Consider the following 1,153,433-nt stretch of genomic DNA (forward strand, 5'->3'; position numbering starts at 1 on the left):
TAGGGTAGTCCTGAGTAAGAGAACAATGGGCAGAGTAGAAGACAGTGGCAATGGGAGGAAACACCCTGCCCTGTGGCATTGAAACTCAGCCATTTCTATGACTAAATTGTTAGAATTTTTTGGATTTTTAACCCACTGTCTTCTTTTGGTTACAGTATCTGCAAATTAGTGAGGTTTGGGTAATGTAAATGACTTTTATTTTTCATTTTCCACTTTAAATGAAGGATTCAATCTGTGAGAGTATCTTCTTAGATTGATTCTATATCAGTTTTTTCAAAAGAATCTAATTTGTCCTTCAGTAGAATTGACGGGTTCCTGAAACGTAAAGCAACCAGAATGCAACAGTATTTTTCATTTTGTTTCATTTATCTTAGTGCGAATATATCATACTTTAAAAGAAATACCACATGCAACTCAATTAATATGATTCATAGAGTTGTCATTAGAAATTGGCCAATAGTTGGGCTAAAGTGAAACAATTTTTATTTTGAAAATTACCAAACCCTGTTCTATTTTTTGTTATTTATTTATTTATACTTTGCCTTTCTGCTCAAAGTAATCAATGAGGGTAAGACTAAAACAAATGAATTAATGAAGAAGGGAAAAAAGAAATAAAAGGAGGACAATAAAAAAGTGTAAGTACACAGGCCATATGAGCTTATATAGTCCCAAACACAAAGTTAAATTGGCTCTAAGGCCCCTGGCAGCAAAAGCAAAAGCAGGAAGACGTGCTCTGTTACACAGTTCTTATTACAGGCAGGCCTCATTTTATTGCATTTTGCTTTACTGCATTTCACAGATACTGCGTTTTTTTACAAATCAAAGGTTTGTGGCAACTGTGTATCAAGTTAGTCTATCAGTGCCATTTTCCAACAGTATTTGCTCACTTTTGCCTGTGTCACATTTTTGTAATTCTTACAATATTCCAAACTCTTTATTATTATATTTATTATGGTGATCCATGATTACAACTCACTGAAGTTTAGATGACAGTTAACATTTTGGGCAATTAAATATTTTTAAATTAAGTTGTGCACTTTTTTAGGCATTGTACACTTAATAGCCTATAGTATAGTGTAAACATAACTTCTATATGCACTGAGAAACCAAGAAATTCACTTGCCTCACTGTATTGCAATACTCACTTTATTGCAGTGGTCTGGAACTGGACCCACAATATCTCTGAGGTGTACCTGTGTCAGATAAGAAGAAATATAGGAGTTCCTCAGGGAAGCAAATGCATTTTTCTTGTACTGATTCTTCAAGGAAATCATGTTGATGGGGCCTCTTACAGGAAACACTAGGTGATGTAATACACAGTGTACTCAACTGGGGTTCTTCTGGCAAGGACGCCACACAGAGCCCCCATCAGAAATCAAGGGTACAGCATGATGACCTAATTTAGTCAATTTTCAAAGTCAAATGCAAAGCTTTCTGTCAATCCAGCTTGAGTCGAGGAGTGAATAGAGTGTCTATCTTTTAGACAACTCTTTTTTCGAGGCTAGATAACAGAAGGTTTAATATCCTCTTTTCAGTGGGAACATACAAGGCCAGAGGTGTGATGAGGTAGTGGAAAGCAAATCCATTATCCTAGACAGAGAAGCTCAGCCACAACCTATGGGCCTGAACCAGCCAAGCTACAGGTGAGCAGCTGTTACACTCCCCGTCAATGACTCTCTCAGTTCCCCATAGAGTTAGGCCCGGCAGGTAAATACTGACACAACTTCTCATAGGAAGCTAGTTCCACCATATAGAGAATTGAATATGCACCTTCTGCAAACAGAGAAGACTACACACTTGGCGCCTGCCCAGCTGGGATCAATTCCCAGGGGATCACACAAACTGAGAATGGAACAGCTCTGGCGGACAATTCAGTGCTGTGTACCACCGACTGCTTTTCGTGTGAGCCTTGTAACGTGCTATGACTGCTTCCCAACCAAATGGAGCCAAGTGCCTATGGTATTTGAGGCACTTGCCTGAACTGCTCTTTTCTGACCTCTCACCAGACTCAGAACCTACCCCTTCACTGATGAGTACAGTCAACCCTGATGTCCCCACAAAGGTTGGGTATATTTCTGTTTTTAGGATGCAATACGTGATGTTTAAAATTAAGTTAAAATTTTAGCAAGTTTCTCTCTCTTCCCTTTTATATACTGTCTTTTTTTTTTTACCTAAATGGGGCTTTCTTTCCACCCAAAAGACTTTCTCGTGTTTATTCAGCAAGATCCATGTTTATTCAAACATAGTAAGACAAATGTTTTCCAATTTCTAGATGACTCACTGATCATAAATGAATTGAGAAGCCCTTCTTGGAAGAGGGTTAGTAAGACATTCAACATGTTCAAGACAACAAGAAATACTATGTAGAATATGAAAACCTTTTTGCAAACTCCTAGTACTGTTTGTTCAATTTGACATTCAATGGACTGGGAGACAACATTTGAAGATTACAGTGAAGGAAAAGCAGTTGCTTTGCTAAGTCCAGGATATCCCGCCTGGTGATGGCCCTTACCAGGCTAGCTGACTAAGTCAGTCTAAACTTGCATTTGATGTCTTTTCAAAAGATCAAAATATTAAACAGCAAAAAATATTGCTTCTCTTATTTTTAACTGCTATCTTGATGATTTGGAACAGCTTCTGGGTTATCTAGATGTATATTGCATATGCCTGCCAGAAAGAATGAAGAGAACATGTACACACTGACAACTGTATATCACCAGAATAACCAGGACATTGATATGTGTAAGTATAACAAGGATTTTGATTATGTAAGTAATATTCCCCCATATTGATTCCATAGCATGCCCTGTAACATTATTAAATTTTGTATGCAAATAAGTTTTGGAAAGGAGTATTCCTCTTAATTTAACACAGCTATCCTTAAAGAGAACAGCACAGAAACATTCTTCTCAGTATAGATTGGCACCAGGTAAGGCATGAAAACATATCCTGCTGTTGAGGTCTCTGGAGATGATTATTTTTGTTCCTAAAAGCAAAGGGGGAAAATGATGTTAAGAAGCTGTCTAATTGGAGTCTGACATCCAAGTAGACAATGCATTAGTTGCATTGGGATGGTGAATATTTGCAAAGAACATCTCTGTCTCATTAGGAAGCTGATTTGGGTTATAAGACATGTTCTTGTTCAGTGAGCTGAAGATCTCAGTGATGGGCTCGTGATGGGCTCCACTTGGGCAGCCAATAATACTCTACACTTATATCTGCCAAAAATGTCTCTTACTTCTGGGTACAAAAATCAAAATACTTGAAAAAAAATTAATGTAATGCATGCATGTGGGAATAATTCAAATAATAATTAGGTCCATTTTGCAGTGGCATAGCTCAGAGGAGAGAACTTGTGAAAGCACAGGCAATAATGTTTCTATGTTTACATGAAATTCCCGGGAAAGATGCAGGTGATGTTTAAAATGCAGTCTCTTCGGTTTGGTAAGCTTCTTCTTTGCCATCATTAGAGGGGGAGGGAGCTGGAAATACACTCATCTCCAGATGATCCACCTGGAGACTGGCCTAAAACAGTGATGCCTAGACTTGAACACAAACAGGCTGGGGCCAGTCAGGGTAGAAAAGTTTCCGGGAGCTGACCCATGACCCTTCTATCTAAAAGCGCAAGGAGGGAGCTCTGTTGTGTTCCTTATCAAAAGTCAACCTGGAGCCATTGTGTGATCAGCCCAGGAAGGGCCAGATCACCCACCTATTTCCCAGTGAATCACATCCTGTTTTCATGCATCGATGATGGACTTCTCAACGTAGAACTCCTTACTAGTAATTCAAGTGTACTGCCTGCCTGGGCAGAGCTCACTGTTCTTTTAGGTTTGTTCTTGTTCTTGTTCTTATTGTTGCCTGTGATTTGTCTTTGATGGGATCCTCATAGCAGGGGTTGGGGATTTTGGGGGAGGAGAGTTTATTGAATGGATATCCCTCAGTCTGAGACATCTAGAGACACCAACTGTCCACTTGAGGAAAGGGGACAGAAAGCACCCTACCTCTGTTCTACCTTAAGCTTTGATTGCATTAAAGTAAATACAGAAGAACTGGGGTTTTCTGACTCCTTCCCCTGCTCTTCAGCCATAAAAGAGGTGGTGAAGCCCAATGAGCAGAAGCAAAGGCCACGGAGTTGGGGTGACTGGTAAGAAAGGAGAAAAGCAAGAAACAAATGAGAGAGTCCTGGAGACATCATGGACTCCTCAATGAGGGAGCCTTTGGTCATGCCCCCTCACCTCTCTTGGAGGGCACAGGTGGGGGCATGCTGTGTATGAACTATTTCTGCCTTGAAGCCTCCGCTTGTAGAGCAGCCATGTGCAGATAAGAAGTTCAGCCTTCAAAGGGTGGTTAACTTGGACTTGGTAAACTTTGCTCCAGTTTGAAACCATTCAAGAGTATTCAAGTATTTATAAATATTTTGAATCCACTGTGCAAGTTAAAGTGACCTAGTGTGGAGGGAGGGGAGAATTCACATCCAGTTTCAGTCAACTATGATAGTGTTATCTCCTAATATGATTTGTGTGTACATAGTATTTTATTCCCTTCTAAAGACAGTATCCGAATCTTCCAAGAATAAACATTCAACTTAGAAAATCTTCATGGCAAGATAATACTTTTCAGATCTGCCTGCTCAGATGAGTTGTCATATCAGCAGTGATCTGTCTGTAATTGCTGTTGAACAATCACTGAAATACATATACATGTTTGTGGACTGATGCATTAAAGTTCTGGAAAAGAGGAGTTCTGGTATGCTAAGATATATTAAAAGAAACATAAGTGACATGTAATACTGAAGATTTCAGTTAAAAAAAGAAAATATCTAGAGGCATGAGGAAGATTGGAAGAAGAACAAATGGAAAAAAAGACACTCCAAACTTTTCCAAGTTGATGTGACATATATGTGTAATGTTTCTCTTTAAAAATTTCTTTTAGTGCCACTAAAGCACAAGCGTCTGAATTTCCAACATCTTTTATATTCAGGGGGAATTTGAAAGTATTTACAGTATCTGGAATGCTTATGCATTGTGCAAGATAGTCTCTGGTTTCAAATGTTATTGTTTGGACCAGGAAGCAAAATGGAGCACCCTTCTAATGACACTAGAGGGACTCTCTTTGCAAATACTGATGTCACTTATGTTCAGTGACTAATGCAAGAATAAACTTGTGTAGGAGCAAAAAACTGATGTGAACACAATATCCTACATATTTCGAGTCCCCACTTCCAATAAATTGCAGAGACTCATGAGAAACAACTTTGAAGCAGAGAGTGCAAATGAGGTGCTACGCCCTTTTGTGGGTAGTTGTTTTTTCCACTTCATAAAGGGCTCAGAATCTAATGGTCATCCTTGGCAGTTGGGCAATGTAGCATCAAAGGTTTCTGGGGGGTAGGATTATTGCCAGGTTTGACACTAAATCTATCTGTGGGTTACATTCCAGTACAAGTGTCGTGAATCATGGAATGATGGAGAAAGTCATCCGTTAAATGTTACGTTAGTGATCCATCTTGCAAATACCTTGGAACACGAACATGGGTGGCAATTTTCTAAATAAAGAGTTATGCTGGTATTTTCTGGCATAGAAGAAATGGCATGACTATAACAAATAGGTAACTAAACTGTAAATACTTATTTTCTTTTTAGCATTTAGCTGCTTGTGCTATGACACAGTACACAAGGAGAACCTCCAAGACATTCATGGGGTTTCTTTGTAGAAGCAAACCAGCCTAAGAGGATGCCTTGTGTTTTGCCAAACTCAGAATGAGAGAACATTAGTCATTTCTTGGCTGTGTTCAAAATGGCAATGGAGGCTTCACTAGCTGTAGAAGAGGCAGTCCTGCTGTATAGGATAAAAGCTCTAGTGTTCCTGCTGATATTCTTTATGATTTCACCAAAAAGCTGCTGACAGCTTGAGACTCTGCACAGGCAATAAGCAGAGCTAAGGCAGAGGTTGTAAACTGCCAACTTGAGCATTGACCTCCATACACACAGAAAGCTCCCTGGCAAAGACTGTGAAACAGGCATTTAAGGAACTCTCTTTCCAACAATTGGTGAGCTGCTAAACTAATTGAGCAGAGAATTCAGTGGCCACACATGACAAAGAATGAAGACTTTATGTAATTAGTTTAGGATGGTCATTAACAAACAACATCAAGAACAAAAACAAAAACCAGCAACAATAACAAATTCTGTGGAGAGGGCACAATCTCATTACCAGAGGTGCTCCATATATTATTTAATAAGTCCAGTTTTCAACAAAAAATCATGAGACATACAAAGAAATAAAGTGTAGGCCATCTTAAACAAGAGAAGTCAATAGAACTTGTGCCTCAGGATGCCTAGACATTGGACTTACTAGAAAAAGACTTTAAATCAGATAAAGTAAATATGTCTCTGCAACTAAAGTAAACCATGTCTAAAGAAATAAAGGGAAGTGTGAGATGAGGTCTCATCAATTACAGAATACTACTGAAGTTAGAAATTATAAAAAGAACCAAGTAGAAATTCTGGAGTTGAAAAGTACAGTAACTGAAAGGAAACATTTACTGGAAGGGAACAGATTTGAGCTGACAGAAGGAAAAATTAGCAAGCTTGAAGATAGGTTAGTTGATAAATCGAATATAAGGAACAGAAAGAAGAAAAAATGAACAGCGCCTCAGAGACCTGTGGGAACCCACCGTGAGTACCAACATGTGTTGATGAAAGTCTTAGAAAGAGAGGATAGAGAGAAATGGGCAGAAAGGATAATTGAAGATATAATGTATGAAAATTTTCCAAATTTGATGAAAAACATTAATTTACACATGCAAAAAGCTCAACAAATTCCAAGTAGGATGAACTCAAAGAGATTCAGGCTGAGTTAGACTTCTAGTTAAATTTGCTTAATGACCTTGATTTTCTGATTCTCAAAAGCATTTGTCAGACCAAATATCTCTTGCATGTACTATCTTCACCATACAGAGCAGGCAATTCTATCATGTCCTCTGGGAGTCACTTTTTGCCAAGCAACTACAATGTTTTTGAAACGAGCTAGGGGACCAGGGGTCACGAGTTCCTAGATGAAAGCCCCACGGGGTGCACACTCTGGATGAGATGTTACTTATCTCTTTCTTCTTCTTCACACTTACAGGCTAAGGAGTCTCCATAAACTCCTATCACATAGAGGCTCCAAGTGAATCTTGGATGTGCTTGCCATGACATCTACCTTCCAAACCCAGCTCAGCTTTCTCACCTTGGCAGGAGCATGAATGGAATGGCCTTGCACCAAAGTGCCTGTCCTGGGTCTGTCCAGTAGCCAAGAGCTGGGCACTTCTGAGACTCCTCAGGGGTAAATCTCCCACTGAATTATTCACATTGCCCCTGCCTGTATTAGGCAGCCAAAGAGCAGTCAATACCACTGGGGCATAGAAGTTCTGGAAAGGTAGAGGCTTATGAAGAAACTTGCCTGGGGCAAGTCAGCTACTTGTGGCATTTGCTGCAAGGTAAATTCTACTCACCTTTGTCAAGAAGTTGCTAACTCCAACTTGAGGCAAGGAGCAAGGGCACCTTTCTGTTTATTAACTCAAAGCTCACTAGGCCTCTTCTTGACTCCTGTTCATTTTTAGATGAAATGAAATATCCTGGTGGGTTCTTTCCAAATAAAAGACAGTCATGGTGAACTTGTAGACTCAGTGAGGAAAGCCAGCGTTCTGTTGTCCTTTCAAGCACACATGTAATTTCAGTTTTTCCCAGGGCTCTGTCTCTGGCTTCTTGACAGAGACCGGGAACACTGCACCATGAGTCAGGGCCTGACCCCCGAGGCATAAACTCTAAGTTGGATCGCAAGAGCTGCTGCCGGAGAATGAAGGTGTTTTCTTCAGAAGTACCCAGGTCTTAGAAGGCACAGTCAAAGGCTGAAGAGTTTCCTGACACCAGGGCTGAAGTGCTTGTGCCTCTTCTACCAGGGAGGTCTGGTGGGATGACATCTTCTCACTGGTCAGTTCTACAGAAGCCTTGGGATATGTCCCCATCATTTCACCAGGCCCAATTCAGAGAAACACTAACCTTACTCATCCAGGAGCACTTGCCCCTCTAGACCATGGCATAAAAGCTACGTGTCTTCTCTCCCAAGTATGGATAACTATGAGGAAACAATCCAGGTGATGACAAGACTTTTTCAATATATCTGAACTAATATAGGTATACCTTGAGTCCCCTTTGCATCTGTAAATTAACTGACTCTAATATGATTTGTATTAATATTAGGATTATATATAATTTCTCTAGGTTGGAGTAGAAAAGATGCTAATATTTTACTTTAATGTTCTAAATAAGTGGCTGGGATTGCCATCTCATATTGTGAGATTGTCTGTCCTTTTCTCCATTCTAGAGCCTTCCTTCTCATGATAAACACACACACAGAATCTCTCAAAGCACTGCACCTTGCTGCTGGGACCTCTGTGAGGCAGGAAAGATACAATCAGCACTCCCAGAAGCTTGTAGCTCTGGAACCAGCAGGTGCCTCTGCAGCAGATGCTGACTGGAAAATGCAAAGGGTACCTGCTGATACTACTCCTGATTGGGCCCAGCTTTGCCACTGAAGCAAGTCTAGACACCTTACCAACACGCTTCTTAGCTGTCCAACATGCTTATGAAATCTTAGGACTACTATATAGACATGGGGTTTTTACTTTACTTAATGTCTACATCCAGATATAACATACTTTCTCAATCCCCAGAAAGAGAAAGTAAAATCTCATTTGATGGCTGCACCCATCAGGTTTAGGATTACAAAATGATGTGCAATCTTTACAAGTAGGCATCCCATACACAATGGCAGAGAGACAACAGAAAAACTCAGGTGGGATGGGAAACATAAGAAGTTGCTGATTTTTTGCACATGAACACTTCTGTTTCATTCACTAACATATTTCTATAACATTGTCTGGGTCATAGTAGTTGCCTAGTATTTTCTGAATGAATGAATGCACAGCTGGGCAGGAAATAGAAAGGACTTTCTGTCCTAACAGTAGAATGAGTCCTCTCTCAGTTGCTTTTTCTCTCTGAGAATGACTCCTGTCCTTTGCCTTTGTGGCCAGCTTTTCTGCTCTTGGGTAGAATCTTCCTGATCTGTACTCTTGTGTGCAAAATGATCCCACTTTTAGCTCATTTTTTTATGAGCAACCCAAAGACAACACTCTTTGGGTTGGAGGGCTTTCTTAGAGACTACACATTCACAGACCATTGTTCTGTCAGCTCCTTAAGAAACGTTTTAGGCTTTATCTAGTCCCAAATCTGCCTTTGGATGTAGGCTGGTATCCAAAGGCAGGGATCTTGTGTCATGATCCTTTAAATTGGAATCCTGCCTGAGAATTCTTGCTTCTCAGTAATAAGACAGGTGGTCTACACATCCCTGAAGTTCTTGCTTTAGTAACCTTCACCTTTGCACTACCCGAGAGCAATTTGAAATAATGATTGGGATAAGAAACCTCATCTGGAACTCAGGCAGCAACCACATGTGCCTTAACAGAATGGGTAATCATCCTCTTCACCATGTAAGAAATGTGTAACAGGAGGTGGTTGGCGATGATTATGTAAAAACTTTTGCCTCATATTCTCATATCTCCTGACCTGGTTCTGACCTTCCTTTTCGGTTTGTACTAACTTTTAATTGACAATGAATAAAGTTTTCCAACTGAGTAAAGATCCAGATCATCCAGTTCTGAACTCTTACTCGACAGGTTTCACGCAAAAGGGTATCTTTCAGCAAAATTGTACTTTCCTTCTCCGATTTCAGTGAAGAGCCAGCTTCAACATATGCTTATCTAACTCTGGTGGAAACTTTATTATTGCTTTTAAAAGTTCACAGAAGTGGTTCACATGTTCCAATATGCTACCAAATTGATCCTATCAAATTCTATAATGCAGCAGCATCAGCAAGCACATGGTGTGAGGTTTGGGATACAGCTATCCTACTGAATAACTTGGCTCACCAGCTTCGATGCTGTGAATAAAGAGTTCTCAGGGCCCTTCACTCTGCTTCCTCAGTTTAGTATTATCATAATTTAGAGTCTACTACTACCCCCCACAAGCACGAAAATGATGCATGTGTCAGTCAACACCCTTTCTGTGTTTAAGTTCCCTAAGTAAGAGGGATTGAGCATGTAAATTAATTAGCTCACAAAATTTGAGAGGCCAGAAGTAGATATGACTTTGCATGTGACTTTAAAAAAAAAGCGAGAGTCCTTGTTCCAGCAGTAACAGCCTTGTTCAACATACATTAACCACTGTGACAAAGGGGATGCTTCCTGCTCTTTAGGTCATGCACTGCACTCTTGGCGTAAGGATGGAACCCTACCCAGACAGTTGGGACTGAAAGAGGGGGCAGGGACAATCCCTAGGCAAAGACTAGTTATGTAGAAGAAGCAATATTGCCTCGTTTAACTCAAGAATGAGCTAAAAATAGAACTGAAAAAACATATCCATTTAACAGCTCTTTTAGTCTCTTTTTCAAATGCTGTAAATTTTTGTGATTGTTTGGATTATTACTAAGCAAATATGTATTTATTTCCCTTTCCTGTGTGGGCGAAATTGTTTCCCCCACCCATGGATGCCCAGCTTAGCCACATGACTTTCTACAGTCAATGGAATGTTAGTGGACGTGACATGATGTGGTCTTAAGTGAGTTTGTACATTCTGAGTTGGCTCTTGTGCTTTGGTATATATCTACCATGAGGAGAGCATGCTGCAGATAGAGCTGCCCGTTCTGCCTGGGTTCCAGAAAGAACACACATATAGCAGCAGACCTGAACCCAACCCACAGCCTCAAGCAAAGTCACCTAATTGAACCCATTGCAGATCAGCTGCAGTGAGCCTGGGGAACTCTGAGTGAGGTAACAAATGCTCATGTTACTGAACTTTGAGACTGATATGCAACATTATTTGGGAAATAGCTCATTAAGACATTTTTGCAGTAGCTGCTCCAGAACTTCTTTCTAAATACAGAAATTTGGTTAGTATATGGGACAAGGGAACTTATCTTGAAGTTGTATTTACAGAGCAAGGACATTGTTTTTATTTAGATTGTATGTTTTCTTTGGGTGGACTAATAGAGATTTAGGGATTGGTGTGACATGCTCAGTTCTAAGATGTACTGTTTTTTCCACTCTAATATTTCTGTACCAGGGTGTGTTATAAAATCAATGTGCCTGTGGCCTCATGACAGATGATAAGAGTTTCTCCATATTCAGCCCCACCCTCAGTAGTGTGTGCTTTATAGGTAGATTCAGTGCATCCTGAATTCCAACCATTAGACAGCCAGGAACACGGTAGGGGTTGGCAGGACTGGAACAGATCGGAGGTGTGCTCTATGACCAGTTCAGTAACTGTCTGAATAGCATTATTAAATATTGATGGAATACAAGTTAAGTAGCATTCTGTTGTGAAAACTAAATAGTGAACTCCACATTGCAGTATGGTGAAGTCAGCTTTTTCTGGATACACCTAATTGCCTGAATGTGTAGTGTTTCAAAACCCAGATTACTGTATCATGTAGTAACAAAGTAATTCTTTTTAATTTGGACATTGTTCAGAACCATTATTACCAATTGGTCATCTGGACAGTAAAAAAAATTACAAGCATGGCTCCATTCAGCATGGGAAACTGCACAATATAAACCCATGATAGATGGAGCTACTTAGCTCTTGCCTTGTGAATGTTGGAAATTGTCAACCAAAACAAAATTTTAGTTTTAGTTTGTCTGATATTAAGCTGCTCTTTTTGATTAGTCAACAGTTTCAGCTGCTTAAGTTTTCCCACAGAACCAATGTTATAATTGGTTGGGTAATTGGGAGTTGTGTTCCTGACCAAGGACTCAGCAGTAAATAAATCATAGATATAACCAACAAAATGTCATGAAAGTGAGATACTACGATCATAAACCTCCAAAATCATCTGAATTAGTAAAATTATGAGTCTGGTCCCATAAGGGGCAAGAATTTACAAATCAGACATAAAATACAGGCCTAACATATCATAAATTTGGCCAATCTAAAACTAAAAGAAAGATAGCTATTGTAAACATTGAATTAAGTATTTTGTAGAACAATGTATGTGGCCTAAGTCTTCAAGAAAAGAAAAGCAAGTTGTTATAGTAAATTTAACTGACGTATTCTTTATTCTTCAATAAATTCTGCTCTTGTAAATAAGTCAAACAAAAGCCAATATCATTTCTTGAAATACAAGACCTTGAGGAAGAGTGTTCAGGGCAAAACATCAATAGACCTTAAATTTAAATTGTCGACATTTCCATCTGTGTCCGCATATAATTAGCTGGCACCTGTGTGCACACACATATACACCCACACCCTCCTTCCTACATGAATGAATTCTAGCCCGATTCCTACAGTGTCCATCTCTGAACACAGAAATGTGAGAAACAACACTAAGAAAATGCTGTTTTGTGGTTCTTTATACCAGCAGTTCTTAAACTAGCCGTGATCTTTCTTGACATTTGACAATATGTGGAGCCATTTTTGGTTGTTACAAATGGGTGATGCCCCTGGCATGTAGCTAGAAGAGGCCAGGGATGCTGCCAAACATCCTACCATACACAGAGCAGCCCCCTACAGCGAAGAACTATCTGGCCATAAATGTCAATGATGCCAAAGTTGAGACACCTTGATTTACACAAAGATTTGTACTGTAGACAAAAAGATGTGGATTCAGCCATTCAACTTAGTTGGGTAATTTTTGGTCATCTATCTTAGTGCTCAACAGGAAGTGCCCCTCGTCAGCAGCCCAATGTAGATAACCTGCAAAGAAAGCAGGAAACTATTTTGTTCCTCACCATGATCTCAACCCAGTGCCTGGCACCTTTAGGGATTTTAATGAGTATCTACTAAATAAATGAATAAAGGATGGAAAGAGGAAGAAAGAGGAAGAAAGAAAGGAGAGAGGTGCTAAAAGGAGTAGCTGGTGCAAGTTCAGGTCTGCTTGATTTCGGTGAGCATTCTTTCCTTTTATTTGCTGTCTTCCAGGAAATCCGTAGGTAGAGATTTGGCTAATGTTTATTGTTTAGTAATTGCCATCAATAAACGCTTCTTGTATTTAAGTTATTGTATTAGTGGTAGATAAAGGACTTAAAAGCATTATTAACAGTCGCTTACAATTATTTTTATAGCTGCTCACAAGTGGATTTTAAAATAATAGTGCTGACTTTCAGGGTCCTCAATTTTGAAGATTATTTTCAAACAAGTGATCATGACCCCTAAGAAGCCTAAGACCTCATGGACATTTTCAGTGGGTTGTATTGCTTGTTGGGTTATGGTGCCATGTTTTACTTTTTTGTTTATCCCCTCTGCCTCCTGGCCTTTTCCTAAGGCAAAAGAGTCCAGCGGACTACTTGGAAGGAGGTGCTCAGGAAGAACGGGAAGTCATGCCACTACCTGGGTCCCAGGAGAAGGGCTGGAGCCCCGAGGGGGCACAGTGATACATATGGATAAAGCCAGGCTTCCTCTTAGCACCTTATCATCAGACTCTCCTCCTTCTTTCCCTAAATCACAATCTGGGGTCAGCATAGCCTTTGTTACAAAACAACATCAACAACAAAAACCAAAAGCCCACCAACCAAACACAACCCTGCACATGTCTCCGTGAAGCCACTGTGACTGTCCCCAGGACCTGCCATGGTTTCCATGCGGCAGTTAGTCACTAACAAGATGTCACATTCGTAAGAGTGGGTGGGAACCATTGGGTGCCATGGGCTATACCAGGTATTGGACAGAGAGATGAAAATATGCCTTCTGCTTTCTAGGGAGGAAAACATGGGGCTCCCATAAACAGTAAGCACTGATCGGCGAGCCACATAGGAAGCCACATTCAGCAACGGCTGACTCACCAGACAACAGCGTCAGTCAGGCCACTAGTTCCCTTCATCAAAACGTGGCTCAGAGAGCCATTCTTACTTCCCATCACTTCTAAATGCCGTCTGTCCCCTCTCAGTTTGCATTCCAACAGCACTTCGTAAATCAACTGTCAAGTTATCTCTCACTATAAAAATGGTCCATAATTTTGCAGGCATCTCAGTGTCTCCTAAACGCTACACATGCTAAGTTAACTATGTTCTGCCGATAGTAAATACCAACCTATGTTTATAATTCTTACCACCCTCCATTAAAAGTTAATCTTCTCAGACTGGGCATTTTGCCATCTTTCTCATATTCTGACCTAACATCCATCATCAGTGGTCTTAATCTTCTGTCCACAGCTTGACATACATTTCTGGTTAAGCCTACGATAGCATCCTGTCTCAGACGCTCTGTCTGTTCAAAGGGCTCTTTGCAGAGAGAAGTACTTTCCATGTTGAACAACAAACAAAAAAAGAAAGAAAGAAATAGAGAACCCCACAAACAAAAACAAAGCCCTGCATCCAGGTTAATGCAGAAGCCGGTGAATTGGATTGAAGTTCTCCAATTCTGTGCTCTCGCTCTTTTCACCAGCTTCCAACAGGGGCAGTGAGCAGCGGGTTAGCCTTCTGAACCCCAAGTCAAGGAGTCAGCGGGTAATGTGAGCACATCCCTGTAAGACGCCCTTGGATGGAACCCCGTCTAACCAAGCTGCTGGTTTTTGACTCAGACACATTGGCCCGAAAAGCCACCCCTCTGTAGAAATTCTGGACAGGCGAATTCACTCTCCTGAAACCTCCCTGATTAAAGCCGCTACAGGAGCCCAGACTGCCTCACAACCTTGGAGCCGGCCTGTCTGGAAGGTGCCAGAATAACCAGACGAGTGGCCTTGCCAAAACTAACTGGATGCAGGTAACAATGAGAAAACAGAATTCCAGATGGAGCTATCTAGAAAGAAGAGCCAAGCAAAGGCGTTAGTGAAGAGCCCCATGATGGCTAAGGACGGCTTTCCCTCTGGGGTCCCCCTCCCCGAAGGTCACAGTCAGATCAGCAGCGCGCACGCTGGGCGTCTTCGTTTCCTCGCATCTGGTGACCAGCTCCTACTGTCATAAAATACAACAACACTCAGCAAGGGAGCCCTGGCCCACAGCCGTGAGCAGGAGCTGAGTGAGCCCGGGGTCACACGCAGCCGCCCTGCAGCACAGGAAGTCAAGGAGGCAGGGGGACACGCTGTTTGCGCCTGTCACACTCGGAAACCCAACCAGGGCGGCGGCGTGCCTCCTGAGCGACCCACTCCTCCCGGGACCTCGGCATGCCCTCAGCGGGGCTCGGGCCCAGGAGGCCCGGCCAGGAACTGCTGACCTCGGAAATGGCTGGGGCTGTATTTCTGCCACGACACATGATGGGGTCTCCACTTTCTTTTACTTAACATTTTCTTATTGTGCTTACAGTGTATGTTCCTTTCAGAAAAAGACTCAAGAGTAAAGGAAAAAACAAATAAATGATCACCCAGGAGTAATTTCTGTGGGTGTTTTAGGGTATGCCATTTGAAAGATTTTCTTCTCTGTAGGATGTTTCCATGTATAGTCTTCAAAAATGGAACCATACAACCATAGTAATTTTAAAAGAGTAAATATAACATATATAGAGAAAAGTACACATGTATGTGTACAACTCATTAAATCCTTCTTTTGTTCTAAATCCTTCTTTCTCTATTAATTAATTGTGGCTTTCTATAACTACAAATAGTCCATTGTGTTTTAACAGCTACTTGATATTTAACTGTAGAGATTTCCCAAAATTTACTTAACCAATTCCCTTACTAGACATGACTACGAAAATTCTGGTAGCTATGTATCCTTCTCCAAATATTTTGTATATTTCTTCATTATGTTATAATATGGTTTTCTAGACAAAGAAAAGAATGCTGTGTCAAAGGGTAAAAAGGGTTTAAGGCTTTTGATATAATTGCCTAAAATGCTCTCTAAATTAGTTTTAATGATGTCATTCTTTACCATACCCTGTCTGACTTTACACACGATTTTAAAAACAATGCCAGTTTGAGAGAAAAAAGTGGCATTTTATTAATATTTTAATTTGAATTTATTTGATTACTAGTAAACTTTTTCATATATTTATGGTCCATATTCTTTAGATGACTTTTCTAGAGATAACTTTCCTATGTTTCTATTAGGTTGAGGTTGAGTGTGTCCTTTTCTTACTGACATATAAATAAGATACCTTTGTGATATCTTACCAAAAAATACTTACTTTTGAATATTTTGAAAATATAAAGTAATGAAATTAGACCCCCTATCAACTTGCACTAAGAATTAAAAAGTAAAGATTGACTCTCCCTCATATGATAAAAAATTTAACAAACTTCTAGTTTTACTGTATTTCAGTTTTGGTGAGGATGATGTCAGACTTGTGCCTCAGCATATAGCTGTAAAATGAGTGTGTCTCAAGCATTGTCAATGCACTCTCCTCATCATCATGCAGTTGAGTCAAAGATTCCATCTAGAAATAACACTGTGGTTAAGAGAACGGGCTTTGATGTCAAGCAAATGTGGATTGAAGTTCTTTCTGAGACCTACTAGCCAATGTGGCAATGAGCAATATAATATACATAATCTCAGTTTCAGTTTTTTCAGCTGTGAAATGGGGAGAATAATAAAGCCTACTTTATAGGGTCTTTTTGTGAGCATTAGATGAGGCAACGCATATAAAAACAAAAAGAGCTACATGTTAACTACATTTAGGCACTGCTTTACAAGCCTAACGCCTGACACAGGATAACTTAGTAAGTGTGGGCCATATTAAACCACTATTATTACACCTGTTCTTCATGGGCCCTGTTTCCTTAGTAGAATAAGGATTTTAGAACCCATAGAGGTAAAAGCTAGATTAAGCACCAACCCTTATAGTTAGGGCTATTTCTGTCTGGGAATGCAACACATTCTTCAATAAGTAGGTAGGCTAAGTCAGCATGCAGATACTACATGTCTGAGCTGAGAAAGTATTTATTCAATCACAGTGTGATCAGGAAGGAGTGCAAAGCAAGGAAGGCAAGCTCACTACCACAAGTCAGAAAGCCAAGTCCCTTCTCTCACTAATCTATACACACACTCACACTCACACTCACACACACTCTCACATACACACACATATACTTAGGAAAAATATTTCTTCTAAGAAAGAGACCCTTACTTCCAATTTCCCATCCTAAACTTAAACCCATCCTATGATGGGAACAAAGAAACATCCAGCTAAGTCCGTGGTTCCTGGTAACAGCACCTTCATGATGGAGAAGACTCTCCAAATTAGTTTTAGTGATGTCTTCCTTTCTCATATCCTGTCCAACATTATACATTATCTTAAAGAGAATCACACTGCATCTCTGCGAGACCACTAATGCTTGAAGGAATTGCTTCCTCTCTGGGAATATTTTGTTATTTAATTTGCCAACTCTAAATTGTATACCTTTTATTAAAAATCTGTTTCCACCTATTGTCCTGCAGCAATCAACTTGCTTATCTTTTCCCCCTTTCTTTCTCCCAGTTTTATATTTGTGCTATTATGCTTGGTCAGAATAATAAAAAATTGCCCTCTTTTTCCACCCTCGTCACCACATTTATTTCAGTCTTACATCTACAGTTAGATATATCCACATTCACAGCAGTCAGTTTCCCCAGTCTTTTGCATGTTCAGTCTTGCTGAAATTTAGCTTGGCTGGGTATAATCCTTGGATCATATTCTTGAGTTTCTTGAAGATGCTCTCCTCTATGGCCTTGTTTATGGCTGAGGAGTTTGATGCAAAATCTAATTTTCTTTATTTTTTAATTACCTGAAGACCCAGAGGATGTTTTAGTTTATCTTTACAGTGTAATGTTTCTATTGGTGTATGTCTCAGAGTTGACTATTTCATAATTTCTCAGACATGTGGTAGGCTTTTCCCACCTGTAGATTCAGGCTTTTATTTCTGGAGAGTTTTCTTGAATTCTAATTTTATTATTTGCTCACATCCATGTTGTCTTCTTCTTTTTCAGAAACTTTGACTAAGTACTGCTAGCTCTTCTTTACTTGTGTCCTGTATTTGTCACATCTCTTTCTTTTTATTTTATTGTATTTTCATTTCCCTGGCTCTTTTCCTTCCTTTGCTTGATTTACCAAATTATATTTTCAGTTGAATCTGTTCTCTCTGGGGTGCCTTATAATTTCAGTTTCCTTTCTGAGTTGATATTATCTTTTTCTTCAGTTTCTTTCCTGAGCTTGGTTCCTGCTCATTTCACATCATCCTGATTTTGTCCCTTTTTGTTCTGTGTTTCTGAATGTCTGTTTCAACGAGTTTTTTCCTCATATCTACAAATGCTCATTTACAGATGTTTAAGTCAGGTTTGGGTATTACAGTTTTCTTCTGATTTGTGATTTTATTTTGTGGAGAAACTTCTCAGGAGCTGAAATTTTTGGTTTCTTTTTAGGTTTGCTTCTTACAATAGCTGTGTTCAAGTGTTCCCTGTCATTTTCTATTCATTTTGAAATGTTTGTGTTCCCTACAGCAGTAATAAACATCCTGTGTAGGCAGGCATGGCTCATCAGGTTTGTTCCAGAGGCCCCTCTGATGGGATGTGGTACAGTGTGGGCTCCAGAGCCAGCACTCTACTTTGGGGCATTTCTTTGCCTCTTACACACAATACACACAACTTGAAGTCTGTGGTAATCTCAGCTTCATAGGGTACTGTTAAGTGTGGGCTATGGATGATTTTATTTGTATCCCTTTTAAATTTGTATATGTGTTTGGAGAATGTTTAGAGAAACTCAGATTTAGGCACCTGCTAATATCCTACAAGCAAAGTGATTTATTTTTAACCAAATCAAGTGAGTGGTAGATGTTCTGGCATGATGAAGACCCTGGTTCTCAAACGGAACAGGACATCAGAATTTCCATAGATTTTTACTCCCTATTAATTGTGTATGTTTTTGGTGTACATGTTTATCAAGGTTCTCAAACATCTATCTCTGAGTGATTTCATCACAGAAAATATTTGTTAATGACTATTCTATTAGAAGTTTCTTAATAACAGAACTTCTAACACTGTGAATTTGCCATTTCATGGAGTCTTTAATCGAAAATGATGGAACAGTTTATCACACAAAAAATACCATCATCCAGGACATTGAGGGCATTATTCTAAGTGAAATAAGTCAGAAAGAGAAAAACAAATACTGTATGATCTCACTTCTATGTGGAATCTTAAAAAAAAAAAGCCCAACTCATAGAAAAAGAGAGTGGAATTTTCTTTGCCAGGTGCTGGGGTGGGCAAGTAGGGCAATGTCGGTCAAAAGGCAAGACCTTCCAGTTGTAAGATGAGTAAGTTGGCAATCTACTAGTGACTATAGTTAACAATACTGTATTATACACTTGAAAGTTGCAGAGAGTAGATTTTAAATGTTCTCACCACACACATGCATGAATTTTAATTGCATTAGGTGATGGATGAGTTAACTAACCTTATTGTGGTAATTATTGTACATGCACCAAATCTATACATTGTACACCTTAAACGTATGCAATGTTATATGTCAGTTATATGTCAATAAAGCTAGGAAAAAGAATGCTAACTGATACAGATCTAAAGCTTCTCTCTACCCTTTGTTATCCCTCCCTGTTATACTGAGCTTTAATGTTAGTACATGGTAGGAGTTTTTACTCATTTATTTTATTTTGAAATTGTATAGCTGTTCATAAGATAGCACTTCACAGACAAGAAGAGCCCCTTTAAAAAGCTTACAGGCTCATTTTTGCTTTCAGATGAGAAAACTTGGGCTGAAAGTTATCTCTTTCTTGTTGGAAGCCAGAAAAAAAACAGCTAATGAACCACAATAGTTAAATAACTGGCCTAAATCCTAAAATGAAATATATGACAATTTATCTGGGTCTGGACTAGTACATGTAAAAGATTAACAATTCCTACCTGCGGGTGGTATAATTGTCACTTGCATTAATCATCTCTCTGATCAGGCTGTGACTTTCAACTCCCTGTATCCCAGTACCTGCTTTATACTTGCCTCTCTATTTTAGAGTCCCACCAGGGAAGTCCATTTCAAACTTGCAGAAGCAAAATAAGAAAGCATCAGGTTGTATAACTAAGAAGTCCAGTCGGATGCTCATTTATCTCCTTCTACTTTTCTTTCTTTTTTTCTCTGTCTCTTGTCCTTCACCTGTCACTGAACTCCCTCCATTTCCCCTTTGTTTTCTCACATGCCCAGGAAATCTGTCAGGTCCCTTTTGCCATGTAAGATCACATCCACCACTTCCAGGGAAAAGAATGTGGACATCTTTGGGAGGCCATTATTCAGTCTACCACAGATGGGTGTAAGTATCTCTTTGAAAAAATACCTCAGACTGGCAGAGAAACAGGTTTGCAGGGTAGTAATCTAGAGTTCAGTTTGCAGGACGTTATATTCAGAATGTCAGTGAGTCACTAAAAGGAGGTGTCAAGCCAGGGGACACCTGTGAAGAGTTACACTGGAGGTATCAGGGTCAGTGTTAGATATGGAAGGATGCTCGGCTTTGAAGGTCTTAACATTTTTCTGTATTTGTTTTTCTGTTTAATTTTCAACATTTGGTGGGGGCAGTTTAAGAATATATATGTCTACAATTTTAATTTTGGTAGTTTTCAGATTAGTTTCCAGAATAATGTATATTGCATGTTTTCTTAAATTTTAAATGGTTTATATTTTTTAATTTGTATATTTTTGTTTTTCCCTGTGTTTTTTGGATTAGGCCTGCTGAAAAAATAAATATATATCATAGAATCATAAATGCTTACATTCAATGATTCCACATTCATTCCCTTTTTATTAAAAAATATGTCTACCTAGATTTTATTATTGTCTATTTGTATATCCCTGTATCATTTAGCATGGCTTAATTCTACTTTAACTCCATTTGTTAAATTACAAATTACAGAATTTAAGTTCAAGTTTAATTATGGTTACTGTTTTGGTTTAATAATAATGATTGAAGACATAAAAATTAGTAAAATGAAAAATACCACCATCCACTGTTATTCAGGCAAACCTAGCTAACACATTAAAGGTAAAATGTTTTAATCATCTTATACCAACCCTGGATGTTGGTGTTATCAAAGAATAGGATCCAGGGTGTTATCAAAGAATAGGAAATGAGGTTAAATACGTCCTTCAAGAAAGGGGTTGCCATGTATGTAGATACTGATTTCTCCCACTCTAGATCCTCATCCTGTATGTGTACAACTCATTAAATCCTTATTTTGTTCTAAATCCTTCTTTCTCTATTAATTCATTGTGGCTTTCTATAACTACAAATAGTCCATTGTGTTTTAACAGCTACTTGATATTTAACTGTAGAGATTTCCCAAAATTTACTTAACCAATTCCCTTACTAGACATGACTACGAAAATTCTGGTAACTATGTATCCTTCTCCAAATATTTTGTATATTTCTTCATTATGTTATAATATGGTTTTCTAGACAAAGAAAAAATTTTTGCCACAATAAAAACATTATTTGGAAGCTGAAGACATGTATCCTGTACCTGAAAACAGTAACATGTCTTCAGCTTCCAAATAATGTTTTTATTGTGGCAAAATTTACATAGCATAAAATTTATCGTTTAAACCATTTTTAAGTGTATTGCTTTGGGCATTTGCACTCTCATTCAGCCATCTCCATCATCCATCTCCAGACCTTTTCATCTTCCCAAACCAAAACTCTGTACCCCTTAAGCAGTAACTCCCCATTTACCCTTTGCCCCAGCCCCTGGCAACCGCCATCCTACTTTTTGTCACTACAAATTTGACTATTCTATGTACTTCATGTAAGTAGAATCATACACCAGCAAATAATATTTTTAAATTGCAATGCAATTATCCTAATTAATATAGTTAATCAAGTCAATTATGCCCCTTAAACTATAAGATCAGCCCCTCATTGGTGTATGTACAAAGACCTCATGGTTTCCCAATGGAATCCAAACCTTGGCCTGATGGGGTCCTGCCTCCATCAGACAAATACAAAGCCCCTTTATTTACCCTATTTAGTGGGAGTCTAAACAGTCTCCCTGGCGTTCTGGGTCCTGCCCATATACTCTATGTGTTTCTGATGGTGCAAGCTCAGTCATAAAAATATCTACAGTACTTGCTTTAAAAGTACTTGCTGCCACTTAACTGTAAACAGACTTGTAATTTGGCTGTAAAAATTCATGACTTGCTGAAAGGAGCTATAATAAAGCCATAATGATTGCTGGCACACCACCGTCGGAGAGGCCAAGGATGGTTTGGCTGGCCACAAAGGATGGTATGTACTATATAGGCTGAGCAAAGCTTGGGCTATGGCCACCTGGTATTGCCCAGGGAGAGGTTCATCCTTCCTGAGATGATCTTCATTGTCCAGATACGTCAGGTGCTGACAGCGTTGTGGCTGATCACCAAATGACTCACATCAATCCCAGCCTTACTGGGGATACAGAGGTGCCCTGTGACACCCTCAATTCCCTTCACAACAGTGATCATTCTTTTTGGCAGAAAGATGTGGGGAAACATTTGGAAATGAAGGCAGAGACAGAAGCCATTTGATGCTAAAAACAGTTCTCATTGAAAGTCTAGTGTGCCACCCCTCACCTTGAGTGTGACAAAATAACTCTTCTTCTTTCTCCAGGAATTGCTAGAGGAAGGATTACCCAACTAAGAAAGAGGTCATTTTTATTCATTCTGAGACTGGGGGCAATATGAGCAAAAGGTGGACCCTGCAGAGTCAGAAGCAACCTGGGATCAAGAGGCCTGTGTTTTGCTGTAGGGGCTTCTAAAGGTGTCCAAGGAAGTTCTGGGATTGAACCACTGGCTCAACAGACAGAAGTCTGAGCAAAGCTACGGTGTCGCAAGGCCCCTGCCCCCTCTGTATTAAGAGCCATTCCTCAGGTGACACTTGTTCTGGCTGCGGTCCCTTAGATCTACTTCCTCCCCTCGATTCAGTTATGCAGCCCTTCAGAGGAAGCGAGCTCCACTGCTGCCCCACCCTGGCTTTGCAGGCACTCCAGGCTCCAGAACGACAGAAAGGACCTTGACTTGGAGTCGGGAGATCTGAACTTAGGGAAATAATTTTATCTTTCTGGGCTTGCATGCTCCTCTGTAACATGAGGGGATTAAGCTTTCTGAGCTTTCTGAAGTCTTTTCCAGCTCTAACAGTTTTTATTTTTGAGCTATAGAATATTTCTTGGGACCACTGGTTCTCTACCCTTGCAGAAAGCTGAGGCCAGAGTAGAACCAGAGAAGGAGTACCTTTCTTTCAGTCGGGTCCTTGCTTAAACTTACAGAGATAAAGAGAGACACACCCATCCTGGAAACCAACCTGAGAATATCTTTTAAATTGAGATTTTGTCAAAATTAAATTATTCTTTAAAAAACTACAAGCAGATGACTTTATAAACACTGCTCTTTTATTAGTTTTCTGTGATTTCATCTCTCTGATAAAGGAAAAGTTTATTAAACATATATATATCATTTTGACCATGTTTGTCTATTATGACTAGATTCATAGGAAATCTTGACCTGACCGCTTGTCTCATGGTCTCTATCAGTTGTAAGGAAAACAGATTCTTATTTCTTTGCAGGACCACTCCTGGAGAGCAACGGTGGCTGCTGGAGTAGAAGGTGGATTCCTGCCTCTGTATGTGCTATGGAGCCCTGGGCCCAGGGGAGGACTGGGCAAACCCTGATGAGGCAGGGTAATGCTATTTTGTTTTAGCCAAAGCCCTTTTCACTTCTCCACTCCCATCTGCCCAGATTGGGCTTGATGTCTGTTACCATACTCCTTATTTCTGGCATCACTATCTACAAAATGACCACTGAATCTCTACTGTATCACAACATTGGTTCTGAGATTCCATAATTTTACAAATATTTTATTTAAATTTTCCATAAATTTTACTTCATTCATAATTGCCAAAACTTGGGTGTCTTCCTTCAGTAGGTAAATGGATAAATAAACTGTGGTCTATCCAGACAACAGAATGTGATTCAGTACTAATAACAAATGAGCTTCTCAAGCCATAAAAAGACATGGAGAAACCTTAAATGCTATTACTAAGTGAAAGAAGCTAATCAGAAAAGCTACTGTTTGATGCCAACTCTATGACATTCTGGAAAAGGTAAAACTATGGAGATGGGAAAACTGTCAAAGTTGCCAGGAGTTTGGGGGAGGGAGGGATGACTAGGTGAACATAGAGGACTTTTAGGGCACTGAAAATACTCTGTATGATATGCTAATGGTAGATACAACTCATTGTATATTTGCCCAGACCCATTGAATATACAACCCCGAGAGAGACCCTAATGTAAGCTGTTGACTTTGGTTAATAACGATATGTCCATGTAGGTTCATCGGTTGTAACAAACTCATCTTCTGGTGGGGATGTTGACAGCAGTGGGGGAAGCTGTGCATGTAGGGGCAGGCCAATATGGGAAATTTCTGTGTCTTTCCCTCAACTTTGCTGTGAACCAAAAACTGCTCCCAAAAATAATCTTAATAAAAAATCTAACAACCCTTTTCACTTTTAGCATTTTTGCACTATTCCAAGTGATTTTTAAGACTGCAATCCAACTTATTTCCATCAGAAACCAGATATATTCCTGATTCCCCTTGTTCCTGTTTGTGCTTAGTTCTCAATTCTGCTTCCTGATTGATTGCCTGCATCCTTTGCTTCCATAGGTATGTGCCAAGAAATCCACACAATTAACATGGACATGGAAAGTGCTCTGGCATCTTCTGTCTGAAGATGGCCATAAATCAAGGCAGATTGGAAACCCTGTTCAGCAGGGCCTGAGCTCCCAGAACGCCTCTGGGATGACCTTCCAAGTGGATGCACACCAACTGCACTGTCTAGTCCTCAAAGGCAGTGGTTGCTAAACAGTGTGTGCTGCAGACATTCATGGAACAAGAGATGGTGATAGGGGCCAGGCTCCTGGATAATGACTAGTAAGTTGAACCAAACAGTAAGGACAGCTTTGCCTGGCCAAAGAGGTAACCAAAGGATCCTGATGAGGAAGCAGAGACCTAGCATCAACCAAGAGTCATCACTTTCTTCTGCACCAGCCATCTCCCCAACCACTGGGCAACATCAGCCCAGGACAATGCTCCCAATCCTTTGTAACCCAGTTCTACTTAGATGCATGTAAGAGCTGAAAGTCATCTGGAATATTATTCTATATAATGAACTTCAAGCTTCCCGAAGCCAAACAGAGTAGGAATCACAAGATAAAACACCTAAAGCAGAAACAGAGTTAGGGCCCCTGCCACTCCCAGCCCTGCAACATATATACACACACATCCTTCCAAACTTCTTTCTTTCTTTGTACCTAATGGGCCAAGTATAGTACCTGGACTTACTATTATATTTGTCCTCATTTATCTAGTATTTTGAGTTGCACATGCTTTTGAAAACCACCAAAAAATCCCTTAAGGAAAAATCACATCACATCCAGATCAATCACTTCATAAATGAAAAATGAATGAGGTGTCATTTTTCCTGTGAGGCCCCCTCACTCTAGCCCAGCAGTTTTTGCTCTGCTCTGAGTCCCTTTAGCTCCCTGTGGAAGCAGGACTTCTATGCCGCCTGGTGGTTTCTTGTACACAGGGAGTTCCCTGAGAATATCTCATGTTCTTCATGGATGAGGACACTCATAGTCTTCTGCATTCTTCTCACTGTCCATAGGTACCCACCCAGCCCAGGCTGGGGCCCAGAACAGGCCTTTTTGATAACCACACAAGCACTATTGTTTTAGTCAGCCAGAGCTGGAATTGCCTGTGGAGATCAAGAGGTGTGAAAACTAGTTTTCTTTCACATCTCCTATGCCCACAGTCACAGCTTAAGTAATAGTTGTGGAATGGCTAAGTGAAAGTCTTTGAAGAAAATGGTGAGTGAGACACACCAGCATAAGGCTGGGCAGCATGGTTCACAAAGGCCACTTCCCCCTGGAGAAAGCCAGAGTTCCTCCCTGTACCTCAGACCACCAGGGGCTGGCTGAGTGTGGGGAAACGCGGCTGGCGGAAAGCCATGCTGGGTTCAGGGATCTGCAGGTTTAACAAGCTGTCCGGATGATTCTGAGCCAGGTTGTCCCAGTAGTACTGGTGAAGCATAAAGAGCAGCTTGGAGGTCTGGCCTTCCCAGGAAGAGGACACCTCTGCCCCCAAGCCGGGTAGGAGGCAGGGTGCTGGCACTGACTCCACAGCCAGTTCCCAGTGTGAGCTCAGATCAGTCGCTTCCTCTTTGAAGTTGTAAGATGAACAAAACAGCCGTCCTCTTAATCATTAGCACAGAATACATAATGCTAGACATGTAGGAAAATTCAGTAAATATTTTTCTCATGAAAACCAAAATCTCTCCTTTACTTTGAAAACACATTCCTGAACCCCAATCATGATGCAAACACCGAGTGGCATTATTAACTCCAATCGCAAATACGATGGTGACCAAATGCACACGTGCCAACAGTCCTGCAGCACATGATGCTTGCACAGCTGCAAATTCTAAGTCAGAAAAATCACTGTGTGGTGAGACTGGGAAGCATGACCGCAGGACTCAGGCTTTGAAGACAGTGGACCTAGGGTGACATCAGCCCCATTTTTCCTTGAGGCAGGAGCCTTTGAAAGCTTTTTAATCCCTCAAGGGCCTTAATTTCCTTAGCTGCAAAATGGGAACAACAAACTCAACCCGTCCAGAAGGAGAGGGGGGAGTGATAAATACAAGCACAGTACAGGGAGGACAGGTTAAAAGGAGAAGAAGGGACCCAAACTCAACAGTCCAAACAGGCTTATTGCTAAACCTGAGACGGACCTATCTGTTTTGGTGAGCAGAACAAAGAAGGCATCTCTTACAGGCTAAGAGGCTCTTTATGGCCAGGTTTTTTGGCAGGCTTTTGAGGGGATGGGTCCGGGGAAAGGTGGGCTTGTGGCTTGCTGACACATCCTCCGGAGAAAGCTTGTAGCCTAGGTAAGACGAAACCTAGGCCTCTCTGAGACGGAGGGTGGGCTTATTAAAAAATGTGGCACTCCTGTCTGGGCTCCATCACAGGTGACTGGAACCATGAAAGAAATTAGTAACAAGCTTCCTCAAGAGACTGTGAGCCCATCAAGTTGGAGCCCCTGACCATCTTGTTCATTTCCATCCCCCAGTGCCTGGTACAATGCCTGAACCAAGGACGAACTCATATGAGGATATACCTGGCTACAGACATAGGCATTTCAGATTGACACTTACGGGCCCCAGGCTAAGTAATTTAAGGGCTCAGTCTCACTTAATCCTTGGCAATCTGTCCAACCTGGTGGAACATTGCCCTGAATTTAGAATTCAAAATCTGAACTACAAATCTGTAGAGGTGGGGCAGATAGGGGCCAGAGGATGGAAGAACTGGGGGCTTGGAGAGGGCGTCACAGAGACCCTTGTGCTTGTCCTGGGCCTCAAAGAACAACAGGATTTGAGACAAGGAGGGTATTTAAGGTGAAGCACACCTCAGCTTCCCATGCAGGAAAGCACACAGTCTGTCCTGTGCGGGGTCCCGCCCAGCCCCGCAGAAGCGCCTCGTGCAGGCCTGGAGACATCCCCACGGCAAACAAGTGGGGGCCCCAGGGCAACCTTGACCCGTCGGTGGGGGGCATCGCAGCCCCAGGCCCACTCAGTCAGAAGCCCCTTCCTGACCGGCCTGCCCTTTGTCTTTAGAATCGAGCTGAATTTCCACTTGGGGGTCCTCTGTGCTGGGTAACGTGCACTCGGCCCTGTGTCAGGGACCAAGTGGCAGGTTAAAGACTCAATTTCCTGGCCTCTCAGCTTTGCGTCACGTTCCTTAATGACATTTCAACATTGAGGGGGGTTCTGGTATTTTTTTTTTCTTCCCTCTTTAAATATACAGTAGGTGTTCTGTGTTTAATTTCCTTAAGAAAAATGTGTATTGTGGGGTGAAATGGTAAAAAAGAGAAAAAAGAAAAAAGTGGAAGGGAGTCGTGGAAGTTTATAAAAACCGCATTGTGTGCTCCAGGGACTGGGGCTGCCTCCTCGGAGCCCGGGCGCCCTCCTGGGAACCCCGTAACGCGGTCTTACGAGTTGTGTTTGTTGCTGTGTTTTCCCCTCCTGCGCTGGGTTCCCGGCGCGGGCGGTACCTCCGGAGTCGCTGTCTTTTTATGTGCTTCTCCGAGGTGTGCGGCGGCCGCAGTCGCCCGGAGCCAGCAGGCCCCTGGGCCGCTTCTGTGCCCCCGCGTAATGAGCCTCCGCGGGCGGGTTTACTGCGGCGGAGGTGCCGCGGCGCGGGGGGAGCGGAGCGGCCGCGCCGCCGCCAGGGCCTGGAGGAGGGAGGCTCCCGCGCCCACCGCAGTGCTCTGCCCGCCGCGGGGCCCTGGGGTCGCCGGGCGGCTGCTGGGGGAGCGAGGGGGTGACCGAGTGGGGGCGGCCGGGCGTGGCCCTGGGCGCGTCCCCCACCCCAGGGAGAGCCCCTCCACCTCTATCTGACCCCGCGGGGAAGCTCTGACCACGATTTCGTTTGGGAAAGAGCTTCTTCCTTTGGCTGAAAAGACTGTGCCTGAGCTATAGAAACTCTCCACTCCTGTCAGGCCCCTGGAGCGCTCACCAAGTGGGGTCCCTGCCCACCCCCTCTTACTGCCTTTGTGAAATCCTTCAGGCACAGCTGCAAACCCTGTCCCTCACTGAAGGCTCTTGGTGGTCCCTGCAATGGCCCCCCAAGGGACTTCTCTGCTTTTAGGAGACACAACCCACTCTTCCCAGTCCCCAGAGTGGCCATTGCAACAGCACAACTTTGCTCCTGTCCCTGAACTGGGTAAAGCGCTTCTGTGACTTGCCAAACTCCCAAAAAATAAAACCCAAATATGGTAACACAGCACTGGAGGGCCTGCACTCTCTGAGTCTTCCTAACTCCCATCTGCGGCCCTCTCCCCCCGTCATCCCAGTATGGCAACCACCGGGGCCCTTTATTCACTCAATGGTCGAATCGGCATTTATTGAGCAACTGTGAAAGTACCAGGCAGATGCCAATGCTGAGTGAGAGAAGCCAAATGGCTGCCTCGTGGGGCTTGCGTTCTGCTGGGGGCACAAACACAAGCTCAAAGCTCAGATGGTCGGCAGATATTTCGCAGAAAACAAGGTGAGTTGTCGGGCTATGTGGAATGAGGATTCTTTGGGCAGGTAACCTGTGAGCGAGAGACCTGGCAGGTGTGCAGCTGGGACAGGATCAGAGGAAGGAGTGTTCCCCGCTGCAGAGCAGGGGAATCAGGGAAGTTGGTAGGGGTCCGACCCAGGGTGGCAGGACTCGGATTTCTTCTAATTGTAATGGGAGGCTATGGGAGGGCTGGGAGCAAGTAGAAGGTATAACTTAATTTCCATTTTTAAAAGACCTCCCCAGCTGCTGTGTGGAGAATGGGGAGGGGAGGGGCGAAGGCGCGGGTCCACAGTGCCAGGGGACTACCATCCCAGGCAGGAGCCGCTGTGAGCACCCTCCACAGCCACCCTCTTTCTCTCCTGCCCAATGGCCGTTCCAGACAGAGGAGCTGCGGTTCAGGAACCAAAGGGAAGTGCGGAAGACGGGCCAGACCCTTGCTAGAGTTTTGCTGGGAGAAGGCCCAGTGAAACAGGACTGTGGCCTGTAGGTAGTTAATAGAGTCAGAGTTAGTTCACCTTTTATTTTTTTTCATAATTAGATAATATTATTGGGTTCAGCTATATTCATCAGTTCCACAAATTGTTCCGTGCTGATTTTGTAGTCAATTTGCATGTAATCTTGCACTTAGAATGTACTACATTGTTGAAAACCGCAGTATATATTGCTGTTTGTTTAAAATTTGTTTTTTCCTTTTCCAGTACGTTCTGCATTATTATGTGCTATTGCAGGACGGTTTCTCCTGCAATGAAAGTGTAATATTCTGTTTTCTATGCTGCAGACACGCAGACAGTGATAATGCCCATCACTTTGGTGTTCAGTGCCTATTACTTGTGACTAGAGTCCAGTTATTCGGTCCTAACTTAGAGTGTTCACCAGGTATGAGGATCTGGTTCTTTTTGGGTTTTGTCCATCCTTTTTTTTAACTTTGGATTTTAAGTGATTATCAATGTACCAGTAAGTCTTTGTTTTACATTGAGGATTTTTAACATCTTTATTAAGGTGTTGTTAATACTTTTTTGAAAACCTGCATATATTTAAAACATACAAATTAATGTGTCTTGACATACATGCACACTCATGAAACCACCACAAGACAATGCCCCTCAAACTGGTTAAGTATTAAGTCTTCTATATCCTTAGTGATTTTTGTCTACTTGTTTTATTCATTATTAAGGGGAGGGTATTGAACACTCTGACTATAATTGTAGATTTCTGTATTTTTCCTTGCAGTCCTATCAGTTTTTACTTCATGTGATTTAAAGTTCTATTAGTAAGTGCAGAAATATTTATGGTTATAATGTCCTCCTGATGAATTGATGCCTTGATCATTATGAAATGAGTTTCTTTATCCCTAGTAATTGTTTTTATTCTGAAATTTACTTCATCTTATATTAATGTAGCCACTCCAGCTATCTTTTGTAAGTGTTACATGGTTAATTTTCTTCCAGACTTTTATTTTTTATCTTATCTATATCTTTTATACGTAAAGTAGATTTCTTATAGGCATATAGTTGGGTCTTCCTTTCTTGTCTGGCCAGATAATGTCTTTTAAATGGGATGTTTTAGCTTTTAACATTTAATATGATTATTGTGGAGTTTGATGCAAATCTACCCTCTTGCTAATTGTTTTCTTTTTGTCCCATCTGTTCTTCGTTCTCTTTTTTCTCTCTTAGTGTCTTTTTGGGATTGAGTATTTTTTATTATTACATTTTTATCTTCTTGCTGACTTATTAGCTATAAATCTTTGCTGTTTTTTCCCCATTTTATTGAGAAATAATTGATATATATAGCTGTATAAATTTAAGGCATACAGCATGATGGTTTGATTTACATATATTGTGAAATGTTTACCATGATAGGTTCTTCATATAGTTAACAATTTAAAACAAGAAAGAAAAAAAGGAAAAAAATTCCTTGTGATGAGAATTCTTAGGATTTACTCTCTTCAACACTGTACCCTACAGCAGTGTGAGCTTCTGTCACCACGCTGCACATTGCATCCCTGGGGCCTATTTATCTTGTACTTGGCAGTTTGTTCCTTTGACCACCTTCCACCAATTCCCGCTAGCCCCCTCTGCTTCTGATAACCACAAGTCTGACCTCTTTTGCTCTGAGTTTTTCTGGTTTCCTTTTGATTCCCCATATAAGTGAGTTCATATAGTACTTGTCTTTCTCTGACTTATTTCAGTCAACATGATGCCTTCGAGTTCCACCCATGTTGTTGCAAATGTAGGATTTCCTCACTTTTTATGGCTGATGGCTGTTCCATTGTATGTGTGTATATATGTGTGTGTGTGTGTGTGTGTGTGTGTATATATATATATATATATATATATATATATATATATATATATATATATGCCCCACAACTTCTCTATCCATTCATCCATTGATGGACACTTAGGTTGTTTCCGGTTCACTTATTCATTGATTGGAGGGGACGCTAGTGATGGAGGAATTTACTTTGTGTGCATGTGGGATTCCACAGCAAGGAACTTTGCTCTGTGAGGACAAGAATCCACATCCAGGCCCTCAGGGAGTGGATTGGCATGTGAGGGCCTGGACATGTGCTGTTTCTGATTCTGAAGACAGTGAAGGTATGTGGTCAGGCAGTGCACAGGTCCCTGGGAGCCAATCTTGTTGGGACTCAGGTGCTCAGAGATAAGGCATGAGCTTCCCTGGGCATTTCCAGGCCCACCAAAGTCAGCAGTTCTCTGAGCTACCTCTCCTCCCATTAAGGTGGGGGCTCCACAGAGCCCACAACCCTCGAGTTTTTAAAGTAGCTGTCCTCCCAGGGAGTATGGCAGGCCGCATGCTCCAAACAGGTCAGTCGAGCTGGAAGCCACAGATTGATGCCCCCTAGCTTTCCAGGTGTGCCCCTGGAGTCACAGTGACCAGCTGACCCTACCCACAGGGCCCGTGTTCCCACCAGCTGGGATGCACGCGGTTAGCCTGGCCCAGCAACCTACTCAAGGAGCAGTGTAACTCCTGGATCACCCTGCTTCATCCGTTGCAGTCAAGCTCCAGCATGTCTGAATTTTCCTGTAGCCTTTATATCTAAATAAAATCAAATAAAACACAGTCACATGGCATCCTAGCCCAGGCTATTTGTCTCAACCTAACTGACTGGCAATTCAGGGAGGGCTGCAAAGCAGCCCACTGAGCAGCAGCCAGGACTGCTGGTCTGAGGACAGAAATGGATGCCACTGCACCCCAGCTGCATCTCAGCCCCCCTCCAATCCACACTCAGGGACGGGTTCCCTGGATCTGCTCAGGCTTCCTGGTTGGCACCCCCCACCCACTAGTCCCATGGCTCCAGCTGAGGCAGTAAGCCATCTCTCTCTGAAACTCTCCAGAAACACAGGTGGAACCCTATGTTGAGTGTGTCTCTACTTTTGTGGTTAGGTCTTCGTAAAGAGCCATTTCTATATATCCCCAGTTTCTTAATCTGTGGGAGCAGAGTGAGAGAGCAAGCCTGCTGTGGGTGAAGAGACATAGACTGAGGAGTGAGAAGGCCTAGGTCATAGGTCCACATGAGTCCTTGCCTCACCTGCTGATGCTCCGTTCTTATCTGCAAAATGGGGACGCTGCTGCCTAAGGAGTAGGGTGTCGGCTTTGGGCTCAGACTGACCTGGTGGTCAACCCCAGCTCTGTCCCTTCAGGCATCAAGTAAGATGCTCCACGTAGAATGCTCAGCACCATGTGAGCCCTTCAGTGGCACCTGCCCCCACTGAGCCAGGCCTGCCCTGTTTGGAAGCACTCTCTGCTGCCCACCTCCAATGCCCCGCTCCCCTGCTTTTCCTCCAAACTCACTGGCCACTTGTTTTTAGTGTTCTCTGCTCACTCCAAGTCCTCCTCCCAAACACCAAGGTTTTGAGGTGCTGGGGATTAGGTCCAGGGCCCTGTCCCCCTCCTCTGATTTCCATCTGGAGGCTCAGCCCTCCCACTTTGTGTTTCCATTCTATACCACTCCTGGGACACCAAAAGTTCTCAGATAAACAAATGCCATCTTGAGACTCCATCTGAGTCTCTCAAGATTGGAAATCTTGGCTCTCTCTGCCCGAGAAGTTCATCCCATAGATTCCGTTCCAGTCAATAGTTCAACTCTAGACCTGGTGGCTGAAGCCAGAAACCTAAGTCTTCACCACTCTCCTAATCCATTATTGAATTCTGTGGTTCTGTATCTAAAATAAATTTAGACCAGACCAGTCTCCACCACTCTGTCACTACCCTGAAGCCATCCAGATTGTCACCGTCTCTTGCTCCAACTACTTCAGTAACTTCCTAACAGGTTTCCTGCTTCTGGTCCTGCCTCCACCCAAGACATTCCCCAAACAGGTGTGATCTTTCCAACTCAAAAGTCAGGTCATGCCACTCAGCTGCTCAATCCCCCCACTAACTTCCCATTTTTATTTATTTATTTATTTATTTTCTCTGTGTGTCTTTTTTTCTTGGTATCATTTATATACAATTACATGAGCAACACTGTGGCTACTAGATTCTTCTCATTATCAAGTCCCCACCACACACCCCATTACAATCAGGGTCCATCAGTGTAGTAAGATGCTATAGAAGCACTACTTGTCTTCTCTGTGCTATACTTCCTTCCCCGTGCTCCCCTACATTATGTGTGCTAATCATAATGCCCCTTAATCCCCTTCTCCCTCCCTTCCCACCCACCCCTCCCCAGTCCCTTTCCCTTTGGCAACTGTTAGTCCATTCTTGGGTTCTGTGAGTCTGTTTTTGCTTTGTTCTTATGCTCCACAGATGAGTGAAATCATTTGGTACTTGTCTTTCTCTGCCTAGCTTATTTCACTGAGCATAATACCCTCTAGCTCCATCCATATTGTTGCAAATGTTAGGATTTGTTTTCTTCTTATGGCTGAATAATATTCCATTGTGTATATGTACCACATCTTCTTTATCCATTCATCTACTGATGGAAACTTAGGTTGCTTCCATATCTTGGCTATTGTAAATAGAGCTGCGATAAACATAAGGGTGCATATGTCTTTTTCAAACTGGGCTCCTGCATTCTTAGGGTAAATTCCTAGGAGTGGAATTCCTGGGTCAAATGGTAATTCTATTTTTAGTTTTTTGAGGAACCTCCATACTGCTTTCCACAATGGCTGAACTAGTTTATATTCCCACCAGCAGTGTAGGAGGGTTCCCCTTTCTCCACATCCTCGCCAGCATTTGTTGTTCCTATTCTTTTCTATGTTGGCCATCCTAACTGGTGTGAGGTGATATCTCATTGTGGTTTTAATTTGCATTTCCCTGACAATTAGCCATGTGGAGCATCTTTTCATGTGATAACTTCCCATTTTACATAGAATTAAATTCAAACTATTCTCCAAGACTTGCATGCCCTTTATCATCTGGCTAGCTTTGCGTAGCTCTCCAAGTTTGTCACATGCTGCTTCCCAACCACAGTCTAATTGGGCCTCTTTCCCACCTTGAGGTGCTTGTAGGTACTATTCCATTAGACTAGAATTTTCATCTCCCATTTCCTGTTTATAGGACCTTTATCCACCAGAGGACTCCAGTGTAGGTCCATGGGTTCAGCATCCCTCCCAATCTCTCAAGCTGAAGGCTTTGACCAAGAGTCAACTTTTTGGACCAAACATGAGCTCTCAAATCACCTAACCCCAGGTGCTGATTCCAACTGGAGCTTAGTGTTTGCTCCTTAGGGCTCCAGTGTGCAGTGCTTCTCTCCCACTCATGGTCCCTGCCACATCCTCCCAGGGACTGAGCATCAGACTGAGCATCAGCTTGGCCCCAGGCACAGTGCTAAGCAGTTTATGAGCCTCACTAACATATCTAATGTGGTGCACAGGAGGTAGGTACTGTTAATCTCCCCCTCTTGCCCAGGAAGGAACTGAGGCTTAGAAAATGAAGTCACACATTCACAGTCACCAGTTCAAGTCCACCGCTATCCACCTCTGTCATGCAGTGGCCTAGCTGTTATACTATGCACCTCATTTACAAGCATGCCTGTCTCTCTCATGTCCCTTGAGGCTCATCTTCATGTACCCTAGACCTCCACAGCATATGACACACTGACACTTTTGTGGACAGTGTACTGTTAATAGGGTGGTTTCCTATTCTGCTTCTGTAAATCTTTAAAAAGGAAAGAAAGGTGACAGAAGGTCCTTCTACAACAGCATTAACATTCTATTATAATGAGAAAAAGTTGGGAAATTGATGTCTAAATATTCCCAACTCCAACATTAGCTTAAATTCTCCTCCACACCCTTGGCCTAGGAGCGCTACATCAAGACAAGTCGGCCTGCCCTTTGGAGCCCATTCAGTAGGAAGGGAAGTGTTTATGTGGCCTTGGCTCTGGGATGACATAATGATTGCCTTTCCTCCCAGCAGGTCTCACCCTCTCTCAGGAAGACGTCAGGGGTCAGCACAAGGCCAGACTCCGGGATGATGAGTCACCATGGGAGAAGGCCAATTACAGGATGAAGGTGGGCTCCAGGGGATAGGCGGAAGGAAATGGTACCTTTCCCTTGGAGGACTGAGGTTGAGTCTGACTTCAGGCTGATGGCATGGAAAACCACCTGGCTTGTCTGGCTGGGGATCCAGGAAAGGGAGCAGGGGTCCCCGGAGAGGAATACTCAAAGGCCAGTCTCTAACCAGGGCTCTGAGAAAATCTTCACTGCCAGGTCTCTGAGGAGCTCAGGTGAGGCAGGTGTCGGGAATATCTACCCTTCTTATTTTTTCCATTTGTAAGCCTGATTCCATTGAAAGCAGGCAGAAGTGGTGGAAAATATGTTGGAGAAGGCAACAGAGGGGTGAGGCCAACAAGCTTCGGTTCCTCTCCAAGTTAGTACATCTGCCGTGGCACCCTTGGAGGACTCTGAACCATGTGGTGGAAAAGCTAGAGCGTCCATGTCTTACTGTCCCTTCTCCTCTTGCACCGTCACCATTACCGTCACCTTAACCCCGTCATCACCACGAGCACCACCACCAGCACTACCACTGGCTACCCTTTAATGCCACTGAATTATTTGGCAGGTACCATACTAGGGGCTTTGTGTTTACTTTTCATTTAATTCATATAAAGAGTTACTATCTTTAATAATGAGGACAGGACACCATGGTTTGTATCTTGTAAGTGGCAAAGCTGGAATCCTCACCCAAGTATGTCTAACACTAAGGCTGTGCTCTCCAGCATTCAGTCAGATGGGAGATTCCCTCTGGAGCTGAAAAGAAGAGTTCAAATTAATAAATGAGCTATAAAAGATGGGTCTTACTCCATGTCTCTCACCTCCCTAACTACCCCATCCTTGTGCTCAATCGTACGTCAGTGACTCCACTGTACCCTCTAGAAGAACTGTGGTTCTTCTCACTGGAGGCCATCACTCCCTTGCCCACTTCTACCAAGCAAGAGCCGCTTGCCATGTCTCTTCTCCTCTAAATTGCCATGGCCAGTCTTGCCTTCTCAGCAGGTCACCATGCCCTCTGCTTGAAAATTTTTTTCAGGAAAAAATAATTCCTTCCACAAAAGCACCCCAGCATCTAGCCCGGCAGGAGATGCAGAGCAGATTCTAACATGTGAAGACAGCCGAGCCAAAGGGCGCATGCCAGCCTCAGCTGCCACCGAGCTCAGGATGCGCAGCCAGAGGGAAGGCCCAGTACTGCCACTCCCTCACCAGAAGGTTACGGGCGAAGGAAGCACAGATGCGTCATGAAGCCTAGAGTACGATTGTCAACCGGGAACTACAAAGAGTTAATGTCAGCGCAGACCCTGACAGCGCCATCAGCTGCCCTGGAGGTTCCCGAGCCTTTCACCTGCGGAGGGGAGGCTCACCCCAGTAGCAGTCTCCTGCTGCTGCTGGCTGGGAAGATTTTCCGGGGGGCTCTTTATGCACAAACATCTTGGAACGGGACTGATCTCAGGAAAGTGGAACATAAATCTTGCCTAGGGTAGGGATTCCTTGACAGTCAGATTTTTTTTCCCTGCTGGGGTTACAATAGAGAGAACATGAAAGGAAAGCCCAGGGTGATTTTATGAACCATGATCATAGTATTCCTCTTTCTAGAACAAACTTGTTATTGCAGAACTTTTCTGTTATTTCAGCTCCTGGCCTCTGAGAGGACCAGAGCCCCTGTCTGTGGCTGTGTGGCCTCCTCCCAGGGTCAGGAGCCGGCTGGGTGGCACATACCCCTCAGCAGGCAGACCAGATTTGTCTATTCCCCCAGGTTGGAGGTGGAGTTATAGCAACTGCCTATAGTCAAATACAGGAGGGGAAGTTAAGTGACACTTTGTGTCATGAAATCCATTCAAAGCATTTGTATTTTGAAACATTAAAACAGGTAAAATAGATCCTAGAGAGTCATACTATTTATAACAATTCTAACAGCCTTTAAGGTGACCTTACTCTGTCCTAAGAATTTTACGTACATTATGTCACTTAATCTTCATGATAATTAACAGACATATCATTCCTAATTTATAGGTGAAACCTACACAGTGGTTCAGAAACTTTCCTGAATTCACACAGAATATGTGTGAACAAAATGGGACCTAAGGCTGTTGGACTCCACGACTCACGCTATTAACTTCCATATAATACTACCTATGGATTGGAGACAAGAAAACGAGTCCCAGTGGAATTGCTGCCCCCACCTCCTCTGACACTCAGTGTCCTCACAGTCACACATGAGGTTGGCTATAGGAGTAAATAACAGCAGAGTTACTGGGGCCGGCACCCCAAGCCACCAGAGGCATTCTGCTTTGGATTCCAAGTACGCATGGGAAAGGCCTTCACCTCTTGCAGCTCATGAGCTGGAGTGATACCTAATTAACAAGCCTATACTATTAAAAAGAAAGCATAGGCAGGCCTGGGGAACTGACCACCCAAACTGAAGTCAGGAATGCCAAGTTCCGGCCCCTCAGTGTAATCTTTTGCTTTCAGTCAGGCAGGACAAATGCGCTAAGAGAAGGAGAGTGGGAGAGTGAACTGTGGAGATAATGCTGTCAAGTGTGGGTGCTCTGCTGTCAGAGCCAAGGGCGAGGGCAGCGGAAGAGCTCTGTGAGTAGAGGAAAGGGAGGCAAGCTGACCCCCACACACTAGGAGTGTGGAAGAGGGACAGGGGGATGTGGGCCCGATTTTTGGAGCCCCCAAACCAGAGGGAATCATTCTAAGAAATAGCCAAGAATGAATTACTGATTCTAGAATAAATGAAAAAAGTGAAATCAGGTTTTACCTGATAAAACACCAGTTCTGATCACCCCCTTTTTCTCTTTACTTCGAATTGGACCAAGAAGTCAGTGCATTCCTTTGTTGTTCTGTTTAAACAATTAAATTTATACAATTTCAAAACGGCCAACGTTCACCTGTAGCATCTTATTTTTAAGTCAACTTTAGCTGGAATTCAATGGAAAGCAGACTTCACTTAGTGTGAGCTTCTCTCTAAGAGCCTTAGTGTTTGTTCTAATACTGAGTACATCCATGTTATCTTGGTATTCTTCTGTTGATGACACTGGGGATCTTGAGAGCTCACTCAGACACACACACACACACACACACACACACACACACACACACACACACATGCCTCCTTCATGTGTGCTGCAAATATGTGTAAATAAAATTCCACACTGATCACTCAGTATTGCCTTCCATAGGGGGAAAGAGGATAAACTGGCACTGGAGGAAGTGGGTGAGGTGGTTAAGGTGGTCCTCTCTACAAGCTAACCATAAGGAAATCTAGTTACTTGATGACAGACACCATGGCCCCATGTTCCACAGAACAACTGGGTCATCTTGACTGCTTCTGAGCAGGAGTAAGTAGAGATTTATGTAAAATTGTTTATCCTGGTCAGACCTCAAGGACTTAAATTTTAGTGTTTAATAGTTCATAACCTTTATAAATTAATGAATTTCCCTCCATAATTTTCAGCCTGATGGATTACCCTCTGATAGCTGAGGTAATGGGAGACCTTCCTGTTCGGGGCAGGTCTAGTGAGTTTTCATCTCTACAAGGGCATTTCATAGTTTCCAAGGTTTTATCTGAAAGGAAACTTGGAGGCAAGCAAAGGTGTGAGAAAGGGAACCTTTCTCCGGGATTTAAACAATTAGAGACTTTGTTGACTTAAACCAAGCGACCTTCTTTCTCTGCTGGATTTTACATGTGCATTTTTCCTACACTTTCCTAGTCCTCACTGTTACCTTAGATGATGTCAGTTCCCAAGGCTTCTCAGTTTTGCCCACTGCTCCTTCAGCAGTCTGCTTTTCCTGAGGTGGGAGCAAGGACCTCAGCATAAACATAGTCCTTCTATCAACAAGTTTCTATCTTGACTCTCTGCAGGTCCACCCTATGTGGTAGAAGCCAGTGTCAATTTCCACTTAGGGAAGGATGTCACTACACTTGAGATCTGGAAAAGAGGTCTGAGTTTATCGCCCAGCCCGCTGCTTTACTTGGCATGACTAGATCATCACAGCTTTTGTGTTAGAAAGGGCACAGCAATATCCTCTTTTACATCAGGGGATGGGCCCACCTCCACATACAAGCCAATGCAAAAGAAGGGGTATTTGATGTGCAATAAAACAGCTGTCATTCCAACGATCCATTCTTCTAAGGACTAAACATGTACTTGAGTCACAAGAAAGGAGGCAGTGGGTTCAACTTAAGAGGGCTGTTCCACTAAAACCTCTGTAACTCATTGGGTGCCCAAGAGAATTGTTTTTCTATTCATGTAATGAAATGGAACATAAATATGGAGGAGAGGAATTCTCCCCACTTCAGAGGAGATCATAGCAGCACATCAGAGCATGCAGAGAACACAGCCGTGTTCTTCCATATAGTCACAACAGAACTTCAGTCAGGTGTACTTTGTCCTGTCATGAAGCATTGGTTCAGTGCAAGTCACCTAATCGCAAACCATTGGAGGTGGAAGGTACCCAGCAGATCCTCTGGCTCAATCATTTCTAAATGGTTTTAAATAAGCGTTTTTTTTTAATGAAATATTACTCAGGATCCAAAATATAAAGTAAACATAGGAGTTATGATTCAATATGGCAGTCTGATTATAATTTTTTATTACTTTTACCATCTTAAATAAAGATGGATTGAATTAGAAAAAAACCATTTTGCAGTTACTAATGAGTGTATTTATCTAGGCGATTATCATGAGTGGATGCTGATTCTATAGGATACAAAGTTGATGGGAAACTTCTTAACAGAAGGATGAAGTGCAGCCTGTTGATGACTCAGTGTTAGGCAAAGTGAGTTAATCTATATATTGTGACTTTAGAGGTGGTGCACAGGACGTTCATATGAAGAGTACTGATGAAGTACTCTTGCCTGAAAACACACTGAATCCAAGTCCAACCAATCCTCTAGATTTAAATATCAGTTTCCAGGCATAAAAGAATAAATCAAACAATACCAGAATGAGGGACCGTCTACAGAACAAATGACCTAGTTTCTCTAATTGATCAAAAGCATGTACAGTGGATTTTATTATTACATAATTATTCATTCCCCCTTCCTGTAAGAGGAAGGATTATACACTTGTAAGAGGATCATGCATTTGTGCCTATTGCCTTTTGGCTACTCTTAGTGGAACTGTATACATCTCTGCTCCACTGATAGTGGCAGGGCCTTGTGACTTCCCTTGATCAATGGCAAGTGAGTAAAAGAGACTAGGCCACATCTAAACAAGGCTTTCCAGGCCCATTACTTGCTTTGTTGCCCTTTTACTTCCACTATAAGAATGTCCTAATACAAATAGCCTGGATCCCAGAATAAGAAGACATATGAAGAAAGGCTGAACCCCCCCACACACATTGGAATAGTACTCACCCAGAGATTTTGCCATTCACAGAAAAATGGATAGACCTAGAGGCTATTATGCTAAGTGAAGTTAGAAAAGACAAATACCATATGATTTCACTTACATGTGGAAGCAAAAAACAAAACAAAATGAACAAACAGAAGCCCAGAAACAGATTCATAAATAAAAAGAACTAACTGGGATTGGGGGACAGGCAAATAAATCTAGGAGATTAAGAGGTATAAACTTCCAGTTATAAAGTAAGTGAGTCACTGGTATGAGAGATAGAACATGGGGAATAAAATCAGTAATATTTTAATAACTTGGTATGGTGACAGATGGTAACTACACTTATTGTGGTGAGCATTTTATAATGTACATAAGTGTCAGATCACTATGTTGTACACCTGAAATTAATATGTCATTTATGCTTCAATTTAAAAATAGATTTAGAAAAGAAATGTAACCATTGAAGACATGTGAACAATGATTGGATCTCAAATAATTCAAATTATAAAATGTCACTTGTGAGATAATTCAAAGAACTTGGATAATATTTATATATGATGTATTGTTAAGGAGTTATTGTTAATTGTTAGGTGTGAGAATGCTCACATCTGCATGTATGGCTCACATCAAATGACCCATAAATATCTGGATATCACAGCGAAGCTGGCAAATCCAATATCTGGATTTTCTTTTGAATATTCCAAGAAAAAAACAGAAGGCAATGGATTAAATGTTCACAAAACATTGATGATTGTTGAAACTAGTGCACACAGAGGTTAATTATACAGTTGACCCTTAAACAACATGGGGATTATGTTCAAGCCACTAACCCCCTCCACACAGTCAAAAATCCACATATAACTTTTGACTCCCCCAAAACTTGATAGCTTACTGTTGACCAGAAGCCTTACTGATAATACAAACAACACATATTTTGTATGTTATATGTATTATATACTGTATCCCTACAATAAAGTAAGCTAGAGGAAACAAATTCTTTTCCAAATAGCCACAAATCTCCCAAATATTTTCCAATACATTTATCCAAAAAAATCCACACATAGGTGGTCCTGTGCAGTTCCAACCCATGTGGTCAAGGGTTAACTCTACTATTTTCTCTAATTTTATGTGTGTTTAAAATTTTTCTTTATAAGTAATTTTTCAATCATAGCAAACAAATTAAAGGCAGTAAGAAACAATGACAGAATATGATGGGGTCACCAAGAAAATTCCAAATTTCTGGAAGACGTAGTGTTTGGATGAGTGGTGGTTGAGAAAGCTTCATTCTCAAGTGTGTGTGTGTGTGTGTGTGTGTGTGTGTGTGTGTGTGTGTGCGCACGCACGTGTACACGTGTGTGTGCATGGATGGGTGGGTGGGAGGTTCATGGGGGATTCTGAAAGGAGAGCGTCCTTAGAAAGAGTGCTGGTCTTCCGCATAGAGCATGCCCCAGAGCTGACAACACTGGGTATAAGGGAGAACCTGGGCAGATAACCGTGGACTTATGACATCAGCCCATCCATGCATCTACACAGAATGATGCTCAATAAAGTACTTTCCAGGCGAAAAACAGCAGACTTCTTTTCTTTTTAAACAAAACAAAGCAAAGCCTGCCTGGGGAAAACTAGGACAGTCTACATGGGCAATGACACCCAAGAGCAAAGTGCTCCCAAATCTGGCATTTTAATGTAACACTCGGCTTCCCACATCTTCACCCTGAAGTGATGATGCCTAGCAGGAAATCTGCCCACCGAGGGATACCAGCCACATCACCGTTGCTGTGTTCATAAATGTGAATGGACTACTAAGTATCAGCACACAATTAGGGGAAACCTGCAGCATGGCAGAGAGCAGCGTAGGGAAACTGACACCAGAGAAAACAGAAATCCTTTGGAAACAGGTGATATATTTTTTAAAAGGAATAACTTCCAATTAACATTCTCAGAGAAATTTGAAACCAGATGGCATCCAGAAAACAAGAATAGGATTCTATGAAAAAGGAAAATTCAAAGATAAAGTAGTGTTGGAAATTACAATTGCATCCCAACCCCCACTTAGTCCCAAAACAAAGAAGAAAAGGTAAGTTAATGCATGCCCCACAAGAAAAGAAAGAGCAATAGGGTATTTTCCATCACTGGGAAGGTGAAGGAAGGATCAGGCACACACCAGAAGGGGAATAAAACTGAGTGAGTAAGAAGACACTGGGATGGCCGTTTATCTGTGGGGAGTATGCCCCAGAGCTTTGTTTACATCTTCAGCTTGTCATCCTGTCTGGTCTTGTCACCATGCATTTTCAGAATATATGACCCACACATGTGCAGAAACAATGTAATGTGATGAGCATATTTTAGAAATGTTAAACCAAGGAAGATTCAGCATCATCAGAAGAAAATCCTCAAGTACCTAATAACTCAGGCAGGCTTTTATTTCTAGAACAAAAATCTCAAAGTCTAGTCTCTATATTAATCGTCAGCACTTGATGCAGAAACGTTAAGGTTCCCCAAAAAGCTGAAGTTCTCTCACAGTGAAGTCAGTTCTCTAGGGAAGTTCCTGTCATTTTATTTTGAGGGTTTGTGGTTTTCAGATGAGAGTTATATTTGAAATTTTTGTAAAAAGAAAAGTTTTACATATTGAGAAAAACTTTACTCACACACATCCTCAGTCACTGAGACACATTACTGCCTGCAGCACATTTTGGAAAATCCACAAAATATGTCAAAATTACCTTCACACAGGCTATGTCTAAAAATGCCTATCAAAGTGCCTAGAATCTATTTGGCAATGATTTTGGAGGAAAATATCCAATGACGAACCTTGAAATTGCCTGTGATTTCTAGTAAATACACACAGACACAGACACATATTCAGATATAACATGAAAGATATTTTTAGGAAGCTCTCGCTGAATTGTTTTTTACATCTAATCTAAGGATTACTTAATATTTCGATTACAAGCCATAATCCAAGAGAAACTTTGTTCATCTGAGAATATCCCTTGGCGGAAGGAAGCTTCAAGCAAGTTAAAGTGATCAATATGCAAAAGGAAGCTATTCTTTCAAAAAAAATCATAAGTAGACCTCAGCTTTAAATGTTTTTGAAATTCAGGTTCAAAGTTAGAAAGAGGGGCAGAGTCCACATATACATCGAGGAAGAGAAATGCTTTTATGAATTCTAGGGAAAGGTACTGTCAAAATAATGGAATGGCTGATCCCAAGGGAAATTAGAACACGGGCGATGTGGAATCATGGAAGGGCTCCAGCCGCCCAGGCCCCTCCGGGAGCAGCAGCTGCACAGATAATGTCTGTTCACAGTGGGAAGCATGGTGCTGAGCAGCATTTGTCAAGTGAGGCAGCCCTGGGAAGGATGCACGTGTGCACACACACACTCACACACACACACACAATTCACTGGGTCTAAGGACTCACTAATCCACACCAAAGGGTTTACCATCCCAGCAAACTAACTCCATCTTCCATGGGCCTTAGACAGCCTGGGTGGAGTTTGGAGAAGAGCCTCTGATTTATGGTGGTGAAGCTTTTCTTCCTTCTAAAACATAACTCCGGCCTGCTAGAAAGAAGGATGCCGAGTTGAACATTTTTTGCACGTAGACTTCTAAGTCATGGGAGGCAGTAGCTGCTTAGTTATAGCTTCAACTTGTTAGAGACACATAATCCCCTTTCTGTAAATGTGTTAAAAAGACTTCCTAGAAGCTTCAGCATGCCCAGGCTGTGCACTGCCTAGTATTATCCTGCTTGTTTTTTCCATGGAATAAATTGACAGACAGCTTGACTTTAGCATAATGTTTAAGAGTGAGAGCTCCTGCGTGCAAATGACAGCACCAACGCCTAAGTGCTCTATGACCTTAGGAAAGTTACTTAAGCAATCTAATTCTCAGTGTCCTCCCCCGAGAAATGGGGATGAAGATTGTTTCAACCTTATAGTTACAATAAGGATAAACTCTGGAAAGTGAGGATATTTCCTGTTCAAGGGTATTGTGGCTGCAAACAACAGAAACACTACTCAAACTGGCTAAAACAATAAGTGCGTGTTTCATATAGGCTGGAGTCCAGACGAGCAGGCTTCCAGCACAAAATGATTGACAACTTGATGGATTGTCAAAAACCTAGGTTTTTTCCCTTCTCTCGTATGCTATTCTTGGCACTGATTCATCCTAAAGCTGCTTCCTCTCCTGGTCACATTTTGGCTTCCTATAGCAACTAGACTACATTATTTCTTGTTCATATTCAATAAGAAAGGGCAAGGCAAACTTTCCAGAACTTTCCAGTAGACTCCTCTCATCCTACTGGCCAGAATCAGGTCACAAACCCATTCTGCAAGTAGAATAGGATCACTGCGACTGGCATAGACTCATCTTTGGAGGAGAAGTGGACGTAGGGGAAGATCCTTTAAATACCCAGTGAAGATTACCTCTTATTGTGTTACTGTCCACATTGTGCTGACCTTAGTCTTACAGGAAGTTTTTCTAAAGACACAACTGTCTATTGCCTAAAAGGTCTTAAAATGGCAAATGGGTTTTATTTTCTGTGTTACTTTAGATTCATTACTTGTCACTGTCTAAAGTGGTGCTTAAGAAAGATTCTGGCACTCAGGGGAAGGGGAAGTAAAATGATCAGTTAAGGAATTGGCCAAGGGTGCAAGACAGAGCTCCCTCCATGCCACAGGAGAACTGAGCACCTGGGCACCATTCCATTTGCACTCTTTCTTCCACTTTTTAAATTTCAGGCCAAATAAAACTACTTCTTGAATGTCTTCAAGCCTTTCAGACTAAAACCAGGAATGCATCTTCACCACTGAAGAATGAGTTTGACAGAATAGCTGGTGTTCCAGATTTCTGAGAGGGTGGGCTTTTTCAACAGACCAATTAAACAACTATTTACTGAGCACTAACTCATTTTCCTATTTCGTGCCTATTTCCTATTTTAGCAAAATATGAAAGAAGTGCAAGACACAAATTCTATCCTTAAGAAACTTCCAACCTATCTTGGAAAAATAAAGCATGTGGAGAGTAAAGTGTTAAATCACAGAACAAGGCAACCGAGAATCGAGTGCCCAAGGAAATTGCTACAGCCATTATAATTGGCCATGACAAAACTGACCAGGGACAATCCCATAATTAACTACAGCACGATTTTGCAGATTGGCATATGGGCTCAGCCTAAGTCTGTAATAGGGACTGATACTTTCCATGGAGCTGGCAGACAGATGGTCTCAGAGTTTTCCAGACAGCGTCAATTTCTCCCATGTGCTAAGTGTAACCACTACCATGACCTTGTATAAATACATCTTCCAGAGAAGGATGAATCTTGAAGCCTGGTGAGGTGGTAAGTTTTCCAGAGTTCTAAAAGTAGGGCAGTGGCTTCTCAAGGTCCCATCTTCCAACACAGTGCTCAGGATTCACAGCTCGAGCATAATTGTTCTAAGTGGTTCTGCACCCTTGGCCGTAGAGAATATACTGCATGTCACAAATTCTTACATGATTTCCCATGCCAGTGCTATGGGTTTATAACCCATTCGGAGCAGCTAACCCTATGAAAATGTATAGGGTGATAATAAGAGTTACATTTACTCACCAACAGACACTTAGTCCAGAGCACTGTCTAGGCAAGAAGGATATGCCATAGAAGTAGGGAAAAGTATTCCTGGTTTACAAGGCGTTTATACTGGTTAAGCTAAAACAACACAGATGTATGAAACAAAATGTAGAAAGCAACGTACAAGATTATTATCTCTGGTCCAGGTCCTTATTGACTCACAGTCAGATTGTGACAGTGGGCTACACCCCAGTGGACTCTACCCAACTACCAGGCCATCATCCCAAAGTACAGCATTGGACAAGTCACTTCCTTGTTGGGAAATCCACAGTGGCATCCCAGTGCCTGCAGAAAAATCACCCTCTTGACTTTCTAGGCAGGATCCCAACTACCCTCTAACACTTGTTTGTCTCTAGTCTTTCAATCTATTGACAATAGAGTGGCGCTCTTTTAACTACCAAATGTTCTCTTTCACCAAATCTGTTTATGCGCAGTCTCTATTTCCAAATATGCTATGGCTTTCCTGACTCTGTGGCCTGCCCACCTTTGCATGTAATACTCTTCCTGCCTCCGTTAATTTGAGGCTCAGTCTTCTTTGAAGATGAAGTTTGTTTCCTACATGATTTCTTTCCTAAACACACCAGATTACAGAAATCATTCCCTCCTCTGAACTGTGAAGCACTGGCATTTCTTATGCAGCACCTTGAATTATTCTGCATCAAGTTTATATACAAGTCCTGACTTCCCAGCTTGTTTTCCAGTTCCTTGATAATAATGAGCACTCACTCGTCCCAGTCCTATCTGCCCAAAGCTTAACAAACACAAGATCTTCAACAATGCTGTTGATGGCAAAATAAAACCACGCTTACTTACTGAGCAGAGGTAAAGGAGTACACAGTTATATTCAGAAAGAACTCGAATAAATTTTTTAAAAGTTTACTAAGGTGACTTTTTAAACTGGGTTTGGAAGAAAGGACAGGAATGGCAGAAGGGCAAGGAGAGGAAGCAAGAAGGGTGTGGGTTAAAAGGGTGACCATGGACACGAAAAGGAACGGGTGGATCCGGGAGCCCGGCTGCATGCTGATACTTGAGTAAAATCAACAAACTGGTACAGAAATCTGGGTGCCACATGCCCTTCCCTTTGTATATCTTCTAGGTGTAACTTGCTTAAGTCTATGGAGTTGACAATTAGGGCCAAGAAAAAGTCATCATCTAGGCTTAAATTCTATCTTATGACCTTTAAATGTTCTTCCATTTAATTCTTTGAAACATCATTTCCTTTGGCAAGGTAACTTTTTCCAGTGGGAAGCCATGAAGTGAGTTTTTGGTCCTCACTTTAACCTTGTCAGAACAACCGGGCAGAACAGCAAATGTTGATTAATGTTTTGCACACATACTTATCCTCCTTTTCCTCTCCTCAGGTCCCCCTCACAAGCTCCAGGTCACAGAGAAGACCCCGTGACACCCAGATCTGCAGGTTTTTGGAGGTGTGGATATTATAGGGCCACATGCTGATCAAGGGCTAGTGGACTCTGCTGAGGCTGCATCTGAGCCCTGGCCACAGCCCTGAGCTGAGACCCTTCCACGCTGAGCACTTCCTCCTTACCCTCACCTCAGCTCTTCTCCGGAAGAGACATCTGCAGGGTGCCTACATCAAAGAGGTAGGAAGAGGTGTCAAGGAATGGGTAGATTATGCCCCTTCATATTTGTTGGTTTTGTGATCACTGGATTTCCCTACAATTCTGGACCACCACATGTCCAAAGGGGTATTCCTAATTCTTCGTCCAAATTGTCTTTCTCCTCTAAGCAGTACTGATCAAACCGGCCCATCACAGCATTCTCTGCTTCCACAGTATGGCTCTAAAGGAAAGAACTGTAGAATGTGAGAACCTGAAATTAGGACCTCAAAAACGATCTCATTAAAGCCCCTCATTCAACACAGACAGCCACGGCCCAGAAGGGGAGTATGGCCCGGCCAGCGTCACTTGGGCATGTTACAGTTCTCTGATTATCTTGGGGACTATCTTAAATTCTGCTTCCCAAAGTGAGGCCACTGGTAAAGTTAGAGTAATGTTTATAGATTAATCAATAGTATTGTATCAGTGTTTATTTCTTGGCTTAGGTTATATAAAATATTATAAAATATTTGGCTATATAAAATATTAACATTAGCGGAAACTGGGTAAACAGTATATGACAATTCTATGTACTATTTTTGTAAATATAAAATTATTTTAATAAAATGTTAAAGCAAAAAAAAAAGCAAGTCACCAGGCCAGTCCAGATTCCTACCAGGGAAGGGAAAGTGCATCTCTTGATGGGAAGAGACATGTGCCTGCAGAGAGGGAGGAATTGATGGTGACCAACTTTGAAGACTATTTATTACAGGTACTATGAGTAATAAAAACTTGAATACAACCAGTTCCTCCTTGACAGAACAGTAGTCTGGTGGGTGAGAGAACAGCTATACAACAGTTATTTATTAGTGTACTTCCTGTAGACTGGGTACTATGATGATCCCTGGAGATACAATGGTGACTAAGATGCCTACAAGGAGAGAGCAATTGGTGACCAGTACTTAAAACTCAATGTGTGACAGGTGTTATGGTCATGGAAACACAGCAGAGACAGCAGACAGGACGCAGAGATTGCTTCCAATTACAGAAATCAGAAAAGATAAACACCAAGTTGGCCTTCCCTCTCCCCTCCACTCCAATCCTTTGAAAATGCTCCAAGCAAACAAAAAGAAGTTATGTGTATGGTTCACTGCGGTATCTCCTCATTTGGGGAGATTACATTTTTCATTGCATTTGCTTATAGAGTAGGTTTTTACACAAATGAATACTTTCTTAATATTCAAATATATTAATAACATATTTCTTAATATATTATGTTAGTTAATAATGTATTTATTCATAATACAAATATAATGGTCACCTCCTATTGGAGTCATATATATCATTGTCAACATCTCTCATACTTCTTTCATTTGTCCAAGGAGACTCTGAAGTTTAATGGCAAATGGGGGTCCTCGTTTTCCAATATTCTTCAGCATCTCTGATGAGCCATAGATTGCCTGCCCTGGAATGTCTCCCAGCATCCCTTTGGTCTTCCCAGCAGGTGGGCATTCTCTCGTGCACTAAATAATGCTCCATAAGTATTGGAATCCAAGCACTCCGGGCTCCCCCATTTTTCTCAGCAGTGGTCTTTAGGAAAGCTGCCTTTGACCTATGTCATCAGCAACTTTATGACTCCATTTAATCTTTAAAAAGAATCAGAAATAGCAGTTTGTATCTGTAAATTTACATACAGAAAAAACTGCTAGGTGGAGAGACATTTTACTCCTTTTGTAGAAGTATATGTCCTTTGGATTTCTAATAGATGAAAAACTATAGTATTTCCTTGAGCTCTCCTGAGACATATGCTGACAGGGTTTGAACTAAGCTGATCCTCTTGGGAACCCTGTTATTCCAGAGCACTTACAGAGGTTGAAACAATTGGATTTTTTGCTCCTGAAGTGTCTTGCCCTTTACCTCTTTCGAGATCTCAAAAGTCCTAGGCCCATGAGTCTTAGGCGCATGATCTGATGGTTCTGTTCATGGGATTAATGGTAGGGCACCACTTAGTCAGTGAATATGGTAGACTTGAAGACATGTAAGCATACCCACCCTGACCTGATGCCTCTCCAGGCAGCGTCCATCAGGGCTCCCCAGACACGGGTATTAAGTGAGCTTGGACATGTCAATCTCCTTAGAATAGTGCTTTACATATAAGAACTTAATAGATGTTGTTGTTATTAGTTATTATTATCATTATTTAGCATCCAATATAACCCCAGGCACAGAACTCATGAGGAGATCACCAGCACTGCTAAACTATCACTGTTATGTACCCTAAATGAAAAAGAGAATATAATAAGGGTTCTTATTTCACCAGGATGAGTAGAGCAAATAGACTTCCATTCTGTACAGGTCATTAAAGGCAATAACCCTGACTACTGACACAGTCCTCTTTCTCAGGCCTATTCTAGATCTGAGAGCTCATTCTGCCAAGTTTTTAAAGCTTTCCCCAGAAATGCCCCCACACAGAGGCCCACCAGGCTGTTCCTCTCACATTCTTCTGGGTCTTATGAGAGCAGCCGCAGGGAACACTGAATTTCGATCAGTGTCATCTCTCCAAGGTTTTGTCTGTGAGCTCAGCTAACTGGTTCACTTACCGAGTCCTGAGTGCCAGCTCTGCTTGCATACTAGGCTCAAATTCTTTTAAACTGTCTCAGAAAGTAAAGCTGGGGAAACAGACAAGATGTTTGGGATTCAGAGGATGAGCAGCATGGGCCCAGAGGTGGAAGCCCTAGTGATTGGATATTTCCAACTCTGCCACGTTTTTAAGGATGGGCAGCTTAGTTTGTCATTGTGTCAGACCTTTCTCCTTGCAGAGTTCAGCTAGTCAGGCTTCAAAGAGTCTCAGAGTCCTAGGTCACTAGGCACTGTTTCCAGACCAGTGGGCCACTGTATTTCTGCCCTGCCCTCTTATCTACGTCAATGCCATTGCAAGCATGTTTGGCTATATATAAAAGCAGTCCTAGGCAGGGAAATATATTTCATTTTTCTACCCTCAGACTTAGTGATTCTTTAACAAGCCCCCCAAAATGGATACTACAATTTTCTCATCCTCTCCAAAGAAAAGAACACAATAATGCCTATTAGTAGTATGTTTCAACGTGTCCATCAAGAACAGCCAGGAAGTTCTTTGCAAAATCTAAAACATAAATCAGAGTGAGTGTGGGTTACACACGTTGCCATGTCTCCTACCAAAAGAGGCTATGGAAATCTGAATTTTTCTTTAGGGTTCACGAAGAGGTAAAGTGGCGGAAAGGAAGATATATTCCTGTGGCAGTTTTACATTAATGTCTTTCCTTTCCACATCTCAGTTGTGTGCTCTGAAGCTGCATGCCTTGCTTCATGGTGAGTGCTTGTGCAAAGGTTCCGGGCAAGAGGAAAGGGCGGGTGATGGGACAAAGAGCAGGCAAACCTTGTTCCTCCAAACTACGTGGCCAGGAGCCAAAGAAACCAACTTGAGTTGAGCAAAGTGTCACGTGGTTAGTTTGCAAAGAAAAGGGGGGCAGGGGAAGCAGGGAGGTGTCCGTGTTTTTCCTCCTGTTGGAAGAAGAAAGCAGAGTGAGATGCAGGGGCCCACTCACCCTGTTTAACAGGTGGCAAACCAGTGTCGGGGAGAAAGTGTCATTTTTCTGGAGGCTATTTGACAAAAAGGGCTAGGGACATACTACTAAGACACCTGAAGTCCGAGGAAGCCTACTTTTGCAAAGACAGAGCAAGAGACAGAGGCCCAAGCCTGGTGCTGGAGCAGAACAGGGGAGCCCCATGCCCCCGCCCTCATCTCTGATGCCAACTCGGTAACTACAGCCGCAAGACCCCATCCGTCACAGTCTGGACTCTGCTCTCTATGATGTTTTCTTTACTTGAGTTTTTCTCTTAGATCCAGGGGGATGTGCTGGAGGGGTAGTAAGACTGTGGGCTCTGCCATAGCCCAGAGTCGAGTTAGGAACCTCTTCATTCCTCTCCCCAAGTTTTAAGGGAGAAGGCACAGCCAGGTATTTGAAGAACCCTCCTACCCAGAGATGAAGTCAAGCCTCCTTGTGGAGGTGAAGTCATGACCAGAATGACCACTAGTTATTATTCAACTTAGTGAACAAGTCCTATTCTGCTAAATGTCAGTTGCAGGTTTGGGGAATCCACGCTTGTGTAACACGATGTGTAGCTCTGTGTGTCTACACAGCAAGAGGGAGAGAAAAAAGACGAGCATGAAGGGGAGGAAGAGGGGGAGGCAGAAGAAGAGGGGGACAAAAGGTCATCACCACAGAGAAAGAGAGGAAGACAGAAAGGAGGTTCGAGGGGTGGAATAAAGGAAAGGAGAAAGGGAAGTAGGCAGAAAACAAGAAGGAAAATGGAATGGCTAGGTCTCTTTGCGTAGACCTCTTTAGTCAGTCACTTTGCGAAGTAGTGAAATTTCCTGACACTTTAGAGCTTAAACAAAGGTATAACAGCCTCTGTATTAGTTTCCTATTAGTGCTGTAACAAAATATCACAAATTCAGTGGCTTGAAAAAACACAAATGAATTATTTTATAGTCTTGGAGATAAGTTCAAAATGAGTCCAGAATAATCCTCACTGGGCTAAGATCAAGCAGGGCTGTGCTCCTTCTGGGGGCTCTAAGGAAAAATCCATTCGTCTTCTAGAAGATGCCTACATTCCTTGGCTTCCATTTTCAAACCCAGCAAAGGTCAGTAAAGTCCTGCTCACATCACATCACTCTGCCACTGACTCTTCCACATGTAAGGGACACCTGTTATGACACCAGGCCCCCCAGGATAATCCAGGGTCATCGCCCTATTCTAAAGTTAGCTGATTAGCAGCCTTAATTCTTCTTGCCATGTGCTGTAACACAGTCACAGGTTCTGGGACTTAGGACGTGGCCATCTTTGGTGGGCCACCATTCTGTCTTCCACAGCCTCTTATGAAGAGTCTCACAAAGGGACAGGAAGCTGGGCAGCCCCTTTAACAGTAAAGCCTTAAGGAATGGGACAAGGAGCTAGTTCTCAAGGAAAATGTGAGCTGTGTGTAGTGGGTTTCCTGAGTAATGTTTAAGCTCTTCCTAGCACCTGCCCTTTCCTCGGGCTGAGCTAGCAGCCTTCTGAGGTCACCAGCCTCCAGTGCCCCAGGGTCTGCCTGACCTGGGAGCTGTCTTGTCCTTTCCTCTATTCAAATTGATCAAACTCTCTTTTTTTTTTTGTCCTTGTTACCCTAGCATGTGGCATAAGTGTATGAGTAGAAAGTATTTGCATCCATTTGTCTGTAATATCATTTGTCTGTAATACTTTAACTTCCTAGTGTCCCTGGAAGGAGTTCTTTTGAATGGGTGTTGGGGGAAAGAGTCAGTTGGAGCCGCTTACACACCACTAATCCCACCACATAAACCTGTTCTGCAAAGAGCCAGGCTGACTTAAAAGTTCAGGGATGTTTGTGCTCAAAACAGAGCTTGGTAAGTCTATATAGAGAAATGATTTAAGCATCTTAAGAGAGCAGTAATCTATAAAACATTTAACTCTCAGATTACTCTACTAGGACTGGAAGAAGAAATGCAATTTTAGTCCAATGTCCGAGAACATATCCTTTATTGATATATAAAAACCTCAATATAAGAGCCTCTGTGATGTGTTTTTTGTTTTCCCTGTTGTTTGGGATGGACTATGTACCATATTTCTGAACCTTTCAGTCCTCCTGATTGAACAATGATGATGCCAGTACTAACATCACAAAACCAAGAGGCAAAGGAGGAGAACTTGTTATTCTGGCCTCCTAAGGATCATTGATACTGCAATTAAAGTTAACAACCATTTTTTCCCCAGGCAAATCACGTCTCAAGGATCTCACCAATTCTAGGGGCTCATGACAACAGATAGTCTCCCCTGCATAGGAGGAAATGTAAGAAGAATCTCACAATCTTGGGGGATGAGTTTGAAAAGAGCCCAGGGTGAGGGTGAGGGTGAGGAGAACGCCTATTTCCCACTTGTCTTCTTTGCCAATTGAGAATCAGTGGTGAGCAGTCAGAGGAGAGGCAGGAAATTGAGACAGCCTGTTCAGCTCGGGCTGCCATTCTTCCTTGGAGCGGGGAGGCCCATTATCTGGAGAACAAGTCCTATGGATAAAGGCAGGACTGAGCCATGTGGCAGAGTGACAAGCAAGACTCACGTCTCTAACACTGGTGCAATATTAAATCCAGGTGAGATATGAGTGGGTGTGGATTTCCCTGAAGACAGCTGAAAGCAAGCGTCATGAAGTCGTGATGCAAAAGCCTCCCACTGTGGACGAATGATTGAGTATGAACCAGCAAAGGTGAGATCCTTGTTTTTTTAAAATCACAATTGTACTTCAGACTCCTAGCAGATGAATTAAAAACAAGAGAACACCAAGTAACTGAGGTAGTCATACAAAATTGGTATATGTGCATTTCTGTTCTTCTAGGGAAACATTCAGCATATCAGACTGTGTGCTGGAAAATATCATGCCTGATTAACCAGAAAATCATGGCAGCAAAAAGTTTAAGAAAAAATTTAAGCTGAGGAAGACAAGTTGTTTGTGGACCTACCGTGAATCCCATAATAATTAACCTACTAAGTTTCAAAGAATTTCTAGGCCAGCCTCAGACACAAACCTGGCAGAAGGCAGGCCTTAAAATAAACTGCACTTGAGCATATGATATCTTAGTAGTGTGTTCAGCTTTGGGCATGTGTGTGATAATAGGTCCTGATAATTAAAACAGCACATTTGTTTATAAGCATAACTTGATCTGGACATATTGCTAGAAGTTTTAGCAAGTGCAATGTTTCTTTCAGTACTAATTATCGATCTGAGCTTGAAACATATTCTAAATTATTTCTCTTACTAAATCAGTAGAGTTAATGCTCTCAGTTAGGTGCTGAACAGGTGGAAAGTTCTCCTGGATCATTCTGAGTTGTGGAGGTGGGATTCTGGATTGCCACATATATGATTACGCCAGAGAGGGTTTCCAGTGGTGATTCTGCTATGTCTGAAGACTGCATCTTGATTAACTTGAACGTTTTAGAGGCATTTTGTGACCCTCTCTGAATGGTCAGTATCCTCCTATATGTCTTCCTGGATTACCAAGTAATGTGCCTTTCAACATATCTACTTGCATCAGTAGGAGAAATGGTGGATCCATCTTTCAATATATGTGGTTTTGCCAATTCTCTGTCATCCAGCCTTTTACCATTTTCCTTACTGATTATATATATATATGGAGGAGTTTCATTTATATGTCTGGCCTGAAGTGAATGTCTACAGATATATTATCTATGAATTAACCACTGGGGGAAAGCATTGCAGAAGGCATCAACTTACTCTGTGTGATGAAATTCTAACTAATAGAGTAGCAGCAGGAATTATTCAGAATAAGATGTCCACAAATAGCAGAGCAGAGAGGACAATAACTGTTTCAAGATTAAGTGGACATTCTTCCAAGAAGTCCCACAAGGCCTTGTGAGGAGACAAATTTTCCATTTATTTGGAATCCTTGATTCTTGAAACATATTGGGATTTACAGCATGGATAAATGGTTCAAATCATTCCCATAAAATATAACTGAAAAATAAAACTAGCTCCAAGTCACAGTTTGCAAGATGAACCTCTGTAATTTAACTTTCAGTTACCACTTGGTATGTAGTGATGTGCTCTAAAATGTGTGCACCGAATGGCCATGAATTAGGATCATATCAGGTTATTGAGCATGGGGTCATCTAATTCCTTGGTCTCTACCTGGGCTTGGATGATTAGCAGTCTGAGCCACAATTTATCCGGGAACATATAAAATCAGTCACTACTTTCTGGACAGAACACGTTTTCTATACTTCAAATTCAAGCAAACACTTAAATGAAAATACTTAATACTAAGGCATGATATATTCTTCTACAGTGGATATTCAGATTACAAAGAAATGTTTCCTCTCATTCTCCTATTTGTCATTATTTATACATTACTCAATATCTAGAGTATCATCTGACAGATGTATCATTTAGAAACCTATTGTGTTGCACTAGGCTCAAAATATTAATTAAAGAATCACTCATCAACACCTAATGCAGATAGATACCCACACCCCAAAATGCACTTGGTGGAAATTTATTTTCTGCCATGTAGCATGCCATAATCAGAAATACAACAAAAAAGCGAATATTTACTCCCTATAGGGAGAATGGAGCTCAGTTTTATAATGGACATCAGCAAAATCCATGGTTTAAATTAGAGATTAACAAAGCACTCATGAGCTCAAAATTAAGTTATTCTGTTTAAAATTAATCACTGAGATTGTCATTCTGCTTCTTGCTTTGACTTCCTAACAAAGTTTAAATGAGGACTTCATGTGCAAGTATAGAATGCAGGGAGCTCTGCTCTTTTTCAGACCTGCATGGGCAGGAGGGGCAAACATTTAGGCTATTAATGTAATTAGAATGAGGAATGTATTTTTCCAGAAAAAAAAAATCTTCAACAGAAAGAAAAATCCCACAAATCCACAGTAATCTATTATCAGGGAGGGTGGGGGAACGGTAAGGAATAAAAGGTGGGATGCATTTAGAAAGCACTAGATTCACTGATACCAGAGCCATTCTGGAGATGCCAGGCAGCAAATCTAAAACTACACAAGCTCTTCTTTTCATTGGCAGGCACTAGAATTGGAAAGAAGTGTCCAGAAAGACTACTGCTTTTGCTAGCAAAGTGCATTCAGATTGTCATTCCGCTTCATGTTGGGTCACCACTCCAGCGCTGCGCAGCTCTTCGATGGCCCTGTCATCATATCTGAGGACCTCCCTCAGGATGTGCGTCGTGTGCTGCCCAAGCAAGGGAGGTGGCCTGGCCTCTGACATCTTGAACTTACTGTATCTCACAGCTGGGCCTGTCAAGGGAGGAGGAAAGCAGGAAGCCTGTTAATAACTAGCCCTAGGAAATTAATTACCCCAGCAGCCAGGGGTGTTGCCAGTGAATGCCCAGATTATCCCCGCCAGTTCCACCCTTGCAGATGCACCATCATTTTGGAAAGAAACATATTTTCACACATGGCTTTTCTTGACTCAGTTTCATCCAACTGAGTCTTGGTCATCTGCTCTGTCACCACTGCCTGGGGACTGCGTGTATGTGCCTGCTGTATGCTGGGCTCATTCAAAAGCTGCCGCTACTGTCACAAAGACTCTCAGGGGCAGGCCACTCAACTGAGTGGACTCTGGGTCCCAGAGAACAATGACCACACGTACACAGTATCCCTCTGAAGCTGGAAATTGGACTCCAGTGAAGGTAACCCAAAAGCTTACTATTCAGTATCCACTGCCTAGTTCCCAGGTTTAGTGCAACAGACCACAGATCAACTGAACCTCAGCCAGACACTGGTTGAAGCCTTCTGCTGGTGGAAGAGGTTTTGTGTGCAAGCTTCCTTGTCAGGGAGACTTAGAGATTTTGATAGCAATTCTTATGCTTTCTAGCAGAACCATCTTGGACAAATTACTGAACTTCTCTGAGCCTCATGTTCTGCTCCTAAACCAAGTGTGATAATGCTTCCACCTAGACTTGAGGGAAGGATTTAAATGAGGTCATGGACAGAAAGCCCTGAGTAAGAATTCTCTAACCACGGTAACATGCTAACCTGCTGGCTGCTGTGATGACAAAAGTGGCCACCGCATCCCTCTCGACACTGGCAGTGCCAGCAGAAAAGGACATTCATTGCCAGCTGTTTGCTGAGCACTAAGACACTGTAAACACAGTACCTCAAGCAACTTACAGCAACTGTTGGGAATGGATTTTATTATCCCATTTCTTCACGTAAGGATAATCGAGCTACAAAAGGAAGATGTTGCTCAAGGTCATGTGGCCAATAAATACTAGCACCAGGATGCAAATCCAAGTCCATTTATTTGTCGCACATCAAAGCCCATGCACTTCCCATAACCCTAGCGACCTCTTCTCACTTCCCACTGCCACGGACAAGCTGGACAGACACTGGGGGACATATTGTTTCAACAGACTTGACCTTCATCGCTTCATTCAATAAATGATATTTACGTTAGTTGTCCTTTACATTTCATTTGATTAGGCTTCAGGAAAACAAATGAGCCACAAGACTACAAAACAATACATTTCTATCTCATGAAAACTTTTCCAGCCTACTCATGATTTGGGGAGCCCGTAGGAAGAATCAATAAAGCCAAAGCATGCGTGGGTTAACGGAACGTCAGCCAGTAAATCAGCAAATGTGCTTTGAGCTCTTTGGAAAATTCTACTAATAAAAAGTACTGCTGTAGAAGGCGTTGTTGATAGAGATAGAGGACCTTCTAAAGATAAATATAGATAAACGTAGAGATTGACCTAAAACCCACAAGCTGCATCTTTGTGAAACACATACCATTCACTACAGATCAATGGCAACTTTCAACTGATGTCCAAAGTTTTCCTTCTCTGAATCTCCTGAAATAAATTCATTTTTATTTCTCAAACTTCCTTTTAAATGCTCCAGTGCGTGACTCTTTTTTCTCATGGGTTGGGAGGCAGGGTCCACTACTCCCCTGAGAAAGCTGATAATCTGACGCTTTAGGGATGTGATCATTGCTCGCTCAGAGTCAGTGCATTTTGACATTAATTAACAAGGTTTAACCTAAAATGTGTCTTTCCAAAGAAGAACTCCACTGAGGGAATACAAGAAGTCAGTGCCATGTGGCTTTTTCCACTGAGTTACCTGAAGCGAAGCTGGCATTTGAGTACCCCATGGATCAGGGTGGGAACACAGTTACCACCACCACCACTGCCGCTGCTCGTAGTAGGACCATTAGTAGCTACCATTCCCTTAGACCTGATGTCGCGTCAGCCACTGTGCAAAAGGCTTTCTGTGCATCAGCTCATGCAGTCTTCACAACAACCCCATAGGGGCCCTGAAACTAAAGGAGGTCTAAGGCGAAAAGGGTGAGACTTAGGTTTCTGGTCAGGACACCGGAATCACACACCCAACGTCACACAACTAGGAGTCAAGAGTCAGTGTCTACATCCAGGTTTGTTGGTTCAAGAACTTAGACTTCAAAGACAAAACATTTGTTGTGGTGAGATAACATAAAACAAACCATTTTAAAATGAACAATTCAGGGGCATTTAGTACATTTTCAATGCTGTGCACTCCCACCTCTATCTAATTCCAAATCATTTCCATCACTAAGTAAAGCCCGCTGTCCATCAAGCAGTGTGTCTCAAAGCCCCTTCTCCCAAGCCCTCGCAACTGCTAACTTGCTTTCTATCTCTACGGCTTTATCTACCCTAGATATTCCATATATATGGAATCATACAACATCTGACTTTTGGCTGGGTTCTTTCACTTAGCATGATGTTTTTGAGATTCATCCACATCATAGCATGTAACAGTACTAGGCACCTGGACTCTTAACTATGAAGTGGTAATGGTATGAAGGAATGCTTCACGTCCATCCACACCAAAGGGCAGTTCAACTGTGTCATTCCCACTATATTCCATATTTTCCCATAAGAGATCTACACTGAAGACTATGCTACCAGTTTAGGATGAAGGGTATTTAACACTTTGCACAAAAGAATCTTAAAGAATTTAGGTTGTTAGAATGGTATCAGTAATTTTTCAGATTCCTAGGATAAAGACACCTGGGAGATAATGCATATTTGGAAAGCATATGCTTTTCTAAAAAGTATATGTTATCTATTAAGTCATATTACAGCTTAAGTAATTATATGTAATTTCCATGATCCCTTTAGAAACAAATGTGAGGTTTTCATATGATTGATTTTAGAAAGACCTTGAAGCTGGGGTTTGTCATGCAATTCAAAGTATAGTGTGTATATGTACTGTATTGGCAATTTTCATACTATAATTTCTTATATATTTCTTAACATATTGTTTTGCCATATAGTTTATTATAAAGTCCCTTAAAAATATGTGTATGTGCAATAGGACAAGTAAAGTGATATCCAGATCCCAGAGAAAGCTAAGTTCTCATATCAACTGAAATCTCCTGTTCTTGCTACCCTATGCAATAATTCTATGTACCAGGGACATCCCTGCCATGCTAGGCTTTGCACAAAGAGAATAAAGTGTTCTTAACTACATTTGTTTCAGGAACTAGAAAATGTTTGACACAATTATCTACATCTCTGGTCCAGAAAGAATGAATAATCTGATCTTCCATTAAAAAAAGATGAGCAGATCAGTCACATGTTCTCAAATTACTTTTTGGCAAAATAACACTTATGTTCTCATATGCTTTCAAACATTTGCAAGCTGTGTGTTCTTGAAAATTCTCAAAGTCCCTGAGCCTCAGTCCATACATTCCTACAATGAGGTTGACAATACCTATCAAGGGTTGGTTTGCACATTTGAGTAATGGACTTAATCATAAGATGCAATTTTATATATAAAACTAGCAAATCATGAGGGTATTTTCATTTCTAAGAGGTCAGTGACTGATAGGAGTACAAACTGGTGCAATCCTTCTGGAGGGAAATTTGTCAGTGAAATATCAAGAGTTTTCAAAATGTTCACACACTGGGATGGAGAAATCCTGCTTAAAATTTTTTTTCTATGGGTATAATCAGGAATGTTGACAAATTTTATAGGCAAGAATCTATACAAATTTCAAGATATACTTAAGTAGATCTACTCTTTCATACCTCTTTCCATCTCACATGGCTTTCTAACCTGTAGCCTTTGAAGGTTCTATGTGTGGGGTTCTGTGTACTTAAAAAACAAAAATAGAACCTTTTCTATCTTTTTTTAGCTTCCAAAGGTTACTTTGTTAGGACCAGATGTTTAGCAATTCATTCCCTCATGTACTGCACCCATAGTCCTATCTCCAACCTCCTCCTTCCAGATAAAAGGGTCAAAAAGTTATAATATTGAAAAAATTAGGAAAAATTAGGTGCCACCATCTAAAAGGTGGGCACTTGTTCAATAAATTCAGTGCATCTAAATGATGGCAAGCTGTATGGTAATTTCATGTTGTGTTTTGGGGGACTTTGAACATAAATATTACCTTCACTCTCTCCTGAAATAAAGTACAGAAGTAAACACAAACACACAGAATGTCATGAGTGAAAGAATGGGAGGGAGCATCACTAGTGAATGAGATATTTCAACAAGTATTTAAGAATGACATGGGATCATGTTGATGGGTTAGAAGAGATAGAGAAAGCTGAAATCCATAATATTCTACAAGAAGTCTGAGAGGAAGTAGATGCCAAGTGGTCCATTTCAACACCCTCCATGGCCCCACAGAACCTCTGATCTTAAAACTAATGGTTCTGAGAGAGACAAGTCTTCGAAGGAGGACAGAAAGCAAGACTGAACGTCTCAGTGTAGGCTAATCTTACTAGTTTGTATCAGAAACTGAAGAAAGTGAAGCTTGCTTTCAAGTTGCTAAATGAAAACGATGTTAAACCTAGACGTGTATAGCCAGTCAAATGATTAATCAGATATGAAGACATTTTCAAACTTTCTAAGATTAAATAAGTTTACTAAGTAAGTTTCTTGATGTTGACTCCAGGAAAACATGGAAGAAGATGACAGAAGCAAAATTTTGTACACATTGAGAAAGGACCAAAGAATGCAAGGAAGGAAGGTCCCAAGACAATAGCTTATGTGTGATAGGGCCAAACTGATTAGATAGTCCCTAAACTGAGCCTTCAGCTGAGTTATCACGTGGAGAGTCAGTAAGGTGGAGATGGAAGAGGATGGAGGCCTTCAAAACGGGAGTCTAAGAAGGCAAAAAAAGCCTTAATTGTAGAATTAGTACAACTGAAAGGTTGGGAAAATATAATAATGAGATAAAATTACATTATGCATGAAAAAAATAATAATTAGAAACTCAAGAAAAAAAAATTGAGTAAGAAAATCAAGATTCAAATGTGATGGAAATTACAATGTGTAAAGCTTTTAAGTAATTGACGGAACATAAACAAAAGCCATTTGACTGATGCCAAGCGAGCAGCACAGTTACCTGTGAATATTCTGTAACAGCACCAAGCAGAGTGTATTAAAATGCTTACTTCATGTCTGTTTCCTCTGTGGGGGAGGGAAAATGCCAGGTGTGTTTGCTAATGGATCTTCAATGCCTTTCACAATCCTACAAAATGAGAATGGTGAGCATCCTTTCTTAAACATATATAATGATTGTAGACTGTGCTTTTTATTTGCATTATGTCATTGGACTTTTAAAATTATAAAATAGAGACCATTCTAACTCTTATTTTACAAATCAGAAAAATTGAGGCCCTTTAAAGGGTGAGTTTGTCTAAGGTTTGCCCAGCTAAATAATGATAGAACCAGGACACGATCTCTATATGTCAAACTCCACAGTCTGTGATCTGTCAGTTAATACCACTTTTTTGAACTAATAGTAGCTACAATTAAAGATATTTGAGTAAGTACTGCTTATGTCATTTTAATTAATTCATTTATGCACTAATGTATTCTACATATATTTTTTGAGTATCCTATGTCAAGTTCTGGGCTGTACAATCTAGATAGATACATATTAACACATCACATACCTGGACCCTATTCTCATGGAATTTATATTCTCACTTTGGAGACAGACCATAAAAAGTTAAGCAAACAAATAAATAGTGAAAATTTGGTAGAAATTATAAAATTGTTAAAAACCTATGTGAAAAGAGGAGAGGAGAGAATATTATAGGCACAGTGGGAAGGACTATTCCAAACGGGATGTGTGATAAGGCCAAATGGATTAGATGTTCCTTAAACTGAGCCTTCAGCTGAGTTATCAGTACAACTAATGGAGAAAAGAAGGTTCCACACAGCATGAATGATTTAATTGTTCAAGGAGGTAAAAAAAGAGCCACTGTGGCTAGAACATAATTTGGTAGAAGAGGAGAAGTTCTAGATGAAGTTGGAGGGAGAGGCAGAGAAGAGAATGCATAGGAATTCACAGGCTACAGTAATGACGTTGGATCCTACTTTGAGTTCGTGGGGGAACCACTTGAACTTTCAGAGCAGTGGTGAGACTAGAATACTAATTTGTTCTACATATAATTTTTGAGTACCTGTATGTCAAGTTCTGGGCTGTACAATCTAGATACACATTAACATATCTGGACCCTACTCTCATGGAATTTATATTCTCATTTGGGAGACAGACAATAAAAAATTAAGAAAACAAATAAATAGTGAAAATTTGGTAAAAATTATAAAATTGTTAAAAACCTATGTAAAAAGAGGAGAATATTATAGGCACACTGGGGAGGACTATTCCAAATGGAATGTGTGATAACACCAAACTGATCAGTTACATGGAGCAATTAAACAGAGCAATGGTGAGACTAGAATAAATTAGTGCATCAGTGGATCAGAATAGATGATGGTGGCCTGGATGAGGAAGGTGCCTGTAGAGTCTGAGAAAAGGGGATGTATTTAGAGCTAGGCTGGCTATGAGATGGCCCACTGATGGGTTACATGGGCCAATGCCACTGGGGAGGGAAAGAGAAGAATCAAAGGAAAATCCTGTGCTTCTGGGTCAAACAACTGGTGGGACCATTTACCTGATGGGTCAGACCAAATGGACTGGATGGACAAGTCTGAGTGGCAGCAGAAGTCAAATTCTTCTTTGGACATGGTATTTGAGGTGTCTGTGAGATGTCCAAATTGGAATGGCAGTGGGCCTGTAGCTCTGCAAGTCTCAAATTCAGGGAAGAATTGTGGCCAAAAATTAAATAAATAAGATTATATAAAAGAAAAGGAAAAGGGAGAAAGGGATGACCTTTCTTAAGCACATATTACATAACAAACACTTTTCAAAAGTATATTTCACTTATGATTCATTACAACCACTTGAAATAGGTCATTTTTTCTCTTCCTATAAATAACAAAAGGGAGGCTGAGGGAGGTTAAATGATTACCCAAGTTACGCATCTGATAGGTACATACTTATCATCTCTAACAGCATCAGAACATGCACCAGAAATTAATATTATATTCTTCTGGATTTTAGCTAGCTTTATTAGAAGGAACTTTAAAAACATGGGACTAGTCTTATTTAACAAAGATGTAATATGCTCGACACTATTATATGAGCCTTACTCATTTGATTTCAGCCCTTGGCATAATGCCAGAAGGTATTGCTATCACCCCCACTTTACAAATGGGGGACATTGAGAGACATAGAGGGGAAGTCACTTGAGTAGGGTCACAGAGCTAGTAAGGAGCAGAGCCAGGATTCATACCTAGTCCAGTCTTGCTCCAAATCCCAAATATTTTCTAGTGGGTCACAATGCTTCCTGGTGAAAGGGAGAGAGCAACAAAAGAAAGAGCTACCTGAGTTTGAAACAGAACTTGGGGATCTTTAATCTTAGAGTAGAACATGCCAAGGACGGCTTCAGTTTCATCTCCTGACCAGTCTGTTCTCTCCGTCTTTCTAGATCACAGTCCTACCAGACGTCTTAGGCAATATGTACTCATGACTACCCCATCTGCCCACATTCATTTGTCACATGCCACCTATTTCCTTGTAGGAAGGCCTGGACTCACAGACCGCCAACACATCCCAATTTCTCATGTTTCTGAGATTGACAACGCTCTCCCAAGCTTTCCTCAGAACCCACCCTGCAGGGAATGAAGCCTTCCCTGTGCTCGCTGTGGAAAGTTATCTGCTTCAAGGCCCAGGGAGGGCCCAGTTCCTGGTGTGCCAGAGAATTCCTCAGACTAGCCCTGTAGTGTTTTCCATCTGTGGTTTGAGGCCCTTCAGTAACAAGACCCTATTTTGTCTCATCTTTTAGGAACCTTCCAGGATGCTCTTAGGCTGAAAAGAGAATTTACCAATCTATGCAAACATCCCGAGCTCCTCTAACTATATACAGAGTTCAAGCTACATTTCTATAATCCAGACCAACTTAATAATGTAAACAGTTGCAGGAAACAGAGGTAGCCAAAAACATGTGGGAAACAGTAATGAATATTCAAGTAATGGGAACATAATATCACATCATCACGAGGGACGGGACCTTAAGCCTGCCTTTTTTCCAGAACACCATGCACCTCCTGTCTTGATGATGCATTTCTAAAGAAACTAAACAACCTATTGCTCATGCTCACAGCACGCTGGCAAATGATCAACACCAAGGATTAAATTAATTAACATAGTTGGCCTATCTGATCATAATGGACACAAGAACGAATAAAATTACAACTAAGTGTGTGGATCTTTTTCTTCATTCTTTTTTCTAATGCCTAATATGGATGTCAACTTTTAAAAATATCAAGAATATTTAAAAGCAAACATCTGTTTTATAATATATGAAATGCTATATCAAATATTTTTATTTTGACTTCTTTGGCACATTGCTAAGATACATGCTCTAGATACCATTTAATCTTCAAGGTTTACTAATATAGTAAGAAGCCAAACTTCATTTTGCTGAAAATAATGATAGCTTCAGTACCAAGTTATTTCACAACTTCCCCTCCAGTGCTTGAATGCATCATCATAACAATAACAATATGTTTTACATGGTGCCTGTCAGCCATAGAGTCCAAGGCACCAAATGAGCCCTACAGTTAGAACACAATAAACCCATTAGATGTGAGATAAGAACAGATAAAACCCATTTAAACTAGCATGAAACAGTGGGAAAAAGCCATAGAGAGTAAAAATGACTCGACATCTTTAACAGAACTCAATCTATGGCCTTCTTATGGGGTCACACATCCCAGGAATTCAAGGCAAAGTGTGATGTATACCTCCAATTTGGATGGGTCACCCCAGTCTCATCCAGAGTTCCCAGGTACCATTTACCACTTCTGCTGTAATGAATTTTAATTTGTTATTTTGAAACTCTATATAAAGAGTCCCTTGAGTGCCATTACCTATAAGATAAGCGTATATTTTCAAATATGCCTGTGGCCCTGTGGTGGTTGTCAGTGTTTTCTATCAAATCTCCAGTCCCCACCTTCCAGAAGCATGGCAGTATTGATGTCCTGACCCCTCTGATGTTGCGTGAGGCATGGGACTGGCCTCCAGTTGTGGATGGAGGGGATGTGCATGCCACCTTCAGGCTGGAACATTCAATGGCTGATTTTTAAGACCCTCTAGGTCCTTCTGGTAGGACAGCTTGGCAGTATGTGAGGTGGTGACTGCCTAGGTGGGGCCCTTTCAACCCATGACGGGCATGAAGAGTAAACAAGTGACACAGGTGTCACTGAAAGCCAGTGTTATTTGGGAACCGTTTATCACCGCAGTAGAACCCAGCCAGTGGAGACCCTGCCTATGCCTCAGTTTCAATACAGAGCCCGACTTGCCTGGACCTGACAGGGACTCATCAATCCAGTCCCTCTGCACTCCTTTAAAAAGCATTCAGTTCAGATGTTCCAAATACTTTGAAATTCTCATTTTGTGTGTAGCCTGTGGAATGATGATAAACGCTATGATTTATTGAGTATTTACATGTGTTAGGCAGTTGGTGGAATGCTTTCCATATATTACCTTGCTTGATAGATTAAACGCCTTTAAAAAGTAGGATTATTATTATTATTATTCCATTTTATTGACAAGGGAAGTGGGGTTAAGTAATGTTATCGAAATGACACACCAGTCAACTGAAGAATTTCTTTAGAATTTAGGCTGGCTAAATACAAAGTGCATGCTTGTTAACACTAGGATGTATTTCCGCCCTGCATAATGTGGAAGAAAATCTGTTCTCATATCAGTGGCTGAATAAATACCATTCTTTGGCAGATGGTGTTATAAAGCAGTACCGTATTATAAATACTTATATATTTCATGATTGCTAATCCATTAAGGCACTTATCCTTCATTTGAAAAAGAAACAGGGCAACTTGTATTTGATTTATCTATCTTGTTCCAACCCACTGAAATGTCATAGTAGATTATCCATTTCCTGCTGGAAAAATAGATGGCCCATAAGGAAATGCTATTCATATTCATTAGCAAACATGCCATTTCCCCTCAAAGTGTGCTACCCAAACTTCCAGCTCAGGTCTCTGAAAAGTTGGGCTGGAAGAAGCTCTCCCCAGAATGCTTCTTTCCAACATTTGCGTTTACTTCTAATCATTTTTGACACTTCTGAAAACGCTGGGGAGGGTAAAGAAACACCTTGATGACAATGTGCTCTTTGCCAAAATAATCAATCTCTTGCTTCTTTGCCTTCTAAAATTCAAATACTCAGTACAGGCTCTTGGGTTGCACTCCCAAGATTTTGTTTGGTTATACTTCACCATGGAAAACAAAACTGTTTCAGCTGAAGTCTGTAGCCAGAACATTTTAAGCTTCATAGACCTTCAAAGTGGTGACCATCTCCTCACCTCCTCTGCCTCTGTGCTCCATTAAGGAAAACACCGGAAGAAGTTTCCAGTCAGAGAAGCCAGATTGCATTTCAATTCAGTTCTGAGGGGAGGAACTGAACAGAGCTGGAGCAGGTGGGTATTTGTAGCTCTTACCACAAATGAGCTTGGAAAAGTTCTTATGTGACCCTGTGAAGGTCTTTTATAATTTAGTGAAAGTTTTCAGCACTTCTTAATCTCTGTCTTCAAGGAATCAGTCTTACATCTACCATCTTCTTTTCTTTTCTGGAGTCTCTGAGACACAAATCATAATCATGGTCCGAGCCAATAGAAGATTGAGAAAATTAGGTCCCCAAACCTGCTCTGGGAAAAACGGGGATGGGTTAATTATTTGCCACCAGAATTGATCTTCCTTTTTCCTTTTCACTTTTCCTGTATAGTCCAGATGGAAAGATTTTAGAAGGTCCTTTCACTCTATGTCCCTATTTCCATTTTGGCGTGACCGTCCTCTCAATAACAGCTCCCCAGGGCTCAGCCTTGCCTTGGACACCTTGCTATCCCAGTAGCCCTATCTCTGAACTGCCTCTCACACATAACCACCGTTTCCTGCCACCTCCTTGGTCCAAACCACTCTGAAATGGGAGTACGCCTTGTCCAGTCTTTTTCCAGCTGCTCTCTCCAGCCAAACTGCACCTGGTCTGCCCTGGACCTGACGCTGTGCAGGCCCCTGTGCGGCCTGGAATGCACCTCGGCTTGGCCATCCTCAAGGCCACGTTATTCTTAAGGCTCTGTTCTGACTGACATGATGTTGAGCCTTCCCTTTTTCTCACAGTACAAAGGAACACCTCTCTTCTATGAGTCCCTATAATATTTGATCTGCTTCTCATCTATGGTGTATCTCAACTTCTAATTTTACTACCTCTCACAAGATCTTTTCTGAGACTGAAGTTACTGTTTTGTTCATCCTGCATCGCCCTCAGGACCTACCACATAGTGAGTGGTTGATAAATATTTGAAAGGACTAGATAAGAAAATTCTAACTAGATTCCTAGATTAGGAAACAAGACCAGTAGAAATAAATAAAATACAGAAGTAGAGACATTAAGGCTTGCAAATTAGTATAGTTTGCACCAGGCTTCTAAATGGATTCATCTTGACTATTCTCTCATACCCAATATGCAACCAATCACCAAGTCCCATTGGCTTTATCTTTGGAATATGTACAGAATCCAACCTCTTTTTATGATCAGCCTGGTCCTAGCCACCATCACCTCTTGCCTATATTTCTTTGAGAAATGTCTACTAGGTGTCCCCACCTGCATGCTTTCATGCAATATGTTCTCAACAAGGGAGTTGAACTCGCTCCTTAAAAATATAAGTCAGATCATGCCACTTCTCTATTCAAAATTCTGCAATGCTTTGCAGTCTCACTCTAAACAATGGTCACTAAGATTCTGCATAATCCACCTACCTACCCACTAAGCTACCCCTGAAGCATCCCCTCCTGACTTCCCCCTTCTTACCTCTTCTGCTCCAGCCACGCTGGCCTTCTTACTCTTCACCAATCATACTCATCCTTACAAGCTTTGTTTCTTAGGGGCTCTGATCTGTCTTGTGTGGAACTTTTATTTTTTTTGATATCTGCATGGATTGGTCCCTCAAACCCTTCAGGTCTTTGCTCAGTGAAGTCTACCCTAATTACCACATTTAACATTTCAGCTGCCATTCTGACCCTGCCACTTATAATCTCCCTAACTGTTCTACTTTCTCTTTTTTCTCATACTTGTCCACTATTCTTTGTCTGTCTCCTCTGCTACAACGTAAGCTTTGCCATGGCTAAGGAGCTTTGTCTGGTTTCCTCTACATGTATTTGTTGAATGTGAATGAATGAATAAATAAATGAATGATTTAGCTCAACTAAGCTTTGAATTCCATTCTCAGAGTTCTAAGGTATGAACAATGAATACCTTCAGACCTCAAGATTCTAGCTAAACAAATCCTGTCAAACACCCCAAAGCAAGGTGAAGCACTATTATCAACTATGAACTAAAATAGTTACATGTAAACAGAAAAGTGTTTAATGCAATTAAACTGATTGTTTAAATCAGTTAAAGTTAAATTGATTGTTTTCACTGCATCTAGTTTATCCAGTTGTGCACCTTGTAGGGTCCTGGCCATGGGTGGCTAGACCGTACACCACCCATGAAGATAGACACCTACAATATTCCACAGATGAAGTATTCCAATAGCTCTGTGGAATTTCTGAGTATTGAGGTTTATTTTATACATTTGATAAAAACAGGAGTTCGGGAGAATTTATAAGCTCCATGAGGGCAGGAATCAAACCTGTTTTGATTGCACTGTATGTCCAGAAGCAGTAAATTAGAATACTTAGTACATATTTGTTTAATGAATGTATGAATGAAGAGAAAGGACCCCTATAATTTCACTAATAGACAAGGCAGTAAAAAGAAATTTTACTGTTCAAAGAAAGGTTTTTTATCACCCAGGATGTTGTTACAAAGATACCAAATTTTACCTTTATTTGTTTACAAGTTAATTTTTTGTTGACAGTAATATGTAGGACCCTATGAACAATGTAAAATAGCTCAGGGAAACATTGTCAGATTTTTAAAAAATGTTTATTATTCCTCCTTGGAGGAACATAAGGTTTTTGGATTTTTAATGAATATGTGTTTTTCTATTTGGAAAACATGAATCGTAGTTTTTATTTATATGGCTATAATTTTTACAATTGCACATAAATTTAATTTTGTTCCTCATGTTCTCTTTGATAGTGGGTGTTGTGAATTTCACATAATAATAATACATCTCTGTTGTGATATACAAACATTTTCTTATTTATTGTTTCTTCCCTTTTCCACATTCTCCTTATTAGCTATTTAGACTGGTACTTACAAAATGCCTTGCTGAATCTCTTGCACATTAATTCTGTGGTTACTTGTTCCTAGCATCTTCTGAATTATTTAAAGTATTCAACACATAAGGTGAAAAGGGCTAATAATTATTGAATATCGGAAGCTTTGTTTTCATTTTCACAGTTTTGCTGTAAACATGAAGATGGCCATTTACTTTTTTATATATTAATTAACTGTATGAGTAATATTCGCTCCCCAAATGGAGCTCTTGGCACAGTTTCCAAGAACACAAACTTGTTCTCTTCTTCGGTTAAGGGTAGAGTTGGCTGCTGTCTGTGAAATGTGTTAGCATATCCTCAGTCTATGCTGAGTGGGAAGACATTCTTTCCACATTGGAATTTCATTAATTTTGCCTGAGTAATAATCCAGCTTAAGAAATGAAAAATATGAAACATCACTTCTTACAAATAAATGAAACTAGACCAGAGATGTCTTGTAAATCCATAAGGAAACTTACTTAATACCATACACAAATGGATTGCTATTAGTAAATCAATTCTTTGCCTATAAAGGGTACTCATTCTGTGATCATATTTATTTTGGGGAACAGTTGAGATATTTCCTTGTAATCCTAATTAAGGCAATAATTTATTGAGAGTTTTTTTTAAATTAGCACAAAGATAAACCTCAGATGACTATCTGAACATTTAAATGATTATATACAGTTGACCCTTGAACAATGTGGGGATTATAGGCCCTGACACCCTACACAGTCAAAAACCCACACATAATTTTTGGTTCCCCAAAAACTTAACTACTAATAGCAACTGTTGAACATAAACTTACTGATAACATAAACAGTAAACAGTTGACAAACACATATCTTGCATGTTAAATTTATTATGAATTTAATACATATATAATCAATATACTTTATTAATTTGTAAAAATAAATATACTTTATATATAATAAAGTAAGGTGGACAAAATAATGTTTCTCCAGATTGTTGCAAATCTCCAAAAAATTGTGCAATACATTTGTTGAAAAAAATCTGCATATAAGTAGCTCCATACAGTTCACATTGTTCAAGGGTCCACTGTATTCCAAATCAATGAGAACTAAATTAAAAATGTTATTGTCCTTAGATCTCTAAGTTCACAAGATCCATAAAACCTGAACCTGGTCCCAGATAATGATTTATAAATTATTATGAGTAAGAAATCAGTGATACATGGAAAATTTGTCATATATGTTCTTAACAAAAATAAATAAATATATTAATAAGTAAATAAATAAATAACTTTAATTGAAAGATTTCCCCATAATATTTCGAACCTGTGGGAAAAAAGGTCTATTATGACAAAAATGGTTTTAAGTTAAGAGTCCTATCTGGACTAAATTTTCTCTGAAAGTTTTTGTACCTTAAAATTATAATGAAGAGGTATAAAACAGTTTATGAAAGGAAAGTGACTATTTCTGTACACTATAAAAGGATTTAGTAGTTGGCACATTATAAAAAAATTGCTATAAAGTCTAAAACATCCAGACACATATACTTTAAGGATAACCACAATTTTGTTTCCCATGAAGCAGAACATTCAAGAAACATTGAAGCGGCCATGGTGGAAAGCACCTGATTGCCCTGCCCAGTGGTATGACAGTGAATGTGAAGTAAACCCCACAGAGCATGTTCGAAAGTCCTGGTTCTCATTTTGGACAAAACCCTGAAGAAAGGAACATACTCAAATTCCTGTTTTCTTTAAAAAGAATAGGTTTCACCTTTATTGGTGATAGCCATCTTACCAAAGAAAAGACAGATACCTCAGTGCCTTAGGTGTTTGTCAGAGAGTGAATAGAGGTCTTCCTCCTTGATTTTCCAGCCTGCCAATCAAAATTGTGCATTGTCTGGGCCTGGCCTTATACCTACTAAATCAGAATTTCCTGGAGTAGGGCTTCTTATCTGAATTTAAATAAGCACATCAGAAGTGTTTTGGATTACTGTTGGAAAACTCATGCCACTCCCATGCTATATGAACTTGGTGTCAAATGTTTTTAGCCTCTTTTAGCCTTCATGTCCTCATCTAGAACATGAAGGTGAGAACAGCATCCACCCCATGGGCTACTTTGGAGGATTAAATGAGAAAATGCCTGCCAAATACTTAACCCAGAACCTGCACATACAAACGTTTGAAAATAGTTGGTTCTTCTTATTCTTCTTCTTGTAATTAATACTGCAGGGTCTGAGGAGCAAGATCTGAGAAATGAATTTTTGCTTCGTGATAAACAACAGTGATTCCAACTCATACTTAGGATCTAGTCTGAAATGTGTGCAGAGAGACTTTTTCTGAAGGGAGATTATTTATTTTACCATTAGGAAATGGAAGATGAAAACTTAAAAAAAAATTACATAAAAAGCTATACCTTGGACCTCCAGTTCTGGCCAAAATGGAATAGCACCATTCCTCCCAAGCCCCGCCTTTTACAACTAAAAAACTCTGGATGTTTTTAGACCAACAAAAATCATAGGAAATTTCTGAGAGGTGAAAAGAAGAAGGCAATAGCCAAGCGATCCCGGAAATTTCCTCAGGAAAACACTAAGGAAGTTTTCTGACTTTTCTTGTTGCCTCCCTTTCGTCCTCTACAGGGTACTGCAGAAGTCTCCAGCATAGACAAAATAAAAGTCAAGAAAAGCCTGTTCTTCCTAGCCAAAGGACTTGGAAAAGGGTGTTATAACTGAGTAATAAATATTTTTTGTGAATACCTGCTATACTCTGCCTAACACCAATAGGGAGCCCCTTTACCACCTCCAACCAGTGGGGCCAAGCCAAGAGCTGATCTTCTACCCTACAACCTCTACCCCAGTCCAACAGAAAAAGGTAGTGGTATTCTGATTTCCCAGTCCTGTGGGGTCAGCAGGACCAAGAGAGTGGCAGATCTCTCATTCCCCATCCAGTGGAGCAGATGGCACTCTAATTACCCTATCAAGATAGTGTCATAGAAATCAAACAGTGAGATGAGTGGGGTTGGGAAGCCCAGTAAGAAGACCCACCTGGCCTTAATACTATACCTCAACAGGGGAATTGACTAAAAAATAAAACAAGATTGAATAAGATACAGAACCTTATAATATAACACCCAAAATATCCTGGATATAATTGCAAACCACTCATTGTAACAATACTCATGAAAATCACAACTTGAATGAGAAAAGACAATCAGTAGGTACCATTGCCAAGATAAATCAAATGTTGGAATTGTCTGACAAGGATTATAAAGCAGACACCATAAAAATGTTTCACAGGTAATTATGGATTCGCTTGAAACAAATGAAAACATGTAAAATCTCAGAAAGAAATAGAAGTTATTTAAAAGAACAAAATGGAAATTATAAAACTGAAAGATCCAATAACCAAAATAACAATCTTACTGATGGGCTCAATAGCATAATAGTAATGACAGAAGATAGAGTCAGTGAATATGAGGACAAATCAGTAGAATTTACCTAATAACTGAGAGAAAAGACAATGAAAAAAGAGTGAAGAAAGAATCAAGACAAACAAAAGAGCTAATATTTCTATCATTGGAGACTCAGAAGAGAGGGAGAGAGTAGGACTTTTTGAAATAAATATGACCAGAAACTTCCCAAATATGGTGAAAGACATAAATACACTGCTGTAGGAATTTGAAGAAACTCCAAATAGGATAAACCCATAGAAATCCATGCCAAGACACATCATCATTAAAATTCTGAAAGCAAAAGACAGAAAAAATCTTGATAGCAGCTAGAGAAAAAGCAGAACTTTACCCTTAGAGAAAAAAACTATTAGAATGACAGAGGATTTCTCATCAGAATCCCTGGAGGACAGAATGTGGCACTGTTTAAATTACTGAAAGAAAAGAACTGCCAGCTGTGAATTCTATATCTGGCAGAAATATCCTTCAGGAATGAAGAGAAAATAAAGATATTCTCAGAAGAAAAGAAAACTAAAAGAATTTGTTGATAGCAAACTGACCCTTAAAATGGTTAAAGGAAATTCTCTAAAGGGAACTAATAATGGAAGAATAATTTGAGCTTCAAAAAGGAAAGAATATCAGCACGGGTAAAACTGGGGTAAATATAATATACTGTCATTCTTTGTGTCAATTTTTAAAAGTTATATTTGACGACTGAAGTAAAAATTGTAACACCATCTAATGTGGTGCTCAATGTATGTAGAGGGAGGTGGTTCAAGATGGTGGTGTAGGAAGATCCTGACATTACCTTCTCTCATAGACACAACAAATCTACAGCTATACATGTAATAAATTCCTCTGAGAAATTTCTGAAAAAGAGATGAACATAATCTCCACAACAAAGGATGAAAAAGCTGCATCAATGAGTAGGAGAGGAAAAGACATGCCCAAAACTCCACCCCGGGTGCAGCAACCCAAAACTGGAAGGGATTTGTATAAAAGTAACTTTTCCCTGTGGAGCAAAGGGTTCGATCTCCCATATCAGAATGGTGAGCCCTAGGATTGTACATCAGAATGATAAGCCCCCAAAGTGTTTGGCTTTGAAAACTAACATAATACATTCAGGAGAACTCACCCTTCAAGGGCTCATGTGCAGACTCACTTGCCCCAGGACCCAGAACAAAAGCAGTAGTTTGAAAAGAACATATGTAAAGAAGACCCACTTACTAATCATAAAGCAACTACTAGACAGGCAAGAACCTGTAGCACTCCTAAGATGGAAGTGCACAGAGGAGCCATTTTTGCAATTTTGTTCTACCAGGCTAATGCTGGTGCTGGAGAGCGCCTTATTGGTAGCAGCTCCCTCTAACTTGCTAGCACCACTGGGCATGTGCCAACCTCTGCACAGCAGCCATGTTACAGCTGGGTGAGTGCCTTGGCCACCCTGTATGCCACAGCAATGGCATTGTCACACCTGGTAGGCACATGCAATCCACACAGAGTGCCTGGCTCTTGGGCCAAGGAAGATTGCAGTTCTGGGCCCCAAAGGTCATCTCCCACACAAACCCACTCCTTTAAGACTGGGAGATATAGCTGCTACACCTATTACATAGAGACAAACACAAAAAATAAGGCAAAATGAGGAGATGGGGGAATATGCTCCAAATGAAAGAACAGATAAAACCTTAGGAAAAGACCTAATGAAACACAGATAAGTAATCTACCTGAAAAAAGTCCAAAATAATGGTCATAAAGGTTGTCACTGAACTCAAAAGAATAATGGATGAACACAGTGAGAACTTCAACAAAGATATACAAAATATAAGAAAGTACCAAACAGATGTCACCGAGGTGAAAAATACAATAACGAGCTGGAAATACATTACAGGGGTTCAACACCAGACTGGTCCAAGCAGAACAGGTAAGTGAGCTGGAAGACAAAGCAATGGAACCCAGAGCAGCAAAAATAAAACAGATGAATTTTAAAAAGTGAAGATAGGCTAATAGAACTTAGGACAATATCAAGTAGAATAACATCCACATTGTAGGGATCCCAGAAGTAGAAAAGAGTGAGAAAGGGGGGAAAACTTATTCAAAGAAATAATGGATGAAAACTTCTCTAATCAGGGGGAGAAAACAGATACCCAGGTCTGGGAAGCCCAGACCAAATGAGATGAACCCAAATAGATCTATAGCAAAACATGTTAAAATTACAATGCCCAAAGTTAAAAAGAGAATCTTAAAGGCAGCAAGAGAAAAACAACATGTAAAGGACCCATAAGACTAGCAGTGGATTTTTCAGCAGAAACTTTGGGGGCCAGATGGGAACGGTATGAAATATTCAAAGTGTTGAAAAGTAAAAATCTTCCAACCACAGCAAGATTACCATTCAGACTAGAGGAGATAAAGAGTTTTCCAGATAAGCAAAAACTAAAGTTCATCACCACTGACGCAGTATTATAAGAAATGTTAAAGGGACTTTTTAAGCTGAAAAAAATGGCATTGATTAATGGCATGAAGATATAAAAAAGTAAAAATCTCACTAGTAAAAGTAAATATATAGTAAAGTAGTAAAGGTAGTGGATTAATTACTTATGAAGCTAGCATGAAAGTCAAAAGATAAAAGATACAAAATTAATTAAAACTACAAAAATAGTTAAGGATGCATAAAATAAAAAGATGTAAAATGTGATATCAAAAACATAAAACATGATGCAGGAGGAAAAATGTAGAGTTTTAAAATGTGTTCAAATATAAATTGGTATCAACTTAAAACAGATTGTTATATACATAGAGTGATACATGTAAACCAAATAATAATCACAAAGCAAAAACTTACAACAAATACACAAAAGAAAAAGAGAAAGTAATCTAAATATAACACTAAAGGAAGTTATCAAACAAAAAGAGAAGAGAGGAAGAGAACAAGAAAGGAGCATAGAGGAATAACAAAAGCAGCCAGAAAACAATTAATAAAATGGCAATAAGCACATACCTATCAATAATTACTTTAAATGTAAGTAAACTAAATTATCCAATCAAAAGATATAGAGTGGCTGAATGAGTTAAAAAAACAAGTCTCATTTATGTTTTCTACAAAAGACTCACTTTATAAGCAAGAATAACACAGAAACAGAAAATGAAATGATAGGAAAAGATATTCCACTAAAGTGGAAATGAAAATAAAGTCGGTATAACTTTATTCATGTCAGACAAAACAGACTTTAAAACAAAGACTGTAATAATAGGCAAAGAATGGCAGTACATAATGGTAATGGAGATGATCCAATAAGAAGATATAACATCTATAAATACATATGCACCAACATAGGAGCACCAATGTATATAATGCAAATATTAACAGAACAAAGAGAAAAATTAACAGTAAACAATAAAATAATATATGAGGACTGTAATACTCAACTTACATCAATAGATAGATCATACAGACCAAAAATCAATAAGGAAATATCAAACTTAAATGATTCATTAGACCAAATGGACTTAAAAGAATGCAGAAATCAATCCCAAAGCAGATTATACATTCTTCTTAGGCAGAAATGGGCAGATCACATGTTAGGCAACTAAACAGGTCTGAATAAATTCAAGATGATTGAAGCAATTTCAAGCATCTTTTCCAACCATAAGGGTATGAAACTAGAAATCAGTTACCTAAGAAAAATGGGAAAGCACAAAAATGCGGAAACTAAATAACATGCTACCAAACAACCAGTGAGTCATTGGAGAAATAAGAAAATGCAAACAAATGAAAACAGAAATATGACATAGTAAAGTCTATAGGATGCAGCTAATGCAGTTATGATGAAAGTTGACAGCATATGGGCCTACCTCAAGAAAGAAGGTAAATCTCAAATAAGTGATCTAACCTTAAACCAACAGGAACTAGAATAAGAAGAACAAAACCCAAAACTGATAAAAAGGAAATAATAAAGATCAGAACAAATATAAATGAAATAGAGATTTAAGACAATGGAAAAGATCACTGAAACTAAAAGCTAGTTATTTGAAAAGATAAACAATACTGACAAACTTTAAGTGAGAAACACCAAAAAGAAAAAAAATGAGAAAGAGAATGGTTTCAAATACACATAATTAGAAATGAAAGAGAAGCTACAACTGATTCCACAGAAATACAAAGGATCAAAGAGCCTACTATGAACAATTGATTATATGCCAACACATTCAATAACCTAGAAGAAATGGATAAATTTCAGAAACACACAATCTTCTGAGAAAGAATTATGAAGAAACAGAATATTTTAGTAGAATGATTACTAGTAAGGAAAGTGAGTCAATAATAATAATAATTAAAAAAAACACCTCTCAACAACAAAAGTCTGTGACCCTGTGACCCTGTGACCCTATGACTGCACTGGTGAATTCTACCAAATACTCAGAGAAGGTTTAGTACCTATCCTTCTTGAACACTTCCAAAATATGGAAGATGGGGGAATGCTTCTAAACTAATTTACAAGGGCAGCATTACACAGAAAACAAACCAGATAAGGACACCACACACAAAGAATTATAGGCCAATATCCCTGAGAAACACAGATGCAAAAATCTTCAGCAAAATATTAGCAAATGAAATTCAACAATGTGTTAAAAGGGTCATACACCATGATCAAGTGTGATTTATTCTAGGGATGCAAGGATGGTTTTCACCATCTGCAAATCAATCTACATGATACACCACATTAACAAAATGAAAGATAAAAATCAGATGACTATCTCAATAGATGCAGAAAAAACATCTGACAAAATTGAGCATCCATTTATGATAAAAACTCTCAACAAAGTGGGTACAGTGGGAATGTATCTCAACATAATAAAGACTATATAGGATGAACCCACAGTTTATATCATATTCATTGGTGATTAAAGGATTTCCTCTAAGATCAGGAACAAGGAAAAGATGCCCACTCCCTCCACTTTTATTTAACACAGTATTGGAAGGTCTAGTAATAACAATTAGGCAAGATTAGGAAATAAAAGGCATCCAAATTGGAAAGGAAGTAGTAAATGACCAGTAAATGACCTGATAGTATATATAGAAAATCCTAAGGACTCCACCAAAAAGCTGTTAGAAATAATGAATTCAGTAAAGTTGTAGAATTAAAAAATATATATTAGACTCCATTGCATTTCTATAAACTATCAGAAAGAGAAATCAAGAAAACAATCCCATTTACAATAGTGTCAAAAAGAATAAGACACCTAGGATATAAAGAAATTGAATTCAAATTTTAAGTCTTCCAAAGAATAAATTTCTACACCCAGATGGTTTCATTGGAGAATTTTATCAAACTTAAAGAAGAATTAACACCAAGTTTACACAGCTGTTTCTAGAGTATAGAAGGGGATATTGCCCTTACATTATGAGATTAGTATTACCCTAATCCCAAACTAGACAAAGATAGTTCACAAAAGAAAACCAGAGATCAATATCTCTCATGAACTTTAATCTAAAAATACTCAACATATTAGCAAACTGAATGTGTAAAATGCAATATATCAAATAGCTATATCTACATCTATATATATATGTCCCATGACCAAGTGAGATTTATTCCAGTTATACAAAGCTGGTTAAACAATTGAAAATTAATTCAATCCACCATATCAGTAGGCTAAAGAAGAAAAATCATATTACAATATCAATTGATATAGAAAAAGCATTAAGCAAAAAATACTCACAGCAAAGTATGAATAGAGGGCATTCCCTTAACTTGGAAAAGAACATTTGCAAAACCCAACAGTTACCATCATACTTCATGGTAAAAGACTGATTACTTTCCTGTATGATTAGGAACAAGACAAGGATATCTCCTCTTACCATTCGTATTCAGCAAAGGACTGTAAGTTCTAGCCACAACTGTAAGGCAAGAGAAAGAAATAGAAGACAGAAGACAGAAAGAAAATTAAAATGTCCCTTTTGCAGATGACATAATCGTTTATGTTAAAAAAAAGACCCAATTTATCTACAGATAAAAAAATACCGTGTAGCAAGGTTTACTTGCAAGAAGTGACTTCAGCAAGGTTGTAGGATATAAGAAAACACACAAAAGGCAATCACATTTTTATGCACTAAAAAGGAAAATGTGAAAACTGAAATTACATTCACAACAGTATTTCCAATTGCTTCAAAGAAAATGAAATAGGCTAAACTTAGCAAATCTTGTACAGAATAAGTATGCTGAAAATGATAAAATGCTGATGAAAGAAATCACAGAAGACATAAATAAATGAAGAGACATACTTTGCTCATGTCTGGAAGACTCAATATAGTAAAAATGACAATTATCCTCAAATTGATAAATATGTTTCATGCAAGTACTATGAAAATCCAAGATACTGTGTTTTTGTTTGTTTGTTTTTCATATACAAAGAAAAGTTTATATGGAAAGACACAAAATCCATTTAAACCATTTTAGAATAGCTAAAATCATTTTGGAAAGAAAAAAGAAGAAAATGAGAGGAATCACTCTACCCAATGTTAAGTATTACTATACAGCTACAGTAATCAAGACAGAGGTATCAGTGGAGTGATAGAAACAGAAAACATCGATCATGGAATATAGAGAATCCAGACAGAAACCCTCACAAGTATCCCCAACTAATGTTGACAAAGGTGCAAAATCAATTAAATCAAGGAAATACAGCCTTTATAACAAATGATGCTAGAGAAACTGACCATCCATAGGCAATGTAACCTCAGTCTATATCACATACCCTTTAAAGGAATTAACTCAAAATGGATCACAGAAATAAGTGGAAAATGTGAAACTCAGAATAAAAACTGAGGAGAAAAATCTTTGGGACCTAGGATTAGATAAATAGTTCCTAGACTTGACACAAAAAAGCAAGATTCATAAAAGGAAAAATTGATAAATTATACCTCCTCAAAATTAAAAACATTTTCTCTGTGAAAGAGCATGTTAACAGGATGAACAAAGATGAACTGTAGACTCAAGAGAAAATATTTGCAAACCACATGTCTGAAAAAATAAAAAACAGGAAATTTCAAACAATCTAATTAGAAAATGAGCAAAAGGCATGAACAGACATTTCACTGAAGAAAATAGATAGGTGGCTAATAAGCACGTGAGAAAAATTTCAATACTATTAGCTTTAAGGGAGATGTAAATTAAAACCACTTCAGAATGACTAAAGTAAAGAAGAGTGATAGTGCCGAGTCCTATTGACGATGAAGAGAAACTGGATCACTTATACATTGGTGGTGGGAATGTAAAATATTACAGTCACTCTGGAAAAGAGTATGGCAGCTTCTTTCAAAACTGTACATGTACTTAATAAATGATCCAGCATTTGTACTCTTGGATATTTATCCAAGGGAAATGAAAATTGATTTTCACCCAGAAATCTGTTCACAAATGTTCACAGCAGCTTTATTTGTAATAGCAAAAGCTGGAAAAAAACCAAATGTCCTTCAACAGGTGAATAGTTAAACAAACATTTACATGACAATTCAGCAATAAAGTGAATGAACTATTAAAACAAGTAACCACTTGGATGGATCTCAAGGAAATTCTGCTGAACGAAAAAAGCCAAAATCAAGAAGTTACATACTGTATGAATTCATTTATATAACATTCTGGAAATGACAAAATTATAGAGATGGAGAGCATTAAACATTGGTAAGGATTATAGAAGGTGGGAAGAGCCCATGCCTATAAAGAGTAGTATGAGGAATCCTTCTGATGGAACTGTCTGTACATTGGCCATTGTGGTATTCACACGAACCCACATGTGTTATAAAATTGCACAGAACTAAACACACATGAGTCATGTAAAAACTAAAGAAATTTGAATAAGATAACTGGATTGTATTAATGTCAATTTCCTGGCTGCAATATTGTATTATCATATGCAAGGTGTTACCACAGAGAGAATCTGGGAGAAAGAATTATTTCTTAAAACTGCATGTAAATCAACGCAAAGCATAGAGGCTTACACCTATGTGTTCAGCCCACTGGTTCTGGTAGTGGAGATAGGCATAGCAACTGGGAAGCAGGAAACAGATCTTTCCTCCCCCCAGGCACCAATACCACTCCCCTGCGACCCCCAACATTGCTTCAGGGGATAAGCAGCTCCAGAGAGCAGAGCTTTTGGGCACTAGAGGTCACCACATACAAATATGAAATGTCAAAGGAACCTGGTTCAAAGCAAAATATCAAGACCAGAAAAAGGATCAAGTAATACTGAACTAATAAATCTTCCTGAAAGAGATTTCAAAATAAAAATCATAAACATGCTCACAGAGGTACAGTAAAAAGTATTCAAGAACTCAGGAATGAATTTAGGACAGAGATCCAATCATTGAAGAGCAAAATGGAGGATATTAAAAGCAGATTAGATATGGTGTAGGAAACAATAAATGAAATAGAAACAAGAGAAGAGGAATACAAAGAAGCTGAGGCAAAGAGAAAAAAAGATCTCTAGGAATGAAAGAATACTGAGAGAACTGTGTGGCCAATCCAAATGGAACAATATTCGTATTATAGGAGTACCAGAAGAAGAAGAGAGAAAAAGGGATAGAAAGTGTCTTTGAGGAAATAATTGCTGAAAACTTCCCCAGATTGGGGAACTGAGATAGTCTCTCAAGCTATGGAGGTGCACAAATCTCCTAACACAAGGGACCCAAAGAGGACAACACCAAGACATATAATAATTAAAATGGCAAAGATCAAGGATAAGGACAGACTATTAAAAGCAGCCACAGAGAGAAATAAGATCACATACAAAGGAAAACCCATCAGGCTAACATCAGACTTCTCAGCAGACACCTTAAAGTCCAGAAGGGAGTGGCATGATGTATTTAATGCAATGAAGCAGAAGGGCCTTGAAACAAGAATACTCTATCCAGTAAGATTATCATTTAAATTTGAAGGAGGGATTAAACAATTTCCAGATAAGCAAAAGTTGAGGGAATTTACCTCCCACAAACCATCTCTACTGTGTATTTTGGAGGGACTACTATACATGGAAGTGTTCCTAAAGTTATATAGCTGTCACCAGAGGTAATAAAAAGGGATAGACAAAGAGTACAGAATATGATACCAAATATATAAAGAATGGAGGAGGAAGAAAAAGGAGGTAAAAAAAGAACCTTTAGATTGTGTTTGTAATAACATATTAAGTGAGTTAAGTTAGACTCTTAGACAGAAAAGAAGTTACCCTTGAACCTTTGGTGACCATGAATATAAAGCCTGCAATGGCAATAAGTACATACCTATCGATAATCACCCTAAATGTAAATGGTCTGGATGCACCAGTCAAAAGACATAGAGTCATTGAATAAATTAAAAAAACATGACCCAACTATATGCTGCCTACAAGAGACTCACTTCAAACCCAAAGACATACACAGACTAAAAGTGAAGGGATGGAAAAAAATATTTCATGCAACTAATAGGGACAAAAAAGCAGGTGTTGCAGTACTTGTATCAGACAAAATAGACTTTAAAACAAAGAAAGTCACAAGAGACAAAGAAGTTCATTACATAATGATAAAGGAGTCAATCCAACAAGAGGATATAATCATTACAAACTATGCACCCAACATAGGAGCATCTACATATGTGAAACAAATACTGACATAATAAAAAGGGAAAATAGAATGCAATGCATTCATTCTAGGAGACTTCAGCACTCCACTCACACCAAAGGACAGATCAACCAGACAAAAAATAAGTAAGGAGACAGAGACATTGATCAACACATTAGAACAGATGGACCTAACAGACATCTACAGAACTCTCCACCCCAAAGCAGCAGGATACACGTTCTTCTCAAGTACACATGGAACATTTTCAAGAATAGATCATATACTAGGACACAAAAAGAGCCTCAGTAAATTCAAAAAGATTGAAATTTTACCAGCCAACTTCTCAGAGCACAAAGGTATGAAACTAGAAATAAATTATGCAAATAAAATGAAAAACACATGGAGGCTTAACAACATGCTCCTAAATAACCAATGGATCAATGACCAAATAAAAACAGAGATCAAGCAATATATGGAGACAAATGACAACAATAATTCAATGCTGCAAAATCTGTGGGATGCACTGAAAGCTGTGTTAAGAAGGAAGTATATTGCAACACAGGCCTACTTCAGGAAAGAAGAACAATCCCATATGAACAGTCTAAACTCACAATTAATGAAATGGGAAAAAGAAGAACAAATGAGGCCCAAAGTCAGTAGAAGGAGGGGCATAATAAAGATTAGAGGAGAAATAAATAAAATCGAGAAGAACATAACAATAGAATTAATGAAAGCAAGAGCTCACACTTTGAGAAAATAAGCAACATAGATAAACCCCTAGCCAGACTTATCAAGAAAAGAAGAGAGTCTACACACATAAACAGAATAAAAAATGAGAAAGGAAAATTCACTACGGACACCACAGAAATACAAAGAATTATTAGAGAATACTATGAAAAACTGGAAGCTAACAAACTGGATAACCTGGAAGAAAAGGACAACATTCTAGAAAAATGCAAAATTCCAAGGTTGACCCAGAAAGAAACAGAAAATCTGAACAGACCAGTTACCAGCAACAAAACTGAACTGATAATCAAAAAACTACCTAAGAACAAAACTCCTGGACCAGTAGGCTTTACTGCTGAATTTTACCAAAAATTTAGTGAAGACCTAATTCCCATTCTCCTTAATGTTTTCCAAAAAGTAGAAGACAAGGGAATACTTCCAAACTCATTCTATGAGGCCAGCATCACTCTAATACCAAAACCAGGCAAAGACACCACAAAAAAAGAAAATTACATACCAATATCCCTGATGAGCATAGATGCAAAAATACTCAACAAAATATTAGCAATCCAAATTCAAAAATACATCAAAAGGATCATCCACCATGATCATGTAGAATTTATGCCAGGGTTGCAAGAATGGTACAATATTCAAAAATCCATCAACATCATATACCACATCAATGAAAAGAAATATAAAAACCACATAATCATCTCTATATATACTGAAAAAGCATTTGACAAAATTCAAGATCCATTCATGAATAAAAACTCTCAACAAAATGGGTATAGAGGGTAAGTACCTCAACGTAATAAAGGCCATATATGACAAACCCACAGCCAACATCATACTTAACAGCAAGAAGCTGATAGCTTTTCCTTTAAGATTGGGAACAAGACAAGGATGCCCACTCTCTCCACTTTTATTCAACATAGTTCTGGAGGTCTTCGCCACAGCAATCAGACAACACAAAGAAATGAACGGCATCCAGATTGGTAAAGAATAAGTTAAACTGTCCCTGTTTGCAGATGACATGATATTGTACATAAAAAACCCTAAAGAATCCACTCCAAAACTACTAGATCTAATATCAGAATTCAGCAAAGTTGCAGGATACAAAGTTAATACACAGAAATCTGTTTCATTCCTATACACTAGTGATGAACTAGCAGAAAGAGAAATCAGGAAAACAATTCCATTCACAATTGCATCAAAAAGAATAAAACACCTAGAAAAAAACCTAATGAAGAAAGTGAAAGACTTATACTCTGAAAACTACAAGACACTCGAGAGAAATTAAAGAAGATACCAATAAATGGAAACACATCCCATGCTAATGGATAGGAAGAATTAATTATTGTCAATATGGCCATCCTGCCTAAAGCAATCTACAGATTTAATGCAATCCCTATCAAAATACCAACAGCATTCTTCAACAAACTAGAGAAAATAGTTCTAGAATTCATATGGAACCACAGGAGAGCTTGAATACCCAAAGCAACCCTGAGAAGGAAGAATAAACCTAGGGGGATTACCCTCCCAGACTTCAAGTTCTACTACAAAGCCACTGTAATCAAGACAATTTGGCACTGGTGCAAGAGCAGACCCATAAACAAATGGAACACACTAGAGAGCCCAGACATAAACCCAAGCATATATGGCCAATTAATATACAATAAAGGAGTCATGGATATACAGTGGGGAAATGACAGCCTCTTCAACAGCTGGTATTGGCAAAACTGGACAGTTACATGCAAGAGAATGAAACTGCATTATTGTCTAGTCCCATACACAAAAGTAAACTCGAAATGGATCAAAGACCTGAATGTAAGTCATGAAACCATAAAACTCTTAGAAGACAACATAGGCAGAAATCTCCTGAATATAAACACGAGCAACTTTTTTCTGAATGCATCTCCTCAAGCAAGGGAAGCAAAAGCAAAAATGAACACATGGGACTACATCAAACTAAAAAGCTTCTGTACAGCAAAGAACATCATCAACAGAACAAAAAGGCATCCTACAGTATGGGAGAATATATTTGTAAATGACATATCTGACAAGGGGTTAACATCCAAAATATATAAAGAACTCACATGCCTCAACACCCAAAAAGCAAATAACCCAATTAAAAAATAAGTGGAGTATATGAACAGACACTTCTCCAAAGAAGAAATTCAGATGGCCAACAGGCACAGGAAAAGATGCTCCACATCACTACTTATCAGAGAAATGCAAATAAAAACCACAATGAGATATCACCTCACACCAGTTAGGATGGCCAGTATCAAAAAGACTAAGAACAACAAATGCTGGTGAAGATGTAGAAAAAGGGGAACCCTCCTCCTACACTGCTGGTGGGAATGTAAGCTAGTTCAACCATTGTGGAAAGCAATATGGAGGTTCCTCAAAAAACTAAAAATAGAAATACCATTTGACCTAGAAATTTCACTCCTAGGAATTTACCCAAACAATATAATTTCTCAGTTTCAAAAAGACATATGCACCCCTATGTTTATTGCAGCACTATTTAGAATAGCCAAGATATGGAAGCAACCTAAGTGTCCATCAGTAAATGAATGGATAAAGAAGATGTGGTACATATACACAATGGAATACTATTCAGCCATAAGAAACAAATCCTATCATTTGCAACAGCATGGATGGAGCTGGAGGATATTATGGTCAGTGAAATAAGCCAGGCAGAGAAAGACAAGTACCAAGTGATTTCCCTCATTTGTGGAGTATAGCAGTGAACCAAAACTGAAGGAACAAAACAGCAACAGACTCACAGACTCCAAGAAGGAACTAACAGTTGCCAAGGGGGAGGGGGAGGGGAGGGTGGGTGGGGAGGGAGGGAGAAGGGGATTGAGGGCTATTATGATTGGCACACATGGTGTGTGCGGGATCATGGGAAGACAGTGTAGCACAGAGAAGACAAATAGTGACTCTGTGGTATCTTAGTATACTGTTGGGCAGTGGTTGCAATGGGGCATAGGTGGGAACACAATAACATGGGTGAATGTATTAACCACATTATTTTTTCATGTGAAACCTTTATAAGAGTGTATCAATAATACCTTAATAAAAATAAAATAAAATAAAACTGCATGTAAATCTATAATTAAAACATAATAAAACAGTTTTCCAAAAGCCATAAAAAGTCAATTAAAAGAGCAACATTTTACATATGATTAATGTTTTTCATTTTTTACTACAAATCGTTTTATTTCTAAAAAAAATGGAAGGAACTAATGATTTCCTCCAGACCGAAGATTTTGGTTATCTCCCTAACCTAACTTGACGGATCTTGAACTGAGGGGAATAGAAAAGTGATTTTCCTGAACCAGAGGGCTTAATAATAGGTTAATGAAGATTCACACCAAACCAAGAATAAACTTTGTTTCAAATCCAAAATGATGTTTATCTTCTTTAACGTTTGAAACAAAATAAGAATATGTCCTGTTGGGGATTGCCTACCATGTCATACAAGTCAGTTTTTACTGGGCTGAGGGCAACCAATGCCAGTCCTTTATGGAAAACAATGTTTCTGAAGGTCTGGCAATAAAATATGGATGCTGCTAAAAGGAAGGGACTAACAGAACTTCATTTCTACAATCGGTATTTCAACAATCAAGAAATGGGGGGAGGTGCTCTGTAGCAGATCTCATTTGATAAGATGAAATTTGAAGAACTTGAATATGGAACTTAGGAAATAGCTTCAAAGAATCATTTTTAAAAGTCCACATTTCTGGAAATCAGATTTTATTTATTTTATTTTTCTGCTTTTAATCTTTTAGGTGAATCTGGATGAGACAAAAGATCAAATTCCATAGTTGCTACCAAGGTGAAATGAAAAAGAGAGGCAATATTTTGCTCTGTGCTGCCCACTCCCATGTGGGTATTTAAATTAAAGTTAAAATCTAGTTTTTCAGTGGAATTAGTGAATTTCCAGTGCACAGTAGCCACATGTCATTAGTGGCTATCATAATGGACAACGCAAAAAACATTTCCACCACTTCAATAAAGTACTAGACAGCCCCAATCTAGATGATTGATGAAAATACACCAAAGTTCCAAAACTTCTTTTATTCAAAAAAAGACACAATTTTACAAGATAGTTTCTTCCTACAAACACATTTATGACCTCCTAGAAGAGCAGGGTTGGAAAGGACCCTAAGTTCATTGTGCCAAAACACATGTCACATGCTTCAAATTTTCTGGCTGTCTAGTCCATGTTTGAACATCTTTTTCTATAGCAAATAATTATTATTTACTTCATTCTTTTTCAAATTATAAGAAACATTTATGTTCTTTGAAATTATTCTATGGCTTTAGGCCTGTCATCACTCTGGCTCTTCACTGCTGCACACCAATCTGGATTCTGATTTACTTGCATCCTTAATCAAGTAACTGTTGTGCCAAAATTAAGTGCATGTTTCAGGTGCTCAAAGTATAAAAGACTGATCTTTTCCCCTATTCTAGACATTGTCTCTATTTTTACAGACTAAAATCACAAGGGGTCTTCCAGCAAACCCCCCAGTCAATTTATTTGCATTGACTTTTTGGTCAAATAACCCAGCAATCTGGCTACTGTGGCCCATTGCTCCAGTTAATTGAAGTGTTTAGTATCCTAATTCTAATAATGTCTCTATGAAGTGGACCACCAGTGTACTTTTGAATACTTCAAGTGGCAAATTCATTAACACTGCTGGTTCTGTATCAGATGCAAACATGTGGCCTCCTACATCTTTCCTATTGCAAGTGACATAAATGTTGACAATAGTCAACTCTCATGACCATTCACCCCCACCCCAGTAATTATCAGAATTTGGATAAAACCATTCTCAAGTCAGTCCAAATATAGTAGTATTCAGTACATGCTTCTCTACTTTACCCACATAAAAATAACTGATAATCTAGATTTTACTGAATTTATTGCAACATACTTCACTTTTCCCAAAGCTAAGCAGAGATGCTGACAACTCTAAGTTGAAGATGACTAGGGAGGTTTTAGCAGCATAAAAGAGAACTCATCAGCCCTGGAGAACTGAGGATGCACTTAGATTCTTGGCACCCCACAGACGGCAACTGTAGCATTTTATATTAAAACAATGCTGAGAGTAATTTCTAATGATTTTGTTGATTTTCAAACAATAATAAAGGTGATGGCCTGCTGAACTTAATTCTAGTGAGTTTGTTATTTCCCATGGTCCTCCTCCATAAGTGCACCTCTTTTACAAAATATTTGAACTGGCTATGAGAGAGGAGAACTCAGCATCCAAAATGCTGCCTTCACCACTGTCCAGCTGGGATGTTTTACAACCAAATCTCTTATGGACTTATTCAGTCCAGAGACAAATAGAGGAAAACTTGCAGCATCTGATCTCAAAGCAGGTGGCTTTACAGTAATGATGTAATATGTGCCAAGATTCTGAAAGGCAAGGTTCTAGAGAAACACTGCAGGACATAATTATTTTTAATGTCTCTCCAGCTTGAAAATGGTTTGTGTCCATGATTTTAATTTTCAAAAATACAATAGTCTGGTACTTGAAAACAGAGAATCTGACAAATTAACTGATAAGCTTATGAACACATGTTGAAACAGCAAGGCACTAAATGGGTTGACTTCCCCTACAGAAAAATGGTCATTAAAAGGAGTCAGTCAAGTCAATGTTTACTTTCCACATAGGAAACATTATATCACAAGCTGAAGAGAAATAATTCAGCAGGTAAATGCTTTCCAAATAGGGATCCTCCTTGGGTTGTTAATGTTTCTTGTTACAATGCAGGATCTTGGAATACAACATTCCTACACTTGGAGTAAGGATAAAAATTTTATTCTTCCAAATCAATCCGAAGAGGCTCCTTGAGGAGGTTTGAAAAAATGAACACTATACCTGGATACTATACATTCTAAATAAAAACACAGCAAAGAAGAGGAATGAGAAGTGAGGCAGAAATCTTCTCCCTAAACCAGATATAATATGAATACAGGAAATACGACTATTCCTAAAAGAGTGCCCAGAAATAAGATTGCACCAGCCAGTCTACATCTAGGAAAAGAGAGCAGAAAATCTACATCACAGAAAAGGGTAAAGTAACAAAGCGGACCACCAGTGTACTGTACCGTGGGACCTGAGCACTCCCCCCACTCCAGCTCACTGGCAAGAGGAAGAGAAACAGAGCGGGAAGGGGGTAGAAACCCAGGACTGCTAAATACCCAGCCCTAGAAATCTACTCCAGGAGCACAAACCCAAACCCACATTGTATGATGCTCTGGAGATTAGAGGGGTTGAAAAGCAAGGTCAGAGACCAAGATTCCAGCTGGTTGTGGAGAACAGGTTCCCACAACCTGCTGCTCTGGAACAAAAGAAAGGCAGGCACTTTGAAAGAGTTTCCAACAGTGAGAGGGATGCTAAAGGGGCACAGATTACACAGAGCTTGCTTCTCAGGAGAAGGAACAGGTGGACAAAATCATCCCAGCACACTCAGCCCAGCAGGTTGGGAACTTTCAGGGGTTTCAGACATTCCATCCCTCTAGCTGGCAAAGCAGCACCGAGGATCTCCACTGCGATAAGCAGGCTGCTGCTCCTTACACCCCACCAGCACCTGTGTGCAAACCTGCTGCTGCCCCTGCCATCACGCCAGGCCAATCAGAGGGCAGCCCCGCCTACTGCAACTACACAGTCTTACCTCTGTGCAGAGGCTGCTCCCTGCATGCACAGCTAACTAGTCCAACAGTGGAAACTGCTGCCGGGAAGCAGTAAAGAGCTGTCCTCCCAGCAGGCACCAGTGGGGTTCACCTGCAATCCCTGCCATTGCTCCAGGCCAGAAGGAGGGGATCCCTGCCTATGGAAGCTTGGAAGCTTAACATAGAAGCTGCTCCATGTGGGTGTGACTCACTGGCCCTGACAGTGTAGAAAGGCACTGTGGGCCAGGAAGCAAGAAAGAGCTCTCTCTTTAGGGTAGGCACCAGCAATGCTCACCTGCAATCACTACCATTGTTCCAGGTGCCAGGCAGCTCTGAAAAGCAGAGCTTCTGGGCAATAAAGGGCACTGCCTACACAAACCTAATATTTCTCATTATCCAATAAGACTGTGAAAAGTCAGGTGAACCTTATTGAATCCAAAACCCTCAAACACCAGAAAGAGGGCTAAGTGAAACTGAAATCACCAATCTTACTGAAACAGAATCCAAAATAAAAGTCATAAGTGTGCTAAAGCAGCTACAGAAAAATATTCAAGAGCTAAGGGACAAATTCAGAAGACAGACACCTTGAAAAACACAGTAGCTGAAATGAAACATACAATGGAGGGACTTAAAAGCAGATTAGATGAGGTAGAGGAGACAGAAAATGGAATAGAAATTAGAGAACAGGAATACAAAGAAACTGAGAGAGACAAAAGGATCTCTAGGAATGAAAGAATACTGAGAGAACTGTGTGACCAATCTAAATGGAACAATATACGCATTATAGGGGTACCAGAAGAAAAAGAGAGAGAAAAAGGGATAGAAAGTGTCTTTGAAGAAATAATTGCTGAAACTTCTCCAATATGGGGAAGGAAATAGTCTCTCTGGCCATGGAAGCCCACAGATCTCCCAACACAAGGGACCCAAGGAGGACAACACCAAGACACATAATAATTAAAATACAAAGATCAAGGATGAAGACAAGAGTATTAAAGCAGCCAGAGAGAGAAAAAAAGACCACCTACAAAGGAAAACCCATCAGGCTATCATCAGACTTCACAACAGAAACCTTATAGGCCAGAAGAGAATGGCATGATACATTCAATGCAATAAAACAGAATGGCCTCAAACGAAGAATACTTTACCCAGAAATATTGACATTTAAATTTGAAGGAGGGGTTAAACAATTTCCAGATAAGCAAAAGTTGAGGGAATTTACCTCCAACAAACCATCTCTACCATGTATTTTGAAGGGACTGCTCTAGATGGAAGTGTGTCAAGGCTAAATAGCTGTCACCAGAGAAAATAAATCCACACTAAAGGAAGTAGACCAATTAATTACTAACCAAATGCAAAATTAAATCAGCTACCCACAAAGTCAGTTAAGGGATTCAAAAAGAGTACAGAATATGACACATATATAAAGAATGGAGGAGGAAGAAAATGAAGGGAAGAAAAAAAGAATAACCAGATTGTATTTATAATAGTGTAATAAGCTAGTTAATTTAGACTGTTAGATAGTAAAGAAGATGCCCTTGAACCTTTGATAACCACAAATCCAAAGCCTGCAATGGCAATAAGAACATACCTATCAATAATCACCCTAAATGTAAATGGACTGAATGCACCAATCAAAAGACATAGAGTTACAGAATGGATAAAAAATCAAGACCCATCTATATGCTGCCTGTAAGAGACTCACTTCAAACCCAAAGACATACACAGACTAAAGTGAAGGGATGGAAAAAGATATTTCATGCAAACAATAGGGGAAAAAAAGCAGGAGCTACAATACTTGAATCAGATCAAATAGACTTCAAAACAAAGAAAGTAACAACAGACAAAGAAGGACATTATGTAATGATAAAGGGGTCAGTACACAAAGAGGATATAACCATTATAAATACCTGTGCACTCAACATAGGAGCACCCAAATATATGCAACAAATACTAGGAAATAGAATGCAATGCATTCATTTTTAGGAGATTTCAACATACCACTCACTCCAAAGGACAGATCAAACACACAAAAAATAAGTAAGGACACAAAGGCACTGAACAACACATTAGAATGGACCAAAGAGACATCTACAATCACTCCAACCAAAAGCAACAGGATACACATTCTTCTCAAGTACACATGGAACATTTTCTAGAATAGACCACATACAAGGCCACAAAAAGAGACTCAGTAAATTCAAAAAGATTGAAATCCTACCAAACAACTTCCCAGATCACAAAGATATGAAACTAGAAATAAATTGTTCAAAGAAAACAAAAAGGCCCACAAACACATGAAGACTTAACAACATGCTCCTAAATAATCAATGGATCAATGATCTAATTAAAACAGAGATCAAACAATATATGGAGACATGAAAACAACAGCTCAATGCCCCAACTTCTGTGGGACCCAGTGAAGGGAGTTCTAAAGTATATAGCAATTCAGGCCTATTTAAAAAAATAAGAATAATGCCAAATGAACAGTCTAAAATCAAAATTAATGAATCTGGAAAAAGAAGAACAAATGAAGCCCAAAGTCAGTAGAAGGAGGGACATAATAAAGATCAGAGAAGAAATAAATAAAATTGAGAAGAATAAAACAATAGAAATATTTAATGAAACCAAGAGCTGGTTTGTTGAGAAAATAAACAAAATAGATAAACCCTGAGCCAGTCTAACCAAGAAAGAAAGAAAATCTACACACATAAACAGAATCAGAAATGAGAAAGGAAAAAACACTATGATACTACTAAAATAAAAAAAATTATTAGAGAATACTATGAAAATTATGTGCTAACAAATAGGATAATCTTGAAAAAATTAACACCTTTCTACAAAAATACAACCTTTCCAGACTGACACAGGAAGAAACAGAAAATCTGATCAGACCAATTAACAGCAATAAAACTGAACTGTTAATCAAAAAACTACTCAAGAACAAAACACCTGGAGCAGATGGCTTCACTGCTGAATTTTATCAGACATTTAGAGAAGACCTAATACCCATCCTCCATAAAGTTTTCAAAAAAGTAGAAGAGGAGGGAATACTTCCAAACTCATTCTATGAGGCCAGCATTGCTCGAATACCAAAACCAGGCAAAGATACCACAAAAAAGAAAACTACAGACCAATATCCCTGATGAACATAGATGCAGAAATACTCAACAAAATATTAGCAATCTGAATTCAAAAATACATCAAAAGATTGGTCATCATGATCAAGTGGGATTTATTACAGGGATGCAAGAATGGTACAATATTTGAAAATCTATCAACATCATCCACCACATCAAGAAAAATAAGGACAAAAATCACATGATCACCTCCATAGTTGCTGAAAAAGCATTTGACAAAATTCAACACCCATTCATGATAAAAACTCTCAAAAAATGGGTATAGAGGGCACATAACTCAACATAATAAAAGCCATACATGACAAACTCACAGCCAACATCGTTCTTAACAGTGAAAAGCTGATAGCTTTTCCTTTAAGATTGGGAACAAGACAAGGATGCCCACTCTCTCCACTTTTATTCAACATAGTTTTGGAGGTCCTTGCCACAGCAATCAGACAACACAAAGAAATAAAAGACATCCAGATTGGTAAAGAAGAAGTTAAACTGTCCCTGTTTGCAGATGACATGATATTGTACATAAAAAACCCTAAAGAATACACTCTAAAACTACTAGATCTAATATCAGGATTCAGCAAAGTTGGGGGATACAAAGTTAATACACTTTGAAATCTGTTTCATTCCTATACACTAATGATGAACTAGTAGAAAGAGAAAGCAAAAAGACAATTCCATCCACAACTGCACCAAAAAGAATAAAATACCTAGGAATAAACCTAACCAAGGAAGTGAAAGACCTGTACCATGAAAACCACAAGACACTCTTGAGAGAAATCAAAGAAGACACCAATAAATGGACATACAGCCCATACTCATGGGTAGGAAGAATTACTATTTCCAAAATGTCCATCCTGCCTAATGCAATCTACAGATTCAATGCAATCCCTATCAAAATACTGACAGTATTCTTCAATGAACTAGAACAAATAGTTCCAAACTTCTTATGGAACAACAAAAGACCCCAAATAGCCAAAACAATCCTTAGAAGGAAAAATAAAGCAGGGTGAATTAGCACCCCAACTTGAAGCTCTACTACAAAGCCACAGTAATCAAGACAATTTGGTGCTGGCACAAGAACAGAGCCACAGACCAGTGGAATAGAATAGAGAGCCCAGATATAAACCATAAAACATGGCCAATTAATATATGATAAAGGAGCCACGGACATACAATGGAGAAATTACAGTTTCTTCAACAACTGGTGTTGGCAAAACTGGACAACTATATGTAAGAGAATGAAACTGGATGACTGTCTAACTCCATACAAAAGTAAATTTGAGATGCATCAAAGACCTGAATGTAAGTCATGAAACCATAAAACTCTTAGAAAAAAACATAGGTAACATTCTCTTGAATATAAACATGAGCAATTTTTTCATGAACATATCTCCTCAGGCAAGGAAAACAAAAGCAAAAATGAACAAATGGTACTACATCAAACTAAAAGGCTTCTGTACAGCAAAGGACACCATCAGTAGAACAATAAGGCATCCTACAGTATGGGAGAATATATTCATAAATGACACATCTGATAAGGAGCTAACATCCAAAACATATGATGAGCTCACATGCCTAAATACCCAAAAAGCAAATAACCCATTTAAAAAATGGGCAGAGGATCTGAACAGACACTTCTCCTAAGAAGAAATTCAGGTGACCAACAGGTGCATGAAAAGATGCCCCAAATCACTAATCATCAGAGAAATGCAAATTAAAACCACAATGAGATATCACCTCATACCAGTTAAGATGGCCAACATCAAAAAGACAAGTAACCACAAATGCTGGCAAGGATGCAGAGAAAGGGGAACCCTCCTACACTGGTGGTGGGAATGAAAATTAGTTCAACCATTGTAGAAAGCAGTATGGAGGTTCCTCAAAAAACTAAAAATAGAAATACCATTTGACCCAGGAATTCCACTCCCAGGAATTTACTCAAAGAAAACAAGATCATAGATTCAAAAAGACATATGCACCCCTATGTTTATCGTAGCACTATTTACAATAGCCAAGAAATGGAAGCAACCTAAGTGCCCATCAGTAGATGAATGGATAAAGAAGATGTGGTACATATACACAATGGAATATTATTCAGCCATAAGAAGAAAACAAATCCTACCATTTGCAACAACATGGATGGAGCTAGAGGGTATTATGCTCAGTGAAATAAGCCAGGTGGAGAAAGATAAATACCACTCATCTGTGGACTATAACAACAAAGCAAAAAGTGAAGGAACAAAAGAGCAGCAGATTCATGGAACCCAAGAATGGGCTACTGGTTACTAAAGGGAAAGGGGTTGGGGAGGTGGGTGTGAAGGGAGGGATAAGGGGATTAAAAGGTATTATGATTAGCACACATAATGTATGGGGGGCAAGGGAGGGCAGTATAGCATAGAGAAGAGAAGTAGTGACTCTATAGTACCTTACTATGCTGATCGACAGTGACTGTAATTGGGTATGTGGTGGGGACTTGATAATAGCGGGGAATGTAGTATCCACGATGTTGCTCATGTGAAACTTGAGCATAAAATTGTATATCAATGATACCTTCATAAAAAAATTTATTCTTCCAGGAATCTGCAACTAAAATGTGATCTATTTGGTTGTTATTAGGAGGTTAAGATTAACTACTAGGTTCTTCCCTAGGAGGACAAAAAGATCACTGATTGCAGCAAGCAGACATGGAGGATCAGAAGTAGGAGTGGCCAGAAACAGAGAAGGTCTGAAAGAAAAGACGTTTCTGGATGTCGAATTGTCATTAGATGATTCTCTGTTGTTAGGAGTACTAAACAAACAAACAAACAAAAAAACCATAGTGGATAGGTGGAAGTTTGTATAATGCCCCTCTCTTAGTTGTTTTGTGCCAGGACACAAAAGAATATTAATTTTTGGAGAACATGTGGCCTATTCTGTAATGCTAAACACAATACTAAAATAGTATTGAATGGGATAGAAAGTGGTTTCACAATCATATCGCGATAGATGCTCACTACAGCCCTGTGGAGTGGATATTAACTATTATTTTTCTCACCTCACATGAAAGAAAAATAAGGCTCTAAAGAGGCTACATGCTGGCCCCAGTCGTCAATTAGGGAAGTGGAGCATGGACCAGGGGCTTCTGGTTGCTCTTCTGGGCACTTTTCACAACTCTGCACAGCCACCTATTTCATCAGTCTCTCCACAAATGTCAGGATATGCACAGGGAATAGCCCCACATCTATATATGTTGTGCCTTCTAAACAATGACATCCCCCTACCACTACCATTCTGTCAGTACTGCCTGCTCAGGTCATGGTACCACATTGCAGAAGGCCCCCCCATCATGCATTGGAGCAGGAACTGGAGTCCTTACTATATACAGGTCCTAAATGCAGGGTATTGCCTGGCTAGGGGATCCATACATTGGGAGAACTATTTTCCCTTTACCCCTACCTCCTTCAAATGGCCAGTATCTTCTCCTACCTGAGGTCAACCAACAGCCCTGTTCAACTACAACTGGAGTAGGGGACAGTGCTGGAGAAGCTCACAGAGATACAGGAATAGTGTGAACAGAAGTGTTCTTGATGTCCCCAGTTGGAACACAAAATCCTATATTCCAGAGAATCCACGTGACTGATGCCAATATGCTAGTAATGTTCAACAATTCTAGAAGTATCTACTAGTGTCTTGGTTTGACATTTACATTATGCAGGGCTTCATGGAAGACTCCGAGAGCCTATCCATCATTGATAATATTGTTTCCATGGGGAAATGTGTTTCAAGTTTCATATGACAGTCTTCCAAGAAAATTTAGAAAACAAACCCATTTGCAGGTTGGGCACCATATGTCTTCCAGCACTGAATGTTCTCCCACTCGCTCTCTTTGACCTAACCTGTTTTCTCATGTCCAACTTCTGGGTGGCCCATGAAAACTATTCCTCCTCTGAGAGTACAGCAGGCATGAGCAATGAATAGAAGGTGAAAAGTTCTGGGGAAAGGTCCCAGCAGCAAAGGGAGGGAGTGAGGAGAGGCAAGACGACAGAGCTGGAATCCTTCAGGCGATGGCAAGGATCGGGAAGCCTACACTATTGACAGACCACAGGGAAGAAGGTGTTTTATGGGAACTCAAAGGCAACATTTAGGCAAGCAGGATGGATGTCATTAAGAAAGCCAGGGCACATTCTGTCAGTAACTAGAAGTGGTGATTTTAAGCTGAATATTTAACCTTTCAGAAGGTTCAGTTTTCTCATCCCTAAAATAGAGATAATGTTTACTTCTCAGGGTATTTGTAAAGATGAAAATAATTTTGTAAATGTAACCAACACAGTCTCCTTCTGCATGTGGCAGACAGTGAATTTGCTTCTCCTTGCCTTCCTCTTTTGAGAGATGCAGTGCAGTACAGGGGCAGCCTGGAGCAGTAAGAAGGGGCTGAACTCCACTTTCAGAATGGGCATGGCAAGAGCCTATGCATGTCCTCTGAGTCTCAGTCATTTGTGCCATTGGGTCCTGACTTCCTCAGTCACCTTGTGGGTAGTAAATGAGTTAATGTATGTGTGAATGCCTGCAAACAGCTGGTGCTCAAGAAGTATTAAGTCAATGTTTCAACAAATGTGTGTTAAGTGCCCATGATGGGCCAGGTGCCGTTCTAGAAAAATTAATTGGGCAAGGAGAAAGAAGGTGACAGGGCTGTTGTTAGATGGGGTGATCAGGGACATTTCTATGAATAGATGAGATTTGAGGGGAGACATGAATGAAGAAACGGAGGAAGAGAGCCACCAAAGTATCCAGGTAAAGAGGTGTTCAGGCTGAGGGAAGAGCAAGGCTAATGGCCAGGCCTCTGGGGCCTGCATGGGCCTGACTGGGGACACAGAATTCCTCAGAAGGTCACCATGGCCATAATGGAGGGAGAGGAGCAAGAATGGATGCTGGAGGGCACTGGTGGCCCATTGATGTTCACCCTGCAGACTGCAGAAAGGATTTTCTACCTAGTTATGAGCACAGGGAAGCCCTGGGAAGCTTTTAAAGAAGCCACATGGAGAAGAGATTATAGTGGTGCAAGGTGGAAGCCAGCACAGTGGGAAGCCCCTGCAGCCAGTGGTGCAGACCAGAGATGATGGTGCTGGAACTGGGTGGGATGGGGGGCAGAAGCTGTGAGGCTGAGATGTGTTCTGATTGAATGTACAATTTGAAATTAGAGCCAATAAGATTTGCTGATGGGTTAGTTGTGAAAAGTGACAGAAAGAAGGGAGCTGAGACAGAATCAAATTGTTATTGTAAAACTAAAAATAGAAATAACATATAACCCAGCAATTCCACTTCTGAGAATTCATCCAAAGAAAACAAAATCACTAATTTGAAAAGATATGCACAGTTATGTTTATTGCAGCATTATTTACAATAGCCAAGATATGGAAGTGACCCAAGTGCCCATTGATAGGTGAATGAATAAAGAAGATGTTGTATATATATACAATGGAATATTACTTAACCACAAAAAGGATGAAAATTTTGTCATTTGTGGTGATATGGATAAACCTAGAGGCTATTATGCTAGGTGTCTTTCTATAGACATAGAAAGACAAATAACATTATTTCACTTATATGCAGAATCTAAAAACCAAAACAAATAAAACAGAAATAGACCCATAAATACTGACAATAGACTATTGGTTACCATAGGGGAGGTGGGTGACAGGAGAATGGGTGAAATAGGTGAACAGGATAAAGAACAACGAACTTCAGATTATAAATTAATTAGTCACAGGAATTAAAGTACAGTATAGAGAACACAACTAATAATATTGTAATATCTTGATATGGTAGTCGGGGGCAACTACACTTACTGTGGTGAGCATTAGGAGCGTACATGATTACTGAATCGCTATGTTGTACATCTAAAACCATAATATTGTATTTCAACTATATTCCAATAAAAATTGTTATTGTTATTACTCTAAAGGTGATGGGGAATAAACTGTGGGAGAAATAGTTTGGGGGTAATTAGTGTCCTCTTTTGAGCAGTTTGCGTTTGATACAGTCTTTGAGTACCTGTGTGGAGATGTAAGGTAGGCTCTGGAATATGAGGAAGGGCACCAGCCTGGGACAGATGCTGTGGAGGCTTTGGCAGGATGATAGTCTAAAAGGCATGGGAGCAGATGCAGTTGTCTGAGGAATCAGTAGAGAACAGGGAAGAGGACAGAACCATGACCCAACCTGGGAGGATCTAAAGGTCCATGGGGGCCAAGATATGGAAGCAACCTAAGTGTTCATCGATAGATGAATTAGATAAAGAATATGTGGTACATATATATACATACAGATATATATATATATAGGAATACTACTCAGCCATAAAAAAGAATGAAATCTTGCCATTTGCATGATAATGTGGATGCACCCAGAAGGCGTTATGTTAAGTGAAATAAGTCAGAGTAACATACATACAGTGTGATCTCACTTATGTGTAGAATCTTAAAAAAACAAAACAGAAATAGACTGAAACACAGAGAACAGACTGGTGGTTGCCATGGGGGTGAGAGGTGTGGGAAAAATGAGGGATAAAGAGGGACAAACTTCCAAGTATAAGATAAATAATTCATAGGGATAAAAAGCACAGCATAAATAATACTGTAATAACTTTATATGGTGACAGTAACTACCTTAACATGGTGTTTCATAATGTATACAACTGCTGAATCACTATGGTGTACATCTGAAACCAATATGATATATCACCTATACATCAATTTTTTAAAAATGTCAGTGGGGCACACACTCCATCAGTGGAAATTGATAGTTAGGTACTGTGGTGCAATAGAGGTTATTGTTATTATTGTGCAGATATATGTGCTTCTCACATGATTTTTACCTTTTATTACATAAAAAATACATCTTCATAACAACTTATAGTACAATTCTTATGTTTTTTTTTAATTAACATAAATGGTTATTTTTTATACTATATTCTTTTGTACCTGGCTTTTTTCATTCAACATTGTGTTCTTGGGATGTTGTTTTTTCACCTATTGCATCAAACACAGCTTAGAAAACAAGAGAAATGGGGGAGGGAACAAAGTCTCTGCAAAGGGAGTAAGGTGAGGTGCTTTGGAAGTGCCCACATACACACTAGCTCTCCCGCACCCCTTGTCCAACCTTCCAGTCTCTCCTTGATTGTGCAGCTATTACAAAGGAAGGTGGTCCCGTGAAGGCGGTCCCATGAAGTGCTAGCTTCACAGATACTCAGGCCAGGGGGCAGCCCTAAAGACCATCTGATCCTGTAGATCCCAGCTCATTCCACTGCACGATCCCAGACGAGGAGCCGTAAAGTGGTGACAGTCACCCCAAGGAGTTCATAACCCTTGGGCAGCCTCCTTTTATTACTGACCTGAGGGATACATTTGCAAAGTAAGACTGAACATAGAGGCTATACTCTTCTTGTCCTGTGCTCTCATATTCCAATTACCTGTTTTATTATTTCGGAGTCTTACCAGATCAGGCAATGTTTAGATTTAAGCTCCAAAGGGATGAGAGTAGATGGAGGATGCATTCCATATGAGGATTCAGGCAGGGATTTCAAAATGGCAATTTAACCACTCTCATCGTGGGGTTTAGGCTGGAGGACAGGACTGGTTTTCAAGACCCTGTTGCCAGTGTGGGATGGAATGGCCACCTGTACACTGTCCACGGCGGAGCAGCACCGCCAGAAGACAAATAACCCCTCTGTGGCTGGATGCTTCTCCTGATGCGGGGGTGGAAATTTTGTTGCTGTTGTTCTTGTGAAGTTTAAGTTCTCGTGGCTTCTCCCTTTTGCCAGCCTTGCTTAGGATGGAAGGAGAGTTGGATGGTAAAGACTCCCCTGACAGTGGGCACAACCTTACAGCAGCTCTAGTCCCCTGCCTCAGCCAGGAGCGGGGATCAGCCCTGATGCTTCAAGCCTGAACACACCCTGGAGGGGTAATGATCCTCCTGGTTAGTAACAGATCTAAGCTTCCTCTGCCTGATCTTTCACTGGAATGAAGAGCTTGTCACGTGTCAGCTGACTGCAGAGCAGCCCGGGGGCCCCGCGCGAGAAGCTGAAGCTGGCGAGCAGAGGGGCAACGCTTGGGTCTGAAAATGTGAGCAGCTCAGTGTGTCCCCTGCTTCTGACCTTCAGCAGTCTCTGTGCTCCGGCTCTCTTCCCAATATGCCACTCACGGCTTCTCTCCCTTTCCTGAGGCTCTGGGCTTGAAGCAGCAGGTGCCTGAGTCCTTGGGAACTTTCCCACCACAGAGTGTCCCAGAGCAGGGCAGCAACCTCCACCCACACACCCTCTCACCTCTGATCCTCTGGCATTTGCACTTGTGGGTTTTCATTGGACCCGGCACTCTGAGTTCACTCCAGAAATCTGCGTTTTTGTGTTTTTCTTTCCTATGCCTTCCCCTCCCTGCCCACCACTCCTTTTTCCTGTGGCCCAAGCTCACTGAGCGTCTGCCCCTGTCTGCCTGTTAGTTAATCTGGTTTGGGGGATTTTTTAAACTACCCATGACACCAAGATTTGAAGTAAAGAGTGCCGAAAGAAAAGTAAGAGACAATCTAGCAGAACTGGGTGCTAAGGAGAGCGAACTTCCACCCCACTTTTCCCAAGCCTCAAAATATTTCTTTTCCTGGCCGAGTTCTCAGTTACTCACCACTGTGCTCTTAGGTTGTGCCTTAAGGAAGAGGCGAAGCTCTTTCGTGCTCAGCACTTACCTAGTACTTAAATCCTGTTTCTTTCCCTAGTGATGGCACTTATTGGTGGCAGTGGAAAGAAGACTGACGCGTGATTTCAAAACATCCCGACTGAGAAGGACCAGCCCTCCCCACACACTGTTTAGACGGTAATTCTTTGTCTTGAGCTGTGTGCTTTCTGAAAACCATTCCTCTAGCCTGCAGCAAGCCCCGGCTTTGGTTGTGAGGCCCAGAGGCCCAGCTTCTTCACCCTGCACTTGCAAAATGTTTTCAGTGAACTCAAATACCTTCCACAGATTACACCGAGTCTCCATCTGATTTCTCCACCAGCTGTTCTCTGCCTGATTCATTATGCAGATGTCTTTCTGGTATAGTGGATATTCCCCAGTTACCTACCATAATGCTAGGTCTTACAGGTGGACAGCATGTTGACCATGCTTGTTCGTACACTCCCAGGGAAAAAAATCATAAAACACTACAATTTTATGTGTAATTGTCCTGAATACTGAATGCTTTACCCTAAACTTTAAGACAGTGTATCAGTTGAGGGATGCCAGGAATTACTTCACCTTTTGTATATGTACCTATTAGAGATTACATTCATTTTCAAATTAATTTCAAAGCCGGCTGTTGTTTTGCTAAAGGTAATCCTTGATTGTATGCTTAGCAACCACCATTTAAAACTTAAAGAGACAACTAACTAGCTGTGTCGCTTGAGGATTTAAATATACACACTGTTTAGATTGTTTAATATGGTTTCACACTTTGAGCTTAAGTCTTCTTAATTATATTGCCTGCAGCACTTAATGAACTTTCAGAGATTTAAAAGGCAATTTATACATACAGTGTTGAAACTTTTAAGTGATTTATTTTCCCTTATTATTTCTACTATAGCCACCGAATCATCTTAACAGCAATGCTAAGATTGAAAGGCAGGTCCCTATGCCGCGGGCACTTGTGGAAGTTCTAGCGGGGAATGCAAGGGCCTATGTGATCTTAATCCAGGATGGCTCCTCTGACTGGGAAGGTTGTCTGTTTTGACCATCAGATAGCTGAGCAGGATGGGGCACTTGCCTAACCTACTTAATGAGCTGAGTTGACTCTGACAGTCACAGCTGGAGGAAAGTATCTCCTTCAAACTGAATAGACTTCTGATTCCATCCTCCCGTTTCCCTTACCCATGTGGAGTACTTTTAAAAAGTCAGGTTTTTCTTTTTCTCCTCATCCCTTTTCTGCATAGAATTGACACAATGATTATATCTAACATGAAAGAGAAACAGAAAGAAACCTTTAGCCTATTCCATGCATTTCAAATTAGGGTTCATCAGAAAATTTGAAACCATAGAAATGTTCGGTTCTTATACCATGGAGAGATATAAATAATAAGTACACATATTCAGACTCTTCTACGTAATGCTCGATACAAAGCATCCAGTGTTCCAACAAGGGCAAGACCTCACTTGTTGTGTTTTTTAGGACTCTTATCACTGTCAGTTTTAGCTTGATGAAAGTACTACCACATGTCAGAGACAATGCCATATGTTCACCAAAAACAATTTATATTCCTTCTGGGCATACAGGAAGCCTGCATTTCCCAGTTTCTTTTGCAATTAGTTTTGGGCCATGAGTCTGACTTCTATCCAGTGGAATGCGAGTGAGAGTTTTGTACGCCACTTCCAGGCCTGGCCACAAGCCTCCCTCCTCTTGTAGAGTCTTCAGCATCTCTCTGCCCCTTTTACAGTAACCTTGGGAGCACATATTGAAGCCAGTCACATTACAAGATAGAAAGCTCCTGGCTTCCTGAAAGACTATACGAGATGATGTCCTCTCCCTCTGACCATGTTGGACTGTGACAGGGACCAACAAGAAATAATTATTTGAGACTTCAGATTTGCTTGTTATAGCAGCTAGCGTTACGTATCCCAGCTAATGTACACCACATCATACCAAGGATGTTCTCAGAGTTACTTATTCCTGCCTCAGTCACAGTACCATTTTAAGAGAAAAATTAGGAAAACGACTTCATCCACACAAGTTCTTCTCCTGTCTCCCCACCTTCTCCCTCCTTTGTTCTTGCATCCTCAGCACACACACACACACACACACACACACACACACACACTTTTTCCTTTATACGTCCCCTGTTCAACTTTGAAATGGCAAGCAGGCCTGTCCAGCAAAGACTCCTTGGGCTTTAAGGACATGAATCAGCTTCATAGCTATAGGCAAGGTTCTTTCCTTAGGGAACATTTTTTGAGCAAGGAGTATATTTTGCTCTCTCCAGTCACAGAGTGAAGTTGAGGACATAGCTAGCTGCTTGTCATGAGCCTGAATAAGAGGGACAGATGTTATACCCACTGCTCCCTGTCATTTTCTCTCAACTTCCACTTCCCCAGAATTGCTGAATTAAGACAGCAACTACCCAGCAGTTGCAGTGTGAACCTTCCAGAGAGGGACCAATGCTTATTCCCTGCAGTCTCAGTATTTGGCACCTACTAGGTACTTCCAAAATATCAGCTATTATTTAGTGATAAGATTATAAACCAGGAAACAAATCAGCATCAACTCTATCAAGAAGAACTAGGGCAATTTCCTATGACTAGCACAGTTGCCTGGCCCAGCCTTTAGTCCTAACACCGTCATTTGAATCAATGTGACACTTAAATGGAATGGATTTTTAACTATAAATCCACCTTTAATCCACCTTCAAATAGCTTCTCTTTATTTTTTCCTTCTCTCCAAAGAAAAAGGAGGAGGAAGAGAAGGAGAAAGAGCACGAAAAGAAAGAGGAGAAGAAAGACAAGGTAGAAAAGGAAAGGCAACCTTAGTAGGTGGCCCATTTTCCCTCTCAGGGGGAAAGCAGAGGTCTCAAGTGCTTCCCAAATCTGTACCTTACACAGACCCTTAGAGTGAGCAGAGCAGCAGAGCTGGTGGAAGAAATGGGAACCACGGGGGTACAGACTGCACTTGCTCAGTACTAACCTAAGACTGTTTTCCACCTTCATTCTCTAGTGTTGGTTCCTGAGATCCCTGCCATAGGAAATCCACTTGAAATATGTTTGCCTTTGGATCTATTTTTAAATGAAAAATCTTAGTGCTTCTGGTATTTGTCCATACCAGAGACGGTCTTAACCTAAGACGTTAAGAGAGGAGCCTGGGGGCAATTTATCAATGACATAGCCCAACACCAGAAGAGGAATCCTAATGGCTTTTTAACAAAGGGTCTATTTTTAAGACCTAATTGGCTTATCCGCTGGGATTATTTCTGGTATTAAAATTTTTGGAAAGGGATTGTTCCAAAAAATTCAGACAGGATGTATGGTAAAAATCATCACTAAGGTGATACAACAGCACTAAATATTTACTGATGCAAAATAAGAAGCTCTAAAATATCTGGAGACTTGCCTACTAAGGTCACATCCAAGAGACGTCACATCCAAGAGACGTCACATCCAAGGCCTGCTTTTGTCTTTATCCCAGCAGCCAGAGATATAAACTCAACCTTAGAATGATCAGAACACCCAGGGGGACCCATACCTGTCCCTTGGGGATGTGTGACCAAACTCTTGCTGACTGATTCCTCTCTTTCTCTGACCTTCCCCCTCTTATTTTCCTTTTCCCATTGGTCTTTCTAGCTGCCCACTCGCAGGGCATTTCTCCATTTCTTTAACACTCACTTACATGTTAGTCCATTTGCATGTCTCTCTCAGGACTTCTCCACACCCAACAAGAAGCATCAGGCTGCTGCAGACAGGGGGGCCAACTGGGAGTGGACACATGCATGAGCGGATGGCGCTCGCTGCTGGCTCCCTTCCAGCTCTTCAGGGACCGAAGGCTATTAATTATTCTCTCCCATGCAGAAGCCCCTTTTGTTTCTCTCTCTCTTTTCTAGTACTATATAAATAAAACATTCTTCTATCTTAAAGGACAGTCTTCTCTTGGAACCATATGTCCTGTTAGCTCTGGTACTTCACCTCCTTACCTCCCTTCCCACAAAGACTCACCTATATTCTTTGTCTCCACTAGCTCACTTCCCGTTTAATCCTCAATCTACTAAAATTCACACTCCAGCTCCCAAATTCATAAGTCTTCACTGCTCCATTGAAACTATTCTCCCTGGTTTTCCAATACTTTTGCATCACAAATGTCCATGGTACTAAAGAAGGGACTTTAAAACAGGAAGCATCTCCCAGGGCCACGGCTCCCTGAAGAGGAAGGCAGTCCTTGGTGGTTCTTTGTGAATAGGTAGTCATGTTCTGAGGTCATACCGCTTTGCCTCCCTGAATGTAGCTGACTGGACCCCAGCGAATGGGGGCAGGCAAGTGACCCAAGGACTGTCAATCTATGGACTATGAGGTCCCTCTCTAATTACAAACATGGGGATGAACTGGGTCAGTTGGATTCTGTCCTTGAAAGGCTGGCTAGAGATAGCCTATGGCAACAGAGCCAATGCATCCAGCCCTCCACAGAGAAGCAAAGAGTCAGGTCGATGGCCAGCAGGCTTAAGACGGATCATGGATCCTCCTCTGTGTTCCCATCTTCAGGAGGCAACAAGATGTCCCGACTGCAAGAGTTGTGTTGTATCCTGAACAAATTTCCAGTTTCTGAAGCATACTCCATGCTCTACAAGGTCTGACTTTCCTGTAGTTCCCATTCCCCCAGAACCTGGTGGCATGAATAGGGTTTCTGTCTACTTCATTTCCTGAGTATGTACTTGAACAATAAAGTCACCACTACTTAAGAAAACTTTAATGAACATATTCTTTGCTAGTAAAAAGCCCACATAAGTACTAGAGACACCTAGAAATTGTTACATCTGACACTTGACCCTGCTGATCACTACCTCCTTCTAGAAGTTCTCTCTCGACTTATGGCATACAACTCTTCCTGGTGTTTTTCCTATTTGCATGGTTATTCCTTTTCTTTCTTCTCCACCACATCTACTTTATCATGTCAACCTTTAAAAATGGATATTCTGCAGGCATGCTGTGATCTACTTTTCTTAAATCGATATACTCTCCCTTTGAAGAAGTACATACATACTTATGGCTTCAACCTCCATTTAAGTTCTAATGATAATTGTTTGATGGACACCTTGTCCTCATGACATGTCCCACAAGATCCTCAAATCCCACATGGTTAAAACCAAAGTCATCATTGGTATGCACAAAACAACTCTTTGTCTTGCATCTCTCCATCAGCAGATGATACCATTGCTACCCAAATAGTTCCAGCCAGAAATCTGATTCTGCACCCAGGCCCTTTACCCATACCTCCTGCATGCTTTACTGTCTCTCTGATGCACAGCCACCACGGCCCTCCTCCATGCTGCCTTATTCAGGCCCTCCCTCTCTGACTCTCAGTGGTTTCAGGGCTCCTCCTATGTGTTCCCGCAGTACCTCCTGTATACCTCTTTCCTAGCACCCCTCCACTGTTGTGAGAAGGCTGATTTCCTCATCTGTCTCCTCTAAGACTGTTTCTTGTGGGTAGAAATCCAATTTTAGTCACATTTGTGCATCTACCACCCAGCACAATACCAGAAAACTATAGGTACAAATTAATGTCTTTTGAGTAGATAATAAGTAAACGAATCAGTAAATAAAAAGTTAGACTTCCCTGGGCTACACCCAGAAACGAAGAAGCTCCAGACTCCTAACTTCATCAAAACCCACTCAACTAAGAGTGGGAAATGTAATATTGAACAGCGGTGCTTGTCCATGATCTCCAAACCTCTCCTCTCAAAGGAAACTCTCTTCTGCAAAGACACTAGAGATAAATACTTCTCCCTCACTCCACTCCCATCCCTTTCTCAGCTTCCAACTTTACAAGACCTTCATGCAGTTCTTATTTGATTTATTTGTGTACTCCTACCAAACCAGACCCAGGATCTGAGGTTACTGGCCAAAGCTAATACTGTGGACTTGTAATGACCTCACTTATCAAGACTGTGTTCACCCCATATTAGAAGGGCCATTTACTTCTGCACAAGGTAGGATTGCTGAAGAATGATCTTAACAAGCTCCTTGGCTTTAAAACTTGGCCTGTTATTCCCATGAGTCATTGGCTCATAGGAAGGATCTGTGAGAGAGTGTGAGGACCCAAATGCTTCTACAACTAAGATTACCCTAGATTCTGCTGATGGTGGGAAATCCAGTTACCATTTTGTACGTGTGTATGAAAGAGAGGAAGAGTGAATACATGCTTGCACACAAATGTACTTGTATGTCTAGAATAAAAGATAGTGTCACCATTGCCCATTTTAATTTGCCCACACTATTAGAAAAGACTGTTAGCATATACGGTAAAGAATAACAGATTTGTATACAATTTACTCCTACAAGGGCAATTATAGGTGGAAAAATAATCGTATGAGCTAAAATTTATTTAACATTTTATAAGCATTATCTTAACAATCCTTGTAACAACCTTGTTGATAGATAAGAAAAGTGAGGCTCTGATGTATTTGTCACTTTTGCAAAGTAACAGAACCAGGATTTAAAATCATGTTTTGAAAAGTAACAATACACTGCCTAACAAATTTACCTGATAAATTACAACTTGCTCAGTTTCCAGTTAAGAACATTGAGGCCTAAAGGTGTGAAACAGCTTGTTCAAGGTCACACAGTTGGTTAGGGACATTGTTAGGTCTAGGCATGAACTGCCTAGAGTCATCTTGCCTTGGCATTGAAATATGTGACTCTTGAAGACAGATATCAATGAATAAGAAAGACAAGTCTGGGAGGTGAGCAAAATAAAGTCATATGCTTTCCTTTTCTGCCTGACTTTGGCTTGGACTGCATTCTGTTTCTTATAAAATCTCCAAGAGACAACAATAACACTCATGGGAAGGAAAACAGTCTGTTTGAATGACACACACAAGAGATATTTTTGCATAAAAGCAGGGAATTGGGCCACTTATAGCCTCTTAAAGATCAAAAGGCCCTTGGAGGAATGTTCTTCCTCACCACCAGCTCCTTATCCCAACCCACAGCCGACTGCCTTCCTTATTAGGCTTGGACAATGGAAGGGCAAAGAATTTAAACCAAGGAGGCTTTGTGAAATTGCAAAAGAGTAAAGCGTGGGGAATGGTGGCAATGTCCCCAGGGAGCATGGCTGCAAGTAGACCATGGGGCAATGAGGAAGGAGACAATACCCAAGCTACACGTGCCTCGCAGGAGATAATCCAGACTTGGCTGAGTAAAGTTCTTGCAAATCCAAAGCTTCTTAGTTTTTCAGACATTCCCATTTGTTCAGACTACCCAGGCCTCTGCTGCTGGATATCTGATGTCCTCGATCCGCAGGGGAAGCCAGCAGCCAGTCTCAAGAGGGGCACCTTTCAGATGCACCTTGGAATCAGGTTGAAATTTCTCAGCTTTCTCAGGCTTGGAATTCCCTGCTAAGCCCTCACCTACTCCTGGATTGCCCTCAGCTGCTCCAGTGTTTCCCTTGTTGGCAAACAGGGTAAGGATGGGGTGGCATGGGGACATGCCCAGTGTAACCAGATGGCTCTTCCATCATAACTGAAACTAGCCCCAAGTTAGCCCCCTCAGTTTGCCAAGCTTCCGTCTGCTTGCCCAGCTCCCTCCTGCATACTCTTCCTCAAGAGCCGTAGTCCTTTCCTAGATCTCAGCTTATTGACTCAAGTTTAGTTATATGGCCGGTCCTTGGGCAGTTTGCTTGTTTCTGCTGGGAAACTGAGTATATTCCTCCAGAGTCTACCTGTCTTGGTAACCTGATCCCCCCGTGCCACTGGTCTCGGCTTTTGGAAGATTTATCATGTGAGGCTTCACACCAAGATTTCCTATCCTGTAACATTCAGCATCAAATAATACAATTGCTCTTTGAAAATTTAATAGAATTGGTCTATGGCTTGTCAAGGATTCTCTCCCACTTAGGAGATTATAAGGAAACAAAGTTACTGCATCTGCCGCTAACCTACCACTACCATTCCTAATTAGCATCTTTTGGGTGATGGGCATTGTGCTAAATGCTCTACACCTATGAACTTATTTCATCTTCACAGCTTTAAAAGACAGGTAGATATCCCTTTTATTTCCTTTTATAGATTAGGAAACTGATATATACCGAGTTGAAGCCAGAGATAGCCAACTGCTCTGCCACAGCATTGCATGGACACATTATGGGTCTTCAAAGATAGAGGTCACCCCACCCCTAGGGCAGCTGGACCAGACTCTCTGGCCTGTGGCCCAAGCAGTCCTATTTGTTTACTCCAGGGTTCTTATCCTAGCAATTGTACAAATGTCATCATCTTTAATGTATTCCATGACATTAAACGTATCATGAAACACCAGTTTAAGCAACTTGGTTAAGTGGTGGAGCCACTCTGAATTCAAATCTGTAGACATTAGAACCTGATCTCAAGATAAACATTCATAGTGATGCTTTTCCTAACAAAACAAAGAAAAGGGGAGGGAGTAACAAAACCAGGGTAAAATCCCCCACAGATGGGTATAAGACAGCAAGATTCATCAGAACTACCAGTTTCTCTAATAACATAAAATTCAGAGAGAAAACTAACAAAGAGGGGCAGAGAGATATTAATTGCATTATCAAATTTAATCCTTATAAAAACCCTATCATTATTCCCATTTTAGAGATGAGGATCAAGTTGCATATGGTTGAGAAGAGAGGGCTGTTCCTGTCTTGAGTAGAATCTGTGTTCAAAAATTCCTCAGGAAAAAGTTCCTCTCAGTGTTCACAGAAGCATGGACAGGATAAAGTAGATGGAAAGCAGGATGGATTTGAGGTTGAACATCTGCAAGTCCTGACCATGAGTTTGATGAAACTGAAATTGCTATTCAGGACCACCTAAAACCCTCTGAGAACAAAGGCTCATCAATATTAGAGGGTTTAGACACCCACACTGTTAAAAGCTGGAATTTAGACCAAAATGTCTAGCCCTAGGTAAACTTGAAATTTCTTGAAGCTTTTAGTTTTCTTTTACAGACAAAAATCTCATTAAGCTTAATGATTTTCACTTGGATGCTTGATATTTGAGGGTTTGGAAGTGTATCTATCCATTGCTTCCCAGGAGGCTCCCCAAGTGCTTTCCAACATGCATGCACTATTTCAAGGAGTCTTTTCCTCTCACTGTTCTCCATTTACGGTGTTTGTCTCTGAGGCATCTTAAATAACATTTCACACACACACACACACACACACACACATACACACACATACACACACAATGATTTTAGACCAAGTCAGAGCAACACCATCATTTTATGCTACTACAGTGATAATTGTATTATGCTTGATAATACACGTGGAACCATTTAATATGTTCAAAAGCGAAGCACAAATATTTTTATATTAAAAAGCACCTCCAAGGAATATGTGCTCTTTTCACAAAGACATAAAACAAATGACAACTACAGAGAAGAAATATTGATTCCTGAAAGTGGAGGCATTAGCAATATCCGAGACTGGATCCATGTTGGGGTGATGCCAAAGTGATTGCTCCCCAAATGGTTTCCAAGAACTTGAACTTTGGAAGCAAGAAAGATTCAAGAAGGTTCAAGTCTGTCTCAGTGTCACTGTCATACCCTCATGGCCGCAAGTGTTTGTACATATGCCGCTCTGCATAAAAGCAAGTCATCTTGCTTCAAAGCATCAGCTTGAGGGCCGTCAGCCTGGGTTGACGTGAAGAACCCCAAACATATTTTGGCTCCTGGACAATGAACCAGCGAAGGGTTTTCTTTCTAACTAAACCCAAAGAAGAAAAATGTTTATGTCTGTTTGGATGAATGAGTTATTCAGTAACAGTGAGTTCATCTCTTTTGGTGTCCAGACATTGGTGAAGGCCCGTATAAATGGTACACAATACTTTTTTCGGCTTTGTGCCTCAACTCAAACAGTATGTGACATGCATCCAGCCAGATCCTGCACTCAGACACACCCGGATCAGTCCCACTGCAGTCAATGAAAATTCCGTGAGAATTTCTGACGGCTAGAATTCAGCTGGGGGATTGTGCATGAGGAGCAGGGTTGGAGCGCTGAACCTAGTTCAATGGGCTGGATTCATGTGCCTCTAAAGACAATGCTTTGTTTCTTTGCAGTATATTAGTTAGCTTGTCTCAAGTCAGCATGGGAAAACTGATCCAGGAGCCAGTGAACCCTAAGACTGCCCAACTGTCTGAAGTCATACTATAAAAAGACAGAGTCATTTTACTTCTGATGTGTGCTTTCGTGTAGACATATTGAACCTGACCACAAATAAAAGTGAAAACAGATCCCGAATAAGTACAGCAAGCAATGGGAAACAAATGGATCTTGGAGTACAGATGAAAAAGCTGGTTTTGCATGCCCCCATAGTCTGCCTTTTTTTTCCCCTAAAAATGTTTTCTTAACATTTCTAGCATTGTTAATGGGATTGAATTATTCCATGTGGGTGCAACATCAGTCCTGTGGTGCCAACATTTTTTTCTGTGCTAAGGCTGGAAGAAACACAAGTGCATTTCTAGGACAGTGGCAGAGATCTTTCATTATGGCAATTTAGGGCTCAGTGCTTACCCGGGGAAGCTGGGCATCATTGAGAACATAGAAATGACAAGGACTTTGCCCTGAGTAGCTTATCATGTTTTCTAAACAGATGCTTTCACTTAAGATATTCATTCCTTGAATCACCTACAATGTTGATTATACCAAAAGAAAGTTTTCTTTCTCTGAGGAGAGTAATGGCTGGGACAGTGATATTCTTAAGAGGAAAGGGGACAATCCCACTACTCCCCCTCCTAGATGTACAAATGGATGCAGGGAGAGGTGCACGATACCCTTGATTACCTTCTCTTAGAGTTCACATTATCTAAGAAATACTTCTTAAGCATCTATTATGTGGCAAGTACTTTTCAAGGTGCAAAGAGATAGCAGTTAAATACCTCATCTGCCCTCTTGGGGCTTGCATCCTATTTGGAGTGGAGAACATATACAAATATATCAACACTTTGTTGTTCATTTGCTATTTTTGCATTTGCACTTGCTTAAATTTCTGGTAAGCATCTCTTCTCTAGTTTTATGTCCAGTGTTACATTTGCACACAGATGTATAATGCTGCCAAAACTGATAAGCTTTTGGGGGGCAGGAAGAAGTCTAGCCACATTTTTTTCTGGGGCAATCATCAGTTCCTAGATGGTTCTGATCAGCATCTTTGAAACAATGAGAAAATAGTATTGTCTCAAAATCCTGTGTTCCGTTTAGTCACCCTACTCTGAAGGACTGCTTTTCATGTGGCAAGTCAGTAATAAACTTCACATTGTGAAGCTAATCTTTCTAGATGATGAGGTAGAAGAAGTAATATAAAATCACCCTTCTCCACTTCTAAAAGCAAAGGTAATCAATGCACTACCTTTCCTACTATGGATTGTAACTATGTTTTATACTCTAAAGAAAATATGAAATTGGACTAATTGCAGCTGCACAAATTCACTAAAAGTGGTTTGCAATTTACTATATGATTTTCTTTAAAACCACTGCTTGAATTCTTCAGGTTCCCCGAAGATCCATCCCTAGTTGCATGATCATATTATTTGTGGGACTCTTTTTATAGCTGGTGAAATTAATAATAATAGTGTCTGCTATTATTAATGGTTCAGAAAATACTATTTTTGAAGATGGACTCTTGCTTCCTTCTTGAGGATGGAGTAAGAAGACACAATGTGAGGGAAGGGAAGACCACAGGAAATACAATGGTTTCCTCAAGATTTAAATGAAAACGTATTTTTCTGAGGCTTATGGCAGGTAAAGAAACAGGTTTTAAAGTCAGAAAAAACTGGCTTGAATCTTGCTGCACACCAGTTGTTAAGACTGGGGCACAGTTGTACCTCTGTCTAGGATCAGCCTTCCCATCAGTAAATGGGAACATTTTACTTATAGGGCTGTGAGGATAAAATAAAATCACAAAATACCTATGAAGGGCTTAGTAAAAGGCCTGGCATATCTGTGAGTACTCTATTAACAGTTTTTATTATTAGTAGTACTATGATTGTTATTATTTTATTTTACTATTACATGTCACAAGGCCAGGTGGAGAATCTTGTTTGATCTTGACTGTGAGGAAAAAGAAGATAAATACTAAAGTACAATAAAAAAGTTTGGCTTCCCCCCAAAAAATTACAATTGAAAATAAAAATGGAATTAATGGGATTCTGTTTTGTCTCATTGTGGCCAACTACCTGGAATAGGTAAATTTCTTTTTTAAAGAAACATGTAACCAATTCCTAATTTCCCATGATCAGGGAATAAAAGTTAGCATTTTTAAATCTAAGTCAGTAGTTGTCTTTAAGTTTCAGATTTCTTATTGTAGCAAACACAAAATGGAATAAATAAATAAATAAATAATGAGTCATTTATATATCTTCTGCTGCAAAGTGGGCTAAATAAACTCTAAAGAACAGCAAAGGGGGGATGGCTATACTTAATATATCCCCAATTTCAGCTCTACATTTGCAAGAAGTTGGCTCTTCAGGGTTGTGATTTCTACCAGCTATCCATGAAAAGTATGTGTTACTCAGGGATGGAAGGAATGCTCAGGGGTTTTGTGGCTGGGTAAAGTGAGCCTGATGAAACAGACAGTTTCTGTATATCCCCATTTGATGGGAATTAGGTCATCTTTTTTGTTCCATGGAGTCTCAGAGAGGAAGCTCTGGGCTCACTCCCTGTAATCACTAGGCTCACTGGGCAAGGGGCTTACAAGGCCATAAAGATGACAAAGGGGAACTTGTAAGGATTTTATAGTCTGAACAGAAACCTCACCCATAATGATAGAAATGGGGATCACAATAGACAAGAAGGGCAGCATAAGAAGGAGGCTTTTTCAGTTTAAATGCTGTTTTGGTGATGTTCAAATAGGTAAGTCAGAAGGGAGACTACATGAAAGTAAATGACTGTGTGTGTGTGTGTGTGTGTGTGTGTGTGTGTGTGAGAGAGACAGACAGACAGACAGACAGACAGACAGACAGACAGTCAGTCAGACAGACAGACAGACAGACAGAGACAGAGAGCAGGATAGGGAAATGAGAGCTGACACCACTGAGGAAATTTCCATAGGGTATAGAAAAAAAGGTTTCTTCATCCATCCTCTACAACCTTGACTCTTGCAGCTTATCTTCAAGTCATTTGTCTGGTCTAGTTTGAAAAGACTAAGTGATGGGGCTTCCAAAATGTTCCCAGTGAGACCATTACACCATCTACAAAATTTCACTGTTTCCTCTTATTTAGCTTAATTTTACTCCACTTCAATTCACTATTTCTATTCAATAGAAAAAAAAAAAGTCAGTCTGTCCTTTAAATTCATGTCATAGAAAACAGTTTATGTTTTCTTTTCACTTTAATGATTGGGTTAAATCCTCTGTGTCCATGCCTGTCACTTACTAGAAGGGATGCAAGACTATACACAGATTCTTTTCTTGTTCAGAAGAGCTGTATTGGCTGGTCTGTGGGATTAAATCTTCATCCAGTAAAATTGTGAGGGCATTTTTAGTTGTATCCACCCTGACCCACAGGGCCTGAAGCATATCTGATAAATCATATATTACATACTTTAAGGTTGAGTTTTTTTCCCCATTCCTATGTCCAAGGTACATAAATATGAGTTCAAAGTTCAGTCCAATGTTGCAATGTCCCACAGGTTCTGGTTTCTAACCTTACTCGAGTACACTGCCATCTGCTGTACCTGCCAGAAGAAGGGGCATCCTCTCCTGAAAAACATTCTGGTCTTCTTTTGCATCTTCTTCATAGGATCTTAGACTACATCCCTACTGCCAACTCTTCCAAACCCCTTCTTCACTGCTCAGTTGAAATCTGCCCAGGAAGATGAATTTGAGTTCTACAAAGTTTCTTATTTATGGTACACCCACAAGGTTTCTTATCTAGGGTACAAGAGAAGATGTTCAGGATATGATTTTAGTACATTTCCATCCTCCCTGAAATAACACCAAATCTGGGCACAAGGTAAAAGTCTCCAATGAAATATTTCTCAGACACCCTCAAGATGCTCTGAATTGTTTGGGGAGTGCTGGCACTAATTTAGACCCCAAGCTCCAAGACTTGCTGGATCAGAAAGTTCTGGGGGACAGGATGGGGAGCAAAATTAATGAATTCCTCAGGTGATGTATATGCATGGGAAATATGAGGACCAAGGATTCTAATCCTTTGTGTTCCGTCCAGAAGAGTGTTCACAAACTTTTGATATTTATCCCCTTCCTTACACCTGTCTTCCCTTTCTACCTCTAAGTATTCCAAATGAGCCTCTGCTCCCTGGGCTCCCTGGGGACAGACTGATCTGGTTCACATGATGTCCATTGTCTATCACCACCGCACGACTGCTCTGGACCAGCGTGACACGGTGATTCAACCTGAAGCCAGCCAGTCACCACTTGCTGGCTTTGGGACTCAGCTAAACTTCCTAAAGATCTCTGTCTCAGTTTTGTCATCCAGCAAATAGTAGTAATAGCACCTACCCCATGGGCTAGTGTAAGGATTCTATGATTAAATTAATTAATGTTTGTAAGGTGCTTATTAAAATAATGCCTGGAATATAGGAAATGACACTGTAATTGTGGCCACCATAAATTTAGAGCACTGTAGCTTCAAGTTCTGTACATAATAGAGAAGCCTCTGTATATCTTTTATACCTTCCTAGGTAGAGAAACTTGGGTTTATGGTGAGCAGTGACAGAGAAAATAGAAACCTTGTTTCTGTGGTATCCAGCATGAACAGCAAAGACCTTAAAAGGTCCCAAGTACAACTCCCCAGCCCATCCCAGGTCTGCCCCTGACCACAGCCACTCTCAGACAAGGCTACCCCATTGCCCCAGGCAGGGACCACCAGAGGGAGCCTCCCTGAGCAGTGCGGCACCCATCCTATGTGAAGAGAAGAGAGCTGAGCCCTGCCTTTTGGCTGGGTAAGCAAGAATGAATCTTTGGGCATTCACGACAATGACTCTTGAATGTCAGAAATGAAAACAAATGTTTGCCTGGAGCACAGAGTCATTTTCCAGGCCCAGAGTTACTGGAGCCACCATATCACTTGTGCTGGGAAAGAATTTTCCTTTCTACAAAAAGATTCTGAATAAAATCTTGCTGATTTTCAGGAAGAGAGCCCTTCTGAAATTGGTCACCTGTCTTGGTCTGTGACAGGCTTGCTACGATGATGACTTTTTTCCCGGCAGGTATTTACCATTTTGCTTGTTTCACAAACTTCCTTCACCACATTTTCCAGACTGGTGCCAAGGGTAGGGCTTCTGAAAAATTAATAAATCTACTGCCATAATCCTCCCTGCTTCAACTGACAAATTTAATAAACGACAGGATGCAAAGCCCAGACTTCCTAATGGGATTGCTTGCTTGCTTGCTTTTTTTATTTTTTTTTTGTCTTTTGACAAGTTTTACAGAGTAGCACTTCTGAGACGTGGTCAAGGGCTGTAAACCTAATCCTTAGCAATTTCCTCCTTAGCTCAAATAACCTAAATATTTTATGAACAGTAAAGGGTTTCACATGTCAACCATTAACCAACCAACCCTTGCCTATCCCTTTACTCTGTCTTTTCTTCTGGTTGTTTGGGTAATTTGCTTTATAAAAAACATACTTCCGTCAATTTTTCAAACAAAACATACAGGATATTTTTAATATGCTTTCTTCAGAAGGTCTCAAAAGTAGCATGCTATTCCTAAGCAAAACTATCAAAATTTTGCAATAACCTCAATGTTCATTTAAAAAAAAATCGTGTTGGTTTGAGTGTGTGGATAAATAAGAGGACCAATGTTAGCGGGTGCAAAGGGCCTCCCAGTGCACAGGAAGGAGGGGTTGGCTCCAGGCTCCACTCATGGGAGAGGCATGGGAGAAGTCTGTCAGGGCTTTCAGATGTGAGTGGAGATGTGCTAGGGCCCAGAATCCATTCTGCCTCAAAGAAGTCCCTTTGCCCAAAGTGGCTATGAGTTTCCTCAGCCTCCAACAAAACAAAGCTGTTCATCCATGGATGAATCTTCCTCTACAGTCCCCTACAATCTTCCTCTAGCAAAGATCTGCAGGTATTTACAGTGGTGTAGGATGGTTCACCTCACAGTAAGGAAAGAAGTTATTGTGTACTTGTGAACCAACAATTTTGAGGTAGAGTCCATCCAACAAAAAAGAGAGAAAGGAATCAACATTTATTATGAGTGCTAACTATGGTAGCCAGTATTTCAGGATCTTAGGCGTTTTATGTCCTTGGACCCTTATGATAATTATGGGAGATAATTTCCTACACTTCAGGGTAAGGATTATGTTGTTCAGAGAGGTTAAGGAGCATGCAGAAGGCATGAAGGACACAGAAAAAATAAGTGGTGGTACTTGAACCTTAGAGCATTAAAGAAAACAAGATATTTTCATTCAAAATCCAAGACACCAGTATACTTTGAAATACCACCCAGTAGCACTAGGATACACTGAAGTGGGTCGAAGTTCACTTCTTATCTTGATTAAAGCTACATCAGCGAGCAATGAATTCTATTTTCTGCAACTATTAACTCAAAAACATTTCCTATATCTTTTCAACATTTTGATGTTCTAACTTAGCAATCTAAAACACCACTTTTGCTTTTATTTATATTTATTCATCTATACAGTTCTCAAAATATCTCACAAAAATGCACCATAAAAAAATGACAGAATTTGAATCAAAGAGGCCAGAGTCATTTCTTTGTCATAACCAATTAATCTTAGCACAATCATTCATCCAAAATATGCATTTATTGATCCAGGCCTTATGCAAGGGGCTGGGAACAAAATATAAGTGAAATTTGGGTCTGCACTCAAGAAGGTATCTGGGTAAAGGGAAATACATAATAGCAAAGTAGTATTATGACATAGTGTGATAAATGCTAGGAAATGTACCAGCATGGGGGTGTAGAGCAGCTTGGAGAATCTATGTGTGGCAGAGGATTCCATCAAGTTGCTGATCTTTATATTCTGTAGGAGGGATTAGAGCTCTCCTGGTGGACATGACAGGGGTGCACACTTCAAGCAGAGGAAATGACATGAAACCATGAAACTGTATGATACTGCAAATATGTCTGAGTAGCTAACACATAAAGACATGAGTTTAGGAGTTAGGGAATGGATGGGGTCCCAGTTGTGGAGTCTTTGTATTCCAAGCTACAGAAGTTGGATTCTAGCCTGTATGCAAAGGCCATACAGGGTGTGTGAGTCTAATACTGACAGGCCCCAAATCCTAAAAGCACCCATCCCTTGCATTGCCCCTCCTAAGCAAAGCAGCCCCTGCCCATTCCTTTTGGGTTCCATGCTTTTGCTCATGTGATCCTATAAGCCCGACAATAGTCAACTGGGCTCAGAATCAGTGCCTGACCCAAATAATGGACATGAAAAAGCTCATTGGCCTATAAGGTGGATAGGATGGTGAATTTAGGAATGAAGAGGAAGGGATACATTTGAGAGGTATACATGTATTGGAACTGAGGGTTCTTTTGGCCAGAAGGATGCGTAGGATGAGGAAGAAGCAGCCTAGGGTTGAATGTAAGTTTCCAGCTATGGAAACTGATGGGGCCAATAATTCAGAGAGTAAATAAAAGAGGAGGAAAGGACTTCAGAGGCTAGAGAACCAGTGTAGTCTGAGAGATTCTGAGTTGGGAACTGGAATAACTGAGCTGTGTAATGTGAAGAGAGTAGCACATTTTCCAAAGGAAAGATTGGTTTATAAGGACCTGCCTCAGATGCAGTTTTTTGTGTGAAGTAAAAAATAAAACTTGAGCTATTATTGTAACTATGAAGTGCTGTGTTCTTCAAGTTAAATACTGATAACAAAGGTCATTTTTATGGTTTAAAAAATGAATTCATGTTGTACTAGTTCACAAACCGTAACCTAAGATGCATGGAATTGAACTGTGCATCATCTACTCTCCTCATATCCATTAGACATGTGAAAAGTTATCACAATGCTGAAATGAGCCCCTTGGGTATGCCCAGATTGAGGAAACCTGGTCATGACCACTAGAAAATGCTTTTTCAGAAATGTCCTGATCCATTAACTACTTTGTTCATAAGCAGTCAACTCTAACTCTACCCTGCCTTGCTCTTTGGACATTCAGCAACCAGGTTGCCCCTGACTTGTCCCCAGGGACCAGCCAGAGGCTTATCCATTGCTGACCTCCACTCACCATCATCCTCTTTTTCAGCACTGTGCTCATGCCCATACCACTAGGGTTACCAGTTGGCCCCAGAATTTCACTGGTTTAGATTCATGTTGTAAAATCAAACCCTATTTCAAAAATGGCAGAGATAAGAAATGCCATAACCTATAGCCATACCTCTGGCAAGACAGCTTAGTAATTAAGACCAGGGATGTGGTGGCAGAAGAAAATTGGGTTCATACTCCCAATCTGTCACTTATGATGTAAGAGATAGAACAAGTTACTTTAGCTTGTTAGCACTCTAAGTGTCATCTGTAAAACAGAGATGATAATAGACACTGCCTCCTGGCTTTGAGATACAAAAATAATATAAAATAATACGTGTCCAGTACTTAACCTGGTGCTTAACAGGGAATAAAAATTCAATACTTCTTCTTCCTTTTCTCTTCTGTTTTCTCATTATTATGAACTCTCCATAATATGCCTCTTGTTAGTGCAAATTCTACCAAGTTGCCATCTTACAAAGCACCATCTCAGAAATGCTTAGGTCACACGTTAGCCTTCAATTAGAAATTCTCTCCTTAAATAATCTCTAATGTTCTCATCCCCTTTGTATATCTCTGCATATATTTACTTGTTTTCAAAGATTGATGACTAAATGGGACACCAACCCTTGGATTCTGAACCCGATATTCACCCTTGCTGTCCTATTTCAGCGCTATTAGACATCGTTAACTGATTACCTAGTAGACTTAAGGCTCTGTGCTTTTTCCCTGAAAAGCATCTGTTGCACACAGACAAACAGAAAAGGAAATTCTAAAAGGAAAGGACTTGGAGATCTAGGCTCCAAAAAGGTTCTTATAAACAACTGAGAGTATTAAAAAAAAAAAAAAAGAAAGAAAGAAACATTTAAAAGAGGTCAAAAGAGTACCTGGACAGAACTCTTCATTTATATCGTTTCAAGTAAAATATCACATATTCAAAATGTTCCTATTAATTTTCATAAGCTGCACTCACTCCGCATGTTTGACTATTTCACTTCATAACTTTTTGGCACAAAAATGTAAATAACATTGCACTTCACCTTCCCAGGTTCCCACAGTCCACTTTCTGGGTAATGGGGGAAGAATATACTAACAGAAACTGCACATTCTGCTAGTTGAAATCCAAAAGTAGTTTTTAAAAAAGTTTGCTGTCACAACTTGTTCTTGGGAATTTGTTCTCTGCCAACTAAAAACTATGACTTTCAGGAGAGTGCAAACCTTTCAAAAATCAGAGATTACTGTATCTCCACATTGATTTGTGTTGAAGCCCTATGAATACATCGATTTTCTACTTCAGTTCAAGATCTGGAACCTCTGCTTTTCTGCTTCAGATTTTATTTTCCTTGAAGAACTTCTGGAGCATTCCCATTTAACTGTTCTTGGGAGAGAAGTCAACTTTCATTTAGTGTAAGAAGGTGGGCTCCATACACATTTCATTTTGCAGATGGGGCACCACTGGAACTAGTTTTACAAGGAGCTATTTGTACGATGTGTCATTGTGATGATAAAGAGGAAGAGAGAGTTAGAACTCAGTTTCCAGTCTTGGATCTGCTGCTAACTGTCATCATGGCCACAGGGAATTCATTTTTAGATCAATGCCAGCTTTCCTCAAGTGTACCTCAGGGAAGGGTACCTGTCTTGAGTTATCATCCCACTCTCAAAGATATACAGGTATATTGCTCACCACAGAATTTCTTCAACAAGAGAATCTGCAATTTTGTTTAACCTAGTGTTTCCTAAGCTTATTGACCATGTAAACTATAAATTAGTGTTGTGTGGAACTCACACTGGGAAGTGCTACTCTAAGTTGATGTTTACTCTTAGAACAAAAAATAGGACGGTATTGGAAAAGATGTACATTAAGATCCCTATAAACTTCCATATCGTTTGATTATTCAAAATGTCTGTAGCATGAAATGAGAATTGGAGAATTAAAATTCTTTATTAGTTAATTTTTTAGAAGAACGTGGAACTTCTGTTTATGGAAATACAGTAGATCAACTATTATGAAAAATCCTCTTGGTCCAAGACATTTAAAAATGTTAGGATATATTTTGAAAATATTTTAAATATATGGTGGAGTTAACAAGAAAGTAAAAGAAATCTTTGGGTGGTGGTGAGTGCTGGGAGGAGGTTGGGAGGACCCAACAGACCTAGAAAATCACAAAAATCTAATTAAGTGCATCCTGAAGCCAGCAGCTGCCACGAGAGCATCTATCAATGTTTAAAAGCTTACAGTTACGGTATAAATGACTACATGGAAATTAGAAGACATAGCCTAAGAGTTGTACAAAAAAAGAAGTCATATTTGAGATTCTCTCCACAATGTGGAGACCCCCCCCAAAAAATGTTATAACCTCAGTGATACAGTAAACTGGAAATAAAATCCACCTCCCATGGCACAATGATGAGAAAAATTCTATGTCTCACTCTGATTTGAGTGAAGATTGGTAAAATAATTTCCTTGAGAATATATAACCACAAGTTAGTCCTCATACAGGTGTAGAACTCTAATTTATACCATTTTGGTGGTCACAAAATCTCTAAGGTGAAACGTAAAGAGTCATTAGGTTTGAAGTGTCATAGATGTTCAAAGTGTCCATAGACACAAAGGAATGCACTCTCAATGTAAGCCTCAAAAAATTCTGACAGATAAAGGTTCAATGAATGTAATACATGTAATAAAGCATACCTGGAAATAAGCCACCATGAAATAGAGCAAAACAAAGAATGAGATATCCAAATATTTCAGATATTAGATGATCAGATCCAACATATAAGTATATTCAAAGAAACAAAAGGAGGAATAAAAGTTAAAAGAAAAAATTGAAGTCTGGAAAAATAATTAGAAATACTTGAAAGCATAGCTTTTAGAAATGAAAACAAAATCATTAAATTAAAAACTCAATGAAAAGAGTAGACATCAGATTAGCCACAGCTGAAGAGACATTCAATCAACTGCAAATGGAACTGGAGATGCTACTCAGCATGCAACAGAAGGAGCAAAGAGTTAAAAAATATGGAAGAGAAGTGGAAAGATACGAAAGATAACATTTTAAGTTTGACACATATCTAACTGGAATCCCAGAAGGAGAAAATAGAGTCAACATTTGACGAACTTTCCAGTCTTGATGAAAGACATGAATTCTCAGATTCAGGAGGACTAACAAATTCCAAGTCAATAAAAAGTATCAATAAATCTATTCCCAGACACATCTCAGTAAAATTGAAATTGGGAGAAAATGTATCCAAGAGAAAAGTTTATATTGAGCAATAGAAAGAGAAGGAGAGAAGATTATCCACAAATGAACAAAATTAGTTAGAAAACTGAGACTTCAATAGCAAAAATGAAGCCAGAGGTATAGATGTCACTACTCAATGCAAATTGTCTCACTAATAGTCTATCATTATGGAAACAAAGAAAAAAGGATCAAAAGCTAATCAATTAAGTGACTAACTAGAGAAAAGATATCATTAACCTTAAAGGTAGAGCCATCATTAATCATTTCTGAACTGAAGTCTCCAGGGAAGGGGGTAGTGAGCTTGCTGCCTATTTACCACATCGAAGATGCCACTGTTACTTCACATTTTTGTTGCCACCCCCACCCGCTAACCTCTTCTATAAACTCAGAAATGTGTACTGTGATTACTTAACAAGAAATTCCACCTTAGGGCCAAATTTATGAGTATAATCCAGACAAATGTAGCAACTCAGAAAATCTAATTATGGCTTTAAAAAAAATCAGTTTAAAAAGGCACATCTGAATGTTGTATGGAGATAGAGTCTAAAACAGTGGTTCCCAAACATGGCCGTGCATTAGAATCACCTGGGGAGTGTTTTTAAAAATGTGAATAGTTATACTATACCCAAGCTACTGAATCAGCATCTCAAGAACAGGAATCTGTCCTTTTGAAAAACTCTCTATGTGATTTTTATACACTGACATATTTGGGTATTATTGGTCTAAGGGCATTCCAACTAGATCTAGCCTTGTGCTTCAAAGACCCAGAACTTGGTTCTTCTCATCTCTCAGTACCATGAAAGCTGAAACCCTCAAAATCAAACTGACTTTAAGACTAAAATGGAAAACAGAATGCCACTCCTTAATGTATATAGCTGTCACATGAAGCACAAATATTCATGTTTCCATGATTACCTCTTCTTGACCAATAGTCAGCTACATGGAAAAATAATTGCAAGAAGAGACTTCAACAATTTGTATCAGCAGCCATTGTCACATGGACCAAATAGCTACATTAAATCAAGTATAATCCATCAGTGTATCATCTTCTTGGGAATTAATAGGTTGCTGGTGAACATGGAATCAGAATAAGGGGCATTAGATATACTGAAGATCCATTGACATACCCTTGCCACCATAGGGATGGTTTTAACGCGAGACTAGAATATGCAGGGCCGTTGACAGCAACCAGCCCTGTGGATGAGGTCGTGAGGAGCCTCCTGATGATGGGGCTGACAGTACTTGGATGGGACTGGGATGTGCACAGATGACACTGCCTCTGTAAAACTCCTTGGCTAACCACCCTAGCCCTGTTTCAGATTAAAACTTTTTAAATATACACTGTTCCTTTCTATTCTAAGATACAAGCACATGCTCATATTTCCAAAGTCAAGATGTATCTTAAGACAGATGTAAAGATTTAATGTGACATTTTTAAAATTAAATCAACGCAGCCTCAGCCACCAGATAGGAACTCTTTCTTCCATTACAATTACAAAATTTCTGTGGTGATGCCTCATATTTACTTACCTTAGGTCAAGCTTTGACCAGCCAATTATGGCCAAAGGGGCAAAATGGTTGTTCATGAACTCCGTGTGCAGGAGGAGTTCCCCAGAAAAAAGGGAAGCAAGGCCAAAAAAAGAGGGAAATCAGACAGATGTGTGTAAGGCCAAAGAGCTGCTATATTCATAGTAATTCTTGATTAATTCCAAAGGGAGCGTCTGTCAGAAACAAACCAGTTTGTTAAAGTAACATGTTTATAAGAGCAGGATGGCAGCCCAGGTAAGATCTTAAATACATATTTTTGGATTGTTTTAACAGTAAAAATTTGGACAGAGGTAAGACAAAATATAAATCCAGGAATAATATTTCCATTTTTTATTCCTTCCTGCCTTTATTAAACACTGGCCTTGATTGCAAAACCTTGCCAACCATTCTACTGTTTGTTTACATGGGGCCTATGGAAACAGAAATAAGCAATTTATTCCTTCAAACTACCATCTTGCTCTTAAAAGTCTAACGTGCAACATTATGCTTAGTCTTGCAAGCATACCAATTTGACCCAATTAGCAAGCCTTACAGACCTCTGATCATGAAAGCAAATCCACAAAAAATATCCAGCATTAAACCGGCAGTTCCTGGAATCTCAGATCAGTTAGAAAGCTGGTTAAACAAAATAGCAAGTGAAAACATTCTCTGATTTTTAATTATTTTGTTCCCATCGTTAAGCAAAAACATTTGTCTACATTGTGTGGACAGGAAAGAGTTACAAAGAAAAATGTTTACCGTAATAGTTATTTGATGAAGACAAACTTATGTTACACTAATTTTAATCCAGTGGTCTTACCTTCATCATAACAACTTTACTTTCTTAATTGAAAAGGAAAAAGATACATTTTATGTAAACAGCAAATGCATTTTCTGTCAAATATAATTAATGTCTGATAAATAAAGTTTACAAATTTTGTAAAAGGAAAGATTGTTGTTTGGCTTTTGAACAGTCTTAGCAAAATAGCTTTCTGTGCTCTTTTGACATCTGTTAGCTCCTCCATATCCTTGAAGCATTAAGTGTATTATGCTTTCAGCTGGAAGCAAATAAGAACAAATCTCGCCACCTCATTTTATAAATCCTTTCAATCATTTGTAGTATTCTTTGACTAGCAAATAAAAGGAATGCACCAAAAACGGCAGTTTAACTCATTGTGTACAGATGGAAATAATGAACATCAGTCATTGTCTAAGGACAGAATACAATATTATATCCAAAATGGATCACCCCAAAAAATTCATTCATTGCTTTATAAGTTAAAGTGTTCCTTAAAAAATCACCAATAATAACACAAATTTCTATTTTTCCAAGGTAAAGTGATCAGAGTTTAAATGATTATGGAGACATAAGTAAACATTTGGTGACAATATTTTTAAATTACTTCCCTATTGCTTTGAAATTAATTTTATTTGCCTGCAAATAATTTCTATAATCCATTCCTGTTATTCTATTATCCACTAGAATCATTCTTTAAATCTTAATTAGAACTTCAGAGAAAGGGTATCTTAATAAAACTCTCCTCCTTGTTGTCGGCTCACTGTTATTTTTTTCATGCTAACATATATGTACATATAAAATTTGTACTACAGCAGTGAAAATTCAGTGATGGAGAAATCTGTGAAACATTTTTATCTTCTTCATATATGTACAAATTTTGATTTAAGGCAATCTATGTGATCAACTGTTTCAGACCTTGAATTTTCCTTCTAGCATGTACTAGTCAAGGGAAGTTGAGCACATTTGTTAATCTCTCTGGGCTTCCTTCTTTATTCACTTCTTAGATGTGGTAATCGCATTCATCACATTGAGTTTTATGAGGATTAGATGAGTTGATGAGCAAAAAACCTAGAATAGTGCTTTGAAAACAAAGTAAGTCCACAATAAAAATCAGCTTCTTTCCATATTTTAATCCATAGATGATAATGTAAAACAGGCTTTTCTCTTTAGGGTTCTCTATTTCTTGGGGCCTTTTAAGAAGCAACCTAACTCAACAAAGTCCTGGTAGATCTAGGTGATCAAACCATATCACCAGGACCCTAACTCTCATTGTATCTTCTTTCCTTTCTCTTGACTCACCTCAAGGAGACACCCAACAAGTGGTATCAAATATGGCAACTGAGAGCCTCTGCTTACATTCTAACAGTTGAGCAAATCCAGCTGAGAAAGAGGTACCTTTCTCAATAATTCCAGCAAGAATTACAGAATTTTCTCATTATCTTGAACTGGTTATGTGCCTAATCCTGCACTAAACTCTGGCTAGGAAAATGCAATAAATAAAGTCATGTTTCCATAGTTTAGGTTGAAGTGATAGTGTGGGTTAGAGTTAAAATTTGGCTTTAGGCTGAGGAATGGCATGAGAATTAGGTTAATGGTTATGATTCCATGAGAATGAAGGTGAGGGTGAGGTTTAGGGACTAATGGATAGGATTAGGGTTAGGGTTAGCAATATATGTAGGGTGAGGATATGGTTACGGAGAGAGTTAGGTTTAGGGTTCAGTGTCAGTGTTTGGGTTAGGTGTAGGGACTGGGTTATGGTTAGGTGTGGGTAAAGGTGAGTATGAGGGTGAGGGGTGAGGGTGAGGGGTGAGAGGGTTAGTGTTAGGTTTTGGGTTAGGTGTATGGGGAGGATAGGGTTATGGTCAGAGTTAGGGTCTGGCTTTAATGTCAGGTAAGTGGGAGGTTGAGATTTAGGGTTATGGTGAGGTGTGGGTGACGATGAGGGGTGGTACAGGTAGGGTAAGGGTTAGGGTTAGGTGTAGGATTAGGTTTTGGATGAAGTTATGGTGTGGGTTAGAGTTAGGACTGGGTGATGGTTAGGTGGGGGTGAGGGGTTAGGGTGCATGGTAGCAGCCCTACCTGAACTCTTATGAGGAAGAAAAGACAGGATAGGGCCAAGTGGATAGTACAAGTTAAGACAAACTTGAGAAACGTTTGAACTTTAAATGTATGCCCTAGCCCACACAGAGATCCATCTGAAGAGAATGGAGACTTTATAGGCTCAACATGTACTATCACTTCCATGTGATCCTACTATATAGTTCTATTTCTTATCTATTTCATTGATAAGATTATTTACCTTTTCATTTGTTTCAAATGTCTTTGTAATTCCTTGCTAAAACATTTTCATGATTGCTGCTTTAAAATCTTTCTCATATAATTCCAGTATCTGTGCATTCTCAGGGTTGACATCAGTTGATTGCCTTCTCTCATTCAAGTTGAAATTTTCCTGGTTCTTGGTATGGAGAATGATTTTCAATCATGTCCTAGACATCTTGGGTATTATGAGACTCTGTAATTTATTTAAATCTGGTTTAGCGGGAATCATCTGACTCTGTGCTAGCAGAGGAAAGGGAGGGCTGCCTCATTACTACGAGGTGTGGTGGAAAATCCAGGTTCCCTGCTCAGTCCCCATTCACACCCCATGGTAGTGGTGGTGGCTGAATTCCTCAATACAGGCATACTTCAAGAATCAGAGATATTGGAGGTTCAGTTCCAGACCACCACAATAAAGTGGATATTGCAATAAACTGAGCCAAATGAATCTTTTGATTCCTCAGTGCATATAAAAGTTATGTTTACACTATGATATAGTCTATTAAGTATGCGATAGCATTATGTCTGAAAAACTAATGTACATACCTTAATTAAAAAATACTTTATTGCTAAAAAAATGCTAACCATTATCTGAGCTTTTAGCAAACTGTAATCTTTTTGCTGGTGGGGAGTCTTGCCTTGATGTTGATGGTTGCTGACTGATTAGGATGGTGGTTGATGAAAGAAACCATAGGGTGGCTGGGCAATTTCTTAAAATAAGACAAGAATGAAGTTTCCTGCATCGATGGACTCTTCCTTTCACAAATGGCTTCTCTGTAGCATGTGACATTGTTTGATAGCATTTTGCACACAGTAGAACTTCTTTCAAAATTGGACTCAGTCTTCTCCAAACCCGCTGCTTGTTTATCAACCAAATTCATGTAATATTCTAAATCCTTTGTTGTCATTTCAACAATCTTCACAGCTTCTTCACCAGGAGTAAATTCTATCTCAAGAAACCATTTTCTTTACTTGTCCATAAGAGGTAACTACTCTTCCATTCAAATTTGACCGAGATTGTGGCAAATCAGTCACATCTTGAGGCTTTGCTTCTAATTCCAGTTTTCTTGCTACTTCCACATCTGCAGTTACCTCCCCTACTGAAGTCTTGAACCTTCCATTTATAATAAACACAATATCTGCAAAGTACAATAAAGCAGATTGCAATAAAACAAGGTATGCATGTATTACGGGGGCAGGGCGAGTGTTCAGATTCCCCACTAAGCCTCTGCAGACACCAGTCTGGTAATGGGAAAGGAGCATCTGGTTATTCCTACCTGCATGACTCCCACTGAGACAGCAGGTGGGGTAAGTGGCTTGCCACTACTAGAAGGTGATGAAAGTCTAGGCTTTCCACTGGGCGTCCTCTGACAGCTACAGCATAGATGGGGACGAGGGCCTTGTTACCATGGGGCGGGAGTTAGACTGGAAGTCCACTGTCCCCAAGGGTCTTCACTCCACCATGGGGTGATTCTCATTACAGCTGGCTCCCGGCTCCCCACGTGGTTTTCTCTGAGACCATGCCAGCGTGGGTATGTGTTGGTAGTGCAGGGGGCTCTCATTTTAGCTGGGCAAGGGCAAAGGCTAGGATCCTCCTGTTTTATTTGCTGACAGAGGTGGGGATGAGGCTGCAGTCATTCCCTATGGTGTTTGACTGAAGTAGGGAGGTGTTATCTAAAAGTCTGTCATTCTAGCCTGCACCTTTCCTGGTCCTTTGAAAAGAGAGAACAGGCAACAGGCATTTCTTGGGGCTTCCTTTTTTTTCTGTCTTGAAATTTCTTGGTTGCCAGCTTCTCCAAAACCCAATTTGGGGCATATGTGGCAAAAAGAAACCCCAGGAAACTCATGCCATGTCAATCCATAGGTTCAAATATCCCTAGCTGGTTTGCCTTATTAATTTCTCCATCTTTTGGAGTCTTCTTATTTTCATCTCTGATATCCACTTTTGTCCGAGACCTTGGCCCCTTAAGTCCTGGCTGCCATCCTCTTAAGTGCCCCTAAACCCAAACCCAGCAGAACTGGTGCATGCTCTACATCTCCACTTGCTAGTCGGTCTCTAGGCTGGGTTTCAAGACATGGTACTGTTCTATGTAGCGGGGAGTGGAGGGATGGATAGGGCTCTCTTCAACGTGTTTCCCTTCTCTTTGGAATTTGGCCTCTGAAGTCCTAGCTTTCTTGGTAGTTCCTCACTGCGTTCAAACAGATTTCAAGAAATTATCCAGTTTTTCTCAGTGTCCTTGCTGGAAGGGTTGATGTACTAGAGCTACTCTTCCCATTTCCAGCAATGGAGCTCTCAGATAGCACACACGGGTTTTTATATAGCACTTCCCTTGGCATTCTCTTCTTCTGTACCTGCCCTGGGCTCACCAATTAATTCTGACAGTGAAGACCACAGAGTCAGGACAGCGTCCGTTTGTAAAGCTTAATGGGAAAGGAACAAATGGTTCCTAATGGATTATTAGGTATTTCCTGTGGCTGATGTTGTGTGCACTGGCATAGCCACACTGGTTACTAAAATATCAATATATTAATTACTAAGTAATTGCTGCCCTCCATCCTCCTGCCCTCCCTGGGATCCCCTTGAACTTTCTAATGACCCAAAATAGGAAGGGCTGGCAGCTGGTCAGGATGCACCATCTACTGCATTGCTTGGATCCTATCATTTTTGGTGATGGCCAGAGGTTAGCTGTTTGTAACTATTTTGAACACCACTCCTGTGTACACCTGAGCCATGTATATTCCATTTTCTGCCTTTATTATAGGAATTAATTATATTTTCCTCTTGTTTATTTCCATAGAGAATTGTTTGGCACAGCTCTTTCATTTATTTGCATGATAGGCAACAATATAATTAGCAGAAATATTCAGAATTGTTTCTGCTAATGAACCCCATTTTAATTTCTAAGCTATGAATATCTTTGCCTTTCATTAACATAATTAAAATAAGACATAATTGCTGGGTTAAGCGAAATAACTTCTGATAAGGCCAACCTCACAGCTGAGATAATAAGTTTCTCTTGCTAATCAAAAATGTTATGCTGGATACACTAAGAACACTGTATAACACATGTGTGATAGTAGATAACCATTACAAATTCATTAACAGTGGTCATCTTTATTTTTCTCTTATTCACTGTAAGTATAATATTCACAGTATGTTATCACCATTATGTGTGCCTGAGACAACATATTCAAATCTCACAAGAACTCATAAGAATTTTATGTTTGTGTTTACTACAGCCTTAATCAATATTTTACTTATTTACTTTCTATAGGGAGATTCAAGGCATTAAATTCAGCTAAGATTATTTTCCTTTGAGCTAAATTACAAACAGAAGCGTTATTGATGATTTTCCTAAACTATAATACAGTGGCAAGATCTGTGCCCTCACATTTTTTCACTGAAACCAACCAGTTTAGAGGATCCTGGGTGCAGTTTTTAATGCCTTAACTCTCTTTTCTTCATATGCTACTTTGGAAATAGTGTTGCATGCTACAGGTAAAAGGAAGTGTGCTTATAATATATCATAGTCCTCAGCTATTGTGACCAAGCCGTGGAGGCTTTTCTTGGATCCACCTCAGGTTTCTAGTTACTAACAGTATCTAAAGAAATCTCAATATCAAATGCATACTGTACAACTAGGACTGAGTCTTTTAAAGAGATTAGTAAAACTGGCACAGCAGAAGCTACAGTAAGGCATGGGCCACGAAATACAGGAAGGCTGCCCAATAGTCAGAATTCATTTCCTGGGGTGACTTTAGTCATGGTTCCTATCCCTGAAGAATGAGTGAAAACAGGTAGGTAGTCAGACCGACTCAGTCTGAGAACAGCTCTCTTCTCTAGGAAGAGACATCCCTGCAGTTTATGCTTCCTTATGGAAGAATAATTTATATCAATTTTGTATACCTTCTGGTTCACTTTAAAAGGCAGTTTTTAGTTGATAAAATTCATGTAGACTATGTAAGATGTATAAAGTCAGGGGATGCAGGGGGAGAATCGTGGTGGCAGGGCTTGACAGACTGAAACCTGGCAGCTACTGGCCAACAATTATTGAGGAATTTGAAGTCACTTTAGCAGTGCATTCAAAATTCTTTTAAATGTATTTTCTTCCCCAGTCCTTCCTATAGAAAAGATGAACTATACAGAAGTCAAAGAAGAGAAACTCTCTGGCCCAAGAGATCAGGAATTAGCAGGGTATTAAAAGGGACTAATCTAGGAGAGTTCCACCCAGAAGCAAGTGAAGCTAGTGCTCTGAATGTAATCCCCAGGAATATGGGATGTAAATGATAATAAAAGTGTTAGAAATAGCTATGTGAAGAGGATGATGGTCCTCTTCAAACACTGAAATGGAGACTGGAAAGAACGCTGTCAGCCCTGTCCCTGAGAGACACCATCAGAGGAGCTTAGGTCTCAGATAACAACAAAGATTTGCTGACGAGTGGAGCAGAAAGAATGGTTCACAAAGTTCTGGGAGCTCCCTCCCCCACAACTGCTCTAAACTTGTTGCATCCATTTGCTCTGAAACCAGGCTCAAACCATGTGGCAAATACCAACCTGCCATGTTATGCTGCTAAACTCAGAAGTTTGATAGCAAGAATAGAAATCTCTGGACCTTGGAAAAGGCCTTTCTCCACACACTAATTTAATACATGTTAATTCAACAGGCAGTAATTGAATCACACACCATGCTCAGCACCGAGGAATCAAAAATGATAAAGACACCATTGCCCTTTTCGAGCTCCGAATCTCACTGGCTTTTGGGTGCACATTAGTTTTGTATGAACTTAAAGGGCAAGTATCAATTTTATATGGGCCTAAAACTTCCTAGCTGAGAAAATCATAGCAATCCAGTTCAAATAACTGAGAAATCTCTGAGAAGTTCAAAAAGTGAGAGCAAATCTAGCATGCCTGGCCTGAAAATGCAGGCATTCAGTCATAGCCACAACAGTACTGCTACACATTCTCTCAATAATTCACCAAGGAGCTATCTCCTTAATAATGGTTTGGGACCTTCAGAATTTAGCGCTGGACAGAGAATCTACTGGCCGGCAAGGGGAGTCGGAACACACACCTCTTCCCTCCTGCGTCTCGCTCCCCCGTTGGAGCTCTCACCTCTGTTCCTTATCCACTCCAGGGGGCCCCGCCTGGCTCTCCCTTTAGGGCTCTGACACAAACATGGACCAGCTGGTCTTGCTCATTAGTTTCAGTTGAAATGGGCTGAACCTTTCAGAAACGTGTCTTTACCAAATACTAAAGAACAAAAGGGAAATAAGGAGAACATTATATACACAGGCAAGCTAATTAGGAAAAGCTTTCTGACTCTGTCAAAGCTGGCTGGCCTGTGGGTCCTACCTCGTTCCATATGGGATTCCCTCCAAAAGGGGTGATCCCCTCAAGATCCCAGGGACTAAAACAACTCTGCCAACAAGGTAGCCTGACGTCCTCTTCCCAGGACCAGCTGGCCTCCACATGGCAAGATTCAGAATGTCATTCCCACCCAGAGTTTTTAACAAAAGACACAAGCTCCATTCCAATTTCTGGCTGGAGGGCTGATGAACTGGTGATACCAGGAAGAAACCTGTGCTCAAGATGAATTTGCCTCAGCACAGAAGCAGCTGAACCCCAACATCCTGCACAATATCACAACCACACAGCTCCCCATAGGCAGGGCTCCACACGGGCAGGGATCCCCTCCCTCAGCCCAGCACTCTGAGTCCCCTTCTCGCAGAGGCACTGCAGGGAAAGAGGAGGCAACCTGTGGTTAGAAAGACTAAGTAAGGGAGTAAAGGGAAGTTTCCTGAGTATATTGAACATCCCAAGCTTCTGTAAAGAGGATCTTCACAATGAAATAACCGTGTTCTTCCATTCTCCTATTGCTTTTGCTGAAAAAGAACATCGGCGTTTTCATGAAATGGATTTAATTTGAAAAATGGTAAGGAATGAGGCCCATGGCACTACTTTCAACCTGGACAACAATGATTTTTTTTTTTCCTCTGGATTCTCTCTTTATTTTCAGACTCAATGAATCTCTGTGCCACTCCAGAAACATGTCACCCTGAAACGTTTCAGGACAGTCCTTCATCTTGGAACTAAAGGTAGTGATCTAAATTTGGTGACTGCAGGAGCAGTTCTGCTAAACATTCTGTTTGAAATCTTTGTATTTACTATCAAACTTCTATGTAACATAAACCACAGATAATAGAAATGAACTGTTGTCATCTCAAAATTTTTGCATATGCTTGTCTTAACAGGCAGTCTAAAACTGAAAATAAAGGAAAAAAATACTGTTTGTTATTTCTTATTTTACTAAAAATAAAGGAAACAGAAAAAAATACTGTTTTTTCATACAATTAAAGTTTGAGAAAATTACAGTATAAGAAGTCACTGATGAATTAGGCAGGTGCATTTTTAAAAGTATGTATATTAAAAAAAATAAGGACATATAGGATATAATATGATCATGTAAAACCCTGATGATACACACTGAGAAAAAATAGAGCACCCTTTAAACTTCAAGGCAAAACAATATTCTCTTCCTTTATCCTGTACCTCTACAAAATAAGGCAGAGGCCTTTTCTCCTTGTTTTGCTAGAAATATTTTTTCTGAATATTAAAGTAATATTGTAAAACTTTAGAAAAATACTAAGTAAAATAAAGAAGTTAAAAATTACCCATAATCTTACGACCCAGAAAGAATCACTATTCTTAACATCATAACATTATTATTCATATTTTGATGTATTTCTTTCCAACATGTTTTGGGGAGACATAAAACTCGTTACATAGATTATGCAAAAGTTGGAATATTACAAAACAATCTAACTGTTGAGTTTTAGACAAATAAGAAGCTCTAATATTTTGAAAGCAAGAAGATGGCAACCAACAGATAACTACCATTTGATGTTATAAAGTCAGCTAAGGACACTGTCTTGCCGAGAAGTTGGTAGAATTGCTAATTCAATGGTAGGAACACAACTGCTAACCAATTATCATAAATTTCACTTGGTTCATGTTACTCTTTATATTGATTCGATCTTTAATAGACCCCTTGCAGTTAAAGGATTCCATTCATTCTCAGAAAACAACACTTATTCTTTCCTTTTTGACCCAAAGTCACACAACCTACTGGCATGCTTAAGACTCAACACATTCTGTACTTATACACTTCATTATTTAAAATAAAAAAAGAGATACATATACTTATGTACACACATATATATGTCTGTGATTTGTGTGTGTGTAATAAGTCTATGTCTATGTAATAGGTACGTGTATATGTACAGACACAGGTATAGATCTCTTATCCTGGAGCATTTCGCCAGAGGTTGGCTCTTTAGGCCTTGCTCATCCCTGATCCCCAGCACTGGTGGAGGGCTGAAGCATTTTCCCCAACCTGAAGATTCAATTGTAACTCAAGTTTTATTATGATTTACAAGGCTATCATTTTATTCAAGAGAAAAGGTTATCAATCTTGGTGTCCTTTTAATTCCAAGGAAATGGAGGATGTACATGTATTGTCAGAGGCCCAAGGCTAAGAATGCGCAGATAAGAAGAAAACCTTGAGAATAACTGTCTTGCGTATATATAAACAACGTTGATACATTACATGCATAACTAGAGAGAAACAGCCAGCTGATAACAGACCTCAAGGAGAGGGAGACTCTAACTGTCCACAGTGAAGAAAAAGTGAAATTAACTCTCTTCAAAAGCCCTGTGCTACCAAAAATAAGTAATCAAGTCATCAACACGGGGAACCCAATGCCTGAAGAAAGCAGAAGGATAAAATCAGTGGCATTGTGCTTATTTTCTCTTTTGGTGAACTTCATCATTGGAAACTCTTCATCCTTTCTTCCATTTTGAAGATTTATCATGTAATTCTTTAAGCTTTACTGAACTTCAAGCTGGCCCCTAAAACTTTCCTCAAAATACTTAAACTTTTCAATGTTGGTGTTTTCAAATTTTTTAAAGACAAGAGAATAAAAAAGAGAAAAGAAAGAGAAAAAGAAAAAACCCACACTAGGAACTCCAAGTCCTGCCAATTCTTCCTTCCTGCCAAGTCCTATTAGTATAAATGAACGGTTGATTTTAAGAAATGCCTGATAAATTACTCTACACAATCAGTAATGAGGGTACTGTCAGCAAAGGAGAATCATTTCCAAAATTTACTTGGCACTGAGGAGCTAGCGCCTTCTAAGCGCAAACTGGGTTATGTGGCCCTAGCCCCTGTGGATTCCATAAATCTCTCCCCTCTTCTCAGAGGACAGAGGGATCAGCCGGCATGGGTAACTGCTGAGGTTTCTCTGTGTCAGCTTACAGTTTTTGAAAACTGCAACAAACCATGGCCATTTTTAAACTCCCCTTGCCAAGAGCTTCCACCCATCTTCACAGAGTTCCTTTCTTCTTCAGATTTGCCCCCGAGGAAAATATTAAAGACCTCAGGTTATTACAGTAAAAAAACAAAAAAAAACCCCACACACAGGCCTAGACCAAACAGAAAACAGCATGACATTAAAAGTTAAAGGTCAAAGAGTGTCACATTTCTTTAGGGCATAAACATTCACTCATTGCCCAACCCATGTCCAGTGGACTTCAGAGAAATGCAACTGCAGCCACGCAGAGGCTGCGAGTCACTACATACACATAAAAGTAATGGGGCAACAAATGACCGCTTTTGGAAGATGGAAGAAAGAAAAGAAACTTAAAGAATCTGTGGATAACAAAAACCAGGAGAGCTGCAGTTCAGCGATGGAAGACGGGACTCATCCTGGCCAGCTTCTCCACAGTTCCACGGTGGCATCTGCTCCCACTTCACAACCATCATGTGACATTTGTGGTATTTTTATTAATGAAAACCCAGAACTGAGATCTCAGATATATAAGACATGTGGTGGTGTCCTCTATCCCCAAACACGAATGGAAACCTACCTTGTCTTAAAGTTTTACTGTTCTAAAGGGAAAAATAGGTGGATGTTCTTTTTGATTAACAATAGCATCAAACCCCTGCAAAACTGCTGGGGGAATGAAGACTTTTAAATTTGGAGTCTGTTGTCTGTAAAGCTTTTTTTCATACTCTAGAGGAATAGCATTATAAAAGTTAATGTGCAAATAAAATAAACAAATACCTCCAGTCCTTGCCCACCCAAGAGCAGTGCAGACTGGTTGCCCTCAATTTTCCTTGGCCCACTTATAAATCCCCCAGTGATGGGCTTCTACAGCTTTTTCTGTAAGATTGTTTTCCAGCCATCATCTCAAAGACTTCCACTTACTCTTAGCAGCGTCTGTGTAATGTTTGTGGTGACCCTGCATTGAGATCTTGTTAGGCCTCCAAGTAGAAGACCAAAGTGTTTCACACAATTTATACTACTCATATTTTGTATTTAATATGTTTAAACACTAGGATTGGAGTTCAGCGTTTAATGCAATGCAGTCTGTACACAAGCTGACTAAATTACAGATGAACAGAGGAGAGGCTGCATACTTCCTCCAATCTTATAGCAAGAGGAAAGATACCAGCTCTTCTTAGGAAATATTTATAAATTCCAAGCATTCTTAGTATCATTAATAAGCAAACTTCACAGTGGTCCTTGGAGGTCACCAAGGGCAAGTTAGTCCTACTTTGCAGATGAGGAAACTGAGGCCTGGAAAGAGACTGGGTGAATTTCTCAAGAGCAAAGTTATAAACATAGACAACAAGCAGGAGGGACCCAGCAGGATCTCTGATCCCTGAGATACCCTGTTTGATCTTTGTCTCTAAGGTCACTGCTCAGAATGCTGCCCACCCTCTCTTCACGAGGCTATGGGGTGGGAGTGCTGTTCAGGGCCCGTGCTGACATTTCTTAGGTGGCTGGAAGGAAGCTGAAAAGGCCAAATAAATGACCTCTAATCGTGGCTTGATTTATATTTGGTAAAGGCCATCCAGGAAATAACAATGGAGTGGTAAATCTCTTCCATATCCCAAAGTCTCTCAACCTCATCTCATACCCACGACAGAGATATTTTTCTGAAAAAAATTTACTTCCAGTCTTTCAGGTCTGATCCCAAGCTACCACTAGCATCATATTTCATTAATTGGGAAGGTAAGATAAGAAAAACGTAAGCTTTATACCAAGTTGGTCCACAATATTAACCCTCCTCAATCTCCAAGCTTCCTCAATCTCCAAGCCTATCACCTGCTCTGATGAGTTTCTGGTCACTTACTGGGTGCAGAGCAGCCTCACCTCACCTTTGGGTGACAGACAGAATTCCCAGATCATTATGATATAAGCCAGTGTAATAAGAAAAACTGGAACTGGGAGGGACTGGAAGCATGGGTGCTGCAGCCTCTGTCTGTTGCTGATTAAACCAACAGGCCCTTGACTCAAGCAGCCAACCCTTGGATTTCAGTCGGTGTAATCATGTGATCGACGGGTTGGCTTGGAAAGACAAAGTGGGCCCGAGTTCTCTGAGTGTGGAACTGAGAGCTGGGACGCTAAGTCACTGAGCTAGTTCGCTGGGGGTGCTATACCTAACAAGTAGTGGGAGGAGAGCTGGGGTGGCCGCTATGGCTCAATCCACCGCTATGTGCTGGTGGATTTATGAGGGGGTGCTGTCTATGAATGCTCAGAGGAAGCCACGTGGCAAAGCGAGGGGAGAGTGAGGCAGGGGCACCACGATGCAGAGACCCAGCTTCTTCTGCCTTTCCGAAGCAGGTCATTCAGCTTCTCCCACGCACAAACTTTCAATAAATTCTCCTCCACGTGAGGCAACTTAAGTGCATGTCTGTTTCTTGTAACCAGAAGAGCCTTGAGAAGAACAAGGAAATGATTAAAGACCTTCTGGGGTAGTCCTACCGGTGCAACGTCCAGCCCCAGGCACACAGCTCTCCCTAAACGACAGCAAAGCCGGACTCCTGGAAGAGGGCGCCCCCTAGTGCAGCTCCTGGCTGGCGAGCACGTCAAGCAATTTGGTCATTCTGCCTCCAGCATTACTATAATGTATCACTGAAATTGCTCACACTTAGATTAAAAGATGACGAAAACAAAGTGACCTGATTAAAAGAAAAAGAAATCTCACAAAGGAAACATACCTAGGAATAGGCTGTTCAATTTAGTTTTGATATCTTTTTAACTGTAGCACTTAATTAACAGGAATGTGTTACCTTACTACTGACTATGAGAAGTTTATCTTGATGTTCACGGACAAGATAAGTGATCCATCTCATACATACCTCCATAATGTACTTCTGTGTTCAAGTCAAAGGAGAAAAAGGTTAAGTAGGAACTATCTCTAGAGACAAATATCTGGGTCCAGAAACAAGAATAAGAGTTTCATCAGTGTTTGGTGACATGAATCTGGGCAATCTCTCTGGATTAAGTATAATAAAAGGTTCCCCACAGAAGAGAAGCAAATTCTCTCTCATCCTTGCCTCTGGTAGTAGGATTTTTAACTCAAAACTTCATTTCTTCACAAAGTACTTTTCAAAGATGAGATACCTAATGCACCATTATAGAACTTACAAGGACTTTAAAGCCTGCTCCATAGTTCACTATTCCACTACAAAGTATCTTTTTATTGGGGTTTCAAAGTGTTCCCTGAGAAGAAAAAAATATGTTTGTCTTGGTGTTTATTACATGAGGCATTCTTCCATGGATGAAAAACTGATTTTATCCTGCACACAAACTCCAAATGGTTGTTTGAGCCCTGTGCCAACAAGGGTCTTCAAAGCCAAGTGGCCCCTATGCTTGGTGGGAAGGAAGCCGGGATTGATTAGCAATGTCTGCCACAGGCATGGGAGGGAAAGGAACCGGCATGCTCAGCACTGGCCAACTTCAGTTTACACCTTTAATGTATAGCAAGTGTTTGATTTATTACACTGCATCTTTGAGCCCAGTGATAAAGCTATTCAGCTTCAAATACCCCTTTCAGATGGAGGTGTTGACATTTAAAACTAAAAGAGTATGTAGAAAATATCACTGATAAGAAACTTGTTGCTTCTAGGTTCTGAAAAGGTAACAGTAACTAATTAATAACTGAAACTTCCTGAAGAATATGAAAACTCCAATCCAGGAAGTAGGATGTTTCTCATGTTATGAAAGAACCATATGCCAGTCAAAAAGAAATAGCCATAAAAATGCAAAAATAAAAAAAAGTAATGATGTAATAAACTTGGGCTTGAATCTTAAAAAACTCAAAAATCCTTTCACTGCCTTCAGAACACATGTGCTTTTATATCTTTTTTTCCCCCTATTTTGATAACTGAGAAACTGAGGCAGAGTGAAGAGGAAAAACTGATTCAAAGACTGCAATGTGAATCAGCAGATTCTGGGCACAGAAACAAACAGTTGATTTGCAGCTGACTTGTTTTAGCCCTCAGGCACCTGGATTCCCTGGCCACCTTTCACAGGGACAGGATGAGCACCTCCTGGCCAACTGCAATATGGCCAAGCAAGAAACAGGTAAAGGCTCCTGATGGGCAGGGCAGAGGTCAGGAGATGAGCTGACACTGAAGGGCAATATACCTCAACTGAAGAGATTATTTATAAACTTTGGAAACAGGAAAAGGAATGCTCTAACAATTCCAGAATTGAATCATTGCTGAAAGCAATGTGTTCAAAATATGTGTCAAGCAATTCCCTCTGACATTATGTGTGGACTCAGTTTTACAGTGCTGCTTCTTTAAAGAGATTTGGGAGACTGCACCTGTACTGACTTACTTATACTTCCATAAGAGGAGAGAAAATAGAAAACAATCCACTCATTTTACACTTAAGCCAGAGACGGTTTAAGATCTTGGGCTTGCCCTCTAAAAGGCATGAAGTGCATCCATCTAAAATCAGAGTACATTTTCTCCCCTGGGGACAAATAAAGCAAAAGATAGGTACAGTGCGATGATTTTAAAATGAGAATCACATCACTTGGAATACTGGCCCTGCCTCTCACCAGCTGTGTGACATTAAACCTGTCCTTAATCTATCTGAACCTTGGTTTTTCTCATCTGTAAAGCTAGAAAATAGCATCTACCGTGCAGGATGAAAGAATATTTTTAGAATAGTGTATGATAGGCATCTGATCCAGTGTCTGACAGAGAGTTAGTGCTCAGGGCATAGCAACTATTATCTTACAGATACAGCTCTTCCTATTGTTAACTGAGAATGTTTGTCTGTGGATGTTTACTTTGCCAGAAGAGAAAATACAAGTCCATGTCCTGCCAGAGACCTCAGGTATAAGCTAACAGCTAGGTCCAGAAATAAAATATATCTACTGGGAAGTCAGTATGTATCTGCACCCAGGATGCCCCACTCACTACAAGCAGAGCTCATTAGTGTGCACCAGCCCTTAAACCACCGCCCTTTAGGACAGGCAACATTAATTGTTACAGGTAGCAAAGTAGGCTTATCCTTTAAAATCTTCAGAGAAAGGCAACTCTTATGGCTCTCAAATTTACATCTGTTTTTTGGTTTGCTTTTTGTTTTGGTATCTCTCCTGTGTATAAACAAGCCCAGTAATATCACAGGTGAAATTGTGTGGGATGGCAAGCAGTTACCAAAAGGAAGTATTAAACACTACTGTGAAATACACATTTTTCAGTAACAACCATTGGGTCCATTTCAGGGCCTATAGCTGTTGTTTGACAATTCAAAATATATGAATCATTTTAATAACTTTTCCCCTCTTTTTCCTTCAATGTTACTAATGGAAGAATAACGGCCATGAAACCTCAAGATCCATTGTATCTTGATGTTTGGGACAAATTTGGGTTTCTTGCTAAAGTCATTATATTTCACAATTGCAGTATTTGGGGTAGATTGAAACTATGTAAATAGTAGGGAAAAAAACAACATAAAATCAAAACCCAGAAGTCTTTGTAAGGCTTTATAATAATAATCTGTACAAATATCATCAGCACCAGAAAAAACTCCATTAGGAAATGTAATTGCATTCAGGCAAGACACAGTGTCTTTGGCCCATAGGTTCTAGACAGCCAGCTAAAAACCAAAATATAGTAAAAATCCACACTGTCAACTGTGTCCCCATCTCCACAATGAAAAGTGAGAAAATGACAGAAAAATTTCTTGGGACATGGTGTCTAGGAACTTTTCAAGGATGATTTTCCACATCTATCCCTAAAAGGAAAGCAACAGATACATATGTATTGTTGTACTCATTGCACTGTCATTTTACATAAATCAGAGCAAACCTTTTAGGTTTTGCCTGCTGCTTTTGAAGGCATTCTTTTGGCAATAATAGCGTTTGGGTTTTTCACTAGGTAAGTTAAATCTACTTCATAGAATTGCTTATCTTCCCTGTGACTTACAGAGGTATTGTTTTATAACCCTTGATAAAAGGGAAGGAAGACTGATTTCCAAAACTCTGAAGTAATCACCAGCTTTACACAATTCTGGCAAATCTTAACTTAGAACAAAGAAGTGTAGCAAAAGAAAGATTTAGCTTCCCAGATGAATTAGGCAGTATTGTGGAATCCTAAAATCTGATGTAGTGCACTTGCCCTCACTAAAGGTTGTTCAACACACTTCTGTACAAAACAGATTTACAGCATCCATTTTTACTTTGATTTCCTGTTTCTCTGTCCATTCACCAAGTAAGTATTTGGAAGCCTAAAATGGCTATGTGGAGTGTTTTAAGAGTTGACCTAGGAAGTGAGCACCCCTCTGGGAGCAATTCGATTGGTTAACACTAGTTCTGAGCCCAGTATGTGAGTCTTTATGACTACACAGCTTCAGGAATGAATTACTTGACCTCAACTTTCTCCACAGGGGTGGACACCTTAATTTTCCACACTAATTTTCAAATAGAATTACAAAAACACTTTACTTATCTAGAGGTCAACTCTTTTACAAACTCAACTGCTTGGAACACAGACAGAAAGCAAACAAAAAAGGCATCTGTGCAGCCAAAAGTGATGTCATAAAAACCCATAGATTTTCCCCATCAGAGAGTTCCTAATCACTTCGAGCAAATTTGCCTTGATTTTATTAACAGATCTGATCACTACACTGAGGTTGCGTTGGAGCCTACAGCAGATGAGAAGAAACAGACCATACATGAAAAGAAGGACTCATAGAAGCAATAACCCAAGAAGAATAGGACATTTTAAAAAGACACTAATTGAAACAGAGAAAAGGACAAACAGCCCTGTATGCCTTATGCCACTGTCCGTGAGGACATTACTTCTTACGTAAGATATAATAATTAACATTCCTACTGGTTATAAAACCAGAAAATGTTTCATTTCCCTCAATCCACATTAATTAAGAAAGCCATGTAGGTATTTAAGTCATTTTATGAAATTCCATCAAATAAGGAAAACATTTCAAAAGAATCAATACTTAGAAGAGTTAAGTCCTAGTGACCTATCTACCATCTGTCTATCGATTGGTTGATTGATCTATACAGAATATTCACCTCAATGGAACAACTCATTCCCTCAGAATACAATACTTTTAAATACCAAAAGCTAAATTAACTGCAGTACATCTAATTACTCAGTTTGAGAAAGCAAATATACTTGGTGCTGAGTGATCTTACAGTAATTTAAAGAAATGCTTGTGAGCTCAAACATGGAAATCTTTTTTCCTTTAAGCCAGAAGCATTTTCTTTGAAGCATGTTCTCTTCCAAAGAGTAAGGACTTTTATCTTTTATCTATAAACTACAGCAACTTGAAACAATCAGCAAGACTTGAGTGTGGACTGGAACTCAGCAGTATGGGAATGTGGGAACCCAAGCCAGAAACTGCTTTTGAGGAGAGTATGTTGCCCTCTTTTCTACTCTTACATGCTTTTGGTGTGGCAAGACGAAGAGGGAAGTGAGGGCAAGTATGTAGTACTGAGGATGGAGGAGCAGGCTATAGATTGGCTGACATCTTCAGAGAGTGAAAGACCATGAATAATTGTGTTGGGACACCAGGCATAGATCGAGCCAGTCCCAGGCAGACTGGAACATATGGTCACCCTGGTTTTAAATAGCAAGTGGAAAAATACTATGCTAATTAATCATCCTCTAACCAATCTTGAGGTAGAGGAGGATGGGAAGATATGAATGGGTAATTCACAAAAGTATTCTTGAGAATACTCTGAAGAAATAGTTTTCCAGTTCTTTGGGTCAGGTCACTCATTTCTTGAGGTTAACCTCAGTTGTAGCTACTCCAACACCTAACAATCTTTAGTGTGATCTCTCTTCCTTACTAAATTACAAGTTTTTAAGAGCAGGTGTCAGGTCTTCTTAAAATTATATTTCCTTTCAAGTCTTATGTATTTTATTTCTTCAGTAGATGACAATATCCAGTAACTGTCAAGAGTACCCTTAAGAAAAGTAAAGACCTACATAGATATCAAAAATAATAATTACACTTTTATCCTCTCATTTAATCTTGAATGAATCTTTCTAGGGTAAAATGAGTTGCTTGAACTTAAAGATTGCTATAGGATTCTAGGTTTCTCCAGACCACAGTACTGACTCTGGTGTTGATAATCTCATGGCACTGTTAAAATACATTATAGAAAAGAGGCATATCAGGAAAAAAAATTGCTAGAAATGAAATAACGTATTTTTATTACTCAATCGATTTTTACTTAATAGATTTATTAGGCCACCTCTTAATTTTACAGTGTTATAATTGCCTACATAAATTGGTTGCACTGATACAGACTGTGGTCCACATGCAATCTGGTGCATTTTAATGGATTAACCTAACATAAACTTTCCTTGACTACATTTTTCTAAACTATCTTTACAAGGAAAGGTGGGGTAGGAGTGTGGAGGGAATCTAAGTATGTCTTACTTTGTGCAGAATTCTAACTTTTTACACCATAAAACACACACACACACACACACAAAGCTACATTGGCTCTATGTTTGGATAGACACTTTATTAATTTCCTAGGGATTCCTACAAAACTATTCTAAGGGCACAAATACAGTGTACCTTAAATTACCTGCTCAAATCTTGAAATTTCTGGGACACTGGCATCTGGAAACTTCTCAGGGTTAATTCATTCACTCATTAATGTAAGTTTTTACAGCTACTGTGCTGGGCAATACAGTGATACAAACAGAGTTTTTACCTCAGACAGCTCAGAGTAGAGTGTGAGACATCCAAGTTAATAAAGTCATTTGACACAGGTAGGTAAGTTATTCACAGCCTGTTTGGAAGGGACAACTAATGCCATTGGGGTGGTGGGGGGTGGTTAGGTTCCTTCCCAGAGCAGGAACCATATAGTTGAGTTTTAAACAATGATGTGATAGATACTGTTCCTTGTCCATTAATATTCCTTCTCTTTTTTCCATAGAAATAGAACATCTGGTTTTTAGTAAGGCAAATGCCACCCCTCATCCCTAAAGTAATAACTACATTTCCCAGCCTCTTTCTAAGTATATGTTAATGTATGTGAGTAGAGGTATAATTTGACAGCTTTCAGGAACCTTCCCAAAATATAGCTAGGATGTGTCCTTTGCTGCCTTCACACCTTACACTTTCCTCCATCCCTCTTTCTGGAACACAGATGTGATGGCCGGAGCTCTAAACACTACCTTGTACTATGAAGACAAAGACCATACCCCAGGGATGGCAGAGCAAAGAGCTGGAAGGAGCGTGATTTCCTGAGGACAACCCAGAACCGAGATGCCATACCAGCACCAAACTGCCCACTTCCAACCGATTGTGGGACAAAGAATTAAACCTCTATTTATAACTCTGTTATCTGGAGTCTCTGTGATAGCCAAACATAATCCTGACAGCTAACTAGAAGTTATCTGGGAAAAACAGATAATAAAAGCCGCAACACATGCAAAATAAAATAACAGAGGCAAAAAGGCATGGTGCACTCAGGTAACTTGAGTTCAGCATGACAAGGGTTCAAGGAGGAATCAGAAGGGAGAGTAGAAAGCTTGTTCATCTAGAGGTTTGCATGTCATGCTAAGAAGTGTGGACTTAATTTTATATGCTTAGAAGTCATTCCAACACATATGTAAATGAAGAAAGAAAAATCCCATTAAAAGGAGCCACTGTCATACAGGCTCCATCCAAGAATGTACAACCAGGGTTGGGTGAGAAACATGAGATAGCAATATATCCTTTATTGGAGTATAGATTTTTGGCCTTGTCTAGCTTGTTTAGAGCTCAAATAAAATTCCAGACAGAGTTTAGGGAAAGGCAGGTGTATATATTTCCTATAATCTGTAACAAATAATCTCAAAGTTAGTGGTTTTAAATGATTCAAATTTATTTTCTTACAGTTCTAAAGGTCAGAAGTCTGAAATGGGCCTCACCAGGCTAAGGTCAAGGTGCTGGCAGAGCTGCATCCCTTCTGGAGGCTCTGGATGGAGGCGCTTCCTTGCCTTTTCAGCTTCCATGGCCACCCGCATTCCTCGGCTTGCGGCCCCTTCTCTATCTTCAAAGCACATCACTCCAACCCAATTCCACCATCACGTTGTCTCTGTTGACTGTGACCCCACCTGCCTCCCTCTTATAAAATTACCAAGATAATATCAGACACACTGGGCTAATCCAGGATCATCTCCTTAACTTGAGATCTTTGACTAACTCACATCTGCAAAGTCCCTTTTGCCACAGAAGGAAAATGGACCTGTTCCAGGGATTAGAGCATGGGCATATTTGGGGACCACTGTTCAGCCTGTCACAGCAGGGAATCAGGTAAATATTCCACCTTACAAAATGGGAAGTTTGAATTGTAAGTCCAGGCCAAGCACTCATTTTAAAAGCCATTTAACCCAATTCCCCAGTCTACACTTAAATATAGCACTCCTGCTAAGTGCCCACTTGCTGTCTCCTTTAACTCTACAGTTGCTGCGATGGATGCTCACTATTTTTCCAGGGAGATCAATACTCTTTCCACACTCTTCTTTTCTTTACTGCTTTACATGTAAGAAAATTTGTCTTTATTCAAAGCCCAAATCCCTTCCCTATATACTCAGCTCTGTCCTACGAGGGCATATCCTTCTCTAGGTTAACCATTGTATTCAAGGCTTCCAATGAACATGCCCAGTACAACACATGATTCCAAGGTCCTCACTCTGCTGGTTGCCCTCTCCTTAAAGAACAACTGTTGCACACACCTCCCCCATCAGGGTACCCTGCAAGGCAGTGTGGCAGTGCAGGGTGCTGATTAGGTGTTTACATAGGAAAAGGAATGGCATATACCCAGAAGCAACAACCATAACATGAAGGCATCTGGATTGCAATATGGCAAATACGACATTACTTGAAAGTAAATGAACTGACTACAGGGCCCAGTTTTAAGTATTCAGCATGGTCTTCAAGTATTCTTTTAAAGAGCACCATTTGGTCTTGGTCATGTTGAACATTCCTGCTTCCTAGAAACAATGATAGAAAGCTGGGGGTTGGCAGAGCGCCTTAAAACATATCGGGGTTGGTATCAAGCTGTCCATTAAACTGAAGAGATTCCAAGGTGGCTTTGCCCCCTTGTCAGAAGGTAACTCCCACAAAGTGGGAGTTTTAGGGAAGTCGAAACATCCTCATGACATTTCGGAGAGATTTTGGGGGGAGTCCATGGTGTCACCAAGGACCCTGGAAATGCCAGCAAAGTTGTTCAGGGCACGGGAAGCAGTCCAGATTCCCGCACAAGGTCAGCCAAGGCCCCACCAGGTGAAGCTACTGCCTCTCCCACTGAGGCTGTGGAAAGTGCTGAGAAATAGGCTGTTAAATAGCTGAAGGCCACCATTTCTGGACTCTGGTCTGCTGAACAGAGAGGGAAACGCCAAGACTTGAGCATTCTCTGGGTGATATTCTGCTGGGTTCTCTGGCCCTTGATACCTGCCTACTTCCACAGAGCCTGGGACCCTGAGGGAGGGTGTTCAGAACACACAAGGCTGCTCCAGTCCTGGGTGCCTCAGACCCACATGTGTGCTTGAACTTGCCCTAAAACCAGTTCTTGCCTGTTTTCAGTCAAGTCATGAAAAGTAGGTTCTGCCTTATTCTCTGGGGCTCAATTCTGCCCTTAAAACCATTCTGGCTGCCTTCTCCAGCCAGGATATGGGAAAATCAATGGTTCCATTGCCTTTTTCTTTCATGCTAGGATTTGAGTTCTGCTCCTAAACACCAGCCCTGTGCCAAGACTTTGCTAAGCAGAAAGACTAGCCCGCAGTCCAATGCACACTACTTGGCTAGCATTCTGTGATGTCCCTTGAACCTCTGCTCTCTGTGTGGTTTGTCCACCACCTGTCAGGCACCTTGCTTTCTTGGTAAATATACCACCATGTGTAAGAGTTCTCACACCCTACCTGAGAAGTCCCCATTCACTCCATTGCCCAGAGGCAGGCTGTCCTCTGCTATCCCTCTGACGCACATGCACCCAGCTCTGAATGCTCACATTACTGGGCTGCTCAATCCTGCTGGGGTGCCCAACCCTGCCACTCTTCTCTGTGGTTTGATATAAGACTGCGGGATCCCATGGGAGAGCCTTCGGACTAATGGCATTTTGAGAAATGCCCCCATTAAAGTAGTTTTTGGAGTGCTAAGGCTTAGGAATACTACTCAGGTTTCTTTTATATCACATGACATATTCTATAGCATACTTTTTGTGTATGGAAGTATATGGGAAGGTTTTTCTTGTTCAAGTAAAAGAAGTTAATATTAGAAAATTCTATGAAAGGACCACCTACGTTATTAAAAAGAAAAAAGTTAGGAGGTTAATTCCTACTAGTCTATTTGTGTTTAGTCTGGTGGTTTAGGTAAAATTTTCTCTTTCTTTGCAAAAGACAGACTTTTGCAAAGAAAGAGGAACTTAAGCCACTGGAACATTTCCAAACACTGAGTAGATAAGCCAGATAATATATACCCAAACATTTCTTATGTTAGAGGTAGAGATATTGCTGTTGTATAATTAGCATCATTAAAATAAGGTCTCCTTAATTATGAACTCCAGTTTTCACGTCCACACTATACTTTCAATCCGTCACCTCCATCCAACATCACTAAATTTCCCACAGCAGAAAGTAGATGTCATGTACTGTAACGACATAACTGGCATTTGCATGGTATTTGGACATAACTGATATGACATTTAAAAATATGTCACACAAACACGCATACACCTCAAATTGCAGGATAGGATTGGGTTGCTTATATTAAAATATGTGTATCTGCTAAAGTCAAACACTGGCTGAATTTCAAATTATCCAGCAGTTCTCTATATCTACCCTGATAGAGTGTTGTAAGGACAAATTATTTCAAAGATTTAATTGTCATTAACAAACTGAGTTTACAGTTTTCAATAGAAAACAAAAACCAGTTGCCATTGGGGGATTCACAGGAATTTGGTTTTTGCTGGGGGGTTGGGGAACCCAACAGGCATAATATACATGTACAAAAATTCAAGATTGAATTTTGTTGTAACACCAGGATGGACACTGGGATTTGTGTGTGGATGATGTATTGCTTTTTCTACATTTCTTGGGGGATCAGAGTTCCAGCCATACTATATTGGAATGTGGGAATAAAAAGTTGTATTACAACAGAGTTCCACTGTGTTTAAATAAAAGAACGCTGAAATAATCTTTTTCCTTTTCACACCTCACATGAAAGGTTAAACGTTGACATCTCCTGTCATATATGTGAAGTATTTAATAAGGGTAAAGAAGTGCAGTCCAAAGAAAATACATGGCTGGGAAGTTAGAGGGTGACGTGACCTTCAAGAAAAGCACAGGAAGAGGCTGTGCTGTTGGAGAAAGCCCCTGCCTCTGAGAGAGGGCGCTCTGGATGGAAAGGTTTAGGCCAGGTCAGAAACTGCACAAATATGCATTATTCCCTTTATTTTTTCACTCAGGGATTGCACCTCCCCACTTTATTTGCCTTCCTTTACTCTTTTTGTGATTACCAAGAGGCACCTTCCCGCAAGTTTGGATTTTAGTTTATTTTGTTTTGTTTTGTTTTTTAATGAAAAGAGTCCTTTTCCACAGAAAATATCTTGGTATTTCAACCCGAATGGCAACCTCTGGTTTAGAGTTCCTAGAGCTTTAATTTAATTTAAAAACAGAAGTGTTTAAATAACAACTATGCATTTTTTTTTTGTCTTACTGGAAAATTTCACAATTAAAGATATAGAAAAATAAACCAGAAAGTTGTCTGTAATGCACTGCAAAAAAGAGAAGGTAACTAATGAACACTGTTGCTGGATCTGAAATGGCAAATACGGAGAAAGCGGTCACTTACACTTCCTGAGGACTTGGGGACGCCATTGCCAAGCGCGGGCAAAGACAAAGAAACACATGGTGCCACTCTGATTCTAACTTGACTGACCATAAGCCCAAAAAGCCTGTAAGACTGGAATAATAGAGACAAAGGAGCTGCCAGCACCGCCGTGGAGCAGCTCTCTCCTCAGAAAAAGCGTGCTGCTTGACCTGCGGCTGTGTTGGAGAGCTGGGTGCGAGTCCCAGCTGTGCTCTTGGTCATGCCCGGGAAACCAAAGCCCACCTTGTACACTAGGTGGCAGAGGGAGGAAGTGGCACCGGGGTTCCCTCGGCTGGGAGTGAGGATAGGGAAAATGCCCTGACCAGTTCAGTCTGGTAAAACAGCTCCAATCAAACTTCATTTAAAAAAAATAATCTTTGGGATTATACTGCTTTGTCTTTAGAGTCTACTCCACCCTACTCAAATGATTCCAGAAGAATTGTTTAAGTAACTTATTTTTTAACCTTCCTGTTGGACCTGGTTTTTCCATCAGTACTAATATACCATTTATATTTTTTTATAAGAAAAGAAGAAAGCATTATAAAGATAGCCAAACAAGATGATATATATCATCTCTGCTACAATTCCACTATGGAACTGAATTCCTTAGATTTGAAATGCGTTCCATGAATGTAAAAGACATAAGCAGTCAGTCCTGATGGCTAAAAAAGGCGAATGAGGTAACGGTAACACTGATGGGCTGTTTGTCTCAAATGTCCTATAAATAGGAATGTGAAATTAATTTTTTTCAATCTACGTTCTCTCTGTTCAAGGACAATACCCCTCAGTGGTAACCTGGGGTAAGGTATATTTAATAGAGAACAGTTAGGATTTGAGTTGTCACTTTGATGCTTATAATTTGGGAATTTCTTACTGGAATAAAATATATACCCAAGTGCAGATTTCCTAAATTTCCGGTGAAACTCATGAATGCAGGATAACACTTCTGGGGGAACTTTTTTTCATCTTCTAGTCAAATCTACTGGAATCATCTCCCCCTGCTGTAGGGATGCTGTAGGACGGTCAGGAGAGGGCTCTACCGCAGGGACTAGTCCACCAGCGGGTGGCTTTGACATTTACATATAAACATGCAACCAAAGGTGGATTTCTCCTTTTTTAACTGGCCCCATTACCCCCTTCCTAGGACATTCCACAGTACCACCAACAACGAAGTGCTCAGAACGAAAGAATATTTCTGTTTATGTGAAAATAGATCTGAACCTCATGAAGCAAGGGAAGAAATAACAAAAGATTTCGAAGACCTCAAAGAGAAGTTATAATCGAATCTGGATGCCGTTTTCGAGATCTGACAGATACCGGCCTGAGTGCTCAGGGGCAGGAGCCCACTCTGCTCTCCTCTAACCTTGCCTGCTTCGTTGCTGCACAGCCCTGGGCAAGCTGGGAGCTACCGCGGGGGCTTGGCGTGGTCTGGGCTGAGTGTGGGGGCATTCCCGAGGACCACCCACTCTCAAATGGAACCAAACCATTTCACTCTCAGGAGTGCTTCATATACACTACGCCATTGGTCTAAAGTTTATAAAAGCGATGACAAAAATGCCTTCAGGAGGCAGCAAAACATCGCAATAAAAGGGCATGGTTTATTTGAGTAACTCAGAATTAAATGCAAATTCTGGATCTGCAACTTACTAGTTGTGTGAACTTGGTCAGGCTATTTAACTTTTCTGAGGCTCAGTTTGCTTATCTGTACAATGGGGATACTGCTATCTACCTCAGAGTATTCATAATGATGATCAGAGACTATATAAGTAGAGGACCTACGGCGTAATTACGCTTCCTGAGTTTTACGGAGCGCTCGCTGTACCAATGATCCTTATCCGCATTATCTTACAAGGTGTATCTCCACACACAGTGTAACAAAGCGCTCAGATCCCCTATGATACCTACCACCAAGGACATTACTATAATTCAGCTTAAGAGAAAGCATGGCTAGAGACTTGAAGCAACCCTAAAGGTTGTTACCAGCTCATGATATCTTGTTGCAAATTAAATCTTTCTCTCTACCTTTAATTTTGGCTTCTAAGACACATGAAAATGTATGCACCTTTTTTAATGAAAAATCTTTATTGGCACCAGGATATTCTGAGAAAGAAAAGTATTATCCTGAATCTTCATCCAAATAACTCAACTGACTTCCCATTCGATGGCATTCAAATCACCCTTTCCAGTAAATACTGTTGCCCTAACAGGTTTCAACACCAGTTTCCCTTTTGGTGTTTAAAGCCTGTTTCTTCTCATTTGCCACATTAGGCAATTAATTGGGTATTTATAGGCAGCTATCATATACCCCACTGTCATTGCTACTCAGTCATACATCTTAAATTCTCCACATCTCGCTGCTTAAATCCTACCCCTTAATCACCTCATCATCTTTGTCACATTTAAAAAATTTCCTTCTACTTAATTAACGCCATTTTCTAAGCTAGAGTATTAATAATTGTGCAGAATTCTCCTAATGCTGCTTTCCTGAGGTGCAATGAAGAGAAAGTGTCTTCTCCTTAAGTGATTTCTTTGGATCCCAGGATAGTTTTTGCTTCTAGTGCAAGAGCATCACCGTGTGAGCTGTTCCTGATCTGCACTTGGGTGTTGCCCTCAATCCATACCTAGGGAGGCTCTCATGGTGGGAGCTGAGCCAGCTTGGAGTGAGGCACTCCGCCCCCACCACAACAGCCCCTCAGCTGCCCACACACCCCTGCAGCCGTGCTCCTGGCTGACCCTCTCCTGCCCACCTGTCCAGGGCATTCGACCCTCATAGAAGAAAAAAAAAAAACCCTTCTTATTTCTTATATTCTTCAGGACCTTGGCCCCTTGATGTAAAAAACAAGAAAATTCTAACCCTCAGAGGATGGTCAGTTTTCTTACTTGATTTTCCCTGCTCTTGGTAGTGTAGACTTGCCAGTTTCTCCAGTAATGACCACTACAACCTGTTCCATGTGGCTCCAAGGGACACATGTTCCAGTGGGATGACCCACAAAATGCTTTTCATCCTAATAAGAGCCCTGGGGAGAAAAGGGCTCCACTGTCAGATAACTTCAGGAGGCACAGCATTCAGTATCTCCCTTTTAGAGATGCAAACATATCTTAGAATGTTAATGGTTCTGAGAAATGTCAAGGTCAAGAAAATTCACTGACCTTTGTTTAATGTGGTTTCCCATGGTTGTTTGACAACGGAGACATTTCTTGGTGGGACAAATTATTAGGACTTAAAGAAACGGCAGGGTGGGCACAGCCTATTTTGAAAATGTTACATTGTGTCATGGTTCTTCTCTAACTTCCCCTAAATGAGCTCTTACAGTCTCTGCTGCCATCTCTGAATTATTATTTTCACCTGCAGAATCTGTCAGAGAACAATGCTGTTTTGGGAGAATGCTTCCACACTGCACAGTCTCCACTGACTTTACACACAACATATTTATCCAAGAGCTCCTGGTTGGAAGAGAGATAAAGGGGCTGGTTCGGTCTAACACACACATCTGGCAGCAGCTGTCCCAGGGCTTCCCTGTCCCCAGTGCATTTCCCCTGATTGGTCGCTGTCATATGTCCCGTTAGACCACTGAGCTCCTTGCCAGCCTGCACTTTGCACAGAGTAGATACTAGATGAATGTGTGTTAAACAAAAGCATGATTTGTATTACTTACTTCTTAGACAAATATGCATGATTATTTCAGTTTCTAATGTTTGAGGAATAACAAATAATGTGACTGGTTTTATTTTCCCCCAAGAGTCATTGCTACTATAGATAGGAGTTTATTAATTTCCTACCATGTGCTTCCACTTACTCCTTCTATGTGCTGAGCACATGGCACATACTATGATTTAATTATTAAAAGTCAGTGAAGTGTTTGAGCTTCATATTACCGGTAAGACAGCTGCCACTTAGATCAGAAAGGCTATTATCTCCAACTGCGCACGGCAGAGCCAGACTTTGCACTCAGGTCTCGCTGTCGGAGCCTCTGCACATCCCATTCCACTATGTCCTGTATGCGCACCACACATATCCACCACATGTACAACAACAGAGAAGTTAGCTAGTTATTTTTAGTAATCATATTTGTATCGTGGTAAATACATATCATATATAATTTGTCACTGTAATTGATTTTAAGTGTACAGCTCTGTGGCATCAAGTGTTGTGCAACCATCATCACCACCCACTCCAGAACGTTTTCCGGTTCCCAGCAAGATTCCGTACCCATCAAACACTATCTCCCCATTCCTGCACCCCCAGCCCCGACAATCACCCTTCTACTTTCTGTCTTTTGAATTGCCTACTCTAGGTACCTCATATAAGTAAAATCATACAGAATTTGTCACTATTAATTTTTGAATTCTTATCCTGGCCATCGTATTAACCACTCACTTGGAAAAAAAATCATCTTTAATTATACCAGCATAATAACATGGTTTGCAGTTTAATTACTATTGCTTGGAGGGAACTGGGTTCTAACTTTTGAGGTCCCACTGATCAGAAGGAAACTTGCCCACATAGCACCAGGACCACAGGCAGACTCCTGGAAAGACAAGAATCCAGGCAAGTTGGAATGGCAGCTTAGCATCCTGGGTCCTTGGATAAGTGAAATCTGCATATATATATATATTCTAAACATCTCTTTTTTTCCCCTTTCAAACTGCTTTTCTGTTAATGTGTTAAAGCAGTACAACTTGAGGGAAATGTAATCCACATGTTTTGGTGCATTTACACTTATATACTCTTGAGAATATCAAAATGGCCTAACAATATATTTTCTGATGGCTTTTTTTTTCATAAAAACACAATTAGAGACTTTGTGGAAAAACTAACTTAATCCCAAAGGACATAAGCTCAATCTAAGCTCAAATTCTTACAATTTAAACATTCTTTAAGTACATTTCCAAGCTGGTCTATAAATGAAACATTTTAAATACATTACACAGCCTTCAGATAAGAGACTAACATTGTAAGGTAAGAAGTTCAGTAGTTGGCCCAACTTCCCTTTTGTCTCCATTTTAGGAGACAGTAGTAAATAAGAAATAAAACCCACAGATTTCATAGATACCCAGACATGGGTTCCAATTGGTCTGCACCCCTCAGAAAGTCTCAACTGCTTATCTGTAAAATGGACATAATAATGTGTAGCTTACTGAATTGTCCCAGAGATTAAACAAATTGTGAATAAAAGGACTCACGTGTACACTGTATATAGAGAAGTATGCAACAGATCTTCACTTAAATTCTCTCATTTTAAATTGAAATGTTCTATGGCAGTGATGTCATTAAAATCTATTCACTAAATATATTTATGTGCAATACAGTGTAAAGTTGGCTGCAGCTAATACAGCAAAGACTCAAGAACTGATCCCAGAAAATATCTGATCCACTTTTTAAGACAAAGCAACAGACTATGTTTTACAACATTGAGCATTCCATTCTTCCTGTGGCTTTTTATTTTTGTTTTTACTTCATTTTGTTTTGATTTCTAGACTTAGTTCAACATTCAGTGGTCCACTCAGATGATTTCACACATACCTCTAACCTCAAGGATCGCTCTGCAGAGTGATACTTGAGAAGACACCCCAAAAGATGTATAAATCCAATTAAACATTCACCCAAGAAAATTCTTTAGCCTGGATATCACTTTCTAATAGTGAAAAAACTCTGTGCCCCAGAAGTTCATTGATAACTTAGGACTGATCTGCAACAAGAATGTCCTGTCTATAGACAGTTTCACTTATCTTTGCATCCAGGTTGGTGAGATATATTGAGGAGGAACAACTGAGATCTTGGCCACTTTCCCAGTCCTAACTAATAGGAAAACAAATTCCCTGAGCATGAAAGCCCAGCTCTCATGAAATACTTCTTCCACATGGCACAGATAAGCATAGTTGATGGAGATCCCTAAGCCAAATCAGCGATACAAGAAGTTAGCTCTTTGGGCTTCTCCAGTTCCTGATGGAGAGACATTCCTGTGAGTATAATTCACTCCTCCTCTGCTTCCTCCCTGCTCCCCTAGGAAGGGAAGTCACTGTGCAATTCATCTCTCACTGAACGGTAACAATGTGTACGAGCCAGCCTCACTGTAATGGGACTTTCAGAGAAGGTTGCAGGCACTCAGTATCAAGTCGTCTCAGAATACACTGATTTATTTAATTCTCAGTATGCTGCCATGGGCTGAGGATTTAATAAAGTTAAAAATACTTGAGGACTTTGGGAAGGACCATGGCTAGTCTACTTGAAATGCACTTTGCTGCCAGCTTTCTCTCGTTCTGTCGACAGACTGTGCACCCTTCCTTTCATCTCTTTTTGCTTTTTACAGCCTAACCTGCTCCCTGAAGGAGTATGCTCTTTCTAGAAGGTAGATTATGCACTACACACAACATGAAGACTTTCCATACTCCTCCTGTTGCCATATGAAAGATTTTTTTTTCTACCTGGAAGAAATAACTTATCTCACCTTTCACTCTCAGAATGGTTTGACTTAGAATTCCTTATGAGGACCAACATATTTAAACTTCATGCAGGGATATAAGCTGAAACTTTGGTTCTTAATTTTTCTTTTTCTCTAGTGAGAGCTGTGACAGCTTTCCCATTGCTGTATCCATTATAGAAATTTAACTGAGGATATATGATTCACTTTGAGGATATATGATTTCAGAAACAATAATTTTCTATCTGAAGGAAAGAAAAAAACAGGCAATGTGAAGGTTTATGTATCACAAAGCATAGAAGAGGAAGAGACTAGGTATCACTCCGTGTAAAGTATGTACTTCAAACTGGAAACACACTAAAGAAGTAAAATCAATCTCTTTCAGATAGATTCCACAGGTGGCCAGTCTGTTCACTAAAAAATGCATTCTTCTTACAATTGTCACAAATCATGGCTTTATTTTTCATCTAATAGCTTTTTATCCTATTCACTATCCAGAAAATGCCCCTTAAGAACTGGGTTGGTATAGAGAGTGCTTGGTAGGTTTAAAATGACTGTGTCTTTGTCTCACAGTAGCTTGCAGAAGAAAAGTGTCTTAGATCATCATTTATAAAAAGTCTTACAAAACATTCAGAAATTTAAAAAAATCAGATAACCAAAAAAATACACTCAACTTTTAAAAAATGCACTATAAAAACCAAACATCAACATTCCAGTCATTTGACTGGAGTCACAGTTAATGCACAGTGGTGACAATTCTCTCTGCATCTAACACTCAGTAGCTAAAAATTGTTGCAGATTCCAAATCTGAATATTAAAATAGTCAGAAAAAAATAGGGAAAAGGACTTCAGAAAAGTTTTATTTAAAAGAAGTTGTAGCTACTTTCTGAAAAACACAGATCAGGAGACCAGCCGGCAAGGGTAATTCAATTTAAAGTCATTTCTCAAGCATAGATGACTGCTTCCCTCTCACAGTACTGACACACCACCACTAAAATACTTCCCAGAACTGCTGTGGGAATCAAATAACCGCAACACACATTCGCAGGGAGGTATCTGAAAAAGGTTATGGTGAGAAAGTTTAGAGTTACACATCAAACTCTATTTCAGTGACATCCTTTGAAGTCTGGAACTCCACACCAAGGCTGTCTGGCACCTACACAGGACATGGGAGGACAGCATGTTCCAGGCTCAAAGGCCAATCGCCAGCAGGATTACAAGAAGCAGCAGCAAGTGGTGAACGGCTCAGCGGGATCTGGCAGTCCTTCGGAATGTGATCACTAAGGGAAGATCTTTCCACTAAAGTCACAAATTGGGGGATGCTTATATAATGGCCAGTCCCTAGTTGAAGAAATGTCGCAGTATGAGCTCTATTGTAGCTGCTTATTCACTTCAGTAATAGACCAATTGTCGTCAATTTCGCAGTTTAAACGTCAGGGCACCGAGTGTTACAAAAATCTTCAGCCAAGTTAGAGGTTTTTTAGAACTCCACCTCAAAGCAATCGATGCGCAAGTGCCAAACCGCCTTGGGGCTGGTACCCAAGTGCCCCTCCAAACCTCACCCTCACCCCCAGAAGGGAAGGGTCTTGGGGACCTCTGCATAGGTCTCCTTTCAATTTTGATTTGTTTCTCATTTGGTCGTGAGTTCTCTTTTGGGTCTTACTCTTCTAGCCTCCAGCTTCCCCTCCAGGGTAACTGTGAGCCTGCCCCCCTTCCTTCTCCACCTGCGCCCTCTTAGGCCCCACCAGGCGCCAGAACCCGTTGCCTCCTCGTTGTTTCCTCAGCCCACGCCAGTGTGGCCCAGCTGATGAATGGTGGGTGTCCGCGTGTCTGCTTACATCTCACTTCCCCAAGAAGCCTTCCTGATTCCACACACTAGGTGAGGTCTCCCTGGGCCATGCTCCCAGAGCATCCTGCTGTAGCCTCTGGCTCTCCAGGAATCAGTCACTGGGCCTGTTTTCTGCGTGTATTGTCCACGTCACCTTCCCTGGTAAACTGCAAGCACTGTAAGTGAGCAGGCCTGTCCTGGGAATGGCCCTTTCACCAGAACTTCATACTGCACATGGCAGGCAATGGGGTTAGTGAGTTTATTTGTGTGTGGGTGTGGGTGAGTGTGTGTTTGAGGTTTTGGCACTGAACCAGGTTACATTAGTTAATTACAAGCAACTTAGTACATTGTGCCCATTATGCTGACGCTGAACTAATGCTGAGCTAAAACTAATGACTAGTCCCCTCCTAGGGAACTCTAAGAACATCAGACTATTTAAGTTCAGCAAAGAAAGATATGATACATTTTCTCATATACCCCCATTAATAATGAATTTTTCATAGTCTCTCTTTACTTTTCTCTGTAAAGGAGGTTTTAAAGCTCAAATGTGAGAATAGTTTAATGAAATAAAGAATGACGGTATTAGGGTAACTACAACTCATATTTAGAGAGAATTCATGAGCAGCTAGTTTGCATGCTTTAACTATGACAGATATGTGCATAAATAAAATTTCCATAGATTGGAAATGGTGGGAAATGATATGAAAGTGGAATAGGTTGCAATATATATAAATTAGTAAGGACATAGTTTAGATCATGCTACCTGCTTCATTTTAATATTAATAATGATTACAAATATTGTAATAATGCATTAAGTACTTATAATAATTTTTTTAAGAAGCCAAAAGGAATTTTAAAGAGGTAAATAACTTCCCATCACTGTTCAAAGTATATTATATTAAACATTGGTTGACCAGTACCTTTATGGTATTAATTAATTAGCAGTCTCCTATATGGGAGGTCTAATCTGAGAATCTGAGGGAATCCACAAGTTTGTGGATTTATACATCTCTAAAAAAGATGAAATAAATATTACATAAGAATTATTGCTTTTCTTCAAGAGATAAGTTTCTAGTATAACTAAAATAGAAAATGATCCAGGCAAATTAGCACAATGTATGGAAAATTCAATACAGTTCACAAGAAGTTCATTAAAAACATAGGAAATATAAATAAGTAGTTTTAAGTAATGTTAACAAGGATTTCTGCTGTAAATGTGAAGATGCAGATACACACACACACACACATACATATATGCAACTCCATAGAGATACAGTTAGTGAATTTAAAACATGTATATCCACTGGCTAATTAGAAAACAGTGTGAAATAGATCACTTTTAACTCCCCACCGGGGAGATTCCCCTTGTTGAGGCATTGTGGGAGAATCAGTTATTTCTACAGCATTCATGAGATCTCCGGAGGGGACATCCCTTCAAAGAAAGGCAGCACTATCATAGGTAAATACAATCAATGAAAGGGACAATCCATAGGAAAATGTTTAATTAGTTACTGATGAATTCCCTTTGCATTTAATATCTCTTGTCCTATCTGACTTCTTATAGAGACAATGAATTAAGAAGTACAATAGCAATTTCTTATCTGACATCCATGAGCAGATATGTCACTTCCCTTTCAAGGGGAGTCCAGACATGCTGCCCTCAAGAAACATTCAGATTCTAATTCCAAAATCACCTAAACACACTCATTTCACCTCGACTCTGTGACTTCCTATGTTAATAATTCTATAGAAAGAATACGAGGAAAGTCAGTAAGACAAACATATCAAAAATATGCCTAAACCCTATAGAAATTAAGGAAACAAAAACAGAATTTTCCAAAGGTAAGTAAAGATAAAAATTAAGGAGAAAAAAAAGAAATTGCTGTAGATTTAAGAATATTACTGTGGCAAATTGATTTTTGGCCCTGGCTGTTGACCCCTCCCTGTGCCCATGCTTTCACATGTAACTGTAGCTTTTCTTAAAAAGAGAGATATTTCCCCACCCCTGGGATACAGCCTAAAAGTTGCCCTGGCCAGTGGAATTTGGATGCAAGGGTTTGCTGGTTCTGCACAGTGTCGTCAGCAGCACCGTGGTTCTGCTTGCCCTATGGCTCTTCTGCTATTGCTTGAGAAGACCAGGGGACACCCGCAGGGCCGAACTCAGCCTGACTCACAGTGAGGAGCCAAGACCTGCCAGACCTGCCCTTAGAAGCAAAACTACCAAGCCAAGCCTTGTCTGGATTAGCCATCCCCTACCTGATCTTTATTATTAGCACATAAAAAAATGCTCATGTTTGAATGCCACTGAAATCTGTGATTATTTGGCACATAGCATTTCTGTGACAATAGCTAAGTGATACATTATAAATTACAGTGAGCCAAAGGGGTGTGCTTTCCCCTTTAGGAAACTGAAAGAATATTTCCCTCTTTCCAAGGTTGACTGTTCATTCGTTTACCAGGAAAGTCAGAAAATTTGCATCTGGTTGAGAGAGTGTGACATCCAGTGAGTTCATTCTAGGCTGGCCACTGACTTACTCTTTTCCTCACTGTACTAACAATTGTATTAACTTGCAAATGTTTACCCTTTCCTCTCATGTGTATTAATGACTATATGACTTCATCTGTAAACTCGTGGAATTAAATTAGATCAGTGGTCCTCAAATTGTTCTTTAGGGCCCATTGTTTCAGGGAGGGGTTTGGAGGACACAGTATGATGGAAGGATGGCAGGAAACTGAACAGTTGGAGTGCTGACCTTCAACCAGCAAATCTCTGCTCAGATCTGTTTTTAAATATCAAGATTTTATTTGGAAAATCAGTTTTACTGTTTAAAAGGTAAAGTTACAAACTGCTGGACAAAATGCTTCTTAAAATCTCATAGTGAAAGCACCATAATTACATTTTTTGTTCTGCCCACCACCTTCTCTTCATCTCTATTACCATGGCCCTAATTTAAGACACCATCATCTGAACTCCTGTGATAACATCCCAACTTGACCCCCTGCATTAGGTTATAAATTGTGTCATTTCACTCCCCTGATTAAAACTAAAGCAAAACCACATGTAGGGGGGCCTCTGGGCTCCGCCTCTCCACAGCCTCATTTTCTCTTCTCTTCCCCCATCTTTCTTACAGGGTTAAACCACACTCACCCCCTTCCTACCTCAGAGACTTCTCACATGCTGGTCCCTCTGCCTGGAATGCTCTTCCCCTACTCTTCAAATGTCAGCTCTTATTCCTCAATTCTCAGTTTCTAAGTCATTCCCTCAGAGAGGCTTTCTCTGATCACCAAACTAACATAGGTCCCTTCTGTCCCCATTATTCTCTATGACAGCACATTGTCTTGCTCCCTTCTTTGCACCTATCATGGTTTATAGTTACAAGAACATTTTTTGATTGCCTTTATTATCTGACTTTCCACTGAGTATATAAGCCCCACCTGGCCAGAGGCTGAGTTGTCCAGTTTATGTTTGCATTCCCAGTACCCAAAGCATTGCCTGGCACATAGTATATGCTCAATAATATGAATGAATAAAATTTCTTAACTTTTATCAACATGTCTTTTTTCACTACCTTTACGTAGCATTTCTCTGTGAACATGTGATCCCAGTCTCTGATATGCTCATAGCTGCTCTCTCTCTCGGTTACTTCCCTTAATTGATGTATCATGTTCTTTATACTCCTGCACGTGAGATTTTTCTCTTTCAACTTGTTTTATTCATCACACTGTCCATGATTTGATCTGCTCTGGGACATTATTATCAAGCTGACCCCAAATCTTAGAATTAAATTAAATCTGGAATGAACTTAACAAGAGCGATTACCCCGGAAATGGGATCCCGTACCTACAGAAGTAAATGCTCTGTGTCATTTGACGGAAGTGACTAAAGAGTTTGGGGAACACCCAAATTTCAAGCAAGGTGACCAGGATATAGTTTCAGGAAAACAGTGACCAAAGTTATATCCTAACTAATTTCATTATTCTCTGTCAGAAGAAAAAAAAAGTTGTATGCTTTGTGGATAGTCTAGAAAACAGGGGCACAATGAACATGAAGGTGGAGTGGTTTTCCAGCAATGGCCAGAGTAGAGCCAGCAGACCCGAGGCATGGTGACCGTATGGTCACTAGAGAAGGGTAGGTGGCAGGGGTAACAGTTTGACCTAAGCTCCCACTACAGGTTGGATGCTCTAGGAGTAGACACGAGGCTTCCGGCTACTGGAAAGAGAACTCTCTCCCTAGAAGTTAAAAAGTTGGCATTTTGTCTTCAACCAAAATGTCTCTAGTGAGTTTGTTGGATATGAGTCAACTTACAGAACTTCTAAATATTCTGAGTTTACAGAAATCATGTCATTTCTTCATGTATAAAGGTAAGACCTATACCCAAAATGGACCTTAGGGTATGTATGGATCAGAAGAAAAACGTCCTGGCCTGAGCAGAAAATCGTCTTCCTTGGATGCCGTGTGTCTCGTGCCTGGCTTTCATTTCATTCCCCTTTGAACCACACGTAATTTCATAATATCTGCCATAACTATCGTTACCTATCCATTGGCAATTACTTAATGGACTTTTGTGAGTACATGATCACACAAAATAGAGTTAGGTAATATGAACATTTTTTTTTTGTCACTGAGGCAATCAGACATTCATTAGAATGAAGACAATTCTGTAGTCGCGGCACACATGTATGGGTATGACCCTACAATCCCCCTTTTATCCAAAATGAAAAGTTTAGATAATGTCTTGACAATTTGTTTGGGGGGATCATCCCCTACCTGCCATGATCAGCATGGGGAACAACTAACAAAGAAAGGTATTAAGGAAAATAACAAAATTTTCAAACCTGGGACTGATATCTTCCCCACAGTCGGATGTTTCATCTCCATAATGAGGCCATTGTGCAACACCTTGAAATAATGAGGAAAAAAAAACAAGAAAAATAGTAAGAAAAAAAAAACTTACAAAATAAAAGTACTGCCAGTCTCAAGGGATGTGGAAAACCCTATTCAGTCCACTGAAGAAAGGTATTACAAAACATAGAGCTGCTTGAAACCTTAGTGTGAAAGTATTTATTTGAAGTAAAAATGTTCATTCCATCTTTCATTAAACCAAGTGAAGCCAAAAAGAATTAGAAGACTCAAGGACTAGCAAACCACCTTTTTATAAAGTCTTCCCACTCTTAAAAATGTTATTTGATCCTAAATATAGGGTATGATTTTTCCCTCCTTTCATCTATACTTGGTTCTCTAAATATTAAAGCTCACCCCCTTTGTGCCTCACCCTCAGAGCAGGACAAGAACAAGGGCTGCTGCAGAAAGGCAGGAGGGGAGGAACCAAGACCTGTCACAGAGGATCCCACTGGGGTGGCATGGGCGCTCCCGGCAATTTATTCAGCAGAAGGTATGGGGAGTCAATTCAGTCTGAAAGGGGAATCACATTATCTAACAGCCCCATGACTGCTGGAAATGGACAGATTCAGAGCTGCTGTGACAGTGAGCAGAGCCAGCTGACTGGGAGCCTGCAGGAGGCCCGGGTCAGAGGCCTGAGCAGCAGGGGACTGAAAGCAGAGATGTGTCCAGTGGCACTAAGACCCTAATCCTAAGACTAGGGTTCAGAACTAGCACTCTACTAGCCCAGAGTTAGGGGAAGCTGGGGGCCAGAGAACTGAGGACAAAAGCCAGAGACCCCATCCTAGATAGCTGATTAGGCTCTCACACATTGGCACCAAGACAGATGTCTAGGGCCCCATCAAGAACACCAGGTAGGCTTGACCTCAAGATGAAGATTCAGGCCCAGGGACATTCCTCAGGGACCCAGCCAGCAGAAGTGTTCCTTGATGCTGGACCACTTGACCACTGAACAGATGACCTAAATCCCTGGCACACAGAGGCTGTAGTGCTTCCCATGGGGTAGGCAAGAAGACAAAATCTGCCAGGGATCAAGTGCCCTGCAATGGTAGGCAGAGGGTGACATAAGGGCATAGAATTAGATTCTAGAAAATGAAAGCTGGATCACTGGAGGCAAATATTTTCTCCTGCACAAATGAAAGTGCCCCCAAGTTGTTTGCCTTAACTTGTCTTTTAACAACTGGAGGTTAACTTGTTGTTCTGTCTCAAAGGACCCCAAATTCAATTCACTATTACTGTTACTACGTCTTCAGTGAAACATACATGGGTGACTTACACATGAATCATGCTTCACCTACACTATCTACCAAATGGAGGGTTGCTTCTTCCTGCTCTGTACATGGATCCAAAGAAGAGAAGTGATACAGTGGCACAGTAAAGTTAGGCACCACAATTTCTTGCTCATATCGCAAACAGTAGCAGTTGTAACAGCTCTATAGCATTTTGAACTTCAGGTAAAAGCAAGATTTGCATACCCATGACTTTATCATAATCTTTTCACAGAGCAAAAGAGCATGGAATAAAGAAACTAATACAAATGATTTTCCCGCTTGGAAGTCTCAGGGAGAGGTCAAATGTCTTAGGTTTTATTCATTTCCAGTGAGCTTTTAGGTCACATTATGGGATCAACCATGGATAAGACAGCCTCACAGGTGACATTTCCAGGTGAAAACGAACACTCTGCTGCGGCTAAACACTCTGGCTTCCACTGTTGCCTTTGGGAACGGTCGCCACGATGCTCCTTAAACAGCCATATCAAACCCCCGCAGTGAGGGGGACACCGTGCCATATGGAGATCCTTTCTAGGGATGCCTTGCCTCTCTTGTGGAAGCACCAGCTTTGCACCCGAGAGCCGGCCAGAGAAAAATCTTGCCAGTGTTAGAACTGTGCTCTAATTTAATTCTGGTGTGGCTCGTTCTCAGCACCCACCCCGCACAGCCTCCTCCTATGTGGGGGCGGGGGCTCAATGCCAACACGAGGTGCTAAATCTCAGTTCTACTGAGGACAGGAACAAAAATACCAAGCTAAATTTCACTCGGAACAATTATCTGCACACTGAATCATTCTTCTCTTCTCATATCTCTATTGCCCTCCTGACTACCTCTTTGTAATAACACTGCAGTGCTACTCACAAAAGACAAAAGTGAGTGTTCTTAGCTAAATATAACTTAACTGATAGTGTTGAAATTAATTAACGTTGAATTTTAATCATGTAGGAAACGTTAAGTGTCAAACGTGAAAGGGTAGTTGGTAAAGGTCAAGGGACGCATGTCAAAGTTTTGTGAAGCAAGAGCTAGCAGCTGATCAAAGTTTTTCATGGAAGCAGCTTCAGTATTGCTTCCTTCAGCCCTATCCTCGTGGCTGCCTGGATACTATATTCCCAGCATGAAACCTTATCTAACTGTATGGATTCCTTTGCACTGAGAATCATTCAATTCTAAGCAGAAATATAAATTCTTCTCACGTCTGGCAAAGGAAGGTAACTGCAGTTTCTCATTTGTTGTGCTTTTGTACAATCATGAGGCAAGAGGGCTAATTTGAACCCCCACCTTCAGAAAGAGCAGACTTAATCCCCAGCCTGGTTACCACACACTTTTTTATGTAAAGTCTGAAGTCAATAAAACTCCATAGGCTTTCTTCTGAATCAGGTCAGATTATCCCAGAGAACAAGTGAGGCTGTGGCAGCGCTGTCCCTGGAAACCTTGCCTGATGACTTGGAATCTTGGAAAACTCTCCAGTCTTGTTTGTTGGGCAAGTCCTGCTCTGTTTAGTAACATACCCGAGAATCTCAGAACCCAGGCGGTCTGTCTGAATTGTACCATCAATCTCTCCCGCTGCACTTCAGGCATCTCACCCCAACTTTGTTGGAAATGGAGGAACTGCCACCTTCACCATATCTGTATAACATTTCTTTGGGAATGGCTACTAAACGTTCCCTTTCCTTTTCTTATCCAGGCCTAACACCTCAATCTCTTATTACCTTAAGCCAGCAATTCAAATTCAAATGCATCTTTTTCTTGCTAGTGCTACAATATAGACAGACCTTTTCTCCCTGCCATTCCTGCCATAGGCCTTTAAAAAAAGACTTTCTTACTTTCACTTGAATTTTTCATTTCACTCAAATGTTGCATTTTCTGACCACAAAAGATGGAATGGGAACCTTAGCTTTAAGAACCTTCAACAGCATTTTCTCTACAGGAAGTGTCATGCCTTGAACTCCAGTCTGGCCATTCAGGGCACTATTTGTTACATATTTAGCTATTTTTAAATAAGACAAGGGACCTTCCCTAGAACTTTGTAGTCGATTTTGTCCTTCTTTTATTTATTTTTTCCTTCCTAGATCCTACTTCATGGTTTGGTAGCTCTTCTAAATTTCATTTCTTCTCCTTGAAATTTCAAAAGCCCCTTCTTGACAAGAATAGAATTGTAGACAGTGCACCAACCTCTTTAGCAAAGCATCAGGCCTATTTAAAATGAGGTCTCTCTTCTTCAAGAGCTTTACAGATTGACAGCCTAATGACAGAGTCAAATGGTAATGTACTAATGATGGGGGGAAAGAGTAAAATCTATACCTTAAAGTGATATGGGAAATAAAATTTAAGTGAAAGTAAGAAAGTCTTTTTTTTTAAGGCCTATGGCAGGAATGGCAGGGGGAAAAGGTCTGTGTTGAAGCACTTGCAAGAAAAAAAATGCAAAAAAATAAAAATGGATACCCACTATATACGCAATGAAAATCTCTATGGAAAGCATAAGATCTGAGTCAAGAGAAGAAGTAGCTAGACATACTCAAATGAAAAGAGCCTGATCGAATGCTGGCGCTAAACGATGAACATATATAATAAATGTCAAGACTATGTCAAAAATGGACACCATACCATTCCATAACATTAACAATGCTATACAAAACAGAACTGAGCTACCCATGTACCACAAATACAGATATGACCTATTCATTACATTTAACAAAAATCCCAGAGCACCACTATACTAGATGATATGAAGGGGCTGGCAGTAAAAAGATGAATGAACTTGTGTTCAAAGTGCCTATAATTAGAAGGGACAGCAGGGAATAAGAGACCCAAGCCAATTTTTATAATGCAGTTGAAGCTCCATGATGAAGCAGCAATGTCTAGAAGGTAAATAACTATCCACCTCGAAAGGAAGCCAAAAGATGTAGGTCAAGGAGGTCAGTAAAAGTCATAGAACAAAGTTGATTGAAATAAAACATTAGGTCAACAGTTACAACAACAAATAGAATAACAGCAGCTATTGCTCAGCAAGACTCCTAAGGGTCAGGCGCTATGTTCAAAGCTAAAGAATTTAATCCTCTCATGCTAGGTAGAAATTACTATCTTCTGCATTTCTACTGATAAAGAGATGGAAGCTTAAAAAGATTAAGACTGGCCCAGGTTTAATTAATAAATGGCTGACCTTGGATTTTAATTTAGGCATGTCTGACCCTAAACTCTTAGCTAGTTGGAGACTTAGTAAAAGAAAAATACAGAAGAGCATAATTTGATTTACTGTTAAAATAACTAGCTAATGTGGTCAATTCTGCAAAACAAAAAATTAGTAAATTCATTGGGGAAAGAAAATCAGCCAAACAGATTGTTTGGCACTATGCAGCCCAATTAGTTAATAAACAGAACTGCTCCCTTCTAGATAGCCCAGGATATTCTGGATACCACAGATACAAAGCCTGTGAAAAGAGGAAGGATTTTGGCCCCAGCCTAGCTCAGATTTTGAAGGGGACAGAGCCAGCGGGGGACCTTCGCAAGGCGCTTAAGTACTCTGAGGCTTAATCCCTCAGGACCCTCTTCAATAAAAAGGGGTAACAATATGTTTTTCTCAGTTGTTTGTAAGGATTCCATGAGATGATGAGTATAAAGCAGTGGGCACAGGGCCCTGGACAGAGTCAGCTCAAAATAAATGGCAGCTGTTTATCATTAACAGTAGACTAGATCCAAACCCTGGCTCCCCCAAGGATGAGCTGTATGACTTAGGGGTACATTCATTCATGCAGTAAATGTATGTTAAATGTATTAATAGTAGTGATTAATAATTAATAAGTACTAAATGCATATGAATGTGCCACACATTAAGTGCAAAAGAAAACCCGCATCACAGAACAAGGAAGGTCCTCGCCCTCAAGAAGCTTGGTCCTGTGAGGGAAACTTTCAAATTAAATGGTATCCACCGGCCTGTTACTATCACATAATAGCATCTGTTGAGTTCTTTGCTAGTATACCCAGTGCCTTGAACATTATCTGGTAGATGCTGAGTGATACTTTATTGGATTTATTGAACTAAATGTACATATTTATTTAAGTTGAATTGACTAAGTGGCAAGTGGCTCATTTCGGTTTCCTAAAGTTTCCCAGATGATCATGAATCTGTCCTAGATGCTGTGCATATCTGAAATCATTCCAGAGGCCATGCTGAGAAACTGCAGGAATCATGACCATCAGCAGTGAAGAAAAGCCCAAAGGGTGGCTGGTCTATGAGTTCAGCAGAAACAAAGGGCACGTGCATTATACATGTACAGTGAATCTACCACACTTGAAGAATATAATCCTAGCATTCTTCTTCATTGGGAAAACTCAGAAAATCACTCCCAAAACATGCAATAATACCTTAGAAAGCAAAAAAGCATTGACGTAATCTCATTTATTGTCCCTTTTATTAAATTAGTCGTTCCTTTAGCTTAATAGGAAAACAACCTTGGAATAATATTTGAAAAGTTATATAACTGAAAGCATAAAATACAATTAAAATGATAAAAGCTAATTCAACTGTTTCTGAAAACAAGAAATGCAAAAACAACATATAAATTTGTGAGAAAAATGAACCCATAAATGCCTAACTTTACTTAGATGGTGAACATTCACATGCTGACATTTTTTATTTTCTTAATTCTTTTGAAACAATTACTGAAGTAAACTTTATTTTTGTGCTAATGCACATGAAAGTCCTTTCCCTCTTTTTTCTAATTAAAAAAAATCTGAATATTAGTCATTCAAAGAGGTATGATAACATATATGTATGGTTTAATGAGTACAAATAAAAGTGTAAGAAATAGAACATTACCAAGATGTTTAAACTCCCAAGGTTGCCCCAATCCCTCTCCTCCATCCCCAAATAGTCACTCTGAATTTATTTTTATCATTTCTTTATTTTTCTTCATCTTTGTACCCTAGATATGTATATTGCTAATAATTTAGTGCTTGCTTTCACCCACTTATAATATTTATATCAATGAAATCATGAATATGTATTCTTCTCTGGCTCACTTTTTCTCTTAACATTAACATCTTTTTTGAGATTCATTCATTCCATTTTGTAGTATGTGGCCATGGGCCAATTATGGCCATTAATGTAAAGTATGCCATTACATAAATATATAATAATTTATCATCTACTGTGCTGTTACATTGCTTCCAGTTATTTTACTATGACAAGAAATGCTGTCACAGTAACCTTCTCTCTGTGCAACAATTACACTAGGGCATATCCTCAGAGCTATAATTGCTAAAGCATAGGGTACATATATCTTCAACTTGTTAAGCAATGGCAAATTATCTTCCTAAGTGGTTTACCAGCCATTTCCACTAATAGTGAATGTTATTTTCAATTTCTTTATGCCCATAGTGGACTTTGATGTTATTAAAGTTTTTAGGTTTTGCCAGTCTAATCACTATGAAATGATACCTTATTTAACTTGCATTTCCTTGATGTCTAATGAGGCTGAATATATTTTCCCTGCTTAATAACCATGTATATTTCCCTTCAGTGAAATGTTTGTGCAAGTCATTTGCATGTTTTTCTATTGGCTTAATTATCTTCTTCTTATTGAGTCATAAGAGTTCTGGTTTGAATCCTCATTAAAACATAAATTGAAAATACAGATTTATTTCTCATTCTATGGTGTTTTAACAAAGTTCTTAATTTCAGCATTCTCAAATTTACTGAATTTGTCCTTTGTGTTCTGTACCTTTTATGACATATTTTAAAAATTCTTCCCTACTCTAGGTGAAAAAGATGCTTTCCTAAATTTTCTAATAAAAATTTTAAATGCTGGCCTCTTTATAATAAAAGCTTGCAGCAAGTTAGGGATTGAGAGGAATTACCTAATCTTGATAAAGAACATCTACAAAAACCTTAAAGGTAACTTCATACCAAATAGTGAAAGACTGATTTTGCTCTGATTTTAAGAACAAGGCAAGAATGTCTGCTGCCACCCCTCTTAGTCAACATATTACTAAAAGTTCTAGCTACAATAAGTTAAGAAATAAAGGCATAATTTGAATAAAGTCATGCAAATAATAAAGAAATGTAAAAGGAAGACATAGAAAAAGAAATATAGTAAACAGAAGAAATCACACAAATGGCATGATTGTCTATGTAGAAAATCCCAGTGAATATAAAAAAATACTTTTAGAACTAATAAATGAGTTCTTCAAGGTCACAGGATATAAGACCAACACACAAAATCAATCACATTTCTGTATACTAACAGTGAACATGAGGAATGCAAGTTGAAAATAAATACTATTAAAATTACTTAAAACAATGAAATACTTAGATATAAGCTTAACAAAATATGTACAGACTCTGTATGCTGCAGATAACAAAATGCTGATGAAAAGATCAAAAGAGACCTACAGAGTGGAGACGCATACTATAGTCTTGGATTTGAAGAACCAAGAGAGTAAAGATGTCAATTCTCCTCAAATTTATCAATGGTTTTAATGCAATTCTTGTGAAATCCCCACAGTTTTTTGTAGAAATAGAAAAAGTTTATTCTAAAATTTTATGGAAAGACACAAGCCTCAGAATAGCTTAAACAACCTTGGAAGTATGAATAAACTGAAAGAGATTCAGTCCACCTGTTATTAAGGTATATTATACAGCTGTTAGGACAGTGTGGTATTAGTAGAGGGACAGAAACATAAATCAATGGAAAAGAATTGAGAACTCAGAAATATATTCACACAAATATGCACAAATAATTTCTGATGAAGTTGCAGATGCAATGGAGGAAGAACAGCCTCTTCAATAAAGAAGTATTGGGACAACTGGGACAAAAAAGAAAACCTCAACCTAAATCTCATATCTTATACAAAAATTAACTCAAAATGGGCCATGGCCTTCAATGTATAATTTAAAACTATAAAATCTTAGGAAAACTTTTGGATTGTTCTGCAAGACATCATGTTATAGGGATGAGAAAGCTACAGAATAGGAGAAATATTTGGAAGCAATATATATCTGACAAAGGACTAGTACACAGTACGTATATAAAGAACTCTTACAACTTAACAGTAAAATATAAATAAATAAAATCCAACTAGAAAATAGGCAAAAAACACATAAACAGACATTTCACCAAAGAGGATATACAGATGGCATATAAGCCCATGAAAAGGTACTCAATATCATTAACCATTAGGGATTTGCAAATTGAAAGTATACTGAGATAATGCTTTATACCTATCAGAATGGTTAAAAATTTTTAATGTGACATCAAATACTGGCAAAGAGAAACTGGATCACTTACACAGTTCTGGTGAGAATATAAAATGATACAGCAGTTCTGGAAAACAGTTTGGCTGTTCCTTAGAAAACTAGACATGCAGCTGCATATAACCCAGCAATTGAACTCCTGAACTTTCATCCCAGAAAAATGAAGTTATGTTCATGCAAAAACCTGCACATGCATGTTCATAACAGCTGCCTTGTAATAGCCCCAAATTGGAAACAGCACAGATGCCTTCAGCTGAGGAATCATGAAGCCAACTGTGGTACATCCATATCATGGAATACTCCTAGGCAGTAAAAAGGAACAAGCTATGGATTCACGCAACAATTGGATCAATCTTGAGGGAATTATGCTGAAGGGAAAAAGCCAGTCCCAAAAGGTTACATAGTATATGATTCCATTTACCTAGCACTCTTGAAATGATAAAACTTTAGATACAGAAAGCAGATTAGTGATAGAGGGTAGAGGAAAGGGAAGTGTACAGAGCTATCAAAGGACAAGAGAGACACATTCACAATGAACTGTTCTGTGTCTTGACTGTATCAATGTCATTATCGTGGGTGTGATATTATAAGATAGTTTTGCAAGATGTCACCACTGGGGAACTGGGTAAATGGTACATGGGATCTCCCTGTGTTACTTCTTAAAACTGCATGAGAATCTACAATTATCTCAAAATAAAAAGTTGATTTATTTAACAACTTTTAAAAAACACTTTGATCTTCTGTATTTTGTTTTTCAAAGAAACTGGAATTGAATTTTGTGTATGATGTGAAAAAGCATTCAATTTCATTTTTCCTAGAACAGTTTTTGAGCTGTCCGTCCTTTCCTCATGAATCTGCAAGAACAGCTCTTGTGTCCATCATTTCTGTGCATGTGGGGTTGTTTCCGGGCTTTTCTTTCAGTCCTATGGGTGTATTTGTCTACCCATGGTTGACACCAAACTGACAAAATACCTGCAGCTTTATCATAAGTAACGGTGTTTTGTTTGGCAAGATCCCTGGTCCACCCCTGCCTTGTCCTTTGTCTTCTGGGGTTCTTGGCCCCTTATTCTTCTCTATCACTTTTAAAGTCAGCCTGTTCATTTCCAGGAAAACACTATTAGGCAGAAATAATACCCTTACCATATTATCTTTTTACTTATTTACATTAAATATTTACTTAAATGATTTCAATTCATGTAAGTCATTTGTATGTTTTATAAAGTGTTCGTCTTTTTCATAAAGGCTCTGCTCATTTTTCACTAGATTGATCCCTAACAAAAGCAGTCATTGTAGTTGCTAAGGTAAAATGGATTTAAAAAAAATAAAACTTGCCTTTTATTTGTAGCATATAGAAACAAAATTAATTTTAAAAGTTTGATATTTCTGGCAAACACTCTTAGTGATGAGTCATTTAAGATTCTGTTGGTTTTCTATGAAATTAACTATGTCATCTCTGAATAATTATAATTTTGTTTTTCCTATTGAGTTCTTAGGACTTTTGTTTTCTTATATTGTTAGCTAGTACTACCAATATATTGATGGAGTGTTAGTAGAAAACATTTTTTTCTTAATTAATCAAATTTAAAGGAAATGCAATTAATTTTTCATTATCATGTGTGTACCAACATATGTAGGCACACTTTAGTAGGCTGAGGAATCTCTCCTAGTTTGCTGAGTACTTCTATCACAGATGTTGAATTTTATCAAATTCTTTTTATCCATTTAATTAAGAGGATCACATAAATTGTCTCCATTAATCTGCTAACATGAGGAATAAATTTTCTAATATTGAGCCAATCTTACATTTCAAGAACAAACTAATTTTTGAGTCCTGTTTGCTAATATTTTGTTTAAAATTTTCTTAATCCATTTTTATGAGTGAGATTGGCCCATCTGCAATTTCCTTTCTTGTATTGTCCTTGTTGAGTTTTAGTATCAAGAGTAACTACTTCATAGAGTGAGCTAGAGTAATCCTTCTTTGCCTATTTTCTGAAAGTGGTTGTATAATATCCTTCATACCTGGTGGAAACTCACCTGCAAACTATCTGGTGTTTTCTTAGTGAGAATTTGAATTATCAATTTATTCATTAAATCAATACAGGTCAAAACTTTTTCTTAAGTTTTGAAAACACATTATTTTCTAGGAATTTTACCACTCCATTAAGTTGTCAAATTTATTGTCTAAAAATTGTTCATTGCTTATCATTTAATTTTAGAATTATTTTATGTTTCTGGTGAATTTAAATTTTTGTTATTATGTAGTAATTTTTATAGTTATACATTTTGTTTTAAAGTCTTGAGTGTCTAACATTACTAAAGCTACATTAGCTTATTTTTTATTTGTATTTTCTTAACACATCATTTTGTGCCTATACAGTCAACCTTTTTAAGCTTTAAGTTTTAGGTGTGTCTTGAAAATCATAAACCACAGGACTTATCCTATTATATCTTTGTCTTTTAACTGGAAAATTTGGTGCATTTTCATGAATTGGGATTATTAATACATTTGAATTCATTTGTACTGTCTTATGTAGTACCTCTTTTTGTCCCGTTATTTTTTTTTTAAGTCCCATCTTGCCTTTTTTGAGATTGATTGACAATTAGTCTCCCACATTCAGGTTTTCCCATATTTACTAGTTTGGAAGATATACAACTATAATTTTACTCTTTTATCCACTACAAATTTTAACATGCATATTTAGCATAACAAAATAGAAATTTGATTAATACCTATCCAGTTATCCCCATGCCAATTTCTATACTAGATGTTGCCAAATTTTTCAGCTCTCAGTATTTGTAATGTCTTCATAATTTTTCTCAGTGCCCTAGGCAAAAAGAGTCTTTTGTTTTGTTTATTAAGTACATTTGTCTTGTTTACCAAGCAATTAGGTGGAAAACACTTACCACATATTTATATCCTAATAACTTAGTAGCTATTTGAAAAAAGTAATAGACATCAACTGAAGGAAAAAATAATAATTCTTAAATAAACACAATCATCTCATAGCATAATGTGCACTTGTTAGGCACCACACAGCTTCTCAAATCTTGGAATAAAATTACATACTTTCACCCTTATTCCGTGTTTCATTTTGATTTTCTCTTGGCATTCGCTTTTTTTTTTTTTTTTTTCACAGAAACAGCTATCAGAACACCCAGTTTCATACAGATACGATGTAGTTGAAAGGAAAGCAATGCAACACAACGCAATGCAATGTTGAAACGGAAATGCTGTGGACAAGAATTGCATGCTGTATCCAACAGAAGTTTCTGTGTTTGCCTAGAGATTTTAATATTTTTCTGGTGCCCTTGTGTGTCCACAGGGATGCTGTGGTGCCTTGGTATATAGTTGAGGAACAACAATTATATGCCATTATTGTTCAATATTTTGGTTCTCTCTCTTTTTCAATTCAAAAATAGACATTATCAATACTGTTTTTCAAACTTAATATTTTGTTTAGATTCCTACAAGTTTACCATATTTCAGGCTAACCTTTTTTTTTTTTTCAATCACAGACCTGTCTTCAGTGGTTGCATTCTCTCTTCCTGTAGGACATTTAGAAATCCCTTAGTTATCTGTTCATAGCAAGTTCTCTTTGTTTTTAGCTTCTTAGAAGTTACTTTATTTTGCCCCATTTTGAAAGGTAGCTGTGCTGGTGACACATTTCTAAGCTGATAGCTATTTTCTGTTCACACATCAATTATATTTTTCCATAGTCTTGTGATTTTCATTGTTGTTTTTAAGAAGTCAGCTTTAGATCTAGTTGTCATTCCATTGTAGAGTATTACAACAGAAATAAGTAGGTATAAGAACCTGTATTTCCTCCTCTGGCTAATTAAACATCTCTGGTTTTCTACCATCAGCCTAAGCCCCAGCTGCTTTTTATTTAATCCTTGTGATTTTTATTGAACATATTTTGTCTTCAATACTTCATGAATCTGAGGAGTTGTATCTTCAAAAGTTCTGGAAAATTCCCAACCATGTTCAAATATTGCCTCTTTAGCATCTTCTGGAAATCTAATTAGAAATATATTAGGCATATATCAGCTACATATTAGACTCTGTAACTATCTATGTCTTTGCATCTCTTGTGTTCTCGTTCTCTCTTCCAGGGTGAATTCCAGCTAATTTATTCATATCTCTTCCCCAGATCATGAAGCCTCTCCTATGTTGAGTCTAATCTGCTTCTTCACTGGTCTGCTGTGCAGTTGTGTTTTATCCAGGGACAATTTGCAACTGTTTCCTCCAAGGGCTCAGGGGTACCACCAAAACAGAACCACATTAAGTTTTATTGCGTGTAGATTTTCAGGCCCCCAAGGGGAATTAATTCCCGCCCTGTATGCAGGACAGTAGGTCTGTGGCTAGGACATCTCATGAGAGAGTTTCTCTTTATGTCTTTCCTATAAGAGCCAACATCAAAACGGACAGAATCCTGACTGTTTTCCTCTTCTGTCTTCAGTGCAGGTTTTAAAATTTATTTGCTCTGTTTTGTTTATCCCCTTGTTCACCCACTGAGAATGCCGACTTGTGCATGTCCAAGCTTTATTTATTCCCAGTCTCCCACCTAGCATGTGCTTCAGGATTTTTGTCCTATCCCCATGTCGTTTGGCCCATCAAGTCCAAGTTCTAAGCCCATAGGTATTAGGCAATGCCGGCTTCAGAGTCCGCTTCTCTGTGGGCGTATTTTCTGGTGACTTTTGTACCAGCAGGACTTCTCTGGTCATGTAGTCCTCCACATTGACAGAAACAGAGGCCATTGTGTCTTCTCTAAAATACATTTTTTAGGCATAATTTGGTGCTCCAAATTTCCCAAGATTGATTGGCCCAGGGAATAAGAAAAATAATGACTATGAAGTGAAAGAGGAAATACAATCGAATCCAGTGAAACATAAAGGTGATTTGTGAACTTTAAAATCAGGATATTAGAAGTCCACACTTACATCTTTAACTCAATCCTCCTTGGCAGCGGGGCCTTCAATGAAATTATCCCAGAACCTGTTACTACAGACTTTGGTGGAAGTTGAGAAAGCAGTCTTCTCTCTTCAGCAAAGGGCCCTGCAAGACCCTGAGAAACGAGCAACTCCAAGAGGTGGTCAGCAGGATGACTGTGTGTACTGTCTTCACTTAGCAAGAACCAAATAACTCCTTCATTCTTAGGAATTTCTCAGTTTTCCAGGGGGAAAACTGTGAGTTTTGATTAATTCTAAGAACAGGGTCAGGAGGTTGTAAATGTATCATTTTTCTTACCGAATTTAGTCCTCTTGTCCCCTGACACTCCGAAGATGCAAAGCAAAAATTCAGGTGTTCAAAGAAGATGCATGGTCTGATCCAACTTTATTTAATGATACAGTTTTTCATCCTATTCAGAAGCCACAGAAGTAAACATTTTCCTTATCAATGTTCATTTGTTGATCAAGAAATCATCACTTAAATGTGAATCCCTGTCAAGCACTCTACTCTTTCAGGGACCAAAGTAACAGAGGAGTATGTGAGGAGGAAAAAAAATCTCGATTAGATAAAAAATACAGCATAACAAAAAAATGTATGTAGTTTCCCTGAGTAGGCAGAGCTTTCTAAGTGATGTGTCAGGGTTAAACAGTCCTAGCCAGCATGGATGTAGAGAGAGGACACAGTTGAGTGTGAGACTAGCCCCTGCCTACCACGAATGGGTGAGCTACAGACCTTCGCTCATTTTATCCATAGAGAAGCCCAGTGAAATTGGTTATTATTTCTATTTTATAGATGAAGAAGCAGACTCAGGAAGGTAAAATGACTTACTGATATCATACATAAACAGAAAGGGAGGCATACTCATGTCTCTCTGATGGCAGAGCCGTCACATTATACTGTCTCTGAAGTGTTCAGTATCCCATCCCACTATCATAAGACTCTAGGGCTCCTAACCTGGGTGCAACAGATATAAGGAGACAGAATCACTGGGGACACCCAGTATTCCAGATGATTGCCATTAGCTATTTGTCGTTCCTTCTGTTGGCTTGAGGACTATCTAGCAGCGTGGATATAGTAAGATGGAAGCAATATTTCACTGAGGGCTTCCTTTCTGTCTCCTCGTGGTAGAAGGCTGTAAACGCTATTGAGATTAAATCTCTTTTGGGATCCAATTACAGTAAGGAATCTCTTTATTTGGCACAGGAAAACTTTCCCTTCATAAGTCCACAGGACTATGAGCACAGCAGGGTATAACAAAGGCTCAACAGCTGCCTCCTTAACAATTTCTTCTTTAATGAAGTCATGCATGGCAAATGCTGAAGACCCGTTATCGCTCTTGATACAGCATGATATAAGTTCCATAAGGAAAGATTTTCAGCACCAGAAACCACAGAAGAAATGATGTTGTGGCACACACAGTCTCTGAACAGCCACAAAGCAGAATAGCCATTGATAAATGTGATGATTACTCAATCCTCTACCATGAGGAAGTAATATCACTCGTTTCCTTTATGTCCGCCATGCTGGAGAAACAAGGCCACCCAAGAGGCACCAAGTGACAGCCCTGTGGCTACAGGAATATCATGGACACTGCACACCACATCCTTCTTGCACCTAATTCATCATTCACAGAATCTGCTCGGGTTCAAAAAGGACACAACCATTATTTCTCAGACATGTTTCTAAGACAAAAACACTAAGGTGGTGGTTCAGAAATTCAATAAATTCTGTGTTTTCCTTTCACATTTTGGTTTGGTTTTCAAAGGATTTGTGTTGATGGGGACATACTTTGCTTGTTGCAGGCAGATGAGGGTTTGCTGTAGGGCAAGAGATAAGGAGAACTATTTTAGGAAGGAGTCTGTGTGACTAGGGGTGGGGGAGATAATATTGATAAGTGTGAGCAGGGTCACTGATAACTTTGTGGGATATGCCAAGAGACTGTATCAGCCAGAAAGGGCTGAGTCAGCCATAATTTGGGCTTGAATGAGTTGAAGTGTAGGGTGGAGGGATAGTGATCATAATATGTAGAAACTAAACTGGAGAGACAGGAACCCAGTCCAGAGTTAGGTCTGAGCCCCTAACTTCAGACACTTTCATTTTCCCAGCTGACTTTTTGCATCCAGTGGCTCATAATTTCAATCATATGTTTCTAACTTGTCTTGTAGACACTTTTTTTTCAGCACAGATCTTCATGGCCCTGTTACATCTCAGTGGAGCACCAAGATAGTGGTGCTTGCTTCAGGTCTGCTGAGTATCGTGAGAAACACTGCCTTCTGCATAGTAGCTGTGCAATCTGTCTTCCTACTCACAGCCATGCTTTATTTTTGGCACTTGACATGTGACGCTCCTACTCTGATTTGGACATCTTGCTTCTGCTCACAATGAAGACTTTCCTTAGAGCTGAGTCTTGTGGTCAAACATACATTCTATTTAGCCTACTCCTTGAATTAAACCTTATACTGTATGCAGTAGGGTTGAGTAATGGCTACCCAGAGATGACAAGTCCTAATGCCTGGAACTTATCAAAGTTAACTTTATTTGGAAGAGTCTTTGGAGATGTGATTACGTTAAGGATTTTAAAGTGGTGAGATTACCCTGGACTATCCAGGTGGGCCCTACATGCTATTACAACTGTCCTTATAAGAGAGGGGCATGAGGCGGTAATACTGAGGCACCAAAGAGGAGGTGGCAAGGTGATCCGAAAGACTAAGGCTGGAGTAAGAAGACCACAAGCCAAAGGATGCCTGGAGCCCTCAGAAGCTGACTGAGACGAGGGACGAGCCTCCCCTAGAGCCGTCAGAGGAGGTGGGGCCTTGCCAACACCTTGACTTTGGATCTCTGACCTCCAGAACTATGAGAGAATAAACATCCAGTGTGTGGTAATCTGTGTAACAGCAGCCCTAGAATAGACTGTATCTAGCTCTTGAGTTACACCCAGATAGATTCTCAGGAGCTACAATTCTTCATTGAGTTCATGCACCCCTACCTAAACAAATAACACCCGCCCACCAAAAAAAAACACAACAAAACACCCTGCCCAATCTAATGAATCCAACAGAGACAGGAATATTTTGTGCACACACAGCCATGTTCTCATCAGCAGGACAGTATTCTATTGAAACTATTTTCGTGAGTGAATATTACTTTTTAATCTTATTTTTGCACTTTTTTGGAACTAGCTTTGCCATTTTTGATAATCTGGTAGAAACTAAAAACCAAGTCGTTTTCACATCAGATTTTTCTTTCTTGCACTTCAGTGATTTGTTTGTGGAAATGACCTGAGCTCAGGTACAGATAGGCTGGTGCTCCACAGTAGATGTGTATCATGTAAGCAAAGATGTGTATTCACCTTTGGGTTCATTTGCAAGATGCGGCTATTTTCTGATGACTCCCAAATACTAACTTTCTCAAGTTTTTCCTTGATGGTATGAGGCATGATTTGTGAATGCTCTGCATTTCTCTAGAACATAAGGATACTCAGAAACTAAAATACAGACATGAGCAATGTTCCATAGGTATTTCAAAGATCTTGGCCTTCTCTGAAAGCTGTGTTGACTAGTAGAAGGAACACTTACCAATCTCTGCTCTGCCACTAACTAGTTGAGAGGGCTTGGACAAAGGTGTTTTAACCTCTGGACTTCAACTTCTACACAGTTAAAAACTGGGCTGATATGATCTCCCTCAAAGCTTTGCGAAGAAAATTCAGTGAGTTAAACTATTTTCACTGGGATACCTTAGAGACCCTCAGACTCACTAGTGTCCAGATAAAACTCATTGTCACCATACCTCAAACCTGTTCCTCCTGAGGCACCACCCACTCTGCCCCTGCTGTCTCCTAACTGGGAAGTCTCCTTGCCTTTCCCTCTTCTCACACACTGACACCTTTCCCCCAGTCAAGTTGAATTCATTGCCAAGTCCTATCGCTTCCTACCACTTCTCAAATATGCCCCTTCACTTCTGTTTTATGGAGACAACCACAAGTCAAGGCCTCAGAACTGCTTTCCTGGACAACTACACAGCCTCCAGAAGGTCTCACCACCTGCTCCCCCAACATCAGCAACGCCAGCCATCTGAACAGACTCGCTACAGTTTGAATGTGACAGTGCTCTGTGCTCTTCTGTAGCCCCTCTGCATTAGCTGAGAGTGCGCCCAAGCAGTTTTCTTCTTGGGCTTCCATGATATTTTATCATGATCATTTTCAACCTTAGGTGCCAAGATTAAAAGTCAGGAGCTCTCACATGTAAATCTGGACTGAGGCATCTTCATGAAAACAGAAGGGTTTGGAAAGCCTGGCTCTAACCTACATGAGCTGAGAGGGAGCTACAGTCTCTAGCTGAGGCATGCACTTTCCTGTTTCCCTACTGCTGGCTCGCCAGTCTGATACACTCGATGGTCTTGTCTGCCTGGCATTTGGACGTATTTGAGCTGTGACAAAGCCCAAATATTAAGGGAAAAAAGGAAACATACCTAACCTATTTTGTACATAGGTATCTAGAATCACAACGTTCCTAGGGTAGGCGAAATTCTCTCTGCCTATAGTAGAGTAACTAAACATTTCATCTTTACGATTCATGCATTCAGAACCTGCCCCAAAGTCTATATTAAATTGATAGTGACATTGTTTTACAAGAATCAAAGTTTGAAAAAGTCATTTCTAATCCAAACAGGATGGCTAATTTGGAAGAAAGCATGCCTACACGGAAGGACCTGGTATTTCTGGCTGAGCCTCATCCCAGCTCCCTGACACAAAGGGCAGAATTGAGTGTTTCCAGTGGGATGGTCTACATGGGTCAGTGCATACGGGTACATGATGAAAAAGGACTGTAAGGGCCCTTGAGACTCCCCAAGTGAGAAGTTCTTACCAGAGAGAATGGGCAGGGTTTAGAGTCTATTGCTGGAGGTGAAGGGTGCTTGGCAAATAGTTCCCAAAATGTTGCAGCTTTTATCCACTGAGACTAGGAAAGTAAGCACTCTGACAGGAAATGCAGAAATGAACTCATATCTTTTGGATAAGCTGAAGAATAACTTCTAGGAGACAACAATAGATTTCCTACTAAAGAAATCATGACATCTCCGTATATAGCATAGAAAAGTAAATTTGTGGAAGGCAATAAAAAAATCTCATAGGTCACGAAATCCTTGTGTGCAGAAAAAGTTACTGCCTTACCTAACAGTGAGCAAAGGAGTCACTAACAATAACACAATACTATTCCTACTAATGATAATATTATTCAGTATTTGACAGCCCACAGGGGCCTCACCTGTTTCTCCAAACACAATATACAGAGTCAGTGCAGCCGCTCAATCACACACTCCGCTCTGTCTCAGGAGCCTTGCTTAAGTACCCTATTCATCTTTCACCTGCCACGCAAGTGTTGCACCTTGTTTATATATCATTCTTTGTTTTCTTAGTGCAGAGCTCTTTGACTATAAGCACTAACCCCTCCCCGACGAGCAAGCTTATTCCTCATGTGAAAATGCCTGTTCCAAGCAGCGCCTGTCATCAGTTAGAGTGGGAGCCGTCAAGGTGAGGAGGAGTCAACCCTTTGCCAATGTCCTCCAAAATCAAACCCTGGCAATTCAGCCGGTAGATTATTGCCCTGGTGTGCAGCACAGCTTTTCTTTCACCCTGCTCCAAATGTACTCTCTCTCTCCAGGAGTTATCATGCTGGAATATAAGATGTTGGCCTTTATAGACATTGAAAAAAGAGTTAAGTGTCCAGGGCATATAGATTAGTACATATTAGGTAATAATTGCCAATATTTAATGAGTGCTTACTATGTGTCAAGCATTTTGTACAGATTATTTCCTTTCATTGTCTATTAGACCCATTTTACAAAGAAACTGAGGTACAGAGTCTATGTAATTTGCCAAGGTCACCCAGACAGTTTAAATGGCAGAGCCAGGATCTGAATTGGGACTGCCTGGTGTTAGGGCTAAAGCTGTCAACCCCCATTCTATGTTGTCTTTAATTACTGCCTTCCTGGCTATAAAGTTATCTATTATTCTTGACCAGAAGGTGCTCGCGGCCCCTGTCTATGAAGTTCTACACTCTCCTTTCTCCCTTTGGCAGTTTCCTCCCCTAAAATCTTGTATCCTCCCAAGTCAAGGCTGTCAAAGGGTTTAAGGCAGTAGAAATAGAGAAACATCCAATCTCTCCATGGAAAGAGTCTGGTACTTTTATTAAGAGCACAGGAACTCTGGGATTGAGAGACTTGGATTAAGTGGGCTAAGAAACAGAATTTTAAGATTAATTATAGGATTTGAGAGATTATCTCTAGGAGGAAGTATATGAGCCACGAGCCAGAACAGAAAATTCTAATGAATTCCAAGAGTTAAAAGAGAAAAAACTCTGGGAAGGCTTGAAAAGGCTGTGGGAAAGGAAAGCAGAGGCCTTTACTGCCCAGTGAGCTTTACAACCTTTAACGTGACACATCAGCCAACTTCTTAATAGGTAGGATTCTATCCAGAAGGAAACACTTTAACTAAGAAAAGTCTAAAAGACTAGTCTTAATTATTCCCACCACAGAAAAGAAATGATATTTATGTGACAGGTATTAATGGATACTACAGTAGCAATCATAGTACAATACATTAATGCATCAGATAAATAAACTTACACAATGTTTCATGTCAAGTATATTTCAATTAAAAAATTTAAATAAAAAATAACATCACAAAAAAAAAAAAGAAAAGTGAGCAAGCAGGAACTCAACAGATTAAAGGATTCACAATGTTTCTACAGACAGAAAATGCATTGTATCATTTGGATATCAGGATCCTAAGAAGATAGTTTCAGATAATACATGTCTATTAAAAAATACTCTAAAGAGAAAAGATCTCCCATTTTTCACTCATTCATTTATTCAAATTGAGTTTTCTGCGTCGGTGCCTCAACTTCTCGCAGACATAAAATCCCCTAGAGAGCTGGCTTAGGTCTGCGTTTCAGAGATCACATGTCTAACAAGCCCCCGGTGGGTCATGCTGACCCTGTCAGGACGTGCTCTGCATGGCAAGGTGCTGGATGGCAGAACTGCAAGAGAGGACCGCGGAGCACACGGCGTGGGTAGGGAAAGCAAGGCTCGGCTGAGAGGAAAACGGGGACAGGGTCCAAAGGGGCTCCGCGGAGGCTCCCGGCTGAGAAGGTGCCACTCCACTCAAGTGTTTCTCTCACCTGCTTTGAGCCCTTCTAGGATTTTTACATGGCTATGAAAATGGGCTGCTGGCAAACGCAGCCAAAGACCCCACTTTCATGTTGGCCGAATAGAAGTTTAAAGGATTTTACTTTTGTTTTCTCAAACTTTAAATGAAATAATTTTGTTGTTTTATGTTTCCAATGCATCTTCATTTTTAAAGAAAGGATGTAGAGTTGATTCCAATAGAAATTTGGCTTTCGTGCATGTGAGGCAAACATATATATATATATATAAAATATATGTATAAATTTATATATATATATTTTTGCATAATAAATCACATGTATAATAAACATATAATACATATTCAAACTGCACTGTACTGACTTCAGAGGCGAGGTCAGTGAACCACTTGCCGCACGTGGATCTCAGACTCCAGGCTGTTGCATTCGGCCAGCCCCAGACACTCTCAGTAGGAGAAAGGAACGACCAAGTGTGCCAGACAGACACCAACAGGGTCAGATGTGTCAGTACTCCTCTGCAATGTCCTCCCACTTGCCAGTGGCCCCATGTGAAAAAAGCTCACATGGAAGTTTCATTTTCTCAGATTAAAAGAATAATATAGTCAATCACATGTTCATTTTTTGCCTCAATTTAGAGTTAAGTCAAGTGCTCAAGTGATGTCATCCTAGGCCCTGGTCCTTGGCATAAATATCTTCTCATTTTCGTTACATGGTGTCTGGTCTTTTTCTTATATTAATTCTCTTGTTCTGTTTCACATGTGTTTTATTTTAAACTGCCTTGGAAATAGGAAATGGGAAATACATAAATACTGTTGCATTTGTCAATTCACCAACAGCTGCCAAATGTCTATTAAGTGGGGTACCATGGACAGAGAAATGTCAGACCCCCCTATCATGAAAATGCAAACTGCTTATAGCCAATCATACTGTGTGGTGGTGATGGGCTAAATATCCCCAACATGTGTCTGAACTAATGGGATGTAGTATGTAAGATAAGTAACTGTTTCCTAGCAAGTCATAGCTTAGTTTTCTTTTTTCTCACCAAAAATTTAGTCTTAAAAACCAAATTAGTCAGAGATGTCCTATGGTATTGTGATTTAATAGAAAGTCACAGTCAGAAATAGGAGCCCATTACCAGGAATTAGTATCAGAAACTGTTTTTTTTTAAATTTTGGTATCATTAATCTACAATTACATGAGGAACATTATGATTACTAGACTCCCCCCATCACCAAGTCCCTCCCACAAACCACATTACAGTCACTGTCCATCAGCGTACTAAGATGCTGTAAAATCACTTGTCTTCTCTGTGTTGCACAGCCCTCCCTGTGCCCCCCCATTATACATGCTAATCATAATGCCCCCTTTCATTTCCCTCCCTGCCTTATCCCTCCCTTGCCACCCATCCTCCCCAGTCCCTTTCCCTTTGGTAACTGTTAGTCCATTCTTGGGTTCTGTGATTATCCTGCTATTTTGTTCCTTCAGATTTTTTGTTATTTTTATACTCCACATATGAGTGAAATCATTTGGTACTTGTCTTTCTCCTCCTGGCTTATTTCACTGAGCATTATACCCTCTAGCTTCATCCATATTGTTGCAAATGGTAGGATTTGTTTTCTTCTTCTGGCTGAATAATATTCCATTTGGTATATGCACCACATCTTCTTTATCTATTCATCTACTGATGGACACTTAGGTTGCTTCCATTTCTTGGCTATTGTAAATAGTGCTGCAATAAACATAGGGGTGCATATGTCTTTTTCAAACTGGGCTGCTGCATTCTTAGGGTAAATTCCTAGAAGTGGAATTCCTGAGTCAAATGGTATTTCTATTTTGAGCTTTTGAAGGAACCTCCATACTGCTTTCCACAATAGTTGAACTAATTTACATTCCCATCAGCAGTGAAGGAGGGTTCCCCTTTCTCCACAAGCTCGCCAACATTTGTTGTTGCTTGTCTTTTGGATGGTGGTGATCCTTACTGGTGTGAGATGTTATCTCATTGTGGTTTTAATTTGCATTTCTCTGATGACTAGCGATGTGGAGCATCTTTTCATGTGTCTATTGGCCATCTGAAATTCTTCTTTGGAGAACTGTCTGTTCAGCTCCTTTGCCCATTTTTTAATTGGATTATTTGATTTTTGTTTGTTGAGGTGTGTGAGCTCTTTATATATTTTGGATGTCAACCCTTTATCAGATCTGCCATTTATGAATATATTCTCCCATACTGTAGGATACCTTTTTGATCTATTGATGGTGTCCTTTGCTGTACAGAAGTTTTTCAGCTTGATACAGTCCCACTTGTTCATTTCTGCTTTTGTTTCACTTGCCTGGGGAGATATGTTCATGAAGAAGTCACTCATGTTTATGTCTAAGAGATTTTTGCCTATGTTTTTTTCTAAGAGTTTTATGGTTTCATGACTTACATTCAGGTCTTTGATCCATTTCAAATTTACTTTTGTGTATGGGGTTAGACAATGATCCAGTTTCATTCTCTTACATGTAGTTGTCCAGTTTTGCCAATACCACCTGTTGAAGAGGCTGTCATTTCCCCATTGTATGTCCACGGCTCCTTTATCATATATTAATTGACCATATATGTTTGGGTTAATATCTGGAGTCTCTATTCTGTTCCACTGGTCTGTGGCTCTGTTCTTGATTGTCTAGATTACTGCTGCCTTGTAGTAGAGCTTGAAGTTGGGAAGTGAGATCCCCCCCCCCATGTTATTTTTCCTTCACAGGATTGCTTTGGCTATTCAGGGTCTTTGGTGGTTTCATATGAATTTTTGAACTATTTGTTCCAGTTCACTGAACAATGCTGTTGGTATTTTGATAGGAATTGCACTGAATCTGCAGATTGCTTTAGGCAGGGTGGCCATTTTGACAATATTAATTCTTCCTAGCCAAGAGCATGGGATCAGTTTCCATTTGTTAGTGTTCTCTTTAATTTCTCTTTTGAGTGTCTTGTAGTTTTCAGGGTATAGGTCTTTCACTTCCTTGGTTAGGTTTATTCCTAGGTATTTTATTCTTTTTTGATGCAATTGTGAATGGAATTGTTTCCTTGATTTCTCTTTCTGCTAGTTCATTGTTAGTGTATAGGAAAGCAATGTATTTCTGTGTATTAATTTTGTATCCTGCAACTTTGCTGAATTCAGATATTAGTTCTAGTAGTTTTGGAGTGGAGTCTTCAGGGTTTTGAATGTACTATATCATGTCATCTGCAAATAGTGACAGTTTGACTTCTTCTTTACCAATCTGAATTCCTTGTATTTCTTTGTTTTGTCTGATTGCTGTGGCTAGGACCTTCAGTACTATGTTGAATAACAGTGGGGAGAGTGGACATCCCGGTCTTGTTCCCAATCTTTGAGGAAAAGCTTTCAGCTTCTTGCTGTTCAGTATGATGTTGGCTGTGGGTGTATCATATATGGCCTTTATTATATTGAGGTCCTTGCCCTGTATACCCATTTTGTTGAGAGTTTCTATCATGAATGGATGTTGAATTTTGTCGAATTTTTTTCAGCATCTATGGAGATGATCATGTGGTTTTTGTCCTTCTTTTTGTTGATGTGGTGGATGACGTTGATGGATTTTCAAATGTTGTACCATCCTTGCATCCCTTAGATGAATCTCACTTGGTCATGGTGTATGATCCTCTTGATGTATTTTTAAATTCGGTTTGCTAATATTTTGTTGAGTATTTTTGCATCTACGTTCATCAGGGATATTGGTCTGTAGTTTTCTTTTTTTGGTGGGGTCTTTGCCTGGTTTTGGTATTAGGGTGAAGCTAGCTTCATAGAATGAGTTTGGAAGTATTCCCTCCTCTTCTATTTTTTGGAAAACTTTAAGGAGAATGGATACTGTCTTCTCTATAAGTCTGATAAAATTCTGCAGTAAATCCATCTGGACCAGGGGTTTTGCTCTTGGGTCGTTTTTTGATTACCGCTTCAATTTCTTTGCTGGTAATTGATCTATTTAGATTTTTTGTCTCTTCCTTGGTCAGTCTTGGAAGGTTGTATTTTTCTAGGAAGTTGTCCATTTCTTCTAGGTTTTCCAGCTTGTTAGCATATAGATTCTCATAGTATTCTCTAATAATTCTTTGTATTTCTGTGGGGTCCATCATGATTTTTCCTTTCTTGTTTCTGATTCTGTTGATGTGTGTAGATTCTCTTTTGCTCTTAATAAGTCTGGCTAGAGGCTTATCTATTTTGTTTATTTTCTCAAAGATCCAGATCTTGGTTTCATTGATTTTTTCTATTGTCTTATTCTTCTCAATTTTGTTTATTTCTTCTCTGATCTTTATTATGTCCCTCCTTCTTCTGACTTTGGGCCTCATTTGTTCTTCTTTTTCCAATTTCAATAATTGTGACTTTAGACTATTCATTTGGGATTGTTCTTCCTTCTTTAAAAAGGCCTGGATTGCTATATACTTTCCTCTTAGAACTGCCTTCGCTGTGTCCCACAGAAGTTGGGGCTTTGTTCTGTTATTGTCATTTGCTCCATATATTCCTTGATCTCTATTTTAATTTGGTCATTGATCCATTGATTATTTAGGAGCATGTTGTTAAGCCTCCATGTGTTTGTGAGCCTTTTTGCTTTCTTTGTATAATTTATTTCTAGTTTTATACCTTTGTGGTCTGAGAAGTTGGTTGGTACAATTTCAATCTTTTTAAATTTACTGAGGCTCTTTTTGTGGCCTAGTATGTGGTCTATTCTGGAGAATGTTCCATGTGCACTTGAGAAGAATGTGTATCCTATTGCTTTTGGGTGTAGAGTTCAGTAGATGCCTATTATGTCCATCTGTTCTAGTGTGTTGTTCAGTGCCTCTGTGTCCTTACTTATTTTCTGTCTGGTGGATCTGTCCTTTGGAGTGAGTGGTGTGTTGAAGTCTCCTAAAATAAATGCATTGCTTTTATTTTTAAAAGCAATTCTGTTATTATTTGCTTCACATATGTTGGTGCTCCTGTATTGGGTGCATATATATTTATAATGGTTATATCCTCTTGTTGGACTGACCCCTTTATCATTATGTAATATCCTTCTTTATCTCTTGTTACTTTCTTTGTTTTGAAGTCTATTTTGTCTGATACTAGCACTGCAACACCTGCTTTTTTCTCCCTATTGTTTGCATGAAATATCTTTTTCCATCCCTTCACTTTTAGTTGGTGTATGTCTTTGGGTTTGAGGTGAGTCTCTTGTAAGCAGCATATAGTTGGGTCTTGCTTTTTTATCCATTCTATTACTCTGTGTCTTTTGAGTGGCATGTTCAGTCCATTTACATTTAGGGTGATTATTGAAAGATATGTACTAATTCCCATTGCAGGCTTTAGATTCAGGGTTACCAAAGGTTCAAGGATTGCTTCTTTACTATCTAGCTGTCTAACTTAACTCGCTTATTAAGCTATTATAAACACAGTCTGATGATTCTTTATTTCTCAACCTTCTTATTCGTCCTCCTCCATTCTTTGTAAGTCAGGTGTTTTATTCTGTACTCTTTTGTGTTTCCTTTGACTGCTTTTGTGACTAGTTGGTTTTATTTTTTTCCTTTAGTTAGTATTTGATTGGTCTGCTTTATTTGCTGTGATTTTATTTTCTCTGGTGACATCTATTTAGCCTTAGGAGTGCTTCCATCTAGAGCAGTCCCTTTAAAATACTCTGTAGAGGTGGTTTATTTGAGGCAAATTCCCTCAACTTTTGCTTGTCTGGGAATTGTTTAATCCCTCCTTCATATTTAGATGATAATTGCAATATTCTTGGTTCTAGGCCCTTCTGTTTCATTGCATTAAATATATCATGCCATTCTCTTCTGGCCTGTAAGGTTTCTGTTGAGAAGTCTGATGACAGCCTGATGGGTTTTCCATTGTAGATGACCTTTTTTCTCTCTCTGGCTGCCTTTAATACTTTGTTCTTGTCCTTGATCTTCACCATTTTAATTATTATGTGTCTTGGTGTTGTCCTCCTTGGGTCCCTTGTGTTGGAAGTTCTGTGGGCTTCCATGGTCTGAGAGACTATTTCCTCCCCCAATTTGGGGAAGTTTTCAGAAATTATTTCTTCAAAGACACTTTCTATCCCTTTTTCTCTCTCTTCTTCTTCTGGTACCTCTAGAACGCAAATATTGCTCCATTTGGATTGGTCACACTGTTCTCTTAATATTCTTTCATTCCTGGAGATCCTTTTATCTCTCTCTGCCTCAGCTTCTCTGTGTTCCTGTTCTCTGATTTCTATTCCATTAATGGCCTATTGCACCTCATTCAGTCTACTCTTAAGTCCTTCCAGAGATTTTTTTATTTCTGTATTCTTCCTCCTAACTTGATCCTTTAGCTGTTGCATATTTCTCTGCAGGCCCATCAGCATGCTTATGACCTTTATTTTGAATTCTTTTTCAGGAAGATTGGTTAAATCTATCTCCCCAGGCTCCTTCTCAGGGCTTGTCTCGATAATTCTGGACTGGATCAAATTCTTCTGCCTTTTCATGGTGATAGTGGTAGTCGTAGGCAGATGGTGCATGTGTCAGCTGGGAGAACAATGTCCCACACACAGGGAGCAGCTTCCGGTTTTACTTCCTAAGTGGCCATGGGCAGGGCAGCCATCAGGGCAGCCCAGAGCCCCGCGGGGTGAGGCTGGTGTGCTGGGTGTGCTCTCCTGAGAGAATGATGACCTTTCATGCCCTGTCCCAGCTTCCTCTGTCTGTGATGGGCTGCTGCACACTGGCGGGGCCTCTGAGTCTGGCCTGGGAGGCTGCGGAGGAGGCTCTAGGCAGTTGCTGTGGGCACGGCCACTCTCAAGCTGCTCCCCTGCTATGGCGGGGCCACCCCGGAAGGGGAATGAATGGGAGGCTGTTTATAGCCATGAGGGGCTTCAGAGCTGCGCTGTCGCCCAGGGGGTTAGGGCGCCTGGAATCCCCCAGGATTCCCAGCTGCTGGGCTGAGTGTGCCGGGACGCTGCCGTCCAGTTGTGAGGCCCCTGTCCCTTTAAGACTTTCAAAAAGCACTCGCTTTTCTTTTGTCCCAAGGGCGCCAGCTGCAGGGACCCGTTCACAGACTTTACTCTTCCCTTTCCCTAATATCCAGCACACCACGCAATGTGTATTTGCGCTCCTGGTGCAGATGACTAGGGCTGGGTGTTTAGCAGTCCTGAGCTTCCACTCCCTCCCCACTCCGACTCCTCTCCTCCTGCTGGGGACTGGGGTGGGGGCGTGCTCGGGTCCCGCCGTGCCGCAGCTTGTGTCTTACCCCCTTCATGAGGTGCTGAGTTCTCACAGATGTAGATGTAGCCTGTCTGTTGTATTATATCTTCTAGTCTCTCTTTTATGAATAGTTGTATTTGTTGTATTTTAAAAAATACATATGGTTTTGGGAGGAGATTTCTGCTGCCCTACTCACACCACCATCTTGGCTCCTCCCCCAAGAAATTGTTTTTGTTAAAACATTCTCCTTCATTTTCTTTCAGGGAACAGTGACTTCAAGGAGACAGGACATCCCCGAGGGTAAATGGTCACCTGCCCAGTGATCAGCTAAGGAATCTGTGCATTTTGAATCTTCCTGTAATGAGCAGCGAACGCGGAAGCAGCAGCTGCAAGCCTTCTGGGAAGGGAAGGGACAGAGAGTCAGGTTCCAGCCCATCTGCCTGCTACTATATTTGGAGATCCTGTTGAATCCAGTGTGAGTTGGGCACCCAAGGTCCAGCTTTGTGGCAACATACTGATGTACTTATGAAGCCATATGACCCCTCTTTTCGCACAGTACTTTAGAAGCATTTTACTATTTTAGTTATCTAAGTGTTTCATTAGCCCTCTAAAAAGTTCATAGAAAACTCCACCAGTTTGCTTTTCATATTTGGACCTCCAGCTAGAGGATTTCAGAAGCAAATCACTTACACAGCACTATTGGTAGATTTGTTTCAGATGGCAAACATTACTTGAGAGTACAGATGTTGTTTATGATTTATGCACCTTACAAATAACTTTATCAGATCAAATATATCACTTCCATCTGTCTGTGGACATTTTATTGACTAAAAATAAAGGTGATGTGGGGAATAACTTCACCTCTAAGGGGTACTTTACAAAAGATGTGATAGGAAAAGCAAAATCGGAATAGGGTGATTGAGTTTAGGAAGAAATATGTATCTTTGAACATTATATGGAAATGTATTATTACACTCCATGCATTCAAGAGTTATTTCCTGATTGCTTCTATGTTCAAACTAAGAGAAAAATCCCTTTTACACATGCATGATGTTTAATAATGTATCAGCCCTCTCTTTCAGATGGGTCCCTGAAGTGGCTTTACCAACCCATATTTCCTAGTAATGCATTTCTAAACCTACTGATTTATTTATTTACACCCCATATCCTTTTAAGAAGTCTAAGCCTTTAAGACTAAAATTTGTAAACAATAATATTCAGCTACCCCTCTTCAAAAACTATCTTTGGGCAAGATTTACATTATAAAGCAATTCAGTAGGCATTCTTCATTATTCCCTATAATTTTTCTAATTTCAGGCTACATTCAAATACAGGGGACTCAGCAGGCTAGAATTCTGCTAACATACACTGTCTTCAATATAAGAAAAAATTAGTTAACATAACGTTTGTCTGAATAGATACAGTCAAATATGTATATTCCACATGTGAGCTTTTTGGAACTAGAAGTCAAACATCTTTTGGGAACACCTACTTTTATCTATCTTAGTTGGCATGATAGATCATGGACAAGCAACAGCTTTGTAAAGAGTACATGGCTTTTAAAAGGAATATTATTATTATTTTCATGGGTTATTTCTTCTCTGAGGCAATGAACTTCAAAATGTTGACTTTATAAGAAAGAGGATGAAATGATCTGTTTTAGCCAGTTTCCTGAATGACAGTTGTAAAGCAATGCCTTTTGGGGGTCTGTGATTTGTTTCTAGGTTGGCTCCAGGAGGTTTTAGCAATGCTGAGAAGATTTGGGATTGTTTTGCTTTGTGTTTTGAGAGCAACCTAATCACTACTGCTTTAAGCAAGGCTAACCTAATCACTGTTGGTTTAAGCAAGGCTAACATCAAAACCTCTCAAAGACAGATCCTAACTGTCTGTGTCTGCTCTTGTCTGCCAGACATCTGACGTATTTGATTCTGACACTGTACTGCCTTTGTTCTGCTGCATTGTCCTCATGCCTATGCCCAAGAGTTCTGGTAGGTTGAAGACAACATGCAGGTTTGGATTAGATTTTGCCTTAACCTTCTCTCGGTCTCTGTCACTGGATGAAGGAATCAATGAATCACTCACTAAGTCTTGCCCAGTCTCATGGACTGCCAATCCAACAAGATCTCCCAAGAAAAAGAAGCTCCATGTGGTTAGTCGCTGACAGTGACGTCCTGTGCACTGCTGTCTCCTCTGAGGTGACCAGCTGAAATGGAGCCATCATCAAAAGTTATATACAAAATAAAGGGTCAGCCCCTGAATCTGACTTAATTTCCTCAGGAAGTTATGCCTTGTAAGGAGAAACTCTTGCCTTGGCAGGAGAAAGGCACACAGCCTGAGCTGCAGACTCATCAGCTGCATAGGGGTGAAACTTCTGCACAGAGTGGTGGGGAAGAGAATGCTGTCTGGCCCTTTGCCACCACCCTAGCCTGGGGTGTTCAGTGCGTCTATATTCCAACTGATCGGATCCAGAGACCTCTCCCTCCCGTCCTGCCTCTAGAAGTTCCTGTTTGGAGGACCGCCCTCTTAAGAAAGTATAGATTCATCCCAGACCCTTGAGGGCCACTACAGCTGGATTGGAGAAACAATGCGGTTTTAATGCTCATTGTATCTTCGGCCTGTGCCGATATGATTCCAAAACACCCAGTGGAAAAGTGAAACATTCATTTTCATGCAACGGGTTTGACTGCGTTTTGGAATTGACTATATTTGGTCTAAAACTGACTGTTTTCTCATTGAATGCGCCAACATTCCCAAGGATCATTTAAATGAGCTATATCATCACAGCATGGGAATGGCTGAGCACTACACCAGTGGCTATTTTCACTTGATTATATGTGTATTTATTATACAAAAATAGAGCAAAAATATGACTCTGCCAAGAGACTCTCCTATATTATAGCATAAGAGTGAGCTGGGGTTTCTTTAAATTGAAGATCTGCATGCTGGTTTTGTTTTCACAGCTGTCAGCCTTCTTAATGTTTAAATTCTTTTCCCCAATTGGTTGTTATTCATTGAGCTTATTATTGAGGAGAATTTACTGGTAGCAAAATGTGTTTGCTGGTAACCCAGAAAAAGGAAGTCCATTTGCAGTGGGTGGAATTGTTCAGATAAAATAAAAACTGACTGGGAAAATGGCTCCCAACACAGGCCAGCCAGCTTTCCTCATATTTAAATGGGTAAGTTTTCTTCCCTCGGTCACAGGCTTCTACAAGACCTGCATCCATCTGGGACCAGAATATATATGCAGTACTAAAATCCTTCATGAAAGGGCAATCTTGAAATGCTCCACCTCTGGAAGTCTCACTGGGAATCATATTTTCTACTTCAAGCTCTTTAAAGAAATTTCAAAACCTACCCCCTCCCTTCATAGATTGTATGCACATGCATAAGCAGGCAGAGAAGAAACTGTATCCCCCCTGTAGCAACTGCAAACCAGAAGACACTCTTCAGAGGCTAAGAACGTCCAGGTTATAGGGAACAGAATGAAGCCGCTTAAGAAAATGGTCAATTATGGAATGTTCTGTGCATAAGTATGTCCATTAATTAAGAAATGAACTGAAATTACTAATGGATTTCATAATGGCCACCAACCAGCTGCCAGTTGGCTGTAGCTTGGGGACAGATGGTTGTGACTGATCTGGACTAGATGTGACCTAAAGATAGCCCATCATTTATTAAATTGCAGCCCCAAATAAAATTCCATGCATTGCAGCATTTCACCATTATGTCCTACAGGGAGATGCACTGATAGCGTTCCTTATCTGCCACCCCCCTTGCAGACAGCAAACTATTCAAAGGGCTTAAATATAACACTCAGTAAAGAACATCCATAATATGTCTCAGGAGATGGGGGAAAAAGAAAAAACAAGACAACTTGAATGAGTTCCAACGAGGCACAGTATAAAATGGGAGCTCTGTTTTCTGCTAGTCTGGTTCATGCATCCCAGTGCCAAGGTTTACCCTCACCTTTTTTAATCAAGGGGTTCTCATTTACACAGCAAACAGTGACCTGCCTGGGTTCTGCTTTAATCCATCAACACATCCTGCCAGTGAAGGGAGCTGCTGTTGTCTGGCTCCAGAACCTACCTGCTTAGGGGTCTTGTGTAAACAAGTCACTGGAGTGGGCACATCAAAAGCCCCAATTACTGTCACCAGATTCATTATTTGAGTATTTGGGAAAATTAGCCTTAGCTGTGTGCTGTTGGAAGATAAGGCTCATGATGACCAGGGGCAAAAAATCCTACTGTTCTAAATTTCAGGTAGAGAAAATACAGCTCTCTCTAAAAATATTTTATGCAACATATGGGAGAGCTTCCTTTGTGTCACAGTGTCATTTAGCTTTCTGTCCTGTTTCAAAGACAATATGTAAAAGATGTGATTTAATGTAAGATGCATACATTCAAGAAACAAAAACATGACATTGGTAAGTGGCACTTGATCATACTAAAGTTATCTTACTTGTTTCAAAGAGGCAGGATGCGATATTAACAAAATTCATATTTAACACATTACACTGATCTTTTGTTTTTTAAAAAAATCTTATTTTAGCTGAAAGGAGCTGAGTGATACCATAGTCTCTTCTTCTCACACATGTCCACTGAAAGACCCTGAGTAGCAGAGAGGAGTGATGGAGATGCCTTAGAGATTTTAGGGAAAAATTTCTTTGGAATCTCATACTTTATCCTAAAATTATATTCAAATTTTGCATAGGATTCCACAGCATATCCATTTTCCTATGGACTAAAAAGTGATGTTTAAAGTTGTTCCACTATATAAAAATAAAGCTCCAAGATGTGAGATGTTTTACCCTGTAGCTTGGTGAACCCTTGCCACATCCCCTCATTTGTCTGAATATTTCCATGTCAAACTTCGACAAACACAGATCTAACCCAAATTGCTCAATTGTTAGATTAAGAATACTCAGTGCAGAGAGTATGTGACTTAACCAAGAATCTAAATTTGTGACCCCTCCCCACCACACACACCAGAATTGCACACACCTTGTGCAATAGCTAAAAGCTGTCCCGGGCATTCCATCTGAGCTCACCCTGTCCTCTCACTGGTGGTCTATGCCCTCCTATGCATCCTTCCTCAATGCCCTTACCCACTCTGGCCTATCGTGTTCTCTTTTTTATCCAATTCTCCCTCTGCATTCACCCAGTTCTCCACCTCCTTCTGCCTTTTGAGTTTCTGCTGTGGGCTTTGGCATCTCTTTGCCTGTCCAGTTTTCAGCTTTGCTCTTCCTGAGCGGATGGCTCGTAGCAGTCCCACACATTTTGAAGGTCCCTGACATGTGGCTCTTGAGGGCTGGCTACTGCTGGGTATGTTGCCAAAGGGATCTAAGTGGGAACAACAAGTGGAGCCCACAGCTTCTGAGAGAGATCCAAGCCAGGAATGGAGGGACTGACCCCATGTGGACACCAGATAGCTAGAGCAGCGGGAGAGTTAGATAACAAAAGACTAATAGTAACAACAATAATAATGATAAATATGGGTGAAGCAAAGAGCCTGGAATAGAATGGGAAATGCATTGGGATACAGAGGATCGAAGAACAGGGAAGGGAAAGAATGGCCAGACGATTTCAGAAAGAACAGAGGGAATAAAGGCCCATATGCAGGAGAAAAGGGCACAGCCACTGTGCCAGAGGAAGTGCCGCCTGGAAGGGGACAGGAGGGAAAGACGAGCCAAGGCAGGCAGATCATGTATGGCTTTGTAAACCATGTTGGAGGTTTGGACTTTATACTAAGAGATGCTGAAAAGTTTAAACATGCAATAATATGAGGAAATTTGCATTTGAGGAACGCGGCCTAGGAAATCTCCAGATTGACCTTAAGAGCCAAAGGAACTATATTCAAAATGACTCAAAATGGTCTCCTTTCATATCTGTGGGGTGTCAAAATTTTTTATATTATGTAGCCTTTGGGAAGAAAGACCATAAAGAAATATTTTTGTAGTCTCTAATATTATAAGAACTTGTTCCCAGAGTTTGTGGCAATAGTGTAGGCACTGGCTTGGATACAAGTATGTGGAATCCATTTCAATAAGTATTATTTAAAATGCTCAAAAGTTCTTTCACTGAAAAATAAAATGCCACTGCAGAATCACTTAAAAATGTTTATGTATATGCCTAAATCTCCAAACTGCTGATAGCAATTTCAAATGGAAGGCCAAAAGCTGTTTCACTTCCTTTTTATTGGACTATTATTAGCCAGTCATAAAGCCTAGCAGTTCATTTATCAGAAGAAAAACAATGTATAAATGCTTGACAGATGAAGGTTACAGCCATAATGTTATGACTTTATTTGAATTACATTAAATGGACAAAGCATGCCGACCCATTGGCCTCAAGATTCTGCCCCATTACCTATAGTAACAGTCAGATATTTTCCTCATTACTTAATAATACCAGATCTCAAATAAGTATCACAACATGGAAAACAGATGTTCAAATGTGACACTCCAGGTCAGGTTACACTGAATACTTGTTAATTTTTAAGTGCCTGGTTACTTCTCAAGAATTGTTCCTGAAATATTTCACAAGATTTTGTTGGGTTTCATGGCAGGGCTTCCACTCTTAATACACATAAGACACAAAGAGGAACTTGATTTGCTGATAATCAAAGCAGCAGTGAAAACAGGGAGAAAGCAGTTTTTATGTTAGAATGCTCATAACTTTGCATGAAATATGATTTTACACAAATGACCAAATTGATGGCACAGTTTATATTCTTATTTCAATAATTTTCATTTGTAGTCTCCCCTTAATGTGTCAAATAATCTTTTAAATCAGTATATTAAGTGACTTTCATTTTAAATAGAAAATAACTTTTCATTATTGTGCTGTTAGAGATTATATTTTTAAAAATCTAAAATATATTTAAAAATTAAATTATCATTATGGCACCACCCTCAGTAACCACCTCCAATAAAAATTTAGCTCCAGCTTTATCTGTAATATCTATTGATATTTCCTTAGAGAAATGGGATAAAAAAATGCAGTGAAGATCTTTCCATGCCAATTAATCTTTATCTATAGCATCGTTTTTAATGACTGAAGACAATGCCTTGATATGGATGTTATAATTTGTTGCAGAAACTAATCACTAATCTTTGAACATTTAAATTATTCCAAGTTTTGGTTTTAGAAATATTATGGCAATGAGAAAATATGTAGCTTAATCTTTCTACACATTCTTGATTATTTCCTTTCATAAATTCCAAGAAGTGAAATTTGTGGATCAAAAGAATGCATGTTTTAAAAACTTTGGTACGTAACTGCTAAATTGCATCCAAAGAGATTGTACTGAGTTATATTCCCATTAGAGGTGAATGGATGACATTTTTCTGTCATGTTGCTTTATTCTAGTTTGCTACCATACTTCCTTCATCCAAAGAGGCAGATTTCCACCCCTACACACGTGCGCGTGCGTTCTAACACCTTTAAAATCAACTCATGTTTTACAATTGATGGCATAGCATAGGTTAACGGGTGGTTTGTAATCTTTCCCTTTCTTGGTGATATTCAAAGTGTTGCATCACATAATTAATGTCTTAAGTGCCATAAAATATGGTATTTGCCTTTATACATGTGGCTGTGTTTAATAGATACACAGAAGATTTTAGTTTTTATGTAGTTAAATGGTTTCTTTAGCTGTCATGTTCATGATTTCTCTAATTTTATGTTGTAAATATTCACTTGTGTTTACTCCTATTGCCATATTTTCATTTATCTTTAAAAGACTTAAAAATCACTTTTTCACAAATGGATTAGCCAGATAAGCCAGATAGCCAGATAAGTTGAATTATTACTTTTTGCTCATATATCATAGTTAAGGCTTATTCTATTTAAACATTAGTAATCCTGTTATTTCAGTGTCTTAAACAGAACAAGCATGTAATACATTTTCATTGACTGATTAATTGAATTTGTAGAAACAATTAGTAGACTTTGGTCTATAAGGTTTTGAAGCCACGGCTTCAGGCTTCTGACAGGAGTCAGTTCAGAGGTGACATGCCAGTCAGCTCTTTTGGCTCCCTGACTCAACACTGCTTCAGTCACCTGATATACAATAGGACCCAGCAAGCTTAGAAGTAGTGTTCCTCATGGATGGTGGACATCCCTCAGGCCCTCTGGAGGCAGGGAGGAGGGCTTACTGGACAGGGCTGGGAAGTCTCTGCTTTCAGTACCCAACAAAACCCCACAGGAATTTACGGAGAGCCCACCAGGGCAGCAAGCTAAAGTCAGGAACACAGCGCCCTCCCAGCTCATCAAGTCCGTTCCCAAGTTCCCTGCAGAACGCCCACATCCAGTCGGTGCCGTCAGCTCACGCCTGGTGAGCAGCCATTCTGTGACCAGCACTAATGCCAGGCAGAGGTGTGGAAGTGTTCCTGTCCTCGGAACTAGGCGGTGAGGAAAAAGACAAGTCAAACAAAGTGCTATGAAACCCAATCTTTAGTTTACAGACGTACACTGGGAGGACCATAGGGGAACACAGAGGTTAACAGTGGCCCAAGGGGAAGAGAGCAGGACAGAGAAACCGCAGAGAGGAGGTACCTGAGGAATTAGAAGGTGCTGAAGATGCAGAGCGGGTACGTGGAGCTGGGAACGGCTTCACAGACATGCGGGGTACTCCCCCACAGCCTGCCTGGTTGAAGAAACCACAGGCGGATCTGTGGGCTCAGGCATGGAAATGACAGTGGGAATGTCAGATGACAAGTCTGGGAAAACTGAAAAAGAATCAGATGATATGGGAAACAGATGGAATTTGGCCTTGACAGCTGATTGAACATGGAGAGGAAGGGGCAGGGAGAAGTCTGGGCATGGTATGATGTGGTAGCTTGTGATATACAGCAGGCTGTGCCCATCCCTTGAGAGAGAGAGCACAGGAGGGACATGCTAGACTCAATTATAGATGCAGGATTTGAGCTGCTGTTGGTGCATATATCCTAGAGGATGCGCCCAGCTCACGGTTGATATACACAAATCTGGAGTTTGGGACAGTCAATCCCATCCACCTGTGAATTGTTTTAGGTCACTTGCTTTCTAGCAAGAGCATCCTCGGGAAGGAGAGTCAGGCTTCTTTGCTTATTTGTATCATGGAAAATAAGGACAGTTCATGGATGGAGCATGCTATAGGGTGACAGTCCTTTCATATTGCAGTCAAAGACACTGGTTCCTCAAAGGCAGGAGAAGGGACAGTGAGAACTAGAAGGGGCTTTAAGAAGGCAGCAAAAGCAGGCCAAATGTTCTTTGCACAACCTAATTGTACAGATTAGGTAACAGTGGCAAAATTTCCCATCCCACCTCCCACTTCCCCATCAACCCCTCTATGTGTTGGCCACACTGGCTATGAACTGCTCACTCTTTGCTACACAGATGGAATGAACAAATACTCAGGAATGCCTATGGGTATTAGGTTAGTCTGTTTTAAAAACAAAAGACAGGTTTTATGTTTTTTTTTGTAAACACTCTTTCTATAAATTAAAAATGGGATTATCTTAATCCAAATCATATCCTTGCAATTTCTTTCCAATCTTAGCTCCTGGTGGGTGGGAGGAAGAGATATCCTCACAACTCACTAGGTGTGCAGACCTGTGATGTGAGTCCAGAGTTCTGGAATGTGATGTGACTTCAGTGTGAACTGGATTTTTCTACCATTACACAGGGTCACAAGTAATGCTCCCCAGGGTAGTTTAGATTGATAATGGGGAGTTTAGATCGACAAACTGCCTTCATGGAAGGAGGAAGGTCTGGATGGAAGCCGGGCCAGGATTTATATTCATATGCATATTATTTTTAAGTATTGTCATATATAGTTTGACTTGTAAAAATCCAAGAAGCTTCCTTCAGGGTGTTACAATCAACTTTAAACATTTCCAGAATTAAATTTGCTTCTGAGAACAAGTGTTTGTGTTAATGTGACTTAACTGATAGCAGCCAATGTGAACTCTATTATTTAAGACCTATGCATTACTAAATAGTTTCATTAAATAATGGAGAAGAACTTGAAAAAGAAAAACAAAGAAAACCCACCCAAGCACATGGTTTTCATTTGGGGAGTGAGGGCTGGAGAGAGGCTCTGCTCTGACGTCCACTTCATAGCTTCAGGCAAAACTGGGAGGTTAAACAGAAACTCCAGCACAACTGTAGCTCTCAGCTTTTAGAGACTCTTTAACTCAGCACAGAACAAGTCTCAGGAAATCTTTTGACTTTTTTGGGCATGGCAGGGGGGCAGGGGGAGTGTGTGGTTGTGTTTCTTTTGTTTTTTGTTTTGTTTTGTGTTGTGTTGTTTGCAATAATTTCTGTTAGCTAAATAATTTCACCATGGGAAGTGACATAAAGTTTAAAATCTTTCTTGGTTGAAGAATTTTAGATGGTTTTGTACATGGCAAAAGGGAGACAGATGCCAAATAATGTCCCCTGATGTGGTCAAAATGCCCCCTTTCCAAAAGGGAAAAGAGAACATGAAGAAAAACATAGAGTGTGATGCAAGATGGTGAGGGTGAGGGGCTGGAGAAGGTCAGGGGCTGGAGCTTGAAGGAATCATTGTTTGAAAGGTTAATGCAAACACTTCTATGTACAACCAACTGATGCTTCCAAAATACTCAGATTCACCACTGCTAGGTGCCTAAGCCCAGAGAAGGACTTACACATGCTACAGGGTATTAAAATTGAATTACTTCCACCACCGTTTTGGTTAAAGCCCAAAGGTTAAACACAAACTAACAGGTGGCTGTGGCTTCAGACCACCTTCATATGACTTGCAAGGAGGTGGCAAACAATGATTTCATAACCCTGAACTCAACTCGCACCTCTTGAGTATGAAAGTGTTGGAGGTTGGTGGCATTTGTTATAACACCCTCTGGCCCTGGAAGAATCCTCCTTCCCTCAAGCTCTGTAAGACAGGCTTGAATAGGACAACAAAGAAAAGATCCACAGGGTTCAGAGACTGGGGCAGAGGAAATGCCAAACTGGCCACATGCAGGGGAGACACTGCCTAAGCCAAGGCACCTGCAGTTGGAATTTCTGAACAGCAGACTCTCTGAGGAGTCCAAGCAAGCACATCACGAGAGGGTCAGCTTGGAGCCGTCTCCACACCCAGAGAGAGAGTCTGCAGCAGATCACCCGACACCAGCCAGGTGACACTTTGTTGCCCTTCTCTCCTTGGGTCCCTCTGCTAGTATGGAGCTGCACTGAGGTGTGGGGACAGCTGACAGGTGAGGAAATGGAACAGAAGCCAGCTGCGTTCTGCCCCCCTGCCCCTTGCAGACTTCTGAATGCAAGTGGGGGAAATCGGAGCTTTCATTCTAAAATAAGTTCAGAGATGTGGTTATTCCACTGTAATTGACATATGAATTACATTTTAGATGAATATGTGATTGAAAGTGATGTGGAAGACTTTTTATTATCAGATCACTGAAAAAGCTATGGGGTCTTCCCAAGACCCAGTAGAATAAAGGTGTGGAAGCATCCTCTGAAATCTGCTCCTAAATTTAACTCTAGGCAGATGTGAGGTGTGCATATGCTCAGGGCCCCTCAGGGGACGTGCCACCCAGGTCAGAGGCTCCATCCTTCTCTGAGGCACATTCGGAGGCCGAATCTTGAAATGTTTGATTCAACATTCTTTTTTTTTTTTGCAAGGATAGCATATAACTAGTACTAGTAAATATAAGAAAAGAAACAAATACACTTCCATTTATATGGCCCGCATTTCTTTGCAAGTCAGAGCTGCATATTCAAACCACATTTTAGATGATCCTAAACTCTCTTATTTTCTAACAGGGGCAATTGGTAGCTTTCTCTCCCCACTGCATTATGCAATGGGAAGCTTGTGCAACATCCTTCAACAAATTCTGGGGAAAAAAATCAACTTACTTCTACTATATAACGTGAGATAGACACTGCTTTACAGCTCCACCTGATGAAACATAATATGTTTTCTTGTGCTAGAAAACACAGCTGATCTTATAAAACTACTTGAGGCTAAAAGGAGGTAGGTTATATATTTGATCAGCCCTCACTGACCTCCTCTGTTGGTATTCTTTCCTTACAAATAGTATATCCTAAAGTTAACAAGATGATTGTCTAGCAATCAGTATAAGATAACTTGAATACTGAGTTCATCATTTAAAATCCCTGTTCACCAGGCAAAGTAGCTATAGTCCATGTAATTGTTACAGTCTGAACGTTGGTGTCCTCCTCCCCAGGATGCCTGTATTGCATTCCAACCCCCACCCCCCACAGCCCAGCATGGGATGGTATTTGGAGGTAGGGCCTCTGGGAGGTAATCAGGTCTTGAAGGTGGAGCGTCTCTCTGTTCTCTGCCATGTGAGGACAAAATGAGAAGAAGACCATCGGCAAACCAGGAAGTGGCCTCACTAGACACTGAATCCGCCAACGCCTTATTGCCCTTGGACCTCCAGGCTCCAGAGCTGGAAGAAATGCACGTTGTTTATGCCACCCAGTCTGTGGCGCTCTTGTTACAGAAGCCCGAACTGACTAAGCCAATAACGTAGGGCGCAGCAAGTTCAGTTGGTTCCAGACCCAGCTCCTCCCCTCCTGACTGGGCCACCTTGTAAGTCAAGTGGTTTGCTGAGAGCTCCTCCTCTTTGATGTGGGCCTCGCTTACAGGGCTGTGGTCAGGACCGAATGACAGTGAGCCTCGTGCATGGGTGAGCACGACCCAGGGGTAGGTCCATGCCAAGGTATCAGGCACTCAGGGAAAACAAGGACGTGAGACTGGACGTTGTGCTCAAAGGGGTCCTGAGCTTACAATCTAGCTGGGGATACACAGAGACATCTTAACAACCATTCAAATGTCCGGATAAAAACAACTTTCAAAACAGTATAAATTCAGTCGAGTGGCTCAAGGAGTGAGTACGAGGATTCCACAGGAGACAGCGAAGTACAGGAGCAGCCGTGCTTGCTTTCAGAGGAAGGGGAGGAACTCGGTGATGGGCTGGGTAGGAAAAGAGGAGTGGGCGTGGGGGTGTCCAGTACAGATGCTGCAAATCCGTGGCTCAGTTACAAGATCTTACAACAAAATCCTGACCGCCGGCTTCCCTTCTAAACACAAGGGCTGAGGAAGCATGCTGCCCTCCAGGTGATGACAGCCATGTGCTTTCTCATTTCTTACCCCCTTTGGCCTTCATTTAAGCTGTACTCCCTGACTGACCCTTGTAGGTATTGGGATTGCTCGTCTGTGACGCGGAAGTCTCGCTGACCTCATTAAACACTGATTCTAACTTACATGAACATCTACCTACTCAGGTGAGCCCCAATCACTTCCTACCCCTTCCTTTCCCCATTCCACTGGCAAGAACTCATCTTCTAACACCTTGACGGCTGCATTCCACGCTCTAAGCACAGAGGAACAATAGGCAAACCTTGGGTTTCTTTTAGATGGCATCTTTTCAAATAAAAACTCTTAAAGGCAATTTCCTTGAAGTTCGAGAAATTTCAGAGAGAAAAATAATCAAATGATAATAAAACCTCTGTGGAGTACCACAGCTGGTTTTTCAATACCTGAAGACTATTTGCTAGGCATGTCCACTCAAACCTAGTTTTAGTGATTTTTCTCCTGGACTCGTTCTTAATATAACTGGGAGGTTTTTCTCATCTCTTTTTCCTTGGGCATGATTTTAGAAATCTCTCTCATTTTCTCTCTTACACAGACACGTGTACACACACACACACACACACACACACACACACACACACATGCTGTAACCCCTAAAACCATCTCTTTTATCAAGATCTAGAGGAATGAGGATAGAGGAGGAATGGAGTGGAAGCAAATCTCCAAAAATAAGGACCCTGGAGTAAAACATTAAAAGGCTCACCCCCTCGGAGTCCCTTACTCATTGTCTATAAAACAAAGGCTGGGACTGTATCTGTATTCTTTCCATAAACTGTGAGGCAGATCACAACTAATTTGTTCCTATAAAAGAAAAATTTACAAATGGCCTGTTTCTGTGTAGATAAAAGCAAACTCAAGATTATGCTTGTAGTATTTCCGACTTGCATTCTACAACACTTTCTGGAATGGGAAAGAGCTGCTCCATCTTCTAGCTAACAGGCAGAGAATGTTCTATAACCAGGAAGAGGTGGTAGTTGGAGGGAGGAAGGAAACTGAAGAGAGGAATAATATCTGAAAATTATTTCTTAGAAAGTTTGTTGGGTGCAGTGTGGGGTACATATACCCATGCTTCTTCTTCAAGAAAATTTCAGTGAAGATCTGTATTACTTCTGATACTTTTTGGAGGGAGATTTATGTTTCTTTTGTCTGAGAACAACTTCTAGGAAATCCTCAATATGATACAAACCAATGGTCTTCATTGTTGTTCTTCTGACCCCTGACTATCATCACTGTCACCTGGGAACTTGTTACAGTGAATCTTGAAGCGCCACTCGAGATCTGTGTCAGAAATTCTGAAAGTGAGGCCCTGCAATGTATATTTTAAGCAGCCTTCCACATGATTCTGATGCATGCTGAAGTTTGACAACTATTACCACACCCTCCTGTGAGCAGACATTCCTAAGAAACCATGTGTAGCAGAGGCTGTTGGTGTCCACCCGCTCAGGTCCCCTGGATCAGCCAGTGCACCATCCCTTGGCTGCCTTGAGTAACCCAGCTGAGAGTTTTCTCCCGTGGCTTCTCCAGTGACTTATCCTTAACCAACAGAACAAAGAGAGATGTCTGGGCAGCTACCCACCTGCCACCCCAATCCTGGGGCAGCAAGTGACAGACTGACATAAGGTACTTAAGCCTGGACCCCTTGAAGGCAGGACAGCTTGCCCTGTGAGCCCCTTACATCAGGCCAGGGCTGGACTTTACCCCAGACCATGTCCTTGGGACTCCTTCTCTCTCCCTATCTTGTTCTCCTCTCTCTTAGAAGTTATTTCTAAAAAGTACTCCCTCACTAAATCAGTGCACCCAAATCCCTTTCTCACCTTCTTCTGCTAGGAAACCAGACCAAGACATTATTAATAGTGGTAATGATTAGAAATGATGCAAAGCTTTTCATAGAGCAGTGGCAGGTGAGAGTAGTTACTGTTTGGTAAGAAAGGGAGTTCCCAAGTGGGGGGATTCCTACAGGAGTCTTCTCAAAAGCGTATCAGGCTATACTATGTTTTAGCACAGTAAAAACAAAGGTTGTAAACTGATGGACCAGAATTATCTATTGACCAATAAAGTTCTGAAATGTGTATTTAACAACAATCTCTGGTAGAGAATGAGAGGTACTTATTGTACAGTTTTACCTATGTTCAACTGTACGAAGAGAAAGGACATGAAGTTCCAAGAGAGGCAGGTATATTCAATCTAACATAGGACAATTCAGTCAACAGATAATTACTGAGACCCTAGTTACTGGCGCTGGGGCTTCCATAGTAAACTCTACAGGTGGAGGCTCTACCCTCAGGGATCTTCCAACCTGATAAGGGAGACAGGCAAATATACAGATGAATACACATAATCTGACATCAAACAGTGAGAAATATCATGCAGAAAAGTAAAGCAGGGGCAAGGGATAGAGTGCTAACTTGGGGTGGAGGCAGGGAACTCACTGAGGAGGTGTTATTTGAGCAGACACTTAAATGCAGTAAGAAAGTCATGAGAATATCCAGAGCATTCAGAAGCAGTAGCAAGCGTAAATACCCTGGGGCAGGTGCTTGGTTAGCAAGGGAGATGGTAGCAGGAGGTGAGTTCAGGAGGCAGCCAGGACCCTGACCATGTAGGGACTTGGAGGTCAGAGTGCAACCATGTGATGAGAAGCCCTGGAAGGTTCTGGGCAGGTGGCATGATTGGACTTGTGTTTTAAAAGTCTGTCCTTATAGAGAAGAGACTGCATGTGGGACAAGAGAATCAGAGACTACAGGTAAGAGGATGTTGCAGTCGACCAGGCAGGAATGAGATGAAGACTAACAGCTTCTGGGGAAATTTATTTATCTGCTCATTTACTTCTTTAATCCAAGGAGAGCTCTGAATGGCCCTGCAAGAGGCACACAGTGTATGCAATTCCCCTTCCCTCTTTGCCTTATCACAACCTAGAGTGGGAAGGAAGGATTTATGAAGACACTGAATCTGAGACATCAGACTGACATACGTAAGGACATGATTGTATCAGAGGGTACTCAGAAGGGTGCGCCACATCAACACTAGGACAACTGTATTTCACACAAGTTTCCTGCTTCCTGTCATTCTGTATGGTACAGTGGAGATCTGGGAAGTTTCACTGAGACAAGCTCTATTCTCTACAGCCACTATATAAGGAGGAATTTATTTCCATTTCATTTTATTCCAAGTGTGTAAGTATGTTCTTAAACAACACTATAAAAGAAGACATTTGATATCACCTATGCTAACAACTAAAATTTTCTACTTCATTTTTTGCTCCCAATAAAACCTTTTCTTTGCTAAAATTTTATTGTCAGTAAGTTTCTAAATGCATGGAAAAAAGATTTCAGCTATGATTTATAACCTGAGCAAGTTTTTAACATAGGAGGTCAATTCATTCGAAAGGAACAAAAACTCACCACAGCTTACTTAGGAATGATATTTAAGGTTTAAATCCATGGAGATTTCTAGTACTCCTTTTCAAAGTGGAATTCAATTTCCCCATTTGTATGTTTCCCCATGTTGGTAGTTGTAGGGAATGTGCCTGTGGTCAGGCGGTTTAGGGAAAATGGGAAGAATGAAGGTGCTAGTTTTAAAATTAAACTGGAATCTTTCACATGCCTCAAGGATTACGTCCAAAAAGAAATTGCTCTCCTTGGGGCCAAAGCTACTATCTCATCATTTGAAAAGCAAAGGGCCAGAAGTTTACTTATGCCTTCTCCATGATTTGTTTCCCAGACTTTGCTTTCTACAAGCACTTCCTTCAGGAAAACACACACTTTTCCTGTCTTGCAGCCCAATTTCCTGTAGGAGTGCCTCCCTAGGAAATGATCATCACAGCAGCACCCTCAAGTGTTTTATAGTACAAGTTAAGCACTCATATTCACATATATGAAACATCTCCCCAAAATAAAATGAGGATCAAGCAGAGAAGAGTAAAGAAATGCCCTGCTTTTCCCAAACTATCCTTCCTTTTTAAAAATAGTAGCTGCTGCAGTATTTTCAGAGCTTACATTGGGATTTCAAATCTCTATCCTCAGTTAAAGGCAGATTCTTCCTTTAGGGTTAGAGATTCAAGTAATCTGAGTTGCTGTTAGAGCTCTGTTGTAATAGTTGTACCCTGGGCAGTTGCAGGATCCCCAGGGCTGTTGTCAGGACATGCTAACACAGAGGTACTCTTGTGTCCTGAGGTGAAGGTGGACCATGAGGCAAGTCCTTTTCTAGTCATCAGAGCTGTGAAATGCAATTTTTGTGACAACCGTTTCAAGGACCCCGACTGCTCCTCTGCCCTAAATGAGGGTCTTGTGGGGCTGGGTCCACAAGAAGAAGAGGGGCAGCTGGGTTACACAGCTAGGCTCCTGAACACTGAGCTCTCTTGTAAACTCATGGCAATGCTGTGGTTTCCTCAAGAGTAACACTTAGCAAGGTCCCTAGACACAGCTGCCCACCGGGGGCGGTCCTGGGAGCCAGGCTACTTGTCCCTGTGCCAGAATAGCTTCTAGGAAGCTACTGAACAGATGTTACTGGCAAGAGGAGAAGCCACTGCCATGAAAACACCACCTATGGAGGAAGGAGGATATTTCTGTTTATTGATTGCTGTAGACTAACTGCTTGTGTTCCCCCACCCGCCCCGCCAACAAGTTCATATGCTGAAATCAATTTCTAATGTGCTAGTTTCTGGAGGTGGGGCCTTTGGGAGGTGATTAGACCATGAGCACAGAGGCTGCATGAATGGGATTACTGCCTTACAAGAGAGGCCCCAGAGAGCCCCCTCTCCCCTTCCGCCCTGTGAGGACACAGCAAAAGAGGTGGCACTTGATGAACCAAGAAACGGTCCCTCACCAGACACTGAATATGCTGCCCCTTGACCTTGGCCTTCCTAGCTTTCACAACCATGGAAAATTAATTTCTGTTGTTTATAAGCCACCCCGTTTATGGTATTTCATTATAGCAGCCTGAATGGACCAAGGCATAGGTGATCGACTTTGTACTCAATTCTTACAGTGACCACATTTCCTCAGTTCTAAGCGTCTATCACTGATTTTTCAAGAGAGAAAAAGAAACACCATCATGATTGAAGGCACATACTGATACAAATCATAAAAATATATTTGCCATAGTATAAAGGAAATATTATATTATTATAAATGATATGATCATGAAAATACTAGCCTATGTTAGGCCCTTCCTAGGCTAGACTTTTAAATATATAACCTCACTTAATCCTTATGAAAATCACTGCCCTCTGAGGTAGGCATCATTATTCTCATTTTACAGATGAGGAAATTAAAGCTGAATAAAAATTCAGGCAATTAAGTGATGGGATCTGGAGTTTTGTGACTCTGAAGTCATGCCCAGTCTCCTCTGAGGTTCTGAGATGTGTTGCCCTGGAAGGAAGCCACCAGAGGGTCCAGCCCCCCTCTTGTCCCAGTGAGATCCAGGGATGAATTTCAAGGAGGGGTGGGGGAAGAAGGTAATAATTTCACACCAACAGCATGATTAAGAGGCCCAAGATGCTGATGTAAATTCTGGTATTTCTGAATCAAATCCCACTTTGGCCATGACCCAAATGTTAGGAGGTAATGTGGTGAACTGGAAGAAACAATGGCTCTGAGGTTGGAAAGTTCTGGCAATTGTCATCACACCATGCTGCAACAGAAGGGAGGAATTTCCACTTGGTGTCAAAATGGTGATTTGTCAAATAAATGATACTGGGAAAATTGGAAATTAGAAGAGAGATTCTCTACTTTTCAGTGACACTAACATAAATTCCAGATGAACCAACAAATTTTGAATACAAATAAAAGCATAAAGATTTTCAGGGTGATGAAATAATCCTGTCTCTTGAATATAGTGTATATAGTGTATCACATGAATTTATACATGTGGTAAAATGACATAGTATCATGCACACACATCATACCAAGGACAGTCTCCTGATTTTGATGGTGTACTATGATTGTGTAAGATGTCACCACTGGGCGAAGGGTACACAGGACTTCTCTGTACTGTTTTTGCAACTTCCTGTGAACCAAAAATTATGTCAAAATGAAGTCAAAAATGAAATTTAAATGTAATCATAAAAGAAATTGAATAAAACTGAATAGCTGAATTTCGTGGGTGCAAGGAATAATCTGTTTTCGAAAAGCTGATCAATTTAATGATAAACAGTTGGGAAAGTCTGAATGTCCAAAAATGCTAAATTGAAAGGCAAACATTCAGGTGTCTTCCACACATCTCACAAATGAGGGTTGAATTTAATATCGTTCAAATAGTTATTAAAGTATGGCACTGGAGCCAGACTTAAAATCATGGCTCTATCACCAGATCAAGCTGTGTGACTCTGAGAAGGTGTGGATAACGTGAAGGTTCTTAGGATCAGGATTCTCACCTGGCCCTGGTCGGCTAGCTCACTACACACGTGTGGCAATACACTGATACTGACTCTACATAAAGAGCTCTGTCCAGTGCTCTGGGCAACACAGTAGCACGGCTGCACAGCTGCAGGAGAGCAGAGGCTGGAGTCGTGGCAGCACTGAGGACAGAGACTGAGATAGCTGCAGGGGTGAAGAGGCCCACGGGCAGAGACTGGCTTTCTGCATGCCATCCTGCCCTAAAGCAGACCAGATTCTAGCACTTGACCTGCCACTGTGAGAATAAAGTGGGTATCAAACCCTTTTACCCCAGGAACATTCCATTGTCATTTTTCAGTCTCACTCAATCAAGAGTGAACTTGCCCAGGGCTGAAACCCATTGGCAAGACTTACATGTCGAAACTAAGATTCCCAACAGGGAACTGTGGGGCTCCTCTTTCTTCTAGCATAGGCTTTTAAGACAACCTTGTTGATGCCTGACAGGTTTTACTTTTTTCTTCCTGATTCTTGTCAGTGTTCTAGAAAGGAGAACTTGCCAACAAGCCTCATTTGGGCAAGTCAGCTGCTCCTATAGTTAGGCTTCTCTCTGCGGGAGCACACATTGCTTTCTATGTTCCTTAAGATGTTTTAGAACTCTGCTTTCCCAGATAGACTGCACACTCATAGATTATAGGGATCACATGTTGCTATTTTCTGGCATCCACTCAAAACAATTAGTACAGTGGTCTGGGATTTTAGATTGGCCCTCAAACCTGGAACAATGCTTAGAAAAAGGCAGAGATGGTCCACATTTCTGTTTGAGAAGCTCTTGTGTATATGAATGACCACCTGGGACTATTAGTTTGGAAACCTGAGTATCAGTTACCCGGGCACCAAGGAAGAGGAAGTATACTTGCTTTACTGCTAGCTCTTGAGGCTAAGAACAGAGTTCTCACAAAATCACTATTCAGTGTGACCTTGGGAGAGTGATTAAATTGTACTGGCTCTCTTTTCCCACATTGTGAAAGGAATTTATCACTTTTCAGGGAATCTACTCTGCAAGATAGCACCTCCGATCCTTTCAATCTCCAAAGAAATATGAGTATCCATAGAGAGAGCAGGGAAGGTGGTAGGAGGAGGGGGCTCAAAAAACACATGCTGAAGGAATGCTACAGGCCAATGCAGAGCTTCCCCTGGAATGAGGTCTCCAGGGCAAAAATATTTGAAAGAACCATGCCAGTTGGGCCAGGTCAACAGCCAACACCCACGGAGGAAACAGGCGGGCAAAGGTATACATACACACTCCCCCCCATACACTCACACACACATTACAATACTCTATGGGTCTATTACTTAAATGCTTTCACGTGGAATAATGAAAGTGGGCAGGAGTGGTAGAATGACTGTTACGCATACACAGCAAGATCCCCTCACCTCAGAATCTTCTCACACAGCATGCGGGCTGATTTGAGAATAGCATGGTTTTTCACTGTGAAAGCATTCCACGTTTAGCTCTGGTTTATAGGTGAAGGCCCCACAGGATAAGAAACTAGCCCAGAGAAACACATTTCAGTGATCTTTTACTGAGCTGGAAATCCCACGTGCTTGTAGGGCATTAACAGGAACACCTTTTCCACGGTTCTCTCAACTCTGAACACGTGGAGCAGACCCATGTTGCTAGATCGCTGTGAAAGCAGCTTTACAATGGGTTGACCCCCAAAGCAGAGAGGGTTGCAATGAGATGGACTCAGTGCCTTTAAAATACACATAAATCTAGTGTCCCAATACCATCTGCTTCAGACAGCTCTGCTGAGTCTACGGGGGAGGAAAAGGCAAACAGATGCCCATAGTCCAAGAAGCTGAGAAGGTAATTTGTGGCTCTTGGAGGTAATGTGTAATGATGTAACTAGGTTTCCTTGACTTTGATGCTTTTTCAGAAAAAGTCACATGAAATGTGTTTTCCACTCTTTTATTTCCCTCATCTGGAACAGTGCCAAGTTTCCTTCAAATCAGGAAAGATTTCTCAACAGAATGAAAGGTTAGAAACTGGATTTTAAATTTCTTCTAGACTTGTTCTAGCAGCCTGCCTGCCCATCCAGTACAAATAGTAAAGATGCAAAAGAAATCTGGTCATTGATAATTATCTCTCTACTGCCACCTAGACAGTCTGGGGAAGACCTGGCTGCTTTCCAAGTCATTCTCCTGCCCCTGGCCCAACTCTCAGGCTTTTGGTGGCAGTGAGGGTTTTCTGGGGAGCTAGTCCTTGGCCAAGTTTACATAAAGGGCTGATAAAGTAAAAACTGCACCCTGTGATGTAACCAGGTGGATCTCACACTAATCTTTGAGTTCTGCAAATTTCTACTGCTTCACCTTGGCAAGCCTATGCCAGCAAAGACTCTAACTGTGCCCAAGAGGTGTACCAGGGCCTCTAAATGTGAGGCTGATTCAGAGCCCGTCTTCCATTAACTCACTGTCTGGCTCGAGGCCACACATCAACTCCTTGCACAGTTCAGTTTCCTCCATTGAAAAGTGACAAGTCCCCACTGACCTACCTCCCAGAGCTACCCAAGCAAGTTTTAACAAATCAAGATAGTACAACATGTTACATTTTTAGAATTGCTCTAGAGAGTCTCAGCAGTGAAAATACACTATCTACCAATGCAGCTCATTAGATGAAATTTATTAGAAAGGAGATTTGGAAACTCACCCTCTATTGGCGGTGCCCAAATGTTTTGTGGACCTTGAACAATTCATTTCATTCCTATATATTTCTCTTTCCTTGAATTCTGAAAATACTAATCATACAGGAAAACATAATCACTGTTTCTCAGGACACCTGTCTTCCAAAAGGCAGGTAGCAGCTACCTGTGTAAAGTACGGTGTTCGTCTTGGGAGCAGCCAGCCTGCCCTGCTGAGGCAACTTTCTGCCCTCAAGCCCCCTGCACCTTCACAGGTGGTCCCCACCGGCCCTCAGGGTCCCTGAACACAGCAGTGGCAGATGAGCCCAGCTTTCAGAAGTGGCTGGGGTGGCTGAGATAAGGGTTCCCTGCCACACTCACTGCCTACAGGACAAGTTTAGCTGAAGCCACATTAAAAGATGATTTCTTAATATTGGCAAAACTTTCCAGGAGGCACCAAATGAGGGTACATGGGCGGGGCAGTGGGCAACCGTGTCATAAAATGAAGCCGAGCAAACGTTTCCTGTCCTCACATTTAAAATCTCTGATGGGGGTGGGAGCCAGCCTCAGAGGCCTGGGGCTTTCCTGAAGAAACTATAAAGGAAAAGAAGGACTAAAGGAGCCAGTTTTAGCAGGGCCACTGCAAACCAGCCAAAGAAGGGAAGGGAAGGGCCCCTCTCCACCCCAACCCCTGCTTGTCATTTACAGCCTGGGATCGCTACAGGAAGCTCCTCTGAGGGGCTGTGAGCTTTGGTTCTGTCTGCAGAGGCTTTCTCCTCCAAGGGACTCTAGCATCTGTCTAGTCTTCCCTGCTCCCACCGTAGACATATTTAAGAAGTTAAACAAGCATCAATGGCCTCTTTTTGCATCACACACCTCCTAGTGGTCTCCAGCGAAATATATTACAGGCTCAGAAAGTGTCCTTTGCTTTCTGAATTCTTGCTCTCTGAAATCAGGAAAAGAATTGATTTCAACAGAGGTCATATCTTATGTATAAAAACCATTGACTAAGTCAACAAATGTGTCTTTCATGTGATTTTTAGGGCAATGGAAGGTCATGGAGCATTCCCTCTGACATGTCAATTTCCATCTAACATGTCATAATAAAAATATGAATAATTGATTTGAAGCAGAACAAATGGGAAATTGTTCTAACTACTCAAACATCCTGACTGGTCCATTTCCTACAGCTTTCCAAGTTACTCAAACAAATAGTATAGTGGGGAGACTTCCCACAATGCATTCCCTGAATAAATTCAATGCTTAGGTCTCTCATTTCCTGTTCACTTGAATTCTGCAGTGTAAGATTCCACTCCAGCCAGGCCTGAAAGGCCCAACTCTTAAGAAAAAGTTAAGTTGTCCTGAATGTGTTAAGAGTCCCCAGTCCAAGATGGGAGTGGCACTGTGCGATCAGACCCACTTAGCTAAGGTATGTACGCTGTGCAATTTAAAACACAACCTGGAAGGCAATTTTTCAAGAGGCTCCAAGCATCTTCAGAGTCCCAGGAATTGTATTTGACTCCTAACATTTAGAACTCTCCACCCACACTTAACAAGGTCATCCTCTTCCTTGTCCCCGTTCCACCCTCCTCTATATATCAAGAGACACATGTAGCTGCCTATAGCAACCACAGAGATTTCTCCAATAAGGCAAAGTCCAGTGAAAAGGAAAAAAAAAACAAGTTTCAGAAAGGCTGACAGAGTTTAGCAGTTCAGGGGTTAAATCAAACAGCCTGGGTTCCAATTCCGATTCTGCTAACAATTAAATAATGATGAGTATTTAAGCAACCTTTATATATTTTAAGTTCTTGAACATTAAGTAATTCATTTGACCTTCATAACAAACCTCTGAGTGAGTAGAGGAGACTTTGATCTCCCTAATTTATAGTGCAACAGGCCAAGTCTGAGGTCTGCATAACTTGCCAAGGGTTACATTTCTATATCGGCAGAGCTGTTGTCACACACAGCCTCTTGCTCAGTGTCCACTGCCATGGGGCCTGAGTGCCCAGTGTCCCAAAGTCACTGCCTCTGTCACCTGTACACACATACCCACTCCTTCTCAGCCCTCTGCGTCCCACAGCACCTGAGTGCCACCGTGCAATGGGCTGTTATCTCGTGTACTTGTGTATTAGTGCTCCTGAAGGTTAGAAATCTGGCTGAGGACAAGGAGCATGTGAGGCCCATCTCTGATCACCTGAGAATATGGCACGTGCGAAGTAAATATTTGGTAAAATGAACCAAACTGAACCAATCTGATAAAACTGCATTTGTGCATCTGCTCCAGTCCTGTAGCCTCTTATTCTACTCCCACCTATCAAAACGTACTTCCAGATCTTTCTAACACATAAACTATATAACTGATAGGAACTTAAAAGAGTCTATATCACTATAGGTAAAAAAAAAACTTGAATATAAATGGATGTGGCTCTTGTTGCAGGCATAGCCTGAAAGTCAGGGATGACTTGTGAGTGTCAGGGCCTTCCCAGCAGGCCAGAAATCACATTTAGAACTCAGGGGTGCTTCAGCCTGTACCAAAATCAGAGGCATCTACAGTCCCCCACCTTGGTTTTTCTCATCTATGAGATGAAAAGCATGAGTCATAAACTGTTGAAAGTATTTATAATTCATAATTGTTTGGATAGTAAAATGTAATGCTTCAACCCTACCCAAATGCAATCTTAGCAACCAATTAGACCAAGTCCACTTTGAAATCAAAGCAAAAGTCCAAGAGAAAAAGGGTAAGCTATTTAAACAAATTATGTCGATATCTTGAAAAGCATAACTCAAAGCATCTGTGAAACTTCCATGCAAATAATGTAATGTAATCACTTCTTCCTCTTTGATGCAGACCATGTCAGGAGTCCTAACCCTAAAGAAGAATGCGTCCTGAGCTCCCAGTGGGCCCTGAGCTTGCACTCCAGTTTCGAATGGACATGAGCTAAGGTGCTTGCATTTCATCCTTGATTCCTGAGACACGATGGAGGATGAGTCTGCGTTCTACCCTCAGCCTTTTTGGTTTACACTTTGAGACTCAAGTTCTGCCCCAGCCAGTTTCTCCTGCCTTCTCCTTCCTGGCACCTCTAACAGCCTCAGCTCAGGCCACCTGAGCCCATGATATTCATCTGATGGCCACTGCCTTTCCCTCCACAGTGGCCTCTAAGCCCCTGCCTCCCACATGCAGCCGTGCCGGCCACTGACAGGCTCCCCTCACAGCTCTTTTCATCGCCTGAATGGGCTCACACTGTTCCTTGCCTCGAATGCCCACCCAAGTAACTCCCACTCATCCTTCCAGACGTGGCTTCACTGACTCCACCTGGCTGCATTTGAACCCCTTCTTCTCTGTGTTCTGAAAATCCTTGACGTATATCAAGCACAGCATTTATGAGCCAAAGAGTAATTCCTGTTTACTTCTCTACCTTGTATCTTCAGAGGACTGGCAAATGTCTGGCACATTGTGAGCAATGAGGAAAAACCTTGTTGGCTGACTAACTGAATGAATTGACTGCAACAAGGTGCAGTCATATCCATCACCTCAGACCACTGGGAAGAAAAGGCCAAAAGTCTTCTGAGATGTTCCTATTCTTCAGAGCCTAGCACAGTGCCTGCAGCATGTTACCAGTTGGTTAAATAAACCTGAACCACGTGATTCCTGTCTTGACCAACCTTTATTCATTCAGCCATCAATTTATTGACCATCTACTACACACATGCATTTTACTAGGTGGTGGAAGCAATAACCACATGAACCAAAGGTGTCAAGGGCTCTAGAGTCCAGAGGAGGAGTCTAGGATTTATAAACAGAGACAAGTCCTGGAGGTCTGAGTGAAATGCCAGCTGTTCCCTGGAAGGGAGATAGGGAAGGTTTGGCTAAAGAGATGAGTTTTGAGGCAGATCTTCAACGATAAGTATGTGAATATATACACTTTTTTTGAGCCTTTTAGCTGTGCGCGCATGTGTGTTTTGGATATCTGCTACTGCTATCCGCAGCGTACCTGGTATGAATATTTATGCAAATGTTAATTACACACTAATTACACACTATAATCTAAAGTTTCCCTTGGACATTTCCTGCCAACACAACATCCTTTTGAATGTCTTTAACATTTTAGCTGTTCTTCGGTGACAGTTGTTTTAACATTTCACAGACCCCGGCTTGCCATCCCTGAACTGCTTCCTCTCTTGAGTCCTGTTAATCTCTCATGTTTATTATCATTTTTTCAGCTGCAGTCATTGTGAACAGTGGTGTGTTTTCCCCACAGTAATAAATATTCATGTGTTTATGAAGCAATGAAGAAAATGTTGCTGAGAACATCAAGAGTTGATGCCAACAGTCAAGAGTGGATGAAACACAACCTTAAATCTATTAGCATTCTCACACCTTCCGAGAGGCTCAAGTGCTTCAGACAAGAGGGTAAAACTTAGAATCTGGAGGTTTTGATAAAGACTTCAGGACAGGAAGGAAAACAAAAGGAATAGTTGGCTGCTTGTGGCTCTGGGTGTCATGTCTATTTCAGAACTGCACATGGGTAAGAAGACTTTTCACATTTAAAAATTTATCCCTTGGAGACTGGAAGAGTCCACTTATCCCAAACCTAACATACAGCCTGGGCAGTGATAACTACAGTCCCGCTAGGAAGTGAGGGGTTGCCTGCACTGGGACTTTCAGTTGGAACTCATACCCATACCCTCTGACCTCAGAACTCCACTCAAATGCACCTACTGGCTCAGAGACAGCTACTGCAATGACACAAGCATTACGTTTCCTTTTCCATGATCCCTGTCGGATGGTGCCTAAGGATTAAGGCAAGGTTAGTTTAAGAGGGCTTTGAAATATTAACAGATATTTGTTGGATGTGGGGGTATGCAAGTGTTCACACACAGCACATTAAGCAAATGCCCATTAGTCATAGGATATTAGATATTATTCTTATAGAAGAATAAGGACGGCTGGACGGAATAGTGGTATAAGGCAATAGATAAGCACTTTATACTCAGAAAACTTTGTAGTCCCAGCTCTCCCACTTACTGCCACTTCCGCACCTAAGCTGTGTGGCCTTAGGAAAGCTACTAAACCTCTCCAGGCCTTATTTTCTCATCTCCTTAAGGCAGTGGTTCTTAATGGGGGGAAATTTTGTGGCAGCTCTTTGAGTGCAGAAGGCAATTTCCATCCCTCTCAGTAATACCTCATAAGTATTCATCTTTTACCTAAGGCTGACATTATAATCTTTCCTGAAACCAAGACTTATATCATAAAACAAAGGGCTCTTCAGCCTAAATGTATCTGATTTTCAAGCTGAAGCCACTTGAACTGGCCAGGTGATCTAGTGGCATTGGGCTAATTCCCCAAAATGTCTCTAAGCGTGTGGTCCAGATTCACCCAGCAACTTCTTAAGGCAAGGTGCTGACTGTATCTTAGAAACTGCAGCAGCATTTCTTAGGTAGTGATACCTTCCAAAAGGAGATATTTGGCCGCTACTGGCAAGAATTGTTATTTCTCTTCTTTGGTTTGTTTGTTTAATAAGACCAACAGAGGACATCTTTCCTATTCACATCTTTCCCATTGACTTAACCAAGGGCAAGGTTCTATTCAGAGACCAGAAAGAACAATGGGGAAATTGTTCCCTAACAATGTGAATCATTTTCAGAGAATCCCCAGAAAATCTGGGATAAGTTAGGTGGAAGAGAGATAGATGACAGTATGTGGAAAACTTTATTTATGAATGTTAATAAAATTTCTATTGCAAAGGAAATACTAGAGACAAAACTGAGAAGCCCAACATCGAGAATGAAACTTATTCCAGCCTGACTCTGAGATGCACACAAGCCAAAGAACAATCCATTAAGTGCCAGGCTTCCAGAGAGGGATGGCAGGCTAGAGCCACAGCTGGAGAAGTTCCCTCAAGCTTTTGCTAAGACCTGGATCACACGCTTTGCAAACCATGATAGATATGTTAGGACAGACCTGACATACTTGCTGAACTTTCTCCATGTCAGCTTTTTTATAGCATGAAAACAAGTCAATAGGTTTGGGACTACAGGCAATCTCCCTCATTCACACGTGGGGCCTCTCTGACAGAAACTTTCAAGATGGGAAAGAAAATGGCAGCCAGGCAGAAATCAAGATTTTGATTTTTGAGGACAAGGGCTGAGAAAACTAGAATGAACTTGAACTTATGTGAATATACATAAGTGGGGAAAAAATAGCCAGACACATTTTGGTTATACAACAGACATGGACATCTTTCCTTTGCTTGAGCTGTGGGAATGTTTTCAAAGAGCATAGTGAGAACGCACAGGACAATGCCTTTGGAGAGGCTTGAGGCGCTGACTCTATTTTCCACAGGTTGGGATGAAATTGTTTTAAAACAGAGATTGAAAGGTGTGCCATTCCTCAGAATGTTCCAGGTCATGGAAAGAGTAAATATTTAACTGTATACATGTCACTGGGATTTGTGATGATGTGAATACCAGTTAAAATGTCAGCAAGGAAAGATGAAGGTTTCAAAATTCAGCATCCGAGGGATATGCTGAACATTAGGCTCAAGAAAAATCCAGGCTTTCTGTAGCTGGCTAATCTTCACTCAGTGATTTTATTTCCCAGCAAATACACCCAAAAACGCTGCCCTTCTTAAGAGCACAGCATTGAATCCAAACAGCATGACCTCTGAAATGAAACAATCTGGGTTCAAATCTCAGCTTTGATACTAGTTGTGTGACTTTGGAAAACTTATTTAACCTCTCTGGCCCTCAGCTTCCTTGCCTGTTAAATGGAGATAATAATGGTACCTGCCTTATAAAATCATTATTTGAAAAATTAAATGAGTGAATGCATGTGAAACACTTTTAAAGAACACTGCCTTCCTCTCCCCAAAGCCCTTATAATAGGGGAAGGGGTAGGATTACAGAGAAGACTCCTATCAATACTCCTCTTCCCTCAACTTGGTTCACTTGCTTAACACTTAGCACAAAGCATGAATACCCAAAAAGCCACCATCCTTCCTTCTCCCGACAAACTTTTCAAGAATGTGCACCTCTCATCACAGCTGAGTCTGTCCTTGGTAGAATTTCCCTGACTGCGTAGATTCCTGGGTGAAGACAAAGCGACCCAGCAGGCTCTTGCAGAATTTTTAAATGAAGGTTAATGTTGGCACCTGAGCTGTAGCTGGACCTGTCTTTCTTCTGGAACCCTCCTTCCTCTGCCATTTTTCCTGGCCTGCCCCCCAACCCGAGGAATCCAGGCTCTGTGAATTGTTCTTGGGTTAGTGAACAGGTCCATGCGGAACAGTAGCCACATCATCAACAAATTTTGCAAGTCCATTTTTCTCATCCAGTGGCCTCACAATGAAGGCTCCCATCCTTAGTACTCATTAAAAGAGACCTCTTGCATTTTCAGTGACTGCACCATGGAAGCCTAAAAATAGCTTTCAAATTTTTGCTTTTGCTGTCCTTACTTCCTAGATCTGAAATAACTATTTCTGTTCCCTAGCCTATCTCCCACCCATTTGCCCTCTTAAACTGGCAAACTTCTACCCCTACTCTAAGGGGAAGACAAATTTCATACCTTCAGTGTAGTTTTCTAGACCACAAGAACATCTGTGCACCCTGAAAGGCAAAGTTGTTACCTTCCTTACATTCTACAATTTCTTATAATCCCACAGCACTTAGCACACTGTACATAATCTTTCTCTTTTTGGCACCAAATAGAGTCTTGAGATATAATAGACACTCAATAGGATTTATTGAGAAAAACCACTAAAGGGTGGTAAGATAGGCGGTGCTGTGACAAAGAGTAGAGTTTTTGATAGCAGAGAGATCTAGGTTCAAATTCTGGTTCTACTGCTCCTATCTATGTGACTATAGACCTCTGCCCACATCTGCTTTTTCACTTAGAAAATGGACAGTATTGTTATAAGAATTAAATAAAGGGATATAAGCATTTTTGCTACATGGTACACATTTAACAAATTTTTGTGTCCTCTTGAATTTTGCATATAATTTCCTTATATTCCTCCTCCCCTCCCTCATACCATTTCTTCTTCTTAGAACAGAAAAATGTAGCTGTTGAAAGTTTGGATAAGGGAGAATTATAATGACAGGTTTTAGGAGAGTCTTTCTAAGCAGAGTCTAAGAGAGGGAGACATCCATTTGGTTTGAATGCCACAAATCTGATTTTTTAAAAGATGCCCTAGTTTGGAGAGGAATGTAGATTTCTTACCCCACTGGACTTTCATGATTTCCGGCCCCACTGGCAATGTTATCACCATTATGGAATAGACATAGCAGCTCTCTCAGTTTGGCTTCATTAAAATTTTAAGAGATCTAACATGGTTATTCTGATTCCACATTCACCAGAAAGCTAGGCCTGCCTTCTGGGGAGAATTAGGATCATGCTGATTTTGACTCTTTCTATACCCCCATGGCTGTGATATTTCACAACTGGGAAACAGCATGGCTTCTGCTTATGATCTGGCTGTGAGGAGAAAACCTCTGGTCCAGTTTCAGTCCTAGAGATGACATAAAAAGCCTCTCATGTAAATGAACCAGTTCTCTGGCATCTACCACAGTGTCCTATACACTTTATCTTAGCATGGAACAGTACTAATTGACTTTAATCACAAAAATGACTTGTTACGTCTTCAAGGAGAGGTCTGGATCACTCCAGGATGCTGGTCGGCTTTGTTGTTTTCTTTTCCCTGTTCCTACAGACTCCATCTACATTCTTTGAGATCTTTTGTTCCCTGACACTAGGAAGCCCCAACCTGGTTTTCCTAGGCTCTCCTCTTCTCCCTCTAAGAGAAAAAGTCTGAAAGCCAAATGCAAAAGGCCCAAGGACATTTGGTTTTGATGGACTCTTACCATTTCCACAGGAGGAGAAACAGACCTTGTCAATGACTTTCAGTCACAATCTTTAGGTCCTCCGAAAGATGCCAGCTTAGATGTTTATGTGGCTGAATTTCTCTAACTAGCCCATTAATGGGACTTACAGCAGGACCTCTGAAAATGTAACTTTTCAATAATTAATATAAAACTTACTTAGCTATGAGACATCAATGCTTGAAAAAAACAATACTTGATTTATTCAGCACATCTAAAGGTGACTGGATAGGTCTAAAGTCTGAACTTGTTTTAAACTCTCTGTTGAACAGAAGTCCACTCATGTCACAACAATGTTCTTGTTCATACATGTAAGGATACTGTAAGCACACATTTTAAAAGGAGCTTTAAGGCAATAGTCACAGACAACCAACTTGTAACCATTATGTTTACCATCTTGGCCCATGTCCCAAGCTCCACATGTTTTTGGCATCATTTTTTTTACTCCACAATAAGGGCTCACATAGGAAGATTCCTTTTTGTTGCTATTCCAAATGCATATGAGAATGAATCCATTTATCTAAATATGAATTTGAAACTCTTTGAAGTATTGGTGACCATATGCATCAATCTTCAGAAAGTAAAAGCAAAATATTAATTTCCCTTTCTGTTGGAACACTTTGGGTTTCTGACATGAGGAACTGATCCTATTAAGTAGTAATTTATAAGCGCTACTTATTGCTTAAATGTGGAAAACCCACAGGGGTAGGCCATGGGAATTAAGGAAAAGAATACCCTGATTAAATTATGTGCATCCTAGTCTCATCATTCACTCTCTACGGTTCTCCCCCATCCAATTCCCTACCCACTTCCTCACCGTCCAACCCATGTGTCCCACCCCCTGGCTACTCAGGTAAATGAGAAAAGTCTAGCAGAATTTTCTACAAGAATTTGAGTTGCAGCAAATAGACTTAGTTTATTTATAAGACACTAACCTTCTTCTATGGTTTCATTTCATTCATACCAGGCTTCTAAGGAGGATTCTCTGCCTTTGCTACATGATGCCCTCCCTACAGGGAGAAGGAAAAGACTACGGATCAAAGGAGGTTCTTCTTTATGGAAAGACAGCAGGCCAGTAACAGAAAGACTCCTTCTGAAATCTGAGAGGAGAGCCATTCCATTAAGGTTGCTAACTCTCTCATGAGGATATTACTCATAATAAGCTTCCTTATCCCTTGAGAGTAACATTGTAAACACACTATACCGCTCTCTCTTTGCTTGGAAATCTGGGCTTTTTTAAAAAAAATCAGACATGAAAAGATGAAAGATACTGCTTACTCATTATTTTTATTTTCCCCAGAAATTGAATGGCTCATAACTGCCATCAATTGGACACTTAAACCTTCTCTAGAACAATGAGATGCCTCCAGTGAAGTCTGCTTTTTCTATTACTTGATAGGCTTAAAATAAGGAAATACAGAGGGAAAAAGCAGGGCAGTGGGTATCAGAATACATACCAATCAGTTTGTAGCTTCCTGAACAAGCCGTGCTCACAATAAGTTCTCAAAGAAACATACAGTTGAGTCTTTGCTTGATGGAATTAAGTAAGTGTCTACCTTTCCTTCCCTCACTGACAAATTATACAGGAGAAGACAATATATAAAACTCCCATTCAGGCTCCAGAATTCCCTAAATTAGCCCTTAAATAAATCCCTTCCATTTCAGTATTCCATAGTAGGAATTTAGCATGTTTAGAATGCCCAAAGTTTCTCTAAAATATAAAACAGAATTTAAATACTTAATCTCATCCACAAATATGCTGATTTTAATTTAAAGTCATTTGTATCATATAAACTATTAAGTAATATCACATTATATATAAATTGTTTTAAACTCAAAAAGAAGCATTTTATTATAGGAAATTTGAAAATGCACACAGAAATTTTTAAAGGGAAAAGTTACCCATAATCTCATTCCCAAACACATTTTCCACATTTGAGTATATAGTTCCTTCCAAATGTTATTTTACATATTGCTTTTACTATAATTGTGATCAAAGTGTGCCAGAAATTTTGTATATTTCTCCTCTTCAATACTGTATATATTTTAATGGCTTGATGATAATCTGTTATTTGGGGGCTTTGGGAGTTGTTGGGCTTTTTATTATTATTATTACTAATGGTATCTTGGGGATAAACATAATTTCAAAAAACAATTAAAGTGCCATAGTGGCTATTCCAGTGATTGGAAATAGCACTTTTTTTTTTCTTTTTAATTCCTTGGGGCAAATTGGAACTCAGAAGCACAATGGCTAGTACATCTTGAAGCATTAATCTTTGGCAACATAGGCCCTCTTTGGACCCTACCGATCCAGCTGGAATTTTGGTAAGACAAGGAGAGAATGGGTCTCTAATGGTATCAGTTGCAAAATGGACATGAGCGAAAAGGTTTCAGTATATTGAACCAAGATTAATCACACCCTGGGAGTCTTTACTTACATAGCATTAATATTTATTCACCATAGCTTTAAGAATAGTATTAAGATTTCACATTTCTATAACTCCTTCCAGGTTAAGTCTTAATATATTGAATGTTTAATAAATATTATTAAACTGCTCCAAATTACCAAATCAGTTCCTTGGTGAATAAGTTGATGGACAATCTGAGCCTGCAATTCCACATACACACAAAAGAAATGGATGAGAATAATTTATCTTTACCATTTTTAAGTATGGCCTTTTCTTCTCTGCATGAGACTTGCTGACTTGTAGAACTTGGAAGATCCTCTAGGAATATCTGCAGAGGATCCTCATGAGAGAGTTCCTAAGGGGCTTGACATAAGTCTTATGAAGTATGCGTGGTTAAAAAAAATTTTGAAAGTAAAGGCCAATGGTTGCTTCTCATCTACAGATTATTGAAGGAGGGCGGTCTGTTGCAGCAGCCCAAGTCAATAGAACATGAAGCAGTCACAATATAGTATAGTGTTTGTGGGAAGAAAAAAGTGGGCATCTCAGGCCAGTTCCCCATGGAACTCTGAGTATGGCGAAGGGGAACTCAGTCATTCCTGAGCTCCTCAAAAAATAACATAAGTTAAAAAAATAAATAAATAAATAACATAAGTTAGAGGAGGTGTGCATGCTGTGGGGCTGCCAAGAGGCCAACAGAAAAAGCAAAGAGGCACTGCAGGTAGGAAAGTGATCAGGGCATCATCGATTACTGGTGTAGCTAGAGGAAAATTAATGTGCCACTCTGAGAGGGAGCTGCAATAAAGGTGACAATCACTGCACGAAATCAAAGCCACTGCATAAGCAGAGGCCCTCAGTGTCACAGAGAAAAAGACAGAAGCAGACACAAAAATATGGGCTCACAACCTAAAAGCATCCACTGATGTCAGGTCTCTGCTGCCCCATCCCTCCTCCTCTACCAATGGAGCCAGGCCTTGCGTGAAGACAAATGATTGGACACGGTATGCTAAACAAAATGTTTACTATTACTGCCTCCTTCCTCTCCATGACAATGAGAGTAAAGGAACTTTTTGAAAGGATAGACCTAGAAAGACAAAGACAATAGAAAGAAGGTGATAGAAGATGAGAAATGTTAACAACATGAGAGGTAGATAAGAGATAGCAACACTTTTTAGCTGAAAATGCAGTGGATGAATGGTCATTAACTAGAGATGGGAAAAAGCTGGAACTGTGGTTTGGAAGGTGGAACAGTGAGAAACAAGCCAGTTTAATCTGAAAAACCCTGGATCTAGAGGCATCAGCAACCTAGGTGGGGGTGCAGGGTAAAGCTGAAAACAAGAGCATCTGTAGACAGTTGACTGCTGACTGCCCCTCCCCCATACTTTCTGGAGAGGTAGAAAACCATCCACAGCTGAGGACAAAAGTGATATTCCATACATACATAAAACAAGTAAAAATCTGCATGGCAAACATGAGATTCTCTAGTTTCCTTCCTTCCCCCGACTCCCAAAACACAGACAGCCAAGCTTACACTACACAGGCAGAGATTTGCAGGATTTCTCTCTAAAGAACTGAACAGACCAAGACAGTAGATCTATTGATCCTGAAATTTGGGTTCCCCATCAACAAAGCCTATAAGCCTGCACTCAAGAAGCTATCAGTCAGCAAGCCCTGCCCTCACATACGAGTTTCCATGTAGATTTTTAGTGTCACATTCTTCAATAATAGTAGATAATGTCTTTCAGTATGCCAAGAATCATTCTAAGCACATTTTAATTTTTTATATAAATTAGTTCATTTAATCCTTTACATACATTAATGTTTTGCATATATACATATAATTTTATTTAATCATCATAACAGCTTTATAAGGTAAATATCATTATTATACTCATTTTTCAATAAACAAGTATATCAAGACTAAGTAACTTGTTCAAGGTCAAAAGCTACAAAGTAGGATGGCCAGATTCATAATCTTTCTACTTGGATCTACAACCCATGGTTCTAATCTCTACATTATACTGTCTTAAAACGAAAGTAGAGATGTTAAGCAAAAAAGGAAATAATGGAAACAGGCAACCTGGGACCAGGAGAAAAGTATAAATCACTATAAGACATATACTCAATTTATTCAATATATCCATTAAAAAAACAAACAAATTTAAAAATAAGATAATCTCATTCAGAGAACAAGAATATATGGAAGTAGAAGATTCAATAGATCAGTTATAAAATGGAATTGTAGAACTAAAAGACAGAGATTGAAAACAGGAGAGAAAACTAAAATGATCTATCTAGATAAAAAGAGATTAAGCTATGATTATGAAATATCAAAGAAATAATACAAGAAAACTTCCAGATTGAATGAGCCCATAAATATCCAACTAGCATAATGAATGATAAAAGATTCACACTAAAAGACACAACTGATAAATATTCAGCTACCAGAAATAAAAAGATTATTCTGGAAGTTTCCAGAGAAGAAAAAAAAAACACAATCAGAAGATGAAGAATTAGAATGGGATTAGGCATCTCAACAGAAAGACAGAAGACAATGGGTGGCACCTAACAAATATCAAAGGTGAAAGTAAAAAAAGTTTCACAACATGCAAAGTCTCAAAAAAATTATGCCCTTTGTGTCCTTTTCTAGTAGGAAGACAGGGTTGCAGAAAAATAACCCCAAGTTGATGATGAAGGGAAGCTTCAGGAAGGTATTCCGACATGGAGAATTAATCCAAATCAAATCAACAGATAAATGGCTCCAGGAGGGATATCTTTAGGCAAATGATAACTGATAAATAACCTTTTTTTAATCTTACAGTGGATTTTATAGTTCCATTGAAGAATTTAGATGTGAATTACTACTACAAGCAGAACACTGAGGAACGGATAAACAAAGGTAACTTAAATTCAGAAAAAACATGATATACTCAAAAAACACTATGTGCCTCAATTGTGAGAAATATTTATATACACATAATAATGTAAATACTGGCTATTGATTTAACCAAAAACAGTAACCGATTATGTTGGAAAGAGATGAGGGATCTGTATTGTGTGGGAAATTGTACCAGAGAGCTAAATCCTCAGTGTCCAAAAGATAGAATAAATACCTAATGTCTACAATTCAAAAAATAAATAAATAAATAACAGGATTATGTTATTTAGAGATACAGAGATAATTCGTAGAAGAAACAACAGAGTTTTCAGAAAGCTAGAACCTGGAGAGGAGGTAGGTGGGGCAACAGGATGCTGCTTTCCATCACAAACCTATGAATGCTACTTGCTTCTTCAAACCATGTAGGTATTACTTTGATAAAATGTGTTTTTTTATTATACAGAAGGATTTTAAAAGGGTGGGATAGAGTCTCTAAAATGAACCCCAAGTAAAATGTAGTGTTTCTTTGCATCTCTTTCCCTAGCCACACAGAGACTGTGTGGTAGGCAGAATAATGGGTCACCATAGATGTTACGCTCTAAACCCCTGAAACCTGTATTGTTACCTTACTTGGGAAAAGTTTAGGTATTATTAAGGTAACAAACCTTGATATATAGAGATTATCCTGGATTATCTCATGGTCCAATTTAATCACATGAGGTTTTAGAAGTAGGGAACCTTTCCTCACTGCAGCAAGAGAGATGCAACAGGCCTCAATAGGTTGAAATGCTCAACACACCCTTATTGGGCTTTGAAGAAGGAAGGAGCCATAAGCCAAGAAATGCAGCAGCTTTGAAAAGCTGAGAACAGCCCTCAGCTGACAATCGGCAAGAACACAGGGACCTCAGTCTTCTCAGGGGAACTGAACTCTGCCAACAACCCAGATAAGGAAGAAAAAGGATTATTCCATAAGTTCTCCACAGAGAAATGCAGTCTGCTGACATCTTGGTTTTAGCCTGGTGAGACCCATGCCAGACTTCTGACTTAACAAAATTATTAGATAATTCATTACTTTTAAGCCACTGCACTTGTGGTAATTCATTATGGCAACAATAGAAAACAAATACAGATTACCAACTCCTAACCAACTATCAATGGGAAAACCTTAAATGAGAAAGTCTGAGAGTGAATGTGGACATTCAATAGGCTTGATAAATACACAGATTTAAAATTCACCAGAGATACTATTTTATCTTATCAATACAACTGACAAGGGTTAACTGCAAGTCAAAAAAAGAGGATCCACCTACCCATCACATACGGATCAATAGTTTTGAGCATGGCCAGAAGTTCTGAAGTTTCCCACAGTGGGAAAGGGAATCTCAAACAACCAAATTTCTTCCATACTCTTACAGGAGAGCTATTCTTATCGAATGCATCCACACCAGTGGGATGTGTTTATGATGGAATATAAATATTTGTAAACAGCTGAGATAAAAGCACAGTCTCTACTTCATGAGGAAGCCCTGCAGAAAGGAAGTGTGCACAGGTGAGAGTGTGGAAAGGCTGACTTGCTCCACAGCCACGTCTGCAGCAGTATGAGTGGGAAGTTTCAAGGCTAAATAAAGTTTAACTGAAGGTGTGAACTTTTCCATCACTTCAACCTGACAGCCAGCAAATAAGGAAAATAACTCTGATCTCTTTTTTTTTATGTCAGAAATGTTTTTTAAAATTGAGATGTAATAGACATATAACATTGTGTAAGTTTAAGGTGTACAACATGTTGCTTTGGTACATTTATATGTTGTGATATGATTACCACTGTAGTGTTAGCTAAGACCCCATCATGTCATAATTATCATTTTTTTGTGGTAACAACACTTAAGATCTAGTCTTTTAGCAACCTTGAAGTATATAATACAGTACTGTTGACTATAACCACAATACCATGCATTAGATCTCCAAAACTTATTCATCTTCTAACTGTAGGTCTGTAGCCACATCTTCTCAATACACCCAACCCCCTCCCCTGGTAACCATCATTCTATTCTGTTTCTATGAGTTCAGCTTTTCTAGATGCCACATTTAAATGAAATCATACAGCAGTTGTCTTTCTCTGTTTGACTTACCTCACTTAACATAATGCTCTTAAAGTCATATCTCAATGTGATATATATATATATACATTAAATATCTTGGCTATTGGGAATAATTCTGCAATAAACATGAGGGTGCAGATATCTTTTATATATTCGGTTTTCATTTTCTTTGGATATATACCCAGAAGTGGAAATGCTGGATCATATGGGAGTTCTATTTTTAATTTTTTGAAGAACCTCCATGCTGTTTTCTATAGTGGCTGCACCAGTTTACATTCCCACCAAAAGTGCACAAGGGGTCCCTTTTCTCCACATCCTCACCAACACTTGTTATCTCTTGTCTTGTCAATGACAGCCATTCTAACAGGTGTGAGGTGATATTTCATCAATATTTTGATTTGCATTTCTCTGATGACTGTGATGTGGAGCATTTTTTCATAAACTTTCTTAATTAGAATATTAAAGTCTTTTGGAATTTACACAGAATAATTGGAAAATTGCTTTTATTAAAACTTCTACTCACAGAAAAGGTCTAGCTTTTCTTTTTGAAGCAGAAAACTTATCTAAACTAAATTTTAAAAGAATGAATTATTGATATAAAGGAAAGTAAATTGACAAAATACAAAATACAAAGGAATCCTATTTCTACCACTGACATGCTACAATGTCCAAAGCCTGTTGAAAGAATAACAATAATAGAAATGGAAATGGTACTTTCAATTTTCACACCACACAGTGACTTTCTGTTTTCAAATCCTTTCCTTTTAGAGACATCAAACAATTAGAATAGAGTAACATGAATCTAAGTTAGGTTTACACTCATGAAATGAATGAAGAATAAAGATACTTTCAAACTGGTAATAAACAAAATACTAAGTTCCCTCCCTCCTCCCAGGGAAAGTAATAGAATTTTTTCATCTTTGGCTTTCTATGGAACCTCCTCAAGGTTCCCAGTACCTGATATGTACTTATAGAGGGGGATCAGGATATTATACAGTTAATGTCCCACAGGAAGTCTACCTTTGTTCTTTGCTAGTGGAAAATTGTGCACACTTGAGATTTTGCTTAAGTTTCAAGAAAATGCATGGACTCTCCTAATGTGAATATGGATGATACCTGATTTTGAATGGGTCATGGTAATAAATTGGATACACTGCTTCATCTCATTACTCGATGCTGTCCCTACAGTCTCACTTTTGTAGATGGCATTTGTAAATGGCAACCCTCAGGTAGAATGACCATGGCTGCACTGGCCACGCATTCCAGATTTGGATCAGGGAACCGTGGTCACCATAACCAAAAATATATAGAAAATGCAGAACGGGAGATACATGACTCCTCATTACAAATGATGCTAAAGTTCCCTCTAGATCAGGACTTTACCAATGGGAAATATGGAATTTTTTTCTTTACAGAACCTCATGAAACAAGGAGTAGCTCCATCCCTGGTGTGACGGGGGGACTGTAATTACCTTTGACAATAGAATGTGTCCTGGGACTTTCCAGGCAAAACTGTTATGCCTTTTATTTTTCTTTTACTTCTTTCTGTGGGTATGCAGTCCTTTCTTAAACATTTGGTCTACATATGGATAGACTTGTGATTTTAAATGACCTAATGAGCTTCAGACAGACTTCTAAGTAACACTCATGAGTAAGCGATAGAGAGTCTCAGATGCTAACATTTACTGTACTAAGACTTTTTTTTGTTGTTTGCTGATTTTATTCTCCTTTAAAAAGTTAACACTTATGGAACATAAAATATCCTGAATCTTTTGCAGGTGTTAAGCAGCTGACGTTAATTTTTTAAAGAACCAAATCCATCTATTACCAAACCAAAAAAAAAAAAATTAGCTCTATTTATTTTGGTTGTTTTGACAGTAAATCCTTCCTCTGTATTCTGTCCTAAAAAAAGGGATTGCATTTCTCTGTAAAAATAAACTCTCTGTGAAGATTAAGACATGACCTCATGGAGACTTGCCCCTCGAAAAGCTAAGGGGTGCAAAATGTGACATTACTTTTTCTTTTTTCTAGCCCTTTAATTTAGGATGGAGGGATGCATATCAGCTTAAAAATGAAATCATATATATTTCTATAATGGCACCAAATGCTATGGTATGGCAAATGGCTTTAAGTTAAGGCATAGTCTAGACTGGATATGAAATTCCCCTCATGGGAGACATTGGAATAGGAGGAGATCAATCAAAGGATAGCAAATAAGATTTGGAAAAGGAAGGGAAAATTTAACGAAGACAATCTAAATTTTAATTCATGAGAGGTTTGGCCTTGTACTCAGTACTATACCCTAACATCTGGGCTTCTTTCTCATAATTTTTCCAATGTTACCACTGTTTTGCCAACTAGTTATCTTTTGTTATTGATGCCAGACAAAGCATTCTCTGTTTCCAGCCACCAAATTGGGCCAAAGCATCAATACAGGAGCAAAGTGGAAAAAACTACCTAGAGTACTACTCATTGTTAATAAAAGACCTTGCCATCATTAAAGGAACTGGCATTGTACAGGGCAGTTGTGTGTGGTGCAGTGCAACTTTGCCCAGCTTTCCAATAAGTGTGTGTTAGGAGACTGTAACTTCCTTTAAAATATTCCAGCATAGACAGGTGACATATCCATGTAAGAAAGCCTCATCTATACCCTTGGGCTGGTTATCTGCTCTAGTCAGGAGTACACACTCCATGGGTGGTGAGCTAGCATGGGAAACATCTTACTCTAAAGGCCAACTTCAGATACAGTTATCACAAGATAGTCTCCAGCTTCAAATCTGATCAGCACCAGGGCCTTTGTTCATTAGCAAAGTGCAGATCAGACATACTCCTTAATCAGTGAAATTAGTGGCAAAACATGTGGTAGAAATATTATAGAGGCATTTGTACCTTTGCATAAATGAAGTTTAGGTATCTGGTAAGCCAGTAGTAGCCTGAACCCTTCAGAATGGTGACCTGGCCTCACTGAAGAAGTCCTGTGTCCAGCCTCTGATTTGAACAAATGTTGGTCACCACTATCTGAAACTACAGGCAGCTGCAAAGGCCACCAGAAAGAACTTAAAAATTATGAATAACCAAACTATCTAAGGTCCTTTTGCAACAGTGGTCAAGAGACCTTTCGAAATACCTGGGGTAAGCCAACCAACTGGTTATAGTTGGGGTTAATTGGATCAAATTACCTACATTTTCTCCATGTAAAAAAACATATCTGTCTAAAAGCCCAAAATTGTATTCAAAATATCATACTTCCTTGCCCCTGTGTCTCATATAAGCAGATCCCCCCTGGAAAAAATCATTCATACCACTCGCTCCAGGTTACTGCAGGGAAGTTTTCTTATGATTTTGTTAAAAACTACATATGATGCCTGGCTTTTTTTCAGGGAATTTACTCAGGAAAGGAAAGCAGCAGTTCCCATTCATGCCCTATTTGTATCTCTTTCTTTCAGTGGTTGGTAGTTCAAAGTGATTTTTCTGGTGAAGGGAGGAGGTATGGATAATTGTTTCTTGACAGCCAAGTGTAACTCTAGGTCCTGTCTCTTTACTTCGTCACACATTTATGCATTCCTCCTCACAGATAGGGAGCAAAGGAAACAGTAAAAATGTCACCAGGACTGCCAACAAAACAATGTGAAGCAGGAGCTAAAATGGGAGCAGGGCCTTAGATCCACACCGCTGGGCAGCCAGTCTCCAAGGCGGCAACCGACTATCCTTGTCTTCCAGCATTCAAGTGTGTGCGTGGTCTCTCACGATGAGTAGGGCTGACCTGTGTATCAATAGACTACTACAGAAGTAATGTCGTGTGAACTCTGCAGGTCAAAAAAGATATTGCAGCCTTGATCTCTTGAATCCTTTGCTCTATAGGAAGCCCGTAGCTATGCCCTAAGGAGAGACTTGCTGGACAGGAACTGAAGCCCATCACCCAGAGCCAGCACCACCTTGCCAGCCATATCTGTGAGCCACCTTGGAAGGAGACCTTGCAGCCCCAGTCAAGACTTGGGAGGTCAAACAAGTGACTACAAACTCATGAGAGGCTCTAGGGCGAAATCATCCAGCCAAGTTGCTCCTGAATTCTGACCTACAGAAACTGTGAATGATAATAAAACACTTACGTTGTTTAAAATCAATGTACTTTGGAGTGATTTGTTATACAGCAATAGAGAACTAACACAGCTGCTAACCCAATGGCATTTTCATCTCTATTCTCTTTTGACTGTCCCTGACTATAGAGATTTTACAAAGCAAGATACTGATTTTCTTACTAGCCTCCTTTGCAGCTAGAAGTGGTCACAGAACCATTCTGACCAATGAGACATAAAGGGAAGTCTACTAAGGGAGCTTTCTTAGAAAAGGAACAGGTACAAAGAGAAAGTTCACTCACACAGATCCCTTCCACAAAGTTCTGCTTTGAACAAAATGGTGTCTGAAGCTGAGGCTGCTATCTTACAGCTGGAACTGTAAGAACCAAAGAACTCTGGAGTAAACAGGAGAGAACTTAGGTTCCTGATGATGCTCTTGGTTAGGTGACCTACTGCTGGTACATCCTACCACCCTGAAAATTAATTAAAATAAACCCTATTTTTATACCACTATTAGTGGGGGTTTCTGTTACTTGCAGTTAATAGCATCCCTAATTGGTGCAGATTTTAGAACCAAGAGGAGGTGCTTTTAATGACAGACCCTAAAATGCAGAATTGTCTGAGGGGAACAGACAGGACATGGGGCTGTAAGGTTACCACTATTCCTATGAGGAAAGATGACTCCTTTGGCTATGCAGTGATGAAGCATTTGTTTTAAGTGTTGGCTGTTCAGATGCAGAGTACATCCTGAATAAAAAACAGGTAGAGTTGAGGGAAAATGTAGAAAAACTGGCTGTAACCGAATAGTTTTCCAGGCACACTGTTTTGGTATGTTCGTAATGTTTAGAACACTCACGTGGGGAGGTGAGTGACTTCTGCAGGCACCTCCGGGTGTGGCGTGACCAATGGTAGGACCTTTTCCACCCCACCCACACATTTGCGCTGAGTAGTTATTCTGCAGGCTTTGGGATTGGATGTCTGGTTTCTGTTAACAATCTTTGCGTGAAACTAAATAGGCAACTTCAAAACACAAGGGATTTTTCTCCTTTTGTCTTTCCTCTGCTTTGATAAATAACAAGCAAGTAAACATTTGTAGATTTTCATATGTACATTTCCCATTTAATGCATGAATGCGAAATAAAAATTGGCAGGCCTAAGATCTTATGCAATGTATTTCACTTTTTGTCCTGTGATAAAATAACAATCATCAGAAAGGTCATGGTAACCATATACCAACCCTGCACTACGGTTCAAAGCACATCATATGCATTATTTCATCTAACCTTCACAACAGTTCTGAGATAAGTTTCAACAGTCCCTTTCCCAGATGAGAAAACTGGGGATGCTTACAGGTATGCCCTTGATGTTTGGCTCCAGAGCGTCGGTTCATATCATTATGCTCTCACACCTCCTAATGTCTCTGTTACTGTTCATTATATATTTGGAATATTCCTCAGTGTTGTCTGCTTCCCTGATGTGAATGGCCTCTATCTTCTCACTGGTCTGCCTGGCTGTCCTCCAAACTGAAGCCACAGGTATTTTTCTCAACTCCATACTTGTCATATTTTTACACTGTTATTTAAAGAATTAAGTCAAAACTTCTCGACATGGCACTCCAAGGTCTGTGTCATTCACCCATTACTTGGTCCCCCTTCAGCCCTCAGCATTCCTCCCAGTTCTGACACCTCTTCCTACCTCCTAGTCCCCATCCTGCCTTCTGTGTCCTCTCCAGCCTCGATTCCCCCCACTTCCTTAGACTTTTCAGTCCCAGATTCCTGCAGCCAGTGCCCCCTCTGCCAGGGGCACTGTCACCGATGCTCTTGGTCTGGCTACCTCACTCAGGAGCTTCATCTTATACATCATTTCTGACACACCTTATGATTTTATCAGTTTTGGTCCTAACGCTCTTGTCTCTGTGTCTCTGTTAGCTTGACTATAGATCTAATTTTCACCATTGCACTCCCAGTGTTCAATCTTTGTTCAAGTCATTCATCCTTTAAAAAAATGCTTGTGTTCTCATTTAAATCAAAATTGGTCAAGATACAACCCTTTCTAAAGAGTGAATAATTTCTACAGAATGAAAGTGAAACTGTATTCCATCCATTAATTTGTATTACAATGAGTACTATATTGTCAAAGTGAAATCCTGTTGGCATATTGTATGATACCCACACTTATATAATTACAGACAATATTTTGCTAGTTTAACAGATACAACAAAGAACCCAGGTACCTGGTTTAGCTAAACATTCACATTTAAGTATTCATTTTCCTCATAAACACATTTTCTACACATGTGAATGTATGTGCATATAGGCAATGTGTATTTTTCACATATATTATGTAACATATTTACTCATACACTAGAAGATTCTCTATATACATATATAACTAAATACGATTACCCAAGAGGACAGATTTCCTGTCAACTTTAGAGGTTTGTCAGCCTAAATCAAGTCCTTTAGCACCATCCTCCACTCTCTAAGTAGATTGGATTCAATAAAAAATTGCTTTCCTAATATTTAGCAAACACTTCCAACTTCTACTTCATGGATGAGAGAACTCCCATCTTTGTTTACTGCATCACTGATTTGATTTTCTGTGGTTGTTTACTATCACCAATACAGAGTCTAATATTGCTATGTACTTAAATATTCCTTGCAGACCATCTCTATATTACCTGCTTTCTAAAAAAAAAATCAATCTGTCTGTATTTGCCTTTACTTTTAAACTAGTCATTTTTTAAATTTGTTTTTAACTGATTGACTAAATTTTGTTTAAGTTTATTTTAATTCTCTATTTCCAATTGGATGAAGTCATTGTTTTTCAGAAATTGAAGCATGCATGCAGAGGCACAGTTTGGGGTCCCCATCCAGTTTCTTTCCTTCTGTAGTTGATGGAATTTCTCTGTGGCTTCAGTGGTTCACTATTGTCTTTAATTTTCATAGCTTTCTTTTCCTATGGGCATATTATGAAATGTGAATATGATGCCACTTTGAACCAAAAGGCCCTGTCTGCCCTTCAAAGGACTTCTTCTGCCTTACCTAGAACAAACCAGCTATAAAACTTGGAAGTGAAGTGTCAGATTCCGCAATAGGCTGCAATAGGGAGCTTGCCCTACAAGGTAAATGAAGTTTTCAGAGACTATATCCTGTGGTAAAAGTCTCCATTTTGTGCAGTCACTCCTTCTGGAAAATCCATTCTTTACAGGAAGAAATAGGATTTAGTACATTTTTTTTTTTTGTAGATAATTATTTTTTATTGAAGGGTAGTTGACACGCAGTATTACATTAGTTTCAGGTGTACAACACAGTGATTCAACATTTATATACATGATAATTCTAGGTACCAGCTATCACCATACCAAGTTGTTACAATATTTTGACTATATTCCTTATGCTATACATTACATCCCAGTTACTTATTTATTTTACAATTGGAAGTGTGTAATTTTTTTTGTGTGTGTGTGAGGGCATCTCTCATATTTATTGATCAAATGGTTGTTAGCAACAATAAAATTCTGTATAGGGGAGTCAATGCTCAATGCACAATCATTAATCCACCCCAAGCCTAATTTTCGTCAGTCTCCAATCTTCTGAAGCATAACGAACAAGTTCTTACATGGAGAACAAATTCTTACATAGTGAACAAGTTACATGGTGAACAGTACAAGGGCAGTCATTGCAGAAACTTTCGGTTTTGCTCATGCATTATGAACTATAAACAGTCAGTTGAAATATGAATATTCATTTGATTTTTATACTTGATTTATATGTGAACACCTCATTTCTCTCTTTGTTATTATTATTTTTAATAAAATGCTGAAGTGGTAGGTAGATACAAGATAGAGGTAGAAAACATAGTTTAGTGTTGTAAGAGAGCAAATGTAGATGATCAGGTGTGTGCCTGTAGACTATGTGTTAATCCAAGCTAGACAAGGGCAATAAAACATCCACGGATGCAGAAGATTTCTCTCAGAACAGGGGGGGTGAGGTTCTAAGCCTCACCTCTGTTGATCCCCAATTTCTCACCTGATGGCCCCCCTGTGACTGTGCCTGTCTTAGGTTGTTCCTCCCTTAAGGAATCTTACCCGTCTCTGGCTAACCAGTCATCTTCCGGGGCCATACAGGGAAATGTGAAGTTGGTAAGTGAGAGAGAAGCCTTATTGTTTGAAAAGGTTAGCTTTGTACTTCTTTGCATATTTATGCCCTGTGGCTTCTATGCCCAGCATTTGTCTTGAGGTATCTTTACCACTTGGAAGAATTATGATACTCGGTAAATTCGATATGAGGCACGAATTCTATTTAAGGGTTGTTATTAGGAAGGAAGAAGAAAGGCTATAGAAGTAGCAGGCAGAAGAAAACATGGGGAGATTGATTATTTCTTTGACATATCTTCTTGTAGAGTAACTTCAGCATGTATAGGTTTTAAACTACTAATTAAATTGTGCACACATATTAACATAATAGGAGTACAGTTACATAATCAAAGCATACCTGTAATTACCAGCCATCTCCAGTGAAACCAAGAAAACCAGTTAGGCACCTTAGGCATTTGTGAAAACTTATCTATGATATGGTGGATATTGTCCAACTGAACTTGAACAGTCTGAGAGAAATCAGACAAATTAAAACAACCCATTTCTGGGGACTGTTCACATCTCATATGTTCTTTTAACAGTAAATAGTCTGTAGTTGTAAGATTTTGGAGCGCTACAATTTGCAGTTCTCCTATTTCTTGGTTGAGTTCCAACAGTATAGATCCAGTCAAATTTGTTGTTTTACTGTATGCACAGGCCAGCTTAGATATCTCCTTCTTCATTCCCATGGCAAGTCCAGGAACTGGTTGGATGAGTGCATCTACAGCTGTAGCAGTGCGTGGATCGTTGTTGGGGTTTTTTGATGATCATCTTCTGCCATGAGGCCTCCCGAGAGTGCTGATGTTGGAAGTTCTTTTTCATATCGTATCTTAGCTCATTTTCAGGGTAGCCAAATTAGGCTTTGATCCTCTGTATAAACACAAACACAGACCCTTTGCCTACACTTTTATATGCCCTTTATACAATTGTGTAGAACTTATTGGAGGTCACCACACAGGAACTGCTTTTTTATTTCTTTTTTTTGTTATCATTAATCTACACTAACATGAAGAATATTATGTTTACTGGGCTCTCCCCTATACCAGTTCTCCCCTATAAACCCCTTTACAGTCACTGTCCATAAGCATAGCAAAATGTTTTAGAATCACTACTTGCCTTCTCTGTGTTGTACAGCCCTCCCCTTTCTCCCACTCCCCCATGTATGCTAATCTTAATACCCCCCTTTTTCTTCCCCTCCCCCTTATCCCTCCCTACCCACCCATCCTCCCCAGTCCCTTTCCCTTTGGTACCTGTTAGTCCATTCTTGAGTTCTGTGATTCTGCTGCTGTTTTGTTCCTTCAGTTTTTCCTTTGTTCTTATACTCCACAGATGAGTGAAATCATTTGGTATTTCTCTTTCTCCGCTTGGCTTGTTTCACTGAGCATAATACCCTCCAGCTCCATCCATGTTGCTGCAAATGGTAGGATTTGCCCTTTTCTTATGGCTGAGTAGTATTCCGTTGTGTATATGTACCACCTCTTCTTTATCCATTCATCTATCGATGGACATTTAGGTTGCTTCCAATTCTTGGCTATTGTAAATAGTGCTGCGATAAACATAGTGGTGCATTGGTCTTTCTCAAACTTGATTGCTGTGTTCTTAGGGTAAATTCCTAGGAGTGCAATTCCTGGGTCAAATGGTAAGTCTGTTTTGAGCATTTTGATGTACCTCCATACTGCTTTCCACAAAGGTTGAACTAATTTACATTCCCACCAGCAGTGTAGGAGGGTTCCCCTTTCTCCACAGCCTCGCCAACATTTGTTGTTGTTTGTCTTTTGGATGGCAGCCATCCTTACTGGTATGAGGTGATACCTCATTGTAGTTTTAATTTGCATTTCTCTGATAATTAACAATGTGGAGCATATTCTCATGTGTCTGTTGGCCATCTGTATTTCTTTTTTGGAGAACTGTCTGTTCAGTTCCTCTGCCCATTTTTTAATTGGGTTATTTGTTTTTTGTTTGTTGAGGCGTGTGAGCTCTTTATATATTCTGGACATCAAGCCTTTATCAGATCTGTCATTTACAAATATATTCTCCCATACTGTAGGGTTCCTTTTTGTTCTATTGATGGTGTCTTTTGCTGTACAGAAGCTTTTCAGCTTAATATAGTCCCACTTGTTCATTTTTGCTGTTGTTTTCCTTGCCCGGGGAGATATGTTCAAGAAGAGGTCACTCATGTTTATGTCTAAGAGGTTTTTGCCTATGTTTTTTTCCAAGAGTTTAATGGTTTCATGACTTACATTCAAGTATTTGATCCATTTTGAGTTTACTTTTGTATATGGGGTTAGACAATGGTTGTTTCATTCTCCTACATGTAGCTGTCCAGTTTTGCCAGCACCAGCATTTAGTACTTTAATGATGAAGGAAAGAAAGAAAAAAAAGAGAGACAGACAGAAAGAAGCAAGGAAGGAAGGGAGGGAGAGAGGGAGGGAGGGAAGAGGAAAGGTCTCACATTTTAAGCCTTATATATTTGTTTCCTTAATAATAGAGTTTAATATAGTTAAATATTTACTCTTTCTCTTCACTCTAATTTTAGAACGTTAGAATGTTTAAAGTCTGCTATGGGTTTTCATTGTTTTATTGTTGCTGTGTTTATTGTTTTAAGAGATTTTGGCAGGAAATTAGTTTGAGGAATAGAAGAGGTTTCTAGATATCTGCAATCTCTTCTATGGTAGCAAAAGCTCCTTGCAAAATTGAGGAAGAAACCATTTCTCTCCTATAGGATAAACTCAGAATGCATACAATTTTTAGCCATGAATCATAAAATTGGCTCCAAAACACAGGTAATTTTGTCTCAAAGATTGGTTTTGTAAAAACAACAGGAAAAAATGTACTACAGTTCATTCATTTATATTTATTAAGTGATAGATGACTATAAAAGAAGTTTATGAATTGTATATACTCCATTTGTATGTCGACTTCAGTCACAGACTTTTTATGGGTAGTTACATAATACTCTTCAGCTTTACATAGTGCCCTTAAATAGAATCAGAAAACTCCTCTCTGAGAGTTTCATTCATAAATAAAAAAGGAAACAAGAGCTTTGATGCAAGATTTAAATAGAGGAAGTGACTCAGTGATTCGGGGTCGGGGAGAGTGTTGGCAGAGATGGAGGAGCATCCAAGCAGAAGAAACTAAGTTATAAAAGGCCATGAAAGGTTTGAATTTGAACACCAATATGAGCAGTAGGGCCCACAAGTAATATTCAAGAAAGACTGAGGCACAGAGCAATATTAGAATCTATTTTGGTGACAGCTTTTAAAATCATGCCACTCTATAGAAAATCAAATCAGTGATTTAGGGGACAAAGATAAGAAGTTCTCTCATCATAGAAGAAAGAAAAAACAATGAAAATGATGTAAGAAAGAAGATAACAGATATGGAGGACAGAGATTCCAAGTCTTCATAAAGAACAGAATATTCAGGAGATGAAATGAGGACAAATGGAACAAAACCAGTGGTTAGTTATCGAAGAACATACTATTGATCTGAATAGAGATCTAAATATGTCACTTAAACACCAAACTGAAACTCTAGAAAAGTCACAGTACTTTACAGTGACAGAAGCAGATCATTTGTTACCAGGACTGGGATTATGTCGAGGAAGGAAGGCCTACCAAGGAGCAGAAGGGATCTCCTGAGGTGACAAAATGATCTACACCTTGATTATGGTGCTGGCTCTACAGGTACATGCTTTCATCAAAACTCATTAAAATGTACACATAAACAATGCATTTTGTAGTATGTAAATTATACTCCAAAAAAGTTTATTTTTATTAAAATTTTGATTTTGAGATAATTACTGACTCACATGCAGTTGTAAGAAATAAAACAGATCCTTCATCCAGTTGGGTACCCTTTACCCAGTTTCCCCTAATGGAAACATCTGGCAAACCTGTAGAACAGTATCACAACCAGGATTCTAACAAGGATACAGTCAAGATCCACTCCATCACTGCATTCCAAACACCACAAGGATCCATCCCTTGAGTTACCCTTGGATGCCCACACCCCCTTCATTCCTGCCCCCACATTCTCCTTAAAGCTGGCAACCACTACTCTAGTCTCCATTTCTATAATTCTACTATTTCAGGAATGTACATTTAGAAGGAATGACATAATATATAAACTTCTGGGATTGGCTTTTTGCTCAGCATAATTCTCTGGTGATTTGTGTGAGTATGTTGCCTTTTTTCTAACTGTAGTAAAAACACATAACATGATATTTACCATCTTAAGCAATTAAAGCTTACAGAACAGTAGTGTTAATTACATAGACCTTATTTTGCAACAATCTCTAGCAGAAATTTTCATCTTGCAAAACTGAAACTCTATACCATTAAACAACAGTTCTTCATTTCCTCCTCACTCCAGCCCCTGTCAATCCCCATTCTACCTTTTAGGTTCAATGAGTTTGACTACTTTTGTGTTTATTGTCTTTTGCCCATCTGTTTGTTTTTACTGTGGTATTGAGACAGCTCTTTTTTTTTTTTTAACTATAAGTACTAGTCCTTAGCCAAATATGTGAATTGCAAATATTTTCTCCCACTCTGCAGCTTGTCTTTTCATCTTCTTAACAAGGTACTCACAAAGGAAATTTTTAATTTTAACAAAATTCAATTTACCATTTTCTCCTTTTATGGAACACACTTTTGTATCTAGTGTAAGAACTCATTGCCCAGTCCTAGATTCCAAAGATTTTCTTCTGTTTTTTTTTAAATTGTACAATTTATATTGTACATTTAAGTCTGTGATGCATTTTGAATTAATTTTTACATAAGGTATGACTCAGGTTTATTTTATTTTTTTGCCTACAAAGGCACCACTTGTGAAAAGGTTACCTTTCTTCTGTTGAGTTGTTTTTGCACCTTTGCCAAACATTAGTTGGGTACATTTGTGGGGTCTATTTCTGGGTTTGCTCTTCCATTCCATTCATCTATATGTCAGTCTGTCCTCCAATTCCTCATAGTCTTGACTGCTGTAGGTATATAACAAGTCTTGAAATTGAATAGATGAATTCCTCCCATTTTATTCTTCTTTTTCAAAATGGGTTTGGCTATCTAGATCCTGTGCCTTTCTCTATGAAATTTAGAATAAGGTTGCATGTATTTTGCTGGGATTTTGATAGAAATGCATTAAGCCTGTATATCAATATTGAAACAAGTAACATCTTTCCTGTGTTGAGTCTTCCAATACGTGTACATGGCATGTCTCTCCATTTATTTAAATCATCTTTGATTTCCTTTCACTAGAATTTTATATTTTTAGCATACAAGTCCTATATGCTTAAGTATTTCATTTTTATTTTTAAGAGACTGTAAATGTACTTTAAACTTTGTTGTCCACATGTTCATTACTAGGAAGTAGAAATAAAATTGATGTTATTGTTAAAGTATATTCTGCTACCTTGCTGAACTCACCTATTAATTCTCAGAATTTTCTGTAGATTTCTGAGAATTTTCTATGTAGTCAATTATGTCGTCTGCAGAGACCATTTTAATTTCTTCCTTTCCAGTTTATATGCCTTTTATTTCCTTTTGTTTCTTGTCTTATTGCAGTGGCTAGAACTTGTAGAATTTTACAATGCTCTATTTCAGTTTGGTAAAATTCTTCTCTATTCCTATGTTTTTTGCATTTTTAAATGAATGGGTTTAAAATGTTTGTTAAGGGCTTTTTTTTCATGATTGATCTGTTCATGTGATTAGTCTTCTTAGGCCATTGATATGGTGGCTCTATGGCAATCCACAGATTGGAAGACTCAACACAGGAAATATGTCAACTCTCCCCCTGCTGATGAATAGGTTTCAATTAATCTCTATCTAAATCCCAATGGAACATAGATAAGCTTTGATTCCAAATACTATAGTTTGCATCTCTAGAGTAAATCCCATCTTGTCATAGTGTATAATTCTTTTTACATATTGCTGAATTGTATTTACTAATACTCTGTTAAGAATTTTTGATTCTGTATTCATGAGTGACATCAGTCTGTAGTTTTCTGTACTATTTTGTCTGGTTAAGGTATCAGATTAATATCTTCATAAAATGAACTGGGATATGTTCTTTTCTCTTAATTTCTGGAAGAGACTATATAGAATTGGTGCTAATTCTTTTTTAAACATTTACTTGGGGGAGTTTAAAATTATGACTTCACTTTCATTAATAGTGACAGAGTTATTCAAATTTCCTATTTGATTATTTAAGTATTTCATATTGGGTGAGTTGTGGTAGTTTGTTTTCTGAAGAAGTGGTCCATTACACATAAGTTGTCAAATTTATGTGCATAGTTATTCATAGTATTCCTTGATTATCCTTTTGATAGCTACAGAGCTTTAGTAATACCTTCATTCATTCCTGATCTTGGTCATTTGTCTCCTCTCTTTTTATCTTTGCCAATCTCCATAGAGATTTTTCAATCTCATAGACCTTTTCAAAGAGCAAGCTCTTTATTTCATTGATTTTTTTCTATTGGCTTTTTAATTTTTAATTTTAATTTCTCCTCTTATTTTTATTAATGCCCTCCTTCTGTTTTATTTTGCTCTCTTTTTTCTAGGTTCTTTTGGTGGACTCTTAGCTTTATTGATGTGAGACTTTTCCTTTTATCTAATGTTTGCATTTAGTGCTAAATATTTCCCTCTTGATGCTACTTTGGCTAGGTCCTCAAAATTTTGATATCTTGTACTTTTATTTGCATTCTTCTCAGTTATGTTTGTTTTTAACTTCTCTTGAGACTTTCTCATTCTCCATGGATTATTTACAAGTGCATTGTTTAGTTCCCTGTATTTGGAGATTTTTCTATTATCTTTCTGCTATTGATTATTAATTTAATACCATTGTGGTCAGGGAATACACTGTATGACTTTAATTATTTTAAACGTATTGAGGTTTTTCCTGTGGCCCAGGGAATGGTCTATATTGCAATATGGTCTGTAGATGCATGGACAAAATATGTATTGTGCTGGTGTTGAATTTCATTTACATCCTATTAGTTGATGGTGTCATTGTATTCTTCCATTTCCTTGCTGACTTTCTGTACAGTTGTCCTATTGGTTCTTGAGAAAGAAATGTTGAAATCTGCCATTATAATTATGGCCTTGAGTACTGTTCATTTCAGTCCTGTCAGTTTTGAACTGCATATTGTGCACTCTGTTGCCTGCTGCAGACACATTTAGAATTTCCTATCTTTCCTTGGTATTTGCCCTTCTGTCATCATATCAAATACACCTGTGTCCTGGTAATTAGCTCTGCTCTGAAGTCTACTTCATCCAATATTAATATAGTCAATCTGCTTTCTGTTGATTAATTTTTTCCAGATCTTTATTTTTCCATCCTTTTTTTTCAGCCTACCAATTTCATTATATTTGAAATGAGTTTCTTGTAGATAGCATATAAATAGGTCATGTTTTTTAATCTACTCTGTTAATCTTTATCTCTTAATTAATGTACTTAAACTATTTATCTGTAACGTAGCTTTTTATATTTTAGGGCTTAAGTCTGCCACTTTGTGTCTTCTATTTCTCTCTTTTATCCCCCACTGCCTTCTGTGGTTACTTGAAGACTTTTAAAAATTCTGTTGTGGTTTAGGTATAGTGTTTTTTAACTGTATCTCTTTGTGTAGCCTTTTAAGTGGTTGCTCTAGATATTATATTATACACACATTTTTCACAATTGCCTACTGATGTCATTTTACCAGTTTAAATGAAGTACAGAGACCTTACCCCTCTTTACATCTCTTTATCCTCCTTTGTCTATGATTGCCCTTAATAGTGTCTCTAAGTACATTAGAACTACATCAGACAATGTCTGAAATTTTGTTTCAACCTTCAAACATAATTTAGAAAATTCAAGAGGAGAAGAAAAGTCTATCGTATTCACCCATAGTTTTACTTACCATGTTCTTTCTTCCATCCTTATGTTCCAAGATTCCTTCTTTTATCCTTTTCTTTCTATGTAGAGTTTCTTCCAGCCATTTTTCTAGGGTAGACCTGCTAGCAACAAATTCTCTTAGTTTTCTTTCATCTGAGAATGTCTTCATTTTCCCTTCATTCCTGAATGGAATTTTTGCTGTTTCTAAGGTTCTGGGCTGACAATTCATTTCTTTCAGCACTTGAGTAATATTGTGCCACTTCTTTCTTGGCTTCCACAATATCTGTGAGAACCCTGCTGGTATTTGAATTGTTTCCCTCTGTAGGGAAGGTGTCATTTCTCTCTGGTTGCTTTCAAGTTTTTTTTTCTGTCTTAAGTTTTCAGAATTATGATGTGTTTTGGCATGGATTTCTTGGGGTTTTTCTTCAAGATTTTCTCAGCTTCTTGAATATCTACATTTATGTCTCTTGCCAAATTTGGAGAGTTTTTAATCATTATTTCTTCCAAGACTTTTTCAGCCACACCCTTTTCATTCTGTCCTTCCAGGATGACAATAACAGGAGTGTTCGGTCTCATAGGTGCCTGAGGCGCTGTTCATTTTTTCCCAGTCAACTTTGTCTTTGTTGTTTATAGGAGGTAATTTCTGTTGTTCTGTCTTAAAAGTTATGGATTCTTCCTCTGTCCCATCCACTCTGTTGGATCTATCCACTGAGTATGGGTTTGTTTCCTTGTTTGTTTGATTGTTTTTATAATTGTATTTTTCAGTTCCAAAATGTCCACTTGGTTCTTTTTTATATCTTCTATTTCTTTGCTTAAACTTCCTATTTTTTTCATTTGTTTCAAGCATATTCATAATTGCTAGCTGGAGCATTTTAATTATGGCTGCTTTAAAATATCTGTCAGATAATTCTAGCATTTCTGTCATCTCCATTTTGGCATCTGATTGTCGTTTTTCATTAAATTTGTGATATTCCTAGTTCTTGATATGATGAATGACTGAAACCCACAGAATTTGAGTATTATGTTATGAGACTCTGGATCTTATTTAAACCTTCTGTTTTAGCTGGCTTTATTTAATTCTGCTTCAGCAGAGCCTCCTTCCTTCCTTCTTTCCTTTCTTCCTCCCTATTTGCTGTATATATATATTTATTGAAACATGGAACATTAAAATGGATTGAATTAAAACCAAGAGATTTCATATAACCCTCCCCCACTTTGTAAAAGCCTAGTGGCTTGGAAGGCTTTTGCTTCAGAGGTTAGTCTCCTTTTGTCTAAGCCATTCAGAGTTGCCCGTCTGCCCTTTTCATCGTTATTAATTTGGGAATGGGCACCTAAACCAGGCCCAAACCTTTAAGCACCTAGTGATTTTAGCTATAGTTCAGGGACAAGCAATGTCATAAACAGGCCCAATCACACTGAAGCAAAGCACCCTCCCTCTTTCTAGAGGTAACCAAGGAAGCATGCAGCCACGAATGCTACAGTCAGAATCTCTGTGACCTTAAAGGAAGTCATCAGAGGTCAAAACAAACATATGGAGAACAGAGAACCAAAGTCAAAGACCTGATTCACCACACACAGAATCCACACTCTGCAGGGCTTTTCAGTTACTTACGTCAATAAATCAGTAGTTCTCATCCCTGCCTTTAGATTCACCTGGGAAGATACTAATACTGGAGACCCATCCCAGAGAGTCTTATTTGAGTGTTTTCAGTTGGGCCCCCAGCATTTATATTTTTTAAAAGCTTCCCAGGTGATTCTAATGTGACTCCAGGGTTCTGATTACCTCAACCAATCCTTATTGTTCGTGACTATTTACATTAGTTTTTTCTTTACTCACCCCTAAAGCAGTCTAGCTCCATGTTTCCAAACTTCAATGTGCACAAAAATCATTTGATGATTGTGCTAAAATGCAGATTCTGATACACAGCTCTATAGTGCATATTAGTTTGCTAGGGCTACTGTAACAACAAGTTGGGTGGTTTAAACATAAGAGGTTTATTTGAAATTCTGGAGTCTAAAAGTTTAAAATCAAGGTGTTGGCAGAGCTGGTTCCATCTGAGGGCTGTGAGAGAAGAATCTGTTTCAGGTTTATAGATGGCATTTTCATTCTATGCATGTCTTTTTGTGTCCAAATTTCCCCTTTTTATAAGGACACCAGTCATATTAGATTAGGGCCTACCCTAATGACCTCATTTTAACCTGATTACTTCTCTGAAAACCTTTCTTTCAAATAAACTAATATTCTGAGGCACTGGGTGTTAAGACTTCAAATATGAATTTTGATAGGACACAATTCAACCCAAAACAGATGGAGACTAATAATCTGCATTTCTAACAAACCTCCATGTCATGCTGATACTGCTGGTCCATGGATCACACTTTGAGTAGCAAGGTCTTACTTGATATGTTTCCTATGCACAAGACTGGGTGGAATTGAAGCCCTCTTATTCCATGATAAATGGCCTTGAAACTACCTGAGGGATAATCAGTTGGTGGGCAGAGTGCTAGAAATGGGTTCCTGGTCATGGCTATGGTGTAGATTAATTTATGAACACATGTATGAGACCACACTGCCCCCAAGGACCTCCAAGAGAGACTTGTGGGTAGGGTGGAATTTTTAAGCCACCAAACACACATATATATATTACACTAAAAAGTCATAAATAATTTTCTCTTGATGGCTTTCAAAGTGAGTAATACTTGTACATAACTTTCTTTTTTTCATAAATTTTCCAAATTTTTAAATATATTATGATTATATTAAGCAGGGAAAGAAAAAAAAATTACCCTTAATTAAAAATTAAAGAAAAAAGTAATATGGACGGTTTTTTATTTCTCTTCATGAATGAAGACAGGATTCTTTACTGCAGTGTGGAGGTACACTAGCACAATGTTTTGCTATTATTTGGACATTATGTGGAAATCTTTATTAATGTCACTTAAAGTACTAAAATCTTCCTCTTTTCTATATATGGAAACCAAGACTACTGCCCATTTGAGATTTGTGGTCATAAATTTGAAGTGAGTCTAGTCAGTAAAGTTGTAAGTTTTTTCACTAGCTGTGCTCAGCTACACAGACCCAGGTGTGACATATGGAGATAGTTGGATTTCATCAGACTTGGGGTTTTTTTGTCAGTTGAGTACAATAAAGGACAGAGGAGCAAAGAACATGAGATTACAAGAAAGGTCACAGTGAAATCCAGGCCAGCAGGCAGGGGTGGGGGGGCCTCAGGAGAATGATGAATAGTTGAAAAGAGAGAGTGAAAGATGAGTGGGAGAGTTCTTGGAAAAGTAGAACCAGAGTAAGTGACCTGGAAATACAGGAGGTGGTGGTCATTCTGGGCCGTTCTCGTTGAACCAAGGTTTCAAGGGTGGCAAACTACCAGTGACTACACCAAAGGTATGACCGCCTGAGTGAGTGGCTACATGGTGGCGATAGAGAAGATCATTGAAGCCAGGGATCAGAGAACCAAGGAACCTGGGTGTTATATGAATTATCTGCTTAGATGCAAAAATGGTGAAGAATGAAAGGAAAAGTGGTCAAGAGTGAGACAATGACCCACATGCTAACATTGTCAGCAGATAAGGGAGGTCAAGAGACCAACAGAAGCCAAGAGGAAGGGTTAAGGATAATAACATCTGATGACAGGCATGTCACATATAAGAGAAAAAAAGACAATTTAGAAGCAGAAAATAGAGAAAGTGATACCTACCAGCCTTCTAGACCTGAGATAAGTGGAGTAGGAAGAAAACAGCTATCATTTGAGTAGACTGGAGGAGGGCCAGTGTTCTCAGGAGAAAGCCAGGTTGGGTTACAGTTAGAGCAAGTGGAGGGAACTTTCTAAAAGAAGGTTAAGGCAGCTGAGAAGTTGACAGAGAGAGATTAGGATGGGGAGGTTCAGACAGTGAGGGCACAGAAGGTAGCAAGAGGGCTATGAATGGTTACCAACCAGAAGAAGAGGAATGTGGGAGCTCTGCAGGAGACAGGACGGGGGCACTGATGGAAAGGTCTTGTCTTTGTGCAGTGACTGGCAAGCTCAGGGAGGCCTTGTGGCTGCTAGGCATGAGAGCCCAGAGAACATGGCCCACTCTGCAGGGAGGGGCTCACTCCAAGGGCGTCTGGCCATCCTCGCCTCGGGTGTGTCACCTTCACACGGGTGCTGCATTACATTTGTGAATGCCACCCTATGGCAGTGATGACTAGCTGTCTACCAAAGCTTCATAGTCTCCTTGTGTAGGGCACAATGAGAAGCAGCTTCCCAAGCAGGGACTACATTTCACAGGCAGCTCCCCTGCCTTCACCCTCTGAAATTAGGTGGAGGCATGGATTGGGTGTGATTAAATTCTGGCCAATGAATTGTGGATAGGAGTGAACAGGCCACTTCAGGCCTGGCCCACAAATACTTCCCATGCTTTCTGCCGTATCCCTCTAACTTGCTCAATGTGAGGGGCAGTGCAACACTGCAGGCCTCATACTGAATATGGCAAAGCCTCTCTCAGCCTGAATGACTACACAAAGCAACTCTCCTGGTAGGAAACTTTATGTGAGAAAAATACAAGCTTATGTGGAATAAACCACTAAAATTTCAGGGTTTGTTTATTACCACAAGTACTAATACTTAAACCAATACACATCCATCATGTGTCTCATGAGTGAAGCCGGAGACCTTCTCCAAAAAGTACTAGGATGTAGAGGCCCTACAACCCACCAGTCATGACCCCACACCCCCTCCCCATAGCCTGTATAAGGAGAAGACAGACAAGAAGCCAAAGACCAGTTGCTGGCTGCATAAGCATACAGTATATGCTGTATCTAAGCAGAGGGACAGAGTGGTGGCACCCCTCACCCAAAGTCAAGTGAGAAAAAGGAAAATATGTGGGGTGATGGACATGCTGATTAACTCATGGTGGGGATCCTTTCACAACATACCCCTATAGCAAATCATCACATTGTACTCTTTAACATATTACAATTTTACTTGCCAATTATACCTCCAAGGAAGAAATCTGACTTTGCTATTTGGCCTTCTGACCCCAACAGATAAGGATTTAAGTCTTGAAGAGAATGGAAGGATGGTAAATCAGAGCCAGGCTATACACCCCTCCACTTGAAGGGAGAGGTCTGAAAGAGAGGGCTTTAAATTGAGTAAAGGATTAGACTAATATTTGTTCTAATATTAAAATAATTGGAAATTTATGGAGTCATAGTTTTAATGCAATATTAAAAGATGGGAAAATGGAGGAGGGGTTCCACACAACAGAATTGAAAACCATAATTGGTAAAAGTCAAGACCACTTCTTGTTTCTATCTCAGTCAGGTGAGAGTCCTCAATATAGAGATTATACTTAATACAGTCATTCTGACTTGTATATATTCAGAGGTTAATAAAAGACATGCCATATAGTAGGAACACCGAGAATCATAAATAGAAATGGATTGGTCAACTGAAGACTTGACACGTATTACCAGAGAGACGAGGTGTTTATTATTTGGGGTTTTAGAGTTGTTAATAGAGGTGCTATTGTGCCACACATATTGGATTTGGAGTCTCTAGACCGAGTGAGTGTCCAGTCCCAACTCTATCACTTAGGAGCTATAAAAATGTCCCAAGTCACTTATCCTCTTTGACCTTAGGCTCTTCATGTTGAAAATAGGGGTTATGAAATCTACTTCATGAGATTACTAACTAAAGGTAGCAGGGTCTAACTGAATGCTTGATAACAGAATACGCTCTCTTAAGGAAGACACAGCAGAACCTGATAACTAAGTTTATAAGGATGGTGAGCTAGTTTTTATTCTGACCTTGCAGTCAAAGTCAAATACAGCACAGGTGTGGTGCTGACACACCGCTCCATGAGCAGATTAGTCCTGGACTGACAAAAAGAAAGGGAATTACTTCTTCCTGACTCACCGAAGGCAAAACAAAGTATTATACATACCTATATACATACACAAAATCTATAAGTTATATATATTTGTAACTGCTTTCATGGAAATTTGATTTATAGCTTTAAAGAAAAAAATAGCCTTAAAACCATGTAACCCCTAATGTATCTTTTCCCTAAAGCTATAAACACACCTCTAGTTATTCCGTCCAACAAAAATATACCACAGCAGGTGGAGTCACAAAAAAAGTAAATGGTTTCAATCTTTTCATTCATTTTAGTCTATTCCCTCAACAAAAACTTCAGTCTGCAGGTGCACGCAGCATACTTCTGCTATGACAAGAGCAGTGTGTCTCTGTAACCGGGGCTTCACCTAATGATGTGTGAGCTGAATGTTAACTGCAGCAAAATGACTGTGAGCCAAGAGGGCCCCGGGTGAGGGTCACCTGGAAGAGGGGCCGAGCCAGAGGAGCACAGCAGAGCAGGGGTGGATCTGTGGTCCTTGAGACATCACTACTCCTTCCTTCCCTCCAAGCTCTAGTGTCTCGAGAGCAGTGTGTCAGTTAAATTGGAATTTTCACTTTGCGGCCGTTCCTCACCTTAGGGTCCCAGTTTGGCTTCAGTCTGGAAATGAGCATCTGAATGAGTTTGAGAGAGGAGGAGGTTTTAAGAAAGGTCACACCAGTCAAAGTAAAGCACTAACCAATTATTTGGAGAAGCAGTTTCACATCTGGAATTGGTTATACGGGAACAGAAGGAAGAGTTTTCTTAGGACAGTTGGTTTAATTACATTTTTGAAACAAGAAAAGGAACCTAGGAATTCCAGCTAATCTCAAACTCAAACGGGCCATCTCTAGCTAGTGGATGCATTTGCTTCCTCGTCCAGCCGGAACCATTAGTTCTATATTCATAAGTAGTTTCTCTCAGTTACTGATCCACGAAGGCAAATCTTCAACTGTCCCTTTGAGGTACACATTTTGCCTGGGAGTTTCTGTGTGTTGGGGTCATGGCTAGGTGTTCAGACAGCCCGTCTCTTTAAAAAAGAAAAGATGCTGGGGAAAGAAACATGGTTTTGGCATCAGACTGATGTAGATTTTCATTTACCAGCTGTGTGACTTAGGGAATGTTACTTAATCTTTCTTTATCTGTGCCTTATCTGGGAAATGGGAATAATTCTTATCTTGAAGAGATCTGTGTTCTGATTATTCTATTAAATTATATAGCTTATGTAAACCACCTAACAAGAGACTGTGTGGCTGCAGAAAGCATTCCACAAATATTAACTCGTGGCTCTCCCTTTCTCTCTTCCCTCCGTTCTTTGTTAACTTATTTTTCTACAAGTAATATATTTTTGGCAATTATAATGAGATAGGAAATGTATGTACCTTACAACCTAAACTAGTTGCTCAGCACAAGAGAATACAAAAAATCAAACATATACATGGATTTGAAAGTGCTCTCTTTTGGCTAGCTCAGAAAAGTTTATCACTGTGGTTAGGGGATTTCACGAACTGTATTTCCTGACATGTATTTTTATGATCGTAGCAAATTGTACCTTTACGATTTCACCACTATCCCCCCACACCCACCAGCCCTACCATAAAAAAATCAATAGTAGCACATGATAATTGTCTTGATTCATGAAAATCAGGGCAATCCCAGGCCCTGGGGGTGGAGCACATCCTGGGCCCAAGTGTGTCTCTCTCTTGATAGCAAACACTTTCCAGCATTCAGGGTTACCAATGGACAAGTTTGCAAACTAGTATTTTTCCCAAAGTGAGGAGAGAACTCAAAGCCACATTTCACTCCCCAGGAGCAGATCATGACCTTCCAAAGGAAGCTCAGCCAACATTTCGGTCACATGAACACCAGTGAAAGGGGAAGGAGAGGGAGGGAAGAGATAATTATATTTGCAAAGCACCGGGGCATTGGTTGCTTTTATTGCCTTTCCCTTATTAAGTTTTTCTGAGGTTTGTAATACATTTCATGAAATTAATAGCAATACTGAATCCCTTCTCTCTTCCCCGCTTGAGAGGGGGAACAGGAGTCCATCTTCAAGGACCAATAGGGGCCTGAGGGAGGCCTAGGGCTTTTGCCGGGACCATGGAGATCAGGGTGACATGTAAAGATGATTCAAAAACACCAGATGCTACACACCCAAAGTGGTGGAACAATGCATCAGAATTACCAAAAGAAAAAGGAGTTGTCTGTCCACATTTTTAAGCCCTCAGGACAGTTTTCAGGCACTTAGTTTGGGTCTTGGTGTGCGTGAAACACAAAGCCCAGGATGAGATAAAGTCGATCGTTAAATGACATGCAAGACAAGGGGGCCGCTTGATGTGGTTGGGCATTCGCTCTCCTTACACTCTCTTCTGTTTATAAACATTCCAGCTATGTGAACAATAAAAAGCTCAGCGCAGGCCTTTTCATCCCTCCATGATCTTTCTGGTACTGGAGGGGCTCCGGAGGAGGTGTGGAGTTTTGTGTGCTAAAGCCTGTCAAGGGCATATCAAAATGTAATAACGAAATCAACTACCAGACAGATTGGGTGGCAGATTTTGGCAGCTAACAAGGAGCTTTCTCGTTATAGGATGTGAAGCTTGTGGGTTGCACTGCAATTAGAAATGATTTTTTTTTTTTTTGCCCGAACTCTTAGAAGAGTTTTCATTCTCATAAGTGACAACAGCAAAAGACTGCTTCGCACTCCCAAACGTACTCTATCCATCTCCCTGTTGCTAAAGTAACTGGTATCTTAATTTAACATCAGATTTTCAAAAATCAGATCAGCGGTATTCAGTGTCTATGAGATATTGATACTCCAAGAAAACTTGGTGGTGCATCACTTAAAACTTACTCTCTTGAATTTCTTGTGCGTGTGCAAAATATCCTTTTGGTACTTTTTGTGATTGTTGTTGTTATGGCTTTAACCATATGTCTCCAGTAGAAAAGTGAGATCTTTGTTTCTTAACAGCTGATGTGTACTTGCTACAGTGACACAGGAGCCCGTAATGCTGTTGTAATACTGTTAGCGACAGCTAAATCATTTCCACAGAAATTAATTTTAGCATTCAGGAAGGGAAAAACAGCACTACTTTTCTGCTAGTTAATAAATGGATTTCATGTGAAACAACCCAGTGAACCAGGTCAACCTGCTTTTCAGAGGTTAAAGGTGAGACCTCAAAGGGGTAAATGGCATCCGCATGGATTCATAGCCTGTCTGGACATATATTAGGACTCCATGCAGCTGACCAGATGATTCCCAGATTATTCTGATTGTTTAAAGCATCAACAGTCCCGAAAGGGAGTGAAGTGCGAACTGAAATGGAGGGAAAAGGAGATGGGGTGATTGACTGTAGCTTTTTAAATATACTCAGGGACTGTCCATTCAAGAGTCAGCTACCATCCTAAACCTTGCTTTCAAGAGGAGGGTTGATGGACCCAACTGTCACAGAGTGGAGATAATGGACAATAAAGTCACGGTGAAGCTTATGTGTTTTTTTAGAGCATAACAAGTTTTAATTTTAGTCAACAACAATAATGAAACCTCAAGAACAGGATTGTAAATCCTCAAGAGGTAAGGGGAACTAAAGACAGGAACAAGCCCCCATATTTACCACTTTTTGTTTTACTAGGAGCAAAAAGAAATGTACTTATACATTCAAGTTTTCTTTGAATCAGCAACCATTTTTAATGCATTTGGTATGTACCAGGCACAGTATCAGGTTCTGGGGACAGAGAGGTAAATTACAAATCTCCTCAGCCAAGCTACAGGCAAGTAAAAGTGATGAGATGGAGGTACTGAGACCAGCTTGTGCATGGGGCCTGATAAAAGGACAAAAATGAAATTACTGAGTCTCTTCCTCATGGAGATGAAGTTGAAGTCTTAAACAAGTCGTTTTCAAGACAGACTAGGAGGACAGGATATAATTAGCAGAGGCAATACCAGTGGTCAGAGCACAGAGGTTGGTATACAATGTGAGGGATTAGGTTGGAGATTTAGGCAGGCACAAGACTTTGAAGACCAAATATTCCGTGATAAGGAGTTTGGATAGGAAAGATATTCAGGGGGGGCTGTGAGACGGGGGTACATAATCTGTACCTTTTACAAAGATCTTCAGGCAGATTGGAGAGATCAAGTATTATATCAATACAGATTTTTCTTTCAAAATAATTTTTGGTAGCAGCCACTAGTGCAGTTCTCCCAACTTCTTCTTAAAATATTCATGAAGACACAGAAAAAGTAAAACACATCTAAAACCAGTATCAACAGACAATGTTGGGGTCTAGGAAAATGGCCAATAACTAGAAGATATATAGAGCTGGCCCGAGATACATCTATCTCCCTAATATCTCTCCAATATTCTATTTGCAGCCAGAGACTGAAAACCAGGAGATGGTAAATATGGGAGCTGACATGAGAAAATAAAAGGATGAAATGAAAAGGGTGATGATAAAATTAAAAAATGAATAACAAGGACACTAAAATCAAATTATGAGAACTAAAAATCTTTAAAATTGGCTTTGAAGGTAAAGCAGAATCAATGATACAAAAACTCGAATCAATCACAGGGTGGTAGGTGTTTTCTTAGAACAAAGAAAAAACCTGAGCATGATGGCAATGAGAGTTACAGATGACCAAAACATAAAGCCACGTTGGGGCCAAAAGGTGTTTCTGAATTAAAGAGTGAAATGAAGGAAAACTAGCACAAATCAGAGATATAAAAGGAAGTTTCCTTGAGATGAAAAAAGGCCTGTAAGCAGATTGCAATGGTTGATGGCTTATAGTTCACAGGAAAACCAATGAAAAATGCAGGCCTTAGGCAGATCCTGATAACATTTTTAAAGTACAAAATGAAGTAAAAAAATAAAAAACTTTCCAGTTCAGGAATACTGAGCAACAAATTTTGATCACACTGAGCAATATCCAACATTATATACAAAATGACAATGGAAGAACACCTACTTTTTTCCTTACATTTGGTTAAAACATGTCCATGAAATCACTGCTAATCATTTCTGCCTAAAACAGATTCTAAGAGGACGGAGAAAATCTCCTCCAGAAGCATATGCCCAGCAGCAGTCCAAACCCTCAATGTCAGCCTCCTCTAAAAGAGCCCAGGTGATTCAATTCTGCTCAAAAGGATGACTTTAAAAATGTTATCATGTGAGCAGAGAGCTAAAACATGATGTGGCAGGCCTCCTTGCAGCCAAGCTCTTGTGGAATCCCCTCCCCTTGAGAGTGGATGGAATTTAATTACCCCCATCTAGCAAACAGAATGAGACAGAGGTAACAGTGTTACTTCCAAGAGCAGGTTATACAAAGACTGTGACTTCTGTCTCCGACCTTCTCATCCTCCCTTTGCCCTGAGGACTCCCGCTGCCACGCTGTAACTGTCCAGCTGAGAGGCCCACATGGCAAGGAACTGAAAGGGGCCCCCAGACAAGAGCCTGTGAGGAATGGGGGTTCTCAGTCCAACAACTTTTAAGGAAATGAATGCTGCCAGCAAATCCACCTTCCTATTTGAGCCTTCAGATGGGAACGCAGCCCTGGCAAGCATGCTGACAGAGGTCTTGTGAAAGACCTTGAGCCAGAGGCACCCAGTTAAACCATGCCAGATGCCTGACACTAAAACTTTGAGGTAAGTAATGTTTGTTGTTTTAAGCCACTAAGTGTTGGGATAATTTGTTATGCAGCAACAGAAAACCAACATGTTCATATTGAGTACAGAACAAAAGGATAGAAGGTCATTCTTTGACTGGTTTCTGGATCACTTGTTGTTCTGAAATCTCAACCACATGGTCTAATTTTCAAAACTGAAAATTAGTCTTGGTCTTGAGATGGGAGTCACTTTTGATCTGAGCAAGCACTGGATGCATGTGCTAAATCCCATCAAGTCTCTAACCATGAACTACACATACTTGAAAATCAGCTAATCAATCAATTTATCTTTAATACTAAAAGTATCCAAAAAAACTTAAAATAGAAGATACGATTAATGTTGAACATCATAATCTAATATTAAGTAGGTCTAAAGGCCCAGAATTACTCAGAAGGCCTGACAGTACAGTGGCAGAGACTAGAGCTCCAGCAGTAGAAGATCCTTGATTGAGTGATCGTTCCACCAATGTTATTTAGTAACCTTGGGTAAATTCAACCATCTTTCAATGCTTCTGTCTGCTCATCTGTAAAGCAGGGACATGCTATTATATGTAAACATTAGCATTAGCATAGTAGCATGGCATCTACTCAGTAAATGTGAGGTATATCATTACAGTTTAAGAGCTGAAAGTAGAAAAGAGGGGAAAAGTAGATTTGCTCAACTCCTAATCTCAAGCACAGGCACCTCAAACACTACTATTTAGATCTTAATTCTGACAATTAGAAAAATATAGATCAAAGAATGGTTTTAAAAAATGTAAAGGTAATAAAATATAGCCATTTCAAAACTCAGAAGAATATATAAGCAAATAAAAAGGCCAAAAAAAAAAGTAACACAAGGAAGCATATAAAAAACATCAAGTAAGTCAAAGATGTTAGACTAGTTCTATTAAGGATAGGAACAAATGAAAATAGATTAAGCCCTCCCACTTTTTAAGGAAAATTGTTTTTCAGATTTGGTCAAATAATAGAATATTACTATTCTATTAGTTTCCTAGGGTTGCGGCAACACATTGCCACAAACTGGCTGGCTTAAAACAATAGAAAATTATTCTCTCCCCATTCTAGAGGCTAACAAGGTGTCAGCATCTACTAGTCAGCAGGACTATGTTCCCTCTGCAGCCTCTCTGGAAGAATCCTTCCCTGCCTCTTCCCAGCTCCTTGTAATGGCCTGCAATCCTTGGCATTCCTTGTCTTACAGCTGCATCATCACGCCAATTCCTGCTTCCACCTTCATATGGCCACTTTCCTGCGTGTGTGTGACTCAGTTTCTAACTCTCTCTCTCCCCTTACAAGGACACCAGTCGTTGGATTTAGGGACAACCCTTATCTAGCATGACTTCATCTGAACTCAATTATATCTGCAAAGACCCTATTTCCAAATGAGGTCACATTCACAGGGGGGTTAGGGCTTCAAGATATCTTTTGAGGGGCACAATTTGTAACAGCTATGTGCTGCTTATAAGAACACACCTTAAAATAATCAGAAACAATTTAAATATGTGACAAGAAGGAAGCAAATTTTCATACATATATACAATCAAATATAAAACTTTTTTTATAAAAAACCTCAAATCTATACACAAATATACATAGAAAAAAATCTTAGAAGAAAGACACTAAATTAATAGTAGTTAACATTTGTTGGTAGAACTAGGTAGGATTACAGGTGATTTTTGTTTACATCTTCATAATTTACTGTACCTTCGATATTTTCTTACACTTAGAATGATTTTTTTAGACTTGGTTTTATAACAATTAAAGTAAAGTGCATTTTTTATACCTACCTTCTGATAGTTGTGGATATGGCTGTGTGCTTTTTGAAGGAATTTAATAAAGCTCGAGGAATGTATGGGATGTGAGATAGTTTACATGTAACATATTAATTAAGATCACACACCAATAACCTGGGTTTCGAGTCAGGATCTGCTTGCTACTTTCCAGCTGCATGAACTACATACAGCAAATGACCTACCTCTATGTACTTCAGTGTCCAAGTCTGTAAGCTCGAAACATAACAGGGTTTCCTCAGAACATTGTTTCAGCAAGGTTTCTGTTTATATTCTCAACAAAATGGCAGTGTATGAAATTCCTATAATTCCCACTATACTACTAATATATACTACTTTATCTTGTCACGATTTCCATATTATAGACTTTCAGTTATTGTCCAGCCCCAGTAAAAGAGGCCACAGAAGATGTTGAGGGCCCCAGTATTGATAGCCTGTATCTGTTCCTACGCTGCCCTGTCAAGACCTGTGACCTTCAGGTGCCCCAAGCCCAGCCCAGCCGGCTGAACCCTGAGCATTGTGTTCAGAGCACTGTCCTCAAGGGCAGAGCCATCTGGGATTTGCCCGCTGCACTAACTCTGCTGGCGGGCGCGCCCATTGGCTGAGTCAGCATCACCATCTTCTCACCCCGACCCACACTAGGTTAATGATTCAGTTATGTAACAAATACTTTTTGAATACAAGGCCCTGTACTAGATGCTGGACAAAATAGCACCTGCCCTCCTGGAGACGAGTGAACCAAAGCATTAAACAGAGAATTATACACTGTGCTAAGCAGCATAAAGGAAATCACAGGGTGCAAAGCTGGACAGAAACAGGAAGGACAGTGGTGCAGGCGTGCGGGGAGGGTGAACAAGGCACTGGTTAGCTAAACACAGGCCAGACCTCTGCAAAGCTCGATCTCACAGGACACAGTAAGAAATAAATTTGGATTCTGTTTTAACTGCATTGAGAAGGCATTGATAGGTTTTAAGTAAAGGAATAATTATTCAAATTATACTTTTTATAAGATTGGTTGCTTTCTGGAAAACAGGCAGAAAATAGAAAGGACTGGAAATGGGGAGACTAGTCGGGAAACTGTGAAGAGTTCTGGGCTGAAGTGTAGTAGGGCCTGGAATCAGTGCAGAGGCAGGGAACTGGAGGCATTTAAATTTTTCAATGGGAAAGAAATGATGGCAGTTGCTGCTATGCTGTATATGAGGAAAAGGTGGGGACCAAGGGTCACACCAGGGTTCTCGCTGAGCAAATGGCTAGGTGGCAGGGCCATTGGTTGGGCCCAGGCTAGACAAGGACAAAATCTTGTTGGAGCACTGGTGCCAATGGAGTTGAAAATGGGAATGAGAGTTTTGTTTTCCAAATTCAAGGTATTTGAAATGCCTGGACATCTAGGATCCAAAGGGGATCCTAGGCAGGAGGCAATTGGCTGTTCATATCTGAAACTGATATGTGGGGTCTGAGCTCAAGATGACAGTATGGATGCTGGCCCAAGTTAGCGCTGCCTAGACCTTGTGAGGCAGTTCCCACTTTGACTGGAGCCCTGGCCTGACCCCCCAGTTTGGCTGGGTGAGGGCAACCTGCTCCTTCTCACTGAGGTGCATGCCCAGGGGTAGACTGAGGCCTATGCATGGGTCCTGCTAGGTACCTCATCTGACATCTAGACTGAAATGACCTAGATATTTCCTGCCAGGCTTCCAGACCCAACATCTGCCTCCTCTAATATGAATCCAGCCTGTCCTCTACTATGACCGTGTGCCTGTACTCTATCAGGTACTATTTTAAATGAGTCTTAGGGAAAGTCAGTGTCTCTCCATGGAAGATAAATCACAGTGTTTCAGGGAGGAGAGGGTGGGAAAAATCGTGGGACAGAGAGCCGTCTTTGGGGTCCACTGAAGAAGTGTTTGCTCACGTGGTGTGAACTGGGGCATATACAGGAAGGGCGGCCCTGACAGCATGTCTTTCATATCCACATGGGTCTCTGGCCTCTTGCACACAGTTGGCCCTCCTACACTACACTACCCAGGAGAGAGGAGGGCCACGCCCAGAGCACCAGGCCCCAGAGTTCTTCTCACTTGCCCTCTAGATCAGTGGCTCCCCGAGGGTGGGAGGGTGCTTTAGGCAGAGCAGCCCACAGGGGGAAGGCACAGAGTTGAGCCGTAGCCTGTGCGGGAACCACCGGCAGTCCAGTGTCCCTGTACATGAAGGTAAATGTTGGCAATAGATGGAGAGGAGCAGGACGCAGCCGGTGACAGTGCAAAACAGCAGTGCCTGCTTCTCAGAGCAGCGCTGACTCACATCTTCTCCAACGAATTAAAAACCCTGCCTCTACTGATTCAGTTAGCAGGAGCACATTTCACGAGCCCATGGGAATGGGACACTGGCCAGGGGCATGGATAGGGAAAGGGCTGGAGAAGCATTTTGAAATTTATCATGCCACAAGCCCTGGAGAAAAGCTGAGATAGAAACACAGCAGCAGAGCAGTGAGGAAAGGCATAGGGTCTGCCTTCCCCCAGACCTAGTGCAGGGAAGAGGATGGAGCCGCAAAGGGACTCTGGGGGACACCATGCACCTGTCTAAGGAGGGCCAGCTGCTGCACGGGCAGGCGCCACCTGGGGTCTGCACAGGGAAACAAAGGGGCAAACGGATGACAGGATTTCCTCCTGGGGCTCTAAACTCCATGCCAGGCTACACGGTTCCGTGATAGCTTGTAACTAGCTGGCACCTCTGCCCATAAGGGAACAGAGGAAGGGATCCTGAGATTGAAGTTTGGGTCACATCTGAGCACAAAACACTGTGGCTCAGCCGACTGCTTTTGTCAACTGGGACTGAACTCCCTGTTTCCGTGTGAAACCAGATCCACAGGGCTGTGAATTAAACTGAACTGCAAAGGCAACGTGAGGAACAGCAAGGAGGCAGGACAGAAGAGCACAGCCAGGAATGAGGGTGGGAATGAGAGTGAGCAATTCGTGCATGCCAGCTGCGGGCACAGCCCAGACTAAGAGAGGCAGAAGGAGAGAAGACATACAAGAGAACAACTTAGTCCAGACATGGAAGGTATATTATATGGGTCAAGAGATCGGGAGATTGGGGGTTCCCCATACAGGAAATCAACAACTAATGACCAGGGAATAAGGACTGAGTTTGTTGGAGTTTCTCCCAGGAAATTTCCTCCGTGTTTCCCCACTCCTACAGTTTCAGACCTGACTGAGAAAAGGCCTCAGGAGTCCCAGAGGGATCAGTCTATCGGCTTTAGTACTAGTAAAGCTGGGTCAGAGAATGTGGCTGGCACCTGAGGTCACACTGAGGCGCCCTGCTCCCCCACACCCACTCCAAGTTGCAGTTTTTCCCCAAGACAGAAGCACAGGAGGAAAGAACGTGCCCTGCCTGTGGGCACCTGAAAGCAACCCAGAGGCGCTGAGCCAGACAAAGTAGCTACTTTCCCCCAGTGAGGCAACCAGATAAGTCCCCCTTTCCTTTGGGAGGGGGCTGGAAAGAAGGCAGAAAGTTTCCTCCCTTCCCTGCATTTCCAGAAAGACAGATGTTTCTATTTTATGGGCCTCAGTACGGATGCTGGAAAAGGAAGAAAATTATTCCCCTTGCCTTGTACTGGATATACTTCAGATTGTATATTTTGATATGCACAGGAAAAATTCTAATTCTTCAGTGAGCTAGAAGAAGGCCTAAAGATCTTTAGCCCTGTGGTCTTCAATTTTTTTGTTTGTTTGTTTTAGTTGTTGAACTCATTCTTCAAATATAAAAACACAAACAACAGAACTGTTCCGGCTGAAAAGAGCAGAGGGTAAGAGGTGTGGAAAGCCCAGACTGGACCCATGAGGACCCCCTTCTCTTCCCCAGCAGCCACCCAAAGAACTCAGAAGAATCCTAGGACTTCACACTATGGCTTCGAAACCTCTGAAGTAGTTGAACTGTGGTGAACAAAGGCTCTTAAGTGAAGTTTCATGTCTGCCCAGCGTGTGCAGCTGAGCAGTGCAGACAGGGCTGCGGGAGTCCATTGTGCCAACCCTTCCCTCCATGAGGGCTGGAAAGCGGCACAGAGAGTTCTGACTGACTTGGAAAAGGTATATATTAATGGTGGCCTCCTCTCTTTTTCTGCTACCACCCACTCCATCTAGTAATGCCCACAGGTCTTAGAGGAGGCTGTGCTGTACCTTCCCAGGGAATTCACACTGAAAAGTATCACCAAGGAGAGCTGTGAACACCCTTTACTGCCATTGCTGCTGATAACACATCTTTACAAAAGGGTAAGTAATCATTCCCAGGATGGCTCAGTCAGAGGGAAAGGGATGAACTAATGCAGCTTCCAAGGGATCCCCAGCAGTACAATCTGAATAAGGTGCCTTTCTGTCTCTCCTCTCCACACCAACCAGTCAACAAAGATGACAGCACCTGTTTGTCACAACCTCCTGGCCTCACTATAACCCTGGCCTTCTGAGAAAGGGGTGGTGACATGAATGTTTCTAAGCTAGAAGGATAAAACTGAGTTGGCTATTGAAGACAGAATTTGGTCAAATCAAATGAAATGAAAACATTGAAGCATATGTTTTCATAAATCGTAAGTGGCCAAGTATCAGCTCTCTTCCATGTTCCAGCCTGTATTTCACTGGCCTGATCCCCAACTGATGTGGACCTTCCAGTATTCCAAGTAACAGGCTTTGGTCCAGTTCATCCATGATCCTGCTTCTTCATTTGGGACAGGGAGCAGAAACAATGACTTTAGGTTATGTATGTTCTACCAAGGGCGACTGCGCATGTTGCAGGCGTTACTCACACCATCCCTCTCCCTAACGCTGGTTTCTGTCCACCCCGTCCTTCCTTCCACCTTCAGTTCATGCCCCCACACCTACATCACGCAGAGACTGCATGGAGGCCACTGACCAACATCTCACTGATTGCTGAATACTTACAATACAGAACAGCTTTCCCTGATGTCAGAGGTCACAGGAGAGCCAAGAACCAGAGTTTAGTACCTCTGCATTTGATTTTCCCAAGAACATTATCAAAAGTATGTAAGCACATACTTATTTCTATTATTCCTCATGTAATTATATCCAGGATGTAATCCTGCAAAGCACATGCATGCTTTAAAAAGCCACTCTGTGAGTCAGGGGAAATCATATCATCACATGTTGGCAAGCCAGAAGATCACTATTACTAAACTTACATTAAAAAACAAAGTGGTGGCAAAAGCCAAGGAAAGGGAAATTCGAACATCAAACAGGATTGATGGGCTTATCATCATCGCACTACATTACAGGGTGACCTCTGCAGACTGGAAATTGGGTCACATCAACAAACCTTTCACTTTAAAGTGTGAGATGAAAGAGAGCCTCCCCTAACATTTTGCAGCATTACTGGCTCAGGTTTAAAGAAAGTATGCAGCAAGGTACCCGCGTCATATTTCAATCTCTGATACTGACATGGATGCGAAACCCCAAGCCTTTGAAACTGAGCCTTTCATATGTCGAACAAAAACCTGAAAGGCACTCTGCTGCAAAGACCCGAAGGAGAGAGAAGGTAAGATGATAACGGGGAAACCTTTACACACGGAATAGTTCTGAATTCTTCTGCCGTGGGCTGTAACCAAAGTCTGCTAAAGTAGAGCTTAGTTCAGATCACTGACATTGGTTTGTTTGGTTTCCCTCAATATCAAGGCTTACCTGCCTTGTAAAGATTCCAAAAAGTCAGTGATGTGTTGCCAAAGTAAGGGAAATTATTTATTTAACAGAATCAGCCTTCCTTCAGATCAGTTCAGTTACAGTCCCCCAAGCCACCCCACCCAACAGCACCATCCTGCCATTTACTTGTTTAGCTAAACTTTGCCTCAGCAAACTCCAAAGCAGGCAATGAAGAGTTCCAATATTAGATGCAGGCTTGGTGACCCTCTGCAAAGATCTTTGTATTTTTTCCTACAATATTCCAAAAGGAAAACGTCTCTGCCCTATATGCTAAATTTTTTAGTCCCATATTTTTGACCTAGAAGTTAACAGATACCAAGCCATGTAGCTCATTCTCCTGTTTAATCAATAGGTGCATATATAGGAAACAGAGGGACCACAGACAGAGGATTTTTCAGCATCCCATAAATAATTTTAGACAAGGCCCTCAAATTCTGCACAGTTGTGACCTTCAGGTTAAGGTGCAGGAAAGGTAAGAGTGACATCACAGAGAGCATTTGCACACCTGTGAACAGGGCTAAAAAGTGATCTGCTAATATCTGATGATGCAAAACCAAGTCCCCAATAGTAGAACACAAAAATGCCCTAATATTTTTTAAAGACTTGAAAACATCTCCAGCCCCAGGTCCTTCCTTTGGCATTGGGCCAGGCCCTGGTCCCTTTTACCAGGAACAGAACCCCAGGATCCATTATCCTTCCTAATTCTTCATTGTCTGCTTCATTTGGCAAAGGACCTAAGCTAACCACAACAGTTAAAAAGAAAGGCTTACATTCTACTATAAAATATACAAATCATGAAATGTATACAACTAACAAAACCAGTTTCAGTATTACTTGATGAGAGGAATTTTATGTGGGTTTTTTTTTTTAATTCACCATTCCAGTAATGTGAAACCACTGTTTAAGGTAGAAAATCATTTTTCAATCTCAGGAAACATCGTTACTAGCTGCCAAAAGTCAATCCATATAATAAGAACTATTTGTTAATGCTGAACACCTGCACTTTTATAGATAGCCTCTAAGGACGGCTGGAGTCTACTGATACAGCAGCCAACCCCAAACACAGAACTTTAGATAAGAATGCTGCTGAAGAAAAAAAAAAAAAGGCCTGCTGATTTAGCCATGAAGGTATCTACACTAAGTCTAGTATATTTATTGGTGGACTATGATAGTCATTAGATACAACAAAGAGCAAACAAAATATGTCTGGCATAAGAATACCAGCTGCTGGAAGCTCACATCTTGAGGTGGTAGGATACACAAATCAAGACATACTAAAGGTATAAACATATATCATGCTTATGGAAGCCACGTGTAAATATTTATTTCACTTCCCATGGTTAGTTTTAGCTTACTTGGTTCCCTGACTTACTGGGAAAAAGAGAGCCACCACCAGCGTGAAGGAAGGGTTCATTAAGAAGGTGTCATTGTTTTATATTCCTTAGAAATGAATAGTTTCTAGCGAGCACCTGAAGGATGGTTTACATGTTCCCACACACATATTCAAACACAGCAATGCTGAATCTTCATAGCTTCTTCCCTGCACTGGTTTTCTCGAACCAATAACACAAGAACCAGAGAGAGATGACCTTAATTGTATGCATTTACCGAGCACCTGTTAAGAGCCAGAAACTGAGGGACCTCGTTTATGAACACTGTCCTTAATTCTTAGAACATCTTTACAAAGCATAGCTGATTACCCTCATTTCACAGGCAAAGAAAGTGAAAATCAGAGTCCCTGGTCTGACTGACTTCAGTGAGATGTCTGGTAAATAAATGACAGGACTAGAATTCAGACTGGGGCTCTTCTGCTTGGAGATGCTGTGGCCTTTGCTCTATAGTCCTTCTTATTGTGACAAGGTTTAATAGCATGGACTCTTCACAAGGTGCTGTACTGCTGCGGAAGATAGTAGTTTGCGAGGTAGATGGGTCCTGCCCTCATGGGTTACAGTGTAACCAGGAAGACAGGCATACAAGGAGAACTACTTGTGAAACTGGGGTTATTACCAGGCAGTACAACACGCTGGGGAACACAAGCTGGCCCTGACAAAATGGGACATGTTGTGCAGACTGAACAAGAAGCCACAGAAAAATACCTGCTAAGGAGTCCCATTTATCCCCAACTCTGTCATCCCACCTGTTCACTCAGTTCAAGCTTGATAGCTTGATATTTCTATTTAGATAGGATATCATCCAATCAGTGTTCTTTGGTTGATTGCAATTTCAGCAGGACCAGACACAATAATAAGATGAGAGGTACTGAATAATATTCCATTGTATATATTTACCACATCTTTTTTATCCATTCAGCCATAAGAAGAAAATAAATCCTACCATTTGCAACAACATGGATGGAGCTAGAGGGAATTATGCTCAGTGAAATAAGCCAGGCGGAGAAAGACAAGTATCAAATGATTTCACTCATCTGTGGAGTATAACAACAAAGAAAAACTGAAGGAACAAAACAGCAGCAGACTCACAGAACCCAAGAATGGACTCACAGTTACCAAAGGGAAAGGGACTGGGGAGAATGGATGGGAAGAGAGGGATAAGGGGAAAAATTGGGCATTACAATTAGCACACATAATGTAGGGGGACGGGGACATGAGGAGGGCTGTAAAACACAGAGAAGACAAGTAATGACTCTATAGCATCTTACTACACTGATGGACAGTGACTGTAATGGGGTATGTGGGGGGGACTTGATAATAGGTGGAGTCTAGTAACCATAATGTTGTTCAAGTAATTGTACATGAACAATATCAAAATTTTAAAAAAATGAGAGGTACTGGAAGGGTTCTCAACTGCAAAGAAAAGAACAATCAACGTTTCTTTCCTTGGATTTCAAGTTGTTGTGATGCCCTCCACTCTAGCGCCTCCCCGTGCCTTCTCCGGCAGTGACCCTGCGAACTTGGCCACACCTCCCCAAGATTCTTTTTTGTCCCAGACCTGTCTCCCCATTCCAGCCTTGTCCCAATGCATGCACCTTCTCCCCTCCTCCTCCACGGACCTCCACACACCTTTCATTGCATACTAGCATTGAACAACTCCCAAAGGCAGACAGGCAAATCCCCTCCATTCTCAGGTACAGGGTCCTTTCCTTACTCTATGTAGTAAAGTCAAAACCTTTCTGGAAGCAGTCTAGTGCCGCTGTCATCACTCTGGGCCATGTGCTTAGTCATTTTGGGGCAAGAGAATCTTTTAAAGATGCCAAAATTAACACAAAATGCCAAATTAACCAGAATATTTCCATATGCACATGATGGACGATCACTTGGGAGTGATCTAGTCACAACTTCACCTACTCTTTCCCATCAGGAAAGTGGTTCAGAACACACATGGAGTAATACCATTAAAGGAAATATCAGGACTTTGCTCTCATTTACTTCCTTTTAAACAAAACCACTCCAAAATTTCACTTAACTAGTCATAAGCAATTATCTACACTTTACGACACACCTCCCAACCAAGGCATCATGGACCCAAAATAATTGCAAAGTGTTTGAAGATAATGGCTGGTAACTTTGCCTTCTAAAGGCAACTGGCTCTTACTTTTAAGGCAAGTTACTTTCAACAGAGGTACACTCCTAAACCCAGAGACCCACATGAGCGTTTTCATGGTACATTACCTGACTCATGAGTAGGTCTGATAAAACTCACCACATATGTGCAAATCTTTTCCTCATAGCATTTTCTGAAAAATTCAAGCCCTCTCACCACAAATGACAATAATGGTATCAAATACCTCCAACATCCTCATAAAGGCCGAAGGAGAGACCTATGATGCCAGGCCCAAAGCTTTCCGTCCACACTGGCTCACTGCATTAAATTTTATACTTCACATCAACTAAACCTTTTCTTTTCCTTTTAAAGAACCTTCCAGCCACTATTTTATATCCTCAAAAGTGGTATGGTCACAAGGTTAGCATAATCACCAACTAGTTAGCAAGGGGACATTACCACTGTTATAAAACGGAGAAACCACAGAGGTGAATATATTAGAATACTTGTCTGGTCCTCCGTTAGCAGCAAAACACTGAGAGACCAAGCTCTGGCAGTCCTAGGGAAGGGCCGTCAAGCTAAAATGGAGAGAGCCTCCTTTCTAAGACTAGTGAACAATGTGCTGTGGTAGATTGCTGATTAAGGTCTGATGTTAAAGAATTAATAGCAAATATACCACGAAGACATTTCTAATCATGAGAGTGGCCCAGGGTCTGGTGCCATACAAAATGATCCCAGGGCGAGGGTCCCCTTTTCATAAACACTTCTGCCTTTCAGAGTTGCTGTTTCCTATGTCTTAGCCACACTGCTCCTTGATATAAGCTATTGATTTCAAATATTATAGTGGAGGTACCAGGTGTGACAAGTCGACAAGGGTTCTGGGCCTGTGGCTCAGTAGGTGGCCAGTCTGAATACACTTCTCACAAAGTCCCAATGTAACCCTGTGAGTCACTGAGGATACCTGGCTTTTCCTGAACTTGATGAATAGAAGGATGAAGCTGGGTTTAGAAGTTGAAAATCTCCATTATAAGTTCTCTTTCAATGGGTTTTCCCTGGAGTAAAACAAAATTACAAGTTCATCAAACATAAATGGAAACCGTGTGCTTCACTGGTCATCCCCACATATTAAAAGTAGCTCCCCTGTTGGGTCACTCACCAAATAAATTTGGAAATAGCTTATTCCAAACTTTTCTAGATCTTCTAGCCTCAGGAGAAATTGCTAGTAAAAGTCACCACTTCTTTTGCTGGGAATATTTGCCTTTACCTTTGCAAAATCCCAGCCTTGACAGGGAAGAGTTAGAGTCCAAAGCTTTCATGAATACTTTTGGAAAATATATGTGTCCAGAAGGAATATTTAAAATGCTTTAAGACCAAAATAGTCAAGCACTGATAAATGGGAATGCGTGCAGACTATGTGGGCTTTTCATTGTGGCAAAATACACAAAACATAAAATTTATCCTTTTCATCATTTTTAAGGGTACAACTTTATGGCATTAAGTACATTCACAATATTGTGTAACTATCACCACAGTCCATTTCCAGAACTTTCTCACCATCCCCAACAGAAACTCTGTACCCATCGAATAATAACCTCCCGTTCCCCATCTCCTCAAACCCTGATAACCTCTAACTGTATTTTGTGTCTCTAGGAATTTGCCTACTCTACGTGCCTCATATAATGACTAGAAAGGCATTAATATCTGTAATTCTTCTATATTCCTGCTCATGAAAAAATTAGTCTAATTTCTCTTCCCTTGAAAATGACTCTGCCTTCATGACACACTTCTAATGAATAGAATGAAATAAAAGTGGCCCTGGGCAACTTCAAGTCTAGGTCACTAAGACGATACAGCTTCCACCTGGCTTCCGGTCTGTCTCCCACCCTGGGAACCCAGCCACCATAGTCTGAGGAAGCCAAGCAGCCACATGGGAAGGCCAAACATAGGCCCACCTAAGCTCCAGCCACCAGACATGTGAGCCTTTAGTAATTCCAGTTTCCAGCTTTGGAGCTGCCCCAGCTGATGATAACTGGGAGGAGCAACCAAGCAGGGTGTGTGCTACATCACATGGGGGTGTATCAGCTCAACATCAGCCCTCCAGGTATCCCACAAAATAGCAGGAGCACTCCAGGGGATCTTGGAGACACGATGACTTTGCAATACTCAACAAATAAAGTCATAGTAACTTAGAGCAAAGTTAAAGCTGGAAGGATCAACAATCTTGAATCAAGTAGTGATACTTGAGTATTGGCATTAATAGCTAATAATACTCATATCTTGAGCGAATATTAGAAAATTCGCCAATTGCGTATTAATTGTATTAGTATTATTGATGGATACATGTGAAATCAATCATGAGAGAAAATATATCTAATCCACTGGCAAAACCAAAGTGTGTTTCTCCCTGGAAAGAAAATAAAATTCAGATTCTGCCCATTTTAATTGCTTGCTCCTTCACTTAATAAATATTAGTGATAAAAATAGTTTAATAGGTGGTCTTGGTGACAGAAAGATAATGATGCAACATCACTCTGCCTTGGCATCAGTAGGAGTAAAAGAAAAAATTAATGTTTCAAAATATTACTTTACCTTAAAACTTCAGTAAAATGGGTTTACAAGCAGATTTTTGTTTTTGTTGTTTTGTGTTCATTTAACCTTATTGACTAAGAACTCAAGGCTTTCTTCAGTTCTAGAAAATTCTTAGCTGTTATCATCTGTTGCATGTCTTTTCTTCATTCTGTGCTTCTGGAACGCCAATTAGAAATACATTTAAATGTCTCAATTCATCCTCTGACTCTTCTCTTTCAAATTTTTCATCTCTTTCTTTCTTTCTTTTCCTCTCAACATTCTGTGTAATTTGCTCAGTTATTTTCTATTTCATTAACTATTGCTTCAACTGTGCCCAATCTATTACTTATCCTCTATGTTAGTCTTTTTTTTCCCCAGGTTTTAATCTACATGAAAAACTCTCTTGCAAGATTTCTAACAGGTTTTTCTCCATACTAGTTTCAACAATTTTGATCTTCATTCACAGCCTCCTGTTACAGTTTAATTTGGATACTAGTCCCTTTTCCACTCTTTCAAAGATAGATAAAATACCTTATTGAAATCTTGACAAATGCTGGATTATTTCTAATTCCTCAGGTGTAATTCCTCTTACTTATTGGGTACCCTGGCTATCTTTGATAATCTTGAATTTCCACATGCATTCTTAAATTTGGACTTGGGAGCTCTACGTGCCAAGGAAATTTTGTTTGCTGTGTTTCTTCATTTTTATCCCTTTCTAAATTCCCCCTCCATATAGTGGACAGTTTCACCAGTGCCTTAGCCTCAACTGAGAGTCCACAGCTCAGAACTAGGCCCCATACTGGGAAGTCAGGACCTTGCCCAATGGGTAGCCCACAGTTCCAGTCCCTGGAGTAGCAAATGGAGGCTTCTTGGAAAACCCACTGGAGAGAGCAATTAGCTCTGCTTCCTCATCTTGACAGGTCATTCTAACCCAGGCCTGACATCAGAGAGGGGACAGGCTCCATGACTCACCATGGTAGGTTCATTTAGTGCCTCATGGAGCTTGGACTATGAGGCTTGCTTCCACTTTTCAGTTTCAGTGCCCTGGGCACTTCAGCTCCTGCTCACCATATAAATTTCATTCTGTTTTTGTTCATCAGAGATTTTTCTTTTAAATTATTCTTTATTTGTGAATCTCCATTTTTTTTAATAAAAATACTTTTTTTTCAGTTTTCTATGTTCCAAATGGATGGGGAAGTACACACATGTATACATGTATACCTTTTTTACCATCTTGACCACAGAAGAAAAAACTAGAATGAAAGTAATTCTTTTCTTTTCCTTCTTTTTCCATGAAGATTTCTATAATTTTCATAGTTAAAAATTTCATCTTTATCAGGATGAAGAGAAGGTAAAGTAAGTCTACCACTGTATAAAATGATATATTTTCTCTAATAAAGAACTGAAAATAATACTGTGAAGCATAATGTAGAGGTCAGATGAATATGTGACTCAATGCTAGTACTATCAAAAAAAATGTAATTTTACAATATATGTGTGTATATATGCAATAACAGAAGTTAATTCCTCACATGGGAAATGACCTTCTTGCAGATCTCCACAGTTCTGTTTAGGAGCCTTAAATCTTTCAAGTTACTGAATTTTGCTTTTGATTCCTAGCATAAACAAGCTCCTAGCCAAGTTAGAACTGGTTCTGTAGACCTTCTAATTTTCAAAGACAAGTTTCAATTACCTGATTTTGTACCAAGCACCTGATAAAAGGCACCAGATTCCTGGCTGGAGGAACAGATGATTTGACATCCACTCTGACAATACACTTCATATAAATACTTGTTTCCATGTTGGTTCATTGCAAGCAAACTTTAATATGTTAAAAAAAAAACCTGAGCTGAGTCAGCCCTTTTCACTGCAGCTCTGTCTTGCTGTGAAGAGGTCAGTTTCTGCATAGGGGATGTAACACTTATAGAAAGTTAATTTTATTTTAAAAAGGAGAGATGCTCTTTCAATCCTTAATATTTTAAATAAAAGAAAAAGCAATCCAGATACTTTTGATTTCTGATTTTATGAAAAAGAAGTCTGTATAGGAACTCAGCAGCAAAGGTTACTCAGTACCTTCACTGGCCAATACAAAGAGTAGAGTGTGTAAGACACACTTCCTCCTCCAGCAGATTTTATAATACTTATAACATAGATGTTTTATGATATATGATGAAACCTTTCTAAATCATTCTCTGTTTCTCTCTCTAGCTCCCCCACCCATTGTTTCTGAAGATATTCTCCTAGGAACAATTTTTTTTTTAATTACCTGAAGAAAATGCTCTTGATAACATAGTCTGTATTCAGACTTATGAAGTGCAGGTTACTACATAACCTTGGTGGCATTTAGAAACGCTGTTGTCCTTAAATTTCAAGGACATTTCCTTATAAACTCATTATTTCCTTGTAAACTCATAAATTTCCTTGTAAACTCATTATTTTTTAATAATTCTAAATGGGAGGTTCTAAATCTTCTCTTTTATTAAGATGCTGAGAAAAGTCATATTTTCAAAAATGTGTGTTAATGACCTATAGTTAACACTTATTAAGTGTTTTGTGAATGCATGAATATGCTTTTATAGAATCCATATGGAAACAACTATGCAAGTTATTTTTTTCTTCTTGCTTAGGCATAGAAGTTCAAGAAACGCAGAAGAAAGGAACTGGTGAAGTGGCTCCATATTCCTTTTCATGTCTGCCTAGCTTATCTTCATGCTGAGTGAGGTGGACAAGGAAATGGAACGTGAAATGTGGAGGGACAGATACCTGAACAGCAACACACATGACAATCGCAAACCACTTAAAAAAGACTCAGAGGTAGAAGATTCAGATGAAAAACTTTAGTATTTACTAGGGATAGCTTTAGGCCAGCCCCAATACAAAAGGGTATAATTCTCATCTTCCGGCAGAAGGCAAGCGAAGGAGCCTTATCAAGCCTTCACCAACAGACATTTTTCCAAAGAAGATATCCAAATGACCAATAGGTACATGAAGAAGTATAGCACCACTAATTATTAGGGAAATGCAAATCAAAACAGCAATGTGGTATCACCTCACATCTGTCAGAATGGCTATCATCAATAAAAAAAGAGAGAACAAATGTGGGGAAAAGGGAGCCCTTGTGAAGTGTAGGTGGGGTTGTAAATTCGAGCAGCCACTGTGGAAAACAGTATGGAGATCCCTCAAAAACTTAAAGATGGAACTGCCATATGATTCAGCAATCCCATTTCTGGGTGTATATCCAAAGGTAACAAAATCACTACTCCAAAGAGAGAACTGCACTCCCATGTTCACTGCAGCATTATTTACAATAGCCACGATACAGGAACAACCTAAGAGTCCATGAGTGAATGAATGGATAAAGAAAATGTGAGATATATGTGTGTGTATATATATAGTATTCAGTCATGAAAAAGACGGAAATCCTGCCATTTGTGGCAACAAGGATGGACCTTGAGGGTGTTATGCTAAGTGAAATAAGTCAGACAGAGAAAGACAAATATCATATTATCTTACTTATGTGTAGACTCTAAAAAACCAAACTCATAAAAACAGAGATCAGCTTTGTGGTTGCCAGAGGGAGGGTGGGGGAACTGACTGAATGTGGTCCAAAAGGTACAAACTTCCGGCTGTAAGATAAATAAGTTCTGGGGATGTAATGTACAAAATGATTACAACTAATGATACTATAGTACATATTTATGAGTTGTTAAGAGAATAGACCTTGAAAGTTCTCATCACAAAGAAAAAAATTCTAACTGTGTGAGGAGATAGGTGTTAACTAAATTTACTGTGGTAATCATTTTGCAATATATACATGTATCAAATCATTATGTTGTACACCTTAAACTTATATGGTGTTAAATGTCAATTATATCTATAAAACTAGAAAAAAAATTATTTTACGGCTTTGCCATGATACCGACAAATGGCAGAAGTGGGGCAGGACTTCCGTCCCAGGAGGAACACAACCTCAGACCAGGATGGATCATCCTAAGCATGTAGTAGTACCAAGTTCATTCCACACATATTCACACAAGGCACTGTTCCAGGCCACAGAGATACTGTAGTGAATGAGGTCCCACTTCCATGGAGCTAGCATTTCAGGAAAATACTTAGAAAGGGCCCTGGGCCCAGAAACATCTGCAAGGGTTAAGTTCAGAATCTAAAGAAAGAATCCAGTAACCTCAAAAACCAAACCAGGTTAAAAGCCAAAGATGGGTGCAAATGTGCAGGATGACTCCAGGGTCTCACAGAAGAAAGTTCAAATCCCTGTATCAACATGGTAGGCCTCTATTTTCCTAGAGAAGAGAGACAGGCCTGTCCATGAGGAAGGGGATCTCCACTCAGTGGTCTTCCTGCTGTGTTTGTCATATGCTACCCACACTTTTGAGATGGAATTAGTCTCATGTCTCAGGGAAGATGGACATCTACAGGAAGAACCTGATCAAGAAACCTGTGTCATCCCCTTCCTGTTTATAAAAAGAGAATCTAAAAATGAAGCACTCCATGCCTGCCTCGGTTATGCAGACCCAGTCCAGGCATGGTGTTTCAGATCACAAGAGGGCTCTTTTGCCAACTGGTAGGACAGCTGCTGATTTAGTTCTTTGATAAGTAAAAACAAGATCTTGAATTTGTCAAACCATATCTAAAGAGCTGGTGGCAGGGACAACAAATGCCCCATGGCAGTTCTAACTCTCATCCAGGATGCATATCATGTTCAAAGTCCATGACCACACAGCCGAAGTTGGGAAGAAAAGTTAGGAAGAAAAGGTGTTACTGAACATAAATCATGAGTGTAATGGAAGATTAAGTGGTTTCTTGTTACATAATAATAATGCTGAGCAAAACTCAGCATCATTCAAAGTAAAGCAGCACAATGCCTCTATGTTAAACAGAGTGCTCATGATAACAAATGTTGTTTGCTGTTTCCACCCAGTTGGTCTTTTCCATCATCCTAGAACACTGGGCTATAGAGGCAGGAGGCAATGGAATGAAATTAAAACAACTTTGGACTTTGGAGTCAGACAGACTTACGGTGAATGTCAAGTTAACCCCTTATTAGATGACCTGGATCAAATTACACAACCACTCTGAGCCTCAATCTTCGAATCTATAAAACACAGACATTAATAACCATTTCATGGGATTTTTATATGCAATTCTCTCTCTCTGTCTCCTTCACGCACATGCACACCAGTTAATCAATTTCTATTCTGTTAGCTCAGAATCTTATGTGTACTGTGTTACACAACTTTTTAAGTACTTGTTATAAACTTACCTTCTCTACTAAACTGAGACTCTTTGGGGACAGACATGTATCTTACTATCTCTCTGTCATGAGGATTCAGAACGTTCTTGGCAATAGCATAGGCACTCCAAAAAGCTTCTTCTTTGTTTTTGTCTTTGTTTTTCCCACATTTACTGTGTTGATGCCACAAGAGCCCTCTTCTCTATTTAAGACAGGAAATGAGAACAAGAAAGAGAAAGCATCTACATTCCAATATTACAATGTGCACGTGCAAAATCTTTTTACTACAAATGATATTACAATAGGTCTGCTATTTCTAGTTTCTGCTTATCTTTGTTTTGTGGCTACTCTTCCCTAAGAAATAGTACCTTGGTTCTCAGATACTGGGTTAAGCAGCAGTGAATAGATAGTAGTATTTTAAAGTGTGAACTGAGAAAGCAGTAAAGAATAAAAATGTCTACTCCCTCACCTCCCCCAAGCCAACATGGAGCAGGACAAGGAGCCCCCTTCTTCAGTGTGACTTGACAGGTAGCTGGTAGTGACACTCTGGGTCTGGGGCTAAGGAACAGCTGCTGAAGGAGCACAGAGGAATAGCAGGTGACGGGAGGGAGTGGGAGCGTTGGCGGAGTAGCGGTTTCCTGACAGTACAGAGGAGGGGGCAGAGAAAGTGGCAGCAAACACAAACTGTGGGGCTGAGCTGGTCCATAGAGGAGGATGGGTCAGAGGGCATTTTATGCTTAAGTACAGTTTTGGTCAAGAGGCTGTAAGTCAGAAGGAATATAGGCAGCCCCCACTCCCCAGAGCTTCTCTGCTGAAGAGCTATGTTTATTTCCCACACTGAAATTGGTCTCAAAAATTCAGAGATGTGACAAACACTGCAGTGGGGTCGGGGTGGGGGACTTGATAATATGGGTGAATGTAGTAATCACTGTGTTGCTCATGTGAAACCTTCATAAGATTGTATATCAATGATACCCTAATAAAAAAAGTCAGAGACGTTTCTTCTCAATCTCTATAGCTTTGCATTCTAACTCTTCAGTTCACAAAATGGAGCTCCACTAACAGTTTAACAGATATGTTAAAGGGTCACAAATATTCCCCACCCCCTTGATATTTAATACATAATGTCAATTTTATATTTGGGTGAGATATATAATACAGATTCACAAGACTGGTATGTTATGAGGCATAATCTGACAGATGAGGCAGACTAACTGTGACCACTAATTTTGAATGACTTTCCTGACTCATTCTCAAATAAAATAACTTGCTTCCCAACTCAGTTACTGATAGACTTTGTGACCTTGGACAACATATTCCCCCTCACAGATTCCTTCAAGTTGATCCCCTCCTGTCACTCTTCTGCACCCTATCCCAGCCACACAGGATCACTGGAGGTCCACAGACACCATTTCCATAGCCATAGCATGAAAGTCCCTGTGCCTCTTGTTTCTGGCAAGTTGGGTTTACCTTCAAGGCTATCCTCAAAGGTCCTTCTATGTAAGGCTCCCCCTGCCCACCCTAGTGACCTTCAGGAAAAGAGAATCTTCTCTCTTTATTACTTACATTGGTTTATTACTTAGGCGATGAGAGACTGATTTTAAGTGATTAGCTAAATTGTTTAGATCTTACATGATCTGAAGGGAGGCACACAGGTTCTGTCTTTCTGGATAAATATATTATTCACTGATTTAGACTCTATAAATTATGCTCAGTGTCAGGCTGTGTGCTTGGCTGGACTTATGCAAACATGAAAAAGATCTAGTTCCTGATGTTATAGAGATCACAGCATTAGTAGAAGATGAATAAACAGATGAGTAAGTGGAAATTACAGTATGATGAGACAAGGACTATAGAAGAGAGAAGCAAAAGGTGCTTAGAGATGATATGGAAGGAACAATTCCCAAGCAGAGAGCCAGGAAGGAGGAAATGCTCCTGAGTGGCGGCTTCCTCAAGGTGAGGGCCCCCGGGGCAGAGGGAGCTGTGGGCTGGCAACCTCCGGGCAATGGCTGGAGAGCACACACTCCAGGCCCCTGTTTAGTGGGTGATCAGCACAGGCAGTGAGTGAGAGGACATTGCTGAGCACAGAGAGGCAAGATGAAACTGTGGGTTTTGTTCTGAAAAACTGAAAGCAGGTGTCTCCATCCCATGCATACCTGCAGGCAGTAAGGGGAAGATTAAAAGTGGAGAGGCCTCTTAGGATTGATGTGAAGCATGTGAGAATGACAAAGGCCTACCTAAGGCCATGGCAGCAGAGTGACCGGAGGCAGTCAGGGATGCTACTTCTGAGGTTCTCTGTGTGACACAGTGACAGTGAATGTGGGGGCTAAGTGAGGACAAGGTCAGGGATGGCCCCTGGGTTTCTGACTTGAGTACCTGTGCTTATTGAGACGGAGGGGAAGGGACAGATTCAGGGAGTAGGAGAAGAAAGATCACAAGATTAGTCTGGATATGTTTGAGATCCCGTTGGGCATCCGAGGAAGAACTTCTGGATGGCAGATGACTATGTGCCCAGCATATTGTAGAGACAACTAGACTGAAGACAAGAATATTAGAAAAGCCAGCATATATGTGGTAGATGAGTTCTGTTTAAAAAAACAAAACAAGGATATAAAGAATGAGAAGGAGGTCTTGTAAGTTATGACAGTGACTAAGAGATATTCAGAAACCAGAAGCCTAAACTTTACCACTGAACTCCCAAGCTCTGCCTTTCACCCTCAAATTCCCATCACAAATTCCTAAGGAAGAGCAAGCTTAGAGGTCAAGAATGAAGACTGGGTCAAAGTATATCTTTTACCATGGCAGCACTTGCCCACTGTACCTTTAGCACTACAAAAAGTCCCTTGGTGAGTGAGACTGGAACATTCATGCTCTTATATCACAGGCAGACAAAAAGAATTTACAACAGTTACCATAAACTAAGAAGGCTGACTAGTCCATTTGCCCTAAACCAAAACACAAGTCTTAGTATTCTGTGTCTGACCACTCCAGTGTCAAGGAAAACTGTCAAAGGACAGGTAAGCTGAGATAAACAAGAGGACAAAGCCAGGGTTTTCCCATGGTCTAAAGTAGAGACTGCCTAATCCATGCAACAAGGTGTTCTCAGGATATTTCCCTGGCCCCACACCCATATTACTCCCAGTTCCACAGTAGGAAGAGAGGGATTGTACAACAGTAATAATCAAGAGATAGATAGAGAATCTCCAGCACCTGCATCTAATAAATGTCACTGCACTTGATCCCACATAATCACTCCTCTTCCTTGGGGATGAAGTCAGGAGTCAGAAGTTGCTAAGACTTGCCAAGAGCTCTCTATTGAACCCAAAGGGCCAAACATAGGACCCTCCCATATACCTAACTTGTAGGAACTGATAAAACAACAGGAAGTTTTAATGAGGTGACAGAGAAGGAAGACTAAAGGTGCAGAAGGAAAACTAGAAGGAAGTGTGCATTTCTAGACATCATGGGAGGATAGAATGTAGAAAAGGCAAGTAGTCCAGAATTCAAAATGCAATTGGATATGACAACTAGAAGGGTCCTAAGTGGTTTTCAGTGAAGTGGTACAGGATCGGAAACTTTCACAGTGTGGAGCAGGAATGCACACTGTTCTTTATAAGTTAAGATTTGCACTGATTTGAGCATGAACTGAGAATTCTACTTTAACATGACAGTTACCCAGCAGTCCTTGGAACTGGCTAATGGCCAAGTTATAACAGAATTCTCAGCTAAGTAAGAAGGTACCTCAATAACATGGTCTCTGCTTAGTTAGTGCCCAGATGGCTCACTTGAGTTTCTGACACCAGATGGTGAAGTATCACGAGAGTGTTCTAGTTTTTGATGAGTGTGAACCTATACATTCTCCTTTCCTACTTACCATTTGGACAATGTGAGTTAAAGTTGTAGATGAATAAACTTTTGGAACTATAAATGAACCAACTTTTTGTCTTAAATTTCATTCTAAACAAAGATGAGAAGATAAAAGAATGGCCCGCAGGACCCCAAACTCAACATGTCCAAAACTGAACGTGCACACACACATACATGTAACAACAAAGAGGTAGAAAAAGACAGAGAAAGAACAAATTACACCATCTGGTATGATATTAAATTAAAATACCTACACAGAAGTTACACTGATATTAATTTTCTTGGATGATTTGAGTACTAGATTCAAGTCCTGGCTGTGCCACTTACCAGCTCTGGCTTTTGGGCATGTTATTTAATCTCTCTTTTCCTTTTTGGTAAAATGGGATGATAATAATGATATCTAACTCACAGAATTGTGAGAATTAAGTACAAGAACACAGAAAGCATGATTCCTGGTGCAAAGTAAGGGTCAATAAATGTTATCTGTGTAATTATTATGGCACTTCAGAATTTAACAGGGCATCAGGTTGATCAATCTGTTAACAGAAGACACCTACACATATGCATATACATATATGTAATGAGATAGCTTCTCCATATTATAAAGAGCTGCTATCTAAAAATATACTGATAAGAATGTACTTTAATCTTGGAAGTGTTTCTTTCCCTTCACAGAAACAATGACTATAATAAAATGTTCACAGAATTCTAGGACACAAATTAAATTTTAAATGATGACACTTCTGAAAAATGTAATAAAATGAAGTGAAAACATTTGAGATGCAAGGGAATTAGCAGATGCTGAGAATATATTGGTCCAAGATCTATTCTAGCTCCCCTCCAGTAAACAAGAAACTGGAGGGTTAAAACTTGGAGGCGGGGGGCTGCAGGGGGGAATCCAAAACACTCTTGTAACTAAGGTTTCAAGCAAGACTTAGTTTCCATCAGTAAGATGAACTTACATGTAATTTTGATTTCAAATAGTGAGTCACATCGGGAAAAAAGCAGTGTGTGTAGCATCTCACTTTCTGCCAGAGACTGTGTGGTTTCTGAAGTAGGTTCTTCCTGGCTTCAGGCACGGCTGCTTTTCCTAGGGCAGAAGAGGAAGCAGAGGTCTGCTAGCAATGGCTTCCTTATCATCAGCCTTCTACAGATGTGGTGGCAGCTTTCTTGATTGAGTATAGCTGAAAATAGTTGCATCCCTCAACTATATCTCTGGGAGGTCAGCCTTCTATTCCAGCTCTTCCAACAATTTTGAAGTATCTATTGCCCTGTATGAAATCCTTGTCTACTTAAAACTAGCTCTAACCAGTTCTGCTGTCCGCAATGAAATGCTCCTTGATGAACAGCAACAAGCAGAGTGAACAGGGCTTTGGACAGGGGGCCAGTCATTGCTCAGGGAAATCAGACTTACTGTGATCTCTGAATAAAAGCTATCTATGCTAATTGCCATTGCAACTCCTTCTCCCACTTCAGAAACCTTAGAAACCAAGATGTTTATAAACACAACTTTTTATGAAGAAATAAAAAGTCAAGATTCTTGGACTTCATCCCAAGTAGGCTCAGTCAGAACCTATGAGGGGTGGACCCAGGAATTTGGCAATTGTGATGGGTAGTGAGGTTTGAGAACCACTGCCTACGAAAAATATGCTTAAGCAGAGTAAATTTCAAAGTTTTCACTACTCTTCACTTTCAGAAATAATTTAGAACTTGAGAAGAGAAAGATCACTTCATATTGGATTTACAGTTCCTTTTAGCTTGCAGTTGCTGATATTAAGAAGGATAGCATTTGCTATGGGATGAAATCTCTCCATTCAAGATGACAGGAGTCTGCACATGTCTCAGTTCCAGCCAGATGGCCTGAGAGACATGTCTCACCTGAAGGGAACTACCAACTTAAGGAGAAGCTCAATGGCATACTCTGATGATTGAATCCTATCTGCCTCATCAGTGGTTCTAGAAAGGTACAGGGTAGGTAGGTATATTGTGCTTATGGTTATTGAGAGGAGATATTTGCTAAATAATTGGATTGTTATCTAAACACCCCACCTAGCTGTGGTGAGCACCTGGCATTTGAATGAGCCCATTTAAGTAGCAAAACATTTACAGTAAATTTGGACATAAAATCACTCAATAGTAAATGATAATGTAAAAATCCAAAATCCAAAATAGTCAGTAAACTGCTATATTCAAATGAACACAGACCGCATTTCAATTTGAGGATGTGAAAACCACATGCAAGTCCTTCCCATGTTTAGGTGCCATCCTGCCACCATGCCGGGCAGAGGGGCTTCATCTCATGGGTACTGAACCCACTCCCACTTTTTGTCTACATGCCTTTCAATCTTCACCAAAAGTAGGAGCTGGATAACAGGCCTCTTCTTGTTGGCATTTAGAAATATCTCTATTTTTATTTCTTTATAAGGAAAGTACATATAAAAAGTTAAGGAAAACTGGAAAAAATAGAACATATTCATCATACCACCTTTTAAGTTCCAGTGTTTGAAACCATTCAATATTTGAAACAAATACTGAGTAAATATGCTGATATGAGAATTTCTACTAGAAAGATAAAGGAAAAGAAACTAACACTTATTAAGCATTTTCTGAGTGTCAACCACTATAGTGGGGAAGAAGGTATTATTTTTCATGTTATACAGAAATGGATGCTAAGGGAAGAAACAACTTCCTATTGGACGCACAAGAAGATGTGGAACCGGTATTTAGGTCCATGACTGTCTGGGCCCTTTCCCCACAAGCTCTCTCGTTATTGTTAAAAAAAAAAAAAAAAAAAAGAATGTTTACTTAGCACATTTCACTTAGAAATGCAGATATCTAAATATACAGTTAACATGACTTGCAGATAAGCTCGGGCCTTGGCTGTATACTGGGAAAAGCACATATTTCCAGAAGGGAGCTGAAAATAGTTGCATCCCTCAAATTCTATAGAGTCTCTAAGGAGGCAGGAGAAAGACATAGAGTCTGAGGAACTTCCCAAGGGAAGCAAGGGATGCCAGAAGGAGTCCTGGGACACTGGGGAAGGGAACTTTTCTTGTGACCACTAGGTAGTTGAAGAGCATAGTATTGGTCTTAAGAGCATAGAATGTCAGTTCAGGGCCTGAAGCAGGCTGCATTATTTTCTAACTGTGACTTTTGGGCAAGTTGCTTAACCTTTCTCATTAGTTGAAAGGAAACATAAATATGTGCTTCACAGAATGTGAAGTTTCAGTTTTAAAAAATGGGCAGTGCTTAGCTCAGTGCCTGATGCTCAGCACCTGTTTAATCAATGGTTTTTATCACCCTTAGTATGAATTATTCAGGAAAAAGACAAATTGTGTGCCTCACCTTGACTCTTCTCCCGCGAGGCCCCTGACTCTTCTCCAGCAAGGGGGGAGCTCAGCTTCCAGTTGCAGTTTGCTGATCAGCCTGGTTCTGCTTTCCCCGTGGGGCTATGCTGCATTTATAAAGCTGGGGGACAATTCACTTCAATGGCTTGCGTTACAGTTTCTCCTGAAGAGGAAACTGTCTTCAAATAAGTTGGCTGGGGCAGAAAAGGTGAGGTTCTAGGAGACTTGGTTAAGAAGGAGGCAGCAAAGCCTGGCTGAAGAAATGCAGAAGGATTTTGAATTGAGGGAGGGCAAGAAGGAAGGGGAAGAGGGGCAGAGGAGAGGGGGGCAGGCAGAGAAACTCAGAGGAAGCGCCCCGGACATGGTGTGGCAGGGGACACAGTCAGCAAGAGTTTCCTAATGGCGCAGTGGCTTAAGGATGTTTAAGAACAAAGATGCCTAATATTCCTTCATTTAAATGTTTTGCTGGGATGTAAACCCAGTCCTGTTGCCTGCAGGTCTTCATTATGGAACAGTTCCTTGTGGGAGTGAATTAGGAATGAAATGGGGGTGCAAGTTGAGGAAAAGGGTTGAGGTCCCCTCGAGGTCAGCATGGAGCACAGAGAAAAAGGCAGCTGTGGGAAGTAAGATACAGTGAGGTCAATAGTTTACCAGTAAAATCTGCCCATAAGGATAGGTTAGAGAACATGCAGAAACCTGGTGGGGGGGGAGGGGGAGGTGGCAGTGGAACCTTCCAGGAGATATGAAATGGGGAATTGAGACAATGTTATTTAAATCTCAAAGGACAGGGTGACCCAAGACAAGGGTGACCTCAGCTAACATCTGAGTTACATTAGCATTTCCAGATTGGGGGGAGCAGAGGAAGATAAGAATGCACTATGATAAGTGGGATTGTGGAAAGCAGTAATTTTCAGAGCTTGTTTGTATTTCACAGAGAAACTCTTTCTTCAAATGAAACATTACTTGGAAGTCCAGTATGAAAACAGATTTTTTTTAAAAAACTGCTCATCTTGTGTGTGTGCACATGCATGTGGTATGTATGTGTGTGTCTGTGTGTGTGTGTGAGAGAGAGAGAGAGGGGAGAAGTAGTGGAGAGATAGAGCTCATGTTCTTCCTTCCCCCACTCTCCACTTCCCTCTTACCCACACAGCGGTTCTCTCTGTGATCGGCATCTAACCATCACAGTTTTAAAACCACATGTGAAGGTGCATTTGGCTATTTTTCAAAGATGGACCACATGGGTTAAGCACACAAGGTCTGAAGTCAATTAAAGTCTGCAATCAGTTGACTTTACTCATTGTGAGTCTAGGCAAACCACCTTAACACTTTTTGGTTCTTCATCTAAGTAGTGAGTATATAAAAGACCTCACTGGAGTATTATGATGACTAAATACAACATTGCACGTACACACAATAAATAATAAACATTAACTATTACTTTAATACACTTCCTTTGCATAAGAATAATATGCATGTGTTAGATTATCAAACTATTCCCAAGTTGGCAATTACCCAAAAGAGGTCTTAATGGAGAGACAGAAGACGAGCAAAAGGAAGCTAACAGGGAGAGATGCGAGGGGTGGGGAGCTCCTAAGCAGCCCCCCTGAGAGGAGAGTGAGGGGAGCTCCCAGGGGAAGGAAGGTTTCCCCATCACAGAAGAGTGACCACCAGCAGCCCGCCAAGCCAAAGGGACTGATGATACACTTAGGGCGGCCAAAGTCACTCCACTGACTGTTCAACTCAAGTCCATCCTATCAGTTCACTAGGAACCACATGCTGAATTCTTAGTGTTTTGGTCCATGGATCCTTAACTATCATTAGCAGAAATCAAGTAACTAAAATATCATAGCTCAACATGGTATCTTGAGGTGGAAGGCAGAACAAAATATTAAGAAAAGAATATTCACAACTCTGCAGGCTTACTCTAAAATGAGGATCCAGCAATTATGAGAATTGAAAAGTTCCTTACAAAACATAATGCTCTTCTCTGCCACCCCACGAAATTCTTGATTACACATGGGGATATGTGTTCGTGTGTGTTCTCAAAACTTAAAAGACACGTATTATCTGAGTAAACGATCTTCCAACAAAGTCCAAAACTGAAAGAGTGCATATTTTCTACAAAAAAAAAAAAAAATTCTTGGAATTGTATTGCTTTTAATAAAATGTATTAACTTAATCATTTTCTATAAAAGGAGATGTTAAAAAGTAGAGGGAGTATAAAAATGATTTGTGGAGGCTCATTAAACAATAAATTGTACTTTGTAGAATGCAGAAAAATTAGGGAAAAAAATTTAGCTCTTTTCTATTTCCAATAGCCATATGAAATCCAGGGCAGAGTTCAGTTCTGCACGATTCACACTATTCCAAAGCAGCCTGGGCAATTCAGTCTTGTGGAGTATGTATTTGGACACAAGGTTTGGAATCCCGGGGAGGACTGAAATAGAGTAGCACTGCTGATGCATTTTTGGAAAGAAAAGTAAGAAAGTAGTTCTAAGGCTTGGGGAAACAGCCACAATAAGACTTGGAGTCCCTGGCATGGGGAGGTGGGCAAACGGAGAGAGCTGAAAGCCTCAAGGATAATGAAGTGTAGCCTTCCCTTGTGGGACCAGGAGTGGTTCCATATGTCTTTATTGGCAGGGAGACTTCTAGAAAATCCTGTTATCAAGCATCAGAGAGTTTGGACAGAGATCAAATGAATCGCCCAAGGTCACACACTGTGTCAGGGCAGACCCAGAGTTAGAACTCATAGCCCTGAAGTTTCCAATCTATTGCTTGGCTCCCTAAACCACAAATGCTTGTCAAGGAAAAGGTCTCCCTAGAGCTGAGGCAACACAGCTGGAGAATATTAACTGAAGGTTTAAAACAGACAGGATTTCACTGGATCCAGATTCATAACCTGTTTTGGTGTATACACGGGGAAAGCTGGAGGCAATGGAGAGAGGGGCAGGGATGGCTGAGGAAACAGGAAGGCTGCATCAGGGGACCAGACCGCCTCACCCCAACAAACCATCACCCTGCAAACACACACACACACCTTCTATTCAATGTTATTAACTGACAAAATTGAGTATCCTTGTCTGAGAGAATAGATGTTTTAGAATAAGTCATTGTGTGCATGTACAGATGGGATGTATGTGTGTTTGTGTCTTCCTTAAACCCAGAAAACAGACTCCTATTAGAACAGCAATTAGTTCTGAGTAATTAGAATATGAAAACAAAACAAAACATGAGGGCGGTTAAGTCACAGATCACTGCAAAATGTACCTTCCACCTTCCAGATTGGCTTGCATTCTTGGCCTTTAAGCTTTGGATTTGGCCTTTCTTGGCCATTAATTCTACCAAGAACTTGATTAAGGGGAATGGGCCCATACTCACAAATTTCATATTAATATTTCAGAAGTTCAAAGATTCCAGAACTCAAAGTCCCTGAAAAGTCCTGCTCTAAGAGGTCTTGTGATGCTCAGAGGAAGATGTGCATGACACTGGTTGGACCACTGATGTCCAAAAACTGCTTCATGATCACATAGGATGCTTATTAAAAATATAGATAGATATCTGAATATCTCCCCAATCCTAATGACTCTGAATTTGAGGGGCTACAAGAGCTGGAGCAGGTACCACAAAAGCCAGTGTTTTAAGAAATGTCCCAGATAATTCTGATATACAGTGAGATTGGGAACCACTACTTTGGACAGCTGCTTAATGATCTTAAGTTAACCACCAGGAAACTGACTGAGATAAAGGTAACAGAAGCTGGGAGGGGGTGTAAGAATAGTGATCATAATTTCTAGCCTTGATTTGGGACCAACAGTCTAACAATAGCAAAAATATTTGAAATCTGGCCTACCCTTTGGAAATCTGGGACATATGGTCATCATGATATAAGATGAAAAATGTCTGAAAATCACTGCTTTAAAGATAAGATAACCAGATGGTCTACATTAAGATGGAGAGTTCCATCATTTGATTTCACATCCTACATCTCTGATTTTCTCCTGCCTGTTACCTTCTCCTCAAACTATCGAACACCCATCTTCCTTTTTCACCAGATCTGCATACGTCAGGAAACCTCCTTCTAACCCCTCTCATCAGCCTCAGGGCTGATATGCAGGCTGGGACCAGCCTCCTCTGTTCTCCTTTGCTTTACAGGCAAAAGCCCCAGAGCTTTCACCAAGTTCCTCCTCCTTAGGGAGCGACTTCCGCCACTCTACCCTTGAGACTGTGACCTCTCAAGCTACAAGCCATGGAGCAAAATGCAGCTGGCATCTCCAGCTGACTCTAGGAGTGTTGACACTGGCCCATTTTTGTCACTGATCACTACAAGGAAAAAGACAGGAAAACACAAAATAACAAACATGGAAAAGCTCCCTAGTTCACAGGGTTTTTACTATTGCATTCACTGGGCTATAACTATTGACTTCCTTACATATTTTCAATTTCTTGCTTCCCATTTATTCTTTAAGCTGATACAATAACAAATATAATGATAATAGATATGTATAATATATATTACACAGGGACTACATCAGACTAAAAAGCTTGTTGTGTACAGCAAAGGACACCATCAGCAGAACAAAAAAGCATCCTACAGTATGGGAGAATATATTCATAAATGACTTATCCGACAAGGGGTTAACATCCAAAATACATGAAGAGCTCATACACCTCAACACCCAAAAGGCAAATAACCCAATTAAAAAATGGGCGGAGGATCTGTACAGACACTTCTCCAAAGAAGAAACTCAGATGGCCAAAGGCACATGAAAAGATGCTCCACATCACTAATTATCAGGGAAATGCAAATTTAAACCACAATGAGATATCACCTGACACCAGGTAGGATGGCCACCATCCAAAAGACAAAGAACAACAAATGCTGACAAGGATGCAGAGAAAGTGGAACCCTCCTACACTGCTGGTGGGAATGTAAATTAGTTCAACCATGTGGAAAGCAATATGGAAGTTCCTCAAAAAACTAAAAATAGAAATACCATTTGACCCAGGAATTCCACTCCTAGGAATTTGCCCAAAGGAAATAAGATCACAGATTCAAAAAGCCATATTCGCCCCATGTTTATCACAGCACTATTTACAATAGCCAAGATACGGAAGTAACCTAAGTGTCCATCAGTCAATGAATGGACAAAGAAGATGTGGTACATATACACAATGGAATATTATTCAGACATAAGAAGAAAACAAAGCCTACCATTTGCAACAACATGGATGGAGCTGGAGGGTATTATGCTCAGTGAAATAAGCCAGGTGGAAAAAGACAAGTACCAAATGACTTCACTCATTTGGGAGTATAACAACAAAGCAAAACTGAAGGAACAAAACAGTAGCAGACTCCCAGACTCCAAGAAGGGACTAGTGGTTACCAAAGGGAGAAGGTTGGGGAGGGAGAAGGGGATTAAGTGGCACTATAATTAGCACACACAATATAGGTAAGTCACAGGGAAGGCAGTGTAGCACAGAGAAGACAAGGAGTGACTCTATAGCATCTTACTACACTGATGGACAGTGACTGCAGTGGGGTGCAAGGGGACTTGATAATATAGGTGAATATTGAAACGACAACGTTGCTCATGTGAAACTTTCATAAGATTGTATATTGATGATACCTTAATTTTTTTTTAAGTATAATATTCTGTACTGACTTCAAAAAAATTTTAAATATATATATATATACTACAGATAAAATTCAGTAAAAACTTCTTAAAAGGTAGAACAAATAAAAACACATTTGATAAATCATTGATGCTACCTTCTAAAACTGTTTTAATCACAGTTTTGGAAGTAACAAAAGTAAACAGGCTGCAAAATACAAAACACATTTCTCACTATACTTACCACAGTGGTTTTTCACATATATACTAGCAACAGATGCTAAATTAAACCAAAAAATGTTATAAGACTGATAAGAGCAAGAGCTCACCAAGAGTATGTCCACTTCAAAATAGAAGTTTCTCCCAGTATTTTACCATCTTATTCCTGTTGCTACTTAGCTAACAGTGAGTAAAGTAGTCTTGTAAATCAACACTAACAATCTATTTGTATTTGAAATGATTAATTGTATCATTATCATTATTATCATAGCCATTCATTAAATGTTAAGTGTTGTCATCCAAAGTAATTTCTTTCAAAAATGTTGTGAAGTAAATACCAGCTTCTCACATTTCATAGAGACAGAGAATGAGACTCAGTGAGCTTAAGTATCTTGAGCAAATTCATACAAATTAAGTATGCTTGAACCAGTGTTATGCCGGTAAATGTTTACTAAGCAGCTTTTTGGGGTCAGGAAAGAGTTCTGATTTGTAAATACTCCCAGCAAGGGATTTCAAGCTGCCAAGGAGATGTCACTGAGATGGATTTAGGCAGAGATGGGCACAGTCACATCTAGTCAGCTAGGGCAGTGGCTCCTGCACATCATGGCGTGAATCTAGGCCTGCCTTATGCAAAAAGCAGAACATGTCCCCGTTACGTCATTCCCGTGATCATATGAGTATGTAACTTGGACACTGGCCATTTCTCTATCCTGACAATCCCAAACAATTTGTAGAAATCAGCTGCTTTTTTCAATCACTGAAAAGGTAAAACAGAGGAAAGGCACCAAACTCTCCATGGATTCTGTATACAGTCAGAATGAAGAGTGACGACTTTGAAAGATGAATTGAAGTAATACAGCAGAAAAACATCATATAAAGTATGATCAGTCTCCTACAGAAAATAGCATCATTCTTCTGACATGGACCGAGCTTCTTTCTATTTAAGAGTTTTTTCAAAGCCAAATGTTATAATCCAAAAAGGGAAGTCATACAACCCAGTCCTCAACTGTAACACCTGGAGTTTTTCTCTTTCTTTCTTTCATCTGTACACCACACTGCGTTAAAATCATTCAAATGTCCTTGATTACCTTCTAAAATACCCTAATATTCATTTTCTAGGACAAAAGTTCCATATCAAGCCAGTGTCTACAGCACCTGTCTAACTCATGACCCCTAATGAAAGGGAAGGAGAAAAGGATGTGTATGTAGTGAAAGATGAGGCTACGTCACCCACCCCCAGGTGCCTGGGCCCAAAGGAAGAGACGCGGGTAGAGGAAAAGGCAAGTCACCAACACTGACTTAAAAACCAGTCATTAGGTTGGCAATACACCACAAATGAATTTGAGAGGAATTTTTTAAAGTCTTTGTGTATCTGACAAAAACCTGTGAGATTAAAAGATAAGAATTACTTTATGCATGACCATAAAAATAAAATAAAGCTGCCTTTCACATCAGATTTTAAAATGTTTATCATGAAAATACATTCTTATATATATTAAAACTTCCAAAAGAAAAACTACAGACCTGATGGAAAGGCCTTTTATTATTAACGTATAAAGACTGGCAAACACAAAAACAGTAAGTCATAAAATTGTCAGAAATTACTTGCCTCACCTAGGTTTTAATATAAAATGTTTAAGTATTCTGAATGAAGGAAAAAAAAACCAAGAAAGATGAACACAGGAATATCATTTGGCAACACGAAGTATAGGACATATATTCTGATTATTTGTCAGGAAATTTCTCTAGCTTACATTTTAAATATACTGGCCTACCATAGGAAGGAAGAAAATACTAAAGAATTAATAGACAAGGCAGAAGTAGTGATTAATAATTTAGCAGTTTTAATAATTTTAATAAAAATTGAGTAGTTTCAATCATTTAATAAAAAGTAACTCTATTTAAATGAGAATGCAAGAAGCCCAGCCGTGTCCCTGCGTATGGGTTTTATAGAAGCAGACATGCCTGCAGGCCTGCATGAACAACAGAATCTCATCTCTGAAAGGATACTTAGAAGGATCCTGGAGAGCCACTTCACCAATGTAGGGTTCCCACTGTATCCCTGGCCAGGGTGGGAGAGGTTGGGGAGGTGGAGGGGGTGCAGGTTGAAGGAGAGAGATCTGACCCTATCAAAACACCACCATCCATAGAAAACCTACCATCTCTGGACACAATCTAATGCTGCACCACTCTAATTATGACAGTGTTCATCTCTGTTCACTGAGAATGTCTATAAGTTTAGACTACTATGCTAGTCTTAAGTATACCTCCCAGAAGACAGAAGAAAAGCTATGGAGGGAGTATAAGATTTTGAAACAGAAAATTCACATTTATGTTCTGATGTCATCAGCATTTGCAAGATTAGGCCAAATCATTTAGACCCTAAGCCTCAGTTTCTTCATCTGCAAATCAGAGATAAAATAGCTACCTAGAAAGATAATGAACAAATGAGATTATTATTTATAAAGTGCTTAATGAACTATAAGTTGCTTTACAAATAATAGATACTGTGAACTCCAACAATTACTTCTTACTATTTTCATCTTGGTTTGAGATGAAACTGTTTCCTCTGACAGTTTCCTAAGGCATTTGACAATAGCTACCAAATGCCACCAAGAGTCCTTGGAAGGATAGGGGGTGGAATTTAATGTTCAAAACAAAATGTATCAAGACACAGAACAGTACTAGACTAGCTGTTACCTCTTAAGTGTTGTGGTTTATAACTGATGAAAAGTCATTTGGTCATGCACAATGCTGAGGCAGTAGATGGCTACCATTTCAATGATGCACATGGTTACAGCAGAGGTCTGGTTAGATTCTGTATATTTTGGCAATTAAGCCATAGCATTTCCTGTTGGATTAGATGTGGAGTGTGAGAGAGTCAAGTGTGGTTTCAAGATTTTTGGCCTGAGCAGTTGGAAAGATGGAGTTTCCGCTAACAAAGATGAGGAAGCCTGAGCAGAGCAGGTCTAGTTGGAAGATCAATTAAATTTGAGATGTTTATTAGATATGCAATAAGAAATGTCAAGTAATAAACTAACAAAATAGGAATGAAAAGACCAAAAAAGGAAGACATTGGCGATATACACTGTTAAAACCAAGTCAGGAGTTCGTTGAAAAGAATTCTGCCAATGTTAACTGTGAAACAGGCCTAGAAATTCAGTGAAAGTCTCCAAGAACAATGCCTTCTAGAAAAAGAATAAAATGGATTACAAGAAATACACAGCATGATTAAGAAATAGAATTATAATGAAGTAGAAGCATTTTTTCCCCCCAAGTACATAAAAGAAAAGCAACTAAAAACAGGGGGAAAAAATAGTGCTTGAGATAGCCCAATGGAGTAAATATGAAAAACCTGAAGACATGATTTTGAATAACTGGTACAATGCAAGGAACAAGAATTTATTTGGCTTTTATTTTTTAATAACACAAGGGGCTTGTCATTAAAACCCTCAAGAAGGAAACATAGTTTCTTTTTCCCTTAAAGAGCAGGTCAGTTAATAATAATAATTTTTTTAAAAAAGAAATCTGACCAGTTGAATTTATATCAGAATTTTACAGGACATCTGAGCTCTTTTATTGTGAGAATCAAAACTTCTTTAAAAAATGTCAAAAGCACACATTTCATGGGCAAACTTCAGATAGCACAAAAAGTATAAAGCTACAAGTTTGATAGAAACCTTGGAGGAGATCGTATTCAAAGCCCAGGACCAGATGACCTCTCAGGGCTTTCATCTAACCTTGATCTTCTAAGAGTATTCATCAAGCCCCTGTGTGATAAGGGTGTTCTCCTGGACATTAAAATGGTGCTCATCCATCTTTTAAAGACATAATTCTAGTCTTTAGGAGTGAAAGAGGCAAATGTTTTTGGATTTTTTTTTGAAATATTAAGCAAAAAGTAAAATAAAGGTGAAAAATAAAGTACAACTTTAAAAAAAAGACATAATATTCATTTGTCTTGTCACATGGTATGAAAAAAGTCATCACTACTTCTGACCTTTAATCCACTACAGATGTTCTTTTCATATCGAAGGGGAAGCACTTATTGACTATCTGATTCATTTATATGCAAACAAAAAATCTAGACTTTGCCATGACAACCAACATTAATAAAATAAAAATATCCTGCTAGATGTGTTGTTCCCAAGCCTGCATCATTCAGAATGGATACCATTCAACCTCCCCAATTGTGCAAAGTGTAAAGGGAGGTTCACACCCCACTCCAGCTGAAGGCACTTGCTCCGGGGCCCTAAGGGCGCTCAGCCCACTGCCCCCCAACAAGGTCTTTCCTCTTCTTCCTAATCCCACAGTTTACACAGGCCACCACATGCTTGAAATGGACCACTTATTCCCAAAATATTTTTCTTTCTCTCTGAGAAACTAGCTTTGTATTCCTATTCTATATTCTTGAATCTTCTATTCCTATTCTTGAATCTTGCCCAAATCACTTGAACCTTAACCTTGATTTTTCTCAAAATCAATTTATCATACCCACCTCTAAGGTTTTTTTAAAGAATAGAGTAAATACGTAAACATACTATATAGTACCTGGCACATAACTGGCATTCAATAAATATTAACTGCATTCTCCAGTCATTATTTTTTTGTCTAGTTATTATATTTTTGATGTTTTAAATATTAATCTTGAAATCAAAAGTATACAAAGACCTTTGAGGGAAAGCAACTGCTTGTGTTTCCAAGAGTTAATTAATAAATTAATTAGGCCCTAATGATACTAAATATTTTAAATGGTGTATGACTTTCAAGCAAACTCTCCAAATCACCAGTAATAATAATTTGCTTTACTTCCTGTGCAGAGAAGGCAGCTCACTCTTCACATTTTAAAGTATGTCCTGTACGATCTATACAAAGCTGGAGGGGGGAGGAAAATTCAGTTTATTTAAAGCTTATATTTGGCCTTATTATATGATACACAGCATAACCCCTTCCCAGGGTTATTCCCTGAAAATTGTCCCAAAGGACACTTATTTGATCCCTAAACAATCTAAGAACTACAGAGTTCCACAGAACCCACATAGCCATTCTCTGAGGGACCTAGAGGCCATGTCTTCTGCCCAACCTCTTCTGTGGACAATGAGAAGTCAAAGTGCAGTCAGATGAAGTTCATTCTACAAACACATGTTGGGTACCTGCTCTGTACCAGGCGCGGTGCCCATGGGTCTGCACGTAACTCACATTTCTGTCTTTAACAAGCTGTGGTATGGTATTTAATCTTTTAAAAAGTAACAGAACTGTTACTACTGTGAAAGTTAATTAAGGGAAACCTTACTGACACGGAGTTAGGCAGCTCTCATGCCCACCACGTCTGAATCTGGACGGCAGGAGAGACGGGCCCCACACTGTTCTACTTTACTCCCCAGCAGGAGGAAGAAAGGTTCCCACCTTCTGCCTCCCCACAACAGCACAGCCAATGAAAGACTGTCAGAGCTCAGCCAATGAGAAGCCACAATACGTGGGACCCCCGGTTTACTCCAGTGGACTTTGTGTTTAGATACAGCCCTCCTAATTCAGCTATTTTCCTCTCTAAAAGTGTTCCTCTCCTTTGTTCTCCAGACACGTCCATGGTTCTGCTGTAGTTTGCATGTCCCTGCTTGCAATTCTCTACTATTCCCAAATAAAACCATTTTTGCTGTTAAGATAACTGTTTTAATTTTAAGGTTCACAATATTGAGCTGTGGCAGTTTTCCCTATTTCCATCTATAAAAATGATTACTGTATAAACTAACATTTCCAAAAGTCTAGCTCAAACACTAACTTTAAGACATGGCAAGAAATAAAGATGCCACAACCAAATAAACACAGCTTATGAATGACCATCTCCCGTTGGAGACTGACGCGTACTTTGGGTTACCAAAGGCTCTGTGAAGTCCAGCAGGAAAGAAGCCTGGTCATGTTGTAGAAGCCAGTGCTTCCCAAACGAATGTAAAACAATATACTTTTTTAGAAGAGCATCCAATAACACCCTTTCAGCTGCCATGGTAAACAGACTGGGGAAGTAAGCTGTAACCACATGGGAAAGTGTCATCTTCTTGAATGCAGAACTCAACAAAGCTAAGGGAAAGTGAGAAAAATGAAGCAACATCCCTCAAAGTCAACTGGCTAATGGAGAGGGTTTTTAAACAAACATCGCCTGGGATTTATTTATGGTTTTCTGCTTATTTCCCCCCCACTTCCCAGGGTTATTCCCTGAAGGAAACTAGGCTTTCAGAGACCAGGGACTGCAAAAAATTTAGGCATATGAATTAGCACAGATAAGACATTCAAAACCCAACAGAAACAACTTAAAAATTAATAAAATCAAACTCTAACCCATAGCATTCACTACTGTGCTATTTAGAAATACTGGGTGCATGATAAGACTGGGAAGGAAAGGCAAATGTTGCGAGAAGGCTACACCACTTGGTTTATCCCCCTAGAATAAAAGAATCAAAGATGAGGAAGGCCTGGTATCCAGAAGTCACTGTGGGTGCCCTCTGTCTCTCCCTCTTCTCCAGCTATCCCAGATCTGGAAAATAGTCATGGTGGAGCTAAGCGAATTCTAACTCCCCACATAAACAAGGAATAAGCTGCCTAAACAAGGTTTCCAAGTTCCCAAAGTAAATATAGCATTGTGCATCATTCTGACACTTGCAAACAGTGTCCCCACTAGCTACTCGAGCTATGAGGGCAGCCTCATCCTGTTCCTGCCCCTACAGCCCACCCTGTCATAGAGGCCACACTCGACTTTCAGTATGAGACTGTTCATACACACAGGCTTTCAGAGGGAGTCTGGTAAAGCTTACAGAAGTATTCACTGAACTCAACTCCCAGGATTTCAGTTGTGACTTTAAAATTCAAAGTATACTTGTGCCATGCAAATGTAAGTTTATTTCTAATAACCCTAATAATGTCAGTAATCTTATTTGAATGTTACCATATGCTAAGCACTATACTAAGAGCTTTAGATAGGTTTTTTTTCTCATGTAATCTTCACAGCAACCCTGTGAGATATAATTATTCCCATTGTACACATGAGAAACCTAAAGTACAGAGAATTTCGGTAAATTTCCCAAGCTTGCGCAGCCATCAAGGGATGAAGGTGATATTCCAGTCTAGGCAGGCTGACTCCACATCCTGTCCTCTTAATCCTGCTACTGTGCTGCCTCTCATAAGTAAAACAAACCTTCTGTTCTGATTGGCAATTAAAGCAAGGAAAAACAAAAGCATAATTCATAAACATCCTGATTTTTCTTGCTTATAAGGTGGTTGGTGTGGGTCTGGAATATGACTGCCTCGGTTCAAAGCCCTGCTCTGTCTCTTAACAGCTACGTGCCTGTGAAAATGTCTTCAGCCTCACTAAAGTCACATACTCCTCATCTGTAATATAAGGAGCATAACAACTAGCATTTACTGAGCACTTAGTACACTCCACGCATTCCAAACACTTTGCATATATTAGTATATTTAATGCTATGAAGTAGGTACTGTTACTATCCCTAATGATACCTACATAATAGTAGAAGTAAATATTTTAATGCATGAAAAGAACTTTGAACAGGGCCTCCCATAGCTTATCAATAGATGTTAGTTATCAAGGCATGTTACACATACACTTAAAAACTTCTAACACACTATTATGACCTTAAGAGTCATCACAGCAGCATCATAGTGATGCCGCTGCAAACCAGTGGCATATTATTTTTAAAAGATGGGGGGTATCAATGTTTTAATGAAACACAAATTTAGCAACAAGAAGCCACGAAGGAAGCAGCTCTATGAAGTGGATAAAGCAGCGGCTATGCATACAGACCCACCCAGATCAGAAGATCAGATTTTTATGTAACAGCTGTGAGACTTTGGGCAAGTGGCTCATCTGCCAGTACCTCAGTTTCTTCACCTATTAAATAAAGATAATAAAAATGCCTGCCCTTAGAGGGTTGTAAAATGGAAATAATAATGTTTGCCTCTTTAGGATTATAAGGTTTAAAGGAGATAATATATGTACTGGATTTAGAAGAAAGCTTGTCGGATCCTCAAAAAAAGCTGGTTAGTAGTAGTAGCATTATTACTACCACGGCTAGTCCTACTACTATTACTACTACTGCGCAATTCTACCCCACAACTCAGTACACCTTGTGATTCTTTTCCTTGTAGCAGTGTTGTTCCAAGAGAAACAATGGGGTGTGTGTGATATAGGGATAGTGCCTGATTTAAAATAAAACCTATACTCCACATGAAGATCCAATAACTCTATTTCCTAAAGTTTTCAAAAGGTCATCCAGTATGCTTCATTCACATCTTGCCAGCAGTGATCTAAAATGGAAAACTTCCTAGGGTATTATTTTTAATAAGTCATTACTAACTGTGATGATACAGCATGGGAATATAAACGGTACTCCAAAGAAAACTGCACTCACCGGTGCATTTGGCTAACTTGTTTTACTTGAACGAGGGAATGACTGATTGCTTACAGATTCACAGCCTTTTCATTTTCATTGTTGTAAAGGAATTATACCTCAAAGCATATGGTCATTCTGGAATTCCATTACCAAATCTGATGTACCCTGACTCTAAAAATGTAAGAGGGAACCAGAAAATGTACAGCAAGTGTACAAGAAGGTGCCCACTGTACTGTTAGCAATGGTTAAGTCAAGGCCTTGTACCATCAGAACCAGGCACACCGGGGATATGTCTAAAAGGCATGTCCCTCCCCAAAGTCCACTTCCTTCCCAGCCTCCCCAGCCCTGAGTTCTGGATCAGAGCAAAAGTGTAGATTCAAAACAGACACTCTGACACGCACTCAGTTGCTTTGAGAATTACCATAATTAATCTTAAACTGACATGGGGCAACACAGAGGTTCATGATGGAATTTGAAGTCAAGAGCACGAATAAGTCCCCTGGGCCCAAAGTAGAGCGACACATAATAAGCTATTACAGATCAGGATTATTGTTCAAACCAGTACACAGATCCCCAAGGCAGTCCAGAATCATGGGGATTTGCTAGTCTCTTCTAAGAATACCCAGTTTCCAAACACTTAGTTTGGGAATTGCCAAAATAAACACATTTTCCAAGAGGAAGTACATGAGGTGTAAGCTGATCCTGTTTTCCTCACCCATTACTAGTCAGATGTCTGGCTCATTTGAGAAGTAGATCTCTTCAAACAAAAAGTTTGATTCAATTTTTTTCTTATTTATTTATTTCTTATATTAACACTCCTCCTTAATCAACAAAGTTTGAGATCACTAATAAAAGACAAATTATAAACATCAGGGATAAGAAAAATAGGACCCAAGCTACAGAATCACAAGCTGAAGATTATTGGGCCACAGATTCAGTTTTAAGGTTCCTGATCTGATGGTCAAAGCAAGCAGAGAAAAGGTCTCCAAGAATTAAGTTAAAAGAACTACAAATAGACACCCAGATTCAAATGATCATTCCAAAATTACAGGTCAGAGTATCTCAATGAATGTGTATCTACATATGACTCATAGATCAATGTTAAGTAAATGTTCCCTTGACAGATGTCTTTGTAAGAGCAACATCCTGTTGCCTTTCTGCTGGAAAGGCCTCAAAAGTCACCAGAAGGAAGGTCTCTACAGAAAATATTTCACTTTTTTAATTATGGTCAGTGTTTCTATTTTTAGGCCAAGGAAATGGATTATTACTAAGTAATGGCCCTTATATTGCCAATAATGCATTATTATTTTGCTAAAGGTAAAACAAAACAAAACAAAACCCAAAACCACCTTGTTTTGAAATGTGGACTTATCAAGAATACAGAAAGAGATCAGTTCTCCTTAGTTAGTTCAACAGATCATACATAGCCAAAGTTCGTGAATGTGCTGGATCAAATTAGACCCAATTCTTCAAGTATCAGAAATAATCATAATCAGATATAAAATCATAAATCACAGTTGTTTTCATGTTATTTATTAAGGGTTTTAAGTGCATTTTTAGAAGTAGTCATATATAAATAAAGTTATGAAAGTGTATGAAAGAATATAATCATAGTAAAATATATATTGTAAGGAAGAAAGGAAAGAATTTAATGAGTAGTGACAAACTACCCAGTTCCTGTCCTGGTCTCTGTTACTTACACACAGTATCTAATTAATCCCCCAGTAATCCTATCGTGTAAACACTATCATTAGCATTAGCATCGTTTTACAAATGAAGAGACTAAGGCTCGAAGAGATTAGACAATTCCCTCAAGATCAGGGAGCCAGCAAGAGAGGTAGACATAACTGTGAAGCTCATATTTTTCCTAACAGACCTCAAAAGAACTTGTACATTGATGGACATGTGACCGTAGGCCCATTTTCTAGTGAGGAATCAAAAAAATAAGAAAGTGTATACTAGAGCCAGTGCTAGAACTTAGAGCTTTTCTACCACATCACCATTGCTATGATCTAAACAGAAAAATTTGTAGTGGTTTTACTGATAGAAAGTCTGTGACATTCTGAAAACAGAGCTTCAGTTAATAAATAAAAATAATATATTTTCTTTCCTTTTTTTCTTTTTTTTCCCACCATTTTGTCTCGTCAGTGAATAGACTTTGTAAGTTTATTTGTGAATTCAACTATTGTACTGGAAGTACAAAGGGATATAATTGAAATGAACTAAAAACATAATAAATAGACTAAAAATACACCATTTTCACAAGGGAAACCACAATTTTCTAGGCTGCATTCCCTAGAGCTAAAGAATATACTTCTAATGAGCTTTGAGTAATCACATAAATTGAAAACCTAACCTTGTAATGCCTGATAGTGATCTAAACTACTTAGCTATGTTTTGTATTATACCACAAAACAGTGGTTTGTTCACCAAATGTAACAAAATATCATGTGTTACTCATACTTTGGCCTTGGGCTTACATGTGCTGAAACCATAATCCCCAATGTATTTCAGAGTATGTTTGGACAACCAGAGTTACTCTATGAAAAACCCAAAAGGAAAACCCTACTCCATTAAAAACACAAATTGCTAAGAATTAAATGTTTAAGTATTGCCTAGAGTGTATAAAGAAGATTAAAAATACAGTGCTCATTTTTCCCACTTAAAAAAAACGAAAAAGGAACATTCAGGGACCATATAGGAAAGTTGTAAATTAGCTACATCCTGATCTACTTCATATATGCTGCATTATGTAATGTGAAAGAAATGAGATACTACATCCCCACAAAGGGCTGTTTGATACCAAGAGGTTCAGACTCAAAGAGAAAGAGGCTACCCTGGTAGCTACATGTGGACGACTTGTCAGGTAACTTGAAGGTACCATCAGGGGTTAATATTAGACATCACAGTTTGGAGATTTTCAAGTCAAAATACCTGAAGCCCATCCTGAGAATGTTTGTGGACACTATTTAGGCTATACACTCTCCAAGGACAGTGCTGTGGTAGTTAAGAATGCGGGCGGAGGGATCAGACAGAAACCCTATTTTAGAGTCCCAGTTCTGTAATTCCCTAGGGTCTTGACCTTAGGAGAAGCCCTTGACTCTCAGCCTTAATTGCCTCATCTCTGAAGTGGGAAAGAGCACTTCCTTCCCTCCCAGGGTTGAGAGGACTAAATGAAATGGTATATGTAAAACACTTAGCAAATTTCCTAGCACCTGATAAGAATTCAACAAGTTTTATCTACTCTCATTAATGCTATTTTATGAAGAGTCATTGTGCCCTTAATACCTAACACAGAGCCACAAACATTAAGGGGTCAATGAAGGTCAACTAATAGAATTGAGCCTGTGGTTAAGTTTGAAATCTTATATTGTTCCACTTAATCATAAAGAAAATCTTTAAAGTACCATTATTCAAACTGGGAAATACTGGGTTGGTCATGAAATAAGACCAGGGAATCTAAGTGAAATGAAATCAGTACTTGGTTTCCTCCAGAATTTGTCAAAGCCTTTAACATGACAATGTGAGCTATGAATCTCCTAGAGGCACATGAAGTGCTTCTTCAATTAAATATTGTGCAGTTTCCTCATCTATAAAATATAAGATTTTACAACATGATCTCTAAATTCCTCTCTCCTCGTTAAGAGATTAGGATTCTAGGCATTTTTCAGAACTAGTTATGCATGTGAATATAGATAAAAGTGGATGTTGATTCCCCGCTTAAGATCAGAACAAATTAGATCTTTTTCCATTTTCCTATTCCAAAGCCCACCCAAAAAGCCTAATCTTTGATGCTTTATCATATACATAACTTAATCCTGGCTTTAACTTGAGTAGATTAAGTTCACCAAGAGTTTATTTTAAGTCATTTCTGATTCAATATGACCTTTTGAAAACATACATTGACATTAAATCTAAGATCCTAAAGCTAACAGACTCCATAATGAAGAATCATGCAGGATAACATTTTTTTTTAAAAAACTTACTTTTAAATAAGTTTCTCATTAAGATAAAAAATTACCCAGCTCCACATCCTCGCCAACGTTTGATATTTAAAAAGTGGGTTACGAAATTGTCACCTCACTTTGCCAAGAGACGTGCATTGTCTCTCTCTCCCTCTCCACACAGAGGCTCCTGGACACTCAACAATTCCTTGGGCTCCAGCTGGGGAAACCCAGATCTCCCCCATAAGCCATTTCGTTTCTCTGAGCTCAAGATCCAAACTTCCCTCTACTTACTGGGCATGCCTACATGCAGTCACCTCAAAGTCAGCAGCCCCAAAATGAAGCCATCATTGCTACACCTATCTGCCTTGCTCACCCTGATCTTACTATTGCCCAAAAGTCAAGTCTACCTCTTAAGTTTTCCAGTCAATCCAGGATCCCCACTCTCATTCTTTTTCCTTTTCTACTGTAACAGTTTCTGAAGGAGCTTCCTGTTGATATTTGACATTCCCCGCCCTCTACTTATCCTCTACCTCCCGAGATAATTCTAACATGAAAAGCAGACATTACACTTTCCTGGGTACAGTCCCTCTGTGATTTCCCATCTCCCGCTGGACACTGTCCAGTCGGCTTCACATGCTACATGAGGCTCTTCCCAAGCTGCCTCTGAACTCCCCTGCAGCTTCACCTCCCACCACTCTCCAATCAAATTCTCCACTATCCACTGTTAAAAATAAACCATCCTCTCAAAAGATCCTGTCTTTCTTGAGACACACACATACCATCAGCATTTCTTCCCTCTACACCTACTGTCTGCTGTGTCCTGCTTTGTGTAACTAACAAACAGAAACATCTCAATACTTAACCTCTTCCACCCTTTGAAGTATATCCTAATTTCTTCCCCTTTGTAGTGTTGTTATTCTGTCCTCTGTATTTCACAAACAACTTGTCCCTTTCTTTATTAATGCCTTTTTATGCTGTAAACCTAAAATCCCCTTTGAGACCAAGCTTCTCAGACTCTAGGTATCTCTTTCCTCTTCCATCTCCTAGTGCTCTGCACAACCCTGCACAGTGCCTGCAATATAGTTCATGCCTGCTGATGTTTGTGGAATGACTAAAAAAAATTAATAAATGTAAGAAATTCAAATAAAATGTTAAACCCTGAAATTGGAATATTAATGTTAGAGCTATGTTAAGCATAAGGAAAAACATTCAAATATGCCCAAATCTTTCATCCCCACCCCAAAATGTAACACAGGTTAAATAAAAAATGTGAGTAAGTAGGTGATTTTTCTTGTGATTCCATTTACTCTGAACACACAGACATACGCTGTGGTGTATGGTGCCACTGGATGGAATGCCATTAAACAAGATTAAAGCCTCATTTGGCACAGAAAGGAAATCAGTGGGTATGGAAGTTGGCCAGGACAAAACATAAGATGCGTTCTTGTTTGTTTGCTCAGATTAGACTTAAAATTACCCTGACTCAAGTCTCTGTTTTCATGACCATCGTCTTACACCGGCAGAGCATCACCTCTGAGAAGAAAAGCTGCCCTTGTGTCAGCAAAACCTTGAAATGAATGCGGCCGGCGCGGTGGGGCGGCGTAGGGTTGCTCTGCCCAGCAGAGGGCGCACAGCCCCCAAGACCGTACAGGACGGGCCCACAAAACGGGCGAGCTGGGGTGAAGTTGTTCAACAAACTAAAGCCTCCGAATCCGGGTCAGTGCGCTGACCTCCTGTCCTCGCCTGCTCCCTGGCTCTCTGATCTGTTCTTCCCACTCACAATGAGGTGTTAGTGAACTTCCAGATCTCAGGCACACCAGTCACGGAGCAAATGGGGAGAGGACAAAGGGGAGAGACTGTTCACTTAGGCTTGTGATAATTTCTTGGGAAAGGGAACGTTAACTCGCTCCTATTTAATATTACAGCTAAACTGGTTGTATGGTGCATTCCTATTCCTTCCTTCTAAGAGTGAATTAAAGAACAAGGAGGTGGAGGTTTCAACATGCCCCTCCCCCAACTTGGAGGAAAATGATTTTCCGCTCTTAATGATTTCGTTTGGATATTCTAGGCATCGAAAGTATAAGATTAGGGTCATCAGGCTATTATAAGGCCGAAGAGGGGGTAAACTCCTTCCCCTTAAATTACATATTCACATTTTATGAGGCATAACTAGAAGAGGAGAAAAAATATGACATCCTCTGGAATTCTAAAGACAGATGCTTCTGTTTGTCCAACTTTAGAGTAAGGGCATTTGATCTAGAAATATTAAAAATGAACCAAAGAGATTCATGTAGCGCTCAAGGAACCCAGAAAGTTCCCTCTATATGCTTTGTTTGGTGAGAGCAAAGGAATGTACAGGGACACTGTTGGCCCCAAAACCTGGGTTGGGGGAGCAGAGAGCAAGGGCAACAGCCTCTTGTTAACATCAGAAAAAGTACATGGAATATTGTCTTTTTCCTTCAAAATAAAGCTCGGCAGAGTTGAGTCAGCATGGAATTTTACACCAGCATTAAGGAACCTGCATCTCCTCCTGTGTGAGGCTCTGGAAGCAGAACAGGGATGGTTGGGTACTTCCAGCTGCCTGGAGACCAGAGTGGGGCTGTGGGACGTGGTAAAAGATGAAGCTGGGTGCGACTCCCTGTACATCATGCTAGGGGGTATGATTTTATCCTGATGATGTAAGAGGCCACTGAAGAATTTTAGAGGGGGAGTAACATGGTCAGATTTGCATGTGAGGAAGATCATTCTTGAAACAGAATGTATAGGGCCAGTTTATGCATACCAAATATGAACTGTTAACTTGAATTTCATGCTTACTAATTATAAGGCATAGGAAGGTAATCAATTTATTTTTGAAAAACAGAAGATACTGAAGAATGGGGTGTTTCTTCCATTTCTAGTTTACTTGCCTTACCCTACTCCCAGGGCCCCATGCTGTGCACGACCCTAAGGACCACTATTTACTGTGATAACAAAAGGCCTAGTACCATCTAAACTCAGAATATAAATCTCAAGTGACCTGCCTTGCAGATTTCCCATTATAAAAGTATGATTTTTTTATACAGGAACTTAATTTCACAAATAGGGAGCAGCTACCATGTTCAAACCATTGTACAAGGCTGTCAGGGACTCTGAGATTAATCACACACAAGCTCTGTCTTCCAGAGACTCTTAAAACTACTTCAAGTCATGTGGAAAGGAAACTTTTTTTCTTATGGGTTATCTAAAGCAAATAAAAATACCAATGAAGGCACTTTTTGTTATCATTATGCATTTATAATATATATCTTATATGTATCTAAGCCCTTTTAGTCTCTAACACCCAATTCTCTGAGCATAAACATAGAATTTGAATTTAGGGAAATCAAATTGAAATCAACATTTATCTCTTCTATATTCTCAGGTTGTGTTTCTCCTAAATAGAGGCTGGATATTCTAAAACTGCATCAGCAACAAATTAGAGAGCAACTGTAAATGAAAAATATTATCTGATTTTCCTAGAATTTAAATTGCCCAGAAGCTCAGATAAGCGTTCTCTTCCCTCAGATCTATTAATGTTTAAAATGACTATGTCAGCCCACTTGCTCCAAAATTCTGTCATTATTGCCGGTCGGAAAAGCAGCCACCCAGAGCATTAGGGAGATTCCTGTCATTTCCAGGAAGCAAGTGGGCCATCCTAACAGCTGGGATACTAAAAATAATGTGGATGGGATTGCTAATCCCATGGAAGGGAGAGAGAGTAGACCTAGAAGTAATTGAAGTAGATGGATAAAAAGAATGGAAGATTCCAGAAAGAAAGGAAACAGTTCTAGTAGGTTCTCATGAGGCCACTATGACTTCCTATGACTTCCCAGAGCCTCCATTAACAAAGGGTTTTGGGTTTCCGCATGCCTAGAGTGAGTATATAGCCATAGTTTGAGGGTACATGTACAATCTAATCCTAGAGTACAGCAAACAAGATTGGGGGAGAATGGAAATTTATTTCACTCAGTAAAGTTGAGCTGAGATTATTTAATGTGAAACCATGTTTAAAATTCTAAGTATTGTTATAGGAAGAGGCCTTCAAAACAATGACATAAATCAACATTCTAGTTTTCAATAGAAAACTGAAATAGTACGTCTACAAAAGGCCACAGGAACTTTGCATCTAATTGCATATGCTAGATGCTTTAGAACTTTCAGGCAGAGGGCAACTCTGGATTTTAAAATGCCCTTTGAATTTGGCCGTTCAAATGTCTGGGTCTTACTTGGTGTTGCATTTCATAGGCTTGGGCTTTCGGCAGCAGAGCCGCTGTCATCCAGTCCTGGGGGGAGGAGCAGGCGGGTGCTGTGATACTCCACATCATGGAATTTTCTGTTAATGAACCACAACATGAAGCCAGGGTATCGTGTGGTTCACATAATTATTTCCATAACAGACTCAAAACCTTCAGAAAATGCTTCTAAGCAGTATTGTTTTATCACTCAGAAATCCATTACACTAGCACCACATGGATTTGTGGCAAAGACATATGTGCTTGGTGGCCACATCCCTAGGGGAACCTGGTAGCCTCTGGTCCATGATCTCTACCTTTGGTTCCTGAGCAGATGAACTAGAAGCTTCAGGTAAACAAAACAAGACATAAGATAGATTCGAATAACATGGAAGTTTTGGAATATACACCCAGAAGTCAAACATTACCTATTTCTGACTTGTGCAATTATTACCCAGAAACTATTTGCTTCCTACTGTGTCATCTATGTGCAGGACCCTATGCACGGCTTGTTTGTTTCCCCACTACCATGAGCAGTTCTGAATTTCATGTAAATATGTGACCTAAAAAACATAGCCCCTTTCTCCTCTTTCCTTCTAGAACTGGCATCAGGTTCATAGAATTCCATTTATGTTGCTGTATTAGAATGACAGTGGTACATGTCACATTTCAAACAAAAAATACTGGAACAGAGTATTAAACATAGGTAGTGAAAAATGTACTTGAATATTACCCATATCATAGTAAAGATGGCTTAAAAATAAAACAAAATTGTCTTTAATTAGAGAATTCTGAGCGCCATTCTCACCCCATGGACATAACTACTTTACACACAATGAATAACTTACTCAGTTGAGTCTAATCCACTAAAATTTATGAGAAACATCTCTACTTTGATTCTTTAGAATTTCCAAATCTGAACATCCCCTTAACAGAGAAAAGAAGAGTGGTTTACTGTGATTTTAAAAAATTCCATTTTTCCTCAAACTATTTGAGGTTTGACTTTTCGAGTCACATAGGAAGTCATGTAATTTCCTAAGTCTCCTGCATCTCCCACCAGAGAAAAAAGAACAGGAATTGTTACAATTGTATCCCCTAAACTGCTGTGAAAGCCCTGGCGAGTAAACGAATGCACAGAGGTTTTCTCCTAAAACTTGTGACATTTACAAAACTAAAACCTTGGATGACATTCTGCAAATGATGTGGCAACAGTCGGCCTGGAGAGCCATTCATCTAGCAACAGCAACAGGCTGGATTCTGGGAGAGGCATTTTCAGCATATCCTCTACGGACTGGTTAACAGGAAGACTTGCTTGAAATAACCTTTCTTAGATGTGCAGGGTTCCAGCTTGAGTCTAAACGGGGGTTTACAGTTTGCACACGCTGGATGAGTGGGTGGATAAGGATAAGACCTCCAGCTTTTATTCCTTTGTGGTTGGAATTTCTTGCTTTTGTTTGTGGGGGGGTGGGGCGTTCCCGGAAATGAATAATAAAATGGTTTTGCATACACATCTAAGAACAGGCAGGATTGCCTCTAGTCTATTGCAGGCATGAGTCCTAGTACCAGAACCAGCAGAAAGAAGGACCACAGGTAAAGCTAACAGAGCACATTCCTTGATGGGAATGAGGAATGTTGCTCCAGGTCCCACAGACAAGGAAGAAGAGAGGCTTTCTCCTCACTTATGTGGAACCCAGGAGGCTCCTCACAGTGAGATATGCAGGGATCCCAGCACCACTTGTGCACCTTAAAAGAAAGAGCTTAAAGGGCACTTGGTGCCAGGCTTTGCACAGACACCAGGTTCCCCATAGCAAATCCCTAGCAGCCACATAAGGCACTGCCCCTAACTAACTTCTGGGCTTTAGACCCAGCAAGGGGGTCGTGGCTAGAGTGGGGAAACTAAGAAAGGACTGCTGAAGAGTGTGCCTAGAAGTCTGGAATTACACTAGTGAGTAAGTAGAGATCCTACAATTTATTATGTATTATCCACAAGCTGGTAACCCTGGGGAGACTTGGTTTAGAAATCAAAAACAATTGGATTTTAAGTTTGTTTCTAGAAGGTATAAGAGAGTCTTAAAGAAGAAAATCAGATGGGCAGTTCAGGGAAAGGCGAAGAAGACCTGTAATCAATAAGATCACTTCTATTACCCAGAAACATACACCTACAGGACATCTTGTGAAACAAAACCACCCGAAAGAGGGCTGAGCAGCCCTCTGGGGAACCAGCTCCGGTGCCCAAAAGACTCTAACCGGCAACCAAAGCAAGCAGACCACTGCAGTTTGACGTGAGAGCAGAGCAGTCCTCTGAACAACCAGGCTTCGTTTCCTCAGCTTTAAACAAAGACATTCTTAACTTTCCAGTTTATAGCCAACAATCTAATTTCCTAATTAATGAGTTGCTCAAGCTACCCACAAACTCCTGGGAACGCTCCCCCCCATGCTGTGGTGTCCTGTGGCAAGCGAATCTCAAGCAACCGCTCCTGAGACGTCCCTTAAAGTGCTGGTTTCAACCTCCCTTTCTTGTGTCTGACCACAAAGCAGAGCTGCTTCCTGTGGCATCTGAAATGGGCAGCTGAAGCAAGAGACAGAACTCTGCTCAGAAGGAAGAGAAGAGGAAGGTGAGCCATATTTATGTTTCTCTGACGATTTCCAACTCCACAGCTGCCATGGTGCTAAGAACTGGAGAGATAGAAGAGGATATGGTCTTGGGGATGATGGAGATGACCTCTTTACGAGTCACTAGTCCTTTGTATTTTGAAAGTCCAGTATGCTCCCTCACCCTAATTCAGTTCAGAGAAGACTCTCAGTTCTAGAAGTCACGTACCACACAGAAGAAGTTTGGAAATTGGCATGCTATATACAAAGATGCTGTGTTTGGGATGGTGGTCATTAATCAATGGGCAAAGTTACTATCTTACATCACCTTCTCTACCATATGATTTTCTGAATAATATCCTATGGTTATTTTCTCACCCCCATGCATCCCAACAAATTCCTTTCCAGATATATGTCTCATCAGATCCTTACCTGTTCCAATCACATTGCATTCCTGATTTCCTTAACACTTTCATGTCTACCTGGAAAGTCCATATACCTGTGGTGCCATTCTCCAGTTTTCTAGTAGGAAAAAAATTATATACTTTGAAACTCAAATTGATGACCACTTGTATAAAGATTCCCTCCAATCACCTTTCATAAGAGCTTCTGCCTCTCTAATAATGGCATGGCATGCTGATACATTAGAATTTATTGTGCACATATCTGTCTACCTCCCTGTGCGAAGATCAAGGCATTGATTTCTCCCATTCTGGTGACCAACACTATTAGAATCTCCCTGATGAATCATGACTGTAACTATGATCTAATGATATCCTAGGGCACCAAGTACCGAGAATGGGACCCACGATGTCCCAATACTTAAGAAGAGGTGTGATTCCAGTACAATGAGTGCTGAGGTCCAGTTGCCTTTCCCACTGCTACACTGTGGGAATGGCTAAGAATACACATGTGACTTTAAGCAGGTGATATATTGGCATGTGGCCCTACTTAGACCTATGCAGAGGTCTAGAGCATCAAGAGTATTTTCACTTCAGTGGACAAAAAAACCTCTTGTCCATGAGAAATTCTGGGCACACTATGCAGCAGAGATAGAGAAAAGTCAGCATTGGACTGGTAAGATTTTTCAGTCTTTGACCTTTAGGGATAAAATAAAACACTGGATTTTGGGGGACAAATTGATGGAGAGGGCATGTGATAACCTTTGAGCATTTCAAAGATTAGCTGGAAAAATAAGAGAAATATGACCTGTGTCAGTCAGTGTAGGATGGATCATGCTACAGTAACAATAACCCCCAATCTCAAATGGCTTCTAAGAACAAAGATTTACTTCCCTCCCATGCTATACGACAATTCTGGGTCAGCAGTGGACTCTGCTCCTTTCGCTCACTCAGGGACCCAGGCTGACAAGAGAAGCCACCATCTCAAGCATTTACCAGTCCACCATGCCAAAGAGAATGAGTGCCTGTAGATATTAAATTCTCTGGCCTGGAAATGAATTTCCACATACACCCTGTGTTCACAACACTTTGGCCAGATCCTGTCACATAGTCCCATACCACTATAAGAAAGCCAGGAAGCACAACCCTGCCATGTTGCCAGAAGGCAGAAAGCTGGAAATATTTGGTAAACAGCACTGATGACTACCACATGACCTTATTTGTACCCCACGCTTATAAAGCAGATCACACTTGTTACAATAAATAAAATTGTATTTTACTGAAATAGATTTTCCTGTTGACTTAGTTTAAAGGAATAAAATGCACATTGTTCATAGATGTTGTGAGAGTCTCTGTATCAAATCTGAAAGATTCTAGAGAAACCTATTTGGTAGCTGAAGTGGTACGACTGCACAATTAAATCTCTACGAGCTTTTGCTAAGGAAGCCAGGACAGACCAGCTCCTTGTTTGATAAATATGTTGTGGAAAATTAATTCAAATCAGCAATCATATTTTTGTAAGTAAAGAATTTCCCTTTAAAGGAAGCGGAGTCTGATAGAAAACAAAGATGATTATAATAGCAAAAAGGTATGAGACCTAGCTTACCTTCTTCCTACCTGCTGTTTAACATTAGAGAGTGCCATAAGCTCATGAGATTCAGTTTTTCTATCCAAAAATGGAACACATTATTTTGACCAGTTATCCACTGGCTACAGGCACTGGCTGCATGTAGTAGAGATTAAGGGGAAGAAATGCATGATCCTTGCCCTCATGAATCTTATTATCTGTTTACCACTAGTGATTGAAATCACTTCGTTGTAAATAATAGAATGTGGTAATACAGGTATGGATAAACATAATGTGAAAATTACTAAGACTTTCACTAATCTGTTGAGTGCATTAGTATATGAGGCCCTAAAGGGAGGGCACAGGGAAGATAAGTGACAGGGGAGGCAAAGAATATGAGAGGCAAATGAACTCTTCAATACCTAAATAGAGCAGCTGAAAGAAGATCTTCATCCTTCTCCAACTACTGGACCTTCAGCATGCAATAAAGCATTTGTCCAGAGGTCAAAAGACATGTAAAGCCAAACTTGTGAAAATATAGGTAAGATAGGTAAAGTCTAACCTGTCAGTGTGTGGCCCATTCCTGGAGACAATGCCTTATGTTTTCTTGGCTAGCTCATAGGGACTAAAAGGTTCTCTTTTGACTTCCTAGGTATTCAACTTAGAACAATTTGTTCATATTTAAAGAACCCAGTTTCCTAAACCATAGGAAAATTTGCATTGCACCACCAACATGCAAAATTACTGAATGTTCCCTATACATCTGCAAAAGCAGAGGTAGAATTGTGTCCGTGCTTCTGTAGTCTCTTTAACATCAGGAGTACCAACGTGGCTTCCAAGGACATGCTGTACTCCCAATGCCTATTGTAGTTTTATTTTTTAGCTATTTTTATTGGAAGGAGTGAGTAAACTATTAAAATACAAAGGATCCTTTTAAAGCTACCAAAGAAATGTGCAAAAAGCAATGAAAAGGGTAAGAAATGATTTCTAAATTGAAGTTTGTTTTGTTATTAACAATAACAATAAAGTAAGTCACACAGCTCATAAGTCCTCCCAGATGAGACATCTGAGGGATTCTCTGGTCTTAAAGAACCTGAGCTTATAAACATGTCAGCCGTGTTCTGAATCAAATGAAGATTTCATACTACATGGAAATGTGACTATTTGCTCTTCAATATGTCCAAAATTTAGTGTTATTTTAAGATGCTTTTCCTTCCAAGCAGTTGTCCTATTTAGGATATTTTTTTCCATCAACTTTAGGTGGAGGAAAGATACCAGTAACTGCTTTTGATGAACATAAATTATTTAAGCTCCTGAATTTAAGGTCATAGGCTATTAACCATTGGTACAAATTCTAATTCCTATCTGCTCACAGGTGTAAACAGTCTGTGTTACATTTTAAGCTTTGTAGCAAAGACCATGTCTATATTCTGGTTACCACATATCACCCTGATGAGATGTGGTGGCTGAGAGATTCTGAAGAAGAGAGTGGTGATATAGCTGTAGCTAGTTCCTAAGATTACACTGAAAATATATTGTGTTTTATTTATGGCAGAAAAAGAAAAAGCAGGAAAAGGAGAGGGGGTGCATATCTAGTAGTCCACTGAGATACACAACACGAAGGGAGTTGCTGGGAGTTCCGGAAGTTTCCCTTCTTCCGTGCCTCTGTCTAAGAAGTAATGCGGGGACTTGTCCTTTGCTCCGAAATGTTGTCATCTTATCAACTTCAACTTGCCAATTAGCTACTCTCAAATTTCTATGAAACGCTTTTCAAGGTTCAGGGCTCTACGCCACTAGCTTCTCCGCTCGAGGCATTAACGGATCATAATAATACATTACAGCAGAAATTAAAGAAACACAATACATTTTCTGAAGCCTCCACAAATGGCAAGGGGGAATGGAAAGAATGCAGCCTTTAAAATCACACAGATCCACCACTTCATAGCATCATGACCTAGGCTAAATAAAGTCACCTTTTGGAGGCACCCATTGTCATCAACTACAATATGGAGGATAATAGTTTCATCACAGATAACAGGTAATATATTTAGAAGCACCTGTAACATTGTAAGCTTTAAAATTTTGGGTTCCTTCTTTAGAATATTAAGTATATGGAGGACTTTTTTTGTCCTGATGGCTTATAAAAATTCCTTCTTTTCTCAGTATCAATACTAGCAGCTACTCCAAATCAAAAATGATTCAAGGATGACGCAGAAAAAGGATATCATCGATTAACTACCCCTAAGAGAAAAGCCCCTTTAAAGAAGTGATCTTCATTCCAAACCTAGCAGTGGCCTGAGGCACTGCCTGGGCTGGACAAGCCCAAGCAGACAGGGCTTTGGGTTTCTCACCCTACCTCAACCAAAGCAGCTATGCTTCACTCTCGTTTATGTGGACTGTGCATGAATGTAGGATGTGGGAAATGCACCAGCGATGGCCTACTTGAGATACTGTGAAGAGAGAAGGAGTTTCCCAAGAAAGGGACAGTGGTTCTCACTGTGAATAAGCCTGGGAATATTCACATTAGGGCAGGTAAATGTGGGGCCGAGGTTTGGCCCATATCACCAGCCTGGAGGCCTGACTGGTTTGGGTCATGGAGGATGTGCTGCCCCACCATGTGGGAGAGAGTGACAGCTGGCCTACAAAGAGTCTGGGTGGGGTCTGGACTTGTGGTGCTACTGAGAGCCATACCCTGTGTTGTTTGCTCCCTCTGTCATCCCCAGACCTTACTTACATCTCACACAAAGTGCCAGGGTAGGCTTTGATTGACTGTGTGGGCAGTTAGCCAAGGACCTGTGTCCACATTTGGAGAAAAGCAGTATAAGGTCCTTCTTTGGAAACCAAAGTGTGCAGTGGCAGTCACTGCCACTGGGAGAAGGCACTTAGCCTGGCATGCTTTCCCAAGGCAACCACTGGGTGACTTGAAGAGTTTGAGTTAGACAAATGAGGGTGGGAGGTGGAGGAGGTGCTTATTCTCCAGTATGCATGAGTCAGAAACAGAAAAAATAATAAGCCAACATTTATACAGCATTCTATGTGCCAAGCACTAAGTGCTTTACAATTACTTACTCATTTAATCCCCCACCAGAACTCTACTAGGGAGATACTACCCCCATTTTACAGAGGAGGAAATTGAGGAATGAAGAAGTTAAGTCATTTGCCCAAGCAGGGTAATTAAATCGCTTGAGAACTCTTTGAGACAGGCTAATTTCCAGCAATTTGGCAAGTGGAGGTTTTTGCCGTAATAATTGGGTACGAAAAGGAGGTGTGATCACATTTTACAGTTATGGGAGGAGTGAGTTGGTCAATAGAGGTCACAATATGTTGGGATTTAGCATAAAATGCTATTTGAAAAATAGTACTGTTTCTTTTTCTTATTTTTTACAAAAAATTTCCTCTTTAATATTGTTTACTATTGTTTTAGAATAGTGCTCTCAAACTTTCTTACCCATGAACAAACTAGATAGGCCCACAAGTCTGATCATTTCCCTTTGCCCAGGTTTTGGTTGCTATCAGTTACCCATAGCGAACCTGGTACAGCCCACAGTTACAGTGATTAGCAATTCACAAGGATGGAAGTGGCCGCAAGATAAAAATCTAATCAAACTTTACAACTAGCATTTAAGCCCATTCTCTAACATTACCAAAGACTTGTCTTGCAACTAAGTTTGATACCTCCTAAAGCAGGGCTAAAACATCCCATCCTTCTACAGCGTTTTTCTATTATTTTGCAAAAACAAGTAATTAGAAGTGGGCAAAAAAAAAAAAAGAATATATCCAAAATGCTAAATATATTAGGAGACCTAAAAATATTTTCATACAATCAACAAAGTTGCCATTTTGTTCTTTGGTTTTAAACTTTCATTAAGTGTCAAAAGGAATGTATTTATGGAGATATTAACATTGATTTAACACAATTAAGAAATAGCAAATTATCTGACCCTATTTATATTTGATCTCTCTCTCCCTATATATCTTGAAAGTGAAATAACAAAAAGAAAAATAAAAGGGGTAAATATGGAAATGTTGCCTGGGATCACAATCTTAAGGAACATATACAAGCACAAACACACATAACCATATATTATATATTTAAATGTTATGAAATGACTGCATAGAGGGACAAGTCACTATGACCCCAATTACTGATTGTTATATCAGCTCAAAAAGCAATTTTATTTGGATTATTTAAATTAGGTCTCTCTTTGAAACTGTCATATGTAGATGCAGATATTTACTTATATATTTATACTACAGAATTATTGCCTACCTAACATATATAATATAACCAATATAAAAATATCAGTTATCAGCTTTCCCTGCAAATGTATTCATTATGTTACTCAGGATTCTAGAAAAAATGGCAACTAAATGAGTAAAATGTATAATCAAAGAAAAGAAATACATTTGCTCAGTGCTTTACAGCCAGCAAAGTGTTTTCATACTCATTAACTCGAATTCCATATTAATAATGTAATGTATTCAAAGAACAACATTTCCTGTAATTGACACTTTCACTAATAAGACTAATTATTAAAGTATTATTGTATATGATGTTAACAAAGCTGGAACTTGGGGAAATGATTAAAGCAGAAGTCCAAGAAAAATGCTTAAATCAGAATAATTAATTAATCTTGTTTATAATTCTTTACTAAGATTAATCACTCTTTAAGCATAAAACCTTAAGCATTAGAAATGTGACCATGGGAAAATCATTAAACTAGTCTGGATGTCACCTCTTCAGTTATAAGAGAGAGACAATCCCTTATTTGCTCACAGACAATGAACTATGCCATATAATACTTCGACATGCCCTCTGCCTAAAAATTTTATCTATCATTTTGTGAACACATCACAAAATGAGTGAAGACAAAGTCAAGCAAGCCTTTAGATAATTGATTCTGCATGACAGTTTTCTTGGAAATATAAAAGGAGGAAATCAATATATGCAAAAAGATATCCAGTATACTATTATCTCATATAAGTAGCTTATTGTAAAAACAAGAATTTCATTACATATTGGGCAATTTTAAAGCAAGCTTTCAAAGGGGCTGATAACCTCATATGGTAGTTATTTTTCACTTAAACAAAATAAAAGGAAAATGGGATAAATCATATGACATCTTACCATTCAGGTTTAATTAAAATATCTCTTACTCTTCTCCCTCCACCCTCTTTCCCATGCCAATTGCAAATAAACACCAAGTTGAATAAACATTTACTGTGTCAACTCATGTTAAATACAAATTTAACTGTTTTAGACACACACACTCACACACACACACACACATCTCTTTTAAGAGTCTTTAATTCCTACAAAAAAAAAATCATTTTTTCTGGGGTGTGTGTGTGTGTATACACATATATATAATAAAAAGATCTGTTTGGACCCAAAAAATTTGGAATTACTTATTTTTCAAAATAACCTGAGGTAGAATAATAAATTATTCCCACCTGCCTTTGTGAAAATAAGCTTGGGTCTACTTCTCTTTTTTTCTTTTTCAGTCAAATTTATGGAAGTGCAATTTACATATAGTAAAACTCACCCTTTTTAGTTCCCAGTTCTGTGAGCTATGACAAAGCATAATCATGTAACCATCATTACAACCAAAATATAGGATATTTTCATCACCCCCAAAAATTCCTGTTTCTCTGCAGTCAAGCCCTGCCCTTTACCCCCCAGCTCATGGCAGCCACTGATCTATTTTCTGTCCGTATAACTTTACCTTTTCTAGAATGTCTTATAAATGGAATAAACAGTACATAGCTTTTTACATCTGGCTTCTTTCACTCAGCATGAGGCATTTGAGATTAATCTACATTGTTATATTTATTTGTAGTCCTGTTACTTTTTATATTATTAAGTAGGATTCCATTGGTTGGGTAGATTCCATTATTTGTGTATCCATTTACCAGATGAAAGACATTTGGACTGTTTTCTACATTTTCTTAACATGTCAGAGCATGAGTCAGTAAGGGTAGTATGGTGGTTAAGAGCTTAGTTTTTTGAGCTAGACAGACTTTAGCTCAAATCCCAGGTCTGTCACATATTAATTAATATGTATCCTTGGGCAAATTACTTACATTTCTGAGTCCTAGTATTGTTGTAAAGATTAAATTAGTATGTGACATATCAACAAATGGATGCTGATATTATCATTGTCTCTAGTTCACAAATGCTGCTTTACTTCAAGTCTTCAGACTGATCCCAAACATAACATCTTCCACCAGCTCAGAGCTTCCGCTCTATCCCTTCACTTAAAACATGCCAGGCCTTCCTTCTGCTTCTCATCTTCAAGATTCAAGTTCATCTTCCTCCATTAGAACTTTCCCAACTCATATTCCCCATTTATCTTTCCATTCTCCACATTCCTGTGGCAGGCATGGTCCAATCTGGCAGCCACTACCCACATGTGGCCTTTTAATTTTAATTAGAGTAAAATAAATTTTAAATCCAATTCCTTGGTCATAGTAGCCACATTTCAAGTGCTGGACAGGAGAATGTGGCTAGTGGCTGCCATATTGGGCAATGAAGATATGGAAATTTCAATCATCACAGAAATTTCTATTGGACACTAATATTTACCATGTAAAACTACATCATTCCATTTGGAACTGAGTTATACTATATGGTCATATTCTCAGCTTTTCTGTGCACAGTCTTATATTCCATACAGAACTAATAATTAGCAGACACTAACAGAATATCTATTCTGGTCAAGAGAGTGAGGTCTGAAGACCTGCCTTCCAATAGTTTATCACAATACAACTGTTAAGCAATAATGCAGCATCTTTTAGGTGATCCTGAGCTGCTTAGACAATTAACGCTAGGGGAACTTAAAAGAAGTAATTATTATCAAGGCCTGGCTGGTGAACAAGTGAATCATTAAAATTTTAGAATATATATGAAAAGGAATACTCCACATTGAAAGAAAAATGAACAAAACCTTATCTTATACTTTACTACATACCTTCCAGAACACAAGCACAGTGCTAGATACAGAAAACCATGACCAACACACTAAAACACGGAGGAACCAAATGATCAGGAACAGGAATAAGTAAAGACAGTTGCATGACTGACACTCATAAGGATCCAAAGAGCAGATGTTCTAAGAAGATCAAACTAAGGGCAGACTGGCAAAGTGGGTGAGGAGCAAATTCCAAGGTAGGCGCTAAAAAGCAAAGTCAAGTCAGGTTGAAAACAATGAGTAAATGAAGAGAACAGGCAATCAAAGCGATACCGAGATAAACACTCAGGGAAGAAGGCAGTGTCCAAAGGTTAGCACACTGCAGCCAGAAATAACTCATCACCAAAGAGACTGAAGAATGAGAGAACGGGTGCCCACACAGGGGGCCAGAATGGGGAATGCAGCCAGTTTGGAAGTGTCATTCTGGCTATCTTTTATCCCTGATAGTTCCACATGGGATAGTCCATCTTCCTATCTCGAATGGCATATGGAAGCCATATTAATCTTGTGGATGGGCTATGTTCATTGGCTAAAGGCAAGATAGCTGAAATCTTTATATGAATATTTTTAAGTTAAGCACAAAGGTAAAAATCTGCAAAAACTGTATTGAAAGATAAGGTAAAAAAGTAACATCCTTAAGTTTATTGGCTTTGGGCAAGGCTCCGGCTGCCCTGATGGTGTCCCTCCACATTCCCATGGCCTTCGTTGGGTTTTATTTGGCTCGAGTGACCTGCTCAAGAAGCTGGTTACAGCGACATGGCTTCAATTACTGGTTGGGTTCCACCACATGTGTTTTGTCAAAAGATCTACAGAGGCACAGAACAGTGCTCTTCCCAGCTTTGTCTGAAGCTAAAGGAATATCAAAGAATATGTAAACTTTTAAAAGTCCAAACCTTGGATGAGAAATCAAACATGTTTAGAGAGGAAAAGGCAAACAATATCAACAAGTGACAGCCGTAGCACAGTCACTTCCGATGGAACTGCCTTAAAGAGACATTTTGTGTCTCATGAACCAATCCAGAACTACCACGACACCACCCACCCCTCAGGCCCTAGGTCAAGACTGTCTGAAACCACAAAGCTCTTCCGAGGTTCTGTAATAACCACACCTGGTTCAAGTCAAAACAGGAATCCCATTAAGAATTACACATTTTCCCCACTACTCTCCTACCACAAGAGCTACATACAGCAATGAAACTGATGTCCTAATCATTCAATCCCATCTACTTGGGGAAGGTTCTGGAAACCACTGGTAAGGGTGGCTTGAAAGGCAAACCATCAAAGTCAGTTTAAATGCTATGAAAGTATTAAGTCATGATATTATCATTTGCAATATCATGGCATTATGCACTTGCATTTAAAAAGATCCTGGTTTTCGCATTTCACACACACACGAGAATGTAAAAAGTTTCTCCTGAGAGGGAGTAGAATGCCAGGTTATCCTGGGAAGCCAGGGTCACTACTATTACCTAAGAAACAGAACTGTAAGAGCTGAAGAAAAGTATCCAGCATAAATGATTTGCCACAGATTCCTGGTACTGTAACTAGCATGCCAGATTTAGAACAAGATCCATACTCAAATCCTAGTTCTATCACTTTCTAGCTGAGTGACCTTAGTTTAATCCCTTAATTTCTCCTGTCATCAGTTTATTCATCTGTGAAATGGGATAACACATTCATAACTACTTTGGTGGGGTGTTGTGACAATCAAATGAGATAATGGCTGGGAAAACACTTTGTAATCCGTAGATCACAAGGCACATGGGAGCTATTATCTGGTCTTTTTCCCTAAAATACTGTTCCTTGGAACTCACTTCGCCTGGGGTTTTCCAACTTCATTTCTAAAAGAACATTTTTGGAGCTACTCAAATGAAGACTTACACAAAATATGAGTATCTGTTTTCTGCTTCTTTTTCTCTGATCCAAGGAACTTGCTTCCTTTCACAGATTTAGCTCTTTATGTCATTAACTAAATTTAAATCATGCCTAAAGACTTACTTGTTTGGCAGCACAGTTTCATATCCTGTTTGGTTTAATTTTTAAAATTCTTTTGTAAAGCACTCCAAGATGTTTGCATGAAGATCACTCAACAAACGGAAGCTTCTCTTGAATACACACACAAGGACACACCCACATCAATGGGAAGAAACATAATACAGATTCTTAACATGGTAAAACAAGTCTACAGAAAACAGCTCCTAAAATTACATTTGCTTCCACACTGTATGGCTATTTCTTGACTGAGAGATCCTTAACCCCTCAAAACCAACTGGGAAGGCTGACATGATCTTCTAGAACCCAAGTCCACCAGTGCATGTAGACAGAAGATTTAAGTGTACAGGTCAACACAGACACGGCATTTTCCATGAAGTGGCCTCCTGGCAAGAGAACATTCCCTAGGGTTTCCCCATCTATCAAGAGACTGACCATCAGATCCTGAACTGTTTCACATAAGCACAATGCCCTTATTGTTAGCAGCTGTTCATCGGTCAGCATTGCACAACTGACCAGGTGCATTGCGGGATGGAGTTTTGTCTTTATCCAAAGATTCAGGGTGAATAGGCTCAGGACTTGTTCAACGATGGTAAAATATTGGTTCCAAGCCATCAGGACTATTATAGCCCATAAAGTACTTTGCCAATTTATGCATATGTGGTAGAAATTAAAGCATGCCACAGATATGAATAGAGCCATTGGTTTAATTTGGAACCTTTTTTTTTCTAATTGTGTATGTTTAAGAATTGATTTTAAGCTTAAATGTCTGGATGTGAAGACAAAAACATTGACCAATGTCACTAAAGATCATCAAAGAACTCCAGGGAAGATGTTTTTGGAAGATATACTTTGAATTATCATTGGCAAGGATATTTGATTTTTAATGATCACTTTAAGATAAATACATAATGCTAAAGTATGTTTATTAGAAGAACCAAAAAACAATCTTCCCATGTAGAATAGAGGAGTTCATAGAGTATAAAATAAAATCTATCTCCTATAGTCAAGAAAAAAATATTATGTCACTTTAAATTAACCATTAAGGTTCAGACTTACATATTGACTTACGACAGGAATTCAAAGGCTATCTTTTTTCAACTTTGCTCTTTACTTTGTTTTAAGCTTTTCAAAGTGCATCTTCTTCACTGATTCAATGGATTTGTTGCATTCAGAACTTCATAAAACCATTAATTGTTATTTAAGAATATTATGTTGTAAAGCAAGCTACTGAGCTGCCAGTTTTGTGTTCAACAAATTGTATTTTCTTAATGAGACAGTATTTTGTTACTGTGTTGGTTTAGTTTTTAAGGAAGGTATACCTATATATAAAATAGAGTTAATTTAAGCTTCTTTTTGAAAAGAATGACAATATCTAGGAAATGTTAATAATAGCATTATTATAGAAAGTATCATATATTGACATTATTAAACCATTGCTTTCCTAACCATTATGGATTGAAGTTAATACATACTGGGTACATGCTCTGTGACATGTATCAAGCCAAGGGTTCACACAATGCAAGAACTACTATTAGTTCTCCAATGTACAGATGGGAAAATAAAAGCAAAGAGGCTAAAGAAAGCTGGAGTCATCTCACTCCAGAGCTCTTGCTCTTTCCCAGCAACCTAATATTGTGTTTGCAACAGTAACTGACAGAGGAGGGGCAGGAATTCAATAAAAGTTATTTGTTGTAGCAATAAAAGTCCATTCTATCTCAAATTTTGGGCCAGAGTATATGTTCAGGACAGATAAAAAAACTAGTGCCCCCCCAAAAAAGGACAATCAAATGCCCATATTATGAATTATGGTTACAGCACTTTCATTAATGAAAAACATGAGACCCTTTGCTTTGATTCTAACTGTTTAGTGGCAAACAGTGACTAAACTTTAGTTCTGGTTGTGAAATGTAATAATAGAATTCAAATACATCATTTTTGAGAGACACTAAAACTGTTAAAATTTTTTTTCATATGTCCTCAATTAGGCAATAATATCTACATTCTATCAGTGAAGGGTACACCTCACAGTCCTGCCAGTGAGGCCACTCTGAAGGGGGAAGACCCCATTGTCAAACCTGGGTATAGGTGTAAGTTAGTAGTCCATGATGACCTGACTTTCCATGTGAATAAAATGAGGATGAATTCCTCTTTGCATATTTCTGGCAGCAATCTCTCCTAGTGACTTTCCCTCTTTGTCTGTATAAAGAGTGGTTTATGTTGGTCCAGACCAGAATGTACAATACGTTCTATGAGAGACTATGTGTGTCCATGTTCAATACTTCCAGCACCAAAGTGCAAAGAGGGAAGATTATGTTTCCTGAAATTTTGTTTCCCGATCATCATGAAGGAGGAGGGCATTTACTTCTGCAGCCAATGGTTTCCTGCTTTTAGTTTCATGGACTAGACTTTACAAACATGGAGGGTATTGGAGACTCTTCTAGATTCTTTCCACTTACTTTCCAGGAGGACTTTCCTTCCCCTGCTGCAAATGGCAGGCAACATCCCTAAATTGAGTCCTATTTGTACTACATCTTACAGACATTATTCAAGTATTCTAGCCTGTGGGTGTTCCCATTTCTTATTTCCTGTGCAAACACAGTCTTTTACCTGATATGTAGCAGGAGAAAGGTTATACACACACACATCATTTGGGAGGTAGGGTATTAAATGTGTAGGATAAAAAGCACAATTTTGAAAAACAATAAAGTAGTCCTTCTTAGGTTTCCTCCACAATCACTATATCTTAGAGGAGCTCCATCTTTCTCCAAGAACATAATGAAAACTAAAACAATTGCTGTCCTTCTGCCTTTGAAAGTAAGATGCTAAGTATGTCAACCTTGCAGAATTTCTGGAATCTGAAATGTGAAATACTCTTTGGCTGGCTAACTGTAGGCTTAAATGTCACCCAGCTACCCTCCCCCCATTTAAACTATATTCTCCCACACCAGTTTCTCATAGTGCCATTTTCATTCAAGTAAGACCACACATAGAGAGTTTTGAATGCCCTGTCTCCTCCACTTAATTGTAAACTTGTAAAAATTTTAATCATATATACCCAGTGCTGATCATAGCACCTGGCATGTAATAGGCACTCAAAAAATATGTATTGAATTAATGATTAAATAAACAGTAAAACAATTTTTTTTTTTAATGAAGCTGTTTAAGGGGATAAAGTACAGTGTTATAAAACAATCGCATGCCCCTTTGCTAGTGGAAGTACATTTTCACACAAACCCATAATTACAAATTAACTAAGAAATGGCATTGCGTTCCTCCCAAATCTTCACCTCTGCCTGTCCTTGCTTTGTCAAGTTATGGTGGGCTGACTTTTTCCTCTCTAAACCAGGTGCACGGCAGGGCTCGATACACCTCCTAGGATGTTCTGGGGTTACAGTTTGGTCTTTAACAGAGTGGCTTGGGTATATGGCCCACACAACAACTTAAAAGAAAATGTGACTAGGTATTATGCCTAGATGAGCTATAAGTCTACTAGCACTTTTGTTAAACACTCTTCACTAAACACATAAGTAATTCCAATGCTTATAGTACATATTTTGTAAGTAAGATTATCACTATCTTTTGGTAAACCAAGCGTTTATCTCATTTAGATAGACATATACTATATAATATATACATTATATATATTTACACACTATATAATATATACATTACATATACTATATAATATATACATAAAATATATTACATATACTATATAATATATACATTAAAAATTATATATACTATATATACTGTATATGGAAAAATATATCTTGTTCACACTCACATTTGGACCAACTAATGGATTTCTCTTCATAAATCTGCACTTCAAAAACAATGCTCTAGATTAAGCTCTTCTAATGGCTTAATAATTAAAGACATAATAATCCTGGGTAAGCTAGTCAAAGTTGAGGTCTTCTTCCTTACAGCATCTACACTGGGTTTGCAGATTGTTTCAAATGGCTGAATAAGTTGCTTCAAAATTACCCCTTTTATCCTGTAATAAAGCTGACCAGACAGGTGAATTATCTCAGAAGGAAAGAAAGCATGAAGAAACACTGATTCTACTAATCCCTAAACCATTCTGTTTCTGTCAGGACAGAATTCACTAAAATCAGCAGAGGCACCACTGCCTTGGCCTCCTGTGAGTCTCTTAGACTTCACACATGTATTCCCTCGGCCAGCAGTGCTCTAGTCCTGATCTCCACAACTGAGTTGCCTCTTCAATGAAATTTCTGCTGTTAAGATTTAGTCACTGTCTCCTGACTAAACCCTCCTGAATCTAGACACTCTATGTGCTATAGCACCCCCACACTGTTTATGTCTACTTCCATAAAAAAATGGATGACTGTACACTTGTTTATGTGTTTTCTCTGTGTAAGCTCTTGGGCCCTTTCACCTGTCTGTCCAGCTGAACTGAGGGGCTAGAGAGTCCTTTCTGCAGTCTCACCACAGCAGGGAGGCTTGACTTTGGTCTTGGACCACCAGGAGGAACCCACCAAGGACCTGCTGTGTGGAGGAGGAAGTTCCTTGATATCACTAAGCTGCAAGGGAAGACAGAAGAAATCCCGGAGCCCTGAAACCATGGCTTAGGTTGGTACAAGGAAGGATGGAAATGTCATTTCACTTTCTATACATCACTGCATCCATTTAACTGTGTAAATGTGTTGCTGATCACTGCAATGAAAAGCCAAGATGCCAATGGCAGCCTTGAAGTGGTAGATTGTTTCCCCTTTATTTGTTTAACCATGTACTTTTCTGAGGTCCTAATAGAATAACATGATTAAAAAAAAAAAGTAATCCACAAGATTGGGAGCTCTATGGAGGCAGAGAGCACTGCTTTCTTTCTTGTTTGTTTACTGTCCCTGGGGCCTGACACAGAGCTTAGCACATTATGGGCATAAATTAATAATTGTTGAGTGCTTACATATTCTAGATGCTATTCTGAGCTCTGGGAATACAGTGTTAGACAAGGTAAATCTCTTGATTTCATGGAGCTAACATTCCATTTGGGGGAGGAAACAGGAAATAAAGAATTAAATAAAGCAGAAAATATCAGAAAGTGATGAGTGCTTTAAGTAAGTGTCAGGGTGAGGGGCTGAGGAGCTTAGTTAAACTGGATGGATAGGATGGGCCTTTGTTGGTGAATGATGGGTACCAGCCGTGAGAAGGTCAAAGTCCTTCTCCATAGCAGCTCCCCATGAGAGTCACTCGGGTAGTTAAAGAATCAGAGACTGATTTCACTGGGCTTAGGTGGCAGGACCCCAGCGTTGGTGTTGTTTAAATGCTCCCAAGCCAATTCTAATAGATAGCCAGGAATGAACACCAACAAAGAGGAAGAACAGTCCAAGCAAAGAAATAGGGTGTAGAAGCCTGCCTATGAAAGTAAGGCTTACAATTAAAGCAATTTAAACCAGAGGTTTAGAGTCACGAGAGATTTTTAAAACCTCAGATGCCATTATCACAACATGAACCCATGAAATAAAGATTCTGAGGCAGGCAAGGCCGAGCAGCAGTATTTTGGAAAACATCTCAGGAGATTCCAATGTTCAGCTGTGTTTTAGACTTAGACTTAGGGGGAGCACTCATCCTGGCTTGCCTGGGATTGGATGGTTGATCACCCTAGTTAGACAAGTGGTTTTCAAAGAATGAATCAGAAATATGGTTGGGGGTTGGGGGGGGAAACAATTTGTCTTTTAAAGGATCCTCCAAATGGTTCTGTATAGGCTAAAGTTTCAGAACCACTATGTTAGAGCAAGAGAGAACTGTGTCTACAATATGGATAAAGTTAAAGAATGAATAAAGGAAGTGATGAATAAATGAACTTACCAGGATACTTCTAGTAATGCCTCTACCATGAGATGAATATTAAAGTCTCTTAGGATTTTATGAACATGTAAGCCACTGGCAAGACATATTGTGCTCAAGCAATAAAACCAATGTTTACAGTTTTAAAAAATTAGAAGGAAAAAAATCAGCATAAGACTCCCTCAAACTACTGTGAAACTCCTAAGAATAGAGTACCTTGTTAATGTAATGCCAAAAGAAAACTACTCACAGTCCAAAAATGTGTACTTGTTACATCCTCCCAGAAGAAAAACTGACAAATGCTCTGTCTTACCATCAAGGTTGCCTTAGTACTAGAAATGGGGTGGCTTAATCCATCGCTTTTCTCTTCCATTCCCAGCTCTACTCCAACCCAAGTATTTGTCTTGGGCCAAGCAGGTGGTGAGGAGCAGGCAGCCAAGCAGGACTTAGGGGATGTCACACAATCACCACATGAACGGTGACCAACCAGTGAGAGTCCCTCGACTTGGTTCTGAAAAGCTGGGCCTACTGGTATCCTTGGAGCCCAAGATGAGGGTCCTGAACAGGTAGCCTGAGTGGTTTCCCACTGAGGCTGGCAGGCAGTGTGGAAATAAGTGAACAGAGACCTTTCTGGTATATGGACATCAAACTCACCACCTGCTTTTGTTGCTGTATTGAGACCAGAGACAACCTGCCCTTTGTCATTCCTCAGGATCACAATCAGGGATAGTACCCTACCCAGGGGATTTAAAAACAAAAACACAAACACCATAACCTTTAAAATAAAAAAAATTGCAACATAAACCAAAGGAGAAGTTGGTCTCTGTTGAGAGTCAAATTAGTAGCCTAGAAAATCAAAGAAAACATGCAAAGAATGGAAATTATGAAAGAAATATAACTCAACTAAAGACAAATCCAGGGGTTCTTAACAGGGCAAGAATGGGAATCCTGATGAGTAAGGAGGAGGAACTAATAGAGGAAGAATAATTATTGAACAATTTTTCAAAATCCTCCAAGAGGAAGAAAGATTTCATAGAGTCCACTGAGTTTTAAATAAAATTGATGATAGCTCTTTTGTCTTCATGAGGTAACATGCTGTCCAGACTGAGGAAGACCCAGAACTTTGGGGCCATGTGAGCCAAAGCCATGGCCTCATTGGAAAGCACCAGAAGCGCCCAGGAGGCCAGGGTCATGCTAGGGGCATGCATCCACAGGACCAACTTTGACGGATGTCACCCAGGTTACTTTGGGAAAGTTGGTATGAGGCATTACCTCACTCCTTAGAAAGGAACCAGAGCTTCTGCCGAACTGCCAGCCTTGATAAACTGTGAAACATGGTCAGTGAGCAGACATGGGTAAATGCTGCCAAAAGCAAGACTGGAGCTGCTCTTATCATTGACACGGTGTGACCAGGTTACTACAAAGTTCCGGGGATGGGGAAGTTCCCAAAGCAGCCCATCATCGTGAAGGCCAAATTCTTCAGCAGCAGAGCTAAGAGGAAGATAGAAGCTGCCGGGGCACCTGTGTCCCGGCAGCTTGAAGTCACATGGAGGGAGGTTCATTAAATGATTAACAAATGCTTTTCAAAAAAAAAAAAAATTGATGATAAAGTACATTTAGACATACCTGATTTTAAATCCAAGGATTTAAAAACAAAATCTTCCAGGTTGAAAGAACAATTTCTTTACAAAAAGAAAAATCATTCATGGATTAGACTTCTCATCTGTGAGCTTGGAAGTTAGGAGACAGTAAAATCATATCTATATATTATCTAAAGTAAAGAATTGCAACCTAAAGAACTTCCACTCATTATTAGGCTTAAAAAACCCCATATCTTCCATATCTTTAAATATGAAAAGATTCATGTAATAAGTGACACATATATCCAACTAAAGAAAATACTCAAAAACAAGTCTATTGAAACAATATATATGAACAGAAGAAAAGGTTAAGAAACAAGGAAATGAGAAATAAATACATGTACATATGCATATATATTACACACATATAACTAAATATATGGATAATGATATACCACAGGCTGTCTAAAAATGTATAAAATACATGCTAAATAAGGACACCTGAGATAAAAGAGATAGATATGCCATAAGAGAAATTTTAATAAACCCCAGAACTTAAAATATTGCATTATCTCAGTACAACCTAGCAGTTGAGGATAAAGTTTTTGGAAGAGAGGAATAGATGGAGAAGGTTTTCTACAGGTTTCATTCATCTTCCTGGAAGAATAGAGTATGTTGGCAAACACTTTGGTATTTTGATTCCACATAATAGAAGAATATATATAAGATTTTGAGTACCAGAAAGTAAAGACAACCATTAATGAAATAGAAAACTAACTTAGGAAGGGAAATAAAGTAAATAAAAATTACAATACCAGAAAATTAGCATAAGTTTTTCAAAAAGGAAAAAGATGGAAATAAATATCAAATGTAAAGTAAGATGGGAAAAAAACTACTAAGTTTACAAGTGGGAAAATAAATGTGAATGGCCACAATTCTGTCATTAAAAAAGAGGTTGACAGCTTGACTTTTTTAAAACTAAAACAAAGTAATAAAGATTTAATATAAATAAATGAATAAAAAGACAGGAAAATACAGATAAAGAGAAGGTAAAAGTACCAATATTAATATAAAAAATAAGGTGAAATTTGAGCACCAAACACAAAAAGGTTAAAGTAATATATAAAGGCATAACTTATTTTTGAAAATATATTACTATTAATCATGAATGTGGACATATGAAATCATGGTAGAACTAAATATTTAAAACAAAAAACAGAAACAAGTAAATAAAAAATGGTCAGATCCACGAAAGGAAAATAAAAGTTCCATAGAAAACAAACAGCCTTACTGGCCTGGAGAACCAGAGACAGAACTCAAGGAAACTACAGCTACTGGAAAGGGAAAGGAGAATCCTAGGAAGGAGAGAGCCACAAAGGGCATGTCTATAAACTGCGCCAAACTGTGATGACCCCTGAACTGGGCATGTAGCCCTGACAGCTAAGGCTAAGAAGAAATGAACCAAGATTTGAGGTGCAAAGAAGAGAGAGTTTGCAGTTTGAGCCCAGCAAAATTCAGTGCCTAATTTTAAAATCACTCTTCATAGGACTATACCCTACAACAGATCCTTTGAAATGGCCAGAAAACAATCCAAATTTGCTCAACATACTCCTCCTTCCCCTAAAAAACACACTCAGGAAAATATAACATTTTCAAGAGAAAAAAAATACACAATGGAAATGACCTACATATTAGAATTAACATTCTGAAGTGTTTCCACCTTCTTTCCTTCACTGAAGATAGGCTTGCATTGAGTTGCACAGCGTTTCCCAGCTCCCTTTCCATTTCCTCTTTCAGGTGTTTCCTCTATGAGAATCATCACAAGTTCAATCTCATCTTTGTGTCTGATGTCTTGAGGACCCAGTTACAGAACTGGTCTGAGAAATGTAGATGTCCAAACCAATGCTCTGGTAATGATTCCCAAATTTTGGTGGTCTTGACGCTTGCAGATCTTGTTAGAACACAGACTGCTGCCTTCGCACCCTCCACCAAGAGATACTGACACTGAATTTGTATGTATAACAAGTTCCCAGGTGACGTTGATGTTGCTGGTCTAGGGCCACATTTTGAGAACCACTAGTCTCAGTTTCTTTCTCCTTGGCCCCAGGACAATAGGATGATTAAGGTATCTAATTGTCTGTGGATAAAATGACAGTTCCTGTGGCCAAAATTCTCACCTGGCCCTGGTTGGCTAGCTCACTACAGATGTGTGGGCAATACATTGCTATTGACTCTATATAAGGAGCTCCACCCAGTAGTCTACGAGACATGGTGGTACAGCTGTAAGGGTGCAGGAAAGCAGAGCAGAGGCTGGAGTGGTGGCAGCCCCGAGGACAGAGGCCCAGAGGGCGGCTGTGTGGGCAGAGAGGCCCAGAGGCAGAGACAGGCTTGCTGCAGGCAGACTCGCTCTGAATGGATGGGATTTTAGTGATTGACCTGCCACCATGGAAATAAAGTTGGGTATAACCCTTTCACCCCAAGAACGTTCCACTGTCACTTCTTTGGTCTCATTGAATCCATAGCAAACTTGCCCGGGGCAGAAACCCATTGGCAAGACAGTGTCACATTTCCAAATGTATTTGTATGTTTCTAAACTGTGTCATGAGGAAATCTGATGCTTGAAGTTCTGCTATATGAGGAAAGGTGAAGCTTAGGAGGCAGCGGTCCAGGCCCTCTCTCCCACTTCATCCAAGGTAACTCTGCTATCGTCAGTTTTACATATTGATATTTCATTTGAAAAGAGTTCAAATGATGAGAAATGTATTTGAAAAAAATACACTTGGCTCTAATAAAACTCAGCCAAGCCTTTGCCTATAAAATAAGATACTGGGAACTCCTTCCTTCTGGTCTGGTAGACCGTCTGGACTAGCCTCGTCAGCCTTTTGAACAGCCTTCCCCTAAGAGTTCATTCTAACTTTCAGATACTAGGTCTACAGTAACACGCACATTTCCAAGAGCCTCTGACCTCCCTGGTTTCACATATTCTCAACTTTCAACAGACTGCAGAAATATTTTTATACTTTTGGTAGGCTAAAATAGCTTTCTCAGAAGCTTATAAAGCATATCTGAGAAGCATTTTCCTCTGATGAGGACAGACCCACCCCTTTATCGTCTTTCTCTCTTACTATTTCAAAACCTGCCACCCTTATTTGACAGCAGCAAGGCAGAAGACAAAGCACAGCTAATAACCAAAAGCTGCAGAGCTACAGCTCAGATTAAACCTTCAAGCTGCAACTCTACCAAGAGATAAACTTTTCATTACTTTTAATTCTTATAAACACATACCTGCTCTGCTCAAAAAGCTAAGTAAGATTTATGAGCCTTATTGTTTATCTTTACAGAAATAAAAGGGGCCATATTTTACTCTTCAGTACTAATTGAGAAATGCCAAAAACGAGCAACAGTGAATTATAAAAGACTGTCTTGTCACAGCCCAGCAATACTGCCCAGTTTTCACAAGGCAGGACAATCATTATGCATCACACAAGTATTCAGGTATAGATGATTCAGTTTGAGAAAATATAAGAGGTTTTTACCTTCTTTTCCTCTTTATCATTCTTTATATGGCCAATTAAAGAACCAGGACTTCTGAAATTACGGGAAAAAAAGTAGTTGAAGTTTATGTGTGATATTCATTAGAAGTTCTGACAAAACCCTAAGTGGGAGGACACAATTAGACAATTTCTACATTTTGAACCAACTAGTCATCTAAATGTCATCCCCTTTCCTCAACGACCCTTAGATAAGAGCTTAGAATATGGACCTCATTCCTAGTAAAAAAAAGTATTGGTGATGAGAAATCATATCAGACAAGTTATAAGCACAAATATAGGCAACAAAAACAAAAACAAATAAAAAAGATTGAGGGAGACGTAGACCACTTATTTCAAAATTATGATAGTTTAAATGGCTTTCATATTGGTGACTTTTGAATGGACATGTATGAAGCAGACTATCCAAAGAATTTACTTCCGAACTTCCAAACTTCTCCCAGCTCCCCACAACCACTCTTCTATCTTGCTAGAGTACAGGTATACTGAAGAAAGTACTTAATGAGTTAACAATAGATGCAATGGAGGGGAAAAATCTTGAAATTGATTCCAATGGTGGAGCTGAATTTCAGATTCCACTACTGAGCAGACCTTGGGCAAGATGTATACCCTCTGCAGTTCAGTTTCTATATCTACACATTGAGTATGAAAGCTTAACTCCCCATGATTATTGTGAGGACTTAATGGGATGATGTCGGTAGGAGCAACTTCTGTGGTTATTTGTAATACCAGTTGCTTAGTAAATGTCAGTTAATTGAAAGTAAAAGCTGATTCATGAACAATCTGTTGGGAGACCAAACTAGTAGGACACCCTTCAAGATAATATACATGTTCAGAAACTAAATTAGAAATAAAGGCTGAAGGGTTTTTTAAATACCTAGAGATTTGGTCTATAATGAATTCTATTATCCATATTATGGAATAGGGGATACAAAGAGATAACAGAATGAAAAAATAAATAAATGTAACACAATGTTATAAATGCTCATAGTCACTTACACTAAGGGTTGCCAGAGTACAAAAGAATAAGCTGCCAGGGGTGAGGGCAGGCGATCGTCCAGGGAAGGTTTTGTTTTTCACAGAGACTCACAGAGGACTTGAACCTTGGTTATAAGTGGGAGTTCATTAGACAGATGCTGTGAGAGGACGGGGAGAGAACAGAGAGCATACCAGACAAACAGAAATTATACGGGTTCACGGAACATAGCATTTCAGAACAATATCATTTCATAAATTCACCATGAAAAAGTAGGAAAAGGAAATATGGGTGCATAAAACTAGCCCATTTTTTAATAATTTTAAGTGGAGAAAAATGGAGAAGTAAGAAATATGAATAAAGCTCTCAAATCATGTGCTCAAGAGGAAAGAATTCAGTGGCCTGGTTCAAGACTAGCTCTATCAGCTACCATCTGTGTTATCTTGGGTAAATCTACTCAAACTCTGAGCCTCAGTTTTCTCATCTCTAACAACTGAGAGTTGGCTTAGTAGATTATTAAGGATTCTGTCATCTCTAAAAACCCTAAGATACAATGAAAATTGAAGCTCCCCTTTTAAATACCTACCAATAAAACAGATCCATAAAGTAGCTTTTATTTTTTAAAAAACTGTTTTGAAAGTGAACTTCACAATACAAAAGATTACACACACATGAATTTTATGGATATGTGTACACATGTATGTAAGTGTGTGTGTGTGTGCGTGTGTGTGTCGCAGCTTATTACTTAGAGGGAAAATAGACTGGATTAAATCACACCTGGCTGAGGTGGAAGGGGCTGGAGAGAAGGGAAGGAAAAGGAACTTGAAATGTCTGCAGAGCTCATTAGTGCCCTGATACCAAATGATTCAAGGACATCTTTGGCTTTGATTCAAACAGTTTTCTGTACTGAGTAACATGACGACAATCAAAAGATCCACAGCTGGACTCTGGAAAGTCTTGTCTTGAGTCTTCTGTTGTAAAAGTAACAAATTTGCTGTATAGGTTGTATGACACAAGACCATTTCAGAATGAATCCTGTCAAAGCTGGGGACCCAGAGGAACTGCTTTATGCAGTTTTGGTAAAAGATGTAATTTGTTTTTAAGTTGCTCTGGTATTAAGAGAGGCTGAGCAAGCAGTTCTGAGGGGGTCGCAGCTCACGTTAAAACGATAAGTGAACGTCTGTGCTCCCCCATTGTGAAGAGCCGCGTTTTTCTTACTGTTGTTCTCCTCCACCAGTCCTAGGGTTTCTCAGCCCACTCTCCAAACACAGAGGACTGACCTCTTCATCAAGATGAATCACTTCCCTGCCTGGCTTATATCCTGCCTCCTCTTGATCCACAGAAGTTTGATGCCACAATGACACTAATGACACCATTTGATTTAGAAATAAGGAGACATGCCAGGTCTGTCTCAGACACACCCTTCATTCTTCATTAATCATAGCATCACCAAAATCTAAAGCCACCAGGGACCTCACACATCATAAATTTAGCTGTTTATCCTTAAAGGAAGAGTTAACATTTTAAACACAATAGTAATATGATGATATTAAAATCGTAAATTTTTTCCAGAAGTGTTAAGATTTTTTCCCCAGATGCCTTTTTCCACCACTGATTTTTTAAACTTGAGATAATACCCATTCAGTTTAGGCACAGATTAACTCAATAAATAAGTTCTACTACTTCCACATGATCTTCAAGGATTGTTGTAACACAAATGTACCTGCCACCCTTAAAAGGCCCTCCACCTCAGCTCTTCACTTTTCCTTCCTTCACCGCACAATGCTTTCCAGAACCATCCGACCCCTGGTGAATGGACTCCAAGGCCATCTGAGAGCCAGGGACTCCAAAATATTTCTAGGAATGAATTTATCTCTTTCCAAATAAAGGCAATAAATCCTATGGAATCTTTTCTTTGGGGAGGCAAAAGAAATATTTTCCCTGCTGCCAAACCAATAAATTTCCCACCCCTCTCCTAAATTTTTATAGGCAATTTTCTACACTAAAATTTGCATGCACTGTGTAAATTTTCGGGAGCTTTCCTCCTGGAAAGCCAACTTCTTATACACCTCCCAAAAAATACTGACCACATCCTGACCAATGCTAAGCGCTGTGTAATGCTAAGCAGACCTGGGCCTGCAGGAAATAAGATGCCACATTTGGGACAGCTGTCAGCACATGTTCAGCACCCTGCCTTCCACTCATCCCTCCCATGCAATTAACCAGGAGTGAGATTTGGAGGTAAGAGGACAGCTTCTGAGCCCAAAAGCAAAAAAGAAAAGTCACTTGATTGTTGAATACTTTGCTGAGGTTGACCACTGTCTGAAACTATTTATTTTATGTAAGTGTTGCTTACTAACACTTTTCTCTGAGGCAGTTGAAGACCATTTTACGCATTCCTACATAATCCCAGAGAATTCTAGAATACCACATATCCACATTTTATTTTTAAGAAACTGGTGCCTGACAAAAGCTTTTCTAAAGACAGAAAAGCAGCTAAGTGACGACTGCTGATGGATTTAGCAAAGGTTTAACAGATTCAAGCCAATGGATTTTTTCATTTATGAATTCAATAAGCATTTGGAGCATCTAATTTGTTCAAAATACTGTGGCGAATGCTGCAGTTGATATGAAAATAGAAGAGACAGCTTCTTTCCTCAGAGAATTAATAGTTGTGTGACTATGCACAACTGTCTACTCCTGTGTACAAAAGAGTCTAGAATTTTGGAATAGGAAAATAATTAAATGCATTTCAAAAATGCGGAAATCACTAGACATGGAACCCAAATCTAATTTCACTTGAGTTCAGATTTTCTCATAATGCATGTTGTAGTCAGATGAAGAAAAATGCAATAGAATCAATGATTTATAATTAAACATTGATCCTCATCTAAGACAATGATTCACAACACTTTAATTTTTAGTTTCTCTCAGTGTTAATGTATCGGGGGTACTGTTACTTAAAGAAGTAGTTAACACTTCTAGATAGTTAAAACATGGCAAGATTAACTGTGAGAATCACAACAAATGCAATTAATTTTTTAAAATATTTTACAAAATGGTTGTAGGTTGAATTACAGATCAAAAGGGCACTTACGTGATATTTTCTGATCATTAGACAGTTTTTATAAACAAGGACCCTGAGGTCTAGAAGGAATGTGGTCCATTTATAAAAGCTCACAGGTTTTGCCCAGAGGAGATAGTCTCTACCCCAAATTCATGGCTTCTTTACTCTCATTTTAGACATAATTCTAATTAGCTTGGTTGTCTGATTTTTCAACCCAACAGAAAGCAAATTAGAATGAAAAGAAGATAAAGTTACTAGAATCAGATGCAATGACTACTGCAAAGTCAAAGCCTTAACAGGAATAAGGGAAGAAACCAGAAGAAGCGACATCAGAAACATCACAAAATAAAGACACCGCACACATCAGAAAATGTGCAGCAGTCTGGTGGCATTTTAGTTAGGGGCAATAGCTCTGTGTTCATTAAGAGCCCCTCAAGGTTTAACTACATTCCAGTCTAACTTTCTCAGGCTTCTGTTCCATTCCGCTCCTCACTCACGAAGCTCTAGCCACACTATTCTTCAGTTCTGCAAACCAGTCAAGTTCTTTTCCATCTCAGGGCTTTGCTGGTGCTCTTCCCTCTGCTTGGAACTCTTTTCTCCCCATTCTTCACACAGCTCTGTCCTCTTTCTTTCAGACTCAGTTTATACAGTAACTGTCAGTAGGTGGGCACTCAGCAAATACTTGTTGAATAAATGAGTTAAAGAATAAATATCTATAATGTTAACCCTGTGTCTTTCAGAAAAAGCTACCTTTAATATATTCTAGTTAAAATGCAAAGAGTGAAATATGAACATGTCTACCAAAAGCCGTTTATAATGAGCATAAAAGATAAAAACAGTAGCAACTTCAGGTAACTAGAAAAGTTCCTATTTTCTGAAATATAGTACAATTACTATGAGCTACTACCCCAAAGCACTAATCTCTCTTGAAACCCACATTTTCCTTACACGCAACAGATTTGATAACAACGTGGCTATATACCATTCAGTGTGATGGAAGCAAGCTACACGTCATCAACTCTAGATACCAGACTTCATGTTTTGGTGGGAGAACAACTGTACAAATTTCTGCCTGTTAATTTTTCCAGTTAACTAGGTAAAAAATTATCAACTTTATCACCTAGGTTAGGATTGGAGATTTAATAAGATTAAAAGATTTTTAATACAATTGTATGTTCAAAATAGATCAAAGGTATCAGATGGTCTGTTTTTTATCATGTAACTCAACTACCAATAAATTAATTCAAAGTTTATTTCTTACGGTCTTATGACATTCAGATCAAGATTTTTACAGTAGAAATCCAAACCCACATTTTAATCTTCCCAGTGATTTGTCAATCCATGTTGCTCAGTTCACAAGTCTAAAGAAGATTCCTCTGTGCCCCAGCTGTGCCAGTTCAACCTGGAATGGGAAACATTGAGTTCTGACACTCTTAAGAGCTACCAAGATTTTGTGATGGAAATGAAGTTGACAGTTCTGTCAGGGATGTGAGAAGCAAAATCAGATCCGGCTCATTTCTGCAGAGATGAGCTGGCTCTATGGAGCTGAAGATAGTAAAAGCAAATTTGGTGGATAAAATGAGCAGACGTAAGTCAAAGATACATGGAAGAGACATTGAGCAAAAGGATGACACTTCACACTTTACTGATCCAGCGAATGGTGCGTTTGCCAAAGGTTCAGCAACCACTGGAGGACAGGAGGGGCTTAAAGGTCCCCTTAGGATCCCACTGCTCCTTACAATCTAAGCTTTCCGGCCCCCTAAATCCCATCTCCCTTTTCTGGCATCTCAGGTGATGGGACTCGGTATAGTCAGTCCTTAGCAGTAGACGTGTCCTCCCATAGGGTTTCTCAAGATCCAAAGTTCCATTCCTCACATAAATTAAATACCTCACTTTATAAAAGCCATCTTGGGCCAACAAAGATTATTCTTCATAATCTTTTAAAGAACCCTTCAAGGTAGAGATAATTATTTATGTTTTGCATGTGAGAAAACCCAAGGCTCAAGGAGAAAATTAACTTAGAGCACAGACCTAGTAAGTCCTAGAGCCAGCATTTAAATCCACATTCTTCACACTTGACACTAGTCTCCTGCCTTCTACTGCAGCTAACAAAACCCCCATTCTCACTAAAGTTTTCTGCTAAAAGAAGGTATTTTCCTTTTATCAAATGCAGTCTAAAGAAAATCTCCACAAGCATATGTAAAACATTTCTATACTCTTGACACACATAAATGTTAATTTTACATGAGATTGTGTCCTGGGTTTACATGTCTATAGCGCCATTTTCCAGCCAAGTGTCCGGACAAGCCATGCCGCATGTTCACACCCTACAAAGGCTGTGTGGCCATCAGTGGCTGCTTTCTGGAATAAGTGGATTTGGAAGCTCTCTCCAGTGAAGCAGCCAACCTCTGGGAACTGAGAAGCAAATTTAAAGCAGTTTTTACGGCAATCACAGAAATCGATTTTTATCTTCTATTAAGTTTTGTTCAAGAAAGTTCTTTAAAGTAAGGAGAAAATGCTTTACAAAAACTTCATAGGTTTCTACTTTTTGTTTTTGCATTTGCTTTCATCACCTGCCCTTGAGGTGGGTGTGACATTCCTTTTGATATGTTAAATACGGAGATATCTTTTTCCCCAGGAGTTCCTGAGGTCGTGATTCTGGTCTGAAGACACAATCATCTGGAGAAGCCTCCTGGCAGTTGTGTTGGCTGCCGCACACCTGCACAAAGCAAGAAGCTGAACTTGGGGGGTGTCAGGATGTTGGCCAAGAAAGAAGAGGGTATGAGGATGACTTTGAAAGCAAGACGGACTTATAGTGGATCGACATTCCCTGGATCACTTGCTCAAGGGCCCTCACAGTTTGGTCCAGTTGGACTAAAGACCTGAGGACCAGGAGGAGGACGTATGGTCCATATCAAAATGCCCAGAATGAGGGAAGAAAACCCCACTCAGGACGCATTAATATTTTCACTGACTTTTCAGATAATATCCAGGCGTATGATTACAGCATGGTTAGGAAATGAACAGTAATGAACAGTGTTGAATCATTTCATCTTCTAAGAAAAAAATCAAGAACAAAGTCCTAATGATTGTCCCTACCAAGTAAATACTGCAGACCACAAAATGGTTTGCCATTCTAATCCATTTCAAGCATAAACAAACACATACTTGCAGGCAGGCAGACACACACACACACACACACACACACACACACAAATACCCCTACACAGAAACACAGTCAAAAGCTGAAAGAGTTAATTTAGGCCTTGGAGAAAACCCACTTTAAGCACTGGTTCAAAAGCTCTTAAATAGCAGAAAAATCAATATACTTTTATCAGACCTCAGTGTTTATAGAAGCAATACAAAACAGGATTTTGTTAAATGTATATATTACGCCAGATCAAACTGTAAGTTAAAACATCTGTGTCCAAGTTAATCTCAGATACAGCATGGAGATTATTTGAATTGTGTGTTTCCTTTTGTGACCTTTTCAGATGTGGGTTTGGGGGGACAAGGGGAGGAACCATTTTCTTAAGCTTTTAGTTGCCTGCAACAGTGCCAACAGTCGAACATAACTGCAATAATTTTTTTTCAAGTTACCCATGTGAATAACAGAAAAAGAAAGAAAACCCCTTTAGTAATTGCAAAATAGTGTTGCATAGAGAATCTTAAAAAATAAATTATAGACACATAAATATAGGTACGTAGATCTAAGATTGCTATAGGCTATCCATGACATAAAATTTTCAATTAAAACCCTTTTATGAGGAATAATCACATTCTGAAAAAGCATGCACAACTTGCTGGTGGATTATACTATAAATATAATGTATATATACAAATATAATGTACTCCATTTAACATGCACTAATGTTTTTAATGCAATAAGTCTTACACAAAACGTCTTATTTAGAAAGCCCTTAGTTCTTCTTTGGAGGAGACAAGGAAACAGAAACTGAAGTTGATGGAAGCTTTCTTTTTTTAGATCTGTTTTTAAGGGATCAGACATCTGTAAATCAAATCCATTTTGATTGAAACAATAAATTTGAGTCAATTCTGAAATTTCATTTCAAAAGTGTAAGAGAGAAATTCATGGGACCCCTCAAAGTAAATGACAAGCCTGGCCTCTGAAATATGTCAGGAACACATTAACACCACGTAAAAATAACAGCAGAACCAAACCAAAGTCATAACGGCCAAATGTCCTGAAAATAGGGCTTGAGGAAAGGAACTTGTGGATCTAATATTAGTTGCATCTTTGGTAAGTAACTGGGACTTCTTTTTTTTTTTTTCATTAAGATATCATTGATATATACTCTTATGAAGGTTTCACAAGAAAAACAATGTGGTTATTACATTCATCCTTATTATCAAGTCCCCGCCATACCCCATTGCAGTCACTGTCCATCAGTGTAGTAAGATGCCACAGAGTCCCTATTTGTCTTCTCTGAGCTACACTGTCTTCCCGGTGACCCCACACACACCCTATGCACCAATCATGATACCCCACAATCCCCTTCTCCCTCCCTCCCCACCCGCCCTCCCACATCCCTCCCCTTTGGTAACCGCCAGTCCCTTCTTGGAGTCTGTGAGTCGGTTGCTGTTTTGTTCCTTCAGTTTTGCTTCATTGTTATACTCCACAAATGAGGGAAATCATTTGGTATTTGTCTTTGCCTGAGTTATTTCTCTGAGCCTAATACCCTCTAGCTCCATTCATGAGTAACTGAGATTTCTTATGACTGAATTCCCTCAGTATTTTTGGTGTAGTAATGCTATTCCCTCTTTGTTTAGCTGATTATGTGCTGGGCAAGCAGCATGACCCCAAGATGAAGAAGAGGACTGTAGATGCTCCAAATGATGCCAGGTCATTCAATAATCTATAAACATTCATTCCTGATATACCAAAAGGCTGCTATCAGGTAATAAATACATCTCTTGGAGTGTCCGGTTCACCAGCAGAAAGGAAAATTGACCCTTAGAGAGACATGATTCCTCCCATCCTTGGGCATAGGAAGTTAGGCCCAGCCCCTCTTATGAGAGGCCATGTGAACAAGAACCATTGGCCCAGAGCTAAGAAATATTTAGCTCTTTTTTGCATTATAAAATTATCATCATTCTCAAGATGTTAAATGGTAGTCTAAAGGAATGGGCATATCTCTAGCAGGAAAGTAAACTTAGATTTCTACTCATGACTTAACACAAACAAGTAACACAAATTCTATAGAACAACTTCAAGTATATTTCTTTCTCCTATCACACATATTCGTGTTCTTTTATTTTAAAATAATTTTTGGTTGATTATAAAAGTTATACAGGCTTACTGTTTGAGACTTTGCAAATTTTGAATAAATGAGTTGCCAACAGTTCAAGAAGTCAGATATAAAAATGATTATTTTGTTATTTCCTTCCAGTTATTTTTCCCCATCCATGGATACTATTTATGTAATCACTGATTATCTGCCTTGTTCCACAAAGGATTTGGAGAGAGAATGCCATGGGAAGTTGTTATTGCTGTTAAATATCATCTGTAGCACAGAGTATGATCCATGTCTCAGGCAGATATGCTGGTTCATCACATGAGGTTAGGCCTGGGCTCAAGGAGTTTCTTTGCAGAATTCTGTGATACAGATTGCCATATGGCCAAAATGGAAATGTAATGTGCCCTAGTTTTGTATCAATCCAGTAACTAAGGGGCTAGCAAATTGCAGCCCTAGGATCAAATCCAGCAGCCACCTGTTTTTATAAATAAAGTTTCCCTGGAACACAGCCACACCCGTTGGTTCTTATATAGTCTATTGCTGCTTTTGTTCTAAAAAGGCAGAGTTAAGTTGCAACAGAATGACTGCAACAGAACAGTAAGGCCTGCAAAACCTAAAATATTGACCATCTGGCTGGCCCTTTACAGAGAGTTTGCTACCACCTCCACTACCCCCCATCTGACTCGCACAAGAAAAATACCATGTTATGTGCCCAACTATTCCTCCTCTGTGTATATTTTGGCTTGGTTAGGGTTTTGTCATCATCTGAGTTTCCAAATCAATATATCTATATTGAATTATTAGAGGTTTAGGGACACACCACAGTTTTGTTTTGTTTTGCTTTTTGCTCTATTCATCCGCAGTTGCAAGGTGTTGTCCTCAAGGCACTGAAGGGTAAGAGAGACAGTAGGTAAAGGCAGCCTAATGGAAACAGTTCTGATTTGGGCAATCATCTGAAGAGTCTATCAATCATCTGAAAGAGTCTTCCCAGGTTCCTACTGTGATTTTTTTGAGGACTAATAGCTCCAAGTTTCTCTCTTTCGCATGCTTGAAGGGACCACTCTGTTTGCTCTAACTGCGTACCAGCAGCTATCCACAAGACCGTGTTCTAAAGTAACTGCCAGCTGTTTAATTGTCAAAATTCATTCTACAGAGGGAGTACTGCTTCCCCAGAGAACGTCAAAAGACACAAGAGGTCGTTACCCTAACAAAAGACACAAGAGGTCGTTACCCTAACAATGAGAAAAAGGCAAGTAACTTACAAATAATGACTTTTCTGGAGCATGTCCCAGGCTAAAGTAGCAAGGCAACCAGGTGCACCACGTTCCAAAGAATGACACGCCTTCCGAGGAGAGACGGGCTCACAGACTGTTTCACCTTTGGCAGAGCATGAGAGGAAGAGGTAACTGCCATAGATCTAAGAAGAAAACTAAGTCTGGAGATGGGCTATCATGTCAGAGTAACTGGAAGCCACAGATAGAAAGGGAGTCTGCACGTACCAGCAAGCTCTTCTCCCTGGGCACCCACCCAGGGCTCAAGAGAAAGAATTAGAACAGGACAGGAACTCAAGAGCCCCAGTAGGGGCACATGCACATAAGTGGTAATCAATGCTCCTCAGGGACAAACATCAAACCCCACCTACTCCTCTGGAAGCTTCTCTCACAGGAAGAAAAGCCTTAAGCCACTATGGAGGGGCAGGAAATGCTAAGCTATCAGAACCACAACAAAGACCCATACTTCCAGTATGTTCCACTCTAACCTCAAGTTCAACCAGTCCAAAATAGGACTCATTTTCTTCCTCTCAAAACCTCTACTCTATTCCCTACTAATGAATGATGCTGGGATCTCCCCATTTAGCACACCACAAACTGGAGTTCTTCAGGACCCTCTTCTGACCCTTCATTCCTTAAAGTGGAATCCATTCTTCTTCCTAAATAGCTCACACCTGAAAAAGGAGAGCCTTTTAATGCCCTGTTATGATTTATTTCCAGCCCTTGCTCTCCTCTCAAACTATTAAAATAGCTTCCTAATTAGAGCTGGTGTCTTCAGTCTCTTCCTGTCATCCAACACTGACCAAATTTTCAAAGACTCTCCACATCCTACAAGATGAACTCAAATTCTTCAGCGTGCCAGAAAACACACCCACCTTCCTTTCCAAATGCAGTTCCCCCCCCAGAGCCCATCTTGAACCACATGTTCCAGCCACGCTGAATGATTTGCCATCACACCATCATACCCACAACCTGCAACTTCCTGCACCTCACTGCCTTTTATCGACCAGTTGCTTATCCTGGAATGTCCTTTCCAGCCTTTCCTATCTGGTAAACTTGCATTCACCTTTTAAGCTTACGTGTCTACTCCACTGTGAAATCTTCCCTGAGGATCTTCCCCTAGTCCTGGATGCTACCCATAAGCTACCCACTGTAGCCTATGATGGCCTTGAATTAGAGCTATTGGTGGCATGCGTCTTATTCTTACCAGTACCTTTAGTCCCTAGCGCAATGCCTGGAACATAGCAGATACTCACTATGTTTGTTGACTCAATTTTAAGCCTGAAATGAAGACATAAACATGACAACTCTCTCCACATCTCAGTTTCAGTAAATGATTAAAAATTAATGATTAGTACCACCAATGGGAGGCAAATCAGTTCTTCAATTTCAGATGAAATATATTCTTCTGTTTCTATTTAAGAGTTCTGAAGATTAGAAAATGGGCACTGAATTGTCTCAGCCGTTTAGAGAAGAGAAAACTCTAGTAAAAGCTCTTATAGATGGTTTTTGCCAATCCAGCCCTTGGTAAAGTAGATGTACTTCATCACGGCATCATGGCTTTGCTGGAATTCTGTAGGTAAAAGGCTTGTATCTAGGTCCTATCCATTAATTTCTGAAGGTTATGTGTTCAGTGATGGCATCCCTGAGTCTAAACACAGGCAATGCTTTAAAGAAAGAACAATGTGGTGATAATCACCATTCACTTTCAAGTGTTGCATATTTGTTTCAACAAATTTCAAAATATTTCCCAAGGGATTTTAAAGAAAGTCACCAAGTATGTTTAACAAAACAACATATGGAATGCTAATTTTGTTGTGATGCTATACTCTAATACAGCAAGAAACAGATTTTTTCATAAAATCAGCAGATTTGCATACACTAATTAAGAAACATTTAAAGCTATCAAGGTCAATTAAAAAACCCATTTGAAAACAAATATTCCTAGTCTTGTTATTTGTGGTAAATTCCCACTAGGGATTCACTGCACATCAGTAAACTTCCACCACACAAGTTTCACAGTAAAGGTAAATAAATAAAGGTTTACTTTCAATTTTCAATACAAGGCCAAACAGTAAGTTTAGAGGGTTGGGTCGGAATCACCAATTTGTCTCTATCAGTATAATCTCTATTCAGAAATCTAAAATCCTTGGGATATAGGATTTCCACTTCACATGTGTCACTCCTCTGAGATTTGCCAGGGGTCTTGTACTTGCCAAAGGGAGTATGCTCTGATACTGTTAACTTTGTGTGAGAATGATTCTCTGCCTTGTGAGGAAAAAGCAAGTTAACCCCTTACTGCTGCCCTCTGTCTGTTCTGTGAACATTCCTTTTTCTCTCTCTCTGTCCATTAGCCATGTCATTGTTTGTAAGGTCCCTCCACCCAAGAAGTGGGGGAAGTATATGTATATATATATATATATGTGTGTGTGTATGTGTGTGTGTGTGTGCATGTTTTGTGTGTTTGTGTATGTGTGTAACTTTTTCCAAGTGATTATATTTTCAATTAGTGGATATTGACTAAATACTCACTAGCTCTACACTCAGGACCACTCATTTCTTGCCATGCTTACCTCCGTGCACAAAGAATAGGGAGATGTATTAAATTTGCAATCTCCAAGAACAGATTCATCCAGAAACATCAAGATTTTTAAACAGGTAATTTATGACAAACTAACTACCTTTTTATCTAAGAACCCTAGACCACTAGCAGAAGAGGAGCTGATTTAAATCCAAGTAGCCAAGATTAAAAAATATACTATTATACATCCAAAGAACAAAACTTTTTGTATTAACATTTGACACATCATTGTTTTGTCCCTTTATGACTTGTCTTATTCCAGAAAGAACTTAAAGTAGTTTCATTTGAAATAAGTGTGAGCCTGGCTAAAGTTGAGTAAGTTGTGTTAAATGGGATTTGGCCTTTTGTTCCCATTATATTCCTTTTGATGAAACTGGATGTAAAATAACATATATTGAATGGATCAGTCCCCTGTCTCTCAGACTCCCAGTAATGGACTGCCCAGATGAAGGCCAAAGAGTCTTAAGATAAAGATATAAAAGTATAAGAAGCGAAGGCAAAAATACGTCAGAGTAAATGTTATAGGGATTAGTCAGACTTGTCAACTGATTCCTTGAGGAACACTGTCTCATAAACAAATGCACCTTCTCTCCTCCTTACTTCTTTCACTTCACTTCACTATTTATGACCAAAACAAAGTGGAATCTGAGCTGTGGGGTAGGAAGGACAATCTTAACCAATGAATGACTCTATGAGATTGAATTGACTCTTCTATCTGAGGCTTTTGCCTGTAGATACAGAGAGCATAGCAACTGAGACAAGACATTGGAAGTTTTAAAACATTATTTACTGCTAAGCCTAAAACACTCAAACAGCACAGCACAGTGATTGCCAAATTTAAATTAGAGTTTGTGGGATTTTTAAAAGTTTCTCTTCAGGGGAACATTTCAGCTCTATGGAGAGGTGTGATACATAAGAAGATGGAGCATCTGGCTGGAGACCAATTTCCCTATGAGCCCAAACCAAGTGGACCCATATGGATAGCTTTTATAAAATCATAAATAAACAGTAAAGCTGAAGAAAACTCTAGGCTCAGACTTTATGGTATCAATAATTAAACCAGACTCACTGCAGTCATTGGGTTACTGCAAATTCTGAGTAAACGTAAAGAATTTTCAAGTAATCTAATTATTCCCGTATTTATTCACGTTAATCCACAGTGTTTTTTTTGTTTCTCTGCCTTTAATTGGATGTTTAAAACTTCACAGCTATTCAGGCACTTTGTTTAAATGCCCTTAGACAACTCACATGTGCTTTCATGAGAGAGAAAATACACTAATGAAATATATCAAAGCCCCACAGACAAAAGAACAAAACGAAAGACTAAAACTAATGCATTTTTTTAACTCTGGTAAAATATATATAACATTTATCATTGTAACCACCTTTATACAATCAGATTAAGTATATTCACAATATTGTATGACCATCACCACTATCTTTATCAAAATCTTAATCATCCTAAACAGTAATTCTGTATTCATTAAACAGTAACTCTGTACCCATCAAACAATAACTTCCCACTCTCTCTTTATCTATGAATTTGTCTATTCTAGGTATCTCATATTAAGTGGAATCATACAATATTTGTCCTTTTTGTGCCTGACTTATTTCATTTCGCATATGTTTTCAAAGTTCGTCCATGTTGTAGCATGTATAAGAATTGCATCCCTTTTATGGCTGAATAATATTCCACTATCTACAACAATTTGTTCATATACATTCATCTGAAATGAACATTTGAATTGTCTCATCCTTTTAGCTATTGTAAATAATGCTGCCATGATCATTGGCATACAAGTATCTGTTCAACTGTTTGCTTTCAGTTTTTGGAGGTATATACCTGGGAGTAGAATTACTAGATCATATGATAGTTCTATATTTAACTTTTTAAAAAACTGCTGAACTATTTCCTATAGCAGCTGTACCATTTAACATTCCCACATTGCATGAGGGTTCCAATTTCTCCACATGTTCACCAACACTATTTCCTGTTTTGTTTGTTTAAAATAACCATACCAATGGTTGTGAAGTAGTATCTCATTTGTTTTTGATGAGCATTTCCCTAATGACCAATGACACTGAGCATCTTCTCATCTGCTTATTGACCACTGATATATCTTCCTCGAAGAAATGTCTGCTTAAGTGTTGCCCATTTGGGTTCTTTGTTGTTGAGTTGTAGGAACTTGTTATGTATTCTGAATATTATTTCTTTATAAAATTTTCAATGTGTTGTCCCATTCTGTGGGTTGTCTTTTCACTCTTTTTTTTAACATTTTTTTATTATGATATCATTAATATAAAATCACATGAGCAACATTATGGTTGCTAGATTCCCTCCATTATCGAGTCCCCACCACATACCCCATTACAGTCACTGTCCATCAGCATAGTAAAATGCTATAGAGTCACTACTTGTCTTCTCTGTGCTATAATACTTTCCCTGTGCCCCACCCTACATTATGTGTGCTAATCATAATGCCCCTTATTCCGCTTTTCCATCCCTTCCCACCCATCCTCCCTAGTCCCTTTCCCTTTGGCAACTGTTAGTCCTTTCTTGCATTCTGTGATTCTACTGCTGTTTTGTTCCTCCAGTTTTTGCTTTGCTCTTATGCTCCACAGATGAGTGAAATAATTTAGTACTTGTCTTTCTCCACTTGGCTTATTTCACTGAGCATAATACCCTCTAGTTCCATCCATGTTGTTGCAAATGGCAGGATTTGTTTTTTTCTTATGGCTGAATAATATTCCATTGTGTGTATGTACCACATCTTCTTTATCCACTCATCTACTGATGGACACTTAGGTTGCTTCCATTTCTTGGCTACTATAAATAGTATTGCAATAAACATAGAGGTGCATATGTCTTTTTGAAATTGGGATCCAACATTCTTAGGGTAAATTCCTAGGAGTGGAATTCCTGGGTCAAATGGTATTTCTATTTTGAGTTTTTTGAGGAACCTCCATACTTCTTTCCACAATGGTTGAACTAATTTACATTCCCACCAGCAGTGTAGGAGGGTTCCCCTTTCTCTGCATCCTTGCCAGCATCTGTTGTTCCTAGTCTTTTCTATGCTGGCCATCCTAACTGGTATGAGGTGATATTTCATTGTGGTTTTACTTTTTATTTCCCTGATAATTGGTGATGCAGAGCATCTTTTCATGTGCCTGTTGTCCATCTGAATTTCTCCAATTAGTTACGTTTTCTTTAATTTCTTTCAATGCATTTTTTTTTATATTTGTTTTTACAAGCACTTAATTGGCATGTACTCTTTGCCAGGAACCATCCTAAGTGCTGTACAGGTATTAATTTATTTAATCCTCATAACAACCTGATGGAGTACTATTTTATATGGATAAAGAAACTGAAGCACAAAGAGATTAAATAACTTGCTCAAGGTCACTTGCTGATAGGTGGTAGAACTGGTTTCAACCCAGACAGCAAGGCTCCAGAGTCCATGCCCTTAGCCATCATGCTATACTCCTTTTCAAGTACTCATTCATTCAACAAGCATTTACACCACACTTTCCAGTTCCTCAGAAGCAGGCTCTGACACAAGAGTTTATGTGCAAGTGATTTATTAAGGAAGTGCTCCCAGGAGAAACCCATTAAGGGAATAAGGCAAGCAGAATAGGGAAGGGGAAGAAGCCAAAGAAGGGCTTGATTTCAGGTGCAGTGGGGGCCTCAGCCCAGTTCTGTGAGGGCTGTAGAATGTGTGCATCTACCTCAAGGCAAGAGAACTGGGCTTTTGCACTGCTGTGCTCATTGCAGGTCACTCTGCCAGGGACGTAAACTTCCAGACAATTGTAGCTCTCTGTGTGTCTGAGATAAATGGCTCTAGTGGTTCATGTGTAGTCCTCTGAAGAAAGTTATAGGTTCAAGTTGGTAGGAACAAAGCATGCAGTAGCTGGAAGAGGTGATAAAGTGGATCCCACAGAATCTGGGTAGAGCACCAACAGAATGCATTGTGTGTTAGGCACTGTACTGAATTCTTGAAGAAGCAAGATTACTGAGACTAACACATTTGCTGTCAAAGAGTTTATATGCTCGTAGCAAAGATAAGACAAGCATACTTTTTATAGAGTAGGTGGTGGTAAATACTATGAGGGACAAATAAATGCTAAAAAATTACAGAGTAGAGACCCTAGAGTCACTGTTTTATGACCTGGCTGGGGGGAATCATTAAAGATCACTGAAGATGCAGTATTGCCTGGATGTTATAAATGGCAAGATTTGGGGAAAGCCTTCAAGATTAAACCACATGACAAGTCAGAGGTATGAAGGTACAGAACACTTTCATAACCAGATAGTACTCAGCCACACTGTACCATGCAAATATAATGAGTTCCCAAAAAATGTGTTAGAAATGCAAAATCTCTGCCCTAGACCTGCTGAATCAGTGATGGGGTCCAGCATCTGCTTATCAAGCCCTGCAGGTGACTCTGATGAACACTCAAGTTGGAGAGCCAGTGTTCTACCACCACCTGGATTACAGTCCAGCAAAAGCTCAGCTGAGTTGCACATGCACTGGGCTGCCGCGGACACTGATGCCTGCCCAGCACAATGCTATCCTCCTCCCTCTCGAGTGGATAGCAGCCAAGGAATGAAAATGGAACTTGGACTGGATGAAGGAACAGCCATGCCAGACAGCAGCCTTTTGTGACCAACAGGCTTGAGGTTCAGTGATGCAGAGTTTCATGAGGCCAATTCAGTGAGAAGAAATGACAGAGACTGGCAATTTCATTGATCACAGGGGAAGGCCTGGACCACCATGGGGGTCATCCTCCCTACCTATCTCCTGGAAGTTCTTGCTCTTCCTCCTTTCTTGGGGACTGGGCCAGCTCCAGGGGTACACAATTACTACACTGCTGCAGAAAATGACAGGCTAACAGTTATGGCAACAGAGAAGAAGATAGGGAGTGCCACCATAGTTTGAAATCATATATCAAATACTGTATAGAAGACCAGATAGTTCCCAGACAAATGGTTTAGAAGTGACCATGAATACATAATATACAAAAGTATGCTTTATGAAAGAATAGCATAGTTTAGTGGGACAGGATTTGCAGAAAGAAGTCATCCAAATATGAATTTGGGAACAGGCATCCTAGGTCAGGATGAGGGACCATTAAGCCTATGAGTGAAATGAACAAAACCTGAGCTTCCGGCGTCTCTAACAAGGTGCGCAAAATGAATTAGGAGAGAACCTGGAAGAAGAGAATTATCTTAGGAGGCTCAGAAGAAGAACTGTGGAAGGATAGAAAAATATATGAGGAATTCTGGAGATAAAATTGACAGTATTTGGCTAAGGAAAGATAAGGGAACATTTTTCTGCCAACTGCAGATATCAATAAATGTGATACACCTCTTACAGAAGTCTGATTTTTTTAGCTGAAACAGAATATTCATTCTTACCCACAGAACAATGGTCTTTTAAATTATGTCCATAGCAAAACATACTGCAAAGAAGCTACAACCATCCAAATGCTATTTAACTCTTACATATACCATAGAAGAGTTCTGAAACGGACAAGCTATATGGTTCCAGGTGTCTTTAGGAAAAATCCATGTGATCACACTTTTAACAGAAACCTGCAAACATATTAATTCCCTCACAAAGCTGGAAGTTTATAAACGAACAAAATGCTAATTGACATTTCACTAACCTTGCCAGATCTGTTGTTAGAATAGTTTAGAAAAGCCATTCAACCCCAGAGTTAGACATTATCTTATTATTGGCTCATCATAAAAAGTTAACATAAGCATAGTTTTTTATAATTTGATAATAGCAAATATTTATTGAGTGCTTTCTATGTGCCAGTCTCTTGCTCTTTACATGCTTTTAATCATTTATTGCTGATACAGAATAATAACACAGAGAATGAAATGAATTGCCTGAAGTTACACATCTTTTAAGCAGCAAGGCCAGGATTTAAATCTACATCTGCCAACTCAAGAGCCAGAGTTCAAAGCTCTAAGGAATGTCTCTTCAGACATTATATATTTTAATTTAACCCTGTTAAAAATCTTTTGTGGTAGTCATTATTATCACCATTTTACAGGTGAGGGACATAAGACCCACAGGAGTCCACCAGGAACACCTGACCTGAGCTGTCACGGTCCCAACATTTTCCGGGAAAGAAGCCAGAACCCTTGCAATACAGCATAGCTGGTAGCATTGAAGATGCGGGTGCATGCACACACGCGCTCAAGTGTGGCAGCTTAGTGAAGGGAACAGTGGTGGGGGAAGTGCCCACACTTCAGCTTCCCACTATCAGTTCATGATATATGTGACTGTGTGTAGATATATAAAGCTATATATCTATGCAGATATAGACAAATATACAGATACCTGTCTTCAGAAAGGAATGAGAATAATCACATGGACCAGCTGTAACTTCTGGAAACCCATAGAGGAATTATCATCTGTTAGGAAACATAATCTGTCATCCTGATGAAGAAAACATTGAGCATTTACAATGGTATTAAGCAGGGCTGCATTACTGAACTTCGCCTTTCTACATCTATTCTATCTGATATAGTATCTGAAAGACAACATCAGTCTAAAGAGCAATCAGAAATTTTGCCATTTAAATGAACACCTTTTGTGTTATCTGGATGTTATTTTTCTAAGAGAATTATTCCTTTTAAGTCCTAGTTATTCCCTAACTTTCAGCCTCACTAATCCAACTCTTTCCTTAAGGCACCAAGGTTCATTTTGAAGAGAGGAAGAATAGCATGATATAAAATAAACTCAGAAACATGGCAAGGTATTTTTTTAAACTCTGGAACACAAGGTCAAAGATAATTATTACCTGTCTGATTACTTCCATGAATTATTGTTGCCATTACGAACATTGTGAATATTGTTTTAAACAAAATACATTCCGGAAGTAAATTATTTCTGCTCACAACACAGGCAGAGATTATTCATTCTCACTCTTCAGGAGGACAGCCAGAATCATCTCAATTCCTGAATATGGAATGACAGATGTGAGCTCAGCCAGGTACAAAGTTTGCAATCACAGCCACAGCTTCATATAAACAGAAATCAGTATTTCCCAAATCCTGTGATTGGGCCAGGAAATCTCAAATCCCTGAACCAATTGATTAATACAACTATGATGGGTGTAGGAAACAAAGCGGGGGGCTACGGGGTGGGGGTGTGGGGCGCGGTTTGGAAGTGGCTGTGTGAGGAAGGCTATACTGAAACATAATTTGCTCTTTTCCTTCCGTGCCTTTGGGGAAAGTGTACTGGAGGACGTTGCCCACATAGTAGCCTCTGTGTTTGGGCAAAGTTCTAGGTTATCATTTATGTATCCTTCTTGCACTTTGATCTTAGTCATGCTGACAAAGAAAATAAGAGGTGCACGCTGGGCAAACTCCCAGCGCCTGGTAATCCTGAGAGATGAACTTGAGGTTGAACACTTCCATCTGGCCCCACAGGCCAGCGCCAGGCCCTGTGCAATCTGTCAGCAGTGTGAGCCCACGTGTGGGGACTCGGCTCGGAGTGCGGCCCGGCCATTAACTGATTTCAGCATGGAGGAATTTATGAAAAAGCATGCAACAGGACCATCAGTCAGGAAATGGTTACAAATTAGAAAGAGAAAGAGGAATCAAGGGCAGAGGGGCCTCTTATGCTACAGTAATAAAAACAACTTCCTCTTTCCCCTAATTTCAGAACCACAGAGTAGAATTCTCTCCATATGAAATTCCTTACAAGTCACAGGCCGCACTAAACCACTGCCTGTCCCCTTCAATGTATTCACAGCCGAGTCCCACAGAAACAGATGTTACTATTTGCTATCACGCTGTTAAGGGAAAGTGTCAATGTGACGTGGGAAACAGCGACCCAGGACCTCTAAAGAACAATTCCCAAGCACCGTACAGATGCTTTTGTTCTCTGCACAACCTGCAGCCTTAGAGTTTGATAAACCTCTCCAAGATGGTGTAGCTCAAGTTTAATGATTTGATAAACTCTGTAACTGAGCTGCAAGTGGCCTTTCACCACTTGCCAGCCAGGTGTGATGCCGGCCTCTGAAGGCTCATTTGTTCTAGGCTTCCTGTCATTCGCAAGGCACCTGCCTGAGCACCACTATCAGAGCAGCTTCCTGGGCTGGCTCAGAGTTCCTCGCTCCCTCATCTGTGCCTTCAAGACGATTTTATATGTCTGTATTACAGCACTCATCCGACCACGTTGTTAATCACCTGTATTTACATTAATCTCTCCAACTAGACTTCTTGGGGACAGCCTTCCCTTGCCTGGCATGCACACAGCCTGGCACATATGGTATTCCACTGGTGTGTGTTCTGTGAATGGATGATCCTGTGACAGATCCTGAACTGTCGACATTTATTATGACCTAGCACGATATATATTTATTTCTCTTGCTGTCTTTTTTAGATTGTATACTTCCTCATGGCTTACCCAAACCATTTCTCTGTTTACAAATCTTGTGAGAGATAGCCTAAACACGTTTTAAAGGTCTATGCAAACTTAGGTTGAATATGCTTATAGAGATGATAGTATTCCTGGTAGCACTCAGCCAACCGACAATTCTTTCCCTCCAAAGAGATAGTATGCTCTGAGGGAAAATAAATAGAATGTTATATTCAGCAGAAACTTAGTTGTCTTTTATACCAGAAAGCAGCTTTCAACACAAAGGCCAGAACCCTCACTAAGGATTTAACCAAAGCAGATGCGGGAGGCAGAAGGGGGGTTTGGGGAACAGATGAACAAGAAAGCTGTAATCCACAGGAACAGAAGTGGCCCAAGAAGACAATCAGGAGGGCGTCCTAGGAATACCCACCAGCTGGAAGCATGCCCACTTGAATGCTGAGGGCCTGAGAGGGGCTTAGCAAGGGCCTCTGGGCAAGAGGTCATTGCGGAGACACGGGACATCACAGCCTAACAGACAGCACAAAGCAGGCTCTGCAGGAGAAAAAGACCACAGAAGAGGCAAGAGAAGGACACGGGCAGAATGAGTAAAAGACGAAGCAAGAAGAAAGAAAAATGGTCCAAGAAGACATTTCTGGCAATGGAGGAGTTTCTAAGTAAAGTGAAATTGAGAGCCAAAGAGAGGTGTAGTAGTATATTTGTATTCATTTGCAATGTTCAAATAGTTACTTAGCACATTTCATTAATGTTTTCTCCATAGTGTGTGATCACATAGTTCTCAGAGAACTGTTTGTTGGTCCTCAGTCTAAGGAGAAGCACCCTGTGAGGATACGGCTATTGTGGCAAATGTGAGAACACCACCATCTGCCATCCCCCCAGGCAGGAATACAGTTTCTTGACTGCATCTGCCTCTCCGCGAGCCTTCCTGTCCAAGAAGACAGGAGGCAGAATAGAGCAGAATCTGACCCAAAAGCAAATGTGAACTCGTAAAAGACTAAGGATTAAAGAGAAGATGAAATCTGGTCCGTCAAATATCAGGAATACTTAGCACCACAAGCAATACCCACAACAGTACCAACACTCTGTCCTTACAAAAAGAGATACAACCAATAACAGACGAGAGAAGACATAAGTCATTGATAGCCCATAAAATTACTAAAAGACCCAATGTCACAGTTAAAATTCAGGACAATTTAAATTGAAGCGTCACTTCCCCAGGGGTAAAGCCACCATTATAAATAACATTAATGACCATGGACAGTCATCCCAAACTACTGTTTGTGAAGACTCCCAACTGCTCTCTCACCTCTACAGCCTTTACATTCTATCTTTAGTGACAACACCAGAGTCATTCTCCTAAGAGATAAACTCGGTTGTGCCGTCCTGTTTAAATTCCTCTCTTACTTGCCTTCTGAAACCTATGGGACGGATTCTGAACTGCTTAGGATGGCACTGAACATTCCTCAGGGTCAGAGCCCAAGCTACTTTCCCAGTTTCACCCTGGGCCACTTTCCTCTTTCCTCAGTCTTTCTTTCCACTACACTAGACTCTTCAACATTCCAGAAACAAATACTCATGCTCAGATGTTCTTACTGCCCCTTCATGCTATCCCCACACCTGTAATTCACTTTCCACTACTGATACACAAGACCCTACTTATCATTTAAGTTATTATAAATGATAACTACAATATATATAATTTATATATACAATGTAAGTCCACAGTAAGGCCCTGCACAAATGTCTTTTTCTCTATGAATCTTTCCTCAGTCCTCTCAGTTACAATAATTGTTCTTGCCTGTGTATTCAAACTACATCATGTTAAAGCCTAATTGCATCACCATTGGAAATCGGCATACGGAAGAGTTGTGTGTGTCCACATTTCCAGCTGGATAACGAACTTCATAGGCAGAGGTACACTGTCTTATCATCTCTGTGTTTTCCCCCTAAACAAGGGCTCAGCCAGATGCTTGCATTTAATGCCTGCTCATTTCATAGTCAACTTAAATTTACTAATCATTCCAAGACTCATTAGTGTTTATTCTTAGTTATTTACAAAAAAAGAGTTCTATTTTTAGAATGCAATACTTTCTATCCGTGATTCATTAATCTAATCTAGAGAACGTCTAGACCATCAGACCAATGTCAAGAAAAATACCAGTAAAGTCCAGTAAATATCAAGTAGAAGTCCAAATAATAGACAGTGAATGATATACTCACAAAGGGTGGCATCCAAGTCATTAGTTAAAAGGAACAATTTCTTCACAGAATATCATACCAGGATGACAATAAGAGTGTCCCAAATAATCTGGTACCTATCATATATGACTTGGATTGCCAGCTATGTTTAAATAGTACCCCCTGCACTTCACTACACTCTCAAACATGACCTTGCAATAATCTACACAAAGAAAGTTCTCAATAATATGTGTCAATTGATGGAAAGGTTGAGAAACTCACTGTTTACATTTAAATTGTCTTGTGAGCTATCAAATTTTCAAAGCGTACAGAAACTACACAAGACATTTCTTTATGTTTTAAATAATTGAATGGAAAATAGTCCAACAATCCACAGCAAGTTTTAACAACTCAAATCAATTATTTTATATATGTTTTTATCTTTACACAAAAATGTAAATATGGTTTTTCCCTTCAGGAAGCTGATAGTTTATTTGGAGGACTAACATTAACATGTGAAAAAGTAAGGAATACAAGACAGTAAAACTGAGGTCACAAAATTAATTCGTTTTAGGAAGTTGTAGAAAACATAAGATTAGAAGGTGAAAATAAGGCAAAGCAGATCAGCGTTGATGTGACAAGGAAAATAAAAATTCACCTGTGAGAGCTTTTTCTAAAAGAATAATTAGACGTGTACAAAGCTGTACGTAAAAAAACTATCTCAACATAAAATGGAAATAATATTAGCATCCAATACTGGGTTAACAAATTATATGACATCCACAAAGCAAATGCTGTGAAAGGATTAAAAATAATGCTTTCATAGGTATATGTATGTTAATGGAAAATGATAATAATCAAAATGAATATTATGTATAGTATTTTATAAAACTACACACACACAAGTCTAAAAAGCCATAAAGAGAGGTTACCTTTGACCCTTGAGTTAAGAAAAACATTTATTTCCTTCTTTGCTTATCTCTATTATCTGCACTTTTTTATGATCAACTTGTATTTCCTTTATAATAAGAAAAATAAACACTAAAAGATTTTTTGAGTACCTCAGAGCAATCTGGCACTCAAAGTCAGCATTCCCTCCTTTTCTATGTCCAAGAGAAGATCTAGTAAGATTAAGTCCATGAAAGAGTTTTGAAATGAATGAAATGCTCTGCCAAAAAATAAAAGAAGAGAATACAGTCATTTTAACTTCTTAAAGAAGGTACAATGGTTAATTCTGTGTGTCAACTTCACTGGGTCACCAAGTGCCCAGATATTTGGTCAAACATTAATTTGGGTGTCTGTGAGGATGTTTTTGGATGATGCTAACACATGAATGCATAAAGTGAAAAAAGCAGACCACTGTCCCTCATGTCAGTGGCCCTCATCCAACCGATGACCTGAGTAGAGACTTGGCCTGCCTGACTTTTGAGCTAGGACATAGGACTGGAACTATAGCACTGGCTCTCCCAGGTGTGTAGTGTGTGTGTGTGTGTGTGTGTGTGTGTGTGTGTGTGTGTGTGATCTCCAACTAGTTCTCTTTCTCCACAGAGCCCTAATACTGAAGGGATTCATGATAAGAAACATGTTTAAAGAATGTTAATCTTACAATGGTATGCAGGATGGACTGGAGTTGGGGAAGATCAGAGACTAAGAATCCAGCCAGAAAGACACTGCAAAAAATGGGCAAAAAGGATGACGGGGGAGCCTAGGATAGAGCCAGTGGGAAAGGACAGCTTATGGTGCTCAGCGAATTGATGGGACTGAGTTCTAATTCCAACTGAGCTGCTATGTGCTGGAGTAAGTCACTCCTCATCTCCAGCCTCTGATTCTTTGTCTGTAAAATAAATGATTTGTTTAGACCAGAAATCCCCCAAGGTCCTTCTCTGTTCTGTAAAGCTAAGATTCTATTATCAATAAGAAACAATACTTACATGCTTTTATTCAAACTGTGAACACATTGGCTTAACTTTTGTTCTTATACTACAGTGAAGATTCCACGAGAGTTCAATAAATAATACATTAAGCAAGTTCTTTCAGACATCATGGTTTAATTGTAAGGTCTGGAAATGCCCTGCCTTTTGGCAAAGTCTATTAACTTTGGAAACATATAATGGAAAAATAGGTATATTACTTTGAAGTAGGCCTGTTTTAATCTAATGCTCTTTCTTAATCATAGAAAAAGCCAATTTATGAGAAAAAACACACTTCATATCAGATAATTTACTTACATCAAAACATTGAGTAACTTTCAGCACCTGACGCACTCTGAGTACATTGCATAGTGGAGTAAGGGAGGTTCAAGCACACCAGCTGGCCCTGCCAGTGGATATGTATACATTCTCTCCCTTAGATCTGCCTCACATAAGGGTTATACATATCTGAGTCTAAGCTAGCCCAGGAGGAAAGAGCCTTGTTAACTTTATTCCAAATAGAAATCTCACGTCAAACTGGAGAGACACCTGAGTACTGTATTTAAGATTAACCTCCTGGATATTGAAACTCACGCGATCCGCACTATTTATGATTCAAGTTTTATAAAGACACATGGCTAAGCTCATCTGATCAAATTAAGGCAACTATAAACAAACAAAAGGTGATAAAACCATTACAAACAACAATGATGCAATAGACCACAGTAGATATAATAAGCCCGCAGGAGGTGTATTGCCTCACCCACATCCACCAATGCCATCTTCATCCTTATCACAGAGCCCTCTGGGTATTTCCCAAGTTAGAAGTTTAAAAGGACAAACCTATGATTCTTCTTTGGCTAGAATACTTAGTTATTCTCTGTGTGCCTATAAAAATCAATAGAAAAAAAGAAAAAGAAAAAAGGACAGCACACTAAATCTCTTTTCAGCCTGTTGTCTGATCTCTTAGTACCTGGACACACGGACCAGATCTTACTTTCACAAAACTTTTCTTTCCTTTGTCTTGGGTTCTTTTTATAACTAAACCTGAGAGCACTTAATGGCCAAAGCTTTCAGGTAAAACCATATTTTACACCATATTTTATTACTGGTCTTGGCAGTGAACTTGGAATCAGCCATTAAGTCCAGATTTCTAGTCAACTCCAGGAAAAAGTACAATAGAAAAAGGCAGAAAGAGCCAGAGACATTGACCAACAGGAACTATATTAAGCCAGAGAAAAGCATTCCACTTGGGCTCTAATAGGAAAGAAAGAAGAGAGCCTCAACATTTCCACCATCAAATGAGGGCTTCCTGCAGTGGGGGCTCCATGGGCAGCCTTCCGCTCCTGTTTCTCCAGGAACACTGAGTGTGTCATGACTCCTTTCGACCCCACCTCCCTGGTCCATGCTACTAATTGAGGTTTCTGAGATCTAACCTATTATTTCTAAAGAGGGAGAAAAAGAAAAATTTGTTCCAAAAATATCTGGTTCTCCATCCCCACCTGCCTTCATTTATAAAAAAAAAAAAAGCCATCTAAGTCTCTGGGGCTATTTTTCCACAGGCTTGTTTATAATGTGGTAATGATTATGCTAATACCAGCTGGGAATACATCTATGTGGCCCTGTTGGGTGAGTGTGTCGGGTGGGGGAGGGCTGTATAAGTGCATGAGGAAAACTATTCAATAAAATTATAGTACATGTGTAGCTCTCTTTCCATATTTACTAGTTTGTTCTAAGTTCCTTCTCAAATGGGAAATAGACCATGTTTCCTTTGCAGAGGGATAGTTATTGAATAACGAAGACCATGTGTTCTGCTACGTCTTATTTGTCTGAGTACTCTGCAACTATTTTCTAAACCAAATTAATAACAGTTACTGAACTTATTTCCCCAGTGAAAACTTCTGGCTACTGACAGTGTCAGTGTATGCACTTCACTGTCCCCAGGAGCACAGGTAATCACTATGCAACCAAGTCCATGAGGGCATCTGAGCAGGGAGAACACAGCTTTCATGGTATGCAAGGGAAAACAGAAACCCTCTACTTAAATGATATTGTTTACACAAGCAATAGAGAACGACATCACTTTCCCTACAAAGAGAGGAGAATGTGCAATTTCAGAAAAGACAGATAGCTATTTAATGTGTAACTTGTCACCACAGTTGGCTTCAGTGTAATAAAATGCACATGGAAACCCTGCAGCAAGCCTGTTGCACAGCAGATTCTTCCTCCGTCTGGGTCGGAGGGTGTGTGTGTCTCTGAAGGAAATGTTATCTCCCCTTCGCTCACACACCCACACGCTGCACACTGAGCTTCAAATAGCATTTCTGAGATGTGTCTGCTGGACGCTGGGGGCACAGAGGCAAGAAGCTGGCAGTGAGCCTCCTGTGTGGTTGGGGAAGAAGGAAGTATCTCCTTCCTACAGATCAAGAAAATGCACGTTCGTATGACGGCTAGACACGGGAGAGCCTGGTGTATATAGAAACCTCTCTTTTCCATTTTTATCCCCCAGTTACCAAGTAACTTGTAAGCAAAGACAATACAATTCTGGTAGCAAACTGATCTCAAAAGGGATTTCTAATTCTTCTACGACTTTATTACAAACTACAGGACCTCCTTACCAAGTATGATTTTTGCCACATCAATATAAGGGCATTTTCTCTGTACTCATACTTGGAAGCAAATAGACTCCCATTATCTCAACAAAACTTTCGATGAACATTGCCAGTTATGGAGGTTTTCTCACACACTGAAATTTCCAGAATGATGCTTTTGTTTGCAATCCAACACATAGACATACATGCTTACTATTAAAAGGCACTATAGGGGGGATTTTCGTTCCACTCGGACATCACAACCAAAACATTCTATTCATTCCATAACATGCTCACTCTCTCCAAGTAAAAAATTCTTTCTGATGTTTCTGATGTAAATTTAAAAAGTTAATTACTATAATTCACACACGAAAAATCTTTTTAACAGTTGGAATCAGAAGTAGTTAAGAGTTAACAGTCCGGCCCAGCAGATAAACTTTTGCAGGTTTCCATCTGAAAGTCATAACATAACCTTTTATTCTGTGTGTCATTGGTACGGAAGGTTTTTCAAGGCAGAGTTCTTCAAACTGCAAGATGTTAAACAGATGTACTGTAGAGTCTTCCAGGTCTAAACTATGAAGAGTCTGTTTTCAGTCTGTGTGTTGAATCCTTCATTTGTTTTATTATTTTATCAAGATATTCAGGTTTGGGTGTTTCTTTAGTTAAATTATTTTGTTGTTGTCATTGTTACTTAAGCTGCGTATTTGCTTAGAACCAGATTTTAAAGCATATTCTTTTGAACTAAATAAGGAATATGAATTTAAGTTCTGCTACTTAAAAGCTTATTTTCAGCAAGAAAATGTCTGTTTCCTATAGCAGGTGCTGGAAGCCCAATCCCAGATGTGCTGATGTGTAAAGAGCAAAGGAAGAATTTGAGAAATGGGTAAAGAATCAAGAGAGAGGAAGGCATAAATAAAAAACAGAACTATTGAAACTTCAGTTCACATGGACCATCACTAAAAGCCCTTTCTAAACACATTGGCTTTTGTCTTCCATTGGTGGGCTTTTATCATTCACTGTTTCTCAAACTGCTTTCCAAGATAACTTAACAGCTTTAGTCCTTAGCCTAAATGTTCCCTGGTGAGCATTTGGTTCATTCCCAAGGAACCAAATTCTATTCCTATACTGACCAGAATGGTAGGTCTTACATTCCATGTACAATTAAATGTTCTGAACCCTACCTATAGATGTGGAGAAATGTCTCCCAACTTTAACTGCATAGAAGCTTGGAGTTCATCAGTAGGAAAGGAAGTGTGATAAACAGGGTTCCCTAAAGCTTAAACCTCAGTCTTTGCAGTTGAAAGACCAGTGTTGCCCCCTTTGTTCTCATCCATTTATTACTTGAAGGGATTTCAGAATGCAAAGCTATAACAGGGCTGACGGTGCTTATGTTTTCTGCTTGCTTAGATTGACGTTGGCAAAGCCCCGCCATCAATACAATGAGACACACATGGGCAGAAAGCCCTTTATAATATGGGTAGGCCTTTATAATATGGGCAGCTTCCTTCTCAATAACCTTTTGCTATCAAACTAATCAGTAGTAAGGAATAATTAAAGCCATACACAGCACCGGACCGCGTTTTAACTATTTTAACCACTTCACTACCAGGTCCCTCTGCATCAACCCTGCCAAAGGACTAGAGCATGCTCTTGACAGGGAGTCTAGCATGGGGTTACTAGCACAGCTTTGGCGTTAGATGTACCTGGCTCTTCATCATGGTTCTCCAACACTTACAGGATGTGTTGGCTGGAAAGTTACTTACCTCTTTGAAACATGGTTTCCTCATCTGTAAAGTGCATGATGATGAGGAGGACAGTTGTAAATATAGATTATCGATGTCATGTGGTCATTGTAGAGGGCTGAAGTAACATATTCCTCATTTAATGTCACATTACAATAATTGGTTTATGGACAGTCCCGGTGTAACATTTATTTTCCCTTTTGGTCCCAATCCCCATTCCCACTGTCCCCTTCCCAGAGGAAGCAATTCTAATATATATAATATGTATCTTTTTATTAATGAGTATTCTTGGAAAATAAGCACCCTCTTTATGCATGCATGTTCATTTATCGAAACAGAAACTGTGCTAGATGTCATTCTACTTCTTTTATTGCTCCATGCTGTTTTGTGGTCCTTCTGTGCTGCTATGGGTATATGCAACTGCTGCATAACACTCCACGATGTGCACTGCCCCATTTTACCTACACTTTTGATGATGAACTCCTGGCCTTCAGAAATGAATATCATATATGACTTCTTATGGGCCTGTTTGGGAATTTTACTGAGATAGAAGGAAGAGCAGAATTGTAGGGTCATGGGAATAGGTAAGCTTATTGACCAAGTAATGCCAAACCATTGCCCAGAATGTCTGCACCAGTACATGCTCTCAGCAGAGGTGCATGCTGGCCTCTATAGCCCCACATCTCTGCCAACACTTGGCTCTATCCAGCCTTCTAAATCTTGCTACTTTATTCAGTGTAAACTGACATCTCATCATTGTCATTTGCATCTCTCTGCTTAGTAACACATTTAATCTTCATGGTTCTATTTTTGGGGGGCATTTAGCTTACATGGCCTGGATATTTTTTAACTAAAATAGCTGCCTTTCTTCTTCACTCTCTGCAAGATAAAAAATTCCTTTAAGGTACAGATTTTTGTTTTCTTTTTTGCTCATTTTTGCACTTACTACAGCGCCTACCACAGCGCCTACAGAAGACATAAAACATGTGCACAAAAATAAATTTGAAAGCATGGGAGTATGAGTGGATAGGAACAGTTACAGAGAAAAGGAGTGCTTTGAGTGCCAAAATATGTTGGATATAGTTCACCCTCTTCTTGCTAAAACCATGATTTCCCTCAGCAAGCTGAACTGAAAATGGCAGCACCCATTTACTACCTCAGACACCACAGTGAAGGGCAGCAAGAAGGTGATAATCTGCTGATTTCTAAAGAGGAGATTCTACTGTAACATATACAATAGTCCCCCTGGTCAGATGTGCAAGTACATTTTCTTCACTACTCCCTTTAAGGGCCTAACGGAAATTAGGCTGGCCGCTTCATCTTGATAAACATGAAAGCCCTGCTCTTAAATACAGGTACAAAGACTGGTTAAGAAAACCTCCCTGTTTGCCCACCTTAATATGTTCTAGAGAGTGCGTAGGCCTTGACCCAGGAGCCAGTGCTGAAAGCTCTACTTTCTCTATGGGCAACAGTGATCTCACTTCAGTAACTCTGCCACTACAAACACCTGCCTGCCTGACGCATATATCATGAAAGCTGCCAAACCACACAGCATGGCGATCAAGAGGTCTTTGGAGCTAGACAGACCTGGCTAGAATTTTCATTCTGCTATATACCAGTTACGTTACTTCTGTATTTCTTCTGACACCATAATGTCTTCATCTGCAAAATGTGGGCAATCACTTACAGGGCTATTATAATAACTGAGTGAAATAATGGTGTAGTATTTGATTAATGGTAACCATTTTATTATACCTATCATTCCCCCAACCTTTTCCACATTATCAAGGCTAAAGCAATAGATGAAAGTATACTGCTGATATATGAAATAAGTATTGGAAAGAAATGTCTCCACCTGGATAACTGATTAAATGGTTGGTTTTCCTTGTAAAATTGAATTGTATTTACTGTAGTGGGAAAAATACACTATTTTAAGAAAGAAATATTTTGTTTTAATTTGAGTCCCAGCTATACTAACCTTCCTTGCTATGTGAGCTCAAGCAGTTAAGTTTCTTGACCACAGACCAGCATGCAGACTACTGTCAATAGGCATACTACTACGTACACCACAGAGACACTGTAAAAATTTGATGTGATAATAAATGTGAAAACACTTTGTTACCTGTAAAATAGCATAAAATATGTTAGATATCATTGATTTCCAAAGGTCTGACAGCACCTTGGTCTAAACAATAACCTATTCCATGATTCAGAATGTCAGAAGCATTTTTCTAGGGATGAAACAATGTTAACAAAATTTTTTCCTTTTATCTTATCAAGACACCTTTTATTGAGTACTTCGGAAATCAGAAGATTCTGCATAATATGCAAGACAAAAGAAAAGGAACCACTGTTTCCCTTACTCTACAAGGACTAACAAGAGCAATGTCCCTCTTTAGAGCCAGTGAAGAATTTTGCTTCATTAGAACAATCGTTCATTTTAATCTTGTGAAAATTGCAATGCTTGTGATTTGGTCTCCTTCCTTTTGCTGCTAGACATCTCATAATCAATCTGAAGTCACTTCTGAATGTGTTGGACTACACAGAATTCTGTATTTTGTATTCTCACCTCTTCCCAGACATATTTTAGTATCCCTACACATATTTTCTTTCACCCAGATTTTCCTACGTGCCCTTTTATCTTCTTGAGTGAGGAAGTTAAAAACAAACAGAACAAGCTCAATGACCAGGAAGGAATGAGTCTTGGGCCTCACGTTAGAGCCTTTTAAAGACGAGCCATCTTTTATCTATCTGTGTGTCTTCCCTCCTGGCCCTGAGCAGGATCAAGGCATTTCATTCAGTCTTCACTGCACACTTACTTTCCAGAGTCAAGGGTCTTATGTGTCCAGGATTTATCACTAAAATGTCTCTGGTGAAATTTTAGTGCTTGCTTCTTATCATTCCTTCATATTGTCAGCACACAGCCTTTATCTTTGCTTTCATTTTTGTTGAGAAACATTTCTTGAAAAAAATTACCCAGATTATCAGCTTTTATATTCTAATCTCTAATACTGTGAACTACCTTCAAAGCTAAACATACCTTGTCTACATGCAAAGCTTATAAACAGTGGTGCTTATTTTGTTTCATACAGCTTCAGCCTCTGACTAGAAACAGAGAGGGCAGAATGCCCTGCTCCACTAAAAAAACTTGGTGACTGTAACTGTAACCTTACCCTGATAAGTATATTTTAGGAAGGAGGGGAGAGAATATTTGGACTGCAAAGATCAAGTCATAAACCTTCATTTTCTCCTGTAGACTGTAGAGAAACTTTAAATTAAACTCCTTGTCATTTAATATCTTCCATACCAGGACGTGTTTTTGGTAATCAATAATAATCCTAACATTTGTATCCTTCAAACTGCTGTCCAACAGTTTCAAAATCCAAGTACTAAACATTGTTAGTGCTAAATGGATGAGTATGATCATTACCTTGATCGTGGTGATGGTTTCCTGTCAAAATAATTAATGCTAAATGGTGCAAAAATAATCATAGTCATCAAGGTCATTAATCATAGTAATAAAACTGAACTACTGAACACAGTATGGTGTGCTCCACCATAGATGCATTTTCTTATTTCAGTTACTGTAGGAACACCTGTAATTAAGTTAAATTGATCACCTACAGATCAATGCCATTGAGGCCATCAAGGGATTAAAGTAAATCTGGTAAAGGAAACATCCTTGGTCATTATTCTAACAACAGTAAAAAAAGAGCAAAGAAATTCAAATATATGCAATAAGGCACACTAACATGACTCATAATGATAAATTATTTAAAACACATACAAATTATTTTCTAAACTTCCCCAAAGAGAAATTCCCATGCTCATAATGTAGTCTTAAATTAGGCTTCTCAACTGTGCTTTGACTATTTTTTTAAATCCCTTCAGGAATATTAAATTTTCAAAATCTGATAGTTTCCTATTTGTATTGAACATCATTAGGCAAAGCATTTAATAGTCATTGCTTATATTAAATTCAAAATCTTCAAGATCTCTGTTAAGAGATCAGTGCATCTGAACATTAAGGGGATCCCACAATGAAGGTTTTATAGTGTTTTATCTATTAGAGCTGAAAACCACCGAAGTTATTTCTCAAACAAGCACATGTGATTTAGTCTACATCTACATCTAAGATTCTAATTTATATTTCTGTTTTCTACTGTTTAAACTATTCACTTTAAACAACAGAGTTGCACATGCTACGTATCCAGAATTATGTTGAAGTGATTAGTTGGCTACTTTTTTAATAAAGATGAAGCTTTCAGAATTAATAAATAAGCCTAAAAAACACTCAACAAATTCATTGGAAAAACTCACAATAAGCTTTAATTGTAGATTTTATAGTTTTACACCAAATTGTAACAAAAATATGAATAATAGCATTCTCATTATTGTTGTTACTGACATGTCAAGGCAAAAGTTTCCATCAGACTCAGTGGCCAGATGTGATAAAGAATGCAGCCTTGGGAGCCAAGATGGCAGCGTGAGTAGAGCAGCGGAAATCTCCTCCCAAAACCACGTATATCTATGAAAATATAACAAAGACAAGTCTTCCAAGAATAAAGACCTGAGGACACAGGACAACATCCAGACCACATCCACACCTGCGAGAACCCAGTGCATCGTAAAGGGGGTAAGATACAAGCCCCGGCCTGGCGGGACCCGAGTGCCCCTCCCCCCAGCTCTGGGCGGGAGAAGAATAGGCTGAGCGGGAGGGAGACGGAGCCCAGGACTGCCGAACACCCAGCCCCAGCCCTCCAGACCTGAGCGCAGACACAGTGCATGCGCGGGGCCCTGGATACTAGGGAAACAGGGCAGCAAGAACGGTGAGCGGGTACCGGAGGCCTTGGCACCGGAGGACATAAGAAAAGCGATTGGCCATTTTTTTTGTTTGTTTTGTTTTGTTTTGTTGCGGTGAGTGATTTTTGGAAGTCTTAAAGGGACAGGGACCCCAACACTAGGGAAAAAGGGCAGCAAGACTGGTGAGTGGGTATCGGAGGCCGGCGCCAGAGAAAAAAAGAAAAGCGAGCAGCCATTTTGTTGTTGCTGTTGTTGTTGTTTTGTTTTGGCGAGTGCTTTTTGGTAGTCTTAAAGGGATAGGGGACCCCAATACTAGGGAAACAGGGAAGCAAGACCAGTGAGCGGGTGCGTGAGGCTGGTGCTGGAGAATAAAGAAAAACGAGCGGCTATCTTTTATTTTTATTTTTTTATTTTTTTATTTTTATTTTTTAATTTTTTAAATTTTTTAAATTTTTATTTTTTTTGTGGTTGTTGTTTTGTTTTGGCAGGTGCTTTTTGGAAGTCTTAAAGGGGCAGGGCGGGACACTTAATCCAGAGGTAGGGAATCCGGGGATCTCTGGGCACCCTAATCCCCTAGGCTGCAGGGAGCACGGAGGCCCCTTACGGAGATAAATAGCCTCCAGGCCGCTCCTGCTCCAACGCGACTCCACCATTTTGGAGCAGGTGCCCGAGCCAGGCCACGCCCACAGCAACAGCAGAGATAAACTCCATAGCAGCCGGGCAGGAAGCAGAAGCCCTGTCTGCATGCAGCTACCCAGCGCAAGCCACCAGAGGTTGCTGTTCTCCCAGGAGAGGAGGGCCACAAACCAACAAGAAGGGAAGTTTTTCCAGCCATCACTCGTCCCAGCTCTGCAAACTCTTCCTATCACCATGAAAATGCAAAGCTACAGGCAGACAAAGATCACAGAGACAACACCAGAGAAGGAGACAAACCTAACCACTCTTCCTGACAAAGAATTCAAAATAAAAATCATAAACATGCTGACAGAGATGCAGAGAAATATGCAAGAGAAATGGGATGAAGTTCGGAGGGAGATCACAGATGCCAGAAAGGAGATTACAGAAATGAAACAAACTCTGGAAGGGTTTATAAGCAGAATGGATAAGATGCTAGAGGCCATTGATGATATTGAAACCAGAGAACAGGAATGCATAGAAGCTGACATAGAGAGAGATAAAAGGATCTCCAGGAATAAAACAATATTAAGAGAACTGTGTGACCAATCCAAAAGGAACAATATCCGTATTATAGTGGTACCAGAAGAAGAAGAGAGAGGAAAAGGGATGGAAAGTATCTTGGAAGAAATAACTGCTGAAAACTTCCCCAAACTGGGGGAGGAAATAATCGAACAGACCACGGAAATACACAGAATGCCCAACAGAAAGGATCCAAGGAGGACAACACCAAGACACATAATAATTAAAATGGCAAAGATCAAGGACAAGGAAAGAGTTTTAAAGGCAGCTAGAGAGAAAAAGGTCACCTATAAAGGAAAACCCATCAGGCTAACATCAGACTTCTCGATGGAAACCCTACAGGCCAGAAGAGAACGGCATGATATATTTAATGCAATGAAACAGAAGGGCCTTGAACCAAGGATACTGTATCCAGCACGACTATCATTTAAATATGATGGCGGGATTAAACAATTCCCAGACAAGCAAAAGCCGAGGGAATTTGCTTCCCACAAACCACCTCTACAGGACATCTTACAGGGACTGCTCTAGATGAGAGCACTCCTAGAAAGAGCACAGAACAAAACACCCAACATATGAAGAATCGAGGAGGAGGAACAAGAAGGGAGAGAAGAAAAGAATCTCCAGACAGAGTATATTACAGCTCAGTAAGCGAGCTAAGTTAGGCAGTAAGTACTAAAGAGGCCAACCTTGAACCTTTGGTAACCACGAATTTAAAGCCTGCAATGGCAGTAAGTACATATCTCTCAATAGTCACCCTAAATGTAAATGGACTGAATTCACCAATCAAAAGACACAGAGTAATGGAATAGATAAAAAAGCAAGACCCATCTATATGCTGCTTACAAGAAACTCACCTCAAACCCAAAGACATGTACAGACTAAAAGTTAAGGGATGGAAAAACATATTTCAGGCAAACAACAGGGAGGAGAAAGCAGGGGTTGCAGTACTAATATCAGACAAAATAGACTTCAAAACAAAGAAAGTAACAAGAGATAAAGAAGGACACTACATAATGATAAAGGGTTCAGTCCAACAAGAGGATATAACCATTCTAAATATATATGCACCCAACACAGGAGCACCAGCATATGTGAAACAAATACTAACAGAACTAAAGGAGGAAATAGACTGCAATGCATTCATTCTAGGAGACTTCAACACACCACTCACCCCAAAGGATAGATCCACCGGGCAGAAAATAAGTAAGGACATGGAAGCACTGAACAACACAGTAGAGCAGATGGACCTAATAGACATCTACAGAACTCTACATCCAAAAGCAACAGGATATACATTCTTCTCAAGTGCACATGGAATAGACCACATACTAGCCCACAAAAAGAGCCTCAGCAAAATCCAAAATATTGAAATTCTACCAACTAATTTTTTCAGACCACAAAGGTATAAAACTGGAAATAAATTCTACAAAGAAAAAAAAAAAGGCTCACAAACACATGGAGGTTTAACAACATGCTCCTAAATAATCAATAGATCAATGAACAAATTAAAATAGAGATCAAGGAATATGTAGAAACAAATGAAAACAATAAAACAAAGCCCTAACTTCTGTGGGACGCAGCAAAAGCAGTCTTAAGAGGAAAGTATATAACGATCCAGGCACACTTGAAGAAGCAAGAACAATCCCAAATGAATAGTCTAACATCACAATTATCAAAATTGGAAAAGGAAGAACAAATGAGGCCTAAAGTCAGGAGAAGGAGGGACATAATAAAGATCAGAGAAGAAATAAATAAAATTGACAAGAATAAAACAATAGCAAAAATCAATGAAACCAAGAGCTGGTTCTTTGAGAAAATAAACAAAATATATAAGCCTCTAGCCAAACTTATTAAGAGAAAACGAGAATCAACACAAATCAACAGTATCAGAAATGAGAACGGAAAAATCACGACAGACTCCACAGAAATACAAAGAATTATTAAAGACTACTATGAAAACCTATATGCCAACAAGCTGGAAAACCTAGAAGAAATGTACAACTTCCTAGAAAAATACAACCTTCCAAGACTGACCAAGGAAGAAACACAAAAGTTAAATAAACCAATTACGAGCAAAGAAATTGAAATGGTAATCAAAAAATTACCCAAGAACAGAACCCCCGGGCCGGATGGATTTACCTCGGAATTTTATCAGACACACAGAGAAGACATAAAACCTATTCTCCTTAAAGTTTTCCAAAAAATAGAGGAGGAGGGGATACTCCCATACTCATTCTAGGAAGCCAACATAACCCTAATACCAAAACCAGGCAAAGACCCCACCAAAAAAGAAAATTACAGACCAATATCCCTGATGAATGTAGATGCAAAAATACTTAATAAAATATTAGCAAACCGAATACAAAAGTATATCAAAAGGATCATACACCATGACCAAGTGGGATTCATCCCAGGGATGCAAGGATGGTACAACATTCGAAAATCCATCAACATCATCCACCACATCAACAAAAAGAAAGACAAAAACCACATGATCATCTCCATAGATGCTGAAAAAGCATTTGACAAAATTCAACATCCATTCATGATAAAAACTCTCAGCAAAATGGGAATAGAGGGCAAGTACCTCAACATAATCATTGTATGAGCCATGGACATACAATGGCGAAATGACAGTCTCTTCAACAGATGGTGCTGGCAAAACTGGACAGCTACATGTAGGAGAATGAAACTGGACCATTGTCTAACCTCATATACAAAAGTAAATTCAAAATGGATCAAAGACCTGAATGTAAGCCAGGAAACCATTAAACTCGTGGAAAAAAACATAGGCAAAAACCTCTTAGACATAAACATGAGTGACCTCTTCTTGAACATATCTCCCTGGGCAAGGAAAACAGCAGCAAAAATGAACAAGTGGGACTATATCAAGCTGAAAAGCTTCTGTACAGCAAAAGACACCATCAATAGAACAAAAAGGAACCCTACAGTATGGGAGAATATATTTTTAAATGACAGATCCAATAAAGGCTTGACGTCCATAATATATCAAGAGCTCACACACTTCAACAAACAAAAATTAAATAATCCAATTAAAAAATGAGCAGAGGAACTGAACAAACAGTTCTCCAAAAAGGAAATTCAGATGGCCAACAGACACATTAAAAGATGCTCCACATCACTAATTATCAGAGAAATGCAAATTAAAACTACAATGAGGTATCACCTCACACCAGTAAGGATGGCTGCCATTCAAAAGACAAACAACAACAAATGTTGGCGAGGCTGTGGAGAAAGGGGAACCCTCCTACTCTGCTGGTGGGAATGTAAACTAGTTCAACCATTGTGGAAAGCAGTATGGAGGTTCACCAAAATGCTCAAAACAGACTTACCATTTGACCCAGGAATTCCACTCCTAGGAATTTACCCTAAGAATGCAGCAATCAAGTTTGAGAAAGACAGATGCACCCCTATGTTTATCACAGCAGTATTTACAATAGCCAAGAATTGGAAACAACCTAAATGTCCATCGGTAGATGAATGGATAAAGAAGATGTGGTACATATACACAATGGAATACTACTCAGCCTTAAGAAGAAGGCAAATCCTACCATTTGCAGCAACATGGATGGAGCTGGAGGGCATTATGCTCAGTGAAATAAGCCAAGCGGAGAAAGAGAAATACCAAATGATTTCACTCATCTGTGGAGTATAAGAAGAAAGGAAAAACTGAAGGAACAAAACAGCAGCGGAATCACAGAACACAAGAATGGACTAACAGGTACCAAAGGGAAAGGGACTGGGGAGGATGGGTGGGTAGGGAGGGATGGGGGGGAGGAAGAAGGGGGGTATTAAGATCAGCATGCATGGGGGAGGGCTGTACAACACAGAGAAGACAAGTAGTGATTCTACAACATTTAGCTATGCTGATGGACAGTGACTGTAAAGGGGTTTATAGCGGGGACCTGGTATAGGGGAGAGCCTAGTAAACATAATATTCTTCATGTAAGTGTAGATTAAAGATAACAAAAAAGAAGAAAGAAAGAAAAGGGGGATTACTCCATGATATGATAAAACTAACTGTAAATCAACGATTAATGCATGCTTTAAATATCCTTAATTTTGATCACTTAAAGGGTGTCAGATGATCGGCTATGGAGGTACACTTTTCTGATAATATTCCTTTCTCTTAAGAAAAAAAAGCAGTTCCTGTGTGGTGACCTCCAATGAGTTCTACACAATGGTATAAAGGGCATATCAAAGTGTGGGCAAAGGGTCTGTTTGTGTTTATACAGAGGATCAAAGCCTAATTTGGCTACCCAGAAAATGAACTAAGATACGATATGAAAAAGAACTTCCAACATCAGCACTCTCTGGAAGACTCATACCAGAAGATGATCATCAAAAAACTTCAACAAAGATCCAGGCGATGCTGCAGTTGTAGCTGCATTCATCCCACCGGTTCCTGGACTTGCCATTGGAATGAAGAAGGAGATATCTAAGCTGGCCTGTGCATACAGTAAAATAACAAATTTGACTGGATCTACACTGTTGGAACTCAACCAAGAATTAGGAGAAGTGCAAGTTGTAGCGCTCCAAAATCTTACGACTACAGACTATCTACTGTTAAAAGAACATATGTGATGTGAACAGTTCCCAGGAATGGGCTGTTTTAATTTGTCTGATTTCTCTCAGACTGTTCATGTACAGTTGGACAATATCCATCATATCATAGACAAATTTTCACAAATGCCTAGAGTGCCTAACTGGTTTTCTTGGCTTCACTGGAGATGGCTGGTAATTATAGATCTGCTTTGGTTATGTAACTGTGTTCCTATTATGTTAATGTGTGTGCGCAATTTAATTAGTAGTTTAAAACCTATACATGCTTATGTTACTCTATAAGAAGATACGTCAAAGAAATAATCAATCTTCCCATGTTTTCTTCCGTCTGCTACCTCTATAGCTTTTCTTCTTCCTTCCTAATTACAACCCTTAAATAGAATTTGTGCCTCATATTGAATTTACCGAGTATCATAATTCCTACAAGTGGTAAAGATACCTCAAGATAAATGCTGGGCATAGAAGCCACAGGGCATAAGTATGCAAAGAAGTAAAAAGCTAACCTTTTCAAACAATATGGCTTCTCTCTCACTTACCAACTTTACATTTCCCTGTATAGCCCCAGAAGATGACTGGTTAGCCAGAGATGGGTAAGATTCCTCAAGGGAATAACAACCTAACACAGGCACAGTCACAGGGGGGCCATCAGGTGAGAAACTGGGGATCAACAGAGGTGAGGTAAGAACCTCACCCCCCCTGTTTTGAGAGAAATCTTCTGCATCCGTGGATGTTTTATTGCCCTTGTCTAGCTTGGATTAACACTTAGTCTACAGGCACACACCTGATCATCTACATTTGCTCTCTTACAACACTAAACTAAGTTTTCTACCTTTATCTTACATCTACCTACCACTTCAGCATTTTATTAAAAATAATAATAATAATAATAAAGGGAGAAATGTGGGATCCACATATAAATCAAGTATAAAAATCAAACGAATATTCCTATTTGACCTGATTGTCTATAGTTCATAATGCGTGATCAAAACCGAAAGTTTCTGTGATGACTGCCCTTGCACTGTTCACCATGTAAGAACTTATTCACTATGTACGAACTTGTTCACCATGTAAGAACTTGTTCGTTATGATTCAGAAGATTGGAGACTGACGAGAATTAGGCTTGGGGTGGATTAATGATTGTGCATTGAGCATTGACTCCCCTATACAGAATTCTATTGTTGTTAACAACCATTTGATCAATAAATATGAGAGATGCCCTCTCAAAAAAAAAAAAGAATGCAGCCTTTCTGTACCTGGGGCTCAAAGGTCTGCCACAGTACAGCAAAAGAGAAAATTCTACTTCTCAAAAGGAAATTCACAGGCTATAACTGCTGTAGAGTGAAACTGCTGGAGGCTCCTTGCTCAACCAAAATGCGGAAAGACAAAGAGCTGATGATGATATATGAGCCCCTAAGTGGAGCCATTCCTGAAACCAGAAGTGACTCAAAGATTTTTGTAGTAGTATGTATGTATGATTTTTTTCCTCTTTAATCCACTTTGAATTAGATTAGGACTAACCTAAAATGTTGATACTCATTTATTTTTAGGTTTTATGGCTTATTTCCTATTCTGCCAGGTATCATTTAGTGAATAACTCAGACCTTTAGAATATTATGCTGTTAATTTGCTTGAAACCTAGATAATCTTGTTTGAAATGCCTAAAGTAAAGCTAACCAGACACATAAAAGGGTATAAGAATCTCTCCTTTCAGAAAAGTTTATCAGCTTCTCCTTCTCCCAGGCTGAGAGAGACGTTCCTCCTGCCTCCCACAGTGGCACCCACGCATCTGTGAACTCCCTGGGGACCAGGACCAGGTCTTTCATCTCTGTACCCCCAGAGCCTACATACTGAGCATGTAGCACACCTTCAGGAAATGTTTGCTAAATTAGTGATCTCTGCATCACAGGGCTAACTATGTGGCCCTTGCTGGCTAGCTCACCTCCAGTTCTGAGATGAGCCTTTCCAAAACTTGCCATCCCCAAGCCCCTCACAATTGCCTTGCCTTCTCCTCTTACCATTCACAAAGAAGTTTATCTCCTACTTAATTGAGAAAATGAACAAGGCATAAACTCCGTTTTCTTCCTGTCCCTCAGCCTCCGATCCACCCTCCTTCTTGCCTGTCTCAGAGCCTAAGATGCCTTTTCTCCTAGGTTCTGACATTATCACTTCTCATTTCCTGTATATTCAAGATCTTATTCCATTTGTTATGCTCCTTTAGAACATGCAACTCTTCCTCCCTGTTGGTAGTGCCTTCTCTGAAATGGGCAGGCTCTCCCATCCTTGATCCAACATCTCTAATTATCCCTTTGACCTCCCATTCACAGCCAACCTTCTAGACAGATCAGCCACACTGGTTTCCTCACTCCTATGAACACTGAGACCTGCATCACTAGGGCTCAGCCTCTGCCACACCACAGAAATCTCTCTGCAGGAGCAAAACTTGTCAGCACCTGTACAAATCCAAATACTTTCCTCCACCAGTAATTCAGTATTTGGTCAAGAACTGGGTTTCTTACTACTTTCAGTTCTTGGCAATAATGTTAAGATAAAAGTCTGAGCTAGAATGTTTCATAAAATGGGGAAGTCAAGCCATAGTTTATTGACAATAAGGTATTTAGTTAATGGAGATCTGGCATCAATATATTCATAGAGAACAGTCCTGGGTTAAGCCTAGATTCTGCATGGAGTCTGAAATTCATAAAACTAAGTGATAATCTATGCAAAAATGTAGTCTGAAATTCATAAAATGAAGTGATAATCTATGCAAAAAATGTATCTCCCAATTATAACATTTTTAAGATAAAATATATTTAAAGCATCTTAATATTTAGATAAATGATAATTGGGATGTTACACTTAGAAGGATACAAATTTGTTCTGCCATCAAAATTTAATCTATAGAGAAGAGCCAGTCACTCACAAAACACTGAAAATAGTCAAAAACATACAAATAAGTATATTTAAAAATCACTGCAGTTTTGGAGTGAATCCCTTTGTGATCAACTGTCACCAATAAATTGTAAAAATATGTTAAGAAAAACAGAGAGTAGGCGAAACTTATGGTTGAAAACATCTTATTTCTTGAAAACATGTTTACCATTAAGATGGCATAAATAGTTTTTCTACTGTGACTGAAGTTTTTTGGAAATTATTGGAAATCAGAATGAAAGATGAAAATCATCCTAACATAAGAATGAACTGATTCTTACAAATATGCTGAAATTCAATATGAAATCACTGGTATAACAAAGATGAAATTCTTATTGAGTACTGATAATGAGGTTAATGTCCTTCAGTTTATTCAACAATACCAGATGTGACAACAGGGAGCATACCACAAAAACAGAATCTGTTTGTGTAAGATACAGGCAGTTGACATCAGAAACCATTTTAAAGAGAGATTGTGGAGAACAGGGTGGGTTCATCTTACATAGGTTTTTTTTTCTTTATTACACCGATTCAAAATTGGTCCTAAAACATAGACCAAGCCTAATATCATGCCATTAACACATGTAATTCTGTAATTCTGTAGACATTATGCTGCAGAATTTAAGTGTATATACTCTGTCGTATCTGTCTTTTGGACTTATAAGTGGTAACATTTTCAGAGGAAATGGTAAATAATTGTGAACTGCCCCCAAAACTATCAATTCTTGGTAAGCATCTGCAAAAAGATTGTCCATTTTCCAAGATATCAACAAATAGAGATTGATAATGTGTAAGAAGCTACATAATTTTTAAAAACATGCTGGACTTGCACCAGAGTGTATTATTAGGTGTGACTGAAACATTTCCAGAGGTTATTAAAACACTGTTTGTTATATAAAATGATTTTTCAGTCAAACAAATAGGTGACTGGTAAATCAAGGGATCTGGTAATACTGTTTTTCAAATCTGAATTTACATTTGGTTTAAAATTTCTTTGTCATATCCTAATAACAAGAATTCTTTCTAAAAAGGTTAACATAGAATTATAGATATTTTCTTTATCTCGAAAAGCAGAAGTGATTCTTTCAGCTAAAGGTGATTCAACCATAAAAATATTTATGAAAAAATATTTGTGAAAAAATATTTGTGAAAAAATATTCTCCAAATGTGTACAAATCAACAAAACCTTCTCAGAGAAGGTGAGATATGGTCTCTTGATTTATACATTTCTCCATTGCTCTTATAAAAAGATAAATACTGATATTTAATTACTATTCTAAAATATGTATTGCTTAAATTGGATGCAATATTATTAAATTTACATTTGGAGGCCAAAAATTGGAGCAAAATGAAAGAAACGTCAGAGCTAATCATTAAAAAAACACTTATAAGAAGCAATTAAGGATGTGCAAAAATTTTATAGGTGATATAAACATTACTCAGGTTTTAATTTTACTGATCAACATAAAATTAAATATTTTTATGGTTAAATCACCTTTATATACTCTGGCTGTTTATTTAATACAAACTTCATAATAACGCTCCTTGTATGTCATAGCTATTACACAGAATACCACTTAAACTTCTACAGTTATTATAACAATTAGTGCTCTATTCTGAGTTATCTGATAACATTTTTGGGTGGAAGGGAGTTTATATCGAGAGATTTGGTAGCCTGTCACAAATCTTAAAAAGCAGGAATTGTTAACCAACTCAGCTGAAGTCAAAGACCACAGTTTTATTCATTCACAGGAGCTGAGAGACTGATGATGTGGTTTTGATTTAGTTTCATCATAATTAAAATTATTAATTATAGATCCAAAAGCATTTTACTGTGGAACATAATGTTGATACTGTTGTTTGAATGACATAATGGAATGACTGTTACTTTATGAAAACCCTCCCTTAATTTTTTTTTAAAGCTTTTTTTGTCAGAGGTTAATATGAAATGTCTTCTAAAACTTCTTGCAGGCTTACTTTAAATCAACTTTGGAGAAATCAACACTACAGAATAAAAGAAATCTGAGGACACCCATGAGCACATATGTACACACATGCTCAGTTTGGGGTGCCACACTTAAAATGTTTCCTAATCTTCTGTGATTTAGTAGGTCCCCTCAAGAATATAACGAATTCTGTAGGGTCCCTCCCTCCATTCCAGACAAATCCTATGTACACACATATATACCTTCTTCTATGCAGAACAGGCCCCATGTCAGTTTTCCCTTAAAAAAAATATTATTTTCCTTCTACAGTCCCCAGAGGAGCATCAGACATGACTAAATTTTGTTTGCTTTGTTTTAAAGGTTCTAAAATAAATTATTTTCATATTTCTGCTGTTGTAAAGTTGCTCTAAGACATGGAAGCATAGGTGGTGTTGGATCCTTATTCCTGAAGAAATCATGTACGGATTTTGGACAACCTCACAGAAAAATCCACATGAGGCCAGCCTTCCAGGCTGCCCCATCCCTCAGGCCTGTTCCTTCAGTGACTGCATCTCATCTCCCAGGCTTCTGGACAGGTGGATATTCAGAAGGCCTGAACTCAGACTGCCCCATACATATGGTGGAAACATATTTAAAAATTCCTTACGCTCAATACCAGCTGAAAGTATACAGCTGTGGAGATAAATAGCAACTTCCTGCCTGTTATACTAAAAGCAAGAACTATTATTAATACATTTTTTGAGTAGTTTATCTAAACAGCATTATTCACAGTCATAAGGCAATTCTAACACAACACTTTTTCACATTGACTGATCTGATGAGTCATTTAAGAATGACTGATCATACTGTTAAAAACAAAAGTGGCCACTAAGGGACTACAAATCCAGTAACCCTTCTGCTGTGGCAGTGAGATTAAACACTGGATTTGGGGTCTGCCCTCACTGTGTGGCTACATGCAGGTTGTCTAAGCTCCCCAAATCTGTTTCCTCATCTGTCAAATAAGCATAAAACCACCTACCCAACCAAGTTCTTGAGAAGGTTAAATTAGATACTTCATGATCTGGCTTCCCCCCTATTTTTCAACCGCTATATCTAGCCACTTGCTTATTCAACATGCACCTTTTGTTCTGGTCACACCAGACTCCTTTGTCTTGAATGCCTCTCCCTCTGTTTACTTGGATATCTTGCATTAATTCACCAGTACTCAAGAAAACCCTCCCTGACCCTCTCCAAGTTGAATCAGCTCATCCTCTAAACTTCAATATCAACCTGTATGAATATTTTTCCTAATATTTACCTGTTTATTGGCCCCTCCCTGACCACACTCTACATTCCTTGAGTTTCTACACTATTTCATTTGTACATAGCACATGCCTAACCCATAGTAGAAAAAAATAACTGGGTCAATGACAAAATGAATGCAAGGCATGCACAAAAGCATTGGGCTTAGTTATTTGTGATATAAAAGGAATTCAGTTTACACTAACTGAATCTGAAATTCAAACCCTGAGAGATGATGGATCCTATGCTCATGGTGATATCACTTCATTTTTGTGATTTAAAATTCTGAACAATAACTGCTGGTGTTCCTGAATAAGTTTTATAAAGAAAATGAAAATCATCACCAAATGAATCCACATATGGTCAGCACACTCTGTTAAGAATATTCTATCTTGTTTATATCAAGTTAGCACAGGTCTTTCAGCTAACAAATCTCATGAACCAGCCAAACAGACATCCAAGACTTCAATATATCACAAAGCTAAATTTTAAGCATGCCTTTCTCAAGTTTCTCAAGTGTGGCCACTGAGTTCAATTGCTTAGCAGTAGTATTTGAAGGGTTATCAACAGTTTCTGCTGTTGGTCAGCTTGATTATTTATGAAAACAATTATATCTTCATGCCAAAAAGTACATATTATGTTCCAAATAACAGTAAAGGCATAGAGAGAAAAACTAATCCCAAATAGTTGTTTCCTGTAGCTAAAAACTACAGAACTACTCCCAAACTTGCTATAATTAGAACCGTCCAAAAGGAACAAAAAATAGCAATAAATCAAGAAATAAATAAATCTGAGGAGTGAATCACAGCACTTCTAGGTATAAGCAAATGCACGTCACTGAGGTCCCTGAGTTAGAGAACTACTTGACACAAGAGGCAAGTGCAGTCAGATTGATTATGTGGGCAGAAATATGCAGGATAAAACTTAAAGGTGAGAAATTGGGAGACAGGTGAGCAATTAGTTTAAAAATACCCAGACCCTGGGACTCTGGGGGCATGTGGTCCATGTTGGGGCTGAATGAGCTGTGTTTATATTGCCACATTTCCAGACGTTGGAAAATTCAACCTTTCATGTACTTCTGAACATAGAATGATTATCTAACTAACACTTTCTGTAGTGGGGATGAAATTTAGATTCTATAACTCACTTTACTTTCTGGCACTGATACTTTATTCCCCATGGGCTTTGTTCTTCCTGATGGTAAGCCAAACAAATGAAAAATCTTTTCACTTGACAAGGAAAAGGAAAACTTTTTTTCCTGTCTCTTCCTTCCAAGGCGGTGGCCTCTGTGTGAAGAGGAGCGTCCAGTTCCTTCAGCCTCCGGGTTCTCTGGCTTCCACTGAGATGTCCTCCCATCTGCTCAGTGTACTGGGAATCCTCTGCTTAGGAACACTGATTTCTCTGGCCTGGCTTGTATGATGTCAGGCTGCACTTATGCTGATGACCACGCAGCCTGCCACGGTGCCTGGTGGTGAGATCCCCATGTTCTGCATCCTCCGGTACCTGGCTCTTTGGTCCACTGGTCCTCCCAGACTGGGAATAGTGGAGAGAGAATGGGGAAGAAGCCTTCAGCTGCTTTCTCTGTTGCACAGTGCAGTTTGCAGGACTCTGCCCAGGTGCCCTCAACCTCCCCCAGGAGACATGGTCCTCCACTACTCCAACGTCACGGTGGACATTTTGCCATGACAAAGGGTCTGCATCCTCCCCAGGCTTTTCCAAGTAAACAGGAGTATCGACTTTCAATGTTCTTGAATTCAGTCAAATCTATTAATATATCACTTCTCTCTAGTTTCAAGATCCCACCTTAAGGTAGCAGGATGTGAAAGTGGAGGCATTCTGCCACCCTTCCTGACCTTCTTCTCTTTTAGTGATTCTCTCCAGGACTGGGAGACTTGCTTCTTCTCATGGGGTGGGAACTCCCTCTGACCTATGCTCTGCTCTGCTCTGTTCTGTTCCAAGTTCTGATTTATAAGAAAATGATAACATATACCTCTCTTTTATCTTTCTCAAAAAAGAATGGCTTTTGCAAACAACAGGTGCTTACTTCAAGACTATCATCCTGCTATAGCTGACAAATTCCACTTGAAAGTTCAAAGCCAAATGATTACTCTACTGCTCTCAATGTTATTGATTTAATGAGTTTGAAGTATCAAGAAAAAAGTAGAAATTTGGGATTATAAGGAATCTAAATACATTATTTTAATATCTCCAAAATATCTTCAATGTGCATCTCAAATCCAAATACACAGTTCAGAAGAGTTCATCTTTGTGAAGTTGTATTTGACTTGAGCCATTCTTAGTGGTTTCAATAGAATTAACAAATTATCCTTTTTTGTACAAATTTTTCATTAACCAAAGAAAATAGAATAGCAATAAAGATCGCAGATCCTTTCTCAAAAAAACAAAAGAATCCAAAATCTACTGGCCTAAAAGAACTTTCCATTGTTAATGTATAGGGAAATTATTGTAATAAAATGTGGTTTCCAATATGCACAAATGACCTGTGACCAAATAGCACATGTCCAACTTCCATAAAGATGGATCTGTATTTCTAATATTTCAGTCATTTAAGTCTGAATCCAAATGATATAGCAGTTTACACAAAGGCTGGAATAATCTTCCCTCTGTGGGGGAAATGATCACTCCAACCAGCAAGTCCAATCAAAGTAAATAATAAAACCTAACACTGCTTGGATCTACCCCGTATGTGCCAGGAACTGTTCTAATGGCCTTACACGTATTACTTCATTTAATCTTCACTGTGCTCTTCCAAGGTAAGTATACTCGTTATCTTGATTTTACAAACCAGGAAGGAGGCATGGAAAGGCTAAGTAGTTTTCTCAACCTCACCCAAGGAGTAAGAAGCAGCCAGAATTTGAATCCAGGCATACTCATCCCCCAGTGTTTATATCTAGTAGCACGATGTGCCACCTCACAGGCAAAGGAAATGGAGGGCACTGATTTAGGATGTAGAAAGAAGAGAAGGCACAAAAGACTCTGCTATCTTTATAAGGACAAAAGAAGGGATTGAGGTTCCATATTTAGAGTTGGCATGCATAAAAATTCCCAGAACCATATGTTTCAAATGACCCGATCATTGGGTCTTTTCATTTTTGATCATTTGACATTTTTAAGCATGAATCATCTAATGAAAAAATTACAGGGCTTTCTTTTGAACATATTGTTTATTTGTCACCAAGAGATCTCAGATATACTTTAAACAAATTTCTTCTATAAAGGAAAGACTACATACCCTCATGAATGGCATAATCCAAAAATAGAAATTATTTAAAACAGCTCTAACACCTTTTCTAAATTTCCTACAATGTGAAATGACAGCAGTGTCTCCCTTTCAACACTGCCTTTTAGTCAATGTAAAAAAGAAATAAACCATCCCCACATGCTCATATTTGGTGTTTACTTTTCCATCAGTCATCTAAAATGGGACACAGGAAAAGGGATGTGTCTGTCTCTGTTAGAGAGAGAAGAAAAGTGAAGGAAAGAAAATCTAATGCAACAAGAGAGTTGCCAGATTTGGAACTGATTGAAAGAGTTTTGTGTCACCAAACATTTTTCAAAGACCTATCAATCTGCAGCTCTTTTTATAAACCAACCTGTAATGACTGGTGTTTCCACACATTTTCTTCACACAGTTGCTTCTGAGTTTGGCAGTGCCTTTGATTTGAAAAAGAATTTCAAACTTTAGATGATCACACAGAACCTTTTTGGCATCATGGAAAAGAATATTTAGATCATAAAGACTTAAAGGAATGTAAGCTAGAGTTCCAAGTAGTTTAAACTTTCATTACAGAGATGCCGAAAGCCACATTACTGTGCTTACAACAAGTATGTTTATAAGTGATGCCATTTGTAACTCTGACTAATTTAATGAGATTCAAAAGGATGTGAGAAAGAAAAGCATGGCTTAACATTAATATTAAATGAAAAACCAAAATTTCACAGTATATCAAACACCAAGATAGACCTAACATCACCATAATGCTCCTATTCACATCTTCTGGCATCAAGGGGAAACCACCTTGGAAAAACCAACAAATCCTTAAAATAACAGAAAAGTGCCAGCACTAACAGTGGTATACTTAGTAATCTCTGGGAAAATTCAAAGAAAGTAGAGTAATGAAATTTGTCACCTGCTGACTGGTCTCTGCTGCTTCAACAAACAACACAGCAGACTAGGGTTCAGAATGTACAGCCAGAAGAGAGTGGGATTCCTAACTGCGAAGTAACTGACTCCATTATGAACACAAATCTCATTTCCCCTCCCCATCCCTAAACCACTGACTTTCAAAAATTTAAGCCCCAACAGCATCGGGAATTTGTTAGAGATACAAACTCTCAGGCCCCACCTAAGACCAACTGAATCAAAAATTTGAGTTTAGGATTCACATAAGAAAACAGTTGGAGATAAAATTGGAACCAGGCTTCATCCCCTCTGGGGATGAGGACCACTAATCCATGTTTTAACAAACCCTAAAGATTACTGTAATGCACACTAATGTTTAAGATCCACTGCCTTAAGCATGATTAGTAAAAATTAGAGAAGCCCTTCTTCAGTCTGTGAACCCTAATAGTAACACAGTTACCAGTTACTGAGGGCTTACTGTGAGCAAAGAGCTCTTCATGACTTGTTACTTGTATTAGCTCATTTTAACTAGGATACCTGAGTAACACAGTAGCTAGACAGGACACAGGGAAACTACGTTACTAAAAAGTGACAGTCCTATTATGACAGCAGTAAGTTTCCAGAATGTATATCCACCAATAGCAAAAGAAGCAAAAACACTAGGAGGCCTCAAAATAGGATTCTTATGTACTTTTAAAGCAACTTTTACTGGTAAATATCTTCAGAAAATTTTGAAATTTCTCTTGAAAGACAAACAGGTCAAGGTCTAGTTTTTCCAAGAATCAGCTTTGTGAATTGACTCCATTCTGATATCCTTTATTACGGTCCAGAATGAGAGCTGGACTGAGTCCCTCTAACCAGATGCACTGAATAGTTTTTGGTGACAAGCTAGAAGGCAGATACTGCAACCAGAATGTCCTCAAGCCTGACCAGCACATTGTTCAAACACCATCTTTTCTACCCTGCTCCCATCCCCACAGTCTAACATAATCAATGGATATACTTAGCTCAGTGGCCAGAAAATACAAAGGAAGTCAAGGCATAAAAACATGATCATGTCTAAGCATCTGAATGGCAGCTATAATCAGAAAATAAATAACAGCCTCTTTTTTATCCCCTTATTTAGTTCTATTACCTCTTTTCCAGTAACGCAGGCTTGAAATCTTGATAGCCTCTCAAGCATTCCTCTGTCTTCACTCTCTCTTCCAAGAAATCACCAAGCCTAAAATCATTTTGTTGAGACTCTCTTATATGTCACTTTCTTTCCATTCCAACTTCCCTACTTTATCTCAGGCCTTATCATCTCATTCTCTTAATTTCCTCCTCACTTATATTTACCATGGAGACCGCTGTCAAAAAAAAAAAAGCCACTTTTATCATGATATTTCCTTGCTGAAAACCCATCAAAAATACTTCATTACTGATAGGGTAAAGTCCAAACTCCTTAAACATAAATATAAACATCTTCAAAGCCTGGCTCCAGTTTTATCTCCAACTGTTTTCTTATGTAAATCCTAAACTCAAATCACAGTTCTATATTCACTGCCTCCAAACCAGGTCATGAATGTTCCTGCAACCCTTCTTCACCTTCTCCACAGCTTCATACAAAAGATAATAGATGTAAAATGCCACAGTGAGAAAAGCTATCAAAGCAGAGAATAAAGTAAAGCCTGTTTACTATCCAGGATTTAATCATAGATCAGTGCTTCCAATTTCATTATTCTGCTATATTGAATTTACAGCTGTTAGGAGAAAATAGTAAGTGTCTAAGAGTTCAACATGGGACTTTGCTTAATCTATATAGCAGCATTTACATCAAATATTGAGCTGCTGCAATTCCAAATGCCAGGGATCAACATCTTCATAATGGAAGAGGGCTTCTGCTACAGAGACCCCCAGTCCTGAGGTGAAAGCAGACACTCTCCTTCCTTTCTCAACAAAACTACTAGAGCCAGTTACCTGGGACTTAACCAAATTCATGGCTAAAGGAATAGGAATTCCTATTTGTTCTTAGGAAATAACCCTCCAAGTACCAAAACTGTTCCACAAGTCCTTCAAATATAACTATTAAAAAACTAACATGAATCAACAACATTTAAGGGAAACCAACAGAGTGATAAAAATGTTCCAAACAGAACTAATTCCTAAGCAATAAAAATGACTGAAAGAAATAGAACTTCTAAGAAGACTGTTAATTATTACAATCACCAAGACTAAAAAAAATAAACTGCATTCTTTTAAAAAACACTGTTCATCTTGTTCGTTATGCTTCAGAAGATTGGAGACTGACGAAAATTAGGCTTGGGGTGGATTAATGATTGTGCATTGAGCATTGACTCCCCTATACAGAATTTTATTGTTGTTAACAACCATTTGATCAATAAATATGAGAGATGCCCTAACAACAACAACCAAAAAAAAGTACACACTTCCAATTGTAAAATAAATAAGTAACCGGGATGTAATGTATAGCATAAGGAATATAGTCAAAATATTGTAACAACTTGGTATGGTGATAGCTGGAACCTAGAATTATCATGTATATAAATGTTGAATCACTGTGTTGTACACCTGAAACTAATGTAATGTAATACTGTGTGTCAACTACCCCTCAATAAAAAATAATTATCTAAAAAAAAAAAAAAAAAAAAAAACACTGTTCATATGAAAGAAGAATAGGAAGAAAAAAGAGGAAGAGAAGAAAAATAGGAAGAAGGAGAAAAATAATCAGCATTTTTGGAAATTAAAAATATTGTGGCTGAAGTAAAACAAATCAATAAATTGAGTGAGCAGTAAGATAGGTATGGATATGGATAAAGATTCAATGAATGATTTGGAATATGGGTTTTAGTTTTACAAAGCCAGATGAAAACAATATAACATATATAAAATCAGTAGCTATCTTACATGCTAGCAATCACAAATTAGCAGATGAATCCCATCAAGATTTCATGCAGAATTCAAATAATATTCATATAATAACTAGGAATAAAGAAGGTAGATATGAAAAACATATTTTTAGAACTGTCGATCTTACCAAGGACATAAAGTTTAAATCCTTGAGAAACATCATGTTTCTGGATGGGAAGATTCAATATCATAAAAGAATAAATATCCCCAAGTTGATCGATAAATTTTAAAATTCCCTCACATCATTTTAAAATAGATTCATGACACAAGCAAGAACATTTTTTTAAAAGAAGAAAATTTGGCCTAACATACTATGGAAATACCATAATCAAAAACCAACAAGAAATGAATCCAGGGATATACAAAGTGACAGTGAACAGAATAGAGAACCCAGAAAAAGGTCCGTGCACATGTGAAATTTCTCATGATAGTAACATTTCAAACCAGCAGGAAAAGGAAGATTGCAACCATAAGTGACAATGGCACATTTGGCTTTTCACCTGTTGAAAAATAAACAAAAACTAAGTTATAGTCTTATCTCAAATATTCTTGATATAATATAGAGGTTTTAAAAAAATCTATTAAAATGTCAAAAAAAAAAGAATATGATTATTTTAAGGACTTCAAGAGTATAGGTCACAAAGCTCAGGTGCCAAAAGGAAAAAAACTGACTTATTTGACTACATTTAAAATTAAAAAGCATAAGTAAACATAAAGTTAAAGACAAGAAACACTGACTAATAAGGTTTAGAACAGGGATTAAAATCCATAATACACAAAAGTAAAACTTCTTAAAGTCTAATAGGAAAATAGGCATAGGATTTTAACAAGACAAATAGATAAAAAATTCTCTTTCTCATTTTTAATTAAAAAGTAAAGTTCTAGGGCTAGTGTTTATGCAATGAAAATGGAATCTTTTTTGCCAGTCAGATTAGTGAAAACTACAGACTGATAATATCTAGTATTTGTGATAGTGTGGGGAAACAATCATTCTCCCTTCAGTTTTTGATTGGGGTATAAATTAGCACAGCCTTTTGAGGAGCATTTTGGCAGTTTTTACTAAAATTCAAATTGTTCTTACCCACTCAGCCAGAAATAATACTTCAAGGAATTTATTCTAGAAATACTTGCACAAATAAGCCAAGATAAATATGAAGATGTTCATTGTCCTGTTATGAATATCAGTTAAACATTTCAAGCTACATATGTACCATCTAAGAAACCTGCTATTCCCATATGCCAATGTGCATTCTTCAAAAATAATCAGATATATAATGCTGATCACAGCATTGCCTTCCAATGCATAATACCCTTAACCATTGCCCAACAAATATTTACATGGAAATGTCTCTACTTTTAGGTACAAAGTACAACTTTATTGTGTCAATTGAGTCAATAATATTTACTCTCTGCTATAGACCAGTGCAGTAGGCAAGATAATAACCCCTCAAAGATGTCTACATCCTAATCTCAGAAGATATGTATGTGTCACTTTACATAGCAACAGGGACTTCACAAGTGTGTCCAATTCTACAAGCTTGGGGTGGGGAGATTATCCTGGATAATCTGAGTGGGACCAATATAATCAAAAGGGGAAGACTGACCCTGAGAGTCTCACAAGACTTAATTAGAGAAAAGGGGAAGCAGAAGAATCCGTTTCACAGTGGCAGCGGTTTCTAGAAGCTGGAAAAGGCAAGGATTCTCTCCTAAGGTCTCCAGTAGGAACTTAACCCTGCAGACCTCTTTATTTTAGCTCAGTGAGACCTATTTCAGACATCAGACCAGAATTATAAGATGATAAATTTGTATTATTTTAAGCCATTATGAGGAAATTTGTTTTAACAATAATAGAAAACTAATATAGACACTGTATTAGGTTATAAAAATTCTAAGAAACCCCTTGCCTTTGAGATCACAGCCCTTCCAGGGGATGAAGTAGATACTAATTACAAATCTTAAGATACATAATAAATGTCAAGCTATAATACTTTATGACTTTTTTTTAACAAGTAAAAACCTGCAAACTCTTTATTAAATTCTCCCATTCATCTGTACAGAAAAAAATGCACATTATGTTCAGAAGTATACTTTTATGACTTTTTATTTTTATTTTGGTATTATTAATGTACAATTACATGAGCAACATTATGGTTACTAGACTCCCCGTATTACCAAGTCCCCACCACATACCCCATTACAGTCACTGTCCATCAGCAGAGTAAGATGCTATAGAGTCATTACTTGTCTTCTCTGTGCTATACTGCCTTCCCCGTGTTCCCCACCCCCCCCATACAGTAGGTGTGCTAATCGTAATGTCCCTTTTTCCCCCTTGAGCCTCCCTTCCCACTCATCCTCCCCAGTGCCTTTCCCTTTGGTAACTGTTAGTCCATTCTTTGGTTCTGTTGTGACTTTTTAATTATGCATAATTTCATTGTATCTGTTGGAATCACTTTAGAAATCTGTAGATGATCTAGACATCTGCATGTTAGATAAAATAGATTTTGGAGGTTTGATGTTATTGATTGAATGAAAGAAAACTTGCAGCTTTGTCCTAAATATCTCAGTCTTTGCTATTAGAACATTCTACATGTCTTTCTGAATGCTATAGATAATGTTATACAATTGTTTACTATTAAAATAGAGATACAAAGGGACATTCAATGTCTGTATTTCATTTCAGCTTCACTTGATACTTTGGCAGACATTAATTATAATACATCATTGAGCATTTGTGTATACTGTAATAGTTCTAAGTAATAAGTTATGAATCCTGAAATTAGAAAGTAAGCAAAATACTACATCGGTTGTTATTTCTTCAGTGGGAGTGAATGAATAAACTACACAGGAATTCACTATTGTAGAAGAGAATTGCTGGCATCGCGCCCAGTTGCTTAGAGGCCCCTTCCAATGGTAGTATAAACCCCTCAGCAGTAGAGACAGGAAGTAAATTACAAATTTGCAAATGGGAAGAACATTTTTTAGCTTGTAATTGGGGGTCATTCCTACAGCAGCTGCAAGTAGGTCTGCTCACCAACCAAAACTAAGAGAAAAAAGGACAACTCAGTCTAGTTACCCCTTCATGGGAAATGTCAAATATTTATGTTTTCCTTTGTGGTACATTTTACATTTCCTACACAAAATTTCCTCCAAATTAAATTGTTTTTTGGAGACTCTCAGGGTCAAGTCAGGAAACAGAAATCACACCATTTCTCATCTCAGAGATAATTAATAGAAAGAATTCTCCACTAAAGTTGTTAGCTGGGTAACTGAATGGACAAAAAGGGAACTATAAGGCCTTATAAAGGCAGCAATGTCAGGAAGCAGTCTCCACTCCTAGGACTCAGGGAAACAATAGAAATGTAAGACTTATTAAACTTAGACCCTTAGAAAAAGTGCCTGTGGAGCTAAAATCCAAGTACCTGGCAAATTAGAGCTGCTTTCTCCAAGACAGGACATTTTGAAGGTAACTCTGAAAGTGTTGGAGAAACTTTAAACTTGATTCAGCAGCTGCCCCAGGGAAAAAGTGTGGCCACCGCCAGGGTAAAGAAGTGCTTCTGGGTCACTGTCAGAGGAACCCTGGATGGACTGGAGTCCATGGAAAGAAGGCAGAAAAACAGGAAAGAAAAAGTCCTTTTTCCCTCTTCCCATCTTGCTGACTGCCTCGAGTGCCTCCTCTGTGTAAGATTCAACAGGAAGCCAACAACACAACTCCATGGTTCCCCTTAACGAGATGCTACTATTCTCAGGACAAGTGAAGACACCCTCTCTTCAGAATTGGCGGCAATGAAATCTCAATCATGTTATCCATCCCTGTGCAATGTCACTCCTGAAATTCAGTCATACTCCGATTTGAATTTTCTCTTGCCTAATACTAAATGGAAAATAATCTCTAAAAGGCTATAAAGCAAGAAAAAAAGGAGATAGCAGAAGACAGTTGACACAGAAATAAGCAAACAGGAAAATATACATAGCTGCTGTACTCTTTATTTGTGCAGCTGATCACGAGATTGCCACCAGCGTTGTAAGTTCCTTCTTTCATTATCCTAATCTTCCTCTGCCTTCAGCCCAGACTTCAGTAGACAGTTTTCTTATCTGGTCAGGTAATCCAAACCTTCTTTTCTACAGTGTCTGAATCCTATTTTGGTGTAGTTTTCCATTAGCTTTTACTATTGCATATGGAAGTACTCAGGCTCCCAAGAAAATGCCCTGAGTTTCAGACATGAAATTTTCTACCCCGTGTTGTAAAAACCTATTTTCCCTAGGAAATCAGGATTACCTGCCCCAGCCACCAGTAACTACCTTTTTGCCTATTGTTCCATGGCATGAGAACCCCAAAAGAGTCAGGCGGCAGTCTCATCTTCAATTCAGTGAATCATCACTGTATCACCTGGTAGAGGGATTCTTTCCTTAGGCAACAAGACCAGCAAACAAGCAGAGCCTACAGTTATGGGAAAAGAGGCAAAACTTTGAGCATGGGTTATTAGATATTATAGTAAAAGGAGCTGTTCCTAACACCTTGATTTCCAGAGCCCTGTGTTTTGATCATAGGAGAGTGAGCCCTCTACATGGGACTGATACAGAGCATATAGTCCACCCCATGACCCCATCTCTCCAGGATATTGTTTACATTCTACTTGTCTATTAGGAAAACTAATTCTGAGTGGTGAAATATGTGGTAAGACATAAGCCTATTTCTGCACATTTTTGTTGCAGAACAAGGTCCCTAATCAGAAACAATAGTGTGTAGAATATCTTGGTAGTGGATAATGCATTCTGTGAGTCCATGAATGGTGTTGCTGCCAAAAGCATTATGGGCAGGGAGGGCAAATCTGTACCAAGATTACATGTCAATTCCAGAGTAGACAAATATGCTTCTTCCATGATGGGAAGGATCCAAGAAATCAATTTACCACTAAGTGGCTGACTGAAGCCCTCAGATAATGGAGCCTTAGCAAGGGCTCAGTATTGTTCTCTGCTGTTGGTAGTGTAGGCAATACACAGTAGCAGCAACCAGATGAGCTTTGGTAAGGAGAAACCTATGAGGTTGAGCACAACCACTGCCCTTAACCTCTGCACCGTGGCTACTCTGTGCACAGGCCCTTTGAACAGACACTGGGATGGCTAAGGAAAGAGGCTTACTGGCATCTATAAAAATGTGTCATTTTGTCTTTTTGTCTGCCTGATTATTGAGAACCTTTAATGAACATGAAAATGGGACACAAATTCCTTCACTCCCTGTTCCTATTCAGAGTCACAAATAGGACAGCAGAAGTGTAAAGAGGTTTGGCAATTTTAGGGAAGTTCAGTAACTTGCCCCAAATCACAAAATAGAAACTAGAAGAGCGAGGACCCTACCCTAAATATGTTTGATTCTAGTCCACATATCTCTCACTATTCTATAGCTCTCTAAAAGAAGGAAAAAGAACAGGGACCAGAAAAGGACACTGAAACAGAAAAAGGACATGATTATACTATCAACAAAGCTGGGGGAAAAAAACAACAAAAAATAATTTTTAAAGGTGAGGCTCTTCACCAAGGTCCATGCTGCAAAGCTGAATAAGCCAAGGTCTGAGGTAAAAAATAGACAAACAGAAAATCACTTGTCACCTTTAAAAGAGCAGTTTCAATTGAGAGATGGAGCTAGTAACCAAATTTCAATGGGTCTTGCAAAGAGGTGCAAGGAGACTGGCAGGGTAGACCCAGCCAAAGCCAAGGAGATGAGAGATGGTGGGTGGCACCAAAAAGGAGAGCAGAAAGGGTGACCAAAACAGAGAGGGCTGGAGGAGGGGAAGGGAAGGTTAAGGAAGGTTGTGTTAATGTTCTGGACGTATGCAAGAAGTGTGCAAAGATTGGGTGAGCAAGGCGAATGAGTGTTAGGTCCAGTATATGTGCCAAGTTCCCAAAAAGAGGAGAATTACTGGTATCTGCTTACACAGCTGTCTAGATTATTAAAAGATATATGAACTCACGCAGCAACCCTGAGTGGTATATAGGAGCTGCCCAACAAATAGTAATTAACAGTGCCAATAACAGTAATGATAATAATAGTTATTGAATATGATAAAAAACACTTACTGAGGCCTTATTAGGTGCCAGACACTGTGTTAAACAAAATTTAAGTTATCTCATTGCATTCCAACAACCCTACAACTGCCAACATTACAGTAACCATTTTACAAAAGAGGAAACTGAGGTTTAGAGAGAAGTGACTTGCTCAAGGTCACATATCCAGTGACAGAAACAGTTCTCTCCCTCCAATTCCAAAAGCCTTGACTAATAAGCAAAGAGAAGGGGGAAGGGATAGAAAGAAGGAGGGAAGCAGAGTGAAAACAAGAGAAGGAAGTCCTTGAAATTAAATAGTTCAGTTAGTAATGTCAATACTTCTTGGTCTTAAAGACTCTGCAGCAATGAATTCATGCATACCCTCATTGAAATGTAGAACAAGTGAAACAGAGTTCTCTACTTCTAACCTGGCCATTCCCAGTTTTACTTTTGTCCCATTTTCCATAATCTAGGTTTTTCTCCTGTATTCCTCAATGCATGACAATTCCAGTTATTTTAAATCCTTTAGCCACTCCTGCAACAAAATAATTTACTGCCTATGGTTGAAGTCTTGTTTTACAACCAGAACAGTAGAAATTATACCTGCAAATCTGAAAGATAACTGCAAGAGAACGTGTCCTTTTTAAACTTTTACCATCCTTTTTCTTGCCATCTAAGTTGCAGTCAACACCTTCAGCGGCTCTGCAGTGGCACGGGAGTGGGCTGCCAATTTATGAGGGAAAAATGAAACCCTTGATGCAAAATACTTAACCTGGGCTACTTTTGACCACAAACTAATATCTGGCAAGTTAGAGCTGCTTTCTCCAAGACAAAAGTATTACAGAGTGAGCGCACAGATGGAAAAGCGAATTCCTCATCTCAAATTTGGCTTGTTCAGGCCAAGAATTTGTTCTGTTCTTCCTATTGAGCAAATGACTTGAAAGAGTCCTAGTGTTTAAGTTTTGTAACATTTCGTTAAAAACATAATGACTAATATTTTACCAAAGTCCTTTTACTTCCATTAGTTCACTTGATTTCATGATAACCTTCGGAGATCAATATTATCACCATTTCACAAATCACGAAGCTGAAGTTCACAGGGGTAGACTTACTCAAGATTACAGGACTGAAATCCAGATTTTCTCACCCAAATTTCTCCTAAACCATGAAAGTCCCTAGAAAGTATAACTTTAATAACCACCAGATTTTCTTCAACCTATTTCATCTGTAGACTTTCTAATTATATTCAATGCTAGATGTTGAAAATTACAGATACTCTAGTATTTTAAGAATATCCTGTGTCTTGTAATATTTTGTTTGTATTCCATATGCCTCAAAAACTTGCTATTATTATCCCCTAAATTTGAATTGGGTATCCACACATATTTGGACTTTTCTTTCTTCTAACTCAACATTAAAAATTCTGTATTATCTACTTTCGATTATTCTTTGTTTCTGTATTAAGTGAGCCAATTTCCCATTGCTTATTCCCATAGACTTCCACACTTTAAAATTAGAAACTTCCAGTTTTCTCTTTTATAGTCCAAATCCCAAAGTATCATATAGTATAACAGAGGCACATGCTATCGGCAACTCTGTCATTTTCTCAGTACCTGGAATGAATGAGTAGTTGAATGAGTTTTTCAGCAAAGTTAAAGTTTGTTGAACACCTTTATAAATTATCCCAATTCTACACTAGAGTTTCATCAAATTCACACTGAATCTGTCTTGCCAGTATAAATTTTTTTTCCCCTATTAGAAGGAAAATCCACGTGCCTTATTTAGCAAAAATATGTTTTGTTTGTTTGATATTATAAGTTAATAAAACTTACCAATAGCCTGTCTGTACTCTTCTGGCAGGTTTCTTCAGAGATTTAATTCAGGCATTTGCTGTCTGGATTTTCTCAACCTTTTCCTAATCTCAGCTCAAAGATTTTTTTTTTTAGATCCACTGTACATATAGCATCTTATGACAACTCTTCTGCAGTGCTGTTTCATTGTATTTTTTGTTTAATTATTAAACTTATTTATTTTGAAATAATTTCAGACATACAGAAGAGTTGAAAAAATAGTTACAAAGAGTGACTATGTACTCTTTATCTAGCTTTTCCTAATGTCAACCTAACAGTAATTACCACTGGGATGTTCTAATGGTGTTTTTTTTTCCTTCTTTCCTTTTACATTGTTAACTGAACACTTCTGAAGTCTGTCCCTTATTCCCCCACTGATTTATTTATTTAATCATTTATTGTGGTAGTACGGACAGATGGATAGTTATTTTATTATCTGAGTTGTAATTCAAATAATTTCAAGATTTTTTTGTTGTTTGGATCATTTTTTGTTCAATTTGTCCTACGTTGGGCCACTGGAAGTTCTTTCAGGTCAGCTTCCATGCCCTTTTGATGTGTCCCCATATGCTTTTTCAGCATTTCTTTATTTTCTGACATCACCAGATGTTCAGGCTTATCTTAGAATCCCCCTGCACAAGCTCTGGAATCAACTATTGTTCCAAGAAGCTCTGATAATCTTTCATAGGAGAATGACATTTAGAAAGCAAGATGTGAGAGTTAAATATGTTCATGACTAATGGGGACTCACTGCATCTAGGGTATCAAATGTATAAACACAAACTAATGCATGCACACATTTCTATACTTGTGCATCTATGTATCTGTATGTGTTTTTAAAAGAATGCATGCATTGACATTGATGTCTCTGATTTCAATCCAGCCCCACAGCATTCACTCTATTATTCTAAAATGCTTATTTATAACTTTTTTTACAACATGAGAAACCTGGCTTTCATTATCTACAACATATTATATCCTTATTTGTCCAATCCCAGTATAAATGTAAAGTAATTTCAGAATTGTTAACCCATGCCCATTTGAAAAACAAATGTACCAACTAGCATACACTGTGCATGGTAATTTCCATTTTGGCCTTACAGTATCCAGTCAAAAAATTGTTTTCCAAAGTCACTTAGGTCAGTTCCTTTCTTCCCTACCCCTTACACTATAATTATGCCATTTATTTGTCACAGTCCAGATTGTATCTTGGGTTTTCTTGACATCCTGGTTGATTTCTTATTCCATTACATGCTCTTTTTAGGATAGAGTTGTACAGGTTTGACAAATACATAAAGTTTTGTATTGACCACTATACTACTATTCAGAACAGTTCAATCACCCCAAAATTCCCTTGTGCTGCACCTTTTTAATCAATCTCTACCCTCACTCTCAACCACTGTCAACCACTAATCTGTTTACCAACTCCATATTTTTGCCTTTCCTAGAATGTTATATAAATAGAATTATGTAATATTTAGCCTTTGTCCCTGACTTCTTTTACATAGCAAGGTGCACTTAAAATTTGCCTAGTGTGTATGTAGTAGGGTGGGAGTCGGGGAGATGGGAACTCCCAGACTCGAGGACATGAGGAGCTCTATGGATCCACTCTTCAGTGAAACAACCATAGCTAAATTATCCTAAAAGCATACAGCAATGGAACAAATATTTGTTCACTAAAGTTGACTAAATCTCAGTAAGAAAAAACAGAAGTATGTGGCACTTGATCCACAATGCACTCCCTCCACCAACCCTCTTGTCTTATCAGCCCCTGAGATTAGCAGTATAGAAGCTCTACTCCATGTGGGTACATCCAAGAACACAGGGCTCCCTCTCCACCTAGGTCCCAGCCAAAGGCTATAGTATCTCTTCAGAAGTATAGACCAATATCATTTCTCCTCTCCACTCCCCAACCCTGTAGCTCAGTACCGTAGTCTCTATTTCAAGCAAAAACTGTTAGAACAGTTCAGGGCTGTCTTCTTCTAATAGAACAGAGGCTCTACTGCAGGCAGACAGGCCAAGAATATTGAGATCCCAGTTACTCTTGTCTCAGTTTGTTCATAGAATAGAGGTTCCCTAATAGGAAAGTCAAACCAAAAGACCAGAAGCTGCAAGTCCCACCCACTGCCCTACTCATAAAGAAGGGGTGCCACGCTGAGAGAAGCCAGCATGGTCCCTGCCTATAGCTCCAGGGAAGTGCCTCAGAGATTTGTGCCCAGATAGAGAAGGAGGCAATATGAACAGATAGTTCAAGAGTTCTCCCAAAGGAACTGACTATATTTGAAAAGAGTATGGGGAAGTTCATCACTAAGGATGCTCTCAAAACAATGGAGATTTGCTGGTAGGCAATTAATAGGAGACTAGTAGCAACATGAAAGCAAAATAAAAGTAAACCAAAGGACAGATTATTCACCAAAGAGAATGAGGGAAAGAAAGAACTAAGCAGACCCTGTCTGGGGTCAGAACAAACCACAAAGACTGGCCTCAAAACCATCCCTGCAGAGAGGGACCAATTTAGTTGGATCAGACTGTGGAGCTATTTATGCTCAAGGGCATTGTTAAAAACAATACAGAAATAACCTGGCAATTAATGGAGCCTAACAGCTGGATGTGATATCAAAAGAGGCAGACAATTTACAGAGAGATTAAGGGAAGTCAAAGAGAGCTCTGCTAAAATTATTGTAATCCCAGGGTGAGTCTACACATGCCTGAGGCTACTGCCTCTGCAGGATTTAAACTATGGGGGGAGGGACAAAGACTTCACTTGATCAATCTAGAAGTCATTAAACAAATAAACAAGAAAATAATAACAAACACTGAAAAGAGGTGGTAAGGGAATCCATATCCAAAGCTGCTATAATTCATTATCTAAAATGTCCAGTTTTCAACAAACATGATGAGACATGCAAAGAAACAAGAAAATGTGAGTCATACACAAGAAAAGGACTAGGCAACAAAAATTGCTCGTGAGAGTATCCAGATGTCAGACTTAATGGATAAAGACTTCAAAATAGCCTTATAAGTATATTCAGAAAACTAAAGGAAACCATGCTTAATGAATTACAGGAAAGAATGATGAAATGTCTTGCCAAATACAGAATATCAGTAAAGGGAAATAAATTATTTTGAAAGGACCAAATGGAAATTCTGCAGTCAAATAATACAACTAAAATGATATATTCACTAGAGGGGTTAAACAGTACATTTGAACTGGGAGAAGAATCAGTGAACTTGAAGATAGATTGATAAAGATCACCCAATCTGAAAAACAGAGAGGAAAATAAATGAAGAAAAACAAAGAGACTCAAAGAAAAATGTGATATCATTAAGTGCACCAAAATAGGCATAATGAGAGTACCATGGAAGAGGAGAGAAAAAAAGGAGCATAGAAATATTTGAATAAATAATGGCTAAAAATTTCCCATATTTGATGAAAATACTAATCTACACATCCAAGAAGCTCAATGAGCTCCAAGTAGGATAAGTTTAAAAAGACCCACACTCAGACATGTATACTAATCAAAATGTTGAAAATAAAAGACAAAGAGATCTTGAAATCAAGAGAGAAACAACTTGGAACAAAAAAACACCAGTGAGACCAGCAGCTGATTGCTCATCAGAAACAATGTAGGCCAGAAGGCAATGGATGATATATTGAAAGTTTTGAAATTTTTTGAAAGAAAAAACTGTCAATCAAGAATCTAGAAGGTATTGTGCTGAGTGAAATAAGTCAGACAAAGAAAGACAAATACCAAATGATTTCACTTATATGTGGAATCTAAAAAACAAAACAAATAAAGAAACAAAGTAGAAATAGCCTCATAGACACAGAGAACAGCCTGGTGGTTGCCACAAGGGAGGAGGCTGGGGGGACAGGTGAACTAGGTGGAAGGGGAAAAAATAATTAGAATGCTTAGTATCTTTATGTGGGTGATGGTTATGAGTAAATACACATATCAAAATTCATTGAGCTGTATACTAAGATTTGTGCACTTTATTGTATGTACCTCAGTGTAAAATTTTTTTAAGTCTACATACAGCAAAATTACCTTTCAAAAATATAAATGTACTAAAGACATTCCCAGATAAAAATTGAGAGAACTTGTTGCTAACATATCTTTGGACATATTAAAGGAAGTTTTTTGAGTTCATATGAAAAAAATAAGAGTAGCAGTAAAGGCAAATATGAAAATATACAAGTTTTATTATGCATGGTCAAAGAAATACCAAGACAGACTTGTACACTGAAAACTACAAAACATTTTTTAAATAAATTAAATAAGACTAAATGGAAAAACATACCATCTTTATGGATCAGAAGACTTAATATTACTAAAATGGCAATACTACCAAACTGATTTGCAGATTCAACACAATTTCTATCAAAATTTCAACTGACTTTTTAGAAAAAAATGACAAACTACTCCTAAAATTCATATGGAAATGCAAGGGACCAGCAAAAATTTTTTTAAATCTTAGAAAAGAAACCAGAGTTGGGGTATTCACACTTCCTCATTTCAAAACTATCATAAAGCTACAGATCAAGTAGTGTTGCACTGGCAAAAAGACAGACATACAGATCAATGGGACAGAAATAAACCCCAGATTTGCTATGTTTATTCAGGTACTAGAAAAAGGTGAAAGAAAATTCAGTGGGAAAGAATAGTCTTTCAACACTGGTGGCATGCCACTGGTTATCCATATGCAAAAGAAAAAGTTATGATCTTACCCCATATTATATGCAAAAATTAACCCAGAATGGATAGGAGACCTAAATAATAGGTAAAACTATAAAATTATTAGAAGAAAACATAATCATAAATCTTTATGTCCTTGGATAAAGCAATGGTTTCTTGGATCTGACACCAAAAACATAAGCAACAAAAGAAACAAATAGATAAATGAGACTTTGTTGAAATTAAAAACACTTGTGCTTCAAAGAACAATATCAAGAAAATATAAAGAAAACCACAAAATGGAAGAAAATATGTGGAAGGCATACATTTGATTAAAGACTTGTAACCATAATACCTAAAGAACTCTTATAACTCAATAATAATAAACAAATAATCTTATTTTTAAAATGGGCAAAATACTTGAAGACATTTATCCAAAGTTGACATATAATGACTTTAGAATAGCATCAACATCATTACCATCATGATTAGCAACATGTAAATCAAAATCATATTGAGATATCACTTTCTACCTAACATGGCTATAAAAAGGAGAAAGCATGGAAGGAAAGAAGGGAGGGAAAGAGGAAGGAAATAAGGAAAAATAGAAAGTGTTGGCAAAGATGTGGAGAAACCAGAACCCTCATAGGATTGTATAATGGGGCAACCACTTTGGAAAGCATTTTGGCAGCTTCTCAAAAAGTTAGACATAGAGTTACCATATGACCCAGCAATTCCACTCCTGGAATTAAAAACATATGTCTACATAAAGTCTGTATTGTATACATGAATTATGTACATTAATTTGTATAAAAGCACTATTCATAATAGACAAAATGCCCATCAACTGATGAATGGAAAAGTAAAATGTGGTTTACCTATACAATGGACTATTACACAGCCATATAAGGGAATGAAGTACTGATATACACTATAATATAAAAGAACCTTGAAAACATTACACTAATTGAAAAAAATCACTCACAAAAGCACACATGCTGAATGACTCCATTTGTATGAAACATACAGAATAGACAAATCCATAGAAATAGAAAGTATATTAGTGGTTACCAGGGGCTGGGGGGGTTAACAATGGAAAGTGAATGCTGATGGGGTTTCTTTTAGAGGTTATAAAAATCTCCCGAAATTAGTGGTATGATTGCACAATTTAGTGAATGTGCTAAAAACATGGATTATATATTTTAAAAGGGAAATTTTATGGTATGTGAATAATATTTCAATAAAGCTGTTGTTTTTAAGTCAAATACTATATAACTCCATTTATATAATATTTTTGAAATGACAAAATTATAGAGATGGAACATGAATTAATGGTTGCTATGATTTAGGAATAGGGTAGTGGTAGATGTGACTATAAAGAGGTGGCAGAAGGGAAATCTTTGCATTTATGGAACAGTTCTGTGTCTTGATTGTGGTCATGGTTACACAAATCTACACACTATGTAAAAAAATGCCATAGAACTATATACACACATTATACCAATGTCAGACTCCTGGTTTTGCTATAAGTATGTAAGATAAAATCATTGAGGGGCACTGAGTGAGGAGTCTATAGGACTTCTCTGGACTGTCTTTGCAATTCTCCATGAATTTAATTATTTCAACATAAAAAGTTAAAAAAAAATTTTTTTTAATTACAACAGTCTTCAAGTCTCATCTTTTGCAACAATATCCTAATTAGTAACTTGGTTCTCCATAAGTTCCCCAAAAGCTGAAAAAGATACTCTGGCAAAGAGATACAACATATCATAGGCTTTAAGGCAAATTATCTCTCTCATTGCAAAGAAAAGGTGCCTGTTTACTAGTCTCATATTTGCTTACAGTTAATGAAGTATTGTGATTCTTTCTCCCCAGTGCTTTAGCACATTGCTTTGTTACAGTTGGCTCTTAGGAAATACCTGATTATGAATGAATTCTGAATCTTTGCGTCTCAGACAACAAACTGAGCTGTGGTAGCTCCATTTCAGGGCTGTGAAGCCTTATCTAAAGGTAACATCAACCTCTATTTACAGCATCTTCTTTTAAGCATATTTAAAGACTGTTTTTTAGAATAATTTTAGGTTCACAGCATAATTGAAAGTGAAGTACAGTTCCCATATCCTGCCCGGACACATGCAGAGCCTCTTTTACTATCAAAATCTACCATCAGAGCTACATTGTTACAACTGAAGAATCAACAATAATACATCAGAATCGCCAAGGCATCTTGTCCACATACAAGTTTCTCAGTCTCTGAAAAAACATAGACCTTATTTAACTGTGCTTCTATTATAGTTTGCATAAATACACTTCTCTGAGCCTAAAGACCATGCAATTGTCTCCCAATTTAAAGAGACCCTAATTGCATTCATAAACTAGGTTGTGTTAATTTTCAGGATGAAAGTCACTTTTTCAATGGCATAATGTCACTGTGTGTCTTGCATCAGAATACCCCAAAGCATAGAAGAGCATCCTGCTTAGCTTGTGTCTGTATCAGAGGACCCCAAAGCATAGAACAGCATCCTGCTTAGTATGTGTCTGCTACTGCATGTGGGTGTCCCCACATACTTAGGGCCTTCCTGGCTTCCCCCTACTTTAGTTACAATTTGACCATAAGTAAATGGAGCTTTATTGGACTAGGGACTGCATCTTATCCTGGGGAAAGTTTTTTTAATCCAAGATGGCTAGGAACAAGGCTTAGAATGAGACATGTTAGTCCATTAAACACTGTTCCTCAAGATATTCACACATGTCTATGTGTTAAAGCAGCTGATTTCCTGCAACATGGAGAGTACTTCTTCATAGGGCTTTCATTGGTCATCTTTGGCTTGATTACTACCAGAATCAGAGTTTATGAGAGGTTCAAGCCCAGAGTTCTTGGCTGACAGGGCATAAAACAAAGAATGAATAGCTACACTGATTAAGTTTCCAATAACCCTCACAATGCATGTGTTTTGGTAGGCTGTGTCCAATATGGCTTGGACCTGAGGACTTCTATCTTCTATCCTGCATCTCCACCATGGGGCCAATATACTCTACATATGTCATATGTCGGTGTCCATAGGCATACCTATCATTCTGCATCCTCCTGGGCCTCACGGCTGTCCCAAGATCTGATGAGTACAACACATTGCTGCTGGATGAGTACATCTGCTCCACTTCCAGTAGCTGGCATCATACTACATGGTCCAACAGTGTGGACAGATACAGACCAAATTCTATAGTATTCCATGAAATGACTATTGGGTTATCCTTTTCCCCTCTAACCCTATCACACTCTATGCTCCAGCCAGAACAACTAGCTGAGCACCTCATATTTCCCCAGTCTGTGCTGCATCTCCCATTTTGTTGCTTGGTTACTGCTTCTGCCTGAAGTACCTTCCCTCCACCATCACATTTCCCAGAAAACATCCAATCACCATTAAATACCAATCAAATTAAAAGTGCCTTCATGTCAAGTGCTCTATATGCAGTATCTGATGAAATATATTTTTTAAAAACCAATGAGAAATCATTAAATCCATTTTACAGAGGAAGAAACTTCAGACATAGGAAGGTTGAGCAATGCAAAACGTCCTCCAGTAAGTGGCAGAGCCCAAGTAACAGGAGGTCTGTCCAATTACAAAGACCATGTTCGTAGTCACAACACTCTCCTCTCTCCAAAGTATTCTGTAGTTCTACAATAGAATTCTTAGAGAATCTAGAGTATCTAAAAATCCTGATATCCCTAACTTTATACAAGATCTGTTATCAGAATTCCTGTTGGCTGGTGCTCCAGGATCTAAATTTTGGAAGTTCCCCGGGTAACTCTAATGCACATCCGTTGTTTGAGAACCACTGGCTGATGACATAAAAGGGCTTACAACAGCTATTGACACCTCAGTGTACCACTAAGGAACTGGAAAGCATATGAAACCAATTTTGAAATTTTAACCATTTTTCATAAAAGTTAAATGAGACATGTCTATTTTGCAAAAATGAGAATCTGTAGAGAAGTATTTCCAAGAGTAACTGCATTCTGGTAACATTTTAATTACATTTTATAAATTAACAAAAATCTGTTTTGAAAAGAAAAATGAATTTAAATTATCTTTCATTTAAATTCTTGACAAGGGATCAACTACAATTTTGTAGAGAAGATCTGAATATTTGATTGAGTGTGTGGCTGTCTTAGTGGTCCTCAGGCATCAGGAATAAAATCTCAACTATGATGCAGGAATATTAGTAATAGTTAAGGCCTCGTACTACTTAGTTGTTTTATGTCCCTGGAACAGCAAAGGAAGAATTATTACAATCAGTCCATTTGAAATGTGAGAAAACAAAAACAATGGCATATCAGAGTCCTCTGACATTTTGATACGCACTGTTCATGAAGGATGGAAACCTGAGAATAAGGCAATGAAATCTCAATTTTTTTTACATGTTCTATAAAGACTCCTCCTTTGCCTCTTTATGCTTTGCTTTTAATGCAAGGCTCTTTATCTCTGCATTTATATAATGTGAGGTAACTGAACTGAAATTTGGGGATTTTTTTTTTCACTTTGAAATAATTTTAGACTTACAGAAAAGTTGCAAAGCACAGTTCTTAATTACTCCTCACCCAACCTCTATGATTAACATCCTACCTAACCATAACAAAATCATCAAAACCAAAAAATGTAAGTTGATTCACTATGACTAACTAATCTAGAGACTTTCTGTGGATTTTGACAACTATCACCCAGATATCCTTTTCTCTGGACCAGGATATAATCCAGGACCCCATACTGCTTATAATTGGCATTTCTTTGTGGCCTTGTCCAATCTGGGGCAGTTCCTCAGCCTTTGTCTTACATGACCTTAACACTTTGGAAGAGTACTGATCAGGTATTTTACAGAATGTCTCTCAATTTGAGTTGGTCAGCTATTAGATTAAAAGTAGGCAGTTTGGGCAAGAAAATGATGCTGTGCATCATGGGTTCATGATGCCAATGGTCTCATTACTGGTAATACCAACTTGGATCACTTGGTTAAACTGATGTAAGACTTCCCCAAGTGTAAATGAGCAGTTTCTCCTTGGCAACTGAGAAGGTGGAGAGAGACTGAGATCATACATATATCCTCTTTTCGAGTGCATTTTAGCATCCATCAATGGCTCTTTCTTGCAACAATTATTATGGTGATGTTTACGTAAGGGCAATTTTCTATTTCCCTCCTTCCTCCTATGTTTATTAATTGAAATTCCACAATCTGAAGGGTTCTTTCCATTCTTCCACATTTAATGATTGACTGACTGATTTATATTAGTATGGACTCAAGGATATTTATTTTATTCTATGGATTGTAACCCATTACTATAATTATATTATATTTATTTTGTTACCAAAATTATTCCACTTTGGCCACTGGGAACTCTTTGAAGTTGGCTCCTTTGTACTTTTGCCATGTTCTCATCATTTTGTACACTTCCTCACTTACTGGCACCACAAGATGTTACAAGTTTATATTATATTTGCTGTGAAAAGTCGGATGAATAATTTAGTATCACTCAGAAACAAGAAAATAAGACTCTTTAAAAAAATTTGTTTTGCTCAGGCTTTCTGACCATTGCAAGCTCTGATACTCTATTCCTCCTTCTAAAAACTGTTTTCCCTCATACTCCAGAGTATTGCTTTTGCATTTGCTAAAGAACACTCAATAAGGTGCTAGATAACACTAAAATGCCTGACATAGAAAACTGATATTTATGGAAAGTAGGTTAAGGATGAGCTAACCATTCATTCTTCTAGGTCAGAAGATTTTCTTTCTTTTTAGTAGGAAACCCTTTATTTTAATAAAAAAGTAAACAAAATATCTATATAAAGCACTCAAAAGCAATTATATAATTATATTAATATAATTACTATATTATTGTATTATTAGTATTTCTATTATTATTATAATACAAACTTTCAAGACCATAGCATTTGCTTGCCCTACAATTCGTATGAAGATTGGGGTATTATAATATATTTCCAGTTAGTTATTAGCCTCTTCATTCAATTTATTTCTATATTTTGTTTTGATTACAGAGTTCATGAAAATTCTAATTTGCATGGAAAACTAGTTGTAAACTATTATGAACTTTCAAAGCACTTCAATTTAACAACTATGTTAGGATTCTCTTCAAGGAAAATGATCTAGAAACTTTTTTTAAAACTAGTTAAGAAATTTTTGCTTCAATGTTATAATCTTTAGGTTCTGGGTACCATGGAACAGTAAATATACTCTACACTGTCTCCCACTGAATGCAGCTATAAAACCTGGACAGAATACAAGGAGCAGCTATTTGAGGATTCAAAAGTATATAGCAGATGGATTAGGGAAGAACAGAATTCAAACACCACCATACATGTTGTAAGTTTACCATTTTTTTATTGCTATATCTCCTGGTCTAAACTCATCATATAGGAAACAAAGAAGTGAGTACTGAGCAGCTATAGACTGAATATAGCTTGTACCTTCTGCCACAATTCATGTTGAAAATGTAGTGGAGGTGGAGTCATGAGGAGGTGATTTAGGTCATGAGGATGGAGCCCTCATGAATGGGATTGACATCCTTATTAAAGAGACCTCACAGAGTTCTCTCACCTCTTCCCCCACAAGAGGACATAATGCAAAAACAGCCATGTATGAAAAGGGAAGCAGGTTCTCACCAGACCCCAAATATGCTGGCACCATGATCTTGGATTTCCCAGCCCTCAGAAGTATGATAAATGTATTTGTGTTGTTTATTAGTGAGCCAGCCTATGGTATTTTTGTTATAGTGGCCTGAACAGACAAAGACGGACACAGACAGAGAAAGCTCCAGGAGAAGCCTTTTAGCTCTGGCTCAAGGAATGGGAAAGGGAAAGCAACACACTCAAAAGACAGTGGAGAAATCCCCCATTTTTTTCTCTGCTTTTTTATCCATTTATTCTATATATTTTCTTTTATCCACTCCCCGACCTCCTAGCCCAGCTCTCAGGCAATGCTGTGGTGACAGTAGTAGCAACAGCTCTGCCCAGTGAAGGCAATGGGAGCCAACAGAAGCCAAATCCTAAGAAAGGGAATGTTTCCCTAAGTTTAATGCAACTTCAGTTTAAAAAGGGCAGACTCAAATATAACTGCTATTTTTCTCTCTGTCCTGCTGCCACCTGGCCCCAAAGACAAGTGCAGCTGTGGACGTGCACAGGACAATAGGGTAACTCAGACCATAGCATTCTGCCTGAATGACCAAAGACAGGCACCCTAGGAAACTGGAAATTACCAAGGAGATCTTAAGAGAGGAATGTGGAAATATGACTGCAGACAGTTGAATATGAACTCCTGGGGTCAGGCCCATATCTAATTCAACAAACCATACTTGGAGAATTGAATAGATACACCACTCAGACGCCAGGGTGGCTATAGGTAATGCTTACACAGCACAGATTTGGATAGCTCTACAAAAGTCTTGAAAATTGAACTGACATTAAAACCATGGTCCACAGAAGGCTAATCAGAACTCGCAGCCTGAACCCGATCACCTTGAAATGACCAAGTGATCTTGCAGATAAATCGAAAGAAACAATCTCATGTGAACAACAGAGAGGGAAAAATGATTGGCAAAAATGAACAAGGCCTCAGTGATCTTTGGCACCATAACAGAACACTTGTAACACTGGATTCCCAGAAATAAAGGAAAAAGAGCATAATGCAGTAAAAATATCTGAAGAAATAATGACAAAAAAATCCTAAATTTGTCAAAAACATAAACCTAAAGATTCAAGAAACTTAGCAAATTTCAAATAGAAGAAAACCAAAGAAGTCTATGCCCAGACACATCATAATCAACTGGTAAATCTAAAAAATAAAAAAATTTTAAGAGCAGGCATTAAAACAATGGCATGTTAGCAATAGAGGAACAACAATTTGAATGATTATGGATTTCTCATAAGAGACACTGAGGCCGAAGACAGTGCCATTATTTTTAATGTGTGGAAAGAAAAGAACTGTCAAGCAAGAATCCCACTGTGTACTTAGTGGAAATGTCCTGCAGGAAGGAAGACATTATATGTTTTCAGATGATGAAAAACAAAGGGAATTTGTAGCCTGCTGACCAACACTAAAAGAATGTTAAAGTTCTTCATACAGAAGAGAAATGATACTCGAAGGAAACTGGGAACATCAGGACTGAAGGAAGAACAGAAACAGTAACTATCTTTATAAATAAAATAGACTATTCTCCTTCTGAGATCTTTAAAATCTACTTAATAGTTAAAAGCAAACATTATAATGTTATCTGATGGGGTTTTCACTGCATGTATATGTAACATATATGCATATATACAGGTAGAGGGGTAAAGTTCTATAGTTCACTGGAAGTAGTGAAATACTGATTGTAAGCAGATTGTGGAATGTCAAGTGGATATACTGTAATCCTGAGAATAATTACTAATATACAAAAAGATACAATCAAAATCAAATGTAATACCACATTTTCAAGAACATATGGACATTCTATTCATCTTGTTTACCACTACATTTGTAGGTCTACAATATACCTGGAATTGGGGATACAAAGACCAATAAACACAACAGCATAGGGAATATAGTCAATAATACTGCAGTAACTTTGTATGGTGACAGATGGTAACTACACTATTATATTGAGATTTTTTGTTATGTATGTAACTTTCAAATCACTATGTTGTACATCTGAAACCAATATAATAAGTGTACAATTTAATGACTTCAAATATATTCCCAAGGTTGTGCAACCATCACCATTCTCTAATTTCAGAACATTTTCATCACTCAAAAAGAAACTCCAATCTCATTACAGTTACTCCCTATTTTTTTTCTTTCCCTCAGTCACTGAAAAACATTAATCTACCTTCTGTCAAAAATAGGTTTTACCTATTCTGGACATTTCATATAAATGGAGTCAGACAATAGGTTTTTTTTTTTTTATGTCTACCTCCCTTTACTTACCATGTTTTCAAGGGACATTCATGTATCATGTATCAGTATTTTATATTTTTTATGGATTAATAATATTCCATTGTATGGATATACCAAAGTTTGTCCATTCATCAGCTGATGAAAATTTGGGTTATTTCAACTTTTTAGCTATAACAAATAAAACTTCTATGAACACGTGTGTACATATTTTTGTGTGAACACATGTTTTCAATTCTTATACCTATAAGTAGAATTGCTGGGTCAGATGATAACTCCATATTTAACATTTTGTGGAACTGCCAGACTGTTTTCCAAAGTACCTATACCATTTTACATTACCACCAGCAATGTGTGAGGGCAATTTATCTACATACTCTAAAACACTTGTTATTGTCTGTCTGTTTGATTATAGTCATCCTCGTTATATCACATTGGCATTTTGATCTGCATTCCCCTAATAACATGATTCTGAGAATATTTTCATGTGCTTATTGGCTATTTGCATATCTTCTTTGGACAAATGTCTATTTAAATCCTATGTCCATTTTTAATTGGGTTATCTGTCTTTTTTTGGTGACTTGTAGGAGTCTCATACAAGCTAGATACTAGACATTTGTAGTATCTGTGACTCTAGCTTGTAATTCCCAATTTCAAGTAGCCACTAAGTCCAGTCATTTCTTTTTAGTGTGGCTCATATCTCTTATATTATAGAACAATTATTATCATCTTAGTGCAGGCCTTTAACACCTCATGTCTGGAACATAATATATAAGGAATATAATCTTCTAATTGATCCATGACAAAAGCTTCCTATGAGATCTTTCCTATGGTTTTAAAAGTTATTTTTAAATAACAAATTATCTTGTACTCTGTACCCAAATTAATATTCCTCACATATGAATTTCTTGACATACAAGGCCTTTTAGAAAAGTCTCCACTTTTTATCAGTGCCTATATTAGGCTGACAATCTTTAAGAATTTTAGGGGTTGATAATATTTCAGGACTTAGGTACAAAATTATTGTCCCTTTATCTTGTAGCACAAGGAGAAGGTAGTGCAGAGAAGTAGGTACAAGTGGCTACCAGATTTTAAAATAACTCACTAAACCCTCCTACACTGTTGGTGGGAATGTAAATTGGTACAATCATTGTGGAAAGCAATATGGGGGTTCCTCAAAAAATTAAAAGTAGAAATACCATTTGACCTAGTAATTCCACCCCTAACTGGTTAAGATTTGGCCAATAACTGGCTTATGCCAACCTAGGAGTGACCCCTGAGTAAAAGATAACAACAAGTGGAAATAATCTGAGCTGGGATGTAAGAGGCTATTCAAGGGAAAAAAATGTCACAGAATTGGTGCAGTCAAGTCACTGCTGTTTGACCCAATAAGCAACAAACAGCTCCTAGGGTTGGGGAGATCTAAACTGTCCAGATAGCAACTAAAAAAGTATGGGACATGCAAAGAAACAGTAAAATGTGACCAATACACAGAAAAAAAAAAATCTGGCAATAGAAATTGCCTTCGTAGAGAGGCCCAGATGGTTGACTTAGGAGAAAAATACTTCAAAGCAGCTATTATAAACATGTTCAAAGAACAAAAGGAAACCATGCTTAAAGAATTAAAGGAAGATAGTAGGACAATGTTTCATCAAAGGGATAATATCAATAAAGACACAGAATATTCAAATTATAAAAGGAACCAAATGGAAATTCTGGAGTCTAAAAGTACAGTAACTGAAATGAAAAATCACCTAGTGAGACCCAACTATATACTTGAGTTTGCAGAAGAATTAGCAAATTTAGAGATAGATCAGTAGAGACTATAAGATCTGAAGAACACAGAGAAAAAAGAATGAAGACAAATGAACAAAGCCACGAGAAATGTGAGACACCATTCAAAGCTCCAACATACACATAATGGGAGTACCAGGAGATATGAGAAAGGGATAAAAAATAATGAAGAAATAATGGCTGAAAACTTCACAAATTTCATGAAAAACATTATTCTACACATCCAATAAGCTCAATGAACTCTAAGTAGGATAAATATAAAGACCGACACACACACCCAGACACATAATACTCAAAATGTTCAAAGAAAAAGAGGAAATCCTGAAAGGAGCAAAAACAAAAATGACTCATCACATACAAGGGAACCCAGTAAGATTAACACGTAACATCTCATCAGACACCATGGAAGTCAGAAGGCAGTGGAGCAACATATTAAAAGTGCTGAAAATAAAAAACTGTCAAACAAGAATACTGTATCTATTCTTGTATACTGTATAATATATCAAATACTACATCAAAGTACCTTAGTATCACAACTATCCTTCACAAATGAAGACAAACTAAAGATGATCCCAGGTCAAAAAAAGAACTGAGAGAATGTTTTGGTAGCGCAGTTACATTATAATGAATACCAAAGAAAATTATTTAGGCTGAAAGTAAATGATACTATAGAACACTATGAATCCACACACAGATATACAAATAGGATGCCAGTGAAATAAATAATCATGTAGCACTTATAAAAAAACAGTACAATTAGATATTTTTTCTTTTTCTCTTGACTGAATTAAAAAGCTATTGCAATAACAATGTGTATATAAGTGTACTCTTGGGCTTATAACATATAGAAATATAATATATTTGACAATAATAGCACAAGGGAGGTAAATGCAAGCAAAAAGCTGTATTGGAATAAGGAAAGAACATCAAATCTATAACTAAAATCTGTAACTTCAATCCGTGGGAAGAAATTTAAAGAAGATAGTGTAAGATCAATATAAAAATTCTATAAATATAGACATGCTCTCCTTTTTTATCAGCTTCCTTGAAAGATTTAGTATTATATAACATAACGTAGAGTAATAATTATAACAGTGTACTAAGTTTGTAATATACATAGATGTGTGTGTGTGTATACTTATAAAAGAAACTATATAGTAGTTTCCATATTTCACTGTAATTAAGTCAGTAGAAGACTGAAGTCAATTCTGGCAAGTTAACATGTATACTATAGGCCCTAGAAGAACCAGTAAGAAAATAACTAAAAAATATCATTATAAACCATTAAGTGAATTAAAATAGTATGCTAGACAATATTCACTTAGCGCAAAAGAAGGCATTAAAAAATGAACAAAGGAATCAAAAAGACACAAAACACACAGAAAACAAAAAGTGAAATGTCAGATATAAATATAAAGCCAACCATATCAATGACATTGAGTGTGACTGGTCTGAACAATTCAATCAAAAGGCAGATATTTTCTTCTTGGATTTTAAAAAAAAGGATCTGACTATATAACTGTATAAGATATACTTTAGATTCAAACATGCAAATAGGTTGGAAATAAAAGGATGGAAAAAGATGTGCAATGCAAACAACAATCATAAAAGAGATTTAAGTGGCTATACTAACATCAAAAAATAGATATTGAAACAAAAAAAATGTTGCTAGAAATAAAGAAAGATATTTTATGATCAGAAAAGGGACAGCTGATCACGAAGATACAACAATGGTAAGCATATATGCATGTAACAATGGAGCCAAAAATATGTGAAGCAAAAACTAACTAAAAGGCAAGATGGACAATTCAACAAATAGTTGGAGACATCAACATCCAACTTTCAGTAATGTATGTACAACTAGGCATAAAATCAACAGGAAATAGGAGTTAAATGATGATATAAACAAACAAGGCCTAACAGACATCTAAAGACTGATTCAACAGAATACACATTCTTAAGAACACATGGAACATTCTGCATAATAGAGCCTATGCTAAGACATAATATAACCTGCAAAAAATTTGAAGGAGCTGAAATTATACAAAGTATGTTTTTCAAACACAATGAATAAAATTAGAAATCAACATCAAAAGTTTGAGAAACACACACAAATGTAGAATACATGAAAATGTAGAAATAAATCAAAGCACTCCTAAACAATCTAAGTTCTGAAATTAACCCTTATATAAATAATCAATTGATTTTGAACAAAAGTGCCAAGATAATTTAACGGGAAAAGAATATTCTTTTCAATAAATGACACTGGGACAACTGGATATACCCATTTGCAAAGCAGTGAAGTTGGACTCTCTACCTTACACCATTAGCATGCATGCACACACACAAACACATGCACACCCACACTCAAAATGGATCACAGACCTGCATGTAAGGCTTAAAACAATTATAAAACTCTTAGGAGAAAATATAGGTATAAATATTAACGTCCTTAGGTAGGCAATGCTTTTTTAGTATAATACCTAAAGCACAAGGGATAAAAATAAATTAGATTAATTACAAACTCAGGGTCCATTTTTACCTGCTAAGTTTTCACAAAAGGTAGAACTCCATCTCAAGCGCCCTTTAGGCTATGAACACACATTTTTTTTACCTCTTCTTTCATTATTAATCATTTTTAGAGAAGTTCTTCAAATATCAATGGTGCTCAGTCCCTGTCAATCATTGTTCATGTTGAGTAGTACCAATAATAAAACTAGAGTGTTTTTAATGTATGTAAATAACTACAAAAAAATGATAATGAGTTCTTATTTGAATAAATCTGTGAAATCATAACATGCAGTGCTCTTTGTAATTACTCAAAAATAATCAGAATTTTAAATTTCTACATAAAAACTAAGCTATGTTAATACCATTTTTTCTGATCTACAAATTTTTTCTGATTACAAAATATATGATTGTTTTAAAGGATATAAATATTATTACAAAATTAAGATCAAACAATAGATATAATATTGTATGTTATTTTTTTCATCTTTATAAATGAATACTTTTCATGTTATTCTTCAAATAATGACAAAGGAATATGATGCTCCATTGTATTGATAAACTTAAAATTTTTTAAACTATGTTTCTATTAAAAAAATGGGCAAGGCACTTAAATAGGCGTTTTTCTAAAAAAGACTTACAAATGGCCAATAAATACATGGAAAGGTTCTCAACTTCACTAATCATCAGGGAAATGCAAATCAAAACCACAATGAGATATCATTTCACACCTATTAGAATGTCTATTATCAAAAGAACAAGAGATAACAAAAGCTGGTGAAGATGTGTAGAGAAGGGAACCCTTGTGCACTGTTGCTGGAAATGTAAATTGGTGCAGCCACTGTGGAAAACAGTTTGGAGGCTTCTCATTGTGGTGCTGATTTGCACTTTCCTGGACTACCCATTGTTGATTTTCATTTTTATCTATTAAAAAAATAAATTATATCTTCTCTCTGAAAGTTCAAGTCTAGGTAAAAGTCAATGATGTTATTATGTATCTCCACTCTGAAATATTTTGGACATGTTTAGGGAAATCTGAGAGATGTATGTAGAGCTCAAGGAATAAGCTGTAAGAAAGAGAAACAAAGACAATAACTTTACAAAGAAAAAAACAAGACATTTTGGATGCTCTCAGATCACAAATAATTTCAAAATCACTAAGTAGAAAAAGTTGAAACTCTCCATTAAATTCCTCTTAATAATTGAGGATAAATTTATTAGTAATATGACAAACTAATTATAAAAAGTATTTAAAAGGCTAGAGTTCTTTTGTAAGGTTCATGATTAAGAAATTTTGCAACTCTATCAGATTTTAAGCTGTTATTAATTCATTACATAGGAAAATCTCATGAAGCTTTATACCTATTATTTCTCATGACTAAAAATATCCAGAGCATTTATGTGTAAATTTTCCGACACTGGACACTTTCTACCTTGAACTAGACTGTGCAACCTCCTTAAATGTTTAACAGCTTCACCTTTGTCTACTGATGAGGTTTTCTATCATATTTTCTCCTTGCCAAACACCTAACACAAGACCATACATACAGAGCAGCCCTTCAATTACTATTTGCTGAATGAATGAATGAATGAATGAATATGTTCTCCTTTGCCCTGAACCATGCCTTTCATGTTCTCATGAAAAGATCAAAAGAAAAGGCAGCTTCTTTCTTTAACATAAATTCTACAACCTTATTTCCATTAATGTCAGTCAAGTAATGTCCAAGGCATTCCAGGTGGGTATCTAAATATATATATAAGATAATTCAAAGAAACTGGTGCATCCAATTTTGTTAGGCCCATAGAAAAAAGTGAACACAAAATGTCAGCAATGTTACACTAAGTCCTTAATTTTTATTTGACATTTCAATGGGTTTCCTCTTACATAATAACACATGGGGTTTTGTTTTTTGGGTTTTTTTGCATTAAGATTCTTCTCAACTAAACAAAATAAAATTGGATATATGGCCCTATACTTTATATTTTAATATAAGATTGAAGACTTAAACTCTCCATTTTCATTTTATCTAATCCCTTAAGTCTAAAATACATTGTTTCTTCAAAAATTGAAGATATTATACCCAGGTATCAGAAAACAAAGAGATTCATAATATATCTGATGTGTTAGTCATCTAAATGTGTCATATATATCCACAGACATACACGACTTTTCATCTCCATTGTCTACCAGAAAGCAATTATTTTCAAACATACAATTTCACATCAGATCTTTATCAACTGCCTTCCAGTTGCAGGGAGTATTGTGTGCATGTATTTCCCAGCAGTATTAGAGACAAGGATATAATTTTTCTTGACTTGTACAATCCTCCCAGGAGTATGCAGCAACTACATTTCAGTAAATATTAACTAATGTCATTCAAAAGACAATCTTTAAAATGAATCAACTGTGTGTGTGTATGCGTGCATGTGTGACTGCACGCACCTGTACGTGTGTGTGCTTGTGTTGTACAAAGGGCTTGAAAAACAGCTCTGTATCTTAGGGGTGCTTCTGATGCTTACTATGTGAATACTGAAGTGTTTTCCCCCCCATATGCTCAGATTTTTGCCAAAATATGCTAAAACAAAATCACTTAAGGAATATGAACTGGCCTAGAGATTAATAAAACCTCTAACTCACAGGTTTCCACAAATGATGATATGAAAACAACAGATAATGTTCAGCTATCAAATATTTCAGTACTTTACTCTGTGTCTATGACATATTTATCCCATACGAAAGATTTGCTGAAGGAGTTGTAACAGTCTTGTGGGACAGGAAGAATAAGGTTTCTGTAGAAAATGTTAAATTAATTTTCATGGTGATGCAAAGTTAAGGAAGGGTTGTCAAGGGATGGCTTGCTGCCATGGGGCGGAGTTTTGTTTTGGTATCCTTTTAGGGCCTGCAGGTGTTTGGCATGAGCTAAGATCAGGGCCAGCTGTGATATTTCGGTTCCGATACTCCCCTCCCAATAGTTCTCAGAAGTGATGCTTCAGGGTGATGTCTTACACCTGATGTATTCAACTTGTGTGGTACAAATGTGAAGACTGTTAAATAACACCAGTTTTGTGACACCCTTTCCCTTTCTTCTACACCCACAGGTCATGGCATCAGGGAGAAAGAAAACCATTAAAAACATTAATCAGAGTTTCAGTCATTCATATATATGCTTTTTAAATTGAGCAGTTCATTCAAAGATTGTGACAGACTAGAACTGCCAGATATACAGTCTTAAGCAAAATACAAAAAGCAGGATAACACATTCTCTTTTGATTTTCATGTTAGATAATGATGCTTTTAAACGCTCCCAGTGGTGAGATCCATACCTACTTTTTTCAGGAATTTGAATAGTTTCTATTAAAAGCTGCATTTTCTTTTAAGTTTGTTTGGGTTGGAAAACCTCAAACCACAATGTATTTCATGCACATGTTCCCGAGGGTATGTTAAATAAGACCATACTGAGGTCATCTAGCAAGTTTTTCAAACTTTTTAAGAATTCCTTTAAAGTACTGCACAATCTTGGCCTGATTAAAAGAAGATATTTTAAGAAGGCACTTGGAAAAGTGACTTTTAAAATCTATATGTAGGTAATCTATATTTTGCTTCTATAGTGCACAGTGTTTTCCATAGATAATTTTATCATTGGGAGAGAAAAACAATAAAACTACCACTAAAAAGGTTTTGGATCAAAATTTCCCAGAGTTATCAGTAAATACAGACCAAACCCTCCCCACCCCCACCACAGGATTCTTGATTGACTTAACAGTGGGTGCCTGTAGGATCATTTTAACTGTGCAAAGATCTGCAGTGCATGATCAGAGAATAAAAGAGGCAATCTTGCATCTATCCATGAACAAAAGTCGTCTGTTTCAGCTGAAAAATCAAGTTTTCTCGGAACAGGAGACTGTGATGAAATTATTTAGGTTAGAAGTGGTTTCTCCCGTTAAGTAAATTTTTCTTGTCTACCAAGTTTAAACCACAGATGAAAATGTAAATGGCCCACTTGATAAGTAGGCCCACGGAAAATTCTATACAGCTCTTTGATGCTGCTAACTCTTTTTTTCTCCCTTAGACACACCCCTTTTCACTTCATCAAAGTCTCACTTCCTGCGCCATGTTCCAGACTTGTACTTCACCCAAATCCATGTTCAGTTGAACTAGCAGCTGTGCTGGCCCGGCGCGCACGGAGAGCTGGGCCACAGGCACCAGCGGTGCAGCCCCACATCTGAACACAAGTGGCCGGTTCCATGCACCCAGGGCCAAGAAACTGCACAATTCATCAGGGGAAAAACAAGGGAGGACACCTTAAACGGCAATCAAACTTTTACAGAAAGTGAAAAATAAAATAATTTTCAGTAATCAGAAACGATGAAGGGGTGAGAACCTCTTGGCTCAGGGTTTGCAAATGAGTTTTCTTAAAAGGATATCTGAGCTCAATTTTATTTAAGCTAATGACCCCCATCGCCACAGCTACACTGCATTTGCCTCTCTCCACTAGACAAAAGTAAGTAAAAGAAGGGCACCATCATAACAGGGCATTACCGTGTGTTGAACATTTGTCGTTCGGCAACCCCTACTATGTGCCCTTGATAAACATAATCTCATTGAACACTTACAACAATACACAGAAATTTTACCAATTTCCCTATTTTACCACTTTCAAACTGAGGAAACTGAAACCTAGAAAGTTTATAAAACTGCCCCCAAATTTTGACTCCATTTTATTATGCTTATTCCCTGAGCTTTCCAAGCCAGCCCTATAGACAGAGCTTGACAGCCCCACTCGGGTGTACAGTAACCACCTGACCATTTGTAAAACCTACTCTCTGCCTAGTAAACCTACTCATTCGTCTGCTGATTCACGCATCAACAAATACGTACTGTGTACCTGCTATTTAAATCAATTTTGAACTGGTTTTTCAGAAAAAGGAATTGCTAATTTCACAGTAAATTTCTAGTACCTGGCACACAGTACGTACTGTAAGTTTGTTGAATGAACTTTCAAAGGCAGTCTTTTTAGATGCCATCTTAAGGTATGTTTTTAAAAATAATTTTACACACATTTTTTAAATCCCTGATTTTTTTACATTCTACATTCCTCTCAAAATTCAAAATTATATGGAATTCCAAGCATTAGAGGAAGATAGTGGCCATAACTGTGCCAAACAGCCCTACATGCAATTACCATAGTCTTTGCTGCTTATTTTTATGTAATAGCACTACATTGCTCTCTAGTTTTTCTAAAAATCCAGATAAATTTTATATGTATAGTTTGGTATTTAAATCCCAAAGAAGAATGAAATTATATATAAAAGAGACTAACTTTACTCTTACAACTAGGGTACACTTGTCAGTAAGTATCACTGTATGATTAAGAATTGTTGATGTCAGAATTGTAAAAATTAGGATCTACTGTTTGGTGGGTAAGAAGCCAGTTTTCAGAGACTTTGGGGGTATTAGGAAAAAGTTGGTAACCTGCCTTAGGTAATTTTAATCTTCTCCATTTGAAAATGGTTTAAGTACTAAAATTATGCCATAGACCAATAATAGAAATTTCTTGCAGGTCCAAAAGAGTTGAGGTACCAAGATTAAAGTAATTAAACTGAACTACAAGAGAACTGTAAGGGAAAACTGGGAATGAAAATCCTAATTATTCAATCTGAGCCAACCCCTCATAAAGTGAACAATTTTAGGGGTGGGACCCTGGATCCTTGGTCATTAAAGCCTAAAAATTAGGTAATGTTAGAATATATCTAATGATTTTTAAAATAACATTCTTTGCAGTGGTGCCCTTAGACCTGATGAAACACAGGTGGAGCAACCGAAATGCTGATGGAGAAACTTTCAGAAATTATCTCTAGAGAAACAGGCCCTCAAATTGAGTTCAATGTCAAGTCCTTCACACCTCAGTGCCATTTTTAAGCAGGAAAAAGAATGATAAAACCCACCATTCCCCACAACAGCTTAAAGCCAAAACTTGGCCTCGTTCAAAGTTATGCAGTAAGAAAAGTGGCTGTCTGGTCTACTACATTCAGTGAGCACACTGCTACCACATCGCAAGGAATCACCAGGAATTAGTTCATTGTTGTGGTGGGAACCCTTTCACATAAACTCAGTACATAACAAGTGGGCCCCCTTAGCTCAAATACTTATGGACAAAGCCTTGAAATAGTCACAATCTTAGCATAAAAAGAGCACAAAGCAGAATTCCTGGATTCTTTCACCTTTATTCAACTGTAAATACTGTTGAATGAACTTTCAAAGGTAGTCTTTTTTTTTTTAGATGCCATCTCAAGGTATGTTCTTAAAAATAATTTTACACACATTTTTTAAAATCCAAATTAAACACATATCAATTCTCCTTTAAACAGATATTCATGTAAGATAAAAATACCAAAGTTAAAGAGTTAGGTCAGTTTTCAACTGGTTCTCCTCCTTTAAAAATGTATTCAATTTTCAATAATTAATTTTAAAGAAAAATCTGCCTCTTATGTAAGTGAAAAGAAATTTTTTAAAAACTTGTAACTTAGAAATGTTGGAAACTGAAAGAGCCATTGAAAAGTGGAGTTCCTCAAACTTTTGGGATAAATACATAAAAATGGTAAATTGCTTGCAGTGATATTGATTAAAGTAATAAAATCAATACTTATATTCTCATCATCTAAAAATAATCATTTGAACCATGTTATAAAAGAAGTATTTTTTTAGGCAATCCTTATCACTGGGCCCCAAGAAGGATCCGGTAAGCTATGTATAGCACAAATCTCTATTCAAGTGCAATTCATTCTTCACAAATAATGTACACTTACCAAAGTATATACAAATCTCTCATTTTCAGAATTAACTATGACTTGCTTTGTTCATTTTAAGATAACCATATGAGGAGAAATGGCCTGTAACTGCAAAGCTGTCATGTTTCTTTCTAGAAAGAATGATCTGAGTGTCTGACACCAACCTATCAATTGTCTCTATTTCCATTTTTCAGGAAAAACAAATATCCTGAACTTGGAAACTTTCTGTAGAAGTTGCATTAGATCAGATAGACATGAAAGTATGACTGTAGACAGTTCCAAATCCTGATTCCTTATATTTCATACCCACAGTTTAACAAAACAGAAAAAAAATCATGTTACACTCAAGACCAATGGCTAACGTATATTTATATGAATCACTCTGGATAGAAAAGAAGGACAATGTCTTACATTTTTAATTGCATGTACTAAAAACTTCAAAAAACAAACCTGGGGTTCTGAAAATACATTCTTCATGTTGTTGATTGGACCATACGCAACTCCACTTCCTTCAAAGAGGTGTAACCACTTACTGGTCATCTCTTCTTCAAACCTAGGAACAGACCCAGAAAATAATCATTTTTACATTCTAAAGAGTGTAAAACAACTTTTATTTTCATGTGGCTCTCTTCTGAAGCAACCCATAATGACAAAAAATGTTTCTTAGAATTTCTTTGCTCCTAGTTTTGGTAGGATGCTGCCTATGTGAAACAATTTGAGTTGCCTTTAAAGTAGAAATAGCCACCCAGGTGCAATTGTTTGAAAATCCACCATAAGATACAAAACTCCTCTTATTTCTGTCCCTATATACTTTTTGACAGAGAGTCCCTCAGAGAGGAGATACTATGTAGAAAATTATTTTAATTGAGTTTCAAATGTGGTCTTAAGCACTTCATGGATATTATTATAAAAATAGTATCATTGCAATTTTGAGCATGATTTCACTGTGCGAAGTGTTTTTTCAGGTCTCAGGCATAGTATAATGGTTTAAGGTAGACACTGATATACTAAATTATTCCTCAAAATAAAAATAACGTAGTTTGCTTTAAAAGAAAGCTATATGCTTTACCACTGTTATATTTAAAGAACATCAGAACTAAAAACCACAACCATTAACCTAAAAACAACGAATTAGCTACTTAATTATTCATACTGTGATTTACTAATCAGAACAAATCTAGACATGCAAAGACTAATATATCAGTTTAGCCAACAACATTCAAATTCAGCCAGGTCATCTGCCTCTATTTTTGTTTTTACTATAATTTAAAACTGGACTTCACAGATGTAAAAGCTTATTTGATTTCCTTTATTTTCTCTGTTAGGTTTTAAGGAAAGGGGACCTAATTCATTAATGAGATTTACTGCTTTATATTTCTTCTCTGTTAAGACAGTGAACAAACATAGAAACAAAATCTTGGATCTGCAAAGGCAAGTCAACACTCCTAGTTTGTAACATATGAGGAATTTTTTAATTGCTAATTGTTAAAATTGCTAACTATTTTTACATAAGTAATAATCTAGGTGAAAAGAGATTTTTTAAAAGACATTAGCTAAAGTACACTATTGGCAGCAAATAAAATGCTTCACTAAATGGAAGGATTAGTGGACACAAGAAATATTTAGTATGGACTTCTGTTCAGCTCTTAGACACAGCTAGAGTTACTCTCAGATCTGCAGATTCCATGGGAAATAGTATTAGAGAAATGCATTTCTTCCACTGTTTAAAAAAAGGCCAAGAAACAGTACTGACATTTTGAGGATTCTTCTGTAATTGCCATCTAATAGATTTTTTTTAAAACAAGAGGAAAATATAAGTCCGAATTAATGTAGTCTCTAAAGGATAGACTGTTATATGAGCAATTATGTTCAATCTTATGAATATTTTTACATAAGGATATGATAAATATTTTAATGAAGATAGTATTACATGTCACTAGGAATGTTATTAATCCTATTCCCACATCCACTTTGCTACAACCATGTAAAGAGTGTCTACTATAAACTAGACATTGATTATTTAAATATAAAGCCTTCCCTTTTCTCTCCATTATAATGAATAAAGAGTTTTCATTATACATTTTAATTACAGCCCAGTAATGTTAACTATCCCTATGTAGTACACAGTAAAATACTTTACTTCTAAATACTGCAAAATATTCTTTCTCAGGAAGAGCACAATGCAAGATTAAATGTCTTGCATTGATCGATTCTTCACATCCTTATTTTCTTTTCAATGGCTGTTAAAGTCATTTCCTGGACAAGATTTCCTAAGATATAGATATATTTCAACAGAATGACATATGCTGAAAGAATAGAAGAGATACTTTGAACCTGGAGCCTTTTCAATCAGGGTGTTAATTATTATTTAAGTTTTCATAAACAGTGTTAACAATGGTTAGTCTGATAAATTTTCAAGACAAGTGAATTTATCACCACTGGACTCACCCAAGTGGCCTGAAAGATCTGCACAGAAAATGCATGTCAATATCCAAACAAACCCATAGCTGCAGGCTTGCCAACAGAAAACTCAAGGGAATAGTTGAAGTTTTAGTATTTATATAAGCTTTTCACCACAAGGCAAAAGAGAGGGATTTATTTCATGTTATGGAAAACAACGGATGCACTTGGAAATGAGACTAGGGAGAGAGGCAGTGTCTGGAGCTGCAGTTGTGACCACTGTTTGTGTATTTGTGTGGGTATGGGTGTGGAAGTGTTCACAAATGCTTTAAATTTAATCAGTCACAGACCAAACAGCCATTGCTGTGTTCCATGGCTCCCAGAGGACACATCCATCATTTTCTTCTGAAAGCCTATCTCTTGATCTCAGTCTGATGTGGAATCCTTTCCTTTATCTATGCAAAAAAGCTGTAAGTGCATGTTTTTATTAACCACAAAAATTCTGCTAAAAAAAATGGAAGGAGCTGATCTAAATGGCTTAGGGCAGTACAATTCTGATGATAAGAAAAGAAGAGTGTCCTCAGATCAGTGTAGTGAGCCTCCAAGCTAGGGCCTCCTCTGGGAAGTTATTTGGAGACTCTTAAAACAATTCAGACTTCATTGTGAACTTATTAAATCAACCCATATTTTAATTCTAGATTTTTATCAGAATTCACTTGATGCCAGAATGGGTCTTCTTTATCAGACAGCATAATTGAGGGAGATGAAACACTGCTGTATAAGATGGATTTGAGTATAAATCACTTAACATCAAAATTAAACTTTAAAAAAGCAAACAAATCTTTTTAGAAAATGATTAAAGTTGTAGCCAAATCCCAGAGGAGAGAAACTAAAAGATCCAGGCAATGAAGGAGGGAGCTGAAACAATTGTAACATTAGTGATAACTAATGCTGGTCATTAAATTATGTCTTTATTTTGTAGCTTTTATCCTCACAAGCACACTGTAAGGTAAATATTATACTCCTTTGTCCAATAGGGAACTCAGATTCAGAGAAATTAACTTGTTCAAATTCATATAGCTTCCCCCCTCAGCTCTTTTGAGGTATGATTGACAAATAAAAATCATATATATTTAGTTTGCACAACATGATTTTTTAAGGAGTGCAATGTGATGATTTAACATATGTATACATTATGAATCACCACCACAATCAAGTTAATGAACACATCCATCACCTCACAGTTACCATTTCTATGTGTGTGGTAAGAACATCTATCTACTCTCTTAGAACATTTTATACGCACAATACAGTATTGTTACCTATTACCATGCTGGATATTAGATTCTCACAACTTACTCACCTTACAATTAAAGCTTTGCACCAGTTGGCAACCATCTCGCAGTTTCCCCCGCACCCGAGACTCTGACAACCACCATTCTACACTCTGGTTCCATGAGTTTGACGTTTTTAGGTTCCATACATATTAGTGAGATCATGCAGGTTGTGTATTCCTGTGTCTGACTTATTTCACTCAGCACAAAAATGCTTCTTTACTTCCATCCTATACACCTCAAGATGTACCTCCTTACATTAATACTCATTCCTGATGCTTTTAGTGAAAATCTGTGCTAGTGATGGGGATTACAACATTACAAAAAGAGAGGCCCTGTATTCAGAGACCATGTAATCCAATGGAGAACACAGCAGTGGAAATTGCTGGATTACAGTGCAGGATGCTGAGACAAAAACATGAAATGTACAACCTACAGTTGAAGTACCAAAGAGGGAGACCTAAGCTGGGTGTGGGGAATCAGGAAAACATTTAAAAATGGGATGGCATTTGAGCCAGGTGTTGAAGGATGACTTAGAATTTTCCATGTGAAAGATGGGAAGAAGGATCTTCATACAGAGAGAGCAACGTGTACAGAGACCCAATCTACAAAGAATCCAAAATCTGTGTGCCTTGAGTGGCAAAAAGGGAAATGGGAAACGGAGGTTGGAACCAGAGTGCAAGGCATCTTGGGTGCTATGCTAAGGATATTAGACTTCCACTAGCAATGAGGGACCCAGAGAGGTCTTTCAGTAGGGAACTGACATAATCAGCCTTGATATAGAAGATGGAAGGATATAGATGAGACTAGATAAGGGAACTTAACAGAAGGCAATATATTCTTGCCCTCTGATGCATCATCTTAAATCTGCCTCTCTATCAATACCTTCCATATATTATTGTCAATCATAAATAAGGTTTCATTTGAAAAGAAAAGTTTTCTTGACATTCTTACTCCTTTTTGTTACCTTGTTGGATACAGATTTATCTGTATCCAATCTATCACTTCCGCTTGCGCCTCTGAAATCTGACTTGGTCACCAATGCCTTTTATTTTCCAACTTCCAAGGGTCTCCAGTGACCACTTAACAAACCAAATATTATTTTCATAGTCCTGCTTTCTGTGCAGCATTTGACACTGCTGACTATCTTTAGATCCAATGATTCTATACCTTCTTGGAGTTTTTAATACCTCTGACCATTTGTTTCTTTTTTCAGTTATTTTATCTTTTCCTTCCAGTCCCAATATTCTTTGTTCTCTTTTACTCACCTAAGTAATCCTGCCATCTCTATGCAGATGACATCCAAATCCAAATTTCAAGCCCAACCTTTCCCCAAGTCCCTTTTTCTACTTACCAGGAAATACTTCCACTCAGATGCATGATCATCCCTATAAATACAACATGCCCATGGATGACTAAGATTTCCATTTCCCAATAAATCTAGTATCCACTCACATGCTTGGCTAAATCTGGAATTCCTTCTTTGCATAATTTCTTATAATTTATACATAATTAGCCTGCAGAATGAACTTTTTAAAAGGTAAGTTCCTTTACTCCTACTGTTACTATCCTAGTTCAAGCCCTCGATTCTTCACACTTGAACTATGGCAATAGTTGATTAAAAATTTATTGTCTCTTTCAGATGGCCAACAGACACATGAAAAGATGCTCCACATCACTAATCATCAGGGAAATGCAAATTAAAACCACAATGAGATATCACCTCACACCACTAACGATGGCCAGCATCAAAAAGACAAGGAACAACAAATGCTGGCGAGGATGTGGAGAAAGGGGAACCCTCCTACACTGCTGGTGGGAATGTAAGCTAGTTCAACCATTGCAGAAAGCAATATGGAGGTTCCTCAAAAAAACTAAAATCAGAAATACCATTTTACCCAGGAATCCCACTCCTTGGAATTTACCCGAAGAATACAATTTCTCAGATTCAAGAAGACATATGCACCCCTATGCTTATCACAGCACTATTTACAACAGCCAAGATATGGAAGCAACCTAACTGTCCATCAGTAGATGAATGGATAAAGAAGATGTGGTACATATACACAATGGAATACTACTCAGCCATAAGAAAGAAACAAATCCTACCATTTGTAACAACATGAATGGAGCTAAAGGACATTATGCTCAGTGAAATATGCCAGGTGGAGAAAGACAAGTGCTAAATGATTTCCCTCATTTGTGGAGTATAACAACGAAGCAAAACTGAAAGAACAAAATAGCAGCAGACTCAGAGACTCCAAGAAGGGACTAATGGTTACCAAAGGGGAGGGGTGTGGGAGGGCGGGTTGGGAGGGAGAAGGGGATTGAGGGCTATTATGTTTAGTACACATGGTGTGGGGGATCATGGGGAGAACAGTGTAGCACAGAGAAGGCACATAGTGGATCTGTAGCATCTTATTACACTGATGGACAGTGACTGCTTTGGGTTATGGGGGGGGACTTGATAATATGGGTAAATGCAGTAACTACATTGTTTTTCATGAGAAACCTTCATAAAAGTATATATCAATAATACCTTAATAAAAAAAACCTTCATAAAAGTATATATCAATAATACCTTAATAAAAAATTGAAAAAAAATGTCTCTAATTTTCCTCTTTCAATACATCATGAATTTTAGTTATGTCTCAGTTCTGTCCAAATGTTCCCCAGGGTTACTATTTTCCTATCTTCTATCACTGTTTCTTCACTATTATATCCCTATAACTTAAAACATAGTTGGCAGGCAATATTTGGTGAATGAATGAATATCTGTTTGAGAAGAATAAAAGGGAATCAGTCACATTAGCCTGAATGAGTAGGATGGATTATTTTCTCCTAAAACCTTGCTGAGATTAGGTTTATTTAGACACTGAGGTTGGGAGAAGGAGGACAATTTGAGGATCTTGGGTTTAAATGTTATATCATAGCCATCCCTGTTTCTTCCTTCTTTTTCTCTAAGTTCTGTATAGAAGTATGTCATATGGAGAATAAATTTACAGTTCCCAACCACTAACTCACAAACAAATGTTTAAAACATAATGTTTCAATTAGGGGCTGCCTATGTTATCCAGAGAATCATAAGATCTCAGGAATTCAAAGGACCTTAAAAAATCATTAATTGTTTTCAATGATCCTACAAAATCATCATATTATGTGCATTGAAAATATTTCTAGTAATAGGGAACACACTGGCAGTCCAGTTACTGGAAGAATTCAAACACAGGAAGTGTGCTACAATAGAAAAGGCATGAGATGTGGATAGATTTGGGTTTGAGTCATAGCCCCCAGCACCTCCCACCTATATGACCTTAATAAAAATAGCAATGAAAAAATTCAAAATTTTTCAAATCAAAGCAACCATTTATTAATTACTTACCAAGTGGAAGGTTCTATGCTAAGCAGTTTACATGCATTATTTCATTTAATCCTCACAATGATCCTGTGAGGTAGGGAGCATCATTATGCTCATTTCACAAATGAGCAAACCAAAGCTTAGAGAGTTTAAGTAACCTTTTAAAATTATATAAACATTAAGTAGCCAAGATGGAAGTCTATCTTGGGTCCAAAGCCCATATGTTAATCACCAGTTACTTTGACTTCCTTGATCTGGGCAGCAAATCCAGGAGAGCAGACCTAAGTTCTGTGAGTGATGTACTAACTAGGACCAGGCCCACAGAGGGCTTAAACAGGAATACTTCAAGTCCAGCATGCTGGTGTCGCTGTTAACCAAGAGCCTTTCATGTATCAGGCACCACAAGGAATTCTTTCATTTATTATTTCTAGTTCTCATAATCCTAATGAGGTAAGCCTTATGATTCCCATGAATAAGGAAATTAAGGCATAGAGAAGTCGAGAAGGGAAGTATATGTATCAGAACATTCAAATCTATCACCCAGTGAGGTCTTGAACTGGTCTTTCCCTATGCTCATTCAGTAGAGTAGACCTGCTTGAATTCAGCATTAACCCAGTCAAGTCAAAAACAGTGCCACCCTTCAGCCCCTGGAAATTGAGCTATTGTTTGCCCCCAGGTTTAATGGGTAGAAAGAGGCTAACTCCGTACTGGGTGAGTTGCCTGGGCTCCAACTATTCCTGACTTCTTTCTACTGACCATTGATCAACCCTATGATCCAATAATGACTCATAATAATAGCTATCATTTTCTAACATGATCCTTTTTAAGAATTCTATGAGAAGAGATATGTCATCCCTATTCTGAAGATGAAACATTGAAGCATAATTGGGAGTCACACTCAAGTCTTCACATTCTAGGCTAAGAGCTCATCACAGTATACAGATACCATTTATAAAAGATACCAACAAATAATTCAATAAGTAAAAATTATAAGATTATAAATTGTAAAAGAAGATAAGCTTCATTTTTAATCCTAATCTCAAATAGTTTTATGACTGTTGATAAATTGTTTAACTTCTCTGATGTCCAATTTTCTCATCTGCTATAAGGAGATTATAATTAGTTGTAAACTGCTTAGCATAGCACCTAGTGCATAGTAGGTACCCAATAAATGGTATATACTTAATAGTAGTATCATTTATAATAAAAATAAACACAATAATAAAATATATCTATAATTGCAAATCCAAGGAAGGAATTTTAACATCTTATTCCTGTTTATTGTTGATCATCTCTCAGATACTTTATGATTATAAATGTATAAGCATGTGTATAGATATGTAGATATCAAATCAATATATCGTACACCTAAAACTAATACAGTGTTCATACATCAATTACATCTTAATAAAAAAATATAAACATTTTAAAGATAAAAAGTCTAAATTTCTGGGAATTCTAAAATACATTTATATTATTACTTCATTGTTGTTTGTTATTGTCTCTTTTTTCTAGAAAATATCAGTGTCTGTTCAGAAGCCTCTAGGAGATTAGTGATGACATATATCAAGAATTCCAATTCATCTTCATTACCTTTGGAGATCCCACAGTAGGGAGAGACAATGCAGAGACTTCAACCTGGGCAGACAGTAATAGAGCAGACACATTTTGTCAGGCTAGCAACCAGGATAGTTGAAACAATTTAAATAGATGCTAACCTCGATTTGCTTGTAGAAAGGCTACAGAGGTGAAATATCTTGTCTTTTTGTCTCATCCTAATAATTAAGGCAAGGTCCAAAAGGTCAATTTCTATCAATGATGAAAGAGAGTACCTGCTGGGGGTCATGCTGTGTTCATGTCTGGATGAGGCCACATATTCTTAAGAGGCTCCCAGGCGCCCCTGGACAAAATCTGGTACTTAAAAGTCAATGACAGCCACTTGGAGCAAATGAATTATAGACCAATATACCTTATAAACACAGATGCAAAAATCCTCAAGAATATACTAGTAGTTTCAAAAATACATCAAAAGGATTCATCATGACCAAGTGAAATTTATTCCAGGGATGCAAGGACAGTTCAATATCTACAAAAAAGTCAGTTTGTGATGCACCCCATTAACAAATAGAATAAAAACCGTATGACTATCTCAAAAGATGCTGAAAAGTGTTTGACAAAATTCAACATCTGATTATTACAAGAACTTAACAAACTTGGTATAGAGGGAACATATGTCAACATAACAAAAGCCATATACACAAACCCACAACTAACATCATACTCAATGGCAAAATCTAAAAGCTTTTCCTCTAAAATAAGGAACAAGACAAGGATGCCCACTCTCATCACTTATATTCAACATAGTACTGGAGGTCCCAACCACAGCAATGAGACAAGAAAAAGAGATAAAAGGCATCAAATTGGTAAGGAAGAAGTAAAATTTTCACTATTTGCAGGTGACATTATACTATATATAGAAAGCCCTTAAGACTCCACCAAAAAACTACTAGAACTAATAAATAAATTCAGTAAAGTGTGGAATACAAAATCAATATACAGAAATCTTTTGCTTGTCTATATAGAATAACAAATAAGCAGAACAAGAAATGAAAAAAAAACAATCCCACTTACAATTGCATCAAAAAATAAAATACCTGGGAATAAATCTAACCAAGGAGGTAAAGACCTGTACATCTGAAAACTATTAAAACATTGATGAAAGAAATTGATGACACAAATAACAATCTAACAGATTTGATACAATCCCTATCAAAACACAAGTGGTATTTTTCACAGAACTAAAACAAATAATCCTAAACTTTGTATAGAACCATAAAACACCCTGAATAGCCAAAGCAATCTTAAGAAAGAATAACAAAGCTTATTTTAAACTATGGAATAAAGCTGCAGTAATCATAACATTACGGTGCTGGCACAGAAACTGACATGTAGATCAATGAAACAGTAGAGAGAACCCAGAAATACACCTAGACTTACATGGTCAACTAATGTATGACAAAGGAGGCAAGAATATACAATGGGAAAAAGTCTTCAATAAATGGTGCTGGGAAAACTGGATATCTACACGCAAAACAATGAAACTGGATCACAGTCTTACACCATACAGAGAAATAAACTTGAAGTGGATTAAAGACCTAAATATAACACCTGAAACCATTAAACTCCCAGAAGAAAACAGGCAGTAAACTCTTGGACATCATCATTAGCAAGTTTTTTATGGATATGGATCACCAGGCAGGCAAGGAAAACAAAAGCAAAAATAAATGAGTGGGATTACACCAAACTAAAAAGCTTCTGCACTGCAAAGGAAACCGCCAACAAAATGAAAAGGCAACCTATTGAATGGGAGAAGATATTTGCAAATTATATATCCTATAAGGAGGTAATACCCAAAATACATAAAGAACTCATGCAACTCAACACAAAAAAAAAATCCAATTTAAATGTTGGCAGATGATCTGAATATGTATTTTGAAAGAAGAAATACAGAGAGCCAACTGACACATGTAAAGATCCTCAACATCACTAATCATCAGGGAAATGCAAATCAAAACCACAATGAGGTATCATATCACACCAATTATAATGGATTACTATCAACAGGACAAGAAATAATAAGTGTTGGTGAGGATGTGGAGAAAAGGGAACCCTCCTACACTGTTGGTGGGAATGTAAACTGGTGCAGTCACCATGGAAAGCAGCATGGAGGTTCCTCAAAAAACAAGAAATAGAAATATGATATGACCCAGTAATTCCACCTCTGGCAAGTTACCTGAAGGAAACAAAATCACTAGTTTGAAAAGATACATGCATATGCACTCCTGTCTTGCCAGTGGGTTTCAGCCCCAGGAAAGTTCACTGTGGATTCAGTGAGAACGAAGAATGACAATAGATCATTTTTGGGGTAAAAAAGGTTATTACCTGGCTTTACTCTCCCAGCCATAGGTGGAGCACTAGAATCATGCCTGCACCCAGCAGCCTACAGGTCTGTAATCCTTCTTCGACTCTGCCTCCACCTGAGCACTGGGCAGAGCTCTTTACATAGTGACTTAGTCAATGTTGCCTAGGGTGTGCAGTAGCCTAGCATAGGCCAATTACATCATCAAGTAGTTTAGGTTCAGGTGAGGATCCTGGCCTGAAACTTCAATTTTTGCCACAACTCCGATATTTATCACAGTATTTATTATTTACAATAGCCAAGATATGGAATCAACCTAAGTGTCCATCAATAGATGAATGGATAAGGAAGATGTGGTACATATAAATAATGAAATATTGCTAAGCCATAACAAACAATGAAATCTTGTCTTTTGTGACCACATGGATGGATCTAGAAGGCATTATGCTAAGTGAAATAAGTCAAACAGAGAAAGACAAATACCATGTGATTTCACATGTGGAATCTAAAAAACAAAACAAGTGAACAGACATACAAAAATAAACTCATAAACACAGAGAACAGATTGGTAGTTTTTATAGGGGAGTGGGATGGTGGGATGGGCAAAACAGATGAAGGGGATAAAGAAGTACAACAGAAAAAAAATGTTTTTTTAATGTTAACATCTTAGCACATTTGTTTCATATCTTTAAGGAACAAAATGTTGCAGACACAGGTGAAGCTCTTTTTATACCTCCCATAGACCTTATTCCCATTTTTCTTTTAAAAACTAACTGCCATCCTAAAGTTCATGGGCACTTCCCTGTTCATATTATTGTATTTATATTACATACATGTATATCTATTTGGATTAATCCATAAGCAATATCAAATATCATGTTGTAAGTTTTTAAACTTTATAATGTAACTTGCTTTTCTTATTGAACATTTTGATTTCAAAATCTAACCATATTCATACAATGGTTTTGGCTCATTCATTTTAACCACTGGGCACATTCTTAAGTGAACATTTCACAACTTCTTTTCTCCTACTAATGTTCCACTGTTTCCAGTTGCTTACTATTACACACAATGTTTCCATGGAACTTTATATATTCCTCTGTTTATTATATGGGATTGATTCACTAAGGTATATAGAGAAAAGCAGAACTGCTGTGTCATAAAGCAGACACATGCTCAGCTGTACTAGACTTTCTCCAAAGTGCTTGATGCCAGTTTCTGCTTCTCCCATGCTCCATGTTCTCACCAACTTTTGCTATTGTCAGACTATAAAGTACTGTCAATCTGATAAAGGTAGTATCTGTATCTCATAGTTATTTAAGTTGCATTTCTCACAGCTGGAGAAATTAGACATCTTTTCACAAACTTATAGGGCTTTAGATGAGGTTTTTCCCTTTTGTATCTTTCCTCTTCATATCTCCTGCCCACTATTCAGTTGGACTGGCTTTTTTTTTCTTATTGACAAATAGGGAATATTTACATAGTGTAGATACAAACCCTTTATCAGCTGTATGCATTTCAATTTTTTTCTCCTGGGCAAGAGCTGGTATTTTAGCTTTATTTACTTTTTCATACAGAAGTTATTAATTTCAATTCAGATGAATTATGATTCTTGTCCTTTAAGGTTTTTTCCTTTTTTAGGAAACAGTATCTAATCTTGTCATGAAGAATTAAGTGAATTAATACTTTGAAGGTGTTCAAAACAGTGCATAATATAAGTAAGTCCTGCATAAGTGTTAAATAAATAAAACTACACTAACATTTCTAGGGACGTAAACTGTTGGCAGGCAGGGAGAATAAATTAGAATAGAAGTTTTGAAAACAAAAATTTGGTATAGGGTTACATTCCTTAAATGTATTGCCTATAGGAAATGTCTCTTTGGACAAATCTGAGTAAACCGAAAGCAAACCAATGGGATTTCATAAGATCCAGGATAGAGTCTACAGTGCAGTAACTATAAACAGGCCTGTGACTCTTCTATAACCCACAGAGAAACAGCTGGAATTTGTTGGTCGGCATTTGTACCGTAAACAGAATCAAAATTAAATATTTCCTGTAATTTCCTCAGACCTTATTTCCTCTTAGGGATTTATCTCTACATATTGCTGATAAATTATGGTTAAAGTTATCTTTTCTTCCCCCCTAGCATTCACTAGCTCTCTCCTTCATCTGCATATCAATTCACAGGTCATACAAAAGATGGAGTAAGAGTCTATCCAGGGAATCTAGTTGCTGCCTTCTAATTCATGGTCACTCAGGACTTTCCATACAACTTGCTCTTAAATACAAGATACTTACTTACTAGGCTGAGAAGCTGCTGTGTCTTAAGGGTCACTAATTATTACATTAATCATTTTTGCCCATAATAATGATCATTCACAGTTCAGAAACATACAAAGTTTGTACAAAGTCTGCTTTGTACAAAGTTTAAATAAAGTGTGTATCACTTATTATAATGGTTTGGCTTGACCAGCAATGCTGTGACTTTCCATACAGCCTAAGTATCATTGCAAACACAATATGGGAAAGTTACCTACATTGCCAAGGTCCAGTGATTTGTCATACACAAAAAATAAACCTCTTGAATTAAGATCTCTTTGTAAAAAATTGACAGTAAAGCAAAAAATAATTATTGTAGAAAATATATTTAAGTATCAACAGGCACAGAAGAGAAATAAAATCACCTTTAACCTTACCACATAGACATAATTTTGGCTTATACATATCCTTTAGCATTTTTGTTTGAATGCATATTTCTTAAAATTTGAAAAGGATCACAATGGGTTTTTTCCTTTTTATTTTGTTAAAATACACACAACATAAAATTTACCATATTAACCACTTTTAGGTGTACAGTTCAGTGGTTTAAATATATTCACATTACGCAGCCATCACCACCATCATCCATCTCTATAACTCTTTCATCTTGTAAAACTGAAACTCTATACTTATTAAAAAATAACTCCCCATTTTCCCCTCCCCCTGGTCCCTAGCAACTATTATTATACTTTCTCTCTGCATGATTTGACTATTTTAAGTAACTGTTATAAGTAGAATCACACAATATTTGTATTTTTGTAACTGGCTTAATTCACTTAGCATAATATTTTCAAATTTCATTCATGTTGTAGCTTAGTGCTGAATTTTCTTCCTTTTATTCACACTAAGTATTAATAAATATTGGACAAAAAATTACAAAAAATTGCTGAAAGAAATTAAAGAAGACATAAATACATGGAAACATGACCATGTTCATGGCTTAGAAAACTCAATATTGTTAAAAAATGTCAATATAACTCAAAACAACCTGCAGATTCAATGCAATTCCTATCCAAATTCTAATGACGTTTTCTCACATATAGAAAAATCCATTCTAAAATTCATACGGAATCTCAAGGGACCATAAATATACAAAACAATCCTGAAAAAGAAGAACAAAACTGGAAAATTCACACTTCCTGATTTCAAAACCTACTACAAAGCTATAGTAATCAAAACAGTGTGGTATTGGCATAAAGACATACATATAGATTATAGGAACAGAACACAGAGCTCAGAAATAAACCCTCACACTTAAGGTCAGATGATTTCTGACAAGAATATCAAGATTCAATAGGGCAAAGGACAGTTTTTTCAACAATTGGTGCTGAAAAAAACTGTATACCCACATGCAAAAGAATGAAGTTAGACTCTCACCAAATACCATATACAAACACTGACTCAAAACAGACCAAGGAACTAATGTAAGACCTTAAACAACAAAACACTGGAAGAAAACATAAGACAAAAGCTTCACAACATTCGTTTGGCAATGCTTTCTTAGATAGGACAGCAAAGGCACAATTAACAAAAGAGACAAAGTAAACTTCATGAAAATTTCTTAAATGTATATATTAAAAGATACCATTCAAAAAAGTGAAAATGAAACCCAGAGAATAGCAGAAAATATTTGCAAATCATGTATCTGATAGGGAATTAATATCTAGAATATATAATAACATTATCTATATATATATATATAACATTATTCATATATATATATAGAGAGAGAGAGAGAGAGAACTCCAAAATTTCAAAAACAGATTCAAAAATGGGCAGATATTTCCTTAAAGCATATGAAAAAGTGCACAACATCACTAATCATTAGAGAAACACAAACCAAACTACAATGAGATACTACTTCATACCCATTGGGATGGCTGCTATCAAAAAAACAGAAAATGTGTTGGTAAAGATGTAGAGAAATTGGAACTCTTATGCACTATTGGTGGGAATGTAAATGGTATAGCTGGAAAACAGTATGGATGTTTCTCAAAAAAATTTAAAAGAAAATTATCATATGACCACCAATTCCACTTCTGGATATATACACAAAAGAATTGAAAGCAGGGTCTCAAAGAGATATTTGTACATTCATGTTCATAGCAGCATTATTCACAACAGCTAAAGCATGGAAGTAATGTAACTGTCCATTAATGGATGAATGGATCACCATGTTTTATAACCATTTAAAATTTGACAATCATATGTCCATGTCAGGAAATAGTTACCTACTATGACATTTGGATATTTATGCCTTTTTTCATAAGTATGTGAATATTGCTGCAATAAACATCCTTGCAGCTAAATCTATACTCATAATCTTATTTCCTTGGGATTCATTCCTAGAAGTGAAAACACTTTAAATGTGCATAATCCTAAAACAGTTTTATATGCATTCATTGAACAAGAATTTATTGAGTTCCCAGAAAGTGTTAGGCACTTTTTGGCAGTAAACAAAACAGAAATCCTCATCTTCGTGGAGATGCCTACAGGAGCGTATAAATGACTAAAATCTATACTATTTTGTGGAAGTGCTATGGAGAAAAATAAAGCAGAAAATAAACTCCTTCCGCTTTACCTTTTAATAGGATGACTTAAGAAGAATAAATGTCAAATGCATTGTACAAGCAGATTCCCTCACAGCAGCTGATTATTATCATTTTATCATTTGATTTTATTTCTTCCAATTTGGTAGACAAAAAGTAATCTCACTAATTATGAATGCTTTTGGTTATTTGATTATCTCATTTTATAAAATGACTGGTTAAATTATTTCAAAAACTTGCTCTTGGGTTTTCCTTTTTTCTTATACTGTATTAAAAGTACTGTTATATTAAGAATGTTTGACCAGTTTCGTATTTATCTTAAAATTTTTTTACGATGATTTTTTAATGTACAGAATATTTAGAATAATTCTGGTTCTTAAGGATGTAAGGAATGATGGAATTAGAATATGCCATAATTGCTCATTTGGTTTATCCTACATCACATACACAATAATCTGAGAATAACTATCATAATCCTACCACAACCAATTTTTAAAATTTGTGTTATGCTGCCCCAATTCTATCCCTTTTTTAATGTACAGTATCTATGTATCTACATAGTCAGAATAAAAAACCATTGCATAGTATATTCGTTCCTTTTGACTCTCATTTAGTCATATATGCTTTATTTTCCTAAGGTATGCAACTCACATGGGACTTGCCCCAGTTTTGGGGTCCCTACCCCTCCAGTCCACTTTCATTATCTGAAGGCTGTTCTTTAGTAGATTACTCAGTGGTTGCATAATCATTCTCAATGTTTGTCCTCTATACTTTAAGGTGAGGTTTGGTGGATATAAAAATCCTTGGTTTTCTTTCTTTGGTATCTTATAAATGTTACTCCCTTTTGTCTGGCATAAAGTAATGCTCCTGAAAAAAAATCAGGTAATTTAATTTTTTCCCTTATAAGCTATGTGCTTTTTTTGCCTAAATTCCTGAAGGATATTTTTTTGTCTTTAAAGTCCAATAATTTTACTATGTCTTAGTGTTGGTTTCAGGGGTCAATATTCTCAGATATATGGTGGGCTATTTCACTATGTAGCTTCAAATCCTTCTGTTTTAACTCCAGGAAGGTTTCTTGAATTATACAGACTATCTTAAAAGTCTGGAAACATAGATAATATTACTATGCTTTTAAATATTAAAATTGTCTTCTACATTATGTATATTAGTAACTTGTATATATTAGTATATTATATATTAGTATAGTATCTTATATATTAGTAATACATTATGTGTATTAGTTACTTGTGTTTCCAGTCTTTATGGATACCCTGTTGTTTCTAGTATTTGTTTTGTTCCCCTGCTTTGGTTTTATTCCACAAAGACTCCTATTATTCACATGTTAGATTTGTTTTCACTATCTTCAACATTTGACACTTTTCCTTAAATTGTTGTTTGAAATATGTTTCCACTGCTTTTTAATTTTTAAAATTTTCTCTATTTTCCTGAAGAATTATCTGTTGCTGCTCACTCTTGTGTACCTCCGAATTCAATTCTGATTTTTTTCTTTTATATCTAATACTTTACTGAATTCTTTTGCTTACTTTCTGTGTTTTCCTAATTCTTAGTCAAATGCTTCTTTCATGTCTTACCTAATTTTCACTGTCATTTAGTTTATTTTTATCAGCTGTATGGGCATGTCTTTATATCAGGTTTTTATTGCACATAGGAATATTATTCTACTTATTCCTTTTTTTTTTGTCTTATAAAAACTTTGTATAGAGTTCAATCTCAGCACTTTTCTGACACTTTTTTGTTTTGATGTAAAAGTAGTTTCCCTGAACTTTTAAAAGGAGGTTTGGTTTAAATAGCCAATCTAACTTCACAGAAATGCCTCCTCAGCTTTTTTCGTATAGTGTTAAAAAATATATGGTAGCTGGCTTTCCAAAATTTCCTGGCTCTGTCCTCTTCCATCATCTTATCTGTATCTTCTCTGTTCTTATTTCTCTTGGCTACATCCTGCTCAATTTTTATTTCACTCCCTACAGTTTTGCACCCATCTGGAGGGTGATTTTCAAGAATTCATAAGGCTCTACTGCCCCAGTCCCTTCAGATCTTACCAGAGATCCCTTGCACTCATAGTTTCACTTGCTATTTTCAAAACTGCCCTGTGCTTCCCAAAGAATACATGCAGGCTATTTTGGACCTGTTTCCAGGTCCATCAGAGACCCCATGCTTCTCTTTATTTTTTCCTTACAAATGCTGATAATCTTCAGGTCTATGACTTTTGATAGTTTGTTCCCACTCACTTGTACTTTGTGGTTCAAGATGATTTCGTGTCATTTAGTTGTTAGTGTTTCCCCTCATTTTCCTCACTTTGTAATCTAGGAGCTCTGTCTGTTTTTTGTTTTTTTTTTTTGTAGATAATTATTTTTTATTGAAGGGTAGTTGACACACAGTATTACATTACATTAGTTTCAGGTGTACAACATAGTGATTCAACATTTATATACATGATAATTCTAGGTACCAGCTATCACCATACCAAGTTGTTACAATATTTTGACTATATTCCTTATGCTATACCTTACATCCCAGTTACTTATTTATTTTACAAATGGAAGTGTGTACTTTTTTTTGTTTGTTTGTTTGTTTGTGAGGGCATCTCTCATATTTATTGATCAAATGGTTGTTAACAACAATAAAATTCTGTATAGGGGAGTCAATGCTCAATGCACAATCATTAATCCACCCCAAGCCTAATTTTCGTCAGTCTCCAATCTTCTGAGGCATAACAAACAAGTTCTTACATGGAGAACAAATTCTTACATAGTGAATAAGTTACATGGTGAACAGTACAAGGGCAGTCATCACAGAAACTTTCGGTTTTGCTCATGCATTATGAACTATAAACAGTTCAAATATGAATACTCATTTGATTTTTATACTTGATTTATATGTGAATACCACATTTCTCTCTTTATTATTATTATTTTTAATAAAATGCTGAAGTGGTAGGTAGATACAAGATAAAGGTAGAAAACATAGTTTAGTGCTGTAAGAGAGCAAATGTAGATGATCAGGTGTGTGCCTGTAGACTATGTGTTAATCCAAGCTAGACAAGGGCAATAAAACATCCACGGATGCAGAAGATATCTCTCAGAACAGGGGGGGTGAGGTTCTAAGCCTCACCTCTGTTGATCCCCAATTTCTCACCTGATGACCCCCCTGCGACTGTGCCTGTCTTAGGTTGTTCCTCCCTTGAGGAATCTTACCCGTCTCTGGCTAACCAGTCATCTTCCGGGGCTATACAGGGAAATGTAAAGTTGGTAAGTGAGAGAGAAGCCTTATTGTTTGAAATGGTTAGCTTTTTATTTCTTTGCATACTTATGCCCTGTAGCTTCTATGCCCAGCATTTGTCTTGAGGTATCTTTACCACTTGGAAGAATTATGATACTCGGTAAATTTGATATGAGGCACGAATTCTATTTAAGGGTTGTAATTAGGAAGGAAGAAGTAAAGCTATAGAAGTAGCAGGTGGAAGAAAACATGGGAAGATTGATTATTTCTTGGACATATCTTCTTGTAGAGTAATTTCAGCATGTATAGGTTTTAAGCTACTACTTAAATTGCGCACACACATTAACATAGTAGGAATATAGTTACATAACCAAAGCATACCTGTAATTACCAGCCATCTCCAATGAAACCAAGAAAACCAGTTAGGCACCTTAGGCATGCTCTGTCTGTTTTTATGTAGACATTTGAGAAGATCCAAAACCAGGATGTCACTACCACCATCATCTTCCCAGAAGTTCAAGGGTATTACTTCTAAGAAATTTGGAGAAGCTTCCTCATAGACTGCTAGTCAGGTGTCATTTTGAGCTCAAAAGACACTCAATTACAATCCAAGTTTTTTTCCTGGTGAAGTTCAACCTCTTACCCCCTGACCAAAAGGCATCTTTTCATTGCTTGCTTCCAGTCCTGCATTGGATTAAATATATCACCCAGTCGATTTACGAGTTCTACCTCTTCTAGTCACTTAAAAAACACATTTAGACCATCAGCATCATATCAAACATAATCTAAATCCAGGTATGCAGTAATGGAAAGCAACACACCATGAAATGCAAGCCTGCAACTTCTCCTTAATTTTCCTGTTTCAAAACTCTGGTTTTAATATATCTCCACTGAATTTAATTTAAACTCATTAAACAAAGGAAATTTTCAAATGAAGTATGAAAATCTACTGCTTCACAAATTCACCCATTTTTTCATCTGGTGTCTTCCATGAATGAACAGCCTTAGGGAAGGAAACATTATTTCGTTACTGCACACAATATACTAACATGAAAATGATATAAAGAAAAGAGTTATAGGCTAAAATTTCTTTTTTTTAATTTCAAAAGATCCCAGGGGTGGAATGAATTTTACTGGCAATTTCCTCCAACCCTTGAAACCCAAAAGAATGGTCATCCAACCTGGTTTTGCATGTATACAGCACAGGAGGTGCTCTGCCAGGCCAGACGTGCTTTCAGAAGCAACTCACTTCACATTTGGAAGTCTCCTCATAAGAATTCAGCTTTGCAATCTTTCTGCTCTTTCTCCATCCTGCCTAGTCCCACCCACACTAGTCTCCTTTCCCTACTGGAGATTCCAAGATTCCCTCCAGGCGAGAATCAACGCTGTTAATGCTAGAACATGACCATCTACATTCATCCTAGACTCTGCCTCTGGAAACTTCCTCCCATTGATCCCTGTTGAGTCCTGAGGAACCGCATGCCATGTTCTTGCCCATAACAGGCCTTCCACAAAATCCTCTCCTCTAGAAACTGAACTGCCCTACATCCTTTACCTATTCCTCAATAAGGCATATAAAAGTAATTTAAACGATTCACAGCCCTCTCATCAGCGGAGAAAAATATTTTATTCAAAGGAAAAAGATGAAAATAAATCATCATAGAGAAATTTAAGAAATGCAAGTTAAATGAGTTGAGGTATCATTATATACTGTAAGAAGTGGAAAAAAATGAATGGTTACACAAAGTGTACTACTGCAGTACTACAAATTAACTAGTTTTCTTGAAAACAGTCTGCTGAGAAGTAATAAGAGCTACAAATAAGTTCATTCAGTTTGAATGATCCCACTTGCACAGGTATATCCAAACAGCTTCTAACAGCAGTAAAAAAGGTAAAAATACTCCAAATGTCTTTAAAACAGTAAAATGCTTTCATATACTACAGAATATTTATGTAACAGAATAGTACAGAAGCAATTTAAAGTAAATATATAGCCAATGTACACTAAATGCTTTTTACAATATACACAAAAATACTTTCACAAATGCAAAAACAGAACTTATAATTATATGTGCATATAATTATATCTGATTATGTATATACATTAACAAAACTCCAGAAAACAATTTGGCAAGCTATAAATAGAACGGTTTGTCATTCCCTTTTTCTTCAAAAATTTTCAAATCCTTAAAAAACCTGAGATGATTAAAGCAATCTCATGGCTTCATGGAGAATATGGGGCTCCCCACTAACTTTAAGTACTATATGGTAGGAAATAAGTGTGTCTTGTTCCCTTTTGTAGCCTTATATCAAGACAGAGTCTGACACTTGATAGCTGACATAAACTATGTGCCAGTCACTGTTTCAAGTGATTTACATAGGTTACACATTTAATACTCACAGTAACCCTATAATCTAAATACTAGTATCATCTCCATTTGATAGATGAGAAGCCTGAGACACAGAGCTGTAAGTGATTTGCAAGGTCCCATAGTCAGTCAGTAATAGATAGTGTCAGTATTAGAGCTCAGGCAGTGCGTGTCCAGAATCCACACTCTTCCCACCTTCCCTCAGCAAATGAGGTGAGCAATAAAAGATGGTGAATATATGCATATGTGGATGAATTGATCAGTGGGTCTAACACTTGATGCACTGATGAATTATAGGGTTCACTCTCTGGAACCTGAGAAAGGAAAGTGACATATTGAACATCTCCACTCTGGCACTGTGCTGGGTGCTTTCATACATTATCTCACTAAAGCATAGTAACAATTTCGCAAGGATGCATGATCATTGCTCATTTTTTAATATGAAGAAATTAGGCTTTGTTCATTTGATGTTGAATCTGAGAAAAGTGACCCTGGGACTCAAAATGATGTTTTGGCAGAGTGGGAACTCAATATGTATTTGTTGAAGGAACAACTTTAAAGTAACTTTGTAATACTTAAAAAATAAGTAATAAGAATGAATAGCCAATATGGTTTTCTTAGAAGAAATAATACAAGCCAAATTCATTTTCTTTTTTGTTTTAAACAGGTATGTGAGGGAAATACTGTGGGCACAATGTTCCTGGACTTCCCCAAAGCTACTAACATGGTCATTCAAAATATCTTGGTGGATAAGATAGAGAAATGTAATGTGTGTAATGACATAACTGTGTGAACTTGAAGCCAGTCAAAGATACACTCAAAGAGTTCAGTTTCAGTCTTGGGTAGTAAAAGTGGTTTCTGTTGGGGAACCTAAATGAGTAGGATGATGTCATGCTGGTCAGATTCATGCACAGCAAGAAGGTGGAAGAGATGGCAATCAAGTTGGTTCAAACAGAGCCAATTTTGTTTTAAACAAAATTAATTAGAAGTATATTTAAGTCCCAAAATAATAAATGCATAAAGAGAAACAAGGCTTAGCAGCAGTCAGAGTGTTTTTTCAAAAAAGCATTTTTTGTGGTTACTTAATGAGCGTCAAAATGCCACATGGCTGCCAAATAAGAGTGAAAACTTAGACTTCATCAACGGAACTCAAGTTACTTGAAACAAATTAACTACCACCCTACTATACTGTTGCCCAGCCAGATCCCCACAATAAGTAATACTTATCAAGTGTTTGCCATACGCCAGGCACTCTGCCGAGAACTTCACCTCTACCATATTCACTCATTTAATTCTGTCAACAATTCTAGAGTTAAGGATTAGTATTACTATTCTCAATTTACAGATGAAAAAAATATGAAACACAGAAGCCACAAAGTTTGCCTATTATCTTACAACTAATAGGACAGGACAAGTATTGAAAGCTGAAAAAATATTTGAGCTTCAACTTATGTTAACCAGGATTCTATTCAGCCGTTCTTGCGCTCTGACACCGATAGCTGCAGAGGCTCTAATTGCCCCATCCCATGTGCCCTTGACCAACATGAGTTCTTCAGCAGCTACAGACAGCCGAGCAAGCTGACAGCTCCCATCTCAAATGCCCGTGCCTCTTCTTTGTGCATGGGCTTTCTTAAACACTATGGAATTTTCTGGACTGCACCTCAAGGGGCAACCCTCAAACACTGGAGGAAAGGAGCTGGTGGACAAATGACCCAGCATCCCCATTCTCTGGTGAGATCATTCTGAAATATGTTCCACACAGTCTTCAGTGTCCCCAGCATGACTGAGCCCCAGTCGCCCATAATGGCACCCTGCGCATCCCTGCAGCCTCCTTTGCCTCCGCTTCCCCTTGGTTTTCTGTTTGATTGTTTTTGTATTTCATGAGATCAGTTCCCTCATAAATTACCTGTACCCAGGTCCCTGATCAGGGTCTGCTTTTGGGGAAATCTAAACTAAGATACCACCCTATGCTGTTACTGAATCATTCTTAAATCTTCCATGAACTTTCGGTGATTAAGTAATGGTTTAATTTCTTTAGGAATTTTAGTAATTTATCTTTTTAAGCATTCCAAAGATAGCTCTGACATTAATTTTACATTCTTTGATTGTTTTATGTTATGAGCTAAGCTAAAGCATGACTGGGGAAATAAAAGGGACTAAAGTGATTTTCCTCCAGGCCATCAACCAAACCCACAGTAGCTGGGAAAGGAAGGGAAAGGAAAAGGGGAAAATAATGGGAGAGGAATAAGAGACAGGAATCTTGAGCTTACTCTAACTCCACTGAAATTTGCCCACCCTATTACCCACCCAAGGACTCCCAGCACCAAATTATAAAACTGGCTCATTCTCAAAAACATTTCTGAGACGGGTGAGCTCCTTAATTAATTTTTTTTTGGATATGCTCAAAGGGAGTTATTGGTAGTTAGAAACGTAAATCAAACTGGGCTGGCAAACTGGAAAGACATTAATGTCCTTGATTAAGTCAGGCCACCATTTGTTACTGCATTTTTGCCTCACAGTCATATGCTTCTAATTCCAGAAGTACTTTAAGGAGGTGGTAAAAAGTGCTACTGATAAATCAGTAATGCTAGGGTGCTGCTGTCTTACACAGTGAACAATACAGTTAGAAACACCTTGGGAATGGGAAACACAGGGCTACTTAAGAAGACATCCTAAAGGTCATCTTACTTTTTAGCCATTTTATTACAGTGAAAAATATTTTAATAATTAAATGTCACATTCAACTGCTACTGTTACGTGGAAAAAATAAGGTAACCTATCATAAAATGATTGGCATTTTTCAAACATACAGCTTTTTGTATATATGTGTTGCTTTAAGATGCTTCATATGGTTACTGTTAAAATAAGTATGCAAGTTTTATTGAACAATATGGTAAACAACCACAAAAAGCATGCATAAATTGGTGGCAGACTCTGCTACTTACAGCAAAATCCACTGATGGACTGTGTTTCATCAAAACATTCTCTGTCCCACTGAAAAATGAAGTTGTATAGCACACAAACAAAAGACATGCTCATTTTTCCTCTTACCAAGTTTAAACTTTCACTCCCATCAGGCAAACAAAGGAAAATAGACAATTTTTTCAGTAAATTTATAAAGGACCAAACTACAACTGAAAACAAGTCAAATGTATAGAACATTATCTTTAGAAATTTAGCTATTTATCCAGAGTAACATTAAACTGAGATAAAAGTCAACACTCCCAAAGCATTTCTTTAAGTAGCATTAACTTCTTATCTTCATTTGACCTTTATGTTCTGTACTTTTCTTGGCCCTCAGTAACCAAATACTCATAAAAAATTGCTGAAATGTTTACCAACTAGGTAAGGGAACAGGATTTTTTTTTATTTTTTGGTTATTTTTGTTATTATAATGTTTGCTCTCTTAAAAATGGGTGGGTATTGCAAAGTTATTTGTTAGTTTCATCAATTTATTGATTACTACAATATTCATATTAGAAATTTTGGAAAACAGAAATATAAGGATGTAATAACAGATCTTACCCAGAAGTCTATTCAGAGACAACCCTGATTAGTACTTCATAGTAAGCACAAAGGAAAAATCCTATAGTACCTTCATAAAAGAACAAGATAATGAAGTCAAGGCATACTAATACCAAAAGATATCAAAACACAAAAAGATAGCAGGATAAGGAACAAGGAACTATTGAACTACAAAACAACCAGAAGGCAATTAACAAAACAGCAATTTTAAGGTCTAACCTATCAATAATTACTTTAAACATAAATGGATTAAATTATCCAACTAAAAGACAGAATGGCTGAATGGATAAAAAAGCAAGAGCCAACAAAAGGCTGACTACAAGAGACTCTTGTTAGCCTTAAAGATACACACACAGAGAGTGAAAAGATGGAAAAACACATTGCAAGCTAATGCTTACCAAAAATCACAGGAGTAGCTATATTCATATCAAACAAAACAGACTTTAAACCAAAAATGGTGAAATGAGACAAAGAAGGTCATTATATATGATAATGGAGTCTATCAATCAGAAGATTTAAATTACAAATATTTATACACTCAACACTGGTGAACCTAAATATACAATGCAAAAACTAATGTAGCTGAAAGGAGAGAAAAAGAGTACCACAATAATACTTGGGGACTTTAGTAGCCAACTCTCAAAAATGGATAGATCATCCATAGCATCAATAAGGTAACAGTAGATTTAATCATTAGACCAAATGGACCGAACAGACATGTATTCAACAAGAGCAGAATACACATTTTTCTCAAGAACACATGGGACATTTTCTAGAATAGACACATGTTAGGCCATAAAACAAGTCTAGGCAAATTCAAGAATGTTGAAATTATACCAAGTATGTTCTCTGACCCCAGTTGTATGAAACTAGGAATCAGCAACAAGAGGAAAAATGGAAAATTCATGAACACATGGAATTTAAATAACATTCTCCTGAACCAATGGATCAAAGAAGAAATTAAATGGGCAATAAAAAGGTTTCTTGAGACAAAAATGGAAACACGACAAACCAGAAATTGTAGGGTACAACAAAATCAGTTTTAAGAGGGAAATTCATAGCAATAAATGATTATGTTAAGAAACAAGAAAGATCCAAAATAAATAGTAATTCTACACTTTAAGGAATTAGAAAAAGAAGAACAATTTCAGCCCTAGTAGAAGAAAGAAAACTATAAAGATTAGAACAGAAATTAATGAAATAGAGAATAGGAAAACAAAGACAAGATTAACCAAACTAAGAGTTGGTTCTCTGAAAAGATGAAGAAAATTAACAAACACTTAGCTAGACTAACCAAGGAGAAAAGAAAAAGGACCCAAATGAACTAAATTATAAATGAAAAATGAGACATTACAACTGATAATACAAATTCAAAGAATCATAAGAGGTTACTATGAACTATGTGCCACCAACTGGACAACTTAGAAGAAGGGAAATTTTTGAAGCATACAATTTACCAAGACTGAATCAGGAAGAAATATAAAATCTAAATAGACCAATTACTAGTAAGGAGATTAAATCAGTAAGCAAAATCCTCAATACAAAGGAAATCTCAGGACTGATGGCTTCACTGCTGAATTTTACTAGACATTTAAAGAAGAATTAATATCAATCCTTTCCAAACTGTTCCAAAAATCGATGAGGACGGAACACTCCCAAACTCATTTAAGAGGCCAGCATTACCCTGATACCAAAACCAAAAAAGACACTACTAGAAAAGAAAACCACAGGCCAGTATCCCTAATGAAAATAGATGCAAATATCCTCAATACTAGCAAACCAAATTCAGCAGTACACTAAAAGGATCATACACCATAATCAAGTAGGATTTAACCCTGGAATGCAAGCATGGTTCAACATACTCAAATAAATCAACATGATACATCACATTAATAGAATGAAAGAAAAGACTCATATAATCATCTCAATAGATACAGAAAAAGCATTTGACAAAATTCAACATTCATTCATGATAAAAACTCAACAAGTTAGGCATAGGAGGAATGTATCTCACTATAATAAAGGCCATATATGACAAACCCACAGCTAACATCATACCCAATGGTGAATGGTTGATGGTTTTTCCTCTAAGGTCAAGAACAAGACCAAGGCACCCTCTCTCACCACTTTTATTCAACATAGTACTACAAGTCCTAGCCAGAGTAATCAGGCAAAAAAAATAAACAAAAGTCAGAATTGGAAAGGAAAAAGTAAAATTGTCCGTATTTTCAGATGACATGATGTCATATGTAGAAAAAGCTAAAGGCTCAAGCAAAAACTATTACATCAACAGATTCAGTGAAGTTACAGGATGTAAAATTAACATACAAAAATCAGTAACACTTTTATACATTAACAGTGTATTTTTCAGAAGAAATAAAGAAACTGATCTTATTACAACAGCATCAAAAACAATAAAATACTTAGGTATCAACTTATTAAGGGAGGTGAAAGATCTCTACTATGTAAACTACAAGACACTGATGAAAAAATCTGAAGAAGATACAAATAAATGGAAAGGTATCCCATGTTCATAGACTGGAAGATTAATATTGTTAAAATCTCAATACTACCAAGAACTATGAATTAAGTGTAACCCCTAACAAGATTTCATGGCATTTTGGCATTTTTTACAGACATAGGAGAAATACTCCCCAAATTTGTAAGGAGCCACCAAAATATCCCAAATAGTCAAAGAAATTCTGAGAAAGTAGAACAAAGCACTTCCTAATTGCAAGCTATACTATAAAGCTATAGTTATCAAAATTGTTTGGTACTGGCATAAAAACAAATGGACCATGGAACAGAATCACACTCCCAGAAATAGACCCAATCATATACTGTCAATTAATATTTGTCAAGGAAACCAACAATACTCAATGGAGAAAAGATAGTCTTTTCAATAAATGGTGCTTAGATAATTGCATATGCACATGTGAAAGAATGAAACTACACCTATATTTTATACCATTCAGAAAAATTAACATAAAATGGATTAAAGACTTAAATGTAAGTCCTGAAACTGTGAAACTCCTAAAAGAAAACATGGGAATAAAGCTCCTTAACATAGGTCATGGTAATGATTTTTTTGGATATGACGTAAAGCACAAGCAACAAAATAAATAATCAACAAGTGGGACTACACCAAACTAAAAGGCTTCTGCACAGCAAAAGAAACCATCAAAAAAGTAAAAAGACAACCTATAGAATGGAAAGAAATACTTTCAAACCATACATCTGAGAAGAAGTTAATATCCACAACATATAAAGAATTCATACAACTCAATAGCAAAAAAAAAAAAAAAAAATTTTAAATGGGCAAAAGACCTGAATAGACATTTCTCCAAAGAACATATACAAAAGGCCAGCAGTTACATGACACATGAAAGGATGCTCAACATCACTAGTCATTAGAGAAATGCAAATTAAAACCACACACTTCATGCCTATTAGAATAGGCATCATCAAAAAGACAACAGATAAATGTTGGCATGGATGTAGAGAAAAGGGAATCTATGCGCTGTTGGTGGGGTGTAAATCAATACAGCCACAGTGGAAAACAGTATGAAGTATCCTAAAAAATTAAAAATGGAACCACTATATTATTTAGCAATTCCATTTCTAGAAATATGACAAAAGGAAAGGAAAGCACTCACTCGAAAAAATACCTGCACCCCCATGTTCAGAGCATTGTTTACAAGAGCCAAGACGTGGAAATAAACTAAGTGTCCATCAATGGATAAATGGATAAAAAAAAAAGAAACACACACACATACGAGAGAGAACAGAATACTAATCAACAATAAAAAATGAAGAAATCCTACTATTTGCAGCAATACCATGGATGGACCTGGAAGGCATTATGAGAAGTGAAATAAATCAAAGAAAGACAAATACTATATGCTTTCACTTATATGAGGAGTCCAACACACACCAAAAAAAACCAAACTCACAGAAAAAGAATCAGACTTGTGGTTACCAAGAGACAGAGGATGGGGGGAGGAGGAATTAGAGGAAGATGGTCAACAGATACAAACCGCCAGTTAGTCATAGGCAGATAACAGACACTATGCTGACTACAGCTCATACTGCTGTATGATACATAGGAAAGTTAAGGGAGTAATTACCTATGAACTCTCATTTCAAAAAATGGATTTTTTATTTTTAAATGGTTGCAAGAAAGCAAAAGAGTAGTATGTCCTAACACATGAAAACTGTACGAAATTCAACTTTCAGAGTTCATAAAGAAAGTTCCATTGGAATGCAGTCACACTCATTTAAGTCCTGTCTCAGGCTCCTATCTGGCTATACCAGGATGGAGACCATAGAGTCCACTAAGCCTAAAATACTTACTTTCTAGTCCTTTATAGAAAAAGTTTGCCGACCTGTTTGAAAGTGGTAAGTTTTAGGAGGTTTCCTATACCACATGGTTAACAAAGATTTTAAATTTTTCATCCCACTTAAAAATTTTTTGCTTGTGTGGTGTTTTATATTTATATCTATGCTTGTACATTTGAATGTGTTATTTTTTAGAATATTTCATTGTAGTCAGTTATTTTTTGAAACTTGCTAAGATTTTCTGTGTAGCCTAGTCTGCAATCAGTGTAAATATTCCATAGACACTAGAAAAGAATATATGCTATTAGCAAGGTGTGGGAAAGTTGGGGTTCCTATGGCCAGGATCCTCACCTGAACCTAAACTATTTGATGATGTAACTGACCTGCTGCTAGGCCACTGCTTCCACACTCATAGGCAATAAGGAGTATTACTGACTGAGTCACTATATAAAGAGCTCTGCCCAGTGCTCTTGGTGGAGGCAGAGACAAAGGAGGATTACAAACCTGTAGACTGTTGGATGCAGAGGTGATTCCAGTGCTCAACCTATGACTGGGAGAATAAAGCAGGTAATAAACCCTTTCACTCCAAGAACATTCCATTGTCATTCCTCGGTCTCACTGAATCCGTAGTGAACTTGCCATTGGCAAGACACAAGGTATGCAGTGTGACAAATATCTACTAGTGCCACCTCATTAAATTTACTAAATAAGTCCTTTTTAAATTTATCTATTTTAGAAAATAGCATGTTAAATTAGTACATAACAATTATGTTTTTAGAAATATTTATTTCTATACTTTGACATGTTTAAAAATACTTGGAACAATCCATTACTCTTATTTTCCAAATATAGTATATATCAATGGCCACCAAAAAGGGCAATCCCAGAGCCACAAAGATCCAAGCCAGCATTCAGATTTTCCTTTTTTGTTCTCCTTCATTAAATTGAACAGAGTACCGAGACTTAAATAAACTCAGACATTCCAATGTCTGGGTTTTTCTTTTCCCAAAGTTAGCAAATGAGAAAAGAAAAACAATTCACAATAGAGGGGGAAAAAATCATTAAGAAAGGATAATGTAAATTTATAAATTCAACGATTACAAGCTGTGTGTGTATGTTATGTGTATGTAAGTGAGGGTGAGGGGAGTGCAGAACATCCACTCATTTTCTTTTCCTGGCTTGGATTACTGCAAACATAAAATTTATAGTTAGAAAAAAGGGAAATAAGCAATCATTCTGTGAGTACTGTGGCAAAGACATTGATAATGAGATTCCAATTTGAGCCTCACCAACTAGCTGTGTGATATCAGGAAAAACATGTTAAGCAGGAACTAAGGTAGGTTCAGTCTGACATTGAAATTAGTGAGCAGTTTGCCAAAACTACCATGGATTGTCCAGGTGAAGATGGTCAGGAACAGCTAGTCACTAGCGAATGTTCCAGGATGCTGGACAGCTGGTGGAAATCAAGACTTAGCAGGGATGTCAGCTGTCAGCACTGAAAAGAGGTGGAGTCAGCTCTTACTAGAAACATCAGTTGATGTAAGATCAAAGACCCAAGAAAGGCCTATGTATGCTGGAAAGCCAAGGCTAAGAGGGGAGAGAACAGAACCCATGTGGAGGCAAAGTAGCTGCAGAACAGAACACAGTCTAAGCCAAAGGCACGCAGGAAATTGGGCAAGGCAGAAATGAGTCTGAGAGTCTGAGGGGCAGACCAGAGTGTCAGGAGAGCGAGTCAAACTCCAGATTCTCTATCCAATTCAAAAATCAAGATCAAAACAAGGTCAGCCAGGAAATTCTGGAGAGCTGTGCCTATACCCTCCCAAAAGGAAGGCCTTTCGAATTGGCTTTGTGGAATCTCCCACAAAGCTAGAGATTGCTGGCGATTTCAAGAGGCCTCTAGCCATGATGCTGTTAAATTCTAAGTGCTTACACTTAGGGGTTAAGTTCACTGACAGCCAAAGTTCTATCCAGCTCCCCAAGTGTTTAGGACTCTTAACATTCTATAAATCTAAAAACATACATTAAGTTCCAGTGGATAAACGAGGGTATTAAATGTTTTGTCCAGGGAAACAGGGTTTAGTGGACTCCCTCCCACCATCAGCCCCACTGCACATACATATAAATATCCCACCACTATCATCTAATTCTTTCTACTAACAGGTAGTGTGGAATGGTTTATAGCTCTCCTGGAAAAAAAATGGGGATGGGGGGAGGAGTGGGATGACATTCCATTCCATCCTGACTCACTTAAAGACATCATTTGATTCTCAGTCACAAAGAATTCTCTTAACAGGGTGGAAAGAACCCTGGTCACAAGGAGCTTGTTTGGAGTTACAGCAGTTCTCTTTGCATTCTGTAAGCCAAAAGGATACATTCCAGGGCTGTGTTTCTTTCATTCTTCTTCCCTCCAGGCTGATTTTATAGTAACAACACAGAGCCACTTAATTCTATCTCCAAATAACCAACATTTAGAAAATGTACCACATAAAATATAGACATTTTACAAGGGACCATCTATGAGCTGATAATGGCAGAGCTGCCACGGAATGCATAACAAATGCGACCCTCACCACACATCAGACCCATTTATCCAAACCAGCCCCCTGCATCAAATCCCAGATAAACCTGCAATGATATGATTCAAAGCATTATAAGAGGTTGGGTGGAGGTTACAATAAACTAAATATGTAAGTTGAGGATATATATAAATCACATGAATTGCAGCCTCATAAGATACTTATAGAAGTCAGGGGGAAAAAAAAGGCCAGCAGAGAGATTTTTTTAATGTGATCATATGGAAAAGAGAATATTAGACAAACAAAAAAGTTTCAGAGGGAGAAAACAATGTTTCTCTATGTATATTAAAAGCATGTAGACATGGGAGAGTCAGTGGTTGCTAGGTTTAGAGAGGGGAAGAATTACTCAGAGTTTTAACTTGAGTTAAAGAGACTTGTATAGCCACCCTGTTAAGAGACTTGCATAGCCTCCCAGCCCTGGCAAACGTGTCAGTGAACGGAACTTCATCTCAGGGGCTCCTGACTGCTCTCTGCCTTTCATCCCACTCTTCACCCACCTTAGGCAGCCAGTGCTTTGAAAGTTTCTCCACTGCCTGCACATTAAACTCTAGTCTAAGGAAACAGTCTGAGGAAATTTATTTACACTAAGGAATAAAAGGTCAAGGTTTAACTCTCCCTGTGCTGTTTGAAGCTTAAGTGTAGACAAACTTTTAAGCCAAAAAAGTAAAAAAAAAATCTCTAACTGCAGAATCTCTGAAATCAGCAAACTATGTGTAAGGAATGGTTATGTTCTGTGAAAGAGAGGTTCCTTCCAGCCCTTCTAAATTATCTCATAAAGGTAGCCACTGATAAAATCCTCCCTTTTCTCTAAGCAAATCACTGGTTCAATGAAGCCTTTATGCAAACAAGTGAAACCCAATTCGGAAATGATACATAATACCCATTTGTGATTTCATTTTAAAACAGTTCAATTGTGAAAAGACAGGTTAAGGATGGGAAGACGGGGCCATAGAAGGAAGGCAGGATGGGAGACTGAAATGGGGATATAAGAAAAGGGTCAAGAGATAGGTAGCTGTGAGAAATATAGCGTAGCTTTATTTTCTACTAAAAATAAAAATTAAGGAAATTATAGATGCTATTTAACAGAAAAGTAAAGTCAACAGCTTTCAGGAAGGCCAAAGGCATCAATTAAAATGTTAAAAAACTTAACCATAAAAATGACCCAGGAGAACTCATGGATGTATTTTATGAAAGAGTCCAAAGACCCTGGTTGAAGCATTTCATGGAAGCTATTAAAACAGTGTAACAACTAAAGAACACACAAAAGTGTTTCATTCTTTATGAGAGTACAGCTACAAATGCAAGGAATAACTTAAATGGAGTGTTCAAAAGTTCCAAATTCATTGCCACACTGAGAAACATTGTCTTGGGACAGGAAATAGAATATGAGCTAGTAAGGTCCACATTTTTGGTTTAAAAAAACTAAGCACTATTAATAGCCTTTATTAAGAAAAGCAGTACAAATTTAAATGTATTCCCTAAGTCTGTGAGCTGTTCTTAATTTTTCAAAAACGTTGAACAGAAATTATTTACTTAGTTGCAACAAGGCCATACATGCCAACTAGAATGCCATGCTTTACTTTTGCTAGCATTAAATCAAATCAGTACAATAATACTAATTATATCATCGTAATCAGGATTTGATCGGCAGTTAAATAGCAAACATGAGCAAAACAATGATTTAGGAGAACTCCAATGGTATAAAATTGGGGACCTACAGGTTACAGTTCTTGAGGATCCGAGCCCTGTTGGATTCTGAGCATCATACCAGCTGCTTTCATACCTGTGCTGTTTTTTAATTCTATGATGTAGATATTGTTATGTGCACCATGTACATGAGAACCAAAGGCTCAGAGTAATCAGAGGAATTGCTCAATATCACAGAGTTAGTGACGGGAAGACAACACTGCTCCCAAATTCTGGCCTTTGGACATTCTGTGGTCATAATACAGGCCTCCTAGGTTACTTGAGAAAAAGTTTTCATTTCTGGCTACCACTGCTCTCCTCTTTTTATTTTGACCTGACATTGGGGAACTTCCCTCTGTTCCCTTTGGCCAGTTCTGCCACACTTGGATGGCTCTGCCCCTCATTAGTTCATTCACTCATTAACTGAAAGAACTCTTACTGAGTGCCAGAAACCCAAATAAGCATTAGAAATAAAAATCAAAAAGAACATATTTCCTTATGATGTGTCAATGTAAGTTCACCAATTGTATGAACGTTGGTATGTGGGGATGCTGATAGTGGGGAGGCTGTGCATGTGTGAGAGCAGGGGGCATATGGAAACTCCCTGTCCTTCCACTCAACTTTGCACTGAACCTAACACTGTGCTAAAAAAATTCAAGTCTTTAAAAAAAAGCCTCTGCCTTAGGAAATCTACTGTCTTGTCAAGGAGAACAACGGCTGACAGTTGAGTACAATGGTTGCTTTGATGCAACAGCACAGGAGGAGCTGCGTACACTAGATGAGACAGGTGGGAAAAGCTCCCCGTGTTGAAGGACAAGTAGCAGCCAGGGGGACAGGAAGTTCCCGCACTTAGCATCTTCCTGCAATTCATGGCATTTCATTAAGGATTAAAAGACAGGGTCACACTGTAAGGAGCTGCAAGTGGTTCTGCAGTAGCAAGGTGAGAGATGCGACTGCATCTGTTAAGGCAAACAGTTTAAACTTTATCCGCAAAGCCATGGCAAGTCCCTGAAAGACCTAGGCAGAAAAAGTGGGATTACCAAGTTTGCCTGATGGTTCCGAGATACCAGTTTTGAAAATTAACATTATATTTAGGCACCTTTGACATAATAACCTCTCCATCAACAGCCAAAAAAATGGTTCAGGTCCAACTCTCCAAAATTCTGAACAAGAGTACTAAAAATAATCTGACACCAAATTTTGGAAGTGATCTGAACAGATGAAGCTCCTTAATAAACCCTTGATTTAATTCAACAAATATTTCTTTAGCACCTGTTTGAAAAGTGCTGATCTAGGGCATTTGATTTCACAGTATTTCATATAGTAAACTCTGAAAATAAGTGAATATTCAATATCACATCCTAAACCTAAGAAAAATAAGATGCTTCAAAACCAAAAATAACTGTTTTACTAAAGGAATTGCCACAGCACTTCAAGAGGAAAATTTACCTTACGCTGTTAGTTTTCTTTATGACAACTTAGTTTAACCAACTTTTTACGAATTCCCTCACCAGGACTATACTGACATACACTTGCTTAACATGTAGCATTCTTCCAAGAGCAGTTTAGAAGTCATCATCGGTTCCTTTTCAAGCTACTTTGTTTTCCTTTATGTATTTTTTTTCTCCCTATAAATTTACACTCAGTTCTAGATTTTCCCCTTTGAGCTTTTTTCTTCACCTACCTAATTCTACTTGTCCATTCAAGACTCACCTCAGGCGGCACCATCCTCAGGAAGCGTCCCTGACTTACACCACCCTGTTTGCACCCCATGTTCACTCTGGCACTCACCCCCACTATTTAAATCACTGCTTTACTTCTTTGTTTTCCTGATTAGACCATGAGCTCCTCAAGAGCCCAGACCCCATCCTTTTTTCATTCTATAATCTGCAGGGCAAGGACACACATCAGTGGCCAATAATGTTAGTGAAGGAAGGAAAGGGAAGGAAGAAAATGAATTGTTTCCTATTTCTTCCATCATTTCTTCTTCATCCTCACTTCACATCTTCCTATTATTTCTCCCAACTAATAATACATCTCCTTTATCCTTCTCTTCCTTAGTAGGCATCACGGCTTCAGTCTCTCCCTTAAGGCCCTAACTACAGCAAAGATGCTGATCAGGTGTGGGGGCAGCACATGCTTTAGAAGACCATTGCTCCTTAGCACCGCAAGGAAGGGGTTCTAACAGGCCCCAGATTAGTCTCTATTACATCTCTTCTTCTGTGTTTTAGCTGGGGACTTTTAACACGTTTTAGCTGTGCCTCATTTTCCATCTTAGCAGCTGGGTAAACAGGCTTTCAGCAACACCCTGGTAAGCTCAAGAGGAAAGTCTTCCTCTTTTAAATTAAAAAAAAAAAAAAAAAAAAACTTCACTCACAGCCATGGCTGGAGAACAGTTACACCTGAGAGCACTTGAGAACTGGCAGTGGAAAACTCAGCTGATGACAGAAGCATGCAGCTGCCTTCCGGAATGCACCTGAGCGCTCCCAGAGAGTAGCATCAAACTGTATTTAGCAAGAAAAATAGCAAAGTGAGGTAAGTAATTGACATTTCTGGTAGGCACTTTCAAAAATGGCTATGAATTTCACAGAACATTTTTGACTACAGCTAACAGTACTGTATTGTATATTTGAAAGTTGCTAAGAAGAGATCTTAAACGTTCTCATCACAAGAAAAAATGTTTAACTCTGTGAGGTGAAGGATGTTAACTAAACATTGTGCAATCATTTCAATATATACATATTTCAAATTGTTAGGTCTTTTTGCACCTTAAGTTAATACAATATATATGTCAAATCGTTATATTTTACACCTTCACTTAATACAATGTTTAACGTCGATTACAGCTCAATAAAACTAAGGGGAGAAAATGCCTCTTCAGGTTAAATAGAAAATAGAAGTTTCTGAGGAGCAAACTTATGACTCAAAAAAAGTCCTTTATTTCACAAGTTTAAGAAACTACTTAATCATAAAGTCTCTCATAACTTTTAGAACAAAACTTGCCTGCCACCTCCCCCACTCTCTCTGGACCCACCCGCCCCTTCCTCTTGGTCACGGAGCTCCAGGCACTGTCCTTGCTTCTCCTTAAACTCCCAACCTCCCACCACTGCCTAGAAAGCTCCCCCAGGTATCCGCTGGTCTGTTTTATCTCCTTCAGGAATCTGCTCCATGTCACTTTATCAGACAGGCCCTCCCTGATCAGCCTAAATGAAATAGCCAGCCTCACACCCAACTTTCGGGGCTCATTTCCCTTCCCTGCATTATTTTCCACCCACTTTGTTTCATTTACTTCTCTGTCCCCGTTGCTCAATAAATATTTATTGAGTGAATACACAAACATGGCCACAGTACCTTTTCATGGACCACTTCAGGGAGGCAGAATCCTATAGAAAAGGCACAGCCTGTAGAATCCTATTTTTAACAAGCTGTTCACTATGTGTCTACCCTTGAGACTAAACTCGCCACACTTCAGAATTTTCATCTATAAAATGGGAAGAATAATGCTTTCCTGCTAGGTACGTGGCACCAAGTAATGCTGGCTCCTCTCCTTCCTTTCTCCCTGTCTCCTTTTGTGGTTGGGAGCTAAAGTGTCTATGACGGGCAAGTTCTAAGGTCGCCGTGAAAGGAAAGGAGCAATGAACTAAGCAAACCTTTAACAATATCGTTCCCAACAACTGATGCTGATTTTGTTTGTTGGGTAACCAACAGGCTGGATACAGGTGCTAAGGGCACCTTCTTTTCTATAGGTGCTGTCACCTGCCTGAGGACTCACATAGAGACATTCAAGGATGTTTTCATGAAGCTATAGAACTGACCCTGAAACACAGCTATGTTTCAGAATAATGGTAAGTCTGGAGGGAGGTCAAGAGACACCAAATGGAAGTGTGGCTGTTGCAGGGGCTTTTTATTGGGAAAAGGTGGAAAGGAGAGGTCTCATCAAATTGTGAAAGACCGTGGTGTCAGAGTAAAAAGGCCAGATTTAATTCCATAACTAATAGAGGGCCACAAGACATTTTGAATATTGGAGAAAACATACAGATTCATAAAATGAAAATGACAAATTTTAAAACATTCAGAGATTTCTGAAAGCCAAGCACTGAACAGGACTAATGAATCCAGTGGCATTTTTCAGAAAAACAAATGACAAGGTTATAAATCAGAATGAATCACATCCCAGGCTTCCCTGGTCTTCACTGTTTGATCCACCACGGAGAAGAGACTGGGGCCGGAAGAGACTGAAGAGCTGCAGCTACCACAAGAGAGCACCAAAAAATGTCAACATGCTGGCCCAAGAGAGCAGGCAAGCTGGCCTCTGAGAAGCCACAAACCTCTCTGTGGTCTGTGCTCTCACAGTCGGACCTTTGGTGATGTGACCTCCCCTATCAAATTTCCTCTCTTAAGAATACCCCCTAAAGGCAATGTATCACCGAGAAGACAAGTAGTGACTCTCTGGCATCTCACTACACTGATGGACAGTTACTACAATGGGGTATGGGAGGGAATCGATAATATGGGTGAATGTAGCAACCAATTTGTTTTTCCTGTGAAACCTTCATAGGAATGTATGTCAGTGATACCTTAATAAAAAATAAAAAATAAAAAATAAAAGAATACCCCCTAGTCTCTTCCTTGTAGTTTGATTCCTTATTAAGTCTGGACAAAGACATAAATACATTATGGATTCCAAAATGCTGAAATTTCCACTTCTGTATATAAAAGGATAGAAAGAAGAAAGTGACAGATCATTTAATTCACCCCAAAGAGTAAAAACAGAAATTAATCTGTCACAGTTGCCAATAAAAGTCTTTCTGCCACAAAATTCTGTAACAGACTTTAGCAAGGAATAAAAGTTTTTGGACATAGGAAACTAGTAACTTTGTGGTTCCCGAAGTTATGAAAGTGCTGGCAACTAAATAACAAGATGACACTTGTATCTGCCTAGGTTTTGTATTTTTCTTGGGTCCACTCTTCTCACAGCATGGATATGATTTATTTAGACTATCAAAGAGCTTTTTGATAAGGTTCTCACAAGTGCCTATTATTGAAACTTGGTAACCATGGTGTGAAAGGAAAAAGTCATATCAATGGATGAAATGAATTAAAGACTGCTTGAGAGGCAAAGAGGCAAAAGGCAGAAATAAATGGCCAATTCTCATGTGGAGAAAGGTTAATGTTTGAGGGCTTTTAAGCTTTGTGGTAGAATCAGAGTTATATTTAACTAATGACCAGGAAAGGGGAGCACAGTGCTTATTCCCCTATTCTCTGCATATCACCCCACACACAGAGCCCCCATTGACTGAAGGACATTTGACACATGGAGGATATATAGGCACTGTAGAGAAGTGCTTAAAATCCAGGAGAGAGCAAGTAGGTAATGAATATTGACTCACGTAGAGATCCCCAAATACAGAGGGCACAGAAATGAAAATTACATTACAGAACTTTGTATGACTTTGATACACACTACATAAAAATACATAAAAAATAGTATCTTTCAAAAGATAATATATGGGATTTGAACAGAAGTACTTTGCTGGCATGATGAGAGCAAATGTTCCATACTGAAGAACAACTCAGTGGGCATTTAGATCTGCAAAAAACACAAAGCCTATTTCTACAGATTTCACAAATTCAGACATACACAAAAGTGAAACTGATAGGAATCTCAAACTTGAAAAATTGGTACAGGTTTTGGCAAAAGCATAGCCCAACATGAGTGAAATAATTTGGAAATCAAATACCCTAATTATGAGCATTAATCCTTGATGACCCATACCACAATCTGGTATATTCAAAACATCATCATGACAAACTTCAAAACAGAGACTCAGAAAAGCCAGTGAACTCTTTACTTAACTTCCCTTTGTCCCAGTTTACTTACCTGTAAAATGGGAATAACAGAATTTACCTCACAGGATGATTGAAAGAGTTAGATGAAACCAGGTATGTAGAGCATTTTACACAGTAAAGGTAAAAAAATAATGTTAAATTATAATTGTTCTTATTGTTGTCATTAGTACTTAGACTAAACCTGGACACACACCATAGACAAGTGACTTCAAGTCACTGTGATTTTCCTACTTACATCATTGTGATGACTTGATGCCTAATATGAAATATAAAATACTTTCAAACAAGAAAAAATATAGCTTTAAAATAGCTTTCCACTAAGCAATTTTGTGAAATGGCAGGCAATTACAAGTTGATCTAAATAAACCAAAAAAGAACAACACAACACATCAGATAAATGCTAATGACATATTAATTCTTAAATGTTTAAACAGCACATCCAAGCTTACCGTGCAGATAGTATTTTAATAAGCTCTTTTCTATTCTGTACCCGAAGGTGGTTAGTTTTATATTTGGAATCATCAGTCAGTTCAGGCAAATTCAAGATCTAAAAGGGAAAAATAGTTTTAATGTGTAATCACAAGTTTTTCAATTACCTACCTGTGGGTGCTAGAGTTCAGGGCCTACCACTCCCACTCCAAGACCATTTCTTTCTGGTTTTTATACTTCTGAACAAAGGGATATAGGCGGACAGGCTATGCAATTAGGATAGATAATACTATAGGATGGGTTTGTCATTTTATAAGAGGTTTTTCTACATTTAAGCATGAGCCTACATCTGGGAGCACAGAAAAAGAATTGACAGATCCCCACCATAAGTCTTGTGGCTGTATATGAGAATATAGGAAAAGAGTTAGCCGATTCCCACAATAAGTCTTGTCCAAAGGGAGTAAGGAAAGAGCTACAAAATTGGATAAAACTGATTTAATTCTGAGAACCAATATTGTAAGTGTATGTCTGCATTTGCACGGAGCCCATAATCATATATTTTGGAGGTATATTCACTTATTTGTTCCACATGTAAATAAAATCATGTTATCTGTCCCAGTAGTCCTGTTCCAGGATGTTGTACAAGGTGCTAAAATAAAGGAAAAGCATATACATTTGCCCCAAATGCTAACTGTTAAAACAATGTCAAATTAAAAGATAGTCTTCCGATAGAAGTGTCACTATTTTTTCTTTAATATGTCTCCCTGGAGGAATAACAAACAGAAATGCTTTTATATATTTCCTCTTTTACTCTTCCTCAAAAAAGAGAAAACCTATCTTGCAAGTCCCTTTGGACATCTTGCAATTTTAACAAGTCCATAATGAAAGTACCAAGTGAATTTGGAATGGAAAAGAAGTTTTACAAAGAATGTGTGGAGGCAGTGTTTGGCAATTGTGTAGTAAAGTCAAAAGCAGCATTTAGGGGCTAGGGGCAGGCCATGTGGCCTACAGAAAGTTTCACTATCTCTATTAATGAGTTTTCTTTAAATATAAACATTTAATGGTTTTGTTTCTTTCCCACAGTTTAAATAAAATCAATTCATTAATCATCTTACAAAGGAGAGAGAAGTAGAGAAGATTCCCTGGAATAAAAAGAGTGTCTCAATGGTATGATCTCTCTTTTGCATGTTTCACTTATTCATTTCCTTCAGAGATAATAAAGATACCACGACTCTCCCAGATTTTAAAAAGGGACCCTTTCTAAAAACCTCCTTGTCACCAAATGTGATCCCAGAAGTGGCCTCTAGCTTGCCCAGAAGACTTGTCCAGAAATTTGACTCTCCCTCCCTAAGAGTAAGTCACTTAAAGAAAAAGTAAGTGCCCTCACTAAATCACAGGTTAAATTTATAAATCTGGCCTCACCCAGAATATACCATGAACTACCTTAAAACCTACTCAGTGATTGCACTCAGTGGTAACTGGGATGGCCTCTTGGGTCCTTCTCTGATTTTGACTTATTGACCCTCTTTTCTCTTTGCAAGTTGGTGTAAAACAGCGGGTCAAAGTAATTCTCCCTCCGCCTTCAGCCAGCATTGAAAATCTTTCCTCAGAGATTGCTTCAAGGGCTCTGATCATAACCATTGTTTAGGTACTTGAAAAAAAGTGCTGCCTAGGATAAAACGAAACAATGTAAGTGAAAGCAACTTCCCATATTAAGCACTAAATAAATGAGACCTAGTCCAGGTAGACACTATTTTACCTAAAAGAAATAATAAAGCCTGTGTCTGTTCAAAAAGGATGGTAAAGAGGGATGGAGAATGGCTTTGCTCAACCTGCACTTCTTGAGGACATTTCTACTGGATACAGAATTCTGGGTTGACAGTTCTTTCCTTTCAGTTCTATAAACATGTTGTGTCACTTCACCCTGTAGTTTCTGACAAGAAATCGGCAGCCAGCTGGGGGATCACTCCTCCATAGGTAAAACATCATTTTTCTCTGGGTGCTCTCAAAACTTTTTCTTGGTCTTCAGTTTTTAGCAGTAAGATTTTGATAAGTTGGATGTGGAAGTATTTAAGCATATCCTGTTTGGGGGTTGCTGAAACCATTAAATCTATAGGTTTTTACCAAATTTTACTGGATTTGAGGTGTTTTCAACAATTATTTCATATTTTTTGAGTATGTAATCTTTATCCTCTCCTTCTGGGATTATGACTTATATACTAGACTTTTTGTTATTATCCCATAGGTCCCTGGAAATCTGTCATTTCTTTCTTTTAAAAATTTTTGTGGAGGAGACTATCTTTTTTTCATCTCTGTTGTTCAGACTGAATAATTCTATTTATCTAGCTTCACATTCCTTGACTGTTTGCTACCTTTGGCATCTCCCTTGTGCTACTGGGCTCATCCAGTGGAGTGTTCCTTGTCTATTTGGTGCTGGTATTTTTAAGTCCTAGAATTTCCATTTGATCCTTCTTCATGTCTTCTATTTCTTTGCAGCACAATTCTACTTTTCAGTTTATTTCAGCAGTGTCTGTGATGCTTGTTGGAGCATTTTCACCATGGCCGCTTTAAAGTCTGTGAGTTAATTCCAGCATCTGTGTCATTTTAATATGGATGTTGATTGTCTTTTCTCACAGAAGTTCTCGTTCTTCATATGCCAAGTAATTTTGAATCATATTCTGGACATTTTGAATATTATATCACGAGCCTCTGGGTCTTGTTTAAATCCTTCAGAAAATACGTATTGTTACTGTTTTTAGCAAGCAGTTGACCTGGGTAGGTCCAGGCTGCAAGTCGCAACCCACCTTCCGTGTGCTTTGGTTCTAGTGTTGGTTCAGTTCTTAAAGTCTTTGCACTGCTATTCCAGTCTATCCCACCTGTGCCCCCACTTAGTGGTCACGCTGCAGCCTGGGCAGTCATCTATTTGTTAACTCAGTTCTCAACATCTTTGGCATACTGATTAGGATCAGATCAGTGTATGCGCAACTCAGGGGTGAGAGCAGGAGTTCACAAACAACTTCAAAGATCACTTTCTGAAGCTTTCCCTCTCTGCAATCTCTTCCCATTTCCCTGGGGTCTCCTTTAGTTACCCCACTCTCCAGAGCATACTTTCAGGAGAGAGGCCAAGCAGTGGGAGGACAGAAAAAAACAAGAAGGATTCACCCCTCCTTGGGGATCAGAGCTCAGAAATAAAGAGAAGTTATTCCCTTTTTCAGAGTTTTAGTTCCTGCTACTCTGTTCCTGCCACTACAGGTTGTTTGGAGGCCAGGGCATGAGAAAATGGAGAGGAGTTAAAAACAGATTACCACACTCTGTCTGATATAACAGCTAACTTTCATGCTCCTTGCACCAGGAATGAAGGGCATCTCCCAGAGCTCAGCTTTGTTCCCTGGCACCCACTTCTAGGTTCAGGCTCCACTGTGTCCATGCAAAGGCATAACTAGAGGGGAAAACCGGAAAACTTATTGTCAGTTTAGAGGTACTTCAAATTCTGGTTCTTCCCCAATTCTCCTGCTACTATTTACTTTTCAGAATCCTCTTATAGATGACCCATGCATTCTGTCCAGGTTTTATCACTGTGTTCAGTAGAAGAACTAGGGAGAGGGGTGCTTACTCCTTCTTACCCAGTACCAGAATCACCACATGTAATTTTCACAGAGGCCCTTTATTCAGTGCATACTGTGAGCCAGAACTATACTGAGTATTTCATTTATCCAGTCTAACTTGTACAAAACCACACAAGTTATATTTTAATATAGTTACTATACTCTTCATTTTACCATGAGGAAGCCTGTTTAGCAAAGAATTAAGTACCTTGCCAGATGCCACTTGACTTGTTGAGGACTCACAATATGCCTTAGAAATATAGTATAACGTCCTCAGCCCACCTGCCCCAAAATCAACTACAGTGCTTATTAAAACTGAAGTTTCCTATGCCCCACCTCAGACATACTAAGTCAAAATCTTTGGGAATGGGGCTCAAGTAGATTTCCTATGCATGCTAAAGTTGAGAACCAAGACATACTGCCTCCAATAAAAGAAATTTCAGTCTAAATGTCTTTTAAAAGGATGTCTAGTACTTCAGATAGGAATACCCAATAGTGTTGGCATTAATCAGTTTAAAATAGCTTACATATGCTCACATTCCCTACCTTTCTGTATCATGTTAAGGGACAAAACATAGGATTTATTATATGCCAAAGTATACTTTATATGCAGAAGAGTTTCTAAACCCCAAGCCTTGAACCCCAATGCTCTTGTTCTCTAATTTCTAACGATAAGAGATTCCTAATAGGACACCCCCCCGCCCATGACTAAGAAGTATTAGTCAACTAGTATATCACTTTCTATTTTGGAAAAAAATTAGGCCTAAGTAAATTCAATTCATTCATCACAAGGAATACTTCTACATTTCTCCCCAGGTGGAAGAGCTGCCCTGTCTTTCACTGATGGACCTTACTTGGCAAAAGCACAATTTTGACAGGCTCACTGTCAAAAACTGGGGACCTCATCTCCTATAAGGCCAGTCTGAATGACAAGGCCCTAAGTCACGGCCAAATCTGAATAAAAAATATTTAGAAGAAACTCACCATCTATGGAAGTGGAGAAGTTGCAATAAAATAAGGAGACAGATTTTCTTTCAGATGAGAAAGTTTTTAGGACAAGTTGACATGTAAGGACATAATTATGAAAGTTGAAAAAGTGAGATTGCAATGTTTGTTCAAGATGCCTAGAAAATGAAGTAAATAACATTAGAATCCTGTACACATAAAACTGCTTCTGAGGATCTCAAAGAGTTTTATAGACATTGTCTTAATGGCTCACAACAGGGATTACCATTCCTAACTCACATATGGGAGAAACAAGGTCAAGTTTTCCAAGGCTCTCTGATAGTCTCCTTTTTATAAAATGTGTCATAGCACAACATAACAATAAGTCATATTTTAGTACTAAAACTTATGGCAAATAGTCTGCTTTGAAATAGAAATCTTTTTCAAAAGTGTTCTTATGGATATTTATGAGGAAGTTCAAAAGTTTCCAATTGATCAGCAGTAATGAATCAAAAAATAAAAAGAATTCAGTGCAATTATTTTCAACAGAGAAGAATATGTCAACTAGTAATTTCTCCCTCAAACCCATCCCCTTTCTGGAGAGAGAAAACTCCAAAACATATGGCCCAGGAAGAAAATCTGTACTCATTTATAGCAATGAACTAGCTTTTACATCTCTGCAGCTAGAGTACGCAAATGACTTCACAGGCAACAGCTTCCGTATGTTTCATATTTTTAACATTGACCGTTCATAATAAAGATTCTTTGATCCTAGATCAAATGTTTGAATCAATTTTCTCTACACTTATTCAGAATCACCATTATAAAAGTTCCCCTCTTTCCCACCTCAGATGTTCCAGACCTTCCTGCAATCGGAACTATCTCCATTTGTCACCTTCTCCATGGTACTTGCCACCCTTTGCTGTGGTTTTTAGCTGTACTCGTTAACCTCTCATACAGAAGAGGCACAGTAATAAATAATTTTTGTATATAATAAGTTAACTGCAATAAGTAAGTTTCTTCTAAGGAATTCACATGCATCTTTCATAAAACTGAAAGCTTATGCTAGTATGGTTAGTACAAAAAATAAACCTCTCCCAATCAGAGAAAAAATCCTCAACAGGTGAGGCCTCTCCCCTACATGTAACAAAAATAAAAACTTGAAATATATTATATTCCTGGGATTGGAACTGGATAAACTGAACTGAAACCTACACGCTTAAATTTAAAAAAGGATCAAAAGTCTACATAAAGAGTAAAGACATCACATTTTAAAAAGATGTCTAGGCAATGCTAAAAATGCAGAACATCTTCAACATTAAATTAATTTAAATGAACCCAAGGCCTTTTTTTAAAGCTTTTCTGAGGAGCAACATTTTTTAAATTGAAATATAGTTGATACACAGTCTTGCATAGTTTAAAGTATACAACACAGTGGTTCAGCAGTTACCCACATTATTAAATCCTCACCCCAACTACTGTGGTTACTATCTGTCAACATAGGAAGATGTTACAGAATCATTGACTATATTCTCCCTGCTGTACTACTATCCTCGTAATCAGCTTATGTTATGATTGAGAATTTTTGTGCCCCTTTGTCCCCCTCAGCTTCCCCACCCACCCAGCCAGCCCCTCCCCCATGGCACAAAACAGTCACTTCTCAGTGTCTATGAGTCTACTGCTATTTTGTTCATTTCATTTTGTTTTATTTTTCGATTCCACAAATAAGTGAAATCATATGGTATTTGTCCAAGTGGCTTATTTCACTTAGCATAATACCCTCTAGGTCCATCCATGTTGTCACAAATGGCAGGATTTCTTTTTTTATGACTGAATAATATTCCATTGTGCATACATACCACATCTTCTTTATCCATTCATCTATTGATGCTTCCATAATTTGGCTGTTGTATATAATGTGGTGATAAATAGGGGTGCATATAATCTTTTCAAATCAGGGATTTTGTTTTCTTTGGGTAAATTCCTACAAGCGGAATTACTGGGTCATATGGCATTTCTAATTTTAGTTTTTAGAGGCACCTCCATACTGCTTTCCACAGTGGTTGCACCAATTTACATTCCCACCACATCCTCACCAACACTTATTTCCTGTCTTTTGGACAGTAGCCATTCTAACTGGTATGAGGCGATATCTCACTCTGGTTTTAAGATTTACATTTCCCTGATAATTAGTATCTTTTCATGTGCCTGTTGGCCATCTGTGTGTCTTCTTTGGAAAAAATGTTCATGTTCTCTGTCCATTTTTCTAATCAGGTTATTTGTTTTCTTGGTGTTGAGACATATACATTCTTTATATACTTTGGATGTTAACCCTTTATCAGATAAATAGTTTATCAATATATCCTCCCATACTGTAGGATGCCTTTTTGTTCTGCTGATAGTGTCCTTGGCTGTACAGAAGCTTCTTAATCTGATGTAGTCCCATTTGTTCATTTTTTATTTTTGTTTCCCTTACCCAGGGATATGTGTCCAGAAAAAAATTGTTCAAGAGACTTCTTCTTCTAAGAGTTTTATGGTTTCATGTCTTACATTTAGGTCTTTGAACCATTTTGAGTTTACTTTTGTATATGGAGTTAGACAGTAATCCAGTTTCATTCTCTTATGTATAGCTGTCCAATTTTTCCAACACCAGTTATTGAAGAGGCTGTCTTTTTTCCATTGTATATTATATGGTTCCTTTATCATATATTAATTGGCCATATATGCATAGGTTTATATCTGGGCCCTATTCTGTTCCACTGATCTATGGGTCTGTTCTTGTGCCAGTACCATACTGTTTTGATTACTATAGCTTGAAGTCAGGTAGCATAATACCCAAAGCTTTGTTCTTCTTTCTCAGGACGGCATTAGCTTTTTAGTATCTTTATGGTTCCATATGAATTTTATGATTATTGCTCTACTTCATTGAAAAATGCCATTGGTATTTTGATAGGGATTGCATTTAATCTGTAAATTGCTTGGGTCAGTGTGGCCATTTTGACAATATTAGTTCTCCCTACCCATAAGCATGGGATATATTTCCATCTATTTCTGTCTTCTTTAATTTCTTTCATTAGTGTCTTATAGTTTTCAGAATATAGGTCTTTCACCTCCTTGGTTACGTTTATTCCTAGGTAGTTTATTCTTTTTGATGCAGTTGTAAATAGAATTGTTGTCCTGCTTTCTTTTCCTGCTAGTTCATTATTAGTATGTAGGAATGCAACAGATTTCTGTATATTGATTTTGTGTCCTGCAACTTTGCTGAATCCAGTTATTAGTTGTAATAGCTTTTTGGTGGAGTCTTTAAGGTTTTATATAGTATCATGTCATCTGCAAATAGTGACAGTTTAACTTCTTCCTTACCAACTTGGATGCCTTTTATCTCTTTATCTTTTCTGACTGTCAAGGCTAGGACCTCCAGTACTATGTTGAATAAAAGTGGTAAGAGTGGGCATCCTTGTCTTGTTCCTTATCTTAAAGGGAAAGCTTTCAGCTTTTTGCCATTGAGTGTGATGTTAGCTGTGGGTTTGTCATATATGGCCTTTATTATGTTGGGGTACATTCCCTTTACACCCATTTTGTTGAGAGCTTTTATCATGAATGGATGCAGGAACAACGTTTTTAATATAAACTTAACCACATGCTAAAACTTTAAATTTATTCAATCTTTCAAAAAGGAACTCATTAAACAAAGGCTAATTTAAATTTGTTTTAATTTTCTAGTGGTAAATACAATAAACTTAGAAGCAGATTAACCATATTTAGGCCTAACTGATCTCATGTTGTTAGAAAAAAAAAAGAATAGAATAGAAAGAAAGAGGAAGAGAGAAAGATATCCTGATGTTAGAAACCCCTTTAAAATTATTATTTTTCTTTTCCTTTTTGTGTGGACTGGAGACAGGTCATGTTTTAGTTTAATTAAGCCTACTCTGATTCTTCACTTCAAGATATAGCCAGAAACCTCAAAAAATAAGGCAGTCAGAGTACTAATTCAGAGCCTGTCAATAGCAATTGTAACTATGAAAATGGCATTTTTTAGGTGCAACACAAGGAGTTTTGAGTTGATTAGAGACTTAAATAACATTGTTCTAGGCAAAATTGAACATTTCTGGCTTTGTACAAAATAAGTTACTGCATATACCATCCATACATCCCAGTGATTACAGATTACCTTGCACACAGTAGCAAACTGTTGGTTATTTCCTGCTCCAACTACAAGATAGCCATCCTTGGTTTTAAAAGCCTAAAATAAATAAATACATACATAAACATACAATTTTACATTGTGAGAATACTACAAAAGTTGACTTTGATTTCCAAAGCTTCTGTATAGAAAGCTTGCACTAAAGCAATGTTATTAATTAAATATCAGCTAATTAGTATATTTTTCTCTTATATTTGTCTAGTTGTTTCATTTGGGATTTTCAAAGCACTTCCTGGCTCTTCCACTAACTGTTATAAGATCAGGGGGAGAGGGGAGTGGTCTTGAAAAATGAAAATACTCATGCTTGATTATAAGTCATAACATGAAATTCTGTATTATTATAACATGGGTTAATGTTGAATTTCCCCAAATTTCGTTTCCATTTTTCCTTTTAGGGAAAAGAGCAAGAGAGCACATTGTTTTTAACAAAGTATAAGAATAGATGTAAACTTTTGAGCAATTTTCATTTAATAAGTAAAAATTGACACATCTGGATCTCTGGTCCACATGTGGCTTCATGTACCTGAAAATGTCTTTTTCTTTTAGAAGACACATTTATTTGGGCAGCAACAGATGGAAAAGTAACTGATACACCTCCCAGAGTCCTAGGCCCGCTGGAGAACATTTCAGCACTCCCTTCTGCACATCTGATCCCAGCGCAGGGTGGAGGAACCAGACTTTACCCTCAGAAGGCCTCATTCCCACTTGCCTTAAATAAATGAGTTCCTTTAGTTTCCTTCCTTTCTATACAAAACTACTCTGTATCTTCACCTATGCTTTCCTCCCTTACTCCTGCCTCTTGAGAAAAATGACTTCTGTCTTACTTGGCAGGACTTTTTCCAGTGTAGTGACCTTGGTCCCCTCCTCTCACATCCTTCAGGACCCTGCTCAACCACCTTTAATCTCTTCATTTCCACTGGAGCCTATTCTTCTGCCCACATATAGGCTCACGCCTACATTAAAAATATTAATAGCACAAAATTTCCATCAATGCTGGCACTCCTCTCAAGCTATCTTGAAATTTTCCTCCATCTCTAAATGATATAAAAGTTCCACCTACCTACAGTTAGTCACTAACCACCACATTCCAATGTCCCTTGTCATCAGGATTCTCAGCCTGATTATCACTACACTGAACTGTTCTTTCTTGACCTCCATATGATTTGGTACTGTTAAACATCCCCTCGTTCAGGAGCCTGTCTTATCTTGAGGTCAGTCTAGGTTCATCTCCAATCTCTCTGAGCATCTATATTTGGTCTTTCACTTCACTTGCTTCTTATGGTAGCCACTAGCCATATGTGGCTATTAAATTTAAATAAACTAAAATTAGTCAGTCATGAAAGACTACATACTATGGCATGTAACATGTATTTACATGAAATACCCAACATAGGCAAATCCCTGGAGGCAGAAAGACTAGCTGCTTCAGGCTGCCTACTAACAAGTACTACCAGGTTTCTTGTTGGGGTGATAAAAATGTTCCAAAATTCATTGTGTTAATGGCTGGACAACTCTATGAATACACTAAAAACCACTGAATTGTATACTATTTTAAATAGGGAAATTTATGGTATGTGAGTTATAAGATCTCAATAGAGCTGTTATTGAGAGAAATTAAGGTAAAAGTTCAATTCCACAGACACGACAGCTATACATCAAGCATTCAATAGCTGTGTTCATCAGACAAGTAGCTGTCCTATTAACAGCGCAGATAGACAACATCTCCATCATCCTTGAAAAGTTCCGTTGTACAGTACTGGTAGACTGGAGCTGGTAGCCTGTATGTTTTATTTTTCAGACTAAGACTAACATGATATCTTAAGACTGTTCGCAATTAATAAATGGTTGTAAAGTGTTAGTGAATCACTCAGATTATTGCTTCCATATAGCAGAAGTGTGGCTGAAATGGATCTCAAGCAAAACATTGTAATAGGGTTTATTCTATTTACATTTTTGTTCAATTTAGTAATGAATGCTACTAAGAAGATATCACATGAACTATTTAAACACTTATTTTCCCTCTCACACAAGGCAGAAACAGAGATAATGTTATACAGAATGCATTAGTGTTTCTCAAACCACCAAATGGGAATCTGCAACTAAGTTGTGATGAGAGACAAAGAGTAATGTCTCAGCAAACCACTGCTAAGTATAAAGGTGCACCAGCTGTTTCTTTGCTTGCTTTTTTGCAGGGGAAGGGAGATATGGAGAGTGGATAAGTAATGTGAAGTAATGACGTATGTTGCCAAGTAAATGGGAAGAAAAGTTTTCAAAATGTCCTGTCAGTGACATGTTCAATAAGTTTACATTTTTAGGGGTGCTCATTTCCTCTAATTAAGAAAAGCCTGTTCCTTCCTTAAGCCTGAACCATACCCTGAAATATATCTTTACCAATATGCAATTTTAAAAATTATAAAGAGATAGCTAATTAATGATCGTAGGAAAGTAAAGACTGAACAGCAGCTGAGCCATCAGAATACAATTAGACTAAAGATCACCCAATAGATTTATAAGGAGGTAAGACTATGAGTTCTTTAAGTACTTATTTATTCCGTTATTATTGATACAGTGTTTATTTAATAAATATATTTCAAATAGGAACTTTTTCAAAAAATATTATTGTGCTGAAGACTAAATGTTTATGTCCCTCCAAATTCCACATGTTGAAATCCTAACCCTAATATAATGATACGAGGACAAAGAACACAGTCATCCGTAAACCAGGAAGCAGGTCCTCACCAGATACCAACTTTGCCAGTCTTGAATTTGGTATCTGGACTTCCCAGCCTTGAGAACTGTGAGCAATAAAGGCTTGTTGTTTCAGCCGCCCTAGTCTATGGTATTGTGAGAGTAGCCCAAACAAAGAAATTGATACTGTGAAGTGCGGTGCTGTTGTAATAAAAGCCTAATAATGTGGAAGCAGCTTTAAACAGGTTAACAGGTAGAGGTTGGAAGAGATCTGAGGTACATGCTAGACAAAGTCTACCTTGCTATCAACAGACTGTTAAGGGCAACTGTGTTGATAGCTCACAAAGAAAAGAGTATAGAGAAAACCTTAATCTTCTTAGAAAATACCTGAGTAATCCTGAGTACAATATTAGTAGAGATATGGACAGTAAAGGCCATTTGGATTAGGTCTCAGATGGAAATGAGGAATATGATTGGAAACTGGAGGAAAGGTGATCCTTGTTATAAAGTGGCAAAGAACTTGGCTAAACTGTGTTCACATTCTGTGTTTTGTGGAAGTAGAACTTGCAAGTGATGAAATTGGATATTTAGCTAAAGCTATTTCTAAGCAAAAAAAAAAGGTGTGACTTGGCTCCTTCTGTTTATAGTAAAATGTGAAAAAAGAAGTGACTTAAAGATAGAATTGTTAAGCAAAAAGGAAGCAGGAATTAAAGATTTGAAAAATTTTCAGTTTATCCATATTATGAAAAATGAGAAAGCATGGTCAGAAGAAAACTAAGGGTGTGGCCAAGTGACCAATCACTACCCTTTCACAGGTGAATGGATACATAAGCTGTGGCACATCCACAGAGTAAAATATCATTCAGCACTAAGAAGGAAGGAGCTATCTAGCCATAAAAAGACATGGAGGAACTTTAAATGTATAGTACTAAGTGAAAGAAGCCAGTTCTCAAAGGCCACACACTGTAGGATCCTGACTGTATAACATTCTAGAAAAGGCAACTATGGATGCAGTAAAACAATCCGTGGTTACCAGGGGTTGGGGGAGGGTAGGATGACTAGGCAGAGCACAGAGGATTTTTAAGGCAGTAAAAATACTTTGTTTGATACTATAATGGTGAATAAATGTCATTACACATTTGTCCAAACCCTTAGAATATACAAAACATGTATAAACACTAATGTAAACAATGGATTTTGGATGATTAGAATGTGTCAGGGTAGATTCATCAATTGTAACAAATGTAACACTCGGGGGGCCATGTTGATAATAGGGGAGGCTGTGCATGTGTACAGGGTGGCGTATATGGCAAATATCTGTACCTTCTGTTCAATTTTTGTGTGAACCTAAAACTATCCTAAAAATTTTTTTATTAAAAGTAAGGACAGCAGGAAGCATTCTCATGGAGATGAAAATGTTTGCTATCTTGCCTATATCAATGTCAATATCCTGCTTGTTATATCATGTTATAACTTTTCAAGATGTTACCAAAGGAGTAAACTGGGTAAAGGGCACACAGGATCTTCTCTATTATTTCTTAAAGTACATGTGAATATACAATTATCTCAAAAAAGTTTTAAAAGTATAATTAACAAAAAAGATGACAGTGTATTACATCAGGGCCCTGACAACAGACATGGAAGGAAATAGATTCAAGAAATATTTGGATGGTGAAATCTCCTAAATGTGATGGGGGAGAGTTAAAGGCTGCTGTCATGGATAACATTTAGATTTCTGAGGAGCTTTTGAGATACTCTAGTGGAAATTCCAAATAAGTAGAGCTTGGGACCAGATGAAAGTCTGAACTATAGATGAAACTTGGGATTCATTTGTTCATAATCTGTAACTGAAGCCAATACATAGATGAAGTCATTGAGAAAGAGAGTTCAGACTGTAAAGTAGAAAAGAAAAGGGAGCCGAGGGGTGAATCTGCAGGCCACCTCCATTTGAAGTCCAGGCAGAAGAGGGTCAGACAGAGCATAAGACGAGGACTGGAGAACGCCCCAAGGTGGTCTTTCACTGCTGCAGCAAATGCTGTTCTGGCGTCACGCTGCAGACAAGTGCAGTCTGGAGCACATGAAGGACTAAGTAAGCAACAGTTACGGACATGAAAACATCTGTGTGATAGCTCGGCTGCAAAGGGGAAGAATAAGGTATGGACTGAGGACATGAGGACACAGGATGAGACCACTGGATGCTTCTACTTTCTTGTGAAATAAGGGTCAGACCATTAACTGAGAGTAGGGTTGGAAGATGGGAGACTGGGAGACTGAAAAGGGTGGAGAAGTTCTGAGACATCCCTGTGGAAGGCGAGTGAGCAAAGTGACCACAAGCATAGCCAGAATACTAAAGTGTTGAGAGCCCAGCTGAGTGACAGTCTCCATCACCTCTCAGTTACAGAGGTGAAATAAATGGCTCTTTGCATTTGCCAGTGTTTGGTCAGATGGATATGACAGAAAGATATAGATGTAGGAAAATTAGAAAACTAGCCAGAATGTTATTGAGCGATGAGCCATGGACTATCTGAATTAGGAAGAAAATAGTAAAGACAGGAGAAGGTCACAGATAGGGCAGAGGTAGAGGTGTCAATGGCTCCAAAATCCCGAGAAAGCTGAATATGCAAGGTGGAAGAAAGGGAGACTATGGATGGTCAGAATGTAATATGCTTCATTTAGCGATTATCAAAGTGAGGCAGTTTCAGTATGAGGTGAGAGCCACAGTGTCAGGCACATAGTATAGTTGCTGATAAAAAGTAGGGACTCAAGAATATCATTATTATTAAATAATACTATAATCTGGGCTCTACATAAAAGAAACTCCCTAGTGTAGTCTAAGCCCTTAGCTCCTGACTCCTAAGGTCCCCATTCACTCTGCAGACCACTTCCCTCTCTCTCCTCCTCATTCCCTTGATTTCCCCACTCCTCGTTTCAAGCAAAGTTAAGTGGCAATATGCCATGCACACACACAAGCTAGCAGGCGTTCTGTCACAAGGAGAACATAAATCAAAAATCAAAGGCATGGCACTGGGCTCCAGACACCCATGGCTGGGGTGTGCCTCTTATAAGGAATTCAAGCCTGAGGAGGAAAAAAATTGCTTCTGTGTGAAATGACTGAGGAGACAGCAGGGGCAAATGTCTACAGTTTTAAAAGGACAAGGCCAAAACAAGCTTCTCTTCTTAGAAGACCAGATCTCATTGTTCCTGAGGAAAGATGCTTCTTACTGTGAGTCATGCTTATTCAAGGATGACAACTTTCCCTGATAGGGAGACCACACAGAAACTGCATGGCTCTCTTCCCATTCCTGTCATGATAAACCTCCACTCCTGGGGAGGGAGAGGTCTTTCAGACTGAGAAAATAGGGATGGGTCAAGGAAACGTCCCAACTGCACAACTTATGAACATATTGGAAGACATGTAAAGACAAAGGGATCTGGGGGTCCTGAGTTTTGTTCCTCTAGTTAGAGCAGTTTCAGGTGTGAAATGAGACCACACCAAAAAGACTGAGGGGTTGAAGATGTAATATACAGGGAATATTGAAGAGACGTGGAAGCAGAGAAATAAGAGGATCAACCTGGAATTCCCACTGCTCTTAGAAGTTTCTGCTGCTTCCCAGATGCTCAGTTTTCTGGGCTTCCACGCATGCTAACCTGGTTTGATGATATCTTAATTATTGAGCTGATGGTAGACAGAACCACAGAGGGCTCTCTAGAATGTCTGCATCAACTCAGAATATCAGATGAACAAATAGAAAAAGGAAAAAAATCAACTGGAACTTCCTGTGTCAACCTCTTAAGCTACCCTATTGATATATCAGTATTTTCTCCAGTCTAAATAAAGCACATACAATTGGTAGTGCGTCTACTTCAAAAACAAGAGCAGAACTTCAAGGCTTCCTGGAGCTACTTAATTTTTAACAACATTTTCTTCCACAAAAGGTAACCATGGCTAAATGACTTCATCATCCACTGGAAAAAGACATTCCCCGAAGTTTAACTCACTGCCATGAGAATGTTTTCTGGAATGTCAAGCAGTTACTGCCTTTGGGTCTGTGCTGGTACATCGTGACAAATATAGAGCACTATTTCCTACCACTGAGCAGTTCACCTTCTGGTGCGGGAGCTGGCGGGGCCAGATGGCGACAAGGCACAAACGGCTTACAACTCAAGAAGAGTGTCATCTATGGGATAGAACTGTGCAACAAGTGGGAAACGAGCCCGGGAGTCCCTAATTTCACCAACTACCTATCTGGCTTTGTCTGCACATTTTCTCACAGGAAGTAAGCCATTGTGAGGACCCATTTCCAAATATAAGCCCTTGCCTTGAATTTTAGAGCAGCCCTGGAAGGCAGTATTATGTACTAATCCTGCCAGCCCACATCCAGAGCAGGAAGTTTAATTCCATAGGAAGTTTGAATATTCGAAAATAGTCTTGAGGTTCTTCAAATCAAGTAAGTCTCAAGTCAAATCAAACATTCCTAGGATTTTTTAATCACTCAGTTTTTGATATGAGCTATGAAGGCAAGGGTAAGGAAGGAAATGGAAACTGTCTTATTTTTTTTTATATTCTTCATAAATTGTCCATGATATTATTTTTCTTATAAAGGAAGTCCTTTATGAAGAAGGCCTGCTATTATTCAAAAAGGCAGTCATCATGTATCCCGGGCATAATATAAAATGATATGGAAATATAATATTTTTCCTGGAAAGTACAGGCCCGAAATTGGTTTTGGTGATCCTGAATTAATTGCATTATAAAGAATCTTAAGCCAGATTATTTGAAAAAGCTGCCAAAAGCACCTACTGTTTAATGGAAGATAGCCAAAAAATTCTGGACAACAGTCCATACTGATTGTTCAGGAGCACTTCAAGGTAAAAATTCTTTGACTATTTTAAGCATTTTTTAAGTGCTCTTCATTTTATTTCAAATATGTTACAACAATCACAGTTCCATATTAGTTATGTACCATACATGAAAATATCACTTCTGAAAATGAATCTACATTTATCTCAGACTAGTTAAAAATATTCATAGACCAGAACTTTTTCAACATTTCACCTGCAAGCAAAATATCAAGCTAGAAAAGAATATTAACCATAGATAACAATAAGAATATTCTAAAGTGAATTATAGAGTGAGCAGATTGCCAATAATGTTTTCCAAATATATTTTAATTCCATTACATCTCAAGACTTATCAACGACAAAACGTAGAGCATACACAGTAAGACTGGGATTAGAGGACGCCCTGACACTAGACCTGAAGAGGCACTGGGCAACAGGCTCAGTTGACAGCAGCATTTCAACCCAGAATGTGGGAAGTTTGAAAAAGCATGGTTCAGGAAAGCATTCAATAAGAGAAATTTTGGAGGTATATGTAGGAAATGGAATGAGAAATTTTGGTAAAATAATTTTTAAAACTCTTATAGAAGGCAGTTGGCCCCTGAGATGTATAGACAGATGCTGGAGGGACCCACTTATAGGAATGAGGCTCAGACACATGCTTCCAAATTCCCATATGTAGAATTTGTAAAAGGAAGGCAAAGGATAGAGTGACTAAAACCAGGCAATTAACTAGACCAGAAGCTCAGAGAATATAGATAAAAGCAGAAACCCAAGCTTTTGAGCAAAGGTATATGAAGTGATGAGAGTGATCTCTGGTAAACATGGGAGTCGGGCTAGCAGATAAGAACGTAAAGCCTATTGTAGTTACACCTAGCACCTAGGACAATATCTGGCAATATAGGGGCTTAATACATTTTGTTAAATCAAGGCCAGTGTCTTAATTCTGAATCATAGCAAACTAAACAATTCAAGAAATGTTAATACACTATACAAAAGGCTTGGTGGCAAAACTAGGAAGCATGAAGTAAAAGAGATGAGGGACTATCAGGGGCCCAGAGATGAGGACTCACTGAGACTAGCAAACAGACTGAGAATCAATTCCCACAAGAAACTGCCTTCCTCACAGGTGATTGCCTAAATTTAAGGCAGTAAAATAAGCTTAAGAGGAAATGGAGAATATAATTCCATTAGGGGTTCCAGCTATGTCCTGTAGTTGGAACAATGAGGGACTTAATCCCCCTAATTAAGTTCTTCTCATTCTTCTTATCATGGAAGATCCAAATTTAGCCCATTCACAAGATAGCTCTCCTACTTTTAGAGGTCATTTAATTTAAAAATCTCTTCCTCTATCTCCTTAAATACTCAGAGCCAAGGATTTCTTAACCATTCATTGCTTTAGGAGAAAAGATGTTATCCTGTAAAATGATGAGAAATCTCCTAGCATCTTGCTACATACAGGGAAGAGCCATAAAGGATCCATTCATACTGCCACCACCTCCAACCACCAATTCCATCATCATTACCATTCCAGGATCCATGGCAGATGTTTCTGGGTAACTCTGGCAACTGTCTTGAAGCATATGGGATCAGCCTTAGTATTCTTTCCAGCAAACACCCCAGATAGCCCCTACCAAGTAAAATTTATTTTCCATCCAAATATAAAATGGATGCCTGTTCAGAGGTTTGGATTCAAAAGTACACAAATTCTCAAAATATCTTTGGGCCTAGCCCCATTGGAAGCACCAGTGGCTAACTCACAGTAGCAGGTGAAATGTGGCCCTGTGGAATAACCATGTATCTAAATCAAGTCAACCCCAGGGTCAAGAAAAAGCATAGGGGAATGTTCCATCTTAAATATTTATAGATATTGCTAACTATGGAATGTGATGAAAAAGGTGATAGGCTGCAAACGCCGGTAGGACCTTGATGAGATTACTATATTCCAGGGTCGGGCTGACTCTTTAAAGGACTCACTCCTTCTCCTGGGTGATCAGGACATAGGAGCCCAATACAGGCCATCTGACATGCATGTGAGATTAAGGTAAATACCAGAATGAAGAATTACTACTGTATAGCAAGAAAGAATTATATTGGAAGCCAAAAACCTTGAAGGCTAAATGATCAACAAATTCTCTCTTTGGGAAACTAATTATCAAAAAGCAAAATTGCCTGAATTAAGCATGGATTAACTACTTCTTGTCTCAAGTCCTCATGAATCTGAATACATGAATTGAGTCAAGCCTGAATCAGTAATGGGAACATTAGTAGACCTTTCTGTGTGTGGCTGTAAGAAGTTGGGAAAAATGAACTCAAGTTTGTTCAATTGAGAGAGTCATGCTGAATTGCTATTGGATTGAGGTCTCAAAACATTGCTTAATCATTGCCATTTTATGAAACACTCACAAGAAAAAACAAGATGCGCTCTGAATAGTATTCTGTACATTACTTTTGCAATCATTGGTGACCCAAAAGAGTTGGATTCACATGGGTACATGAACCATGACTGAGGCCATGGGAGTGTTATGCAAGGTTCTTTTGCCTAAAAATTTAGACCAACTAGGAAACTGTCCTTTCCAAAGTAACTTAACAGCAGAGTCATTAGAAGCGTTCTTCCAAAACAACCTGAAAAGAATTTTCAGTAAGTCCTTCCAGTAGGTCAGAAAATGAAGAAAGCAATAATTCTTCCTGGTCTCCATAACCATTTAAGAGAAGACATTTGGTATTTCTATGTCTCTCTGCCAAAATTAAAGGTCATATTAGCTAAAAGGTCAAGGGTAGCAGGAGATTGCTTTATTTTTTGAGTTTCTTTATCTGTTTGAATAATTGTTTTATTTTAGTTCCTCTGGGATTCATGCTTGTAAAGGAAGGTGGGAACTAGTTAAGAATTTTTATGCATAATAACAGAATGTGCTGGAAATAATTTGTCATTGCCTGTCTCCTCAAACACTATAATTCTTCACCCCAACTACATTAAATATGTTTAATTGCCACTCCACCGTAAACTCCCTTGAAGAAGCAGCTCTATACATCATATGACTGACCATTCCTCATCCCTGGTTGACTAGAACATTGTGGATACCACTCCAAGCCAGCCAACAGATTCACTAGGCAGGAATCAATGACATCAGCTGGAGAATTCAAAAGGTCAAGTGGAGGTGGAGCTGTGATGGCCATATTGGCTGTGCTAAGAGCCTCAGAAAGACTAAAACTGAGACAAAAGACCAGACTACACAAAAGAAATAGATACGGACTAAGCAGCTGCCTCATGCTTGATGGCATCCTGATTCTCATGAAACTGAGCTATACTTCTGTTTCTGCAAAATCTCCATAGCCTTACAATAACCTCCCCCTCATCCACACCAATCCATATTTAACAGAGTTAGTTCAACTACATTTCTTTTTGTTAGAAACAAAAAAGATCTAATTATAGATTTTCTAAACTGGGCTATATGATGTAAATTCAAGGTCAGTATATGACTGGAGTTCTCTTGCCTAATGGAGTGTGAAGAACATTGAACTAGAAGGCTGGGTCTGTATTTATGGACTCATTGTCTATTGCCCAGCACAGGGCCTGTCGTATAGGAAGACCTCCTATTTACTTGAAAATGATTTTTAACAAGACATTTTAAACTGGATTTTCCCAAACTAGTTCCAGGGAACATTGTTTCATAGTGTTAAAAACAATCTTCCCTCTCTTCTTCTCTCTCAGCATCACACACATACAAACCTTTTTATTTCTTCACTCAAGTAAGTTTGAGAAGCGCAAATTCAACATTTTTTAACTGTACTTTTCAAAACCCTTAATGTACTAGTGAATTTATGAATCTCCAAAAGAGGCCTAGAATTTTAAAATAGAAGTTTCCCAAATTAGTTTGATCATGAAACCCTTTTTTGTAAGCATACCAATTAATTTCTCCCAGAAGAGTGTTCCACAGAACAGTTTGAAAAGGGCCAGGCAATCTGTCAGATCTATGCAGGAGCAAGGACCCTGCTGACATCCAGAAGCATCTACAGAGTATGAGCTTTCATTTTCCTCAGTGTTAGTTTCACAAATTAACTGATTTATTTAAAGTGTGACTTAATATTATCCCCCAAAAGGATAAACTATATCTGCAATTCTATACAAGTCCCTAAATAAGGCTTTTGGCTAAATGCCAAAAGAAAAATACTGTAACTTATTTTACCCAATTAAGTTCAGTTTTTTTTTTAAGTATGGTAACTAATTATTCAATACAGTAGTCTTTTAAAAGACTATGAAATTTTATTAATCAGGTGTTCTGAGCAGAAAATGACTTTTGCAAAGACGAAACAGATTCTTTACGAACTTCTCTCCAAATACTGCTAGATTAAAATTCAGTTTTTAATCTTCTAATTACATATAATAAACTGTTTTGCTTTTCAGATAGGAATCCCCCACTGCTTCCATTTCCCTCCCACTCACTCATTGCTTCTTTCCATCCTTGCACCCCTCTCTCTCAAAATGACATTTTAATCACACTATCTTTTTCTCAAAGTCTTCATCGTTCATGATCTCCTTGACCACCAACAGCCACCCTCTCTTACTTCTTCCACTAGGAAGAAACTATGCAATTTTACTCCTTCCAATTCCAGTTCCTCCTACTCTGTAGGATTTCCTGAGCTTTTCTCACTGACATCTTTCTTCAACTTATCCTTTGGCTCTGTGACCCCATTCACTCCCAGAGATTCAACCATGATTGCTGTAGGAATTTTCTTTGTAACACTGACCTGCTTCCAAACTCTTGCACTAAATTCTTCAAAGTTGATAATCAAAACTGGACTAATTAACTACCATCTGAGCCAGGACCATGACAAGTCAGAAACTACCCAGGGAACACCCTCATAAAGCCAGGAAACAAAGTGATATTCTATCAGTGAAAATGATAAATAACCACTCATGAGAAAAGCTGGGAGAAAAGAAAACTCCACTGAATAATCCTAATCATGGATTTTATTTAAAGATATTTCCCTAAAGTTCAAATTTATCCATATGGTCTGGATAGCAAAAGCCAAAAAATTAGCAAAAAATTTTGTCCCCACTCTCCACTGGCTTAGTTTGCTATACAAGAAGCAAATACAAATCATACTTGGACACCTTCAACCTAAATTGATTGGATCTGCACTGTTTGAGCCCACAATCTAACATTACACAACATACAAGAAAATAAGCTACCATAAGCAGGAATTGGCAGAAACAATATAAAGCAGAATTAAGAGTCACAGGATCTTTAAATAATGGTGTTTTCAGACATAGAATATAAACCAAGCATGGCTAAAATGTTTTTTAAAATGAGGGATAGAGTCAAACATGTAAGAAAAGTATGTTACCCTAAAGCAAAAATACTTTTTAAAAGAAGATATACCTTTTGAAAGAAAAACTGAAATTTAAAACTCAATGGGTAGGTTACAGAGCTTAGCAGAAAGCTGAAAGGAGAATTGTTCCCTGGAATATAATTTTTTTAATGAACTAGAAATCAGCATAAAGAAGAGATCAAAAATATAAAAGTGATATTAAGAGACAAACAAGGAGGTTAAAATTTAAATATCTCATTGAAGTTATATTGGAAAGAATGGGATGAATGTTATAAAAAGATGATACCTGAGAAATATCAGAATTGATGAATTCCATAAAAACAATGAATCCCAAGTAAGATAGTAAAAAGAAATTTACAACTAGATAAACATAGTAAAACTGAAGAATACCAAAGACAAAACTTAAAATCATCCAAACGGTAAGGACAGAATACCTGTAAAGAATGTCATTTAGACTGGTAGCAGAAAACTCAATAGTAATAATAGAGGTCAAGTGATAAATATACATAACTGAAATATTAACTGTCAACATAGAATTTTATACCTAACTAAAATATTCTTAAACAATGATCTTGAAATAAAGTTATTTTCAGAATAATAAGATCTGGTATAGTTTATCACTATCATATCCTCACCAATTTCTAAAGAATATGCTTTAGAAAGAAGGAAATTGAACTTAGAAGAAATAAGATACAAAAGGGAGTGGTGATAAAATGAAATAGAATATATATGAGTGCATCTAAGACACTAATGTATAAAAGAAAAAGGAGGAGAGAAAGGGGAAGGGTAATAAGGATGCACCCTGAGATCTCCCTTCAAGAGATACTCTGATGTGGGGCGACATCAGCAAAGTGGCAGATTAAGAAATTCCAGACCCTCTTCTCCCACATGAAGACAATGATTCAATAATACACAGACCAATTTCCTTTGGGAGAAATCCAGAATATGGATACAAGGTTTCTGCACCCGAGGTGGTCATGAAACTAGCTGCATTGAAGCCAGTAGGAAAATTGAGGCACTCACTTGCGAGAGTCTCTCTCCCAGCTCAGTGCAACATTATTGGGAGAAAACTCCCAGCTGCTAGCTTCTCCCTGGGATGGAAAAAGACCAAAATGTATCTCGAATATGCAGACTTTTTAAGGGGCTGCCTTGCGTGAATGTAAGTGCTAAGAGGAAAGGATGTTAGGTTGGGCTGCTGAGAACAAAAGCAAGGGTTTGGAGTAGCACACACTCACTCACCATGGTGTCTGCCCTGAGTCACTGTGAATAAATTGGGAGAAAATCCCCAATACCTGGGGAGGAAAAGAGTTGGAGCATGCATACAATTTTTTCAGATTTTCCGAGGGACTAGTTTCTGTCTTCACTGTCTAAGAATATATATAGGACACATCATACTCTAGATGACAGCAGGCTGCTGAGGAAAAAAAAGAGCTGGACAGCATGATACTATTCCTGAGGATTTACAGTACAACAGAGAGAGACCAATACAGTAAAGTGGCCTTTCACTCAAAAGGGGAGAAGAGAAGAGTGGAGTGTGCATCCAATATTCTGGCTCTTCAGGGACTGATCAAGAAACTGGTTTCTACCTGTCCACTCTCAGAGCATTGAAGTGACACAGCACACCTGAGAGCTCTGAGAATAAAAGAGAGCTGGGAGTTTTTGACACTTCTAGAGAACCTGCAGTGCTGCAGGCAGTCACCAGAGGGAATGAGAGATTATAAACTCCTGAAAAGCTAGCAAATTCCTCTATTTGTGAATTTGCCTACATCAGTCCAGAGTAGATGCATCAACCAAAAGGGTTTGAGGGGTCCCCAGACTCTCTAGTCAGGCTGATTGGTAAAGGACTTTCCATTACAAAGCCAGTCCATAAAAACTGGAAAGCTGGCTGTGTTTAAAAAAAAGAAAATGGATCCCAATACAAAGTTACAAGACATAAGAAGAAACAGGGAAACATGGCCCAAAAGAACAAAACTAATCTACAGAAATCAACCCTAAAGAAATGGATGTATATAAATTATTTGACAAAGAATTCTAAATAACCATCATAAAGATATTCAATGAATTCAGGGAAACTAAACATAAGCAAAATGAAACTACCATCAAAAAGACAGAAAATATCCAGAAAAAACAAACTGAAATATAAGAGGTGAAAGATACAACAACTGAATTGAAAATTTCACTAGAATCTGTTGTTCACTAAACTGGACAATAGACTTGATCAGACAGAATAAAGAATCAGTAAACTGGAAGAGAGGTCAATGTAAATTATTTGAAGTTAGAATTACTATAAGTTAGAAGAAAATGACTGAAAAAAGCATAACAGACTTATGAGACATAACCAAGCAGACCAATGTAGACATATACAAGTAACACAAGGAGAATAGAGAAAGGGACAGAAGGATTATTGGAAGAAATAATGGCTAAAAACTTCCCAAAGCTGGATAAAGAAATAGATATCCAAATTCAAGAAACTCTCCCAAAATCCAACTAGAATGAACCTAAAGAAGTCCACATTGAAACACATTAAAGATCAAAATGTCAAAAGCCAATGACAAAAAGAGAATTTTGAAAGCAACAAAAGAAAAGAAACTCATCACACACAAAGGGACCGTCATAAGACTATGAGCAGATTTCTTAGCAGAAACCTTGCAGGCCAGAAGAGATGGGACGATACATTCAAAGTGCTGAAAGAAAAGAATTATATCCTATTATACTATAACCAACAAAGGCACAAGAATACTATATCCAACAAAACTGCCCTTCAGAATAAAGATTCTCCCAGATTAAACAAAAGCTAAGAAAGTTCATACCTCTAGACCTGCCTTATAAGAAATGATAAAAGGAGGCTATACAATGTTTTATGTAAGCGTCACTGTAACCACTAAGAAAATACAAAAAGAAGATACACAAAAAGAAATTAAAAAGAAATCAATATGTGTCACTACTAAAAAAATATCAACAAAACATGAATGATAAGAAAGGAAGCAGGAACAAAACAGCTGCAAGACAGAGAAGGCAGTTCAGAGTGGTGGCATAGGAAGATCCTGAACTCACCTCCTTCTACTGAAACAACATATCTACAGCTACATATGGAATAATTTCTTCAGGAATTTTTCCCTGAGGAGTGACCCTTGGGTCCTGAACCAGGGAGACAAGTCCTTAAGGTTTAAAATAAACAGGGATTACATCCATGAGAACCATACAAGTCTAGAGAATGGAGAGCTCACACTTAAAAAGCTCATGTGCAGTCTCACTGGCCCCAGTGAAAAAGCAGAACTTTGAAAAGGGTCTAGACCCATATGAGAAGGAGACTACTTGCTAATCTTAAAGTGATTGCTGGAGAGGCAGGAAACTGTTGGGACTTTCTCCTGAAATAGAAGCAGTGATGGGTGAAATTTTTATGATCACACCTTATGTTCCTAATGCCAGCACCAGCAGTAAGCAATCTTCCTCTAACCTGCTAGTGCTATTGGGTAGACATGGCCCATGGGTGCCACAGCCACACCACAGACAGTCAGATAAGGGAACCCACACACACACACACACACCAAAGTTGTGCCACATCCGGTCAGCCAAATGTCCTGCCCTTCTCCAACCATGCCACAGCCACACCATGCCAACCAGGCAAATGACCAATTTCCAAAGCCCCATAGCATAGCCAGGCCACAGCCAGCTTAGCAAGTGCCCCCATCTCACCTTGTGTTGCAGCTGTGCCACAAGTGGGCAAATGTTCCACCTCCCATCACTGCAGCCATAGCCCCACCCCAGACAGCAGGCATGGCAGTCCAAATGGGATTCTCCTGGAGCACCTGGCTCTAGTAGCCAGGGGAATGTGCTTCAGGGCCCCCCAGACCATATTCTATGCAAGGCCACTCCTTTAAGACTAGGAGTGGTAGCTGTTTTGCCTAATACATAGAAACAAACACAGAGGATCAGGTAAAACTAGGGGACAGAGGAATATGTTACAAATGAAAGAACAAGACAAAAGCTCAGAAAAAGACCTTAATGAAATGGAGATGAGTAATCTACCTGAAAAAGAGTTCAAAGTAACAGTCATAAAGATGCTCACTAAAAAAGGAGAAGAATGATAATATTCTTCATGTAATTGTAGATTAATGATAACAAAAAAAAAAAAGAAAGAAAAGGGGGATTACTCCCTGATAGGATAAAACTAACTGTAAATCAATGATTAATGCATGTTTTAAATATCCTTAATTTTGATCATTTAAAGGGTGTCAGATGATCAGCTATGGAAATACATTTTTCTGATAATATTCCTTTCTCTTAAAAAAAAAAAAAAGCAGTTCCTGTGTGGTGATCTCCAATAAGTTCTTCACAATGGTATAAAGGGCATATCAAAGTGTGGGCAAAGGGTTTGTTTGTGTTTATATAGAGGATCAAAGCCTAATTTGGCTACCCAGAAAACGAATTAAGATACGATATGAAGAAGAACTTCCAACATCAACATCCTCTGGAAGAGTCATTCCAGAAGATGATCATCAAAAAACTTCAACAAAGATCCTGGCACTGTTGTAGTTGTGGCTGCATTCATCCCACCGGTTCCTGGACTTGCCATTGGAATGAAGAAGGAGATATCTAAGCTGACCTGTGCATACAGTAAAACAACAAATTTGACGGGATCTATACTGTCAGAACTCAACCAAGAATTAGGAGAAGTGCAAGTTGCAGCGCTCCAGAATCTTGCGACTATAGACTATCTACTGTTAAAAGAACATATGGGATGTGAACAGTTCCCAGGAATGTGTTGTTTTAATTTGTCTGATTTCTCTCAAACTATTCAAATTCATTTAGACAATATCCATCATATCATTGATAAGTTTTCACAAATGCCTAGGGTACCTAACTGGTTTTCTTGGTTTCACTGGAGATGGCTGGTAATTGTAGGTCTGCTTTGGTTATGTAGCTGTATTCCTATTATGTTAATGTGTGTACGCAATTTAATTAGTAGTTTAAAACCTATACATGCTTATGTTACTCTACAAGAAGATATGTCAAAGAAATAATCAATCTTCCCATGTTTTCTTCCATCTGCTACTTCTATAGCTTTTCTTCTTCCTTCCTAATTACAACCCTTTAGTAGAATTCATGCCTCATATCAAAATTACCGAGTATCATAATACTTCCAAGTGGTAAAGATACCTCAAGACAAATGCTAGGCATAGAAGCCACAGGGCATAAATCTGCAAAGAAGTAAAAAGCTAACCTTTTCAAAAAATATTGCTTCTCTCTCACTTACCAACTTTACATTTCCCTGTATGGCCCCGGAAGAAGACTGGTTAGCTAGAGATGGGTAAGATTCCTCAAGGGAGGAACAACCTAAGACAGGCACAGCCACAGGGGGGCCATCAGGTGAGAAACTGGGGATCAACAGAGGTGAGGTTTAGAACCTCACGCCCCCTGTTTTGAGAGAAATCTTCTGCATCCGTGGATGTTTTGTTGCCCTTGTCTAGCTTGGATTAATACTTAGTCTATAGGCACACACCTGATCATCTACATTTGCCCTCTTACAGCACTAAATTATGTTTTCTACCTTTATCTTGCATCTACCTACCACTTCAGCATTTTATTAAAAATAATAATAATAATAATAATAATAATAAGGGAAAAATGTGGGATTCACATATAAATCAAGTATAAAAATCAAACGAATATTCATATTTGACCTGATTGTTTATAGTTCATAAGGTGTGATCAAAACCAAAAGTTTCTGTGATGACTGCCCTTGCACTGTTCACCATGTAAGAACTTATTCACTATGTAAGAATTTGTTCACCATGTAAGAACTTGTTCGTTATGCTTCAGAAGATTGGAGACTGTTGAGAACTAGGCTTGGGGTTAATTAATGATTGTGCATTGAGTCCCCTATACAGAATTTTATTGTTGTTAACAACCATTTGATCAATAAATATGAGAGATGCCCTCTCAAAAAAAAATGGTAAAATAAAATAAAAAGGAGAAGAATGGATGAACACAAAATTTCAGCAAAGAGATGTATAATATAAAAAAGTACCAATGGAAGTCACTGAGCTGAAAAATATAATAACTGAATTGAAAAATATACTAGAGGAGTTCAACAGCAAACTTTTGAAGCAAAATAATGGATCAGTGAGGTAAAACAAAGCAGTGGAACTCATCCAGACAAATAAGCAAAAAGATAAAATAATTTTTTAAAATGCAGATCTCTTAAGGGACTTGTGGGACATCAGGCAGAATAACACCTGAATTATAGGAGTTCTGGAAGGAAAAGAGAGTAAAAAGGCGGCAGAAAACATATTTCAAGACATACTGGCTAAAAATTTCCCTAATATGGGGAAGGAAACAGACATTCAGGTCCAGGAAGATCAGAAAGTTCCAAATAAGATGAATCCAAAGAGATCCACACCAAAACACATTATACAAACAGTACCTGACTTACTGTGGTTCAACTTATGATTTTTTGACTTTGTAATACTGCAAAATGATACATATTGAGTAGAAACCACACTGTGAATTTTGGCCTTTTCCTGAGCTAGTGATATGTGATATTATACTCTCTCATGATGCTGGGCAGTAGCAACAAGCCAAGGCTCCCGGTCAGCCAAAAATCACATGGGTGACCAACTAATTCACTTACAACCATTCTGTACCCACACAACCATTGTATTTTTCACTTTCAGTACAGTATTCAATTAATTATGAGAAATTCAACTCTTTATTATAAAATAGGTTTTGTGTTAGATGATTTTGTCCAACTGTGGGTTAATGTAAGTGTTCTGAGCACATTTAGGTAAGACAGGCTAAGCTATTAAGTTTGGTGGGGCAGGTATATTAGGTGCATTTTTTACTTATGTCATTTTCAACTTACAGTGTGTTTATTGGTTTATTGGGACATAATACATTGTAATTCAAGGAACATTTACAATTAAAATGTCAGAAGTTAGAATCTTAAAAGTAGCAAGAGAAAAACAACTTAATCATACAAAGAAAACTAACAATAACATCAACAAAAATCCAATTAAAAAATGGGTAGAAGATCTGAATAGAAATTTTTCCAAAGACATACAGCTGGCCAACCGACACATGAGAAGATGCCATAAGGCTATCAGCAGCAGTGTTTTCAGAAGAAACTTTGCAGGCCAGAAGGGAGTGGCATGACATGTTCAAAGTACTGAAAGGAAAAAATTTCCAAACAAGAATACTCTACCCAGCAAGGTTATCATTCAAAATAGAAGGTGAAATAAAGAGTTTTCCAGCCAGATAAGCAAAAGCTAAAAGAGTTCATAACAACTAAACTAGCCTGATAAGAAATATTAAAGGAACTTCTTTAAGCTAAAAAGTAATGGCACTGATTAATGACAAGAAAACATATCAAGATAAAAATCTCACTAAAAAGGTAAATATATAGTAAAGGGGCTAGACTGATTACTCATAAAGATGGTATGAAGGTCTAAAGACAAAAACAGTAAAATTAACTAAAACTACAAAAAATTAGTTAAGGTGTACATAAAAATGATCTAAAATATGGTATCAAAAACATAAAATGGGGGGGTATAAAAATGTAGAGTTCTGGAATGTATTCAAATTTAAATTTGCTCTCTACCAAAAGTGGACTTTCACATACATAGTATGTTGGATGTGAAATTCATAGTAACCACAAAGCAAAAACTTATAAATACACAAAAGAAAATGGGAAAGAATTATAAACATAAAACTAAAATATGCTGTCAGACCACACTGGAGGCAAGAAAAAGAAGAAGAAAGGAAAAGAGAGGAACTACAAAAATAGGCAGAAAACTATTAACAAGATGGCAGTAAGTACATATCCATTGATAATTACTTTAAATGTAAATGGGCTCAATTATCTAATCAAAAGACATAGAGTGGCTGAATGGATAAAAAAACAAGACTCATCTATATGATGCGTACAAGATACTTCAGAAGTAAGAACACACAGAGACTGAAAGCGAAAGGATGGAAAAGATATTCCATGCAAAAGGAACCTAAAAAAAGCTGGTGTAGCTATACTCACATCAGCAAAATACACTTCAAAACAAAGAAGGAGAACAAATAATGATAAAGGGGTCAATCTAGCAAGAAGATATAACATTTATAAAAATATATGCACACAATATAGCAGCACCAAAATATATAAAACAAATATTAACAGCAATAAAGGGACAAATTGACAGCAATGAAATAATAGTAGGAGACTTTAATACTACACTTACATCAATGGATAGATCATCCAGACAGAAAATCCCTTTGGAAAACTGGGGGGGAAAAACATAAAATGTGGAGATTAAGCAATATACTACTGCACAAACAATGGAAATAAAATAGAGAATAGAGAAACAATAGAAAAGATAATGAAACTAACAATAACAACAACAAAAATCCAATTAAAAAATGGGTAGAAGATCTGAATAGAAATTTTTCCAAAGAAAACACAGCTGGCCAACCAACACATGAGAAGATGCTCAACATCACTAATCATCAGGGAAAAGCAACTCAAAACTGTATGTATCACCTCACACCTGTCAGAATAGCTATTATCAAAGACAAAAAATAGCAAGTGTTAGTGAGACTATGGAGAGAAGGAACCCTCAAGGACTGTTGGTGGTGGTAATGTATATTGGTGCAACCACTATGGAAAGCAGTACAGACATCCCTCAGAAAATGTAAAATAGAACTACCATATGATCCAGCAAGTCCATTTCCAGCATCTATCCAAAGAAAACAAAAATTTTCAAAGATATATGCACCCTTATGTTTATTACAGGATACTTACAGTAGCCAAGATAAGGAAATAATCTAAGTGTCCACTGATAGATGAATGGATAAAAAGCATGTGGCATATATATATAATGAATGTTATTCAGCCACAAAAAAAAGAATGATATCCTGCCATTTTCAACAACATGGATGGAACTGGAGGGTATTTTGCTTAGTGAATAAGTCAGACAGAGAAAGACTAATACTACTTGATTTCACTTATAAATGGATTCTAAAAAACAAAACAAACAAAATAAAACCCAAACTCATAGATACAGAGAATAGAGTGGTGGTTACTAGAGGGAAGAGGGGTTGAGGGGGGTGAAATGGGTGAGGGGGATTAAGAGTTCAAACTTCTAGTTATAGAATAATTAAGTCATGGGGATGTAAGGTACAGCATGGCATAAAACACGCCCGCATGATTTACTTACTCAAGTTGCTTCAGGCTGCACAGATTTCCCATGAAACTCCATCATCAAAAGACAGAAATTAAGCCATATAAAGAGCTTAAGGAAAACCACATATTTTCATGTCTCTTGCAATACATCAGAAACTTGTAGATGGGACAGATTTGTTGCTTAGTTGTTTGAGGCTCAAATGGATTTTTAATGGACTTATTGAAATCCAGAAATGCATTTTAGAACCTAAACCTTAAATACAACTGTAGCCAATCATCAAAGCAGTTAGAAACTCATTATGGAGCAGCAAAAGAAAAAAACAAACTTTAGAACATGCCATATCTAAAAGATGCTTACTGACTATCAGTAAGTTTTAAAGCAGCTAATTGTAATAGATATTAACCTAAATTTAAAAGTCACCTTTCTAAAATAGTCTAGGAGGAAAGTCTGCCAGTGATTGTTGAATCTAGTAGGGATAAAAATCACTGAAATTTGTCTTAGACTCAGAGCCTCTTGAGTCTGAAATACATCCGACTTGCTTGTATATACAGGAAAACATACCATTCCCTGTGCTGCACACCCTAAGAATACTAAATACCCAGCTGTTGGCCAGCTCAGGGAACAGGTTTCTGCCTCGGTTTCTCTACTAAGTACCCCTTTCATCTGTTTAGACTAGAATGTTATTATAAATTGTGGGTGACTTTGCTAGGACTCTGAGAACCTAGTACGTTCTCTAAATACTTTCACAAGGGATAGAATCCATCTTCCTGTAAGAGATCTCCCACCACTAAGAGACTGATCACATGGAATTATAGTGATAGCTGTTATTTACTAAGTGATTACTATATAAGCCAGAGAATGTACTAAATGCATTTCATGAATTACCTTGTTTGATTACCATAAGACATAGCTATTATTACAAATTCACTGTTGAGGAATTTTGAAGCACAGAAAAAGAAGCAACTTCCTAAAGCAATTAATTAGCAGAGCTTCCCTGGAACTAAGTACTATATAGCTTTTCCAACTTTGAATCTACTATCCCACTACTTGGATATCTGTCTGCTGCTTGCCTTTCTGGTTCAACCTGACCTCCTTAGATAATTGGTACCTGAACATACCTGAGATCACAGTATCTTCATTAACAGTGAATGGCTCCATCCAGGTAATTTTACAAGAGCCAGCCTCTGCCACCAGGTAAGGGTCCCAAGCACTAGCCTCACCAAATCTTTCTTTCAGCTATATGCTATACATCATACATATGTATGCTAAGGGTCACTTGTAGGACCCCCAACACCACCTCTCCTAAGTTATATAAGCTTCAATTTTGTCTGGATCCAGTTGTCATTTCTCTTCCCTAAAAGATCTGGCTTGGAGACAAAAGATCAGGATTTTGCCACTAACTTACTGTGTAGCCTCAGGCAAAATCACTTAAACTTATCAGGCCACAGTTTCCTCACTTATAAATTTAGGGTGTTGGACTGGTCCTTTTCAAATAAAATTCTGTGATTTTTAAGATCAAACATGAACTCCTGATAGGAGAACTGTAATAAAACAGTGAAAAAGAAAGAAAAGGGTCAGGTCTGAAAGATCTTGCTTATTTTATTATGAGTGTTTGGGACTATTTTATACATGTTTACATGCACTTAGAGACATTTAAAATGAGGACATTTTATAAGGTAAGAAACAAGAAAGCCCTCACACACATGCTATTTAAAATGTGGCTCCAGAGTTCACAACACCCTCATCATGTATAAATAGAACATAGCATTTACAACCACTTACTCTGTAATATATTTCTTTTGGCTGAGAAGTAATGTTCAACTACATGAGTTTCTGAGAACACTGACCTTTGTTCTTTATATTCTTGAGTAAAGTAACGTAATTTTGCAAGACATAGTGTCCTTAGGCACTCAATCTAGTTACTACCGTGTTTTTGGTAAATAATTATAATGGCTCCATTCACTGAGCACCTATTCTTGGTTCTGACTCCATGCTTGGTAATTTACATAATCTCATTCCAACAAGCCTACAAAATATGTATTACCCCACTTTGCTAGTAAGAAAATCGGGTCTCAGAGAGTACAGCAGCTTAGCTGAACACCATTAAATAAGAAACCAAAATGAGAACCCAAGTCTGTCAAGCTCTGCTCTGCTGTTCTGCCCCCAAATAACTTCAAATAAATCTGCTCACTATTTAAATAACAATAGTAATGAAATGTATTGACTCTTATTATGTAGTAACCCTTTTCAGCCCCCTAGCAACATGACATCAGCTGGACACTATGATGATCTCCACTTTACAGGTATGGAAACTGAAGCATAAAGAAGTTAAGTAACTTGTCCAGGGTTTTGCAGTTAAAAAAGAGCAATACTCTGAAACCCCTTCCTACAAAGCACCTACAAATGTGGTTGAAGCTCTGGATCTAAAGGAGAAGTACTCATTTCTCCTCAAATTTCACAAACTGACATGAAGGATGATTAGACTGATAAGGCAATGATTACAGTGTCAGATAAATCATGAAGTTCTTCCACTTCTACTATTTTTTTATACATCTACACAACATCATGCATGTATTAAAAAAAATTACCTCCCAGGCTTACACACATCCCCTCATTCCTGTCACCATCTCAGCTTCTTCAGTTTCCCGCTCTGTGCTTTCTTTCTTTATGAAAACTGTGTAAGCAAGTTTCTTTGCCTAAACTAGTGAGACCAAAGATGATAATGATCTTTTAGATGACTATTTTAGATAGAACTATTTCTATCATTTGACACACTATCACACCATGGCAGAGCATGCTTTAAAATGTAAATGTTAAAAAAAAAAATTACTTAGGAGGGAAAGTGTAATCGATCACTTTGAAATCCTGACTGATTTTTTTCTTATCGAAAATTGAGTATAAGTATTCTATTCTGCCTGAAGAGAGAAACATAACAAACATTTTGTCAAAGAAATGAGAAAGACTTGAAAGTGGGGAGCAGAAATAATATATAGCCAGTTGTAAAATATGTTTTAAATATCATAAAGTTTATGATAAACCTTAATTCCAAATAAACCCCTTGATGTTGTAAATATACACTGTACTGGAGTGTTTAAAAATATATACACAGAATCAAATTCTCCATTGCAACATTAACTTTCCATTACCTTTTCAATAGTATACTATGAAAACATATACATACAGAAGATGGATACTTTATGATAGCAACACATTGGAGCCAGTGTAATGAGGTTTATGTCAGTGTTTCCATTTAAGCTACTTTTTTTCTGTAGGTTAATGACTGGACCATAAAAATGCAATTAAGTGGAATCTGGCATGTGTGTTCTTAGTAACATTTTTAAAAAGTGAGAAGAAAATAAAAGCAACTGTTGACCATTTGGAAGAAGATTTTTTTCAATTATTTTGAAGAACAGGTACTGTAAAGAAAAGTTAAAAGCTTTTGGTGACTAGATTTATAAATCTACTTTGCTGCCAAATAAATTTAGTCCATCTTCTTCTATAGAATAATCTGTGATTTCAGACACTCTGATGAGTACTTTCTTACCAGATATGAACATGTGTCAGCAGTAATATTAGTATTTTTCTACAGTTATTTGTAACAGTATTTGGGAGTCCAGGTATTCCTAGAAGGCTGGAATGCCAAAGAGTAATAATGGAATTAAATGTGAAAAGAGACTGGATTTAAAATTATGCCTCTGCTAACTATTGACAATATTAGAAATATGGGCCAGGCCTTGAAGACACTTAAACTAAAGTGTCAGCTTTGCCACTTGCTACTTTGTGTGACTCAAGCAAGACATCCAACATACCTGTGCTCGGGATCCCATTTTTAATCTGATAGTAATAATAGTACCTAGCTCTTAAAATCCATTCATTTAGAAAATTTGTGTACCATTTGGTGCAAACAGCTATAAACTAGACTTTCTGGGACTTGCTTTATATAAATACGATTATAAGGTATTCTTAAACTATATACATTTCTCAAAATGAAATGTTAGTGATTCTTAGTGATTGTATGTTCTAGAGAAGATGTTCTGACACTTGGTTAGTTCTCTAAGGTGGCAGAGATGAACAGCAGCAAACCATCTCAAGTCATATCAATTACTTGGCAGAACATCTTAGTTTAAATGAGATAAATTAGCAAAGCTCCCCAAAGCACCTGATGTTTAATTCAACAATAGTCACTGAGCATCTGCTTTACTTAAGGAAGGTGTCACAGATCAGATCCGACATGGATTGACCAGAGTGTCTTGAAGAGATAACAACTACAATGGTAGGATTTTGATGGGAAGAGAAAATAATGCATGCTAGGTGGAGGGAAAAATAAAGCATGTATTAATACAGCACACAAAATATCCAGGAACATGTTTAGTTGTTGCAAAGGGCTTAAAGACAGTGGAAAATAAGTCTGGACAAGATGGTACAGACCAAATTTTGAAAAACCCAAGAAAGCATTTATAATGATACAGTGAAAGATGTGTTGACACTTTTCCCAAAGGATTAAATGAAATAATACATATGGTAACTTCTGGCACACTGCCTGCCACATGCCAAACACTGAAAAATGCTAGCCAATATTTGGGGTTTTTTTAAGTTAATTACACCCCATTCAAATATTAACAAAAAACAAAATAATACCAACATAAACATGGAAACACACACCATATTCCTACCCCCATGTGCTCCCACCATATTGCATGTATATTATCAATTAAAGACTAATTTAGAATCATTTAAATCCATTTTAATTATGTTTCACATATTTCCAGGGGTTTAAAAAAGAAATAGTACAAAGAGTTCCTTGGGTCACCTAGACTGGGTCTTGATTTGGAAGCAAATAACACAAGCAGATATTGGAGTTCAAATGCTTGACAACAGATCACCAAGATGTCAGTATTTTAATATCTAAGGCAGAGAGTTGGACAAGATAAAAGGCTCAAGACTGCAAGACTAGGACATTTCTCTGACAACTGTTCAGGACCTGCCATTTTTGTGGATGAGTCACAGCTCAGGGTTAGTGCATATATAGTCTTAGGGATACTGACAAGCCTCAGCCTTGAGGAATCAAAAAGGACACATTTTCTGACCTCCCTGGAAAACAGGGGTCATACCTACTGTTTGGCTCACCACTATGTCTCTCTCTAGTACCTGGCACATAGTAAGTAATCGGTAAATATGTGAAAGAATAGATGACAAAACAAATCGACAGCTTCATGAAATTAAGGTAAATCATCCTTCCAGACCAGACAGTAAGTGGAATACTAAGCCTGGATGCTGGTGAAGTATCTTGGAGCCTGATCTGGTCAGGACAAGCAAGGGGTAGGGTGTCATTTGCCTTAGGGCATCTCAGTGCAAATGTTGAAATGCAAGAGGTGAAGAACTGAGGAGAAAACAAAGGAAAAGGCAAGGAACAGATTGTCAGGAACTTGACAATAAGATGGAAACTCAGGAAATTAGATGAAAGTGGAAAGTAGAAGGTAGAAGGTAGAAAAATCCCCAGACCTACAAAAAGCTCCTGAAGATAAGTTAAGGGTGTCAGAGGTCTCAGGAATGGTTTAAGAAGCATCATTATAGCTCTTTACCTGGCAGAACAAGATAGACTTTAAAGATCCAAAGATGTGGGAAGGTAAAAAAAAGGGGACTCCCTATCTCCACAGGGTGAGAACATAACCAAACACAGTTGCTAAGAAGATAGATTAGGTACAGGAAATGCTGATAATACAGTGGGGAAAATGGGTTGGAGCCTTTAATAATTCCATGTTGTAGAATCTAGATTTTAAGCATAAACCTTAGAGAGCCTCTGTAAATTTGTAAGCAGGGGAGAGACCTGATCAAAACTCTGCCTCCAGGTTCAAGAGAGTATGTATTGGAAAAAAGAAAGCAGAAGGGTGCAGCTTGTATAGCAGTCCAATCAAGTAAAAATGAGCGGCTGAGATAGGTAGGCTTGTGTCCATGGAAATGGACATGCAAATTATCATAGCACAGAGACAGGAAGAGACACTCCCCCATAGCACTTAGAAATTTCAAATGGAATGAGTAGACATAATCTTCATGAAAAGCAACTTACATAATCCGATCTGACTCCTGCCCACTTCTATACCTTTGTTTCCCACCACAACTCTCACGAAACCTCTGCAGCTACTAGCTGTAATAGTTACTCAAATAGTTACTCACCCACACAACTTCACAGAATGCTGGTCCTTGTCAGCAGAAAGTCCTTTCCCCACCTTCTTCATTTATCAACTCTGTCTCATACTTCAAAATTTATGTCAGCATCTGATTTTCCTAAAGATCTTGGATCTCCCCGCAATGCGTGTACTCCCACAGCAGCCTTCCATATCACCACTATGGCACTTGCCACACACGCAGTACTAATTCAGATTTTCTGCTCTCCCCACTGAAGCTACACCCAGTCACAGCAAAAGCAAGTCGAATGCACAGGTCAGGAGTTCAGGCTTCTGTTCCTGCAACTTTCCACCTACATGGCATCCTTGGGCCTTACCATCTTCTACAAAATGCAGATTAACATCTGCTTAGTAAGATTTTATCTGACAAGAACTGTTGCAAGCGGTATATAAGACATTCCATGGAAGTTGATAAATATGGTGACTGGCTTAGCAGAAGCACTAAGATTACAGGTCTTTCATTAATTTTTCTTGTGATGTTTCATATAATGCTATAAAACAGATCATGCTGCTTGCCTGAGATATGCACCAAAGCCAATGACCAGAATCCTTCTACCAAGATCCCCAGTCTTCTCAAGACCCTTCCTTCCATCCAGATGAGCCTCTTGGCAATGAACCTCAACAGTGAATTCAGACTATAAATTCACAAGACATCCATGCTCTTGAATCCATTCTTCATTTCCTCTCACAGATATCAGACAAAAAGAAATGTGAAGAGGAAGCTACCAAAAGTACAAACTGAACTTAGTATATCTTTGTGAGCAGAAAAAAATGTTGGAAAAGTAGCTTTTTACTGACTAATAATTATAGCTCTCCTTTTCCTTCTACTTCAAGCCAAAATTATATTTTCCTTTTCAGTAATGAATCAAGTGTTTCATGAGTATATTGGGGATTCTGTCTAGGTTTAGAGTTGGCTAGCAATATAATATACAAAAGTGGATGTGGTTAACTAAGTAAAAGAAAAAAAATGAATTCATGATATCAGATCTGTCTTTGCACTACTTTTCAGAATCTTTGTCATCAGCCAAAGAAATTCAATCAATAAAACCCATGAAGAATTACCCACTTAAGATATGTAAACGTGAACTTTACCTTTTGTTCCATGCAACAGGAACTCACCACCCCACAAATGAACACATTCCTTTATGATTCTCCTGCATCTCATTACACCAAAGCCTTAGTTAACATACTTTACAGTGATGTTCTTCTTTAAAATCACATCTCCTGCCATAATATCTTCCAAATATATTTACAGCATTCTGCTGTAGGGAGGGAGTAAGAAAAAGAATAAAGCATCATTTCAGAACCCTGACAAATATTAAAATTCTGGTTAGAAATGTATTCAGTTTATGGATTCTGAGCTGTTTAGTAGGTCATTTTAATTTTTTTCCACTCTCTCAGAATTAAGTTGTCCAACACTGAGAGGGAAATGGAAACATGTCTCTCTCTCTGTTTTACAGATGAGAAAAACTAAAAGAGATGGTGCTGTTCATTTAAAGAACCTCTGAATAACTGACGTATTATACAAGGGATATTGTCACTGACTCTCCAGACCACAGCTGCCCAAAACCCCTGCCCCCTAAGAGGCCTGGTCCTCCACTGTGGCACCCCTCTCCTGCCATAGCTGGTGGGAGCTAGACAACAGCTCCTGACCTTGAGCAGCTCATCCACAGGTCAGCCAGTGACCTATTCCCATTCGAAATTTTGAGCTAGTCCAATCTCATCATTCTCCCATACATCTGATATTGGGAAAAGGAGACACTAGGTCATTTAAATGTGATGCTGGTTAGTAAAGATTTGCTGTGAAAACGAGTCAGGGGCATGGCAAGGCAATAATACATTCACCCCAAAACAGTGAAGGAGCAAAATCAATATTGAGCAACTGGTAAGGAAGGCAATCAGTGGGGGTCACAGCATCACCCGAGAAGAAGCAGAGGGCAGAGTGACCAGTTCTCAGAAAAGACACAGTTCATGAGATTTCTAGTCTCTGAATCCTTACAACAAAACTCCTTTTTACTGAGTGACTCTCTGCTTGCAGTCAGAAGCACAGTGACTTTTGACATGATGACTGTTTGATAATTTGTACAGATATTTCAGTATTAAGGAGGAAAAACACTATTTCATAGAAATGTAAAATTCAAAAATGTAACAAAAAGGAAGATTTCCCCTATTTAAATGTCAAAAGAAACATACAAATTAGGGTTATATTCACACAAAAAAAATATATATTTGTCTTAAACCAGTTAACACTACATGAAGCTTGAGGCTCCCATGAAATATATAATGCTTATCAGATGTATTAATTTTCTATGCTGCACAATAAGTTAACATAAGCTTAGCAGCTTACAACAAGACCGACTTATTATTTCACTTCTGTATGGCAAACAGGGCACAGCTTAGCTGGGCTCTCTGCTCAGGGTCAGAAAGGCTGGTATCAAGGTGTCACCCAGGCTGTGTTCCCACTGGGGGCTTGATTAGGGAAGGATTCCCTTCCAAGTTCTCTCCATTTGTTGATTCACTTCCCTGTGGTTGTAGGATGAAGGCCGTCAGCTGCTAGAGGCCACCCTTCCACAAAAGGAATTCACAATATGGCCATTTGCTTCTTCTCAGCCACCAAGAGACTGTCAATCCAATCTACTGAGACAGTCATAGAATGAGACATGATCACAGCGGTGGCCATCCCATCACCTTTGCCGTATTCCATGGGCTAGAAACAAGTCCTAAGTTCCACCTGTGTCCTAGGGGAGCAAAGTATGCAAGGGCATGTATCAGTGAGGGTCATCTCAGACTTCTGTCTCCCACGCCAGACAACTGAGTGATAGGCTTCTCCCTTTTCTGTTTGCAAAATAAGCTAATCAAAATTCTTCTCTTTCGGAAACTTCTTGAGAAAATTGTGGGAAGATAGGTCAAAATAGAAAGTCACCCATAGACATCCTGTAGACTAAGCCCTGAGGCATCCACTTCAAAGAGGGCCACCGGAAACAAACACATTTCCAGCCAGGTGACCACATAAAAAGACAGGCCACCTCCTCCCACTGAGGCTCCTTTGTTTTAAAGATCTTGGTTAATTTTGCTAACTGACCATTTGAGCCTCGTGTCTTTTCTCCTCCCTGCACTTGAAATTCCCACTCTTATGTTTTGCATTAACCAATAAAGAGTGAGCCCACAAAACCCTAGGCCCTCGGCCTCGAGGCTAGTAACAGCAAAACCCCTGACCTATGTGCTCTACCTCTACCACACTGTGTGGTCCCAGGCGGGCGGTGTAATTTCCAGGTCTTGTAAGTAATAAACCTTTATTTTTCCCAAGTTTCCTGATGGTTGTTGCTGAAGGGCATCTTATAATCCTAAGAACCACAAGGGCTGGTCCATCTGTAACACTGGTTATTATTGGTAGGCTGAGACCAGCACAAAACACACCCTCACTTGCCTAAATTAACACAGATTACCAAACTGCAGAAATGCTATGGAATGAACATTTATAAAGGAACTGAGAATAACTGTAAATGGAACAAATCCCATAATCCCAAGGCAAAACTGATAAACATTTCCCATAACCTCTTCCACTCATCATCAAAAGAGATGACAGATAACACATAGACAGGTAGACAGGTAGAGAGAGACACATTTATGAATTGTTTATACAGTGGTTGTCATAACACAGAGACAAATGAAATAAGCCTTTCCCAATATATACCTACAGTCTTCATAAAATTTCAGTGGCTACTTAACATTCCATTAACTTGATAAATCATAATTTAAGATACCATTCTGTAATTAGGTATTAGGTTTGTTATTAGTTGTTACTGTAAATAAAATTCCTCAGGAAAAATTTGAAAACATGGGAATTATAAGCCAAGTGTATGATCACTTACATGTTTCTTAAAAGGCATTGCCAAACAGTTTCCCAAAATTAGATTACCTATTTATATAGGCCAAAGCAATGCAAAAGCATTTAGTTTCATTATAACATCCGGTATTACCTATTTTTTGTGAATTAATTTAAGTTACAAAACTAAAACTTCTGTTTTAAGTCACATTACTTTAATTACTGGTAAGACTGAAATAGCCTGTCTGCATTTATGTATAGCTTGTATTGTTATTAATGTAAATTGTGTTCTTTGATCTTTTTTTCTATTGATGTTTTTGCTTCTAAATCCATGAGTTCATTTGATAATACAGGTTTTGACTGACTGAAAATAATTTTACCTAGAAGTTTCTTCTTTTTTAAATATATTCTACACTGAAGCATTTTAGAAATCAATAGCTCAACTTGTTAATACAGTTGTTTCTGATTCCTACTAATGCACTAAGCCTCTAAAGATTAAAAAATAAAAATTTTATTTTTTGATGAATAAAACATTTGTTTTTGTACATTCAAGTCATTAATATGTATGAATTTCCATTGCATTCCAGGATTTCATTACCTAGTTATTCATACTAGCATTTCTCTGTTGTAGCATTTATCATACTTCATTTTAATTATTGTTCTACATCTCTTTCTCATCTCCTAAAATGTTAATTCTTTTTGGACCTGTCATATATAGCCCCTAGTAAAGCTTTTGGTCCATAATAACTGCTCAGTAACTGTTTACTGACTTGAAATAAGTAAAAAAGAGACCTTGATTTCAAAAATTTGCCACCATATTCCAAAACATCTTACCAGAAAGTAATGGCCTAAACAAATATTACTGATGCCTTTCTCCCCAACACCTATTCAATTACTTCTCAAGGGCAGAGACACAGCTGGAATGGTCAAGTTGATCAGCTCAGAGTATTAATTCAAACGCAAGGTTATGATGAAATCTCTTAAGGAGAAATTAGGCTTTGTTCTACTATGGGCCAGGGGCCAGCAGAAGAAATGCCTATGGCACCACTGGGGATTCCAGAGCTCAAAGGCTGGCCCAACAGACCTGTGGATCTCCTCCAAGTGTGTTGGCCCAGGAGGGCCCTCCCAATCTCCTTTGTCCCAGAGAAACTGTATGAAAGTCAGGATGAGAGGCTAACGTACCCCCAACTATACCTTGTAAGGAAAGTCAATCACATGCAACCTGGGAGACTGGGGAGCAAAGAAAGGGGTCATCACAAGCTTTGTAGGAAAACTGACAGCTTGCTGGCCTCCTCCCTACAATCATCTCAGTCAGATCCACCATTATCTGAAAACTTGACTATTGAAAATGAACAGAGGCATGACTAGGCAAAGAAAAACAATAAAATATCCAAAAAGGAAAAAGTACCTAGGAGTAACAAGCAGAACACAAAAACAGACAAGTCATGGTAAAGTAAAGCTGCTAGAAGAGACAGAGGGCAACTTTTAAAATAAATAAATATATTAAGAGGAGTGAAAATCAGTGGAACAGAATACAGAACCCAGAAATAGACTCCCCAAATATGCTCAACTGGCTTTTGAAAAAAGTACAAAAGGAGGAATGGTACAGCTCTTTCAATAAACAGTCTGGTGTAATTCAGACATCTATGAGTTAAAAATAAATGAACCTCACACCTTATATAAAAATTAACTCCAAATGGATCATGGACTTAAATGTAAACATAAAACTATAAAACTTGTTAAAAAAAACAGAATAAAACTTTCAGGATTTAGGGCTAGGCAAAGAGTTCTTAGATTTGACACCAATATCACAATCTATGAAAGAAAAAATTGTTAAGTTGATAATCAAAACTAAAAGCTTTTGCTCTAAGAAAGACCTGTTAAAAGAAGGAAAAGACAAAACAACAAGGCAGGAAGAAAATATTTGCAACTACATATCTGACAAAGGATTAGTAGAATACGTGAATACTGTATGAAGAGCTAGAATACTTGACAGTAAAAAAAATCAAACAGTCCAATGAGACAATGGGCAAAAGACAGGAAGAGACATTTCACTAAAGAAGATCTCCAAATGGCAAACAAACATATGAAAAAGTGTTCAGCATCATTAGTAACTACAGAAATGCAAATTAAAACCACAATGAGATATCTATCAGAATGTATAAAATAAAAAATGGTGATAACACCAAATGCTTGGAAAGAGGCAGGAGAAAGGATCACATGCTTTGCTTGTGGGAGTGTAAAATGATAGTCACTCTGGAAAACAGTTTGGCCAATTCTTATAAAACTTAATATGCAATACTATATACAACCTAACAACTGTTCCCCTGGACATTTATCCCAGAAAAATTAATCCTTAGGTTTGCACAGAAATCTGTACATGATTGTTCTTAGCAGTTCTACTCATAATAGCCAAAAACTAGAAACAACTTAGATGTCCTCCAGTAAATGAATGGTTAAAAAAATGGTGGTATACTCACACTATGGAATACTACTCAGAAATTAAAAGGAATAAAGTATAAACAGGTGTAATGATTTGAATATATCTCCAGGGAATTATGTTAAGTGAAAAAAGCCAATTCCAAAAGTCACATACTGTATGACTCTATTTATATAAAATTCTTGAAATGACAAAATTATACAAACAACAGATTAGGGAGTGGCAAGGGTCAGGGATTTGGGGGAGGGTGCAGAGTGAGGGAGATACTGTGACTGTAAGGGAGGGAACAGACTACCTTGGTGGGACAGAGTAGAGGTAGTGGCTTGTTTTGACATAATACTAAAGAAATATGTTTGCTTATCAGTGCTAGGAATAATGAGATAACTACTAAAGAAATGTGGAAGCACAGAACTTCCCAATTAGAAAGTGAAAAACAAGGCAGAGGAGGGTAAATAGTAATTTCATTCAACCAACAAAAATAAGGAAAAGGAACTAGAAGAATAAGTAAATCATAATGTAAAAGGGAAAGAATGAAATCAAATTAGTTGCTATACTAGATGGATGGGCTGAATCCAATCTGACTGGATTAAAAATAACCAAGTATATGCTTATGCTTCTTAAAAATTTTAGAAAAAGTAAACACTGAAATTAAAAGAAAGAACAAAACAACTACTACTCAGGTGTAAAAAGAAAGCAGGACTACTAATGTTAATATTCAACAAGGCAGAATTTAAGTTAGAAGTATTAAATGTGACAAAGAAAGGCATTATTCAATAACACAAAGTGTGATTTACAAGGAAGGTTTAATTTCAAAAACATATAACTTAAAAGTTAAATAATGAGGATGTTAAATAAACAAAGTAAAATAAACAAACCACAATAAAGCAAAAGCTAATGGAAATGCAAGGCAAAATTGGTAACACAATCATAGAGATATTAATATATATCTTTCAAAATACCATAGAGCTAGTGCATTAAAAATGTGTAAGCACATAGAAAAATTGAATAATATAATCAGCAAACAAGATTTTATATAAACACGTAAAATACAATTTAACATATTATAAAAGGAGAACATACATTTTATTTTTCAATTTCCATAGAACAGTTTTTTAAAATGTATCATATACTTTAACAAAGAGAAAAAAATGCTTAACAAATTCAAAACCTGACAAACTGTATGGGTTAAATCTTTTAATTATAAGCCAATAAATTAGAAAAACACAATAAAAATTTGTAAAAATAAACCTCCTTGGAAGTTGATAGATAGTTTCCTAAATAATCCTTAGATCAGAAAATAGATGAAAACTACAATTAATAATTATTTACAAGACAATGAAAAGGAGAGTCCATTTCATATAAAAACTCTTGGGATGTTTTACTTTTAGAAAAATGGATAGCCCTAAATATCATTATTAAAAAATAAAAACTGAAAATAATGGAGCCAAGTATGCATTTTAAATATTTAAAAAGAAGCCACAAAATAAACCAAAAGAAAGTAGAATATAGGAATTAACAAAGGAAAAGGCTGAAATATATGATAGAAAAAAAGCAAACAATGACTGCTAACATCAGTAATATACATAAATTTGTGAAAGTCTGATAGTTACACTAAGCAAGAAGAAATGAAAATAGAGACCCAACAGATACAGAAATTAGACAAAAATATGAAAACATTACATACAACTGTATGACAATATTTGAAAGCTTAGCATTAGTGGATAATTTTCTAGAAAAGTACAATTTACCAAAAAAAACTAATGAAAGAAGTAGAAAAAAATGAACGCCAGTGATAACATTATCGTCAATTAAATGATCATAATTAAAAAATAATCATTTTTAAAGGCACTAAACCCAGATAGATTTACAGCTGAACTCTTTCCAAGTGTTAAAGGATTCATAACTCCAATGTTATTTAAAATTCCTTATTAGAGTAAAAGATGGAAAGCTTCCTAACTTATTTTTTAAATTTGAAAGTAGTAAAACCTGAGTTTAAAAACAGAAAATGATCATCTAGTTTCACTTGTGAATATATGTGTAGATAATGCCACTAATGTTATTACCAAATTGAATCTATCAATATTTGCAATATTTCAAAAGAATGATTCACTACAATTAAGTAGGGTTTATCTCAGGAAGCCAAGATGTCCAAGGAATATAAAAAATTCATTACCAAAAAATTCATATTTATGCAAGATTCTATAAATGTTACTATAAGTTACTTGACACAATTCAGCAGTAATTTTTAACAAGAGCTCCAAATAAGATTGGAATGAAATAAAGAAAATAAAGACTATATAAAAAGACAAACCATTAAAATCAGAATGACCCTTTATCAGCACTGTTATCCAAAATTGTTCTTCAAGATTCTGGCATATGAAGATAAGAAAATAAAATAATTGCTTTAAATAGTAGATAAAACAAAATCATATTTTTAGACATATATACTAGAAAACTCAAAAAATCCTAAAAGTAAATCTACTATAATTCATAAGGTAATTGATAAGGTGAATAGGTATATTAATGCAAAACCAACATTTTATGTCTAACAAACATCATTCAAAAATTACAATAGGAAGAAAACTCCTGTTCACAATAGTAAAAAAAAAAATCTATGTAGGTACAAAACCTTATTCTTAAATACAAAATAAAATTTGGACAAGTAAGCAGACAAACTGTGTCCTTGGAAAGAAAGATTTGATGCCAAACTATTATAAATATATATCCTTCAAAAAGTATATACTTTGAAAGCAATCCAGTTAGAATTATAATCATTTTGAATTAGGTTAAAGTGATTTAATATTCATGTGGAAGAATAAATGTCTAAGAAGAGAAAAATATGAAAGCAATAGTAAGTTGAAGACTTGCCAACGATCGACTAAAACTTAGTATAACATCATCTTAATCAAACAAGAAATAAGCAAATTCAGTGTAACAGGAGTCAGTAGTAGTTTCCAACATATACAAGGATTTAATATGACAGAGATAGAATTTTATGTTAGTAGTAACAAATATATTTACTCAAAATGCTGTCAAAACTAGCTACCCATCTGTAAATAAATTAAGTTGGACATTACTTCCCCTCATATAAGGAAATATACTTCAAATGGAGGAAAGCTACAAGTATAAAAATTTTTTTAAGTAAAATAAAATTTAGGAAAATAAGTTTTGGGAGACCTTTTAATCAAGGTTTTTTTAATCAAAGGCAGAAAACCCAAAAGTTCTAAAAAAAATTTAGACATACTTGACTAGGTAAAAAATAAAAATAAAGATGAAAAATGGAGTTGGAAAATATCATTAATATAAAAAAGAGTTCCTACAGACCGATAGGAAAAACTTTAAAATGAGCAAAATATAATATGAATAATAAATGCAAATATGCAATATTAAATATTAAAACAGCACTGCTATTCAATATTTTACCCATTAGGTTGCCAAAAATGTTAAAGGGTGATAATACCCAGTATTAGGGAAAATTAGAGGTATGACAAGACAATTTTCATATACTGCTGGTGAAAATGTGAATCGTTTCTTCATTCCCTTAGAGCAATCCAACTCCTGTAATCTATCCCATAGATATAATAGTTTTAGTTTATGCATATTTAAGAGAATGTTTGTTGCAGCAATTATTGTAGTGGCAAAAATATGGAAACAATATACTGTCATCAATAGGAGAATAAATCATGCTACATCCGAGCCATGGAATATGTGCAACTGCTCAAAAGAATTAAGTCCTAGGAAGGGAAATTAGCCATGATGTGCTTGCTAAATATTATTACTTTTTTTTATGTTTATCAGTATAGTAAAGAAAATTGTAATTCATTGCTGTGATTTGAACTTATTTGATTAATGCCATGGCAAGATTTTTTTTCATATTCTTATTGGCTGTTTGTATTTTTTAATTGAATTATCTCTTAATGTTCATTTTTCTCTTAGAATTTCCATATTTTCCTAATTGCTTTGCAAAAATTCTTTACACATAAGAACTCACTCCCTGACCATCAAATCATGTTATTAGTATTTTTATTTACCACATAATAGTGTATGGAGTGAACTTTCTCACAAAGATGTTACACATTTTTAAATAGTTAAACCTATCAGTAATTTAATTTGTTCTTGTATTGGACTTAAAATGTATACTGCCACCCAAAGAGTATATAAATATTTTCCCATATATTCTTTGAGTACTTACAACGTTTTAATTTTTTTTCATGTAAATCTTTAATCCATCTGGAGTTTATTTTAGTGGATGAAGTGAGTTAGGAATCTGACTCTCCCACTGAAGTAGGGTTTGTGCCTGAAATAGCAGGCAGGAGCTCCAGGAAGGAGGTCAGAAGTAGCCAAACAGTATTTTTGAGGGGAAGCCAAGAAGAAAAGAAACTAGCTATGGAAAGCTGGCCTGCTGAACAGAAGTTTCCCCATATACAGAGAATAAACCAAGCAGAGAAAAAATTTCCCTGCTTGGATGTCCCACATCTCCAATTTCTTCCAGACTTCTGGGTTATTACTAGTATAAATTTACCCCATCTAGCCAGTCAAGTGTAGATCTTAGGTGAGGATTCCAGCATCATACAAGAAAATATTAACAGGTCCCCCCAAAATCTATCCATTCTATTTATTGGCAAATACATGGTCAGAGTAAATCATTTTCATTCAAGAATGTATAAATATGAAGATGAAACTATGTTCTCTACAAAAGAAAATAAATACAGCATATAAGAGATAAAAAGTGTATTTTTAAATATAAATATGGCAGAAAACCTAAGTATTAGCATTTGTTTACATTTTCAAGGAAATTAAAGACTCTGGACTCCTCTCTGAACAACAAGAGTAGAATAAAGATGAGCTAAGAAAAAACATTTATAGAAAAAGAAAATTGACAGACTCACTAAAACAATGTAGGGCAGAAAGAGCGAATGCCTTAATAGAATTTAAAATTGCACTAAAATTTATAAAGATTAGAATCTACACTACAGGAAATCTAATATATTCACATGGGAGACAAACTTACAAACCTAGCACAGATTGAAAAAGAAAGGGAAAAGAATATTAAAATGGTCAAAAGTGATAAAAATTATGGAAGATATAAAATGGAGTCTCAACATATAAATAGTGTATTTTACTATAGGAGAAATCTAAATAAATGAGACAAAAAACATCCAATATTGCGTGAGAAACTTCCTTTAAAAGAATAGTTGTTGTTTAATCTTATCTTGGAAGAATGAAGAAAGGAGAATAAGCATCACATCACTTTTAGAAACTACAATTACTCTGAGCAGTAATAACAATTTTGTCTGATCAGGACATTCAGTCACAAAAAACTGTTAGTTCCTGGTTAAACTTTGTCTTCCTAACAAAATTAAGTAGATGCACCCATAGGAATTGAGCACTTGATTTGTGAGTTAAACTTGGGAGGAAATAAGCCAATGAGAGGACAATAGCTTCTGAAGTGACAACTATAAGGACTCTGGACAACTAGCAGAGTCTCTGGTCTGAAGGACAAGATTTTGTGGGCTACGAACACTATAAAAGGAGTGATCAGATATGACAACTTATTGGCAACTTTTGATTTCTATCTATGAATAAGATGTCATTTATAGATGCCATCATCAATGCCCAGTCAAAGGGGAGCATCTGAGCTCTTAAACAGGGTTAGGAATGTGGATGGGGTTGAGTAAGAGGAGAGAGAAAAATGCCCTGCCACATTTTTGTCCACCACACTCAGTAAGTCCCCTTTTTTAAGTCCCTGATGCCCTGGCTCACATCAGTGGGTCAGAGAGGAGTGAGATGAGTCTTTTTGCCCAGGCTATATTCTTCTGGCTTTGAAGCAGAGTTTTTCTATAACAAATAAAATTACTGAGCTGAATAAAAATCTAAATCCACTGACCAAAAAACTTCATCCTATATAAGACACACTAGAAAAATCCTGGTGAATATTTTTCAAAGATAAAGACATTGTCCTAAAAAGTTATTTTTTAAAAAAAACAGCAGATTAGTCTAGATCATTTATTCACAATATTATATATGGAATAAAATATATAGTTTTTAATGGGGAAAGACTGCTTCTCAAGAATTCTCTTTCTAGACAAACTGTCGTTCACTTGTATAAACAACATTAAGTATATTATCAGATATGTAAAGACATAAAATATACCGACCATGTATAATGGAGGGAAAATAAAATGCTTGGAGGCATATTTCAGTCAGAGAGAGACTAAATAAAACAAAAAAGTCATGAATATGTAAATTGAGCTATGAAAGAAATGGGAATGAATATTGCCACCATTTAATCAGAACTTTATCCAAATAGCTGCTAAAAGATAAATCCAAAATAGAAAAAAACGGTGTAATAATTATTGAAAAAAAAGATTTTTGAGTTAAAAATAATAATTTAAGCAGTAACTAAGATTTTTTTTTTTTAAGTAGTAACTAAGATTAAAAAATAGCAAAATATGCCATCAGAATTCTGGACATTGTAGGGGAAGAAAGTCAAAGGGTATAAATTCCTAAGACTCATGTCAAGGGAAACAAGTTACAGAGTGCACAGTGTGCTCTAGGTACCACCAATCACTTTCATTTAAATTATCCAAACATTCCCATTTTATAGATGATAAAACTGAGAATATAAACTGGTTAAATAACTTGCCTAAGGTCAACGACCTGACCTCATTAGAGTGGCACAGCCGTGATCAAACCCAGGCAGTCTGGCTTCAGACTGCATATTTGAATGGCCATACTGCTGCTCCAATGTGGGTGATACACCCTGAACCCCTGCAGATCTCTCAACGTCTCTCTGTGTCCCTCAGTTATGGGCAAAGTTGTACCAAACAAGTGAAATGATGTCACACAAAACAAACGAATATTACAGAATTCAGGACAAAAAAAAAAAAATAGGAAATTGAATTAAAAAAATCATTTTCTTAAAAAATAGAATTGGAGAAGGATATAATACAGCCCATGATCTGAAATAACACAGGATTTGGAGATGTGGTCAGTTATGAGCCATATATATATATATATATATATATCATAAGAAGTTACTAGTTGGAAAACATAATGGGAATAAAGATCCTACCAAAAAACATGTAAAATATCTAGGAATACACAAGAAAAAAGCTTATAACCTATATGAAGACTCTGCAAAACTTAGCTAAGGTGCATGCCACAAAAATTGATTAGGGCCATGTTCCTGGCTGAGAAGATTCAATTATGGTTAACAAGTCAACTCTAACCAATTTTTTTTATATGTAAAGAAATTTCAATCAAAATTTTCAGACATTTGTATCTTGACATTCTGACATGAAATTTCTCTGAAAGTATACACAGTTAATAATAGGCAAAAAAATGCTGAAAAAAATACTACAGAACTTATAAAAATAGATGTCTGAACTTATTATAAAGCTAAAATAATGACAGTAGTTTGAGGCAATAAACAGTGGAACAGAACATAAAGTCCAGAACCACGTGGGCATGTGTGTATGTGTGCATAAAACTAGCTCATATCACTGAAGGATTAAATTAGTATGTGGCCATAAATTAATGGGATAACTATTTGAAGGATCTACACAAAAATAATGAGCTGCATTTATGCAGTAAAATTACAAATCACTTTCAGTTTGTTTCAGTTTGTTTTGTCTTTCCTTAGCATTGTGGTGTTTTCCACAGCACTTCAAATTTCCAACATCGAGAATGTTTTAATTTTGTAATTAGAAAAATCTCCTAAATCTTATTTTTAATGGCATTGATTCAATTAAAGCTGCAATTACAAAATAAAATTACATTGCTTTCATTCTATAAATTTGAGATTTCTTCCACAGTGAAAGGAAGCTGAGGGGAAAAATTTGCTTTGATAACAAACTACAACCCAGGCTAACTGAAAGAGAAAAGGGGTGAAAACCATCTTGGAGAGTTGGGTGCCTGCCTTAGAAAAGTAAGACTTGTAGAGAGGCTATAGTGGGGAACTAATTCAGGAAAGTGTTCTATGAGGCTCCCTTCTGCAGATAAGAAGGTGAGGCATCCTCAGAGGGATAGAAATAATCAAAGAACATCAATGCTCAGTTTGCATAAACCTGTTTCTAACATTGCTTCTGGAACAAAAATGTTCAAATGAAAGTGACTAATTTTTCTAAATTACTACTAATGTAGAAGAGCATCTCTAGAAAAATCACTGAAGACTTATGTTCTCAGTAGCAGCTCTAACACATATGATAAATGGAATACACATGTATATGCATTATATATTGATAACCAGGAGCATCTGTCATCTAAGAAAAGAAAGGAGATAATTGTAAGGAAAGTTACTGTCAAGTTTAGGAGTTCCCTAAGAATATTTTCATTTTAAAAACAAAGGCATTGCCTTCAATTCACCTTCTAAATTTTTTTACATAATGACAACCAAAAGATTACAGAAAAGTACATTTGGTTTGAATAACTTGGAAAAGCTTGCAAGCATCAAAATCAAAAATGGATATCCTTCCAAGGGAAATAGGTAAATCAGGACTAAAGAAAACATCTGAATTCAGGAGTAGGTTAGTGAGTTAATGGTAATAGAAAACTATTCCAGCCTCACTGAGGAATGAATCAGATGGCTCTGTTTCAGAGAATATGTCTTGTTTTTTAGGCTAAGATAGTCTGTAGTTTAGAAGAAATCTAAGTGAAAATGCTCTTCTAGTCTATGTTGCCAATTCTTCTGTGTTCTTTGAGAAATAAATTAGGGTGGGTAATGTAAAAAAGAGTAGTCCTATTAACTATATTCCTTAAAAATCCCTCTAAGAACTCAGACCTGCCAAATCCTTTGGATGAGGGCTGCCAAAACTGAATGAGGAAAGATCAAAAGCACAGTATTGTCAATGTTGCTCACTTTTCAATACTTATAGACTGTGGTCAATATAATTTTTTTTCGCATGATCTTCTGAAGTCCTGAAGCAAATTATTTCTATCTTTTTACAACTTAAATTGAACCACTTTTTAAAAATACATATCAGATGAAAAATAATGACACTTACTTTTTAATTTTTCCCACAGTAGTAGTACACACAAAATTTTATGTCTTCATCCACTTAAAAGACATATGATTAAGTGAATATGTTTACCTTAACTTCAGATAATATTCTGACAAATGCTTCTTTACTTCTATTGCTTTTATTTTAAAGCAAAATAACCAATATTGTTCTTAAACTTTAAAAACTATTTCATTCAGCTCTTGAAATATCACATAGCTACATGTATTATATTTTTATTCAGAAAGTCAGGAAGGTTGCAAAAATCTGTTTTAAATCAACAAAGAAATGTCTACCACAAAATTTTATCTTATGACAATAAGGTAAATTACATATATTTTCTTTAACTTTGTGCATTTGAATTCTCATTATAATTCATATTTTCTCTTCTGTGTTGCAATCTCTTTGAAAAAGGTCTTCAAACTTTTTTCTTTTTTTTAAATACATGAAGTATTATTTTTGTAAGGTAAACTTTATTTCATTATTTGTTTTAACCCAAGAACCTAGATTGCCATTATATTCCCTAGTTTTTCTGTTCAGATGTATAATTTAAAGCTCAGAAAAAACAGCATATAAAAAGAGAGGGGCCTTTATTTCCACCCCAAGGCAAATGATCATTGTAAAAATTCATGATTTTCTGTAAAACAACAAATTTGACTGGATCTATATTGTCGGAACTCAACCAAGAATTAGGAGAAGTGCAAGTTGCAGTGCTCCAAAATTGTGCGACTATAGACTATCTACTGTTAAAAGAACATATGGGATGTGAACAGTTCCCAGGAAGGTGTTGTTTTAATTTGTCTGATTTCTCTCAAACTATTCAAATTCAGTTAGACAATATCCATCATATCATTGATAAGTTTTCACAAATACCTAGGGTACCTAACTGGTTTTCTTGGTTTCACGGGATATGGCTGGTAATTGTAGGTCTGCTTTGGTTATGTAGCTGTATTCCTATTATGTTAATGTGTGTACGCAATTTAATTAATAGTTTGTTAAAACCTATACATGCTTATGTTACTCTACAAGAAGATATGTCAAAGAAATAATCAATCTTCCCATGTTTTCTTCCATCTGCTACTTCTATAGCTTTTCTTCTTCCTTCCTAATTACAACCCTTTAGTAGAATTCATGCCTCATATCGAAAAATTACCGAGTATCATAATTCTTCCAAGTGGTAAAGATACCTCAAGACAAACACAGGGCATAGAAGCCACAGGGCATAAATCTGCAAAGAAGTAAAAAGCTAACCTTTTCAAAAAATATTGCTTCTCTCTCACTTACCAACTTTACATTTCCCTGTATGGCCCCGGAAGAAGACTGGTTAGCCAGAGATGGGTAAGATTCCTCAAGGGAGGAACAACCTAAGACAGGCACAGCCACAGGGGGGCCATCAGGTGAGAAACTGGGGATCAACAGAGGTGAGGCTTAGAACCTCACCCCCCCTGTTTTGAGAGAAATCTTCTGCATCCGTGGATGTTTTGTTGCCCTTGTCTATCTTGGATTAATACTTAGTCTATAGGCACACACCTGATCATCTACATTTGCCCTTACAGCACTAAATTATGTTTTCTACTTTTATCTTGCATCTACCTACCACCTCAGCATTTTATTAAAAAATAATAATAATAATAATAATAAGGGAGAAATGTGGGATTCACATATAAATCAAGTATAAAAATCAAATGAATAATCATATCTGACTTGATTGTTTATAGTTCATGATGCATGATCAAAACTGAAAGTTTCTGTGATATGACTGCCCTTGCACTGTTCACTATGTAAGAACTTGTTCATTATGCTTCAGAAGATTGGAGACTGTTGAGAATTAGGCTTGGAGTTGATTAATGATTGTGCATTGAGTCCCCTATACAGAATTTTATTGTTGTTAACAACCATTTGATCAATAAATATGAGAGATGCCTTCTCAAAAAAAAAAAAAAATTTATAAAAACCCATTAAAAAATTTAATCTAAAAAAAAAAAGGAGAAGGATAAACTGTTCTAAAACTATCTCTAATTTTATTTTGGCCGTTTTGTTTTTCATGTCAAACCAAACAAGATTCTAAAATCTTCATCAAGTCAATTAAAATTGGTTGTGAAATGGGAGTTTATGCTTAAAAGGGAATATAAGGATAAGATTAGTTCCTTGTGTCAGTTAGCACAGGCTGGTATGCTGTAACAAACAGACCCCAAATGCAGTAATTTAAATAAGATCATTTATTTCTTACACCAATAACAGTTGAGAGATGGGCAGACAGTTGAGCCTGGCAAGGCAGATGAGCTTTTGAACTCACCCAGGGATTCACGTCCCTTCCATCTTGGTGCTCTGCCATCTCTTAGAGCAGCAATTCTCAAAATGCTTGCTTACAGTTTTGAAAATTCTGAGGACTCCAAAGAGTTTTGTTTGTATGTATTACATCTTTTTTTTTGTATGTATTACATCTTATCAGTATACATTGTATTCAAAATGGAAAAAAAAATTCATAATTTTCTAAGCTGTCACGGACTATGAATGAGCACCTAAAAAACTAGTATATTTTTGCAATATTATTTACTCTTTTAAAAACTTCTCAAAAGACTAAAATAGATTTTTGGCACATATATCCCTGAGCTATATTTTTATGACTAAGTTATTACCACTTTCTGAAAAAAAAGAGGTTCATATGAATTGACTCAGAATTGAGCAAACCCTAATCAGTTTAGCTCTGTAGTTAACCTAAACAAACTGCTTTACTTTCCTAATGGCATCACAATTAAAATCTGCTGTGATAGCATTATAGGATTCCATAAATTGAAAGGAGCATTTCCTTATTGTTAAAAATGCTATTTTTGTAGAATATTTTCTATAATAAGAAACACTGATATTATAGGAAGCAAAGTTAATGTGCTTTGTAATAATTAAATCATTACATATTCAAATGCCAATTTTAAAGCAGGAAATATTATCTTAATGATAATGGAAAAGGAAAGACATTATCCTCATTCTAGAAATGGAGAACATGAGGCCTATATTCATATAAAACATCTTCCATCACACCTGTATCTCCTACCACCTTAAAACCAGCATAACACACTGAGTGGTTATGTTTAACAGGGGATGAGGTCACTGAATCCTCCTGATTGGGACTTTCTTACTGCTTCCAGCCATGTGACGAAATATCAGTAAACGACCCCACAGCCTTGTCTAAACAGCCCAGAGGCGGCCTGGCGATTTAAATTCATCTGTTGCTCTGGGGACCTGCTGAGGGTCTCTCATCTCTATGCGTTCCTATGCAGCTTGCAGGTAGGTGGTGAGGTTTAGATTTGGGTTTTAGGTGATGCCAGAGGCTTAGAAAATAAACCACACATGCCGGCTCAGGACACCAGAGAGCTTCTGCGGTGTTCCAGGCTAAAGCCCAGCTAATGCTGTTAAGACACCAGAACAAGGAATGGAAACCACTTAGTCCCAGCACTGCTAGGACAATTTCTCTGACAGCAGTACAAGACCGGGCAGAGCATGGGATCACACTGGAAAGCCAGCTTCTGTTGGCCTGAAAAGTTTCTCCTTGCTTAGTAAGAAGCTACCTTACCAAAATGTCACAACATCAGAAACTCCTCTATGTGCAAAGATAGAGTAACAAATACAAATACAGACCTCTCAGAAGGAATTACTTCCTCAGAACAAGGAAGATAAAGAAGGACAACCGAGGCCACAGCCATGGCACTCACTCTTGTGCAAGGTGCAGGGGCCCGGCCTAGTTTCCTAATTAGTAAGACCAAGATCATGACGCATTGCCTCTTTTATTCAGAACTGTGAAACACTTATCTCTGTCGGGAACCTCATCGGCTCTGATTCTGCATCTCCGTAATGAGAAAACTCAAGCCCAGTGAAATTCGGCCACTTGCCAATGGTCACTCAGTCAGAGTGGGGCTTCCTGAGACAAAAGCAGGGACCTTCCAATTGCACAGGGCAGTGCTCCGTGTCTGCTGCAGTCCTAAGTGACCTGTCCCTGTGCACTTTGTGCCAGGTCCCTGAATGAAGCCCGCCCGTGCAGTTCATCTCCTGATTCCTGCCATAGTTTCTTTTCCTGTGTCCCTAAAGCCTGAAAAAGAAGACCTACAAAAGAAAAGAAATCAGTAGCCAAGACAAGAGTGACGATTCCATCTAGACCCGTTACATTTCATCAGCCAGTGAACCAATCAAAAAGAATCTCCAGGAGGAGATGCTGCTTCCAAAATTAATCTTTAAAGGGATTAAAAGTACATGCTCACACTGTAAACTTAACCTGTTCACCATAGAGACAAAAAAAACACAAAAGCATGCTTGCCATCAAACTGCATCAAATTAGTTCCATTCTCCTATGAAGGAATTGAATAGAAATAAGTAATGAATCATCTAAGCACCTCAAAACCAGAGAGACAAGGGCAGCCTCAGCCAGAGATTAAAAGTCTCAGCTACTCTGACCTGCATTTAGGTCATAGTGAGCTGTTTGCGTCACGTTCGCTTTCCTCCTGAGTCTCAGAATGGCTCCTCCATTGTTACACGTGTGTAACTGTCCTCTTTTGCCCAACATACTAATGGTTAAAAATACAGTTATTATTCCTTTTCTGCAAATGCTTTTCCACTGCCACTTTACGCTTGCAGTCCCTCTGGCTAAAGTCAGTGCTCCTGAAAGTGTTATCACTGTTTCTAATACAACTAGATAAATAAATTGTACCACATTCAAATGTGTGGTGGATAAAACACTACCCAGCTTCATTCACCATGACAAGTCTTGTTTTATTTCTTAGTGAATAAAACTTGGGGGACTCTTTATCGACAGAAGGATTTTTGTATTGTTTGGTTTATCTACTTCCTTATTTTTGTGGCAGGCCTGCAGCAAAAGCAAATACATCTTTGTAGGAAACCTAATAAAATTATGGAAAATGGCAGCAAAAAAGAACATCATTGTATTTAACATATAGTTTATAGTCATCTACTCCCCAGAGGCAAAAGAAAGAAAATGGAAAAATACATGTGAGGTGAACATAGGACATGAGGAATAGGGTTACAGCTTAAAATGTAATAAATAGCATAGACATCAAGACCAGATAATGCCTCTATGCAAACAACCACATATTGGGCTGCCTGTAACCTACTGGAAACTAAGTGAAATTCACTGTGAAGTTCCCAGTGGAAAGTCTCTGGTGCTTTCACCTAAATCCATGCAAGACAGTAGTCTTCACCACTAAAACCACTCATAAACCAGCAAGTTTGGCAGTACTTGCTCTGGGGAGTCCAGAGCTTAAGCTGTTTAGAGACTGAACTTCCTCTCACCCTAAGGAGGGTGGATCCTACCCGATCAGTATGAAGAAGAGAGAAGACTTTGTATAAGCTCAGAGGAGAGAAAGATTTTATTTCCAGAACCACTTAATGTAGCTCTTCATAAATTGCATATATGGATTCTCATCCAAACATATTTAGGCCAAAATGAGAAAAGTAATATACATTTTTCAAAAGTGGATTAACAGGAAAGAACAGAAAGTAGATACAAATCAACAAAATCTGCAAAAAAAAGAATGATTCACTGTCTCTGCATTAGTGAATTGTTATTGGGCTTTATTCTCTCTTATCACAATTTTTACTCCAAGGAAGTTTGTAAAAAGAAAAAAGAAAATGCTGGCTTCTTAAAACACAGAGTACCCTTCTTAACTGAAGCTGCTGATTTCCAGGCTATAGGATGTCAGGAAGCGTCGTAAGTGCCGGCAGCTTGGTTTACTACATTAGCCATGAACCGAGCTCCCATAACCTTCTCCATTCACTCATCTTAAAAATGAAAACAGGTTATACCAAATCATCTCTAACGTCTCAACCAGCTCAAAAGTAAAACTAAGGCAGAATCACAGAATCCTTCACAGCACAGATTCTAGACCCACCCTTCCTAACAGTGTAACCTTGCGTAAGACACTTAACTTCCACATGCCTCACCTTCTTTTTTTTTAAAAAAAAAAGAAGGATAATAATACTTATTTCATAGAGGGGATGTAAGGGGTAAAGAAGCTAATCCATATAAAACATTTAGAATAATACCTGGCACATAGTAAATGCTCGATAAATTTGAGCTATATTGTTATGGGTGATCACTGAATGTGTTCTTCGTTAAGCACTTTGGAATGGTTCAAAACATAAGTTGTTGTTGCAACCAGAAATATTAAAGGGAGCATTTCTGAAAGACTACTGGAAAGAAATGGAATCACAGTTCAGGAGAGAGGGGCTGTAACTAAACCAGAGTGCTCTCGTCGGAGGGATAGGCTTTTCCTTAGGGATCCTGCTTTATTCAAATACTATATATTCACCAATGGCTTTCTGGTCTTGATTTATAGCTCTTGTTATTTCTCATCTTATGGAAACTTCCCTTCTAGGAAAAAGGATTTGCTATTTTAGGTTATTAAACTAGTTTCTGGCTAAAATCAGAATTTGGTCACTGTAAGTACATTTTCCCTAAGGCTTAATAATTCCTTAGATTAACTGAATCAACTCCCAGACTGCAAAATTGAAGTACAAATTCCAGAGAATAAAGGGTCCTTAACCTACATTTCCATATCTCTTGCAAGTTTAACTGACCACTCTCTGCCTGGGCCCTAAGAATGTCCTAAGTTACTAGATTAGCAGCTCACATTCTACTCCACTTGTGTGTTTCTCTATCCAGTCCTCAGTGCCCCCCTACATCCACTTTACAGGCTTATAAAGCACCTGGAGGTAAGAGTCCTTGTCTAAATGATCTCCTGGTTTAGCCTCGTCGCTACCTAGTGCATAACAGACCCTTCAAAAAGTTTGTGACCTAAACACGGCACTATTGTATCCTATATTGATTTCTTAGGTTTAGTGTAATAAAAGCCCAGGCAGATTTTCTTTTTTTTACCAGCTGGTAATGAGGAAAAATATCTCCTTTTTTAAGATCAGACACAGTAATTTTTAAAAAATATATCTGAAGTGTTGTGAAATACAGGCTACCCCAGGAAGAAAAAGAATCAGACAGTTAACTTTCCTGAATCTCAGAAGCTAAGAAGAATAACCCAGGGTTGACAAGAAAGAGTAAATCACAGCTAAAGATTAACATTAAGATGAAAGACAGGTGTAAAACAAAGCATTTTAACAACTTGAAAGGGGTGTGTTAGATGACTTTTCTTTTCTTTTTGGTAATTACCTGTACTGGAGAGTTCTATCTGGCTCTGGGCAAACCTGTCCAAGTACAAACGTGGGAAGCTTCCCCCTCTCACGCCTTCATCACTCCTATGGGGTACTGGGTCATACCCTTTATCTCTGGGAACTGGGCTGAAGTGGGGTATGCATACCCAAGGACACCAAAAGGTGGTTTGCCACTTTGGTGAGTAAACAAAATGTGGAGGCATAGAAATGTATCACATCAGCTGAACATCAATGAAACCCATGCAGGCAGAGTGTTAGGTCCTCACCTCACACCAGTCAGAAGAGTTCAGGCACACCCTTGCCACAGGTGACACATTAATAAATTCTGCTCCTATGGAGACTAAAATTGGCTCCCAAAAGGTTCCCAGAAGAGTGGGCCCTGGGCAACCTCTGGGCATTGACTCTGCTACCAATCATGACCCCTCACTAAGAGCCTTGTCTCCTAAATCTACCCTCTTCCATCTCTCCTGTCCCACCGACTCAAGGCATCTTATCTAGTATTAGTGATGAGAAGCCTACTTCCATCTCACTGTGCATAATGGTCATTTCTTGTACCTTAAATCTGTCACCCAGCCTCCACTCCTCTTTCTTGTGGCAACAAGTACCTCAATTTTTTTTTTCAGAGAACACATCTCTCCCATTGTCAATTTATGAACTTGACTACAGCTGAAGAAACAGAGCAAGATCATGAAATTAAAGTAAGTTAATCTTCCTACACAAAATATTTCATAAAATTCCTAACTCATTTTATGAGGCCAGTAGTACCCTGATACCAAAATCAGATGAAGATAGTACCCCCTCCAAAAAATGAACAAGATCACTTAGGAACATGGATGTAAAAATTAAACACACACACATGCACACACATCCACACAAAGTGAATTCAGCAACTTTTAAAATTTATGCAAAGCATCATGACCTTGTAGGGTCTGTGCCAGGAATCAAGGTGAAACCCATTAACATGATTCACCACACTAGAATAAAGAAAATCTACATAATCATCTCAATAGATGCAGAAAAAGCATTTAATAAAATTCAATACCAATTCATGATTTTTTAAAAAAATCCTCAGCAAACTAGGAATAGAAGGGGACTTCCTCAATCTGATAGATGAAATCTATGAAAAACCCACAACTAGCATCATACTTTATGGTAAAACACTTAAGACATTTTTCTCTAATATCAAGAAAAAGTGAGGCTGCCTGCTCTTACCTTTTCTGCTAAGCATTGCACTGAAGGACCTAGCAGTAAGTCAAGAAAAAGAAACTAATGACATGTGGGTTGGAAAGTGGAAAGTAACATAAGCAAATGTGTTTATCCATGACCCTGGCCTCTGTTTGGAGATGGATGCATGACCCAAGTAGAGCCAATTACTCCAATTCCTGAATATGTGTATGAACTCTCTTTTCTGCAATGCTATCTCTTCTTTGGGGCACGAACTCCCTGGCATTTCTGAGCTGCCCTGTGGGGGCTAACCAAGCAACTATGACATGGAAGTAAGCCCTCAGCCAGAGAATCAGAGAGACACAGAGGCTTTAGGTGGGAAGCTGTCAGTGACTACAGAAACTGTATACCACCTTGCAGAACTCAGAAATATATGGGAGAGATGGGGTGGGACCCCAACAGCATCAGTTACACAGTCCACCTGACCTTTCAGATCAGCTCACCCCTGTAATCACAGGATCCCCGCCATCCTTCTGTCTCCTTCATCATTTCGTGGATTTCTGTACCACTGCTGCATGCCTCTGCATTCACCTACTTAATATATTTTGATTCTAACATAGATACATAGATACAATTCCCTTATTAAATATAATATATTCCCCTCTGGTCCATATTATCCACAAGAAAAAAGAAATTTTTGTTTGATATAATCTGTCCCTTTTCTGACCAGCCCATCCTCAGTCTCCTCAAGAGTGATCTTCTTGAGGATACAGGAGCATTAACTTTCAAGAGCTTCAAGAATACGAAAGACAGTCCTTGCTCTCCAGCTGCGTAGCAGAGGGAAGAAATCAAGGTCACAAATAACTAAAACATAAGGCAGAGTGAGCTAAATGCCATAAGAGAGGTACACACAAAGTGCTCTGAGGGCTCAGTGGAGATAAATATCACATCCAGTTGGCAGGATCAGGAAGGATATGTGACTGAGGGGGCTTGTGAGCTGAGCCTTGAAGGATGGATGGGATTTGGTTAGTAAAAGGTGGCTAGAGGGCTTTCTAAATATAGCGAATATTATGAGCAAAGTTCCAACCACAGAAAAATGCATGCTCCTTTGAGAACCAGTCTGATTTAGCTGAAGCGTAATGTACAGATCAGAAAAGTGTACTGGGAGATGTGGCTGGAAAAGAACACTGTGCATGAATTTTTAGTAATTTGTTTCATTTCAGTAATTTATCACCAAAGCTTTCAACAATTAAAAGTGGCACATCATTGATGCCTCTGGTGGTAAGGTCAATAAGCTGCATATGATTTTTTAATACCAGCTTGGTGATCAACTTTCAAAATTTCTACAGGATCAGACTTGTTGGAAGGGAATGAATGTAGGAAGTCAGAAGGTCACAAGGTCATACCCTTATAGTCATATAAGGATAGCATAAAAATTTTAAAGTCTATCATCTTTTTTGTCTCTCTCTGTCCAAATACTGCCTAAAGATAGAGGTAATAGTTTGCATTTTACAAAAGAGGTGGACTGAGGTAATAAAAAGAAGAGGAATGAACAAATTAAGTTGACACTTGGTATTCCCTTCAACAGGTATCTAAATCTACACATGTATTATATGAGTTACAAGGAAATTAGCCAAAGAAAATAACATGAGAAATCAATGTCAAACACATTTGTATACATGTGGTTTTCTTCATATCCTGGGAGATTTCACATTTTAGTTTTGCTGTACTTCCATTATTAATCTTATTCTTACCAGTCAAAAGGGCAGTAAATGTACTAAAGTGTAATGACTGGAGCTAAAGGGAACTTTTTTCTTTCTTGTGGAATACTTGAGTTCATCTTGAAGACTGTTTTAGACGATCCTGACAGTTGTGTAGTCAGCCCACAAATACAGTCTTGGTCTAGCTCTTAAAAACGGACAGTAGCATGGGTTAATCTACATCAGAATATCAATTAGCACTTTTCAGAGCTTCCCCATGTCAGAGCTGTAAAACAGTATTTTGAGTACCCATTTAATGGTATTTCCAATTTACCTGAAATGAATCTCAGAAGTAAATAAGTATTATTTGCTAAATAATTCACTTCTTGAATCTGCAATGCAAAAAAAAGGTGGGACTCACTTCTTTCAATAATGGCCTCATTATGAGGGTATAAGGTACTTATAGAGGGTAGAAGGTACTTTAAAAATTTGTAGTCTTCCATGATTTCCATGGTTTTCCTCCCACAAGCTAGATGACCTCTTACATGCTCTTGGCTGTAGTTATCTGGAGTCTCAAAAAGGTCTTTGTTACCAGCTGTTGAATAAGTTCAAGGCATTCCATAAAGAAAAATTTGGCCTTGACTCCAAGAACCACAATATTCCTATTCTGTATAAAGACAGATCCTCTATAAGTGCTAGAATATAAATTAAACTACTCATTTTTATAACAGAATGTCAACTTTCCACTTACAGTTCTAAGACCTAAAACCAGACTATGAATTGTTAAGCAAGTCAGAACACCTGGATGACAACTTCTTACCAGAGTTCTTAAATGCTCTCTAGCTTCATTAAAAAGTCACAGAGAAAACTGGAGGGATGAAGAGGGCCCCTATTTTCTGAGCTGGGTAGGAATGGGAGTATGGCCTAGAGCAGATTAATGATTCTTGAACTTGAATCTGTGTACACATCACTTGAGAATCTTGTTAAAATACAGATTCTGATTCAGAAGAGCTGGACTGAAGCTCAAAATCCTGCATCTCTAACTACCTCCCAGGTGATGCCCATGCCATTAGTTCAGGACCACACTTTGAGCAGCAAAGAAAGGTCTAGAGCAGGGGTCTGCAAATTGCAGCCTGCACCAATATGGCCCATGAGATACTGGTCTTTACATTTTTTAATGGTTGTGGGAAAATCAAAAGAATTCTCATGACGTGAAAATTTTACAAAATTTAGATTTCGTTGTCCATAAGTAAGGTTTTATTGGAACATGGCCATGCTCACTTATTTACATATTATCTCTGGCTCCCTTTGAGTGGCAGTGACAGAGATGGTATAGCCCACAAAACCTAAAATACTTACTATATGGCCCTTTACAGAAAATATCTGCTGATCACTAGTCTAGAGCAGTGGTTCTCAACCCAAGCTGCATAGTCAAATCAACCAGGGAGCTTTAAAAAAAATTAACGACCCTGGACCACACAGAATCAGTCAATTCACAAGCTCTGGGGGTGACCCTGACATCATTAATTTTTTAAAGCCCTCCAAGTGACTCCTATGAGCATTCAAGTTTGAAAACCACTGACCTACAGAAAATATCCTCTTCTTACCCATGTCTCAACAACTAGGCAAAACCACCAAAGTCAAAGCTTACCACCCAGGTCTTCAGCTACTCATAGCTTGGTCCTGCACGACCATCTGCATTGTCATCACTAGGAACTAAGACAAAATCCCTTGCACATTCTTTGGGGTTCTTCTTTGTTGTTGTTCTTAACTTCAGTACTTCAAAACTAGTATAAACCTTTACCATTCTCTATGTCTCTCACCACATTCTCAAGAACTGTCAATGCATCCTTCTTTCTCCAAATGGCTGAAACCAGCAAGTTGTGTTATCACTGGACCATCTAACACACAACCTGTAAGTGATTTTCAAGTCCACCCATCTTCATTCCTTTCCTTCAGGAAACAAATGGCCCTGTAAACCCATGCCAAGCCCCTGTCTCTTTACTCCAGTCCTAGGCCCTCATTTGGGACCTATACACTGGTCATACCTTCTCCTCTTCTTCTCAGTGACCTCCTTTCCCACAACCTGGAAATCTGCTATAATCTATTCCTTCCCTCTACAAAAAGGAAGGAAGGAAGACTACTCTGTCTTTTCCCTTTATCAACCAAAATACTTGAAAGAGAATTCCTTACTTGCCATCTCAGTTCCCAACCTAACACATACTCCTAAACCCAATGTGTTGTGGTTTCTGTCAACACCACTCTACTAAATCTCCTCTGGCAAAAGTCACCAGTTATCTCCATTGTCTAGTATAGTGGCAACCCTTATCTCATAACACTGCTCTACAGCACTGCGCACCTGTTCATCATTTTCCTGAAATTCTGTCTGTTTCTCTGATATCACAGACTGGCAGCTCATCATATCTCTGATTATTCTTGTTCTGTCTCCTTGGTACCCTCCCCTTTTTCACCAACCCAGGTACTCCAGAGATCCATCTATAGCCTCCTAGTCTCACTTGCACAATGATCTCAGTCACTCTAATAGCTGTGCCTACCATGAACGCTTATGATTCCTAATCCTCTCTCTACCTCAAACACACGTCCAGAATGTCAGATTCATACAGTCAATTTCTGTTGACTGTTCTTACTTGGCTGTACCAAACACAAAGTGCCGCAGACTAAACTCATTCTACCTGACCCTCTCTCTTAATTTTTTGGTGACTCTACAATCCACCCATGTATACAGACTAAAAATCTTGTTCTTACTTTTTACCCCTTTATCTCCCTCATCACCCAAAGCTAAGAATAATTAGATCCCACAAGTTTATATCTTACTACATCTTAATAGATGCCCCGACCGCTGACCTAATCCAAAGTCTTCATCACCTTTCACATGGAAGATTGAAACTGGCTTCTCCAGTTTTGTTCCCTAAAACCGTCTCCTCATGCATTCAAGAGTTAGTTACCTAAAACACAAATATAACCATGTCAGGTATGTGCCTGAAACCTACCAATGTCTATCATATAAGATCATGCTTAAACTCTTCAACACAGATTCTCCAAAATGTGGACCTTACCTCTCTGGCTTCATCCCCTGTCTAACTTAATACTCTTAGCATACTGCAAGTAACAGCAATAGGAGCCCCTAATTGCAGAGTCCTCTACCTGGAGTTCACGTCTTCTCTTCCCTACTCTCCCTATCACCTTCAGAAACACCTTTAGCTGATTCATACACTTTAAGACTCAAGTCTCCCAGGTTTGGTTAAGTGCCATACTCTGTATGTCCATAATATTTTGTGCATTTCTATATTATTCATAGCATAATGCAGTAGTTAAGACAACTGGCTAATTACAGATGATAACTACACTAATCACAGTGAGCATTTAATAATATATATAATTGATGAATCACTAAGTTGTTAATCTGGAACAATATAATATTATATATAAACTATTCTCAATAAAGTAAGCAAATAAATAAAAAGATGGAAAAAAAGAGAGAGAGAAAGCTGGCTAATGACAGAACCTGGATTCACAACACTGCTCCACCATCTGTCATATGATTTACCTGAGAAAATCATACAACCTCTTTAATTCCTCAGTCCCTTCATATATATAATGGAGATAATATTCACCTTATGGCTTTGTCATTAGCAGTTAGTGAGATAAAGTGCTTAGGATATAAACTAGCACAGAATAAGACCCAATCAATTATAATTTTAGTTTTTATTACCAATTCTTGTTGTTGATTTTAAAGTCAGAATACAAAACTGTGATGTATGTAGAAATCTTTGCAAAATAATTTGATGTCTTAGCTACTTAAGTTTGTCATTCTACTGTTCACAAATAACTCTTCCTTACAAAAAGAAATTATCTTGATTTGTATTAAGACAACAAGAAGAAGAAAAGTCTGAGAATGACTTGCCAATTAAAAGGTAGGGAAGCAGTAGTTTTTCTTACAATAAATGAATATCACAACATATTTTTTAAGTTCTCAATTGTTAAAAACATGAATACTAAAAACCATGAATGACTTTTTCTGGAGAATAAAGAATCCCTTATAACTAAATCATTATGAATTAGCCACATCCAGAATAATAGGAGATTCTGCTTCTATTTTACTTCAGAGCATGATAATGTGAAGTTCTACAAAAAACATCTGCTAATTTAATAAACATTAAAATGTTCTGAATTGTGTTTTTCCAGTGATTTGTATTTAAATTGAGTTCAATTCCAAAACCAAAATGTTCTCATTATATTATAAGCCTGTTCATTATTCTAAGGGAAATAAAATGCAACCTATTACCAATTTGCCCAGAAGTCTGCTTCATTAGATGCCCATAATTATAGCCTATTTTCAACTTATTTTTTCAGTGTGTAAGAGAGACAAACAAATATTTTCCAGGTGTGAGCTCTGTACTTAAAAGACTTAACCAGCTTCATTTTTTTCAGTCTTAACATTGTGATAATTCTGAGAAGATTTCTACTTCATTTTTCTACTTTCAATCAAGAGCAGTGTGAAGGCATGTAGGAGAAAAAAACAGCACAGTCCTGATGGAGGCTTTTATAACTAGGTGAGCCCGAGCCCCTTTCCAACCTACACTTAAGAGAAAGGATACTGCTTCCTATACTTGCCCTCAATTCCAACTCATGCACTCACTTACAGCCTGTGATTCGTTGGGCAAATGAAAAACTCTCTAAGCCTCATATTCCTTCTCTGTGAAATGGGGATACCAACATCTATCTCAGGAAGGTTTAGGGGAGCATAAATAAGAATGTACAAAGATGTAATAAGGTATTTAGCACAGTGCCTGGACTCATTAACATTATCCCCTTAGATAGCACTTACTGAAGTTCTAGGCACTTTACGGGTATTAATTCCTTTAATCCTTTAACCAGCCCCAAGGGGTAGATACTCTTACCATCCTCTCTTAACTGATGAGGAGGCATATGTAAACCACAGTACTGATTATTTCACTTGGATAACAGGACCAGATAACAAGGATTAGCCCTCAACACTCCATTACTATTTAAAGGAAATAAACACTAATGCCCTAAGGCATCAATTGCATGGAATAAAATTAACCTCTCTCCCATCAAACTAGAAAGTACCACCCACAGGAGAATTGTGAAAAATAGCAGCTCAAATAGTTTTCTGTGTTCTGTTATTCAGTTTCAGAACCTCAGTAGAAAAAGTAAGTACAGCCCTCAACCATGTCAAATTATTCCCTGCCTTTGCCCAGCATTACCGATAATCATGGTCCTATTTGCCGAAGTTACAGAACTCTGATTCCCTATGGTAAAGAAATCAGGCCATAGGGATAGGGCAGGAATGGTCATTTTTGAAGGATATGATACAAAATCTATACTTGGGTACATGGGGGGATGGTTTTGTAAGGCATTAACTAGCTTTTTGGTTTTGCTGCTGTTGAATGACCTGCGAGAGTGAAATGACATTTAGTAGTCTGTATATTCTATTTTGCCTTATACTCGGCCCCGACTCTCTGAGAAGGTGGCCAGACCTTCTGTACTCCCTTGTCACAGGGCAGGCTGCAGGGCTAAGGCTGATGTAGCCTGAAGGGAACCCCCTTTCCTTTCCATGGTTTTCCGAAGGCCTTGTCCTATGGAAATGAAAATAAGCCAGTGGGTTCGGGGTTACAGTGGAGGATAAAGGTTGGGTCTCCATAGGAAATGACTGAAAAGTGCCCATAAAAGACTCCCCTCAGAGCCCCTCTGATCCACTAGGTCCCTACGTACTGCATGACACAGTATGCAGCCCCAACACCATCAGATGCCAAGAGATTAGCCGGGAGGTAAAAGGTACATTAGGGGGCTCAACTCAGGGGATTTGGAAAGGTGGGGAGAAGCTTTTTTTGGTTGCCACAATGAGTGAGAGTCATGGATGGTAAAAACATCCTATAATGTACAGGACAGACCTACACCACAGGACCTGTTCCACCCAAATGCCAGCACACTCACTCTGCTGAGAAAAACTGGTGGACAGTGGGCATCAAAGTGGAAACTAGTTTGGACGAAAAGGCCAAGGATCTCCCTTTAACCCTCTGTTCTGTGCAACACCCCCAGAATCTCAGCCCCAGAACTCAGTCCCCATTTACCTGAGATTGAATTGCCTTCAAGCTGGTGGAATGGGGGCTCAGAGTTGGATTTAGGTTGATTTAAAAGACATAAGTAACATTACATTTCTTACACACTAGACCTTTTTGAGAAGATTGTTATGCCTTGTAGATACATCACTTTCATGAGTATAGTGTCAGAGGCTTTCTGAAAGCATGATCATCTCTCATCTCATCTTTTTCACACTCCTTTTGTGCTGTATTTTGTACTGTAATGGCTCCCAAGATGGCCTTCCAAATTGCCCCTATGTCCTAGTGCAATGAAGGAAAACCAAGCCATCCTCTGTCCCTAGGAGAACACCTCATATTCTTCATTTGGAATTTTTTGTGAAAATGGCAGCAGTGATTATATTTTTAAACTTTTATTTTTAAACTCTTATTTATAATCAATAAAATCTGGTTAAGCATCTGTATACTCATCCATCCCACCTAAAAATTGTTACATGTCACAAGATTGACAAGAAAGGACACTGGCAATGCTATATAAAGTGACACAAATTATTGATTTCATAAGAAATGTCCACACATCACCTTAAAAGCTAAGTAAACGGCCACATGCATTTTTAAAAAATAGAAAGAGATACGGAGTTTTTTCAACTTGTGTAGAAAAATTAACTTGAGGAAAGGAATAAAACACTATTTATGTAGTACCTTCTCTAAAAAGTAGAAAACCATTATATGGTGCAATCTTTATCCAACTGTGCTAAAAAATAATGGAAGGGGCAATATGATCCCTGTTTTAAAATGGGAGAAGCAGCAAGAGCTCAGATTTCTTGTCCAAGGACAGTGATCAGTGGAGATGGAGTCTCCTATATGGAAATTGAGATACTACTTAAATCCCATTTTCTCACCAGCACTGTATCTTTTTAAGAAGATACCACTCATTGAATACTTCATATATACAAGGCAGTATGCTTTAAGTATTCTCCTCTCTTAAATCTTACTGAAAGGTAGATGCAATTTTCCCCATTTTACAGTTTTGAAGAAACTGAGAGCAGTGACATTAAGTAGCCTACACACAATCACCTAGCAAGTCATTACTGACTGAATTCCAAGCAGAACTATAGGACTCAAAGCCCATGCTCCCAGCTGTGAGTCCTTCTCTCTTCACCCCTCACCCAGTGAAGAAATTTCATGCATTTCAGAATTAACATGTGCTATTCCTAGTGGCCATCAAGCCCCTGGCAGTGGCAATTAAAATATAGACTAACAGGACTATTTTCAATTTCCTTGAAATGTTATGATCATTAAAAAGAGCCTGGGTGTATGTTCCATTCTACAGGGTACCCTTTCCTTAATCATTAATAATAATCACACTTTAATTATGTGCTTCACATGTCTTCCCAGCCAGACTACAAGATCCTTGAGGACAGGAAAAGTGCCTGTCTTTGCCTACCACATACTAGGCTCTCAATAACCTTTGCTGAATGAAGGAAGGAAGGAACCAGGACAACCTTTGAGCTAAGGGACGCATGGCATAGCAGTGGCCCCTGGCTCACTGAGACTCCATTGTCAACTGCTGGATCATGACTGACTTATACAGAACCTGTGGTCCAAAGAAGCAAAACTAGAGATGAGACTAACAAGTAAAGCCACATCAATCTACAAAGCCTTTGAACACTCTTCACAGGGTAACTATCATCCCAAAACCTAGGCATGAAATTCCCAAACCTGGCTTTCTCCATGTTTCCCACATCTCACTTACTTGCATCCCTAAACTGCATATACAGTTGACCCTTGAACAATGTGGGTTTGAACTGCACAGGTCCAGTAGTGCATGGATTTTTTTCAATAGATATATTGGAAAATTTTTTTGGAGATGTAAAACAATTTGAAAAAACATACTCCTTTAACTAGCTAACTGTTATAAGAATACAGTATATAATATATCTAACATCCAAAATATGTGTTCATTAACTATTTATATTACTGATAAGGCTTCTGGTCAACAGGAGGCTATCAGTAGTTAAGATTTAGGAGAGTCAAAAGTTATATGCAGATTTTCAACTGTGCAAGGGTTGGTGCCCTTAACCCCCATGATGTTCAAGGGCCAACTGTATCCATAAAGCACTCCACAAAGCTCCCCGTAATTCAACCTTTCTTTATCTAAAAGCAGGCTCTTAGCATTGGACTATAGCTACTATTAGTTTATGCCTTTTAATAATGCTTCTACTTAATTTACAAGTGCTTATTCACACTCAAGCTTCAACTCATATTCTAAACTCATATTTCAACTCATATTCCCACTATCCCTCCCTTTACCCATTTTATTATCATCTAAAAAGAAGCACCTGCTGATGTCCTGACAACCTTCTTGCTTTGGTCATGCAGTTCATTTTGCACCCAATGAATCTTCATTTATGAAAATGAACAAAATCTGCACCTGCATTTTCATGCTTGGGCCCAGATCAGTTATCATTTCTTCCAGGAAGATTTCATAAACTCATTCTAAAAGAACATAATTCCTTCCTTATCTCAATTCCTATATCTTATCTCTATTCTTTTTTTTTTTTAAGTAAGGCATCATTGATATACAATCTTACGAAGGTTTCACATGAACAACATTGTAGTTTCAACATTCACCCATATTATCAAGTCCCCCAGGCCCAACCCCATTATAGTCACTGTCTATCAGCATAGTAAGATGCTATAGAGTCATTACTTGTCTTCTCCATGCTGTACTGCCTTCCCCATGACCTACCTATATTGTGAGTGCTAATTATAGTGCCCCTTAATCCCCTTCTCCCTCCCTCCCCACCCCCTTCTCTTTGGTAACTGCCTGTCCCTTCTTGGAATCTGTGAGTCTACTGCTGTTTTGTTCCTTCACTTTTATTTTGTTGTTATACTCCACAAATGAGTGAAATCGTTTGGTACTTGTCTTTGTCCACCTGGCTTAGTTCACTGAGCATAATACCCTCTAGCTCCATTCATATTGTTGCAAATGGTAGGATTTGTTTTCGTCTTTTGGCTGAATAATATTATATGTAGCACATCTTCTTTATCCATTCATCTACTGATGAACACTTAGGCTGCTCCCATATCTTGGCTATTGTAAATAGTATTGTGATCTTATCTCAATTCTTTATATAAATTCTATGTTCTATTCTATTCTATAAATTCAGATATTGCTTTATACTCCCTACTAGATTGTAAGCTCCTTAAAAGCAAACACCACATACAATTCACTTCTGTATCTCCCACATGAAGGAGCAAGGGGGCTTCCTGTACACTGACACAGTGCCTTATAACTGAAAATTGAGTAAATAAATAAATGAAAAAAAGGTTAAGTAAATTTTTGTTCTGTTATTCTTATGTCTTGAGCCTGGCTTTAATGGCAGGAATGGAAATGACAATAATAAGTCATGAATCCTAGTTCAGTTTTTCTCTCAAGCTAGCTATGAAACTTAAGCAAGTTCCTTAACCCCCATGGGTTCTAGTTTCTTCAACCAGAAAAAAGAGATGCACTAGAGCTGATGTGTCAGGTCATTATTCATTTGTATATATGTTATATAGTATAAAACATATGAAAAATCCAAGCAGAGGAAACACAATTCCCCTTACCTTTTGCCTGGTAACTCTCAGGCTTTTTTCAGAGCTCAACTCATCATCATGTCCACAGAGGACTTTGCCTAATGATCATGACTATGCCAAATCCCTTCATATAATGCTCTTGCAGCACCATAGATCTCCACTTTGCAGTACTTTTTATATTTATAATTTTTACTGATTTGTTATTATTTAATTAAAGTCTATGCCCACTTATCCCCTGTATATTAAATAAAATGATTGAATGAATGTAATCTTAGAATATGAGATACTACAAAGCACAAACAAGATTTTAGTAGTTCTCCTTGTAATGTACATAATTATATAAGCTTCAGCACATAAATACTTCCCAAAGATGATCAACACAAGCTAGGTGATCACAGCTTCCAAGAGTTAACACAGTTTTCAAAACATCTAACTTTCATTTCATCACTTTAGATATTCAAAGAACATGGTCTCTGATAGGCTTATTTCTAAGCATTCAATTTAAATTAATTTTTCTCTTTTGTTCTATTTATTTTTATTTGTATATTTTTCCCCGTTTAAAGGAAATTTATCTATAAAACAACTCACCCTGTGTTTCATTGGATTATTAGCTAAAAATACCAATGTAGAGATTCTTTCTATGATGTAGAGAGCCCCCTAGTATGAGCAGAGAAAAAATTAAAATGTTTCTTTACAAATAGCCACAATTTAATGTTTGGGTTTTTAAATAAACAAAAAGAAATTAAACAGATTTAATTATTACTTAAATGAAATCCTCTCTTATAATTGCAAATCTTTGATGTAAACAATAAGGAAAGACTAAATCCTAACCTAATGATAGAGCTAACTAATCAAAGAAATAGAAAATAAAATTTTAAATGCTTAACTTGAATATAAACCTTTGAAACTTACTGGTTTTTCTTAACTTCATGAATACATTTGAATTAACACAAATTCCTCTTCCAAGCTCCAAAGACAGCTTGGTGACCCTGTCCACACTAGTGCTCTCCCAAGAAGTTGGTCCTACCTAAGTTAAGTACAGACTTAATAAGCTGTAACATTCTATTTCTCTCTAAGTTTACTGTAACCCATCATAGCACTGTAACATGAGTTAAAGGTATAATCTTAGACACAAGGCCAAAACTTAATACCTTCTTTCACATTTTCCTTGCTATACACTTGAGAAATATTCCTTTCCATTAAAAGGAGAAATTGACTGAAACTAGTGACCCATGACTTCTGGGTCATGGATTGGAAGGGCCAAATCCTTGAAAGTGCTGTTCTGTCAAGAGATAATATAAGATGAGCTAAGCTCACTTCCATCTTAAAATAGCTCTTCACTTTTAATCACATCTGTAAATGTGTGAAGAGTAAAGCTACAAGCAATAAAACTCTATTCCTAACAACATAATTCTGACAGTCAGTAGATTATGTAAGGTTCTGAAAAATGTATGCCAGTAAAACTCTTAAAACAGGCTACATAAAATAAAACAGGGACATAAAAATAAATATATTAAAGAGCAGTGCTTATATTTTCAAATATCATAGGTGTTTTCTGAAAAATAAAGTCAGCACTATTAAGTAAGAATTGATATATCTTAATACCACACCCAAGAAATTTCTAGAGTTATTAAGACACCAGTGCCTGGCGGTCAGAACTACATTTACTTTAGTTCTGTGTAATCGGCAGCACTTGGCATGATGTGTTGGATTAATAAGTTTATCAACTCCTTCTAAAATAATTTTCCAAAGAAAAAAATACAGAATAAATATAAGCACAAATGACTGAAATGAAAAAAAACCGTTCATTAGTTACTTAACCAAAACTGACATTTTTCCAGATGTTATGTAATTATTTGTTTGATTGGATTTTTGTATATCTTTATTTGTGATTTTTTAATGATTAGGATTTTTGGTACAGTAGGGGAAAAGAGGCAGATTTCAGGATATGGGCTTGACACCACATTCCTTATTAATGTATTATTTCTTACATCCACACTAGCATACCACTGGGCCTAGGGTATCTCCTTGAGACATAAATCTTCCTGATTTAGAAATTACTGGATTTTATAATTTTTTCTGAACAAGCAGTCAAGAAATTAAGGGTTGCTTTTTTTTAACAAAAGAAATGCTAATGCTTTTTGGACAGTTTTTAAAAAATAATTAGAATTTTTTAAAAGAATATAAAATTGTGACAATTTCACAATCATATTTTAATGTTTTACCCATGTGAACAAAGGAAAAGTACTATAATACTTGGGCAAAAAACTAAATAACACAGTTGCCTTATAATATTCCTGCACAAGTGAGCTGAAAATACAATTTACATATTATTAAAAGTTTCTTACTACTACTCTTATTTTACTACTACTACTATTTCTATGACTTATATTACTTGGCCAGGAACATTCAGGGTCATATAGACCCATAGCATTATAAGAATTATACTAGTACAAGAATCTAGTTGACACCTGAAGAATCAAATGACACAATGAATCTAAAGACATAAAACAAAATGGATTCTCTCTCTCATTCCTCTCAATGCATCTAATGTACTCCACCTACTAAGAATAGATATTAATACAGCTTACATATAGATGGCATTGTTTCAGTACCACAGACTAGGTGTGATCACAGTAAGCAACTGGCCTTTCTAGCTGTAAGACCGAGATTCTCATTTGATAGACACTATTTCTTTTGAAGCAAATAATTCTATATCATTTCAGGACAAGACGGTAAAAGAAAAACTGACTCACACAACCTCTACCCCCGAAGCCTAACAAAATAAATATAAAAAGGAAAATCGAAAATGTACAAGAAGCAGTGAGACAAAGGAAGACAGCAACAATACCATAAATTTCACTAAGTGCCATCCAGAGACAAGTGATGGGAGATTTCTGGTATCAACCTTCAGCTCCTTTTGCAACTGTCAGTGAGCACTGTGGAGGTGGGAGAACCTGAACCCAGATAATTCTGAAAATTCTTATCGTTATATCCCAATAGTGAATGAAGCAGAATCTAGGGAATGAGATATATACCCAAAAGAAAAAGCAAATAGTGCCACTCCAAAGAAGAGCATCTTGCCCCTTGAGAGGTAAACCGTAATCAAAGCAGACAGCGAACTCAAAGGACTTGCCATCTGGCTATTTCCACTTCAGGAGACGGACTGTACACTCTTCATCACCTCAAAAGACAAACAGGGATTTATGTAAATGAAGGAAAGAAAAATCAAGGACATAGCATATTCCACTGTGAAGTCCTCTCCCTCCATCCTTTAATAACACTTTGCCTGAAAGCCACATGGTGGAGTGACATCAGCAAAAATGGCAAAGTGAGGACCTCCAAATCCTTTGCTCATAAAACAGTAAGAATTTTGGCAAATAACAGTTAATCACAACTTTGCAAGAACTCTGGAAATTAACAAAGGGCTTCCAGCAGTCCAGAGGGCATTTATTTCAGAAAAAAACCTGAATCACAGTAAGAACACTGAGCTTTATGCCATTTTTAATTTGACCTATTCCCATACCCCTATCCCAGCTCCAGGAGACTTGAAAATCAGTAGTCTGCAATTCTGGCAAAAACCAGCAGTCCAGCAGCCACTAGAAGATACAGAATGGGATTGGAACTCTTTCAAATTAAGAGAGAACTGTCATTACTTGACCTTTCAGAAGACCTCATTTTCAATACAGGTTGGAAAACCATCTTTCACATTCCCCATTTCACCTGGGAATCTATGGTACAGTCTCTCATCAATGCCCATGGTATATTTTTTCTTCAACTGTATTCCAACTATTCAATTCATTCATTTGCAAATACTTATTTAAGCATCCATTCTCTCTTGGAACTAGATTCTGAATTCACAGTCCCTGCCCTCACAGAATTTACATCCCTGACAATAGTAAAGGGTACATTACAATGAGGGTATATTACTACAAACATGTAAATAGACAAAATAATTATAAATTGGTAAATGCTGTGGTGAAAATTAACAAAAGACTAAAGAAGGAAAAGGTAGAAAAGAAGCCCATGATTTCAAAATCTAGATTTAGATACGGGTATAGAAGTAGGCAATTTCTCACAACCTTGTTTCTCCTTCAAAGACTCAAAAGTCCATTGGGAGAAAAGAAAAGAAGCAACCTCCCCAAAATGTACAGTCAAAGGACTTGCCTTATTAGGTATCCCAGGAAACAATCTAATACATACCCAAAAAAAACTGATTGTACCCTTCTACTTTCCCCTGACGCTTAAAACAATTATTATTATAGCCCCGTGCCTCCACTGTCCCATGCAAGGGTATACTAACAGCAGCCAGTGTCCGCTGCAGTATTCAAGGCCTTTTGCTTACTTACCCACAACTACACCATGATTCCTCTTCCAAGCTCCAAAGACAGCTTGGTGACCCTGTCCACACTAGTGCTCTCCCAAAGAGTTGGACCTACCTCAGTTAAGCTTGACATTTCAGGACCTCCCTTCCAAGCACTCAGCCCCATAGATCATGAGCTTTAATCTTATTCACTTAGACTATGGCCAACCCATCCAACCTAGACTTCACGGGAGAGGTAGAGAAGCTGGGGGATGTCACGGGACAGATAGTATCTATAATCTGGGTCCTGACAACTTTCCACCACAGTTGATGAAAATCTATGCTCAGGCCAGATGAAATCACACTCTTTGCTCACCTCATGTTCTCCAAAATGCTCTTGCTCATGATTCATTCAGGTCAGGATTGCATATTCAAAGAAAATCTGAGTGAGTGCAGTCAGGTGGGAATAATAGAGGGTAGTGGAGGCTGAGAAATCTGGAAAATGCTTTTTTCTACCTAAGGCATTCAAATTCAGTTCAGACTTTTTATAAACAGCAGATTAGCCATACCAAACCTAGCTGCAGACTGAACCAGTTCATGGACCACTTGTTCAGTTTGTGGCATCCCTAATTCCACACACCTAGATACAGCCTTTCCCTTAAGGCTTTCAAGCACTGCTTTTCTCGTAAGACCTGTGCTGATCCCCTTAAGATGGATTAATACTTGGCCTCTTCTCCACTTGATGAAAAGAAAAAGTGAAGAATAGGGAGTCAGGAAACTTGGGTTAAATCCACTTGCTCATCTATGATTTCATTAAGGCAAATAGCACCTCTGAACCTTCATGTACTCATCTCTAAAATTAAGAGAACAATATCTACCTCACGGGGCCCCTTTGAAGGTTAAATCAGAAAATGCATGCAACAGGTCCAACACAAATATTCATTCAAACTGTACTTGCTTATTTTCCTGATCTTCATCCTAGAAATAGCTTTCGCTGAAAAGCTAGGTTAAGATTCCTCTTTCCTCTTTCTTATACAAGCACTTGCCCAGCAAAGTACCTGACATACTTTATTAATATTTTGTCTCACAGGTTCACACAGTATATTGTGCATCTCTAAGTATGGTACCATGGAACTCAGTTGCTTTACTAAGAACTTCAAGTTGTACTTTGCAGCAAAAAATAAAAAATATTAACCAGAACATTTTTGTTTCTGACTTGATACAGAAGGGAGTAATAGGTATATATGCCAATACATTGCAGACATAAAAAGAAAAAATTAATACAGCTATTCTGTACCTACCTGTGTGAACTCTGACAATGAATTCAACTTGCATATACTTTTAATCTGTAAACTATTTGAAACATTCTCACAAATTTCTATTACTCCTGTCATTGACTCACTTCTTTTAAAACAATTCTCTTGTCAAAACCCCCAGTGTATTAGTTGTTATCTGGAACTGAGAGGAGGCAGTAAGAAGTGACTGTTTAATGGGTGTCAAAGTTGATTTGCCACAGAGTGAGTCAATCCTAGACAAGTCTCCTGTTTATCTCTGCTGTTACTGACAAAAATAAACTTACATTTGATATACAATATCAAGAACAATCATAAATATATACATGTAGATAAGAATGAAGTCCACAGACACTGAGTATCTTCCTAAGTTGAATTGGAGGACTTTCTTGTACTATATTCCTTCTTCAGGAGTCCACACTCTCCCACTGAAAGTGCTCATTTTTAAATTGAATATCTTCAAATCATGAGAGTATTATTAACTTAAAAATCATTTTAAAGTCTCATAATGATCTCCAGGGATACAAAATCTATAAAGCTTTAGTGTTACTTTTCAGTGATCTAAATTTGATATAAATCTTATTCTATTATAGCTAAGTAGAAAACAACAAAAATACTATCTATTACTTGCAGACTCCTTTAACATCTCCATGCAAAGTAAAAGGAGGAAAAAAAGTCACTTTCTGACCTTAACTTTAGATCACCATCATCTAGGAATTTATACTATCATAAGATTACTCCTTCAGGCTTCCCTGGTGATAATTTTCACCTATGAATTCTCTGAAATTGTTTAGTAATAATTACTATTATGATATACAATTAAACCACTGATATGACTTTATATTAAGTATAAATCTTGACTCTTAGAGTTGGTTCTTGCAAACTAATAATCTTCTGTCTGAATATATTTGTGCTACAGCTTATTTTTATGAAAAATCAATATGGATTTGAGATTACAAATTGTTAGAGGACAGTATATCTAGGTTACCTGCATTGAATCCTTTGCAGTCATTTGACCAAGAATGTACCTGTTTCTTACAGTCACATTTGTTACTGTGTTTTAGACAAATACTACCTTTTCTCATAAACAACTACTCTGCATGCTATATTCTGTTCTCAGAGAACATTCTGTGATCTTTAGGTTTCTCTTTTAAAGTTTATATAGAATTATAGTTTATTTGAATAATTTTATAATTTTACAAATTTTCCCATTGGTATAAAAAATAAATTCTATTAAGAATTAAAACAACATTGAATGCTGTTTTCTATGTACCAGGAAAATTTAAAAAAGCAAAACTATGGAGCATATCCCAGTTCAAATGGTAAATAATTACTAAAAAGCTCAAAAGGACAACGTGCTTAAGAGAAGCCATGGCAAAATTTTTTTAAAAATCAGATTAATACATTTGGTGTGGAAATAGGAGAAAAATATAAAAAGACTTAACAAGTCAGTATATTTCAGCAGCCAGTTTTATTCGTCAACTGCAAAGAAGCTTTGTGAACATTAATTAATTAAAGATGTGGGTCTAAGATCTGCAGTACATTTGGTAATGGCCTCAATCAGTCTTCACAACTCCAGATGACTAAGAAAGAGACAGACACCTGACTGATGATGTTACAAAACTGTCTCCATGTGAATCTGTCAACTCTTTGACTCTTATCCCATGACTGGACTTATAAGAAAACAGGAAGATCATCAGAACAATAAAATCCAAAAACAAAACTTAAAAAAAGAAAACCCTCAAGCCAGTAAGACCATGTCAAACACAGACACACAACCCTGGGTCTCATTTGAAGCATGTGTCATATAATCCGGATTTTTTAAAAAAACAACTTTTTGTACTCCTCAATCTATACTATTTTTAATACACATGCATACACACACCCCAAGCAAATAATTACATTTCCTGTTTATTTAAAAGAATTATGGAGAATTTCCTGTGAACAGCATTTTTAAATTAGGGAGGAGAAAACCAGAAGATTCTCTTCTTCCTAGACCTCAGGAAATGCAATAGTTTTTTTAGTAATCTTTTCAAATATCACCACAATGTAGAATGTTATCTCTGACTGAGTAGCAATGATTAAGACACTATGCAAACAATACCAAAAGTCTATAATGACTGAAAATAACTTCTAAAAATATAAAACTTAATGAATCTCTGGTACACAGCTGAGATTTCCTTGTAATATTTTTAAACATTGTAATATTTTGGCAAGTTCCCAAACCTGCTCAGTTAACAGTAGAGAAAACAAAATATAATGAATTTGTTGTCTCTTTGTTAAAATTTCTTTTAGGAACTTGACGTGCACAGGAAATCATGCTTTGCCTTAATCTGACTCCACAGCTGCATTCCTGAAGGTTAACAACTGACTTCATGTTGTGCAATAACATTTCCAACTCTTCCCTCACCTGACATAACTACTCACTGTCTGTGTGCTCACCAGCTGCAGGAGAAGTCAAAATAATGAATCAAACAAACAAAGCACTGAATGCAAAGCATAAAACCGAGTTCCTGGCTCATCTTGTAATGGGTTTTAACTAAAAGGAACCAGTCAACATTTACTGAGCACTCACGATAGACATCAATAAATTGTTTTCAAGTAACTAAAAGAAAGAGACACAGAGAGACAGGGGGAGAGAGAGAATGCAAATTGGATAAGCCACAGCTGAAACCTGGTCAAAATGGAATCTTCTTTTCTGACATTTTTTTCTGAATGTTCATAAGAGTGAAAAACTTAGCATAAAAGAAGCATCCATGGTCTTACGTTCATGGTCTTTTGAGTTGGGGTTTGCTATGCTATTTATTACATAAGTCTCTGGGAACGTCATGTAACTTCTCTGAGCATCAGTTTCTCCACCCATAAAATACTAATAACATACCTTGCACAGTGTTACTGAGAGTTAATTAAGTGCTTAGCACACCATAGGTGCTTTGTAAATTAACACAAAGTTTTGTATTGTTAGTTGAAAGCATATAGTGCTCACATTTTTGCACAAATGCAAATTACAGCTTTATTCTTATTCTTATTTACTTTTTTCTTATTAAAAAGTAATATACATAAATTATAGAAATACTTAGAAAACACTGAGAAGCAAAAGAAAAAAATGAAAATCATCACAAACCTTAAATCAGAGATAACTACAGTTAACATTTTAGGTGTATTTCCACCTTCCCGGCCCTGTCCATCTCTGAACATGCTATTTCCTTCTTCATCTCCTTCTTCTCTTCCTCTCTTTCCTTCCTTTCTTCTCTCTCTCCCTCCCTTCTGTCTGTCTGTCTCTCTCAGCTCACCCGCCATACCCATCCTAATTAGGCACAGTGAAAGAACCCACACGGGAGAAGATCCTCAGGTCTCCCCCATCTTCCTGTAGCCCTAGCTACATGTAAAGCAATCAGCTTCATGTAGAGCAACTCCCTCTGGGGGCAAAATCACTCCTGATCCTCTGGGCTGGGCCATATTTGGAGAAATGTGTGTAGGGAGGAGCAGCTAGAGCTCAGAGTCCGACAAGTCTCCCGTGACAGGATTTCCCGTGAGTTAATCACCATCACCATGCCAACAGATCCTAGTGCCTCACTGCACATGGTTTTGCAACCTTTATTTTCTTTTCCATGTTGATGTACTTTTTGATGCAAGAAGAGTAAGAATAAACTTGCCTAGAGTAAGCAAAAAGTAATGCATGTGAAGAAAATAGCAAGGCCGAAAGCAGAGAAGCCTGAGGGAAGACGGCATTTTTGTGCTACATGGCTGTAGCATAAGCACTCTGCACAGGAGAAAGGAACCTAGGAGGGAGGTGGGGCCACATAATAGGGGAACTCATCTGCCATGCTAAGGCTTTTAGATCACTCTCATGGTTAAGTGCATGGATTTTGGAGTCAAACTGTCCTGAGTTCTAGTCTAGGAATACCACTCACTTGATCTTGGGGAAATTACCTTCCCTAAGCTTTGGTTTCCAGATTTGTAAAAAAGGGATAATAGCAACATGTGTATAAGAATTAACTGGGCCAATATATAGTCAATTTTTTTTATCTGCAGTTGTTACGTTCTGGGGAGTCACAGCAAGCACTGAATTAGCAAGAACTGAACTGTTCTCCTAGGTGAAATCCACGGTTAGGCTCTGGAGAACCTCTGGACACATTTTCGTCAACACATTGATACATAGCCTTGTTTAGTGTGTGTTTCTGTTTAAAGACAACTTATTTAATATATACTGTAGACTCATTAACATTGAACTCACAGCCAGTAGCTCTGTAAGTCGTGCATGAATGATCTAACACACATATTTTCTCCATTAGGCACATTACAGCTTCCTTGCACTTCAAAACACTAGCCAGCGCTTCGGCACTACACTTGAGTCCATTTTAAACAGCAAAATCACAAGAAAGATCACAAATACATGAAAACCGTGACACTAAGTAGACCACCAAAAGAGCACTCATTTACAGTATGAGAGCTGAAATGGAAGGCAGAGCATCACCTTGTCTGACCTCCCCCGGCAGCCCCGCCGCTCTGTGCAGCACTGCCTGTGACCACAGAAGCACCTGAGTACTGATCCCGGGGTTACAGCTGCATTTCAGCAAATAGGCAAATTCACAATACAGAGTCTATGCATAGTAAGGATCGACTAACACACTGCAAAATACCTTATTTGTCAGAGAGAACCCATGCAGCCTTCTGACTGCATGGTGACACTCAGATTTCCAGTACAGAAAGAAAACTCTGACGAGGCCTTGGAGCAAGGAGAACAGAGGGGCAGAGAGAACAGCCCAGGAGAGGAGATCACAGAGATTTCAGAGATATTGAGGATTTAGAGTCAATACCATGTAAGGATAGTGGGAGTGGAAGAAGAGAATTCAAGAATGACCACAATGTTTCTAATCTGGGTAACTTAGTAACTGAAATAAAGAATTCGGAGAAAGTACCATAAAGGAAACTGGTTCTTCCTCAAAACTGATCCCCCCCTGGCTTTCGCAAAACTACTCTTATTTTTTTCCTTCCGTTCTACCTACCTGTCCTAGGTGTCCTTTACTAATTAAGCTGAGGGGAACGGGAGGCAGATAGGATGAGACAGCTTTCTCCTATTCAGCTTGACGTGCCTGTGAGAACCAAGCCTGGCAGTAGATTCGAAGCCCCATTTGCCTAGTCAGATATTCTCATACTGCCCTAAATCTGGGACCAATGCTTCCAGGGTGTTTCACCTTCCCCTACTCCTAATTTAGCTGCAATACCATGCATGGCACAAACACCACCATGTATTTCATGAACCATGTGTCCCTGAATTTCTGTCACCTGTCCAGGATCATACTCCAGTTCCCCACTGGGACTACAGGCTGGCCATGCACCTCATTTAATCCAGCCACTGCTCTGAAAGGTTGCTAGATGTCACCAGTTTCTTTCCTCCTTTCCATAACCTTCCCCCATTCCCAACACAAATGTTCACACAATTCATAGGAGCCTAGGGTCTATTACAACTAATACTTGGGGACATAATCCCCAGGCCCACTTGATTCCCTGTGGCCTCCAACCAATACTCCTCCCCCAACTACTGCCATTTCCTGCCCATGATAACTGGAATCCCAGATTGGATTCAACTTTTCTATGCCTCTTAAATAATAGGATTGGGACTAACACCTGCCCCATACCCCTTCCTAGGGATGAGAGCTGCTACAGAGTCCTTTCTGGGCATGGCCCGGCCTCATGTTAATGTCCTTCCTTCTCTCAATGGCCTACTGCATTGTCTTGCCAATGGGTTTCAGCCCCAGGCAAGTTCGCTATGGATTCAATGTGACTAAAGAAATTGACAGCAAAATGTTATTTGGGGTGAAAGGGTTTATTACCTGGCTTGTTCTCCTGGCGGTAGGTCGAGCACTAGCATCTCTGCCTCCGCCCAGAGCACTGGGCCTAGCTCTCTACATAGCACAATAGTAGCTTATTGCCTACAGATATGAAAGCGGCAGCCCAGCAACAGGCCAGTTACATCATCAGGTGGTTTAAGTTCAGTGAAGATCCTGGCCATAGGAACCCCAACTTCCCCAAATGCATCATTCCATGAGTGGCTAGACACAAACACATGTAAAATTGTTGAACAGTTATATACCAAGATGCTGCAATATGTGCATGGAAAATCAGGGTTAGAAGAGAATAGCTGGTAGTGTGAAAAAGGGAGAAATGATAGAGAAACTGTTACTGGCATAACTGGAAGTTAGTTTCTTCAAGAGGAACTCAACTTACAAGTTGCTTTCATTCCACAGAGGCTAGAAAAATACATAATTATACTGTACTCGCCCCCTTTCCTCCACCCTACCTCCAAAACAAAAAGGGAAGACAGTCCCAATAAACATTTTGCCAAGTTTTTTGGAGTACTGGTTCCCAAATGCCATTCTACAGTCCAGTGCTAATATAACTGGATATGAGCTACCTGGAGAATTAACTAAAAATACAGACTCCCAGTCCCCAACCAAAAGTTCTAATTCAGGATGCCTACGACCTAGGTATTCACATTTTGAAAAGGTCTCTAGATTATTTTGAAAATCAGCCAAATTGGAGAATCAGTACATTACAGGAAAATGGATTTCCTTCAACTTCATGACTGCCTAGTTCTGAGTAGAGGTAAATTACAATGAATACTAGCTTCAGCTATAGATACACAGCCAGTGACACTCTGTATTTCATCCGAACTTAAGGAAACTACAGACTACAGATGACAACTAAGCAAGCATATTGACCTCAGTGTAAGAGAAACTTGCAGGATAGGACAAAAAGAATACAAAATTCAGAATATGACCAATCAAGGACAATGAACCCATCCATTTACTCATTCTTTTTTTTTTTCGAAGAAAATTGTTCTGAGAACCTACTATGTCAGGCAATGTGCTTATGTGCAGGGCACAAGAGAATAAGCAAAACAGATCTAGCTCTTGCTCTTAATGAATTTATGACCTACTGAGACAGATTATGAATATTAAACAAATAATCACAGAAATAAACATATGTGTACATATAGACCAAAGTTTTATAATGGGAGATCTGACTCAGCAGGAAAGAGTGGGAAATATGGGAGCCTGGTCAGGAAAGACTTCCTGAGGAGGTGACATTAAACATGAAGTCTGAAGGATAAGTAGGAGTTTACCAGGTGAGGAGAGGAGGCAGAAAGTGTTCCAGGAAGATGGAAAAAATTGCAGGAGTGAAGACTTAGTGGTTGAAAAGGAATGGCTTATCTGAGGAAATGAAAGCAGGTATTTTTTCTGGAGTGCAGTAAAGGAGGAAGAGAACAGTGAGATGTGAAGATCGGCAGAGAAGCAGGATAGATGGTGCAAGACAGGAAGGCCAAGTTAAGGATTGAGTCCTTAATGCTTGGGAGGCAAGGGTGGAGGCAGGGAGAAACGGATGAGGATCTGCAGTGTTCTGAAAGATGATGGACTGGAGAGGGGGCAGCAGTGATGGAGGTAAGTGGACAGAAGAGGAGAGATTTGAGAGAGATTGAGTATAAATACATTTGCCTTAGTTAAATCTTGCATCATTAATTTCTATTATTATTTGTTTTTACTCTGACCTACTATTTACAGTAAATGGCACTGGTTTTCATTGTATGGAAGTTAAATAATGTTTTTTAAAATAAGGGTTATTTTTGGCATTATTTAGTGAGTTGATGATACTTCTAGTAAATACCTCAGTGGCAGTAGTTTTTTAAATGGACTCTTTGGGATTGTTTTTTGGTTTGTTTTTCTCATTTTTGCTGTTATTTTTAAAACTAGAACTGTCTTCATATACTACTAGACTATATTTTATAAACCAAATGACTAAAAGCAAATTCTTATCACGTAGGTCAAAACTACATTTTTTTTGTGGAGTTAGTAGTGTTGTACAACCTTGTGAATATACTAAAACCCACTGAGTAGTATATTTTAAAGGGATGAATTTTCTAGTATAAGAACTGTATCTCAGTAAGAAAACTATATGATTGCTTCCAGACTGGAGCTTCCACTTTGAACTTTCCTCCCAGGTTGGATGTAATCTCGGTCAACACCGACAGCTACACAGGAGGACAAGAAAGATAACTGCACACACACTCATGTGTCTATATGATATGCCAGATACATATATGACTTCTTTCCCCAAGCTCTCCTCTCTAGCACACAGACTTTGTACCAGAGTCTTTAACCACAGCAGTCATTTTCATCCTAATCCATCTCAAGAGAGATACTTTAGTTGGTAGTGACAGAGGCTTTGAAGGAGTACGGTGATTAGTCGGTTAGTTGGTTTTTTAACTTCTCAATGATGTGACTCAAGCACAACGATACAGCTACGCCTGATGCTCCCGAACAGCACTGTTTCCTTGAACTCCGTGGCAGCTCACCTCTCTTACTTCCCTCTCTGACCTCACCATTAAATGTTGTGATCCCCCATATTCTTCACAGGGATGTCTTCTCACTCCAGGCCGATGCTTCTCAAACCTTGGTCCAGGTCCCCTTGGAGTAATGATGTCAGAATCTCTGGGGATAGGTCTCAAGCATCAGAATTCTTTTTCTTTTTTTAATTCCCCCCTGTGATTCCAATGTGCAGTCAGGAGAGAAAACTATTGCTTTTCGTGGCCTCCCTGAGTAACCTCCTCCACTCGGCCACTTTATTTAGCACTGTATGCTAATGACTCACAAATCAGTATCTCAAGTTTTGTCACCACCTTCTTCATTCAAAATGAAAACATCACTAAACCACAAAATAAAGTTTTACTTTGTAAATTGACACAAGATTTTAAAGTATATCAAAGTTTAAATCACTTCTTTCTAGATTTTTCTAATTTTTTCTCTTATTTTTGAGAGGTAAGGTGCCTGTGCTTTGTTGATACCCCCAAATAACTGATTAGGCTGCCTACAGGGAAACTGAACACATGCTAGAAGCCTTTCCTAAACTGCAGGCATTTTAGAGGGATCTCCATTTGAAGGTCCCATAAGCACTAAGATATGTCTAAAGAAGAACTCCATTTTCCCATTTCCCCATGTCCCCAGACAAAACCTGCTCTTCTCTCATGTCTGCTATTGCAGTGGATGGCACTAACGTCCACCCAGAAGCTCAAGTAAAAAACCTGGGAATCACTATTAAATCCTCCATCTTTCAAATCCTCACCCCCACTTACTGACCAAGGAATATCAGTTCTAACTCTTTAACAGAATCTGTTTGCTTTCTCTCCATCCCCATTGCCAACATTTCCTCTCTTCTGAAGACTGAAACAGCCTCTTAACTGGTCACCTTGCCCACAATCTTGACTTGTTCTGCACTGCTACCAAAATTATATCTCTAAACACAAATGTTTTTGTGTAGGTAAAACCTTTCAGAGGCTCCTTCCTGCCCTTAGGATAGTGTTTGTATTTCATAACATGGTTTACAAGACCCTTAAAAACCTCTCCAGATGCTTTCAGTGTTCCCTCCGCTTCTAGTCCAATCCCCACATCACTACTTCACCAGGCTTCAGCAGAGATTTCCTGCTGGGAAATCTTCTCTAGTCTCCCAAAACCGGGTAAGGTAGACCTTCCATCCATGCCCATATCACCATGCACTTACTCTGTTACTGCATCAGTCACTAATTGGATGGTCTCCCCAGCTCCATAGGAGCAGAGACTATGTCTTACTCTTCACTGTCACCCAGTGCTTGGCACATTGTAAGTACTCATTATTTGTCAAAATAAAAAGATGAGTGAATAAATAAATTACTTAATTACCCCTGTATTCCTTCTCACAAATCTCATGAATGAAATTTACATTAACTCTCTTCAAGCAATTTAGGTTACAAGAAAAACAGTAGTTTAAAAAAGTCTCGCACACATATGCACAGAAGACCATGAGCTATCCTGTGAATATTAAAAGGCTGTAGTTCATTCATCTAACATTTGTAAGTAGTTACTGTTAACTCTGTCCATAATGAGCTTGTATTATGCAGTGTCAACAGTCACCTAGTCAACTTAAATTAAGAAATATTAAAGTATGAAATCTGTCATTTAATATAAATAATAGCTACCATTACTATTTTCCAAGCCCCGTACTCAGCAGTTGACACATGTTGTCTCATTTCATCTGCACAATAAAGCTCTGAGATAGATTGTATTACAACTTCTCAGAAGAAAAAACCATGGCTCAGCAAGGATGAGCATGTTGCCTACAACACAGGGTGTGAAAAAGCCAGTATGCCAATCCTTTGCTAATATGCCCGTAAAGCAGAAAAAGAAACCGAACGTGCAACTTATACTTACATTGCCATGTCACATCCAGTCTTGCTCTAGTAAGTGACAGAACACAAAGCTAAACACTGCTAGAAGTGAGAAATGCCTGAGTTGATGAAATAGTGAATAACATAGCCCCATGCCAATGTTGATGCTTAAAAGCCTACTGAGTTCTTTATTTGCATGCTAAATAAGTTTGAAAATGTAGTGTCAAATATACCTTTGGCTGTCGTGTGTCAGTTATCCATATCCTTGAGACAAACCAGATTTCTGAAAGTATACATTAACTGGGAAGGGGTGACTTCATTTTAAAAGTCTAGCATATAAAAATCTAAAATACACTGAGTTCACACTCCTGGAAAATGCAATTAGCTTCTAGCTTCTTTTGCTTGAAACAATGTTTTCCTTATTGAAAATTCTTTTATTTTTCTCTGCATAACTTTTTTTAACTATAGTATAATTGATATACAACATTATATTAGTTTCAAGTATACAACATAATGATTTGACATTTGTATACATTGCAAAATGATCACTCCAGTAAGTCTAGTTACCATCTGCCATACAAAATTACAAATTTTTTCTTATGATGAGAACTTTAAGATTTACTTTCTTAATAACTTTCAAATTTCCAGCACATTACTGACTATAGTCACCATACTGTATATTACATCCCCATGACTTATTTATTTTAAACTGTAAGTTTGTACCTCTTGATCTTTTTCATCTGTTTTGCCCACCTCCAATTCCCCTCCCCTCTAGCAACCACCAGTCTGTTCTCTGTATCTGAGTTGTGTTCTGTTTCTTCATTTGTTTTGTTTTTTAGATTCCATACATAAATGAAATTATACAGCATTTGTCTTTCTCTGACTTATTTCCCTTAGCATAATACACTCAAGATCCATCCATTGCAAAGGGCAAGATTTCATTCTTTTTATGGCTCAGTAGTATTCCATTGTATATATATTCCAAATCTTCTTTATCCATTCAACCACTGATGGAGACTAAGATTATTTCCACATCTTTGCTGTTGTAAATAATGCTGCAATGAACAGAGGGATGCACATATCTTTTCAAATGAGCAGCTTCATCTTCTTTGGATAAATACTCAGAAGTGGGATTTCTGGATCATAGGGTAGTTCTGTTTTTAAGTTTTTGAGGAACCTCATACTGTTTTCCACTGTGGCTGCACTAATTTACATTCCCATAAACAGTTTCTGAAGGTCCTTTTTTCTCCACATCCTCACCAATACTTGTTATTTATTGTCCTTTTGATAATATCAAACCATTCTAACAGGTTTTTGGTAATATCTCATTGTGATTTATCTTTCTCTGAAAATGATTAGACAGTGAGCATCTTTTCAGTCTATTGGCCATCTGTATGTCTTCTTTAGAAAAATGTCTATTCAGATTCTCTACCATTTTTCAAAAGGATTTTTGCTGTTGCTTTTTTTGAGCTGTTGAGTTCTTTATGTATTTTGGCTATTAACCCCTTTTCAGATATACGATTTGCAAATATCTTCTTCCATTCAGTAGATCACCTTTTATTGTGTTGATGGTTTCCTTCACTGTGCTGAAACCATGTTGTCCCATTTGTTTATTTTTGCTTTTGTTGCCATTGCCTTTGGAGTCAGATCCAAAAAAATTTCACCAGGAGTGATGTCAAGTTACTTACTGCCTATGTTTTCTTCTAGAGTTTTATGGTTTCTGGTCTTACATTTGTCTTTGAGTTAAGTTTTGTGTATGGTGTAAGACAGCGGTCCAGTTTTTAATCTTTTGCATATGGCTGTCCAGTTTTCCCTGTGTTGTTTACTGAAGAGACTCTTTTCCCCATTGTATATTCTTGCCTCCTTTGTCATAAATTAATTGACCATATATGTGTGGGTTTATTTCTGGGTTCTCTGTTCCATTCCATTGATCTATGTGTCTGTTTTTACACTGATATGATACTGTTTTGATTACTATAGCTCTGTAATATAGTTTTAAATCAGGGAATGCAATGCTCTGTATCCCAGCTTGGTGCCCTACAAATCACAGTGACACCATTATAACTCAACAGCATTGCAAATGTCATATGTATTACCTTACCAAAAATTTTTTTATTACCACTGCATATCCATTATGTCAAAACAAGAGTAGTGTGTCATACTTATAGCACACACTGGAAGATGGACTATTTTGTCACTGAATTAAATGACCAAGTATTTATTTGTTATTTAATGACATTATATCCAAGACTACAATATATACCTGGTTAAGCACATATCACAATAGTCCTAAGTCACAGGAGAAACCATGATCAGAAAAAGTACAAAATTTAAAACAAAATCTCACCACAGCAGAATTTCCTCATAAAAGATTTTTTTAAAAGTGAAAATAGACTGCAACTAACTAAAGTAAGTTTCAGAGTGACTCACTGGTTAGCCAAGCAAGGAAAGCCTTGTACCAACAGTGAGTTAATTAAGCCATGTTTGATTGCAGTAGCCGAAGAAAACAGGTTCAGAGAAAATAAAGTTGTTTAGGACTACTGCTCTTTCAGTAAGAACAGTTGTTCAAAGAGTTGAAGACATTGGGAGCAATATCAGTAGTCAATTTAAAAAAGAGGCAAATTATTTTAAGTGGTTTTCCTTGGCTTTGATGGGTTGACAGATGTTATGGATACTGCTCAGTTGTTCTTTATAAAAGGAGTTGATGCCAGTTTTGAAACATTGTCAGTACCATTAAGTTTTCTCAGAAAAAGAAGCCGAATATCCTGACTCATTCTACCACACAGCAGTACTATGGCTTAAGTGTGGTAAAATTTTACTGTGATTTTTTAAGCTCAGGGTCAAAAATGAGACTTTTCTGAATAAGAAGAACCATCCTCAACCACTATCATTGGATACCAAGTAGCTTTGGAAATGAGTTTTTCCTGCCAACTTGGTAATGTTTTTAAATGAATTCATCATAAAATTACAAGGCAAAACAGCACTTACAAGCAAAATTTTTATTTCAGTGGTAAAGTCATTTCAATGACAACTAATGTTGTTCGAATCACAGTAATGTCAGGCTGCTATATACTCCCCATGCTGGCAAAAGCTAAAACAAAAAAGGGAGATTTCCGTTCCCACACAAGTTTGCGACAGATACATTTTCTGAACCCAAACTGCAGCAGTGGTTCTCAGAGTCAGATGCAACTGCAAAGGAAATTTCCATATTTCAAAACCCATTTAACTGTCAATTGAGGAGCTTCCACCTAATTTTCAATTGTAGGTGATTAATCTGCAATATAATGACATGTAAAAGGAAACTATCAGGTGAAAAATCTAATAAACTCTATAAATGCCTTCCAGGTGATGAATAAGCTCAATTAAAATCAGCTGCCTGTGGATTGATACTACTATCTGGCAGTACCTTTCTGTGTGAAAAGACATTTTCAAAGATGAAATATGTAAATTTTTATTACAGATCAGCACTAAGGGATAAACATTTGTCATCAATTCTAATGATAAGGGACACTAATTTTGCACAATTAAGTGAAATGCTATCTTCCCCAAAAAGAATTCCATTCTCCTTATTAGCAAATCCGTATTACAAAAAAAAAAAAAAAAGAATTGTACTCAACTATTATTATATTTTTTATTTAACCCATCAAAATTTTGTGGCAATTCTTTTCTCTCTTGTTGTATAAGTACTTGCATAATATTCTTAATTTGGCCTCTTGGCCTGCAAAGCCTAAATTATTTACTATCTAGCAGTTTACCAAAAGAGTTTGCCAAACACTGTCTTAACAAAAAGCCTTGCCAACCACAAGAGGGTTGTCGTAAAATGAAGCATGTCGCTGTCTCCAAAGAACATGAACTTCTTATATTTCCCAAAAGTACAATAGATTATAAAAATATAAAAACTTGTCATTGATTATGATTGATATAAATTAAACTCTAAGGATAACCTTGTCTGAAAGAAGAACAAGGCAACATACTTCCTAAGATTCTTACCAAAAGATTCTGACACAGATTATGAAATTAGGAATGATGAAGAAAGAAGCTATAAAGGGTGGACTCCACATTGGGGCTCACAGTCTCCACAAAGACTCCAGTGCCCCACCTATAGCTGAGAATCCAGGGATTTCAAATAATAATGAGGAGGTGAGCAGACTCTAGTGGCCTGGAAATTAGAGTCCTCCCTATTTATCTGAGCACCATGCAAATCTCCTGATTTACATGCAGCTCACTAGAGAGGACAGGCACCAGAATAATGACTGAGATACAATTTCCCAAGATGGCGTAAAGGTTCAGAGCCAAATCTGAGTCTATGTAAAAAAAAAATCTGCATACCCATTTGTGGATGAGTCATAACCTCTACATGATAGGGCTAACATCATAATAACCATTTGAGGATTGAATAGAATAAATTATGTATTTAGCCAAGCTGGCACAAAATTATTAGCCAATATTAATATTTTCCCAGCCTCCTCTGCTACCAGTCTTTTCACATGCCCTGCCTCCTGTGCCTCTTGTTATTCTCCAAAGTTGCCAATCCTTTGCATTTCCAGTCCTTCTCCCTGGAATCACCATTCCTCCCTATCTCCTGGTTAATTTACTTTATCCTCCAACCTCCATCCATTCTCTGAGTGCTTTGCCTTGCTCAGCACTCTTGACACTCACCCTACCCAGTACTCAGTTCCCTCGTCACCTTATTTCCATCAGGTTGGGCCAATAGGAGGCAACAGTAGGAAGATAAAGAGATGAAGGAATTTCCTGGCAGTTCCCTCCCAGCTTAGGCACTGTATCTCTGGAAGTAGCCAGGTGCCTCCACGACTGTAGCTTCAACTCTCCTTCACAGTTTCAGCTTTCACTAGGCTCCAGGAACCCTATTTCCTCCTTGTCCCTTTGACCCTATGGAGAAGTAATAGTCTTCCACTTTTCCTGCCTCTACATCCCTTTTGTGCCCTTTGCCTACACTATTGTGTGTAGTACCTTCATTTGAACTATCAAGGCTGAATTTGCTTTCTGCTGGCTGACTGATGAACCTGTCTAGCAAACTTATTTAGTCTTCTACATTCAACTTGAACGCAGCACCTCTATGAAACCCTATGTAGAGAAAATGAAGTTTCTATGGCCAGGATCCTCACCTAACCCTACCTACTTGATGATGTCATTGGCCTACTGCTAGGCCAGTGCTTACACACACATTTGACAATGAGCCACTATTGTTGGTGTTACTGTATAAAAAGCTCTGCCCAGAGGCAGAGACAAGAGGGGCTTGCTGCATGCAGACTTCCCAGAGGCAGACCTGATTACAACACTCGATCTGTCACCATGAGAATAAAGCTTGATATAAACATTTCTACCCCTAATGTTCCATTGTTACTCAGTCTCACTGAATCCATAGTGAACTTGCCTGGGGGCAATCACCCTCAGGTCAGACACCCTATTCAACACCTTTCCCCAGATTGAGATGGGTGCTCCCTTTTGGTGTTCCTCTCACACTGCCTTCATATTGTGATTGGTTTTTACATACCCCATAGGCTGTAAGCTCCTTAAGAAACAGAATCACACCTTGTTCATTGATGAATCTCTGGCACCTTTATGTAGTGTGGAGGAAGAGAGGAAAGAGAAAAGGAAAAGCGGTAAATATCTTCATTTGTTCTTTGGTGGGAATTGAGGCAGAAGAGAGTTGGAAATGCTCTAAAAAACAGCCTATTAATAGAGTTACCTGTCCCCATCTTATTTGTTTTCCTCCATGTAGTACTTTCTCTTTAAATACTTTCTCAGACTCTCAAAAAAAACACATAAAAATGAAAGCAGAAAATAGTGATAGTTATCAAAGGAGATGCAAGCGGAGCCTGACTAACCCAGGATCTCCGTTTTATCAGAAGTGACTGAAGTAGAAGAGAGACAAAAAGGGCTCAGATACATTTGTGTTTGATGTTGACAAAGCTGATGATAGTTGTCATATTTCTTATACTTAAGATGTTGTAATATTAAGAAGAATTAATAGGAATCTCAAATTTTATATCATATGTGTTAAAAAAAATCCTCTAGCAAACAAAAATAACATTATAATAAATCTTGAAATTACTAAGATATAAAAGCAGAAAAACATTCTGATTGTCTTGCCAATGGGTTTCAACCTCAGGCAAGTTCACTCTTGACTTGGTGAGACTGAAAAATGACAATGTAACATTCTTGGGGTAAAGGGGTTTATACCCAGCTTTATTTTCACAGAGGCAGGTCAGGCACTAGAATTCTGTCTGCCTCAGAGCAAGACTGCATGCATTGAACCGGTCTCTGCCTCTGGACCTCTCTGCCCCCATAGCCGTCTCAGTCTCTGTCCTAGGCACCACCACCACGCCAGCCTCTGCTCTCCTGCAGCCATAGAGCCCACAATGCCAGGCAGAGCTCTTTATATAGAGTCAGTAATAATGTATTGCCCACACATGAGCAGTGGGCAAGCCAACCAGGGCCAGGAGAGAATCCTGGCTAGAGGAACTTTCATTTTCTCTGCACTAGTTTTGCTTAAAAACTGATTTTTATTTTTACTATAAAAGAAATTCTTTACAAGTGTTATTTACTACCACAATAAATAACTGAGCCCAAAACTGATTTGGTTTGTTTGTCTGAGTTTTTTTTTGACCCTTGTCAGGCACCCTTCAATCTCAATGTGTACACAAATTACCTGGGGAACTTGTTCACAGCACAGACTCAGATTCATTAAGCCCAAGATTGGACCAGAGATTCTGCATTTCTATGAAGCTGCCCAGTGAGCCTTATGCTTCTGGTCTGTTAGCATCCTGGAGTATTTAGATGAACTCTTATGGAAAAACTGTATGTTCCTGCTCATGGTACTTTGATTTTACCACAGGGGAGGGGCTGGAGCAGGTGGGTTAAATAGGTGAAAGTAAAAAGATACAAAATCTCAATCATAATATAAATTAGTCATGGGGATGAAAGTATAGCATAGAGAATATAGTCAGCAGTTTTGTAACATCTTTCTATGTTGACAGTATCTATACTAGTTGATGAGGATTTAATAATGCATAGAACTGTGGAATCACTATGTTGGCTACTTGAAACCAATAATATTGCATATCAACTATACTTTAATAAAAATATGTATCAACAATAACAAAGTGATCCTTAAACCTTAGCTCCATCAGAGTCACCAAGGAGTTTAGGAAAACAGATTCTTGTTGTATCTTGAATGTGGGCATAGTACACATGAGATAAAATTGCATAAAACTAAACACACACACAAAAGCATGTAAAAGGGGTGAGCTGGATCTCTGTATTATTCTTCAGGCTGCATGTGAATCTACAATTGCCTCATAACAAAGAGTTAAGACACACACACAGAGATTGCTAGGCCCTATCCCCAGAGTTTCTGATTCAGTAGACCTGAGATATGGCCTGAAAATTTACATTTCTAACAAATTCCCAGGTGAAGCAGGAAGTCTGGAGACCACACTTTGAGAAACAGAATGGTTTTCTACTCCAGCTACATATGAGAATCACCTGGGGAGCTTTTTTAAATCTCTTAATGCCCATTTCCACCACAGAACAATTAAATAGTAATTTCTGGGCGTGAAACTTGAGTTTTAATATTTTTTTAAGCTTCTCAGATGATTCTAATGTAAAGCCCAGATTGAGAACCACTAATCTAAAATTTTAAATCTCCATTTCTTCAATAATAATCCACCTTATGTCATTTAAGGAAGATGTACAAGAGTAGCAGACTTTCCACAGATTAAAAGATGAAGTCAGAAAACAAAAGATAAGTTGGCAAAGCTGCCATTAAGTAGAACTATGTATTTATCCCAAACTCTAAATGTGATGTCAGCTAGTCATTAAAGACTGCTTACAAATGCTTTGTTAACAAAATTAAGCCTTATTTATTCTAGAGATTTCTCAAAACAGCATGTGGAACTCTGATCACAGTTATTACCTAACCCACAAGGGTGTTGTATGAATTAATGAGATAATGCTTGTATAGACTTAGAAAATCTTGGAAGGGTAGTGAAAAAAATACAATCACACTATTATTAGTACATTGCGCTGAATCCCAAAATAAATCTAATAATCCATTCAAGGAAACAGGAACATAATATGGTTATTTTTTTATAGGGGAAAATAAATATATATAAATATTTAGAGTGAAATCATAAGAATTTGACCAAAAGATACCAATTATTGTCATATTTCAGGATGGAAAATACTTTATAAGCATAAAAGCAATAAAAGATGTCACAAAGGAAAATTATTAAATTTAATACCTAAACATAACATTTTATACATTAAAAACAATCAAAATTAAAATACAATATGGGCAAGAGTAATTACAATGAGATGGGCAAAATGCTGTAAACCTGCAAAAAGCCCATAAGAAGATTTATACCACAACAGACAAAGAGCATAAACAGACAACTCATTGTATATTTAATAAGTGAAGAAAAACATTTAAAATCATTAATAATATAATAAAACAATAATGAATATAATTTACCTGTCAGAAGCAAAGATATTTTTAAGCAATGTGTACATCTCCATTTAAATGGATATATAGATACAGATTATACATTTGAATATATAATCTGTATATATTTGAATATATATATATTAGAAATTAATTTAAACTATTTTTAAAAGAAAAAAAACAAGAGCACTAGAATAAAAGATACTGGAACAGAAATGTTGAAGATTTTCTGCTAGGTATATTCTAAATGTACCAAAATAACTGGAATCACCACAGGTCCACTGATAAATCACACAACTAAAAAACAGCACTGACAAACATATAAGAAGACCTTATTAGAGAAATGAGATGACAATGCAACTGGGTGGGATGAAGTGGCACAGGCTCTGTTTTGCAACTAAGAATAAACAGTATTTGAAAGCAGGGCTCTGGGAAGATGCCTCAGAATTTGTGCACTGACAACACCAAACAGAAAGCAGAATGACAACAGCTAGACTCAAATATTACAGACAAGAGACCCAGTTTATATCTGGAAAGAAAGACTATTATAATGACAGATACAGAAAGTTAGTCACTTGAGCAACAGTTAAACCAAGGTACCAGAAAAAGAGAAAGAGAAGAGACATCATTTTTCTGATGAGACTGTAGTGACTTCTGAATTTAAATTTATGTCAATGAGTATTTCACATTAAGACTTTAAAAAGTATTTTGAACAGTAACCAGATAGTGATGAGTACTGAAGAGAAGCAAAATGATCTATCTTATTTGTCAGCAAACACCAGACAATATAGATAAGACCTCATTCCATGAGGATTATACAGAAGAGGGATGGAGAGGATCTATAAAATACTCTACAACAAAAAAGAGAACAGAGGACTCCAGATACATGAAAAGACAAGAATTTTAAAATCATTTATCATTATTTCAAAGAAAATACGGTCTTCCTGCAATATGAGATCAAACATGAGATTATATGAGGCAACAGCATTAACTGAGTGGTCAGAAGTTACAATAAAGGCAGGAAAGAACATTAAGACACAGATGTACTAAAAGCAAATAGAGCAAAATTCAGCACTACAGAAACTGTAGTAAGTTATGTGGGGGACCAACCTGAAATGTTCTTCCAGAATGAAGAAAGTGAACAGGAATGAAATTGAGGAGACATAATAAATGTGGAGAACATACAGAGACCCCCCCAAAAAAGATATGGTATTTCTAAAGAAGAGATAAAAAGATAATGGAAGTACATCTTCCTAATTTGAAAAAAGGCATGCTTGTAAATTTAAAAGACTCAAGAGTTACTAAATGAAGACCAACCTAAAAATATCCCACAGAAAATTTCAATTTCAAGAAAAAGAAACCACCTTTTTAATAAATCAAAGATGATCATAAAGAGCTGAATAGACATATAACTATTATGAACTAAAATTAAACCCCAAGAAAAGGCACTGGAACGAGATAGTTTTAGAAGAATTTTTTGTCAAACATCCAAAGAAAAGATACTTCCTCTGATACATAAAGAAGTTCAACTTCAAAGTTGCTAAGTATTAGTTCTTAAATGTTGTCACCACAGAAAAGAAATGGTAAGTATGTGATGTGATAGAGGTGTTAGCTAAGGCTATATTGGTAATCCTATTGAAACATGTAAATGTATTGAATCAACAAGGTATACACCTTAAACGATGTTATATGTCAATTATATATCCATAATAAAAAAAGATGATTTTAAAGAAGTTCAAAATCTAATAATGTAAAACTGCCTAATTTGATCCCAAAATCTAGCATTGTTCTCATACTACGACCTAAAACAGAATAAGGAAAACTAATGACTCAACACACTTAGAATAGATATAAATAAAATACTACCAAATTGCATCGGCAACATATAAAAAGAAACCTTAGTTGATGATAACTGGTCCCAGAAATATTTCAGTAACTCAGTATTAGGAAATCTCTCATACCTAATACATCAGTCAGTAAGTGAAAATTCTTCCAATTTATATATTCAATACAATTCCTAATAAAATTTCAAAGGGATTTTTAACTTGAAAAAAAATTGTACCTATTTTGAGAGAAATCATCAACAAAAATATCTAAGTGAATGATGAAAAGAAAAAACAAGGGCAGATATTCACCACAGAATATTAGAGCATATTATACATTCATGGTGTGACACAGGTTTGAGAGGAGATACCAGTATAACAAACACAATAGAAAGTTCAGAAAGAGACCAACATATGTTTATTAATATGTGACAAAATTAACACTTTAAAGAGTGGACAAAGAATGGATTGTTCAATTAAATGTTCTGGAATAATTAGTACATTACTGAGAGGACAAAAATGTTAAAATTGCTTCATAGTACATACCAAAATAAATTGCAGATAAATTTAAAATTGTTTAAATGGGAAAACAAAATAAGAAAAATAATAGGAAAAAATTAACTACTCCAAAAACTTAAATCTTAAAGAAAAGATTGATGGGTTTGATACATTAAAATCAAAATATTCTACATAAATAAAACTACCACATATAAGATCCATATAAAGAAGTAAGAAAAATACTGCAACCATATAGCAAAGATTAATTGCTTCAACCAATGAAAAGTTTTACAAACCAGTAAGAAAGAAATTAGCTCCACCAAACATTAACTGAACAAAAAATGCAAACAAACTCACTAGCCAATAACCAGTAGAAAAGTGACAGTGAAGGCAGAGGAAGTTAAGCATGTAAACCTCTAGGTTGGGCTAGAGTACGGCACAGTCACAAATAGCAAGTGCTAGTGATGGCTGTGGAGAGTGTAACAGGACACCAAGAATTGAAACTGGAAGGGTGAGCTGAAGACAGATCCGTTATATGAGTTTCAAAGTAAACTCAAGTGATAAAGATATGCCATTGACACTTTTTAATGAGATAAGCGATGATACTCAAATACAATAATCAAATCCATACAAACATTAGGAAAATCAGCTGGGTGATTTCCATCTTCCCTTTTCTAAAAATATTTAATAGAGTTAAACACATGCCTATTCATCACAGCATCACTTTTAACCCATCTGACACTAAAAATCATGTTTTGAAGTATAAGTAATGATATGGCAGATGCTCAGGATGAAGCTGGAAATAGAGACTTGTACATGTATGTATATATACATCTTTCCAAGTCTAAGAATAGAAATAAACACACAAATACACATATATACACAAACACATGCACATACACATAAAAAGCAAACTTATTGGAAAAAATACAAACAAATATTTTAGTGGTAGTTATGTTACCTTTTGGATTGAATTTCAGCCATTTTTTTCCTCATTTACATATGTACACATAATTTTTACTGTCTATATAAAATAAATGATAAGTTATTCTGGCTATCTCAAAATTTAGTTTGCCATTCATGTAGCTCAACTCAATATATTTACAAATTAATAATACAATATTATTCCCATAAACTTCTTTTTTATCTAGTCAATTTCAATTATTATTATAGATTTTCACTGTTATTATTATTTCCAATGGCTTCCTGATTAACTATGTAATTTACTGAACATTTCTTTCTTGACAATAATGACATTTTACATAGAAATGGAAACATTAAGCTTATATTAAAGAATAAGATAATCAGAACCACACAGGGTCAAGGGAAGACAGAAATTCAATGTAAGCAGATTAACCTCTCAACATCACCAACAATGTAAGATATGAAACAATAAGCAAGCCAAGAGTCCATCTAATCCATTTTTTATGTATAACAGTATCACTATTGTATTTATAGTCCCTTTACTGATTTGGGTATTTTTAACCAGCATTCATGAGAATGATTACTTTGTCATATATATGCCTAAAGGATCCAGAAAGGCTTTCTGTAAGCAAGGATAAATGATAAAATCCATCTTAATAGTATCAATTCACTCTTTTATATAAAATAAAATACCTTAGCAGAAACATCATATAATTATTATTAATCCTGGTAGACAGTCTCTTCTGAAAGAAAACTCCAGACATCTTATTCATCCTTAATGTTTGTTGGACTGGGGTACATGGAAAGTAGAAATGATGAGCCAGCTCTAAGCATAGAAGACATGGGCCATAGTAAGAACCATGCATGAGTTTCAAGCAAGTACCCAAGAACAGAACCAGATAAGAATCAAAAGTCAGCCAACAAAGACATGCTAGAACAGCCACAATCAAATCATAAATGACAATTCAAGAAGTCCAGAACAATGAATATTTCATAAATCAATTAAAAAGGATGGAAAGCTCAATAGTAAAACTGCTTAATGATCTAGAAAGAAATTACAAAAAAAAGAACTAAAATATGGGTAAAATAAAGCTCTTCTTCACTTGATATCAAATAAATGTCAATTAAGATAAAAATGCAATATCATTCTCAGCTGTAAAACAGGAAAAGTTTTTTTTAATAATAATATCTAGTATTGCTGGCAAGAGTGAAGAAGAATAGGCACCTTCATATACTGATGATGGATAGTTTTAAAAGGCAGGGGTGAACTGGGAAAAAAAATGTCCACCTGCAAAGGAAATTTAAATGTCTTAGTCTGGGACAGGGAAAAAAAATCTCCCCTAAAAATAACAGTAACTTCTTACATAGACCTTAACCCAGCCAGAGCTAAGTACTATAGTATTTATCAAAATACCACAGATTAGGTAGCTTAAACAACAGACGTGTATTTTATCACAGTTTTAGAGGCCAGAAGTCCAAGATCATGGTTTCGAACAATTAAGTTTTTGGTGAGAGTTCTCTTCCTGGCCTGCAAAGGGCCACCTTCTATGTCCTCACAGGGCCTTTCTCAGTGCATACACAAAGGAGGAGTGGGCACAAAGAGCTCTCTGGTGTCCAAAACCTTAGGACTCATTTAACGTTAATTACACTCCATAGAGTAAATGTAGCTACACTGGAGGTTAGGGCTTCAGTATACAGATTGTGGGGGTACACAAACTTTCCCTGTTTCAGTCCATAACATTCCATTCCTGGTCCCTCAAAATTCATGTGCTTCTCACATGCAAACTACATGCATTCCATCTCAACAGCCCCAAAGTCTTAACTCATTCCAGCCTCAACTCTAAAGTCTAAAATCTCATCTAAAAATTCTCTAAATCAGGTATGAGTGAGACTCAAGGTACAAGTCATCTAAGACAAAATTCCTCTCCAGCTATGAACCTGTGAAAGCAGATAAGTTATATACTTACAAATACCCCTGGGACAGGTTCCCAGGGAGAAACTGGAAGGAATACAAAGGTCCTAGGGAAGTCTAAAACCCAGTAAAGCAAATTCCAGTAGCTCTTAAGGCTCAAGAACAATACTCTTTGGTTCACTGCTCTGCCCTCCAGGCCCCCTGTGGTGGCAGTATCATCCTATGGCTCTGTGGGGCAGCACACGCAGCTCTCTGCAGTAGTCACACTGAACCAAGGAGCAATCAGCCTTGTTCCCAGGGACTGTGATGGGAACAGCAGCCCTGATGATCTCTGAATGGCCTTTAAGGTCACTCTTCCCTTTTGTTGGAAGATAATCCATGACTGTAGCTGGACAGCTCTACTGTCCCTTCCTCTAGTCTTCTAAAAGCCCAGCAACCTTCCTTCAATTTGTCCTGTCTCCATCTACTTCAGTAAACTGGCAGTGTTTCTGGTCCTATAGTCACATAATCTCTTTATCAAGTTATAGTCAGCTAAGCCCTTGGAGTTCTATTCTGAATATGCTTTCTCATTTTTTGCAGGATGGACAGGCCAAGAACTTTCCAAACCTTTAAATTCTGGTTCCTTTTCGCTCAACAAATCTTCTTCAATTCATTTCTCTCCTCTTGTACTTTACTCTAAGCAGACAAATTGAGGGTTAGGGTTTTAGCACATAAATTTTGAGGGTCACAAACATACAATCTATGACTATATGTGTGTGTGTACATAGATATACATATGAAGATTCATAAACATATACAAACATTTGCATATAAGCACATGTGTACATATGTATGCATATGTATATATACATGTATTTAGATTTACAAAATTCTATGTACTAGCCTATGAGGTAGACACTATTTTACTATTTTTACAGTTGAGGACCTGAGGGACAGAGAAGTTATATAACTTTCTCAAGATCACACAAAATTGTGGAACCTGGAGTTAAACCTTTGATGACATGGCTATACGGCCTGTGATTTTATCCACTATCCCATACTTCTTTTCACTATGTTAGTAATGAAAAGAATAGTAATATATACAACAAGGTTTTTATTTTTAATATGGAAGAATATGCCTAACTTTATGACAGTAAACTAGAATACTTAGATTGCATAAACAGATTTCCAGGAAAAATATAATTCAATAAAAATGACATTAAAAGAAGTAAAGAATATAAATCTTTAACTTAAAAAAATCTGTAATTTAGAATCTTTCCATCCAAAAACTATTATATTAGTAGGAGGGACACAATAATGATCAGAGCAGAAATAAGTAAAATAGAGCATAAGAGAACAATAGAAAAAAAAAATCAATGAACCTAAGAGCTGGTTCTTTCAGAAAATAAACAAATAGGCAAACCCCTAATCAGACTTACCAAGAAAGAGGACACAAACAAATAAAATCAAAAACAAAAAAGAAGTTATGACTAGCACCACAGAAATACAAAAAATTGTAATAATTCTATGAAAAATTATATGCCAATAAATTGGACAATTCCCAGAAACTACAGTCTTCTAAAACTGACCCAGGAAGAAACAGAAAATCTTAACTGAGCAGTTACCAGTAACAAAATTGAATTGGTAATAAAAATACTCCCAACAAACAAAAGCTTTAGAATGGATGGCTTAATGGGTGAATTCCATCTAACATTTAAAAGAGAGTTAATACTCATCCTTCTTAAATTATTCCAAAAAATAAAAGAGGAGGGAATACTTTCAAACTCATCCTGTGAGGCTAGAATCACTCTAATGCCAAAACTAGAAAAGGCAATACAAAAAAAGAAAATTACACATCAATATCCCTCATGAACATAAATGCCAAATTCCTCAACAAAATATTAGCAAACCAAATTAAAAAATACATCAAAAGGATAATCCATCACAACCAAGTGAGATTTATTCCAGGGATGCAAGGATGGTATAATACTCATAAATCAATGTGATATATATACCACATTAACAGAAAAAGGATAAAACCATATGATTATCTTAATAGATGCTGAAAAAGTGTTTGACAAAATTCAACATTCACTTATGATTAAAACTCTCACCCAAATGGCTATAGAGGGAATATACCTCAACATAATAAAGGCCACATATGACAGATCCACAGCTAACATCATACTCAATGGTGAAAAGCTACAAGCTTTTCCTCTAAGTTCAGGAACAAGATAAGGATGCCCACTCTCACCACTTTTATTCAGCATAGTACTGGAAATCCTAGCCACAACAATCAGACAAGATAAAGAGATAAGAGGCATCCAAATTGGTAAGGAAAAAGTTAATGATGACATGAAACTATATATAGAAAACTCTAAAGACTCCACAAAAAAACTATTACAACTAATAATTGAATTCAGCAAAGTCTCAGGATACAAAATCAATATACAGAAATATATTGCATTCCTTTATACTAACAAACTAGCATAAAGAGAAATCAAGGAAACAATTCCATTTACAATTGAATCAAAAAGAATAAAATACCCAGGAATAAACCTAACCAAGGAGGTGAAAGACCTGTACTCTGAAAACTGTAAAACACTGATGAAAGACACTGAGGAAGACAAAAATCAATGAACTCTATCTCATGCTCATGGATAGGAAGAATTAATATTGTCAAAATGGTCATCTCGCCCAAAGCAATTTACAGATTTAATGCAATCCCTATCAAAATACCAATGGCATTTTTCAATGACTTAGAGCAAATAATCCTAAAATTCATATGGAACCATAAAAGAAACTAAATAGACAAAGCAATACTGAGAAAGAACAACAAAGTTGGAGGTATTACACTCCCTGGTTTCAAACTATACTATAAAGCCACAGTAATCAAAGCAGTAGGGAACGGGCACAAGCACAGACCCATAGATCAATGAAACAGAATAAAGAGCTCAGATAATAAACCCACAAATATATGGTCAATTAATAAATGACAAAGGAGTCAAGATACACAATAGGGAAAAAACAATCTCTTCCATCAGTGATGTTGGGAAAACTAGACAGCTAAATGCAAGAGAATGTAACTGGAATACTCCTTAACCATACACAAAACTAAACTCCAAATGTATTAAAGACCTAAATATAAGACATTAAGCCATAAAATTCTTAGAAGGAAACATAAGCAAAAATCTCTTGAACATAAGCATGAGTAATTTTTTTCTGGGCATGTCTCCCTGGGCAAGGGAAACAAAATAAAAAATAAACAAGTGGGACTATATCAGACTAACAAGCTTCTGTACCACAAAGGACAGCATCAACAAAACAAAAAGGCAGCCTGTAGTACAGTTATAATATCATAAATGATTTATCCAATAAGAAGTTAACATCCAAAATATATAAAAAGCTCGTATGACTCAACACCAAAAATACAAATAACCCAATTAAAAATTGAGCCAAGTACCTGAATGGACATTTTTCCAAAGAAGACATACAGATGGCTAACAAGCACAGGAAAAAATGCTCCACATGGCTAACCATCAGGAAAATGCAAATCAAAATCACAGTAAGATATCACCTCACATTAGTCAGAATGGCTACTATCCAAAAGACAAGAAATAGCAAGTGTTGGTGAGGATGTGGAGAAAAACAGAACCCTCCTAGTGGGAATGTAAATTGGTTCAGCCACTGTGGAAAGAAGTACAGAGGTTCTTTAAACTAAAAACAGAAATAAAAGCAATTCATCTTTGGAAATTTACCCAAAAAAACAAAAATCATTGATTAAAAAATATACATGCACTCTTATGTTTACTGCCACATTATTTACAATAGCCAAGATTTGGAAGCAATCTAAGTGTCCATCAATAGATGAATGGATGAAGAAGATGTGATACATATATACAACAGAATATTACTCAGCCATACAAAGAAATCTTGACAGTTGCAACAACACGAATGAACATAGAGAACATCATGTTAAGTGAAATAAGCCAAGCAGAGAAAGACAAATACTGTATAATTTCACTTATATGTGGAATGTGAAAAAAAAAAGAACAGAACAGAAATAGACTCACAGACATTGAAAAGAGGCTGGTGGTGGTTGTGGGGGAGGGAGTGAAATAAGTGAGGGAGATAATGAAGTGTGCAATCCCAATTATCATATAAGTTAATCACAGGGATGAAAGTACAGTATAGGGAATATAGTCAATAATATTGCAGTATCTTTGAATGTTGACAGACAGTAACTATACTCATTGGGGTGAACATTTAATGACATAGATACATCACTGCACTGTATACCTGAAACCAATATAATATTTTATATCAACTATATTTCAATTTTAAAAAATGGCAAATGTAAATATATATATACAGGTAAATGAAAAAAGTGTAAAAACTATTCTTAGCTCACAGGCCACATAAAATGGGGCATAGGCTGAATTTGGCCTCTGGCCCATTGTGTGCCAATCCCTACTCCAAAGGACTGCCACTTGCAATATAGAAAAATCAAATAAATCAGCCTGAGGGTAGGATCAGTACTAAAAGATGATAATGAACGCTAAGCAAAGGAAGGTCAAGACAGGCCTGAGATACCAAGGTAAAATAAACATACAAATAAATAATGCAAATATTCAATGAAGCAATATTTTAATGAACTCATATGGGTGGAAACACAGCCCAAGCTGGCAATTTAAATTTACAATTTCCCAAGTTTCAGTAAGTAAGAAAGAAAAGAAAATGCCATCATTGAACCGGAATGTATCTCACAGGCTGGAACCAGCACAGCTGCCTTGGGGCTAAAGAAGCATGTTGAGTATCCAGTACTCAGTCTCCTGGGAACAAGTCTGAGATTGGCATGGATGTCAGAGAGAAAGGAGATAAAGCCTTTGCCTTCTACTATAGAAATGTTTATGGGGAAAGAAGGGCCGGGCATGGTGGGAAGGAAAAAAATATAGTTTCAAGTTGGAGAATCAGCCCAAGAGATTCTGTTCTTAATAGTTCTGTGAAATGCCATCATCTACATAGGTATTGATGGTTTCTTCTCCTTGGTTTTTTCCTTTTCCTAAAAGAGTCCATGACTGACACATCCAGAATAGTTCACAGGCATTTCTGATTCCTTGGCTTTGGAAAGATCAAGTCCAAGCTCTAAAGTCTGTCAAACTCGCTCTAAAACCCTGGACAGAACATTCTTTGAGATGGCATGCTGATAATTACTATAGATCAATATCATGACTTATTAGTACAAAAATTTATTTACCTTATGCAAGTTAACTATAATAGCTGTGAGTCATGAGCTAATGGTAATTTCTAATAACTATAACAACATTAATCTTAAGAATGAACACATGAATTGGGATAAAAATTTTAGATAAACCTGAGAGTGAAAGGCTGATGTAGATGTGTATATCTGGGTATAACTATGGACCTCACTCAACAGCTTGGCCTTGATTTTATGTAAATAAATAAATAAATGAGCAAAAGTAATGATCAATAGTCATTATTTCACATAGAAAGCTTCTTACATGCCACACTTCTAAAAACAAGATATTCCATGCTACATTTCTTCGAGGCTGAGGGAGACCAACTGTTAAGATATTGGGACATTCTATTAACTTATAATATTCTTGGATTGGAAACTATCAATAGGATGTTAGGTTTTCAGGTATTGTTTTAAAGATTCTCAGAAATGGAATGTCTAAGTAGTCTACACACTTCCACAGAGTCTACCACTCTGAGTTAAACAACACCTAGTAACTACTAACTAAACAGAGGTACACAGGTTTGTATGGAGGAAACTTGTTGATTGATTATTCTGTTTAAAAAAATCAGAGTTCATAAATTGGTAATTTGTCTCTTATTTGCTTTCCTGAGAATTGATTTCATCTTATATTCCCCATCCTCATCCATAAAGTAAGAGGTCTTGTCTGAGTAATCAATGAGGTCCCTTCTTCTCTGTTACTCTGTTGTTCTTTCAATTACAGAAACGTAGTTTCAACAAAGTATAAAGTCCTTAGTGACCATTAGAACTGTTCAAAAATTAAATCATCTTGTTGTGCGAAGCGAGTTCCTTGTAGCTGAGATGAAGAGAAGTTGGATCAGCATCTAGTATGGACTTTCCTGCACCAGGTGAGAGACAGTATGATTTCTTCCAACTAGGAGAGTCTAATTTCGTCATGTCCCCTCTGAGACTCTGCATTCAATACTTGCCATGGACCACCGCACTAGGCAATTTCACATATATTTAATTTGGCCCTCATAACAATCCCTTGAGGACTGAGTCGGGATTTGAAACCAGGTCTCTCTCCTATCCCTTGTTGAGATACGACCGTTAAACCACAGGAATGCACAGGAACAATGGTTCTGCTTCCAGTGAACCTTTGTTTTCAGAAACTTCCAATGTTCCGCGGGCCTGTTAAGAAGGATGCAACTACAAGGACTCCAAATTCCTTTCCTGTGTCCTAAATGAAAGCAGGTTTCTAAATAATTTGGAGCCACAATTTTACAAGTTTAGTCTGGTTTCTTTTTCCCTAAATGGGTAGCACTTCTCACAGTATCAGAGCCTCCCTGTCACTTTCTTCTCTTAAAGGATCTTTCAAAAGCTTATTCCTGTTGATTTATAACTTCACTAGCCAAAAGAGCTTAGTCCTGCACCCTCAGAAATTTCATTGTGTACTTATTCATCCAAATTATCTATAAACATGTTTAATAAAGCAGTCCAGCAGAAATCCCTGGAGGGGCCTCACTGTTTCCACATCTCTATCAACAGCAGGCACACACATCTACTTTTTGTTCCCTCTACTAATACCTATGTGTGACAAAACATTCCTCCTAATACCATGGTAACATAATTTTTAATAACTTTGTTGTGAAACTTTGTAGCTGACTCCTTTAAAGTCTAAACAAATTACATTTGTTTTTCCCCCCTGGTGCTTATTTACCTCACTGAACAATTCAAGCATGTTATAGAAAACAGTTTTCTTGGTTCCTTATACTGTGTGGTCAAAGATCCTACAACTTTAGAGTCCACCAATTTGAATGAGACTCACCAACAGATTGTGGGTCTCCTCATTAGAATGGAGCAAGAGTGGAATTCGCTAACAGTGAAGAATAAGTACAAACTTATTTTGCATTTTAGACAGTTTATTCCCTTGGGTTTCTTCAGACCCTTATGATGGATGCCATAAGGTTTCTGCAATTTACTTATATCCAACATGCCAATCAGGTAGCACTTCCTGTTCCCTTACCACCATTTGATCTTATACTACATCTCTTTTCTTACCTCTTTGCTTCAAAAGACATGATGACAGTGGAAATTTCTATGTTTCAACAAAGGCCAAAGCAAAGAATTCACTGAGCCTCTCGATCTCCTTTCTTCCCTGTGAACATATCTTTTGCACCCTGATCATCAAGCAGTCTCATTGATTCTCCAGTTGCCCTTCTGCCTTTCATGTATAAAAAAGCTTTTATTTCTGGATTGCGATCCTTCTTTGCTGTTTCTTGAATTCCTTTACAGTCTGACTTATTTACACCTGACCTGTCACACTTTGAGGCCTTCCCTGTTCTCACTTGAACAATCCTTTACCTACTTTTCCCCCCTACTTTTGCTTCTTTCACTTTATGACATGGGTTCAAAAGTTTTACATGAGCTCCTAATCTTTGGTATGTGACATATTTTCCTGCCCTTCCATTAATGTGTTTAAAGCATTTCCAGGTTTCCTACAAGTTACCGACTTTTTTAAATATTACTTTCAATTTTAACTTAATGCACACATTGATTTGATCATAGTTCCATTTTCTAAAACTAAGTAATAATGTGACAGGATTTTCTCTTTTTTTGGTCTTTTACTCCCCATCAGAAGGGGAATGTAATTGAGCTGTGAGCATTATTACAATAGTCACAGATAATTTCCTGTCTAATCTTAGGCCCAAGTCCAGTATAATTCCACTCTGTCCTTATTCTACAACTTCTTGCCCTGGAAAGCAGACATTTGTGTGAGACCTTTCAGTCTTAAGGTATGATTTCCCTTACAACTACTATATGGTCTAATTTTTTCAGTGTTAGCAATGGCATACCTATGCAGCTGGTTGTTGTGGGGGGACACCTTAACCCAGGGTCCCAGGATGGGTTCCAGGAGATCTGAGAAGTTCCTGAAATCACAGGCAAAATCATGCATGCATATGGGTATGTGTATTTTTCTGAGAAAGGATTCCATAATTTTTGTCCATTTCCCACAGGTATTATGAGGCAAATAAATAAGTAATAGCCACTGGTCCATAGTGTCCCTAAATATATTCTTACCATTGAGGATGAGTACCTCATCCACAAAGAATTTTTTTGTCCAGAATTATTTTGTACATTTCTGTTCACTGTTTTTCATTATAGTTCTTCTGCTTTCATTATTTCTGTACATAAACTGTTATAATCCCATCATCCATTCCTACCAGTGCTACAGATTTCCTAGACCTGCAGTACCAGTTTTCACCAGTTTTTCCTCCTGCCCAGCCAATGAAAAGAAAATGAAACTGGGATCCTTACTTGTTACCAATCATTCTATCCACCCTTTTTTATATTTCTAGAGATGATACATTCAATGTGCACTTAAGTACTTGGGGCTTTGCTCTTCTACAAAACTGTTGGTTTTATGATTATCTGGATGCACAGTGTTGCCATCCCCATTTTCACCAACACACCACAGAGTCCCCTTCTCCCTTCGCTCCTCCCTCCACACCCCATCACTATCACCCTAGCAAGGTCTGTGTCAAACTGGATCTCATGCTTCCTCTGCACTTATCAACTTTCTCCCAATTTTTAGGTTAAACTCTAAACTGCCACTTAACAGATTCACTACACACAGAGCTCATTTTCTGGCCCCCACATTAACACAACACCTCAATGCACCATTATATTTGCTGAACAAACCTCAGATTCTTTTGCAATCTGCACAGTAACACCATTATAAGTTTTGTTCCCCGCCCCCCAGCTTCTTTGAACCAGCACTGAACTTACTAATTTGACTCCTTGCAATGGAAACAAGAATGATACAGTACGAAGAAAAAGAAAAAACTAATAATACCCATTTTAAGGTTTTTTGAGAATGCATTTTAAATGATTACCAAGAATATATATCAAAATTAATCATGTAAAAACAAAAAATTCATTGCAGATTCCAAAAGTCATTGCAGATTTCCAGGAAAATTAGAATATGTTAAGAGACATAGTGTTCATAATTCTTTACTATCTTACATCCTCTTTTTATGTGAGGCAGCACACTAATACAGGGACTGTTACATCAAAATCTCCATTGTTCTTCATCAATTGGATGTTATCAAACGAAACCACAGGGTGGCTAATGATGGAACTGCAAAGACTCCTAACAAGGATGTTTTCTGGATGAAAGAGCTCTCTGGGCTTCCTCACAGTAGCTTTCACAGAGGCTACTGCCAACCAGGTAATATTTTCGTAACCCTCAAGGTATGAGTTAAGCTATTCAAAGCATAAAGGTCTTCTCTAAACCAAAAAGTTCATTCCAAAGCAGTAAAGATAATAAGGAGCAGGCAATCTGGAACTTATGTTGTAAAAATTCAATGGGATATGACAGTGTACATTCCGAGTTTGTTTTTTAGAAATAATGTTTGAACTGGTGACTAGGATCATGTGCCAGCCTATGCTGGGGCTCTACTGACAATGCTGACAGTGCTAACAATTTTGCTGAACTTGATCACCATTTTCTAACCACTCCACTCTCCTGATCTGCTCCCCAGCCCACCTCTTCATCTCACACACATTTGACAAGCAGAGGAAGAGGAAGACCCCTCCTTGACTTGGAGTTGCCCTCTGATGGTGAAAAAGTACAGGAACAGGGGCTCCTGTCATAGTCAGTGGGCTTGGTTTTAACAAATGAGAGACAGGGACCACAACAACACATCTGGAGTCTGTGGTGTGGCTCCAATGATGGGATAACAGCTCCCATCAACTGGACATACACTATGTGCCTGACTCTATGCTATATACTTATGTTCTGTCTTGCTAAGTTATCACCACCACCCATAAGCAAGTAGAATTATCCCTATTTTACAGATGAAGAAACTGAGGCTCAGTGAAATGAAGCAACTTCCCAAGGTCTGTCAGACTCTGAAGCCATGCTTTTAAATAATACATCTAAGTATGCTGATTATCTTGCAGCATCTGGAGTCTCAGCAGCAGCAATTAAAAAAAAAATGAGGGAAGAAAGTTCAATAGTAAAGAGGATGGTGGTGTAAAATCCTATCACTGTAGAAGTAGATATTTAGACCATGGCCAGGAATGGGAATGAGCATTTCAGGTTTATCCTCCACAATTCACTTATTTATTTTTCTGGGCCATCACTACTTTTTTCTTTTTTTACTGAGGTACATACAATTAAATATACAATGTTTTCTATAATTAAGATACTGCTTTTAAAAATAAACCTGACTTTCAGGAAAATGCTTGAAAATTAATTCTGCTTCTGGTCATCAGAAATCACATCATAACAAATGATGTTGCAAAAAGAACTCTGAAGCTTAGAAATGAATACAATGGCCACCTGAATTATTTCAAACAAAAGAAATTATATTTAAGCTAAAACATATTGTTTTCACATCAAAAGCATACTTGACTGAAACCAATCATATTGAACACTTTTCATGCAGTGATATTATAAGTTAAATGCTCCTCCCACACATCAAGAAATACACACAATCACAAAACACACACACACCTGCTACTTTACAACTTGTGTGCTACCCTTGTTAACTGAAACAGATAAAAAACCACATCAGACTCACAGCAAGGAGAGTTTTGCAAAAAGTTGCTTTATTTCAAGCACTAACTTGTCTCAAACTGGGCATCAGCAAAAAAAAAAAATTATATTCTAAAGCACAGTCCTTAACCTTTTCACCCTCTTTCCTAAAATGCAGACCCAACCAGTCATTAATAAGACTTGTCCTAGAGGCCCTCATATATCTCTGAAAGTACATCATCTCCCTCTGGATCTTATTTTACCTGTAAATGTCCCTTATATTCATCTTTGTGGCTGGAACTAATGTCCTACAAATTACACTTGGGACATTTCTTTCTAAGCATAAGTGGATTCGATCTTTTTTATAAAACTACCTTCGAGACACTCTAAGATTTCAGAAAGACATCTTCCAACAATCACATAGAAGTGATGCTAACGTCAGGATACAGCCTTGCTTTCTATCTGCTCTCAGGTGTTTCTACAGAGATCAAACCTGTACGTTTATTCTGTGTCACTGAGCTGAGCAGGCCAGAACGCAGTTCTCTTGGTGAGCCAGTCAGTCAGAACAACTGCAGATACTCTGTGTGCTGAGGTTATGTAACTACAGCACGAACCCAGGCAACAGGGGGCTTGAGGGAGCGAAAGACGTTGCCATGAATGTTAATGCAACGAAAGGAAAATCATTTCCAGGAATCTCTCTCTCCAGGACTCTGAACCAGAGAAAAGGGTAGTTTTACCTTAAGGAATCAACATGTACATCAGTAGTTCTAAGGACGGAAAGGAAATCACCTAATAATGTTTTGTGTTCCCGGATCCTTCCAAGGGCCTGCTGAAAACGCCACCCCGCTACCAGGTTACAAGAGCGACATCTAGTGGACTCACAAAACAATGACCGAAAGGATTTCAAATGTGCTTTCATCAGGGCTTCTCAAAATCTAAAACAAATCACCTGGGGATCTTGTTAAACCACAGATTCTGATTCACTAGAATCGACTATTTCTAACAAGCGTCCAGGTAACACCAATGCCACTACTCCATGGCCCACTAGCGCGGCCAGGGCCTAGAGCAATCCACACCTGCTTTTACCCTCAGGGAAGAAAAGGGAAGAGACACTGAGAATCATTTACAGATTAAAGTTACGTCAAATGAATTATTAACATGATTTTTGTAGGTTCCTGTTTCCGTAGCCCCACTCAGCATGCACACTTAGCCATCTCCAGTGGGACCGGAGTCCCTGCACCAGCTCCCTCTTCCTAATGCCAGGAACAAAACGAAGAAGGCAAAGAGCATACTTCACAGCCATGTTTACATTTGGACATGATTTGCTCAAGTCTCCGATACAGGTTTACTTCAGAACTTGTATCTTACAAACTTTCTCTCACTGTTATTATTTTATTTGTCCAATATTGCATTATACTATCATAGTAATTTGTACCATATTGAAACTCAGTTCGTTTTCCCCCAGGTAACCTGCACCTGAGCAGGAAGCCATCAGGGTATTGTGTAAGCGCTCAGCACACCTACTCAGAATTTCAACAACATTTGCCCTGGAAACCCCTAAGAACAGAACAGGATGTGTAATACATCCAAATCCAACTGTTTCCAGAATCCAATCCTATGTGATTTATCTGAGCCAAACAGCCTTGACCTCCATGCAGCGCCACGAGGCTGGATGTGAGCTGTAGAGTTTGGGCTCCTGCGCAGAGGAGCCCTGCCACGCCCCATACAAACTCCTCCTACAGAGGCCTCTGTCTCTGCTAGACAGACCCTTTCTTTGGTTCTACATCACAGTTTGAGGAGCCATCAACACTGAGGAAAATCAGTCTCTGTTCTCTCAAACACAAACACACAAGTGCAAAAGCTACTTCCTAGTCCAGTATAGTCGTTCAGTATAAGTCATTTGACTAAGACAAGGAATCATTTTTAAGCAGCAGAACCCCTATTTCAAATAACTAACAATGGAGCTGCTTTTGGTTGAAACAGGGTCAGATACTTGAAGGTCTTCTTACTTGATTTCTCCCCAGGATGTCCCCCACCCCATAACCTGAATATTCCTTCCTATATCCCAAATACTCCTTCCCACCCCAACTCCTGCACCTAGCCAAACAACCTCACAGAAATACAGTTTGAAAAGCAGAAATTATGAATCTCACAATAGCTAAACCCAGCCCAAGCTCCTATATTGCTCAAGGACAGCATTTCTATTTACACATGGAGTTAGAGTTAGCTGTTTCACTGAAACTTGACTTAATTACGATTCTAATACAGTTTTAGCATATGTAATCAAAGGACTTATTCAAAAGATGTATAACTTGATTTCCTGAAGTAATTTGCTTTAAATCCATAATTAAGGATCTCTGTAATAAGTAACAACAGAATTGTTTATACCTCTTCGATACTCTTGGCAGTCCTAAAGGCGAAACCATGTAGAAGAAAATGTCACATAATTCTTCCTCAAAAGTGGGATGAAGATTAAAAATGTAACTAAACATGCCAGTTTAAGTAAATAGCATTGCATCACCTGCCTCAGTTATAACCCCAGTTCCACCACTTACATGTGACCTTGAGCAAGTTAGTTACCAAATCTCTCTATGCTACAATTTCCTCATCTGCAAGTGAGGACAATAGCAGATCTATTTCATGGGGTTATTAGGATTGGATTAATACATGTAAAGTAGTTAATAATTAACACATAGTAATCATTCAATACATGTTACCTCTAATGATAATTGTGACTATTATTATATATATTACTAGAATATTAATAGTCATTACTCTTAATATTAATATTATTTAACTGAATATTCAAAATGGTATTTGATTCTTCTAGATAATTTTAGCCAAATTTGATAGACATAAACAACATACGATCCCATCAATTCTGCATATATGTTGAGAATACTGAGACTGCAAGAGAAGCTGATAAGACGCTAAAGGGAATTCCAGATTTATTCCTTAAAGTACACTGACTTCCCTTGTGCCTTTTTCCATTTTACCTCTTAGTGAAATGCATTAAAAAGACCATATTTGTCCATTGGAGGCAGTTCTGATTTTTAGAAATCACATTGGTTTCTGAACAGTTATAAGTATGTTTATTCTTTGTGCAATATGCTCTCCTTAAACATCATATTGCCTAATTGATTTTTAATTTAGGAATTTTATTTTAAATCAAAGAAAGTCAAACCTTTTCTAGGGAAAAGCCCAGAGGGTAGAAGCTATAATGTCAGTCACCTGCCCCACTTTCATCTGCCTGTTGGAATATATACATATATATGCCCAGTTACCTATAGTCTGAGGACTGTGGCAAAGTCCTGCCAATTGGTTTCAAAGTAACCAGGATTATTCACCAGTTTTAGGACAGTGGAATTGTTTCCAGTTTTCTTTTTCACTGTGACTAAAGCTACCTCAATAAATATTCATGTATAGGTAAACAAGATGAAACAAAACAAAAAACAAAGTAACCATGATCTCCAAATAAAAAATTTTGTTTTGTTTTAACAAGAATCACGGCACACAGAAGCTTTAATGCAACTATTCAAAAGCTACCTGGCCAAACCTTTCAAACAAAGGGAACTTGAGGAAATTCAGACAATTCATGCCTTAGTTTACCAAAAAACCTACTTTTGAATATTCTAAACTTGTCAGTCCTAAGAAATCCAAAGTCTGCAGAAATCTTTGAGGTGTAATCTAATGTATTTGCTATTACCTGCACTTTTGTTTCTAATATATCTCCAGGTATTTTTTACAGGGTAAACAGTACCAAAGTTCATTGCAACCTTAAGATTATAAGAACAGATGTTTAAAGTATACTATAGGTCTCTTTCTAAAACTGAGGAAGAAATCACCACAATTTTTGGCTCTCCAAAGGGAGGGTATCCTCTTTTACAGAGATAGGTTCCCATCTTGTGGGCTTCTCAGAGAGTACTTCCCAAAATCTTTCATGTCTCATTTTGTTATTTGAATTTATACTAAACCTCAATTAACTAGACAATTCAGTACACCAGAATCCCTAACTCCCTTTGACATCTGGGTGGTGTTACTATATATGAGTCTCCTCAAACTACCTCTTTCAAGAAATTGTTAAGAAAGTAGATCCTGAGCTCTCATCAAAAAGAGAACATTTTTCTCCCCTTTCCTCTTTTCTGCTTTTTCCTTTCTTGTAACTGTACGAGAAGATGGATGTCAGCTGAACCTACTGTGGTGATCATTTCACATATGTGTACATCAGACCATCATGCTGTAAGCCTTAAACTTATATAGTGATTCATATCAATTATTTCTCAATAAAACTGGGGGGGCTGCTATTTTTCAGCAATGGTTCAATACTACAACTTCTGAAAAAGATCTGAAAACAGGTTTTTAAAACCAAAAAACTACCAGAGCATGTTGCCTTCCTTTTCATCTTAAAAAAAAATGAAAGTAGAAAATCCGTTAAGAAAGAAATTCAGCTATGTATCCTTATTTACTCTGCCCCTAAGGAGCCAGTGTTAGTTTTCTTAGAGACTATTTCATAGTTTCAAATAAACTATTTTACAAAGTTATAATTATTAGTTCAATTACAGAAATAATAATAAGAGCCATATTTTATCGAATGCTTATGAGGGTGTGTTACATAATCCCAGTTAAATAATACGTATGTCAGGCACTGCACAGAATGCTTACCACACACTATCTCATCTAATTGCTTCAATAAACAGGCAAACAACTATCAGTATTGCCTTTTGCATAGGAAGCAGCTAATACTATAGCTAATAAAAGATGTGTCCAAGATTTCACAGCTAATAAGTAGCAGAACCAACTTACTGAATCCAGGTCTGTCTGACTCCAAAGTTTAAGCTTTCCCAGCTATGCCTTTTATATTGTCTCAGAGTTCCTCCAAATCAAGGGCCTGCTTCCTCCACACCTGGAGGCCTTTGGGAACTAAAACAGTGCCCACTCCAAAAGGGCCTCAAAAAACTTTTATTAAATTGATTTATCAAGAGTCATTTGAAAGAATTAACTGAAATCAAGGTAGAAGGAAACCTACAATTGCCCCATAGCTCAGATTTCAAATACACTTCCATAGCAAGGTCACTTACTAGGTTTGGTGCCTTCTGGAGTCACAATAAATAGGTCATTTGTCAACAAGATGATGGAAGCAAATTAGAAGAATTCATCTGCCAAAGAAACTTAAAAGACAGACATTCATAATGTATCAAGCACCAAAAGAGCTACTTATGAGTTGAGATATAGTGAGAAAGGAAACAAGTTTTGAAATCTTAAAACAATGGCTTTAACCCAGGTTCTCTGACTTTCTGGCCATGGCCTTAGGAAAATTGCCTCATCTTTCTACATCTCCCTTTCATCAGTATAAAATGAGAGGACAAAAGGTATGAGTGTGTATATATTTATATATATTTATATAACATATGTTCGATGGAAGCCATTAAGATTATTATTACTGTTATTACCAATACATCAATAAATTAAATAGGCAATACAGTCATATGCCTGTTTAAATTATACTTTCAAATTTGTGAGCCTTTTAGTGTGACTATTGTTTTAAAAAAAAAGCCACACAAGAACACACAGATGTATGTTGTTCACAATTTGACTTCTTAAAAAATTCTTAAGATGGGTTTTTAAAAAAGATTCCCAAGGTTACCTAATCTGTTATGATTTAACAGCATTTTGACGTTTTCTAAGGAATGATGGCAAAGTGCTGCATCTCTTCAGACTTGGAATTTACTGCCTGTCTGAGTCTCTGCTTGTGCCAAATTAAACATACAGTATAATGTCCCCACTAGAAATAACACAGCACAGCTTCCTGCTCCACTCGTTAGTTGAATGAGCCCAAACTGAAGAAAGGGAGACATGATTTTGTCTAATCATCTGAGTAATTATTTTCTTCGATCTCAAATTAGAAGCTACTCCAGAAAAGAAAGTTTTAAAGAAATCACCATGTGAATTGGCAGGCCACTTAAAGGAAAAATTCCCTTTGAAGGCCCTACATTTAAAAGGCTCAAGTGAAAGAGTAAAAAGAATAATCTTTACCCCTCAAAAGGAGAAGAGAAGCCAAAAAAAAAAAAAAAAAACAGGTGGGGAGAGAGAGGAACAGAGATGATGGGGAGATTCTTATGATATTGAGAACAGTAAAACTCCCTGATAGCAGCCAAAAGATATGGTTAAGAAAGGTAAGGCCTCCTATTAGGGATTGTAGAAGCTTTGTCTAAAAACCTCCTCCATTTCCTTGAAAATATTCATTAGAGTCACCTATCCTCATGAATGGATATTCTACAATAGTGGAGAGAGGTAGAGATCAGTATGGGTCATGAGCTCAGAAAGCAGAAGAGGACAAGCAAATATAAGCTCCAAGGATAGTGAGGAAATCTGGGAAAGTTTCAGATATACACAGGTTATGAAATTAGAACGAATACCATTTAGTCATATATCTAAAGGGCAGTGGCCCCACTGATAACTTTGTTACATAATAAAACATATTATTTTTGAAGACTGGCTGATTGCTTTCTGCACTCTCCTCTCTCATCCCTAAAATCCTCCTGTCTTTATAAATATAATTGAAGGGCTGAAAAACATTGAACTAATACCAATGCATTGAAAATATTAACATGAACATTACACAATTATTAATCTTCTGGGCTGGGTGCTTCTCAGGGGGCAAAGTATAATGGTAATGGGAACAAAAGAAGCACTGAAATCCAAAAGTTCCTTTTAAAATTCTGCACTGTCAGATTAGCATCCACCAATATTCAACAAGAAGCAAAATGATTATCTCAATCCTACCTTGTTTAGCTTCTCATTCTCAAAAAGCTGGCAGCCAAAGAGAAGCGAGGAAGGAGCACAAATGAATTACCAACCTGAGAAGTTAAGATTGCATGTATGTAAAACAGCACACAAATCAAGGATCGCTGCTTTTCAGAAATGTACATTCCATGCATTCAGGGTATATGATCTCTCAGATAGAGTTCAACAAGAATTGAGAGTTAGCTGGGCCCCCACACTAGCTCCTGAGACCATCAGGGTCTCTTCTGCTATAGACTTTCGGCTCACAAATCAGACGACTCAAATTAGATGCAAAGCTGTAATTATTAGAAAACTGAATTACAATTATCCTGGCATTCACCCATAAAAATATTCCCCAAATCTATTTTAAAAATTGAAAACAGACCAAGGTCTATTAGATATCTAGGACCCATCTTAATATGTTCACTTCATTCAAGCTAAATTTGCATTTGCTCCATCATCACAGTGCTCAGCCAGTTCTCTACCAAGAGAAAACAAATTAATTCTGGGTTCCTGAGGAAAGACCCTAGCAAATCTTCTCTTATTTCTTACAGATAATAAAGCTGCAATCAAGTAGGCCAAATAAATACCATATCCACTTTATATGACTAGAACAACTCAAGCAGTAAGAGTACACTTCTGTCCCAAAGAAGAGAAACAAACACACATGGAATCTCCCTTACCTTTCACCTACCATAACAAAAGCCAAATTTCTTTTTACCTCATTGTGAAATAGTTGACAGTATATCCAAGATGCCAGAGCTCTAGGTGTAGCCACTACCCAGGAGGGATACTGAGGTCTACACAAAACTTTTTAAAAAGACATTCTATTTTTTAAAATAAGCAGGAAATAAACTATAAATCTTATGCTAAAACATAGTGAACACCTCCCTATGTGATGTGATTTGGAATTATAGCATAAAGTCACAATGCTTTCTCCATACAGATAAAAACTGAAGCCTGGGCCTCCATTATTTCAGATGAATTCCCAGGGGCTTCAGTACTGCCCTCTGTTAAAATGCCCTTGGAAGGGATTTCCATTATCAATGATGAGTATAGATCAGTTGATGAGACCCTTAACTAGGAGCAGGTATGACAGAGGGCATGGGAAGAGCGGAATCCCAGCATTCTCCTACTCAAAGGTAGGGGGGTCAGAAAGAATATTCAGCAAGGAGGCAGGAGATGAGAGTTGGGATTCACCTATCCAACACAGGTATCAGATTTCTTGTCTGAAAAATGAGAAGGCTGAATTTGATGATCTCTAAATAGCTCAAAAATGCAGCTTTTGTGAAGTGAGGTAGGTCTGGCTAGGTGGGGTCAGCCACCAAAGACTAAGAAGTAGGGAAGCATAATGCCACTCACGATCATAAAACCACTGCTGAAGAAATATGGGAGGCACTGGAGAAAATGTCCCCACGACTGTAATTATGCCAAAAGAGTAACTAAATATGTTAAAAAGCAGCTCTATAGAGACATTATAGTAATGCCTCAGGTCTAAAGGGACGATAAATAGAAATTTTTAAAAAATCTAGATTCATATTCGGTCACTGCATCTCTCAAGTCTGTATTTAAAAAATGGAAAAGAAACTAGTTTTGCCCAAGGAAATAATATTCTTAAAACTCAAAGGATGATTAGCTGTGTTGATGGATTTCCTGGCAAATGGAAAACGCTGACTTTTATGTGTTCCATCAAGAGCACTAGTACTGAAATGACCATAGTAAAATTCACTCCATTCAACAGATATTTTTACAGTACCAGGTATGTACTTCTACTGTATGTAAGAAGGGATACAATAATGAAAAATACACCTCTATGCTTAAATTTACACTATATTACAGAAGATGTAACAGACAGATTAGTAAATGAAATGAAGTATGATGCAACTGCATGAAACAGAGGTTAGAGGTTTGGAAGAAGAGTTAGAGTTGTTGTTTTTATTTTTATTTTTGAAAGATCACAGTTTCTTCACATATACATTCACAGGAGCCAAAGTCAAGAATTTCTAAGGACAAGTTTAAACACTTAATAAAGAACAGCAGGTCTTGAACCATCTGCTTTATTCAAAAAATGAAGATCTATCACATGCAAATGGTCATTTTACTCCAACCCTGTGTGAACAGTATTGTCAGCTGAGGTAGGTAACATCTGGTTTATAATAGGCATTGTGAACAAACCACACTTTATAAGATGGCTGCAATCAATGCCTCTTGTGGGTTAAAAAAAAAAATCATACAAGTCCAAAAGTCACTCACTTTCAGCAAGTTCCTTTGATCTATTTAAGTGTCCTGTTACTAATCTTCTGATGAACAAATGCACAAAACAGAATTTAAAGCAAACAACAGAACCTTGTTATAGTCACACAAAGATATATGACAGAATACTAAGAAAGTTTTTCTAAGGAAATAATTTCCCAAACTCATATCATATAAAACTGCAGGTTATAGCAGACCAATCCTCTATTGTTGTATTCTCACCTGGTAAGGAACAATACTGCCATGAGCTGTGCCCCAACGTTTTGCTTCTTTTTGTCCAATAAGATAATTAGCAGCTACCTGGCTCAAACATGCCACCTATCAGAAAGAAAAAAAAAAGAGTTAGTTTTACATTCATAAGCAGAATGTTCTGACATGAAAGTTCTCATTTGATTTCACTTTGTATCACTGTAGAAGAAAAAACAAGAGAGAAACAACTCCAACCAGGTTAGAAGATATATAGGCATCTACACTTCCATCACACAAAGAAAGGAAGAGCAGTATTAATTTATTGCATGAGACTAAGTACTGAGTAACATTCACCTCCTTGAAGATCATCTGGAGGCAGTTGACCCAGCAGATGGAATCTTGGTACAGCTATTAGCATCAAAGCCATAGCAAAATACATCAGCAACTAGTACATTCCCTTCCCCTCACCACCTCCATCCTTTTCCTTTCCATCAAGATGACACAAAAAGAGAACCATTGTCAGGTGCCACATTCTAAATTTCTCATTTCATGAAAAAGTAATAATTAACCTCATGTGGCTCAAGTCAGTTCGGTCAGGTTTTCTGTCACTTGCTGCCCAAAGCATTCTTATTGACACAGAAGATCAAGATTATTTTTGATGATTAACTTTTTGATCCTTTTGTTATTTGACTTTTATTATTCATTAGTGAATCATCCCTAAACAAAAATGACTGTACTTCTCTCAACTTCGTCCTAGCCCCATACCCTCCTAATTACATTTATTCCAGTTTTCAAGAACCTTAGATCTATTAAAGGGGTCATCTAAGGCCTTAGGGTCAACCTCTGACTCTTGCAGTGTTTCATATGCAAATCTTGAAAACTTACAGTAACTCAATTCCATATGAGGATTACCTGAGGATAATGGCTTGATTCCCAGTGATCTGCCATAAGCAACTTATGTTCCAATGAATGTCCATGCTTCCAGCAACCCAGAACTATGGAAAGATGGTGACCTAATAACAATTTCCCATATGCCCCAGAGAAAAAAGCTTCTGACCTCATTACATAAGCATTACAGAGCATGGGCTCGTTTTTGCCATTCTAGATCATCAGATGTGATGGGGAATCTACCAAGCCAGTAAGTCATACATACCCCAAATTGAGACTGGCTCCAGGAACAGAACAAGGGGTGATTTTTCTGGACTTGGTGCCACAACCTGCTATCACCCTCTGGCAGCTATGCCTCCTACTCAGGCTATCAATTAGGCTTGGCCTTGATGAATATCCTTTCAGCAGCAGCCATTCTCCTTTACTTTATTCTTGGGATTTACTCCCACTTTTATGTTCATTTACTGCTCTGTTGCAATTAGAACTGCCTTATGGCAGCTGGTTTGGCTGTACTACCCAAGTGGCAAAACTAATAAACTTTGAGTCATCCACTTCTGGACCTCCATCTGGTCTTGGGCATTTGAACCATGGAGCATTCCAGGGCTGCCTGGGGCTGCCTACTGCTAATCACCATTTCACAGATCACTTCTGTGTCTTTCAAAATGGAAAATCAAATCAACATTTTGTAGTAAAAATGTTCTGGATGGAAAGTCCAGATTCACGGCTCCTCATTTCTGTCAACCTCTAAGTAACTGTATTACTAGAAGTATGTAATTTTACTACTTTGACCTTCAGGCATATTCTCTATTAAATCTTGAGCTTTTGACTTAACCCAAAAGTTTTCAAACATTTTTTTTAAAAAAAGCAGAATTATTTTACCAAAACCAGTAATGTATGAAATCCTAATATGTAAACAAAGAATAAAGGTGAAGTAGAACACACATACAGTACCATCCTAGGCATCATGAACACACAACAGAATTTACAAAATTTTAAATGATCTTAAATTTGCATCCATGATCTACACTTCTGACTCTATTATTTTTCTTAACAGTCTGGCTGATAAAAAGAGGCCAGGGATGCAATAATAGTCATTTTCCCATGAAGGCTCTTCCTGAAATTGGGGAAATTTTCTTAACTCTGAGGCTTTTTTATAAGAATGATTCTTCTTCGATCTAACTTTGTTGGCAGGTGGTAGGGAGGTTGTTCCTTGCAAATAAGTTCTAGTGAAATTCACTCTCTAAGGACCTCTGGTGCTACTGGAGGCCAAGAATTCACAATAATAAAGGTAATTCTTTATAAGCAAATAATCACAAGAGGCCTGGTATTTATACTTTTCTAATTTCAAAGTCAACTGATGATCAATAGACTAACATGAGCAAGAGCTGAAAGAAGTAATGAGCTGACTTGATGATCCCAGTTTAAGCTGTAAATCCTAGGTTGATCAGAGATGGTTGCCAGTGGTAGTTATGGATTGGATTCTGAGTTGAAAATCAGCCTGGCTGCCTCATTTCTTGCCAACTACCTCTTTGTTCCTTCTCAATTTTGACTTCTGTGTTTCTGACACTGCCTTGATAAGCATCTGTGTCTCCTACACAGGCTATCAATTATGTTGATATCGTCCATAACTGTTAAATAAAAGCCCTGTTAAGAGTACATTTGAATAAAGGGTCAAAATTTATCTCACAGATTATTTCTAAATGGAATAACATATCCACTTCCTCCACACAATGGTAACTCATGAAAACAAAAAATATGTCAGAAGTAGGAGGCTCCCATGAGGCAGAAAGTTTAAATAAGATTTTAACCTAGTTGCCATCCAACAACAAAATACTATTTGTCAGTAACTACTCAGAGAGAAAGTTGGGGTAAAAAGAATTGCATTTCTAAAAAAAGATAGCATTGCATCAAAAAGAATAAAATACCTAGGAATAAACCTAACCAAGGAAGTGAAAGAACTATACTCTGAAAACTACAAAACACTCATGAGAGAAACTAAATAAGATGCCAATAAATGGAAACACATCCTGTGCTCATGGACAGGAAGAATTAATATTGTCAAAATAGCCATCCTGCCTAAAGTAATCCACAGATCCAATGCAATTCCTATCAAAATACCGACAGCATTCTTCAACAAACTAGACAAACAGTTCTAAAACTCATGTGGAACAAAAAAAGACCCCAAATAGCCAAAGCAATCCTGAGAAGGAAGAATAAAGCAGGGGTGATTACACTCCCCAACTTCAAGCTCTACTACAAAGCCACAGTAATCAAGGTAATTTGGTACTGGCACAATAACAGACCCATAGAACAATAGAACAGATTAGAGATACCAGATATAAACCCAAGCATATATGTTCACTTAATATATAATAAAGGAGCCATGGATATACAATGGGGAAATGACAGCCTCTTCAACAACTGGTGTTGGCAAACTTGACAGCTACATGCAAGAGAAAGAAACTGAATTATTGTCTAACCCCATACACAAAAGTAAACACAAAATGGATCAAAGACCAGAATATAAGTCAAGAAACCATAAAACTCTTAGAAGACAACATAGGCAAAAATCTCTTGAATATAAACGAGTGACTGTTTCCTGAACGCATCTCCTCAGGCAAGGGAAACAAAATCAAAGGTGAAAAAATGGGACTACATCATGATAAAAAGCTCTGTACAGCAAAGGACACCATCAGCAGAACAAAAAGGCATCCTACAGTATGGGAGAATATATTTGTAAAAGACATATCCAACAACGGGTTAACATCTAAAATATATAAGAGACTGTGAGAGGGGATTAAAGATGGCAGTGTGAGAGGTGAGACAGAGCTCTCCTCCTAAAACCACATATAATACGAAAATATAATTAATTCAACTAATCCTGCTAGAGCAACAGGAAAGAAGGCTGCGCCAGACTGCATACACCTACCTAGAGGAAAGAACAGACCTTACAGAACAGGGTAATATACCAAAGCCATAACCCGGCAGGACCCAAGCCCTTCCCCCACCCCAGCTCACTGGCTGGAGGAAGAGAAACAGAGCGGGAAGGGAGTGGAGGCCTGGGACTGCTGAACAACTCCCTGGAGATCTGCTCTGGGATCACAAATCTATATTGCATGGTACTCTGGTGATTACTTGGTTTGAAAAGCTAAGACAGGCAGAATATATGGAGAGACTGAGATTCCAGCTGCTTGTGGAAAACAGGGATTGATATCTGGCTGATATGGGCAGGCAGTCTGAGAGACTTCCTAATAGGGAGAGGGCCACTAAAGGGGCAAGGATTGCACAGAGCTTACTGCTCAGGAAAAAGGGCAGGTAAACAGAATTGTCCAGGTGCACTCTGCCCAGCAGGTTGGGAACTTTCACAATCATCAGGTGCTCCATCCCCCTGGCTGACTACACAGCTCCAAGAACCCCCACCATGATGCACAGCCTGCTGCACCTTCCTCCCAACCAGCCCACATCTAGTATGCAAAACGGTAACCCCTGCCCTGGCTTCAGGCCAGCCAGAGGCAAGCCCCACATACAGCAGCTACGAACACAAAGCATAGAAGCTTACACCTGTGTGTTCAGCCCACTGGTTCTGGCAGTGGAGACAGGCATAGCAGCCAGGAAGCAGGAAACAGCTCTTTCCTACCCCCATGCACCAGCACCACTCCCCAGTAACCATGGGTATTGCTCCAGGGGCTGAGCACCTTCAGAGAGTAGAGCTTCTGGGCACTACAGGGCACCACATACAAATACAAAATGTCAAATGAACCTGGTTCAAAGCAAAATCTCAACAACACCAGAAAAAGGATCGAGTGAGACTGAACTCATCAATATTCCTGAAAGAGATTTCAAAATAAAAATCATAAACATGCTCCTGTAGGTACAAAAATATATTCAAGAACTCAGGAACAAATTTAGGACAGAGATACAATCATTCAGGAACACAATGGAGTGTATTAAAAGCAGATTAGATACGGTGGAGGAGACAATAAATGAAATAGAAATTAGAGAAGAGGAATACAAAGAAGCTGAGGCACAGAGAAAAAAGAATATCTAAGAATGAAAGAATACTGAGAGAACTATGTGACCAATACAAACGGAACAATATGCGTATTATAGGGGTACCAGAAGATGAAGAGAGAGAAAAAGGGAAAGAAAGTGTCTTTGAGGAGGTAATTGCTGAAAATTTCCCCAATCTGGGGAAGGAGATAGTCTCTCAGGCCATGGAGATGCACAGATCTCCCAACACAAGGGACCCAAGGAGGACAACACCAAGACATATAATAATTAAAATGGCTAAGATCAAGGATAAGAACAGAATATTAAAAGCAGCCAGAGAGAGAGATTAAGATCACATACAAAGGAAAGACCATTAGGCTATCATCAGACTTCTCAGCAGAAACCTTACAGTCCAGAAGGGACTGTCATGATATATTTAATGCAATGAAGCAGAAGGGCCTTGAAACAAGAATACTTTATCCGGCAAGATTATCATTTAAATTTGAAGGAGGGATTAAACAATTTCCAGAGAAGCAAAAGCTGAGAGAATTTACCTCCCACAAACTATCTCTACAGTGTATTTTTGAGGGACTGCTATAGATGGAATTGTTCCTAAGGTTAAACAGCTGTCACCAGAGGTATTAAAAAGGGATAGACAAAGAGTACAGAATATGATACTTAATATATAAGGAATGGAGGAGGAAGACAAGGAGGGGAAAAAAAAGAACCTTTGGATTGTGTTTGTAATAGCATACTAAGGGAGTTAAGTTAGACTCTTAGAAAGTAAGGAAGTTACACTTGAACCTTTGGTAACCATGAATCTAAAGCCTGCAATGGCAATAAGTACATACCTATTTATAATCACAGTAAATGTAAATGGTATGAATGCACCAGTCAAAAGACATACAGTCACCAAATGGATAAAAAAAACAAGACCCATCTATGTGCTACCTACAAGAGACTCACTTCAAACCCAAAGACATACACAGACTAAAAGTGAACAGATCAAAAAAGATATTTCATGCAACTAATTGGGAGGAAAAAGCAGGAGTTGCAGTACTTGTATCATACAAAATAGACTTCAAAACAAAGAAAGTCACAAGAGACAAAGAAGGACATTACATAATGATAAAGGGGCAGTCCAACAAGAGGATATACCTATTATAAATATCTATGCACCCAACCCAGGATCACCTACATATGTGAAACAAATACTAACAGAATTAAAGGGGGAAATAGAATGCAATGCATTCATTCTAAGAGACTTCGACACTCCACTCACTCCAAAGGACAGATCAACCAGACAGAAAATTAGTAAGGAGACAGAGGCATTGATCAACACTTTAGAACAATGGACCTAACAGACATCTACAGAATTCTCCACCCAAAAGCAGCAGGATACACATTCTTCTCAAGGGTACATGGAACATTTTTAAGAATAGATCATATACTAGGCCACAAAAAGAGCCTCGGTAAATTCAAAAGGATTGAAATTGTTCCAACCAGCTTCTCAGACCACAAAGGTATGAAACTAGAAATAAATTATGCAAAGAAAATGAAAAAGCCCACAAACACATGGAGGCTTAACAACATGCTCCTAAATAACCAATGAATCAATGACCAAATAAAAACAGAGATCAAGCAATATATGGAGACATATGACAACAATAATTCAACACTGCAAAATCTGTGGGACACAGCAAAGGCCATGCTAAGAGGGAAGTACATTGTAATACAGGCCTACCTCAGGAAAGAAGAACAATTCCAAATGAACAGTCTAAACTTGCAATTAACGAAACTAGAAAAAGAAAAAATGAGGCGCAAAGTCAGTAGAAGGAAGGACATAATAAAGACTAGAGCAGAAATAAATAAAATCAAAAAGAATAAAACAATAGAAAGAATAAATGAAAGCAGGAGCTGGTTCTTTGAGAACATATACACAGTGGAATACTATTCAGCCATAAGAAAGAAACAAATCCTACTTTTGCAACAACATGGATGGGGCTGGAGGATATTATGCTCAATGTAAGAGAAGTACCAAATGATTTCCCTCATATAACAATGAAGCAAAACTGAAGGAACAAAACAGCAACAGACTCACAGACTCCAAGAAGGCACTAGTGGTTACCAAAGGGGAGGGGAGAGGAGGGCAGGTGGGGAGGGAGGGAGAAGGGGACTGAGTGGTATTATGATTGGCACACATGGTGTGGGGGAGATCATGGGGAAGACAGTGTAGCACAGAGAAGGCAAATAGTGACTCAGTGGCATCTTCCTACACTGTTGGGTAGTGACTGCAGTGGGATTTGGCGGGGGGACATGATAACATGGGTGAATGTAGTAACCACATTGTTTTTTCATGTGAAACCTTCATAAGAGTGTATATCAATAATACTTTAATAAAAAATAAACAAATAAAGGGGGGAAATAAATAAATAAATAAAATATATAAAGAACTCACATTCCTCAACACCCAAAAAGCAAATAACCCTATTAAAAAATGGGCGGAGGAGCTGAACAGACACTCCACCAAAGAAGAAATACAGATGGCCAACAGACACATGAAAAGATCCTCCACATCACTAATTATCAGAGAAATGCAAATTAAAACCACAATGAGATATCACCTCACACCAGTTAGGATGGCCAACATAGAAAGACTAGAAACAATAAATGCTGGTGAGGAGTAGAGAAAGGGGAACCCTCCTACACTGTTGGTGGGAATGTAAAATAGTTTAACCATTGTGGAAAGCAGTATGGAGGTTTCTCAAAAAACTAAAAATAGAAATACCATTTGACCCAGGAATTCCACTCCTAGGAATTTACCAAAGAAAACAAGTTCTCAGATTCAAAGACATATGCACCCCTATGTTTATCGCAGCATTATTTACAATAGCCAAGAAATGGAAGCAACCTAAGTGTCCACCAGTACATGAATGGATAAAGAAGATGTGGTACATACACACGATGGCATATTATTCAGCCATAAGAAGAAAACAAATCCTACCATTTGCAACAACATGGATGAAACTAGAGGGTATTATGCTCAGTGAAATAAGCCAGGCAGAGAAAGACAAGTACCAAGTGATTTCACTCATCTGTGGAGTATAAGAACAAAGCAATAACTGAAGGAACAAAACAGCAGAAGACTCAGAAAACCAAAGAATGGACTAACAGTTGCCAAAAGGAAAGGGACTGGGGAGGGTGGGTGGGAAGGGAGGGATAAGGGGAATAAGGGGCATTACAGTTATCACACATAACATAAGGGGAGGGGCATGGGGATGGCAGTATAGCACAGACAAGTAGTGACTCTACAGCATCTTACTACGCTGATGGACAGTGACTGTAATGGGTTATGGGGTAGGGACTTGATAATGAGGGGAATCTAGTAATCACAATGTTGCTCATGTGATTGTATATTAATGATACCAAAATAAAATAATAAAAATTAAAAAAAGAAAGCAACAAGGCTAAACTTAGCAACCTGATGTTTAAAAGGGGCATTGCAAATCTGAAAGTAATCTATGTATCAGGATACATTTTAAGGCAGAAGAAAATGGGGAAAGTAAACAGCTATGATGTGATTGTGTATGAAAAATCAGAGGCTTCCTGGCAATTAATGACAAATTTTCCGCAAATCAAAAGAAGGCAGGATGTGACTTTTAGGTTAATAACTACATACTGTATATCCATTCTAAATATTGCATTAGATCATTACTTTCATCCCCTAAAGTTAGGCTTATTATTTCATCATGTGGATGCCATATAATTTACTCAGAATGTTGCCTTTATATGTTTCATCTAAAAAAAAACCCAACTTTGGTTTAATAATAATCGTTCTGACAGCAAAACTATTATTTTAGATAAAATAGTGGGCCCTGATATTCTTTGTGCCTAACCAGAAAACCAATGGGGTGGTCAAAGTGGATCTCAAAGGGCACAGCCCCAAAAGACTTGAAGAAGAATATACCCAATTATTTCCCAAAGCAGTCCCAGGGTGTCTGCAACCACATGTTTTACTTCTACCAAATGAGGACAAAGATATAATAATAGAATCTTTCATCTGCAAAAAAACAAATATGATATGTAAAGTGGTGGAAACAAGACTAGAACTATGTCCATTGCATCAAAACTGGTATATTTTTCCCCCCCTGCACCCTTGCATATACTCGGCCTCCAACTATGCTGGACTACACACCAACCCTGCCTCCCTTCTGCCCTGGCCCATATCTCCATCCATTCTTCGAAGTCCACTTCAACATCACCATTTCCATTAAGTCCCTCTCATCAACCCAAGCAAAAAAAATATGTCTGTGCCTCTGAACAAATCTAACACCTTAAATTGCCTGATTCCTGCAGCACTTTCGCAGTCTATCTTGTATTACAACCAGAATTATAAGATGGCAAGGCTAGAAAACCCAGATTAGGAGTTCCTAAGCCTGGCTGTGACCACAATTTCTTGAGGAAATTCCTGGACCCCACCTTAGACCTACTGTATCAGACTCCAGGGACACAGCCTGGGAAAAAATAATTCAACCAATCTGCATTAATTGCACAGCAGATCTTAGCACTAAACCTTAGGAAAGTCTAATCAAACCCCTTAATATTGCAGGTGGATAAATAAGAAGAGGGAAATAATCTATCTGAGGTCAGCCAGCTGGCTAATGACAACTTTAAACTCCTCCAACTATAGTGCCCTCCTTTATGCTACAGTATTACTTGTATCTTATCTTAACTCTTGTTTTGAATTAGGAATTATTTCAGGGTATGAACTGGGTAATATAAATCCTTCTTATGTACTCATACCACCTAACACAGAGCTTGAATACTAATTTTGTTAATGCATGAATGAAAACAGTAATTACTAGTTTATTTAGTTAACAAATACTGAGTGCTGCTTTGTGCAAAGCATTATAAGAGGCACTGGCTGTACACAATTAAAGGAAAAGATATAGTCCTTAGCCCTTTGGACTTAAAAATGTCAGAGAAGACAACTAAACAAACAGTTATAGGATCAGTCATGGAGAGAGAAGATGGAGAAGTACTTTAAAAACAAAGAGAATATTATGTGTGAAAGCCCTAAGGCAGAAAAGGGACTGACACAGGAGAAAAAACCTGAAAGATCAATATAACTGAAATGAGACAAAAAAGAGACAGGGTTGATGATGGGGGCAGTCTAGTAACCATAATGTTGCTCATGCAATTGTAGATTAATGATGCCAAAATAAAAAAATAAAAAGAAACAGGGAATGAAATTGAAGAGGTTAACAGACACGAGATTATGCCAGCCCTTGCAGGTCATGGTATAAAACCACTCTTTGGACACCTTTGAGAATGATTATTTTTAAATAAAAAATCCTATCATCCTCTACTTAAATATTTCACAGCATTTGCAATTAAATCCAAAGAATGAACTGAAAAGAGGCAAGAAAAGGGACACTGCAAAGTTTCAGCCACAGGCTAGTAATAGCTAGGTGGGAGGCAGTGGAAATGGGCAAATTTGAGGATTTAAGATTTATTTTAGGGACAGAACAGACAGACCATGTGAAAAATCCTGTGTGAATGGGATGGCAGAATGGTGTAGGATAGAAAGGAACCACACATGCCTTCCAGATTCCTGGCTGAATATCTGGGTAAGCTAGGAAGGTGTTAACAGAAATAAGGAAGTGAGAGACAGGAACAAGTCCTAGTGAGGGGGACAGGGAATAGGAGCTCACCCTTGAAGATGCCTGCGAGACAACAGGCCGGAGTCATCAGCACATAGAAAGTATTTAATGTCATCCCCAGGGGAGAAACAGAGAAATAAAATAAGAGAAGAAATCAGAAATAAGATGATACAAAACACAACTCTCCCTGTCAAAAACAGGTCTTCCTCTAATCACATGTGTGGCCGATAACACAGGTACAATCTACCAGCACCAGTTTAAATACCCACAAACAGGGGCTAGGCTAACTAAAATATGATATCCACATTGAATAGAAGAGAAAGCAGGCACTTAAAATGATGCAATAGGAGAATACAGCATCATGTGGGAAAACACTCACCAGTTTTTTAACATTTTATTTTAGAATAGTTTTAGATTGAGTTTAAAAGTCAATACTGTTGGAACTCAACCAAGAATTAGGAGAAGTGCAAATTGTAGCACTCCAAAATCTTACAACCACAGACTATTTATCGTTAAAAGAACATATGGGATATGAACAGTCCCCAGGAATGGGGTGTTCTAGTTTATCTGAATTCTCTCAGACTGTTTAAGTTCAGTCGGACAATATCCACCATATCATAGATAAGTTTTCACAAATGCCTAAGGTGCCTAACTGGTTTTCTTGGTTTCACTGGAGATGGCTGGTAATTACAGGTATGCTTTGGTTAGGTAACTATATTCCTATTATGTTAATGTGTGTGCACAATTTAATTAGTCGTTTAAAACCTATCCATGCTGAAGTTACTCTACAAGAAGATATGTCAAAGAAATAATCAATCTTCCCAGGTTTTCTTCTGCCTGCTACTTCTGTAGCTTTTCTTCTTCCTACCTAATCACAACCTTTAAATAGAACTTGTGCCACATGTCGAATTTACCGAGTATCATAATTCTTCCAAGTGGTAAAGACACCTCAAGACAAATGCTGGGCATAGAAGCCACAGGGCATAAATATGCAAAGAAGTAAAAAGCTAACCTTTTCAAACGATAAGGCTTCTCTCTCACTTACCAACTTAACATTTCCCTGTAAGGCCCCGGAAGATGACTGGTTAGCCAGAGACGGGTAAGATTCCTCAAGGGAGGAACAACCTAAGACAGGCACAGTCGCAGGGGGCCATCTGGTGAGAAAATGGGGAGCAGCAGAGGTAAGGCTTAGAACCTCCCCCCTCATGTTCTGAGAGAAATCTTCTGCATACATGGATGTTTATTGCCCTCGTCTAGCGCGGATTAACACATAGTCTACAGGCACACACCTGATCATCTACATTTGCTCTCTTACAACACTAAACTCTGTTTTCTACCTTTATCTCGTATCTACCTACCACTTCAGCATTTTATTAAAAATAATAATAATAGAGAAATGTGGTATCCACATATAAATCAGGTTTAAAAATCAAATGAATATTCATATTTGAACTGACTGTGTATAGTTCATAATGCATTAACAAAACCGAAAGCTTCTGTGATGACTGCCCTTGCACTGTTCACCATGTAACTTATTCACTATGTAAGAATTTGTACTCCATGTAAGAATTTGTTCGTTATGCATCAGAAGATTGGAGACTGACGAAAATTGGGCTTGGGGTGGATTAATGATTGTGCATTGAGTATTGACCCCCCTATACAGAGATTTGTTGTGGTTAACAACTATTTGATCAATAAATATGAGAGATGCCCTCAGAATATATATATATATATATATGTATATATATATATATATATAAACACACTTCCAATTGTAAAATAAATAAGTAACCGGGATGTAATGTATAGCATAAGGAATATAGTCAAAATATTGTAACAACTTGGTATGGTGATACCTGGTACCTAGAAATATCATGTATATAAATGTTGAGTCGCTGTGTTGTACACCTGAAACTAATGTAATGCAATGCTGTTGTCAACTACCCTTCAATAAAAAATAAAAATAAAAAAAAGTCAATACTGATTGTTGTTAATTAGCATTGTTTCAAATTAAAGCCCACATGTTCAGATTTCTTTAGTTTTACTTAATGTCTTTTTTTTGTTCCAAGATCCCATCCAGGGTACCCACCACACTATATTTAGTCATTGCCTTATTAGGCTCCTCTTGACTGTAACAGTTCATCATATGTTCCTTTTTTTGATGATTTTGACAGTTGTGAGGATTGTGCATCAGGTATTTTGCAGCATATTGCTCAACATGGATTTTTTTTCATATTTTTCTAATAATGAGAAACAAAGCAGATGTGGTTGCAATCTTATGAAGCTGACACACTCATGTGATGCATTCAGATATGAATAGGAAAATATCAGGAAATGATAAGTGACATGAAGAAAATGAAATGGAATCACAGAGAAGACTCCTCTAGACTAGCAAGTTAGTAAAAGCCTCTTTGAAGGTGTTACATATAATCTAAGACCTGGAGAAGGCATGTGAAAAGCTAGGGGAAATCTTTTTTAGGTAACAAGATCAACCAATTAAAAGACTCTATTGCAGTAAAAAAACTTCCTATGTTTAGGAATAGAAAGAATATCACTGTAGCTGGAACATAGTAAGTAGAAAGAGGCAGTAGTACAAGATGAGGTCAAAGAATTATGCAAGGGCCAGATCGTACAAGTCTTGTAGGCATGGTAAGGAACTGGAATATTAATTGAAGTGTCATGGGACTATAATTAGATCACCTAGCTGTTTTATGGAGTATTAAGGGGCAATAAATGAAACCAAATTATCCTAAGGTGGTCAGCATTACAACTAAGAAGGCTAAGCCTAAGAAGATTAAGCATCTTGCCTCAACATCACAGCTCATGAATGGCAAACAATGCCTCACACCCAGGCCACTGTACTCTGCAAGCCATCCCCAGCCCACTACTTCCTCTCTGCTCAGTCTCTCTGCTCCCAGTCCCTCATTAGTGCATGGCCTCACGTCTGTGTTCCGGGCTTCACATCCTGTACTTCCTGCACGGGCCCCCGCATTGCATGAATGGACAGGAAGTTCCACATGGTCATTCAACTGTCCTCTATGTTTGCTCAGAAAGCACATGATTAACTGAATTGATAATTCCCCTTCCGGTCTGCTCAACCACATATGTTTACTAACTACAAACATTTTCTGGGAAAAAGATATTAAAAAGAAATAAAGGGGCTTGCATTCACAGAGAACACACTTTGCAAGACAGGAAATTTATCCTTGCATCAGAAAAACTGTCTGAGACCTTGACATCGCTCTTTTTCATCCTAATACCCTTATTTGGCATGTCAAACTTCCTATGCAGTCTAATCTGCTTCACTTCGTCCCTCACACCTTAAGACAAACTGATTCCTTGAGAACCACTAGGGCCAAGAAGGGAAAACATCCAGAGTAGAGAAGGTACTTTAGCTATCAAATGTTGAAAAAAAAATAATTCTACCAATTCACACTGCATTTACCACTTTAAGTTTCTAGAATTTACTACTGATAAAAGCTAATACTTATTAAACACTTATGGTGCACTGTTCTAAGCACTTTATGTGAATTATTTCATCCTCATGACAACTGTGTGAGAGAGGTGCTATGATGAATACATTTTATAAATGAGAAAACTGAGGCACAGAGCAGTTGAGTAATCTGCCCAAGGTTATACACCTAGTTCAGAACAAGCCAAGATCTGAACTCAGCTAGTCTGAATTTTGGCATTCTAAACCACCTTACATACAGAATCGGTCTCCTTAAAATATCTGAATGACCTTGATACTGGAAAAATTTTACTGGACTGTCCTACTTGATAAAGAAAAACAGTGATTAAGCATCATTTTCAATTAGGTAAATCCCTACAGATAAGTTTGACATTAATTATTACATAGCATTTAATGTAGTATTCATTCAAAGCTTCCTGCTTTGCTGCAACTACGTTTCAGCTTCTATTTCAATGTAATTAGAAATAAACTTCAACCAATAAAAATTTCATCTGTAAACACTAAAAAAACCAATAGAGCTGTTATATAATTTTAAAATCTCTACTTTTATTTACTTAGCAAAAAAAAGGCATAATTCTTCTCTTCATGGCAATTTTTTAAATTTAATGAAAGGAGCACACACACATTTCACATTCCTCTGGATTACCACTAACGACAGTCAAATCATATTGATGTTTATTTTATGGACTGAAGTCAAAAGAAAAACATATTTACATTATACTCAGAATAATTTTGCCAATTTATCTGAATGAAAATCAGACATATAAGGAAACTGGATATCATATGCCAGAAGGTAAGACCAGACAGCACTGAGAGACAGAATTTCAAAAGCATGTTTAGGATAATACATCAAACATATTTCTTACCATTAACCACTGACCCAGTCAATCATTTGATTCAAAAAGTGGTTTTGAGCAACTAAAAAAATGTGATGAGTAAGTGCAAATGCAGAAAGTAACATTTAATGACATGATTCACTTATTTATTCCTGTGATGTCTTCAGCTTCAAACATCTTTAAATATGGTTTGAATAACTTAGTTCTTTAAAATGCTTGTTTTTAGAATAAAACAATACATTGTTCTGCAACTCTAGATTTAAAAAGAAGTTATATGGATGAAATGAACGTCACTTTTGTTTATTGATTCCTTCATGCATTTAGCAGATATTCAATAGACACTTATTACATGCAAGGTACCGTATCAGGTATGGTAGGAAACCCAGAAATTAATAAAACAGAGATTCACCTCACAAGAAAGTTAAAATCTATAACTCAAAATAGAAATAATCAGTGCCAAAAGGCTTCTATTAAAAACATCAAGTAGAAATAAAAAGTGACATTTGAGCTGACACTTTGATAAAGGGAATTTAGTCATATAAAAACAAAGAAAAGGGCATATGTGCCCCTCCTCCCATACCCCTGTGAAAAAAATACTGGAGGCAAGCCACAACAGAAATGGTTAAAAGTATTGGATCTTTTTGAATGAATTAATGAATAGAAATAAAAACTGAAACAAGTCATTAGATTTGATGACTAGGAGATCATAAATGATCATTAAGATGCAATATCAATAAAGTAGTAGGAATAAAAGCCAGATTAAAGTGGGCTAAAAAATGAATGAAAATATAGGGAAACCACAAGAGTATTTTAGAGGCTCGTGTCAGGGGAAGAAGAGAGACTAGACAGTAGCTCAAGCGGTGAGTAGGAAGAGAAAGGTTTTCTTTTTGAGAATGAAAAACACCTGAAGTTCATTTAAATATGCAAGGAAAAAGAATAACTGAAAGTGTGAAATCTTAAGCAAGATGTTAGAAGATAAGGAAGAAAATACAAGTGAAGGGTTTATGGTTTAAACTCTCATCTCTCAATAGAGTCTCCCCTAACTCACTCAGATGGATTCAGTTTTCCTTCTGTCTCTCTGTCTATCAGAATGGAACCTTCAGGAGGGAAAGAATTCACCTGCTTTGTTTGCTGCTCTCTCCCCAGCAGTAAGAACACTCACTGAGACATGCTGTAGGCACTAAGTACATGATTCGTTACCCTAGTGAGCAAATGAATGAATGATTGTTTTCCTCTAATTTGGGAGGAGAATCTTAAAGAAGAAACATTTCATGTGAAAAAGAGGAAAGTTGTATGCAAGCCCCACAGAAAGCAGAATAGTAGAAGGCATCTTTGTAGAATGAGAAGCACAGGCAGACATTTGCCCCTTTGTCCCTCTAAGCCCTGGCTCTTCCCACTGGTGTCACACAGAACAAGTCCGTTCATTCTTCTACCACATACCACACGCTAAACAGAGGCAGAGGCAGAGAGCAGGGCCTGAAGCTCATATTCAGGGTGAGAAAAGCAACAAAGGTGGCTTAGGGGACAACAAGGGAATCTTCATGGGTCAAGACCCCATTGGGCTAAAAGTGAGTATACAGTGATGCTAAAGACTCACAGATGGTTAGAGAGATGAAATAACAACTCTTTAAGTCAGAATTGGCCTAGGAATGGGGATGGGATGAGCCTGTAATGGGGGTAGCAATAGGCTCCACATGGGAGTTCAGAGACGAAGCAGTTGAATAAAGGTTGACCCACTGACCCCTGCAGATCTCTTTCATTGTTCCATGGAGCCCAGGATGCTCTCTCTTCCATAGAAAGTTGTGGTTCAATTCTAAGAATGCACATACACTTTGTTTAGTTATGCTAGTTCTGGGTACCTTCTCCAATTCTGTATTTGCCATATTTTTCCTCAAGTTCTGATTACCTCTGCCTTTATGACCTGGTGACCTTTTGTTACTGTTTCTTCAACACTATTCAATAATGTATTATCCACTTAAAGGGAAGAGGAAGCACAAACCTATGCAGGTATGGAATATAGTGTATAGTAGGCATCTTCACACTGCTCACCTTCCTCCCAAGGAGACAGGCCAGCTTGCATAGGTGTCTCTAAGGTGTATATACTGTGAGAAAAGAAGAAATGGCAAATATGAAAGTCATTTAAAGAAAGGAATTTCATGACCTGGGAACAGATTGTAGGGAATAGAAAAGAAGGTATAAAGAGGGCTCCAGTGTTTTTAGCCTGGACTCAAAAAGGAACATGAATTTACTTATAGAAATGGTCTTCTTGGTGAAGAAGGTGTTCGTTGTGGGGTGCTGGGTGTGGGAGGAGGGGTGCATATGTGGATTTAAAGGTGTGATTGAGATGTCCAGGTGGAGATACCCATGTCTGGTTGCAAATCCAGCTGCTGCAGCCTGGATGATGACAAAAGACAGACATGGATGTTCGGTGGCCATCCACACTAAGGCTTATGATAGGCAGGATTCTAAGACGGCCTCCAAGTGTCCCATCTCCTGGCAAATGCACCCTTGAAAAACCCTTCCCCTTCTGATGGGCTGTTAATCCCAGGAGTAGGTCATTGATCAGGTGGCTATGAGCTAATCAAAAAGGTGACTATGTTGCGTGGACCTGATCTAATCAGAGAAACCTTTAAAAGATGAATCCAGAGAGACATGCTCCTGTTGACACAGACACAGCCTTCTCAGCCATGAGGACTGTATTCTGCCAATAACCTGAGCAAGTCTGGAAGAGGACTCTGAGCCCCAGGTGCGAGCAGCAGCCCATAATAAACTACCTTTATTGCTTCCTTTTAAGATCTGCAGAGGATCCAGCCTTCCCTGGACTCCTCACCACAGAAACTGAAATAATAGTATTGCACTGTTTCGAGCTACATTGTGTTAATTTATCATGCAGCAATGGAAAACTAATACAAAGCTGAAGCCACTGAAGAGGATGACCAGGCAGAGTAATAAGAGGGAAAGCAAAAGACAAGGGCACATCACTGGAGTTGGGCAAGGAGGGGGCAAAAAAAAGGAATATAAATGTAAAAGACACAGAGGTAGGAAGAGTAACAGGAAGGTGTGGTGTCTGGGGGCCACATGAGGAATAGGTTAGAAGGAATAGTGTTAAATGTATGTCAAATAGCCAAGCATGGTCAAGGAAAATGAGAGTGAAAATCTTGGACTCAACAAGAAGAAATTAGCCTTTAAAGACAATATCACAAGAGGAAATAGAGAGTTAATGCAAAGAGTTAAAAGTAAGTAAGAATCAGAAACCTCAAATACAAATAATATAGTACGTTTGGTAGTGAAAGGAGGTCACTACCATACATAGAACAACAGCTAGAATGCATAGCCAGATCACCAAAAATGGTGTCAAGTGAAGACTGTTCATGATGTTACCTTTATACAGAGTAAAACAGAAAATTAATGAAGATCCAAAAGCCTTGGAGCTAAAGGAATTAATCTCAGTGGAATTTGAGGCATCTTCCTGAGTTCATAGTAGAAAGATTTTATAATTGAGTCATTTTTCCTAGAATCTTTAAGGCACTACTGTATAAAACAACCCTGCATAAAACAATAGCTTATAAACAAAGCCCTGACATGAAAAAAATTATTAACTTACACACTCTGCCTATATCTGATCACTCTGACTAAAATCCAAGAATATAAAGGTGAATCTGAAGATGATTTCTGCCTGGCCATGTCACATTGCTCTGCTCACTCTCCTGAACTTCTGTGGAATGGTTCCCAGAACTACAGGGAAGACTCACCAGAATGTAGAACATGATTAAGTTCTTTAGTGGTGACTCTTCTTAAAGTGTCCTCATAGGAGTTCTAGGAAAGGTGCAAAGCCAGGTGTGGATTAAGACAAGAAATCATGATGTCAGTGACCAAGTGATTCAGCAGGTAAAATATGTGTTATGTCATTATACTTCAAGCAAACATTCATGCAATGAATACAGGTACACAGTACCAGTGACTACCATTTCAATTAACAAAAATCAGCTCGGTGATAAAAAAACAATTCTGAGAATACCAAGAGAGAAAAAACACGTTCTGTGTTTTTATATGCTAATTCTAGTTTATTTGAATGTTTTAAAAGTTTTATATTTATATTTCATTTTTCTATTCAGCAAATATTTATTGTCTACTTTGGTCAGGCAGTGTGGTAAGTGCCTGGAATGCAGGTAAAGAAAGATAGGCTCTCTGCTGTCATGGAACACAGAATCTAGGGAGAAGACACACCTTAAACATGCCATAGCCTAGTGACCGAGGAGGTTAAGGTCAACAATCTGAGTGAAAGCAGGCCTAGGGGACTAGACTCAATGCTGAGATTGCATGGCAAGCATATCATTTTCACCCTTCTCTCCACTTCCCACCCAACACACACAAAATGCTTTTGGCAAATATAACCACCATATTACAGCCATCTTCACTAATTTGGAAGTAACAGATTCATAGGAACAGAAACAATGAGAATATTCCACTATATATACATAAACTCCTGGCCAAGCTCTCTTCTATTCTTACTAATATATCTCACCAGAGATTAAAATCAAGGAAACTGATTTCAGAACTTCACTAACATATCACAGTCAGAACTCATCAACAACAGGCCATAAGGCACAAGCTGGAAAGCTTTTAAGATCTAAGCTGTAAATTGAAGTCGTGTTTGGGCTTTTCAATGTCACCTCTAAAGGATCTCAAAGGTACACTGACATAATCAGCCTTTGATGACACACTGTATCATATATCCCTATTCTCATATGTCCCTAATATGGCACATTTGCATATGATCTGCACTATAACATATCCACAAATATGTTTTTATATGCTAGAAGACTGTAATATGATAGAACCCTGATGGAGCCACTCTGCTTTGTTGTGTCAATTCTCATATTCATCAGACAATGATCATTCTCTTAGCCACATCCGCCACCTATTCCTTAACCACAATTGCAGGGCTAGACAGTTCTGAAGAGGGGATAGTCTTTGAATCTTTCTGACAGCCTCAGCAGTTTTGCGGAAAGAGACTTGGATCCTGAGTCAACAGACCTGAGTCCCAGCCTCAGCTGAGGCCCTCATTACAAAGTCCTGAACCCTGGGTCAGGTTTACAAAACATCACCAACCTCCTCACAGCTGTATTGTATGACTTCACAATAACATTGTAAAAGTGTTTTGAAAATACTCAAAAATAAGAATAATGAAAAATTATCATTTAAAAACTTATTATCCAAGTGAATATAGACCAAAGAGCTAATATAAGGTTTTACTGTACAACAATTCAGTAATTTCTATGAATTAGATGGGTTTTTTCATCTTTCCATGATACAAACAATCCATCTAGGAACAACAACCCCCACAGACAGAAATCAGATTAGTCAGCTTTAGAAATTCCAAGTATATTGACCATTTTCATTAATCAAAGAAGAAATTCTAAACTGCAAATTTTTAGACTTTAAAAACTATTAAACACATATTAAAAACTGTTGGTTCAGGAAAATACCAGTGGAGCCATTGACTAAACATCTGTAGTTTGTCTATAAAGTAACAAAACTTGATTTCTAGTAAGATTTCTAAGACAATTGTTACTAGTTTACCTCCAAAGGTTGCAAATTGACAGGTCATGAGCATGATTCAGTTTTGTTTACCTACATAGTACTTCAAAAATTGGAAAGTTTTATATAAAAATTCAGATTTCTTGCTTCAAAAATTGCAAATCTGGTTACAGTCTGCTAGCTGTGTGGTAGAACTGGCTATACTGACTCATTAGTCCATTGTTAATATCTCCTCCAAACCCCTTCAGTGACAAAGGCATGAGAGTCCTGAAATTAGCAAATGCTAATAAGAACTGGCAAATGCTACAAATCCCAAGTGGTTTTTTTTTCTTTAGAAAAGTGAATAATTAAACATTTACACTTGGAACCTACACTTGAGACCACAGTCTCATATGGCAGCAAATGGTTGGAGTTAAGTGACTATCCCTTCAGAGAGCCCACATTCACCACTATTCCCTATTGTTCTTAGTCTGTCTCAGTTCACTCATGTTAAATACGTGCCTGGAATATTTAAGCATTTAATTTTGCAACTCCTGGTTTACAGTCATACTCTATTCCAAAAACCTCGTACATAAATAACAAAGAAAAAGCAATTTCAAGCTACTGTGCTTGCTTCATAATTAAAAACAAAGACCAGGTTTAAATTCAATATTATTGGACAAATTGAAATACCATCTTTAGATTCCTTTTCTCCCTTTTCTAACCATTGTGTTATCTAAGCAAAAAAAGAATATTGCAATACAGATTTCAAGTCATCAATTGAGCAGTTAAAAAAACTGGATGTTTTTTAAAAGATAAAAATATGTAATTACACACTCAAGAAATAAAATGTGGAAAGCTGGGAATTTTTATTTCTAGGGGAAAAATCATCATTGCTTCTCAAAACTACAAAGGCTTTTTGTTTTATTGAAGACCTTATATGGATATTTGATGGAAATCTCAAAAACCTGGGTAGAAAAAGTCCAAAACAAGACAAACCTCTGATTAAATGACTCTATCAAATAAGAATGTCTGAACATGAAACTAGATATGATAGTGGTCAGGAAAATTCCCTTTCATGTCACATTACATGCATTCATACACAGATGATTGTTGCTGAGCCTGCCCGAACGCATACGTCTGTAATCCAAAGACGGTAACACTTACATTTATCACTCTTCTCCCTGGGGGCATGTGCATTATAGTCCTACCTACTAGAAGAAAAGCATTTTCCAGAAACCACTTTCAAGATCCCAAGAATAAAGACAGAGGATGAAATTTGGAAAAGAACACAGACCAATGCAAATTCCTAGAACAGTTCCCATCAATGTGTTTTGCATTTCTGGATACTGTCCTAGCAGTAATCACTACCACCATGAGGAAAGGAAATTACGAGCATTTGTCAGAGGTCTCTGCCTCAATGAACCATTTTAACCTTTTTAACTGAAATATAGTTATATTATCTTGGTTTCAGGTGTACAACAGTGTTAGACAATTTATATGCATTATTAAATGCTCACAACAAGTACAGTTACCGTCTGTTAACATACAAGGATATTAAAATATTATTGACTATATTTCCTATGCTATTTTTCCTTACCATGACTAATTTATTTTATAATTGGATGTTTATATCTCTTTATCCCATTCACCTATTTCATCCATCCTCCCCCCCACCGAGGCAACCACCAGTCTGTTCTCTGTGTTTATGAGTCGACTTCTGTTTTGTTTGTTTGTTTATTTTGTTTTTTAGATTCTACATATAAGTGAAATCACATAGTATTTGTCTTTGTCTGATATATCTCACTTAACATAATACCTTCTGGTTCCATCCATGTTATCACAAATGGCAAAAGCAAATAATCCTAAAATTTGTATGAAACCACAAAAGACACTGAAATAGGCAAAGCAATCTTGAGAAAGAAGAACAAAGCTGTAGGTATCATGGGCCCTGCTTTCAATCTATACTACAAAGCTACAGTGATCAAAACAGTATGGTTGTACCATCTTTCTATGTTGACAGAGTAACTGCACTAGTGGGGGGTGAGGATTTAATAATATGGGAAACTGTTAAACCACTGTCTTGTATATTTGAAATGAATATAAGACTGTATATCAATGATACTTCAATTTAAAAAAAAGTATGATACCAGCACAAAAATAAACCATAGATTAATGGAACAGAATAGAGAGCACTGATATAAACCCACATTTATGTGGTCAACTAATATATGACAAAGGAGGCAAGAATACACAATGGGGAAGACAGTCTCTTCAATAACTAGTGTTGGGAAACTAGATAGCTACATGCAAGAGAATGACACTGGATCACTGTCTTACACCATACACGAAAATAGACTTGATATGGATTAAAGACCTAAATATAAGACCTGAAATCATAAAACTCCTACTAGTTTTTCCCTCCTCTACTTCCCACTAAATTTTCAGTCTCAGACCTACTTCAGCACGGTTACTGGGTTTTTTTTTTCCACTTGCTTAAAAATAACAAGTATTTGGAATTCTACCCTTGCCCAAAAATTATAATAAAGTCAATTTTACTGTAGCAAAAAAAAAAAAAAAAGATTAACAAAATACAAAGGAGGAAAAGGAGGGAGGGAAGGAAAAAAAACAAAGAAAGGACATAAAGCATGTTTGGAAGTAACCCGAAAGAAAGACATGCTTTAAAAACAGAAAGAACAAAGCAAACATCATGTGTCCTTTCAGATTTCTCTTAATGTAAGTTTTGGGCTGGGATAGAATCCAAACACTGTTACTGATCATTTTGAAAAATATAGGACTCTGATTTTCAACAGGCTCCCATGTACATGGGACATTCTCAAGTGTACATGGGAAAGTTCAAGAAATATCCAGCTAAATTCAAGAGGAGTTTTTTGATAGTGCAAAAAACAGAACAATAACAACAAAGAACAAGACTTTTATCTGTATTCAGTCATGTGTACTAGGTGGACTAATTTATTTTGAGCTTTGTTTCAGTTATTGATTTTCACCAGTTTAATGTTAAAGGCCAGGACCTCAGTTACCTCAAGAGCAATTAAGTTGTTTTAATAAAAGAACTCAAGGTGAGCCAGAAAGCTTTTACTCAAAATTCTCAGGTTTGCTTCCTGGACCCAGAACAAGTTATCTCAGTTCCCTGCCCAGTCTAAACACATTCAGCATCCACAAACCTGTCATGCATATTTACAATAAGCAATATAGTATCAGTATTTTTAACTTAATTTTCATTGAGGCATTTTTAACACATACATTCCCTTGATTAAAAAAAAATAAAAGCAGTAGCAAAGTAAGACTTTTACTTTTTAATATTTATATTCTAAATAATTGCAAGACTTCATCCAAAGCAAAGGCTTTGGGTTAAAAATTTCAGTCTCTGCTGCAACCTATATGCCCTTATGCAGGACATGCAGGGTTAAGGAATATAGTAATAAATTAGAGTATGAGGAAGGAGGGTCAAGAAAAGGGAACAAAAAAGGAAAAACTAAGGTGGAGGCAATGGTAATAATGGAAATGTAATAATGAAAGCTAACACTTACTTAGTGCTTACTATGTAACGGGCACTGTGGTAAGCCCTTTACTTATATTAACTCATTTTAATCTTCAAATGAATCTTAAGAGCCAAACACTATTATTATCCCAATTTAATGAAAGGAAACTGAGGCATAGATCCTTTACATGACTTGCCCAAGGGCCTCAACTACTTAGGAGCATATTGAGGATTTAAATCTCAGCAGTCTGGCTGGAAAGTCCATACTCCTAACCACTACTCTACAGGCCTGAATAAGAAAGGTTACCAAATGGAAAGAAGTTAATACAACAATAAAGCTTAAAATTAAAATTTAAAAAAAACTGAGGTTTTACCTTAAAGGGGGAAAAATACACTTCACATTCAGATTAAAATGTTCTACCTAATAAACACAATATAGCCTTTATTGTGTACTTGGCAACATGTAATAAGTGAAATTACAAACATTAGAAATGAATATAGAAAGCCTTCTCCAGAAGGATAAGAGCATGACATTTTAACCAAAGAGAGCCTCTTTCTAGTGCAACTCATGAGTCCACAGTACCATCAGCGATAAGGTAAGTGAATCACATGCTTATGCTCTTCTGCAATTACCAAATCTTTTCTATAACCAACCCAGAATTTTCACATCAAAAAGGGATATTTACATTAAATAATAACCTATCTTTTATTTTACCATAACTTTTGCCAAATTACCTTTACATTTTAATGTCCCCCACTACTTTTTTTTTTATGCAAGTATCACTGATATTCAATCTTATACTGGTTTCAAGTATACAACACAGCAACAGTTACCAATATTATTAAATCCTCACCCCAACTAGTATTTACTGTTTGTGAACACAGGAAGATGTTACAGAATCATTGGATATATTCTCCATGTTGTAGTAACCTTCCCATGACCAACTTATACTATGATTGAGAATTTTTATGCCTCTTTATCCACCTCACCCTCCCGACCCACCCATCCCAACCCCTCCTGCACAGTCACCACCAGTCACTTCTCAGTGGCCATGAGTTTACTGCTATTTTGTTCATTTTGTTCTGTTTTGCTTTAGATGAAATAAGTAAAATCATATGGTATTTGTCTTTGTCTGCTTGGCTTTTCACTGTGCATAATACCCTCTAGATCCATCCATGTTGTGCAAATGGCAGGATTTCTTTCTTTTTTATGGCTGAATAATATTACATTGTGCATATGTACCACTTCTTCTTTATCCATTTATCTATTCATGAACACTTTGGTTGCTTCCATATCTTGGCTATTGTAAATAATGTGACAATAAACATAGGGGTGCATATATCTTTTTGAATCAGGGATTTTGTTTTCTTCAGGTGAATTCCTATAAGTGGAATTACTGGGTCAAATGGTATTTCTATTTTTAGCTTTTTGAGGAACTTCCACACTGCTTTCCACAGCAGCTGCACCAATTTACATTCCCACCAACAGTGTAGGAGGGTTCTCTTTTCTCCACATCCTCATCAACAGTTGTTATTTCTCGTCTTTCAGATAGAGGCCATTCAGACTGGTGTGAGGTGGTATCTTACTGTGGTTTTAATTTGCATTTCTCTGATGATTACCAATGTGGACTATCTTTTCATGTGTATTTCTTCTTTGGAAAAATGTCTGTTTGGGTCTTCCACACTTTTTTTTAATTGGGTTAATTGTTTTTTGTGATGTTGAGTCATATGAGTTCTCTATATATTTTGGATGTTAACCCCTTATCAGATAAATCATTTATGAATATATTCTCCCATACTATAGATTGCCTTTTTGTTCTGCTGATGGTGTCCTTTGCTGTACAGAGGCTTCTTAGTTTGATGTAGTCCCATTTGTACATTTTTTATTTATTTTTATTTTCTTTCCCTTGCTCAAGAAGATGTGTGCAAGAAAAAAACTGCTCATCCTTATGTTCAAGAAATTTTTGCCTATGTTTTCTTCTAAGAGTTTTATGGTTTCATGTCTTACATTTAGGTCTTCGAACCATTATAGTCTACTTTTTGGGTATGGAGTTAGACAGTAATCCAGATCATTCTCTTGCATGTAGCTGTCCAGTTTTCCGAACACCACTTATTGAAGAGACTGCCTTTTCTCCATTATATATTCATGGCTTCTTTATCATATATTAATTGACCGTATATGTGTAGGTTTATATCAGAGGTCTCTATTCTGTTACACTGATCTATGGATCTGTTCTTGGGCCAGTACTATACTGTTTTGATTACTGTAGCTTTGTAGTAGAGCTTGAATCAGGGGGCACAATACCCCACCTTTGTTCTTCTTTCTCAGAATGCTTGGCTGTTCACCGTCTTTTATGATTCCATACAAATTTTAAGATTATTTGCTCTGCTTCACTGAAAAATGCCATTGATACTTTGATAGGGATTGTACCAAATCTGTAAATTATTTTGGGCACAATGGCCATTTTGACAATATTAATTCTTCCTATTTATGAGCATGGGATAGATTTCCATTGATTTGTGTCTTCTTTGATTTCTCTCACAAGCATCTTACATTTTTCAGAGTACAGGTCTTTCACCTCCTTGGTAGATTTATTCCTAGGTATTTTCTTCTTTTGGATGCAATTGTAAATGTAATTTTTTTCCTGATTTCTCTTTCTGCCAGTTTGGTGGTAGGTGTATATAAGAACACAACAAATTTCTGTGTATTAATTTTTGTATCTTGCAACTTTGCTGAATCCAGTTATTAGTTGTAATAGCTTTTTTGGTATAGTCTTCAGTATTTTCTATATATAATATCATGTCATCTGCAAATAGTGACAGTTTAATTTCTTCCTTACCAATCTGGATGCTTTTTATCTCTATTTTGTCTGATTGCCATGGCTAGAACCTCCAGTACTATGTGGAGTAAAAGTAGTGAGAGTGGGTAACCTTGTCTTATTCCTGATCTTAGAGGAAAATCTTTCAGCTTTACACCATTGAGTATGTTAGCTGTGGATTTGTCATATATGGCCTTTATTATGTTGAGTTACATACCATCTATACTCATTTGATTGAGAGTTTTTAATCATGAATGGATGTTGAATTTTGTCAAATGCTTTTTCAGCATCTATTAAGATGATCATGTGGTTTTTATTCTTCATTTTGTTAATGTGGTGTATGACATTTATTGATTTAGAAATATTGTACCATCTTTGCATCCCTGGAATAAATCCTACTTAGTCATGATGGATCATTTTTTTATGTATTTTTTAATTCAGTGTGCCAATATTTTGTTGAGAATTTTTGCATGTATGTTCATCATGGATACTGGACTAAAATTTTCATTTTTTGTACTGTCTTTGTTTGGTTTTGGTATTAGAGTGAAGCTGTCCTCATAGAATAAGTTTAGCAGTATACCCTCTTCTACTTTAAGAAGGATGGGTATTAGTTCCCCTTTAAATGTTTGGTAGAATTCAGCTGTGAAGCCATCTGGTACTGTACTTTTGTTCATTGGGAGTTTCTGACTATCAATTCAATTTCATTACTGGTAATTGGTCTATTTAGATTTTCTGTTTCTTCCTGGGTCAGTCTTGGAAGTTTTATAGGAAGTTGTTAATTTCTTCTAGGTTGTCCAATTTATCAGCATATAATTTTTCATGGAATTCTCTAATAATTCTTTGTATTTCTGTTCCCCTATTCTCAATTAAACTATCACGTTGTCAAGACCAGTCCAAATTATTAACCTGAGGGTAAGAGAGGTTGCTGGTAACTTGGTACAATACTTCATTTTCCTCAAAAAATCATCCTGTTTATTAATAGCATCTCAGTAATCCAGTGAAGAAATAATATTGTCACCAGGTTACTTATGTTTCTTAATATACATCCTATTGGTTAGTGGACTATGGAGTTCAGAAGCAGTGAGTGAGGATGACTAAAACACCTGCTCCAAACAGCACAGCAAATTGTGGGTATTTCCCCCATGAGCAGCACCTGCACTACGGAAACCTGAAAGAAACAGTCACAACAATTAAGTACGTGGTGGCGGTCAGACGTGGAGTGTAGGGCGGGAGCTGACTAAGCATCAAACAAGCAAAAATTTATCTTTAGACCTAAATAAACTAGTAATTATTTTTTTTAATTTCCATACAGGAAAAATATTTACATTATGACTTAACTGAATTCTGAAATTTAGTTTTCATCCAAAACAATATTACATATGATTATACCACTAAGACAAAAAATATATGTTCCTGGAAATCAAGAAAGATTCATTAGTCAGTTCAATTACTAAGATATTTTTCTGAAATATTCACCAAATATTAGTCACTAATGCTAAGGAGTGGAATTACAAAAATCTTTCAGTTACTAAGTTATACATTTGTATAATTTTGGGCATTTTTTATGAACATGTATTTCTTTTGTTAACAGTGTGGAAAAGTCCTGTATGCCATTCTATTACAGTCATTAAGAAACACTGGACAATAAGACATTTGACTCTATTTTCTACATAGCCCTTATACATTTCAACCATTATACAACTGATATTTCACATATGCTAATAAAACACAGCTTTTTCTTAAATTAACAAACACCCTTTATCACAGTACTACCTACAAATCTATTTTGTAAAGTATATTTGTCAATTAGCAGCTAAGCCAGTTTTTAAATCCTTTCATTTTTAGAATGCCATGATTGATAACATGTCTGTGGGAGTAATTATGGTTTAAAAGACAGATATGTGGACTCTGGTCACCAGGAGAAAAGTGGAGTCTGACTTTTGGTTCATATCTATGGCCGGTGAAATGTCCCTCTCTGCTGCTGTTTCCCTTCAAGTCAAGGGTCCAAGATGAAGAATTCCCACACTCCTAAAGACTGCAGGTCACACTAAACAGTCAGCTGATGATTTTTAGTTAGTCTATGTCATCATTGCCTAAAGTCATGTTCAATGTACCATACAGTCATAAAGCCTTGGGGTTCTTTCTAAACCACTCTATTCTTTTAGTTCACTAGGCAGCTCCAGGTTCCATGGATGCTTGTAGAGAACAGACTTGAAATACAGTGATATCCATAACTATGCACAGGCCAGACAAAATAGTTGGAAGAAGTATGACTTGAATACTGATTGAAAATTATTTGGGGGAGTTTTAGTACCATTTAATTTTAATAGTATCAAGGTGATGTGTGAAAGAAATAAACCTCGCATGTTTATTCTAAGACACAGCATCTTTTTAAAAGTGTGACACACAGGTATACTGCATCAAAGTCACTTGAGTTGCTGCTTAAAAATGCAGGCTCCTGAGTGCTAACCCAGACCCACTGGATCTGAATGTTTGAGTGTGAGGCCCAGGAATCTGGGTTGTTTTGTTTTGTTTTGTTTTGTTTAAAAAAAAAAAAACTCCCTGGACCACGACACATTAGAATGACCAAAATCCAAAACCCTGACAATACCAAACACTGGTGACGATATGGAACAGCAAGGTTCATTGCTAGCGGGAATGGCTGGAAGACAGTTTGGCAGTTTCTTACAAAATGACACATAATTTTACCATGTGATCAAGCAATTGTGGTCCTTAGTATTTACCCAAAGGAACTGAAAACTTATGTCTACTTAAAAATCTGCACATGGATGGTTATGATAGCTTACTCATTGTTACCAAACTTTTTAACAATTGCCAAAACTCTAGTTATTCAGAATTACCAAGCTGTGGTACATCAAGACAGGGAAATTTTACTCAGAGATAAAAAGAAATGAGCTACTAAGCCAGTAAAAAAACATGAAGGAAAACTTAAATGCATAGTACTAAGTGAAAGAAGCCCATCTGAAAAGGCTGCACACTGTATGATCCAACTATATGACATTCTGGAAAAGGCAAAACCATGAAACAGGAAAAAGATCTGTGGTTGTGGGGAGGTGTGCAATGAATAGGCAAAGAAAATTTTAGGGGAGTGAAATGCTGTGTATGCTATTACAATGATGGATATGCCATCATACTTTTCTCCAAACCCACAGAATGTACAACAACAAGAGTGAACCTTAAATTAAATTATAGACCTTGGGTGATCATGTGTCAATGCAGGTTCATCCTTGGTAAAAAATACACCATACTGGTGAGTGAGGTTGATAACGGGGTAGGGAAAGGGAGCATATGAGAAATCTCTGTACCTAACTCTCAATTTTGTTCTAAACCTGAAACTTCTCTTTAAAAAATGGCTTTTCTGAGAGGAGCTCAAGATGGCGACATGAGTACGGTGGCAGAAATCTCCTCCCAAAATCATACGTATTTTTGAAAACACAACAAATACAACTACTCCTAAAACCAAGACCAGAAGATACAGTACAACAGCTAGGCTACATCTACATCTGCAAGAATTCAGCATCTCACAAAATGGATAAGATATAAAGCTGTGACCCAGCGGGAACCAAGCACTCCCCCACCCCAGTTCTCTGGAGGGAGGAAAAGAATCAGAGTGGGGAGGGAGTGGAAGCACAGGACTGTTAAATAACCAGCCCTAGTAATCCGCACTGGGAGCACAGACACACATTGCATGGTGTACTGGATATTAGAGAAATGGAAAAGTAAAATTGGAGATGGAGACTGTGAGTGGGTCCCCACAGCTGGCTCCCCTGGGAGAAAAGAAAAGCAGGCATTTTTTAAAACTCTTAAAGGGACAAGGGCTTAACAGCTGGACAAAATCATCCTGGAACACTCAGCCAGCAGGCTGGAAATCCTAAGAAACTTCATGTGTCCCAACTCCGTGGGGGGTAACCCATCCCAGAAGCCCTTCATGGCAATAAGCAACCTGCCATTCATCCCCCTGAGCCAGTGCTGCAAGCAAAATGGTTGACCAGCCACAGCTGCAGAGCAGCCAGAGAACAGCCCTGCCAACAGCCACCACACAGAGTGTCCTCCGAGTAGCAAACTGGGACAGATCGAGAGGCTGCCACCGGCAAGAAGCTCCCCAGCACAGACAGAGGAAGCCCGAGCAAGGTCCAGAAGGCATGAAAGGGAGCTGTTCTCACAGGAGAACACAGCCTACATGTCTGCCACTCCCTGCAGGGCTCTAGGCAAACCTAAGGTCCATGCTGCTCATGGCACCTCATGAGATTATCCCAGAGACTGATTCATGTGTGGGTGACAGGCACGGACGGTGGATGCAGGAGTGGGATCCGGAAGGTGCTGGAAGGGGGTGGCCATTCTCACAGGAGAACACACCCTGCACATCTGCCACCCCCAGCAGGGCTCTGGGCTAGCCCAGGCAATGCCCTGCCACGGCAGCTTGGAAGATTATCCCAGAGACTGCCTGCCGGTGTGGCGCCGTTCTCCAAGAGAACACACACGACATGCCAGTGACCCCCCCACAGAGTCCTAGACTGTCCTGAGGGCCACCCAACCCATGGCAAGTCAGGGGGATTATCCCAGAGACTGCTCCAAGTGTGAAGGTAAATGACAAAAGCAGCAGAGAAGAGAAAGGTGACCAGTAAGCAGGAAAGCACTTTGTACTCTCAGCAGAGACACATGCCACCTGCCTGTGACCACTTCTATCACCATGAAAAGGCAGAATAATCTGGTCCAGTCAAAAACCACTCAGACAACCCCAGAGAGAGGGCCTGGTGAGATAGATATCACCAATCTTCCTGAAAAAGAATTCAAAATAAAAGTCATAACCATGGAGATGGACCTGCAGAGAAATATGCAAGAGCTAAGGGATTAACTCCAGAGGGAGATAACAAAAATGAAAGAATCTCTGGAAGGACATAAGAGCAGACTGGACGAGGTGCAAGAGACTGTTAATGGAATAGAAATCAGAGAACAGGAATACAGAGAAACTGAGGCAGAGAGAGATAAGACAGTCTCTATAAATGAAAGAATATTAAGAGAACTGTGTGACCAATCCAAATGGAACAATATTTGCATTATAGGGGTACTAGAAGAAGAAGAGAGAGAAAAAGGGATAGAAAGTGTCTCTGAAGAAATAATCACTGAAAACTTCCTCAAGCTGGGGAAGGAAATAGTATCTCAGACCATGGAAGCCCACAGATCTCCCAACACAAGGGACCCAAGGAAGAAAACACCATGACATATAATAAACAAAATGGCAAAGATCAAAGACAAGGACAGAGTATTAAAGGCAGCCTGAGAGAGAAAAAAGATGACCTACAAAGGAAAACCCATTAGGCTATCATTAGACTTCTCAACAGAAACCTTACAGGCTAGAAGACAATGGCATGATATACTTAATGTAATGAAACAGAAGGGTCTTGAACCAAGAATACCATATCCAACATGATAATCATTTAACTATGAAGGAGGGATTAAACAATTCCCAGACAAGCAAAAGTTGAGGGAATTTGCCTCACACAAACCACCTCTACAGGGTATTTTAGAGGGACTACTCTAGATGGAAGCACTCCTAAGGCTAAATAGACGTCACCGGAGAAAATAAAATCACACCAAAGAAAGCAGACCAAACAAACACTAACTAAAGGCAAAAAATAAAATCAACTACGCACAAAAGCAGTCAAAGGAAACACAAAAGAGTACAGAATAAAACAAATAACTTAAAAAGGATGGAGGAGGATGAATAAGAAGGCAGAGAAACATGTAATTGTAGATTAATGATAACAAAATTTTAAAAAAAGAAGAAGGCAGAGAAATAAAGAATCATCAGACTGTGTTTATAATAGCTTAATAAGAGAGTTAAGTTAGACAGTTAGATAGTAAAGAAACTACCCTTGAAGCTTTGGTAACCACAAATCTAAAGCCTGCAATGGCAAAAAGTATGTAGCTTTCAATTATCACCCTAAATGTAAATGGGCTGAATGCACCAATCAAAAGACACAGAGTAATAGAATGGATAAAAAAGCAAGACCCATCTATATGCTGCTTACAAGAGACTCAACTCAAACCCAAAGACATACACAGACTAAAACTAAAGGGATGGAAAAAGATATTTCATGCAAACAATATGGAGAAAAAAGCAGGTGTTGCAATACTTGTATCAGACAAAATGGACTTCAAAACAAAGAAAGTAACAAGAGATAAACTAGGACATTACTTAACGATAAAGGGGTCAGTCCAACAAGAGGATATAACCATTATAAATATATATGCACCCAATACAGGAGCATGACATATGTGCAACAAATACTAACAGAATTAAAGGAGGGAATAGAATGCAGTGCACTAATTCTAGGAGACCTCAACACACCACTCACTCCAAAGGACAGATCAACCAGACAGAAAATAAGTAAGGACACAGAGGCACTGAACAACACACTAAACAGATGGACCTAACAGACATCTATAGAACTCTACACCCAAAAGCAGCAGAATACACATTCTTCTCAAGTGTACACAGAAGATTTTCCAGAATAGACCACATACTAGGCCACAAAAGAGCTTCAGTAAATTCAAAAAGAATAAAATTCTATCAATCAACTTCTCAGATCACAAAGGTATAAAACTAGAAATAAATTGTACAAAGAAAACAAAAAGGCTCACAAACACATGGAGGCTTAACAACATGCTCCTAAATAATCAATGGATCAATGACCAAATTAAAACAGAGATAACGCAATATATTGGACAAATGATAAGAACAGCACAAAGTCCCAAATTCTGTGGGACACAGCGAAGGCAGTTCTAAGAGGAAAGTATATACCAATCCAGGCCTACTTAAAGAAGGAAGAACAATTCCAAATGAATAGTCTAAAATCACAATTACTGAGATTGGAAAAAGAAGAACAAATGAGCCCAAAGTCAGCAGAAGGAGGGACATAATAAAGATCAGAGAAGAAATAAATAAAATTGAGAAGAATAAAACAATAGAAAAAATTAATGAATCCAAGAGTTGGTTCCCGATAAGCCCCTAGCTGGACTTATTAAGAGAAAAAGAGAATCTACACACATAAACAGAATCAGAAAGGAAAAATCACGTCGGATCCCACAGAAATACAAAGAATTTTTAGGGAATATGATGAAAATCTATATACGAACAAATTGGATAACCAAGAAGAAATGGACAACTTCCTAGAAAAATACAATCTTCCAAGATTGACCCAGGAAGAAACAGAAAACCTAAACAGACCAATTACCAGCAACGAAATTGAATCGGCAATCAAAAACTACCCAAGAACAAAACCCCTGGACCAGATGGATTCACTGTTGAATTTTGTCAGACATATAGAGAAGACATAATACCCATTCTCCTTAAAGTTTTCCAAAAAATAGAAGACGTAGGGAATACTTCCAAACTCATTCTATGAAGCCAGAATCACTCTAATACCAAAACAAGGTAAAGACCCCACCAAAAAAGAAAATTACAGACCAATATCCCTGATGAACATAAATGTAAAAATACTCAGCAAAATATTAGCAAACCAAATTCAAAAATACATCAAGAACATCATACACCATGATCAAGTGGGATTCATCTCAGGAATGCAAGGATAGTACAGCATTCAAAAATCCATCAACATCATCCACCACATCAACAAAAAGGACCAAAATCACACGATCATCTCCATAGATGCTGAAAAAGCATTTGACAAAATTCAACATCCATTCATGATTAAAATTCTCAACAAAATTGGTATAGAGGGCAAGTACCTCAACATAACAAAGGCCATATATGACAAGCCAACAGTCAACATCATACTTAACAGTGAGAAGCTGAAAGCTTTTCACCTAAGATCAGGAACAAGACAGGGATGCCCACTCTCCCCACTGTTATTCAACATAGTACTGGAGGTCCTAGCCACAGCAGTCAGACAAAACAAAGAAATACAAGGCATCCAGACTGGTAAAGAAGAAGTCAAATGGTCCCTGTTTGCAGATGACATGATATTGTACATAAAAAACACTAAAGACTCAACTCCAAAACTTCTAGAACTAAAATCTGAATTCAGCAAAGTTGCAGGATACAAAATTAACACACAGAAATCTTTTGCTTTCCTATACACTAATGATGAGCTAGCAGAAAGAGAAATCAGGAAAACAATTCCAGTCACAATTGCATCAAAAAGAATAAAATACCTAGGAATAAACCTAACCAAGGAAGTGAAAGACCTATACCCTGAAAACTACAAGACACTCTTAAGAGAAATTAAAGAGGACACTAGCAAATGGAAACTCATCCCATGCTCTTGGCTAGGAAGAATTAATATTGTCAAAATGGCCATCCTGCCCAAAGCATTCTACAGATTCAATGCAATCCCTATCTAAATACCAACAGCATTCTTCAATGAACTGGAACAAATAGTTTTAAAATTCATATGGAATCACAAAAGACCCCGAATAGCCAAGGCAATCCTGAGAAGGAAGAATAAAGCAGGGGGCATCTCGCTTCCCAACTTCAAGCTCTACTACAAAGTCACAGTAATCGAGACAATTTGGTACTAGCACAAGAACAGACCCACAGACCAGTGGAATAGTACAGAGAGTCCAGACATTAACCCAAGCATATATGGTCAATTAATATATGATAAAGGAGCCGTGGACATACAATGGGGAAATGACAGCCTCTTCAACAAAAATGGACAGCTACATGCAAGAAAATGAAACTGGATCATTGTCTAACCCCATACACAATGGCAAATTCGAAATGGATCAAAGACCTGAATGTAGGTCATGAAACCATAAAACTCTTAGAAAAACACATAGGCAAAAATCTCTTGGACATAAACATGAGTGACTTCTTCATGAACATTTTGTTGCAAGGGCAACAAAAGCAAAAATGAACAAGTGGGACTATATCAAGCTGAAAAGCTTCTGTACAGCAAAGGACACCATCAATAGAACAAAAAGGTATCCTACAGTATGGGAGAATATATTCATAAATGACAGATCCAATAAAGGGTTGACATCCAAAATATATAAAGAGCTCATGCACCTCAACAAACAAAAAGCAAAAAATCTAATTAAAACATGGGCAGAGGACCTGAACAGACACTTCTCCAAAGAAGAAATTCAGATGGCCAACAGGCAAATGAAAAGATGCTCCACATCGCTAGTCATCAGAGAAATGCAAATTAAAACCACATGAGATATCACCTCACACCAGTAAGAATCGCCACCATCCAAAAGAAACAACAACAAATTTTGGTGAGGATGTGGAGAAAGGGGAACCCCCCCTACACTGCTGGTGGGAATGTAAATTAGTGCAACCATTGTGGAAAGCAGTATGGAGGTTCCTCAAAACACTCAAAATAGAAATACCATTTGACCCAGGAATTCCACTCCTAGGAATCTACCCTAAGAATGCAGCAGCCCAGTTTGAAAAAGATATATGCACCCCTATGTTTATTGCAGCACTATTTACAATAGCCAAGAAATGGAAATAACCTAAGTGTTCATCAGTAGATGAATGGCTAAAGAAGATGTGGTACATATACACAATGGACTATTATTCAGCCATAAGAAGAAAACAAATCCTACCATTTGCAACAACGAGGATGGAGCTAGAGGGAATTATGCTCAATGAAATAAGCCAGGTGGAAAAAGACAAGTATCAAATGATTTCACTCATCTGTGGAGTATAAGAACAAAGAAAAAAAAAAACTGAAGTAACAAAACAGCAGCAGACTCACAGAACCCAAGAATGGACTAACAGTTACCAAAGGGAAAGGGACTGGGGAGGATGGGTGGGATGTGCGGGATAAGGGGGAAAAGAAAGGCATTACAATTAGCAGACATAATGTAGGTGGGGGGCCATGGGGAAGGCAGTACAATACAGAGAAGACAAGTAGTTATTCTATAGCATCTTACTATGCTGATGGACAGTGACATATATATATATATATATATATATATATATATAAAATGGGTTATGTGGGGGGGACTTGATGATGGGGGGAATATAGTAAACATAATATTGCTCATGTTATTGTAGATTAATGATACTAAAATAAAATAAAATAAAAAATTTAAAAAATGGCTTTTCTTAAAGTTTCCTCATGATTTTCATATATCATAAGTTTGAGAATCATTTTGCAAAACAGAAGTTCTCAAACTTTGCTATACATTAGAACCATCCAGAGAGCTTTAAAAATCCCAGTGCCCAAGCCATACCCCATAACAATTAAACAAGAATCTCTGGGTGTAGGACACAGGCAGGAGTTTTTTAATCTTCCCATGTGATTCCAAAGGGCAGCCAAGTCTCGGCAGTGGTTATAAAAGCTCAAGGTACAGCTCAGAGACCAAATCCAGTCTTCCTGGATGTCAGAGTATGCTCACCTTGAGATTTTTAACAATGAAAAACAAAAAAAAATGTTTAATACCCACTTAGTCATGGTGGCAACAGTGTGCTTAGAAGAGAGTCTAGTATAAAGTAAATCTTTTATAAGTTTTATTATGTTTTTAAAGTCACTCTCAATAATTCAACTTTGGAGAACATAAACAGGCTATATTTGCAGCATTTACTCCAAGATAAGCAAGTTTCTAACTCTATCCCAGTGTTGCACCTTGTCAGACATTGTTAATAATCACAGTACTTTCTTTTCCAGATCCTGTCTCAACCTTATCAATACTGGTCTCCAGTCAGCCCATATGTCAGAAAAGATTAAACATCTCTGCAGTCCTGTGTTGCTTCTACTTCATTCTACCAAAACAGCACCAAAATTCAACTCTTGCTTTAGAGAATTGAACTAGTACCCTGCCAATAAATTCCCTCTCCCCCAAAAAAGAACATTCTGTTACCAACTCCTAACTTCTAATAAGTCTCCTAACTACAGATTATTGGATTATTATTTAAATGCAACACCCCATGTTTATTCTTCCAATGAGTATCAATAAATGGCTAGATTTAGTGCCAGTGTCTCTCACATCACTCACATCAAACTTTTTCCAGTTCCTAAAACATGCCAAAGTTTATCTTTCTTCAGGGTTTGCATTTACTGTTCCATCTGGAATAATCTTTCCCTAGCTAACAGAAGTGTCCCTGTTATCTTTACCTAACTGTTTATTTCCTTCTCAAATTTATCATTTCTTACTAATTTATTATTTATATCTACAAGTACAATGTAAATTCCATGGGATAGGAAATTTGCTGGCTTACTTATCACTTACTGTATACTCTGGCCTATGGAACATGAGAAACAAGTGTGGATGGATGAATGGTTGGATAGAAGGATGAATGGATGAATGGATGGATGACAGATTCTGTTAGTACAGATTCAACTTAATTTCTTACTCCCTAAAGTGAGTATCATTAGGTTTAAAAATAGGACATCAAAATAATAACTTTTAAGGTGAGAATATATTTAGTATATGGCATTTACCACAATAGAAAAGTAAACTAAAGCAAGCTAGAAGATTTTCTATGAAAATGGTTGAAACCAAACTGAAGGAACAAAATAGCAGCAGACTCACAAACTCCAAGAAGGGACTAGCAGTTATCAAAGGGGAGGTGGTGGAGGGTGGGTGGGGATGGAGGGAGAAGGGGATTGTGGGGTATCATGATTAGTGCACGTGGTGTGTGTGGGGTCACAGGGAAGACAATGTAGCACAGAGAAGACAAGTGGGGACTCTGTGACATTTCACTACACTGATGGATAGTGACTACAATGGAGTATGGGGGGGACTTGATAATAAGGGTGAATGTAGTAACCACATTGTTTTTCTTGTGAAACCTTCATAAGAGTGTATATCAATGATACCTTAATAAAAAAGAAAAAAGAAAGGAAAATGGTTGAAACCAAAGCAATTTCCTTTCATCTGTCAATTATCCAGAAAAATAAAATCAACCACAATATCCAGCTAATCAAGATCTAATTATATATTGCTAGTATACAATGTCTCCAGGCTACAAAAAATTTAAAAATTACTCACCATTATGCCTTATATACATCTATGAAGAACTCAAGTGATTTTCCTAGAAATTAAATCTCAGCCACCATGCTTAATGCTAGTGGTTTACTTATCCTTTATCTATAACAATGAATAGGTGGACCATTGTAGTAGTATTGCATGTTTATTCTAAGACACACCCTCTTTTTAAAAGTGTGACACACAGGTGTATTGCATCAGTCACCTGGGTTGCTGCTTCAAAATGCAGGCTTCTCTAGAGGGTATTATGCTCAGTGAAGTAAGCCAGGCAGAGAAAGACAAGTACCAAATGATTTCACTTATCTGTGGAGTATAACAACAAAGCAAAAACTGAAGGAACAAAACAGCAGCAGACTCACAGAACCCAAGAATGAACTATGGACTAACAGTTACCAAAAGGAAAGGGACTGGGGAGGGTGGGTGGGAAGAGAGGGATAAGGAGGAAATGGGGCATTACTATTAGCACACATAATGTGGGGGGGAGGGCATGGGAAAGACAGTATATACAGAGAAGACAAGTAGTGATTCAACAGCATCTTACTATGCTGATGGACAGTGACTGTAATGGGGCATGTGGGGGGGACTTGATGATGGGGGCAGCCTACTAACCATAATGTTGTTCAAGTAATTGTACATCAAAGATATCAAAAATAAAAAATTTTTTAAAAATGCAGGCTCCTGAGTGCTGACCCAAACCCACTGGATCTGAATGCTTGAGTTGTGAGGCCCAGGAATCTGGGTTGTTTTGTTTTGTTTTTTAAAAGAAAAACAAACACATTCATTTAGGAATCAACTGGTCCATAACTCATGGCACATAAAGAGTCACCATTAATTAGCCAATACAGAAGGATATGATTACTACATTTTGTTCTACATAAAATACAAAGAAAAATACAAAGATAAAAGTGGAATTGATTAACTAAGTGACAAAAACAAATTGTTTTAATTCTAGAGAATACAGGCGATTTTAATCCCTATAAAACCCACCTTTAGGAACAAAATCATTATTCTCCAAGATTCTGCAAGAACAAAATCTAGATTCAGGGAATGTTTGTCAACACCAATGGATCTTTCCCTACCTATTTCTTTTCTATGTTGTTCTTAATTATGTTTCTATTTTTCAGGACATTTTAAAAGCACTAAATTGTTTTAAATTATCTTAGAGAATTAAATTAGGTCACAGTGAAATTTGTCTTCCTGTTTCATTCTTTTCTCCTTGATACATTTTCCCACTAGTAATACAAATTATTAAAAGTTAAACCCCCGGTTTCCTTCACTGTGGCTCATGTTACATAAAATATATGCAATGCCCAAGAATATAGCTAAGGATTTCAGTCATTCAAAACCAGAGTATCCTTCCAACACACTTGCATTTCACTGAATCTTCTTTAAAAAAAACAGTGAGCCATGTTTTATATTATAGTCAACTTGTATTTGGTCCCACCAATAGTATAAATATTAACAGAGAAAAGCAGATTATCTAAAATTCTTTGTAATTTTCTTTGGAAGTCATCTGATTTTGATTTTTTGGTGTGTCTTTACTTTCCTAATAACTAATCTTAGTATTAGGTAAATGTTAATATCCACCTGTATCCTCTGAACTTTAAGAGCAGAAGGAAGCCTTACTGATAATGCTAGCTAAAGAACGAAAGCTGGACAAGGATTAAAATTTTGCCACAAGTAACCAAGGTTGTCAGGTTGACAAGAGCCTTCAAGACAGGAATGCATTAGGCTCCTCAAAAAAGAGCTTCAAAGGCAATCTCAGGGTTCCCTGATTTCTAAAGCTCTGCGATAATATCCTCTTTTTGTCTGTCCCTATGCTATTCTCCCAGCTTCCTTGGTTATGGACCGCTGCCTCTACCTTTCCATCCTCTATTCACCCTTCAGCATGGTCGCAGTTTTCATCCTCCATATCCTTCCTGATACATGATTGCCTTTGCTCACAGATTTTGCCTCATTTACAAACTATTCTCAGGATTATTCTTCCAGAGCTAACATCATAGGCATACTGCCTAGAGCCCATGATACTTTTAAGGATACACAAAAATGTTTTAATTTTAATTTCTTTTAAAATCAGAAGTGAGTGAAATAATAATAAACCACATTCTTTATACCAATGCACTTATAATTCTTAATATCTTTATGGAGGAAAGGACCCACAAAGGCAAAATTTTCTAGGGCCCACAGATGTTCATGACGGGCCCTGAATTCTTCAAAGTCAGTCTAGCCCTACATACCTCCAAACTCAAAACTGGTCCATTCTAGCCTCATGGGTAAGACCCAGACCAGAGGTGACTGTATGAGTGTTTATTTCAAAATCTGATTTATAGTGACAACTGCATAACTTGCTAAAGTTATTAAAATTTGTTAAAGGCCACTTGCAATAGGATGAATTTCATGATATGTAAAATATACCTCATTGTACAAATTGTACAAAATTGTACAAAAATATATAGATTAAAAAAGAAAACAAGAAACAGTGCACCTAAAGACACAAAAAGATGAATTTCAGACTACTATATTTATTTGAGATTCAAAAGTTCATCCATAAAAACATGCTACAATAAAGCTAAAATTTTATTGACCTTAAACATGAACAATATTATGAATGTGGAGAAAGGATAGAGACATCAAAAGTGCCTATACATCCTATATGTGAAAATAATTATGAAAGTTTGGTGCTAAAAAAACTACCTCATTGTAGTAGTAATTATGGAAACCTGGTTGCAATTAAGTACAGGAAGGATATTAAAACTCCCAGAAGATATTTCTGTAAGCCACAACAGAAGAATAAGAGCAACAGAATAATTAGAACCACATCCAAACCCACTTCCTTGTTATTTACCAATATCATTTAAAGAACACTGTTCAGATGCTGACATAAGACAATCTTCAGTTGACAACTTTAAAATATGTTAAGAATAAAAAAAAATCAAAGAATTTTATGACAAAGGTTAAAAGTTTATAGCCTTGAAACTACAAAAAATGTGGTGCCCACTACAAACCACATCCCGGCAACTGTCATGTATCTACAATGAAATGGTTTTGTTGTGGTTGAGGCAATCAACTCTGAGTTAATAATTAGCTACTATTCAAATCAAGGGTAACTTGTCTAATTGTACACTAAATCATTTTTAAGAAGGGGAATACAAAATTTAATTTTAGCAACTAATATTGAATAGTATAATCATTTGTCATCCTATGTAATGCAATCAAAGTGAATAGAGAAGTATGTTTTTTAACCACCTCATGAAATCACAGTCATTTTTCAGGCAGCTAAAATTAAATTTAAATGATGTGTGCTTAATGCAGGCGAACATTTACATAAAAAAAGGAAATGAACACATTTTTTAAAAGTTGAAGTTTCCTATTATGTTACTTTGAAAAGTATCTAGAAATAGCATTTACCATTTACTTCATAAAGCATATTTTTATTATTTTGTGGTTTGGTTTTTGGATCTAGAATCTATAAATATTATCTTAAATTGAAAGACTAAGTGAAGTTAGTCAAGATTCCTCTATTATGAAAAGTTATAATTATATAATAAAATAATTATGTCAGTAACCAAATTTTAGCCTCAGCACATTTATGACACTGAAATATTTTTTCAGTTACCTAATAAAATGAATGCTAGTCATCAGTAAAATACTTTCTAATTTACAAGGGATTTTTTACATCCTCTATTGCTTTACATCCTCAAAACACTCCAGTATGTTTATATAGTGAACATTTCTTGACTGGCTTTCCAATATCCACTTCCCTTGCCTGGGCCAAGAAATAACCACACCATTCTTTGGGTGAACCACCTCTCCCCAGTCACAGCCATACAGTTTGGGTGGAGTTAACCCATCTCAAGTACCAGGCAGAGCCTACACCAATCAATACATTCTATCTTTCAGGCCTCATTATTTGGCTTTAATTTTTAACTATAATTTCAATATCTTTATGAAGGAAAGGACCCACAAGGGCAAAATTTCTCAAAAGATTGGGAGAGCCTGCTATTTGACAAATACTGAGCTGGGCTTTGAGCAGACCACCATAAGCAAGAACAAACATTAGTCCTGCACTAATGGAATTTACAATCTCAAGGAGCAGCATGAACAACATAGACACACACCCAAAATGGGTGGAATGTATTAATGTGTGCACATATGCATGAGTTTGCATTCACTGAACCATCACTTTGAAACAGCCCTATTAATGAATCCACCCACCTCCACCCCATCACCAAGGAACCACACAAATCCATATTGTGTCTGGTGCTGGAAAAGAATTAAACTTTATGATACTCTACAAGAGACTTTTTTTCCGAAGCCAATTAATTAATCAAAACAGTTTAGGTAGAGATCAGGAGACCTAAGCAGAGCCCAAATCCAGGACCAGCTACACAATTTGAGAGTGCTGGTGCAAAATGAAAAATGTAGGGCCTCTTGTTCAAAAATTATTAAGAGTTTTAAGGCAACAACAGCAGAGCATTTAAATTAAGCTTAGGGCCCTCTGCCACTGCAGGGGTCACACACCCATGAATCCTTTATGGCTCACATGCTTATTGGATGTGCAAGTTTTTGCCAATCAGTTAACCTACCTCAGGTTCCTCACAGCTATAAAATTAAGGGAGAGAAGAAAAGAGTTTCAGCTTCTTCCCATAACTAACATATGTGTTTCTCTGTTAAGGAGCTAGATCATTCGTATGAGAGAGTCCTTTTACCCTTTTATGTAACCATTAAAATTCTGACTGTGGCTCAAAGGTAACATTGAAAAGACATGTATAGTATTTCACCTTCAACCATATTAATGCTTTTTACCTCTATGCACCTCCTTAATTTTGTCCCAGAGAAAAAAATCTCCAAAGCAGTGTTCCAAGTTTACTATTTTCCCATGTATGCCATTTAAATCTGAAATTCCCAACTGAGGTCTCTGTCTATAACGTAATTTTTCCCACAGTAAAATGTGTCCTTGCACAAATTAGATTTTTTTTTTTCCCTGAAAAATTATCTATTCAGAATCAGCTCACATATGGTACAGCATCAGGGTCTGCTCCAGCAAAAAAGGAGGAAAGTGTCAATTTGAGAGGAAGTTAACCCTTTTATTTCACCAGTTTAGTACTTAGCATAATATAACTGATAAAGTATCCAAACCAGGGGTTCTTAATCTGGAATCCATGGAAAGAATTCTGGGAACTAATTAACTTAAATGGAAAAAAACACATTTTTATTTTCATCAACCTCTAATGAAAATTTAGCATTTTCTTCAATTACGAATGTAGGCAAAAAAAACCATCGGAGCATTAGCAGTACCTATGACTTGATTACCAATAAATATTATCATATTATATTATAGTCATTGCAAATATCTTAAAATATCATTTATGCTCAAACTACCTCAAAATTGCAATAGTAATAGGACTCACTGATCGAGTTTGTGACAAAAAATCACGTATGTTACTATAATACAGAATTGATTTTTAAATTGGAATAACTATATTTCAACATAATTGGTTTACTTTGTAATCCTAAGCATTTTAAAAACAATTCTGAGAAAAAATCCACAGACTTCACCAGATTAACCAAAGGGTCCATAGCCCAAAAACGTGAAAGGCTCCAGTCAAAAGAAGTTACAGAGCTCATGAGACAATAAAATAGAAACAACTACACTCTTGTCTCACAAGTAGCAACAGACTTATGCTAATAAAATAATCCTTAAAATTCTATTCAACAGCAATATCTACATACAACAAAATCTTTGTGGTCCATTTATTTTAACATGACAGAACAGAAACTAAGCACACCAAAATGGAGCAGCTTTTGATGTTGTTTGTGGAGAATTTTCTGTTTTGTTTTTTATTTTTGCACATGTAAGCATTGAATTTGATGTGAAAGAGATACACATCAGATACACAGTTTCATACCACTATCTAAAATGTTATTTGGATCAGTACCTGAGATGACAATAGGTTACAATCAATGAAGAGTCCTTTTCCGGTTTTATATCTTTGTATCAGTCCAGCCATAATGGCTCCATAAGCATACAGGCCAGTGGCAAGATCAGTCATGGCTACTCCGGGACGAACTGGATCTCCATCCTGATGAGAGGGTTAACGAAAACAGAGAAAATTACAAATTAAAACCATGATATGATTTTAATCAAATATTCTAAGATCAAACAGAAGAAAGAATTGTATATGACATCTGCACACATACACACAAAAGAAATACAACAAACTGTTACTGTGAATATTTGTTGGTGGTGAGAATATGTTTGTATTTTGTATATTTGCCATATTTCTCACTCCACCCCCTTACCAACCAAACTAAACCAAATAAAAGACTTTGTAACATTCTGATGTTCCTTAATATATTTTGCTTTATTTATATGAAAAAAGTAAATAATTCAATTTTAATTTAAATGAGTTAATCTGTTGGAAAACAAAGAGTTAAAGTTTGGGGTTTTTTTTTCTCTTGGATAGGAGGCTCTCCTAAGAAAGAAGGCAGAAGACCTGGTCTAATCTCCTTATAAAAATGTTAATAATTGGCAAATATACTAATGCTATTTTTTAAATAAAAAAGTACCTATCCATAGAAGGCTTTCAGCAGGATACTCCTTGTTTAGAATTATTATGGTAACAAACCTAGAATCTAAACATTTATGGGGTATGAGGTGTGAGTTATCCAACTATCTGAGTAGAAAATGGAGATGTTTCACAGCCTGTCAGCTCCCTGTTGTATGAGGTAACCCATGTACTTCATCAGAGGTCTTATCTCCTGCTCTGGAATTGAGAGCTTTGTCTATTGTGGGGAGAAAGAATCAGGTCTCCCTCAATGTCCAGAAACACTCTCTCTGCTTCTCCTGTGCTTTTTGATTGCTTATATCCTTAAAATTACAAGTAAAGCTTGATACTGATTAACATCTGCAATTCCTGTCAGCCTGATTTGACAATCTAATTCTTGAACCATGTGTAAAAGATATTAGAACAGTGCCTGACAAATAGTAAGTACCCTATAAAAATTAGCTATCAAAATTATCAACATTATTATCAGTCATTGTTAGATCAAAGAGTTCCTATTTTTCACAAGTCTAAATTCTATGAAGGCTTTCATTGCACAGAACAAATACCTAAAACAAAACCTACACTTAACATTTCATCTGGTTGATACATTCATTCAAGCACTTCCTTATTCATTAACTCCAGCTGCTAGTCAGTCATTTCAGAAGCTAATTTTCCCATTTCTGTAGCCCATACCCAAACTATGCTAATTATCTCACAAGAGTGCTAATAATGTCAAAAGCAAGTGAAACTATATAATGCCTAAAAACTTTTTTTCCCTGCTTTTCAACAGAATTTCAAGGACAATATGATAATGAAAATTGGAAATTCCTGGCAGTTTTCTATTATTACTGACAAAACTTGTAACCAGTGGCCTGAATAAGTAAATTTAAAATTAAATTTGCCTTTGGGATTTAAGATTACTTGAAGTATTAAAAGTGAGAGAAAGTTCAAATTTAAGTTTATAGGTATCTGCTTTCTCAGTATAAAATGAACATAATGTATTTTATTTGTTATACTTCTCAGACAAATTAGGATAAATAAGATAATAAATCTTTTATATTATATTTAAAATTTCTTGGAGAGGGGAGACTACACCTGATTGATATCATAAAAACATCACTACATTAACCAGAATGATAGTGAGATGAATGAGCATTAGACATTAAGTCATCCAGATATTACAGGCAATATTGCCTTTGTTAAAAATGACCATTTGTTACCATATGATTTCACTTATCTAAAACCTAAAAACTAAAACAAATGGACAAACAAACAAACAAAACAGAGATAAACTCAGAATCACTGAGAACAAACTGGTGGTTGCCATAGGAGAGGAGAATGGAGAGATGGGCAAAATAGATGAAGAAGATAAAGAGGGAAAAACTTTCAGTTACGAAATAAATAAGTCACAGCACGGGAAAATTGAACATATGGAATATACAATAATACTGTAATATTTTGTATGGTAACAGTTGGTGATTACACTTACCATGATGAGCATTTTGCAACATATGTAATTGTTGAGTCACTATGTTGTATACATGAAGCCAACATATCATCTATACTTCAATTAAAAATAAAATAAAATAAAATAATAGAATTCAATTACACAGATTGTTGCAGAAATGAAAAAAATGGCCATTTGCACAAATATCTGTAGTGAAAGACCAATTGACAACAGGCTTGTTAACATGCTTTAGATTCAAAGGATAAAATAGGCTGAAAATGAAAGCATGGGAAAGATATATCATACAAACAGCAGCCATAAGAATGCTGAAGTGTCTCCTAATTTCAGACAAAACAGACCTTAAAACACACACAAAAATATGTTACTAGAGAAAAAGAGAAAGATATTATAATTAAAAAGGTTAGTCAATGCATTGGGAAGATATAACAATTATAAACATACATGTACCAAACAATAGGGCCACCAAATACACAAAGCAAAAAAGTAACAGAATTGAAGGGAGAAATGGACACCTCAGGAATAATAGTAGGAGACTTCAAAACTCAAATATGAATACTGAATAGAGCAACTAGAAAGAAGATTAAAAGAGAAAGAAAAGATTTAAACAACACCATAAATCAAGTATTGCTAATAGATATCTATAAAACTTTCCATCAACAAAAAACAAGATGCACATTTTTCTCAAGTACACATGGACTACTCTCCAGGATAGATGATATCCTAGGCCATAAAACAAGCTAAAATAAATTTAAGAGGAGTAAGTTCATACAAAATACGTTTGTAGATCAGACCATAATGAAAGTAGAATCAATAACAAAGGCATATTTGGAAAACCCAAAAATATGTGGACAGCAAATAACATGATCCCCGAACACCAATGAGTAACAGAGGAAAGATGACACATAAGACATTAGAAAATACAAACACACATACCAAAATTTATGGAATACAGCTACAGCAGTATTTTACAGAAATGTATACCTGTAAATATACCAAAAAAAGACTTCAAATCAATAATATAGACTTCCCTTTAATACACTGGAAAAAGTAGAGCAAACTAAACCCAAAGCAAGCAAAAAGAAAGAAATAATATAGATTAGAGCAGAAAATACTGAAATAGGGAATAAAGTCCAGTAGAGAAAATCAACAAAACAAAAAGTTGGTTCCTTAAAAAGATCAAAAAAATTGACACATTTACCTGAACTTTCCAAGAAAAAAAAAGAAAGAAGATTCAAATTACTAAAATTCAGAATGAAAGAAGGAATATGGTTAATGACCTTAAAGAAATAAAAAGGATTATATGAACTATGAGCAATTGTATGCCAACAAATTAAAAATGGACAAATTCCTAGAATGATACAAACTAATGAAACTGACTAAAGAATAAACAGAAAAACTGAGGGCATATGACAATAAGAGATATTGAATTCAGAATCAAAATGCTTCCAACAGAATAAAAAAAGCCCAGGCTTTTTTCAGCTTAACTGGTGGATTTTACCTAGCAATTAAAGAAGAATTAACATTAAGGCTTCACAAATGTTTCCAAAAACTGGAAGAGGAAGGAGCATGTTTCAACTCATTCCATTAGACCAGTAATATACTGAGGTCAAGCTATGCAGACATCAAAAGAAAATAAAACTACAGACCAATATACCTTATTATTATGACCACAAAAAGACCTCAACAAAACACTAGCAAACTGGATCTCAAAATATATAAAAAGAATTATACACCATGATAAACTGGGACTTTTCTCAGGAAATCAAGGTTTGTTTAACATTTGAAAATCCATCACTTCAACACACCATATCATTAGAATAAAGGACAAATGCAACATGATCATCTCAATAGATGCAAAAAAAGCATTTACTAAAACTCAACACTCTTCATGATAAAATACTCAACACACTAGGAATAAAAGTGAATTTCTTCAATCTCATAAAAGGCATATGTGAAAAAAACACAGCCAACATTATAGTTAAAGATGAAAGACTGAATGCTTCACCCCAGTATCTGGAACAAGACAAGGGTATCTGCTTTCATCACTCCAATTCAACAGTATACTGGCTATTTTAGCCAATGCAATTAGAGAAGAAAAAGAAATAAAAGGACTCTAGACTGGAAATAAAGACGTAAAACTATCTCTATTTGCAGATGACATAATCTTGTATACAGGAAAATCTAAGGAATCCACTGAAGAAACTCTTAGAACTGATAAATTAGTTCAGCAGGTCTTCAAGATACAAAGCAATATGCAAAAACCAATTGCATTTCTACAAAGTAACAATAAATAAACCAAAAATGATATTAAGAAAACAATTCCATTTATAATAGCATAAAAAAAAGAAAGCACTTAGGAATAAATTATACAAAAGCAGTACAAACTTAAAACCTTAAAACTATAAAACATTGTTCAAGAAGTTAAAGAAGACAAAATAAATAAAAAGACATCGATTGTCATGAATCAGAACACTTAATATTGTTAATATGGCAATACTCCCCACTGATCTACAAATTCAATGCAACTACACCTACCAAAATCCTACATTCCCCTTTTTGCAAAAATAAAATCTGATCCCGTAATTCATATGGAAATACCAGGGACAAAGAATAGCCAAAAGAATCTATAAAAACAAGAATTAAGTTGGAAGATTCATACTTCCAAATTTCAAAAGTTACTATAAGATACTATAAACAAGGCAGCATAGTATTGGTGTAAGACATATATACAGCTAACAGAAGTTCTCAGATTTACTCTCAATTCATTTTTGACAAGCATACCAAGATAATTCAATGGGGAAAAATAGTCTTTCCAAAAAATGGTGAAAAGATTTCAGAAGAATGAAGTTGAACACCCAGCTCACACCATATACAAAAATTAACTATAAACGGACCATAGACCTACACATAAAAACTGAAGCTATAAAACACGAAAACAGGAGTAAATCCTTATAATCTTTAATTTGGCAAGTATTGCTTAGATATGACATCAAATAGCAAAAAAAAAGAAAAAATATATAAATGGAACATCATTAAAATTTATAAAGTGTGTTTTAAAGGAAACCATCACAAAAATTAATAGATAAAGAATGGGATAAAGTTTTACAAATCACATACCTGATACAGAACCTACAAACAGAATTTAAAAAGAACACTTACAACTCAGTAATAAGAAGACAAATAACCCATTCTTTTTTAATGGGCAAAGGTTCTGAATAGAAATTTTCCAAAGAAGATATACAAATGGTAATTAAGCACATGAAAAGATGTTCAACATCATTAGCCATCAGAGAAATGCAAATGAAACCACAATAAGCTTACAACTCAACAATAGAAAGACAAATGACCCAATTAAAAATGAGCAGAGGGTTTAAATATACATTTCTCCAAAGATATATGAATAGCCAATAAACACATGAAAAGGTGCTCAACATCTTTAGTCATTAGGGAAATGCAAATCAAAACAACGAGATACCACTGTTACACCCAATAGAATGGCTATTATGAAAAAGAAAGATAATGACAAGTGTTAGCAAGGATGTGGAAAATCAAAACTTTTACACACTCTGATGGGATTGTGAATGGTATATTCACTGAAGAAAACAGTTTGGCAGTTCCTCAAATTAAACACAGTTACCATATGACCCAGCAATTCCACTTATATAGGTATTCAGCTGAGAATGAAAACACTTCCTCACGAAAAACTCATACACATATTTTCATAGAAGCATTATTCAAAATAGCCTGAGTGGAAATAACACAAATGTCCATCAACTGATAAAAGGATAAGTAAAATGTGTGTTAGCCATACAGCAGGATATTTATTCATTGCCTGCAATAAAAAGAAACGAAGTATTGATACATCCTACATTGTGGAAGAACCTTGAAAACATTATGTGAGAGAAACCAGAGGGCTCATATTACATGACACTATTTTCATGAAATGTCCAGAATAGGCAAATCCATAGAGATGAAAAGCAGAGGCAAGGGCTGGGAGGAAGTGGGGATAAGGAGTGCTGCTAATGGATATGGGATTTCCTTATAGAGTAATAAAAATATTCTAAAATTGATTGTAGTTGTACAACTGTGAATATCTGCAAAACTATTAGATTGTACACTTTAAAAGAATGAATTGCATGATATGCAAATTGTATCTTCATAAAGCTTTTTTTTAATACCATTAAAACAAAAAAAAATAGAAATAAATATAAATAAAGTTTTTAAAAGGTCTTTTTAAAGGTCTGCTGAAGAAAATGATAGTGAAAACTGTAGGAGTTACATTTCTTTCAGGGCTGTTTGGTAGCAATAACTACAGAAGATATACCATATATTTTCTAGTATAATTCAGAGATGGCTATGCTTATACTCTGAAATCCCTCATAATCATATTTGTGTCATCAAAGAGTTGTCAGCATGCCAGAGGAATAAGGAAGTGTAAATCATTACCATTTAGTGAACAGGAAACCCACAGAGAAGCACACTGTGGCTGTGAAGTGACTAAATATTCCCAGGGGCAATCAGACAGAAACTGAGAAAGCATTGTGGATATGCAAGATAAGAGACTCTCCTTCCAAATCTACAATTCCACTGGAGCCATACTACCATGACAATACAAAATAATGTGTCCCTTCTCAAATCTGGAATAAATGGAGTGGTACTATCTCTTTATGTCAATAGGTATAGGAATTCATCATTCAGAATACTTAGAAAGTACACATGAGGAAAAATGGGTAATTAACTGATCTTGTTTAGCAATATGCCCTAGAATCCCACCATAATTTATTGGAAGTGTATTTAAATGGATATGTAGACTTTTAGAAACTAAGTGATATTTTTATTTTACTAAATTTTAATTCTAGAAATTGATAATAGAATTTTAATTTTTTTCATTGTCACTTAGAAACCACTTTAAAAGCAGTTAGCTCTTTTAATAAATTAATGTAACCTTTTGTAAGAACAATTTGTAATAATTTTTCTGTAAAATTACAACAGATGTACTTCTTATCAACAAAGGCACAGGAAAATGATGATTCTAGCAAAACTGAAGAAACAAAATAGCAGCAGACTCACAGACTCCAAGAAGCGACCAGTGGTTACCAAAGAGAAGGGGTGGGGAGGGTGGGTGGGGAGAGAGGGAGAAGGGGTTTAAGGGGCACTATAATTCACAATCACAATATAGGTAGGTCACGGCGAAGGCAGTACAACATGGAGAAGACAAGTGATGATTCTATAGCATTTTACTATGCTGATGGACAGTGACTGGAATGTGCGGGGGTGAGTACTTGATAATATGGGTGAATGTTAAAACCACAATGTTGTTCATGTGAAACCTTCATTAGATTGTATATCAATGATAATTTAATTAAAAAAAGAAAGAAATGGAGGATTCTACTTAAGACATAGTTACAGAAAGAGGACAAAGTATAAAATAAAAATATTAAGAACTTTCCCTATTACTCACTTTCTGTATTCACTTATGTATTTCCCCACTCTAACTACTATCAATGTTATTTCCTTATACTCTCTCATCCCCTATTCATTCATGTATTCAAACAATCATTCAAAGTAAAACCTGAACATTAGTGGAAAAGCTAGTGAAAACTGAATAAAGTGTGGAGTTTAGTTAATAATACTGTACAAGCGTTAATTTCTTAGTTTTGATCATTGTAGTACAGTTTTGTAAAATGTTAACATTTTAAAATGGTAAAAGGTATAAGGTAAAGTATATAGAGTATATGGTAACAGTTGAAGGGTATAGAAACTTCCTGTACTATTCTTGCAACTTTTCTATAAATATAAAATTGTTTCAAAATTTAGAAGTTGAAAACTAAAGCCTGAGTTATTTCCTTGAAAAATCTGACAATTTTGAAGAGGCAGAAATGTTTTTAGTGGTTCTTATGTTTTAAAAACAATGTAATGTATTCATTTTGCTGATGGTTTCCTTTGCTGTGCAGAAGCATTTTCATTTGGTGTAGCCCCATTTGTTTAATTTTGCTTCTGTTTCCTTGCCTTGGGAGACATATACAGAAAAAATTTTTAAAGGCTGATTGTGGGTAAAATTGTAATATTTCCAGAATATCTCGCCTGGCTTTGGTACATCTGCATATCAACAGGCGTTCAGAGATGTAAAGAAAGTAAGCTTTAGTGCATTTACATCTTTCATCTCCTTATCAATGGGTAATTACCTGGACAACAGAGGGTTTATCTGTACCTGAGAGGTGAGGGGGAGAGCCAGTGTGGTTGCTGCTGGAGCAGGAGAGAGAGATGGGCCGGTCGGCAGTTTTGTAAGACTCTTTCACCCCAAAGAGCGTTTTGTGGTCAATTTCTTTGGTCACACTGAATACATAGTGAACTTGCCTGGGCTGAAACCCATTAGCAAGACAATTGGCATAGTCGGCAAGATTTACTGTTGACCAAGGGCAGACAGGCTGCCCTTATGGGAGGGGTGCTTCAGCGGGCTGCCCCTGTGAATGGGGAAACAGTAGATTGTCCCCCACTGGGTATGTGGTCTGAGGTGGCTTGCCTCCTAAAGGACTGGGCCCCACTCCAGGACTGGAGGCAAGTGGAGGTGACACCTGAGGCGGTAGGGGTGGCTCTTAGTATAGTAAGCAGAGCCTTTGGGAAGCAGAGTGCCTGGGAGGCAGTGGGGACTGTCGGTTGGCTGCTTCTCACAGTCTTAAAAAGGTCTACAGAGGAGACCCAAGAAATGGTGGCACAAAGACGCGAGCTGCAAACTTCAGTAGATTCCCTGAGGAGGGAAGTGGTATTGCTGCAAGAGGCGGCACGAGAGCTGCAGAATTCTGTGGATGCCCTGAGGATGGAGATGGTATTGATACGGGAGGAGGCGGCACGAGAGCACGAGCTGCAAATCTCTGTGGATTCCCTGAGGAAGGAGATGGCCTGGATGAGGGAGGAGGCAGCACAAGAGCACTGGCAGCAAGGTGCCATTGGAGACGAGATGGCAGCACTGCCAGGTGTTCTGAAGGAGGAAGAGGCCATCAAGGAAAAAGACGAGCCCCTGAGGGAAGCACAGGAGGAGGTGGCATGAGAACATCAGCTGAGCAGCACTGAGGTGAAGGTAAGAGAGCTTCTGAAGACAGAGGTAACATTGCTGCAAGGCACTGTAGAAAAGGTAAAGGCTGTAGCAGAGGAGGCACTCAGGGGAGGGGAGAGGAAGGTGCCATCAGCCCCGGAAATGGAGGAGCTGGGTAAGGATGAAGGGGTGGTGCCAGAGGGACTGGCACCTCCTGTATTGAAAGCACACCCAGTGGCTGTAAAGAAAATAAAGACACAGCAGCTGAGAGTTCCCCAAGGAGAGGAGCAGCCCCCTCCCCAGGTCGTGGAGCACTCTATGGTCCACCCCTATACTCAGGCTGAGCTGGTGGATTTGGGCTCCCAGTTTAGGCAGAAGCCCTCGGAGTCAATATCAGCTTGACTCCTGCATCTGTGGGACTTAGGGATGGATGGAATTGTTCTGTCGGGATCAAAAATGGGAAAGCTGTCTTCCCTGACAGTGTAGCCTGCCTTGAGGCAGCGATTATAAAATGCACATCAGAACCCAGAGAGTCAACCCCTCCTTGATTGGCTTATGGCTGCACTTCATACTGCGTGGCCCAATCCGGGTGATCTGCCATCCTCTCCTGTTAGATGGCAGACATATGCTGAGCTCCAACAGGTGCTACGAGAGCTAGGCATAAGAAATGCCATCTATAGTCCAGAGAATTATGGGCGAGATGAAGAGGTTTTCACTACTGGGATGAGAAATATTGTACTTCAAAAGGCTCCTACATCCCTCTTTGGGTCTCTAGTGGCCATTCTTTCCCCTCACTTAGGGCAGCCCATAAGTGAGGTGACACGTACAGTAGCAGACTTAGGAGAGGCAGAAGCAATGAGAACCCAGGAAAGAAATAAGACCTGTTACTCACAAGAAGAATTTACAGGGCCCTATGAAGGTTACAAGGACCCAGATGTGGGTTGATTTCATACGGGCAAGAGCAGATGAAAAGAAATTAGATGGAAAGCCCAATAGGATCTTACTAGAGCTATGGCAACAGCTGAAACCAGAGCAGCAGTTCCAGCCATTAAGACCAAAGAGGCAGAGGTCAGAGACAGGGCCACAAGTCCGGGCTGTGTGTTTGCAAGAATTCCTGCTGGAAAACGAGCCAACCTCGCTTGAGCCCACACGGTTTAACTGAGAGAAAGAAAGGTCAAGGTTTCTGCCCTAAGGGACCAGGGGTTGACCGGAGGCCACGTGTTCAAATAGCTATCCATTGGTCCCCAGTGAACATACAACATGTCCTGGCTCTGGTGGACACAGGGGCTGAATGTTCATTGATTCATGGTAACCCTGAGCGGTTCCCCAGGACCCCCACTATTATAGATGGATAAGGGGAAAGGCTATAAGAGTAAAAAAAGCCCAAATCCCTTTGGGAATAGGCCGTCTACCCCCCAAAGTGTATACTGTGTATATATCTTCTATTCCTGAGTATATTTTAAAGATTGATATCCTGCAGGGTCTATGGTTGCAGACCACTGCAGGTGAGTTCAGACTGAGAGTACATGTGGTGAAGGCAGTTCTGAGGGGACATGCTAGGCACCTGCCCATAGCTTTGCCTGTGCCTCAGTGGGTGACTAATACCAAACAATACAAACTGCCTGGAGGGCATAAAGAGATTGGAGAAACTCTCCAGGAGCTGGAAAAGGTGGGTATTATAAAGCCCACCCATAGTCCTTTCAATTCCCCAATGTGGCCTGTAAAAAAGCTAGATGGGCTCCTGGCATATGACTGTGGATTACAGAGAACTGAATAAAGTCATACCCCCATGCATGCTGCTGTCCCCTCTATTGCAGGCTTGATAGATACCCTCAACCATGAACTAAAAACATACCATTATGTGGTAGATCTTGCTAATGCCTTCTTTTTCATTGACATTGAGCAGGAAAGTCAGGAACAGTTTGCCTTCACGTGGGAAGGACAACAGTGGACTTTCACCATCCTCCCACAGGGATACCTCGGCAGCCCCACCATCTGGCATGGACTTGTAGCCCAGGACGTGGCTACATGGGAGAAACCAACAACAGTGTGGCTGTACCATTATATTGATGATGTCATGTTCACATTCGATTCTCTTTCAGATCTAGAAGGTGCAGGACCTAGACTGCTGCAATTTTTACAGGAGAAAGGATGGGCTGTGAACAGCACCAAGGTTCAGGGACCTGGTTTGTCTGTTAAATTCTTGGGGGTCATCTGGTTGGGTAAGACCAAGGTTATACCAGAAGCAATTATAGACCAAGTCCAGGCCTTTCCTACCCCCACAACTGTAGCATTGCTACAGGAGTTTCTGGGTCTTCTAGGCAACTGGAGAGTGTTTATACCACACTCAGCACACATTCTGAAGCCCTTATACCAGTTGGTACGAAAGGGCATCAGGTGGGACTGGGATGAGACATGTGCATCTGTCTTTACTACAGCAAAATGGGCAGTCAAGGCCATGCAGGCCTTGAGTGTGATAGACCCATCAAGGCCCTGTGAGCTGAATATTCGTGTCACTGAAGATGGTTATGGCTGGGGTCTCTGGCAGCAACTTGAACGAACTCACCAACCTATTGGATTCTGGTCACAACTCTAGAAAGGAGCAGAGGTACGATACACTTTGATAGAAAAACAACTGGCTGCCATGTATCACGCCTTGCTGTCTACAGCACCCATTACTGGAATGGCCCCAATAAAGGTAATAACCACCTATCCCATCTTGGGGTGGGTAAGAGACTGGACCCAAAAGCCAAGAGGTGGTGTGGCACAAACGCCCACACTAGCCAAGTGGGGTGCTTACCTACAGCAGCATAGTGCCCTCTCTAGTAGCCCCTTGAGTGAAGAACACCAGCACTTGTTGGGGCTGATGACATGTACTAGTGAAAAGCAGGAAGAACTTGCTTTCAAACCATTAGCAGCATAGAGTCCCTTTCAGGAGGGAAAAGCCCCTATACCTGAAGATGCATGGTACACAGATGGCTCCAGCCACAGACAGCCCCCAAAACAGAGGGCCATAGCTTTCCATCCTAAGACTGAGACAATATGGATAAAAGATGGTGAGAGGAAGAGCAGCCAATGGGCAGAGTTTGCGGGCTGTTTGGCTTCTGGTCAGCAAGGAGCCCTCCCCTGTCTGTTAAATTCTTGGGGGTCATCTGGTTGGGTAAGACCTCCCCTGTCTGCACTGACAGCTGGGCTGTCTATCGGGGCTTGACCCTGTGGCTACCAACCTGGTACCATGCCAACTGGTTGGTTGGTCACCAACCCCTTTGGGGGCAATAATTATGGCAAGACTTATGGGCCTGTGGTCAGACTAAAATAATTACAGTATACCATGTGACAGGTCATTTGCCACCGGCATCCCCAGGAAATGATGAGGCGGATAAATTGGCCCAGATACGTTGGTTAAAAGGAAAGCCTGCCTCTGATGTAACCCAATGGCTACATCAGCATTTGTTGCATGCAGGGCAAAAGACAATGTAGGCTGTAGCCCTTCAGTGGGGCTTGCCTTTGACCTTCAAAGAAGTTAGTAGAGCCTGGCAGGAGTGTGTCGTGTGCCCCAAAAGGGACTTACAAGGAGTACCACAGCAATATGGGACAATAGCTAAGGGGCCTATACCCCTCATCAGGTGGCAGATAGACTATATTGGGCCTCTACCTGTGTCAGAAGGATAACAGTATGCGATGACTTGTGTGGACACAGCTACTAGACTTCTGGTTGCTTTTCCTACCTGTTGTGCAGACCAGCAGGCAACCAAAAGAGGCCTAGAGCATCTCTTTGTTGCCTATGGCCGACCACAGGTGATTGAGAGTGATCAGAGCACCCATTTTACTAGACATACACTGCAAGAATGGATACAACAGCTGAGAATTAAGTGGAAGTTTCATGTGCCATACAATCCTACCGCAGCAAGCATGATAGAGAGGCACAATGGCTTATTAAAATCCAGACTAAAGTCAGATACCAATAGTCTGTGGGGATGGTCAGTCCACTTATGGACCGTGCTACAGCATTTGAATGAGAAACCCTGAAAGGGAGCTCTGAGCCCTGTAGACATGTTAACATATATGGCTGCCTCCCCTATACAACTGCAAGTACAAACCAAGGAAGAACCATTGAAGCCGAGATTTGGCTGCCAGAATAACCTCTTGCTGCCAGCACCAACTGCACTGAACCCCGGAGACTCCATTGAGTGGATGTGGCCTTGGACCTTTCGACACATGGACCAACAATGGCTGCCTCTCCTGACACCTTGGGGACAAGGCCTGGAAGCTGGCCTCCTGTGTGTTCCTAGAATAACAGCAGAGTAGCCGCCAAAGGTTACAGTAGTATATCCTGAACGGCCAGAAGGTAAGAGCATCTTACCAGGGAGTTTTGTTTTATCATTGTGGCCAGTGCATGCACCTCCAGTAGCACTATATATAGACCTTTCAGTAACCCCCACGGAGAAAAGAGTAAAAGTATGGTGTACTAGACCTGGAAGGCACCCCCTTCCTGCTACAGTCCTATCATAGGACCACTCTCTTGCATGCATCCTACCTCATAGACAAGATTTACCTATGTTGGTGACATTAAAACATGTGTCTTATCGCCCCTAAAGTCTTTGTGGACTAGAACCGCCTCTGGCTTGAGGATTATTATAATTTTTGTATCAAAACCTTGCTGTATCTTAATTTTTATTATCTCTAAGTTGTTGTTATCCTCTGTTGCTGTTGTAGAATCTGGTTACAGTGCTCCAGCTTTCTCACACAGGGACCATTGCGGAAGATTGAAAGCATGTAGATTGTAAGGCCAGAATCCTGGAGGGGTAGAGTGTGGGTAAAACTGTAATATTTCCAGAATATCTCTATATATAGACCTTTCAGTAACCCCCACGGAGAAAAGAGTAAAAGTATGGTGTATTAGACCTGGAAGGCACCCCCTTCCTGCTTTGGTACATCTGCATATCAACAGGCATTCAGAGGTGTAAAGAAGTAGGCTTTAGTGCATTTGCATCTTTCATCTCCAGGGTAATTACCTGGGCAACAGAGGGCTTATCTGTACCTGAGAGGTGAGGGGGAGAGCCAGTGTGGTTGCTGTTGGAGCAGGAGAGAAAGATGGGCCGGATGGCAGTTTTGTAAGACCCTTTCACGCCAAAGAGCGTTTTGTGGTCAATTTCTTTGGTCACACTGAATCCATAGCAAACTTGCCCAGGCTGAAACCCAGTAGCAAGACACTGATGTTCAAGAGTTTACTGCCGATGTTTGCTTTTAAGAGTTTTATGGGTTTAGGTTATACACTTAGGTCTTTAATCCATTCTGAGTTTATTTTGGTGTGTGGTGGTAAGACTGACCCAGTTTCATTCTTTTTATGTAGCTGTCCAGTTTTCCATACACCATTTATTAAAGAGACTGTCTTTCCCTCATTGTATATTCTTGCCTCCTTTATCATATATTAATTGACCAAACAAGCATGAATTTATTTCTGGGCTCTCTATTCTGTTCCACTGATCCATGTATCTGTTCTTGTGCCAGTACCGTACTATTTTGATTAGTGTAGTTTTGTAATGTAGCTTAAAATAAGGGAGCATAATACCCCCTGCTTTGTTCTATTTTCTCAAGATTGCTTTGTCTGTTTAGGGCCTTCTGTAGTTCCATACAAATTTTAGGATTATTTGCTCTAGTTCCATGAAAAAAATGCACTGATGTTTTGATAGGAATTGCATTGAATCTGTAGATCACTTTGGGCATTATGACCATTTTGACAATATTAATTCTTTCTACCAATGAACAAGGAATATATTTCCATTTATTTGTGTCTTCTTTAATTTCTTTCATAAGTGTCTCACAGTTTTCAGAGTACAGGTCTTTCATCTCCTTGTTGAGATTTATTCCTAGGTATTTTATTCTTTTTGATGCAAATGTAAATGGGATTATTTTCTTGATTTCTCTTTCTGCCACTTCATTATTAGTATATAGAAAACAGATTTCTGTACATTGATTTTGTATCCTGTGACTTTACTGAGTTCATTTTTAGTTCTAATATATTTTTTTTTGGTTGAGTTTTTAGGATTTTCTGTATATAACATAATGTAATCTGCAGTAGTGACAGTTTTACTTCTTTCTTACCAGTTTGGATGCCTTTTATCCTTTTTTATGCCCCTTTTCTATGCATAGGACTCCCACTACTATGTATGAAAGGAAGGGGAGAAAAAAACATCCCTGAAAGTGTTGTTTTCTTTATATTACAATGTCCTAAATTATAAAATTAAGAATTTTTGAAAGATTATTTCCCAGACACAGTTTAAGATTGTTTAACATTTTCACTCATTCTTCCATATCTATTCCCACTACTTTTAGTTTGCCAAGTGAAACATATTTTTTTAAAGGAAAGAAGGGGGAGAAGGAGAAAGAAAAGTCATGTTTTTCTAAGTTATTATTTAAAACTTTGTTTAATTTTTTTTAAAAGAGTATATAAGAAACTATAAATCAATTCTGGCAGATATTATAAATATCTGTAAATCAATTCAATAAAGCGAAAATTTTAAAAGTCACCAAGCATTTTTCTCTTTAGTTATATTACTTAACCCAATTACTTTGTGAGACAACAAAAAAATAAAACTTTCTTTTTTTAGACAGTTGGCTTCATTTCCAAAATAAAAATTATCCTTAAATGTATCTGCGTCTCCATGCCACACTTTTACCTCATACTGAGTCATGTATTATACTAATGTAATCTAGAGAAAATTTTGCTTTTACCCTGGGGCACATGAATTTTTTAATGATCTATTTTCTGAAATATGAATTCTTCCACCATTAACCAACTGCATAACTTTGGAAAATTCCTAGCGTTTTTAGTTTTTTCTCAACTGTCAAATGTAAGTAGTGATAAAATCTATCTCATTGGTAGATATGAAAATTAAATAAGACAAGTAGTGACTCTATATACCATCTTACTACACTGATGGACAGTGACTGTATGGAGTATGTGGTGGGGACTTGATAATGTGGGGAATCTAGTAACCAGAATGTTGCTCATGTAACTGTATATTAATGATTACAAAATTTTAAAAAGTAAAAAAAGAAAATTAAATAAGAAAATGTATATAAAAGCACTTTACAAACATAAAAAGCTGCATCAATATGACTTTTTATAAGGTGCTTGGTGTGATCCTTGGAGACCTATCAGACAGATTTGGTGATAGTTCCAGGAGAGAGAGAAATGAGAACCTAAATCAAGGACAGAAAAGAGCAGATGGATGGATTTCAAGAGATACTTAGAAATTTGAATTCTTAAATTTGATTACTGATTGGGTGGAAGAAGGTTTAAAATGAAATTAATTTGGGAAAACAATCAACAGGAAATTGTTTCTTAATATGAAACAAAATTTTGATTAAGAAAACCATTGTAAGTATTACTTACAGACCTAATTAGAAAGGAAAATGGATCTTTAGTAGAAGTACAGAGGGCAGCATAGAGAACAAAAAGTGGTATATTAAACTCAGACAAGGATTTTAGTGCATGAGAACACAGACAGTCACACAGTCACTGCCTTCACATTTTCATGGGCACAGACTCCGAAACTATCTGAACCTTCTGTTCTTAAACACACACTTATTCAAACCACTCACTGATGCCAAAAATAAGCTTAGAGCAACATTCACATATAAACTTTTACAAAATGATATTTCCCTTACATGAAGGAAATTTCATGTAATGGCTAAAACACTGAACTCAGGCTGTAATTTCTACTCCTAGGTGCCTTCACTTTCCCACCTGTAAACTGGCATAACAAAGTCTGTCACCCATGCACCTCAGTGGCACCATGTATTCCTCCAATCTAAATCATCATTTTAGAACTTGAAATAATCTGATAGTTCAGTCCTTTTATCATTGAAGGTAATAAAAAAGGAACGTGTACAGTTGTTAAGAGATCAATCTCTGCTACTTAGAGACCAACAGATCCCTGGTATGATAGAAGAGAGTGTTAACATTATAATGCACTAAATTTAGACTATTAAGGCCAAGATATTGAAGAAACCTAAGTGTCCATCAAGATGAACTGGATAAAGAAGATGTGGTACATATACACAACGTAATACTATTCGGCCATAAGAAAGAAAGAAATTCTACCACTTACAACAACATGGATGGAGCTAGAGGGTATTATGCTCAGTGAAATAAGCCAGACAGAAAAAGACAAGTACTGAATGTTTTCCCTCCTTTGTAGAGTATAATGATGAAGCAAAACTGAAGGAACAAAACAGCAGCAGACTCACAGACTCCAAGAGGGGACTAGTGCTTACCAAAGGGGAGGGGTGTGGGAGGGCAGGTGGGGAGGGAGGGAGAAGGGGACTGAGGGGTATTATGATTAGTTCACATGGTGTGTTGGGGGGATCATGGGGAAGATAGTGTAGCACAGAAAAGACAAGTAGTGACTCTGTGGCATCTTACTACACTGATGGACAGTGACTTCAATGGGATATGGGGGGACTTGATAATATGGGTGAATGTAGTAACCATGTTGTTTTTCATGTGAAATTTACATAAAGAGTATATATCAATGATACCTTAATAAAAATTTTAATTTAAAAAATTTAGGCTATTAAGGGTGAACAATACCAAACTAGAAAAATCTTCAGAATTTTTACCTTGAGACTGGAATAGGAAGAGCAGTTTTCTTCATCATATCCTGAAAGAATTAAAGTCCCAATCTATCCTTCACCCACACACCTCCTTCTCAACTTCAACAAAGCAGAAGTCAGAAGTCAAAACTTGACAAACTGGACTACAGAAAAAGTAAAGAAAAAGAAAAACGAAGGGAATAAAGGAGAAAAGACCAGAGAGTCTTTCCTTCAGATGGACTTGTCACTATTAGATAGGCAACTCAAAGGAAAATGTAACTAACTGATTTATACCATTCTCTGGCCCCATGAGCATGCTTGACTACCTAATATGAATTTCTTTCTAATAAAAAATTAAAATTTTCTGCCCTTCTGGACACTAAAGATATGACTTAGAGGTATTATACTTGTAGAATATAATATTCTATAGTGTAGATTAAAGGCCCATATCTAACTAACTCTACACAATCCATTGCAGTAAGTAATACTTGCTATAGATGAGAACTGAGGAACAGCGAGGGTAAGTAAATACTGCAAAATGTTACAATCATTTAGTAGCTAAGTCAAAATGAGGCCCCAAATCAAGTGACCCTGACCCCCTGCCACCACCCCATTACCGGATTCAATTGTCTTCCTTAAGGCTTCATGACCACATTAGGGTTCCTGGCTATTTTGTATTTAGTAAACCCAGTAGGAAGCTATCTTCAGGTCTCCTGCCTGTCTACAGTGTTATGCATAACTTGCTTTTCAAAGTGCAGCTCTCTGTGATAATGCTATAGGTACCAAGATTGTCACTATTTTATAGATTATGAGAGATTCAGATGATAAATTAACTTGTCAAAGTCAGAGAGAGAAAAAGGCACAACCAGCAAGAGAACTCAGGAATTCTGACCCAGGAGCTCCTGTTCTTTTCACTACCATTTTGCCTCCATATAATATTCTAATTCCCATATTCATTATCTTTCCTTTTCAGACAATCACCAGAGGGCAAAAATTTGTAATGTACGAGTTGATTTGTCATTTCTACAACTACAGTTAAATAGTAAGTCCTGATGTGGAATGGTCTGTTCTTTGCAATTCAAGTGAATTGAGGACAATCTAAAGTATCTACAAAGAAACATGCTTTTACCATTCTGAAAAATGTAAACCAAAACTTCTTTCAGAAAATAACCAGAAGAATTCATTCACTGGGAGCCCATTAAATTGAAAAAGTAGACAAAACAAATTTTCAAAGATGCCTTAACACATACATCACACTATTTTCATGCCCAGTGATTAAATACCATCTAATTCATTTTGAGTTAGCTCCCACAGTGAGATGCCCAAAACAGCATCCAGCCTGGCTATCCTCCTGAGTTTTAATAGGGTAAGACTGGGAGAAAATGGAATGAATGGCTGGGGAATTGTGGTATTTTAAGGGATAGCCTAAGAAATTGAAAAGTTGTTTTACTTCTGTCTCTACTTCTAAAGTTTCCTAGTTACAGTTTCTGTGTTAGAGTTTTTTGTGCTAATGGATCAAACAGAAGCAAATACAAATTTTGACACATAAAAGTTAATGTCTCTAATTTCTAAGACAAAACAACATTCATATCCACTAAGACAGCACATATCAATTCTATATTTAGCAGGCCTACTCTGAACTGTGTCTTATATATTCCAGAAGGGAGCTCCAGATGTTTACTCCAGACCTTGGTCGGAACTTGTCTATCTGGTATGATTTAGATTAGCCATACCTAGAAGCAACAAATGGATAAATTCTAGAGGACTTTTCCTTTCCTATGATTTTACCTACTTCATTTAATGTTCATTTCCCACCAATAAATGATGTCTCAAAGACCCACACTATGAACTCTGTATGCAATCACTTTCGATAGAAAAAGTAAGTAAATACTGCAATTCCTTGTGAACCTTCCAAGATAAACTGGATAGAAACACTCTAGATAGCTGTGGTGACCACATGCATGGAGTTGCTAGAGTAAACTAAATAAAAGCAGGACATATCTGGTAAAAACAATTACCTTAGTCTTATTTAGTTATGACAAAAATGAAGATAGAACCAGTAGCCTATTTAGGACAACCTTGGTGCACCATAATAAACCAAGAGCACATAGGAGACATATCTTTCTGCTCTCCATGGCAGTGTGTTCATTTTACCCAAATGGACTACCATGTCATTAACATACAAATTTTAAAAGCTGAGGAATAAATGTTGAAAACATGTTCTTTTTTACCTGCTTAATATTGCTATCCAGTGTGTCAACAGATATCTGCTCTGCTCCTTTTATCCTGGTTCTTTCTTTGGTAATTAAACTCAGAACCAAACAGAGGAGAAGGTTTACACTGAGATCATAAAACTTAGTCCATAATCCACTTTTACCATGGGCAAAGCCCAGAAAAGGTTAATTAGAGATACATGAAGTCCATTGTCACTAAGAGATTTCTCCACAAAGTAGAAACATGTTGCCTAAATCTCACCTGTTCGTTATGTAGCATTGCAGCATATTGAGAGATTGTGGCAGATGCTCCCATGCCCTTCTAAAACCTTGCCAATCCCCCATCAAGAGGTACAGTCTAATTCCTTTTTCCTTGAGTCTGGGTGAGCTTATGACATGCTTGTAACTAATAAAATGGTGCAGAAGAATTAGAGTATGACTTCCACAAACACTGTCAAACATATGTAATGGTGCCTTTAGCTTGTTTGCTGGAACACTGGAGTGAATGGCACCGTGAGATCCCATGCAAAGAGTGTGACTACCTAGAGGTCACGTGCTGCAAGGAAGGTCAAACTAGCCCATGCAGAGGGACCACAGAGAGAAGCCCTGAGATTATATGGAGAGATGCCTCACAGCCCTACACTGCCCCAGCTCCCACTGTTCCTGCTTTGACTACAGTTGTTGAGAAAGCCCAAGCCAGAACCATCCAGCTAAGCCCTTCCCATTTTCATGACCCATGAAAACTATAAGAGTTAATAAAATGATTGTTCTTGTTTTAAGTCACTAAATTTTGGGGTGATTTGTTACACAATAATTGTTAGCAGAATAGAGATCAAGGCTTAAAACTGACCAAGAAGAAAACTGGAGCCCAATATAGGTGGACTACCTCGGAAATTAAGGACATAAACTGTAGTTCTCACCTCAGTTTTAGGTGGTCCACGATCTCTCTGAAACTATATGTAGAAATTCTGCATGTTAATTTTCCAAAAGAGGTTCAATAGCTTTCATCAAATTCTCTAAGAAAGTCTGACTCTTTAAAAACATTTTAAAAATGGATTTATATGAAGGTGATAAAGAGACACAAAATCTCAATCATAATATAAATTAGTCACAGGGATGAAAGTCCAGCAGAGAGAATATAATCAATGATACTGTAATATCTTTCTATGTTGAGAGATAGTAACAACATTAGTGGGGGTGACCTTTTAATAATGTAGACAATTGTCAAATCACTGTTATATACTCGAAACCAATATAACATCAATATCAACAAACCAATATCAAGTACACTTCAATAATAAATAAATAAGTAATAAAAATTTTTAAATCTTTAAAAAAAACTGGAGGACAAAGCCTGGATGTTCCTCAATGTGAAACAAATAAAGTTGATTTTAATTTGTCCAAAAAAATGGATTTATAATTTTGGGGAATGGTTTGCAAGCAGTTTGAGTGATTGAAACAGAGTGGATGTGAGTGACAAAAAATGATGCCGGATAGCAACCAAAGACAAATCATGAAGGCCTGACCTGACATCACATCAAATGAGGAGAGGTGTATTTGTTTCCCTAACTATGATAGAAAGTAATTTAAGCATTTCCCAGGAAAAGTGTCAAGGTCATTTTTATTAAGTATAAATTAGAAAGATCCCTCTGGCATCACTTTGTAGATTAGACAGGAGTGACAAGCACAAGGTTTGAGACTGGCAGCAGGGAGCCAAGCAGAAAATTGTCACAATTACTCATGTGAAAGATCAGGGGCCAAACTAAGTCCATAGCAGTAACAATGAAAAACATGAATAGTCAGAACACAGAGCAAATCAGACTAAGTAACTGTTTGGTATAAGCTTACATTTCTGGGTTTGAGTTAATATTGAAATTGAGATTTAGCTAAGGCAGGATAAAGAGGAAAAGAAGCAAGTTTGATGAATTGCTTTTTCTCTTTGTTTTGCCTAAAGGGCTAATAAGGTATCCAATCAATGGTTGAATACGCAAACCTAAAGCCCAAGAAATAACTAGGTAAAAAATACAAATTTTAGACCGAAAGATTCTATACAGCAGGTAAACCATGGTAGGCTTAAGGTACTATTCCATAGAACATACAGAACAGTGATATCTGGTAGAAACACAAGGTGAGCAAACTAAAAATGACATGTGTAACTTTTAAAATTTTAGTAACCACATTTAAAAAAGTAAAAGGAAACAGGTGTAATTCATCTTAATAATATATTTCATTTAACCTGATATATCTAAAATATCACTTCAACATATCATACATATTTTAATTATTAGTGAGAAATATTACATGATTTTTTCATGTAGGTCTTTGAAATCTAATGTATATTTTACAATTAGAGCACATCTCAATTCAAACCAGCCACATTTCAAGTGCATAACAGCCACATGTGGTTGGTATTGGCATAGAAAAGTGAAAAGATCAGATGAGGCCAAAGCACAGAACTCTTATTTGAAAAGCAGATGGAGGAAGAGGAGGCTATGAAGGAGACTGAAAAGGAGAGAACAACTGTGTAGGAAGAAACTCAGGAAAGATTAATATCACAGAAGGCAAGCAGGAAAGAAGCACAGAGGAGGGCCAGTCAACACCTCCACTGTCACAAAGATAAGAGATAAGCAAGGAAAACTGGCCCCTGTAGTTTCAAGTAAGAGGTCACAGTAATCCTCACAAGAACAATTTCGTGAATGAGGTGGCTGTGGAAGCCAGAAGGCCATCGTTTGCGGCTGAAACAGGAACCACATGCTCTTTGGTCACAAAGCACTAATAGTGACTTTTATTACTCAGACCAGTGACTCCAAAACCAGGTGGACCATCAGAATTACTCAGAAGGCTTTCCAAGAATACAGACATACAAGTAACACCATCCAAAGTTTAAGTTTCATTAGGTCTAAGACAAGGGAATTTATGTATTATTTAAAATTCTCCAGGCAATTCTGCTATACAATGAAATTGAAAATCCTTAATTCAATCAGTATCTGAAAGACTTGCAGGATGGCAGCCTCTAGTTCCCCAACATCTCTTACCCCTCAGGACAGGACTTATGATTTACTAACACAAATGTGAGATTTATTAAAAGTTCAAAGTTTTTTTCCAGTAATTGTAACTGCAAACCACATACTCAGGATAGGTGCACTTGTTTACTCTCAATATATAAAAGGAAACACCATTTCTGGCATTTGACTAATAGCACATTTGCCTAAAATCACATTTGACTCTACTGAAAGGTATTGGTTGTACACAAACTAAAATATTATTCCTCCTAATATTTTAAAACTTTTCATGCTAGCTGTCTTCTCATCTTTGAACATGCAGTGAGAGAAAGAAACTTAAACTATTTTCCCAAACACTGAAATTATCCCTCGGTTACAAGTAAACAATGTTATGGTGCTCGAGAGTCAGTGAGAGAGTAACACTGGATGAGAAGGATGTGGTTCAGAAATAAGGCTGCCTGAGTGAAACCTTATTTTGCCTTTAGTTCCTGAAAGCTACATGTGGCCCTTTAAGGTCTCCTTTAAGCTCCTCCTTCATAGTCACTTTATCCTGATTTTATATAGATAAAAATGCTAGGGTGCAGAGCATACATTGTGATTTGCCCTGTGGTCCAATCTCCTAGAAAGATGCTAACTCAGAACTTAAGCTCTCATTAAATTTTCATCAAAATTCTCTATAGTTCAAATAATTCAAGACACTCTGCCTCTTTCTTTTTACTGTGAAGAAGAATAGTATGCATCAAACACTACGGCCTTGACTGGTCAAATTTTCCCAAAAAAGAACTTTTTAAAAAATCTATTACTTATTCTCTCTCTTTCCGTGCATCCCTCCCTCCTTTCTTCCTCCTCCCATCCCCACCTCTCCTCCTTGCTCTCCTTGTACCAGCCTCTGGGACTAAACCTGTTGGCTCATCTTTTGGTTGCTGCTACCACTCAGTTTAAGCCTTGATTTCCCTCTTCCCACAAACCCTGCTTCCCTCTCCTATCCTGCTATTCCCTATGCTTTAAGAAAGCAGGCAGGGAATAATGCTAATAAAAACAAGGCAAAGTGAAAAAAAAAAATCTATTACTTAGTTTCCTAAATAAAACACTAAATAAAACTCCTCAAGCTGTCAAAACTTACAAAGGATCATTTGATCCAATTTCCTACCTTTGGGCAGGTAAATTTCTAAATCATCCGGGAAAAAATGGTAATTCCCCTCTCTTTAAAAAACGCCCAGAGGAGAGAGGTATACTGAGTATCTAGGCATGCACCAGAAAGGGGAAAGGAGGCAGTATTATTTCCCAGGTTCTTGCCTACACATTATCTCATTTAATTTGAGCACATCTTTCAGGATATGTGTTAGTATTCTCATTTTTACAAATGAAAAAAATGAGACTCAGAGCTGCCAAGTGGGACTAGGATTCCTGGGCTGTCTCAAGGCCCAGGATCTTTCCACCCCACCATGCTAAGAGAAACTGCATGACCTGTTTCTTTATGCACAACAGTATTCAACACCCTAATAGTCAGGAAGCTCCTCATTCAACTAACTAAAAGCTCTTCTCTGATATAAGCTCATTTTCTCTTATTCATTATTCTATAAGCAATAAAAATAACTGATCCACATCCTCCCAAAAAAAAAATAAATGAAAGAGAAATCAAATCATTTCTTTGCCTCATCTATGGCAAACAAATCCAACCCTATAAACTTTCATTGAGAAAGACTACTTTTATCACTGAAATAATTCCAGCCATTCTTTTCAGTATCTTCTCTGATTGTAATACTTTTTCAAAGCAAGATGACTCAAAATGAACACGACAATCTCAAAAGTAACCATGTGCTGAGAGGAAAATAAAGGAGGTTCTTTCTAAGATTCCGAAAGCAAAAACATTAGGAAGAAATTTGTTTCATTGCTTTTTAATCTTTACTTCAAGCTGAATTTTTTAAATATTTTCACCATATTTCTCCAAACACTCACAACCCACCATTTTCTATTCACATTTTCTGAGCATGAGATTTATAGGAAGTGGCCTATCTAATAGGAAACTCTTCTTTTATTTTTATGTGTCTTAAAGAACTCTAGAAGAACTCTTAAATGCCATACATGTTGCTGACATTTATCAACCTCTCATTATCAAACTGAAGTTGAATCCTTCCTGGAACAAGGAAAGATTCCAAAAATCACATGTAACAAAATAATCAGTGATACCAGCTTTATAGTGAATCTGTGTTACCCTCTGTCTCTAAGACGCTTTCCTGGACTTAAACCCCTTATGTTCTAAAGACAGAGAGAGACAGACATACAATTAACAACATAATGAAAACTATATAGGAGCACAGAGAAAGAAGTGGCAAATTTTGCATAAGAAAGCTAAGAAAGAAACAAGGCCATAGAAGATGAACAAAAATAAGGCATGTCAGAGGGAGAAGTTTAGACTCAGGAGCCTGTCCCATACATTAAGGATGCTAACCCATCTCTACCCCAAGAACTAAATGCCACTAACAACCCAAACTTCTCCCACATCACTTTAAAATTCCCCTGGAATAGAGGTGGCAGCTATTAAGCCCAGATGAAAACCACTGCTAGAGCTTGGGATACTCGCTCAGGTCAGAACTGACGTAGGCAACAAACCCATGGCCCTATTTCTCAGCATGGCCAGTAACAGGGGAAGTGAAGTAGAAGGGAGGTGAATAGCTAAATGAATTGAAGCACTGGTTTAAAACATTAAGAGCGTTAATAACGCCAAGGAATTTGTGATGTGAAGATGTAATCTGAAAACAGATCCCAAAAAGGAATCTTCATATATAACACAAAATATAAAATGTGGTCAGGTCAGGTCATATAAGTGTGTTTGGTCAAATAACTGTCCCTGAGCAAAGGTAACTATTCAACAAGCACCTGAATAAGGCTACAGCATGGTTGTACATATAATTTGTGCGGTGCTTCCACCAGCACTTAACAGTTACCATTTTAAAAATAAGCTTTCCCTGTTCTACAGAGGGGAAAACTAAAGTCAGACAACTTGTCTAGTGTTACACTGAATAGCAGAATGAAAGCTCAAACCCAGATTTTCTTACTCTTGAGACCATTCAATCAAAGTGTTAAATAGGTCATCAGCAAAGATGTTAAAACTGCTCAAGAAAACAGGATTTGGACTTACAAAGAAATATTGTGAAGGTCAAAGTTGCCAAGTAAAAAGGCAGAAGAGAGATGAGCCCAGGATGACTGGATAGAGTTTGTGCATAGATTTTAGGAGTGGAAAGATTTTAGGAGTTGGCATAAGATTGTAGAACCAGAGATTACATGTAGGGCTGGAGAGAAAGACTGTGACACCATCCCTAGCCTGAAGTTTGCAAAACGTACAATAGCCAAGAATGAGAACCCTCCAATTGAGAGGAATTTGAAAGAAGTAAACATTATCCATGCACAACATGGATAATATTTCAAAACAATTACCCCAACCTACACTCTCTTTCTCTACTGGTATTCGTGTATACTTAAATGTCCTGTTTGTTCTATATTTAAATAAACTGTTTATATCTACTTTAGTCTTTCCTCCTGGTTTTAAAAAAAAAGGGGGGGGGGTCTTTTTTTTACCATTTCTTTGGAATGTTTCCAATTTGCTGACATTTCTCTAGCATTTTTGGTGCTTTACTAACCAACCCAGTATTACAATTCCAGTCATACCATGCTATATTTAGATGAACTATAATAATTTAGCTCTGCAGTATGAAACAAGAGTGGACACAGTCCCAAATTGTATTGGCAATATGAAGAGAATAAACATAAAGAAATAACCTGGTTAAATAAAACACTAAATGAAAATAATTATTCCAATGCTGAGTGTATTTACTGGACAGTTTAGAAAGATGGCAACAATTACAGCCTCTATAACAAGGACTACTGACCATTAAGAATCCTCACTCCCAACCAGATCTGGGGGCTATCATATTAATTTCACAGATGACTCTTTCTCACTGGGTTTCCTTACATATAGGGGTTAAATGTGAGAAAAACAAAATAGAATTACATTGCCATATAAATTCTATGGGATAAGAGCTGAAATAGCAAATAAGCCCCAGTAATAAATATCAATAGTGTGTTAGTGTCAGTCACTGAAATGGAGTTTATAAATACAATTCTAGTTGAACTAATTAAACTAAATTGAGCAGTCAGTTCAGTCAGCCAATAAATCAGTAGTATAAAAGGAAAAAAATGAGCACCCTCTCTCTGGGGTCGCCCACACTTTGTAAGTGCGTAACTTTGACTTTTTCCCAGTCTTTCAGTGCTCCTTTCTCTGGGGTCGCCTGTACTTTCTAAGAGCATAGACTTTCTCTCTTTCAATAAAACTTAAGCCTTGCAAGGCACCACTCCTCCCTGAGGTTGCCTGCTGCACTTTTTCTTTCTCTAACTTTGAATAAAACTTTTACTTTGCTTCAAAAAAAAAGGGAAAAAATTATTATTTTCTCTAAATTTACTCACAGTTTGCCTGAACCAACCCAGGATCTAGTTGTTTTAACACAGGTAAATGTTTGTATATATTCAGTCAACCAATATTCAAGTGCCCACTATGTTCCAAACATTGTTCTAGATTCTGGGAGTACAGTAACAACCAGTCCCTAACCTCACAGAGCTTACAGTTTAAAGGCAGACACAGACAATAAACAGTAAACTAGTAAGAATGAAATATAATTTCACACATGAAGAGAAATGCTATGAAGAAAAATAAAGGAGAACAAGGGGTTGGAGAGCAACTAGAAATACTGTGGGATGGGTGGACAACCTGAAAGTGACATCACCGTTCAGCATAGAACCTCTATTTAGTAGGATATTAACTCCAGTACTCCACTTATTGAGCACACACCCTTATTTGAGCACTACAACATCTGTGAGAAATAGGTATGTTATGGCTAATTCACAGTTGAAGAAATGGAGTTTCACTGTAGCTTGTCTAATGTTACATAGATAATAAATAGTAATGCCTATATTCCAACCCTATATAATTCTGAAGTCCATGCTCCTTACACTTTAATTATCACATGACTGCTCTGATAAAAAATCAGAATAGCTCCATTATTTCCATACTGCAGTCCCTTACCACTATTATATTATTCATTAAGTTTAATAAGCCTTAATAAAACAAACCCTTATTATAATTATATTCCTCAGAGGTATTGGGAAATAAGAAGAATGACATGTTATTATTAATTCTAAACATTTAGTATTTGGAGGATTACTATTTAACTTCTGTAGTAATTATGTTTGAAAATGATTAGTCAAATTTGTTGTGCTTCACAAAACATCTTTCATTGTGTAGAAGCTATCCCAAAACTTTTATCATAATAAAACTATAGTTTATCTTCAGGAGTTTTTAATATCAAGACCTTATGTGACCTATAGAACTATAATTTTAATAAACAAATCAAGTATTACAACACACTGTGTCACTCAGGAAAATACAAGTACAATTGGAACATTCTTGGTGCCTGGTAGGGAACAGACACATTAAAGTAAAATTTGTAATTTATAATTTCCATATCATCTTGTTTGTTTGTTTGTTTTCCCCTCGGTCATACAAACAGGTCCTATTAACAACCAAACAAGGATGGGTTTAAGATATTGTTATAACTCTGAAAGGCAGATGCCAAAAAAAGAAAATGAGGAGTGAGGTCTTCCCGTGGGCACAGCTCCTTGCTTCCCCTTCCCTGCCCAGACAGCACCGAGGAGAGATTGGCTTAGGTGGCCAAATCCTGGATGAAAATTCTCTAATAGGAGAGAAGCACAGTGAAAGGGCAGGTAAACAACATGGGGAAAAGTTAACAAAAATACCCTTTCCAAGTTAACTGCACCAGCCCTGCAAGGTTTGCCCTGCTACTGCACCAAAATTTTCTTCAACCTCACACCACTTCAGGCAAAAGCAAGTTGGGGAAATAATTGTCACAGTATAGAACTGAAATGTTGGGGAACTTGACGAGAGTTACTAACTAAACTTTGACTAAGCAAAAGTACTTCATCAGCAACAACTGGGAAGTGAGGGGAGGGAGAAAGAGGGAAGAAATGTAAGAATGCTGATCACTTCCCATAGCATGAAATCAATATATAATGTTTAAAACTGAACATGAAGGTAGTTAAGGAAGTATGAAATGACTGACATCTTAAAGGTTTTCATAATCTCTTGTCTCCACCTCAAAAGGATATGTTACAAACAATTACTTCTGTAGAGAAAAAGCATTTACCTAAATTTGAGTGATTCCTTCTATTTCACTTCACTTTATTGTTTCTCAGTTGAATTCAACTAAATTTAATATTGATTTTCTTTAAACTAACAAGAATATTATGATCTTGTTTTTATGAAAATATTTCTATTCATCCTGTATTCTGAATATGTCCATATATAAGCATAAACAGTGTTTGCAATGATGCTCTCCAAAATTAGTACTAGTAACTTCTGAATGGTAAAATTTAGATAATTTGTTATTTTCTTCTTTATTATTTTCTGCATTGCCTAACTTTTTATAATAAGTATGTATCACTTATAAAAATAATTACTTTTAAAATTAAGTTAAAATAAAAATAAAAATAACATATTAAAGTATTCCACCACAAACTCTGACTAATCAGTGGTCACCTATGTTAAAACAGTGTCCCCTTAGAAAGGTACATGAACTCAGGGCAAGTTGATTATTTAAACTATATTTAATTTAATTTCTTTTATTAATGTATTAATATTTATAATAAAAGGATTAAGATCAAGGAAACATACTATCCTGATGAGTCATAAAATTGAAAACACATTTGATATGCCTAAGAACTCATACTCTCTATAATAGTCAATGAGCATGAATTCCTTCTACTAGGTAGTAGAGATAAAAATAATATGTTGGGAAAACAATGATCAAATATAGTAGAATAAAAAGAAAGTGTGTGTGTGTGTGTGTGTGTGTGTGTGTGTGTGTGTCGGGGAGGGAGTAGGGATTAGGAAGGGTCACATCTCTAGTTGTTTTTTTACATAAATATTTCAAATCTAAAATAGGTCCTTATTCTCAGGCTTTACTGATGATAGGAGTGTATACTGGCTCAACTTCATGGAATATCAATATCTACCAAAAATACAAATGAACAACTCCTTTGACACAGCATTCCTCTTCCAGAAATTTTTCCTACACACATAATTACACATTGAGAAATAACACAGGTTTAAGAATACTCCCTGTAGTCTTACGGTAAGAGGAAAATAATGAAACAAAATGCCCATCAACAAGAGGCTAACTAACTAAATAATGGTACATCCACAGATACAGACACAATAAGAGCAAGTGTACTGATACAGAATAAGCTCCAAGACATAGGAAATGAAATAAAATACAGTGCAAAACATTTAGTTTATGTAACCCTGAATGTGAAAATTTGAAGTTTCTAGAAGAAAATGTTTATGACTTAAGGAAAGGCAAAAATTTCTTAAATAGGAGAATATAAAGGATACTAACCAAAAAAGAAAAAAATTGTTTAATTTGACTTACACAAAATAAAAATGTATCATCAAAAAACATCATTATGATAGCAAAAGGCAAAGCCATACACTTTAAGAAAATATCAGCAATATATAAACCTGACAGATATATACATATATCCAGAATTTGGAAAGAAATACTATAAATCAATGAGAAAAAAACTAACACTCTAATAAAAACAACAGGAAAAATTTAAATATATGGTTCACAAAGATATCCAAATGGCCACTAAGAATATTTTTTAAATATACCTTGCTACACATAAGGGAAACACAAATTCAAATCACAGTGAGATACTACTGCATAAAGAAAAATTACTAAAATTAAAAAGACTAGCATTGTCAACAATTGATGAAGATAATTAAAGCTCTAATACATTGCTGGCAGAGTATTAACTGGTATCATTTTTGGAAAACCGGCAGTCTACTAAAGCTAAATACATGTCTAACCTGTGACCCATCAGATCCACTTCTAGGTGTATATCCAAGAGAAATGGGTGTGTATGTCCAACAAAAGACATTCAAAAGAATATTGAAATGGAATATTACTCAGCCCTAAAAAATAAAAAACCTTGCCATTTACAACAACATGGATGAACAAAGAGGGTGTTATGCTAAGCGAAATAAGACAAAGACAAATATCATATGATTTCATTGCTGTGTGGAATCTAAACAACAAAACAAAAAAAAATATTAAAAGACTCATAAATGCAGAGAACAAGCTGGTGGTTGCCATAGGGGAGAGGAGTGGAAGGATGGGTGAAATAGGTAAAGGGGGAAAAATGTTAGTAGGAATGTTTGATATCTTGATCTGGGTAATGTTTACATGAGGGTATATAAATATCAAAATTCATCAAGATGTACACTGAAAAAAAAAGAATGTTGGTTAGAATTTTATTCATAATAGGCAAAAACTGGAAGCAGCTCAAATGTTCATTAATACAGAACAATGGATATTGTACATAAAAAAATACACCACTAATACACACAATTGAATGAGCCTCAAAACATTACGTTGAGCAAAAGAAGTCAGATATAAAGGAATACATACTATATGATCCCATTTATAGAAGTTCAAGAAGTAGAGCTAGTCTATAGTAGTAGAAGTCAAAATAGTTACTTCTAAAAGTAGTAGAAGTCAAAAGTTGGGTTACTTCTAGAAGGAGGTGATATTGCTTGGGAAAAGGTAGGAGAGACTTTCTGGGGTGACAGAAATTTGCTGTGTCTTGAACTGAGTGATGTTTACCCAGGTGTATATATTTGTAAAACATCATTGAAATACACCTTTTAGACTTTTCACTTTATTGTGTATTAAATTATTTTTTATGGAATTTGAAAACATTGAGAAAGTATACTACCAATTGTGTTTTTTAAAAGATGGGAGAAGACAATTTTGCTTGTTTTTGGATAGAATATCTCTGAAAGGATGGAAATGAAAAGTGAAAGAACTGATTGCCTCAAGGAGGAGAAAAGGTGGGGTGGGGATAGAAAAGAGGAGATATAATGATAGACTTTTAGGTATAGGGTGACAAAGACAATCCTGGTATTTGCACTTATGTTATTAGAGAGAAAGCCCTCTTTCACTCTTAAAAGAGTCATGGTTTGTATAATAAATTCTATGGGAAACATATACTCATGCATCTTACAGATTTAGTATTATGTAAGTGTATTACCTTTTCAAAAATAAAATATAAACTAAATATAATACAGTGCCTTGGACAGCAATATAAGAGAATTTTCTCTTTGTGTAATTACTTGCACTCCTTTACTTTTTAAAAGGGAAGATAAATATCTAAGAAGCATTGCTTGTAAACATGATATAATCCACCCTGCACATTTGGGCCAATAAAGCACAGCTTTCATCAGGTCACTCCCCTTCTGAAAAACCTCCCTAACTTCACCAGCAAACAACATGCCAACTTCTCTACCTGACCTTGAGGCTTTCCAAAGTATGGCCTTAACCAACCTTCTCCCACTGCTCTGAAACACCTGAACTCGGCCCTTTTGTCACTGGCCTTTTTCTTTGCTAAGTATGCCTGGATCCTTCCTGCTCCACTTGGTTCGCTCTGTGATCTCCACGAGGATTGCCTCAATCCCACTGAATCCTATTCACCTTTCCAGGTACGATTCAATTCAAACCCCACCACCTCCTTGAAGTCCTGCCCTTAACCATATTTATATTTTAATTCAAGTTATAACAAGTACTCTCCAACAGATTCCACATAAGCCATAAATTAGATTTTGAAGATTAAATTTTTAAAGAAACATTTGAAGACCACCTATTGCACTAGGCACTAGGCTATAAAGTTGAATAAGTGCCTGTCCCTACCCTGAAAGTTCTCCCAGAAACAGCTAACCAAGCCAATTTATCCACACACATCTGCCACTCTCAGTTGCTTTCAAAGATTTTATTTCATTGTCAATATCACACACACCCAGATACATTAACACACACACACACACACACACACACACACACACACATTCTCCAACCCCAGGCCTCAAGCACCATGAAATTCAAGGGCTTTCAAAAGTTGGAGAAAGAGATCCTGTATCTTGCCATTGTTTATATTGTCTGCCACACAATATTCCACATAATTTTTATACATCTTTCTATTACTTTTTAATTTTTTCGTGAGTATATCTCTAAAATAGTCAACTGAATTATTATTATAGAATAACTTAATAAATGCTTTAATGTATCTAATATGATACTATACACATATGATTGATATATCTTTGTTCATTGATGGATATAATTCTTCTTGATATCTAAAGGTACCATAATTTATAAGTGAGTTATTACTTAGAACACATAAGACATATTTCTAAGTCACTACTTTCCAGAATCTTTCATACTCCTTGATTTCATTCCCAATCTCCCCTGCATATTCCCTATGCATTAAAAATTTAGTTGGCTAGATAAATATGAGTAATAACTGGTTAGTATAGAGCCATGAACAGGAAAAACAAGGGAACATGTTTGAAGCACAAGATTATAATTTAAATATAATACAGAGACCTTAATAAGTCATTCATTTCTGTCAGTCTATGAAAGAATTCTGCTGTCTATTTTTAATGCAAAGCAGTTTTTTTAATAACAACACTTCTAATAGTGTTTCCAAGTGTGATCCACAAACCATCTCCATAAGAGGTACTTGGGGGCATCATTACACATGCATATCTGTGGGCTTTACCCACAAAGTAAATCTGAGGGTAGAGCTGAGGAGTCTGCAGATATACCAAGCAACTGCTGACTTGTATGTGTACTACTTGACATCTGACATAATTCCATGCTAATACATTCTGTAGAAGACATTTTGTTTGCTCTTTACAACATCATGAAGGGGAGGTGAGTGAGCATCACTTCCACATGTACTTACTGAAACACAGAGAAGCTGTATGATATGTTCAAGATCACACAGTACAGTAAGTGCGAGTTATTCATTTATTCATTCATTCATCATATATTTATTGACTGCTTACTCAGTGCAAGACTCTATTCTAGGCATAGAGATACAACAGATCAAGCAAAGACTGTGGTCTTAAGAGACTTACATTCTCCTGGGGCCCAGTAAACATTACACAGGAGCCAAGTAGACAGAGCCAGGTCTCCAGACTCTAAATGGAGTGCTTTCTCACTACACCTAAGGGTCTATTCCCTACCCTATAACATATGATACCAAGTACATGAAGAACAAGATGAAAATACAGTAAAATCAGGATTCACTTGACAGGCAGCACCGTGAGTGGATATAGTGCAGGCTATAAGGAATGAAGCAGGCCTGGACTAAAAGCCTGGCTCTAGTGCTTCGCATACCTGGGCATTCTGGGCGGGTTCTCTAAGCCTTTAAGCTTCAGTTACAAAATTTATCAATATCTACCCAGAAGGGCTAATGTGTAGAACAAGCATATAGTAGTATATCAGCCACAGGACCAGTACAGTGTAAGTATTCAAAAAGTTCTCTTTTTCTCCATAATAAATATGAATCTTATCACCAATACCACAGTATACCTAACCAGGAAAGCTCAATGTTAGATGTATTGGAAGTCAACTGCAACTAGTTTGCTTAAATTTCATCCTAAAGACTGTTTTCATAAATTGTATCCTATATTATAAATTTAGGTGCTGCTCCTTTGGGATTAAAAAAGGTATTAACATCCTATTACAGAAAAAAATATGCATTTTGAGTTTTTTCACATAATACTAATCTATACTTTAGGAACATCACTTATTTTCCAGGCAGAGTTATATTAGATCATCACTAGAAAAATATGTATCTTCTCTTCTCATCAAATTATTAACTAATATAATAAGTCCATAAATAGTAAGTTTGGCCACCACACCCTAATTTTTAATTCCCCCCATTCCTTGCTAGCTCACAATAATCCAATGACACTGGCATTGGGCTCCTAAAGCTTACCAGTATTCAGACATCATTCACAGTGTTCCCCTCTGGCCACCAGGCTAACGCCTACTTGGGTCCCACCTTAAACATCTGCTCCTCAGAGAAGCCTTCCCTGATGGACCATCCAAACAATGTTAGGCTGCGCTGTACAGGGTGATCAGGGGAAGAGTCCTAATGATGGAGAAGCCTGGGTTCCAGTGTCTCATCTGGAACATGGAGTTATGCTGCTGCACAAACACACAGTCATGCAGGTAGGTGAAAGTTCACATGCGACACAATATAATTGGCAATAGTGCATCTGCATTGACTAGATAAAAATATTAGCCAGGGCTTTCAGAAGTGATCCCTCCTGTGCAACCTCAGCCAAGAAGTACAATATAATGCTGATCAAAGCTGAGGGTATTAGCCTCCCTGACTTCAAGCTATACTACAAAGCTATAATAATCAAAACAATATGGTACTGGCACAAGAACAAATCCATAGATCAGCAAAACAGAATAGAGAGTCCAGATGCAAACTCACACATACAAAGTACATCAATATATGAGAAAAGAGCCATGAATATACAATGGAGAAAAGACAGTCTCTTCAATAACTGATGTGGGGAAAACTGGACAGCTACATGCAAGAGAATGAAACTAGAATACTATCTAATTCCATACACAAAAGTAAACTCAAAATGGATTAAAGATCTAAATGTAAGACATGAAGCAATAAAACTCTTGGAAGAAAACATAGGCAAAAATCTCTTGAACGTTAAGTATGAGCAGTTTTTTTCTGGACACATCTCCCCAGGCAAGGGAAACAAAATAAAAAATTAACAAGTGGGACTACATCAAACTAACAAGCTTCTGTACAGCAAAGGACACCATCAACAGAACTAAAAGGCATCCTACAGTATGGGACAATATATTTGTAAATGATTCATCACACATTTTCTCTAAGACTTCTGAGAATAAAACATCAATGAGAGTACAAACATTTATATTTCAAGTCACTAAAATCCTGTGGCTGCTTTAAAATTAATAAAAAGAAGTAAAGACTGCAAAAGAAGACTTGAGGCCACTTTGCCTCAGTTTATCCCAATACTGCAGGAATATTTCCTGAAGAATTACTGAAGAAAGTGATATGGGCCAGGAACACCTACTGGAAATGTTTAAGACCTATCCAATCTGCTTTAGAAATGGGTATCTTTCACCATTTTTATTTATTAGGCTTTCAGACTTTTTTTAAGTTTAATGCCATTAGTATTGTTTTCTCAGCAAGTCCATTTTCTAAGAATCTTTGATCAAACAACCACAGTTTAATCATATATACACTTTTTAGGAACTTCCTAACCCATCATCAATGGAAAAGTATTATTATAAAATCAAATAATTCTTTCATTGTCAGAGTCTATACACATAACAATCAGACACAACTATACCTGAGGCTTTAACGAATAAATTTTAAAATACATAACCACTTATAACAGTCTAGAAGGAAAAAGAAACCCTCTACAATGTATAAAAGCCAAATGAAGGCACTCTGGTAAAAATGGACATTTCTATGGTCTTGTATGGTCAGCCATTCTACTTCACAAAAAAAATGTTCCTAATTCACTAAGTGCCTATTTTGTGAGTAATACAATACATTCAAAAAAATGTCGTCATCACTTCATCTCTTGCTTCTCACAAAAAAGACTGTTATTTTCCATAGGGTCATACTGACATTTTGCCTCAAGTACACTGTTTAATGAGCACTCCCATTTTTAATAAGCCAATCACTTTCCCCACTTTCCTTCTAAAATTAACTCAAATTTAAGCTTATGACTTAGTGAATAGGAAAATCCCTTTGGAATACATAGAGGGGAGAAGTTACAAATAGTCTAAAAAAGGATACGTACCTCGGGCCCTGTGATGTGCATCAGACCAGAAACAGCACAGGCAACAGCGTCATAACCAGCTCGCCGAGACAGTGGGCCTGTCTGACCATACCCTCAAACAAGAGAGACATATTCAGCACCATGCAGCAGAAGCAGTAGTACAATTGTGTATAAAAACTTTGTGCCCAGGAATCTTGCAGCACTTTGTTACTATTAGATCTATACTATCTCTTGAAAAGGAAGCAATAAAAAAGAGTTATGATGTTATACCCCAGATGATGACAAACTGGTAATCTGTGTGCAGATCCCACCTGCATGACTGTTTTGTTTGACATAAATGAAATACTTGTATTTATTTTTTTATTGAATAAATAATATTTATTTTATTAAATATTTCCAACATTTAAAAATCGGGATGTAGCACACAAAATGCAAATTTTGGCTTTTCTCAAAAATTCAGAAAATAGGTTCAAAACTAGGCCCACATTCTCACATGGCAGCAATCAATTAAGCAATGGTTCTTCCCTTAACAGAGGGTATAAATTCTCCAATTTCCCATAGTCTCCACCATCCCTTAGTTTTTTATGCTTCAGCCTGATCCACTCACTTAACTTATCTCCCAGACTTTAATAGGTGTATGGTAGTCTTGCTCTACAAAACAATAATGAAAGTAAAACAAAACAATGTCTTCTTGGGTTATTTTTATATATTTTCTCAAGTATGCAAAAAACACAGAAACGGTGATTAAAACTTTTAAACATAAAATGATTATATATTCTAACAATGTTATTAAGTTTACATAGAGAAGGTGAGAGTATCACTTTTCTTTTCTTTTTTTGCCATCAGCAAAAATCAAGAAAACATAAGAAATATTTCTCTTGTTCTCCTCAGTCCTTACAAATATTGTTGAATATTAAAAGTTGTATCAGGAACTACCTGAATCTGTCTCCAAATCCCAAGGACTGACCAGACAGTAGACAGATGAAGAACCTTCCATGCCCATGAGCTATTTGCTGAAATTTCCTGCATAATCTGCTTTAGGAAGATCAAAAGGGGTGCCTCAGGGCCTTTGCTGGCTTCCCCCACCACCTGCAACACTCTCCCTCCATTTTACTCCATCTGTGCACATACCTCACTCCCTGGCCACCCTACAAAGTCTGCATTTAAATGTCTCTTTTTCAGACAGTCCTCACTTGAAGAACTTTTATAAAAGAGCTCTCTCACTTCTGTCTCTTAATCTCCTTACCCAATTACAATTGTCTTCATAGCACTCATCACAAGATATATAATATAGCTGTGTTTATTGATTTATTTTGTCTCCTTCCTACTAAAATGTACATTCCAGAAACTTCCTTTCTTTACATTCACCACTGTATCCTCATATCCAGAGTAGTATTAAATAATATTTATTGAATGAATGAATACTTGTTATATAAAAATAATTATTGAAAAGAACAGTCTATAACAAGTAAATTAATAAAGGAAATACAGAGGCTTTTATAAAACAGTTTTTGACCAAATGGCAACATAGGAGGCTTCTGAATTTTCTTTCTCCCACACACACCAAATGTACAGCTACACATGGAGCAATTCCTCTGAGAGAAATCAAGAACTAGTTGAATGACTCCTATACATTGGGTGACAAGAGAAAATACCCACACCTAAATGAGCAGGAAAGTCTAAGACACAGTCTCTCCACAAACCCCACTCCAGGCATAGAACCATACAGTCAGAAGGGACTGTATGGCTCTCCCCAAGAAGTGAAGGGTTTGGACCATACTTCTACCATCCCAAGTTTTAAGGCACCCACCTGAGGGAGAGGACCCCAAAGCATCTAGCTCTGACAGCCAGCAGAGCTTGCATTCACAAGCCCCACAGGATGGTGGCAAACAAAGAAGTTGTTGACACATGCATGAGCACTAACCCCAGCTATTCCTCCAGGGCTCAGCAAAGGGAGCAGGCAAAAATGTCCACCTCCCAATATTTTCCTCAAAAGAATTTGACTGCCTACTTTCCAAGCTGCTACCTGAGGGTTTACACTCTAATTAACACTCCTATAATGCTGACTGCAGTCCTACCTGGAACCAAAAATTGCTGGTGGGTTTCCCTCCAGCTCATTCCAACAATAAAACCAGATCACCAGCATCTATCTGGAAGGAGCTTGTATACATGTTTAGTGCCCCAGCTTTTGCAGCTACTGCCTGAGAGATGACCTGAGGAGCTTCCATTCATAAGTCCCAGAGGACAACAGCAAATAAAGAAGCAGTTTTTAAATAGGCTCAGATGCAAACCCCACAGCTATACACCCAGACAGTGCATAAGGATAAAGCAGAAACTCATATTTTCTAATTCCTCCCCAGAAAGAATTTGACTGCATACTTTCTCAGCTGTTGCCTGAGGTCCAGCTTCTAATCAACCTGTAACTATGTGCAAAGTGTTATCATCACCTTCTGGATATTGACAGGTCTTGTTACACCCTCAGCTACTGGGAGCCACTAAGAACAAAGACAGTGGACATTCACAAAGATTTGAGGGGCAACCAATTACTCAGACTGGGCTGATTGATGAGATTTATCTCCTACACAAGACCAGTCTGTCAAGACTGAGAGAGGTAGCTGTTTGAGCTAATGCACAGAAACCAACACAGAGTCAAGGAAAATGAAGAAATGGGAATATGTTCCAAATGGAAAAACAAATAGACAGAAACTGTTCTTAATGAAATGGAGATAAGCGATAGTTCAAAATACCAATCATAAAAATGCTCACCATGGTCAGGAAAGAAATGCATAAAACAAGTGAGGATTTCAACGAAGACATAGAAAATACTAAAAATTACAAAACAGAAATCATAGAGCTGAAAAATATAATAACTAAACTCAAAAATTCAATAGAGGCAGTCAACAGAGACTAAATCAGCAAACTAGGAGACAGGGAAGTGGAATACAACCAATCAGAGGAACAAAAAGGAAAAAGAAAGAAAAGGAGTGAAAATAGCCTAAGGGACTTATGCTACACCATTAAACAAACCAAAATATGTATTGTAGAAGTCCCAGAAGAAGATAGAGAGAAAGGGCAAAAGTTTATTTAAAGAAATAATGGCTGAAAACTTCCCTAACATGGGGGAAAAAAATAACCAGATCCAGGCAGCAAAAAGATACCAGATAAGATGAATCTAAAGACTTACACAAGGCACATTAAAATTAAATTGTCAGAAGTTAAAGACAAAGAAAGAGCCTTAAAAGCAGCAAGAGATAACCAATTTGTTATATACAGGGGAACCCTCATAAGACTATCGGCAGATTTTACAACAACCTTGCAGGCCAGAAGCGAATGACATAAGATACTCAAAAGTGCTACAAGAAAAATGCTACCACCCAAGAATACTGTACCCAGCAAAGTCGTCCTTCTGAATTGAAGTAAACATAAAGAGTTTTCCAGACAAACAAAAGCTGAAGTTCATCACTACTAGACTGGCCTTACAAGATATGTTAGAGGGAGTTCTTCAGGATGAAACCAAAGGATGGTAATTAATTACATTAAAACATATGGAAGTATAAAACTCACTGGTAAAGGTAAATACATAGTTAAATGCAGAATAATCTAATATTGCAATGGTGGTGAGTCAATAACTTATAACTCTAGTATAAAAGCTAAAAGACAAAAGTATTAATAATACCTATAACTAATAATTATTAATGGGTACACAATATTTAAAAAAAGTAAATAGTGACATCAAAAACTTAATACATTAGGGAAGAAATTAAAACTGAACTTTTGTATATATGCACATTTGGTTGTTATCAGCTTGTATAGACTGTTACAACTATAAGATGTTTTATGTAAACCTCATGATAACACAAAGCAAAAACCTATAGTAGATACGCACACAAAAAAATAAAGAAATCTGCTTAGATTTCTAAGCACAGAAAAATATCAACTCAGAAGGGAAGAAAACAAAAGAAAAAAAAAACAAATCAATTACAAACCAACCAGAAAACAATTAATGGCAACAGTAAGATGTAGAACAGATGACCCTCTGAACCTGTCTAACGTAAAGCCAATTTGATTAAAACAGTCATTTTGAAAGACAAACTACTGGACTGCATTCCAAAGGAAGGGGAATGGGGACTACTCCTCCTGCTTCAGCTTGCAGGATGGAGATATAAGGACTGCAAGGATATTTACTGAGTCCATGGAAACTCAGGGTAAGAAGCAGCAGCTCCTCTCTTCCCTGCATCCCTGCACATAGTCCTCTTCCCCATTCCTTGGTAAAGCTAACCTAATGGGTAGTGGGTGGCAACCTTAGTAGAGCAGCTGCCCAAATGTCATCCACCACTGCTAAATAACCACTTAATAAAATTCACTTACTTGCCAAGGTGGACTTGTCCAAGTCATTTCTTTGGCCTGTCAGTTCCCTCACAATTTGAGGGGGAAGACATTTCTTTTGCATCCCACTGGGAAATTCACATAACGTAAGTCCATACCAACTACTTTAATGTAAATGTACTAATTTATCCAATCAAAAGACATAGAGTAACTGAATGTATTAAAAAAAACAAGACCCAACTATATCTTGCCTATGATACCAGGGTTCTTGTACATGGAGTCGAAGAATGAACTTCACAAACACTCAAGGTAGGAGAGCAAGGCAGAGGCTTTCACTTAGACACAAAGCAAGAGGACAGAGCTCCTGGCTCACACCAGGAGGGGGCAAGACTTTACACTTCAAGGAACTGGGAAAAAAAAGAACAAACAAGCCCCAAGTTAGCAAAAGAAAGCAAATAACAAAGCAAATAACAAATATCAGAGCAGAAATATAAATGAAAAAGACCAAAAAGATATCAGAAAAGATCAATGAAACTGGTTTTTTGAAAAGATAAATCAAATAGACAAACCTTAGCTAGAATAACTAAGAAAAAAGAAAGAGGAACTCAAAATCAGAAATGTGAGAGAAATTACAACTGATATCACAAAAATACAAAGGGTCATAAGAATATTATGAGCAGTTACATGCCAACAAACTGGACAACCCAGAAGAAATGAATAGATTCCTAGAAAAATACAACCTACCAAGACTAAATTATGAACAAATAGAAAATCTGACCAGAACAATTACTAGTAAGATACATATATACATATATATATATATTATGTATATATATATCAGTAATCTAAAACTTTCCAAAAAACAAAAGTTCCACATCAAATTACTTCACTGGTAAATTCTACCAAACATTTAAAGAATGCTTAATACTAATCTTTCTCAGTTACTTCCAAAAAATAGAAAAGGAGAGAATGCTTCCAAACTCATTTTATAAGGTCAGCATCATCCTGACACCAAACGAGACAAGGACACTACAAGACAAAATTACAGGCCAACATTCCTGATAAACATAGATGCAAAAATCCTTAACAAAATATTAGCAGACCAAGTTCAACAGAACATTTAAGGATCTTACAGCATGATAAAGAAGGATTCATTCCAGGGATGCAAGGATGGTTCAATATCCACAAAACAATCAATGTGATACATCAATTAGTAAAATGAAGGATAGAAATCATATAATCATCTCAATAGGTACAGAAAAAGCATTTGACAAAATTCAACATTCATTTATGATAAAAACTCTCAAAAAATTGGGTATAGAGGGAATGTACATAATAAAGGTCCTACATGACAAACCCAGAGATAACACCATACTCAAGGGTAAAAGCTAAAAGTTTTTCCTCTCAGATCAGGAAAAGACAATAGTGCCCATTCTCACCACTTTTATTCCACATAGTATTGGAAGTCTTAGCCAGAGCAATTAGGCAAGAAATACAAATAAACTGTATCCAAATCAGAAAGGAAGAAATAAAACTATCTGCTTGTGGATGACATGATCTTATATATAGAAAACCCTGAAAATTCCATCAAAAAACTGTTAGAATAAACAAGTTCAGTAAAACTTCATGATACAAAATCAATATACAAAAGTCTGTTGCATTTCTATACACTAACCATGAATTATTTCTGAAAAAGAAGTTAATAAAGCAATCTTACTTACAGTAGTATCAAAAATAATAAAATACTTAGGAATATATTATCCTAAGGGATGGATATCCTAAGAAATTCCTAGAAAAATAAAACCTACCAAGACTGAATTATGAACAAAGAAAATCTGAACAGACCAATTAGTGGTAAGTAACCTGTACATTGGAAATTGTAAGACACTGTTGAAAGAAATTAAAGAATACACATAAAAAATATATTGTGCTCTTGGATTGACAGAATTTACATTGTTAAAATGTGCACACTATCCAGAACCAACAAAAGATTCAATGTAGTTCCTATCCAAATCTCAATGGCTCTTTTTACAGACTTAGAAAAATAATCCTAAAATTCATATGAAACCACATAAGACCCCAATAACAAAAGCTATTTTGAGCAAGAAGAACAAAGGTGGAGCCATTATACTTCCTGATTTTAAAATAAATTGCAAAGCTACAGTATGTAGAACTTCCATAAAAACAGACAAATACACCAACAGAGCAGAGTAGAAAGCCCAGAAATAAAGCCATGTGTACATGGTCAATTAAACTTTTACAAGAGTGCTAAAAAAACACAATAAGAATGGAGACTCTCCTCAATAAACAGTGCTGGGAAAACCAGATAGCCACATGCAAAAGAATGAAATGAATCCTACCTTACACAATAAACAAGAAGTAACTCAAAATGGCTTAAAGATTTAAATGTAATACCAGACAGCACAAAACTCATAACTCCTAGAAGAAAACAAAGAAAAAACTTCTCCACAGTGGCCTTGACAATGATTTTTTTGGAAATGATATCAAAAGCATAGGCAACAAAAGTAAAAATAGACAAAAGGGATTATATCAAAGTAAATTGCTACTGCACAGCAAAGGGAACAATAAAAAATGAAAAGGAAACCTTTGGAATGGGAGAAAGGATTTGCAAGCCACCTATATGATAAGGAGTTAATAACCAAAATATATAAGAAACTCATGCAGCTCAATAGCAAACAATCCAATAAAACAATTTTTTAAAAAGGCAAAGGACGTGAATAGACATTTTTCTGAAGAAGACATATGAATGGCCGGTAGGCAAATGAAAAGGTGCTCAACTTCACTAATCATTAGGGAAATGCAAATCAAAACCACAATGAGATATCACCATACACCTTTTAGGATGGCTATTATAAAAAGGACAAGAGATAACAAATTTCAACAAGGTTGTGGGAAAAAAGGGAACTTGTGAGCACTGTTGGTGGGAATGTAAACTGGTATAGCTATTATGGAAAACATTATGGAGGTTCCCTAAAAAATTAAAAGTTGAACTACCATATGATTCAGCAATCCACTTTTGGGTATATATCCAAAGGAAACAAAATCAGTATCTCAAAAACATGTCTGTACTCCCATGTTCACTGCAGTATTATTCACAATAGCAAAAATATGGAAATGACCTAAGTGTCCATCAATGGATGAATGGATAAAGAAAATGTGTTTATGGAGATAGAGATCTCTCTCAGGTAGATAGATAGACACTTGATTGATAGATAGAGATATATTAAATGGAATATTATTTAGCCATAAAAAAGGCAAATTCTGCCATGTGCAACATGAATGAATCTAGAGAGCATTATGCTAAGTGAAACAAGCCAGAGAAAGACACATATTGTACAGTATCATTTACATGTGGAATCTAAAAAAAAACCAATCTCATAAAAACAGAGAGTAGAAAGATGTTTGCCAGATGATGGCAGGATGGCTGGTGAATGGGAGGCAATGGGGAGATGTTGGACACTGGTCAAAGAGTACAAATTTTCAGTTATAAGATGAGTAAGATCTAAGGATGGCATGGCAACTATAGTTAATAATACGGTATTGTATACTTGGAACTTGCTGAGAATAGATCTTTAGCACTATCACCAAAGGGGAAAAGAAAAAAAAAAGAGTTACATGGGTGAAGTGATGGATGGATGTGTTAATTAGCTTGCTTGTGGTAATCATTTCACAATGTATATGTGCATCAAATCATCACATTGTACAATTTAACTATATACAATTTTATTTGTCAATAATTCCTCAGTAAGGACAGAGGGCAAAAGAAGAACTGTGGACATTTAAAACAGAATCCCCATATACAATTATCACTTACTATTAAGAAATTAAAATAGTTCAAGATTAAATTTTATGTATCATTACTGATGACAGAAAAGGTATCACAACATGTCTCTGCTTTATCAAAAATCTCACACAAATAAAAGCAGAGAATCATATGATAAAGCCATCAGCCAACTTCAGTAACTCTGTATTCATAGCCAATATTCTTTCCACTATATTTATTTTTCAATTAAAACAACAGTATAAAGAAAAAAGTAAAACCATTAAAATGTATTGATTCAGGTAAAACCCAGTCACACAAAATCCTACACTCAGGCCTGCAGGAACAGAGAAGAAGCTCCACCGTAAGATGTGAACCCTGCATGCTCTGTGAAGCACCTGTTATCTTATCTGGAAGTCAAGAGAAGGAATTAAGTTTCAGTCAGTTCTCAGTTGGGAAAATCAGGTGCTCATAATTCTGGCCAGAATATCCCAAATCCCTCAAATAGGACAAACTGAGGCTCCTCGCCATCAACACAACTCAAAGTGGAGTTTTCTAAATAAAGGCCTGCAGGAAGATACACCCAGAAAAACAAACAACTTGCTAAATAAAAATTCACCATAATAGCTGCCTTGAGATACAAATTCTCTTGTTCAGTTTACAAAATAGAGGAGGCACAAATACCTAATTACTTTAAATTACAACTTCCAAGTATTCCTATTAAAGAGAAATATAAATAGTTACTCTCGTGGAGGCAGTATGGCAGGGAATAAGAGGATGAATTTCAGGATTGAAAAAAATCTGGATTCAAATTATAGCTCTGTCAACGACTCGATCTTCAACAATTCCTTTAATCTCCCTGAGCCCCAATGTCCTCATCCATAAAACGGCAATGTCACACTTATCTTACAGATTTCTTATGAGGATTCAACTTCATAAGACAGCATAAGCAATGTGTATTTTACATTGAGAGCTAAATATATTTTGCTGGTAAACATGAATTAATAAACATACTGATAGTACAGTGGCTTACCCTTTCCACAAAGTATTAACAAAAAAGAAAATTGCTTTGAGGTATGTTGAAATGATAAAAATAAATATTCTAAGCTTTGTAATTATGTTGTTTAATAACCCATAAAAATCTAAAGTGTTTAACTTGACAACTTTTTCGTTTTAGAGAAGCTGACAATATGTATGTAGTTTTTGTAATGTGAGTTAAAAATTATTCCAGCTTTTTACCTTACACTTAACCTTATCTATCTGAATACTAACTGCCACTACTAGAAACAAGAACTTATGACAACAAGCAGAAAGTTTTAAAGCAGGAAACTGACATTATCAAAATGGTATTTTTACAAAAATTCCTCCATTGGCAAATGTGAAGGTTGAATTATTTATTAATAATTGAATAAAGAGCTGAAGAAATGGTAATGGGGTCCAGATAGTTACCTTAATTTTATTTTTAGCATTACAATTCAAAAAAAACTATGATCAAACTTCAAATTAAGAAGAAAAACATGTCAGTTCTATTAAACATTCAAGTAAGGGGTTAAGGAAAATTAAGGATGCTTTGAAAAATCAGGAAGTAACACCCCACATCCATTCATTCATTCATTCATTCATTCTCTTTCTCACCCTCTCCTCTCCCTCTCTTCCCCACCCCACTCCACACTACCCCCACCACCACCCAGCCCCTTCCTTACTCTCTCACATTCATTTTAAGGAGCAACCTCGCCCTCTTGTGGCTTTTATGAACATTGACTATAAAGCAAAACCTATTTCCAGACTTAAAAGTAAAAATGTGACAGAAGGAAGCTAAAGGGAAAAGATCTCTTATCTTCTAATATTCACCATAAATAGGAGATGATCTGGCCTGCCCGCTCCTGGCTTCACTTATTTTTCTTCTTAATTGTATCTGACTTTAACTTCCTTTTCTCCTTATGAGCTCTTAGAAAGCAGGAGTTCATAGCTAACTCCTATGACACCTCCAGCACTTTCAACATGCGTCTACCAAAGCTTAACCTGTTGGAGGTCAAACGTCCCTCTGACAATCTTGAGAGAAGCTATGAACTCTCCCCAGAAGAAAGCCACTGAGCATAACGCTCTTACTCTTAGAACCCCAATCATGCACCCCGAGGTAAGAGTCAGGTTAAGGCCCCTCAGTAGGTAATCACTGCTTTTATCTGTCTGCTCCAGGCCCACAGCACCTCAATTATCAGCACAACTGTCCTGATGGGGATCAGCTTAAGGACAGCTTTGATGCTTCCAAGCAACTAAGATGGGTTTCTGGCTGGATAATAAAAGGAAAAGAGACAACAAAATAGAGCGTCTCTCATCTACACTATTTCATTAGCCTCCTGTTTCCAGTCTCCCTCCCTCAAGCTTGCCTCTTGTGATCACAGCGATCTTTCTCAAATGTACATCAGAATGCATTACCTTCCTGCTTAAAGATTTCTAGGGGGTTTCCAAGTCACCTAGGATAAATACAAACTCCTTACCCTGGTTTAGAGAGCATGACTTGGTCACTACCTGCTCTCTGGCCTAATCTAATCCATTTAGATAATTATTTTTAATTAGATAATTATTTTTAATAATTAGTTTGGGTTGTTAGTGGCATTTAGTTCTTGGGGTAGAGATGGGTTAGCATCCTTAATGTATGGGACAGGCTCCTGAGTCTAAACTTCTCCCTCTGACATGCCTTATTTTTGTTCATCTTCTATGGCCAGGATTAGATGGCCCAAGGATTCCACAGAGTCAACAGGTAATCCAAGATAATAATAATAACAACAATAACAATAGTTAACATGCACAGAGCACTTGCTCTGTTTCAGAAACTCTGCTGGGGCTTTGTAAGCATTATTTCATTAAGTCTTACAAGAACTACATGAGGTAAATGTCACTATCCTATTTGAGTTATTATTAAGAAAAATGAGGTTTTGAGATACTGTGCTTTACCCAAGGTCATACAACTACTAACCATTATTCTATAAATAATTATTGAACTGTTAACACTCACTCCTATGTAACCACTTTTACAAAATATTTCTATGAGTATCAACAGTTCACCCATTGTTCAAAGACCAAAACTGTGATTAATATGGCTTCCTACCTCAATTACCTTTGAAATGAGACCCCTCAATCTCTGTCACAGAGGGGAAGCAACACTGGTTGATTAATTGTACAGCACCTAAAACATCTGAAATATAATACTAATAAGCATATGTTCCTAGTCATGGTAGACAAATTTGTAAAGTAAGCAGTATTCTGCAAAGCAGCAAGAGCACACTAAACAAAAACAAGGTTTAAACTGATGATGTCTGTCTTTATCACAGAATTACCACTTTGTTTTATAATACCCAATTTGATGATGCTAACATATAAACATATGTTTTCTTAACAATTGGTTCTTATTTGTATGTTTCATCTTTCCCAACTGGTTAACATGACAATGAGGACACAGTAAGAACTTAATAAACTTGTCACCTGATGGGTACATTTTTTGTAATTTATACTATTTCATGCATGCCTATATTCTTCACATAAACTTTCAAAATAAATGTTTTTATAGGATTTATAGGAGTTAGAAATAAATGGGTATCAAGATACTGTCCTGCCTATAATACGTAATATGTGTTTATGGAAAATAAATTAAAAGTCTCCAAAGCTATCATAATCCTAATAGAGTCTACAATTGCAAAGAGTTTGATGATAATGTCAATGCATTCTACTAAACCTGACTTCATAACTACAACCATGGATACACACACACACACACACACACACACAGATAACCCTACATCTCTGAAGACCTATTCAAGCAGAGAGGTAAAAAACTATTCTAAACCACAGAATCTATTGTAACAAAATTCTATCAGCAGTTACATCTATATCCCGAGAGTCAACATTTTCTACAAGACAAATGCAGCTTACATTCTGACAAATACCCACAAAATCACTAGAGAATAAAGAGACTTACCACTATTATATATTTTTCATTTTCAGGTACAAAATCAAATTTTAAATGACAGAAATATTAAACACACTCTGAAGAAAGGAAAATAAAAGTCCAGCCAGAGTTTCACATAAAACCAATTCCCCATAGCTAGATTCCCACACTCCAAATAGCAGCACTACGTCAGCCTATGAAGGGACATTTTAGGCTAAGAACACAAAAATGTTCAGTACTGACCTCTTCACAAAGACTAAACATCATCTCAAGTCAAATCCAGATAAATGGATAACTTGTTGAGCAGGAAATTAACAAGAATCACCTTTAGCCTTGTTCCATTGCCAAGAGAAAAATATTCAATTAAGTACAGTCTACATCTTTCTTAACTAGACATCAGTGAAACAAGAGATTTAATAATGTGTGTAACTGACTGTGTTGTGTACTTGATATCGATATAGTATTGTATATCAACTGTATTCCAATAGATAATAAAAATGAAAGCAAAATAATAAAAGTAACTCAAGTAAGGAATATATCAAATAAAATCCAGTCATCTTTGAACTGTTCAAAGTTGGGAGCAATTGTCTTTCCAAAAGTGCAGACTTCTAGGTAAGCAGTGCTTCCTAAATAAGCAAACACACATAGTGACAGCAAATCCAAAAGTGGAGAAATAACATGAAATCAGGAGAAATATTATAACATGTATTGGTACTGATGAGAATAATCACTTGTAGAATAAACTGATGGGCAGTTTAAAAAGTTTGCAGTTGAGCATATCTAGTGCTCAGATCTTGGTTTTTAAATACCATTCTCCACTCAATGCAACCAAGGCTCCTTGGAGAAATGGTCAATTCCAGGACTGAGGCAGAGGGAGGGAAAAAAGGATAAACCTGGAACATCTTGTGCCAAAATTAAGAAAGTGATCGAAGAATGGTGAGGATATATGCAAAGGGCCCCATATCTTGATGGTATTCTCACTGGCCAAATCTGGGGCAATTTGAGCATCAAAATAAATAATGATAATAAAGGGACTTCATAACTACAACTATGACTGAATAAACTATGAATTGTAAAGTTCACATGACATAAATAAAAGAAAGGGAGGGCTTTTCCTTTAGTAGAAAGTCAACTAATAATGTAGAAGGAATTAGAAATATCACTATTTAATGTCATAATAATAGTATTGTTGGAATTAGATACATAATAAAAATAATGTTGGAATTAGAAAATCACTATTTAATGTCATAATAATAGTAAACTCAGGTAAGAATCATCAATGTATGATTAAAATACTGGATGGTAGTTTGAAAAGGTATTAGAATATTTACATAGTCTCAGTGTATATCCCCCCAACAATATATCCTTTTACCAGTAAAGGGTAAAATAATAACTATAATGACTAAAGGTTCATTGCTAGTAATGACTAATCAACAGCATGTGCCACCCATCACGATGCACTGAAAAGTACTCAGCATCGCTTCTGTGGCATGATTGTCAAAGTACTTACCTTCAAGCTGCTCATGAGGAAATATCAGACAAATCCAAACTGAGGGACACTACTAAGTAACTGACCTGCACTCTTCAAAAAATGTCAATGCTGTAAACTACACCAAGAAATACACCAAGAGAGACCCAAGAACTACAAAGACCTGGATGGAAGATTACAGAGACATGACAATCAAATGCAATACAAATTTTGAATTTCCTCTTGCCATAAAAGACATCATTATAAAACTGGCAAAATACCAATAAGGTATGTAAATTATATAATATTATTATTTCAATGTTAATTTCCTGATTTTGGAAATTTTACTATGGTTACATAACAGAATTCCATGCTTTTAGGAAGTACAAACTGAAAAACTCAGGGGTAAAGGAGCATCACATGTCTGTAACTTATTCTTACATGGTTCATAACAAATGCAGATAGATAGATGGTATAGATGATAGATAGATAAACAGATAGAAAGCTGGATGGATGCAGAAAGAGTGATAAAACAAAAACATTTGTATACCCAAATCCATGGAATAATAAACGATGAGTTCTAACATATACTTAAAAACCATTTAACTTGCCCCTAGGCTTGAGGAAGAAGTAGAGGAGGGAGAGGGGGAGAGACAGCAGTGGTAAAGGAAGAATAGCTAACATTTCCTGAACACTTCCTAAATCCCAAGCACTTCATTATCTCATACATTATCTCATTTAATCGTTATAACCCTAGAATTCGCAGATGAGAAAATTGTACTTGGAAAGCTCAGGTAATTTACCCAAAGTCACATAAGTAGTATAGTATGTGCCGGAGCTGATATTTCAACCAGTTTATAGAGACACCACCCTCTCTCCCCTCTTTGCCCTTCTTTAATCTGAGCAGTTCCACCTTTAACCATGTTGCTCTTCAATGTAAGATATTTGAAGAAAAGGCTCAATAACTTGAACACATTGTATTATGCTATTCTCCCTCCAAATGTTCCTGGGCTTTTCCCTAAGGCTGGAATGAGAGTATCTCTTAGAAAGAAAGACACAGAATTAAGTTTAAGTCCAGTGCCTTAAAAAAACTTCAGGATGGAAAAGAACGGTCACCATAGTTCTCCAATCACAAGTAAGAAGCTGGATTTCCATTGCATTTCTAGCAAATTAGTTAAAATATTTTACTCCACAAATATTGATTTGGCAAATATCTACTGAAGAGTTACTGTTTATAAGTAAGTTTCTAAAAAATCGGTAGCATGTAAGAAAAACCATTAGTGTCCAATAGTATCCAATTAGTGGCCACCTCTACACAGCTCCTGATTTGCAAAGCAGTTTCTAATGCCTCCATGGCTGGGCAGAGGCTGGATGTGGGTGAAAGAGGACAAGACGTATGGTAGTAGGGAAGGCCTTCATTGGTACTATCATGGTGATCTAGCATTGTTGCTGTCTGGGCTTGGCAGGGGCTTACAGCCTACTTGTCACGTAGGGCAATTTACTAGGTTCTTCAAAGACCCCCCCCCTCCCCACTCCATCAGTGGGGATCTCCCCCCTACTCATTACACTAGTAAATCTCTCTCTTTTCCAGCTGATCAGTTAGGAGTCCTTCTTCAGCCCCAGGCGTCATCAGTGTACCACCAGCTTCCTTCTGCCCACGTGGACAGGATCTAAAACAACCACACAATATTTTTCTCTTTCTCACCCTGATCCACAGGAAATATTGGCAGGACTACAGTGGCTTCCCAAACCACAGCTCTCCAGATATCCTCTGGCTCTCTAAATATCTCAGACATGAATCACATATCAATCCACTTATCTACCAAGCTCTAGGGAACAAAAACCAAATTCTCCCAGAGGTCCCGCTGAAGGTCTTTTCATTTGGTTTGTGATTATAAATTTCATAGAACTATTTCTTTTGAAATTATAAATGTTTGATTAAAATTTTTAATTTAAAGTTGATTATGGGAATGTGCCAAAGTCTTATATAGTACTCTCAGGTTGTAACTCAAAATTACTTTCTTTTTTATAGTCCTCTATTTTCAAAGTTCTCCAAAACAGACATTTATCACTTTTATGGTTAACAAATGAGCAGTAACAGCTTTTTTAAATTAAAAGAACAGATATTGTAAATTTCTGGTTTTTTTCTATAATTAGATCTCTAATAAATTATAGTTACAGAGTGTATTTTCCAATATTAAGTGAAAAGTGCTTCTTTTTCCTAAGTGCATGGCAAAAGAGGAGATCTAACCATGGTTATATCTTTGGAACCTCCACTAACAGTGAAGACACTCTAAAGAGAACAATTGCCTAGTTAGTGCATTTTCAATACAAAAATGTGGTTTTATTTCAATAACTCTTCCTCATTGTTTGAGCTGAACTAATATTAAGATAATTTACATTTTCTTTCAACAACCCAAACAATGGCAAAGAAAGATTATTCCAAACATTTTGTGTCAAAGGAGTCAGCCCAGATTCAAAATCTTTCTGCGGCTAATATAAAAATAAATAATTTAGAATTTACCATGCTAGAATAAGAAACTAACATTATTTCACAGAAAATGAAAATATTTCTATTTACTTGTGGAAATGTGCTGAGAATAGAAAACTTTCCACACTACATGAGAAACTACTGCCTAAAGAGTAGTTTCTGTTGCAGCTGTAAGTTAACTGGGCTTGGTGATGCGATTAGAGATTTTCAGATTTTGTCATCTCCACATGCAAGTTAGGTTAAGTATACGTTCCTCCATCACCACTCAGGAACTATCACTTGGCCTGATGGTCTGATAGCCTGAAAGTACTTGGTAACAAACTTATCACAAAGTGATGAACCAAGGCCAAGTTTCCTCCTGATACAGTCAAGTTCCAAAGCCAGCTTTCTGTTTTTAATTAACACTATCTTTGCACCAGATGCAAATAAATATCTGGAGCACTCTGGGAATATCATGAGAGCCAGACGAAATACCAGAGAATGAGTCAAAAGTGGTTCTCTAACTTCTTGGTTAACATGCTGGCAACAGACATGCCAGTATGCTCTCTCTCAACAACTCATCAAAATACCTATGGAGAGAGATAATAAAGATCAAAAATGGGGGGGGAAAAAAAGAAAGAAACTTTAAAGGGAAGATAACATCATATACCATAGTTAGTGCAGAATTTCCACTAAAAGCATCATTGGTACAAAGGACTAAGAACTTAAGCACAGTCTTGAATGGAAAATCATGTGCCCAATTCTGAAACAGAACCACATAGGCCACCTATGAATAGGTAGGAAATAAAAAATTTATTTTACCACATGCTCTTATTCCAAGGAAAACTAGCCAGAGATTCAGGTGAACTTATCTTTACAAGGTCCTAATTAATTTATTTATACTTTAATAAGGCAGTGAACAAAAGATTAAGAATTCTAAGGAAGGTTAAGGGGAGGGGGCTGGCTTGCTTGCTGGCTTCTTCTGGAGCAGAGGAAAAAGATGGCCCTGGACTGCAGTTTACAAAGGGCAAATCTCCTTAATACATAAAGAACTCTTGAAAATCTAGAGGGAAAAAAAAAAAAGACTAACAACCTGATAAAAAATGGAGGAAAATCAGAGGGGCGGAAGATGGCAGCGTGAGTAGAGCAGCGGAAATCTCCTCCCAAAACCACATATATCTATGAAAATATAACAAAGACAACCCTTCCTAGAATAAAGACCAGAGGACACAGGACAATATCCAGACCACATCCACACCTGAGAGAACCCAGCGCCTCGCGAAGGGGGTAAGATACAAGCCCCGGCCCCGCGGGAGCCGAGCGCCCCTCCCCCCAGCTCCCGGCGGGAGAAGAGCAGGCAGAGCGGGAGGGAGACGGAGCCCAGGACTGCCGAACACCCAGCCCCAGCCATCCGGGCCAGAGTGCAGGGCCCTCGATACTGGGAAAACAGGGCAGCAAGAACAGTGAGCAGGCACTGGAGGCTGGGCGACAGAGGACATAAGAAAAGCGCGCGACCATTTTTTTTTTTTTTTTGCTTTTTTGCTGCTTTGTTTTGGCAAGCGCTTTTTGGAAGTCTTAAAGGGACAGGGACCCCAATACTAGGGAAACAGGGCAGAAAGACCGGTGAGCAGAGGCCTGAGGCTGGCACCGGAGAATAAAGAAAAACGAACGACCACCTTTTTTTTATAATTAAAAATTTTTTTTTTTTTTAATAAAAAAAATTTTTTTTCTTTTTTTTTTTTGTGGTCGTTGTTTTGTTTTGGCGGGTGCTTTTTGGAAGTCTTAAAGGCGCAGGGCGGGTCACTTAATCCAGAGGTAGGGAATCCGGGATCTCTGGGCACCCTAACCCCTGGGCTGCAGGGAGCAGGGAGGCCCCTTACGGAGATAAATAGCCTCCCAGCAGCTCCTGCTCCAACGCGACTCCACCATTTTGGAGTAGCTGCCCGAGCCAGGCCACGCCCACAGCAACAGCGGAGATTAACTCCATAGCAGCCGGGCAGGAAGCAGAAGCCCTGTCTGCACGCAGCTGCCCAGCACAAGCCACTAGAGGTCGCTGTTCTCCCAGGAGAGGAGGGCCACAAACCAACAAGAAAGGAAGTCCTTCCAGCCGTCACTCGTCCCAGTTCTGCAGACTATTCCTATCACCATGAAAAGGCAAAGCTACAGGCAGACAAAGATCACAGAGACAACACCAGAGAAGGAGACAGACCTAACCAGTCTTCCTGACAAAGAATTCAAAATAAGAATCATAAACATGCTGACAGAGATGCAGAGAAATACGCAAGAGAAATGGGATGAAGTCCGGAAGGAGATCACAGATGCCAGAAAGGAGATCGCAGAAATGAAACAAACTCTGGAAGGGTTTATAAGCAGAATGGATAGAATGCAAGAGGCCATTGATGGAATTGAAATCAGAGAACAGGAACGCATAGAAGCTGACATAGAGAGAGACAAAAGGATCTCCAGGAATGAAACAATATTAAGAGAACTGTGTGACCAATCTAAAAGGAACAATATCCGTATTATAGGGGTCCCAGAAGAAGAAGAGAGAGGCAAAGAGATGGAAAGTATCTTAGAAGAAATAATTGCTGAAAACTTCCCCACACTGGGGGAGGAAGTAATCAAACAGACCACGGAAATACACAGAACCCCCAACAGAAAGGATCCAAGAAGGGCAACACCAAGACACATAATAATTAAAATGGCAAAGATCAAGGACAAGGAAAGAGTGTTAAAGGCAGCTAGAGAGAAAAAGGTCACCTATAAAGGGAAACCCATCAGGCTAACGTCAGATTTCTCAACAGAAACCCTACAGGCCAGAAGAGAATGGCATGATATATTTAATACAATGAAACAGAAGGGCCTTGAACCAAGGATACTGTATCCAGCACGACTATCATTCAAATATGACGGTGGGATTAAACAATTCCCAGACAAACAAAAGCTGAGGGAATTTGCTTTCCACAAACCACCTCTACAGAACATCTTACATGGACTGCTCTAGATGGGAGCACTCCTAGAAGGAGCACAGCACAAAACACCCAACATATGAAGAATCGAGGAGGAGGAACAAGAAGGGAGAGAAGAAAAGAATCTCCAGACAGTGTATATAACAGCTCAATAAGCGAGCTAAGTTAGGCAGTAAGATACTAAAGAGGCTAACCTTGAACCTTTGGTAACCACGAATTTAAAGCCTGCAATGGCAATAAGTACATATCTTTCAATAGTCACCCTAAATGTTAATGGGTTGAATGCACCAATCAAAAGACACAGAGTAACAGAATGGATAAAAAAGCAAGACCCATCTATATGCTGCTTACAAGAAACTCACCTCAAACCCAAAGACATGTACAGACTAAAAGTCAAGGGATGGAAAAACATATTTCAAGCAAACAACAGTGAGAAGAAAGCAGGGGTTGCAGTACTAATATCAGACAAAATAGACTTCAAAACAAAGAAAGTAACAAGAGATAAAGAAGGACACTACATAATGATAAAGGGCTCAGTCAAACAAGAGGATATAACCATTCTAAATATATATGCACCCAACACAGGAGCACCAGCATATGTGAAACAAATACTAACAGAACTAAAGGGGGATATAGACTGCAATGCATTCATTCTAGGAGACTTCAACACACCACTCACCACAAAGGATAGATCCACTGGGCAGAAAATAAGTAAGGACATGGAAGCACTGAACAACACAGTAGAGCAGATGGACCTAATAGACATCTATAGAACTCTACATCCAAAAGCAGCGGGATATACATTCTTCTCAAGTGCACATGGAACATTCTCCAGAATAGACCACATACTAGGCCACAAAAAGAGCCTCAGAAAATTCCAAAAGATTGAAATCCTACCAACCAACTTTTCAGACCACAAAGGCATAAAACTAGAAATAAACTGTACAAAGAAAGCAAAGAGGCTCACAAACACATGGAGGCTTAACAACACGCTCCTAAATAATCAATGGATCAATGACCAAATCAAAATGGAGATCCAGCAATATATGGAAACAAATGACAACAACAACACTAAGCCCCAACTTCTGTGGGACACAGCAAAAGCAGTCTTAAGAGGAAAGTATATAGCAATCCAAGCACATTTAAAAAAGGAAGAGCAATCCCAAATGAATGGTCTAATGTCACAATTATCGAAATTGGAAAAAGAAGAACAGATGAGGCCTAAGGTCAGCAGAAGGAGGGACATAATAAAGATCAGAGAAGAAATAAATAAAATTGAGACGAATAAAACAATAGCAAAAATCAATGAAACCAAGAGCTGGTTCTTCGAGAAAATAAACAAAATAGATAAGCCTCTAGCCAGACTTATTAAGAAGAAAAGAGAGTCAACACAAATCAACAGTATCAGAAACGAGAAAGGAAAAATCACGACGGACCCCACGGAAATGCAAAGAATTATTGGAGAATACTATGAAAACCTATATGCTAACAAGCTGGGAAACCTAGGAGAAATGGACAACTTCCTAGAAAAATATAACCTTCCAAGATTGACCCAGGAAGAAACAGAAAATCTAAACAGACCAATTACCAGCAACGAAATTGAAGAGGTAATCAAAAAACTACCAAAGAACAAAACCCCCGGGCCAGATGGATTTACCTCGGAATTTTATCAGACATACAGGGAAGACATAATACCCATTCTCTTTAAAGTTTTCCAAAAAATAGAGGAGGAGGGGATACTCCCAAACTCATTCTATGAAGCTAACATCACCCTAATACCAAAACCAGGCAAAGACCCCACCAAAAAAGAAAACTACAGACCAATATCCCTGATGAACGTAGATGCAAAAATACTCAACAAAATATTAGCAAACCGAATTCAAAAATACATCAAAAGGATCATACACTATGACCAAGTGGGATTCATTCCAGGGATGCAAGGATGGTACAACATTCGAAAGTCCATCAACATCATCCACCACATCAACAAAAAGAAAGACAAAAACCACATGATCATCTCCATAGATGCTGAAAAAGCATTTGACAAAGTTCAACATCCATTCATGTTAAAAACTCTCAGCAAAATGGGAATAGAGGGCAAGTACCTCAACATAATAAAGGCCATCTATGATAAACCCACAGCCAACATTATATTGAACAGCGAGAAGCTGAAAGCATTTCCTCTGAGATCGGGAACTAGACAGGGATGCCCACTCTCTCCACTGTTATTTAACATAGTACTGGAGGTCCTAGCCACGGCAATCAGACAAAATAAAGAAATACAAGGAATCCAGATTGGTAAAGAAGAAGTTAAACTGTCACTATTTGCAGATGACATGATACTGTACATAAAAAACCCTAAAGACTCCACCCCAAAACTACTAGAACTGATATCGGAATACAGCAAAGTTGCAGGATACAAAATCAACACAAAGAAATCTGTGGCTTTCCTATATACTAACAATGAACCAACAGAAAGAGAAATCAGGAAAACAACTCCATTCACAATTGCATCAAAAAAAATAAAATACCTAGGAATAAACCTAACCAAAGAAGTGAAAGACTTATACTCTGAAAACTACAAGTCACTCTTAAGAGAAATTAAAGGGGACACTAACAGATGGAAACTCATCCCATGCTCGTGGCTAGGAAGAATTAATATCGTCAAAATGGCCATCCTGCCCAAAGCAATATACAGATTTGATGCAATCCCTATGAAACTACCAGCAACATTCTTCAATGAACTGGAACAAATAATTCAAAAATTCATATGGAAACACCAAAGACCCCGAATAGCCAAAGCAATCCTGAGAAAGAAGAATAAAGTAGGGGGGATCTCACTCCCCAACTTCAAGCTCTACTATAAAGCCATAGTAATCAAGACAATTTGGTACTGGCACAAGAGCAGAGCCACAGACCAATGGAACAGACTAGAGAATCCAGACATTAACCCAGACATATATGGTCAATTAATATTTGATAAAGGAGCCATGGACATACAATGGCGAAATGACAGTCTCTTCAACAGGTGGTGCTGGCAAAACTGGACAGCTACATGTAGGAGAATGAAACTGGACCATTGTCTAACCCCATATACAAAAGTAAACTCAAAATGGATCAAAGACCTGAATGTAAGCCATGAAACCATTAAACTCTTGGAAGAAAACATAGGCACAAACCTCTTAGACATAAACATGAGTGACCTCTTCTTGAATATATCTCCCCGGGCAAGGAAAACAACAGCAAAAATGAGTAAGTGGGACTATATTAAGCTGAAAAGCTTCTGTACAGCAAAAGACACCATCAATAGAACAAGAAGGATCCCTACAGTATGGGAGAATATATTTGAAAATGACACATCCGATAAAGGCTTGACGTCCAGAATATATAAGGAGCTCTCACGCCTCAACAAACAAAAAACAAATAACCCAATTAAAAAATGGGCAGAGGAACTGAACAGACAGTTCTCCAAAAAAGAAATACAGATGGCCAACAGACATATGAAAAGATGCTCCACATCGCTAATTATCAGAGAAATGCAAATTAAAACTACAATGAGGTATCACCTCACACCAGTAAGGATGGCTGCCATCCAAAAGACAAACAACAACAAATGTTGGCGAGGCTGTGGAGAAAGGGGAACCCTCCTACACTGCTGGTGGGAATGTAAGTTAGTTCAACCATTGTGGAAAGCAGTATGGAGGTACATCAAAATGCTCAAAACAGACTTACCATTTGACCCAGGAATTCCACTCCTAGGAATTTACCCTAAGAACGCAGCAATCAAGTTTGAGAAAGACAGATGCACCCCTATGTTTATTGCAGCACTATTTACAATAGCCAAGAATTGGAAGCAACCTAAATGTCCATCAATAGATGAATGGATAAAGAAGATGTGGTACATATACACAATGGAATACTACTCAGCTATAAGAAAAGGGCAAATCCAATCATTTGCAGCAACATGGATGGAGCTGGAGGGTATTATGCTCAGTGAAACAAGCCAAGCGGAGAAAGAGAAATACCAAATGATTTCACTTATCTGTGGAATATAAGAACAAAGGAAAAACTGAAGGAACAAAACAGCAGCAGAATCACAGAACTCAAGAATGGACTAACAGGTACCAAAGGGAAAGGGACTGGGGAGGATGGGTGGGTAGGGAGGGATAAGGGGGGGAGAAGTAAGGGGGTATTAAGATTAACATGCATGGGGGGGTAGGAGAAAAGGGAGGGCTGTACAACACAGAGAAGGCAAGTAGTGATTCTACAACATTTTGCTATGCTGATGGACAGTGACTGTAAAGGGGTTTATAGGGGAGACCTGGTATAGGGGAGAGCCTAGTAAACATAATATTCGTCATGTAAGTGTAGATTAGTGATAGCAAAAAAAAAAAAAAAAAAAAAAAAAAAAGGGCAGTTCCTGTGTGGTAACCTCCAACGAGTTCTACACAAGGGTATAAAGGGCATATAAAAGTGTAGGCAAAGGGTCTGTTTGTGTTTATACAGAGGATCAAAGCCTAATTGGGCTACCCCGAAAATGAACTAAGATACGATATGAAAAAGAACTTCCAACATCTGCACTCTCTGGAAGACTCATGCCAGAAGATGATCATCAAAAAACCCCAACAAAGATCCACGCACTGCTACAGCTGTAGATGCACTCATCCCACCAGTTCCTGGACTTGCCATGGGAATGAGGAAGGAGATATCTAAGCTGGCCTGTGCATACAGTAAAACAACAAAATTGGACTGGATCTATACTGTTGGAACTCAACCAAGAATTTGGAGAAGTGCAAATTGTAGCACTCCAAAGTCTTACAACTACAAACTATTTACTGTTAAAAGAACATATGGCATGTGAACAGTCCCCAGGAATGGGTTGTTTTAATTTGTCTGATTTCTCTCAGACTGTTCAAGTTCAGTTGGACAATATCCACCATATCATAGATAAGTTTTCACAAATGCCTAAGGTGCCTAACTGGTTTTCTTGGTTTCACTGCAGATGGCTGGTAATTACAGATATGCTTTGGTTATGTAACTATACTCCTATTATGTTAATGTGTGTGTGCAATTTAAGTTATAGCTTAAAACCTATACATGCTGAAGTTACTCTACAAGAAGATATGTCAAAGAAATAATCAATCTTCCCATGTTTTCTTCCGCCTGCTACTTCTATAGCTTTTCTTCTTCCTTCCTAATTACAACCCTTAAATAGAATTCGTGCCTCATATCAAATTTACCGAGTATCATAATTCTTCCAAGTGGTAAAGATACCTCAAGACAAATGCTGGGCATAGAAGCCACAGGGCATAAATATGCAAAGAAGTAAAAAGCTAACTTTTTCAAACAATAAGGATTCTCTCTCACTTACCAACTTCACATTTCCCTGTATGGCCCCGGAAGATGACTGGTTAGCCAGAGACGGGTAAGATTCCTCAAGGGAGGAACAACCTAAGACAGGCACAGTCGCAGGGGGGCCATCAGGTGAGAAATTGGGGATCAACAGAGGTGAGGCTTAGAACCTCACCCCCCCGTTCTGAGAGAAATCTTCTGCATACGTGGATGTTTTATTGCCCTGGTCTAGCTTGGATTAACACATAGTCTACAGGCACACACCTGATCATCTACATGTGCTCTCTTACAACACTAAACTATGTTTTCTACCTTTATCTTGTATCTACCTACCACTTCAGCATTTTATTAAAAATAATAATAATAAAGAGAGAAATGTGGTATCCACATATAAATCAAGTATAAAAACCAAATGAGTATTCATATTTGAACTGACTGTTTATAGTTCATAATGCATGAGCAAAACCGAAAGTTTCTGTGATGACTGCCCTTGTACTGTTCACTATGTAACTTATTCATTATGTAAGAATTTGTTCTACATGTAAAAACTTGTTTGTTATGCCTCAGAAGATTGGAGACTGACAAAAATTAGGCTTGGGGTGGAATAATGATTGTGCATTGAGCATTGACTCCCCTATACAGAATTTTATTGTCGTTAACAACCATTTGATCAATAAATATGAGAGATGCCCTCACAAAAAAAAAAAAAAAAAAAGGACAGACTTCCAATGGTAAAATAAATAAGTAACCGGGATGTAATGTATAGCATAAGGAATATAGTCAAGATATTGTAACAGCCTGGTAGGGTGATAGCTGGAACCTAGAATTATGTATATAAATGTTCTACCACTGTGTTGTACACTTGAAACTCATGTAATGTAATACTGTGTGTCACCTACCCTTCAATAAAAAAAAAAAAAAAAAAGAATTCTAAGGAAAAAAGTTGGGTCAAAGGGATTTTTTAACAAGTCCCTTTTAACTTACATTAAGGCATTATGTGCACTGGGTTTTCCAGTCCTTTACTAATAAGTTTGTAATTATTTTATTTTTGTTTTATTGTGTCTGTTTGATGTTTGTTTTAAACTTCTAAACAGCAGAGTCACCGCTCCTACTATAAGCATGCTTGGTAGAAAGAGGTTGACCCATGGAAAATTTCCATGTATGTGGCCTGGTCAAAGAAATCACTGACTTTTATAATTGAAATGATTGATCATGTACAAATCTTATTTTTCTCATTTGGAGCACTGGGACCCAGGCTTCCTCTATTCTTTAATGGAAACATTACTACCGCAAAGTGGCACATGTGCGCAGTTCCCCAGAGAGTGAAATAAAATATTTTGCAGAGCATCTCTTGCTTTTATCCCCTTCTTTTAAGTTGTATAAATTATCCCCTTGGAATGGAACTACCTAACCATGCCTGAGCAACTTGGGGGACAACTAGCCCATCTATTTTTGGAAGGATTATCACATTATCACATGGCAGGTGGGCAAACATCTCTGCCTACAAATCCAAGATTCTCCAAGAGTACCCTGGCACAGTCATTAATTCTAGAATCCATAAACTGCATAAAAACTAAAAAAAACAGACAGCTTTCCAGGACCATAATTTGGATCCTCCATCAGCCCCATTCACTTTTTTGTTTCTATAGACATTCGGAGATTACAAATCCCTAGCACACGACAGAGGAGAAACAGGATGAGAATGGTGAGACGTGCCCTTGATACCTAAGGAAAAGCACTATTAAGATGGGGACAAGAATAATTCTGAAAAGAAATTTAGCAACTATTCTGGAAAGTAATGCTGGAAGCAAGCCAGCTGTTTCCTATAAGGTGTGGATATTGCAGTCATCTGCAAAGGAGAAACACCAGTTCCAAAATCCAGAGCCATTCATAGCATAGAAGTTCCAAATCCTACACTACCTCTAAATTTTATTTGCATTTGATAAAACATAAATGACATATGAAAATCTTTGACTAGTCATTGTTCGTATCCTAAAAGCTCTGTATTAGTGTCATTAAAAATATCAACATATATATGCTTCAGAAGATTGGAGACTGTTGAGAGTTAGGCTTGGGGTTGATTAATGATTGTGCATTGAGTCCCCTATACAGAATTTTATTGTTGTTAACAACAATTTGATCAATAAATATGGGAGATGCCCTCTCAAAAAAAAAATATATATATATATATATATATCAACATATATGACATGACCAACAAAAAGGGAGACATCACTAATTTTGATAGGCCCTAAAATATCTGCCCATGCTGGAAACTTTGGAGATCCTTCCCAGTCCCTTACCTTGTTTCCCACATTATCAAGTCTGGCCCAGTGGCTTACTAGGAGAGCAATCCTAAACTAGTGACTTCACCTCATTGTGCCTCATTCTCTCACTTCAAAATTATGAATGGTAACAAAGTTATTTTGTGGAGATGCTGTAAAGATTTTATCAATTACTACATGTAAAGTGATGAACAGTGCCCAACATCCAATAATAATTGTCATTATTATCCCACTACAGTGTAGACTCCATGAGAGCAGGGATCTTTTCTGGTTTGTTCATTGCTGAATTCCCAGGGCCAGAAGGGCCAGAAGGAGGGAGAAGAGTTGTGGGGAAATGTTGATACCCTATCAGTAAGCACTTCCTCAAATGATCTCTTTCTGGGAACTTTGCAGAAGAAGCCATGTAACTTAGTGGCCAATAACAGGTTTGGTTCATGTTCTCACCATACCACTTACCAGGTGGCTTCAGTTTCTAAATCTGTCATGATGGAGATAATATCTATCTTACAAGGCTATTTTGAGGATCCAATGAGTTGATGTACATAAGAAAGCACTTAGTTGTAGGGCTGAGGCAAGGAAAGAGTAAGATGAGCATATCATAGTGCCAGAAAGTAAAGTTTTATTTGAAAAAAAGGAGGAGGTGGAGGAGTTGGAGGAGAGGGAAAGAATTGGAGACAGAGGGAAAGAAAGAAAAGATGAAGGCATGTCAGAAAGACACAGAATCCACTCTAAAAAAGCAACCAGTGGCCAACGCTGGAGAAATTTTAGCAACAAAATATGCAATACTATTGGATTACAACCACAAGAATAAAATAAATATGCATGAGCCCATGCAGAAAGAAATAAGCAACTAAGTAAATAGATAAATGGGGAAGAAGGGACAAATCTGCCTTCCAGAATAACTACAGATATATGTAGATACTCCCCGGCAGGAGGTGCAGCTTAGTTCTGCTTTACTGGAGAGCAGGCTGACTTTAGTGACTAGCTTCCCCGGAACATAGTACAGAAAGGGCAAAATACGACTTTACAGTGGAGAAAGCTGCAGACACCACCCTAACCAACAGATCAAAGCGAACATCACCAGTGATGAGTTATGTTGATATCATGTACCCCCAGCATGACGCCATGAGAAAGGCACTTCTCCTGTGATGCTCTTCCCAAAAGCCATCACCCCAGTTTAATCACGAGAAAACATCAGACTAACCGAAAGGGAAGGACATTCTACAACTTATCTGACAAGCACTCTTCAAAACTGTCAAGATCACAAAAACAAGGAAAGCCTGAGAAACTGTCACAGCTTAGAGAAATCTGAGACATAACAACTAAATGCAATGCACTATTGTGGAATGCATTCTCGGACAGAAAAAAGACACTTGTGGGAAAACTGGTCAGATCTGGAGTCTGGAGTTTAGTTGAAAGTATTGTATCAATGTAATGTCTTACAGTTGAAAAATGTATCACTGCTCTAAGATGTTAACATCCCAGAGAGTGGAGCAAAGAGTGCGCAGGAGCTCTCTGTACCATCTTTGCACCTCTCCCTTCAATCTTAAAGTATCCCAACGTAAAGGTTTTTTTAAAGGACTTATCACACACATAACACACCACACCAATACACGTTGGAAAAGAAGCCAAGCAGCTAAGGTAGATGGAAAGAGCTGGAGCCCAGTGGCCCGAGATGACTCCAGCTTAGGCAGAGTCCCTGGAGAAATTCAGAGTCAGCTCTTTGGTGGACACCAGCGAGCCTCAGAAGCAAGAGCACAGGGACATAACAGCAACAGACAGGGCAGAGGGTAGACAGCCAACCAGAGGCAGTGGGTCAGACTGCTTGTGAAAACCCACTCTCCTCCATGCTGCCCTCCGCCCACTGCTACCTCCAGTAACTTCCAGGACAGGTTCTCAACCCTGGCTGCATATTTGAACTACCTGATGATTTTTTTTTTAAATATGAGAGCCCTGGCTTGATGATTTTTTTTTAAATATGAGAGCCCTGGCTTCACCCTGCCTTCACCAAGATTCTAATTAAATAGGGTGAGGCCCAGGCTTCAGTAAATTTCAAATGACCCCAGATAATACTACTGTGCAACCAGGGTTAACAACAGTTATCTTAGAGGAAAAGTGACCTTATCAAGGACGACTAACAAAGGGACATTTATATCACATGTAAGCACCCCTCACATTGTTAGCAATGTTTTGGGGAAGAAAGCCATAAAAAAAGACAAGGGAAGTGGCATGAAACTGTGAATATAAATAATATTAAGTGCTAAGTACTTTCAAAACAATCAAAGGGAGAAAGTAGTATCAGTGGGGGGAGGACTGGGGAGATCCCAGGTCTTCTACTATTATTTCTGTTGCTGTTGTTACTGAAAACATCCTTCAGTAGCTTTCAGACAAAGTATGCATAGGAAGTAAAACTTTTGAGTTGGAACAAAATTTACTGATCTGAAAATCTTTATTCTATTCTTACACTTGATTTGTCAGGATTTAGAATTTGAAGTTAAATATCATTTTCCATTAAAATTTTGAAGGCTTTTCTTCAAGAGGTCAAGATAATTAATTGTATTACCCAAATCTCCCAAAACTTTACTGATTTCATTGGCCTTCTTGTCCTACCAATTTGAGAAAGAAGTATTAAAATCTTCAACCATACTGTGAATTTATTTCTTCTTACAGTTGTGCCAGTTTTATGTATTATGAGACCATATGCTTTGGGATACATATCTTTAGAATTGTCAAACTCCCCACGAACTTATTATCATGAACCATGTGAATCATTATCAAGTATTCTTTGTTCAATAATTCTGCTTTAAAGTCTGTTGTTTAGTATTAATATAACTTCACCAGCTTTCTTTTGGTTTATATTTACAGCTCTATTATTTCCCATCTTTTTGTTCTCAACTTTTCTGAATTATTTTTTTTAAGACGTGTCTCATAAGCAACCTTTACTTGGATTGTGGGTTGTTTTTTTTTAAGGTACTCTTGACAATCCTTTGATGTTAACTGGGAATGTTAAATCTTTTGTATTTAAAGGAATTATAGAATACATTTGGGTTTTATTCCTCTGTCATCTTCCAATGTCCTTTCTATTTGTCCCAACCATTCTGCGTTTGCCTTTCCTGACCCACTCATCCCTACTGATAGTTTTCAAAGAAACCTTTAGTTTTCTGGATTTATAATGATTAAGAAAGCTGGACACCTCAGTGACTGAATGGAGCAAAGCCCCCAGTGACCCACACTGGACTGTGACATAAGAAAGAAACAAAACTGTTATATAAAGTCAGTGAGATTTTGTAGTTCTTTATTATAGCAATTTTCTAGAAAAAGATGAGGTAATGTATCATTGTTAAGGATTAAGTGTTGGCACCAGACTTTAATTTTAGACAGGCCTCCATTCCATCAATGAAAACAGGGATAACCAGCATTACCTCATTAAATTTTATGAGGACTAAATAATGCATGTAGTCTGACCACACAGTAAGACTCAATAAATACAAGCTATTACTAGTTGAGGTAGAAGTTCTTGAAATTGAGAAAATACATGTGTGATGATTAATTTATGTGTCAACTTGACCAGGCTAAGGGATGCCCAGATAGTTGGTAAAACATTATTTTGGTGTGTGTCTTTGACAGTGTCTCCAGAGGAAATTAGCATTTGAATCAGTAGACTAAGATCCCTCATGAATGCGGGTGGGCATCATCCATTCAGGTCTCCAACCTGAATGGAACAAAAAGGTTGAGGAAGGGAAAATTCTCTCTCTCTGCTTGAGCTGAGATGTCCATCTTCTCCTGCCCTCAGACATTGGCCCTCCTGGTTCTCAGGCTTTCAGACTCAGACCAGGATTCACACCAACGCCCCTCCCCCACACTCAGGCCTTGGGAATTGGGCTGAATCACACCACTGGCCTCCCTGGGTCTCCAGCTTGCAGACAGCAGACTGTGTGATTCCTCAGCCTCCATAACCTCATGAGTCCATTCCTATAATAAATCTCCTCATATATATCTATACCTTATTGATTCTGTTTCTCTGGAGAGAAATACATGTAAATTGGCATTTATTGGCAAGGACATCAGCTGAACTGGAAATACGGAATTGAGGAGAACCTGAGGGAATGGTACTTAAGGAGATAAGAGAAAATATGAACACTTGCCTTGAATTTGATGAGGAATTAACTAGAGATGGTAAAGGACTGATGAGTAACCTGAAGAATTTAGTAGAGTTGGACAGCATGAATTTAGAGGGCACTTGGTCAGCAAAGTTGTCTGCCTTTTTTAGTATTAAACAAAAAGCTGACTTTTAAAAAACTTATATGCAGTTTGAATACTGCTCCAGACAATCTCTAAAATTTTTTATAATATTGACAACAATTTCTTTTTTCCAGAAAACATGTATTATTAAAGCCTTCCCAGCTCTTTCTTCCCTGGAAGTTTCCATCTAAATTTTCATCTTTACCTTTATCTAAAAATTCTTGTAGAACTGATTACTCATGATCTCTATTCTACCATCTCCCACTCATTCCTAAGCACCCTTATAATTTGGCTTCTTCTCCTAGCATTTTAGTGAATTGTTCCTGCAGGATTAACAATAGCTGCTTATGTGATTTAATGGGTTCTTTTTCCAATCTGTAAACTATTTGGCTCAATAATTAACTCAGTGAACATATGTTAGTAACTACTGCATTATAGACATCATACTAACATTGGGAATACAAAGGAAAAAAGACAGTACTGCTATCAAGATGTTCACAGACTTATACTTGATGGAAGAAGGAAGTCAAATAATTATATTACAATGCTTGCCATGGAGTAGATACAACACATTTGCTAAGTGGATAAAATAGATGGGTAGATGCATGCATGCATATTTAGATGGATGAATACAATCTAATAAATGTTAAAATCAAGATAGTTTTATTAAAGAGGCTATGGGAGTACAAGGACAGAAATGCCCTCTCCATCAGTTATCTGACACTGATCATTTTATCTTCCCCTGGAAACTCTCCTCCCATGGTCCCAATATTTTCATTTTTTATTTCTCCCAGATTCCCATGTCCTCCTCTAATGGCTCAAGCTAGACAATTTGAAATCATCTCCATTCCTTTCTTTTTCCTCTCTTTTGGTCACTCAACTCATGTGATACATCGTTCTTTAAACCTTACCCTCTACTCTGTCTCCACTGCTTTGCTTCGTTTAGACTCACTGTTTCTCCCCAACATTACTTTAACATACTATATGTGGCCAACTGTGGTCAGGTTATTCTCTTGTTAAATGCAAATTTCTACCTATAGTTAATTACCATCCTAAAATGGATCTGTTCATGACTTTCCTGCTTAAATCTCTGATGAATTCCTACTAATAACAGGATGGAGACCGCACCTATAAGTCTGGTGTACAAACCCTTTTATGTGGCCTCAGTCTACTTTTCCAACCTCATCTTCACCTCACACTTTTACATACATAGGATCTTTGAACACATGCCATTTATGCCTCACTTCCTTTGCCTACTTGATCCCACTGTCTAAAATGCCTTTTCCCTCCGTTCTCTGCCTGTTAAAAAATTAATCATATACCAAAAGTCAACTTAACTATTATCTCCTTTGTTAAATCTACCCTAGCACTCTACCACCACCATGGGGTTACTCAACCCCTAACCTGTGCTTCATAGCACTTCTGTCCATTCCAAATTGACTTGTAATTATTTGGCTCCACATGAACTACCTCCTTCCCCAGAGGCTGTTGGCTGCCCACATGTCTTACTAAACTTTATGCTCCTGGTACCTATCAAATTTTCTATGTCAATAAATATTTCTTGAATGTATAACTATTCAATAACCTCAGTATAGGTTCCACAAATTCTTTTTTTAACTTAGAAAGCATTCTTTAATGTGGTATAGATTATAAAGCAAAAATAACTGTACTTTAATGCAATATACAATGAAGTGAGCACAGAAAGAAGCACTGAGTCAGAGAATGTGGGAAACTATAGAGCATGAGGATTCACATATTTAGTTCACAGCCTCTGCCCTGAGAAGCGGTTGCTCAAGAGCAGTTTCCTCTCAGTTTTGAGCATCACTGCACACGTGTTGCGGGTGAGGGTATATGGAAGGCACATGTCTGGAACACTGTGGAGAAAGGAGAATAGAAGGTAGAAGACTCAAGGTATGAGAATAATATTGCATGTTAAGACTGTATCACTTTTATTGATTCCATTTGCCCTCTTATTTAAGCTTTATAATAACATTGCAGGGGCAGATACCAGCATTGCTATTCCTTTTTTATAGGCAGAAAACAGAGGTTAAAAAAAGATTAAATAACTTGAAAAGTTACACAACCAATAATGGTAGAACTTGGAATTCGACGCAGGTCCTCTGACCACCGAGCCTTTGCTCTCCATTATGCACCTCATGAGAAAGAGTTCCAACTACTCTAGATCTGGGGCCTGCAGACTACTATTATATCCCAATATAAAATTTACATAACACAATCTGAAACATGTTTAGTGACTTAATGTCTTTAACACACATAGAATAATTGACAATCTGAAGCAACTTCTATGAATTACATCTCAGACTCACTAGCAGCCTGTAAGGTAAGCAGGGCAGATTTATTCCCATTGTAGAGATGAGTACATTTAAGCTCAGATAAGGGTAATGACTTCCTCAAGGACACATGGCACTAGTTAATACCAGTCTCATAAATCCTTGTGGAGAGCTTTTGATTATGGTGCATGCTATTTTTTATAGTTAATAGACAAATACTATTGATATCATAGTTATAAGATCTGCCTATATTCAAATTATGCCAATTATGTATTACTTTATATGAGATAACAAATGCTTAGCCTAACACATACTAAAGCCTAACATATACTAAATACTCCATAAATATTAGATATTATGTTATAGAGCCAAACCAAGTGTAAATTTTTTTTCACAATTCAGTTTCTTAATCTGTAATCATTTTCTTTGTAGAAAATTATTATCATTCTTGGTTATGTGGGCACAGGATTCAGACTCCTGGCTTTTACATCATCATAATACATTTTCTCTCCTAAGTATCCTCAGGGCCTAGACTCCAAAGGGAACAAATAACCTCAGTATAGGTTCCACAAATTCTTTTTTTAATTTAGAAAGCATTTCTTTACTTGTTTTTTTATTTTAATGTGGTATAGATTATAAAGCAAAAATAACTGTACTTTAATGTAACATACAATGAAGTGAGCACAGAAAGAAGTACTTTCTCTCTCTCCTGTGGTGTCATCCCTGCCTTCAGACCATAAATATCAACTACTCTAGATCTGGGGCCTGCAGACTTCTATCAAGCTCCATACAGTAAGCATTTTTGGCTTTGTGAGGTCTGGGGTCTCTGTTCCAGCCACTCAGCTCTGCTGATGAAATGCAAAAGTCATGGACAGTATGTAAACAAACAGGTATAGCTGTGTTTCAATAAAACTTCATTTTCAATAAACTGGTCAAATTTGGCCCACAGACCCTTCCAGGACCCTGCTCTAGAAAACTGAATTGGGGAACTGCACGGAATCCAATGAAAGGCTGGACATGCAGGGTGAAAGAAGTGGGGGGTTGTGGGGATGCGTGAGAGAGAAACATATTTTAACATTTGTCTCCCCACAGTTGTATCAACAATCAGAGATCCCTCCTGTACCTTGTCTCTCTCCCTGTCCCCACCTGGGCCACATTGCCCACGGTTCTTTGCTTTTAATATTGGCTATGGTTGTTTTTGATGCTGAATGACTCAAGACAGTAAAAGAGATGGGCCAAATAGCTTTTGTCCAGTAACCCCCATGACCTCTAGTTCAAGTCCAAGTGACAGATCAGACCTCAAATGGTGGAGGGTCATAGAATTAAAAGACCTATAGAAACACTGAGGTTAAAGACTGAGGACTTTGCTGCTGATAATCAATCCTGTGCACCTTCTACTAAACACTGCCAGCTAAAAGGTCTGAACGAGGGTGTTTTTGTGTACATGAATATGCACAGCTTAGTAGAATCACTGTGCCCCTATGCTGAGTTCTTCAAGGTTCATCCTGTTGTGGCATGAGTCAGAATCTCCTTCCTTTTTAAGCTGAATATGCCACTGTAAGTATATACCATATTTTATTTATCCATTGATCCATTAATGTAAAGTTGGGTTGCTTCTAACTTGACCATTTTGATAATGCTACTATGAACATGAGTGTACAGATATCTGTTCAAGTCCCTCTTTTCAATACTTTTGGGTATATACTCAGAAGTAGAATTGCTGGATCATATGGTAATTCTATGTTTAATTTTTTAGAGTAATTCCATCATGGCTTACCCTGTTTTACATACCTACCAAGAGAACATAAGGTTTCCAATTTCTCCACAATCTCACCAACACTTATCTTTTGTTTTTTTAATAATAGCCATCCTAATGGGTGTGCAGTAGTATCTCATTATGGTTTAATACGCATTTCCCTACAGATTTATGTTGAGCATTTTTCCTTGTACTCACTGGCATTTCTCCTCAGAGAAATGTCTATTCAAACCCTTTGCCCATTTTATTTGTTTTTTGTTTTTGATACGTTTTATTGAAGTATAGTTGATATATAATTATATTGGTTTCTAGTATAAAACAGTGATTTGACAGTCAGATACATTATTAAATCCACACCCCAAATAGTGAAATTACTCTGTCAACACAGAAAGATGTTACAGAACTACTAACTATATTCTCCAGGCTGTACTTTCATCCCCATGACTGATTATATTACGGTTGAGATTTTGTGCCTCTTTATCCCCTCCAACTATTTTACCCACCTACCCCAACCCCACTCCCATAGTAACCACCAGTCACTTTTCAGTGTCTACAAGTCTACTGCGTTTTACTCATTTTGTTTTGTTTTGTTTTTAGATTCCACATATAAGTGAAATCATGTGTTATTTATCTTTCTCCACCTGGCTTATTTCACTTAATAATACCCTCCAAGTCCATCCATGTTGCTACAAATGGCAGGATTTCTCTTTTTTATGGGTGAATAATATTCCATTGAATATATGTATCACATTCTTATCCATTATTTATGATGGACACTTTGATTGCTTCCATATCTTGGCTATTATAAATAATGTGGCAATAAACATATGGGTCCTTTGCCCATTTTTTAATTGGGTTGTTTGTTAGACTAGCCTTTCTTACAACCACATACATTTGCCAGGTTTTTTTAACTTTGGCATTTTTCATTTGATAAACTCTTGCGGGTTTTATGTTCTTTACAAACCAAATTCACTGATTCCACAATCTGATATTCTATCAACAACCCTGATCTTTCAGGGTATATGACTATTACTTACCCACACACTTTTGACCTTTGTGATTAAAGTTACTATGGTTCAAATAAAGGACTAAATCTTCTAGTGTTGCACTAATGCTGGCTTGGAAGGCCAACTAAGGTATGAAAAAAATCATTAGTATTCATGAAATAAATGCTATTTAAATTTTATCTAACATTTTTTTCAGTCTTTTAAACATAACATTTCTTCTTACTTAGCTTTGCTTTCTTTAAATATATGGATTAATTTTCTAGGCCTATTACCATAAAGAGAAACAATTCAGTTCTGATGACAGCATTTTTGAATACTGACTAAGTTTTGGCATCTTTATCTGGCACAATTTATGAGACATTCAATTTGTGAAGGTTTTGGAATAATGAATAACAACTGCTTTGTCATTAACTAACTTTGTCATCTTTTTCCCCCTTGCTAGTCTCTGGTCCCCAAAAGGTTCTTTAAATTGAGAACCATAATATCCATATATTAGAAATCAGAGACCAAAGGTAAAACTGATTCTAGACTTATACCATATTTCTAGACCCAGGCTCTCTCTTTGCTTCTGGAGCTTTAAGGCACTGAGAACACAGCTCAACCTTTTCAAACTTTTTATTAATCAATAGTATAAGAAAAATAAAAGTATCTGGGAGTGGAATAGGTCAAACATACATTTATATATAAAACTGTCATGAGATGGTGCTCACTTCACATCCGTAATTATATACAGCAGAGCTCTTTTAAAAAGAGAAATTTTGTCTCTTTTAACATAATGGAGAATCATTTTGTCCATGTTCCAGTTCAGTAGATTTTCTTAATCCCAGTTTCATAAACAATTCCCAAGGAAAACTGTCATACTTTTATACCCAGTAACAACTCAGCATCAACTTTAAAACAGCATTTGCTATTAGGAAAAGATATTTAATTAGAAATTATATAGAGAGAAATGCTTGACCTTTTCATTTGTGTTTAAATAAGTCAAAATATATATGGAATCAGTCGATACAGTTTTATTAAACATTATCTATTTGTATTTAAAAATTTTGAAGATATATCTCATGTTCACTCTACTTAATATTATTCTTTACTACCTGAAAAACATATTTCTTCAACAAAATTTGAGTCAAAGAACTTTTCAATGGGACTCTCTCGTCTCAGTTCCAGCTGAGGCTTTACCCCCAAAAAGAAAGCCGTAAGTGCCAGAATACCAATGTAGGTAGTGCTAAAATATCATGGGCCCTTCACTTATCATCCCTGTGAGGATTTGCAGGAAAAAGTGGAAAGGTAACTACAACCTTTAGCAAGTTTTTCCCTAGAAAGAATTGTCCATGTGCTACACATTTCACCCAGCCAGAGGGGAAGGGAAGACTGCCTGGCCTTTACTTCAAGCCATATGAGGGATACTTCAAAAAAGAACCTGAGATCTTGGTCTGTGTTCTGAGAATTTGAAATTATCTAAAGACTTGACATGCCTAAAAACATGCCAAAAGCAAGAGGTTGTGGTTCTATCAGTTAAAGGCAGCAGAACTAACAGACGTGGAGGTAAATCACACTCCTGCCAAAGGTGAGGAAGAGGAAGGAAGGGCTTTCCCTCTGAGCCAAGTGGACCATCTGGAGAGCAGAACTAGTTTATTTAAAAGGAATTGTATTTTTAAGGGCTGCCTATGGGATTAGGTGGCCTGAAGAGACTCTGTAGAGAGGACCACAGAAAGCCAGGGTCTGAAGGGGAAGAACTACAGTCTGAGATCTCTGAGGATCCTACAAAGACAAAGAGCCACTGGCTGAGCTTCAGTCACACAAAAGGCCCCAGTGCCTGGCTCCAACTGCACCAGGCAAATAATGGTTTGTCTTGCACTGGTTAACCCACTTCCTTTTCCCTAAGAGGGCCCATCTGAAGGAATCACAAACAGCGGCCAGCAATGGGGAAGGGAGCGACTGCGGAATAATGAGGGAACTGACTACCCACACACTCATCAAGCTTCCAGGAAGGCAGACTGAAGGTGGGGAAAGGAAAAAGTCATAAACTGTATACGAGTCTGAGGTTTTTATTTTAGATTGGAATGAACTTTTTTATACTTTAAGTGAAATAACCAGGACAAAAAAAGTCTATAGGACTTGCCTGGGATCTCATCCATGAGCAAAGAAAATGAGTCAAGAACACAGGTTGTTGGAGGTAGAGTGGGAAAAAATTAAGTTTCTGCTTACACTGAGCCCAACTTGTATAACACATCTGTTGTATGTGTAACAGTAAAAAGAAGTATGTAAAGATAAGAAGGTTATGCCCTTGGGGAATAAACAAAGGCATAAAATCACTTTCTGGAGTCAATCCATGTCTACAGACAAAATATAATCTTAGTCCCTAGCTTTATGGGCTGTGTTCTGAAATCTTGTAATTATGTGTTATGTTTCTCTTCCCCTGCAGAGATGGTGTCATTTTGTTTAAATAATGAGTTTGGTAGGAAATGGTAAATATGTCAAACCACACTTTGGCTAGGGATCACGGACTATAAAGTTGGACAGATGGCCACAACACTCTGAAATTGTGGAGAAATATATTTCCCCAAAGAGGGTACAACAGAGTGACTCATAATTTAGACCAGTAGTTTCTGATTATTTCGACTATGAGGACCCCTTTTAATGTCATGTCCATATTGATTATTTATTCAATCTAGAAATGATGCTTAATGCTGTGTGAAAGTCATGTGAAGTAGCCTGCACTACCATTTTTAGAGGTTTAAAAAAAAAGTGCCTATTGTTATTCCACTTGACTTAATTGGGATTCTTTTCCTTCCTTTTCTCTTGTCCTCTTATTCCTTCCATTCTTCTCTCCCTCTTTCCCTTCCTCCCTTGCTCCCTTCCTTCCATCTTTTCTCCCTTTCAAAATTGTTATGCATTTACAGGGCAGGCAGACTTCTTTTTAATTAATCTTTTTTAAAAGATATTATGTGATGAATACACAGAAAATGATAGGTATATACACACACACACACAAAGACTAACCCACTCCGTAAGAACCCAGCTTCAGCACCGTTTCATTCTGCATTGTCATTGCTATGATATGAACTTGGATGCAGTTGTTAGATGATTGCTCATATCCACCTGGGTTCAACATTCTCTGCTATTGACTTTGAAACCCTATGGGGACACAGTGATTTCTTTAGTAATCAAAAGAAATTTTATCTTAATAACTACTCTCCGAAACTTGAACTTTATTTCAATGTCTGATATTCATAATGAAGTTCTTCAGTGAGTCAATCAGTATCTTACTCCTCTTTTAAAGATTGTTTCTAATGCAGTTTGGATTATGTCCCTCTACGGCTCAAATCCCTTGCAGTATGCCATGTAACTTGCATATCTATGCAGTGTCTTCTCAAGCCCTGGTCTCCCAGTTTTGGGTATTCCAGGCACACTGCTTTCTCTCAGGCCTTGAAAGTTACCTAAATCCTTCCTATCTCAGGGCCTTTGCACTTCGGCGGTCTCTGCGTGCATCACTCCTCCCCTTGCTCTCTGAATGGCTGACTCTTTCTCATATTTTAGGTCTTTTAAATGTTACCTCCCCAGAAAGGCCTTCCCTGCCCATCCCACTTATAGTATTTATCTCCTCCTTTTTTAATCTCTATCACAGCACTCTGTTTGATTCTTTCATAACAACACAATTTGTTAGCCCACAACTACCTTGTTTGTAAAATGTCTGACACTAAGCTGCAAGCTCCTTAGGGGCAGGAACCATGTCTGGATTGTTCATCCTGTACACTCAACACAGCCAGAAATAAACAGAAGCTCACAAAGTATGTGATGGAGTTGGGGTGGGGGCAAACAGAGGAGGGGGAGGGAGGGAGAAAGGGAGGAAAGGATGGAGGGAGGAAGGAAGCAAGAAAAGAAGGAGGGGAGGGTTGGGGAGGGAAGGGAATTATTTTGGAATTTCTGAGTCTTTTATTGGCATTTCAAACATAAAAGGGTATACAGAACAACACAACCAATACTCGTACTTATTTAGCTAATACAGTTTAAGTCTTGAATGTCCCTTCCCTGTTGTATAAACCTCTCTCTCTGCTCATCAGGGGTAATCATTCTCTTAATTTAGTATTTTTCATTACCATCCATGTCTTTATATTTTAACGATGTATAACTGAATTACTAAAAAATCTTTTTTTCTATGATTTTAACTCTATGTAGATAGTACCATTCTGCATATCTTTGTAACTTGCTCTCTTCATATTATGTTCGTAAAATTCATCCACAGTGATTTTATGTGGTTTCAGTTCACTCTTTCCACTGCTTATTAGTATCCCAGTACATCACACATTTGCCCATTTTCCTATTAAAGTGTATTTGTGTGATATATTCACCTTTTTGTTATTACAACCAATGCTGCTGTGAGCATTTTTCTTCATGTCTCCTCATGCACATGTTCCAGGACTTCTGTAGGGACATACCTAGAAGTGAACCTGTAGGTTTCACAGTCTGTGGGCACGTGAGGGTGGCTTCATCTGCAGCCTCAAAAGGGCTTTTGTCAAACTGCTTTCCAACAATGGGCATCACTTCACAGTCGTGCAGCAATGTCCAAGGGACCCCTTGCTCTTCTCAATGGGTATTGTCAGGCTTTTAAGGGCCTGTCAATCTCTTAGGTGTGAAATGGAATATTACTTTTTTATTTAATTTGCATTTGTCTAAAGACTACTGCTGCTGAGTAACATTAACTGGCCATTCAGGTTCCTTTTCTGGAGCTTGACCACTTTTCTGATGCATTATTTCTCTTTCTATTTGATTTGAAGGAATTTTTTAATGTACTCTGGTCATTAATCCTTTATAAGTTATCTTCCAAGATAACTTCTGTCCCCTTGTCTTCTTGCTTTTTTATGGTGGTTGCTGCACACAAATTTTTCATTTTAGTAAGTAGTCAAGTTTATCAATTTTTCCCTTTGAAGTTTACACTTTCCGTATGCTGTCTACAAAATTCTTCCCTGCCCTAAGATCATAAAGACATGATCCTATATTGTTTTCAAAAACCTTAATGTTTTACTTTTTATACTTAGTGCTTAAGTCAACTTTGAATATTATTTTACTATATAGAATAAACTTGAAGTCAATTTTATCTTTGTCCATAAGGTTAACCAATTGTCTATCATCAATTACTGTATATTCCACCCTTTAATGACTTGTAGCATAAGCCCTAAAAAATAAAACGTGTTTCCATATATGTGCCGGTATTTTTTTGACCTCTCTATTCTGTCCCACTGATCTACTTCTTTACCCTTATGCCAATACTACACCATTTTATTGTTATGGTTGTTTGATAAATCTTACTACAGGACAATTCTCCTACCAGATTCCTTAAATCTTCCCTAAAACTCTCTTGACTACTCGTCCCTTTGTTTTTACATATACTATTCCCTTGTTTCATAAGTAGAGCTCTCAGGCTTTTTCTATTTAAAATAAAAGAGTGGGTCTAACTCTCTAGAATATTCTCTCTGAATTGAGTCCCAAGATCCTTCAAGAGGCCCTATCCCCAAGCAAAATCCTGCCATCTGTCCATACAAGGACAATTAAGAATATGCCACTGGGAAATTCACAAAAGTCAGAAAGTGACTTTGTAAACCTCTTTTCCCTAAAAAAAAAAAGGAAGAAGAAAATTTTAAAGGACATATACACATTCCTACCACAAAATTAGTCTTGTCAATGCTATAATGCAATGTTGATCCTTTAATGAAGAAAGAGTAATGAAGTTAACTAGAGGAAAATAAATAAATATTTTAAAATATTATAGAGGATTCTTATTGCTAATATTTTATAATTAATAATATTACCAGAAGACAAAGGAAAGAAGGTACAACCCAAAATTAAATTATTAAGGAAAATTTCATGATGCTTCTAAAAGTATAGAGAGGTAGAGAATGGTCAGTTAAAAAAAAAAAAGACTTCGTAAAAGATATAAGTATGTCCTTTCAGAGATTCTTTCTACCCAGTGGAAACACTACAGTTTTCTCAAAAACTAATTCCTAGTGAACTATAGCTTTTTAAACACTGCCCCCTAATGTTCATGATCAGCTTCCACTGAAACGATGCTAATAAAAATAATCAGGTCCTTCCCTCCCTTGTGATCAGTCTAACATTTTTGTACTGAAACCAGATTTCACAGACTGAGGTAATCTCAACCACACAACTGTACATAAAAGTAAATCTCCCAACTATTCCAAGATTACATTCATCAGCAGTAAGGCCAGCATGTGAACAAGAACAGACTATTTGGGCTTGGTCAGCACAGAACAGACAGCAATACCACGAAAAATCAGAAAAGTCTAGAATTCCAATCATAATACGTGCAACATTACACTGATCAAATAAGCCTCATTAAAAACTAAAAAAAAAAAAAAAAAAAAAAAAACACCGATTACCAAGAATATCAAACTTTTAGGAAAGAAATGCCCTTTGCTTTACATACATGGAAACTCATGACTCATAAATGATCTTCATTTCCACAGAAATCTGTTGAAATTAGACTCCCTGATGAACAAATTTTTTCATGACTTCTACCATTGCAAATATGACTAACAACAAATGGAAGAGAACAGCAAAAATATATTATTCTCAAGTAGAGCTATTCGGGGTCTGGTAATCACAAAGTCCATGTCGTCACTTATAAAGATGCATGTCTACGTATGGAAAGCATAGAGGTACTTAATGCAATGTCAAGAAGTCAGAGTTTTAAAACTATCTGCCACTAAACAACTATGTGACTTAGGTCCCTTAGTGGTCCTGGGTCTGTTTCCTTATGAGGATATGAAGAATGAATTGTATGGATGTTTTACACATGACTGCCAGGAGGTGGGGATGTAAGGGCTTACAGAATTATGAGAGGTGCTTTTTCAGACTACACATGCCTCTCCCCATAACCTCTTTATTCCCCCATCCCTGTCACTGAAAAACATATGATACCTCATTCTTCCTTTAGCTGAGAACTTCTGAATAATATAATCTCTCCAAGGCCCTTTGCTGCACTAAATGTTAAAACAGGATCTCAAAACTGGAAGAAAACTTAAGAAATTCTACAGTCACAAGCTAATGCCCAGAAGAACTTTGGACTCTAACCAATAGTTAGTTACAGATGTGAAACTTTGGGAAGTGTGAGGCTTACCAAGTGGACTAGCACTTTATTTGGCCGGAGAAATGTGATACAATGTGAACAATGCATTATTATTCCCAGTCTTCACCCTTCTCGGAATACACGCCCTTTGCCATGTGACCACTATTCCTGCCTCTACAGTGGAATGTATATCACCCCCCAGTGGTACTAAATGTGATCACGTGACTTACCTTGACCACAGGAATGTTAGCAGATGTGATATGAGCAGAGGCTTTAAATGTGCTTGTGAAATTGGGCTTGTTCTCTTGTGCTCTTGCCTCTCACTAGGAAAGGAATGTGCATTTGGTAGCTACTGGCCCAAGGAGTATTAGAGACAGACCAGGCTTCCAACCTACAATGTGGAGCCAAATCTAACCAGTCTAGATCAGCTGAACCCCAGCCAACCCACATTCATGAGAATGAGAAATAAATACTGATCGTCAGGTAAAATGTTGCATTTGTTAATTATGCAGCATTGTTATGGTAATAGGGTAATTCAAAAGATACTGTTTTGCCTATTTCAATATTTCACACCTTATTTCCATTCAACTATGAGATCTTAAGGAAAAATTTCTCTGTCTCTATTACATATATAAATATTAATATATAGACACAAAATGAAAGTGTGATTATAAAACTACGAAAAAGTACCTCTAAAAAAGAGATCTAGTGGCAAGAAGTCCCTACTACATACAGAACCCGCTCTCACACTGATTCAGCAGAGAAGTGATTGCTGAGCTCTTCGTTCTCTAAAACATCAGTCAGCCAAACATTCCAGTTATAACTGACTTTATATGAAAACACCACCACATAGATAATTATACTGTGAAAAGCACTATTTACACTACAGTAATGTGTCATAGTCTAAGTAAAATATCTCAGTTAAACTGAATGCACAGAAACAGGAGAATTTGGGCCATTATTATTTTGTTAGTAACAAAAATTTTTAAGATAACATTTTTGTCGCTTTCACAGTAAAAGATTTTCAGATACCTTTTTAAGGTAAATTTACTGAAATATAAGGAATAAAACTCGAGCTTAGTTCCTTTTCAAAATCTCTTTTAAATGTGCTAGTTCCCCTTCCTGCCTTAGGGAAAAAATGTAAGGTATATGCACTATCTGCAATAGCCAAGATATGGAAGCAACATAAGTGTCCATCAAAAGATGAATGGATAAAGAAGTTACATATATACAATGGAATATTATTCAGTCACAAAAAGAAAAGAAATCCTGGCATTCGCAACAGCATGTATAGACCTAGGGGGTATTATGCTCAGTGAAATAAGCCAGGCGGAGAAAGACAAATACCATATGATTTCACTTACTTGTGGAGTATAACAACAAAACAAAACAGAAGAAACAAAAACAGCAGTAGACTCATAGACACCGAGAAGTGACTAGTGGCTACCAAGGGGGAGGGAGGGGTTGGGATAGGTGTGGGGGGAGGGTGAAGGGGATAAAGGGGCTCAGTAATTCACAATCACAAGATAAGCTGGTCACAGGGACAGTAGTACAGCATGGAGAATATGTCAATGATTCTGTAACATCTTTCTATGTTGATAGATAGTAACCACACTAGATGGGGTAAAGATTTTATAATATGGTTAACTGTTGAACCACTGTGTTGTATATTTAAAACCAATATAAGATTGTCTATCAATGATACTTCAATTTAAAAAAAAACTAAGGCATAATGACAATAATTGAATATTTACTTCATGGTACAGGCTCTTCTGCTACCTTAAAGCAATGATCATTGTATAGTGCTATGAATAAACAGTAGAAGAAGTAACAGACTAGGCCAACTATGCTAACTCCAGCCTATACACTCTAAAAGTCTCTTTGGAAAATGCAAGCCTAGTAATTTACCACCTACCCTTATCTCTAACAAGTTAACGCAGAAAAAAAAAAAAGGCAGCTCAAACAACTGTTTAGTCAAGTTCTGATTATTCTTTCATTAATTTAAGAACTTCCTGAGTCCCCACCATGTGGTCTGCACTACATATGAAACTGAATAGAACAAGAGCCTGGAGGGTAGTGGGGAGGCAGGCAAGAAGAGACAAGATTTGCAACAACTGGTTGGAGCTAGAGGGTATTATGCTCAGTGAAATAAACCAGGTGAAGAAAGACAAGTACCAAATGATTTCACTCATTTGTGGAGTATAAAAACAAAGAAAAACTGAAGGAACAAGACAGACTCAAGAGTCCAAGAAGGGATTAATGGTTACTAAAGGGGAGGGGCTGGGGACAGTGGGCAGGGAGACAGGGAGAAGGGGATGAAAGTGCACTATAATTAGCACTCACAATATAGGTAGGTCACATGGAAGGCAGTACAGCTCAGAGTAGACAAGTAATGACTCTATAGCATCTTTCTATGCTGATGGACAGTGACTGTAATGGAGGGGTGAGGACTTGATAATACAGGTGAATGTTGAAACCACTGTGATGTCTACGTGAAACCATCATGAGATTGTATATCAATGATACTTTAATAAAAAAAAAGAACACCACTTCATAAAAAAAAAAAAAGAAGCAAATACAAAATGTGATACAGAACACCCAACCCAACTGTGAGGGATGAAGAAAGTCTGCACAGAAGCAATAACGTCCCAGTTGAGATCCAAAGAACAAAGAGTAACCAGGTGTGGTAGGGGAGCAGTATTCCAAGTAATGGGACCATCATGTGCAAGGGCTCTGAAGTCAGAGAAAGCATGGTGGATTTAGGAAATACAAGTAATTCAGGTCCATATATGCTATATGCTTTATGCCTTTGTGCTTAAACTGTCTATTAAAATAAACACTTCCTTCACTTGGCCTCCGGGATGTCCTCTTCCTATCTCTCTGACAATCCCTTCTCAATCTCCTTCCCCACGTCCTCCACATCTCTCAAACACTGAAGTACAGCAAGCTCAGCCCCTTGGACTTTCCTTTACCTACAATCACTGAATGATCTCAACCAGATTTAAATATCATCTAATTGCTCATAACTATCAAATATTACATCTCCCCTCAACTCCTGACTCTTAGACCAATCCCATACTCTGCATCTCCACTTGGATATCTAATAGGCATCTGAAGCTAGACATGTCCAAAACCAAACTCCTGATTTTCCCCACCGAAACTTGCCATAGTCTTGTTCAATTCTGCAAAGAGCAATTCCATTTTTCTAATTGCTCAGGCCAAAACCTTAGAGTCATGCTTAACTGTACTCTTCCTCTGACACTCACATCTAATCCATTCGCCAACCTTATCTACTTTGTCTTGAAAACATATTCAGAATCCTACCACTCTTCAACTGCCTCCATCACTACTACCCTCATACAAGCCACCATCATCTCCAGCCTGGAATACTTCAATAACTTCATAATTGTCCCCCCTCTTCCTCCCTTGTCCTCTATGGTCTGTTCTCAACATAGTAGCTAGAGTGATCCTCTTAAAAATTTCTCAGATCATATCATTCCTTTGCTCAAAACACTCCATTAGCATACAATCTTACTTCTAGTAAAAGCCAAACTCCTTAAGCATAGCCTCCCACAAGCCCTTTATGATCTTGCTAACCAACATCTCCCTGGTTTTCTTCTTATTACAGTCCCCTTCACTCATTCTGCTTCAGCCAGGCCTGCTGGTCCTCACACATGCCCAGCACATTCTTGCCTCAGGCCCTCTCCACCTGCCATTCCCCTGCCTGATATCCTCTTTGCTATGATTCACTCCTTTACTTCATTCAGGTCTCTGCTCAAATATCAACTTAACAAGCTATCTCTCACCTCCCAGTATAAAATGGCTCCTTCCCACCCCCTCGGCCTTACCCTACTTTATTTCTCTCTTTAGCACTTATCACTATGGACTCAATTACAAAAAAAAAAAAATCAACAAAAAACATTTATTTACTATCCAGCTACCTAACCTGGAATGTAAATCTCCTTGAAAGCATAAATATATGCTATTCACTGCTAGATCCCAAAACCTTAGACTACTGCCTGGCAGATGAAAGACCTGCAGTAATATTTGGTGGATAAATTAATAAAGACTGAAAATATGGATTTTTCTGACAAAAACTACTAATGTAACTTTCAATTTTAACAGCCACTTTTCTATATTTTATTTGATGCCTAATTAATAGTTAATTGTTAATAAAATATGTAAAACTAATATGATGACTTTTGTCTCTTTTTGTCCCAAAGACACACACACACACACACACATATGAGGTTCACCAGCAAAGGCTGAACAATTTGGAAGACTTCCTAGCACTGCTTTCCTTCACATGGCTTAGCACATTTGAATATACTGAAAGGATGTGTTAAGTTCCTATTTATCTTAAAGTGAATAAATATTTCACCTATAATTCTATATTTGAGTTAATAACAGTACTTTATAAATGTTTATAGAATGTCAATTAAAAATTGGCAAAAACTACAGGCACATAATTTACAGAATAAATAAAAATAGCCAATAAATATGTGAAACATGCCATTTATGTTAATATACCTTCATGGTTAATTTTCAGCAACCTAAATTGGTGTGGGGGGTAAACAGATGGAGAGCAGAATTACTTCTAGAAAACCAAAACTAGCAAGAGGTTTCTTACATAAAGAAATGCACACATTGGATAACCTGCTCACTGATGAGTGTGTGGGGTTGAAATACCTGTAATGGAACAATAGACGATGTGGGGAGCAATCTTATCTATATCTTCATATCCCAGGCCCATTGTGGACAGTTTGCCAGGCACATAGTTTTCCACAAATACATCAGAAACAGCTGCAAGCTGAAGGAAGAGATGAAGATGAGTCAGACTTCTTAAGGGACTTCAAAACTTTCAACAAATCCCCACATGATAGATTTCTAATTTCAGTAAACACAACTGACTCCCATTGTGTATGGTCCAGAAAAAGTAGAATTACAAAGTAGAGTTAGATAAAAAGAAAGGCTCTGGTCAACTACTTGAGCTATTAACACCAGTAAAACAATGGCTATTCAAATTTTCAGTAAGTCCTATGGTATTAAATAAATTCCACAAATGTTAAATGCAAGAAATATCTAGGCTACATGGTCCAAATATATTCTCAGAAGTTTAGTAGAAAACTAGAATATAAGTATATAAAATATATGAAAAATATCTTTTAAATCATTTACAAAGAATTAAATACAATATCTTCAGTACTTTGCATCTTTATCATGTAATAGTGCTCATTGCAACACACACAAAAAGATACTTAACATAACACATGTAATCATGTTTCTAAAATGCTTCCATACTTTTCATATGTTTTCTTTCCAAAGAGTTTTAAATGTACTTAATGAACCATTGTTTTTAAAAAAAAAAAACTATTAAACTATAAGTGAATAGTAGCTGTCAGAAACAAGACCCAGATTTTGATTCCCAGATCACTGCTATGGGAATCAGAGGACAATGAACCAATTTACCTCAAAATTCTTTTCGAAATTTCAATTGTGATGACATATCTTTTAAAAATAATACTAGGTCACCTAGAGAAATTCATTACAGTAATTCCTGAACACATCCAAGTGCTTAATAACTAGTCAATAAAATTTTAATTGCCATGTTGACATAGATTTAGATACAGTCACACATACATGACCTAATGTAATAGAATAAAACTCTAGATTGGGGTAGGCAAAGTTTTTCCAAAAAAGGTCAAATAATAAATATTTTAGCCTTTGCAGGCCACTTACATTGCCTGTCACATATCTTACTTATTTTTAATAATCTTTAAAATTTTTTAACCCATTCTTAGTCCATGGGCCATACAAAAACCTGATTTGACCCACCATAGTTTGCCAACCTCTGCAGTAGATGGATACAGTTTAATTAACATAAACTTCAGATGCAGACATGTAAATAAATTGAGGGCCTGCCTGTTAATTGTGTCACCAAATTTGGAGTATATATATATGGAAATGTCAGACTCTATAAAATCTGACGGAGAGGGGACCTTAGGAGACATCTCAAAGAAATAAGCTGTTATCCTACAGAACTCCTGAAAGAAGGGCAGTAAGAGGCCCAGGTGACACCACCTGTCATAAGAATAACAATAAATATAATTCAGATGTAAAACATAGACAGAAAGGGTTAAGGATGCACCCCAAATCTCAAGCCACATAGCCATCTTTTCCAAATTTCAGGTGCTAAATAATATTTGAGCTGCTTCTCATGTAGGCAACCCCATGCAGCATGCTCCAGGAAGAGTCCCAGTAAAGATGCATGTATTTACTGTTAATGGTTCTACCAAATATTGCTTGGGGGCTTAGTGGGGGTGGGGGTGTTAGTGTTAAACACAAAACTACAGTAACACTCCGATTTATTTTCTGAGCCCCTATTTTCTACTTACAAAGCTGTTCTGCAGGCACTTAAGAAAACAAACTACATCAAACATCTGACCTTCTACACTGGTCATATCTTGCAGCTTATGTTCTGCATGGTGCACCATATAGGTCCTTTTGAAAGTGGAATTTACTAAATTATTTTTAATTTTAAAAAACCCTGTGTGGAACCTCAGAGAATTAAACACAGAATTATCCTGTGACCCAGCAATGTCACTCCTAAGTACATACCCAAAAGAACTGAAAACAGGGACTAAAACAGATACTTGTATGCAAATGCTCATTGCAGCATTATTCACAACAGCCAAAAGGTGGAAACAGTCCAACTGGCCATTGAGGCAAATGTATTCATCCATTAAGCAGACTCTGATTCAGCCACAAAAAGGAATGAAGCTCTGATACATGTTACAACATGGATGAGCCTTGAAAACATTAAGCTAAATGAAATTAATGAGACACAAAAATACAAATATTGTATGATTTCATTTATATAAAATATCCAGAATCGACACATTCATAGAGACAGAAAGTAAAATTAGAGATTACCAAGAGCTTAAGGAAGAGGGAAGAAGAGTTATTGCTTAATGGTTGCAGAGTTTCTGTCTGAGGCATAGAAACATTTTGGAAACAGCAGTTAAAATTTCCACATTATGAATGTAATTAATGTCACTCACTTATACACTTAAAAATGGTTAAAATGAGAATTTTTATTTTATGAATGTTTTACCACAATAAAAAAGTTTAATCACGTAGGATATTTGTATTTTTAGACTCCTATGAAATACTAAGTCATATCTCAATCCACATAAGCATCAGATGGACCACAAATTCACTGTTTCAATATGACAAGAGAATAAACAAAATGAATAAATTATGCAATAGAAAAGAATTAAAAATATTTTAAGTAACTGAAAATAGCAGATTAAAAAATATACATGATATTATCTTATTTGGGGGCAAGGGGGAATGAATATACAAGGGCAAAAAGAGATTTGTATGATACACTAAAATATTGATCTTTTTTTGCCCATGAACAAGTATTACTTGTATAACAAGAAAAAAAAATTTTTAACTAAAATTTTTTTACCTACAGAATACCATGTAGTCTGGGTCTATTATAAGAAAAATAGGGAAAAGTTGAGTTTAAGAGCTAAAGTTTTCTAATAATAAAGATATCCAGTAGTTTTTATGATTACCCAAGAACTAAATATGTATGCCTTATGAAGTTTATTGATAAAATATCCCTGGAAAAGTGTATAGGACAGAAATTATTCTTTTCATCATCATATAAGTAATTATTTTAAATATGTGCTAGCCACTATATATTGATTCTTAGTGAGTGTCATACAACATATTCTCTCTCCCTCTGTTTTAGGATGTTCACCCATTTCAACATGTATTTCACCTATAGCTTTAGCTAAGTCATTCATAAAAGTTCTGAACAGAACAGTACTGAAATCAGAGCCAACAAAAATTTTCCTCTGAGTTATATTGATCTCTATACCATCCACAAGTACTGTACAAGTCAACTGCTTTAGTGGAGACCTAACATATATTGCATTTCCTTGATACAATAATCTACTAGGAAATAAACTGAGGGGGAAAAAAGACTGGATCCCAGTTTTACCAGCAATCACCTCTTCCTTGCCTAGGTGCTCACAAATCACCAGCAATCTATTCTAGAGTCTGGCCCAAAAACAAGCAAAATTCTGTATGAGTTAGAGAATGCACCATTTTTTCTTTCTGAAAGGGAAAAATATATATATATATATTTCTTCCAGTCACAGAGTTAATAAGAACTAAAATCAATTTGAAATATAGAGTACCTAATTCAGAATTCTCTTTATTAGATATAATTTAGGAACAGACTGGATGAGTAAAATCTGAAATGGAGGACAGAATGATGACAATTTAACCATGCTTGTGAGTAAAGAAATCATAAAATAATTTTTAAATGTTGTGTTGGATAATGTCCTTACTCATTGAAAATGTATTTCGAAGGATTTAAGGGCAAAGTTTCATGGTATCTCTCACTTTCAAATAGGTCAAAATTACATACACACACACACACACACACGAATACATACGTAAATAAGCAAATAGAGCAATGTGTCAAAATTATTGCATTTATGCATAGGGTAAATGAGAGTTCACTATGCTATTCTTTCAACTTTTCTGTATGTTTGAATTTTTCATAATAAAATGTTACAGGGAAGTAAAACTATGACATTGTTCTCTGTTGACCATTATACATGCGCACAGTACGGCCACTGAGACTGTCAGCTCATTAACACAGAGAATCATTTGAAACATCAATGATAGTGTTAGAAACTTAGCACATCATATTGCCACGAAAACACCAGGCCCTACAGAGATTTTCTAAGCAGAGGTTTTTCACAGAACCTGTTTTTGGTTAGTTTAGTAAAAAAGGAGTCATACTTTTTGCAGCTCTCAGGTATCCAGCAGATTGCTTTGTATAATGCTTTGGAACTGCTTCTGTAAACTAGAATCACAACCACCAAGGTCTTCAATGCAGAGGTTGTTTTGCTACTCTTAAAGCCAAAAGAGAACCCCATGCCAGAAAGAAAAACTAAGACTAGGCAAAAAAAACAATTTTTCCTCAGGGTAGTAAGATATGAAACTCATGAAAGGTATTACTAGCTGAAAGCAATAGACATGAATAATGTTACTGGACAATCCACTTACATTTAATATGAGTAGAAATGTACTTTATTGTTATCAATCAGACATGAAGAAAAGTCAGCCCATGATCAAACTTAATTTTTAATTGTTATAGTCTGATAGAAGACACTGGCAGGATCCCAAAGTGAGTGAGAAGGAAATCCCAGCAATTCATTTATTTTGGTCAGATTTTTCCATGTAAGCCTAAAATATTCAAATGTACACTGATGTCTTCATAGCAAGGAGTACAAATCCCACCTAATACTGCCTCTTCGAGAAGCCCTAATGAAAAGGTAACGTTTTTGTTAAATCAAACCTAAAACCTTGACTATTCAAGGTAAAATACCAAAATGTTCCAATATGGAAGCAAAGAAGTAGGAACTCTGAACACTGAAGAGGGAACTGAGAAACCCAGAACAGAAAGAGAATTAAGGAAAGAACAATCTCCTAGATAAAAAATAATAACTACCAAAGAGAAGATAAAAAAAAGGACCTGAGAATGAAGGCGATGGGAGTTGGGTCCAAGTGAGGGTAGCCACTGTAGAAAAATATTGCTGGGCAACAATAATGGAAAACAATTTAAAAAATCAAACTAAGCTTCAAATGAAAAAAAAAAAACAAACCTAGGTTACACTTTGGAAAATATATAGGAAAACAAGGCAGACTATATCTAGTAAACCAAAATTCTAAATCTGCTGGATTGATCCAACAGAACCAAATGGATGGTCACTGATTCTGATCTTAATAATTAAAAGAAATTATCTATCAATCAGCCAGATAGATAAGGATAGTAGAAGCAAAATAATCCTGCTAAAATTGATGCTTTGGTATAAAACAAATTTGGGGATTTGGTTCTCATAATCAAGCAGATCTACATCTGTACAATTAGATTTTAACCTTTAACAAGGATAGTAAGCAAGTTTTGTCTCACATGATGAATCCAACTTCATGTGCATTGGAAACAATAATAATGGCTAGTAAAGCTAATGAGTGCTGATGAAGGCAGGCATTCTTCTGTATACTTTACACATATTAGGTCAATTCTAACAACAGCCCTAAGAAGTACTATTCTTATCCTCCATCTTACTGATGAAGAAACTAAGGCATAAAGAAGTTAAGAAATTTACCTGAAGTCACATAATTACTAAGTAGAGAAGGCAAGATACGAATCCCAGCGGATTCCAATGCTGGGGTATGCCCCCAACCATTGTGCAAACCTGCCCCCCAAGGAAAGATGCCAAAATCAGGTCTGAACATAGCTGCCATGTGAACAGGTGTTAGAAAAAGCTGGGCTCACCAGTGAGGTGACCCAGGGTTCAAATTTCAGCTCTTCCCTTTAATAGCTATGTGACTTATGGAATATCACTAAAGCCTCATGAGATTCACTTACCTCCTGTGAAAATGCAGATTCTAATACCTCATTTATAAGTCAGATTCTGAGGATTTGAGGAGATAATGTAAGTAAAGTGCTCAAGTCTGGGATCTGATGCAAAGTAGGCACTCAGTCCATAGTAGCTAGTACTATATTGAATATTCTCAAGTATGGAGAAACATTATAGATAATATACTAGAGATTATAAACCAAATTATACTTACTATAAAAGTAAAGTTAAAATCTTAATAGCATTTACAGCAAAATTATAGATTGTCAATGAAATAAAGTTTTAAAACACCTTTTCTCTGATGTTTAAATCCCTAATTACAACCTAGTGGGTAAGATGCCTTCCATAGAGCATACTATACCTCTTTGATGATTTTCACCCCTTTTGGATCCTTGATATTAACAGCTATGCTCTAAAAATTAAAATATATACATTAAAATAGTATCATAAAGTTTTTCTTATTACTGACAATTCATACCATAGATTCTCCCCCTGAAGCAAATATATTTTCCTCATAAAGAAACATTCAAATCATCTTTATTGATTTTCTTTGCAATTTGGATATGTTAAGATGATAGCAAGGATTATAGTAAAAAAAAATACAAATCGTAATGAGCAATCTTCAAAAGAGTAACAAATGGAAAAAATCAACTGATTTCTCTCTTTAATAAAACTATTTGCATTACAAACGATTATCAATTCTCATGAAATGTTTTAAATTAGTTGAGAAGGAAGATTAGTAAAAAGTTCTACTGTTTCTGTATGGTAATGGTGAATGAATAAAATTCAACCTAATTTGAAATGTTATATCTACAAAAAAGGGTAGAAACAAACAAGCCAGGATGATATAAAAAACTTTGTTATTATAAGAGAATTACACAAAGAAAGCATAAAAAATAATGATATTCTTACTTTTTTGTTTCGGTTAACACTGAGAAAATAAGTACTTTCTGTCCCCACAAAAGGTGGCCCCCAAGTTCGTGTATCATCACCAGCTCCTGAAAACAACAGTGTGAACTTTTAATTTTTAACTCCAAAACATCATGAGAGATTTCAAACCAACAGGTTCACTCATCGTATACATTCACAGGTGCCTGAACAAGACCAGCTCAGTTGAGCGGAACTATCAACCTGGAGGGGCCACAGGGCTGCGCTGGAACTGTCCAGACTCTTCGCCATTCATGGTGATCACTGAATTCTTCCACATCCTTCACTAAAACCCATCCCTGAACGTCCAAATCCAGAAGGAAATACCATATTGGCAGTCTTTAGATTTACTACATAGCAAACTTGAGGGAAAAATTACTCTTTTTTTGGCAAGAAAGCCAGTCAGCTCTTTCTGTGTTTCTTGGCATTAAATGTACAAAGAAAATGTTGAGTCTGCAAAAGATTTTTGTTAAGTATTATTTAAACCAGAATAACATGACGCCGAAAGCATAAGCAACAAAATCAAAAATAAACAAGAAGAACTACATCAAACTAAACTGTTTCCACACAACAAAAGAAACCATGAACAAAGTGAAAAGACAACCAAAGGAATGGGAGAAAACATTTGCAAAACAGAGCTGATAAGGGGTTAATATCCAAAACATATCTAAATAACTCATATGACTCAGTATCAAGAAAAAACGATAACCCAGGTAAAACCTGGGCAAAGGACCTGAAGAGACATTTCTACAAAGAAGATATATAAAAGGCCAACAGGTACAGGACAAGATGCTCAACATCACTAGTCATTAGGGAGATGCAAATTAGAACCAGAGAAATATCATCTCATGTCTATTACAAGGATTATCACCAAAAAGTCATGAGATAACAAACGTTGGTGTGGACATGGAGAAAAGGAAATCCTTATGCACTCTTGGGAGAACTGTAAATTGGTACAGTCACTTCAGATAATGATAGAGGATTCTCAAAAATTTAAAAACAACTACCATATGATCCAGCAATTCCATTTATGGGAATATATCCAAATAAAATGAAAACACTAACTCAAAAATGCACTTCCATGTTCAGAGCAGCATTATTTACAATAGCCAAGACATGGAAACAACCTAAATGTCCATCAAAGGATGAATGGATAAGGAAATTATGTGGGGAGGGGTGTTTGTGTGTGTGTGTGTGTGTGTGTGTGTGTGTGTGTGTGTATAAATGTATATATATATCTACACATATATATACAAATGGAACATTATTCAGTCTAAAAAATGAGGAAATCCTAGCATTTGTAACAATATGGATGGACTTCAAAGGAATTGTGCTAAGTGAAGTAAGTCAGGCAAAAAAAGAAAAACACTGTATGATCTTTCAAAACAAACTCATAACAAAAGAGATCAGACCTGTGGTTACCAGAGACAGGGAGGGGGAACTGAAGGAAGGTGGTGAAAAGATTCAAACTGCCCATCATAAGATTAATAAATAAGTACTAGTGATGCAATGTGCAACATGATGACTATAGCTAATAACACTGCCATGTGATAAATAGGAAAGCTGTTAAGAGAGTAAACCCTAAGAGTTCTCATCACAAGAAGAAAATTGTTTTCCTTTTTTCTTTTCTTCTTTCTTTTCTTCTTATTTTATCTATATGAGAAGATGGATGACAACTGAACCTGTGGTAATCATTTCACAATGTGTGTATGTATATCAAACCATAGTGTTGTATGCCTTAAGCAGTGATGTATATCAGTTACTTCTCCATAAAACTGGAAGAATTTCTGTAGTGACAACAAATTAAAAAAGAAAAAAAGTTAATGAAGACCAAATTCAGTGAATTTAAAATGCTCCTTTAGAATACTTGAATCACCTAGAATATTGCTTCAAAGTAAAAGTTTAAAACCATCAAAAAATAGGGTATTTTTATTCTGGACATCTACTTCAAGTGATTCTGAAATACATTTGTATTTGATTCAAAGACAACACTATAAAGTTACAGAAAAAATTTGTCTGCGCACAGATAGAAACCACACTAGTGGGGGTGAGGATTTAATAATATGGGTAACTGCTGAACCACTATGTTGTATATTTGAAACTAACATAAGATTGCATATCAACAATACTTCAATAAAAATGTTGCACAAAAAGCAACTGCTAAACAATGTAAATAGAACTCAGAAAATGAATTTTAATGAATCAACAGAAAATGCCAACAATTAAATAGCATAAAATGGTATCACTTAACAATTTTATAGGCTCTGATTAAATACTAAAGAAGAAGTTAATCATGACATAAGCAATTGCATTAACAATATTTATCATTAGCTACCCAAAATGGTCAGCATTTGTGAATGTGAGTTAATTTCGCTTCTAATCTCATTGAAATGATTTAATTAATTTATTAGTCCATTAGACTTGACTCACTGAAACTGATCAAGAAAAACAGCCTTTTGGAAAACAAAACAGAGGCTAAAGAATAAAATCATTTATTTAAAAAATTTTTTTAATCCAAGAGAAACAGAGGACACAGGATAGAGGAAAAAAGAAACATTAGTTCTCATGGGAGATGAACCAATATCACAAAACAATAAATGGTAAGTATTAAACAGAAGAGCATACACAAGCAACAGGGAGAGAAAAGGATCTACAAGAGCCTACAAAGGCAATTTCCCAGTAACAAGCCAGTTAGAGGCTTCATAGAAAACATATGTGTGAATCTCTATCCTCAGGATCAGACAGACCTCTCAGAATCAAGAGAAAGCCCAACCACTTCAATTTTTTTTTAAGTTCCCACCACAATAAAAAAATTTTTTAATGAAGCAAATGCCATGATAAGGTAATTCAATCATTATTTTAAATGTTGACATTCATCGCTCAGGTGGAGATTATGCCAGAAATCTAAACTGGAGCCCTACAACAGCTTCCTGCCCCACCTGTCCTTGGTACATATCCAGGGTTTTAAAGGCCCAAGGATCAGTGCTGGTGCACAGGACAGGAAACAAGGACTATAGGTTACAAACTGTTAACACTGGCAGTGTGAGAGACGTGTTTTATTACACAATTTAAAGTGTTTAACTAGCTGCCATGACTTCAAAATCTGGAGACCTCATACAAAAATTCAGACTGCCTTTCTTAAATGATATTTCAACACACTAATCATTCATCAAATACTTACTGGGCACCTACCGTGTCCCAGACCCAGCTCTGGGCAAAGCAGACACAAAAGAGAACAGATCAGACTCCCTGCCCTCACTGCTGCCTACTGGGACAATCCCAGAATATCAGCAGCAGCATTTGTTATCTGGCCCCAGCCACTTCACTCAATTAGGTTACCTGCCTAGCCCTACATGCATACAGTTTACACCCAACTGATTCTAAAAAAAGAAGAAGAAAAAATATACTTAAGCTTGATACGCTCTTTGACAAGTAAAAATAACCAAAGTCCTACGTCGAAAACTACAACCAAATTTATTTAAGAACTGGAGAAGTGGACTCGGAGGAAACTCATTCTCTGCTGAAATTTGAAAATACTACCAAGTCACTTTTCCTCTTACCTGTGTTGAAAAACTATCTCAAAAACCCGAAACAGAGGAGCCAAGATGGCGGCATGAGTAGGACAGTGGAAATCTCCTCCAAAAACCATATATATTTTTGAAAATACAACAAAATACAACTATTCCTAAAAGAGAGACCAGAAGATACAGGACAACAGCCAGGCTACATCCACACCTGCGAGAACCCAGCGCCTCACAAAGGGGGTAAGATAAAAGCTGTGGCCCGGCAGGACCCAAGCGCACCGCTCATCCCAGCTCCCGATGGGAGGAGAGGAGTCGGAGCAGGTAGGGAGAGGGAGCCCAGGACTGCTAAATACCCAGCCCTAGTCACCTGCACCGGAAGTGCAGACACACAGTGCGTGGGGTGCTGGATACTAGGGAAACAGAACAGTAAAACCTGAGAGTGGGTCCCTGCAGCCAGCGCCTCTGGGACAAAAGAAAAATGAGTGCTTTTTTAAAGTCTTAAGGGACAGGGGCCTCACAGCTGGACGGAAGCATCTCGGCACACTCAACCCAACAGTTGAGTTCCCGGGGAACTCTGGGCACCCTAACCCCCTGGGCGGCAGCGCAGCTCTGAGGCCCCTCATGGTGATAAACAGCCTCCTGCCTATTCCCCCTCTGGTGCAGCCACACAATAGCGGAGCAGCAGCCTGAGGCCAGCCATTCTGACAGCAGCCGTGCAGAGCTCCACAGCAGCCCAGGCAAGAATCAAAGACCCCATCTGAATGCAGCTGCCCAGCACAAGCCGCTAGGGGTTGCCATTCTCCCAGGAGAGGAATGCGAAGAGCAAGCAGGAAGGGATTTTGTTCTCTCAGCTGACACAAGCAACATCTGCCCATCACCATGAAAAGGCAGAAGAATTTGATTCAGACCAGAATCACACAGGCATCCTCCTCTGAGAGGGAACCAGAGGAGATAGACCTAACCAATCTTTCTGAAAAAGAATTCAAAATAAAGGTCATAACCATGCTGACAGACTTGCAGAGAAATATGCAGGAGCTAAGGAGTGAGAATACAGAAATAAAACAATATCTGGAAGGACTTAAAAGCAGAATGGATGAGACTCAAGAGGCCATTAATGGGACAGAAACCAGAGAACAGGAACGCAGAGGAGCTGACACAGAGAGAGCTAAAAGGACCTCCAGGAATGAAAGAATATTGACAGAACTGTGTAAACAATCGAAACGAAACGATATCCGCATTATAGGGGTACCAGAAGAAGAAGAGAGAGAAAAAGGGATAGAAAGTGTCTTGAAGAAATAATTGCTGAAAACTTCCCCAAACTGGGGGAGGAATTAGCCTCTCAGACCACGGAAACACACAGAACTCCCAACACAAAGGACCAAAGGAGGACAACACCAAGACACATAATAATTAAAATGGCAAAGATCAAGGACAAAGACAGAGTATTAAAGGCAGCCAGAAAGAGAAAAAAGGTCACCTACAAAGGAAAACCCATCAGGTTATCATCAGACTTCTCAACAGAAACCTTACAGGCCAGAAGAGAATGGCATGATATATTTAAGGCAATGAAACAGAAGGGCCTTGAACCAAGGATACTGTATCCAGCACGCTTATCATTTAAATATGAAGGAGGGATTAAACAATTCCCAGACAAGCAAAAGTTGAGGGAATTTCCTCACACAAACCACCTCTACAGGGTATTTTGGAGGGATTTCTCTAGATGGAAGCACTCCTAAGGCTAAACAGATGTCACCAGATAAAATAAAATAACAGCAAAGAAAGCAGAACAATCAAATACTAACTAAAGGCAAAAAATAAAATCAACTACCCATAAAAGCAGTCAAAGGAAACAGAAAAAGGCACACACACAAAAAAAAAAACCTAACATACAAAGAATGGGGGAGGAGGAATAAGAAGGGAGAGAAATAAAGAATCATCAGACTGTGTTTATAATAGCTCAATAAGTGAGTTAAGTTAGACAGTAAGATAGTAAAGAAGCTAACCTTGAACCTTTGGTAACCACGAACCTACAGCCTGCAATGGCAATGAGTACGCATTTTTCAATAATCACCTTAAATGTAAATGGACTAAATGCACCAATCAAAAGACATAGAGTAGACAGCATGAAGCTGGATTAAAGATGGTGGCGTGAGAAGAGAGACAGACGCTTCCTCCTAAAACTGGATACAATTAGAAATTTTAATTCGCGCAACTAATCCTAAGAGAGCAACAGAAAAGAGGACACGTCAGACTGCACACACCAGGAGAAAAGAGCAGACCTCAGCAAACGGGGTAACATACCAGAGCTGTGGTTCCATGGGACCCAAGCCCTTCTCCCACCCAGCTCACCAGCGGGAGGAAGAGAAACAGAGCAGGGAGGGAGTGGAAGGCTTGGGACTGCTGAATACCTAGCTCTGCAGATCTGCTCTGGGAGCACAAACCTACATTTCATGATGCTTTCATGAGACTCACATGACTACCAGGTTGGAAAGTTAATACAGGCAGAGTTCCTGGGGAGACTGGGATTCTGGCCACTTGTGGAAAGCAGGGATCCATATCCGGCTGCTCTGGGACAAGAACATACCTGTGAGACCAGCCCACTGGCTCAGGCAGTGGAGACAGGCACGTCAGCTGGGAGGCGGGGAATAGCTCTTTCCCCCCCCCAGGCACCAGTACCACTCCCCTGAGACCCCTGACATTGCTTCAGGGGCTGAGAAGCTCCAGAATAGAGCTTCTGGACACTAGAGGGCACCATATACAAACATGACACACGAAAGGAACCTTGTCCAGAGTAAAATTGTTAATACAACTCCCGAGAAAGACTTAAATGATATGGACCTGGTGACTCTTCCTGAAAGGGAGTTTGAAATAAAAATCATCAACATCCTAATGGAGGTATGGAAAGACATCCAAGAACTCAGGAATGAATTCAGGACGTAGATCCAATCATTGAAGAGCATGATGGAGGGTATTAAAAGCAGGTTGGATACTGTGGATGAGACAATAAATGAAATAGAAACTAGAGAACAGGAATACAAAGAAGCTGAGGCACAAAGAGAAAAAAGGATCTCTAAAAATGAAAGAATATTGAGAGAACTGTGTGACCAATCCAAGAGGAACAATACTCCCATTATAGGGATACCAGAAGAAGAAGAGAGAGAGAAAGGGATAGAAAGTGTCTTTGAGGAGGTAGTTCTGAAAACTTCAAAAATCTGGGGAAGGAGATAGTCTCTCAGGCCATGGAGATCCACAGATCTCCCAACACAAGGGACCCAAGGAAGATAACAGCAAGACACATAGTAATTAAAATGGGAAAGATCAAGGATAAGGACAGACTGTTAAAAGCAGCCAGAGGCAGAAATAAGATCACATACAAAGGCAGGCCCATCAGACTAACATCAGACTTCTCAGCAGAAACCTTACAGGCCAGAAGGGAGTGGCATCATGTATTTAATGCCATGAAGCAGAAGGGCCTGGAACCAAGATTACTTTATCCAGCAAGATTATCATTTAAATTTGAAGGAGGGATTAAACAATTTCCAGATAAGCAAAAGCTGACAGAGTTTACCTCCCACAAACCATCTCTGCAGTCTATTTTGGAGGGACTGCTATAGATGGAAGTGCTCCTGGGGTTGGATAGCTGTCACCAGAGGTAGTAAAATCACAGTAGGGAGGGTGGAGCAGCTGATTGTGAGGCAAATGCAAAATTAAATTGACTACCCCAAAGTCAATCAAGGGATAGACAAAAAGTACAGAATTTGATACCTAATACATAAAGAATGAAGTAGGAAGAAAAAGGAAGAGAAACAGAAAAGAACCTTTAGATTGTGTTTGTAACAGCATGCTAAGTGAGTTAAGTTAGACTCTTAGATAGTAAGGAAACTAACCTGGAACCGTTGGTAACCACGAATCTAAAGCCTAAAATGGCAATAAGTACATACCTACCGATAATCACCCTGAATGTAAACGGCCTGAATGCACCAATCAAAAGACATAGAGTCACTGAATGGATAAAAAAACAAGACCCATCGATACGCTACTCACAAGAGACTCACCTCAAACCTAAAGACATGTACAGACAAAAAGTCAAGGGAAGGAAAAAGATATTTCATGCAAAAAATAGGGAGAAAAGAGCAGGTGTTGCAGTACTAGTATCAGACAAAATAGACCTCAAAACAAAGAAACTAACAAGAGATAAAGAAGGACATTACATAATGATAAAGGGCTCAGTCCAACAAGAGTATATAACCATTATAAATATATATGCACCCAATACAGGAGCACCAACACATGTGAAACAAATACTAACAGAACTAAAGGAGGAAATAGAAAGCAATGCATTCATTTTAGGAGACTTCAACACAACATTCACTCAAAAGGACAGATCCACCAGACAGAAAATAAGTAAGGACACAGAGGCACTGAACAACACACTAGAACAGATGGACCTAGTAGACATCTATAGAACTCTACACCCAAAAGCAACAGGATACACATCCTTCTCAAGTGTACATGGAACATTCTCCAGAATAGACCACATACTAGGACACAAAAAGAGCCTCAGTAAATTCAAAAAGATTGAAATTCTACCAACCAACATTTCAGACCACAAAGGTATAAAACTCGAAATAAATTGTACAAGGAAGCAAAAAGGCTCACAAACATATGGAGGCTTAACAACACGCTCCTAAATAGTCAATGGATCAACGACCAAATTAAAATGGAGATCCAGCAACATATGGAAACAAATGATAACAACAACACTAAGCCCCAACTACTGTGGGACGCAGCAAAAGCAGTCTTAAGAGGAAAGTATATAGCAATCCAGGCATATTTAAAGAAGGAAGAACAAACCCAAATGAATAGTCTAACGTCACAATTATCAAAATTGGAAAAAGAAGAACAAATGAGGCCTAAAGTCAGCAGAAGGAGGGACATAATAAAGGTCAGAGAAGAAATAAACAAAATTGAGAGGAATAAAAACAATAGAAAAAATCAATGAAACCAAGAGCTGGTTCTTTGAGAAAATAAACAAAATAGATAAGCCTCTAGCAAGACTTATTAAGAGAAAAAGAGAATCAACACACATCAACAGAATCAGAAACGAGAAAGGAAACATCACGACAGACCCAACAGAAATACAAAGAATTATTAGAGACTACTATGAAAACCTATATGCTAAGAAGCTGGAAAACCTAGAAGAAATGGACAACTTCCTAGAAAAATACAACCTTTGAAGACTGACCAAGGAAGAAACACAAAATCTAAAGAAACCAATTACCAGCAAAGAAATTGAAGCAGTAATCAAAAAAATACCCAAGAAAAAAGTCCCTGGGCCAGATGGATTTACTCGGAATTTTATCAGACATACAGAGAAGATATAATACCCATTCTCCTTAAAGTTTTCCAAAAAATAGAAGAGGAGGGAATACTCCCAAACTCATTCTATGAAGCCAACATCACCCTAATACCAAAACCAGGCAAAGATCCCACCAAAAAAAAAAATTACAGACCAATATCCCTGATGAACATACATGCAAAAATACTCAACAAAATATTAGCAAACCGAATTCAAAAATACATCAAAAGGATCATACACATGATCAACTGGGATTCATCTCAGGGATGCAAGGATGGTACAACATTCAAAACTCCATCAACATCATCCACCACATTAACAAAAAGAAGGACGAAAATTCACATGATCATCTCCATAGATGCTGAAAAAGCATTCGACAAAATTCAACATCCATTCATGATAAAAACTCTCAGCAAAATGGGTATAAAGGGCAAGTACCTCAACATAATAAAGGCCATATATGAAAAACCCACAGCCAACATCATATGAACAGCTAGAAACTGAAAGCATTTCCTCTGAGATCGGGAACAAGACAGGGATGCCCACTCTCCGCACTGTTATTCAACATAGTATTGGAGGTCCTAGCCACTGCAATTAGACTAAACAAAGAAATACAAGGAATCAAGATGGGTAAAGAAGAAGTCAAACTGTCACTATTTGCAGATGACATGATATTGTACATAAAAACCCTAAAGACTCCACTCCAAAACTACTAGAACTGATATCGGAACACATCAAGGTTGCAGGATACAAAATTAATACACAGAAATCTGAGGCATTCCTATACACTAACAATGAACTAATAGAAAGAGAAACCAGGAAAACAATTCCATTCACAATTGCATCAGAAAGAATAAAATACCTAGGAATAAACTTAACCAAGAAAGTGAAAGACTATACCCCAAAAACAACAAGACATTCTTAAGAGAAATTAAAGAGGACACTAACACATGGAAACTCATCCCATGCTCCTGGCTAGGAAGAATTAATATTGTCAAAATGGCCATCCTGCCCAAAGCAATCTACAGATTTAATGCAATCCCTAACAAATTACCAACAGCATCCTTCAACAAACTAGAACAAATAGTTCTAAAATATGGAACCACTAAAGACCCCGAACAGCCAAAGCAATCCTGAGAAGGAAGAATAAAGTGGGGGGGCTCTCACTCCCCAACTTCAAGTTCTACTACAAAGCCACAGTAATCAAGACAATTTGGTACTGGCACAATAACAGACCAACAGACCAGTGGAACAGAATAGAGTCTCCAGACATTACCCCAAACATATATGGTCAATTAATAGACGATAAAGGAGCCATGGACATACAATGGGGAAAGGACAGCCTCTTCAACAGCTGGTGTTGGCAAAACTGGACAGCTACATGTAAGAGAATGAAACTGGATCACTGTCTAACCCCATACACAAAAGTAAATTTGAAATGGATCAAAGACCTGAATGTAAGTCATGAAACCATAAAACTCTTAGAAAAAAACATAGGCAAAAATCTCATGGACAAAAACATGAGCGACTTCTTCATGAACATATCCCCCCGGAAAGGGAAACAAAAGCAAAAATGAACAAGTGGGACTATATCAAGCTGAAAAGCTTCTGTACAGAAAAGGACACCATCAATAGAACAAAAAGGTATCCTACAGTATGGGAGAATATATTCATAAATGACAGATCCAATAAAGGGTTGACATCCAAAATATATAAAGAGCTCACACACCTCAACAAAAAGTGAACAATCCAATTAAAAAATGGGCAGAGGAGCTGAACAGACAGTTCTCCAAAGAAGAAATTCAGATGGCCAACAGACACATGAAAAGATGCTCCACATTGCTAGTTATCAGAGAAATGCAAATTAAAACCACAATGAGATATCACCTCACACCAGTAAGGATGGCTACGATCCAAAAGACAAACAACAACAAATGTTGGTGAGGTTGTGGAGAAAGGGGAACCCTCCTACACTGCTGGTGGGAATGTAAGTTAGTTCAACTATTGTAGAAAGCAGTATGGAGGTTCCTCAAAAAGCTCAAAATAGAAATACCATTTGACGCAGGAATCCCACTTCTAGGAATTTACCCTAAAAATGCAGCAGCCCAATTTGAAAAACACAGATGCACCCCTATGTTTATCGCAGCACTTTTAACAATAGCCAAGAAATGGAAGCAACCTAAGTGTCCATCAGTAGATTAATGGCTAAAGAAGATCTGATACATATACACAATGGAATATTATTCGGCCATTAGAAGAAAACAAATCCTACCATTCGCAACAACATGGATGGAGCTAGAGGGTATTATGCTCAGTGAAATAAGCCAGGTGGAGAAAGACAAGTATCAAATGATTTCACTCATCTGTGGAGTATAAGAACAAAGGAAAAACTGAAGGAACATAACAGCAGCAGAATCACAGAACCCAAGAATGGACTAACAGTTACCAAAGGGAGAGGGACTGGGGAGGATGGGTGGGAACGGAGGGAGAAGGTGGGGGAAGAAGAAAGGGGGCCTTACGATTAGCATGTATAATGTGGGGGGGCACAGGGAGGGCTGTGCAACCGACAGAGAACACAAGTAGTGATTTTACAGCATCTCACTGCACTGATGGACGGTGACTAATGGGGTATGTGGAGGGGACTTGGTGAAGGGAGGAGTCTAGTTAACATAATGTTCCTCATGTAATTGTAGATTAATGATACCAAAAAAAAAAAAAAACCCAAAACAGTTAAATATATAATATGAACATTTAAATGCACTGGCCAGAAGGCTTAAGGGAAAGAGAGGAGTCAGAAAAAGTACAATGAATACCTGCTAGGAGCAAAGCTTGGTGCCAAGTGTACGGCTACGGGACACAATAAAGGTCTAGACAAAGCAAGGTGTCTACCAACACGGAAATCAAAAAGTACAAAGGAGAAAAAGGCCTAATTAAACAGGGAATAATGATTTCTAAAGTTAATACAAATAAGGACACGTGGCATACTGCTCAACTGAAACAGCAAAAAAATTAGATTGGATGCTCTATCTAGGAATGGTTGAAATCAGAAAGAGCTATGGTGGTGAAATTGGATAGCAAAGTGGAAATTAGAAGTTTTATGGACCTGGAAAAGAAGAAAAATATGTTCAGCTAGAAGGTAAACACTATTCGCCATGTGTGCACCAAAGACGGAAAGCTATAAACATCTCTGACTGGATCAATGAAGCATGATCTCGGGAAAGCAGGATTTGCCAGGCTCCTCTACACCTGGAACCTGCTAAACACAGGATCAGATAAATATAATATGTAATATAATAGAATAATATGTAATATTAGAGAATTTTCTGCAAACTGCTCTGGCCTACTATGAAGATCTATTTAGCAAAACGTTGAATCTTCCAGATGGCATATTCTACTTTATAGCATGTAATCAGTTACAGTAAATTAGTAAGTTAATGTAACTGTAAAGTAGTCTCTTATGAGTCTTACATATATGTGCACACTATTCAAGGCCAAACCATTTTCACTGATTTGGGAATTATGCTCCAGATCACAAGGATCAGATCTTGAAGAATAAATAATAATGCTAATTTCCAAAACCTTCCAAAACAAGCTGTTTGTAGGATGATGTAGAGGACATAGACAACATAGACTCTGCCCTTTAAGTGATGGTTGGAGAGAAAGAACAACATGACACTTTTCTAAGTAACTTTATCAATAACAGCAGGAACTGAACACAAAAATGTTAAGAAGATCCCAAATAAAACGGAAAATGTATACACAATAGGTTTATTTGGTGGACATGGGAGAAGAAAGCATGAGAAAGATGTCAGATGGAAAACATATGAACAGAATTGGTCCAAGCGTAGGTGTTTTTCCTTAAAAACCTTTAAAGTTATAAAATGAGAAAATGTTTCTTTCATCATAAATAGAAAAGAAGGACATAGGTTGGGATATTTGGGTCCTTTATTGATGGATGTTGGATCCTTGTCCGTCTTCCTGTCTGTGCCCTACTTCTTCCTTTTACCCTCCCCCTCGTCCTTGCCTTCCCTTCACCCCAGAGTGAGGCGTGTGGTCAGGCCAACTCTAAGCTCAGTCTCAGCGGTAAGGCTTTGTGGGCCTAAGGATGCCAGGATCAGAACTTACTACCTGGATATGCCTTATTAGCTGTGTGACTTTGGACAAATTGCTTTATCTCTCTGTGTCTGTCTTCTCATTTATAATCGAGGAACAATGATATTGGCTCAAAAGATTGTCAAAAAGATTATTTAACATAATTAACATAGACAAAGTGCTTAGAACTATGCCTGGTCCTATGATAAATGTTATTGGCATCATTATTACATGTTGCATCACAGTTTCTACCAAAGGCTTTCAGGCACATGGGAAGGACCTGGCCTAAGCCTTAGGCTTTGGCACCTGCAAAGAGCAGAAAGAGATCATTAGTATAGGTCTAGAGGGAAATAAGGGAAGGAGAACAGGAAATAATCATTTCATTTTAATTCTCTCCTCATCCCATATACAGGTACATGGATATTTAAAGAACTATATAAAATATTTATTAGCTTGCTTCTATGTTTCAAAGGCATCAACAGCTTTACCTGGTCTTTCCACTTTTATAACTTCTGCTCCAAGATCTCCTAAATTCATAGTTGCAAAAGGTCCTGCCAGTACTCTACAATGTTAACAATGATAAACACATTAATTACCATCTTGAAGATTTTTATATTCTTTTCTTAATAGCCCAACAACAGACAAGCTCATATAATGCTAGTAAGAATTAAAATTGTCATAACTGTTCAAAAAAATAATTTGGCCTTATGTATCAAGAGCTTTAAGAAGTATATTCCTTTAGATGGAGTAATTCTACTTTCAGAATTCTGTCCTAAGGAGGAAATCAAAAGATTTCCTTAAGCAAAAATTTACATACAAGGAAGACTAATATAATAAAAGTGAAATATTGGGGGGATAAGTAATTATGTGACAACAATAAATAAAATATCATCTTGTTTTTCTTGAATTTTGAGTGACATGGGAAAATATTCAAAATGTAACATTATGTTTAAAATGTAGGTAAACTAATTTTAATATGGTTCTAATTTTCATATTCAAAAATTATGAAGAGATATGCAAATTGGAAAAAAATGCATAAATATTATACTAATTGTCTCTCAGAATGACATTACAGAAATTATTTTCTTTTTCCTTTCCAAAATTTTGATAATCTGTATATACGCATCCTCTTAAAATTCAAATAATAAATGAATGCTTTTTTGAGGAAGGAAAAAATCACCAAAACACAAATAAACCAGTACAAACCTTGTTAGATCGAGAATTTTTACACCCTCCAATGGCTTCATATTTTCAGTATCTGGCAAAACACAGAAAATATTTGAAGAGTGTTATTTACTAATTTTCAGGAGGAAGAAAGCAGAATTCTTCATATTCTGTTTTAAGTAATCTCTATTACTACCAAAAGAAGTATTTTTTTCTTCACAATATTTCTGCTTTAAATGTAACTCAGAAACCTTGATTTGAGACACAGTTAAGTCAATGGGTAAAAACGAAAGCCTCTGGTACCAGATTACACCAATTAGTAAAGTCCAAAACTACATATAAAATGGTTCATCTAATGAAAAATAAAAACTGGAAGGAGGGAGGAATGTATAGGCTGAGCATAGAGGATTTTTAGGCACTAAAAATACTCTGTATGATTCCATAATGATAGATATAACTCATTATCATTTGTCCAAACCCACAGTTTCAACACCAAGTGTGAGCCCTAAGGTAAACTACGGACTCTGGGTGATTATGACATGTCCAGGTAGGTTCATCCATTGTAACAATATCCCACTCTGAGGGGGAGTTTTATAATAAAGGATGCTGTGCATGTATACGGACAGGGGGACAGGGGAAATCTCTGCACCTTCCTCTCAATTTTGCTGTGAACCTATAACTACTCTAAAAAAACTAAGTCTTTAAAAAAAAAACAAAAATTGAACTAAACAACAAAAAGGTAACAACAAAGACCTCTGCATATTTGTTCTACATTTAAAGCAAGGAGAAAATAATGAATTTGAAAAGTTTTTACAATTTACAATTGTATGCATATTTTCTTTTTCTCAAGAAAAAGAGCTATAGACAAGAGCTTTAAAATATATATATAAAATATGAATATATATATATAATATATAGCTCAAGACAAGAGCTATTAAAATAAGTAGATAGGTGAATAATCACATCCATAATTCACTTAAAACATTAACATTAACATTAAATCACAAAGTCAAATTCTAGCCAAATAGCTTACAAAATTTAGATCATAATGCCTGAAATCAAGCTAACTTTTGGGGAAAAATGAACTATGGTTCAATACATCTTTTTAAAAATAGACTTTATTTCTTACAGCAGTTTTAGATTCACAGCAAAGTTGAACAGATAGTAGTAAGAATTCCCACATACCCCTTTCCCCTACACATGCGTAGCCTCCCCCACTAACAATTGATGGATCTACATCTGATGCATCACTATCATCCCAAGTCCATAGTTTACACTATTCACCCTTGCTGTTGTATATGTTATGGGTTTGAACAACTGCATAATGGTATGTATGCACCATTATAGTATCACACAGAATAGTTTCAGTGCCCTAAAAATCATCTGTGCTCCACCTATTCACCCCTTCCTCCCCTCAAACCCCTGCTAACCTATGTTTTTACTGTATCCATAGTTTGCCTTTTTCAAAACATATAGTTGGAATCATATAGTATGCAGCCTTTTCAGATTGGCTTCTCTCACTTAGTAATATGCATTCAAGTTTCCTCCATGGCTTGATAGATCATTTCTTTTTAGTACTGAATAACATTCCATTCCCTGGACAAACTAGAGTTTATTTATCCATCCACCTACTAGGACATCTAGGTTGCTTCCAAGGTTTAGCAGTTATGAAAAAAACTCTATAAGCATCGTGTGGTTTTGTGTACATAATAAATTTTCAGCTCATTTGGGTGACTTTCACTCATTTGAGTGCAATTGCTGGATAGAAGGGTAGAGTATGTTTCGTTTTCCACTCTGTCTTCCAAAGTGGCTATACCATTTTGCATTCCCCCAGCAACAATGAAAGTTGCTTAGTTCAATACATTTCTTTAAAACTTCATTGTAGTTCCATCACCAGTGGATTAAAAATGAGGGTTATAGAAGTCATACATTTACACATACACCATCATAGACTTGAGATGAATCATAAGGGACACAATGATTCTTAGCTAGGAGGTCCCCAGACCACACCGCTCTACTAGGGAATACTGGACTGGGTATTCTGTCCTTGAAATAAGCCAATTTACTATTTTAAAATAAGAAATTGCTATCACAGCAAAAAGAAATATGTAAAGTCCATGTGGCAAGTGCATTATTTTCTTGGAAGCACATTTAACTGGGAAATCAAATTATACTTAAGAAGACAAACTGATGAGCAGAGGATCAGAAAAAGGAGAGCTGATAAAACAATGTTTAATGTGGCACATTGTTACAGCAATGGCCTCCATGAATCTCACTTCCAGATATCCACACCTTTGGGTATTTCCCTTCCATGTTGACTCTGGGCTCAAACATTTGCCTTGTTTTACCCAACGGGGTAACAGCACATTTGATGTCAGCAGAGGTGGGTAAGTGCTTACATATTAAGGCTTGACTTTCTGGAACACTTGCACATTCATATGAAAAAGCACAAGATGAAAGAAAAAATGGACAGAGGCTCAGCAATCCCAGCCATTGCTGCCATCCCAGCTGAGGCCCCAGACATGTGGGTGAAGCCATCTTACAGCACCAGGATCCAGCCACTGAGTAAGTTCAGGTAAGTCCAGCAGAGCACCCACAGAACTCAGAGAAAAAAATAAACCACTAAGTTGAGAAGTGGTTTGTTATGCAGCAGTAGATGAACAGATACCATGGCTTATGGCAGAGATAGCTCACTGTACTAGCCATAGTGATATGCCTAAAATGTAAAACATGTAATGTTTCCCTGCTCAGATTCCTCTAATGGCTTTCTACCAAACTCAGAATGAAATCCAACATCTAACCATAGCCCCAGACCTGCTCGTCCTGGCCCATGGCTGCCCCCCCACCCTCATTCCCTGTCACTCTCACTCTCACTCTTCTCCAGTTACATTAACCTTCTTGCAGTTTCTTGAACACACCAAGAACATTTCTGTTTTAGGGCCTGTGACATAAACAGAGATTCCACCTTAAAGGGCTTTCTGCCCACCTACAAGAAGATTGCTTAGCTTACAACTTCTACTATTAGCTTTGTCGAGGTCCACCTCAGTTTTCCTCAACAATACTGGAAACTAAAACATAAAAATGGAACAAAAACTTTTAAATTTTGAGAGGAGAAATTAATTTTCCTTTAAAGTCCACTCAGTCAAGCCATGAATCATGTATGAGGGTAGAAAAAAGAATATTCCCAATCATGCAAGTTTTCAAAAACTTTACCTCCCATACATCCTTTTTTGGGAAAATTACATCTAGAGGATATGTTCCATTCTACACACACAAAAAAAAGAATAATAAATAAGAAGATATGGGGTCCAGAAAATGGGGGAATCTAAAGGAAGAAAGGGGAAAAAGGAATCCTCAGGATGATTGTAAAAAAGATACTAATGCAATGGCTGAAAGATTTATACTTATCATACAGTGGGGAATTAAGGACAGATATTGAAAAGCAAATAAAGAAGCCAGATAAATATTAACATAAGGGAAAATAAAAAGATGTGCAAGAGCAGCAACTGAATCAGAATATGCATAGTAATTGTACAAGCATAACAACACAAATATTGAATACTGACCTAGCAAAATTTATGATTTTGGAAGATGGAAAGTGTATGTGTGTTTGTTGAAACAGTGAAGAAAGAAACCTAGTCTTTATCACTACAGATAATGCTTAGAAACAGAATCAAGAAGTAGCATTATCATCATGTTATATAGAGATTTGGAGGTAAAAACTAAACAAACAGCTAAAAGAATTGAAATTTGTTGTCTCTGGGAAAAGGGAAGGGGCAGAGAGGCACAAGGGAGCACTATTTTTCATCATTAACCTTGTAGATCTGAAGTATATGTAAACTTTTATTTTAAAAATTAAAAAAATATATAATTCATAAGCAACAGAATAAAGTATCATTCTGCTGTGCAGCCCCCGCATGTGTTGATGAACATCGCCACTCTGCATTTTTCCCTGCTTCACTGTTTGCACGCACTGCGGCAGCCTCATCTATTCTCATTATCCACAACGTCTATATTTGTGATTTCACTACTCACTAACATTTATTTGTCACCCTAAAATCAATACTTGCAGTGCCTTCACAGTCATTCCGGGACATGCAGAGGATGCAGAACATGTGAGTCACCGGATGCATGTGTTCCCAGCTGAGATTAAACAAGGCTACACTCTGCCTCCTTGGTTCAGGTTCCATACTATCAACAGGTGTCCTTTTCAGGGCATATTTAGTGTCACATTTTCGCATTTACCCAATTTAAAAAAAATTTTTTTCTTTAAGTATACTTGATATACAATATTGATTTCAAGTGTACAACATACAGATTCAACAGTTATCAAAAGATGTTCATAGCAATTTCATTTACAACAAAAAAGATGAAAATTAAACATTAAAAAGATTAAGACTAGAATAGGCTGGATGGAAGTGAATGGTGAGTACAGGGGGAAAACAGTTGGAAAGGGCATCAACTGCAATGCAATTTGTTGAGATATAGTGAGCAGCTTGTATATCGGTCTATCTTATTTGGCCTCTAGGATGGAAAGCTATTAAGATACAGCTGAGAGACCATGCAAAGAAGTATAATCATAAGGAAGCTGCCATCAATTCTGTGCTTGCCAGAGTTGCTTCTAGGACTCCCCTGGTATTTGGCCGTAAGGTTTCTAGAACAAAAATAAACTTGAGCAGCACCAGAGTGGAGGTATTGGCAGATGCCCAGACAAGTGGCTCATCTGTGTGGCAGCAATCATAGCATCCCTCCCCACCATACAGCCAACTACTGAGACATTTTTTCAAGCCAAGTCATAAAACCAACTTATCAAATACCAGTATCAAATACAACATGTGATATACAGCAAAATGAATTTTAAATTTGATATTTTACAGAGGACTTAACCACCAGGACTTAGGGATGGGAAAGCAGCAGATGTCTCTTAAAAATATGCTCCCTTAATCTGTTGACTTTCTTTAGAAGAGTTAGCAGGACATTTTCTTTCTAGCATGGGTTAGAAGTCTTGAAAGCAGCTCTGTTCCTAATAGTATAGTTTGGCAGGTAATTTTAGTTCAGGGTACTTGGAAAATTAGTATCTACTTGAAGACATTACAGGGAAATTAAAACTATCATAAAAAGCTACTATAGAACTGATGCTGAAGCTATGAGGCAGTTACACCATTTAAAGACAACCAGAGAATAATAACTAGGTGGATAATAACATAATAATTTATAACTCACCTTCTGTTGACACCCAATCTCTTAACAGCCTTCTACCTGCAAGAACTTGGCTGTTACTGTGGGATTTGTGTCAAACAGGTTTTGGAACTTTGAATGCTACTATCTTAATGAAAACTTAAGAAATTTAGAGGAAGAATGGTACAAAAAAGATCAGAAAAGGGGCTTTTGAGTAACGGGTAAAGTGTACCACAAACGAAGTACATCAATGCTAATCCAAAATCCCTCTGCTCTTCGGCACTCCCAGCTTTCTCTTGCAGTTGGCTGGGACCCAATGACTGGGGTCTGGCCAAGGAAACATAGGCAAAAGTAACATAAGCCAATTCCAGGCCTGACCCTTAAAAACATCCTGAAATCCTCCAAGCCTGTATTCTGCTGTAGTGATCTTGGAAGCTACAAGTTTTAAACAGTGAAGTTACAGTACAAGAAAGATGTTTTCATTGTATCAAGCCACGGAGATCATGAGCTAATTTGTACTTCAGCACAACAAAGCCTATCCTGACCAATAACAATACCAAGAATTGGAAGAAGAGAAATTGTGGCCTCTAAGCGCTTAAATTTCACAGCATCAAAGCCAAAACTGTTAAGTCCATTACCAAGTAGACTGTTTCACTGTCCCTTTAGTAGCAGTCTTCAAACTGAGAAAAGTTAAGACTTTCCTAAGAGATATATGAGTCATTTTAAATAAATCAATTCCCAAGTTTTCAACTTCCATACATATTCTTCCCTACAATCGATCAGCCTATGAACAAAACTTCTTTCACAATAAGCCTTCTCCCACTAAACAAAAGGAGAGCATTGTCCTCACATATCCCAGATCTAACTCTTTAGTTCGTATTATAAAATTCAAGTGATGAAAATTTTTTCTTCTTTTTGTAGATAATTATTTTTTACTGAAGGGTAGTTGACACACAGTATTACATTACATTAGTCTCAGGTGTACAACACAGTGATTCAACATTTATATACATGATAATTCTAGGTACCAGCTATCACCATACCAAGTTGTTACATTTTGACTATATTCCTTATGCTATACATTACATCCTGGTTACTTATTTATTTTACAATTGGAAGTGTGTACTTTTTGTTCTTGTTGTTGTTGTTGTTGTTGTTGTTGTGAGGGCATCTCTCATATTTATTGATCAAATGGTTGTTAACAACAATAAAATTCTGTATAGGGGAGTCAATGCTCAATGCACAATCATTAATCCACCCCAAGCCTAATTTTTGTCAGTCTCCAATCTTCTGAAGCATAACGAACAAGTTCTTACATGGAGAACAAATTCTTACATAGTGAATAAGTTACATGGTGAACAGTACAAGGGCAGTCATCACAGAAACTTTCGGTTTTGCTCATGCATTATGAACTATAAACAGTCAGTTCAAATATGAATACACATTTGATTTTTATACTTGATTTATATGTGGATACCACATTTCTCTCTTTATTATTATTATTTTTAATAAAATGCTGAAGTGGTAGGTAGATACAAGATAAAGGTAGAAAACATAGTTTAGTGTTGTAAGAGAGCAAATGTAGATGATCAGGTGTGTGCCTGTAGACTATGTGCTAATCCAAGCGAGACAAGGGCAATAAAACATCCACGGATGCAGAAGATTTCTCTCAGAGCAGGGGGGGTGAGGTTCTAAGCCTCACCTCTGTTGATCCCCAATTTCTCACCTGATGGCCCCCCTGCGACTGTGCCTGTCTTAGGTTGTTCCTCCCTTGAGGAATCTTACCCGTCTCTGGCTAACCAGTCATCTTCCGGGGCTATACAGGGAAATGTAAAGTTGGTAAGTGAGAGAGAAGCCTTATTGTTTGAAAAGGTTAGCTTTTTACTTCTTTGCATATTTATGCCCTGTGGCTTCTATGCCCAGCATTTGTCTTGAGGTATCTTTACCACTTGGAAGAATTATGATACTCGGTAAATTTGATATGAGGTACGAATTCTATTTAAGGGTTGTAATTAGGAAGGAAGAAGAAAAGCTATAGAAGTAGCAGGTGGAAGAAAACATGGGAAAATTGATTATTTCTTTGACATATCTTCTTGTAGAGTAACTTCAGCATGTATAGGTTTTAAACTACTAATTAAATTGCGCACACACATTAACATAATAGGAGTATAGTTACATAACTACACCATACCTGTAATTACCAGCCATCTCCAGTGAAACCAAGAAAACCAGTTAGGCACCTTAGGCATTTGTGAAAACTTATTTATGATATGGTGGATATTGTCCAACTGAGCTTGAACAGTCTGAGAGAAATCAGACAAATTAAAAAAACCCATTCCTGGGGACTGTTCACATCCCATATGTTCTTTTAACAGTAAATAGTCTGTAGTTGTAAGATTTTGGAGCGCTACAATTTGCACTTCTCCTAATTCTTGGTTGAGTTCCAACAGTATAGATCCAGTCAAATTTGTTGTTTTACTGTATGCACAGGCCAGCTTAGATATCTCCTTCTTCATTCCCATGGCAAGTCCAGGAACTGGTGGGATGAGTGCATCTACAGCTGTAGCAGTGTGTGGATCTTTTTTGGGGTTTTTTGATGATCATCTTCTGGCATGAGTCTTCGAGAGAGTGCTGATGTTGGAAGTTCTTTTTCATATCGTATCTTAGTTCATTTTCGGGGTAGCCCAATTAGGCTTTGATCCTCTGTATAAACACAAAGAGACACTTTGCCTACACTTTTATATGCCCTTTATACCCTTGTGTAGGACTAATTGGAGGTCTCCACACAGGAACTGCCTTTTTTTTATTTTGGTATCATTAATCTACACTTACATGATGAATATTATGTTTACTAGGCTCTCCCCATACCAGGTCCCCCCTATAAACCCCTTTACAGTCACTGTCCATAAGCATAGCAAATGTTGTAGAATCCCAACTTGCCTTCTCTGTGTTGTACAGTCCTCCCCTTTCTCTCACCCCCCCATGCATGCTAATCTTAATAACCCCATTCTTCTTCCCCCCCCTTATCCCTCCCTACCCACCCATCCTCCCCAGTCCCTTTCCCTTTGGTACTTGTTAGTCCATTCTTGAGTTCTGTGATTCTGCTGCTGTTTTGTTCCTTCAGTTTTTCCTTTGTTCTTATATTCCACAGATGAGTAAAATCATTTCGTATTTCTCTTTCTCTGCTTGGCTTGTTTCACTGAACATAATACCCTCCAGCTCCATCCATGTTGCTGCAAATGGTAGGATTTGCCCTTTTCTTATGGCTGAGTAGTATTCCATTGTGTATATGTACCACATCTTCTTTATCCATTCATCTATCGATGGACATTTAGGTTGCTTACAATTCTTGGCTATTGTAAATAGTGCTGCGAGAAACATAGGGGTGCACTGATCTTTCTCATACTTGATTGCTGCATTCTTAGGGTAAATTCCTAGGAGTGCAATTCCTGGGTCAAATGGTAAGTCTGTTTTGAGCATTTTGATGTACCTCCATACTGCTTTCCACAGTGGTTGAATTAATTTACATTCCCACCAGCAGTGTAGGAGGGTTCCCCTTTCTCCACAGCCTCGCCAACATTTGTTGTTGTTTGTCTTTTGGATGGCAGCCATCCTTACTGGTGTGAGGTGATACCTCATTGCAGTTTTAATTTGCATTTCTCTGATAATTTGCGATGTGGAGCATCTTTTCATGTGTCTGTTGGCCATCTGTATTTCTGTTTTGGAGAACTGTCTGTTCAGTTCCTCTGCCCACTTTTCAATTGGGTTATTTGTTTTTTGTTTGTTGAGGCGTGTGAGCTCTTTATATATTCTGGACGTCAAGCCTTTATCAGATCTGTCATTTTCAAATATATTCTCCCATACTGTAGGGTTCCTTTTTGTTCTATTGATGGTGTCTTTTGCTGTACAGAAGCTTTTCAGCTTAATATAGTCCCACTTGTTCATTTCTGCTGTTGTTTTCCTTGCCCAGGGAGATATGTTCAAGAAGAGGTCACTCATGTTTATGTCTAAGAGGTTTTTGCCTGTGTTTTCTTCCAAGAGTTTAATGGTTTCATGACTTACATTCAGGTCTTTGATCCATTTTGAGTTTACTTTTGTATATGGGGTTAGACAATGGTCCAGTTTCATTCTCCTACATGTAGGTGTCCAGTTTTGCCAGCACCATCTGTTGAAGAGACTGTCATTTCCCCATTGTATGTCCATGGCTCCTTTATCAAATATTAATTGACCATATATGTCTGGGTTAATGTCTGGATTCTCTAGTCTGTTCCATTGGTCTTGTGCTCTGTTCTTGTGCCAGTACCAAATTGTCTTGATTACTATGGCTTTATAGTAGAGCTTGAAGTTGGGGAGTGAGATCCCCCCTACTTTACTCTTCTTTCTCAGGATTGCTTTGGCTATTCGGGGTCTTTGGTGTTTCCATATGAATTTTTGAATTATTTGATCCAGTTCATTGAAGAATGTTGCTGGTAGTTTCATAGGGATTGCATCAAATCTGTATATTGCTTTGGGCAGGATGGCCATTTTGACGATATTAATTCTTCCTAGCCACAAGCATGGGATGAGTTTCCATCTGTTAGTGTCCCCTTTAATTTCTCTTAAGAGTGACTTGTAGTTTTCAGAGTATAAGTCTTTCACTTCTTTGGTTAGGTTTATTCCTAGGTATTTTTTTTTTTTGGCAATTGTGAATGGAGTTGTTTTCCTGATTTCTCTTTCTGTTGGTTCATTGTTAGTGTATAGGAAAGCCGCAGATTTCTGTGTGTTGATTTTGTAGCCTGCAACTTTGCTGTATTCCGATATCAGTTCTAGTAGTTTGGGGTGGAGTCTTTTGGGTTTTTTATGTACAGTATCATGTCATCTGCAAATAGTGACAGTTTAACTTCTTCTTTACCAATCTGGATTCCTTGTATTTCTTTGTTTTGTCTGATTGCCATGGCTAGGACCTCCAGTACTATGTTAAATAAAAGTGGGGAGAGTGGGCATCCCTGTCTAGTTCCCGATCTCAGAGGAAATGCTTTCAGCTTCTCGCTGTTCAATATAACGTTGGCTGTGGGTTTATCATAGATGGCCTTTATTATGTTGAGGTACTTGCCCTCTATTCCCATTTTGCTGAGAGTTTTTATCATGAATGGATGTTGAACTTTGTCAAATGCTTTTTCAGCATCTATGGAGATGATCATGTGGTTTTTGTCTTTCTTTTTGTTGATGTGGTGGATGATGTTGATGGAGTTTTGAATGTTGTACCATCCTTGCATCCCTGGGATGAATCCCACTTGGTCATGGTGTATGATCCTTTTGATGTATTTTTGAATTCAGTTTGCTAATATTTTGTTGAGTATTTTTGCATCTACGTTCATCAGGGATATTGGTCTGTAGTTTTCTTTTTTGGTGGGGTCTTTGCCTGGTTTTGGTATTAGGGTGATGTTAGCTTCATAGAATGAGTTTGGGAGTATCCCCTCCTCCTCTATTTTTTGGAAAACTTTAAGGAGAATGGGTATTATGTCTTCCCTGTATGTCTGATAAAATTCCAAGGTAAATCTATCTGGCCCGGGTGTTTTGTTCTTTGGTAGTTTTTTTATTACTGCTTCAATTTCGTTGCTGGTAATTGGTCTGTTTAGATTTTCTGTTTCTTTCTGGGTCAGTCTTGGAAGGTTGTATTTTTCTAGGAAGTTGTCCATTTCTCCTAGGTTTCCAAGCTTGTTAGCATATAGGTTTTCATAGTATTCTCTAATAATTCTTTGTATTTCTGTGAGGTCCGTAGTGATTTTTCCTCTCTCGTTTCTGATACTGTTGACTTGTGTTGACTCTCTTTTCTTCTTAATAAGTCTGGCTAGAGGCTTATCTATTTTGTTTATTTTCTCAAAGAACCAGCTCTTGGTTTCATTGATTTTTGCTATTGCTTTATTCTTCTCAATTTTATTTATTTCTTCTCTGATCTTTATTATGTCCCTCCTTCTGCTGACCTTAGGCCTCATCTGTTCTTCTTTTTCCAATTTCGATAATTGTGACATTAGACCATTCATTTGGGATTGCTCTTCCTTTTTTAAATATGCTTGGATTGCTATATACTTTCCTCTTAAGACTGCTTTTGCTGTGTACCACAGAAGTTGGGGCTTAGTGTTGTTGTTATCATTTGTTTCCATATATTGCTGGATCTCCATTTTTATTTGGTTATTGATCCATTGATTATTTAGGAGCGTGTTGTTAAGCCTCCATGTGTTTGTGAGCCTTTTTGCTTTCTTTGTACAATTTATTTCTAGTTTTATGCCTTTGTGGTCTGAAAAGTTGGTTGGTAGGATTTCAATCTTTTGGAATTTTCTGAGGCTCTTTTTGTGGCCTAGTATGTGGTCTATTCTGGAGAATGTTCCATGTGCACTTGAGAAGAATGTATACTCTGTTGCTTTTGGATGTAGAGTTCTATAGATGTCTATTAGGTCCATCTGCTCTACTGTGTTGTTCAGTGCTTCCATGTCCTTACTTATTTTCTGCCCGGTGGATCTATCCTTTGGGGTGAGTGGTGTGTTGACGTCTCCTAGAATGAATGCATTGCAGTCTATTTCCCCCTTTAGTTCTGTTAGTATTTGTTTCACATATGCTGGTGCTCCTGTGTTGGGTGCATATATATTTAGAATGGTTATCCTCTTGTTGGACTGAGCCCTTTATCATTATGTAGTGTCCTTCTTATATCTTGTTACTTTCTTTGTTTTGAAGTCTATTTTGTCTGATATTAGTACTGCAACCCCTGCTTTCTTCTCGCTATTGTTTGCCTGAAATATGTTTTTCCACCCCTTGACTTTTAGTCTGTACATGTCTTTGGGTTTGAGGTGAGTTTCTTGTAAGCAGCATATAGATGGGTCTTGCTTTTTTATCCATTCTACTACTCTGTGTCTTTTGATTGGTGCATTCAGTCCATTAACATTTAGGGTTACTATTGAAAGATATGTACTTATTGCCATTGCAGACTTTTAATTCGTGCTTACCAAAGGTTCAAGGTTAGCCTCTTTAGTATCTTACTGCCTAACTTAGCTCACTTATTGAGCTGTTATATACACTGTCTGGAGATTCTTTTCTTCTCTCCCTTCTTATTCCTCCTCCTCAATTCTTCATATGTTGGTTGTTTTGTTCTGTGCTCTTTCTAGGAGTGCTCTCATCTAGAGCAGTCCCTGTAAGATGTCCTGTAGAGGTGGTTTATGGGAAGCAAATTCCCTCAGCTTTTGTTTGTCTGGGAATTGTTTAATCCCACCGTCATATTTGAATGATAGTCATGCTGGATACAGTGTCCTTGGTTCAAGGCCCTTCTGTTTCATTGCATTTAATATATCATGCCATTCTCTTCTGGCCTGTAGGGTTTCTGTCGGGAAGTGTGATGTTAGCCTGATGGGTTTTCCTTTATCGGTGTCCTTTTTCTCTCTAGCTGCCTTTAACACTCTTTCCTTGTCCTTGATCTTTGCCATTTTAATTATTATGTGTCTTGGTGTTGTCCTCCTTGGATCCTTTCTGCTGGGAGTTCTGTGTATTTCCGTGGTCTGTTCAATTATTTCCTCCCCCAGTTTGGGGAAGTTTTCAGCAATTATTTCTTCCAAGATACTTTCCATCCCTTTTCCTCTCTCTTCTTCTTCTGGTACCCCTATAATACGGATATTGTTCCTTTTGGATTGGTCACACAGTTCTCTTAATATTGTTTCATTCCTGGAGATCCTTTTCTCTCTCTCTGTGTCAGCTTCTATGCGTTCCTGTTCTCTGGTTTCAATTCCATCAATGGCCTCTTGCATCCTATCCATTCTGCTTATAAACCCTTCCAGAGTTTGTTTCATTTCTGTAATCTCCTTTCTCACATCTGTGATCTCCCTCCGGACTTCATCCCATATCTCTTGCATATTTCTCTGCATCTCTGTCAGCATGTTTATGATTCTTATTTTGAATTCTTTGTCAGGAAGACTGGTTAGGTCTGTCTCCTTCTCTGGTGTAGTCTCTGTGATCTTTGTCTGCCTGTAATTTTGCCTTTTCATGGTGATAGGAAGAGTTTGCAGAGTTGGGACGAGTGACGGCTGGAAGAACTTCCCTTCTTGTTGGTTTGTGGCCCTCCTCTCCTGGGAGAACAGCGACCTCTAGTGGCTTGTGCTGGGCAGCTGCACGCAGACAGGGCTTCTGCTTCCTGCCCGGCTGCTATGGAGTTTATCTCCACTGTTGCTGTGGGCGTGGCCTGGCTCGGGCCGCTTCTCCAAAGTGGTGGAGTCGCGTTGGAGCAGGAGCTGCTGGGAGGCTATTTATCTCCGTAAGGGGCCTCCCTGCTCCCTGCAGCCCAGGGGTTAGGGTGCCCAGAGATCCCCAGATTCCCTACCTCTGGATTAAGTGTCCCGCCCTGCCCCTTTAAGACTTCCAAAAAGCACCCGCCAAAACAAAACAACTACCACAAAAAAAAAAAAAATTTTTTCAAATAAAAATAAAAATAAAAAATGGCCGCTCGTTTTTCTTTATTCTCTGGTGCCAGCCTCAGGCATCTGCTCACCGGTCTTGCTGACCTGTTTCCCTAGTATTGGGGTCCCTATCCCTTTAAGACTTCCAAAAAGCGCTTGCCAAAACAAAACAGAAAAAAAAAAATTGGCCGCTCGTTTTTCTTATGTCCTTCGGTGCCAGGCCTCCGGTACCCGCTCACTGTTCTTGCTGCCCTGTTTCCCTAGTATCCAGGGCCCCCCGCGCACGCACTGTGTCTGCACTCTGGCCCGGATGGCTGGGGCTGGGTGTTCGGCAGTCCTGGGCTCCGTCTCCCTCCCGCTCTGCCTATTCTTCTCCCGCCGGGAGCTGGGGGGAGGGGCGCTCGGGTCCCGCCAGGCTGGGGCTTGTATCTTACCCCCTTTACGAGGCACTGGGTTCTCTCAGGTGTGGATGTGGTCTGGATGTTGTCCTGTGTCCTCTGGTCTTTATTCTAGGAAGAGTTGTCTTTGTTATATTTTCATAGATATATGTGGTTTTGGGAGGAGATTTCCGCTGCTCTACTCATGCCACCATCTTGGCTCCTCCTTCCAAGTGATGAAAATGTTTAAATATAAGCTGAATATATGCAAGGGACTGTTTTTCAAAAGCCATTTAGGAGACAGACCACTACAGATAGGCGTGTGGAAGGGTGGACAACAGTACCAATGCAGACTTTATAAATCAATCTATAGTTACAGAATTCATAACCAAGCCAGCAAGCCAGAGGCAGTAACCTCTTCAGTATTCAGGCCTCTCTAATGGTTCATTATGAAATTAACTACTCAGATACTCAGAAATGGTTTTACCAGGAAGTGATGGAGCAAATGGTAGTTAAAAATCACAGAATGTGAGTGCTCACAAGGCCCAGAGGCCTCTTGAAGTTCTCATTGTCTGTGATGCAGCTGTCCTCTGGGAGAAGACTGACCAAAGGCAAGTCCTCTGTGCAAATTAGAAAAGGGCATCCCTTTAACTGCCCACTCTAGGTGATGAAACACCATCATAGGTACTTGAGAGTAACTACAATTATCACAGCAAAGAAAATATGTGCGGGGATGTTGCAGTGTTAGACTGTGTGAATGTGACAAGCCTCTTTTGACATAAGAATGATACTGAGCACTATTTTTGGATACCGCAGATATTTAACTAGGAGGAATGGAAGAGAAGGGATGGGGCAGCTTGGAAGAAGTGTGTGAGGTAGGTATGTATGTGAGAAAGAATATGTGTTATTATTTATGAGCTCCCAAAAGGTAACTCAATTCTGAAGAGCAGAAGAGATGTCTAGAGAGAATTTAGGATGCTTTCTGTGTGAAGGGCTATGGAAGTCTCCCAGAGACTTATCTTCAAGTAGTAAAGATAAAAATTATTCTTGAAGGCTTTTAAGAGTTTTGGGGGATTCAGAAAACAGGGAGCATGTTTCTAAGAACAGGGGTAGGTCTTAAGGTGTCCTAGTTTTTTTCATATTATAAACTCTTTAAAAAATTTAAAACCTATTATCAAATTGTCCACCAAACAGGCACTATTAATATATACTGGCACCAGCAGGGTATGAAAATGGTGTTCTCCACCATCTTCTAAAACCCTGAATATTATCTCTTGATTTTGTGGGATTTGTTTGCTGCAAATTTGACAATTAAAAATTTTCATGTCCCAATCATTTTAAGTCACATGTATTTAATGAATTCTGAAATTAAACATTGCTTTTGTATCTCCACTTTTTTCATATCTTCTCTTATAAATTGTCTACTCTTGTTGTTCACCCATATTTCTACAGGCACATTTATCTTTTTCTCATTGACTGCTATGGATTCTTTATGTAATCGAATACTCACCTTTTATCAGTCATATTCAGTAAAAATAATTTTTCCCTAACTGCTGTTTACTTTTTTAAATTGTTTTGGAGTTTCACTTTCAAAAGAAATAATTTCTTTCACTTTCTGCCTTTGGCATTATGTCAGGGTTCCTCAAGACTACCCACACTTTCAGTGATGTACTAAAGGGATTCACAGGGCTCAGCATATAGTTGCATTCATGACTAAGGTTTATTACAGCAAAATGATATATGACATGAACAGCAGGGGAAAAAGGCAGAGTGTGGAAAAAGCCCTGCACAGGCTTCTTATGTTCTCTCCCTCCCATGAGGGGCCATACCAAGCATGCTTTTTTCTCCAGCAACAAAAAATGCAGTAATATGTGCAATGTTTCTGCTCAGGGAAATCTACTACAGCATCAGAATCCAAGGTTTTTATTGAGGGCTATTCACATAGACACTCTCTGCTTACCATACTAAAATTCCTGACTCCCATAAATCACATTGATTATACAAACCATCAAGGCACCCTTATCAATTAGGAAGTAATCTGAAGTGCCAATTTCCCAGAAGGCAAACGATGGCCAAACTTCTAAGAAGATCCCTCTAGAGATAAGCCTGAGACCTGCCATGTTAACTCTTTCCCATTCAAGTATGTTTTTCAAATCCCAGATTATATATTTGTGGGTAAATAGGGGTTCCTATGGCCAGGATCCTCACTGAATTTAAACGACCTGATGATGTAACTGACCTGTTGCTAGGCTACCGCTTCCACACCTTTAGGCAATAAGCTATTATTGCGCTATATAGAGAGCTTAGCCCAGTGCTCCGGGCAGAGGCAGAGACGCTAGTGCTGACCTACTGCTAGGAGAACAAGCTGGGTAATAAACCCTTTCACCTCAAAGAACGCTTTGCTGTCAATTTCTTTGGTCACATTGAATCCATAGCGAACTTGCCAGGGGCTGAAACCCATTGGCAAGAAAATTGACAAAAGTCGACAGGGTTCATTGTTGACCAAGGAAAAAGACAGACTGCCTTTATGGGAGGTGTGCTTCAGTGGGCTGCCCCTGTGAATGGGGAGACAGTGGATTGTCCCCCAGTGAGTATGTGGTCTGAGGTGGCTTGCCTCCTAGAGGACTGGGCCGCACCCCAGGACTGGAGGCAAGTGGAGGTGACACCTGAGGCAGTAGGATTAGCCCCTGGTATAGTAAGTAGGTCTTTTGAGAGACAGAGTGCCCGTGAGGCAGTGGGGACTGCGGGTTGGCTGCTTCTCACAGTATTAAAAAAGTCTACAGAAGAGAAGGACATGATCCTGAAAAAGACCCAAGAAATGGCAGCATGAGAGCATGAGCTGCAAACTTCTGTAGATTCCCTGAAGAAGGAAATGGCATTGATGCGAGAAGAGGCAGCAAGAGAATGCCAGCAGCAAGGTGCCATTGAAGAGGTAAAAGATTCCTTACAGAACAAGACAGCAGCACTGCCAGGTGCTCTGAAGGAGGAAAAGGCCATCAAGGAAAAAGACAAACTCCTCAGGGAAGCACAGGCGGAGGTGGCACAAGAACGCCAGCTGCGAAGCATTGAGATGAAGGTAAGAGAGCTGCTGAAGACTGAGGTAGCATTGCTGCGAGGCATGGTAGAAAAGGTAAAGGTTGTAGCAGAGGCGGCACTCAGGGGAGAGAAAGGTGCCATCAGCCCCGGAAATGGAGAAGCTGGGGAAGGATGAAGGGGTGGTGCCAAAGGCACTGAACCCTCCTGTACAGAAAGCATGCCCAGTGGTTGTAAAGAAAATAAAGACCCAGCAGCCAAGAGACCCCCAAGGAGAGGGGCAGCCCCCCTTCCCCGGTCATGAAGCACTCTATGCTCCGCCCCTATACTCAGACTGAGATGGTGGATTCGGGCTCCCTGTTTAGGCAGAAGCCCTCAGAGTCAATATCAGCTTGGCTCCTGCATCTGTGGGACTTAGGGGTGGATGGAATTGTTCTGTTGGGATCAGAGATGGGAAAGCTGGCTTCCCTGACAGTGCAGCCCACCTTGAGGCAGTGATTACAAAATGTACATTAGAACCCAGAGAGTCACCCCCTCCTTGATTGGCTTATGGCTGTACTTCATGCTGTGTGGCCCAATCAGGGTGATCTACCATCCTCTCCTGTTAGATGGCAGACATATGCTGAGCTCCAACAGGTGTTACAAGAACTAGGCATAAGAAATGCCATTTATAGTACAGAGAATTATGGCCCAGATGAATAGATTTTTCACTACTGGGATGAGAAATATTGTGCTTCAAATGGCTCCCACATCCCTCTTTGGGTCTCTAGTGGCTATTCTTTCCCCTCACTTAGGGCAGCCCATAAGCAAGGTGACACATACAGTAGCAGACTTAGGAGAGGCTGAAGGAATGACAACACAGAATGAAATAAGGTCTGCTACTCACAAGAAGAATTAAAGGGCCCCGTGAAGGTTACGAGGACCCAGATGTAGGTTGATTTAACACGGGCAGGAGCAGATGGAAGGAAATTAGACAGGAAGTCAAATAGGATCTTATTAGAGCTATGGCAGCAACTGAAACCAGAGCAGCAGTTCCTGCCATTAAGACCAAAGAGGCAGAAGTCAGAGACAGAGCCAAGAGTCTGTCATGTGTGTTTGCAAGACTTCCTGCTGGACAGCGAGCCAATCTCACTCAAGCCCACACAGGAAGATGATTGGGGAACATGGTTCGACTGAGGGGAAGGCTGAGCTACTAGCCCTGAGAGACCAGGTGGGGACCAGAGGCCACTTGTTGAAATAGCTATCCATTGGTCCCCAGTGAACATACAACGTATCCTGGCTCTGGTGGACACAGGGGCTGAATGTTCACTGATTCATGGTAACCCTGAGAAGTTCCCTGAGACCCCCCCATCATAGTCAGATATGGGGGTAAGGCTATCAGAGTGACACAAGCCCAAATCCCTTTGGGAATAGGGCATCTACCTCCAAAGGATTATACTGTGTATATATCGCCTATTCCTGAGTATATTTTGGGGATATATTCCTGAGATATCCTGCAGGGTCTATGCCTGCAGACCAGGGAATAGGGCATCTACCTCCAAAGGATTATACTGTGTATATATCGCCTATTCCTGAGTATATTTTGGGGATATATTCCTGAGATATCCTGCAGGGTCTATGCCTGCAGACCACTGCAGGTTGAGTTCAGACTGAGAGTACATGTGGTGAAAGCAGTTCTGAGGGGACATGCTAGGCACCTGCCCATAGCTTTGCCTGTGCCTCTGCAGGTGACTAATACCAAACAATACAAACTGCCTGGAGGGCATAAAGAGATTAGAGAAAGTATCCAGGAGCTGGAAAAGGTGAGTATTATAAAGCCCACCCATAGTCCTTTCAATTCCCCATTGTGGCCAGTAAAAAAGCCAGATGGGCTCCTGGCATATGACTGTGGATTACAGAGAATAAAGTCATATCCCCTATGCATGCTACTGTTCCCCTCTATTGCAGGCCTGATGGATACCCTCAGCCATGAACTAGGAACATACCATTATGTGGTAGATCTTGCTAATCCCTTCTTTTCCACTGACATTGAGCAGGAAAGTTAGGAACAGTTTGCCTTCATGTGGGAAGGACGGCAATGGACTTTCACCATCCTCCCACAGGGATACCTCCACAGCCCCACCATCTGGCATGGACTTGTAGCCCAGGACTTGGCTACATGGGAGAAACTACCAATGGTGCAGCTGTATCATTATATTGATGATGTCATGTTCATATTCGATTCTTTCAGATCTAGAAGGTGCAGCACCTAGACTGCTGCAACATTTACAGGAGAAAGGAAGGGCTGTGAACAGTACCAAGGTTCAGGGACCTGGTTTGTCTGTCAAATTCTTGGGGGTCGTCTGGTCTGGTAAGACCAAAGTTATACCAGAAGCAGTTATAAAGTCCAGGCCTTTCCTACCCCTACAACTGTAGCATGGCTACAGGAGTTTCTGGGTCTTCTAGGCTACTGGAGAGTGTTTATCCCACACTTGGCACAAATTCTGAAGCCCTTATTCCGGTTGGTATGAAAGGGCGTCAGGTGGGACTGGGATGAGACATGTGCATCTGCCTTTACTACAGCAAAATGGGCAGTCAAGGCCATGCAGGCTTTGAGTGTGATAGACCCATCAAGGCCCTGTGAGCTGGATGCTCATGTGACTGAAGATAGTCATGGCTGGGGTCTCTGGCAGCGGCTTGAATGAACTTGCCAACCTATTGGATTCTGGTCACAACTCTGGAAAAGGGCAGAGGTATGATACACTTTGATAGAAAAACAACTGGCTGCTGTGTGTCATGCCTTGCTGGCTACAGAACCCATTCCCACTGGAATGGTCCCACCTTGGGGTGGGTACAAGACGGGACCCAAAAGCCAAGGAATGGTGTGGCACAAACACCCACACTGGCCAAATGGGGTGCTTACCTACAGCAGTATAGTGTTCTCTCTAGTAACCCCATGAGTGAAGAACTCCAACACTTATTGGGGCGACATATACTAGGGAAAAGCAGGAAGAACTTGCTTTTGAACCATTAGTAGCAGAGAGTTCCTATCGGGAGGGAAGAGCTCCTATACCCGAAGATGCATGGTACACAGATGGCTTCAGCCATGGGCAGCCCCCAAAATGGAGGGCAATAGCTTTCCATCCTAAGACTGAGACAATATGGATGGAAGATGGTGAGGGGAAGAGCAGCCAATGGGCAGAGTTGTGGGCCATGTGGCTCATGATCAACCAGGAGCCCTCCCCTATAGCTGTCTGCACTGACAGCTGGGCTGTTTTGGGGGCTTGACCCTGTAGCTACCAACCTGATACCATGCCAACTGGCTGGTTGGTCACCGACCCCTTTGGGGGCAAGAATTGTGGCAAGACTTTTATGGGAATATGGTCAGACTAAAATAATTATAGTATACCATGTGACAGGTCATTTGCCACTGGCATTCCCAGGAAATGATGAAGCAGATAAACTGGCCCAGATATGTTGTTAGAAGGAAAGCCTGCCTCTGATGTAGCCCAATGGTTACATCAGCATTTGTTGCATGCAGGGCAAAAGACAATGTGGGCTGTAGCCTGTCGGTGGGGCTTGCATTTGACCTTCGAAGAAGTCAGCAGAGCCTGGCAGGAGTGTGTCGTATGCTCCAAAAGGGACTTACAACGAGTTCCACAGCAACATTGGACAATAGCTAAGGGGCCTATACCCCTCATCAGGTGGCAGATAGACTATATTGGGCCTCTACCTGTGTCAGAAGGATATGAGTATGCCATGACTTGTGTGGACACAGCTACTGGACTTCTGGTTGCTTTTCCTACCTGTTGTGCAGACCAGCAGATGACCAAAAGAGGCCTGGAGTGTCTCTTTGCTGCCTATGGCCAAACACAGTAATTGAGAATGAACAGGGCACCCACTCTACTGGACATACAGTCCAGAAATGGGTGTGACAGCTGGGAATCAAATGGAAGTTTCATGTGCCGCACAATCCTACCACAGCAGGCATGATAGAGAGGCACAATGAGTTGTTAAAATCTGGACTAAAGTCAGATACCAATAGTCTGCGAGGACGGTCACTCCACCTATGGACCATGCTATGGTGTTTGAACGAAAAACCCCAAAAGGGAGCCCTGAGCCCCGTAGACATATTAACACATATGGCTGCCTCCCCTATACAAGTGCAAGTACAAACCAAGGAAGAATCACTGAAGCCAAGGTTTGGCCACCAGAATAATATCTTGCTGCCAGCACCAACTGCACTGAACCCCGGAGACTCCATTGAGTGGATGTGGCCTTGGACCTTTCGACACATGGACCAACAATGGCTGGCTCTCCTGGCACCATGGGGACAAGGCCTCCTGTGTGTTCCTGGAATAACAGCAGAGTTATTCAGATCTAAAGGTCACAGTAGTATATCCTGAATGGCCAGAAGGTAGGAGCATCTTACCGGGGAGTTTTGTTTTATCATTATGGCCACTGCATGCACCTCCAGTAGAACTATATATAGACCCTTCAGTAACCATCACAGGGCAAGGAGTAAAAGTGTGGTATACTAGACCTGGAAGGGAACCCCCTTTCTGCTACAGTCCTATCACAGGACCACTCTCTTGCATGCATCCTACCTGATGGACAAGATTTGCCTATGCTGGTGTCTTTAAAATGTGTCTTATCACCCCTAAAGTCTTTGTAGATTGGGAACTTCCTCTGGCTTGAGGATTTCTATAATTTTTGTTACCTGTATCAAAATCTTGTTCTATCTTAGTTTTTGTTATTATCTCTAAATTGTTTTTATCCTCTGTTGCTGTTGTGGAATCTGGTTACAGTGCTCCAGCTTTCTCACACAGGGACCATTGTGGAAGATTGAGAGAGTGTAGATTGTAGGTGAGAATCCTGGAGGGGTGGAGTGTGGGTAAATTGGGGTTCCTATGGCCAGGATCCTCACTGAACTTAAACCACCTGATGATGTAACTGGCCTGTTGCTAGGCTACCTCTTCCACACCTTTAGGCAATAAGCTATTATTGTACTATATAGAGGGCTCAGCCCACTGCTCTGGGCAGAGACAGAGATGCTAGTGCTCGACCTACCGCCAGGAGAACAAGCCGGGTAAAAAACCCTTTCACTCCAAAGAAACGTTCTACTGTCATTTCTTTGGTCACACTGAATCTACAGCAAACTTGCTGGGGACTGAAACCCACTGGCCAGACAATATTCATGTAGAGTTTTTTTTCCCACTTAAAAAGCTTTAAGTAGTTGCTTCTTGGAAAAGAGATTAACTTCCTTGCTTTATATTTTTCTAAACATTTCAGGTTTTTAAAAATAAGATGTATTGTTTTTATAATTGGAAAACTACAAAGATATAAATTCTAGTGATATTAAAATCTTACTCATTTAAAAATGAAAATTAGTGTCTGAACAATACCCTCTTACAGTTTTCTTCATACTGGAGTAGTCTGTGAGCAATTATATTATTTTCAGTGAAAACTTTTGTAAGTGTGAGTTAATTCATTAACACCTGTGTTACACCTGAGTGAAGACTATTTTATTAGTCCACAAAGTAAATACATATAAAACATTCACGTGTGCTTGACTTCCATGAGCAATGGACACATGCATAGAACTAAAAAGCTCACTAACTGTAGAGTTTGGCTCTCTGAGACTCTTGAAAACAGGCTGCTTTAATACTGGCTTTATCAATGGTAAGTGATGGTTAAGTGTCCTACTGTGCTCGGTGTAGGACTAACCCTATTAATGAGTGAGCTGATCACATTCTAGAGATGCATTTACTTCTCTACCATTAGCAGTCTTCAACATGAAACAGCTAACAATAGGACCTATATAATGAAAACTGAGATAATCTGAAAAATTTCAGGAAAGATTAAGGTAAAGCTTATACTCTTAAGTATACCCATAAACATTTCTATACATGCAAATTATTAAATACCTTCTCCTGTCCTACGAAGTGCTTTACATCAAAAATTATGTTTTTAATATTTATGTTTATTCATTTTAGCCTAAAAGTAAACACAAAGTTTCTGGAGCAGAGATCCGTAGTTATTACCTGCATTAAGAAATGCAACATTTTTCCCACACCTAATATGCCACAAGCATCGTAATGAGAGCCAGTTGGTTAGCCCTGCACATAGAGCAGTTGAACTACAGGGAAATTTCCAAAATTATTAATCTGGGAGTTTGTATAGGATAGCTGAAAGGAAGAAAAGGCTAATCTCCCTAACTTAAGCAAATTCTCAAAGGTCCCTGGGTTCTTACTCTTTGGAATGTAAATAAAATTCTCCAGGGGAAAGATAAACCACTGGGTTTACAAGCTTAATCTCAGTAATATCCCAAGGCTTGGAGTTTTATACCCTTTGAAATATAAAGTTCCTGGGCATTCTCTAACAATCTAATCAGTCATCTTTTAACTCCCAAAGCTTACCCTTTAACCCAGGTTCTTGTTTTCTTGGCTTAGAAAGCCCTGACCATGCAGAAACATGAAAATATTCACCTCTTGATAATACAAAGAACTAATCAAAATGTATTTGCAGCACTCATTGATACCCAACACCTCCTACAATACTGGCTTTCAAACCCTTTTCTGGAGAGCCCTGGTAATTCCTCATGGGTATCCCAGAAGTCTCTTTTCAAGGGGGCAGTTAAAGTAGTGGTACAGTGTGAGCAGAGCTCTGGAGCCCCAATTTATGCTTCAAACACAGGCCATCTGCTCTTATATTTGGGGGTTCCTAGTACAGTTTTAGGGAGGTGAATCTCTACCAAAAAAAAAATTTTTTTTTAATCTACTGAAAAAAGAAACACCATGGGGCAGCCAGCATACTGTCACATCCATCATCCAAGTTCTTTGCTTTTCTACTTCGAACAAAAAACTTCCTCTCCTTCTGTCATCTCTCTCCCCTGAACTCACTCCCATTCAAATAAATTCAATACAAATACATGTCTCAGACCCACTGTAACTCCCAGAGGAAAATATGTTCCCACCCCGGGAGCAAAGAACCTGTGAAGCCAAAATAAGTCAAAGGGAGAAATAAAGTAGGAGAAACCAATTTATTGCTTACAAGCAGTTATCTACTTGTGCTCACCCATGTCTCTAAGTGACCTGGCCGCAAAAAGACTTCAAAAATACCTCTCCAGCCCAGGTTCACACTAGCTCCCCACACCCCTTGTAATCACCTATTGATATAGAGATGGACTATTTCTCTCCACCCCTTGGAAACACCTTTTGATATGGAGATGCACTAAAGCCAGGCTAGAGATTCTGGAAATACTGCAATTTTACCCACACCCACCAGTTCAGGCAGCCAGACTGCAGGTCCCAGGCTAACAACTGGGAAGATTCTAGCTACATTTATAAAAATTCAATATTAAGGTTATGCCTACTTATCTCCAAAGCCAAAATAATATGCTATAACAGTACTACTTTCAAAATTATAAATGCTTATTTATCTATCGCATGGACTTTTCAAAGGACAGATTGTCAATTCATTTTTCTTAAGAAAAACAAGTGCCTGGGATTCAACAAGCCTGTGATCTGGTTTCACCAGTGCTTGCTATGTGAACTTAAGTCACCAAACTTCTCTCAGCCAATTTCTTATCAGTAAAAAGGCAAATGGCATATTCTTAGAAGTGATCCATGTAGAATCTGGAGTTTTCATGTATTATTAAGAATTTACTATCTTCCTCAATCCTCATACACACCTGCAAAGGTGATGAAGGGCACACTGTCGTGCATAACGTAACCGTCAAAAATTTTCCGCTGTACTTCTTTCCCTCCCCCACTTCTAATAGCAAGATATCACTATAGGGAAGAGCATTTAGAAGTGTAAGCCAAATGACAAAACAATTTACAGTATTTTAATCAGTTCTGCAAATCATTTTTTAGTTACAAAAAAAAAATCAATGAAGGTAAGTTGTGTCCCCATCACTCATCTTTTTTGGGATCCTTCCACCCAAGAAAGTAGATTGGTTAATGATATAAAAAGTATGACAGGTGAGAATCACTGACCAATATACTAGGACCCATTCATTCATTAATAAATATTTAAATGCCCAATTACTAGGCATTAAGCTAAGCACCAAAGACAATGTGCAGAAAGGTGAATTTTTGTCCAGGTCAGAAGTATATAATAAAGTGAATAATCTGGAGTCCTCCTCAGGCCTTTACTGCATCACAAAACTACCCTTTAGGCTATGATTTCATGACTCCTAAAGTTTTCTAAGATTCTGTTTCCTACAACCTGATTTCAGATTCATAGACTATCATTCCCAATTCTGAGGCAAAGTTCTGTGAAACTGCAGAACATCTAAATTCTATCTTCTAAATGAAATTGTGGGACAAAAGTCTGGTACAAAAGCGTGTTTTATTATACATGAGGTGTCATTCTTAATTATCACACTTTTTCTTTGTAACCAATGTTCTGCGGAACAATCAATATTTTAATCGATTTGGTCAAATTCTGCTCATCAGTATCTCTGCTCCTTAACCGGCTCCCATTTAACAAACCCAAGTACAGTCCGACATTAGTTAGCACAGCCTCTCCCCAAGTTATTTAGAACTGCAGTCTGAAATCCTTCCTGAAATGCGGCCGGCTGTACATCTGTAAAGTTATTTAAACTTGGAGGACTAGAGGGTAGGGTAAGCGGAGGGGCGAGGCGCCCGCGCAGCAGGATTACTCAGGGGCCGGACCCGCAGAGGCCGGCTCTCGGCCCCTGGCCGCACGCCGAGCAGGGGGATCCCGGGGCGGCCCGACAGCCAGCAGCTGCCAGCCGCAAGGGCCCGGGAGGCGGGAGAGGCCAGAGGGCGGGCCGCCGGGGCAGCAGAGGCTTCAGGAAAGTGCGGGCGCTCCCCTCAGGGCGCCGCCCGAGGGGAAGGCTGGGGCTGGGTGCCCTTCGCCGCCCGCACCGAGAGTCGGAGGGTACCTGACTGCAGCCGGCCGGTCCACAGCCCCCTCCCGCCGTCCCGGGAGAGAAGGCCGGTTCTCCGCAGAGCCGCGACCCTCACCAGCGCCGCCAGCATCGCGCGCCTCTCAGAAATCCTTGCTCCCTGCGTAAGAGGAGAACGCAGCGAGCGCGGCCCGCAGCCACTGGGGGCGCCCGCGAGCCCTCAGACCCCAACCCCGTCCGCCCCGCCGAGAGCTCAGGTCCCGATCACCCTTCGAGCAGGCGTCTGGTGGGTCGGGCCCAACCAAAGACCGTAAGACTGCAAAGGCCACTGCTAGGGCTGGGTGTTCGACCTCTCCTTCATCCTTTTTCTTCCTCCTTCCTTCACTTAGATCATCTCAATCTCCACTCAAGTTTTTAAAAAGCCACAGATCCTCCTCCCCCTGGCGGAACCTCTCTGACGCCGGAACCAATTTGCTGTGTGGTGCCGGCGGCCAGAGGACTGTCTTAGCAAAGGACCACTAATTCTCTGTGGAGGGTTGGTCGCGGCGCTTCCGGCAGGAGAACGCAGCCGTGAGGTTTTCGTCGTCGTCACCGTCCCGCGATATGCACCGCCCGAATTTTCGACCCCCAACTCCTCCTTACCCCGGCTCGGGTGCAGGAGGTTGGGGTAGCGGAAGCAGCTTCCGGGGCACCCCGAGTGGAGGCGGACCGCGACCTCCCTCCCCTCGGGACGGGTACGGGAGTCCGCACCACACTCCGCCGTACGGGCCCCGGTCTAGGCCCTACGGGAGCAGCTACTCTCCGCGACACGGCAGCAGCTTACCGGGGGGCCGTTTCGGGTCTCCGTCCCCTGGCGGCTACCCTGGCTCCTACTCCAAGTCCCCCGCGGGGTCCCAGCAGCAGTTCGGCTACTCCCCAGGGCAGCAGCAGACCCGCCCCCAGGTAACATAGCCAGCGTTGGCCGAGCTCTTACTGTATGGCAGGCATGGTGCTAATAACCCTTCACGTGGGCGACCGCGTTTCATCCTCCGTGAGGTGAGGTACTGTCGTTAGACCAGTTTGGCAATTGAAGAAACTGAGGCTTAGAGAAGTTAAATAATTTTACTTAGATTACCCTAAAAAGTGTCATAGAGGACACTGCCGCTCTTCCACCGATTTCCCTAATCACCTCTCTTTTGCCAGGGGCCTTGACAGTTGGTAAAGTATCCTAACTTCCGGTCTCCATGGGGGAAAAGATCGAATGAATTGCCACAGTTCACCTGGGTTCTGGGGTTATAGACTGGTGTCGTCTTCGTACTGCTGGCAGCTTTATGTATGTGTGTGTGTGTTGTGGGGGGTGGGAAGGATTTATTCAAATTACACTGGCTTTTTGCTCCCACGTGTTTTCAGGAGAAAACCAGTGATAGTGGGGTTTCCCATTTTCAGTGAGATTGAATACAGTAGGTGGAGTATTTCTGGTGTGTCTAGGATTTCTGTGATTTAAAACAACTTTAGTTATGCTCACCCCACCCCACCACACCCCTTTGAGTCTGAAACCAAGGAGATAAATAAAAATTCATGAGAGGAAAAGGTTCTAAAAATTTCAAAACTGTAGGATTAAAAAGTTTTAATTTTCCTCCAGAAAAAAAACGGTCGAAATTTTGAGGAAAAGTTGTACTACAATTAATTTCTTACCACCAATTGATAGTTCTACAAAGATGTTACATTAGAAATCCAGGAAGTAAATTTGACATGACAGTAGGCATGGAATTATTGATAAATGAGTTATGTCAAATTGGTTTAATTACATTCTACCCAAAAAGAAAACACCAAATTAAAGGAAGCATGGACTTCGTAGTTAAACATATTTGGGTTCAAAACACAACCCTAACTAGCGGTGTGATCCCCACCAGCTTTTTTTAAAAAGTACCAATTATCTCTACTAAATGTTTTTTAACTGATTTTTTTTCTAAAGGGTTCTCCAAGGACATCTACACCATTTGGATCAGGGCGTGGTAGAGAAAAAAGAATGTCTAATGACTTGGAAAGTTATTTCAAGCCTTCAATGCTTGAAGACCCTTGGGCTGGCCTAGAACCAGTATCTGTAGTGGATATTAACCAACAATACAGCAATACCCAAACATTCACAGGCAAAAAAGGAAGATATTTTTGTTAACATTTCTGAAATTCAACCGGAAGCTTCATGTGTCAGGAACATCTTGGACAAAACTTAAGTTAAACTCTAAGATGGTGACTGCATAATTAGTTGGGTCTTCTTGGTACTTACTTCTCATCATATCAAGTACTGTTGTGTTAAGAGAAGACATTTGGTAGGATAATTGCAATATTTAGCTCTGTGGAAGTGGCTACCACATTTTAAAAGATACAGTTTCCAAATATTTAACATTGGTTATATAATGGGCATTTGTCTGTTAATGTTTTTCCAGTGTTTTAAAATAAAACATTTTGTCTTTCTAGCTATATTGTGGTTTTGTCATATGCTAAAGAAGTAGAATTATTAAAATAATACTTTGTGATCACTTGCTTAGAATTCATAGGTAAATATTTTACATACCATTTTTAAAAATAAAACAGATAAACCATCCTTTGAGTTGTAAACAGTCTATATTCTTAGGGAAAGAGGGTTCACCTATAAAAGATTAAAAACTCTATTCATATTCCTAACCATTGTTCTTTCTGCATATATGTTATGGTAATGATTTTGTAAAAATGCATTGAAACAGACACCCACTTACGCTTAAGTAAAAAATTATACTCAACAGGAAAGGGTAAGGATCAGCCTATTCTTGCATAGCTTGATTTAAATGTTCAGTATCTGAATTTCTCTACATCTTCTCAATATTGTGGAGTCATTTTCTCTTGAGGCCAGGGAAGATGGCTACCAGCAGTCTCTTATCACTTCCATTGCAAAGGTAACATTGACCTACTCTATTAATCCCAAGAGAAACAGATTTGCTACATTTAAATCATGCTTCTGTAGTCTTAAACCAGAACTATCAGCAACGCAATGAGGCCTAATTAGTTTGAACTATGGACTCCTCCTCCCCCATAATGAGACACGGTCCCCTAATTTCAGCCCCACAAGGGCCTACCTGAATTACAGAAGTGGTTTTCCCAAGGAACAGATGGCATGTGTATATACCTACACCAATGGAGAGAAAAATAATGGGATTTTCCCCCCAACTATTCAAACAAATCCAGTCTTGTAACGTGCAAGTTTTTTAGGTATTTTGAGGTCACAACATTTGATGAAGATGGAGCTATTTAGAATTTTGTTCAAACATTTCCAAAAAGAAACATCTAAAAGGAAGTCACACAATCTGTTTGAGCCATATTCAGTTCTGTTTGTTTATTAGGTCTGTGACAGAGGCAAAGAAGAAAATAAGGGAAGGATTTTAAATTAGAAGCTCTGTGAGAGCCAGGACTATTTCTACCAATTACTAGCTGGAAGAGTTAATTTAACTTCTCTATGCCTCAATTTTCTCATATGTAAAATAATAAATTCATAGTACCCATGTCATAGAGGTGTTGTGTTTGAGGATTAAATGGATCTATATGTGTGCAACTCTTAGGCCAGAGCCTGGCACATAGTAAGCACTCAATAAATGGTAGTTACAACTTTCTCATTCCCCCATCTGTCCTCAGTTCTTAGAATGATACCTGGAAAATAGTAATAAATAACTGGTCAATTAATGTAGACATTCTTATAACTACTATATTGCTCTTCCTTATCTCCTGTATATAAAAAGGTAGTAAATTAATTATCCCCACTGTTTTAAAGGAAATGTCTTTATTCCCTAATATACTGTCTTTCCAGATGATTGGAGGTCATGATGTCTGATGAAAATTAGTATAGTGTTGTAAACATTTTGTTGAACTTCATAGGTAAGGAATATTATCTTCAGTAAATGGCACTTAGAAGTAAGAAATCATCTCTTAAAGATCACTGGTTTATTGATAAAGATAAAAAAGGAAGTCAGGATTTTGTGCCCATGTATTCATATATTTGGAAGTTAATCAAATTTTAACTGTTCTAATAGTTTATGTCCATTTCATTTCTATACTTTATAAATGAAATGTTAAACAACTAAATGTAAAATTTCTTCCATGTTATCAACATCTGCTTCTAGAGATCTGACCTTCTCTGACTTCATTAAGAGAAACATTTTTGTCCTCAGGAAAGGTGCATCGCTATTTTGCTCTAGTTGGTAGTATATTCAGTTATGAAAGTTCTCGTGACATTGATAATTTGGTTTGTTTCTATTAGCCTATTTTGCTTAGCTGAGTGAAAGGAATGGTCATTCTTTAAAATGAAAAACAATATTTAGTGTTCCGGAATATACATTTTTACCTCAATAGAAATGCTAAATAACTTAGAAAAAATTTAGTTAAGTATGCATCTTAAATACTCAGATAATTAAAGAACAGAAGTATAATCTATAGCTGGGTCCTCAAACAAGGGTATGCATACTCCTAGGAGTATTCAACTCTCCAGGGATATGCAGGCATATATAGCTTTAAGGGAGTCAAATCCAGATCTTTAGTTCCCATATATAGTCTTAAAATTCATCTGCGTAAAGAACATTACCATGTTCAATGGGTTATGCCAGTTCTCCTTTTTCCCTTCTGCCTTTTCAGTCACCCTTCTCCCACTTTTAAAAGAAACCTATGGCAGGTCATGTTCTCCAAAAATGACCCCAACAACATTTCAGGACCCAAATGCTCTTCCAGAATTACCCCATCAAGGTGTGGACTTACATCCCTTCCCTTTGAACCTAAGCAGAACTTTCTGACTAATGTATTATTCAAGGAAGTATGGTAAAAGTTAATTTTTCATTATGAATGAAATGTGCTCCTAGAAATGGGTTATACTGGCCTATGTGGAGATACTCAGAATTCAGATGACCTTGCCTTTTTTTGTCTGCTGACTATTCAAAGACCATTTCCCCAGTGGGTGGATTATGTGAAATAAGAGAGCAAGAACATAATATGAGAGGAAGGGCACGTTGTTTTTAGGCAACAAACAAATGATTTGCTTGCCTCATCTATCTTAGAAATAATATTTAAGATTGGTATAAAAGCAAGATGGGTTTTGGTGAATCTGCTGTCAAGAAAACTACTTTCACCATTCTCAGTAATGATAAAGAGCCTGATGAGCATGTCTCAAACTTGTCTCGGTAGCATAATAAGGAAAAAGAAGTTAAAACTTCCATGTTTATTTCTGACATATTAACATTAGATCTTCAAGTTAAAATCACATTTCAGAGGTAAGTAAGTTCATGATTTATATTTTCTAGAGCATTATTCAGATTCTTGGGAGAAACATTTTCATAAACCTTTGACAGTTCATTATTTGATTCTGTAAGTACTAATTTTTTTACCTGGTCCAAGTCTCCTACTTTTCACTCAGCCATTTCTCTGCCTTTGCCATTCATACTGTGTATTTAGGTTTAAATTAACAAAAAATGTATTGTGGATTTTATTGTAAATGAGACACATAGTAGCCATCAGTATAAGTTATATAAGCCCTGAACATATATTAGTGACTCAATATCTAATCTTTTTGCTCTTAATTTCCACAGTCTAATCTAGTTCATCTTATCTAAGACACTACTATTAGACGATTCACCATTACATACCACTTAGTAAAAACATTGTCAACCAAAATACAATATGCCATCTATTAAAAGATTCATTCCAATTTCAGAGAGATTAATATATGTGTCCTAGTTTGAGAAAATACCATAAAAAATACTCTTAAAAGCAGAACATACACTTAACATATAGGTAGGAGTAAATGTCCCGAAAATATACTCTAGGACACAGTACATTTCTAATCAGTTTTACTTAATTAAGATTAATTCTTCCTTCTCAGATACCTAATTTATATCATGTTATAATTCTATAAAAAGCATAATTGTTTATCAAAGAAAATTTCTAATCTATAATTATCCTCAAGTTTATACAATTTCCAATTTATGGGGGGTGTTTTCACTTAATTTTGTCTTAACTTTAAGCTCCATAAGCAAGACAACTCTAAGTGAAAGAGTTACAGATAAGCCTTAGTAGAGACCTCTGGTTAACTTTCCACAAAATTGGTAAGGAAAATGGCTTGAACAAGGTCTTCAATGAGGGCGATTTTCAATTCTTTGCTTTCAACAAAATTGAAGAAAGCTTAAATTGTCAGTTAAAAATCATTAAAAATAATTTGATGATAGATTATTTGTGGCATGCAGTATAAGAACTGAGTGGCACTGCTATAACAAAATTCTATCCCTTTTTACCTATATGTGTGAATTGAGTTTTCTCAGCATTTTATGTAATTTAAAAATAGTAAAATTGATGTCTCAGTCTAGCAAGTAGCAATCCTTAATAGGAAAGTACAGCACCATCCATTTATGTAAGAGATACATTTCCAATAAAACTTGATTTTGTATTTTTAATAATTTATTGAAATTGATAATTATGTTGTTTTATCATTTGAACAGTACGAGTAATAGAGAATAGTCTTCAACACAGAGGTTTATAGTCATTGGAAGTGGATTTTTTTAATTTCTAGAAATATTTTTTATTTCAATAAATAAGTTTTTTCATACATTTTGAGAAATAGGAATGTATGTTAGTAAAAGACTTTCAGACATTACACTATATTACAATGAAATAAAATTACATGGGAGACTGAAATGGAAATATGAATTGGGAATAATACTGTAAAATTTCCTACAACTATTTTAAGGAGTGCTGGTGGAAACTAAGTTGCTGTGATACTTAGATTCAGTTGGATACTTTAATGTAATGGAAAATTATTACAGAAATGACTTCCTTTGCAATTTTTGAAACTTAGATTAAAATGTTTTTATACTGACTGGAAAATATATAAACAGGTACATCATCTTTCAAAATTACTTTAGAGAATATATGACCAAAAATTTTAAAGCTCTCCCATCAGCAGAGAACAGAGAAAAGGGAATATGTATAAACTATAAATCCAAAAGAAGGAAGGACAGAAAATAGTAAAAATGACAGTGGTAAGTCCAGATATTTCACATTCACAGTGAATCTTTTTTTAAATAAAATTTCATTTTAAAAAGCATTATCAGGTTGGATTAGAAAAATGGAATCAATATCTATGCTGATTTACAAAAGATATATAGCTAAAATAAAGTTATGGAAAGATTCAAATTCACAGTCGCAGTGGGGATTTAGCATATCTCTATCAGACATGGCTAAATCTAGCAGATATAGAATTTGTAAAGATAGAAAAATGGTACATAAAACATACACAGATTATATATTTTTTTTAGGTAAACAGTAATAATTTTTTAATTAATGTTCTAAATCACACAGAATCTCTGGAAATTTCAAAAGTTTGAGTGATGTGCAGATCTGTTACCTGACCAAAGTATTCAATAAATAGAAAAATAAGTACCCAACCTCAAAGAATATGAGAAGTCAGTAAAACAAAAGACAAAAAAAATGTAAACAAAAGCTTATTTTTTTGATAAACTAGACAGATTGGTGAAGAGAAAAATAGACAAAAAAGAAGAATACAAACAATATTAACATTTGGCATAATATCAGAAACTATGCTTTAAAAAAAAAAACTATAGTAAGAAAACAATAGTGATGGACTCACCTAACAGATAATGAAATAGTAAAATAAATCATCACTATTGTATCATTCTTCAGTTTTCTTACTGCATTGTCCCAAGTACTGCATCATTTTCAAGAAAGTATAAAAGTCTAGAGACAAATCTATGTAAATTGCCTTGAAGCTTTCATTGGTTTCAAGAAAGTATAAGTCTACACAAATCTATGTAAATTGCCTTGAAGCTTTCATTGGGCACAATTAGAAATTTGGCTTTTTTTTCCCACTCATAATGGCAAAGAAAAGAAAACATGTTTCATGATTATTAGGCATATGAACACTCAATTCTTACAAGCAAGTCTCAAACTATAAATTTTCAGGTGACTTTTCCTAGGAAAATTTTCTCAAATTCATGAATCAGTGGGTAAATATATATTTCTAAGGACATAAGGAAATGATATTCTCATCCTTCAGTCTTTCCAAAGGATTTCATCACACAGTACTTTGTCACAGAAACGTCTGTTTGTTCATCAGAATTTACTTGATAGGATTTGTAAGTAGACAAATACTAATAAAGGCAGGTGTATAGTCAAAGGTGTGTGAAACAAATGATACAGAAGTGAAAAATCAATTGACCATTCCAATTGGTAAATCTCAAAGTGAAAATTGTAATAATGAAACAGAAGAAAGCCATTCTCTCCAACAAAAATATGACATCAAAGTTTTAAATTTAAAACTTGCATTTTGAAGATGCAAGTACAAAAAAACAGAAACAATAATAAACTAGAGCCCATTAGGTATTTATTTGAATTCTAGAGTCAAAATATATAAGATAAATACGTCCTATGCTCACAATAGTTGATGAACATCTACTTGCATTCCAGGTATATTACCCACCTCATGTATTAAATACCTTCAAAAGTAGGAAAACTTTGAATAAAAATTTGGGTTTGCTATGTTTACATTCTTAGTCAAATGATATCTTTATTCTCACATTTTGTTAAGTTAAAAATTTTTAAACCTTGATCCATTAAACCCAAATGACAGTGACTATTTTTTTGGTAGACTGATAATTAAGATGAAGGAATTATTAATAATAAAATCTTTGAAAGTCATACAAACATAGTGTGACCAATTCCATGCCAAAGTATTTGAAAACGGGTAATTTTTTAGAAAAATATATCATCAATATTTTATTTTACTCATACTAGTAAACCAGAATAAACCAATAACCATTAAGGCTAATGAGCTGATAATCATTCTCCCTACAAATGCAGACTACCAAGCCTTTGTGGAATACATAATTCCTGTATTATAAAAACTTTTACAAAAAGAAAAAAGTGCCCAACACACCTTACACCCTTGGCATTAATTTGATTTCAAGCCTGACCAGGGACCCTATAAATGGAAATTGTAGATCATTTCATTTATGAACATAATTTCTAAAAATCCTATATACCACAATAAAGCAATTACAAAAAGAAAAGAAAAAAATGAGTAGGGTTTTTCCCAGGATTGTAATGATAGTTCAGCATGTGGAAACATTTCTATACTATACCTAATTGATTAAAGGAGAGATCTATACTAATTATTCAGTAGATAAAGACAAAGCATTACTTAAAGCTAAATCCTCTTGTTTTTGAAAAGTGAGGAAAGGAAGAGATCTGAAGTATGAGAGTTGTAAAGGGAGAGAAGAAAGTGGTCATATTTGCAGATAATAATTGTGTACAATTTCAAGAGAGGCAGACTTTCTTGAACTATTGTTCTGGATCCAAGAACAACATTCAATTATAGCACTCCTATACACCAATCCAAAAAGGCAATAGATAAAAATGCCCCACACTCCATAGCAAGCTACAGTAAATTGTGGTGGCAGGTAAGGGGAACTACAAAGAATTACAAAGCATTTTTGAAGTACTTTTTTAAAAGTGTGACTAAGCGCAAAGCTAGATATTCATTCATGGAAAGATACAATATTATAAATATGTCCATTCTCCCTAAACTATCAATTCAATCCAGACCCAATAAAAATCTCAAAATAATTTTTGTGGACCTTGCAAAATGATTCTAGTATTTATATGGAAGATGAAAGGATCAGGATTAGTCATAAAAATGTTGAAGGAAAATGTAAATAGACTTGGTCTACCAGATTGTAAACTGGGAACTTATAAAACTACTGACATGTTTTGTGCAGGAATAAACAGACTAATGAAACAAAAATAAAGACCTCAGACAATCACACATAATATAAAAACTTCACATAGGTTAAGATTGCACTAAATTCAGTGGGGAAAGGACAATAAGACAACTGTTTATGCTGTGAACAAAATAAAAGTAGATCCCAACCTCACACCATTCAAAGGCCAAATTCCAAGTAGAATAAAGATCCAAATGTGAAAGTGAAAAAAAAAGAATAGTAACATTTTTTATGAACTTGATATAGGGTAGCATTTCTTATAGAAGATAGAAAAAGCACACAGAAAGTTCCCAAGTTTGGCAGTATTAAAACACACAACAAATAGCATCATAAAGTAAAAAGATAGGATATTTACAACACATAAAAATTATTCAAATCTAGAATATGTAAAGAATTTCTACAAATCAATGAGAAAGGCAATCAACCCAGTGGACCAAGAAAAACAATTATAGAAAACCTAGATGGACAATGAGTATATGAATCCTTAGTAATCATAAAAATACAAATTGAAGTCACAATGAGCTATCACATCACACTCATCAGAATGATAAAACTTAAAAAGTCTGACAACACAAAGTGTTGGTGAAATGTGGAGCATCCTATGCAAGTGTTCACGGGAGTATAAACTATTAGAATGCTTTGGAGAGCATTTGGCAATAAAGCAAAGCTGAAGATGCTCAATACTCTGAAACTTAGTGAATCCACATCTAACTATTGTAGAATGAAATTATCAACCCCAATTACTGAATTCAGACTTTTCTAAAATTGCTGAAAACAGTAGCCATAGTCAGAATAAGATATAATGAGAAAGCTTTGTAAGACTGTCAAAGTACTTTAGGAAATGCAACTATGTTTAGAAAGATTTTTTTAAAGGTTAGAGAATATTTACATAGAAGTCACCATAAAATATAGGTTAAATGTACTTGTTAAATGTTTACTCAAAAGGACAGACTCTTTCATACAATATTACATTTGCATTTAATATTGTCCTCCAAGGATTGTTACCTGTCAACATGAGGTTATAGAAAGGTAAACTATTAAAAATATTTGTGCATAAAATTTATGTTTATTTACTCAAAGTTTTAATAGTATGTTGAATTTGCTCATGAACTTTGAATAATAACCTGTTGGCCATAACCTCACTGTTTTTATAATTAACTCAGCATAAAAATATTGTTAATCCTTTTACTGAGTAAAAGTGTGAAAGCCTCCTTGCAGAAATTATTTTTGCAAATAGAGGATTAAAACACAACATGAATTCTTTACTTTTACGTTATATAACCTAGAGAGATACTTGCACTTATATTTGTGCAGAGATAGATTCAAGAATGTTCTTTGCAGTAATGTTTGTAAGATCAAAACATTGGCAATAATCTATGACCATGAAGAGGAGAAAGGCTAAATAGGTTGTATATGTGCGCAATGTAATAGAATTCAGAAATCAAGTTAATTAGAGCTACATGACAAATATTAGTAAATCCAAAATAATTTTGAGCAAAGAGAGGCTTATGTGATATTTTCTACCTAAAATGTAAAAGCCTGCAAAACAATACCTTGTATTATTTACAGACATGTAATGTAAAGTAGTAGTATAATGTGAATTAAAGTAACAAATACTATCCATGATAGTAGCCATTTTGGGGTAGGGGAAGGTGAGGGGATACAGGCTTAAAATGAATTTCAGTGGATGGGTGGGTGAGTATTTACAAGCCACCCAAATTTGGAAAATATAAGATTTATAAAGGCTGACTATGAGAGACACATATATTTGTTATTTTTCTCATTTCTTTGAAATATTTTGTAGTAAAAAATTTGCACCTATCTCATTCCATAATGCCAGAAGCAGCCAAATACTGAAACCAAAGACATTATAAATAGAAATACTGCACATCAATATCACTCATGAACATAAATGCAATGTATTAGAAGGATTATATACTATGAACAAGTGAAATTCCAGGTATGCAAGGCTGGTTCAACATTCAACCAATTAATCCACCATATTAACAGTCTACGAAAAATCATATGATCTGATCAGTAAGAGCACAGAAAGTATTTTACATACTCCAGCACCCATTCATGATTAAAACACAGCAAATCAGGAACAGAAAGGAACTTTCTTGTAAAAGAACCTCTACAAAGAAATTGCTAATATCATACTAAATGATGAGAAAATAAAGGCTTTCCCACCAAGATCAGGAACAAGGCGAAGATGGCCCCTCTCACTGCTTTTCAACATTGTACTCAAAGTTCCAAGGAAAATAAAGAAAAGGTATAGAGGTTGGAGAGGAATAAAATTATTTTCACAGATGACATGATTGTCTATGTAAAAAAATCACAAAGAAAAAAATCCTGGAGCAAATAAGCAATTAGAGCAAGGTTGTTGTTAACAATATCAATATACAAAATTAATTGCTTTCTCATATACCTGCAGTGAACAATTGGAATTTGAACTTGAAAGCCCAGTATAACTTAAAATGGCACCAAAAAAAAAAAAAAAACTCAGGTGTAAGTTTAACAAAATATGTACAAGATCTCCATGAGGAAAACTACAAAACTGGTGAAAGAAATAAAAAAATTTTCAATTAGTGGAGATATTCCATCTAGATGGATAGAAGGAGTCAATATTGTCAAAATATAAGTTATTCCTAACTTGATTTATAGATTCATACAATCCCAATCAAAATTCCAAGAAGTTATGTTATGAATATTAAAACTGATTCTGAAGTTTTAATTGCAAAGGCAAAAGAGCCATCACAATATTGAAAGAGAACAATGTAGTTGGAGGACTGACACTACCAGACATCAAGACTCACTATGAAGCTACAGTAACCAAGACTGTGGTATTGGTGAAAGAAAAGGCAACTAGGTCAATGGAACAAAATACAGACACCAGAAATAGACCCACACAGATATAGTCAACTGATCTTTGACGAAGGAGCAAAGATGACACAATGGAGCCAAGATAGTCTCTTCAACAAATGGTGCTGGGACAACTGGACATCCACATCAAAAAAAGTGAATCTAGACACAGACATTACACCTTTCACAAAGGGTGAGATGAATGAAACTCAGAATGAATCATAGACCTAAATGTAAGGTATGCAAGGCTGGCCAGACATTCAAAAATCAATTAACCCATCACATTAACAGTCTAAGAAAAAAGATAACATAAAAGAAGAACATAGTGTATTAAAAAAGATAACATAGAAATCTAGGTAACCTTGAGTTTGGTAATGACATTTTTAAATACAACACTAAAAGCAAACTCCATAAAAGAAAAAATAAATTGTACTTCATTAGAACTGAAAACTTCTGATCTGCAAAAGACACTCTTAGTGAAATGAAAAGGTGAGCCACATATGTGGAGAAAATATTTTCAAAACAATGAGATACTCATTGTTACAATGGTTAAATCCAATGACTAGAATCCAAAACACTGACACCAAATATTGACAAGAATGTGGAGCAACAAGAACTCTCGCTCATTGCTAGTATGATTGCCAAATGGTACAGCTACTTAGGAAGACAGTTTGGCAGTTTTTTTACAAAACCAAACAGACTTATACCAAATGATCCATCAGTCACATTCCTTGGTATTTACCCACATGAGCTGAAAACTTATGTCCCCACAAAAACCTGCACATGAATATTTACAATAGCCTTATTCATAATTACCAGAACTTGGAAGCAACCATGTCCTTTAATAGATAAATGGGTAAGTAAACTGTAAATCTATACATGGGATGTTATTCAGTAACAAAAAGAAATGAGTTACCAAGCCAGGAAAGTCATGGAGGAAACTTAATAACATATTGCTAAGTGAAAGAAGACAAACTGAAAAGACTACACACCTAATCATTCTGGATGTGATTGAGGACATGACATTCTGGAAAAGGCAAAACAATAAAGACAGTAAAAAGATCAGTGGTTCAGTGTTGATCATGTGAAAACTTCCTAAGATTGTGTGTGTGTGTGTGTGTGTGTATATATATATATATATATATATATATTAATGATACCCTAATTTAAAAAAACAAAAATCAGTGGTTACCAAGAGTCTTTGGGAGAGGTTGGAGGTTGGAGGGATAGTGTAAACAGGACTTGGGAGGCAGTGAAATTATTTTGTATGACACTGTAATGGTGGATACGTGTAATTAATATAGTTGCTCAAACCCATAGAATGTACAATACAAAGCAAACTATGACTTTAGTTAATAATATATTTATAATAGCTCATCAAATTATAACAAATGTACCACACTAATGCAATGTTAATAGGGTAACAGGTTGTAAGGAGGGTGAGAAGGTATATGGGAACTCTGTATTTTCTGCTCCTTTTTCTGTAAATCTAAACTTCTAAGAAAAATAAAGTTTATTAATTAAAAAATTGTTTGACTCTGGCCATGTGTAAACCACTAAAGTAGGGTCAGAGATGGGCATGCACTGCATTAAAATAATGACAATGGATCTGGAAATGCATGGGGTCCAGGTATAACAAGTCTGAAGGTATTAGTCGTGCAGCTTATTTCTGTGTGAGGGAAAGTATAAATTCTTCCTTTGTTTTTCTCTCAGTCCTATTACCTATGTGTAATCTGTGTTTAGTATTTGCATATGCCAATGCCTAGAATTGTCACTGTAACCCTTTAATTCTGTATTCTTTTAAATATACATTTATTAAAATTATTCAACACAAATTAAATTAAAAAACATGTATATAGCAAATTGGACCTCAACTTTTCATTTCACCTTCCTTCTTTTTGGAAAGGTCAGAAAGATTTATTTTTTAATGTCCTGGTTTCTTTGCACCCAGAGTTCTGAATATAAGTTCAGTTTTTCCAGTTAGGCACACTTGCCCAGCCAAGTCAGAAGCCATCTTCAGTGTGGCTTCCGGCTGTCACCACTGGTTTAGGAAGATAGTAGTTTTCCTGAACAGACTCCAGGTTCATTTTCCAGCTTCCTAGGGATCTCCAGCTCCTCAATCAACTCCCTAGTGTCCAGGTGCAGTTGTCTTCCTGTTATGTAGATGCTATTGATAATAGTGAAATCTCCTCTCTTAGCCTGGCCTTGATGCAGGCACCTCCATAGTGAAGCACTTCTGTATTTTCTGACAGCATTCCAACTAGATGGGCCGACTTGGATGCTGCTCCTTCAGGCTTTCCAGTGGTTTAAGAGAGTCTGTCTGTATTAGACCCTTCCCATTTGACACGTATAGTGAATTTTGTTCATGCCTTGAACCTTTATATTGGTTAAATACATCATGCAATCCATAGAGATCTTAAAGGTCTAGCTGTTACCTGGAAATCCCTTTGTTTTTGTAATGAGGAATGAGAAATGGGAAGAGAAGGAACAAGAGTCCTGTGAGACTAGACTTTGTTACACATCAGGGACTGTCTGGCCATACACAGTATCCAAATACTGACTGGGTCCTAACTTTTTGATAGTTAAGACCCATTAAAGAAATAGCATCAAAGCCAGTGCTTATCAGGTTAGAATAACAGGAGTCAAAGGAAACTCAAGACTTCTATTTTTTTTTTTAGGGGAACATATTATCTTGGATAAGTATGTTTGGTTGGGTCTTAGGACTCCAACACTCAAATTTCATTTCCGCTTACATAGTTTATAATTAGGGTAAACTTTCACCATGAGAAAATAATAGCATGCTTTTCATTTGTTTTGTTTTGATTTTATCAAATGGTCCTTACACATACTAGATCTGTAATTTATGATGTAAAAGCAACATTTAAATAAATTCTGCCAATTACCTTTCCTTTTGGCCTTTTAAATTGTTATTAATCCTTTGAAACTCAGAACCCCTAGTGCTTCTTATAGAGCAGTGAGCTGTATGTTATCAAAGCAACTTGAACATTGAATGACCAGAAAGAGGACTACAGGGCATAGGGGATGAAGTGTTTTACCATCTTTTTCCTAGCTGTTTCTACAGAAATTAGTCATCTGTAAGTTTGTACTAATAATGCCCCATGCAGAAGTGCCATTTCTTTTCCAATTTCTCAAGACTCCTGGGATTCTGGACTTTTTTTTACACAAACCCTCCTGTGTTAAACTAATTTTTTAAGTGTTTACAAACTGCCAGACAAAACCATCTATAAGCTGAATCCCAACCCTGGGTCACCAGTTTGTGACCATGGTTCTAAGTGACTAGCAGAGAAATGTACACATATTGTCCCTTAGCAAATGCTTTTTAGTGTCCCTTGGTAAATGCTGGGCCAGTAATCTGTGGGGAAAAAGAACTCACTTTTAAGTTGAGATTGGCATCTATTGAGTGATTTTTCTAAAATTGCCATAATTTGTAGTTATAAAAGAATTCTTATTGTTTGCTGACATTCTCCATGGCAGGACCAACTTTGTAATTCAACAAAGTGTATTGGGAATGGATGGTTGTGATTTTTTTTTCTTTAATGTAAGTAACATCATTACATGAGCCTATAGAATTAATATGGTGAGATTCTTGTTAAAGGATAATATTGAGTCATAAATCCTGAATAAACAATGACAAATTTCATCTCAAACTTTGGCACTATGCTGTAATCATTTTAAATTCATAACCCTAGAAAGTGAAGTGGACCAAAATACAAAGCTTTAGGGAGAAGACATTAAAATAATTTGTACATCGCTAGAGTTTTCTCTCAAAAGCCACATGAGCAAGGTGTTTATCACTTTCAGCTATATGGCATTCATTTAAAAAAACTTTAGTGTCTCAGTCTGTGACTTGAATTGATTAAATCATCTGACTAGCCCAACAAATTAAAATAACAGTTTCAAACTGTTTTTATTTTCTTTATCATAGACACTTGCCAAGACAGCAGTTCTGTTTGCTACTTCCGATGATAGAAATGTTTGTTCCTAGTGAAAAATTCAAGAAATTCAGAAATGTGTGAAACAGAATGTGAACATCTCTTGTAACCCCAATCCAGACAACAAATTAAATCTTTCCAATATTTTATATGCATAAATGTTTTTTAATGGTACTTACTAGGTGAACAGTTTTATATCAACCCACTATAGTTAGAAATTTTTGTACTAGTCTGGTTTCCTTCAAGTTGAAAGGTCAGAAAATCCAACTTAAATTGACTTATACAGCAAAAATATTATACTGACAAAGTACAGGTCCCAGCTGGATGAAGGAGCTTAGAAAATGCTCTTAGCTCGAGGGTTTGCTCTCTGGTTGGTTGGTTCTGCTCTTGCCTGTCTTGGTCACATTTTCCAGCAGACTCAACTCATGTTCAAATAGGGCTGATACAACTCCTCTTAGCAACCCCATTGGAGAGGAGAGATTCTACCTTCTTAACAGTTTCACAAGAGTGGTGGAATTGAGTTTCCCTGGTACTGTTTGAGTCACGTGTTCATCCCTGAATCTGTAACTGTGACTAAAAGAATGTGATATTGATCACATCATAGGTCAAGCCTGGGGCACTTGCCATCCACAGAGGCAGATGTAGAGTTACTGGTCCTCTGAAACACAAAGACTGAGAATGAAGGGATGCATAGTTTCCCAATAGAAACCAGAATGTTACTGACAAAGGGGACATGAAAGCTAAGTAACAAAGGACATTCCATCTCAGCAGCCCAATTTCCATATATAGGCTTCCTTCTATAAATATACTGTTTTTCCATGTATGTTTTCCATGTATGTCTCCCATAGAGCATTCATACAACATTCCCTGGTGCTATGTTATATAACCATGATACATTTGCCAAAACTGCGGATATTTAACTAAAACAAAACTAAAGACTTTATTTGGACTTCAACAGTCTTTCCATTAATGATATTTTTCTGTTCAGGATCTAATCCAGGACTCCACTTTGCATTTAGCATACATTCACTTAAAAACAGTCACACCTGATAAAATGTAACTAACATATATGACAAAACGTACCTTGTTATAGAGATAACTCAAAGTCCCATCATTCATTCATGCTGAAGTTCCTAAAGCTCTGGATGATTTGTATTTCTCTTCTCAGGTCCAGGCAGAGTACAACTCTTATGGCAAAGAATAGTTAAATTAGAACCTTAACCAATCCCACCGTTCTCAATATGCAGTCATAGAAAGAAAGCAGGGTAATTATAATTGAGAGAAGCTGGAGGGGAAAAAAAAGGAAGAAGGGAGGAAAAAGAATTTCTATTAGGATGGGAGAGAAACGTAAATGTAGTGTCCCCAATATACATATAACATACACTAACTAGAAATAGCAAAAACTCCCTATCTTAGCAGTAAAATGAGTTTTTGATCAGCTGTGGTCCTTCTCTCTGAATCTCCTTTGTCTATGTTATATGACTAGATCTGAGATGAGTTTTGAAGAGTCTTTTTCTTTCAGGGGACTGCCTCTTTAGCAACCACCCTATTGTTTTAATGAATTTTTATGTCTTTCTTTGGCTGAATGACTTTGTTCCATTTTCTTCTCTTACTTGATGTACTGCTTTCATTCTACTTCCAAAGAAGGGTTGCCTTCTAGTCCATCCTTTTATATTACATGTAAAAAGATGTGTTTATATATTTTTTAATATATATAAAATCAGTATTTGTTCATTAAATATTGAGTCTGTATGATGTGGCAGACACAGTTCTAGATGCTGGGCATAGAGAACAAACAAAACAAAAAACTCTGGCCCCCTTAAAGCTTATATGAGAAAAAGTTGATAATGCATTAGAGAGAGAGAGGTGTATTGGATGGAAGTTCTTTGTTTGGCAAGAAGGGATTTTCTAGGAGTAGAAATAGTTATCCATAGTAACAGGAAAGAAGTTAATGAAATGGGGAGTGTTCATGAACAGTGGAGGTGATGTGGTAGGAACTTTGGAATTTCTTTCATTCTATATCTGTAAAATAGAGAACAAAGTCATCAGCTGAAAATGAGGATGGGGAAGTGTTATGGACTGAATTATGTCCCCTCAAAATTCATATGTTGAAGTCCTAACCCCCAGTACCTCAGAATGTAACTATATTTGGAGATAAGGTCTTTAAAGAGATAATTAAGTAAACAAGTCCATTAGTGTGGGTCCTAATCCAATATGATTGATGTCCATATAAAAAGAGGAAATTTGTGCACACAAGCATGAGACATGTGTTCACAGAGGAAAAACTATGTGTGGACACAGCAAGAAGGCAGCCTGGGCAACTCTAGCAACTAATCCAGGAAGGAAGTACTGGAGGTCTGTAAGAAGACCAGTAGGAAATGATCATGTGGAAGAATGAGAGAATGAAAAGGACAAGGGGATTATGCTCTGCTTCATCAACTCTAAGATGTCATTAATTACAATACACACCATTTTAAGGTAGCACTAGAAAAGGAAAAATCCTGTCAATTAAAGTATAACATGACATGGTGGCACATATAAGACACCTCATTCCAGAGATATTAAGTGTGAAAATGTGTATGTTTTGGAATTGATGGTATATGGTAGTATAATTGCTGGGCAGCCTTAAGGGCTACATGAGATTAGTGATTATAAAGTAAAGTGAAACTAGTCGGCATGACTATGTTTCCAGTGTATCCAGCTGCATGGATGCAGTAATAGAGTCGATTTAAACAATATATATTCTGAGAGTTTGGATCTAAACAGAGTTTTGTTTTTTTTTTCAAGTGAGCACAGGGAAGCAAGAGGGTAACAGGTAGCCAAAAATGTATATAAAGCAGTGCAAGAGAAACAAGTAGTTGGAGTCACAGTGCTAGGGGAGTGAGCTGCAAACCTAGGAGGGGGTTTTCAAAGAGTAGTATCACTAGTATGCTTGAAATTTAGACTGGTGGGAGGTTTATGTTATTGCTGTTGATAAAGTCCAGAGTGTAGTAAGGAAATGAGTAACTGGGATGAGGTGAAGGATAAGATCCTTGGGGAACTGATCAAGAAACAAAGCACCAAGATTTGAAGGATCATACATAAGGATGCCGAAATGAAGAATAGAAATAGGAGAGAATAATAGCCAGGAATTGAAATATTTAAAGAATGGGTAGGGAGTGGGGTATGGTGGGGAAGGCAAACAGGGAAGAGTGACTCAGATATCAGTAAATAACAGCAACAGAGGGATGTGAACAATACTGTCTGGTGACATGAGAGTCAAAGCTATGTAGTTTTTAAGGAGGCAACAGGAATAGTCTGAAAGTGAAAATGAGGATCAAAAAGGACACCTAACTAGAATCCAGGCCCAGTGGTACAGAGAGGTAATAGCCATTACTTGAGAAGACTGTATGGAAGAGGAAGGTTTCTGCCAAAGCAAGAAGGCCAACGGAACATAACTAAACCTCAACACACCAAGTGTGGAATCCTAGGGTCAAAATTATTTCCCTCAGCCTTTGCAGAAACTTTTAGCATCCTGTGTTAATGGTGAGGAGTTTGATGCCAGTCTGACTCTCTTTTACAGATAATCCATTTTTGTTATTTCCTCGGTATAATTAAATCTAAAGTTCCAAAAATGTATAATTCTGGGTATTACTTTGATGTATTTCAAGTGTGAAAATTTTGTCATATATTTTGCTTTGCATTACATGGACCTCTTCAAATTAGAATACTCATGTCTCTTTCAACTATGGGAAATTTTCTTCTAATATTTCTTTGTTTATTTCTTCCTCTCCATTCTGTTCTCTCCTTTTGGAATTCCTATAAAGATGAAGAATGGTAATCTAGATCTATCCATTTCTCAACTTTCCTTTTATACTTCTCTTCATTTAAATTTTACTGTGAATTTAAGGGGGGATCATAACCAGCACCTGTCAGCTTGATATTCAAGTTCAATTTGGTCTTCAGCTGTGGATATGCTGTGTTGATAGCCCATTCACCTTTTTTTTTTTTTTTGCCATCATGTTTTTAACAACCAAGAACTCTGATTCATACTTTTGCCTGCCTTTTTTTTCCAAATGAATGCTTCATAGTAATTACAGGTGACTCTCCAACATTCCTTCAACTGTGGTCTAAGTCAGTCATGGTGATTCTTTTTCTCTTTTGGGAAACTGCTTTGGCAATGTGTATATATATATATATATCTCAATTCTGTCTAATGAGATGTTATTCTTAAGAGGTGATCCTTCTTGCTCTAGAGTTTTGACTGTGACACCTTGAATAACCATAACAATCTTGCTACAGTGCTAAAGATAAAACCAACACACAGAGAAGGAAGAAGTAAACCTGACTTTCTGATGCACCATATCTGAAGCCTAACATTTTTTAGCATCCAGTGTTAATGGTGAGGAGTTTGATGCCAGTCTGACTCTCTTTTATAGATAATCCATGTATTTCAAGTGTGAAAATTTTGTCCTATATTTTGCTTTGCATTACATGCATATACATTTCCCTATTGCTTATGAAATTGTGAGCTAGATTTTCTGTTATTTGTAGCCAAAACATGCTGACCTAATACAGAATGTGATTAAAGAAAGTGAACTGCTTCAAATAGCAAATTCTAAAATATGGAACTGGACAGGTGAAGGAATTGCATTTGGCTAAATTATTATCTTTTACATTATGACTCTGTGTACCTACAGAAAGGTTGTATTAAGGAAAATGGCAAGAAAAATTAAAGATGTTGGAATATGTTGGCTGTTTCTCATAACCAATAAGAAAGAGATGCATCCAGGAGAAGGTGGCCTATCTGAAAGCAGAAGTCCTTTTGAGCTATGGCCTGCAATCCAAGTCAAGGCCTTGAAATTTGAAAAGCTAGATTCTCTGCCCCAGGAAGTGGGGGGCACAGTATGAATAAGATTGAGGAAAAAAAGATGAACTTTATTACACCTTTGTCAGAACCATAGGATTATGAATCATTTTTTCCTACCCAACGTCGTCATTTCAAATTGCCTCAGGGCCAGATACCATTAAATAGAAGGTCAGAGGAATGAACAGGTTACAAAAACAAAGCAGAGAATGAAGCACTGTTTCATTAGAAATAATATACCAAAAGAGACAAAAGGATGATTCAACTGGTATCCTTTTAACAGCACAGTTTAACCAGAATTGTGTTAAATATAAATGTAGATTTTTTTCATAGCTTTCATAATCATTAAAGACCAAATACCAACCAACCTGTTTTCCCCATTATAGAATTCCCCTCCCCTGCAAACATGATTCCCACTATGTGCATTTAACTGGTTCTCTGTAAGTAGTTTGTTGCTGAACCTGGCCTTACAAGAAGGGTCTCCTGTATTTAGTGGTCCTAAGCTTGGAATTTCCCTGGCATTTTTCACTGTGTAGTAATTTGGTTGTCTATTCTATTTCTTCCAGCTTCATTTACTTTCTATCTTCTAAGAATTTCCAAAAACTTCGAGGAGACAGAGGCCTGTGTTTGAATGCTTTACTGAAGTATCATAATATTTTAAGGAGAGTATGCTTGGTACACTAATCTCTCCTTATACCAATTTCTTAAGAGGATTTTTCATGTAGGCCTTAAAAAATAAATACATTCTGTGTGGATGTTGGAGCCAGACTGACTATTAAGGACTGTATATTTGTCCCCTCCTCCCATCCCCACAAATTCACATTCTGAAGCCCTAACCCCTGGTAGTTACATATGGATTAATGTTAAATGAGGTTCCAAGAGTGGGGCCTTGGTCCACTGAGATTCATGTCCTTAAAAGAAGTGACACGAGAGAGTTCACTCTCTGCATATACTCAGAGGTAAAGACACAGTGAGGTGGCCATCTGGAGGCCAGAAGAGAGTTCTCACCAGAAATCAAACCCTGCTGAACCTTTTTCTGGGACTTCAGCCTCCAAATCTGAGAAATAAACTTCTGTTTAAGCTTAAGCCACCCAGACGGTGGTCTTTTGTTATGGCTATGTTCAGTCCCTATCTTGCCTACAGCTATGTGACCATGGGCAATTTGTTTAATGTCTCTTTACCAGTATCTTCTATAAAATACAGTTATGAATAATATCCACCTCATAAGAATTATGAGGATTCAGTTAGTTAACATTTATAAAGGGCTTAGAACAGTGCCTAACCCACGGTAAACACCAATGTGCTGGTTAAAGAATCAACTACAGCAAATGCAATTATAACTTCCTGTTTCCTGTAGTGTCCTTTGATAAAAAGCTGAGAGCAGAACAGTAAAATGTTAATTATGGCAATTCTACAAACTATCAAGATCATGATAGAAACACTTAAATGTTCTGAAGGTCTTGCTTCATCTGAGGATACTACTGAAAATAACTATAAGAATACATGAACTTGTTACTAAATTTAATGTAGTTTTAAGTGCTTTTGTGTTTTGCTCAGTCATTAAAAAATCTTATTTTTTCCTTCCATAAGCTTTTACTTTTTTTTATAGGTCCATGATCTCTCAAATTAATTTTTGAATAAGATGTGATATAAGGCTCAAGCTTCATTTTTTTTTTTTCACATGGATACCAAATCAGCAACATTTATGAAAATGATTATTTTATCTCCACTGAATTACATGGAGGGGAAGTTGTAGTGGGGTTTATTTCTGGATTTGTATTATTTTCCAAACCTATTTTTCTTTTCCTCCCTTCCTCCCTCCACTGTCTTTCTTCACAGTGTAACAAAGACCTGCCACAACATGTTGAATACTAAATAGTAACTAATAACGAGTATCCTTGTCCACTCCTGACCTTAATATACATGTGTCTTAACTTTTTATCCCAAGTATGTTTGTGGCACTAAGATTTGGAAATGATTATAAAATCATGATATTTTACTACTTAAAAAGGAGAAAGTAGAGGATTAGAATAAAGTGAAAATGCACAAATTTCATTTTATATATGAGTCTATAGCAATTTTTATTCCTGAAGTTATTCATTCAAGAAATAGGTTAAATGTGTCTCTGAAATATTTAAAGCTGAATAGAAACAGTCTGTATGTGGGATAAGAAAACAGAAAGACCCAAAATACAAATTTTTAAAAAGAGAAAAAGAAGATCAGTTTAGCAAAAGATTAAAAACAAAGCCAGTAAAGTAGCATTAAAAAAAAAAAGGCAAGCAGTAAGTATAAAATAAACTGAGAGAAGACCAAGTAACTGTAGTAATATTAAACTAGACCTAGTAGAATTCAAAACACTTAAAAAAACTTGAATAAATGGAACAAAGATTAACTAGTTATGAACTTGTATGTGAATATAGTATTGACTATATAAAGCAAAGGATTAGACATACAAGGAAAAGTACATAATGGCAGTATAAGAATTCATTTTACATTTCTCACTCCTTGAGAGATAAGTAAAGATATAGAGAATCTCACTAATGTTTAATGATATTGAAATTTAATGGTTATATGACAAAATTTATCAAAGGACATACCTATCCTAGCACACAGGAAATATTTACAAAATTTGTTTGCTTAGCATGCTAAAAAGGAATCCTTAATACATTCCCAAAAGCATATTATATACACTGACTAGTTATAATAGAAAGTATAAGCTATTAACAAAAAACTAAAAAATAAAATATACCCAACCAACTGGGAATTAAAACACTAATCCTAAATAATTCTTGAATCAAATGAGCAATCCAATTTGCAGCCACCAAGTATTTAGAGAACAGCAGTGAAAACACAGTATTCTTAATCTATGGGGTGCAGAGAAATAATCAAAGAATTCGTAACATTAAAATGGTTTCTTTTGGAGTTGGAAGAAAAGTAAATGCACCAAAAAATCACCCAAGATGTAGAAATAAGTAAGGGACACAGGAAAAATGAATCAAAGTCAAAATGCTGAAATAAATGAGAAAATAAATGATAGATTATTATTCCCTGGTGATGAGAGAGGATGGAGGCAGAATGAGGCAAAACCTAGCTATTTAAGGCAAAAAGACACAAAAAGAGTATGTAGTAATAGGTTATATATGTATTTCAAATATTGAGGTTAAAACAACTGTATGATAAAAACATTTTAAATATAAGGTAGACGGTATGATGAATTTCCAGAAAAAGGAAAATGGCAAGATTTACTCAAGAAACAACGCTGAACAGAGAGAGTAAGAGCACATGAGGAAATAGAACAGCTGTGAAAGAATTACCCTCAAGGAAAGAGTTGGGTGTATCTGGATACAAATAAAACAGCATCAACTTCAATAAACAGATAATTCTCAGGATATATATAAAAACTACTCTAAATTAAATAAAATGAGATAATTTTTCAGTTTATTCTGCAAAGCTATTAAAACCTGTTAATCAAAACAAGACGAATAACATAAATATGAGATCCTAAATGCAGCATTAGCCAACAGAACACAGCCGCATTTTTAATGAATGGCCCAATACTGGGTTCTACTAATATAACTGGTGTCTATCAATAGTAAAGGAGAAAATCCATATATATTGGTAGATAATGAAAAAGCATTTGAAAAAAATTGTAACATCTGATTCTAATAAATGGGCTTCATAAATATTCTTAATATACTTGTAAGATAAATTTTAGCCGAAATAAGCAGGCGAAGAGAGGCAACAAAGGGCCACGTAGTTTATTTGAATGCAATTCCCAGGTGATGTTCCGCGGTCTGGGTATTACAGGCCAGAGAAGTCACACCCGGTTAGGGAGGTGAGGGCTTATAAGGGATTAGGAGGGGGAGGAGTGGGCAAGCTATCCTAGGGGGTGTGGAGAGGTATGATTGGCTAAAGGCGACATAATAGACAACTAGAAACTTTTTTTCCTTCCAAGAGGGAGGAGGCTGACATCCGGTCTTAGTTGGCACATCAGGATGGAATTCAGGGAGAGCTGTCCCCTTTCCATATAAGGCACGGACCTTGGGGTCTGGTCTGTTCTCCCCCTATGGCATCTCTGTTTGCATGTCCTTGTTTTTCCTTCCTCCAGCCTAACAATACTATTCTATTTCTCATCTATAGTTTAAATTATATGTAAGAGTGAAACACTAAAAATTACATTCATAAAATCAAACACAAGAATGCCCACTATCATATTCAGTCAACTGAAAACTTTTTAGAAATGTTAATCAGTTATGTAACCAATTTATAAGAAAACACATGCCAGCTTTCCTATATAAGCAATGACTAGATTAAAATATTGCAATACTTACAATATTATGAAGAGTCCATTTCTAAAAGCTCAAAAAAAAATTATTTTGGAAACTTAAGAAAACCATGTCATAACTATAGAAAATTTCAGAACATTTAATGAAGCCTACACACACACACACGCACAAATTCCACTGTTCTCAGTAGGAAGACCTCCTAAGTAAATTTAATGTTTCCAATTAAAATCCTAACAAGATGCCTGCGGAAAGTGATCAAAATAATTCTGAAAGTCACATGGAAAAATAAGGCAGTAGAAAACTTTGAAAAAGGACAGTAAATTCCACCCTACAACACATATTTTTTTATGCTATGTGTACATCTGTTCTAGGAATTGAAAACACAGTGAGTAAAGAGACTACATGGAAAGATGGATAGCTTATGAAGATGTAATACAGGTGTAGTACTTACAACCAGAAGAGAAAGATCAGCGGTGGAGCATAAATGAAAGCCCAAAAATAGACCCAAGTGACACAAACAGCACTTAAAACTAGGGTGAGGATGAACTATTTAACAAATGCTGTTGGCATCATTAGTAAAGCCACCGAGCAGTGTAAAGCTGGGGTGCTTACAACAGCTAACAAAACTAAATCTAGGATGGCTTCGAGTTAAGTGTAAAAGTAAAAAGCCAGAGAAGTAAAGTAAAAATAAAATCTGTGTGAAAATTACAATAATCATATAGTAGAGAAAGCTTTTCTGAGAAGAAACCTTAGGAAAAGATGAAGAGAGTTGATTCTAATTATCAAATTTTCCTATATCAAAACACACCAAACAGTATTTTTAAGATTACATTTTAATATTATTACAAAGGGCTACCTTCCTTACATAAAGAGCTCTTCAAAGCAACAAAGATAAACACCTAACGTTAAACATGAGTGGTTAATAAAGAAAAGACAACTGGCTAACATGAAACAGTAATGAATTTCAGTAGTAATCAGAGAAACATGGTTAAAACAAGATGATTTATCAGCTGTCACATTGGCAAAGATTAAAAAATGTTAAATACCCAACATAGCTAAATGAAAATAGGGTTAGTTTGTAGAAATTTGGTTAGTTTGTAGAAATACCAGGGTTTGTTGAGAAAAATAGAAAGTAAATGAGTTAAATGCTTCCAAACTAATAATATACTGGTATATCTCAAAGTTTTGCTCTATTTGCTATGAGCTTATCCAGTTTTAGATGATTTTTTCACCCTAGGGCCTTTTTTTTTTTTTTAAGAGAAACTAAAATATACAAGTTTTAAATGAAACTTCCCTTGCCTGAGGGAAATTTGCATGGGGCAGAAGTTTAGAAGTGCACTCTTTAGACAATTTCAAGGAAGTGATATATGGTTGATGAATGTATATATGTATTTATGTGCATTTTTATCACATTGTTACTTCTCACGGAAGTCAGAAATATTGTGTCCAGCAATAAGAAACTATTAATAGTTCTATAAAAGAATAATTTACAACCATTAAAAAGAGGGTAGAATTTAATTATTGACATAGGATGTTCACAATATATTATTAAATGAAAAAAACCTTATTACAAAGCTATGGGCAGTATAATCCCATTGTTTTAAGAAAGAAAAATTAGATATTCATATACATCCATGAAAGACAAAATATCAATGGTTATCTCTGGATGTGTTCCTACGTTTATGATTATGTACAAATATAAAAAGGAAAAAAAATAAGGGTTCTAGGTTTTAAGCTCTATCAATAAAACATGGCACAGTGGATAAGAAGTAGTCATCTTTATCAGGTAAGATTAATTCTAAGTGTTCTGGATGTAAGCAAGAATAAAACAAAGCTAAAAATAGCCTGGGATTCTTATGGCAGTTATTTAGACTATTAAAGACAGCCTTTTAAAATTCTAAATGGCTTATACTAAACACATTAAAATTACAAGACTTTACTCAAAGTTCTTGCAAAAAAAGTGTACCACCCTTTACAACAAATTAACTTGTGAAAAAAACTGAAAGTGATTCATTACAAAGCCTCATTTTCAATGTAATTAAAACAAGAAAAAAAATTTTAATGGGACATCTGATAATGGCAAAAGGAAGTAAGATGCAAAATTTAAGTCTGCATAAGTCAAAGGCCAAGTTCTTTTCATTACAATCAAAATTTTGCTTTTCCCATCTTCAACTGGACTCCTTGATAGCTTATTAACTTGCTCTTAATTTTTAATTAAACTAGAAACAATTTAATAAACTATCTGGAGAGGCCTGTGGTAAAATAACAAACCATTGCTCCCCTTTAAACACCTGAAATTAAAAAACTTGAATTTAAAAGCAATGTTTGCAGGCCTGTTGGTATCAATCTTCCTCCTACAAATAGAAAATAAATTTAAATGAAAGATTCAGTTTTATAATCTAATGGTTAGATATTTAAATAACTAGTCTTTAAAAAAGAGTAACTTCCTTTTTAAAGGCTAGCCATATATGGAATGGCCCCTATAGGCTCCCAATGAAGTTTCCTAAAATTGTTTTAGCTTATTTTCCTATTTTTTGGACTGTTTTTTAAACTTGGCTTTTTTTAAGCTATGTTAAACTACTTGTTCAGTATTCTAAATTTAATTTTCTTTAATTATAACATTGTTATATAAATATTTTGTTAAATTTATTTATTTTATTGTAACATTTAAGTTTTCTTATAACAAAAATTAAATGTTCACTACACAATTCAGATACAGCTCAGAGGGGCAAGCGCTGACAATACTCCTGTCTCATTTTCCTTAGCTGTAAAGTGAGGAGGTGGACCAGATGGCTTTAGATTATTGGGCCATCCTGTTCTGACTTTTAAAATATCAGAACCTGTATCCCAGGGAATCAGATCTTCATTTAAAACTTGTATATTTTAGTTTCACTTAAAAAAAAAAAAAAAAAAAGACAAGGCCCTAGGGTGAAAAAATCATCTAAAACTGGATAAGCTCATAGCAAATAGAGCAAAACTTTGAGATATACCAGTATATTATTAGTTGGGAAGCATTTAACTCATTTACTTTCTATTTTTCTCAACAAACCCTGGTATTTCTACAAACTAACCAAATACAACTTAAAATGTGTTTTTGTCATTGAATTCCCAGTTGTTCTATTTCCAGAACCTTCTCTATTCAAATGACTTAAAAATTTTACACATTTTTCTTTCTTATATCCACTCAAGTATAATTTAGACACAGCTGAGAGTAGCAAATACCACAAGCACCTCCAGTTTTAAAATCTCCTTGCTCACCGACAGCACACTAGAAGTATAATGCCTTCCATGTTTACTGATGTATCCCAAGTACTGGAATAGTACCTGGCATTCGGTAGGTACTGAATATGTATCTGCTGACAGAATGAAGCATTGAATCACAGCTCAAGCATTATCTTAATTCACATTCCACGACTATTTTAATCAATAAACTCTTGAGGAGTCTTAAAATTTCATGGGTGACTGGAGGAGCTCTCCAACAAGCAATGTATCGAGGATTTGAAAAACGTACTGAATTGCATGCAGAAAAACTTGCTGTGTAGAAAACAGAAAAAGGGCGTTTCACGTGGGAACTATTTTCTTCTTTTAATACGTCAGCGTTTTCTAATTTGCATTTCATTTGCAATCTGACTTACCTGTTTCTTCCCAATAAACTTAGTATTTTACATTCCTTAGCTTTCACTCAAGAATACTTAGTGATTACCATAATTATAAACCTATAGAATCAGTGACATCCCAGCCCTGATCTTTTTAATAATCCAAATGTACTAAACTCTTAAATGGTATGGAAGGATGCATTAAGTTTTATACCATATTTCATTGATTTTAAGACACAGTCTGCCCTTGATTCAGATAACAGCATATCTGAATTTGGGGAGCATCTTATAATGATGCAACTTAGCACTGTTTTGTGGTTTCACTGGCATTTTTTCTAAGTGGTGCATAAATATTGGGATGTCTCACCATCAGTACTGTCTCAGGGTAGGAGTAGAAGCTGTAGTTCAAAATTTCAATTTCAAGCAATAATCTCCCTGTCCTCCCAGCCACTCTCCCAACATAGATATATAACTGAAGTGTTAGAAAAACTATCCAAACACGGTTCAATTTTATATAAAATATTTAATTTTTAAAACACAGGCTATTCATGTCACATAAATATCTTCAATTTTAGGTTAGCTGCTATAGTCAGCAGAATTATCAAGTGTGACTATTAAGAATAACTTAGATACTGTCACTTACAGGAAAGTCTAAAGCACTAAGACTCACCATATGAAAATTTTAAATAACTTGAATACTGTAGCTATATTTTGCTAAATTTCAAAATATTTCTTCTCTTCCTGCAATGTAGTTTTATTGTAAGTTGTTAGTACTCGATATTCAAATAAAAGCAAGTATTTTTTCTTCCATTCTTTCTCCCCAAAACAAAATTCCATCAAAAAATAAAATGGTCTACTGACATCAATTCATTTCATATCAGTAAAATGGTAAGTTACCCACTTTAAAATATTCTTCCTATCACCAAACTATTGTTTCCCATATACTGTAAGGTTCACAAGTCAGATAACGGGCACAGGGTTAAAAGACTGACTTTAGAACTGGAGCAATTTCCATCCTATAATAGTTGTTTCAATTTAAGATTCCAATCAAAAAGTAAGTTACCAGGAGAACAGTTAACAAATGGTTAATTGGCACGACTCTATAAATTTTCCAGTCAATTCTTCCATTTAGTGATAATGGAAACACTGGTTATTCACCTTTGGTTCTTCTCTAGAATTGTAATTGTATGTGTGCATAAGTGTATGCGAAAAGTTAGACTTGACACCATTACAGTTTAAATAAGCATTAGTTCGTCATTCTTCATTGCTTTTAATAAAATAAAAAAATGTTACAATGAACTAACGTTGCTCTAATTCTGACAGAAGCCATACTAAACCTCACAGAAGATGAGAGAAGAGGTTTTCTCTTACTCCTTTTTCCTTTTGCTTCAATAAATTCAACCTAGGCAGGGTAGTTAACAAGTAAAGTGAACGGAGTTAATGTTTTCCTAAAATGGCAATTGCTTAACTTAATAAATATGGTATTTGCCATCCCTCCCCCCATGAACTTTAACAGAATTATGCAAGTTCCAATATTATGCCTTGCACCTATCCCACTGCTCTTCATTATCCATGACAAAAGGGAACAAGGACAATCCGGCAGCCTGAAAGAAAATGGTATTCTAAAATTCTCATTTAGCTATTACTTTCAACCATTTGAATGACAAAACTTTTTAGAACTTCTTGGAAGTAACAGAATGTACTGACTGGAGTTCTACTGTCTCTCTGTGCTGTCACCCCACTATCCAGAGAAGGTGGTAGTGGAAGGTAACACAGCCCAATGGCAGAAAAAGGAGAAAGTGTGACAGGTGGAGGGAATGGATCTAATAGGAACTGAACAGATAGTCCGTCCCTAAAAACACTTGAGAGCTCTCTGCCTCTTCAATACAATGCATTGTTTCCCTTTAGAAGATAAATGAGTGTGAAAGTTAACTGCTTTCTCAGACCTTAAGCTTACCTGTTAAGGCACTTACGTAACCCTCCCCACCCCACCCATGTTTTTCATATAAAACCCACTATTTCATTTGAATGCATTTTGCTAGGCTATGATAATCTGCAAAATAAAACAAAAATAACATTGACCATTTTTTTTATAAAACTGTTGCATCAAGAGAAAGATTGTGTTTTATTTTCTGAAGTGAGCACAAAGTACACCTTTCACAATAACACTGAAAGCAGGTGCAAAGACTGACAGTGACCTTTGACTAAAGGTAGCTCTGTAAAAAGAAAAATACCAAATAAATCAGTGCCCTTTCTGATTGCTGTAAAACTGGACAAGAGGGATCGGTTGGTTGTTACATAAAAGTTGGTCCAAACTTACAAAAAAAAGCACAAATGTGCATAGTTCAGAAGATCTGCAGGAGGGCCATAAAAGACTTGTATGTCCCTAAGATTAGCATCCACTTAAAACTGCAAGAATACAAAATAAAATTGTTAACTAGAATTTGTGAAGATGTACATTAGATCTAGTTTTCAGAACAGCATGAATTTAAGCAAAGGTTTTTTTTGTCTTTTTTAAACTATTGTATGCAAGACCCTTTTCCACATAAAAATAAAGCTGTTGTTGAATTAATATTATTCAAGTCTCTTGGATTGCTGCCTTAAATTGCAGCTAGAAAAGTCTTTCCAGATAAAAATGATGTGCCTGAGGAAAAACAGATAATCAGTATGGTAACCCTCTGCCTCGACCTCTGCCACTTGATGTGCTAATGTGTCCCCTGTATCCTTGTGAATACCCAGGTCCTTGGGCAGGAGAAGTCCAGGTTTGTCCGTGCATGAGGCCCGGGCCGCCTGGGTTTTCCTGTAAGTTACCACCGTAGTTATAGTTGTGCATCTTTGCTGGAAGAGGATGAGTACTCTCTGGCCCTGGGGAAGGGTTACTGCTATTTGCCAGGACTGCAATGGGGCCATGGCTATATTCAAATCTATGGTCTTTGTCTCCACTAAACAACATGGGACCAGAATTGAGGTAAATGTCTCCATATCCAGCTACTGAACTGGGAAATGATTCAGAAAAGGCAGAAGGCTGAGGTGGACCACCAGAATGAGATGAAGCAGTACTGTAGTTATCCAGAGACTGAATATCTGAATTTCCAATGAAGCTATGTCGTTCCAATGGTGGAGCAGAGCTAGCTCCTAGACCATCGTTGCTAACATAAGGAGCAGAAGAGAAAGAAGAGGATCCAAAATTGTCTTTGTAGTCTGAAGTGGGGGCATAAGTGTCTCCTGCCTGGTAATCAATACTGCCTTCTCTTTTTGGATCCTCCTGGGGCTGATGTTGAGCAAGGAGCTGTAACAGGGCTGCTTTCACTCCAGCGTGTGGGTCAGTTAACGAAGAACTAGTGGTGGGTACGTGCTGGTTTTCTGTCCGATAATCCAGATCTTCTTCAGTGACTGGTGGTGGTTCAGGGGGTTCAGGAGGTCGTTGATCAGGAGGCAGAATACGAGGCCGGTCTGGCTCTGGTGTGAGCTCCAGTATCCTCATCTCTTGGTGCTGGATGAGATCATCTTGCCCTAAGTAAAACAGAGCAAAAATAGAAAGAAGTCACCATGAAACACTCAATGTTCAAAATAAGTAATGTTTCCTATGGGTGGTCCTACAGAGCATTAGCAGGTCCATCTCTGGGAAAATAAGCAAATGAATAAATCAAAATAAATGAAAAGGAAAAAAAAAAGGTATAAGTGTACTAAAACTGCCTGTTCCCAGTTAAGTCTATGGTAACTAAAAACTGAACTGTATTTGACTTTTCAAAGGTATCTCATATATACCTACATATTGCTTTTAGAACAAAAGCTACTGTACATATTAAGTTTCTACCTTGGTCAATCATCCTGTTATAGTTGGGGTGAAAGATTATTTCTTAACCATAGCTTTACATGAGAAAAATCTATGGCATTCATAATGAGTTGTATATGGATGATTTATTGGAAAATCAATTCCTAGGGGTAAACAGACTGAGAAACCAATCAATGACCAGCAACCGGAGAATTCTCAGGGCATCTCCTGGCTTAGCACTGACGATATGCATTCAGACAATCATCAACAGCAAGGTGACCATCAGGGTGGCCCTACCGTGTTAGCAGTCTGTCTGTACACTCACCCGATACTGGAGTGCTAGGCTCTGGAGGCGGCCTGAGTTGTAATGACGCTTCATGTCCTGATCCATTTTCCCTCTCTTCTAATAGCACATCTTTCTGCTTTGACTGCTGAGCCTTTATTAACTGAGTCAACAGAACTGCAAATGCGCTCTGCACAGCTGCCTGGGCAGCATCAGTCTCCACTTTAGGCTGGACACTCTGAGAAGGCTGAATTCCTCCCAATGGTTTGGAAGACTCCTGTTGTGGTGTTGATGGATCTGTCTGTTTTTCACCTGTTGCCAAAATTCCAGCAGGAAGGTTTATTTTATTTAGCTGCTGTTGAGTCTCAGAGTTTACCTTAATGTTCAACACTTGGACAAAATCAGCCACATTAACACTTGTTTTAGACTGTAGTAGGTTTAGTAGAATTGCCAATTCACTGTGGTTTAACTGCTGTCCAGGGCCTGTTTTTACTAAAGACAAAATTTGTATTAATTAGAACTGCCATAATTCATAGTTCTGCATCCCCCACCCCTGACAAATGGCTCTGTATTATCATATTAAGATGCACATTTGTAGAACAGTGTTTAAGAAATCCTGTAAAAATGGGAATCAATCTCATGTTCATTTAAGATGTAACTACACATAAATTAAAACAAAAAAGAACCACAGTCCATTTTGAGTAAGTTATCTTTAGGAATATATACTTCAAAATGGAAGTTAAGGCCACCACCAGAATCCCATACCACATACATAAACAGGAAATAGCGACTGAATGGGAATTTGATGATGATGATGACACAGGAGCTACAGTGTCAGGTACTTCCAAGCTTTTATACCCTGAGTCCACATAACAACCTTACCAGGCATATTATCTTAGCCTCATTTTTTTACTAAAAAAGACACAGACATTTAGGAAGACAAAATAATTTGTCCAGCTAGGGTCACAAATGATCTAAGTGGCAGAGCTGAGACTGGAACACAGACATTCTGATTCTAGAGTCTGAGCTCTTATAGCTCACTGTACTGCTTTATCTAAAATAATGCTTAATCCTTAAGAACCTTATCTTACACGTGCAGTAAATTCAAACTAGGATGTTGTAGAGTCTTTGATAAGATGTATTTTATTCAAATTACTTTTTTAAGGTAAAGTCACTTTGAGTAAGTTAGGAACTCCTACAGGAGCATGCTTAAAATGTTCATGTAAGAGGGTACGAACTCATGACCACAAACAGACTGAGTTGCTTTTCTTTTTCCAATTTTCAGTTCAGATTTGTGACAGTTTACACAGGTTCCTGGGCAAGCTTATCTGCGTCGTATAACAACAAGGCTCAAAAGCACACAATACTGTACATGTTCAGCAATAGTAAAGACACTGATAAGTAATTTCTAAAACAGAGAAACCCCAAGATGAAAAACTGATGACTAATGCTATCTTTTTATATTTTGAGACTTTTTTTACTTCTCAATTTTTTTTTAGGTTAATTCGAAACAAACTTCTTTTTCAAGTTCTTGCAACCAACTGCAGGCATTAATAACAAACCACGCCTGTTTGGTACACCCCAAGAGCTGCTTTTCCTCGTCTTCCCTCCCATTTTTCTATTAGCAGAGGTAGTCTCTGTGTGACCTCTGAGAAGTATTCTTAACTATGGCATCTCCTCTATGGAAGGAGCATTTTCTTATCTCCAGACACTTAATGATGATGAAGATAATGGAGCGAACAGGATTCATACCTATTTCAAAAAACTGGAATTCTCACATCATAATAGTGACACTTTAAAAAAGGAAAACAAAAAATAAAATGAAGCTCTCCACTATTAATAGGATTGTTAACTACGTAGAGCTAAGAAGCAGTAACAAAATGATCCCAGAAAGGGCAATTCATTTTTTACAAACTCAAATATGGTGGAATAAGTGCCCTCTGTTCCTCTACATTTGCTAGTGGAATAAGGACATTGGCTCCATGAAGAGGAGTAGAAATAAAGACCTGATATGAAGGAAAAATTGTTAAGGAGTAAGATGACTGTTGCTTGGGACAACTGACCACCATCCAAACGTCCTGCTACTGCCATCTCAGTAGTAGGTGGTATATAAAACATCTAACACAAATACAAATTAAGAAAACTTCTCATTGCTTCTCTTCCGCTTTTATCCAAACTTTATATTTTTTTAACACGAAGATATAGATAGCCTTACAACAGATGTATTCTCCACAACTATGTACATCAAATATCTTCGTGTATAAGGGGAATTCACTATTGCAAGAAACTCTTAAAAATAATCCTGAACAAATAACTATTGCTTTTGGTTTTCAAAGAAACACGCAACAACACTTTATGTAGTCTGATTAAGGTCAAGTACAAGCTTACAGATTATACTGGAAAGCATTAATGGTAATCTTTATTAGCTAATCTATTCTATATGTATACTCAACCACCAAAAGCTCCACCTGATCCACAGATCTGTTTTAATCAACTAACTGATCAATATTTACTCATCTCTCAATATAAGTGCTCGGCTACTTTTCATGTTTAATAAGCCACCTCCATACACACATTTATTTGTTGTATATCAGTCTCTGGCTTCATAAAAAATATTAAAACTAAAGCTGAATGCTTTCTGGATTCTTGAGGCAAAATGAAGTTTTTTAAAAAAAATTGTTAACTGAGTTTAGAAACACTTCTGACAAAAATTAAAATTCCTTGTGAAGCAGCTTACTCTTCTAACAGACTGAGTCAGAAGAGGACATGTACACCTTCATCACACTGCAAGACATTTCTGGAACAATATCAGATTCCAAACTGAGATTCTAGAACATAATCGGAAACATATTACGAGTAATCTGAGGACATTATTAGCAGTATGAAAAAGTTTCTGTTAACGATTTTTAGCTGTTTTCCTACATCTGCTTCTTCCTCCTTAAGCATGCACAGATGCTGGATGCTGAGTCTCACTGAGAACAGTGCTAGTAAACGCCCTCCTGCCCTCCTGACTCCTGCGCGGGCGAGGAAGCAGAGAAACCTGACCCCTCAGTAAGCATCTGTAATTTGGTCCTTTAGAAATTCATCTTACCTTGAGACTGCTAAACATTGTGGTGCCAGTAGCAATGAAGTGTGTGTGCTGGCACAAGCAAATAATTAAGGAATGCCAAGTTCTGTAAATAACCTTCATGTTTGACTTTTAGCCACAAATGCCTTAACACTAGAGCAATCTAATCAATGCTAGCCACGAAACAATGCCAAGAAACCAACTCAGGGAAGCATTACTGACCAGGAGCTACATTCGAGTTGCCCTGAGATTTCAGCTGTGAAGACTGCAGCACACCCTGAGGCGTGTTGGTTCTGCTGTCATCCAAGCCGAGAGACAAGTCCTTTCTGGGGGCTTTAACTGTGGAAACATCATCAGTCATGCCCATCTGCTTCTGTCTTCTTCGCTTTTTACTCCATAACTCATGACAATCTTGCCATAAAGGAAGACTGGAAAAAAGTATTAAATTGTTTGTTGACAGCATTTCTTACAACATCCACAAAATGCTAGTATTTGCCATGCTGCTCCACAGCTGCCACCCCCGACCCCCACAAGCTGTTCATAACACAGGCTTTGAAAAACCACTGTCCTCCAATAAAAGTCGTCCTTGATGCCCCACCTCCTCCAGGGCTTCACCTCTAGAGGTGGACTGTATTGCTGTGGCTTCTGAATAAACAATAAATCATCACATATTAAAACGATGAATGAAGAAATCTATTAGATTACTATTATCCTTGGTGCAGTCTTTTAAAGCCGATTCTTATCATAGTAGATCATGCATTGAATAGGACATGAAAAAAAGGCAAAAAATATGCCATTTCCCAAAACTAGATAGAGGATTAAAAAGCAGTAAAGGCTAGAATATAACATTTGTTAAAAATTCTCTAGTAAAAGCCTTTTTACTTTTTAATACTCTCTTATTTGTTTCTATAGTCAAATAGTCTAGAATTAAACTGATGCTACAGAGGAGTTTCAAAAATTGGTAATCCAGGCTCATTACTCATCAATAGAGTCTTGAATAACTAGCAACTATCAAAATTCCCCACAATTCCGAAACAACTCTACCTTAATGTAATTTCATAAAACAGACAACACTGCAGAGTAACTTTTGCTTAAAGAAAGGCATAAGTATTCGATTTATACATGTTTTCTTCTTACTCTAATAAAAATCCAATGGGAAGTTACTATTACATCTATATTAATTTTAAAAATGAGAAAATTAAAGCTTGGAAAGGTTAATAAACTTGCCCAGAATATCTACAAATTCCCTTAAGCAGCCCCAACCTAGTGATATATATATATATATATATATATATATATATATATATATATATATATGCAGTCTTCAACCTGAATGTGTTTACTGTTTACCTCTAGGAATACTTTCCAAGGGGGTATACTCGGAATTGTTTTAAAATAATTTCCATACCCATATGTTCTCTTTCCTAAAACTGATCTTTGCAAATGGCCTGCACGAATTCTTTCACACCTCCTCTTCCACAATTATCCTTATCTTATGTTACAAAATAAAGGCATATGCAACAATATGGTTGAATCTTAGCAATATAATATTAAGTAAAAAAAGGTCATTCCCAAAAGATTACAAACAGCATGATACCTACCCTTTTACAAAATAAAAAAAAACAACTAAAATTTTAAAATAAACTTTTTATGAGTACATATAGATGGCAACATAAAGTATATACAGAAGAAAACAGGGATGATGGTTACCTCAAGTGCAGAAGGCAAGGAGATAGGTTGTGGCGGGGAAAAGGGCATATGATATGATTAAAGTAGGTTATTTTCAAGGTTCTAACTTTTATTGGGTTTGGTACGTTTATGGCTGCTTACCAACATCATTTAAAATAACTAATTAAATTAAGTAACTAAAAGAAAAAAAGAGAGCCATGCATGGACCAATGATGAGTGACACGAGAATTATGATTAAACCAAGTCTATGCACCTGAGGTCCCAAAACAAAACAAAGGCATACCTCTCAGCCATCTTACTATGGTGCATTGCCTCAGCGTGTAAAAACCTCCTGGAGTAACAAACAAAGGGACAATTTGAAATATTGATTGGGAAGCTTTAAGGCATTATAAACCCGCCAAAGACGTTCCTTTGTGTGTGTGTGTGCACTGTAAGATGTGTGGCCTGAGCATCCACTGGGAATATTCTGAATTCAGCTATACTGCAGTACCGCAGAGTGGGGTAACGAGTGACTTCTCCTCCTCCATCCTGATGTTCAGGGACTGCCATGCTCTTGCAGGGGCATCCATGAGAATACAGCAAAGAAATCCACCAAAAAGGGCTTTTGTTCCCTCCCACAATTTAAAGGTAAGAGATTCTTTATGGATGATTTCAACACTTATCTCTAGGAAAGATAAACATTACCTGACAAATAGCTGAAACAGTAGAAGTTACTGACGCTGACTCTTAGATGTACCAGGAATATTTTCCAGAATGACCAAGTTCAAATACTGGCTCAGCCACTTACTTATTATTGTTCCTCATTAAGCAAGTAACTTGACTTCTGTGCCTCAGTTCCTTATCTTTAAAAATGGGATTAACAATAGAATCTACCTTAATGAAGTAGAGGTAATGTATGTTAACATATGTAAGCCCCTGGACAGTGCCTCTCACACAGTAGACACTATATTAGTGTTTGATACCATTTATCATCATGCAGTAAGGCAGATTAAAACTATGTTTAGCAAATCGTATCATGAAATATTTACCTCTATTATAGTTGACCACATTTTATCTTATAAAAAACATTTAAAGTAAAAAACTTGCTGTTAAGAAAAAATAAAATTATAGGCTAGCTGCAGTACAATTTGCTTTTTAGCAATACTTTAAATACATCAGAAGAATTTGACTGTACATGTAATACAATTAATGGAGTTATTTTTTGTTTTTTTAATACCTCACTCTCATTTGATTATTTCTAAAAAATTGATCACATGAGTTTAAGACATACACATATTTTCCAAAGGAATACCATGCCTTTCTTTATAGTCTCTACCTCACAGTTTATAAAATTAACTACCCATTAAACACTACAAAATAATGAGATGTTATATTGTATATATAACTTTTTATTTAATAGCAGATGAATACCATTATAATTTTGACCTGACTGCTTTAATCAAGTATCCCAACAAAATGTATACCGTAATTTATTACTGGTTTACAGAATGTTCACCAAAATGTGTACTAAAATGTTCATTTTTTATTGAAAAATGCAGTCAGGTATGTCCTGATGAAAATTAAGTGAATTTAGATGCGGAGTCTGACAATATGGATAGAATTTCTAATTAGGTTATTTGCAGATATTTTCCACAAACTAAATGAGATACATTTTAATGGTTTCAAAACATTTTCAAGTTTTGACATAAACATGTATTTTAGAAATATAAAAAGAAACACAATTTAACAGATTGGCAAAGTAGCACTACAATTACATGTGACTTCCTAACGTTTTCTAAGTATATTGAATTAAATAAGTACTAATAAAAGAAAGAGTAACAAGTATAAAAAGTCATTTATAAGTATTGGTAAAGCTTCTTTGGTTTATTTTCCCAAAATTTGAAAAAATAAATGATTAAAGACTGGATAAGAAATATTTTGGCAAGTCAAGTGGTTTCCAATTCTTTAATGTCAAGAAAACTTAAGAATGAATCGCAAGTTGACATCTGAAAAGTAATTAAAATAATTTTTGATGACAGATCACTGTGATTTTGGGGACACAATGTAAAAGGAATTCAAAGAACTCAGTGCTGTAACTATGTCAGGCCTCTATATGGGGACTTATAAAAATCAAAAATAAAGTAACAATGTGGATCTATGTCTCATTCTAGAATAAATAATATTAATTGACACATACGCAAATTATTAGGTTGCACTTCCAACAAAACTTACTGATTTTTTTCTTTCTTTTTTTAAACTGAAATAGGTACTAATATTTGCAGTGACAGTTTAATCAAGAAGAAAAAGAGCTTTGTACTCAGGAAATTTTTTTAATTAAATTTCCATTTATATATGTATGTTTGTTTTAAACAAGTACAATACGGTAATCAATAGAAACTTTCAAACACAACTATCTGCTATATTAAAAACCTACAGAACCAATCTAAATTCAAGATGATAAAGAACAATGTGCAATTGTTGAGAAATTTGTTCACACATTTTCTAAGTCAATGTTAGTGAATACCAAAATGCTAAGATACTCTGATTCCACTGGATACATTTATAAGAACGATGTAACTGCTCCACTTAAAGGTGTCAATAGTTATAACAGACTTAAAATTTTCTTTTGCAACTATTTGAACCCTTGATTTTTAAAAAGTTCAGATGTCAAAATTGTGCTTGATACAGTTTCATCAGAATTCTTGCATGTGAACCACTTAATCCAAAATCTCAACTTAGTATTACCAATAATGGGAGAAAAATGACATTATATTCCTCCTGATAGATAGAGGAGGAAGCAAATGTCATTACCTAGGTAGTATTCTTGCCCCCACCTCCACCCCCAGAATATTGTTACTCTAATTCTGGTCACAAGCCAGACTGTAGAATGTTTTACAAAACAGCTAGCTTGGACTCTTCAAAATGTCAATGTATAAGAAGCCCTCCCCACAAAGAATGATTAAAAACTGAAGAGACATGATAACTAAATGAAGTGAGTGAGTTTTGGATGAATTCTTTATCCCCCCCAAAAAAAGGGGAGTGGGGGGGAGAAAAACAGGCTCTAAAGGAAATTATTGGACCAAGTAGAGACATTTAAATATTAAATAAAAAATAAAGTAACAATGTGGATCTATGACTATTAGATCTTCAAATGTTAAACTTACTGTGCTTTTTAATAGTACTGAAGTTATACAGAACAAAGCCCTAGTTCTTATAGACACATGGTGAATTATTTAAGTGAAGTGCCATTTCCACAATACAATATTCAAATAGTTCAGGAAATAAAGTTTACATAGTGATAGAGCAAATGTGTCTAAATATTAATAACTGTTGAATCTAAGCAAAGGATATATGAATGTTTGTTATTCTATTCTTTCTATTTTCCTGGAGAGTTAAAATTTTTTCTAAATCAAAAGTTGTAAAAAAAATCCTTTGAAGGGGTACTAGAGCCAAAGTTTCAAGATTGCTGATATATACTGATAAGCAGAAAAACCCCATAAAGCAATCCAACAGTGGAATGATTATTCAGGTCCCTCAACATGTGAAATGATCCTTTTTGCCTTTCAAATCATCCCACAAAGACTATTCATATATAATTCAGTAAAAACCTAGTATGATATGTAAACCCAATCTAAGTGATAAGTGGAAGAGCCAGGATTTGAACTCCAAAGCCCTGTTTATTGACAATATGCTAAATGTGTTACATGAAAACATTTTTTCTTATATGGATAGGCTTGCTTTTATAACACTCATCACCATTTTTAAAGTTAGTATGAAAATCCCTACAAGGTTTCTAGATACTATCAAAAAAGAGAACCAAATGGACTGCTTTGTTCCCCAAATCAATCCCAGAGAACTTACAGAGCCACAAGGGAGTCCCATCAGACACAACTCATTCTATACTGGCTTTCATTCAATGGCAAGGATTTTCTATTGTACGCGAAGGAATATTTCAGAACTTCTCTTTCTTACTAGACTAACTGGAATTTGAGAGCTGACTCCACACTTCACTAGATTTGTATTCTTGGGCAAGTTTCTTAACCTCTTTGAGCCTGCTTCCTCCTCTGTAAAATGGTGATGATAGTAATAATACCTACCTGATAGGTACTTAATAAAGATTAATGTAGTACCTAAAAAATGCTTGGCATAGCACTCAGTATTTTAGCTATAGTAACTAGCAGTCGTATAAGCAGTAGGATTGGTAGAAGTAGTGCTGGAATAATAATAGCAGCAGCAGTAATATTTTCTTAAGAGTTGAAATACATTAACAGAACTAGCTTGAAGAAGGTTGCTTCTGCTTGTCCTATGGTTAGCTGAACAGTCTAGACGTGCAAATTATGTGTATTTTTGCTATTGTATTTCTTTTGGTTTGTTCTATTTCTTTTGACTTAATCATGGAATAGGTCCTGATCATCCTATACAGACGTAATAAAAACTGTCCAGATACTGCATAAACAGGATCTAATAAAGTCACTTACTCAGGTGGAGGCATTTTTGAGGGTTCCACATCCCGCAGGAACTCGCACTGAAGAGCCTGTTCTGCAGTGCAGCGCTTACTAGGATCCAAGGCGAGCATGTAATCAAATAAGTCTAGTGCAGCTGCAGGAATACTAGCATGAGAGGATTACAAAAGTCATACATATCCTTTGACACAAGCTTAATGTTTCTGTAGGAGCTTATTTTAAATACTTACATTTTATAACTTGTTTGCAATACATTATTCCAGTAAATTCCAAATTTTCCTTTGAAGAAATATTTACTATTACATAATTTTCTATTATTCTAAGTAATCTGAAATTTGGCAAGTAATATTACAGTTGACCATTGGACAACATGGTTTTGAACTGCATGGGTCCACTTATCCACAGATTTTTTTCAACAAATATATTGGAAAAATATTTTTGACAATTTAACATTTTTTTCTAGCTTACTTTATTGTAAGAATACAGTATATAATATATATATAACATACAAAAAGTATGTTCATCAACTGTGTATGTTATAGGTAAGGCTTCAGGTCAACTGTAGGCAGTTAAGTTCCTGGGAAGTCAAAAGTTATACATGGATTTTTTACTGCAAGGTGGGTTGGCATCCCTACCCCCTTGTGTTTTTCAAGGGTCAACTGTGTATTTTATTACTCTATGGGCATTTTGCTGTTATAACATAAATTAAGAACTGAATAGAATAATTCCCTACAACAAAATAAAAACTGACCTGAAGTAACTTGAATGCTGTTTCATTAAAATTTAAAGTTACATTATTTAAGTTCTTCCATGTAAGCACCAAATCAAACACACAACCCCAAATCACTGATTTCATAATGATGGTGAAATGGTAATTTGCATGTAACAAAGGAAAACACAAAATTAAATGACAAAGAACTGAGGGTCAGTAGAGGACAGAGTGACATTTAGAATTCACAACACTTAAAAAAAAAAAAAAGATATTCAATGCAATATGGATGTTCAAGCATCCCCTTCTTACAAAACAAATTCTTCTCTTAACTTTCGACGATATTGCTTCTTTGGTTTCATGGTGTTGAAATATGGTAGTTTGATTACATCAGGCCACACTGCAGGACAAGGACTCCCACAAATACGGCTAAACAACACACAAAAAGAAGTACATCAATATAAATTACTAGAAAAAATAATATATACAAGTGCTTTACAAAACAGCTCATTTTTAAATACAGAAGTTGAAGTAATGATTCAATGTTTAAGAAGTCTCATTATATATACAATATATAATTATATCCCCATATAATTACTTGTTATTTAAGAAATCTACTTTTAGTGGATGCTTGTAATACCCCAAATATTCCAATTCCTAGAAAGAGACCCTTTATGTTTTCAAAATCAAATCTTAAAACACAGGAAACACTCAAAATATGTTGACTTTATTTTGAGCCAAAATAAAATATTTTATGCCCATAAATCAAGGAACTATAGTTTATATGTCTTTCTCTGGTTTTATAGGTATCTGCCATTGCATCTTCTCATGGATATGATGAAGTTTGCCATAATAGCAGAAACATGTTTCCTACACTCAGGAAGGTAACTGTACTGTAAAGACTGCTGCTGAATTTGATCAACATGAGGACCCTAAAAGTAACATTCTTAAAACACGGAAGTTCTTCAATTTAAGTAGTGACACTGATTTCAAGGTATTTGGAGATTTTAATTGCTTTATTCTCTGCTTGAGATCTTGAAAGTCCTTCTTGTAGAAGAAATGCTATAATAAATAGGTGACTCCAGCTGGTAAACATTTAAAAACTGATTTGATAATATGTAGATGAAAAATTGGTTAAATATGTTTGACCTGAGTACACTGAATCTCAAGAGTACATCATATATATACAAAATTATCATCTGGTCTTTGTAAAAAGGTAAAGAGAAAAGGTCCATGCATCACTGACTAAAGTCAAAACATTCTATCATACGTAATTATAAATGTGCACACCAGCATGTATAAGCTTGTATTGACTAAAGTTGCTAGACAATCTTAAATAAAGCTTTAGAATGCTACCTCAGACACACACACATTTATGTAAGACAACCCCTCTCATGCTTTTTAAGCTATATGTCACTGAAACTGTACTTTTTTTGTTTCAATATAGTTTTGGATTTTTTATAAAACCAAGCTTTTTAAAAAATATTAAGATCTTTTTCTTTGTACACTGCCAGTCTCTTCTTCTTTATAACCCAATTTTCACAATGTCTTCAAAAATACAGTGGTGCCCTTAGGAAAGCAGGCCAAACTTGGGAGCATGGCTCTCCCTCAAGCTGCTTTCCAAGTCTTACTTCATAATTCATCTCTCCCTACATACCAGCATCACTCCCCTATATATGCTCATATCTGTTCCTCCTCCCTGGATAAATCCTTTTCATTTCTCTGGATTCAGGTCTTCAACACGGCCTGCATCCCCAATGCTTCCCAGAAGGGTCGCTCTGTGTGCTGCTTGTTTCTTTTGACACTCTTTCATCCTACTTTGTATTTCAGTTGTTGACATGTCTACTAGTTCAAGAACCATGTCCCTCCCTTTTGTATATACTTCCCCAAATAACTACATAAATATAAGTAATTAATCCCAGGAAGACTGGTGTGCATAATACAAGTAAGTACACAGTATGTCAAAATAAAGGAAATGAAGGATACTGTCAGCTGCAAAAATAAAAGAAAACATACTCGAGTTAGGAAAGGGTGCAGCATTTTGACTACAACTCCAAGGAAAGGTAAACAATAGACAGGTAGGAAAGGGAATCAGAGAATTGTTACTGGCAAAGAGAAGTGCATTGACAAAGGCATTTTGGGAGTAAAGAAATCAGTGTACGTGGAATTTAGGGCCAAGGTAGATTTAGCTTAAAAGCACAGACAGGGGCCACATAAACAGTTTTAAGAGGCACTTTGCCTAACTGTAATGCAGACAGACTTTGAAAACAGACTTTAGAAATGAATCCTGTTTGTATAATACTGGTCAAACTGCACTGCTTAAGTGTCTGTTTCTTCTTCTGTAAAATGAAGATTAATTTTACTTTGAAGCTATGAAATTAAATGAGCTGGCATCTGGCCCATTAATAACCATATAATAAAATCAGTTTCACTACCTCTTAGCTGAAAGTTTCAAGTATTACGTGTGGGGGAAGATTGCTGAGTACTAAAGTAATATAACTGCTAGCAGCATACAAGATGACATAGACATACTGAGGCAGGAGAAGTTACTAGAAACTAGGGAAGCAGACATGACAGCAACATGATAATCATGCAATAGTAAAATCTGTGCCAGACAGACAATTACCCCAAAATCATTTAATTATGATGTCTTGAAATACATCTTATGCTAAATCCTCAAGTACTTGAGGCTTATTTGGGGAATCTATTCTATTGATTTATCTACTCCAGCATCAAAGCCATATGGTAGCTTTATATATTTTATAATGCTGACAAGACAAACCTCTCTATCCATTCCTCTAATTACTCCTCTTGGAATTTTCTTACAGATGAATTGTAGGATCAGTACTGTCATACTCTAAAAGTCAGAGAATCCCACTGGTATTCAACTACTGCTCTGAATTTATAGATTAACTTAGAAATGACTGTCATCTTTACAAAGCTTAGTATTTTTGTCCCAGAAATGTTGAATTTTTATATCTCCTAATATTTTATATTTTATGATGTGCTATTATCCCTATTATATTTCCTAAGCAGTAAACAGGAAAGTTTTGTTATAGGAAAAGATTCAATATTTGACATACAAAATTTTAGATAGCCATATGAGACTCTATGGTTCCTAACATAGTTCTAATAGTTGCTTCCTTGAGGCTTCCCATGTTTACAATGCTATCACCTATTATCAGAATTCATCTATATTTTTTCAAGTGTGTATGCCTCTTTATCATTATGGTATGTTACATTATGTGATAATTTCCAAAAATGTTAAAATCACAATGATGCTACACAATACTGGGCAATTTTGTTTGGTTTCTGATATTAATGGGAGTACCTACCCTCAGTCTTTACAACAGGGAAGGTTGATGATTTTTGGTTTGTGAAATACAACACATAAAGATATTCACAGATACACACATAAATTCACATGTAAGTCCTGGAAGCATGTTTATTCCTTTTTACTACATATTTTCTTTTTGTGGCTTTTAAATTTTAAAAGGCTATTTAGTTTTTTGATTTTTAGAAACTCCATTATAATCATTATTTGCATTTTCTTTTCTGTGCTAATGTTGTAAATTATATTAAGACGTTTCCTAAATAGTTACTCATCTTTATATTTAAAAGAAGATACCATGTGGGCCTAATTAAGAGTACTACTATTTTAGTGTAATACTATATTCTATTTGTTCATGTAGCCATTTGGCACTAATATTCATTTGTGAGATTGGTTTCTGGCAGCATTCTCAAAAATGGGGTCCAAAGATCCCTAGGTGTCCTCAAGACCCTCAGGGGTCTGGCAGGTCAGAGGTATTATTAAGGTATTATTGCCTTTGTCAATGTGTTGACTTTGTACTGACAGTAAAAAGCCAATGGTGGGTAAAAGTACTGGCACTTAGCATGATTCAAGACAGGGGCACCAAACTATTAGCAGTAAATATTCTTCACTACCGCACAGTCTCAGCGAAGAGGGGAAGCCAGTTTCACTTCAGAAGTGCTGAAGAAGTAAAATTACTGTTATTAAACCCTGGCACTTGAGTACACATCTTTTTAATACTCTCAATGATAAAAGAGAAAATACTCATAAAGCACTTCTGCTGTACAACACAATCTGATAGTTATCTGGAAAAGGACTTGTGCGATTATTTGAGTTGCAAGCTGTGGCGGCTGCTTTTTTCATGTACCACCATTTTTACCTGCAAGAACAACTAACAAACTAGGATTATTTAGACTTGGGTATCTGCCAGACATTTTCCCAAATATGGACAGCAAATCTGTTACTTCAAGGAGGACAACTGTAGTGTTTATTGTCAATTACAAAATTCAAACTTTCAGGAGAGAATAAGAATACCTGAAAACTTACATTGTACACCATGAAATTGACAACTTCACAAAAAACACCTAAAGGCTTTTCTGATGAGATTAGTGTTGGTAACAAATATTACATAATGAAATGTTACATTTAGATTATCTGCTCAATTCAGTGATCCAATATTTACCAAATGACCAATACAAACATCACAAAACATCACAGGTAAAATATCCATGCAGAGTGCAAAACAGACCAAAAGATTAACAAAATATTCCCTCATAGGATTTCAGACTGCACATTACAACTAACCTGTAAACAATTACCACTTATTTATTGCAGTCTCAATATGCAATTATCTGAAAAGACTATTGAAAACAGCGTATTACAGACATGAGAACCCAGACCTATTTTATTAAACCAGACATTACAAGATATGTAAAACAGTGCTACTCATGTCACCAACATTTTATTTTAGTTTTGAAAACAGACTTTTTACATTTTAACAATTAAAAATGTTATGTTAACATTGTTTTACAATTAATAAATATTTTTAATTTCTCAGTTTTAATTTCTAATATGGTAAATATCAATGGATACCACCAACATGAACAAAAGTTCCTGGGATCTTTCATAATTTTTAAGAGTGTAAAGAAATTCTGAGACCAAAATTAAGAAGCACAAGTCTACAGAATTTATTCATTTATGAAGGTATACATGCTTGATTTTTAAAAGATGTAAGAACCTTACCTTCTTTTCCTATATTCGGGAACAACCAAAGCCTATGCCTTTTATCTTTTAAACTTTAAAACTATGTGACCATCTAGGCCAGGGTAGGGGGCTGGGGGGGGGCGGGGAGGTGGGGGGCTGTGTGTGTGCACATGCGCACACATGCTTGCATATGATATGGCAGCGTGGTAGGTAAAAGCAGCATCTTTTCGTTCCAACCTACTTTTAATTTCCTCCATGATTACAACTGTTTTTTATTTGGTTAAGTATATTGTGTGATATAAAGGCTCTTCACTAGCTGCTAGAAGGCTTAGATAAAAGTGTGACTTGCGTGTAAAAACAATTCTGCCCTCATCCATCCTATTTTATCCCGAACTATGTTGTTCACTCTTTTTGCCATCCTTTTTTAATCTTTACTACTTCCACCACAAAATGTTTGTATTCTGCCTAAATACCTTACCTTCTGGAACAAGGCAAAGAACAAATAACTTGACCACTGTAGTGTAAAGCCCTTTAGGGCAGGTTCTGCTAAGTATTCCCACCCTTTGTCAGTTTGCATGTACTTGTACAGTGCAGACCCTATCTCATCATCCCTGAGGCTTTAGACCGGGGAAACAGTCTAGCAAATATTACTGCAAATAAAGAGGAGGGGGAGAAGTATGTATTAGGAAACTTACATATATTTAATCCTTACAACCCTAAGCATATTATTAGTCCTGCTTTACTTCTGAATAAACATAGCGCATGATGGCACCTAGGTCACAAGAGCAGGAAGTAGCTGAGGTAGCATTAGAACCCAGGCTCGTAAGATTCCCAGCCCTTCAATATACTCTGCTGCCTCCTCCAAATCAGGGAGACTGGTCTTTTTTATCAGAAACATCTTTTTTTCCCTTCATGTTTTAAAAACGATTAATGGTATAAAATCAGAAATGAAGAATCTTTTTCTATTATTTTAACATTATTTTACAAATTTTCTGAAATATATAAACTAGAAAGTAAAATAGTCCCCTTCCTCGCCCTGTCACAAGTCCATGCTTAGTCAGGTTAATTCAAGACTCTTGATATTTTTACTGTTTTACTTAAATGGAATCAAACCAAACTTAGCCGTCGGTAAAACTGCTGTTTTCATGTAATGATGTTGCTTTGCCATGTCTAGATAGAGCTACCATTTCCTTTGTAATAACTGTACAGCATGCCACTAAGTGGTAGAGCTTTTATTTTTCATTTGTTTCACTAAATGACTTAATATATTCATAAAATAACCCCAATACACTCATGCCTCAGATCTTTATTACTTTGCTGTTCCCTCACTTCATTCAGATCTTTCAAGTGATACCGTCAGGGAGAAAGATGTTCCCTGCCTATGTATAACACTACCTCCTGTCAATTTCTGTCCTCTCACATGTGATGTATTTTATTAATTTATTTTGTCTGTCTCCTCCTAAAAGTAAAAAAAGTTGTGTGCCAGTTAGCAGGCACTGAGGGAACAACCCCTAACCCACCTAGTAACTGGCACACAACCAGCAACTGACAGACACTTTTCAATTAACTCCCTGATTTGAAATACCTTCTTGTATTATGTTCTAAGGCCCACGTAAACTTGCTTTATTTCTGGACTTCCCAAATACATGTACTAACTCATCTATGTATCTGGTGCCAGTACAAAATAGTTTTAGTTATATTTTTTTTAATATGATGTGCAAAATTTTCATTTTTAAGAATTTTCCTCGTTATTTTCATGTTTATCCCTCCAAACATTAAAATCAATCAGTTTCAAAAAAATATGTTTTGAAATTCCAATTAGGACTATGAATAATATATTAATCATTACAATATAATGATAAATTATAAATTATAAAGATGGCAGAATAAGTTGCCATCATTAAAAAGAAAAAAAGGCTTCCTAGCCAAAAATAAGAAATGCCTCACCAACTGCTATTCAAATCTTCTTTATAATTTTAAGTGGGACGTTGTAGTTTTCAACATTCCTAAGGTAATGAAAGGCATCTCTTCCCCTTACTATGTTAATAACTGGAAATTATTGGTACACATTTTTAAAAACCTATTGCTTTTAGTATATATTTGTTAGTATATTATATTAGTATATTGTGTGTACATATACACATACACACATTTTCTTAACACTTGTCATTTTATTCAACTTTTAAGGTGTTTCAAGTGACTCCCTTGCATATTGCATGCATGCAGTATTATTATACACAAATTATGACACGACCACCATTATCTTTCCACTGTTCATTGGTTCTTTCCACTCTTACTGATTCACTTTTCTAACTCGACTAGTTAACACTTTAAAAAACTCTTAAAACAACAATACTAGAAGGGAACTTTTTCTCATTCTTGTCTTTACTTCTAGTAATTCACTACTACATATTACTTGGGCTCTTCATCTGTGATACATATTTTTATGATGTTAAAGAAATATTCCTCTACGTTTTCTTTGGAGTTTTTATGTATAGCAAATTCCTATTCAACACCTGTGAAGATAAACAGATTATTTTACTTCTATTAAAATGATGAATTATAATAACAGGTTTCCTAAAACTGAAACACTGTTTGTTCTTGGGATGATTTCTACTTGACTCTGCCAAGTTAGCTTTTAATGAAAAGCTGGATACTACTGACTAATCTCTACTTTTGAACTTCTGGATTAATATTCTATAGAAATATATTATACTATTATACTGTCTTTGTCATTTACTGCTGTTTGTGTCATACTAACTTTGTAAAAGTTCCAGGAAGTTTTATTTCCTCCGTAGTACAGAAAATTGGCTAAAAGTTTAGATACTAAGGTAAAACTGCCTAGTTCAAATCTCAGTTTTCCCATTTGCTAGTTGTATGACCCTGGACATACAGGGTCTTCATACAGACCCTTCAGGACATACAGGCCTTCACCTCTTTAAGGTTCAGTTTTCTTAATTATAAAAAGAAGACATAGGGTTTTTATAAAGCTAAATCACATGAAATTTATCAAAAAATGCTTGCATCATGTATAAACTACATAAATGATAATCAATCATTAATATAAGCCCTACAGTCCAATACAATCAGGACCAATGGCTGGGTAACTGAAAAAAAAAGTGTTAGAAGGAGTCATTTAAACAAAAAAGACATATAGATACATAACTTAAAGATTTTAACTGAAAATTTGTAAATATACATTTACTCTCCAATCATCTGACATACGGCCAACACTTCTTTGAACAGAAGATTCACTGAATGGGACTCTGCATTAGCTTTCTTGCAAGAACCACACCCATAACATCATTAAGTATTTAAAGCAATCTGAGTACTGAATTATTATCACTTTCTAACTTATAATAACTTGCCTATCCATAATTAATTTGACAGCAACTTTGTCAAGTTTTTGCAAAGCACTGTATCTGTTTTCAATAATAAAAAGTTGGTGTACAAAATTGGAAACAACTATCTCTTGGTCATCATACTCTTCACCTGGTAAGATAAATACATAGTTTTATTAGAGAGTGGACCTACTAGCTACAAACATTCAGCCTGCCATATTATTAAGCTGGTATTATTCACAGAGGGAATGGAGAGCTTCAATTAATCCAGTAAGTCTATTGGAGGGGAAGTTCATAGTCTATTGGTGTCTGTGCCTCTTATCAAATCTTTCCTCAAAGTTGTCATCCACATTTTGAAACACTCAGGCGAATCTTACAAGTTGCAAATTAACATTATTATACATAAAAATCAAAGATCTTTAAAAAAAAGAAATTATATTGAAATATTAGATGAAGAAAAAGGTAATTTTCATGTATGTCCTTATGACCTAGATCCTAAGGAGGTTCCAAATAATGAAGACCTATATTAGGTCTTCAGTATATGCCTATCTTTTGCTGTGTATACATAAAACATATGCATATATGTATACAAAAGAGTATTTCTTTGCAATCTGAAAACATTTATTAATGTTCCCATCCTGCCATACTTAAAAAAAAAAGATCTACCATTTATTCTCTCCTCCCTCATATTTATGATTCCTTCCCAGTCTTATCCTTTAGGCCTGAAGCCCTATGATTTAATCATAAAAAAAGAAATCTAAGGACTTTTACTAATTAAACAAGCATCAAAGTGCCTACATTCTAGTTTCTCCTCCATTCAGCAATCATCAGCCTTCAAGAGAATACCATGCTGTTCTCCTGAAAACACAAGCTTGGAAGATTTAAAATTTTCTATGGAGCATGATACACCTTACCCCCTGCAAAAATTACAGTCACAAGCTTACCTTATTAATTCCAGCTGTGCAAGTTCCTGATTTGCTTGAAATATAGGTTTTTTAGTGAAGAGTTCACCAAGGATACATCTAATGGAAAAAATACCCATCATTACCAAATGATGTGATTTTTTACTTTACCACAAAAAAATTTCAAGTAAGTTAAATCAGTCAATAATTTTATCTTACCCACAGCTCCATACATCAATAGCTGGTGTATATCTTTCTTCTCCCAACAGCAGTTCAGGTGGACGGTACCATAAAGTTATCACCTTGTTAGTATACGGCCGACTGAAAAACACAGAAGGCACATTTTAGAGTTAGTATCTGTTAGCATCAGAGAGATTGTCTTAGAAAACATTATTTTGGCTAATTAAGCAATCCTACAATCCTAACTAAAAGCACTTTCATCTGCCTACTAAATAAAATGCTATGACATCTAATGTATGATCATAAAATGCATCTTGAGAGCAACATGATTGATTAACTGAGAAATTCCCTTAATATATAAAAATAAAAAGTAATTGGCTGGCTTTAACTCTAATTTGGTCAAAGAAAGGTCCTGGTAACAACTCAATTGTCCAGTATTGTTTTCCTTTCCATAAATTTTAAAGGAATTACTTCATTTGAGGGGAGTTGATTGATTTTTTACCAAATCTGGCAAATCACTTAGGTATGGAAAGATGTAGTTCAAATTGGAACCATCTAACAAAAGTTTCCAACTGTGAATATCTTTGGCAATGTTCATTATTTTACCCTGCTTTAGTATGTGAATGGATAGTACAGAAATGTACACTGTAGTAGTTGAGGTCTTTTCTGCAAAGAACTATTAGCAATAGGTATGATACTTTATCAGATGATTCCTCTGTCACTTTCTAACAAAGAGGACATATACATACTGCTATCTCTTTATCTGCCATAGAAGAGATCATCAAGTAAGCTGTATTAGGGACAAGTTTGACCATCACACCACAAATTATCTAGCTAAGCGTTTTCAATCCTCAGAGAATCTTATTGTAGCTGACAGACATGAATAAAGAGGGTCTAAGAATTAGAGGTGGTCCTTTGGCTGATCTGTGGTTGGGTTTATCACTTCAGGGAGATCACATGTTTTTACGTCAATTCTAAATCTCTTTCTTTCCCGATATCCTCTAAATCACATGGAATCAAAAGCTGTAACACAGACGATTCCAGGGGGTGGCTGTATTCCAAGCTCACTCACCTGAGGTTGGCTTGGACCTGGATCCGTTTTGGGAAGAAGGAAAAGGAGCCTATAATTTATAAAGCAATTCCCTCTTACCAACTGTGGGTCTGAAGTTTTCAGGAGGTAGCTAAAGACCTTGGCAGCTTCATCTGCTCTGGCCCCACACAGCCACATTTCTTCAAATAATTTAAACACTGTACTATAAACTATCAAACTGGTCATAACATATTACCTATATACTATAGCAACAGTGTGCCAAAAAAGTGTAACTGACCTTGGTATATAACTGAATATAAGGATAGTCTAAAATGTGTACTTTCAATAGCAAATTAGGATTAGATTTTTCTAACACTGCTGAAGTACCTTTCTTAGTGATTTTTGTTAGTGTACTGACATCACATATCATCAGATAATAAGAAAGCCTTAAACTCTGATTAAAATGGATTCAGTAATTCTTTAAAAGTATGTACACCTAGGCAGTCCAGAATGGCATAGGAAGATCCTGAACTCATCTCCTCCCATGTACACATGGAATCTATAACTACATATAGAACAATTCCTTCTGAAAACCAGCTGACCGGCCCTTTCACAACAGATGGTAAAAGGGCCACATTGAGAAAAGTAGGAAAGGCAGAGATGCCATCTCGCCAAAAAAACCTAAGCCCAGCATGGCAACCCACGACTAAGGAATCTCACAAACTGGAGCTTCTTGAGGAGTGAGGGGTTCGGGCCCCACATCAGGTACCCCAATCCCTGGAATCTGCAAGAGAGAGAGACAAGTTCCCAAAACATCTAGCTATGAAAACCAACAGGGCTCATATCCACAAGATCCAAAGGGCTGTAGTGAACTGAGATACTTCTCTTAATGGGCTTGCATACAGACTCACTCACCCAGCGATAAATGCAAAAGAAGCATTTTGAGAAGTGCCTGGACTTTATATGAAGAAGACTCATTTGCTAATAAGGCATCTTCCAGAGGGGCAGGGACCCGGTGAAACTCTCTAGGATGGATGTACTAGTAGGAGCCATTTCTGCACTGAAGGTGTACCCGGGCTCTGTCATCTCCTGCAGCCCCACTAAAACAGGGCATGTGCATTCCACACACGGGACTCCCCTTGATCATCTGGATCAACTTGTATTCCTAGGTACAATTAGAGAGAAAGTTCTTGGCAGGCTACCACCCCCAAGGTACTATACAGACAGAGACTGAAACCTAAGTCTTTCAGAGAAAAAGGCCCATTCACTTGCCGTGGAGCTTCAGCCTAAGGGGGTAGACTTCAGGTTTGCCATGTATCTATAGGTCATGAAGATGCTTTCTAGCAATGTCAGCTGGTGGATACAATCTTCACATTGTCCCTTGGCAGCATCACAGCTAACCAGTATCTCCCAGAAAGGAGCTTATTCTCATCTGAAGCCTCAATTTTGGCAACTGTCACCAAGGGACACCTCCAGATCACCTGGTCAGGGGACCAGCAACTTTATGTTTGCGGTCCCACAGGCCTGTATAGATTTGCATACTTCAAAACCTGCTGCCTGAGGGTCTGGCTTCCAATCAACCTGGAACTAGGTACGGAGATGCCTCCTCTTGGAACACTGACAGATCTTGGCACACCCTCAACAACTGGGACCTAAAAATACGTCAAACTGCTTAATCACAAAGCTTCAACAGACAATGAAGAGGTAGGGCAAGGCTGAAAGATAAAGTTCATCTCCTATACGAGTCCACTCTTTCAAAGTGTGGAGCAATAGCTGTTTTGTCTAATACATAGAAACAAACACAGGGAGCAAAATGTGGAAACAGAGGAATATGTTCCAAACTGTTAGACAGGAAAATACATCAGTGGGGTGGGAAGAGAACAAGGTCAGTAAAGACCCCTGGAAAGGACTCAGTTAACCAGTTAAAACTAGAAATCCAGAAATCCAAAAAATCAGTTAAAGCTCAAAAGGTCAAGAGCAACTTGGCCTTGAATATCCCCCAGATAAAAGTATCTGAGCACAGCCCATGTATTCATTGTGTCAATTACATCATTGTAAGATTTACTGTAGCCTGCTTAAAAGGACCACCTATAAACAGTGTAATAAAGACAGGGAGATCCCACCTTAAAGCCCAAATTGCATTTTTTTTTTGCTATCATTAATGTACAATTACATGAACAACATTATGGTTACTAGACTCCCCCTATTATCAAGTCCCCACAACATACCCCATTACAGTCACTGTCCATCAGCGTAGTAAGATGCAATAGAATCACTACTTGTCTTCTCTGTGTTGCACAGACCTCCCCGTGTCCCCTCCCCACTACATTATACACACTATTTGTAATGACCCTTGCCAAAATTGCATTTTGAAAAAAAAAAAAAAAACCAGGAAGTTTAAGAAGAAAGATTCTTAACATACTCTTTAGCAAACAAATAACGCTGCCCGTCTTGGAGGAAGGGTAGACAGTCTTGATTGATAAGCTAATTTTGCTGAATTGCCTAGAGGACTGATGAGAAACTTATTGTCTCATCAAACTTGAGACCGCTTAACAAGCCCACACCCTAGCCCTTTTATCACATTCCTGAAAAATCCTTAAAAGGGGGAACCCTCAACTTTTCAGGGTGTTCCTCTCTCTGAGGTCACATGCACTTCTTTCTCTCTAAGTAACTTTAAATAAAACTTTTACTCTGCTTCACCACTGTGTCTCTGCCCTTCAATTCTTTGTCATGGCGGGGACAAGAACTGAGGAAAATACACAACGCCTCTCCCACAACAAAAATAAAGGATAAAACCTCCAGGTAAACCTTAGTGAAATGGAGATAAATAATTTACCTCATAAAGAGTTCAAAGTAATGGTCATAAAGATGCTCACCACACTTGAGAGAAGAATGAACATAGTGAAAACTGCAACAAAGAGATAGAAAATACAAAAGAGTACCAAAAAGAAGTCAGAACTGAAGAACACAGTAACTGAACTGAAAAACACACAAAGCTTTCAAGGGTAGACTAGAAGCAGGAAAAAACAATTCACTGATCTGGAAAAGCAGGGCAGTAGAACTCACACAAACAGAGCAGCAAAATGAAAAAATAATTTTAAAAAGTGAAGGTAGAAAGAGGGAGGAGCCAAAATGGCAGCGTGAGTAGGGCAGTAGAAATCTCCTCCCAAAACCATATATATATTTAAAAATACAATAAATACAACTATTCCTAAAAGAGAGACAAGAAGATACAGTACAACAGCCAGACTACATCTACATCTGTGAGAACTCAGCACCTCACAAAGGGGGTAAGATACAAGCCGCGCCCTGGCGGGACCCAAGCACTCCCCCCACCCCAGCTCCCTGCGGGAGGAGAGGAGTCGGAGTGGGGAGGGAGAGGGAGCCCAGGACTGCTGAACACCCAGCCCTAGTCATCCGCACCGGGAGCGCAGACACACACTGCATGGTGTGCTGGATATTAGGGTAACGGAACAATAAAACCTGTGAGGAGTTCCCCACAGCCAGCGCCCCTGGGACAAAAGAAAAGCAAGTGCTTTTTGAAAGTCTTAAAGGGACAGGGGCCTCATGGCTGGACAGAAGGATCCTAGCACACTCAGCCCAGCAGCTGGGAATCCCACAGAAATTCAGGTGCTCCAGCCCCCTGGGAGGCAGCACAGCTCTGAAGCTCCTCACGGTGATAAACAGCCTCCCATCCATTCTCCCTCCGGCATGGCCCCGCCATAGAAGGGAAGCAGCCTGAGAGCATTCGCGCCATCAGCAACCACGCAGAGCCTCCTCCACAGCAGCCTGGGCCAGACTCAGAGGCCCCGCCAGCACGCACAAACAGAGGACGCCGGGACAGGGCTCCAAGGGTCGCCGTTCTCAAAGGAGAGTGCACCGAGTGCGCCTCCCCCTCCCTGCAGGGCTCTGGGCTGCCACAACAGCTGACCCACTCGCCGCAGCTCAGGAAATAAAACCGGAAGCTGCTCTAAGGACCTGCAAGGTGACCAGAAAGCAGGAAGGGACTTTGTTCTCCCAGATAACACACACGCCAACTGCCCCCAACTACCTCTATCGCCATGAAAAGGCAGAAGAATTTAATCCAGACCAGAATCACACAGACAACCCCTGAGAGGAAGTCTGGGGAGATAGATCTAACTAATCTTCCAGAAAAAGAATTTGAAATAAAGGTGATAACAATGCTAAAGGACCTGCACAGAAATATGCAAGAGCTAAAAGATCAAGTAAGGAGGGAGAATACAGAAATAAAACAATCTGTGGAAGGACTAAAAAGCAGACTGGATGAGGTGCAAAAGGCCGTTCATAAATGGAATAGAAATCAGAGAACAGGAATACAGAGAAGCTGAGACAGAGAGAGATTAAAAGGATCTCCAGGAATGAAAGAATACTAAGAGAACTGTGTGACCAATCCAAACAGAACAATATTCGCATTATAGGGGTACCATAAGAAGAGACAGAAAAAGGGACAGAAAGTGTCTTTGAAGAAATAATTGCTGAAAACTTCCCCAACTAGGGGAGGAAATAGTCTCTGAGACCATGGAAGCCCACAGAACGCCCAACACAATGGACCCAAGGAGGACAACACCAAGACACATAATAATTAAAATGGCAAAGATCAAGGACAAGGACAGGGTATTAAAGGCAGCTAGAGAGAGAAAAAAGGTCACCTACAAAGGAAAATCCATCAGGCTATCATCAGACTTCTCAACAGAAACCTTACAGGCCAGAAGAGAAGGGCATGATATATTTAATGCAATGAAACAGAAAGGCCTTGAACCAATAATACTGTATATAGCACAATTATTATTTAAATATAATGGAGGGATTAAACAATTCCCAGACCAGCAAAAGTTGAGGGAATTTGCCACCCACAAACCACCTCTACAGGATATTTTAAAGGGACTGCTCTAGATGGAAGCACTCCTAAGGCAAAATAGATGTCACCAGAGAAAATAAAATCACAACAAAGAAAGTAGACCAACCAAATACTAACTAAAGGCAAAATATAAAATCAACTACTCACAAAAGCAGTCAAAGGAAACACAAAAGAGCACAGACTAAAACACCTAACATATAAAGAATGGAGGAGGAAGAATAAGGGAGAGAAATAAAGAAACATCAGACTGTGTTTATAATATAATGCTTAATAAGCGAGTTAAGTTAGACAGTTAGGTAGTAAAGAAGCTACCCTTGAAACTTTGGTAACCACGAATCTGAACCCTGCAATGGCAATAAGTACATATCTTTCAATAATCACCCTAAATGTAAGTGGACTGAATGCACCAATCAAAAGACACAGAGTAATAAAATGGATAAAAAAGCAAGACCCATCTATATGCTGCTTAGAAGAGAACCACCTCAATCCCAAAGACATACACAGACTAAAAGTGAAGGAATGTAAAAAGATATTTCATGCAAACAAGGAGAAAAAAGCAGAGGTCACAGTACTTGTAGCAGACAAAATAGACATCAAAACAAAGAAAGTAAAAAGAGATAAAGAAGGACATTACATACTGATAAAGGGGTCAGTCCAACAAGAGGATATAATCATTATAAATGTATGTGCACCCAATACAGTAGCACTAACATATGTGAAACAACTACTAATAGAATTAAAGGAGGAAATAGAATGCAATGCATTCATTTTAGGAGACTTCAACACACCACTCACTCCAAAGAACAGATCCACCAGACAGAAAATAAGTAACGACACAGAGGCACTGAACAACACACTAGAACAGATGGACCTAATAGACATCTATAGAACTCTACACCCAAAAGCAGCAGGATACACATTCTTCTCAAGTGCACATAGAACATTCTCCAGAATAGACCACATACTAGGCCACAAAAAGAGCCTCAGTAAATTCAAAAAGATTGAAATTCTACCAATCAACTTCTTAGATGACAAAGGCATAAAGCTAGAAATAAACTGTACAAAGAAAACAAAAACGCTCACAAACACATGGAGGCTTAACATGTTCCTAAATAATCAATGGATCAATGACCAAATTAAAATAGAGATCAAGCAATATATGGAGACAAATGACAACAGCAGCAACAAAGCCCCAACTTCTGTGGGACGTGGCAAAGGCAGTTCTAAGAGGAAAGTATATAGCAATCCAGGCCTATTTAAAGAAGGAAGAACAATCCCAAATGAATAGTCTAAAGTCACAGTTATCGAAATTGGATAAAGAAGAACAAATGAGGCCTAAAGTCAGCAGAAGGAAGGACATAATAAAGATCAGAGAAGAAATAAATAAAATCTAGAAGAAAAAAAAATCAATGAAACCAAGAGCTGGTTCTTTGAGAAAATAAACAAAATAGATAAGCCTCTACCCAGACTTACTAAAAGAAACGAGAAAGGAAAAATCACGACAGACCCCACAGAAACACTAAGAATTATCAGAGAATACTACAAAAAACTATATGCTACCAAGCTGGAAAACCTAGAGGAAATGGACAACTTCCTAGAAAAATACAACCTTCCAAGACTGACCAAGAAAGAAACACAAAATCTAAACAGACCAATTACCAGCAACGAAATGGAAGAAGTAATCAAAAACTACCAAAGAGCAAAACCCTCAGGCCAGATAGATTTACCAGGGAATTTTGTCAGATGTACAGAGAAGACATAATACCCATTCTCCTTAAAGTTTTCCAAAAAATAGAAGAGGAGGGAATATGTCCAGACTTATTCTATGAAGCCAGAATCACCCTAATACCAAAAACAGGCAAAGACCCCAACAAAAAAGAAAATTACAGACCAATATCCCTGATGAACATAGATACAAAAACACTAAACAAAATATTAGCAAACCGAATTCAAAAATACATCAAGAGGATCATAGACCATGACCAAGTGGGATTCATCCCAGGGATGCAAGGATGGTACAATATTTGAAAATCCATCAACATCATCCACCACATCAACAAAAAGAAGGACAAAAACCACATGATCATCTCCATAGATGCTGAAAAAGCATTTGACAAAATTCAGCATCCATTCATGATAAAAACTCTCAGCAAAATGGGTATAGAGGGCAGGTACCTTAACATAATAAAGGCCATATATGATAAACCCACAGCCAACATCATACTGAACAGTGAGAAGCTGAAAGCTTTTCCTCTAAGGTCAGGAACAAGACAGGGATGCCCACTCTCCGCACTGTTATTCAACATAGTACTGGAGGTCCTAGCCACGGCAATTAGACAAAACAAAGAAATACAAGGAATCAAGACGGGTAAAGAAGAAGTTAAACTGTCACTATTTGCAGATGACATGATACTGTACATAAAAAACCCTAAAGACTCCACTCCAAAACTACCAGAATATTGGAATACTGCAAAGTTGTAGGATACAAAATTAATACACAGAAATCTGTGGTTTTCCTATACACTACAATGAACTAATAGAAAGTGAAATCAGGAAAACAATTCCATTCACAATTGCATCAAAAAGAATAGAATACCTAGGAATAAACCTAACCAAGGAAGTGAAAGACCTATATCCTGAAAACTACAAGACACTCTTAAGAGAAATTAAAGAGGACACTAACAAATGGAAACTCATCCCATGCTCTTGGCTAGGAAGAATTAATATAGTCAAAATGGCCATCCTGCCCAAAGCAATATACAGATTTGGTGTAATCCCTATCAAATTACCAACAGCATTCTTCAACGAACTGCAACAAATAGTTCAAAAATTTATATGGAACCACCAAAGACCCTGAATAGCCAAAGCAATCTTGAGAAGGAAGAATAAAGTTGGGGGGATCCCCAACTTCAAGCTCCACTACAAAGCCACAGTAATCAAGACAATTTGGTACTGGCACAGGAACAGAGCCACAGACCAGTGGAACAGAATAGAGACTCCAGACATTAACCCAAACATATACGGTCAATTAATATAAAATAAAGGAGCCATTTACATACAATGGGGAAATGACAGTCTCTTCAACAGTTGGTGTTGGCAAAACTGGACAGCTACATGTAAGAGAATGAAACTGGATCATTGTCTAACCCCATACACAAAAGTAAATTTGAAATGGATCAAAGACCTGAATGTAAATCATGAAACCATAAAACTCTTACAAAAAAACATAGGCAAAAATCTCTTGGACATAAACATGAGCAACTTCTTCATGAACATATCTCCCTGGGCAAGGGAAACAAAAGCAAAAATGAACAAGTGGGACTATATCAAGCTGAAAAGCTTCTGTACACCAAAGGACACCATCAAAAGAACAAAAAGGCATCCTACAGTATGGGAGAATATATTCATAAATGACAGATCCAATAAAGGGTTGACATCCAAAATACATGAAGAGCTCACACACCTCAAGAAACAAAAAGCAAATAATCCAATTAAAAAATGGGCACAGGAGCTGAACAGGCAGTTATCCAAAGAAGAAATTCAGATGACCAACAGACACATGAAAAGATTGTCCACATCGCTAGTCATCAGAGAAATGCAAATTAAAACCACAATGTGATATCACCTCACACCAGTTAAGATGGCCAACATAGAAAAGAATAGGAACAACAAATGCTGGCAAGGATGCGGAGAAAGGGGAACCCTCCTACACTGCTGATGGGAATGTAAGCTGGTTCAACCATTCTGGAAAGCATATGGAGGTTCCTCAAAAAACTAAAATTAGAAATATCATTTGACCCAGGAATTCCACTCCTAGGAATTTACCCAAAGAATACAAGTTCTCAGATTCAAAAAGACATATGCACTCCTATGTTTATTGTAGTATTATTTACAATAGCCAAGATATGGAAGCAACCTAAGTGTCCATCAGTAGATGAATGGATAAAGAAGAAGTGGTACAGATACACAATGAAATACTATTCAGCCCTAAGAAAGAAACAAATTCTACCACTTTCAACAACATGGATGGAACTGGAGGGTATTGTGTTCAGTGAAATAAGCCAGGTGGAGAAAGACAAGTATCAAATGATTTCACTCATCTGTGGAGTGTAAGAACAAAGCAAAAACTGAAGGAACAAAACAGCAGCAGACTCACAGACTCCAAGAATGGACTAGCGGTTACCAAAGTGGAGAGTTGGAAGGGGTGAGAGAGGGTGGGTGGGGAGAGAGAAAGGGTCTGAGGGGTATTGTGATTAGTACACATGGTGTGGGGGGGGGGTGTTGGGTAAGACACTGTAGTACAGAGAAGACAAGTAGTGACTCTGTGGCATCTTACTACACTGATGGACGCTGACTGCAATGGGGTATGGGTGGGGCTCAATAATATGAATGAATGCAGTAAACACATTGTTTTTCATGTGAAACCTTCATAAGGGTGTATATGAATAATACCTTAATAAAATATTGTAAAAATAAATAAATCACCTTAATCTTAGACTTGCAGCTTCAAAAAAAATGATATGGATATGAAAATAAAAACAGTCTGCCCCACACTCAGCCTAGATACTGAGGAACAAGCCTGCAATTTACTATCTATATAAACATGACTTTGCTAGTCCACTGTCTTCATTGGCGTTACTTTTCCAGGATTCCTGTGTCTGGGCAAACAGTTTCTTCATTACAGGAGCTTTGCCAAAGACTCATCAACTCGTCAGTAGAAAGCATCAACAGTTCACACCCTAAATTCTTTGAATCCCTCTCCTCAAAACCCTCCCCTTGCTGCTTCCAAGTGTTGATATCATGATCCTTACCCAATCCTAATCAAGTCCCTGCTTTGAAAGACCCTCTGCTTAAAAGACAAATACCATATGATTTCAATTATTTGTGGAATCTAAAAACAAAGCAAAATGTAATGAACAAATCAGCAGTAGACTTGCAGACACTGAGAAGTGACTGATGGTTACCATGGGTGGGGGCTGGGGTGGGGACAGAGAGGGCAAGAGGGAGATAAAGCGGCATAAAAATTCTCAATCATAATATAAGTTGGCAATGGGGATAGTAGTGCAGCATGGAGAATATAGCCAATGATTCTGTAACATCTTTCTATGTTGACAGATAGTAATTGCCCTACAGGAACTGAGGATTTAATAATATGGGTAACTGTTGAAACACTGTGTTGTGTACTTGAAACCAATATAAGATTATCAATGGTACTTCAATTAAAAAAAGACCCTCTGCTTTAAAAAAAAAAGTGCTCAAATAAAACCAGAAATGAAAGAGAAGTTACAACTGCTATCACACAAATACTAAGAATCATAAGAGACTACTAAGAACAATTATGTACCAACAAAGCAGACAACCAAGAAGAAATGGATAAATTCCTAGAAACAAAATCTTCCAAGACTGAATCATGAATATAAAATCTGAACAGAACAACTACTACGAACAAAATTGAACCAATAATTCCAACAAACAAAAGCACAGGACCAGACAGCTTCACTGGTGCATTCTACCAAACATATAAAAAAGGCTTAATACCTATCCCCAGCAAACTATTGGGGTTAATATCCAAAATATATAAAAATTCATATACCCAAACAGCTAAAAAAAAAAAAAACCCACACAATCCAATTTTAAAAAATGGGCAGAAAATCCAAATAGACATTTTTCCAAACAAAACATGCAGATGTCCAATAGGCACATGAAAAGATGCCCAATATTGCTAATCAACAGGAAAATGCAAATCAAAACCCTAATGAGCTATCATCACACACCTCTCAGAATGTCTATCATCAAAAAGACAAAAAATAACAAGTGTCAGCAAGAATGTGGAGAAAAGAGGATCCTTCTATACTGTTTGGGGAATGTTAACTCATGTAGCCAGTATAGAAAACAATATGGAAGTTCCTCAAAAACTAAAAAATAGAACTGCCATATGATTTAGCAATTCCACTTCTGGATATTTATCTGAAGAAAATGAAAACACTAATTCAAAATGATATATGCACTCCTATGTTCAACTGAAGTGTCTATTGGTGAAATAATGGGTAAAGAAGACGTATGATGTATAGTAGTTGCTTCTTATCTGTGAGAGATATATTTCCATGACTCCCAGTGGATGCCTGAAGCCACAGTACTGAACCCTATATATACTTTTTTTTCCTATGTGTACATACCTATGATAAACTTTAATTTACAGATTTTGTATAGAAAGAGATTAACAATAATAAATAGAATAATTTCAACAATATACTGTAATAAAAGTTATATGAATGTGGTCTCTCATGATCTCTCAAAACATCTTATTGTACTATACTCACCCTTTTTCTTCTTGGAATGAGATGACACAATAAAATGCCTACATGATGAGATGAAGTGAGGTGAATGATGTAGGCATTGTGATGTAGCATTAGTCTACTATTGAACTGACAATACCTCAGAAGGAGGATCACCTGCTTCTGGACCATGGTTGACCTCAGGTAACCAAACCCACAGAAAGCAAAACCATAGATAAGCGGGGACCACTGTATATACAATGGAATACTACTCAGCCGTAACAAGGAATGAAATCTAGCCATTTGCAACAGCATGGCTGCACCCTGAGAATATTAGGCTAAGTAAAGTCAGACACAGAAAGACAAATGCCATATGACTTCATTTATGTGTGAAATCAAAAAACAAAACAAATCAAAATTCAGATAGAACAGTGTTGGTTGCCAGTAGAGAGGAGGAACGAGGTTGGTGTAATGAGTGAAGGGAGTGGGGAGATACAGATGTCCTATGGTGAAATGAATAGGTCCTGAGGATGTGGTATGCAGCTTGGTGACCATAGTCAATATTGTAGTGCATATTTGAAGGTTGCAGGGAAAGTGCATCTTGGAGGTTCTCATCACAAGGAAAAAAAATTTTTTGTAACTTTTTATAGAACTAGTCTTACTGTGGTAATCATTTCACTTATACATGTGTTATACATTTAACTTATACATGTGTTAAATCATTATGCTGTACACCTGAAACTAATATAATGTATGTTGATTACACTTCAATCTAAAAAAATGGTCACTTTATGCCTTAGCTCCTTTTAAATTTGAAATTCCTGTATTTCTTTCATTTAAATCCTGTACAGGCATAACTAGGAAATATTGCAGATTTGCTTCCAGACCAACCAAAAGAAAAGTGAGTATTGCAATAGAGGCAGTCAAGTGAATTTTTTGATTGCCCAGTGCATATAAGTTATGTTCACACTATAGTTTACCAAGTGTACAAAAGCATTATCTCTAAATAAACAATGTATATAATACATACCTTAATTTTAAAATACTTTATGCTAAAATATGCTAACCATCATCTGAGCTTTCACTGAGTCATAATCACTAATAATCACCAGAATAAATATAATGAAAAAGTCTGTGATATTGCAAGAATTACCAAAATGTGACACAGAGACACCAAGTGAGCAAATCCTGTTGAAAAATGGCGCTGCAGACTTGCTCAATGCAGGGTTGCTACATTCAATTGTAAAACACACAGTACAAGTACAATAAAGCTAAGCACAATCAAACGAGATATGCCTTGTACCTCCTTCAAGACATAGTGAAAGATCCATCTCCACGTCTAATCTCTATTAACAGATTTATCATCACATTCTTAAATTTACATTATACTTACAGTGTACTGAACTCTCTATTTTATGTTTTCTGTCTTCCCAAGAAAGTCAAGACAGGAGAGACCATTCTTTACTATAAACACCACACACAAAGCACAGAACAATGCTGGGCACAAGGCAGAACTTTAATATATATGGCTTGCAACTTTAGTTGACATACATGAATTAGTTGGGTAAGAGAACAAAGTTAGTGGAAATTATGAAGACTAGTTTCCTAAAGCATTTCAAGGGTCTAAAAGCATATGAAACCAAAATAATCTTGTTACTAATGTGCAACTAGACATTATAGTCTCAAGAAAATGCTTACATTAGTATAATTCTCTCTGTAAATAGTTGATTCCTAATCTTTCTATGTCTATAAATTTTAAAATATTTTTTTAAAAGCATACTGAATTATATGGAGAAATTATACAAATGAAGGTTACTAAATTTACTGAGAAAGGAGTATTTAAATAAAATATTTTATATAGCACAAATCAAGTTCTAGACACCATTAAAACATAGCTTTAGCAGTTAAAATTAGACTAAAATTTTATTAACTTTCCTGTCAATTCAGAAATAAAAATATTTAGTACACTTTCAAAAATGATTAAACATAAAACTAGAGGAATATACTTCTAAATGTACAGCAGGAATATTTGATATACACAAATTTATAAATTTTCCAAACATTGCCAAATGCTTGGTGTCTGTCAGAAGGAATAAGAACTGAAAACCAAAAAACAAAACTTCAACAGTAAAATTTGAGCCACAAAATTCAATTTTAAAACACTAAAAGAGTCTCAAAACTGATGAAATTCTTTCATCTGTGAAGTGAATATTCAGACTAATATATACTTTTTAGAAAACAGCACCATCATGACATTTTTCTTTACATTCAATGAAACATCAACAGAGTAGAGGTCAAAACCTTTATTTGTTCACTGCTAGATTCCAACATTGCTCCTAGGCAATCCTAGGAACTCAAAAGACTGGGGCTCTCAGGGTAGGCGAGATGTGGTTATGGTCTTCCCCACCTCACAGTCTGACAAATAGCATTGTATGCCCAACAACCGACCACAGGGTCATGAGTTTGTCCCCAGGCTGCCAGGGGACTGGCATGCAATCTGGTCTAAATAAATAAAAGCTAAATAGATGCACAGGGCAAGATCCTCAGTACTGGGAGGTTCTGGATAATTCCAGTTAAAATTTACACACCAGAGTCGCTTACTTTGTTAAAGACCCTTCTCAGAAATAATCTCAGAATAATAAAAGGAAATACTCAGATTCACTCTAAAATGCGTCATGTTTTCAATACATAAAATAAAGTCTACACTTTAGACAGTAACTTATACTTTTTGAGAAAAACATGGAAAGCCTTCAGCTAACTAAATTCACCACATGCACAAAAGCCATGTTTCCTTCAGAATCTACTGCAGAAACATCTACCAAACCTACAAAAGAAATCTGGGACTTGTTTTCAATACCTACACAGTTTCTGAGGTCAAAAATCCAGGAACCATCTTTGATTATGCTTTCCTTCAAATCTTTCACCTAATCTATCAACAACTGCTGTCAACTCTATACCTGAATAGATCCTAAATCCAACCATTTTCCACAATTTTAAGGAATCTTGATCCACTAGTACCTTCTTACTGGTACTACTGCAACAGCTTCTTAACTAGTTTCCTTGCCTCTATCCCTAGCCTCCCTCCCACAATTCACTTAGTGTTTTTTTAAAGCATAAAACCAGATCATATCACTTACTTGTTAAACTATCTGGTTTTCCCACTACAAATTAAAAAAATTCAAACTTTACCTCAGTTGGTAAGACTATACACCCCCTACCCCCCACGTATCTGCCCAATTTTCACACTGGACAACTTTTTGGCCCTTAAATTTTCCAAGTGTGTTCCCAGGCTTTGCAGCTGTGGAGTTCCTTCTACATCTTCTTGGTCCAGGTCTTCCTTACATTATCCCTTTCTCATAATTCAAGTCTTAGCTCAATTTTACCCCTTTGAAATAGGTCTAACTGCCTTAGCTAAATTTACCCCTGCAGCCCTGCCCACACCCACAGTGACCCTACGTCACTATTTCATTTACTTCATAGCACTTAGTATTTTTACATCTTTTTCTGTCCCACAGGGTCATTGTCTATCTTCCCTTATCACCATGTAAGTGAAACAAGTGACTTGGTCCATCTTTCACAGCTGTATCTCTAATACCTAATCAAAAGGTATTACCAAGATCAGTGTCTGGCATACAGTCACAGCTTATTAATATTTTTAATCAACTGATTTATGCCATAACTATATAAAAATAAACACAGTCTTTTTTCTCACGCATTTTCCTCCTATTTTCACTCCCACTTTGCTCCTTTTGATATTTTATAACGAAAGTAACTTTTAAATTTCTGTATTTTAACATTGCTACAGAGAAACAAAAGGAGTATTTTCTCCAACTGATGTCCTCCTATGATTTTTCTATTCTTACATGTAAATTTAGAAGCCCTATAACTACCTGTATCTTAACATCCAAAAATAAATTCACTATCTTTTGCCAATACCTGCTTCTTGTTTCCTGCCTCAGCAAACAGCATCACCATTATGACAGACATTGCCAGCTGTCTTCTGAAATTTGTTCTTTCTTCACTGGTAGCTGCCTACCTCCACATTTCCCACTCACACTGCAGCCAGGTGTGGTCATATGGCCGAGTTCCCACCAATGGAGCATGAACATATGTAGTATGGGCTGTTGCTAGGTCTACCTCTTAACATTCCCTCTTCCTCTTTTCTAGCTTCTGGCTGACAAAGTTGACAACGGCCTTAGAAGGCATAAGAAGAAGATGGCAGATCCTCCAAACTGGATTCCTGAAGGACTGTATGAAGCAGTCACGACCTGATCTAATGATAAAGTTAAAAATTCTTAACTGTGCGACAAGGTATGCAACAACCACTTTGGATTATTAAAGGAGTAATACATACAAATTTCTTATCATTTAACCCACTGAATTTTGAGGTTCTCTTTAACAGTTTAGCTTAGCTTAATTGATAAACCATTTATCCAGATGCTTTAAGCAACAATCGTACAGTAGAGGTGGAGGCAGAGATGTGTCCAACAACACGTATCAAAAAATCAAGTTATAACGCAGAATTGTAATTCATCTCTGTTTCTCCAATACCAAGCCTATTCCCTAGTTCTAGCCATAATCATCTGACCTCGTTTACTACAACAGCTCTCTAGCTGATTGCCCTTGCTTCCAGACTTAGAAGGTCCATCTATTTTCCAAAGTACAAAGTGATAGGATAAAAAAACGCCAGTGTGTTACACCTATAATACACATTGCTGCCTTCCAGAGAATATCCACACAAAGCCTATGAAATTCTTTATTACTTGGTTCTTGCTCCAACCACACTGAACACTGAACCATCAGTTCCCTGAAAGACTAAAGAAAGGCTCATTTTCTAGAGCTAGGAGGTAAAACCAGGGAGAGAACAGAGCTGGCAAGAAAACTTTCAAGAAGATAGTCGTGCTGTAATGATGTTTTAAATGTTTTAATACACATTTTAAATAAGATTTTTAATCAACTAGTTTTTAACAATCTTTTAAAAGTTAACATTAACAACAATCAGAATAATTGTTTTATTAAATTCAAAAAACTCCTGATGACCAAAAAACTTTGCAAAATAGGTGCCATGCCTCATTTTCTACTTTAATGTCTAATGAGAAAGAAGCAAACATCGAGAAAGTATGCAGACAGACAGATTTTAGTCATAAAAGCAAATGCCAAGGTAGTTGGAGTTAGCAAGGAAGATAACCAATTTCCAAGCACCCAATTCAGTAACTGTTAAAAGTATTATCAGAAGAATATCCCATTTTATTATTAGGGTGCTGTGTTTACAAATGTAAAAAACAAAAGTAAAAGGCATTGAAACTATGTTTTGAAACTAGGACATTAAAATCCCAAGAAAAATAAAGTACTGTTATCATATGAAAATAGATTATCCAAGGTTAGACAAATAAAATGAAAATCGAGAATCCCCCAAAACAGGTATTTTGAACTTGGTCTACTAGGTTTGGTTACCCACTGTCAACATCCTGAAGATAGTCCTGTTTAGATCACAAAGAGAGAACACAGTGATGCAACACCACATATGTTTTGTTTTATTTTCATTGATTTTTTAAAAATTACATTCTTGAGATGTCTATCTAGTCTTTTCACAAAAAGCAAACTGACCCCTACTGAAAAACAAACAGATCTGAAAAACATACAATCAGTTCCCTACGTTTTACAAAATAAATTGATATACTTCAGAAAGGAAAATCTAAAAACAGAAAATGAACTATCCCAACTTATTCCCTTTATTACAGTTAAACTCTAAGCTATGAATTCCATAACCTAGTGAAACATAGACACACACACACAAAATCCCTCTGCCTTTAAATGAGAAAAACACAATTAATTCCAGTAAGTTCTTGCTCTCAGATGGCTAGAAACTAAACTTTATAAAGACCCTGAAATAATGGTCTCAACATTAAATATTCTAAATTTCAGTTTCTATTGAATATATTCATCTGTAAATCTCACTAACAGTTTTTGAAAAGAACAGACACTATTTCTTTGTCCACTAGGGAAGCACAACCTAAAATGAAACTAAAAAAACCACTTTCTTTGGTTTTTTTTCCCTAAACCTTTTACCTAATGTGTTAAATATATTCAATAAATGTGTTTAATGAAGATATTAAAATGTGAAATCCTCAGAATTGTAATTAATAAAATTTCATGTGAAATCTCAGCTAATTTTAAATATTTGATGTTATCAAAATATTTCTCATTTTAGACTTCTCATAGGATATTGAAGTTTAAGGGAGGTTGAGAAAAGGAAATATCTTGTTAATGCTAAATAACTTGCTAACCTGCTAGAAGACTAAATGAGCATACTTAATTTGACAAAAATAAAATATTACATTTAAAGGGCAAGTGAGGAAATACAATAAAATTCAGCAGACTATTTGCTACAACACAACTCTAAAAAACTGCCGTCAGTCTAACATTAACTCCAAAGCAGACTTTAGAGGCCTATAGGGCTCTCCAATTAGAAGATACTTTTAGGTAATAAGGTTGTATCCAGAGTCTTACCAGGGAAGTACTCCAGTATAATGAAAATAAACAGCCTTTCTGTCAAAAGATTCAAGTGTAATTCTTAGTTCTACTACTAACTGTGTGACCTTGGAAATACACTTAAATGTTGTAAACTTCAATTTCTTTACTTTTCAAATGTATTTAAGAATAATGATATCTATATCACTCATCTCAGAGGACTACCTTCCCTGAAAATAACTCTTGTGAGGGGACTATTTGTAATAAGTACCATGCACAAATGCTAGTTAAGTTTGTTCCTTCTTTACAAACAACAAACATTTACTGAAACTCTGAGCTAGGTGCTGTACTGACTGAGCATTAATGGATGGCTGGAGCAAACCGCCAGCCAACTAACCATGGTTGTAGCTGTTTGGAGCCTTTAAGTCTGGTGATAACACAGATACAACTTACAACAATGTAGTCTCTAAGTACTACATAAAATAATAATGTACTCCGGATGCACAAAGGAAAATGTGCCCAGTGTTGCCTGTTGAATTCAGGACACATTTCAAAGGAGGTAATGCCCAAACTGCATATTGAAGGAGAAAAACAAATTTGTCATACTGAGATAATGGGAAGTTTAATTCCATAAAGAAGGAAACAACCTCTGCAGATTCACAGAGGTACTCAAGAGCTCAAGTTTGTTTGGACATTTGCAAATAGTTCAAACACTGCTATTATCTGGCAGTAGGGGATGGTAGTTGATAGAATGGCAGGAGAAAAGGATGTTAGTGAGAAAGACCAGAAGCAGGAAAACCATTGAAATTCTATTTATAATGGTCTATATGAGACATACATATACAGGAGAGTGGCTGGATACCTTTAACTAAAATAGCAAATAAAAGAAAAGGAACGGACTTTTTCTGGGGAATGTGAAGAGAGGTTTTGTAATAAAATGCATAATTTAAGGTACCTAGGTGGAGGTGCCCAATAAACACACAAGCTAACATATCAGAAGAAAGATCAAGGCTTGAAATTTACATTTGTAAATCTTCAGTATTAAGGGACTGGATGAGATTCCCACTACATTACGAGGGGTAACACTGTACCCTAAAGAAGTAAACTGCTTTTCCCATTTTATATGCTTAAAAATGTAAGCTACTCCCTTAGAGCCAAAGGAAGTACAATTTAATCTTGATTTTACAGTCAAGTCAGTGTTCTAATTGAGATTTATCTTCCTGAAGCTTGTTTAGTCACATTATTTATTATTACTCATATGTTATTACTGATCTTTTATTATCACGGTTCTAACATTGTTTGGGGTCTCTCAGAAGTTCCACTGTAGTACTTAAGAGTCCCCAAAGCTCCCTACATTCAACTGTATCAGGAAGGTCCTCCAAAACAGAATGAACTTCTCCCAGATCAGAATTAATCAAATAGTTACTACAAATGTGGTTTATGTTTTAGGAAATATAAAACACTAACGTTTAAAATATGGTCCCTGTCTTTAAAATGACTACAATTCTCACTCGAGTGAAAAGACAAGAACACAAGTAATAAGACCAAGCATTAAGGAGGTAATTTTAATCCTGAATATAGTATCTCCTAGTCCTTGGAAGAGCAACAAGAATACGTGTTCTCTCTCCCAAAACACCTGTATAGCTTTGGGAAAATTGTTTTGCTTTTAATGGCAATTTTATGAAGGGCCACTAGATGGCAACACTGCACTCAAAAATGATTAAGAAACTATTTGATCATTTTCATCACAGTAACTTTTAGAACCATGACAGGTTATGTTTTTCAAGACCCTGTAAGTAAGGATTTTAGAGACTTTAAATCCCTCATCTGAAAGTTGAGAATGATGAGATAAATAGAGATTAAGTGACCTGCCTAAGATGCTACTACTAGTTAAATGGCAGTAGCAGGACTACAGCCAAAATTTCCTGATTTAGGCCTAAGGTTTTATGTTCTTTGCATTAAAAAACTGTATCAAGTTATAGTTTCTTCTCTAAAAAATAAAATTAATTTCAACTTACATGGAAAGCATACTTTTTTCATATAGGACAGTCACATAAGGAGAAAAGGATATTCCATCATTTGGGTAAGCACTGAAGCAATGACTTCATAAAATAAAAACTCAGATGAGGGTATTATCATTGCAGCTAGAAGTCTTATGAAAAGTTGGGATTTAAGATAGCTACTGAAAAAACTGAACAGGTGTAACAGAGGCAAAAACCTCTTCTTCTCAAGTTCTGTATTTCCCAAGGCCAAGTGGGACAAAGTATCAATACTGATGTTCAAAATGAAAAGTGATTCATCAAGTTTAAAGGAATAATATTCCCCCTAATTTTAACCTGGTGGTTCTCCTTTCTTCTACTGTAGCACACATGATGGAGGAGATCCACATTGGTCACACACACCCCCAACGTTTGTTTCCCGTGTACTAGGTGTAAACTCCATCCAGTTTTCCTCGTATTCAAATAAGATATCCAAAATCAAATGAGATGTAATGATAAGCTGAAATATACTGTATTTCTGAAACAAAAAAAAAACCCTAGCAATAATTTCTGGAACATTTCAGTTATTCTTTGTGTAACAGCTTATACTTAGAAAATACTTCAAAGTGGCAACACTTGGATGAGTGCACTATGGTAAAGGCTTACCTTTATGCTTGTTACAAAAAAATATGAATGAAAAATCATTTGCTGTATGAAAAATTGGGAACAATACATTAAATCTGCTGAACACAAACTTGAGTATGTTACTAAAATTTACTGGAACAATACCTGTATTTTAAAGTCATTCCATTAAATTAAGCCTACCTCTCTGATTTTAAGGAAATTAGAATCATTTGAATCTGAAGAGAAGTTTAAAGGAGCACATAAACCCCTGAAAGGTATTTACTTGTAAAACAAAATACTACACCAAGTTTTTATCTTATAAATTTGGTTAAGCAGAAAAATTAAGTATTCAATTCAGTATTCATTACTCAACAATACAAAGTTATAGAATTTTATACTTCCTACTTCTGTAAGCTCAAAATTCCTATGTCAGTTCAGACAGGCAATGGAGACCATGGCTCAGAGTGAACACACCACAACCCTGACACTCCACTGAAACCCAACATTTCATTTTAAAAGGAAAAGTTAATGGGAAAATGGATTTTGGTTATGTAAAACTTGGCTTTATAGCCCATTTTCTATTCCAGTGTGAATAAATTACCTGCATTAAAAAATCTATGAAATGGAAAATAGTATTTTAGCTGTTCTCTATCTCCACTAAAACCTAACATGAAAACCAGAAAAGGATTTATGTAAGGGTGACAGACACATACTTGTAGTAAGAAAGGAGGATCGAACCACAGTTAAATCTCAATTAATCAGCTAAGCAAACAATTCCTAAGTAAGCAGAATATTTCCCCAAAAAACAGTCACTTAAGTTTAGTCCTTCAAAAAACATACAAGTTTTGAATTAAATACATATTTGGACCCATTTATTTTTTTTCAATTTTTATCAAGAGCCACTATTATATATGATGGAAAGTAAAAAGTTAGGAGTTGGAAACCTTGATCTATATACTTTGATTCTGCCAATAAATATTTTTGATCTTTAAAGTCACTCAGTCTTTTTTAGGTCTATGTTTTCTCAAATGCAAAAATAAGGGCTACAGCTTTTCAGCTCTAGAAGTTTTAAACTTAAAAAAAAAACCCATACAACCTTTTCTTAAAATACTAATCAAAAGTATAGTAGGTAAAACAAAGATCTAGGGGACTGGAGCTCTGTATATAACCACCCATCTACATCACAGTTTCTGAGGGGCTTAATGAATTCAGTAGATCCAAAATACCATTTAAAAACTCTAAACACACAGTGAAAACAATTTTCAGATCATGTCACAGGTATTGCAAGAATAAAAAATAAAAAAAAAAGATTTTTTTACCCCATAAAAAATTCAAACTGAAGAGGACTTTTTTCAACTAACCAGAAACTGGCAAAGATTCAGTGAAAGCAAATGCCTATTTCTAATAATTCTAATTAACTGATATTTCATTACAGTTATAGTTACACTAGAGAAATCACAGAATTGCCATAAATGAAGAATTTCAGAATTACATAAATATGTGTGTGTGTGTGTGTGTGTGTGTGTGTGTGTGTGTGTGTGTGTATCTGAAAATAAAGAAACAATGTTGTCTGACGGGAAAGGAATGGGCTTAACTAGAGATACATCAAACCCAGTTAATTCCACAGTTTATTACATAAAATCCACTACTTCACAAACTATTTCATTTTGAAATTCCATATTGGTTCTAGTAAGACAAGTCATATTTCATTACCACCAGACATAAAAGGAGACAAATGGGATACACACACCAACTTTACCAGAGAAGTTATACACTGAAATTCCTCACAAGTTTAAAACAAGCAGACATCTGAAGACATAACTTTAAAAGAAAAAAGTACTCCAAAATAATAATTAAAACAAAGTTTCTAAGTTTAAACATGCAATATAAAAAACATACATTAAAGTTTTTCACTAATCACAAAAAAATTTGAATGTGTGGATCTGCATTAGAAATGTAAGCATGAGTTTTTAAAAAATTCCTAAGTTTACTTGAAATACATTTAAAATGGTACTTTTAAAAATTATATTTATCTCTTAGGTGTTAAAAAATGAAGTATTTTTAAATTGAGATAAATGTATCAAATTTTACACTTAGAATAATCAACCTACTGTGGTATAATTTCATATTTAATGTATTTCACCATGAGAACTAAATTTCTCTTTTGTTAAAAATATAATCAATCAGGTGTTATTAGTATAGCTTCTAAAACTGGTCTCTAATGTCTACAACATTCATTTCAAAGTACTCTTACCTTTCTTCTGAACTATACAACCGAGCAAGCCCAAAATCTGCAAGTTTTATCTGCCCTCTGGTGGAAGTAAGACAAAATGAACAAAAGATATTAGTCTACTCTGAATTGATCATATACATTCATATTCTATTCCTAAAAGTAGTAAAAAAATACACATATAAACTCTAGCTTTGATCACACTGCAGTACCCAAGGTCCTACAAAGAAAGGCAAATAAATTCAAAACAAGGTAAGTAAGGTAAAAACTTGGTACTTTCCTTTGGATAATTTTAGCTATATTATATTACTACTACTACTACTACTACTGTAACAGTACTAGTATAAAAGTATTTCAGGACTATCCAGTTCCTATTTAGACAATTAAACTTCAATGAAAATAAAACAAAATGAGATAATTTCTACTACTTAGTAATAAAACAAATTACTTGTTCAAGTCAGTAATGTGCAAGAACTAAATCACATCATTTTAAATTTATGTTCAACTGTTCAGTTCTTAGAGGGACGAACTGCATAAAATACTTTCTACTAACTAAAATCAGGACCAGGCATGCCTCAGTTAAACTAACAGTACAAATTACAACCGAATTATCAGAGTTCAGGTTATGCTGTCAGAAAAAAATTTAACAAAAGATATATATATATATATACACACACACATATATAGATATATATATGTATATGTGTGCGTATATACAGGCACTTCAAAAAAGTTCATTTTAAAATTGTGAACACTGCTTTTTAATCTAAAGCTGAAATCATATTAATTAGAAGACCTAGTCACATTATTTCGAAGACTATCAAACAAGAAAGTCAACTAAGTATTATTTGATGTATATTACAAACTATTATTGCAAGTTAACTGAATTATATTAAATACAACTTCAGATGTACAAACTGTAATACTGTTTGTTGATTATGTTAAAATAGTTTGAGCAATAAAATATTAAATCCTTTGAACAGAATCAAGGTATACTCATTTTAAACATTTATATCAAACTCGTATCATACCTATTATTTAGAAGAATATTTGAACATTTAATATCTCTATGCAAAAAGTTCTTCTTATGACAATAATCCAGACCTTCCATGAGCTGTCTCATAAATGACTTTATGTGATTTTCATTAAAATGAACCAAGCCTGATTCCAGCAGTCCCATCAGATCATGGTCCATATATTCAAACACCAGATAAAATGCACCTAGGGACAAGAATAATTAGTTCATTAAAGATTTTTATTCTTACAACTTTCCCATAGGTTCAGAATTTCTAAAAATATAATTCTGGGGAGAAAATTAATCCTTGAAAATAAGAGCTACTTTGTCACTTTAATAATCTGCATCTTGCTATCTGAATTTATTATCAATAAATACATCCCAAGGAAACATCCAAACCAGTTTTTTTTCTCCTGAAGAAAACTGTTCTGATATAAAATCAACTCTTATTTCCACGCTGCACAGTTCCTGGGTGTGATTAATGTAAAATAAATTCTTTATTTTTTTTACATATCGAACAAACTCAGAAGAGGCTGAATAAAATTGGTATAGCTCATCAAAGAAATTTTAGAGGTGTTAAAACAGTTGCTTTTAATTAAAAAAGGATAGACTCAACTGTAGTTTTGATAGCTTCTATTAAGCCTTCAAAGAAATAATTTGTTTATACAGCTACAGTGTTTGAAAGCATGTTACTTTACCTTATAAAACCAGCTTAATCCTGCTACCAAAACCTAATGTGGCACACAGCACATACACAACTGTATGTACTAAAGATTCAAAATTCCTAAATGAAACTTGTACAAATTGAATCCAAATTATATCTAAAAACATCCCAATCAGGCACAGTTTATCAATTCAAGAATGGAAATGCTAATAAAATTCAATGTATCAGTCTGTCAAAGAAAAAAAGTTATCAATACACCCAAAAAGGTATCCGAAGAAAGTTCATGATTAGTTCCTAATTAAAAACAGAACAAATCTCAAAGTAACCTTGCAACAGAAGGATTCTTTCTTAAAAGTTTAAAATACAATAAGCATATTATAACGATATAACCATAACATAATAACCAAAATATAATATAAAAACCAACAACCAATGTCATGTTTGATAGTAAAAGTCCAGGTGTTATATTCAAGACAAAAATGTTATTACTAACTGATTCAAAAGTTAGTAATTAAAGTTAAAGACAAAGTATAAATATTAAGAGAGATGAAAATATAATTATTGGCAGATGACTATCCTCCTGGATAAGTCCAAAAGAATAAAAAGAAAAGTAGCTGGGTTAAAGAAAATCATATACAAAAGGTAAAAGACTTCAAATATTCCAGCAACAATTCACTGAAAATAAGATTTAAATGACACCACAATAGGAAAAGAATACAAAGAAATGATCAGAACTTTATAAGAATATATATATCCATTAAGAAATACCAAATTTCAAAAGAAGGACACGGTATTAACAGAGGTGTGAGATAGACACTGTTAAATAGTGCCAGTAGCAAACTGGTATATTAACAAAATATAATTCAGCAATATGCATCAAAGCTTTAAAAAGTACATACCCTTTTATATAGCAAATTCATTTATAGATATTAGCATATGGAAATGAAGACTGAGAAGGTTTAGCTATAAGCATGTTCACTAAAAGCAATGTAATAACAAAATACTTAAAACAAGCAAACAAAAACAACTATGATGTATCTATACCATATCACTTTGAAAAATACTGTACAATACTGATGTGGAAATTTATTGATGATGCCGAGTTCAACAGATTTTGAAGTATTTTGTATTTGATACATCTATCTCACTATCTTTAATGGTATTAAGTAAAATAGACAAAAGAAAATATTTAGAATTGTACAGTCCAATACAGTTACTACCAGCCACATAGCCATAGAACACTGAAATGGCCCTGTCCAAATGTGCTGGAAGTGTGAAACACTGAATTTCAAAAGCTTACTATAAGAAAATATAAAATATATTGATATGTATATTGATTACATATCAAAATGATCTATTTGATATGTTGGATTAAATAAAAATATTAAAATTGACAGACTGGCTTTTTTAATGAGGCTAATAGATCATTTTAAATTAAAATATAATGGTTTGTATTCTATTTCTATTAGACAGTACTGTACGAGAGGTATAAGAATTGAAACAGGAGAGCTAAAACTACCTCTGTGCAGAAGATACGATCTTTTGGTCTCTAAAGACATAAACTTCAATGAAAAAATAATTAAAAACAGTAAAACAATGTAGAAAAATAGCATAAACATACAGTGGCCATTAACATAACTACCAACTAAAAGACAAAGTAGAAGACTCAATTTATAGTAAATTATTTAAAATTTTTAAGATGTACAAAATCCTTCAGTGTTAATATAAAACACATAGCAGAAAACTATACACACACAAAAAAGGATACAATCTTAGATAGGAAGACTCAACATGATAAAGATGTCAGTTTTCCCTAAGTAATTTATAAATTAAACACAAGCTCAATTTTTAAAAATACCTTGTTTTTGTTTTTCCCTACAATTAAGTTGATGTTATATCTACATAGAAAAATAACTATGTAATAATTGCAATGAAAACACCTGAAAGAGAAAGGAGAGATGCGCAGTACCAGATATTAAGAGAGCATAAATTTCTGTAACTGTTAAGTATGATACTGGTAAATGAACATGAAATAAAACAGAAACCCTGAAATGTACCCAAGTACATATGGAACTTTAGCATATGATAAAGAAAGCATATTAATTCAGTAGGAGAAAAGGTGGACTTAGTAATTAGCCATTTGGAACAACTGAATGGCCAGATAGAAACAGCTTAAACTGGTCTGTTCCTCACAACATATACTAGGCTAAAAAAAGTTATAAATATGAAAAATAAAACCATGAAAGTATTGTTTAAAAAACATGAAGTCCTTAATAACTTCACAGTGGAGATAACATTCCTAACCAGGAATTAAACCAAGTAGCACTAAGGGGTAAAGATTGATAATGTGACTATGTAAAAATAAAGCTTATTACTGCATGACTAAAAACACTGCAGAGCAAATTTAGGAAAATACACCAAACCGGAAAAAAAGAGGTGAGACAGAGAACTCTGAAAAACACATATAGTAAGAAAATATAGTTAATACAACTAATCCTAAAAGAGCAACAGAAAAGAAGCCTGTGCCAGACTGCATAAACCTGGACAACAGAGCAGACCTCAGGAAACAGGGTAACGTACCAAAGACTTGATCCAGGGGGACCCAAGCCCTTCCCCCAACCCAGCTCACCAATGGGAGGAAGAGAAATGGAGTGGAGAGGGGGTGGAAGCCTAGGACTGTTGAACACTCAGCCCTGGAGATCGGCTTTGGTAGCACAAACCTACATTACATGATGCTCTGGAGATTAGTGGGTTTGGAAAGCTAAGACAAGCGGAATACCTGGAGAGACAGAGATTCCAGCCATTTGTGGAGGAGAGAGATCCACATCCAGCCGCTCTGGGACAAAGGGAAGGGGTGGTCTGAGAGGCTTACAAGCAGCAAGAAGGCTGCTGAAGGGGCAGGGTCTGCGCAGAGATTGCTGCGCAGGAGAAGGGATAGGTGGACAAGGTTCTCTGGGCGTGCTCTCCCAATAAGGTTGGGAATTTTCAGGAGCTTCAGATGCACCATACCCCCTGGCTGGCCACTCAGCTCCGAGGCCCCCCACTGTGATACACAGCCTGCTGTGCCTTCCTCCAGGCCTGCTGGCATTGACTCGCAAACCAGCAGTCCCTGCGCTGGCGTGAGATCAGTCAAACGGAGGCCCCACCTATGGCAGCTATTGACACAAAGCACAGAGGCTTACACCTGTGTACTCGGGCCCCTGGTTCTGAAAGTGGAGACAGGCACTGCAGCCAGGCAGCAGTAAACAGCTCTTTCCTCCCCCAGGCACCAGCGCCACTCCCCTACGACCCCCGACATCACTCCAGGAGCTGAGCAGCTCCAGAAACTAGAGCTTCTAGGCACTAGAGGGTGACACATACAAATATGAAATGTCAAAGGAACCGGGTACAAACCAAAATCTCACAAACACTAGAAAAAGGGCCAAATGAAACTGAACTCACCAATCTTCCTTAAGACAGTTCAAAATAAAAATCATAAACATGTTCATAGAGGCAAAGAAAAATATTCAAGAAATCAGGGACAAATTCAGAATGGAAATTCAGTCATTAAGAATTTCCATATTTGAACTGAAACAATGGAGGGATTTAAAAGCAAATGAGATGTAATAGAAGAAATGGTAAATGAAATAGAAATTAGAGAAGAGGAATACAAAGAAGCTGAGGTACAGAGAGAATAAAGGATCTCTAAGAATGAAAGAATATTGAGAGAACTGTGTGACCAATCCAAATGGAACAATATTAGCATTATATGGGTACCAGAAAAAGAAGAGAGAGAAAAAGGGATAGAAAGTGTCTTTGAAAAGGTAATTGTGGAAAATTCCCCATATGGGGAAGGAGATAGTATCTCAGGCCATGGAGATCCACAGAACTCCCAACACAAGGGAACCAAGGAAGACGACAACAACAAGACATACAATAATTAAAATGGCAAAGATCAAGGATAAGGACAGAGTTTTAAAAACAGCTAGAGAGAGAAAAAAGACCACATACAAAGGAAAACCCAACAGGATATCATCAGACTTCTCAACAGAAACCTTACATGCTAGAAGGGAGTGGCATGACATAATGTAATGAAACAAAAGGGCCTTGAACTAAGAATACTCTACTCAGAAAGATTATCATTTAAATATGAAGGAAGGATTAAACAATTTTCAGATAAGCAAAAGCTGAGAGAATTTACCTCCCACAAACTACCTCCACAGTGCATTTTGGAGGGACTGCTGTAGATGGAAGTATACCTAAGGCTAAATAGCTGTCACCACGGAAAATACAACCACAGAAAGGAAAGTAGAACAATTAATTACTAAGCAGTTGCAAAATCAAATCAACTACCACCAAAGTCAATCAAGAGATTGACAAAGAGTACAGAATATGATACCTAATATAAAAAGAATGGAGGAAGAAAAAGGAGGGAAAAAAAAAAGAACCTTTAGGTTGTGTTTGTAATAACATACTAAGTGACTTAAATTAGACTGTTAGATAGTAAGGGAATTACCCTTGAACCTTTAGTAACCACGAATCTAAAGCCTGAAATGGCAGTAAGTACATACCTATCAATAGTCATCCTAAATGTAAATGGTATGAATGCAACAATTAAAAGACATACCATCACTGAATAGATAAAAAAAAAAAGACCCGTCTCTATGCTACCTACAAGAGACTCACTTCAAACCCAAAGACATACACAGACTAAAAGTGAATGGATGAAAATGATATATCATGCAACTAATAGGGAGAAAAAAAGCAAGAGTTGCAGTACTTGTATCAGACAAAATAGACTTCAAAATAAAGAAAGTAACAAGAGACAAAGAAGGACATTACATAATGATAAAGGGGTCTGTCCAACAATAGGATATACCTATTATAAATATCTATACACCCAACACAGGATCACCTACATATGTGAAACAAATACTAACAGAATTAAAGGGGGAAATAGAATGCAATGCACTCATTTTAGGAGACTTCAACACACCACTCATTCCAAAGGACACATCAACCAGGCAGAAAGTAAGTAAGAAGACAGAGGTACTGAACAATGTATTAGATGCACCTAATGGACATCTACAGAACACTCCACCCAAAAGCAACAGGATATGCATTCTTCTCTAGTGCATATGGAAAATTTTCAAAAATAGATCATATACTAGGCCACAAAAACAGCCTCAGTAAATTTAAAAAAACTGAAATTGTAACAATCAGTTTCTCAGACTACAAAGGTATGAAACTAGAAATAAATTATGCAAAGAAAATGAAAAAGCCCACAAACACAAGGAGGCTTAATAACATGCTCCTAAATAATCAATGGATCGATGACCAGATAAACACAGAGACCAAGCAATATATGGAGACAAATGATAACAATAATTCAATGCCACAAAAGAGGGAAGTATACTGCAATACAGGCCTACCTCAGGAAAGAAGAGCAATACCATATGAACAGTCTAAATTCACAATTAATGAAACTAGAAAAAAGAAGAACAAATGAGGCCCAAAGTCAGTACAAGGAGGGACATAATAAAGATTACAGCAGAAATAAATAACATTGAGAAGAATAAAACAATAGGAAGAATAAAAGCAGGAGCTCATTCTTCAAGAAAATAAACAAAATAGATAAACCCCTAGCCAGACGTATCAAGAAAGAAAGTGTCTACACACACAAACAGAATCAGAGATGAGAAAGGAAAAATCACTATGGACAGCATGGAAATACAAAGAATTATTAGAGAATACTATGAAAACTTATCTGCTCACAAACTGGATAACCTAGAAGAAATGGACAGCTTTCTAGAAAAATACAACCCTCCAAGGCTGACCAAGGAATAAACAGAATAAACAGAAAATCTGAACAGACCAATTACCAGCAACGAAACTGAATCAGTAATTAAAAAACTACCTAAGAACAAAACTCCTGGACCAGATGGTTTCACTGCTGTATTTTATCAAACATTTAGTGAAGGCCTAATACCCATCCTCCTTAGAGTTTACCAAAAAGTAGAAGAGGAGGGAATACTCCAAAACTCATTCTACAAGGCCAGCATCACTCTAATACCAAAACCAGGCAAAGACACCATAAGAAAAGAAAATTACAGACCAATATCCCTGATGAACATAGATGCAAAAATACTCAACAAAATACCAGCAAACCGAATTTTAAAATACATCAAAAAGATCATCCGTCATAATCAAGTAGAATTTATTCCAGGGATGCAAGGATGGTACAACATTCGAAAATCCATCAACATCTTCCACCACATCAACAAAAAGAAAGACAAAAACCACATGATCATCTCCATAGATGATGAAAAGGCATTCAACAAAATTCAACATCCATTCATGATAAAAACTCTCAACAAAATCGGTATAGAGGGCAAGTACCTCAACATAATAAAGGCCATATACGATAAACCCACAGCCAACACCATGCTTAACAGTGAGAAGCTGAAAGCTTTTCCTTTAATATCGGGAACAAGACAAGGATGCCCACTCTCCCCACTTTCATTCAACATAGTTCTGGAGGTCCTAGCCATGCCAATCAGACAACACAAAGAAATAAAAGGAATCCAGATTGGCAAGGAGAAGTTAAACTGTCCCTGTTTGCAGATGACATGATATTGTACATAAAAAACCCTAAAGAATCCATACCAAAACTACTAGATCTTATATCTAGTATCAGCATCTTATATCTAGATCTTGTATCAGCAAAGTTGCAGGATACAAAATTAAAACCCAGAAATCTGTGACATTCCTTTACACTCACGATGAACTAGCAGAAAGAGAAATCAGGAAAACAATTCCATTCACAATTGCATCAAAAAGAATAAAATACCAAGGAATAAACCTAACTAAGGAAGTGAAAGACCTATACTCTGAAAACTACAAGACACTCGTGAGAGAAATTAAAGAAGATACCAGTAAATGGAAACACATCCATGCTCATGGATAGGAAGAACTGATATAGTCAAAATGGCCATCCTGCCTAAAGCAATCTACAGATTCAATTCAATCCCTATCAAAATACCAACAGCATTCTTCAGCGAACTAGAGCAAATAGTTATAAAATTCATGTGGAATCACAAAAGACCCCAGATAACCAAAGCAAATCCTGAGACCAATGGAACAGACTAGGGAGCCCAGATATAAACCCAAGCATATATGGCCAATTAATATACGATAAAGGAGCTATGGATTTATAATGGGGAAATGACAGCCTCTTCAACAGCTGGTGTTGGCAAAACTGGACAGCTATATGCAAGAGAATTAAACTGGATTATTGTCTATCCCCATACACAAAAGTAAACTCGAAATGAATCAAAGAACTGAATGTAAGTCATGAAACCATAAAACTCATAGAAGAAAACATAGGCAAAAATCTCTTGAATATAAACATGAGCAACTTTTTCCTGAACGCATTTTCTTGGGCAAGGGAAACCAAATCTAAAATGAACAAATGGGACTACATCATGCTAAAAAGCTTCTGTATAGCAATGGACACCATCAGTAGAACAAAAAGGCATCCTACAGTATGGGAGAATATATTTGTAAATGACATATCCGACAAGGGGTTAAAATCCAAAATATATAAAGAACTCACACGTCTCAACACCCAAAAAGCAAATAACCCTATTAAAAAATAGGCAGAGGATATGAACAGACACTTCTCCAAAGAAGAAATTCAGATGGCCAACAGGCACATGAAAAGATCCTCCACATCGGTAATTATCAGGGAAATGCAAATTAAAACCACAATGAGATAACACCTCACACCAGTTAAGAAGTTAAGATGGCCAATATAGAAAAGACTAGGAACAACAAATCCTGGCAAGGATGCAGAGAAAGGGGAACCCTCTACACTGCTGGTGGGAATGTACTATAGTTCAACCTTTGGGAAAGCAGTATGGAGGTTCCTCAAAACACTAAAACTAGAAATACCATTTGACCCACGAATTCCACCCCTAGGATTTTACCCTAAGAATGCAGGAGCCCAGTTTCAAAAAGTCATATGCACCCCTATGTTGATTGCAGCACTATTTACAATAGCCAAGAAATGGAAGCAACCTAAGTGTCCATCAGTAGATGAATGATAAAGAAGATATTCACAATGGAATACTATTCAATCATAAGAAAACAAATCCTACCATTTGCAACAACATGGATAGAGCTAGAGGGTATTATGCTCAGTGAAATACGTCAGGCAGAGAAATACAAATACCAAATGATTTCCCTCATTTGTGGAGCATAACAATGAAGCAAAACTGGAGGAACAAAACAGCAGCAGACATACAGAACCCAAGAAGGGACTAATGGTTATGAAAGAGGAGGAGTGGGGAGCGAGGGAGAAGGGGATTATGGGGTATCACGATTGGTGCCCATGGTGTGTGTTGGGTCATGGGGAAGACAGTGTAGCACAGAGAAGACAAATAGGGACTCTGTGACATCTTACTACACTGATGTACAGTGTATGCAATGGGATATGGGAGGGGACTCAATAGTAAGGATGAATGTAATAAACATACCGTTTTTCTTATGAAGCCTTCATAAGAATGTATATCAATGGTACGTTGATTAAAAAAAAAAAAAAAAGAACCTTACCAACCTCACAGAAAGGAAATACCCAATTCCAGTACCCTTTCACATTCCTGTCTCCCTTAGGTGGAAAACAAGAAAACCAATAAATAGTGTAAAGGACTAAGCCCAAGAATAGTGAGACCAAATCATAGGACTATAGAATACATCCCTTCCATTCACAATATATAAATATATAATAAGAGGAATGTAAGTGAATTAACTGTACATCTCAGACCTTATTTAAGAAGTCTCCAAGGAAACTGAAAGACAAGAGAGAAAATTTTAGCCACTGACAGTCAGCATGGCCTAACCACTAGCCAGATAAACATAAAACTTTACACTAAAGGCAAATTTACCTCCATTGCTTTTATCCAATACATGATGTCCAGCTTTCAACAAAAATTACAAGTCATGCTAAAACTAAGCAAACACCAGAATCAGATTTAAATACAGCAGAGAAATTGGAATTCACATACCATGAATTTTGAATAACTATGATTAATATTCTAAGGGAAATATTAGACATGGAAAAAGGCGACAACAGAAAAAGTAGACAACATACAAAATCAGATGGGTAGCAAAGAAATTAAAATCCTAAGAGTGATTCAAAAGGCATGCTAGAAATAAAAAATGCTGTAGCAGAATAAGAATGCCTTTCATGGGCTCATTAATTCACTGGATATGGCCCAGTGAAAACTCAGTGAGCTTGAAAATATGTCAGTAGGAACTTCCAAAACTGAAATGTAAAGGAAGGGGGAAAAAAAAAAAGAATGAAAAAGACAGAATACCCAAAGAAAATGGGACAATTACAAAAGGTGTTAGTATGTATGTAATGGGAATACTAAAACTAGAAAAAAGAGAAACAGAAGAAACATTAGAAGTTTGAAATTTTGAAAAACTTTGAATGAAACTTTTGAAATCTAAAATGACTGAAATTTCCCCAAATTAATGGTAAGTATCAAACCACAGATCCAGGAAACCCAAAGAATATTGGGGAAGATAAATACTAAAACATCTAAGCCTAGATATATCACATTCGAACTGCTGAGAAACAAAAACAAAAAGAAAATATTGATGGAAGCTAGAGACAAAAAGGCCTTACTTACAGCATAGCAAAAAAAATTTCATTGTTTTTTCCTTCAGAAACCATACAAGAAGAGAGTGGAACAAAATATTTAGAGTGTTGAAAGGAAATTCCATATCCAGCAAAATAATCCCTCAAAAGTAAAAACATCTCAAAACAAACAAAAATTGAAGAAATTTGTCATCAGTAGACCTGTCTTGCCAAAAGAAAGATGGAAAGGAAAATGATGTAGGAAAGAAACTATGATCAACAGAAAGGAAGAATGATAGAAAAGAATAAAATTTTTACTTTCCTTATTATTAACTGATCCAACAATTTGTTTAAAATAATAACGGCAAAAATCTAAATGTACCAATTAAAACACACATATTGTTACAGTGCATGAAAAAACAAGCCCCAACTATATTCTATCTATAAGAATTCCACTTTAAATATAAACACAAATAGATTAAAAACAAAGAGAAAAATATACTATGCTAACATTAATTAAAATAAAGTCAGAGTAACTATATTAATTTCAGAAGGAGCAGACTTAATAGCAAGGAAAGTTATCAGGAATAGCATACATTACATAATTATAAACAAGTCAATTCTCCAAGATACAAAAACCTTTAATGTGTACACTCCTAACACCAAAGTATCAAAATATGTCAAGAATAAAACTGAAAGAACTACACAAATAGATAAATTTACTATTTATAGTTGGAGACTTAAAGACCCCTCTAACATTAGTTGACAGGTGCTAAAAGAAAATCAGTAAGGACATATTTTAATCAAACAGCACCATCAATCAAGTGGATCTAACTGAAATCTATAGAATACTTCATTCAACAATAGCAGAATACGGCTTCTTCTTTTACTTCACATGAAACACTCACCAAGACAGGTCACATTCATGGCCATAAAACACACCTAACCAAATTTAAAGGAGCATGAATCATACCAAGTAAACTATCAGAGCACAATGAAATTAAACTAGAAATCAATTAACAAAGATAGCTGGAAAACTAAAAATACTTAGTTAAAAAAAATTTCTAAACAGCATATGTGTTAAAGAAGTTTAAAAATAAATTCTTTAATATTTTGAAGTAAATCAAAATGAAAAAAACAATTTAGCAAAATATGTGGGATGTAGCAAAGTTATTGCTTAAGAGAGAAGTGCATGTATTAGGAAAAGGAGATCTAAAATAAAAGACCTAAGAATCCACCTTAGGAAACTAGAAAAAGGGCAAATGAAAATCAAAGTAAGAAGAGAAATAATTTTTAAAAATTATAACAAATCAGTGAAACTGAAAACAGGGAATTAAGGGGAAAAAAATCAATGAAAAAAAAAACTGATTCTTTTGAAATGATCAATAAAATTGGTGAATCTCTAACCAGGTTAATGAAGGAAAAAGAGAGAAAAGGTACAAATTACTAATATGAAATGAAAAAGGAGGTATCACAATTGTTCTCCAGAACATTAAAAGGACAGCAAAGGAATATATGAACAACTCTATGCACACCAATTTAATAATCTATATGAGATGGACCAATAATCTGAAAGATACAACCTACAAAAACTCACACAAGGAGAAACAGATCATCTAAATAGACCTGTATCAATTAAAGGAGATGAATCAAATAAAAAAAATTAACGAAAAATACATCACAAACCTAAGAGTAAAATGCAAAACTATAAAACTCTTAGAAGATAACATAGACTATCGAGGTGACTCTGGGCTTGACAATGTCTTTTTAGACATAACAGCAAATTCACAATCTCTGATAGACGAAATGGTATTCTACTGAAAGAAAAAGTTTGACATCATTAAAATTTAAAACTTTGGCTTTGCAAAAGGCACCACTGAGGAGAGAAAAGACAAACCACAGACTGGGAGAACAATCTTTATAGAACATATATCTGATAAAGGACTGACAAAGAACATATACAAAGACTTAAAACTCAACAATAAGAAAACAAACAGCCCAATTTAAAAATGGGCAAAAGTGAACAGACACCTCACCAAAGAGAATACACAGATGGCACATAAGAATATGAAAAGATTTTCAGCATCACAGCGCATTAGAGAATGGAAAATTAAAACAACAATGGGACATCATATACACCTATTAGGATGGCACTGCCAACACCAAGTGCTGATGATGATACAGTGCAAGAGAAACTCTTATTCACTACTTGTGGGAATGCAAAATGATGCAGCCACTTCTGAAGACAGTTTGGAAGTTTCTTAAAAAACCAAACACATTCTTCCATATGATCCAGCAATGGCACTCCTTGGTATTTAACCAAAGGAGCTGAAAACATATCCACACAGAAACCTGCACATGAATGTTAATAGCAGCTTTATTCAAAATTGTCAAAACTTGGAAGCAACCAAGATATCCTTTACAATGGATAAACTGTGGTACATCCAAACGAGAGAATACTAATCAGCACTAAAAAGAGGTATGAAACCATAAAAATCTGTGGAACAAATTTAAAAGCATATTACTAAGTGAAAGAAGCTAATCTGAAAAGGCTTATATTTTCAGCTATCATGACATTCTGGACAATGCAAAACTATAGAGACAGTAAAAAAAACAGTAAAAAAATCAGTGCTGGCCAGAATTTCGAAGGGTGGGAACAAACAGGCAGAACACAGGATTTTTAAGACAGAGAAAGTATTCTGTATGTGTGTATATCTGTGCGTCTCTGTCACTGTCAGATTCTCTGTCTGTGGGGCTGTTCAGTGCCTGTCCTTCTCTCTCTACAGGTCTCTCTCTGACTCTATCAAACTGCATGTTTCTGTTGGGTTCTCTGTGTCCCTGCTTCACTGACTGACCCTGTCTCTCTCTCCATATATATATATAAATTTCTATTATTTCTACTTCCATTTTTGAGCATAGAGAAAGGTCTCGAAGGATACACAAAAGGCTGTTAACACTGTGTTGGACATAAAATTGTAAGAGAAAATGAGAATTTTTTATTCATATATATTTTCATTATTCCAATGATTATAATAAACTCATTTTACTTTTATATTTCTTACAGAGGAATTTTCTTTCCAACAGAAAACTATTAAAACTTTTATAGTTAAAAGTCCTTAAAAATAAAAGAGATTTTAAATTCAGTAAAAGATCACAATTAAGCTCTATATTCATAGGCAAAGCAATAATATGCAGTGAGAACACCCCAGGGGGAATAAACTATTTTATCACTTGCATTTCTGGTCCCCTTCATTTCATAACACAAGTAGAGTCATTATTTCACTGTTACTAGGTTGAATCTTTAAATGTCTGCCCCAGAAAGTCCTGTCAAGCATTTGAGGCCTGGAAATCATAAGCAATCTGAATTCTAGTTACTGAAAATGTTCCCATCAACCCCAGAACAACCCTGTACTATTAGAACACTCTAAAAACACAGGTGCCTTTAAGATGAACCTCCCTAATCCAAACCTCTTATCCAAGTTTCAGGCTAACTTGGACTATTTCTACAACTCAATGCACACTGACTTGACCAAAAAAGATTATTTACTAATCTTCTAAACATTCTACTTTGTTTTGAATATGGAGTGAAACAGAGCTTTAAAAATTTTAGGGCAAGATTCTAGGTTCCCTCTCTCCATTTCTCAGTCGTGGCTCTATCCTCAGAACCATACTGTTTCAAGGAGGTTGCTGTACCAGTAGCTCCTTCTTACTCTCAGACTCGTATCTCACAGTTAAGGGGACCCTACACTGTACAGTAAAACTTAGGAAAAGCCTAAACCTCATGGACAGGAAATCTGTAAGACTCTAAATGCCCAGATATGAGTGACATGTCCCTAGGGAGCTGAAAGTAGAATCAGCCCCACAGGTACATGAACTGAAAACAGGTAAGAGGTGGATCCTCAAAAACAAGAACAAAAAACACAAGGCTGTTATAGGAAGTAAGGTAAAAAGGAAGTAAGGTAAATTGGTGGTAGGATATACCAAAACATGTCAAATAAAATGTCTATCCCTATCCCAAAGTATGACCAGTATCAAGCTATAATTCTAGAACTATGTTGTCCAATCAGAAGACATTAGTCACAAATGCCTGTGGAGAACCAAAAATGTGGCTAGACCCACTGAGATGAGATGAGATGAGATGAGATGAGATGAGATGAGATGAGATGAGATGAGATGAGATGAGATGAGACGAGATGAAGTATGCTGTGGATCTTGAAACTTATTACAAAAAATTGTAAGAAACCAGAGTAATTTTTAAATATTCATTACATATTGAAATGATAATAGTTTTGGATATTTGGGGTAAAATAAAATACATTATTTTCAAAAACTGGCAAGAAGAAAATATTGTATTATTAAAAATATATGGCAGGAAGCTAGGGAATGTGGGGCAAGGAATACACCAAGAAAACAAATAATAAATTCACTGGCACACCAATTTAAAGGAGATTAAAGTGAACTGTCTACTTAATACTAATTCCAAATAGTATTTAATGTATGACTAAAATGCTGCAGAAAGTAAGGTGAAGTCATGGCTAGCACAATTTGTAACACTGTGTTTTAAAATTCTTATAGTCAGATTATTTCCAGTGATGAAAACCATTTTAAGAAAAGGATGCAAAAGACCGATCTACTTTCAATTATGCATGCTAGACAGGATCTGTTTTGTTCAAAGCTAATAAATCAGTAAAGGCTGGAAGCGGGCACAAGGATTAGGAGTGGTGAATGTGGACCAAAAACCTTGCAAATACTAATTTAATTTTTTAGATCACATATTTTATGTAACTTTATATTACTTTATCGATTATTTTAGACTTTTACCCTTTGTGTAACTTTATTCAACAGAACAGTCAATACAAGTTTATTGCTTATAAGTACAAAGGTAAATAAGAGTTGCAGGCACCAGGAGCCTAACAAGGTAGCACTACAGCAGGTAATATGGTAATTGTAATTGTATTAGACTGCTTTAATTGACAGGCTTCTTGTACAAATACAGTGGTATCCTAAAAGATGAAACCTGACTAGGGAATCAGGAAGAGATATTTAAGCTGAGATTTAAAGCAGGGCAAGGGGCAAGCAGGCTGATGGGGGCAAGGGGCATGCTCAGTTTGAGATATCTTTGTGACTGTGAACATAAAGATATCTACTGAATAGTTTAACTATATGGAGCTCAGGCATAGAAATAGTATTTTACGAGTTACTGACAATGAGAATAATGAATAGAACTCCGAGTAACTAGGAATAAGAGGACATAGGATGAGAAACACCAACATCTAAGGATAAGGCAAAGAAAGGGTCAACAATTAAGGCTAAGAAGCAACAGTCAGAGAGGGAAAGCAAATCTGACTAGAGCCTTTTCAGAAAAGCCAAGAAGATATTCAAGAAGCAAGTTAACATTATAAATGTTGCCCAGATTAAGTAAGAAAAACTGAGAAATTACTACTGGTTTGGTAAGAGATCATTAATGACCTTATCATTATAGAGTGATAAGACAATTCAGACCAATTAGTGAGTGAAAGAGTGAGGAAGTACAGATGGCAAGGTGCTGATTAGTCTTTCAAAAAGTCTGGCAACCAAAGAAGGAACAAGAAAGAATCACAAGCAGACTCAAATCACAGAAAGATTTTTTGTTTTGTTTAAGATAGGAGAGATTTGAGAAGGTTTAGTGCTGAAAGCAAGAAGCCAGAGGAGAGGAAAGAAGTTGAAAATGCAGAAAAGATAAGATACAACAAAGTTCCTAGGAACTTCGAAGAATCTGCTTCAAGCAGGAACAAGAACTACTACTTCCTCTGAGACAAGAGTAAAATGGGTACACAATGAGATAAGTGCATGGAAAATTAGAAGTTGAGAGAGTAAATTTTCACCCTGTAAGTATGAATTTCTCTAGAGAATGAAGCAAGTCTTCTCTTGAGAGAACAGAGATCTTTGCTGTGTAGAATGGAAGAAGGAGCTAAGAACTGTCTAGCAGCGCTGACGTCCAAGCTCCGCAGACCATAAATCTGGGGAGAAAATAACCCACACAGTTGTATGATTTTCTCCAGCTGGTTTAATACTTACAAAGTGATCAATTCAAGACTGAAGTTTAGGGCAGTCAGATTTGACAGACGTATAAATATCAAGAGGTATGAGTTTCCTGATGAGTCTTAGAAAATCATTATTACAACTCCAAATTACTTTATGAATATGTATAACCAAAAATATAAGTTGTACTACAAATATGCTTTCTCACATTCAACACCAGAAATAATCAAAGAATAGAAGTTAATGGACATGATTTAACAATTCTGACTATAAAACTAAGGGCTGCCATAAAAAGAAAAGAAGTCCTCCCATTTGCAACAACATGGATGGATCTAAGGGCATTATGCTCAGTGAAATAAGCCAGGCAGAGAAAGACAAATACTATATGACTTCACTTATTTGTGGAATATAAAAACAAAGCAAAACAGAAGGAACCAACAGCAGTAGACTCATAGACACTGAGAAGAGACTAGTCGTTACCAAGGGGGCGAGGTTGGGATGTGTGGGGGTGGAACGTGAAGGGATAATGGGGCACAATAATTCACAGTCACAATATAAGTTGGTTACACAGATGGTAGTACAGCATGGAGAATACAGTCAATGATTCTGTAACCTCTTACTATGGTGATAGCAACCACACTAGAGGGGGTGAGGATTTAATAACACAGGTAACTGTCAAACCACTGTGTTGTTTATTTGAAACCAATGTAAGACTGTTTATCAATGATACTTTAATAAAAAAAAAAAAGAAACTAAGGGCTGCATAAACTGCATTGTTCTTTACTTGGGAAAACAAAAGAATCAGACTAAATATTTCTAATGTATAAAATTTCAAGATATTAATATGAAATTTAAAAACATTTCTGCCTGAAATCTGCAAAGAAAGAAAAAGAGAGCAAAAATATTTCTTTCTATGGCTGTCTTTGCCTTTCATCTGTAAATGCAAGGAAACATTTCTACCTTTAAGAGGAGGTACTTGACCTACCAATAGTCTCAAGCCACATAGTATCACTGAGGGTGAATGGGGACATTCACCCACTCTCCCTTGACCCTCGTGTGCTGTTGAAGTTGGAGCAGAAAGAAAGGAACTTCTTTTCCCTATTCCCTTAATCCCAGCCCAGCTCCAATCTTCAGCTTTTTATAATAGAATATCTAAGACAGCCAGTTTTACTCATGGGTAGGAACCTTGTCTATCTAATTTACTGCCTATTCCCAGCATCCAGAACAATGTATGGTTATATAATAAGCACTCAACAAGTATTTGTTAAGTAATCTCTTCTAAAAGTATCCGGGAATCTTATTTCAGCATTTTTATTTACCAAAAAGTCACTTTTGTAACTCTGTGTTTGCCACAGGCCAAAGAGACAGAAAAAATTTCTGGGGGTCAAGTCTGGGGTGAGAGTGTTGGCAGAGAAGGAAAGACCCTGTGCTCCTCACTGTCTCACTGCTATCAGTAGTGGAAAACCTAAAAAGGGATAAAAGTACATTATACATTACAAGATGTTGTAGCAGAGAATGGCAGGAGCAATAAACAGAGAAAGACATCAATTCTTGAATGGGAAGAAGAGAAAGTTTTTACGAGTGTGCCAGCCTGAATCCAAATACCTTAAATCTAGAAATGTTTACACCAAAAGAGGCCCAAAGAAAACCCTGGCATTCCAAGCTTCAAACTCTGAAAACTGGAGAGCTCCTGGCTCCTCATCTCAGGGTGTCTTTATTTCTCATGTCAAGCCCCCAAGACCACCAGCCGGGACAGTGAACTGGGTAAGTCAATGTCTCCCACTACATGAACAGTAATATGAGCAGAAAGAGAAGAGATCCATTTAATGCCACTTCAATTGGGAGTGGGCGGGAGGGGAGGAATAGGTGTACCTGGCCTCAGTATTTGAATTTTCTACACATTTCCCCACAAATATACTGTGATACATCAAAGTTAGATTTTCTACATCCTATTAAAATCAAACAGAAATGACTCCCTGCTTGAAAAAGAGTAATCCTTGTCACTGTTTTTCATGTATCAGTGTACATATCAAAGAGTAGTTCTGAATTCTCTTGTAACTCATTTTCTCCCCTGTTCCCAAATATTTATAAGGATTTTTGATAAGGATTAAATGAGTTAATTTTATAAAAAAGCTTAGGATAGTGCCTGGCCTGCAAAAAGCAATTTTTAATTAAACAAAACACTAATTTGTTATTCAGACTTGTTAGAGTGTTTCTACTTTTTTTGGTGATATTTTCATAAATTTTTTTACAATACATAAATAAAATGTTTTTTAAAAAGAAAGAAAAGATGAACTGGCATGCTATCCCTGAAATGTTAAATTTCAAAGAGAATTGTCTAGAGTTACAACACTCAAAGTTATTACTTCTAAAGACTAGCACATTAACTGATCTTTGGGAAGTTCAGATTAATTTGTCATTTTATAACATAACTTTTCAATATGTTTCAAGCAATCTGATCTTTCAAAGTTACCTTGTTTTTCAAAAAATGTAACTACAAGCTATTGTACCCCTAGCCACAGTCATCACCTTAAAAGCATACCTGTTACGTTTAAGAAACGTTTTGTTTAATCATGAGTGCTCCATTAAATTACCATCATTTAATGTAAGTTCTGCTCTAAGAGTCTGATGTACTGTGAAAAGTATGTGCACCCTCAATTATATTCTGGGACAAATGCAATCATTTAACATTTCAGGGATAGCATGCCAGTTCACCTTTTCTTTCTTTTTTAAAAAAATTTTATGCATAGTTGATAATGCAATTTTATATTGGTTTCAAGTGCACAAATAGGGGTTCAACAGTTACCCATATGATTAAATCCTCGCGTCAACTAGCACGGTTACTTTCTATCAACATAGGAAGACGTTACAGACCCATTAGCTATATTCTCCATGTTGTACTACCATTCAAGTTGTATTATGATTGAGAATTTTTGTGCCCCTCTATCCCCCTCCCGATCCATCTCAACCCTTTGCCCATGGTAACCATCATGTACTTCTCAGTATCTATGAGTCTACTGTTGTTTTGTTCATTTTGTTTTGTGTTGTTTTTAGATTCCACACACAAGTGAAATCATATGGTATCTGTCTTTTTCTACCTGGACTATTTCACTTAATATAATACTCTCTAGTTCCATCCACATTGTTCCAAATGTCAGGACTTATTTTTTTTATGGCTGAATAATGTTCCACTGTGTATATGTACCACAACTTTATCCATTCATCTACTGATGGACACTTTGGTTGCTTCTATTATCTTGGCTATTGTAAATAATGCAACAATAGACATGGGGCTGCATATATCTCTTCAAGTCAGGGACTCTTGTTTTCATCAGAAAAATGCCTAGAAATGCGACAGTTCAGCCTTTCTTAGGCAACAAAACATACTGGGGAAGGAGATACCCTTAAAAATGAAGAGTAAAGGGGTGTAGAATATCAATGAAGAGAATCCAGACTGGTAAAATCATTCCTGCAGAAATAATATGAGGTGACAGAATCTGAACTAACAGAAGTTAAAGTTTCCTGATTATGTTAAATGTAGAACATAATGTCAAATTTCAACTCACTTTCAGAAAACTAATTTAAAGCCAAGAAAAACAACAAAAAAGCTTTCTGAATTATAAAATTTATTCCTATTAACCCAAATAGCTATAAAAGTGGACAAATCTTATGAGCACACAACATTTGTTAGAAAATCCCACTACACACTATAATGAACAAAAAACATCTCCAAATTGAAAGTCTGGTACCCGAAAACCCAAGAATGAAAAGAACTTTGACCCTAATGGACATGCCAAATAATGGAGAATCAGTCAGGAAATAATTATTACATTCACTAAAATGAAACACTAAAGTCAGAACGTTAAGAAAGAAAGAGGAGGGAAGAGCGAAGATGGCAGCATGACTAGAGCAGCAGAAATCTCCTCCCAAAACCATATATATTTTTTGAAAATACAACAAATACAACTATTCCTAAAAGAGAGACGAAAAGATACAGGACAACAGCGAGACTACATCCACACCTGCAAGAACCCAAAGCCTTACGAAGAGAGTAAGATACAAGTCACGGACCGGCAGGACCTGAGCGCCCCACACCCCAGCTCCCAAGGTGAGGAGAGGAGTCGGAGCGGGGAGGGAGAGGGAGCCCAGGATTTTAAATACCCAGCCCTAGCCATCCGCACCAGAGCGCAGACACACAGTGCATGGTGAGCTGGATACTAGGGAAACGGGACAGTAAAACCTGCAAGCGGGTCCCTGCAGCCAGCACCCCTGTGACAAAAGAAAAGCCAGTGCTTTTTGAAAGTCTTAAAGGGACAGGGATGGAGGCGTCCTGGCACACTCAGCTCAGCAGCTCGGAATCCCGGGGAACTCTGGTGCCCTAACCCCCAAGGTGGCAGCACAGTTCAGAGGCCCCTCACAGTGATAAACACCCTCCCACCCATTTCCACTATGGCAAGGCCCTACCATTGCAGAGCAGCAGCCTGAGGCTGGCGACTCCCACAGCAACCACACATGGAGCTTACTCCACAGAGGCCAGGCAAGAATCAGACACCGGGCAAGAATCAGAGACCCCGTCTGCACGCAACTACCCAGCACAGGCTGGGGTCACCATTCTCCCAGGAGAGGAAGGCCAAAAACCATCAAGAAGGGACATTCTCCCAGCCAACAAAAGCGCCACCTCCCCAAAACTACCTCTATCGCCATGAAAAGGCAGAAAAATTTGATACAGACCAGACTAACCCAGACATCCTCCCCTGAGAAGGAATCTGGGAAGATAGACCTAACCAATCTTCCTGAAAGAACTCAAAATAAAGGTCATAACCATGCTGATGGAGCTGCAGAAAAAAATGCAAGAGCTAACCGACACAGTAGACAGGGAGACTACAGAAATAAAACAGTCTCCGGAAGGACGTAAAAGCACAATGGATGAGATAGAAAAGGCCATTAATGGAATAGAAACCAGAGAACAGGAACGCATAGAAGCTGATGCAGATAGAGATCCCAAGAAATGAAACAATATTAAGACAACTGTGTAACCAATCCAAAAGGAACAATATCCGCATTATAGGGGTACCAGAAGAAGAAGACACAGAAAAAGGGATAGAAAGTGCCTTTAAAGAAACAATTGCTGAAAACTTCCCAAAATTGAGGGAGGAAATAGTCGCTCAGGTCACGGAAGCACACAGAACTTCCAACAAAAGGGACCCAAGAAGGACAACACCAAGACACATAATAATTAAAATGGCAAAGATCAAGAACAAGGACAGAGTTTTAAAGGAGGCTAGAGAAAGGGAAAAGGTCACCTACAAAGGAAAATCCATTCAGCTATCATCAGACTTCTCAATAGAAACCTTACAGACCAGAAGAGAATGGCATGTTACATTCAATGCAATGAAACAGAAGGGCCTTGAACCAATACTGAATCCAGCAGACTATCATTTAAACATGAAGGAGGGATAAAACAATTCCCAGACAAGCAAAAGTTGAGGGAATTGGCCTCCCACAAACCACCTCTATAGGGTATTTTAGAGGGACTGCTCTAAATGGGAGCACGGCTAAGGCTAAATAGATGTCACTAGACAAAATAAAATCACAGCAAAGAAAGCAGACCAACCAAATACTAACTAAAGGCAAAAAATAAAATCAACTACTCAAAAAGCAGTCAAAACACAAAAGAGCACAGAATGAAACACCCAACATATAAAGAATGGAGGAGGAAGAATAAGAAGGGAGAGAAATAAAGAAACATCAGACAGTGTTTATAATAGCTCAATAAGCAAGTTAAGTTACACAGTAAGATAGTAAAGAAGCTAATCTTGAACCTTTGGTAACCACGAATCTAAAGCCTGCAATGGCAATAAGTACATATCTTTCAATAATCACCTTAAATGTAAATGGACTAAATGCACCAATCAAAAGACACAGAGTAATAGAATGGATAAAAAAGCAAGACCCATCTATATGCTGCTTACAAGAGACTCACCTCAAATCCAAAGACATGTACAGACTAAAAGTCAAGGGATGGAAAAAGACATTTCATGCAAACAACAAGGAGAAAAAAGCAGATGCTGCAGTACTAGTATCAGACAAAATAGGCATCAAAACAAAGAAAGAAACAACAGGTAAAGAAGGACATTACATAATGATAAAGGGGTCAGTCCAACAAGAGGATATAACCACTATAAATAAATACGCACCCAATAGTGGAGCACCAACATATGTGAAACAAATACTGACAGAATTAGAGGAGGAAATAGAATGCAATGCATTCATTTTAGGAGATTCAATACACCCCTCACTCCAAAAGATAGATCCACCAGACAGAAAATAAGTAAGGAAACAGAGGCACTGAACAACACACTAGAACACATGGACCTAATAGCCATGTATAGAACTCATACACATTCTTCTCAAGTGCACATGGAACATCCTCCAGAATAGATCACATACTAGGCCACAAAAAAAGCCTCAGTAAATTCAAAAAGATTGAAATTCTACCAACCAACTTTTCAGACCACAAAGGGACAAAACTAGACATAAATTGTACAAAGAAACCAAAAAGGCTCACAAACACATGGAGGCTTAACAACATGCTCCTAAATAATCAATAGATCAAAGAACACATTAAAATAGAGATCAAGGAATATATGGAAACAAATGACAACAACAACAAAAAGCCCCAACTTTGGTGGGATGCAGCAAAAGCAGTATTAAGTGGAAAGTATATAGCAATCCAGGCATATTTAAAGGAAGAACAATCCCAAATGAATAGTCTAACGTCACAATTATAGAAATTGGAAAAAGAAGAACAAATGAGGCCTAAAGTCAGCGGAAGGAAGGACATAGTAAAGATCAGAGAAGAAATAAATAAAATTGAGAAGAATAAAACAATAGAAAAAAACGATGAAACCAAGAACTGTTTCTTTGAGAAAATAAAATAGATAAGCCCCTACCCAGACTTATTAAGAGAAAAAGAGAATCAACACACATCAACAGAATCAGAAACGAGAAAGGAAAAATCACGACGGACCCCACAGAAACACAAAGAAGTATTAGAGAATACTATGAAAATCTATATGCTAACAAACTGGAAAACCTAGAAGAAATGGACAGCTTCCTAGAAAAATACAACCTTCCAAGACTGACCAAGGAAGAAACAGAAAATCTAAACAAACCAATTACGAGCAAAGAAATTGAAGGACTAATCAAAAAACTACCCAAGAACAAAACCCACGGGGACAGAAGGATGTACCTCAGAATTTTATCAGACATACAGAGAAGACATAATCCCAATTCCCCTTAAAGTTTTCTAAAAATAGAAGAGGAGGGAATACTTACAAACTCATTCTATGAAGCCAGCATCACCCTAATACCAAAAGCAGGCAAAGACCCCACTAAAAAAGAAAATTATGGACCAATATTCCTGACGAACATACATGCAAAAATATTCAACAAAATATTAGCAAACTGAATTCAAAAATACATCAAAAGGATCATACAACATGACCAAGTGGGATTCATCTCAGGGATGCAAGGACGGTACAACATTCAAAAATCCATCAACATCATCCACCACATCAACAAAAAGAAGGACAAAAACCACACGATCATCTCCACAGATGCTAAAAAAGCATTCGACAAATTCAACATCCATTCATGATAAAAACTCTCAACAAAATGGGTATACAGGGCAAATACCTCAACATAATAAAGGCCATATATGATAAACCCACAGCCAGTATCATACTGAACCGAGAGAAGCTGAAAGCTTTTCCTCTAAGGTCGGCAACAAGACAGGGATACCCACTGTCCCCACTGTTATTCAACATAGTACTGGAGGTCCTAGCCATGGCAATTAGACAAAACAAAGAAATACAAGGAATTCAGATTGGTAAAGAACAAGTCAAACTATCACTATTTGCAGATTGACATGATATTGTACATAAAAAACCCTAAAGACTCCACTCCAAAACTACTAGAACTAATATCAGAATTCAGCAAAGTTCCAGGATACAAAATTAATACACAGAAATCTGTGGCTTTCCTATACACTAACAATGAACTAATAGAAAGAGAAATCAGGAAAACAATTCCATTCACAATGGCATCAAAAAGAATAAAATACCTAGGAATAAACCTAAACAAAGAAGTGAAAGACTTATACCCTGAAAACTACAGGACACTCTTAAGAGAAATTAAAGAAGGCACTAACAAATGGAAACTCATCCCATGCTCCTGGCTAGGAAGAATTAATATCGTCAAAATGGCCATCCTGCCCAAAGCAATATACAGATTCGATGAAATCCCTATCAAATTACCAAGAGCATTCTTCAATGAACTGGAACAAATAGTTCAAAAATTCATATGGAACCATCAAAGACCCCGAATAGCCAACGCAATCCTGAGAAGGAAGAAAAAAGTAGGGGGGATCTCGCTCCCCAACTTCAAGTTCTACTACAAAGCCACAGTAATCAAGACAATTTGGTACTGGCACAAGAACAGAGCCACAGACCAGTGGAACAGAATAGAGACTCCAGACATTAACCCAAACATATATGGCCAATTAATATTTGATAAAGGAGCCATGGACATACAATGGGGAAATGACAGTCTCTTCAACAAATGGTCCTGGCAAAATTGGACAGCTACATGTAAGAGCATGAAACTGGATCACTGTCTAATGCCATACACAAAAGTAAACTCCAAATGGATCAAAGACCTGAATGTAAGTCATGAAACCATTAAACTCTTAGAAAAAAACATAGGCAAAAATCTCATGGACATAAACATGAGTGACTTCTTCATGAACATATCTCCCCGGGCAAGGGACACGAAGGCAAAAATGAACAAGTGGGACTGTATCAAGCTAAAAGGCTTCTGTACAGCAAAGGACACCATCAATAGAACAAAAAGGTATCCTACAGTATGGGAGAATATATTCATAAATGACAGATCCGATAAAGGATTGACATCCAAAATATATAAAGAGCTCACACGCCTCAACAAACAAAAAGCAAATAATCCAATTAAAAAATGGGCAGAGGAGCTGAATAGACAGTTCTCTAAAGAAGAAATCGAGATGGCCAACAGGTACATGAAAAGATGCTCCACATCGCTAATCATCAGAGAAATGCAAATTAAAACCGCAATGAGATATCACCTCACACCATAAAGTATGGCCATCATCGAAAAGACAAACAACAACAAATGTTGGCGAGGTTGTGGAGAAAGGGGAACCCTCCTACACTGCTGGTGGGAATGTAAACTAGTTCAACCATTGTGGAAAGCAGTATGGAGGTTCCTCAGAATGCTCAAAATAGAAATACCATTTGACCCAGGAATTCCACTTCTAGCAATTTACCCTAAGAATGCAGCACTCCAGTTTGAAAAAGACAGATGCACCCCAATGTTTATCGCTGCACTGTTTACAATAGCCAAGATATGGAAGCAACCTAAATGTCCATCAGTAGATGAATGGATAAAGAAGATGTGGTACACATACACAATGGAATATTACGCAGCCATAAGAAAAAAAAACAGATCCTACCATTCACAACAACATTGATGGAGCTAGAGGGTATTATGCTCAGTGAAATAAGCCAAGCGGAGAAGGACAAGTACCAAATGATTTCACTCATATATGGAGTATAAGAACAAAGGAAAACTGAAGGAACAAAACAGCAGCAGAATCACAGAACCCAAGAATGGACTAATAATTACCAAAGGGAAAGGGACTGGGGACGATGGGTGGAAAGGGAGGGATAAGGGCGGGGAAAAAGAAAGAGGGCATTACGATTAGCATGTATAGTGCGTGGGGGGCACGGGGAGGGCTGTGCAACACAGAGAAGACAAGTAGTGATTTTATAGCATCTTACTACGCAGATGGACAGTGACTGCAACGGTATGTGGGGGGGACTTGGTGAAGGGGGGAACCTAGTAAACATAATGCTCTTTCTGTAATTGTAGATTAATGATACCAAAATAAAATAAATAAATAAAGGAAACTTAAAAAGAAAAAAAAGAAGAATGCAGCAGCCCAGTCTGAAAAAGACAGATGCACCCCTATGTTTATCGCAGCACTATTTACAATAGCCAAGAAATGGAAGCAACCTAAGTGTCCATCAGTAGATGAATGGATAAAGAAGATGTGGTACATATACACAATGGAATATTATTCAGTCATAAGAAAACAAATCCCACCATTTGCAACAACATGGATGGAGCTAGAGGGTATTATGCCCTGTGAAATAAGCCAGGTGGAGAAAGACAAGTACTAAATGATTTCACTCATATGTGGAGCAGAAGAACAAAGAAAAACTGAAGGAACAAAACAGCAGCAGAATCACAGAACCCAAGAATGGAATAACAGTAACCAAAGAGAAAGAGCCTGGGGAGGATGGGTGGCAAGGGAGGGATAAGGGCGGGAAAAAGGGGCATTATGATTAGCATGTATAATGTGGTTGGGGGGGGCACGGGGCGGGCTGTGCAACACAGAGAAGACAAGTAGTGATTCTACAGCATCTTACCATGCTGATGGACAGTGACTGTAATGGCGTTTGTGGAGGGGACTTGGTGAAGGGGGAAGCCTAGTAAACATAATGTTCTTCATGTAATTGTAGATTAACGATACCAAAATTTTAAAAAAAGAAAAAAAGAAAAAGAAAAGAAAGAAAGACATCAATGCAACTTTCTATATCCTAAATTTAAAGTGGTCAGTAATTCCACTAACTCTGACTCAGAATGCTTGGCTGCCAATTCCTACCTGCCTTAGAGAAACAGACTAACTTAAAAGGAAAAAAGTCTACAAGACCTTTACATCACATAGCGGAGTAGGTATTTCTCGATCTTCTTCCATAGCACTCTTGTCTCTTCAGATTCCATGTAAAGCCAATGAATCAATCTCTATACAACTCAGGTATCTCCTCCCTCCTAATATTAGCTCTTGGGTTCTGAAAGTGGTACCTTTTAAAGCTTCTTTTAATCATATTCTAATTTGGGTGCATTTTATACTAAGTAGGCTCTTGGTCACCCTCCTGCTGGTAACTGGTTCACAGATATGCAGGCATTAAGAAGATATGAGCCTACGAGGCATGAGAGGAAACCCTGAAAGACGTTTCTTGGACTTCAGAGAGCATAGGAGGCCATGCTTTCTCTCACAAAGTATGAACAATTGCCTCTCTAAGCCATGCTACAATGAGAATGAAAGCAATATAGTGGATGGCATCCTTTGAGTCTTTGATGACAGCCTTAAACCACAGAATGAACTAACCCTAAAGTCTGCCCTATCTCAAGACCTCTCCTTATGTAAGCTAACAGATGCCCATAAAGTATAAACCATTTCAATTGGATTTTCTGTTATTCTGCTGAAATCACTCTGTTAACAGTGTAATAGTTAATTTTATATATCAACTTGGCTAGGCTCTAGTGCCTACCTGCTTGATCAAAACCAGTGCAGCTGCTGTGTGAAGGTATTTTTAAATGTGATTAACATTTAAATGAGTGAACTTTGAGGAAAGATTACCTTCAAAAATGTTGGTTAACAAAGACATTAAGAGAAAACAGAGGTCCCTAAAAGAAGGAATTCTGGCTGCAGACTACCTTAGACTGCAACATCAACTGCTGCCAGAATTTCCAGCTTGCCATCCAGGCTTATAAATTTCCAACTAGCCAACTTCAACAATTCTGTGATACAATTCCCTAAAAATCTCTCTCTATATATATATCCTGTTGGTTTTATTTTCTTAAGTAATAAATTCAATACTATTAAGTTTATTAGACTTCAACGGAACAAAATTTTTTTCACCTTCAATTTGTTAATTGACAATAATAAATAAAATGCACATACTCAAAAGGTACAATTTAAGTAGTTTTCATACATGTATATACACCTGTGAGACTGTGACTACAGTTAGGATAATGAACATATCCGCCACCCCAAAGGTTTCCTTGTACTCCTAGAATATATTTTTCATAGAAAAATTGGATTAAACTTCATATATTTCTCTGTACACTTTTTCTACTTCATAATGTATAGAGTGAAAAATTTTATCAATGAACTTTTACAGAATTTTAATGTAATAATGTATATAATATTCCACAATAATATGTAATAGTTCTTTTCCAAAATCCTATGGTTAGATATTTCAGTTGTTTCTAACAATTTGCTATCATAAACAAGACTTTGAAGAACACTCTCTCAGCTTTATCTGTGTAAAGTCATGATTATTTCCTTACTAGGTTTCTAAATATAGAATTGCTGAGTTAAAGAACATATTATATTTTAAGAAAGAATAATTGTTATAATACCAACATCAAATTTTTATGCAGGATTTAGTATGGGCCAGGCATTATGCCATGCCCTTAAATACTCTCTGAAAGTTATACCCATTTTCACTCTCAAGCATTTCATGAATATACCTGTCTATGATCCCATACACTAATGAAAATTTTTATTTGACTTTGGTATCATTAATATACACTTACAAGAGCAACACTGTGGTTACTAGATTGCCCCCATTATCAAGTCCCCACTACATACACCATTATAGTCACCGTCCATCAGCATAGTAAAGTGCTATAGAATCACTACTTGTCTTCTCTGTTGTACTGCCTTCCCTGTACCCCCTACCCCCACTACATTATGTGTGCTAATCGTAATGCCCATTTTTCTCCCTTATCCCTCCCTTTCCACCCATCCTCCCCCCCAGTCCCTTTCCCTTTGGTAACTTAGTCCATTCTTGCATTCTGTGAGTCTGCTGCTGTTTTGTTCCTTCAGTTTTTGCTTTGTTCTTATACTGCACAGATGAGTGAAATCATTTGGTACTTGTCTTTCTCCACCTGGCTTATTGCACAGGGCATAATACCCTCTAGCTCCATTCATGTTGTTGCAAATAGTAGGATTTGTTTTATTCTTATGGCTAAATAAAATTCCACTGTGTATATGTACCACAGCTTCTTTATCCATTCATCTACTGATGGACACTTAGATTGCTTCCATTTCTTGGCTATTGTAAATAGTGCTGCGATAAACATAGGGGTACATCTGTCTTTTTCAAACTGGGCTCCTGCATTCTTAGGGTAAATTCCTAGAAGTGGAATTCCTAGGTCACATGGTATTTCTATTTTGAGTTTTTTCAGGAACCTCCATACTGCTTTCCACAATGGTTGAACTAATTTACATTCCCACCAGCAGTGTAGGAGGTTCCCCTTTCTCCAAATCCTCGCCAACATCTGTTGTTGTTTGTCCTTTGGATGGTAGCCAACCTAAGTGGTGTTAGGTGATATCTCACTGTGGTTTTAATTTGCATTTCTCTTATGATTAGAGATGTGGAGGATCTTTTCATGTGCCTGGTGGCTATATGAATTTCTTCTTTGGAGAAGTGTCTGTTCAGATCCTATGCCCATTTTTTTTTTCTTTCTTAAGTGGATGTACTTTTTTTTAAATTTTGGTATCATTAATCTACAATTACATGAAGAACATTATGTTTACTAGGCTCCCCCCTTCACAGTCACTGTCCATCAGCGTAGTAAGATGCTGTAAAATCACTACTTGTCTTCTGTGTTGCACAGCCCTCCCCATGCCCCCCCCCACTATACATGCTAATCATAATACTTCCTTTCTTTTTCCCCACCCTTGTCCCTCCCTTCCCACCCATCCTTCGCAGTCCCTTTCCCTTTGGTAACTATTAGTCCATTCTTGGGTTCTGCGATTCTGCTGCTGTTTTGTTCCTTCAGTTTTCCTTTGTTCTTATACTCCACATATGAGTGAAATCATTTGGTACTTGTCTTTCTCCGCTTGGCTTATTTCACTGAGCATAATACCCTCTAGCTCCATCCATGTTGTTGCAAATGATAGGATCTGTTTTTTCCTTTTGGCTGAGTAATATTCCATTGTGTATATGTACCACATCTTCTTTATCCATTCATCTACTGATGGACATTTAGGTTGCTTCCATATCTTGGCTATTGTAAATAGTGCAGCGATAAACATTGGGGTGCATCTGTCTTTTTCAAACTGGAGTGCTGCATTCTTGGGGTAAATTGCTACAAGTGGAATTCCTGGGTCAAATGGTATTTCTATTTTGAGCATTTTGAGGAACCTCCATACTGCTTTCCACAATAGTTGAACTAATTTACATTCCCACCAGCAGTGTAGGAGGGTTCCCCTTTTTCCACAACCTCACCAACATTTGTTGTTGTTTGTCTTTTCAATGATGCCTCTGCCCATTGTTTAACTGGATTATTTGCTTTTTGTTTGTTGAGATGTGTGAGCCCTTTGTATATTTTGGATGTCAACCCCTTATCAGATATATCATTTATGAATATATTCTCCAATACTGTAGGATGCCTTTTTTGTTCTAATGATGGTGTCCTTTGCTGTACAGAAGCTTTTTAGTTTCATATAGTCCCACTTGTTCATTTTTGCTTTGGTTTCCCTTGCCTGTGGAGATATGTTCATGAAGAAGTTGTTCATGTTTATATTAAAGAGAGTTTTGCCTATGTTTTCTTCTATGAGTTTTATGGTTTCATGACTTACATTCAGGTCTTTGATCCATTTCTAATTTACTTTTGTGTATGGAGTTAGACAGTAATCCAGTTTCATTCTCTTACATGTAGCTGTCCAGTTTTGCCAACACCAGCTGTTGAAGAGGCTGTCACTTCCCCATTTATAACCATGGCTCCTTTATCATGTATTAATTGACCATATATGTCTGGGTTAATGTCTGGACTCTCTATTCTGTTCCACTGGTCTGTGGGTCTGTTCTTGTGCCAGTACCTAATTGTGTTGATTACTGTGGTTTTGTAGTAGAGCCTGAAGTTGGGAAGTGAGACGCCCCCCCTGCTTTACTCTTCCTTCTCAGGACTTCTTTAGCTATTCGGGGTCTTCTGTGGTTCCAGATGAATTTTAGAACTATTTGTTCCAGTTTGTTGAAGACTGCTGTCAATATTTTGAAAGGGATTGCATTGAATCTGTAGATACACTGACGAAAATTTTACAAAATCTTTGCCATTCCTTCTCCAAAAGAACCTCAATGTAATTCTAGTCAAATCTCCACTGTTAAGTTTTTAATACTTTATATACATCTTAATGCATAAAATAAACAAGATCTTTTTTTAAGGGGGAAAAAGGAGGAGATCTTTACCTATGAGAAATTATAATGGAATATAAGGCTGCAATAATTGAAAGAATATGCCAGCACTCCTCTCTCTGAGGTTGCCCGCACTTCCTAAGTACGTAAACTTTTAATCTTAAACTTTTTCTCTCCAACCTTTCAGGGTGCCTCTCCTTGCTGAGGCTGCCTGCTGCACTTCTCTCTTTAAGTAACTAAATAAAACTTTCACTCTGCTTTGAAAAGGAAGGAAAAAAAAAGAATATGCTATGTTAACAGGACATGCAAAAGGATCAATAAGACAGGAAAGCCCAGAATATATGGAAGCTTTATACAAGATAAAGATGGTAGAACAGAGTAAGATAAAAAAGATTTAAATGTCTAAATAAAAAAGTTTTAAAAAAAATTAAGAATCCCTGCAATTTCCTAGGTTAAGCCTTCATAAGCAGACAAACCACCTACTCTCTAAAAAACACCAAAATTGACAGAGGTGATCACATACAAGATATAGAATAAAAAAACAGAAAAACAAATTTAAGGGCAAAAGCAGAGGTAATGGGAAATATAATCTATGATATGTGAAACACACTAATAATTCATATTTTCCCTCCAGTTAGTAAGAAAACGTCAAAGGAATAGGTAACTCACAGAAATGGCAAAAACAAAATCTTTAACCTCACAAGTCTTAAGAAAAAATAGTACTAATTTATCTTACCAGATGGACAAAAAAAATGTACTACAATCAGTAACATACTGTGTCAGTAAACTAGGCATTCACACAAAATTTAGTAATATAAACTGATATAAGCTTTCTTTGTAAGCTACTTTGATTGTTAACTATTAACATAAAAAAGAGCTACATCATTTAACCTAACAATTCCATTTTTAAGAATGAATACTATAGAAAAATACAAACAAATACACATAGGTTTATATTTAATTATGTTTGGTAAAGCACTGTTAGAAGAAGCTAAAAACCAATAACCTAAATAACCATTTACCAGGGATAACCTAGTAAAATTAAAACCTCCAAATTACAAACCTACAGAACAGTATCTTGTTTTTTATGGCTGCATGATATATAAAAATGCCTGTTTTATAAAATACTGCATATTATGTCAACTTTGTAAGAATTAATGAATAATGTATATACTTGTTTTGCACACACAAAAAAAATGTCTGGAAAGAAACGGCAAAACAGGGAGCCTCTGGTTGTTCCAAAGGTCAGAGCATCTATGCCTTTGTCTCCCTTATATTTGTTTATGCTTTTTATTTCCAAATGGTATGTTATTTTTATAATTCTAAGAAGAATCAGGTAAAAAAGAAATCTTTTAAAACACTACTGGCTTTTGGTTGATAAAAAAAAAAAGATCATATTTAAATTACATTTCCTTTATTAAAGTGGGTTGAATATTTTTACTAATATTTATACTGGAAATCTTTTTTTTTTTCTTATTGCTTGTTCATGTCCTTTTCTAGTAAAACTTTTATGATCATAAAGGAGAACTGTGCCTATGTGTTTAAAAGGACATTTATGCTACAGTTCATATTTCTTTTAAATATCAGATGATAGACCTCTAAAGATATGACACCTGGCATAATACCCTCCAAACTCTAATATCTGCCTTTCAACAAAGTTCGACACACAAACTAAAAGAAGAGATCTGAAAGTCTTACGTGGTAACCACACAACAGGTCTACTATTGTGTTAAGTCTCTCCTGTAACAGCTTATTACGAATGACATCCTAGTGTGTAGCTTGACTCTTTGGTAAGCATAAAGAAAAAACAGTAAACTAATAAAGAGGTGAAAATACTTCACATATTATGTCATTTAAGCTTCACAATAACCCAAAAAGTATTATCTTCTTGTAACACATGCGGTTCAGAGACAACTCAATAATTTGCCCATTATCACACAACTTTACTATATGGCAAAAGTAAGACAAATCCTTCCCAGTCTAATTGTCCCATCCCTCTTTTCACCAAGAGCAAGGGTCACTATCTTCCTCAGACTAGGTTCAACAACCATGAAGCAATATAACAGCTATATTTTAGTTTACTGCAAACTGGTGATGATGCTCTAAATGGTGCCCTGCAACTTCCAATCCTCACCACCCAGCCTTTCCCCACTGTATAATTTAACTGCAGAATTCTTTCTCTTGACTGATGGATGGCCATAGCATTCTCAACATCAGATCATCTGCTCTTTAACATACCCCCTTCACTCTCCTCTCCATTTCAAACCCAAGCATGCCTTCTGCAATTAGCACCTGTCTTAATTGCCTTTTACTGAGTTTTACTCTTCTGACTTTCTTTTCCCTGCCTGTCTTTTTTTGATCTAACCAAAGAGCTCACTTCTTAACTTTTGGTGGGTTAACCAATCAACCAGAGCTAGTCAGATGTGACCAATTTTTTACTCTCCTTGACAACTTTTACTATGAATAATTAGAGACTACTTCTAAACTTTCGGTAAGTGCTTTTTTTTAACTTCTAAATCCACACCATTCTTTTTATTATTATTATTATTAAGGTATTATTGATACACAGTCTTATGAAGGTTTCACATGGAAAACAATGTGCTTATTACATTCACTTATATTATCAAGCCCCCCCCCACACACACACACACCTGCCATTGCAGTCACCAGTGTAGTGAGATGCCACAGAGTCCCCACTTGCCTTCTCTGGTCAGCACCATTCTTAATGTCTGATCTCCACATAATGAAATTTCACTAGAGGACTAAAACTAAAATATTCATTTCTCCCAAACCTTCATCCTCTTCATTAATTATAAACAATTAATGCATTATTGATCCATTTCTGCCCTCACAATCAATGTACCACCTAGCTATAGTAATAGTCAACTTTACTATGTACTTACTATGTGCAAATATTCTAGGCTAAGTGCTTCATATGCATTATTTCATTTAAAACAACAAATCTGAGTCAAGTATTATTACCCCATTTTCCAGATGAGGACAACAATACACAATGGTGGAAGAAGCAAGGATTTGGACTATATATACTCTTACCCATTACAGTATATCTCATTAATATTAACTTACAACATCTGCCCAGAAAGGACATATTTCTTGTTCAGCTATTAAGGAAATACTGACAAGGAAAAAGCATTCCCTGCTTTCCATTCCCACGTAGCCCTTCCCTACTTACCCCCAAATTCCTTTTCCCTTAAACTCCTGACAATTTTTTGTCACAGATCATCTCCTGATGGGCACCTACAGTATATTCTCATGTCCCTATGTTCTTTGAACTCGAAATTTCAACACATGATGCAAACTATGTATTACCTTATGACCCATAGAAGTTAAGTTAGATTAAGATTTTGATTTTTTCCTTCAAAAACATTATTTATTTTGCTGAATATGAAAAGCACCTTCCTTTTTCTTTTACTGATTACAAAATTCACAATCATGAAAGGTCATTTGCTTATTCTGGAATAGACTACAACTTGTTCTCTAAATTTTTTCTCTTCAATTCAACACATATTTACTGAGCACTAACATAAATACATGGAAAACAAGGAAACCAGATGGCTGAATAGTTTTTATGTAAATCTCTCAAAAGATCAACAGTCTCACTATGTAAAAATATATCCTAAGTCAACTAAGAAAAACAGTAAGACCTTAATTTTAAAAAGTGGGCAAAGGACATAAAAAGATAATATATGAAGAAATATAAATGGCCTCTAAGCACAGGAAATCGCCCTATCTTCACAACAGTAAAAAATAATTATTAAAAGGACAGGATACTATTTTTTACCTATTAGATTGCCAAATACCAAAGAAAATCACTATAAATACTGGTTTAAGCACATGATAAGCACTGTATTATTTTTTTGAAAAAAGTGCAAGTTAATACTTTGTTTTGTTGGCGTAGACCATTTTTGGTCTTACCTTTCCAGCCTTATCTTTTTTAATCCTGTCCCCCAACACTTACTCCTCTCAATTTACACAATATTTTCATCAGAACACAGAATTCTTGGGAGATAGTTGGGCATTTTTAGTCTTATAGAGGTGTAATATACATACCATACATACACCCATTTAAAGTGTAGAATTGGTTTTAACATATTTAGAGTTGTGAAATAATCATCACAAAGAATTTTAGAACATTTTCATCATCATAAAAAGAACCTTGTGCCCATTAACAGTTACTCGCCATTTGCAAACACCTCCCCAAACCTCTGGCAACCACCAATCTAATTTCTATTCCTATGGATTTGATATTCTGAACATCATATATAAATGGAGTCACACAATACAGTGTTTTTTACTGGTTTCCTTCACTTAGCATAATGTTTTAAAGGTTCCTCCATGTCCTTTATATAAAATGGATATGAACCCTTATCAGATATATGATTAGCAAATATTTTCTCCCATATCACATTTTCTTTTTACTGATGAATCGTCCTTTGATGCATAAAAATCTTTAATTCTGACATAGTCCAGTTTACCCATTTTGTTGCTACTGCCTGTGCTTTTGGTGTCATACCCAAGAAACCACCACCAAGTCCAATGTAATGAAGTTTTTCCCCTATGTTTAAGTCTTTGATCCATTTTGAGTTAATTTTTTGTATAGGTATTAAGCAAGAGTCCAACTTCGTTGCTTTGCATGTGGATATCCAGTTTTCCCAACACCTTTTGTTGAAAAGACTGCCTTTCCACCAAGTCTTAGCACCCCTGTTAAAAATCATTTGATCATATATGTGAGGGTTTATTTCTGGGCTTTCTATTCTGTTCCACTTGTCTATATACCTGGTCTTTATGCCAGTACTACTCTGTTTGATTACTGTAGCTTTGCAGTAAGTTGCAGTAAGTTATAAAATCAGACAGATGAGACCTCCAAGTTTGTTCTTTTTAAGATTAGTTAGACTATTTAGGGGTCCTTGAGATTATATATTAATTTTTGGGTGAATTTTTCTATTTCTACAAAAACTACTCTTGGGATTTGCACTGAGTCTGTAGATTGCTTTGAGTAGCATTGGTATCTTAACAATACTGTCTTTTAATCCATGAACAAGTTTTTACGGTTTCAATTTCTTTCAGCAATGTTTTGTAATTTTCAGGGTATAAGTCTTTCATCTCCTCGGTTAATTAATTCCTACGTATTTTATTCTTTTTGATGCAATTGTAAATGTAATAGTTTTCTTCATATCCTTTTCAGATTTTTCAGAGGATAGGAAAGCAACTGATTTTGGGATGTTGATTTTGTATCCTGCTACTTTGCTGAATTCATTTATTAATTCTAACATGTGTAGAATCTTTAGAGTCTTCCACATATAAGATCATGTTGTTTATGAAGAACAGAGATCATTTTATTTCTTCCTAATTCTTTTTTTTCTTGCTAAATTGATCTAAGTCTGCCAGCACCATGTTTAATAGAAATGACAAAAGCAGATATTCTTGTCTTTTACCTTACTTTAGAAGAGAAGCTTTCAGTTTTCCACCACTGAAGAATCTTTAGAGTCTTCCACATATAAGATCATGTTGTTTATGAAGAACAGAGATCATTTTATTTCTTCCTAATTCTTTTTTTTCTTGCTAAATTGATCTAAGTCTGCCAGCACCATGTTTAATAGAAATGACAAAAGCAGATATTCTTGTCTTTTACCTTACTTTAGAAGAGAAGCTTTCAGTTTTCCACCACTGAGTATGATGTTAGCTGTGGACTTATTTTATATTTAATACACTGGCATAGTTTCCTTCTAGTGTTTTTATCAGGGAAGGGTGTTAAACTTTTGTTAAAGGCTTTTTCTGCATCTACTGAGATGATTTTATGATTTTTTTTCCTTCATTCTGTTAATGTTGTATATTACATTGATTGATTTTCGTATGTTGATCTGTCTTTGCATTGCAGGAATAAATTTCACTTGGTCCAACTATATAATCCTTTTAATACACTGCTGAATTGTTTCCTAATATTTTCTAAGGATTTTTAAATAAATATTCATCAGAAATATTGGTCCGTAGTTGTCCTGTAATCTTTGTATGGGTTTGATATCAAGGTAATCTGGTCTTATAGAATGAGTTTGGAATTAGTTCTTCCTGTTCAGTTTTTTTTTTTTGGAAGAGTCTGGAAAGAATTGATGTTGATTCTTTCAGTGTTTAGTAGAATTCACCAGTGAGGTTATCTGCTCCTGGGATGTTTTTTATTAGAGTTTTTTTATTACAAATTCATCTCTACTTATTATAGGTCTGTTCAGATTTTCCAATTCTTCATGGTTCTTGGTAGGTTGTGTGTTTATAGGAATTTATCCATTTCATCTAGGTTATCCAAATTGTTGCTGTTAGTACTTCATTCCTTTCTATGGCAGAATAATATTCCACTGTGCGGATATGCCAGATATTGTTGATTTATTCATCAACTGATACACATTTGGATTGCTTTTGGGCTATTATGAATTATCTTGCTGTGAACATTAATATATAAGTTTCTGGGTGGACATATGTTCTTATTTCTCCTGGATATATCCCTAGGAGCTTAAGTTCTAGGTCACATGGTACCTCTATACTTAGTATTTTGAGGATGCCAGACTGTTTCCCAAACTGTCTATAACATTTTACAATCCCACCAATACTGCATGAGTCTTCCAATCTATCCACATCTTCTCTAATACTTGTTATTATCTAACCTTTTTATCATGGCCATCCTTCAGCACATATGAAATGGTATCTCAGTGTGTTTTTTTATTTGCATTTCCCTAACAGCTATAATGCTGAACATCTTTTCATGTGCTTATCAGCCATTTGTATATCTTGTTTGGAAAAACGTCAGATCATTTGCTCACCCTTTTCAAACAAGTTATCTTTTTATTATATAGTTGTAAGAGTTCTTTACATATTCTAGGTACAAGTCCCTTATCAGATATATGATTTACAAATATTCTCTCCCATTCTATTAATTGTCTCTTCACTTTCTCAGTAGCATCTGCTAAAACACAGTTTTTCATTTTGAAGTACAATATATCTATTTTTTCTTTAATTGCTTCTGCTTTGGTGTCATGAACAAGAAGCCTTTAGCTAATCCAAGATCATGAAGATTTATTCCTCTATTTTCATCTAAAAGTGTTATGGTTTTAGCTCTTTTATTTAGGTCATTAATCCATTCTGAGTTAATTAACATGTAGGATGTGAGGAAGGGATCCAGTTTCGTTCTTGACCCAGCACTATATTGAAAAAGCTATTATTTTCCATGGAACTGTCCTGCTATCTTCATAAAAAAATCCATGTGAGGGTTTATCTCAAGACTCTTAAGTTCTATTCCATTGATCTATATGTTTATCCTAAAGCCAGTAGAGTCTTGATCACTCTAGTTTTATACTAAGATTTGAAATCAGTTACTGTGAGTCCTCCTCCAACTTTGTTCTTCTCTAAGATTTTTTTTAGCGTTTTTGCCTTTCTTGAATTTCCATATGAATTTTAGGATCAGCTTGTCAGTTTCTGTAAAGAAGCCAGCTGAGATTTTGATAGACTGAGTTAAATATGCAGGTCAATTTGGAAATTACTGCCATCTTAATAATATTAAGTCATCTGGTCATGAACGTGGAATGTCTTTCCATTTCTTTAAGTCTTCTTTAATTTCTTTTAATGATATTTTGTAGTTTTCAAAGTATAAGGCTTCTTAAAATTCTTTGCTCAATTTATTCCTAGATACTGTATTCTTTGTAAAGCTACTATAAATTAAACTTTCTTAATTTCACTTTGAATTTATATTGGTAGTATAGGGAATTGCAACAGACTTTTATATAGTCATCTTGTATCCTGGCACCTTGCTGAATTCATTTATTTCTAAGTTTTTTAGTGGATTCCATAGGATTTTCTGTACTTTCTATATTATGTACACACACATACACTAATTAGAAATAGTCTTACTTCTTCCTTTTCAATCTATTTATCTTTTATTTCATGTGCTTTCATATGCTTAAATTCTAATTTGTTGCCCTAGCAATGTTGAATATAAGTGGAAAGAGTAGATAATCTTGTTTTTCACAGATGCCCTTTATCAAGTTCAAGCAGTTCCCTTCCATTCCTAATTTGTTTTATTCCTGCCCTATACTTGAAAGTGTAAACTGACACAACCTTTCTGGAAAACAACTTGGTCAAGAAACTTCTAAATTCAAATCCTCTGACCCAGTAATCCTATTGCTATTAATATATTTAAGGGAATAATTAGATGTGAATAAAAGTTTTATGCATTAAGGACATTAGAATGAAAAGGAAATCTGGTTCCAATGTCTATGGACTCACTGACTGCTAGGATTGATGGGATATCTGGTCATTATGCAGGACCTTTATCACTTTGCTTTATTTCTAAACAAATCTATAATCACTTAAGATTTTTCCTAGAAGATAGAGTTCCTCCTTTGGTTAAAGATACATAAATAGCTACAAATCACTGCTAGAATTTCCCATTGTAAAACTTCAATATAGGAAACAGTAGTGAAATGCCCGAAAGAGCCTATATATATGCAACAACAGAGGGATGAAATACAGTTCATCAAGTGACACATTAGGCCACTAAAAAATGAAAGCAGTAGAACCTTAGTTTGATAATAAATAATCATATATATATGTGAAAAAAGACACATTAGGGAAAAAATACAGAAAAATTATGATAATGATAGTGTCTGGGTCATTTTGTTTTCCTTTTTTGTATTTTTAGTTTCCAAATTTACAACAATAAACACCATTTTATAATCAAATTAAGAAAGCCTACATATTAAAACCATTCCCCTCTGCCTTACTCAAAAAAAGTTACTAACTCTACATACTAAATGCAACACAAAATAAGGGTATAAGATCTTAAAAGTATGAATCCCTGGCCTCCTATAGTAACTGGAAATTTCACATAAAAGTCAAGATAAATATAATGTTCAATTGAAACTATAAGTTTTGGCTTTTACAGACATAATGAATAGCATAATACAGGCAGCTCCCATATATTAAAATTTTAAACTTACAAATGACTTTCAATTCTGCTTCAATATGCTGTGGGAAGCCCAACTCTCAAAGGAAAATTTTATTTTTAATAAAATAACTTGAAAGTTCATTTCTTCTTTTAAGGTTAAAAAAAAGAAAAAGAAAGCATAATTTTAAGTTGGTAGGAAGAGACTCCCTAGCAAAGATCCCTTACTTATTTGGTAGGTTCCACAGCCTGTATCACTTAAATTTTTTACTTATTTTGAAACTCAATACCTACAACTGAAATTCCAACAATTATAAGTTAACTGAGTTAACAATGAAGGAAAACTTGCAGGCAGAAGTAAGTTTATCATTCATATATTAGTCTGATTTGGACCTAGTAAGTACTGATCCCTCCATACTGGTACCCAGAAAGTAGGCTAAGTCAGGGACCAGATGTAATTTTTTTAAAGTATCTCCAACATATTCAATAGAACTTGCTGATTTGAAGGAAATATTCTATAGTTGCACTACCTTAAATGTAGCCAGTAGCCACATGTAACTACAGACCACTTAAAATGTGGCTGATACAATTAAAGAGCTGAACTTTTAAATTTATTTCATTTTAATGAATTTCAATTTAAATAACCACATGTGCCTATAGTGGCTGTGTTGATCACACAATCATTGGTTGACCAATTATTGCAAACCAAAACGTATTCGTCTACAATAAATATTTGTGGGATGAAAGAATAAACAAATTAATCATAAATGCTTTCTGCACAAATTTTGTACGGTATTAGCAGTTCTATATTGAGGGTACGTGTTCATATTTTTAAGAAAATGAGATAGGGAAAGTAATTGTTAAGCAAGATAACTTCTAGGGAATATGCCAGTCTTTCACTGTCTAATAAAACAGGTTAGGACAGTTAAAAATTATCCTCCTCTCTACCCAGTCATACGACATCCACCTTTTAACATTATACCTATTCCACAGGACCTTCCAATCTCTGTATCTCATTCATACGTTTAGTTACTCAAATTGTAATGATAATCTACTGTTGTGCTGCACATTATGAATATGAAGTAGAATAAAATTCAGATTCTGCCCTTAGGGATTTATTTAGTAAGATATGAAAACTTGGTGACAAGATGAAATAGAAAATATTATTACAGAACTGAATATAACATAATATAACATATAATCCAAGTACAGGGGGGCACAATGTGGGAATCAGACACCACAGAGGAAACATTATAGACTTCTTTCCTTAATCATATAGTGACACTTTCCACAAGCACTTACTATAGAATATTGTTTCTTGATTTTTAGGAAAATTCCAAATGAAAACATTACTCAAATTCTCTCATAAAACAAAGGCTAATACAGAAAATATTACAGCTAACTTAATTTGTGCATAATAATTATAATACTGGTTTTTGGTTGTTCACTATGCTAATTTTAAGCACCCTAATGCTTTTGTTGGAATGATACCACTATTTCAGTGTTATATTTTTTTAAATCTAAATACTAAATATTTACATCTTAAAATGGGAGATTAATGCCTCAAATTTTTATTTTATAATGTATATAACTGCAAAACAAACGGTTTTCTCCACCCAGAGAAGTATAAACTGCATTAAAATATTTATTTGAATATTACACTCATTCAGAAAGCATTTTTCTGTCAGTTCAGAATCCTCAACAGGAGAAAAAAATAACAAAGAAAAGCTTCTCCTGCAAAATAATTCATGTTAGTTCAAAGATCTTACGAACAATTAGATACGAGCACGAGAGTCCTGAAATTAATACAAGCAACTGCAACCCGTTCTCCTTCCATACTTGAAACACTAAAGATCTGAGGTATAGAAAATGCTTTCTTTGAAACAAACCTCCCCCTTGCTAATAATAAAAAAAAAAAAAAGAACAGACAAAAAGGTTAAAAGACTCCCACAGAGTTATTAAAAAGAGAGATTGGACTGCCTGAAGATGAAGAATTTGGAAAAAATTTAGAATTAGTTTATTTCCCTTCAACTCCTTTAATTATTTCAGAAAAAGCTCCTTCAGCATCTCTGTTTTTGCACAAAAATACATTGTCACTTGATGCCACTTAACCCTGTTTTCTTAAGGACAATGATTTCTTCTAAGACCAAATATTTTACCTTCAATTTTTTATGACTAATTTTTTCTCATTTTTAAGTAGAGCCAGGTTTTTAAAAACGTTTTTTATGGTGCTTTTCTTATATAGCCAATGGGCTGTGGTATAATAATGTAATTATTTCACAGAGGTTTGCAATTTTGATTTTTATGTTGCTTATAATTATTATATTTATATTGTTTTAGGTATTTAGTTTCACTTCTTAAAATTTTATGAATTCTACACAATATTAAATCAAAGTTCCCATACTGTCCTTCTGCTCCAACATGGCAATCACAATTAGTATAATGTCCCACAACTAGCATGGTCAGGACGAGAACCTACGGGCTCCAAATCTAGTTCCCTTTACACCAAAGCATGCTGCCTCATCATGGTTCCCATAAAAAAAAAAAATACGTTCATTTAAAAAGGACTGCATCGCCTCATACCTACCAGAATGGCTATTATCAAAAAGACAAGAACTGTAAGTGTTGGCAAGGATGTGGAGAAAAGGAACCACTGTGTATTGTTGCTGGAAATCTAAGGTGGTGCAGTCACTATGGAAAACAGTATGGAAGTTCCTCAAAAAATTACAAATACCATATAATCTAGCAATTCCACTTCTGGGTATTTATCCCAAGGAAATAAAAGTACTACCTCAAAAAGAGACATGCACCCCCATGTGCACTGCAGCATTATTTATTAGAGTCAAGCCACCTAAGTGGCCATCAAAGGATAAATGGATAAAGAAATGTGATATATATATGTATTATTCAGCCATTACAAAGAAAGGAAATCTTGTCATGTGCAACAACATGGATGGACCTTGAGGACATTATGCCAAGTTAAATAAGTTAGACACAGAAAGACAAATACCATATGATCTCACTTATATGTGAAATCTAAACAAACTCATAGATACAGAGAACAGACTGGTGGCTGCCACAGGCAGGGGATAGGAGGCTGGTAAAATGGGGAAGATGGTCAAAAGAGACAAACCTCCAATTATAAAGTAAGTAAGTAATGGGGACATAACATAGAGCATGGTAACTACAGTTAAAAGTACTGTACTATTTATTTGTAAGTTGCTAAGAAAGCAGATGTTAAAGGTTCTCATCACAAGAAAAAAGTATTTTTTAAGTACATGTACTGATGGAAGTTAACTGGATTTATTCTGATTTCACAATATATACAGATATTGAATCATTATGTTGTTAAAAGAAATGTTTATGTCAATTATCTCTTAATAAAATAATTAATTTTTAAAGGACTATGTTTTAAATTTTATACTCCCTCACATACTCTAATATGCTTAACTAACACCTGGCACTTCTCGCATAGTGGAATACTTTAGTTATTATGACTCATACAATTACAAACAGGATTATGGTGGGGAAAAAGATGGGGGCACAAATACATGAAATCTGTGATTTATAAAATACAGTGCTAGGATTATGGAGGAGTCAAAAAACAAAACAAAACACAAAGACTTCAGGGAATTTATAATTTGGTAAGGAAAACAAATTATGACCATAAACACAACAGAAGGAAAACTATGAATACTTTATATGTTGAGAAATAGTCATCTTTTTAAAAAGTGTTAAAGTATGGACAGGATATAATAACTAGAACTCATTTATTTATTAAACAATTAGTCATTCAGTACCTTCTATGGTCTAGCCATGGAGCTAGGTAGGGGATGTAACAGAGAATAAAACAAGGTCACACTGCTAATAAGCTAAGTGGAGAAACAAATGAATAACAAATCAATACAATTATTCTGGAAAAAGTTCTGAAGAAAAAGATCAGAGCTTTTAAATTGTGTGTATCTATATGCAGTGGAAAGTGGGAAGACTGGTCGGGTAAGACCTCACTAATGAACAAAGCAGCATTCAGGCTGAAACTTAGAGGATGAGAAGTCAGCCTTTCAAATAGCATATGTGTGTATATATGTGAGGGGTAGAGAGGTTTAAACCCAGGGCAGCAGTATGTGTAAAGACTTTAAGGCAGGGAAGTACACTGGCATATTTGGTGACTCAGTGTGGGTCAATGTGAGAGTAGCTTGGTGAAAATCAGAAAAATGGCATAGAAGGGGTTGGAGAAATAGGGAGGGACATGACCCTACAGATCTAAGATGCAAGAGGTCCAGGTTATGTTAAAAGAAAAGCAAATGTACTTAATTTGGCTACAGTTTGAGGTTAATGAACGACAACCTTTGCACACCACCCTCATGCATAAAATCTTAATTCCTACCACACAATAAATGTTTCCCTTTAATGGATAAAGAAGTAACAGGCTCAGAAGAACTAAAAGGCCTTGCAAACAAGGTCACACTGCTAACAACTAAGTCACAAATCCCAGACATTCAAATCCAAGTTAAACTAGTATCCTTTCTACCACACAATAAGAAGTAATGAAAAATAAGATGGAAAAAGACAAACTGGGTTAAAAGTCAGGCCAGGGAAGGGCTTTATTATGGACAAAAACTAATGAAGTGACATTAAAAAGATGATTCTATTTCCATAGTGCATACAGAATACTTTCAAAAATAAGTTCCTTTATACAAAATAATTACCTATATCACTATGCTCCCCAGAGGAGTAAGATTTCATGTGTGTGTGAGAAAGACAGCAAGCTGGAGACAGCAGGAGGCTAAATACCATGTTCAATTAGAACATACCCACTTTAATCTGTTTATATTAGATTTAATTTGAAAAAGAATTCTGCTCCTTGAAAACCAGATTACAAAGAACTCAACTTTGATTACAAAATCCTACTCTGTGAAGATCTAAAACCAATGGAAGTAGAGGTTTCTTTCACCTGTCAGATGCCTTATGACTACTTTAATAAGCACTCTAATTTCTTTTCAGCTGTTCTGCTAAAAGCCAACCATATACCACCATAGTTTATCAAAAAGCAATTTTAGGTAAGGTTTTTGCCTCCACACTTTTAAAATTATTTGCCTATCATAAAATTTCCTTGTATGTTAAGGTATTATAACATTAAAAATGCAAAGGTAAATATATTCTAATAAAGTTGACCCCTCAACAACATGGGGGTTAGAGGCACCAACTCCCCATGCAGTCAAGTATCAGCATATCACTTTTGACTCCCTACAACTTAACTACTAATAGCGTACTATTGATTTTATGGCAATAAATGATAAAATAGAATAGTATCTACATATATTTTATACATTCATGATATACTTAATTTTTTTGGTATTTTTAGGTTACATGATTCATCTGCAAGTTTTTTCAAATTGTCAAAAATCCCCCAAATTTTTCTAATATACTTATTTTTAAAAATATGCATGTAAGGGGAGTTCAAACCCATGTTGTTCAAGGACCAACTGTACTATAACTGTTTCGCAATCACTAAAAAATGAAGACTAAAAATTATATAGTGATACTCAAAATAACAACTATTGCTAGTGAATACTTACGTGCAATACTCATAAATATCCTTTTATGTTTTCTTAGGTGACTCAAAAATCACTAGAGTACACAGGGATAAGATGGAACTATTTGTAAAACATGTAGTTTCTCTTAAGTCAGGTCACTGTGATTCTACTGTACCTTGGCATCAATTCTGACATTAGAGAGACACCATACAGGTACCAAGAAAAAATGTACAGTATTTTGAATGATTTGAGGATGAATTAATATTTTTAGATGATTACTATACCTATCTTTCCCGCTCCATTATAATGAAATATTAAAATACAGTTAAACAAAAAAAAAAATCACTAAAGTTAACATAATTCTTTAACTCAACTACATTTAAAAAGTACAGCTTGACATTAAGGCAATAGTTTTATGTGACTTGTAATTTATTCAAATAGAGTCAATATCTGTTAACACAATCTGCAAATTAGCAACATCATGAGTATGCACACATACCTTTATCCTTCTTAAAATCCAAAGCATCTTCTTTATCAGTCACTATTTCCTTCATATTGATAATACTCTGGTGAGTAAGCTGTCGGAGAATTTTAATTTCTCGAATTGCTGTAATCGGAAAGCCTTCCTTTTCATTATCTAGACGTACTTTTTTTAAGGCTACCATTTCTCCTGTTAGAAAATGAAATAAAATCAGGTCACCAACTGGCAAAACCAAATGACATTTTTCTTAATGTTAAAGTTAATTCATAATTTCTGTTCCTATCTCTTGAAATTACAACTCATAAAACTTATTTTAGTTTCCAACATACCAAATTTTAATGCTTAGATTCAAGAAATTAAGTTTCAGGTTAAATAAATTATGGTATAATATTTATCCAAACTGTGTAATACTTTACAACTGTTTACAAAGGATGGGCAAAGTCCATATGCTTTATGATTTTACACTCTCCAAGGTATACTAAATGAAAAAAGCATGATGATGAAGAGTAGATACATCACATTGCCATTTGGCAAAGGAGGAGAGGACAAATACACCCAATATGTTTATATATATGTAAAATCTCTTAGAACAGATGAGAAAATTCTGTATGCTGTACAGCTGCAAAAATATGCTCAGACATAGTAATCTGCCCAAAGCTGCTCAGTTATTCAAAATCTGGTTTAGTTGTCTCAAAAGTATGTGCTCTTTCCAACTAAACTAAATGCCCTCAAAATTTAGATATGAATGAGTTCTCTATCAGATAACACCTAAATATTAAGTAACACATACACACAAATCCTACTACAAGAAAAACTTCACCATAATAAAGGCTTGGTCATTCCACTTCTATGGAGAAAAAAGGAATTTTGTACTTACAAATTTTCCAAAAGAAGGATGTTTATCTTTTTAATCATTAAAACTTACTTGATTTTTTATGCAAGTCTAAAATACAGTATGATTCCCTATTTTATTAAATAGCTTCTAAAAGTTATAATTTGTCTTTCTCATATTGCATAATCACCATTATAAATATTATTATTAAATGCTGTAACTGCCTTCAGGAGTTTCTAAGCATAAAGTAGTCTCCCCTATATTAAATGGCCCCAAACAGCTATGCCATTTAATCTTTTAGCTTATTTCAACAAGGAATTATAAAGTGAAGATTAAACAATGGCTGTATGCATTATTCAGTAAAATATATAGCCTCTGATACACTTTTTCCTGTGCTGCAAGGCCTTTTAAAATTTTCTCTCAGGTTCCTGATTATGTTCTAAAAGACTGAGCTGCTAAATCTGGCCTCCAAATAAGGGGCAATTTCTATAGAAAAAAATTTTTTGGCCAAAATATGTGTTGACTAAGGCTTAAAACAACAAAATCTACTAAGAAATTATTCACTATAAAAAAAAAGAAACTAAATCCCACCATACTCACATAATAAACACTAGAACACTTACATATAATTTGTGTATATACACCCACTTACATATACTCATTATCTTATATAAGTGCACAAATAAAATAAAAAAACAAGATGAAACAAAAGCATGATAAACTCAAATTTAACATATTTTTTTAATTCCCCAAGTTATACATTAGAAGAGAAACACAAATTAAGAACATTCCATAGGCCCGAAGATCCATAGCATTTGGCATTCTTACCAGTGTCTTTATCCCTGGCCTTGTAAACTTGTCCGTAGGTACCTTCTCCAATAATTCCGATGATATCAAATTTATCCACGCAGCGTTTTCCCCAGTCAATATCTTTTTCTTTGATTTCACCATAGCGAGGCCCACATATTCTATCAAATATAGTTCTGATGTTTTTATATACAATCAAGCAAACTGAATAAATTGCTTAACACTCAATACCCACCGTCCACCCCATTTATATCCCTTATTTTCCCCCACCCTTGCATATTTGTGATCTATCCAACACAAGTAAGACTGTGATTTGATATAAGTTGTCATGAAAGTCATGGTATTGTTTCCCCACACTGACTCTTCTTCTGCAGACTAATACTTAAACTGGGGATAAGAAGAAGTGAAGCTTGTATAAAGGCCTTATAGAAATAAAATGTAATTTTTCAGTGGGTGGATAAAACCAATACTAGTACAAAGACTCAAATTTCTCTAACCAACTTCCAGAAAATTTTCTTTTTCATTCATTGACTATATATATATGTGTATATATGCTTTTAAAAAACAAAATTTTGATAACAAACATTACTGAAAAATTAACCTTAAAGCTTACTGATAGACTTATGGCTAGATGAAATGATCTTAATAATGGAAACACTAGAAGATTTTTAATCTGAGAGAGTACAAAAGTTTTAGTATAATCAATTCTTAAGAAGCCACACTTACTGTGTGTGTGTGTGTGTATTATATATATGATAAATATTTGACATTCTTCAAAAAGATATGCAGTTTTATAGTATTTTAATATTCTGGTAGGTAATAGAAATTAGCATAAAGGAATAAAGCTACAATACTCAAGGAGAGACTATTTTTTAAATGTTCCAGCTTTCTATTCATATTAGAAAATCACATCATACTCTCACACTTGGCACTACCTGAACAGCAATTCTAAAACCAAATCCTACTCAGAAGTCTTCCTCACACTTTCCCTTGGTTATACAAAAGTAAAATAAGGACTCAACACTTTCCCTCCTTAAGTGATGAACAGGTTTCAAGGAAAAGAGTTATCTCTAGTCACTTACTTGAAACTAATTTACGATACAGATTTCAAAACTTCTTCCACTCCACCTCTTGCAAAATGAAGAATGCATTTGGATATGATAGCAAATGGAGCTAAAAGCAAAGGAAAACAGCAGCTTGCCCATTACTAATTTTGTTTGGGCTCACTACTAACTTCTACCTTATCCAACTGCAGTGTGTCTGTTTTTTTAAAATATCTTAATTATAGACATAATCTTTAACACACAGAATACCCCAAGAAATTAATACATAACAGGCTGTGAGAGAAAAGTAAATTTGGTTTTATTAGTCATTTTGAATAGGTATGCAGGCAATTATGAAATTTTTTTAAAACTCTAATTTATTCATATACTTAAGCTGAAATACACTTTTTATTGTTTTAAGTCTTAATTTTGTGTTTTATGATTCTGTAATGATGATCCAGAATCATCTCTGGTCAATTTAAGAGCAGGTAAAAAGCAAGCACATACTTAGGCCTCCTTTTACTATGTAACTGTGTTGCTGCTTTCTTTTCCTCTGGACTCTTTGAGAGATCATCTCCTCCTGGTAATTCAGGGGGCAGTGGTAAATCTGCAAGCAGACATCGTAGTTTCTTTTCTACTTCTTTTTTAACCGCTTTTACTGAAATATTTCCTCGTAGGCTGAGAAAGAAAGGAATCAGACAAACAAAACACAAAAACTCATTTCATCAAGAAGTAAAAATGCAGCCCTGTCTTAACATTTAAATAGCATGCAAAGGCAAAATACTAAAATGAGTTTCTTTACTTACCAGCTAAAATAATGTACTATCCTCAATTGTAAACACAATATTTTGGAGGTAAAAATGATAGTGAATTAGGTAAAAATTAAGGAAAGCTGAACAAAGTGTGGACTTTAGTTCCTAACAATGTATCATTAGGTTCATTAATTTTAACAAATGTACCATACAAATGTTAACATGTTAATAAAAGTAAAGAAACTGAGTGTAGGATATATGGGGAGCCTTTGTAGTACCATTATAATTTATCTGTAAATCTAAAACTGTTCTAAAACAATAATGTATTTTTAAATGATATAGAATTAATATAAAACTAAATTAAAACTGGAAGTCAACTAGTCATGCTTTACAGTAAAATTCATTAGTTTTGTGATCACCTTTGGCTTGATTCTGGTGAAGAGACAAAAGTTGTTTTGTTGTAAGAAATAAGTAAAACTATATGTTATTATTGGCCTTGCCCATTTAAATAATCACAACCAAATTAATTTAGCTTTGCCTCTTTTCAGGGTTAAATTTTCTAAATTGGACAATGATTATTCCAAATTTTTTTAAGGTTCTAACTTACTAGAATGATAGGTGAAGATTTAAGCTGTTTTATACTTTTTATAAATGCATAAAGAGCTCTGACATGTAAGGTATATCTTAACTAGGTAATTGATTAATCAACCCAAATACAAAATCTGTTTAATAATATGACATGTTGAAAAAGAATCTTCTAATGATAATAAAATTTGGACTTCACACAGTTTCACAGCAGTTACGAGTCCTATAATGAAGAAGTTTAGTAAGACATTGCTGTGGTCAGAAATGAACTAAAATGTTGTCAACGTAATCATTTCATTTAATTATAACTTTTTCTAATCGTGTTGAACATCAGTATCATTATACAACAAATACATCCTTTAATACCATCTGCACCTTTTCTTCATAACCCCGTGATACAACTAGGCTTTTTAGCAGGGTTAAAACATGATCAAAAAGAAATTGGTTTGCAGTTTTATTTTTAAAGTAATGGTATACACAGTCCACTTTTCAATTTTAATTGTCCCTCCATTCAGCAAATGTTGATTGTATGCTTCTATGTATTACATATTACGTACATCACTGGATTTTGACAACAAAAACAGTATAAAGTACATTAAGATACAGTTCCTCTTAGAAAGGAGCTTACAGTTTTTTGAAGGACCCATCAGGTAAGCAGAAGGATAAAGTACTATACACTCAGATTCCCAGAGGAATGTAGCTAAAGGGTAGCTAAATCAGGGCTGAAAGATAGCAAAAGCTTTCTGGAAAAGGGGTCACTTGAACTGTCTGAAAATATAAACTATTTAAAATATTTAATTGGAAATGATAGTCTCTAACTTATAATGAGGCTTCAGTTAAAAACTCTCATATAAAAATGTCTGTAAATCAAATCAGTATTTCAGGGGGAAAAAAACCAAAGTTTCAATTTTACTTATAATTTAAAATGTAAAAGACTGCCGATATTCATTATATGAATATCAATATCATTATATGAACTACCAAATTCAGTAAGACTCCCAGACTTGAGAAGTGATATATTACTTTCTAAGAATAACACTGTATAAAAACATTATATTTTCACTGAATACTTGGCAATAACCAAATAAGAATGTGATTTTTTAAGTTTCCATACACTACAACAAAAACAATAAAATGCTTTAACAAGAAATGTGTAAAACCAATAAAAGAAAATTAAAACATATGACTGATAAACATAAACCACATCTGAATGAATGGAAGGAACCGTGTTTTTGTATGGAAAACGACAATACAGGCAACACCTCAGAAATACTGTGCATTCAGTTCCACACCACCACATTAAAGTTAGTCAAATAAAGTTTTTGGTTTTCTAGTGCATACAAAAGATATGTTTACACTGTAGTCTATTAAGTGTGCAACAGCATTGCCTAAAAAAAAAAGACAATTTACATACCTTAGTTAAAAAATACTTTATTGCTTGTGTTGTTTTAATTTGTCTGATTTTTCTCAAAGTATTCAAATTCAGTTAGACAGTATCCATCATATCATTGATACGTTTTCACAAATCCCTAGGGTGCCTAACTGGTTTTCTTGGTTTCACTGGAGATGGCTGGTAATTGTAGGTCTGCTTTGGCTATGTAGCTGTATTCCTATTATGTTAATGTGTGCATGCAATTTAATTAGTAATTTAAAACCTATACACGCTTATGTTACACTACAAGAAGATACGTCAAAGAATCAATCTTCCCATGTTTTCTCCCATCTGCTACTTCTATAGCTTCTCTTCTTCCTTCATAATTACAACCCCTAAGTAGAATTCGAGCCTCATATCGAAATTACCGAGTATCATAATTCTTCCAAGTGGTAAAGACACCTCAAGACAAATGCTGGGCATAGAAGCCACAGAGCATAAATATGCAAAGAAGTAAAAAGCTAACCTTTTCAAACAATAAGGCTTCTCTCTCACTTACCAACTTTACATTTCCCTGTATGGCCCCGGAAGATGACTGGTTAGCCAGAGACGGGTAAGATTCCTCAAGGGAGGAACAACCTAAGACAGGCACAGTTGCAGGGGGGCCATCAGGTGAGGAATTGGAGATCAACAGAGGTGAGGCTTAGAACCTCAGCCCCCCTGTTTTGAGAGAAATCTTCTGCATCCGTGGATGTTTTGTTGCCCTTGTCTAGCTTGGATTAATACTTAGTCTATAGGCACACACCTGATCATCTACATTTGCCCTCTTACAGCACTAAACTATGTTTTCTACCTTTATCTTGCATCTACCTACCACTTCAGCATTTTATTAAAAATAATAATAATAATAATAATAAGGGAAAATGTGGGATTCACATATAAATCAAGTATAAAAATCAAATGAATAATCATAATTGACCTGTTTATAGTTCATGATGCGTGATCAAAACTGAAAGTTTCTGTGATGACTACCCTTGCACTGTTCACCATGTAAGAACTTATTCACTATGTAAGAACTTGTTCACCATGTAAAAACTTGTTCGTTATGCTTCAGAAGATTTGGAGACTGTTGAGAATTAGGCTTGGGGTTGACTAATGATTGTGCATTGACTCCCCTATACAGAATTTTATTGTTGTTAACAACCATATGATCAATAAATATGAGAGATGCCCTCTCAAAAAAAAAAACAAAAACTTTATTGCTAAAAAAATGCTAACCACCATCTGAGCTTCCAGCAAGTAGTTATTTTTCTGGTGAAAAATCCTGCCTTACTGTTGAAGGCTGTAGGCTGATCAGGGTGGTGGCTGCTAAAGTTAACAATCAAGTTTGCTGCATTAACTCTTCTTTTCATGAATGATTTTCTGTAATGTAAATGTGTTTGATAGCATCTTACCCACAGTGGAACTTCTTCCAAAACTCGACTCAATCCTCTCAAACCCTGTTGCCGCTTTATCAACCAAGTTTAAAACATCATATTTACCAAAAGTAGAATCCATATCAAGACACCACTTTCTTTTTGCTCATCTATAAGAAGCAACTCATCCTTTAAAGTTTTATCATGATATTGCAGCAACTCCCTCACATCTTCAATTCTAAGTCTAGATGTCTTGCTATTTCCACTACATTTGCAGTTACTTTCTCTAATGAAGTCTTGAACCCCTCTCCAAGTTATCCATGAGGTTGGAATCAACTTCTCCCAAACTCCTGTTAATGTTATTTTGACCTCTTCCCATGAATCACAAATGTTCTTAATGGCACCTAGAATGGTCAATCCTTTCCAAAATGTTTTTAACTAGCTTTGCCCAGATCCATTAGAGGAATCACTCTCTCTATTGCAGCCACAGCCTTATAAAATGAATTTCTTAAGTAAGACTTGGGAAATCTAAATTACTCCTTGATTCATGAGCTGCAGAATGGATGTTGTGTTGGTAGGCATGAAAACAACATTAGTCTCATACATCTCCATCAGAGCACTTGGTGACCAGGTGCTATGTCAATGAGCAGTAATATTTTTAAAGAAACGTCTTTTTCTGAACAGTAGGTCTCAACAATGGGCTTAAAATATTCAGTAAACTATGTTGTAAACGTATGTACTGTCATCCAGGCTTTACTGTTGCATTTACAGAGCACAGGACAATAAATTTATCAAAATTCTTAAGGGGCCTGGGATTTTCAGAATGGTAAATGAGCAATGGGTTCAATTTAAAGTCACCAACTCCATTAGCCCCTAACTAGAGTCAGCCTGTACTCTGAAGCTATAAGCTAGGCACTAATTTCTCCTCTCTAGCTATGAAAGTCCTACAAGGTATCTCCTTCCAAAAAAAGGGTCTTCCTTGTACATTGCAAATCCATCATTTAGTGTAGCCACCTTCCTTAATGAACTTAGCTACACCTTCTGGATAACTTGCTTCAGCTTCTACATTAGCACCTGCTGCTTCACCTTGCATTTCTGTTATTAAGAAGGCTTTTTTCCTCAAACCTCAGAAGCCCCAACCTCTGCTACCTATAAACCCATCTTCTGCAGTTTCTGCACCTCTCTCAGTCTTCACAGAATTGAAGAGTTAGGGCCTTGCTCTAGACTGGTCTTTGGCATAAAGTAATGTTGTGGCTGCTCTGAGCTATCAGAACCAGTAAAACTTCCTCCATATCAGCAATGAGGCTGTTTTCCTTTCTCATCACTCATGCACTCACTGCAGGAACACTTTTAATTTCCTCCAAGAACTTTTCCCTTGCATCCACAACTTAGCTATTTTGATTCAAGAGGCCTAGTTTTCAGCCCATCTCAGCTTTCAACAGAACTTCCCCACTAAGCTTAATCATTTCTAGCTTTTAATCTGAAGTAAGAGATATTATGACTCTTCCTTTCACTTGAACACTTAGAAGAGGACATTGTAGGGTTACTTATTGGCCTAATTTTAATACTGTTTTTTGTCTCAGAATAGGGAGGCCCAAGGAGGAGAAATGGCAGAACAGCAGGTCAGTAAAGCAGTCAGAACACACATTTATCTTTTAAGTTCACTGTCATGCAGTTCATGGCACCCAAAACAATTAACAATTGTAACATCAAACATCACTGGTCACAATTAACTGTAACAAATACAGTAATAATGAAGAACTCTGAAACACTGAATTACCAAAATATGAAAACAGAAACACAAAGTGAGTAAAATCCTGTTGTAAAAATGGCCCCAAAAGATTTCTTCAATGCAGGAATGCCACAAACCTTCAATTTGTTAAAAAAAAAACAACAACCAAAAAAACCCCCAATATTTGCAAAGCGCAATATAGTGAAGCACAATAAAACAAGGTATGCCTGTACTATAATGCTTTCAGCCTCCAAATTAACGAATTACATTTAATAGAGTCCCAAACAAAACCCAAGACTTCTTTAACTACTAACTTGACAAGCAGACTGATTATAACATTTGTATAAGAATCAAGACAAAAAACTGCCAAGAAATTTCTGAAAGAAAATAATGAAGTGGGATGTGCCATCATATGGTCAAACTGTTTTAAAAGATCCCAAACTAGAAGCCAAATTCTGACTGAAGTCACATATGTATTACTGTCTACCCAATGTTTTGTAAAAACTGTAAACTGTCATTACTTTAAAATCAGAAATTACATAAATATTCAGATTCTAGACTTCTTTAAAGAAATCAAAAGCTTTAGCAACACTGGGCCCAAATCGTGTACAGCAGCACTGAAGTTGTGCTACTCAGGATATTCACTAATCAGAAATTTACTCCATCCCTTCACTTTTATATTACCTGCCTACCCCCATAAGAGAAATTTGAATTTGAAAGCCAATATACTGTGCACCTGAAGAAGTTAAAACAAAAAGGTACTGGCAAAGAAATAATAAAACATGTTAATAGACAAGAGAATCCAGAAACACACAAATTATCTGTAAGAATTTTTATATATGACAACACAAATCAGTGAGATGGACTACTAACAATAAATGTTGTAACAAGTGGATCTATTAGTTCACAGCATGTTGGGGAAAAACAGATAGACTATGTCTTTCTTCTTCATATAATAACCAAAACCAAATTTCCATGTGATTTGAGTTAATCTTCTATAACTTTATAAAGCCATTAGCTTTAAAGGAAAATTTATAGATTTGATATTTTAAAAAATAGAACAAATAAATGTCAAAGACAACAGATTCTGAGAGGTGAAGGTCAAGATCCCTAACATAAGGAGCACCTGTAAGTTAATTAGAAAAAGGAAAACAATCTTAAGGAAAAGACAGTGTAAGATATGAACAAGTAATTCCAGGGAAAAAAAAAGCAAAAATTGAAAAAGATACTTCATCTCAATAATCACAAAAATGCAAAATTAAATAATTACATATTTTAATTGTCAGAAATTTCAAAATTGGCAATATTCAGTGTTGTTCAAGTAACTTCATACTTTTGGATGCATAAATTGGTACATGTTAAGATAAAATTCCTATCTAATTTTTAAGTGTGTATACTTTGACCTCACACCTATCCTATAAAAACTGCTCACACAGACATTAAATATTAATATTTAAGGAGAGTTTAGTAGCAAACAATCATAAATCTAAGTATCCACTAATCAACAGCAGGGTAGTTAACAAGACCATGATGCATCCATTCCTATCGAGAGGAATACTGAACCTATTTAAAGCAACACAGAAGAATCTCCACATACTAAATTAAAAGAATAAGTCAAGAAATATTATGCATAGTATAATCTTTATTTTTCTTAAAAAAAAACAACTTATTATGTAAAAACATACAGTTTACAGTTTATCTTGTGATTTTCGGAGAGTAATGGATTCCAGGTCTAAGACCGAAGCAAAGTTCAAAGTGAGCCTGTAATATATTATTTGTCTAGGAAGCACTCAAAAACAAATGGCATCTTGTCAGAAAAAACAAAGGAGTTCCCACTGGTCAAATTTCAGATAATTGGAGCATCCAAAAGAAGTGTGACTGTAACTGGTACTGAATCAATCTCTGGCCACACATATCATTAGCAGTACCCAGGAATCTTAAAAAAAACTACTCACAAAACATACAAACACATTCAAAGAAAGAAGAGCAGAGACAACAAAAGAAAAACGCAGTCAAAATTTTTAATGACCAAGTATGAAATGTGCCACCATCTCATTAAAAACAGACATGCAAAGAAAATCTCCTTAAGCATTCACAAGCATACATTCTGACTTCTTGAAAATATTACCAATAAAAATGTACTCCTAAAGCACATATGAAAAATAAGAGAAAAACCTCACTGGTCCAGAATCACTGGATTATTCCCAGCCACCGAGTTATTCTCTCATCAATGAAGTGACTCAGTTCTATATCCATGCCTCTCTACTGGGAAGTCCATGCCAGGATTTATCAAAATCACAGATCACTATGGTTGTTTATGAACCTTCAGTATTCCTAAAGAACAGTCAAACCTGCAAATACCACAACTACAGTAGTACAACTAGATAACACCTGCATTAAATTGGATGGGGTCACTTGACATCATTTTTGATTGTAGAAAAAAAGCTCAGAAGGCAGGAAATGCAGTAATGAGGGTTTTTGCTTGTTTTAAATAAGAAAGTTTTCATAATGCTAGCCAAAGTAAGCACTTGAAAGACCCACCCATGTGGCATTTTTATCCTCATGCTTTCTATTAAGATATCAGCTAGGAAAATTGCCCATATATAGCTGCTTTTTATCAGGAAGTGTGTGTGTATGTTGGGGGGAGAGGCCACAGACTATAGCTCTAATTTCTTAACAAAAATAAAAATGAGAAAGATTACATGGTATAATGTGCAGATATCACACAAATGCATAATGCTAAACATTTTTAGAACTTCATTTACTTTTTAGTCACTCTGACCATCATCCTCTGAAAAAAAAATGTTTGAAAATAAAGAATAAACCATAACTCTAATGATCACAATAGTAATTTGTAAATATGTTAAAGGTAACCACAATCACATTATGGGTTTTCTGTAATACATAATTAATCTCTAATTGCAAAAAAAGAATTTTTAATAGTTAAGAAAAGACTAAAAAGTGGTAAGTTCACGAAGCCATGTAAAGTGATAAATTTGTAAGGCCCCTGGAAAAACTTAGAAGTAACCAAGATATAAGCTTTACATCATCCATAAAAGCTTTACTTACCTTGTAAAATGTCCTGTCGTTAACACTAAGCCAAAGAAAACACTGGCATTTCTAATTGCCAATCTCAAATGGAAATATACATTGCATCCCAAGACAATGGCAAATTTTTCCTGAAATTCTTAGCATAAACTATAATTTTGTTATCCTACAAGCAATGTTACTTCAGGATGTACGTAATAAAGTGAATTCATTTACTTACTTATATTCTCTTTTTTTACGAAGTTTTTGGTGGGAGGTCAAATAATTTCTCACTTCAGAGTTAACGTTTTTCTTTACAAGCAGCTATTGACAAATTGTTTTTTGTACTTACCTGTCAGCATCTTTATCTTCAGGCAGCATGGGAGGCAAAGGTAATGGTGGTAATGTAGAGGTCATTAAAGCCACATGTTGCTCCTTCTCCTTGGATCCTATGCTTGGTGTAAGTGGTTTGGTTTTCTCTTTAAGAGACACAGTTTCCTCCTTTGTAGCAGCAGACTTACTCTCCTTCCCAACTACAACTGCTTTCTTAACAGCTTTATCTACAATCAAATTATTGTCCACCTTTGTTACCTGAAGAGGTGGCTTTGTTTTTGCCTTGTCATTTTTTAACGTTCCACTACTCAAGGGAGAAGGTGCATGCTCAGTTTTAATTTTCTTCACATCCTTCACGTGGTTGGTTTGTGATGCACTGGCACCGGGTTCTGTGTTCCCCTTGGTGGGTGTAGAAGTGTTTGAGGCTTTGGCCGCCTTAGCAGCAGCCTCGGCAGCCTTGGCTGCTTCTGCAGCTTTTGCTGCTTCTGCAGCTCTTGCTGCCTCTGCAGCTCTTGCTTTTTTATTCTTGTTCAATTCAGCTGCCAGGCTACTCTTCAGAGTTAGTGTGCTAGGAGAAATGCTAGAATGACGACTTCTGGATCTAGACAATCTGTGCCTGCTACGAGATCTTGAATGCCTAGATGAATACGGGCTTCTGCTTCGGGATTTGGCAGACCGTCTGGTGGAAAATAATTAAGTTTAGTCAGTAATTCAGAAGAGTTTGAAATTTACAAAATTGCTAACTAGAGCATAAGAATTAAAATAAAAAATGTATTTACTTTCAAAAACATTATATACTTTTTAAAAAACAGAAAGTGCTTTAACAGAGTATCTGGTGAGTTTTCTTGCAAATAGATTGTCTTGATTTTGGTCTGGCCTACAAATGTTCAAAGGTGAGGCTGGATGAAAGCAGATCTCTGTGAGAAGAAACACTGTTAAGAATTAGGAGGAAAAGGCAAGACAAAGCATCAGTGCTGTTTCAGAAAAGAGAAGTACATGACAAGGACACACCAATGGCAGCAGCAGGGTGAAATGTGACCAATCTTTTACCAGGGATACAATCTCCACATACCAAAAGCACCTTCACCCGTAAGTTCAGAAGGAAGTAGTACTCCATCTATAGCAAAAGTGAGAAAAGAGCAAGCCTGTCATTAGGCCATAAGTAAAAAGCAGAATCTAAACCTTGGAAGCTACTTAATAATGACCACAATTCACTTATGAAAAAGTACTGGAAAACTCAAGAACTAATGTATATGTAAAAGTATGAGGGCAACCGAAGTTACATAAAACAAATGCATCACAGCACCAAGGGAAATGACACTGAGCTTTTCAAATCTACACCTTATCAAAACTTTAAAAAAATTAATCGCAAGACATTTGCACTATGATAGTACCTTGACATGTTCAACATGTCTCATTAAACGCCTACACTAACCCAGTAAAGTCTCTACAGTTCATAGATAAAACATCTAAAATATTCTGCTACCTGAAGTCAATCCCAAACTCATTATTAGTTGTATTGGTTATTACCTTATTGCTACCCTGCTAATTCCCTCAATACTCATCTGCTCTACTCTGTGACCAAGAAGGCTGACCCCAACCAATGCACCTTCTGGGTTCCAATGCTGCCTGTCAACTGGCAGAAGATGAGAATGCAGAGAAAGACTGGATTATTTCTTCCTAGCTCCCCTCTTCTTCTTGGCCACATTTTCTGTCCTGTCAGTCACCTCCTTCTCCACAGCTTTCACCAGGCTCTAATAACACTGTATTTCCCTTATCCCTTTGAGCTTCCCTCTATTAATAGTGAAAACATGCCTTAAAGGTTCCCTTAACTGACCCTATCTCTGTGTTCCCTTCATCAAAGTCTCTTAAACCACCTGAGTTGGATTCAGTATCCTTCTAGATAGGAACCCTACCTGATCTAGTTGTATGCCAGGTCTTAAACCCAGACCTTTTAACTCTGAAGTAGGTAGGTTAACAATTAACACATGAACACTCTGCCTAGGAGACAGCTCTTGCTGAAATTTTGTAGAACTTATGGGAAGAGGGTACATGAAGCAAAGAAACTCTTAGGAACCCACAATTAAAAATTGGCAGAGAGAAAAGGATGACCTGAAAATTTTGTTTATATCTGACATTAATACAGTATAGAGGGTAAAGTTTAGAAACATTCTGTAAGTCTAGGATGAAAGCAAAACGATAATCAGGTTTAGAATAAACTCAATACAAATTCAACTTCTCCCTCATTCTCTCAGAAACATTTCAAAATGCACCAATGGCCAGAGTTCAGCACTGAGCTAGTGTTTCATATAAATCCCATACTTTACATAAAATGTTTATTTAACATTACTTTAGATTAATGGGAACACCAGTTTAAAAAACATTCTAACCTAACACTTGCTTATCATTAAATACTCATATACACCAACCATTAAAATCACCAATGATCTAACAATCATGGAAATGAGAGGAAATGTTTAGCTAAATATAAAGTGATAAGTGGTTGCAAAATATCTTGGATAACTTTAACATACGAACCCCAGTAAGTATTATAATATGAAACACTCGGCCACACTTTTAATTTCCTTTACATTCAGACTCTAGAACCCCAAAAAAGTCTGATATAAGTCGTGTCTCTATTCCCTGTTCAGACACTAATGAGCAGTAGAAAAGTACACAGGAGGAGAAAGAAAAAAAAGAGACTGTCATCTCATCAAAGGTAAGAGCACAGAATTTTTTTTTTTTTTTTTTATTGAAGGGTAGTTGACAACAGTTTTACATTACATTAGTTTCAGGTGTACAACACAGTGATTCAACATTTATATACATGATAATTCTAGGTACCAGCTATCACCATACCAAGTTGTTACAATATTTTGACTATATTCCTTATGCTATACATTACATCTCGGTTACTTATTTATTTTACAATTGGAAGTGTGTTTATATATATATTGTGAGGGCATCTCTCATATTTATTGATCAAATAGTTGTTAACAATAATAAATTTCTGTATAGGGGGGTCAATACTCAATGCACAATCATTAATCCACCCCAAGCCTAATTTTCGTCAGTCTCCAATCTTCTGATGCATAACGAACAAATTCTTACATGGAGTACAAATTCTTAAATAGTGAATAAGTTACATGGTGAACAGTGCAAGGGCAGTCATCACAGAAGCTTTCTGTTTTGTTCATGCATTATGAACTATACACAGTTCAAATATGAATATTCATTTGATTTTTAAACTTGATTTATATGTGGATACCACATTTCTCTATTATTATTTTTTTTAATAAAATGCTGAAGTGGTAGGTAGATACGAGATAAAGGTAGAAAACAGAGTTTAGTGTTGTAAGAGAGCAAATGTAGATGATCAGGTGTGTGCCTGTAGACTATGTGTTAATCCGAGCTAGACGAGGGCAATAAACATCCATGTATGCAGAAGATTTCTCTCAGAACATGAGGGGGGAGGTTCTAAGCCTCACCTCTGCTGCTCCCCATTTTCTCACCAGATGGCCCCTGCGACTGTGCCTGTCTTAGGTAGTTCCTCCCTTGAGGAATCTTACCCGTTTCTGGCTAACCAGTCATCTTCCGGGGCCATACAGGGAGATGTTAAGTTGGTAAGTGAGTGAGAAGCCTTATTGTTTGAAAAGGTTAGTTTTTTACTTCTTTGCATATTTATATCCTGTGGCTTCTATGCCCAGCATTTGTCTTGAGGTGTCTTTACCACTTGGAAGAATTATGATACTCGGTAAATTCGACATGTGGCACGAGTTCTATTTAAAGGTTGTGATTAGGTAGGAAGAAGAAAAGCTATAGAAGTAGCAGGCAGAAGAAAACCTGGGAAGATTGATTATTTCTTTGACATATCTTCTTGTAGAGTAACTTCAGCATGGATAGGTTTTAAACTACTAATTAAATTGTGCACACACATTAACATAATAGGAATATAGTTACCTAACCAAAGCATACCTGTAATTACCAGCCATCTCCAGTGAAACCAAGAAAACCAGTTAGGCACCTTAGGCATTTGTGAAAGCTTATCTATGATATGGTGGATATTGTCCGACTGAACTTAAACAGTCTGAGAGAATTCAGATAAACTAGAACAACCCATTCCTGGGGACTGTTCATATCCCATATGTTCTTTTAACGATAAATAGTCTGTGGTTGTAAGATTTTGGAGTGCTACAATTTGCACTTCTCCTAATTCTTGGTTGAGTTCCAACAGTATAGATCCAGTCCAATTTTTTGTTTTACTGTATGCACAGGCCAGCTTAGATATCTCCTTCATCATTCCCATGGCAAGTCCAGGAACTGGTGGGATGAGTGCATCTACACCTGTGGCAGTGTGTGAATCTTTGTTGGAGTTTTTTTTTTTTTTTTGCTGATCATCTTCTGTCATGAGTCTTCCCAAGAGTGCTGATGTTGGAAGTTCTTTTTCATATCGTATCTTAGTTCATTTTCGGGGTAGCCCAATTAGGCTTTGATCCTCTGTATAAACACAAACAGACCCTTTGCCTACACTTTTATATGCCCTTTATATCATTGTGTAGAACTCATTAGAGGTCACCACATAGGAACTGTTTTGTTTTTTTTTTAATCATTAATCTACACTTACATGACGAATACTTTGTTTACTAGGCTCTCCCCTATACCAGGTCCCCCCTATATACTCCTTTACAGTCACTGTCCATCAGCGTAGCGAACTGTTGTAGAATCACTACTTGTCTTCTCTGTGTTGTACAGCCCTCCCCTTTCTCCCACCCCGCTATGGATGCTAATCTTAATACCCCTCTTTTTCTGACCCCCTTATCCCTCCCTACCCACCCATCCTCCCCAGTCCCTTTCCCTTTGGTACCTGTTAGTCCATTCTTGAGTTCTGTGATTCTGTTGCTGTTTTGTTCCTTCAGTTTCTCCTTTGTTCTTATATTCCACAGATGAGTGAAATTGTTTGGTATTTCTCTTTCTCTGCTTGCCTTGTTTCACTGAGCATAATACCCTCCAGCTCCATCCATGTTGCTGCAAATGGTTGGATTTGCCCTTTCCTTATGGCTGAGTAGTATTCCATTGTGTATATATACCACCTCTTCTTTATCCATTCATCTATCGATGGACATTTAGGTTGCTTCCAATTCTTGGCTATTGTAAATAGTGCTGCAATAAACATAGGGGTGCACTGATCTTTCTCATACTTGATTGCTGCATTCTTAGGGTAAATTCCTAGGAGTGCAATTCCTGGGTCAAATGGTATGTCTGTTTTGAGCATTTTGATGTACCTCCATACTGCTTTCCGCAATGGTTGAACAAGTTTACATTCCCACCAGCAGTGTAGGAGGGTTCCCCTTTCTCCACAGCCTCGCCAACATTTGTTGTTGTTTGTCTTTTGGATGGCAGTCATCCTTACTGGTGTGAGGTGATACCTCATTGTAGTTTTAATTTGCATTTCTCTGATAATTAGCAATGTGGAGCATCTTTTCATGTGTCTGTTGGCCATCTGTATTTCTTTTTTGGAGAACTGTCTGTTCAGTTCCTCTGCCCATTTTTTAATTGGGTTATTTGTTTTTTGTTTGTTGAGGCGTGAGAGCTCCTTATATATTCTGGACGTCAAGCCTTTATCGGATGTGTCATTTTCAAATATATTCTCCCATACTGTAGGGATCCTTCTTGTTCTATTGATGGTGTCTTTTGCTGTACAGAAGCTTTTCAGCTTAATATAGTCCCACTTGTTCATTTTTGCTGTTGTTTTCCTTGCCTGGGGAGATATGTTCAAGAAGAGGTCACTCATGTTTATGTCTAAGAGGTTTTTGCCTATGTTTTCTTCCAAGAGTTTAATGGTTTCATGACTTACATTCAGGTCTTTGATCCATTTTGAGTTTACTTTTGTATATGGGGTTAGACAATGGTCCAGATTCATTCTCCTACATGTAGCTGTCCAGTTTTGCCAGCACCATCTGTTGAAGAGACTGTCATTTCCCCATTGTATGTCCATGGCTCCTTTATCAAATATTAATTGACCATATATGTCTGGGTTAATGTCTGGATTGTCTAGTCTGTTCCATTGGTCTGTGGCTCTGTTCTTGTGCCAGTACCAAATTGTCTTGATTACTATGGCTTTATAATAGAGCTTGAAGTTGGGGAGTGAGATCCCCCCTACTTTATTCTTCTTTCTCAGGATTGCTTTGGCTATTCGGGGTCTTTGCTGGTTCCATATGAATTTTTGAATTATTTGTTCCAGTTCATTGAAGAATGTTGCTGGTAGTTTCATAGGGATTGCATCAAATCTGTATATTGCTTTGGGCAGGATGGCCATTTTGACGATATTAACTCTTCCTAGCCATGAGCATGGGATGCGTTTCCATCTGTTAGTATCCCCTTTAATTTCTTTTAAGAGTGACTTGTAGTTTTCAGAATATAAGTCTTTCACTTCTTTGGTTAGGTTTATTCCTAGGTATTTTATTTTTTTTGATGCAATTGTGAATGGAGTTGTTTTCCTGATTTCTCTTTCTGTTGGTTCATTGTTGGTATATAGGAAAGCCACAGATTTCTGTGTGTTGATTTTGTATCCTGCAACTTTGCTGTATTCCGATATCAGTTCTAGTAGTTCTGGGGTGGAGTCTTTAGGGTTTTTTATGTACAGTATCATGTCATCTGCAAATAGTGACAGTTTAACTTCTTCTTTGCCAATCTGGATTCCTTGTATTTTTTTGTTTTGTCTGATTGCTGTGGCTAGGACCTCCAGTACTATGTTAAATAACAGTGGAGAGAGTGGGCATCCCTGTCTAGTCCCCGATCTCAGAGGAAATGCTTTCAGCTTCTCGCTGTTCAATATAATGTTGGCTGTGGGCTTATCATAGATGGCCTTTATTATGTTGAGGTACTTGCCCTCTATTCCCATTTTGCTGAGAGTTTTTATCATGAATGGATGTTGAACTTTGTCAAATGCTTTTTCAGCATCTATGGAGATGATCATGTGGTTTTTGTCTTTCTTTTTGTTGATGTGGTGGATGATATTGATGGACTTTCGAATGTTGTGCCATCCTTGCATCCCTGGGATGAATCCCACTTGGTCATGGTGTACGATGGTTTTCATGTATTTTTGAATTCGGTTTGCTAAAATTTTGTTGAGTATTTTTGCGTCTACGTTCATCAGGGATATTGGTCTGTAGTTTTCTTTTTTCGTGGTGTCTTTGCCTGGTTTTGGTATTAGGGTGATGTTAGCTTCATAGAATGAGTTTGGGAGTATCCCCTCCTCTTCTATTTCTTGGAAAACTTTAAGGAGAATGGGTATTATGTCTTCCCTGTATGTCTGATAAAATTCCGAGGTAAATCCATCTGGCCCGGGGGTTTTGTTCTTTGGTAGTTTTTTGATTACCGCTTCAATTTCGTTGCTGGTAATTGGTCTGTTTAGATTTTCTGTTTCTTTTTGGGTCAGTCTTGGAAGGTTGTATTTTTCTAGGAAGTTGTCCATTTCTCCTAGGTTTCCCAGCTTGTTAGCATATAGGTTTTCATAGTAGTCTCTAATAATTCTTTATATTTCTGCGGGGTCCGTCGTGATTTTTCCTTTCTCGTTTCTGATACTGTTGATTTGTGTTGACTCTCTTTTCCTCTTAATAAGTCTGGCTAGAGGCTTATCTATTTTGTTTATTTTCTCGAAGAACCAGCTCTTGGTTTCATTGATTTTTGCTATTGTTTTATTCTTCTCAATTTTATTTATTTCTTCTCTGATCTTTATTATGTCCCTCCTTCTGCTGACCTTAGGCCTCATTTGTTCTTCTTTTTCCAATTTCGATAGTTGTGACATTAGACTGTTCATTTGGGATTGCTCTTCCTTTTTTAAATATGCTTGGGTTGCTATATACTTTCCTCTTAAGACTGCTTTTGCTGTGTCCCACAGAAGTTGGGGCTTAGTGTTGTTGTTGTTGTCATTTGTTTCCATATATTGCTGGATCTCCATTTTGATTTGGTCATTGATCCATTGATTATTTAGGAGCGTGTTGTTTAGCCTCCATGTGTTTGTGAGCCTTTTTGCTTTCTTTGAACAGTTTATTTCTAGTTTAATGCCTTTGTGGTCTGAAAAGTTGGTTGGTAGGGTTTCAATGTTTTGGAATTTACTAAGGCTCTTTTTGTGTCCTAGTATGTGGACTATTCTGGAGAATGTTCCATGTGCACTTGAGAAGAATGTGTATCCTGTTGCTTTTGGATGTAGAGTTCTGTAGATGTCTATTAGGTCCATCTGTTCTAGTGTGTTGTTCAGTGCCTCTGTGTCCTTACTTATTTTCTGTCTGGTGGATCTGTCCTTTGGAGTGAGTGGTGTGTTGAAGTCTCCTAGAATGAATGCATTGCATTCTATTTCCTCCTTTAGTTCTATTAATATTTGTTTCAGGTATGTTGGTGCTCCTGTATTGGGTGCATATATATTTATAATGGTTATATCCTCTTGATGGACTGAGCCCTTTATCATTATGTAATGTCCTTCTTTGTCTTTTGTTACTTTCTTTATTTTGAAGTCTGCTTTGTCTGATACCAGAATTGCAACACCTGCTTTCTTCTCTCTGTTGTTTGCTTGAAATATCTTTTTCCATCCCTTGACTTTAAGTCTGTGCGCGTCTTTGGGTTTGAGGTGAGTCTCTTGTAAGCAGCATATGGATGGATCTTGCTTTTTTATCCATTCTATTACTCTGTGTCTTTTGATTGGTGCATTCAGTCCATTTACATTTGGGGTGATTATTGAAAGGTATGAATTTATTGCCACTGCAGGCTTTAAGTTTGTGGTTACCAAAGGTTTAGGGTTAGCTTCTTTACTATCTTACTGTCTAACTTAACTCGCTTGTTGAGCTATTATAAACACATTCTGATGATTCTTTATTTCTCTCCCTTCTTATTCCTCCTCCTCCCTTCTTCATATGTTGGGTGTTTTGTTGTGTGCTCTTTTTAGGAGTGCTCCCATCTAGAGCAGTCCCTGTAGGATGCCCTGTAGAGGTGGTTTGTGGGAGGCAAATTCCCTCAACTTTTGCTTGTCTGGGAATCGTTTAATCCCTCCTTCATATTTAAATGATATTCGTGCTGGATACAGTAGTCTTGGTTTGAGGCCCTTCTGTTTCATTGCATTAAGTATATCATGCCATTCTCTTCTGGCCTGTAGGGTTTCTGTTGAGAAGTCTGATGATAGCCTGATGGGTTTTCCTTTGTAGGTAACCTTTTTTTCCTCTCTGGCTGCCTGTAATACTTTGTCCTTGTCTTTGATCTTTGCCATTTTAATTATTATGTGTCTTGGTGTTGCCCTCCTTGGATCCCTTGTCATGGGAGTTCTGTGTACCTCTGTCGTCTGAGAGGCCATTTCTTCCCCTAGTTTGGGGAAGTTTTCAGCAATTATTTCTTCAAAGACATTTTCTATCCCCTTTTCTCTCTCTACTTCTTCTGGAATACCTATAATTCTTATATTGTTCCTTTTTGATTGGTCGCTCAGCTCTCTTTAAAATTCTTTCATTCCTGGATATCCTTTTATCTCTCTCTGCATCAGCTTCTCTGCATTCCTGTTCTCTGTTTTCTAGTCCATTAATGGTCTCTTGCATCTTGTCCATTCTGTTTTGAAGTCCTTCCAGAGCTTGTTTTATTTCTGAATTCTCCTTCCTTAGTTCTTGCATATTTCTCTGCAAGTCCATCAGCATGGTTATGACTTTTGTTTTGAATTCTTTTTCAGGAAGACTGGTTAAATCTATCTCCCCAGATTCCTTCTCAGGGGAAGATGTAGCAGATGCCGAAGCTGTCTGGGTTAGTCTTGTCTGGATCATATTTTTTTGCCTTTTCATGTTGACAGGTGCTATTGACTGTCAGCTGGGAGGGCCAAAATTTTCACTTGCTCCTGGCCTTTCTTTACTGGGACAACTGCGACCCCTAGTGGCTTGTGTTGGGTAATTGCGTGTAGACTGGGTCTTTGTGTCTTGCCTGGCCGGAAGGGAGAAATTTCCCTTTCTGTGGGCGGAATTTGTCTCAGTCTGCTTCTCTGCTTTCGCAGCGCCCGGTGGGGTAATGGATGGGGCGGCTGCTTGACTGTTTACCTCCGTGAGGGGTTTCAGAGCTGTTGCCCAGGGGGTTAGTGCACCCGGTTTTCCCTGTAATTTCCAGCTGCTGTACTGTGACCTGGGTTGTTTCCATCAAGCTGTTAAGTCCCTGTCCCTTTAAGACTTTCAAAACGCCCCCGCTTTTCTTTGTCACAGGGGCATCAGCTTCGGTACCCGCTCAGAGGTCTTACTCCCTGTTCCCCCAGTATCCAGGGCCCCCTGGGCACATACTGTGTCTGCGCTCTGGCCCGGATGGCTGGGGCTGGGTGTTCGGCAGTCCTGGGCTCCGTCTCCCTCCCGCTCGGCCTATTCTTCTCCCGCCGGGAGCTGGGGGGAGGGGCGCTCGGGTCCCGCCGGGCCGGGGCTTGTATCTTACCCCTTCACCAGGTGCTGGGTTCTCGCTGGTGTAGCTGCAGTCTGGCCACTGTCCTGCGTCTTCTGGTCTCTCTTTTAGGGCTAGTTGTGTTTGTTGTATTTTCAAAAGTCTATATGTTTTTGGGAGGAGATTCCCACTGTCCTACTCATGCCGCCATGTTGGCTCCGCCTCCCAGAATTTTTTAAAATTAACTTTACTACACTAGAAAGATTCTGGTCATCAGTTTCATACAGACACATAAATTATATTTAACTGAGTGATTTGTGATCAATAAATTTTACCAAGGAAAAGAAGATAAAAAGATAATAGGTAAAAATCCCCAACAATTAACGCCTCTGGCCTATTAAATTACTCTCTTCTGGATAGGATCTGAATTTAGAGAGTTATCAGTAAAGACTTTAAAAAGGTTTGCTCTCTAAAAAGGGTATTTTGGAAATGACATTTTTACGGTATTTGATCTCTATACCAGTGGCAATTTCTAGGCACAGCCTTCATCCCTCTCAATTCTTTTATTTCTCTTCAAAAGTTCCTTAACTTTTAAATTTTATGTCCTAGTAAACTTGCACTCTCTCAGATACTGCATATTTGTTAATAAATTTCAATTATATATTTACTGTTAACAACAAACATAGTTTGGGAACCTATATAAAAACAAGACTCGGGGCTCTCTTGTCCCCTCCTGGCATGAGCCAGGAGCTCTATTCTCTCACTTTATTTCTAAATAAAAGCCTGTACCTTGCTCTCCTAAAAAAACAAACAAACCAAAAAAAAAACTCAAGGTTAGGTCATTTTTACTAACAATCTGATACTTCGGCCATACAAAGTTAGAAGGGTAAGAGAAAAGAAGATCTGTAAGACTACATAATGAATTGTATCATGATGTCTTATTAAGAGAACTGAAATGGATGATAGGTAAGTCTTTGTTTTACAGATAAGAGTTAGATTTTTCTTTTTAAAAATAATTTTTTCTGACATTTCTGTATTGTAGAATCTGCAGTGAACAAATGATAGTTTCTTGTTCATTTCTAATGATTTTTAGGAGGTTACAGGATCTCTTTAAAACTTTAAGAAATCTATTTGCTCCTAAGTTTTTCCAAATTCATAAAATATAAAGCAGAACAGTATTAAAAACCCAGTGAACTGAAACTCAAATGATCAGTGCTCATTGTTAATTAGGTTAGCACTCCTTACAGAGAGACAGCACACTGTACTGTTCACTAGACTTTATCATGTAATGCCTCTAAGAGTCCAGGTTTTCTGAAATAGTACCTAATTAGCAAATAGTAATTCTAAAGAATTTTACTAAAATAATACCCAATCCCTCCTCATATAGAACAGCACTAAAACTTTATGGGATAACAAATGTTTTATACATGTGCTGCCCAATACAGTAGCCACTATTCACATTTTTTAGAGGAATTTTTCTACCCCTGCTTATTTCACATGCTAACAGTAGCTATGTCTATTTCAAAAACTTATTAACAACCCCCAAAAAGGCTAAAAATGCTTCCATGCAAGGATGGTTCAACATATGGAAATAAATGTGATAAAGCACATTAATAAAATGAAGGATAAAAATCATATGATCATCACAATAGATGCAGACAAAGTAAATGACAAAATTCAATGTCCTTTCATGATAAAAACTGAACAAATCAGGTATGGAAGGTATATACCTCAACCTTATAAAGGCCATATGACAAACCCACAGCCAACATCACACTGAACAGTGAAAAGCTGAAAGGTTTTCCTCTAAAATCAGAAACAAGACAATAATGCCTACTCTCACCACTTTCATTCAACATATTATCAGAAATCCCAGCCAGAGCAATTAGGCAAAAAAAGAAATAAAAGACATCAAAATCAGAAGAAAGGAAGAAGTAAAATTTTCTATTTGCAGATGACATGTTATTACAGACAGAAAATCCAAAAAGCTAATAGAAGTAACAAACAAATTCAGTAAAGTTGCAGGATACAAAATCAATATACAAAAATCAGCTGTGTTTCTATTTGCTAACAACAAACTATTGGAAAGAGAAAATAGGAACACAGTCCCATTTACAGTAGCATAAAAAAGAATAAAATACTTAGGAATAAATTTAACAAAAGGAGTGAAAGAAACTGAAGAAGACACAAATGAATGGGAAGATACTCTGTAATAATGAATTGGAAAAATTAATACTGATAAAATGTCCAAACTACCCAAAATGATCTTCAGATTCAGTGTAATCCTTATGACAATGACAATGGCATTTTTCATATTTGTTAAAAAAAAATCTTAAAATTCATATGGAACCACAAAAGACTAAACAAAGCAATCTTGAGAAAGAAGAACAAAGCAAGAGGCATCACACTTCCTGATCTCAAGCTGTATTACAAAGCCATTGTAATCTAAACACTATGGTACTGGCATAAAAAAAAAGACATAGATTAATAAAACAGAAATGGAGAACCCAGGAATAAACCCATGAATATATGATCAATTAATTTTCAACAAAGAAACCAAGTCTATACAATGGGAAAAGGCTAACTTCTTCAATAAATGGTGTTGGAAAAACCAGATAGCCACATACAAAAAAACTGAAACTGGACCCCTTACACCATAAAACTTTAAAGACTTGGAACATAAGACTGAAGCCATAAATAAAACTAGAAGGAAACATTACGGATAAACTTCTTGACATTGGTCTTGACAATGATTTTTTTTTTATTTTGACACCAAAAAGAAAAAAGCAAGTGGGATCACATCAAACTGAAAAACTTACAGCAAACAAAACAATCAACAAAATGAAAACACAGCCTTTAGAATGGGAGAAAATATTTGCAAGCCACCATTTTTTAAGGAGTTGATATTCAAAATACGTAAGGACTTTATACAATTCAAATACCAAATAAACCCAAATGACCCAATTAAAAAATGGGCAAAGAACCTAAACAGACATTTTTGCAAAAAAAGACACCCAAATGGCTAACAGGTACCTGAAAAGGTGTATAACATCACTAATCATCAGGGAAATTCAGTTCAAAACCACAATGAGGTATCACCACAAACCTGCTAGTATGTCTTTTATCAAAAAGATGAGATAACAAATGCTGGTGAGGATGAGGAGAAAAGGGAACCGTTGCACACTGTTGGTGGGAATCAAAACTGCCACTGCAACTGCCACTATGGAAAATAGTATGGAGGTTCCTCTAGAAGTCAAAAATACAACTACCATATGATCCAGCAATCCCACTTCTGGGTACATAACTAAAGAAAATGAAATCACTGTCTCAAAGAGATACCTACACTCCATGTTCACTACAGCACTACTCACAATAGCCAAGGTATGGAAACAATTAAGTGTTCACCAACAGATGAATGGATAAAGAAAATGTGTGTGTGTGTGCATGTGCGTGCGTGTGATGGAATATTATGCAGCCTTTAAAAAAGAAAATCCTGCCTTTTGCAAAAATACAGATAAATGTAAATGGTATTAGGCTACCTGAAGTAAGCCAGAGAAAGACAAATACTGCATACTGTCACTTATAAGTGGAACCTAATAAAAAGGCAAACTCATGTACAGAGAGAATACAAGGGCGATAGCCAGAGGCTAGGACGGGGAAATGGGAGAGTTTAGTAAACGCACATAAACTTTCAGTTCTAGATGAGTAAAGTCTGAGGATCTAATGTGTAACATGCTGACTATAGTTGATAATACTGTATTATACACTTGAAATTAACTCACAGATCCACATGGACATCTTTGGGGGGCCATTATTCAGCCTCCTTTTCTATTCTCAAAGCTACTTTCTATTTCAGACCTTATTATCTCTCCTCCAGGGTATCTTATCATCTAAAAAAATAACTGATCTCTTCATATCTAATCTCTTCCTGTTCCAATTATTTTTCTACAGACACCATAACCAAACTAACCCTCTTTGTTCAGTGACTATTATACGTCCCAAATTCACTCATTTTCCATCTCTTTTAGTAGCTATTTCAAACCTTCACAACTTTCTTCAAGCTCACAACAGCATTCCCACCCAGTCTTTCTTAATATCACTTTACTTCTATTTCACATGGGAAAAAAAAACAAAACAAAAAACAAAGATTATCAGGCATGTTTCCTGTCTGCAAACTTAATCTGAATCTCTATCCACCTTACATTCCACCTGATCTCAGAGTAGGGCTGTTCCTCTTCCTATCCAAAGCAAATTCCTCTATGATGCTATCAATCCCATACTCTTCAATCCTTACTTAAAAGAATATAGTCCACAAACCAGCAGCATGAGCCTGTCAGATATGCTGTACCTTGGGTCCCAGCCCCAGCCTTCTTATTCAGAATCTGCATTGTAACAAAATCCCTATTAAAGTTTGAGATACACTATGCTAGGCTCCTCTATGGCTACTTTATTACTTGTGGCTTCAACCCTTTGCTGTCCATTTTGCTATTTCCCCTTATGGAATAAGTAACTCAAAATCTTTAAAAAGAGACAAGAAAAAAGCAAATGATGGTTACTTGATATTTTATCATCTCTCCTTTCAATTATAGCCAAATTCTAATCCCTCCATAATATATTCCCCAAACCATTATTCTCACTGAAATATTCCACACAGTCCCCTTTCCTCCCTTCTCCTATATCCAACTGATTACCAAGTTCAGACATCTGAAGTATATCTCATTTTCTAGGCTCATTATCCTCATAGCTATTATTTCACATAGGTCCTCCATTATCTCTCACTTGGCCCAGTTCAACAGACTTCATACAAGGTTCCCCACCTCAAACCTTATCCTTTCCAATTTACTCTCATACTGCCACCAGAAACTTTAAGTCAACATTCTACCAAAACTGTTCACAACCTTGCACCACATACAAAGACTCTGTCCAGCTATCCCCAAAACATAAAGTGCTAGGCCTACACTATTTATCTCACATTCCTCTCTTCATCCACTTTTATCTGTTAAACAAGGGATACTTCATATCACAGCACAATGTACCACACCTCTAGAAAGCATTCCCTTATTATGTGAAGCAGCTGGAGATTGTTCCTTGTCCTATGGTCCTACCATGTTTTGTTCATATCTCATTAGAATAATAATTAAATAATCTGTCTTCCCCAACTAAACAGATCATTGTATCTTCAGAGCCCTGACTAGTACAAACCTGGCAATGGCAGATGCTCAATAAATATTTGCAGAATTAAGTACATGGCTGATAGCATCCCTACCAAACAGAATTTATCTTCCTTAGCCTAGTATTAAGAGGCTGAATGATCTGTCTGGTCCTAAGCTACCTATCCTTGTCAAGTTATGAGTTTGCTTAAGGCTTCCATCCATGCCTTTACTCTACAGATTCACCTACTGAGAATAATCTCTTCCCCTCCATCTTATATTGAAGTCCTATCTATCTTTCAAGGTCTACTTTAAGATTCTACAACCAATTCCAAGAAAGAAGCAAGCTCTCTTTTCTTGGAGCCCCCAAAGCACTTTGCCTGCATTCTTATTACCTTTCAGTCTTAACTTGTGTATTAGAAATTTACCACATTGCCTGGACTATAAATTCTTTAAGGAGCAGAAATGAGGTCCAATTCATTGTCTCATTCTGCAACCCTTAGCACTATTGATATCACACAGATGATAATCTTTTACTAAATATTCAAACATACCATATTGAACCTACAGTTTACAAAACACTTCTATAAGCGTTTTTCATTTGACTTGTTCTTCATAGCAACCAAGATATCAAGAAAGCAAATGAGGGAACTAAGACAAAGAGGGTTAAGAAATTTATTTAGAGGCCAGGAGCTATGAAGAGTTAGAGTCAATACTCAAGACCAAGTCTTCCAATTCAGAGTCAGGCACTATTTATTGCTACACCACCATACTACATCCTTCCTCTCCATTTATTTAATTCTTATCTGTCTTTAAGGGTCTAGCTAAAAGATCCACCTCCTCTGTAAACTCCCCCATTTGCTGAATTCACACAGCACTTTTCACATATTATCTTGTATTTTATGTCTTTATCTTTTAAAACCGTAAATTGGATTATGCCATGCCTTTGCCTAAAACTCTCCAATGGCTCCTCACTGAATTTAGAATAAAAATTAAAATCATTACTCTGATCACAAGACCAAAAAACTGCCTGTCATCTTTAGTACACCTTTTTTCACTCACTAGGCTCCTGCCACACCAGCCTCTTTTGTGATTCTTCCAAAGGTCACACTTCTTCCTAACTTGATTACCTTAGCACATGCTATTTTCTCATCCTAGGATGCTGTTTTTTTCATGTCTCCACTGAATTATCAACTCCACAGTGTGGCTTTCCCTTATCAGAAAGAAATTAGCATATGTATAACCCTCTCCTCCACCACTCTTAATCACTGTATTCCCAGTGCCTAAAACCGTGTCTCAAGTATAATAACAATCAAAAGGTATTTACTGAATTGATGTATAAAACAGCAAACAACAGGTTATCTACTTCTCTGAATGTCTGCAAATACTAGCAGAGTGCTTTGCATAACTGATAGTCCAGCTAGTTAACTAATGGGCATAGGTCCAGTGATAAAATTCTACTTAAACTACTAAGATCTAGGAAACAGAATAACACTGAATTAGCTTCTTCATATCAACACTGAGATGAATTTACAATTTTTATTAACCACCAAACATTTTACATTCATCATCTCATAGAGATTTAATGAGTAATATTAATTTTTCTAATATAAACTACAATCACTCCTTATTTTTAACAACTAGAGGGTTTTCTTGTTAGAAGAAATAATACAGGCACAGAAGAAATTCAAATGGCCAGTAAAGAAATTTAAATGCTCCCTTCTCGCTAGTAACCAGAAGAGGCAAAATAAAATGGTAATAAATTTGTATCCATCAGAATGGCAAAAAAAAGAAATTCTGAAAATATCAATTATTCATGAGAATGCAGAGAAAAATCGTTATTCACATAAATTAATCAGGAAATATAAAATTGTTAAGCCTTTTTAAAAGGCAGTTTGGTAGTACCTATAAATTCTTTTGATCTGCAAGTTCAGTTGTAAGAACAATATCCTACAAAAACATTCCCATGTTTCAAAAAGTTTTATTGCACAGACATCATTTAAAGGGTTGTTTGTGATAAAGAAAAAATGAAAAGAAGTGCCCAACAGCTGACATTTAAATAAAGCTTGATAAAAATTTCATTGTGGAATTCTAGGTAGTCATTTGGAAAAACTTTCAAATCATACTTTAAACAAAAAAAGCATGCAAAAAACAACATTTATGGCATAGTAACATTCTCCATATCTGTACGTACATATATTTGTATGTAAATACACACAAGAGAAGGATGTATACCAATCTACTTACAGGATTATATACTTCAAAGAAAACAGGAATGAAAAGGACATAAACAGTAGCTTTCACATCTTGCTCTATATGCTTTCATACAAGCATTTCATGTGAAAGTTTCAAATACAAAGAAAGCATAAGTTAAAAAAAATACAGTATCACTATAGAAAAATGAATACAAAAAAGTTTAAAGATGTAAACCACCAGAAATTATTATAAACCAAAATTTATTGTATGAAAAACCATTGTCACTTTAATAAAAATGAAATAGGATGTATAGATTTATTCTTATCCCAGTATGCCAATTACTTAACTTCAAAAAATTAAATTTAGAAAATTATGAGTGCTTAAATAACACTAATGAGATAAAAAATATATTATAAACATTAATGCATATACTTTTTGTAATGAAACATTTTTCAAATGTTTCTTCAGGCATGGTGTATGAGGAAACTAATGTGCCCAGTGATTACACACATAATACAAAGTAGGAGATTTCCTCTTTTCCTAGCCCCTGGAACAGCAATGCATAATTCCACAGGCTCATGTATTAACAGTCAACCAAAGCATCCAGAATTCTTTTTTTTAAAACCCAAAATTAGACTAGGGAAACAATTTTAATAAAAAAATAAAACTGGGAATTTATGAGAAATTCACAGTTAACATCATTTTGTGAAGAAAGACTAAAATTTTCCCTATAAGAACAGGAACAAGACAAGAAGTCCAATCTTACCACTCCTAATCAACATTGTACTTGAGATCCTACACATTCAATCAGGCAAAAATAAATGCATACCTACATACATAAATGGAACCCAGATTGGGGGAAATTAAAGAAGTAAAACTATCTCTACTTGCAGATGACATGATCTTATAGAAAATCCTAAGGAATACACTATAAAACTATGAGAACAAACAAGTAAGATGGGAGGATACAAGATGAATATCAAAAAAATCTACTATAATTCTATACAATAGCAGTGAACAAAAAAATGAAACTACAAAAACAATTCTCATAACAATAGCCTTAAAAAGAATACCTAGGAATAAATTTAACAATAACAAAAGTACAAGATATAATTGAAAATAGAAAGACATTCCATGTTCATGTATTTGATGACTTAACATTCTTAAAACGGCAATACCCCCAAATTGATTTCCAGATTCAATGCAAACCCTATGAAAATCCCAGCTATCTTTTTCACACAAATTGGCAAACTAATCCTAAATTCATGTGGAAATGAAAAGGATCCCCACCCCACCACAAGAAAACAAAACAAAACCAAAGCAATCTAAAAGTACAAAGTTGGAGGACTTACACTTTCCAATTTAAAAAATTACTGCAGAACTAGAAAAATCAAGGCTGTGGTACTGGCATCAAAAAGAACAGTGAATCAATGGAATAGGACTGACAGACCATAAATAAACCCTCACATTTACAGTTAGTGGGTTTTCAACAAGGATGTGAACACAATTCAGTAGAGAAAGAAAAGCCTTTATTACATGGTGCTGGGACAACTGGGTTTCCACCCAAAAGAATGGATTTGGACCCCTTTCTCTCACCATACACAAAAACTAACTCAAAATATATCAAAGACAGTGTGTAAGAGCCAGACTGTAAAACTCTTGAAAAAATGGGTGCGTGAGACATGAGACAGAGGCTTCCTCCTAAAACCACATATAATATGAAAATATAATTAATACAACTGATCCTTAAAGAGCACAAGGAAGGAGGACTGTGCCAGACTGCATACACCTGGAGAAAAGAGCAGACCTCATGAAACAGGGTAACATACCAAAGCTGTGGCCCAGTGGGACCCAAGCCCTTCCCCAACCCCAGCTCACTGGCTGGAGGAAGAGAAACGGTGCAGGGAAGGAGTGGAGGCCTGGGACTGCTGAATACCTAACTCCAGAGATCTGTTCTAGGAGCAGAAACTGACATTTTGTGGTGCTTTCATGATTGGGGGATTGGAAAGCTAGGACAGGCAGAATTCCTGGAGAGACTGAGATTCCGACCACTTGTGGAAAGCAGAGATCCATATCTGGCTACTCTGGGACAAAAGAAGGGAGGGCAGTCTGAGAGACTTCCTAACAAGGAAGCCCTTAGCAGGAGGGCTGCTAAAGGGGTAAGGACTGCACAGAGCTTACTGCTCAGGAGAAAGGACAGGTAGACAAAATTGTCCAGGTGCACTCTGCCTCGCAGGTTGGGAGCTTTCATGATATCCAGGTGCTCCAGCTCCCTGGCTGGCTACACAGCTCCAGGACCCCCTCCATGATAGGCAGCCTACTGCGTCTTTCTCCCACCCAGCCCCACCTGGCTCGCAATCCAACAAACCCTACCCTGGTGTTAGGCCAGCCAGAGGGAAGATCTGTCTACAGCAACTGCAAACACAAAGCATAGAGGCTTATGCGTGTGTGCTCGGACAACTGGTTCAGCCAGTGCAGACAGGCATAGGGGCCAGGAAGCAGGAAACAGCTCTTTCCTCCCCCCAGGCACAAATACCACTCCCCTGCAAACCCTGACATTGCTTCAGGGGCTGAGCAGCTCCAGAGAGTAGAGCTTCTGGACACTAAAGGGCGCCATATACAAATATGAAACGCCAAAGGAACCTGGTTCAGAATAAAATTAATATAACTCTTGAGAAAGATGACATGGACCTCATGACTCTTTCTGAAAGGGAGTTCAAAATAAAAATCATTAACATGCTAATGGAGGTACAGAAATATATTCAAGAACTCAGGAATGAATTCTGGTTGGAGATCCAATCATTGAAGAGCACAATGGAAGAAATTAAAAGCAGATTGGATACGGTGGAGGAGATGATAAATGAAACAGAAACTAGAGAAGAGAAATACAAAGCTGAGGCACAGAGAGAAGAAAGTATCTCTAAAAATGAAAGAATATTGAGAGAACAGTGTGACCAATCCAAACGGAACAATATTCGCATTATAGGGGTACCAGAAGAAGAAGAGAGAGAGAAAGGGATAGAAAGTGTCTTTGAGGAGGTAACTGTTGAAAACTTCCACAATCTGGGGAAGGAGATAGTACCTCAGACCATGAAGATGCACAGATCTCCCAACACAAGAGACCCAAGGAAGACAACACCAAGACATATAATAACTAAAATGGCAGATTAAGGATAAGGACAGACAGACTATTAAAAGCAGCCAGAGAGAAAAATAAGATCACATATAAAGGAAAGCCCATCAGGCTAACATCAGACTTCTCAGCAGAAACCTTAAAGGCCAGAAGGGAGTGGCATGATGTATTTAATGCAATGAAGCAGAAGGGCCTGGAACCAAGATTACTTTATCCAGCAAGATTATGATTTAAATTTGAAGGAGGGATTAAACAATTTCCAGATGAGCAAAAGCTGAGAGAATTTACCTCCACACAAACAATCTCTACAGTCTATTTTTGAGGGACTGCTATAGATGGAAGTGTTCCTGAAGTTTAGTAGCTGCCACCAGAAGCAATAAAAGCACAGTAAAGAAAGTAGAACAGCTAATTACTAAGCAAATACAAAATTAAATTAACTATCCCCAAAGTCAATCAACAGATAGACAAAGAATACAGAATATGATACCTAACATATAAAGAATGGAGGAGCAAGAAAAAGGAGGAGAAAAAGAAAAGAACCTTTAGATTGCATCTGTAATAGCATATTAAGTGAGTTAAGTTAGACTCTTAAACAGTAAGAAAGATAGCCTTAAACCTCTGGTAACCACAAATCTAAAGTCTGCAATGGCAATAAGTACATACCTATCGCTAATCACCCTAAATGTAAATGGACTGAATGCACAAATCAAAAGACATAGGGTCACTGGATAAAAAACCAAGACCCATCTATATGCTGCTTACAAGAGACTCACCTCAAACCCAAAGACATGCACAGACTAAAAGTCAAGGGATGGAAAAAGATATTTCATGCAAACAATAGGGAGAAAAAAGCAGGTGTTGCAGTACTTGTAGCAGACAAAATAGACTTCAAAACAAAGAAAGTAACAAGAGACAAAGAAGGACATAACATAATGATAAAGGGGTCAGTCCAACAAGAGGATATAACCATTATAAATAAATATGCACCCAATACTGGAGCAACAACATATGTGAAACCAATACTGACAGAATTAAAGGAGGAAATAGAATGCAATGCATTCATTTTAGGAGACTTCAACACAACATTCACTCCAAAGGAAAGATCCAACCAGACAGAAAATAAGTAAGGACACAGAGGCACTGAACAACACACTAGAACAGATGGACCTAATAGACATCTACAGAACTCTACACCCAAAAGCAGCAGGATACACATTCTTCTCAAGTGCACATGGAACATTCTCCAGAATAGACCACATACTAGGCCACAAAAAGAGCCTCAGTAAATTCAAAAAGATTGAAATTCTACCAATCAACTTCTTAGACAAGAAAGGTATAAAACTAGACATAAATTGTACAAAGAAAACAAAAACGCTCACAAACACATGGAGGCTTAACAACATGCTCCTAAATAATCAATGGATCAATGACCAAATTAATATAGAGATCAAGCAATATATGGAGACAAATGACAACAACAGCAACAAAGCCCCAACTTCTATGGAACGCAGCGAAAGCATTCTAAGAGGAAAGTATATAGCAATCCAAGTATATTTAAGGAAGAACAATCCCAAAAGAATAATCTAAAGTCACAATTACTGAGATTGGAAAAAGAAGAACAAATGAGGCCAAAGTCAGCAGAAGGAGGGACATAATAAAGATCAGAGAAGAAATAAATAAAATTGAGAAGAATAAAACAATAGAAAAAAATCAATGAAACCAAGAGCTGGTTCTTCGAGAAAATAAATAAATATATAAGCCCCTAGCCAGACTTATTAAGAGAAAAAGAAAATCAACACACATCAACAGAATCAGAAACGAGAAAGGAAAAATCACGACGGACCCCACAGAAACACAAAGAATTATCAGAGAATACTACAAAAAACTATATGCGGCCAAGCTGGAAAACCTAGAGGAAATGGACAACTTCCTAGAAAAATACAACCTTCTAAGACTGACCAAGGAAGAAACACAAAATCTAAACAGACCAATTACCAGCAAGGAAATTGAATTGGTAATCAAAAAACTACCCAAGAACAAAACCCCCGGGACCAGATGGATTTACCACTGAATTTTATCAGACGTACAGAGAAGACATAATACCCATTCTCCTTAAAGTTTTCCGAAAAATAGAAGAGGATCGAATACTTACAAACTCATTCTATGAAGCCAGCATCACTCTAATACCAAAACCAGGCAAAAACCCCACCAAAAAAGAAAATCACAGACCAATATCCCTGATGAACCTAGATGCAAAAATACTCAACAAAATCTTAGCAAACCAAATTCAAAAAGACATCAAGAGGATCATACACCAGGACCAAGTGGAATTCATCTAAGGGATGCAAGGATGGTATACAACATTTGAAAACCCATCAACATCATCCACCACATCAACAAAAAGAAGGACAAAATCATATGATCATCTCCATAGATGCTGAAAAAGCATTTGACAAAATTCAACATCCATTCATGATAAAAACTCTCAACAAAATGGGTATAGAGGGAAAGTACCTCAACATAATAAAGGCCATATACGACAAACTCACAGCCAACATCATACTTAACAGCGAGAAGCTGAAAGCCTTTCCTCTAAGACTGGGAACAAGACAGGGATGCCCACTCTCCCCACTGTTATTCAACATAGTACTGGAGGTCCTAGCCCTAGCAATCAGACAAAACAAAGAAATACAAGGCATCCAGACTGGTAAAGAAGTCAAACTGTCACTGCTTGCAGATGACATGATATTGTACATAAAAAACCCTAAAGATTCCACTCCAAAACTACTAGAACTAATATCAGAATTCAGCAAAGTTGCGGGATACAAAATTAATACACAGAAATCTTTTGCTTTCCTATACATTAACAATGAACTAGCACAAAGAGAAATCAGGAAAACAATTCCATTCACAATTGCATCAAAAAGAATAAAATACCTAGGAATAAACCTACCAAGGAAATAAAGACCTATACCCTTGAAAACTACAAGACACTCCCCTAAGAGAAATCAAAGAGGATACTAACAAATGGAAACTCATCCCATGCTCTTGGCTAGGAAGTATTAATATTGTCAAAATGGCCATCTTGCCAAAGCAATACACAGATTTAATGCAATTCCTATCAAAATACCAACAGCATTCTTCAACGAACTGGAACAAATAGTTTTAAAATTCATATGCAACCACCAAAGACCCCAAATAGCCAAAGCAATCCTGAGAAGGAAGAATAAAGTGGGGGGAATCTCGCTCCCCAACTTCAAGCTCTCCTACAAAGCCACAGTAATCAAGACAATTTGGTACTGGCACAATAACAGACCAACAGACCAGTGGAATAATATAGAGAGTTCAGATATTAACCCAATCATATATGGCCAATCAATATACGATAATGAAGCCATGGACATACAATGGGGAAATGATAGCCTCTTCAACAGCTGATGTTGGCAAAACTGGACAGCTACATGTAAGAGAATGAAACTGGATCATTGTCTAACCCCATACACAAAAATAAATTCGAAATGGATCAAAGACCTGAATATAAGTCATGAAACCATAAAACTCTTAGAAAAAAACATAGGCGAAAATCTCTTGGGACATAAACATGAACAACTTCTTCATGAACTTACCTCCCTGGGCAAGGGAAACAAAAGAAAAAATGAACAAGTAGGACTATATCAAGCTGAAAAGCTTCTGTACAGCAAGAGACACCACCAATCGAACCAAAAAGGTATCCTCCAGTATGGGAAAATATATTCATAAGTGACAGATCCAATAAACGATTGACAACCAAAGTATATAAAGAGCTCACGCACCTCAACAAACAAAAAGCAAGTAATCCAGTTAAAAAATGGGCAGAGGATCTGAACAGACACTTCTCCAAAGAAGAAATTCAGATGGCCAACAGGCACAAGAAAAGATGCTCCACATCGTTAATCATCAGAGAAATGCAAATTAAAACCACAGTGAGATATCACCTCACATCAGTAAGGATCGCCCCCATCCAAAAGACAAACAACAACAAATTTTGGCGAGGATGTGGAGAAAGGGGAATCCTCCTACACTGCTGGTGGAAATGTAAATTAGTTCAACCACTGTGGAAAGCAGTATGGAGGTTCCTCAGAAAACTCAAAATAGAAATACCATTTGACCCAGGAATTCCACTCCTAGGAATTTACCTGAATAATGCAGTTTCCAGTCTCAAAAAGACATATGCACCCCTATGTTTATCGCAGCACTATTTACAATAGCCAAGAAATGGAAGCAACCTAAGTGTCCATCAGCAGATGAATGGATAAAGCAACCTAAGTGTCCATCAGCAGATGAATGGATAAAGAGATGTGGTACATATACACAATGGAATTTTATTCAGCCATAAGAAGAAAACAGATCCTACCATTTGCAACAACATGGATGGAGCTAGAGGGTATTATGCTCAGTGAAATAAGCCAGGTGGAAAAAGACAAGTATCAAATGATTTCACTCATCTGTGGAGTATAAGAACAAAGAAAAAAACTGAAGGAACAAAACAGCAGCAGAATCACAGAACCCAAGAATGGACTAACAGTTACCAAAGGGAAAGGGACTGGGGATGATGGGTGGGAAGGGATGGACAAGGGGGGAAAAGGGGCATTACGATTAGCAGACAAAATGTCAGGAAAGGGGTGCGTGGGGAGGGCTATACAATACAGAGAAGACAAGTAGTTATTCTATAGCATCTTACTATGCTGATGGACAGTGACTGTAATGGGTATGTGGTAGGGACTTGATGATGGGGGGAGTCTAGTAACCATAACGTCACTCATGTAATTATAGATTAATGATACCAAAATAAAGAAATAAAATAAATGTAAATGTCCAATGCCCCCCCAAAAAAAGAAAATGGAAGCATGCTCTTGTAACATTATATTATACATGAAGATAGACTTGTGATAAACTAAAGATTTAATTATAAAACCAAGGAGAGTGAGTACCTTTGTGACTGAGGCAGTTTTTTGGGAGCACAAAAAGTACAAATCATAAAAGAAACACCCACTATATTGGACCTCATCAAAATTTAAAACTTCTCTTTGAAATTACTGTTAAGTAAAGGTAAGCCACAGACTGAGAAAAAAACATTGCAAAACACATATCTGATTAAAAGCTTGCATCTGGAATCTATACAGAACTCTTATAACTCCATAGACAACGTGAGTCATAAAGAATACAGACAAAAAATTTTAAGATACTTAATAAAAATTATGAAGAGAAAATAAGCATATGGAAAGGTGCTAAACACTTTTATTTATTAGAAATTTATTTAGGGAAATGATATTTATTTTGGGAAGTAATAAAACCAAAATGATATATCACTACACATCCACTACAATGTCCAAAATCCAAGATGGACAAAAACTGAAGTCTTACTGAGGATATAAAGCAATTGGAATGCTTAGATACTGCTTACTCTCAGAAGGCAAAATGATACAGCCATTTTGGAAAACAGGCTGACATTTTCTTATAAAGTCAACCATTCACTTATGATACAACATAGCAATTCCACTCCTAATTCACTCACAAGAAATAAAAACAAAAGACCTGCATACAAATATTCACAGAAGCTTTGTTCCTAATAGCCAAAAGTTAGAATCAATTCAAACATCATCAACTGGGTAGACAGATAAGCAAATATGGCATATCTATAAATGGATTATTACTCAGCAATAAAAAGGAACAAACCACTTGAACATGAAACAACATCAATAAATCTCAAAAGCATGCTAAATGGAACACAGACACCAAAGATTAGACTATGTAATTCCATTTATATGAAATTCAAGAAAGGTACAACTACTGTGACAGAAAGCAGATTATTGGCTGCCAAGAACCAGAGGTAAGGAGGAGTAGGGGACGGACTGCAAAGGAGTATATGGAACTTTTGGGGGCAATGAAAATATTCCTTATCATGACTGTGGTAGTGGTTACACAAGTATATCTATTTGTCAAAACCCATTTAATTGTACACATAAAGCTGGTGAACTATATATAAATTATGCCTCAATAAAATTTGTTTTTTAAAAAATGAATGAAATATGTCTAATATACCTAGAAAAAAGCCAACTCTAATTAAGACAGGATGTAAAAAGTATTCATAAAAGTGATCTCAATGCTAGAGGCATTAAGAGAAATAACTTTTGGATGAAATTAATGAATTCTTCATAGATAAAATGACACCTGAACTATGTTTAGAAAACTGGGGAAGTAATATTGACCAACTGAGGTAAGGACATAAACTAAGGTATTGGGACTTATGACTATATGTATTTAAAATTAGTAGAGTCCAGTTTGAAATGTGATCAACACAGACAGTGAAAAAGAAGTAAAGGTAGTCTTGGATTATCTGAGGGAGAAAATTAAATGTCCAGTTAAAGACTTTGATTCTGTAAATATGTTTTACAGAAAAATGACAGAATTAAAGTGGTATTTTAAGATTAACTTGAATGAAGAAAACAGGAGCTGGAAGAGGAAAAGCCCAAAAGCAAGCAGACCCTACAAAAAGGCTATAAGCTAATAAGTTTTAAACTAAGTAAGAGTGGGCTAAAGACACTGCAAAGAAGGACAAGATAGAACAAGCAATTCATTAGAACTGGAAAGGGAGAAGAGATATGTATTACTAAAGTTTTGGCACTAAGTGCCTGGGAAAAACTACTGCCACTTAAAACACTTGCACATACACACAAATCAAAAACTTATTCTATAAACAAAAGAGAACTCATGAAAAGTACTTGCTAATGCCACAGAAAAGTTAGCTGTAATACACAAAGAGCTCTTATAAACTAGTAAGAAAAACAAAAATGAATCAAGAAATTAGAACATAAAGTGGATAAAAACAAATGCAGCCTTACTAGTTATTACAGGAATGCAAACGAAAAAACAATGAGATAACCAACAACTCCAAGTTATGGTGGGACTGAAGAAATGGACACCCACAGGCTACTGGGAAATATAAATTGGTAAAAAGCCTTCTGAAGGGCAATAAGACAGTGTATCAAAATTACAAATGTGTATGCCATTTTTCACCCAACAATTTTACCCCTGGGAAATTCAATCTATAGGAGGTAATGGAACAAATGCACAAAATCTGCAATAGATACATGCATAGCAAAATAAAAAACAAAGAGTCTAGCAAAATGGACTTAGCCAAACAAATTATAGTACATTCATACACCAGAATACAAGGAGCTAATACAAAGATTATACTACGGAGTATAGTGTAAAAACAGCATTGTAGTATATTCCCATTTATGTAAAATCTTATGTCCCTATGCATATATGCATACAGAAGTAAGTCTACAAGAATGTTCATCAAAACGTCAAGGGTGATCATCTTAGGTAGTTGGATTCAAGGGGACTTTTAATCTCTTACATTTTTCTACACTAACTGAAATTTTTTACCCTGAGCCTCTATCACCTTTGTAAACAGTGAAAAATAATGAAGAGCAGTATCAGAAGAAATGACTGTAAGATAAGTAAAATAATTAAATGTTAGATAAATTACATTGGAGTATCAATAAAATAGCTCAGTGAAAGTGCCTCATGCAACTGAAAATGAAAAAACAGAAAAGTAGGGAGGCGGGCAGTCCATTAACTATTTTCGGTTTTCAGTTCCTCTTGCTACCTTTTTCATTTCCATTTTACATAAACTCCAGTTTTTAACCTAGATTTTATCCTCTAGTCTACAATCATTTTATTTTCCAAATATGTTAAGAACACTAGACTCCCCCACAATTAAGATGTGTGGAAACTCCAGAAACAAAAATCACTGCAAACAATACTTCTGATTCTACCTTGGTATTTTTGTTTTTAATACCCACTTTAAAACTTATAAATATCTACATATGAGACAAAGCCAACCAAAAACAAAAGTAACAACAAAAACTTAAATGTTATGCATAGAAAAAATATATAAAATATTCACATGATCTTAAATATGAATAATTAACATTAATTTCAACTGGTTTTTCAGAAGAAGCTACATTTTTTGGAGGGAAATTAAAAGCTTAATATACAGTCTGCTCAGAGAAGTTTCACGAAGAAAAACATCATTTACCTTGAACAGTACAACAGAACGCAAATATAGCCCTAGGTTTGAATTTATTCTGTTCACACTTAAAGTAACTCCCAGCATCCTGGACTCATTCCACTAAAGTAGAAGCTAGAAGGGGGAGGTTCTCAAATTTTCTGCTTACAAATCAAAACAACTACTTTCCCCATCCTAGAGTATATGTGAACCAAAACAGCAAGTAAGTTTAGATACACAACTGGAATCTGTACAAAAGTTGATCTGTGTGAATTTGTGGAGAAAACTTCTACTTAAATTCAACTAGTAATAAACACACTGTGGAATTTTCCCTCTAGGAGCTTACAATCTAGTAAGGAAGAAACAAATGTAGCCAGCAAAATAATTAGAATATTAAACAATTTTTTAAAGCTCTGTAAGAAAGAAAAGCAAAGTGCTGTAGGAATATAAGAAAAGGAATTAACTTTTTCTTAATGGATGGAGAGAGATCTCAAGATGGCAGAATTTGAGCTGGGTTTTGAATGAAAAGCTGGAGGCAGAGAAGAGAGAAAAGGACAATTCATGCTAAAAAGAACAGCAAGAGTAAAAAATACAGACAATTAAAAGTACCTCTAAAACAGAACTCTGATTAAATGGGGCCAGATCATAAAAGGCATTACCTAACAATGCATTAGGAAGTTTGGACTTGGTTCTATGTAATAGAAGTGACATAATCTCACTAAGCTTTCAGGAAAATTCTCCTGATAAAGAATGAATTAGGAAGAGTGGATGAACAGGGAAGAAAAGAATGGTAACAGGAAAAGAGGGCCTGAACTAAGGTGCTGGAAATGAAAAGGGGATAATAATTAGTGTCAGAACAAAAATGTGATAAGGACTGATTAGATGTAAATGTCAGGTAAGGTTTGATGACAAAAAGAGCAAAACACAAGGCCATCTTGAGAATGAAAGGAGTGATTACAGGTTTGGAGACTTAAGACAGATGATCTAAATTTCCATCTTCTGAATGTTTCTGCCTTTATTCTAGCACCCTAAATATTTGACACTTTTTAAAGGCATTTTAAGAATTGCATGCAGCAAAGGATAGCCATAACTTATTTCTATTAAGTACATATCAAATCAGAAACATTATATGAAAATAAGAGCTTTTTAAAATAAACATACTGGAATGTCTTCATCTTATGTATATAGTTTTTAGTACAAAACACTAAATAAGCCATGACAGTTACCCCTATCATTTTTTTATTGTTGTTATCATTAATCTACAATTACATGAAGAACATTATATTTACTAGGCTCTCCCCCCTATCATTTTTAAGTGAATACTAATAATCTTATTTACATCTAGGGTCCAACCATCTTTAGATTCTCAGGGCCTCCATAATGGAAGCTTCTGGTGCTTCTTGGTGGAATAGAACTTCACAAGTTCAGAGAGAACCAATTATATATAACAATTTATTGTACTGATTTTAACTATTCTGACTTGAGTAACTTCAGATCAAGATATCCCACTGCAAAATAACTAAGAGCAATTAATGTCTTCAGGAAATGTTTGTAGCCTCACATTCTAAAAGCTACAAATTAATAAAGACAATGTGCTAAAAGAATCTTTAAAATGTTTTGCTTTTAAAATTCTCAAAATGCTGCAAAGGCCAGGAAACAAATAAATACATAAATACCCAAATGGGTTGAACTTTAGAAAACACATCATTTTACCAGGGGGGTCAGCCCTCTTGCATCCCAGAAGAAGTCTGATACTGCATTATCAGAATATGCACTTTAAAATCAGCCCAAGATTTGAATCCCAGCTGACTTTGGAACAAAACCACTTAACTTTTTAAAGCTTCCACTTCCCAATGTAACAATAGAAATATTTCAAACTATCACATGTTTTGGTGAATGTGAAGTATTTACTAATGCCTGACACATAGCAAACGCAAATGTCGTCAGTACTTTCCTTTCCTTTCCTAACAGCCCTTCTCTTCAGTACAACCTCACACTTACTACAGGACCAATCAGAAAAATTATGTGACTTTCCATATCTCAACTATCAAGTAGTAAACAAAGTATGGTAAATTGGTTTTATACGGGGAAAAGTAAACCTAAGAAGGGACTGATGAAAAGAAAAGCAGGAGCAGAGGAATGGAAGGCAAAAAGCAGGTTGTGAAGTAGAGATCAACAGAATGGAGAAAATTTATTCTGAAAACTACCACCAAGAAATATCTTCATACTATGGTTTCAACTGTACTTTGAATGTGCATGCGTTTCCTAAATAATGTCTACACTGACAATTCATTGATATATAAGCTCCATGTGGGCTGGAAAAAGATCACATTGCTATTTCTACAGCACAATATGTGGTCCATATTAAATACTTATGTAATCCAAGCCCACAATAATATTTCACATGCTCAGTAAACTCCATCCCTTCATTTACCCATTCAACAATTATTAAGTGCCTACTGTGCCAGATAATACGCTGAGCACAAGGAATAAAATGGTGAACAAGAAAAGGAAGGGTAGTTGCCTGTATGGAGCTCACAATCCAGCTGTCTCTTCAGTAAACAACATGGGCCACCTAACACAATTACTAAATTCTAAATAAAACTTTTTACATTTACCTGGACAAGTGAGTTCAATTAATTGTTCCTAACAGTAACAATATATTTGTTATACTTAAAAACCTTAAGTTTCTCAATCAACTATTTCAGCTGTAAATTCTGGGCCCCTGATTTTAAGCAGGACAAACTACATATAATGTGAAAAATCTAAAAACCATACCTTAAGAAGACTGAATTTTTTGCCCAAGACATGCAACTGTCTTTACATTTGAAAGAGGTAGCATATAGGTTTGTTCCTTATCATTCCAAATAATTCAACTTGAAGCAGTAAGTGTAAGTTACATGGAGGCTGACTTCTGTTTCAATATGAAGAACTCTAGCAATTCAGGCTATTCAATAATTGGACATAACTTTTCTACAATAGTCTGTAATATTTGTTTACTTTACAAAACACATACTTTCAATTACTACTTGAAATAATCCACAGAAACAACTATTTTCCTATTACAGCTTAGGAAACTGAGTCTCCAAGAGTCTTGCTAAGATACTGGGCAAACCAGGACTAGAACTTCCCGAATCTAATGGAATAACCTGTCTTAAAGTAATCATCCCACTTTTAGATGTATGCAGGCACACACCAAATGGACAGCTGTCAGGAATGCTGGCTGAGATATTCTAAAATTTCTTCAAAATCTAATCTATAGAAATACTGGAGGTCAGTGTAAATAAACAGTGTGAAAAGATTCTAGTAATGAGAGGTCCTCTAGAACAAAAGCTTTGCAAAGGCAAGGACCTTGAATTTCTTCATTGCTAATATTCCAGTCCCTAGAACAGTATCTGGCATCCATATGCTCAACAAATATTTTCTAAATATGAATAATCTTAATCAAACATACCACTATTATATTATACACACATATATATACAAGATATGTAGCTTATTAGATAATAAAGGAACTTGATAAATATCCATCAACTACATAGCCTGATAAACACAAAATCCATTCTTAAAACTGCATCATACACTAAAAATTGCTATTTTCAAGTCCTGAAACTTAACCTAATCAGCTGTCAAAAATTCAAATGCAAAAAAAACCCACAAACCTAAAATACTTTAAAAGTAAATTTAAAGTCAAGATACAAAGGATAAATTTGGTGAAATTTTCAGTGCTGATAGCCTTTGCTTAAGGCATCAAATAGCATTTTTAATGTGAACACTGTAAGAATGATGAGATCTATACAGCTGCTTTGGTTTAAAGTGTACAACCAGGTCTCTACTTGCATCCCATCTTTACAAACTTACTAGGCTGACAGTTCAAAAAGATCTGCTAACTTTACAGGTACATATATTGAACCATAACTTGTACTTAGAAGTACTCAGAATCCGTATGACATTACTGAAAACTAAGACCAATAGGAAAAACACAATTAATGCAAACATCATTTTATAATACCCGAAATACTAAAGGCCTAGAATTTACAGACGTCTTATGGAACATAAGAACCTGCAAAATACTCAAAAGTGATTTTTAATTCACTTTGCTTAAAAGGTAAGTTGACATAAGTGCACACACTTTTTTTTTGAGAATAGCATTATACAACACGGCACAACAGCGACATAAAAAACTCCAATTTCACTCGATTAAACTGTACCTTTTAAAGATTTCTGAACAAAGGTCCTGATACTTAAAGGGTTAGTTAATTTTAAAGTAATAGTAAATAGTGTAATAGTGTTACCATTCACTTGGTTACACTGGATTACACCAACTAGATTACATTTAAAAAGTCATTAGCAACTGGTTGTTGTCTAATCAACATAGAAACTACAATCTTGTCATCTTTTTCTACTTTTTATAATTACGACTTTGAAAGATCAGGTAAAAAACTATTCCTCACAAGAATGTCACAAAATGGTTATCTTCAGAATTTAGAACTACACGTTCCACATAAGCTTTTTCACAAACTGAAAGAATAAACTTTACAAAAAGGTTGCTTTTCCCAGAGCTGTATTAATCATTTGAAACATTTGCTAACTCTGACAACAGCACGTGGTTCTGATTCTATTTTACAATATTTAGTCCCTAAGCAGCAATCCATTCCTAAATCTCCAACAATGAAACCTCTTCAGAGAGCTTTCAAAGTCATGACAAATTAAACAACCTCTAGCTTTCCCAAAGTAATTGTGCTGGAAAAGCAAAGAGCGGCTGAGAGAAACTTGTCAGTATATTAACGAAACAAGTTTAAAACTTTGAACTCTTCCCTAGACCGTCCCTGCCAGAGCGAGGAGAAACTGTTGGACCTGTTGCTTTGTCCCTCCAATGCCCTAAGAGGTGTCACGGGCGCGCGAAAACCCGTCTGCAGTTGGGTTCTCTAGTCCGGCTCGAAGGCGTGGTGGTTCCGAAGCCCACTCACCGCCTTCCCCGCCTCCTGGGATCTGGCCAGCGCGGCCACACGCCGTCGCTCGGACAGCACACTCACCTGACCACGGGGCTGTACGGGCTCCGGGAGCGGCGCCAGCTGCTGCTGCTGTAGGGGCTGGGGGACACGTCGCCGCCGCGCTCGTAGGAGCTGTGGCGGCTGTAGCTGGGCGAGCGGCGGCGGCTGTAGGGGCTCGGAGAGCGAGGCGGCCGCCGAGAATAGGGGCTGCTGCCACCTCCCGCCGGGCTGGGGGACTTGCGGCTCCGCAGGCTCTGCGAGGCCCTGTGGGACAGAGGGCTGTCGTCCCGGCCTCCCAGAGGGCTCAGCGACCGCTGCCGCCGCCTGTAGGCCTTGGGCTCGGTCTTGTCCTCCCGGTAGGCCTTGGGCGGCTCCTTGTAGGCCGAAGGCGGCTCCTTGGACGACTTAGTCCGGCTCCGGTGGGCCTTCGCGTCTCGGTCCTTGCGGCCGCCGCCGGACGTGGCCGAGGCGCTCTTCCGGCGGCCACCGCCGCTGCTGCTGCTGCCGCTCTTGGCCGCCTCTGCCCGCTCCTCGCCGCTGTGGCTGTGGCGGCTGCGGGACTTGGAGGCCTCGCTGCCGCCGCGCTGCCCGTCCCGCCGCCGGTGCTCGCGGTGGCGCTCCTTGCTGCGGCCGCTGCTGCTGCGGCGGTCCCGGCGAGGCCTGCGCTCCGACCCCTCCGCGCGCCGCTGTGTGCCGGAGGAGGAGGCCGGACTCCCGCCGCTGCCCCCCGTTCCCCCGGCAGCCGTCGCCGCCGTTGCCGCGCTGGCCCCCCCCAGCAGCAGCCCCTGCTCGGACTGGGAGCTCACATCCTCGTATTCCACCAGCGGGGTCACACCCCCGCCGCTACTAGCACCGCCACCGCCGTCCTGCTGCGGCTGGGGCAGCGAGAAGACCCGACGCTTCTCCGCCTCCTGCCCGGCGCGGGGCCCGCGGCGCCGCTTCTGCCGCCCTCCTGCGCGCCTCTTGCCTCTCGCCAGCCGCTTGACCTCCAGAGGGGGGCCCGGGCTGAAGCAAGAGGAGGAGGCCGCGGCGGCGGCGGCTGCGGCGGCGGCCGTGCCGGGAGCAGCCAGGAAGAGCAGAGGCGGCGGGGGCGGCGGCGGTTGCAGGAGCTGCGGCTGCAGGAGCGGCAACAGCAGCGGCGGCTGCTGAGGGGACAGGAATCGCCTCCGCTTGCGGCGTTCCTCCAACTTCTTCTCCGCCCAGCTCAGGCCCCCGCCTCCCCCCAGCGCCGTGTCCGAGCTGCTCGGCATCGCCTAAAGCCCGCCGCAGAGCGCGGCGCGGGTGCGGCCTCCTCCCGGGTCAGATCCTGGCCATCTCCCTCGCTGGAAACTGGAACAGCGACGGCGGCGGGGGGACACCGAGCTCCGGGCCGGCCGGGAGACGCGCTACGATAATCCGGGTCGGGACTCGGGTCCCGGGTTCCAGGTCACAGTGGGGGTATGCAGCGGCCTCCGGGCCTGAGAGAAGCAGGAATCCGGATGGCAGAGCTCCCGACAGTGCTCGTCGTCCTGTCCTCGCCAGCAAAAACACCAGATGCGCCGGGCGCTGACCCGCGAGGGAATCCGGAGTCCTCCAAGTGCCCCCGGGGTGGGGGAGCGGCCTCGGCCGCGCTCTCGGCTCGGGCAGCGCAACGCGGAAGTACCACCTTCGTCTTCGCTTCACTCCATCGCGCCCTGACGTTGGGTGCGAGTTCAGGGGAGGGGAGTGGGCGAGACAACAACACGCCTCCGCCGCCGCCTCCTCCGCGTCGACGTCGTCGTCCTGTGGTGGCGGCGACACACGGCGGGCTCCTCGGAAGTGGCCCAGGCCTGACAACAACTCCCGGCCCAGAGCCTCGCGCACTCTGCGGCCTGAGGGACGGGCGGCGGGGCGGGGCGAGACGGGGGCGACCGGGCTGCGGCTCACGGTTGGGGGAAGCGAGTGTGCGGGGCTGGGCGGGGGGCTGTTTCCGGGGAGATGGTAGCGAGGGGCGTTTCTGAGTCTGTGGCGGTGGATACGGGTCCTGACTTTCTTCTTCCACCGCCGCGAACAGAGGTGGCGGAGCTTCCCCTTCCCCCGATGCCCCCCCTCCACGAGGAGGCTCCTGGTGTGCACGGCCGGCCGGCTTGCTCCTCCCCTTCCCTCTCCGCTTCTCGTCAGGAAGAGGGCGGGCGACAGGACTTGCTGGTTGGGCCCTAACCTCCACAACCCCTCCTTCTCGCCTCGCTCTTTCGGCCTTTCCCTTCGGCCCACACGGAAGCCCGGGGGCGCGCACGCACATCACGCTCTGAGTAAGCCGAAGGTGAGTGGTGTCGGGGCGAAGGAGGCGGGAACAAAGTTGCCGCGCACTGGCGGGCTCGCTCCCGCCATCGACTGGCGTCTGGACCGGAAGTGGCGTAATAGAATCGCTCCACTTCCGGCGAGGGTGGAACTCTGTGAGAAGGGTTAAAGAAAGGAGACAAATTCGTGCGTCGCCCACTGCTGTCACCAGACACTCGCAGTGATGGCTTGCGGGTTGTGCTTGTTAATTACGTCCAGTGCGCGATGCCGGCTGAGACTCACTGCAGGCGCGTCTTACCGCCTGTCTGTTGAAAGGTCACGGAGAGAGCAGGAATCTAGAGACTCTGAGAGAATTAATGAAATTTAGTGGACCTCTTCATATACCCTCTGCCAAGCTACTTGAGGGCACCCTGCGAAAGAGGGCGGAGGTGACGTTAGCTTAAACTGTCACACAAATGCCCAATTTCGAGACCCCCATCTTAACCCAAAAACACATCTGGGAATCAATCTTCAGCTTCGGTAACACTGAAGTTTACTTTTTAAAAAAAAAGCCTTAGCTTAATCCGGGGAATAAAAGAAACGTCAAAGTCACTACTGAAAATCCCAGAATTATTACCAGCAGCGCTGAAGTCAAAACATCTTGCTCAAATAAGGGTTGCCCTCTTGGCTTTCACCTATTTTCACTTTAATATCTAAACTTTTGGGGCTGCCAAGTGTAACCATTCAGTGGCCTTATATCTTATTTCTTGTTTTACCAGGTTTGCCTTTCATTTATACACTGGACACTTGGGATAATTAGATTAAAATCTAAATGCTTACTGGCTTTTAATATGGTTAAAAAGTTAAGCAGTCAGTTCAATGACTATAGTCAACCCTCTGCAAGTTTGTTCAGACCGTCTATTGGTTCTTAGTTCCTAAACACTTGGTATCCATCCATCATTCATTAGTGTAAACACTTGGTATCCATCCATCATTCATTAGTGTAAATTATTTTAATTAGCTTGACATCCACTAACACTGTTTCACAGACTGGACTGCTATAAGCTAAAATCTGACTTCACTGAAAGAATGAATACAAAGGGTGTGTGTTTGCTGAAGGATAAAGTAGGAGGCCAAGGAATAGGTAATCTTGAAGTTAAAGAGCATTGCCCAGGAGGGTAGGCATGTGTGGGCCCATGTAGGGCCTACTGTGCAGCCAGAGGAAGTGTTAACGGCCTTGGGAAAACTGAATAGAGAAAAAAGTAAGGATGGGGTATCTAATACAAATTTTCCTTGGCAACATTGCTGAGTGAAGGTCCTATAACCAATCTCCTGCTGAAGACCAGTTAGCAAGTGGCTTTTTCCAAAAATTAGGATCAGCCTACTCCTACTTTGAAATGCCTGGAGTAACAGAACATGGAGAGCAAAATAAGAGATTTATCTAGCAGTTCCAAATATCTATAACCAATTCCACTTGATGATTTCATCTTCTATACCTGCAAAGAAAACATGATACATAGTAATTGAATAGTTTCCAGTCCAGGCTGCAAACAGAAAACGTGAAGTAAAATATTTTTGGTAGGGTTCTGCTACCCACCTGTTTCCACACAGGTTCTGTCTTGGGTGGATAGGGAGAAGAGGAAGAATGAGGTATTTTGAGCTCCTCAAAGATAACTGGCCCACATAAATTGAAACACAAATAATTAATAGGGTTAAAACTCCAAAAAATAAAAGACCTTTAAATTAGAAACCATCTATTTCTATATACTTGTCTATTTGCCTTCCTATAAAGAGATATGAAATTGGAACTGTATTTTAGTATTTTACTGTTTGTGTATTACTGTATCCTGTTTTTTTTTTTAAGGTAAATTTTTTGCTTTCTTTGTTTATCTGACAGGTCATATCTTACCATATCAGTTGTTTAAAGTGTGGCCTGAGACTAAAACCTTTTTAATGGGTCATCGAGCCAAAACTATTTTCACTGTACTAAGAAGAAGACATAACTCTACTTCTAGGAATTTACCTGAAGAAAACAAAAATCTATGATTTGAAAAGATACATGCACCCCTATGTTTATTCCTACATTATTTACAATAGCCAAGATGTGGAAGCAACCAAAGTGCCCCTCAATAGATGAATGGATAAAGAAGAAATGGTACATACGCACCATGGAATATTATTCTTCCATAAAAAAGAAAGAAATCCTGCCATTTGTTACAACATGGATGGACCTAGAGGGTATTATGCTAGTGAAATAAGCCAGGCAGAGAAAATACAATATGATTTCACTTACATGTGGAATCTAAAAACAAAACAAAATGAACAGAATAACAGTAGACTCATAGACCCTGAGAACTGACTGGTGTTTGCCATGGAGCGGGGGATAAAGGAGCACAAAAATTTTCAGTCGTAATATACGTTGGTCACACAGATGGTAATACAGCATGGAGAATATAGCCAATGATCCTGTAACGTCTTTCTTTGTTGACAGTAACTGCACTAGTGGGGTAAGGATTTAATTATGTAGGTAACTGTTGAACCACTGTGTTATATACTTAAAACCAATATAAGATGGCATATCAACAATACTTCAGTAAAGAAAGAAGACATGGTGTCTTTATCACTGTCATTCGTTCATCAATGTACAATGGAGTTTTCCAGAGGCCACATGATACAATGACATCATCATTCTGATGGCAAATGGAATGTGTCCCTGTGTGTTCATGTTTTCCACAATTTTCTAAGTTATTAGACTTTTAAAATGTGTAAATATTTGGAATATCGGCATAACTCAGTGAACCTATTGTCCAACTCCATAATGGGATGATTAATAAACCAATTTAAAAACAGTCAAGGGATCTGAATAGACATTTTTCCAAAGATACACAGATTGCTAAAATGGACATGAAAAGATGTTCAACATCATTAGCCATTAAGGAAATTCAGATAAAAACCACAATAAGATACCACTTCAACACTGGGATGGCTACAATCCATTTAAAAAGTTTCTGACACTTATGTTTTGAACCATGGCTTGGTTTGTCTTTGTTCTTACACTTTTAGGCAATGTGCCATTAAGATTGGAGAATGAGTAGGAGTTGTGTTTTTGTTTTGTAAAGTGGGAGGAAGAGAGCCAGCATGATACCTTGAGCACAAGAACAGATCAGGCAGATCAATTTCAGAAATACAGAAGTTGAGGATCTGAAAACTGGCTTACTCAAAACTTTCCTAGCCTATGTACCCCTTGTAATGTCTTTGAGTACCACTGGTGAGTTTGAAAATGAAGAATCTAATGTAGAGAGTACTAGATGGCAGACCAAATGAACTGGGCTTCTTTTACAAAGCAGTGGACAAAACAGAACCTTCATACAATGAAGGTAGGAATGTAAAAGTGGTACAGCCACTTTGGAAAACAGTTTGTCAGTTCCTCAAAATGTTAAGCATGGAATTACAATATGACCCATCAGTAATACTCCTCCATTTTTACCCTATGAGATATAAAAACACATCTCCATGCAGAAACTTGTATGCAAATATTAATAGCATAATTCGTAATACCCAAAAAGGCGAAGAAACCCAAAAACATGGATGAATTTTGAAAACATTATGCTAACTGAAATAAGGCTTAGTTTGTCTTTAATTATCACCTAATGTGCAAAGTGACACATTCCCATTTAACAGTCAAGGAAAGTAAAGCTCAAACAGATTGATTTGTCTACATTCACACAAACAAGAATTTAACACTGGAATTTTAACCCCAAACTATATCTTAAACACAAATAAAAATACTTCTTAAAAAAGCATTTCTTGATCTATATCCACACAATCTCTTCCTTTTCCTTTATAAGTTGTCTTCAGCAACCATGCATGCTTGCCTTTCCTTTTCCCTCTCTGTATTACTGTCTGGCCTTCTCCCCGGTGTCCTGGGCATAACTAAAAATTTCCAGTAGAAATTGAGATTTACACAAATCAAATGTTTCGTCTAAGGTCCTACTGCTACTTTGTAAAAGAAGCCCAGTTCATTTGGTCTGCCACCTAGTACTCTCTACATTAGATTCTTCATTATCAAACTCACCAGTGGTACTCAAAGACATTACAAGGGGTACATAGGCTAGGAAAGTTTTGAGTAAGCCAGTTTTCAGATCCTCAACTTCTATATTTCTGAAATTGATCTGCCTGATCTGTTCTTGTGCTCAAGGTATCATGCTGGCTCTCTTCCTCCCACTTTACAAAACAAAAACACAACTCCAACTCACTCTCCAATCTTAATGGCACATTGCCCAAAAGTGTAAGAACAAAGACAAACCAAGCTATGGTTCAAAACATCAATGTGAGAAACTTTTAAAATCAAGTTATTCTGTCTCATTGTAGCAATAATATTCTATGGACACATGAACTAATGGGGCGGGGCCACATTAGCTAATGTTTAAAAATTATTAACCAAAACAAAATACATTTGCTGAAGCACATTATCATTCTTTAGAAAAAAAGATTTTGAAGTCATGATTATCAGAGATTTTTGCTCCCACACCTAAATTTTGAAGCCTTTTCTGACCCAATTTCCCCAGGTACACAGGCACCACACTGAGGCTTCTGCTTGAAACCCTTCAATTGTTTGCAACTGCTTATATGAGAAGGTGCTTACACCTTCATGGGACTCACATTACTCTGCATGAGCCAAGTCCCACCTATCATTTCAGACCCATCTTTCTAACTCTGCTCAAACTCTGTACTTTAGTCATATAGAACTTCTTTTCAGTTCTTTAAAGGTCCTGTACTTCTCTGAACTCCAGACTTTCACATGGGCTGTCTCTTCTATTGGGAATAATCACCACACCTCCTACCTCCCAACTAGGTCTAATTTTTACCCATGCAAATCTCAATTTAAATATCACTTAAAGCTTTTTCTGCCCCACTGCCACTACCATCACTAAGGTTGTTAAAATCTCCTCCTTTGTGTTCCCAATGAAGTGTCCTTCCTCATCAAGCAGATGTCACAATCATCAATTTTCTCTGTATCCTCAAATAGACTGCAGGTTCCAAGACAGTGGGGAATTGACAGCTTCACTCACCGTCATATTCTGAAGTTTAGCACAATGCATGGTACTTGGTAGGTGCTTAATGAATATTGGGAGAATTAATGGATGGATTGGTTGATTTTATTGATACATCAGCTAAAACACTTCAATTGAAAGTAACAGCTACTCAAACAATTTTAAGAAAGGACTTTATTGGAAGGGTGTAATGGGCTAATGAATTGATAGGAAGCTGTAATACCAGGGTTGAAAAATAGGTAGAGTCAGGTAACTCCAGTCAGCCAAGAAACAAAAATGTTAGCAGGAACAGCTCGGGACCAACACAGCCCTCTCTGTTTTAGAACTCACAGGGCCCTGCTGCCACCTCCATCACAATGCCATTGGAGATAATCTCCCCAGTGCTGTAAATTACAACTCATAGCCTCTTTGTCTTTGTGTCATTTGGTAAAGATTCAAATTCTGGAAAAGTGATCATCGGTTAAAGACCATGTGCTGATGCCCTCCCTGCTAAGGGTGGGGAAACAAGGATATGGCCACTCCCATTTCCAGAGTGTGAAAGGGGGCAGGCCTCTCAACGAGACAGGGAAGGGATTCCTTCTTCCTGTTTGGGTTGGATATGATGCAGCCAAGAAAGTACAGCTGTCCAATACAGCTGCCTAGAACTAAAGCAAAATACGTGTTCCCACACAGAGCAGTTTGTTTTAGTGCCATGGGTGCCTCTAGAATGGCTTGAAAAGTAATAAAAACACATGAATTGAGTGTGATGTTTTTAAAGAAACATAATCTTCATTCTGTAGTCAAGTGGAATATTCAGTAATTCCAGTGTGGTTATGCTAGGAGTTTTACTTAATGAAGTGATCAGTTAAGGATAGAAAGCGAAATTACAAAATAAGACATTTAAAACATCAACTGAAAAAACTAAAAATACATTTGGTCACATTATGCTAAAGTTATTTAGTGCTTCAGTCTCAACTACAGCACCTAATTCTACCTTTCTGTGAAAATGGTCAAAAGCCTAGAAATCCAAAAGATTTTTAAAATCATTTAACAAATTTTAAAATGTCTGTATGAATTTTGAGGAGATCTTCTGATAATTAATATTTACTGAGAACCTAATAAGAATTTGGGCTCATGTAGATAAGATGAGGGATTTTCCTCAGATATGGAAGAAACAATCTAAGAAAAAAAAAAGTCCAGTGTAAATCTTAAGAACCAGGGATGAAAAAGAAGTAAGTATCCATGTAAAAACTTTTACATTAATGTTTGTAACAACTTTATTTATAATTGTGAAATTTTAGAAGCAACCAAGATGTCCCTCTAATAAGTAAACAGATAAACAAACAGTGGTACATCCATACACTGGAATATTACTCAGCAATAAAAAGAATTGAGTGATCAAGCCACAAAAAGACTAGAGGAAACTGGTGCATATTACTAAGTGAAAGAAGCCAATTTGAAAAGGCTACATACTGTATAATTCCAACTTTATGACGTTCTGGAAAAAGCAAAACTAGTAATAAAGATCAGGAGTTCAGGAGGAATGGAGAGATGAATAGGCAGAGCAGGAGATATTTTTAAGGAAGTGAAAGTGTTCTGTATGATAAACGTAAAGATACATGTCATTTTACATTTGTCAAAATCCATTGAAAGTACAACACAAAGATTAAATCCTAATGTAAACTATGGACTTTAGTTAATGATAATATATCAACATGGGCTCATTAACTGTAATAAATGTACCACACTGATGCCAGACGTTAAGAGAAAGCAACTGGGGGCTGGGAGAATATATGTAAACTCTCTGTGCTTGCTCAATTTTTCTATAAACATAAAACTGCTAAAAAAAAATAATAAGCTATTAAATTTTTTAGAAAAGCATACATACAAATGTAATTTTTAAATGCTATAGAATTCATGGGTCATGTTTATCATAGTTTCTGTCATACTAATAAAAGTCGATTGGTATTTTCTTCACAGGTGACAGCCCAGGCTGAGAAATACAAATGAGGCAGACAGACATAAACCCACAAGTCAGTCAGTACTTACTGTGTCAGCCAGCCTCCAAGATGATCTCCAGTGATCCTCATCTTCTTTTTTGTTGTTGTTTAAAGCCCCTAAATTTTGCAGTATTTGCAGCAATGATAACTACCACAGTATCCTTTAATTAGGATTAAATCAATGGATACACATTACAAAGTAAAAATATTAAGAGCAAATTAACAACTTTGGATTCACAGAACTTGGGAGAGGTTCTGGGCTTGGGTATTGGAAGTTTTGCAGAGGGAAGGAAAGAGAACTGAGGCAGAATCAGAATAATATGAAGGTGTACAGGGAACGACCAACTCCCACCCATACCTTGAAACTCAGAACAGTGACACTTGGGTGATTCACTTGGAAGTTGAGGAGGGCAGGAGAATTCTTTTCTAAAGAACTGTCTAGGGAGAACAAGGCATTCCAGGAAGTAGTCAGTACAGCTGAGAAAAGTTCTCTATTCTAGCATGTGAGAAGTTTCCAGCATAAAAGCCAGCCCTTGACCTGTATTCCTAAGGAAGGTCCATGACTTTAAGAACTCCTCCTTTGTGTACAAATCATCCATTCAGTCTTAGTGTTGCGTCTTTTCTAAAAAAAACTTTATTGATGTATAAGTTATGTGTAATATAGTGATCAATGTATAAGGCATGTAATCACCACGCAAAATAAAGAATATTTCATTCACACCAACACAAAGTTTCCTTCTGCCTCTTTGCAATCAGTCCCCACCACCACCATACCCCTAGGCAACTAACTATAGATTCGTTTTCATGTTCTAGAATGCCTGATGAATTGAGTCATAATTTATGTGGTTCTGGCTTCTCTTGCTCATTATAGTGTCTTTGAGAGTCATCATGTTGTAGCTTATATCGATAATTCATTTCTTTTTATTGATGAGTAGTACTATATCGTATGGATATACCACATTGTATATAAGTTCACCTGTGCTTGGACATTCAGGTCATTTCCAGTTTGGGCTATTATAAGTAAAACTGCTATGAAACTCACACATACACTATTAGATATCAGTTATCATTAGATAAAAACATTAGAGCATCATATAGAATAGTTTCACTGCTCTGTAAGATCCCCTGTGCTTCATCTATTCAGCCCTCTTCTCCTCTCCTTAAACCTCTGGCAATTGCTGATCCTTTTAACATTGCTATAATTTTACCTTTTGTAAATTGTAACTACATAGCATTTAGTCTTTTTAGACAGGCATCTTTCACTTAGCAATATCAATTTAAAATTCATCCATGTCTTTTCATAGCTTAATAGCTCATTTCTTTTTATCACTGAAGACTATTCTATTGTATGGATGCGCCACAGTTTGCTTATCCATTCACCTATTGAAGCATGTTTTGGTTGCTTCCAATTATGAGTGATTATGAATATTCTGCTGCTATAATCCTTTGTGTGTAGGTTTCTGCATAGACATCATTTTTCAAATCAGTTGCATAAATACTGTGCAATTGCTGCATCATATGGTAAGATTATGTCTAGACTAGGTTTAGCTTTGTAAGAAACTGCCAAATGTCTGCCATTTTCTATTTCCACCAGCTATGAATGAGAATTCCTGTTCTCCACATCCTCACCAGCAAGAGATACTGTCAGTTTTTTTGGATTTTAGCAATTCTGGTGGATATGTAATGGTATCTCATTGTTATTTTAATTTGAAGACCTCTAATGACAAATGCTATTGAGCATTTTTTCATGCTTATTTGCTATCTGTATATCTTCTCTGATATGGTGTTTTTTATAGATACGTTACCTATTTTTAAATTGGGTTATTTTCTTGTAGTTAAACTTTAAGAGCTCATTGTGTATTTTTGATACAAGTCCTATACATGTTTCGCAAATATTTCCTGCCTGAGGCTTGCCTTTTCACTCTCTTCACAGAAGAGACATTTAAAATCTTTTAAGGTACAACTTACCAAGTTTTTCTATCATAGATGATCCCTTTGGTGTATCTAAAATTCATTACCAAACCCAAGGTCAAATATATTTTCTCCTGTGTTTCCATTGGAAGTTTTATAGCTTTGTATTTTAAAATTAGGTCTATGATCCATTTTCAGTTAATTTTCATAAAAAGAAAATGTTCTTACAGATTCACTGCTTAACCTATCAATTACAGACCTGCGTAAAATCTCCAACTGCAGTTGTGGGGTCTTCTATTTCTCCTTTAATTCTATCAATTTTTGCTTCATTATTTTGAAATGCTGTGATTAGGTGCATATACATTTAGATAGTATATCTTCCTGACTAATTTAAATCCTCCCTTTCTATTGAAACTGAAAAGAATGTTTTATATCTGGCTTTATTCTTTGTTTTGATGTTTACTTTGTTTTTAGTAGAGCCATTCCAGCTTTCTCATGATAATTGTTTACATGTTGTATGTTCTTCTGTCCTTTTAACCTATATGTATCTTTATTTTTAAAGCAAATTTTTTTATATAGCATCTATTTGGGTCTTGCAGTTTTTTGAAACCCAGTTTGGCAAACCCTTTTAATTGGAGTGTCTAGTTTATTTATATTTAATGTACTCCATTTTATCTCCACTATTAGCTATACCTGTTATGTGTATGTGTGTGTGTGCTTGCTCAAGGGCTTATCATATGTGCCTTTAACTCAGTAGAATCTACCTTCAAATAATATTATACTACTTCAAGTATAGTGCAGAAACCTTACCACAATATACTTCTATTTCTCCCTCCCATCCTTTGTGCTATTTTTGTCATTAGTTTCAATTCTACCTGTAATAATGTACTATATATATTACAGAGCCCAAAATATAAATTTTGCTTTAAACAATCAGTTATCCTCAAAAGAAATTAAAATTAAGTTTAAAGTCTCTTAATAATTACTCACCTATTTATCAATTCTAAAGCCATCACTCCTTTGTGTAGATACAAGATTCTTTGATATCATTTCCTTCAGCCTGAAAATATTGTTTAACATTTCTTGTAGTGCAGGTCTGCTGATAACAAATTCACTCAGCTTTGTCTGTCTAAAAAACTTTTATTTTGCCTTTATTTTGAAAGGTTTTTTTTTTTAAGATATGGAATTCCAGATTGACAGTCCTTTTCCTTCACCATTTGTTCCACTGTCTTCTGATTTCGTTTCTGGTAAGAAGTCTGTGATAAGTTTTTCTTTTTCTCTGGCTACTTTATAAGTGTTCTCTTTATCACTGGTCTTAGCAATATAATCATTATGTGCTTTGCAATGGTTTTCTTTGTGTTTTCTTGCTTGACTTTCACTTATTTTGGATCTCTGATTTTTTTAAAAGCTTTAATCATATTTGGAAACATTTTGGCTATTCTTCAGTAATTTTTCCACATCTTCCTCCTTCTTTTCTCCTTTGGGACCTTGATTACACATACATTTGACATCTTGAAATTATATCATAGGTCATTAAGGCTCCATTAATTATTTTTCAGTTTTTTCCTCTACTTTTTCCCCACAATGGATGATTTCTATTACTCTGTCTTCAAGTTCATTGATCTTTTCTTCTGCAGTATCTAAACTGTTATTAAGTTCATCCGGTGAAATTTTCATTTCACATGTTGTATTTTTTACCTCTGGAAGTCCCATTTGGTTCTTTAGTATACCTTCCATTTCTTTTTTCTTTATCATTTTTGTTTCCTTTAAACATTTGAACATATTTATAATGGCTATTTTAAACCCTTTGTCTGTTAATTCCATCATATCTGACATTTCTGATTCTAGAAACAGACAACAGCCCTTAGAAAACTAGCCTAATTTTTCTCCTAGTCAGGGGCCATATTTTCACCTTCTCCACCACTACTCTAGTGACTTTTTTTTTTTTTAGGAGATGAACATTATGAAGATTATGTTGTTGAATGTTTTAATTTAGTTGTCTCCTCGAAAATTAGGCTTGGGGTGGATTAATGATTGTGCATTGAGCATTGACTCCCCTATACAGAATTTTATTGTTGTTAACAACCATTTGATCAATAAATATGAGAGATGCCCTCACAAAAATATATATATATATATAAACACACTTCCAATTATAAAATAAATAAGTAACTGGGATGTAATGTATAGCATAAGGAATATAGTCAAAATATTGTAACAACTTGGTATGGTGATAGTTGGTACCTAGAATTATCATGTATATAAATGTTGAATGAACTGTGTTGTACACCTGAAACTAATGTAATACTGTGTGTCAACTACCCTTCAATAAAAAATAATTATCCAGGAAAAAAAAAAATTTAGTTGTCTCCTTTTAATGAATGTTAGATTTGGTTGGCAGGCAATTTAGTTACTTGGGGATCATTATAAGGCCTACTTTTAGGCTTTGTTAAGGCAGATCTAAAATAGCTTTTATTCTAATGTTTATTTATCCTCACTACTAAGGCATAATACCTTAGTTCTATAATGGATGCTCCAGATTTTTCATGTTCTCTTTACTCTGGTTAGTAGAAGAGCAAATGTCTATTAGCCCTTTGTGAGCTCTAGGATTTGTTTATCTTGTAGCTCCCTGCTTTGGTTCTTTACCCAGTCTCATGTAGTTTTCACCTTATGTAGGTTCAGATTAGTATTCTGCCAAATAATCAAGGGAATTCCCATGTAAATTTTTTTCTTTATCTCTTTCTCTGCACATCTCCCACCTCTTTGGTATTTATTCATCAACCACAAATTACAGTCAACTCACCCTTCCCAAGTCCTTATCTCTGGCTCATCACCTCAGTGAGACTTCCTAGTGATGCCTGGATTTCTTCACCCTGTGCCACCTGATACATATTGCCTCCAGGTAGAAAACTGTAACAATCAAAAAACACACTGTGTCAGTTTCCTTTCCTTCAATGGCTGAAAAGAAGTGGCTTCAAACATTTATTTCACACATTTTACCCAGTTTCCTGGGTGTTTAAAACAGGATGGCAAACCCCATACTGATGACCCCATCATGAATGGAAGCGGAAGGCTGTTGCTTCATTCTTAAATATGAATAGATAACTCCAAATCAGCAAATATTTGAGGACCACAAAGCACAAGATTTACTTTAAAATTCAGAATAAAATATGAATACTACAACATTGAATATATATATATATATAACTATATTAATCTGTTAGCGCTGCTATAACAATGTACCACAAACTGTGGAACTACATTTAAACAATAGTTCTGGAGGCTATAAATCCAATATCAAGGTGCCTGGAAGGCTGGTTCCTCCTGAGGACTGTGAGGGAGAATCTCTTCCATGTCTCTCCCCTAGTTTTGGGTGGTTTGCTGGCAATCATTGGCCTTCCTTGGCTTCTGCAGCATCACTGCAATTTCACCTTGATGTGGCATTCGCCCTGTGTGTGTGTGTACCTGTCTCCAAATTTCCCTTTTTTAAGGCCATTAGCTGTATTGGATTAGGAACCCACCCAACTTCAGTATAATTACATCCGCAATCACCAAATAAGATCATATTCTGAGATACTGGGTATAGGACTTCAACATATGAATTGGGTGGGGAGATTGGGGAGATACAAGTCAACCCATAACAATAATTAAGGTACTGCTGAGAAAACCTGTGAAATGGAAAGGGAACTGAAGAGACAGAGGAAAAAGAGGAAAAAACTAATATCCTGGTCTTACAAAACAGGAAAGGAGCCATAAAATATTGACAAAAGCTTATGAAACATGAAATAAATAAGCCTGTTTGGTATATTATTTAAAAGTTATAAAGGTAACCAATAGCACAGTTAGCAGACTGAGATGTTTATAACGGCAGATCAGGTAACATAAATGAGAAACAGGGCTCAGGTTTAATGCATGTAAGTACCTCACAAAAGCGATGAGAATTGGCACATCAGTAGGGGCTTGTCCCATCTAGAGAGTATAAGCTACTTCACCAGTTTTGGTCTTGGGGACGGGGCTATATTTAGTATGTACTGGGTTAGTGTGCCCCAAAATTCATGTCTACCTGGAATCTGAGAATGTGACCTTACTTGGAAATAGGGTGCAAAAGCAATTAGTTAAGATGACATTACACTGGATTAGGGTAGGCCCTAAATCCAATGGTTGGTAGACACTGGAAGGGGAGATTTGGACAAAGGGACACAGCCATACAGAGGGAAGAAGGCCACATGAAGACAGAGGCAGAAATATGAGTGACACAGCTACAAATCAAAGAACACCAAGGATTGCTGGCAACCACCGGAAGCTGGGAAGAGCCAAGGAAGAATTCTTTCCTAGAGCTTTCGGAGGGAGCACGATCAATGAGAGAATACATTTGTTGTTCTCTGCTACCTAGTTTGTGGTACTTTGTCGCAGAAACCCCACGAAACTAAAACTACAAGCTCCATCTGACTTTTTGTGAGAAACTAAACATTTGGACTTTTAAAAATGCTAAATTTCAATGTTGTTTTTTAAAAAAAAAAAACTCACTGCAATCCAAACAAAACACATTTCTAGTCAGACCTAGCCTTGAGGCCATCCATTTGCAACCTCAGCAACAGAGAAACTAACTACAATGTGGAGATACGACTAAAAGAAATGAGAAGGGAGGTAAATGAACTGAGATGTGGTAGCGATATGCTAAATCCTCATCTGTCATAGCAGGAAGTAAAAAGAAAATGTCTAAAGTTGATTAATTAAGAATAGCAAGAAAATGATTCAAAATTGTTGCCTCTGGAAAATGTACAGTGGGTGGGGCAGGTGACCATTGCTTTTTGTTATAAGTTCTTTCATATTCTTTGATTCTGAAAGGTAGGTAGGCATTATTATTAGGCTTACCAGGAAGTTGCTTTAGAAGTGAGGAACTAAATTTTTTTGCCAATAATAATAGAAGAGGCCAATAGCTGAGAAAAGTTTGAAAGAATAGCAAAAGGCACTGCCTCTCTCTGGAGAAAAATTGGCCTTAGCACCTTTAAAAGATGAGACAGAATATATGTGTTTCCATTCACACTTTCCAGAATTTATCTTTGTGAAGCTCCTAAGAGTCCATAATCCTGAGTATGCTTTAAACTATAGAAATGGCACCACTGAGTAATGTAATCTGTTATGTTTTACAATATGAGAAAGTAAAAAATTAAGAATATATTCTGGTGATCACCTTGTAAGTGCCATCTGTGTTTCATGGAGGTGCCCTTCATAGAGGGAGCATAGATCCTTAATCATACAACTGTTCATGATATCTGACATGACTAATGATTTTAAATGATAAATCAGAGGAATCAAACCATAGAAACTGCACAAGGGGAAAATCATCACTATCTGTTCTCCATACTAGTCCTAAGGGACTTTATTCAAAGGCAAATCTGCTTAAGGCCTTCCCTAACCTAAATCCTTCTAATGGATCTCCATTGCCTTCATGACAGTAAAGACCTCTCCTGATCTCTGCTTACCTTTCAGGTCTTCGAACCTGAGCTCCTGGGCATGGCTCCCTCCTTTCTCAATCTGCTTTCCCATGGCTAACTCCCACTTACCTGTGAAAGTTTAGCTGAGGTCTGCCTGCCCCCCAGTCCTTCAGGAGTGACCTTTTCCACCCCTCCAAAGCTGGGTTACACACTACCTTGGGTATTTCCACAGCTTCTTACTGGATAACTCATCACAGCTGGGCATCTTTGTCATTCTCTTCTGACCCAATTTCTAGTGAACTTAGAACGTTTTGAACCATAAAAGCTGGTTTTAATGAAAAAGTTTCTTTTGTTTCTAAATAATGACTTTAGTTCTCAGCTCATTTATAAAACAGACAAATCCCAAACCAGATGAATAATCAAGCCCCTGCCTTTTCTGCCTAACCTCATCCCCAGATCCCTTCAGTCAATTGCCCTCTTCCCTACTCCCCACAGACGTGTCCCAGTTTAATATCAGAATTATAGAAAATCAAACAGAAAAATAAACAGACAAAATTTCTACCAAAGAATAAGTGGATTGTTTTCTCATAGAACAATATACTCATAATCAAGTCCCCTAACTTTTCTTTTGAATGACTTAAATGTAAGTTTCCCAAAAGCTTGAACTATACTTTCATTACTTAGCATATTCATAAAATAGTGGGCAATCACTAAACATTTATTGCTGCTGATGATTTTTAAAAAGATTTGATTTCGATTAATCTCTGGACTTGTCAGCAGAAACTTATTGAATGAGGTTTTTTTGCACAAACTTTTAATTGAGAATGACAGGATTCATGAAAGTTAAACAGTTTGCCCCACTTTACAAAAAATTACAAAACATGATAAGAAATTATAAATTCAGATCCAGATAAAACCAGAAATCTACAAGATTTATTTTACTGATAACATTTTTTTGTATTCGCTCTGAAAAACCTACATGTGTAAAGGTATTTGATTTAAACAAAATTATGCAAAAACAAATGAAAATTCAAACTGTCCATATTTCAGAAAAGGTAGAACTGGCCTGTATCTGAGCTAAAGTTTTAAGTTATATGCCACTGACTTTATTCTAAAATACTTTCTGAAATATGGACTATTTCCTGCTCCTTTCCTCTTTTCTTACTATTCACATCAGATCCAAAAGAGACATTTTAAATATCATCAGTAAAACTTAATTGTGAACACAAAGAAATAAAAGGCATCCAGATTGGCAAGGAAGAAGTCAAACCATCCCTGTTTGCAGATGACATGATATTGTGTATAAAAACCCTAAAGAGTCCACCCCAAAACTACTAGATCTAATATCTGAATTAAGTAATGTTGCAGGATACAAAATTAATACACAGAAATCTGTGGCATTCCTGTACACTGACAATGAACTAACAGAAAGACAAATCAGGAAAACAATTCCATTCACAATTGCATCAAAAAGAATAAAATACCTAGGAATAAACCTAACCAAGGAAGTGAAAGACCTATACTCTGAAAATTACAAGACACTCGTGAGAGAAATTGAAGAAGATACCAATAAATGGAAACAGGTCCTGTGCTCATGGATAGGAAGAATTAATATTGTCAAAATAGCCATCCTGCCTAAAGCAATCTACAGATTCAGTGCAATCCTGATCAAAATACCAACAGCATTCTTCAACAAACTAGAGCAAATAGTTCTAAAATTCATATGGAACCACAAAAGACCCTATATAGCCAAAGAAATTCTGAGAAGGAAGAATAAAGCTGGGAGGATTATGCTCCCTGACTTTCAGCTCTACTACAAAGCCACAGTAATCAAAACAATTTGGTACTGGCACAGGAACAGACCCATAGACCAGTGGAACAGACTAGACAGTCCAGATATAAACCCAAGCATATATGGTCAATTAATATATGATAAAGGAGTCATGGACGTACAGTGGGGAAATAACAGCCTCTTCAACAGCTGGTGTTGGCAAAACTGGGCAGCCATATGCAAGAGAATGAAATTAGATTACTGTCTAACCCCATACACAAAAGTAAACTCGAAATGGATCAAAGACCTGAATGTAAGTTATGAAACGATAAAACTCTTAGAAGAAAACATAGGCAAAAATCTCCTGAATATAAACATGAACAACTTCTTCCTGAACGCATCTCCTTGGGCAAGGGAAACAAAATTAAAAATGAACAAATGGGACAACATCATGCTAAAAAGCTTCTGTACAGCAAAGGATACTATCAGCAGAACAAAAAGGCATCCTACAGTATAGGAGAATACATTTATAAATGCCATATCTGACAAGGGGTTAACATCCAAAATATCTAAAGAACTCACATGTCACAACACCCAAAAAGCAAAAAACCCTATTAAAAAATGGGTGGGTGGAGGATATGACAGACAATTCTCCAAAGAAGAAATTCAGATGGCCAACAGACACATGAAAAGATGCTCCACATCGCTAGTCATCAGAGAAATGCAAATCAAAACCACAATGAGATATCACCTCACACCAGTTAGGATGGCCACCATCCAAAGGACAAACAACAACAAATGTTGGCGAGGATGTGGAGAAAGGGAAACTCTCTTACACTGCTGGTGGGAATGTAAATTAGTTCAACCATTGTGGAAAGCAGTATGGAAGTTCATAAAAAAACTCAAAATAGAAATACCTTTTGACCCAGGAATTCCACTCCTAGGAATTTACCTGAATAATGCAGTTTCCCAGTTTCAAAAAGACATATGCACCCCTATGTTTATCGCAGCACTATTTACAATAGCCAAGAAATGGAAGCAACCTAAGTGTCCATCAGTAGATGAATGGATAAAGAAGATGTGGTACAGACACACAATGGAATTTTATTCAGCCATAAGAAGAAAACAAATCCTACCATTTGCAACAACATGGATGGAGCTAGAGGGTATTATGCTCAGTGAAATAAGCCAGGCAGAAAAAGACAAGTATCAAATGATTTCACTCATCTGTGGAGTGTAAGAACAAAGAAAAAAAACAGCAGCAGACTCACAGAACCCAAGAATGGACTAACAGTTACCAAAGGGAAAGGGACTGGGGAGGATAGGTGGGAAGGGAGGGATAAGGGGAAAAAAGAAAAAGGGGCATTACTATTAGCAGACATAATGTAGAGGGCGGGGCACGGGGAGGGCTGTACAACACAGAGAAAACAAGTAGTGATTCAGTAATCTCTTACTATGCTGATGGACAGCGACTGTAATGGGGTAGGGACTTGATAATGGGGGGAATCTAGTAACCACAATGTTGCTCATGTAATTGTATATTAATGATACCAAAAAAAACCTTAATTGTCATTTTCACATGTTTTTTAATCTGATAATCCTATGAAGAGCTACAGTACCCTAAGGCATCCTGCTTAGGACATTGACAGATAATAACTCATTTACTTTTCAGAACATCCCTATTAGGTAGATATTATTATCATCCCTAGCTCCCCATGTAGAAATATAAGATCAAATAAATTATATAATGTTCTCAACATCACAAGACTAGCAATGATCAGAACCTTAGGTGATATTTGTAAATATTGCAGAAAGGAGAGGGGATGAAATGAGAATTAGCCTAAAAAAGGCACCACAGTCCTGAAGCACTTTTCCACAGCTGTTTATGAAATGACAGCAGGTTAATGTCTCACAAGATAGCATGAAGTCAGAACATACATGGTTTCATCCCTGACCACTGAAAGTGGAAGGCAAACAAATTGTTTTTAATCAAGCCTTTTAACTATTAGCATCAGCGACAAAGATTTGTTGAGTTCTATTGTATCTAAGGGAGACACCATTCTGGGCACAAGACTGTAAAGATGTAAAGCAAATTTGTTTCTTCTCAGACAGCACAGTTTCTATCTCTTTAGATAGATGGCTTATTTGAAATTTGCTATATAGCATTCCCAGAGTATAACACATTTGAGATTCTTCTTCTTTATCACTGAAAACGGTCTTAAGGATAGTTAGGTGTTTGCCTTTGTAGTAGCCCACCATTCAGGTCCTCACAAAAGAAGAACCTATCAGTTATCGGTGTACCTTTTGGCCCTGTCACCGCCTTCCTGTTTAGTGTCCAGGGAGTAAGTCTGTAAACTCAGAGCACTTGTTCGTCTCTCTTGTGATTGGGGGGCCCTGGGTGTCCAGGACACCTGTGTCAGTCTAACATTTGAATGACCTTCTCATCTTCCAGCTTTAGCTTCTTAGCTATTCTCAGGGTAATAACATCAGTTAACAGGTGCCAGTGTCTGTTTGCATAGCCTTATGAAGTCCATACAGTTTACAGGAAAAGTTTTCAGTTATGAATGGTTCATCTCTATTGTGTGCTTCTGGGAACTGACAAGCTTCTTTAAGAGCTCCGTCTACCTCCATTACATTAACGTCACTCCCATTTTGCCTTATTGGTAGAGTTTGAAGGCTAGAAAGTAATAACCCCCTCTTTAAGAGATTCTTGATTTCTCTTGGTATTTACGTGAGGTGCAAAGAAAGTAACAGCTCACAGTTCATTTTAATTATTGAGTTTTACTTGTAAATCTGGAGAGTCTTTGCTTAATGAATCCCTCCCTCTCTTTTCTTTTCCTGGAACTGAGGTTTGTAAGAGGTTTGCTGTCTGTGGGAGCAGCAGTGTGACTTAGGAGCTAACAGTCTGAGAGGCAGCTGGATCCAAGGGATTAGAGATCCTGATAGCTGAGCCTCTTACTTGGCAGGAGGAAACACGAAGGTAGGTCTTGACAAGTCAGAGCAAGTGTGATCTCAGTGAGAGCACTCCTCCTGCTACATTCGCTGGGCAAATGAGACTGGTTCCCCCGAAAATTGTACCCAAGAATGGTCTAACATTTTATGCTTCAACAGATCACTGAAATTGAACAGAAAGAAATTAATTCAAAACAAACATTTTCTTAGAGTGCTTCTAAAACTATACTTGTAATGGATTTCAAAGCACATTTTACTTTATAAAATCAATTAAGAAGTTTTAGATGTTGTTGGACACACACATAATATCTGCACCCATGTATAACTTTTAACTCACCTTCATGCTTGAATCTTTCTCTTAGCTTTGAAATTCAATCCCCTGATGAAATTCCAAGAGGAAATATTATATGATGGCCAGTAAGAGACTGAATCAAATAAACTGTGGCTGTGCCATTGATAAGTATTTTCATTTAATGTCTCTTAGCCTTAATTTCCATATCTGTGAAATAACAAGAACCATAGCTGCCTCACCTATTGCTGCAAAGTTCTTGTAGTAATACTGGGCAATATATACAAGTAATATGAGTCAGTATATGAGGCAGGTACTGTAACCCATTGGATAAAAGAGGAAAGTCAGGCTTGAAGTGCTTAGGTGATTTGCCCAAGGGCACTCACAATATATCAGACTGATTGATGCACCACCCCAGACTCCCAGGTCAGACTTCCCCTGGCCTTGGCCTTTTGCTCAGTGAGCTCACCTAATTTCCTAACATCCCAGCTGACTTAGACTCCCCCCAGGTGAGGGCCTGGCTTTGGCCTGATCACCCTCATGCCCACTCATGAAGCAGTGGTCTCAGCACCCAGCTGACCCACTGCCTGGCTCCTCACCCCACTTCAGATCAGATGAAGCACTGCCCACTTTCCCCACACAACCCAGAAATGGGGGTAATTAGCACCCTGTGGGCAAGCTTGGACAGTGAGAGGCAGCAGATGGGAAGGAGCCACTAAATGAGTACATCTTCCTTCCTCCCCACAAGGGGCTGTTCCCACACTCAAGAGTGCCACACAGCACCTCCAGAGACAGCCCGTGTGGCCAAGCAGCTGGGGTGTTTTCTTGTGAAGCTGTGACCAGCTCAGCAACCTACCACATTATGTTTGCTTCTCCTTCCGTTTTTCCATCACTCTTTGCTACCCTAGGATTGGACTCCCCAAAAAGCAACTGACATGATCATTCTCTAGATGTGTACTGTCTAACTCACTAGTCACTAGCCCTATGTGGCTATTTAAATGTGAACTAATTAAAACTAAATAAAATTAACAGTTCAGTTTCTCAGCCACACTAGCTGCATTTCAAGTGCTCAACAGCCACCTGTGGCTAGCAGCTATAGTATTGGACAGCAGAGATATAGGACATTTTCAACATTACAGAAAGTACCACTGGGCAGTGCTACTTTATCATAACCAATGTCACCCGGGCACCTTCCATCTTTCCAACTTGCTCTAGTGTCCGCATTTAAATACACTAGTTTGGCCGTACAGTTACAGGATCCCTCATCTTTCTCACTGCCTTCCGCTTCTTCCCATGCCCTCATCACTCCCTTTACCCAGCTTAAATGTGATGCTCTTTCACTTTATTCTTCATTCTCTTGCTCCTCTATCTGCTATATTCGCCTGACATGCAGGATATCTTCTATTTGTCCCTCCAGACTACCTCCACACTTCCCATTTCGTGCAGAGGAAGAAGTAGCCTAAGGTACAGAACTACAGTGGCCCATGGACAGTGGCTCCACTGGAAACTGACTCAGATTTGGAAAGATTAATTTTGGCAAATCAGTGGCAAGATCTCAGGGTTTCTGTCAGTTCCACCAATTTTTGGACTCTTGGAACACTGTATCCACCACCATCACACCCCACACAAAATTGCCTAAGACTAGGGGATGCACTTTATGGCAAAGGAAGTGGAGCAATGGGCTCAGTATCTGTGAATTTCACTGATCTTACCACATGCTGTACTTCACAGAAGTGGTTGGTTTGTTAGAACAGTGGTTAGAACGACCTGCTAAAGGCTTAGCCCTGACACCAGCTGGGAGACATCACCCTGTGAGATTGGATGGCTAATCTAAAAACTGAGGTATGCTTTTAACCAGTGACCAATATGTAGTGTCTTCTTTTTTTCCTGGCCAGACTGCATGGCGTTGGAAACCAAGGAATGGACCTGGGCATGGCCCCTCTTGCTATTATGCCATACACTTAAATTTTTCTTTTCTTCCCTGTGACCTTGGCCTCTGTGGATTTAAAGATCCTGGTGCCCGAGGAAGCCATAAGGAGACCAGAGTTACTGTGTTGAACAATTAGGTCACTGAGTCTGATCAGCAGGGAGAAATGTGTTTCCTGTACACAAAGAAGGCAGAGAATTTTGAGCCCAGAGGATTTTCTGGGTGCCAACTAGTACTCACCTGACCGACTTTCCCCGTCAATGGGAAATGGCAACAATGGAATACAGTAAGACTGCCAAGGACTTAAATCCCATTGGAATGGAAGTTTGAGTCAGCGTATCAGGTAAAGAACCCCATCCGGCTCAGGTGCTATTAGAGGATACGGAAATATGAAGTGAATGTGTGAGAAAACAAATATGATTACCACCTGCTTAGACCTCGTGGCTGGTCACAGAAGCAAGGATGGTAGTCACTGTATATTATAATAATTATTTTCCGCATCCTTTGCCCCCCTTATCCTAGCCATCTGATATAAGGAACTCTAGTGCTGGCTAATACTTCAGAAGAGAATATGACTGAACAGACATTTTCCTATGATAATATGGAAGCTGAAGGACTTTAAATGTCTCCTGTGAGAAAACAAATTTCCACCTGCACCAAGAGCAAGAGTTGATGCTGAAGGGGGAGGGGGTGGATCCTGCTGAGTATCTTCTGCTCTCCTGTCCAGATCTAGTCCCCATTCTTCTCTCCCCTGCTCTGTGCCCTGAGAGGCTGGCCTTTATCGACAACACAGAAGGCTGCCTTGCTTTCTGCTTCTGACTAGATTCAACTTATGGAAATGAGAGGGAGGGAGAAGAGTGAGGCAGACATCTTTATCCCCAGGCTTCCTCTTGGGGGGTTGCAGCCTGGTGGCTGTTTCAGTTGTCTATCACAACATTTACTAACTTGGAAGAACCACCATTTTATTATTTCTCACGGTACTGTGAGTTGACTGAAACTGAGCTGAATGGTTCCTCCACTGGTCTCATAAAGCTGCAGTCACATGATGACTGGGGTGCAATGTCCAAGATGTCTTAACTCTCCTGGCTGGTATCTGGGTGGGGACAGAGGAAGGAAGGACTCAGCTGGGGTTTAGGAAGGTGAGATTTCTCTCTCTCCCCAACTGGTCCTGGGCCTTGCCCTCACCGTGTGGCCCCTCCACTAGGTCTTTCCATGTGGTCTCTCCAGCAGAACACTTGGACATGGTGACCCAAGGGCTCCCAAAATTGCAGAAGCAGCAGCTGATAGACCCTGTTAAGTGCAACACCTGGAATTAGCACAGGGTCACTTCCATCATTTTAAATAATCCCTTTACTAAACCAATATAAATGATTCCAGTGTGTGTTCCATCTGTTCCCTATTGGGATTCGGGAAGGTTCCAACTCTGTGTGACTCTCCCATTTCCCCAGGCCCACAGCCAGTAGAACTGTGACTGGAGAAGAATACCAGGGAAGCTATTCTCACTTAAACTGACAGTCACAAACTTCAAATTACCTTTGGCATTGTCCCACAATCCTACCTTTCCCTGGTCCATTCATTCTCCCAGGCTCTCACACAATGACTTCAGACCTCTCCCCTCTGCTCTACTCTGTGGGCTTGACTCTTAATTCACTGAGAATAGATGTGGATTTCCACAACTTCCCACCAACAGGCCTGCCTACCTTCTGGCCTTGCACAAAGCTCCTTAGCTGAGGGTCTTTACTCTTGCTCTCCCTGCTGCCTATAATTCTCTTTTTGATCCTCTTCACTGCATACTCTTTCCCATCACTCTTGACTCTGCTCAAATTTAACAGCTTTGAGAGTCTTTCTGGTCATGTTATCTACAATATGCCCCACCCCACTCACCAATCAACTTTTTCCTCTGACCCTATGCTGTTCTTTTTTTGTTTTAGCAATTTTTGTTTTGGTATCATTAATCTACAATTACATGAGGGACACTATGTTTACTGGACTCCCACCATCACCAAGTCCCCCCCACAAACCCCATTACAGTCACTGTCCATCAGCGTAGTAAGATGCTATAGAATCACTACTTGTCTTCATTGTGTTGTACAGCCCTCCCCGAGCCCCCACCCTACATTATGTCTGCTAATAGTAATGCTCTCCTTTTTTTACCCCCTTATCCCTCCCTTGTCACCCATCCTTCCCAGTCCCTTTCCCTTTGGTAACTGCTAGTCCATTCTTGGGTTCTGTGAGTCTGCTGCTGTTTTGTTCCTTCAGTTTTTTTCTTTGTTCTTATACTCCACAGATAAGTGAAATCATTTGATACTTGTCTTTTTCCACCTGGCTTATTTCACTGAGCATAATACCCTCTACCTCCATCCATGCTGTTGCAAATAGTAGGATTTGTTTTCTTCTTATGGCCAAATAATATTCCATTGTGTGTCTATACCACATCTTCTTTATCCATTCACCTACTGATGGACACTTAGGTTGCTTCCCTTTCTTGGCTATTGTAAATAGTGCTGCAATAAACATAGGGGTGCATCTGTCTTTTTCAAACAGGACTGCTGCATTCTTATGGTAAATTCCTAGAAGTTGAATTCCTGGGTCAAAAGGTATTTCTATTTTGAGTTTTTTGAGGAACCTCCATACTGCTTTCCACAATGGTTGAACTAACTTACATTCCCACCAGCAGTGTAGGAGGGTTCCCCTTTCTCCACAACCTCACCAACATTTGTTGTTATTTGTCTTTTGGATGTTGGCCATCCTTACTGGTGTGAGGTGATATCTCATTGTGGTTTTAATTTGCATTTCCCTGATGATTAGCGATGTGGAGCATCCTTTCATGGGTCTGTTGGCCATCTGAATTTCTTCTTTGGAGAACTGTCTGTTCAGATCCTGTGCCCATTTTTTAATTGGATTATTTGCTTTTTGTTTGTGGAGGTGCATGAGCTCTTTACATATTTTGGATGTCAACCATTTATTGGATCTGTCTTTTATGAATATATTCTCCCATACTGGAGGATGCCTTTTTGTTCTATTGGTGGTGTCCTTTGCTGTACAGAAGCTTTTTAGCTTGATATAGTCCCACTTGTTCATTTTTGCTTTTGTTTCCCTTGCCCAGGGAAAGATGTTCATGAAGAAGTTGCTCATGTTTATGTCCCAAGAGATTTTTGCCTATGTTTTTTTGTAAGAGTTTTATGGTTTCATGACTTACATTCAGGTCTTTGATCCATTTTGAATTTACTTTTGTGTATGGGGTTAGACAGTGATCCAGTTTCATTCTCTTACATGTAGCTGTCCAGTTTTGCCAACACCAGCTGTTGAAGAGGCCGTCATTTCCCCATTGTATGTCCATGGCTCCTTTATCATATATTAATTGACCGTATATGTTTGGGTTAATATCTGGACTCTCTATTCTGTTCCACTGGTCTGTGGCTCTGTTCCTGTGCCAGTACCAAATTGTCTTGATTACTGTGGCTTTGTAGTAGAGCTTGAAGATGGGAAGCGAGATCCCCCCTGCTTTATTCTTCCTTCTCAGGACTGCTTTGGCTATTTGGGGTCTTTGGTGGTTCCATATGAATTTTTGAACTTGTTCCAGTTCGTTGAAGAATGCTGTTGGTATTTTGATAGGGATTGCATTGAATCCATAGATTGCTTTAGGCAGGATGGCGTTTTTGACAATGTTAATTCTTCCTAGCTAGGAGCATGGGATGAGTTTCCATTTGTTAGTGTCCTCTTTAATTTCTCTTAAGAGTGTCTTGTAGTTTTCAGGGTATAGGTCTTTCACTTCCTTGGTTAAGTTTATTCCTAGGTATTTTCTTCTTTTTGATGCAATTGTGAATGGAATTGTTTTCCTGATTTCTCTTTCTGCTAGTTCATCGTTAGTGTATAGGAAAGCAAAAGATTTCTGTGTATTAATTTTGTATCCCGCAACTTTGCTGAATTCCCATATTAGTTCTAGTAGTTTTGGAGTGAGTTTTTAGGATTTTTTTATGTACAATATCATGTCATCTGCAAATAGTGCCAGTTTGACTTCTTTACCAATCTGGATGCCTTGTATTTCTTTGTTTTGTGTGACTGCCATGGGTAGGACCTCCAGTGCTATGTGAATAGAAGTGGGGATAGTGGGCATCCCTGTCTTGTTCTGAGTCTTAGAGGAAAGGCTTCCAGTTTCTCACTGTTAGGTATGATGTTGGCTGTGGGTTTGTCATATATGGCCTTTATTATGTTGAGGTACTTGCCCTCTATACCCATTTTGTTGAGAGTTTTTACCATGAACGGATGTTGAATGCTTTTTCAGCATCTATGGAGATGATCATGTGATTTTTATCCTTTTTCTTGATGTGGTGGATGATGTTGATGGATTTTCAAATGTTGTACCATCCTTGTATCCCTGAGATAAATCCCACTTGATCATGATCATGGGGTATGATCCTCTTGATGTATTTTTGAGTTCAGTTTGCTAATATTTTGTTGAGTATTTTTGCATGTACATTCATTATGGATATTGGTCTTTAATTTTCTTTTTTGATGGGATCTTTGCCTGGTTTTGGTATTAGAGTGATGCTGGCTTCATAGAATGAGTTTGGAGGTATTCTCTCCTTTCATTTTTTGGAAAAATTTAAGGAGAATGGGTATTATGTCTTCTCTATATGTCTGATAAAATTCAGCAGTGAATCCTTCTGGCCCAGGGGTTTTGTTCTTGGGTAGTTTTGGACTACCCATTCAATTCCGTTGCTGGTAATTGGTCTGTTTAGATTTTCTGTTTCTTCCTTGGTCAGTATTGGAAGGTTGTATTTTTCTAGGAAGTTGTCCATTTCTTCTAGGTTTTCCAGCTTGTTAGCATATAGATTTTCATACTATTCTCTAATATTCTTCATATTTCTGTGGGGTCTGTCGTGATTTTTCCTTTCTCATTTCTGATTCTATTTATCTGTGTAGATTCTTTTTCTCTTAATAAGTCTGGCTAGAGGCTTATCTATTTTGTTTTTTTCTCAAAGAACCAGCTCTTGGTTTCATTGATTTTTTCTATTGTTTTATTCTTCTCAATTTTATTTATTTCTTCTCTGATCCTTATTATGTTTGTCCTTCTGCTAACTTTGGGCCTCATTTGTTCTTCTTTTTCCAATCTCAATAATTATGACTTTAGACTACTCATTTGGGATTGTTCTTCTTTAAATAGGCCTGGATTGCTATATACTTTCCTCTTAGAACTGCTCTCGCTGTGTCCCACAGAAGTTGGGGCTTTGTTGTTGTTGTTGTCATTTGTCTCCATATATTGCTTGATCTCTATTTTAATTTGGCCATTGATCCATTGATTATTTAGGAGCATGTTGATAAGCCTCCATGTGTTTGTGAGTGTTTTTGTATTCTTTGTACAATTTATTTCTAGTTTTATAGCTTTGTGGTCTGAGAAGTTGGTTGGTAGAATTTCAATCTTTTTGAATTTACTGAGGCTCTTTTTTGTGACCTAGTATGTGGTCTATTCTACAAAACGTTCCATGTGCACTTGAGAAGAATGTGTATCCTGCTGCTTTTGGGTGTAGAGTTCTGTAGATGTCTGTAGGTCCATCCTTTCTACTGTGTTGTTCAGTGCCTCTGTGTCCTTACTTTCTGTCTGATGGATCTGTCCTTTGGAGTGAGTGGTGTGTTGAAGTCTCCTAAAATGGATGCATTGCATTCTATTTCCTCCTTTAATTCTGTTAGTATTTGTTTCACATATGTCGGTGCTCCTGTATTGAGTGCATATATATTTATTATGGTTATATCCTCCTGTTGGACTGACCCCTTTATCATTATGTAATGTCCTTCTTTATCTCTTGTTACTTTCTTTCTTTTGAAGTCCATTTTGTCTGATACAACTACTGCAACATCTGCTTTTTTCTCCTTATTGTGTGCATGAAATATCTTTTTCCATCCCTTAACTTTTAGTCTTTGCATGTCTTCTGGTTTGAGGTGAGTCTCTTGTAAGCAGCATACAGATGGGTCTTGCTTTTTCATCCATTCTATTACTCTGTGTCTTTTGATTGGTGCATTCAGTCCATTTACATTTAAGGTGATTACTGAAAGATATGTACTTATTGACACTGCAGGCTTTAGATTTGTGGTTACCAAAGGTTCAAGGGTAGCTTCTTTATTATCTAGCCATGTAACTTAACTTGTTTATTAAGCTATTATAAACACAGTGTGATGATTTTTTATTTCTCACCCTTCTTATTTCTCCTCCTCCATTCCTTATATGTTAGGTGTTTTATTCTGTACTCTTTTGTGTTTCCTTTGACTGCTTTTGTGAATAGTTGATTTTATTTTTTGCCTTTAGTTAGTATTTGGTTGGTCTGCTTTCTTTGGTGTGATTTTATTTTCTCTGGTGACATCTATTTAGCCTTAGGAGTCCTTCCATCTAGAGCAGTCCCTTTAAAATATCCTGTAGAGGTGTTTTGTGGGAGGCAAATTCCCTCAACTTTTCCTTGTCTGGGAATTGTGTTATCCCTCCTTCATATTTAAATGATTATCATGTTGGATACTGTATTCTTGGTTCAAGGCCCTTCTGTTTCATTACATTAAATATATCATGCCATTTTCTTCTGGCCTATAAGGTTTCTTTTGAGAAGTCTGATGATAGCCTGATGGGTTTTCCTTTGTAGGTGACCTTTTTTCTGTCCTTGGCTGCCTTTAATACTCTGTCCTTGTCTTTGATCTTTGCCATTTTAATTATTATATGTCTTGGTGTTGTCTAGGGTTCCTTGTGTTGGGAGTTCTGTGGGCTTCCATGGTCTGAGAGACTATTTCCTCCCCCAGTTTGGGGAAGTTCTCAGCAATTATTTCTTCAAAGACACTTTCTATCCCTTTTTCTCTCTCGTCTTCTTCTGCTACCCCTCTAATGTGAATTTTGTTCCGTTTGGATTGGTGACACAGTTCTCTTAATATTCTTTCATCCCTGGAGATCCTTTTATCTCTCTCTGCCTCAGTTTCTCTGTATTCCTGTTCTGTGATTTCTATTCCATTAACAGTCTCTTGCACCTCATCCAGTCTGCTCTTAAGTCCTTCCAGAGATTGTTTCATTTCTGTAATCTCCCTCCTGACTTCATCTCTTAGCTCTTGCATATTTCCATGCAGGTCCATCAGCATGGTTATGACCTTTATTTTGAATTCTTTTTCAGGAAGATTGGTTATATATATCTCTCCAGGCCCTCTCTCAGTGGTTGTCTGGGTGATTCTTGACTGGACCAAATTCTTCTGCCTTTTCATGGTGATAGAGGTAGTCGTAGGCAGGTGGCACGTTTGTCAACTGGGTGAACAAAGTCCCTTCCTGCTTGCTGGTCACCTTGCCCTTCTCCACTGCCTGGGTCAGTTACCCGCACACTGGGAGCAGCCTCTCAGTTAATCCCTGAGCTGCCATCGGTGGGGCAGCCCTTGGTGTAGCCCAGGGCCCTCAGAGGAGTGGCAGGTGCACCGGGTGTGCTCTCCTTTGCATCTTGCCCCACCCTCCTTTGTCTGTGCCCTGAGCTGCGCACCCGTGGCAGCCTCTGCATCTGGCCTGGGGAGCTGCGCACTGGCAGGGGACTCTAGGCAGTTGCTGTGGGCGTGGCTGCTCTGCTGCTGTGGCAGGGCAGCACCGGCTGGTGGAAACGAATGGCAGGCTGCTTATCACCGTGAGGGCTTCAGAGCTGCATTGCCATCCAGGGAGTTAGAGCACCTGAAGTTCCTCAAGATTCCCAGCCTGCTGGGCTGAGTGTGCTGGGACGATTCAGTCCACCTGTGAAGCCCCTATCCCTTTAAGACTTTCAAAACACACTCGCTTTTCTTTTGTCCCAGGGGAGCTGGCTGTCAGGATCTGCTCGCTGATTTTACTTTTCCGTTTCTCTAATATCCAGCACACCATGCAATGTGTGTCTGTGCTCCTGGTGCGGATGACTAGGGCTATGTATTTAGCAGTCCTGCACTTCCACGCCCTCCCCGCTCCAACTCCTTTCCTCCCGCCAGTGAGCTAAGGGGGAGAGTGCTTGAATCCCACCAGGTTGCAGCTTTGTATCTTGCCCCCTTCGTGAGATGCAGGGTTCTCGCAGATGTAGATGTAGCCTGGCTGTTGTACTGTATCTTCTGGTCTCTCTGTTAGGTGTAGTTGTATTTGTTGTATTGTCAAAAATGTATATTTTGGGGAGGAGATTTCCACTGCCCTACTCATGCTGCCATCTTGTCTCCTCCCTCCCTGTGTTGTTCTTTATTCTCCTTTATAAGACTACTTATAAATAAGTAAGTACTGTCCTTATTTATTGTCTGCACTCTATCCATGGCAACTAGAATAGGCCCTGGCACTTAGGTGTTGTCTGGTTTGTTAAATGAGTGAATAACCAGTCTAGCAGGGTTTTTTTTTTAACCTGAATCCAAGTTCAGCATTCTATTTGTAGAAAATGGTTAAAAAATGGCATTCCATTATTTCATCATAGGGTATTTTTATTATTTGCTGCTGCTTATTAGCATGCAGCTCATACACTGGATGTGAGAGTCCTGTGTTGAGTTCTCTCACTGCTGTGAAAGGGCTGGTTTACATCAACTGACAAAAGCTAATCACACGTGCACCTTTTCCCAGCTCTGCATTCAGCAACTTCAGATTGGTAGCTTGAAATCCATCATGGTGGGAATATGAACACGAGGCAAATGGGCAAACACTACAAATCTCAGAGTATTTTTCCTGTTGTATACCAGATTGTTCAGCACTTATGAGCAATCTTTTTTTTTTTGGTTTCATTAATCTACAATTACATGAAGAACATTATGTTTACTAGGCTCCCCCCTTCACCAAGTCCCCCCCACAAACCCCATTACAGTCACTGTGCATCAGCATAGTAAGATGCTATTGAATCACTATTTGTCTTCTCTGTGTTGTACAGCCCTCCTCATGCCCCCCCACACACACTACACATGCTAATCATAATGCCCCCTTTCTTTTACCCTGCCCTTATCCCTCCCTTCCCACCCATCATCCCCAGTCCCTTTCCCTTTGGTAACTGTTAGTCCATTCTTGGGTTCTGTGAGTCTGCTGCTGTTTTGTTCCTTCAGTTTTTTTCTTTGTTCTTATACTCCACAGATGAGTGAAATCATTTGATACTTGTCTTTTTCCACCTGGCTTATTTCACTGAGCATAATACCCTCTAGCTCCATCCATGTTGTTGCAAATGGTAGGATCTGTTTTCTTCTTATGGCTGAATAATATTCCATTGTGTATATGTACCACATCTTCTTTATCCATTCATCTACTGATGGACACTTAGGTTGCTTCCATTTCTTGGCTATTGTAAATAGTGCTGTGATAAACATAGGGGTGCATCTGTCTTTTTCAAACTGGGCTGCTGCATTCTTAGGGTAAATTCCTAGAAGTGGAATTCCTGGGTCAAATGGTATTTCTATTTTGAGCATTTTGAGGAATCTCCATACTGCTTTCCACAATGGTTGAACTAATTTACATTCCCACCAGCAGTGTAGGAGGTTTCCCCTTTCTCCACCTCGCCAACATTTGTTGTTTGTCTTTTGGATGGTGGCAATCCTTACTGGTGTGAGGTGACATCTCATTGTGGTTTTAATTTGCATTTCTGTGATGATTAGCAATGTGAAGCATCTTTTCATGTGTCTCTTGGTCATCTGAATTTCTTCTTTAGAGAACTGTCTATTCAGCTCCTCTGCTCATTTTTTAATTGGATTATTTGCTTTTTGTTTGTTGAGGTGCGTGAGCTCTTTATATATTTTGGATGTGAGCCCTTTTCAGATCTGTCATTTATGAATATATTCTCCCCTACTGTAGGATACCTTTTTGTTCTATTGGTGGTGTTTTTTGCTGTACAGAAGCTTTTCAGCTTGATATAGTCCCACTTGTTCATTTTTGCTTTTGTTTCCCTTGCCTGGGGAGATATGTTCATGAAGAAGCCGCTCATGTTTATGTCTAAGACATTTTTGCCTATGTTTTTTGTAAGAGTTTTATGGTTTCATGACTTACATTCAGGTCTTTGATCTATTTCAAATTTACATTTTTGTTAGACAGTGATCCAGTTTCATTCTCTTACATGTAGCTGTCCAGTTTTGCCAGCACCATCTGTTGAAGAGACTGTCATTTCCCCATTGTATGTCCATGGCTCCTTTATTGAATATTAATTGACCATATATGTTTGGGCTTATGAGCAATCTTTTATTCTCACCTTTGTGCCACTATTTTCCCAGTAGTCTACAGAGGATGTGAAAGTGCTATTTAAGAAGTTAAATTTCCCCACTGAAGAACTAACTGATAGATACAAGAATGAGATGAATGAAGTTCCAAATACGAGCTTCATCAATGATGGGGCTGAACTGAAAAGTGTAACTTTTATCAATAGCCACAATTGGACTCTTGAAATCTCCTTGTAGAATTGAACTTCAATCCCCTCTCTTTCAGGGATAATTCTCATCCCAGGAAGTTTACCACAGAGTAGTTAGACTGTGAGCACCAGAGACAAGCTGCTCCAAAAGAGGAGGAGCCCTCACACATGTTCATTTTTCCCATCTCCTCAATAAGATTGGTAATTGCTCTTCTTACAAGAAGTAGTGAAAGAGAAAACAGAGACAGAGAAGAGATAATAATTTTTCCAATGTCAGAAACATGAGATTTTGGTCATGCTTTAGTAATATGATTTTTTTTTACAGTTTTACTGAGGTGTAATTGGTATACAATAAACTCTCCAAATTTAAGATGTATAACTAGACAAGTTTAAGTAAAGATATATAATTGAGAAACCACCAGGATAATAAATCTAAGTTTCCTCCAATCTCTCTCCTCCCTTACCCATCTTCAGGCAACAAGTAATCCGAGTTCTGTCACTACAAAGTAGATTATATTTTCTAGAATTCTATATAAATAAAATCATATACTCTATTTTATCTGGCATCTTTTATTCAGCATAATTATTTTGAAGTTTATCAGTTACTTCATGTGTCAATAGTTCATTCCTTTTTATTGCTGACTAGTGTTGCACATGTATGCATAGTTTATCCATTCATCTCTTTGATGAACATTTAGGTTGTTTACAGTTTTGGGTTATTAGAAATAAGGCTACTATGCATAGTCATGTACAAGTCTTTGAATAGACATACACTTTCATTTCTCTTGGGCAAATATCTAGGAATGGAATGGCTGGATCACATAGTAGTTATATGTTTAACTTAAGAGACTACTAAACTGTTTTCTGAAGTGGCTGTCCCATTTCACACTCCTACCAGCAGTGTATGAGAGTTTCAGTTGCTCCACATCTTTGTCAACACTTGCTTTGCTCAGTCTTTTCTCATTTAGCCATTCTAATAGGTGTGTTGTGGTATCTCACTGTGATAATAATTTGCATTTCCCCAATGACTAAGGTGCCAATCACGTTTTCATGTGTTTATTTGACATTGAATATGTTCTTTGGTGAAATGTCTTTTCAAATCTTCTGCCATTTTTTATTGGGTTGGTTTATTATTGAGTCTTGAGAGTTCTTTATATAACTTGGATACAAAAATTGCATTAGATAATGTGATTTGCAACTTTTTTTTCACAATCTGTGACTCACCTTTTGTTTCTCTTAACAGTGTCTTTTGAAGGGTAGAATTTCTTAATTTTGATGAAGTACAATTTGTCAATTTTATTTACAGTTCATTCTTTTAATACCAATTCCAAAGCCATTTTTGGTCTTATTTTGACTAACCAGAAAGATTTCTCCTATATTTTCTTCTAGAAGTTTTATACCTTAAAATTTTACATCTAGGTCCATTATCCATTCTGAGGTTGTGTGTGTGTCTGTGCTATGAGATGTGAAGGTCTAAATTCATCTTTTTGTTTGTGGATATCCAATTGTTCCAGCACCATTTGTTGAAAAGACAATCCTTTCTCCACTGAATTGCCTTGGTGAAAATCAATTGACTCTAAATGTGTGGACCTATTTCTGAAGTCTCTAGTTTGTTCCAATGGTCTGTATGGCTATCCTTACACTAATATCACATTGTTTTCATTAATGTGGCTTTGTAGCAAGCACTGAAGTCAGCTAGTATAAGTCCTCCAATTTTGTTATTCTTTTTTGAAGTTTTCTTGGCTATTCTACATCAAGTGTATTTCTTGATGAATTTTAGGATTATCTTGGCATTTTCTCCAGAAAGCTTACAGGGTATTGGGATTGCATAGAATCTTTAAATCAGTTTGGCAGGAATTGACCTTTAGCAATGTAAACTCTTCTGATTCACAAACACGGTACATATTGTTTTTAGTAAATTGCACACTTAATGACTCTTTGCCCCTAAATTCTTCATTGTGTATTTCCTAAGAGTAAGAGTATTCTTTTATATTTCCACAGTACCTTTATTGGCTTCAGTCAATTTAACATAGATACTTTACCTTAGCTATTATCTGTATTCCAATTTTGTCAATTGACCCAACAATGCTCTTTATGGCATTTTTTCCTCTAGTACAGATTCCAAACTAAGGTTACATGTTGTTTTAGTTGCCATGTCTATTTAGTCTCCTTTAATCTGGAACAGCTCATCATCAGATTTTCTGTCTTTTAGGACATTGATGGTTTTTGGAGAATACAACCATTTTTTTTTTCTTTCACAGACCCTTTGTAAAAGGAGGCTATTTTAGTGTGAAGCAACAGTAATGCTGAATTCCAATATTTACTTTTTAAAAAGTGGAAGCAATTAAAGGCAATTTTCATAAAAAGTTTTCACTTCTCAGAGCAGAGAAGCCCACTTTAACAAACTAGATTAAGATATCTTTTATATAACAAAATTGTTTCCTTTACTTACAATGGAACAGAATAGCAATGCTTTGCTGATCTGATTACAAAGAATTCTATAAAATAATCTTTATAACAAGTACTTATGAAATACTTTTCATGAAATACTTTTTGTATAAAACTATGTATGGTTTTATTTATGTATATTTATTATATATGTATTTATATATATTATTGAGATTTAATTCAGTTATTAATATTATATGTTCATTTCTTTATTACTGTGAAAGGCTAAAACGGCTTATCCACACCTGGTTCTTAAAGGGCCCCCACCAGTAAGATGGCGAACTTCCGGCTTCTCTTCCGGGTCCTCAGTTCCCGATGGCGCCACCTAAAGACCAATCACCTCTCTCCCCACGCCCACTCCCAGCACCTAGCCAATAGCCACCAGCCCCGTAGAAGTAACAACCACAATCACCCCATGTCCCTTCCTATATAACCCAGCACCTTTCCCCAATAAAGCGGAATTCTCCGGCGAATTGCTGCTGTGTGTCGCTCCCTTCCTTTCAGTTCTCCTCTCCTTTCTAGGCACATAAGGGGAGACTATACCTCCTAGCTTCCTTGCCCTTAGGCTAGATGTGTGTCCAGTTCTTGCCAATGGAATGTGAATGTGACATGTGTCACTTCTGGATGGCGACCTAGTACACCATCTCCCTGTACTCCCTTCTCTGTCCTGGTGACCTTGGAAGCCCAGATCTCTCTAGACAGAAGAAGTCTGAATTCTTGAGTCACCAGACAGAGGAAAGCTTGGGCTCACTTGCATCAGATTTTGTGTTGGTGAAAAATAAAATGTTTTTAATGTGTGCTAGGTCACTGAGATTTCACTGTTACTGCCTCCTATCATATCTTATCCTGACCAATTGAACTGTACCATTTTGTTTGTGTTGGAAAGGAGAACTAGACAATAGCTGATTCATGAAATTTCCTCTTCAAGTCACATCACCCCCATGTCAGGCACTTAATGAAAATTTGATATGCAACCACCAAAAAATAAATTAAAAAGTATCCTAGGGCTATAAGGAAAGTAACAAATGGACAGCAGCAGCAATTCTAGAACCACATTCTCACAAGGAAATGTTAAGAGGAATGAGGATGGCTTCCCTCAAAACTCTCTTAGGAATGAGGGCAGTTTTCTAGAAGCCTCCTCATAGACTTTCCCATATGTTTTGTTGGCCAGAATTGAGTCATGGGATCATTCATAACTGATTGTTGACAAAGGGCAGAGGCATTATCCAAGGGAGAATTGGGCTGCTGCTAAAACTGTGACTATAAGGAGGAGGGGCATTCATGTGGGCAAAATCTGGGTGCTGTTAGGAAAGAAGAACTGTGGCAGAAGTCTAGATAGAAGCTGACTGCGTAGCCCTCAGAAGGGAATGATGGAGTGAGGCTCACTCACGGCCACCCCTAAGATGTGCATTATCAATAATAAAGAGCTGTGTGTAGGACTCCTAAGAAAAAAAACGAATAGCTAAAGAATGCCTGCTCATGCTGCTTCCCCCTTTATGGTGCCCAATGTTAGATCATCCAAAACTTATCTAATTAATTAGGCTATTCATGGACTAACGGCAGGATTAGAAAGGTGAGGATTATATGTAGTTATTTTAAGAATGATAGGAATTGGAGAACTACATGAGGCAGTATGTTTTGGTTCTAAATTAAAATATAGAAAATGACTTAAACAAGCTTAATAAGAAGTAAATGTATTATCTAATGTAGCAATTAACAATTAACCCTGATTCTGTAACAAGAACTGATTCAGCTGTTCAATGATACCTTCATTCCGGGTTTTTGTCCTGTTCTCTGTTCTTCCATCCTTGGTATTGGCTTCATTTTCAGGCTGGTGGCAAAATGCCATCAGCACTTCCACACATCATGTTTTGAAATGACAATGTCCAGCTGCTAAAGGGAGAAAAGCATCTGTTCTCCTGGCTTTTCTTTAGGATGGAGGAAAATTTCTCAGAACCATCTTCCATCCAGCAGGATTCTCCTTACTTCTCACTAAGATGATTTTGGTCATAAGCCCATTCATGAACCGAACACTAGCAAGGAGCATAGGATTTCCGCGATTGACTTATGTTAATTATCTGGAGTCAAATGGATGCTTAGGAGTCAACTTTATAATATGGAAACTGAAGCCAAAATGAGGTATACAATATGTGCAGGAGAAGAAAGAGGAGAAATAGAAACAACCAACAGTAAAGACTAAGTTTCCTGAGACAGGCTGATAATATGGGAAGAATGTAGCTTATGCCTACATTCCCTCAAGTTTGCAAATACTCCTGGTCATAACCCTACAGGAAATTAGGGGAAGACCACAGTTTCCCACAGGATGTCACAGAGCAAGACTGTCATCACTCATGCAGCATTTACTGAGCACTGGGACACATGCTGAGGATAAAAATTAATGACCTGTGGTCCTTTTTCTCAGGGAAACATAGTCAGGTGGGAAAGTTATAACAGACTGTTCTAAGAGCTATAAATAGGGATGTGAACTGAGTTCCATGGCAGAGATGATGAAGTGAGGGTAGAGGATGCACAGGAGGGAATTCCAGGTGCCCCAGACAAGTACTGAGTATGATTAAGAGCCTGCCAGAAGGATAAGGATAGGGAAGGGCATTCTAGGCAGAGGGAACAGCATGTACAGAGACCCTGAGGCAAAAGAAGATATGGCAGAATAGAGGAAAATGACGTTTGGTGTGGCTGGTGAGTTAGTTAGAGCTAAGATTGGTAAGGCAGGCTTTGCATCAAAAGGTCTTATAAGCAGTGATAAGAAGATTGGGATCTTTAGGTAGTATGAAGTAACTGAAGGATGTTAAGCAGGCATGTGACCCAGTTAAATCTGTGTTTTCCAGGGCTTACTCAGTTAGTAGCTGGAGGATAGAACAAGGATGAGGCCCAAACCAAGCAAATTGTTTAGGGAGGGAAATTCAGTAGGCTTCAGTTTCCTTACGTATGAAATGGGGTGGGAGAGTGGACTCTATTAAGCATCACAGATAACCCTGTACAAAGGCAGGACACATCCTGTGTGGGTGCCCTGTGCTGTGAAGGGCTGTGTGGGACAAAGGAAACACATCCTGTTACATCTAAGATCAGCAACTACTCAGCCCAGCTCAGTGTAACCAGGGACCCAGTGGTGCCAGTTAAAACAAACAACAAACAAACAAACCACGTTTTGTGAAGTTTCCCAATATTTTTATGTTGGTAACTAATTCAAAAGTACAAACCCACATTAGCAGCAACAAGACTATACAGACTAAAAAAACAGGTGAATCCACTGGTCTGGGGCCTTGAGACCTTAAATAATATATTTTATCTAACCAAACACATCCAAAATATTATCATTTCAACATGCAATCAATGCATATGGGACATGAAAGGCTCAAGGACCCCGTCCCGCTGTAACAGTGCATGATTGTGTAACTGCCCACGCTGTCATTGGCCATTCATGGTAAGCCATTCACATGGGTGAAGATCTTCAGTACTGCTTTTCAAGCCTAACCAGGTATTTGCTGGGTTAGCATTCACCCACTGATATTTTCATTTATTCATTCATTCATTCAACTAGCATAGTGCCAATTCAATGCAAAGCATTGTTAAACTGAGAGAAATAAAGAAATGAACCTGAAAATCAAGGAGGAGAGAGGGATTTTTCTACAGGAAGGAGAAATTGGTCATTTCTCACCTGTTGCCTCCATCAGCAGGTATTAGAGCAGAGGGTTCTGCAGCCTAGCAAACTTGTGTATTCCAGATCCTCAGGATGCTCAGGATCCAACTGCTTATTCTTCCGTCTGAAGAAGAAGCAAATGGAAACAAAGGAAAGAAAAATAAAATTTAAAAAAGAATAAAGGAAAAGAAATCACTGCTTAAAGTGGATTGCTGTAGCTATCACAAGATTCAGACAACAGAGACCTTTGTTAAGGAAGGTTAAAAAAAACAGCCAGTCTAGTATTTTCTTTAAAAAAAGAATAAATATAAAAATGAAAGGTGTAGAAAAATGTGTATTCTATGGTACCCCTGTGTGGAAAATGCATAGAACACTTCTAGAGGAAAACAGATACATAGAAACCGGCATTTGAATTTCATTTAATTTCTACCATCAACAGAAGAGGAGCTTGAGAAGAAATTAAGTTGTAACTAAACTAAGAAAGTTAAAATATCATGCCACTAAAGCCAAGGAAAACAATAACTTACTATTTTAAACTCGATTTAAACCATTTTAATATAAAAATCTTAATAAAATTACCATTTTATAAGAATTACAAAGATTTTTACAATTACAATATCCGATGATGTCATGTAATATAGAATGGTGTTGAAAGCTTTAAAGATAATAGTAGTAAGAATGTACCCAAAGGAAATCACTTAACATGTACATAAAGATTTAATTAAGGATGATTGTCATGACGTAATTTTTAGAAACCTGAAAACAGGCAATAACTAGCAATAGGGAATTGGTTAAATAGAGGGCATAGATTTGTTACTATCTAGTCATTAACCATGACTCATTCACTCTTGTAGAAATCAGTCCCAGGGAAGCATATTTAGGCTTATGTAGAAGACAGAATCTTCTAACAGCTGGAGTCATGAGGCAATGGAATGAGCAACCTGGCATTCTAGCAAGGCTTCTAGCAGAGCTCCATGGCAACAGGATGGGGCTGGCCAGGAGGGGAACTACAAGGAACCAGACAGACAGTGTAGTTTAGGGAAGTGGTTAAGCCCCAAAAGGTCAGTTACAGTAGAGATCATCAGATAAAAACCTCAGGTGCAGACCAGTAGGGTCTGAGTCATGTTATGTAATTTTAAATTGCCTAGCAGCCAAATTTAAAAACGATAAGCAAACAAGTGAAATAAATCTTAATAATATATTTGATTTCATCAAATACATCCAAAATATTATCATTTCAACATGCAATCAATACATACAGAATTACTAACGAGATTTTTTTTTTACATTCTTATTATGTCCCTAGAATCTTATAGTACCTTCCACATAAGCCACATTTGAAGTGCTCAATAGCCACATGTGGCTTGGGACCACTGTGTTGGACAGCACTGCTCTAGAGTCTGAGATGTAAGCATCAACACTCATAACACTAGTAACTACTGTTAGTTAACTTGTAGGCTATTCTGTTCCCTACCACTTTTGTGAGCCCTGCTGGGCAAGAAAGCCCTGAGTGCTCAGATGAAAAGCATACCTGAAAATAGGTCCCAGGGCTGATGGCTGCAGAAGACAGCATCTAAGAGAATACACCCCGAGTTGAGTGTGTGTGGGAGAGATGCCTGCCCTGAGGAAGAATCTGGGCTTTACTGCTCTTCCCAATACTAAGTCCCTGAACTCAAGGGTGGATTTCAGGCCCCTGACCTCACTAGTTTCTGTCTTATAAAAACAGCAGATGCTTAATTTCAAGTTATTCCTGTTACTGTCAAGTGCATGACTGAGTGCCATGCTGAACACAGACAGAATGATGGATAGACAAATAGAGATAAAAGGTGCCTCAGCCGAGCAAAATGAGCAAACTACCACACAATTGTTTTGGTAGGTAGATTTATTTTGCCCAAACAGAAATATTTCCGGGAATATGAATATATCAGATTACATATGCTTTTGCGACCTTAAAAGTCCAATTTCTCAATCCTTCACATTTTCATTTGTGTTAGGGGTATAGTTTAAAGCTGCTGCAGCAAAAGTCTTGCTTTAACCTCAGAAACACTAGCATGATGGAAGGAGATAGGAGTCTGGGGAAGAGCTGGGAAATTTACTCTATGACGTCTTTCCTGGGATGGGAGTCAGGAGGTTCATGCTTGTGCACCATGGCCGCTGTTCAGATCTAAGAAGGTGCAGTCCTAATAGTGGTGTGGGGACGTGGCAGCAGAATTGCAGACACTTGTGTGAACAGAGGGTGTCATGACGCTGAGCCACAAATCTGTAAACCAGTTTCTAAATCTTGGCTTGCCTAACAGTCTCTGAGGGATCTTGTTTAGAGTACCTAATTTCACCTTACTCATCCCCACCTTCACAGACTCCAGCGCAGCCCACCCAAGGAAGGGCGAGAGGAGTCTTGATATAGGCAGCATCCTGGAAGATTCTGATGTGCCCTGATCCCTGGAGAAATAATGGTATTTCTAGCATCACTTCCAGGCACAAGACTAAAATCTGGCCCCTCACTCAGCTGGAGTGCTAGGATAAAGTTCAGGGCCCCACAAGGAGCCAGCCTGGAGGAACTGGGATCTCAAATGAGAACTGAAGTGGACTCCTAGTCATACTGTTTGAGCCACAGAGATGGGAGGTAGAGGAAAAGGCAGGGGGATTCCAGAGAGTTCGCTCCCTGGACCGCAAGCACAGAAAATGTGAGGCTCCTCTCCGACGCTGCCTCTCCCCGCTGGGACTGCTGACAGCCATCTCTCGGAAGGCGCGCTCTTTTCCTATGAAATGAGCACACACCCAAACCTTGGCAGTTCCACCAACTTAGCTTATTAATGCTTCCGCTGTAAGCTTGCGTGGAGTCCGTATTTCCAAGGCGGAATCCCACAGCTACTACTTGGGGGGATCCCTGAGTTAATATAAAATAAAAATTCAGAAGCAGGGTAACAGAACATCAAAGGCAAAAACTGGATTACCTGGTGTGGAGTTGAATGAAACCAAGGCGCTGAAGGCGAGCGATGCTTTACTCGGGATAAGTCGCCAGAGGGCGCCAGAGAGCACCCTTTTTCCGAAGGAAGTTTCTGTTGAACAAAACCCGTTAAGGCTTCAATTAAACAAAACGCTCACGCAAAGCGACAGTCTCCAACTAACTAAAAATAGAAGACAATGGACAGGTGGCCCCTGAAAAAGTCTTCTGAGGCATGCACTTTCGTTGACGTCATCAGTGTTTTGTTAAAAACTGGTGTAACTTTGCATCGAATCTCCCGGTGCATCCCGGTTTGTTGGAGTACAGCGCAGTGTTTTAGGTCCCTGGGGACAGGAGAGCCCGGAGGGCGCTGGTCTCGGGCACACCCTGCCGCCCACCCGCGCCTCCCGGATTCCCTCGCTGGGGAGCACACGGACCCACACCGGCTGCCGTGGACACCGCCTATGACCCCTGACTCTCAGCTCGGAGCCGGGGCTGGGGGACTGATGACCTTGGAGAGCCCCTATTTCGCTACCCTTCTTTTACACGGGGGAAACTGAGGCTCAGGGGGGCACAGGGACCTGCTTAGAGTCGCAAACTTCAGGTTTGCACTGACACTTGAGTCCCCACCAGGAAGGGGACTCGGTTCACTGATGGTCTAAAGCCTGAACAATGATAAGAAAAAACCTGTGACTAAGAAATGGGGTTAAAAGTGCAAAAAAGCCAGCCTCTTGCAGCGGGGTGGGGAAGAGGAAGGCGGCTGGGAGCGACACTTCTGCAAAAACCCCATGCGGTGCTGCCACCCTCTGTTCAACTAGGAAATTAAACTCGAACTTCGCCAAGCTTGCTGTTCCATTAAAATGATACTTTGTAAAAAAAAACGCAGCACTTGTATTTTTATCATAATAGTTTTTTCCTAATGCATGTACTTGGTGTTTCCAAGCTCTTTGTTCATTATTAGAGAAATGTGGAAGGAGAAATATGAAAAGACTTGAAAATTTCGCTACTAACAATGGAGAAATTAAATGAAAAATTTCAATTTCTTCTTGATTCAGTCTTTATGAGTGCAAAAGATCTGTGTCTGGAATATTTCACAATATGCATTTGCTACATAATCATTGACTCACAAAACATACTCTAAATTAAATAACAAACATTTACTGTGTGCTATATCTGCATTTTATGTGTATATTTTCTGGATAAAGTACTTAATGGATACATAAAGCATTTTCACTTTATGTAGATTAATTTATTTAAACCTCACTATAACCCCCCCCAAATAGATGCTACTGATATCCCTACTTTGCATATAAAGAAACTGAGGAATGTGGATATTGAGTAATTCCACCCAAGGTCACGCAGCAAGCAGGTGGTGAATTGGAAGTCCAGCCCCTGGAGAGGGGCCTAGAAGCCTGTGATTATTACCATAGGCCAGTGGTTTGACAGAACTACACATTCTCAGGCCCCACCCCAGACCTGGGGATAGCAACCAGCAGACAGGTTGATTCTGCCACAGGCCAAATTCTGACAACTACTGACCTAGTCCAATTGTTAGAATATTTAAATAAAAACAACTTTGGACCTCCACCTGCCCTGGGGATCAGAATGGTACACAATTACACTATCATTTATGTTATTTCATGTAATTATGGCATATTCAAAAGACATTGTCCAGGACTTAAGGAAAAATATATTTGGAGCATAATGCTTATATAAGTAAGACCCTAAAAAAAATTAGCTGCACTTCCCAGACTCATCAGATTCCCTAATGACTGTCAAAGATTCTCTGTTCATCATAACTGAGTTTTGATTGGCATAACACCCCACTTCCGGAGCAGAGGCCCGAAGACAGAGGGTATGGGTGGTTCTAAAGAGAAGCAAAGACTCTCCCAGGTGTCCAGACCAGAGGCTGGAACAGGGAATAATTCCACCTTTCCTCTAAAACAAAACAAAGTCAATATTAAAGAGAGGAGGTTCCCTGGATGGAAGAATTTTCTTTACCTCAGCTTTTTGACAGCCAGATAAAGAACGGTGGGGCTTCCCAACCAGAAGCAGGATATCCCCACCCCCGGTCTGTAGCTTGGGATTGCAGCAGTTCAGCTACACTGAAACTGTATTTCCCAGAATTCCCTTCCCTGGTTTCATGGGTCCCATGCCCGCTGGCATGGGCCACAAGAGACATCTGGGTGTAATCTGGAAAGTGGAAGTGAAATAGCAACTATTCATTCTGTGTGGCAGTGCAGGCATGTCACAGCTCATGCTCATGCTGCCCTTATCTGCTGCCTCTCCTTGGTGGTGGGGCAGCCGCTGGGCTCACTGCCCCTCCAGCACCCTGCACCCCTCCCTACCCCCCAGAGCCTCTTTCAGCTTCTGACTCCTGGGCCATGTGCTCACTCACTTGGTTCCAGTATGGAGGACTCTGGTTTTCCTATAGGACACCCCATTTCTTGAATTTGGAGGCTTTTGAAAGGCATGTGTGGGTTCCCATCTGTCCTTTGGCTCCAGCTTTGTGGGGTTCCTGTTTGACCTTGCTGTCCCCCACTTCACAGCCACCTTCCTCTTCACATCCAGAAGACCTGCCCTGCAGACTTCAGGTCCCAGGAGCAGCCAGACTGTTTCAAGAGCTCCCCAAGTTATTTGGTGCCTATAATGAGTCCCCTATTACATATCACTCCTAGTGGTGGTGTTTTTTCTCTGACTGAACCCTGATACCCTGGAACAGAGAGAGGACACCCCATCTATGATCAGACAATGGACAAGCCAAGAGGGATGCAGGAACGAGGCATGAGGGAGAAAAAAAATGCTGGAGACTCAAGGTGTTCTGGTTGGATAAATGAGGGGACTGTTGGGGTGACTCAGTTCTTAGGGGAAGAAAGAGCAACCAAAATGGGCAACCCAGACTTTTTGTGCCATCCTCAATGCAGGGTCCACAAGCACCATCACGTTCGTGGTTTGGTAGCAGGATGTTAGAACAAGCCTGCCTGGTCTGGGCCCAGCCCCATGGTTTACCAGCTATGGGGCCTTGAGCAAGTTGCTTAAGCACTCTAGGTTTCTGGGAGATTCACATCCTCAGCAAGTAGTAAGCACTATCTAAATTTCTTCTCTTTATTTACAGGTAACTCAGATTTTACCTCTGCCCCTTGGAGTGTACCTGTCCCCCTGCCTTTTCCCATCGGAATCCCCTTGCCTCTCTTGCAAACATTCTCCTTGTGTCCCTCGAGTCACCCTTAGGGGAGAGTCTTTTGAGCAGCATTTCAACCCTTTCCTGGGTCTCCTCTACCCTGACCTCACCTTGCAGAAGCCAATTACCACCATGTGAAATCCAAGGTGCAGATGATCCTGTGAGGCGTGGTGGAGGCAGCAATGTGAGCCTTTTCCTGCCCTTTGAGCATCTGCTGTATACCATCAGTCCACCAGGCACATTATGTCTTCCCAACAACATGTTGGGTGGTAACTTTATTTCACAGAAGAAGTAGTTGAAGCTAAGAGGCTACGTAACTGCTCAAGATCACACAGCCAGAGTCGTGAGGTCAGGATAGGTAAGACTGCACAGCCCAGCCAGCACCTTCTACTACAAACCTGCCCTTCAACTCTGTAGTCATGGTTAGAAAATCACAAAAGGCATGTGCACTGCTTTAGGGACAGGAGAGAAGGGGAGATGAGGCAGGCTGAGTTCTGTGGGGACCGAGGAGGAGAGAGCAGAGACAGACGTGGGAAGTGTCCAAGGTATGCCTGTCACCAGCTCACTGCCCTTGCATCCTCTTCCCTCAGCCCCCACCCCATCCTGGCCTGGTCAAAGGCCACCAAGTTCAAAAACTTTTCCACCAAGGTGCAAAAACAATTGTCCAGGACAAGAAGAAGGGCAAGTGGTTCATCCCAGTCAACAGTAAGGTAGGTATTATCCTCATCTCCTTCTCATATGTGAGTGAGCTGTGGCAGAGAGACATTAACTGATCCCAAGCATGCCTTCCCAGGTCCTAACAGGGTGCCTCCTCTGGATTACAGGTTTAAGACTCTTAAAACTTTCTCACCTGAGGCAGAGGAACCACACAGAAAATACTTTGAGTAATTTGAGTGACTACTTTCTCAATTCTCCTAGGATGGCACATAACTAGACCCTTGCTGAATATATACGAGCCAAGTTAATTAAGAACATACATATGCCTTAGGACAACAACACTAGATTCTTTTTGAAAGAGTTTATTGACTTTTTGTTACATACACAGAAATAAAAAGAAGAGCACAACACACACTATAAGGAACCCCTGGACTACACCTCTCATTCTCAAGGATTAGCAACAGTTTGTCAATTTTGTTTCATCTGTTCCTTGAGACATCATGAAATTTTAGCCATAGACACTGCAGTGTACATGTATCACTGGAAAATACTTTTGAAAACTGTGATCACTATGCTAGTATTGCATCTAACAAAAGTAGTATGATAAATTAGGAACATCTAAAAAAAATTAACTAAAATTATGAGATTTACAAGTTAATAACGTAATAATTCTCAAATCACATTCAAATCTACTTGATTGTCTTTTATAGTATTTTACTTTGATAGCTTTTATAGGGTTTTTATATGGCGGGCTAAGTCATAAATACAGGCAAAGGATCTAGTTATGACAAACATGTCTGTCTCTCCTTCCTTCCTTCCTTCCTTCCTTCCTTCCTTCCTTCCTGCCTGCCTGCCTGCCTGCCTGCCTGCCTGCCTGCCTGCCTGCCTGCCTGCCACAAGTAACTATTGATCTCCTACTATATTGCCAGGACCTGCTCATGGCTTTGGTGAAAGAACTGTTACAAGCCACAGGTTCTGACCTCAAGGACTGATATGTCACCTGCTCCCTTCCCTGCTTCCTCCTACACTCCCCTCACCAGTCCTCATTGTTTTCCCTAGAAGTTTCTTAGAAGTTAATTGAGCCCAAAACAGAAACTCCAGTTACCAGACTGTTAAATCTCCAGGTCTTTGGACAAGTTCTATCACTATGTATCTCAAATTGGTTTCTCCATCTATATTCCTGGGGTAGGAATATAGTGAATATATACACTATTAAGCATATAACTATAGAGAATAAAAGCTCAGAGTGTTCTGGCTAGGAAAACACTACCTCAAGAAATTAAAGACTTAATCTAGAAAAGTTCCAGTTATGTATTATTACTGAAGTGTACACATCTTCTTAAATTTTTGCTATCATTAATGTACAATTACTTGAACAACACTATGGTTACTAGATTGCCCCCATCACCAAGTCTCCACCACATACCCCATTACAGTCACTGTCCATTAGCGTAGTAAGATGCTATAGAATAATTACTTGCCTTCTCTGTGTATACTGCCTTTCCCATGTCCCCCTCCCCCAACTACATTATGTGTGCTAATCATAATGCCCCTTATTCCCCTTATCCCTCCCTTCCCACCCATCATCCCCAGTCCCTTTCCCTTTGGTAACTGTTAGTCCATTCTTAGGTTCTGTGAGTCTGCTGCTGTTTTGTTCTGAAGTATACACATTTTATCTGGATTTTAATGTGATCAAAATTTAAGTGATTCTGATGATTGGCTAGGTTTAGAAACCATTGATCAAGGAGTTCCTTTACCTCTTTTCATCAATGAATGTTTACATCCTATTCTGAAATTTCCAGGCAAATACTCATGTAGTATTAACTGGCCTCCCCCATCAAAGGACAGCTTACTTTCCTCTCACGCCTCCCATTCTGTTATAGACACTGTTATTGTTGATGTCTTTCTTCTATTGAGCTGAAGCGTCCTCTCCCTCAAGCTTTATGTGAAGGCCCAGTGCTACAGATAACAAATTTAGATCTGAACTTGTAAAACTATTGAACAATAATCTTAAAATAATAACCCTCTTAAGACATCCTGTTTTCTAAAAGGCTGGTAATTCTTGGACAGATTTTTTTTGCCAAAAAATCATCCTAGACCCAACATATTATGTTCTGGCACATTGGGACTGATTCTTATAGCCTTTATTTAATTGTAATGATTCATAGACTGTGGTCTGGCTGGACTACTAGAAAGTATCTTTAAGGAATTTTGGGGAAAAGGTGCTAAAGTAAGTACAAGAATTGTGTTTGAGGAATGGAATTTAAGGAAGGTAACTTTTATATTTTTCTCATGAGGAATCTTTTGATTTTATTTTCAAGTTATGGGAATTTTTCTGATATTCTTTCCCTCCCTCCGATTTTCCTTTTGTCCTGCTTTGCTCGTGCTGTGAGCACGTGATTGGTGTTCCTGCTGTGGGGCAGGGGGGGAGACTGGAGAAGGAGAGTCAGTTTGGATTCTGTTACCAGAATCCAGGGGTGAGCAGACAAAGGGTAGTGGCAATGGGGGTGGAAACAGGAGATGGAAATGAGAGTTGGGGAAGGACTGAATGACTGTGTGGATAAGGGCAAGGGAGGAGGAGGGAAAATCCCTCCAAGATTTGAAGAGAAGTGGGGAAGGGCTGAAGGAGCAAATTCTGAGGAGAATAAAATAATACATTTAGACATACTGGTTCAAAGAACTGGTGGAGAATGTCCAATAGGCTTTTGTAATGTAGCATTGAAACCTGGGAGCAAGGTCAGGATATAGGAAAAAGCTATAAGCCAAAGTCATACACCTCAAAGACAGAAACTGATGGCATCAAGGCAGAGGTTGGAGGAGTGTGTCAGGGGAGGTAATCTTTCTTATAATTTCTAGAATAACAGATAGGGCCTGTGTCTAGTGATTCATATTTAGTAATACTTTGTTTATAATCTTTTTACAAATTCTGAGGGTCAAAAGACACTTCTAGTTAGTTTTTCTGATTTTCTGCTATCTCTTCTACACAGACTTATCTTAAGTTTTGCAATAACTTTTATTTGTCCTTGGAATTCATAAATTTTCACTTCCTTCAGGTGATCTATTTTTTCCTCTGGCAGGTCTCTGGCCAAACTGTGTAAGTTGTTCTGTCCATCCTGCAGCAAGTTCTTCATCCTTGTAACTGTTCTTAAAAACTTGTGGTAAATACATACAAAATTTACCACCTTAACCATTTAAAAATGTACAGTTCACACAAGGAGCCAAGATGGTGGCATGAGTGGAGCAGTGGAAATCTCCTCCTAAAACCATATATATTTTTAAAAATACAACAAATACAACTATTCCTAAAAGAGAAACCAGAAGACACAGGACAACAGCCAGGCTACATCTACATCTGTGAGAACTCAGCGCCTCACGAAGGGGATAAGATACAAGCCATTGCCCAAGTCACGCCCCTCACACCAGCTCCTGGCGGAAGGAGAGGAGTCGGAGCGGAAGGGAGAGGGAGCCCAGGACTGCTAAATAGCCAGCCCTAGCCATCCGCACCAGGAGTGCAGGCACACAGTGCGTGGGGTGCTGGATACTAGGGAAATGGAGCAGTAAAACCTGCAAGCGGGTCCCTGCAGCTGGCGCCCCTGGGCCAAAAAAAGCAAGTGCTTTTGAAAGTCTTAAGGGGACAGGGACACCACTACTGGATGGAAGTGTCCTGGGACACTAAGTCCAGCAGCTGGGAATCCCGGGGAACTCTGGGCACCCCAACCCCCTGGGTGGCAGCGCAGCTCGGAGGCCCCTCATGGCAATAAACAGTCTCCCACCCATTCCCCCTCCGGCGCCACCCCGCCATAGCGAAGCAGCAGCCTGAGGCCGGCCACACCCACAGCAGCCCCGCAGAGCTCCACAGTGGCCCAGGCAAGAATCAGAGACCCTGTCTGTGTGCAGCTGCTCAGCACAAGCCGCTAGGGGTTGCCGTTCTCACAGGAGAGGAAGGCCACAAACTAGGAAGAAGGGACGTTCTCCCAGCTGACACACATGCCAACTCCCCACAATTACTTCTATCGCTATGAAAAGGCAGAAGAATTTGATCCAGACCAGAATCACACAGACATTCTCCACTGAGAGGGCAGCTGGGGAGATAGACCTAAACAGTCTTCCTGAGAAAGAATTCAAAATAAACGTCATTACTATGCTGACGGAGCTGCAGAGAAAAATGCAAGAGCTAACTGTCAAAGTAGGGAGGGATACTACAGAAATCAATCTCCGGAAGGACTTAAAAGCAGAATGGACGAGATGCAACAGGCCATTAATGGAATAGAAACCAGAGAACAGGAACGCAGAGATGCTCACACAGAGAGAGAGATAAAAGGATCTCCAGGAATGAAACAATATTAAGAGAACTGTGTGACCAATCCAAAAGGAACAATATTCGCATTATAGGGGAACCAGAAGAAGAAGAAAAGAGAGAGAGAAAGGGATAGAAAGTGTATTTGAAGAAATAATTGCTGAAAACTTCCCTAAACAGGGGGACAAAATAATCACTCAGATGACAGAAGCACACAGAACTCCCAACAGAAGAGACCCAAGGAGGACAACACTAAGACATAATAATTAAAATGACAAAGATCAAGGACAAGGACAGAGTTTTAAAGGCAGCCAGAGAGAGGAAAACGGTCACCTACAAAGGAAAACCCATCAGGCTATCATCAGACTTCTCAACAGAAACCTTATAGGTCAGAAGAGAATGGCATAATATATTTAATGCAATGAAACAGAAGGGCCTTGAACCAAGAATACTGTATCCAGCACAATTATCATTTCAATTTGAAAGAGGGATTAAACAATTCTTAGACAAGCAAAAGTTGAGGAAATTTGACTCCCACAAACCACCTCTGCAGGGTATTTTAGAGGGACTGATCTAGATGGGAGCACTCCTAAAAAGAGCAAAGAACAAAACACCCAACATATGAAGAATGGAGGAGGAGGAATAAGAAGGGAGAGAAATAATCATCAGACTGTGTTTATAATAGTTCAATAAGTGAGTTAAGTTAGACAGTAAGATAGTAAAGAAGCTAACTTTGAACCTTTGGTAAATAAGAATCTAAAGCCTGAAATGGCAATAAGTACATATCTTTCAATAATCACCCTAAATGTGGACTGAATGCACCAATCAAAACACACAGACTAAGAGAATGGATAAAAAATCCAAGACCCATCTATGTGCTGCTTACAAGAGACTCACCTCAAACCCAAAGACATGCACAGACTAAAAGTCAAGGGATGGAAAAAGATATTTCATGCACACAACAGGGAGAAAAAAGCAGGTGTTGCAGTACTTGTATCAGACAAAATAGACTTCAAAACAAAGAAAGTAACAAGAGATAAAGAAGGACATTACATAATGATAAAGGGCTCAGTCCAACAAGAGGATATAACCATTATAAATATATATGCACCCAATATAGGAGCACCAGCATATGTGAAACAAATATTAACAGAATTAAAGGAGGAAATAGAATGCAATGCATCCATTTTAGGAGACTTCAAAACACCACTCACTCCAAAGGAAAGATCCACCAGACAGAAAATAAGTAAGGACACAGAGGCACTGAACAACACACTAGAACAGATGGACCTAACAGACATCTACAGAACTTTACATCCAAAAGCAACAGGATACACATTGTTCTCAAGTGCACATGGAACGTTTTGCAGAATAGACCACATACTAGGTCACAAAAAGAGCCTCAGTAAATTCAAAAAGATTGAAATTCTACCAACCAACTTTTCAGACCACAAAGGGATAAAACTAAAAATAAATTGTACAAAGAAAACAAAAACACTCACAAACACATGGAGGCTTAACAACATGCTCCTAAATAATCAATGGATCAATGACCAAATTAAAATAGAGATCAAGCAATGTATGGAAACAAATGACAACAACAACACAAAGCCCCAACTTCTGTGGGACCCAGCGAAAGCAGTCTTAAGAGGAAAGTATATTGCAATCCAGGCATATTTAAAGAGGGAAGAACAATCCCAAATGAATAGTCTAAAGTCAAAATTATCAAAATTGGAAAAAGAAGAACAAATGAGGCCTAAAGTCAGCAGAAGGAGGGACATAATAAAGATCAGAGAAGAAATAAATAAAATTGAAAAGAGTAAAACAATAGAAAAAATCAATGAAACCAAGAGCTGGTTCTTCGAGAGAATAAACAAAATAGATAAGCCTCTAGCCAGACTTATTAAGAGAAAAAGAGAATCAACACACATCAACAGAATCAGGAATGAGAAAGGAAACAATATGATGGACCCCACAGAAATACAAAGAATTATTAGAGAGTGCTATGAAAACCTATATGCTAAAAAGCTGGGAAACCTAGAAGAAATGGACAACTTCCTAGAAAAATACAACCTTCCAAGAGTGACCCAGAAAGAAACAGAAAATCTAAACAGACCAATTACCAGCAACAGGATTGAATGGGTAATCAAAAAACTACCCAAGAACAAAACCCCCGGGCCAGATGGATTTACCTTGGAATTTTATCAGACATACAGAAAAGACATAATACCCATTCTCCTTAAAGTTTTCCAAAAAATAGAAGAGAAGGGAATACTCCCAAACACATTCTGTGAAGCTAATATCACCCTAATACCAAAACCAGAGAAAGACCCCACTAAAAAAGAAAATTACAGACCAATGTCCCTGATGAACATAGATGCAAAAATACTCAACAAAATATTAGCAAACCAAATTCAAAAATACATCAAAAGGATCATACACCATGACCAAGTGGGATTCATCCCAGGGATGCAAGGATGGTAAAACATTAAAAAATCCATCAAAATCATCCACAATATCAACAAAAAGAAGAACAAAAACCACATGATCATTTCCATAGATGCTGAAAAAGCATTCGACAAAGTTGAACATCCATTCATGATAAAAACTCTCAACAAAATGGGTATACAGGGCAAGTACCTCAACATAATAAAGGCCATATATAATAAACCCACAGCCAACATCATACTGAACAGCGAGAAGCTGAAAGCTTTTCCTCTGAGATCGGGAACAAGACAGGGATGCCCACTCTCCCCACTGCTATTCAACATAGTACTGGAGGTCCTAGCCACAGCAATTAGACAAAACAAAGAAATACAAGGAATCCAGATTGATAAGAAGAAGTTAAACTGTCACTATTTTCAGATGACATGATACTGTACATAAAAAACCCTAAAGACTCCACTCCAAAACTGCTAGAACTAATATTGGAATTCAGCAAAGTTGCAGGATACAAAGTTAATACACAGAAATCTGTGGCTTTCCTATACACTAACAATGAACTAACAGAAAGAGAAATCAGGAAAACAATTCCATTCACAATGGCATCAAAAAGAATAAAATACCTAGGAATAAACCTAACCAAGGAAGTAAAAGACCTATACCCTGAAAACTACAGGACACTCTTAAGAGAATTTAAAGACACTAACAAATGGAAACTCATCCCATGCTCTTGGCTAGGAAGAATTAATATCGTCAAAATGGCCATCCTACCCAAAGCAATATACATATTCAATGCAATCCCTATCAAATTACCAACAGCATTCTTCAACGAACTGGAACAAATAGTTTAAAAATTCATATGGAACCACCAAAGACCCCAAATAGCCAAAGCAATCCTGAGAAGGAAGAATAAGGGGGGGGGGATCTCGCTCCCCAATGTCAAGCTCTACTACAAAGCCACAGTAATCAAGACAATTTGGTACTGGCACAAGAACAGAGCCACAGACCAGTGGAACAGAAAAGAGACTCCAGACATTAATCCAAACATATATGATCAATTAATATATGATAAAGGAGCCATGGACATACAATGGGGAAAAGACACCCTCTTCAAAAGTTGGTGCTGGCAAAAATGGACAGCTACATGTAAGAGAATGAAACTGGATCACTGTCTAACCCCATACACAAAAGTAACTTTTAAATGGATCAAAGACCTGAATGTAAGACATGAAACCATAAAACTCTTACAGAAAAACATAGGCAAAAATCTCTTGGACATAAACATTAGTGACTTTTTCATGAACATCTTTCCCTGGGCAAGGGAAACAAAAGCAAAAATGAACAAGTGGGACTATATCAAGCCGAAAAGCTTCTGTACAGCAAAGGACACCATCAATAGAACAAAATGGTACCCTGCAGTATGGGAGAATATATTCATAAATGCCAAATCCAATAAAGGGTTGACATCTAAAATATATAATGAGCTCATGCACCTCAACAAACAAAAAGCAAATGATCCAATTAAAAAATGGGCAGAGCTGAACAGACAGTTCTCCAAAGAAGAAATTGAGATGGCCAACAGACACATGAAAAGATGCTCCACATCGCTAATCATCAGAGAAATGCAAATTAAAACCACAATGAGATATCATCTCACACCAGTAAGAATGGCCACCATCCAAAAGACAAACAACAACAAATGTTGGCGAGGTTGTGGAGAAAGGGGTACCCTCTTACACTGCTGGTCGGAATGTAAATTAGTTCAACCATTGTGGAAATCAATATGGAGATTCCTCAATAAGCTCAAAATAGAAATACCATTTGACCCAGGAATTCCACTTCTAGGAATTTACCCTAAGAATACAGCATCCCAATTTGAAAAAGACAGATGCACCCCTATGTTTATCGCAGCACTATTTACAATAGCCAAGAAATGGAAGCAACCTAAGTGTCCATCAGTAGATGAATGGATAAAGAAGATGTGGTACATATACAGAATGGAATATTATTCAACCATAAGAAGAAAACAAATCCTACCATTTGCAACAACATGGATGGAGCTAGAGGGTATTATGCTCAGTGAAATAAGCCAGGCGGTGAGAGACAAGAACCAAATGATTTCACTCATCTGTGGAGTATGAGAACAAAGGAAAAACTGAAGGAACAAAACAGCAGCAGAATCACAGAACCCAAGAATGGAATAACAGTAACCAAAGGGAAAGAGACTGGGGAGAATGGGAGGGTAGGGAGGGATAAGGGCGGGGAAGAAGAAAGGGGGTATTATGATTAGTATGTATAATGTGGGGGGTGGGGGAAACGGGAGGGCTGTGCAACACAGAGAAGACAAGTAGTGATTCTACAACATCTTGCCATGCTGATGGACAGTGACTGTAATGAGGTTTGTGGGGTTAACTTCGTGTAGAGGAGAGCCTAGTAAACATAATGTTCTTCATGTAATTGTAGATTAATGATACCAAAAAAAAGACAGAAAGAAAGAAAAAACCTAACCAGGACTCCTATAAACAACCAAGGTTACCAAAAAGGATAGAAAGTCTGAGAAACTATCACAACCAAGAGGAGCCCAAGGAGACACAACTACTACATGTAATGTGGGATCCTAGATGGGAGCCTGGAATGGAAAAGGACTTTAGGGCAAAACAAGGGAAATCTGAATAAAGTATGGACTGTAGTTAATAAAAAATAAAAATAAATGTACAGTTCATCAGCATTAATTTCATTCACACTGTGGCGCTACCGTTACTGCTATCTGTCCTTAGAACTATTTTCATCATGCACAGCTGAAACCTGTATCTATTAAACACTACCTCCCCATTCTCCCCTGCCCATAGTCCCCGGTGACCTCCACTCTACTTTCTGTGAATCTGACTAGGTATCTCGTATACATGGAGTCACACAGTCTTTGTTCTTTTGTGACTGGCTTGTGTCATTTAGCATAACATCCTAAACACTAATCCATCTTGGAACATGTGTTAGAATTTCCTTCCGTTTCAGGGCTGAATAATATTTTATAGTATGTATATGCACATTTTGTTTATCCATTCACCCATTGATGGACACAGGATTGCTTTAACCTTTTGGCTAGTGTGAATAACACTGGTATGGATGTGAGTATTGAAAGGAAAGGAGCGACACACAGCAGCAATTCACCGGAGAATTCCGCTTTATTAGGGAAAGGTGCTGGGTTATATAGGAAGGGGCATGAGCTGATTGAGGGGTCACTTCTACGGGGCTGGTGGCTATTGGCTAGGTGCTGGGATTGGGAGGGGGTTGAGGGGTGATTGGGCTTCAGGTGGCGCCGGCGGGAACCGAGGACTCGGAACAGAAGCAGGAGGTTCACCATCTTATGGGTGGGGGCCCTTCATTCCCCCCTTTCTCCTCTATGGGGTTGTGGACGTTGCTTTCTCTCTGACTGCTTCCTGCTGAACGGGGGCAAAGAAGGGAGTGAGGGCTTGAGGACTGGGAGGAAAGGGTCGATAGGACTCCCCACAGTAAGGACGAGTAGATGTGGACTTCTTCAGGTTGGAAATCAATGAAGTTTCCCTGTATCCATAGGTCGAGGACTTGTTGATTCTAATGGTGCCAAGAGGATACGGGTGCCAGAAGCCAGGCGTCTGTGGCCATTGTTTCCAGGAACAGTTTCTAGCGGAGAGAGGGGTCCATCTCAGCGTGTGGTGAGGAGGTCGCGTGAGGGTGAGGGATCTTCTGTGGCTAAAAGCTGGTAGTTCCTGAGTAAAAGCTGGTTGAAAGTTTGATTAGAGATTTTACCAACTTGGGATTTGATAAACTTTATTATACAAGGCAAGAAGAGACAGGCGAGGAGAATGATTATTACAGGGCCTGCAATGGGCCAGAGCCAGGTAAGGTGGGGGTTTGTTAGTATTGAAGAGAATGGGTTGGAATTGGAAGCAGAGTGGAGGCTGGAGGCAAGGTCGGTGAGTTTGGTAATGTCAGTTTCTACAATGCCGGGTTCGTTGATGTAATAGCAGCACTCCTCTCGAAGGAAGACGCAGGTGCTGCCCTTCTCGGCTGTAAGCAGATCTAAGGCCCGCCGGTTTTGAAGGGTGACCTTAGCTAGCGAAGTGACCTGTCTTTGGAGAGAGGCCAGGGAATCGGCAGTGGATGTCAGGGCTCCCTCAACTTTGGCGTTGAGATCTCTAATTGCCCACAGAGAGTGACCCAAGGCTCCCCCTGAAAATCCTGCCCCAATGCCTGAGGTGGCTAGGGAAATACCAACCATAATGGGAAGGAAAGCAGCCCTTCTTGTGTGCAAGGGAAAGGGAGGTTGGAGCTCAAGGAATTCTGCCATGCTGTAAAGTGTAAGCTGTGGGATTAGGGTGATGAAAATGCAGGGTGTGCTGGAGTTGGAAGGCAGTGAGTTGAAAAGACTGCCATTACACCAAAAGAAGTGTCCTGGTTGCATAAAAGTCTTAGAGCTGGAGGTAGGGGGTGTAGATAGAGAGACAGTGAAGTGCGCTGGAGGGGGGAGGGGTCGGGCCTACACAGTGGTGGATGGTGAGACTGTTTGCATATTCTGGTTCCCATAGGGGTATGTCTGCCAGGGGATGGAAGGGTTGTCCTGCGTGAAAGGAGTAATTGGAAATGTTAAGGGGCACGGCGGCTAGCAGTGGGCGCTGTAGTGATGCGCACAAGAAGCAATTGGCAGTGTTAAGGGTGTGGTTGAGAAAGATGGTGGTGTCCTGAATAAGCTGTAACCAAGAGTAGGAGGAATTGGAAGAGGGGAGGAGATAAGAAGATGAAGAGGCGCCGTCAAGAGTTTGGATAATGACTTTTTCAGAATGTCCGATATCTGATGCAACTTGAGAGATCTGGGAATAGGAGGGAACATACTCTTGAGAGATATGAAGGGTACCGTGGGGGGTCGAGGACCCCCCATAGTAAACTGAGGCTGTGACTCCGGTGGCCCATCGAGAGTCCCAGGGATCTGGGATTGATAAGGAGAATGAGCTGTTGGGATATTTTATGAAACGGTTGGAGGAGTAATACTGTGGGTACCGGGAGTTACCCATGTAGTGAATGGCGCAAGACCAGTAGGGAAATCCCCCGTAGGTGTCTGGCCATCGCCTGCAATAGGCTTGTTTTTGGTCATAGAGGAAGCAGAGGTAGGGAGAATAAAGGTAGCTGCTAGTGAACACTCGGTGGAGGGAGGAAAGTGGAGGTATAAAGGCTCGGAGCAGCCTTTCAGAGGGCAGTCTGATGTGGCAATGAGGGTAGTAACTTTTGTTTGATGCTGTGTGTAAGTCTGTCTGACTTTGAATCACCATACAAAGGAGGATGGGGTGGTGGGGAAGACAATAAGAACGAGGAAAAAAAGCGAGAGAGCAGTAAAGGAGGAAAAAGTCATGACTCGGGTGTAGATGGCAAAGGGGGTGAACGGGAGATGCGGAGTTTCAAGGGATCAGAGGGATGAGGCGTGGTAGAGTAGACAGCGTCTTGGGCTGTATCCGAAGGACTCTGGATTGTGACTGATGGGTCTTGGGTGTCCAGAGAAGGTGGGTCCTGGGTGTTTGGTTTCAACCTGGAGATATGAATCCAAGGGGTGACAAAGTTATCAGGCAGTAAGAGCTTGGCGGCCAAGGGGGTGCAGAGAATAACTGGGTGTGGACCTTCCCATTTTGGGGTGAGAGAGGGCCGATCCTCTAGTGGCTTATAAAACACTAGTTGGCCGGGCTGTAAGACAGGGGTATTTTGGGAGGCAGATGGATCAGGAAGGAGCCAATCCTGATATTTTCACAATTCGGTGCGGAGGAGAGAGAGTACTGGAAGGGCCATATTGGGAGGAATCGGTCCTTTGTGGGAAGGGAGCCCTGGGGGTAGAATTGGGTGGCCGTACATGATCTCAAAGGGTGACAAGAAGGAAGGTTTCTTTGGGAGGGCCCAAATGCAGAGTAGAGCTAAGGGAAGTAAGCAAACCCAGTCAAGGTGTAGTTCTAGAGATAGTTTGGTCAGGATGTCTCTCAGATTCCTATTGGCTCTTTCTACTTTTCCCGAAGCCTGTGTTCGATAAGGACAGTGTAGATGCCAGGGGAGTGAGAATGACTTGGAGAGGTTCTGAATGATTTGGGCAGTGAACTCAGGGCCTTTATCTGATTGGAAGGAAGTGGGCATCCCGAACCTAGGAAAGATCTGGGTGAGGAGGATAGAGGCAACCGCGGACGCTCGTTTGTTAGTGGTGGGGAAAGCTTCGACCCATCCTGAAAATGTATCTACTAACACGAGTAGGTATCTGGTACGCTGTACAGGAGGCATGTTAGTGAAGTCTATTTGCCAATCTGTGGTGGGGACATTACCCCTTGCTTGATAAGCCGGGAAGGGTCGGGCCTTGAGGGGGGTATTAGGGTTAGTGCATTGGCAAATGGTGCACCTGCAGGTGATTTGGTCAAGTAGGGTTTTGTCTTCAGGAGAGAGAGAAAAAAAGGATTGTAAAAAATGGATTAAGGATTGGGGGCTAGGATGGAACAGATCGTGTAAGAGGCGGAAGAGAGACTCTCTGTCCTGGGAACAGAGGGTGTCTTGTGATAAGGCTAAAACCGCAGGGGCAGACGGATCGCTGTTTGGTGCTTCTTCTGATAGGGCAACCGACCAGGCTACTCTGTCAGCTTTATTGTTTCCTCTTGTAATGGGGGAGTCGTCCTTTTGATGTGATTTGCAGTGGACTATGCCCAGTCAGTGTGGGAGTTGTGAAGCCTCTAGAAGTTTAGTAATTAAGGCTGAATTAGTGATGGAATTTCCTTTTGTGGTGAGGAGGCCTCATTCTTTCCATACTGCCGCGTGAGATAAGAGAATGTGGAATACGTATTTGGAGTCAGTGTACAGTGTGAGAGACGTGTCCTGGGCCAGAGTGCAAGCTCTGGTGGCTGCAATGAGTTCGGCCTGTTGATTGGTTGTACCAGGGGGTAGGGCTCATGCCTCGATGATGTCTTCGAGGGAGACTACTGCGTATCCTGCGTAATGGGTGCCCTCATGTTTAAAGGAGGACCCATCCGTAAACCAGATGAGGTCAGAGTGTGAGAGGGCTCCTTCGGAGATTGTGGAGTGGCACGGAAGGAAGTTGTGAAGGGCTTCCAGGCAATCATGCGAGGGAGTATGAGGAGAGTAGGGTAGAGGAAGAAGAGTGGCCGGATTCAGGGGCGGGCAGGGGAGGAAAGAAATGTCTGTATTTTGGAGGAAAGAGGACAGTAAGGTCAGGAGTCTGGAGGGAGGGATAGTCTGTAAACTTTTGTAGGTTAAGAGATCCTTTAGGTGATGTGGGGACAGAATGGTAAGGGGCACCCCAAATGTCAGTTCATGAGCTTGCTTCTGCAAGAGCTGTCCAGCGGCTAATGCCCGTAGGCAGGGGGCCCATCCCTGAACTGTGGGGTCTAATTGCTTGGAAATATAAGCTACTGGGGCAAAGGATGGGGCATAATATTGGCCTAGGACTCCTAGAGCTTGACTGGACCTCTCATGAATGTATAATGAGAAGGGCTTCGACAAATCAGGAAGATGGAGAGCTGGGGTTTCCACAAGGGCTCGACGGAGCTTAATGAAGGAGTGTCGGGGTGAGGAGGATACAGGGGGCCCTTGCTGAGGTAATATAGGGGTCTTGCCAACAGGGAGAATTTAGGGATCCACGCTCTAAAATACCCAGCCAGGCCTAGAAAGGAAAGGATTTCTGTCTTGGTTTTGGGAATGGGCAGGTCAGAGAGGAGTCATTTACTGTCTAAGGTAATGGACTTTCTTTGTTGAGATAGAAGGAATCCGAGGTAAGTGACAGAAGGGGAAGAGATTTGAGCTTTGACGGGGGATACCCGGTAACCTCTGGAAGCTAGAAGGTTAAGCAGGGAGGCAGTGTCAAGTTGAGACTATTCCCACGAGGGACTGCAGAGTAGAAGATCGTCCACGTATTGTAATAAGGTGGACTCGGAGTGATCATGATGAAACTGTTTCAGATCCTGAGCTAGGACCTGTCCAAAAATATGGGGACTATCTCGGAAGCCTTGTGGCAAAACTGTCCAAGTGAGTTGTTCAGAATGTCTTGTGTATGGGTCCGTCCAGGTGAAGGCAAAAAAATCTTGGGAGGAGAGGTCTAGAGGGATAGAAAAAAATGCGTCCTTGAGATCTAGGACCGAGAAGTGGGAGGCCGAGGCAGGGATCCACGATAAAAGGGTGTATGGATTTGGAACTAAGGGATGGATAGGGACGACGGCCATGTTGACGAGGCGAAGGTCTTGGACAAGGCGGAAAGATCCGTTGTTTTTTTTAACAGCTAATATGGGGGTATTAAACGGGGAGTGAGTGGGTCTGAGGTTATTTTTGTTTAAAAGATCTTGAATGATGGGTTGGAGGCCTATGAGGGCTGAAGTGGTTAGGGGGTATTGGGCCTGACAGATATACTGAGAGGGGTCACATAATTTGATAGAGGCAGGAGGACATAGAGCCACGGAGGGGCTCGTAATGTCCCAAACTTTGGGATTTACAGGGTGTATGAGGGCAGAACTGGAGCTTTCATTGGGTAGAGGGGGATCGTCGGCTATGAGAGCCATCAGAAAGGGAGTACTGGGGGCTGTGGGAGTGGATATAGTTATGGAAACATGGAGGAGAGAAAGGATGTCCCGTCCTAGTAAAGGGATGGGACACTGGGGCATAACCAGGAAGGAGTGGGAGAAAGGTATGGGATTGTCTTGGATTGTGCATAAAAGCAGGGGGGTTTAATGGGAAAATCTGTTTACCTCCTACCCCGACTATAGGAGTAATGGCAGGCATGGTAGGGCCCCAGTATTCCCGCAAGACTGAGAAGGTGGCTCCTGTATCTAGGAGGAAGGACATGGGGCAACCATCTACTATTAAGATAACCCTGGGCTCCTGGTTGGTGATGGAAATGGTCAGGCAAGAAGCCCCCGGGCCACGTCAATCTTCTTCTGCCAGCCCCACTACAGCGGGCTTAGGATGGGGGTTGTTCGTCCAGCCTCCCCTTCGGGTGGCTGGGCAATCAGACCCCCAGTGGCCCTTTTTGTGGCATCTGGGGCATGGGCTGGTAGGAGATCTGTGGGAGGGGCACGCCTTTGACCAATGTCCCTCTTTTCCGCACTTGAAACAAGCTCCTGGGGGGGGGGCTTGTTTGTAGAGGAGGGCCCAGGTTGTGGTTTTATCAGCTGGGCCAACATTTGGAAATTGGCCTGATCAGCCTTTTGTTTATGGTGTTCTTTCTCCTCCTTCCGGTTATGGAAGACTTTAAAGGCCACTGTTAGGATCTCAGTCTGTGGGGTAGTGGGGCCCGTTCTAACTTTTTGAGTTTAGCTTTAATGTCCGGGTAGCTTTGAGCTAGGAAGTATGTCATAAGGACATGTCTTCCGTCAGGCGTTTCTGGGTCCAGGCTGGTAACTGTAATAGGGCTTGAGTGAGTCTGTCTAAGAACTCGGAGGGAGTCTCCTCCCTCCATTGAATTATGTCTTGGAGCTTTTGAAAATTGACTACTTTACGAGCTGCCTTTTTCAGACCTGCTATTAAGCAGGAGGCGAAAATATCTCGAGAGCGGAGACCCACGGCGTTGTTATAATCCCAGTGTGGGTCTTGTTCGGGGACAGCGGTGGGGCCAGGGGGATAAGTGGGGTCAGTCCTGTGGGTTTTGGTAGCGTGCATTTGGGCAAAGTCCCAAACTTGTCTACACTCTTCAGGAAGGAAGGTATTGGCCAGGAGCATGAAAATGTCATGATGTGTGAGGCTGTATGACTGGAGGGTCCATTGAAACTCCCTGATATATGTTGTGGGATCAGTGGAAAAGGAACCTAGGCGTTTTTCAAGTTGGGCTAAATCTCCTAAGGAGAAAGGGACGTGAACGCGCACGATGCCTTTGGATCCTGCTACCTCCTGGAGGGGGGTGATAATTTTGGGAGGCCCTCGGGACTGAGTCTGAGGGGGACTGAAGGGTTCTGGCTCAGTCTGTGGGGGAGAAACAGGTGGTGGGGGCAAAGACGGAGGAGGCTCCTGGGACTTAGTTATAGGGGGGCTGAAAGGCTCAGGCTTGATCTGCAGGGGGGTGAGGTGGGGGAGGAGATGGTGGTGGAGGAAGGGGGAGGGGCTGTTGTAGGAGAGGAGGGGGAAGGGAGTGGGCAGGAGGCTTCTGCGGGAGAGACTGCTTACAGTCTAGGAGAACTTCGGGGGAGGCGGGGGGAGGAGGAGGCGGTGTCGGCGATTGAGGCAGGAGGAGGAGGCGGAAAGCTTCAATATAGGGAATCTCCTTCCATTTTTTCAGGCGCTGGCAGTAGTTAAAGAGATCGCGAGTGATGTTAGGATCAAGAGCTCCCCCTGCGGGCCATTGGTTGTTATTGTCTAGGGTGCATGTCGGCCAATCTTGGGAGCAGTATTTACAGAGAAGTTTTGGTTTTATATCAGGCGTCAGGGAGAGGGTGGCTAGATACTTGAGCAGGCATTCAAGAGGTGAACTTCCAGGGAGGGATGAGGAGGCTCCCGTGGCTAAAGGACAGAGAAGGAGACAAACAGGGGAAGATGAATGGAGACCCTCGGACTGGGAGCAGACCGCAAGGAGACAAAGGGCGTCCCCAATGATCCTTGGGGGTCTGCGGAAACTCGTATACGAGTCGGAATTTCTTAGGAAGTGTGGGTCGTCACCCAGACTTCTCTAAGAAGGCAGAGTGCCGGAGTCACGAGGAACCTAGTACTAGGAATTGTCGGTGGAAGGAACGGAATTTTCGGCGGAAGGAATGGAAGGAGGAGGGGGGAAGGGAGCGTTCTCATCCGCAAAGGAGTCACCTCATTTATGGCTGTTGGAGGAGGGGCCTGAGGGTCTGTCGCAGCCGTGAAGGCCTCAGGCGGGGAGAGTTCCCTCCTCGTCGCCGAGCGTCAGGGCCTTGCCGGACGATCACGGTCAATGGCGCTGTGATAGCTCGGGGAAGAGCGGCCCGCTCCGGGGGAAAACTTACCCAAAGGCCAAAGAGGAGTGGTGAGTGTGAGGAGTCAGCGCCGGAAAAAGAGGACGAGGGCAAGCTGCTGCTGGTGTCGGGGGGAAGACGGGGCCCAGTTGGGGTGTCCCGTCTCCCGGGTTTCCGCACCAATGAAAGGAAGGAGCGATACACAGCAGCAATTCACCGGAGAATTCCGCTTTATTAGGGAAAGGTGCTGGGTTATATAGGAAGGGGCATGAGCTGATTGAGGTGTCACTTCTATGGGGCTGGTGGCTATTGGCTAGGTGCTGGGATTGGGAGGGGGGCGAGGGGTGATTGGGCTTCAGCTGGTGCCGGTGGGAACCGAGGACTCGGAAGAGAAGCAGGAAGTTCGCCATCTTATGGGTGAGGGCCCTTCAAGTATATAAATATCTCCTCAAGATGCTGGTTTCAATAAATCTCAATTATTTGGGAATACTGGATCATATGGAAATACTATGTTTAATTTTTTGAGGAACTGCCATACTGTTTTCCATAGTGGCTACACTGTTTTACATTCCCACCAGCAGTGCAGAGGAGTTCCAATATTCCCACATCCTCACCAATGCTTGTTATTTTCTTTGTGTTTGGTTTTTTTTAAATAGTCATCCTAAAAGGTGTGAAGTGATATCTCATGGTGGTTTTAATTTTTATTTCCCTAATTATTGAGCATTAGACCATGTTAAGCATCTTTTCATATATATCTTCTGGCCATTCGTATGTCTTCTTTAGAGAAATATTCCTTTGCTCATTTTTAAATCAGGTTGTTTTTTTGTTGTTGAGTTCTCTATGTAATTCTTGGTGTCTGTGTTTCTCTAGTAATTTCTGCTCTCTTCCTTCTCCTTTGTTTATATTTCTTCAGCAGTGTGTCCTCTTAGACTCGGTTGTGTAGTTTCGGTGTTCATTTAGGAAGGAAAACATTTAGGACTAAAAGAAAGCAAAGAAAAAAGGAAGGAAGAGAGAGAGAGAGAGAGAGAAGAAAAGGAGAGGAGAGGGGAGGAAAGAGAAAGAGAAGGAGGGAAGGAGGGAAGAAAAAGAAAGAAAGGAAAGCGGAAAGGAAAGAAAGTGGAAAGGAAAGGGAAGAGGAAAGGAAAAAAGGAAAGAAAGGAAGGAAGGAAGGAAGGATGGAAGGAAGGAAGGAAGGAAGGAAGGAAGGAAGGAAGGAAAGAAGGAAGGAAGGAAGGAAGGAAGGAAGGAGGGAGGGAGGGAGGGAAGGAGGAGAAAGGAAGAATACAGTAGTTTCCAACTAGAATCTGGTGAATTATGACATAGTTTACAAGTCCTTTGAAAGATTATTTGACTCATTTAAGCTGCAAAATAGAGGGATATTGCTGAGTAGCTAGAGTCAAGTCTAAGGTTCACCTTGGCCCCGCCCCACCCCGCCCCCTCCAGGCCTGCCCCGCCCTGCGACCACCTCCACTGGTGCAGAAGTCGGCTGCCAACAGCAACCTTCTTCTCTTTCCTCCTCCTCAGCCAAGTCCTCCTTCTTCCCCCTCCCTTTCTTCTCCAGTAAACTTTATTTTGACCTAATTACAGATTAACAGAAGAGTTACAAGAGATGTATAAAGATTACTGTATGCTCTCTGTAAAGGAAAACTCACTCCTGTGCAACAGCGTGAATTTACAGATCTGACCGGCTTCATTAAGTGATTCGGGAGTAGAGATGCTCTGTTGAACTGAAGAAAAGGAAAGATTTTTAAAGGTAGAGAGGGAGTGGAAAAGACATTATTGGCAAAAAATCCACTGTTTTAGGCATGGCCGCCCTCCTAAGGGGAACGAAGGGGTCTGTCAGTAAGTTTCCTTGTGCTGACCAGGGAATTCTACACTGATTAAAGGTTATGTGGGGTGGCGGCTGAAATTGCAATTAAGATATTAACTCTTGGTTTGCTGACATAGGGTCATTAGCATGAGTGACTCCATCTTTGAGCCTGTGGTTCTCTTTGTAACAGCACCCACTGTGCCACACTTCACTTCACTCCCGACACCACCTGTGCAGCAGAGTAGGTAGACAGCCAGATAGGGGCAGGGAGGGAGTGGGGGCTCTGGCCATTTACATTCCTTGTGAGCTGTTCTCACGGGATTTGGGGAGTGAGAATGTCAGCAACAGACCAGCTGAAACTGGCTGGTTCCGATATGGAGAAAAAGTCACCCCAAACTTTACCCCAAATCTCATTATGCTCTGATTACCATGACATTAGCATTGCAATTCTGACCCTGTCCCCTTGCAGGGGAAGGCTGCCAAGACAGTTCCAATGAGAACCAAATACAGCCAAAACTCCCCACCTGGTGACAGGGTGGAATAAGGCTAAACTCCTCCCAGAGGCAGCCTGTTCCCTTTGAAACTTATTTCCATTTAGTGAATATTAGTCTGCTTTTACATAAAAAAAGCTCCTATTGTCTCCTTGGGGCAGCTCCCTCTGGGTCTGCCCTTGCTCAACACTTGAATGTGTACTTGCTCTTTTCTTTTAAACTCTTATTTTCCAACAATCTCCTAAACTCAACTGCTTTTTCTTCCATTCTTGAATTCTTCTCTCGTCAAGGTCAAGAACTCATCTCTGGTAACAGTTTTTCTGCACATTAAGCAATTCTACAACACCAGCTGGGTGTCCAACAGTTTAAGTCAATTCTGACACTATCTACCTGGAGATAAATTTTAGATCCCACAGATTAAGGGCTCAGTCCTACAAGACTGCTCCCCGCTTTCCAGATGCCAATCAAAATTCCAGATTGTCACCCATGCTTCTGACCAACTGGCTATAAATTCGAGGTTTCCTTCCTCAACGTCAATTACCTTGCTTAGAGTGGCTCACAGAACTGAGAAATATTTACTTCCATTTACCAGTTATAAAAGATATTAGAAAGGAGTCAGATGAATAGCCAAATAAAGAGGTCTACAGGCTAGGTCCAGAAGGATCCCAAGGACAGGAGCATATGTTCCAAAGGCACTGGGGTGCACTGCCTTCCCAATATGTGAATGCATTCACCAAATCTCATCAAACTTTGTTGTTTAACTGTTTATGGAGCTTTTTCTCCAGGTCTCTAGCCTTCCTGGAAGTTGGTGGGTAGGGCTGAAATTTCCAGCCCTCTAATCACTAGGTCTTTCTGGTGACCAGATCCATCCTAAGGCTATGTTGGGACCAGCCTACATCACCTAATTTGCATGAACGCTGGTATGCTCAAGATGGGGCTCCTTAGGAATGACAAAGGACACTTCCAACACTCAGGAAATACCAAGGGTTTTAGGAACTCTGTGTCAGGAATCATGGACAAAAACCAAATATATTTCTTATTATGTCACATCCTTTAACCAGGTTCCCTAGTTGTTAACTCTTTATCCCATTTGGTTTATCATTCTTTTTCTTGTACCCTACTTTATACATACATTATCTGCATGCATGAGAGTGTGTGTACAATGTAACTTTTTCTGAACCATGCGTGAAAATGTTGCAAATGTGATGACACTTTGTCTAAATACTTCAGTATGTATTGCCTAAAAATTAGCATATCCACGACATACAGTTATCAAAATACAATGATCTAAATCAAAATATTAAACTTGGTGTAATATCAGGTAATCTACAGACCTTATAAAATTTCACTAATTGTCCCAATAGCATCTTCTATAACAAAAGAAAACCACTGATTATGAATTATGTTCCGTTGTCAGCCTTTTTCTTGATTGCTGCATTCCCCTCTGTCTTGCCAATGGGTTGCAGCCCTGGGCAAGTTCACTATGGATTCAATGTGACCAAAAAAATGGCAGTAGAACATTCTTGGGATGAAAGGGTTTATACCCAACTTTATTCCCACAGGAACAGGTCAGTCACTAGAATCCTGTCCACTCAGAGCAAGTCTGCATGCAGCAAGCCAGTCTCTGCCTCTGGGCCTCTCTGCCCACACAGCTGTCTCAGTCTCTGTCCTTGGCACTGCCATCACTCATCTCTGCTCTCCTGCAGCCGTGCAACATGCCACTGTGCTACCGTGTCGCCCAGAGCGCGGGGCGGAGCTCTTTATACAGAGTCAATAGAAACGTATTGGCCACACATGTGTAGTGAGTACGCTGACCAGGGGCAGGTGAGAATCCTTGCCACAGGAACCTTCACTTTATCCACACTCCACCCCTCCAGGATTCTCTCCTCTCAATCTATGTGCCCTCAATCTTCTGTAATGGTCCCTGTGCAAGGAAGCTGGAACATTGCAACCAAATGCCATAGTAACATAATAACAGCAGCTATGACAATATACAAATAACAAAAATTATGACAAATTATATTAACCCTCAAGCCTGAGGAGATCCATTGCCACCAAGTGGTCATCGTAGCTGTATTCAAAGCAGTTCTACTCAAAGAGTTAACCAAAAGGGCCATGGGTGGGCCTTACAATACCCACCTTCTCCAGCCTCTCCAGCAGAAAGTCTTGCAGACACACAGGCCCATCTTGCAGCTTTGTCTCTGACTTCTGCTTCATCCTCAGCAGCCAGAACCACTGCTCCAGTTTCAATTGTTGCCACAGCTCCAGTAAGAGTCTATTTGACTTTCCATCCAGTTTCTTTCTGTCTGCTCCTGCCTTTATCAAATCAAGCCACATCTGGGTCCTTGTGACCTTCAAGGGGCCCTTTAAATTCCTCCTTCGAGAAGCAGACAGTATTTCCTTCTGTGCTTTCATTGCTTGAGCCTGAGGATAGGAGCAGAGCATGGAGTGCTCCACGGACTGGGGAGGGAGCTGCAGCTCTCCTGGAAGAACCCGCAGTTGCGGAGTCTTTATTTTCCTTTGGGCATTCCACCAACTTACAATCAGGTGGGGTTTCAACCAAGGGGCTGATGCCTCCGGGACTGTCAGGGTCTCCACCCCCACCTGTTCTTCAAACCTCAGCTCCTCCATTTCTGGGGCTGACGGCTCCATTACATCCTTCACCTGCCCCACGGCATCTGGCAGCCTGTGCTCTCATGCTGCTGCTTCTCAGGTGGCTGCTCCTCAGGCCGCTGCTCCTTCTCATGCTGCTTCCTCTCAAGCTACCATGACATCATTTACCATTTCCACAGCACCTCGTAGTGATGCCATTTCAGTCACCAACAAATTTTTTACCTCCTCAACGTCACCTCGCAGCTCATGTTCTCGTGATGCCTCTTCTCATGCTTCCTGCAGGAGGGTGTCTTTCTCCCTTACGGCCTTTCTCAGTACGGTGCAGAAGAAACTCCCCACCATTCCTGCCGCCTCTCGGGCATTCCTTCTCTAAGGAATTCCCTATTTTGCGAGGGCCAACTTTACAGCGTCAGGTGTTGCCTCCACCCCTTCCCAGTCTTGGGGTGGGGCCCAGTCCTCCAGGAGGCAAGCCACGTAGGACCACATGATCACTGGGGACACTCCAAGGTCTCCCTATCCATAGGGGCAGGCCGCGGAAACACCCCTCCCAGTAAGGCAGACTTTCTTTTCCTTGATCAACAATGCATCCTGCTGACACTGCCAATTGTCTTGCCAATGGGTTTCAGCCCCGGGCAAGTCCACTATGGATTCAATGAGACTGAAAAATGATAATGGAACGTTCTTGGGGTGAAAGGCTTTACACCCAACTTTATTCCCACGGTGGCTGGGCAATCACTAGAATCCCATCCACTAAGAGTGAGTCTGCATGCAGCAAGCCAGTCTCTGCCTCTGGGCCTCTCTGCCCGGCAAGTGTCTCAGTCTCTGTCCTGGGCGCTGCCACCACTCTAATCTCTGCTCTCCTACAACCATGCCACTGTGCTACTGTGTCACCCAGAGCACTGGGTGGAACTCTTTACATAGAGTCAGTAGCAACATATTGCCCACATGTGTGTAGTGAGCAAGCCGACCAGGGCCAGGTGAGAATCCTGGCCATATGAACATTCACTTTATTCACACCCTCCATGAGGCTGTATAACATTTTGCATTCCCACCAGCAGTGTATTGCAGCAGTGGGTCTATTCTCATCCACACCCAATGAGAAAGAATAGGTCCAGGATACTTAACAATGAACTCAAGTCTCTGGGAATTTAGTCTTTTATGCCCTGAGTGGTCTGATTTGGGGCCATGTTTTTTCTGCACCAGTTACTGTTAGGGAAAACTAGTGCTGATTGGCTTAGTCTGGGTCACATACTACTCCCGAGGAGCCCCTGGGTGGATTCGGGTTCACATGAAGCAAGTGGGCTCAGAGTGGACGAGGCATGGGTCCCTAAAAGCAAAGTCAGGGAGTACTTTTTCTATAGAGCAGAGCTGGGTGAAAACAACAGCAACGTTAACAAATACCCAATACATTCAGCCCTTAACGGATGCCCAATACACAGATATACACCAAAACAGCAAATGCCTATTGCGCTCGGCAAAACACAGATCTATCCGAACTAGAGCATAGGTAGGCTCCACCTTAGTTTTTCATTTTCATGCAGTGAATATTTTAATCTTCCTTCTTTTTTTCATAGCACCACTCTAAGATATTTTGTTCCTATCTGCTGCCTCTGTTTTATTTTGTTTTGTTTTTCAATCTAATTATTTCTCACAAAAGCTCTAAGGAGCAGCAGAAGATTGCATGTTTATTCTACTTTTGAAAAAAAAGGTAAGTACTAAAAAATAAAAGTATGTACTTGAAAGAATTTCATTAAATGCTGCTCAAGTATATAAACACAAACACAGTTTTTCTTTTTTTTCCCCCCAAACTGTAAGTCTTCTGAAATTTTGATCTTTCTAGAAGAACTTAGGTGCTATTTTCCTCTGTTTCTCAAAAAAAAAAAAAAAAAATCTCAAGAGCTGTCATTGTTAGAATGTTTATTTTCCTGCCTTTTCAAATGACAGAGTTTCGTCTTTCACAGAAACTGCACTGCTCTGGGCATAGGGTGATGTCTTGTTAGTGTTCTACATTTCTTCTCAAGCTCATTTTTCTTCTGATTGTAAAGCTTCTAAATGATCAGTTGCCATCATCACAGATCTTAGGCCCGTCATGTTCTCCTGCTGCTGGCACTGTCTCTGGGGCAGTTTCCTTAAGCCCAGGAGCTTTAGCCTCCCAGATGTATCTGTGCCAGGACAAACTGATCTCTTGTTTTACATCCAAAGAGTATTCGAGAAAGTATTTTCTGAACCCAAGTGCTTAGCCTACTTTGAAATACACACACTTTACTCCCCTTGCCATTGAACCTCAAGAAGTCCTATCATTCCTTGATCTAAGAATGTACTCTTTTTTTAATTTTCCATTATTAACTTTTTGTTTGCCACTCAACGGAGACCAGAAATGTCTTAAAAAAAGGGGGGGGGGCCCAATTGAAATCAGTCTCTCTCTATTCTTAATCAACAATTAGACAAATAATTAACAAAGGAAGTTCACAGATGGCCTGCCTGCTTCTTTCTCTCCATGTGGGTCTAAAGTGGAAAGTGATTCATGGAGGCATTGAAGGATGCAGGGAAGAGGAGATGGAGGCAGGATACCTGGGTTCTAACCTAGCTCTGTAACTACAGCCAAATAACCTGTACTCCCTGAGTGTTAGACCAGGACGTCCAAATAAAATTCCTCAGAATTTAATACAAAAGCCATTCTTCTCCCAAAGGAGACAGGGAGTCTTCTTGAGAGAACCACCATGACTTTGTAATCTCACTTTCCAGAGAGAAGTCATCTGTACAAATTTCCTAATAAATGGATTGAGTTTCTGTCCTTGCAGATGGATTCTTCTACTATATTTGAGTGGGGAAGGGATGAAGGCATATTCCCACTGAACAAGCTTTCTTCCCCCAACATAAAACAAACCTGAGACCATTTCTTTAATGCAGAAAATAAGTCTTAGAAGGAGGGAAAGGCAGATGAATTATTCCTTTAAAAACAACTGATCTGCCTTTGAATTGAAGGGCATGAGAACATCATTTGAGATCTTGAGGGAAGCTGGCTACTTTTCCAGAAAGTTTCTTACCCCAAAGTAAACAGTAATTATCTTCAGAATCCATTTTTTGCCTACATTTTGTGTCTGTAAATGGATTAAAATGTGGGAGAATCTCAAAATCAAAAAGAAACAGAATAGGACAAAATAGTCCCTAAAATCTCTTTTAAAAAACAAGTAGTCAAAATCAATTTCTAGAATTCCAATTGTCAGCTCTGAATGTTCTCATGACAAACCAGAGGAACTGTTTTGATAAAGGGTGTCCATGTCTAAAGGCTTTGCCTTCAAGTCTTTTAATTTAAAAATATTCCACAATGTCTGTTTATTATTTTATAAGGCAAACAGTCTCTCCAATTTTCTCTGTTACTGTCACTTAGTCCAGAGACTACACTTAATTGACCACTAATCCTTCCAAAAATAAAAGTAAAATAATTTAACCACCAGAAAATGTCTTCGGAAGGTTTCTTATTAGAGAATGTTTATTCATTTATTTAAATGTTTAGTAAGAGCCTCTGGGCATGCAGTAATGAACCAAAATAAAGGCTCTGATCTCATGAAGCTGGATTCTAATGAGGAGAAACCTATAATAAGCAAATAAATATATAAAGCATGTTGAAGATAAGTGCTACAAAGAAAAATGAAGCATCACAAGGATGCAAAGAGCAAGTGAGGAGAATGTGGTCCATTTAAGTGTTGTTGTCCAGGAAGACCTCTCTGATAAGGTGAGATTTGAGCAGAGACCTGAGTGAAGTAGGGAAGTGAAACATGAGGTTATCTAGAGCAGGAGTTTGTAAACTTTTTCTGTAAGGGGCCAGACAGTAAATATTTTTGACTTTGTAGGCCATATAGTCTGTGTTGCAATTTTTCAACTTTGCCCTTGGGGCAAGAAAGCAGCCCTAAACAACATAAATGAATGGGTGAGGCTGTGTTCCACTAATTCCTTATATTTACGTACAATGAAATTTGAATTTCATATGTTTTTCACATGTCACAAAATGTTATTTTTCTTTTGATCTTTTTTCTTACCATTTTAAAATGCAAAATTCATTCTTAGAGGCTGCACAAAAATAGGCTTTGGGCTATGTTTGCTGACCACCAATCTCTGACCCATGACCTCAAGTAAACAGGAGAGGGAACAATTAGACCCTGAAGCAGGAGCATGCATGACTCAATGATGGAAAGCAAAGGAAAGGTCCATCCAGAGGCATCCACTGGCAGTCATTGCCGGGGGAGGGGCAGAGCCCTCTACTGTCATTCCAAATTATTTTTGCTTGGTTGTGTCAAGCTTCTAACTTTAAGTATCCTCAGGACCAAAATTTGTTCTATATTGGATTCCTTTTAGAAGACACATACCACATTTCTGAGGGGTGGATGGATCTGAAGAAATTTCTTAGGGGAAGTAGGCTTCGAACTGGTTCACCTTTGAAAAATGGACAAGGTTTTAACAGATAGGCCGGGATGAGGAGGGAGAAAAATATTCTAGTTATAGGAATAACATGAATACAGGCCTGAACATAGGAGAGCAGCACGCTACTGGGGGAATCTGTGTGGGTAGCACATCCTTATACCTTGAAACGCAAGCCCCTGAACAGTGACTCAAGTTCTAGCCTGCTGCAGAATCACCTGGAAGGCTTGTTAAAATCAGTTTCTAGACCCCACCCCTAGGGTAGGTTGGAGAGGAGCCTGAGAATGTGCATTTCTGATAAATTCCAGGGGGTGTCGATGATGCCAGTCCTAGGACCCCACTCGGAGAACCACTGCCCTAGAGGGTTGTCTGCATCCGAGGAAGGGAGGGGTCTAGCCATTTACTGCCTGACCTTCAAAATGGGGTAGTACCTGAGACAGGCTGTAAAATAACACAGCGCCAGGCCCATTGCAGACTTTCTCATACATGGCTTCCCTTCCTCTCCTGCGATTATCCAGAGGGGCTTTAAATTTGTAAACATGGTTCATGTGGTGTTTCTGCTTCCAGATGTTAAAAAAGTCTTAGCGGGGGGCGGAAGATGGCGGCGTGAGTAGAGCAGCGGAAATCTCCTCCCAAAACAACATATATCTATGAAAATATAACAAAGACAACCCTTCCTAGAATAAAGACCAGAGGACACAGGACAATATCCAGACCACATCCACACCTGAGAGAACCCAGCGCCTCGCGAAGGGGGTAAGATACAAGCCCCGGCCCCGCGGGAGCCGAGCGCCCCTCCCCCCAGCTCCCGGCGGGAGAAGAGCAGGCAGAGCGGGAGGGAGACGGAGCCCAGGGCTGCCGAACACCCAGCCCCAGCCATCCGGGCCAGAGTGCAGGGCCCTCGATACTGGGAAAACAGGGCAGCAACAACAGTGAGCAGGCACTGGAGGCTGGGCGACAGAGGACATAAGAAAAGCGCGCGACCATTTTTTTTTTTTGCTTTTTTGCTGCTTTGTTTTGGCGAGCGCTTTTTGGAAGTCTTAAAGGGACAGGGACCCCAATATTAAGGAAACAGGGCAGAAAGACCGGTGAGCAGAGGCCTGAGGCTGGCACCGGAGAATAAAGAAAAACGAACGACCACCTTTTTTTTTTTTTAATTAAAAAATTTTTTTTTAATTAAAAAAATTTTTTTTTCTTGTTTTTTTTTGTGGTCGTTGTTTTGTTTTGGCGGGTGCTTTTTGGAAGTCTTAAAGGGGCAGGGCGGGCCACTTAATCCAGAGGTAGGGAATCCGGGATCTCTGGGCACCCTAACCCCTGGGCTGCAGGGAGCAGGGAGGCCCCTTACGGAGATAAATAGCCTCCCAGCAGCTCCTGCTCCAACGCGACTCCACCATTTTGGAGTAGCTGCCCGAGCCAGGCCACGCCCACAGCAACAGCGGAGATTAACTCCATAGCAGCCGGGTAGGAAGCAGAAACCCTGTCTGCGCGCAGCTGCGCAGCACAAGCCACTAGAGGCCGCTGTTCTCCCAGGAGAGGAGGGCCACAAACCAACAAGAAAGGAAGTCCTTCCAGCCGTCACTCGTCCCAGTTCTGCAGACTATTCCTATCACCATGAAAAGGCAAAGCTACAGGCAGACAAAGATCACAGAGACAACACCAGAGTAGGAGACAGACCTAACCAGTCTTCCTGACAAAGAATTCAAAATAAGAATCATAAACATGCTGACAGAGATGCAGAGAAATACGCAAGAAAAATGGGATGAAGTCCGGAAAGAGATCACAGATGCCAGAAAGGAGATCGCAGAAATGAAACAAACTCTGGAAGGGTTTATAAGCAGAATGGATAGAATGCAAGAGGCCATTGATGGAATTGAAATCAGAGAACAGGAACGCATAGAAGCTGACATAGAGAGAGACAAAAGGATCTCCAGGAATGAAACAATATTAAGAGAACTGTGTGACCAATCTAAAAGGAGCAATATCCGTATTATAGGGGTCCCAGAAGAAGAAGAGAGAGGCAAAGAGATGGAAAGTATCTTAGAAGAAATAATTGCTGAAAACTTCCCCACACTGGGGGAGGAAGTAATCAAACAGACCACGGAAATACACAGAACCCCCAACAGAAAGGATCCAAGAAGGGCAACACCAAGACACATAATAATTAAAATGGCAAAGATCAAGGACAAGGAAAGAGTGTTAAAGGCGGCTAGAGAGAAAAAGGTCACCTATAAAGGGAAACCCATCAGGCTAACGTCAGATTTCTCAACAGAAACCCTACAGGCCAGAAGAGAATGGCATGATATATTTAATACAATGAAACAGAAGGGCCTTGAACCAAGGATACTGTATCCAGCACGACTATCATTCAAATATGACGGTGGGATTAAACAATTCCCAGACAAACAAAAGCTGAGGGAATTTGCTTTCCACAAACCACCTCTACAGAACATCTTACAGGGACTGCTCTAGATGGGAGCACTCCTAGAAAGAGCACAGCACAAAACACCCAACATATGAAGAATCGAGGAGGAGGAACAAGAAGGGAGAGAAGAAAAGAATCTCCAGATAGTGTATATAACAGCTCAATAAGCGAGCTAAGTTAGGCAGTAAGATACTAAAGAGGCTAACCTTGAACCTTTGGTAACCACGAATTTAAAGCCTGCAATGGCAATAAGTACATATCTTTCAATAGTCACCCTAAATGTTAATGGGTTGAATGCACCAATCAAAAGACACAGAGTAACAGAATGGATAAAAAAGCAAGACCCATCTATATGCTGCTTACAAGAAACTCACCTCAAACCCAAAGACATGTACAGACTAAAAGTCAAGGGATAGAAAAACATATTTCAAGCAAACAACAGTGAGAAGAAAGCAGGGGTTGCAGTACTAATATCAGACAAAATAGACTTCAAAACAAAGAAAGTAACAAGAGATAAAGAAGGACACTACATAATGATAAAGGGCTCAGTCAAACAAGAGGATATAACCATTCTAAATATATATGCACCCAACACAGGAGCACCAGCATATGTGAAACAAATACTAACAGAACTAAAGGGGGATATAGACTGCAATGCATTCATTCTAGGAGACTTCAACACACCACTCACCCCAAAGGATAGATCCACTGGGCAGAAAATAAGTAAGGACACGGAAGCACTGAACAACACAGTAGAGCAGATGGACCTAATAGACATCTATAGAACTCTACATCCAAAAGCAGCGGGATATACATTCTTCTCAAGTGCACATGGAACATTCTCCAGAATAGACCACATACTAGGCCACAAAAAGAGCCTCAGAAAATTCCAAAAGATTGAAATCCTACCAACCAACTTTTCAGACCACAAAGGCATAAAACTAGAAATAAACTGTACAAAGAAAGCAAAGAGGCTCACAAACACATGGAGGCTTAACAACACGCTCCTAAATAATCAATGGATCAATGACCAAATCAAAATGGAGATCCAGCAATATATGGAAACAAATGACAACAACAACACTAAGCCCCAACTTCTGTGGGACACAGCAAAAGCAGTCTTAAGAGGAAAGTATATAGCAATCCAAGCATATTTAAAAAAGGAAGAGCAATCCCAAATGAATGGTCTAATGTCACAATTATTGAAATTGGAAAAAGAAGAACAGATGAGGCCTAAGGTCAGCAGAAGGAGGGACATAATAAAGATCAGAGAAGAAATAAATAAAATTGAGAAGAATAAAACAATAGCAAAAATCAATGAAACCAAGAGCTGGTTCTTCGAGAAAATAAACAAAATAAATAAGCCTCTAGCCAGACTTATTAAGAAGAAAAGAGAATCAACACAAATCAACAGTATCAGAAACGAGAAAGGAAAAATCACGACGGACCCCACAGAAATGCAAAGAATTATTGGAGAATACTATGAAAACCTATATGCTAACAAGCTGGGAAACCTAGGAGAAATGGACAACTTCCTAGAAAAATATAACCTTCCAAGATTGACCCAGGAAGAAACAGAAAATCTAAACAGACCAATTACCAGCAACGAAATTGAAGAGGTAATCAAAAAACTACCAAAGAACAAAACCCCCGGGCCAGATGGATTTACCTCGGAATTTTATCAGACATACAGGGAAGACATAATACCCATTCTCCTTAAAGTTTTCCAAAAAATAGAGGAGGAGGGGATACTCCCAAACTCATTCTATGAAGCTAACATCACCCTAATACCAAAACCAGGCAAAGACCCCACCAAAAAAGAAAACTACAGACCAATATCCCTGATGAACGTAGATGCAAAAATACTCAACAAAATACTAGCAAACCGAATTCAAAAATACATCAAAAGGATCATACACCATGACCAAGTGGGATTCATCCCAGGGATGCAAGGATGGTACAACATTCGAAAGTCCATCAACATCATCCACCACATCAACAAAAAGAAAGACAAAAACCACATGATCATCTCCATAGATGCTGAAAAAGCATTTGACAAAGTTCAACATCCATTCATGTTAAAAACTCTCAGCAAAATGGGAATAGAGGGCAAGTACCTCAACATAATAAAGGCCATCTATGATAAACCCACAGCCAACATTATATTGAACAGCGAGAAGCTGAAAGCATTTCCTCTGAGATCGGGAACTAGACAGGGATGCCCACTCTCTCCACTGTTATTTAACATAGTACTGGAGGTCCTAGCCACGGCAATCTGACAAAATAAAGAAATACAAGGAATCCAGATTGGTAAAGAAGAAGTTAAACTGTCACTATTTGCAGATGACATGATACTGTACATAAAAAACCCTAAAGACTCCACCCCAAAACTACTAGAAGTGATATCGGAATACAGCAAAGTTGCAGGATACAAAATCAACACACAGAAATCTGTGGCTTTCCTATATACTAACAATGAACCAACAGAAAGAGAAATCAGGAAAACAACTCCATTCACAATTGCATCCAAAAAAATAAAATACCTAGGAATAAACCTAACCAAAGAAGTGAAAGACTTATCCTCTGAAAACTACAAGTCACTCTTAAGAGAAATTAAAGGGGACACTAACAGATGGAAACTCATCCCATGCTCGTGGCTAGGAAGAATTAATATCGTTAAAATGGCCATCCTGCCCAAAGCAATATACAGATTTGATGCAATCCCTATGAAACTACCAGCAACATTCTTCAATGAACTGGAACAAACAATTCAAAAATTCATATGGAAACACCAAAGACCCCGAATAGCCAAAGCAATCCTGAGAAAGAAGAATAAAGTAGGGGGGATCTCACTCCCCAACTTCAAGCTCTACTATAAAGCCATAGTAATCAAGACAATTTGGTACTGGCACAAGAGCAGAGCCACAGACCAATGGAACAGACTAGAGAATCCAGACATTAACCCAGACATATATGGTCAATTAATATTTGATAAAGGAGCCATGGACATACAATGGCGAAATGACAGTCTCTTCAACAGGTGGTGCTGGAAAAACTGGACAGCTACATGTAGGAGAATGAAACTGGACCATTGTCTAACCCCATATACAAAAGTAAACTCAAAATGGATCAAAGACCTGAATGTAAGCCATGAAACCATTAAACTCCTGGAAGAAAACATAGGCGAAAACCTCTTAGACATAAACATGAGTGACCTCTTCTTGAACATATCTCCCCGGGCAAGGAAAACAACAGCAAAAATGAGTAAGTGGGACTATATTAAGCTGAAAAGCTTCTGTACAGCAAAAGACACCATCAATAGAACAAGAAGGATCCCTACAGTATGGGAGAATATATTTGAAAATGACACATCCGATAAAGGCTTGACGTCCAGAATATATAAGGAGCTCACACGCCTCAACAAACAAAAAACAAATAACCCAATTAAAAAATGGGCAGAGGAACTGAACAGACAGTTCTCCAAAAAAGAAATACAGATGGCCAACAGACACATGAAAAGATGCTCCACATCGCTAATTATCAGAGAAATGCAAATTAAAACTACAATGAGGTATCACCTCACACCAGTAAGGGTGGCTGCCATCCAAAAGACAAACAACAACAAATGTTGGCGAGGCTGTGGAGAAAGGGGAACCCTCCTACACTGCTGGTGGGAATGTAAGTTAGTTCAACCATTGTGGAAAGCAGTATGGAGGTACATCAAAATGCTCAAAACAGACTTACCATTTGACCCAGGAATTGCACTCCTAGGAATTTACCCTAAGAATGCAGCAATCAAGTTTGAGAAAGACAGATGCACCCCTATGTTTATTGCAGCACTATTTACAATAGCCAAGAATTGGAAGCAACCTAAATGTCCATCAATAGATGAATGGATAAAGAAGATGTGGTACATATACACAATGGAATACTACTCAGCTATAAGAAAAGGGCAAATCCAATCATTTGCAGCAACATGGATGGAGCTGGAGGGTATTATGCTCAGTGAAACAAGCCAAGCGGAGAAAGAGAAATACCAAATGATTTCACTTATCTGTGGAATATAAGAACAAAGGAAAAACTGAAGGAACAAAACAGCAGCAGAATCACAGAACTCAAGAATGGACTAACAGGTACCAAAGGGAAAGGGACTGGGGAGGATGGGTGGGTAGGGAGGGATAAGGGGGGGAGAAGTAGGGGGGTATTAAGATTAACATGCATGGGGGGGTAGGAGAAAAGGGAGGGCTGTTCAACACAGAGAAGGCAAGTAGTGATTCTACAACATTTTGCTATGCTGATGGACAGTGACTGTAAAGGGGTTTATAGGGGAGACCTGGTATAGGGGAGAGCCTAGTAAACATAATATTCGTCATGTAAGTGTAGATTAGTGATAGCAAAAAAAAAAAAAAAAAAAAAAGGGCAGTTCCTGTGTGGTAACCTCCAACGAGTTCTACACAAGGGTATAAAGGGCATATAAAAGTGTAGGCAAAGGGTCTGTTTGTGTTTATACAGAGGATCAAAGCCTAATTGGGCTACCCCGAAAATGAACTAAGATACGATATGAAAAAGAACTTCCAACATCTGCACTCTCTGGAAGACTCATGCCAGAAGATGATCATCAAAAAACCCCAACAAAGATCCACGCACTGCTACAGCTGTAGATGCACTCATCCCACCAGTTCCTGGACTTGCCATGGGAATGAGGAAGGAGATATCTAAGCTGGCCTGTGCATACAGTAAAACAACAAAATTGGACTGGATCTATACTGTTGGAACTCAACCAAGAATTTGGAGAAGTGCAAATTGTAGCGCTCCAAAGTCTTACAACTACAAACTATTTATTGTTAAAAGAACATATGGCATGTGAACAGTCCCCAGGAATGGGTTGTTTTAATTTGTCTGATTTCTCTCAGACTGTTCAAGTTCAGTTGGACAATATCCACCATATCATAGATAAGTTTTCACAAATGCCTAAGGTGCCTAACTGGTTTTCTTGGTTTCACTGCAGATGGCTGGTAATTACAGATATGCCTTGGTTATGTAACTATACTCCTATTATGTTAATGTGTGTGTGCAATTTAAGTAGTAGCTTAAAACCTATACATGCTGAAGTTACTCTACAAGAAGATATATCAAAGAAATAATCAATCTTCCCATGTTTTCTTCCGCCTGCTACTTCTATAGCTTTTCTTCTTCCTTCCTAATTACAACCCTTAAATAGAATTCGTGCCTCATATCAAATTTACCGAGTATCATAATTCTTCCAAGTGGTAAAGATACCTCAAGACAAATGCTGGGCATAGAAGCCACAGGGCATAAATATGCAAAGAAGTAAAAAGCTAACTTTTTCAAACAATAAGGCTTCTCTCTCACTTACCAACTTCACATTTCCCTGTATGGCCCCGGAAGATGACTGGTTAGCCAGAGACGGGTAAGATTCCTCAAGGGAGGAACAACCTAAGACAGGCACAGTCGCCAGGGGGCCATCAGGTGAGAAATTGGGGATCAACAGAGGTGAGGCTTAGAACCTCACCCCCCCGTTCTGAGAGAAATGTTCTGCATACGTGGATGTTTTATTGCCCTGGTCTAGCTTGGATTAACACATAGTCTACAGGCACACACCTGATCATCTACATGTGCTCTCTTACAACACTAAACTATGTTTTCTACCTTTATCTTGTATCTACCTACCACTTCAGCATTTTATTAAAAATAATAATAATAAAGAGAGAAATGTGGTATCCACATATAAATCAAGTATAAAAACCAAATGAGTATTCATATTTGAACTGACTGTTTATAGTTCATAATGCATGAGCAAAACCGAAAGTTTCTGTGATGACTGCCCTTGTACTGTTCACTATGTAACTTATTCATTATGTAAGAATTTGTTCTACATGTAAAAACTTGTTTGTTATGCCTCAGAAGATTGGAGACTGACAAAAATTAGGCTTGGGGTGGATTAATGATTGTGCATTGAGCATTGACTCCCCTATACAGAATTTTATTGTCGTTAACAACCATTTGATCAATAAATATGAGAGATGCCCTCACAAAAAAAAAAAAAAAAAAAAAAAAAAAAAAAAAAGGACAGACTTCCAATGGTAAAATAAATTAGTAACCAGGATGTAATGTATAGCATAAGGAATATAGTCAAGATATTGTAACAGCTTGGTAGGGTGATAGCTGGAACCTAGAATTATGTATATAAATGTTCTACCACTGTGTTGTACACTTGAAACTCATGTAATGTAATATTGTGTGTCAACTACCCTTCAATAAAAAATAATTATTAAAAAAAAAAAAAAAAAAAAAAAAAAAGTCTTAGCATACAGCACACCACGCATTCAGCGCATCCTCGGGCGTCACCAAAGAGAGACAACGGAAACCGGTGACATTTTTGAATTGACTCACACAGTGGGCTTGTGTATCTTTCTCACAAATTAAGGGCCACAATTACATTACATTCTCCAGCAGCTAAGAATATCATAATTTACTAATGTTACTGACTCTTGTCGTAACCTCTCTTTCAGAGTGACAGCGAGGCAGAACTGAGCAGTACACGTTTCTTTGAAATCATTCACTTGCACCAAATTTCCGTTGATTTGCCAAAAATCTCAAGAGGCAGGCAATTGGAAAATCAATATGTTCCAAAAGAAGTAAATTTTATAAAACAAAGAATACCAAAAATAACAATTCTCCTTTGTGTTCCAAAATTAAACAGTGACAGTGAGATGAAACACCAACGCACATACGCACACATACTTGGAAGTGGCACTTCAAAAATATTCAAGTTAATACTGATTATCGGTTCTAGACTAAAATCTAATTAAGAACATGGAGCAAAAACTTGAAGTCTGCATGCTCAGAATAACCTCTGCATGATGAGCTTGCTGATGACCTGTCCATTCTAAGGGATAAGACCCTGTCCCCATCTACAGATTCTGTGGCCTGACCGGCTGAGGTTTGTATCTCTCATGCCCTGTTCCCAGACCCCCAGGTGTGACTCACTGGGCACTTAATCTAAGGGTGACCCATCTCCATGGGCTAGCCACCTCTGGTGTGGCCTGGCGAGACTGAGTCACCTCGCTATGCGAGCTAAGTATTGGCTCACTGTGGACCACAGGCAAGGTGAGGGTCTGGAGAAGCCCAGTGGTAAAGAGAGGGTGGAGTGGGCAGACTCACAAGAAAGAAGCAGAGAAGCCACGAGTGAGAGACCACGTGGCCACAAAGAGAGAAAGGGGCAACTTTGTTCTGGATGGTTCTCTACTCCCAGTACACACGTATCCTTAGAGTCAGCTCCCTTTTCCTTGAGATAATGGCGTCACGTAGGTTTCTTTAAAGGGACCTAATACAAACAGCAGCTGTGTTTCTAATAACTGCCATTGTTTCTAACTAGAATAGCAAAACTACTGTTATTTTAAAACATCCCAGCTTATACTCTGGGGAAAAAATGGTTTGGAAGCAGTCATGGAGCTAGGTTTTGTGAGGCCTGAAGCTTACACAGATTGGGTGGCCATCTTTAAGAAAAAGAATGCCAAATTTAGCACAGAAAGTAAGTATAGGAGCCCAGAAGGGCCCGGGCAGGTGAGGGGCCTTCCAGCCTGAGCTTAATTAACTTCCTGAGAAAGGAGAGCATGTCCTGAGGGGCAATGTGACTTTAGACACCTCTTTCTCCAACAGTAACCATGTTTAATTTAAATAATGCCCCCTAGAAAATCACAGATTCTATCCTCATGCATTACTTCAGTGTTTTTAAGCACATTCATGGGCATGACCAGCAGTTAAAAAGATGAAATGAAGTGAGCTAGAGAAGAAGACATCAGGCTGTATCACATGGTACAAGGATATTATTCTGTGGGACTTTGTTTCAGTTTTATAAATACATATATGCCAGCGAGCTTCAAACTCTTTGGCCTCAGGATCACTTCATATCTTTAAAATATATAGAGGACCCCCCCTCAGAAAACGTTTTTGTTTATGTGGGATGTATCTGTTGATATTTGCTGCATTCAAAATTAAATCTGAGAATGTTTAAATATATGTACTTAGTAATTTTTGCATCAATAACTGTTGTGGTCACTCCAGGGAAGCAGGAGGAACCCAACAATTGGCCCGATGAGCACCAGCACCAAGGGTCTTTCTTCTCCTTTAGCTTTAGCTGCTAACCGGCTCGGGTGCCCGTTGCCCAGCATGTGTTTGGAGCTGCTGCCTGCCGGGAGTCTGCCCTTGAGGGGAGCTGCTTTGTGCTGCTTTCTCTGTGCCCTCCCAGGCCTCCATTTGAGATGTAAGCAGCCTATGTTGAATGTTTCTGTAACTGGTGCTTAGGGCCTGGAGAATGGGAGTAGGGCTCCCTTAGAGTAGTCTGGGGTATATGTGTCAGCCTTTGCCAGATGCTATCATGCTGAGAGAGGCACCCCTCTCATTCCCCCTAGGAAAGCCCCTGGGGATCAACAGAGCAAATAGCAATGGGAGTTTGAACACTTCACAGGCAGCATTGATATCAACACACATGACAGAGCTCACTGAAGAGCTGCTGCTCTTCAATCCTTCACCAGGACATCCCCAAGTACAGATGGGGCACAAAGGTCAACACAATCAGTTGGACTTTGGGCAGTCAGCTCAGCACTGGGCCCTGGCCAACAACTGGTCCAGCTGCACATTTTTACAGATCCTGGGGCCATTCATTGCCGGTGGTCTCTGCCATCAGGTCCAGCCAGTGGCAACAACTCTTTTTTTTTTTTTTTTTTTATTAATTATTTTTTATTGAAGGGTAGTTGACACACAGTATTACATTACATGAGTTTCAAGTGTACAACACAGTGGTAGAACATTTATATACATAATTCTAGGTTCCAGCTATCACCCTATCAGGCTGTTACAATATCTTGACTATATTCCTTATGCTATACGTTACATCCCGGTTACTAATTTATTTTACCATTGGAAGTCTGTCCTTTTTTTTTTTTTTTTTTTTTTTTTTTTGTGAGGGCATCTCTCATATTTATTGATCAAATGGTTGTTAACGACAATAAAATTCTGTATAGGGGAGTCAATGCTCAATGCACAATCATTATTCCACCCCAAGCCTAATTTTTGTCAGTCTCCAATCTTCTGAGGCATAACAAACAAGTTTTTACATGTAGAACAAATTCTTACATAATGAATAAGTTACATAGTGAACAGTACAAGGGCAGTCATCACAGAAACTTTCGGTTTTGCTCATGCATTATGAACTATAAACAGTCAGTTCAAATATGAATACTCATTTGGTTTTTATACTTGATTTATATGTGGATACCACATTTCTCTCTTTATTATTATTATTTTTAATAAAATGCTGAAGTGGTAGGTAGATACAAGATAAAGGTAGAAAACATAGTTTAGTGTTGTAAGAGAGCACATGTAGATGATCAGGTGTGTGCCTGTAGACTATGTGTTAATCCAAGCTAGACCAGGGCAATAAAACATCCACGTATGCAGAACATTTCTCTCAGAACGGGGGGGTGAGGTTCTAAGCCTCACCTCTGTTGATCCCCAATTTCTCACCTGATGGCCCCCTGGCGACTGTGCCTGTCTTAGGTTGTTCCTCCCTTGAGGAATCTTACCCGTCTCTGGCTAACCAGTCATCTTCCGGGGCCATACAGGGAAATGTGAAGTTGGTAAGTGAGAGAGAAGCCTTATTGTTTGAAAAAGTTAGCTTTTTACTTCTTTGCATATTTATGCCCTGTGGCTTCTATGCCCAGCATTTGTCTTGAGGTATCTTTACCACTTGGAAGAATTATGATACTCGGTAAATTTGATATGAGGCACGAATTCTATTTAAGGGTTGTAATTAGGAAGGAAGAAGAAAAGCTATAGAAGTAGCAGGCGGAAGAAAACATGGGAAGATTGATTATTTCTTTGATATATCTTCTTGTAGAGTAACTTCAGCATGTACAGGTTTTAAGCTACTACTTAAATTGCACACACACATTAACATAATAGGAGTATAGTTACATAACCAAAGCATATCTGTAATTACCAGCCATCTGCAGTGAAACCAAGAAAACCAGTTAGGCACCTTAGGCATTTGTGAATGATTTGTGAAATGTATGATATGGTGGATATTGTCCAACTGAACTTGAACAGTCTGAGAGAAATCAGACAAATTAAAACAACCCATTCCTGGGGATTGTTCACATGCCATATGTTCTTTTAACAGTAAATAGTTTGTAGTTGTAAGACTTTGGAGGGCTACAATTTGCACTTCTCCAAATTCTTGGTTGAGTTCCAACAGTATAGATCCAGTCCAATTTTGTTGTTTTACTGTATGCACAGGCCAGCTTAGATATCTCCTTCCTCATTCCCATGGCAAGTCCAGGAACTGGTGGGATGAGTGCATCTACAGCTGTAGCAGTGTGTGGATCTTTGTTGGGGTTTTTTGATGATCATCTTCTGGCATGAGTCTTCCAGAGAGTGCAGATGTTGGAAGTTCTTTTTCATATCATATCTTAGTTCATTTTCAGGGTAGCCCAATTAGGCTTTGATCCTCTGTATAAACACAAACAGACCCTTTGCCAACACTTTTATATGCCCTTTATACCCTTGTGTAGAACTCGTTGGAGGTTACCACACAGAAACTGCCCTTTTTTTTTTTTTGGTATCACTAATGTACACTTACATGACGAATATTATGTTTACTAGGCTCTCCCCTATACCAGGTCCCCCCTATAAACCCCTTTACAGTCACTGTCCATCAGCATAGCAAAATGTTGTAGATTCCCTGCTTGCCTTCTCTGTGTTGTACAGCCCTCCCTTTTCTCCTACCCCCCCATGCATGTTAATCTTAATACCCCCCTACTTCTCCCCCCCTTATCCCTCCCTACCCACCCACCCTCCCCAGTCCCTTTCCCTTTGGTACCTGTTAGTCCATTCTTGAGTTCTGTGATTCTGCTGCTGTTTTGTTCCTTCAGTTTTTCCTTTGTTCTTATATTCCACAGATAAGTGAAATCATTTGGTATTTCTCTTTCTCCGCTTGGCTTGTTTCACTGAGCATAATACCCTCCAGCTCCATCCATGTTGCTGCAAATGATTGGATTTGCCCTTTTCTTATGGCTGAGTAGTATTCCATTGTGTATATGTACCACATCTTCTTTATCCATTCATCTATTGATGGACATTTAGGTTGCTTCCAATTCTTGGCTATTGTAAATAGTGCTGCAATAAACATAGGGGTGCATCTGTCTTTCTCAAACTTGATTGCTGCGTTCTTAGGGTGAATTCCTAGGAGTGGAATCCCTGGGTCAAATGGTAAGTCTGTTTTGAGCATTTTGATGTTCCTCCATACTGCTTTCCACAATGGTTGAACTAACTTACATTCCCACCAGCAGTGTAGGAGGGTTCCCCTTTCTCCACAGCCTCGCCAACATTTGTTGTTGTTTGTCTTTTGGATGGCAGCCATCCTTACTGGTGTGAGGTGATACCTCATTGTAGTTTTCATTTGCATTTCTCTGATAATTAGCGATGTGGAGCATCTTTTCATGTGTCTGTTGGCCATCTGTATTTCTTTTTTGGAGAACTGTCTCTTCAGTTCCTCTGCCCATTTTTTAATTGGGTTATTTGTTTTTTGTTTGTTGAGGCGTGAGAGCTCCTTATATATTCTGGACGTCAAGCCTTTATCGGATGTGTCATTTTCAAATATATTCTCCCATACTGTAGGGATCCTTCTTGTTCTATTGATGGTGTCTTTTGCTGTACAGAAGCTTTTCAGCTTAATATAGTCCCACTTACTCATTTTTGCTGTTGTTTTCCTTGCCCGGGGAGATATGTTCAAGAAGAGGTCACTCATGTTTATGTCTAAGAGGTTTTCGCCTATGTTTTCTTCCAAGAGTTTAATGGTTTCATGGCTTACATTCAGGTCTTTGATCCATTTTGAGTTTACTTTTGTATATGGGGTTAGACAATGGTCCAGTTTCATTCTCCTACATGTAGCTGTCCAGTTTTTCCAGCACCACCTGTTGAAGAGACTGTCATTTTGCCATTGTATGTCCATGGCTCCTTTATCAAATATTAATTGACCATATATGTCTGGGTTAATGTCTGGATTCTCTAGTCTGTTCCATTGGTCTGTGGCTCTGCTCTTGTGCCAGTACCAAATTGTCTTGATTACTATGGCTTTATAGTAGAGCTTGAAGTTGGGGAGTGAGATCCCCCCTACTTTATTCTTCTTTCTCAGGATTGCTTTGGCTATTCGGGGTCTTTGGTGTTTCCATATGAATTTTTGAATTATTTGTTCCAGTTCATTGAAGAATGTTGCTGGTAGTTTCATAGGGATTGCATCAAATCTGTATATTGCTTTGGGCAGGATGGCCATTTTGACGATATTAATTCTTCCTAGCCACGAGCATGGGATGAGTTTCCATCTGTTAGTGTCCCCTTTAATTTCTCTTAAGAGTGACTTGTAGTTTTCAGACTATAAGTCTTTCACTTCTTTGGTTAGGTTTATTCCTAGGTATTTTATTTTTTTTGATGCAATTGTGAATGGAGTTGTTTTCCTGATTTCTCTTTCTGTTGGTTCATTGTTAGTATATAGGAAAGCCACAGATTTCTGTGTGTTGATTTTGTATCCTGCAACTTTGCTGTATTCCGATATCACTTCTAGTAGTTTTGGGGTGGAGTCTTTAGGGTTTTTTATGTACAGTATCATGTCATCTGCAAATAGTGACAGTTTAACTTCTTCTTTACCAATCTGGATTCCTTGTATTTCTTTATTTTGTCTGATTGCCGTAGCTAGGACCTCCAGTACTATGTTAAATAACAGTGGAGAGAGTGGGCATCCCTGTCTAGTTCCCGATCTCAGCGGAAATGCTTTCAGCTTCTCGCTGTTCAATATAATGTTGGCTGTGGGTTTATAATAGATGGCCTTTATTATGTTGAGGTACTTGCCCTCTATTCCCATTTTGCTGAGAGTTTTTAACATGAATGGATGTTGAACTTTGTCAAATGCTTTTTCAGCATCTATGGAGATGATCATGTGGTTTTTGTCTTTCTTTTTGTTGATGTGGTGGATGATGTTGATGGACTTTCGAATGTTGTACCATCCTTGCATCCCTGGGATGAATCCCACTTGGTCATGGTGTATGATCCTTTTGATGTATTTTTGAATTCGGTTTGCTAATATTTTGTTGAGTATTTTTGCATCTACGTTCATCAGGGATATTGGTCTGTAGTTTTCTTTTTTGGTGGGGTCTTTGCCTGGTTTTGGTATTAGGGTGATGTTAGCTTCATAGAATGAGTTTGGGAGTATCCCCTCCTCCTCTATTTTTTGGAAAACTTTAAGGAGAATGGGTATTATGTCTTCCCTGTATGTCTGATAAAATTCCGAGGTAAATCCATCTGGCCCGGGGGTTTTGTTCTTTGGTAGTTTTTTGATTACCTCTTCAATTTCGTTGCTGGTAATTGGTCTGTTTAGATTTTCTGTTTCTTCCTGGGTCAATCTTGGAAGGTTATATTTTTCTAGGAAGTTGTCCATTTCTCCTAGGTTTCCCAGCTTGTTAGCATATAGGTTTTCATGGTATTCTCCAATAATTCTTTGCATTTCCGTGGGGTCCGTCGTGATTTTTCCTTTCTCATTTCTGATACTGTTGATTTGTGTTGACTCTCTTTTCTTCTTAATAAGTCTGGCTAGAGGCTTATCTATTTTGTTTATTTTCTCGAAGAACCAGCTCTTGGTTTCATTGATTTTTGCTATTGTTTTATTCTTTTCAATTTTATTTATTTCTTCTCTGATCTTTATTATGTCCCTCCTTCTGCTGACCTTAGGCCTCATCTGTTCTTCTTTTTCCAATTTCGATAATTGTGACATTAGACCATTCATTTGGGATTGTTCTTCCTTTTTTAAATATGCTTGGATTGCTATATACTTTCCTCTTAAGACTGCTTTTGCTGTGTCCCACAGAAGTTGGGGCTTAGTGTTGTTGTTGTTGTCATTTGTTTCCATATATTGCTGGATCTCCATTTTGATTTGGTCATTGATCCATTGATTATTTAGGAGCGTGTTGTTAAGCCTCCATGTGTTTGTGAGCCTCTTTGCTTTCTTTGTACAGTTTATTTCTAGTTTTATGCCTTTGTGGTCTGAAAAGTTGGTTGGTAGGATTTCAATTTTTTGGAATTTTCTGAGGCTCTTTTTGTGGCCTAGTATGTGGTCTATTCTGGAGAATGTTCCATGTGCACTTGAGAAGAATGTATATCCCGCTGCTTTTGGATGTAGAGTTCTATAGATGTCTATTAGGTCCATCTGCTCTACTGTGTTGTTCAGTGCTTCCGTGTCCTTACTTATTTTCTGCCCGGTGGATCTATCCTTTGGGGTGAGTGGTGTGTTGAAGTCTCCTAGAATGAATGCATTGCAGTCTATATCCCCCTTTAGTTCTGTTAGTATTTGTTTCACATATGCTGGTCCTCCTGTGTTGGGTGCATATATATTTAGAATGGTTATATCCTCTTGTTTGACTGAGCCCTTTATCATTATGTAGTGTCCTTCTTTATCTCTTGTTACTTTCTTTGTTTTGAAGTCTATTTTGTCTGATATTAGTACTGCAACCCCTGCTTTCTTCTCACTATTGTTTGCTTGAAATATGTTTTTCCATCCCTTGACTTTTAGTCTATACATGTCTTTGGGTTTGAGGTGAGTTTCTTGTAAGCAGCATATAGATGGGTCTTGCTTTTTTATCCATTCTGTTACTCTGTGTCTTTTGATTGGTGCATTCAACCCATTAACATTTAGGGTGACTATTGAAAGATATGTACTTATTGCCATTGCAGGCTTTAAATTCGTGGTTACCAAAGGTTCAAGGTTAGCCTCTTTAGTATCTTACTGCCTAACTTAGCTCGCTTATTGAGCTGTTATATACACTGTCTGGATATTCTTTTCTTCTCTCCCTTCTTGTTCCTCCTCCTCGATTCTTCATATGTTGGGTGTTTTGTGCTGTGCTCCTTCTAGGAGTGCTCCCATCTAGAGCAGTCCCTGTAAGATGTTCTGTAGAGGTGGTTTGTGGAAAGCAAATTCCCTCAGCTTTTGTTTGTCTGGGAATTGTTTAATCCCACCGTCATATTTGAATGATAGTCGTGCTGGATACAGTATCCTTGGTTCAAGGCCCTTCTGTTTCATTGTATTAAATATATCATGCCATTCTCTTCTGGCCTGTAGGGTTTCTGTTGAGAAATCTGACGTTAGCCTGATGGGTTTCCCTTTATAGGTGACCTTTTTCTCTCTAGCTGCCTTTAACACTCTTTCCTTCTCCTTGATCTTTGCCATTTTAATTATTATGTGTCTTGGTTTTGCCCTTCTTGGATCCTTTCTGTTGGGGGTTCTGTGTATTTCCGTGGTCTGTTTGATTACTTCCTCCCCCAGTGTGGGGAAGTTTTCAGCAATTATTTCTTCTAAGATACTTTCCATCTCTTTTCCTCTCTCTTCTTCTTCTGGGACCCCTATAATACGGATATTGCTCCTTTTAGATTGGTCACACAGTTCTCTTAATATTGTTTCATTCCTGGAGATCCTTTTGTCTCTCTCTATGTCAGCTTCTATGCGTTCCTGTTCTCTGATTTCAATTCCATCAATGGCCTCTTGCATTCTATCCATTCTGCTTATAAACCCTTCCAGAGTTTGTTTCATTTCTGCGATCTCCTTTCTGGCATCTGTGATCTCTTTCCGGACTTCATCCCATTTTTCTTGCGTATTTCTCTGCATCTCTGTCAGCATGTTTATGATTCTTATTTTGAATTCTTTGTCAGGAAGACTGGTTAGGTCTGTCTCCTTCTCTGGTGTTGTCTCTGTGATCTTTGTCTGCCTGTAGCTTTGCCTTTTCATGGTGATAGGAATAGTCTGCAGAACTGGGACGAGTGACGGCTGGAAGGACTTCCTTTCTTGTTGGTTTGTGGCCCTCCTCTCCTGGGAGAACAGTGGCCTCTAGTGGCTTGTGCTGCGCAGCTGCGCGCAGACAGGGTTTCTGCTTCCTGCCCGGCTGCTATGGAGTTAATCTCCACTGTTGCTGTGGGCGTGGCCTGGCTCGGGCAGCTGCTCCAAAATGGTGGAGTTGTGTTGGAGCAGGAGCTGCTGGGAGGCTATTTATCTCCGTAAGGGGCCTCCCTGCTCCCTGCAGCCCAGGGGTTAGAGTGCCCAGAGATCCCGGATTCCCTACCTCTGGATTAAGTGACCCGCCCTGCCCCTTTAAGACTTCCAAAAAGCACCCACCAAAACAAAACACGACCACAAAAAAAAATACAAGAAAAAAAATTTTTTTAATTTAAAAAAAAAAAATTTTTTTAATTAAAAAAAAAAAAGGTGGTCGTTCGTTTTTCTTTATTCTCCGGTGCCAGCCTCAGGCCTCTGCTCACCGGTCTTTCTGCCCTGTTTCCCTAGTATTGGGGTCCCTGTCCCTTTAAGACTTCCAAAAAGCACTCGCCAAAACAAAGCAGCAAAAAAGCAAAAAAGCAAAAAAAAATGGTCGCGCGCTTTTCTTATGTCCTCTGTCCCCCAGCCTCCAGTGCCCGCTCACTGTTCTTGCTGCCCTGTTTTCCTAGTATCCAGCGCCCTGCACTCTGGCCCGGATGGCGGGGCTGGGTGTTCGGCAGCCCTGGGCTCCGTCTCCCTCCCGCTCTGCCTATTCTTCTCCCGCCGGGAGCTGGGGGGAGGGGCGCTCGGCTCCCGCGGGGCCGGGGCTTGTATCTTACCCCCTTCGCGAGGCGCTGGGTTCTCTCAGGTGTGGATGTGGTCTGGATATTGTCCTGTGTCCTCTGGTCTTTATTCTAGGAAGGGTTGTCTTTGTTATATTTTCATAGATATATGTTGTTTTGGGAGGAGATTTCCGCTGCTCTACTCACGCCGCCATCTTCCGCCCCTCTCCAACAACTCTTTATCTAAGGTGGTGTCCCTGTGGGTAAAGAGCTCTGGGATTTGAACACCTCACAGATACCCAAAATATAAACCACGATCATCACATATCTCTACACATACTAAAGCCACAACACGAGGGCTCACCAACACACTTCTTGTCTTCTTTGTAGTTCTAAACATTATAGATAGTGACCAAAGCACACATTTGACTTTGCAAGATACTAGGCTCTTGAACAAGGCATCCGACAGACTTCCTAGCTGGCCTCAGCCCACAGGTGTCAGAGTACCCCAGTGACTTACCTGTTACAAGCTCAAATTCAGTTAAATGAAACACGCTGCATTTCAGTTGGTGGTCAAATATCAGGGGTGAATTTTAAGAAAAAGTCTGACTCCATGTTTGATATTTGAGCACTGACATCTTTCAACCTCTACTTCTCGCCTTTCCTGCTTGCCCTGCACCTGGGAAGGCAGTAAGAAAGCTCACGAGGTCCATCCCTTGGTGCCAACAAAAACTTCAGACCACACAAGATCTGGTCCATATGAGGGAATCCTCAGTCCCACCCCACCCCTTAATCTCTGTAAAACTCCAAGCCAGTCACTTCTCCCTGCTTTCTCAAGCCATTTAGGGACCTTCTTGGGAACCTGCCCTGCTCTTTCCAGAAAATTATACTTCCCAGAAGTAATAAATTTCTTCATACCCTGTTGGTACATATGTGCTGTATCAGTCTCAACAGCTGAGCCAAATTTTGGGTATGGGGTCAATATACCTATGGGTGACCACAATAACAGTAACAAACCCATGATACGCTAAGTAAAAAAAAAGAACTTGTTTTTCAAAATAGGAAGGCATTTAGTGAGAAGAATGGCATTTATTTTTACACCTTTTGAAAATCTCTTTAATGCCTAGCTTAATAGAAGATGGTTTATTTTGATCCTCATGTCTACCTCTTTATTCAGTCTGTTGCAATGCGTTTTTCTGGTAAAAGTGTTTGAACAAAATTCATCCTCACTGTCATGTAGTTAGAAAGAGGAAGAGTATTTTAATAGCATCTTTAGATAATTGTGGCTATTTTTTATACTACCCCAAAACTTGATAAGTGGTAGTTTCCTATGTTGTAATGTGGAATCTGAAACTCTATCGATGAACTTTTCATCCTATGCCACATTAAAATCCATCTTGCACTTTGAATGGATCTTCCAGCCATACATGGGTTTTTAATATCATGCACTGTTCCCTTGGAAAATATTGATTAAGTGAGTTATGCAAATCTTATTAAACTTGACACATTTCATTATGTAATGTTTTTAAAAATCACCTGTGTTAACATGAGTATAGATCTTATCAGAAAAGCAAGTACTGGGAAACTGTTGAGCTCATGGTGGTAGATACAAGTTTTCCAAAACTCTGATTTTTACCTGAAAGCGCACATTTTATCATGGCCAACAAATGCTGTTGATTGTTGTCCTTAAAGTGACAGGCTCACTTCATTCGTTTTCGAGGAAATGCCTGCCAAATACTCAAGTGTGAATAAATCTAGTTTGTCTGTTAGCTGTTCTTTCAGAAAGTAAAAATGGTGCTCCATGAAAAATACAGCTATCTCAGTTTGCAACGGTCTCAAAGAGTAGTTCAAGTGCTTTTCCTGGACAACCATTGTACTTTGTATGCAGCAAAAATGCTTTACGTGTACTTATTTCATACACAGGGTATTAAAAAGACATGTGTGTGAGAATCAAGATTTAATAAAATTAACGACTTTTTACTGATTAACCGAAACTGTTCTTAGGTAATACTAGATTTTTAAAAACATTGCCAGGGCATGAAGATGAAGAACGCAATGGCTGTTCCTACAGTTCAGTGCCACACCCTGGACTGGAGCTGAGCCACCAAATGATTGACCACCACTGCTTTCCACCTTCAGTCAACACAGGGAAAAATGGCAAACATCTGATGTCCAGAGGCAGGTGATATGAGGTTATGAGGTGAAACCGCCTTCTGGACAAGAAAAAGCAGGACACCAGGAACCTGAAGTCAAGAGCTCTTGTGTAGCCCCTGTGCTTGCTGCCCAGCACAGAGACTTATATGTACTAGGGGATCAATAAATATTTTTTAGATGAAAAAATTATACATTTTTAGCTGATGAACTGTGTGATCTTGGGGCATCACTTAGCCTCCCTGGGACTCAACTAACTATAAACTGAGCAAGCTAGATGGTCCTTAAGGCTCCCAAAAGATGATTCCATGTTGTTTTGCTTAACATAAAAATTCTCCTATTAGCCAGGCCTCTTGTCACTCATCTTATTGCTCCACTAGCTTAGCCAGAGCAATTTCGTTCCTTTACCAATTCAAGAAAACATCGAGTTTTGTGTCTTTTCCCCAGCTTTCCTAGAAACAGAAAATTGTATGTAGGTGTACTGTCTCCTCTATTTGGAAATGTACATATACAAGTGGGTGCAGGTGGAGAAATACTAAGAACACTCCCTTACAAACGTGCATTTCTACAGGAGAGCAGAGTACATGGGTAATCTGCTGTGCCAATAAGCCTGTGGAGAAGAATATCACTTTCTGTTATTTTTTTAACTGGTGCACAAGGTTGGCAACATCCATTAAAACTCTTACAAAAAACGGCAGCTTGTTTGGAGCTAGGAGAAGAGCATGAATCCAAATCAGATGAAAAATCAAGAAGTTGACAACTGAAGAGAGAAAGCATCTGTACTGGGCTGAGTAGTGTCTCCACCCCACCCCAAATTCATGTCCATCCATAAACCTCAGAATGTGACCTTATTTGGAAACAGGGTCTTTGCCGATGTAATCAAGTTAAGATGAGGTACTACTGGATTAGGGTGGGTCCTGAATTCAATGATGCATGCCCTTATAAGGAGAGGGAGAGTTGGAGACAGACCCAGAGACACAGAGAGAAGGCCATGTGACCTTGGAAGCAGACACTGGAGCTGTGCAGCTGCAATCAGGAATGCCAAGGGTTGCCAGAACCACAGAAGCTAAAAGTAGGGTGGACTCTCCCTTGCAGGTTTCAGAGGGAGGATGGCCCTGCTGACACCTCCAGTTCAGACTTCTGGCTTGTTAGCACTGAGTAATATTCCATTGTTTGGATGTATGTCAGGGAGGCAATAAATTCTTGTTCCAAGACACCCAGTTGGTGGTACTTTGTCATAGCAGTCCTAGGAAACTAATGAATACAGCATCTTAAGAAGCTTCCATTAGAGAAAAGCGAATGTCACTGATTATGAATAGCTTTGACATGTCTAGGCCTGAGGTGTGGTCCCTGGAAACAATGAGCTATGACTGTGACCCATTCACTAAAGAAATCAGTTTTTAAAAGGTAATGGTGCTAACCTGGGTAATTTAAGACAGGAGGCCTTATAAGGTGCAACCTGTGTTTTTCTGACCCAGACTACTGGCTCCAAATCCCTGAAGAGACCCATTTCCCCAATTTTAGGAGAGCTTGGTGGAGGGCAGTGCCTCTCTAAGTGCACCCCAGAGCTTGCCCTCACTGTACTTCCAGCCCTGCCCCAGAGCCCTCACAGCCGCTCACAAACAAAAAGACACATTTCGAAGCTATACCAAAGACTCCCCAGAGGAGACTTCCCCGATGGTCAGCAGGACCTGCATCTCATGAAACTCTCCAGAGGACTTGGAGGATGAACCAGGTGTTTGAGGGCAGGGGAAATCACAGCCAGGCTCAGAAGTATGATTCAAGATACTTATTTTTTGCCTTACACCTGCTATATTCATATGGGCTTAAAATGCAAAGACTCCAAGGGGAGTTCCTACAGCATACCTTGTAACCTCAAGGATCTAGGGAAGAGAAGGTGAAAATGAGGAACCAATCAGTTAAAGGCTGAAGGCAAGGAAGGTAAAAGCAGGAATGAGATTCCATTTATAGGAAATGCCCAGAATAGGCAAATCCAGAAAGATGCAAAGCAGACCGCAGTTGCCAGGGGTTGAGGAGCACAGGGAATGGGGGTAAGTACTTAGTGGGTGTGGGGGCTCCTTATGGGGAGATGAAAAGTTCTGGAATATCTGGTAAATGATTGGGTAAAAAACTGACTTACATCCAAACAATGGAATATTACTCAGTACTAACAAGAAACGAACTATCAAGTCATGGAAAGACATGGAGGCAGCATAAATGTGTAGCACTGAGAGAAGCCAGTCTTTGTAATTCCGACTATATGACGTGCTGTAAAAGGCAAAACTATGGAGACAGTTAAAAGGTTGCCAGGGGCTGGGCAGGACGGAGAAATGATGAGGTGGAGCACAGAGGATTTTTTAAGGCATTGAAACTGCTCTGTATGATACTATAATGGTGGATACACGTCATTATAAGTGTGTCCAAACCCATAGAATGTACCCCGCCAAGAATGAACCCTAATGTAAACGATGGTCTGAGGTGACTCTAATATCTTGATAGTCTTAGTAAACAAACTGAAACCTAAGCCAGGTAAGTGCACTCTAATCCCAGAAAAATGAAAATCAGAAACCAACAGCTACCTAGGCTATCCCAAACAGGGCACATGCTCAAGCTATAGCCAATCAAATAACGTCTTTGCTTGGTTCTTTTCTGGAAAACCTTTCTGCAGCTCCTGTCAGGGGAGTGCTCCTAACCACTTTATATTCGGTACTGCCTGATTCAAATTGATGTTTGCTCAGATAAACTCTTCAGTGTTTAATGTGCCTCAGGTTATCTTGTAACAGCCCCCAGGTGCTGGTGTTCACACCGCAGCTAGGAAGCACAGTTCTAGTACGTCCCCAGCTCCAGGACGCTGTGATGAAAGTGACCAGACATTTCAACAGAAGAGTAGGAGGAGTTCGGGTTGTTGATCAGACTGTCGGTCAGATTGGGCTGAATCTGCAAACACTTTCTCTGCCAGGCCGCTGCGCTGTGGCGCTTTATTTATTTATTTGTTTATTTATTGAACCTTGTTTTCACTTTACAATGAATTTTAGAGGTATTTCCCTATGAGCACATTCTTAATGACTGCATTACAGTCTTGCAGAAGCACAGTTTTACCGTAAGAAAACACGAATTTGTTCCAGTGCAATCCATACATTAGAGAGCTATCCTAGCATAATGGAAATTTCACATTTGCTTATGCATAACTTCTTCTGCAAGGAATGCTAGGTGACGCAGAGAAACTGCTCCCTTCTGAGTTGAGCCACAGAAGGAATCCAGAAGTCACACACAGAGACGCACCTCAAACATCCTCCAGGGACCTCAACTCACTGCTGTTATGAGCCACACCCTGGAAGATGTGTCACTTTTAAAGAAGCAATTACACTCTGGGAAGAAGAGATCCACCCAATCTGCACTTTTGCCAACTAAATGCCTGAGCCTCTTTTTCTGGATAGCACATTCCAAAACACTGGCACAGTAAAATCAGAAGTAGTTGAGACATTTAAAAAGACATTAAAACTTCTCAAATTCAAGAGAATCGTATTTCCTTCTGACATTAAGAGGTTCTGAGCACATCTGTGGGAGGATCTGATTAACACAACCAGAGAAAAAGAATGACAAAACTCTGTTGCCGGGAGGTGGCGCTCGTGAGCAGCCGGGAGCACCCAGAGCAGCTTCTGGAAAAGCGAGGCCGAGGAGACGTGGCCTCGAGAGGAGTGAGGTCCCCCAGCGGTGCCGGCGGCCAGGAGACGAGGACAGGGTGGGTGCAGGGGGATCTTAGTGGCCTAACAGCAAGCCAGGAAACTGAAGAACGACTCTTCTTCTCCCTCTCACTCCCCAACCTAGACTAGTGGTTCTTAAACTCCTTGGGATGCATAAGAATCCCCCAAGATGCCTTGAAAATGTAAATGTAATAATGGATCCCAGCTCAAGATTAAGACCTACTAAGTCTTTAGCATCCTTGCGGATCCTGATGTAGGTGTAGGTGTGGCCATAATTGTTTTTAGAAGAAACCACATTTTACAACTTAAGGTTCGAGCACATTAAAACTAAAGCTTAACTTAAGAGCACATTACATCTCCCAGTTTACAAAGGGCTTGCACATCAAAGGTCTTATTTGAGACTCAGAATTACCCTTGTAGAGGTGGAAACAGGGGAGCTGAGCCAGCCCGGAGCCAGAGCCTTGTTTCCAAATCCCACGCCCTTTCCTCCTCCCCTGGCAGCACCTCCAGGGCCTCAGGTCAAAGCAAGACCAAGCAGGGGTTGCCTTAGTGGTTCTCAAAGTCTGAGCATCACATCACTGGCAACTTGTTAAAAGTGCAATCCTGGGGGTCCCACCCCCGATCTGTGGATCAGGAGACTCTGGAGTGGGGCTCAGCAATCTGTTTTCTGAGGCCACTTCAGGCGATGCCGAAGCTTGAGAACCACTGGGTCACCTCAGCCAGACCCTAAGCCTAACGGCATCCTCAGTGTGCACACCCTGAGCGAGGTCGGCACCTGCAGAGATCCCCGACGGCAGAGGGCTCGGCCGGCTGCACTAAGAGCGGAACCTTTCTAAACCTTTCCCTCTGGTCCAGTGTAAACCAGTGCCCTGGGGCGTGCCCAGTTTTTCTGCTTCTCTGAATGGCTACACTCTGTCTCTATATCCACCCTTCTTCCTAGAAAGTTTATCTGATATCAAATTAAGTGTATGGAGCCTGCGGGCTCTCCACCCTACCCTTCCCTCCCTCAGGCCCTGGGGGGTGGGGGAGCTGGAAGGCGCACAGGCTCCACCCTCGGGACTAGCAGTCTTCCTCTGCCTGCCTGTCTGCTGGTTCACACGTACTTCTAATCGGAGCTGGTTGGCCCTTAAAAGCTGAGAATTCTCTGCCCCCACGTGGAGATACCTGATACCTTGTCTTTGCTGCACAGTCAGTCTCCAACAGCTCCTTCCTGTCAGCTTTCCGGGTACCCACCCCACCCTTTCCAGGAGGAGTGAGCCAGTTCTTACCCTGGGCTCCTGAGGCGCCTCAGGCTCGCCTCGCAGCGTTTACCTCGCTGTGTATGAAGTCTGTCTACTCTCCTGAAATCCTTCTTATATTCTCAGTAGCCATTCTTGGATCAAGCAAGTCATCAATAAATGTCCGTCAGATGGAGTGTATGTATGATTTCCTCCCACATTCGCCATCCGTGTGCCGTGCTCTATGCATCTGGATTTCTAATGCAAGGAGCAGCGGTGGGGGTGCTCACCAAACAGGGTGACCCCACAGAGCTGAAAGAGCGTGTATCATTGCCTCTGCCTGCCCACATGCTCCATTCCTTTTACCTTTTGAGGACCAGTACAGGGTCCCTGGACCCTTGCTCTTGCGGGGAACCAGGGTAGGCTACCCCCAGATGGGCCACTTTGGCATGTGGATTGTTTTGAGCTGGGAACCACCAAGGCTCCAAGACTCAGGAAGATACTCTGACCTCCCACCTCCACAGCTGCATAAAAAGAATTTAAATGGGCCTGCTCCAGGAGAGCCATCACCACAGATAAATACATTATAATATGAACTAGGGGTGGTAGACTGGGAGAGAAGTGGCTAAATCTGCTAAGATTTCTCTGTGCCCCACCGTTTCTGTGTAGCTCATCAAGTATTTTGCTTACCCAACGTTTACTCTTTTCCTATTCCTGTGAATCATTGCCCTTTTCCTTTGAAGTCACAGGCCCCTACCCACTTTTTCCTTGGTTCAGGATGACATATATACTTCAGTCTCCCTGTCTTTGGAACCCATGTCTATGGCTTCCTCATATGTACATAATTAAGCTTTGTTTTTTTTCTCCTATTAACCTGTCTCACGTCATGTTGATTCTTAGGCCAGCCAGAAGAACCTCCAGAGGGAGAGGAGATTTCTTCCTCCCCAACGCTCTCCAAATTAGGCTTCCAAGTCTTGCTAAACCACTGAGGTAACCAATCTCAGTCATGTTCTCAGTAAAGAGAACACATAATTGATCATCCAGGTTGGGCTCTTGAGAGTGAAAGGGCAGCATTAGCAATGACACCGGGACACCAGGCAGACCAGGAGCTGTGGTCACTGCCGCTGAGCCACCCGGCTGCCTGGGCCCACTTGCACTCAGGAGCTTCAAGGTGGACTGGGGCCAGGAAAGGGGTCCCCTGGTAGAGGCAGACAGTGTTTTTCCATGGGAACTAGTGCCAAGCTTTGAACTGTGGGTAGGCCAGCTTAGAAAAAATACTAATTATCAAAGGTCTTATTTGACCTCCAGCTGCCTGTCTCCTCAGTTTTGGCACTTCTCCTCTCTCCCTGAAACAGGGATCGTGAGTGTAGTCAGAGTAGGCTGAGGGTTCCAGGAAAAAGCAAGGCAATGTAATTACAGTCAGAGCAGTGTAACAACATTCAAGGAAACCCCCTACCAAAACTCCATATTAAACATTAAGCTCTAGAGTCATTCTTCAGTGAGATCAGTTAATATTCCCCAGATAAAGGAAAGTATCTCAGTAGAGCCCATGTTTGTATTATGCTAATCATTTGTAATCATGTGTAGGATTCACTTTAGCATGCTAAAAGGGACTTAATGTCTCATCTAGGATGAACATTCTAAGACCACTTTTTAACAAGTCCACACCCCTAAACCCTTTATCATGTTCCTGAAAATCCTCAACTGCCTATAAAACCTCTAGACAATGCACAGCTACAGGCTCTCTTGTCCCCTCCTGGTGTAAGCCAGGAGCTCTATCCTCTCACTTTACCTGTAAATAAAAGCCTCTCCCTGGCTCTCCTACCTTGAGTGTTTGCTAAGTTCATTCTTCGAATCTGTAAACAAGAACCCTGGCATCATCTCCAGATGCTCAGGGATCCCAGGAAATCCCCCAACCCAATTGTAACCCATAACCTGTCTAGCTCCTCAGTGAAAAAGCATTTTCACATGCTTTATCTCTTCTGGGTCACATAAATTGGCTTTCTGAGAGGGGGCTTGTAACTCTGGGAAGAGGAAATCCAGGGGCAAAATACCTCTAAAACCTAAATCAGTCAAAGTGAGAAATAAAGTTTAAAGCCCATTTATTGCTTACAAAATGCAATCTGGGGCTATCTCTCCCTCCTACTCAAGCAGAAGCAAAAAAAGACCTCCCCCTAACCTCTCAGGTTCAGATAAGTCCTCAGTTGCCCATTGATGTGGAGATGAACTACTGCTCTCCACCCCTGAGGAATGCGTGTTGATATGCAAATGCACTAAAGCCAAGCAAGATATTCTGGAAATATTACAATTTTACCCACAGGGATACTTGGAATGTCTGGGTGTCTATACAGAAACAGAGGGCACAGCAGTGTGAATAAAAGGAATTCTGTGTGTATAACCATACCCTCTCCCCCACTGGGCAGTCTTTTACATAATGAAACAGAATGCTTACCATTTACTAGCTTGCTATATCAAATTAGAAGTTTAAGTTATTCCCATAACAAAATGATTCTCCATATTTCAAAAGGGTCCCTTTAAGAAACTGCTTCTCATGTGTATACTTTCTGATGGTTAAATGCATTACAGAGAAACCAAAACCTGTAAGTGCTCCAACTTGCAGCTTCTTAAATATAATTAAAAATTAAGATAAAGTTAATCTTCAATTATGATGCTAAAAAAGTATTTTTAAATGCTTATCTTTAAATGGACATTTCTCCAATAATGTATTTTTACTTTACTATACTAAGGAAACTAAAAGGACAGATGTCCAGGTCCATATTGAATCCACAGGGAGTTAGGTTACCTGGACACAGCCAGAGGGAGGCAGGTCTGGGACTCGATCTTAGAGTCTTCAGGTCCACAGGGCCTCTCCACCAGGGCTGCCTGACCATCCACTGCCTGGTGGCTCTTCTGTCAGTCAGAGCGTGAAGAGCATGTCTCAGCTGATGATCCCGCACATGCTTTCACAGACTCTGAGACTCATTGTGGGGGCATACCCATCCCTCACAACATCCAGGCCACACGCATCTTTCCTTTGAATAAAGCTCCTTCCAAGTCACGGCCTTTCCCCATGTGGTACTGAAGCACTGTTTATGATAAATAAAAATTAGGAAAAGCCAAAATGTCTAATGATAGGGGAACCAGACTAATAATTTAAGAGATATCCACACACTGAGACACCATCCAGCCAACTAGATGATATAGATCTACATTTATTGACCTAGAAGAAGGCTCACTATAAAGCCTCTGGTGACAAAGGCAGGTAAATGCACTGATGTTTTCAAAAATAACACCAAAATATTTTCTGCAGTAACTTTGGATGGAGGATTATGTATGATTGTTTTTCTATTTACTTCTATATATTTTCCAACTTTTATATAAAAACCCATATATTTAAAAAGATACTTGGTCATTTTATTCACATTAAGACAGCCCAGCTTTTGATAAACAGCTGACTTGCCTCCCCTTAGAACTTAGGCTCTGTGGACAGATGCAGAATGGTATTCTGGCCCAGCCACTTACTAGCCATGTTACTTTGGAGGTGTTATCTCAATTTAAGAGCTTCCTTTTCCAGACCAATAAAAATGAAGATAATAGTGTTTAGAGGATTTTAAATGATTCAGCATGTGTAAAGCATTTATCGTTCACTGACACACAAATGATACCAATAAATGTCACTGCCCTGATTTTGAGATGTTCAAGGAACTTAATTTTAGAATTTGGATTTCAGATACAACAAATCCTTTGGAGGGATGCCCAGTTTTCCAGGAGTTTAGAAAATAGTCTACTGTCTCTCTTGTTCTGATAAACTTATTTTTTTTCCCCTTTACGTCAGCTGCTTTTGATCAAAATTGTTGGTAGTTCCTAGGCCTTTTTCCTTCAGGAGGGTCAAGGAAATGAGATTGCACCTTTTTAGTAGGTGGAGTTGCTGCACTTGAGCTCCAAGCCTGATATCTGAAGGGTCAACAGCCCCAAGAGGAGGTCTGGTGGGGCAGCAGGCCTGACCCAGCAGAGGGTGGGTTTGGAGGGCAGCAGGTGGGCAACTTTACTGTCTCCCTTTACTCAGGAGAGAGCACCCAGTGACTTCCCACAGTCAGAGCATGCCGCACTCAACTGTCCCTGTCCCTAAAGTATCTGTCTCCTAAGTGTCTTTTTTCCAGTAAGTTAAACCAGGAGGTCAGTTTTTAAAAGTTCCTCAAGCTTGGCATTAGACCTGTGGCATTAGGTTGGTACAGAGAAACCTGAGGTCCCTCCCAATGTCATTCCATGTCCAAGCATGGTGCCTTCCACAACACAGGCAAGTCCTGCTATAAACTCCAGTGTCTGGCTGATGTCCCAAAGGTGGAACCTGCAATGATCAGATGCTTCCAGAACATGAAGTGTATTAGTACATGAAAACGATTTCACTTATGAAACAGAAGTTCATTTGTACTGTGACAGTGTAATCGTTGCAATTTTTTCATTAGGATAGAAACTAAAAACAAAGTAAACAGTGAACACTTTCATATGAAGAGACCGTACTGGTAGGGGAAGAGATGTGTGTGGAAAGTCTTCCTGTTTTTATCCACTGCAGCAGCTACCTCATTTCCTTACCTCTGCTAATAATAATAATTAAACAAAGCTAAGACATACCACTTAGTAATACTTGATGACATTGACTCATTTATTCCCCATAACTGCTTATGGGGCAGATAGTATTTTTATTGCCAACTTTCAGAGAAGGATGTAGTTGTTGTCAGCCAAGCAGACCTGGGCAGCACAAGCCCTACAACTCCACTTTGTCAGCATCCAGCTCCTTCAGCAGCTTTTCTGGTCTGCCTAAAGATGAGTCTCCCCTGTCCAGGCCTCTTGGTGCTCAGATTAGAGCTTCCAGGCTTTGATTCACCCCAGAGATGGCTTCCCACCACCAGTCGAGACTGGTGATGTGGTGTTGTCTGTAGTTGTCTGTTGCCATCACTGAGATTGCTGACATTACCAATTACCAATCCCAGTGGTGATGTGCCCCGCAAAATGGAGACTCACTCCACTGTCCCACTGAGGTTGCTTCTGCCAGGAGGAGACACTGATGATGCTCTGCTTCAGATCTAACAGTGATTCTTAACTTTGGCTGCACGTAGGATTCACTTGGGGAACTTTTAAAAAACTGTTGCCCAAGCAATCAAGTATGAGAAAGATCAGTGCACCCCTATGTTTATCGCAGCACTATTTACAATAGCCAAGAATTGGAAGCAACCTAAATGTCCATCGATAGATGAATGGATAAAGAAGCTGTGGTACATATACACAATGGAATACTACTCAGCCATAAGAAAAGGGCAAATCCAACCATTTGCAGCAACATGGATGGAGCTGGAGGGTATTATGCTCAGTGAAACAAGCCAAGCAGAGAAAGAGAAATACCAAATGATTTCACTTATCTGTGGAATATAAGAACAAAGGAAAAACTGAAGGAACAAAACAGCAGCAGAATCACAGAACTCAAGAATGGACTAACAGGTACCAAAGGGAAAGGAACTGGGGAGGATGGGTGGGTAGGGAGGGATAAGGGGGGGGGAGAAGTAGGGGGGTATTAAGATTAGCATGCATGGGGGGGTAGGAGAAAAGGGAGGGCTGTACAACACAGAGAAGGCAAGCAGGGATTCTACAACATTTTGCTATGCTGATGGACAGTGACTGTAAAGGGGTTTATAGGGGGGACCTGGTATAGGGGAGAGCCTAGTAAACATAATATTCGTCATGTAAGTGTAGATTAGTGATACCAAAAAAAAAAAAAAGGGCAGTTCCTGTGTGGTAACCTCCAATGAGTTCTACACAAGAGTATAAAGGGCATATAAAAGTGTAGGCAAAGGGTCTGTTTGTGTTTATACAGAGGTTCAAAGCCTAATTGGGCTACCCCGAAAATGAACTAAGATACGATATGAAAAAGAACTTCCAATGTCAGCACTCTCTCGAAGACTCATGCCAGAAGATGATCATCAAAAAACCCCAACAAAGATCCACGCACTGCTACAGCTGTAGATGCACTCATCCCACCAGTTCCTGGCCTTGCCATGGGAATGAAGGAGATATCTAAGCTGGCATGTGCATACAGTAAATCAACAAATTTGACTGGATCTGTACTGTTGGAACTCAACCAAGAATTAGGAGAAGTGCAAATTGTAGCACTCCAAAATCTTACAACTACAGACTATTTACTGTTAAAAGAACATAAGGGATGTGAACATTCCCCAGGAATGGGTTGTTTTAATTGGTCTGATTTCTCTCAGACTGTTCAAGTTCAGTTGGACAATATCCACCATATCGTAGATAAGTCTTCACAAATGCCTAAGGTGCCTAACTGGTTTTCTTGGTTTCACTGGAGATGGCTGGTATTTACAGGTATGCTTTGGTTATGTAACTATACTCCTATTATGTTAATGTGTGTGCGCAAGTTAAGTAGTAGCTTAAAACCTATACATGCTGAAGTTACTCTACAAGAAGATATGTCAAAGAAATAACCAATCTTCCCATGTTTTCTGCTGCCTGCCACTTCTATAGCTTTTCTTCTTCCTTCCTAATTACAACCCTTAAATAGAATTCGTGCCTCATATCAAATTTACCAAGTATCATAATTCTTCCAAGTGGTAAAGATACCTCAAGACAAATGCTGGGCATAGAAGCTACAGGGCATAAATATGCAAAGAAATAAAAAGCTAACCATTTCAAACAATAAGACTCTCACTTACCAACTTTACATTTCCCTGTATGGCCCCGGAAGATGACTGGTTAGCCAGAGATGGGTAAGATTCCTCAAGGGAGGAACAACCTAAGACAGGCACAGTTGTAGGGGGGTCATCAGGTGAGAAATTGGGGATCAACAGAGGTGAGGCTTAGAACCTCACCCCCCCGTTCTGAGAGAAATGTTCTGCATACGTGGATGTTTTATTGCCCTGGTCTAGCTTGGATTAACACATAGTCTACAGGCACACACCTGATCATCTACATTTGCTCTCTTACAACACTAAACTATGTTTTCTACCTTTATCTTGTATCTACCTGCCACTTCAGCATTTTATTAAAAATAATAATAATAAAGAGAGAAATGTGGTATCCACATATAAATCAAGTATAAAAATCAAATGAGTATTCATATTTGAACTGACTGATTATAGTTCATAATGCATGAGCAAAACCGAAGATTTCTGTGATGGCTGCCCTTGTACTGTTCACCATGTAAGAACTTATTCACTATGTAAGATTTTGTTCTCCATGTAAGAACTTGTTTGTTATGCCTCAGAAGATTGGAGACTGATGAAAATTAGGCTTGGGGTGGATTAATGATTGTGCATTGAGCATTGACTCCCCTATACAGAATTTTATTGTTGTTAACAACCATTTGATCAATAAATACGAGAGATGCCCTCACAAAAAAAAAAAAAAAAAAAAGTATACACTTCCAATGATAAAATAATAAGTAACCGGGATGTAATGAATATAGTCAAGATGTTGTAACAGCTTGGTGTGGTGATAGCTGGTACCTAGAATTGTCATGTATATAAATGTTGAATCACTATGTTGTACACCTGAAACTAATGTAATGTAATACTGTGTGTCAACTACCCTTCAATAAAAAATAATTATCTACAAAAAAAAAAAAAGAGCAGTTTTAAGTTCACACCAACACGGAGCAGACAGCACAGCGAGTTTCCATGTAGCACCCCTCGTCCCTGCACACAAACGGTTTCCTGCCCTATCAATGTACAACACATACAAAAAAATCAGTACGTTTGTTAAAATCGATGATTACATATTGACACATCATTATAACCCAAATTCTGTAGTTTACATTAGGGTTCACTCATGGTGTTGTACATTCTGTGAGTTTGATAAACGCTGTTATCTTTTTAAATATTTTTATCAAATTAGTATTGCTATCTCATATTTTACAAATTAAGTTTTAATTTCTATTTAGAAAAATTTTATGTACTCATTGTATTATTCATGCTTATTTCACTTACTCCATCAACATGCTTTTGTTTTTGTTATTCATTTGTAAAAGCATTTTATATATTAAGACTTGTAATATTTTTTCTGTCCTTATTTATGTTCCCCCTAATTTGATATTTTATTTTAGTTTGCAGCATAAATAGATTTTAAATTTTTATTGAGTCAAACATGTTAATTTACTGATATCTTAATAGTTTTGATCATTTTTCTATTGATTTCTAAAGATTCCTTCTGATCATTTTGTCATCTTCAAATAAAGACAGTTTCCTCTTTAAAAAAAACAAACAAAAAAAACTGTTGCCCAGACCACACCCTGGACCAATTGCATCAGAATCTTTGTGGGGTGAGACCCAGGCATTAGTTTTTTTTTAACTTCCAGGTGAGTTACACCTGAAAACCACTGTTGGCTATCTGTCATTGAAAAAGGGGAGACCATACCTCCAGGGAAATGGTCTTCAAACTGAACTGTTGGAAATCCCAACACAGGGCTATGGTCTGGCCTTCCCTCTTTATTAAAAGTATAAAACTTCTAAATAAGCTGTATTCCATTTTCCAATACAGAGAAAAGAAAAATAAGCATTCTGTAATAAACATGGTATGCATTAATCCTTCAAACTAGGAAGGCCTGCATAGAAGATAAAAATGAGCTCTGCTAGATAGTCACCACCAGGAAGAACAGTCACAGATTGTTTTAAACAATTTATTGAGCATCTATCTATGGCTGGTATTGGGCTTGACTGGGGAAGACAGACAGACAAACAGGCAATTAAAGCTCAGCATGACATGTATGATGGAGAGGAATACTGTGGAAACCATCAAAGGGACTTCTATCAAATACAAAATCCAGAGGTTGATTTTATCCAGTCTATTCATTACAGAAAGCCCCCTAGATCTAAAGATAGAGTGTCAAGGCAGGGTGGTTTTGTTCTGAGAATTTTATAGGGAGGAGTAGACAGGCTACAGGTGGAGGGGATTTACAGTTGGGATTGTTTTACAGTCAGGGAAGCCTCAGTCAGCTAAACAGGAAGTGTTTATCTGTGTTCTAGCTAGTTTCAGGAGGATGAATAGTTCTAATCTTAGCTAATCACTCATGAGGCAAAGAACAGGGCATTGACCAAGGCAAAATAGAGGGGTGTGTCTACCTTTGTCACTCCTAACCAAGATCTTGTGTATGTGTATATGTGCTTTTTCTCTTTTCCTTTTCTCAAGTGGTAAATTTCAAATATATGCAAAGGTAGGGAGAATTGTATGATGAATCCTCACATGGTAATCCTTCAATTTCAGTAAGTATCAAAACTTGGCCACCCTTGCTAATTTAACTATTTTCTTTTTGTTCTTTTTTCTGAAGTACTTAAAACAAATCCTAGACATTGCATCATTTTACTCTTACATCCTTTCATATGCACCTGTAAATAATATTTAACCAATTTTTGGGGTTCAGGAAGACTTCCTAGAAGAAGCGACATCTAAGCTGAGATCAGAAGGATGAACAGCAAATAGTCTTCTGAAGATATAGGTGGCAGGGCTGGAACTAGGAGCAGAGTATGTTCTAGACAGAGAGAAGAGCATGTGCAAAGACTCTGAGGCAGTACTGAGGAGAAAGGGATCCGTGAAAGATGAGGGTAAAGAGGTGAGCTGTGGACTTTTCACAAGAGGTTTTGTGAGGCTTGAGTTCCAGAAGGCCTAAGTTAGAGGAGTGAGAAAGGAGAAAACAGCATATCAAAAGATTTCAGCCCACCCACACAGACTCCTCTTGTAAAGCTTCATTGCTCTGGGGTCCACTTTCAGTTCTTCCCCCAAGTGGGGAACATGGAACACAGTGGGTCTCAAAACATCGCTAGAACAAGCCAAATGTCTATCTCAGGGTGCTCAGTTCTCTCAGAGTATTCCCCATTTGGGCTGACGGAGGAGGCAGGCCCCTGCCTGGTTCGTGCCTCTCCAAAATATTAGATCAGAAGTAGGGGCTTGTCTTTCACTAGTTTATTCTTCCTGAGACCTACTCAGGGCAGTGAAGAGATCCATGTTATTGAATGAAGGAATGAAGACATCACAAAATACTCAGTTGAGTCCACAGGTCAGGAGAGACCTGAGCTGGTAATGGAGATTTGGAAGCCCTCTTCAGACTTCCACCCAGTTTTGGTGGAAAATGAGGGTAGGCCAAAAGCCAGAGGGGATACCAATATGTAAGTACCTACCAGAGGAGTCATGTGACATCTTGGTGTCATTTCCTTAAGCTTCCTAATTGCTCCTGGCTTGTTATTTTAATTCTCCCCAACTGTGTTCCTACAGTAAAAACTATAAAGCTGCGAATTGTGGCAGGGTTCTGGCCTCCTCTCTGAGGATAGTGAGGGCAGGAGGAAGCTGGGAGATAGGGTCCTGTTCTATGGCTGAAACGTTGGGGTACAGATCTCTAGGAGGGGAGAATAAAGTGACCAGTTTGAGAGAGAAGCAAGCTGAGTCCCTGAGAAAGACAGAAATGGGGAAAAGGAGGGAGAGGAGAGCAGGGGCAGACAGACTGGCCAGTTAACAGAAGCAGCACAGGGGTCCAACAAAGAATGCACATTTAATATTCATTTTCTTTATTACAAATCCATTAAAGACATTAAAACGACCATTTATTAAGACCCATGCGCTTGGCACCTTTTCCACACGATTTCACCTAATTCCAGGGATGCCCCATTGAAGATAGATTCACAGTTCTCAGCCTACAAATGAGGAAACTGAGGCTGAGAGACCATTCAATGTCTTCTGGTTAGACCTACGCTCTAGGTCTTCCTTACGGAAAAGACCTATGTTCTTCCCTAGCCGGGGGAGCCGGGGCAAAGCCCCTTCATCTTAAACCCCTCAAAGACACCCGTCAGTCAGGTGACTCCAAGCTTAGCACCAGTAGCCTAGAGGTGCTCTAATGGCCCGGCGCTCCTGCTCCAGCACTCCAAATTTCAACATCCCATTTTACAGATGAGGAAACTGAGGCCGGAGGCCAACCAGGTTGTCTGCTTAAAAACCAGGCACTTGGTGGTTAAGAGCCTCTCACTTCGAAGCTGAGGCTGCTTGCCCACTGGTCATGGAGGACCGTCCCTTCTCTCGGGTTCTAAATAAGAAAAATATGCCCAGAGAAGAAGAGGCCAATCCGAGGCGATGATGCGAAAGGAGGCCTCGGACTCGCAGGCCCCACAGAGGTTGCGCCCCCGCGCCGCGCCTCCCTCAGTGGAGGGGAGTAGGCAGGACCCGGCTTCCGGTTGCCAGGCCCCGCTCCTGGGGAATCCCGTCTTCATAAGGGCGGGGCAGGCCCATGGCGGCCCCTTCCGCTCAGCCAGCCTGCAGTCGTCACGGAAACCGCCGCCACGGTCTCCAGGAGCCAGGGCTCTCCCTCCTTCCCGCGCGAGGGGAGGAAATAACGACCAATGGCACAGCGGGATTCCTGTGACGTCAACTGCAGCTGGGTGGGTGTTGGCGGCGAGCGGAGCGCGGCGAGCGGAACCCGGAGCCGGGGGTTGGAAAGAGTGGTGAGGGTTGGTGAGTGAGACGGAGTCCGAGAGACACAGCTTCCGTACCTCCTGGGTGTCCTGCAGGCGCCTCGTTTGTGTTCGCCAACATTCACCTCCCCCTGCCCTTCCCACCCTCCTCCTGAGGGCGCCGTGGGCATTGGGAGGGGTGGAGGAGGACCGTGGTCCGGGAAGGCTCCGCTAAAAGGCTCCTGACTTGATTCTGTCTGGAAAGGCTGAGCGGGGTTCAGGCCGCAATGGGAGGTGAGGGTGGGATGGGCTTTTCCTGATTGGGTTGGGCGGCGGAGGGAGACAGCACCCTGGAAAACAGACGCCCACTCAACTAACTGAGGTGTCCGCAGGGCTGAGGAGAGGATTGGCTAGAGCTGAGTTGCAGGGAGACCGAAGGCTGGCCTGTCTCAGCTCCTCCTGCCCCAGGTGGCGAGCAGTCACTGAAACGTGGGTCCGTAGCCACAGGGCCAGGCTGGACGTTCGTACGTGGCAGGCATCTTCGCGCTGGCTTTGTGGGAGGAGGGGATGTTTGTCAAGGATTCTTTGGTGCCAGGAGGCCGTGGTGCTGTTTCTCAAGTAGAACCTGGCTCAGTCCCACTTGGGGTGGGTCCCTGGAAGGAAGTCATGCCTCCCTCCCTTTCTCAGTATGTATTAAGGGCCAACTATGAGCCAGGCCCTGTTCCAAGGACTGGAGAGACCCTAATGAGTACGACAACAAAGCCCCTGCCCTCAAGGAGATTGGGTTCTAGAATTCTAGCATTAGAACCCCAATTGTACACTCTATCCCAGCTTCTGCTCTGAAGGTGATCTTTTGTGCTGGACTCTGAACAGATCATAACCAGACATGGCCCTAAAGGAAGGTATCTTAAAAAAAAAAAAGATTAAGCTTTATTGACATAATTGACATAAAATTGTAAGGTATTTAAAGGGTACATTGTGGGGGTTTGATATACATATACATTTTGAAAGGATTTCTCCCATCTAGTAAATTATCACAACTGTCAACACACGTTTATCTTTTTTTTTGGTGAGAACATTTAAGTTCTACTCTCAGATTTCAGTTGATTCAGTGTTGGAACTATAGTCACCATGTTTCACATTATTTCATTAGACCTTACGTCTTACAGCTGGTAGGTAGTAGTACCCTTTTACCAACCTCTCCCCATTTCCCCCACTCCCCAGCCCTTTTTTCTACCTTCTTTTTTATGAGTTTCAGTGTTTGTCTTTGTCTGCTTATTTCACTAAGAGGGTATCCTTTCTTGATGGCACCTTGACCATATCCAGAAACTGCCCCTTCCCGGTGCTGAGACCTCAGGGCTGCGTCCCCATACCCCCAGGGCAGATTCATCCCAGCGCTCCTCTCCGTAGGTTCCTGCCTTGGCTCAAACAATTCACTCAGGAAGAACAGGAAGAACAGGGATGGGTTTGAGTTTTCTCAGCCTTAGCTTGAGCTTTGGTCTCAGTGAAGAGGAATAGGGGTATGGTGTCAATTTGAGGTTCTAGGATTTTGGGGGTCAGACAAGGAAAAAGATATGACCGCCGAAGGAGGTATCACACAAGCCTTACAAGGCTGTGCTTGTACTCAAGGGCAGTCCCTCACAGCATGAGCTGAAGGGGCCGGCTTCCACAGGGGAAAGAAGGCAAGGGGACGTGGGGTGGGAGTTGTGATGGGAGTGGGGGCTTACACTTCTAGGTGGTATTGCCCTGTAGCTGCATCTGGGGAGGTCTCTCCCTGTGCACTAGGTGAAACCTCAACCTGGACAGGGGAGGGTTCTTGACTTTGATCAAGAAACAATTCTCAAACAGGTTGGATATGCATACGTAAGGAAGGAATTCATTATAGTGAGAGTAGTAGTGAAAAGCAGCAGCCGTGCAGTCAGTAGAGAGCAGTAGAGGGAGGAAAGGGAAGTTCATTAACTCCTGCTCAGCACGGGGCAGATCCCTTGCCAACTCCGGGAGGCAGGGTCACCTGGTATCCAGTGTCCACTTGAATCTTAATGGCATGGGACTAAGCCCCTACCACCCATAGAGCACTGAATGGAGTGAGATTATGTTCTAGAACTTCCTAAAGCAAAGAAAGGAGACTTTGGGGCCATACTACTAAAGAGCATGATTGTACAGCTGAAGTCCCATCCAGGTCACCTAGGTGATGGGAACTTGTAAGCCCAGATCAGGATCTTAGTAGCCCTTCCCTACTTGTCTAAAGCAGAACAAAGAAAGTGAAGACTTGTGCTTAAGTCTAGAAAATTTAATGAAATAGCGAAGTAACAAAAATACTTGCCACCAGGAAAAGGATCTCTTATTAACCTTCCAAGGTGCTCGGAAGAGTGCAGAGACAAAACACAGTAAGTTGAGCTTTGAGAAACCTTTATTTAAGGCAGAGTACACACTTGAAAAAATGTGGGCAACCTCAGGTGGGAGGCATGCTTAAAGCTTTAGATTTGTGTCTTTTAAGAATTTCAAGAATGCAGCAAAAGGTCAGGGTTTGTAGGCTAGACATGTAGGTCTCATGATGCTTATCTCTGGTGAGAGACATGTCACCATTCCTAGTCAGTCCTTTAGATATTCTGTAAGAGATACTTAACGCAAGGGATCTATTGCTCCTGTTCTTCTCCAAGATAGTGGTTACCCTCAAGCAGCGGACACATACCATTTAGGACTGCTTGCCTTGCCTTAGGATAGGTTTTCAAATTTTTTTTATTATTATTTTTTATTTTGGTATAAGTAATCTACAATTACATGAAGAACATTATGTTTACTAGGCTACCCCCTTCACCAAGTCCCCCCCACAAACCCCATTACAATCACTGTCCATCAGCATAGTAAGATGCTGCAGAATCCCTACTCGTGTTGTACAGCCCTCCCCGTGTCCCCCACCCCACATTACACATGCTAATCGTAATGCCCCCTTTCTTTTTCCCTGCCCTTATCCCTCCCTTCCCACCCATCCTCCACAGTCCCTTTCCCTTTAGTAACCGTTAGTCCATTCTTGGGTTCTGTGATTCTGCTGCTGTTTTGTTCCTTCAGTTTTTCTTTGTTCTTATACTCCACATATGAGTAAAATCATTTGGTACTTGTCTCTCTCCACCTGGCTTATTTCACTGAGCATAATACCCTCTAGCTCCATCCATGTTGTTGCAAATGGTAGGATCTGTTTTCTTCTTATGGCTGAATAATATTCCATTGTGTATATGTACCACATCTTCTTTATCCATTCATCTACTGATGGACACTAAGGTTGCTTCCATTTCTTGGCTATTGTAAATAGTGCTGCGATAAACATAGGGGTGCATCTGTCTTTTTCAAACCGGAGTGCTGCATCCTTAGGGTAAATTCCTATAAGTGGAATTCCTGGGTCAAATGGTAAGTCTATTTTGAGCATTTTAAGGAACCTCCATATTGCTTTCCACAATGGTTGAACTAATTTACATTCCCACCAGCAATGTAGGAGGGTTCCCCTTTCTCCACAACCTCGCCAACATTTGTTGTTGTTTGTCTTTTGGATGGTAGCCATCCTTACTGGTGTGAGGTGATATCTCATTGTGGTTTTAATTTGCATTTCTCTGATAACTAGCGATGTGGAGCATCTTTTCATGTGTCTGTTGACCATCTGAATTTCTTCTTTGGAGAACTGTCTGTTCAGCTCCTCTGCCCATTTTTTTAATTGGATTATTTGCTTTTTGTTTGTTGACGTGTGTGAGCTCTTTATATATTTTGGATGTCAAGCCTTTATTGGATCTGTCATTTATGAATATATATTCTCCCATACTGTAGGATACCTTTTTGTTCTATTGATGGTGTCTTTTGCTGTAGAGAAGCTTTTCAGCTTGATATAGTCCCACTTGTTCATTTTTGCGTTTGTTTTCCTTGCCCAGGGAGATATGTTCATGAAGAAGTCACTAATGTTTATGTCCAAGGGATTTTTCCCATGTTTTTTTCTAAGAGTTTTATGGTTTCATGACTTACATTCAGGTCTTTGATCCATTTTGAATTTACTTTTGTAAATTCAACTAACACTATGGGGTTAGACAGTGATCCAGTTTCATTCTCTTACATGTAGCTGTCCATTTTTGCCAGCACCATCTGTTGAAGAGACTGTCATTTCCCCATTGTATGTCCATGGCTCCTTTATCGAATATTAATTGACCATATATGTTTGGGTTAATGTCTGGAGTCTCTAATCTGTTCCACTGGTCTGTGGCTCTGTACTTGTGCCAGTACCAAATTGTCTTGATTACTATGGCTTTGTAGTAGAGCTTGAAGTTGGGGAGTGAGATCCCCCCTACTTTATTCTTTTTTCTCAGGATTGCTTTGGCTATTTGGGGTCTTTGGTGTTTCCGTATGAATTTTTGAACTATTTGTTCCAGTTCGTTGAAGAATGCTGTTGGTAATTTGATAGGGATTGCATCAAATCTGTATATTGCTTTGGGCAGGATGGCCACTTTGATGATATTAATTCTTCCTAGCCAAGAGCATGGGATGAGTTTCCATTTGTTAGTGTCCTCTTTAATTTCTCTTAAGAGTGTCTTATAGTTTTCAGGATATAGGTCTTTCACTTCTTTGGTTAGGTTTGGGACTTTATTTTAAAAGGAGAGAGAAATTGCTAAGTGTGTGAACCCCCTTGCTGTTAGGTTTCCATCCCTTGTAGCAGAGCCCAGTTCTAATCAGCACACTTGGTGCTGTCCTGGACATGGGGATTCTCTGTGAGGTTTGGTTCCCCTTGGAGTTACCGAGGAGGCCCTTTGCTCTCAGGCCTTCACGCTAACTAGGGGACGCTACCATGACCTCACCTTCTCCGCGATGCTCACTGGTGCTTATCTCTCTTGCGACTTTTTCCTCTCTTTCTCAGTTCAGCAGATCTGACTGTCTCCTATAGCATGAAAAAATTATTCTCTTACATCATCCAAATCAGAGTTCTGATGAACTGCCTGCCCTCAGACCCTTGGGGCTTTGACTTTTATCTCTCTATGGCATCTTGCCACGCTGATGGACAGTGACTGTAATGGGGTTTGTGGAGGGGACTTGGTGATGTGGGGAGTCTAGTAAACATAATGTTCCTCATGTAATTGTAGATTAATGATACCAAAAAAAAAATAACCAAAAAACTTTTCTCTCTCATCTGTTGACTCAAAGATGTAGTGTCAAAGTCAGAAACTCAGAGCTGGTATTTTTATGTTGCTGCATCCCAGATTTTATGTTGCTGTGAGCCCAGAATGCTGTAGTTGATGCCTGAACAGGGAAAAGGTCACGAAGGACCAGGAATGACCAGGAGCAAAGACGCTGACTGCTTTATCAAATGAGACCGTGCCACATGAGCATTCACCTAGATGTAGTGTCAGGAAATGCCAGTACTAGAAAAATCTCTAAGAATCTCCCCCCAAAGAAGAGTTCTGTCTTTAAATAAGTTTCAGAAACAGAGCTTTTACTATGCTATTATGCATTGTGAGGTAGGTAGAGTGCAGTATGTCCTAAATGTATCTTTCTCCCCAGTCCCATTTATCCACACATCAAAGCACACGAGAGTTCTGTCTTCTAAAATGCGTCTTTACACAAGTCTATGTGTGCATTGTTGCAGAGACAGTGTCTGTATACACTGGTATACACAGTGGCCTTCGCGGAGCCACAGTGGGAACTAGACCTCCTCCTCACTGTACAACTTTTGGTATTTGGGGCTTATATGTACTATGTGCGTGTATTAAAGTAGATACATGTTGCTTCGGGAGGAGGGGGTTCCCCACTCCAGGCAAGTTCATTGTGAATGCGGTGAGACTGAACAGAGACAAGAGCAAGTGGGGGGCGGTTAAAAGGGGCTAATACCATGTTTATTCTCGCAGCAGCAGATCGAGTGCTGGAGTCCCATCCGTCTCACTATGTACAGGAGGTAAAGGCAGCGCAGTCTCTCCCTTCCTAGCACCGTGGCTCCTCAACCTCCCCCCGCCAGCCTGCATCCTCTCGGGGTTCTCCCGCTAGGCTTCCCTTCTTCACTCTCTCCCATGCTCTTCTCCCGCCTTCCCTACCTTACCTCTAGCGCGGGGAGGAACTCTGTGGGCGGGACTCTGCTGACTGGCGGACACCTGACCAATCACGTGCCGGGCAGTGAGGAGGCGAGAATGGGTGTTTCCCCTCTACCCCTTTCCTGCGCTGGGACTCCCGTGACTGACCGGCCCTTGGTCTGCGGGAAACAACCCGCTGCCCATAGATACGCAAACATACTCGTTATGTACAATGGGCGACGTTAAGGTCAGGCAAGTATCCTGATGAGAAATTTCCATTTCCTCTGCAATACAGTATATTGGTGGGAGCTTATGTGAGTTCAAAGCTGGAAATCCAGTGGCATCATATTGAAGTGCGTTCACCCTAAGAACGTCAGCCACTGCTCTCTGCTGAAGGTCATCATAAGAAATTTCCCTCAGAAACTCTCCACTGAGCCTTATTTAAAGATGACTTTGAGGATGCACTGAAATCGGAAAGCCAGAAAAACAAAAAGTCGGATTTGACGGCTCTTGTGTGGAACTGGATCTACCAAATGTTTTAAGAATCTCTAATGTGCAGTCCGAATTGAGACCCACTGGGGTTGGGAGGGAACTTTAAGAAGTCCTCATCTGGTAGCCATTTCTCTTGCTTGGGGCAAAGCACTGGGCCGGGGAAATTCAAGAGTGAGTAGGACTCAGTCTATCTTAAAGGCTCCTGGAGCTGGAAGTTATGTTTCTCATCAAAAACGTTTCAGAAAGAACCTCTCCCTCTCCTCCCACCCCCAGCTTCCTCGTGCAGGAGCTGGGCCAGGCTTTGCCCAGAGAGAGCTGAGTGGAGCTTCAACAGTCAGCTTTGGAAGATAAAGAACTTTGAGTCACACGGGGCCCCGAGGGTAGCCTGGACCCTCCAGGTGCTTCTGAGAGACTCCACATTACAGGTCACTCTGAGGCCCAGGGAGTATAGGAGGGGTCTGCCTGCCTGATCCAGATTTTGCCTTCAAAAGCCTTTCCAATCGCTGGCCCTCTGTGTGTGTGTGTGTATTTGTGAATTTGGTAGCATCTCCTCTTGCAGGTGACAGTTAAAGCCTTTCCAATCGCTGGCCCTCTAATTGTGTGTGTGTGTGTGTGTGTGTGTGTGTGTGTGTGTGTGTGTGTAAGATTTATGAATTTGGTAGCATCTCCTCTTGCAGGTGACAGGTGCTTGAGGAGTTGTGCATGGAAGGTTTTTATAGACAGGAGTGTGGGGCAAAAAGTTTTTAGCAAAAGAAGAGATTAGGGATTGTTTTGGGCAAGGTCACTTTCTCTTAGGGGGAAGAATAGGGAGCCTTAGAATGCAGATGTCCTCATCTTCTTTTAGGGAAGATGGAGAAGGCTCAGGTGACAGATTATCCCATTGGTGGTGCTGGCCAGAAAATTCCTGCCTAACTACATTTTTCAGAGAACTTGAAACTGTAATTAAGTATAGGTATTAAGACCCAGTTTGGTGACTTGGCCTAGCAGAAGTGACGCCATGTTGAGACTCTGTGTTTCTTTTTAACAGTATGTCTCTATATTTTTTAGCATCCCAGATAGAGTCACCCAGCCTTTTTTTTTGTACAATTTTTAAAATTAAGGTATTATTGATATACACTCTTATGAAGGTTTCACATGAAAAACAATGTGGTTACTATATTCACCCATATTATCGAGTACCCCCCCTACAAATCCCATTGAGGTCACTGTCCAGTGTAGTAAGATGCCACAGAGTCACTACTTGACTTCTCTGAGTCACTCAGCCTTTCTTAAAACTCTAGCATTGGAGTGTAAGGGCCAAGGGCAGGCCGCCCCAAGAGGTGCCACTTTGACAAGCAGAGTCAGAGATGAAAACAGTCAAGGCCCAAAGACTCAGAAAGAACTTTGACTTTCCCTCCCTGAGCTGCATAAAAAGAAGGCAGCTGGAGGAACTGTTCCTGAGGAGAGCCACCATTCCGGGGAGTACATTCTAATATGAACTAGGGGTGGTAGGCAGGGAGGGGGGAGGCAGAGTCTGTTAACATTCCTCTGTGGGTCCCTCATTGTTTCTGCGGCCCAGCAAACATGTTTACCAAACATTTACTCTCTTTTGTTCCTGTGAATTGCTTTCCTTTTCCTTTGAAGTCTCAGGTGCCTGTCCATTTCTCCTTAGTTCACAATGACTTACATACCTCATTGTCCCTGACTGTCTTTGTCTATGGATTCCCCTTAAGTTTGAAATTAAACTTTTTTTTTTCTGTTAATCTGTCTCTTGTCAATTTGATTTCTACACCAGCTAGAGGAACTTTGAAGGAGGAAATTCCTCCCCAGCAAGAAGAAACCATCCTTTCATAGGAGAGTGTTCTGATCTCGGACAACTCCAATTCTATTTTATCTTAAATTTTTTATCGAGAAATAATTATAGTCTTGTAGGAAACCACGAAACTATTACAAGGGATCCCATGTACCCTTTACCTTCATTTTCCCAGGAGTGACATCTTATTTGGGTGTAGGTATAGCAAAACTGGAAATTGACATGGGCACATTACTGTCCAGACTGTAAACCTTACTCAGTTTTCATCCCTTTTTGCAACCATTCAGTTGTGTGTATGTATATTCTATGTGACTTCATCCTGTGGTGGAAATTCCTATAACCACTACCACAATGAAGATATGAAACAGTACCATCCCTGAAAAAGAACCTCCTGCTACCTCTTTGTATTCACACCTACCACCTTGTCCTGCTCCCCTCCCTGGAAACCACTAATTTTCTGTCCATCTGTAGATGGACAATGTTATATAAATGGAAGCATACAGGATGCAGTCTTTATTGATATATAATTCACATACCATACAATTCATCTATTTAAAGTGTACGGTTCAATGGTTTTTTTGATATATTAAAAGAGTTGTGCAACCAGCACGACTGTCAATTTTAGAACCTTTCATCACCCCACAAAACTTTATATCTGTTAGTAGTCACTCCCCATTTTTCCCAAACCCCCAGCCCTAGGCAACTACTGCTCTCCTTTCTGTCTCTGTACATTTGCTATTTGGGACATTTCGTATAAATGGAATCGTACTTTATATGGTTTTTTGTGTCTGGTTCCTTAGTGCAGTATTTTCAGAGTTCATCCATTATGTAGCATGTACTTCATTCCTTTTTATTGCTGAATAGTATTCCTTTGTGTAGATACATGCCACTTGTTTATCCATTTATCAGTTGACAGACATTTGGGGTGTTTCTACTCTTGGGCTATTATGAATAATATTGCTCTGAACATTTATAGACAAGTTTTTGTGTGGACATATGTTTTCATTTCTCTCAGGTATATATCTAGGAGTGGAATTGCTGGATCATATAATTCTATGTTTAACCTTTTCAGTTACTCCCAAATTGTTTTCCAAAGCGTTCTTTGAAATACATACATACATGTGTATCCAACCATCCAAAGAATGTACTATTTTATATTCTCACCAGCAGTGTATGAGGATTCTAATTTCTCCACATCCTCACCAACACTTGTTACTACTACCTGTCTTTGACTACAGCCGTCCTAGTGGGTATAAAGTAGGGTTTTATTGTGATTTTGATTTGAGTTTCCCTAATGACTAAACCTGAGCATATTTTAATGTGATTTATTGGACATTTGCATATCTTGGGGAAAAAAATGCCCAGTTGAACTTTGTCCACTTTTAAATTGGGTTATTTATCTTTTTATTGTTGAGTTGTGTTTTTTTATGTCATCTAGATAAAAGTCCCTTACCAGATACATGATTTGCAACTATTTTCTTCCACTCTGTGGTTGTCTTTTATGCTTTCTTGATAATTTATTGGTATCTTTTGAAGCACAAAATTTTTTAAGTTTTAATAAAATCCAACTTACCAAGTTTTTCTCTTCTGTTTTTGATGTTATGGCTTAAAAGGCTTTGCCTAATCTCAGATTATGAAAATTTACTTCTATATTTTCTTCTTAGAATTTTTTAGTTTCAGCTCTTAAATTTAGATCAGCAATCCATTTTGAATTAATTTTTGTGTGTGGTATAAAGAAGGGGTCCAGTTTCTTTCTTTTGTATGTGGATATCCAGTTGTCCCAGCACCATTTTGTTGAAAAACTCTTATTTGCCAATGAATGGTCTTAGTGCTCTTGTACAAAATAGATTTGACTGTAAGTGTATGGGTTTGTTTCTGTACATCCAGTTCTGTTCCATTGATTTATTTGTCTGTTCATATGCCAGTAGTATACAGTCTTTATTACACTAGCTTTGTAGTAAGTTTCAAAATTAGGACTTTGTTCTTTTTCTAGATTGTTTTGGCTTCTCTGAATCCCTTGATTCTGATAAAGACTGCATTGAATGTAAGATCATTTTAAGGAGTATTACCATCTTAGCAATATTAATTCTTCCAATCTGTGAACACAGGATGCCTTTCCATTTATTTAGGTAGTCTTTAATTTCTTTGAACAATTTTTTTTAGTGTTCAGCCCATATGTTTTGCACTTCTTTTGTTAAATTCCTAAGTATTTTTCCTTTTGATACTATTATGAATAGAATTGTTTTTCTTAATATCATTTCAGATTATTCATTGTTAGTGTATAGAAATACAACTGATCTTTGTATATAGATATTGTAAGTCTACAATCTTGATGACCTTATTTATTAGTTCTAACACTTTTCAATGGATTCCTTAGGGTTTTCTTTGTACAAGATCATATCATCTGCAAATAGAGGTTTTTTCTGCACATTTAAAAAATACTTTATTTTGTAGAACAGCTTTACGGTCACACCAAAATTGAGAGTCATACCCCTAGATGTGCACCACCTCTCCCACTGTCAACATTCACCACAAGAATGGGACATTTATTATAATCAATGAAGCTACATGGACACATCATTATTCCCCATAATTTACATTAGGTTCGCTCTTGGTTGGTACATGCTCCGGGTTTGGACAAATGTGTAATGACATGTATACACCATTATAGTATCATACAGAGTATTTCCACTGCCCTAAAAATCCTCTGTGTTCTGATCGCTCATCTCTCCTCTGGCAACCACCACCTTTTTACTGTCTCCATAGTTGTGCTGTCTCCCGAATGTCACATAGTTGGGCTCATGTAGTATGCACCCATTTCACATTGGCTTCTCTCCCTTAGTAGTATACACTTCAGGTTCGTCCATGTCCTTTTATTTTTTTTTAATTTTTAATTTTGGTATCATTAATATACACTTACATGAGCAACATTGTGGTTACTAGATTCCCCCCATTATCAAGTCCCTGCCACATACCCCATTACAGTCACTATCCTTCAGTGTAGTAAGATGCTATAGAATTGCTACTTGTCTTCTCTGTGTTGTACAGCCTCCCCATGCCCCCCCCTTACATTATGTGTGCTAATCGTAATGCCCCCTTTTCACCTTTTCCCTCCCTTTCCACCCACCCTCCCCAGTCCCTTTCCCTTTGGTAACTGTTAGTCCCTTCTTGGGTTCTGTGAGTCTGCTGTTGTTCTGTTCCTTCAGTTTTTGCTTTGTTCTTATGCTCCACAGATGAGTGAAATCATTTGGTACTTGTCTTTCTCCACCTGGCTTATTTCACTGGGCATAATACCCTCTAGCTCCATCCATGTTGTTGCAAATGGTAGGTCCTCCATGTCCTTTCATGGCTTGGTAGCTCATATCTTTTTAGTGCTGAACAATATTCCATTGTCTGGATGTACAAGAGCTTATTAACCCATCATCTACTGAAGGACATCTTGGTTGCTTCCAACTTTTGGCAATTATAAATAAAGCTGCTATAAATGTCTATGTGCAGGCTTTAATGTGGACATACGTTTTCAACTTTTTGGTTAAATACTGAAGAGCACAATTGCTGGATTTGTATGGTAAGAGTATATTTAGTTTTGTAAGAAACCACCAAACAGTCTTCCAAAGTGGCTGTACTGTGTTGCATTCCCACCAGCAATGGATAAGAATTCTTGTTGCTGCATATCCTCCCCAGCGTTTAGTGTTGTCAGTATTCTGGATTTTGGCCATTCTAATAGATGTATAGTGGTATCTCCTTGTTGTAATTTGAATTTTCTTGATGACAAATGATGTAGAGCATCTTTTCATATGTTATTTGCCATCTGTATATCTTATTTGGTGAGATGTCTGTCTCTGACTCTTTTTTAATTGGGTGGTTTGTTTTCTTATAGTTGGGTTTTAAGAGTTCTTTGCGCATTTTGGACAGCAGTCCTTTAACAGATGTGTCTTTTGCAAATATTCTCTTCCAGTCTGTGCTTGTCTTTTCAATCTCTTGACAGTATCTTTCATATGCATTTCCCTAATGGCTAATGATGTGTTTATGCTAGCTAGTGAAATATCTGTTTATGTCTTTGTCCGTATTCTAATAATTTTTATCTGCTGAATTTTGAGAGTTTTTTATATATCATATTCTAGATAAAAAGCCTTTGTTGGGTATGTGTAATCATATACTTAACAATTAATTTCAATTATGTAAGTAGAATGCATTTTTCATTTTAAAATGAAAAATAAGATAGATAAAATTTAAACCCTCAAATTCTTTCTTTTTCCACCATCCTCCAAGGGGTAAACATTATTATGCACTTAAAGTACATCCATCCAGATTTTTTTAAAGTACTTTTCTCAAGATATACAATCTCGTAGAATGTATATGGCATTGTTTTGTATGTGTGTTTTACAAAAAAATCTATAGTGTTTGTATTGCTGTGCAAGATGTATTTTTGACTCAAGATCTCTGTATTTTAGACATGTTGCTGGTGAGGGTGAGGTAGGGAGTGCTCACATTTATTGGGTGCCTTCTAGGTCACAGGGTCTGTACCCACACACATTCACTTCATCTCTGTTAGGAATTGTCACTGATGGGAGGAGACTACGGAGACAGGAAGGGTCAGTTCCACGTGGATTCTGGGTTGGACTGTGAAACAGAGAAGGTGGGCAGTCTGGTGAAACCTAATAGAGTCTGTAGTTTAACCAACTGTATTGTACCAGTGTTAATTTATTGATTGTGACAAGTGTATTTTGGTTATGGTAACATTAGGAGTAGCTGGGGGGAGGATATCCAGGAACTCCCTGTACAGTCTTTGCAACTTTTCTGTAAATCTGAAACTATTCTAACATAAAATTCATAAAATAAAATACTTGAATATATAATAAAATACAATGTGTGGATCATATTTGGATTCTAACTCAAACCAACAATAAAAAGACTTTCTTTGGAGAAAACAGCAGAAATTTGAATTTAGACTGGGTAGTAGATGATACTTGGAATTGTTATTAATCTTGTTAGGTGTGATAATATTATGTTTATGAACAAAAATCATCTTGACCTATTTATTGAAGGTGCACTGAGGTATTTATAGGTGAAATAGTATGATAGCTGGGATTTGTTTTAAAATATTCAGAAAGAAACAAAACAGAAGTATTCATGGATAAAGTGATAGCATTTCTTGGGGTTGATTTAAAATGTCCCTAAAAAAAAGTATAGCTGGGGAAAAAGATGAAAACAGTTGGCAAAATGTTGATAGTTACTGAAACTGGATAAAAGGTACATGGTAGGGGGTCTATACTAGCCTCTCTTCTCTTATGAATGATGAAATCTTTCCATAGTAAAAAGTTAAGTAGGTAACATGCTCCGTGAATGTCAGTGACTTAGTGACTCCCGTTCTTCTCACAGAGTGCTTCACACCTCCACAGTGCTTCCTGTGTTGTTTGACACTGTTCGCAGAACCTGTCTCCTTTTCTGGTCTGAAGGTTCCTTGTGGCTGTACTATCTCCACGTCAGCCCCATTCACTCCAACAAATACTTGCTGAGCATTAATATGTCCAGGCCCTGTGCTGCCCTGGGGGCCATGATGATGAGTAAAAGCAGACATTGTTGCTAACTCATGGAATTTATAGTGCAGGCAGGCCCACAAATATTATTAAGCCATGGTGCTGTATCACTTGGGCCAAAAATGTACAATTGCTACTAGCTGTTATATAAGAGAGAGACATGAAATTAACAGACAGGGATTTGATTTGTTGGGAGATCAGGAGGCCTCCCTGAGAAAGTAGCAATTAAGCTTTCAGGCTGAGGGATCAGAAGGAATGACCCACAGGTATCAGGATGCTGCTGACTACAAGTAACTGAAAACCCAGCTCAATCAGCTCAGACAGTAAGGAGATAGTATCATCCCATGTAAGATGCCCAGATGTAAGGCCATGTCCACACTGGCCAATGTTGTCAAGAGCCCAGGTCCCCTTCCTCTTCCTCTTCCTCTTCGCTGTTGTCAGTGTGCTGGCTCGTCTCCCCTCATAGTGCATGATGGCTGTCACAGTTCCAGACATGTGCGGATACAGCCATGGCCAACAGAAAAGGAGCTGTTACTCCCTGTGTAGCTCTTTTTCAGCAGAAAACCTTTCCCTGAAGTCTTGAAGCAGGCATCTCTTCAAGCTCCATTGGTTGGAATCACCTGACGCTTAACCAGGCACTGACAGGGTGACGGGACCATCCTGTTTGCTTCGACTGGTCACGTGAGAGTCACCTCTGCAGCCGGCATGGGGCCTTGGGCTTGGCTTCAGAGAGAGGAGAATGGATTCCCGAACAAAATGGGGCTCTGCCAGAAAGGAAGAAGGGTGTGGAGAAATGGATTGGGGCAGGAAACCAATGGTGTTTACTGGCCAAAGAAGAAAGGGGAGCATTCTGGGCAGTGGGCCTAGTATGCACAGAGGCCCTGATGTAGGACAGGCTACAAGAAACCAGTGTGGCCGAAACATGGAGCACCAGGGGGAAGGAGCGCAGAGGGAGAACCTGTTGGGCTTGGACTGCACAGGACCTGGTAGGCTTGTGTATTAGTTTCCTATGGCTGCTGTAACAAATTACCATGAATTTAGTGGTTTAAAACAATACAGATTTATTATCTTATGGTTCTGGAGGTCAGAAGTCCAAATGGGTTTTATGGGGCTAAAATCAAAATGTTCGCAGGGCAGATAAGGTGTTGGGGCAGAGTGGTGGGGGTGCCTAGGAGAGTATCCACGCTTTGCGTTTTCCCACTTCTGGTGGCTGCCTGCACTCTGAGCCACGGTGCTGTATCACTTGGCTCTCTGCCTCCGTTGCCCCATCCTTCTCTGACTCTAACTCTGACCCTTCTGCCTCCCTCCTATAGGACCCTTTTGTGATTACACTGGTTCCACTAAGATAATCCAGGGTGATTCACCATCACAAGATTCCTAACTTATCACTTCTCAAAGGCCCTTTGTCCTGTAAGATAGTAACATATTCCTAGGTTCTGGGAGTTAGAACATGGACATCTTTAAGGAGCACATCATTTTTGGAGTTCTGTGTTTACCCTTAAAAGGATGAGAAGTTATTGAAACGTTTTAGGCAAAGAGGACATGATCAGATCTGAAGTTTGCTCTGGTTGCTGTGTGCAGGCTGGACGGGGTGAAGGGAAGGAGAGGAGCAAGAATGAGTGTGGTGAGAAACTAGGAAGCAACGGGATAGCGCTCAGGTGAGCTCATGCTGCTTGGATGAGAATGGAGGCAGTGAAGAGGGAGGAGAATGAAAAATTAAGTTGGATGAATGAGAGAATGAATAGTCTGTCGTGGAACAAAAAGAACTTGCTCCCTGGCTTAGAGGTTTCCACTCTAGAAACATGTCTTGCTGCTGCTCTGCTGACAGTCCCGGGCTGATGTCCAAGGTCCACTTGGTGCAATGACCCTCAGAAGGTTCATGCCTTATCTCTTGGGAAATGGTTATCAGGACAAGCACACAGCGCAAGCCTCTGTCAGCAGAGGAGCAGACCCACAAAGCAGTTGCTGAATGCCTTGAACTGAATGTGTCCATCGCTATTTGGCAGATAGATATGCAGTGGGCTGGTGGCCAGGAGCTAACCGGAGATGGTACTGGCTGGGCCAGCTGCTCCAAGATGCTGCTGCTCATCATTTGCTTCTTTTTCTTTCTTTTTAATCCTGTGTTGATACAAGGTCATGAATGTTACACTGTCTCAGAATAAATACAACTGTGACTTAAATGTCACAATTTCTTTAGCTGATTTCACCATTTATTATCTTTTTCATTTACTATCATTTTTCTGAGATTTTGTAGCTTTTTCCTTCTGGGGTTTCAGGAGTGTTGTGTGCTAGGGGCAGAAGAGGGAGGCAATGCCCATTCCATGCTCAGGCTTCACTCATGTGATTGGCCCTGAAGAAGACTGTCTTGTGATTGCAAGCTGCTCACCAAAATGGGGGAATTAAGGAGAGGGTGGGTTATTTCACTTGGGAGGTTTAAGTCAGTGGGCCACCCACTCTGTACTTCCCCAAATGCAACCTCACTCAGATCCAATGTGATGGGCTGTGCTAGTCAAACCCCACAAGCTGTTGGAGCTGGTACCTCAGGTTGCTCTAAAAAATTTCTTTGGGAATGAAACTCCTTAGCGATGCTCACTGTTGTGCTTCCTGTAAACTTATGGGTCCACATGTTGAATGATTGGATCACCCCAGTCTCTCAATGAGTAAGTGCACTGAAGGCCTTCTCCAGGTTGGAGGGTTTGTATCAAGGGCTGAAGAGGATGCCCATGCCCACATTAATGATCCTTTAGTTTGCCTCTCCCCCAGTGCCTCAGGACTCCAGTGAGGCTGCAAGGAACTGGCAGCTATATCTCTGACCTGTTCACTGGGAAGGAATTCCTGATTTGCATGAGGTACTCGAGTGGGACAGATGGGATGAGAAGTGGGACTCAGCCAGCAGTGCAGGATTAAGTCCCAATTAAAGCCAGACTGTCCATTGGTGACCTTGCATAGGTCATGTGGGCTCTGCACACTTCACTTTCCTGGCCCTGTGACTGCCATCTCAGGGTCCTTTCAGTGGAAAGATTCAGCAAGGACAGAGGTGGGGCAATATAAATCTCCAGCTCCTTCAACAAGTCTCCATGGTTTCATCAGTGCGTAACAGTATGTCACATATAAACTGTTTTTACTGAGAACAGGGGGCCAGGCATGGCTGAAACTTTCCTCCAATTTAAAAATATTTGCCCTGTAATAAAAATAGCTTATGCTCTGGGCATTTCTCTTAATATCTCAGGAGGTAGGTAGTGAATGCCTGTTTTAAAATCAAGAACCTGAGACCCAGTAACTGCACTTCAAGGAATTTACCTGAAGAAAACAAAATCCCTGATTTAAAAAGATACATGTATGTCACCACATTATTTACAATAACCAAGATATGGAAGCAACCTAAGTGCCCATCAATAGATGAATGGCTAAAGAAAAATAGATGGAGTATTATTCAGCCATAAAAAAGAGAGAAATCCTGCCATTTGTGACAACATGGATGGACCTAGAGGGTATTATACTAGTGAAATAAGCCAGGTGGACAAAGACAAATACAATATGATTTCATTTACATGTGGAATCTAAAAAAAACAAAACAAAATGAACAGAACAGCGGTAGACTCATAGACACTGAGAAGTGACTGGTGGTTACCATGGGGAAGGCATTGGGGTGGGTGGGTGTGGAGGGTGAGGGGGATAAAGGGGCACAACAATTCTCAGTCACAATATACGATGGTCACAGGAATAGTGGTACAGCATGGAGAATATAGTCAGTGATTCTGTAACGTCTTTCTTTGCTGACAGATGATAACTGTACTAGTGGGGTGAGGATTTAATAATATGGGTAACTGTTGAACCACTGTGTTGTATACTTGAAACCAATATAAGATTGTGTATCAACTATACTTCAATTTAAGAAAAAAAAAAAAGAACCTGAGGTTCATGGAAGTTCCTCTAAGGCCAGTGAGCAGTGAGAAAGACTGAATTTGACCTTCAGTTCATCTGGCTCTGGGAATCATCAGTCTCTTGTGCCGTCTCCATTTAAAGCACCCTCACCACCAACCAGAACTTGGAAAGGCCCATGGGAAAAGCTGGAATTAGGAGATGGAAGACCTGCAATCGAATGCTGGGTCTTACATTGCTTGTGTGATCCTTACTTCTCTCTTCTGGCCTGTGAAGTGACACAAAAGCTTCTAAGGTTCCTTCTAAGCCAGGTTTTATTACAGGAAAACCATCTAAATATCTTCCCACCAAATCTGGCATCTTTTACAGCAGTCAACCAGTCAACCAGCCAACCAACCAACCACCAGCTGGCCTGTGAAGGTGCAGCGCTCAGGGCTGTGGCCTGAAATCTCACGCTTCTCTGTGACCGGGCGCCCTCTCAGCAGAGGCCCGCAGGGAGCTCGCATTCTGCTCCTTCCCTTCCAGTTCAACATGCCTTTGCTCTAATTTTTTTTGCTGCATGAAACACTCCGCCCTTAGGAGCGTTTTCTAACTGCTAGGTGCTTGCAGGCACCTAAACAATTCAGCTTGGGGCTTTTGGTAAAGCAATTGGGTTCTTCTATCGGATTAGCTGTGCAAGTTATCAGTCTCACAACCTCTCTTATATCCACAGAAATGATGTGAGGATTGAGAATACAGATGGCTGTGCCTCCCTCCCCTCCCACCTTCAGCCGCTCCAGGCTGTTGTCCCCACCAGCTGCATGCAGGAGTGCTGGAGCAGGACTGGGTAAATTATTTTGTAGTTAAGAGAATGCGGGATGAAAGCTTCTCTCCTGCTGCAGGAATGCTGCCTCTTTACTGATCTGTAAAAAGCGCTGTATGGCCTGACTCCACAGCTGAACTCTGCAGTTTTCCCACCTGGCACTTGATTCTTCTTTTAGCAACCAGGCTGTAAGCGCACGAGGCCTCGCTTCCCTTCACAGCAACACTCTGCAAGCTTTCTGAAGACAATCTTGGAATAAGTGGCTACCTTGGGGAAATCTTGGGCATTTCCCACCTTAGTACAGCTGCAGAATTGTTCGTTTTTGTCTCTCTCTGCTTCTCCTTCACAGTGCAGTGTTTAAGAGCATGCCAGGCAGGCTACTCTACTTCTAATGCCTGTTAATAGTTACTAGCTTTGTGGCCTTGGCAAGTTATTCAACTGTTCTATGCCTCAGTTTCTTCATCTGCAAAATGGGTTAATGACAGCACCCACCTCTTAAGGTTAATATTAAATTTAAGCATGTTTACAGTATCTTGCATATAGGATGCATTATATATTTGCTTTATTTTATGGGTTGACTAGAGAAGAACTAGGTTGAATCTCATTTTTTAAAAACTTTATTTCCTCTTTTTATGCATGTGACACATAATAGTTTTTCTTTTTTTGGTGTGAATCTATGTTATTGCCCCTAACTCGTGTGTGTTCTTTACATTCCCAGCAGTGCCTACAGTAGGCATATAACACTGTTGTAAACTAAAGCTTTGCATGAAGATTGAAGATCTTTGTTGACATGCCACTCTTGAATTCCAAAGTAATTTGCTAAAGGAGACTTCTACACTGGATTAAAAAAAAAAGGGTTACTTTGAAAACTTTACAGGAAGTTTTGGTAAATGCTTTGATAGTTTTAAAGTAGCAGTTCTACCTCTGCAAAATTTTAAGTTTTTCATCTGTAATTCCAGGGGGAAGGTATGTTCCCATCCTGGGTCAAATAACCTTTGAAACTGAAATCAGTCAAAGGGAGAAATAAAGTGGGAGAAATCCGTTTATTGCTTACAAGCAGTCATCTATCTACTTCTGCTCGCCTGTGTCTCATGACCCGGCTATAAGGGACCCCACCAGCCTCTCTGGTCCAGATATGCCCCAGCTCTCCCATCCTTGTCATCACCTATTGATTTGGAGATGGACTACTTCTCTCCACCCCCGTGGAAACACCTATGGAGATGCACTAAGGCCAGGCAAGAGATTCTGAAAATACTGCAGTTTCTACCCACACATATCTGTCACAAAATTTTGAGACATGACATTTTGATTTAGTTTAAGACTAGAAAATCTAACCTTTCTTTGGTAAATTAATATCATATTCCATATTGGTGTTAAAAATGGGTCCATGCAGTGAGGTTAAAATTATGCCAATTATAACTTAAATGTGCTCCCTCTGGCACTGCTTATGAGGTAAGAAATTAAGATGAACTGGATTTTGAAAGGTTGTGTCCATATTGGGCCAGATCATTTCTAGCCCACAGGCTATTTGACAGTTAATCAGCCACTATTCCCTGCCATCCATCCAATTTGAAAGAGAATGGTCTGAAGCTTGAGGAACTGATAACAGAAAGGCTACTGTTGCCACAATTTGGAAAATAAATAGTCTCTGGGGGATCATCCCCATTAGACCAATATGAATATATAGCTATCACCTATTCATTCCAGTGTAGTAGTGTTCTGAACATAGCGGACACTGTGGCTCTCATGTCGGCATGAGTCTCCTCTATGTAACTACTGCACGTGGGATTCTTCCATTTCTGAGTCTTCACTAAATTTGGGCAATGGTGACATTGTTATTTAGGGAATTGGAGTTACACTAAATAAGTCCATAAATTGGTAGCTCAAAAGAAATAGTTGTTTAAAAATCTCTGGTAAAGATGTCCAGGTTGATAAACCTGAATTTTACATGTTACCTTGCAAACATCAAGTCAACACCACAAACATTTAAAAAAAGGAATTTTATTGGTCTTTAAATGGCTCAAATTTCAAACCAATAGGGTAGTGGCATCAGCCTAAGACATGTGATGCATCTTTGTCAGTTGGCTTCATAGCACCTCAGTACCCAGGAGAGGAAAGGTCGCAAAGAAAAATCACAATGTTAGTGGTTAGGCCCCCTGGTTAAATAAGACTGCAATGGGTACACATGGAGATATAGCTGGGCCCGCAGGGCCCATGTTACACTGATAACTAATTCCGCACAAGGCATAGCCTATGAAAAATATGAAATGAAAGATGTGCATCTCAAACCCTTTGAGGACAAATACTTAACATGACAATCCAGATGTACTATCTAGAGCTGAGTTCCTAAAAAGCCTATTTTTGTTGACTTTACATACACACCTGTTACCTGGAATGCCTGATCATAAATTTTACTTGTTGAGAAATAAGAGAAAAGAAAAACTGTTGAATCAACTGTCCTAGCTCCATTTTGAGGAAGAAGAGAAAAATCTGACAGTGGGGTATTTCCCATTATGTTTCCAGATAATGTGCTAGAATTTTCCCAGTGAGCACCACACAATGGTGACATGGGCCTAATGTTTGGTCTGTGTATGCCAAACATGTTTTCTGCACTATACTCAGGTTTGACTGCCTGATATAACTTTAGGAAAATGTAGCTACAGTGTTCTTCAATATGAACACAAACAGACTACAGATACTCTGATAACTCCCATATAGCCAAACTATAAGCTCATGAGTACAGATTTAGAAATTAGTAGGTGGCAAGCATGAATATTTTCCTGAAGTGTTCTAGTGCAAAATACATTAGCACTACTGATTTTCCTGTGCCTTGCTCCAAAAAGATAAAAAACTTACTAACATATGCTCACTACTGGCAGAAAGGGATTTCCAGGGACCAGCATCTTAAAGAAAAAGGGTTCACTGCACAACTGAATCTTCAGAGTCTAAAGCTATCTTACAAGTTTATGCTGGCCCTTCAAGTTAATTAAAAGCAATCAAGGAGCTCTGGAACCTTACTTTCAAGAACCAGAGTATGGCACACATTTTAAATTGGACAGACTCCTAGCAGACAGTTACTTCTCAAGCATCTTCTGTACAAAAGTTGCACTCCACTATCAAACATACATTTTCTCACCAGAACACACAGAGCAATGGGCTCGAGGCACCAGTGAGGACACGCCCAGAATGACGTAACTGGTTATTTTTCGGCTTCTAAATTAAGGCATATTCAAAAATTCCCATATACAAGTTTACACCACTTTTCTAAGTTAATTACCAGGTAATTAATGCAGGTTCACAGATGAATTACTCTCCATTAACTATATGCAACAATCATGCTAACAGCTTTTTCTTCTATATTTTGCATAACAACGGTTAAAAAAAGTGGTACAGTTTAACGATCATGTTCACAATTGTCATGTTTCAAGGCAGTAGAAGACCAAGACATTTAAAAATGATATAAAATTTAAGCTTTATAATAAACCAGAGGAAGTAGCCTTTCCTCCCATTCCCACCCCCACCTCACCTCTTTAACAGTTCAAGAAAGACTGCCCACAAAACACAAGCTCACACGCTACATTCAGGACCATGATGGATGTAGGCAATTATGAAAGAAGCTGAACTTTGCTTCTTGGTGAAGCCACATTAATTTCTTTTTAAAGTGAATTTGACTTTCAGTGCAGTTCCAATTCATGCTTTTAGTGATACATAACAATTTCCAAAATGTTAAAGTAATTTCAGTCAATTGAGCCTTCAATGGCAATGCTTATAAATTATATTTATTAGTATGGTCAAGATAAGAAAGGAGTTTGGACTTTAATTATAAAATGCAGCATCTTTCTCTGATTCTCTTGGCTAAACTTTTCCTCTTCTTTTTTCCATTCTTTTCTTTGCTGTCTTCCATCTTTCTGGCTCGAATTTCCCTCATTAAATCAAAAAATACCTAGAAAGAAGAAGAGGATAAACAAGCCAATAGATAATGTGAACTTGATACTTCTTGGAATCATTAGGGAATAAAAGAAGAATAAATATTTAAGAGCTCTTGTTTGGGGAGTGCAAGGTGAGGAAAGCTAAAGTCTGCTTCTCCAAGTATATTGGGAAAATGGGAAATGGTCTGAATTAACTTTTTGGTAAAAATGTTCACTTACTATAACCTGATTTTTTCATCCCTATTTTCAAGATGAAAATAAAAAAGCACTACAAGTCAAGACAGCTTCAAAGATAAAGCTCAATGGAATTCATCTGAGTAATGTATAATTAATAAATGTATTGTAATCAATTCATTTAAAATTCATTTGTTTAATAAAATTTATATCTAATTATTTATGCTTCAGCTCCACTTTGAGAAACAGCTGAGGAAAATGAGTGCTTCCCTTATTGTTTTGATACCAGGCACTAGAAAACAATTTTGTTTGTTACACTATATTTGGGAACTTATCAATTCTTGCCTGATGTCTAGAAATCAGCAAAAAAATGAGATATGAAAGTAATAATTTAAAAATAACTAGTGTAACAACTTAAAAGTTAAGTATTAATAACAAATGTTTATGTGCACATAGAGAAGGGCCTGGAAGGATACTGACTCACTGTACACAAATAGTTATGAATTGTGTATGATTAATGGATGAATAACTTTAATGGTCCACATTTTTACATTCTGGATTTTTTAAAAATTTCAGTGTTCACTTTTAGAATAAAAAAGCTCAGTAAGATTAAAAATAAACAAGATATATAAAAGATAATGAACGTTATAAGTAAACAAACGTACATCATGTAATGACTGACAGGTATTTTCAGGCATGCCTATGGTTCTCTCTAAAGGAAACGCACAGAAAAAGCCAAGTGCTGAATAGCACAGGTAGAGAGCTGCCCGAGTGGGTGCTGAACAGGCATTACACGGGTTTGCTTGCATTTGAAATACAAACAATGAAATGATAAACCAAATACTAATAAAGAATTCTGTTTTCAGGGAACAGGGTGGAGAGAACAGTGAGGCATCTCTGAACAGACCTTGTTATGTAATTTCTACTTTGGAAACATAAATGTTTTACAAATTTAAAAATGAAATAAACAAAAAGCAGTTGCTAAAAACAAAACCAAATTAAAATAAGACTATAACTGGTGACAATCATACAGAGGAAAGAATTATTTCAGGAAACTTTGAATTACAGCATAAGGAATACACATCTTAAAATAGATGCTAATAATAACAATAAAAAAAAAAAACCTGAACAAAAAAAAAAAAAAACCAAAGACAAATCGTAAGCTTCACTTTGTAGTTTAGTTAACAGTAACAGTGGTACTGCCCTTTTGCAATAATGCAGGATAATCCAAGTGAGTATTTATGTTGAGGTAGTTTAGGAACTAAGACTTTCGGTGTAAGAGAAAAGATACAATTACAAAATCAGAGAGGTAAAATTCCTGAACATTAAAACTGGACTGGAAAAAACAGTATGATCTCATGATTTTTTTTTCTTTTCTAGTACGTATCTCCTGGGACTACTCCAAGAGGCCACGGTCAATGACAGCCCAACAACGAACAGGTAAGTTCCCAGAGGGTGGCTGCTAAGTACCATTCCTACCAAGGAGGATTCCTTAGGTGAATGGTTGATTCCTGACCTGGAGTGAGAAAGTACACCAGAAACAAGGAAGCTATCAAAGACTAATGGGTTGAGTTAGATGGACACAGGACCAGTACGAAGATGGATGGGAGAGAGCTTTTTCTAAGGAAGTCACAGAACCTGGAAGTCACTAAGAAGAACTGACAGAGCTGACAATGAATTTTTCGTGTTCTTCCATGGAAAAAGACAAAAATCAGCAAGCAGTTAAACAATACAAAAGGACAAAGGGCTAATGTCTTTAACATAAAGTGGACTTATGAATCAAGAAGATTAAGAGCGCATTAGATAAGTGGAGACAAGGAAGTAATTTCACAGGAGATATGTAAATAGCCAAGGAATCAGCTACAAGACGCCTGGCCTCATTAGTAATCAGGAAATGCAAAACAATGATTTACCCATCTTATTGGTGACTTTTAAAGGCTGCTTCAATCGGCGCTGGCAGAGGGAGTGGGGGTGAGGTGGGGAGGGTGCTTCACACGCGTGAGGACAGTGTTGCTGGAGGGAGACTTGTCATTGAAATTTAAAATGCACCCTTGCTTTTACCCTAGCACCGGTGGACACACACAAAGTTCCCTACAGTATTGTTTGTAACAGAATATTGTAGACAATCTAAATGTCATTAATAGGAAAATGGCTGGATTAGGAGAAAGCTTAACTATGGAATATTTTGTAGATTTTAAAAAGAACATTGCACAATCTATATGTAATGCTGGGAAAGAACTGTACGATCTATTTGTTATATAATTTAAAAAGCAAATCACAGAAATACCCATCTATCTACATACACAGAAGTGCTGTACAGACTATAAAAACCTTATTCATACACGGGAAAACAAGCACAACCTTTCCCTCAGGTTCCGTATGCCCACCTCTAGATGCAGGGAAGCGGAGGGAAAGACATACGAGTCAGCAGTGTTACCTGAGTGTAGGGGAGTGGGGTTTGGGTGGAGGGTGATCACTTTTTCCTCCTTACACTTTTCCCTCCCTATCATGAATTTTTCTTTATACAATAAGCATGTGTTCATGTATTATTTGTACAATGAGGAAAAACCCACAAAAATATTAAAAATAGAAATAGTACATTTCTACTAAAATTCTTTCCGCAGCATTAAATTGGGTCTCTTGATACAATAAGTCATCTTTCCCTTCTGACATCTTGCTCAATGTCTTCCCACTCTTACAAGATATTCCTTAAAATTAAGAGCAACCTTGGAGTGCTGATTTTGTGCCAGAGCATTTAGCTAGAAGGCTGTTACCAAGGATGAACCTGGCCCAGAGGGGCACATGGGCAGGTTGCCAGGTGGTCCTTGGGCCTCCGGGTGATTCCTCTGTGATAGGAGCGGCCTCCAGAGCAGGCCAGACCCCATGCTCCATAGCTCTGATGGTCATGAAGCTTTTTCATGGGGTAGATTTAAAATCTGCCTCTTTAAAATTTCTACCCAACTGTCTATTTGGAATCCAGATAAGGATAAGGCATGAGCCCTTAAGATCAAGTATTTGTTTTCTGTGACAACACCCGATACTTCCCGACTTAATTGAAGGAGGCAGTATTAACACTGGCTCCCCCAGAAAACCTATAGCAGACTTCCAGAGTGGATGACATACAATATGGGAGACACTGCAGCTATTCCAGCCATTATTTTCAGTAAAATAGTGAAGAAATAACATGGCTACTGGAGCTGGCGACACCCAGAGCCACAGACGCCACCACCAACCCTGAACCTCAGTCAGGTGTGCAATCTGTCCACACCTCAGTTTCCTTGCCTCAAAGGGAGCATGAGAAGAGTACTTACGCCTTATAGAGTTAAAGATGAAATGGTCAGTGTTCACCATATGCCAGACTCTCATAAACACTAATGAAGATATGCCCTTGTGACTACTACATTATTTCCTCAGCAAAAAACCAAATATAACCTAATTCTAGAAACTTAATATTTGTTGCAAGTTACTTTTATTTAGCCACTGAGGTACTTTATCTGGCCACCACTCTTAAGGATGCAGTGGTACAGGGAATTCGTTTTCAGTATGAACTTGTACCTCAGCTTACAAGCAGACCTGTTTTATGTAATTCTGCTTTGGAGTGGTGACCACTGATTGCAGACTGTGTTTTTCCAAAACTGGCCACAGTGATACTTCTATGTGTTCTTCCAGAGTCCTGCCACCCTCCTGATACCGGGACTTTGTGACTCCTCTGGCCAACAGAATGAGGTGGGAATAATGCTGTCTAATTTCTGAGGCTAGCTCAGAAAGGGAGATACAGTTTCTGCCTGGTTCCTTTTCTTTTGTGACGCTTGCCCTTGGAACTCACTCAGCCACCTGCTGCGGTAAAGCCTAAACTAGCACACAAGGGAAAGGTCACGTGGAGAGGGACATATTCCTGACAATAGCCAGGAACGACCGGCTCAACCAACACACATGAGCGAGACTTCAGAACCCAAACTGAGATGCTTCCCGTGCCGAGGCTTCAAGCTTTTCAGCTGAGGCACCAGCCATTGTGGAGCAGAGTCGAACCACCTGCACCGGGCCCTGTCCAAATTCTATGACCATGATAAATGGTTGTTTCAGCCACTGGATTTTTGGGTCTATTTTGTTATGCAGCCAGAGTAACTAAAGTAGTCCTGTATCTGTGACATTTCTCTTTTGAAAACTAATACATGAATATGGCAAAAAAATTCATACCAGCTGCTTTATAGCTTAGATGGATAGTTACTGGTCACCTATCTGCCCTCCCCAGTCCCCTTAGCTCACGTGTGTTCTACTCAGGACATCAGCTAGGAGGAAGTCAAACAGAAATGCCATGGTAATGTTCCCTTCAAAACCAAACACACTGAACCTTAAAACATATTTACAATATGTTTTACTTTAAAAACATTTGCCATAACTTTAGAGAAAACTAGCAAACTAAGTGGAAATCTTGTAAAACTCATTTTATACAGATACCCTGGACCTATAGGTATCTGACCCTGTGACTAAAAAATCAGTCAGCTTAGGCACACCTCGGAGATGTTGTAGGTCCCACTCCAGACCACCGCAATAAAGCAAGCAACACGATAATGTGAGTCAAATGCAGTTTTCATTTCCCACTGCACAGGAAAGTTCTGTTTACACTATACTGTACTCTATTAAGGGTATGCAATAGCATATCTAAAAAAATGTACATGCCTTAATTAAAAAATACTTTATTGCTAAAAAACGCCATCCTCTGAGCTTTCAGTGAGTCATAATCGCTGATCACAGATATCACCGTAACAAATATAGTAATAACAAAAAAAAGCTTGAAATATTGTAAGAATCATCAAAATGTGACAGACATGCAGTGAGCAAATGCTGTTGGAAAAATGGTATCGGCAACTTGCTTGATGCAGGGTTGCCTCAAGCTTCCAATCTGTAAAAAGTGCAATTATGGGAAGAGCATAAAGCAAAGAGCAATAAAATGAGGTATGCCTATAAAAACACTGTCTTAATACCTATGGTAAATGAACTGAAAGAATCCTTAATTTCTTTAACCTAATGATTTCTGGATCCGGGTTATGACTCTATAGACACAAGCAGACCAGTTCACTAAAACCCGAGGCCACCTAGGGCACTGTTACTCAAGTGTGGTTCCCCAGGCACAGCCTGCACCACCTGCAAGCTTGCTCGACATGCACATGCTCAGGTCCCACCCCAGACCAAATGAATCAAAATCCCTGGGGCTAAGAGCCAGGACTCTGGGCTTATCAAGCTTTATAAGCAATTCTGCACTTTAAAGTTTGACGTGCTTGGTAGGGTCTAAATGGTTTGGGGGGCTCTCAGGACCCATGCTGCCTTAGCCAACGGGCGTCTTCTGAACCCCTAAGACGGTCTCTGGCAGCAGGATGAAATGCACCTGAGACTCCTAGAAATGAGGTAAGGTGTACCTCACCTGGGCTCCAGGAAGGGCCGATCTGAACAACGTGAAAAGATAAGGAAATGGGCAGAGGATCTGCCTTTCCACTCAGGGGAAAACAGGCTGAGGCTGGGGAAGAGCAGCTGTAGGAATAATAGATTTTCTTGTCTGGGGCTCCTTCATCTTGGGAGGCACCTTCCCTTCTGAGAACTTAAATGGGGCTGGGAGGGGTCAGCTCAGAGGACTCAACATTCCTTTCAAATTATCTAGCCAGTCAGGATAAGAAAAAAAAAAAAGGCAGGGCTTCAGGTCAGAAATCCTGTCAGTGCTAGAGAAAAAGGACATTTAGCTGTGTGTCTCATATCTTAACATCTCTTGGGAACTTAAGGACAGGGTGAAGTAAGAAATTCCTAACATGGTGTACTTGAACATTCAGGGCTGATAAAAATCAACACGTATTAAATCTCTCTTTAAAAGTCTCACAGAATTCCTGGACAAAATGGAGCTGTGTTAAAGCAAATCAACCTATTTCTATTATGACATAGTAGGGAGAGCCACCTTTTACCTTGTCAACATTAGCTCGCGTTTTAGCAGATGTTTCCACATAGTTAACATTCCACTGATCGGCTCTGGTTTTTGCCTCTTCTACAGAAACCTGCCTTTTATCTTCTAAGTCTGATTTGTTACCAACCAGCAGAAATGGAACATTCTCGTCTTCTTTTACTCGTAAAATCTGCTCCCTGGATAAGAGTAAATGAAACAGAAATAATAACATTACCTCCGCTTGTTAAAATAACAAAATAACAGACACCACCTGCAATTAGCATTTTTTTGTTTCTACACAATAACAATCAGCTCACTTATTGGTAGGAAATAAGCAGCAGTTCTCAATTCTACCATCAATCACTTGACTTACACATTCACTCACTAATGAAGGAAAAATATACTGAAGAAGAGGGTATCAATAGGGCAGTAGAGGTACAAGATGAAAGCACCAAATGTATGCCTTTTTAAAAATTAACTTTTTATATTAGGACAGTGTTTCAGGTTTGCAGAAAAGTTGTGAAGACAGTACATAGAGTTCCTGTAGAGCACACACCTGGTTTTCCTACTGTGAACATCTTACATTAGCGTGGCACATTTATCACAACTAACAAACCCAAACTAATACACCACTATTAGCTGAAGTCCCAACTTTACTCAGAAGTTCTTAGTTTTCTGAGTGAAGTTGTCCTGTCTCTGTTCCAGGATCCCGTCCAAGATACCACATGACATTTGGTCAGTGTTTCTCTTTTGACTCCACTTGATGCTCACAATCCTCAGACTTTTCTTGTTTTTGATGAACTTGACAGTTAGAGGAGAGCCAGCCAGGTAATTTGGAGAAAAACTCTCAAGTGGGATTTGTCTATGTTTTTCTTTATTAAACTGGGACCCTGGGTTTATGGGAGGAAGACCAGAGAGGGAGAGAGTACCATTCTTACAATATCATGTCAGAGGTCCCACTAAATTTTTTTAAAGCCCCACACGTGCCAGAAATAGCTGGAAATCAGCTTTGAAGTACACATTTTACATTTAGAGGTAAATTATACTCTGAGAATGTCACGAGTTTTAAAGGTATCATGGCTCCCTGCTCTTCCTAGTCATGTGACTCTGAAAAAAGTACTTCTTTGACTCAAATTCCTCATCTGGAAAATGGGGCTAACAGTAGTTCCTTCCTTATATGGTTGCTACAAAGATTAAACAAAGTGCTTAGAATTGTGCCTTGCACACAGTAAATATTCAATAAATGTTGCTTTTCTTAATGATTATTAATCTACTGGAAAAATATGTTTTCTTATAAAATCAACCATAAATGAAATGCATTAAGACTTACATTTACTATCTTGTTATTTCACAGGTGCCTCTCCCCTGAAGTGATTAAGAGATGCTGAAACTATAAGGACATAAATATTTTCGACTAAGAGAAAATGAGAAAATTAAAGGGATTATCAGAATGACAAATCAGCAAAGTTCGACTTTGCAGGGCTCTGTGTGATGTCTGTGCCTGAAGGCACACCTGGGCAATGGCTTCTTTTCAGATTATTCTATTTGGGGTGTCTTAGACCACACCTCCTGATGCCACCCCTACCTGCACTGCTGCTGAGTGCTCATCGTGTGCCCAGTGCTGCCGACGTCCTAGCTGCTTTACGTCCGTCATCACAACTAATCCTTACCCCCAAACCTACCAGGTGAGTGTTGCAATTACTGTCAGCCTACCGCAGACAAGGAAACTGAGGTGCAGGCAATTCATGTAACTGGCTCAGGGTTGCAGTTAGGGGAACTAGGATTTGTATCTGAGAAATCTAACTCCAGAGCACATACACAAGTCCTACACCAGATACCGTGGGGCCTCCCCATAACGGAACGTCTAAGGATACAAAGCCTGATGTTCAGGGATGTTTAGTTTCCAAAAGTTCTTCATCACAAGAGACCCCTACCTCTGATATGGAATGAACACTAAGGTGTCCATGGACATAATGGGGAGGGTCTCCAGGTTACACAATATTTTCCTTGCAAGGCCAAGTCACAAACTGGCAGAGGGAAACTTAATTATATACAGTGAACAGATCACACCTACAGGAGAAGATGAGGTAAAAAAAGGTGGAAGTAAAGTGTTGATCATACAAAGATGATTTTACCTTTCTGAAAAAACATTTCCAACTGGTTGCTTCAACGTTAGAATTGATACTAACAAAGTAAGAAGTGATGCAATGACGTCATAAAATAATTACAATCTTAAAACAATGCCTCGTATAAAAATGCTTAATACATTTAAAAATACAAAGTAGGAAAAAGGCTGGATTTTAAAAAGGAAACTTAGCATGTCCCATTTAACAACATGAAATGTGGTAGCCATGTGGTGTTAAAAAAGAGCCGTCATTCATTTTATGAGTATTATAGATCAGTTGTTAAAGGCAAGAATAAGGAGGCTGATCTCCTGGTCTTGACTGCCCCATCCTCCCCGCTGCATGACAGCGGGGTAGGTCACTGAACCTCCTGTGCTTCGGTTTCTTCCTTTATAAATTTAGATAATGATTTCTAAAAAGATGTGACAAACTCCAAGTGTTATTTTATGCACCACGAAGAAAAACTGCTGCCAATTTTAACTGTAAGATGTCATACAATAAGACATGCCCTGATTTTAAGAGGTGATAAAATGTAAAAAAAAGTGTTAGAATCTATGAAATACAGTGGTCTCTACTTCACCTATGTTAATAGAACATAGGATAGTGTGTCTGGTATGTGGTAGGCATTGTATGAGTATTCGGTAGTGTTTTTCTTGTAAAAAGCATATCAACACACACTATTATTACTATTAAACTTATGATGTGTTTGTGATGAGGATTTTGGCAATCAAAATTTTTTTCCAGTGCTGGTAACAACAAATTTGCTGTTACTTTCTTAACCAGCTTCCTTCATGATCAACAGCTGGAGCTAAGATGCTAACAACTCATCACCTGCTCACTGATCACCAGGAATATGAGACTGGCACATGTATTTATGACTCCAGCACTTCTGCTCATGTGTATATATAGTCATTAATTTATTTCTTAATAAATAATACCTACTCTGAGTATAGAAATATTCTTAATACATAAGTTATTCTGAGTCAGGGGCTACAGGAAGGCAAATACTAAAATTAGGGTGGTTGATGCTATCAGAAACATGGCCACAGAAGACCTGCACCTATTTGGTTCAGAGGTAAGAAGACAATATCTGTTAGTAAGTTGGTTTATTAGCTACTTTCCTGGATGTTAGAGAAAGGTAATGCCATGTCTATAATTTTTTTCATACACATTTTGTTTAATGTGATGTTCCCTTTAAACAGAGTTTTAGAGGCTATGATAGACTTTAGAATAGGAAATTACCTTTACAAAGTGGTCCGACTTTCTTCACTTTTGACATGAGTGAGAACCAAAAAAGGTTAAGTTTCCTAAGTTTTCTCAAAGTTAGAAACATTTACTAATCATGCACTGTATGTTGTAGGCTAGCGACTGTGCAACAGCCGGATACCAGGGATACTAAGATGGGTAGGAATGGGTCCTGCTTTCAAGTAGTTAACCTTATGAGGAAAAACACATAAATCAAGCTTATTCCAAGAGTACTCAGTGTGCTCTTGGAGCTGTTGCAGGTACCCTGCATGCACAGATGAGGACAGTGGGTTCTGCCTTGGTGACAGGTGATGGGAGGGCCGCCTAAAGAGAGGAGCTGACGTTTGTGCTGTGCTTTACAGGTTAGACCATGTGAGTGCCTCCTGTAACGATAAGACCCTCTCAAAAATGCTGAGTCACTAGGACCATTTTTATTTATGGGAAGGGCAACACATTGGAGGTACAACACAAGAGTAATGATCATTCACTTATTTCTGTAAAGCAAACAACCAAAATTCTTTTGTCATAAAAATACCTAGTCCCTTAAGTTACTACTTTGGCTTTGGTGACTATGGTGACAAAAAGCTATTCCATTGCCTAGAACAGGACCTGCTACATAATAAGCACTCGTTCTTGTTGAATGAATAAACATTGACATTTCTGTAACTTCTAACATGTCTCCCAGGATTATAAATTACAGGGTCTGCCCTTTATCACATACAGAGCGCCTTCCTTATAGAAACCAACAAACTTAATTTTATAAATAAATCTGTATTTTAAAAGTTTCTCAATGATAAGCTTTTTTGCAAAGAATGTTCTCTCAGAATCCTTTAAGTTCTTGAGACTTTCAAATGTACATAAAAAGGAACGCTTTGTATAAGCCCAAGCTCAGGTTTCTGCTCCACCACCTGGAATGACTTCTTCCCTTCTGTGGAAACCCTCCTTACCCCTTAGGCTCCTCTGTTTCAGAAAGGCCTCCCAGCCCCTCTCCTCTCCCGGGTCCGCTGTAGCGATCATCACTGCCCATGTCTCCTACTTAGTCACTAACTTGCTCTTGGTATCATGCCTATTTCAACTAGGCTGTGTCAATCTTGAAAACAGTGGATAGATCACATGCTTCTTTTGTCCCCCCATATCAAAGCAAACAACTACATAAATAAAAAATAAACTTTAAAAATACTTTTAATCATGCATGTAGCATTTGAGATGACTGAAAAACTTTATTCTGTATTTCTCTTAGATATAGAGAGAGTCCCTCTGCCCTTTACCAAGACCTAACCTGCAAACCAAATGGATGATTGGTTTTGATAAGCAAATAGTAAATAAGATATACAAAATACTATATAAGACAATCTAGTGTGCCAATCTATGACATTATTATTTCTATTAAAAATTTCAGTCCATGCTGCCAGGGCATCTACAGTGGGAAGGACGGCAGTGTGCCTGCTGAGTGTTACACGGGTGCTATGAAACTAGTGACTAACACAGGAGATTTAAAATCTAGGTCAGAGTTCCATTATGTGATCTGACTGTCAGCTCTTATGGCAGAAGGAGCACTGTACTCCAAAGCAAAATACTTCAGTAATGCATAGAGACTTAAGGTACTGAGGCGCTCACAGACTCACGCGCCCACGCAGCCGACACTGGGATGGCTGGAAGGCAATGCAAGGTATACCAAATGTCTGTGTAGGAGACACAGCAGACGGAGTCATATACTGGTATCAGAGAGGAAATACACACAATTAGACACAGAAGAAAGACTAAGAAGTAAGAACCTCCAGTTGCCCACTTGTTTCTGGGGAAGAAACTGTTGTGCAGTGTATCAGGAACGACATAACTGCTACCATACCTGAAGTCAGCTGTGGCTGCAAAGGATTCCATTTCTGTAATAGAGAAGACGCAGAGGAAGCCCTCCCCGCTCCGGAAGTAGTTGTCTCTAATTGCAGCATAGTCCTCCTGCCCAGCTGTATCCAGGATATCTATCTGCACCTCTTCCCCATCCAGTACTACCTTCTTCCGATAGCTGTCTGCTTTGGTAGGCTCATAGTCCTCTACAAACTAGAAAATAAAAAAATAAAACTCACCTTTATATTTTCTTTACTTTTCAAAACCTCCTATTGTGAAATACAGATTCACATGAAGTTATAAAAATAGTGCAGAGGTCCCATGTACCCTTCATTCAGTTGTCTCCAAAGGTAAAAACCATATTAATTAAAATTTTCATTTTAGACAATTTGGTAGCTGCCTCATTTGCAAAAAAATTGGGGTTTAACTATGAGCTCTAGATTATTTATAGCTTGAAAACTGTGCCTTTTTTCTTCCTTGCAATACCATACCTGCAAAAACTATTACACATACATTTTAGCAGACGTGTAAGAATTCCTTTTAATGTAGCTCTAAACAGTAACTTGAAAGTACCTCAATATTTAAGTAAATATTTGAAAATGCTGTTAAATCTTTCTCTACAATGAACCAAGTCAACAAAGTGGCTTATACTACTATGTAGAATGTCAAATCTTCAAATTTGAGATTTCTCCTCAAACTTCTGATTTTTTTAATAGTACCACTGGCCACTGAACAACCAATCACGCATATCCAGGTATGTGGACTTTTGTCAAAAATACTATAGAGTACTGTAAATGTATTTTTTCTCTTCCTTATGATTTTCTTAATAACATTTTCTTTTCTCTTGCTTTATTGTAAGAATATAGTATATAATACACATAAACATACTAAAATGTGTTAATCAACTGTTTGCTATTGTTAAGGCTTCCAATCAACAGTAGGCTACAAGTACTTAAGTTTTTGGGAAGTCAAGAGTTATACTTGGATTTTCGACTGTGCAGGTGGGGAAAGTGTCAGTGTTTTAAAACATAAAAATAAAAAAGCCAAAGTGAGATTTCTCAAAAACAGGTACTGTTTCCAACTTTGGTTTGTTTTTAAGGCATAAGGCTTTCTTGAAAGATCATGTTAAAACCAAGTTGTGTACAGATGTTGACTTTGAATTTTAAAATGAAAAAAAAAAAATCAGTAGCTTTCAAGGATTCAAGTAATCCATCTGACACAGCACCAAACTAAGCCAGAGAAACACTTTCTGAAAGCCCAAACTTTGCCATCCATCATAAAATCAGCACTTACCTCATCATACATGAACTGAAGGGTCAGAGCCGACTTGCCCACACCACCACTACCCACCATGATGACTTTGTGCAAAGCCAGAGAATTCTGACCCTTGGGCTTATTTGCAGCCATCTTCTCGGCGCAGAGTTTTCACCAAAGATTAAGAAGAATCTAAGAATGAAAGAGTAAGTAAGTCATGGTCAGTATATCCCTCTTCCGAATTCCAATGTAGCAAATAGATATCATGTCCTTAGGCTTCAAGATACTAGTTTTTGTTCTGCAGTGATTTTAAACAGATGGACAATGAAGCATGTTCATTTAGGGAAAGAACCACCTAAGTATGACTAAAGGGCACTTCTAATAGTTTGTTTTCAGTAATGAGCTGTGACCAAAGTGAGTAGTTCCCAGTACAACCTCATGCTGACAATACTGGCATGTTAGCTGCTAAAGAATATAATCACACAGATGATGAAAGCAGGCAAAACAATCTGTTTTCATATTAACCTATACTGGCAATAATTAGATATTTCTTCTAATTCCAGTAAGAAACAACTCATTAAAAAAGACTGCCAATTGAAATGCTGCTTACTGCCAGTTTATAAAAGAGACCTCATCCCAATAAATTGGCAGTAGAATTATAAATAGAATCCAATACTGCATACCCCAACTCCCAGATATCCTATCCCTCAACATCTTGTGTCTTGTAGTGGATGGCCAATCTAACTTACATACCTGGATCTAGTGCACCCTCACTTTCTTCAGAACATGCCTTTGTTTACTACATTGCGTGCTCAGTGTGGCAAGAGCAGGTTCCTTCAGAAGCTGTAGTGGTACTGCACACTAATGGCAGGCCCCATCCTTACTCAGAAAAGGAGACCCTGAGGTTAAAACAACCACTGAGTCTACATGGAGGCCCCAAGCTATGAAACTTTTTGTTCTCTTAGGCCCCAGGGAGTTGCACGCCTCCTCCTCAGTGTCTCTGGTCACAGTACAGCTTTCCCAAGTTATAGGTCACAGGACACAGCCCATCCTGCCTCCCTCAGCTGCATCAGCCCCACACTGGTCTCCTTCAGTCCTCTCTAGGCTCTTCTCTGCCTCCTGGCCTTTCCCATGCAGCTTCCTCCATTAGGCATATTCCATTCCATCTGGCTGACACCTCTCAGTTCTTGGATCTCAGCCTTCCCCAAAACTTTCAACCTAAATAAGGCTCTCCCTTGCCCTGTGTTTTCACATAGAATCTGACACTTTTCCTTCATAACCACAAGTTGAAACTGCGTGAGTGTTAGTTGTTCACATGGGTCTTCTTCCCTCATACACCAGAAGCAACTCAAGGGCAGGGGCCCATCTACTTGGTTTACTTTACACTTAATGTAAGTAACACGGCTTGGCAAAGCCAGCCATTTGGTACGTACGTGTTGAATGAACAAATGTTTGCCATCTGATTTAACCTTGGGGAGTACTTTAGCCTATACTGGTGTCAAGTAGCTGTTGTTACTAGAGATTCAATCACAAGCCTGGGCAAGGACAGTCTGCTGTGGCTCTATGCATCACACACTGGCTGCACAGGGTACCGAAGAGCTGGGCAACGCTCTGGCTACACCCAGAAATCATGCCCATATGCCTATTTGGAAAAATGTTTTTGGAAAAATGTTTTTGGGAATCTCTGCCACACCCACCCACTAGTCTTGCTGTCCATTTCATGACATTCATGACATGTTATACTCCAAGACTGCTTTTAATCTATATGCAGCACAATTAAGATCACACTACATATGTACTGTTTAGTCCTGTTCTTATTTTATATCATAAACATGTTAGCAGAAGCTGCGTGAACTGTGAAGCATTATGGTAAAGGTTCTACACTTGGAGGTTAGTTCAGTTCAACTCAGGGAACAAGGATTGGGTGAGTCCCTTTTTCCTGGGTATCAAGGACATGATCATTAGATTCTGAATGACTAACACTGCTCAGAAATAGTGAAAATTAATAGTTATACTTCAGGTAACTAGAAGCCTAAATGATAGCAGGTCTAAGTCAGTTGATGGAGCATGCTATCACTGGCATCCCTAATAAATCAGAAAATGCTTCCTTTCTCACTATTATGCTCCTCACTTGCTGGTAGCTCTAATTGTTTCACAGCTACATAAACTTTTATTTTTAAAACAGTAAATACCACATGAGCTCAGGGTGGGTGTTACCATATCAATTAATACTCTGTGTGTGTGTTTTTAAAGTAAAACATTTAGAATTTAAACCAACTGGGTTAAAACACTTCTCCTTGCAGAACAATTTAAAATACTGTCTGTGGCTGAGGAATTGAAAAGGCAGAGATTCCCAAAAACATTTTTCCAAAAGGCAAACATTCCCCAACTACTATGAGTGGCACATTTCATACTTTCAAGGGGCAACAAGGAAAAGAAATTCCCACCAAAAAGACACTCCTCTCCCTTCATTTCTAAGAAAACTCGGCACTCCACAACTTAGCTCCCAACCCCTAGATGTTTTGATGGTAAACAAGCCAAAGCCCCTCTCTACCTGGAACTTAAGACAAATACGCCAATTAAGAAAATTCCACCAGTGTTATGTGCAATAAAGAAATGGAAGGGGGAAGCCATGTGATGAAGAGTGGGAAGAGGGGCTACTGCAGGCAGGAGGGTCATGGATGGCATCTTTGAGGAGCTAGCATCTAAGCTGAGGCTGATTTTTATGAAGGAACCAGGCAGCTAAAAGGGAAGGGCACTCCAGACAATGAGTGCAGAGACCTAAAATGGGACAGGACTGGGCATGGTCTAGGGGCCAGATGAAGGCCGGAATGGATGGGGCCTTGGGAGTAACAGGAGCTGTGAGGTAGGAGGGGCCAAATCCCACAAAGCCTTGAAAGCCAAGGAAAGGTGTCTGAGTCCAATTATAATTGTAATGGGAAGCCTCTAAGTTTTTAAGCAGATAGTGACATAATTTCATTTAGGTTTTTAAAGAGGTGACCATGGCTGGTATGTGGAGAAGGGATGGCAGAGGTGCAGGAGTGGAGAGCACAGGAGGTTTATCCCACAGTCCATGGGAGAGGACAGAGGCTTGGGCTACGGCTGCAGTATTAATGCTAATGATCCTAGTTCCCCATTATGGCTACAGCTGGAACTACCACCATCTGCACTGGGGGCAGCAGCCCTCTCCTGAGCATTCACTAAGTACCAGGCTCTCTTCTCAGCACCTTACACATATTAGCTGAGCTGGCACCACATTTCATGTGTGAATAAAACTATGACGTGTGTACTATTTTAACTTCATTTAAGAGATGAGGAATCTGGAGCACAGAAATCGACTTGTGGACGCTGAGCCAGGACTCAACCTGAGGCAGCTAGGCTCTCTACCTGGGATACTTTTGGAGAAACAGCTGACAGGACTTGATGACTGACTGGATGGAGGAAAACAGGAGTAATTTCTAAACATTTGAATGTGTGGTGTTATCACTACCTAAAATGGAGAAAGATGGGAAGGAATAGGTCTGGGCAAGAAACACTAAGCTTTGCTTGTGTATAAGATACCTAATTGGAGTTGTTGAAAGCAAATGGATGTTTGTGGATAAAGTGAAGGTTTCTCTGGCCAGGATTCTCATCTGGCCCTGGATAGCTAGCTCACTACACGTGTGAAGGGCTGCACAGCTGCAGGAGAGCAGAGACTGAGACACTTGCAGGGGCAGAGAGGCCCAGAGGCAGAGACCAGCTTGCTGCATGCAGACTCACTCTGACTAGACGGAACTCTATTGACTGACCTGCCACTGTAGGAATAAAGTTGGGTATAAACCCTTTCATCCCAAGAACGTTCCACTGTCATTCCTTTGCTCTCACTGAATCCATAGTGAACTTGCCCAGGGCTGAAACCCATTAGCAAGATGATGTTGTAGTTTGGAGGTCAGGAGTAAGGGTAGAAACACTGAGACAACAATTTGAATGTTGGTTTACAGATGTATTTAAAGTCACAAAATGGAATGAGCTCACTTCAGATGATAAGAGGGAAATGGGTGAGAGAGGCAGCCGAGGACAGATCCCTGGGATAAGGCAATAGTTGGTTCAGGAGGAGTGGCCACTCCTGAGGAAATCCAGTTACTACACGGACAGCTGGGTAACTGTCAAATCCTGCTGAGCGACTGAGATGAGATCTGAAAAGGTAAGAGATTTTCAGAGAACTGATTACTAGAGTTGGTAAGATACAGACTGCTAGTGCTTGGCAAGAGTCATTTCCCCAGTGACGTAGGAACCACTGCCTGTCTGGGGTGGGCTGAGGAGAAAACAGGAGGTGCAGAAATAGACTTTTACTCTGAAGACAATGTAGAAATGGGGCCATAGTTGGATGAGGTTTTTTGTTTACTTGCTTTTTAATTATTATTAAGGGATATTTATATGATAACCATCTAAAAAAGGCAGGAATTAATGATGCAGCAGAGAGGGTGCCTCTAGGAGCTAGCCTGTAGGGGTGGACCAGAGGAGTGGAGATGGGAAGCCCTGGGTGGGGCATCTCTTTGTAATAGGAGGTAAGGTAAAGCAAGGAACTGGGATATAGATGCAGGCTGCAGACAGATCTGATTATTTATTTAACTGCATCTGTAGTTCCTCAATGAAATACGATCCAACACAGGAGGGAGTGGAACTCAAAAGCAAGCCAGTCCAGAGAGATCCTGGAACAGAATATACAGAAACAGATCCAAAAACATATTATAGTATATAATAAAGGTGGCATTTCAAATGGAGGGGAGAAGGAAGCATGAGGAAAATTCCATGAATGGTACTGGGACAAACGGTAAGCCACTGGGAAAAACATAAAGCTGGGTCCCTTCTCCTCATACCGATACAAACTGAAGTGGATCATATTTAAGTGACAAAATGAAATCACAAAAGCACCAAGGAAAAAACCCACCAAAGAAATTGTTTAATAATCTTAGAATGAGAAAGGCAGAAAGCACTATATAAAACTCAATCACAGAATAACTGATAAATTTTACCACTCAGAACAGTTCCTACATGGCAACATCTTCTATAAGCCAAGTAAAAAGATAAGGATAAAACTGAGGAAAATATTTGCAATTCATTTCAAAGATAAGAGATACTTTCCCTATATAAAAAGTTACTATAAATAAAATCAACAACTATAGAAAAATGGGAAAAAATATGAATAGTCACAAAAAAGGAAATATACACACAAAAAAGATGGCTCTAACATGCTCAACTTTGCTGATAAGAAAAATAAAAACAAAATTGTAATGGGACACTTGTTTTCTGATAATAGAGTGATAATATGTCTGCAAAAATCAGCAAACTATAGTCCCCTGGGTCTGCTTTTTGAATGGCCTATGAGCTAAGAATGGTTGTAAACAAAACCAAACCAAATGAAGAAGAATACGCGACAGAAAATGTATTAGGCCCACAAATAAAAAATGTTTACTTTCGGCCCTTTACAGAAAAAGTTTGTTGATCTCCGGTGAAGAGAAATAGGCACATCCATCTATTGCACTGGAGATATAAATTGGATACATGGAATAATATGCAATCATAAAAATACAGGAGCTCTTTACCCATTGCTATGCAGGAGCTCAAACATACTGCAAAAGTGAAAAAAAGCTAAGGAACAGTGTATCCTGTATACTATGAATTGCACAAAAACATGAAAAAAGGATTATTTAGGAATTGACATGTTTATACATTTGGAAGGATATAAAAAATGGTAGCACAGGGTTGCCTGTGAGGAAGGAAACTGCTGGTGCAAAGAGGTGGGTATAGAGGCTTTTTTTGCTATATTACATTTTGTGCACTTTGATTTTTTGTATTATATGAACATATAACCTACTTTAAACTATTTTAAAAATAAAATCAAATTAGTCATAAAATAAACCAATATTGTACACCTGTTTACTTCTTGCATTCACTTGGCTAAAGTGGAATTAACTACCTTCTTGGCATCTTAATACAAACTACGATTGGAGAAATGACTCAGAATTTTAATTAAAATATGACTTCTCCGTGTATGCATGCATTTGTGTTTTCCTCCTTCAAGTAACAGCATAGGGATCCTTGAATTTCAAATTGTGTGATCTGGTATCGGAATTATTTTCTACTTTTTATTGTTCAGTTTTAAAAAAGTGATCTGCTGGAATAATACTATAGGATCTATTTGGTAATGGGTGGGTTTCAAGTTTTCAACCTTACCATTTTTCTCTGCTTCATCCAGAAACTAGATACCTACACCACACTTATAATGTTAATTTAAATTATCAATTACCTGATTTTTCTTCCCCCTTCCCTCCATTAGCAAATACACTGAGTGCCTACTTTATGTAAGGCACTGTTCTAGGTACCTGGGATATGGAATCAAATTCCACAAGCCTAGGTCCCTGCCCCCGTATGTTTAGTTAACAAGTACCCAACCTGTATTAGTGGCCTGTTGCTACTATAACAAATTACCACAAACTTATAGTGGCTTAAAAACAACACAAATATATTGTCTTACAGTTCTGGTTTCCAGAAATCCAAAATGAGTCTTAAGGGGCTAAAATCAAGGTGTCAGCAGGGTAGATTCCTTCTGGAGGTTCTAGGGGAGAATCTGTTCCTTGCTTTTCCCACTTCTTGGGAGACTGGCTTTCCTTGGTCCTTAGTCACATCACTACAATCTCTGCTTCTGTGGTCAGACTGCCTTCTCCTCTACTGAGTGAGAACTCCCTCTCCACCTCCTTCTTACAGGGATACTGGTGATTACCCACTTAATCTAGAGTAATCATTCCATTTCATGAAACTTAATTACATCACACCTGCTAAGTCCCTTCTGCTATAGAAGGAAACATTGACAGATTCCAGGGATCAGGACATGGGTATCCTGTCACACACAGAATGGGTCAAGGTGTTTCAGACCATAAATTTCAATCCAAACTCTAAACTCTGTATTTTAAACCAACAAACAATCAATCTAGTTCTCCATTACTTAACAAGGAATACTCCACCAAGTAAGTTATGAAACACTCCCTGCCCACCAAAAACAAAAAATCCAAATGATCTTTGTATTTCCAGAGTTCACTACCATCTTCTTCAGACTTTCTTAATAAAGACACTTATTAAGCTTTAGTCTAACAAAAATATTAGCTGGTAAAAATTCTTAAGAGAGATTGTTAATAAAGGTTAAATATAGCATTCCCCTTCTTTCCAACCATTTAAAGAACAGGTATCACCCAATGCTATTTAATGTTCCAGAGCACAGAGAAAGCTTCCAAATTCCTTTTACTAAGCTACCTTATTAACACAGACATGAAGTCCTAAAGAAGCTAAAAGAAAGGTAGATCGACCTACTATGTGAATATGGCACAAAAATTCTAAATAAAAATGTTACCAGATATAATTAGGCATACTAAAAGAACAAACCAAAGTGACTGAGTGGGATTCAACCAGACATGCAAGACACGTGGACTGACTTTAGGAAGTCAATATAATTCCTCATATTAACAGATAAGAAAAATCACATGATTATTTCTATAGCATCTGGAATGGTATTTGAAAAAATTCAAAGTCCACTGCTTATAAAAGCCCTTAATAAAATAGAAGTTTGTTGGTATTGACTTAATACAGAAACTGGTGACCTTAAAACCAAAACCATAAAAATATCAATCACCATGACTAATGATAAAATAAAAGCATTTCCATTAATATCAGGATTAAGGAAAGAATGCCCACAATCATCACTCTTTTTTAGCATTGTTCTGGTAGTAACTGACATCACAAAGAGATATAGGAGGCAAATGATCATTATTAACTGATAATACAATTTCATACCTAGGCCCAACTGAAAAATTGCTCTAAGTAAAAGATTTCAAAGGGTAAATGGTTATATAATCAATGTATTATATAAAAAATATATTTCCTTTTGAATAACCAGTTAGAAAGAAGGGGCCAAAGCTATTCAATGGGGGAAATGACAGTCTTTGCAACTAATGATCCTGGAACAAATTACATAAACCTTCAGAAGAAAAGAGCCTCTACTTACTCCTAACGCTATACACAAAAATGAACCTCGGATTATAGACTCAACTGTAAAACTAAAAGTTTTCAGAAGAAAACAGGGAGGAAAATACCTTTCAGACCTTGAGGTAGGAAAAAACTTTTTAGAGAAGATGCAGAAAACATGAGCTACAAAAGAGAAAAGAAAAATTGGACTTCATCAAAACTAAAAACCTCTACTCATCAAAAAAGATTGTTAAGAATATGAAATGGCAAGTCACAGGCTGGGAGAAAATACTCACAATACATATGTCTGTTGAAGGACTTGTATTCAGAATATATAAGTAATTCCAAGAAATTAAAAATATAAGCAACCTAAAACAAAAAACTGGGCATAAAAGTTGAACTTTACCAACACCCCATAAAAAGACACTTTATAAAAGATATTTGGCATGGGGGGAAAAAAGATATTTGGCAAAAAGTTCACAAAAAGTTGCTCAACAATCACAGGGAAACTCAAATTAAAGTGGCAACAATTTTCTATTTCATGCCCACTAAAGAGCTAAAATTAAAATGTCACCATTGAATGTAGGCAAGGATGTTGATCAGACCTCTCATGCATTGCTGATGGGAATGTAAAAATGGTATACTGATTTTGAAAAATGGCGATTTCTCAAAAAGCTAAACATACACATACCTTAGGACTCAGAGTTCTACCCTAAGCATTTACCCAAGGGAAATGAGAACATATGTTCACAAAAAGACTTACACACAAACATTCAAAGGAGTTTTATTCCCAATAGCCAAAACCTGGGAACAGCCCGAAAGTCTATTAAAAAAAGAAAAAGAATATATAATAGAAGGGAAAACTCAATTTACAACGTCACTCACAGAAAGTATATAACGAAGAATAAATTTAACACAAACTGTTTAAGAGATACATGAAGACAATTTAATAATGACATTTAGGTAACTTTATAAAGAGTGCTTGAATAAATAAGGATATATCTTATTCTTGATATAAGATCATACAGTGGTAAAGGCACAAAAGCCCGATAATAAATAAGACAATTTTTAATATATAGAAATTTCTTCATAATAAAAAAAAAATGCCATTGAGTCAAAAGACAAAGGACCAGATTTAGCTTCTGACCTATCTCCAAGAGTTCTCTTCACCCTGAAATTTGTGAAAATAATTTCTGATGTTGCACACTGGCTTTAACTTTCATTAAAGACAAGTTGATTTACATACAATAAAATCAGTCTTATTTTAATGAGTTTTGAAAAATGTATAGTCATGTAACCTTCACCACAATCAAGATACAGAACATTTGTTACCCCAAAGTTTCCTCTTACTCTTTTGCAATCTCCTCTCACCATCCATCCCTTGACAGCCACTGCTCTGATTTCAGTTCCTATCCATTATTTTGCCTTTTCCAGAATGTTATTATATAAATGGGATCATATTGTAACTCTGTGCCTGGTTTCTTTCACGTTGCTAAGGCTTCTGAGATATATGCATATTGTCACATGTAACAGTATTGCAAGCCCTTTTATTGTTTTGTTTACTGTTGCATTGTATTCCATTATCTGGAAACTAGCACAATTTGTTTATAATTCATTTATTTGGATTGTTTCTACTTAAAAATTTTTATGAAGTACACACATTATGTACAGATCTCTGTATACACATTTTCCATTCTCTTAGGTAAATACCTAGGATGGGATGGCTACATTACAATGGCTGTTCCTGTCTACACTTCCACTAGCAGTGTATGAGATTTCCAGTTGCTCTACATCCTGGTAATGTTAGTCTTTTACTTTTTTTTTTTTTGCTCAGGGAGAGACCTCCCCAGACCCAGCTGCCCAGCAACACTATGTTGTAATTCCCTGATATTAGGTGATGTAGAGCAAATTTTTAATGCTTATTTGCTGTCTGTGTATCTTCTTTGGTGAGGTGTCTGTTCATATATTTACCCGTTTTTAATGGGGATTTTTGTTTTAGATTTCTTTTTTATATTTTGAATATAAATCCTTTAATTTTATGTTTTGCAAATATTTTCTCCTAGTTTGTGGCTTGTGCTTTGTTTCTCTGAACAAGACCTTTCACAGAGCAGAATATTTTAATTTTATAAAGTTCATGTTACTATTGTTTTTTTTAAATTTTGGTATCATTAATCTACAATTACATGAGGAACATTGTTTACTAGACTCCCTCCATCACCAAGTTTCCCCCACAAACCCCATTACAGTCATTGTCCATCAGCATAGTAAGATGCTGTAGAATCACTTGTCTTCTGTGTTGCACAGCCCTCCCCGTGCCCTTCCCTCACATTATACACGCTAATCGTAATGCCCCCCTTTCCCCCCCATCCCTCCCTTCCCACCCATCATCCCCAGTCCCTTTCCCTTTGGTAACTGTTAGTCCATTCTTGGGTTCTGTGATTCTGCTGCTGTTTTGTTCCTTCAGTTTTTTCTTTGTTCTTATACTCCACATGAGAGATATCATTTGGTACTTGTCTTTCTCCGCCTGACTTATTTCACTGAGCATAATACCCTCTAGTTCCATCCATGTTGTTGCAAATGGTAGGATTTGTTTTCTTCTCATGGCTAAATAATATTCCACTGTGTATATGTACCACATCTTCTTTATCCATTCATCTACTGATGGACACTTAGGCTGCTTCCATTTCTTGGCTGTTGTAAATAGTGCTGGGATAAACATAAGGGTGCATATGTCTTTTTGAGACTGGGAAACTGCATTATTTGGATAAATTCCTAGGAGTGGGATTCCTGGGTCAAATGGTATTTCTATTTTGAGCTTTTTGAGGAACCTCCATACCGCTTTCCACAATGGTTGAACTAACATTACCACCAACAGTGTAGGAGGGTTCCCCTTTCTCCACATCTTCGCCAGCGTTTGTTGTTCCTTGTCTTTTGGATGTTGGCCATACTAACTGGTGTGAGGTGAAGTCTCACTGTGGTTTTAATTTGCATTTCTCTGATGATTAGCGATGTGGAGCATCATATGTGTCTGTTTGCCATCTGAATTTCTTCTTTGGAGAACTGTCTGTTCAGATCCTCTGCCCATTTTTTAATTGGATTATTTGCTTTTTGTTTGTTGAGGTGCGTGAGCTCTTTATATACTTTGGATGTCAATCCTTTTTCGGATCTGTCATTTATGAATATATTCTCCCATACTGTAGGATACCTTTTTGTTCTAATTGTGGTGTCCTTTGCTGTACAGAAGTTTTTTAGCTTGACATAGTCCCACTTGTTCATTTTTGCTTTTGTTTCCCTTGCCCACGGAGATATGTTCATGAAGAAGTTGCTCATGTTTATGTCCAAGAGATTTTTGCCTATGTGTTTTTGTAAGGGTTTTATGGTTTCATGACTTACATTCAGGTCTATGATCCATTTCGAATTTACTTTTGTGTATGGGGTTAGACAATGATCCAGTTTCATTCTCTCGCATGTAGCAGTCCAGTTTTACCAACACCAGCTGTTGAAGAGGCTGTCATTTCCCCATTGTATGTCCATGGCTCCTTTATCATATATTAATTGACCATATATGTTTGGGTTAATATCTGGACTCTCTATTCTGTTCCACTGGTCTGTGGGTCTAGGGAGCTTTTTAAAAATGAATTTACCTAGGACCCATGCATTAAGATCCTAATTCATGAGCTAGGATGGGGACAGTACACACATGTGTATGCATACATAGTTAAAAGGCATTTAATTTTAATTTGCACCTATTAAGAACCATCATTGTATAGCTATAAAGTTGAACCATACGAAATTGCCAATGTGAGATTTTTTTAAACATACAAAACAATTTCATATGATTTATTTAATAGAAGGATTAAAAGGATTAAAAGCAGCTAACATTTTCTGAACATACTACTTTGTACCAGGTGCTAAGTTCTTTATGCCTACTGTTGAGAGTTTTATAACACTAGGCAAGAGGTGGATAAAAGTATATCTAGACTTTGTATGAAGAGATGAGGGAGACACAGAGGCAGTTGAGAAAGATGAGCTGAATCAGGGATGATGCCACAGAGCAAATATTGTTATGTTTGAGATACGGACCACTGGGATTATAGATGGATTGATGGAGGCTGGAAAAGAGACCAGAGAACACTAATTTAAAACAAGTCCCACAGCTAGCAACTGTCTACACAGTCATGGAAGGGACAATCCTCCTCAGTCATTTCCAACATGTCCAACAGCAAGAATACAGACTAGCATGCATGTCCTAGTACTCTTAGTGAGAGAGAAGGCAGAGGATGGAGAAGAGAGCTAGCAAGAGAGTGCCCTCTATTTAAGGGGTTTACTGGGTACAGCCATGGCTCATCAGGAATGGTCAGGAATCACTGGCTGGGCAGCAGGCATGCACAAGTAAACCTCCAATCTCTTCAAACTCTATCACTAAAAGCCAATCACACATTTAGAATTAAAACACTAAACACATGCACCTAAATTCAAATTAGTAGTCAGAAGTAAGCTTGTTGTATCTCATTATCATTTAAGGCTTACAGGCTTCTACTAATCTAGAGGACCATTTGATGGTCAGAGAGTCAACATCTGGAAATCCAGGCCTCCCAGAAAAGAAGGATCCCTGGGGACCTCATCCAGCAGAATATCCTTCAGTATAAGTCTATGCCTTCTAATTTTACAAGTGGTATGATTTTAACAAGTTATTTTCATTTTTACCTAAAAGCTTCACTGCAGCATGTTTCTTAAGTCAAGTAAATATAGTGCAACTGAAGAACCACAGAAGGAAGTCTTAAAACAATCCAATCCTTTCATGTTTCACATGAGGAAATAAGGGCTCTAGATGGGTCAAGTCACTTGCAAGAAATTCCACAGAACATTGTGGTATTGTTGAAACTGCCCCGGGACAGTATGATCCAGCAGAATCTATTTATCTGTTGTAGTACAGTTACTTCAGATGTGTTCTCAAAATGTGTACTCAAAATGATTTTTGAAGCCAATATCCCTTACCCTCATTCTTTTGCTTTATCCCCAAATCCGGGGTTTAGTTCAAGGGATAAGCAGAGTTTGTTTTACTGAGTAACTGGTACCCACTTACAGGCTTCTACATTTATCCACTGAGTTTAACCACATTCAGGGTTGAGTTTAACTTCCTGAGGGACTGCTTCAGTGTTATCTAGCAGTTTCATGTTATGCCAGGTGTTCAAAACCATGGTCTTGGTTACAGTGACAGGTGCTAAGTGAAGACAAAGAGACTTGTTACAACAGACTCTCTAACAACAAAGAATTCTGGTTGCTGGATAATTGGCTGCTGCTTGTAAATCGCCTTTTTTTCCTTTCTGGTTCTTGCTGTCATCAGGAATCAGTAGTGCCCTACAGAGAATCATAACTAAACCTGCTTGATAAACCTTGACTGTAAAGGTTTAAAAGAAAGAGAAGTAACATATTAAAGCTCTTACATGCTATTTTAGAAGATTTCACACTGAGAAATGGCAAGCATGAATAGAGGAAGCCTGTATTTGCTGAATTCCAGCAGACTAAAGTCTTAGGTTTAAATACAGCTGTCTAAACTTCAGTTGAGAGGATGCAACTAGAATGTACAAGGAAGGCATGGGAACAAATTTAAGATATCAGAATAGGAATTTGACCCAGCTGCCCCATAAAACTATATACTAACACACCAAAGGGACTGATACAAAGTCACTTATTTTTTTTTTATTGAAGTATTGTTGATATACACTCTTAGATTGGTTTCAAGTATATGACACAATGGTTCAACAGTTACCCATATTATTAAATCCTCACCCCCACTAGTGAAGTTACCATCTGTCAACATAGGAAATGTTGCAGAATCATTGGCTATATTCTCCATGCTTACTACTATCCATGTGACCAACTTATATTATGATTGAGCACTTTTGTGCCCCTTTATCCCCCTCACCCTCCCTCTACCCACCCCAACCCCTCCCCCATGGTAACCACTAGTCACTTCTTAGTGTCTATGAGTCTAGTGTTATTTTGTTCATTTTGTTTTACAAAGTCATTTGTTATTAATATTGCCTACCTTTTTATCTAAGTGCAACCTATCCAATAAAAAGTGAAATTAGTTTGACATGGCCTTCCTAATATTCTTCAAAGACTCCATGCTGCCCTTAGGTTAAAATCTAAATTTCATAGTACTGTTTCCTTATATTCCCTGCCCCTGATCATTTCCTTTTTTACTCTTCTCCCCTTAAACCTTGTATACCTTGATCCTGATGCATTTTTCAATTTCTGCTAATGAAATATGTGTGGACAATTTGGAGGAAGTATGGGTTAAACAATAACAAGTGGATTTGTAGATAGTTGAGCAATGGTACCAAGGAAGGTTAAAGGCCCTGTAGGGACTGGTATGACATCATGACTTAAAAAAACAAGTAAGAGGGTCAACATCAAATCTAAAACATTCAAAGTGGATACAATCTTTCTCAGCAATGCAGACAAAGTGTTGTCGTGGACGATGGTGTCATTGGTCAAACTGTTGATATTCTAAGAATAAATTTCCATCTGAATATGTCAAGTGTTTTTGACAACTCTGTGGTCATAGTTATATGACTGGTGGGAGCCATACACTCTTGGACTTTTTGTCACTGCCAGGGTTTTCTACAAATAGATGTCTAGTCTGTTTTTCATTGTTTTCCATCCTCATTCAAAATGTGAAAGAAAAGTAGGTACCTGAGCTAATTGAGCACTGTGCAGACTCCTTTCTTGCTTGTTGGATCCCAAACTGATCTCAGAGAAGAGCCCTCTACTATTGAGATGCTGTCAAAGAACAAACAAAAGCCGATCACTCTAGAGACTGCTTGAAGGCTGTCAAGCATGTGGAGTGCTTTGCACCTATGCAGAAAACCTAACATAAACGTGTTTGACAAAGCAGCACCGGCTGCCCTATAAGCCAGAACCAGGAGAAGAGCTGTAGTGGTGTGCTGCTAAGAATAGAGCACTTTCTGCACAGCTGGTGTCAGCATCATACTAAAAACAATGCTTAAATCAAAGTAACAATTAAAAATTAAAATTTGTCTTTTCAATAATGACAAATGCTCTGCACCCACCTACACCTCCCTACATGCACCTGTGTGAGACAAGGCCCACACAGGTATGGTCCTCTTTCCCCTCCCAGTACTAGTTAATTCTGAGTAATTGTGTGTTGTCAGAAAAGTAATCAGTACTGGTTTTTGTTCTGTGGTTTCAGAAAATTTTTTTTGTTTATAAAAGCAAGGCATGCTTATGAGAAGTTTCTAACATACTACTATTTCAGGTTGCTGAAGCTGCTCCCTGGTTCCACTCTGGAGAGTAACTGGGGACATCTTAGTGGTATTTTCTTTTCTTCTGTTTTTGGCAGGGGTGATAGAGTGTGTGTGTTCAGTTTGTTTTTATTTAGTCTTTTAAAAAACAATCTATTAACCGGTGGGCAGCCCTTAATGGGGAAGAGGACAGATTGATTCCACATTCCACTTCCTGGATCTAGTTTAGAAAACATGCTTCCCACCTGGTGCCCTTAGGCAGGCGTGTTGGAACCTCATTTGTAACTTACTCCTGTTTGAAAGTCTCCTTTTCTCTCCACCCCTGAGTAGGCCCAGTACTGGATGAAACTCATAAAAGTGGGTGGGACTGATGGGCCTTCATCTTTTCCAGGATCTGTATGTGACTACAACTTCCAAGGAAATTTGTTTGCCATTTGCTGTTTTCTTAAAAGTTAATTTCTAACTTCTTTTTCTGATAAATGAAGAAACGTATTGCACCTTTTAACATACATCAAATGAATTGATTTCATAATTTAAAAATTTCTTTCCCTGTCAAAAAAAAGAGGAAAGGATAAGCCACAGACTGGAAGAAATTTTTTTTTAAATTTAAAACTAAAATTCCTGAGGCAAAGACAAAGAAAGGCAGACTCTGGCTTGCTGGCGGGATCTCTCGGATACTTATTATAGTCACAGATGGAATGAACTGTTTAAAGCTGCCATCAAAGAATTCAAACAGAGAAAGGGGGTACGAGAGACTGAGTTGATTAAATTTAAACTCCTTACTCTACAATTAGACATTTTAGCTACTTCTAAGAGGACAAATTTAGTGCATATTTGATATCCCATTAAATCAATGGTGAAAGAAGTTCTTGACCCATACAACTTGACCAAAACATTTTCAATTAAAACATTTTGCCTAATAAGGTGTGAATGTGTATGTAAAGGTAAAGCAAGTTGTTTAAGCAGAGCCTCTGTGGGTGAGGCACTCGCAGCCTCTGACTGCTCTCCAGCCTGAGCAGCTGGTTCCTTGGTGGCTTCAGAGCATTCTGGAGAGACTCCCACCACCAGCGCTTCTCACCATGTTAATTACTGGGAGCTTTTCAACAGCAAAGAGCTTTTTTTTCAGTTCAATAGTCCCAGCATCTAGCACAGCAGCTAGCAAATAACCAGTACATATATACACACCTGGGAAAAAAAATTAAACTCTAGAAAATGACTTCAGAGACATTCTCTCAAGCAGCACAGGAACCCCAGTCAAGAAATGCTGACTGAGAGAAAGGGAAAGGAGAGCCAGCGAAGGAGACAGCCTGACTGCTCCCACATCTGATAATGCTATGTTGTATTACCTGGAATTACAATGCATTATGCATTATGGACAACTTAAACACTGGTCTCCAAAGCAAAATTAGCTTTTACAAGACTAATGTTCAAAAAAGCCCCTGAAAACAAGAAAAGGGAACACTCAGAGATAATTCTGGTAAGTTGAGCTGATACTTCAGGCAGTTTTCTTAGTAAATTAGTACAACCATGTCAATGTTATATAACATCAGATTAGAAAGAAATTCAATCTTCTAAAAATAAGGTCATTCACTAAAAATCACTATAGCAAGTGGCAAATCTCTGCAAACTTTTTTTATTTCTTACCTTACTTATGTGTTATTAGGTTTAGGAGTTTGAGGGGCATAGATGTTCTATGATCTTATATCCAGTCTAATAGGTTTATGTAAGGTAAGTTTACTGTTACTGAACTATTTTTGCAAATTAACCGAGAATGTGAATATCCCAGTCTGTGGACCTTCAATACACAAGCCTCATCAGGTTCTATTAAAATGCTAAAATAAATGTTTCAAACTTCACAGCTACAGTTCTGCTTTTGCTGAACTTGAATGTGAATTGTTAGTAAGAACTGGTAATTATTTTTTTTAAAAAAAGGCCATCATGATCATGGTTATCCATATAGAATTAGTGACAAGGGTATTACTATAACATTTTTGGTAACAATAAAAAAGAAAGGATTATATTACGAATAGCCATAAAATGTAATTATAAAACATTAAAAAACAACAGAACTGAATAAGACTTAAAAAAGTTCACAAAATATTGAAAGCAGCTTATGAATAGTTTATGTATGAACTTTTAAAACAGATGTTACTAGTATATACAGGAAAAACATCAGATAGCAAAATAAAATTTCAGTATGAGTAATCGAAACTGGGGGACATGAAAAATGATTAATTTTCAGGGCTTTTTGTTTGTCCACATTCCAGTTTTCTACTGTGTTACTTTTGTAATCAGACAAAAAGAACTTAGTAAAAAAGAAAAAAATATTTTAAACAATGTTTGTGTTTGGGATTTAATATAATAAAAATTTGCAAATAGCTGCTGTGGGCAACTATGAAGACACTGGTCACACACAAAGCTGGAGGTACACAAAGTAATGCACAGAATATTGTAGAAATGCAAGTGTGTCTGTGGTAGCCTCCAGGATGGCTCCCCAAAATCCCCATGTCCTGCTGTTCACACCCTCATGCAGTGTCTTTCTACATTGCACCAGCATTGCTCTGTGTGACCAATGGAATACAGCAAAAGTGAAGGCAGGTCACATCCAGGATTAGGTTATAAAAGACTAAAATTCCTGCACTGGGCATTCTCTCTCATTACTTGGTACAGGGAAACCATGCTGTAAGTAGTTACACAGAGAAGCCCATGTGGCAAAGACTGAAGCCTCCTGTCAACAACCATGTGAGGCATATAGGAAGCTGCCCCTCAAGACTCAGATGACAGTGGTCCTGGCTGACACCTTGATTGCAGCCTCATGAGAGATTCTAAGTCAGAACCTTACAGCTAAGCTGTTCCCGATTCCTGACCCAAAGAAACTGGGATAATAAATGTTAGCTGATTTAAGCCACTAAGATTGGGGTAATTTGTAACACAGCAATAGGTGACTATAGTTAGCTTACAACTTTGGAGATTAGAGTCTTTCCAAAAACCCACCTTAGAAAAAGCACCAAGGCTGTAACTCATTTTCCTCTAAATTCAAGGTTCTGATTTCCTCTCTGAGTCAAATCACAGAAGACATTTGAGTATCTTTCTCAAAATGTTCAGTTCCCTACATTTGCCTTTTACTTCTTCCCCTCTCCCACTCATATTTCATCTCATCTCTTTCAGTTACTATAAATCTAGGGTCAGCAAACTCCTTCTGTAAAGAGTCAGACAGTAAATATTTTGGGCTTCTCTGTAGCAACTATTCAAGTCTACCCTTATTGTTTGAAAGCAGTCATAAATAATATCTAAATAAATGGGCATGGCTTTATTTATAAAACGTCATTTCAAAAACAGGCAGTAAACTGAACTTGGCTCCAGAGCTGTGGTTTGCCAACCCCTGCTATAAATGGAAACTGATCAAGATCCTAGTAAGATCAATGCTTCCAACTCAGGCAGTGGATCCCATTCCCTCTAGCTGACTATACAGATACTGCTCCAGGAAAGCCCCTGCCCCCTACCATGCATCAATTTGTCCCTCTATTGGAGGCAAACATGTTATTTCTCCTATTTTAAAAAACAAGACACTCTCAACCTGTTTCCACTTTTCCAACTCACTGTGTCTAATTTTGCTCCTTTCCACCTCTCCCAGGCCTCTTCTTTCCAGGCTTTTGGTAAGATCATCAATGATCTTCACATCGCTAAATCCAGTCATCAATCCCTTCATGATCTTGCTCAGTGTATATCTATATGGGATGACAATGAAATTTATACCCACAAATGTTACCTTTCCCCTCAACACCAGATTCATATTCAACGGCCTCCTCAACATCTTCAATTGGTTGTCTAAGAAGTACTCCAAACTTAACTCCTACTCTCCCTTACCTAACCCTGCCTCTCTTTCAGCTTTCCACTTATCAGTAAATGGCAACCCCAACCTTTGAGCTGCTCAGGTCAAAAACCCTTGCAGTCATTCTTGACTCCTCTTTCACAGCCCACATCTGATCTGCTGGCAAATTTGAAAGCTCTACCCTCAAAATATATCCACTCCTGAGAAGACTTCCCATGTTATTCTGAATAAAAGCCTTTCAAAGGTCTGTAAGGTTCTAAATTATCTTGCCATTCCTTTCATTACAAGGTAAACACACGGGGCACTCCCTCACACCCTTTAGGGCTCACTCCCCTCTGTAGAATAGTAGGATTCATGGGGCAGTGAATTTTTCTTTGTCTACTGTTATATCTCCATTACCTCAGCTAGGAGGTCCTTGAGAAATATTCACTGAATGAATAAGTAAACTGTGAAAAGAGACAAAATACTTTCTAAATTGATGGAAAACTTATTGACAAAACAAATTGTGCAACTTTTTTCTCATATCCCACTTACATGAGTTTTTTAAACATAATCGAAGTCCCTAATAACTGATAGCAGAAAGACTAGAATATGAGTCAATGGACATAGCTTCTGCCATATACTAGCTGCTAAAGACTTCAGTTTTTCTGATACTTATCCCTAACCAGTATGGTTTTCATATCTGTAAAATGAGATTCAACCAGGTACCTTGGGCCCCTTTAAAATATACAACCTTCCAAAATTTTGCATATGACTTCAGACACTTACATGATGACAGATGCTTCCCAAACCCACAGGGGTCTAACCACAGCCTCTATAAAAGGTGTGTTGATAGGGAAGTACAAGTCTGACTTCCTGGAAAAAGTGTCATGCTAATCCTACCAGCTGATAAACTGGTGACACAGAGGTGAAACAAACACTCATTTAAGGGTTTAAAATGTCCAAGGCTTTACTACAGATATTGAAAACGTTATCTTCCAGTCTTCAGCAATAACACTGGAAGGTAGCTAAGAATTTCCTTTGTTTAGGTTTTTGTAACGGTTCGTGTAAATGAGCCCCCCAAAGTCAGGTAACATGTCCAAGGTCACACAGCTAATAAAAGGCTGAAGCTAGAATTCAAATACAGATCTATGAAATTCCAAACCTACACTATTTCTAACGTACCATTGTGGATAAAATGAAAATTACTGTGGCCAGGATTCTCACCCGGCCCTGGTTGGCTAGCTCACTACACATGTGTGGGCAATACATTACTATTGACTCTATATAAAGAGCTCCGCCCAGTGCTCTCGGCAACACGGTGGCATGGCTGCAAGGTTGCAGGAGAGCAGAGCAGGGGCTGGAGTGGTGACAGCGCCAAGGACAGAGACTGGGATGGCTGTGCGGGCAGAGAGGCCCACAGGCAGAGATGGGCTTGCTGCAGGCAGACTCTCTCGGAGTGAACGAGATTTTAGTGACTGACCTGCCACCATGGAAATAAAGTTGGGTATAACCCTTCCACCCCAAGGACGTTTTACTGTCATTTCTTTGGTCACATTGAATTCATAGTGAACTTGCCCGGGGCTGAAACCCATTGGCAAGACTACCATATAACAAAAGTTTTAGTTACAAGGACGTAAGGTATCTGGGAAAGTCACAGACACTGAAGGAATTTTTTGATCAGAGAGACAACTAGGTGAACTCTAGTAGATTACAAAGATCATCTTCATAGCTCAGAAGTCACTATGAAGGACAGTTCCAGAATTCACAGAATAAGCCCCTAAGGGTAGAGGCTAAGTAGTTTTCCAACTAGAAAGAAGCTGCCATTAATCTAATAGGAATATACTCAGTTATATTTCTTAATACAAACTAATATGTATTTCTACTTATTTTTAAAGAAAAGGAAGTTATTTGTGGTGAAATGTCTACAATGATACAACATATTGTAATATTTATCAAAATGACCCTATATGGAAGGCATCAGATGCAAAAAAACAACTCAAAAGTTTGTAAAAGGAGTTCCGCATCTTCAGTACTATTACAACCAGCCGAGTGAGACATGAGCAGAGTCCATGTACTGTCAATGTTTTTTTCTATTTGGATGTTCACAGGCCAACTCAAACTCAAACTGATTATGTTCCTTCCCCTATATTCCCCATCCCAATGAACAGTGTTATCACCCACTCAACTCAGGTACTCACACCACAAACTGGTTATTCTTGATGCCTCTCCTCAACCTTCCACATGCAATTAATCACTTCAGTCCTCTACCTTCTACACCTGCTTAGTGTTTCGTACCCAGCTGCTTCTCTCAATCTGCCTGATTCAATTTAGGACATTATCACATCAGCCTGGGTTATTCTAAGGGCCATATTATCCCAGTTTGATAGTTTGACCTCTTCTAAAACATTCTCTAGAAGAGTGTTCTTGAGAGCAGGCTTTATGCACCCCAGGATGAATATAAAATGAGTCACTAGAGTACAGGAAAATATTAGAAAGTATACTTTCATGTGTTTCTATACTTGAAAAATGAGAAAAATGAGAAAGCAAGCGAGCTTGCCTAACAGCCAACATGCTGACTCAAACTAGCAGAGACATAGCACACGTGGAGTGGAGAGATTCTAAGAGAAGGGCAGGTGTTCTGAGGAGTGGAGAGTACTTTCAATTTACTTTCAGTATTTCAGAGTGTTCAACTTACTTTCAGGATATTAAAGTGTATTTTGGTTTACATGATCCAGGTAGGCAGATTCAGAAGTATTTGTTTTACCTGAAACACCCTGGCCAGATAGGCAATTTAATAAAATTTGTGAAGAGAAACCATGAATTGAAGAGATTCATTTAAGTGCTGGTGAGCAACAAGACAATGGCAGAGCTTTAACTCATTTTCACTTCTGGATTAAGCTCTTCATCAGCCTCACAGAAGAAAACAACAACTAAGTCATCAGATCTGAGAAGCTGCAGGCCCAATCAAAACGGAGGACAGTAATATGGACTTACATATCTAATTCTGTATCAGTTATGGGTTTGGGTCTAGCTGCTAATGACAGAAAACCCCAAATAACAGCTAAATAATATAAATTAATTCCTGTGATGATATATATGCAGAGATGGGAGATCCAGGGCTGATACCATGGCTCCAAAATTATCTAGCAAGCCAGAGCATGCTTTCAGTCTTTTAGGGGAAAGCTGTCTTCCTGGTGCAACATGGATTTCCAGCCACTCTAAGTTTAAGGTATGTAATCCCCACTTTAAGAGCCCTTCCTGGAAACTTCACAAATTATTTCGACTTGATCTCCACGGCCAGAAATTAGCAGGCCAGTTAATATAAGGGAGATTAGGATAAGTAGTCTTTATTGTAGGCAGTTGCATACCCTGCCATATCTGGGAGGTTTTTACAAAAAAGGGGAACACGAAGACCAGCTACCTCCAACGTATATTATAAATGATACATCTCACTGCAGTTCCTTAAGATGTTTCCCAGGAATTAGCCACAGTATCAAATAGAAAAAGGTCTGAAAACTGAACTTTTTCCAAGTAAGTCTGGTGCAAACTGGTATAAGGCAAAACCTGAACTGGATAGACAAGAGACTTACTTGTATTATTCATTTATCCCACTTACTGTGAACAGTTATACATTTTGCTGCAGAGGTGTTATTATTTGATTACAGGGTATTACAGTAAATTATGTAATATTTAGTACATGCATAAAATTATCTTTCTTAAATTCTAAGAATTATTAATCCTAAAACACGTCAGTTTTAGATAAATGATTATGGAAACTCAGTATAAAACAATTCAAATTATTAAGGCATTTAAAACCTAATATCCCAAACAAGAAAACCTCCACTTTTTTTTAGTCATCTTTAAATTAATGCAAAACTGAATCAAAACTTCATATAATTTCTCTAACTTAATGATAAATTCAGAAACATCTATTAAGCCTTCTTATTTAATAGTAGAATCTACATTATCTATGATTAATACTTGCTCTTCCTGTCATGGTAAAAATGGCTAACACAATGCACAGAAAACAAAAGGCAAAATTAAAATGCATTTCTAACAACAATACAGCTGAAAAACATACAGGTTTGAGGTATAACAAGAACAAGACTCTTAAGTAGATGAAAGTACAAATGTTTCTAACATGTCAGCAGCTAGATTACTTTCTAGATTTTAGCATAACATAATGTGTAACGACTGTTTTTTATTCACTAAAAACGAAGTGGTACCAGAGAAGATATCTTCAAAAGTAAATTACTTCTTTCATAAAACAATGTGCTACATGGAAAAATGATGTAAATATACTACTGACTGAGCTATTTCAATGAATAAAAGAATTCTAACGTAAGCACACAGAAGTAGCACCACATTTGGAATTTATTCTCTGCATAATTCACAGCTGTCATAACAAAACTGAAACCAAGAATGCACAAGATGTTATATAATTGATAATGACAATAGTAATAATAATAATATATAAAAATAAGACCTTCAAAATAGAGAAGAGGGATCATATCCCCACTCATTTTGTGACACCAACATAATCTTTAATGAAAACCTGAAAAGAAAGAAAAAGTACAGGCCAATCTCTCATGAACACAGATGTAAAAACAGTAAAATATTAGCAGACCAAACCCTATGATATATATGAAAAAAAAACCACATCTGAATTTATTCAATGATTACAAGGTTTTATACATTCACAAATCAATGTAATTAATTCACAGAAAGGGATCCTCTGATCATCTTGACACATGCAAAAAAAATGCAACTGATAACAATTTAACACTCACTAGATAAATGATACCAAAAAAAAAAAAATTTAACTCACACATGAGAAAATGTCCTTAGCAAACTAGAAACAGAAGGAAATCTCTATAAACTGATAAATAATGTTACAAAAACTTTACAAGTGAAATAGTAAATGTTTCCCCCATGAGATGAGGGATAAAACAAGAATGTTCACTCTCATCACTTCCAGTCAACAATGTCCTGGAGATTCTAGTCAACGCAAAAAGGCAAGAGTCAGAAATAAAAGGTAAAAGACTGGAAGTAGCAAAATTTAGTTTATTCATAGGGAACATTCCAAAAGTTATCAAATTATCAATATTAATAAGTAATTTAGCAAAATTCTGAAAGTATGGTCCTAACCTGTAACATTATATTTCTATATATAAAAAGTAACTATAAGGTCAAGGACCTAAATATAAGACCTAAAACAATAATGTCTTAGAAGAAAACATAGGACGAGAGCTTCACAACACTGGGTTTGGCAATGATTTCTTGGATCTGACACCAAAAGCACAGGTAACAAAAGAAAAAAAAAACAGACAAACTGGACTTCATGAAAATTAGAAATTTTTGTGCATCAAAGGATGCTATCAAAAGAGTAAAAAGGCAACCCACAAAATGGAAAAAATATTTGCAAATCATGTATCTATAAGGGATTAATATCCAGGATATACAGAGGGCTATATATATATAGCTATATATACACACACATATAGGATGTATATTTATATATATATAACTTATATGTAAATAACTTCTATAACTTAACAACAAAAAACCAAACAGCCTGTTTTGAAAAAGAGCAAAAGACTCGAACAGACATTTCTCCAGAGAAGAAAAACAAATGGCCATGAAGCACAGGAAAAGATGCTCAACATCACTAAGTGTTAGGGAAATGTACAACAAAACTATAATGAAATACCACCTCACATCTATTAGGAGGGCCACTATCAAAAAAAAAAACACCAGAAAACAAGTGTTGGCAAGGATGTGGAGAGATTGGAACCATTGTGCAATGCTGGTGGGAATGTAAAATGGTTTACCTATGGAAAACAGTATGGAGGTTCCTTGAAAAATTAGAAACAGAAACACCACAGAATCTGGGTATTTACCCAAAAGAATTGAAAGCAGAATCTTGAAGAGATATTTGTACACCCAGGTTCGTAATAGCATTATTCTCAGTAGCTAAAGTACGGAAACAACCCAAGTGTCCATAAATGGATGTACGGATCAACAAAATGTGATATACACACACAATGGAGTATCATTCAGTCTAAAAAAGGAAGACATTCTGGTATATGCTACAGAATGGATGAACCTCAACATTATGCTAAGTGAAGTAAGCTAGTCATGAAAGTATAAATACTGTATGATTATATTTCTATGAAGTACTCAGAGTAATCAAATCATATAGAAAGTCTAATGGTGGTTACTAGGGCCTAAAGGTAGGGGAGAATACGGAGTTATTATTTAATGAGTACAGAATTTCAGTTTTACAAGATAAAAAATAGTTATGGGGATGAATGGAGGGATGGCTGTATAACAATGTGAATATATGTAATACCACTAAATCGTACACTTAAAAATGGTTAAGATAGAGAATGTTTCATGTATTTTACCACTAGAAAAGGTGGAAATAGTAATTACACAGAATTAGAAAATGAAAATAAAAATTTAACAAAAAATATATATGACTGTATTAGTTATCAATTGCTGCATAACAAATTACCTCAAAACTTAGTGGTCTAAAATAACAGGTGTTTATTATTTTACAGTTTGAGCTGCTTAGGTAGGTGGTTGTAGCTCAGGGACTCTCGTGAGGTTGCAGTCAAGATGCTGTTGGACTGCAATCATCTGAAGGCTTACAGAGTTGTGGATCTGCTTCCAAGATGGCTCACTCAGGTGGCTGTGGTGGCAGAAAGCTGAGAGTACCTATCCATCTTGGCCTGTCCACTGGGATGCTTGAATGTCCTCTTAACAGGACAGTTGGCTTTCTCCAAATGAGTGATTCAAGAGAGCATGACTGAAGTCCCAATGTCTTTTATGACCTAGTCTTGGAAGTCACACAATGGCATTTGACCAGCCCTATTCAATGTGAAACGTAACCATGTACAAGGGTGTGAATACCAACAGACAAAGATCTTTGGTGAGCATGTTGGAGCAGAGCAACCACAAAGAGTTTTACATGTAAAACTGTAACACATTCCTGAGAAAACTTAAAGACGACCTAAATAACGTTCTAAGTTGGTTTATGAACTGGAACACTCATTATTATAAAAATGTCAATCCTCCCCAAATTTATCTATAGATTCAATGAAATCCCAACAAAAAGCCCAGCAGGCTTTTTTTGTGGAAATTGATTATGTTTTTTAATTTGTTCAGAAATCCTACCACCCAGAATCATCCAAGACAACTCTGAAGAACAGCATCAAAGTACACAGGGATTGGCAAACTAGTCTGCCTGGGCTTTTTTTCTGTAATAAGTTTGTTTTATTTACACTTAATGGTACATATTTGTTTTTAATGTTGAAACAATCTCAAATTATAGAAAAGTTTTATGCACAACACAAAAAAGCTTTTTTCTCTGAGCAATTTGAGAGTATGTTGCTGACATGATGCTTTGTCTTATCTGAACACTTCTCTGTTTACTTCCACAATAAAGAAGGACAATCTCCTACAAACCATAATACAGCCATTACCACTGGGAAATATATATCAACACATGACTTCTATAGAATACTCAGTCCTACCCTGAGGTTAGGATCTGCCCTGGGTTAGGATCATGTGTTGCATTTAGTTGTTGCATCTCTTTGGTCTCCTTCGTTCTGGAACAATTCCTCATACTTTGACTTTCATGAAGTTGACAGTTTTGAAGATTACTGTTCAATTATTCAAGAGTGTCTCTTAATTAAGTTATGTCTGAAGATTAGATCAAATGATGCAACTTCAGCAGGAGCAACACAAAAGTGATGCTGTTTCTTCTGTGTGCATTATAAAAAATACTTATTTTTTTTACAGCAGTTTTAGGTTTACAGCAAAATGCCTTTTTTTGTAAATAAAGTTTTATTAGGATATAGCCACTCATTTGTTTATATATCATCTGTGGCTGTTTTCTATTTACAACTGCTTTGTTTATGTATCGTCTGCGGGGGCTTTCTATTTACAACTGCTGGGGTAGGTGGCTGTAACTGACCATCTGGCCTGCACAGCCTTCATTTAATAATTGGCCTTTTAAGAAAACGTTTGCTGACTTCTATTCTATTGGCTATCAAAACTTAATATAAAGCTACAGTAATTAAGACAATGTGGTATTAGTGTATGGATAGACCAGGAGTTGGCGGCAAGCTTTTACTGTTTCTTATAAATGTAAATGTGTAAAATGTGCCCACTTGAAAAGATAATTTCACCTGAACACCAACTTGCAAATTAATTTCTAACCTGTTTAAATCTATAGTTTCACTGGATTTTGAAAACATTACAGATACACACACAAAAAAAGGGAACACGTTTTGATGAGTTTGTAAGAACTTGAGTGACATCAGGTAAAATGGAAATTAGCAAAGCAAATTTCATTGAAAGAATCTATAATTGTTGGATAAAATTTAAAACTGGAGCCTATTATTAAGGAAACACAACCAATTACATCATTCTCCTATTTCGTCCTGTACATCTTTATGAGATAATCTATTTCAACTGCGACAGCCATTAAAACAAATATAGAACAGACTGAACCAAAACACCAAGCCTCTCAATCGCCATGTCATAGTGTTAACTTCCACTAGAACAAATACTCCATGTGAGCGGGGATTTTTGTATATAGTGTGGTCTGCTGTATCCCCTGTGTTTGGAGGAGGATCTAAATAATAATTATTTTTTATTTAATTTTTTCCAGCTTTATTGAGGTATAACTGACACACAGAAAGTGTATATATTTAAGGTGTATATGATGATTTAATACACAGATTTGTTGTATAAATGAACCAAGACTTCCAAAAGTTATAGTAAAGCATTCAACTACTCTGCTTTCACACGTTTTAGTACATAAAATATTTCTATACTATTAAGAATAAAATTTTAAATAGCTTATATAAACTCTCATTTTCTAATTTATATTTTATAGTTTATAATGTATATGGTATAACCCCACAGTAGTACAGTGTATTATTTTAAAACAAATATACACATGGCAGTTTCTGGAATTCTGTACTGATAGGGCATGTGACCAAAAAGAGGTTAATTCTTCTGTAACAGAGGTACTCAAAGCATAATGAGTTCACGACTAGGAAGATTTGAGAGTACGCATGAAGAAACTTAGAGGAACTTGACAGTAATTTTGTGTCTGTTCAATCTAATTTTTTAAATGAGCTTATTTTCTGTTTTTTTTTTTTAATTTTGTTTTTCTAGCAATTCATTTTTAGTGTATATTACAAATATATATCAATCTGCTATGTATTGAAAAATCTAAAAGTAGTCCTTCACCAGAGATAACTTCAGAAGCTTTGCTGTAGAGAACAAGAGAAAGGCAAATCTGGTCATGATGCTTCCTGAATTTTGTCAAGGGCTCCCCGGTCTTCCTGTCCCCCTCCCAACCCCCAACCCTCTCCCTCAGGCTTTTCTCACTTTCTGCTCCTCGCCCCTCAGAAATAGACCACACTCACTCTAATTCCAGGCATGAATTTGATGCACTAGTCTTGAACACAATGTGCAACTCTACTCGATCCACCTCCTTTACCCAAATCCCTACTCACCCTCCTTGTGGCCACTTCTGGAACCCTCTTCCTGGCCCTTGTATGAGTCTAATGGAGTGCCCAGCACACAATACATGCTTATTTTCCCAACTATCATTTTATTAATCAAAACCCATGCTACTGTCACCACACCATCTCCCCGAAAATGTTCTATACTTCTATTCAAAACTTTATACTCTGCTGACAATAATTGGATGTTTATCACCTTCAAATACTGAAGCAAAAATAAAACAAACTATAATTTCTAAAGGAAAAAAACCCTCAGTTACTATCATTCTTCCCTCATTTAATTTATGAGACCAATATTGTCAACATGTCCTAGTTCTGGAATGAAGACACACATTAGTTAGAACTTCCATCTCAAAATTACTTTCATATGACTGCCTTAAAAGGGAATATTTCCTTCTGAAACCTTCTGCCCCACCTCCCACACTGTGACATGGACTCAAAACAGGTTTATTGACTATCATAGCAAAAATATGCTACAAAAAGGAAACCTGTTGCTATTCATCCATGGCCCAAGCATTTTTATATGAGTGAAAATACACTGACGTTAAATTGAAAAACTGAGTCCTGAGTTCTGAATCCAAATGATGTTACAATTATAATCTCAATATTTAAACCAACAAGCATTTCACATTTTTAAGGTTTAGGAAATTCATCAAAAAGTCTGGGTGTGTCATACTTCTTCATCTACCTAAGTAAAGAAACAGCAAAAAGTAGTTTATAAGCAGAAACTGGGTTTCCCCACATTTTGCATAACACTGCACAACAAAACTGTTTTTAATATGAAGTTTCTAAAAATCTCATGGAAAGCACAGATAAACTTACTATTTTACAGCCCTCTGTAGTAGTTAACACTTGACAAAGATTACTGTGAGGTTTTAAACAACCAAATAAAAGACCCCATAAATATTCTGGCACTGTATGTTTTAATCTTTTTTGATCAAAGAACAAATTATCAGCATCTGTAATCAAATATTTAAAGATGTAATAAAATTAAATACAGTTTAAACTCGTAAGAACAAAGGGCAGTAGCTATTTGACAACTTATAGCCAAACAGTAACCAAATGACCAGCTAGAGTTTGGAGGAAGAGATGAAGGATGAAACCCAAAGAATTCCTGAGTCATACAATCTTATACTTTTATTTCCTAATCCACAAGGAAGCAACTGCTACCTAGATAATTTAAAAAGTATCCACATCCATTTTTATATGAAAATTTAAACTATATTTTGCTCTAGACTAATAAAAGCATTCTCTAAATGCTTAACTGATAACAGAAGGGGACCAGAATGTGCTCTTTCACCAAGGGAAGTTAGGTTGTGATGATCCTTAACACATCCAAGATGGGAAAACCATGGTAATTCAGACAAAGTTACAAGAAATGATAAATTCCGGTTGTACAGATTACTTCCCCCAACTAATCATCGAATGAATACCTATTATTTACCAAGTACCTTACTATACTTGACACTTAACATACACACACTGAAAAAAATAAGAACCATGGGTATTTCCTAACAAGATGATAATAAGAAGCAAGTGATCTAGCCACCAGAAGCAATATTTGAGGATAGTGTTTTAATTTTTGAGTTGTATCAATAAAGATTTTGAGATCAGAATTTTATCTGTCTCACAAATTCTTCATCTGACTAGTTTTTAAAAAAATTCTTCTTAACTCAGAATCATAAAGATCAACTATTATCCTGTTGTCACATACTATTATGAACTCAGGACAGTTTTCCCTGGACTCAACAGCCCTGGAGTGTGGAACTCCTGAATTCTCCCACTGTCACTTTATTTATGGTCTTTCTGCCTCTTCTCTTCTTTTCAGAGCTGTCACCTTACTCATCATTGCTGCCTATGTGCTCGCCTTCAACAGCATCCCTTTAGCCCTAAAAACAATCTGGTAGTAAACTACCAGGCCTACTGTAATTAGATATAAAGTAAGATACTTGGGTCCTGAATGATGGACCAATATAATCTGGAGCATTGAATGCGTAAAAGTCTTTAGTGCTTAGGACCCTGGGATGTTCAAAGGTATGTTGTTTTTTCTAATTGTTTTAAATTTTTACTTCCTAATTCTTAATGCTGTAGCGTTAAGTTTCCTCCTCTTCTCTTTCATAGGGTCGTGTTTGGATAATTAACAGAATTAATGAATCTTGAAATTGCTCAGGGTCAGGGCCTGGACATGGAAGGAAATCTACAGATTCTAGTAATTTCTTCCCCTCTCTCTAAATTTATTTCATATTTTAAGTTGTAAAATTTGACCTCCAAATAGGTGAGTGTTATTCTATTATTTTTAGAAGGCTGCGATCAGGAAAGAAATGAGGGATGTGTGGCCCAAACAGGCAGACACTCAGGAAGAAGATGATTTGAAGAAAGATATATGTAAAATGACTATTCTCAATTATGTCAAGGAATGTCCTGTTTCAGAAGGGTTCAAAAATATGTTTGTGTACTAAGTGCTTCTCCAGAGAGCAAGCCAGGAAGAAAGAACAGTCACAGGATAATAGACAAGGATGGTTTTCAAAATTAAAACACCCTAAAATGATGCAGATGTTTACAATATCAGTATGAAATGTTTAAGCAATGGCTAATGGCTGGATAGTTTTGAGGAAATTTTTATAAAGGGTGGAGAATATACTAGATGACCTTTTAAGGACTATTCTAACTTTATGGGAGATCCTATGTCTTATACAGACAGTCTAAAACCATAAGTTCTCTTTTCTGCATTTAATTTCCACACTGAAAATAAATCTTGAAGAGTACTGGAACAGTGTGGAAGCAACCCAAGACCCACATAGTGTCCAAAGTTCTTTGTTCAACTTCATATTAGTATTTATATTTCAGTTTTATCTGTTAAGAATTTAGATTAGAAACCCTTCAGAGAGAAATTATTTCATTTTTTGAGCAGGAAAATCGTCTACATCATCAGCCTTTTCACCATCACCATGCCCACTCAGGCGCCCAATGGCATGAAAAAGAACTGGGAACTATCTCTACCTTAAAAAAAATCACTTCTAAGATGAATCATATAACATATGGACACTAACAGAACTTGAGAACTCAAGCAAATGAAAGAGGAAAGGAAGGAAACTAATTATAAAAAATTGATTTCAGCAATCTGTAGGAATGTAGGAACTCCAAGACAGTTGGATACAACCCCCACTCACAGAGCTACAGATAACTACATAAAAGAATGCTCAAGAGAAGCACAGAAAAATTAGCCACAATGATCAAGTTGTTATCAATTTTTAATGTAGGTCATTGGCCCGTCAACCCCATGGGAGGTGAGAAGAGTTATGTGGATTGTTTTAGCTTACACCAAGTATAACAATGAGTTTGTTTAGATAAGAAAAAGTGACACTAGTAAAAGCTGATTTAGAGTTAAAGTTAATCAGATAATAATTGTGATATCCAGATATTAACCCTCCATTCATTACTTTTTGTTTACTCTCATGTAAGTGGGGAAAAAAATGACCTGATGCCCTTATCAAAGGAGACAAATAATTTGTCTGTCCAGCATCCCTTTCAGAGTGAACCACCATCTCCTTACTGCATTACTACAGGACTGTAAATTCAGATGCCCCACTTCCCTGAAAAGCAGGGCAAGAGACCCAGGGTGGCCGGAGGACTCCATTCGTTGGGCTAGTAGGAAAGATTGGCTCTCTCTACTAAGCTAGAAAGAAATGAATCTGGAGATGAAAGTGGCCATCAATGAAGAGTCTGCCAGTAGAATGAAGAAAAAATTAGGCTGAGGAAGGGAGAGAAAAAACAGCAAAATTCTGTTTTGCTGAAGGAAACCTAAACTGGATTTCTGGCTCTTAGAACTGATGAAGCCCTGATGCTTACAGTATTTTTATTTGCTTCTTGTAGTTCAGAAAGGAAGAGTTTCTCACTGTTTAATTGCAGAATGAAGATGAAGGTGACTATTGCTGACTTTAATTATTGATTGTTTCAGTATGAAACTGTGGAGGAAGAATTAAAAACAAAAGATTTAGCTTTTATTCCATCCCTCCAAAATGAGAAAATTAGAAAAGTTAAACAAGGCTCGTGGTTAACATCAACACAGAAAACTCAGTTCTCTTTGGGAGAAAATCTTTTCCAATGAAATTATCTGTTGAAGGACTTGTAACTGGAACACAAGAAAAGTTCTTAAGGCTTAATAATGTGAAAAAAGCACATGAAAAGATGCTCAACACCATTAGTCATCAGGAAAATGCAAATTAAAACCACAATGAGATACTATTTTATATCTGCTAAAAATGGCTATAATAATAAAAAGAAGAGACTATAACAAGTGTTGGTAAAGATGTAGAAAAATGGAAACTATCAAACATTGCTGGTGGGAATACAAAATAATGTGCAGCCACTTTGGAAACAGTTTCTTAAAAGGTTAAATATATGTACCATAAAACCTAGTAATTCCACTCCTAGTATATACCCATAAAAAATGAAAACACATGTCCACACAAATACTTATCCAGGAATGTTTTTATAGCAGGATTATTCACAATAACCAAAAAGGTGAAATAACCCAAATGTCAATTGGTAAGAGGATAAGCAAAATGTGGTTATATCCATCGTATGGCATATTTAACTAGTCACCAATAGAAAGGGAAGAACTACTGACACAGGCCACAACGTAAGGAACCAGAAAAATAGCACACTAAGTAAAAGAAACGACAAGCCTATGTATTGTGTGAGTCCATTAATGTGCCATGTCCAGAAATCTATGGAGACAATGCAAGTTGGTAATGGGACTGGGGCTGGGGGTAGGTTTGGGATTAACTACAAATGGGCAAAGGGGTTTTACTGAAGTGATAAAAAGAATTTAAAACTGGATTACCAAGATGATTACAAAACTCAGTAAAGTTATTAAAAATCACTGTAAACCTCAAATGGGTGAATTTATATGTAAATTATATCGCAAAAAAGTTAATCAGAAAAAATGAAATAGAAGAGACTAAAGATGACATAATAAGCAAACAGAAGTCATGAACTTTGACTGGATCCAGGATTAGGGGAAAAAAGGTACTGAAGACATTAGAAGACAACTAGGGAAATTTGAATTTCAACTAGATATTAGTTAGTTACTACTAATTTTCTTAGGTGTTACAAAAATATTATTTATACCAGAAGAATACCTTTATTCTCGAAGATGCAAGCTGAAGTACACAGGGGTGGAGTTTTATGTTGTCTCCAACCTTCTTTCAAATAATTAGAAAATAAAAGCATCTATAATTAGATAAAGCAAATGTGGCAAAATGATAATTGGTAATTGATGAATATAGGGTGATTGGTAAATACAGGCATTCCATATATACCTCTTAACTTTTTTGTAGGTTTGAAATGTTTCAAAATACAAAGTTGGGGGAATAAAAGAACACTCTCATTTAAAAATGTGACCAAATCTAAAAGGAATCACCAATGCAGTTCTGTGAGCATTTCAGAAAGAGGCACATAGTTGACTATAAAGGCTGCCTTTCTCTTTGGTCTAGGTTAACACATAGAAAATAACAGGGAACAAATGGGAACTAAAAGTACAAAATTACACAGAGACGCAGCAAGTTAGAGCTTTATGAAAATGCCATTGCTAATCAATACTTTTTCAAATAATCAGTCAAGACAAAGCTACATAGTTATTAACTGGTGCTGGAAATCTTTAAGCTAGAGGTGTGCCCAAGAAATATTGTTGCATGAAGGTCAATAAACCTTCCCCTCCCTAAGAGTACCCGTCCCACCTATATCTCTTGGCTGATGTAAAGATCAAATGAGATCATGAACACAAAAGTGGGAAGTTTCAGTTTTACAAATGTTGTCACTTACACTTTGCACCTTCCTAGTAAGAACAGGAATACAAACATAAATAAAACCTAACATTGCTGTTGGTTACTCATCTATAACTGGGGTTCCTGAATTTTGCAGTCAACACTGCACTAACAGTTATTTGAAATATTGTCAATGCTCACTATGAAAAATCCCCCTTCACTACTCTAATTTAGGCATTTTGTCTTACTACTTGTTATGTCACAATTTGTAACATTCGAAAGAAATAGCATAAGCAATGCCAAAAGATGACGGCAAACTATGTGCAACATATAGCCAGGTAAAATAACTAACATTCTTAAATATAAAGAACTTTTAAAATCTGAGGGAAAAAGACCAAAAATTATTTAGAAAGTACGCAGTAACAATTTTAAAAATGTGAAAAATGGCCCTTAAACATACCAAAAAAAAATGTTCAATTCACTTGTAATACAAGAAATACAAATTAAAATTACAGCCAGATACTATTTCTTATTTATTAGATTGGCAGAAATTCAAAAGTTTGACAATATACTCTGTTGATGAGGCCGTGGTACTCTTATACACTGTTGGTGGGAATTCTAAACCCATAGAATTTGGCAATATGTAAAAAATCTTACATATACATTTTTCCTGACAGTATACCACCAAATATACAAAGATACATGTCTGCAAAGATTTTCATTGTAACATCATTTGTAATAGAAACATATTGAAAATTACTTAAATATCCAAGTACAGGAGATTGGTTGAATAAACCATGGAGTACTTCGGAGTTAAGAATGAAGGTTATTTATTTTAATTTATGTGTTACTTTTTTCAAATATCTACTAAATTACTAGGACAGAAATACTAATTAAGTTGTTTGGACCTAGCTATTTAGTAAATTAAACCATTAGATGTTTCTTCTGACCTAGGAATACTTGAGAAAATTACTGATATAGTAAGGATGTAATGAGCTGTGGAGGTTTGGGAATTTCTGGTAAAATCCTGTGGAGGCTTTTAAGAGTGTCTGGGCTGTGTGCAGTTGTAAGATTACTATGGAATGTAGTCAACAAAATTTACAGTACAGTAATAAAGGCAGTGCTCATAGTAGGAAGTGCTATGTTAGATTTTATGACAACTAGCTGTTAAGAGGAACAATCAGCCCAGTCTTGAAAAGTTATTCTATTTGTTGTTTTCTTTTTTGAGGGTTGGGGTCGAGAGAAAGAATCTAATCAAGACACAGTTTTTGGAGAGGTATAACCTAAGTTCTGGAGGACGAGACTGTGGGAAGAAGTGACTACAATTACAGGAAAAGGAAATGGGAGGCTGAGAAAACACTAGCATTCCCGAAGCATGGTATTGCTGGAACTGAATACTATCCTGGAAGAAAGGAGATGAGGCTAGAGCGATAAGGAATAGATCTTTAAAGTTTTGTATATGAAATTAAGGATCAAAGGAGAAAAGATTGGGGTGGGGGGTGGGAGGGAACCAGAGGCTAAAAGTCTACTGCAGTAATCCAGAATAATCTGGGGGGTGGGGGGGCGGGGCAGCTAATCTAAAGTATTTGCAACCACTCAGTAGTAAGGCAACCTCCATTTTCACTGGATTACTATGCTAGCTACTCAACTGCATAAAAAAGCAAAGGCTTCGTTATCCACAAACATATGTTCACACAAACACTTATCCATGAATGTTTTTATAGCAGGATTATTAACAATAACCAAAAAGGGGAAATAACCCAGATGTCCATTAATTGGTAAGAGTATAAGCAAAATGTGGTTATATCCATCATATGGAATACTTAACTAGTCACCCATAGAAAGGGAAGAACTACTGACACAGGCCACAACTTTGCCCCACCTTCACAATGCATCTGGGAGTAGAAATCATTTCATAATCTTGCTGTGCTTTATTCTCCAAGATGACCAACTGTCAAACCCCAATATTAATCTGAACAAGTGAATTCAACAATGAAATTGGATCCTGATTTCAAGGAGATTATGTGTGTCGAGCATTGCATTTAATACAGGGCTCTTTAACTATGAAGGCCTTTAAGAATACTATCATAACATTTTAAGGAAGCTTGCTCTTTTGGCTTGTACAGATTACCCTCTTGATGTTGAGGACTTAATCTTCACCTTCAGGTATAATTACATCAAGATATGGGGGTGGGGGATCAAAGATGCAAATTCCCTTCTAAAATTTATTCACATATCTTTAAACAACTCACAGAACTTTAATTTCAAATCCTTACTGGTGCAAAAAAGTACAAAGAAAGGTGTCTTAAAACTCAAAGAACAAAGCAAAACAAAAAAACCAAAAAGAAGTAGTAACTATTAGTAATGGGCTGGAGAACGAGCTCTTTATTTAAAGCTACATCCTTTTTTTTTTAACCAAGAGATGAACACATCCTTCTTATTAAGCTTGATTCTTTTTTTAAAAGTGCTTTTTTTTCCCGAAGTACACAGGCTTGGGAAGACTAAAGAACTGTATTAGCACCAAACAGCAACTGGACCCTTACAAAAGTTCTCCCACCTTTAAGCTTCTATACTAAACCCAAAGAGAAAATGACATACAGTCTGAAACAGTAAAAAGAGACCCAACACACTTTTGCTTTTATGTTTTTTTAAACCATTCTTCTCACTCCCCCAAAAACCTCTCTACCATCTCTTTTAGTGAAAGAAAGAACTAAAAACATGATTTAAGTAAAGGTCACACTACCCATACATTTCCAATAATCTCCTGAAATAGGGACTATTCAGGTACTTCAAAGGTAAAAAAAGGAGTAATTAAACACCGGAGTTGAGTTGCTAAAGCTCTACTCTTCCAGGACACTTACATGAACAATGCCCAACCATTTCTGCATCATGGCACACTAGAAGTGATAACACTGTTATTTGTAGGCACAACTGGAGATAAACAGAAGTGGCTACTGTCCGAGGCTACCTAACCAGGGTCATTGGTAACTCTAGGTCCCACTTGATGGCCAAGAGTGCTGAGGAGATCGGTTATCTTCACTTTCCTGATGCTCAGCACAATCAGAAACCTGTTTAGGATTAACTGCAACATCAAATGCTCTCAGAAATCACTCCTTTCAAATCCAGACTTTACTGCACACTAGCCACCTAACCCCGGCAAATAACTTCACTTAGTAAAGTGCAGAAAAACTACATACTTGCAGAGGTACCATGGAGATGAGAAATAATGTGAGTAAAGCTCTTGGCACACAATCAATGTATGAGGACTGTTATTACCAAGAGGGCTGCTGAATTAAAAAGAGAAATCTGACCTCTCCACAACTGGTAAAGTCACTGAGATAAGAAATTGCAGGCTTCCCTCTTTAGTGTCTTAAGAATTAAAATATTTTGTAAAACAATGAAAACCATACTGTCTTCCTACTTCTCCAAAATCAAAATGCTTTTCCTCACTAACATTCACAGCCTTTTATTCCAGTATTTTAAAAGTGATTGTCCTTGCCACCTACCTACTAGGGATTGTAAGTGTACATTACAACAATACACACTTTATAAAAGGTATGATACTGGTACATTTATGTTCTGAAGATGAGCTTGGAAAACCATTGCAGGACCACCCCAGACATGTGAGGAAGATAACAGCATTTTACTTGGACCTCCCTCAAATGAAAATAACCCAACCATCTATAGACAAAAATTATACCCACCCTCCACACAAAGGGTAGACAAGATTCCTTCCCCTAATTAGCTCTTTTTTCAGTGAAAGCCCTGAGAAGAAAATGTTCTATGAAGTACTTCAAAATAAATGCAGATGACTGCACACTCAGCAGACTAGAGAACATCTGGATTTCTGAACAGAAATGTGAAAGTGGCTATTGGTAAATCATGTCAAGGTCACATCAGGATGTCAGAGGATTTCATATTTCCCATTGTCCATGGGAAAATGAGCCAGTATAAGCATTTCTGTGATGTACCACGTTTTCCAAACAGTGGTTAATCTCCAACTTCCTCTTTTGGATCAAGATAGGATAGGATATCAACTCCAAACTTAAATTTACTATCACCAGCAACTCTTTTTGATAACCCTGGGCAAACATGCTCAAGTAGTAAACACTTGACAAAGGAATACAAGTTGTAATGTTCAATTGTAGTACCTCAATTTTAACCTTTAAGGGGAGGATAGTTTTGGAAGGACAACAAAGAATTCTTCTTGAACTGTCCAATCACCAGGCTAATGGACAGAAAGACAGAGCAAAGTTCATATGTGCTAAGACACTGGAACAAAAAACCCTAGCCCAATAAAGTAAATGACTCCTGGGTGTCACTGTGAGATCATCTACTCCTTCATTCATTCAGTGAATACATTTGTGAATAGCTTCAACAGCGTCTTATGTCCTGGACACATCGTATGGCTCCTGCCATAAAGACTGATTCAAAGTCTAAAAATAATGTTTTAAGAGTCACAAGTGTCATTTTATACTACTACTGTATTAACAGCGATAGAAAAAACAAACTAACAAAATACATTTAAATACATTAATTAATAAACATATGCCAAAACGCTTTCTGTGAGTTTACGAACGATTTTTGTTATCCAAAGTTTGGAATATAATTAAAGTTGTCATTTACTTTCAGGTCAAGAATTACCTTATGCTGCACGTTTTATAAGCCCCCACCCGCACCCCACCCCCGTAAATTAAGTGCCTTTCAACTTGACATGTAGGGCGTGGCACTGGAGTTCTCACACCACCTCAATGACACCTGAGTGAGCTCTCACAAGTCTGGACATTCAGGTTTCTAAGCCAAGGCCAGTTGACTCCCTAATTCTCCACAAACCTTGAAACAACAGTGCCACCTCTCTGCGCCGTCACCCCCGCCCACTTAGACACACATACCCAGTTTAAATATACAAAATCACATCTTCCACTTCTGGAAAACCTTTAGGAACAAACGACGATGGAAACACCCCCAATACTCAACATATCTACATTCTCTTCCTTGTTTTAGAGGTTGGATCACTCGAGCATAAGCTATACCTGTGCAAGAGCCCAGGACCAGCTATTCAGTTCAGTGCGGAGCATCTAATGACTTCAGCCTGAAAAAGCCAATCCTTTAACAAATGGCAAAAACCCTGGCGGAGCAACCTCTCTAGTACAGGCAAGGAGTGGAAGAAAGGGAAGGGGGGAGAGGGGCGGAGTGAGGCACGGGTACTGCGGAGACGGGTCCCCCAGGTCGCGGGCACCGCCCAGGCGAGGACCTCTGTGCGGCGGGCCAGAGACGCGGGGTGACCTTCCGACGAGGCCAGCTTGAGGGGGTGCCAGGCTCGGCGGACCTCGCCGCAGCCGCCCGCTCTCGGGCGTGATCTCATCCGCACAGCGGCGAACACTGCGACCGGATTCCAGCCTGGGCTCGTCCCGCAGCTCGTCCCCGGGCAGAACGCGGGATGTGCAATTTCAGCGTCCGGGCCCTGAGCCTGGGCCTCCGCCCGCCGCCGCCCAGACACACCCCCGGCGGGGCCCCAGTGGCCCTGACCCCTCCCAGGGCGGCCCGGAGGGGCATCGCTCACCTGCACCCCGCAGGTCCGCCGCCCCGAGGGCTCCCGAAGCCGCGGTTGAGCTGGCTTCGGCCGGAGAGTTGTTTCGGCCCTTGTTGTCTGGGAGGCTCCGCGCTGCGAGCGACAGAAGGATGAGTACGACGGGCGGCGGCAGCACCTGAGCGGCAGGAGGAGGAGGACTCGCGGCACTCCACTCTCAGGAGATCCACCCTCCTCCTGGCCGCGCTGCAGCAGCGGCCGCAGAGCACTTCCGGGGCGCAGGGGAGCGGGGCGGGGCCGGCTGGGCAGCAACTTCCCGTCCGCGGGCCGAGAGGAGAATGCTGGGGACGCGGCTGGAGAACAATGGCCGGTGGGGCGCGCTTCCTGGCGTTCATCCTCTGCGTGCCGAGGTGGGGCTCCTCTGCCCTCCGGGCGGTCCCACCCCTGACTCCCTGTGCCCCGCGAGGTGAAGTCACTTCCCCAGTGCTCGGGAGTGGCCGCGGGCCTCGCGGAGGTTCCCGGATCTCAACGTCGGCGCCGCAATGTCCTTGTCTCTCTCTTCAGGGGCCCAGGAAAGGGTTCTTAGGGGGAAGGATGGGAGAGCAGGGGCCGCCATCTTGCTTCCAGGGAGCAGCTCCTTCTCCGGGCGTGCTAGGTTGGAGGCCGCTCTGTCCTGTGGCCGGGGTTTTCCAGAGTGGGGCTGGCGACGTAGCTCCTCGCGGGCCGAATCTTTGGAAATGGGTCAGTCGCCTGCGCTGGCCGGCGGGGCTCGTGTCTGCCGTTGGCCTCATCTAACTGCTGGTCTCCGGAGAACTCGCGTCCCGGATGGTCCGGGGTCCTTTCCTGAGAGAGCTTGAGCCCCTTGCCCTGCAGGTCCGGGGTCTCGTGTGACTTTTAGGTCATCCTGCGGTCGCATCCAATAATTTGGTACCTTAAGTTAGTAGTTCCACTAAAGCGGTTGCTTTATTTAAGTCCTTCCACAAGTTAGAAATCTTTGTCATCTCTCAGCAGCTACACTCTTACCTCTTGCCATTTGTTTATTCCCTTAACTCTGCTCCCAACTGAGTACCAACTCCGTGCTTAGCACAACCTTTTTAAGGAATGCCCAATGATTGGAAGTATGGTATATCAAGGTATACAGGGGGAAAAATGAATACTTCAGTAACTGCACTAGGTTTTAAAGATAAATTGGGATTTTCCCAACACACAAATGAGGTTGGGATAGCATATCCAGATCCTAACGAAAAGAACATAGAGCACAGGGACAAATAATGTGTGATGAGAAGTCTGAATAGTAATTACAGGACTTAAAAGTTCAAGCCTGGGTTTCTGAAAAAGGTGAATCAGGAGAAGCAGACAGGAGCCAGATCCTGAATTGTCTTTCAGGAATTCGTGAGGCAATGAATAGAGGAATGTCCCGGGACATATGTATAATTTAAGCCGTTGGTGGAGGACATTTGAGGAGGAGCAGGGCAAGCAGAGAATTTGTACGCAAGGGGCCATTACAGAAATCAAGAAGAGAAAGGGTAAGGACCGTTATGTGAGTGGCAGCGAGCACCCAAAGAGGATTCCTAATTCAGGATGCCGAATCAATGTGCTAATTTGACTTCTGGGGGCAGTTGCTGGGGAAGAAAATGGCCATGAGGGGAAGTGGCCGTAATGATGCCTTGTTTTGATTTGGGAGGAGGAGTATGTATTTTACCAAACGTGTGGTAAGGAAGGGAGTTGGGATGGAAGGGGAAAGGAGTACAGAAAAGGAGTGGCATTTTGGACCTGGTGGGTTTGAAGTGCCGGTGGGTATACGGGTCTAGAGTTATGAAGGAGGATCAGGGCAGAAGTTAGAAACACTGCAGGTTTGTATTAACACATCTGAGCCAATTGTGCAGTCTAACTGCACTGAGCTGTTTAAAACCACTTCAATCTCGCTACCTTTTCTTGGGGAAATTGCTGAAGTATTACATTTAAGAAATCCCCATGTGATAGATGCCCATCCACAGGTTAATACTAAGGACCATAAAGGTCAGGCCTACAAGAAACTGAATGTGACAGTGGTAACTAGTATTTCATCATAAAATGAAATACTGTTATTTTAATTTTTAAAAAGTGTAATCATTGACAACACACAGTTAAACTGGTTACAATGAGGAATTGAAGATGGGAGGTTGCTCAAATATCAGCTGGATGGGGAAGTAGGAGGAGGATGACTTCAAGAAGAGTGAGCAATGGGGAGGCAGTGATAGACAACCTCAGGTTCATTAGTCTGTCTCAGCTGCTGCTTGGTTGTTTGCAGCACTGCTAACCTAGTGTGAAGTAGTCAGAAATGGAATGGGATCCTTTTGAGCAGAGGCTTCAGAAAGCTACAAATTACAAAAGCCCTAAGTAATAGAGTTGCAAACCAAAGACAGTAACTATGAGTTCTTGTTCTACATTTCTGTGTAGAAGCATTTTGAACACAAAAAATGAGGAACTCTCACTTTAGTTCTTAGATTATTCACATACATTATTCTCAGTCTTCATAGAATAGAAATACATTTAGGTATATTAGTCATAATGGATAATATACTGAGAACAATGGATAGAAATGAGAACAGTGATCTTGAGTCCCTTTTTTGTTCTTTGTTCACTGTATGACTCTAGCAGTCACAAACTTTCTATGCCCTAGCTTCTTTTACTGTAAAATAGAGATGATAATGACTCTCTACCAGCCTGCCTCTCAGAGATAGCATAAGAAATAAATTAATGCTTTAAAAGCTCTTTGAGGTACTTAGATGAAAGGACATAATTGTAAGTACATAATTATAATGAGCACTAATATCCAGTAGACCCCCATGAGCATTCCTAAACTTGCTGTCTAGGCAACTCAAAGAACACGAAGGATTCTCTTTTAAAATAACACTTAAATTCCTTCTTGGCTTGTGAGTTTGAGTTTAATTTGTATTATTTATAATCAAACCTATATATTAACAAATATAGTATGAATTAAAAAGTTTTAGTAACTACAATTCCTATGTTCACTGCTACTTAAAACTAATAATGCTTATGGGGGAAGGACAAGGTAGGTATGCTTTTGTCAGAATCATGTTTTAAGACTAATAGTCTACTGCAGTCATTTAACTGAAATTTTCTATTAAAGCATTACTCATGTCCCTATAGAATAAGATTTTTACATGTAGTTACATATTTGAACCATGAAAGTGATCATTCCTGTGAATCTTCTGGCATTCCCATCATTGTTTAATCAGAAAAACAAAGTAAAATATATAGTCTTGTGAGGGTTTGTCCAATGTCTATCTCTAAAGTAGATGAAATTTTGCCCATTAGGTAGCTTCAGTATTTCTCGCTTCAAAGGTGTATGCAAAAAAAAGACAAAAAATACATTTAAATGTTTCTATGGCTATATAATGTGCATATTTTTTATACACATCCTTACTGTATACCATTTTATAAAAATACTATATGAAGGTACATTCACCATACAGATACTCATAACTGTTAAAAAAAAAAATCCTATGTGTATCAGGGCCCAGATAAAAAAGTAGTTGGTTATTAGCAATTGGTCATATTGATAGAAAAACAACTCAAAACCATGCTTAATTATTAGGAGAGTTGTGAGCATTGTTTATAATAACCCATGACACCTTAACATTTGTATTATTTCATTCTGTTATCACAACAACTTTGTGAGACATGCATTATTCAAAAAAACATGCTCAGAGATAAAGACTTCCCTAAGGGCTTAAAGACTTGCCACGAACTTTCAAACAACAGACTCAAAACTCTTGAGGCTCTCAAATGCACTGTTCTAGTATTTTATACCAAGGTTACTAGCTTGATACGACAGTTATTCCAGAACATATTTATAATATGGGCATTTCTGGTTTATTCATTGTCTACAGAATCTCTAAAACTCAGGCAAACTTAAATTTTTAAAATTCAGACTATTCTGTTTACGGCTGTTTCTTTACCACTTTGAACACAGGTGCTTTGTTCAGCTTTGTATACTTAATGGTGTCAGACATAGTACTTGGAATATTTTAGGGGTGAAAATAACAAATACACTGTGATGATTAGTTGAATATACTCTTAAGAAAGAAGAAACCCATATAATCACCTCAGAAACTTTAAGGTGTGTGTGTGCATTTTCTGCACATTCAGGTAAAGTTACTGTGTTTTGGTTGTTTTATAATTTAGTGAGTCCATTGCCTTAGTTTCCTGCTTGACTTTTATTGCCATCAGGCCATGGAGGCATAGGCTTACATAGGTGCTGTAGATGACAATCACTTTTATGATACCATTCCTAATGATTCTGTTTGGACTTAGATATTCTAGGTGACCCTTTTGTTGTGGCCACTCCAGTGAGCATGTGTAAAGAATGAAGGTCTGACAGTTTAAGCTCTTATAATACTTCCCTTCATGCCCATGCCTGTGGACCACATATTTCCAGACTTTTCTGTCAGGGGTTTGGGGTTTAGAGGATAAGACTACTACTAGATCAGTCCCAAGTGTCGCTCCTAATCAGAATCATCTTGATGGCTTTAAAGGCAATTCCTATTCTTCAGTTCCACTCCAAACAAAGTCAAATAAAAAAGTCTTGGGTGAAGGCTTATATATATAGTTATATCAATAAAAAATATGACAAATATATTTCTAACTGTAATGCCCTTATTCAAATCCTGATCAGTGCATTTTGGGAGGTGCTGGTTTCAGTAACTTTTCTAAGGTGACACAGAATCCTAAATACTAAACTAAAGTAGCCAGGAACTAACTAAAATCATATGAGTTCAAATTAAATATCTTTTCACTGAACTTCTGTGGTCCTTTTACTGACTATATATGATGGGGGTAAGATGGAAAGCTGGAAAAAAATAGCATTTAAAAAATTTTAATTGTTTTTTACCATATCCTGTTACATGATTTTAAGATTAAATGAGTTAATACCTATAGAGTGCATAGAACAGTATCTGGCACATTGTAAGTACATGTAATGTCTAATTACATCATTTACTTTGCCCATGCTAATTAAGTGAAATTTTAATAGATGTAAATAATTTCTATGTAGAAAAAAATAACCTATATAAATAACTGGAATTCTCAGCCTTTGTCATTGAAGCCCTGAATTTGTATAGGTTGAAAATATTTCTCTATTGTTTCTTTTCATCTTTTCTGATGTATTAAGAAGAATGTTAACAATATACTTATTAAAGTTTTGGATTTACAGCTGTGTAGCATTTTTTATATTCTTTTACTCAAGATATAATTATAGTTAAGGCACATGGGACAATGTATTTTACATTGTCCTATCGCTGAACTAGCTCCAAAATTGATTCTTATTGTTATGTAATCAATTATTCATTTTTTAGAATCCATTGTCTGCTTGCACTGATCTTCTAAATGAAATATTTCCCTTGAATGAGGTAATAAATATGCTTGGTTCTATTTAATTTCCCTGCTTCTTTACAGGCTTCTTCATAGTATTTCAACCTTGAGCAAGTTTGTATACTTGTTAACTATAAATAAAATTGTGCATTTTCATCACTAGTAAATGAAGAGCCTAGTTTGATAATTTTAAGATCTCTTTGATACATTTTGACAAAGTCTGTGAAAATATGCCTTTGGTCAGCATCTGTCACTTAAAATTGATAACCAATTTAGTTTTTGTTCAATTTTATAAGTTGCATTTCTTTTCAGAAGAATTACCATATATCCAACACCAATTTTTGGTGGCTCCTATATTCTTGTGTGTTTGTATACACATGTAAAGAGTACCTTTATTTATTTTTTATTAAGGTATCATTGATACACAATCTTATGAAGATTTCACATGAGCAACATTGTGGTTACTACACTTATATTATCGAGTCTTCCCTCACACCCCATTGCAGTCACTGGCCATCAGCGTAGTAAGATGCTATAGAGTCATTACTTGTCTTCTCTGTGCCAAACTGCCTTCCCCCATGACCCCCTACATTATGTGTGTTAATCATAATACCCCTTAATCCCCTTCTCCCTTCCTCCCCACCCACCCTCCCCAACAATCCCCTTGGTAACTGCTAGTCCCTTTTTCGAGTCTGTGAGTCTGCTACTGTGTTATTCCTTCAGTTTTGCTCTGTTGTTATACTCTACAAATGAGTGAAATTATTTGGTACAAATCTTTCTCAGCCTGGCGTATTTCACTGAGCATAATACCCTCTAGCTCCATCCATCTTGTTGCAAATGGTAGGATTTGTTTTCTTCTTGTGGCTGAATTAATATTCCACTGTGTATATGTACCACATCTTTATCCATTCATCTACTGATGAACACTTAGGTTGCTTCCATATCTTTGCTATTGTAAATAGTGCTGCGATAAACAAGGAGTATGTCTTTTTGAACCTGGGATCTTGTTTCCTTTGGGTAAATTCCTAGGAGTGGAATTCCTGGGTCAAATGGTATTTTTATTTCTAGTATTTTGAGGAACCTCTAATTTGCTTTCCACAATGGTTGAATCAATTTACATTCCCACCAACAGCCTAAAGTTCCCGTTTCTCTGCATCCTTGCCAGCATTAGTTTTTTCTTGTCTTTTTGATGTTGGCCATCCTAACTGGTGTGAGATGATACCTCATTGTAGTTTTAATTTGCACTTCCCTGATAATTAGTGATGTGGAGCATCTTTTCATGTGCCTGTTGGCCATTTGAATTTCTTTGGAGAAGTGTCTGCTCAGATCCTCTGCCCATTTTTAATCAGGTTATTTGCTTTCTGGGTATTGAGGTGTGTGAGTTCTTTATACATTTTGGCTGTTAACCCTTATTGGATATGTTGTTTACAAATATATTCTCTAATACCATAGGAAGCCTTTTTGTTCTACTGATGGTGTCCTTTGCTGTACAGAAGCTTTTTAGCTTGATATAGTCCCATTCATTATTGCTTTTGTTTCCCTTGCTTGAAGAGATAAGTTCAGGAAAAAATTGCTCATGTTTATATTCAGGAGATTTTTGCCTATATTTGCTTCTAAGAGTTTTATGATTTCATCACTTACATTCAGGTCTTTGATCCATTTTGAGTTTATTTTTGTGTATGGGGTTAAAACAGTCCAGTTTCTTTGTCTTGCATGTAGCTGTCCAGTTTTGCCAACACCAGTTGTTGAAGAGGCTGTCATTTCCCAACTGTATATCCATGGCTCCTTTATCTTATATTAATTGGCCGTATATGTTTGGGTTAATATCTGGATCTGGACTCTCTATTCTATTCCACTGGTCTGTGGATCTGTTCTTGTGCCAGTACCAAATTGTCTTGATTACTGTGGCTTTGTAGTAGAGCTTGAAGTTGGAAACATAATCTCTCTAGCTTTGTTCTTCCTTCTCAGGATGGCTTTGGCTATTTGGGGTCCTTTGTGGTTCCATATGAATTTTAGAACTATTTGTTTTAGTTTGTTAAAGAATGCTGTTGGTATTTTGATAGGGATTGCATTGAATCTGTACATTGCTTTAGGCAGGATGGCCATTTTGGCCGTGTTAATTCTTCCTATTCATGAGCACGGGATGTATTCCCATTTATTGGTGTCTTCCTTAATTTCTCTCATGAGTGTCTTGTAGTTTACAGGTACAGGTCTTTCATGTCTTTGGTTAGGTTTAATCCTAGGTATTTTATTCTTTTTGATGGAGTTGTAAGTGGAGTTGTTTTCCTGATTTTTCTTTCTGCTAGTTCATCAGTATATAAGGATGCCACAGATTTCTGTGTATTAATTTTGTATCCTGCAACTTTGCTGAATTCAGATATTAGATCTAGTAGTTTTGGAGTGGATTCTTTAGGGTTTTTTAATGTACAATATCATGTCATCTGCAAACAGGGACAGTTTAATTTCTTCCTTACGAATCTGGTTGCCTTTTATTTCTTTATGTTGTCTGATTGCTGTGGCTAGGACCTCCAGAACTATGTTGAATAAAAGTGGGGAGAGTGAGCATCCTTGTCTTATTCCTGATCTTAGGTGAAAAGCTTTCAGCCTCTCACTGTTAAATATGATGTTTGCTGTGGGTTTGTCATATATGGTCTTTATTATGTTGAGGTACTTACTCTCTTTACCCATTTTGTTGAGAATTTTTATCATGAATGGATGTTGAATTTTGTCGAATGCTTTTTCAGCATCTATGAAGATGATTATGTGGTTTTTGTCCACAAAAAATGGTTTTTGTCCACAAAATGTGGATGATGTTGATGGATTCTTGAATGTTGTACCATCCTTACATCCCTGGAATAAATCCTCCTTGATCATGATGGATGATTGTTTTGATATATTTTTGAATTTGGTTTGCTAATATTTTGTTGAGTACTTTTGCATCTATGTTCATCAGGGATTTTGGTCTGTAATTTTCTTTTCTTGTGGTGTATTTGCCTGACTTTGGTATTTGAGTGATGCTGGCCTCATAGAATGAATTTGGAAGTAATCCCTCCTCTTGTGCTTTTTGTAGACTTTAAGGAGGATGGGTATTAGATCTTCTCTAAATATTTCATAAAATCCATCAGTGAAACCATCTAGTACACGTTTTTTTTTTCTTAGGTAGTTTTGATTACCAATTCAATTTCATTGCTGGTAATTGGTCTGTTCAGATTTTCTGCTTCTTCCTGAGTCAGTCTTGAAAGGTTGTATTTTTCTTGAAAGTTGTCCATTTCTTGTAGGATATCCAATTTCTTAGCATATATTTTTTCATAGTGTTCTCTAATTTTTTTATATTTCTATGCTGTCCATAGTGATTTGTCCTTTCTCATTTCTGCTTTGTTTATGAATATATATTCTCTTTTTTTCTTGATAAGTCTGGCTAGGAGGTTATCCATTTTTTAAATCTTTTTTTGAAGAAATAGCTTCTGGTTTCATTGATTTTTTTCTATTGTTTTATACTTCTCAATTTTACTTATTTCTGCTCTGATCTTTACTATGTCCCTCCTTCTACTGACTTTGGGCCTCCTTTGTTCTTCTTTTTCTAGTTTCTTTGTGAGTTTAGACTGTTCATTGGGATTGTTCTTCTTTCTTGAGATAAGCCTGTATTGCAGTATACTTCCCTTTTAGAACTGCCTCTGCTGCATCCCACAGATTTTGCAGTGTTGAGTTGTTGTTTTCATTTGTCTCCATATATTGCTTGATCTCTGTTTTTATTTGGTAGTTGATCCATTTATTTAGGTGCATGTTGTTAAGCCTCCATGTGTTTATGGGCTTTTATGTTTTCTTTGCATAATTTATTTCTAGTTTCATATCTTTGTGGTCTGAGAAGCTGGTTGGTACAGTTTCAATCTTTCTGAATATACTGAGGCTCTCTTTGTGGCTCAGTATGTGATCAATTCTGGAAAATGTTCCATGTGCCTTTGAGAAGAATGTGTATCCTGCTGCTTTTGGGTGGAGTGTTCTGTACAAGTCTGTTAGGTCCATCTGTTCTAATGTGTTGTTCAGTGCTTCTGTCTCCTTGCTTATTTTCTGTCAGATTGATCTGTCCTTTGGAGTGAGTGGTGTGTTGAAGTCTTCTAAAATAAATGCATTACATTCTTTTTCCCCCTTTAATTCTCTTAGTATTTGTTTCACATATTTAGGTGCTCCTATGTTGGGTGCATAGATATTTATATTGGTTATATCCTCTTGCTGTACTGATCCCTTTATCATTATGTAATGTCCTTCTTTGTCTCTTGTTACTTTCTTTGTTTTGAAGTCTATTTTGTCTGATACAAGTACTGCAACTCCTGCTTTTTTCTCCCTATTACTTGCTTGAAATGTCTTTTTCCATCCCTTTACTTTTAGTCTGTGTATGTCTTTGGGTTTAAAGTGAGTCTCTTGTAGGCAACATATAGATGGGTCTTGTTTTTTTTATCCATTCAGTGACTCTATGTCTTTGATTGATGCATTCAGACTGTTTACATATAGGGTGATTGTCGATAGGTATGTACTTATTGCCATTACAGGCTTTAGATTCGTGGTAACCAAAGGTTCAAGTGTAACTTCCTTACTAAGAATCTACCTTAACTCACTGAGTATGCTATTACAAACACAATCTAAAGGTTATTTTATTCCTCCTTTTTCTTCCTCCTCCATTCTTTATATATTAGGTATCATATTCTGTACTTTTGGTCTATTCCTTGATTGACTTTGGGAGTAGTTGATTTAATTTTGCATCTGCTTATTAATTAATTGGTCCACTTTCTTTACTGTGGTTTTATTTCCTCTAGTGACAGCTAGGTAACCTTAGGAACACTTCCATATACACTGTAGAGATCATTTTTGGGAGGTAAATTTTCTCATCTTTTGCTTATTTGGAAATTGTTTAATCCCTCCCTCAAATTTAAATGATAATCTTGCTGGGTACAGTAATCTTGGTTCAAGGCCCTTCTGCTTCATTGCATTAAATATATTATGCCACTCCCTTCTGGCCTGTAAGGTTTCTGCCTGCTGAGAAGTCTAATGATAGCCTAATGGGTTTTCCTTTGTATGAAATCTTTTTTCTCTCTCTGGCTGCTTTTAGTACTCTGTCCTTGTCCTTGATCTATGACATTTTAATTATTATATGTCATGGTGTTGTCTTCCTTGGGTCCCTTGTATTGATAGATCTGTGCACTTCCATGGCCTGAGAGACTATTTCCTTCCCCAGAATGGGGAAGTTTTCAGCCATTTTTTCCTCAAAGAGACTTTCTATCTCTCTCTCTTCTTCTTCTTCTGGTACCCCTATAATGTGAATATTGTTCTGTTTGGATTTGTCGCACTGTTCTCTTATTATTCTTTCATTCCTAGAAATCCTCTTGTCTCTCTGTGCCTCATTTTCTTTGTACTCTTTTATCTAATTTCTATTTCATTTACTGTCTCCTCTACCTCTTCTGTTTTTAAATCCCTCCATTGTATATTTCATTTCAGAGACTGTATTTTCAAACTTTATCTTTCTTTCTTGAATTCCTTCCTGAGATCTGGAATATTTTTCTGTAGCTCCCTGAGCATTTTTATGTCTTTGTTTTGAAATCTTTATCATGTAGATTGGTAATTTCAGTTTCATTTAACCCTCTTTATGGTGTTTGAGGGATCTTGGTTTGTACAAGATTCTTTTGCTGTTTCATATTTCTAATTATTCCTATGGAATAACTGTGTAGGCAGCACCCTCTAATGTCCAGAAGCTCTACTCTCTAGAGTTGCTCAGCATCTGGAGCAATACAGGAGTCACAGGCATGTGGCACTGGTGCCTGCTGGGAGGAAAGAGCTGTTTCCTGCTTCCCAGCTGCAGTGTGTACCTCCACTGCCAGGGCCAGTGGGCCAAGTGTGCAGATAGGAGCCTCTGTGTTACATCCCTGTAGCTATTGTAGTCAGGGCTGCCCTCCAGCTGGCCTGGCATGATGGCTGGGGCAGCAGGTGAGTGGACCAATCCCTGCTGGGAGGAAGGAGTGGCAGGCTGTGTATTGCAGTGGGGGGCCTTGGCACTCTTTTGTCAGCCAGGGGGATGGAGCACATGAAGCTGCTGATTGTTCCCAACTTTCTGGGCTGAGTGTGCCAGCACAATTTTGTCCACCTGGCATTTCTCCTGAGCAGTATTCCTTTCCTCTTTAGCACTTCTCTTGCAGCTGGGAAGTCTTTCAAAGTGCCTGCCTTTCTTTTGTCCCAGAGTAGACGTTTATGGGTACCTGTTCTCTACAAGTACCTGGAATCTCAGCGTCTTCGAGTATTCTGCCTTTCTTTGCTTTCCAAACCCACTAATCTCCAGAGCACCATGTAATTTGGGTTTGTGATCCCAGAGCGTATCTTCATGGGTGGGTGTTTACCAGTCCTGTGCTTCCCCTTTCTCTCCATTCCATTTCTCTTCCTCCTGTCTGTGAGCTGGGGTTGGGGGAGGGCTTGGGTCCCGACGGATCACAGCTTTGTTACTTTACCCTTTTCCATGAGGTCTTCTCTTTTCCCCAGATGTAGGCCATCTGTTGTGGTCTTCTTTCTGGTTGCTCTTTCAAGATTAGTTGTATTTGCTGTATTTTCGTGTAATATGTGGTATTGGGAGGTTTCTGTCTCACTTCTCATGCTGCCATCTTTTTCCAAGAATCCCAGAGTACCTTTGTATCTTCATTCAGAATATAAATTCAGTCTTTAATGTATTTAATTAAGATGAATTATTGGATCATAAATGAATTCATTTGTCCTAGAAAAAGCATATATTGGGATAGAAAAGAACAGAAGTTATATTTATAGAGTTAGGAGTGATCTGGTAGGTAAAGAGGATTAAACCAGAAAGTACAGATCTCAATAGTCAGAAGGAAGAATTACTACTGAAGCAGTTGACTATTTGAGTCCAGAGTCCGCCAATGAATGGGGATCAAATTAGAATTTGTTGAATCTTCACTGTATTTCAGACATTGGTCCAGATACCCTACAAAAGAAGGAATGTCTGATTTGGTCCCATAAGTTGTCAGAGTCTTGAGAATCAGAAAATCATAAGCAGGACACTTGAATGCATTCTATTATTCTCTGCCTTTGTTAATATTTATACTGTACAGTATATTATAAAATTTAAAATTACATGATAGTGCATGTTCTTACAATCAAACCTTCAACTTTTGAACCACATCCCTTCTTTCATTTTTTTCACAATAGAAGGCCATTATTCCATCTGTAATCTTAACTCCTGTCTATTTGAGGACCTTGCTCCAGAAGTTACTCTCTTTCTGATTGTCTTCAGCATCTCTAGTGCTTCCTTGCCATTAGCACTCTCATTTGACTCCCTCATATATATTCTCACTCCCTCTAGCTTCACCCAAATTCTCCCTCTCTTCAGTAAAGAAAAAATTTTAGAGAATTTTCTGTGCTTGCTATCTCTGTTTCTTCACCTTAAGTTACTCCTCAATCATTTGTAGTCAGGCTTTCATTCCCACCACTGATGTGAAACTATTCTTAATAAAGTCACCAGTCAGATTGGATTAAAGATGGCAGCATAAGAGATGAGACAGGCTTCCTCTTAAAACTGCATATAATACAAAAATATAATTCAACTAATCCCGAAAGAGCAGCAGAAAGGGGCTGTGCCAGAATGCATACACCTGGAGAAAAAGAATAAACCTCATGGAACAGGATAACCTACTAAATCCATGACCCAGCAGGACCCAAACCCTTCCCTCACTCCAGCTCACTGGTGCAAGAAAGAGAAACAGAGCAGGGAGAGAGTGGAGGCCTGTAACTGCTGAACACCTAGCTCTGGAGATCTGCTCTGGGAGTACAAACCTAAGTTACATGGTGCTCTTGTGATTAGGGGAGTTGGAAAGCTAAGATAGGCAGAATACCTGGAGAGATTCTAGGTGCTTGTGGAAAACAGGGATCCATATCTGGCTGCTCTGGGACAAAAGAAAGGCAGGCAGTCTGAGAGACTTCCTAACAGCAAAAGGGCTACTAAAGGGACAAGGATTGCACATAGCTTACTGCTTAGGAGAAAGGACAGGTAGACAAAATTGTCTGGGTGCACTCTTCCCAGAAGGTTTGGAACTTTCATGATTTGCAGGCACTCCAGCCCCCTGGCTGGCTACGGAGCTCCAAGACCCCCCTCTGTGATACACAGCCTGCTGCACCTTTCTCCTGGCCAGCACCACCTGGCTCTCAAACCGGCAAACCCTGCCATGGCATCAGGCCAACCAGAGGGAAGCCCCTCCTAGAGCAGCTACAAACACAAAGCATAGAAGCTTATATCTGTGTGCTTGGCCCACTGTTTCTGGCAGTGGAGACAGGCATAGCAGCCAGGAAGCAGGAAACAGCTCTTTCCTCCCCCAGGCACCAACACCACTCCCCAGAAACCCGACATTGCTCCAGGGGTGAGCAGCTCCAGAAAGAAGAGCTTATGGGTACTAGAGGGCGCCACATACAAATAAGAAATGTCAAAGGAACCTGGTTCAAAGCAAAATTATGAATACACCAGAGAAAGATTCAAATGAAATTGACCTCATGAACCTTCCTGAAAGAGATTTCAAAATAAAAATCATTAACATGCTTATGGAGGTACAGAAAAATATTCATGAACTCAGGAATTAATTCCAGTTGGAGATCTAATCATTATGGGACACAGTATCAGAAATGAAACATACAATGGAAGATTTTAAAAACAGATTAGATATGGTGGAAGAGACTATAAATGAAATAGAAATTAGAGAAGAGGAATACAAAAAAGCTGAGGCACTGACAGAAAAAAGGATCTCTTAAGAATGAAAGAATACTGAGAGAACTGTGACCAATCTAAACGAAACAATATTTGTATTATAGGGGTACCAGAAGAAGAGAGAGAAAAAGGGATGTGCTTTTGAGGATGTAATTGTTGAAAACTTATGAATCTGGGGAGGAAGATAGTCTCTCAGGCCATGGAGGTGCACAGAACTCCCAACACAAGGGACCCAAGGAAGACAACACCAAGACATATACAACTTAAAATGGCAAATATCAAGGATAAGGACAGACTATTAACAGCAGCCAGGGAGAGAAATAAGATCACATACAAAGGGAAGCTCATCAGACGTCTCAGCAGAAACCGTACAGGCCAGAAGGGAGTGGTATGATGTATTTAATGCAATGAAGCAGAAGGACCTCGAACCACAAACACTTTTATCTGGCAAGATTATTTAAATTTGAAGGAGGGATTAATCAACTTCCAGATAAGCAACAGCTGAGAGAATTTACCTCCCACAAACGATCTCTACATTGCATTTTGGAGGGATTGCTATATATGGGAGTGATCCTAGGCTTAATAGCTATTGCCAGAGGTAGTAAAACCATGGGAAAGAAAGTAGAACAGTTAATTACTAAGCAAATGCAATATTAAATCAAATACCCCCAAAGTCAATCAAGGAATAGACCAAGAATATAGTATATGATACCTAATATATAAAGAATGGAGGAAGAAGAAAAAGGAGGATAAAAAAGAACCTTTAGATTGTGTTTTTAATAGCATACTCAGTGAGTTAAGTTAGACTCTTGGATAGTAAGGAAGTTAACCTTGAACCTTTGGTAACCACGAATCTAAAGCCTGCAATGGCAGTAAGTACATACCTATCGATAATCACCCTAAATGGAAATGGACTGAATGCACCAATCAAAAGACAGAGTCACTGAATGGATAAAAAAGCAAGACCCATTTATATACTGCCTACAAAAGACTCACTTTAAAACCAAAGACATACACAGACTAAAAGTGAAGGGATGGAAAAGATACTTCATGCAACTAATAGGGAGATGAAAGCAGGAGTTGCAGTACTTGTATCAGAAAATAGACTTCAAAACAAAGAAAGTAACAAGAGACAAAGAAGGAGATTACATAATGATAAAGAGGTCAATCCAAGAAGATGTAACCATTCTAAATATCTATGCACCCAACATAGGAGCACTTACATATGTGAAACAAATACTAATGGAATTAAAAGGGTAAATAGAAAGCAATGCATTAATTCTAGGAGACTTCAACACACTACTCACTCCAAAGGACAGATCAACCTGACAGAAAATAAGTAAGGAGACAGAGTCACTGAACAACACATTAGAACAGATGGACCTAACAGACATCTACAGAACTCTCCAGCCAAAAGCAGCAGAATACACATTCTTCTCAAGTGTACATGGAACATTTTCAAGAATAGATCATATTCTAGGCCACTAAAAGAGCCTTGGTAAATTCAAAAAGATTGAAATTGTACCAACCAGTTTCTCAGACCACAAAGGTATGAAACTAGAAAATGAAAAATCCCACAAACACATGGAGGCTTCGCAACATGCTCCCAAATAACCAATGGGTCAATGACCAGATAAAAACAGATCAAGCAATATATGGAGATAAATGACAACAATAATTCAATACCACAAAATCTGTGGGATGCAGTGAAGGCCTTGCTAAGGGGAAAGTATATTGCAATACAGGCCTACCTCAGGAAGGAAGAACAATCCCACATAAGCAGTCTAAACTGACAATTAATGAAACTAGAAAACAAACAAATGAGGCCCAAAGTCAGTAGAAGGAGGGACATAATAAAGATTAGAGCAGAAATAAATAAAATTGAGAAGAATAAAACAATAGAAAGAATCAATGAAAACAAGAGCTTGTTCTTTGAGAAAATAAACAAAATAGATAAACCCCTAGCCAGACTTATCAAGAAAAAAAGAGAAGGGGAAGAACCACGATAGCGGCGTGAGTAGAGCAGCGGAAACCTCCTCCCAAAACCATATATATTTCTGAAAATACAACAAATACAATGAATCCTAAAAGACCAGAAGACACGGGGCAACATTCAGACTACATCCACACCCACGAGAACCCAGCGCCTTGCCAAGGGACTAAGATACAAGCCCTGGCCCAGCGGGACCCGAATGCCCCTCACCCCAGCTCCTGGCAGGAGGAGAGGAGTCAGAGTGGGGAGGGAGAGGGAGCCCAGGACTGAAGAAACACCCAGCCCCAGCCATCTGCACTGGAGCGCAGACACAGTGTGTGCGTGGGGTGCTGGAAACTAGGGAAATAGGACAGTAAGTCCTGTGAGTGGGTCCCCACAGCCGGTGCCCTCGGGACAAAGAAAAGCGAGTGCTTTTTGAAAGTCTTAAAGGGACAGGGACCCCACAGCTGGACGGAAGTGCCCTGGGACAGCTAGCCCAGCAGCTGTGAATCGCGGGGATCTCTGGACACCTGAACCCCCGCAGCACAGCTCGGAGGCCCCTCACCGCTGTAAACAGCCTCCCACCTGTTCCCCCTCTGATGCGGCTCTGCCATATTGGAGCAGCAGCCTGAGGCAGGCCACGCCCACAGCAACTGCAACGCTAAACTCCATAGCAGCCAGGCAAGATCAGAAGCCTCATCTGCATGCAGCTGCCCAGCACAAGCCACTAGAGGCCGCTGTTCTCCCAGGAGAGGAAGGCCATAAACTGGCAAGAAGGGACTTTCTCTTACCCAGCACACGCATCAGCTCCCCACAAATATATCTATCGCCATGAAAAGGCAGAAGAAATTGATACAGACCAAGATCACAGAGGCAAACCCTGAGAAGGAGATAGACCTAACCAGTCTTCCTGAAAAAGAATTAAAAATAAAACTCATGAGGTGGGGCGGAAGATGGCGGCGTGAGTAGAGCAGCGGAAATCTCCTCCCAAAACAACATATATCTATGAAAATATAACAAAGACAACCCTTCCTAGAATAAAGACCAGAGGACACAGGACAATATCCAGACCACATCCACACCTGAGAGAACCCAGCGCCTCGCGAAGGGGGTAAGATACAAGCCCCGGCCCCGCGGGAGCCGAGCGCCCCTCCCCCCAGCTCCCGGCGGGAGAAGAGCAGGCAGAGCGGGAGGGAGACGGAGCCCGGGGCTGCCGAACACCCAGCCCCAGCCATCCGGGCCAGAGTGCAGGGCCCTCGATACTGGGAAAACAGGGCAGCAAGAACAGTGAGCAGGCACTGGAGGCTGGGCGACAGAGGACATAAGTAAAGCGCGCGACCATTTTTTTTTTTTGCTTTTTTGCTGCTTTGTTTTGGCGAGCGCTTTTTGGAAGTCTTAAAGGGACAGGGACCCCAATATTAGGGAAACAGGGCAGAAAGACCGGTGAGCAGAGGCCTGAGGCTGGCACCGGAGAATAAAGAAAAACGAACGACCACCTTTTTTTTTTAATTAAAAATTTTTTTTTTTTTTAATTAAAAAAAAAATTTTTTTTCTTGTTTTTTTTTGTGGTCGTTGTTTTGTTTTGGCGGGTGCTTTTTGGAAGTCTTAAAGGGGCAGGGCGGGTCACTTAATCCAGAGGTAGGGAATCCGGGATCTCTGGGCACCCTAACCCCTGGGCTGCAGGGAGCAGGGAGGCCCCTTACGGAGATAAATAGCCTCCCAGCAGCCCCTGCTCCAACGCGACTCCACCATTTTGGAGTAGCTGCCCGAGCCAGGCCACGCCCACAGCAACAGCGGAGATTAACTCCATAGCAGCCGGGCAGGAAGCAGAAACCCTGTCTGCGCGCAGCTGCGCAGCACAAGCCACTAGAGGCCGCTGTTCTCCCAGGAGAGGAGGGCCACAAACCAACAAGAAAGGAAGTCCAGCCGTCACTCGTCCCAGTTCTGCAGACTATTCCTATCACCATGAAAAGGCAAAGCTACAGGCAGACAAAGATCACAGAGACAACACCAGAGAAGGAGACAGACCTAACCAGTCTTCCTGACAAAGAATTCAAAATAAGAATCATAAACATGCTGACAGAGATGCAGAGAAATACGCAAGAAAAATGGGATGAAGTCCGGAAAGAGATCACAGATGCCAGAAAGGAGATCGCAGAAATGAAACAAACTCTGGAAGGGTTTATAAGCAGAATGGATAGAATGCAAGAGGCCATTGATGGAATTGAAATCAGAGAACAGGAACGCATGGAAGCTGACATAGAGAGAGACAAAAGGATCTCCAGGAATGAAACAATATTAAGAGAACTGTGTGACCAATCTAAAAGGAGCAATATCCGTATTATAGGGGTCCCAGAAGAAGAAGAGAGAGGCAAAGAGATGGAAAGTATCTTAGAAGAAATAATGGCTGAAAACTTCCCCACACTGGGGGAGGAAGTAATCAAACAGACCACGGAAATACACAGAACCCCCAACAGAAAGGATCCAAGAAGGGCAACACCAAGACACATAATAATTAAAATGGCAAAGATCAAGGACAAGGAAAGAGTGTTAAAGGCAGCTAGAGAGAAAAAGGTCACCTATAAAGGGAAACCCATCAGGCTAACGTCAGATTTCTCAACAGAAACCCTACAGGCCAGAAGAGAATGGCATGATATATTTAATACAATGAAACAGAAGGGCCTTGAACCAAGGATACTGTATCCAGCACGACTATCATTCAAATATGACGGTGGGATTAAACAATTCCCAGACAAACAAAAGCTGAGGGAATTTGCTTTCCACAAACCACCGCTACAGAACATCTTACAGGAACTGCTCTAGATGGGAGCACTCCTAGAAAGAGCACAGCACAAAACACCCAACATATGAAGAATCGAGGAGGAGGAACAAGAAGGGAGAGAAGAAAAGAATCTCCAGACAGTGTATATAACAGCTCAATAAGCGAGCTAAGTTAGGCAGTAAGATACTAAAGAGGCTAACCTTGAACCTTTGGTAACCACGAATTTAAAGCCTGCAATGGCAATAAGTACATATCTTTCAATAGTCACCCTAAATGTTAATGGGTTGAATGCACCAATCAAAAGACACAGAGTAACAGAATGGATAAAAAAGCAAGACCCATCTATATGCTGCTTACAAGAAACTCACCTCAAACCCAAAGACATGTACAGACTAAAAGTCAAGGGATGGAAAAACATATTTCAAGCAAACAACAGTGAGAAGAAAGCAGGGGTTGCAGTACTAATATCAGACAAAATAGACTTCAAAACAAAGAAAGTAACAAGAGATAAAGAAGGACACTACATAATGATAAAGGGCTCAGTCAAACAAGAGGATATAACCATTCTAAATATATATGCACCCAACACAGGAGCACCAGCATATGTGAAACAAATACTAACAGAACTAAAGGGGGATATAGACTGCAATGCATTCATTCTAGGAGACTTCAACACACCACTCACCCCAAAGGATAGATCCACTGGGCAGAAAATAAGTAAGGACACGGAAGCACTGAACAACACAGTAGAGCAGATGGACCTAATAGACATCTATAGAACTCTACATCCAAAAGCAACAGGATACACATTCTTCTCAAGTGCACATGGAACATTCTCCAGAATAGACCACATACTAGGCCACAAAAAGAGCCTCAGAAAATTCCAAAAGATTGAAATCCTACCAACCAACTTTTCAGACCACAAAGGCATAAAACTAGAAATAAACTGTACAAAGAAAGCAAAGAGGCTCACGAACACATGGAGGCTTAACAACACGCTCCTAAATAATCAATGGATCAATGACCAAATCAAAATGGAGATCCAGCAATATATGGAAACAAATGACAACAACAACACTAAGCCCCAACTTCTGTGGGACACAGCAAAAGCAGTCTTAAGAGGAAAGTATATAGCAATCCAAGCATATTTAAAAAAGGAAGAGCAATCCCAAATGAATGGTCTAATGTCACAATTATCGAAATTGGAAAAAGAAGAACAGATGAGGCCTAAGGTCAGCAGAAGGAGGGACATAATAAAGATCAGAGAAGAAATAAATAAAATTGAGAAGAATAAAACAATAGCAAAAATCAATGAAACCAAGAGCTGGTTCTTCGAGAAAATAAACAAAATAGATAAGCCTCTAGCCAGACTTATTAAGAAGAAAAGAGAGTCAACACAAATCAACAGTATCAGAAACGAGAAAGGAAAAATCACGACGGACCCCACGGAAATGCAAAGAATTATTGGAGAATACTATGAAAACCTATATGCTAACAAGCTGGGAAACCTAGGAGAAATGGACAACTTCCTAGAAAAATATAACCTTCCAAGATTGACCCAGGAAGAAACAGAAAATCTAAACAGACCAATTACCAGCAATGAAATTGAAGCGGTAATCAAAAAACTACCTAAGAACAAAACCCCCGGGCCAGATGGATTTACCTCGGAATTTTATCAGACATACAGGGAAGACATAAAACCCATTCTCCTTAAAGTTTTCCAAAAAATAGAGGAGGAGGGGATACTCCCAAACTCATTCTATGAAGCTAACATCACCCTAATACCAAAACCAGGCAAAGACCCCACCAAAAAAGAAAACTACAGACCAATATCCCTGATGAACGTAGATGCAAAAATACTCAACAAAATATTAGCAAACCGAATTCAAAAATACATCAAAAGGATCATACACCATGACCAAGTGGGATTCATTCCAGGGATGCAAGGATGGTACAACATTCGAAAGTCCATCAACATCATCCACCACATCAACAAAAAGAAAGACAAAAACCACATGATCATCTCCATAGATGCTGAAAAAGCATTTGACAAAGTTCAACATCCATTCATGTTAAAAACTCTCAGCAAAATGGGAATAGAGGGCAAGTACCTCAACATAATAAAGGCCATCTATGATAAACCCACAGCCAACATTATATTGAACAGCGAGAAGCTGAAAGCATTTCCTCTGAGATCGGGAACTAGACAGGGATGCCCACTCTCTCCACTGTTGTTTAACATAGTGCTGGAGGTCCTAGCCACGGCAATCAGACAGAATAAAGAAATACAAGGAATCCAGATTGGTAAAGAAGAAGTTAAACTGTCACTATTTGCAGATGACATGATACTGTACATAAAAAACCCTAAAGACTCCACCCCAAAACTACTAGAACTGATAACGGAATACAGCAAAGTTGCAGGATACAAAATCAACACACAGAAATCTGTGGCTTTCCTATATACTAACAATGAACCAACAGAGAGAGAAATCAGGAAAACAACTCCATTCACAATTGCATCAAAAAAAATAAAATACCTAGGAATAAACCTAACCAAGGAAGTGAAAGACTTATACTCTGAAAACTACAAGTCACTCTTAAGAGAAATTAAAGGGGACACTAACAGATGGAAACTCATCCCATGCTCGTGGCTAGGAAGAATTAATATCGTTAAAATGGCCATCCTGCCCAAAGCAATATACAGATTTGATGCAATCCCTATGAAACTACCAGCAACATTCTTCAATGAACTGGAACAAATAATTCAAAAATTCATATGGAAACACCAAAGACCCCGAATAGCCAAAGCAATCCTGAGAAAGAAGAATAAAGTAGGGGGGATCTCACTCCCCAACTTCAAGCTCTACTATAAAGCCATAGTAATCAAGACAATTTGGTACTGGCACAAGAGCAGAGCCACAGACCAATGGAACAGACTAGAGAATCCAGACATTAACCCAGACATATATGGTCAATTAATATTTGATAAAGGAGCCATGGACATACAATGGCGAAATGACAGTCTCTTCAACAGGTGGTGCTGGAAAAACTGGACAGCTACATGTAGGAGAATGAAACTGGACCATTGTCTAACCCCATATACAAAAGTAAACTCAAAATGGATCAAAGACCTGAATGTAAGCCATGAAACCATTAAACTCCTGGAAGAAAACATAGGCGAAAACCTCTTAGACATAAACATGAGTGACCTCTTCTTGAACATATCTCCCCGGGCAAGGAAAACAACAGCAAAAATGAGTAAGTGGGACTATATTAAGCTGAAAAGCTTCTGTACAGCAAAAGACACCATCAATAGAACAAGAAGGATCCCTACAGTATGGGAGAATATATTTGAAAATGACACATCCGATAAAGGCTTGACGTCCAGAATATATAAGGAGCTCTCACGCCTCAACAAACAAAAAACAAATAACCCAATTAAAAAATGGGCAGAGGAACTGAACAGACAGTTCTCCAAAAAAGAAATACAGATGGCCAACAGACACATGAAAAGATGCTCCACATCGCTAATTATCAGAGAAATGCAAATTAAAACTACAATGAGGTATCACCTCACACCAGTAAGGATGGCTGCCATCCAAAAGACAAACAACAACAAATGTTGGCGAGGCTGTGGAGAAAGGGGAACCCTCCTACACTGCTGGTGGGAATGTAAGTTAGTTCAACCATTGTGGAAAGCAGTATGGAGGTACATCAAAATGCTCAAAACAGACTTACCATTTGACCCAGGAATTGCACTCCTAGGAATTTACCCTAAGAATGCAGCAATCAAGTTTGAGAAAGACAGATGCACCCCTATGTTTATTGCAGCACTATTTACAATAGCCAAGAATTGGAAGCAACCTAAATGTCCATCAATAGATGAATGGATAAAGAAGATGTGGTACATATACACAATGGAATACTACTCAGCTATAAGAAAAGGGCAAATCCAATCATTTGCAGCAACATGGATGGAGCTGGAGGGTATTATGCTCAGTGAAACAAGCCAAGCGGAGAAAGAGAAATACCAAATGATTTCACTTATCTGTGGAATATAAGAACAAAGGAAAAACTGAAGGAACAAAACAGCAGCAGAATCACAGAACTCAAGAATGGACTAACAGGTACCAAAGGGAAAGGGACTGGGGAGGATGGGTGGGTAGGGAGGGATAAGGGGGGGAGAAGTAGGGGGGTATTAAGATTAACATGCATGGGGGGGTAGGAGAAAAGGGAGGGCTGTACAACACAGAGAAGGCAAGTAGTGATTCTACAACATTTTGCTATGCTGATGGACAGTGACTGTAAAGGGGTTTATAGGGGAGACCTGGTATAGGGGAGAGCCTAGTAAACATAATATTCGTCATGTAAGTGTAGATTAGTGATAGAAAAAAAAAAAAAAGGGCAGTTCCTGTGTGGTAACCTCCAACGAGTTCTACACAAGGGTATAAAGGGCATATAAAAGTGTAGGCAAAGGGTCTGTTTGTGTTTATACAGAGGATCAAAGCCTAATTGGGCTACCCCGAAAATGAACTAAGATACGATATGAAAAAGAACTTCCAACATCTGCACTCTCTGGAAGACTCATGCCAGAAGATGATCATCAAAAAACCCCAACAAAAATCCACGCACTGCTACAGCTGTAGATGCACTCATCCCACCAGTTCCTGGACTTGCCATGGGAATGAGGAAGGAGATATCTAAGCTGGCCTGTGCATACAGTAAAACAACAAAATTGGACTGGATCTATACTGTTGGAACTCAACCAAGAATTTGGAGAAGTGCAAATTGTAGCGCTCCAAAGTCTTACAACTACAAACTATTTATTGTTAAAAGAACATATGGCATGTGAACAGTCCCCAGGAATGGGTTGTTTTAATTTGTCTGATTTCTCTCAGACTGTTCAAGTTCATTTGGACAATATCCACCATATCATAGATAAGTTTTCACAAATGCCTAAGGTGCCTAACTGGTTTTCTTGGTTTCACTGCAGAGGGCTGGTAATTACAGATATGCTTTGGTTATGTAACTATACTCCTATTATGTTAATGTGTGTGTGCAATTTAAGTAGTAGCTTAAAACCTATACATGCTGAAGTTACTCTACAAGAAGATATATCAAAGAAATAATCAATCTTCCCATGTTTTCTTCCGCCTGCTACTTCTATAGCTTTTCTTCTTCCTTCCTAATTACAACCCTTAAATAGAATTCGTGCCTCATATCAAATTTACCGAGTATCATAATTCTTCCAAGTGGTAAAGATACCTCAAGACAAATGCTGGGCATAGAAGCCACAGGGCATAAATATGCAAAGAAGTAAAAAGCTAACTTTTTCAAACAATAAGGCTTCTCTCTCACTTACCGACTTCACATTTCCCTGTATGGCCCCGGAAGATGACTGGTTAGCCAGAGACGGGTAAGATTCCTCAAGGGAGGAACAACCTAAGACAGGCACAGTCGCAGGGGGGCCATCAGGTGAGAAATTGGGGATCAACAGAGGTGAGGCTTAGAACCTCACCCCCCCGTTCTGAGAGAAATCTTCTGCATACGTGGATGTTTTATTGCCCTGGTCTAGCTGGGATTAACACATAGTCTACAGGCACACACCTGATCATCTACATGTGCTGTCATACAACACTAAACTATGTTTTCTACCTTTATCTTGTATCTACCTACCACTTCAGCATTTTATTAAAAATAATAATAATAAAGAGAGAAATGTGGTATCCACATATAAATCAAGTATAAAAACCAAATCAGTATTCATATTTGAACTGACTGTTTATAGTTCATAATGCATGAGCAAAACCGAAAGTTTCTGTGATGACTGCCCTTGTACTGTTCACTATGTAACTTATTCATTATGTAAGAATTTGTTCTACATGTAAAAACTTGTTTGTTATGCCTCAGAAGATTGGAGACTGACAAAAATTAGGCTTGGGGTGGAATAATGATTGTGCATTGAGCATTGACTCCCCTATACAGAATTTTATTGTCGTTAACAACCATTTGATCAATAAATATGAGAGATGCCCTCACAAAAAAAAAAAAAAAAAAAAAAAAAAAGGACAGACTTCCAATGGTAAAATAAATTAGTAACCGGGATGTAAGGTATAGCATAAGGAATATAGTCAAGATATTGTAACAGCCTGGTAGGGTGATAGCTGGAACCTAGAATTATGTATATAAATGTTCTACCACTGTGTTGTACACTTGAAACTCATGTAATGTAATACTGTGTGTCAACTACCCTTCAATAAAAAATAATTATTATAAAAAAAAAAAAAAAAAAAAAAAATAAAACTCATAAGCATGCTGATGGAGCTGCAAAGAAATATGCAAGAGCTAAGGGATGAAGTCTGGAGGGAGATTACAAACATCTGGAGGGAGATTACAGAAATGAAACAATCTCTGGAAGGATTTATAAACAGAATGGATAAGATGCAAGAGGCCATTGATGGAATAGAAACCAGAGAACAGGAACGTATAGAAGCTGACGCAGAGAGAGATAAAAGGATCTCCAGGAATGAAACAATATTAAGAGAACTGTGTGACCAATCCAAAAGGAACAATATCTGCATTATAGGGGTACCAGAAGAAGAAGAAGAGAGAGAAAGGGATAGAAAGACTATTTGAAGAAATAATTGCTGAAAACTTCCCCGAAATGGGGGAGGAAATAATTGATCAGACCATGGAAGTGTACAGAACTCCCAACAGAAAGGACCCAAGGAGGACAACACCAAGACACATAATAATTAAAATGGCAAAGATCAAGGACAAGGACAGAGTTTTAAAGGCAGTGAGAGAGAGGAAAAAGGTCACCTACAAAGGAAAACCCATCAGGCTATCATCAGACTTCTCAACAGAAACCTTACAGACCAGAAGAGAATGGCATGATACATTCAATGCAATGAAACAGAAGGGCCTTGAACCAAGGATACTGTATCCAGCACGACTATCATTTAAATATGAAGGAGGGATTAAACAATTCCCAGACAAGCAAAAGTTGAGGGAATTTGCCTCCCACAAACCACCTCTACAGGGTATTTTAGAGGGACTGCTCTAGATGGGAGCACTTCTAAGACTAAATAGATGTCACCAGAGAAAATAAAATCACAGCAAAGAAAGCAGACCAACCAAATACTAACTAAAGGCAAAAAATAAAATCAACTACCCACAAAAGCAGTTAAAGGAAGCACAAAAGAGCACAACATGTAAAGAATGGAGGAGGAGGAATAAGAAGGGAGAAAAAGAAAGAATGACCAGACAGTGTTTAAAATAGCTCAATAAGTGAGTTAAATTAGACAGTAAGATACTAAAGAAGCTAACCTTGAACCTTTGGCAACCACGAATCTAAAGCCTGCAATGGCAATAAGTACATATCTTTCAATAATCACCCTAAATGTAAATGGACTGAATGCACCAATCAAAAGACACAGAATAATAGAATGGATAAAAAAGCAAGACCCATCTCTATGCTGCTTACAAGAGACTCACCTCAAACCCAAAGACTATAGGAACAAAGAAAGACTGAAGGAACAAAACAGCAGCAGAATCATAGAAACTAAGAATGGACTAACAGTTACCAAAGGGAAAGGGACAGGGGAGAAAGGGAGGGAAGGGAGGGATAAAGAAAGGGGACATTACAATTAGCATGTATAATGTGGGGGGGTCATGGGGAGGGCTGTGCAACACAGAGAAGACAAGTAGTGATTCTACAGCATCTTACTACACTGATGGACAGTACTGTAATGGGGTTTGTGGGGGGGATTTGGTGAAGGGGGGACCCTAATAAACATAATACTCTTCATGTAATTGTAGATTAATGACAACAAAGTAAATAAATAAATTTAAAAAAATTAAAAAAAGAAAGAAGAAGAAAAAAAGAGAGTCTGCACACATAAACAGAATCAGAAATGAGAAAGGTAAAATCACTACCTATATCACAGAACTACAAAGTATTATTAGAGATTACTATGAAAACTTACATGCTAACAAACTGGATAACCTAGAAGAAATGGACAACTTTCAAGAAAAATACAACCTTCCAAGGCTGACCCAGAAAGAAACAGAAAATCTGAACAGACCAATTTTCAGCAATGAAATTGAATTGGTAATCAAAAAACTACCTAAGAACAAAACACCTGGACCAGATGGCTTCACTGCTGAATTTTATCAAACATTTAATGAAGACCTAATACCTATCCTCCTTAAAGTTTCCAAAAAGTAGAAGAGGAGGGAATACTTCCAAACTCATTCTATGAAGCCAGCATCACTCCAATACCAAAACCGGGTAAAGACACTACAAAAAAAGAAAATTACAGACCAATATTCCTGATTAATGTAGATGCAAAAGTACTCAACAAAATATTAGCAAACCAAATTCAAAAATATATTAAAAAAACCATCCACCATGACTAAGTCAGATTTAGTCCAGGGATGCAAAGATGGTACAATATTAGAAAATCCATCAATATCATCCACCGCATCAACAAAAAGAAGGACAAAAACCATATGATCATCTCCATAGATGCCGAAAAAACATTCAACAAAATTCAACATCCATTTATGATAAAAACTCTCAACAAAATGTGTATAGAGGGCAATTACCTCAACATCCTTCTTGGATTATGTCATCTGTGCCCATGGTTTTACTTTCTGTATGTTGATGACTTCTAGCCAAGAGATCCCTCCTAAACTTGAAACCCATATATTCAACTCCCTACTTGATGTCTCTTGGGTGTTTTATAGGCACCCAACTCAACACACCACACATCCAAACAGAACTAAGGCCGTCTCTCACTAAATGCCCAAAGCCAGAAATCTAAATCTTTAGATTTTTTTTTCTCTTCTTCCTCAAGATCCACTCCATCACCAGGCTCTGTTAAACCTTTGTCTTTGCTAGATCTCAAAATCATCCATTCCACTCCAGTGCTATGCCAGTTCCTAATCCAAACTTTTATTACCTGCTTACTATTACTGGAGTACAGAGCCAAGGGATGCAGTCTTTTCCTCCCTTAAATCCACTGAACTTGTGAAGCAAATAGGATCATGTAACAACTCCGCCAAAACTCCAATACTTCCATTAATCTCAGGATAGCCTGAATTCCATTATGTATCTTATGTAGCTTTACAAAATCAAATGTCTGCTTATCTGTAGAGTTTCATCTCTGGTCACTTAGCATTTCCCTCACTACACACACACACACACATGCACACGTGTGTACACACTACACAGATCTGGCTACAAGAGTACAAGTAGTTGCCTGCTGTTGTATATACTTGCAGTCCCCAAAAAAGTCAAAGTTAAGGAAGACATACCAGATTTTTAAGATTTCCATAGAAATTTTATAAAATTCCTAATTATTGTATAAAGGTTTTAGTTTTTAAACCCTGCCCTATGTATACATATATATTTAAAACATATTAGACATTAAATATGATAAATTAATTTCCTAACTCACATTCTCATTTGTGGAGACATTTACTAGATAAAATTTATTTGTATGTTGGAAAGATGAGATTTTGCAAAGTATTGACCATTTTTATTAATGTTTTAAAAACTTTGGGAAATTCCTGAAAGAAATATGAATTTCAGCTTTCTGTCACTAACAGGTTCTTTAGTAAGTTGCATCTCTGTTCCCATTTATACATGTTCTTTCTGTGTTTGAATCATTGGAATACTTAGGGTATTTATCAAGCCATAATTTTATGCTTAGACATAATTGTCAAGGTAAATTTCCAGTATTTCCTAAAGGTGCTTTAATATAATTCTTCACATTTGAACGCTCAGGCAATCAAGTAAGTATCTGAATTGAGCTAAAGATTCACAACTGTAGGTAAATCTGATTAATTTTTTGGCCTTTGTCTCAATTATACTTTTGTTAATAGAAGCACTTTCATTTTTTCATTAATTTTTATTAAATATTAACTTCAAATAATTGCACAAACACTGGTATACAAAGATGGCATTTCCCTGAAATTAAGCTGTTAGCAACTTACTGCTATGCAATAGCAGCACATTTTTATCAGTAGATGTGTTTCAATCCCAATTCAGCCTAGAATAAGTAGAGGGTGGGATGGGATAGGGCAATGTGCAAAGTCCAATAACACCTCTTCCTGTGTTTTATCCCTGTTGTTTCTAATTCAGAAAAAATGCCTCTGCCTCTCCCTCCAATCTCCTACTTTCCCTTCACTCAGCTTTCACATCACATCACAGCTGCTCATCACTATTTCCTGCTCTTCTTTTGCAATTCAGATGTCACTTCATCCAGGGAGCCTTTCCACACTGTCCCTAGCTGCTCTAGTTAGTGTGTTCCCTTTGAGCCTTGTGTTTTCCATGGCACATACAACACTATGTTGGAATTGCTTGTTTTTCTTTCTTACTCACTAGGGAGGATGGGAATTATATCTATGTTGTGTATGGTTACATTTCCAATACTGGATTGAAATCATGGGAAAAATTATGAAGGTAAATATCTTCTGTGTTAATCAAGATGAGCTAGCTTATACTACAGTAACAGAAAACTTCAAAAGCTCAGTGACTTAACATCAGAAAAATTTATTACTTCCTCATGCTACATGTACAGTGCCAGTTTACTGGGATTCTCTGCTGCTCACTGTCACTTAGGGACTTAGCTGTTGGAGGTACTAAGGGACTGCTTCCACAATCACTGCAGGCACAGGGAACCTGGCAGATCTTGCACTGGCTCTTAATATGACATACTTCTGCTCATAATGCTTTGACAAAGCATGTCACATAGTCATGTGTAATCCACAACTGCCCAGTTTGATGAACTTTGGTGCATAAATCACTGAGCAGTTTTATATGGCTTCTCATAACTACTCTTGGATTCTGGTTTTTCATGTTGGTATTGTGTCTGGGATCTTCTAACTTGCCTTTAAATCTAGAGAGAAAATAATGGGCATACCCTTATGCATGCACAAATAAAGCAGCTAGGGTGTTATCTTTATCCCACCATTCACCTGATTCTACCTATATACTCAGAAGTCACCAGAGCAGAGTAGATTTATGCAGTACAGAATAACAATTTCACTTTTTCTTCTGTTCCTGCTATGACCCATGAACTAATCATTGTCAGAGAGAGTGAGATTAAAAGTCTCTGTTCCTTTTGAATTTGCCTGACTTTTCCAAATGTTAAAATAAAAACTTAACTACATGTCGATATTTAATATCAGCATTCTTTTAGTTGGTAAAAATCTACTACATGAAATATGAAATCCCAAATGTCATTATATTTTTGAAATGGCTATTTTAAAAGATAATCTATAGCTGTCCTCTCTCTATTCTACTTCTGACTCATTGTGCTTAAATTTTCTCTTTTCTAAGCACAAAAATGTAAAGCTAGAAGTTCCAAAGAAAATAACATATGGAAGCAACAAATAACTTATTAATAGGATTTTAAAGTTGTAGGAGACTTTTGAAGTGGTCTGGACCAGAGAATTGCTCAAACATTCTTTTGTCATAACCCTGGAGGAAGGACAAACTGTCCTATAGCCAACCTGCTCCCATTTTCTAGAACTCAGTGATGGTAAATGGATCAATAAAAATTGAAGTGGAACCAGAATTCTAGTCATCCTCAAACCAGGAATAGTAAAAGAAAAAATCTACAGAACATGAATCACTCACTGGTAAGAACTGAAGAAAGGACTTGCTTTAGGGAAAAGTTCTCAGTCTATTATGTCAGGGTTTTTAAGAGAAACAGAACCAAAAGGAGATATATATACAACTGACCCTTGAACAACAAGAGTTTGAGCTGTGCAGTTTCACTTATACAAGGATTTTTTCAATAAATATATTGGGAAAAAATTTGGAAATGTGTGACAATTTGAAAAACATTTTCATTTCTCTAGCTTATTCTATTGTAAGAATACAGTATTTAATACATGTAACACAAAATATGTGTTAATTGGTAGAGCTTCCAGTCAACATAGGCTATCAGTAGTAGTTTTTGGGGAGTCAAAAGTTATATGCAGATATTTGACTGCATGGGGGGGTCGGTGCCCCTAACTTTTGCCTTGTTCAAGAGTTGACCATGTGTTTATTTCTTTAAGGAATTGACTTACACGATATGGAGGCTGAAAAGTCCCAAGATCTGCAGTTAGCCAGCTAGGGATCCAGGAGAGCCAGTGATGTGAGTTACAATCTGGAAGCCAGAGGCTGGAAAATCAGGAAGAGTCAATGTTTCAGTTTGACTATGAAGGTAGAAAAAAAGCTCATGTCCCAGTTCAAAGGTAATCAGGCAGAAGAGGTTCCCTCTTACTTGAGGGAAGGTCAGCTTTTTTATTCTATTTAGGCCTTCAACTGATAGGATGAGGGATACCCACATTAGGGAGGGCAACTGGCTTTACTCAGTCTACTGATGGAAAAGTTAATTTCATCCAGAAACACTCTCACAGACACACTAAGAAGGATGTTTGACCATATATCTGGGCAACCCATTGTCCAGTCGACACATAAAATTAACCACCACGGCTCATGTGGAAGAGCGACAGCTCACAACAGGTTGTAGATCATGCTTACAAATTCACTTTGACCTGGTCTGGTTTCCTACCAAAGCAAGAATCTCTCAACAACATTGCTGCTAGATGGCCATTTTATATTGACGTGAAAGGTGTCTCACTGTAATATCAGCCATTTGTCTTACTTCTTGTGGAACTATTTAGAATGAGTCTGCACTTTCATATACTAGCTTTTAAAATAAATTAAGACTCCTGTTATAGTCTCCCAAGTGTTTTTTTCCCAAATTAAATATCCCCAGCTTATATTTCAAATCCTCATAGTGTATGATTTCTTTGATCCACTCTTACTTTTGCCAGTTTTCATGTGTTACCTTACAGTGGACACATTACTTTAAAGGTCTTCCTTTCTGTACTGAAAAATTAAAAACAACTTTAAGTCTGTTTATGCTCTTCCCATAAAAGTAACTTTTTGTTGAAAGAAGAACTGAAACTATAGTTTCACATGTGTCTGTTGATTGCTACCATACACAGTTTTGAATAGGTATGAAGATGTCTCCAATAATTGTACTTGGGTGTAGGAGGTGAGGGCACCATTTCCCCCTTTATCTGTGATACAGTAGTTCCTGAAAAAGTTGTTTAAACTTTTATTCAGATATTATTCATTCTTCAATAAATTATGATGTGGTATGTAAATTATATATTAAGAAAGCTGTTAAAAAAGACATTTATAGAGTATATCAATGGCCCCCACCCTCAGTCCCCCCAGAGACCAGCATAATTTGACAAACTAAGAGTTTTTGAATTGAGTAGACTGTGTGGCTTCGTGGTGTCCCTCTATGGCATTCTCCATCTCCTTTGGTGGATGTCCCAGGGTGGTAATCCTTTCTCCTTTCATGGTAATACCACTGGATGTGAACTCAAATCCCTTTTATTCAGAAATTTACTGTGCAACTCTAGAAAAACTATACAAATATCATTGTTAATAAAAAGAGAATAATTGAATGAAATCTTGGAAATGTTCCCAGACACTTCCTCAATCTTGGAAAAAAAAGTCCAGTCTATTATGTTCCTATTCACTAATCCACAAGAATAGAATTGGAAGGGAAGTTAGAACAAGTAAAAGTCCTATTAGTAGGGAGAGTCTAGAGGAAAAAATAGTCGGCAGCTTCTTTTCAGCAGAAAACTAGATAGGAGCACCAGAAGATGAGGGGTGGGGAGGCAGTCCTTTTTCCAGATAGTTTATGTCTAAAAGGTAAAACAATTCAAAGCATGTTTTGATAGGGAGCAACAGTGTTGCTATAAATAAATACATACTAATGTCTAGATATGGAGTAGATTTTTTTTGGTTAAGGAAAATATTTAGGTTTCATTTCCATTAATGGTTGAACAGCTTGTACCAGGTCAACCATTCCACAGGTAACACTTATAAATGCTGGGCAAAATATAAGAAAATAATTACATGAAGGCATTGAAATGTGACCGAAGCAGGTTGAAAATGGAGGGAGTCAACACTGGGAAGAAAGGAAGGACATTGGGTGAGTTTTCCAATTTTTTTATGACTCTTTACCTGAGGGAAGGCTCCAGTCAGCATTATATGGAGCAGCTAAGGCTCAGAAACTTACACTCTAACAGTTTAAATATTGTCAATGCTTGGAGTAACCACAGCTGAAACATGAAGGAGAATATTCCAGAAAGGAACGATCCATGGAGTGGTACCCTGGTTATGAGTATAAATTCTGCCTGAACATCTGGCTGACCCCTGCAGTATGTGTGTGCAGGGCAGAATCCAAGCAGCCTTTATAAGACTGAAGAACTGAACAGAGGTTTCAGCTGCTGCCTAACACAAAGGAGTCAGAGTTTGGAGCTTCAGTTCCGCCAAGTTAACTGTCTTCTATAACAAAAAGTATCTTGAGAAGAACAGAACAGAGTTCAGAGTCTCTACAGTGTGTTATTCACCACATCCAGGATACAATCCAAAATTACTAGAGAAAAGAAGAAACAGTTAAATATGACCAATACTCAAAGGAAAAGACAATCCCAGGCTGTCTCATATTGTAATTAGCAGACAAGAATTTTAAGGCAGTTACTATAACTGTACTTAAAGATGTAAAAGAAAATACAATCTTAGTGAATGAACATACAGGACATCTTAGCAGAGAACAGAAACTAAAAAGAAATAACCAAATGGAAATTCTAGAACCAGATACTAAAATATCTGAAATAAAAAAATTCACTGGATAGCTGTAACTTCAGACTGAAGACAAGAGAAGAAAGAATTAGTATCTTTAAAGATAGGTCAATAGAAATTGTTTAATCCGAAGAAAAAAAAAAAAAGAAAAGAAAAAAACCTGGGAACAAATGAGCAGAGCCCCAGGACTTGTTGAACAACATCAGGAGGTCTAACCTTGTATGTAATTAAAGTCTCATATGGAAAGAGAGAGTAAGAGAAAGAGAGAAGAATGACCAAAACTTTGAAGAATCAATGGCCAAAGTATTTCCAAATTTAGTGAAATATTCAAGATGTTTGGCAAACTCCAAGTACATTAAGCACAAGGAGAACCACATGCAGGCACATTGTAATCAAACTACTGAAATCATAATTAAAGAGAAAATCTTTAAAGCAGCCAGAGAAAAGCAGCACATAAACAGGGCAACAATGATACATAATGACAGCTGACTTCTTACCAAAAGCCAGAAAGCAATTGAATGGCATATTGGAAGAGATAAAAAATTAAAAAAAAAAAACACCCTAGAGTTATATATCTATTAATATCTAGTAAATTGTCAAGAATTTTATATCTAGCAAAAATACCCTTCAAGAATGAAAATGAAATAAAGGCATTTTAATATAAATGAAAACTAAGAGATTTCATTGCCAGTAGGCCAGCACTACAAAAAATGTTAAAGAAACATTTAGTACTATGTGCCAAACAGAGTATCTTCCATGTTTTATGTAGTAGTTTGTGTTTCCCAAGAAGTCAAGGCTGGAACAAAGTTTCAATTTAAGTACTTATTTGACAGATGTTGTGGGCTGAATTGTGTCCATCCCAAATTTATATGTTGGAGTCCTAATCCCCAGTTCCTCAGAATGTGACATTATTTGGAGATAAGGTCTTTGAAGAGTTTAAGTTAAAATGAGGTCTTTAGAGTGAGCCCTAATCCAAGATAACTGATACCCTTATAGGAAGAGAAAATTTGGACACCAGGAATGTGAATGTACATGTGAGGACACAGGGAGATAGCAGCCATCTGCAAGGCAAAGAGAGAGGCCTCAGAAGAAACTAAACCTGCTGATACCTTGATCTCCGATTTCTACTCTCCAAAACTGGGAAAAAAAATACCCAGACTATTGTATTTTGTTTGGCAGCCCTAACAGACTAATATAGTAGGTGATCCCAAGAAACATGAAAGAGAAGTGGGGAAAAAAGAAAGGGAAAGGCAGACAATAAGGGTGTATTCTTAAGCTCTGTGGGCAGTAGCCAATGTGGGCACTCCAATGTAAAGGCCTGAGGGGATGTTGCTGAATATTATAGTAATTAAAATGACAGTCTTTAGAGTCAGGCAGTTATGGGTTCAACCTTACTAGATATTTATCCTAAGATAGAGATAATATTAACACTCAATGGAATAAAATGATACAGTTTCCATGTAAAACCTTCAGCAAGTGTTTGACATATTTTAAATGCTCAGTATCATGATTGATTGTATTTAATTTCATGAAGTGTAAGGTTAGTGTAAATGATGATAATTTCTTCTAAAATATCTCCAGTAATTAAAATGATTAAAATTTAAGTTGTGTTGGGAATCTCAGCTACATTTGTGGTTTATGGTGTTTAGTATCTTAATAAACACTTAATATGCTAAAATACTTAAATATATAGAATTTATTCAATAATAATTCATATATGTACATATATGATTTTCACATTGTTGGGGCTGGGCTGTACTGAAATCGTATTATTTTGTATTCTTAATTTCCTGCTTCTACCAATCACACACTGTCAAGTGTAACACATACATATTAGTGACACACATCAGGTCTTTTCTTCCTCTAAGACCTAAGGTTGGAAAGGGATTTTTAGTGAGTCATCATCTTGGTGTCTTATGGTGACGTGTGATATCATCTGCCTACTGCCTTCGAGCATGGCTTCCTGAAATAAGGCTACAGTTCCCTAAATGCTGATTGGTTGTGGTGGCTGTGTCACTGCTGTAGATGCTGCAGCCCATTTCCTGGAATTGCTCTTGACAGGCTTCTTGGGGCCTACTGGCAAACACAAGAGTCTTTTGTAACAAAGATGTCAGGTACTTAAGTGAATCACCTTTGATTATGGAAAACACAAAGGCTCATAACAGACTTAGTGATCAAAATGAGTTATCCATTTATAAGCAGTAGTTAACAATAAAAATTTTAATACAGAAGTTCTACCTTCACATTTTAAAAACTAGTTTTTATATCATATAAATGACAGTGAAAGAGCCAATTTGCTTAAAAAAATGTATTCTTTAAGATAATGTTGAAAACACATTTTTAAGAGTTTTATTTTTATTAAAAGCATGAAAAACATTTTATTGTTTTCAATAAAAGAAAAAAAATCAATTTGTGTGTGTATTATAACCAGTACTAGAAGTTGCGAGATTAAAAAAATAATAATTTGATTTAAAATATTTTCATTTAACATGTATTTTTTAAGCACTAAGTATTACCAAGCACTAGTTTAAGAGCTATAGTCACATCTGTGAATAAAATACACCCCAAAAGAGAAAAAAATTACTACCCTCATATTTGAAAGAATTATTTCAATAAAGAAAATACCCAGAAAAATGGATAATGACCAAGAGCAATTCCTTATGTTCATCAAATATGGAAGAAACAGTAAATTAAACCCCATGTGATGAGACAGGGATAGCCAAATTATTTCTGATTTGGAAAATGACTCACCAAAAACAAAACAAAAAACCCAGAAACATCATATATTAACAGATGACTCAAAAAACTACCATGAAGATGACTAAAGCAATAACTGAACAGAATAGTCAAAGAATGTCGTCATTTAAAACTTCAACCCGTGTTCCAACTAGAAATCCAAAATGGATCTATACAGCCATCAGGTCTATCGGATCCATGAGACAAGATTCCAGGGACAGAATAGAATAAAATTTAAGATGAGAGATCTAACCATCATCTGAATGTTCCCACAAGGTCTGTATCTTGGTGGGTCCCTTGGATGATTGATGGGCTCTTACTTTGTGTTCAGAAATCTAATTTCTGTTCAATCAGTACAACCAAATTCTGGCAACTTGAGTCAAATTTAGTCAGTCAAAAGATCTAAACAAGCTAGACCAATTATGTCTCTTTATTATTAATACCTTCACAGTGGATGGATCCTCATGGATATCAAGACACCCTTCTCCAGAAAAAAAGGGACTTTGATGAATTCAAGGAACTATGGGAAAGGTAAAAGAATGATCCTGTGGAATGCTGTTGGTTCTATATATGTATATTTAGCACTTACTATGTGTCTAGCACTGTACTGAAGGCTGAGGATCCAGATTTTAGTAAAATCTATTCAATTCCTCAAACTCACAGTCTAATAGGGCAACATCCAGGATTAATTATAACACATTTTGTGGTTTGTAGGGTTTCTTAAGGAAGCACAGAGGAGAAAGTTCTTACTTTAGCCCTTGGAGAATGATTAATTGCTTCCTAGAGAAGGTATTTTAGTTGAATTTAAAGGAGGAGCTGGTGAAAAAATGTATTCGAGGCACAGCAATAAATACTTAGAAGGACATGGAGCCCTTAGGAAACAGCATGTACTACTGTAGCTGGTGTGTCAAGCTCTTCTTGCATCAACACGAAGTGACACTGTAAAGGAAAGTGGGGTCAGTTGTTTCAGTCATGGCAAAAAAGGAAAGAGAGCAATGACTAAACTTGTGTTTTAGAAAGATCCTTCCGGCAGTGTTGTGGAGGACAGGGGAGCTACTGGAAGCAAGGAGGTAAGTTAAGAAGCTATCCGACAAGCCCAGGGGAGAACTGTAGGGCAATGAAAATTAAAAATCAGTGGATTTCACAGCTGCCCTTCAGCATGGACTGAGTGCTCAGCAAAAGAAAACTTTCCTTTCTAGGAGAGTGTTGGATATACACAAAGAAATATTTCTGCATTTATTTACCTTTTTCTCAAATCCATCCAAACACTCAGCAAACAATTAATCGATGTTTACCTCTTATTAGACATTAGACTTCTGTTTCCAATGGCGTTCAGGAGATAACATGGATCACTGACAAGGTTGTAAGAGACAGTAGGTTGTGATAATACTAATACTAGCCATTATGTATTGAATTTTAATGATTGCCTTTCCAGATAGGTAGGAAACAGGCCTTTTGTTACCCCAGGATTCCTCAGGTGTTTGGGAGTCATAGGGATTATTGCCTTTGGGAGGAGGGGCTAAGAGTGGGGGTGGGGTTGTGATTTAGACGGGGCTGGTTAAACAACAGCATGAAGAAAATGGGTTTCTTACACAGATAAGAACAAGGTTTAAGTTATATTCTTTATGGAAAAGAAAATGGAAGCTTTCACTAAGACCCAACAGAATTTGGGGTCCCCAATTATATAAGAAAAGGTAATTTATCTTGAAGTATTTATGCACACATAAGCAAGTTTGAACACTATTGGTTGTAATTAAGCAACCCAGATACTGTAAACTTGATGTCCCACTAGGAAGACACATTTCAGATTTGGAACACCAGCACTTCCTTATATGCTTAAGAAAGCTTTTACTCAACAATCAACAGACAGCTTCAATTTCAAATGTTAGATTCTAAAACACATGTACCCTGAGGGCACTGAACTAGCCATACAGAAAACAACATTGCAGGAATTTGTCTACTACTATCACTTTTCAAAATTCATCCATTTATAAGGTAAATTAGTTTCTATTGCTTCTAAAATTATTCTGACTTATTTTGTAAGTACCTATTTTAAACTAAAACTAAAACTGTCTAATTTATAAATTTGTAAATTCTAAAAACAGAGTGATTTCTTCAGAAATCAGATGCAGGTAGGGAATAAACAGGAAGCCTTGTTTAATCTGTCAATAAGACCAAATAAGTGGATGTAATCAGTAAATAACTTACAACCAAATAACCACATACTTGATGTGAGTGGGGAAGTCTCCTTTGAGGGGAGATTTCTTAGAAAAAGACCCTGTGGAAATTCTCCCCACTGCTGTGCTGTATGTGGGGTAGCTGTAATATTTCCTTCTTCCAAGCTCCCTGATTGTAAAAAGGACAAAGTAACACTAGCTTTTCAAAACCACAAAGTCCACAGTAATAGTTAATTAAATCTAGCAAAAGAAACTTTGGAGAAATTGTAACATCTCTGGGATGTGCAGAGTGCTCTGGAGCTTTTGAAAGCCCTGGAACCCAGCAGACACTAAGAATAAATTGGAGCCAATTGATCAAGAAAAAGAAGTAAACTAAACAGTGTTTAAAAAAAATAAGAAGTGAGAAAGATACATACAAAAGAAAAGTCTTCTAGACTTTATTCTAAGTTGTCACCTTGAAAGCAGTATTTTTTAGACACAACATCCTTTCCCCTAACTAATATGTTACAACACTCCCTTTACTACCTTGAAGTGAAATTTATAGGTAATCTAAGTTACTTACACACATACTTCTAAAGATTATAGGGCCCTAACTGGAATATGAAGGAGAGAGAAAAGGAAGATAATTAACATCAAAAGAATCTGCATTTCGATACAAAATTGCTTGGGCACAATCCCACCAAAGCATGACAGAGGAGTCTGATGCAGGTAAGGGGCAGCCTGGCAAGCGAGGTGCCCTGGTGACTGGATGCCAGGAGCAGTTTGTAGTCAGTTGGCAAAGTTCCAAACACAACAGATTACAATGTTCCCTTAATGTACATAGTATTGCATCCCCCAGAAACTTTAGTGTATGTTAGACTGTACCAAAATAAATATGTATTTCATGTTTTAAATAAAATCATGGTACATGGATGATACAGAGGTTGTAGAATAAAAGACTGAACTGACAGGACATCTGATTTCAAGTGCTGAATTGTCCCCTTTGTATAGACAGTGGCCTTTTTGGGTACCCAGCACCTGAGTGTCCTTCCTTGATTTGGGGATCCTCCCACAGCTTGCTGGGAGACTCAGTCCTGCTCCTGATGTAAGGTACCCGATTTTCCCTCTCCTTGCCCCTGACAGAACAATGGGACACTCTTGCCAGGAACTTAGAATCTGAAGGGAGTGGACAAAGAACTTTGGAACAGCGATTAATTATTTGTGGCAGTAGTGGTGTTGCTGAAACTCAAATGGCAGATGACAGTTCCTCTGGGGCTAGTGTTGGCTGGCTGAGCTGCTGCCCCCCTTCCCTTTACTCTCTGAGCTTGGTTCTTCCTTGGTTCTTCAAGATCCTGCAAGATATTATTTTTGGCTTCTGCTGACTAGAATCAATTTATTGTTCATAGCCAAGAATAATAAGTCCCATTTTCTCTGTGCCTCTGTTTCCTCACATACATGATGAATAAAGGCTCCATCCAGGATTGATGGCAAGTAGTCAGTGAACTTATGAGGGCCACTGTTGGGGAAAAATCCTTTATATGTAGTTTAAGCTTTAGAGTCTTCAAATGGCTGTCAAATTTATCAACTGGCTTAGAGGTATACAGGGAATATGCTAAGACATTGTATGCAAAATGTTTATACACATAAAGCCCTCAATAAATGATAGTTATCATTATTGAAAGAGATATATATATATATATATATATTTTTTTTTTCTTTTTGTTTATTTACTTTGTTTTCTGTGTACAGAAGCATCCTCTATTTTTTTTTATTTTGCTATCATTAATGTACAATTACATGAACAACATTATGGTTACTAGACTCCCTCTATTATCAAGTCTCCACCACATGCCCCATTACAGTCTCTGTCCATCAGTATAGTAAGATGTTATAGAATCACTACGTAATATTCTCTGTGTTATACTGCCTTCCCTGTGTCTCCTGCCCTACATTATATGTGCTAATCATAATGATCCTTTTCCCCCCTTATCCCTCTCTTCCCACCCATCCTCCCCAGTCCCTTTCCCTTTGGTAACTGTTAGTCCATTCTTGGGTTCTGTGAGTCTGCTGCTGTTTTGTTTACCCAGGATATATTTTTACATGAAAAGATAAAGCCGCTTTTTGTATACTTAGCATGATCTCATTTCAGTAGGGATTTTGTTTTGCACACCAAGGTATCTTATTTGAACATAGTAGGTACTTAATAAATATGTTGAAGCAATAAATTTCTCTAAAATAAAACTGTGCCATTTGCTAGTATGTAAATAGAAAGATTCTGGAAGAATCTGGAGAGGTAGCTAATTAGTTTGCTAGGGCTGCCATAACAAGATACTTAAACAACAGAAAGTTATTTTCTCATAGGTCTGGATCAAGATCAAGATGTCAGCAGGCTTGGCTCCTTGAGGCCTCTCTCCTTGGTTTGCAGAGGGCCGCCTTCTCACTGTGTCCCAACATGGTCTTTCTTCTGGGCACACGTCTGCTGTCTGTATGTCCAAATTTCCTCTTCTTACAAGGATACCTATCAGATTGGATTGGACCCACTTTCACAGCCTCATTTTAATTTAGTCACCTCTTTAAAGGCCCTGTCTCCAAATACAGTCACATTCTGAGGTAATAGGAGCTAATTTTGGGGGGATACAATTCAGTCAATACCCGGGAGCAAAATGGAAGTTTATTTTTCCTAAATAATAGTTTCTACATTGCTTCCATAATATTTAAATATTTTATAAGGAGCTTAATTTTATAATTTGGAAAAGCAATAATGTTAGAACAAAAACAAAAAAATACTTTGTGTTCATATTTGAACTATAGGTAGATTCTAGACAGATGATTAGGAATAGATTTTTCATCTGCATGAATGTCTCCTGGGGCCTTTGAAAGGCATGAGGGATGCAGGACTATTCTTTGTTGTGGAGGACTGACCCAGGCACTGCAGGATGTACAGCACCCCTTGCCCTCTACTGTTGCTGGCAGGACCCCTCCTCCATCACTCTGACAACACAGAAATGCCCCCCATTTCCAAAAACTCCCCCATTGATCATTACCACTTAAGTGTAAATTTATATGAATATCTGCAAATGTTTAAAGCATTTTGTTTGCTCCATCTCTCCTTTTCTTTTAGAGTAACAAGTGATTATGCATAATTAGAAGTTATGCTCATTACCTTTAGCTATGCCAGTGGGAAGCTTTGCATGTCTGAGTCATGGCAGAGTTTCACCATAACTAAAGTTGTCTAAGAACAGTGAAACCTCTTGCTGCAGTTCATCTAAATTGTGGGTGTGATGCTTAGGAGAAAATATAATAGCTGATGTGTAGTGAGTACTGAATATGTGCCAGGCACTGTCCTAAGTGCTCTACATAAACAAAATCATTTATTCTTTCAACATCCCTATGTGGTAGGCACTATCATTTGATAGATGAAGAAACCAGCATAGGAAGAGGAAGTGAATTCCAAGTGAGGGAGCTGCACTTCAAAGCTGACAATCTGGCTGCAGGACTGCCAATGCTTAGGTGTCCAACACCGAGTAAGCTCTACATTACGGCACATGATCCCCACAGAAACAACTGATTTCCTACCATTACCTCTATTTTACATATTTGGAAACAAAGAGGCTCAAGTCTCTTTTGGGAAGTAGATAGATTATATGCATACAGTTAATTAACAAGTACAAAATAATGGCAAATTTAACCCAAGTTACTGCCATAATCAAACCAATGTGGAGCAACACAGAAATTCTGAATACAGATTCTCTTCCAAATCTATTTAAGGTAGCCATCGGTCACTTTTCAGTGGGTTTTCTGAGGTTCTGTCTGCGTATCTTATTACTGGATTAGATGTATTTTGTGAAGTGATTTATATGTATGATACTGGTTTTCTTTAGGAGTTAATGAAAAATAACTCAATTGGGCTAACAGTAGCCCCAATTTTGTGAACTGATTGTTCGCTTTTAAAACAGAAGCAATATTGTGACAAATCCAATAAAAGGCTTTATTTGACTTTTGTTTTGTTAAGAGAAGGCCTTCCCAGAGATCTTTAAGGCCAGTTTATTCATGCTACTGAGAATGTACCTGCATTCTTGGGGCACGACCAAGTTGGTGTAATTATTAGAATTAGGTGAAGTAAAACCTTTAAAGGGCTGTAAGAAAATGAACTAAAGGCAATGGGAATGGCTTCCAGTATATCCAGAGGCCTTTCTCTTCCATTGAGGTTTAAAGTTGATTATGTATACTTAAAGAAATAAACTTTGGGTTTTGATGTAATTGGAAAAGATTATAAACTTAATAAACACCTTCTGATTTCTCGCTGTATTCCCCCTCACCAGATGTAGTCTGAGGATCTTTCTCTGATCCACTGTTTTAAAATAAGTGCATTTGCTTTTTTCTGGATTTGACTTCCAGAATGAAACACACATGGTTCCTTTTCTTAAAAACAGATGTTTTCCAAATACTTTTTTTTACTATAACAGCGCAATAAAGAAAATTCTGAAAAAGACAAACCTCTCTAATTCTACATCATGAATATATTACCATATCTGAGAATGAGCTTCCATTTTTTATCTGCAAAATATGTATTTTAACATAATTTGTCCATATATGTACATAACATTTCACAGTAACTTTCACTTAAAAATATACATTTTCCTTGTTTCTATAGTTCTTACAATGATAATCTGTAATGTGTGTATAGCATTTCTTTGAGTAGAGATATCATAATTTACTTATCAATTCTTTTATTTTTGGTCACTTAGATTGTTTTTAGTTATTCTCTGCTCTCAATAGAATGTGGCAATGAGTATCTTTACCCTGAGAGTTTTTATCACCTGTTTATTTCCTTCGATCAAATTCCTAGAAGTTGGGGTATCTTTGTCTTGATATGTACCCTGCTAATCAAACCAAGCTATACTGTTCTTCAGCATGTTTCTTTGGCCAGCCTCTAGGCTCATACTTTAAATTAACTGAACCATGTCTGTCAACAGCCACTCACTCTGCTGGACTTTCTCTAGGGGTCCCTTCATCACTTCCTTGTAGACAGAAGTAACATGTGACCAGGTCAAAAGTCTCATGTTCACACTGAAGAGGTGGGGCTTGTGAGCCGCTGAGTGAACATGGATCACATCTTTGACCTCAGTGCAGCTGCTACCTTCCTGAAGGCAGTCCTTTAATATAGCACAATGACAGAAATAGAAATGGTCTCCCGGCTGACAAATGGGCTCATAATAAACACTGCCAGATTCCAAATTCCATCATATGAACTTCATACAGACCTATAAGATTAAAACACAGACTAATAATAAATTATTTGGCATTTTGAATAGCAAAACAAAGTGACTTCAAA

The 1,153,433-nt window shown here is 38.3% G+C and overlaps 4 protein-coding genes, 1 long non-coding RNA gene and 1 pseudogene across 20 annotated transcripts; 3 read left to right on the top strand and 3 right to left on the bottom strand.

Moving 5' to 3' along the window:
- Positions 1-55,512: 55,512 nt before the first annotated feature.
- Positions 55,513-754,177, bottom strand: SUGCT (succinyl-CoA:glutarate-CoA transferase). Of its 5 annotated transcripts, none has more exons than XM_036918912.2 (15): positions 753,964-754,177; positions 728,108-728,159; positions 727,390-727,463; positions 713,912-713,997; positions 713,361-713,411; positions 707,238-707,358; positions 659,590-659,681; positions 622,878-623,021; positions 578,294-578,389; positions 465,664-465,735; positions 456,963-457,060; positions 417,500-417,602; positions 163,867-163,930; positions 79,530-79,568; positions 55,513-56,923 (listed from the first exon to the last, which is right to left on the bottom strand). In XM_036918912.2, the coding sequence occupies exons 1-15, from the start codon at positions 754,058-754,060 to the stop codon at positions 56,760-56,762; spliced, it is 1,353 nt and encodes a 450-aa protein (XP_036774807.1). In that variant the 5' UTR covers positions 754,061-754,177; the 3' UTR covers positions 55,513-56,759. The 5 variants fall into 5 exon arrangements, with proteins under 5 accessions (XP_036774807.1, XP_036774809.1, XP_057360370.1 ...); XM_057504387.1 differs by lacking the exon at positions 79,530-79,568 and adding an exon at positions 119,394-119,516 and having other exon boundaries at positions 56,804-56,923; XM_036918915.2 differs by lacking the exons at positions 55,513-56,923; positions 79,530-79,568 and adding exons at positions 115,438-116,389; positions 119,394-119,516.
- On the top strand, positions 326,646-327,179 carry LOC118929040 (60S ribosomal protein L27a-like; annotated as a pseudogene).
- A 186-nt stretch (positions 754,178-754,363) lies between the features above and the next one.
- MPLKIP (M-phase specific PLK1 interacting protein) lies at positions 754,364-830,163 on the top strand. Of its 3 annotated transcripts, XM_036918918.2 has the most exons (3): positions 754,364-754,869; positions 823,009-823,152; positions 827,677-830,163. In XM_036918918.2, the coding sequence occupies exons 1-2, from the start codon at positions 754,531-754,533 to the stop codon at positions 823,111-823,113; spliced, it is 444 nt and encodes a 147-aa protein (XP_036774813.2). In that variant the 5' UTR covers positions 754,364-754,530; the 3' UTR covers positions 823,114-823,152; positions 827,677-830,163. The 3 variants fall into 3 exon arrangements, with proteins under 3 accessions (XP_036774813.2, XP_057360372.1, XP_036774811.1); XM_057504389.1 differs by lacking the exon at positions 827,677-830,163 and having other exon boundaries at positions 823,009-823,198; XM_036918916.2 differs by lacking the exons at positions 823,009-823,152; positions 827,677-830,163 and adding an exon at positions 755,882-756,387 and having other exon boundaries at positions 754,369-754,869.
- CDK13 (cyclin dependent kinase 13) lies at positions 785,362-924,793 on the bottom strand. Of its 4 annotated transcripts, none has more exons than XM_036918910.2 (15): positions 923,380-924,793; positions 889,439-890,098; positions 880,711-880,881; positions 879,182-879,321; positions 877,540-877,710; positions 831,177-831,366; positions 830,170-830,226; positions 806,697-806,798; positions 806,520-806,597; positions 797,533-797,649; positions 796,527-796,658; positions 792,353-792,400; positions 790,603-790,808; positions 787,356-787,625; positions 785,362-786,768 (listed from the first exon to the last, which is right to left on the bottom strand). In XM_036918910.2, exons 1-15 carry the CDS (start codon positions 924,585-924,587, stop codon positions 785,918-785,920), a joined length of 4,401 nt encoding a protein of 1,466 aa, XP_036774805.1. In that variant the 5' UTR covers positions 924,588-924,793; the 3' UTR covers positions 785,362-785,917. The 4 variants fall into 4 exon arrangements, with proteins under 4 accessions (XP_036774805.1, XP_036774803.1, XP_036774806.1 ...); XM_036918908.2 differs by having other exon boundaries at positions 787,356-787,805; XM_036918911.2 differs by lacking the exon at positions 792,353-792,400.
- A 109,692-nt stretch (positions 924,794-1,034,485) lies between these two features.
- On the top strand, positions 1,034,486-1,068,468 carry LOC130684256 (uncharacterized). 4 transcript variants are annotated; one of them, XR_008998451.1, is made up of 6 exons: positions 1,034,486-1,034,749; positions 1,053,142-1,053,255; positions 1,058,715-1,058,774; positions 1,061,004-1,061,060; positions 1,064,618-1,064,948; positions 1,066,170-1,068,468. It is a non-coding gene; the product is annotated as an uncharacterized LOC130684256 (long non-coding RNA). The 4 variants fall into 4 exon arrangements; XR_008998453.1 differs by lacking the exon at positions 1,066,170-1,068,468 and adding an exon at positions 1,063,969-1,064,091 and having other exon boundaries at positions 1,064,618-1,065,633; XR_008998452.1 differs by lacking the exon at positions 1,066,170-1,068,468 and having other exon boundaries at positions 1,064,618-1,065,633.
- Positions 1,055,217-1,110,622, bottom strand: RALA (RAS like proto-oncogene A). 4 transcript variants are annotated; one of them, XM_036918919.2, is made up of 5 exons: positions 1,109,690-1,109,951; positions 1,069,770-1,069,922; positions 1,068,481-1,068,689; positions 1,063,286-1,063,460; positions 1,055,217-1,057,174 (listed from the first exon to the last, which is right to left on the bottom strand). In XM_036918919.2, the coding sequence occupies exons 2-5, from the start codon at positions 1,069,881-1,069,883 to the stop codon at positions 1,057,052-1,057,054; spliced, it is 621 nt and encodes a 206-aa protein (XP_036774814.1). In that variant the 5' UTR covers positions 1,069,884-1,069,922; positions 1,109,690-1,109,951; the 3' UTR covers positions 1,055,217-1,057,051. The 4 variants fall into 4 exon arrangements, 3 of the variants coding, with proteins under 3 accessions (XP_036774814.1, XP_057360373.1, XP_057360374.1); XM_057504390.1 differs by lacking the exon at positions 1,109,690-1,109,951 and adding an exon at positions 1,103,503-1,103,573; XR_008998450.1 differs by lacking the exons at positions 1,055,217-1,057,174; positions 1,063,286-1,063,460; positions 1,068,481-1,068,689 and adding exons at positions 1,084,431-1,084,517; positions 1,088,600-1,088,727 and having other exon boundaries at positions 1,069,875-1,069,922; positions 1,109,690-1,110,622.
- Between the last annotated feature and the right edge of the window lie 42,811 nt (positions 1,110,623-1,153,433).

The sequence above is a fragment of the Manis pentadactyla genome, chromosome 7, assembly GCF_030020395.1.
Source record: "Manis pentadactyla isolate mManPen7 chromosome 7, mManPen7.hap1, whole genome shotgun sequence".
NCBI classification, from domain to species: Eukaryota; Metazoa; Chordata; class Mammalia; order Pholidota; family Manidae; genus Manis; species Manis pentadactyla.

Coding starts and splice junctions, on each gene's coding strand:
- MPLKIP (XM_036918916.2), top strand. CDS start 754,531: ATGCACCGCCCGAATTTTCGACCCCCAACTCCTCCTTACCCCGGCTCG. Junction 754,870..755,881: donor AGCAGCAGACCCGCCCCCAG/GTAACATAGCCA, acceptor TTTTTTCTAAAG/GGTTCTCCAAGGACATCTAC.
- SUGCT (XM_036918912.2), bottom strand. CDS start 754,060: ATGCTGGCGGCGCTGGTGAGGGTCGCGGCTCTGCGGAGAACCGGCCTT. Junction 707,359..713,360: donor GGGTGAAAATCATCAAAGAG/GTATAGTATGCT, acceptor CTCTTCCTTCAG/CTTGCAGCTGTTTCTGATGT. Junction 457,061..465,663: donor AGTTTGCTACTGTGTGCAAG/GTAATCTGTAAT, acceptor TTTCCCTTTTAG/ATCTTGAATTTGCCTGAACT.
- RALA (XM_036918919.2), bottom strand. CDS start 1,069,883: ATGGCTGCAAATAAGCCCAAGGGTCAGAATTCTCTGGCTTTGCACAAA. Junction 1,068,690..1,069,769: donor TTCAGTTCATGTATGATGAG/GTAAGTGCTGAT, acceptor TTTATTTTCTAG/TTTGTAGAGGACTATGAGCC. Junction 1,057,175..1,063,285: donor CGCGAGCTAATGTTGACAAG/GTAAAAGGTGGC, acceptor TCTTCTTTCTAG/GTATTTTTTGATTTAATGAG.
- CDK13 (XM_036918908.2), bottom strand. CDS start 924,587: ATGCCGAGCAGCTCGGACACGGCGCTGGGGGGAGGCGGGGGCCTGAGC. Junction 880,882..889,438: donor GAAGATAAAGATGCTGACAG/GTAAGTACAAAA, acceptor TTTCTTTCTCAG/CCTACGAGGAAATATTTCAG. Junction 787,806..790,602: donor CAACTCGAATGTAGCTCCTG/GTCAGTAATGCT, acceptor TTTTGTCTTTAG/TAAAAACAGGCCCTGGACAG.